The sequence below is a fragment of the Lagenorhynchus albirostris genome, chromosome 7 (genome assembly GCF_949774975.1).
Source record: "Lagenorhynchus albirostris chromosome 7, mLagAlb1.1, whole genome shotgun sequence".
NCBI classification, from domain to species: Eukaryota; Metazoa; Chordata; class Mammalia; order Artiodactyla; family Delphinidae; genus Lagenorhynchus; species Lagenorhynchus albirostris.
In genome coordinates, this window is record NC_083101.1 from 47,967,115 (window position 1) to 49,031,232 (window position 1,064,118).

General features: G+C 39.1%; 3 protein-coding genes across 16 annotated transcripts; 2 read left to right on the forward strand and 1 right to left on the reverse strand.

Moving 5' to 3' along the window:
• The first annotated feature begins 111,738 nt into the window (after positions 1–111,738).
• On the forward strand, positions 111,739–908,871 carry TRPM3 (transient receptor potential cation channel subfamily M member 3). Of its 14 annotated transcripts, XM_060153448.1 has the most exons (28): positions 393,897–394,073; positions 646,897–646,976; positions 648,356–648,560; positions 664,751–664,964; positions 668,084–668,208; positions 682,013–682,184; positions 699,885–699,959; positions 722,133–722,307; positions 742,642–742,765; positions 788,589–788,661; positions 811,048–811,148; positions 812,545–812,679; positions 818,505–818,555; positions 825,726–825,761; positions 825,920–826,060; positions 827,441–827,470; positions 828,266–828,555; positions 829,209–829,437; positions 831,610–831,777; positions 836,497–836,637; positions 843,276–843,404; positions 847,877–848,128; positions 854,180–854,354; positions 894,193–894,343; positions 894,464–894,663; positions 896,619–896,751; positions 906,738–907,021; positions 908,685–908,871. In XM_060153448.1, the coding sequence occupies exons 1-28, from the start codon at positions 393,897–393,899 to the stop codon at positions 908,705–908,707; spliced, it is 4,089 nt and encodes a 1,362-aa protein (XP_060009431.1). In that variant the 3' UTR covers positions 908,708–908,871. The 14 variants fall into 14 exon arrangements, with proteins under 14 accessions (XP_060009422.1, XP_060009426.1, XP_060009424.1 ...); XM_060153449.1 differs by lacking the exon at positions 699,885–699,959; XM_060153434.1 differs by lacking the exon at positions 908,685–908,871 and having other exon boundaries at positions 906,738–908,404.
• On the reverse strand, positions 698,097–698,550 carry LOC132522875 (transcription and mRNA export factor ENY2-like). The gene has a single exon (XM_060153433.1). It carries the CDS (start codon positions 698,449–698,451, stop codon positions 698,146–698,148), a length of 306 nt encoding a protein of 101 aa, XP_060009416.1. The 5' UTR covers positions 698,452–698,550; the 3' UTR covers positions 698,097–698,145.
• Positions 908,872–1,011,853: 102,982 nt separating the features above from the next.
• KLF9 (KLF transcription factor 9) lies at positions 1,011,854–1,037,007 on the forward strand. The gene is made up of 2 exons (XM_060154989.1): positions 1,011,854–1,013,316; positions 1,033,601–1,037,007. The coding sequence occupies exons 1-2, from the start codon at positions 1,012,812–1,012,814 to the stop codon at positions 1,033,828–1,033,830; spliced, it is 735 nt and encodes a 244-aa protein (XP_060010972.1). The 5' UTR covers positions 1,011,854–1,012,811; the 3' UTR covers positions 1,033,831–1,037,007.
• Positions 1,037,008–1,064,118: the final 27,111 nt, after the last annotated feature.

Below are 1,064,118 nucleotides of genomic sequence, written 5' to 3' on the forward strand. Positions count from 1 at the left end.
ATGTGTTTTTAGGTGTGTATACATTTGTATCTTCTTGATGTATTGACTCTTTTATCATTATTAAATGTTCCTCTTTAGCTTTAGTAATATTTATTGTTTTAATGTCTAGTTTGTCTGATATTCATATAGTCACTCCAGCTCTTCTAAAGTTACTACTTGTATGGTGTATCTTTTTTTCATCCTTTTATTTTCAACCTACTTGTGGATTTGAATGTAAAGTTTGTCTCCTGTAGACAGCATCTCATTGGATCTTGGTTTTTGTCCTGTCTGACAATCTGTCTTTTGATTAAAGTATTTAGTTTATTCACATTTAATGTAATTACCAATATATTTGGATTTACATCTTCCATTTTGCTATTTGTTTTGCATATGTCTCATGTTGTTTTGTTTTTTTGTTTCTCTTTAATGTCTTCTTTTGTGTTAAACAAAGCTTTTTGTGTACCATTGCAACTTCTCTGTTAGTTAAATTTTTTTTTGAGTTATAGTCTTAGTTGTTACTCTAGGGATTACAACATGCATCTGAACTTATCACAGTATACTCAGGTTAATACTGACTCAGTACTGGTAAAATGTAGAAACTTTGTTCCAACAAAGCCATTGTACTAATATTGTCACATATGTTGTGCATTAATCCCTATAATGCAGTGCTGTTATTACTGCTTTATATAATCTTATGTTTTTAAAATAAATTGAGAGGAAAATAAAAAATATATTTAGCCTTTTCTTTTTCTTTTTTTGGCTGCACCATGCAGCTTGTGGGATCTTAGTTCCCCGACCAGGGATTGAACCCATGACCGCTGCAGTGGAAACGTGGAGTCCTAAGCACTGGACTGCCAGGGAATTCCTCATATAGCCTTTTGTTCTTATCATACATATTTATCAATTCTAGTACTCTTTATTTATTCCAGTGTATTTCAGTTATCTCTGGTGTCATTTGCTTTCAGTGTAAAAGATTACCTTTAGGATTAAAAAATTTTTGTTTTAAAGTTTTATTATTTTATTTTAATTTTTATACAATTTTTAAAGGTTACACTCCATTTACAGTTATTACAAAATATTGGCTATATTCCCTGTGTTGTACAATAGATCCTTGTAGCCTGTCTTACACCCAGTAGTTTGAACCTCCATTCCCCACCCCTATATTGCACCTCCTCTCCCTCTTCCCACTGTTAACCACTAGTTTGTGAGTCTGATTCTTTTTGTTTATTTTCACTAGTTTGCTGTACTTTTTAGATTCCACATATAAGTGATATCATACAGTATTTGTCTTTCTCTGTCTGACTTATTTCACTTAGCATAATACCCTCCAGGTTCATCCATGTTGCTGCAAATGGCAACATGGCAACATTTAGCATTTCTTATAAGGCAGGTTTACTAGCAACAGTTTTTCTGAATTTTTATTTATCTTGGAACGTCTTTATTTCCTTGGAATGTCTTTATTCATTTTTGAAGGATAGTTTTGCTAGATACAGATTTCTTGGTTGACAGTTTTTTTATTTCAGTATATTATGTCATTCCATTGCCCTGTGGGCTATCTTATTTCTGATCAGAAGTCAGCCATTAGTTGTATTGTTCTTCTCTGTACGTGATGAGTCATTTTTTTCCTACTGTTTTGGATATTTTTATGTTTGTCTTTGACTTTCAGCATTTTGACTGTGACATGTCAAGATGTAGATCTCTGTGTTAATAGTACTTGGTGTTCATTGAGCTTCTTGGATTGTTAGATTAATGTTATTTTTAAAAATCAAATTAAGGAAGTTTCACTCATTTCTTCAAATAATTTTTTTATTCCATCTCTCTCTCTCTTCTTCTTCTGTGACTTATCTTATACATATGTTGGTACACTTGGTGTTGTCCCACAAGTTTCTGAGATTTTAATCATTTTTCCTCTTTTGTTTTTTATTCCTCAGATTGGATAATTTCCATTGACTTTTCTTTAAATTCACTGATTTTTAAATTCTGTCATCTCAAATATGCTGTTGAGCCTGTCTACTGAATGTTTCATTTCAGTCATTCATTTCAACTTTAAAATTTCCATTTGGTTCTTTTTATTGTTTCTACTTCTCTACTGAGATTACTTGTTTGTTGAGTCATTCTCATCATATTCTCCTTTAATTCTTTAAACATGGTTTCCTTAATACTTTGAAATATTTATATTAGCTGCTTCAAAGTTCTAGTCTGCTAACCTAAACGACCGTCAATAGATGAATGGACAAAGATGTAATATATACATATATATATATATGTATACACACACACACACACACACATATACACACATATACATATATTTATATATAATGGAATATTAATCAGCCATAAAAAATAGTGAAATCTGGGCTTCCCTGGTGGCGCAGTGGTTGAGAGTCCGCCTGCCGATGCAGGGGACACGGATTCGTGCCCTGGTCTGGGAAGATCCCACATGCCGCGGAGTGGCTGGGTCCGTGAGCCATGGCCGCTGAGCCTGCACGTCCGGAGCCTGTGCTCAGCAATGGGAGAGGCCACAATGTTGAGAGGCCCACGTACCGGAAAAAAAAAAAAAAAAAGAAATCTTGCTATTTGAGACAACATGTGTGGACCCAGAGTGTATTATGGTAAACAAAATCAATCAGACAGAGAAAGACAAATACCATATGACTTCACTTTTATGTGAAATCTAAAAAATAAAACAAATGACAATAGGAACAGAGTCATAGATACAGAAAACAAACAGGTGGTTACCAGAGGGGAGGAGAGAAACAGATTTAAGAGGTACAAATTTCTAGTGGCAAAATAAATGAGTCATGGATATGAAATGTGCAGTATGGGGAATATAGTCTATAGTCAATAATTATGTAATATCTTTCTGTGATGTCAAATGGTAACTAGCCTTATTACAGTGATAATTTTGAGATGCATAGAAATATTGAATCAATATGTTGTGTACCAGGAACTAACATAGTATTGTAGGTCAATTATACTTCAAAAACAAACAAAAAATAAACTCATAGAAAAAGAGATCAGATTTGTGGTTACCAAAAGTGCAGAGTGGGGTGCAGGACCTGGATGAAGACAGTCAAAAGGTACAAATTTCCAGTTACAAGGTAAATAAGTACTAGGGATGTACAGTACAACATGATAAATATGATTAATGCTGTTGTATGTTATATAGGAAAGTTGTTAAGAGAGTAAATCCTGAGTTCTCATGACAAGGACAAATTTAGACAGTTTATTTATAGACAAATATAGACTTAGTTTATTTTTTTTTCACTGTTCTTTTTCTGACCTGAGTATGGGTCCTACTTTCCTGTTTATTTGCATGTCTTGTAATTTTTTGTTGAAAATTGGACATTTTGGATAATATTTTGAAGCACCTCTGTATTTTCATTTTTTCCATTGACAAAAAGCTTTATTTTTTATTTTGTAACTTGGACTTGATCTGCAGAATCTTTCCTGTGGTATGTGGCAGTTTTTAAGTTCTTATTTTTATTTCTAGTCTAGCTTCCTAATGGCTGTCCCTGTGTCTTCATGTCTCAGTTGATAGCCAATGATTTGGGCTGAGGTTGTACTCAAACACCTTAACCCCATTATCTTCCACCCTTTGCTGATGGATCAGTATGTATGTTCGGTAGCATGTTCAAAGTTCAGGTAATTATTATCTGCCTTAACTTTTATTTACCACGAGACTATCTCAAATTTCCCTTGCACACGTTTAGTTTCGTAGTCACCCAGAGATGTGTGGAGAGCTTATCTAGCTCTTGTATGGCTCTCTCATTTTCAGATTTTCCCTATTAACTTTCTGGTTGGTCTACTGCTTCCCCCAACTGTACTTCAATCTCAAGCTAGCAGAGCTGTAGATTTGCCCTATTCTTTTTCTACTGCATTTGCCTCTTTTACTAACAGCCTTTCTGGGTGTGGGTTTTTACCTTCTGTCCCAAATCAGTCTTCCTGCACTGGCAGAAAATTGCTGGTTTTCAAGGTCAGCCTTGCTTTTGTAATCCTACTGCATTGACAAACTGGGGGATTCAGAAATGGAATGGGAGCAGCCCTAGGCAAAAAGGCTGCATAATTCCACTCCTCTTACCCAAAGTTCAGCTGATTTTCATGAATAAATGCTTCCTAATTTGTTGTCTGCCGTTAGTTAATTTCCAGAGGCCAGAGGTGATTGTTTTGGATTTTTTTCCCCCAGTTTTATACTTGTTTTATGGGTTGAGTGGGAGGCTTTTGACCTCTTTTCTTTTTTTTTTTTTTAATTATTTATTTTTGGCTGTGGTTGGGTCTTCATTGCTGCATGCAGGCTTTATCTAGTTGCAGTGAGCGGGGGCTACTCTTCATTGCGGTGTGTGGGCTTCTCATTGCGGTGGCTTCTCTTGTTGCAGAGCATGGGCTCTAGGCATGCGGACTTCAGTAGTTGTGGCATGCGGGCTCAGTGGTTGTGGCTCACGGGCTCTAGAGTGCAGGCTCAGTAGTTGTGGTGCACGGGCTTAGTTGCTCCATGGCATGTGGGATCTTCCCGGACCAGGGCTCAAACCTGTGTCCCCTACATTGGCAGGCGGATTCTTAACCACCGTGCCACCAGGGAAGCCCTTGACCTCTTTTTGATTTTTTAGCCAATTATATGTTTTTAAAGCATCAGAGTGCAGATGTCTTATTTTACTTATGAATCTAGTTTATGGCCAGAAGGAGAAGGACCTGCTTCCTCAGGCCAGTATTTCCCTCTTTTCAGAAGTATCACATCAGAAGTGATACTTTGATGTTGCAAAATACAATCTATTTAAAGATGGCAGTAATTTATAGATTTAATTTGATTTTTTTTTCTCATCACACGTGGATGACCTGTGGCATGCTAACTGTGAGATTATTTGTGTAGGTGGTATGACTTGGTTACTATATACATTAAAATATTGATGAGTGGGATGCATATCAAGTTCCTTATTTCAAAGAGGATTTAAAGGTTATGCATTTTTGCAACTTTTAAACTGTAAATGTAACTTCTAATTATCAGTGTTAATGGAGATGAGCAAAAGTGTGATAATATCCAAATATTGGGCAATATGAAAATCATATACGCTGCTGAATGTTTTGTTTTTGTATTTCTATTGGAAAATAGTTTTATTTATTATACAAACAACAGTTTTTAGCTTCCAGGGTTAAACGCTGTATGTGTAGTCTTTAATGTAGTCTTGAGATTTCCATGGGAGGATTATTACATTATCATCATTTTACAGATGTGGAAACTGTGGCTGGGAGAAGTTAAGTAACTTGCTCAAGGACAGACATAAAAATTCATGTAATGCACATTAGAAACCCAGTTGGTCTAAATCCCACAACCTTGCTTGTATAATGTGTGGTCATGTGATGTGGAAATTCGCAGTATTATTTCCAACTGGGGGTAATATGAATTTTAGAGGCGAGGCTTTTTCATATCCTTATCCTCTCTTTCTGCTGAGCTTTCAGCATTGCTTCTAAGACTGATTAAAAAGTGTCCACTTATAGCAATTCTGGACTCTTCTACCTTGCTGGCCTATGACTTCCTTAGGGCAGAGTGGTAATTGCTTTTATATACCTTATAGCTCTTGCTTTACTTGAGGCAACAAAATCCATAAGCACAATTGTTTTTAACCATCATTTAAATACAGGTAATCTTCTCTTTGCCTTCAAAGTATTGGAAAAACTTAGGTAAACAACTAAGATCTTAAAATTAATGTCTTTAAAATTCACAACTTTTAACCCTGATGCATTAAACAGAGTGGTGCTCCAAATTCATTATTTTTTCTATTGCCTTTATTATATGCAGATTACATGATGATGGCATAAAGAATATGAAAGCAATGATAATTTTTGCCACTAGTAAAAAGCTTTGGGGTAAACAAAAATATTATACACTACCCTTGAGTTTCATTTATTTATTTCCAACATACTTTTCTCCCTTAAAGATATCATGGTTGTGCTCTGTCCTTGCAAAACACATGTTAAATTTGAGTGATACTTCATATATGTGAGAGGCTACTTACTTGTTAAAATTCACTATTTTCTTGTCTGTTTGTTTGAGAGTACCTGTAAAGAGTGACCAAAGTGTTCCTGTCTTTCTGGGAGCCAGCCTGGAATGGACACATAGCTGAATGGACTAACTATGCTAATGTTTACCTTTTGAAAATGAATTAGCCGAAATCATTTCAATCTCTTTGATGCCTACAAAAGAGGTAGAAAAAAAATCTCCTGAACAAGCAATATAAACTAGTCAGTCCTTACCTCTGCTGAGATGCTGCTGCTAGCTGTGGGCTTTCTAAAATGTTGAGGGAGATTCTGAATCCCAAGTGGCTAAAGGCACACAAATAGTACCAGAAGCCATTCTTAGTGAAAAACGAGCAATAATAGAGGTATAGGAGCAGCTCATTTTTCCTCACTGATTTTTCTGAGGTTCGAATCACATTCCTCTTTTTATTAAAAAAATTTTTTTTTACATCTTTATTGGAGTATAATTGCTTTACAATGTTGTGTTAGTTTCTGCTGTATAACAAAGCGAATCAGCTATATGTATACGTATATCCCCATATCCCCTCCCTCTTGCGCCTCCCTCCCACCCTCCCTATCCCACCCCTCTAGGTGGTCAGAAAGCACCGAGCTGATCTCCCTGTGCTATGCAGTTGCTTCCCACTAGCTATCTGTTTTACATTTTGTAGTGTATATATATCAGTGCCACTCTCTCACTTCATCCCAGCTCAGCCTTCCCCCTCCCCATGTCCTCAAGTCCATTCTCTACGTCTGCGTCTTTATTCCTGTCCTGCCCCTAGGTTCATCAGAACCATTTTTTTTAGATTCCATATATATGTGTTAGCATACGGTGTTTGTTTTTCTCTTTTCTGACTTACTTCACTCGTATGACAGACTCTAGGTCCATCCACCTCACTACAAATAACTCAATTTCGTTTCCTTTTATGGCTGAGTAATATTCCACTGTGTATATGTGCCACATCTTCTTTATCCATTCATCTGTTGATGGACACTTAGGTTGCTTCCATGTCCTGGCTATTGTAAATAGCGAATCACGTTCCTCTTATCACTGGAGGCTATTGTGCCCACAGCTTATTTCATTCTTAGGTAGCTCATCATTTGAACATATCAGAGCATCACATTGCACTCATTGTGGCTCAGTGAGAAGGCATAATTTTTATGTAAAGCAGGAATAGCTAGTAGAGGGTTCTTTGCTCCCAAGGTTTGCCCACAAATACCCCACACCTGCAGATATTTTCAAGGCCCTCAGATGTATAAATTGTCCTAAAAAATCACCACCACAACCATCACCTACTCTTCAGAATCCTCCACTTCTGTCTACCCTCCCCAAACACAAAGTTTCAACCAACTATTATATATATATATATATATAGGCCCATAGAACCAAGAATGTAGTGTGGTGGCTTCTATGATAAAATGCAAACAGATAATTAATTATAATTGAGAAAACTTTCTAATTGTGACCCCTGCATGTGTAATGCAATATTCTGATTTGTAGTCAGACTCCCCAGGAATTGAAGCACACAGATTGGGAGTCTGAGAAAATGAACAAGAGTGATCATAGGCAGATGCATAGCCCACAGAAATATTTCAGAAAGCAATACAGTTTGCAGAGTCCCCATGCAAGCTCTTAGACATAAGGATTTTGAAGAAGAGATAAATGTCCCTCAATACCTTTTTAGATGAATAATACAGACAAAACAAAATCTTTTTCTTCTTTATTTCAAATTGTTGGGAAACCTGCTAAATAGAAACTGCTGCTCTAGAAATTAAGGGAATTGGAGTTGGCGTTAAGTTGTGAGTTTTTTGTTAAGCTCTTTGGAATTCAGAATTGACATGTGGAATGTCAGCTATTGTTTATGACTACATAGCTGTGACAGTACATAAATAATAAATGTTCACTTCCTCTATGTCCAAGAGCCTGGGATGACCTTAGAAATGCTACCTCTTTCTCACTGACAGTTATTTCAAGACGTTTTTGATGAATCAAGGTAGAAATTAACATTCTTTACAATGAAACACTACCTTCAGGCCATTGGCTACAAGAAAAAGAGCAGGGGCTGTTGTGTTCTGATTTATTGGAATGTTCATTAAAATTCTCAGATGAAGCTTACCTTTGTCTGTATAAAACAAATATGGATACTGTTTAGCAGCTATATTATTTCTGTACCTTAGAATGTGTGATATTGTGTATAAGTATCAGCCAGGCTCCAAATAGAAACTACTCTGAGTTTAAAACAGGAGATTTAGTACCAGATTGGCTAAACAGGTGATAGAAAAGCTGAGAAACCAAATGGGGGACACTTAGGTAATCTAGGAATTAACAGCAGGAAGTCATTACCATCCTATATTAATTATCTGTTGCTGTGTAACAAATTATCCATAAAGTTACCACAAAATTATTATCTCATACAGTTTTGAGGGTTGGGAATATTAGTGTGGTTTAGATGTTTACCTCTGGCTCAGATTCCCTCATGAACTTACAGTCAAGTTATTAGCTGGGGTTGCTGTCTTACCTATGGGTGCTTGACTAAGATGAGGCATCCACTTCCACGTTCACTTAGGTGAAGGTTGGTAGGCTCCAGTCTCTTGCCATGTGAGTCTCTCCACCGGGTTCCCTTATGTCACGGCAGCTGGCTTCCCCTAAAGCAAGTGGTCTATGAGAGGGAAAGAGTGCACTCAAGATAGAGTCCCAGTCTTTTAAAAAATATATTTATTGAAGTATAATTGACCTACAACAGTATGTTAGTTCCAGGCACACAACATAGTGTTTTGATATTTCTGTACATTACAAAATCATCACCATGGTAAATCTAGTTACCATCTTTTGCCATATAAAGACATTACAATGTTATTGACTGTATTCCCCATGCTGTACACTTCATTCCCCTGACTAATTTATTTTGTAACTGGAAGTTGGTACCTTTTAATCTCCCTCACCTATTTCACTCATGCCCCAGTCTTTTTATATCTGAAAGGATATCCCATCACTTCTGCTGTTTTCTATTTATTAAAAGTGAGTCACAAAGTCCAGCCCACACTCAAAGGGGGGGAGGATTATACAAGTGTGAGAATACTAGAAGTATGTATATTAGTTTGCTAGGGCTGCGGTAACAAAGTACAATACTACAAACTGGGTGGTTTAACAGAAGCTTATTGTCTCTCATTTCTGGAGTGTAGAAGTCTGAGATCAAGGTGTCAGCAGGGTTGTTTCCTTCTGGGGGCGGTGAGGGAGAATCAGTTCCATGCTACTCTCCTAGCTTTTGGTGATTTGCTGGCAGTCTTTAGCACTCCTTGTCTTGTAGATGCATCACACCAATTTCTGCCTTCATCTTCACATGATGTTCTCCCTGTGTTTGTGTTTGTCTTTCTCTATATTTTTGCTTTTGTATAAGGATGGCAGCTGTATTGGATTAGGGTCCACCCTGATGATCTCAACTTGACTATATCTGCAAACCCTTATCTTCAAATAAGGTCACATTCACAGGCTCTGAGGGTTAGGAGTTGAATACATCTTTTTTGTGGGGGACACAAGTCAACCCATAGCAGTGAATATCATTGGAGGCTGTTTTAGAAGCTACCTACCACATACTGCTAGTCTGGAAGACAGAGGGAGGGGGCAAGTCTCACAAGAGCCTGGTGGACCAGCTTTCACCTGACAGGAGCTAGGACCACAGTAAGCTGTCTGGTCAGAGGTGGGGTTGTGGAGAAGACTCTTGCTACCAAACTCTCTGCTACATGAGCATAGAGAGAATGGGAGAATAACCTGCTTCTTCCCCACTCTGCCCCACTCCAAAGTAGACAGTCCAATCTCCCTTGCTGTAAGTCAGTTGATAAGGGCACCTAAAGAAGTCAGCTCTTCTGAAAGACTGAGCAGAGCTGGAGAAAGGCAAGCTGTGGATCTGAGGCACATATGTGTTGTGTTAGATCTGCAGCAAGGTATCGCACAGTGCTGCAGCAAACTCACAGAGACCTTGCAGGATATTTTAAATTTTTTGAGGTTAACACAGCAATACTTGATATCTGTTGGACACCACATGCAATACTAGCTCAAGGTAGTTCACAGATTCAACATTAGATTGTGCTACATTCCTTTTTGATATCTTGGCAGTTTCTGTGTCCTAACTACTTTAGTAAGTGGAATTTTTAGATATGTCTCTGCCTAGAGGAGCCATGAAAAAATTCTGAAGACACTAAGGACTCCATGAATTGAGAACATTTTTGAACCTCTGACAATAGGCATTATTTATATTATTATTCACCATGGCCATATTTATAGAGCATACCTGGGGAGGTCGATTCTTTAATGTCTTGACAGCTAACTTCCTGCCCTCCATTATCCCATTTTGATCTTAGAATGACTGAACTCAAGGTTGGGCTATGAGGACTGTGCAGTTGGAATAATGTCAAGAGAATAGGAGAAGCCTTGCTTAAGAAACTCAAGGTAACATTTATGGATCCTGGAGAGTGGAGCTTTAAGATTTTAGTGATTCATCTGCAAAGATGCCATTTAAAAGAAAGAAAAATCTGGACACATAGATATGTTTTAGCCAAACTGAGTATCACATGTTCGCATATAGTTCCAGCCCTTGTACCTGCTGTTTTTACTGCCAGAGCAGTCCCCCCACCCACACCCCCATATCACCTCCTATCAGGGACTGATTTTCCCTCTAGGGCTCAGCCAAGAGCTCCCTTACTGCCTTATACCTATCCTGTGCTCAAACTGGCCTGTTTATGCTTTTTCATAGCTGCTGGTGCCCTCCCATTGTAACAGTTACCACACTGGACCACTAAGCATCTTTATGTATTTCTTCCTGCTGGTTTGTAGGCTCCATGAGGGAAACAATCATTTCTGTCTTGTCACCACTGTATCTTCAGTATGACTACAGAGCCTGGCACATAGGCACTCTATATATTTAAGGAATGATTAACTGTTTTGGAATTAGATTGCAAAAGAGAGGTTACAGCTTTCATTACAGTGAGCCAAAGGTGGATGCTTCCATTGGTGACAGAGTATCTTCTGTTATAGTCCTCAAAGACACTACAACAGGAAATGGTTATTTAATAGGAAATGTAGTTTAGTCAGATCTGAATATTCACATTGTGACTCAAATATCAAGTGATACTGAGTGATATAAATCAAGTGACACTTGATGTACAGTGGACTGTTGTGCCCTTACTTGGCTTTTAAAGGTCACTCAGCAATTTTCCGTTTACGACTTAGTCTCTTCCATGTTAACTCAGTCTCTTTGAGGAAAGAAAGCTTTTCTTTTTCATGGAGAGGGTGGTCTATATTTGGGTGGTTTGAGTGCTGTTTCTTACGAGGAGGGGAGCATCTGCTTTGCCGCCATCTTCTGACCCCTGGATCCCACTGCGGTCCTGCCTGGCCATGGTTATCCTGTTTGGCACCTGCGTGGGTTGCTGAGCATCACCTGGAAGCCTTGATGATGTCCAGGTTCTGCCATGCTTGTGATCTTGAGGATCTTACATTTTGTAGCTTCCTTATCTCAAACTTGGGTCTTTTCTGGTTCACAAGAAATCCTGGCCTCTACAAAGCCCAGAAAACTTTGGCTGCCTTCTCTGCACCACCTCAGAATGTGTGCATCCCTCAGGCTCCCCTGGGCCAATCCATAGGTGCTATTTTTATCACCTAAGCACCATGTCCTTGCATTGGCAGGCTGAATGCCAAGCTCCCTTGAGGCAGCTTATACTCTTTCCAGGTATTCCCTGGAAAGCCGGGCCCAGCTGACTTTCTTTGTTATTCTGCCAAGCCTCCTTGGGTGTCCTATTATTTCACACTCCCTGCAGCTAAGGCTCAGAGAATAGGGTGTTGGAAACTTGTCTCAGTGACCCACCCCGGTCTCACATCAGTTAAATCCTTCTCTTCCTTCTCTACTTTATGACCTAATTTTGCAAACTCTTTGAGCTCAGTGCTCTAAACTTGGTCTTTTTTGCAATTCAAAATATAACCTCCTTTCACTTTAGTGCCTAGCTCTGACTAATCAAAAGCATTTTAGCTTTTGGAGGATTATTTTTCCTCTGGGTATAAAAACATTTTATTTGAAACTCAAAGCCAAGCAATGACTTCTTTGTTATAGGAGGTATCTGTCTTCCCTTTATCCAGGGAAGTTAGCCTTGTGTTCATGGCTCAGCTTTACTGGTGGAAAGGATAACAAGTTCAAAGAAGAGAGGTGGATAAGGGCAGGTAGAGAAGGAAATTCAATATAAAAAATATCCTACTACATTTGTAGTTAAAAGTTATATTGCATTTGTGTTATATTTATATAAAGCTTTATAGTTTACAAAATGCTTTTATTTATGTCATCTTGAAGCAATAGAGAAAAATGGTTAAAAGTCCACACTTTAAATCTGGGTTTTGACTATAATTCAGCCACGCACCAGCAATGCGATATTGGATGAACTAATATAAATTTCTTCATCTGGAGAAGAACAGTACCATACTCACAGGGTTATCACCTTTAAAGAAGACTTCATTTATGTAAAGAACTTGGCATACCTCAAGAAATTAAAAAGTATAAATAAGGGCCACAGTATTGTTTTTTAAGCTGGTATTAATCTCTTTGGAGCTTTCTTCTTCGGTCAGATTTGTTCAAACTCCAACCTTAGTCATGGATTTCCTTCTGTTTGCCTAGGGTAAAGAAAGGGTTAGGGTTGGAGGCCCTTAATTGCTAAAATATTTGGAAGTTCATGCCACTCTCAAATGGCCATTTCACATGACTCTGTGCTGCGTCTAGGCTTGGGGACTTTGTTGACTGACACTAGAACTTGGGAGCTTCCAGCCCAGATTCCCTACGCGGGAGGCAGCGGGTAGGGTCCAGTCTCACTAAACGCGCAGCCCGGCAGATGACTCTGTGTCTCCCCTTCCTCACCCAGTGATGCTCCTTCTCCTCCACCCCCCATCCTCCTCTGGGACAACCCAACATAATCTCAGGAAGTTCACATTTTAAGAATAAAAGCCAGGAAGGGAGACTGATACCACAATATTTCTACTTTCTGTGGGGCACCTCTTGTGTTCTGCTGCAGCAGAAACAAAGCCCATTTTAATATCTCAATACATTATCCTTCTGTGCAGTGAATAAATGAAAGCAGTTATTATATTTATGCCATGATATGGTGGAAAGAAAAATTTTGAATTACACTTTAATCACTTAAAACCAATGTAAGAGTTTTAGAAATGACTGTTTTGAATATATTGAAAATGAGGGTAAAACATCAGACAATCAGAATTGTAAGATTTCTGTCAGGCTTGTAGAAAGGAGAAAAATGAATCAGTCCAACACTGAATGTTTGGTTTTAGGAATTTGTCCTAGTAATCAGAATGAATTTAGAAATCAGAAGCTAGGTCTCTATGATGATTAAAGATGGGAATGCAAATATTCATACAAACAAACAAAGTCCCCTCAATAAGTGGTGCTGGGAAAACTAGACAACTACATGTAAAAGAATGAAATTAGAACACTCCCTAACACCGTACACAAAAATAAACTCCAAATGGATTAAAGACCTAAATGTAAGGCCAGACACTATAAAACTCTTAGAGGAAAACATAGGCAGAACACTTTTTGACATAAATAGCAGCAAGTTGTTTTTCGATCCACCTCCTAGAATAATGAAAATAAAAACAAAAATAAACAAATGGGATCTAATTATACTTAAAAGTTTTGCATAGCAAAGGAACCATAAATAAAAAGACAACCCTCAGAATGGGGGAAAATATTTGCAAACGAAGCAACTGACAAGAAATTAATCTCCAAAATATACAAACAGCTCATGTAGCTCAATATCATAAAAACAAGCAACCCAAATCAAAAAATGGGCAGAAGATCTAAATAGACATTTCTGCAAAGAAGACATACAGATGGCTAAAAAGCACATGAAAAGATGCTCAGCATCACTAATTATTAGAGAAATGCAAATCAGAACTACAATGAGGTATCACCTCACACTGGTTAAAGTGGCCATCATCAAAAAATCTACAAACAATAAATGCTGGAGCGGGTGTGGAGAAAAGGGAACCCTCTTGCACTGTTGGTGGGAATGTAAATTGACACAGGCACTATGGAGAACAATATGGAGGTTCCTTAAAAAACTGAAAATAGAACTACCATACGACCCAGCAATCCCACTCCTGAGCATATATCCGGAGAAAACCATAATTCGAAAAGATACATGTACCACAATGTTCATTGCAGCACTGTTTACAATAGCCAGGGCATGGAAGTAACCTAAATGTCCATCGACAGAGGAATGGATAAAGAAGCTGTGGTACATATATACAATGGAATATTACTCAGCCATAAAAAAGAACAAGATAATGCCATTGGCAGCAACATGGATGAACCTAGAGATTGTCATTGAGTGAACTAAGTCAGACAGAGAAAGACAAATATCATATGATGTTGCTTATGTGTGGAATCTAAAACGGTACAAATGAGCTTATTTACAAAACAAACAGTCACAGATGTAGAAAACAGACATATGGTTACTGGGGGTAAGTGGGGGGAGGGATAAACTGGGAGATTAGGATTGACATATACACACTACTATATGTGAAATAGATAACTAATATTCAATACTCTGTAACGGCCTATAGGGAAAAGAATCTAAAAAAAGTGGATGTATGTATAGTATAACTGTTTCACTTTGCTTACACCTGAAACTAACACAACATTGTGAATCAACTATACTCCAATAAAAATATAAAAAATAAAATAAAAAGCCTTGGGGGCTTCCCTGGTGACGCAGTGGTTGAGAGTCTGCCTGCCGTTGCAGGGGATGTGGGTTCGTGCCCCGGTCCGGGAAGATCCCACATGCCGCGGAGTGGCTGGGCCCGTGAGCCATGGCCGCTGAGCCTGCGCGTCCGGAGCCTGTGCTCCGCAACGGGAGAGGCCACAACAGTGAGAGGCCTGTGTACCGCAAAAAACAAAAAACAAAAAAACCTTGGGAAAGTATAAATCTATTTGAAAAAAATATTCTATTGAGATATTTTGGGCCACAGTTAATTACTTTAACTTCTCTTGAAAAAAAAAATTCCAAATTTGATCTAAAAAGTAGTTCCCCTGATAACTGTAAACATTGGAGCCCAACCTATGTGTCTTGAAAAAAAAATTTTTGCAAGAAAACCTAGACTACATAGAGCAGTGGGAGAGAAATGCATAATCAAGACTGGAAACTCAGACCTATAAAAGAAAAATGTAGTTATATTTATTCAAAGTTAAAAACAGCTATGATATGTGGGCTTCCCTGGTGGTGTAGTGATTAAGAATCTGCCTGCCAGTGCAGGGGACATGGGTCCGAGCCCTGGTCTGGGAAGATCCCACACGCCACGGAGCAACTAAGTCTGTGTGCCACAACTACTGAGCCTGCGCTGTAGAGCCTGTGAGCCAAAGTTGCTGAAGCCCACGTGCCTAGAGCCCGTGCTCCGCAACAAGAGAAGCCACCGCAGTGAGAAAGCCCGCGCACCGCAACAAAGAGTAGCCCCTGCTTGCTGCAACAAAGAACGCCAGCACCCAGCAACGAAGACCCGAAACAGCCAAAAATAAATAAATAAATTAAAAAAAAAAACTTAACAGTTATGATATGTGATAGCATAATCAAAGTAATAAATGATACATTTAGAAAAAGTAAATCAAAAGACAAAGGGTTTATATCCATAATTATACACACATCACTTAAAACTTGGTTAAGACAAACTAGTAGAAATATGGAAAAAGTATGTGCTCAGTAAATGCATGAAAAGTTGATATATCAATTTACTGACCTTAGACTGATAAAATTAAACAAACATGGAAATGTAAAGTCCTGTCTTGGGGGACACACACATGAAAGAGTACATTCATATGCTGATGATAGGATTTGTGACATCCTTTTGGAAAGAGACGTGGCAAGGCCTACTAAAATTAAAGAAAAATATACATATCTGTTGTCTTATCAATTCCTCTTATAGAAATGTATTCCATGGAAATAAAATGTCAACTACAAAAGGAAATATAAATAATAGTATTTATTGTCATATCGTTCATAATAGTTAAGTAAATTATGACAAACCCACAGCATGGAAAGTTATTCATCTATTAAAAGGAATGAACTAGACCTGTATCAGTCATCTTGGATGGATGGATTTCTAGGAAATACTGTTGACTAAGCAAACAAAGATTTGGAGAAATATGTATAATACAATCTAATTCTTATAAAACAGTAACGACTCTCCCATATAAGTGACTGGGTGTATGTGTGTATATATGATTAGAGAGATACACAGTAAATTTTAACATGGGTTACCTGGAGGGGTGGTGATAGGTTTGGGGGCAAAGGAAAGATGATAGATGGAAAGCAAGGATAAAAATATCTAGACTAAAAAGTAGATGTGCGATATCCAAATAAACACACACAAATTCACATACAGAAATTAGGGGGAAAGAGAATAAATGTAGTTTTATGTATACTGCCTTATATGAATGGCCCATGATACTCTGTCAAGTTTTAATTTACAGAGTGCTTTGTATAATATGATTCTGTTTTTGTTAAAACAAGTAAATAATCACTTATATTTGTGTGTATATGTTTCTACACATATATGTATATATTTATACACAAACATGGGCAAGGGAATAGGCATGGAAAAGTACATACTAGTCTTAATATTGCATATTTTAGGAGGTGGGAATGGAACAAGGATGGGATTACATCTTTATCCTTTTATTATGCGTTGTTTTAATTCTTATACTAAGCTTGAATGAATTTTGCAATTTATAACACACCAAATAAATTTAAATAGTATGTAATACCTTACATATGTATAACTTTTAGATTCTACAAATCTGACTCAATCAAATAACATATCAACCCTGGCCTGTGGCCAACATAACCTAAATCAAATTCTGATCTTATCCCAAAGTGAATTTATTCTCCTTATGCTAAAGTGATTGCTAAGATGCTGTTTTCTCATTCATATTCTCATCTGCTTCTCATCAGTAACCTGAAAAGATATTATTATCCCTGTATTTATATACAGTATGTGGAAGAAGGAATCAGAGGTCTTCATTGACTTGCCAAAAGTCATAGAGCTAGTTGTGACACTTAATCCAGACCTTAATCTCAAATTCCATTTTTTTTCCTTTCTATTATATCACAAATGCTGCTAAGCAAGTGTTTTCCTAACTCCTTCCAAAAACTCAACACTCATCCAAGTCCTAGCCATGGATGTCTGTAAAGCTGCTCATACCAAATGGTGAAAATTTCTCCTCTGGTTGTCAACATACCATTTATTTTTTCCCAGTCTCTGCTTGGCTAAATGCTATCCATTTGTGAAATCATTTGGGTACCTCCCAAATGCATGGCATCAAAAGAAGACTCAGCCCTATTAGATGCTTCCTGTTTCAAGTAAAATAGGCTGATCCTTAAGATAGTCCACGATCAAGAATTTTCTCAGCCTGTGAGCTAAAGAAATAAGACAACTGACAAAAATAAAAAGACCTCACAGCTTCAGGCTACTACGGTGAAAGAAACAGAAAAAGAACCAAACTGTAAGGTTGATATAGGCTGAGTGTTTGTGTCCTCCCAAAATTCATATGTTGAATCCCTAACCTCCAATGTGATAGCATTTGGAGGTGGGTTTTTTGAGAGGTAATTAGAGTTAGATTAGGTCATGAGAGTGGGGCCCTCATGATGTAATTAATGCTCTTATAAAAAGAGGAAGAGACAGAAGCATTCTCTCTCTGCCATGTGAGAGTACAGCTAGAAGCCAGGAAAAGGGCCCTCGCCAGACACTGAATCTGCTGGCACCTTGATCTTGGACTTCCCAGCCTCCAGAACTGTGAGAAATAAACCGTTGTTTAACTCGCCCAGTCTGTGGTATTTTGTTACAGCAGCCTGAGCAGACTAAGGTGAAGGCGCAAACAATGAACAGAAATCCTTGATGCAACTAGTCTTGTAACAGTAGCTAATAGGAAGTGGCAGGACTGTTGCACATATATGTCGGTGCTTTTACTTTTTTTTTTTTTTAAAGTTCTGAGACCATGTTTTTAAACAAAGTCTTTTTTTATTAATTAATTAATTTTATTATTTTTGCTGTGTTGGGTCTTCGCTTCTGTGAGAGGGCTTTCTCCAGTTGTGGCAAGCGGGGGCCACTCTTCATCGCGGTGCGTGGGCCTCTCACCATCGCGGCCTCTCTTGTTGTGGAGCACAGGCTCCAGACGCGCAGGCTCAGTACTTGTGGCTCACGGGCCCAGTTGCTCCGCGGCATGTGGGATCCTCCCGGACCAGGGCTCGAACCCGTGTCCCCTGCATCAGCAGGCAGACTCTCAACCACTGTGCCACCAGGGAAGCCCCGGTGCTTTTAGTTCTTAAATTATGCTTGTGGTAGGCAAGATTCTAAGATGACCCCCTATGAGTCATGGCCTTGCATAATCCTATCCCCTTGAATGGAGGCAAAACTTGGGACTTGCTTCTAGCCAATAGATTATGGCAAAGGTGATGGGATAGTCAGTCGCATGATTGCATTACATTACATAAGACTGTCTTAGTGGACTGGGGAGAGATTCTCTTGCTGGTCCATATGGAGGAGTAAGTTGCCAAGTTGTGAGAGGGTCACAGCTGTGGGTGGCCTCTAGTTGCTAAGAGTGGTCCCCAGCTCACAGTTATCAAGAAAAATAGGGCCTTCAGTTCTGCAACCACAAGGAGGTAAATTCTGCCAACAACCACATGCACTTGGAAGAAAAACCTGAGCTCCAAAAAGAAATGCAGGCTGGCTGACACCTTTGAGACTCTGGACAGAGGATCCAGCTAGGCATTGCGTGGACTCCAGACCCATAGAAACTTGTATGAGATAAGAAATGTCTGTTGTTTTAAGCCATTACCTTTGTGGTAACTTCTTATGCAACAAAAGAAAATGAATACAATACTTAACAAGTACAAACCACGATGTTATGGAAAGAGCGCAGCTCTGGAACATAGGATACCTGGGTTCATTCCTCATGAACAAGTGAACTTGCTATGGGGCATCAAGCAAGTCATACAACCTTTGGGGGCTTCAGTGACCTCATATGTGACGTGATGGCCTGTTCAAGATCTCTTTAAGGTCTTGATACTGACACCTCCTGGCTAATGTTGATGTTAATTTGCTATAGGATTTTTACCCCTATCAAATATACTGCATATTATCATCATATATTTTAATCTGGCCCACTTACTTCATTTATTTAGCTTTGGTATTATCATCCTCCCCCCGTCGCCTCCAAAAAAGTCCATTAAAATCAGCACCCTCGGATTTTAATTTAAGAAGGCAAGAAGAGGTCTAATTTGAGAAAGGCGCTTAAAAAATTGTATGAGGATCATCATTGCTTTTCAGAAATTTCATTGTGAAATTGAGAAGCAAAACATAGCTAAAGTCACAAAAAAGGAAATGAGAATTTTATTTTCAGAAACATTTCAGGAATGTGAAAGTTGGATTAGATGTGAGCCCTGTCTCTATTTCTGGAGCATTGCACAATATAGGAAAACAAACTTCTAGCACCTCTGGAGAGAACTGTGTACATTCCCCAAGTGCGACTCTTACGTCAGAAGGTAGCACCTCATCAGCATCAGGATGCTGGTGGTTCATCAGGTTCATCTTAATCTGTGCACTCACTCATGCATAAAAGAGAAAAGTGAACAAGGATGCAGCCACTATTCGTTTTATTGCACTTTGTTACTAATATGAAGCGTCATGGTTCATATTTATATTTAGTTTAAGAGATGAGCCTTCCGGAGGCAAAGCCCCAGCTCTGCAGGGTAAATGGTATATTCCCTCCTGATCCCACAAGGCACTGTAAACAAAGGAGACTTCTGCTATAAATAGGACCTGGGTCAGAAAACATTTTGTGGAGTATTAATAATCAATGCACTACACAGACAGTGTAAGGTGAGGGCCGGAGTCATTATCATCCCGTTAGGAAACGAAGAAATGATTTCCTTTGTTGTAGGTGGCCTTTGGTGTGACTGCATGAAGGAATGTTTGATTAATCCAGCTTTTCCTCTTTGCATTGATTCAGCTCCACAGTGGACACAGGAGTACTGGGGCTTTCACTAGGAGTCAGCCCTCGGAGCACAGGAGTTAGCCGTCATTTGCTAACTCACCACGCCACTGGAGGCAAAGCTAGAAAACAGAGCCGCCCAAAGCCAATCGCTGCCCCAACCTGTGGCAGGCTCCTGCCTGGGCTTTCCCCCCTGCCCCGCCCCGGCGGCTCCCGACCCCTCAGTCCTGCTCCGCACGCCGGCTGCGCTCGCCTGCACCTGTCACACCTCCTGGATTTGGCAGAAGGATATGAGGAGACAGCTGGAGTCACTGTAGTTTCCTCTGTTTGAAGGTTGCCCAAATGAAAAACAAACAAACAAATCTGGTGAGTTTCGTGTTTCTTTTAAGTGTACAGAAATGCAGCTGCTAAGTGGTGTAGGAGATCAAAGGAGCCTTTTAAATTTAGGACACCAAAGTGTTCTTCCTGGCTTGATCCTTGATGGAGATTTTTTAGAAAACTTTAGAAGGAAGTTGCAGAAGAGGATTAGGTCTATTAAACTCGTTTGAACTGTGAAAAGTTCATTAAGTGTCCTCATTGATGATCCTGTGGAGAATGTGTTAGTGCAGTGAGCCCTGAGGTGGTATTTCTGTTTCGGGTGGTAGGAGTCAAGGGCATGGTTGAAAATATTTATTTAGTAGAATGATACGGTGATATGATTGATTGCCTATTAATTGTCAATTTTGTAGCGAGAAACAAAGATATGTTACAAAGCATTCAGTAATTTCAGTACTTGGTGTGAGATGAAGATTGATCTCAGTTTCCAAATTTGAAGTTATGTCTTAAAATATAAAGACATTGCGAAGGGAAAATAACTGGCATATTCTTTTCAATGTACGTTGCAGTATTTTAAATAGCTTAGATTCCAGTGATTGGGGCAAAAAAATGGTTAATTATTTCTATCAGTACCTTAGCAGTTGTTAATTTTCTTAAAATTTCTATTTATTTGTAAAAGAATGTAAAATTACTTATTGTAGATTGCAATAGAAAAAGTAAGTGATAGTATTTGAATATTCCAATTTTCTGAACACAAAAATCATAAACATTATATTTTTTAAGTTGCAGTTTTAATTTTATTTTGCCCAGAATTGGGAAATGGCTGGTTTGTACTTTAAAGTTATTTTTCTTTAATTTGACATGCTTTAAATGACTTCTTGATCCCTCTCACTTCTCTATTTTGCATCAGAAAAATTTTAAATATGCTAAAGGGATAGAACTAACATGGCAAATGTGTTCTATGGTACATTTCGATTGTTGTTGATGATGTTTGTAAGCATGAAAAAAATCTATCTTGATTATTCTGAGTTTTTTTTTTCTATTCTCTAAACTGATTAGTTGCTTTCAGTTAACTTTGTTTTCTTGTTAAAATAATATATCTGAAAATTAATTTCCACCTGAAATCATTTTAATCCACAAATTTAATTGAGAACTATTTAATAATTTGTCATTTTGGTCAAGTTTGAATCTTCCTTTGACAGCTTTAAGGGGCTTGCTGAGGAGGGGGAAGGAGGAATTGAGTGTGGAAGAAGCTCTTGAATTAAATAATGTATAAAGGTTAAACATCAAACACTGCTGTCATCATCATAATTCTAAATCACAGTTGACCATGGATATTGATGTCTTCCTCCAATAAGTCCTAACCTCCTTGATGTATTTTTTTCTTCCGTTGACCTGATTTTCATTTTCTTAGCCTCTAAGACGTTAGCTCCATAAAAGGTAGGTTTGAGGACAGGATCCCCCAAAGGTAGGTTTTTCATTTCATCTTCATACCAGGCAGCTTACGAGGGGAATTACAAATGAGGTCCTCATTCAGGTATACTTTCAAGTTCTTGTAAAAGTGCTGAGCTATAGCATTGGTTGGTTCTCCAACAGAAGGCAAGTGAATACGTGTACACATCTAATTGCAAGAGAAACTCTAGTTTTTAAACTATGTGTATAGAATTTCTGGAAATGAAACTTTAAAAACAGTTTATACCTATTCATCAAAAAGCCATTTTATTTGTTTCTCCTCAAATTTGAGGAGTAATTCACAAACATTTTAATTTGGTAATTGGAATATGATTTGACTGTTGGAAAGAAACTGTGATTGTCCATCTTTGGCCTTCTATGTAAAATGCTACCCTTTTTCTTATTTCAGTACCCAATGGTATATGTTTAAGTTTTCGTCTTTTAATTTACATTTATAAAGTAAAGCCATCCAATTTGTAAAATAAAGCCTCTAGTTAATTTCATTAGACATTGACTGGGGTATGTATTTCACAAGGTACTTTGGAGTTGGAAACTTCATCAAGATGTCTTTTAATTCAAAGTAAAATACATGTTACTTTTGGAAAAAATTTTTAAACATGGTACATGTTCATTGTAGTTAAATTAGAAGATGTAGAAGAGTACAAAAACAGTTATAAAAACCAGTCAGTCTCAATAGGCAGAGAGAACTATTAAATATTATGGTGTATTAATTATTATAAAGCGTGTATAATTTAAAAAGTGGAGTCATAATGTGTACAAACTGTATTTTGATTTTTCCCATAAAACATTAATTATTTTTAAGCACTCTTAGCTATTTTTAAGTTAATATATGATAGTCTGTTAAATGGATAAGCCATAATTCTTTAAAATATTCATTTGTTGACATTTAAAGGTTCATTTTATAGTAAGTGGATACAACAGGATTTCCTTGGTACAATGCAGTATTGAAAACACTGGCTCTTCCCTATTCTACAAATGTGTTTTCACTTCTCAAAATGGAATGTTTCATTTGGAAATGGATAAAAGAGGCTCTTTGAGTGATTTCAACACCTTCATTTTAATTTTAGTGATAAGCATTGGAAACACCTATTATTATAGCTAATATATTGATTGAGTTCTACAAAGATTCATTTAAAAGACTTAATATGCCATTAATACATCAACAGAGCACCTTGCAAAGAGTCTCCTTTACAAACCATTTAGAACACTTTTCCTCCCACTTGTATATTTGCAAGCAAGAGGGATATTTGTCTTTATTAAAATTCTCAAGGTACTTCTGATACTACTACCTCTAATATAGCAATAGTAGTGTCAGCTGAGGTCTATGGTTTTAGGTGGGTTATAAAATTAGCAGGGGATGATGGATTTTTAAATATTAATTATTAGCTACTAGCTTAAATTAACATTTGGCTAGCAGTCCCTGATGCAACAGTTTCCTAGCTCACACTAAAATTCTTAGGAAGGCACTTTAAAGGATGAATTCATTATACTTCCAAAGACCACTGCTGACAGTCAACCTATTGCTAGGATCTGGGAGAAATTTCACTGAGCTAGAAAATATCTGTAACACAAGGTTCAGTGTGACCAGAAAATAGGAAGAAATCCACTTTATACTTTTTCTTGTATTTGACTCTTAATTTACAACCTCACTGTCTATACTAAACAGGGAACTGGGTTTCCATCTCTTTACTGGGTGCTGCTTTTGAGGAAGCCAAAGTACTCTGTCTTTGCCTCTCCCAAATATTAGTATTTCTCTTTCTAAAATTGTCAGAGGTGGTAGACCACATAAACAGCTGTGGAGAAAGAGGATGGAACATTGACGATGTTGGTGGTGGCCTGCATCACTCAGTAAAGCTTTGCAGGCAGGCTGAGAGACTGGGAGAAGCCCAGGAGCAGTACTTATGGAGTTGAGGGTGTTACTCTATCTCTTCGGCCAGGGCTACCTGAGCTGGGCAGTGCAGTTTGTGCCCCAAATGAACAGGGCAGATGGAGGCTGTCTCAAAAAGGAACAGTGCCTTTTTGAAATTGTGTAGTTGTGCGTGTGTGTGTGTTTGTGTTTCATACAAAGACCTTGCATGTCCTAGTGGTGGCCTTATCTTTAGAGCATCAGAAACCCAGGCTGTGTAGGTAGGAGAAATACCAAGGCCAGCAGAACCATGGTGCAAGTGTGACTAGACCCTGGAAATTGGGATGGGAGCTGTGCGAATCAGTCTACGTCCCAGCAGCAAAACTGAGAAAGGAATGTGACCAGAGCCCAGCTGACCAAGAGTGAGGTCAAGGGAGTCTCCTTGCCTCCTTGTCTGTCGGCAAACACCTGGCTGAATTCTTTTTTGTATTGAAATTGAGTGCAATTCTGTTAGATAACAGATATATTTTAAAAATACCAGAAGGAAGATAATCTGGCTATCCTCTGGATGCTGAGATCATGGGATTGTGAGTGATTTTTGTTTGACTTAAAAATAATCTGTATATAGTTTATTTATTGATTTATTGATAATAATGAATTTGATAATAATGAAAAAAATATTTATTGATAATAATATTTATTGATAATAATGAAAAAAAAGAAAATTATCCTTAACTAAGAAGAGAAAAACAACTAAAAAAGTTTTGTATTCATTTGTGTGCCAGCGATATAATTGGGGTCTTTCGTGCCTCTCCTTTTATTTGCTTTTTCTTACTTAGTGAAGGTATCTAATGAGAAGATGTCGATAGTTCTATTTTCCTTTTGAATTGAAGTCTCAGTGACAGTCACCTTTTAGTTTATCACACACAGGTTGGTTAGGTATTGTGGTAAAGAGACAAGGATTGCTTAGTCACCGAGAATTTCTTCCTTCCTGGAATAGCCATACCAAAAACCACACCTGAAACAACTCTTATAATCTCAACAATTTTCCCCCTTGCTCTAGTTAGAGAATGTCAGAGAGTGCTGGGCAACCAAGGTTATGTGATCTGGTGGGCCAGATCTGATTAATGTTTTTAATTGTGTTTTCAAGATGTAACACACCCAGGGAGATTTGTTCCAGATGGATGCAGTACAAAATGAAAAATAAAATAAAACCCCCTCCAAGCACAATATTGTTCTGAATATTTCTTTGAGGCATCAGCAGTTTTTAAATCATTGGAAGATGAGCTGAAGGCATTCTCTACATTATTGTGCCTGTCCCAGTAATTTAAAATAATTTTTAGTCTTAAAGGCTTTTCCGTGTAGCCCTTTTCTCTACCTGTCATTGGTGATCTCACTCATTACATACTTTTTAAAAAAGTATATGACAGGTCATAATGTGAGTAATTATGACTCTTAAGAGTATTTTATATGACATACCCAATATTTTGTCTTAGTGCATAAAAATTTCTGCATGTGTTCGTGTGTATATGTGCATACTTTAAAAGGTCAAAGACAATACAAAAGCTTTGTCTTCAGAGAATATTAAGTTAAATGTGAAATGTATACATAATAGAGCAAACCATTACAGAAAAACTAATGAAACAAGTAGATTTGACACTTTTTTTTGTATAAATACACAAGTTGTTGGGATATTTAAAAATATCAAATCAGAATTCATTTTGTGCTAATTTCTGACAGTTATATTTTTTATTTGATACATACCCTATAAATTAGAATTTAATAATATTTTAAATGGCTCTTAGAATCTGCAAACAAAAGCAACTTTGGGGGGAGGATATTTTTGAAAGTAACTTAATTTGGATTTGGGTAAAGGTCTCACACACACACATTAGGCTTACAAGCTGACTAGTTTTATCTTGGTGCTCTTAGATTAATAACTACTTCTTACAACTGACAACTAAGGAAATATCTTTGCACATTAAGGTGGTATTCCATATCTAATGCCATTTTGGCTTGTTGTCATTGGGGACTCTCAAGATTTATCTCCATGGTATTTTAATTGTGAAAACACAATAAAAAACCTAGGGCTTTACTTCTCTTTGGTTTTGCAATAAGTTTGCCTTTTCTCTTTGGATTTAAGTAGTCTTAGAAAAGTAAAATCATCCTTAAACTCTCTCTCTTACAATTTAGAGGAAAAAGGAATGCAACGTAATCAGGGGCATTAGATGTTTAAGGAACAAAACTCTGTTTAGGAAATTGACTTCATGTTAAATCAGCCACCCCGAATATAGAAAATTGTGTTGAGTGCGGAATAGGAGATGTGATGTTTGTCCTGGATCAGATGATGGGGAAAATTTGCACACCGGTAGGAGATGAAAACTTAAGTAAGTTATTAAATGATATGTTTAAACTATGCACACTCGTAAACCTCAGACAATTTATAACAGACCTCTGCATTGCAACCTTAAGTTTCATTTTTAGGTAAATCAATGAAGCAGTTTGCCATGAAATTTTTCCTACTAGAGATTCCATAATTTCTAAAACAAAAGAAATAGTATAAACCCATTTCGAATGTTTAGGCCATGGTCACTACCATTGAGGCTTTGTTCTCAATTTAGGTTTCTATGTGAAGTTAAAATCACATAAACATAACAAATAACTTGAGCATCTTCGGCTAAATACTGTAACTGTTTGAGCCTAATGGGAGTAGTTGCCTTATTTTTTTTTAAAGCATTAGGAGGATAAGTTTTTTAAAAAAATTATTTTATTAATGTATAGTTGATTTACAGTATTGTGTTAATTTCCGCTATACAGCAAAGTGATTAGGTTATACATATATATACATTCTTTTTAATATTCTTTTCCATTAAGTTTATTACAGGATGTTGACTATAGTTCTCTGTGCTATACAGTAGGACCTTGTTGTTTGCCCATTCTCTATACATTAGCTTGGATCCGCTAACCCCAAACTCCCAGTCCATTCTTCCTCCACTTCCCCTCCCCCTGGGCAACCACAAGTCTGTTCTCTATGTCTTTGAGTCTGTTTCTGTTTCGTAGATGAGTTTGTTTGTGTCATATTTTAGATTCTACATATAAGAGATATCATATGGTATTTGTCCTTCTCTTACTGACTTCACTTAGTATGATAATCTCTAGGTCCATCCATATTGTTGCAAATGGCATTATTTCATTATTTTCTATGGCTGAGTAGTATTCCAGTATATATATATATATATATATATATATATATATATATATATATACCACATTTTCTTTATCCATTGATCTGTTGATGGACATTTAGGTTGTTTCCATGTCTTGGCTATTGTGAATAGAGATGCTGTGATCATAGGGGTGCATGTATCTTTTTGAATTATAGTTTTGTCCAGATAAATGCCCAGGAGTAGGATCGCTGAATCATATGCAACTCTATTCTTAGTTTTTTGAGGAACCTCCATACTGTTCTCCATAGCGGTTGACCAATTTACACTCCCACCAACAAGGTAGGAGGGTTCCTTTTTCTCCACACCCTCTCCATCATTTGTTATTTGTAGACTTTTTGATGATGGCCATTCTGACCAGGGTTAGGTGGTATCTCATTGTAGTTTTGAGAGAATAGGTTGTTGACAGTGGCCTGGAGTAGGTGTGGAAAGATAGGAATCTGTGCAACCTGAGCACTAGCACACAATTGTTTTCATAGCATATTCACTCCTTGTAGACATGAGTGTCTGGGTGTGCTGCTGCTTTACCTCAGAGTTCCTAAGCGTCTCCTTGAAAGCAAAATTTTCAGATACGTAGCTATCCAAAGAACAGATATTTGGAAGTGATGATGATTCAGGAAGCGAATAGAATAGGAACTGATTTAGGTTGTTCTTTCAGTCACAGTTGCTAAAATAACAATGTAGGTTTGTTTTAGTACACAGAAAATAAAACGTACACCAAGGATATCTTTTTCTTTTAATAAGTTTCCAAAGAACTGGAGAAAAGTTCCTGACTTGCATAATTAAAAGGATATGAATTGTGTAGAACCCTGGATTATGTATAGATTTGAGTTGGGAATTTTGTGGGAAAATGTCCAAATTATTTTCTCATTCCTGTATTCTTTGTAGGTCAATTCCATTTCTGTTAGTTTCTTTGGATGCAGTTGATGTGTGCTAAAATTCATTAATAAAACCTTTTTTGTAAACTTTGGGAGACCTTGCCAGTTTTAAATTGACAGTTTGGCAAATGTGGAAATCAGTATTGTTGCAGAGAGGCTAAAATTTCACAGGCAAACTATTTTCTGAGTGCCATTTGATCTGGTGGCATTTGAAGAGAAAATCCCTTTGAGATTATTGATTTACAGCAAGCCCTGTTGGGTGGTGTTGCATCATCTGCTAAACCATGGCTACTGTTTTATGCAGACCAGATTTTCATTTCTTGTCATTTGTCTGTCATGACCTTACCTTTTATAGAATTTATACCAAATAGGAAAGTTAAAATTGAGTGTGGGATTGAGCCATCCTTTCACTTTTTCTTTCTTTTTTTTTTTTTTTTTTGATTCTCAGGCAGCTTCCCAGTTAGGACATTGTTTATTTTATTTATTTATTTTTAACATCTTTATTGGAGTATAATTGCTTTACAATGGTGTGTTAGTTTCTGCTTTATAACAACGTGAATCAGCTATACATATACATATATCCCCATATCTCCTCCCTCTTGTGTCTCTCTCTCTCACCCTCCCTATCCCACCCCTCTAGGTGGTCACAAAGCACCAAGCTGATCTCCCTGTGCTATGTGGCTGCTTCCCACTAGCTATCTATTTTACATTTGGTAGTGTATATGTAAGTCCATGTCACTCTCTCACTTCGTCCCAGCTTACCCTTCCCCTCCCTGTGTCCTCAAGTCCATTCTCTACATGTGTGCCTTTATTCCTGTCCTGCCCCTAGGTTCTTCAGAACCATTTTTTTTGTTTTTTAGATTCCATATATATGTGTTAGCATATGGTATTTTTTTTTCTCTTTCTGACTTACTTTATTTTGTATGACAGACTCTAGGTCCATCCACCTCACTACAAATAACTCAATTTCGTTTCTTTTTATGGCTGAGTAATATTCCATTGTGTATATGTGCCACATCTTTATCCATTCATCTGTCGATGGACACTTTTTTTAAGGTGGCTGATTTAGTTTGTAACTTATGTAGATTCCCTCCTGCTCCAATCTCATTTTGCAGCTTGTCTCTATCAGTGTTTATCAAAGTGGGAGCAAAATAATAATTGTTGGAGGTAAGGCCCTAGGATGCCCTTGCAACAGGCATCTCCAGGTAAACTTTGAGAATCATTGCTTTAGGTGTTTCAGGAGTCATCACGTTGTGCTTCAGATACTTTGAAAGGAGATGAAATACACCTTCCTCCCACTCCTCACCTTCATGCAGTAGATTTTTTTTACTTGGTATTTTACAAAGAGTTTCATGTGGAAGAAATTAACCTGGATGGCTAAGATTCGACTGTCTAGTTTAGTTTATCCAGTGTACCCAGGTTAATGCAGAACTGATATGTAATATGACTGGTCTAATAATACTAAATGATGAATGTAGGTATAATAGCTATGGAGGAAAATTTTTAGGACATTTCCTGAGTTTTGAAAATAAGAGGTCATCAGTTCTTCAGTATCATTGTTGGTCATTGTCATTATTGTCATCATTAACAAAGGCAATTCAAAGCATTGTGCTTTTTTTTTTTAAATTTATTTATTTTTTTTTTGCGGTATGCAGGCCTCTCACTGTTGTGGCCTCTCCCGTTGCGGAGCACAGGCTCCGGATGCGCAGGCTCAGTAGTTGTGGCGCACGGCCTGAGTTGCTCCACGGCATGTGGGATCCTCCCGGACTGGGGCATGAACCTGCGTCCCCTGCATCGGCAGGCAGACTCTCAACCACTGCGCCACCAGGGAAGCCCAAAGCATTGTGCTTTTAAAGTTGAGCTAAGAGGTATAAATGGTTTCCAGATTGTGGGGAAGATCTTGACCTAGAGCTGATAATTTATAGCAAAGAAATATTTGTATGTAAATAAGTCAGTGATAAAATCTAATAATATAAAATTCAATCATTTGTACCTATGTTTATGTTTTTCAACTAAAATTTTGTTCACAAGGCAAAAGAATGGTTAAATATATTGACACTCACAAGTAAACATATCACATGTCATCTTGGTATGCTACTGAAAACAATAAACTAAGATAAATAATAGCTAGGAGAAGAGTCATAAGCTATTAAATTCTGCTGATTTGAGACTTAAAAATATGTATATTTATGGATAAAATAAACTGTGTGAATTAAGTCATATGTATGTAGAGAAGTGAGTGATTTGCAAAGGAAACAGTATTTAATAGTGTTCCGGGAGGGCAGAGAAAGCAAATTGTTATGATTTTAGGGTTCCTAACATCAAGTAGCTCACAACTGTTAGTAACCCCACAATAACAGTATGATATGATAAATACCATTTGGCACACACATGTTAGGAGAGAAGGTAGGCAGAGTTCTAAACTTGACCTGGGGAGGTTCTGGAAAGTATGCCAGAACAGATAACCCTAGAGCTGCTTATAGATACTATGTGTTCAAGAAAGGTTTGTATAACATGATTATTGTTAATCCTCTTGACAACTGACCTTGGAAAAAGGTATTTTTTAGGTGATTTTTTCTCTGGGTTTAGTTTGACTTTAGTCTGTGGCTTTGGATATATTGATTTTCTTACTTTCTTCCTGTCTGTTAATACTATAGAAGTAGCAGTGAAACCATTTGGGGCTTTGATAAAAAGCCTGTAACAATGCTGTTTAACATGCATATAAGCCTTTAAGCAAAAACTCTGGAAGTTATGTTGAAGGGTGTCGAGTTGCAGCTTTTGCAAATGGGAAACGATGTCACAGAAGTACAGCTATTATAAAAGATAGTTTGAGATTTTTGAAAAGTCGAATAGATGCTGGATGTGGCTGCTAACAATATTATGTGTCCTTTTCAGGAAAGCTGGTGATATTGAGTGGGTTGGTTGGGTTCTCTTTAATTATTTATCTCATGGCCATTTTTTCTTCAATACCTAGAAAGGAAATAAATAAAAAACAGAATTCACAAACAGGGGAAAGGTAAGTAAGGTTTTACATTTTAAGTATGTAACCTAGGTGAAGCGCTTAGACTTTTAACTGCTCATTGAAGAGAAACTTGGCTGAGAGTGAGAGGCAGCTTGAGGTCAACTGATTTAAACCTCACTGAAAGTTTAGGACCAACTTCCTGGAAGAGCATTTCACTACAAGCTAAGAAAAGCTCAGAGTGTGTGTGGTTAAAGGAAACCTTATGTACGAATGAGAAGCATATTAAACTTCTTTATTTAAAAAACTGTATTTCATTTTATTTTTGTATTGAAGTACAGTTGATGTACAATATTATATTAGTTTCAGGTGTACAACATAGTGATTCAATATTTTTATAGATTATACTCCATTTAAAGTTATTATAATATATTGCCAATATTCCCTGTGCTGTACAATATATCCTTGTAGCTTATTTATTTTATGTATAGTAGTTTGTACCTTTTAATCCTGTACCCCTGTCTTGCCCCTCCCTCTTCCTTCTCCCCACTGGTGACCACTAGTTTGCTCTTTATATCTGTAAGTCTGTTTCAGTTTTGCTATATTCATTCATTGGTTTTATTTTTTTAATTCCGCATATAAGTGATAACATACATTATTTGCCTTTCCTTGTTTGACTTATTTCACTAACTCTCTAGGTTCATCCATGTTGTTGCAAAGGCAGAATTTCATTTTTTTTATGGCTGAGTAATATTCCACTGTATTTATATACCATGTCTTCTTTATCCATTCATCTGTTGATGGACAGTTAGGTTGCTTCCATATCTTGGGTATTGTAAATAATGCTGCTATGAACATTGGGGTGCATGTATCTTTTCAAGTTAGTGGTTTCTTTTTCTTTGGATATATACCCAGGAGTAGAATTGTTGAATCATATGGTAGTGCTATTTTTAGTTTTTTGAGGAATCTCCATTCTGTTTTCCATAGTGGCTGCACCAATTTACATTCCCACCAACAGTGTACTAGGGTTCCCTTTTCTCCACATCCTTGCCAACATTTATTATTTGTAGACTTTTTGATGATAGCCATTCTGACAGGTGTGGGGTGATAGCTCATTGTGGTTTTGATTTACATTTTTCTGATGGTTAAACTTCTTTAAAAATTGCTTTCTAATACCGATTTTAAAATGATGCTCATTTAATAAAATTTTTTTTTAATTTGCCAAATTTTATATTTTTAACAAGTAAAAAAACCTATCCTTTTATGAGGGAGATCTGACTAGAGTCTTCCATATTTGTGGTAGGCCACTTTACCATGTGATTTGAATTATATGATGGAGGCAGCCTTGCCTAATGGAGGTATATTAAAATTGCAAGTTTAATTTCTGTTCAAGTTGAGGTGGGGACTTTTATAAAATGGTAAATGCTAAACAGCACAATAGGGAAGTGATGGGAAATATCATCTTACTTTTTCTCAAAAGATACTGTATGAAGCATGTGGTTAAAAAGACCATAGAGATCTCTGGTAGTGGAAGCTAGAAAACAGTTCTTTAATTGGCAGAATCTCCTTCACTTATGAGACCTTTCTTATTAATGTAGAGCACAGAATACTGAGAAATATCTTTCTTGAAAGATAAGTAAGTATACAAAGCATTGCATGTGACATTTATCAAGCTTCAGAGGAAAGAAAGAAACAAGAAATGTCAGTTCCCTGTCAGTCATTGGGCAAATACTTTCTATATTTATTAAGTCAATGATATGAAGCACACAGAACCACAAAAGCAGGCTGATGTTGTAAAGGCAAAAAGAAAAATGTGTAACTCTGTGGTTTCTCTCCTTATTTCTTTCCTTAGCCTTTGTGGCTGTTACTACTTTTAGTGCCCTTTCCCATCTACATTATTTTTAGCATTGAGAATGAAGCTTCTAATCAGTCAGACGTACCGTCAGAATCTACAGATAAAATTATTGCTTTGGCATGTGCTTACAGAAACTGAGTTTCCTAGAATTGACGTAAAGGTAGTATGAGCAGAAGCAAAATATATCCTTTTAAGTGTGGGTCTTTGCATCAATCTTTAGCCATCGAGCCATAAAATCACACAATTCTATTCTCTTTTTCATTCACCTCATTATGAGAATTCCCTTACGAAAGACCTGACAACTCTTGGTGAATTGAGTGGTGCCATTTAGGCATTTTGTGGAAAAGTCTCTTTTGAGAGGTGAGCAACCAAATGGCACTCTGAACTTCTGATATTCATAGTGATTCCCTGAGAGTTGTAAGGTGTACTAGTTCAGTTTTGTATCCTTCTCTTTTGTCTTTTGTGTACAGACCATCCCCCCACCATTTCCACAATTTAGCCTCCACATAGCCTCCTCCTACCTGCAAGGTGCTGCAGTACTGGCTCCCAAACTTATTCAGGTGGCTGAGGACCTGAACACTGGAGAGTTCTTTGTGGCACAGCATAATAACAATAAAACAAACTTAGAATTATTAAACGTATCTTTGGAGCTCAATCACACATAATCTCATATGAGATTATATTATAAACAAGTGGTAGCAGCAACCAAAGGGTGAAGAAAACTCATGAGAGATTGACTTAGTAATGTTTTACTCATTATCCCATTGCTTCCCTTTGAAAATTGGGTTGAAAGCTATCCTTTCCCTTCTTTTGAACACCAGTGTTTTGAACCATAGTTTAAAAACGTTATGCTGAGGTCAGTGTGTCTCAACCTTGGATGTGTATCAGAATCACCTGAACAATTTTTAAAAATCACATCAATACCTGGGATTCACCTCAGCTGGATTTATTGAGAATTCTTAGGTGTTTTGTTCAGGCATTTATAGTTTTAAAAAGTTTTCCTTTCCAGGTGATTCCAAGTGTACAGCCAAGGCTGTGGATATCATGCCCAGCAGGGCTGTGAATAGACATTGAGAGAGTGTGTGAAGACTGTGACAAGCAGGGCAGCTGTAAGTGTTACCCAGTGCCCTCTGCTTGATTGCAGTAACAGCTCCTGCCAATCAGCTGCGGCAGCCTACCTCCCCCAAACTTCTGTATCACATAAACCAATTTGTCTGTTCTTCTGCCTTCTGTGGGCTCTGCCTGTGCATTAATTCCTTTAATACCTGGTTACAATTCACTCATGTTTAGGGTAGGTAGTATTGTCTAGTGGACAGAGCATAAGCAGTGAAGTCAGGCAGACTTGGTTAAAATTTTAACAGCCATTTACATATTGATACTTGGCTTTCTGAGCTTTTGTTTCCTCAACTATACATTGTGAGTTAAGATTGTCAGTTACCACATGTAAACAGTGCCTGCTGCTCCCTGTTGTTGCTGTTTACACCTTAGAGCCACACCTCTCTTCTGTATGACATTAATGAATACTAGTAGTTATGATTGTACTGCAGATGTGCTGCTTCATGACTCGGTGGTCTGGGTCTATAGCTAGATTTCACATATATTTGTCAGGGATTCTGTCTTCTGTTTCTTGGTCATTCCCAATCTTCTTTTCATTGCTCCCAACCCTGATCTTAAATATATCCCAGGCTTCACAGCTCTCTCTCTAGTAGTTGTGTTCTAAATACTGATGACAGACAGTCATTTTCTGATTTCAAAATTCCATGGACTTCCTAATGTAGATATTGAAAACAATGACATAGAATCAGGTCTTTGGTAGTTCAATTAATAAACTGTGTAGAGTTAGATTAAAGACGTTTTGAAATATTTGTTCACCCCTAAATAGAATCACCATTTTAAACTAACAGGAAGGCATAATGATATTTTCATGTAAAACAAATTTTTTCATTAATAATCAGAGGCTGTATAATTGTATAAATGCATGCACAAAATCAGAGTCTGCCAAGAATTATCAGCAGACAATTTTCATTTAAGACTTCTTTCTAATGTAAAATCAGTTACTGTGGCCTTTTTTTCTTTGAGCTCAAATTTAGCTTTGATTATATCTAGGGGCTCTGCCTTGTGGTTATGTAGGCTTTCACACTGTGGTGCTAAGAGCAGATGGGAAAATGTGCTATAATACTACAATATAGTCTTGCAAATAGCTATGAAGAATCAACCTACTAAAATTTCATAGGCTTCTGCTTCTGATGGCTATGCCTGTGTGGTTGTTGCAGTTTTATAATGTAACTAGTATTCCTTCTTTGGAGTTTATCTTTATTTCTTTTAGGTTTCAAGTGGTTCCATAATGCTTTATTTGGGGTCCTGCCTTTGAAACTGGAATAGACAGGAAGGCTGTCCATAAAGCTGAAAGTAGGAAGGGAGGCTTAAGGGTTCAAGTAAAGGCTGAAGGTACTCTGTGCATGCTTCTGGCCAAGGACGAGGAGCTGCAGTGCATCGGAGAGGAAAGCCAGGAACACAAAATACATGCTCACAAACCAGTTTATTGAGAACATAAACACTTGAATGAGTGGATGGAGCCCCCACTATGTGCCAGGCACCACCAACGATTCTTACATCTGTAGTTTTCCTGTCTGGTCAACATCTAGACACCTTTCTCCAACCAATGCTGTCTTCAACTAGGTAACTCAGATTCTAAATTTCCTTTTAGTTCACTCTTCAAGTAAAGCAGGTACATTGTTTAAGAATTTTTTTCAATTTTATTTCCTTCTATTATTGATATCCCGTAGCTTTGAAGTATCAGTTTGAAAGCAAATTTACAAATTAAAAAATGATATTTTAAATATTCTATGTAAAAATTAGTGCAAAATAAGCGTGACACTTTTGTCTTCAGGTTCTAGAAATGTGTGGGTTTCATGGTACTCTCCCACTTCATGCAGGGTTACTAAGTAGGCTTGTACAGATTTTGCACCATGTAACTCTAGGGATTGTATGAGGGATTTCATTCTACCATTATCAAAGTGAATGGCAACCCTTAAATTGTGCAGTGTATAACTTGGACAGCTGTATCTGTTGGCCTAGTATATGTTACCTCCTCTTCTCAAGCAACATTTGGAGCTCATGAAATATGGTTATGATGAATATTTGTTTGAAGTTTTTTTTTTTTATTCAATACCACACCAGAGTGATCCATGCAGTTGCTGTTAGAGGAAGCATTAACTGGACAGCCATTCCTGATGCTTCTCTATCTCATTCCTAGTTAACTATGATAGATGATCTCAGACCTTTCATTGAGGACCACCAGTTGGTGACTTGACTTTTCTCTCTCATGTTTTGCTATTTTACATTAGCCAAATTTAGTCACCCATCTAAAGTCACCCACCACAGGTTTCAGTGTGACTATTTTAATTTGCCATTCCCTAGGGCAATATATGTCCAATTTGCCTGTTGTTAGGAATAACAGTGTCTGTAAATACACTGTAAATACAGATTACTACTCTCCTTTTTATGTTTTTAGAATCAGAAGCTCTAAGGTAGGGCCTGGGGATTTTTGTATCTGTTCTGGGGTATTATATTTATTATGATGCAGAATTTCCTTATAGTAAAACATTGTTCTAGCAGAGTATCTCCCACAAAATGTCTCCAATACAAAAGCCCATAACTAAAGTCAAAAGTAATAGGTCAGGGGTATCCCAGGAACTTCTTACAGGGTCCTCAAATCTGTACATTCAGTGAAGAGCCTCATGGTGGCTTTTGCAAATTAGTCCATTGCATAATGTTCTTAAGTCCATCCTATTTGAGTTAGAGCTTTTCCAAAACATATTTCAGCGAACAAAGAGGTCACTAACCAACCAGTGACTGTCCACCACTCATCAAAGGCAGGAGGCATGCTCTGATGGAGCCAGAAGGAGTCACGTGCATGATTAAGAAAACTCTGGAATTATGCCGTCTTGCTCAGACTGCAGAGTACTTGCCTACAAACCACTTCATGGACACGACACAACACCCTCCGAAATGGGCATGACTACACCTCTGCCACTGATGGGGGAACTGATAGTCTGAGAGGCTAACTCAGTCTCCCAAAGACAGCCAGCCAGCCAGGGGCACGGCCAGAGCACATTTCTGCTTCTCTGGGATTCCAGCTTGATGGTGTTTTTTGATAATACCACAGCAACCCCTCTATAACAATGTGTGCTTGTATTTTTGTGTGTTGGGAGGAGGTGTGTGTTCTGACTTGTTGATCACTCTTTGGTCACGGGCAGAATGGATGTGCTGGGGTGAGCGCGTGGCCTGTGGCAATGTATATGTAAGTTGTGATGGCTTGTAGGGTCATGGAAGACCATTCTGGATAGGAAGTTGCTTTTCTAGTATCATCATCTCATCTAGGGGGCCCATTTTCTCTGTGGCAAAGATGAAGAAACTCCAAACCAAGATACGCTGACATTGGTTTGGACTCCTCGTCAGCGTTTCTTTTCTGCCTGCCTCCATTTTGACACCAGTGCTTACAGATGCTGAATGTTCTCTCTGCACACAGAAGACTTATGCTCCTGCAGTGTGTGCCTGTGAGGAGCCTTGATCTCTGGGGAGGTGGATCCATGTGGATTTTGGCAGTGGACTCTGCCTAGAAACAGTTTAAAAACAAATGTGCAGGGAGTGCCTACTTAGTCATTATGGATAGCATTATTGAGTAGGAGGTGTTTGGGTCTTGAGTGACTCTGTCATCCTTGGGTTCTGGCAAAAGACTTTGGGTGTTATTTCATCTCAGGGATAGCAACAGAGTGACTTCCAAGTGATTCTCAATAAATAATGGGCCTTGGCATTGGCTTGGGTTACAGTTGTACTTTGTTTATAATTTTAGGTCTGGTGTAGAAAAATTTCAGAGCAAAAGTTCTGGTCAGGTAGAACAGTGTTCCAAGGTAGCTGTCTTCACATGGGGGTTCACACACACTGGGGGAGCATGAAGACATCCCAGACTCTTAACATTCATATGTACTTTCCCCTAATACCGGTGGGCCTGAGGTTTGTTGGATTTCTACAATCCTGCCCTCCACGATTGCCCTTTCTTGGGTTACCATGTAATTATCATTCAAACTGGAACACTTTTGAGAGTGAATGAGGGAACTATTTTAATAATTATGGTGAGGCAGCAAGTGTGAACTGGGGTTATTTTGGATAAAACTGCATTGTATGGTCACATTACACTTCTCTCATTTTATGAAAGGAAGGCAGACCTCTTCCCCATGCTGATTCTTACTGTGGTGAATGACCCTAAGTTGGGTAGATTTCTGGATACCAAACAAAGGGACAGTTGAGAATCCATAACTCCATAGGGAATAAATAGTTAGAGTAAGGCAAAGACGTTTTCAGTAAGAAATAGGTGGTGAGGCAGTGGCACCTTATGTCATTCATGCAGTAAACTCATGGCGAGTCCCTGTGGCTTCTCTCTCTCACTCTCTATCTTAGAATAGGAATTCAGAAGTGACCTGCTTGTCACAGGCATGTGTAGTAATACACTTATTTAAAATGAAAATGAAACCTGGCTTTTTAGGATGAAAAATAAATCTGATTTGGCTGATGGATTTGACAATGAGGACCGACGTTACCTATCAGGTTAATATGACATATTTTCTCTAAATCAAATGAGCTAAATATTCAGTTCTGAGGTTTTGAAAAAACAAATATTTAAGTCATATGCATTTTAATATATGCCATGAATTACACCTGAGGCGACTATTAAACATATAACGATGTTTAAATATTAACTTAAAAGTATAGATGGTACATAGTTTTTATGATTTTTTTTTAGCAATAATCTTTGAAGACCATTTGAAATGTTTGCATTGAAGCTTCATGATGTTCACTGTCCTGGCCTCCTGCCTCACAGTTGCTGTGTCATCCACAGTGGCTGTCATGTATTTTCAAATGCAGCCTTCCTGTTCCACACATGTGGACCCACTGTGGGCCCAGTGTCTCTTCAAATGAAGAAATCCCATGCTAGAGAAGGTACCTGAAAGGAAGACCCCACCTTCTTGTCCAGTCAGGCAACTCAAATGTCCTGGTCCAGACACTTCATTTGTGCTTGGGTTTGTCAGGGCTCGAGTATACTTATTTCTGGGAAACTTGGTAAGGGCAATTTATTCCAAAGCATATACACTTTCCCCCCTTTATTTCCTATTTGGTAACTATGAAGTACATTTCTTTCCTTTCTCTTTTTAAAAAAAAAATTTTTTTTTGTGACGGCATTTTTTCTTAACAGTAGGAAAGTAAATTGCTTTAATATTTGGTGCAACATGAAGGCTTTGGATGAGGCCATGAGATAAGTTTCTATTCATAGGATATTAGAATTTATACCCAAGCCATGGTTGTCAATCTAATTAGATCTTTATTAGATTGGCAAATTTTTCCTTGTACCTAAAAGATTACTGTTTTGTCTTATTTTGTTCTTCAGTGAATCTTAATACAATGATAGAGATGAACAAAAAGGAAGGTGATTGAAAAATTTCTTGAGGAAATTGGACATCAGTCTTACTGGTCAATGCACAGAAGAATAAAATCAGGTTTACACAGGAAAGAAAATTATGATGGGAATGATCCATTTAGTCTTCTTTGCAATTCTTAAACTCAAACTAGAAAAAATGAAACTGGTGAGTTTTGTCCAGTTCTGGGAACTTGAAGGTAAGGAAACATAAAAGAATAGGTTCAAGAAAAGGGCCTGCTGCTTTGGAACAAGAAAGGGTACGGAGGGCCAGGTGGGGCTGCTTTTTGTGGTGGCTTGCTCACCTGTACAAAGGGGTTATCACAGACATGAACATTGTAATTACATAAACATAGAGGCAAGCTTATTTTTGGGCAAATAGGAATTCTTAACCCAATTCTTAGTCTATATCTCTGGATGCTTCTGAAAAAGTCAGTTCTCTCTGATCAGGTCAGCAATGCTAATGTACCTTTGGTATTTGACAATAAAATCTACAAAAAGTGGCTTATATTTTTGTGGATTCTTAGTTGGAAATGGCACCTTCCCATATATTATTCTGTTTGACTTTGACAAGAGTAGTTCACCACATGTGGAAATCGTGTTCATGCTGAAGAAGGCAACACTCAAGAGCGTTTCTGCAAGGCTGGAAGGTTTATAAAAAGCATCTTCCAGGGTTGCACTCTGCTTCTTGTATAAACTCTACTCATATCAGCAAATTAGCCTGTGAAACAGTTAGTTGACTCATGCCTAATTAAAGAATGTCTCTATATGCAAGATGAAAACAAGTTAAATGAGTAATTTACAAAAATTATTTTTGAACATTTGACAGAGCTAATTATGATGACACTGCTACCATAGGTAACCTAAAACTGCATTATAATTAAAATGTACTCTGGCATAGATTTAACCCACGGTGTCAGGCTTCAAAAATTTTTCTTCAGCTCCCAAACTAGTAATTTTTCACAAAAGTCCATAAAACCTTCTAAAATAATACATACACCATTAGAAGGTAAACAACTGTCACAATTTTGCATGCTATCAAAAGGTGAAGGATTGGGTACAAGTAGTGTAATTTGACTGAAATAGATGAGTCTACAAATGGAAAAGGTGGATTGGCACATTAGATATTAATATTTGTATAGGATTTCTCCACCTATCTTTTTTTGGGCTATCAACTTAGCACTTAATATTAATGGTTACAATGAGTTTTTAACATATATTTCTCATAGAAGTCCTAACTTAATAAACTAGAATGTTAGTTCAATACACAACAGGGGAAATTACATAAAATTGTTTTAACCATGAGTTTTGTTCCAGTTTTTCTTTCTATTTCTGCTGCCACTGACTAGATTCAGACACTTATTTCATTGGACTCTTGTAATAACACATTAAGCAGTCTCTGTTCCCATGTGTCCCCCCTCCACTTCATTCTGCCTCTTCAGATTAATCTCTTTTGAGTGCCTGCTTCATCATTTACACCCCTTCAGTGGCTCAGTGACTCATTTTACCAATAGTTGATAGGTAAACTACTTAGCTTACCAATCAAAAGTAGCTACCATTTATTCAGTATTTACCAGATACTAAGGGCTGTGTATGTACATTGTTCTGTTTATTCCTCACAATAATCCTATATGGTAGATACCATTGTCCCTTTTATAGAGAAGGAAAGAGAAGCTCAGAGAGTTTGAGTAATAGTCTGAAGATCACACAGCGCATAAATGGTAGAGCTGCGATTTGAAGCTGATCTGCCTGATTCCAGAGACTATGAATGTAACTGCTAGGCTAGATTTCCTTCAAAGAGATTCTAAAATATGACCCTAATTTAACCTTTTGCCTTCATGCCAACTACTTCCCTGCATCTAGTATTATTCATTCATTCATTCAAAAATATTTAGTAGGCATCTATCATGTGCCATGGACTGGTAAGGAATGGTTGGTCCCTGCCCTCCCATTGCTTGTGATCTTGTGATGCTGTTGCTCCAGGCAACCTGGTCAAATCACTGTTCTCTAAGCATGCAATGCACTTTTCCTTCCCCGTGGCATTTTCTAATGCCTTCTTGCCATATCCTGTTTATCCTTTGAGGACTGTCTCATGTTTTTCCCCTCCATTATGTCTCTTAAACTACTCAGACCTATGGAGATTTCTCCCTTTCTAAAGTTTCAGTTTACATTCTTAGCCTAGTTTCAAACACTAGCTCTGACACCAATTATCTGTGTGACCTTGGGAAAGTTATTTAACTTCTCTGTACCTTAGTTTCCTCATCTGTGAATGAGAATAACAAAAGTACCTATCCCATAGAGCTATTGTGAGGATAAAATGAATTTATTTATGTAAAGTTCTCAAAACAGTGCCTGACATATATTAATAATATGTGTTAGCTAACACTATTGCTACATTATTATTGTATGGTTTATTTGTAAAGGATCATGTGACATTCCTGGTATTATGTATCTAGTATTACAATTCTCTTGTATTATTATTTTAAAACTGTTTATAGATTCTTTTTCTTTCTGTGGCACTTACCAGAGTTCTTTGTCCTGCTCTAATTTTGCTCTGATTTTTTTTCTTTATAAGAGAATTTCCTGTCAGAAGAAATATTATCCTTATTTATAAAAGGGTCATATTTTAAGAAGTAAAAGACCATGTGGTAGTGACTTCCCAAATATTGGGTTAGTATTGTGATTTAGCTTATTCTGTTTATAGTCTTACATTTTACTTAGCAATATAAACAAATCCAGCTTTTCTAGTGGCTATATATTTACTTGTATATAGTAAACTTATCTTAAAAATGAAGACTAGACTATGGAATACATTAATAAAAATCTTTTCCACCTGAGTCTATTAACTGTTACTAAACCTTGGATCCTGAAGATGTGATTACATTTTAGAGTTCTTATCTTAACTCATCTGCTTCAGACAGCAACCCCCAAAATAATCTGAACAAGAAAATTATCCCTTTTTCGGTGAAACAAATACCTGAAACATTTGAAAGGTTAAAGGAGAATGTATGCCTAGTATTGATAAAAATGTTGAAGGAACATTTTGTTCCAGGAGAATAATCAGTTTCTTATCTTTTCCTCATGAAATCTAGATGCCTGGGATAAACTCTGACTATGGAGATCTTCATCATCTAAGAAAATACAAATTCCTTGAGAGAGCTGAGAATTCCTTTCTAAAAATATTTCTGTTTTTCATGTACAAGAGAGTTCTGAACACAGATATATTGTTGATAAAAGGATACCCTAAGCTGAAGGAAGAAAAGTGGGCATGAGGATTTTGTGAATGGGGGAAAGGGAACTAATATGAGGGCTATTCTGGGCCAGACACTCTGCTAGATGTTTTGCATGTTATTTTATTGGAGAAAGTTCAATAAGTGTTTTTGTTTTTGTTTTCTGGTAGCAGGTAACAAGAACTCAAAACAGCTTATTTTAAGCAAAAATAAAGTATTTTATTATTTAAGTAAATATAGTAATCCAAGACTGAGGCACAACTGGATGCTGGCGTACAATTGATGCCAATGAGAATTGGTCTGTCTCAACTCTGGTTTTCTCTGTGTTAGCTTCATGTTTAAGAAGACTCTTTCCATGAAGAGGCAAAGATGGCTGGCCACTGACTGATCTAGGCTTACATTATTCTTTCTGCTAGGAATTTCAGCAAAATCTAGTAGAGGAACTCTGATCAGCTTTACCTGGATTTGGTTCCCATCTTTGAATAACCACTTTGCCTAGAGGGATGATGTAATCTGATTGCCCAGTCTGGGTCACATGTTCACCTTCATTCTGGGGGAAGCAAGGCTCTTTGAGGTAGAGGAAGAGCTGTTTCCAAAATGGGATTATGATGATGAATATCCACTAGAAAAGAAATAAAAGCACTAATAGTATTCTGGGCTAATAGGGATGGGTATGGCAGATATTTATAAAATAAACAATGATAAAAGCGTTAATGCCCTCTTCACTCTCTGTCCTTTTAAATCCCTCAGTCCTAGGAGGTTGAGTGTGGTTGGTGCACATTTCTGACTGCAGTTCCACTTCAGGCTCTAGAGGGCAGCCCTCCTTTTAATCTTAGAAAGGTGAGGGTCACATAGGGAGCCCACCGTGCATAATTTACCAGTACAGCATCAAGTCAGTCTTGCTCTTGGTCTCACTCCAAACTTGGTAGCCTAATTCTCCATTTATTGAGTTCCTGCTATGACTGCTTATTATTGGGTTCACTATGACTGACTCCTTGTCCTGTTCTGTAGGGTGACAACAGCCTGACCACTTCTAACTTTATGATCAACTTCTTTTTACTCTCCTTCTCTGGTTACTGAGGACTCCAGTTTCTGCCATGTCATTTTTGGACTGAAGCCCTGCTTAATGCCCCAGCTCTGCCAGGAACTAGGTTATCTTCCTGCAAACTCCTTATATATAATTAAATCCAATACTAGTTTCCTGAACCCACTTCTCTGCATTGCAGCCCAACTTGCTGTAAAAACATCTTCCATTATTTTGTCCTTTGGATTCAGCTATTTACTTAAACATTCATTCTTACATCTGTTAAATAGTTACACTGTTTTTCCTCAATAAATATTATTTCAGGTCTCTTAGGTGCTTAGTTGTGGGTTATGGCTGGAAAGAAAAAAATGAATGCTTCCTACCATCAAGATTTTAAGTTTGGTGAGAAAAGACACTCAATACTCTCCAAATTACTAGAGAGCACTAGGGATACATGTTCAAAGGCCAGGCCTGAAAAGAAAAGAAGGTCAGGAAGGTTTCCCTGTGAATGTGCTCCTTGGTCCTTGAATGACTGGCAGTTAGCTGGAAGTGGGAGCTGCCCAAAGAAGAGGAACAGAATCTGCAAAGATTCAGAGTCCTGAGAGAACAGAACCACTAGAATCCTGTGTGTGATGTATATGCAAGAGTGTTGGCAGATAGGGAGATCAAGGTAGAGAGTGACAAGGTCATGAGGGATTTTTAAGTCATAGAAAGTTGTTTGATCTTTTTCTAAAAAAACCATCTCCTGCCTTTCCCTACTTGAATAGACCCCTTTTACATTTATCTCATTAGAGGATTTTGGTGAATAGTAATTGAATTCTGCCTGTCTTCCTTTCAGTGTGACATATATGCAGCATCAGTTTTCCAGAGCATTTAGATTTCTGTCTGAATGGCTGTCCTTAAAAAAAAACAGTACTGGGTCACATTTTTTGAGATCCTTTTTGAATTTCCTGACTCTGCTGAGGCTCACTGTCTTCCACTGTAAAGTTCTGAAAATATTTAACGATGGGCTGATCTCAGAGATGGTGGAGAAAACACCTTCCTTTTGGAGTAATCTGATATTACAGAAGGACCTACCTAACCAAAAATACTTTCTCAATCCCTGAGCCTGAGACCATGATTAGAATTATTCTTAAGGATCTTCTAGGATAAGGGTGGGTGTACATTTTCAAAGTAATAGGAAAGAAAACATCCTAGCTCTCTGACACGTTGGAAAGGCTTTGTCTTATCAGTTTCCTTGTAAGTTTTTATGAAGTTTAAGAGAAAAAGGATCAAGAAAGAGGAACATGGGGTGCTTCTCAATTCAGTTAACCTTCCCTACCCTAAGCTTTGGAAGGCGATCTCTAGCCTATAAGAAATCTGATGGTCTTCAGATATCCAATAGAATGGATGAAGGATACCAGAGTAATTTTAGCCTGACTCTCATTTTTTATTAGAGACAACATAATATAGAAGGAGAGAAATACTGATTATGGGATATGGAGGAGAGGAAAGTTTAGCCATAGAACCTGAAAGAAGAGCTGGATATGTATTAAGAGGTTAAAAATAGTCCTTAGCCAGAAGAAAAACTTGCAGCTACTGAGAGAGATTGGCTGGAACATCTTCTAGACTATCTAGAATATTATAGGACATACTAGAAGTGAGCCAAGGCCATTTAAAGTTTACAACAGGCAGCGAATCCACATTTCCACTTGTCTTTGTAAATGCTTTGTTTACAGGGAATAGGGGATGGAGGGGAGGTGGAGGAAGTAGGAAGGCCCCCTCCCTTCTGAAAGCACTGCACAGTTCTGAGGCAAACTGGCTGTTCCTTGGTTCTGAGTCCATTTACTTCTAAACTCATGGCAATGATTTGGTCTGACTCTTTGTTTTATTAGAGAGGCCCCATTTACAAAGGGCATAGTCATCTCACCTTTAAAAATACTTTTATATAAAGAGAAGTGCTGTTTTATGTATCCATGTTTTTATTGGCACTAGACTATATCTTGTACTCCAAACCTTACATGCCTTTATGCATATGTAAGGTCAACACGGCTGTCTTCTACCACATTACAATGCTGCCTAGACTGTTGTTGGTTTCCTTTCAGGCCACCACTAGCGGAAGAGAACTATTATTTAAAACAAACATATAAGAAGTGTGCCTTTTATACTTCCTTTTTTTAAAAAAAATAAATTTATTTATTTTATTTATTTTATTTTTGCCTGCATTGGGTCTTTGTTGCCGGGCGCAGGCTTTCTCTAGTTGAGGTGAGCGGGGGCTAGTCTTCATTGCGGTGTGCGGGCTTCTCATTGAGGTGGCTTCTCTTGTTGCGGAGCATAGGCTCTAGGCCTGTGGGCTTCAGTAGTTGTGGCACACAGGCTCAGTAGTTGTGGCTTGTGGGCTCTAGAGCGCAGGCTCAGTAGTTGTGGTGCACGGGCTTAGTTGCTCCATGGCATGTGGGATCTTCCCGGACCAGGGCTCAAACCTGTGTCCCCTGCATTGGCAGGTGGATTCTTAACCACTGTGTCACCAGGGAAGCCCTATACTTCCTTGTTTCTTAACTCATTGCAGTTGCTTTCTATGTAAGGTGAACTGAGAAGTTCTGCAAAGTTGAGTCCACCCCATATATTCTCCTCCGTCAAGTAGCTACAGGACTGAGCTCTCTCCTTTCAGAATTATGCTTTTGGATAAAGAACTTGTCTGGTGAAACTGTGTTAAAAGAAAGTTATAGAATTGTAGCATCTGGGAGGAGTAACATTTGCATAAGGATGTCAAATGCATGTCATATATGGTAACCATCCTCTACTCCTGCAAATCAGCTGTGGTATTCTTTGCCACTGAATCTCGATTGGGCCTTAGAATCTTTGCCATTACATGCTACAGGAGGCATTACCAATTAATTAGAATAGGATCTTGGGACAAAGTCAATTTGCTGTCAGTGCATGGATTGAGTTGGGTTAAGTAGTTTATAAAGTTGATATAGCAGAAAGCCATCAGTAGGGGGTCATTAGAACACTTACCTTTTGGTAAATGTAGGGAGTTGGGGAAAGAGGATGTCTTTCTGACTATAGAAGAGTGGAGTGTTAAAGAAAAATTATATACAACAAAAATAAGTGTTGGGACAGTGACAATTCACAGTTTGTCTCTAAACTACCTCTGCACAGGTGCCTTGTATCTCTCTGTGTTCTAATTCCAATAGAAAGGAGAGCTGAGGGGCTGTAAAAAAAATTATGTAATTAAAAATATTCACCCCATTAGTTTCCACCATTTCATAGCACTTTTAGGTTCCAGGGAAGGTCTCTGCTGGGTAGAACACTGACATAAAAAATCACATTGGAACCTTGTTAGGATCATAATTTCTAAAGTTACTTATTGATTAGGAAAACTTCTCTTTTCTGACCCTCTCAGATCACTGTTATTTATAATCATTTCTAAGTTATTTTAAAGGACGTCACTTCCTTTTTTCACCTCGATCAGAGCTTCCAAATGGATGAGCTCATTTCATCCAAAGAAAGTTTCTGTTAAGTAGAATCTGTTTGCAGTTTCCTCTCTTGTGTGAATTGTGACATACAAAGATAACAAAATACATCTTGTTAAATTTAAAAGGTCCTCTCTGTCATCTGTGTACAGATATGTTTCTAGGTAGTTTAATAGGACAACTCATTAGAGAGCTTAACTTCAGAAAACTGTATTTAGGAGCAAATAATAAATGTTGCCTGAGTGTTGAATAGGTATTGAGGAGATATTCCAAAAGGAAGGTCCTGTAATCTAACCCACACAATGTTTCCATATTGGCCTCTTCTCTTTGGGCAGACTTGATGATTGGGAACTGTGGTCTTGGACAATTTTTGAATTGCTTTTTGTTTTGTTTTGAACTGTTGGAACTTTTTTTAAAGCTGTGTACAGTGAAGTTCATTTATATAGTTCTGAGTAATTTTTTCCTGTGCTATCGTTCATGTCTGTGGCCCTGCCAAAAAGAACATAGGCTTCAAATTAATTTTTCCTACAGATACTATTTTGTACATGTTCTGTCTTTATTTTGGGTTGTGTGAGGTCACCAATTTTGTTTTCCCTTTGGTATCCAATATTCTTGGATAATTTTCTGTGGCCTCAGAGAGACTCAGAGGGAACAGATGTTGTATAAACCGTATCCCCCGCATGTTTTCCCACTTATATTCTTTTGAAAGAAAAAACAGATGACAGCTCTTGTGTACGAAACCTTTTCTTTTAAATGCCCAAAGACTATGTATGAAATCTGTCCTACCTCTATTGTGGGAGAGAATGCTCCTTTTCAAATTGAATGATTGATAAAGTCTCTTGCTGCTCAGAGGTTGATAAAGGACATTTTCTAGATACCCATCACTCTGAATAGCATATATAAGCCACTAGTTTACTTATTTTTTAATCCCCTTATGTGGAGACCTTTTGAAACACATATTAAGTTCCAGCAAAGGTCAACTAGTCCAGGACCATATGTCAAAAATCTCAGCAGTGATTAATCACCCTACTTGGTTGAAAGAGACAAATTTCAGTGTCCATGAACTTTAATATCTGGGTATTATATCCATGGGCCTGTTCCAATTTGCCAAGTCAAGCCAGAAGTCCACGTCACAGCTTTCGTCTTTTTTCTCTGTGTAAATGTTGCGCCCCCTCCCCTGCAAATGTTTGAAATAAGCTGAATAAACAGAACACAGTAGGTAACCTGGGGAGTGTTCTAATCAGAAATATTTTCACTCATGGGGTAAGGCTTTATATAACCTACGAGGAGCTGTGATTTGAACCACCCTTTGCAAGCATAAAGCATTGAAATGAGGATGTATTTTTATCAGATCTCCAGCTCCATATTTGTTTCTTTTTTCTCAGCTGCTCATGTAGAACTTTATTGTGAATTGTGCAGATGCATAATTCTACCTGCCTACTGGGCAATATGTTTAAATGTTAACTTTTCCTCCCAGATAATTTTTTCCATTATGTTTTTTCTTCTTCTGTCTTCTGAGTGTCAGAAGATAATATAAAAACACAAATGCATTGAAGAGACAAATGCAAACTAAAATCTATCCTTGTTTGTTGCACATTTCAATATTGGGTAGCTGATTTCAAACACACCCTGTAGTCCAGTGTCTTTTAAATAGTAATATGGTCCTACAGCGTCAGCACAGTGAGACATGTGAAAAAGAATTCTCTTTATTTAGCTTTCTAAGAACACATTTTGCTATAAACTGTATCCTAAAAGGTCGTATAATGTATATGTGTAACGTTTATGTACCATTTAGACTAATAATAAATTGAACACCTGTGTAATCACCAACTAGCTTAAGAAATAGATCAGTACCTTCTAAGTCCTTTGCATGTCCTTTCTTAAAACCCCTCCCATCCATCTACTCAGAGATAGCTTCTATTCTGAAGGCTATTACCATCTCTTGCTTTTCTTTAAAGCTTTATTTATAACACTTTTATTAGAGTCTAATTGCTTTACAATGGTGTGTTAGTTTCTGCTTTATAACAGAGTGAATCAGCTATACATATACATATATCCCCATATCGCCTCCCTCTTGCGTCTCCCTCCCACCCTCCCTATCCCACCCCTCTAGGTGGTCACAAAGCACCGAGCTGATCTCCCTGTGCTATGTGGCTGCTTCCCACTAGCTATCTATTTTACATTTGGTAGTGTATATATGTCCATGCCACTCTCTCACTTTGTCCCAGCTTATCCTTCCCCCTCCCCGTGTCCTCAAGTCCATTCTCTATGTCTGCGTCTTTATTCCTGTCCTGCCCGTAGTTTCTTCAGAACCATTTTTTTGTTTTTTTAGATTCCATATATATGTGCTGGCATATGGTATTTGTTTTTCTCTTTCTGACTTTCTTTACTCTGTATGACAGACTCTAGGTCCATCCACCTCACTACAAATAACTCAATTTCATTTCTTTTTATAACTGAGTAATATTCCATTGTATATATGTACCACATCTTCTTTATCCATCTGTCGATGGACACTTAGGTTGCTTCCATGTCTTGGCTATTGTAGATAGATCTACAATGAGCATTGTGGTATATGACTCTTTTTGAATTATGGTTTTCTCAGGGTATATGCCCAGTAGTGGGATTTAAAGCTTTACTTTATATCTGCGTGTTTCCATAAACGATTTTTGAGCATGCAGGATTTGAACTTTATATAAATAAATATGTATTCTGTTTATTTTGCTCAACATTATGCTTCATGTAAATGTGGGTAGCTTGTAGTTCGTTTATTTTCACTACTACATAGTATTCCATTGTATGAAAAAAAACTCTCCACTATTCATTTAACCATTCTGTCAAGAGACATTTTGAGTTGATTTCATGTTTTCTTATTGCAAGTAACATTGCTAGAGAGATTCCTGGATCATGTTATCTGGTAATTATGGGTAAGAGTTTTTCTAAGATATATATTTAGGAGTGGAATTACTGAGTTGTAGAGTTAGGATATCTTCAGCTTTTCTTAATATTGCTATCCTGCATTTGGTTTTTATTCAGTTTTTTAAAAGTGTATTTTAAAGAAGTCAAACTTGTGAATGCAATTGGAACTTATGTTAAATTCTTTTCCCCCCAACCCCCGCATGCCAGAAGAATGGTCCCTGGCTTATAGTTATAAGCTGTAGATCTCTGTGAAGCTGTTGTTGGTAGCTTTGCTGCATTTTTCTTTCCTGTCCATTCTGGTTGTGTGTGATTATTCTAGACAAGATTCTTTTCATTCCTTAGGATAACACCATGGTTCCTTTGCTCACTCATCCCTGTAATCTTTCCCATTACTGCTAGGATAAACAGTCTTCCTCCCCACCTCTAACTGCAGTGGCCTAGGTTGTTTCATCTGACTGTCACCCTGTCCTTCTGGGAATAGTACTTCCTCTTCTTTTTAAACATTTTTTTTAACATACTTAAACTACCACTAAACTGTACTCTTTAAAATGGTTAAGATGGTAAATTTTATATTAAGTATGTTTTATCAGTTAAAAAAATAAATTTAAAAATTGTTTAAAATTTACCATCTTAACCATTTTAAAAATATAGTGGTAGTTTAAGTATGTTCATATTATTGTCAGAGCTCTTTTTATCTTGCAAACTGAAACTCCATATCCATTAAACAACAACTTCCCATCCCCTTGTCCTCCCCGTCCCTGGCAGTCACCATTCTAGTTTCTATCTCTATGAATCTGACCACTCTAGGTACTTCATGTAAGTGGAATCACACAGTATTTATATTTTTGTGACTGACATTTCACTTAGCAAAATGTCCTCAAGATTCATCTGTGTTGTACCATGTGTCAGAATTTCCTTCCTTTTTAAGGTTGAATAATATTCCATTGTATGCATAGACCACATTCTATTTTTCTATTCATTCATCAATGGGCACTTACATTGCTTCTGCCTTTTGGCTATTGTTGATAATACTGCTATGAACAGGGGTGTACAACTATCACTTCAAGACCCTGCTTTCAGTTCTTTTGGGTCCATACCCAGAAGTGGAATTGCTGGCATACTTCCTCTTCTTTGAGGAGTACTGCCCCTATCCCTATTCCAACCATGTGGTTCTGATGGAAGCCGCCAATCCAGTCAGCACCGTGCCTTTCCTTGTCACAGTTGGCTGACAGGTGAATACCTGATCCAAACGAAGCCAATAAGAGTTCTTCCCTGGGAGTTTTCCAAGTGCAGAAAATAATTCAGCCTTCTGCATAGGGGAAACTGTGAAGCTTAGATGCTCTCAGTGACTAGGTGCTTTGTCATGTGGAGAAGACCCTTCTGTGAGAGCAGAAAATGAAAACATCAGGCAGAAAAATAGTAGAGATTAAAAATGAAAAAATCCTTCTAGGGACTTCCCTGGTGGTCCAGTGGTTAAGACTTTGCCTTCTAATGCAGCGGGTGCAGGTTTAATCCCAGGTTGGGGAGCTAAGATACCACATGCCTCACGGCCAAAAAACCAAAACATAAAACAGAAGCAATATTGTAACACATTCAGTAAAGACTTAAAAAAATGGTCCACATCAAAAAAAAAAATTAAAAAAAATGAAGAAGTCCTACTGGCACTTTGTTTACTGTCTTTTCCATAGTCATGTGAACCAATAAGTTCCTCCCTTTCCTTAATCAATTTGAGTAGGACTTCTATTTTTGGTAGCAAAAAATAGTGACTAATATAGTGTCATAGTTATACCTGCCCTATGTACTAGGGAAGTTCTACTTTATATTGGCCAAAAGTCAATGTTGATTTTGACAATTTTGAAGGCTGTTTAATGAAATAAGAAGAAATATAATGATATGAGACAGAGTAAATAGTGCCCCATATCCCCTACAGAAATTGGCAGTAGGAAAGAATGAAAGAATTAAACTGGTAAAGTTTAAAATTAAGAAGGGAAAAAGCTATTGGAATAAAAGATTTGGGTTCATCACAAATGTTTGATGAGGAGGCTGACCTAGGCTGTAAACCTAGGAAGTATGAATAATAGATTTCTGGGATTATAGAATGTAGAGCAACAAAATTTGGAGGGGGGCAGAATTTTCGGGGAGGGCAGATTTATCTTAAACCAAAGAGTGGGTATGGACTCTACTTACAAATGGCCTTGGTCTTCCCTAAAGTTTGGAACCTGAGAATGAAAGAAAGTATTCTAGCCTTGCTGGTCTGGAAAACAGGCATTTATAGATAGCCTTAACTATTTCTTAGTTAAAAGAAACAGACATCTACTTCAACTGAATGAAGTTATAAAAAGGAGGAGGAGGAGAAGGAGAAGAAGAAAAGGAAATTTACTGGAAGGATACAGGAGTGTCTCAAAGGACAAGACATACTGTTTGGACTCACAGAGGACTAGTGCTTCATATGGGAATGTACAGCGAGTGAAACATTTATTTATTTTTTGCTATTTTTTTCTCTCTCTGGACCCTCTCCTCTCTTTTTGTGTGTGTTTCTATTTTATCCTTCTCTGTTTCTCTTTATAGTCTGATTTTCTGTTTGCTCATCATCATTCATATCTTAAGCATGGCCACTTCAGCCCTGACTTTACACGTCTTACATATCCAACAGTCAGATTTCAGAGAATGAGAATCTGATTGGCCTAGCTTGGGTCCCGTTTCTACTCTGGTCCAGCTAGCAGTGCTCAGAGAAGCTTGCTATCTCTGCAGCAGGAATGGGCTAAGTGATGACCTGAGAGGAGGATGTGGGCATTCTCTAACATTGAAGGGGGCAAAAGAGAGGAAATGATTGACTTGTTTTGTAGATGTATTAATCTGGATGAAGTTGGGCACCATACATATGCTCTAGACCTAGTTTATACAGCATGGAGACAACTATCAAATTCCTCAGAGTTCTGTTCTCCACTTTCTCTGATGTCAGTGTTTCAGTTGTAGTTATTCATGCTTGTAAAGCCCTCACTATGTATTTTTTTGTTACCTGGAAGATATATATGGCTAACTCTCACATTAGTATAAGAGCATGTCATCTGGAGCCACAAGAACTTACAAGAGAATTAGCTACTGTCTAGTTGAGTGACTTGAGCCATAATTTCCTTATCAATAAAATGGGGCTAATAATGCATGCCCCACTTATCTTACAAGATGTTTATAAAAGTTGAATGAGATGTTGGGAGTAAAACTGATTTTAACCTATAAAGCAGTTTTTTTTTTTTTTTTTTTTTTTTTTGCAGTACATGGGCCTCTCCCATTGCGGAGCACAGGCTCCAGACGCGCAGGCTCAGCGGCCATGGGTCACAGGCCCAGCCGCTCCGCGGCATGTGGGATCTTCCCAGACCGGGGCATGAACCGGCGTCCCCCGCATCGGCAGGCAGACTCCCAACCACTGCACCACCAGGGAAGCCCTAAAGTAGTTTTAAAGAAGTAGTAACTAGAGCTGTGATTCTCAAGCCCAATGTAGATACCCTGGAATCCCATCATAATTTGTGAGGGGTTAATTATTTGTTGCCAGTAATTCATTATTAATCATAAAGATCCAATGTTTATGAAGCCCTTTTAAAATTTAAGAGTACATTCAAAGTTATGTTTATAAAGATGTCACTCTTATTCATTTGAATTTCAACATTTTCCTTAGTGGGAAGAAAATAGGTGGAGTTTGGGATAGCACAGTGAGAATTGCCTATAATTTTGAATTCACCTCTGGCAGTGTGTGACACGTGTGCTTCATCTATCGTATTTTCACAGTAGAATGTGGTTGAGGGATTGGGAAATCATTAGACTATAAGCTGTGTGAGGCAGGATCCGTGTTTTCTCATTCACTATTTGTATGTCCAGCAATAAGCACAGTTCTGCCACGTAGGTTCTCAGTAAATATTGAAACAACCGGAAGCTGACATTCTAAGGGACTACAGGTAGTTTTTCTCATGCTGTAGGTACTAGAATTTCATTCTTATGCCAAGTGGGAAGGCATATGTCTTCTCTTCTCCTCCGTACAGGAGAAAAATATGGTGTTCAGAGTATTTGTGGTTGATTTAAGGTATTAGTCACAGTTGCTAAGTTGTTCCTTTGAGGTTCTAGAAGGAGTTGTGAACAGAGAGGCATTTATTTACTACACAACATCTTATTATGAGGCACTTCCTGATGTGTGCATCCTAAGCCATGAGGGATTTGTTGATGTATTAATGAAAATAATTGATTGAAATGATATAAAACCTTAGAATAGAAGGTGGTTCTGAGGAACAGAAGTTTAAATGGGTGCTCCCTTGTTTTGAAGGAAAATAATATTAAATAAAATCTTTATCCTGGATGGGGGAAGACTCTAGATAAGGAAGAAATTTGAATTTCTTTAAGAAAAAGTTATAGAAGATGCTGATAACCAAGAGATTGAGAAATGAGATAAAAGGCTGTAATTGACTACTTTGGTCTTTAATATTATTTCATTTTTTAGAAAGTTGGTAACAAGTTGTAAAGTGATTTCCTGTGGTGTTGGCAGAGTGGGTGTTGGAGAATAGAACAATTGCTCCTTTGAGGGAGCTTGTTGGGTGTTTGCCTCCTGCAGTTATATTTTTCTATTTAAGAGAGCCATCTGCTTCATTAAACTTTCCAAGATCAGGCACTATCTACAGGGAGTTCCACAATGTCTTAAAACTGAGAGCTGCAGCAAAGTTTTAAGTTGCTGCCAGAAAACCAGATGTTAACCAGATTGTCAAGTTCTTTTTTCTTTCCAGAACCAGAGATTTCAAGTGAGGCTGAGTGAATGCAAATGTTGGACAATCCTTACGGTTAGAATTTGGAGCCAACACTGGCCTCCTATGGCCTCTGTTCTTGAAGCCCCTCTAAACTCAGTCAAAGAGAACTCTGTTTATGGTTTAAAAAAAGAGGGAGTATAGAGGGAGAAATTCTGGCCTTCCATATTCCCTAATGCACATTCCTTACTGAAAAATTACACATGCTAAATGCTGGAGAATTCAGTAGATATTCCCTGTGCTGTTTCCTTGGTCCAACATGCATTTCTCCATGTTCTGGATGGGTTTTCATTTCTGATTGTACCCTGCAGACTGCCTACTGATCTCAAAAAGGTTGAGTGGAGGACAAATGTGCAGTGGAAAATGAAAATGAAAACAGTTCCTTTCACGTCCCCCAAGAGCTGACATTTGAATATCTGAATTATTTGGACTGGGTCTCTCAGTAGAGATTTGCAGACATGAAAATAGGTATATCATTTCTAGAAACAAGTGCTGAGGGAGGCTGTGTGGTCAAATACTCTGGGGGTAGGAAGGCCTTCATTTTTGTTTTGACAAGTGCTAATTTATTTCTTGGGATTAGGGGCATCAGAGGTTCTCCCTATACCAACCAAACAAGGCAACATTCATATGTTTTTAGGGATCCAAAACTCACTTATATTTTCTCCTCTTAACCGCTTTTCAAATTAAACTAAATCAAAACACTAAGCAACTGAACAACAGCAACAAAACAAAAACAATCCTTCCTTGTCTCTTATTGTGAGTCTAATAATTTAAAAATGAAGAGAATATGTTTTAGGTGAATCCTTTCTGTCATTAACTATTGTCCTCACATTTTATGAGACAAAAGCAAGAAAGAAAACCACAATTCTGTTTACAGGTTTAATGTATCTAACATGGCTTTTAATAAAAAAAAATTTTTTACAGTTTAAATAGGTCTTTATTTTATTATTATTTTTATTGAAGTGTATAGTTGCTGTACAATATTATATAAGTTACAGATGTAGAATATAGTGATTCACAATTTTTTAAGATTATACTTAATTTATAGTTATTATTAAATATTGACTATATTCCCATGTTGTACAATATATCCTTATAACTTACTTTATAATACCTAATAGTTCGTACCTCTTAATCCCCTACCCCTATCTTGCCCCTCCTCCTTCCCCTCTCTCCATTGGTAACCACTAATTTGTTCTCTATATCTGTGAGTCTGCTTCTTTTTTGTTATATTCACTAGTTTATTGTATTTTTTTAGATTCTGCATATAAGTGATAACATACAGTATTTGTCTTTCTCTGTCTGACTTATTCCACTTAGTGTAATGCCTTCCAAGTCCATCCATGTTGCTGCAAATGGCAAAATTTCATTCTAAAAATTTTATCTTACTAAATAAAATAATTTATTTTAATTATTACTTATTTTAACTGAAGTTGGCTGTAATGTTTGAGCTTTAGCTGTTAATGCTTATGAAAACCTGCATTTTTAACAGCCTTAGGAGAATCAAAATAGATCGAATTCTTGGTATGCCAGATGTAAAGGTCTTCCACAAGTATACCTAAATGTCCTGATTCTGTTTTTGACCCACAGATGGGTCCTGTTGTCATTGCAAACAAGAAGGCCTGATTCCTTCTCTGTGATAAGGGCGTGGCTTTCTGTCATAATGTGCTATCATATGATGAAAACGTCCTTTAGACACACATGCACTTATGCTTCTATTGTTTAAAGGTATTTCAATTAAATTGCTCATTTCCATCACTGGAGTCTACAAATATTTGGATTCAAATAGTACTGTCATAGTTAGTTTCAAGAATAAAAGGAAAAACTGGCTTAACACATCCTAGCAGATGTGTAGGGTCAGGGATATTCCATTTTTCAGTGTCCTTCATTCTTCACCTACATCACAGTCCTACCTCTGCTCAGCTTCCTTGAGGACCCGCAGGGAGAGTTGTATAAAACAGACTTCTTCCATTGCTAAGGAAAGAAAAGCCTACATTTCCTACTGTTCTACCTTTATAGATATTTTTTTTCACAGAAAGAAGACTCTTATTTACCAACTTCAAAAGATGTAAACTGCTATGTCAACATCACCTCTCAACTCTGTAGGATTCTCCATAGCTGTTTTTGTCATCATTTATGATATTTCACATCTTTCTATTTTTAGCAGTTATTATCCAGTCAAAGCAATGTAGCCTTCTGAAGCATTAGTTTGCAGCTGCAGGAGAAGCATCCTGTCCCCTATAATAACAACAGTTTAAGGGTGCTGGCATCTAATTTTTCACTCACCACTGGCAAGCAGAAAGCTCACTGTCATGGCTGCACTGCTCTTTCTCCAACTGTATTTCCTTCTCTCCAAGTAACAATGTATTATCCTGTCACTCCTTAGAAACCCTTGGGTTTCTGCTACTCAAAGACAGAGCTGCTACAGATGGAACAGCTTTCTTATCAAATGAGCCGTGGATTTTAAAGCTGCCAATTCCATATGAATTAACATGAAGTTTCACTTGAAAAATGAGGATATCACTCAAAGAACATTTTTTAAACCAGAAAGCAGTCATATCTTTAAAAAAAACATTAATCATCATAATCCCTTTTCAAGAATTCTCTTTGCTCCTAGGATCTGCAAATAATATGCCCCAGATTTTCTTTACAGATCTGAGTAGTCTGCCTTTCAGTTTTGCAAATATGAGAGACTTCTTGGCTATTTGCCTGGGTTCTGCAGCTTCTACACTACCAAACTGAGTTTGAATCAATTTTAGACCAATGCTGATATAAAAGAGGAGAAAGCCCTGCAGAGATCTCAGCAATACAAACAACTAAATATAGCCTTGGACCATTCTAAGGCTAGAACAAAATTGTGAGTTCCTTTTTGGCAGGAGCCACACCTCTTACTTTCTTTGTCTTCCCAATTCTGCCTGTCACCGAACTGAGCATGTAGTAGGTGCTCAGTAATACTCTGAACAATTATGACTTTTTTTCTCCAGTTCAAAAAGCACATGCATTAAACAAGTTTAAAAAAATGTAGGAAGAGGAAAAAATTCACTCAAGGCCTCACAAGCCAAATTTCAGCACAAGTGGTTTAGTAAATGCATAGTTTGAAGTAAGGTCTCTGTTGAATATACTGGTGCCCAACTGTCAGGTCATTATCGCAGCCCACTCTTTCTCATTCCCTATAACCCCCAAAATAGTTCTTAAATACCCTTGCATCTGAAAAATTCCCATAAGCCACAATCACAGCTGGCAGAATAAGAGATCACGTTCCTTCTAGTACGCCCCTATTGTTGGGCTTAAGGGAATTCAGAAATTTGCATACAGAAAATGACATCAGAGCCCTTTTATCCATCCATTCGCTTAATTCAACAAATATGTGATCAGTGCTCACTTTGAACTAGGTCACTCTGTTATATTCTGAGAAAACAGTGGTGAACAAAATAGACCTATCTCTTTCTTCCTAGAGCATAAAATCTGGTGGGAGAGAAAGGATATAAATAAGTAAGCAAGGAAGTGAGTAAACATAGAATTCTGAGAAAATCAGGAAGCCAAGAGGCATAGGAAAGTAGATCAGATGGAGTTGCTTTTTTTTTTAATATTTTATTGTGGACCATTTTTAAAGTGTTTGTTGAATTTGTTACAATATTGCTTCTGTTTTATGTTTTGGTTTTTTGGCCCTGAGGCAGGTGGGATCTTAGCTCCCTGACCAGGGATTGGACCACTGGGGAAGTCCCCAGATGGAGTTGCTTTTGATTTCTTATTTGGCTAAGTGCTTGTCTCAATTGGATTTTTTGACTGTTAGCTCCACTATTCAGTGGGCATATGAAGAAAACCATGCATGGTACAAGGGCGGTTTGGGTCAAAGTACTTGCAATAGGAGTCCTGTATTCTAGTTAGACTAGCAAGATGTGCAAACCAAAAACCAAAAAAGAAACAAACAGGACAAGCTGTATTAAATTGTTAGACAGCATGTAACAGACAAGTCATAAGAATAATAGATGTGATATGGTGCCTATTGTGTTTTAGAGACAGAGTGAGGCAGATAAATAAAGGGGAGTTTAATGCAGGCCCTGAGTGTACTCTGTACTTCTGGACAGTTAGAACTTTGGAGTGTTCTGGACCTTTCCTCTCTTTACTGCTGCAAATATCCATATTTCCCAACACCAATCCCAATTTCAACATTAATTGAACACCAATCCCAATTTCAACATTCATCTTTTCCCCACTGAGTATTATCGGATCCCTAGTCAAATATTAGTTGACTGTATATGAATGGATTTATTTTTGGGCTCTTGATTCCGTTCTGTTGATCTATGGACTGTCTGTTTTTATGACGGTATGATAATGTTTTGATAACTATAGCTTTGTAGTTTAGTTTGAAGTCAGGAAGTGGGATGCCTCTAACTTTGTTCTTCTTTCTTAGGATTGCTTTGGCTATTCAGGGCCTTTTGTTGTTCCATACAAATTTTAGGATTGTCATTTCTGTTTCTGTGAAAAATGCTCTTAAAAATTTGATAGGGATTGCATTGAACCTAAGGATGCCTTTGGATAATATGGATATTTTAACATTATTAATTCTTTCAATCCATGAACTTGGGATATCTTTCCATTTATTTGAATCTTCAGTTTCTTTCATCAGTGTCATAGTTTTCACTATACAGATCTTTCACCTCTTTGGTTAAATTTATTCTTAAGTATTTTATTATTTTTGATGATATTGTGAATAGAATTTTCTTTATTTCTATTTCAGATAGTTTGTTATTTTTATATAGAAACACTACTGATTATTGTATGTTAATGTTGTATCCTGCAACTTTACAGAATTGATTAGTTCTAACAGTTTTTTGGTGAGGTCTTTAGGGTTTTTTATATATAAGATCATGCCTTCTGCAAACAGAGACCATTTTAGTTCTTCCTTTATGATTTGGATGCCTTTATTTCCTTTTCTTGCCTGATTGCTGTGGCTAGGACTTCCAGTACTATGTTGAATAAGAGTGGTGAAAGTGGCATTCTTGTCTTATTCATAATCTTACAGGAAAATTTTACAGAGTTTCACCATTGAGTATGATGTTAGCTGTGGGCTTGTTGTATATGGTCTTTATTATGTTGGGGATGTTCTTTCTATAATCAATTTGTTGAGAGCTTTTATCATGAAAGGGTGTTGAATTTGGTCAAACACTTTTTCTGCTTCTATTGAGATGATCATGTGATTTTTATCTTTCATTTTGTTAATGTGATGTATCATTTATTTTTCCTTATTTATTTTATTGAAATATAGTTGATGTACAATATTATATGTTACAGATGTACAATATAATGATTTACAATTTTTAAAGGTTATATTCCACTTATAGTTATTATAAAATATTGGCGGTATTTCCTGTGCTGTATAATATATCCTTGTAGCTTATTTTATTTTTTAATTTTCATTTTATATTGGAGTATAGTTGATTAACAATGTTGTCTTAGTTTCAGGTGTACAGCAGAGTGATTCAGTTATACATATACTGATACATGTATCTATTCTTTTTCAAATTCTTTTCCCATTTAGGTTATTATAGAATATTGAGCAGAGTTCCCTGTACTATATAGTAGGTCCTTGTTGGTTATCTATTTTAAATATAGCAGTGTGTACATGTCAATCCCAAACTCCCAATCTATCCTTCTTCCTCACCCTTCCCCCCCAGTAACCATAAGTTTGTTCTCTACATCTGTGAGTCTGTTTTGTAAATAAGTTCATTTGTATCATTTTTTTAAGATTCCGCATATAAATGATATCATATATTTATCTTTCTCTGTCTGACTTACTTCACTTAGTATGATAATCTTCAGGTCCATCCATGTTGCTGCAAATGCCATTATTTCATTCTTTTTAATGGCTGAGTAATATTCCATTGTATATATGTATCACATCTTCTTTATCCATTTGTCTATAGATGGGCATTTAGGTTGCTTCAATGCCTTGGCTATTGTAAACAGCACGGTAATTAACATTGGGGTGCATGTATACTTTTGAACCATGGTTTTCTCCAGATTTATGCCCAGGAGTGGAATTGCTGGATTATATGGTAGTTCTATTTTTAGTTTTTTAAGGAACCTCCATACTGTTCTCCATAGTGGCTGTACCAATTTACATTCCCACCAACAGTATAGGAGGGTTCCCTTTTCTCCACACCCTCTCCAGCATTTGTTGTTCATTCTGTTGAGAAAATTTGCATCTGTATTTATCAGGGATATTGGCTTGTTTTCTTTTCTTGTACTGTCCTTATCTAGCTTTCGTATCAGAGTAATTCTGGCCTTCTAAATGAGTTTGGGAGTGTTCCCTTCTCTTCAGTTTTTTGGAAGTGTTTGAGAAGAATTGGTGTTGTTTTTTTCAAGTATTTAGTAGAATTCACCAGTGAAACCATCTGGTTCTGGGCTTTTTTTGTTGTTGGGAGTTTTTTTGATACTGATTTGATCTCCTTGCTTGTTATTGATCTGTTCAGATTTTCTTTTTCTTCATGATTCAGTCTTGGTAGCTTGTAGGTTTCTAAGAAAGTATCCATTTCTTCTAGGTTGTCTAATTTATTGCTGCATAATTGTTCATAGTAGTCTCTTATGATCATTTGTATTTGTGTGGAATCAATTGTAATGTCTCCTGTTTTGGGCTCTCTCTCTTTTTCTCTTGGTTAGTCTACCTAAGATTTGTTAATTTTGTTTTTATTTTCAAAGAACCAATTTTTAATTTTGTTAATCTTTTCTATTTTTTTCCTATTCTTTATTCCACTAATTTCTGCTCTAATCTTTTTTATTTCCTTATTTCTGCTGATTTTGGACTTTGTTCTTTTTTTAATTCCTTGAGGTATAATGTCAGGTTGTTTATTTGAGGTCTTTCTTTTTTCTTGATGTATGTGTTTATAGCTATAAACTTTCCTCTTGTAACTGCTTTTGCTGTATCCCATAAGTTTTGTTATGCTCTGTTCCATTTTTGTTTGTTGTTAAGATTTTTTAAATTTCCCTTTTGATTTCTTCTTTGATCATTGGTTGTTCAGGAATGTTGTTTAATTTCCATGCCTTTGTGTATTTTCCAGCTTTTTTTTTTTTGTGTGTGGTACGTGGGCCTGTCACTGTTGTGGTCTCTCCCGTTGCAGAGCACAGGCTCCGGACACGCAGGCCCAGCGGCCATGGCCCATGGGCCCAGCTGCTCTGCGGCATGTGGGATCCTCCTGGACCAGGGCACGAACCCGTGTCCCCTGCATCGGCAGGCGGACTCTCAACCACTGCGCCACCAGGGAAGCCCCCAGCTTTCTTTTTGTTATAGATTTTTACTTTCATACCATGTGGTCAAAACAGATACTTGATATAATTTTTATCTTCTTGAATTTGTTGATACTTGTTTTGTGGCCTAACATATGATCTATCCTAGAACATGTTTCATGCACTCACCAGAAGGGTATGTATTCTGCTGCTGTTGGATGTTCTTTGTATGTCTGTTAAGCCCATTTGGTATAGTGTTGTTCAGATCTGCTGTTCCCTTATTGATTCTGTCCAGATGATCTGTCCATTGTTGAGAGTGGGGTATCAAAGTCTCCAATTACTATGGTATTGCTATTTATTTCTCCTCTTAGTTGTTAGTATTTGCTTTATATATGTAGATGTACTGATGTTGAATGCATATATATTTACAATTATTGTATCTTCTTGCTGAATTGATCCCTTTATCATTATATTATGACTTTTTTGACTCTTGTGACCACTTTTAGCTTAAAGTCTATTTTTTTCTGATATAAGCATGGCCACCCCTGCTGTCTTTTGGTTACCACTTGCTTGGAATATCATTTTCCATCCCTTCACTCTCAGCCTATGTGTATCCTTAAAGCTCAAGTCTCTTGTAGGCAGCAAATCATTGGATCTTGTTTTTTAATTTTTAAATTAAAAAAACCTGCTCAGCCATTTTGTGTCTTTTGATTAGAGAATTTAATTGATTTACATTTAAGGTAATTATTGATAGGTAAGAACTTGCTATTGCCATTTTCATTGTTTTCTGATCCTTTGTTCCTTGCTTCTTCTCTTGCTGTCTTCCTTTGTGATTTGATGACTTTGGGGGTAGTATGCTTTGATTTCTTTATCATAATCTTTTATGTATTTACTACAGATTTTTCCTTTGTGGTTATCATGAAACTTACATAAAATATTTTATAGTTATAACTTGCTGTTTTAAGTTGATAATAACTTAACTTTGATAGCATACAGAAACAATATTTTTTCTTCTCTCCCCCCTCACATTTAAGGTTTGATGTTACAATATTTTTTTAATTTATATTGTGTACCCAATAAATAATTAATATATAGTTTTTAACATGTTTGTTTTTTAACTTTTAAACTAGAATTGTGATTCATTCACCATTATTACAATATTAGAGAATGTAACTTTTACTACGTATTTACTTTTACTGGTGAGTTTTACACATGCATATGTTTTTACCATGTTAATTATCTTTTCATTTCAGCTTGAAGATCTCCCTTTAGCATTTCTTGTAAGGCTTGTTTAGTGGTGATTAATTCCCTCAGTTTTTGTTTGTTTGAGAAAGTGTTTATTTCTCCATACTTGAAGGACAGCTTTTCCAGGTATAGTATTCTCTGTTGAGTATTCTTGAGTATTTTTAGAACTTGCAGGCTCACTTCATCAGGGAAAGACCTTCACCAGTCAGCTCAGTTTGGTGTACTGGATGGGTCAGCTTATAGTGTTCATGGGTAGGCAGGGCTTGCTATCAGGGTTTCTAGTTGGGTAAGGTCACTGCTCATGCTTGGAGGTCAGTGGGGGTTGCCACTGGCTCTGCTCTGTGGTTGGTTGGGCCTATTCAAGTAGATGCTGATGGATTCCCTAGTTCGATGGGGCTGCTGACGGTGTTCTATGGTCAGGTGGAGCCACTAGCTGGGCTCTGCAATCACTTCTGGTCAGGCAGTGTTTCCTAGCAGGGCGGTGCCACTCTTTGGATTCTGCAGTTTGGCAGGACTGCAGGATATGCTCCATAATTACTCACGGTCAACTGGGTCATCAGGCTGTGCTCCTCAACTAGATGGTGCTGCTGACTGGATTCCGTGTTCAGGCAGGGTCACAGGCCAAGCTTCTCAGTCAGACAGGGCCTTAGGCTGTACTCTGTGTGATCAGGCAGGGCCACAGGCTGTGCTCCACTGTTGGGAAATGTTGCTGGCTGGGCTCTCTGGTTGGGTAGGGCCTCTGACTGTACCCTCCAGTTGGGTAGGGCTCGAGACTGCTCTGTGGTCAGGCTGGGTCAGTGTCTGCACTCCCTGGTTGAGTGGGACTTCAGGCTATGCTCTGCAACTGGGTGGGTTCATTCTCTGGCTTACCTGCCTGGCAAAGCCACAGGCTGTGCACAGCAATCAGGTATGGCCATAGGCTGGGTTCTGCTGCTGGATCGGGTTTGTAGGCTGGGTTCCAAGGCTAGTCAGCACCACTGTTCAGGCTTGCTGATTGTGTGAGACCAGAGGTTACCCTCAACAGTTGGGCAGGGCTGCTGGCTGCTGGGTGGCTCCATAGCTGGTACAGCTCATTGGCTGGGGATCCAAGTCAGGCAGAACTGCCAACTGAGCTACCTGACCAGAGAGGGCCACCAGCTCAACTCTGCAGATGGGCAGAATCACTGGCTGGGAAGTCTGCTTTGGCACCGCTGCAAGCGGGAAGGTTGTCCATCATAGTCTGAGCGCTAGTTGCTGTAAGCTTTGGCCCCTTGTCTGTCTCTGTCTGATCACCAGTGTTGAGCTCCATAGATTCCCCTAGTGTTCCCTGTGAGGTGAGTCCTGAATGGGCCTCCTGGGAAGCACCCCAGGAGGGGAACCTGGTTGTCCACTTTGGGCTCTCTTTCCCCACTAGAGAGACCTTAGGCCAGGGTTGAGGTGGGGTTTCCCTCATATGGCACTGTGGTAGTCTGGGACAGAGGTGGTGCAGTCAAAGTGCACTCCTCTTACCTTTCTAATGCAGTCCTTCTCTGACTCTGTGGTCCTGGGGGCCCCAGGTTCTGGGATTTTCACACTGGTGTCTATCTATCTATCTAATCTATTTATTTATGTCTTAGTTGAGGCAGGTGGGCTCCTTAGTTGCGGCTCGTGGGCTCCTTAGTTGTGGCATGCATGTGGGATCTAGTTCTTAGACCAGGGATCAAATCTGGGCCCCCTGTATTGGGAGTGCGGAGTCTTAACCACTGCGCCACCAGGGAAGTCCCCACAGTGGTGCGCCACCAGGGAAGTCCCCACAGTGGCGCCTTGCCTGTGAAGAGTTGCTAGTTGACCTTCTGTGAGAGAGATCGAAGTCAGGAACAAACTGTGTCACCATTTTGATGACATTACTTCTCTTTTCATGATTGCTGATTTCTGAAGATTGTCTTTGGACCTTATCCATGTGCACATAGGAAATAATAGAGTTATGCTGTGCATTTAAAGGTAATTAATATCTTCACGTAATGTATAAAAGGAAATTATTTACTCATGCTCTGTGAACTTGAGAGCATGACCTGAAAGGATCTGAAAACAGAATAGCTTTACTTTCCTTAAATTGTGTGTATGATAAAGGGCATTTCTAAAAACAGGTAGCAATTTTCAAATGACTTGAATCAAAAATCATGGAGGCTGCTTGATTTGAATCTCAATATGCCTACTTATTAACAGTGGGACCATGGGTATGTTAAACCTCTCTGAACCTCAGTTTGCTTATCTGTAAGATGGGGAAAATTCCTGTTTCATTTATTAAGGACATTAAATGAAATACTCTATCTAGAGGTTTATGCCCAAAGCCTGGCATTTAATAGACATTCAGTGGATGTAAGCATTCTCATTCATTATGGATGATTGCAAGAACTTGTGCATTATTCATTATCTGGTAGCTAAGAAGAATTTGAAAGGCTCACTTTCAGTTCAAATACCACAGTAGTTCTTAAATTTAAAAAAGATGTTATATAGGTCTTATAAATTAACAGCTTATACTTTAAAACCATTCAGATATGTAATTTGTACAGATCTGTGGAAATACAATAATAAATTATAATAGCAATAACCATGAGAAAAACAAAAACAATGATAGTAGCCAAAATTAACTGAAAGTTTATTTTGTGCACAGAGAACATGATCTTATTTAATATTTGCAAAGCACTTGGGTGTTTATTATTCCTGTTTTTTGGATGTGGAGTTGTAGAGATTAAATTAATTGCTCAAGGTCATGTAACTAGCAAGTAGAAGATCCAGAGCTGGAAACTTTTCTGTCTTAATCCAAATCCCAAGGTCTTCTATGACCAGTACCACTTTTCCGCCTGGGCCCATGGGCCCTTGCCCTTCATCTTACCCTTAAAAGGATCTCTTCTGACCCTCCTTTGGCTGTGTCCTTTCCTAAGAGGCAAGAGCCTGAGGAGCAAAGGGGAGATGCTCACCCAGAGCCTGTAACCTCTTCTACACTACAGACTGGGTACTCAGGGCCTTGGAATTCTCTGCATTCAGAGTCCCCAGCCAGCTTCCCAAACTTGCTTAGATTTATCCCCAGTGTATCCTCCTGAGCATGGACTATCCGTGGTGTGCAAACCCCAAGTGGACTCGTAAGCTGCTGTGTACACAGTAGGGAGATGGGGCACCTTGAGGTGTGGGATGAAACTGAGGGTGATAAGAAGGAGGCTGCATGAATGCAGCCAGGGTGTTGCCATGCTCTCCAGGGGTTGGCTGTTGCATTCTGGACTAAAACTTCAAGGAGTTCAAGAATTCTAAACCTGAATCTGGTCTTTCAGATCATAGCAAAGTTATTTTTCTCAAGAGAGGAGATAAACAAATTTTATTTGATAGTTTATTGTCTTGATTGATAGATTTTAATTTTTGAGGATAGTTAGAAGAGCTGTTTTCAAAACCCTTTCTGCTAATTCAAATATCTGGATTATTTGGAGATCTGTCTTTAGTGATTACCTTTTCCCTTGAATATGGGCCATATTTTTTGGATTCTTCATAAATCTAGTGATTATGGATTGTATCCAGCAAATTGTGGTTGTATGTTACAGAGACTCTACATTTTATTATGTTTCTCTGCAGTGTTTTTTGTTTGTTTATTCTTTTTCCATTTTGTTCTAGCAGACATTTAAATGGACTGAACTCATATTTTCAACTCAGCTTCCCCTGTGTGGGCAGAAGCTAAGTCTCAGGTTAGTTTTATTAGCTTTAGCTGAGCTGCTTGGAGTCTTCCCAGATTATTAGAATTTTATAGGTCAGTGAGAGATTTGGGCAGAGTTTTTATACCAAATTTGGGGCTATCTCTTTTCTGGTTCTCTTCTTTCTGGAACGTCTCTCCTCACTTTCCAACTGTGGTTGCCCTGAAATCTCTCTCTTTATCAAGCCAGTAAAACTGCAGGTTTCTGTCAGCATGATGATGGAAGGGACCTGCCCTTAAACTAAAGCCTTTAAAAATCAGGAAGCTCATTTCTGTTTTCTTCCTTCAAGTGTCCACTCCTACCCTATGCCTTCTTTTAGTCACATTTAAACATGACTAATGAGTTCTTTACTAGTATATTTCCTTGGACATGAATATCACTCGTTTTCAGATAACCAAATAGAATTTCATTTTAATAAAATTTTCAATACCAAGAGGAAAAATAATAATCAAGCCTTGGCTCTTGGGTTGATTTATTTTTTCCCTTGTGCTTATCTACAAAATGATTATTTGATCACCTATAAAATTATCTATCTTTGGACATTCCAAATATATATCTTAATGATAGTGACTGAGTCAAAGTTATTGTCAATGTGTATATTATTTAAAGAAAAAAAATACGATTTTCATGAAAGCACGTATCTATTTGTTGAAAGCAAGACTGCATTGCCTATTTTCCCATTTTGGCCTATAACAGTGTTTACATATTGGCACTTGATGTTAATTGACTCCCAGGCCCTATTTGACTTACTATTTTAATCCATTGAAAAATATGGTAGCAATATTATTTCCATGTTATAGAACTTCTGTGGTCTAGTTTATCAGTTGTTTTTTTTGTTTGTTTTTTTTTGCGGTATGCGGGCCCCTCACCGCTGTGGCCTCTCCCGTTGCGGAGCACAGGCTCCGGACACACAGGCTCAGCAGCCATGGCTCACGGGCCCAGCCGCTCCGCGGCATGTGGGATCTTCCCTGACCAGGGCACGAACCCGTGTCCCCTGCATCTGCAGGCAGACTCTCAACCACTGTGCCACCAGGGAAGCCCGAGGATGTGCTTTTTGAGTTAAGTAGTTGGAACAGAGTATACTAAAGACCAGTAACAAATTCAGTATCCAAGGACCTTCCTAACAAAACATAATCCAAAGAGAAAAAAAATCTTAAAAATACTATTTTTCATTTACAAAAGTTACTTTTAAATCTCTTAAGAAGGGCACACATTTGAATAGATGGCTGAACACTAGTAAAAACTCTGGGTATTTTTCATTTCAAAGAGAGGTTTCAAATGCATATGATTCTTTATACCAAAATATACCAATACTGAATAATGAATCAAAGGGATTCAACTCTGGAGCCATTACTGCTGGTTTCTAATGAGCCCATAAGTCAGGGCAGATGACTTCTCTGCAGCGTAGTTAGAGATAGTAAATGTTCCAGAGAATATGCTGAAATAGAGGAGTTTTTAACATCATCATATGTCTAAGTCAGTTTGCTTCCTATAACAAGGGTGATGATTCAGGACAACAAAAAAAAGACATTTTGTAAATATGAGGTATTTTTTATTTGTCAGTACTACTATTCATCTGATTTTTCTGCCCCCAAGTATATTTTGTTCATTACTACAAAATTCTATATATAGCAATTTCTCTGTAATAGCCATGGTTAGAAAATAAGATGCTCTGAGAAAAAATATCTTGATTAGTGGAACACATGTTTGGCCCTTCTTCGATTATTCAGAAGATAACATAATATCTCGTACTTTGGAGCCATTACAGTTATGGACATCATTTTTTTACTAATATATTGACTCATATTAATTTTTCTAATAACCATTTGTTGAATGTTTTCAATGTGTAAAATACCATGTTATACATATGACCAGAAATTATGTTTAAAGTATCATTTAATCAAATTATGTAAAATTAATAATTTGTTATACTTTGTATAAGCTTCTGCGAACCCCAGATTATTTTGCTCCCATATCACAATGCAGTCCTGATGAAACTGAGGAATACATGAATTATTAACTGTCAGAAATCTGATAGAAGCTGAAACATGAATATTGCTACCTAAATTTGGAAGCATAAGTCGCGTTCTTTTTTTTTTTAAACAATGTTTTTTGTTTGTTCTTTTGATAAGATGGAAAACCGAAACAAAGATAAGCAATGAGCATTCTCTCCTAGAGAAATTTGTTGCTGTCACATAAGAGTTGGCATGTACAATCTTGATGCCTTTATCTCTGATGGAAGGGTGTTTTTTTTTTTTTTCTTTGTGGTACACGGGCCTCTCACTGCTGTGGCCTCTTCCGTTGCGGAGCACAGGCTCTGGATGCGCAGGCTCAGCAGCCATGGCTCACGGGCCCAGCCGCTCCGTGGCATGTGGGATCCTCCCGGACCGGGGCACGAACCTACGTCCCCTGCATCGGCAGGCAGACTCTCAACCACTGCGCCACCAGGGAAGCCCCCTGGAAGGGTGTTTTGATGCCCCTCCTCTTAAATTGGGAAAGACCCCCTCACTCCCCCTCCCCTCCTTCCTCATTCATTTTTCTAGCCTTTAATCTGTGAGTCAGAGACCTAGCAAGAAACATGTGGAGTAACTGAAGAGCATTTAATAAAAGGAAAAAGGGCTTAGGGAAACCAAAAAGTGTCTTACCTTCCTTTGACTGAAGGAGCAATGGGAGGAAGCATTTACCTGTTACCCAAAGTTGCTGTATAGAGGCAGCCTTCTGACAGGAGCTGTGACCTCGTGGAGAGGGACACATCCAACCTGTGACAACTTGACAGGGAGGGATCCTGGGCAAGACATTCCCTGGCTTCGCTGTCTTCCTACTTTTTCTGGTACTTCCAATTAGCCAAGTCCAACCAGTAGCCAGAGACAAGGGAGCCTCCAAGGGCTTAGGGTAAGTAGGTAAGCGTGGACATTGGATCTGAGGACACAGATGGAAAATATTCAGCATGTGCTGCATTATATGTTATCAAGTCAGTATCCCCACCACTTCTAAATGCAAGGAACCATGTTTCCCAGAATCCCCTTTGTCATAGGGATCTTAGTTAGGGTCTGCCAATGAAAGCCACTTGTGGGAGGTTAGAAGGAAGAGGAGAAGGAGAGACCATTCTTTTCCCTATGCAGCAGTGGACAGATGTGTGCCCCAACAAGCAGTTCCAAGCAGCTTCTAGGTAATTCCTTGAGAACCACTCACTTCATGGCAAAGGCTGAGAAAGCTGGTGGGAGCATTTCAGAAGTTTTGGAGATTCACAGCCACTTTCCAACAAAAGGGCCATAGGTTGAGCTCATTGGTGGCAGCTTTCCTACCCCTTTGTTCTCTCAACACTTCCGATGGCTATGTATGTCTCTATTTCCAAATTTGGAAAATGTGGAGTGGCTGCAGTTTTTCTGACTGAATTCTGATTGATACACAGAACAATTCCTGTCAGCTGAAGTGCTAGAAATGTTCATTTTATTTGAAGAGGGAATATTGGGATAAATGATCAGCTTGGCACTGATACGAGGCCACAACAGGGAGCCCTAAGGATGGTGAGACAACAGGAGGCTCTGGGAGTAAAGGGGAAGAAAGAGGAAGGAAAACAGAGTCATGCTGTGCTATGGAGTTCCCTGGGGTAGCTATGAAGAAAAATTCCTTTGTAACCACGGAGTTGGGTGGCATTATAGGAATACCTAATAGATATGAGCCAGATTTGGTTTTGTAAACAATAGTCTTGTTTCAAGCATACTGTTATTATAATTATCAGGGCTGTTAACCTCTGAGGAAAGTGACATGTGCCTCTTTTGCACACAGTTTAGCTCATGGAGATGCCATCTGTATAGCTTCAATCACAGCCTAAGCCAGTGGTTTTTTACTTCAGCTGCATATTAGAATTACCTGGGAAGCTTTTGAAACAATACCAATTCCCTGGAATCACCCCAAATCAGTTAAATCAGAATCTTCAGGCATCAGTGATTTTTTTTTTTTGAAACTCCATAGGTGAATATAATAGACAACCACATTGAGAAGTGGTTCTAGAGCCTTGCTACTCCAGCTTGGATCCCCCGATAGCAGCATGGGCATCCATCCATCTGTCCACTCACCCACCTTGATAGCAGTGTGGGCAGCCCCACCCCAGGTCTACTGAATCAGAATCTGCATTTTAAGAAGATACCCAAGTGACTTGTATGCACTGTTAAAGACTGAGAAGCACTAGTCCTGGCCATTCTAAGTAGGCAAAATTTACCATTGTTCCATCACATTTTCCTGTTAGCACTTAAGTTTCCTCCTGCCCTTTTGTAATACCTTTTTCACACTCCTCCCCTCAGCCCTTCCCCCAACCCTATCCCCATGCAACCATTGATCTGCTTTCTGTCACTATGATTAGTGCATTTTCTAGAGCTTTATATACATGCAATCATACAATATGTACTTTGTCAGTCTGGCTTTTTTCACCTAGCATAATTACTTTGAGATTTATCTGTGTTGTTGTATGTCATTCTTTTTCATTGCTAAGTAATATTCTATTGTATGATGTAATACAATTTCTTTATTCATCTGTTGATGGGCACTTGGGTTGCTTCCAGTTTTTGGCTTTTACAAAGAAAGTTGCTATGAACTTTCGTGTACAAATCTTTGTATGGATATATATTTTTATTTTTCTTGGATAAATACCTAAAAGTGGAATGACTAGGTTATATAGTAGTTGTATGTTTAACTTCATGAAATGTGTTTCATAACAATCCTCTAAGGTAGGTATTATTGTTGATCTCATTTTGAAGTTGAAAAAAAGTGACCCAGAGAGGTTAAGTGATTACACTGCCTATTGTGAGATATTTTCCTATCTTTATAGTGATAGCTCAGTGATGACAAAATTTTCACATGTTCTTGGATATTTAATTATAGCCATTATTACAGTTTGGGGACCATTGCTTGCGTCTCAGCCAGATGTGACTCAAACCGTTTGGTCCAGGGAGGGTCCTTACATGTTCAGCAAACTCCTTTTCCCTCTGGCCATCATATATTGTGGATTAACAGATGATGCTGGTTGAAGCCAAATGCCATCATGTCTATTGGGAAGTCTACTGTTAGGCAAATTGCCATACTTCATAGAAGATTCCTGTATCAGTCAGCTATTGCTGTGTAATAAACCTGAATGCTAAAACCTAAAAGCTTTCATTAATTCTCACGTCTGTGAGTTGGCTGGGAGTCATATGATCAAGGCTGAACTTGGCTGGGTAACTGTTTCAAGCAGTAGGTCTGATTGAGCTTGGCTTTTCACTGTGTGTTGGGCTCAGATTAGCTGCATTTGTCTTCATTTGGAGGCCCAAATATTAGTTATTAGTGCAATTATTCTTCGTTAGGCCAACCTGTATGCTGAATTTTCTGAAGCCAAATTGCCAAGAAAGTGAGTAAAATTAATAGAGTGGAAGAATAGAAATTGCACAAGTAGGAGTGGAGAGGGACAGAACACAGAAATTTTTTTTCCAAGTAGGATACCTTTAGCAGACATTGCAGTTATTTCTCACCATTCAGTCTGTGAAGAGGCTGATGAGTTCACATAAGGACTCTTGGATAAATTAAGGGTCCAATGAATTCCATTTAGCACATCAAATTTTACCCAGTTACCACATTCTACTCTGCTGCTTGAGGAAAGCCTGAAAATGACCTTGATAGCTTATAGAGGAGACTCATGAAGTAATAAACTCTAGTCTGCCATTTCACTTAAGGTTTGACTTTTAACAGACTGATGATCTAGCAGTATGAATAAGTTTAGCATACTGGATTACAATGAATTTTCTGGCATAATGTGCAAGACACAGATTCAGCTGGCTTTGAATGGGATCATCAAGTTGGTGATAACAGAGTACAAATGAATGAATGATCGGCAGATAAGAGCATTAAATGATTTTAAAGTAATAGCATTCTTAGTCTGAGATATTTCCATTGGCTACAAATGCCCTAAATGTTATTAGACTAAATCATCCTTTGACTGAAATAACATTTCACCTTTTCCTCTTTAATTAGTGTTTGTATCTCTATTTGGGAGCAAATAAACATTTTCTCACTCATATTACCTAAACACCAAATGAAAATAAAGACATAATTAGTATAAATATTCAGTTCTTGGTAGGGTGTCCCAGTCTGTTAATTCTAATTTCAGAAATTCATTGTCTTTATAAAACAGGTAAGCAAAAACCACTTGGTTTGCAAATAATGGTACCAGGCCATCGCCACCATTGGAACTAATTAGATCCAAATTATGGCATCATGCAAATGAAGCATGGGCATGGTTCCCTAGGGAGAAATGCTTTTGGAGATAGGAAGAACATTGGCAGATGATCTATACCTGCCAACAGTGGAAAGGGTTATACTCTGGCCAGGAACATTGTGATCTCTTGAATTTTTTGTAAACATACAGGTACTCTTCACTGACAGGTTACAAAATGAGTCATTTCAATTTTATAAGTTGTTGAAACATTCAACTAACCCTTGCATCCTTATGAATATCTTAATGCTAGTTGGGATACAGAATTTGTAGAAGCTGGAGATCTAATTAAACTTATATTAAGGAATCCCATGATACTTGGATGGTAAAGCAATGTAAGGCACAACCAGTCCTCCAAATTTCAATTCATGTCCCTAATACTAACGTTCTTTAACTTTTGTCTGTGACATACTATGCATGCAGGAGAGAAAGATATTTTTCCCTCGTATCATTGGTTCTCTAACTTGAATTGATAATAAGTATATTCAAGGTTGCTTATTAAAACTTTAGATCCCCAGGACCCACCTTAGAGTTTCTGATTCAGTATATCTTGAACGAGACTGAAAATCAGCATTTAAAGTAAATCCCACAGGGGATTCTTTTTAAGGTGGTCATGAGCTCACGCTTTGATATAGACGTCGTTGGACCTTTGTGATAAAGAGCAGAACTGTCTCACATAGATACAGGGTGACATGTCTTACCATCTTGGTGTCGGGATGTATCCCCTGGTTTATTACACAAAAGACTTGAAGTAGAAATAGCTTAAGATAAAGATAGATTTAAAAATAACATATTATAAACAAGCAAACAATAAAAAGTAAGGAAGATTTAAAAACAATTTGAGTAAGAAGTCAAGATTGAGAGAAAATAGTACAAATAAAAAATGTATAAAATCTTGGTTACTTGCTATGATTAAACTAACAACTTGGTTTAAATTCTCTGTTCAGCCAAAACAATAGGAAGATACAGTAAGTTCTACAGTCAGTTTTCTGTTACCAAAATGAGGAAGAAATACCTGACTTAGCAAAACTTGCCCTGGCATTGCCCTGGCATAGAAGGACACTGAGTGCTGGGGCAGGCCATGTCCTCAGTGGCTTTCTTCATTGGCAGGAAGGAATGGTCCAGTCCCCCACTCCATTATTGTCTCCCTGCTCTTGAAAGATGAGGTATGTGTTAGTGTAATCTGGGTGTAGAAGGCATCCAGCTGGCCCGAAATGCCCAGATCTTCTACTGTTTGAAAGCTGAAGATTGGCATAAAAGGTATTTTCCCCTAACTCTCACACCTTTCCTCACTCATCCCATCATTGGTAACAGTTACAGCCATCTTCTCTCCTGCCACGGAATCATGTTCTTCCAGCTAGTAGAGTCCTGCACACATGCTATCTTCTCCAGGAGGCCCTTTAGTCATATGATGGTTGTTCCCAGGATTGTCCAAGTCTATCTAAGGGGGACTGCAGTATGGAGTTCTTGCAGTTGAAAACATGATACGAGCCAGAATTATATCACCCTTCCCATCATTCTCAGATCCCACTCAGCTTTTAGGTCTGGACAGGGAGGAATGAGACTGACATAGGCTCCTGACTGTTTCTGGCTACTGAATTTAGTAGGATGAGAAGAAATCTTGAAAGCTGCCTTAGATCCTCTTTGGGAAGCCTGCCTGCATCTTAAAACCATTGCTACACTTATGTGGAGGTGCAGTCTAGATGGTGAAATCTAAATCTCCTCAAGTAATATGTAGTTTAGAGTTGAAATTCCACCATTACCAATTCATTCCTTTGTATTTAAAACTTTCAACTGTGGTTGAATCCTCAAATATACAGGATGATTCAATATGAGTACATTAATCAGCTTCTTTGTAGCAGAAGGACCAGGATTAACTGAGAACCCTGAGATGCTAAAGGCAGGAATCACTTACAAAAGGAACATAGGTGTGGAAGGGTAGCAGGAATTAAAGATATTTATCTATCTCATAATTTTGCCTAGTGCTATTCTTGCCTACCACACTGCAGTGGAATGAAATGAAATTGTCTTTATTTTCTTTGTGAGGTGCCATATGATCTGCTTATATTAGCATAAGAGACATAATCTAGAAACAAGGGAAACCCTTTAATGTTAGGGATGCTTTTGCTAAAATTCACACATGTAGTGCTGATATATTTAAAGAGGCCAGAGGAGATCATAATTAACAACTGAAGCACGAAGAGGAGAGTGCAGGACTGCAGGTCACAGCAGATGCCAGTGAGAACCTAGAATGAATTTTTTCCCCCAGGTGACCCTTATATTATTTGTGAGTAGTAAGGCTTGATTCCACTGAGAGGAGTCACAGGTCTGGAGTAGATTTTATCCAGAACATCAGGGAGGGGACATCGTTAGAGGGCCTTCCAGTCACTGGTCCCTACCTAATATGGCAAAGTTTGTGGTAATGATTCATGGTAGACACAATGCCTAATAATCTGGTAAAACCTGGGCAAGATGGAATTGTTATTCCATTTGAAAATGGACATTCACTATGGCCTCTTTGCTTCATAAAGTACATCTCAAAAGCACAGTAAGGTGTAATTGTCATTGCACATGAAAATAAGCCAAGTTTTCTCAAGATTAATCTGAGGGAATGGTCTTAACTGTAAAAGGAAACTGTCCAATGAAGTAACTGGTCTTGAGAACATTTCAATTACACTTTAGAAAGGAAAATAACATTAGCTTTTCATGGAGGGGAAATGGGAGGAATGCATTTTCTTTTTCTTGTTTTTTTTAATATATACCAGTGGTATATTTTTAGGAGCTATTTTGAAAGTAGAAGATCTTTATGCTTACACAAAGATCTTCCAAACTTATTTGTAGGTTAAAGCCCAATTTTTCTTTATGGATTAAAAAATGTAAATCCTATTATTATTTGATCAATTCCATTCTTATTTAAATCTTCATAGATTTTTAAAATTCTAATATCAGTAGGTAGTTTAGAACTTTGAATAACTATACTCATAGACAAAATGATGTAAATAGAAGTTAGGTTCTTAAGTCCCTTCATCAGACATGATGGAACCTACAATGTAGCCCAGACCAAATCAACCCTAATCGCCCTGTCACATGTCCTTGGATCTCTGTATTATCCAGAGCCCAGGACTCTCAATCCTAACTCACCACAGGTTCCTTGGGCTGGAGGTTTATCACTCCATGGCCTTCTGATTCTTACTGGGGTAGTGTTCCTGCAGAGAATGGGGCTGTGGCAATGAGGGACAAGCTTAGAGAAGGGAAAGAAGGACCGAGACCCCATTAACAGCAGATTCTGAGGTCAAACTGGAGAAGGGTTTTATTGTCATTGAAGTAGGATCATTGTGGGAGATTCACTGTGGGTAATTCATAAAGTCTTAGTACTTTAAGGTGGGGACTACGTGTCTCTCATTTTTGAGCATTATCTTTGAGTGGGAAAAAAAATGTTAGACCTTTTTCGTATTGCCCCTGAAGTCAACCAGCAAAGTTGTTTGTTTATTTTGGTATTTTCTTTTGGAGAAAAGAATTGGTTCAAAGTGATGCAGAATATAATCTTTTCTTTAGAAGTTTGACTCACAGCTAGCAACAAATGGATGTTTTAGATAAAAGGAAGCACAATTAATAACCAGACAAGAAGTATATAGTTACCTAGGAGATCACTCTCCTTCCAGGTCTACTTATGTGGGTTCCTCCTCTTTTCTTAGAAATGCAGTGGATTAGATGAGGTGCCAGCTGCAGGAACTGTGGAACACAAACATGGAATTGTGGAAACATAATTATGCCAGCCAAATAAAAAGCCTTTATGAAGTGTACATTAATAACATTGAAGCTGTCCTTCTTGTAACATAAAAGGCATAAAGTCTCAGTTTCTTGAAAAGACAAATCTATTCATGGAGAAAATCAGTAAATGAATACACAAAAGCTATAGAACATTGGAGCTGGGAGGTCTCTTAAAGGTTATCTGTCCAACTGCTTCATGCAGATGTGGAAACATGCTCAGAAAAGGTAGTAAATTGCTCAAGCTTGCAGAGCCAGAGGCAGGGCTGGGGTTGGGTTAGAATCCAGGATTCCTAAATCCTCTTCAAATCTTTTCCCCTCCTTTCTCTACATACTCTGCTTCCAGAGCTGTGGTTCTCAAACAGGGGCAGTGTTGCTTCCCAGGTGTGCCCTTTGGCGATGTCTGGAGATGTTTTCAGTTGTCACAACTGAATGTGTGTGTGTGTGTGTGTGCACAGGGGGGGTTGCTACTGGCATCTCCTGGGTAGAAGCCAGGGATGCTGTTGAACATTGTACAATGCACAGGACAGTCCCTACAACAAAGAATGATCTAGCCCAAAATGTCAGTAGTGCTGAGGTTGAGGAAACCTGCTTTAATAATAAATCTTAGATTATCCTGCATTAAGCAGACTGTGAGAAAAACTAGATTTAAAACCAAGCAAATGCTTTATAAAGGATTTACCAAAGGGTTTGATTAATTGATCATATATTCTAATGTGAGGATCTTAAATAAGGTTTAACCAACAACAAAAGACATACGTCAAAGAGACACAAGTACTATAAAAAATCCTGACACTCTTAGTGAACAAAACATGAACACAAGTGAGAAGTAAGCATAGTAATACTGTAATTTCTATACATTCTATAGGGTATGAAGTGATTTCACAGGTTATTCCTCACTATTAGAGCCTTGTGACAACCAAGCCAAGTGGGAATGGGAAGCATTCCTATAAATCTGAAAACTAAAGCTCAGAGAAGTCAAAGATTCACTCCCATCATACGGCGCTGGAGCTGGTACCCAGACCCAGTATTTCGGTCTCCAACAACAATGTTCTCCACGCATTTCCATGTTGTCTACATAATATATAGGTATTTATAAGTATGTATTTTAAGAATTCATAGTCTAGAACATGTGAAAGTTCTTACGTCTTGAATGTTTTGGAAGAATGTGCAGAGAAAACCAGTCTTGCGTTATTTTTCACTGGGAACCAGAAATGAAAACAGTAATAATATTTTATAGGAACTTCTCTGCCTGAAAGCGGATTAATTTAAAAGTGACAACTTGCCTAGAGCCTCTCTTCTTAGGATCATTAGACCTGTGTTAAGATTAGGTGGAGAAAGCCATGACCAAAATCCCTGGAGGGGTCCAGATAAACGTCACAGCTGATGCTCTCAGCTTATTTCTCATGCACTTTTTACATGATTTCTTTGCTCACTGACTTGAGCAGAGTTATGGAGATGGGGTAAAGATGATAGGACTTTATTATGATCTGTTGAAGTCAAAAGACCACCATCATCAAGAGTGTCAACTCTGCTACTTTGGAACAAAAATCTTTATTTTCAGTTTCTCTCTAAGTCTGGGTTTCTGTCCTTTTCTCATCTGAAAGATTTTAAAAGGAACAGCATCTCCAAGTGAATATTCGGTAACATGACATTTGATATTAATAAGGTATTTCTGGTGGGTTCTAGATTTTACTGTATTACTTTAAACTTGAAAGGAAATTGTTCTTCTGTTTCAAGGAATTGATAATTCAGAACCTCTTAATTTTTTTTTTTTTTTTTTTTTGCGGTACGCGGGCCTCTCACTGTTGTGGCCTCTCCCGTTGCGGAGCACAGGCTCCGGACGCGCAGGCTCAACGGCCATGGCTCACGGGCCCAGCCGCTCCACGGCATGTGGGATCCTCCCGGACCGGGGCACGAACCCGTGTCCTCTGCATTGGCAGGCAGGCTCTCAACCACTGCGCCACCAGGGAAGCCCAGAACCTCTTAATTTTGAACCTTTTAATACACGTGTTTTTATAACATGTAAATACTGGTTTATACACCAAGAACAAAAATGAAATCAAAAGATTTTTATGGGAATCTATTTTAATATTGTTTTATTTGGTTTTCTATAGCCAAATTCTAAGTACCTTTCTGGTAGGCTATTTGTCTTTGGCCTCCAAGGTAACGTAATTCATTCTCACACTTTTCTCCCCATCATTTTAGTCTTTTAATCTCTCCCATGGCAGAATGAAGACATTTTTATTCCCTGCCTTCACTTCCTCTCAGTTGTTTCCATTTTGTACCCATCAACTAAGGTGAAGGGAATTTCTTCTTTGAAAGTAACTTTCTCCTCAATGTCCTGGGAAGGAAGATATTCTTTCATACCTAACTGATCCTTGGCATCCTATGGCTCAGAGGCAGGAGTCAGGCTTGGTCTGGATTAGGTGTCATAGAATGTCTTGAACTTTATACATTACTTTACGCTTGTGTTTACTCTAAGGAAGGCTGCCCATGGAAAGACACTGCAGCAGAAGGGGGCGGGGGTTTAGGAGAGAGCGAGAGTTCTGAGCAGCCAACCCTGGGAGCGCTGTGAGTAGGTATTATGAAGCAGGACAGCACTGTTAGAAATGCAAGAAAATACTCAAACTATTTCAAGATACTGTCCTGGGAGGCCTCTGCCCATAGCAACAAATTCAGCTGCCAGTATTCCATTTATTCATCACTTCATTCAAATATTCTTAATTCATTTAGGCATTAGTTTAATCAAACGTTTTGATTATAGATGATTCCCAGCACCACAATCTCAGAAAATTAGCTGCCCAGTTTTCTCAGGAAAGAGTCCTCTTGTACCTGAATGTGCCGATGACATGAATTCTTCAAGAGTAGAAGAGTAGGGCTATGTTGTTATTACTTTTAGCCCTTGTTGAAAAGTGCTTGAATTGGGACATCATAGGGCTGCCTGTTTGGGGAATTATCCTCATAAACACACACACACTCCATAGAAACTAATGGAAACATGATTTACTTGGAGAATATTGCTATACAAAGACATAGATATGTGTACATAGGAGTTACGACTCTGAAATACTGAGGCTGATTTTACAGTCAAGCCTGAAACTTATTTTTATCATTTTAGAGTTATGACTTTGCATTGAAATATGCTGCAAAGGCAGGAAGGGTCAGAATCTAAGAGTAAAAATATTGGAAAAAAGAGGTATGTCTGAAAATGCCAGAGGTGGATGAAATCAATGCATATTTGAGGACCAACGGTAATATTTTATGGAATTAATATTTTTACAGGTTATCCCCACAATGGTATGTTGATAATATTTTTACTTCTGCATGTTATGGTTAAAAGTAGAGAAATAGATATAAAGAAGTAAAAAGCCTGTATCCATATTTTGCCAATCCTCTATCTTATTGAAGAAATAAAGTAAATATCAGTCTCTTCTTCAGCAAGAATGATTTCTTTATCATAACATAAATAAAACAGATTAGAAAGAATTAATATCTGGGAGAAGTATCTAAATAAATAAATGGAAAAGAACTTGAGAGAGATTTATTTTTGTGAGTTTTGTGGGCTGTGATATTAGATCTGGGCAGCTCAGTGTTGGACAGATATCGGGTGGTGTGGTGTTTGTAGCTTCAGATCCTTCCAACAGAGCCATCTTTGTATTTATTAAGAATGTAGAATGCAGGGTGGGAAAATAAAACTCCAAATTAATCACAGCAAGGCTCAACAGGGGAAAAATACATGGGTAAGAAGCATCAGGAGAAGTCCATTTAGCAACAGGAAGCTAATTGCTTCATTTTTATTCCATGGCAAAATCAAAACCAGGTGGTTGGCAGTCAGCCCACACGTGAAGATGTTTCTTAGAGTTCCTCAGTCCTGGGTCATGGATGTTGTCAGATGAAGTTGGAAGGCTGAAACAGCCATCTGGTGGCCGGTCATATTGTTGAACTCAATGGCCTTGGCTCCATCACAGAGCTTTCTAGCTAGATCACCTCCTGGTCTGTACATCCTTTATTAAGAATCAACAGAGCTGCTAACACTAGCCAGACAGATAAAGCCGCACACACCTAATTAACTCACATTAAGGTTGATTGATACTTCATTCTTTATAAAAGTAGAACTCGTTAAGCAGTGCTTCTTAAACTTTAGGATGAATCAGGATGGCTCGAGGGTTTGGTAAAACACAGAGTGCTGAGTCTCCTCCTCCCCAGAGTTTCTGATCTGGTAGGTATGAGGTGGGCTCTGAGAATCTGAGTTTCTAACAAGTTCCCCAGTGATGCTGTTGCTCTGGTTCACCATCCTCAGGGGAGCCATTTATTGTGTTAGGTATAAATAAAACAAGAAGTGAGTTACATTATAATGCAATTTTCTCCATTCACATGTGACACAAAGTTCCTGAATTTTTATCTCTGACAAAGTTATAAGGCAGGATTGCCTGTATTAACTTTTTCATAGAAGTTCCTCCTGATGATTACTTTTAGGTGATACACCTGTCCCCATCCTCCCACCCTGATAAGTGCAAATAAATTAATGTTCCTATTTAGAGTGACTCATTACTTGGTTAGAAAACAAATTCACATCCAGTGTAGGCTGACCTTACCTCTGGTTTATTAAAAAACAAAACAAAACCAAAGAACTCAACAAATCTATTGTGCTTTCACACTAACAAGCATTTAACAAGAAGTAAGGTTTCTTTTTTTTTGCTTCTCTTCCTGGAGAACTACATTGACCTATACCTAGTATTCTATGTAATGAACATTTTTCAGGGATTGCAATGGTAGAAAAGTAGAGAGCAGTGGTAGGCTGCTGAGAGATGGCAAGGATAAAAGACGTGCTTTACAAGGTATCCAGAGATGAATAGTATCTATTTTTTGTTAAAAGTGATGAAGACAGGCTCTGAATATACAACTTTAATCTAATTGACTGAAATAGAAGTTGGTTAGGTGTATTAGAGGAAAGAAAACCTTTAGTATAAATCTTGAAAAGGAGAGACATAATCAGCATAGGCAAAAAGGAGACAGGATGGCTTAGAAGAGGCAGTGTTGTGTTTTCTTTTGTTTACATTTTTATTGAAGTATAATTGACATATAACATTGCATTAGTTTCATGTATGCAACATAATGATTTGATATCTGTATACATTGTGAAATGATCACCACAATAAGTCTAGTTACCATCTATCATGATACCAAGTTACAATATTTTTGTCTTGTGATGAGAACTTTTAAGATTTACTCTCAGCAACTTTCAAATGTGCAATATCATCTTACTGATTATAGTCGCCATGCTGTACATTACATCCCCATGTGTATTTATTTTATAACTGGAAGTTTGTACCTCTTGACCCTCTTCACCCATTTTTCCCACCCTCCCTACCCCTCTCCCCTCTGGCAACCACCAATCTGCTGTCTTGTGTCTATGAGTTTCATTTCATTTGTTTTGTTTTTCAGATTTCATATATAGTGAAATCATACAGTATTTGTCTTTCACTGTCTGACTTATTTCACTTATCATAATGCCCTTGAGATCCATCCATGTTGTCACAAATGGCAAGATTTCCTTCTTCTCTATGACTAATGTTCCATTATATATATACATATATATGTATATATATATTCATATATATATGTATATATATATAAATATTTATACAGCTCTATCTCGACTTATGATAGGGTTACGTCTGATAAACCCATGGTAAGGTGAAAATATTCTAAGTTGAAAATGCATTTGATACACCTAACCTACTGATCATCATACCTTAGCCTAGCCTAGCCTACCTTAAATGTGCTCAGAACACTTACATTAGCCTATAGTTGGGTAAAATCATCTAACACAAAGCCTGTTTTATAATAGTGTTGAATATCTCATGTAAATTATTGAATACTGTACTGGATGTAAAAAGCAGAATGATTGCATGCATTCACAATGGTTGTAACTGTATCAGTTGTTTACCCTTGTGATTGCATGGCTAACTGGGAGCTGCAGCTTGCTTTCTCTGCCCAGCATCATGAGATAATATCATACCACATATTGCTAGCTTGGGAAAAGATAAAAATTCAAAATTCGAAGTATGGTTTCTACTGAATGCATATTGCTTTCACACCATCATAAAAATGAAAAATTGTAAGTTGAACCATCGTAAGTTGGGGACCAGCTATATATTTTGGGTATTAGCCCCTTATCAGATATATGATTTGCAAATATTTTCTCCCATTGAGTAGGTTGACTTTTCATTTTTTTGAAGAGTTCCTTTGCTATGCAGGAGCTTTTCAGTTTGATGTAGTCTCACTTATTTATTTTTGCACTTGTTGCTTTTTTTTTTTTTTTTTTTGCGGTACGCGGGCCTCTCACTGTTGTGGCCTCTCCCGTTGCGGAGCACAGGCTCCGGACGCGCAGGCTCAGCGGCCATGGCTCACGGGCCCAGCTGCTCCGCGGCATGCGGGATCTTCCCAGACCAGGGCTCGAACCCGTATCCCCTGCACTGGCAGGCAGATTCTTAACCACTGTGCCACCAGGGAAGCCCTTGCTTTTTCTTTTAGAGTCAGATTCAAAAGATCACTGCCAAGACCTGTGTCAAGGAGTTTACTGCCTATGCTTTCTTCTAGGAGTCTTATGGTTTCAGATCTTACATACAAGCCCTTAATCCACTTTGAGTTAATTTTTGTGAATGGTGTAAGATAGTGGTCTAGTTTCATTCTCTCCTGCATTTGGCTGTTCAGTTTTCCCAAAGCCATTTATTGAAGAGACTTTCCTTTTCCTGTTGTATATTCTTGGCTCCTTTGTTGTAACTTAGGTGACCATATATGCATGGGTTTATTTCTGAGCTCCTATTCTGTTCCATTGAGCTACGTGTCTGTTTTTATGCCAGTGCCATACTATTTTAATTATAATAGCTTTATAATATAGTTTGAAATCAGGGCGCATGATACCACCAGCTTTGTTCTTCTTTCACAAGATTGCTTTGGCTGTTCAGGGTCTTTTGTGGTTCCATACAAATCTTAGGATTGTTTGCTCTGTTTCTCTGAAAAATGCATGTGAAATTTTGATAGGGATTGCACTGAATCTGTAGATCACTTTGGGTAGTATGGACACTTTAACAATATAAATTCTTCCAGTTCATGAATACAGAATATCTCTCCATTTATTTGTATTATCTTCAGTTTCCTTCTTCATTTTCTTATAGTTTTCAGAGTACAAGTCTTTTAACTCCTTGATTAAATTTATTCCTAGGTATTTTATTCTTTTTGATGCACTTGTAAATGGAATTAAAAAAATTTCCCTCTCAGGTAGTTTGTTATTAGTTGTACAGAAATATGACAAATTTTTGTATATTGATTTTGTGTTGTGAAACTTTACCAAAATTGTTTATTAGTTCAAAAGTTTTTTGGTGGAGTCTTTTTAGTTTTTTGTATGTAAAATCATGTCATCTGCAAATAGAGATAGTTTTACTTCTTCCTTTCCAATTTGAATGATTTTTATTTCTTTTTCTTGTCTTATTCCTCTGGCTAGGACTTCCAATACTATGTTGAATAAAAGTGGGCATCACTGTCTTATTCCTGATCTTAGAAGAAAAGCTTTCAGATTTTCATCATTGAGTATAATGTTAGCTGTGGTCTTGTCCTATAGGGCCTATATTGTGTTGAGGCATGTTCCTTCTATATCCACTTTTTGAGAATTTTTATCATAAATGGCTGTTGAATTTTGTTAAATACTTTTTCTGCGTCTATTGAGATGACCACATGATTTTATCCTTTGTTTTGTTAATGTGATGTATCACATTGATTGATTTACAGATTTTGAAACATCTTTACATCTCTGGAATAAATCCCACTTGATCGTAGTGTATGATCAATCTTTTTAATGTATTGTTGAATTTGGTTTGCTAATATTTTGTTACAGATTTTTGAAACTATGTTCATTAGGGATATTGGCCTGTAATTTTCTTTTTTTGTGGTGTCCTTACCTAGTTTTGGTGTCAAGGTAATTTTGGAGAAGAAGTGTGTTTTTTACTTCGATGATTTAATGAAAACCTTGCCAATGGCTACAACAATATCCTTTCTGTCTTCCATTTTCTTTTTTTCCTTTCTTTTTTTTCTTCTCTTTCCTTCCCTTCCCTTTCATTTTCTTCCCTTACCTTCTTCACTCACTAGATTTTTACTTGTCCCTAATACGTGCAAACATAATTCAAGATTGTAGAGGGAGAGGTGACTCAAACACAGATTCTGTCCTCAAAAAAGTACAAGTTGACAATTTCACCATATTTAAATCTACTTGGGCTCAAACTATAATAATTTCATCTCAGATCCTTAATATACACTTTGATTATGATAGACTCCTTTGAAGAATAACATGGTTGCCTCTCCCTCTCCATCATGTTTTGCTTGACCTGGAGATTCCCTCCTCTCCTCCTGGGTGCCTCCCTAGCAGCCTCTGTCCTTTAATTTGCTATTATATTTTGGTAGGTTTAAATACATGTAGCTTACAATGGATAGGGCTGTGTGTTCAACACTCAAAGGAACTGGGCAGTCAAGATGAGGAATGTCTACGCTTCCAGCTGCTGAACTATAGCATGTACCCCAAAGACAGGCAGTATGCCAGAGGTCTGTCAATGGAGCAGTTACTACATTCATACAGATGTGGCTAATATTAAGTTATATTGGTTCATTCAGTGGTTTAATGTGTGGTAACTAAATTAAATGATTTGCATTGTGGGCATGTTTACTGATTATTTTGTTGCTGTGGAAATCCTGAAGAACAGAGCATGGTCATAACTTGGGTGAGTCTGTCTTTGAGGCATGTTGAGACCTTGACAGCACTGATGGTTGAGGAGGGGAGGAACTGGTGAGTGAGCAGGATTGGGGGGCTTGCCTTGGCTCCTGACTGTAGCATTGACCAGCAGAGAGTAGCAGAAGTACAACATATAGGGAAATACATGTAGTTGTTACCAAAAAAGTGACATCTGAGGAGTCAGGACCAAACTCCACCATCTACTGTGTATATGAACTTGCTAAGCCAAAATTCCCAAGTAATATGGGAACATTAATATTGTATTATTAATAACAACAATACTCAATTTATAGGGTGGTTGTGAGGTAAGTGAAAAGTGTCAAGTATTTAACACAATACCCTTAATAAATGTTAACTTTATTAATTATCTATCTATGCCCTCAAACACAAGCTACACATAGGCTTCTTTCCAGATTTAAGTGATCTAGTTCTCTATGCAGATGTTCTCAAAGTGTGTCCTCAGACTGAAATCACTGGCATCTTGCTCAAAACGCAGCCCCTCTAGCTCTTCTCATACCTACTAAGTCAGAAACGCTGGGGGTGGGGCCTAGTAACCTGTGTTTTCTCAAGCATTTCAGGTGATTCTGATATACCCCCAAGTTTAGAACTGTTGCTTTAGTGGGACATAATAGAGTCATTTTCAGCAAGGGAGTGATGATCAAAGCTGATGAGTGAAACACTGTGGTTCCAGGGGATTGGCAAATACAGAGAGGCTTCTAGCCATCAGCCAGAGGTATTGAGGACGAGGTCTAATCTTCCAGGAGAGAAGGCTGGGACAAAAGATAGGCAGCATGGCAGGCTTGGCTCTGTCCTTCCTTTCCCTATCCCATCCATACCAACTGACTTTGGAGACAGGGTTCTTGCCCTTTGAGGGAATGGGGATGCTAATTATACCAGAATCCCATCATAAATTGGGGCAAAGTAAAAAGAGGGTAAGGGAAACTTGCAATTTTGTGGACCTGTAGGTAACCAGGGTTCACTTCCTGGAGGAGCAAAACTTATTCCTGATCAGATATGAATTAGGTTGGAACTAACGCTGAAGATAAAAAGTTTTCACTCTTCGAGCTGAATAGAGCTTGGCAAGGTAGGGACTGAGATGCTGGTTGCATTAACACAAACTCTTTGGTAAAGCATAACCAACTTCAGTTCAAAATACCTCTGATCCTCTACTCTCTTGTTCTGTCCTCCTGGCTCACATATTCACAGGTTTCTTGGAAAAATACTTAGCATTTTCTTTGAAGGGCCAGCAACAGGCTGTGGCCAGGCTATTTGTGTCTGGTGGTGGCTGCGTGAAGCCCCTGGGATTGCCCACTTAGCTACAGACTGTGTCTGAATGCCCTGGGCTGGAAATTGAAAATGTGTGCTTGTGTGAGCGATCACCCTTGGCTGTAGGCGATGATTTCCACAGTGCTCCTTGTAGAAACCTCAGGGGAGGAAATCATGGAATGATATAACTGGGAGGACCTCTGAGAAATCATTTGGCCTTGCCTCCCATGGAGAGCCCAGGACAAAGAAAACAAGGAAAAGAAAAACAAAAAACCGAACCCTGATTCTCTTCCCTCTTGCTGGCACACTGTATAATGCCGGTGTTCTCTCCCCATGCTAGCAGAGGAAGTTAGGATCAGGGAACCACTTGGGTTTTTTCCCTGCCATCCATCATTTGAGCTTTCACAGTGTGATACTCAACAGCTTGGAAATATTAGCACTAATATGTAAGATATGGATTGAAATTCAGCCTCACAATTATGATTAGAAATGAAATCACATTGAACTGATGAGTGTCACATTGTCATTAAATAGAAATTAAAACCTAAAAATGTGAATGAGTTCAATAAATATTTAAGGTCCCATTAGGGTAGTTCTCAAATAACACATGGAAGTATCACCTGAAAGGCTTATGTAAAGTGTTCTCAGGATCCACCCTCAGAATTTCTAATTCACTGGATTAGGAATGAGGCCCAGAAATCTATATTTTTAACAGTGTCCCCAGGGAGTGCTAATGCTAATGCTCTGCAAAGCATACACTGAGGAGCACTGTTTGGGGAAAAGGACAGATACTCTGTGAGTAGTTACTATGTTCCATCTCTAGACTATAAGCTTCCCACCTGCAGAAGCTTTTCATTTGCCACCATATCATTCCTGTGGCTTGTGGCTTTAAATACCATTATATGCCCACAATTCTAAATCTGTATTTTCAGCCCAGACAACAGTTCCTAACTTCAGACTCATATAGCCACTCAACACCTCCATACAGATGTCTAAAAGACATCTCAAACTTAACATGTTGAAATTGAACTTTTAATCTCCCCTAACCTACTCTACTTTCAGTATTCCCATCTCAACTAATGCTGAACAAATCCTTCCAGACGTTCAAGTAAAAAAATAGTGGGTCATCTTTGACTTCTTTCTTTCTCCCATACCCCTCATCCAATCTGTTAGAAATGCTGTTACCTGTGTCTTTAACCTATATCTAGACTCTGGCCACTTTCACTCCTACCACCCTGATTCAACATACTCTGTCTAACCTCTCTTGAGTTATGGCCAATTGTCTCATATCCATGCTTCCACTCCTGTCCCCTACTGTCTGTTTTCGACATAGTAGCCAAAGGGATCCTGCGAAAATATAAATCAGGCCATGTGACTCTTTGGTTCAACACTATTTTGAGTAAAAGCCAAAGTTCTTACAGTGGACTGCAAAACCCTGTAAGAGGTGACTTCTTGTTGCCTCTCTGGCCTCATGTCTTGTTCCTCTCTTCCTTGCTTTGCCATGTCCACACAATCACTGGCTCTTGCTGCAATATACTCATCATGTTTGCACATAGGCCTTTATATTGGCTGTTCGTTCACTTTGCCTGGAACACTATTTCTCCATATATCCACATAGATCACTCTCTCACTCACCTTCTTCACGTCTTTGAGTCTTTGCTCAAATTTGTCTCTATTACCTTCTCAGTAAGGTCTATCTGGGCTGCCCTATTTATTGTTATAATGACTCCCACCCATCCCTAGCATTTCTGAACTCCTTCTCCCCTCCTCTGTGCTATTTGTTCTATGGCATTTATCACCATTTAATATACCAGGAAATTTACTGATTTATTATGTTTATTGTCTTTTCTCCCATTAGAATGTAAGCTTCACAAGTGTGGAGATCTTTGTCTCTTTTGTTCAATGATGCCGCTCAAGCACCCACAGCAGTGCCTGCCACGTGGTAGGTGCTTTATTAATATTTGTTGAACAAATTAATGATGCATAATAAATTCTTAATATTTATTAAACGATAAAGCATTTAGAAATATTACTTCATTTAACTCACAGCAGCCCTTTAATCCCCATTTTACAAATGAGAAAACCAAGGTTGACATATATTAAGTAACATGATCAATATCAAATATCCAAATATGTCTGACTCTGAAATGCCTTCACTTTCTACTCTCCCACTACCTGTACAATGCCCCAGGCACTATACTAGCTATAGGATATGAATGAAAGAGGCATCGTTCCTTCTCTAAGGATCTCATTTGTTAGAGAAGACAGATGTACAGAAAAAAAAAATGCTACAGGGAACTTACAGTTTATTTCTATAGCAAATGTACAGAGAGTTAACTACAGTGCAAAGCAGAATGTGGCATATATTATCAAAAATGTACTAAGTGTTATAGGAGAGAGAGTTAGTCTTGCATGGAGTGACAAGAGATTGAACTTATAGGAGGAGGAAATAATAATAATTGAAAATGTGAATAGTCCTTGGTTAGCTGCTGAATGATGGATAGGATTTAATAGCTAGAGATGCTCAGGACTAGTATTTCAGCATGAAAAAAGGAAATAAGCAGAAAAGTGAAGATTAGGTGTGGGGAACGTAGAATTTTCTAGAAACACAGTATATGAGGTGGCTCAAAGGCAATAGCCTAGGTAAATCTATTGGATCTTTCTTCTGAATCTGCTAAAATGCTTTTGTTGAAGGGAAAGCTGTACTCTGGGAGAGCTATTCTGGCAGGCATGTGTTCATTTATGTAACATTATTAAGTGCCTGGCTATGTGTTCGATGAAGGGGTTAAAATGGAAAGAGAGATGGAAGATGCCTCTGCTCTTCAAAGCTTGTAACCTGGCAAAGATGGCAGCTAATTAAACAAGGAAATACAACTCAATGAAATATGTACAGTGGAAGGAGACACAGAACCCATGACAAGGGAGAACAACCTTCTCTGAGGTCAGGGAAAATATCAGAGACTTACTAGAGGACTTACATTTCAGTTGAGACTTGAGGGATGTATAGGCATTACCAGGGCAAATAAGAGGGCAGAGAGTGTTGTAGGCAAGGGAATGACATGTACAGACAACCAGAAGTGACCAATACCATTCACTGAGCCCGCCAGGACCCAGAAAACATTCAATATAGTTGGAGTATAGAATGAAAAAGGAGAGAGTGGAAAGTAGTAATGTGGAGGAGTAGGCAGAAACACATTATAGGCATGTTAAAAATTTTAACTTTATCAAAAGGCGAAAAGGGCGTCATCATGGGTTTCAAGCAGAGAAACTGTATGATCAGATTTTCATTTTAGAAGCTTTAATCTTGCTTTAGTGAGCAGAATGGGTTGGAAGGGACTAAAAATGGAAGTAAGGAGATCTATTCAGAGGCTGTGGTAATAATCCAGTCAGGCGGGGATAGATTAAAGCAGATGGATGAGATTGTCAGGATTTGGGCATTGATAGGATATATGGGATGGAGAAAAGGGAGGCCTCAAAGATGACTTGCAAGTTTCTAAATTGTGCAAATGGGTCATGGTATAGTCAGTTACTGAAATATGACTGAACAGAAAGTATGCATGTGTGTGGGTGTATATATGTAGATGTAATCAGGGAGTTATTACAGTAGACCAGACAAGAGACTTAACAATGGTAATGATAGAAGTCAAGTAAATAATATTTAACCAAATTTATAAATATTTTAAGGTTATTAGTAAGAAATCATGTAGACTTATAAAGTGATGATGGCACAATTTTTATAATCCATTTGTAGTTTTCTAGATCATTGTTTGATAGTCTGTCTGCGTACTGAGTTGTTGAGTCAATGCCTCATTTATTTAGTCAGTACTTACTTAGGGAGAGGATTTTAAACCATCTTATAAGACCAAAATTTATTATTAAAAATATTAAAAATATCCATCATTTTCATTTTATCATTTCATATCTCTGATATAAAGAATGAGTGCACTATTTAAACAGAGCCCTAATTTATTAGCTTAAGTACAACAGGAGCTGCTCCCTAGACCTGACCATTCTTTTTTTTTTTTTTAACATCTTTATTGGAGTATAATTGCTTTACAATGGTATGTTAGTTTCAGCTTCACAACAAAATGAATCAGTTATATATATACATATATTCCCATATCTCTTCCCGCTTGCGTCTCCCTCCCTCCCACCCTGCCTATCCCACCCCTCCAGGCGGTCACAAAGCACCGAGCTGATCTCCCTGTGCTATGCGGCTGCTTCCCACTAGCTAACTACCTTACTTTTGGTAGTGTATATATGTCCATGCCTCTTTATCGCTTTGTCACCGTTTACCCTTCCCCCTCCCCATAGCCTCAAGTCCATTCTCTAGTAAGTCTGTGTCTTTATTCCTGTTTCACCCCTAGGTTTTTCATGACATTTATTTTTTAAATTCTATATATATGTGTTAGCATACGGTATTTGTCCATCTCTGGCATTCCTATATACTAATGATGAAAAATCTGAAAGTGAAATCAAGAAAACACTCCCATTTACCATTGCAACAAAAAGAATAAAATATCTAGGAATAAACCTACCTAAGGAGACAAAAGATCTGTATGCAGAAAATTATAAGACACTGATGAAAGAAATTAAAGATGATACAAATAGATGGAGAGATATACCATGTTCTTGGATTGGAAGAATCAACATTGTGAAAATGACTCTACTACCCAAAGCAATCTATAGATTCAATGCAATCCCTATCAAACTACCACTGGCATTTTTCACAGAACTAGAACAAAAAATTTCACAATTTGTATGGAAACACAAAAGACCCCGAATAGCCAAAGCAATCTTGAGAACGAAAGAAGGAACTGGAGGAATCAGGCTCCCAGACTTCAGACTATACTACAAAGCTACAGTTATCAAGACGGTATGGTACTGGCACAAAAACAGAAAGATAGATCAATGGAACAGGATAGAAAGCCCAGAGATAAACCCACGCACATATGGTCACCTTATCTTTGACAAAGGAGGCAGAAATGTACAGTGGAGAAAGGACAGCCTATTCAATAAGTGGTGCTGGGAAAACTGGACAGCTACATGTAAAAGTATGAGATTAGATCACTCCCTAACACCATACACAAAAATAAGCTCAAAATGGATTAAAGACCTAAATGTAAGGCCAGAAACTATCAAACTCTTAGAGGAAAACATAGGCAGAACACTCTATGACATAAATCACAGCAAGGTCCTTTTTGACCCACCTCCTAGAGAAATGGAAATAAAAACAAAAGTAAACAAATGGGACCTAATGAAACTTAAAAGCTTTTGCACAGCAAAGGAAACCATAAAGAAGACCAAAAGACAACCCTCAGAATGGGAGAAAATATTTGCAAATGAAGCAACGGACAAAGGATTAATCTCCAAAATTTATAAGCAGCTCATGCAGCTTAATAACAAAAAAGCAAACAACCCAATCCAAAAATGGGCAGAAGACCTAAATAGACATTTCTCCAAAGAAGATATACAGAGTGGCAACAAACACATGAAAGAATGCTCAACATCACTAATCATTAGAGAAATGCAAATCAAAACTACAATGAGATATCATCTCACACCAGTCAGAATGGCCATCATCAAAAAATCTAGAAACAATAAATGCTGGAGAGGGTGTGGAGAAAAGGGAACCCTCTTACACTGTTGGTGGGAATGTAAATTGATACAGCCACTGTGGAGAACAGTATGGAGGTTCCTTAAAAAGCTACAAATAGAACTACCATATGACCCAGCAATCCCACTACTGGGCATATACCCTGAGAAAACCATAATTCAAAAAGAGTCATGTACCAAAATGTTCATTGCAGCTCTATTTACAAATAGCCCAGAGATGGAAACAACCTAAGTGTCCATCATCGGATGAATGGATAAAGAAGATGTGGCACATATATACAATGGAATATTACTCAGCCATAAAAAGAGACGAAATTGAGCTATTTGTAATGAGGTGGATAGACCTAGAGTCTGTCATACAGAGTGAAGTAAGTCTGACCATTCTTTTTTAAGAAACACACTAATTTGGGAATTGTTCAGTTGTATAGGCTTAAAAAGTAAATAGGGGCAAGGAAAAGCTACATACGGCTCATCTACATGAAGGATGGCTGGAAGATCAACTTAGCTTGATTCTTCAGGGAGTGATTTTCTTTGAACACTTAGCTGAATTCACATATAATATTCATCCAAGTGGCTCATTGCATCTTCAGAAAAAGCCTCATCTGGGCTTGCAAATATTCTTCTTTTAAAATGGTAAACTTAAACATTACTTTTGAAAGCACCAGTATAGAAAATGAGCCTTCAGAATATTCATTCAGGGCAGTCATCAATAAGATGGCAATCCTCTCTGGGCTAAGAATGATGGGTGGCCAGTGCTCAGAGACTACCTCTGCACACTCTGATGGAGATAGGGGTAGCAGGAAAAGATACAGCTTATAGGAAAATTAGCCTCGTTAACCAAATGGACTTGGTAAGATTCTCCTCTTTCTACCATTTTGAATAAAATGATGGGCTGTGTAGTTCTCAGGAGTGTGGTCTGCCTTTATTACATACCTCCTTCTTTTCAGAAAATATATAAAGAATTCCAACCCTCCACCAGGCACTGTGCTAGGTCCTGGGGATACAATATACAAATTCTGGTTTCAAGAATCTTATAGGCTGGCAGTGGGGACATTCTCTTCATGCCATTCCTAGTAATTAAGCAACTAGCATGTTGACCTGCTTATGGTAGGTATTCAATACATGAATAAATGAAATGACAAATAATTCATAATATATAATCCACACTGCCTGACTTGACTTCCCTGATTCCCTGTAGAGACCCCTGCGCTTGAGTGGTTCATTTCTCATGCAAAAGCAAATATTTTGGATAGGAAATTTTTAATGAATACTTACTGCAGAGCCTTTAAATTACAAAAATAGATTTTTCTCTGTAACTATTGCTCTATAACACTGAACTTCTAAAACCAAAATTATTCCTTGCTAAATTATTTGCTACAAAGTAATAACACGTTTCTGACCTAACAACCAAAAACTCAAAAATCGGAGACACAGAGCTGAATGGAAGACAGTTTACTCACTTAGCAACACATGATGGAGGAGAACTATCAGCAGGTATATGGTGGCTTGAAGGGCCTTCAGTTTATCTTTTCTTCTAGTAACTCTCTTCACACTGTGTTGTCTTCTTTGGATCTCTAATGCCATTCAGTTTTCAAAATCTGCTCTCAGGAAAGCACCTTATAACTTTGTAGAAGACAAAATTTATTCTCCCAGATGGAGGGTCACGGGAGGAAGGATAGGGGATCCTTCTCAATATCCCTGTTACCAGACCACACAAGCACTGCCTTTGGTGTTCATAAGAGCGGGGTGCTCTAAATAAACATACATAATAAATTAATTTATTCATTCCTTCAATAATTGAATGGTTAATAAGACAAAGTTTTTGGTGCTTATGAGACAAGATGGAGTTATGAAGTGACAGAAATTATGATTCAGAAGTAACAGGCATACAGTAAGTAAAATGGAAACAATGAAGTCAGTAGATGAGAGAGCTGAGTGGAGTAGACTTAGGAAAACATAGACACTGCTAAAAAGAGTAACTGGCCTCAAATGTCTTAAAAGGACTGAGATGAGGGCCACACTTGACCCATATGCCTTTGGAAAACCATATTGGAAAGTATTTTAAAACTTTAAATAGAATGGAGATGAGAAGTTAGGAACCAAGAAGATAAGCCCAAACTCTTTCCTTCTATCTCATGGTGCCTTTATCCCTCATAATTCCAACTCTACTTCTCCCCTTCATGACATTAAAAAAAAAAATTGGCCTATCTTCAAACTACTTAATTTGTTCACCATTTCCAGAATACAAATTGCCTGAGAATAAGATTGGCCCAGCTCATCTGTGTACAGTGGACTTGTTGTATTTATGTCAAGTGCCTTTATCCTTGTCTAATCCATCATCCATCGATGGCTTCCCAGTGCTGGGGCTGTGGGTAAGTAGGGCTGTGCCCTTTAGAAGGAATTTGTGACACCATAGGCATGAAGACTAAAAAAATCTAGAGCAAAAATGAGTTATTAGAATATAAAAAGAGCTAACTTCTTTGAGTATCTGCCATATGCTACATACTGCTTTATATACTTTAAATTTAACCTTAATAACAATCCTTTCATTATACTTACTTTTTATATGAGGAAACTGAGATACTGAGATATTCAGTAACTTATCAAGTGGCAGAGTTGAGGATTGAACTCAGGCAGCCTGATTCCTGAACCTATGTACACAACAATTACATTCTACTGAGTAGTTTAAAATTGTTTTCTCACTTACTGTTAGGTATGTGCTTCTAGGCAAGGGATACAACTCCTTTAAACTCTAGTTTTTCCATCCATCCAATGAAGGTAATACCTGCCCACATACCACATAAGATTGTTCTCAGGATTAAGTAAAAATGTATTTGAGAATTCTTTTTAAACTGTAGAGCAAGGTATTACAATTTAAAGCAACAACATTATCAGTAGCAATAGGAATAATAAAAGTACGGAGACGTTTCGTTAAGTAGTTAACTTTCTGAGAGCTCCTTAAAAAATTCATATGTTGTTTGCCCTCAAGTTCCCATTATAAAATAGCTGTCGTCATCTTTTACACTTCAGCATGACAGTCTTTTGGGGGATTTTTTTTCTTGAGGTTGATCAGATTACTGCTGTGTCATCCAAGAAATGATAATATAATGGGAAAAGGGCAAAAGTCCTGGATCTGCATCTATTTTTCTCATTTCTCTTTCTACCCATGATTATTTATGGGATAGATAAATTTGTAACATGCTTTGAAAGCTTCAGATGAAAGGTGTTATAGGCAATTTAAAATCAGTATGTTCTGTTACATTTTTTTTTTCTTGAGACTTTCAGCAACAAATTGCACAATGGAAAGTTCTCTTACTACATATCTCTTTAGTTATATGTCTGTTTTATTTTAGCACACTCAGATTTGCATGGCATACATCTAAATAAATGCTATAAAAAAGAAATCATGGGATTTTCCTGGTGGTGCAGTGGTTAAGAAACCGCCTGCCAATGCAGGGCACATGGGTTCGATCCTTGATCCGGGAAGATCCCACATGCCATGGAGCAACTAAGCCCATGCACCACAACTACTGAGCCTGCGCTCTAGAGCTGGTGAGCTACAACTACTGAGTCCACGTGCCACAACTACTGAAGCCCATGCGTCTAGAGCCCGTGCTCCGCAACAAGAGAAGCCACCACAATGAGAAGCCCGTGCTCGTCGCAACTAGAGAAAGCCCATGCACAGCAACGAAGACCTGATGCAGCCAAACATAAATAAATAAAATAAAATAAAAAAAATTATGGTTAAAACTGTTAGAACTAATAAACGAATTCAGCAAAGTTGCAGAATACAAAATCAATACACAAGAATTTATTGCATTTCTATATGCTAATAACAAACTATCTGAAAAACTAAGAAAGCAGTCCCATTTACAATTGCATTAAAAAGAATAAAATACCTAGGAATAAATTTAACCAAAGAGGTGAAAGACCTGTATATTGAAAACTACAAGACATTAATGAAAGAAATTGAAGAAGACACAAATAAATGGAAAGATATTCCATGCTCATGAATTGGAAGATTTGGGCTTCCCTGGTGGTGCAGTGGTTGAGACTCTGCCTGCTAATGCAGGAGACACGGGTTCGAGCCCTGGTCTGGGAAGATCCCACATGCCGTGGAGCAACTAGGCCCGTGAGCCACAACTACTGAGCCTGCGCGTCTGGAGCCTGTGCTCCGCAACAAGAGAGGCTGTGATAGTGAGAGGCCCACGCACTGCGATGAAGAGTGACCCCTGCTTGCCACAACTAGAGGAAGCCCTCGCACAGAAACGAAGACCCAACACAGCCAAAAATAAATAAATAAATTAATTAATTTAAAAAAAAAGAATTGCAAGAATTAATATTGTTAAAATGTCCATACTACCCAAATAAATCTACAGATTCAATGAAATCCTTACCAAAATTCCAACAACATTTTTTCACAGAAATAGAACAAACAATCCTAACATTTGTATGGAACCATAAAGACCCTGAATAGCCAAAACAATCTTGAGAAAGATGAACAAAGCTGGAGGCATCATGTGCCCTGATTTCAAACTATATTACAAAACTGTTGTAATTAAAACAGTACGGTATTGGTATAAAAACAGACACATAGATCAATGGAACAGAACAGAGAGTCCAGAAGTAAGCCCACTCATTTATGGTCAATTAATTTGCCACAAAGGAGCCAAGAATATACTATGAGGAAAAGATATTCTCTTCAGTAAATAGTGTTGGGAAAATTGGACAGCCACATGTAGAAGAATGAAACTGGACTGCTGTGTTACACCATACATGAATATTAAATCAAAATGGATTAGAGGCTGAACATAAGACCTGAAACCGTAAAACTCCTAGAAGAAAACACAGGTGGTAAGCTCTTTGACATAGGTCTTGGTGATGATTTTTTGAATCTGATACCAAAAGCAAAGGCAACAAAAGCAAAAATAAACAAGTGGGACTACATTAAACTAAAAACCTTCTGCACAGCAAAGGAATGCAATGAAAATGCAGCCTACTTTATGGGAGAAAATATTTACAAATCATATATCTGATAAGGGACTAATATCCAAAATATTTAAAGAACTCATACAACTCAATACCAAAACATAAACTCTCTGATTTAAAAATGGACAGAAGATCTAATTAGACATTTTCCCAAAGAGGACATACATATGGCCAAAAAGTATATGAAAATATGCTTTATATCATTAATCATCAGGGAAATGCAGACCAAAACCACAATGAACTATCCCCTCACACCTATTAGAATAGCTGTTATCAAAGACTAGAAATAACAAATGTTGACAAGGAGGTAGAGAAAAGGAAGCCCTTGTACACTGTTGGTAGGAGTGTAAGTTCATGCAGCCACTATGGAAAATAGTATGGAGGTTCCTCAAAAAATTAAAAATTACCATATGATCCAGCAATTCCAACCCTGGGTATTTATCCAAAGAAAACAAAAACACTAACTCAAAAAGGTACATGCACCCCCAACATTCATTGCAGCATTATTTACAATAGCCAAGATATGGAAACAACGTAAGTGTCCATCAATGGTTAAATGGATAAAGAAGATGTGGCATGTATATATAATGGAATATTATTCGGCCATATAAAAGAACGATATCTGGCCATTTGTGAGAACATGAATGGACCTTGAGGGCATTATGCGGTGGTGGTGGTGTGATGAATTGGGAGATTGGGAATGACATGTATACACTAATATGTATAAAATGGAGAATTAATAAGAACCTGCTGTATAAAAAAATAAACAAAATTGAAAAATTCAAACAAAAAAATAACAATAGTAAACAACTAATATTTATGGAGTATTTCCTATGTAACCAGGCACTGTGCAAAGCACAGCGGAGCACACACTTAATCTCATCCTCTCATCTGTATTAAAGAGTAAGAAACTGCAGTTTGGAGAGCCTCAGCAACTTTCTGAGGACACACAGGGAAGTTTTTAACTATACTCTCTTCAGATATTTTTTCGTGTCCTTTCTCTCTTCTCCTTCTGGTACCCCTATAATGCAAATGTTGGTGCATTTAATGTTGTCCCAGAGGTCTCTTAGGCTGTCTTCATTTCTTTCCATTCTTTTTCTTTATTCTGTTCCATGGCAATGAATTCCACCATTCTGTCTTTCAGGTCACTTATCTGTTCTTCTGCTACTGATTCCTGCTAGTGTATTTTTCATTTTAGTTATTGTGTTGTTCATCTCTGTTTGTTCTTTAATTCTTCTAGGTCTTTGTTCAACATTTCTTGCATCTTCTCAGTCTTTACCTGCATTCTTTTTCCGAGGTCCTGGATCATCTTCCCTATTATTATTCTGAACTCTTTTTCTGGAAGATTGCCTATCTCCGCTTCATTTTATTGTTTTTCTGGGGTTTTATCTTGTTCCTTCATCTGTTACACAGTCCTCTGCTCTTTCATTTTTTGTATCTTTCTGTGAATGTGGTTTTCATTCCACAGGCTGCAGGATTTTAGTTCTTATTGCTTCTGCTTTCTGCCCTCTGGTGGATGAGGTTATCTAAGAGGCTTGTGCACATTTCCTGATGGGAGGGACTGGTGGTGGGTAGAGCTGGGTGTTGCTAAGAAGAAGGTAGAGCTCAGTAAAACTTTAATCTGCTTGCTCGCTCATGGGTGGGGCTGAGTTCCCTCCTGGTTGGCTGTTTGGCTGAGGCGACCCAGCAATGGAAGCTACAGTCTCTTTGGTGGGGCTAATGGCAGACTCCGGGAGGGCTCACGGCAAAGAGTACTTCCCAGAACTGCTGCTGCCAGTGTCCTTGTCCTCACGGTGAGACACAGCCACCCCCCACCTCCGCAGGAGACCCTCCAACACTAGCAGGTAGGTCTAGTTTTGTCTCCTGTGGGGTCACTGCTCCTTCCACCTGGGTCCCGATGCGCACACTACTTTGTGTGTGCCCTCCAAGAGTGGAGTCTCTATTTCCCTCAGTGCTGTTGAAGTCCTGCAATCAAATCCCACTAGGCTTCAAAATCTGATTCTCTGGGAATTCCTCCTTCCGTTGCCAGACCCCCATGTTGGGAAGCCTGATGTGGGGCTCAGAACCTTCACTCCCGGGGGTGAACTTCTGTGGTATAGTTCTTCTCCATTTTGTGAGTCACCCACCCAGTGGTTATGAGATTTGATTTTATTGTGATTGCGCCCCTCATACTGTCTCATTGTGCTTCTACTTTGTCTTTGGATGTGGGGTATCTTTTTTGGTGAGTTCCAGTGTCTTACTGTTGATGACTGTTCAGCAGCTAGTTGTGATTCGGGTGCCCTTGCAAGAGGGAGTGAGCACATGTCCTTTTACTCTCCAGTCTTGAACCAATCTCCACATTTTAAAATAATGTCTGGCACCTGTATATTGTTTCCCTTTTCGCTTACATAATCAATTTAAAATTTTCCCAATAGCCCTGTGAGAGTATGGCGGAAAATAGTTGCAACAGATATAAATATACATATTGAAACTGCTGTAAGGCAAATGCTGGCAATTTATTTAATGGAGAAAAGCCACCCAGTTCTTGATTTCTCATTTCCAGTACAACAGCAGTGATGGTGCTGGGGGTTATGAATGATAATGATGATGATATGCTTTATTTGTATAAGTTTCTACTATTTTATCTGCTGTTTGATTTTGGCCTAATCCAGGATGACATTATCAGGCATTTCAGTGCTTCGGGAAACACTTCTCACCAGCTGGATTGCTAGCCAAACTTGTAAGCTAACAACTGAATACTACATAAGGTCTATCACCCAGCCACCCCCATACTTGCTCCCCAGGGCTGATGGGGAATGGGCCATGAGTCATGGAGGCAGTTGGTGGGGAGGTGGCAGCTCTACCCACCGATGATTATTTTTTAAAATAACTGAGGGCTCTTACTGTACCTCAACCCACAATTTCCTTGCCTCCACCACAACCAAGCCAATATGGTGGGGTAAACATCATCAGTTTTTTACTTCTTTTCATGTTTTAAATTTGTTTTAGCTGGATTTTTTTCAGCATTCTGATATCAAAATAGAGGCGAAGGGAGAATGTGCAGGATAATTTGCCCAAGTTCCTTATCTCTCTAGCAAATACCAAGACTCCTGAATTGTACTATTTTCTGTGCCTCATAATTTTTTTTTGAATTTTCTTTATTTATTTATACAGCAGGTTCTTATTAGTCATCCATCTTATACACATCAGTGTACACATGTCAATCCCAATCTCCCAATTCATCACACCACCAACCCCACCACCACCCCCCACTGCTTTCCCCACTTGGTGTCCATACGTTTGTTCTCTACATCTGGGTCTCTATTTCTGCCCTGCAAACTCGCTCATCTGTACCATTTGTCTAGGCTCCACATATATGTGTTAATGTGCAATATTTGTTTTTCTCTTTCTAACATACTTCACTCTGTCTGACAGTCTGTACATTCATGCACGTCTCTACAAATGACCCAATTTCGTTCCTTTTTATGGCTGAGTAATATTCCATTGCATATATGTACCACATCTTCTTTATCCATTCGTCTGTCAATGGGCATTTAGGCTGCTTCCATGACCTGGCTATTGTAAATAGTGCTGCGATGAACATTGGGGTGCATGTGTCTTTTTGAATTATGGTTTTCTCTAGGTATATGCCCAGTAGTGGGATTGCTGGGTCATATGGTAATTCTGTTTTTAGTTTTATAAGGAGCCTCCATACTGTTCTCCATAGTGACTGTATCAATTTACATTGTCACCAACAGTGCAAGAGGGTTCCCTTTCCCCACACCCTCTCCAGCATTTGTGTTTGTAGATTTTCTGATGATGCCCATTCTAACTGGTATGAGGTGATACCTCATTGTAGTTTTGATTTCCATTTCTCTAATAGTTAGTGATGTTGAGCAGCTTTTTGTGTGCTTCTTGGCCATCTATATGTCCTCTTTGGAGAAATGTCTATTTAGGTCTTCTGCCCATTTTTTGATTGGGTTGTTTTTTTAATATTGAGCTGCATGAGCTGTTTGTATATTTTGGAGATTAATCCTTTGTCCGATGATTCATTTGCAAATATTTTTTCCCATTCTGAGGGTTGTCTTTTTGTCTTGTTTGTAGTTTCCTTTGCTTTCAAAAAGCTTTTAAGCTTCGTTAGGTCCCATTTGTTTATTTTTGTTTTTATTTCCATTACTCTAGGAGATGGATCAAAGATCTTGCTGTGATTTATGTCAAAGACTGTTCTTCCTATGTTTTCCTCTAAGAGTTTTATGGTGTCCAGTCTTACATTTAGGTCTCTAATCCACTTTGAGTTTATTTTTGTTTATGGTGTTAGGGAGTGTTCTAATTTCATTCTTTTACATGTAGCTGTCCAGTTTTCCCAGCACCACTTATTGAAGAGACTGTCTTTTCTCCACTGTATATCCCTGTCTCCTTTGTCATAGATTAGTCAACCATAGGTGCGTGGGTTTATTTCTGGGTTTTCTATCCTGTTCCATTCATCTGTATTTCTGTTTTTGTGCCAGTACCATATTGTCTTGATTACTGTAGCTTTGTAGTATAGTCTGAAGTCAGGGAGTCTGATTCCTCCAGCTCCATTTTTTCCCCTTAAGACTGCTTTGGCTAGTCGGAGTCTTTTGTGTCTACATAGAAATTTTAAGATTTTTTTGTTTTAGTTCTGTAAAAAATGCTACTGGTAATTTGATAGGGATTGCATTGAATCTGTAGATTGCTTCAGGTAGTATAGTCATTTTCACAATATTGATTCTTCCAATCCAAGAACATGGTATATCTCTCCATCTGTTGGTATCATCTGTAATTTCTTTCAACAGTGTCTTATAGTTTTCTGCATACAGGTGTTTTGTCTCCCTAGATAGGTTTATTCTTAGGTATTTTATTCTTTTTGTTTCAGTGGTAAATGGGAGCATTTCCTTAATTTCTCTTTCAGATTTTTCATCATTAGTGTATAAGAATGCAAGAGATTTCTGTGCATTAATTTTGTATTCTGCAACTTCACCAAATTCATTGATTAGCTCTAGTAGTTTTCTGTTGGCATCTTTAGGATTCTCTATGTATAGTATCATGTCATCTGCAAACAGTGACAGTTTTACTTCCTTTTTTCCAATTTGTATTCCTTTTATTTCTTTTTATTCTCTGATTGCCATGGCTAGAACTTCTGAAACTATGTTGAATAATAGTGGTGAGAGTGGACATCCTTGTCTTGTTCTTGATCTTAGAGGAAATGCTTTCAGTTTTTCAGCATTGAGAATGATGTTTGCTGTGGGTTTGTCATATATGGCCTTTATTATGTTGAGGTAGGTTTGCTCTGTGCCCACTTTCTGGAGAGTTTTTATCATAAATGGGTGTTGAATTTTGTCAGTAGCTTTTTCCTCATCTGTTGAGATGATCATATGGTTTTTATTCTTCAATTTGTTAATATGGTGTATCAAATTAATTGATTTGCATATATTGAAGAATCCTTGCATCCCTCGGATAAATCCCACTTGATCATGGTGTATGATCCTTTTAATGTGTTGTTGGATTCTGTTTGCTAGTATTTTGTTGAGGATTTTTGCATCTATGTTCGTCAGTGATATTGGTCTGTCATTTTCTTTTGTTGTAGTATCTTTGTCTGGCTTTGGTATCAGGGTGATGTTGGCCTCATCGAATGAGGTTGGGAGCGTTCATTCCTCTGCAATTTTTTTGGAAGAGTTTGAGAAGGATGGGTGTTAGCTCTTCTCTCAATGTTTGATAGAATTCACCTGTGAAGCCATCTGGTCCTTGACTTTTGTTTGTCGGGAGATGTTTAAACACAGTTTCAATTTTATTACTTGTGATTGGTCTGTTCATATTTTCTATTTCTTCCTGGTTCAGTCTTGGAAGGTTATAGCTTTCTAAGAATTTGTCCATTTTTTCCAGGTTGTCCATTTTACTGGCATAGAGTTGCTTGTAGTAGTCTCTTAGGGTGCTTTGTATTTCTGCGGTGTCCGTTGTAACTTCTCCTTTTTTATTTCTCATTTTATTGATTTGAGTCCTCTCCCTCTTTTTCTTGATGAGTCTGGCTAAAGGTTTATCAATTTTGTTTATCTTTTGAAAGAACTAGATTTTAGTTTTATTGATCTTTGCTATTGCCTTCTTTGTTTCTATTTCATTTATTTCTGCTCTGATCTTTATGATTTCTTTCCTTCTGTTAACTTTGGGTTTTGTTTGTTCTTTCTCTGCTTTCTTTAGGTGTAAGGTTAGATTGTTTATTTGAGATTTTTCTTGTTTCTTGTAGGCTTGGTTGGCTTGTATTGCTATAAACTTCCCTCTTATGCTGCATCCCATAGGTTTTGGATCGTCATGTTTTTGTTGTAATTTGTCTCTAGCTATTTTTTGATTTCCTCTTTGATTTCTTCAGTGATCTCTTGGTTATTTAGTAATGTATTGTTTAACTTCCATGTGTTTGTGCTTTTTACGTTTCTTTTCCCTGTAATTGATTTCTAATCTCATAGTGTTGTGGTCAGAAAAGGTGCTTGATATGATTTCAATTTTCTTAAATTTACCGAGGCTTGATTTGTGACCCACAATGTGATATATCCTGGAGAATGTTCTGTGTGCACTTGAAAGTTTTACCTGCTGTTTTTGGATGGAATGTGCTATAAATATCAATTAAATCTATCTGGTCTATTGTGTCATTTAAAGCTTGTGTTTCCTTAATTAATTTTCTGTTTGGATGATCTGTCTATTGGTGTAAGTGAGATGTTAAAGTCCCTGTCCCTAAAAGCCTGGCACATAGTAAGTGCTTAATAAATGTTAACCATTTTAATATGATTGTTATTAATGTTTTAGTTTCTCGTATCCTACTTGGACTTTTAGGGACACTTTTGAATACTACATGAATAAATTGTTGACACTTGAAACTAAAATTACTGCCATGATCTTAATCAGTGTGTTTACTTTACTTCATAAAGTAATTTGGAAAGAATGTGGTCATGACAGATACATAGATTTCTATACATGCATAGAAAAGCTGGCTAGAAACTTTCAACCATCTGGCAAAGTTGTTCACACAGGTGAACAGTTTGTAGCATCCATCTGTATTAGTGGGTATGATGGAAGTAATGAACAGGAGTGCTTCATGTGTTTGCCTTGACTCCACGTTAGGTCTGGTTGAAAAATACTGGTAGAAAGTAAGAAGTGAAGCTAACTAACCAGTGAACAAATACTGAGGCATCTTGTTGTTAGAGATCTTAAAAATCACTTAAATGTTCACCTTTAGGTAGAAGAAACATTTGTCAATAAAGCCTTAACAGAAAAGAAGCGTTTAGAGCACTATGACTTTCCCATTTGCATTCTCATTTTGGTTAAGTTTTTATTTTAACCAGTTTGGCAGTGCTTTACATCTTATTGTAGTTTCAACAGTGATGAATTTTGTTTTCAAGCCACCAAACTGGACATGTAAGTTCTTTCATTGTTGCAACATAATTCATACCTTTCAGACAATCAGACCAACTTTCTTTTCAGCTAAATGGCATAACTCTACATTATTTGGTACATATATTTCTTTTAACCCAATTTAATACAAACTATCTTTTAGTCTCAAGTGTTATAGTAGGCATTGGAGTATCTACTGAACCTCTTAAGAGCCCATTCACCAGGCAAAGGTAATTTGTAATGGAATACATTGTGTCAATGACAATAGCTTGTCTCATTTTTAGCATCTTGTTGGCTTTGTTTCTTTTGTGGAAGTCAAAGGAGAAATGTGAAGCACTTGAGAGTTTTAGTTCGTTCATTGAGCCTCTGCCTTCAGACTCTTCTCAAGCCCCCATAATGATTTTGCATGAGTTGGAGGAAATTAACTTTGAAATACATCAAAGATGAAAAGGTTACTAAGCTGCTGTTTCTTGTTTAACTAATTGCTTTCACTTCATTCACCTTTATACTTTGGGGGGAAAATGCACAAATTTGTTCTGTTTTGAGTAGTAAAAAATGCTTAATAGGATTCTAATTAATATGCTCAAATTCAAAAATCACATTTGAATAATTCTTTTCCAGTGTGAATAGAAATTGTGTCTTTAAGAAATATGGGAGTTTTGCATGGTCACTTACATGTTCCCTTTTCACTCTGTTTTGTATTGGAGTAGATGACACTACTTGTCCTTTTGCAGAAAAGGACAAAATTGCACAAAATTATTCAAGTGGGCAGTTTAAAATTTTAGTTTCATAAAGCCATTTAATACACTTACATTTAGGAAACTAAACGTGTTTAAGTGCTGGACCTAACTGTGTAGGACATTACTGAATAGTTTTATTGACCTGTGTGGTGCTTTTAGATATTCATACTTTCTTAAAAATTCAAAAGGAGAAAAAGTAAAGTCTTCCTCTAGTGATTAGACCCTGTGTTCATTTTGAAGCTGACCTTTGATGTTTTCTTGCTCTTTATACTGGACAAACAGAAATAACTGGACTTTAGAAGAAATGATTGCCTTCTGTTTTAGTGGTCTAACTCAGGAGGAGGAAGGAAACAATAGTTTCCCTTTAGAAACCTGCAGGTGCTGCATTCTGTACCTCACCTTACCACATCTGTGTATCCTCTCCCAGTCTCCTGGAGTTCTTGCTACACACCTAAAAAAATCTTGACTTTAGAAAGGTGCTAATGAGTGATAAAATTTAAAGGATTACTCATTGAAGAAGGAGTGGCATTTTTAAAGAAGAAAAGTAGTGGAATTACAAAAGTTCAGGTATCCATGGTGTCAGAAAAGCAGTTTGAGAAAACATGTGTCCCTTCTAAATGGGTAGCTACCAATTTCTTTGACTGTCAGCAAGACCAGTTCCTCCTGGGGATAGCTGAATCCTATATCAGTTGAAAAGTCAGTTAAGCTTAAATAACGTATTTTAACTTAAAACATTATATTTATTTACTGTTTTTGATATAAGGATAAAGTCTTTTCTTTGACAATGGTACTAGTCATTGAACCTCTGATTTACCTCTTTACATAAACCACATCCATCATGTAGCATCTAATTTCCAGTTTCATTTCTTTAAAATAGAGGTATTAATGATAACTGTAGAGCAATTTGGTGGAAGTGAACTTTTGTATTTTTTCTACTTTATTATTCTTATTTTTACATTTGTCTACACTACATTATTCTTATTACTTCATCCATGGTTTTGCATGTAACAGTGATTCATTCATTCTTGTTACTGTATACTATTCCAAAACTTATATATCCATATTTATGCTGATGGGCATTTGTGTAGTTTCTAGTTTGGGACTTTTACAAATAGTGCTGCTGTGACTGTTTTTTCCGTATTTTATTGATCGTGTGCATGCATTTCTGTTGGGTATATACCTTGGAGTAGAATTGCAGGGTCATAGTATGTATATCATCAGCTTTAGTAGACAGTGCAAAATAGTTCTCCAAAATAGTTGTACCAGTATACTCCCACTAGCAGTGTGAGGGTTCCAGTTGCTCCACATCCTTGGCAACACTTGGTATTTTTTTGTCTGCTTAAATTTTCTATCTGTAGAATTTTAGCCATTCTGTTGCTAGTATTATATTAATATTTAAAAATCTTAGACATTATTTTATAATAGATAAGAATTTAGTTCACTTACGCTTTCCTTTTTTTGTTCTCTCTCCCTTTTTCCCCAGTTTTAATCATTAAATTATTTTCAATTCTATTAATTTATTTTTATAATTCTTACACAACTTACTTTAGTCATGATCTTTTAATTTTGAAATAAAATTTTAAAAAACCATGTAGATTGAGAAAGAGGGAAAAGTGTTTCTATGCAAATACATCAATGAAAGATAAAGAGGGTTTATACTAAAAATTTCTACAAATCATAATGTGTTTAGTGGGCAATTGGAGGATTTTGTTTTATGTTGAGGGAATGGTCTACAGAAAAATTAAGAATAGGAAAGAAGGAAGGGGGAAAGGAGAGTGGAAGAGAGAGAGAGAGAGGAGAAAGAAGAAAGGAAGGAAGGGAGGGAGGGAGGAAGGAAGAAAAGAAACTGCAGATATGCAGCTAGATTCTCTGACCTGCAATGACTCCTGCAGGGAGGACTTGGGTGTGTACCAGCTGTAGCAGCTGGTATTTCAGGAAAGATATGACATTGTTTTCAGGAGGGGATCCCCAGAGAATTTCATCCACATAGATGGCAAACTTATATAACCAGGATAACCCTACTGCTCCTTTTCTTCATTAACAGTCGTGGGCTTTGGGAGATCTTTTTGCTCAAATTACAGGAGTAATTGTTTCAGCTCTCACATTTGTTTGGCTTGTGTGAGAATCAGCCTCATATCTACTGAAGGGAATCTAATCATAACTAAACACATCCTATCTCCTGCTTCATGGGTACTGACTAATCCCACTTCACTGTGAGTCTAGTCATAGTGATTAAGCTTTTAGTGAATTCACAAAGCAGTTGGCTCCAAATTCATTTCACACTCACCATTTTCAAATTTCTTAGTATGCTAGAATGCCAGTTCTGACTTTGCTCCTCCATGTGTGTGAGGATGTGACAAAAGGAACCAGATATTGTTTAACTTAAGAGAAGATAAAAGTTAGGAAGCTTGTAAAGGCCATCTTCAAGGACCTGATGACTATGAGGAAAAGAACATACGTTAAATTAGGGTGACTCTAGAATTTGAAATAAGGGTAGAAGGCATGGGTTTCAGCTTAGTTTATAAGGATGAGCTTCTAATGCTTAAAATTGTTTAGTAAGGAAATGTCCTGCTTATGAGAAAGAAGATATCTAATGCTGCAGACTGAATGTTTAGGCAGAGGATGAATGATAGCTTGTTGGGTTTCTACGGACAGACCTCTAAGTGTCTATCTCACTGTAAATCTCTATGATTCAGTAAAACGTATTAGTCTGAATTTGAGATACCATCTATTATAAAAAGCATCCCGATTTCAGGGAGGTTAAAATGTAAAAAATTGAGAGTGTTAAAATTGATGAAACGTGGTTCATATTCTCTTATTTTGTGAGGAGAAATTGTGGACCAAACATGGCTTTGTAGTTTTCGTCACTTTCTCTATGTTTACTCTCCCCTCTCACACTTTGCTTGATCTAGTTAGTCCCAGGGCATGCCTAGAACTAACCAAAGGAAAATAACCAAAGGAAATAACTAGAAATAACCAAAGGAAAATATATTTACTGTTAACTGTCCTGCAATACAGTGCATGGCCATGTGACCCAGAGCAAATGGGATTTGGAGAGAGTTTCTTCTGATTATAGACTCATAATAGACTCAACAGGCTAGTAGGACCATGTGTGTTCATAGAGTACCTAGGGCTAACAGATGACCTTTGGCATCTAATATTTTCTTGAAAAAAATTTTTTTGAGTCCTACTTGAAGTTCACTTTCCAGAATACTTCACAATATTATATTTTGATTGATTCATGCATAAAATTTTTAAAATTTTATGTAGAAAATCTATTATTTAACAATATAAGTAATTTTGCCTTAATCTTTATTTATATTCACATCCTTTAATGCCAAGAAACAATGGAGAAAAAAAGGTTTATGTCATACTTCCCATTTACCTTTTTAATGTATTAACATCCACCTTTGTAATTGTGGTGACTCTTCTGGGAAAGTTAAGGTGCTCTGGAAATGGCTTCTAAGCCTGCTCCCAGAATTTCAATGCTGGTGATTTTAAACGTGTTCTTAGTTTTGATGCTGCTATGCTCTGCTAAGTTTGTGAGAAATATGATAGACATTTAACATAGTTTTCCAGTTCCTGGCTATTAGGGAACTTGAAAAAAGACAAATGAACATCAGAAGAGGAAGGGGTCGATTTTCTGCTTGCTTATAATCATGTCTAATTTAGCCCCTTGTACAGTTCCCAGACATTTTTGGTCCTTGTCAAGTGCAAAAAGAAATGCAGAGATGGTCTTCAAACAAGGCTTTAAAAATATTGCTCTAAGAGTCCACCTGCCGATGCATGGGACACGGGTTCGTGCCCCGGTCCGGGAAGATCCCACATGCCGCGGAGCGGCTGGGCCCGTGAGCCATGGCCACTGAGCCTGCACGTCCGGAGCCTGTGCTCCGCAATGGGAGAGGCCACAACAGTGAGAGGCCCGCATACCACAAAAAAAAAAAAAAAAAAAAAAAATTGCTCTAAGATAAGGGCAATTGAAAGCTCATTTTCAGACCAAACAGCTAAAAAAAATGACATATGCAATCAAAACTCATCATTAAATTTTTCTAAGTGTGTTTAAAAAACTCATCAGTTGCTCTGAATGCTCATGGATGTGCTGGTACCATCGTTCATGACAGATACCATTGATTGATAGCAGGGTTATTTTCCCTTTAATAGGCAGATGCAGGTGAGCCAGGGGCTTGTGGCTCTGTGAGGTGAGCATTCTTGGATTTTATGTGCCTTGATATATCTGTGAAGGCCCCTCGTAGCTCCTTTTCAAGGATTTTATCATTACACCTAAAGAATGAACTTTCAAGTTATCCAAGTTGGCACACAGGCTTTTCATCTTCTAGGGTGTTCTCACCTATATTTCCCTTCATTGACAACTAAAGGAAAAGGTAAATATTTACTTTATCATAATTTATTGACTTTTATTCTACTCCCTAATTGGTATTTAGTTCTCATACTTGTCTAATTTGTAAACTATGCATAATCATTTTGATTTATTTTTGTCAGGGGGAGGAATCTGGGCTGAATTATTATATTTCCATGAAATGTCACTAATAATTTCAAATCCATGAACCTAGATAGGAAGTGTGAAAACGCAGAATGGAGCCTGTGGTTTTCTCATTAAATGGCATTGTGTGTTGCAAACATTGTTTAGAGTCTCATTTTATTTAATATGGGTGTGTGATTTCTGGACACAGAGGATTGTTTAAAAAGGTAGAAAGTATGCTCTGTGAGTCGCTTTGCTTAAAATGACAAGATTAATATTAATGTAACACTACATACAGGTGCACAGCTGTGGGATATTAGGGCTCTGTATTCCATTCCTGTGAACTAGCCAATTCCAAAACCTCTGCTTAATCAGACTGACCACTGACAAATCAAATTATGCTTTTCATAACTGGCACCACAACACCAATTTTCCCACAGCATTTCTCACTCTCTCTCCTTCCCTCTTATTCCCTTTTCACCTTTTCCTCCTGGGAAGACCTGGAATTACTCAAATAGGAGGGAGAATGCTTGATTTCAGAAAGAAATGAAAATACATCTGTTGCTGTTGCAACAGTTAAGCAACCAGACAGCCCTTTTCAACTAGGAGCGAGTTTAGGTCTCCTTCCCTTTAGTAATGAGTAAGGTCATTGTTTCAGTTTTTGTAAATTTATGATGCCCCCCTACGTCCTTCTCTCATCTGATCAAGGACATTTCTGAATATGAGGACAGCTCAATCTGGTAAAATAACTAACACAAAACTGATGAGAGACTGCTGGCTTTCCTTCTGATGAGCAGAGGCAGATGCATGAACACAGGCGGAGGTGGAGGTGTCAAAGAATGTACAACAAACAGAAGCTCAAACATATCATCCTCACTGCTTAACGGCTGTACCACCCTTGCCCCAGGAGTGAAAGGGTAAACTGAATACCCATTCCTACCTCGGAGAGAGAAGTGTGTTGATTTAAGAAGTATCAACCCTCTATCCCTTCCAAGGATCCTCCTCTGCCCTGTCCCTATAGTTCAGGTCCTTGAAGGCTCTTAATTGCGGTTAGAACAGCAAGAATCACCCGGGGAGCTTTTAACTATCCTGATTCCCAGGCTACAGCCAGGCCAATTAAATTAGAGTCTGAGGAATATCAGCATTAAAAATTTTTTTTTCCTTAGGTAAACTCCAGTGTGCAGCCAAGTTTGAGAACACGTAGGTTAGTCTAACCAGGCGTGAGAAGGAATTAGCGTGGCGTCTGACAAGGAGACGAAGCTTTACTTTCCCCAGGGATACTTGGGAGACAGTTGTTGCTGCACAGGGGAGAAGGGGAAGAAAGAGAAAAGGAAGAACAAAGTTATACGTTTCCAGTCTTTCTCCAAGCCAACTGGAGTCTCCACCCACCCAGTGTGGGTAACCCAGGCTTGCACCTGCAGCTCGTGGTGGGGTGAGGTTGATCTCCAGGCCTGGGGGACTGGGCGGGGCGGGGTGACCGGAGGTAGCTACCCAGCGGCGCATCAATAGCCCCAGGTGTGGTCCGTGCCCCCCCTCCCCCCAGGGAAGGCGGCGGCCGCGGGTGGAGAGCAGTTTGGGGGGCGCAAAAGGAAGCTGTCTCGGGCGCAGGTGGCGCTCGCAGCCCCAGCCCCCAGTTTGGCCAATCGCGGGCTCAAGCGCAGCCTGGTGGCAGCGGCGGCGGTAACGGAGTGCAGCAGGGCTGTGGCCGGAGCCGGCGAAGGCAAAAAGGCGGCGCCAACAGTGAGCTACGTGCATGCGGGAGTGCGACCCGGCGGCTTGAGGAGCGAGCGAGAGCGCTCGACGCCGGGGTGTTGCCCGGCCGAGCGAGGCGAACTTAGCATGGGGAAGAAGTGGAGAGACGCGGCCGAAATGGAGCGGGGCTGCGAGGACCGCGAGGACAGCGCGGAGAGCCGCAGGCGCAGCCGGAGCGCCAGCCGGGGCAGGTTTGCCGAGTCGTGGAAAAGGTTAAGTTCCAAGCAGGGATCCACCAAGCGCTCGGGACTCCCGTCGCAGCAGACGCTGGTGAGTGGCTGGGGGAGAGCCCCTGGTGTCTTCCCCCTCTGCACGCGACTCGAGCCCTTTCCATGGTGCTGAACTTGCCTCCTTAGAGGCTCAAGCCAGGAACTTGTGGAGCCGCTTCTAATGAAAGTGTTGGGGTCTGTGAGGAGGGGCAAGAAGGAACGACTTTCCTTTCCTCAGCTAGGGGAGGGTCTCCTGACATCTCTGGTGTCTCTGCAAAAAATGGAAAACATGTTCGAGAGGCGAGGGCTCACTGTGAGATCATTAGAGTTTTGCAATTAATGGGACGTGGGAGATGTTGTCGAGTGTGTTGTTGTGACTCGCATACGTCCCGAGGGTCTGCCTGTGCAGAGTGTTCAAAGGTACTAGGCATCCGCTGAATGAGGGCGGAATAAGAAGGGCATGCCATATTTTTACTCTTAACAATTGCTCTTTTCCATCACACACCCCCACTATGTTAATAGGTGCGTTTAGTTGTTTGCAGAGTCATTTACACGCAGAGAATAGCAAGAATATCCCAGGTGTTTATAATCTGACTGTTAACATATACAGCGTTCAGAAAAGTTTTCCCATGTGCCAGCTCCTTTTCAGTGTCTAATTAGTGCAATAAAAGCACTCAAGCGAAATTAATATAGGCATCCTATGTGTGTAGAGAAGTACAGTTGATAAAAACTTCAGCCGCATTTGCATTTTTAGTATTTAAATATTATGTTTTCCTTCAGCCTAGAGGGAGAGAACTCTGTTCTAGAAGAGAGTGCAGAGCCCTCCTGTTGCTCCTAGGGAAGAAGGGTACACCACTTTAACTTCCAAGACATCACTGAGAACATCAGGGTGTGTGTATTTATGTTTTACATCCAGAGGAGTTGACAGCAGAGATTGTATAGTGAAGAGAAATTGAATTCATTTTTTAAAAAAGGATGGTACATAAACATTGTATAGCACGAATAATGTTACCCTGTTCTGTTTTTGAAAGGTAATCATTGCAGGACAAAAATTAATCCCTAAAAAGCAGGATGTCTAAAATATTCCTTCAAAAGAGTAAAATATAAATGCATACCATTTTTTGGTATTTGTGTTTATGTTGTTTGCTTGTTCACAAAAACTACTAGCAGAAAATGTTATTAGATATTTATTTGAACTATTTTAATATTTAGTGTGTTGAATGGGTAGGTTTTTAATAAAAATATGGATATAGAACACTTAAAATGCAATTAATTTTATTTCAGCCATTAAAATATTATTTTTCTAGAAATGTAGACTTGAAAATATTTTAAAAAGGAAAATATTCTGAAGATAGGTTTTTTCTGAAATAAATTATGTAGAACATATAAAATTAATTGATTTTGGTTTCTATCAATTATGTGAACTACGAATTAATTTTATCCCCTTTTTAACAGAAAGTGTAAATATCAATTTAAGTAACTTCTTTGATTTTGTTCAACAGATACATTCAGAGTCTATATCAGGAACATATAAAATCTTCATAAAACTGTAAGTTAGATTAAATAGCTTGCAGGTCTGTTAGCTAGAATAAAAATGTGAGAGAAAGAGGACATAATAGATACCATGACAACCAGAAGACATCTGGAAAAGTAACCATGTCTACTAAGGGTGATGATGATGCTATATTTCTCTGTAGTACTTGTTAATTGCAACATTAGTAATTCAGCTAAAAACCAGTTATGGCAAAAGCCTGTGCTTATTCTCACATTGCATGGTAAGTTTGATATTGATTTTGTTTTAAAAAAGTCTAATAAGTGCTCCTAGCTGTGATTTTAATTATCAGAATTTTTAAAACAAATATAATGAGGTTTTGTAAATGTTGGAGCTGGGATGATGGTTTTTAACCAAGGTTTGATTCCATTAATTCATAACAAAGACTTTCTACTTCATTTGTAAGTAAGACATCCAACTTATTTATGCAAACAGGAGGGAAGCAATAATAATGTTTGCAACAGATATGCTTATAAAAGTTTTTAATCTTTAAGGTAAGATGTTTGACTCCCTCTTAAAGTGAGCTGGTGCTATTTTCAACTTTCACTGTATTTCATGTAAAAAATAGCTCAAATTATAGATATTAGGAAGAGATTAAAGTAGTTAATTTGATTAATACTGCTTTTTATTTATTCTTATGAATAAATAAGATATTCTGTGATGTGGCTTTGGATCTTATTCATTTTGTGTTGTACGCAGAAATATTGTGGCATCCATCCTGATAAAAATCGTATAAGGATTTTACTCTTTCCTTTGAAGACAAAATAGATAAATGTGGAAAAAATTAGTTAATAAAACATGGAAGCTTTCTAACATCTTTCTGTCTTCTTTCTTTTGAGAATGTAAAATGATTATATAGTTGTTTTAATAATGTGGCCTTTGTTACTCTCTTCTCTGCTTTAGTTAGAGTCTTGAAATTACTGCCAGTTAAAGTTGTTCCCAGGGAAAGATACAACCTGTGACTCTGTCCCCAATGGGAATGATTGCATTATTTTCCATTTTCACTAACAACAAAGCAGGCATACATCATGGATAATGGGGGAGCTTTTCTTCAGCAAAGAGAGGTCTGCTATATTCTTGGTTATCCAGAAGTACTTTTCTTCTGTGATCTGAGTCATGGTGATTTTGTGTGTGAAGTATAGAGGAGGTGTGTTTGAATCAACCTTGGCAGTTAGATTTCCTACCTATCACTAAATATGTTGGGGTTTTCTTAGAAATATCTTAGAGGCTGGGCTGGTCCCATGGTTTTAATGCTGCTATTAGAAATCAAAAAGCCACATTCCTGGCAATCCCTTTGGTACGCAGAAAATGGTCTCCTGATAGTCTTTACAGATTACGGCAGGCCCACATTAGGACAGTGTGTGCCACCCCTGCCCCAGCTCTCTGAGGTCTGCTTCTATTCTGCAGAAGCAGCACTACCCTGTGCAATAGCTGGAGGACAGGCAGCCGTTCTGAGTCCTAACAGTGGCATTTAAAGGGCATGTTTTCAATTTCTGGACCACAGTCCTGGGTGTGTCAGACAAATCAATCCTTGCTGATATGAAAAGTTTTTTTTTTTCATTTTTCTAATTCAAGAAACACTCTCCTCTCCACTTATTTTTAGACTTCATGGTTGACAATGAAAGCTTTAATCCAGTAAGCTACAATACTCAAAATATACCCCAAATCATAAAATTCTGATAGAGTGAAGCAGGATTTAATCATATTCATTCCTTGGAATTTGTTCCTCTCTGAAAGTGCATCATGGATTATTTTTTAAAATCTAAAAATACTGGGTTTTTTTTTTTTTTTAGTAAATGTAAAGAATTTTATATCAAGTTTACAGTTAAATTAATATGAAAGTTATATATTTGAATTTTGGATATGAAATGAAGTTTCTGGATATTAATGTTTTATGTAATGTCTCTGTTGAATTGGTTAATAAGCATAAAAGTAATTTAAAACTTCTTTGCCTCCATTCTATAAGATCTGGATTTCATATTTCTCCTTGAAGTATTGTTCTTGTTATTCCTATTATTTGTTTTAATTCCACCCACACAGAAATACATGGAAATCTATTGAAAGTTGAGTCAGCAAGTGCTGTCTGGTGTTACAATATCAAATGTTCACCTGCGCATATAACAGTACTTTTAATTTTGAAAGGCGATTTCCTCCTCTAGTCCATTTATACAACTATTTAAAGGCTTGTTTTCAAATAGAGGCAGATTTAATTTAATCTCTGAGTAATCTCTTGCGAAAGAAAAAGAAGCAGTTCTGAGGGAGTCAAATGATGGTTGTTTTTCAATCTTAGATGTCATGCTTGCTTCCACTAATGCTATAATTACCCTCATCAGCAGGTGCCCACCACAGAACATCACACCTTGTGCAGACAAGAGGGCAGCTAAGAGCGTATAGAAGCAGCAGTGAGTCTATGAAACAGCAGTCCTGAGAAGTAGACGAGAACCGTTCAGCTGGTACCACATTCACTACTCCCACAGCTGTTTGAGATGCTGTGTGCGCAGGGGGGATTCCATGAACAAACCTGGTTCCGTTTCTGAGGCTGACTTGTCTCTTTTGGAGCAAGTGACTTCCAGTTGTTCCTGCCAAAAGCTGGGTTCTACAAGATCTTAAATGAGAGAAAGCTGAGTCAAAGGCAGGGCTAAAGTCAGAAAAACTCATTTCCCAATCGATTGCCCATTTGAGGGTTGTGTGAATGGTAGATCCCATGGTGGCCGTAGAAACAACAGCAACTTGGTGAAAAGAATCCTCATTTCCTTTTTCAGTGTCTAATATGCTATTGCAGTGTCATTAAACCCTTAATAGTTTGTTCTTGTTACACAAAGGGCTCGCTGGTGAAAGCAGAACAAATCCCCTGTAGTGAGTCCATTACTGAATAAACCATTTCTTGACAGGATGATTTTTGTCTACTGCCTTTTACTCCCTGTGTTGAAAAAATAAAAAAAGGGACAATGTTGTATCACTTAGGAATATGGCTGTATGTTCTTGTTATTGTGATTTTTTGTTGGGGAAAAAAAGCCATTTTCTGATAATCGTCTATTTTGTTTAAGCATTTCTGAATTCTTTTTCTAGTAATTAATATAACTAACAAGCTTTTTCTCATCAATCACAGTGAATTAAAAATTTAATTTAATTTAGTTTCATCTTTAATTTGAGGGCCATGGTATTAGGTGGCAGGTAATTCAATATTTTAAGTTTTGAGGAGGAAAAATATCCTTGTATGGGGATGGTTTTAAACATGTTTTCAGTTATTCCCAAATATATTACAGCAGTTTCTTCTGCCATCATTTATTGAGATCTTGAAAAAGAATTGAATCATTAAAAATCATTTATAAATAGTAGCAAAACATATTCATTTGTTCTGACCAGCTGTGCTGGTCTGTGCATTGGCTTTACTTTTTGTTTCTTTCATTTGCAAAGCCAAATGGGGGGCTGTTAGAGCAAATATGAAAGGATTATAGAGAACAATGTTTAAAGAAACTTTTATTCCTCTAACATTCATTGAGTACTTAGGAAGTGTTAGGCACCATGGTAGGTACTGAACAACTTCCTCAATAGAACTAATGGTTTAACACAAGACAGAGATGTGCAAAGCAACAAGACAGGGTTATACATAGACTAGCTTCATGGTCAGAATACAGTGGAGCAAAGATTAAAGTAGTCAGTGCCTCTTAATGGATGGTGATGGAAAATTTAGATAAGAAGCATCCTAGACTTGGTGCCTGATTCTCAAAAGATGAGGAAGAAAAAGAGTTGCTTGGCTTTGGCAGTTTGGAAGGAGGGCAATAATTCCTTTCTCAGTCATTTTAACAGACTTATGAGGGTCGATGCCTGACTGCACAGCAGATGAGACAGAGAAGTAACAGCGATGACACAGCAACAACACAAAACACATAGGTAGTACTCAGTATGTGCCAGGCATCACAGAATTTATTATCTATTGCCTGATTTCAGCTAGACTGTAATCAAAAGTGGGGATCTTTGTTTTGTTCACTGATTTATCCAGATGCCTTGAATAGTGCCTGGTGTGTACTAAGCACTCAAATATTTGTTCAATGAATAAAGTGACCAATTAATTGTAAAATGGTGCTTTTTGATTAATATGAGGTAGACTTTAGGTTCTTAGCTATGAGGGAAAAAAGAAATACAGGCAATTTTTCTTTTTTTTTCAAGATGGGAGAAATTTGAGCTTTCTGTTTGCTGGGTGAAGAACCTATTAGAGAAGGAGGGTTTAAACAAGTAGGAAGAGAGAAAAGCGATGAAACTAGTTTATACATTTGGAGGAGTTGGCTTAATGGGAGGGTTAAAGATCTGTTTTCCCTCATGTTCAATCCTGGCTCTACCCTCTTTGTCTTAGGGACTTGCCTGGTGGAAATTGGACCCGATCGTTGATTATTTTGCAGGTTTTACTTAGTGCATATTTAGTCTATAGTGTTAGTGAATAATTCAAAATTATCACGCAAATATATGTATTTCTGGGAAACTATTGTTTGTTAATAATTAATAGATTGCTGAAATGCTACTTTGTATCTTTGACCTCTCTAAGTACCTGAATTCTTTGATCTCACCAAATACCTCAAGAGATGTGGGAAATTCCTCAGATCTCAACAAGGTGGGAATCAGTACATCAGTTTTCCTGAGGATGGTTATCTTAGTTGAGTTGACATGGCAAGCTGCCAGTCCCTGCATACAATGTCATGGGACTGTATATTTATTTAAAATGCCTCTGTAGAATACCAGAACTTCAACCACAAAATAGTCACACAAAACGGAACACATTCACAGTGATAATCAGTAGGTTTTGTCCTCCACAAGCATTGATTTTTCTAGGACTTCCTTGGGAATGAACTTTATAATGGTGAGATTAGGAGGGACAACTCTTTTGGGTAAGTGTTCCCAACAGGCTCAATTTGAATGCAGTTCATCTCTACTTGGAAAGTTCTATGGACAATCTGAATTGATTTTAGAGAACAGTATGGTGGCTTTGGAAGCAAGCAGATCTAGATTGGAACCCTAGCCTCTCTCAGTTTTCTCCCCAGTTCTATCAGGAGGATTCCTTCTTCCTTTCCCACTGCTTAAGATTCACTTGTGTTCTTTTTTTTTCCTAATAAAGAAAAAGTAATTATTGTATTTATTTTTATTTAAAATTTAAATTGGCCCAAATAGGCAAAAATAGAAAATACTATGAAAAGAACTCACATACTCATAATACACATTAAACCAAGGTTAACAATTTGCCTATATTCTTTATATCTTTTTAAGAGTAAACTGCTACAGACACAGCTAAAATATCCGCTTACCGTTCTCTTGATTCCTTTCCCGAAGGTAAGAATTATTCTGAACTTGAGGTTCATTCTTCTCGTATAGGTTTATTTTAAAAAATCTCTACTACATATTTATTCATAACTATGTGTAAATAGTATGGTTCTGTATGTTTAAAAACTTTTACGTGAATATATAGTATACTTTTGCAATTTGCTTTTTTTCATTCAACATTGTATTTTTTGAGGTATATCAAGGAGTTAGAAATAGATGTTGCATATTATTTCAGTCTGTTTGTACCACAGGTAATTTAGTCATTTCTCTACTGGCAAAATTTTAGTTTATTTCCTTATTTTTTTCGGCTATTACAAACAATATTCAATGAAAATCTTTGTACTTGTCTCTTTGGTCCTTAACTTGCAAAAACAGGATATAAACTCAGGAACTGACCTTGCTCTTTGGAAGATATAAGGACCAGGGCTTCTTCCCTAGAGAAAGGTCAAGCTTGTCCAGCTCCTTATCTCTGAACAGATCCAGAATTTGCAAGGAGTTGAAGGGGAATGGTGCTGGCCTTCTTTAATACTGGACTGACATTCAGATCAGACAGACTTGATTTCCAGTCTGGCTCAGGTCATTAACTGGTTTTGCAGCTTTATCTTTCTGTGTCTCAGTCCTTTATCGTAAAATGAGGATGGGAATACCTGTCTCCAGGATGAATTGTGAATGTTAAGTGTATTGATGTGTGTAGCTATTTCAGTGTCTGCAAGAGCTACTTGTTAAATGGATGTTACCTAACTCTCGGTATTAATCAGAGGTCTTACAACAAATAAGACTTTGTTTGATGGGGAAGTGTTTATAATCTTTAATTCTCTTGAAATTAAAATGTTGTTTACAGACAAGAGGTAATATAAGGCTAATGATCATTTGTATTGGGCTGCTGGTTTTGAAAGTGCTTCGGAAAATAAAGTCAGCTTGTCTTCTCCAAGATGATTGTTTTCCACAGTTGATTCTCGTCCTTGAAATGTCCATTATTCTGTGTTTTTACTGAAGGTAAATTTATTGACATTTTTAGAAATAAAATGTGAAATCTGTACCATATTGAAATACAGGATACTCTTTGCTTTTGGTATTTTTACCATTGGGTTCTTTATGTTTTGAAACAAATTATGATTATAAAATTGTTATCATCATGAACCTCAAGATTTTTGGGAAAGAATGCTTTTTAAAATACCTTTATTAAGGAAAATCCAAACATATACAACACTAGAGGGAATAGTGTAATAACCACATTTACCCATAATCCAGCTTCAACAATTATCAAAACATGACAAATCGTATTTCATTTATATACCCCTATTTCCTGTTTTTTCCGTCTTCACTAGATTATTTGCAAATTCCAGATATCATATTACTTTTAATAAATATCTGAAAAATAAGGACCCCTTATCAAAACAAAACTGCAATACCATTATGAAGTTTAAACAAATTAATAATTTCCTAATACCCACATATATTAAATTGGGATCACATTTCCTTAATGATCTCATAATTCTGTTTTCTACTCACGGTTTGTTTGAATCAGAATACAGCTATAATTTACACATTACAGTTATTTGTGTTTTTCAGTCTATAAGTTTCCTGTCCAGGTCTCCTGTTTTTCTGTTGAAAATTATTTTTCAAAGAAATTTATTTGTCCTGTAGAGTTTCCTACATTATATATTTTTCAGAATACATCCCAGTGGTGTTAATCTTACATTTTCCTCTGTCCATTGTATTTCCTGTGAACTGGTAGTTTGATCAGGAGCCTTGATCGGTTTTGACTTTTTTGGCGAGGATCCTGCATAGATATTCTGGTTGCCTCTCATTTTAGGTATTAGCTACCATTGATGATCATTGTCTAGAGCAGGTGTTGGCAGACATTTTATGTAAAATCCAAATAGTGAACATTTTAGGTTTTGTGCACCATAAGGTCTCTTAGAACTAACTACTCAACCCTGCTATTATAGCCCCAAAGGAGCCATAGACATTATATGAATAAGTGGACATGGCTGTGTTCCCATGCAACTTTATAAATAAACACTGAAATTTGAATTTCATATAATTTTTTATATGTCATGAAATACTATTCTTCTTTTAGTTTTTTTTAACCATTTAAGAATGTAAAAATCATTCTTAGCTCACAGGCCAAGAAAAAAACAAGCCACAGACTGGATCTGGCCCTTAGCTGGAGTTTGACTAAGATCCTGACTAAGATCCATTGCTTTATTAGGGCATTGCAAAATGATAATATACAATTCTATCTTTCCTTTTTCATTTATTAGCTGAAATTTTGTAGATAGGAACCACTGCATCAACGATTTGCTTACTTTGAGTTATAATTCATACCATAAAGTCAAGATAAATATTTGGAAGAGACAGTTTTTAAAAAGCTGAGCTAATAATAATAATAGGAGCTATGTGGTGGCATTGATCTCTTAGTTTACTGTCAAGCCTTAGATTTTAATTGGGTCACTGTGTTTGGTTAACCATCAGAAAATACTTGGCCGTTTATTATGGAGGCCAATTAAACTGTCATTAAGAAATGGAATATGTAAAAACATATTGTCAAACTGATTCTGTATTAAGGCTTTTGCTCTCAGTATTTAAAAAAACCCTGGGCATTGTGTTAGGTTTCTGCTGCCGCCATAAAAAATTACTACAAACTTAGTGGCTTAAAGCGACATGAATTTATATTATCTTACAGTTACGTAGTTCGGAAGTCTGATATGGGTTTCTCTAGACAAAAATCAAGGTATTGACAGGGCTGTGTTCCTTTCTGTAATCTCAAGGGGAGAGTCCATTTCCTTGCCCTTTCCAGCTTCTAGCAGATGACAACATTCCTTGGCTCCCGGCTCCTTTCTCTTTCCCATCAAAGGCAGCAAAGTTGTCTGTCATTGACCCCTGCTTCTATCATCACAATGCTTTCTCTGACCCTCTCTTTTGACAAACATTATATATATTTAAAGTATATAACATGATGTTTTGATATAGTATACATTGTGAAATGATTACCACAATCAAGCTAGTTAACATATCCGTCACTTCACATAGTTACCTTTCTGTTTTTATGGTGCAAACATTTAAGATCTACTCTCTTAGCAAATTTCAAGTACGTAGTACAGTATTGTTAACCATAGGCACCATGCTGCACATTAGATTTCCAGAGCTTATTCATCCTGCATAACTGAAACTTATACTCTTTTGTTTTCTGAATGTTGAATTCACAGTGAAAACTATAGAAGTGAAAATTACCTTTCCTACCAGTGGATATTCAGTAGATTTGGGGATATGAATGTTTTGTTTTGACATACATTTTAATGAGCACCCACTCTGTACAAGATAAAGCCTCAAATGCTACAGGAGAAAGAAATGTGAAAAAGACTTACTTGTGATTGGTGGGAGGGATGAAACTATAAGTTGGCATATAACATGATATATTTACTGTAACATATTAGGTATATAGTTAGCAGTTATACATAAATGATATATTATGACTGTTACTCATGAGTATATTAAAATTGCCTTAATTATATTATTAGTCTTCTAAAAAGCTTGGTAAGACTTGTCAAATGGTTGAGAAAATCAGTTGATTGGACCCATGGTGGAACTTTCAGTTTTTGATCCACAGACTTGAAGCTGTACAGGTAAAATGACTTTGGGGATATCTTTAATTAGAATTTTCTTTAAAAAATTTTTTTAAACTTTTATACAATTTTTAAAGGTTACTTTCCACTTACAGTTATTACAGAATATTGGCTATATTCCCCGTGTTGTACAATACATTCTTGAGCCTGTCTAATACCCAGTAGTTTGTACCTCCCATTCCCCTACCTCTGTATTCCGCCCCCCCAGTCCCCCCATAACCACTAGTTTGTTCTCTAGATCTGTGAGTCTGCTCCTTTTATGTTATATTTACTAGTTTGTTGTATTTTTTAGACTCCACATATAAGCGATATCATACAGTATTTATTTTTATGTCTGACATTTCACTTAGCATAATACCCTCCAAGTCCATCCAGGTTGCTGAAAATGGCAAAACTTTTTCTATGTAGATGTTTCAAAAAGCAGTTTTTACTAGTTTGTAAATATTTTATTGATTTTTTTAAATGAATGAAAATAACCCTTAACTTGAAATTTTGAGTTACAACTACTTTTTAAATAGGGCTCTTAATGTTTTTTCCCGTTATTTGAGTACATCTGATTATTCATGTAAGTGCTTGTCTCCTTTATTCAATAATCATTGTAACAATAGATAATTTTTATAAATCACTGTTAATAGAAAAGAAAGAAGGATGAATAATTAGCACCAAGTGAGGACATAGTAATAGGTAGAGTCTTCAAAATGCTAAGGTCAAATAGGGTGAGAAATTGAGTCTCTCTTTCTAAAAATGTTCCTATTTCTATTTTTATTGAAATATATTTGACTATAACCTTGGGTACATTTAAGGTATACAACATGTTAATTTGATACATTTATATATTGTTATATGATCACTATAAAAGGCAAAAGGACCAAGATGAAGACAAAAGATCTGGACCTTGACTCAAGATAAAGACATTTCCTTCTATCATTCCTAACTAAGGGTTTTCCTGTGGTTATAGCTACGTATTATTGTTACTATTAATGATTACAACTTATATGTGTGATTAGGTTTAAGGTAATATTGGTGAGTAAACTCCGTTTTATTCCCTTTTCCTTGACTTTATAAAGTCTGTCATAAAATAAAACCTTCAGGAATTATTGAGGGGAAGTAGCAGAATTGGACCTGACAGACATTTGTCACCAGCCCATTGTCCAATGTGGGTGCCAGTTTCAGAATAAGATCTATTTCCATTTGTTTGGACTTTATATCACAAAGTTGACCCCCCACGTAAAGACACATTTTTAACAAAAAGATAAAGTTTAAAATGGCTTTCCTTTTTTCGGAGTTATTGGCAGCCATTTTGTGGGAATGTGGGTTTTTAAGTATTTAAAAGTATTAGATACCCTAGCACTAAATGAAATTAGTTTTCTTTAAAAGATAAACAATAATGATTCAAATTACTAGAGCCTAGGACAAAGTGGGAATGATTTGGATTACAGATACAAAAAGAGCTCATTGTTTGAAAGGTCCATCACGTTATCGGATGTAACTATAGAATGCAGTGGTAACAGTAACTAAAAGAAGAGCTTAAATCATGTTATGAAAATCACATACTCCAGGTGAATAGACTTTGAAAAATGAATGCAGAAGGAACCAGTGATAAATAATGGCTAAGTCCTACTTTTGTCTCATTACCCATTAAGTACACTTAGGGGAAGGGAGGGAAAAAAATGTGTGACTATACTGTACCTTGTATAACTGGTGCCTTTGGGTCCACTGATGGAGATAGACGACTAAGCTGGTATGATAACATCACGGTCCTGCATTGATCTGGGCAGTGAGGTAATTCACAGGATATTGTATTACTGCATAGTTTGTGAATCCTACACATTGTAAAACCTTTGGATAGCTGGGAATTATTTCTTCTTCCTGGGGAAAATGTCTGATTGTCAAATATAACCTTAAATGTGCCTAGAGTATAATTTAGTCCTTTTGTTTAGGATCTCCTTTAGGATGAGGTTTGTATTTTATTTACCAGTGTAGCCCCACATTTTGCACAGTGCCTGGCATGTTGTAGAAACTCAGTACTTGTATGTGGAGTAAATGAGAGAACATAGTGAAAATGCTCTAGACTTAGGTGTTTCATACCTTGGACAGAAAAAGGGTGAAGAAAGGAAGAAAAATAAACATTATTTTGGTATTTTTAAATACCAGGCACTTTCAGTGATCTCTTATGTAATCTTCTGTACATTATTCTGATGTAGGATTGATTTGGGTGCCCAAAGCACAGATGAAGAAACAGAATTTCAAAGAAGTCAAGTCAGTTCTTACCAGGGTAACTGGGAAATGGTAGACATAGAATTCAAATGCAACCATCCATTAATTTTTTTTCAATACTCTGCTGACTTGTGAGTTAGGGATAAGATGATTTAAAAAGCATAAACAAAGTTTATGTATGTCTCTTCCCTCACAAGGGTGATTTGTTCTTGGAGGTGGCTTAAAGGTCACTATGGGTAGTGAGACTAAGTCAGAGCAGCACTGAGTAATGAAAGCAATTAAACTGTATTGTTAACAGTCCTGCCAACAAGCTTAGTCCCAGGTATAAACTATTGAATGGAAAAGCAAAAACATGGTAACTTGTTATTGTTGCTACTTCTCTTACTGTTGTTGGGTGAGAATAGGGCAATATAGTTGCATTTACATGATTGTGATACTTTATTTCCTTTATTTTCCAAAATATGTTGAATCATTTACTTATTCTTTCAAGTTTTAAATAAACTCTGGTTATTTCATTTTTGTGATGTCAAACAGAACCAGATTTAGAAAACTATAATTTCAAGTGAAACTTGAGTACAGAACCCTTGTTAAATACGTTCTCTCTGTGTGTGTGTGTGTGTGTGTGTGTGTGTGTGTGTGTGTGTGTTAGAAAAATGTGACAAATAAGAGATAAATAAGAACCTTTCCTGGGAGTTTAATTTGAGAAAGTAATTACCTTGGTTTGTCTTGAGGTCAGAGTAGAGTCAGGCCAATGTACCGAATCGTTAATATCTTAAATCAAATGGAATTGGAGTCCATAATAATGACCCTGAGCCAAGGTGTTGTACTCAGACATAAGAGAAAGATGGGTTTGTGTTCCGTGCTTCCTACTTACTAAGGCAATAAGCCGCGTTAAGATCAGGAAGAGAGATGTTCAATAAAAATGGGTGACAGAAAATGAGTTGTTGATTAACTAGGGAAAAAAACAATCAAAAGAACCCTTTTCACAAGCATTCTTATTTAATCTTACTCTGTTTGTGTGTAAGAAGTATATGCCTATATTTTCACAACCAAGGGTGTTTAAAATCTAATTAGGATATGCTGACATTTGTTGTAAATCGAAATAATGACCATAAAATTGAAGTTTCCATCCATTCTTCTCAGATATCTGGGATACTAATTGTGGGGGATGATGGTGGTGGTCGAGATACAAGAGAGGCAATGTGCCCACCCTCTTTGCTTGTTATCGTGAAGAAAGGGAGAAAATGAACATTTGCTATATGTTCAGCACTTTGTTAGACTTTTTTAAAAATATTTATGAAGGCTTTATACTTTATACATGCTATCTCATTCAGTTCACACAACCTGATTAGGTAAGCATCCCTCCTGGAGCTTATATTCTAGTGAGGGCTGACAGAAGATACACAAACAAGCATGTAAATATGTAATAAAATGTCTAGTGATTATAAGTACTATGAGGAAAAAATAAAACAAGGCCAGGAGGTAAAGAATGAGTGAGGGTGCTATTTTAGCTAGAGGGGAAGCCTCTCTGATTGGTGCTCTTAGGCAGATGTCAAGATGAAGTGAGGAAACAAGCCATGGAGATACCTGGGGAAGAACATTCCAGGCAGAGGGAACAGCAGGTACAAGTGTCCTGAGGCAGAGGAATGTCTGATGTGTTCAACCAAAGACGCTGGAGCAGAATGAGCCAGGACGAAAGGGGAAGGAGATAAAATCTGATTTGAACCCAGGTCTGTCTGACTCCAAACTGATGTCCACAACATTCCTGTCACACCATGAATTGGGAAGATGTGTAGCACTAGAGAATGGCACAGGAAATTGAAAACAATTTGAGACTTTATAGTATGGACTGTAACTATTGTAGAAAATCAAGAATAGGACAGAAAGATGTTTTGTTGGAGGCCGGATGACATGGACTTGGGCTCTAGGATACACATAAATGTGGGCTTGCAGATTCAAACTACAAAGAGCAGATTAAAATGAAAAGAGCATTGACATGGGAATGTTAATAACAGTTACACGTGTTGAACTTCATGTGCCAGGAACTGTTCTGTGAGACTTACATGTATTGAATAATTTCCTCCATATAACAACCTCATTGTACCCATTTTATGGGAGAGGAAACCAAGGCACAGAGATATACAGTAACTTGCCCAATGCCATGGAATTTAGGTTTGAAATCAGGATGCCTGGCTCTGTATTCTGTACTCTTAAAAAATGGTGAGATTGAAAGAAAACGTGGAGCAATTTAAAAAATTCTTTTTAAAATCTTCTCCCATCACTTTCCTGAAGTATGGAACAAAGATTGACAGATGACCTATCAGAAACAAAGTTTACTTTTATCCTTCTGAAGAATATAAAAGGAAGTTTGGGCAGAATCAGTTGGGGAGGATGGTGAAGATACACATTAGTCAAAGTATTTTCTCATCTCAGTTTTCCTGTGGCTTTTGGCTAGGGTGAAAAGGTGATTAGCCAGTGAGGTACAGTACTGTGCACATAGTTGTCCTCAATAAAGAGCTCATTAAATCTGCTTCAAAATATTCTTTTTTTTTTTTTTTAACTTTTTTTTTTTTTTTTTTTTGCGGTACGCGGGCCTCTCACTGCTGTGGCCTCTCCCGTTGCAGAGCACAGGCTCCAGACACGCAGGCTCAGCAGCCATGGATCTCAGGCCCAGCCGCTCCGCAGCATGTGGGATCTTCCCGGCTCGGGGCACGAACCCGTGTCTCCTGCATCGGCAGGCGGGCTCCCAACCACTGCGCCACCAGGGAAGCCCTCAAAATATTCTTTATATTATTTTTTCTTTTTAAAAAAATAATCTTTATATTAAATGAAGAAGCCAATTATTGAAACCGGGGGCAATTGGATGATTATAATGTATTAAATATGTGCTCAAGGGTTAAAAGAAACCATGAGACAGTATAAATTTGTTTTCATTATTGCTTTTGTTTTTTGTGTGTGTGTCTCTGTTTTGTGTTTTTCACTGAGCAAGACTTTTAGGCTTGTTTCTCTTGTAAATTGGCTGCTGAAACATGCCAGAAGCATCAGAACAAGTAGTTTTAGATTAAATTTGTTGAAAGCTCTGTAGAGATACATCAGTGAGATTTAAAACAAACAAAAAATCTATCCAGGAATTCTGAAGGAACTTAACTGTGAAATAGGAAAGCAGTTCATTGAAATGTGTAACTGATTGTAAATACCACAGCATTGAAGAAGTGTTCCCAAATCTGCTGGCCATTAGGATCACCTGCGAACTGTTTGAAACTGTAGACTGCTAGACTGGCCACACCTTGCCTGTGGGCTTTCCGTCTCTGTGACAAGGCTGGAAAAACAATAATTTGATGAGATCCTCACGTGATTTAGATGATAACCCATATTTGGATACTACTATTTTTATAAGTATTATCTGTGATGGTGGGTCTCAATGTTAGCACATATCAGAATCACCTGGAGGGCTTGTTAAACCACCTTCCGGTGGGCTGTAACTTCCAGCGGACCTTAACTTCCGGTGTTTCTAAATAAATAGACCTGAGGCGTGGTCTGAGAACTTGCATTTTGAACAAGCTCCCAGATGTAATGGCAGCTGCTGGTCTGGGCATTGCGCTTTTGGAGCCATAACTTATAAGAACTTCAGAGTAGGATGTGGGTGACAGCCGGACAGGTAAGCAATATGATTTTCATTAATGGAATCTGGAAGACTTCATGGTATGGGATAGAATCAGTGACCTTAAAAATAAAAAAAATATGGTGAGTAAGGCAACGTTATTGCTTTAAGGTATATTCAACCAATTCAGTTGTTTGTGGTTTTAGTAAGTTTGTGAATAATGGCTTAACAAGGAAAATATAATTTATAGGCCAAAGACTAAGAACTTCTAAAACAATCTAGTTTCATGGAATTGGAAAAAGTGGATGTGCGAAGGAAATCTTTTTTTCAAGGATGAGATCAGATTTAACGACAGACGTGAAAAGGAGATTAGCAAGCATTTTTAAAGACACAGAAAACAAAATAGTGAATTACCTTTGGCAGTAGGTCTGGGAATTTCTTTTCTTTAATGCTAGTAAATGTCTTACAACTGTGAATACCATGGTAAATCACTCAGTGTACTTAGATTCTAAATTCTTCCCAGTAAGAAAATGCCAAGCTAGTAGAAATAAATTTAGGAATCTCTTCACAACAAAATCTGTGGTACAGGCAGGAGCAGCTGCATAATTTGTGGAGCCCAGTGCAAAACGAAAATGTGAGGCCCATGTTCAGAAATTACTAAGATTTCAAGACTGCAACAGGAAAGTATTAAACGAAGTGTGGGACCCTGTGAGACTAACCCGATCTCACATCCATGAAGCCAGCTCTGGGTATAGAGGCAAAGGGGCTTCAAGAGATTTGGAGTTAGAGCTAGATTTGAATTCCATCCCTGACACTGTGTCATTTTGAGGGATATACTTTTGCTCCCCAGTTTCTTGATATGTACAGTTTGTTGAATAATCCCTACTTTGAAAATCCATTGAGAAAAACAAGTTAGGGAACAGATGAAACTCTCTATGGCAGCACATGGCATAGGGTAGACAATTTTTAAAAATTCTAAATAAAAAAAAGAGTTGGTAGGGCTGGAGAGATTATTGATCTCACCAGTATGAGTGTGTCATTTCTCATATTCGTATAAAACTGACAAATTCATTAAAGGTTTGTTGACGGCTTATAAAGTGCTAGGCAGCGTTCTAGGTGCTGGTGTTTGTGCAGGTCACAGTCTAGTGGGAGACACAGCCAGTAAAGTAGATGAAAACATAATTGTGAAATGTGAAGTGTGATGGAAGAAAATAACTGGCACAAGAGGTATGGCCTTGGAGGGAGGCCAGGGAAAGCCTCTCTGAAGAGGTGGCATTGCAACGCTACGATCTACAGGTGAGGAAAATCTAGTTAGGGGAAGAGAAGTCAAGTTGGAGAGAGCAACACGTGCAAAGCTTCTTAAGCAGGAAAGACTTCGGTGTGTTTCAGGAACTGAAAGACGACCAGTAAGACTACTAGAGAATGAGGTAGAGAGTGGTAGGAGATGAAATTGGGGAGGAACATAGGACCGGAACGTAGCCGTTTGTGGGTGAGAGTCAGAAGTCTGGATTTTATTCTAAGCGTAATGGGAAACCATTGAAGACTTTTAAGTACAGAAATGATGTGTGCTGATGGATATTGCTAAAATATCTCCAGATGCTTTGCATACAATAGTTGGAAGAGGGACAGAAGAGGAAGTGCGAGGCTACTGTGCAAAACCCAGTGAGAAATGATAATGGCATGGACTAGGTTTGTGACAGTGGAGGTAGGAAGAAATTGATTTTCTAATGTATTCTGGTGGTAGGAGCAATTGAATTTGCAATTGGGATTTGTGTGAGTGTGAAGAGACAGATGAATCAAGAATGGATCCCAGGTTTTGGGCTTGGGCAACTGGGTGGATGGTAATATTCCAGAAATCATGAAGACCTGGAGGAAAACAGGCTTTGGAGGAGAGTGAGAAGTCCAGTTTTGAACATGCTGATTTTGAGATGAGGGTATCAAGTTGGTTAGTTGAATATATGTGACTGGAGTTTAGAGGAGAGGTCAGAATGAGAGATAATCCAGGTGTTATCTGTTTATAGATGGTATCAATATTAAAGCCCTGGGAATGAATGATGAGTAGCATGACAGTAGATAAGGGAGTCCAGAAAAGACCCCTGTGGATCTATATTTAGTAGAGGGACCATCCAAGGAAACAGAACAACCAGAGAGATGTATATAACCTCTTATGTTACAGAGGCCAAGAGAAGATCTTTCAGGAAGGGAGAAGTGACCAAGAGGGTTGAATGCTGCAGAGATTGGTCAAGGAAGATGAGGATACCAAAGAGCCCATTGTATTTGGCTTGGCAATTTAGATTGTTGTGAATTTGCTAAGAGCAGTTTTGTTACAGTAATGGGGACAGGAGCCAGAGTGGAGTAGGCTGAGGAATGAGGTGTGAAGTAGTGGAGACAGGGTGTATACTCAATATTTTGAGAAGTTTAATGTACAAAGGAGTGGGAAAAAAAGGGGATGGGCATTTAAGAGGGCATGTGCAGTCAAGGTACTTTTCTTTTTTCTTTTAGGATGAATAATACCAGGGCATGTTTGTGTGCTGATAGGAATGATACCACATAGAGGGAAAGAATAATGATGGAGAGAAGGGATGCTTGTTAAACACAAAGTCATAGAGAAGGCTGAGGGGATCTATAAAATTATGCAGAAAAGCAGAGTGACTCACTGAGATAAGTGGCCAGCAGGGTAAACCTAACATTTGAACTATGTCCTCCCTTATGATATTGCTTGTATTTGGATTATTTAACCTGTTTTGTATATTTTTTTCTCTCCTTGGCTTGTCAGCTCCCAGAGAAAGAGGACATGCCTAATTTACCTGACCCCTTACACAGTATCTTGGCTTAAGTGTCATCCAGATGAGTTTTCTAAAATGTTGTAGTAGGAAAAAAATGGAAATTTGAACCAGCTATCTTAAGAATTGGTAGATGGTTTGCCATAAGGCACAAAATGACTGTTTCTGAACAGTATAGGAAGGAGCGCAAATGCATATCAGACCTAGGGTTGCTGAATTGGGATAAAAAAGAGTAAAGAAATAAGATTTCTTCACGGAAGAGTGTGTATTGAATTATCTATAAGAAACCGTATGATGTTGTAAAGTTGATGGTGGTCTATAAGGCCTCATTAAGAATGCAAATGATATGAGCTCTGGGTGGAAACCAAAAGGCAGACCCTGGAAAGCTGGAAAACTGTTGAGGTGTACTTACTCTCACTGGGAGCACTCAAGGTCCAGAAGCTCAGCCAGCCCGATTTCATGCAGCCCTTTCTGTCACCTTGTCCCAGACAAGGTGGAAACATTACTGGATTTGGAAGAAAGGCCGATGAAGGAAGTAGGTTAATTACATGAAGCCTTGGTTGTCATTTTAATAATTTTAGCCTCATCAGAAAAAAAACATTGTTTCTCTGGGTTAAGAAATTGGGAGCTGAGGCTAAGATTTAGGAAGAAAAACTGTCAGAAATAGCAGAAAAATATTATTCAATGGCTTAGGCAAGGCTGTCATTGCTCTATAATGTTAACATCCTGAATTATCCTTTGAGAGTTTTTCAAATATAGACTTCTTAAATTCCATAGCCAAAATGTAAAAAACAAAACATTAAAAGCAAAAACATTGTTTTTATTTCTAGAAGAACATGATACTGTTTTCTATTCACAAAAGCTCAGTAATGAGCATAAAATATTGAGAGAAAACAGACTTAAACTACTTTTATGGTGCCAGGCTTTAGTTCTGGAAGACTGTTTTGTAGAGAATGGTGACAATGAATAACTCCTAGAGAACAAAGGAATGGTTACTCAAAAATGCCAGGTTTATTTATTGTTTAGGTGCAGTGTTTGCTTCTCCTGTATTCTGGTCACATTCCCAAATAGTCTGAAAGGATGAATCTTGAAAACAAAATGGCAAATTCCGATTGGTTTTTAAAGGGTAGTTTGTAAAAAAAAAAAAAAAAAAAAAAAAAAATTATAATAATAAATAGAATATTTTAAAAATCCTATTGAAAGAGTTTTATGGCCATCCTTACTGGATCTTTCCTGTTTATTTCGTATAATTTCGTCTGTCAAGGAGTGAAAATCTTCTATGAACAGGAGAAGTAAGTTTAATGGTAATGAAAGCGACTTGCTCACAGCAGGGAATGGAGTTTTGCTCCAGGTTTTCTGCTTTGGTGAGCAAGTGATGAGAGACTGAAATGAAAGTGCTAGGAACTGAACGAAACTCTTAATCAGCTATATAGAGGATTGTCATAGAATTGATTTGTTCAGTTTACTGGGATAGGAATTAGAGCAGTTTTTGCTTTGTAGATATTGCATATTGATGTGGTAATGAATGTGGGGGGCACTTCAAAGATTACCCATATCACTGGGTATGTGGGGTGAGCTGATAAAACCAAAGGTTTAAAAATTATTCTTAAATCTCCACTGAACAAAAACTTATGAGTTGCTATAATATGTAGTTGTCTCAAAGATTCGGAGATACTGGAAAATTAATGTATTTTATCAGCTGAATAATCTTCAAAAGCTAACTGTAAGAAGCCAAGCATAGCAATATGACATGGGTTCAGCCAAATGTGTCTCATTTGGACTCCCTTTTTAATTTCAGTGATCATGGAAATGTTTTTAGCTCCCTTGAAGCCTTTGGAGATATGCTACTAGAAAAATCTTCAAATTATGTTACCTAAAGTATAAGGAAACAGTGATTTTTTTTTTTTCAAACTACTTGGTGAAATCCCAGGTTTTCATAAAATGTCTGTTGGGATTCCTTGGAACTAGGCGTGTGGTCAAGTGGTCGTAACTTTTGCTACTGGGTCTAGTAGTGAACGCAGATTGAGGGGTCTCATAGGCAGAAGGTGACCCAAGTCAAAAGGATGGAAAACCGTTGCCTTAAATAATACATACAGATGGCATTGCTTGCTGTGAGTGTCTATTTATAAGTGTAGAGATAATCTGCCACATTTTCCTTCAGCATCTGAGATACTGATTCCTTTTTTTCATATTTTCCTTTTAGTATGATGTCAGAATGGTCATGGTTCCTTCCTAAGTTAGTAGTCGTATTATCATACCTCTGTGATATTTGCTCCAGTATTCCCTTCAGAGTCTGTGCTTGACATATTTGCTCTAAACATCATCCTGAAAGAAAAAGGGGTTTATATAAGACACATTTGTTCAGTTAATTAGGTGGCCCTTTACGGGAGGAAGTGGGCAACAGAGCAAGTCTGTGTAGCATTCCTGTCCTTGGTTTTCCTTCATTTACCTCTCTAATTCTCTGCTTTTCCAGTCCTCTCCTTACCAGACTTCCCACCCACACCACCCACCTGGTGATGTCTCAGATTCCTGCAGGTTCTCTCCTCGTTATGAAGAGTAATGTAAGACAAAGATGGTAGCTAATGTTTATAAAGATTTTAAACATGGAAACTAAGAAAACTTATTTAAAATGACATGCAGCAGAACCCTTTATTTTATTCTTTTTAATTTAATTTTTATTTTATATTAGAGTATAGTTAATTTACAATGTTGTGTTAGTTTCAGGTGTACAGCAAAGTGATTCAGTTATACATATACATATATCCATTCTTTTTCACATTCTTTTCCCATAGAGGTTATTACAGAATACTGAGTAGAGTTCCCTGTGCTATACAGTAGGTCCTTGTTGGTTATCTATTTTTTAAAAAATAAATTTATTTTATTTTATTTTTGGCTGCGTTGGGTCTTCATTGCTGTGTGTGGGCTTTCTCTAGTTGCGGTGAGCGGGGGCTGCTTTTTATTGTGGTGCGTGGGCTTCTCATTGCAGTGGCTTCTCTTGTTGCGTGCGGAGCATGGGCTCTAGGCACACAGGCTTCAGTAGTTGTGGCGCGGGGGCTTAGTTGCTCTGCAGCATGTGGGATCTTCCCAGACCAGGGCTCAAACCTGTGTCCCCTGTGTTGGCAGGTGGATTTTTAACCACTGCACCACCAGGGAAGTCCTACTTTTAAAAAAATTTTTATTGAAGTATAGTTCATTTACAATGTTGTGTGTTAGTCTCTGCTGTACAGCCAAATGAATCAGTTATATCGGGTTGGCCAGAAAGTTCATTCGTGTTTTGCTGTAGGCTGTTACAGAAAAACCTGAACGAAGTTTTTGGCCAACCCAATACATATATCCAATCTTTTTTAGATTCTATTCCCATAAAGTTCATTACAGAGTACTGAGTAGGGTTCCCTATGCTATACAGTAGGTCCTCATTAGTTATCTGTTTTATACATAGTACTGTGTATATGTCAATCCCAGTCTCCCAATTTATCCCTCCCCCCTCTTTACCCCAGGTAACCATAAGTTTGTTTTCTACATCTGTGACTCTATATTTCTGTTTTGTAAATAGGTTCATTTTGTACCATCTTTTTAGATTCCACATATAAGTGATATCATGATATTTGTCTTTCTCTGTCTTTACTTAGTATGGTAATCTCTAGGCCCATCCATGTTACTGCAAATGGCATTATTTCATTCTTTTTAACGGCTGAGTAATATTCCATTATATATATGTACCACATCTTTATCCATTCCTCTATCAATGGACGTTTAGGTTGCTTCCATGTCTTGGCTATTGTAAATAGTGCTGTAATGAACATTGGGGTGCACGTATCTTTTTGAATTATGGTTTTCTTTGTATATACGCCCAGGAGTGGGATTGCTGGTTCATATGGTAGCTCTATTTTTAGTTTGAGGAACCTCCATGCTGTTCTCCATAGTGGTTGTACCAATTTACATCCTCACCAACAGTGTAGGAGGGTTCCCTTTTCTCCACATCCTCTCCAGCATTTACTGTTTGTAGACTTTTGGATGATGGCCATTCTTACTGTTATGAGGTGATACCTCATTGTAGTTTTGATTTGCATTTCTAATAATTAGTGTTGTTGAGCATCTTTCCATGTAGCAGAACATTTTAAATGTAAGAATGTATGACCAATTGGACTGTGATTGGTTGACTATTTTTTTTTAAATTTTATTTTTTGGCTGTGCCACATGGCATGTGGGATCTTAGTTCTCCTACCAGGGATTGAACCCATGCCCCCTGCATTGGAAGCGTGGAGTACCTGTGGGAAGTCCCAGTGATTGGTTGACTATTAATAATAATTCATAATTTGATTTAAAAGAATAGTTTTGTTGGATTTCATTGAAACTTAGGAGGTTTAATGTTCGGTGAGTATCAGAATTATATCTTAAATATGTATCTGAACCAAGATACGAGCATTTGTTACCCTTATTCTGACCTTCATTATAGAACAGAAACCATTGGTCTCACATATTATGGAAAGGAAATAAGCCAAAATGAGATTTTTTTATATCAACTTTTTAATGTATTTTTACTTTTTTATTGTGGTAAAATATATAACATAAAATTTATCATTTTGTCACTTTGAAGTGTACAGTTCAATGACATTAACTACCTTAACATTGTTATATTAGAACTTTTAAGGAAACACGTTTTGTGACATGTATTTCTGGTTATAAATTTTTATTGCAAATGTTTTGATCTCTTTTGCTATTATCCAATTATGAAAATTAAGAGAATTCAAGATTTATGGCCAAAATAAATTAACTGAGTTGATACCTGACTGATTTTTTCAACATGCTCAGAAATAAATTATTCCTCAGGCGAAGAGAAGCCTACCAACATACAAACAAAAACACCGCTGGTGTATACATTGGACATTTCTCAATCTTATCTAAACTGTCATTGGATTTCTTGGTCCTTTGGGAAAAATTTTTAAATTCAAAGTCTTTTTATAATACAAATATCCACACATTACTACTACCATAAATAATGATTGTACTGCATTAAATCCTGTCAATAAGGCCTTTTCTATTATGAGTTCTATAAATTACTTTGGAAGAGAAATTGCCCTAGGAAGTAGATGCTATATTAAGATGAGCAAAACCCATAATAGCTCTGAGGTTTTACATTTTATGATAGCTTTTTAGTTTTATTTACCTTAGGTTTACATTCACTGCTATGTGTTTTCATATGTCCTCTTTAAGTTTATATCAGTGTAACGAAATGTTAACATTTGCTAGGTGCCTATGGTTTTCAAAGTACTTATGTACATATATTGTATTATTAGAGCCTTTTAGAAACCTTTCAGTTGGGGAGGAGGGGCCATTCTCAGAGTTTTATAGATGAAGATATTTAACTTGCCTGAGGTCATTAGGGGAGATTGATTAGTTCCTGAATTCTCAGGACCTTTTTCTATTTCCTAACAACACATGAATACCCTTTCCCCCTAGATACAGTCACCTAGGGCTGTAGTGAGGGGCCCACCAATACCTGGTCGTGGGGGCAGGTATGAGACCTAAAGCACAGGCGGGTAGAGGCTCCCTTTTTGCAGCATGAACAATGAGATTGCTAGAGGCTGAGGTTACTCCATCTCAGCAGAGGCATGTCTTGATTTGACTGTTCCTGCTGAGAGCACTGCAGAGCTTCCAGCTTCCTCAATCTGAAGTGGCCTTGCTTCCTCTTTTCCAGGTTCTGAAGCCTCCTGGAGACTCTGGGAGTCCCTGATATCCTTTCAATAAATTCCCTTTAGTTTGAGTTTGCTGGAATCTCTTTCTGTTGCTTGCCACCCCAAAACCAACACAAGATCATTCCCAGTGTCAGTGTGGTAGAAATCATTGCTTGGACCCAAATATTCCCTCATGATGTTCCATCAAATATTGGTTCTTTTAAAGCATATTATTAAAGCTAATTAAAACAATTGCTTATCCTTTTAAAAAAAGATTTCCAATTAATTGTTATATTTTTAATATTTAATTCCCATTCCTTTTCCCCCTTTCCATATGCCCTTCTCACCAAAGAAAAGTTTTTAGTCTTTTTAGAAACTTAAAATTTTTTTTTTCTTCAGGCCCTCTGCTGACAGTAACAGAGCATGATAAAGAGAAATGCTTCATCTAGTGCAGGCAACTAATGTGTTTTGAAGTGAAAATTAAAAAAATCTTACCTCAAAGTTGAGGTAAGTCAATGGTTAGATAGAGATGGGTGTGAAATTGTTTGATATTTGGATTTCAAAGTAATCATGTCTCCTCCTAAACTATGAAGTCATTTTCTTAGAGTACTTCTTGTTTACATGTCCATGTGAGATAAAAGAACCCAGCATGCTGTGTTCTTTAATATTTCCATTTTGTTGGCACTTTACTACTTTTATGCCCTCTCGCATGTGTTTCTAATACCTGTTTCCTGTAGATTCTTTATCTACTAACTTAGATTAGGACATTAATGTCATAGGATTATGAGGTAATACTTTGGAATACCAAGTCATTTATTCAGTCACTATTGAGTGTTTATGGGGTGGGAATTGTGTTAGTGTGGGTAGATATCTTTCAACAAATGGACTATTCACTGAAAGATTTGAACAGGGACTTCACAAAGGAACATATAGAAATGGCTAATAAACACACGAAAAGATGCTCGTTATCACTAGTTTATCTGGAAAATGTAAATTAAAACCGCAATGAGATACAACTACACACCAAACAGAATGACTAAATTAAGATTGACAGTACCCAATTTTGGTAAGGACATAAAGCAAGTGAAACTCCCATATTTGTTACTGAGAATATAAACAGATACAGCACTTCAGAAAACAGTTTGACAGTTTCTCATAAAATTAAACATACACTTACCATATTTTGCTGTCTTCCCTACAAAAATATCACCCCCCAAAGACTATCACTTGAATGTTCATAGCAGCTTTATTTGTAAGAGCCTTAAACTGGAAACACCCCCAAATGTCCACTAATAGGTGAATTAATAAACAAATTGTGGTATATCCATATAATAGAATATTTAGCAATAAAAAGAAATGAACTGATATATAAAATTGCATGGTTAAATCCTAAAAATATGTTGAGTGAAAGAAGGAAAGAACAGAAGAGTACATGTCGTATGCTCTCACTTATATGAGATTCCAGAAAAAAAAAAAATCGATAGCAGAGCAGGGGTTGCCTAGGGATGGGAGTTAAGGTGTTTGGGAAGGGGGCACAAGGAAGCTTGTGGGGGTGGTAGAAATGTTTTGTATCTCACAGTGGTAGTTTCCCAGGTGTATAATTTTGTTAAAACTCATTGACATGTACTTTTAAAATGAGTGCATTTTATTGTATGTAAGTTATACCTCAATAACACTGGCAAAATGTAGGTGGATACTGTCTTTTTGTTTTACAAGCCAATTTGAAATATGACTAATTAAAATGGAAACATCACAAGGCACTTAATTGTTATATTTTTAAAAGTATAGTGCTTTTTTGAGAATTTTAAATCAAAATTCCCATCTATTTACAGTAATATAGGATGGGGAAGTTATCCAAGAAACCAAATATATTTTCCACTATTAAATAATCTTTTATTATGGAACAAGAGTTAGACAAGTCCTCATATCTTTAAGTAGCTTGTGCTACTAGTTTGGGGAAAAAATGTTAAAACAGCAACAGCAAAAAAATTTATGCTAGGTGGTAATAAATTGTCAACCAATCCAAACTCATTTATCAAATATAAAATGATAATTTTAACATACTTAACTCAATATTTTATTATGTTTTATTAAAATGGTAAGAAACCATGTGTTAATTTCTCCCCTGCTTTCTTAAACACCCGCTTTAAGTTATGTGTTGTGAAATCGTCTCCATGGACTTGTATCTTTTAACAGGTGCCAAACAAATCCCAAGCAATACTTTGATTCTGTAGGTAAAATGACTAGGTTCTTTCTTTGTGAAATAAAAGCATATTAAAAACGCATTTATTGGTATGGTGATACTCAGCCTTCCTGTCAGCTAATAGAAAGTAATACCTTAGCAAAAAAAAAATCATTGGGATATTATAACAGGATTATTAAATGTTTTCCTGAGGCCTCAGGTAATAATAGAAATTCAGTGTTCTACCATCTGTTCTTTTAATGCAATTTCAAAGTAAGTTTTTCAGGAAACAGTCTCCTCACAATTCCTTTAAATTTTTACTTTTCTAACATGATTTCATTTTTAGTGCTTATATTTTTAAAAATCCATTCACTATAAATCTAGAGAGGCTATTATAGGTGAGAACCTCACAAAGAGTCTCTTGGATACCCATTTGGGAGAGGCAGGGTATAGAAAACTCTCCCAGTGAGGCAGCAGTAGAAAGTAGGTGAAGCATTTTGTAAGCTGGAGTCAGTCAACTTCCACATTAAGAGTTTAATGGCCATACGTAGCAGTGGAGGTTTATAATTTAAGTCTGTTTGCATTTTTTTTAATAGTTCTGAAACTTGAATGTTTACCTCCTTAAAAGCATATTTTGGTAGCACCCTTAATACTTCTATTTATAATTTAGGAAAAAGTTTTTCTTATTAGGTTGTCTTTAACAGGTCTAGATAAGTAGAAAAATATTTTTATATATGTTTGAAGAATAATAATTAGATAATTATATCATATTGAAACTTAATTATGACTGTATCAGTTTCTTGTGGCTAATATAACAACCACAAAGACAACAGAAATTAATTTTCTTGTAGTTCTGGCGACCAGAAATCTGAAATTAGTATCACTAGCTGAAATCAAGGTGTCAACAGGGCCGTACTTCCTGCAAAGTCTTTAGAGGAGCGTCTGTTCCTTGTCTTTTCCAGGTTCTGGTGGCTCTAGGCATTCCTTGGCTTGTGGCCACATCACTCCAATCCTTGCTTCCATGGCCATGTTCTCTTCTGTCTAGGTCAGATTTCTCTCTGACCTAGACAGACTTGTGACTTCATTTAGGGCCCACTCAGATAATCCAGAATCACATCTGCAACGACCCTTTTTTCAAATGAGGTAACATGTACAGATTGCAGAGATTAATTAGGGCCTCATATCTTTGAATGTCATTATTCAGGCTACTGCAAAGACCTAAAAAATGAAGCTTGCTATGCCGATTATATTGCTCTTTTTCCTGTCATTTCAAAGCACATATGGTCTTTCCTACACATTTAGTAGTTTAAATATATTACTTATTTACCCCAAAAAAGACTATTTCTGTTGTATAACACACTGTCTGTTGTCATTTACAATAATCAGAAGAATCTTAGGTTTTCTCTGCCTTATGAGTTAGTGTCCTGTGTCTCCATTACAGTAGTAAAGATTTTGAGCACAAGACCTATGTGATACTATGCCGTGTATTGCGAACCTGAGAATTTCACTGATAGTATTAATTTAAAATATTCAGTCCTGTTGTTAACCAATGTGTTTATTACATGCTAAATTTTTGATTCAGAAAATGTGATTGCTGTATACAGACCATCTGATAGAGTAGAACTTTTAAAAATATCTGTTCAAGAGAATAACGGCATTTCAGTTTTTTGAAGCTAGTTCACCATATCCCACGTCTATTTTTTTTCATTTTGGGAAAGGAAGTAAAAAGGTAATCAATGAATAAGCTGTTAAGAGTGGCAATATCAACTCTGTTTCACAACATAAAATGGTAACAGCCTATTGTTATGATGAAATGATTCTTGTAATAAGGCATTGATGTAGGAAAAAAAATCCATCATATTAAAATTTCATTTTCATGGTTTCACTTAGATGCTGACATCTTCCCTCAAATGGTATAATATTTTTTTTCATTTTAACAATATCTTTTAGCCTTGTAGGCCACAGAACATGCTGCTTCTGTGTGAGAGGTCAGAGCTACCCTATACATCATAAAGAATGGAGCTACAACAATGGCAGTACAATAGGACAAATTAAATTTTATTTTTACACAGCAAAATTAGAAGGTTATATTTCAGTTTAGCCTTATGAATATTACAAAGCAAAGGGTCATTCTTGGGAAGCCATTTTTAGAATAGTGTCCATTGATGAGGTGTGGTGAAGTACAGAAGAGTGAAAAGTGAGCAGACAGTATACAAGCCAGTGAAGAGTATGCACTATTCATTCATCCATTGAGCAAATATAAAGAGCCCCATACAAGGTTGAGAGGCTTGTTAAGGGTGTAGTTTGGGGGGCCTGCCCGTATGCATACAAATCACATTGTGACTACTTACTAATTTTATGACCTTGAGAAAATTATTTAATCTCAGCTACCAAAGTCTATTTTCTTCTCATCTATAAAAAAGAAATAGAAATTATCTCATACTTTTAAAGTTAAGTTAGATGAACTGTAAGAAGCACTTAGGACTGGCACATACTAAATGTTTAACAATATGAATTACTGATTTTCAGGGTCTGAACTAGATATAAACCATATAGGAGATAATAGCCAGTTTGATGAATTTAAGCCATGACCACACTCAAACAAATTAATAAGTAGGCCATATTCAATGCATATGACCAACAAAAGTTTTTCCTTCAGTGTGGATCAGAGTTTCTTTGCAACTTCCAAACTGGCCCTCAAATTCCTCACATCAAACCTAATCATTTCTCTAAACCTGCAGCCCTAAAGTCTGAGTTCTAAAACTCCCGACCACTTTATTGTCTTTGAGTTCAGTCCTTGATCCCTCAATCAATACCATTATTTCCGTTTTTAAAGAGAACTAAATACCTCGAAACAAAGTCCCCTAATCCAATGGAAACTGTTTGTTATGGTTCATAAAGGTAGTGACACAAATGACGTGACTGTAACAAAAACGGTGGAACAAAACAAACACATTTGGGTTGTGTTGATTTCAGGTTACTCTAAATATCTGGAGAAGTTTCAGCTACATTTTTTCCATGGACAGAATTTCCATTTTCTTTATGTCAAAACAAAACTAATTTTTGCTTCCTGTGTATGTGTATTTATGTGTGGTGTGTGTTGTATTTTTTCTCTTGGTAAATTGATGTAAATGGTTTTCTTATTTAGGAAGGCAGGCTCTAGCTAAATGCTGATGTTGGAAATGTTTAAGTTAATTCTCTGATGTTTTCTTCCCTTGGAGTTACCCCTTTCTAATATATCTGAATGTCCTCTTATTCCTTGAGGAAAATTTTGGTCTACTTTTACTTACATTTTTCTTTTCTACAAACTATATCTCTGTAGACAGAGGCCATATTGTGTGCCTTCTTCCATGCTCTACATTCATCTCTTTAATTCAACAAATAGTAAGCACTGCCTATATCCCAGGCATTGTGCTAGGTGCTAGGAATACTACAGTAAACAAAATAGACAAGGTTGGATCTTTTTTTTATAAGGGGAGCTATTTACCAACTTCTTACTGTGTTAAAATAATGACACTGTATTCAGTAATGGAAGGCTTTATTTTTCTTGTTTTCCTCTGTTACCTTTTGAGTATTTATGCACTTAGGTGTGAGGCAATGAAGACTAGGTACAGAGATTTTTTCTTAGCCTTTGGCATCCTTTAAAATATATTTTCGTCTTGAATATGTATTAGTTGTCATCTGCCAACTATTAATTACTGTTCTTTGAAGCATGCCTGGTACAGAGAATAAAGACAAAAAGAGTTGATAATTTTGCATAGCAGTGTGAAAAAAGGAATCATCAGAAGGAGATGAAATGCATAAAAGGACATTTTTGTTATAAAGCAATTATAATTAGATCTCAGTATGTACAAAGCAAACAAAATTTTTCCAACAGAGCTCTCTGAACTTACGGTGGTTAGAGTGGTTTAAGCTTACTTTTGTCCTCCTCTCATTTTCCAAAAGGAAAAGACACAAATCTATTTGTATAACATTGACAAGCAGGAAAAAAAATCCATGTTTATGGTTGAAGTTTCAGGATAAGATCTTGTTTACATGGAAAGAAAACCTACCAATTATCTACTACTGTTGAACTACCTCTGGGAATTGGGAGGATGTGAGCAGCTGGTTTGTGTCTCCACCTGTTCTAAACCCAATGTCTAATGATTATTTGTGCCCTTTCCTAAATTCCTAGAATTTAGCACAGGAGGAAAGATCCTATTTCTTTTTGACTTTGTATATTCCACTGGGCACAGGACAGGGCCATACATATGGTAAGGAAGTGCTAATTTCTAGTAGACTCAGAATGAAGTTGTTTTTATATGATGGTAGAATCTATGTAGACAGTAAGACAAGGAGTAATTATCACTACATTTGCCAGTCGACAGATATTTACTAGTAATTAGATAAATATACCAAGTGTGGAGGATATGAAGTCAAATGAAAAGAAACCTCCAATTTAGAGGTACCCACAGTTTAGGTGTGACCCATGCATGTTAATTATAGTACAATACAGGAATACCAACATGTAGATATGTACAAAGTACTGCAAGAGCTGGAAGGGTCATGTACCAATGCTGCCTGGATAAGTTGGAGGGCCTTACAAAGCACAGAGATATTTGGTTTAGGCCTAGAAAGATTTTCTAGGTGTCGAACACGACAAGGGCCGATGAATCTATTTTGTGGGAAGGTGGCAGAAATTGAGGCAGGGTAGTTAGATGGGAGCCAGGTAAGGATGCATCTTGGGGGTTGTGTGAAAAAGTTCAGAATTCAGTCTCCATACAACGAGGAGCCATTGGAGGTTCTAAGACGACCAGTGGCATCATTTTAAGACACCCATTGGTCAGTTTCGAGAACAGGCTGGAGGAGAGGAAGAGACTGATACAGCTAAAGCCTTCAGAAGGTGATAGCACCAGTCCAGTCAAGAGATGACCAGGATCTACCTGACATAAGGACAAGAAAGGGAGGAGAGATTTAAGATTTCATAAGGTAGCTTTGAAAGAAATTGGTGAGTAATTGAATTGTAGGAAAGGGAGTGATGAAAGATGGGTAAGAGAAAGGCACCTGGAATAATCTCAAAGTCAGAATATTCCCATGTTATGCTACGTTGCTCAAGTGGAATGCATCTGATTAAGGTTGATATTAGCTAAATTTATTTCCTAATGAAAGTCTATTAATGTAACAAACAATCATTGAACACCTGTTTATTTCTTATGTGTTGGACACTCTTTTATCCTTAAAAATCCAATAAGAAAAGCTAGCATTATTGAGCTACTACTTTGTGTTAGGCATGGTGCTGCACACTTAGATGTTTCTATCTAGATATCTTAGATATCAGATATTTCTATCATTCTCACAGTCACCCTGGGTTGTGTGTATTATGGTCCTAATTTTATATATGAGGATGCTGAAACTCTGATATCTAGTTTTCTGTGTAATTGAACTTATAAGAGGTTTACTAGTTGAACAAAAACTGGACATTTCTGATTCTAAAACAGTTCTTTTCATTAGCTTACTCTGCTTCTCTATGTCAGAATTTCATATACCCTGCATTTTCAGGATTTTGAAAGGAGAGATATTCCCAGTTGGTCATTAGGAAGCACCAACTTGCTGACATGCTCTAAATTCCTTTAAGTCTTATTCCTGTGGGTTCCTAATTCTTATTAGGAAAATGCACGTGTCCTTTATCCTATAGGAGTCTGTGGGGTTCCATAAGTCCTACCTCTTTGGATCGCATCTCCCGAAGACTTTGTGGTGATAACTGCTTCATACTTGCCTTACTAGTGGTATAGAGCTATAGGAGTTATACCGCCTGGGTTCAGACCTCTCCTCCGTCATTCATTAGCTATGTAACCTCAGTTCCGTTCTCTCTGCATCCATTTACTCACTTATCAAATGAAGGTTATAGTTTTACTTCACAGGACTGTTGTGAAACTTAAATGAGGTAATGAATGCGAAAGGATTAGTAGAGTAGTACCTGGCAAAAAGCAAACACTAAAAAATGGTAGTCATTATTAACATTTTTTCTGGTCCATGGTTATCCCTCTAGCCACATTCCTCCCCACTCCCCAAGCACACTCTGTTCTAGCTACTCTGAGCCACAAACAGTTTCCTTTGAAACAACCAATTTTTTTGTCACTCTGCTATCTTTGCACGTGGTTCCCTTCCAGGATGGCCAAATCCTATCTCCAAATCCTCCATAGCCTCTTTCTCTAGAACAAGAGTTGGCAAGCTTTTTTTGTTTTTGTTTCTTGAGGGCCAGACAGGGCCTATTTTAGGGTGTGGTATGTGGTATCCATAGCAATTACTTAATGCTGCCATTGTACCATGAAAGCAGACATGACAGTAATCGAAGGAATAATTGAGGCTATATTCCAATAAAGCTTTCTCACAAAACAAGTGAGCTGGTTTTACTTGTAGGCATATTTTGCCAACCCCCTTTCTGGAAAGTTCTCTGGAAGCTCCCAGTCTGAGGTGGGTGCTCTTCTAGATGAGCCTTTACCCACTCATGCTACCTGTAACCAAGCATTCTTTACCCTCAGGAAATTATTTGTCTCTCTGTCTCTCATAAGACTGAGAAATGTGAGAGCAGGGATTACATCTTGTCTTTTCTGGCTTTTTATACCTTTCCAAGGGCAGAGAAGTCTCATTAATGTTTCTTGTGGAAATGGATGAATCTCATTAACAAGATGCTGTGCACTGACTTTGTGATTCATTTGCTCTTTACAAAATCTGGCCTAACCTGATAAGATTAGTGTAAGGTTCAAATTGAGGCCAAATCAGCATGGCTCATACTTTCAAAAGGCGTGGCCTCTGTCTTATAGATAACATGAAATCGGCATATACCACTCCTTTCTGTTTGCTGTAAAGTATTTTCCCTATAAAAGAGTACAACTTTCAGAGGCCATTGAAGTGAAACAATTTAATAAAAACTGTTTGTTCATTTCTTAGTAATGGGGTGATTCAGTTAAGTGCAATTTTAAATTTAATGATGTGGGGAAAAATTTGGAAAGTGAGTGTTGATTGTATGCTTTGGAAGTACCTGTCCTATAAGATTATTGAAGTAGGTAGAAGAAATACCATGGACCTTTGATACATCCATACAAGCCCTTAGGGCATCTTCAACATAGCTGAGTAGGGAGGAGGTTAAAGATAGGGGTTACCAAAATTATCAAAGAATTATCTGGAGAAGATGGCAAACCAGATATCTTAAATTTGATAATTTTCTATCATCTCCAATTTCAGGAGATTGTGTACATTTCTTATTGTTGACTACTGAAGCAGCAAGGTTTTGTGGCATCTTTTCAAATTTTCATTAAGTTATCTTGACACATAAAAATGAATCCAATATCTAAAATAGCTTTGGATTTAAATTTATTTTGGCATATGTAAGCAGCAAAGTGACAGACTATGTAGACTTGCATGCTGATTCTAATTTGTGATAAGCAGTTGATGACAATTTGTTTGAGTGTTCATTTCTCCATTTCAACCTTGCTGGTTAAAAGGTGGCTGAAACAATTCTGGTATGTAGGCTAGCCATAACTTTATTGCTTACATATTGATCATGAAGGGTGTGCCCTTTTAGAACTCTTTCTCCTAGTAACCCATGAGAGTGATCTGAGGAGATAATATTAACTTGAAATTTCGATTTTTGCCTCTTCCTCCTAATGGCTGTTCAGCTGGTTAAGTCATTTACTTGAAATAATTCTTCAGTTATTCAATTGTCTGTGGTCAGATTTGAGTCTAAGCTTTATTTTGACTTAGGCTAAGGAATCTTAGGCTGTGTCAATCTTTTCAAAGACTGTTTTGAAATGACAAACAGGGGCTTTGCCTTCCTCCCCATTATAGCTGTCATCACTCAAGTTCATCTCTTTAGCACTTCAGCCTTACAGCTCATTTCTCATTCTCTGATTACTCTCTAACCACCCTGTGTATTACTTCTGCTTTCAGGATATCATTATCTGTTCCAGAATATTCAATGAATCCTTGCTATGCACATCATCAAGAGCAAACTCTTCAACTCTGCTTTTTTTTTTTTAAATTAATTAATTAATTTTTTGCGGTACGCTGGCCTCTCACTGTTGTGGCCTCTCCCGTTGCAGAGCACAGGCTCCGGACGCGCAGGCTCAACGGCCATGGCTCACGGGCCCAGCCGCTCCATGGCATGTGGGATCTTCCCAGACCGGGGCATGAACCCGTGTCCCCTGCATCGGCAGGCAGACTCTCAACCACTGTGCCACGAGGGAAGCCCTCAACTCTGCTTTTAAGACTGCTAAAATCTAGCTCCATCCTGTCTGTCCAACCCTCAATTTTCTCTTTCACCTAACTTAAAGCACTATTTTTATATCTCAGCTATTGGGAAATAATGCTGCAGTGAACATGGAGTGCAGATATCTCTTGTCTAACACATAGAAGTAGAGGGTAGAATGATAGTTGCCAGGGCTGGCGGGGAAAAGAGAAAATAAGGTACAAAGTTATACAAGAGGAATGAGTTCTGGAGATCTAGCATACAGCACGGTGAAAATAGTTAACAGTACTGTATTGTATACTGGAAAACACACACACACACAATTGTAACTATGTAGAGGTAATAAGTTATTTAGCTTGATTGTGATCTTTGCACAATGTATGCATATATCAAAACATTGTTATATACCTTAAATAATATAGTATTTATACATAAAAGATATAATAAATAAAGTTGTTTTTAAAAAAACCCCACTATTCCCAACAGATGAATTATTTACTGCCCCTTAGGCCTGCCAAAACCATGTCCCCCATCTGCTTGCCTTTTCTCTGTCTGCTCATATGAATCCTGGGTGCCCTCTGAACCCCTCCAGTTCCCCACATCCCCTAACTACCCCAGCCTACTCTGATATCCTTTTCTCATCTTTATCCTACTCTATGTCCATTTGTTTCAATTAAATGGAACTCTAAGTTCCTTGAAAGCAGAAGTTAGTGGCTATATCATTGATTCTTAATGAATATGTGATCTTTTTTTTAAATGAAAATTAGAAACCCCTTCTTTGAATTTTTTTTTTTTTTTTTTTTTTGCCGTACACGGGCCTCTCACTGCTGTGGCCTCTCCCGTTGAGCACAGGCTCTGGACGCGCAGGCTCAGCCGCCATGGCTCATGGGCCCAGCCGCTCCACGGCATGTGGGATCCTCCCGGACCGGGGCACGAACCCGTATCCCTGCATTGGCAGGTGGACTCCCAACCACTGTGCCACCAGGTTATAAAGTTTGCCTTTTTCCTTGTTAAGAGCTCTGGCAAATAAAGTATAGGAGTAAAATTAACACGTGTTTTCTAATTATCTGAAGATAACATTGTTCTCACTTTAGATTTCCTTGTATTCTTTATTTGAATACATATAATACATAACATAACTACAATCACTGTGACCATATGAAATCTACAGTTTATCTAGTTATTTCCACTTCGACTCTAAGCTCCTTGAAGCAGCGAGTTTGTCTGTTTACTCTCCACTCAGCTCCCAGTGCTTTGAAAATTCTCAGCTGTATGCTGGGTGTTGACAAGGACAATCCCCTCTGCTTATTTCCACATTAAATAGTCTTCGAAGTCCTGATGGTTAATGGCTTCATTATATTCCTGCTTACAATTATACTATATTATTTTAACATCCCCTGTTTTTGTGCATTTAGGTTGTTGCCATATTTTTCCTTATAAAATTGCTGCTATGAAGCTTCTTGAACACAGATGTTTCTGTACATATTTGGGTGTTCTTAAATGGTAAATATTATTGTTTTAGAATTGAGGCAAAGCTTATGGCCAAAATTCTTCTATTTAAAGGCAAATTATGGGTATTGTTAATGCCCTTGATAAATATTATCACTTTTGAGATTGTTCTTTCTGTTTAATGAATAAAAGGAGAATTTTAAAGCCTTCATTTCTCTTATTTATGAAATTGAACAGTTTCCTAACATTTATGGATTATATTATCAGTTGCCTGTTCATGCCATGTGGCCTTTGTTTTATGAGGACATTCCTCACATTTCTCACTTTACATTTGTGTAGTGATTTACAGACTCAAAGTACAGATGGTCCCTGGCTTACGATGGTTTGACTTACAGTTTTTTGACTTTACTGTAGTGAGAAAGTGATGCGCATTGAGTAGAAACCGTACTTCAGATTTTGGATTTCGATATTTTTTTCAGGCTAGCAATCTGAGGTACAATGCAGCTTCCAGTTAGCCAATGCTATCATGAGGTCAACAACTGATATTTAGAACCATTCAGGGACTTCCCTGGTGGCCCAGTGGTTAAGAATCCACCTGTCAGTGCAGGGACACGGGTTCGATCCCTGGTCCTGGAAGATCCCACATACCACGGAGCAGCTAAACCCGCGTGCCACAACTACTGAGCCTGTGCGCCACAACTACTGAAGCCTGCATGCCTAGAGCCCGTGCTCCACAACAAGAGAAGCCACTGCAGTGAGAAGCCTGTGCGCAGCAACGAAGACCCAACGCAGCCAAAAATAAAATAAAGATTCATTACTATAAAAAAAAATTCAGTTTTTCCCTTTCAGTATAGTATTCGCTAGATTACTTTCGATAATCAACAGTTTATTATAAAATGAGCTTTGTGTTGGATGATTTTTGCCCAACTGTAGCCTAATTTAAGTGTTCTGAGTGCCTTTAAGGTAGGCCAGGATAAGGTGAGATGTTCAGTAGGTAAGTGTATTAAATGCTTTTTTGACTTTATTTTCAATTTATGATGAGTTTATTGGGATGTAACCCCATCTTAAGTCAAAGATCTGTACACATAGCACCTTATTTACTCATTGTAACAACCTTCTTGGAGAATAGGGCCATGTATGAGCCTTATTTTATATACGAAGAGAGACTCAAAAAGCTAAACTGCTTGCTCAGGGTAATGGGTTAACAGATGCAGCTGGGACCAGAACGTGCCTTTTTACTGTTATCCTAAAGCTTTTCCCTCAACAGTACTCTGGCCTAAAGAAAACCTTTTCAAAGGAGAGATCCTTGAACTTGTAAAGAAAAATTAATACTATGTGAGAGTATCAAGTGTAATTAAATGTATCATGAAGCTTATCACGACACAGACCAGTGTTGGTCAACTCAACAGTCTTATGCCAGTGCCTGACACAGGTGATGCACTTCATACATGGTTGCTGAGTAAATAAATGGGCAGAGTCTATGTTGGATAAACTGGATAAAGTTGCTGGGAGCATGCATGTTTTGATTGAAAATCTATCCTGTTTGGATGGGAGTTTGTCTTAGTAAAGAATCCATTCTATTTATCAGGTAATGTTCAGACCTACATTTGAAAGCAATTTTTGCCAATTTAAAGAATCTGTAATGTGGAGTTGATGAGGTTTGATGGACTCAGTATTCTGGAGTATATCTTATAGGTTCTCCATCTTTTTCAGTCTTTTTCTTTATGATGTAAAAATGAGTTCTAAAAATACATTGTAATATTAGACTCATGAGTTCAGGTCACTGCATTTCAAATTGCATAATCCTCTTCCACAATTTCATTTCAAATTCCTCTAATTTAGATGGGCAGATTTTTTTTAAAAATTTATTTAATTTTGGCTTGTTGGGTCTTCGTTGCTATGCGCGGGCTTTAGCTAGTTGCGGCGAGCGGGGGCTATTCTTTCGTTGCAGTGCGCAAGCTTCTCATTGCGGTGGCTTCTCTTGTTGCGGAGCACGGGCTCTAGGTGCGCCGGCTTCAGTAGTTGTGGCACGTGGGCTCAGTAGTTGTGGCTTACGGGCTCTAGGGCGCAGGCTCCGTAGTTGTGTTGCACGGCCTTAGTTGCTCCACTCCATGTGGGATCTTCCTGGACCAGGGCTTGAACCTGTGTCCCCTGCATTGGCAGGTGGATTCTTAACCACTGCGCCACCAGGGAAGGCCCTGGGCAGATGTTTAATGCCAGGGATTTAACTCTTTTGTCATTCCTTGTGCTTCTGAAAAAAGGTATCAGAGAACTATGGGGGACAGAGGGTTTTTTTTTTTTTTAGGTTTAATCTAACAAACATTCATTGTGACGTTTTATGTAATAATCAACAGACCTTAGGGTATCAGAAATCACAGTTATTAAGGTATGGTTTATAAGATTATTTGATTCAGAAAGACTATAAAGTAAAAAGGAGAAGCAAAAATCGAAGAGTGGTTATACCTAAAGGTCTTAAAAAACAGACAGTAGAATAGTATTAGAAAATATATGCCTTATAAACAAAACCTATTATCCCTGGCCAGTACCCTCCAGATAAAGGCTGTACTCTTCTGGCTGTAAAGGAAATAATAATAGCTTGAAAAGTGGTCCTTCTCTAAATTGAGACACATTTCATCGTTGGACGAGCATGGTTTTATCCTGGTTACCAACTGTACTATTTTATTTAGAAATATCTTATTGTACTACATGAATGTTATTGAATTTTCTACATTGGAGACACAGCTTCTATTTTATTTGTGATATGAAACTATTTTTCCTGCCTAATTAACATAAATTAGATGTAAGCATTGGCAAAACAGAGCTTGTGTATGTTTTTATTCAACTGTATATGTTGTATTCTTTTTCTTACAGAAGGATTTTGTTCCAAAGATTGATTTTAATTTCCTAGACATGGTTCTTAAACATCTATCTTCTGAGCTCATACTCCTATGATTGGAATTTCCCAAGTGTAAGGGCATAATAGGATGACTCACATATAAAACTGGCCCTCTGACTTTAAAATATTCTGTCCCGTAGCAACAAACCTATTGCTTTAAATGAAAATGAAATCAAAGTTTCTGTAAATTATGATTGTTTTACAGCTGTTTAAGACCAAACTGTATCACTCTCTGGACTCTTAAAAGTGGTTAAATAAAACTGTGCTTTGATGACCATAATCATTACTGATGTATAAATGTGTACCCCAAGAGTATCTTTTTAAACAATAGTTCTTAAAAACAATGTATAAAGTTAAATATAGGAAAAGTATATCTGCTAAACAGTCTGTGATTAATTCTAAATATCATGAGCCAGAGCAGAAAACAATTTGCAAAGTTATTTCTATTACCAGCCTGCTTGAATCCATTTTATGGCTCTAGGAGTTGTTTTCCACTGGTCATGGAATTAAGACCAAATTACCAAACTCTTCTTCAACGTAATTCTCTTACTTTTGTTAACTTTTCCTATTTTCATTTTTTTTTCCATTTTTGCTTTTCTAGGTGGTCTTCCTGAACATTTTCTTCACTTGATTTTTTTTTTTTTTGGTTCCCACTCTTACCCTTGTTCATTCCCCAAATTCACACCCAGTGGAAATTGTTCCCCCTGCTTTCAGACTGTCGCTTCTAAAAATTTACATTAATCCTGTAATTCCATTTCTCCCACTAAATCTTTACCAGTTAAAGAGGGGCATTACTTTTCCCTCCAGCTGTGTCTTTTCCAAAGCATGCAATTTCTTCTTTGTTCCCATCTTTTGCTTCAAGGCTCTCTCTCCTTGACCCCCTACTAAAAAACCTTAGGTCAATTTTAATTGGTATGAAGCTTGCCCAGCACATGAACCTAATAAGTTCTTCTGATCATAATGATAAAGAATGAACTAACCTAGAGTTTAAGACCTTAATCAAGATGTCTAATCCAAATGTTGAAGTAAGCTTTCATTAATTTTCTAGCAGCTAGAAAAATCAGAAAGGGAAATAGTTAATGTTTGATCATCTACTGTGGTACCAGTATTACCTCAACACAGTACTGCTATTGTCAGTTATACCAAGTTAAGGTTAACAGTTCAGCTCAACATGTGCTTGTTTCTTTAAAAATAACTTCCTAGAAAGTCTGAAGTTTTTGCAGTATTTGACCTTTTTCTATATAACGTATTCTGATTTGTTGACATAGAGTTTAGCATTTCCTAGATGATAGTACTCAGAATTTTCCTAGGTGACCACACACTCAGGACCTCAAGGTTCTGTTTAGGAATGCAAAGCATTTATATATGAAGTTGTTAATCCTTATATAAAAAACATAAGTACCAAACTGAGTACAAGAGATGGAGATACAGAGAAGGGATGCGAATGAAGTGTTTGGGGGAAGTTTCATAGAGAAGATGGATTTGGACTTGAGCCCCATAGGAGAATAAGAGTGTATGGGAAGAACACAGACAAAGGCTTAGTGTTTCTCAGTAGAAGTGCTGTTGGCATTTTGGCAGTACGGCTCTTCATCATGAGAGACCGCTCTGGTCATTGCAGGATATTTAGCATCCCTGGTCCTTGGGTACTAAATGACAGCAGTATTCCAGTTACAGTGTAATCAAAGCACCCTACACAGGTCCAAAACACTTGCATGGGTGCTGTGCTGCCCTTGGTTGGGAACCACTGTGGAACATGCCATCCTCTTATGGATGGTCCTGATTTTGGCTTTCCCAGGCAGAGTTTATGATGCCAAGTAACAGGAAGTAGAGGTTTATTTATTCACACTGTAACATATTTTAGAAGGTGTAGACTTGAGTATTTTTAAAGGATAGGTTGGATTTTTCTCTTGAAGTTATTTCGAAATGAGTTTTTCAGTCACCCAGGAGAAACCTTTTTTTAGGTTAGAGAAAATCATGTGTGAGATAGGTAGATCATACATAATTTAAAAGACTGGGATGTGTGAGGACAACATAGACACCAATAAAATATAATTTTCTGAAATTGGTGAGTTTTGGGACTAATCATTTTTGGCTGATATACCTACACAGGGAAAATATCTTCACTTTTAATTCTGGAAGCCTGTACTCTCCATGTATCTTTATAAATTATGTACACATGTACAGATTAAGTCTAAAAAGGATAAAGCAATACATGCTTACTTAAGAAAATTTAGAGGACACCAAACATTGTGGGGAAGAAAAAACTAAAAATTATAACCTCAATAATAAGGGATATTTTCTCAATGTTTTCTATGGTTCATACATACAATATAGTTTCCTGCTTTTTTCCCACTTAAAGTTCTGATGAAAGTATTTTACATATATATTGAACTCTTCATAAGCATATTTGTCATGCATCAATAGAATATTTAATATGAATGATTGAGTCAGTTGTAGTACATTTTGTCTATTATCAGTTCTATGAAACCTCTCATGTTAAATGAATCCTGGCAAGTAGGTGTCATTGATTTTTTTTTTCTTTTAGCAATGGTTCTTAATTTCTAGCATCCTACATCTCTTTGAGGGCCTAAGGAAGTCAGTGGATCTCCCCTCAAAAAAAGGCATATATGTATATGCTCAGAAAATTTCTAGACCACCTGAAGACTCTCTGTGGGTCCTTTAAGGAAATATAAATATTGGATTACAAACTCCTATTTTTCAGCATAAACTTTCTCTCAAATGCGGGAAATGTCAGGGGAAGAATGAATGCCACTGTTGAGATGTCTGTCACTTGGTGGTCTCAGTGGAACTTAATGACATGAGTGTGCTGTGTGGTGTGCTATTGCCAACTGTTCTGAACCCTGAGGCCATCTAGAGTTCGCTTTTTCCAGGCTATTGTACCAGAACCTGTTTATTGATGGAACTGGCTGTGTAGTGTTGGAAGGGATATGAAGAGTCTCTAAGTTATTAACGTAGGAAGAACTGAAGTCCACATTTCCAAAGAGTCTAGAGATAAGGCTTTTTCTCTGAGCACTGCTTATTTGCTGCAGAATTGGGTAGTATCCAGATTTTTGTTGGTGACTTCCCACTTTTCCTTCAGGTGTTTTTGTTCCTTCTGTTTGACATTGCATCCTTAAGTTAAGCTCTATTGCAACTCTCCCCCCCAGACACCCTTAAGTAGCACTTACCAGCATCTCCTTTTTCATTTCTTGCCCTATCACAATCTCATCTGTTTTATTCTTTTCAACCTAGGCCAAATTCTGGAACACAAGAATGAAAATGGATACTATTTTCTCAATACGTGGAGCATTTCACCCCATATTATGCTATTCAGTATCTATAGAAATACCTAGAAAGTGGTGTTCTCAAACTTAACTCTGTGCTTCCCCTTGGCTGTTTTATTGCCATAGAAACTTTAACAGATTTAAAAGTTAATTCATTTATCTCACTCCCTTGGCTTGAATCTGTCTCTCCTTTTCTTACTGCTACATTATTTCAGTCCCCCCAGACTCAACTGCCCGGTCATCTTCGACACCTTCATCTCACTGGCCGTTTAGAACTATGGTATCCTAATTCCTCCTAGAAAACAAATCACTTCCTCCTTTTAATTCTGACTACTACTGGCCTAATCCAGGACAATAATTTATGTCCTAGATTGGTTTCCTTTCTGTATTCTATATTCCTACCAAATCATGTTCTAGAATATTACTTTGACCATATTACACATGTACTCTAAAACGCTTAATGGCTTTCCCATTTCCTAGAGGGTAAAGTGCTTTCAAGTGAATAATTATTCAACTAACATGTCTTAAATGCCTTTCTCCATGCTATATAGCGTACAAATGTGATATAGATATAGTCACTCAAGAAATTGTTCAGTAGGAAAACCAAGATGTGCATAGTTAACTATAATGCTAGATAGAAGGTGCTCTAAATTTTGAGAGGTAGAAAGTTATAGTGAATTTGAGAAGAGAGTGCTGATGTTTCCCTCTGACTGAGAGAAGTAAGGAAGGCTTGTTAAAGCCAGAACTGAAAGAATGAATGGGATATAGATGAGGGAGAAATGGGGCAATAGGCTTTGAAAACAGGGAGAATAAGAATAAAGACTGACACTGAGCCAAGGCACATTTGGGGAAATTCAAGTTGTAGTTTAAACTTAGTCTTGGATTGAGGGCCTTCCAGACCTTGGCTCAACCTTCTTTCTGGTTAACTTAACTCCTTTCATGTCCTTAAATGCGAAATTGGCCTATACTTTATCCTATGACAAATGCCTTGATTTCCCTGTCTTCATGTCTTTGCTTTTGTGTTTCTGTTAGTAGGCTCTTTCCCATTTTCTCCATAACCAAAGTTCAGACTATCAGTTACGGGTCCTGACTCACTTCTGAAGATATGTCTTGTTTAGCAGGTACAATGTTGTTTTTAAATTAAACTTGAATGCCTGAATGTGGGGCACATATGCTCTCATTCACTGCAGTTCCCCTAAATTCTCTCGTCATATTTTTTTAAAAAGGCTTTTCCTTTTAGTTCCCACCCAGGCCCTTGTCAGCATTTGAGTTTGCAATCCCTATGAACTTGTTCAAATCCCACTGATTTTTTTCTTTAATGATTTTCCAAATCACTCTAGCCCATGGAAATGACTTATCTTTAAATTCTCTTCCTTCTCTGAACTTACTGTTTTATCTCCTTCAGTTGGAAATTAGGTACTGCTTTAAAATGTCTATGGATTTAATGATTAAATTTGCAAAGATGTTTAACTATTATACCCAGTATCTTCAGCACTGGGTATGTAGGAGCTAGAAATGTTTTACAAGTTCTTCATGCCACAAGAATGCCTTACATTCAGCATGAGTGCAACAAATATTAGGTTGAACCATATGAAATTGTTATTTGTGTTGGTTCAAATGGTTGAATATTAACAATTTCAAACAATTCAACATAAGAAAAATCAAATTTGATTTTTAAATTTGCAAACTTCCTAAAATGAATTTTTTAATTGTATAGGTTGATTTATTTATCATCCTTCATGTGGAAAAATTCCAGTAACATTTAATAAAGCTTGACCATTATATTCATGAATTAGAATTTTAAAAAGTCATTTTAATCTAAGTATATGAATAATAACCATTATTAACCTATACTTATAATAGGAAAAGTTTTGAGGAAAGGTAATATCATAGGAGAATCACTTTATATATTTTACCTATGTATAAATTTTTTTTTTTCAAGAAATAAAGAGGTAGATAGATGTAGTTGCTTTTGTATTATTGTAGAATCAGTTATCTGAACTTGATTTCGGGTTCTGAACAAGTCATTTCATCTTTTTAACCTCAGTTTTCTACTGTATGAAATAGAAATAATGGTAATAATACCTCTCACAGGTTTGTTGGGAGGATCAAATAAGAGAATATACATCAAGAGGCCAAGGATGGTGCCTAGCGTGTAATAGATGCTCATGTTGGTTTCCTTCCTTTTGATCTTCAGGCAGGGATGGTCTTAGGGAGTAAGTTGATGATAAATGAGGGTAATTTGTAGTCATCAAGTCTATGGGGAATGTTTGCTTTTTTATTTATTCATATGTTATTCATTTGGATCTGCCGAATCTCTCTGGCCTTGTGTTCAACACCTTTTACCTCTTCATTATACTGCTGTTCCCTCTGTTCTAGCCAACTCGAGGTTATCTTTTAATCTTTGCTCGAACTATAGTCTTCCCCATACTCAATGAGGACAGTTCTCCCAGGACTCTGCTTTCTCCCTCGTAGCATGTAACCACAACTGCAGTGAAAAGCAACCATGTACTTCAGTGTTTATTATCTCCTCCTTCACTAGATTTAAATCTCCAGTACCATGACCATGTCAGTTTAATTTACCACCATCACTACAGGGCCAAGCATGGTACCTGGTCCATAGTAGGGTAGGGTTCAGTGTATGTTTGCAGAATCTATGACTGACTGACATCTAATTAGTGAATGTCTAGATCTAAAGTGGTGCATGTACAATCAGGATGGAGGAAGAGTCTGTTAGGTGGTCACCTCAAGGTAATTTGCCAGCTTAAACTGTGTCTAAAAGAGGACTACTGATTCTTATTTATGGAGCTGGTAGAAAGGAGAGTCCTGTCTTTAGCCAAACCAATGATTGTGTTCTGCATTTCGAATGGTCAGAATTTAAAGATATGCAAGTGACTGAAGCTGAAGTTTAGACAACTCCTAGAAATATAAGTGCTGCTCAGATGACAACAGCCAAGTTCAATTGTTGATTGAGATGAAGAAAGTTATTTAGTTGTTTGTTATGCACATAAACAAGGGAAACTTAATACTCTCGACATAGTACACTCATTCCTTTCTCCCTCTCATTTCCTTTCTTCCTTTAAATAAATGGGCTCCTAATAGTTTTACCTCTTGTTCTCTTCTGTGTGCCAGTGAGATCTATTTATCCATCTCATATGGAGAATGTAGATGAATGTATGTATGTGTGTATACATGTCTATCTGTGTGTGTGTATATAGTCAATGCTGTCTTGTCTAAAATATTAAGTCTTCTAGATGGGTTGTTTGAATTTTATATAGGGTTGAGATTATCTCTTATTTTTATCACGTAACATTTTGTTCTCCTTTTTTGCTCTAAGAAGCTGTTGCTTTGCTATAGTTCTTACAGCACGATAAGACTTTTCAAGTGGCCAAATCTATTCACAGCAGTTCAAGTCCCCAGAATCCTCATTTTGATTTCTCTGAAAAACAGTAGACTGTTGATCCCTGGGCTCTGGACTGCAAATGTGCATTTCCTCAAACTGTTAAGAGTAATCTCTCCTGGGGAGCTGAAGCCACATTAGGGAAATTAAAGACACAAATTCTTTTTTTGTTCTTGAGTTTTAAATGACTTTGCTCTGAAGATAAAGTCTCCCTTGACTGGTATATGTGGAGAATTAGAGGCTAGTAAAATGTGCCTGTAGACCCTAATATACTGTGTCAGCTATTCTCTAGGCTGCAATAGGTGGATGGGGCAGGAGCATAGATTAATTTCTGCTTCAGCGGCAAATGACTTACATGTTCCTTAAGGGATTTTTCATACTGCCATTGGCTTTCCTACACATATCCCATATTATGAGGCCAAGATAATATACCAAGTGCCATGTATGTACTCTAAGGTTTTATCTCAGAAATTTTGTGGGGAGGGATTTGTGGCAAGCTTTCCTTCTCATTTGTTCAATTTTTATTTTAAGTCTTTCTCATAGCCCAGACTTAATTTGATTCTCTCAGACAGACATAATTAAATAGCCAGACTTTATACTTTTTTTGAAAAAAGATGATGCACTTTGACTTTTTTTATTCCTCTAAATTTTGTGTACCTATGCGTGTTTCTGTGTAAGCTTGTAAAAATTAAAAGTATGACAAAAAAAGCCCAAAGGCAAGGTTTTCCCCTCCTGGTTCTTCATGTAGAAGGTGGGTCGTCGTGTTCTCTTCTAGCTATATAAGATGGGTGCTGCCAAAATCTTCCAGACAGTGGCACAGAAATCGCTGACTAACGAGCCCTTGATTTCTGTGGCTTCTTTGAAGAAAGGAAAAGAATCCTTCAACTTCTTAGAACTGGAGCTGTCCAAAAAATATTATTTGGCAATGGAAAAGTTTTTGGAGAATATAGGTGAATATATATGTGTATGTTATATATATGGAAAATATGTTTACAATGTAGGATTGAGTGGAAAAACATTTTACAACATAGTATCTAAAGTATGATCTTATTTTTATCCAATGAGAGAAGAGTTATATGTGTTTGTATCTGTGTGTGCCTGCATGTGCATTTCAGTGCTAGTAGCGGTTATCTCTGGAGACGGTGCTTTGGTTTTTAGAAAACTTTTACAGTAGAAGTAGCTGCTGGTAGGTAGTCTTGACTACTATGTGTCAGGCATTGTTATGCCTTATCTAAATTATTTCACTTCTCATATTTTGTAATATTATACATATTTTAATAAGATACAAGTAATATTTAATGAAAACAATAAAAATTAATGTTTCTAAAGAATGCTACCTTTTTCTTTTCCCTATTTTTCCAACTATACTAAAAGTGATGTATATAGTTATCAAATATTTAACTTGGAAAGTTGTGGCACTAACATTACTTTTCATAAGGACTCAAAGTCTATCCTATTTCCTTGTAGTTTAAGAACCCTCTTCATAGACTCAATTTATGGATGTAAAATACCATGGTTATTGGTAAAAATAAAGATGGTATTTAGAACCCTGTCACTTCTACTTATCTTTGGATCTGCCCACACTGGGTCCTTCCCTGATAGATATCCCTCACAGATTATTTGTTATCAATCAAAGATTAGGTTCTAATATCTGATTTCATGTGACCATGAAGACTTAGAATTCAGAATCATGTTTAGCATGATGTTTGGCAACTGTCAGCTCTTTGGTGTCTGGTGGTCTACAATTCAGTGGTTGCTGAAGCTGTTTAGGAAGCTTCTGAACTGAGTTTAATCATATATTCAACCCAGATGGTCTCAGCAACACCTTATTCTTTCAAGGCTATGTCCTTGAAATGGCTGCTAGCATGGGAACAGTAGGAATATATATCCCAAGGACAAGTGATGGGGTGAGGAGCCTCGATTGCCAGAGTCCAGCTCGTGGGTCAACCAGTAGTCACGTCCTCTTGATGACCTCCTCCAACACTAGTCATTCTGATGTGTAAGGTAACCTTAATGAGTGTAGGAACCATCAGTTGAGTAAATGCTGTCTCTGGGAAAAGCAGCCTACAAGTACATTTTCCAGTATTCTGATTGTTATTCAGCTGTGTGCTCTCAGTGCCACTGGAGAAATGGTGCTCTCACTAGAAAAGTAAACGTTTTTACTTTGTGTATATGTCTGTCAGTCAAGCCACATGGTCAACTAAGAATCAAATTGAATTTATAGAATATTTTCTATAAATTTTCTATTGTCATTTTTTTCAGAAATTCTGTAAGTTCCCAGGTTTTAAAATATTTAAGTTATTCCTATAAACTGAGTCCTTATCCATGGCTTAAGCTACAGGCCAAGTATATATTGAGTGATAGTATCACGATGAACAATATTATGTAGTATAAGTTTCTAGGGATTACCATTACTAGCAGCATGAAAATTAATAAAGGTTAGCTATATATATACACACACTCCCAATATCCAATTGGCTACCTGATGTATCTGAACCTCAATATTGCACAGGTACTATAAAGCCAATGATTCTAGATTTATGCTCATTAATTCTGTTACCTCTGCCCCTTTGAATGTATCCTCTTCCTGTATTCTCTATTTTAGGTAGTAGTGTACCACTCTTCCCCTTTATCCCCACCAACCCAGAAATCTCAGTCATTCTTAGTTCCCCTCTTTCCCTTGTAAGTTCCAAGTGGTGGTAGTCCAATCAGCCACCATTTCTTACTGATTTATATGCCTATATATTCTAAGAATTACTTAAAAATAACAGATAATCTGTGAATGTCAGTGTAGTGACGAGTATGTTTTTATTGTAGATAGGGCTAGTCATTTAACTTGAGCATCACAGTTTGGTTGTAAAGTGATTGGGAATGGCAGGGATTGTGGCAAACTGAATAGTAGCCATGCAGAAGTGCAGACTCCGAGTTTTCAGATATTCCAGTATTTTAAGAGAAGCTGGAAATCTGAATCTTTGTGTCAACTCCTGATTTTTAAATGTAAGCTTCTAGTTTAAATAAAGAATATGCCAGGCTAGTTAATAAACTCTGTAAATCCAGTTTACCCTCTGGGTTGCCACCTTTAGATCTATGCATATAGATCATGTTGGGTACTATGTTTCATATACATTCAAATTGGTTTTTTTTCCTAAATAGTTATTAAAGAAATAACTTCTTTTTCAGAAAAATTGATTTTTCTAGAATGATATTTTGAGAATACTGCAGAGACAAATGTGGAGATAATATTCTACCTCCTTATATTCTGGAACCATTCTCTGGGACTTCAAGGACAAACTTCCATAATCCAAATTTAGGGCTCTCCGTGTGCTGCTCAAAGTTTTTAGATATTTTCTTTGTCTTTCCTTTTATCAAAGGAAGAGTTTAGTTTCACTCTCGAAATGGAATGGACGATAACTGTGTCCCCATTATCTCAAGAGATTCAGAATTTTATAATTCCTTGGTTACATTTTGCCAAAAGGGTTAGACTTCAAATTCTATTATATCAACTTTTCTTCTCCATTATTCAAGAGATTTTTATTAACTGAAGAATTAATGCCTTTTATAACTGTTGATTCTTCTTAAATGACATTATAAATCTTTTATTTAACAATATTGAGAGCTCCTGAGCAGTTTTAAGGCTCACCTGGGATTGTATTAAAATGAATTCTTGCTCATACTGTGTTCATTGCACAGCATTCAATGACTAAAATTGTTAAATTTAGGTACAAGATACCAACAGTGTTTTTTCTTTGTTTTCTTTTTATTTTTTTTTTTCTTTCTGGCATTGCCAGAAAGCCCTAAGACTGCTAAAGCCTAAGAAAATCATAGCGGAAAATTCAGTGGTATCTATGGGAGAGTCAAGGAATAGAAAGGCTAGTGACTGGCAGTTTCCATGGCAACAACGGAATTTTCGGGCTAAAAAGATGTGTACACTACACCATCAAATGTGCCAGAGATTGGTCTCCATGACGACAGCACTGTGAATGGGGAAATGTACGCTCATGAGATTTTGTTTTAAAAGCCTGTTGGGTTATTTTAGAAGAAAATCCTTGCCAAATCAATATATTTTTCTATTATTATTTCCCTAAAAAATACATAGTCAAGATAAGGAATTCCATTTGTTCCAATATTTGAGAAAGTAACATTCTTGAATATTGGTATTACAAAAGGGGTTACTGACGTACAAATAACTCCTTTGGCAGCATGTCTGAGATAAAGAACCCAAAGAGTACAGATTTTTCGAATGTATTTACTTTTCAATTTCAACATTTATTTCAGAGAGCAGTGCCTCCAAATGTGAAAATAACTACAGTTATTTAACTTGTTTCTGAACATAAATCAACAGCCAGAATGCATGATGTATTAAAGCTTTCCTCCTGTTGTATCAGAGAGACAGGATTTATTACAGCAGTCATAGAATAAAAGAATGCTCAAGACTAATTACTACTCAAGTTCTTCGATTTCTAAGAGCTCTTGGCGAATTTTCCTTGTTGCTGCATTTTGTAATCTCTAATGTAAGCACTAGGGAAACAGACCATGCGGTTAGTGTGTTGTGTGCATAATTAAGGACTCATATACATAGTGTTAGTTAAGGATCGATTCAACCATAGAAAAAAACACTGGCTTTATGCCTAAGGTTTAAAACACTTGGTGAACACATTTTGTTTTCATTTCATGGGCAGATGCTTGTGTAACCATTTTTTGAGACCTGCTTGGTAAGATTGATTTGTTTGTATTAGTGAGGAAATGTAAAATTTATGAAACTGTAAACAGGGTTGAGGAAAAAGGAATAGTATTCTCTGGGCTGGTACTAGCTGGAAGCATTTAGGCTAACCAGGACAAGAAGGCAATCCCAGAACTTGGAGAGAGGAGCTGCTGCACTTTTGTAGAAGGACACAGATAACTAACTTGGAGCAGCCTAACAGAGCAGGAGCTGAGAGTAAACACCCCGAACGCATTTTCCACCCTTCTCAATCTCTCATTCGTGTTTCCCATCGGCTGATCCCAACAGAGGTCAGAAGGCAAAAGAAGCAAATAGTCTCTGAAGGTCAATTGCCAACGGCACAGAACAGGGAAAAGAAGGGTGGAAAATGAATCTGGAGGGGCAAATACAAGATATCCAGCACTACCAGAAGTGAGACATTTAAAAGTGTCAAGAATAAAAATTAGCTTGATTTAAAAATATCACAACATACATGTATGTATAGTAGTTTGGGTTAATAGTGTTGTAAATATTGATGTAAAATGTTAGAGAAATCTTTTTATGCTCTGTTTTTTTTAAAAAAGCAAAACTGAATAGTAATACAGAATATTGATGAATGTCTTTTTAAAATGAGTTCTATTTCATCATTGTTGATAGTCATTTATCTAGTATCCATATATAATATACAATATTATTTGGGGTTTATACAGAGTAAGCTAAAAAAGTCCCCTTTTTTAAAGATCAGTACTGTAGAACTGAAAAGGATTATCAGACACTATTTTCATGTTCTCTACTTTGAGACAATATGTAATATCAACTCTCAGTGAATTGATAAATAAAATGCATATGGTCATTTCTGAGTAAAGGTGAAAAAGGAAGTATGAAACATTGCTCTGTCCTTTAAAGAGCTAAAGATTTAATTGAGAAAGAAAAATGTGTATTCGAGAGACTAAAGGACATTAAAAGCAATATGGGATAAACTGCAAAAACTATGGCTTTACAGACATAAAAGTTCCATAACCGTTTTGAGGTGGTTTTTTTTTTAAGATTTTCAAACAAGAAAAATCAGGATATCACTCATTTCAGGGTTCATCTGGTGCTTTTGCTGGGTCTACGCAAGGCAAGCATTTTCTGTTAGTTCTCCCTTATATAGTCTTATGTGTGGATTTTTTTTCCCTCTCTTACTGTTTAAATTCAATTCTAAATACCACGGTACTTAGAGTAAAAAGAACAAAAACACAAATTCACATCTTGGTTTTACCATTTTCTTGTAGAGTGGTTTGGATTTTTAACATTAGCGCCTCAGTTTCCTTATCTGTAAAATGTGAACTTAGAAGAAAATAATAAATGGAAAGGTTTTTCACATGCAGCTGCTGCACAGTAAACCCTATAAATGGAGTCTGTCCTTTTATTTATCAGTTAAGCACTCAGTCAGGTTTTTATGGAGGGTTAGAGAAGCAACCATTTCAAAAGTTTAATTAACTAAAATTCTCATTGACTTTTCTAGTCCATGACTCATTTCCCCCTAGGTGTGAAGCAAGTAGTTCCTTTCAAGGACTCAGTTTAATAACTGAATCTTTAGATTGGCTCCATGAGTTATATATACTTAGCTTCTTGTAAACTTCCACAAGTATTTCGAGTTCCAAGTCTATAGAAACTATGAATTGGTTTTCTTGAATTCACTGACCAGTGTGGTAATTGTATACATTCATGAACAGTGAGAAAGGTAGACATTTGTTCATGTTCAAACTTGTTAGTGCTTGTGCCTAGTGGCACGGAAACGCAGGTCTGTCTAGACTTTAGACCACAGGACACCACCACTTCTAACACCAGAATGACAGCAATTTATTGAGTGCTTACTCAATGTCAGATACTGCACTGAGTGCTTTACATACATGACTTCACTTAACCTGAATAGGGACCCTGTAACTCCTAGGCTTTTTGATCCTCATTTTATGGATGAATAAACTGGAGTTTTGAGAAATTACTTACACAAGGCTGCGTAGGTAATAAATGACAGAAGTGGGATTCAAAATAAAGTCAGACACTAAAGCAATGTTCTTAACCAAAACCAGTTTCAAATACTTAATTGTGTTAAAGGGCACACATTTATTTATCCATCCATTCATTTATTCAATCAACCGTGGCATGCGTCACAGAATACTGTGATTGTTTATTTTCTCCTCTCTCCTGTGGGATCTGTCAGCACTGTGAGGTCAGGTCTAAGTAGAGAGGAGGTGCTCAAAAACTGTAGAATCACTCAGCATTTACTGAACCCAGCCTCTTCTCTAGTTGTTGGGGACAAACAGGAAGGATGAGGAACTTAGAATATTTAATAATCCCTCTGTCCAAGAACTAAAGCCATCCCAATATTAGAGAAAACCGTGTAACATAATGAATTGCGTGGGCTCTGAAATAGACATACCTACTTTCACATTTTAATTTACTTGTTAGAGTGAATTTGCTTGTTTCTGTGAGCCTCAGTTTCCTTACCTGTAAGTTGTGGTTAATAGTGGCTACATCATTATGTTGTCCTGAGCACTTGTATGCTGACAAATATGAAGCATTCAATAATAATAATACTTCACTGCCATATATTTTTCAATTCAGCCACAAATATTTTTTCAACTTTGAACTTGGTAGTTGCCTAGAGTCCCACTTAATCACTGAGAGTACTAAATGACACATGGGGCCTTACCCGGCCCCATGAAATGGCCAGGTTCTGACTTGACCATACTTACAGGACTCCTATTTCTTCCTACTCTGTTTTCTTCGGGGATGTACTCACCTGCTCTCTTCTACCTCTGTGGTTTTGATAATATTCATCCTTATGTCTGGGATGATCATCTTCTCTGTTCCCCCATCTGACTGTTACTAGCTCTTTAAGATTTAATTCCAACTTTCATTCTTCTAAGAATTTTTTTCTATGCTCTAGTGTTTATTGATGGCTGAGTGTTCTAGTCTCTACCACATAATGCAACACTATTTTATGCTGTCTGAGGTCATCTGGTATCATTCCATATGCATGAGGCTTAAGGGCAGTGATTATGTCTTACATTTCTTTAGTCATGGTTGGTCCTTATTTCAACCTGGGGACTGACCTGACTCTACTTATCTAAACCTGTGTGTGTAACATCTTTCCAGCGGGTTACAAGATAGTTCCAGCTTTTCATTCTTCAGTCTTCTATTCCCTCGTACCTAGGGGCAAGATGCATAATAACTTCTTCCCTTGTAAGTTTTAAGCAGTTCTGAGTTGAGATGTTGAGTGCTTCAGAGTTGTCTTGGCCAAAGATCGGGGAGTGCATTCTCCCTGTCAGGCCCTAAGTTACTAAGTAGGTTTTATTTATGATGTAGTGAGTGAAAGATTTAGAAATCCAAGAGACAAAACTCAGGAAGAATGGATTTTTTTTTTTAGTAAAGTCACTTATTTTTTATGTAATAGAATGTTCAATAATAATAACCAGATATTGGCCATACAGTACTGGTTTCTCAGCTCTTTGCTGATGAAGGTTCTTTCCCTGGGAAGAATTGTCTTTCTTAGAAGGGGGTGCTTTAGGGAGGTTGATCCATGGTTCAGCCCTGTGAACTGAAGTTGGTTACTGCTTCTCCAGGGTCAAAATGACCTGCCTCCCTCCTTAGGCAATGAAATGATTGACAAAGATGAAATAAAGTTTGAACTTTTCCATTCTTAATTGTGGTGCTGAGAGTTGGGATTCTTTGTCTTCTAGTTGATAATATTACAAAATCACAAGCATGCATAATTTCTCATAACATAGGACAAGATTTAAAGTGTTTACGTGCTATTTCATATATTCTTCTTCTGCCTTGTATGTATTATCCTTTGGGATTGGAATGGCCAAGGACTTACTGTGTGAAGCACAAAGAACATCAATGACATTTTATAACCCTGTCTTTTCCTGGAAAGAAGAATTTCCCTAGGCAAATAACCAAGAAGACCACTGCACATTGAGGAAAAATGACAGTCCCTTCTAATTTTGGGAGTGTTGGACACTAACCTTTTAAATCAAGATTTGTACTTCTTGGGCTTCCCTGGTGGCGCAGTGGTTGAGAGTCCGCCTGCCGATGCAGGGGACACGGGTTCGTGCCTCAGTCCGGGAAGATCCCACATGCCGCGGAGCGGCTGGGCCCATGAGCCATGGCCGCTGAGCCTGCGCGTCCGGAGCCTGTGCTCCGCAACGGGAGAGGCCACAAGAGTGAGAGGCCTGCGTACCGCAAAAAAAAAAAAAAAAAAAAAGATTTGTACTTCTTGAATCTACATATATTAATAAATTGACTATGTTGAAGCATTGTGAAAGCAGTGAAAATTAATGCATTGCTTTTACAAACCGGGGCAATCATTATCTTGTCTTAGAAAAATTGATAATATTTAAAATATTATTCCAAATAATGCTCTTTATATTTGCATAAGACCTGCTTGAATAATGAAGATCTGTTCTGTCATGTCATAAAGATATGATTAAGCATTTATATCATTTATATTCTCATAAATATGCCACTTGATATTTTACATTTATCTAAATTGATACAGGCACTATGGAGAACAGTATGGAGGTTCCTTAAACTAAAAATAGAACTACCATATGACCCAGCAGTCCCACTGCTGGGCATATGCATATGCATATGGCAAAATCATGATTCAAAAAGACATGTACCCCAACGTTCATTGCAGCACTATTTACAATAGCCAGGACATGGAAACAACCTAAATGTCCAATGATAGATGAATGGATCAAGAAGATGTGGTGCATATATACAATGTAATATTAGCCATAATAAGGAACAAAATTGTGTCATTTGTAAAGATGTGGATGGACCTAGAGTCTGTCATACAGAGTGAAGTAAGCCAGAAAGAGAAAACCGAATATCATATATTAACACATATATATGGAATCTAGAAAAATGGTACAGATGACCCTATTTGCCGGGCAGGAATAGGGATGTAGACATAGAGAACGGGCATGTGGACAAGGTGGGGATGTGGAGGGTGGGATGAATCAGGAGATTAGGTTTGACATAAACACTACCATGTGTAAAATAACTAGTGGGAACCTGCAGTATAGCACAGGGAGCTCAGCTTGGTGCTCTGATGACCTAGATGTGTGGGGTGGGAGGGAGGGAGGTCCAAGAGGGAGGGGATATAGGTATACACATAGCTGATTCACTTCATTGTACAGCAGAAACATAACATTGTAAAGCAATTTTACTCCAATAAAAAAAAAAAGAAAAAATAAACAATGTGCTTAGTGATTAAAAAACAAAACAAAACTCCAACATTTTGAAAAAAATTAAAAAGTCAAAATATTATTTAAGTATTATATGATAAAGAAAGCAAAACATGGTCTTATTTCCATGTCCTTTAAGTCACCCCAAGTAGTTGTAAATTTCTGTGATGCAATACTGTACCTAAAATGGAATTTAAAAAATAAGACAATTATTTTTGCTACTTAAAATTTATGCTCCTTTAATATTAATATCTTCACATTCATATCACATAGCAGTTCTAATTTTACTATCATTAGACTTTTAAGAACAAAGATATATCTAAATTACACCATTGACTGTGTTTCAGCGATAGTTGTACACACTGTATATTATTATTCAGTAATATCTAATGCTGTAATAGTATCTAAAGCAAAGATGGACATGCGTAGGTTCTAGCAAAGGGAATTTTTTAACAAACAACTTGTTAAAATTTTACATAGATGGTATTTGAAGATATTCACTCAAAAGGGCATCGTTAAAGTCATAGTCTAATGTTTTGATAATTTGAATAGTGACAACGTAGAAACATCGCCCAAAGTTTCCAAAGGGCAGCAAGAGGAAGCATCTCAGCATGAAAATATGAGGGAAGAACTAAGTTGGAGTCTTATATCCTCAGAACCTGGTACAATGTCTACAACTTATTAGGTATTCAGTGTTTGACTGAATAGCATTTCCATTTTGCCCAAATCAAGAAAATTATGGCAAAGGTTTTCAGTGCCTTGGATGGCTCTAACTATAGCATTATTAAATAAGGAATATTACAGATGGTGCAACTATGAACACTTTTGCTAAATAGTTTTTTAAAGTAGTTACACCAATTTACAGAGTGGTTGTATCAGCAGTGTGCCTAAATTCTAATTGTTCCATTTTCTTGCCAGTACTTGGTATTTTCAGTTTTTTTCCACTTTAGCCATTTCAGTCTGTGTATAGTAATATCTTATTATGTTTTAATTTGTATCACCCTGATGCTTAGTGAAACTATAAGTCCTTTTGACATGTTTATTGACTATTTGCATATTTTTTGAAGTACCTGTTTTAAATCTTTTGTTCGTATTTCTATAAGGTTATCTTTTTTTTTTTTTTTTTTTTGCGGTACATGGGCCTGTCACTGTTGTGGCCTCTCGTGAGGCAGAGCACAGGCTCTGGACGCGCAGGCTCAGCGGCCATGGCTCATGGGCCCGCCGCTCTGCGGCATGTGGCATCTTCCCGGACCGGGGCATGAACCCGTGTCCCCTGCCTCGCCAGGCGGACTCTCAACCACTGCGCCACCAGGGAAGCCCTATCTTTTTATTTTTGATTTGAGTTATTCATATATTCTGGATATGAGTCATTTAGACCTGTGTATGGCAAATATGTTCGCCCACTGTGAAGCTTGCTTTTTATTTTTTGAATAATGTCACTTGACAATCCAAATATCCATTAATAATAGAATGGATAAATATATTGTGGTAATTTCATACAGTTGAATATTATATAGCAATGAAAAAAAAGGGCTGCAGCTACATGGACAACATATTGGGTTGGCCAAAAGGTTCATTCGGTTTTTTTCCATAAGATGGCTCTAGTAGCACTTACTTGTCTTTAATTTCATTCGAAATAATTTTGTTAGATTGTATGCGACAGCTGTCATATCAGCGTGCATTTAAAAAAAGACATTGAAATTGGTGAATTTTTGTGTAGCCATTTTAATATTGAAGATGGAAGAAGAAAAGCAACATTTTCAGCATATTATGCTTTATTATTTCAAGAAAGGTAAAAATGCAACTGAAACACAAGAAAAGATTCATGCAGTGTATGAAGAAGGTGCTGTGACTGATTGAACATGTCAAAAGTGGTTTGTGAAGTTTCGTACTGGAGATTTCTCACCGGACAATGTTCCACGGTCGGATAGACCATTTGAAGTTGATAGCCATCAAATTGAGAACAATCAACATTATACCCTGGGAGATAGCCGACATACTCAAAATATCCAAATCAAGTGTTGAAAATCATTGGCACCAGCTTGGTTATGTTAATTGCTTTGATGTTTGGGTTCCACGTAAGTTCAGCGAAAAAACCTTCTTGACCGTATTTTTGCATGCAATTCTCTACTAAAATGTAATGAAAACGTTCCGTTTTTAAAATTGTGACGGGTGATGAAAAGTGAATACTGTACAATAATGTGGAATGGAAGAGATCGTGGGGCAAGCAAAATGAAGCACCACCGCCAAGGCCGGTCTTCATCCAAAGAAGGTGATATTGTGTATGTGGTGGGATTGGAAGGGAGTCCTGTATTATGAGGTCTTTCCAGAAAACCAAATGATTAATTCCAACAAGTACTGCTCCCAATTAGACCAACTAAAAGCAGCACTCGACAAAAAATGTCCAGAATTAGCCAACAGAAAATGCATAATCTTCCATCAGGATAACGCAAGACAGCATGTTTCTTTGACGACCAGGCAAAAACTGTTACAGCTTGGATGGGAAGTTCTGATTCATCCGCCATACTCACCAGACATTGCACCTTTGGATTTCCATTTATTTCGGTCTTTACAAAATTTTTTTAATGGAAAAAATTTCAATTCCCTGGAAGACTGTAAAAGGCACCTGGAACAGTTCTTTGCTCAAAAAGGTAAAAAGTTTTGGGAAGATGGAGTTATGCAGTTGCCTGAAAAATGGCAGAAGGTAGTGGAGCAAAAGGGTGAATACGTTGTTCAATAAAGTTCTTGGTGAAATTGAAAAATGTGTCTTTTATTTTTACTTAAAAACTGAAGGCACTTTTTGGCCAACCCAGTAGCTGTGTCTCACAAACAAAATGTTGAGTGAAGGAAGCCAGATACAAAATAGTATGTGAATGTTATATAAATGGTCTGATACAATGCAAACAGGCAAAAGTAATCAATGGGAGACTAGTAATGTTCTGTTTTTATATCTAGGTGGTGTTCACATAAATATTGGTCATGTTGGTGTGTTTACTTAGTTAAAAATAAACCTTATACTCTAATGATTTGTATACTTTTCTGTATATATGTATGCTTTTCTATATGTATGTTATACTTCAATAAAAACTTTACATAAAAGAGGTACACACTAACCCCACTTATAGAAGGATAATATATCAAAAATAGAAACTCTTTAACAGATGAAAAGTAATGGGCATGGTGATTTATTATAGATCTACCTTATGATGAGCTGGTTCTGGTCAGGGTCACATCAAAATTTTGGCTACTGAATACAAGCAATTCAATGGAACCAATATTTCATATTAAGCTTAAACTTGAGATTTGGTCTAAAGAAACTTAGATGAGAACCTCCATATGATTATTTCCTTCTTGTCAAATGACTCAAATGATTATCTTTGGATAGTGGTTAATACTCCATCTCTGAGGTTAAAGAATAATTAGAATGTTTTAATGCCCATATATCTCAGGTTTATTATAATAATCTGTTACCAAAATATCTTTGGTTAATAGGAATTTCTAATAAATGGCTATTATATTTAAATATTTTATCAGTACGAGGCAGTGTAGCAGGGTGGAAATAAAAAAATGACTTGGCATCTCCAAAAAGTGGTTTGAAACTCATTTCTGTCATGTATCAGTTGTTTGCATTTGTGTAATTTCCTTAATTATTTGAGCCATTTTTCAGTTGTGTAGTACTCAGAGAAACACCTTCATAGCAAATAGTAGATACATGATAATTGGTAGCTATTATGCAATTTTTATAGACTTTTGAATTTTAAATTCCATACTTTGAGAGAATCTTAATTGCAGTGATATAGATGAAGATTACATTTCATAAATAGCATTGAAAATAGAAAACACTTTCAAATTTAACTTAAATATTAAACAGATATATAAATTTTCAATCCATGATTCACTGTGCCTTGTGAATAGAAACACAGAATTTCAAAATTTTCGGTTTTCTTAGCATGTCATTAAATTCAAATAGCACTGAATGTAAATCATATTACCTATTTTTGATGACTAGAACCTGGATGTATGCATTTAAATATGGAAAAAAGGAGTTATGATTCTAATGATAAAGGTGATAATGATGATGATAAAATACCAAGCAATTACTGAGCCCTTACTATGTGGCAGGCACTGTTTTATTAGTTCTATATGCATTTTCCTATTTAATCCTAACAACTTGGGTAAAATAGAACATTTATATTCCTACTGTACTGACAAGAAATGAGTAAAGTTAAGACATCATTTAAAACATGCTATAAATATAGAACTTTTGGAAAATTGCTTATGTAGCCATTTACTGATAATTATGAAAGTGTTGTAGATTTTAAATCTTACTCTATTAAGGAGTTTCATGTAAATCACTTGGCGGGGAAAGTTGTTTTCTCAAAGTTGCAAGAGTTGGCCTTAGAATTCTGTTATATTTTGTCTGATCTCCCATAATCCTAAATGAAAATGAAATATAAAAGTTTATTTTTTCCAGATTTCATTTAGTTTAATTCAGATTTTTTACTATAACTCCCACCCCCTCACCACTCAGTGTTAGAAATTACTATCTGTGAGTTTGGGGAAAGAGATTGCACTCTTATCAGGAAGTATCTAGTTATATAATTTTTTAAAGAAATGTTTTATTGCAGTATAATATATGTGAACAAACAACAAATTATAGGTGTAGAGACTGATTGAATATTCACAAAGAACAACCCCAATCAAGACCATTATCAGCAAGTCAGAAATCCCCCACTAGCCTACTCTAGATGTAGCACTAGTATATCCCCCTAGATGTAGCACTAGTATATTGTCTGTCTTCATTTAGTTTCTCTAAGTTTTGATTTTTTTAAACAAATGTGTCCTTTCATTTATATTTTCAAGTATATTGGCATAAAGATCATAATAGCCTCTTATTTTTTAAATGTATAGAGTATTATCCCTTTTTAAATTCCTGGTATTAGACTTAGTATTTTCCCTCTTTGTCTTTTGATTAGCATTACTAGAAATTTTATTAGATCTTTCAGAAAAACAAAGTTAATTTCTCTTTTTATGTTTATCCTTATTTCATTCATCTGTGTTCTCTGCTTTCATTTTTTTTTTCCTTTTACCTTTTTAAAGGATTTAATTTGTATTTCTTTTTCTAAGTTAAGATGGATAGTTTATTGATTTTTAGCTATTTTGGTAATATACATATTTTTAAGACTATATCCCCAGTAAGCATGGTTTTTTCTATATCCTACATGTTTTGGTATGTCCTATTTTTATTATTCAGTTTACCACTTTTTAAATTTCTGTTGTGATTTCTTTATTGACCTGTTTTTTGGGGTGGGAATTTCTGCTTGTCATACATTTTATTTTCACTTAATATTTTATTCTGAAAAATTGAGTGGATTCAACAGAAGTCCATTATTACAAATTGTCTAGCTTGCTTGTTTTAGTATTTATCTGGTTGTTTTGTTATGGATCATATAGGAAATATTTGATTCTTTTCATGAACCAGAGCCAAAGCATTTTGTTTATTGCCTAAACTTAGGTGTGAAAGAACATTTCAGAACAGTAAATCACTAAAATTATTCGAAGCAATTATATTAAAGCTAGAGACAATTATACAACAAAGGTATTATAAATAATACCACATATTAAGCACTACCTATTTTGATTTGTTGTTTTAGAACCTTAATACTAATATGGAATAATGGAAGATTAAGCTCATTTTAGCCTGATACTGAAATTGGTGGGTATTTGGAGCTCTGCTTAGGGTACTAATGAAATTTAATTTATAAGGGACCAGGAAGAAACTTTATTTCAATGCTATGACATCTGGAAAAACATAGATTAAAATTAATATGTCATCTTTAAAGTGCTATTTAAATTTTACTAATTAAGTGAAACTTTTGGCCCAAAAAGACAGAGTGTTGAAAGTTATATTAAATGCTTTAGAGGAGCAATAATAACAGTAATTGGTGAGTCATGATCTTATATTTCTACATATCAAAGGATAGTTTAACAATTTTTATGAGGCAGTAGCATTTCAATAGTAAGAAAAATCTTAAAGGTAACCTAAAATCTTGACTCAAAATCTAGTATCATATTATATATTTTGACCTAAAGTATACAATGCCTACAATGAAGAATAACATCATTGTTAGGAAGAAAAATCAGAGGATCCCTACAACAGGGTAAAGTGATAAGACTCTAAAAACAGGTATATGGATATTCCTATAACAGCTGCATGTAGTGCATTTTCCAGTTCCTGGTGAGGAATTTGTGAATGTTCCCAAAGCAATACTCTAGGTATATGAGATAATAAAGTATACGGGAATTTTAAAAGTTGCTATTTGAGTAAATGAAAATCCTTTTTATTTTAAAAAATGTGATGTTTATTTGTACTGTATTACCAAACCGAACGTCTTTAGAATTTGATAATTATGCCTTCTTTTCTCTTAGCTTGAAATTATTGGAACTTTTTGTTATACGTTGTTAAAGGGACTTACTGATATGTCTATGCAGGTTGTACTGTCGGCTCAGTGGGTGTTTTTTTTTGCGGGGGAGGAGGAAATTTCTTAAAATTAGAGATTCCATTAAAATAAGAGAAGGCTTCCATGAAATAAAACGCTTTAGCTTGTATTTAGCATGTATGAAAGTGGGAGGTGGGACCTTATAATCCTCATACTGTGTTACTTTTTCCAAAGCACTTCTTGGGGTGACCAACTATGATTTTACTTTGTTGTGTTGTAGTGAGTTGGTTTCTTCATGATGAAATGGCTTCGGTTAGTTGAACTTGTGATTCTTAAACCTCTTTTAACTTTAAATTTTCTTCTAGCTTTAAGATCCTAGTAATTAATGGGTAAAAAAAAATTTTGTCTGACCTTATTTCCCTTTTTTAAAGGACAGTGGATTAGTAAATACTACCTGAAGTCTACAAATATGAAATTTTAAAACCTTTATTTACATGAGAATATGGTCTAAATATGGTTATATAGGTTTTTATTCTCTGGTTGCCATTAGATTGTATTCCTGTGACTACTGCAAGCAGGCATTATCTAGATAGCCAATGAGCTAGCAAGGTAACCAACCAGCAAATTTAGCTACTGAAATTCTTTTCAAAGAGAAAATGAAAGTGAAAGTGAAAAGAAGAAGAAAAAATAAGTGAGTCAGTTAAACCAACAGTGTGGTTTAAAGTACACAGGGCCACATATGTGTATATTTTGTGGCACCTCTTGCTAAAGATGCACGTCATGTCTGCGATATGCAGTGTAAATACTCATGCTTCCCATTGTAGTAGGTTACAACATTATGTGATTTGATTAATGCTATTAAGCAGGAAACTCCAGGACACACAGAACTTAGGACAATTGAGAGTTGTAGGAATTCCTATGATTTGTGTCTCTAAACTTTATTGGAAAAAGTCATGGCATAGATAATAAAAATATTCATGTATTATTTATGAATTACCCTAGAGTACATATGGGACTCTAGCTAGCTATAATATTTCTTTGCCTTCTTTCCTCTTTTTTCCTTTTTTCCTTTTTTTCTTTTTAGACTCAACTTATGTACTTTCAGGAGCTCTGTATAGTATAGATGCAAAGGACCCTTCCCCTAGATATACATACACATTTTATTTCAGGTCTATTCATTTATTAATTTAATAAACATTTTCCAGACCACATCACTAAATGTAGGCCTTCTGCTCCACACTGGGCAAACACAATTAAACAAGATAGACGAGGTCCTTGTTGTCAGGGCTTTCCATCTACTGGTTGGGGCACTGCTTTACTCCTTAGGTATCAAAAAAAAAAAAAATCCAATCATGGAACTTTTTTCCTATAGGCTTTGGGATAAAAATTTCCTTGTTGTCACTAGGGTTCACATGGGAGTTCAGGCCTGGAGTTTGGCCAGGTGACTGAGGATTATTCTAATCCTCAGTTTGTCAGTAAAAGTTTCAAGGTAGCAGTAGCTCCCCTGAGCTAATGGATAAACTCTGTAGCTGTCAAACAAGGTATCAGAAGGTCTAAATCAGCTTCTACAGTTGTACTCACAATCAGAGGGAATAGCGCTGTTGGGAGTCTTCATCACATTTTACCAAATAAAATTATTTTAAGGTCAGAGTGGCACATCTAAAATCTTGGTCCTCTCTTTAATGGTTGCAGATCCATCCCTGGTTAAGGATAGTTCTTTAGTCAGTTAACCTAACACACACACAGACACCCACACACACACACTCAGAGGAAGATACTATGACAGCAAGTAGAAAGACCAGGTATTTAAGACATTCAAAGTAGGAGAAACATATCTATTAGGAGGATGTTAAAAAAGCAACCTCAGACCATCCTAAGAGTAACTGAACATTTGCCCAGGACCTGGGCAGACACTAATAGCACATATTCCCCAGGAGATGTGACAAATTCCCCATGGGTATTCTGCCAGTAACTTAGCAACCTGGAGAAATTGCTAATTCCTCATGTCTGTTCTCATCTGTTTACAGAGCACTTTTTTTTTTTTTTTTTTTTTTTTGCCGTATGCGGGCCTCTCACTGTTGTGGCTTCTCCCGTTGCGGAGCACAGACTCCGGACACGCAGGCTCAGCGGCCATGGCTCACGGGCCTAGCCGCTCCGTGGCTTGTGGGATCTTCCCGGACCGGGGCACGAACCCGTGTTCCCTGCATCGGCAGGCAGACTCTCAACCACTGTGCCACCAGGGAAGCCCTACAGAGCACTTTTGACTTTATCCTTTTATTTAATGGTTTTGGTGAGTTTGTACCTGCACTAGATCTTTTTGGATGAGAAAACAGGCTGGGGGAGAGTAGTGAAACTGTAACTAGAGCTCAGGTCTTCTTTCTCCTCCTATTACTGTTTTTCTGCTACGTGACTGTCTCTGATCAAAATGTCACAAAATGTTATAAACTTTTATTGTGTAAACTATAGACAGCTTATTGAACTTCAGAAAATTTCCATTTCCCTATCTTCCAAATGGAGATGAAAATAAAATCTTCATCATTGAGTTCTCCTGAGGATTAATGGCCTTATCCCCAGCACCTCGAACAGAGGCAAACACTCCAGAGGGGTCAGCTGTTATTATGCAACATGTTCCAAAATGCTTTACTGTGTGTAGTCTCTTTTCATTGTTTATATACATCCTTTTCGAATTGTGCTCTTAGCCTGGGGTAAAGCATTGCTAATATCCCCAGATTTTTCAAACTGTTGTTTTAAGGAAGAAAATTTGATTCTGAGATTGCACTGAATGTTTTTCTTATGATCACTTTATTTTGTTTTCCATCTTGTTAGAACAAGACAGTTCTAAAAAAAAATCTGCAGGAAATCCCTTATGAATTCTATTCATCATATACAAGCTAATGCCCTCTGTCTGCCTGGCACTTTGAAACAGTCAATTAAATAGGTTCATTCGCCTTGTAAAAATCTTCCACTTCTTTCAGTTGGTGGAATCTCATCTATAAGAAGTCTATTTGAATTTGTAATGATCTTTTAAATTTCAGGATGTGCAGATTCACCACTGCCAAATTATTTCTACTAGAGAGTAATCTAATCTGCATTAGAAAGAAACTTCTTCTCATGACCCACTGCCCTATGGAATAAATTATTCGTAGGAGAATGCTCTCTTGGAGATAATACTTTAAGACAGCACCTGGCCCTGTGCCCTTAAAATACAAAGAGAATTACAGTGACTCTATAAGATCAAGTCCTAAGCAAGTTGGTCACATAGGTGGGCTCAGGTGTGGACCCCATATTTCCTTCTGTCCTCCCCACACCACCTCAGCCTCTCTTCATGCTTGTTCCACAAGACTCCAGGCTGTCTGCTGAGCTGCTGAGCCTAACATGGTCCTTCCCTTCCTCGGCTAGTGTGTGTCTCAAGCCCCATCCACCTCCCTGCTCTTTTCCCTGGTACCATCACAAAGTGTCATTCCTTTAGGTTCTCTAACTCCATTTCTCCTGTTTTGCAAGGAAACAGTAAGAGGATAAAGCTGTCCATGGTAAGGTGCTTGTGCGTGCTTTTGTACAAGTAATAACACTTGAGTATTTTAATAACATGGGCCTTAATAGAAAAGAAATAAACTTAGTTTTGTTCTGACACCTACTGTGTTTGAGTGCTTACTAGGTGCTAAGCGTTGACATACTAGTTCCTATATTTGTAAAAATTTGTATAACGGTTAATCTTTGGAAAGCTCTTTTAACAGCTTTCACCTCACTTTAGTCACATTATAGTTCCAGTGTAACCTCCAAAAGACCTTCCAAAAGATTTTAGATAGCATGGCACCCTTTATCCCCCTTTTCTATTTCATTATGTTTTATATCATTTATCACATTGGTGTTATATCCAATATTGATCATATGTTTGTTAATATTCTGTCACATCAACTAAAATGGTAGTCCGATGAGGGTATGACCTTTGTTTTGTTTGCTACCATTTCCCTGTATTTATAACAATAGGTATTACATGCATATTTGTTGAATGAAGTTGGACATTATCCCTGTTTCCACAGTTGAAAAAAACTGGGCTTTGAAAAATGAGCTCAAAGTCACACACTTAGAAAGTGCATGGAAATGGGTGGGAATCTAGGCTTGTTTGGGCCCAAATCCTTCATGTCTTATTTACATCACGGTGCAACTTTTCCCACCCCCACATACCGAGGAGGGATCCTAACTAAATAAATGGCAGATGCCACTAGCTCTTCAAGAGACAGTTCTTTGTTAAGTCACACCGTTCAGAATCCCTAAAATCATAATGCTTAGGTTGTTATCAATTCTACTCGTATAGCTAGCCCAGTTCATGTTTCTGTTGGGGGAATTTTAGACTCTAAAGTGATGTCTTGAGTGAAATGAAGTGAAAAGTAACATTACAGGATGAGAGAAATAATATGAAGATCAATATGTCACCTGGACATTGAAAATAGAAAAAATATCCCTATGGCCTCTACATGGGGTCTGGGGTTTCCTTAGTAGGAAAACAAAACTCAAAACCATGCTATTTCTCAAGAAAGAAAAACGGAGCTGGAGGAATCAGGCTCCCGGACTTCAGACTATACTACAAAGGTACAGTAATCAAGACAGTATGGTACTGGCACAAAAACAGAAATATAGATCAATGGAACAGGATAGAAAGCCCAGAGAAATCCACGCACATATGGTCACCTTATCTTTGATAAAGGAGGCAAGAATATACAATGGAGAAAAGACAGCCTCTTCAATAAGTGGTGCTGGGAAAACTGGACAGCTACATGTAAAAGAATGAAATTAGAACACTCCCTAACACCATACACAAAAATAAACTCAAAATGGATTAAAGACCTAAATGTAAGGCTAGACACTATCAAACTCTTAGAGGAAAACACAGGCAAAACACTCCATGACATAAATCACAGCAAGATCCTTTTTGACCCACCTCCTAGAGAAATGGAAATAAAAACAAAAATAAACAAATGGGACCTAATGAAACTTAAAAGCTTTTGCACAGCAAAGGAAACCATAAACAAGATGAAAAGACACCCCTCAGAATGGGAGAAAATATTTGCAAATGAAACAACTACCAAAGGATTAATCTCCAAAATTTACAAGCAGCTCATGCAGCTCAATATCAAAAAAACAAACAACCCAATTCAAAAATGGGCAGAAGACCTAAATAGACATTTCTCCAAAGAAGATATACAGATTGCCAACAAGTACATGAAAGAATGCTCAACATCACTAATCATTAGAGAAATGCAAATCAAAACTACAATGAGATTTCATCTCACACCAGTTAGAATGGCCATCATCAAAAAATCTACAAACAGTAAATGCTGGAGAGGGTGTGGAGAAAAGGGAACCCTCATACACTGTTGGTGGGAATGTAAATTGATACAGCCACTATGGAGAACAGTATGGAGATTCCTTAAAAAGCTACAAATAGAACTACCATATGACCCAGCAATCCCAGTACTGGTCATATATACCCTGAGAAAATCATAATTCAAAAAGAGTCATGTACCACAATGTTCATTGCAGCTCTATTTACAATAGCCAGGACATGGAAGCAACCTAGTGGTCCATCGACAGATGAATGGATAAAGAAGATGTGGCACATATATACAATGGAATATTACTCAGCCATAAAAAGAAACGAAATTGAGTTATTTGTAGTGAGGTGGATGGACCCAGAGTCTGTTATACAGAGTGAAGTAGATCAGAAAGAGAAAAACAAATACCATGTGCTAACACATATATATATATGGAATCTAAAAAAAAAAAGTCATGAAGAACCTAGGGGCAAGATGGGAATAAAGACGCAGACCTACTAGAGACTGGACTTGAGGACACGGGGAGGGGGAAGGGTAAGCTGGGACAAAGTGAGAGAGTGGTAGTGTATATATGGACATATAAACACTACCAAACGTAAAACAGATAGCTAGTGGGACGCAGTCGCATAGCACAGGGAGATCAGCTCGGTGCTTTGTGACGAGCTAGAAGGGTGGAATAGGGAGTGTGGGAGGGAGGAGATGCAAGAAGGAAGAGATAGGGGGATATATGTGTATGTATAACTGATTCACTTTGTTACAAAGCAGAAACTAACACACCATTGTAAAGCAATCATACTCCAATAAAAACGTTAAAAAAAACAAACCATGCTATTATGTGATTTAATGTAAAAAAGCAATTCATTAGGAACCAGTGGTGGGACGTTTTTGGTAGACTCCATTTGCTTATTTATTCCAGGGACCCAGGGTCATGGAATGGAGTGGGAAGAGGGGTCTTTGCCTGTTGTCTGCAGTGACCTCAAGGAGTAATCAGCTCTTCTTCTCTTATATCCCCTATCAGTTAGCTTATTTCCTTCTGTACCTTTTCTTTTTCTTTTCCTTTTCCTTTCTGACCTGGTGTCACTAATACCAGGTCTTTCTTTTTTTGTCAGTAGGTCTACATTGTTAAAATGAGCAGATTCTAATGAGAAATAAGATTGTATCTTACTATTCTATTTCTTTTCTGAAAAATAGATTCTTTTCCCCCAGGCAAATGTCTATGAACATTCATGTGATTATTCAGTTAAAAAGAAGAGGGATGTATTCCTGTGTCTGAGTAGATCTTTAGTGATTCACAGTTCATGGTTTCCTTAATTGTAGCCTTCTCTGTCGTCACTTTTAGTACCCTGGGTCAGTAACTTCAGTCACCCAGGATGGTAAAAGACATATTATTTAATGAGACCCACACACTACTCTCAAGCTGTAGGTATAAATATTCTTTTATTGTCTCATCCATAGGATCCTTACCACCTTCCCTCTCCTAGGATTTGTGAAGATTTTAAAATCACTTCTTTGTCCCAGTTTAGCTCTGAACCTCACGTTAAGTTCTAATAGGATTTATAATTGTTATAGTCCTTAGGAATAAGCAGTCGGTTCTGCGATAAGCAAACAAATTAGCCAAGCTTCTTCTAATGACTCTCTCCCTTTTGCACGGACACTGCCAAAGGCAGATGTGTTAAGGTAATCTGCCCACCACACACGTTTTACCCTGACCGATTAGTGGCTGAAAATGTTCAGAAAAATATCCCATTTAATTAGGCAAAGATAAATGATGACTGCATGTGTCTCATATCTTTGAGTGCTCAGGTTTCCTTAAGTGATTAAGGAATTAGTTTTCAATATTGTTTTTGGAATTGATGTATTCTAATAGTGGTGAACAGAAATATTAAGGCTGCCCCAGGAATGGACGATGTTCTCTTTGTATATGGGAGCCCAATACTTTATTTTTTCTTGGTCATATTCCATGTGCTCTGCTTCTTATTTATTTATTTTTTGCATAAAGATGTCTTACTATCCTACTACGAGATAGCACTAAATCTTTTTTCCAGTCCTATTATTTTTCCTGGTTGGCATTAACAAATAAACAGCTTTCAGGATTCAAATGAACTTCAGTACCACAAGGTTAGCATATTATTTCATCCATTTATTTCATAAATATTTTTGTACATTATTGTACGTGCTAGGCCTGGGCACACAGTGGGGTCTAAGCCGTGTTCAGGGTCTACTCTCACAGAGAGTAGCAGTTAATTCTGGTGTGATGTATTCTGGTAGTGCATGGGAGCTATGGGAACATGTGTCGGGGTCCTGTTCAGGGATCAGGAAAGAATTCCCAGAGGAGGTATGTTGTAGGCTGAGAAGTGATGGGTGAGAATAAGTTAGCCTAGAAAAAGAGATTGTTACAAAAATACATTTTTACTTTTTATGCTTATGAGCTTCTAGTTCCGAAAGGGTATTTTATGAAGATGGCTAGGGACAGAAGAGTTGTTTCAAACGAAAAGCAACTCGAGTTGAAAAAATAAAACATAATGAAACCACATGGGGCAGTGTGGTGACATGAAAATGGAATGACATTAAAATGATGGGGGCTTGGGTTCAAATCGCACCTCTGCTGTTTATTAATTGTGTGTCCCTGGACACATTAGTTAACTATGGCAACCCTCAGTTTTCTCTTCTCTACCTAGGGTTTGTTTGGATATAATAATGAGGTATAAAGTATCAGCATACAGTAGCTCTTGTCTACATGGTATCATTTTTGTTACTGATTCAGGACTCAAAGCAATCTATCACATTAAACATTTGCAAATAGGGTGAGCAAACTAGTCAACTGAAAGGCATTTGATTTGAGTGACCATTTTTGCTCTCTTATTCATGACATGGCATGGGCACCTTTTTTTAAGGATAAAATTACCCAAGCCAGGAAAGATGGTGATGATCATTCAAATTTTCTTCAGTTAGTAGTGAATACAAATGAAGTTAGCTTTACAAACACAGTGAATTTTATATGTTCTTATTGGACTTAACCTATGCCAACATTTTGGAGTTGTCATTGCTATGTGTTTTTCTGGAGCACAGCTTTGGAGTTCTGTGTTTTATTCCTTTAATTTAAAAATAGATGAACTTGATGGAATCAAGAATATTTATTTAACAAGCTCTTAATCTAAATTCTGTGGAGAGCATTTTCATGGCACATTACATTTAAGCAATATGTATGGGCATCTGCATGAGAAGCAGTCACTATAGTGCTGGGGACCAAGATTTCAGAGTTACCCTGACTGTTCTAGTTCTGGCCCTGCTACATATTTACTTGTACAAGTAAATATCACCAACCCTCTCTTTCCCCATCTCTACAGTAATAATTATTATAATAATAATAGCCATCTGATAGTAATTTCTGGGTCAATTAAGATAATGTAAGCATATACTACATGCTTAGCATAGAGCAAGGGCTCAATTAATGGTAACTATAATTTCTCAATTTGGTTTGTAACATAAAAATAAAAAGCACAACCCCAGGTCTATTGGCTGGTGGACTGCTTATATATCTAGTATAGACAGGACTTAAGACAAAATTAGTTATTCCATGATCATACCAGTAAAGGATGGTAGAATGGTGTTATTAACCTGGAAGTGAGGGCAGGTATCCTCTTATTTAGCTGAGTGTTTCCCTTGATATAACTTTCCAGTAGTTATTTAAGTTCTAGCAGAACCCACATGCAGAAATTTTGCCATATGAAAATTTTATCAGAATGATCCCTCAGGAGTAAGTAGTACAGGTAGTAAAATGAATAAAATCAACATTTCTGGTTTCTCAATCATAGTACTGGCAAGGCTTCTTGTTTTCAAAGTATTGTTCTGAAGAAGATTTTGCTTTTTTAGCTTGCTTGTTTTAAATGAAAGAATTGCTCTTTATGATCTTAAGCAATTCCAATGAAATGCCAGTGTGTTTTCCCAAACCCATGCTTACTAAGCTTAATTCCTAAGATGGTTATTATTATTATCTTTATAAATTCTGGCCTAAATTTTATGCAGTTGTTAACTAGAGCCATAATCTGTGTTCCCAAGTCACTCAGCTTTAGTAGATACAGGTACTGTTTAATTTGAAACTTTAGGTCTAATTTATTATGTTAAAGAAAATGTGTTTAATTAAGTTTCAAGAATTGTTATCCATTATGTTCAGGAGGTTTATCTGTAGTCATAGAGACAGGCAGTAATATTAAAGAGAGAGGATCATTCTGGATGTTGGTAGTTTGAAACTTTAATTTCAACTCGTATTTTTAGAATGTGTGAGTACAAGGGCTACCCTTGCTGAAATTTGCTTTAAATAGATAAGAGTAAAGTCCTTCAGGGCCAGCCGCAGGGGAAATAGTCAAGTTGACAGTTTTTCTTGGATCCAGTCACAGCTTCCTGTTCTACAACTCTTCTTGCTGTTCTGAAGAAAGCCCTGAAGTGAGCACTTTTGACTTCCTATTCACTGGACCCTGCCCTTCCCAAGGTCAGTATCCTTTGTTCTGGGCTGACTTAATGGCTACGGGCACACCTCCTCCCAGGGGAACTGGGTTTGTAATTCTTTATTCCTGAACAAGGCAACCTTTAAGAAGCCTTCTCTGAAATGAAAGATGTTCAGGCTGTGAACAGGCCTAGACGGGGGATGGAGGAACCTTGCCTGAAGTTTCTCCAGCCATCCATATATACATGTGTGGCCTTATCCATGGGCATCATTCATGCGGTGAAGAGCACTAGGGGAGTTTGTCCAAGGCCCCATCCCAATGTGGCTTTAAGTAAGGTGTGATGATCTTGAAGCAAATCGCCTCCTAGCTGAACCTTGGATCTTTTGCCGGCAAAATGAAAAAGCTTCAAATTGAACATCCTGTGATTCTGTAATCTCTTTCATGTCTTTTTGCACACTTGCTTCCATTGGACTGCAGGAAAAAAAAACAATGAAAATGTTTTATTTTTCAAATATATTTGAAACTGATTAGGGAGAAATGACTAGTCTTTCAACTCAACAATAAATCCAGTTTAATTAGTGTCACCTTTTGGGTGGAAGTTGTAGAGTAGTGTAGACTTTGAAAAAAATTGGAAGAATTTCATAAAGAATAATTCATAGTCACTAGAAAAAAAGAAAGCCATTTTTACATACCAGAATTTCTCCGTTGCTGTGGCAGTGCCATAGGAATAACCACCAATAAGTAAGCAATCTGGTCAAAAGAGTGAGCTTGGGTGCAACACATATGTAAGAGAAAAACTTGCTCTCTTTTCCAGCTAGCTTGCTATACCTGAGCCCCTCGTACGTAAAACTTCTATAGCTACCACTGTCTAATCAACAATTTTGGTATGGTCAACCACAAGGACTGCACATGAACCAGTTCCTGCCATAAGTATTTCCACCTCAGGGAGGTAGTGTTTTTGGATAAATTTTTCCCGTCCCTTTTGTTTCCTCTGTCTCTAACTTGTCCCATTCATTTTGCTGAAGATCTTTGACTGAGAGTTAAATTTATTATTCTGTGATCTTTCAAAACATCATAGGGACATTTTCATATATTTATCAGTTTTTGGAAATGCAAGGCTCATTTCAAAGTTACATTAGAGTTAAGATTTGTCAATGTCTAATTTTTAAAAAATTATTATGAAAAATTTCTAATATACCCAAAAGAAGATAGTATAATTACTCCTCACATATCTATCCTCTAGCTCCCACAATTTTAAACATGTTGGCAATTTGCTTTCTTCCTGACTATTTTTCTGGAGCATTTTTCTACAAACTCCACTGCTACAGTTAAAAGTGTTGTGATATAAAATGATGTTGTGCTGGGCTCTGGCTATTGAATCTCCTAAATTAGAAATTCTTCTAAATTAGAAAAACTCTGAATGTACAGAAAACTACAACTAGGCTGTGTTGTCTGATTCCAAAGAGATGATGTTATGATGACGCTGTGCAATCATACAGTCTCTCAGAGTTGGTATATGAAACTATCCTATTAGTGAATCGTCTACTAGAATGCAAGTTTGTGAGAGCAGCTTTCTTTTTTTTTTTTTTAAAGTGAGTTCACAGTATTTCGATTGTGGTTTTCAATTTAGATTAAATTTAGAAATTGAATGAGCTTTTGTTACCCTTTTACATCCAACTATAATACCTAATCCAACAATTTATGGGGAAATTCTAATTTATTTTAAAGCTGATTTCAGTGAAATTAAGATACCATTTTGAAATTCATAACATTTTTATTCATTGTTTTAGCTCTTGTGATCTTTGTACCCAGAAATGTTAATAGCAAAACTGTGATATTTATCATACCATTCTATCAGTTCATTGATTACCAAAATGGTAGAGACTTGTCCAAGATTAAATAATTGTGTGTGGTTGAGTTAGAACTGGACTCCTGATCCCTGACTCTTAGGCCAGGACATTTACCACTATCTCATAGTACTTTCCAAAATCCAGCGGGAAATTAGAGGTTAAATAACTACCTTATGGTTACACAGCTAGAAAGTTAAGATTAGGACAAATATGATAAGAACAATACTGATGAAAATAACAACCAACAATTATTCTAGCTATGTGTCAGCTACTTTTCCACCAACATTGTTCATTCTTTCTCCTTTATTTAATAAATGTGTATTGAATTCCTACTAAGTGCCAGGTACTGTTCTAGCTGCTGGAATGTAGCAATAAGTAAAGTCCCAAATCCCTGCTCTCATGCATCTTATCTTGTAGTAGTATTCTATATAGATCATTCTATTTGAATTTATACAGCAACTTTACAGATAGCTACTCTTTATTTTTCCCATTTTATTGTTGGGGAAATTGAGTCACAGACAGTTGAAGTATCTTAAACTCCAGGTCACACAGGTAGGATGTAACACGCAGAATCTGAATACAGATGGTTTGGTTTCAGAAACCATTATTATAAGCATCATGCCCTATCGTCTCCATATTGAGCTCCAAAGCCTTTATTTGTGATCCCTCTGCTATGCCACACCTCCAGTTCTGCATTTCTTACTGAAGTTCTTAACTTTTTCTAAAAAGTGAAACATGGATGGCAAACAGATTTTATGTCCCTGTGATTCAACCTGTTTCCAGGGAACTTCTTTTGGAGGCAAGGGGACAGTTGTATCTCCATACTTGTTCAGTCATTGGTATGTTATGTAAGATCCTCAATTATGATTTTTCTGATGGTAACACAGAGTGCTGGCTTCTTTCAAAATCTGAGCAGCTTTATTCCTTGGGATCAGTCTTTGAGCTGCCCAGCTGAGATGCCCTAAGTCAGTCAATATAAAATTGGATTTAGAGGGAAGGAAAATGGACTTCTTAAAATATCATTACCACATTTTAAGTACTTTTTTTTAATTTCTAAAAGATAGCTCTCCTATGGGAGAAGAAAGTAGGAAATAAGAAATTTAGCATATTTCTAGTACTCACTCAGAAAGAATATATCAGAACGCGAGAGACTTAGTAACCAGCCAAAGAAATGAATTAAAGCAGCCAGATATTGACAACATGGAAATTAAGAATTTGCTTTTAACAACAAAAGCATTTTCTTATAGTGTGCCTAGAAAATATGCCAACTGATGAGATGTTTGAATTTAAAAAGTAAAACAAAGGCCTTCAGAATCGAAAGTTAGGTTTGTTTCCCTATTAAAGGCTTCATACAGAGTAAGGGTAGTTTCCCTCCTTAGTGTGAGCTATTAAATATAAGTGTTAAGGACATTAAGTTGGGTCTCCAAGGCCCTAAATTGCAAAGGCTTCTATGGAAGAATCCATGGGTAGAAATAGCCATGAAGAGTTCTGAAGTGGATTAAAACCATTAAGACATCAAAGGCATTTGTGTTGTGACCAAAATCGAGGGTGGTGCCTAATTTAAAATTTTAACATCTTTCATGAGCCATCTTTTTTTTTTTTTTTGCGGTACGCGGGCCTCTCACTGTTGTGGCCTCTCCCGCCGTGGAGTACAGGCTCCGGACGCGCAGGCCCAGCTGCCATGACTCACGGGCCCCGCCGCTCCGCAGCATGTGGGATCCTCCCGGACCGGGGCACGAACCCGTGTGCCCTGCATCGGCAGGTGGACTCTCAACCACTGCGCCACCAGGGAATCCCCTCATGAGCCATCTTGACACTCTTGCTTAGGAACCAAGAAATACTCCCTGTGTGCCCCTTCTATTAGCCTGAGTCCTGAAAATAATGAAATTTTCTTCTTAATGTGAAACTCTAGGATGGAAATATGCACCGAAAGAGAAAATTATTAAGAATATACAAGTTAAAAATTTAAATATTGGCATAATAAGAACTATGGGAGGTTAACCATAAAATTTGTCTCCAGCAATTAAATTGACAAGTTAATGCAGTGGGTTTAAAATTATTTATATCTTAGAATAAAAGCATTTACTTAGGTGCATTTCAGAATTTTCTGTCAAGGTTTCAGTGACTTCTGTTCAAGATTTCCTTTCTTCATGGGTGCAGCTATACTTGATCACAGATATATAGCTCACAAAATGTTTCCCTTTTTCCTTACTAACCATTTCTTGACTCTTCACCAAGTGGATTGCTTAAATTCTAACAGATTTATTGCTTCACATTCAAGCACTAAGCCTCCTCTTTCTTCTGCATATTGATTGTTATCCCCTAATTCTCTTTCTTTGGGTAGAATAGGATAATTGATATAATTACTCCTCCCCTAACCCCAGTTCTTAACATTTAGGTAAATGACACCTAGCCTTCGTTTCAAGGCTCAATGAGGCACCATATCATCAAAAGAAATATGACTGTATTCTTAAACAAATGGTCAATAGAGTGATTTAAATTTATTTTGATGTGTAAAAGTCATAAATTATTTTTAGAAAAATTTAAAAGGCCTGAGGTATAACTGCTGCTGGCAGAAAGTTTGGGAATTACAGGCTATATCTGTACATTCCTGTAGCAGTAGCATCTGTGTGTTACAAGCCATGATAATTCCCGAAGGTATGCAATTTCCATAAAACATAGCCTATAAATGTTCTTCTTAATGACTTGTGCATTACAGGTCTGCTTGAAGAAGTCTTTGTGATACCAAAGTCACAAATATATTCTCCTACATTTTCTTCTAGTAGTTTTTATGATTTTTTCCCCCTTCCACATTTATAACTTTGGTCTATTTGGATTTAACTTTTGAATTTGATATGTAGTATTAATCTAATTTTATGTTCTTCCATATATAGAACTAATTTCCCCAACACTATTTACTAAATAGTTCATTCTTTCCAGATTGACACATTCTAAGTTCCCGTGTAAATGCTTCTGTTTCTGTATTCTATACTATATTTCCTTGTTCTATTTATCTGTTATTGTTCCAGAACTGTGCTCTTGTAAATTCTGTGTATTTGTTATATGACTTCACATATGATAGGGAAAGTCTTCTGCGTTTACTCCTCTTTGAAAAATTGTTTTATCTCTGTATTAAAAACTTTGTTCTTCCATGAAAAAAAAATCTAGATCTGTCAGTTTTATTTCCTTCCCCTATGATCAGATACTTGGTAAAAGAGAGATGTCACATCCCAGTTTTAAAACTTCTGCTGACTTCCCCATTCACCTTGCTTTGTTATCTGTTCTTTCTGGTCTTCTGACCACACCCTATTTTCTATTTTCAGTACCTTTACATTTAGGATCTGAAATTTGAAATATCTTGTAATTAGAGGGATTGTCAGTAGATTGTAAAACATTTCTGTTTATGGTCCATTTAATCTGAAGAGAACAGAAAACTTGAGCAAATAGGGATGCTTGGAGCCCTTCATTTTGGAGTATATTCTAACCCACAATCTCTAGGGTAGACTCCTTTAGTTTATTTTAATTAATTTTTATTGGAATATAGTTGACTTACAATGTTATGTTAGTTTCTACTGTACAGCAAAATGAGTCAGCTATATGTATACATATATCCCTTCTTTTTTGGATTTCCTTCCCATTTAGGTCACCACAGAGCATTGAGCAGAGTTCCCTGTGCTATACAGTAGGTTCTCATTAGTTACCTATTTTATACCTAGTATCAATAGTGTATATGTCTCCTTTAGTTGTTTTGCCTTACTGGTGGTGGGTTGTGTTCGTCTAGCTGTGCATCTCACTTGGCCCTGCGGGACAGATAATGCACATTTTCTAAAAGATTGTTTTAGGCTTAAGTGTCTGTGCTCTTGAAAGTGATGTAGAGTTAACAGAACCATGTGGGGATTGAGCCTATAACCTTGGCCTCATTAATCCCTACCAATGAGTGAATTGTTTAGATAAAAGAAGAAAAAGAGAAAACAACAATAACAACAAACACTGTTGGGAATTATAATGTTTAATAACAAATTAAATGGATGGTCTGGTAATTACTGAACTTTCAGACTGTTTTGCCAAAAGTGAGATTTGAGCCCAAATTTATCTAGTTTATTGAAGATAAAATGCCTGCTACCTTCTTGTCAGTAATTAGGTTCTGTTGAGGAAGTATTGTATTCTCTTAAAATACAACAAATATTTTACCTCCACTGTATTCATTTGTTTCGACACTTTTTCCTACTCCCCAAGGCCCTTGTTGCATTAGGATATGGGACAGAAATGTGGAGTGAGTAATCTAGCCCATTTTGATAAACTGAAATTTGTTTGCAACAGAGTATTATCTTTCAAATTGCTTTCCAAATGCTTTTGGAATCACTTTCCTTCATCACAGGTTCATGGGAAAAGCTTTAGAACTGAATAGTTATTTGACTCTGGATCTCTTTATAATGATTAAAAAAAATTTTTTTCTTTCAAAGATAGCATATCACTTGAGTATGAAGCAGTTAAGCCTGCTTTGAGCCTAGTTCCAGTGAACTGAGGGCATGATTTGTATTTCAGAGAAGGTCAGTCAGTTTTGGTGTGTGACATCACAATACAGACAGTGTTCCCAGTTCCAACAAAACAGCTGGCAAGTGCATGCTGTTGTTAGAGACTAGGCCAGAAAACGTTGATGGATGCAAATTCAAGCCAAAGTGAGCACACAGTAGTGCTGTCTTTGTGAGTGACAGAGTTGTTATGAATGTCAGCACAATAAAACGTGTCTGCTTAGCTTTGCATTTGGAACTCCTGAGCTTGGTTCATTGTCATGTTACACATCTCTCACTGTTTGAGCAAGTGGCACTTGAAGAACGTGAACATGCTTTTTAGGAAATACTACATTTTGGTTTGAAGATAAATGACATGAAATTGTATCTTTACATGTACCATTTGCTTCTTTAGAAATAACAGACTACACAGAAAATATTGGTAATGCAGCAAGAAGTAAAGCTTGTGATGTTTGAAAATGAGTCAAAGAAATCAATTTTAACTGAGTAGTGTGTTCTTTTTTTTTTTTTTGCGGTACGCGGGCCTCTCGCTGCTGTGGCCTCTCCTGCCGCGGAGCACAGGCTCCTGGGCTTCCCTGGTGGCACGGTGGTTGAGAGTCCGCCTGCCGATGCAGGGGACACGGGTTCGTGCCCCGGTCCGGGGGGATCCCACGTGCCGCGGAGCGGCTGGGCCCGTGGGCCGTGGCCACTGGGCTTGCACGTCCAGAGCCTGTGCTCCACGGCGGGAGAGGCCACAGCAGTGAGAGGCCCGCGTACCGCAAAAAAACAAACAATTTCCTTCCATAGCAAACCTAGCATTGTGGTAATCCTAAATGCAGTGGTATGCTGGAGGGTGGGCTCTCTGTTCATATACATCCTGTTGTCCCTGTTCACTATTTTGTTTTTCACGGGTGCCATCAACAACATGGTTTGCCAACTGCTCTGGAAGAATTTTCTTGTCTCCATTTGGTCCAATCATGTGGTTCCTGCCCTTCCACTAGCCTCTCTCCTTGGGGCTCAGGGTTGGGATACAGAAGGAGTAAGAAAGATTAAGAAATAAATATGCATGATAAACAAAGTGGTAGAAAGTCTCTGGGTTTTGTGCTATGTCAAAAAGTTACATTGTTCATAAGTAACAATTGAGCATCTCAAGCATCGACTGAGAATCTACTATGTGCTGGACACTGACTCAAGCAGTTCCCATGGATTATCTCATTTAATTCCCATAGCAACCTAATGAAATTGTTATCCCCATTCTATAGCTGTGAAAACTGAGGTCTAGCCAAGTGAAGTAACATGCCCATAAAGGTGGAAAGAACCTGAGATTTGAATTCAAGTACATCTTCCTAATCATTTCTCTATGTTACTATCCTATAGTATAGACACATTAACCTCTGAATTTCCTGGGTCACAGACCTCCCATGAAAAGAGTTCAGTTAAAAGTACATGATCTTCTGGGCCAGTGTAGCTGTTTTCATTGGCTGAATGGGTAGTCACTTACTTGGCATGATTTCATGTGTGGCAGAGAGACCCACTTGCTGGTTATTGCCTGAAATTTCACAATTAGGGGTTTTCTCCAGGAGTGAGAACACATTGATGCCTAATGAGCTACTAACTGGCAGATTTTGTTTTTCCTAAAGTGTGCTTTTTCTAAGTGCCGTAGTTTAGATCATTTGGACTTTAATGTGTTAGCTCTCCATTAAAAATCTTAATTTTTTTTCAGTGTATTCTCTCCTTTCAAAGGCTTATAGTAAGTGTAGCCCCTAGGAAAACCAGGATAGCCTGCATTATGCTGTGATAAAAATATCCTAACTATAAGTGGTTTGCAGAGACAAAGGTTTTGTTTAGCTCATGCTGTGTGTCCATGTCCATTGTAGGATTTTAGGGACCCATTGTATGAGGGAATGAGAGATTCTGGAGCGTCTCACATCAGCAGTAAATTGCTTTTCCTGTAAGTAATACATGCACTTCTCCTTACAGCTTATTGAAGAAAAATAGTCACATAGCCCCAAATAGCCATAAAAGGGCCATATTAGTTTCCTACAGCTGCCATAACAATTACTACAAACTAGGTGGCTTAAAGAAAGAGCAGTTTACTCTCACAGATTTCGGCTAGAAGTCTGAAATCCAGGTGTTGGTAGGATTGGTTTCTTCTGAAGGTCTGAGTAAGAATCTGCTCCATGCCTCTCTCCTAGCTTTTGGTGGTCACCAACAATCTTCTTCGCTTGTAGAAACATCACTCTAATCTCTGCCTCTGTCTTCACATGGGATTCTTCCCTGTGTGGGTCCAGAATCTGTGTCTAAATTTCCCTTTTCTTATAAGAACAGTAGTCAGTGGATTAGTGCCCACCTTAATCCAGTATTACTTCTGCAAAGATGCTTTTTCCAAATAGTCACATTCACAGGTACTAGGGATTGGATTTGGACATATCTTTTGGGAGGATAAGTTCAACCCTCAACAAGGGCCATGAAGTACAATTAGACCATGAGGTTAGAAAGGAAGAGACATGGAAATATATGGCAAAGGGCACTAGTGATGGCTGCACTGCTCTTTGAAATTTGAAGAGGAGACACTTCTTTTCAGAAATAGCTAGGAGTTTAAGAAAGGTTAGCAGCTCAAAGAACTAAGACTTGACTATGGATGTTAACCATACTGACCTGCTAAGAATGTATGAATAGCAGAGGGATACTATTTGGGAAAAGAACACAAAGATATTATTTATAGTCTCAGTAGTTTGATGCCTCTGCATTTCTACCTATGTCTGCCACCTCATGGAAGGAAGTGAATCAGGGCTTTTGTGAGCATAGGGGCAGAAATAAAAACGACGTCTTTTACCTAACTGGAGCGTTTTGTGTAGGATATGTGTGTTCTCTTGGTGGTGATTATAACAGAAGATAAATTAGAAATAAGTAAGATAAGACATTTTGGTGCCAGGGATGTCTCAAGATTGAGGATTTACTACAAAGAACACAGTTTAATTACAAACAATGACTGTATAAACTAATGATAAAAAAAATTCAGGATTAATTGAAAAGTTGACAAGCTGTATCTTTTGGTTAATTAATACTCAGGTATCTTTTAAAATAAAATTGCTTTGTGATTAAATTTTGCAGTTTAAAAATGAATTATATTTGGATAAATAAGCTGTGGGAAATGCATAGAAATAAATGCCTTTGGGGTTAAGAAGGACGCCCCATCAGAAGCTTGTTTAAAGTATCCATGAGTCAGTTCCATGGGGTTTGGGTCATGAGTTTAATGTGAAGGATGACACTGAATCCATAAATCAAAGTGGTGGCAACATCACAAGAATACTGCGTACCTAACCAGTATGTGGGTGGTTAGGATGCAGGGAGTATGCTTAGGATCTGCCAAGTGGCATGATACAGTCATTGAGATGGGGGCATCTGAAAACAACCTTTATCTGGGGCCATCTCTTATTATAGGATGAATCTTCCTGAACCCTCCTCTATGGCCTTCTGCAGCTTGACTGTGTATTTCCCGATTGCCAATCTCCCAGTTTTGGGGGCTAGGAATTGGTGGCGATGAGAACTTTCATGCATGAAAATCTCAAATGTCAGCAAAAAATGACACAGTATTTCAGAAGTAGAGAGGGTGAAGCATGTGGAAATAACAGAAGGGCTATAGCTATGGCCTATGGTGAGTGGCCTAGATCTTAAGGAAGTCAGCAGTTAATCAAAATGAGAGGCCAGGAGATGGAGTGGAAAGACTGGGAGAGAGAAGAGCTGGGTTCTAGGCCAAGCTTTGTCACCAATCATTTATGGCTTAGGCAAATCACTCATTTTCTTTAAAATTGAAACAGGTATTTCCTAAATTCCTTTCTAGCTGTGAAATACTATGATTAAGGGCATTTTCATCTTTCTGTTCATCAATACACGTGGTCAGTGATTCACGGCAAAGAGGCAGTCCTCAACATTGGGGGAAAGCTTTCTTTCCTAAAACTGCCAAATGTTTGTAAAGGAGCGGTATCTCAGGTTTGGTATCAGAACTGCCATACAGCAAACATAGGAAAAAATAATATATTTACTGAATGTAAAAATAAATACTTATTAACAGACACTGTTCCGTTTTCTCTGCAATTAATCTGCATACAGTCCTAGAAAAGGAGATGGAACTACAGAAGTTGCCCGAAATGACACAGCTAGTGATAAGGTGGCCTGACTGTTGAGGCTTTGTACCTTGCTCCTTTATCATAATTCCTGCCATGGATAAATACATAGACATTAGGTCAGGGGAAAAAGCCAGGGTTTCATAATGCCCTTGGACTTCACTTAAATATATGCATTTGCTTATTTACTAAACATTCATCTACTGTGCACTTGCTGAGTGCCAGTCACTGTTCTAGACACTAAAGATATAATTGTGACCAAGAGGAGCCCAGTTCCTGCCGTCACAGTATTTTCAGTGTAGTAGAGGAACACACAGAGTTAGACAGCACTTAGAATACAGTGCAAGAAGTGCTGATATGGGACCAGGTACAGTTAAGAACGTGTGTGTGTGTGTGTGTGTGTGTGTGTGTGTGTGTAGGGAGATCATCCCGGAAGTAACATTCAAGTTGTACATTGAAGGATGCACACCAGTGAAGGGAGAAGAAAGAAGGTAAAGAGAGAAAAGTGTTCGTAGCAGAGAGAACAAGTGAGAAGAATCTAGAGCTAGCCCTTAAACTTTGGACAGGTGCTGACGTAGCAGCTTAAGTTTCACTTGAGATTCTGATTTGGCAGGTGTGGGCCTGGGCATTTATAGTGTGAACAGAGTGGTTTGAATGTCAGGCTGGTTTGTGAACCTTTTAGGTTTTTGGCTTCAGGAACCCCACATATTCTAAGGTCCTTTCTGGAGGTTCTGAATCATTTTGGAAAAGCGCAGGTAAAGAACCTGGTTGGATGCCAGAGATTACAACCTCCAAGGTAGCTTCCTGCTCTGGGTGGATTTGGGTCGTGTTTGAGACAGACAAAGGCTGGACCTTCTGAGGGCATTCTGGGAGTGGCTTGGACCAGCCAGAGGGCATAAGTTCACGGAGTTGCTGAAGCAACATGAGAGGACCTTTTTTCTTCTTGTTTGAAAAACTGTATTTGGGGAAGTATTTCATTCTCAAAGACTTGTGGCAGAGTTAAGTCACATGATGAGTGGTGTTCATTTAGGTGCCCTCTCTCACATGCGAACCATGTGGCAAGTGTCTGTTAGTTTTGTTACAACATTTGTAGATATTTTGCTTTAATGTCATAGGCCGAATGCTGTGATAGCTTATCCCATTCTTATCAACAAAAAACCGTAAAGGAATATAAATGGGACCATCAGTTTTGGTTGTCTCAGTGACATCTTTATGCTATTCTTTCTAGGAAAAAGGTTCATTATGTAATCTAGTGAAAAAAAATCTCTGAAGTTATACCGTATTTGAGTCACTTTCAAAGTATTCACGGGAGAAGTTCTTAAGTCACTTTTCTTTAAAAAACTTACTGATTTTTTTCTTTCATATTATGGAACTTTTCTAATATATAAAAGGGTAAAAATAATATAATGAACACCTATATGTATCCTATTCACTTTAAAAATCTTCCTGATTTCACTTCCTTCTCCCTTCTTTTTATCACCCAACCCCTCCCATAACACTTCTTATTGAACTTGGTGTTCAGTTTCAGTTGGTGTTCAATTTAAATAACATTTTAAAATGTCCAAATTACTACATATTTTATAGTTATACCCTTACATAGTAAATGATAACATCTAGGGCATTTAAAAATATTTTTCTATGTAAGTGTATGACCCTAAAAATATATAGTAATTTGGACATTTAAAAACATTTTTAAAATCATAGCTTCCTGTACATATCTTTCCACAACTTTTTTTTTTTAGCCCAACATTACACTTTGAAGATCTATCACTATTGGTGTGTATCACTACTTCATTCATTTTCATTGCTTTATAGTATTTCACAATCTAAAAAGACCATGATTTATTTATTCTCCTATTGATAGGCATTTAAATTAGAAACAACCTATCAAGTTCATGACTAATTATACCTATAACTTAAATTATTCAATCTTTGCCATTTATAGCTGCCTCCTTCCTCCATGTTTTCAATGATCATCTAAGGTATACAGCCATTTTTCAGGAAGATTAAAGAAAAACAGACAACATTGCAATAACTAAATTTGTGTGAATCTAATTACAACTTGAACATTGTGTGCCTAAGCTTACAATTGGAACTAATGATGACTTTCTAAATGGAGAGGAGCCAGTGAGCCATAATAAAGCTGAAGCTCTGGTCATACTCCCTAAATTAATATTTTCTAGGTCCAGTGAATTTGTTAGAGGCCAGTAAATTGGTAGGTATCTACAGGAAAATATTTTCATATCAGCTTCTTCAGGATTGCCTAGCAGATTCACCTTCAAATAATTATTTATTGTAAGAAATGGTCACCCAATCAGATCCTGTCACACTCTGGGTCTTTTCAGTCTTGAATTCTAAATTTTATAAAGCCTGTTTTTAGCCATTCCTAATTCAGAAAATTTTAGAAATATTTGTTTCATGAGCATGGAGATAGCTCCATATGGTGATTAGGCCATATTGATATCTATCATCCTCTCCCCAAAATATCTTCAATATCAGTTATCATTGATGTTTCAAATGGTCTCACCAGAAGACACATCCTTTCTGCTGTATGACTAAAGATAGCACGTGTTAAATTTGAGTGATATAAATGTTTGTTAAATTTGGGTGACATAAATTTTGGCAAATGATTTGTAGGTTAGATGACAGAGGTGGTAACTTCATGCACTTGAAGGAGAAACCCAAGTCAACAAAATAAAATCCCATTTTAAAAATTGCCTTGTTTCTTTTTCTCCCAGTCTGTTGGCAGCCTTTTTCATTCTCTTAATATGGTAGTTTTTGCCATGTAAATCATTTTATTTGTATATAGTAGTCAAGGTTATCAATCTATAATTTTATTGAATATAGATTTTTGAGTTATAGTTTGAGAACTTTTCTTACACTTAGGTTACAGAAGAATTCACTCATTTTTCCCCTTCTAATATTGGCAGTTTTATTTTTAAAGTTTAGATCACTTATGTTTGGAGTTTATTCTAGTATGTGGTATGAGGAATTGATTCGGTAGACCCAATGTTACCTTTTTCTACATGGCTATACAATAATCCCAATACTATTTACTTGAGTATGTTTTGCCCCAGTGGTTTGAGATGCAACCTTTATAATATGCTAAATTTCCATAAGTTGTTAGGTCTATTTCAAGGCTTTCTGTTCTGTTTTATTGGTTTGTCTGTTCATGCACCAGTACACACACTGCTTTAATTTTGGAGGCTTTGTAGTATGCCTAAATATCAGGTAGAGCTAGATTTTCCTCAGAGCTCTTTTTTTTCACTGTTTTCCCAGTTTTTATTGTATATCTATTTTTTCCACTTAAACTGTAGTGTCAACTTGTCTAGCTCCAGGAAAAAAAGATTTTTATTGTGATCAAATTAAGTTTATGAGTTAACTGAGAAAACTTACATCCTGATGCTATTAAGACTTTAAAACCAATAAAAGGGATGTTTTCCATTTACACAAGTCTCTGTTTATATGTTTTTTGGGTGTTTTTATAATTTACTTCATAAAGGTTTTGAAGTTAACTGGCTAAGTGCATTTCCGAGTATTTATCTATATTGTTGCTACTGTGAATTGTTTTCTCTTCCATTTTATCTTCTTAGTTATTATTTGTTGTATAAAGGATATTGATTTTTGCTTGCTAATTTTGTATCTGCTACCTTGTCTAATTCTTTTATAATTTGAGCTAGTCTTAACATTGATTCTCTAGGTGTTTCTTGGTGTAGTGGTATGTTACTTACAAATAAAGATAGTTTTATCTCTTCTTTTCTCTTGTCTAATTGCATTAGTTAATACATCCAGTACAATGTTAAATAGTTTTGGAGATAGTGGGTATTAGAATCCTTGCCCTGTTATTGATCTTAATGGGAATGTTTATGCTGTTTCTCATCTAGTAAAATGCTGACTCCAAGACTGAGGTAGGGATGGGTGTGTGTGTGTGTGTGTGTGTGTGTGTGTGTGTGTGTGTGTGTGTGTGTGTGTGTGTGTGTGTGTGTGTGTGTGTGTGTGTAAGAAAGTATCCATCCATTCTTCATCAAGGGTTTTATTAGAAATAACTGTTGAATATTTTCAAAGGCTTTTTGGCTACCAATTAAATATTTTATTTCAGACAGTGCTTTTTTTTTTTCAGTTCTAGGATTTCCATTGGTTTCTTTTATAGTTTTCATCTCTCTCCTGAAATCCCCATCTCTTTACTCATAAATTCATCTTTTCTTGGAGTTTAACATTGATCAAATGTTCTTTTTTTGTTTTCTAATTCTTGTATGTTAATTCCAAAGTCTGCCTTGTCAGTGGATCTGTTTATATTGACCTTTTTTCTCTTGACCAGGAATCATATTTTTTTCTCTGATAATATACAGGGCATTACATATGACACACTGAAGAGATTTGGGTTTTGTCATATCCCTCTGAAGAGTGTTGAGGGTTGTTCTCGCAAGCCCTTACATTACTGGCAGATCACCTTTATTTTCTGGAGGCTTGGTTTTAGGTTTTGTTGGAGTGGCCCTATATCAGTTTTTCCCTTAATCTAAGGAACGTCTTAGTCACGGAATATGATTTATACTCCTCAGGTAAACTGAGACCTTCAGTGGAATGGCTGAGGTGTTTACTAAGCCCCTCTGACTTAGTATAGTAGTTCTCTCAGTATTCTGTGTTTTTTTTTTTTCCCTTGGGCTGTTTGGGGTCTTGCCTTTAATCATGTACAGTGCAGTTAGAAGTCACCCAAACATCTTGAGAGAAAATTTCTTTTTTTTGAGAAAATTTTATGCAGATTTTGGGACTCTCTACATTTTAGCTCCCTCCTCTCAGGGAGTTTCCTCCTTGATTTATAGTTTTTCTGGCAACCCCAAACTCTGACATTGGACTCTTCAATTCATTAAGATTACCGTTTTCTGCTTGAGTTCTGCCCTTGCTCTGGAAAGAATGGACTGTGCTTGCAGAGGAAAAGCTGTATTCATGTGGATCTCATTCAGTGTCATTTCTTTTTTCAAGGGATGGATTCTGTCCAGTTCCTATCTATTTTTCAGCCACTTTCCAGTACCTCCAAACACGTTAAAAATATTTTACTTAGTTTTTTTATCGTTATCGGCAGGATACAATATAGTCTGATACAATGACTCTGCCATTACTTGAATCCAGAAGTACAGAACCAAGATTATTCCCAGTGGAATTAACTCCACAGTGTGTGCTTGTTCCATTTTACCACACTTCCCTACCTATTTTATTGGTACTTCCTAGGTGTGAGAAATGACTTTTATTATTTTCTGGTCATTTTTCAAAGCTAGATTGCCAGAAGTAGTCTTCTTGTAGTGTGGTAATAAGCCAACAGTTTGGCTGTTTTTTTGTTTTGTTTTTTTTAAATTATTTACTTATCTACATTTTGGCTGTGCCAGGTCTTAGTTGAGGCCTGTGGTCCTTGGTCGGGGAACTAGATCCCACATGCATGCCACAACTAAGAGTTTGCATGCTGCAACTAAGAAGCCCACATGTTGCAACTAAGAAGTCCGCATGCAGCCAAACTAAATTTGGCTGTTTTTAATGAATTGATTGGTAGTTGTTTTTTTTTTTTTTGCAGTACACGGGCCTCTCACTGTTGTGGCCTCTCCCGTTGCGGAGCACAGGCTCCGGAGGCACAGGCTCAGCGACCACGGCTCACGGGCCTAGCCGCTCCGCGGCATGTGGGATCTTCCCAGCCCGGGGAACGAACCCGTGTCCCCTGCATCGGCAGGCGGACTCTCAACCACTGTGCCACCAGGGAAGCCCTGATTGGTGGTTTTGAGGAGTAACTACCTTGACTGTTTTCTCCTGTACTGATCAGTCTCACTGAACCCATGGTAATTTGCCTGACTTTGGTAAACTCCTCTCTTGATTTTATGTTGTTTATATGCAGAATCTGAAGTCAAAGAGTACCATATCTTGCCACTTCTAAAAGGGTTAAAGATATTTTGTACTGCAACCCCAAACTAGTTTACGAATGTTGTATTTGTTAGCATCTACTTGATAATAGACCTTTCCAAGATGTTCCTCATGTTTATAAATTTAATGTGAAGACTTGGAAAGTATATGGTATGTCTGTAAGAGAGAAACTCATTTAAAAAATAGTTATTTGCTTGTTCTTTCAAGTAACCCAGTTTATTGGTCCTAGAGCATAATACAGACTAACTTATGATTTCCTTCTCATTATTTCAAATGGAAAAGTGGTGAATTTAATTTTGGCAATTGTCTTCAGAATTGTTTCATGTCAGTGGTGAGGATATACTTTCATATGCAGCTTCATCAAGTTATAAAGTGTTGGTATGAGTCATATAATGGGAAGATTATAAAAGGTGTGTTCTGGGCTTCCCTGGGGCGCAGTGGTTGAGAGTCCGCCTGCCGATGCAGGGGACACGGGTTCGTGCCCCGGTCCGGGAAGATCCCACATGCCGCAGAGTGGCTGGGCCCGTGAGCCATGGCCACTGAGCCTGCACGTTCGGAGCCTGTGCTCCGCAATGGGAGAGGCCACAGCAGTGAGAGGCCTGCGTACAGCGCCCCCGCAAAAAAAGAAAAAGAAATTGATTTGCCAAACTTCTACCCAGGGTTTTAGGGGAGAGTTTAGGTTCAATGAAATCTGTGATAATCTATGCTAAATAGCAAACCTTGCCAAAAAGCAGAGCTAACTACAAGTCCCCAGTGAGCCATGACTGTGACTCATGTCTGCAAACTTATTAATATGCTTTCATGTCACTAAAATTGATTATAGTTGCTGTTATCCATAATTTTTGGTTATCCATAATCTCCTTCCTAATATCTTATAGTTCATTTCATCCTGTTATGGTGGTTAAAAATTCAGTTGTGATTGCATTTTGTAATATGGGGCAAAATTCAATTATATTATCATCAACAATTGATATTCAGTGACATTTTAAAGAGTTCGATATTGGTATGTATGTATGTATAGTATAAATTAATAAAAGGGTGAACAATTGGAAAGAAAAAGATGAATAGAAGAAAATGACATAGTAATTAGGGTGTTAGTTGGTGAGGGTTTGAACCCGCTGTCATTCTTGTAGAAATATAAAGGCAGTAATGTTTAAGATAATTAGATTAAAGAAATAAAATGAAGAATAATTTGACTTGGTAAGTGGATGAAAATGGCTATGGTGGATTGTGCAATGGGGAGGCAATTTGAGGAGAAAAATGAGTGTTGAATAAGAAATAGAATAGCTAAGAGAAAATACAATTCGAGATAAAGGATTGTAGTTTAAGGATCTGGCCAGTGATGAAATGCATATTTGAGATTCATGCTCATCGAAGTGATAGATGAAATGTTGAAAGTGAGTAAAATGGGATTAACCATCATCCATATGAAAGCAGATGATGCTATGGTAATTCTGTGGCACAAATTTATAGAAACATTCTGTCTTAAAATATTTTAGTATGACTTATATCCCTGAGTACATTTTTATATTAGAAATTGGCCTCTTTTTCCTAGCAGTTAGGAACTCATGTATATTAACCATCGTATAGGTTTTTAAATTTAAAAAGGAAAAAATAATCCCTTGGGTTTACTTTGCTGCTTGCTTATTACCATTCGGTAGAAACACATGAGCCAAATTTTAAGCAGCTTTAATATTAGAGCTTTGATTGATTTAAGGTCTTATCAATGCGTGTTCACTTTTGGTCATCATCTCTGGCATTTCCCTTGTTAGTGTATCAGAAACTGGAAATTTGTAATCCCCTCTAGCATTCAGATGTGGCTACATATTTATCTATTAAATGAATTGGTTTTCAAGTTTTAAAAGTTACGAGATTTCACACACATGAATCTGAATTTCCAGCTACTTTGGAAAAATTGGAAAATCTGGTGACACTCTGCATTAGCTGTTTAACGCAACAATGTTTGTTTTGTCAGTTTCTGTGGGTCAGGAATCCAGGTGCAGCTTGACTGGCCCCTCTGGCTCAGGGCCTCTCACGAAGCTGTACTCAAGGTGTGTACTCGGATTGCAGCCATTGTTAAGATTCCACTGGGAGGATCATCCAGACTCACTGCCAAGGTGGTTGGAAGCATTGAGCTCCTCAGGGGATGTAGGTTTAAGGCCTCTGTCGGTTCCTTTTCATGTGGGCATCTCCATAGGGCAGCTCATCACACGGCAGTTTGCTTCGTCGGAGAACAAAAATGAGAAGAGACAGAGAGAGTACCAGCAGGACTAAAGTCACCATCTTTTGTAACCTAATCTTGGAAATGCCATCCAGACACTTTTTTTTTTTTTGGTGGTACGCGGGCCTCTCACTGTTGTGGCCTCTCCCGTTGCGGAGCACAGGCTCCGGACGCGCAGGCTCAGCGGCCATGGCTTATGCGCCCAGGCGCCCTGCGGCATGTGGGATCTTCCTGGGCCGGGGCACGAACCCGCATCCCCGGGATCGGCAGGCGGACTCAACCACTGCGCCACCAGGGAAGCCCCATCCAGACACTTTTGCTTTTTTTTTTTCCCACTGGACACAAGTCACTATGTCCAGCCCACGCTCAAAGGGAGGGCATTACCCAAGGGAATGAATGCTGTTATGAGCTGTTTTAAAAGTCATCCATTGCTTCCTGTTCATGAGTTTTCACAGTACAGGCATGTGTTAGAGCTGAGTCGCGACGGGCTCCTTATGAGTGGGTCATGAACTCTCTGGTCCAGAGCTGACCTCGTCCAGTCCCCTTAACCTTTTTATGTTCCCTACTGGGATTCTACATGCAGTTGAGTTAGTGACAATGACATTAAACAGGAACCACAATCTTTTTTGTAGAGATGTTTTCCACAGTTCCAAATTCTTCCCTTCTCTGCTCTGTGGAGACAAAATAACCACATGAAGTCAGAATAGTAGATGTGAAAAGGACCAGATTTAATATAGACTAGCTGTTTAAAATATACCACTTAGTTTTTCAGAAGTTCTTTAGGTATTCTCCAAATTTTGAATTAAACTTTATTAATACAGATATTTCAATAATTTAAAAACTGTTTAAGTAAACCTACTAGAGGTATTTAGTAAAAGTTGTCACACTTAGAAACCAGTAAAGCTTCATTTGCACATACATTTTAAAGTATTCTAAATGTGTTATTAATTAGAAACTTGTGACACTGCACTGATTTTTTTTAAAAAAGTTCTGTGAAATTCTGCATGAATGCTCAGTGGTATGAAGCATTTAGGTAGAATGGTATGAAGCAAGCTCTTCATGAAATTGTGCAACTAAAATATATTAATAAATTGATGAAGTTGATATAACGCTGTAACTTTAATACTCTTTCACATTTTTGGGTTTATCAGATCAATGTATCAATGTATTCTCATTGACTTTATAAGTAAATTTTTTAAAACATGAACTTATGTTAATAAAATGCCACTTTTAGCTCAATTACAGTACTGTGTAAGAATTCACTTGAGCAAAGAGTTTCACTCCTAAAAAGCATAAACAAATAACATTCAAAGCTACTGATGTGGAATAATTTTCTTTTAGGTTAAAGAAACTTTAGCAAGAGATATTTCCAGTAAAAGCTGTATTATTCCTAAACAAAATCATAAAATAGCCATTTAGAATAAAAGATATAGTGGAGCGGCATATTTAAAATACAAACTCAGAGGTGCAGCAAGCTTCTGAAGTGTCTTTTTTAATCTCCAAGATTTAATATTCATAGTATAGTTTACACCTTGAAGAGATTATCAGTTACCCAGATGTATTATTATGTTACCTGACTACCATACTCAATTAACCAGAATTTGCTATTCCCTGACCTGTAGAGTTTATTTTATAAACACTTTGTCTACACAGTAACTTATCTAAATACTTATTTTATTTACCATGTTTATTTATTACTATTTTTAGGATATTACTTTAATGATAAGAAACATAAAAAATATGCTTAGATCTCCTGAGATTCCTCTTAGGTATTTATCCCCCCTCCGGGTAGAATTTAGTAGAGAATTGTGGCAGCTATATGTAGTAACAATGTTAGCAAATCAAATGTTAGTTAATCATATTTATTATAAGTCTGTATTCTTCAAGGATATTTATTACTTATGCATCAAAATAAATATGTGGCTAGTTTATCCGAACATTAATGAAAAGTTTATTGTGCTTTTAAACATAGATATTTTACAAGTTCACAGTATAACTTTTTTTGATACATTTCTGTTGCATAGTATTTGTTTTTATTTCACTCCATTTACCACTCCAATATGGAAATGGCTTTATTGTATTATCTATAGATGTGCCATGTGGTTAAGGAACCTGGTACCCAAAAGAATTTGCCTCATCCTGTCTTTCATGCTAACCCCCTCCTGACACTCATAAAAAGCCCCTCAGGAGGAGGCCACCACTAGAACTGGGGGTATTAGCAGCCTCCTGGTTGAAACTCTCGAGTTCTATCTGAAATGGCAGATAATTAGTGACAGGCATTTGTACATGGATGTGGGAATCCAACTGCCATTTATAATCCTTGGCTACAGTAAAGTATGTTCTAAATGCTAGCTTAGAGTTGAAATTTTAGAAGCCCACCTATTAAAAGTTGAAGACTTGCTGGTACTCTGATGTTCAAATAGGTGTGTTATTATCTTGTCAATCAATACTTCTAATACAGGTGGAATCCTATTCTCAGATTTCCCTTTTCCAATCTGAATATATTTGTTTTTATAAGAAGTTTTATAAATTCGCCTATTTGGATGGACAGTTGGGATGGTTTTCTTTCTTCTCACACTTCCCCTCCACATCCTTGTATCCACTGCAGCCTTTAGCACATGCCTCAGTGTTAGCTTTCGAGATACCCGTCACCTTTGTTCCTGCTTCTATGAGATGGAGAAATCAGAAATGTATTCTGGGCTCTTTCTGTTACACCATATTGAGAATTTCCCAGTATTACAAAAATATTGGCAATAATAAATTCTAAGATTTCAGGGATGTTGTGATCATTAATAATATAATACTTGGTAAGTGACTGGTATTCAGTAAATAATGCTCATTATCCTTCTATTAGTGCAACTAATTAGTATAAGATTCTGAATTTTGGGAATGCCATTTATGTATGAATTAATACAATGACTATAAAAAACACTTTTCTCTCATTAAAGCAGGTCCCACACTGAACTAAAAACCTTTTGTTAGACTAATTGAGTTACTATGTGTCCTTAAGTAATTAAACTACATAACATAAAAAAATTCTGCAATTTAGTTTTTCAGAAATCCAGACTACAATTATTGCTCTGATGAGCCAGCATTAGTGAGATGTTCCTGTTTGTGGTCTGACAGATGTGAGTTGCCTGCATGAAGGATGCACTAGGACTGTGCATAAAGAATGTATTTTTGGGTGCTATGTTGGGAACTGTGCTACAGCTGCTACCAGGCTATGATTTGTGAGGGGTTAGCTTTCTTCTATTGTCTTTCTAAATATGGATCTTTTTTTCTCACTATTTTTTCCTGGTGTGCCAGCTTACCTCCAACAACTCCTTCAAATTAAAACTCGGAATATGATGCTTCCAAAAAGTTTTCTATATGTGTATAAAGGTTTATGAATACTTGTGTTTGAGGTATTGGATGATCAGCACATAGTAGGTGCTCAGGAATGCTCGTTTAAAAAATTCAGGACTATAAAACACATTTTTACCTTTTTATATAGGGAGACAGTATCCCCCAAATTCTGGGGTCGTGCATCTCTCTCTTTTTTTTTTTTTTTTCTTGTGGTACGTGAGCATCTCACTGCCGTAGCCTCTCCTGCCGCGGAGCACAGGCTCCGGACGCGCAGGCCCAGCGGCCATGGCCCACGGGCCCAGCCACTCCGCGGCATGCGGGATCCTCCCGGACCGGGGCACGAACCCGCGCCCCCTGCACCGGCAGGCGAACTCTCAATCACTGTGCCACCAGGGAAGCCCCGTGCATATATCTCTTTTCCTCAGAATGCAGGAAGAGTATAGATGAAGATGACTCTAGTATTTAGAGATAAGTGGTTTGATGCAAGATATCTAAGGTGTGTATTGATTTGTCTTTAAGGTGGCATATCATTTTGATTACCCATGGCAATGGTTTTCAACTCCTCTTTAATTCTTCCCCTTTTACCCAATTTCAATTTCATTCAGATCTCCACGTTATAAAGTATATAAAATAAAGTTTCTGGAGTTGAATCTCCTTGGCCACTTTGAGCCCTTCGCTGTATCCCCAAGGCTCAGCTCAGCTATATGGCTTTGGGAGACTATGTACCCAACTCTTCTTGACCAACTGACGTATGAAGAATCATCAGATAATTAAAACTTTTTTATTCTGACTACTGTATGTTTTAACTCATATTAGATGCTGTACAAAATATAGAAAATAAGACCCAGTCATGTTTCTCCAGATGCTAACTTAAGAGATGAGATAAACATACATGAAATAAGGGTGAAAAATCAAGGCAGTAGAAATTAAGAATAACTTTATCACAGTTCTGGGGGTTCTTGCTGTTGATACTCTTCATGGATGCTGCAAAACCCAAGATAACAAATAGTGGCTAACTTTTATTCAGTAGTGTCAGGTACTTTTCTTGCCTTAACCTGTTTTATACTCATAACAGCTCTGTTGTCACCTCTCTTTTACATATGAGGAAACTGAGGATCAGAGAGGTTAATGCCTTGCCCATATGCACCAGAGCTGAGTTTTAAAACCTGCTGTGTTCAAACTATTGATAGTTACACTTTGCTGGCATTTAGAGTTGTCCATATGTGAGTATGGAAGGTCTTGGCCTCTGGGGCATGGCGATAGGGATGCATTTCTTAGTCTGACAGCGTTCAAGGTAGCGTTAAAATATAAATGAGATCTGTGCTATAATGCAATGCATGAGACATAATAAAAATAACAAATCAGCTGAATAATCTTTTGCATTTTGAAAGCAGCTTTATATACATTATCATAGATATGAATTTTTCGTGATAAGCTAATGTTGTAACAGGTATTGCTGTGCACATTGGAAAGATGAGGAAATATACCAAAAGATCTTAAATGACTTGTCCTAGGTTACAGGGCTAGGAATAGATCTAGCAATAGAAATCAGTATCCTGGACTCCTGTCCACCAAGGTTTTCTTCAGAATTGGGAGACAGAGTAAAAAATGGATATTTTTGTGGACTGCCTGAATATTTTTACTAATAGCAATTTTCATTCTGTAACAATGTTTCATGTTTGTCAAAGAAGTACTGGGTGGGAATTTAACATTAATTGCTTGGACATGGATATTTGATTCATACCTATTTTTCATTTTTTTTTTAGTAATCTTTCAAATTCTCCTGGAATTAAACTTGAACCTCTTAATTATTTGATCATATTCTTCCCCAATAGCAATTGTAGAGGAATTCAAAACCTGCTTGCATGAAACCTAATTGCAGTCACCCAGCCAGTAGTAGTTACTGGCAATCTTTAGACTCTTGTGGTCAATCAGTTCTTGAATATTAGTAAATTAGTTAAAAAGATTTTTCCCCTTGGCTCAGAATTTCAGAGACGCTCCATCTCAGTCACATGTTGAGCTCTTGATCATTTGACACCCCATGGCCTGATAGAGGTGAGGAGAAGATCAGGGTGAAATATGAGGTGTCCTAGTTAGACACCCTACTCACAAACCTGACAAGTTGGGCTTCCAGAGAGGTAACAAAGATGAAAGAGAAGCCAGAATATAGATAGGGGATTGAGGACCCTTTGGCCTCTTCATTCTGGTCACTTAGGTAGTTTTTACTCAGCAAAGCATATCTTTTCCTTGGCTAATGCATCTGTAGTCATTCCCACTCTTTTTGATATTCAGAGACTCATCATCACTCCCAAATAAATCCACCTCAGCAGTGCTGTAGAGCAGCCAGCACAGCTTCAGACAGGAGGACTGCTCCTTGAAGGGCTGCATTCCCATTGTGCTACTTAATGTTAAATACCACGCGTAGCTGACACTCATGAACTGATTCCCCTTACATCCTTTTTGGAAGCAGGGAAGAGATAATGATTAATACATTACAGCATTTTTAAAACATTGGTAGAACCTCTTAGGAAGATGTTAGTAGGTGCAGATTGTTTCCAAAGCAAAGCTAACTTCTGATGGGAATTTAGAGGTTGTTGGAGAGATAAAAGAAGAGTTGAGGGAACCTAGGAACAGTGTGTGTTTTCTTTAAGATACACAGAATTAAAAACCAGGCTACATTATTTAAACCTTTTGAAACACTGATTTATAGCTTTTGGTTTGGAAACCAGTGGGTGACTTGTTCTGCACTCTTCCATTTGGTTATAGTGTTAATATCATATTTCATATTTATCTGGTGAATTTTGTCTCAGAAGCTGTAAATGTGACTCTTATTGCGGATAAAAATCCTTCTGTATCCCTGGAAAGCCAATACATCTCTGCTGGAGGCAACATTAGCTGGGGAGGCAGAGAGTATGGTGTGGCTGATCAGTTAGCTTGTTCTAGCATGCTAGGTGCTTAGACATCCCCAGAAGTACCACCATTGGATGGTTGTCCATTGCTTTCCACACTCACCTTTTTTTCAATGATCTTTTGACCCTTGTAACATTTAAACAAAATCCCAACTTTGATATCAAATCTTCGGCATCCCCTTAATGAAAGCTGAGACCTCCAGCCTCAGTACCACAAGAAAGCAAATGCTGTGGTCCAAGGAAGATGAAGTAGTAACATAACTACAAACAGCAGGTCCTAGTCTAAGTGTAAAATCTTGGATCTGTAACTGAGGAGAGTTTTCCATAGTAGTAGATGCTCTGCCAATAGCACACACAATTGGTCTGGCCATGGAGCCTTATCTAGAGAGGCAGTCCTGATGTCATCATGCCAGGTGAATTCATCATCAGTGTGTTGGGCACCTGGAGTGAGAGAGTTGTAGATAGCTTGTTTTCCTACTGTGTGCCCTCAGGAGGACCAGGACTTGGGAGCCACACCAGGGACACTAGCCCTGTTTCTTGTCTGCTGGGTCAGAGGAGGTCATGAGAGGGGACCCTCATCCATTACCAGGGCTCAGAGTTACTAAGGATGTGAAGATATTTCTGGGTTTGGGAAAGCTCCAGTTGTCTATTTCTCCTGTTGATCTTCCCTGTCACAAAAGAGTGTTCTTGGGCTGCTTTGCCAGCCAGTCAGGAACACACCATGACAGCATCAACCATGGTAAAAATTGCATTAAAATAACAATCATCTCCTTATTTGCCTTTGCTATAACTCATGCTTGAGGAGTTTTGAGTTGCATTTTACAGATTCTTGACTCATTCAAACAATACTTAATAGCATACTCATGCTGAGCCAAGTAAGTTGTTGGGTGCTTTGGATACAAAATGAGTGAAATGCATAGTCCCAAGCTCATAGTCAGCAAAAGAAATAATTGCAATGTAAAGAGCACCCGGTAAGCATTACCAACCTGCCGGTCACCTGGGAAAGCTTTAGTTTCCTCATCTAAAATGGAAACATTGTATAAAATGGTTTCTTGGTTCTTCTCTAGTTGGATGTTCCGTGATTCCTTCTGACCTGTTATCAATAAATGTCATTCTTAGGAATGCAGAATATTTTGTTTGATAGCCTCAATTTGTTGGTTCAATTACTACATGTGCTCTTGCCCACAGTTACCAAATACTTGAACAACAATATTATGATAATAAAATACAATGACTATATTTTAACACTTTAAAACCTGAGAAGTAAAGATATTTTCTCACATGGGCAAGTACTATTGAATTGAAGGCAATATATAAGTCAAGTACCATGCAATATTTATCATATAGCTGGAATCTGATCTTTAGAATGGACTTCTGCTATAGTAGAAATATCTTCTGAAATGATAGTCTTAGATTCTGCCCAAGCTGGCCACAAATGTTTAAAATCCCTAAGTGAATTTGGTTATGGTTAGCAATTAAAAATATAAGCAGAGTGAGAGAGATAAAATCCCCAAGGAAAATCATCAAGTTACCATGCCCATTTAATGAAGTATGTGGCAGCATCTGGATCACTGTGTGCATGTGTGCGTGTGTGTGTGTGTGTGAGAGAGAGAGAGAGAATATGAGAATATGGCTGGCATCTTTGAGAACAAAGAAGGGAGAAGTTGCAGCTTTGTTGACTTGGTTATTGCCATGATCTTTCTGCCTAAGCAATTCTTTCATTCAAACTTAATTACCTGTTATGTGAAAGGCAGTTCTTCAAAAATGTGTCTTGTCCTCTCTCACATACGGGCAAAGATGTATTTGAAGTTATGTGATGGTTTCTTCAATTCTTAGTTTTATAACTTAAAATTTCTGTGATTCTAGACTTGACATTTGCTCTCTCTGAGCCTTAATTTCCTCACCTATGAAATGGGGGGACACTTTCCTCCCAAGATTTTTGTGAGGACTTAACAAGCATATATGTGGGAAAAAAAGGTCACACATATGCCAGTAGCCTTCAAAGATGACATGTGATAATAAACTGGTGCTCGAAGACACGTCAACACCTTTTCTTACCATATCAGCTCTGTCGATGAAAAATTAATCCGTCGATCTAAGAAAAAAATAGAAAATTTTATTTGAGCCAAATTGAGGATTATAACCCGGTAACAACCTCTCAGAAAGCTCCAAGAACTATTCTACCCGTTAGAAGTCAAAGCAGTTATATAAGTTTTTCGAGACGGAGGACTGTACGTTAAATGACATGTTATTGACAGTTCACACAATCCAGATCTGCAAGTACAAAGTGGTAGGTCATGTGACCACTTACAAGATCAAGAAGGAGCATTATCTTTAAAGGAGTTGTCTTGTTGGTGCTAGGAGAATGTTGCTCTTTATGGTTGAGCAGGTATTTCTGCTGATGGGTAAGTTTGTTTGATGCATACCACAGATATGCGACGCACAGTGAAGGGGAGAGAGGAGCCCAAAGGGCAGAGAAATTTTTTTGTTTAAATTTTTCTTGTCTTGCCGTAAACTATGAATTTTTATTTCACAGCTCTAAATGTAGAAATTGGCTTCTGTTGATATTAGTCCTGTTTCACAGTCATGTGGAAGCCTGTTTTAAAATTTTGTGCTAGGGAAGGTCTGCATTTATGGTTTGGGTTGCAGAAAAGTCCATGAGTTTGGATCACATATTCAAGAGACCTGTGTTTTCCAAGACTCATTTCATTTACATATTTTCCCTAATTATTTCCCGATTATTATTTTCCTAATTATTTATATGTATAATAATTCTATTATATTAATAAATAAAACAACAATAAATCTATATATCTCTATATAGAAATTGAATAGAAAGTTATACCAGTGAGCACATTCTGACACTATTTAAGGCTATCAAAGAAATAGATTCCATAAGGAAGAGCAAATTCACAATTTTGTGCATGACAAAGAGCTGTGGGAATAAAATCCAGAGCATGATGGTTCCAGTTAGGTCTCTGTTTTTTAGTCAAGGCAGTTTGGATTGTGACAGAGCCCACTCTAGCTAGCTTAAGCAAAGGCATTCATTGTCTCTAGTAGTCAATTTCATTGTCATCCAAGATCAGGAAGTAAAGTACAGCCAGACCTCATGGGAATCAGAATTGGAAAGCCGGGTACAAGATTCTTTATCTCTTCTAGGTTGCATGGTTCCTTTCATGTTTTCTCTCTGATCTCAGTGTGTCAACTTCATTTTATTTTCTTAACCATTTTCTTTGGCTTGCTCATATTTGATATGGCTTAACAAAGTCATTTTTTCATCCTTCAGACTAGTGTGGACTTTGATTTTTGATGCCTCATCTAACTGACAACAGTCTCTTTGTATCTTGGTTCAGATTCTCAAGACAATCTCATGGGTTGTTTGGGGTCAAATATCCATGCCTGATCAGTTTAGTAGTTTTTGTTGGGAAGGGTACAGACAGCAAACCATATCTAGTCAAACCCTTACTAGTTTAGTAAACTTGGATAAGATTCAGATAAATTTTGTCATCTGAAAAAATGTGGATAACACTACTTCCTTCAAAGTATAATGTGAGAATCAAAATCAAATATTGATAGGTAAAGTGTAAAGACTTCTGTTTAGGGGTTAATGGGTATTGGGTAAGTTGAAGTGTTTGGCAGCTAGTATTCCTGAATCTACAGCTGTTCCCCTTTACATCCACTCCAACTCATTTCAAGGACTTAGGTCCCAATCGTGCTATAAGACATGAAGGCTGATGAAATGGTATCTCTGAAGAATGAATAGAGACCACAGTGTGTTTAAATTACTGGGGTGTGAAAACAGGACAAATTAGCTTGAACTGCAGAGGAGAAAAAATAACTGTGTTCCCAAATGTTGAAGTATATTTAATATCCATCCAATCTTGACATTTAGAATGTATCACCTTTTTTTATTATAAAAGGCAAAAAAGAGTTAGAAATATTGCAAAAAATGTGAATGGAGTGGCAGATCTTTCTGTCAGCAAACACTTTTTTAGATGAACTATTACCTTTAACTTGAACTAACTACTTCTTTTTATCAAGTCAATGTACTTAATTTGTGGTTTGCCTTAAGAAAATTTTTTTTGTTGTTTTTTGGCTTTTTTTGTTTGTTTTTTGTTTACTTTGGAAATGATGGAATCTAGGAAGAATTGCTTAACTGTGCAACTCATCATTTAGAAAATATATCAGAACTTAGAGGTCGGCCAAAAAATAAAGAATAATTAACTGGTTGATATGGTGCTTTTACATGCAATCCTGGGCTAAATGTCTATCTAGTGTAGTTTATTTTTTAATCGTCTCCATTGACCTCATAAAATATAAATTGGAAAAAACTAACTGCTTTTTTTATGGCTTGTTCCTAAAATGTTCATGAGAGAGGACTTGACATTTTCATTGTAACCACCTCACTCACACAGAACATGCTGGCATAGTCTAACTCTTCTGTAACCTGAGGTAATATGACTGGCTGAGATGTCATTTGTAGCGTAATGTATCAGGTTGACTAGCTAGTTATATATGAAGATGCTTAACAAATTTACTGCCATCTTACAAGAAATATTTTGAATAACAATATTTCATCCCAACAACTATGACATGATCATCTGATTGTGTGAATCATTTGAATGATTTCTCCAGATGTGAAATATCTGGACAAATTCACAGGCCAACATTCATTTAACATATCAGTGGGTCGCAACCTTAGTGGTTGCATCCTTTGCAAATATTTTTTCCCATTCTGTGGGTTGTCTTTTCGTTTTGTTTATGGTTTCCTTTGCTGTGCAAAAGCTTTTGAGTTTGTATCAGTTTTCTGTTGCTGCCATAACAAACTCCCACTACCTTAGTGGCTTAAAACAATAAAAACTTATTACCTTAGGGTTCTGTAGGTCAGAAGTCTGATGCAGGTTTTGCTGGGCTAAAACCAAGGTGTTAGCAATGCTGTGTTTCCTTCTAGAGGCTCTAGGGGAGTATCCATTTCCTTGCCCTTTTCAGCTTCTAGAGAGCTGCCCTGTATTCCTTGGCTCATGTCCTCCTCCCTCCATCTTCAAAAATAGCAAGATAGAATCTCTCTGTAACCTCTGACTCTCATCTCAGCCAGAAATGTTCTTTTAAGGAGTCATGTGATTAGGCTTGAGCCCACCTGCATAATTAGAGATAATAGGATAATCTCCCTTTCTCAAGGTCCTCAACCTTAGTTGCATCTGCGGCGTCACCTTTGCAACTAAAAGTAGCATAGTCACAGGTTTCAAGGATCAGGGCATAGACATCTTTGGGAGGCCATTATTCTGCCTCCCATATGGGTGAAATTCTAGAACAGTTAAGGACTAAAACAAGGGCAGGGAGAGATTGAATTAATGGATATGTTTTGGAGAGTATCTATTGGTGTGGTCTTCAACAGAAGAGTCAACAAACGAAAAAAATTATCAACAGATAGAAAAATCAGGCATCAGGATAGCACTTTGAGTTAGGAGTTGCCACACTTTGCACGTAAAAAGCAATCCTCTTTGTTCAGTCAATATTTAAATAAGCCAATTACACGAATGGGCCTGTTCTGTCATCTGTTTTTTAATCTGGTAGCAGATACAACTCCATCACTTAGGTACTTGAAGTTCTGTAGCAAACATTTATGAGAATGAGTTGACAATTACTAGTGTAAAAGAAAAGCTAGGTTAATACCATTTTTAAACCTAGAGTTTCTTGCTTAGGATGTATTAAAGGTAAAGAAGATTAAACATTTAGAAGATGTTTTTTACTTAAATAGATAAAACTGATATGTGAACATCAATAGGAGTGCAAGATTAGTTCTAGCTTTTAAATTAGCAAAACAAAAAAATTCCAGTTTTCATAAAACTCAGTTGATAAGGAAAGGCAGATTATACTTCAGGAATCTTTTAAAAACACTGCTGGATAATCTTTTAAAAACACGTCTTTTTGTTTTAGTTGATTAAATACCTTTAATTCCTTACAGAATCCTTTCAAACTGTATTTTTCTTTTTTAAAATTGATTTTAATAAATGGGCTGGATAAAATTAGTATTCAATTGAATCTAATAGATAGCTGTAAATATAGCTAGATTTGATGGTCTTAAAATTAATTGTAGTTTGAAATTTAGAGCTCAGGCTATAAAATCAGTGACAGGTGAGTGAAGCAGAGATCCAGACAGAGTGGAAAGATAATTTTGTGTGTCATGGGAAATTCCTCAGCTTTAAATATGTAGAACGTTTAAAAAATGCTCTCTGATCTCTATAAGGAAAAACTGGTTTTACATATAACAAATAGCTGAACTGTGCAGTAGAACTATTTGGTCTGTTTTTTAAAGTTAACTCTATGTAGTTGTAAATCAACACCATATTTACTTGTATAACTCTCTTATTCCACCTCCTGGAGTGGGCTAGACACCTAGAAAGAATCCAGACTTTGCTTGATTTCACTCTTCCTTGAGCCTTGGAGGAGAAATGGGAAGGATTGAGTGAAGTCGAGGCCGCTGGAGGCAGGGAAGGGAATGAATGCTTCTTACCACCAACTGTGTACTAGGTACACTGCTTCATGCTTTACATGTATTGCCACAACTTTAGTTATTATCCAAGAAAGAGAAATGAAACTTACAGTGGCCAAGAATTTTGTCAAACATACCCTAGGCAATAAAGCCTGACTTGAACTCACGTACACTTGACTCCAAAGGTTTGTTCTTCTCATTGTCTCTATGCTTCCTTCCTGAACCTTGAGACCCATTTTTCTGATTCCTCTCCTTAAATAGAAGGCACTGTGTACCGAAAAGAAAGGCAGCTCCCTCAAAACCGGTGACACTGACAGGTTTACAGGATTCCCCAAAGTATCCCAGGGCCCCAAATCAGAAAAGCCTTCAAGTCAAGGAGCCATTCTTGTTATAGTTGTGTGAGCCATCTACTCCTTTAACCGAAGGCCTCACTTCCAAGTTATGAATCTTCTCCAGGAACAGATGGACTTTGAAGTCAGCCATGCTCTCTGCATGGTGACAGGGCATGGTTATACTTCAGCTCGGATCTTCCTGTCTTATTGACTCCCATGCGATTTCTCGGAGGACTCCTGCTTCCCTATCTGTTGCTCCCTTCCTTATAATCATCAGGGGTTAACAGGATAGAATGTGGGGCCCAAATCATTTTTCCTTATTTTAAAAGAACTTCAATAATGTGGACTGAAGTTGAAACTAGAGAATAAAAGGAATTATCACACAGGCTACTGAAAGGGGATAAAAACCCCTTATGTGTTGTGGAGTAAGGAAGGCAGGAATATGTGGAAAATATGTTTGATGAAAAGGATGCAGATCTATGTGATCTTTGTATGTGATAAAAAATAATATAATTGTGTTCATGGTGTATTTATCACAGATATATTTTATCTTTAAGGCCAGTATGGTATCATTTAGAAAATCACCTATGGGGGAACTTAAAATATAGGCAGGCTTTACTGTGAAAAGGTGTTGATTACATCATAATGCCCAGCAACAAGAAAATGGTTGTACCTCAATGTGATATCCTTAGTCTTTAACACTGATGTTTATAAAGAGTTAATAGTGATACAACAAAAAACCTTTAATATTTTAAAAACAAGATGGAAAGTTGGGGATATGATTTTTCTTAATTATGAAATTGCATAAAATTCTAAACATAACTGCTTAAATGTTAACAGTGTTTGCCTGGGGAATTCTGGTTTATTGCTGTTTTTTTTTTCTTCTTCATTGTATTTTTTCCAACACTTACAAGCAGAAAAACAAATAAGTTTCCATGATGAGAAAAAAAAAAAGCAGAAGATTTTATGAGTATTCTCAAGTGACCAGTGAGGAAACAAAAGATCTTCCTGGCCAGATGAGACTTAATATTACTGCAGGTTAATTGATTCAGTGATCCTTCTGTTTAGATTAAAGCTAGTAGAAATCAGATGGTGACTGTACACCTAATTATCATGTTATTTTATCAATAGGAAAAAATAATAAGCAAAGTTGTGCAACAGTTTTTCAACTATAATGAATCAAGAAAAGGCATGTCAAGAGTCATATAAGGCACATGTTTTAGACATTAAAATGTTTGTAGAAACAATCATAAGTCAATTATGTAATTTTGAAGTAAAATATGAATAGTATGTTAATGCATTTGCTATGTTCTACTTTTTGTAATTTCCTTTGATATAATATTAGCTCTGTCTAAAGAACCACACAGGTCATGTAGAAATTTGGAAACCAGCTATCAGGTGTCAGTTCATCCTTTTTAAAGCTATTAAAGTACTATATTTAGGGATTAACATCAGTAAGCAATGAGTTAGATTATGTAAATTCATAAATATATTACTTTTTAAATTCTTAGTGTTTTATTTCTTTTAAATAGACTTTGTCAGAGCAGTTTTAGGCTCACAACAAAATTGAACAGGAAGTATGGAGAGTTCCCATATTTCTTTATACCCCTTTCCCCCACATAAATACAACCTCCCTCTCCCCACCATCATCATCCCACACCAGAGTGGTACATTTGTTACAATCGATAAAGCTACATTGACACAACATTATTACCCAGAGTCCATAGTTTACATTAGGGTTCAATCTGGGTGTTATATATATATATATAATGATATGTATCTACCATTATTGTATGCAGAGAAGAGTTTCACTGCCCTAAACATCCTCTGTGCTCTGCCTATTCATTGCTCCCTTTCTTTAACCCCTGGCAAACACTGACCTTTTTACTGTCTCCATAGCTTTGCCTTTTACAGAATGTTATATAATTGAAATCATACAGCATGTAGCCTTTTCACATTAATTCTTCCACTTAGTAATGTGCGCTTAAGTTTGTTCCATGTCTTTTCATCTTTGATAGCTTGTTTCTTCTTGGCGCTGAATAATATTCCATTATCTGAATGGAGCACAGTTTTTTTGTTTGTTCACCTACTGAAAGTCATCTTGGTTGCTTCTGAGTTTTGGTAATTTAAAAAAAAGCTGCTATAAATGTGTGCAGGTTTTTGTGTAGATGTAAGTTTTCAAATCTTCTAGGTAAATTCCATGGAGCATGATCACTGGATCATATAGTAAGACTATATTTGGTTTTTTAAGAAACCAACAAACTGTCTTCCTAAGTGACTGTATCATCTTGCATTCTCACCGACAGTGAATGAGGGTTCTTGTTGCTCCACATCCTCATCAGCATTTGGTGGTGTCCATGTGTTGGATTTTGGCCATTCTGTTAAGTGCATTTTAACTTGAAGTTCTTTATTGACATATGACTTGGTGCATCTTTTCAATAAGCTTTTTGTCATCGCTATATCTTCTTTGATGAGGTGTCCAGACCTTTGGCCCATTTTTAATTGGATTGTTTGTTTTCTTATTGTTGACTTTTAAGAGTTTTTTGTGTATTTTGGATAATGGCCTTTGATCAGATATGTCTTTTGCAAATATTTTCTCCCAGTTTGTAGCTTGTCTTCTCATTCTCTTAGCAGTGTCTTTCACATAACAGAAGTTTTTATGAAGCCCAGCTTATCAATTATTTCTTTCATGGGTTGTGCCTTTGATGTTGTATCTAAAAGATCATCGCTGTACTTAAGGTCATCTAGATTCTCTCCTATGTTATTTTCTAGGTGCCTTATGGTTTTGCATTTTACATTTAGTCTATGATCCACATTGAATTAATTTTTGTGTAAGGTATAAGGTCTGTGTCTAGATACATTTTATTGCATGTGAATGTCCAATTGTTCCAGCACCATTTTCTGAAGAGACTATCTTTTCTCCATTGTATTGCCTTTCCTCTTGTCAAAGACCAGTTGACTATATTTATGCAAATTTGACTATATTTATGCATATTTCTGGGCTCTCTGTTCTCTTCCATGGGTCAATTTGTCTATTCTTTCACTAATACCACAGTGTCTTGAAGAGATACTACTTTGAAACTAAAAGAAGGTATTAGAGTTTTTTTTTTACTTGACTGTGATACATATTTTCTAAAACATAATTGTTCTTAAGAACATGTTTCTCTAATGCTGAAATTAGTTCTCATATCCTAAAGAGCTTAAATTGTGTTGAAAAAATGAATTTACAGAAAAATACACTTTCCTAGTGACAATTTGGTTTCACTGTACATATTTGTATACAAGTTTTAAACTACTCATTTGTGCAAGGATAGACATGAAATAATTATGAGAATGACATTATATTTTCTTTTGTGTGTGTGTTTTCTTTAAAGTCACTCTCCAAAAAGTATGTAAGGAAAAAGAGATGAAGAAAGAAAAAGTATAACATTGTGGTTTCTGTTCACCACAGTTCTAGAGTAATTTTTCTAATAATTTTTAGTAGAAATTTATATTGAAGAATAAAACTCAATTGAGGAACAGATTGAGAAGTTAAATCAATATCAGATTAGAAACTGTTTCAATGATTTATTATAATTTCTTAAAATTTTGAAAATTGTATCTCTTATTTCACCTCTTATTTGACTGGCTCTGTGATAAAGATAAACACATCAAGCTGTTTCAGGTTTAGCCTTCCTTGGTGCCAACATTTTGGTAAAGAAAGTTATTCAAAATATTGTTTTATGCTTGAAATCTCAGAGCATGTCTGTTCAGCTAGAGGTGATACAGCCTGAAAGATTGATTTGTATTAGCCAAAGTCACAAGAGACTGATTTATAAGTCTAATGCCTACTCATTAATTTACAGTGGGAGCTACATTTAGTACAATAACTGGATCAGTTATACAAGACACTCCCTTTGGGTGAGTAGATGTACTCTAGTGGCCAAACTATAGATAGGAAACTTTCTTGGAGGCTATGAAATTAGACCAATGGGAATTGAATATTAATAGATATTTCTTTCCAGTTAGAGGAGCCTGATAATTTGCCCTTTGCCCCTCTAGGAATTTTTCTATTATAATAAGAGATGTTGCTCAGATCTTTCCTTAAATTTTTTTTGACCTACCTCTCCTTTCTCTAGATTGTGTAAGGTTACTGAAACATACTGTCATGAAATCATCCTTCATGAAATGTTGGTTTCTATTTCCAAGATTATAGTATGTTTCGCATTTGTTTAATTTTACTATGAGTTAGTTCTGCTGACTCCTGGAGACAGATCTTCCTCTAAAAAATAAACTATCTGAAAATAATGGTATAGTTTGCAATGAATTCCAGCTATTGTATGTTGATTCTTACCTCCATTAATTTCAGAGATTGCCATACTTTGATTTAGGTTTCTGCCTTATTCTTTTGGCTTTTTCTTGTTTCCCTGTAGCATATTGAATGATAGATTATACCTATGATCTGAATTTTAATTTTATATTTTATTTTTATAGTTAAAAATATCAGTAGTATAGCATTTTTGCTATCTACCTTAGTATATGTTATACTCTTTCTTTTATGAAAGAAATTCCTTTTAAAGTTTTGTTCTCCATTATAAAGTTCTCTCATAATTTGGTTTATGGGCTGAATGATAGAAATCCTTCATTCAATTTTAAATTCCGTAAATCACCTTCAGAAAGTAAAAAAGTATGCTGAGGGAATTTTTTGCTGTAATATTTGTCAACTCTGCCATGATATTTTCATGATATTTTGATGAAAATGAATGTATATTTTAGTTGCAAATTAACATGTCAGTATAAAGGTTGTAGGAAGAATGTCATTCTAAGAAAATCGAAACAATGAATTAAATATTCAAGTTGTGTTTTCCCCTGAAGTATTATTAAATACAGTGTGTTTGTTATTCCTTTGTACATTATTTCAGAATTACAGAGTTGTAAAATCAAGAAAATAATGACAGATCCAGCATTCGAAAAATGAAGTTTGGTGGATCTTGCCAAGCATACTTTATTTTTGAGTGATACGTGTTTACAGTGATGGCTGGAATACTTTGTGTCTACTAAGTAATTAAAATGAATTTGTCTTTAACCATTTGTGCTGGGAAATGTCTATTTTGCATTCATTGAAAATGAAAGTATTACATTGGTATCTTTATGGAAAAAATATGAAAAATGTTTATTATTACTTTGAGCCTGTTTGTATTAAGACTGTTCATGAAACAAATAGAAATTTTGCCACGAATATAACACAAAAGTGGAATATTTATTAAACTCACCTCAGAAAGATTAGATGTCCTAAAATTATAGCTGTAAGGAAATGGGCAATAGCCTAGAGTGTTTGTTGTGAGTCCTTTTGAAAAGGATACATAATCTGAAGAAGCTATGTTATTCAATGCCCATTAAAAAATTAAAAGTGAGTTTCAGATGTTGATGTTTCTATCTCTCACACTAAGTTCTGTTTCATAAGGTGACTCCTGTGATGCTTTGGAACATGTAGCAGGATCTTCAAATATTGACCAGACAAGAGTGCCAGTCAATCTTATAGTACGATGTCGCTTGATGTTAGAACAAAATAGTCTCTGGTAAACTTGAAAGAGAAATATTTAAGGAAGTATATAATTTAATACCAGTACAGGATCTCAGTTCATTAGAATGGGCTTCATAATCTTATGTTCCTAAAGACTGGGAAAATCGATCTGAAGCCCATTGGTCTGTATATCTTTTCATTGAAAGTTTACCTTGGTTTTCTGCTTCTGTGGTTTCATGGTCTGTCTTGGAGCTTCAGTTACAGAGCACAGAAGTACTGTTTATGTCAAAGCCCCCCATTACTTTGCTAAAGTGTAAAATAATTTTTATTCTGAGCCAGAACAAGTCCTACCTAATCTCCAACTGGCCTCAGAAAATAAAATGACTAGGTTCTTTAATTTAAGGGTGTTAAGTACTACCTTTAGGAGAGGAATTTTAATGAAATAACTGATCATTAAATAGTTTTGACAACTATACATTCTGACTGAATGTGCTAATAAGACCAGATAAATGTAGTAATCACAAATCGGTGTTTAAATTATATGTCTAAACAACCTTATTAATCTTCCCCTCGGTTCTCCTGGATTCATGCTGAGAAAATCTCAAATAATTCTCTATGCTCAGATGGTGACAATGTGTAAAAACAAGTAATCTTTTTTTTTTCTGAGATAAATATTTCTCAGTTATCGTACTTTCATATAGACTAAGTATAAATTATTTTTATTGATTTTGAGAGGCAAGGATGTTAAAGTATATTGAGGCTTACATAAACCTTAAGCATTTAATTATTAAAATATGAGTAAAAGTTTTAGATAAAAACAGTTTTAAATAAATGGTGGTCAGTTTGGGTGACAAATTTAGTTAGATGCACATTTTGTACAATTTACTACAATAATTTCCAAAGAATTAAATTAAAATAAATACATAAATAAGAAAAAATAATAAAATTGAGTGTTAGCTCTTAGTTGAAAAAATAATCTGAATTTAAAAGTTCCAGAAGAAGTTTAAAAGGAAAAAAATTAACGAATTTAATTAAATAACTTTTTAAAAAAGGTAGGCACCCTAAGGAACCAAAATAATTAGGTAACTAAGTACAATACTTGAAAAATGTTAAGAGCAAATAGAATTTTTCAAAAGACAATATATTTATATTAGTAATATATAAATATATAATGTATTTATAAAATAAATGTATTATGTAAATATCTAATTTGGTAAGAAAAGTATTTAATCAAGTAGATAAAGGACCAAGTCTAACATAAGATTCATAAAAGAGGGGCTATATTGAAAAATAAACATGAAAACAGAAAGATCAAAGCATTATTATATTAGGAAAAATTAAAAGAACAAAGCTAAAAGAAATTTTTTTTAAAAATAAAAAGAAAATGGTTTCTCCTGATGAGGTTGCCATGAAACCACTAGTCCCATGTACTGCTGCAACCAGTCCACATAAAACTAACTTCAACAATTATCAATATTCACCAAAGTGTGCATAGCCTTTGTCCCAGTAATCCCACTCTGGCATCCCAGATTAATCTAAATGATGATAAAACCAAAATCATTAGGCTTAAAGATGCATGAAATGTTTAGCACAGCAACATTTATTCTAGTAAGAATATTGGTAGCAAACTAGTGAACAATAAATGAATTGTTAAATTATGTTTCATTGTAATGTCAAGGGAGTCTTTTATGGACAGTGACAATGATACAATATAGAGAATATCAAAATATCCTTGAACAGATACTTGAAGTTTTTTTAACTATCTCTATATTTGAAAAAAAATATAGAGAAAACTTAGTAGAATAGTGCTTATATATATATCCCACTCTGTTTGCCAAATTGGATTTTGTAATATAAAAATAATAAACTTTAAATTGAGAGAAAAAGGGAAACTTTCCAAATTGACTATGTCTGTTTATTACTTATAAAAATATGAAACTAAGCAAAAAATGAAAAAAAGTGTTCATATGGATGTTCCTCATTCAATTCAGGTAGGGTTTTCACTGCCGAGTGGTGCCAGTTACAAATGTAGGCCCTGGAGGCCAACAGAAGTCATGGCTGTTGAGTCTAGCAAGAACTTGTAAGAAAGGAGAGATGGTCCAGTCATGTAACTGGAAAGTTAACAGATCTGCATGGATTTCCTGTTCAGTCCAGAATTTAGACTGCAGGATTATGATAAGATCTCAGTAACCAGAATGTTTCTTTCCACCTTCTAAACTATAACGGGCCAAATATGTTTATGGTAATAGCAAGTAGCAAAGCAAGGCCTCTGTGCATTTTTGCTTAAGAGACTATGCACTTAAAACAATTATGTATATGCATGACAATCAAACATCCTTTTTATTAATGGCAACCATAAAGCCCTACAAGAGGATTAAACTATCAATTTGAAATGCAGAATGGGAATATCTAGTATACATGAGGCACTTTTCTTGGATGTTCTCCTTACAGTTAGAGAAAATTGCAAAGAAACATTCTGATCAGGAATAAGCCATGATTGCATAAAGAAATTTCCAAAAGAAATAATTCTGGCATACATAAATAAGGTAAATCCTCGTAATAAGATGATACAGCTGTGAAGAATAGTCACCATGATCTGAAGAAAGAGAGAAAGCAGGACCACACTAGCTCTTTGGAATTTCTAAAACCTAGTCTGAGAGCTCATATTCTATGTCCTTCTCACGTATTCTGTAGAATGAGTCTCAAGCCTGACTGCACATGAGCGTCACCTTAGAGTGCTTAAGAATTCCTGACACCCAGGCCATGACAGAGCAATTAAAATGGAATCTCTGGAGGTGGACCCAGGCATCATTATTTTTAAATATCCACAAGGGATATCAATATGCAGCCAAGGCTGAGAACCAGTGCCTTAATGAAGTGTCAGTGGTTTAAGACAGTTATGTTTATTTGCAACCCCTATTTTATGAAATATCTATGGGGTCCTGATAGGTAGTGCAAATGAGTAAAGCTGACCAGGTTTTTTTGTCGTAATTGTGTCTTCAGTAGTATTTTTTCAAAGCCAACAATTTGCTTACATATTAAATGTATAGGAATGCTTTGTTCTTCTACCCAGCCCCCTGCCAAAAAAAAAATGTTTTCCTGTGTTTTTATTAAAATACATTTGGGTCTGTTTTTGGCTTGGGCCTATCTTTGGTTTGGCCAATTTTGATAGAGCTCAGCACAAGAAATATTTCACTTTTTACTTTATTGTATGAAAACCTAGCACTAGGGTGATAATAAAAGACAATCAACATTTGTAGACTATACCATGGCAGCTGCTCTTCAACCTTGGCCTTTGGTTACCATGCAGGAATGTAGATCCAATCATTGCCATATTTTTCGGATATTTCAGAAGACAGAGATTCAGATTTGCGTATGAAGTCACTCAGTATTTATATATTGGCAATTCAATTTAAAAAAAAACTCAGTGTACATCAACATTGCAAGCCAAAGAACACATCTGTGAGCTTTTTCTGCTCACAGACTAAATCTGGCCAGCAGGGTGGCAGTTCATATGTTTTGGTCTAAGGCAAATCTATTGAGGCTGCATAAGCAGTTGACCTTATTGCATCATTTCAGAAAGAATCTGTTATTGGCTATAAAATAAGCAGGGTCCAGATTCAGTTACAAAAGATGCCTTGTCTCAAAAATAAGGTCAAGGCGCTAGACTTAAGGCACGTGGTCAGATTTAGACTACTGGCCAAAGAGATTTGATAATGAGTGACTCTATAGTAACATTAAATCAGCTCTTACCAGGGGCAGGCATATTCTATAGACTCTGGCAGGGCTTAGTGGGGACGATGAGAACTGTAGGAACTAACATCAGTCAGGTCTGAGACGTTGGAACAGATCTTTGCACTGTTGACTCATCCTGTGGCTTGTTGATATGGAAATCTTGTCTTCCTCTTGTTACCACCATGATCTAAACAGCTCACATAATCTGCCATATGGCCTTTTCACCAAGTTGGTTCTTGGAGAGAATTTGGGAAGAAAAATATGTTCTCCTTTGGCTGGCTAGACAAAAGATTGATGTTATATCTGGAGAGCAGTGGTTCTCAAACTTCAGTGCACATCAGAATCATCTGGGATGATTTGTTAAAACACAGATTGCCAGGCCCACCCCCAGAGCTTTTGATCAGTAGGTGTGGAATGGGACCTGAGAATTAGCATTTCAAACAAGTTCCCTGCTGGTGTTGATTGCTGCTGGTCTGGGAACTACATTTTGGATCCTTAGGTCTAGGATCTTTAATTCTCATTTTCCCACTAACCTATTTTTGTACCTTTGTCTCTGATAGTGGGAAATGATGTTCTTTTGGTGTGTGTGTTAGAGTTCTCCTTTGAATAAAATAAAATACAAATGTTGAATAAATATTATAAAGTATTTTTTCATAGGGCCAGCACTGATCTTCAGGTTCTATTAATTGACAGTTGTAGGAGCCACTTGAGATCCTTATCCTTTAAGTTTTCTGTGGCAATCAATGGAAGCCGTTTCTGCACTTCCAAACTTCCTGGCATGTTGACGGGAATGGTGACTGGGGAACCCCAGAGCCTGTACCTCATATAGTCCAAATACGGGTTCTTGGATTGTCTGGTTGAAAGTGTGGTGTCTGTCTTTTCCTTGTCTTTGGGTATCTGGTGTATCTTCTAAGACAGTTGAATCATGAGGCCCATCCTGGAAGCTGCTTATGATTTCCTTGTTATTATGATGTTACTTACTGGAGCTGCCATTTGTCAGGCATGGACCTAGTAATTGAACTCTCTGGAGGTCAGAATTACTGAGAGAGGGAAAGCATAAGTATATTCAGTTCAGCCAGATATTTTTTCTGTATTATTTTCTGGGAAGGCTACCATTTGGAACAAATCTTAAAAGAAACAGGCCAGTGATTCTTAGCTGTGGCTGAGACATCAAAAAATCCTAGGCAACTTCGAGGTGAGAGGCTGAATGCTTGGACCCCCAACTCCCACCCCAGACTAATTAAATCTGATGCTTCACGGGTGGAACCTGGTCTTGTTATATTTTCAAATCTCCCTAGGTTAGTGGTTCTCAAATTTTGGCCTGCATCAACATCACCTGCAAAGCCTGTTGGAGATTGCTGGGTCCCACTGCTAGAATTTATGATTGAGTAAGCCTGGATTGGGGGCCTAAGAATTTACATTTCCAACAGGTTCCCAGGGGATGCTGATGCTACTGGTTTTGGAACCATACTTTGAAGACCACTGCTCTGATGATTACAGTGTACGACTCTAGATAGCATGGCTGCTCTGCGCAGAGGTTGCCTTTTCTATGAGCTCAGCTGTTAGCTACTTCATTAACCTCGGCTTCCCTAGCAGGCTAAATAATAACTCTCAAATCCACTGTGAACCTTTTTTTTTTTTACAGACTAAAGTATTTTGGGGGGTTGTGCTCTTAGTTACATTGGAGCCCATTAAATTATATGGCAATTTAATTTTGTTAAACAAAACTATATTTGTATCAAATATGTCACTTTAGTTGCTCCTAGCTGTATCAGTGAGCTTCAAAGAACTCCATCTTTGCTGATATTTTTCATTATATTTTCCTGTAATTTTATTTACCAGACCCTTAAATTGAAGAAAAATAGCAACCACAGCATAAGCAGGCCTAAAATAAACTAGATCTTTATGGGCAGTTCTCTGCATTATACTCCCCTGGTATGATAAATTCAGTCATCATTTTATGAGGCTCGCCATTCTTGGAAAGGTTATTTTTACCAAAAATGTCTAAAGAGCATCTTCAAACCCAGTGAACCTTAGGAGTTCCCAAATCTTGGTTCTTGACCTGATCCTGCAGAATTCTGAATGTATTTTAATCATAATTATACCTTTTAAAACAGGTATGTACATTGGCTTTCTCACTGTACCAAATGTTCATGCCTCTCTTGCTAGTGTGATAAGAAGAGCAAGGCCTTCACAGACATATCTGTATTACTATTACTAGCAGAGTAGGTTGGGCAAATTGCTTGGTCACTCCCAGCCTTAGTTTTCTTATCTGTAAAATGGTTAGGAATAATCCCTGTCTCACAAGGACATTGCAAGATCAGATATGAGGAGGCCCAAGTCCCCAGCATAGTGCCTGCTAAAAAGTGCTCTATAAGTGGGAGCTGTTTTTTGTGGTGTTGATGGGGTCTAAGAAGCTCTTGGAATCCTCTGTGTGGGGAGAGGATGCCATGATCAAAAATGGATATTCACCCAAGCCACAGAACCAAATCAAACAAATCATATGTAACTCCATTGTGTCTACACATGAATTCACCACATGTCTACATTACTTTTGTACTTTATTCTAAAGTATTAAAATGTGTCAGTGGAGAACATTGCAGGTCAGAGTCCTGCTCTAAAAAAAATAACTTGTGCAAATATGATTGTTGACCTAGTTTTTAGTACTGTCTTTCATTTTTACATGGTGGCGTGATATGTCTATTAGGCACTATTTTTAATGTGGATTCTTGGCAATAATTCATTTAGGCTTAATTAAAAATGGAACTTGATTTAATTAAAGGATTACCTTCACAATAAAAGCTAGGGCGGATTTCTTTGAAGTTTGTAAATCTTCATTCTAATGATCATATGGCTGATGCCTTGTGAGACTGTGCTTATTTACAGCTTAAACCAGTCCTTGCAATACAGACTTCTCATTTCCCTGAACAAAAAGGGTTTTGGAACTTTACCCTCCATTGAATGAAGTGGATGCACCAAGCAGGCTACTGTAGTTTTTCAGTCAGTGCTAGTTTGGAAGAAATAAAGTCCATGTGAAAAAACAAAACCAAAATCAAAACCACACCTGGAGAACTCTAATTATTCTTATCTTGATATGTTAATTTAACAAGGTTATGATATGATTATATAACTATATAATATCATTATGTAAATGTATGGTTTAGTTTAAGTCCATTAGGCTCAACGTGTTGCATCAATTATGTGTTCAGTTTCTTCAAGTTAGGAATTTTCTATAGTGGTTCCCAAAATGTGTGTGTCTCAGTCTTTACAGGTGTTTTGATGTGTGTGTTTTTGTATAGATCTGTGAGCATTTTGTTTGGTTGTTTTTATAATGCACAAAAACAACCCTTGAATAATCATTGTAGTATAATGACCATAAAGCATAATTTTGCTTTCCTTCAGTATTTCTGTTAAAAACCCATTTAAAATAATATAAAAATCATTATATTCTACCTTTTCTCTTGGTCTTGATAATAAAAATTTCTGTCTCTTTTTATTTTAATAAGCTAGTGAAACAAGTTAGGCTCTTAGATTTAATTTTGCCCAACTCTAGGTAAGGGTTGAGCTTTCTTCTATAGGGTGACCATTCCTCTCCTCTCTTCCTCAAGGAGCTCATCTCTTCTTCTCACTGCTGAGCTAAAAACTTAATAGTGATACGCCAAAAAACACATGGGATTAAGACCCCTGGATGAGGATAGTCCCCACATCTTTTATATGTATCCACTGGGCTTCTTGCCAACCTTCTACTTCTCTAGAGATTCTTATTGAACATTTCTGCTACGCTCTTCCGCCAGTGTTCAAAAGTTAACCCCTAGGAAAGCACTGTCATCTATTGGGATTTACACTGTAGGATGTACATGTACAGAAACTTGACTTTGTTTTCTGTAATTGAACTCGATTTGATCATGAGCTCCCATTTCTGCTGATGGTGGGGGAAAATAAACTTTTACTTTTTCAAAATAATTTGTTTTCTTCCTTTATACAATTTTGTCTTTAGATAAGGCAGTGGGTCCTAGATTGTTTCCTACCATCCCCTTTCTCTTTCCTTGTCTTGAGAAAGAGGGGAAAGCTTATCGAACCTTATAGTAGTGAGATGGAATGGGTGGAGTGTTCAGGATGTCTTGAGTCTCCTTCTGGCCACTGTGGGTGAGGTAACCAGATTTATTCACCTCTGAGTAGTGGTCAGCACCACTGCTAGTGTCCCTGGAGTCTGTGATAGAATCAGGCCTCAAAGTTCAGCAACTCTGTAAGCGTCTACTTTAACTTCACTGTGGCCACCAGGTATTCTCCTCTCAGGGCCCCAGATAGGAGCCAGGGCACAATCCCTCTCTAACTTCCCCTTCAATCTATCTGTAGTTTATACAATTTCCCCTTGGACCGTCATCTTCACCCCAGCCAGGGTTTCTCAGGGACACAGGCAGTATCTTAATGCTAGACTTCTCATTTTACACTCTCTTCATTCTGCAATACAGCTTGTAAACAGCTTTAAAAATACCTTTTTTTGGTTAAAAAAAATTTTTTTTTTCCGTATTCTGCAGTTGACCTTATTTATCTCTGTGTTGAATATTCCAGCTTTGACTCATTGGTCCTCTGAATGCATCCTTGCAACAATGCCTGGCTCTTACAAAATAAAAGCTTTTGCTCTCACAAGTGTCATCTTTAAAATGGACGTTAAGAGCTTTTTTTGGAATTCAAAAGTAGAGTATAATTTTATTTTCTCTGCTGGATTCTGCCTTTCTCCTGAACCAACCGATACCTCAGCTTCAGGGAGCACAGACTGAGGGTTAGCAATAATTAAATAAATGAAATTATATCAAATAACATTTCGGAATTATTTGATATTACTACTTCAAATAAGCTTACGTGCTGCAGATCTTACATAATGATTTTGTCCAGTATTGTTTCAGAGACTATTTTGGTGGGTTTTGGACTTTCATATCAATTAGATAGCCCTATTTACTCAAATAGTCTGTTGGCTTTTCAATTTGATCATAAAATAGTATGTAATGAGGATGTATAAAATATTTACTAATATTTATTGGCAAATTTCTATGATTCCAGACATATTAAGGAGTATCTGCAATGACCCTTATTCTCACTGTGTGATTTAAACAACTATGGTTTATTTTTTAACTGTGTAGGTTTTTAAAACTACAGTTACATAGAAAGCAATTAAAAAACCTACTATGTAGGAGTTCATTGTGACACTAAATTATATATATAAAACAAAAATAAATGTATATTTGGAATTTGCTCTATTATTCCAAAGCTATGGCAATTATCTCTAATGGTTCATAGTAAAGAAGGGCAGAAACACACAAGCCATTTCTTTTTTATAAATTTATTTATTTTATTTATTTATTCTCTGGCTGCGTTGGGTCTTCGTTGCTGTGCACGGGCTTTCTCCAGTTGTGGCGAGCAGGGGCTGCTCTTCCTTGTGGTGCGTGGGCTTCTCACGGCAGTGGCTTCTCTTGTTGCGGAGCACGGGTTCCAGACACGCGGGCCTCAGTAGTTGTGGCACACAGGCCTAGCTGCTCCGCGGCATGTGGGATCTTCCTGTACCAGGGCTCGAACCCATGTCCCCTGCACTGGCAGGTGGATTCTTAACCACTGCATCACCAGGGAAGCCCAAAAATGCATGTTTCACAAGGATACAGTGAAATAACCTCAGTCCACATCCTCTTTCCTTTCCCTCTACCACTTATCCTTATTTACACTCTGATAGTGAATTTTTATAAAATTTTCTCTAATATAATAATCCCATTAAAGCGGCTGTTTCAGAGATTTTCTGTGGTTTAATATCACCCAGAATTTACTCCTGGAATACTGAAGCCATATCTGAACTATCCCTTTGTCTCCAGTTTTGGCATCTCCATCCTTTCTCCAGCCAGCTGCCAGGGTGATCTTTTTAGAGAGTACATCGGAATCATGTCATTCTCCTGCTTCACATCTTTCCATGGTTCCTCATTGACTATAGCCGTGGTTCCCAAACTGTGTGCTAAGGCACCCCAGGCACGGCAGTTAACTCACATCAGTACCATGGGATATTTTAAATATTTGTGGGAAACAAAGCAATCTATCCCTTAAACACCCTCTGTAATAGCTCGAGGTAGTTCAGTTTCAACATTAGATTGGCTCCATTCCTTTTGATGATGTCATATTTTACAAAGCTGAGTTTTCAGTGGTTGCTGTGATGTAAAACAAGCATTGTGTAAAAAAACAATGTAAAACAAAAAAGGTGGCAGTGTTCAATCTGATTCCAAAATCTGTGAAGATGTGCAGTGCCCAAGCAAGAATGTCGCATTGGTAAGTAATGTGGCTACTTAAGGATGAAATAAAAATGTTAATTTTCTTTTAAATTTATGTGTATTATGTTTTCAAATGGCTACTAAGTTTTAGGACATAACTATTTATTGGGTTTTTTTAGACATAACTACTTAAAGAGAACTGTTATTTATCTCTTTTGGCCTAGAGTCTCAGTGAAAAAAGGTACTGACACTAAGAGTGCTGCAAACCAAAAAACTTTTCACATATCTGGTCAAAAATTAAAATTCAAACTCCATGGCAAGGTATGGCAGGCACAGTCCTTCAAAATCATTTTTCTGACCTTAAAATGAAGAAGTAGTACTATTCATGCTTATTACATTTCTAGGTTTCGAATTCCTTGTCTATAAGGTTGGGATAAGATTAGTACCTAATATATATTAAGAGAGTTGTTGAAATTAAATTAACATGTACTGGCACTTAGCACAGTGCCTGGCACATGGTAAGTATGCAGTGAAGTTTTGGTGATTAAATTAAGCACAATGATATTTGTTCTTAAAATTAACATCATCTCAGTCAAAACAGATACAGACTTAGAATCTGAGAGCCCTAATAGTCTTAAGAGTCCTAGTGTTGGTTAACTTGCTTAAGGTAGTTCAGCTAGTTAGTGGCAATGTGAAAACTTGAAGTCAGATATTTTGAGTCTGTCTCTTCAGCCTTTCCTCTACTCTGCAAGCAAAATCAGTGGTTTTCATCCTTCAGAAGGTGTGCATTATGAAGTACCAGTCATGAGTAGAAATAAGTTTTCTAAGTTCAAGGAGGACATTAAGAAATCAAATCCAATAGTATCTTTTTATTTTTTACTTATCTTTGGACAAAGATTTATCTGGTATTACATTTGTGAAAATGGGAAGAATAAAATACTGAGTTGTTTGCCTTACCTAGAAAAGTAGAACAATGTGGGCTATAATTTGAATTGATTCTTATTCCCATATTGCTTTTTGCTTCTGTGTCTTTTTTTCCTTAAAAGGGAGGGTTCTATAAAAATACTCATATTTATTCTGCAGGTGGAAACACCTTGCTTTAGTGACGCAAATACCCTGAAGGTGGCCTGTTTTGAGCTAGAGGGAAGTGTAGAAAGATCGTAGAGGTGACATTGGAAGGTCTTTCCTGTGTTGCTACCTGCAGTTTGGTCTTGGGCCCTGGCCAAGCAGAGATAGGGCATCTGTTTAGGCTTTGAATTCCTAATATTGAGAGAAACAAAACTAAAACAAAAAGGAGTAGATGGTGGTGTCAGGATTAGTGAAGTACCACACTAAGCATTACTGCTGCTGAACAAACTTAAAACTGTGAACCCTGATTTCCTCATCTAAGTAAGAAAAAAATATATGATCAGATTATTTCTAAAGTCCTTTCTTGTTCCATGATAATTTGGAGGATCAAATTTATTGTCCACAGGGCCATAAACTCATATTCTACCCCCGGGGCTTAGAAAGGTCACTTAGCTCAGTGCATGAGTTTCCTGATCTGTTGGATTGATCCAGCTGGGTCTACGGATTATATTTCCTGATATCATGCAAAACAAACAAGCAACAAAACTTGTTTAGGGATATAAAGGAAAGCAAAGAAATGATTATTACCAAATTCTGTAAATAGAGGGGGGCACACAGGAAATGTCAGTGGTACTGATCGTATTCTATTTTTATAACCTATTTATAACCTATTTTTATAACCTATTTATAACCTATTTTTATAACAAACAAATCCTTTATTCTAGATCAAATAAGTTCAGCATATAATACATCCTATATTCCTCTTAGAGATTCATAATACACATTATTATATTAAAGACTCAAAGTATCCTTCAGTAAAGATAGGTTTATTTTACTCACTGTCTTAAAAGAACTTTTTTGGTGACACAGTTCATTGACATACCATGGACTGACCACTCTGGACTAGAGTATTTCTAAATCCCAACTGTAAACATTTCGATGCTATGTTTCCAAAAAATAATTCGAGATCAGATGAGTTGGTAGCCAGCTCTGTAAGTCTGCTGAGCTATGCCTTTCACCTTTTATTATATGTGAGGGTCAATTACATTCTAGGCGTGCTAAGTAAACCATGAAATTATTGCAGTCAAGTGGTCCAGAATAAAGATAATGGAACCAGACTGCTTGGATTCAAAATTCAAGCCCTGCCTCTGCCACTTACTCGCCTTGAGAACTGGGACAAGTTAAGAAGCTCAGTGCTTCATTTTCTGTCATCAGTTAAATGGACATGATGATAGTACCTACATTGTAGGGCTCAGACCAGAAGCAGGGGCTGGTACATAATAAGTTTTCAACAAACGTTACTACTACTATGATGATAGTGATGATTGCTAAGGGAACCTGCAGACTTCTCTCCTGGAGATATTGAGAAGGAATGGAAAGAGTTTCATCTCAGGTTCACGCATTGTTAAATTTTTATCTCCTTAAAATTTCTCCTCTCCATAGTGTTTGCCATCTCAATAAATGGCATTAGCCTTCAGTCAGTAGTGCAGGCCCCAAACTTAGGAGGCCAGTTAGTAAGTTCTTTGTCCTCTAGCTTCAAAATATCCTTCAAATTATATCTCAAAACCTGTTCTTTTGAGATATTTATTAATATTATCACAGTGCAAGCCACCACCATCTCTTCCCTGGAATCCTGCAATAACCATCTAATGATTTGTGATCCCCCATAGTCCCTTTATCAGTAGCAACTAGAGTGCTTATTTAAAACTTACATCAAATAATTTGCCTAGGGCCCCATTGCATTAGAATAAAATCCAGACATCTAACCATGATCTTCAGAGTCCCTAGCTGCCTCCCTAATCTCATCCCCTTCATTCCCAGTGCTTTGGACATCCTGGCGAAACACAGAAAGTTTGTTCTTACCTTGGTCTTTTGTATTTGATGTTCTTTTTGCCTACAGTATTCATTCCACAGATTTTTATACGCCTGGTTCCTCTCTCTATTCTGGTCTGAGTCCAGTGTTACCTTCTCAGAAAGACAATCTGCCATCACTGTAGTAGCCCCCAACACACTATCTGAATTTTTAAATTTGTTTATGTGTTTATTTTTCCATCCTTCAACCAGAAAGTAAAGCTGCACGGGGGTAGAGATCTTGCAAGTCTTGTTCATGGGCATTTAGAATAAATTTTATTATTTCCATTTAAGTATATATGTAATGACTGAATGAAGTTTTGCTTGAGGGTCTAATGGTACCCATCTCGCAAGCTTGTTTTGAAGGTTAAAAGAGAAACGACACATAAAGCAGCTGAATTCAGTACTTAGCAGATGGAAGCTGCTTAGTATCTGCCCTTAGTATTCCTTAGTATTTTTATGCCACTTCCTCATTTTCCTGTTCTGTCCCCTCAGAGGTACGGAGAAAGAGGCTCAAGAGACTCCCCTTCCCCCTAATATCTGGAGGGTGCAAAGAAGCAGAGTCAGGTCCAGGATGTCTCTCACTATGTCACCACCTTCTATGGTAAAATTTATTCAGCATTTAAGTTTTAAGAGACATTATATATATTTCATACTCCATACAAATAATTCTTTTTAAAGAGGAAGGAAACCACAAGAACAGATTTGAACCTATGATGGAATTAATTCATTATCCTGTAATCATTTAAAATGTTTAAGATATAGCTAATCATCTATATTTTTTCACCTCTTCTACGATCCAACATTTGGATTGAGTTCTCATTCTATAGTGTTATACTCAGTCTACTTTAAATCCTAATGTAATTAAAATTTTTTATTTCCAAGCTGAAAGCGCTGACCATAATTATGTATCATTTTCCATACCTAATCCATATTCTACCCTTCTGAGCTTCATGTTGTTTGCATACTGAATTAGCAAGATTCATATTCAGGTACCTATGTTACTGATCAAATTGTACACAATGAAAAGTGTTGAGATATATCATATGTACAAATGTGTGTAACATGAGCATTTATATACATATATACACATATGTATATATATGTATATATATATAGTTTAAACAGTAACAAATAAGCATCTTTATTCACCATCCAGGTTATAAAAATAGAATACGATCAGTACCACTGACATTTCCTGTGTGCCCCCCTCTATTTACAGAATTTGGTAATAATCATTTCTTTGCTTTCCTTTATATCCCTAAACAATATAAGTTTAGTTCTGCCTATTTTTGTTCACTTCATACAAATGGAATCATACTGTATATATTGTTTGGTGACTTGCTTTTTCACTTTATATTATGTGTTTGAAATTCATCCATGTTGATGAATACAACTGTGATTCAGTCAGGCTCACTTTAGTACAGAATTCCATTGTGTGAATAAATCACAATTTATTTCTCCCCCATCTTGTTGATTTGAACTGTTTACAGTTATTTGCTATTATGAACAGGGTTGCTGTGGACAATTTCTTATGCTTGTTAGTACATGTGTGCAAGGGTTTTTCTAAGGTTTATACCTAGAATTGTATGACTCTGTCATAGGATATTCTTATATTCAGCTCTCCTGTGTTAATACCAACTTACTTTCCAAAGTGATTATATCAAGTTACATTTCCCTCCAGTGGTACACAAAAATTCACGGGGCTTTCTGTCTTCCTGAACATTGTCAGGAAGACTGTCAGGCTTTCAAGTTTTGCCAGTTTGGCAGGTGTGAAATGGTATCTCCTTGAGACTTTAATTTGCATTTCTTTGCTTACTAAAGTCACTGATCATCTTTACATATATTTATTTGACATTCCCATTTTCTCTTCTAAGAAATGTTTATTTGTGGGTTTTTTTTTTGTATTTGTCTTATTGATTTATGAGTTCTTTTTACATATTCTAGGTACTACTTTGTCATATGTACAACAAACACCTTTTCCCAATTATTTGGATTGTCATTTCATGATTCCTTTTGATAAACAAAATTTAAAATTTTAATATCGTTGAATTTACCAGTATTTTCCTTTTCTAAAAATTGGCACATATAACATTCTCCATATTGATGTAATAAAGATGTTCTCCTACCTTTTCCAAAAACCCTTAATGTTTTTTTTTGTTTTTTTTTTAACATCTTTATTGGGGTATAATTGCTTTACAATGGTGTGTTAGTTTCTGCTTTATAACAAAGTGAATCAGTCATACATAAACATATGTTCCCATATGTCTTCCCTGTTGCGTCTCCCTCCCTCCCACCCTCCCCATCCCACCCCTCCAGGCTGTCACAAAGCACCGAGCCAATATCCCTGTGCCATGCGGCTGCTTCCCACTAGCTATCTACCTTACTGCGTTTGTTAGTGTGTATATGCCCATGACTCTCTCTCGCCCTGTCACAGCTCACCCTTCCCCCTCCCCATAACCTCAAGTCCGTTCTCTAAGAGGTCTGCGTCTTTATTCCTGCTTTACCCCTAGGTTCTTCATGACATTTTTTCCTTAAATTCCATATATATGTGTTAGCATACGGTATTTGTCTTTTTCTTTCTGACTTACTTCACTCTGTATGACAGACTCTAGGTCTATCCACCTCATTACAAATAGCTCAATTTCGTTTCTTTTTATGGCTGAGTAATATTCCATTGTATATATGTGCCACATCTTCTTTATCCATTCATCCGATGACGGGCACTTAGGTTGTTTCCATCTCCGGGCTATTGTAAATAGAGCTGCAATGAACATTTTGGTACATGACTCTTTTTGAATTTTGGTTTTCTCAGGGTATATGCCCAGTAGTGGGATTGCTGGGTCATATGGTAGTTCTATTTGTAGTTTTTTAAGGAACCTCCATACTGTTCTCCATAGTGGCTGAACCAATTCACATTCCCACCAGCAGTGCAAGAGTGTTCCCTTTTCTCCACACCCTCTCCAGCATTTATTGTTTCTAGATTTTTTGATGATGGCCATTCTGACTGGTGTGAGATGATATCTCATTGTAGTTTTGATTTGCATTTCTCTAATGATTAATGATGTTGAGCATTCTTTCATGTGTTTGTTGACAGTCTGTATATCTTCTTTGGAGAAATGTCTATTTAGGTCTTCTGCCCATTTTTGGATTGGCAAAAACCCTTAATGTTTAACTCTTCACATTAAAGTCCTTGAATAGATTTTTGTATGAATTCCAAGGAAGGAATCTTGTATTTTCATGTGAATTTGTAATTATTCAGGCATAATTTATTGAATAATGTGTACATTTCCCACAGATGTGCATTACCACCTCTATCATATATCAAATCTCCAATTATGCATGAATTTGTTTCTGAGCTCTCATTCTCATTTTGTTGGCCTATTTGTCTATCCCTGGGATAATGCTATAGTTTTAAAATTGCTCTACCTTTATAATAAGTCTTAATAACTGGTAGGGCTAACCTTTTTTTTATCATTTTCTTGACTCCTACATGAAGATATTTAGAATCATTCTGTCAAGTCCTATAAAACGTCCCATTGGGATTTTTATTGAAATTGCATTGAAAGTGTAGATCAATTTGGGGAAGGGGGTTGATACCTTTACAACATTGGGTATTTCTATCCATAAAAATAGCATCTCTCTCCATTTATTTAGCTCTCGCTTAGGGTTTTTCAATAAAGGTTTGTACTTCCTACATAAAGAATTTGCACATCTTTATATGAAAATTTTTTCTAGGTACCTCATCTTTTGGATTTGTAAATGATGTGTTTTCAAATTGTATTTTCTAATTTCTTCTATTAAAAAGCAATGTACTTTTATTAATTTTGATAATTAGGAAATGCTTAAGTTTTCTATACATACAATGATGTTATCCTGAAATAATAGAAGTTTTATTTCTTAATTTACAAACCATTTGTATTTTTTTTTTTTTTTACTTATTCCACTGATTCAAAAATCAAAGGTACTGTTGAATAGAAGTGATAGTGGGCATTTTTTTAATGTAAATTCAAAAGGAATGATTTTGATATTTCACCACTGAATAAGATGTTTGCTCGAATTTTTTTGTAGGTATACTTTTCAAGATAAGAAAGTTCTTTGATTTCTAGTTTTTAAATAATTTATTATGGAGGGATGCTGAATTTTATAGAGTGCTTTTACCCGTTAATCAAGATGAATATGTAGATTTTTTCCCTTTGAACTGTTAATATGAAGTATGTTTCTGATTTCTAATGTTCAACCAACTTTACATTCTTGAGATAAACACAATCTGGTCATAAAAATTTAGGGTTTTTCTGTGCATTGCTGTGTTTGTCATACTATTTTAAATACTTTTATTATTTATTTAGTTACTGAAGTATAGTTGATTTACAATGATTAAGGTTTACAACAAAGTGATTCAGTTTTATATATATATATATGTTTGTGTGTATATATATGTGTGTATATATTCTTTTCCATTATAGATTATTACAAGATATTGAATATGGTTCCCTGTGCTATACAGTAGGTCCTTGTTTATCTATTTTATGTAGTAGTGTGTATCTGTTAATCTCAAATTCCCAATTTATCCCTCTTTGCCCTTTCCGCTTTGGTAACCATGTTTTCTATGTCTGTGAGTCTACTTTTGTCTTGTAAATAAGTTCATTTGTATCATCTTTTTTTAGATTCCATATATAAGTGATATCACATGATATTTATCTTTTTCTGTCTGACTTCACTTAGTATGATAATCTCTAGAATACTTTTATTTCTACAATTAGCATTGGTCTGATATTTTTCTTTCCTATCTGCTTGTCTGGTTTCAGTGTCAAAAGTTACTCATAAAATTATTTGGAGATTGTTTCTTTGCTTTCTATTACCTAAGATTAATGAATACGAGATTATTGATTCCTTGAGGATTTGTAGAACTTGCTTTTAAAATGCTCTGGGTATAATGTTTTCTTGAAAAGAAGATTTTTTTTATAGCTGTCTTTTTTTTTTTTTTTTTAAGTGTTATTAGCATTCAAATTTTCTCTCTTCTTGACTCAGGACTAATAATTTGTACAGTTCTAAGACTTTGTCCTTTCCACTTTGTTTTCATATTTAATTGTATTTTGTTGTTTATAATGTCCTCTTTTAAATTGTTTCTTTTAGTCCTAAAATTGTTTATTTGTGCCTTTCTTTCTTAAAAAATCTGTCTTTTTCTGGAGATTACTCAGTTTTATTAGCCATTAAAAACTAAAAAATTTGACTTCTCTAATCCTTTCTACTGTATCTTTTTTTTCTATTGTCCATTCTTTATTTTCTATTTCTGCTTTTAATTATGTTGTTTTTTTTACTGCCAGCTTTAAAAAAATGACTTGCCTTTTTTACAACTTCTTAAATTCCTTAGCCTATTTTAACCATGTATATGTGTACACATATGCATTCTATACTTTTCCTTCTAAGTGTACTTTATAAGTTTTGATACATTGTATTTTTATCATCTTTGAGTTTTAAGGATTTCTTTATTTTCATTATGCTTTATTTTATACATGTGCTATTTAGAAGTGTGTTTCTTTAATTTCTATTTTTCTTTCTCCTCCTTATTCTATTTGCTTTTTGTCTTCCACCTCTTTTTATCCCTTCTATTATTTGTTTCTACCTTGTTTATAGTAAGAGAACATGATCTATATGACACTGATCCTCTGAGATATGGTGAGATTTTCTTTGTCCTACATTGTGATCAGTTTTCCTTAAATGCCTTATGTGAACTCGAGAATACATACTCTTCAATTAATGATTGTCCATCAGATCAGGGTTCTAATTATGTTATTCAAGGCTTTACTGTTTTCACCAATTTTGTTAATATTCCTTTATAGTATCAGTTATACTTCATAAGTGAAGTATATCAGAACTTCCCACTATCATGGCAGATTTGTCATTTTCATGTTTCTATATTTTTCCTTTTGTGTTTTTGAGGTTCATAGAAATTTGAAATTGTTACATATTCTTGGTAAGTTAAACAACTTACCAATAGATAGTGACAAACTTTTACCTCCGCTAAGATTTTACCTTAGTCTATTATGATTAGTAATAATAAATTGCATTAGCTTGGTTCAAGTAGTATTTTACTAATATAACTTTTGTTGCCTTTTTTCTTTTAACTTTTTATGTCTTTGTAAACACATATGTGAATTTTATCTTTTTTGAATCATCTGATATTTTTTATTAATTGGAGATTTAGTTCACTTATGTTGAATATTTCAGGTGTATTTGTCTTCATTTCTAACATATTACTTGTGTTTGTATATATTTTTTCACTTGTCTTTTTTTTCCAGAATTATTTTCTCATTCCATTATTCTCTTCCTTGAGTTTAGAATTTATGTATGCTTTGTCTATTCTTTTAGGTCAATACACTTTAAATGCATATTTATCAGAGTCTAATGTTAATCCATATTTTATTATCCACCCAAATAATAAAAGGATTTTAGAATGATTTAGTTAGTATTTTCTTTCTGACTTGTATAATTGTCCTAGCTTTTATCTATATTTTGATTCTTTTAACACCAGAAATAAGGCATGCATTTTTTTTCACTAGCTTAATTAATTTATTTTTTAAAGGGATCAGTATTTTGATTCTTCTTTTTTTTAAGGCGTGTATTATTATTATTATTATTATATACAGTGTCACACATATGTTTGCAAATTTCCTTTCTTCATCACTTCTTGAATCTTATATATTCCTTTTGAGATCATTTTCTTTTTTCTAACATATAAGCTTTAGAAGGGCCTACAGAGAGAGTGTCTTGATTCTAAACACTGTTTCTGTCGATTGGTCTGTAAATCTTTATTCCACCCTCATTACACTGGACGTTCTTGGTTGACTTTTTCTCTCTCAGTATTTTGAAAGTATTATTCCAACTACTGGTTTCCACTATTGCATGTAAAAATCATCATTCAATGTAGATTTTTATTTTAAATCTATTTTCTTTGTTTATGGTATTCTGAAATTTCACTATGACATATTTAAGTATGTATTTCTTGTTGTTTATTCATGGGATATCTTGAACTTCTTAAATATATAAATCACTATCTTAGAAATACTAAGTCATTATCTCTTCAAATATTTCCTCTGTCCCATTTCGTCTTTCTTCTTTTTTGTGAACTTTGAATAGATCTGTGTTGCTGTTTCTTATTCTATTCTCTAGCCTTTTAGCCTCTTTTATATTTTGCCCCTCAGTGCTACATTAGAGTAATTTCTTTAGATTTATCTTTTAGTTTCACAAATTTTTTGTCAGCTTTGCTCAACCTCCTGTTAAACTCATTTATTAAGGTTTTGATTTCTATTATAGGTTTTTATCTCTAGGAGTTTTATTGCTTTCTTTTGCAAAACTCTGTGGTTAATTATTTTTTTTAAAAAAATAAATATTTATTTATTTGGCTGTGTTGGGTCTTTGTTGCTGTGCGTGGGCTTTCTCTAGTTGCAACGAGTGGGGGCTATTCTTCATTGTGGTGCGCGGGCTTCTCATTGCAGTGGCTTCTCCTGTTGTGGAGCACAGGCTCTAGGTGCATGGGCTTCAGTAGTTGTGGCACACGGGCTCTAGAGTACAGACTCAGTAGTTGTGGCACACAGGCTTAGTTGCTCTGCGGCATGTGGGATCTTCCCTGACCATGGCTTGAACCCGTGTCCCTTGCATTGGCAGGCGGAATCTTAACCACTGCGCTGCAAGGGAAGCCCTCTGTGGTTCATTTTTGAAGGTCTCTTTTTCCTTTGAGATACTCTCAGTGTCATCTTCTATTTGTTGCACTGAAAGCATTTATAGATGCTAAATATTTCTGGGTTTTACAGGACTGCCCCTGCAGTTTGTGTTTTCTGCTGACTATTTGAGTCTACTGCTGCCTTACATGTTTTGTTAAGTTTTTTCTTATGAGCTTCCTGTTCCTTGGAACTTCACCTGTGGAAATTCTCTCAGGCCTGGTTTTACAGTGTGTTCCTCTAGAGAGGATTTGAGTTTGCTTTGTGTGTGGTGTTAGAGACACTACTCATCTGTCCCTCTTTAAAGTAAATGTATACATTAGGGATTCTTGAGCGAATCAGGTTGTACAACAGGATGTGGGATTAGAAAGTCTCAGGGAAAAGTTTTTCTCTCGTTCCCACTTAAGAGCAGGAAGGGATGATACCCACTGTTGCCCTCTGCAGGAGGTTTTATTTTTCTCTCAAACACTTAAGACATTCCAGCTATGTGTACACTGGTCTTCTGTCTGACCTCCCATCTACTTAGGCCTTAAGTTTTTCCCCTGTATTTTCTGGTCATGCAGTCTTCAAAAAACCAGGCTCTGGGGAGCTATGGTTTGGCTGATACTCCCAGAGTAAACACTGGCTTCAGTGCTATCTTACCTCTCTGAATTCATCCTTTCTTGTCATTTCTCTCCTCCAATGAATTCTCTTCATTTCTCCATCAACTCAGCCCTGCACTGAAATTAATTTTTAAAAATCTATCATTTTTAGTTCTGTATTATAAAGATGTCTGTGTGTGTGTTTAAAACAAGCCTGCCATACTACTGGAAGGTAAATGTGCATAGTTTTCACTAGAGAACTTCTTTTTATATTCAGATGAGCTTTATTTTTATTGTCTGTGTGTTTGTGTCTCTCTGCATATACATGTGTTTAACATATACAAATATATGTTAAACAATTTAAAACTATGGATAAATAGCATCATAAATTTTTATTTTGCTAATAATCAAACAGTTTTAGCTCTACATACAGAAAATAACATATACTATGGATGGCATTGTAGATTTAGAAGTTGTTCCTGTGCTAACATGTCTTCTCCTATCCCCAAGGTATCTCTCTTTTTGATTTCATAATTTAGATAAAATTTCAGGCATTTAGAATGAGGAATGATGGGGGGAAAAACCCTTCATTTTCAGGAAATAGCAAATCTTATAAAGTTTCCATCCAGCCAACAAAGGATAAGCCAATTTAACAAATACTTAGGATTGGACTTGGTCACAGAAAACAGACAGTTAACATAGGCCTTCTATCTGCTAGAAAGTTTAAGTTCAGGGCCATAGGTACCCGTCCTTGGCAGTACCTGTAAATAAGCAAATTGGCAGAGGACTTCTCAGAAATGTGACCTTGCCTGCAGAGCTGGCTTCTAGAATTAAAATGCCAGTTCTTATTATACAGGTGACATTGGATGCCTTTCTTAACCTCTCTAACCACCATTTCCTCATTTATTAAATGAATTTAATGAAAATAATAAATGTGTCTGTCTCATATAGCTGCTGTGAGAAATCAAATAGTTTATTCAGTTGGATATACATTTGTGATTAATGTAAAGTATTAATAGGCCAGTCTAATTTTTCTGAGTCAGTGACAACATGTTCTATGATTCTGAAATTTTAGCCTTTTTATGCACTGAAATCCAGCAACTGAATTTTGAAGGCCTTCCTGCCTATCCCCCAAATTGAGAACCTACACTTGTCATGTTCCCACTTTTCTGAGGTTGATCAGCATTCAAAAACATCTTGTCTATTACCAGGAGCACATGTAGATTTTTGTACCCAGGTTAGTGTTTTTTCTATACTCCACATAAGGTGGAGTTTGTGTGCCAAACCTATAGTGACTTCCAGTTTTAAAATCTGTTTGATATGCAGCCACGAAAGCACAATGGTGCATATTCCAAGATTTCTGAGACTCAGGAAGGAAAAGCAAGTCATCGTCTCTTCCCTGAATGCCTATAATTCTTCCTCTTGACATTTGTACAATGCATCCAGGTATTGTTTTTCTCAGTACTGTATTTCTCAAATTAGGTGGTAAATCTCTAGAGGGTGGGTATCCTGAAATGGTTTTCTTATGTTAATTATTCAATATATATTAAGTTTTTGAGAATAATCATATCCCTAATTCATTCATTTAACAAGTATTCATTAAGCACCTAAAAAAAAAAAAAAAAAAAGCACCTAAAAGAAAAGTTCTAGGTCCTAGGGTATACATGTCAGTGAACAAGAGATACAAGGCCCTGTTCTCATGGAATTTACATCTGCTTAAGAGAGACTGGAAAATAAACAAGTAAATTACAGTGGATTATAAATAGTGGTAAGTGCTATGCAGTCATTAATGGATGTGGGATGGGAAGGATCACTTTGGCTAAGGTGGAGGGAAGGCCTTGGTAAGAGGTGATATTCGAGCTTTGAGTTAAACAATGAGGAGAAGCCAAGCATGTGAGGATATGAGAGAAGAACAATCAGGCAGGGGAAAGAGGTTGGCATTTTGAAAAACAAGAAGAAGGCCATTGTAGCTGGAACATAACAAACAAGGCACATAGACTGGTACTATATGAAATCTGAGAAGCTGACCAGGGCTGGATCATTTAATACGTGATTTTTACTAACAGTATTCCAGGTGCAATTGAATAGGATTTACCATATTGACTTCTGTTTCATTTTGTTTCTTCTCCCTGTAGACTTGCTGCTATTCCCTTTGCTTAAGCTATCTATGCCAGTGAAAGTCTCTTTTCCTGTCTCAGCCTTCCACACATAACTCAAATGGCCACAAAAGCTAGTTTGATTAGTAAGGGATTAAGGATTAAATGTATTAAGGTCTGGATTCTCTGGGAAGAGATTTTCCCTCTGAAAAGTGAGCTTTGCACATGAAGGGCAGATCACAGCAAGATTCTGGCTTCTTGCAATAAACAGATCACAAATCTGAATAAATTACATGTCCTCCCTTGGCTTAGCTTAATTTGAATTACTATTGTCTAATATGAGTCTCCTGAACTGTTAATCATGATTTATCAACAAGTTGATTGTGAAGCTATTAAACTATTTGTAATCTGATGACACAGCATTTCAGTGGTTACCACACCTTCCTACCCATAGGAAGAGCTTATGAAAGGGGATTCTTAGGAGCTCAGGGGACATCGTTAAACCTTCTCATAACCTTCTCATAGATGCAGGGCCCTTGGTCTTGTGGCTTATAGGTCTCTAGAAGTGTTGACATAGGGCCATTCTTTTCTGACAGTCGCATGGCTTTTTGCATTGGAAGAAATAAGTATTTGAAGGAAAATTGCAAGCAAATATGAATAATTTTGTCTGTGGCATTATCAATCTTCTGCTTTTGTAAAATGGATATGATTACTATTTTGAAATTATGAGCATAATGGTAATTTGCACCTGCAGGGTGACTGTCAAAGGGCGTCTAGTTGGCATTGCTCCGTGAGACTTGATTTTGAAATTTGGTACAAACCCCAGCTGGGAAGTTAGGCTACAGAAAGCAGCAGGAGCAAGCTAAATGTGCATAGAAACTGGTGGTGTTGGCGCTTGTTCTCAGCAGCAGAGAGAGCCTCGTATGATGTCTGAGCACTTGAGAGATTTGGACCAAACAGCACTGGCATTATTTGATTTTGACTAAGTAGCCCTGGGATGAAATGGCCTTTCATTCAACTTTGTTAAACTTAAGGGCATGCTGGGCCTTGCTTCACTCTGAGTTTGCCAAGGACAGGGTTGGCAGCTGCAGAACAGAGCAAGACATTTCTGCCACATCAATCTCTTGATGGCAGCTGTACGCAGTACGGTCTAATAGGCACCTTTTCAACTCTGAGAGTTAGACTGTTTGCTCAGTGTTTCCTTGCTTGTCTGGGTACACAAAAAAGAATAGAAAGACAAGAGGCACGGAGCCTCTTTTTACATAATGTAGCTGGCGCCCTCTAGTGGGTGATGGTAAGTATGCAGGTAATTTGAACTGCAAGTCTGGAAAAATAGGATTATTTCTAGCCTTCAGATAAATGATGCATACCCAGGCAGGATTGGGTTTGGGTTAGTGGGGCCTAAAGCTTATACAACTTAGGGGCCCCTTTTAGAAGAAAATGCAAAATATCTTATTTAAGTTTTACAAAATCCGGCAAACATGTAAACACAACTAGGATTCCTCCCTTATCACCTAAACCTCATGAAATTCATGGTAGATCCACCTCTGTATTTACTGGATTCTGTTTTTGCTGATTTTAAATAAAATATAAATTATGGAGAATATATTTTTTTAAATGTTTGGGAATTACAGCTTTTTAGTCTATAAAAGTTTGGACAAAATTATAATATAGTTTTTAAGTACAATACAAAATTCAGACTTAATTCTTTCTTTCTTAGAATGAGTTAATCCAGCCTTTATAGCATTTCTCAGAATGACTATTCTTCTATTCCCTAGCTGAGTTCAGAACTATATGTGCTAAGTAATGTATAACACATTAGTCTTTAACCTATAAAATCTTACTTCAGTATGGTAAAGTACAAAGTTAGTAAAGGTTAGTAAATAACTTTGCCTTCATTAACCTGAGGAGAGTATTTTAGTGATCAGCATATTCAACTTTGCTTATCCATTGGTAACTCTAGAAATAGATGAATCTCATAAGCAGAAATGTTGGAATTTGCAAATTGGCTTGAAGATCTGAAAAGTGGGAGCCAGAACCTGCCAAGTACAATGGAATAAGATTGATTCAGTCTTGAAGTGCAAAAACATTAATGAAAGACATTTCCCACTCAAACTAGGGCCTTAAAAAGTCCATTTTCTGAAACAAAATAAGCAATCCAGTTTTGACTGTTTCCTTGAATTAAAGGGGATATAGATTTGTGGTTTTGTGCTCAATTGCAAGCTCTTTCTTAAAAATTAAAGTGCCAAGTAAAGTTACTAAGTCACAGAGTTTTCTATACTAAAAAGTTCCTAGATAATGATTTATAGATAAGTTTCCTTTTTCAAATAGTTGAATTTGTGAATGGGTTTTAAGCATATAATGTGCTTCTTTATCGCCCGAAATATGCAGTCTCACCACTCAAAAGGACCGTAGACTAATAAAACAGTACAGAGTTTTTTGGAATCAGATTCAGAGAGACGAGAGCCGAAAAAGAACTTGTAAGGCCGTCTCGTCCAGTCTCCTTTTCCATTAGACAGGTCAGGAGTTGTGTTCTTCATGTTTTCTTCACACGTAAGGATGGCTGATTTTAAAGAAAAACTTAAATTGAACTTCTCTGTCTTCATAAACATTGAGGCAAGCTACCTGAAGTATTAAAAACCCTGGACTTTTAACCAGAATCACTAGCTATTTTTATATAGAAATATAAGTTGATTTTATTTTCTCAAAGATAATGTATTCCAATTTAAAATCTAAGGTAATAATGGCTAGCCTTTTTGTTTGGTTTTTAATATATCAGGCACTAGTCTGTGTATTAGTATAGTGCTTATGCTTCTCGTGTATTATTTCCCTTTTATCCTTACGACAACCCATTGAGGCTGGTGTACTGCAGATGAGAAAACTAAGGGCCATAAAGGTTAAAGAAATTGCCCAGGGTAATTTAGCTAGCAAGTGGCAGACCAGGGCTCATACCCAAGCAGTCTGGCTTCCTGATATATTATCTCCCTGTCACAAGACTTTGAGGAACCCACTGGAGCATGTGACAGATTAATGCATTAAAAAAGAAGGAATAGGGCTTCCCTGGTGGCGCAGTGGTTGAGAGTCTGCCTGCCGATGCAGGGGACACGGGTTCGTGCCCCGCCCCGCCCCGGCCCGGGAGGATCCCACATGCCGCGGAGCGGCTGGGCCCGTGAGCCATGGCCGCTGAGCCTGCGCGTCCGGAGCCTGTGCTCCGTAGCGGGAGGGGCCACAGCAGTGAGAGGCCCGCGTACCGCCAAAAAAAAAAAGAAAAAAAAAAAAGAAGGAATACAGATTGGATTATAAAACACAAACTTCGGAAGACAATAACTGTACTCACATAGATGTTGGTGTATTAGAAAGTGCACGCAGCTTGGAATCTTAAACTTCTGAATAGTGGTGGTAGTTAAAAATGGAGTAGACAGCCATAAAAAAAAGATGAAACCTTGCCATCTGTGACAACATGGATGGACCTTGAGGGTATTACGCCAGGGTGAAGTAAGTCAGACGGAGAAAGACAAATACTGTATGATTTCACTCGTATGTGGAATGTAAAAAAACAAACATAACTCCCAAATAAATGAACAAACCAAACAAAAACAAACACATAGATACAGAGAACAGAGTAGTGGTTACCAGAAGGAAAGGGGTGGGGTGGGAGAGGGCAAAATGGGTAAAGGGGATCAGCTGTATGGTGACAAATGAAAACTAAATTTTTGGTGATGAGCACTCTGTAATGTATACAGAAGTAGAGGCATAATGTTATGCACATGAAACTTAGACAATGTCATAAACCAGTGATACCTCAATAAAAATTAAATTTTAAAAATATAGGAGTATGAGAAAACCATAATTCAAAAAGAGTCATGTACCAAAATGTTCATTGCAACTCTATTTACAATAGCCAGGACATGGAAGCAACCTAAGTGTCCATCAACAGATGAATGGATAAAGAAGATGTGGCACATATATACAATGGAATATTACTCAGCCATAAAAAGAAACGAAATTGAGCTATTTGTAATGAGGTGGATAGACCTAGAGTCTGTCATACAGAGTGAAGTAAGGCAGAAAGAGAAAAACAAATACTGTATGCTAAAACATATATGGAATCTAAGGAAAAAAAAAAGGTTATGAAGTACCTAGGGGTAAGACGGGAATAAAGACACAGACATACTAGATCATGGACTTGAGGACACAGGGAGAGGGAAGGGTAAGCTGGGACGAAGTGAGAGAGTGGCATGGACATATATACACTACCAAATGTAAAATAGATAGCTAGTGGGAAGCAGCCGCATAGCACAGGGAGATCAGCTCGGTGCTTTGTGACCAACTAGAGGGGTGGGATAGGGAGGGTGGGAGGGAGGGAGACGCAAGAGGGAGGAGATATGGAGATGTATGTATATGTATAGCTGATTTGCTTTGTTATAAAGCAGAAACTAACACGCCATTGTAAAGCAATTATACTCCAATAAAGATGTTAAAAATCTATATATAGGAGTAGATACAATTTCTAAGACAGGAATTCTTGCTAAAAGTGGAAGGGTCAGAATGTGGAAGCTTAGGGAACACCAGAGAAGAGGAAAGGTGGCCTGAAAGTGACACTACAAAGGAATGGTCAGTGGGTTGGGAGGGCTGCTGTCTGGCAGTGCCCCGGGGGAGGGAACAGACACTCTCAGCAGCTGAGGGCAGATGGCAGTGCTGGCCGTCCAACACACCACACACTGCCTCCTTGAATAAGAACACCTGAAAGTGACCTAAAGGTGTCTGGTCACATCAGCCACATTTAGAGTCTGATTATACCCTATAATCAGACGGAGTCTTAGGCTCAGTCTGAAGTACCTGAGTTACTCCACAGGGGGTGGGGGCAGGGTGTTAGTATTCCTTAGATAAGAACACTGATACAACAGGTTATAAGTTATCCTGTTGGTGAGCCTCAAACAAGAAAGAGCGGGCTGCTACTTTTGATGTTGAATTCCTATACAGATGGTGCTAACAGATGTTTCCAAGCAACAGACTTCTAAAAATCACAACTCTACTTGAGGCTTCAAACACAAATACACACAGACTTTGTAGTGCTTTGGCATACCTCTTGTTTTAAAAATAGTACCACACTCTCAACCCCTTGGGGTGAGCGGAACTCTGTATAATTACCCTTTTCGCATTTAGATGTACCTTACTATGGTTGAGAATGTTCATGTACCCTTAAACGTGGTTTTCCTGTCTTTTTAATGGCTTTAACGGGATGTGAACAATATGATGGCTCAAAGATCCAGCAAATTCTAGAATAATATGAAAAGCACACTTCCCCAGCTTAGAAAACTACAATCAAAGAGATGTAGATAACAAAAGTGACAATTAAAAAAGACTTTTTTGAAAACCCCCAGCAGGAGAATTCATGGAATCATTAAATATTTGAGTACATACCAGTTATCTATGTGGGGAGACAGCAATGAAGAAATGCATTCCCCTGGAGCTTTATTCTAGAAAATAAAATAGGTAAATAATGAATAGTATGCTAGGTGGAGGTGAGTGTTTTGGAGGTAAGGGGACCCAAGTTTGTTCCTGATCCTTTAAGAGTCTCAGGGTGCTTTTAATTTTTTAAATTTATTTTTATTTTATCTGTGGCTGCATCAGCTTTTTTATTTAATTTAATTTAATTTATTTATTTATTATTTTTGGCTGTGTTGGGTCTTCGTTTCTGTGCGAGGGCTTTCTTCATTTGCGGTGAGTGGGGCCACTCTTCATCGCGGTGCGCGGGCCTCTCACTGTTGCGGCCTCTCATTGTGGAGTACAGGCTCCAGACGCGCAGGCTCAGTAGTTGTGGCTCACGGGCCCAGTTGCTCCGCGGCATGTGGGATCCTCCCAGACCAGGGCTCGAACCCGTGTCCCCTGCATTGGCAGGCAGACTCTCAACCACTGCGCCACCAGGGAAGCCCCTGAGGGTGCTTTTGTACTCTTTTTAAAGGTCATTCTGGTTCTATCACTGTCCCTGCTGAAGTTTGCCTCTCCTCTGTCCCCTGTGTCCTGAGTTGCTGCTGCCTTCTTGGCTTTGTCTATGGTGTAGGTTAACCTGGTAAGGTTACAACAAGCCAGGATAGGTCTTTATCATATTGATACACCTCTCAATTTCTCTTTTGGGGTCCTGATTTTGTCTGTAATGGTGCTTCTTCCCCCGGTGTATTCACTGATCATTTCAGCAGATCTATATTGAGAACACATTATATGTCAGGCACTGTGCCAGGTGCTTGGGGGCACAGTGGTAAGACATACATGGTCCTTGCCTGCATGGAGCTTATTGTCTGGATAGGGGGAAGAGAAACAAATAACATAAACATGTAAACACTCAAGTGAATCGGATAAGTTCTATGAAGGAAGCAAAGAGACTTCTGAAATAGAGAATAATAAGACATGGTGGTCAGGGGACTCCTCCTAGAAAGTGTACCTTTTATCCTGAGATTGGAAGAAGGAAAGGAATCAGCCTTTTAATTTATGTGTTTGTGTATTTGTGTGAGGGGAAGATGGAGGGTTGCTTTTCAGGCCGTGAGAACACCACGTACAAAGTCCCTTAGCCAAGGGGAGTAAAATCCGGCGCCTTCACGGATCTGCATGAAAGCTTTGGCAGGACTGAGTTGGAATTGGAATACTGAGTGCCCTGAATCTGTCTCTTAAAGCAAACCTGATGGTAAAGCCTTATTTGACTCCATTATTTACTTTTTCGTACACACCCCTCTTTCAGGAACTTGGGGGTTATTTCCATCCATGCTGGGTATTGGTGCATTTGACAAAGTATGAATCAGCACTGCTCCCAGAACCACCTCTCCCTGTCTAGCTTGAGTCCCACCACCTAGACTCTGTTCTCAGAGATTTGTTTTCTGAGCATCGGGGCGACCAATACTTCCAAATGTTCCCACCGCTGTTCTTCCTAGGAAGTCACTGAGTCCCCATCAGTCTCCCGTGTCATACCAGACCTCCTCAGAGGCTTGACGCCCTTCTGAGACACTGGTCACCAACACACATGTTTGGTAAAAAGAGACAATTTTAACTTTTTTCAGTTAGATAAAGTTTTCCTTTTAAGTCTAGATTTTGGTTTTCCTTTAAAAATACTGCATTTTTCTAAAGTTCCAGGTAGACAAATATTTAACTACACTCTGAATTGCCTTGGTAAATCTCAATTAGCCAACATACCTTTGAGCTCTGTTGTGTAACTGTCCATATTTGGGGTTTTCTTTTTTTTTCCCATAGTATATTTTTTACCCAGTGGGTAACACTCCAGCTGTTGATACTTTCACAGGAAGGGGTTGCCCTCTTCTGCCTGTGTGAACATTTTGAGCTTAGTAACTGGGGCAAAGGAAATACTTGTGGTAAAGGACAATCTGTTAAAGAAACTAAGTTACTTCCTTTCATTTCCACTATGGGGTATTCAGCAGTTTGGAGAAACTGGAAGAAAATAATACACAGAAATGGTCATCGGGTGTTTTTTGTGCTGAAGCGGGATAAGTTTAGTGAGAAGAAAAATCGAGAAATAAGTGTAATCTTTGCCAATCTGATGTCCAAAAAGTAGCATCTTACTGTTTTAACTTGGATTTCTTTGATTACTATTGAGATGAACTATCTCTAGGTTTACTTGTTGTGCATAGCTTCTTCTTGTCTCTTAGCCGTTTTTCTTTTGAGGCTTTACTTTTCTTATTGATAAGTAAGATTTCTATATATGTCACATATGGAGATGTTAGTATGTAATCATTAACGCTCTTGTCGTATATGTTTCCAGGTTCTTATTTCTGATCAGATCTGTCTATTTCTTTATATCAAGTTGAACCATATGCTGTTGCTGTTTCTGTACTTCAAACATGGTTAAAAAATAATGTAGAAATTACAAACGGTTCAACCTAAATAGCTTATGACTTAGAGTTTGTACTCACCCCAGATTATATTGTTTCATATGTACTTTTTTTCTCATGCCTAATAACCTATATAATCCTTTAAAAATTGTGTTTTTTTGAAAATAAGTACTTTATTACTCCTTAGTGTATTAAAAACTCTCTCTTCTAACATGGACTGCTTTTATCTGATTTGGTGCCTTTTGCTTTTGTTCTAATACAGTGGTGTTCATACCCTTCCTTAACTCTGTTTAGCTTCAGCTTAGGAGTTGCCCCCTCTGGGAAGCCTCCTCTGACCCCCTTAGCTTGGTTTGGTGCTAATGTTCTGTGCTTTGGTGGGACTATGTATATCCTTCTCCCCTGAAATTTACGACATTTACTGGGATTGTTGATTTCTCCACCTCCAATCTGTGACCACATTTTGTTTACTTCCAAGTCCTAGGATCCAAGATACTGGCTGCCTCATAATAAATTTCCAATTAATGTTCCTTTTACCTGAATTAAACTACTTGAGCAGGAGTTTCCCACGGATCAAGGAATAGAGTCGTTATTTTTATAGCTGACATGATATACACGCAAGTAGCCTTTTCAGCGCAGCACTGATACACATAATAGGACCATGAGAACAAAATGTGCTGAATTGCATTGTGATCCTACAGTCTTTCTAATTAGATCTCTCTTCCTTTTTCTTTCCTTCTAATTTATTTTCCTTTTTATATTTTCAAAATAACCTCCTTCCTTACATTACTAGTCTCTGATCTTGTCTCTACATCCTTTTCCTGAAACCCATCTGTTGAGTGCAATGTTTAACTATTTCATGTGCATGTGTATTACACCATGATGAAGTGTTTTCCTATTTGAATATTTTACTCTTCATTTTACTTAAATATAGGCTAGATGTTTGTTGAAAAAAATGTAATTAGAAGAGTCATATCATTATATTCAGGCTGGACTGTAGGCATTTTCTATTTGGGGAGATGCTCTGCATTTTACCTGATCATAAACATATTGTAGGCCATTAACCTCATTCATAGACTTTAGAATTTCCCACTTGGTACTGTTCTTTGCTGACCACATCTTTCTTTTTCAAGCCTGTGTGAAAAAAAAAAATCACCAAATCCAGTCATGCTACTTTGATTTATCACACTAACTTTTCCAAAACTTTCCTCTCATAAATGTTGTCTTTTACATCAAGTATAAATAGTTAATCATAAACTCTTTTTATTTATTTATTTTAATTTTATTTTAATTAATTAATTTTTTCACATCTTTATTGCAGTATAATTGCTTCACAAATAAACTCTTTTTAGAAGGCAAAAATTTAAAAAGTTTGTTATTGAGGAATAATGACTACATATGAAAAGGCACAGGAAAACATGAAGTTTAAATCAATAAAGAAATGCATATCTCTATATACTTTACTCAAAGCAAGAAATTTATTTACCATTTCCATCTTACTCTCACCTTGTTTCTGTGCAGGCCTTTGTGGGGAGGGTCATTATCCTGAATACTATTGTGTTAATTATTCCCTTACTTTTCTTGATAACTTTTAGAAAACAACCTTTCTAGGAATTCTGACATATTATATTGTTTAGTTATCTGGTTTTGTAATTTAGGTAATTACAATAAAATCATACCACATGAAGTTTTAGGTGATTTGATTCTATCATTCAACGTTATATTTTTGAAATGTATCTATTTGATGAATGCAACTTACATTCTTTCTTTTTCATGGCAACATAGTATTTCATAGTATGGATATATCACAACTATTTTTCCATTTTCTTTTGAGGAACACATAGGGGTTTTCCAGTTTTATTGCTATTTCAAGCAGCATAATTGTAAATATACGTATTTCCTGGTGCACATGTGTGAGAATTTTTTCCAGGGTAAATACCTAGTGATGAATTTTCTGAATCATAGGCTAGGCAACAAGTTCAACTTTCCTACATGATTTTCCAAAGTAGTTTTACCCATTATCATACCTAGTTTCAATGGATGAGAATCCTCTGTGTATATTCATGGCAGCACTTAGTATTACCCTATATTTACATTTTTGCCAACCTTGTGGGCATGAATTGTATCTCATTGTGCTTTTAATTTACACTCCCTTGATTACTGAAAAGGTTAATATCTTTCAATACGCTTTGGGGCCATTTGTTTCTTCTATTTTGAATTCATGTTCATTCCTCTTTCCCATTTTTCAATAGTGTTGTTTGACTTTGTCTTATTAATTCATAGAGTTCTTTATATACACTGCATAGTAACCCTTTGATTACGTGTTTTAAGTGTCTTATCCAAATTTATAGCTTGTATATTTATTTACATTATTTTATTCTTATATTTATATATATTTTATATTAATTAAATTTTGTATTTCTTTTAAAAATATAATTGTATTTACCAATTTTTTTCCCTTCATAATTTACCCATTCTGTGCCTTGTTTAAGGAATAATTTTCTATCTCCTAAGGTAAAGAAAAAATAAATCTTTCCTAAATTGCTTCTAAAATCTTGTCTTTTACATTTAAGTGCTTAATTCATCAGGAATTGATTTATCTGTATGGCCTAGAAGGGGATTTTTTTTCTTCCCACATATGTAGTCAGTTGTCCCAGTACAATTTATTTTAAAAAGTTCATTCTTTCTCCACTGATCTGTATTATAATCTCAGTCATATATTTTGACTGTGCAGTCATCATTGTATTTCCAGGCTCTCTATTTTGGTTGGTTGCTCTATTTGTTAATCCCTGTTCCAATACTTGACTACCTTTATTAATATGGCTTTATAATAAAGTTTAGTATCTGGTAGTCAAGTCCCATGATATTATTCCTCTTCTTCATTAGTATATTAGCAATTATTGGAACCTTGAAATTCCTTATATATTTTAGAATCAGTTTTTCAAGTGTCACATATAAAACACACACACACACACACACCCAGAGTTGAGATTTTGATTGGAATTGAATTTATAGATAAATTTTTGATCAAATAATATTTTTGCAATACTGAGTATTCCAGTCTGTTAATATTTCTACTTTTTAAATTATTCTTTCATGTCTTTCAATAAAATATTATAATTTCACCATAGAGATTTTGCATGTGATTTTTTATGCTACTCTAAGTGGTGACTTATTTTTAAGTTGTCATTTTCTAAATTTTGTTGCCAGTGAATAGAAATTCAAGTTTGTTTGTGTGCACTGATTTTTATATCCAGTAATTTTGCTAAGTGTGTTAAAAGTCAGTAATTTGTTGTTTGAATCTTTTTTTTACTGTCTACAACCATTATCATATCATGGTGAATAAAGATAATTTTGTTTTTCCTTTTCTAATTCTTATGCCTTTATTTTTTCCTTGCCTTACTGCTAAGAACTTAAGAACAAGGGCAAACAGAAGGAGTGATAACATGCATCTTTGCCTTTCTTTGCAAACTCAAGAGATACTTTCAGTATTTCAACATTGAGAATCAGATGGGCTCTCTCTGTCTGTACTAGATCTTAATATTGTGTAGGCCCCTAAGTTGAGATAAGTCACTGGAGGCAAAGGAGAGAATGCCAGCCTAAATTTATATTTCTGTCACAAAGCATATTAGGACCTTAAAGTAAAAATTAATTTCTATCAGAGAAAAATAAAATGATGTTATTTCTTGTACATCTAAGTTTGTAGACTAAGGTACATTCCCACTACATAGTGAATAGATTCAAGAAAATGACACTTTTTCCAGTGAGGAAAATATCGTCAGAGCATTTTCCAGCTCTCTCAGTGGACAATTTCTTAAGGAATTCCTTTGCAAAAATTCTCCCTATTAGAGAGCAATACAGTGGGTGACAGATTAACTAATCGTTGCAGCATTTCCTGGAGGAAGGTGACAGGGTGCTTGCAGTTCCATTTAACTGTCCCAGTAAGTATATGAGGGACCTGGTTGCTCTTTTACCAGTACTTTACTAGGTAAGTGTAAGTGATAGAAAAAAAAAAAAAACAGGACGATTGTACTACACAAATGTCTCATTCTAAAAAAAAGAAAAAAAAAACCAGAGCCTCTGAAGTCTCACTCAGTAAAACCACTCAGTTCCATCCCAAATAAAAACAGAATACATGGTGCTGGTCCTGACATAAAGAAGGCTTTCTGTGTAGTAGACATTCATCCTCCTGAAATCCACTTGGAGGCTTTAGAAGTCAACCCCAGGCATAGCAAATCTAGGAGCACCTCTGGTTGACACACCCCTGTCTCAGTGAAAGTGCCCTGAGTCACAGGAGCAGCCTGTTGCTTGGGTGAATATGGACAAGGGAGATAGTTTATTCACAGCTCCAGGGAAGGAGAGAATGAACATTATACAGAAACCATTGGTTACAGATGAAGAAATATGTTGATTGTAGCCATGGGCATATGTTATTCTTACACAATTGCTCAGAGATAAGAGATGGCATATCCTATATTGTCAGGAACTAGAGTTGAGACACACAGGTTAACTCAGGGGGGAGCATCTCGGGGAACAATGTGTAGGCTATAACTGGGATGTTGGTTGGCCTAGAAAACATGTTTCATCATGGCTAGTGGACGTGCCTCTTGGACAGAGTAAGCCAGGCTTTGCTCCGGGCACAAACATGAAAAAGATGCAGAAACTTGAAATGTTTTTTTAGAGATTCATCATCTCCCCCAAGAGTTCCAAACCCATTATGGGCACAACATGCTTAATTGGCACTTTAGAGAGTAGATTAATAGTAAACATTGTAAAGTTCCCAGAATTACATAAAGTCTTCCTTTTGATATTGTAAACTTTTAATGTATAACTTTATTGACATCCTAATGACAATGCTAACAGGGAAAAATGCAAGGCATAGTGATACTTTATCAAGTTATCATTTATTGATATCAACTTGGCTTGCCAATGCTATCTCCCTGTTCCTGTGATAAGAGATGAAAGGGAATAGAAGACAGGAAAACAGGATTGGTGGTGAGAAGTCAGATGGCAGGGCCATCCTTCCTTTCTTCCGAAAACGTGTTGTCATGTTTGTTGTCAATACCACAATGCAGTGATTGTGGCTTTGCTCTAGTAACCACTGTTGAAGGACTGTATAGATGGAACTGAACATGTCTCTGATGGTGAAGGGGGACATAGAACAAGTCAGATTTTGATTTTTCCCTTTTAACTTTAAGATTGTGGTCATGTAAAATTATTGTTAGGGAATTAAACATGCTTCAGTATCATTTCTATCTTATAAATTCATGTAAATTTTTTAGATCCTGGCTCTTTGCTTTCCTAGAAATGTACATCTGAGCTCTCTCTACATAGAGCATAATTATGAATAAATACTATGACTCTATAATAGATGATCATATAAAATGATAAAATATATAATATGAAATTTTAAATTTGTATGATTCCTATTACAAATGGGCTAATTGCACAGCATTAGACTTGAGGAATAAAGTCTAACCAAGTAGACCAAGCATGTGAGCTTTGTCTGCTGGATACAGGTGCATTTAATCTTTTCATTAGATTATACACTTCTGAGTCTGTTTCATCTTTGTACTTCCCAAGCTCCTTAAGTACTTATTGAATGAATAAATACATGGATGAGTTAGTAAATTAATAAATGAGCTAATACATAAGTACATAAATACTTGGTATTTCTCTAGGAAAAGTGGTTAGTACATATTGACTTATTTGGGCTTTGTGCACTATATTGCCAAATAGACTTTCATTATTTTTATACCCCTTACATCAATGTACAAGGTTTTGTATTTTTAACTTAAAAATTTTTTGTTATTGTTTAGAATCTAGCTATGTGAAGTTGTAATCACCTTTTAGAAATGTCAGTTTCTTTCTATGCCACTTCTACTTTCTTGATGTCTTCATCACTGAAAATTAAAAAAGAGAGAGAGAAAAATCAAACACTTCTCTTCCATACCCAGGCACTGTTTGAATAGGATGCTCTCTCATTCAGTTTACTACCTGCAGGGTTCATTTGCCAAGATTCCTTTGAAGCACGGCTCTTAGCTTTCTAAGTTGTGAATTAAAAGGTGTTCCCTCTGTTACCCAAAATTATGTCTCAGATGATCCAGCTGGCAAAACAAGGCTGGGATAAGTGGTACAGGTCTGCTCTTCATAAGACAACGGATGAGAGCCACTAGTTTGGCCCCCCAGGGATAGAGAATGAATAGATCTTTATCCTTTTTCTCCTCCCATCACACTCCTGTTCACCCCTTTCTCTCATGTCTTTTGACTGAAGGAGACAGCTTCTGTTACTGTTCAAGTGGAAAAATGACTCAGTGTGTTTGGGACTTCGTTTCTAGGGCTCCGGGAGACAATAGTGACACCTCCCATTGAGAGGTGTGTTTGCCTGTTTAGTCATTTTCCGAATCAAACCAGGTCCCTCTGGGAGCCCCTTCTGATTCTTTTATTTTATTTTTAACTTTTGCTTTTGTTTTTTCCACAACCAGACACTCCTCTTCTGCCTCTTAAGTGGAACTTGTATTCCTCACTTATCATGGTCTCTCAGAAGCCCACTCTCCTTTTCCTTGTTGTAAGAATGACCTACATTTCCTTTACCCATGACCATGATAAGCTGGTGCTAAGTTGCATCCATGGTGGAGAAATCCAGAAAATGTATTAAGTCAAAAGATAAGAGACCCTTTCCAACTGTGATTCTCTTAATTCAGTAGTTAAGTTTTGGAACTAAAATAGGCTTAATAATTTTGAATATAGGGAAATTCTTTGTCAATTTTGTTCTTAGGTAGGAAAAAGGGAAAAATACTCATACTTTTTTATACTTGTCAACTGGGACTCATTTTATTACTAGCACTTATTGTAAATTATAGGGTTAATATGTTTATTCAAAACTCCAATAGCTCCACTCCCTGCAAAATTTCTCTCTTAACTACATGGAAAATACTCTGCACATCAAATTTAGGAGAACTGTATTTTATTTCCTCTTAAAATTTTGATTGGAATTAGACACACTGGATGGTTTGTGTCTTTGTAGGTACACGAATGCCATTATACTTCCCACTGCAGCACGATTGGGAAGTCACACACACAGGAATGCATTGCAAGTATGTGAGGGTGTGAGGGGGTATAATGTTGCTTCATTTTTGAGAGCTCTGATTAAACAGACACGTTCTGCGGCTGTGACTTTGTACAGATGGCAGGACTAAACCAGAGAGGCTGAAAGCGCTTTCTAAAATGAAGCCAAGAAACAGATCTAGTTTTCTCCACTGAAAGTTTGGGGAAAACCACATGAAAGTACATGCTATTTGCATGTGCATGCATGCTGGATGTGTGTAGATCTTTTACCCCTATTTTTGGTCGTGGAATTGTATATGCCATACCTACTACCTACTGGTGAAGTCTTAAACCATATACATATTATGTAGAAGTTTAAAAAAGGATGTTTTATTTAACAGAGAAAGTGGCTGGATATAGAGCAGTTTTCCCTGCCTTGGCTCTTTGAAACTGCTTTGGACAACTTGGGTACAAATCTTTTAGAAGGTCTAAAGACAGCCAAAAGATTACCTCTATTACATTTGTTTGAATTGTTTTCCACCTTATCATATTTTTCTTTTTCCTTTTTTCTTTTTTTTTTCTGATGATCATCTCTTCTACCTTAGCTCTGGTCCTCTAATATTTTCCCCAGTTGGTTCTTGCTTAAAAAAAAACCTTCTTCTCTACATCATGTACATTTCTACTAGATCTCCATATTCTCTGCCCTAAAATCTTCCCTAAATAGTGGCTATCACACAAAATAAGACAAAACAAAAAATTTTACCCTTTCTGCAGTTCAGAATGTGCAGTTTTGCTCGAGGGATAACTGAGCCCCTGGTTCCTCTTCTTGGCTGGGTTCAAATACTTCTCACTCTTGGATTGAATCTGAGCCACCACATAGGTTGGGAGAAGGATTCAACTCACCAACCTCTTATATGCCTTTGGAGAAAAAAGTGAAATCAAATTTTCACAGAGGGCTAAGTTATTCTCTCCACAGGTATCTATGGAGCATCTACTCTAGTTGACCCAATTCTTGGCATAAACATTGGTAAATCGGGCAGATAAAGTTTCTGCCTTCAAGAAGCTTACATTCCAGGACTTCCCTGGTGGCCCAGTGGTTAAGACTCCCGCTTCCAGTGCAGGGGGCGTGGGTTCGATCCCTAGTCGGGGAACTGAGATCCCTCATGCTGCGTGGCGTGCCCCCACCCACCCAAAAAAAAAAAACCCTAAAAAAAACCCTTATATTCCAGTGATGGGGAGACAAACACTAAACAAAATAAAAATGAACAAGACAATAAGCTATGGATAAGTGGAAGAAAGAAAATAAAATGGAGTAATTTCATAAAATGTGACAGGGTCTTATAATGTGTAGAGTCTTGGATTATATGTCGGGGAGACCTGTATGAGAAGACATAACAGTTATTATTGCTGTGTAACGTATCACCCCACATCTAACAGCTTAAAAAAATTTATTGTATCATATGATTTTTGTTAGACAGGAATTCAGTGATGACTAAAATGGGTAGTTCTATCTCAGGGTCTCTTAGGAGATTGCAACCATCTGAAAACTTGACTGGGGCTAGAGAATCTGCTTCCAAGATAGCTCACTCCCACTACTGTTGGCAGGAGGCCTCAGTTCCTTCCCCTGTGGATCCTTCCATAAGAGCACATGAGTGTTCTTGTGACATGTTGACTGATTTTCCCCAAACAAATGATCCAAGAGGGCAAAGCAGAGTAGCGATATATTTCTTAGCCTTGGAAGTCGCATAATACCACTTTCTGTGCTGTTGGTCACACAGTTTAATGCTGGAGGACACTACTATAAAGATGTGAATACCAGGATGTGAGGATCATTTGTGGGGTGGGGGGACATTTTGGATGCTGGTTACCACAGGAAGGGATAGCTGAACTCAGGCCAGAATAATTAGAAAAAATCTGTTAGACGAATGCTCAGGGGGAGGGCATCCCAGCTGGCAGGAGCAACAGTTTGTATGACACTGAGGCAGAGAATACTTGGTATTTTCAAGGAATAGATACAAGGCTAGATTGAGTAAATGGGAGAGTTGCATAAGACGAGTCCAAAGAACAAGGGCCAGATTACATAGGACCTTACAGGGGTTTGGAATATATTCTGAATGTGGGGAGAAATTGTTGGCAGGTTTTAAGCAGAGGAATAACCAAATCACATGAGTATGTGTTGAACAAAAGTACACTTAGAAGAACTGAATTGGCCCTGAAAAATTGTAATACTGAAGAGAATGAGTTTGACTAAGACTTTCGAGTTTGACTCTTGATGGTCATACTGTGCAAATGCATCAAAGATGTGACGTGTATTTATTCAACTCTGTTGAGTAATAGAACAAAATTGATCCAGAGATTTAAGCATAAAGTGTGAGCGTCTCTGAATTAGCCCAAACTCTCTATTCTGTCATCAAAAGGAGGCTGTACTTTTGACCCCGACCATTTATAGGAACCAAAACCCACAGGGAATTTCAGGCAGGAATATACCTATTGAGGTATTTTATAAATGTTTCAAAGGTCAGGTTGAATTCCTGCTGAAGCAGTGGGTGTTTTCCCCTTTGTTTGCCAGATAGAATGTCATTCACTCCGATTTCTCCAGTTCTTTTTCGTGCTGTTAAAAAGCAGGAAAATTTTCTAAAAATGTTCTCAGTTTTAGAAAATTCACTTCAGACATAAAAGAATAGCTCTTTCTTCTCTTGACACCATGCCCCACCCTCTCAGCTCACTGGCCAGTGATGTCTTGCCCTTTAGAAGGTGGTTCTAACCTACAGAGAAAACACAGCATTTTATTTTAAATGAGATTATTCTGCTCTGTTGCTCTGTGCGGGTGCCGAGATTCTGGCCATGGTTCACTGACTTGGAGGAGGGATGTATACAGTTTTTCTTAACTATCTGCCATGCCCCTCAAAACATTTCAACAGTAATAGAATGTATTTTATGCACATGAAAATGTTCATAGTCGGGGCTTCCCTGGCGGTGCAGTGGTTGAGAGTCCGCCTGCCGATGCAGGGGACACGGGTTCGTGCCCTGGTCTGGGAAGATCCCACATGCTGCGGAGAGGCTGGGCCCGTGAGCCATGGCCGCTGAGCCTGCGCGTCCGGAGCCTGTGCTCCACAACAGGAGAGGCCACAGCAGGGAGAGGCCATAGCAGTGAGTGGCCCGCGTACTGCAAAAAAAAAAAAAAAAAAAAAAAAGTTCATAGTCTCTGATCCTGATTATGTACACAAAATTAACCTTTGCTCCAGGTCTAATGGTTTGATGTGACATTCTTATCTCTTCACTGCTTACATTTCCTTCTTTTTACTTAAGAACAGGAACTTTTGACTTGCATATAATGTACCAGCTCCTCAAATACAAATCTACTAAATTTTGCGTGTCTTTATTATTTAAATATTTCTAACAGTTGGAATGTACCTGCATTGTGGAACTGAAAACCCACATCTTGGTTCACTCTCCACCTGTGCCCACACCCTACACCCTATGCTGTTAGTCATCGATAAGTATGCCATGTACTTGGCTGTCTTCACTCCTTGTTCCTGTGGTTTGCTCTGCCTGAAATGTCCTCTAACCTTACTTCTGTCATGAATTTATATTTCTCTTTCAAAGTTCAATACAAATATCACTTCCCCTGAGAAACCTTCTCTGGTCCCTATAAGCAGATCTATCTCCAATTTCCACCATAAACCCATGCTAGGACATTCAGGTCTCTGCAAAGAGCATTTAGTTCTAAGTACCATAATTGCTTAATGACGTAATTCAATTCATAGTCTCTGATGTATCATAGGCTCATAAATATTTATCTTAACCAGTCAGCCCAAAATCATTTTAAGTAATCAATATAAAGTATTTCAGTGTTATCAAGCAAATATGCTTCTGTGTCCTTTGCTCATCAGAATCTTGTAACAGCTTCAAGAAAAGGAACAACTTCAGGGTGACTGATCTCAAGGGATTTTAAATCCACTGAGATGGAAAGTAATTCCTGACTTTTCTTATACACCCTACAAGCTTTGGTAGCAACAGTCAGGAAGATCAGAGGCTCATATTATTTGTGTGATGATTGTTCTCATATCATCATTTATCACCCACTGGGAACATTATCAAACATGATACTCGCAAGTTCATCTTCTGTCATGTCCCTTTATTTAGATTATGTGGCAGTAAATAAATGCCGACTCACATCTCTGGGCATTCTAAAAAGTAAGTATAATTAATCACACAGAAAGAGTGAGCCTTGGCATTTAAAGTGGGATACGGGCTGTGGAGTTTTAGGTCCTCTGAGGGGAGGAATGGCAGAGATGATGAATAGAGTCTGAGTGAGGCGCCTCCCTGGGACTTTTGAATTTCTCTGTGCCTGGGGGAGTGACAGGAAGCAGCTGCAGTACAGAGTCCTTAGGGAAATTATCATGTGTTTACTTATCTGTGTATGTGTTTATTCATGAATTCAGCAATCATCTATGGAGCTCTCTCTATGTGAAGTCACTGTGCTGGGTACAGTGATAAATGAGACAGAAGCATATTACCTTCATGTTGCTTCCAGTCTAGAAGGGAAGACAAACATGATTACATGAATAATTTGTCTACTATCCTTTTGATAAGTACCATAAAGTAATATTCTGGGTTGTTAGAGCATGTAGTAGTGGTTAGGGTCTTAACTTTTTGCGGTACGCGGGCCTCTCACTGCTGTGGCCTCTCCTGTTGCGGAGCACAGGCTCCGGACTGAGCCGCTCCGCGGCATGTGGGATCTTCCCGGACCGGGGCACGAACCCGTGTCCCCTGCATCGGCAGGCAGACTCTCTACCACTGCGCCACCAGGGAAGCCCAGGGTGTTAACCTAGTGGGGGCCCTTAGGAGGCCTTCCTAAGGAGGTGACAGTTAAGTTGAATTTTAAAGGATAAGGTAGTCAGGCAAAGAGAATGGGACATGGGGAGAAGGACAAGTAGGCCAGGGTGGGGGAGAGAGATCAAGCTCCAGGTGGGTAGAACCGCCTCTCGGGCACTCTCCGTGGATGAATTTGCCATAAAAGATGGACAGAGTTAGGTTTCTTGCTTTTTTCTAAAGTTTGAGTTATGTGGAAGTAAAATTTACTTTTGACATGACTTTTCTTGGGGAGGGAGAAAGATATGATATTCAAAGGATTCAAATTTTGTTCATTAATAAAAATACAGAACACACTAAAACAATTTTTGTTTATGCTTCTGTGCTCATTCTGCGATTTATGGAGAGAGTTAGGAAGGGAGAGAAAGAGAGATAAAAGGAAGGAGAGGACTCCTAGAAGGAATTACTGGAGAGACAAAGGCAGAGAAAGAGAAAATAGCAGGATAAAATACGAATAGAGTGATGCATTGTTTGTATCAGCGATTAAAAAATGATTTTGTCCTTTCTTGCTGGAACATCAAGGTTTAGATCACTATTTTTTCTCATTCCTTCATGATATAAAAGTTACAAGGTTAGTCTGTGTTTACAGCCCTCAACTTTATTTTGACATCTTCAGATAAATTATTCTCCAGGTTTCAGTGCCCAGATCACATAATTTTGAGAGCAGGACAAAATGGAGGCAGGGCTCTAGATGGGCTTCAGGTCACTAGTCCTGTCAGTGGAATTCAAAGGGGTGAGCTATGATATGAAAATGTCCAGGAAATAGCAAATATCTTAGGATTCTGTGTTTGGCTGCAGTAGAGTCCCTAGGTTTGAGAGGCCTGATAGGCCTCAAGCACTCACAGTGTTGGCACTATTGAGAGACAACCATTCCCTTTTCTCTAGCCTGAGAGGGGACAAGCACAGCAAGTTGGCTGACACTGAATGGTATGATAAGTTACTTATATTCAAAGAGAAATCACGGTGCAACATAAGTTGATAATAACCGCAACAGTTTTGAATTTTAATTGAGTGGGTCACTTGAATTTAGCATATGGGGAAAAAATGGTGAGAGAGGAAGAGAATAGTCACTGGTTAGGAGAGGTGACCGTGTAAAGGAAGAACTACAGCAGTAAATAGCCAATTAACTCAGCCAACTGTTGGGCATTAGAAAGAAAAATGTGAATACACAAAAGATGTTGTTTTTTAATACCAAGAGGATTTGTCCTTGATGCTTGAGCACTTGTAATAAACTTATGAATAGCCCTAGGCTACATATCATGGAGGAGTGAAATCAGTTAAAGAGCTTTGAGCATCTTTTAAAAACATATGAGGTAGGTGAGGAGGGATTAGAAAATTAGTGAAACTGAAATCAAAGGTGTCTTGAACTCAGTTAACTTGATGTATGTACTCAGGACAATAAAGCAATAGCTATTTAGCACACACATTCACTTACACCTCCCCAAATGTCACTCATTTCAAAGAAGGCTTTTAAAAATCAGTCTTACTAATTTATAGTTCCATCTCTTATCCAAATGATTCTCTCTTCTAAAGGATGTGAGAGAAAACAAGTTTAATAAGCTGCATGAGGAAGTTAATGTCAGAAAGATAACCCAGGATGATAGTCTGTGTGACTACCATAGGACATCTCGGTATCATTATGCTCAAAGAAAATTTAAAATTACAAAATAATTTTTTATATTTTAAAAAGACATTTTATAAGTAGCATATGAGAATGGCTTTATTAACCTTTTTCTTTGTGTCAGAGAAGTTCTAATTCATGTTTTCCCTTAATTCATATTGAAATAATAAAGATCCCACACTTGGACTTAAGAGAGCCGAGTGGGTGTGAGTGTTGCATATTATAAAAATATCTTTCTTTGCTATCATCCAAATTAAATGTATTTCTTTGTTAAAACACCTTGTGGTAAGATTTAAACATTCTTTTCTCTAGTATTAATGGAAATGATACGCCCACACACAACCAACATACTTCTAAGAATTTTTTTTTAATTTGGAATTAAGTGGATTTTCAAAATATACCTTACCATAGAAATCTCTGCTTTGAGACACAAAGGCTAGAAGATGGAACACTTCTATAATGTGGGAAGAAAGGAAGACAGAAATGAAGCTTAAGGAAAGGCGGAGAGGCACGATGGATATGTGTGCAGGTCTGAAGTACACTTGTTTGGATTCTTACTGAGGCTCCATTCAAGGGCAACCTTGAACAAGTCACCCAAACTTTCCTAGCCTCAGTTTCCACATCTGCAAAATGGGCGATAGTGGTTCTCCCCTCATAGGGGTTTTGTAAGGATCAAATAAGTGAATGCAAAGCTCACATAGAGACTGCACATGGTACAGCCTCATTACTGTAAGCCTCATCTATTATTTTCTTCTAAGAGGAGGGCTATTCCTATGCTGATTTGGGGACTTAACCTTTGGATCACTTAATGTGACTGTGGAAACAGCATTCACTTTGTTGTTTCCTGGGGATAGCAGGCAGTAGAGAAGGTAAGGGAGGTCAAGCCCACTTTTAGCAATATGAGTTCTCCTCTCTACCCTCTAGACCGACATACCATCCCACACTGTTTTTCCTTATTCAGCTCTTTACCCTTTTCTTTCTTACTTTTGTTTCCTTTCCCTTCTCCTGTTACTTCAGAATCTTAACAGTTGGGTCAAAGGTAACAGCATTAATTGTGTGAGCCAGAACAAGGAGTTAGGGATTAGTTCAAATCTGAACAGGGGGAGAGGGTTGCATGTTTGAGATCTGGGGTGGTTATTCCCTTGGCTGGTTCTGTCACCCTTGTACATATTCATGGGCACAGTATTTCTGGACTCACTGTGATTATGCCAGAATTAACACACAGCTTTGCTTATCTCTTCTATGCAGAATAATCTAAGTGCTAAGAGTATTAGAGAAGATAAATAAGACAGGATCACTTAGCCTAAGGAATGTGTCATCACAGGCATACATGTTAACTGACAGTGCCATGGAGATCTGTGATAAGGGCCATGAGAATTATGGCTCAAAGAATTGAAAGATGAAATAGATAGTTGTAGGCCCAGAAGTCATCTTATCTTTTGGGACTTTTTTTTCTCATGCTCTTGGAAGTAAATTTCAAGCAAAATATGCAGTCTTTTGACTGCATCATCTCCTGCTCATTTTTAAAGTTTAATTTTATAGAATTAACCCCAAAGAAGAAAAAAATATGCATAGATTTAGTTACTGTAACTTTTATTTTTTATTAAAAATTTTTTTTAAACATCTTTATTGGAGTATAATTGCTTTACATTGTTGTGTTAGTTTCTGCTGTATAACAAAGTGAATCAGCTATACGTATACATATATCCCCATATCCCCTCGCTCTTGCATCTCCCTCCCACCCCCTAAGTGACACCTCTAGGTGGTCACAAAGCACCGACTCATCTCCCTGTGCTATGCAGCTGCTTCCCACTAGCTACCTATTTTACATTTGATAGTGTATATATGTCCATGCCACTCTCTCACTTTGTCCCAGCTTACCCTTCCCCCTCCCCATATGTTCAAGTCCATTCTCTAGGTCTGCGTCTTTATTCCTGTCCTGCCCTAGGTTCATCAGAACCTTTTTTTTTTTTTTTAGATTCCATATATATGTGTTAGCATATGGTATTTGTTTTTCTCTTTCTGACTTACTTCACTCTGTATGACAGACTCTAGGTCCATCCACCTCACTACAAATAACAATTTTGTTTCTTTTTATAGCTGAGTAATATTCCATTGTATATATGTGCCACATCTTCTTTATCCATTCATCTGTCGATGGACACTTAGGTTGCTTCCATATCCTGGCTACTGTAAATAGTGCTGCAATGAACATTTTGGTACATGACTCTTTTTGAATTATGGTTTTCTCAGGGTATATGCCCAGCAGTGGGATTGCTGGGTCATATGGTAGTTCCATTTTTAGTTTTTAAGGAATCTCCATACTGTTCTCCATAGTGGCTGTACCAATTTACATTCCCACCAACAGTGCAAGAGGGTTCCCTTTTCTCCACACCCTCTCCAGCATTTATTGTTTCTAGATTTTTTGATGATGGCCATTCTGACTGGTGTGAGATGATACCTCATTGTAGTTTTGATTTGCATTTCTCTAATGATTAGTGATGTTGAGCATCCTTTCATGTGTTTATTGGCAATCTGTATATCTTCTTTGGAGAAATGTCTATTTAGGTCTTCTGCCCATTTTTGGAATGGGTTGTTTTTTTGATATTGAGCTGTATGAGCTGCTTGTATATTTTGGAGATTAATCCTTTGTTAGTTGCTTCATTAGCAAATACTTTCTCCCATTCTGAGGGTAGTCTTTTCACCTTGTTTATGGTTTCCTTTGCTGTGCTCTTAAGTTTCATTAGGTCCCATTTGTTTACTTTTGTTTTTATTTCCCTTTCTCTAGGAGGTGGGTCAAAAAGGACCTTACTGTGATTTATGTCATAGAGTGTTCTGCCGATGTTTTCCTCTAAGAGTTTTATAGTGTCTGGCCTTACATTTAGGTCTTTAATCCATTTTGAGTTTATTTTTGTGTATGGTGTTAGGGAGTGTTCCAGTTTCATTCTTTTACATGTAGCTGTCCAGTTTTCCCAGCACCACTTATTGAAGAGGCTGTCTTTTCTCCATTGTATACTCTGATCTCCTTTATCAAAGATAACGTGACCATGTGTGTGTGGCTGTATCTCTGGGCTTTCTATCCTGTTCCATTGATCTATATTTCTGTTTTTGTGCCAGTACCATACTGTCTTGATTACTGTAGCTTTGTAGTATAGTCTGAAGTCAGGGAGCCTGATTCCGCCAGCTCCGTTTTTCTTTTTCAAGATTGCTTTGGCTATTCAGGGTCTTTTGTGTTTCCATACAAATGGAAATGGTACAATTTTTTGTTGTAGTTCTGTGAAAAATGCCAGTGGTAGTTTGATAGGGATTGCATTGAATTTGTAGATTGCTTTGGGTAGTATAGTCATTTTCACAATACTGATTCTTCCAATCCAAGACCATGGTATATCTCTCCATCTATTTGTATCATCTTTAATTTCTTTCATCAGTTTCTTATAGTTTTCTGCCTATAGGTCTTTTGTCTCCTTAGGTAGGTTTATTCCTAGGTATTTTATTCTTTTTGTTGCAGTGGTAAATGGAAATGTTTCCTTAATTTCTCTTTCAGATTTTTCACCATTAGTGTATAGGAATGCAAGAGATTTCTGTGCATTAATTTTGTATCCTGCTACTTAACAAAATTCATTGATTAGCTCTAGTAGTTTTCTGGTAGCATCTTTAGGATTCTCTATGTATAGTGTCATGTCATATGCAAACAGTGACAGTTTTATTTCTTCTTTTCTGATTTGGATTCCTTTTATTTCTTTTTCATCTCTGATTGCTATGGCTAAAACTTCCAAAACTATGTTGAATAATAGTGGTGAGAGTGGACAACCTTGTCTTGTTCCTGATCTTAGTGGAAATGGTTTCAATGTTGCTCCATTGATAATGATGTTGGCTGTGAGTTTGTCATATATGGCCTTTATTATGTTGAGGTAGCTTCCCTCTATGCCTACTTTCTGGAGCGTTTTTATGATAAATATGTGTTGAATTTTGTCAAAAGCTTTTTCTGCGTCTATTGAGATGATCATATGGTTTTTCTCCTTCAATTTGTTAATATGGTGTATCACATTGATTGATTTGCATATATTGAAGAATCCTTGCATTCTGGGATAGACCCCACTTAATCATGGTTTATGATCCTTTTAATGTGCTGCTGAATTCTATTTGCTGGTATTTTGTTGTGGATTTTCACATCTCTGTTCATCAGAGATATTGGCCTGTAGTTTTCTTTTTTTGTGACATCTGTGTCTGATTTTGGTATCAGGGTGATGGTGGCCTCATAGAATGATACTGGGAGTGTTCCTCCCTCTGCTATATTTTGGAAGAGTTTGAGAAGGATGCGTGTTAGCTCTTCTCTAAATGTTTGATAGAATTAGCCTGTGAAGTCATCTCATAGAATGATACTGGGAGTGTTCCTCCCTCTGCTATATTTTGGAAGAGTTTGAGAAGGATGCGTGTTAGCTCTTCTCTAAATGTTTGATAGAATTAGCCTGTGAAGTCATCTGGTCCTGGGGTTTTGTCTGTTGGAAGATTTTTAATCACAGTTTAAATTTCAGTGCTTGTGATTGGTCTGCTTATATTTTCTGTTTCTTCCTTGTTCAGTCTCAGAAGGCTGTGCTTTTCTAAGAATTTGTCCTTTTCTTCCAGGTTGTCCACTTCATTGGCATAGAGTTGCTTGTAGTAATCTCTTTTGATCCTTTGTATTTCTGCAGTGTCAGTTGTTACTTCTCCTTTTTCATTTCTAATTCTGTTGATTTGAGCCTTCTCCTTTTATTCTTGATGAGTCTGGCTAATGGGTTATCAGTTTTGTTTATCTTCTCAAAGAACCAGCTTTTAGTTTTATTGATTTTTGCTACTGTTTCCTTTCTTCTTCATTTATTTCTGGTCTGATCTTTATGATTTCTTTCCTTCTGCTAACTTTGGTGTTTTTTTGTTCTTCTTTCTCTAATTGCTTTAAATGTAAGGTTAGGTTCTTTATTTGAGATTTTTCTTGTTTCTTGAGGTAGGATTGTATTGCTATAAACTTCCCTCTTAGAACTGCTTTTGCTGCCTCCCATAGGTTTTGAGTCATCGTGTATTCATTGTCATTTGTTTCTAGGTATTTTTTGATTTCCTCTTTGATTTCTTCAGTGATCTCTTGGTTATTTATTAGCGTATTGTTCAGCCTTGTGTTTGTATTTTTTACAGTTTTTTTCCTGTAATTGATACCTAGTCTCATAGCATTGTGGTCAGAAAAGATACTTGATACAACATTAATTTTCTTAAATTTACCAAGCCTTGATTTGTGACCCAAGATATGATATATCCTGGCGAATGTTCCTTGTGCACTTGAGAAGAAAGTGTATTATGCTGTTTTTGGTTGTAATGTCCTATAAATATCAATTAAGTCAATCTTGTTTAATGTGTCATTTAAAGCTTGTGTTTCCTTATTTATTTTCATTTTGGATGATCTGTCCATTGGTGAAAGTGGGGTGTTTAAGTCCACACTTAAACTATTATTTAACACAATACTAGTATTGTGTTACTGTTGATTTCCCCTTTTATGGCTGTTAGCATTTGCCTGTGTATTGAGGTGCTCCTATGTTGGGTGCATAAATTTTTGCAATTGTTATGTCTTCTTCTTGGATTGATCCCTTGATCATTACGTAGTGTCCTCCTTTGTCTCTTGTAATAGTCTTTATTTTAAAGTCTATTTTATCTGATATGAGAATTGCTACTCCAGCTTTCTTCTGATTTCCATTTGCATGGAATATCTTTTTACACCCCCTCACTTTCAGTCTGTATGTGTCCCTAGGTCTGAAGTGGGTCTCTTGTAGACAGCATATATAGGGGTCTTCTTTTTGTATCCATTCAGCCAGTCTGTGTCTTTTGGTTGGAGCATTCAATCGATTTACATTTAAGGTAACTATCGATATGTATGTTCCTAGTACCATTTTCTGAATTGTTTTTGTGGGTCTTTTTCCTTTTCTTGTGTTTCTTGCCTAGAGAAGTTCCTTTAGCATTTGTTGTAGAGCTGGTTTGGTGGTGCTGAATTCTCTTAACTTTTGCTTGTCTGAAAAGTTTTTAATTTCTCCATCAAATCTGAATGAGACCCTTGCTGGATAATCTTGGTTGTAGGCTTTTCCCTTTCATCACTTTAAATATGTCCTGCCACTCCCTTATGGCTTGCAGAGTGTCTGCTGAAAGAGCAGCTGTTGACCTTATGGGGATTCCCTTGTATGTTATTTGTTCTTTTTCCCTTGCTGCTGTTAATATTTTTTCTTTGTATTTAATTTTTGATAGTTTGATTAATATGTGGCTTGGTGTGTTTCTCCTTGTATTTATCCTTATGGGACTCTGTGCTTCCTGGACTTGATTGACTATTTCTTTTCCCATATTAGGGAAGTTTTCAACTATAATCTCTTCAAATATTTTCTCAGTCCGTTTCTTTTTCTCTTCTTCTTCTGGGACCCCTGTAATTCATATGTTGGTGCCTTTAATGTTATCGAGAGGTCTCTGAGACTGTCCTCAATTCTTTTCATTCTTTTTTCTTTATTGTGCTCTGCAGTAGTTATTTCCACTATTTTATCTTCCCGGTCACTTATCCGTTCTTCTACCTCAGATATTCTGCTATTGATTTCTTCTAGAGAATTTTTAATTTCATTTATTGTGTTGTTCATCACTGTTTGTTTCCTCTTTAATTCTTCTAGGTCCTTGTTAAATGTTTCTTGTATTTTCTCCATTCTATTATCAAGATTTTGGATCATCTTTTCTATCATTACTCTGAATTGTTTTTTAGGTAGACTGCCTATTTCCTCTTCATTTGTTTGGTCTGGTGGGTTTTTACCTTGCTCCTTCATCTGCTGTGTATTTCTCTGTCTTCTCATTTTGCTTAACTTACTGTGTTTGGGGTCTCCTTTTCACAGGCTGCAGGTTTGTAGTTCCTATTGGTTTTGGTGTCTGCCCCCAGTGGGTAACATTGGTTAAGTGGGTTGTGCAAACTTCCTGGTAGAGGGGACTGGTGCCTGTGTTCTGGTGGATGAGGCTGGATATTGTCTTTCTGGTGGGTAGGACCGAGTCGGGTGGTGTGTTTTGAGGTGTCTGTGGCCTTATTATGATTTTAAGCAGCCTCTCTGCTAATGTGTGGTGTTGTGTTCCTGTCATGCTAGTTGTTTGGCATAAGGTGTCCAGCACTGGAGCTTGCTGGTCGTTGAGTGGAGCTGGGTCTTAGCATTGAGACAGAGATCTCTGGGAGAGGTCTCGCTGATTGATATTACGTGGGGCCTGGAGGTCTCTGGTGGTCCTATGTCCTGAACTTGGCTCTCCCACCTGTGAGGCTCAGGCCTGGTACCCAGCTGGAGCACCAGGACCCTGTCAGCCACACGGCTGAGAACAAAATGGACAAAAAAGAAGAAGGAAAGATAAAGTAAAATAAAATAATTAAAATAAAAAATTTTTAAAAATTATTAAAATAAAAAAGTAATTAAAAAAGAAACCAAACCAATAAACAAATCCACCAATGACAACAGGTGCTAAAAACTAAACTAAGATAAACATATAAGTCAGAAACTAGTCAGTTGCATACAGCAAACCCCAAGTCTACAGTTGCTCCCCAAATCCACCACCTCAGTTTTGGGGTGATTCGTTGTCTATTCAGGTATTCCACAGATGCAGGGTACATCAAGTTGATTGTGGACCTTTAATATACTGCTCCTGAGGCTGCTGGGAGAGATTTCCCTTTCTCTTCTTTGTTCGCATAGCTCCCGTGGTTCAGCTTTGGATTTGGCTCCGCCTCTGCGTGTAGGTCGCCGGAGGGCGTCTGTTCTTCGCTCAGACAGGACGGGGTTAAAGGAGCAGCTGATTGGGGAGCTCTGGTTCACTCAGGCTGGGGGGGAGGGTGGGGTATGGAATGTGGGGCGAGCTTGCAGCGGCAGAGGCCAGCGTGACGTTGCACCAGCCTGAGGCGCACCGTGTATTCTCCCGGGGAAGTTGTTCCTGGATCACGGGACCCTGGCAGTGGCGGGCTGCACAGGAGGGTGTGTGTGGATAGTGACCTGTGCTCGCACACAGGATTCTTGGTGGCTGCTTAGCAGGCTTAGCATTTCATGCCCGTCTTTGGGGTCCGCGCTGATAGCCGCGGCTTGCGCCTGTCTCTGAAGCTTGTTTAGGCGGTGCTCTGAATCTCCTCTCCTCGCGCACCCCGAAACCATGGCCTCCTGCCTCTTCAGCAGCTCCACACTTTCTCCCAGACTCTCTCCCGGCTAGCTGTGGCGCAGTAGCCCCCTTCAGGCTGTGTTCACGCCGCCAACCCCAGTCCTCTCCCTGGAGTCCGACCAAAGCGCGAGCCTCAGTTTCCAGCCCCGCCCGCCCCGGCGGGTGAGCAGACAAGCCTCTCAGGCTGGTGAGTGCTGGTCGGCACCCATCCTCTGTGCGGGAATCTCTCCGCTTTGCCCTCTGAACCCCTGTTGCTGTGCTCTCCTCCATGGCTCTGAAGCTTCCCCCCTGCCACCCCCATCTCCGCCAGTGAAGGTGCTTCCTAGTGTGTGGAAACCTTTCCTTCTTCACGGCTCCCTCCCAGAGGTGCAGGTCCTGTCCCTATTCTTTTGTCTCTGTTTGTTCTTTTTTCTTTTGCCCTACCCAGGTACCTGGGGATTTTCTTGCCTTTTGGGAAGTCTGAGGTCTTCTGCCAGCATTCAGTAGGTGTTCTGTAGGAGTTGTTCCACATGTAGGTGTATTTTTGACGTATCTGTGGGGAGGAAGGTGATTTCCATGTCTTACTCCTCCGCCACTTTGAAGGTCCTCCAGCTACTGTAACTTTTTTAAAGTATTTTTTAATTGTGAACAAACTAAGTCCAGATGTTTGGAAGAAAGTTAACTAAGTTATAATGTCAACTAAGTGAAATAAGATGTACCCATTAAAAATGATAATTATAAAAACACATGACATAATGTGAAGTGAAATCAATATTATAGTTTTAGAAAGAAGAGAAAAAAGACAGTGCTAGTCAGTGTGAAATGTAGGATTATAGTGATTTTTAGTTTTTTCCTGTTTTCCTTAAGTCCACTAAAGTTCTTACAAATGTAGTTTTAAAATAAAATTGAGGTCAGGTACCCAACTACAAGTATCACCAGGAAATAAGTTTACAAAGCCACCTTGATCCCTAAAATAGTAAGAAGTCTGTAATTTTTAAAAATTGCAGTATATTTTGTTTACAATATTGTGTACAGCATAGTGATTCAGGTGTACACGTGTACAGCATAGTGATTCATTTTTCTTTGCAGATTATATTCCATTATAGGTTATTACAAGATGTTAGATATAATTCTCTGTGCTACACAGTAAACCTTGTTGCTTATTGTCTATTTTATATATAGTAGTTTGTATCTGTAAATCCCATACTCCTAATTTGTCTCTTCCTCCCCTCACTCTCCCCTTTGGTAACCATAAGTTTGTTTTCTATGACTGTGAATTTCTGTTTTGTATATAGATTAGTTTGTATTATTTTTAGATTCCACATACAAGTGATATCATGTAGTATTTGTCTTTCTATATGACTTATTTCACTAAGCCTAATATTCTCTAGGTCCATCCACCTTGCTGCAAATGGCATATTTCTTTTTTATGGCTGAGTAATACTCCATTTTATATACATACACACACACATACACCACATCTTCTTAAGCCAATCGTCTGTTTATGGGCACTTGGGTTGCTTCCATGTTTTGACTATTGTAAATAGTGCTGCTGTAATTTTTTAAGAGGACAACTTTCTGGATGCTGAGACCAGGGAAAATTTCTTTACCCCTTTGATTCTCAGATTTCTCATCTGTAAAATAATCTGTGGATGTTGGGAAGATTAAATATGATGATGCATGTAATGCAATTACCATGGTACCTGGAAGTCAGCAATCACACAAAGATCTTAATGAGTTGGTATATTTAGGAGTATTGATGTAATTAATTAAAATATAAAAACATTACTTCAAGGGATAGAAATTCAAAGTGAAAGTTCTGCAAGGTAAATACCAATTTATCGTTATCATGAAAGTCATTTATTTTTGAATAAGAAAATAAGAAATAAGAGGAAACTTTTTCTCAGTGTAAAAAATCCAGATCATGGATAGATACAAAATCTAGATGGATAGATTTCCTACAATAAAAAGAATTCATGGGAACAGTGGGGACACCTGCTTGAAAGGTTAATGCTAGACAAGTACAAATAAGTGATGGCCAGGGGGTCAAGAGCTCAAACTCTTAGCCAGTTTGCCTGGGTTCAAGTCCCAACTTTGCTGCATGAACTTGGACAGCCTACCTAACGTCAGTTTTACCATCTATAGAGCAGGATTAATAATAGCACCTACTTGATACTGTTATGGTAGGAATTAAATGAGTCAATACGTGCAAAGATCCGACAGCAGCACTTGGTACATTAATGAGTGCCATGTAATTTACTTAGAAAATGTGATTATGACGTTTTAAGCCTTATTATAAGTTTGTTTCCATAATTTTAGCCATTCATCCAGTTTTGATTGGATAAGAAACCACTTACGGTATTAATAAAATAAAATATCATTCTTGGAAAATGTAAGCCTTAATGCTTTTAGATGGTGAAAATCTTCAGATGTGTGTTCTCGAGGTGTAAATACTTATTGAATGAGTATAAGCAAGTCATTCCATAGAGCAGTTTAACACATAGTGACCATATTACACTACCCCCAATTTTATGTCTCTTATAAAGAAATACCACTTCATTCTCAGAAGTGAAGCCATAAGACCTCTGGATGAAAATTAAAACAGTTCACTCAGTTGCTAGGATATTAACTGGAATGGAGGAGTATTGACTGTCAAATGATATTATCAGAAGACTCACCAGCACTCTGCTTATCTCAGATTTAAAAATCAGCAAGCATTCAGGTGCAGACTTAGTACAAATGCATTCATTTGTGATTACAGGTTTTATGAAAGTATTTTCCTGAGGATTTCTATAAATAATTTCTCTTGGTGTAAGTCAACTCCATTTAGGTAAGTTTGTATATATAAATATGTAAATAAAATATGTCTCAAATAGCTCAATCAGACCCATACCTTTGCTATTATGATGAAACATATTTCATATGTAATAATTTAGTCATCACTGTCACATGGTATTATTGACCAGCCATTGAGCCCATGGCATGAAGGTTTTCACCACATCAGAACAAGATCATTATTTGCTCCCAACTTGCTCTTATTTCCCTCTTTTATCAGATGACCCCACCATGTATTAAGTTACCCTGTTTGATAACACAGGGTCCATCTTCTCCTCATCTTCCTTACACAGTACCCACCTCCCATCCAGTCAGTTACCACACTCTCAGAAGTCTCTCCCCTAAATCTTTTGCTATCCTATTAAAGAACTTGTCGTCTTCATCTGCACCATTATAGCACTTTCCTACCTGTTTCTTCCTCTAGTGTCTAATAAATTACTTTAGAAGATGACCTTAAAGCAACTCTTCTAAAATGCAAATTTAATTACAGTGCCAGACACTTCCCATATTGCTCTGCACATATTCATTCTGAAGGATGTTAAAGATGTTACATTTGGGAAATTCTGGGTTAAATCATGTTGAAACATGATTCTTCATCGTAAGACTTATCAGGGCTTTGGGGATTTATACATTATGATATCCAAAGGGTGTTTTAAAAAATTTTTTTATTTTAATTTAATTCAAAAAAAATTTTTGGCCTTGCGGCATGTGGGATCTTAATTCCCTGACCAGGTATCAAACCCACGCCTCCTGCAGTGGAAGTGCAGAGTCTTAACCATTGGACCACCAGGGAAGTCCCCAAAATGGTGTTTTAATGTGTAATTTTTCCTAAACTGTACTGACCAAAAACTTTTTGGAGGGGGGCTGGGGTATAGTACAGAGAGGGCTGATGTCCTTCAGAATGGACTTTGTGAAATACCATTTTATTTGCCTCTCCAAATCCGCATTAACCTGTAAGATAAAGCACAAATTCCTTAACATAACTTATAAGAACTTCTACGGTCAGCCTCCTGGTATCACCTTAGCTCCATTTACTGCTCTTGCACACACACTTTTTGTTCTGATCCTGTCAAACTATATTTAGACCCAATGTCCTGTGTATTGTTATGCCTTATATGCACCGCTCTCTCTCTACCTGAAATATTTTCTCTTACCTTGTCTGCTGGATGCACTCCTCTTTATCCTTCAAGATGAGGGATGGGGTACAAATGACACCTACTCTGTAAATGTTGCTGGACCGACCCAAGCAGTCAGTCTCTTTCTCCTCCATACTTGCTGGTACTTACCTCTCTTGTAGTTCCAATCAAATTTTATTAAAAATAAAATATTTGTATATAGTCCCCCTTCTGTACCAGACTAGGGGTTCCTTAATGGTCAGTATTCTTTGATCCTGTGTCCTGGCATCTGGTCCATGATTGATGCTGAGTAAGAAAAGGAATGGTGCTTCTGTAGAGGTAAATGGACACCCTGTTGTCAGAGGAGAGACATACAGTGTAATCAAGTTAAGACTCTAATGAAATCACAGAGGCAAGACTGTGTTTGCTGATTAATACATGGCAACTTCAGACATGAAAACATTTTCAGCAGAAACAGCATCTGAATACCAGTGCCTTTGTCTACTAACAATGATGTCCTCAAATCAAATGGTAAGCATTTGTAACATTGAAGTTTACTTCCTACTTTTTTTCTGCTTTCCTGATCACCATATCTCTGAATAAAAGAGAAGAGAACAGAATGGCCTTCAGAGAGGCTGGAATCATTATTGAATATGTCACATCTCAGATCTTGGAAAGAGATCAAAGGAGAAACAATAAATAGGGTTTCCCCCCTTTTGATTTAACCACTCACTCTTGCTTAGCTATATAGATCATTCATTTTTGAAATCCAGATAATTGTGGCAATAGCTCTCTGTAAGAAGCAAATAGCAGAGTTGGCTTTATCTCAGGACAAAGTATATTCAGAGAGTAAATTTACTCAGAATAATAACATTAGAGTTTTTACAATTAAAAGGGGCAAATAGAACCCATATTATTACACGGAAGAAAATGATGCTGGAACAGGGTAAAAGACTTGCCCAGGGTCACAAGAACCAAAAATTTACTTTTTCTAAGTTGCAAAGGTATGTTTTTAGTCATGTTTAAAAATACAACTCACATAAGACTAGAGAAATAAAGCAAAGTAGACTTTAAGATCAGCAGGCAAAATCATATTGTCAAGCTTTTGTCTCTTTACCTTTCATTTGTGTAGAGCATACGTCTTTTAAGTAATTTTTACACTACCTGATGTTTTACAGAGATACATGGAGAGGGTATCAAGGAATGATTTAGGAAGAGACGGGTGGTGTTTGTAAATTGGGGCAGGGTGGGCAAATGCTTGGCCAGCCATTGGGGGTGATGGTGGCTCACCATCTTGTAAAAGTTTTGCAAGATGAATCTAAAGCATTCTTCTTAAATTTTCATTCGTTTTCGTTTCCTAGTACAGAAGACCACATATTATTGACTCACCACTTAGCATTTTCTTTAAAGTGAGCATTTAAAATTTTGTTAAAAAACAACAGAAAACTTTACCATTTATGGAAGCAGGTTAACTGAGAGATGAGGCAATGGGAAGACAGACGTGAACAGAGATGGTCACAGTAGTAGCTTCTGGTCGTGTTTGCTTAGAGCAGGACCAGAGATGGATTGGTGGTAGCTGTAAGGACTTTGATGTAATCCTTTTGTGGACTCAGTTGGGCTGGCTAAAGGAAGGGCACAGCTCCAGGGCTACCGAAATCAGCCACCAGGATGTGCCTTTGCCGGGATGAGGGCTATCTATGAAGGAGGGAGGGGCTTTCTTTTGATACTTGGGAAGCTTCAGCCAACCTTATCTGAAGGAGAGGTAGGAGGGATAGTTTATCTTTTCTCCTTGCCCTTACCTCCTCTGCACTTTAGAGGCTGCATGAGATTTGATCTTACCATTGTTAGATCAAATCCAGCAACAGTAAAAATTAAAACCAGATCAGCAAAATAGTATTTGTTAATAATTTATTGTGCACATAAGAAGAGTTCATGAACTGGGAGCTTTCAAACCCCAAACTGATGTGAAGCTTACAGAATGGCTTGTAAAGTGAAAATGAGGAAGTTGGTTAACCTTTATAAAGATTGGTTATTACAGTGGGAATTTCTAGAAGGAAGGAGATTGGTTAAAAGTGTTTATCTTATACTTTAAGGAAGACGACTTTAATTTCTTTTATGATTGCCAGAAACATTTACCAGTGTTTACCTAAATTAAATTTTGCTTATGATTTAGTTTTGCTTACATGGCTTAAATGGTTTGTCTGCTCAGGGGATTTTCAAGTTGAGTCTCCACTTTATATTTTACTTTATTTATTTATTTATTTATTTTACATCTTTATTGGAGTATAATTGCTTTACAATGGTGTTAGCTTCCGCTCCACAACAAAGTGGATCAGTCACATATATACATATGTTCCCATATCTCCTCCCTCTTGCGTCTCCCTCCCTCCCACCCTCCCTATCCCACCCTGTATTTTACTTAAGCACCATCCACACATAAAGCTTTACAAACTATCTAAGGGTATACAAGGCCAGAATGCTAAAGTGCTTTTGCGTTCAACCTCTTAAAAATACTGTTTCGATAGATCATAAGACTTTGGGTAAAACCAAAGCAGCTTCTAGGAGGATAAATTTGGTGGCTGCTGTTTCATTTTAATATGTGTGAAAAGTAATTGAAACTTTAACCTGAAGGAGGATGTCTCAATCTTGGCACTATTGACATTTTGGACCATATAATGCATTGTTGTAGGCGGCTGTTCTGTGCATTGCGTAATGTTTAGCAACATTTCTGTCCTCTACCAACTAGATGACAGTAACACAACCCCTGGCCCGCCCAGCTGTGACAACTAAAAATATCTCCAGATATTGGCAGATGCCCCCCGGAGGCCAAAATTGCCCCAGGTTGAAAATTACTGACCTAAAGCAGAATGTATTGTTTCCTGCTTACTATGAAGTGAAAACTTGCCTTTGAGTCAGGAAACGTTCAATTAGTGCTGAAATCTCTTTTTCTTTATCCATCACACATGTGTTGAACATCTTACAATTAATCAGATCCTGGGGATACAAAAATAAATAAGAAATTGCCCTTCTGGACTTACATTGTGGTAAGGAAGACAGGTATATGAAATAAATCATTACTGTATAGGGTTCGAGTGTAATTTTGTAGAGGTAAGTCCGTGGTGCCATGCAAGCTCCAAGAATGCAGAACCAAGTTCGGAGTGAAGAACTCAGGGAACTTCTGTGATGAAAGGCATCTCTGGATTATTTCAGAGCTGTTTCTCCTGTGTTAGATACATTCCCTGGGAGGTGAGACCCCTCTTAGCCCCATAGATGCAGGAAAGTCATTGATTTTAGTTATAAGAACCTGCTCCCAATAAAATTGCACAATTTTATGCTGGAAGAAGTTGGTCCTGGTGTGCGACTTTCACAGCACTGTTCTGTGTTGATGTGGCGAGTCATCGTGACAGAGGTGGTCGATATCACAGACTTTCATCATTTTGAGAAATGTGAAATAAGCAAAGTCAACATCAGGCAGTGTCATCACTTTAAAGACAATGAACTGAACTCAGAATGTCACATAAATTCCCAAGAAAAACTATTGTTACCCTAAAATACTGTGTTTCCCTTGTTTAGAGAGCTGAGCAGTAGAGTTAATGAAAAATCATGTGTTCTACCTCCATTGACTGTAATTAGAATATGTGAAAGAATAATGTTTTTCTTTTAAGTTAGAAAAGCTAACAGAATAAAGAAACTCAAAATAAAATTAGCTTGTATCTGAGTTTTCCTTTGCGGAGGCGAACGTTCTAATTTTAAAAATTAAATTTCTATGTTACAATGAATTAGTATTATATGTAAAATTTTATTTAGTTAAGTATTTATTGTATAGCTACCAGGTATAAAGGACAGTATTGTGGGACTGTAAACAATGAAGAAGACAGTGTTTACTCTCAAGCACTTATCATCTTGTAGGGAAGATGAGCACTAAATAACCAAGCTAAGTCATCAGAAGGTAAGATTAGTGCTGTAATAGGGGAGTTCAGATGAGAAAGTGAAGAATTACAACTGGTGAATGAAGAAAAACGAGCATCAACCCTTTGTCTTTCTGATTTCCTGAGCACAATAATATATATCAGGAATATTTGCAGGTCAAAAGTGTCATCCTTGGGCTTCCCTGGTGGCGCAGTGGTTGAGAGTCCGCCTGCCGATGCAGGGGACACGGGTTCGTGCCCCGGTCCGGGAGGATCCCGCGTGCCGTGGAGTGGCTGGGCCTGTGAGCCATGGCCAATGAGCCTGCGCGTCCGGAGGCTGTGCTCTGCAACAGGAGAGGCCACAACAGTGAGAGGCCTGCGTACCGCCAAAAAAAAAAAAAAAGTGTCATCCTCTAGTATTAATAAAGCTGGTAGAAAGCTGTGATATGGTTTTAGTAGATTGTTCTCAAATTCAGTTTTCTCTTCAAACAAAACAGTAACAGGAAACTTCCTCTAAAAATGCAAGAATACCCTCTCTTGCCTTCCATTCTTCCTTCCAGTTATTCTGCCTTTTTCCCTATCTTAGGACCATTTAATATACACCTTCAGTTCTGTCCCTCTGCTCTTGGCTCCCGCACGGCACTCTGCTGGCTCCTTCTCATGTTTTACATCACAGCTTAAATGTCACTGCCTAGAAAAGGTCCTTATTTACATTTATTCACTTCCTCCATTACACTTCAAAGCATTACGTGAAAGTAGGATCCTTGTCTATTTTGTTCACTAATATATCCTTGAACAAGGCACAAGAAATAGTGTATACTTTGAATGTGTAGACAAATACATCTCTTCAAGTGTTTATCCCTACACTAGATTACATATAAGCTTCTTAAGGGCAGGATAAATGTCTGTTTTGGTCACCGTCGTATAACCATTACCTAGATCAGTGCCCAGTTCAACGAAGATTTTAAAGAAATATTTTTTTAAAGATGGAAATGAATTAATCAAGGTCTAGTTCAGGTAAAAAGCAAAAAAGGAAAACAAGGGCAATAATGATAATAAAAACATATGATCCTACCAATAGCTTGCCAATAGGTATGGGAAGGAAAAGTAAACATTTGATTAGTCAGTTTTAAAAAAGTATAGCTTCAAGGTTAAATACATGTAATCATCTTCTCAATTTGAATTTATTATGGTAAAATTCCTTAAACATCATTTATTAAACCAGATGTAATAATTTTAAACATACTCCCTCTCCACCATAGAATTGCGGCTGATAATCCATTATTAATATTCCTTATGAATCTGTCATTACTCTAAGTTAAATAATCAGTGTTGTTAATGGAGTTTACTCTGTTAATGGCAGTGGGGAGTTACCAAGCCTTAAACTATGGACCACGTGAAAGACCGATATTCACATTGTATAGTTTTATCAGTCTAAAATGATTCTCAATATTGGCCACCAGATGGCAGTGTATGGGAAAACTTTCCCACTTCAAAAAGAATTCTTTCTTCAGCCACTTGATGGCATCTCTTCATTGTTTTCAAGAACTCTTGACCCACTCATCTTGATTCCTTTTGTGTTCCCTGTCTGCACTGCTTTCCTCCTGCAGTTCTTCCCTATCACATGGACTCCCACGTGCAATGCTAGTCATGCATATATCCCTAAAGAGAAGGTCTTTAGGACATTCCTTTGAATGATATTCATTGTGAAAAATTTCCACTCTAATTGTTTAAAATGTACTTTAAAGAAGAATTTTTTTCTTGTATATTAAAGGCAACAGAAAGCTGCATAGGATTCTTTAAACATTATGAGAAAATTATATATATATATATATATACATATATACACACACATGCATATTTATAATGGAAAAAATGTGTGTGAGCAAATGATATTTTTGTTGAAAGACTTTAGAATTAGCTTGTACAATAGCATCACGTTTTTGAACTATAATATTATGATTCCATATAGGGGCTTTAAGCTCTGCCCTTCATAGGAAAATATAGACTGTTTACACCTCTTTGGCCTATTAAAAATTCCTGATTAAAAAAAAAATTAGGGTAAAATGTAGAACTACATCAGCATTCCAGTGTAATTTAGACTTTGATTTTATAGTGTTTGCAGGCAAATTAACCTTTTAAAGTATGTATATGTGTGTGTGTGTGTGTGTGTGTGTGTGTGTGTGTGTGTGTGTGTATTTTAAGGGCTGGTAATTTTTCCTCTCAGGATATTTTCTTGTTAACATATTTGACTTGTCAACCAAAATTCTCATAAGGCCATTATATAAAGTGAAGCTTTGGGGTATCATACTTTCAGGGGTCACTCTTTCAAGCATTTTAAAGGTACTCCACAGGATAGGAGAGGAGGGCATTTGCCCCACCCACTCGAGCTAAGGAAGCCTGCTGGGCTCCCAGGTCTGAGACCAGGGGTGGGGGGCACGCCTGGGCCCCTTCTGTTCCTTGAGCCTAAGCCCCACCCTCCACAGCCCCCAGGGCCTTTTCCAGCCCTGTGGGTCCTGAGCATTGGCCCCACCCACTGTCCAAACCTCGGCCTTGCTTAGGCCCCGCTCTCCACAGCCAAGGCCTTTTTATCCCCCCCCATTTTTTTTCTTCTCCCTCCTCCTCTTTTTTACTATGGTGGTACTGTTGTACCTTCCAGTTGTTGATTCATCTATATTTTTATTTTTAAATTCTTTCTAACATATCTGTTAGTTTCCTAGTCTAATTTTATTTTTTCTTTGTTATTGTCTCTCTCTCTTTTTTTTTTTTTGCGGTACGCAGGCCTCTCACCGTTGTGGCCTCTCCCGCTGTGGAGCACAGGCTCCAGACGTACAGGCTCAGTGGCCATGGCTCACAGGCCCAGCCGCTCCGCGGCATGTGGGATCCTCCCAGACCGGGGCACGAACCCGCGTCCCCTGCATCGGCAGGCGGACTCTCAACCACTGCACCACCAGGGAAGCCCTCTCTTTTTTTTTTTTGCTACCCCACACGGCTTGTGGGATCTTGGTTCTTGAGCCAGGGCTCAGGCCGAAGCTCCTGCAGTGGGAGCTCTGAGTCCAAACCACTGGACTAACAGAGAACCTCATACCCCAGGGAATATCCATCGGAGTGAGGTCTCATGGAGTTCCTCATCTCAGCACGAAGACCCAGCTCTACCCAACAGCCTACAAACTCCAGTGTTGAAAGCCTCAGGCCAAACAGCCAGTAAGACAGGAACACAATCCCACTCATTAAAAAAAAAAAAAAATGAGATGGCAAAAAAAGATGTCACAGATGAAGGAGCATCTGAATGCCTACCTTGTAGGCAAGGTAAAAGCCTACAAGACCAAATAAATGAAGAAAAAATAGGCAATCTACCTGAAAAAGAATTCAGAGTAATGATAGTAAAGATGATCCAGAATCTCAGAAATAGAATGGAGGCATGGATTGAGAAAATACAAGAAATGTTTAACAAAGATCTAGAAGAGAACTAAAGAACAAACAAACAGAGATGAACAACACGATAACTGAAGTGAAAAATGCACTGGAAAGAATCAATAACAGAATAACTGAGGCAGAAGAATGAATAAGTGATCTGGAAGACAAGATGGTGGAAATAACTGTCAAGGAGCAGAATAAAGAAAAAGAATGAAAAGAATTGAAGACAATCTCAGACACCTCTGGGACAACACTAAACACACCAACATTCAAATTATAGGGGTCCCAGAAGAAGAAGAGAAAAAGAAAGGGACTGAGAAAATATTTGAAGGGATTATAGTGGAAAACTTCCCTAACATGGGAAAGGAAATAGTCACCAAGTCCAGGAAGCACAGAGAGTCCCATACAGGATAAACCCTAGGAAAAACACACCAAGACACATATTAATCAAACTAATAAAAATTAAATTCAAAGAAAAAATAGTAAAAGCAGCAAGGGAAAAGCAAAAGATAACATGCAAAGGAATTCCCATAAGGTTATCAGCTGATTTTTCAGCAGAAACTTTGCAGGCCAAAAGGGAGTGGCAGGAGATACATAAAGTGATGAAAGAGAAAAATCTACAACCAAGATTACTCTACCCAGCAAGGATCTCATTCAGATTTGATGGAGAAGTCAAAACCTTTTCAGACAAGCAAAAGCTAAGAGAATTCAGCACCACCAACCAGCTTTACAACAAATGCTAAAGAAACTTCTCTAGGCAGGAAACACAAGAGAAGAAAAAGACCCACAAAAACAAACGCAAAACAATTAAGAAAATGGTAATAGGAATATACATATTGATAATAACCTTGACTGTAAGTGGAGTAAATGCCCCAACCAAAAGACACAGACTGGCTGAATGGATACAAAAACAAGACCCCTATATATGCTGTCTACAAGAGACCCACTTTAGACCTAGGGACACATACAGACTGAAAGTGAGGGGATGGAAATAGATATTCCATGAAAATGGAAATCAAAAGAAAGCTGGAGTAGCAATACTCGTAACAGATAAAATAGAATTTAAAATAAAGACTGTTACAAGAGATAAGGAGGGACACTACATAATGATCAAAGAATCAATCCAAGAAGAAGATACAACAATTATAAATGTTTATGCACCCAACATAGGAGCACCTCAACACATAAGGCAAATGCTAACAACCATGAAAGGAGAAATCGACAGTAACACAATAATAGTAGGGGACTTTAACACCCCACTTACACCAATGGACAGATCATCCAAGCAGGAAATAAATAAGGAAACACAAGCTTTAAATGACACAATAGACCAGATAGATTTAATTGATATTGATAGAATATTCCAACCAAAAGTGGCAGAATACACTTCTTCTCAAGTGCACAAGCAACATTCTCCAGGATAGATCACATCTTGGATCACAAATCAAGCCTTGGTTAATTTGAGAAAACAAATCATGTCAAGTATCTTTTCCGACCACAGTGCTATGAGACTAGATATCAATTACAGGAAAAAAACTGTAAAGAATATAAACAGGTGGAGGCTAAACAATACGCTACTAAAAAATCAAGAGATCACTGAAGAAATCAAAGAAAAAATTAAAAAATACATAGAAACAAATGACAATAAAAGCACAATGACACAAAACCTATGGGATGCAGCAAAAGCAGTTCTAAGAGGGAAGTTTATAGCAATTCAATCTCACCTCAAGAAACAAGAAAAATCTCAAATAAACAATCTAACCCTACACTTAAAAGAACTAGAGAAAGAAGAAAAAGAAAACCCAAAGTCAGTAGAAGGAAAGAAATCATAAAGATCAGAGCAGAAATAAATGAAATAGAAATGAAGAAAGCAATAGCAAAGATCAATAAAACTAAAAGCTGGATCTTTGAGAAGATAAACAAAATTGATAAACCCTTAGCCAGACTAATCAAGAAAACAAGGGAGAGGACACAAATCAATAAAATTAGAAATGAAAAAGGAGAAATCACAACTGACACCACAAAAATACAAAGGATTATAAGAGTCTACTACAAGCAACTATATGCCAATAAAATGGACAACCTCGCTGAAATGGACATATTCTTGTAAAGGTGCAATTTTATAAGACTGAACCAGGAAGAATTAGAAAATATTAACAGACCTATCACAAGCAATGAAATAGAAACTGTAATTAAAAATCTTCCAACAGGGCTTGCCTGGTGGTGCAGTGGTTGAGAGTCCGCCTGCTGATGCAGGGGACACGGGTTCGTGCCCCGGGCTGGGAAGATCCTACATGCCACAGAGTGGCTGGGCCCGTGAGCCATGGCCGTTGAGCCTGCGCGTCTGGAGCCTGTGCTCCGCAGCGGGAGAGGCCACAACAGTGAGAAGCCTGCGTACCGAAGGAAAAAAAAAATCTTCCAACAAACAAAAGTTCAGGACCAGATGGCTTCACAGGTGAATTCTATCAATCATTTAGAGAACTAACACCCATCCTTGTCAAACTCTTCCAAAAAAATTGCAGAGGGAGAAACATTCCCAGATTCATTCTATGAAGCCACCATCACCCTGATACCAAAACCAGGAAAAGATATCACATAAGAAGAAAATTATAAACCAATGTCACTGATGAACATAGATGCAAAAATCCTGAACAAAATACTAGCAAACAGAATCCAACAACACATTAAAAGGATTATATACCATGAGCAAGTGGGATTTATACCAGGGATGCGAGGATTCTTCAGTATACGCAAATCAATCAGTGTGATACACCACATTAACAAATTAAGGACTAAAAACCATATGATCATCTCAATAGATGCAGAAAAACTTCAGACAAAATTCAACACCCGTTTATGATAAAAACTCTCCAGAAAATTGGCATAGAGGGAACCTATCTCAACATAATAAAGGCCATATATGACAAATGCAAAGCACGCATCATACTCAATGGTGAAAAACTGAAAGCATTTCCACTAAGATCAGGAACAAGACAAGGATGTCCACTCTCGCCACTCTTATTCAACATAGTTTTGGAAGTCCTAGCCACAGCAGTCAGAGAAGAAAAAGAAATAAAAGGAATAGAAATTGGAAAAGAAGAAATAAAACTTTCACTGTTCGCTGATGACATACTATAAATAGAAAATCCTAAAGATGCCACCAGAAAGCTACTAGAACTAATCAATGAATTTTGTAAGATTGCAGGATACAAAGTTAATGCACAGAAATCTCTGGCATTCCTATACACCAACAATGAAAAATCAGAAAGAGAAATTAAGGAAACACTCCCATATACCACTGCAACAAAAAGAATAAAATACCTAGGAATACACCTGCCTAAGGAGGCGAAAGACTTGTACTCAGAAAACTATAGAACACTGATGAAAGAAATCAAAGATGACATAAACAAATGGAGAAATATACCATGTTCTTGGATTGGAAGAATCAATATTGTGAAGATGACTATACTACCCAAAGCAATCTACAGATTCAATGCAATCCCTATCAAACTACCAATGTCATTCTTCACAGAATTAGAACAAAAATTTTTACAACTTGTATGGAAACACGAAAGACCATGAAAAGCCAATGCAATCTTGAGAAAGAAAAACAGAGTTGGAGGAATCAGGCTTCCTGACTTCAAACTATACTACAAAGCTACAGTAATCGAGACAGGATGGTACTGGCACAAAAACAGAAATATAGATCAATGGAACAGGATAGAATGCCCAGAGTTAAACTCACACACATATGGTCACCTAATTTACGATAAAGGAGGCCAGAGTATACAATGGAGGAAAGACAGCCTCTTCATAAGTGGTGCTGGGAAAACTGGACAGCTATGTATAAAAGAATGTTATTAGGACACTACCTAACACCTTTCACAAAAGTAAACTCCAAATGGATTAAAGACCTAAATGTAAGACCAGACACTATAAAACTCTTAGAGGAAAACATAGGAAAAACACTCTTTGACATAAACCACAGCAAGATCTTTTTAGACCCACCTCCTAGAGTAACAAAAATAAAAACAAAAATAAACAAATGGGACTTAATCAAACTTAAAAGCTTTTGCACAGCAAAGGAAACCATAAAAAAGACAAAAAGACAACCCTCAGAATGGGAGAAAATATTTGCAAGTGAAACAACAGACAAAGGATTAATCTCCAAAATATACAAACAGCTCATGGAGCTCAGTATTAAAAAACAAACAATCCAATTAAAAAATGGGCAGAAGACCTAAATAGACATTTCACCAAGGAGACATACAGATGGCCAAGAGGCACATGAAAAGATGGTCAGCATCATCGATTATTAGAGAAATGCATATCAAAACTACAATGAGGTATCACCTCACGTCAGTCAGAACGGCCATTATCAAAAAATCTGGAAGTAGTAAATGCTGGAAAGGGTGTGGAGAAAACGGAACCCTCCTGCACTGTTGGGAATGTAAACTGATACAACTGCTATGGAAAACAATATGGAGGTTCCTTAAAAAACTAAAAATAGAACTGCCATATGACCCAGCAATCCCACTACTGGACATATACCCAGAGAAAACCATAGTTCAGAAAGAGACATGTGCCACAATGTTCACTGCAGCACTATTTACAATAGCCAGGACATGGAACCAACCTAGATGTCCATTGACAGATAAATGAATAAAGATGTGGCACATATATACAATGGAATATTGCTCAGCCATAAAAAGAAACGAGGGGCTTCCCTGGTGGTGCAGTGGTTGAGCGTCTGCCTGCCGATGCAGGGGACACGGGTTCATGCCCCGGTCCAGGAAGATTCCACATGCCGTGGAGCGGCTGGGCCCGTGAGCCATGGCTGCTGAGCCTGCGCGTCCGGAGCCTGTGCTCCATAACGGGAGAGGCCACAACAGTGAGAGGCCCACGTACCGCCAAAAAAAAAGAAACGAAATTGAGTTATTTGTAGTGAGGTGGATGGACCTAGAGTCTGTCATACAAAGTGAAGTAAGTCAGAAAGAGAAAAACAAATACCGTATGTTAACACATATGTATGGAATCTAAAAAAGAAAATGGTACTGATGAACCTAGTTGCTGGTCAGGAGTAAAGATGTAGACATAGAGAATGGACTTGGGGACACGGAGTGGGAGGGAGAAGCTGGGGCGAAGTGAGAGTAGCATCGACATGTATACACTATACCGAATGTAAAATAGCTAGTGGGAAGCAGCAGCATGGCACAGGGAGATCAGCTTGGTGCTTTGTGATGACCTAGAGGGGTGGGATAGGGAGGATGGGAGGGAGGCTCAAGAGGGAGGGGATATGGGGACATGTGTATGCATGTGGCTGATTCACTTCAGCGTACAACAAAAACTAACACCGTATTGTGAAGCAATTTTACTCCAATAAAGATTTATGTTAAAAAAAAGATGCTCCAGATAAGTTTAGCTATTAACCAGCAGTTTGCAAATAAATGACCAAGTTTTGCAAATGCTGTTTTTAAGTCAGAGAGTGTATTCCACATGAAACATTATTTGCATTGCCTACTGTTTAAAAGCAAATCATAAACATCTTAAAGCTCATTAGAGTTGATCTGCTTTGAAATAAATCTGTTTTCATATTCTTCCCTCATGAAGATTTTATCTGTGTATCCTCAAATGGCTTTTCTTTGTACTTTGTGCTATAAGGCTCTTTTTTTCCACAATTCACAGAACTTGTATTTATGATCTTGAGGGCTCTTTCAAAATGTTGGTGTTTAGGGAAGTTGACAACCCTAGGGAGCTATGTAAGTGCATAACAATAATTGAATGTGCATTATAACACAGACCAGGGCTCTGTTAAAAGTGCCTTGGGGACTTCCCTGGTGGTGCAGTGGTTAGGAATCCGCCTGCCACTGCAGGGGACGCAGGTTCGATCACTGGTCCAGGAAGATCCGACATGCCGCAGAGCAACTAAGCTCGTGCACCACAACTACTGAAGCCTATGCACCTAGAGCCAGTGCTCCAGAACAAGAGAAACCACTGCAACCAGAAGCCCGCGCACCACAACTAGAGAAAGCCCGCGCAGAGCAGCGAAGACCCAATGCAGCCAAAGATAAATTTAAAAATAATAATAATAATAAGTTTTTAAAGTACCTTTGCTGAATGGGAGAATCAATCAGAAAATGAGAGACATTGGTAATTAGCTGAGAATAGGAGCTTTCTCCTATGCCCCACCCCTTTAAATCAGTTAAGATGGGATTTGCTTCAACTAACAACAAACAAAAACTTAAAGTAACATGTAAGAAAAATGTGTTATCTCATATAGAAGAGAGGGCTGAGGTGTGATGTTTCCAGGGTTGGTTAACATAGAACCTGACAGATATCCTTTCTGTCTTCCCCTTCTAGCATTCCCAACCTGTCAGCACTGTCTTCTGGCTTGTCCCCTCACGGTTAATAGATGATTGTATCTTTCCAGAAGCCACATTCAAACACCAGAATGTCCAGAGAAAAAAAGATAATGTTTAACCATACCCAGAGGTCCTGCAGGCAACTCCCTCAGGTCTCATTGGCCAGAACTTGTTGTATGTATACTCCTTTCTAAACCAATCCATTCCTGCTATTTCCTCTGCAAAGCAATTTGATTTCCATGATGGCTCGGACTATTTAGTTTACCACTGAGTCACATAGTGGAGGGGAGAATTTTCCAGTGAGAAACAGACAAGAAGGGTGGATGGGCTTAGGGTAGACAACCAATAATTTCTGGTGCCCTACATTTTTCTCACTTGGTGGAGGTGTGGGAGAGCTTGGAAAAATTCGGTAATCAGATAAGAGGGAGAGTTTGCTTAAAATCTCAGTAGTTGTAATGTTCTTGGCTCGTGGACCCTTTGGGAATGATGATCCATTAGCCTTTGAGATTGTGCTGTCAGCTCAGGAAAAACTGGTCTCCTATTTATTCCCTCAAATATTTTGCTATTATATCAGCTTTAAAATCTTTACTCTAGCTAGTAAAATAGAGTATTTATAAAATGAAGACTTGGGGTTCTGGGCCTCCTTGTTTTAAACCCTAGTTCATAAATGTTGGATTTCATATTTCTGCCAGGAATGGTGATTCTAGACCATCAGTAATTATCAGGCAGGAGAAGGGAATCTATCCTGTATTCCACTAGCCGGTTTCCCACAGCAGCTGTTCCCTCACACTGGGCTGATTACCTTGTATCCCTGAGAAAATAAAGGTCAGCTCATAGGTTGATCCTCCCTTTGTCATTTCTGAGTCTCTCCTCCTTCCCTCTCATTTTCAAGTATGGAATACCTCTCCTCCCTTCCTATTTCCTCCGCTAGTGTTTTTGATTCTTTTCTTTCCTGACTCCTTGAGCTCTGTCATTCCAGTCCTTCTCCAGGTCATCTGGGCTGGACACTTTGGACTTTGACCCCCACATGCAATGAGGTGCCAATTTCTATTCTTCTCCTCAGGTATCACTCATTCCTTCCTGCTGCCACTGTTGTCTTGTACTGAAATAATTTTAGGTTTTTGGAGCTCAGATTATGTTCCTTTAATCGAGTTGTGCAGTAGTCTGGCATTTGAAATGGAGTTTCTATTTTGCTATTTTTTATCTTTATTAAGTATTCTGAGAGGTAACCTTTTGGTGATCTATATTTGCTTTGCAGTACACTAGAATTGCAGGATGCACATAAAACCTGAAGAGGCTGAAATGGTAGCAACTAACTACCAAGTACAGAGAGAGCACTAATTAAAGTGTCTTACAATTAAATCTTCCTTATATTAGGGTAGATAAATTAGAACTGTGTGAATTTACAGGGGCCAATTTTGAGATGACAAAATAAATCCCATTATTATTTACTCCCTAAAATTAGATTGATAGTATTGTAGGCAAATGTCAGTTAATTTTGTGAAACCAGCTATTTGTCTAAATGGCTATTAAATAGGGCCAATTCAATTCTGGGTGCTTTTCATTAAAGCCATTGTTTACTCTTCTGTTTTTCCTTTTAGTTGAAAATCTCAATCCATTTTATATTATTGCCAAGACTGAAGGGCTTGGGGAAACATCTCATTTTCCAGAACTATATGCTAAAACTATATGCTAAAACTATATGCTAAAACATCTCATTTTCCAAAACTATATGCTAAAACGTGTAAAGGGGAAGCACCTTAAGTAATTTTATTTAGTTTGTACACAACTCTCTGTTCACTGTTCTACTCGTTTTCATTGATTTCATCCATTCACAAATCCAAAATATGATCAGTCTTATTTGCAGACATGACAAACATGCCTTTTTTCTAATTGTTTCTAAAATATAAATACTTGGAAATTAAAAAAAAATCATTTAAGTATCTACAAACTCTAGAGAAGAACATAAAACATTCCGGCAAAACCATTTTAGTGTTAGAACTTTTATTGAATTTACTTCTCCACCTATCAGTGGATCAAGTAAAGGGTACATTAGACAACCAAATAAGGGTCCAAATTATTCAGCAATCCATTTCCCAAACCCTCATTCAAGTCCCATAATTTTAAAAGTTTTAAAACTATTTAAAACCCCAGCCCTACTCTAATCCCTTCCTTCTCAACTGATGATCTTGGATTCTGCTTCACTGAGAAAATACGAGCCATTCTTTATTAACTTCATGAGATGTCTTTACCATTTCTTTTCTGTAAATCTCTTTTCCATTCTTTCCCTCTCTGGGGAAGTTGAGCCCTCCTCTTTTCCAACATAAACTCCAAACCCACGTATTTGATAACATTTATTCCTGTCTCCCGAGCCTTTAGCCACTATCCTTTTAGTTGTCCAGGTTACACACTTCCAAATCATTGTCAGCCCCTATTGGGAGCCCCTTATCAAGTGGTTACTCATCCCAGTTTATTCAACTTCTCCATAATTCTATCAAATTCTTTGTATTTCCACCACTACTGCCCTGTGTAAAACCCAGGTCATCTGCACATCCTTGGCACTACTAATTTATTCTTCTTACGAATTCCTTCAGCTATGTTCTCAAAACAATTAAAATTACGTTACTCCTTGCCTCAACAAAATTCATCAGTGCCTCCCTGTGGTCTAAAGATAAAATTCAGATGTCTTCACATTTCATTCATACTCTTGCTTAGTCTGACATAAAACTACTTTTCCAACATCTTCTCCCAGAGTATTCTTCATTCTACCCACCTTGGACTTGCCCACGATGTACCAGTCACTCTGACTGTCCTGCCTCTGCTCATGTTGTTCTAGCAACCCAGGAAGTCCTCCCCACCAACCTGAACTACTGAAGTCCTACTTACCTTTCAAGATCCACTTCAAATGCCATCTGGAGTTTCATAAACTCCTTCTCTTGATCCTTTGTTGAGAATTAACCCAACATTCCCTGTACTCCTAAACTAAATTTCTTATAGTGCTATCAAATCACTTCACTTATCCTGCTTTTTATTGTATCCAATAGTACATTTGTATTTTCCTCCATGAATGACACATCTTTTGAAGATGGTGACTATATCTGATTTATCTTTGTAGCTATTCTCACTTCCCTGCCCCAAGCACTTAGCAGAGTGTTTTGTACAAAGCAAGAACTCAGTAACATTCGCTGGAATGAAATTACCTGTTATTCAAATAGTCTGGCTTACATTTTGATGTGATCTTTATAATTTCATGGCATTTACAATGAAAAGTAAAGCACAGTGTTCAACTTTCTAGTGTTCAATGCACTGGTTTGCTTCAAATGATCTTTGGTATGTCTAAATACTGATCGTCTTAGCATTCAAGGCAGCATGACAGGGCTTAGGGTACCTTGAATGATTTACCCCAATATGCATTACAAACATTGTCATTTTCTATGTTAACTGTGATTTGAAATGGTTGTCAGAGTGCTTAAAAGCATGGGTATTGCAATCAGAATGGCTGGATTTGAAATCAAACTGCCACTCACTCTTTTAAGGCTCCAACTTTTGAGTCTTAGTTTTAGTTTTAGACTCGGGTGAGAGGGGTCCCTGCTTTAGAAAGCTCTGCTTTTCCTCTGGCCACACCTTTCTTCACAAGATGAAGAGTTCATGCGACCAAAAGGATGTTCTTACCTGGAGCCTGTATCTCCACTTTTAGAACATGCTTCTGGATTCCTGAGGCCTTTTATGCACATGACCTTGTACCCACTTCCAGGTCCTGCAAAGGCCTCTCTCCTCACCTGTCTTCCCATGGATAGACCACAGGAACAAAGTGTCCGCCAGGGAGAGCTATTTGATGGGGCAGGGACTGAGCTTGGACATGGGAGCTGCGCTGTCCACAGACCCTTGCAGTATGGGACATGGCCTAGGGTGGGAGATAAGGGAGGTAGGCTGGGGAGTGGGGGTCCAGAATGATCTTTTCCCATATCTCTGCATTCTTGTGTGGAATCCGAGGAATTAAAAAATTCAAGCCTGATCTTACGTGTTTTTGATGTTATATTGCCAAGATAAGAGTAGAGAACGTATTTTATTTAACAGTTTATTAGCTTGGTTTATAACTTTTGAGTATTTGGACTCAAAGTGTCTGGGTCCCCATTTGTCTTCCTCCCTAAGCCTTGCATATGTTATAGGCTATAAAACTGAGATAATTAACACTTCTTCCCTTACAGTCTGACACTGCAGATTAATTATGATAATGTAATCACAGCACATTGGTTCTTAGTAAGTGATCAGTAAATACAAGCTCCCATTAATAATAATTTATTCCTCCATTTGTTTGTTCAAAATATTTTTATTGAGTACTTACAATGGATTAATCACAATTTTATGTGAAAACAGACAAGATTCCTGCCCTCATGAAGTTTATATCTTAGAGAGACAGTGAAAACTTGAACAGAAAAATTGCAAGTTATACCAAAAGCAATAAAAAGATGAGATGATAATCTAGAGAGTGATAGCACAGCACTGGGCATCCAGGAAAGTACTCCATCAGGAGGTGACATTTGAACAATGGAAATGACAGTAGCTGTCAGGAAGCTCCACACAAAGGCTGGGACGTGAGAATTCCAGGTGGTGGGAACAGCAGGTGCAAAGGCTCTGGGACCCAAATTAGTTCAGTAAGATTGGGGGCATTGAGGGCCAGTGTACAATGAGCTGTGCCTTCCCCTGTACCCCAGCTACACTAGTGTGGTATGATATTGGTAAACAGGGACAAGATTATTCATATTTAACAGGATCAGCAGCTTGCATTTTACTTTGAGCAGATGGGCAATTACTGGAGGACTTTCAGCAGAGGTGTGATAAGGTCTCATTCATACTTTTTAATTTTGTTTGAATTTAATTTATTTTTTTATACAGCAGGTTCTTATTAGTTATCCATTTTGTACATATTAGTGTATATATGTCAATCCCAATCTCCCAGTTCATCACCACCACCCCTACCCCCACCACTTTCCCCCCTTGGTGTCCATACATTTGTTGTCTACATCTGTGTCTCCATTTCTGCCCTGCAAACCAGTTCATCTGTACCATTTTTCTAGATTCTACATATATGTGTTAATATATGATATTTGTTTTTCTCTTTCTGACTTACTTCATCTGTATGACAGTCTCTAGATCCATCCACATCTCTACAAATGACCCAATTTCGTTCCTTTTTATGGCTGAGTAATATTCCATTGTATATATGTACCACATCTTCTTTATCTATTCGTCTGTCGATGGGCATTTATGTTGCTTCCATGACCTGGCTATTGTAAACAGTGCTGCAATGAACATTGGGGTGCTTGTGTCTTTTTGAATTAGGTCTCATTCATACTTTTGAAAGCTCAGTCTGGTTGCAGTATGGAGAATGGATGATAAAAGTGATGAGGGCAATGATGGATAATGAAAGTATTAGAGTAGAGCTAGTAAAATTAGTGGGGAGGCTATTACAGAAGGCCCAGGCAAAGAGTAGTTGTGGTAATGATAACAATGGTCATAGTAATAGAAGTAGAACTAATAATAATTATAAAAAGTAACATCAGCATTAATATCAGTAATAAGAGCAATAAATAACAGCAATGATGATAATATAGAATTATCTTTCTTTGTCAGGTTCTGAATTGAATACTGTAGAATTAAATTTTCAGGTAGCCAACTTAAATTGATTTCTGTTTTTATTGAAGTATAGTTGATTTACAATATTAATTTCAGGTGTACAGCATAGTGATTCAGTGCTTTTACAGTTTACATTCCTTTGAAAGTTATTACAAAAAACATAAAAGTTATTACAAGATAATAACTGTGATTCCCTGTGCTGTACAATATATCCTTGTTGCTTATCTGTTTTATATACAGTAGTTTGTATCTCTTAATTTCATCCCCCTGTCTTGCCCCTGCCCCCCTTCCCTCTCCCCACTGGTAACCACTAGTTTGTTTTCTATATCTGTGAGTCTATTTCTGTTTTCCTATATAAATTCATTTGCAATACTCTTTAGATTCCACATATAAGTGATATCATACAGCATTTGTCTTTCTCTGTTTGACTTACTTCACTAACCATAATATTCTCTAGGTCCATCCATGTTGCTGCAAATGGCAGAATTTCATTCTTTTTTATGGCTGTGTAATATTCCTGTGTGTGTGTGTGTGTGTGTGTGTGTGTGTGTGTGTGTGTGTGTGTGTGTGTGTGTGTGTGTACACATCACATCTTCTTTATCCGTTCATCTGTCTGATGGACATTTAGGTTGCTTCCACATCTTGGCTATTGTGAATAGTGCTGCTGTGCACATTGGGGTGCATATATCTTTTCGAATTAGCGTTTTCATTTCTTTTGGATATATACCCAGGAATGGAATTGCATCAAGATCTAAGTTCCTTCATTGAAATGTTGTTCTGTTAACAAAAGTCAATCTTAAATGAATAGGTCATTTTCTCTATTTAACCCATTAAGGATCTAGACTTTTCAGAGCAGGGCTATACAGTTATAGAGGGTGTTTGGCTACGGGGAATCATACACTTCCTCAGCTAACTGATCATTTCACAGGGTCAGCCTTTTAGAGCTGAAACTCATCCTGTGGGTCCTGTGGATCATTTGCCAGTGAACAAACTGCCTCTGAGGATTTAGTGACCTAAGCTGGAGATGCCCCGATTTCTTTGTGGCTTCTAGTCTGTATCACAGCCACCCTCTGTACATAGCCCAGTACCTTGTGCTGCTGAAGGACAATGGAAACTTATGCCTGAAATATTGCTTTCCACATCTGTCTGCCACAAAAAAACTATTTAAAGCTGTTGAGAGGCAGTGATTTCCCAAGTTGACACATATGCAAATGTGAGAGATGCTTTTGTCTTAAAGTCTCCTTCCAAAAGCAATGTGTATCTGAGTCATCCTGATTCTGTGTGCTCAGTGTTGAAATGAGCATTGCTGCTGGATGTCTGATGAAATGAATGTCCTGAATAAAGTCACATGAGATGGATTTTCGCTTAAGAATATTTTAAATCAACACTAATTTGCACAAAGTCCGTTTCTTAAACCTTTACTTTTAAAATGAGTCTGCATACATAATGTTTATTTCTATAACTTGTTTTTTTCCAGTTGAGTTTAGATTTCATAGCATATCAAATTAGTAAACTTATGAGGCATTCATACATTGCATAATAGAATTCCAGTATATTCTGTAATGCATTTTTACATGAACCCAGGCTTCAAACCAGAATTATTTTTAAAGTGTTGAACCAATTGAATTTTCTGGCTAGATACGGTTAAGAAAAGGCCACCAGAACTATAGTGAAAAGAGCTATGAGGGTATAAGCAGAAAGAACTCTAGCAGCTTTGCCATCATTACCACTGAAGAGGATTTTAAATTTAAAGGTGTGAAACAAGAGAACTGGTGAGTGTGTGATTGCCTGAGGTTCAAGGTCTGTTTGAAGAACTGTGCATGTAGGTGAAGGAATGTATTCTGCTATTAACTTTAAATCTTACAAAGCAATCATTTTGAGGTATTTTCCTCCATTTGCATTTCTCTTGGAATCTAAGAAACTTAGAGCATTTTAAAAGCTTTTTATATCTTTGGAAATAAAAGAAATAGTTTAACAAAGACACAATGTTCAGAAAAGTTCTAATGATCAACTAATAATATAAAGCAGACTCTACATTGTAGGAAATTTTCAACCCAGAAAATTTGGTATCCTTCTAGGAACCAAAAACGTTCAATTAAAATGTTATTCCTGGCATGACCTAGATACTACTATGAATTCCTTGTAGCAGACCTAATCCTACAATGGGTAGACTACAGACTTCTGTTTTGTTTTATTTTGCTTTTTCTCAAAAATGTTGGTATTCCTCCCTCCCTTTCTCACTCTTGTGTCCTTTCTCTCTCTTTTTTCTTTACTCTATTCCTTCTCCAACTCTACCTTAAACACTAAAAATGTTTTTGTAAAAGCATTAAGTACAAGAAATTGTTTTTTTTCAAATTTGTTTTTGGTTCCAAAAATGAAAAAATACACTTGTTGTTATTGTTGTTGTTTAATTCTGGGTGTTTAATGCAAACATTTAAACTTATATTGACACTTTCAGAAACTATCTATATTAGAGTAAATGTAGACTTAGATAAAAGATGTTAAACTAATGGGTAAAGTCGTATGGTAAAAATAATGCATCCCATTGGCTAAAAGTCATGGCTAGATTTACAATGCATTTATTCGTTCACTCATTCAAGATAACACTTGTTATTGCTTACTCGGTAAATGGGATGCCAGGGATAAAAAGATGACTATGACCTAATTCTTGCCCTCCAGGAATTTGTAATCTGGCCAATCTCTTTTCCCCTGATGGTTATTTTGAAGAGTATGACAATAACTTAACATTTCCCTAAATGAATCCAAATAATTATTCAGTGTCTATGTAGAAAATTATTTTTAAATTTACAAAATAAATTTCCAAAAAAGAATCTGAAACAGGTGCAAAAGTTGGTATATGTAAGGCTCATCCAGTTCCAATGGGAAAAAAACTTTACATTTATGTAATGAATTTCAAGATGCACTAAATTATTCCTCTGAGCTATATTTAGATGCTATAAAGTTCTCTTCAGCTAATCCTTGACAAAAGAATGAAACCTTTTAAGCGAATAAATTCTTACATAGCAAATGTGAATAAATTCCACAGGCTGCCCTAATTAATTCCATTTTCTAAATACAATGAAATCCCTCTTCTAACAAAGATCTAAATAGGCAAAGTAATCTTTGAAAACCCCAATCCATGAGGCTGAATCTTGGTGATATTATATAGTTTCAGTGCATAACTTTTATATTTGGCATATTTAAGGACTTGGAGTTGATAAATTGCATGAAAACATATTTTCCTCTTTCCTATTTAACTAAAAAGAAAAAAACAGGCCATTAATAACTTATTCTAAGAAATGCATAGTATGTTATCATTCTAAGGAATGAATAAGTATATTATATTTCCTGTTGAATTATATTCTGAGTTTATATCAAAGGAAACATGCAAATACTTCCTGTAACTAATTCAATCCCTCTTTTGATTCATGACTTTTGATGTAGAAAGGTGATTTTGTTTTAAATTTATGCTACTTTTTAGTGAAGTTTATTTTCTTCAAAATATTTATTTGATGATTTTTGAATGACAAATTCATGGATCAATGTAGTTGTATGTTTTCCTATAGAACATTGAACTATAGTGATTGTAATTTAATATTTCAGTGATTTAGAAGTGCCCTGAAGATGTTTGAATTGCAAGAGCTGTGCACTTTGAAATGTTCATCTGTGAGAAACTTTTCAAAATATACTAATAGTAGTGGTAGTAAACCTATTCTGCCATTCTGGTATGAGAAATGCTATAAATAAAAACGTATTAATATGGTTAAATTTTACTGCATGAAATGTTAAAAATTCCACATTGGATTTGTAGCACGAGATTTGTAAAATTCTGTCATTTTTTCCCTTCTTCAAGGGAAGGAGGTAGGGAAGGCCATCTCAAGAAGAGAAGTGCATTTGACACAATACAACCATATATATTTTAGAATATTCTAATCTGAGATATTTTGTACCACATTGTACAGTTGGTGGGGGCCATGTCAAAGAGAATATTAATATCTCTTAGAACAAGGGTTGGAAGTTTTTCAAAAGTGTCCTTCAAAAGTAACGTTAATATTTTTGAGGTGTGCTAGGGAAAAAGAGAGCCCAATACCCTTCTACAAGGAAGAGTAGATGACTGTGAGTTGTGATTTAAGTAGCACCAAGAAGATCCGCCTTTCCCTAAGTTTTCTTGACAATCTCACATACTCTCATTGCTTAAAGTTCTACTGATTAGAGGTACATTGAGTTTATGAGTAAACGGCCCTTGAAGAATAAAGATGTGTAATGCCAAATTTTATATTCATGGTACCTTCATTTAATCATAACTCCATAAAGAGGGCTTCCTTAAACAGTCAGTAGATATTGGAGCATGGGAACTTAAGAACTGAAACCCGAGAAATAAAGGTGCAAAATGGTCAGAATTAACTGAGGACAAAATCAAGGAGGACATCAGAGCCTGGTTTCACTTTGAATGTTTTTCCTGTGGTTGAGCTGATAATTTAATTTACATCATTGTGTAACACTTGGATGGGGAGAGATAGTTGTCATTTTACCTGACTTTAGGGAATGATATATGGAGAAGGAAGCCAGACTGACTTCCTGAAATACTGGGCATCACCTTTGGCAGACATTGTTCATGATCCATGTGAGATGGAATAAAAGTAGGTTTACTGAGGAGAAAATGGTTATATTAATAATTTAATGCTGCTACTGCTTTTATTTTTCATAGAAATGTACTTTGGAAATGCAGAAAATGTGTTACTTTGAAAAACATGTTGAATTTCTGCTAACCCTTTATTGTAATGAGCCATTAGAAATTTGATAGGTATAACCTACATGTCCCAATGGGGAATATGAAGGTGAAAGATCTGCCAATCACTTTTTGGTAGTCTTCTAATCTTTTGCTTGGGAGATTCATCTTTATATTGAAAATGACATCAAAACCTAAAGAATTAAATCCTATCAGAAGTGCCTAAAGACTTTACAGTGGAGTTCATCTTCCAGACCACCTAATAAATAAAAGTATAGAATTTGGGCTTTCTATTGCTACCCATACCTCCTCCCCCAGCCGCTTTGTAAGAAATTGAAGCAGGTTTCTGAAACAGTGTACCTGGATGAAGAAATACTACCTAAAATCCCAAGAGGGAAGTATTTTGAAAGGATATGATTTAGACAAATGTCAAAGTCATATTGGACATGCTCTAGAACTATGTTCACACTATCATCACCTCATTCAGAGAAAAGCAAAGAATATTTGATTCATGAATATACTAAGAAGGCTTTAGATAGGTCAAGTTCGTGAATCAGGAAGTGTGAAAACCACACAGCCTAATTGTATCCATTTCTGGTATAGCTCAGAATTAAACTATTTGAACATTTAGCAACTTTTATGTACAGAATTTTTTTTTTTTTGCTCGGAATGTACGAAAAGTTTTGCACAAAACTTGCTGTAGGGAGAAACACATTGTCATATTGTGAACAATTATTCAGCATTCTAGTTAGGTAATTGCTATAAGACATAAGATATATGATCCTGCCTCTATCCTGAGGGGACTTAATTAATGTTTGTGACTAGGGTGTCATATATGTGGAGAGTTGAAATTATGGAAGTCATCATAGCTAATTGAATGCCACCTGCCTTTGGTTTAACAGAATTAAGAGTGCTGCTTATTTTCCTCCAATTGAACCATCAATTGAATTGTGTATTGTATGACTACTCTTATGACATGAAGTGAGATAACTTAAACCTCCAGAAAATCTTCTAGGGATGAATTGGGAAACAGCAGTTGAAGAATGAATAGTACCTTTCTTTTGATTCTTATTAAGTGAAATAAGATTATTTGCTTATATACCACTGCTCTTCCTAAACTTTTCCAGTTACTTCTTTTTATTTATATCTGCAAATCTGAAGGTAATTTATTACATAATGATAGGTAACTAGTATAATAATTAAAGGAGAAAGGACTCACCAAGATAGCCATATTCCTTCTTGCGAATTTCAAAGTTGATCAGTGGGGTTTCATTCAGTCTGAATTAAAGGAAAAGACTTTTGAGCTTCACTGCAAAAGAAATCCGAAGCCTAGAATGACATTTAAAAGGGCTAACTGAATATTTGGCTAGGGTCTTGAAAGTTGAGGTTCTTAAAAACTCTGAAAGACCTTCTAATGCTAATAATAACACCTACAGTGTATTACCTGTAATTTAAAACACATGTTCACATGAGTTTAGTTTAATTTGGAAGGTGGCAATTATTTCTGCAATTTCCTAGAATTTGCATAGTGCTTTTCCAAAATTATCAAAGCTGCTTTCCCATGGGATGATGTATAAGATGATGTTTTTGTTTTTATGGCATAAATGATGCGTTTGCAAAGTAAAATAAGACTCTCTCCCATTTTAACATGCCTTTTACTTTTGCATATACTACTTATACCAAGAAAGGAGCAAATGAAGATATCTGCATATAATTAAAGCAGATATGTTGATTGAAATATGAGTATTTGGTATTGAAACTCAACCTGAATTATCAAAGTGTAATTTGGAGACAAATGAGATGTCTGTTGGCTGTAAGTGATTGCAGCTTTTATAAAATGAAAGCATGGAGTCTGATAAAGTTAATATGGATTGATAATGCTCCTTTTGAATTTTTTTAACATCTTTATTGGAGTATAATTGCTTTACAGTGTTGTGTTAGTTTCTGCTGTATAACAAAGTGAATCAGCTATATGCATACGTATATCCCTATATCCCCTCCCTCTTGCGTCTCCCTCCCACCCTCCTTATCCCATCCCTATAGGTCATTGCAAAGCACTGAGCTGATCTCCCTGTGCCATGCAGCTGCTTCCCACTAGTGATCTATTTTACATTTGGTACTGTATATATGTCAGTGTTACTCTCTCACTTCGTCCCAGCTTACACTTCCCCCTCCCCATGTCTTCAAGTCCATTCTCTATGTCTGTGTTTATTTCTGTCCTGCCCCTAGGTTCATCAGAACCTTTTTTTTTTTTTTTTAGATTCCATATATATGTGTTAGCATACGGTATTTGTTTTTCTCTTTCTGACTTTCTTCACTCTGTATGACAGACTCTAGGTCCATCCGCCTCACTACAAATAACTCAATTTCGTTTCTTTTTATGGCTGAGTAATATTCCATTGTATATATGTACCACATCTTCTTTATCCATTCATCTGTCGATGGACATTTAGGTTGCTTCCATGTCCTGGCTATTGTCAATAGTGCTGCAGTGAACATTGTGGTACATGTATCTTTTTGAATTATGGTTTTCTCAGGGTATATGCCCAGCAGTGGGATTGCTGGGTCATATGGTAGTTCTATTTTTAGTTTTTTAAGGACCCTCCATACTGTTCTCCATAGTGGCTGTATCAATTTACATTCTCACCAACAGTGCAAGAGGGTTCCCTTTTCTCCACACCCTCTCCAGCATTTATTGTTTCTAGATTTTTTGATGATGTCCATTCTGACTGGTGTGAGATGTTACCTCATTCTAGTTTTGATTTGCATTTCTCTAATGATTAGTGATGTTGAGCATCCTTTCATGTGTTTGTTGGCAATCTGTATATCTTCTTTGGAGACAAGTCTATTTTGGTCTTCTGCCCAGTTTTTGATTGAGTTGTTTGTTTTTTTCATATTGAGCTACATGAGTTGCTTGTAAATTTTGGTGATTAATCATTTGGCAGTTGTTTCATTTGCAAATACTTTCTCCCATTCTGAGGGTTGTCTTTTCATCTTGTTTATGGTTTCCTTTGCTGTGCTCTTAAGTTTCATTAGGTCCCATTTGTTTACTTTTGTTTTTATTTCCCTTTCTCTAGGAGGTGGGTCAAAAAGGACCTTACTGTGATTTATGTCATAGAGTGTTCTGCCGATGTTTTCCTCTAAGAGTTTTATAGTGTCTGGCCTTACATTTAGGTCTTTAATCCATTTTGAGTTTATTTTTGTGTATGGTGTTAGGGAGTGTTCCAGTTTCATTCTTTTACATGTAGCTGTCCAGTTTTCCCAGCACCACTTATTGAAGAGGCTGTCTTTTCTCCATTGTATACTCCGGTCTCCTTTATCCAAGATAACGTGACCATGTGTGTGTGGCTTTATCTCTGGACTTTCTATCCTGTTCCATTGACCTATATTTCTGTTTTTGTGCCAGTACCACACTGTCCTGGTTATTGTAGCTTTATAGTATAGTCTGAAGTCAGGGAGCATGATTCCTCCAGCTCTGTTTTTCTTTCTCAAGATTGCTTTGGCTATTCGGGGTCTTTTGTGTTTCCATACAAATGGTACAATTTTTTGTTCTAGTTCTGTGAAAAATGCCAGTGGTAGTTTGATAGGGATTGCATTGAACATGTAGTATAGTCATTGGGTAGTATAGTCATTTTCACAATGTTGATTCTTCCAATCCAAGAACATGGTATATCTCTCGATCTGTTTGTATTATCTTTAATTTCTTTCATCAGTGTCTTATCGTTTTCTGCATACAGGTCTTTTGCCTCCTTAGGTAGGTTTATTCCTAGGTATTTTATTCTTTTTGTTGCAATGGTAAATGGGAGTGTTTCTTTAATTTCTCTTTCAGATATTTCATAATTAGTGTATAGGAATGCAAGAGATTTCTGTGAATTAAGTTTGTATCCTGCTACTCTACCAAATTCATTGATTAGCTCTAGTAGTTTTCTGATAGCATCTTTAGGATTCTCTATGTACACTGTCATGTCATCTGCAAGCAGTGACAGCTTTACTTCTTCTTTTCCAATTTGGATTCCTTTTATTTCTTTTTCTTCTCTGATTGCTGTGGCTAAAACTTCCAAAACTATGTTGAATAATAGTGGTGAGAGTGAGCAACCTTGTCTTGTTCCTGATCTTTGAAGAACTGGTTTCAGTTTTTCCCCATTGAGAACGATGTTGGCTGTGGGTTTGACATGCTCCTTTTGAATTTTAAAAGAAGGAAATAAAATTGATTTGATTTGAAAGGATATCCCCTCTTATCTAGGTTTTATAGGTTTACTAGGTTTGTTAATTCAGTTGTCCTATGCTCTTTTAGGTAAGGATTATGTATCCTGTTGGAAAGTAAAGCAGGATGGTAAAATGAAGACTCTGGCTTGCCTTTTCTGGGCTACATATGGCACTTACACATGTAACCCCAGACAGAGCCTGGGGCTGGAGGCAGGCCACTCCTTGATAGAGGCTGAAGACAGACAGCTGATAGAGTCTGCTTATGGAAGCAAGGTGAACCCCATGTTCCCCCAACACAGTGGTGTGATAATGGGGGCTAGAGAGTTAGCACACCAAAGCAGAGGGGCAAAGACACTACAGTGCAGGGAGAAGAGACAAACTTAAGTTGTAGGCCAGGAAGAGAGATGGCACAAGTTAAAGAATAGGTACCTTGGCACTGAATCCAATTTATAAATGCATTAGAATATGCATCAGGAAATGGACAGGGTAAGGAAAATGAACAGGCAATCTTCTCATGGTGAGTACATGGGAAGCAGGATGGTAGAGCATTGATAACATGCACATTGGAGTCATACCAGCTTCAGTTTAACCTCTGGTTCCACACTTTACTAATCAATAGTGTGATCTTGGCAGGTTGTTATACTAGTGCAGCAAGATACCTAGCACAGGCCAGACTAACATGCAAGAAGTACAAACAATGTTGGTTCTAGTCTTATTCTAGATTGGAAGCTCAGATTGTTTATATTTGCTATATTCTTTTCCTTCTTAGCATCCACTCCACTTGGTATCAACATTTGCTTGAAATCCTGTTCTCTAAGGCTATTTATTTTTAATTTGTAAAATATGGTAGCTTATAACTAACAGACATCTTTTAAGTCTCCAGTGGAACACAGTGCCTTTGGAGTACTTTGAGTTGAGCTCCTTGAAAGGACTACTATAAATGTAACATTTAAATAATACCTGATTTTTAAATCTATTATTCAAATGTAATTGTGTTTATATAATATGTATGTATTAGTTTCCTATCCCTGCTGTTTGACCACCAACTTAATGGCTTAACAAAGCACACATTATTCTCTTGCAGTTCTGGAGGCCAGAGATCCTAAAATAAGTTGGCAGGGTCATGTTCCTTCTGGAGGCTCTAGAGGAGAATCTGTTTCCTTGCCTTTTCTATCTTCTAGCAACTGCCTCAATTTCTTGGCTCACAGATCTACCCTCCATCTTCAAACAGAGATGACAGCACCTTCTAATCTCACTCTCTACCTCTTTCTCTCTCACACTCTCTACCTCTCCGCTTCTATCATCCCATCTCCTTCTCTGACTCTGACCCTCCTGCTTTCCTGTAATAAGAACCCTTGTGATTACATTAGGTCTACTTGAAAAATCCAGGCTCATCCACTCATCTCAAGATCCTTAACTTCATCACACCTGCGAAACTTGTTTTGTCATGTAGAGTAACATATTTACAGGTTCTGGGGATGAGGACATGGGTCCCTCTGGTGGGCCACTATTCAGCCTACTGCAGCCCACTGACTGAAAGCAGTCAGGTGGAAGGAACTCTCGTTCTGTTCCATTCAGGCCTACAGATTTAAATGTTGATCTTTTCCAGAAACACACTGACAGATACAACCAGAATCACGTTTGACCAAATGTCTAGGTGGCCCAGTAGCCCAGTCAAGTTGACACCTAACCATCATAGTTATGAGTATAGTTCCTATTCTATCTTAATATTTTTTAATTACCCATTACAATGTATGGATATAGTCTTTACTGTCCTAATCAAAACGCCTCCACACTGGAGAGGTTAAGTAGCTGCCATATTCCGTAGAAGAACACTGCTTTTTACCCTGTGTCACTCTTGGGGAAATTTAGCTAATACTGGTTAAACTGTGGCTCTGAAATCTAGTAAAACTGGAAAGCAATAAATAAATATTTTCTCCTGTTCTGCAACAAATACTTTCCTGTGATATGAGCAGTTTGAAGTTTGCCTTTCAAATGTGGAAGACAACACAGAAGCCAAAACAGAAATATGTGCTTTAGAGACACTAGGCTTGAGAAGTGACAGAACTGCATTTGCAATCCCCCAAATCTTGGAAGCTTGGCTGTACCCTTAGGTTGTCTTCAGTTCATGTCCAATTTTGAATCTCACTGCCTGAAAGCTATGCTGATCAGGCCCCTAATTTACTCAGAGTAAGAGCATGAGCAATCTCGACCAAGTCAACTTTTTGAGTGCAAAATTTGGGACAGAAATTGGCTGAGTTGGTCTAGAAGCACCTTTGTATTAAGTTACTTTGCTATAATTGCCTGTCTTAATTATTTGAAATAATACATATGGGTGACTTATGGTCAGGACTCCCCACTGCCCCTCCCAAAACAATCAACCAAAAGAGTAAAGGGTGACTTCAGTTAACAGAATGTTTGCTTTTAGTCAATGGAACTTGATTTCTTTAGCTTTTGGACTCTGATACTTATTAAACTCTAAGCATCCTGGGGAGATTGAAACTGTTGTCAGTCACTGAAAACTGGTTCATTATTATATTTTAAGTCATTCATGCAGACAATTTTTTATTCACTATCCATTTATCGACAGTATACTGCTTCAACTAATATATTTCAAGCACAAACTAAGGGCCAAGCACTGTGGTGGGTACCATAATCACATAAGAAGATGAATGTAACATAGCTTTTTCCTTTCAGAAGCTAATGATCCTTTAAGGATATAACAGATGTAAGAATTATTTCAAACCTAAGTGGTAGGGAAGTGGACATTTTATTAAACTGCAAGCAACTGTGCATACACACTTACTTGTTGCAGCTCTAGGCAGCTTCGTCTTCTGGGGCTATTATGTCCCTTCATCCTTTTCCCTCAGGCATATTCTAACTTTCTTGCTTTTAATCTTGCTGGGTTTTTGTTCCTTGATTTATCTCACAGTGTCTCCCGAGTTATCCATTGCCTGACGGGGTTCGCTGAGGTAATCTGCCTATGTTGAGATCAGTGACGTGGCCAAAGTCTGATCACACAGCCACTTTTATCCTCATGATGCCACTGGCACATGTGGACCTTTAGAATGGAACTGTGCAATATGGCAGCCACACGTGGCTACTGAGTACTGGCAATGTGGCTGGTTCAAAAGAAAGTAAAATCTCTCACTAATAATGTTTAATGCTTTTAAATATGTTGGATTAAATAAAACATTAAAGTCTGTTTTACTTTTTTAATATGGCTAGTAAAAATGTAAAATTATGTATGTTTATATAATACCTATATTATATAACATTTAAAATTGAAAATTACACTGTGTTTCTGTTGCCCTGCTCTAGGACAGAGGTCAACCAACTTTTTCAGTAAATGGCCAGATAGCAGTGCTGTGGGAGCACAGAAGGATGTGGTGCGGGCACAGGGCGGTGCCGATAAGTTTGTTAGCTTTCCCTTGAGAGCACTTTTTGATTTTGATGGGTAATCACAGATTTTTGTGTGCAAACACATATTATCTTATTTACTCTTCAAAACCTGTGAAGTGTGTTATTAAGACCATTTTATAAGGAGAGAGTGGCTGAGAAAGGCTAACGAATGCATTGTTCAAAGGAACATAGTTTGTGAGAGGCAGAGCTGGGGTAGGAACTGGGGCTGTCTGAGACCAAAGCTCATATTCTTTTGTTGCTAAGTTGTACTGCTTCCTGTGACGGTCCTAAATGTCTGAAGTTGTGTTGAAATCTCAGAACAGGGCATAAACTAAGAAAATTTCAGTTGGCCCTTGAGTTAGGTAATAAATTAAAGGCTATTGGGAGCAGGTGGTGTGGGATCAGTTTTTCTTCCTTAACTTACCTATTTAGGTCAGTTGGTAAACTGAGTACCAAAAAAAAAAAAAATCAGACTTTCTCAAAATTAAAAAGCACTGCATGATAATATTCAGGACAGTGGACAAAGAAGGAAGTAATGATATCTACTATCAATTCTCTTAATATCCCCAGGGCAGGATTTTCTAATCTCGCATAGTGTAGACATGGCCTTGATAATACGGTGGCTGGTGTCAAATGTGAGATTAGTGATTCTTCTTAAACGATGGTTGACCTTTTGTGTTCAGTTTTGGGGGTTTTTTTTCCTGTTTTTTTAAAGCAATACTGGAGAAGCTTTCAAACAGGGAACTTCATGTGTATATTTTATTGTACAGTGAACCAGGCAAAAATATATACAATAAGCAATGAATTCTGAAACAATGGAGACCTGATATCACCTTCTTTCTCACTAGTGATAACTGTTAGCCTGATGGTTTTTAACCTTTTGGGGGAGGTGGAGAAAGGAAATACAAAGATTTTAATAAAAATCAGTCCTGGACAAATGTAGCTTTGACCACTTACACACAGTTTTGTACACAATATCAGGCAGTTTATAGATCCTTGAAGGCCACCCATAGATGGAAATTTAAGACGCTCTGATGTGTGTTCATTGTCCCACATCCTCTGTTGGGCAAACTGAGTTGCTTAAATTTACCCAAGATTCCCTGGTTCCCAACTCCCACACTAATGTTGTTCACATATTTCAGAATCTAAGACACAGTTGTTGAGACTGGAAAAACGTATGTGATATCTTTTAGCATATGCTTAAATACTTGTGTCAAGAAGCATGATGGAAAAATAAGTGTGCAAGAGTACGTGATTTTTAGTTATCCTCAGTTAGTAGTAGATGACCACAGTTTCTTTTCTCAATTCAGGACAATTTTATTGGTTTCTTGGATGGCAGCTACTTTTCCCTGTCAGTGATATAAATATTTTAAGAATGACTAGGCTGGCTTAACGTATCCCTTGAAAACTTAAGCTATAGATTTAAATAGCACAGAGTATCATCAAACCCCGCTATAGCTAACTATAAAGAACATCAGAAATATGTATGCAATTTTAGAGATTAGAGAATACACTGATGTGTGCTATTTTGTGTCAAGTTGATGGCACTGTATGCATGCTCTAAATATTTTGGAAGGTGCTTAAATAACGATAATTCAGACCCATGAATTAATTTACTCTCTTACCAACATTTTTTTGACTTGGTTCATTTAAATAAATCCACTGCAAAGAAATAGAAATACAGCCTGTTCTCCCTGGAAAGTTTTGAGTGAAGTCATAACATAGCCAGGAAACCACCAGTCAATGTTTCTCATCCTTTTAGACTCGGTTAAATTATCACTCACTGTGTAAAAGTTTCCTTGCCTTGGCAAACAGTCACCGTTTTCTGTGCTCCTATAGCACTTTGAACAGATTATGCAGCATGTATTGGAATTATGAGCCTGCCTTTCCCAGTAGATTGCAAACAGTGTTGTCCATCCTTGTATCCCCAACTCTAAGCACAACGCTTGTGTATAGTATGTGCTCAACAAATGTGTGTTTAATGAATGAGAGAATGGGTAAACGTCTATAAGAAGGACCAAAAGCATATCAGATAGCCAAATGAAACACTGAAATATCTATGCTGGGAATTAAAATTCACTGTTGGTGATATTCCTTGGCAAATTTTATAGATGAGGAAGAGCTTTAGCAGTATAACTTAGTGGTTATAAACAGGGACTCAGGAGCTAGATTGGGTGCAAAGCCTGACACTACTGCTTACTAGCTGGGTGACCTTAGGTGAGTTATTTAACTACACTACATTTCAATCTATTTATCTGGAAATGGTTATAAAAGTATATCTACCTTATACATGGTGTTGGTTATGTTACTGTTTGATTAAATGAGTCAATATTTGTAGAGTGCTGACATGTAAGAAGTACTATATGTGTGTTCTTTTTGTCGTTAGTATTAAGTTTATGTATATTTGCAGTGACGAGGAATGAACAGACAATTCACATGCCCTGTTCCACTTCTCAAAATTCCTTGGATAAGTGGGATTATGTGGATGGGGAAAGTTAGAAATGTAAATGAAATGTAAATAACCACGTATCTCTTCTCTTATTTTGCCTTATATAAAATTTGTTAATAGATGATGAAAATCAATTAAGCAAAGCCATCCTGTTCTTATTGGAAAAATTTATTTATAAATAATTCCAACAGTCTGTGATCCAAGTGGACTAATTTGTAGTTTGGAAAGGAAATGTTTAGATGGAAACAGTGGTTCCTCCTTTTCCAGGTTCTAGTGGCTCCAGGGTTATAAGTTAGGTGGTAGAGGGACTGCTGTCAAGTACAGTCCAGCAGAAGAGCCCTGGAGAGGACACTGTGGTCGGGACACACTGCTGCTTAAAGCATTGTTCCTCTGACGCCAAGTGTGCTGGCTTCGTTCCCAAGTGAGCTGTCTGGCTTGGGAAGCAGAATGATCTGGCCCAAAGAACATTGGATTTAGTTAGGAGAGCTTGATTTTAATCTAAACCTCAAAACCATTGCTTTAAACCTTTAGATGTCACAAGTTTTCCATTCATCCTTAGCCTGATATGTTATTAAATGGCATTAATTAATCAATAAATGTGTATTATGCATATTATAAGAATAATAATGTACAAAATACCATGGACATAAATTCTGACTTCAGAGAGGAGTGATGAAGGTGTCTGGGCAGAAGACTGCTCTGCTTAACTCTTTACTTGATCATAGAGGACACATATGAAACATTCCTCAGTTTTCTCTCCCTACCCCTGACACACACATTCTTTAGTGCCTGTAAAAGTGTAACAGGATGACTGTTGCGTGGCATGTCTTTGTTAAAAGTATGACCATGAACTCCGTTACACTGTCTAGAGTCCATAGGAGAGACAGTGTTCTAAGAGAGGCCCAAAGAATATGCATGCACAAAGCTGATCTCACAAAGTATGGCTAGGGTGTGCTTATTGAATATTTTCATGAAGTAAATTTTCTTGGGTGTCAGTGAGGAAGTATTTGCTCTTCCTCAAGGGGGTAAGGCTAGAAAGCTCATATTCAGTTCAATGCTACAGACAAGTATTGAGCTCCTAGTAAGATAGAGACTCATCATTTCTTTAAAAGAATTTACAGGGAAGAGGATCTAACTAAATTTAAATATTCCGTGTATATTGGGTTCAATGCAAACATGTTCTTTGCTTAGCTCTTCACTTTCCATTCAGCCCTATAGAATAATTAACACATTAGTTACCTTTCCCTGTACACGTGTCTAAAAGGCATTATGGGCTTGTGTACTGGAATGTGAACACAAAGGTCCAAAGCATAATTTCAAGCCTTGTGCCAAAGAAAAGAGCTATATTTATTATTTTATGTAGATTAAAGTATAATAATTGGATTAGCCCTTTTAGGCAATTGCAATATGAAAGTGATTTATAATCTTTGATTCGTTTACCGTAACTCACCAAGAACTAGACAAATATGAGACAAATAAGCATAAATACCTCGGAATCCATTTTAATCTGTTTGACAGGTATCTGTGAGATCAGCTCATTCTAAGATGTGCACAAATGAGTAGAAGAATGATTAGTATTGTAAGTTAATTGTTTGTAGTAATTACCTTTTAATAAAATCACATCTGTTATTAAACAACCAAGACTTTTTACAGGTCCCCTTAGCTGAGAGCAAAATTCTGTCAGTAATTTTATGCTTCAGTTACAGTCAAGGTATAAGTTCTCACTTAAAGCAATCAAATTATTAGCTTTCACGATAGATGCCCACTGGACCCTTTTTTGCAGACCTCTGCTGGCTTCAGCCTATTAACTTCTGATCCATCCTCAGTGTAACATGTGCCTCTACTCTCCCATCCTGTGAGCCCACCAGGGGTAGACATTCCCATATGTTGCAAATAACTTTGAGGTGTCCCTGCTACTTAGCGATATTAACTTCCTTTGTTTTGCACTGAAATGCCTATTCATCCTGACATTAAAAATAAAAAAAAGAAAAGCCATGGAAAACTCTATTAAACAGTACATGAGCAAGTGCCTTGTGCAATTAAAACCACCAAACAAAAGTCTTCAGTTCTTTTCCAAATTGGAACTGAGTACTTTAGAGATTCCATTCAATTTTATTTCACACTTAAGTAAACCTGCCTCTTAAATTTGCCAATTTCTTTTTCTTTTGCCAATTTCTTAATAGTAGTCTTCCTTTGGACTACTATTTGAATGTCAAGAAAAGTTAGTGCATCCATTGGTAGTGGTCCAATAATACATTTAGTTAAGACAAGATCAAAGCAAAAAAAAAAATTAACTGATTGCTTCTTGAAGGAATCTCTTAAGCTGAAAAATAAGAGGCGTTAAAAAGTTCTGTAATTCCATGAATCCTAGCATTAAACTCGTGATCCTGGGCAAAAATGAATTGCAAAGCGGAGCCCCCAGTCTAACTTAACTTTGGAGGCTTTCACAGAGGAGGTGACAGAGAATGCCTATTGTAACAATACAAACAGATGCCAGGAAACAATGGTATTTGTCTTCACTGTTGGTTTATTGGCATGCTTGTTTGAAATGACTACTTTTCAATTGTCTCCTCCAATGCAAGCCAAATTCACTGTCTTAAGATACATTAAGAAGTAAGGTTTTTTAAAAAATGTTGCTTTCTAATGAAAATATGAGCTATGTTCAGGGATATTAGTCGTTCAGCAGATACTTTATGAACCACAGCTTTTTGTCAGGCATCTGTATTAAGCATGAATAAGGCATATTTCCTATCCTCATGGAGCTTACAGTTTTGAAGGTTTCGTGTGTGTGTGTGTGTGTGTGTGTGTGTGTGTTGTTGGCAACAGTGGACAGATAAATAACAATAAAATCTGTCATAAACAATGATAGACTTATGGCAGTCATGAAGAGGCCAAGCTGTAGAAAAGGAAAGGTTTTTAAAGGTGGAAAGAGGTTGAAAAATAGGAAGTTATTAGCAAGGAATGCATTCTTTCAGAGAAGGTCACCCTCCAAAGGGGAACAGATTATCCTTACTAGTGCTGACTAGGTAATTCCAGGTTGATGGGTTAAATGTTACATAACGGAAGGGACTGCAGATAGGTTAGATATTAAGTCTTTGTTTGCTAACGTGGGATTTAGCGCAAGTCACTCCATTTGGGGCCTGCTGTCTCCTTTTTAACAAGACTTAAGTTTTCAAAGTAAATATAAATTTGCACCAGGCTCTACTGTGGCAAACAGGTTCCATTGTGTGTTTGTGGTCAGAAAAAATGAGGCGTTCTTGACTTCTGGTCAGAATTTAAAAGTTGGAGATCTTTGTAATATCTCTTGAACGCACTCCCACTTCCTAGTAGCCTCAAGAACTGATGTTTCCCATCTGTGTCATATTCCTTTATGTTTATAAGAGTTTATAATTCATGTTTATAATAGTTATTTATTCTGAGCTTAAATGTAATAAAACAAAGAAAGAAATAAAGTGAATATCTAGTTTAGTGGTCGGCAAACTTTTATCTGTAAAGGCTCAGCTAGGAAATATTTTAGGATTTGTGCACCACACAATCTTGGTCATAACTGTTAAACTTTGCCATTGTAGTGCAAAAGCGGCCAGAGACAAAATGTTAACAGATTTACATGGCTGTGCTCCTATAAAACTTTATTGATGGACACTGACATTTAAATTTCATGCAATGTTTGTGTTGTGAAGTATTCTTTATTTGATGCTTTTCAACCATTTTAGAATGTAAAACTCATTCTTATCTCACGTGCATACAAAACCAGACAGTGAGTGGGATCTGGCCTGTAGGCAGCAGTTTGCCTCCCCACCATGGACAGTTCCCCTTCTCCTCCATCAGCAGGTGTACTTAGCCTCTCCCACAGCTTTTGCCAAGCTCACTATTGTTCTTTGTGTGCCAACAGTACATATTTGGTAGATGTAGGGGAGCAAATAAGATGGGCTCCACTACCAGGTATTGTTTTGCTTGAGATTATTTTGAAAAAGTTTTCTTCTTTTTGTCCAGTCGATTTATATTCATGTTAGAGGAGACAATGTGTTCTTGAGATTGACAGAAAGACAATGTGTTCTTGATTCTCTTGTTCAAGAGTGTCAAATTCTCTTCCTCTCCTCTCTCCCTCTTTCTCCTCTATCTCTGTCCCTAACTCTATTTCTCCAGTTTAAATTCCCTTGATTTGGTTAGATGTTTTAACTCAAAAAATTACTTTTGGAACTGGCTCCCTTAGACAAGAGTTAAAACTTAAGAAATGAATAAACTTTGCTTATGAAAATGTGAATGTTCACTTCCTAATATTGAGAAATTATAAGCTTGCTCCTTAAAAAAGCAAGCAGTTAGTTTTAGCAGCCATTATGCAAAATAGAAATGGGGCATCAAGTTGCTAATTATTCTTTCCCGCTCTAACATCAGCTAGAATTCACTTTCTAGCTATGGCACATGAATAATTAAAAGGATTGAAGTTTCATGATTTACGTTATGTCTGGATGGGCTAAGATATATGCATTTAAATTCTTCACAAGAAAATAGTTTCAGGGACCACTACTAAAAGTCTTGATATTTTCACAACTGGACAGATTTTAGGTTTCCAAGATATGTAATAAAACTTCATAGGAATTTTTAAATCACTGAGGGTTACATTTATGTTTATATTTTCCTGGCCATTTCAATTTTTACCTTGGAAAATAGGACAATAAAGGGAGAACTGTAGTGACTAGTTTAGCAGATATCATAAAAATATTTAGAGATGTTATTTTGACCATGAGATGTACTTCTGTGATGGTAAGTGTTTCTAATGAGATAATTAAAATTTTTTTCATGTTAATTATAGGATTAATAAATTTGATTGACTTCAAAGACCCAAGTAAATTCTTGGTTCTTTCTTGGAAACTGACCTCACAGTCAGTGTTAATGAATGCAAACCAAATTAGGCCTTTATAAAGCAATTTGAACTATTTATTTTTAACACATGCACCACCACCACCACCAAATGTTTGTATATCTTCTACTGCAGTAATGTTTTCTATTGACTTTTATTCCAGGTTTTAGGTAAAGGATGAAAGTCAAGGTCTAGCATTTCACTCAGTGTTTCCAAAACTTTTTAATACCTAAATTATTGCTATGTTTTGTGAATGTTTTGTTTAAAATGAAAATTTTAAACTGCAACAGTAAGTTGTGTTCTCACCTTTCCCCTTACCCCAGCAATATCATTTTGTGCTATTATTCAGTGGTCAGTTCCAGCAAAGGTCAATATCAATTACTGGTTAGATAGGCATGCCAGATCAAATTAATTAGCTTAAAATACAAATGTGTTGTGTCTACGCCGTTTTTCTGGAAAAACACCAAAATTGTTTTTTCAGGAGCTCATTCCTTGTCCTTTTCAGGGCTAGAAATGGAAGAACAAAATTGAAATAATTTTGGCCTTTTCCTGTTTTGTTAACTGCCCTCCTTCCTCCTTATCCCTTCTGATATAAGATGCCTTACTCTATTGGTCAAGTGTGGACCTAAGAAAGGGAGGCTTTGGTAATAAGGAAACAATTCCTATCAAAAGAATGGATCAGCATAATTTTGGAGCAGTAAGGAAAAATAAAAATTTAAGCTATATTGGAGAACTGATGAAAATTTAAAACACTTGACATGCATCAACTCTTTTTGTTCTTTCATATTGATTTTTTTCAAAAGGGCAATGAAGATCTGTTGAAAGGCATTAAAATAGACCAACGGGTTTTCTGTGACATATTTAAAGATACTCTAAAGTTCATTCTCATTTTGAACAATAACTGATTCAGGGAGTTTCTGTGATTACACTATCCATTACTGTATGGAAATTTTATAGTACCACACTATAAAGTACCAAATTTCCCACTGAAGAATTAACCAAATGATATGTAATATTTATTACAAAATATATGTTGAATATTTCACATTTATCTTTTATGCCAAAAATCAATTTAGGGAATAATGACCGATTTGACTTAATTGGGCACACTATTGAAGCATCTCAGTATATTTTTTTCATTTAAAAGAGGTAAGATACATAAGAGATGTATTATTTATTCCAGAAAGTAGGTCTGTAATTGTTAATAGCATGTTAGATGTCTTTATAGTGTCTTAATCCTTTTACTTAAGAAAAAGAAATTTTAGCAGAAATCAGCTGCTTATTCCATAAAATTTCAAGGAAGGAAACTATCATTCCTAATCAGTTTCCAAGTATATAGCATGGATTTAAAAGATCAACACTTTATTTTATACTGGTAGCTACTTCTTCAGTCTTCTTGTTTAACTTCTGTACCCATTTCAACTGCTGAAAAGAAGAACATCCCAGTAAGACCATCTTTGAGATAGCTTCGGGGTCATGAATTATTCTTTGAGGTAAGTTAGAGAAACCTTTTGGTACCTACCTAAACCATTTTTGCCCTACAAGGCTTTTGGCAAACTTGTGTACATTAGTTCCCCCTTATCTGCAGGGGATATGGTCCAGGACCCCCAGTGGATGCCTGAAACTGCACATAGTACCCAACTCTATACAGGTGACTCCTGAACACTGAACTAATAATAAAATAGAACCTTATAACAATATACTGTAATAGAAGTTTGTGAATGTGATCTCTCTCTCTCTATCTTTCAGAATATCTTATCATACAAATTTAATGCGTTTTCCATCTTAACTAAGCACTTAATCACACACTGTGGCTGTAACTTGTAGTTTGAGGTGTGACAGCAAAACTAGCACAAATTTCTTTTCCCTTGAGGTGTGACAGCAAAACTAGCACAGTTTCACAGATAGAAGATTCATTCTGACCCTAGATCTTAGCAACCTCAGCATACGATTTTTTTTCTTTCCTTACTAAATCAGGAACTTCCACCTTTTCACTTAAAGGAAGCACTTTACTGCTTCTCTTTGGCATATCCGAATTGCCAGCATCACTACTCTTGTGCTTTGGGGCCGTTATTAAGTGAAATAAGGGTGACTTGAACACAGGTACTGTGATGCTGTGACAATGGATCTGATAACCGAGGTGGCTGCTAAGTGACTAATGGGAGGAATAGGCTGGACAAAGAGATGATTTCACATCCCGGGCATGACGGAGTGTGACTTGCGCAAGATTTCAGCACTGCTACTCAGAACAGTGTGCAACTTAAAGCTTATGAATTGTTTATTTCTGGAATTTTCCACTAAATATTTTTGGATCTCAGTTGACCATGGATAACTGAAAATGCAGAAAGTGAAACAGTGGTTAAGGGGGGGACTATTGCATTTATTTTACTTGGTAAGCTTTCTCTTTACCCCAGCTGTCCAGTATCCTTCATCTTAAAACTCCATTTTCCTTTCAAGTTCCTGAAAGAGTGTTCTTAGAATGGAAGCCAGGGCTTCGTTTGCTGTTTCCTTCCGCTGAGGTAACTCTTTCACACTCTTATTTTTACTGAAACCGTAGTGCGCAAACACAAGGATTCCTGTCATTTCTCATGGAAATTACCAGGAGATGGTTCAGTTTGTTCATTTGCAGTCTTAGGTAAGAGATATTTGTTAATTCACGTGAATGAATCACTTTTAATGCTACATGAAATGTGAATTTGAGAAGGATGAGTAATTACTTCTTGAGCTGATATCATTCAAACTACATAGTATATAGTTCAAAATGTATCAGCATATTTTTTAAGAAAATGCATAATTAGTAATATACCTTTATTTTGTCCTCAGGCAATCCCTACTGTGTTTTAACGTTTCACACAGCATTGCATATAATTTTATTTTAAAAGTATTTGCCCGACAAACGACATGGGTGCCATTCCATCTTCCTCACCCTCCTGTCCAGCCCTATTCCTCCTCAACCACTGTCTACCCCACTAAGAAAAACCTGGGCAGGACACTCATAAATTCAAGCAAAGTAGAACAAGTTAAATTCATTTTGAACTCAATGAGTAGCTTTGTTTTTAAGCTTTGAGAATAAAGACTAATATGTATTTTCATAGAGGTGATCTTTTTCCTCCTTTTATACTCAAATCTTTGAAATGGTATTAGTAACAATTCTACTGCTATCTGTGGCACCAAATTGCATTTAAGATGATGATAGTTGATGTTAGCTGATACTTTCATAATGCTCTTCACACTGTACCAAGCACTATCCAAAGTACCATAGGTGTATTAATTCCTTTAATCACACAACAACCCTCAGAGGTAGACACAACTATAATTGCTGTTTTACAGATGAGGAAACTGGGACACAGAGAGGTCAAGCAACATGCCCAAGGTCACACAGCTAATATAGTTGATAGCAGAGCTGGGATTTCAAACCAGACAATCTGTCTCCAGGGTTATTCTGCCTTTCTAATATCATTAGCACTCAGTTTTACCCAGCCCCTACTGAGACTTTGAGACGTAATTTTGGCTGAATAAACACATGAGAAGATAAACGCATAGACTGGAATTTGTGTCTGTTGCATTTTGGTACAAAATTAGGAATGGTAGGTTTGGCTGCAGCTTACTGAAACATGTTAAAAGGGAAAGGTGGGGGTAACAATAATACTGAATATGCATTATGAGCCACGATGGTCCAGTAAGGGGGTATTTTTCAGATTTGCAGATAAGGGAGAAGGAAGCCAAGAAAGGTTAATAAATGTGCCCAGAGTGACACTAAAGTGGTGAAGCCAGCATTCTAAACAGCTCTGTCCTGCTCCAAAGCTTTCTGCTTCTCTGGAACTAGACCTTCCTCAGAGAGTATGTATCAGTGTCAACCAGAGAAGCAGAACCAGCTATATATCTATACTGGCTAAACCAAACACTTCTGGGGGCCAACCTGCAGGCCACCAATTTGTAACTTGGCCTTAAATAATTGATACTGTTTTCATACAGTCACTGCAGTGGGCCTACCATAGTATTACTTGCCTATTTGGGGATTTCTCTTTTACAAAAAGAAATGCATAATTCAATATTTATAATGTCCTTACTTAGAGAACATTTTTCGAATACCTATTATGTATCAGACACTGTTTGAAGCTATTCACATACATTTTCTAATTTAACCCTCACAACACATTTATGAGGTCAGCTATACCATTAGGTTCATCTCACAAATGAGGGTACAAAGGAGGAAAGGACATTGTCAGTGGCATAGTTGGCATTCAGATCTGAGCAGTCTGGCTGCACAGTCTGAGCTCTTAAAAATGATTCTTTGCTAAAGTGTTACAACCAAGAACTGACACATAATCCTACATTGTCCAGCTGAGTACCTGGGCCCATCGGTCTTCCCCATGAGGCTTATATGTACCTGCCACACTATACCTGGAAAGACACTCAGAGTAAGCACAAAGCAAAAGTCAGAAAGTGTTAAAAATAACAGCCTGGGATCTCTATCTGCCTATGAAGTCTGTGCCGGAAAACTCTATAACAAGATCCTTTTAAAATGTTAATAATCGAGTTCTCTTGTGAGAGATACACAAGGACCTAACCTGTGATCCATCCTGCCTCATAACAAAGTGCTGTGCAGTGTCACGTGTATGCATAAACAATGGTTTAATCCCCTGTTCATATCTTAGTTTTCTTTAGAAATATATAAAAGTCTTATAAGTATTATTAAATAAAATTTAAAGAAGAGAAAAGCTCCCTCTTAATGCATCTGATACTTATTTGGTTTAGCAGGAATTTAATTGCCAACTGTCAATGAGGAAACCAAATATTGGGGATGATTTGGGGTGGAGGTGGGGTGAGGTGACAGCAGCAGGATAGGTCAATATATAGGGAAAAAGGAGGCAATCTGGTGAAATACACGACATTTGTAAACAGAAAATGTAGACTATAAAACTCCACCTATGATACTAGGGTAAAAATGTAAATATCAAATATGCGCATGAACAAGGACCAAAGGATGATAAAGATTTTCAACAATGCAATTGAGGATGTGAGTATGAAGTAATGTTTTTTTTTTTTTTTTTTTGCTTTCTGTTATTTCAATACTATCTGAAATGAAGTATTAAAAAAGAAGGGAAGGGAGGGCTTCCCTGGTGGTGCAGTGGTTGAGAGTCTGCCCGCCGATGCAGGGGACGCGGGTTCATGGCCCGGTCCGGGAAGATCCCACATGCCGTGGAGCGGCTGGGCCCGTGAGCCATGGCCGCTGAGCCTGTTCATCCGGAGCCTGTGCTCCGCAACCGGAGAGGCCACAGCAGTGAGAGGCCCGCGTATGGCAAAAAAAAAAAAAAAAAAAAAAAAAAAAAAAAGGGAAAGAAAAAATAAAAATAAAAGAAAGGAAAGAAACATATATTAAAGATCAAGAAATTGGGAAGCCAAATAAATACACCACAAGTAGAGCAAATAAGATACAGAACACTATTTTGTGGGAATTTTTTAAATGCATGTATCTTTTATAGTAGTCTTTAAAGTAACAGTCGGTGCCTATTATAAATTGCTTCTTCTTAGTTAACTCAATGAAATAACACATAGGGTGTCAATGTTTCTATGGGTAATATACATATCATTGCTCCTAGCGAATGACCTACTTAGAAATTGGTTCAGGGTGATTATTCTTGGTGGTTTTTGTTTGTTGTTTTGGGGTTTTTTTTTGATATTGTTGTATATAGTTTGGTAACATTTGATCCCCTTTTCAAGTCTAGCTGAGTTCTCAGAACTAATTGAAATCAAATTGTTTTCTTTTTTTTCTAAGTAACTTCAGCACACTTCCAACTGTATACTTTTAATATGATCCATATACAACTGGTCCTACTCTAAAAATATTTTCTAATGCATGTATATTAGTTAAGGTAAAGCTTGCTGATGTGGCAAATAAATTTAGTGGTTTAGCACAATAGGAGTTTCTCTCTCACACGTGTCAGAGTTCAGTGAGGGTGTCCCTGGTTGGGTACCTCTTCTCCAAACAGTAATTCAGGGCCCAGGCTCTCTCTGTCTTGTGATTTCACTGTCATCAGTTTGACACCAAGGCTCACCTTGGGGGCCATATTCACTCCAACCAGCCAATCGCCTGAAGGGGGTTTTCATGAACTGACAGGGTTTGGAAGTAGAATGCATTCTTTTGCCCAATTCTGTTAGCTAGAATTCAGCAACAGGGCCACACCTAACAGGAGGTTGGGAAACATGGTGTAGCTGTGTGTTTGTTAAGGAAGAAGAGAAGGATTTAGTGAGCACATAGTCTCTGTCACCATTGATCCTCTTGGTCACCATATCTATTTCACTCTTCCTCCCATACATGGAACATTCTCACCCCCTTCCCATGAGAAATCCTGAACTATTGGAGCCAATAATCACTTACTAAAAATTTCAGTGATCTGTAATTGTAAGTTCAATTTTCTAATTTAGCAGAAACAAAATGAGGGAGAGGGGAACCTGATTCAAGCTACCGGTTACAAAAATCACAAAATTACAACTACCAAGTTACAAAAATTGCAAAAAATATCACCCCTTCAATAAAATGAGACAATTTCAGCATCAACTATACTTGTAAAATATATCTATCTATTCTTTTTCACAGTCTTTTCTATTATAGGTTATTACAAGATATTGAATATAGTTCCCTGTGCTATACAGTAGGTCCTTGGTGGTTATCTTTTTTATATATAGTAATGTGTAAATTCCTAATTTATCCTCCCCCCCTTTCCCCTAAGTTTGTTTTCTATGTCTGTGAGTCTATTTCTGTTTTGTAAATAAGTTCATTTGTATCATTATTTTAGATTCTGCATATAAGTGATATCATATGGTATTTGTCTTTCTTTGTCTGACTTAACCTCACTTAGTATGGTAATCTCCAGATCCATCCATGTTGCTGCAAATAGCATTATTTCATTCTTTTTAATGACTGAGTATTATTCCATCACATATATGTACCACATCTTCTTTATCTATTCATCTGTCAATGGACATTTAGGTTGCTTCCATGTCTTGGCTATTATAAACAGCACTGCGATGAACATTGGGATGCATGTATCCTTTCGAACCATGGTTTTCTCCAGATATATACCCAGGAGTAGGATTGCTGGATCATATGGTAACTCCATTTCTAGTTCTTTAAGGAACCTCCATACTGTTCTCCATAGTGGCTGTATCAATTTACATTCCCATCAACAGTGGAGGAGGATTCCTTTTTCTTCATACCCTCCCCAGCATTTCTTGTTTGTAGACTTTCTGATGATGGCCATTCTGACTTGTATGAGGTGATACCTCTTTGTAGTTTTGATTTGCATTTCTCTAATAATAAGCAGTATTGAGCATCTTTTCATGTGCCTATTGGCCATCTCTTATAAATTCTTTTAAAGAACCTTTCATTCACTAGTCTCCTTTAGCCTGGACCTTAAACTGCCAAATTGCTTTCAGAGACAGAAACCTCATGCCTTATTTCAGCCCCATCCCCACCCTGAAGCCTAGATTTGGAAGAAGAGAACATTAAAAATGCTCTAAAAAGGAGAGAATCACCATGATACCCATTGGAATTTCTATTCAATAATTTGTGCTTTTGCTATATTTACATAAAGATTAAAAAAATAGATTTAAGATAGTGTCTTCCTTTAGCTTAGAAATAAATGTTACCGTATATTAAATACATTTTTCTTAAAAAATTTTTTTTTATTCCACTACTGAAAAGTCAGCACAATAAAGTAACAAATCTATCAGAATGTTGCATTCATTTCTATGTGAGGGAATAAAGCAGTCAAAGGCACCTTCTCACCAGCCCTCCAGGTCAGAAAAGGGAAAGGTACTGTGTCTCACAGATACTGTATTACCCTGAGGCCAAAGCTCCCAGTGGCTGAATTCACACTTCAGTTCTCTGATCCTTAATGATGTGGTGGGTTCAGAAATTTGCTATTCAGTTGTTTCTTAAGGAAACAAATACAGATTAAAGTTAAAATAATAGTTTGTCCATAACAAAGGATACAATGTTTACATGTAAAAAAGAAGTGCTCCAAATTGTCAAAACAGCAATACTTACAGTTTTTAACTCATAGTTACAGGCAAGTAGTCCAGCACAGAAAATGCCTGTATCAGTTATCACTGGGGGCCAGACATTAAGCTAGATGGTGTAAAGAATTCAAAGTTTAAGAATTAATGAGACCATGAGAATAAAAATAAGTGAAACAGAAGGACAACAAATACATAAATGTTACAGGGAATTTGTGTATTAATTATGATTTTCTAGTATAGACCATGAATTAAGGAGAGATTGAGGTGAGCTGCTAAGCATTATGGAAAGCATTATGGAAGAATGTGGACTTGAGAAAGGGGTTGAAGGTTGTAGGTAGGTAGATGGGCATTTCCAACATAGTCAAAAAGCAAACAGACAAAACCCACAGGATCTTGTTTTATTTATTCAACAAAAATCTATTGAGTGACTACTATGTACCCTACACCACGCTGTCACTGAGGACAGAGACAAGTGTTGAAGTCAGAAATTACAGGCCTATTCAATACAGCTTTAGGTTTAAGAAGGCTTGGAATAAGTATTCAAACACTGGCAATGTTATTTTTGTTCTGTATGGCCTTAGAAAAGTCACCTTATCATTTTAGGCTTAAGTTTCCTCATCTCTAAATATATATAAAAAAAAGAAAAAGGATCCCTCGAAGGGCAGTTGTAGGGAATAAATGAGAAGAATAAATGAGAAGATTTATCTCAGCTATTAAACAGTACAGGGTGTGTATGTAATAAGAGCTCAGTAAATAAGAATTGCTCTTCCCTGGATTGAAGCTTATATTTAGTGGAACAGTAAGAAATGTATCCAGGTGCTTGGTTGGGAAACAATCTGTGAAAGGGTTTCAATGCCAGTCTGGGAATTTGGACATGTTCTATAGGTTGTGGAGAGTCTTGCCCAGGGAATATCATGATCACTGTGGTGTATAACAGGTGGACTAGATCAGAGGGGCAAGGTGGCTGGCTGGGTGGCTTTTTTTCAAGCTTGATGTCCCAGAAAAATGATATTGTGGTCTTCTATGTTTAGGTAGATGTGGAGACTTCATAAGGAAGTGCATGTTATAAATGTATGGAATATACGACATTACCTGTAGGAGTTTATAAACTGTTGAACATTCCCTTTACCCAGTCCTTCATTATCCTACCCATCCCCTCTTATAGAGAGGTCTCAGATGCCTGGAAGTCTTGAATGTTTTCAGATATTTCATACATTAAATAAAATAATTGGATGTGCAAAGAGGATTGTTGTCTTTGAGCTAATTCCATTAAATCTCTGTGGCAAGAGTTTCTTCAGTTTGATACTCGGATATGTGTGGGAGTACCTTCATTGGTGAGAATATGAAAAGGATGGGCGTTTACTCAACAGATATTAACTGAATGCTTAGTACTTAGATATTTGTGCAAGTTCTTTAGAGGTAAGCTGGACTGAGCTGCTTTGTTCAGCATATCTGCATATCTGAACAAGTGTTCAGATATCACTTGTAGATCGCAAGTCAAATGGGATTTCAGTACCACTGCTGCCTTGTTTGTATTGAGCAACAGTGCAAAATGACATGATGTGATTACTGCTCCTGCTTTATGTACTGAACTGTCAACACAGCCAAGCCCATGTACCTTTAATACAAAAGTCAAGGCAAAGGGCAAGGTGTTAGATTTACTCTTTCAAATTCTTACATCCCTTATGGTCATTGGGGAAATCAATTTGTAACTTAAAGTGTATAAAAGTGACACCAAAATCAGTCAAGAGGAGAAAAAAATCCTCTGCTGGTTTTGCAAATTCTTTCCTAGTTATTGTGGGCCACGGATGGATTTTTATATGAATAGTGCATGTGAGTGGAAGCCCTATATATGTCTGTTGATATGTAAACTCTTGGAGATAAAAGATTTAAAAATCCTTGACACCCCAGGAATCCCAGAAATCCTGGACACCAGAGAGAGGCTGTTGCTGATTACCTGATTTTTGGAAGCATCCTTACTGGCATGGTGTTGGCACAGATTGATTTGAAACCACTTCTAGGGGACTTCCCTGGCGGTCCAGTGGTTAAGACTCAGTGCTTCCACTGCAGGGGTCACGGGTTTGATCCCTGGTCAGGGTAAGATCCCACATTCCACGTGACGCAGCCAAAAAAACAACAAAAAAAAAACACTTCTAGGTATTACATGCTCAAAGTTTGGGGAAGAGAGCAATCAGTCTCTTCCTTTCTTGAATTTGTAAAATAGGTCCTTTTTTTCTTGGTGGACATGTGTGCAAAAAAAGCACAGTAATATAAAAATACAAATTTTATACATTTACTGTATGCTGAGTGCTGTGCCTATTACTTTGTATACATTATTTATATAATTTAACATAAATTTTAAGAGATAAGTATCATTTATTATGTATAGTTTACAGAAGAAAAAAGCAAAGCGTAGGGATGTTGAGTAGCTTGTTCACTGGCACAAAGCTAGTGAGTAGCTACATAGATTCATGTGCAGGTGAGGTAGCATGGTGGCTCCTGGGTCATGACGGAATATACTGGGGTGTCTGCAGACCGTGCTCAGAGGTGGGCTGAGAGCAGTTCTGTAGGCGTTTGAGAGACAGGCACTTTTCCCCTAGCTCCTGGGCTCTCTAAGATCCTGTCTCCCAGCGCACTTCAAAGTCTACAATTAGGAGTTTCTACTATGCAGCGTTATAATAATAAATATCACATGGTAACATCAAAAGTATCATCTAGCAGATTAAACAAGGAGAGAAAATATGAAATTGCTTGTACAGTCTTGTTACAGGGATAGAAACCTATCGAGGGACATGGTTGGCCTATGCATGTCAACTATAGATGGCCCTGCTGTTGTGTCGATAGGATGTTTTAAATTAAGAACTTCCCTTTTCCTGATCAGATTGGAAAAGATGAAGATGTTGATGGTACCTGGTATGGGCAAGGATGTGGGGGAACGTGCACTCTCACACTGTGCTGCCAGGAGTGTAAACTGGTATAGCTTTAGAGGTTTCTCATTAAAATTAAAATGGTGCAAAACTTTTATTCAGTACTTCCTTTTCTAGAAAGTTATTGTATAGGTATACTTGCATTTGTGTCCAAAGGAAGGTGTATACAGATGTTGATTGCAGTGGTTTATAATAGAAAAAATGGAAGCAAACTAAATGTTTGTTGAGAGAGAAATGTTAAATTATTATAACTATATAATTGAATACTGGTTAACTTAACCATATCTCTGTCTATATATATGTAAAGGTTTGTGTGTATATGGACGTGAGGAGAGATGGTATGTTCAGAGAAGAGGGTATTGTAGAATAACATGTAAAATATATTCCTTTTTGTGGTATAAAAAGTATGTGCCCTTGTATGATCTTATATTCTTGGAAAATGCCTGAAGAAATAACAAAATTAGGAGTGGTCCGCTTTGGGTAATGGGGAAGCAGGGAGGGGAGCTTTTAAGTTTTGCATAATATTCTTCTGTATCATTTGAGTATTTTAACTTTATGAAGAGCATGTTGCTTTTTTTTTTTAATAAAAATGAACATTAGGTTTAAAAAAGTCACTTGATTTTGTTATGATTTTCTCCCTAAGACGATTCTGTGTTTCCCACTTGAGTGGTACAATGTGTATATATGCCTGGTTAGGATGACCAAGAGAGCACATCTTTCCTCCTTCTCCTTCCTTCCTTCTTCTAGCCTGTAGGCCTAGAACAGTAAGAGGTGAAATAAGAGGTGAGCAAGAATTTGTTGCTGTTGTGACTGGGAATTTCCTGGAGGGAAGAGAAAACTTCATACTGTGTGTTGAAAGGTAGTTCAGTTGGAGCAAACTATGTGGAAACAAAGATTGTGATGCCAGCATATAACCTCTAGCATGTAGATTGACTAATTAGAAATGAGGGAATAATTTAACTTAAATTGAACTAAAGTTTAACTTTATTTGATCTATGAGAAGAGATTTGCCGAGCACAATAGTACTGTTATAAAGATAGCCAAAGGCTTGTTTTATCTGCTCTATAGAACTGTTAACAATTAAGTGAGCTAATTATTGGTATGCAAAGGTACTAGTAATTATAAATCAACCTTATCTTTTAATTAAAACTGGCCCAGAACTGTATGCTCGCATGATAAAGTATTATGCACTATTGCAGATGATTTTTAAGAAGAGTTTTTAACTGATAGGGGAAAACATGTTTATGAGATGTGTTAAAAACCCTGTGGCATTCTCAGATTTGCTCGTAGACCCAGCTGAGGTAGAATGAGATGGTTAGACTTTTGCTAGCTCATCTTCTTATACAAAACATTAGTCAAGCAGCAATGCATGCGAGAAAGGCTTGAAGATTTTATAGACATTCAAATCTATTATTTTTAAAAGGAGCTAAGTATACCAATTAATAGCAAATTCTGCCCTTAATATATTTCCATTTAGGAATATTACAAATTTTTATAGGATTTTAATAGATCTCATTCCTAATCTTGGTCTGGGCTGACCACATAGTTCCATGATTCGTTTATATATTCTCTCAGTCAGACATAGTTCATCATTGGACATTAATCAGTTGCCTTTCTGAGGGATGATTTGCAAACAAAATGCCTTGGAGATAGGAAGTTAAGGTAGGCAAAGAACTTGCCCTCAAAAAACATACAGTCTAAAGACAGGATATGAATTTAAGGAGAAGTAGAGGCTTGGGTGGCCTTTATAATATAATTACTTAGATTTTTCTAAGTTTGCAGTTAGAAAATAGTTTAAATTCATTGGTTAGTTAATCTCTGCAATGTTGTTAATATAGTAAATAACCTAGGAACTAAAGCATTTAATTAGAATGATTTTCCCATGAATGCGAGATTGTGATGCTTTTCACATGCACGTGCTGTTTTCTCTGCAAAGTTTTCCTGATACTCAGAGTGGTTAGTGATCCCAGGGATGAGTTACCTTATCTCTATGAGCCTCAGTGTCCTATTCTGTAAAATATTTAGACTAATACCTAATGGCATATTAGTCCGCACATGTAACACGGAGGATGGAGCCTGGAGCCTGGCACATGATGGATGCTTCAGAGGTACATGTGAATTCTCGTGCATTCCCTCTCTGTGAGTTGTGCAGGGCAGAAGGTTACTCCCCAAGAGCCTTTGTCTGAAGTCTGTCCTAATTAGTGTCTGAGTAAGAGAAGCCAGGTCTATGTCAGTGATTGGGTTTATTCCCCACTGGTCCAAACAGCTTAGCAGGAAGCGTAGAGGGTCTATCTGTACTTCTAAAACAAGCTTCTTTGGGTTTTGTGTTGTTGTTGTTTCTGTTTTTTTGTTGGTGGTGGTGGTGGCGGTGGTCATTCCACATAAAATATATAGATACTTTTGGAATTTCTACAGGTTAATATCTTTGCTTTAGGTCGGATAGGATTATGCTTTCAGTGGTGAGAAGCAGAGAAGTAAAGGGTAGAAATGAAACAGCTGTGGTTGTTCTAAGTTTTGTACCCAGGGTTGCTCTGAATTGATTTCTTTCATAATGTCTCCTCTTTCCTTACATGTACCAGTTGTACAATGAATTTTTATTACTGTAGTTGTAGCTTCCCCACAACAAGTTTTCCCAAAAGTTCCCTGTGGTTCGTTCGAGAGCACAGTCTTTGAAAAGTCACTTGGTTTCTCTGAACATTTGTTTACCCATCAGTGTATGTACTTTCATATCTACTTGTTATGAAAGACCAACAAATCTTAAGGCAGTCATCCTGTATCTTGATAACTGCTGTTGTAATCTGTGTGTGTGTGTGTGTGTGTGTTGACAGTCTTTTACTTTCTCCACTTTTTTTTGTGTGTGTGTGTGAGAATGAAACAAACTTCTTCATTAGAAATAGAACCTAAGTGTAGATTCTTCGGGAATGTGCAATGCATGGAATTAATTGGATGAGCATACAAAAGCTGGTGTCAGACCCTTACTTGCACTAGTGATTTTTTTTTAATGGATCAGAGACTGAAGTAAGCATAAGGATAAAGATTGGGTCAGCAAGACAGGAGGGGCTTCCCTGGTGGCGCAGTGGTTGAGAGTCCTCCTGCCGATGCAGGGGACACGGGTTCCTTCCCCGGTCTGGGAGGATCCCACATGCCGCAGAGCGGCTGGGTCCGTGAGCCATGGTCGCTGAGCCTGCGCGTCCCCTGCATTGGCAGGCGGACTCTCAACCACTGTGCCACCAGGGAAGCCCTTGCTTACTTTTATTATCCTTAAAGAATCTGGGAGAAGATGAACAGGTGGTGCTGAGAATGAGAAAGCACGGTAAATGCCTTGGACTTGACTTTGCAGGGCTGGTGGACTGTGCCGATCTAATTCAGGTGCAAATCAATAGGTCCTGGATCCTGAATACTTATTTGATTTTGGGTCACCCAAGTGGTGAGTGATGGATAATCTCATAATATATCCTTCTATTTACTAAATTCTCTATTTACTGCCTTGCCAGGTACATTCTATCTGTAATATCACCAGATAAATAAATGTCTTTTTTTACCCCACTTGAGGAATGCGTAAAATCATTCGATTCCTTGATGGAATGAACTGCTTGTTTTAAAACTTTTCAGTAGTGAGCATTTTGGGTCATATAAGTAAGCCATTATACTATTTTGCGTTTTGTTATGTTTAATTCGATCAAATAAGCTTCAGAGTTGCTAAAAATATCTTTTAGGACAAATTGACTCCTTTATGTTTTTGATAGATATATATAAAATTAGGACCATTTTCTTCATTGAGGTTTACCTGCCATGTTAAGATAAATTTAAAAAAAGAAATGATCAGATTTACTTGGCCATGTAGAAATATTTAAAGACTCAGAGGAATCCAGATTCCTTTCAAAGCCTTGGAATCCTGGAGAGCTACTCTTCTTCCTGTGACTATCTTTTGAGGAGGGAAATTCAATGAGACCGGAAGTATTTACATCACTATTATGTGTGGCCTGATAGATTAGCAATATTTATCACACAACCCCCCTAATAGTTGTTTTCTTTCCTATTCTCTGCTATGACTTCAACTTAATCATCTCTGAAATCTTAGTACCAAATTATATTTAGGTGTGGAAAGAAAAACAAATGAACGTTTATTTAACACACACTCAAAGTGCCTGTTATATGCTTGTCTGAGTCTGGTAAAATATGGTCCATATAAAAAAGAAACAAGAAAGCTGAGGATGATAGGCAAAAGAGAGTACAGGGCATGAATCATGTAGATGTTGTGGATTTCATCATTCAGTGTGCTTAAAAATGGCCTGTGGGGCTTGTCAAACATGCAGATCTCCATGCCCCCATTGATTCTGGTTCTGTATGAAGTGGCTCAGGAATTTGTACTTTTACAAACACATTGGGTGATTATGATGCAGGTGGTACAGGAGACACTGAGAGGGTAATCTTAAACTGTGCTTTATGTTGACCACTGTGAGATAATCTTTAAATTGTTACCTGGGGCCAGACATTTGAGCAAAAGTTATATCTAAGGATTACTCAGCAGCTAGTTCAGCTATAGCAATCCCACGTGAGTGAGTGTGTATGGCAAGATACAAGAATATAGAAGTGAAAAATGACCTCTTATTGCTAAAGGACAATGATAAGTTTGACATTTCGTTTGTAAGTTTCAGAAAGAAAAACTGATCTGTAGAAATGCAATATTATAGTATTTATCTCATAGGGAGGATTAAACATGATAGTGATTGTAAAATACTTCATATAGTATTTCACATAATGTCTAATGCTAAGTTTAATAAACACGATATATTCTTCTTGTTATCATTTAGTTATTATTTAGGCTATGCATTTCCTATTCTCTGTTTTATTTTTAGTAAAGTAAGTTGACCTAAGAGCTTGTTGGTCATCTTGTGGTTTGAAGAGCTAGGTTTTTTCTGCATCAAAAGAAAATAGCAGTTACTGACTCCATTATTCTTTTGAAAAATAACAAAAGTATTTTGATTAAAACAGGAGTTGGAGTAGAAAAAATGCTTACATGCTTTTACTTACAGGGTTCAAAGTTGTAGAGGGATGTGGTAATAGAAGATCAGTTTCCATCCAATTTAAAAGAGAACCTTAGATAGTCTGAATGGTGAATGACTGGGATAATGCCTTTGTTCTCAGGAAGATCACAAGCTCTTTCTTGCTCTATAAAGTAGGAGTATTAAAAAAAAAGGCATATTACATTAATTTTAATGGAAATGAATCCAATTTCTGAAGCATCTGGGTCCTCAGGTAAGGGCAGTCTTGTCAACCCCCTGTGACTAAATTAGCATGATGGAAGTAAACACTAGAGCCTCTATGAACTGCTTGCTTCTATTCTAGCAGCTTAATTCACGGAGGACTGAAAGGCCAAACCTTTAAAGAGTACTTTTATCCTATAATTAGAAAATCCAATATGCCAGAATTTGGGGGGAGATGAAAGGCCTCTCTAGAAGAACTATTAGTCTTTTATTTACTCTAACTGCCTAATCTTGGGATTTAGATGTTTAGCTGGGGTCAAATCTTATTTTACACAAGAGAGAAATTCCTAGGGATTTATGCTTTCTTCTTTCTGGTAAAAATTTTCAGAATTCGTTAGGCAACAAAGAGAACACGTGGTCTAGGACAGCTGCCACTCACTACTAGTTTTAGTGGGGAGCATATAGCCACTCCGCCCCCTTCCTTTATATCCAATAGGACATGTTTTCAGAAATTAATCTGACCTTAGAATGTCTGTTATGGATTCCCATGTGAGGTATTGCAACTCACATTTCTCACTAAGTGTAGTACTTAACAGAGTGTAAGTTTCTTTCTATTGATAGAAATGGGGTCAGGTCATGGCCCACACACCTTAGGGAATTATATCCAGGTTAAATTCCTATTCAGATGAACTGAATTTGAAGTACATTGGAAATGATGTCCCTTTCTAAGAAAGATGGATGATAAAGATCTCCCCTTCTGTTGTGTAATGTAAAATCTATTATATTCTACTGAGAGAGAGATGATTTCCAACATGGTAGTTCCAACAAAGCAATCTCCTACAACCGACGAACACCAGCATCCCACACGCATTAATGCCATATGGTGAGTCCTGCTGCTATGGCCAGGTGAGCCACTAAAATTTACTTCCTATTCTGGGAGGCAGATTTGATTAGGAAGTCTCACTATGATTTTAAAATTTTGTTTACACAGGATGCTTATGGAAAAAAAAATTCCCCAAATGGGAATATATGTTGGTGATGTTTAATTGGTATGACAAGTAAAGCACTTCTGGATCACTACAAATCACAGCTGTCTTCAGCTAAGTCAGCATCCTGCCCCTTTGGAAAAAGTGTAGAGTCTGGTTTCCTTACTGCCTTGCCTCCTTCAGGACAGTTTTGTTTTATGGTCTCAGGATTTACTAAGTAGATGCCATTAAAAACTGACTTGTTCAAAATTATCTAAACTGATCAAATTCACCAAAAATTAGCAGATTCTCCATTTTATTTCACATAATATGCATTGGGATTTGGTTCTTAATAAAGCAAAGCAACGTCAAGAACAAAAAACAGGAATATGGGGCACTCTCTTTGCCTGCAACTTTGAATATGGTGTACATTTTGCTATTTTGCTGGACAAATAAATGTTTGATGTCGAATAACTCCCTTTAGAGTCATGAATGGTGATGGCCCCTGCCTTTCCCTTTCCCTCTTGATGATAGGCTCATCCTATCACTTCTTTTAGGCTCAGTCTAACTGGTCCAGTCCAGGCCCTCACTTTGGAACTAACAATGCATGGTTAGCTGGCACACTGCATTTCACATCAAATTGTTCTCTGTTTCAAGTGTTTTCGCTTTTTGTCCTAAACTGGGTTATCAATTCCTTGAAAGCAGGGGAAATGCTGGGATTAAGAACTAAGGAAAATCAAGGTTCAATATTTTCTGGAAGTTCTCCTTTATCTAGTTCATCATTCTAATGTATGAAATTTCTATTAATAAAAGTTTAAACTGTCCTCTTAAAATATTTTTAAACAAAAGTTAATTTTTAGAATCTAGGCTCCACAGCAGCTGCAGTGTCACTGAGGGAATAAAATAGGTTAATTACCTTGACTTCCTAGAAGTAATTCCTTTGAAATAAGAAAGCAGCCTTTGCCTGTCAGGGTTTCAGAGTGAAGGATGAAGGCGTTTTTAACAGCAGCTTGGAATAGCAAGGACAAAGGGATGATGACTCTGATATAGTTATGGATGCTATAATATTTATGTCTTATATTTATTTGGGAAATATTCTTAGAAACTGAATAAATCTTATAAAATTGCTATTTCCTCTTCATGCATATTTTCATCTTATAATTTGCCTACTCTTAAGTGATTATTTCTTTAAATACTATCTTCTAATACCAGTAACATAATGTCTAAAAAGAAAAGGTGCCTACAGTCTTACAGAGTGAGAGAAATTATATTTTGTTTTTATACTCCTTTTGATTTTATTTATTTCCAGCATTATTGACATATAATTGACACATAACATTATGTAAGCTTAAGGTATACATGTTGATTTGATACATGTAAATGTTGCAAAATGATTACCATCATAGGTTAGTTACCACCTCTACCCCCATCACATAGTTACCATCTCTTTTTCCTCATTTCACTATAAATTGCCTGGGTGTGTAACTTACTCTATACAGAAGCTTTTATATTAAACTACTATGAGAAACATATTATTATGTTTATACTACCTAAAATAAAACATATTGAATTTACATACCCACTTTCTGTAATATTCTTCACTCTGTTGTATTTTAAGCTATAAATATGTATAACACATGCATAAGAATTCCTCCTTGCAAGTCTTATCAGTATAACTGCAGTAATACACTGTAAATCATATATTACCCATTGCTACATTTGCCATGTGTAGGTTTATTGCACTCTTTCTACAGTGTGGCTATATGATAAAAATCTTATCTAGAGGAAAATGAATTCCAAAAATTACCAAGCTGAATAATTCTTATACTGAGTTTAAGATCATATCTTGGTTTAATATAGAACATTTTCTGTTAGCAAAGGCAGGTTCGTTAGAAGCATTTTTGTTCCAAACTATCCTTTCCATTGTGGTACAAAAATACAATCTCCCTGTTAGCTTAAGGAACTTAAGGCAAACAAAAAATGAAAACCTCATAAAAGTCAATTAGGATAACCCTATGTGATGTTTCCATATGACTAAAAACTAAGCCTTAGTGTGCTAGTCCCAGAGGCAGAGGAGGCAAGAGCTAAATTCTAAAAACCCAGTGACATTTGGGGTCCGGGTTTAGTAACTTTAAGAATATTTATAATATCGTTTGGGTCTTTTTTAAGTTGAGTATTTGTGTGTGGCAATAGCTGGGTCTCCTAATGCATGAATGACACTGAATCCTGTCTATGTGTGTGAAAACTTGGGTGTTCAGTGTGCTGATTGCTTTTCATACCTTCCGGTATTTCTCCTCATGGCTTAGATTTTTAATGCCTTTCCTATCCGTGTCCTTTACCTTTTGATGATTTCAATTTCTACGTTAAAAGCCATTTGATTCCTCCATCACCTGGCTTTATGCCTTCTTTGATAGCACAGCTACTTGGCAGCAGCCCAGACACTAAGTACAATGAGTATTGCTTTGCTTCAGAGATCTCTTCTTGGTCCTCTTTCTTTCCCTGTTATACCATCCTCACAGCCTACCACCACTGAGACCAGCCTGCCTGTCACATCTACATCACTGGCTGCCTGCCAGCTCATCACACTCCTCCCTCTCTTTTACCTCTAGTCTTCATTATATTAGAAATTTATTTTTTCTACCCACATTTCCCTTGGTCTGCCCCATTGTTTCCCAAATGCACTGATAACGCCTGCAACTGTTTCAGCTTATGTTCTCTGCTCTTCTGCTCCTCAACTGCCAGGCTTGATGGGAGAGAAGCATAGAATTGTACAGGCCGAGCCTATTACAGGTTCACACAAATGCAGTTTGACTATCGTTGCAGCTCTGCAAGACATTTACTTCTCTTCTGTGCAATCCTAACCTTACTCTCCCAGGGGCTACTTCTGACCTTTTTTCTCTTCTCTTTTTTTTTTTTTTTGAATCCCAGTCCTGCCTTCCCTCACTTCCAAATTCATGGCTAAGATCATTACAGTCTGGCAGGAGCTGCTCTGCATCTTCCGTCATGTTTACCTCCATCGGTTGCGTCCTTCCTCCCAGTCCTCTTCTCCCTAAACTCCCTGTCCCCATGGTATTTGGCCCACCTGCCATTCTCTTAATGACTGCTTCAAGGCTCTCGGTCTCTCATCCAATCCCAGTAGCCCCAGCTGCTCCTCTTCTACTTTTAAGCAAGATTAGCCCTCGGTATTTGAAAACAAAACAGCCAAATGTGTTTTTCTTGGCCTCGCTCTCTAATCTTAGTACTCAAACATGGCTTTGTTCCTTCTGTTGAGCTGTTAGAATGGGTGGTCCTCACCTGATGGCTGCATCACCTTCATCAGCAGCATCTCTTAATGTTCTCGGACTCTGACTTCTAAACTTGCTTTATCCGGATTCTGCCTAATAAATAGTCCTGCCCTGTTTTCCTCCTGTTACCTGATAGCTCCTTTTTACCCTTTAGACTTTAAATATAAATATATTTTTAAAAAAGTTTATCCTTGATACTTTTCCCTCCTGGTTCTTTGCTTGGCATTCCCCAGTTCCAACTATCAACTGTATTTTCATGATGCCCCAAGATATGTCTCCACACAAATCTCTCTCTAGAGTTACAGCTCTATTTTCAAAGGCCTACTGGACATTCCAACTTAATTTTCCTATGCTTGCTTCCATTTAGCTTGTCTAAAAGTTAATCAGTTATCTTTTTCCAAAGCCTTTCCCCTTTGACATTTTTTTCCAAATGGCTTTTCATTTCCAAATTTATTTTATTTTAATTTTTGAGGGAAGAAATATAATACTGGCGGAATCATACTCTTTTGACTTGGTGCCAAAATAATCATATGCAGACTCAGTTATCACTTCTGTAGATTATGAAATATTTTCCTTCATAGGAAGTACATTGTATTGCAGATGATTATTGTGATCTGGTTTATCTTGGAGTACAGTGAATGTAGAATGATTTTATTTTTAGCAATTTATAATGTAATGCACTGCCCAGATCATGTCAGTTATTTGCTGATCAAATTCATTGTATTTTTACAAGTAAAAACTCACAAGTAAGAACAGTAATTTCCGGAAATAAATTGGTCTTCCTAGGTAGTACATCTAAAAACAAATTAAAAGTTGACTCATGCTGTCCTCCAGCTGTTTCAATATCATTCTTACCTTGAATGAAGGTAGAAAAAAAACATTTGGACAATTTGTGACATGCTTGTCTCCAAAGCTCGTTTACAGGCAGGTAGTAATCTTTCTCTCCCCTCAGCACCCCATGGAATTTTCCATAAAGAACTCAGACACCTCCATCAGTGCACAGCCATGGACCTACCTTCTCCCAAATGTAGGGAGATACTTGCCAACTACGTTTTAAGGAATAGCATTTTTGCAAAGTATAACTTGTTTCTTTCATCACCACCAAATGTAAGATTCTAAGGTAAATATACTGCCTTTCTATATATGTTCCATAGGAGGGGAAAAAGTTTTCCTCTTTTCTCTTAGGGTTCCTGGCTAGATCTGAATATTAAACTGGCAAGACAGATTAACAGGAGAAAAGCATGCACATTTATTTAATGTAAGTTTGATGTGACATGGGAGCCTTCATAAGGAAATAGAGACCCAAAGAAACAATTAGCCCTGAGTATTTTTATGCTAGGTTTGATGAAGAGTGGTGAGACGTGGAGAGATATGATAGGTCAAAGAGTATGAGGTAAGTGTAGTAATCTGGGGAAGAATTAGCAAGACCTGTTTGTTCGGATTCTTCTGGGCATCCTTTGTCTCCAGAGATAAGGATGCTCCTTTCCTGGTATAGAGGAGCATCCTTATCTATACCATCCTCATCTATACCTCTCACATGTGAGGTTCTGTAGTCATAACCTGTTTCAGGGGAGAAGTTGTAGGGAAAGGTCAGAGTGACCTTCCTGCTTCTACTGTTTTCTTAAACTCCCTCAGCTTACAGTATTCAACATACTAAGGTGACATATTTTGGGATAGCATGTACTGAACCCCATCATTTACAGTTTACCTCCTGCATTCTTTGTTTCTCTAGCTGTCCTTATTTTTCTGTAATTAGGAAAACTTACTTATAAGACTCTACCAAGAGGGCTTCCCTGGTGGCGCAGTGGTTGAGAGTCCGCCTGCCAGTGCAGGGGACACGGGTTCATGCCCCGGTCCAGGAAGATCCCACATGCCATGGAGCGGCTGGGCCGATGAGCCATGGCCGCTGAGCCTGCGCATCCGGAACCTGTGCTCCATGGCGGGAGAGGCCACAGCAGTGAGAGGCCTGGGTACCGCAAAAAAAAAAAAAAAGACTCTACCAAGGAAAATGGGTGTTTGGAACAGGAAAGTCCTTTTAAACTGTTCCAAAGTGTTTGTATGGAAATTTGAAGAATCTGGGGCAAAGTTAAGTTGTGATGCATAAGAAAGTGGTAGCAGTATTAGGGGCAGAGAAGGAAGATCAGGGAAAAATGATAAATATATTGCCCCGGTATATTCCCCCAGTATGGGAAACCCCAGTAGGAGGAGGCTGGGTGAAGGGACTGGAGGAAAAGGAACGTGTGAAATGAGGATTTAGGAAGTGGGCTATAGGGAATAAGACACGATGCCTTTCTCCAGTTATACTATAATATGTTCAGGGAAGTCAACTTTGATCACTAATCCTTTTCAGTATAAGTAGATTCTTTCTGGAAATGCAAAGATCCCTACACACTGATGGCACTCCTAAAGACTGCATGGTGGTGGTTGCATAGGGTGGTGTTACACAACTCACATAGCAGAAAGCAGTTGTGATGCCATTGTTTTCTATTCATATTCATCATCAACATATATTCAAGGCACGGGTTGATGCTCGAGGCACTATGGAAAATGCAGTTATGAGACAAGGCACTTACAAGTCTAGTTATGAAGAGAGAACAACAATTATAAAAGCAACTGGGTATCATTGACAAGTGGGTGGTCCAGTCAAAAGGTGTTCAGAGGAGGAAGACATGGTTTGCAGAAAAACCATGTCTACCAGCTGTTCCTTCCTTCCCACATCTATGTGACTTTCTACTTTGTCACGTATTAATATTTTGTAAATACCTTTGCCCTTTAGATACCTCTGTTTTCCATGTATGATGTCCTTGCGAAACTTTACACCATCTTTAGTTTTTGTGTTTCTTATGCTGTACCCTGATTCAATCCGCTTTAGTTCAATGAGAAGAACCTACTTAGCTATTCTGTTTGGGGAGTTCTTTTACGTACCTCACATTCAGTAAATCTGGGCTACAATGAGAAAGCTTTGATTGTTCCTCTCTGAGACTTCACAACTAAAGATATGATTTGTTATTTGATGGCAAATGTCCTTTAAGCATAACAATGATGAAACTCTTAAGGACTTGTAGTCTATTTTTGTTTTTAACACATTCATCTCACAGGAATGAGGTCATCCCTGTTCCCCTCCGTCTCTCTCCCAACAAGTATCTGTGTAGCTAAATTCTTCTGATACATTTTTTTTTTTTTTTTGCGGTACGCGGGCCTCTCACTGTTGTGGCTTCTCCCCGTTGCGGAGCACAGGCTCCGGACGCACAGGCTGCGGATGCACAGGCTGCGGATGCACAGGCTCCAGACTCACAGGCCCAGCGGCCACGGCTCACGGGCCCAGCCGCTCCACGGCACTTGGGATCCTCCCGGACCGGGGCACGAACCCGTGTCCCCTACATCGGCAGGCGGACTCTCGACCACTGCGCCACCAGGGAAGCCCCTCTTCTGATACTTTTAAGATTTAGTCCAGAAGCAGCTTCCTCAAAAAAGCCTTCTATGATGCCATACTATTCTCATTTTGATGTTAGAAGCTGCCACGTTATGCAGTTCCAGGGGACGCCATTTACTTCCAGTCTATGTGAGTGCCACCTCCCAGATTTACGCAGCTCACAGCCTGAACAGCAGTACACAGCAGCCTTGGGTGCTTCTCCCATAGTACCCTATGCCTCAACTATTACATTATTGTTCCTTTCTATTTATGATTCTGTCCCCTAACACACTGTAAGTATTTTAGAGACAGAAACTGTAACTTAATTCTCCACCCATAGTAATTACAGAGTAAAGGTTTATTTTATTAGTGAAAAGGAAAGAAAGAAGTTGAATGGAACCTCTTTGTAAAATTCATACCTTAATGATGTCTCTAAAGACCTATGCTTAACTCACACTGTTGTTACATATCCTGACTCATAGGTGTAGCAGTCCAGACTTTCTCCCCAATTCTGACTCCTGATCCAAAATACCAGGGTTTCCATTTTCTAAGAGGCTTGTACCCTTCTGACCCCATCTATTCCCCGTCCCTTTCTCTATCTGCTGTAATCTTGTTCATTGGCCATTATCACCTTATTCCCCTGACTCATTAACTTTATGGAACAAGTACTGGAGAATCTTTTGAAAACTCTACCAACTCCAGTTTCTCCTCTAGGTCTTTCCCCCTCTTACTTCTGTTGTGCATCTCTCCCCTCCTCCTCCACACTTGCCACCAAAAGTTAGAAATTCAGCAATAAAGGTTGAAATTAGATTTTTATATCACTGTATATTTTTCTTCTCTGCCTTCCTCCCCAATTGGGAGGAAGGCAGAAGAAAAATCCATAGGTTTAGTAATATCAATTAGATAGCAAATCTGTTTGTCTAACAGAATAACTGATTAGGGTGCATGCCTCTTAAATAGGTTAAAATATTTTTTTATTTTTAGAAATAGGTTTTAGGTGACTTTCCTAATCTACCCTTGATCAATATGCGTGGCCTCATTCTGCACATCATTTGTCTATTGCATATAAACAACATTCACCTACATACTCTCCCCTTTCAAGTCTGCGTTTCCAATTTTCTCTTACATAGAAGAGATCTGGGGGGTCCTGTTTCCAGCCACTGGTGAACATGAAGAGCAAGCCTTGCAAACTGGGGTCTTTGACCTGCAGATGTGCTTTATTTAGAAAGCATACTACTTGGAAAAATTGTTTTTTATTTAACAAATGAAATTGGAAGATTTCACATAAGAATTCAGCTTTACAAGTTTTCTTTAAAACTTGTTTTGAAATCCAACAGATGATCCGCTTTATGACATGGTAAAAATCAGTGGGGCTTAGTAGCAATTACTTCATTTATACAGATATCCACTCCCCATAGACCACAGTCGTCACCACTCTTCATTGTCTCCCTAATGTGGAGGTCCAATGCATCTCTGCTCTTCCACTGTATTCTCTTATTGTGGAGAAGTACTTCCTTGTTTCCCTGGTTTTGTCAATTATAGGGAAATGAAAAATGACTGGGGAGGGCAGTTTATTTCATGCAAAAAGTGGAAGTAGCTTATTTCCTTGTGCCACTAACACATACTTTTATATATCAAATGCAAAAAAAAAATGTGTTTGTGGAACTTTAACCAGGCATCTTCACTCATTTAAGTTACTTTCTTGTTCTTGTATACATATTCTGTGACCCTTGAAAAATAAAAAGAACGATATTATTAAAATAATGACAACATTCCAGGAAGTAACTCATTGCCAATGGCATAGGAGAATCCATGTAGAAAGAAGGTCAGGGTTAAAGAAAGGTGTTGGAGATGTTGAAGTGGCAAACAACAGTGAAGCAAGGCTCTGACTTAAACTCTTGCTTAAACTCTAGATCCCCGTGTAATACCCACTGCTGTCTCATCCTCTCCACACAAGTGGAATATGGGGCCTGGATTGGGAGAGGACAGATAGCGTAGGATCTGTCTTAATTTACCCTCTGGATACTTAGAAATCCAAGTGAGTGAAAACTAGACCACAGGGAAGACAGCACATAAGTTTTATTTTCAGAATCATTGTAGTCTGTATGCCATTTGGAAGCAGAAGTGTCTTGGTGGCTTCAAAGCCATATAAACAACACGAATAAATAGTATACAGTGATGGATGGTAGCTGATAATTTGGTTTGCTTTGCCCATTAAAATACCATTTTTTGGCAATCTATTTTTGTATTCTCTGTAAGATGATAACAATATTTTTTCTTCTAAATGAGGTATGTCATAGTGCACTTATTTTTAGCTTCAACAAAAACAATTCCATAGCAGTCTGTTTGTCATGGTGTTGTGCAGCTGTTGGTGCGATAACCATGTACCTAATAAAAAGTATTGTTTTATTTCCTCCATTCTCCCACATCCTGCCCTCCACTTACCCCTTCTAATTTCTCAATTTTTTCTTCTGCAGAGTGAAGCTAGAATGTTGTTAGAGTTTTAAAAAAATTATACTGTCATGATTCCCTCCATAATTAGCTTATTGGGAAAGTTTGGGTAAATATCTCATAGCTCAGCAGGGAAAACATTAAAAAAACAAAAACAAAAAACTCTTACTCAACTCAACTTGTGCAAGGGGTGAAGTTACTAGGGAGTTTTAATTGAAACCTCAACCATGAGCATATAGTTCTCAGAATTCTGAAAACTGCTAATTAGGTTCAAAATTAACTTCTGCATGGAGTAGAAGACTATATTGAATTTAGGAATGTATTGTCACTATGTGGAAAAGTGATATCTATAAATAATCCAAAATGAAATGTGTCATGAGAGAAAGAAGTGTGTGTATGTTTTTTGTTTTTTGTTTGTTTGTTTTATCTTTTTGGCGGGAGGGCAGGAGATAATTGGTTCTTTCATTGGTTTTATGGACAAAGGAGGTATGGTAAGTTCACTCTTGTGTTCTAGAATAAAGTATGGGCATAGCAGAGAAAAATAACAATGAATTTTAAATAAAAGATAATATCTTTTTACCATACTCAGTGTCCTTGAGGAAAAACACGTGAGGGAGGTAAGATAAATAAATGAGGAAATCATCCAGGTAGGTCAGACTGAAATGAATACATCTTTTTTCAGAATTATCTGGATATTGTTCTACTGCCTTTTAATCAGTGGCTTTATAACAACCACTGACTAGCCCAAATAATGTCTTTCATTTGATTCAAATTTTTGAAATAATAGCTGTAATAAATAAATTTTATTTTTGCTTTTCTTTTTATTTTAGATTTGTTTTATTCCTTGTGGTGCCAGATATTTGAGAGAGCCTAGTACATATGTATTGGTTGAGAAATATAGTTCGGCATAAGAGCGTAAAATGACGATCTCTCTGATATAAGGGGGAAACTTGAAAAAAAATCATTGAAACAGCATAAAACATTTAAAGAAAAAATGTGGACCAACTATATTTTAGAGACCAACTGTGATACTTACTTGGTATAATATTGGAATATTCAATGGAGTTCTTGAATCCCTTCTGCAATTTACCTCATTTTTCTCAAACAAGATGATGAGAAGAGATTAAAGTGATGTGGACAGTACCTGGGGTATTTCCATGTTATTCACCATAATTCCTTTAATCAATTTAAATTAATCAGTGTATGATTCCAGTCATTTGTATGAACCTTCAATCTGTGCAACACATTATTTTACATTGTTGCTGTCTTAAATAGTCAATTTCCAAATATATTATGCTTGATAGCATGGCTAAATTTACTTTTTTATGATGAAAAGATATATTTAAGTTTCACTTTTGCGCCTATACGTTGATGGTCCGTGAGTCCTTTTAATTCTTCTCTTCAAAACACTGTTTTAAAGAATATACAGGGCTTCCCTCGTGGCACAGTGGTTAAGAATCCGCCTGCCAATGCAGGGGACACGGGTTCGAGCCCTGGCCGGGGAAGATCCCACATGCCACGGAGCAACTAAGCCTGTGCACCACAACTACTGAAGCCTGCACGCTTAGAGCCGGTGCTCTGCAACAAGAGAAGCCAGGACAATGAGAAGCCCGCGCACCACAACGAAGAGTAGTCCCCGCTCGCCGCAACTAGAGAAAACCCATGCTCAGCAACGAAGACTCAATGCAGCCAAAAATAAATTAATTAATTAAAAAAAAAGAATATACTAACATGGAAACATTATATTTTTATTTCTTTAGCCACAGCTGTCAACCTACTGTGTTTGTTGAATTTCCTGTTTTCCTTCCAGTCCATTTTGGCCAGTCACCATCACTTTCTGCTCACTTTGGTTTATTATAATTAGTCTAATCCTGTTTAACTTCCAATATCATATCTGATTTCATTGTTTTCTTCCCTACCCCCAGCTGCAGATTGTGATCTTGGCTACTTGGACTTTGGAGAGTAGGAGGGTCTGCCTTTTAGATCTTCATTACCTCTTCCTTTTCAAGGTCCAGTCTCTTGAAAGAGGGAAAGAGAGGAATAGTGGAAGCAAAGCTTGTCTGTAACTAAGCTGCTCTGATTCCATCTGTGATCTACTCAGAGAATGGTCTTCGTGTAGATGTTACATTTGGGTGGGGGTGGGGGAGTGAGGGCTTTGTTCATCCTCCTTTTGATGACCTCTATTGCTGACAACTCCTGCAGAGAAAGACAGCTAGTTTCCCTTGAGTGCTTCCAGAAGGCCATGTTCCCAGTTCCTTCTGGTACTACCTCATCTGTCTCTGCCCTTCCTCTGTCTTCCTTGCTCTTTCATATGGGGCCACAGGAGTCATAGGAGGCTTCTTCTGTCCCCTCTGATGGCCTCTGGGAACTTAGAAGGGGCTGCCCCACCATTTTTCTTCACAAGTGTAATGGACATTAGTCCTTTTAAGACTTGCTGACAATAGACTACTCTGAAGACCTTTCTGCTTTCGGACAACCCTAGCCCAGAAATGGACACCAGGTTCTATATTTATTATTATCCTACATTTCAGGGGGTGGATATTGACCTCACCTGAGAACTCTCTCACTGTTCTCAACTCCAGCTCAGGAATCAGCCAGCCAGGTTTCCTCACCGACTGCTGTACATGAGTCTCCTCCTCCCCTGACATGCTTGACTTTAGCAAAAAATTATTCTTGCCTTTCTCTTATGGTTGGGACAGGCATGAGTAACCTCTAACCACAAAGAGTACATAGCCATTAAGTCTAAGGCTGACCCTCAGGATCGTTCATCTATGCACTTGGGGGAATAGAGGACAGAGAAAAAGTTAGTGAATGGGGGCTCTGGTAGCTGCTTCTGCCTCTCTGAGAAGAGGAACATATCTGGGGGGCTTGTTGTTAGTACGATATTGCGCCCTCCCTGTAATATAAAAGGTCCCTCTCAGCATGCTCTTAGGTGTGTGTGTGTGTGTGTGTGTGTGTGTGTGTGTGTGTGTGTGTGTGTGTGTGTGTGTGTGTGACAGCCTCTCTCTTCCATGAATTTTAAGCTACTTTGAGGCAGAAACCATATATTGCAGCTTTTTCATCCCTTCTAACTACCACTTTAACAATAAAATTGATATCAAAATGGTAATAATAATAGTAAAAAGAGTAAATGGTGCTTACTTTTTAGGTCAGGCACTGTTCTAAAAGATTTATATATATTTATGCATTTAATCCTCACAAACCCTACGAGGCCGGTATTGTTATTGCTGCAATTTAGCTTGTGAAAATAGGTTATGGAGTGGTTAAGTAACTTGCTGAAAGTCACACAGCTGATAAGCGATGAAGCTGGGGTTGGAACCCAGGCAGCCTAGCTCTGAGGTTTATCAATACTGACTGTCCTCGTCACAAGCATATGGCCTTACTGTGAACAGGTGTTGGTAAAGTTAATTAGAAACAGGGATAATTTGCTCAGTCTGATTTAGTATGTGAAGGAACATGTTAAATTTTAATTTAAGTGAATTATTTTACTTAAGAGAAAAATCAGATTATTATTTATGCATGCAACTTCATAAATTATTGTTGAACTCAGTGAATATGAATCTTTATAGATTAAATATAAGCAAAAATTAGTCCCGAAAGAATTGAGAACATTAAAACAATTCCTTCTAAAGATGAGTCAGAACAGTTACTTAATGAGTGACTGTCCCTGAATATATTAGATATGTTTGTAAAAGTAAGTTTAAAAAGTTCAAACCATATTGGTTATCTAGTCTCAGACGCTATCTGGTATCTCTTTGTTGGTAAGAAAATAAAAATCAGAGTTCAGAACGATGAAGTCCATTGTTCTCGCCTTGCATTTCCTTAAAATCACTGATGATCTTCTCCCAGATTTAAACAGATGCTTTTCAGACCATATCTCTCATACTCCCCTTCCCTCTCCTCCTCTGTCTCCAGCTCTGCCCCTCGTTCTCCACCCACTCATTTTCCCCTCAGTCTGTCCACTGCACCAGCTCTGAGGTGCACTGAGTCTCTTCTCTGCTCTCTTCCTGCTGTGTGTTCTTTGCCCTCTACCCCTTCTCTGGCCAGCTCCCTGCAGTTCTAACAATGGGTATCTGGGGCAAATTCAACTCTCTTGACAATGCTCTAATGGAGAAAAAGAAAGAAAACTGGTCAGCTAAAACATGGCATAAATTTTTCACAAGCTCTTATCTCTACCCCATCCCATACACATTTCTGTAAACCATTTCAAATTGTTAAAAGAAGCAAGTATTTCCCTTTCTGACTTACTTCACTCTGTATGACAGACTCTAGGTCCATCCACGTCTCTACAAATGACCCAATTTCGTTCCTTTTTTATGGCTGAGTAATATTCCAATGTATATATGTACCATACAAATATCGTATATTCATATATGTGGAATCTAGAAAAATGGTACAGATGAACCTATTTGCAGGGAAGGAATAGAGAACGCAGATGTAGAGAATGGATGTGTGGACGTGGGGAGGGGAGAGGGGAATGAATAGGGAGAATGGGATTGACGTATGTGCACTGCCATGTGTAAAACGGATAGCTGGTGGGAACCTGCTGTATAGCACAGGGAGCTCTGCTTGGTGCTCTGTGGTGACCTAGATGGGTGGGATGGCAGGGTGGGGTGGGAGGGAGGTCCAAGAGGGAGAGGATATATGTATACGTATAGCTGATTCACTTCGTTGTACTGCAGAAACTAACACAACATTGTAAAGCAACTACACTCCAATTTAAAAGAGGAAAAAGAAACAAGTAGATTCAGTGAACTTGTTATTTGGTGGATTGACTTTCAGCAATCCAGCCTTAAATGAAGTGGCCATTCAGTCAGCTGGTAAAATGGTGAATCGTCTTTTGAGATATTGGCCCTGAGGCTGCCCTGGTTCCTGCCTTTCTGGTTGTTCAGCTTGTCCTTTGATACCGTGACCTATCCCAGCATGCTTTGTGCTTAAGCTGGTTGGCCTCTGTGACTTGATGGAAAGAACCCTGACTGCTTTGAACCTTAGTTCAGCTAGTCTCTGAGCAGGTCTGTTGGGAGTAGCAGAAGCAGAAAACTCTGGGGCCACCTGGCTCTCCTGTTTTCAGAGTTCCTATGATCACTTGTGGTCTGTGCACCTGTCTTGCTCACAGTATAAACCTGGACTTTTTAATATGTATATTATATTGTAGATACACACTGATGGGGTTAGGATTAGGGTTAGAGTTACGGTTATGGTTAGCTTAGTGCTGGATTTTGGATTCTCTGGTGAGATTCCTCTGGTCACAGAGACTATTGACCTCCATATGGCCAAATCCAGTAGCTACAATTCTGTCATTATACTTCCTGATAATCCTATTGATTTTTGCAATGTTGAACATTCTCTGCTACTTAAAATCTTTTTCTTTGGTTTCCAGAATCCTTCTTTCCAGGATTTGTGGTTTCTCTTTTAATAATAAATAAAAATTTATTTTTTAAATAAACTGTTATTTCTGTCATCTTTACAAATCTATCTTTAGCCACCCACTCCCTTTAATAATGTGTTTCTTCAGGACTCAGGCTCTGACGCTCTAGTTACCTTACCTTACATTCTATTTTTTAAAATTATTTATTTATTTATTTACTTACCCGGCTGCGCTGGGCCTCAGTTGCGGCACGCAGGATCTTTGTTGCCGCTTGCGAGATCTTTGTTGCGGCATGTGAGATCTTTTTGGTTGTAGCATGTGGCATCTTTTTTTTAGTTGCAGCATGTGGGATCTTTAATTGCGGCATGCGGGCTCTTAGTTGCGGCATGTGGGATCTAGTTCCTTGACCAGGGATCGAACCTCGGCCCTCTGCATTGGAAGTACAGAGTCTTAACCACTGGACCACCAGGGAAGTCCCTACCTTACATTCTTAAACACGCTTATCCATGCCCATGACTTCAACTGATACATCTCTACTTAAAATCCCCAAATTTCTATCTCTTGTTTTGGCCTCTCTACTGGTCTCTAGACACGTAACAACTGTTCACTCATTTCAATTTGGTTATTTCACAAGCACTTCAAACTCATCATCATCCAAATTTTCCTCTTCGACATTGCCCATCTGGTAAATGGCACCACTGTTTACCCATTCCACCCAGCCTTCTCTCTCATCCCATTCAGTCACCAGATCCTACCATTTCCACCTTCTTCACCACATCCTACCATTTCCACCTTCTAAGTCAGCATCAACCACTCTCTCCTTCTTTGCTTCTCCCTCTTCTTTTCCCCCTCTATCTTTCTTTTTCATCACCATTGCTCCTGCCTTAGTGCAGAGCTGCATCTTTTCTCTCCCAAATCATTACAACTGTTTCTGAATAATTATTTTCTTTCCAGTCTTAACCTCCCTTCAATCTGTCCTTCATACTGTGGCCTTGGAGGGAGCTTCTGAGGTGCTGTTCTGATCATATCACTTCCTTGGGTAAACCTTGTCATTGATGTCCATTCCCTTTAGAACAAAGAGTTATCTCATTAGCATGAACATGTAAGCTGGTGACATGTAACATGAAACCTTGTAACCTAGCCTCTGCTTAGCTCTCTAACATTTATTCTTTTGCCTTCTAACATGTATTCATCACTCCAGCAATAGCAAACATGGCATTTCCTAAATGTGCCATGTACCTTAATGTTTCGCACCTGTTTGTAAGACCCATGTGAAGCATCACCTCCCCAAGGAAACCTTCTCTGAACCCTCAGCTTAACATAGATGCTCTTCCTTTGTGTTCCTACAGCCTCGAATACACATATATCTCTGCCTAATGCTTATCATACCCTTCTGGAATAGTCTATTTACTTTTCTGTCTCTTACACGAAGTCCAAACCTATTTACTTTATCTCCCCCAAACCTAGCTCAGTACATAGGAGGTAATCAATAATTGTTTATTAAATGATTAATATATTAATGAATGGGTGAAATATAATAAGAAAATTAAAACAGAAGAATTTTTCTTATTTAAAAATACAAGTGATTCCTCTGAACAATTTCATTTACGTAATGTTATTTCTATTTTAAAATACTCTTTTGCATGTTTGGAGGGCAGTTGCATTCTTGCTAATTACATATTTCAATTAATATTGTGCAAAGCTAGTTATGCCATGTAAAGTATGCCCATTCTATTGAATAAGAATATAATAAAATACGTGCTGCAAAATATTGTAGTCCAAATGATTCAGTCTACATTGTTTTTCTGTCCTTTATTCATTGTTATGACTGTCAATTATTATTATACAGTAGATAAGGAACCTGTAGGTCATGAGAAAGTCAGAAGTATTATATTTTATTATGAACTAATCTTGCTCTAATCCCCAATGCAGCTACTTCCTTCTAATAACATTGTTTTAAAAGATCTTCTGACATCTGCATATACTCAGTAACGTGAATATAGCAAACTTTTAGGTATTTCACTCATCTCTGTGCAGCATATTAAATTACTAAGAATGTCCTTTTGGAATCATTTCCTGGAATATAGTATCTTTCTTAAAGTCTAAGCCTTTTTCCTAAAACAGTCTCCCTTTCCCCTAGAGGCTGAGTAATCAGAGGCTCCCCTATTCACCTTCTCCTTAGCATGGTACCAGATACTCAGCAAGTTCTCAGTGACTGTTTCTTGAGTCTACATCCTTGAAACTCTTCTTCCTTTCAGTTTTACCACATTTAGAGGATTTTCAACCCACCAAAGCCCCTAATATATTCTCTGCAAAGCCAAGGGTTTATTTAAGGGTATAATACAGCAGGGAACAGGAAGTAGAGTGAGTGTTTCTTCATCTCCTTGGAATTGTGGGCCCCTTGAGAATCTGATGTAGTCCTCTCTCAAGGAAAATGCACATACTCATATACTCACAAACGTTAAAAGTTCAGGGGGTCATAGAGCTCTAAAAGGATTTCATTGACTCTCCTGGGTCCATGGAACTCAGATTAGCTCTGAAATCAGGTTTGATTATGGCTGGAGTGAAGGATGTTGTGTTAGGACATGGTAGAAGATGAGACCAAACCAGAGGTAACCAAGAGATGGAGAAGGACTTGGATTCCATGAAAGCAGTTGTGATTTCTTCCTAAGGAAGCATTAAAACTCATGATAACTAAATCGAAGGATATTTATAAAAGCAAGACTACCAAGCCAGAAAGTAAAATTTCCATTTATTTTATGGGGAAGATAAATATAATTTTGCATAAGCATCACGGGGGAAATAATGAGTTCCTAGTGTTGCCTCTTTGCTCAGTAAAATGCCACTAAGTTGGAAATCTCATATTTCAGCAGACCAAATCTATTTGCACTGAGTTGGCAGTAGTTAAGTACCTTTCTCTACAAAGTGTAAGGCTTACTTATATCTAATATTTTGTCTAGTAAAAAAACAAAACCAGAAAGTTACGGCCAGTTCACTCTCATACATATAGTTGAGTGACTATAAAGGGTCAGGCACTATGCTAGGCTCTAAGAGGAATATATAGACAATTTTTAGAAGACTAGAGAGCTTCTTGAACAGCCTGAAAAAGAGATGCACAAATAACTGTGGTGAATGCTGTAACTAAGGTCCAGTTATAATGGGAAAGAAGAAAAGATGATTTCATCCTCCCTAGTGGAATCTGGGAAGACTTCACAGAGGAGGTGGAACTTGAGCAGGCTTTGAAGACAGTTGGATTCTGACAAGTGGAAGTGAAGTACGGAGACCATTGTAGTTAAAATATGTTCAGAGGGAAAACATGGAAGTTAGGGAGAGCAAGGAGAATGGTGAATAGGCTCCTTGGGTTGGCGCAGAGATGTCAGGATGCATGGTAAGGAAATGCCCTATGTGGCAGAACATGCTCTGCATTCCACATTCAGCAAACCTTGAGCACTTACTATGTGCAAGTGGAGAGAGAGAAATGATAAGCCATAATCATAATAGGAAAGTTATAAAGGATTTGATAAGTGGTAATGTGATTTTTAAAAAAAGAAAAAGCAGGGTAAGGGGGATTGTAGTGCCTTATAGGACGCAAGTTAACATTTTAAATTGGGTGGTCCAAGCATAATTCATTGAGAAAGTGACCTTTGAGCAAAGTCTGGAAAGGGATTAGGGAGAGAAACATTCAGATCTCTTAGGGGAGAATGCTCCAGGAAGAGAGCGATGAGGCCAAAGTGTGCTTGGTTTGTTCAAGGAATGACTTGGACACCAGTGTAACTGGAGCTGAGTGCAGAGGAGAGAAGTAGAAGACACAGTCAGGTAAAGTGGTGTGTGATGCAGGTGGGGATGTGTCCTATAGGGTCTAATCGAAGGTTTAGGACCTTTCTTGCTTCCTCTGCCAATATTTTCCCCAAACACTCTAACAGTTCCACAGTTTTGGAATCTCAAAGAAAACATGGAGGCAGTGTTCCCTGGAAGGGATGTAGTGATTCATCTATTCATAGCACAGTGTATGGAATCAACATAGTCTATTTTATTTCACATTTTTTGACTCAACCATACAGATCTCTGGAAGGGAGATGATTTTGCTAGACTTCAAATAGTAAGGAAGCAGTACTTCTGATTGTTACATGTCCCCCATGATTGACATGGTTCTAAATACTTTCGTGCAAGCATCTTTGCTGCAGACATTTTCACCACATAACTAATTGGCTGTAAGGCAGTTTTTCCATAAAAGATACAGTAACAAAAAATAAAAGAGGGACATTTAAAAGGACGTAATGAAATATGAGAAATGAATAACAAAGTTTAAAAACTTGTGAAATATAAAATATTTGAATACATTTAAAATGTGTTGATTCATGGCAGTTCTGCATAAATAACTGATTTTATTTTGTGGGTTGTACCTAAGCACTTGTCTTCCAAGTATTTCCTCCTAGTATTTTCTACATTTTTTTTTTTTTTTTTTTTTTGCTTGTTGATTCATGTCCTTATCTGGCATCACACTTTTTCTTTTTTGCCAATATTTTCATTGAGAGGTATCAGTTTCCAAATACTAGGATGTATATTTGTACCTGAGCTTTGTATTGCATTGTGAAAGCCTTCTACACTGTTGTTTGTTCTTGGCATATTGTCACATGTCCGTTGACAGACATTCTAAAGTCCTGTAGGAATCTGCATTCAACTCTGCACCTTGGAGGCCCTGGCCTCTTTCTCCTCCAATGTAGTGTGTTTCAAAATAAGAAACCAACTCTTGAGGCAAATCATCCTCATCTGTCAGGTGGACAAAGCCATCAGTAACGTCGCTAACTGGAAGAAATGCTAATGTATTTCAACCAGTTGAAACCAAACCGTTGAACCAAAAACCGTCAACCAATTGTATCTTTCACGGCAAAATTGCCTTACGGCCAATTAGTTTTGCGGCAAAATGCTTGAGACAAACGTTTACGGCAAAGAAGCTTATGGAAAAAATACCGGGCTCTGAGGTACTCCCATGTTGCCTTCGATATAACAGGTAGGGGTTATTTTTCATTGGAAAATTTTGACTTCAAAAATATTCAGAGGGGGGCTTCCCTGCGTGGCGCAGTGGTTGAGAGTCCGCCTGCCGATGCAGGGGATACCGGTTCGTGCGCCGGTCCGGGAAGGTCCCACATGCCGCGGAGCGGCTGGGTCCGTGAGCCATGGCCGCTGAGCCTGCGTGTCCGGAGCCTGTGCTCCGCAACGGGAGAGGCCGCAACAGTGAGAGACCCGCATAACGAAAAAAAAAAAATGTGTATATATATATATTCAAAGGGAATTTTTAGAAAGAAAGACGGTAGTTATGAAATGAGTTTCTTGGGACTTCCCTGGCGGTCTAGTGGTTAAGACTCCACTTTTCCACTGCAGGGAGCGCAGCTTCCATCCTTGGTTGGGGAACTGAGATCCCGCGTGACAAGCAGCTCAGACCAAAAAAAAGAAAAAAAAAGAAAACAATTCTGTTAATAAGTTTCTTAAAAACGAAAGATGGAGAGAAAATATGTTTATAGGTTTTAGGTTCATTAGGATTTTTAAAAAAGCGTATATGTATTTTTTTGACCAGATATTGAAGTATGCATGCTTGATATGGTTTTGTTTTTTTTGTTTTTTGTTTTTTTTGCGGTACACGAGCCTCTCACTGTTGCGGCCTCTCCCGTTGCGGAGCACAGGCTCCGGACGCGCAGGCTCAGCGGCCATGGCTCACGGGCCCAGCCGCTCCGCAGCATGTGGGATCTTCCCGGACCGGGCCACCTGCATCGGCAGGTGGACTCTCAACCACTGCGCCACCAGGGAAGCCCATGCTTGATATGTTTTATTCAACATAATGACATTTGGGTTTCCTCTTTAATTAACAGAGATGATGTAGTCAAGCCTTTCTTCACGTGACTCTATCTACAGCAAGGATGTACAAAAACATAGTTTTTGTGTTAATGGCCCTCTCTGGCCCATTGTGTTCACTACTGTTTGCACTATACTTTATTTCCTATCCTTACAATGACTCTATAAGACAGAGATTTTTAGTCAAATTTTCAAGAGTTACCTGAAGCTTACAGAGGTAAAATAATTCTGCCCAAGTTAATAGTCTATTCGTTGTGGTGTTGTAATATTAGTTCATATTGCTCTGACCCCAAATCCTTTGTAATTTCCACATGATTGAATTGTCATCTTCTTTTTAATTCCCTTTGAACCATATGTAGCTAGAGTCCGGAGAAGGAAAAAATTGTTAATAGGGTAGTAGCTACTGGGTGTTTCTCTCTGCCCGATATGGTATCCTAGACTAATTTAGGTAGTAGGCATTTAAAAGTCGTGGATTCAAATGCTACCTTCCCTCTATGAATGGTATGACTTCGGTCAAGTTACTGTACAGTTTTGAGCTTTCATTTCCTGATCTATAAAGTGAGGATTCATGGCTACCTTGCAGAGTTGTTGGCAGAATTGAATAAGGGCATATTTTGGACTAAGTAAGCTTTCCGTTTTTGCTAGTTGAATGTAAGACCTTTTCTTTGTGTGGTTGGCAGAGCGTATTTTTATATCAAGGATTAATAGTCCAAGCTATGTCACAACTTTAAGATTGCATGTATTGCTCCCTGTGTAATATTATAATTAGGTTTCAATTAGAAAAGTTCACAACCAGTCTTGCATGGCAAGTTGTGTTAACCTCATTTAACCCAGTCAAATGTTCTGTGGTACCAAATGCAAAATTTTTTTGACAATCTGTCCTCATAGTTTTTGAAATAATTTAATTATTTCAGTTTCAACAATCTGTGTGCTCTTCAGCTTAGGTCTTCTCTTACTAAACTACTTGATTCCTCCTATCCATGAAAGAATAACTAAAAATAGCATATCTTTAACCCAATTCCTTTATTACTTGCTATCTACCCTCAAATATTGTCACTTAAATATTAGGCCATCACAGATCTATAGTTCTTGTGTCCTGGTCATACTTAAAAACAAGAATGATGTAGCAAAGCATTTGTAAGCTAATAGCTTGGCCAATTACTGAACTTTGATTAGAGTTTTAAGTTTCTGAAAAAAATGTATTAATGGAATACGTATAGATGTATATGTATTCCATTAATACATTTGACTTATAGATTTTGACTTATAGATTTTAATTGATAGATTTTAATTGATATTATCTTTGTAGTGTAATAAGATTCCTTAGAGGGTGCCCTTGGTTTAATTTTATCTTGCTCTGACTATGAAAGAGGCAAGAGTTGGGTAAATGATACTGTAGGATACTGTAGGTGACTGTAGGATAGAAAGTAGTAGAAACTAACATTTTTTGAAATTAATAGTTATAGCCTTTAAAACTTTTTGAAGTAAAAGGTAATACTTTTAAAGATGTTTAGATAGCATTATAGACACATTTATGGTAATTTGCTTCTGATATTTTTAAGTTGTGATACTTTGCTATTTGTTTAGGCAAAATATTCTTTGCCTTCAGAACTGTAACATTTGTTAGCTCAGCAAACCAAAATGTTCCCTCAGCATTGTGTAGGTGTTATGCTTTTTGTTTATAATGTACTATTATTCATCTTCTATTTATATTTGGAAAATAAACCTGGAGTCTAAGAAAGTGTGTGTCCAATGTGGATTATTGCAGTCAGGGAAGCCCTCACTCATCCATGTGTGTGGGAAGCAGGCAGAAGTCAAACATTTAAATATTTGATCAAATATGCTTTATGGAAATTATACTGGACTTTGACATTCTTGGACACAATTTTCATGGAAGCCCCTTTGTAACAAGGGTTATGACTTAGAGCACTTTCAAGTGATTTGGCCTTGGAGAATGATTGTCTTGAAGATGCTTATTATGACATCAAGCTGTGATCATTTTTCTTTCCAAAGCAATTTGGAATGCGTTCACAAGTGACATCTAGCATTCTTGCATAAGGGTTTGCAAATTTTTAACAGGGTGAAATTTTCCTGATCCTATATTAAGAATAAGTCTACAAGTCTCTTAAGAATCCTGAAGAATGCTTATTATAGCAAGTTTTATTAAGTACGGTGATGAGTAATTTAGAAATTTAAGTACAATTTTATCTTTCTCATAACTTGAAAAGCATTTAATAACATCATATGGGATTATATGGGCAGCAACCTAAGCACAATCAGTTCTTCTCATTTAAATCTATAAAAGAGAGCAAGAAATTTGACTTGCTTTAAAAAAAAAGTAGATTAAAAGACTAGGCTAATCATTTAATTATTAATAATCATAGTTGGTATATACTGATCAGTTACTATGTATCTGGTGCAGTGATAAGCTGATGAACAATGTATATACTGGTGGTATACTTATATTCTGTATAAAGAAACAAAGGCTTAAGAATTTAATGACTTGCCCAAGTCTGATGACAGTATTCAAACCAGGAATGATCTGACTGCAGAATTCAGGACCTCAACCAGCAGACGCCATGGCCTTTCTCAAACTCCCAATGTACCTGAACTAACAAACATCAGCCTAGGGTTGACCACTAGGGAGAAGAATGCCAACACACAGTCTGGTTACTAGATATGGCAGTTTCTAGATTAACTTAGAACAATGGCTTTCAACTCTCATTTTGTATTAAAATTATCTGTGCAATTTTAAAACATCCTAAGATTCTGATTCAATTGGTCTTGGGTGGGACCTGGACACTGGTTTTTTTTTGCCCTATAATTGATGTTAATGTGTAGCCGAGATATAGATGCATTTATTTAGGGCAGACTGTGTCTTGTAAGACAGTAGCGTTCAGTGGAAATACTTCAATTTTGTTTCAAGTTTAATTTTTAATATATTTGAACTATTAAAATAAAATATACAATCAGTTGTATTAACTACAAACGTTAAATCTCAGGATGAGCCAAGCTCATTTTAGCCTCAGGGTCTTTGCAGTTGGCCTGCAATACTTTGAAGCTTTGCCTGGATGGTTTCTTCTCTTTATTAAGGTTTCCACTCTGTTGTTCCTTTAGAGAGACTGTGAGTGTCTCCCAAAATACCTCCCCCGATTTTTTATCTCATTGTTTTTAAAGGTTTTCATTAAAACACTTAGTTTCCTGAAATTGTCTTATTTTCATTTGTTTTTTGTTGGCTTCCTTGCAAAATGTAAACGGAGATCTTGTCTGTCTTGTTTTAACATGTGTCTATCCCTAGCACAAGGAGTGGAGTTTGGCATAGGGTAAGTACTCAATAAATGTCTGTTGAATGAATGAATGAACGGTGAAAATTTAGCATAGATTTTTGATTAGTCCATCTGTTTATAAGCTAAACTGACTCTCCCAACTTTGAACACAAATTCTGTGTACCTTACTTCCTAGATAACTGGAAAAAGAACACACCTGGTACACAGGTAGAGGTATTCTGAATTCAGTTTAAAATAAAGGTGATTTGATAAAGCCTTCATTCGTAGCTGGGATTGTGACTCTTACTTGATGATAAAACCATGTTTCTGGAAAATATTAATTGTGTTTTACAATAAATTGACATCTCTGATACGTAGCAAGTCTAGTTTTTTAGACTATCCAGCAAAAATAAAAGTCTAAGGTAATGCTTTTTGAGTATGTGATTAGTACACTGGATGTAGTTCTGCAAGTCTGTACCATTTTGAAGGGAATCTTGATTTTGAGTCCTAGACTGTATCATTCTTTTCTTTGATAACCTTGGCACAATATTCTTTGGATAAAATAAAACTATTGATATTTGGGAAAGTTGAGTTTCTAAAAATGGGAACTTGGATAACAGGGAGTTATTAAAATACCTCATAACTCTTGGCCTTTGTCTGCTTATTCAGGATGGCAGTTCTTAGAAACCGCTGAAGCAAGTTCTTAGAATAATATAAAAGAAAGTTCACTTCTTGATTGACATTGGCTTAGTACTTAATGTGAGATGGGGAAGTTTTCTTCAGTTAGAATATTTTGAAGGAGGGAGGTCAGTTGGGTTTCATCCCATGCAAGTATCTTTTGACCTGCTGCTGATTATAAGGTTTGTTAGCTTGAAAGTAGCAATAGACTTAAGAATCTCTAAATGTGAAGAAGACTTACGTACCGTTTAGTTCAATCACTTTATTTTACATCAGGGAAACTGGGGCCGAAATAGGAGAAGTAAATGTGGAACTCTGTCTTCCCTCAGTAATTGCAGTGTAGCTACATGCTCTGCCTTTCTAGCAAATGTAGTGAAAGGTTTGCTCTTGTATCTTTTGGTGTTTTTTCGAGAAGTGTTTTGCTTTGTACGTATAAAGGCTAAAAATACATGTTTTAAATATATTAATAATTATGTATGTATAATATAAATGCAGAATATCACTGGATAGGAGATCTAAGGCATAAGCAATCATTTGAAGTCCCAATTTGAAGCTAAAGTTTTTCTGTGGATCTATCTAAAATAGAATAACATTTACTTGGAGAATTCAAGGAAAATAAGCTCCAAAGTTTTTTTTGTTTTTGTTTTTGCTGTTTAAGACTTGAACTTTGCCATTGTAGCTTCCCGCTTCCCTCAGGTTCACTCTCACAGTGCCAAACTAAATTTACTGCTGGTGTTTTTAACATTGGCCTTACAGAAAAATGGCTACATAAACCTCAAATTGTGAAACATTAAAGGAATTTGAAAGAAAATATTTTATTTGACTATGTGCAAGTAAATCAGGTTGCTAAATTACAAGAAGAAATGAAGGTGCTTATTATACTTGTTGGGTCCCATTTTAGCGGTATAGAATTCCAACTCCTATGGGAATGTAGTGAAAAAGCACAGACTTCAGTCAGATCTAACAGGGTACAAGTCTCACTACTGCTTATGAGCCAGGGCTCTAGGGGAAGTGACAGAATATCCCTGACCCTCCTTTGGCTTAGCTGCAAAATTACCCTGAGATAAAAAGTACAGTGAAGTGAACTAAACAGGGAAGGGTGTGTCCCAAGGCACCAATGTTAAGGGAGTACAAACCTTTTAAAAATTGAAATTTTAATGATGTCATTTAAAATAATGTAACATTTGCATATTGACAGCATATGCACTGAGCTTAGTACCTAATTAGCAAGAAAGAGTAATTAAAACAGGAAGCTACCATGTGACAAATATTGTTACTGATACCTGCACCTGAGGCACATTACCAAGATGATCTGATGGTTCTACTTTCTGTGGGCTCAGTATTGCCAGTGACCGCCCTGATAATGCCAACTTCACAAGGGCGTTATAAAGATTCCATGAGGTAAAATGCTGCTATGACTGTATAAATGGTAGTCATTGGCCATTGTGACAGGAGCTCTTTCTCAGGTCTCTAAGTTTAGTATTATGTTGACTTTCTTATCAACCTGATATCTCTTTTACTAGACTTTCTGCAGGGTAAGGTCATTGCACTGTTTTATTCTTTGAGTCTACCAGGTAAGTGCCTGATGTGGAATAGGTCCTTTTTGAAGAGTTCAAATGAATGTATACAGTCATCTAAAAGTTACTTAACTGGGGATCTTGTTATCATTTTGAGAGCTCTAATCTCTGTCCTAATAGGACAGATGAGCTAATAAAGGAGAGTTGAGTACCAACTCTACTCCCCACATGGCCTCAACCTTCTTGGGCAGCAGTAAGGTCAGGAAGAGTCAGTGGTGATCACTCCATTGTGAGGACAGACTATATCTAATTCTGCTGGCCCTCCCCTCCGTATTTCTGTTCATTGGCAATATAATGGGTTGGAATTCATAAAATAAAGTTCTCACTTGTTTATATTACTTTCATTGGACATTAATGATCCAGTTAAATGGAAAATAGAACTTCTGTTTTTTTGGGTTTTTTTTTGCGGTACGCGGGCCTCTCACTGTTGTGGCCTCTCCTGTTGCGGAGCACAGGCTCCGGACGCACAGGCTCAGCGGCCATGGCTCACGGGCTCAGCCGCTCCGCGGCATGTGGGATGTGGGATCTTCCCGGACCGGGGCACGAACCCGTGTCCCTTGCATCGGCAGGCGGACTCTCAACCACTGCGCCACCAGGGAAGCCCGGAAAATAGAACTTTTTTGAGCGGGGGTGTGTTAAAGGTGTATTTGCTCTCCCATTTAAGTATTTCCTTGAGATTGAAACCTTTTAATAATGATTTACTCATATAAGTACAATACTGTTATGAAGAAATTTGTTAGGTCGTTAAGTCCTGAGGAGCAAGGTACAAGGCAGTCAACATCCAGCCCCTTTTTTGAGAATACGTAACATATACCCTCTAAAGTAACTTGGTTTTTAGCCGTGGCCTTGACTTGAGAAATAAATCTCCAAGTTACACTGCGCCACCAGGGAAGCCAACAAGCCATAGTTCTTATACCTCTTTTGAAAGGAAAGGCAGATATATCACAGAGTGGTTTTTATAATGTACATTTTTCAGTTGTTGATGGCAGATAGTTAAAGCAAAAACCTCAGAACAGTCACACGAGAGTTTAACACATAATTTTGTAATAACAGAAGCATGGTTGTTTTCAACCTTTTTTTTTTTCCCACTGGGAGCCCATTCCATATTAGTGTGTATAGAATTGCCTTTTACTTTTTAAGGGATAGTAAATTCCTTTTATTTGGATTTATATAATGTAGTCAACCATTCTCCTATGGATGGAAATTTATGCTGTTTCCAAACTTTTGCTGCTATAAACAATGATGCAAAGAATGTCTGTGTCCATGTCATTGAGCGTTTGGGTGAATACTCTGTAGAATAAATACCTAGCAATAAAATTGCACATTTTATTGCATTTTTTATTTTTGATAAAGACAGCCAAATTGTCTTTCATAGAAGTTGTATTAATTTACACTCTCATCAGGGGCTTGAGAAGATACATAATTCTTCACATCAAGCTTTTAGATCTTTACCAACCTGATGGGTGAAAAATGGTATCTGAACACGTTTAATTTACACAGCTCTTGTTACAAATAAGAGCATTTGAAGTTATTTATATTTCATTTTCTATGAACGCCCTGTGTATTTTCTGTTCTTTTTTTAAATCTTAGATTGTTCTTTTCTGATTTGTTGAAACTCTTTCCATATTGGAAAACCTATGCCTTTGTGATAGGGTTTGCAAATATTTTTCCTCATTTGTCATTTGTCTTGAAGCAATTTAGTGATATGTTTTGTCATGAAGAAAATTTAGATTCTTTTTTACCTATTCAATTTATGAATCTTTAATTTGATGACTTCTCATTGCAAATTCTCCCCCCCAACACACACATAACCCCCCCCTCTCTCTCTGTGTCTCTCTCTCTCTCCCCCCCCCCCCACCTCACTCACTCTCTTTCTCTCTCTTATTTGTTTGTAGGGTTTTATCTGGAATTTATTTTGTTATGAGATAGGTATCCAACCTTAGTTTTTCCCATATGATTTCCTAGTTGTCTCAATTTTTAATCTAGTTCTCCTACATGCCACTTACATCATAAACTAAAGTCCCACATTTATTTGGTTTTATGTCTAGACTCTGTTCTGTTCCATCTTTCTTTCTTTCATCACAATATTTTAGAAGCAGTAGATTTATAATAAAACTAGTTTTCATTCTACCCCCTCTTCTTCATTAGAATTCTTTTCTAAAAATTTCCTTTTTGTACACATTTATTTTCCACATGAATTAAATAAACAACTTGGTATAGGTCTAAAATATATGTTGCAGTTGTATTTAAGATTTGTGCATCTATTTTCTTAAGTGTTATTCATTTGTGATTTTAGTGGGAGGCTATTTCATTGGATTTTGGCATCCATGTTATACTAAATTCATATAAATTAAAAGATTTTCTTCTTTTTTAATGCTTTGGAACTGTCTCAATAGTTTTGGAGGTATCTGTACTTTCAAATTTGATATGGTATCAGAGCTATTTACTCTTTATAGACTTTTTTCTCCTGGGAAGATCTGAGACTTGTGCTTAAAGGTATAAGAGGGGGTAGAGGAATCACTCTTCTGTGTTTCCTGGATTTTATTTTCACCAATTAAGATATTTATATATTCTGCTTATTTAGGTCAGTGGTTTTACAAAGGCTTTATTTTTTTTAGAGCAGTTTTAATTTTACAATAAAATCGAGAGGATGGTATAGAAACCCTCTGCTCTCATACACACATAGCCTCACCTGTTAACAAGATCATTCACCAGAATGGTACATTTTTTCACCAAGGATGAAGCTACATTGATACATCATCGTAGTTCACCTTAGGGTTCTTGGTGCTGTACATTTCAGTGGGTTTGGACAAATGTATAATGACATGTATTCATCATTATAATATTACACAGAGTATTTTCACTGCCCTAAAATCCTCTGGGCTCTACCTATTCATCTCTTACCACTCTAGCTCCATTTTTGTAAAATTATATTTTCCTAGTTAACCATGCATTTTATACAGATTTTCAAATTCATTTTCAAATTGCTGAAAATAATAGCAGTCTCTTATTCTAATTTCCTCTGTTGGGATTATTTCCCCTTTCACCGTGTGCATGTATGTATGTGTGTGTCTACATCTCCCACTTTTCCTTGCTTGTGTTTATTGTTTATTCAATTGTAGTTTTAAAAAAGACTCATCTTTTGTATTTTAAATTAATTCTACAACATTTCTGTATTCTAATTATTTGGTTTTCATTTCTCTTTACTGTGTTTTTTTTCTTTTTTGTATTGCTTAGTTTCATTTTCCTCTTCTGTTTGAAAATTCTTATGTATTACCTGGATAATTATTCTTCAGTAATTTTCTTTTTCATTATTACATAAACATTTTAAGACTAAATTTTTCTCTTAAACCTGACTTTAGCTATTTCTTGCCATTTTTAAGATAAATTTCATTATCTGTGTTTGCTAAGTATTGTGTAATTTTAAATTTATTTCCTCTTTAACTCACATGTATCTGTACTAATTATATTTTGGGGAGATTTATTTAGGTTTTCTAAATGGCCTAATACTTGGTTAATTTTTTTGTGGCTATTCTGTTATTACTTCAAAAGAAGTTATTTTGTTTGTTTAAAGATTATAGAAATTTATATCAATTACCTTGTTAATTTTGTCCCTTAGGTATAAGAAGACCTTGTTTATTTCTGTTCTACTTGCTCTTTTGTGAGTGGGGGAAAGGAATTCAAATTCCCTATCACTGATGTGATTCCATCTATATCTCTTTGTTTCCACTAGTCTTTGCTTTATGGATTTTAATGTTATTTGATTCACAGATATCATAGCTGTAAACCTTCAGTTGGTTGAAATCATTATCACCATCATTGAATGCTTTCTTTGTTTTTATTTAATGTTTATGGCCCTGAATTTAATGTATTTGGTACTAGTTCATAAACCCTTAAACCTCTTTTGTTTACATTTCTTCGCATACCTTTGCTCACCCTTCCATTTTCAACCATCCCTAATCACCTTGTTTTAAGTATATCTCTTGTGTACCACATATAGCTGTTTTGCTTTCAAGAATATCTATCTTTCAATAGACAAGGAAATTCTTTTTACAATTATATATAAGACCAATTTGTGTGGCCTGATTCTGTCACTATATTTAGTGCTATATGTGCTCCTTCTATTTCTTTAGACAATTTATTGGCCCTCCTCTGTATGTGGTCTTTAAATTAGTATACTTTCACTTTGTCTCACTTGCCTTCCCTCCTGTCATTCCCTTCACAATTTTGGGTGATTACATTTTTACTAGTCCTGAAATTTAAATTATATCTTTGAATATCTTCTCTTTCTGTTATTTGATTTATCAGCTGTATATGATGCATTTTGAATCTCCAGCTCTAAAAAGAGAGACTATCAGCATACATCTACTACCGTCTCCTTCTTTCTCATTTAAGTTTTGGTAGTTATATTATTTTTACATTTCATATTTCTATTACCATAATGGCCACAGGGTTGCATTTTTTCTTTATCCTAGAATTAGATGGCTTCAGTAGCCTCTGCATTTGCTGTTCTTACTCCATTTTCCTCTTCTTCAGCTGCAATTTAGCTTCTGACTTTCAAGAAATTTCAAACTCCTTCAAGAAAGCTTTCTTGGAACAATGATCTCTGAGTTCTTATATGTTCAGAAGTGTTTTTCTGTGGCCTTTATACTCAAATGATTGCTTAGTTGGGAGTAAAATTCTTGGTTCATGCTTTTCCTAAGATCTTCCCAGGTATCACTGTACTATGTGCTAGTTATATATTCTGCTCCGGAGAATCGTGTGAACAGTTGACAGAAGGACAAGAGAGGAGATTTTTAAAAATCATAAAAATCTAAAATAAATTCCCTCCATAGCAAAGCATTTCAAAACAACATCCAATATACCTCAGTTGTATCTAAAAACATTATTGTAGCATGTCATGTGATAATGATATACATTACCATGTCCCAGGGTGTTAAGAAAAATGTAAATTACTTTCAATGTTATTTATAAAAATTCAGGCAGATGTAAATTTGTTTGTAAATATCCCTCTACTGATTAATTATATTAATTAGTATTAATTATATTAGTCTAATATTTTAAACATCTGGTAATTTTAGCTGATTAAAAAGTTTAGTTCTGTGAAATTACTTATATCCTAAGGACTCGAGAAAAATACGGTGCTTCTGCCTATAACAGTTTTTCTCAAATGGGAGTACAACTGTCATATTTACTTGAGAAGATTTTTAAACATTAGACAATTCCACCACTCCCTGTCACTTCTGTTTGAGAATTGGTAATTTAGTTCCAAATGAAATATGGTAGGGAGAAGGAGAGGGAACATTGTTGGACTAAATTTTTTAAGGCAAGCTTCTTGATGAGGTGACTCTGGACCTGTATAGATTTTTGTCAAGGTAGAAGGGAAAGGGAGCATATTTGTAGATCCCTGGAAAATGAAGTGTTGGTCAGAAAGTGCCACATAATAAGTACCGCTTGTAAGGGCCCTGTTTATAGTGTTGCCACTTTTTCCGGCTGGTCTAAGATATGAGTTGTGTACCTACCTACCTTTGTCCAGAGGCAGCATTTTCTGTCTCTGAGAACTTGAATCAGCAGGATTGGCAGCAAACGAAGTTATTTTTTCAGTCAGTTATGTGATTAGAGCACTTGAAACAGGCTAAATTCCAAAATGCTATCTTAACTTGATTTCCATTCAGACTGGAGGTTGGTTGAAAAGAATCACTGAGTGATTCTCAATTCAGATCTCTTGAGGGTTTCTGTCAAGTATGGGCCTAGGACTTCAGAGAAGCTCTGGGGAAAAGTTCCATTATGAGGAAAAACAGTTGAATTTGCTTTCCATTAACCAGCCAGCACAATTTTTATTGTTCTGGGTGTGTGTGGGGAGGTCAGGGGGAGTATTTAATGACAGGTGTGTATTTTGTTTTAAAGAAAAATAGTTATCTGAACTCCTGTTTAGTATTTGAACTACTATTTTAGTAGTTTCTGTATGGAATTTCTGTTCTAAAGGTTCCAAGGTCTATTTTTAACACATGAAGATTTTAAAGCAGGAGCAAATTAACCCATGCCTTGCAATGCACTATGAATCTTTACAGTAATTTCTAGGCTTTTCTGTTTCCTAAGGTACAGCTAAAGGTATGTTACATATTTTAATTCTTTATTTTATTCAACAAACATTTGTTGAGCATTGTGAATTGGAGAAACACAGATATATAAAATACCTCCCATATATTCCAAGAATCCATGGAAGCAGTTGTCTACAGAGACCAAATCCATGGGAACTTTGGGAAGTACATGGAACTAAGTGGGGGCTCTGTGGCGTGTTTGGTATTTCCTGGACTTAGGGATTCTTAAGCATCCAATATCCATTACCCAAAGTCTGTGGCCTCCCTGTGACCATCATTAATAAGTCAGGCCTGTGGCATGTCCTTCTTGCTGCACCTTTACTTTCTAATCAGTTCTCACTCAATACAAGAAAATTTTAAAATTTTCATTTATTCTAGGTGTAGTTTATGAAATGTTTATAAACTTATGATTTGTAGACAGAGGGATTAGAGACAAATTGCATCTCTGAGCCTTATTAACTGTGTGACATTAGGCTCTTAATCTGATCTGTAAAATGGGAATGATGTGAAGGGTCCTTATGAAGATTAAATGAGGTAACATAGGTAAAGGACTTCGCAAAGTGCCTGACATACAATAATTTGTCAATAATTATGTGTATGTGATATATATTCCTCTCACAATTATTGTTTTCAATAAACTATGAACTCCTTAAAGGCATGAAATAAGTCTACTCAGTTTTTTTATCTGAGAGTTAGGAACAGTGTGTTGCATGAGACAGTTATGAAACAAATGTTTGTTCATTATGAAGGAATATTAATAAATTATGCAAGGCTTCCAGCTGCTGAGATCTTCAAGAGAAAGCATGTGCTTTCAAGTTTCCAAGGACATGGGTGATGCCTCATTTCCTATAATCAGCAGTGTCCTTTAGGGTATATATAAGTCAGGTGCTGAGTTTGAAAGGCCTGGGGTTGATTGTTATTGTATCATTGTGTAGATTGTAAAAGAGAAAAGAAAAAAAAATCCATAGGATTATAAAAGAAAAAAAAAATTCATCCATAGATGAATGATGATACATCCACTTCAGTGGAACTATTTAGCATTTAAAAACAGATGGATCAATATATCCTGACACTTAAAGGAGCACTACAATGTATTGATAAGCAAGTGGAACATGATGCAATTACATACAACCATACATAAAAGGACTCAATTATTTTGAACTATATATAAACTACTTCTGTGTCTATTCATTTACCCACATATCCACTCATCAATCTGTTATTTTTATACCTACATCTATAGAAGAGGCTATATATCCACCTATTCATTAATCCATCTATCCTCTCTCTATCCATCTTCTCTTTGTAAACATGAAGAAAAAGGAGTTCTGAGGATACAGACTAAACTGATAAAAATGGATATGGTGGATGTTGGAGTGGGCAAGGGAAACTTTTGCTCTATCTGCAACATTGTAATGTCTTATAAGGAGAATCATTTAATGAATTCTTGTTTTTAACCTCTATTGAGTATTAAACAAGAAATCATGGGGTTATCTCCTTGTTGAAAATATTGTATCCTGTGTCAGAAGATGTTTTGCCTATGTTCTCTTCTAGGAGTTTTATGGTGTCATGTCTTATATTTAAGTCTTAAAGCCATTTTGAGTTTATTATTGTGTATGGTGTGAGGGTATGATCTAACTTAATTGATTTACATACGGCTGTCCAAATTTCCTAACACCACTTGCTGAAGAGACTGCCTTTTCCCCATTGTATATTTTTGCCTCCTTTGTCGAAGATTAATTGACCATAGGTGTATGGGTTTATTTATGGGCTCTCTATTCTGTTCCATTGATCCATATGTCTGGTTTTGTGCCAGTATCATGCTGTTTTGATTACTGTAGCTTTGTAGTATTGTCTGAAGTCTGGGAGGGTTATGCGTCTTTATTTGTTCTTTTTCCTCATGATTTCTTTGGCAATTCTGGGTCTTTTATGGCTCCATATAAATTTTAGGATTATTTGTTTTAGTTCTGTGAAAAATGTCATGGGTAAATTTTTTTTTAATTAGTTAATTTATTTATTTTTGGCTGCATTGGGTCTTCATTGCTGCATGCGGGCTTTCTCCAGTTGTGGCGAGTGGGGGCCACTCTGTTGCAGTGCGCGGGCCTCTTATTGTGGTGGCTTTCTCTTGTTGCGGAGTATAGGCTCTAGGTGTGTGGGCTTCAGCAGTTGTGGCTTGGGGGCTCCAGAGGGCAGGCTCAGTAGTTGTGGTGCACGGGCTTAGTTGCTCTGCGACATGTGGGATCTTCCTGGCCCAGGGCTCGAATCTGTGTCCCCTGCATTGGCAGGCAGATTCCCAACCACTGCACCACCAGGGAATTCCTGTCATGGGTAATTTGATAGAGATCACATTAAATCTAGCTTGCTTTGGATAGTATGGCCATTCTAACAATATTAATTCTTCCTCTGTTAGAAAATTTTAATCTGAAATTTAAATTCCATATTTTTAAAATTAATTAATTTAATTTTGGCTGCATTGAGTCTTTGTTGTTGTATGCAGGCTATCTCTAGTTGTGGCAAGTGGGGGCTATACTTCGTAGTGGTGCGAGGGCTTCCCGTGGCAGTGGCTTCTCTTGTTGCGGAGCATGGGCTCCAGGTGCTTAGGCTTCAGTAGTTGTGTCACATGGGCTCAGCAGTTGTGGCTCCCAGGCTCTAGAGTGCAGCCTCAGTAGTTGTGGCACACGGCCTTAGTTGCTCCACGCCACATGGGATCTTCCCGGACCAGGGCTCGAACCCGTGTCCCCTGCATTGGCAGGCGGATTCTCTACCAGTGTGCCACCAGGGAAGCCCTAAGTTCCATATTTTAAGCTATGTTTCTTTCAATGCTTTTTTTGATATGTTACTCATAATAATATATTAACAGTAGTATACGTTTCCTTTTTGATTACACAAAACTAAAATTAGGATTTTACATGAAAAACTAGACTTTGGAATGCTCGTTCTGTCCATTCTTCATATTATGTCTGTTTTCTTTTCCCAGAAATGCAGTTTTTTTCCTGCAGGTCACCTCCAGGCTTCACAGCATTTTACTAGGGCTCTCAAAGTTGGCTGAGAAAATACAAAATCATGACGTGGTATTTAGTGCTTTCTTAACTTACAGAGTATTCCAGAATCCATTCTCAAAGTCCCATATCTAAAGGAACCTACATCTCTTACTGGAAAAAGGAAAGAGTAGCAGAAGTCCTTGCCTGAATGCCCACATTCAGTCATTTTTCTATTGTTATTCTCCTCTGGAGTATATCACCTCTAGGGAAGTTGCCCTATCAGATTTCCAAATGGAGTTCCATCTGGTATCTAAGATAGCATTTACATTTTCTCATATTTTCATATCCTTTTTGACTTCACAGTAGTCTGAAGGATATGTGACCCTTGACTCTTTGGTCTTCATTATAATTATGATATTAAACAGCTTTTCTAGTTTCTCATTAAGAATGATAATCAAAACTTTTCATAATTTTGATTTGCTGTAAAGATTTTTTGCTGGACTATTAGCTAATGGATGTTTATGGAAACATAATTTTATCTTATTACAGTGTTTTAAATAATTTACATATTCCTGGTAACATAGCTATTTGAAGCTCAAAAATGTAAACATAGGTTGTCATGGATACATACATGAAGAAACTTACTTCATACATTTATTACAAAACTACCTGTTTATTTTTAGTATGTAATGTAGTGTAATCCAAAAAACTGCTGCTGTAATTGAGGTTCATTTTCGTTTTCACTAAGGTTATTTTATTAAGCATATTGCTCCTTGTTTTTCTTTTGATTTTTTTTTTTCTCTAAAGACATTATATTGCCAAAGGGCATAGTTTAAACTTTGTGTCAAAATGACTGATCAGCAGTCTAGGTTGACTTTTGCTGCCTTTCCTTTCTCTGGCTGATATGTCAAGTCAGGTCTATATATAACCCTCAGAATAATGCTTATTATAATGTGTCAGACCAACTCACTAGGGAGCTCATAGAAATTTAATTGACCCAGAGGGGAAAAAAAATAAAACCCTAGCTCGCCCTAAAAAAAGTCAGCAAATCTCCCTGTGCTTTGCCTTTTAAGGGTACAATAACAATTACTAAAAACAGACTAGAAGCAAAAAACACATTGAAACAATTATATTTTTGGGTTTTTTTGTTTGTTTGTTTTGGCCGTGCCATGCGGCATGTGGGATCTTAGTTCCCTGACCAGTATTTGAACCCATGCCCCCTGCGTTGGGAACACAGAATCTTAACCACTTGACCACCAGGGAAGGCCAAAAAACACATTGATACCTAAGAAAGTAGGGGAAAGAGAATGAATGGATGGGTAGGTGGAAACAGTATAGGTCAGGTTGCCCAGGAGCAAAGAGTTAGATAAAAAGAATTGGGAAAGGTTTTTTTAGTTTGTTTGAGTAGACCAAGATTGCGTAAGACTAAAATTAAAATGATCAGATGAAACTTTGTTGAAGTAACTTGCTTGGATAAAACATACTGCTGCTAGGTACACGGAAGTTTAAAAATCATGAACCTTATGAAATTTAGAACTCTAACTCATTTTTGTACTTTTTTTTCCCCACAGGGTTGGCCATAAAGTAAGGGATATTTTGGTGAAACATAACAGAGAAAATATACATTTTGTTTGATAACTGACAAATATGAAAAGAAGTTTAGAATACATATTTTTAAAAGCCAGCTCTATTAACTAATATAATAGCTAATGGGACAAGGTTCTACCAGTGGAAAAATACAAAACTGCTTTGAAGATTGGGTACTATTTATATAAAGTAACAGAATCTGACAGTGCGTGAAAAATGCATCTTCACATAGGCAGAAGAGACAACTTTAATATAAATTGCAAGGCAAGCTTCTTTTTTATAAATTATCAGTGAAAAATATATCTGAGAATGTTACCTTTGTTAAAGTTAGTGTGCTCAAATTAACTTGGTGTTTTTTGATAATCTGATTTTAATATTAAAAATTAAACATCTGATTTGATCTCAGGTTAAATTATACATATAAAATATATAGAAAAATGGAAAAGTCTTAAGCAGCACAGAGCCTTAAACATATTAGGTAGACATTCAATATATGCTTGTTGGAGCTGCTACTGCTGGATGAATTTTCCAGCGTGGCTCACCAAGTTTTTGGTGTTATGAATTTGATAACATTAAAATGTCAGCATAAACTGTTCCACTGTTTCAATGTCTAAATAATTTGAGTTACAGACAGGGATGGGTATTTGGCATAAGCAACTGTAGTAATTTCTGCATGCTCTGTTTCCTCACAGAAATGAGGTAAGAGACAGCTTGGTGAATGCTAAATTTTTACAAAAGAACCACAGGCTTACCCAATAGCATTGCTCAAATAGATGTAGGTAGACTACTAAGCTAGAGATAGAAAGAACTTAGAGTTTAGTGGAGATAGGCATGCAGTGCAATGATTCCTATAATGATGTATGTGGTACGACAGAGCTTGGGAGTCAAGGGAAGCTGTGCACAGATGATATAACATTTGAGCTAGTTCAGAGGATGATTACAAGTCTGCCAGGTAGATTGGGAGAGGAGCATGGGAAGGAGTGGTGTAGTAGATTCCACCTATGTCCTTTCAACCCATTTTCAGTGCACTTTGCCTCAGCATAAAATTCCTCACATCTGTATCTCTTTGCTTGATAATGCTGGCTTCTAGAGCCCTGCATGGCAGTATGGAAGTGCTGGTGAATAGAACCGTCCCCCCTCAGTAGCCCCCAACCAGTGACTGACAGGCGTTGGTGTACAAATGCCCTGGCTCCCTCAGCCTTTGGGTAGGATAACTCTGGGAAGTAGGTTCGACATCATACAAAGCATCCCAGTGAAATGAAGCTCCAGGTACTCACTGTGGTAACTTAACATCCTCATTGTCTTTCCCCTAACTGGTTTCAATTCCTTCTTTCCTTCTTTGTTTCCTGGGATAACTACCAAACAAACTGCTTGGGCTCAAATTCTTGTTCCAGGGTTTGTTTTGGAGGGAGTTCAACCTCAAATATTTAAGACATTTCAGAACAAGTGGCCACCATGTCCAAAGGCATTTTAGAGATGTGCTGTCAAGAAATGTCCCAGCTTAAGCTCTTCTCTTGAGAAATAGGAAACTGGAGGTCTAGAGAGATTGATGCCTGGTCCAGTGTCACAAACATTAAAGAAAGAATTCTACCCTTTGGACTCCAAATTTAGTGTTTTGACACTAGTCAACATTAAGTGTATATATATATATATATATATATATATATATATATATATATATATATATAACAAAGGTAAAGCTTAATATAGAAATCCTGCAGTGGTAACAAAACCCTTTCTGTTCAGTTTTGAAAACATTCCGATATTATATACTGGTGTTTTTGATGATATCCTTCACAGATAAGGACCTTGACTGTATTACAGACCCAGTGAATGGAATTTCAGAAACCATCAAAATACAAGTATAATAACAGGGTATTAAAGATGTTATTGTGGATGAAGCAGCTTCATTTCATGGGAAATCAAAAGGTCATGCCAACATAATTGGGATTTTGCAGGAGAGCAACTAACAGAATTACAAACATGAGTGAAAATGGTATATAAAAAAATGTAGTCAGCCTATGAAATGTAATAAAAATTTATTGTAAGTGGTAGTAATATTATTAATTCCATTGTTCAAGACCTCACAGATATGCTTCAAACACTGTCATGTTTTATTGCAGATTCAGACGGTCAGATGTTGTCCAAGTAATCTCATTAACTCAGAATATTCCAGGTTTGTGTTTGAAAAGTCCCTTTAACTCAATAAATAATGCATGGAAAAAAAGGATGTCTTGAAAACATGAGTGAAGAAAGACCTACTTGAAATCATCGGAAAAAGAATAGAATCAGAATCAGAGGTCAAAAGGCAGGGTTATATCCATCCCCAAATTAAAAACTAGGTGTTCACAGTTTGTTACAATCATTTTGAACATGAAAATCCATCTTAAATATGAGTTTTAGTATTTTTTGTGTTTACATTAAGTACTCAAAGTATTTGTAAAATGTGCGATGATATCAGAATCCCAGTCAACTAGATGCTATTTATAAAGATGTCTGAAGCTAAGTGCATTGGTAAATTTTAGTACTTTTAATACAACTAATTAAATTGTTGAAAGTAGCAGATTAAGAACCAGAAGCTTAAGAACATGCTAATAGTCTAGGTTTCTTAGGTTTCTGTGGAAATTTTAATTTTACATGTTAAAGTTAAATGTATCATGTTCAGTGTACTTGATTTTGGATCTTGTAAATATAAAAAGGTAAAAATGGGATATATATAATTTTTACATTTAAACATTACTGAACACGTGACAAGTGAGTTCGACATCAAGGGTGTAATCTGCATACTTCTGAGCATAGAAACTAATTACATTTGAATATGATATAGTCCAGCTCAAGCACACCCTCTTGAACCCCTGAGATGACCGCAGACAGAGCCAGTTGCTTTATTCCTCTGCTAAAATCATAGCTTGTTTACATTTATTTTATTATGCTTTTCATTGTAATCTGTTTATACAATATGTTAAAATACAGTATTTTCCTGTATAAGTGCATGTATGATTCAACTGTTAGACACTAGTCCTGTTACTCGTATCTCAGGGCCAGGCCATAGTGGAAGGTCAGTAAATGTTTGGGTGGATTGATGGATGGATGAATGAAAGAATGAAAAATATGCTAATTTAGAGCAGTCATTGAGGAATGTTATGTGCCTGTTGGCTTTAAAGGTACCATAACATTAAAATACTTTCAAACATTATTCTAGGGTGGCACAAAGGACCAAACTTGAGTAGATGTCAGGATGCCACATTGAGGAAGAAGAGGAGATTAAAAGAGGTAGAATTGGAAAATATTAGGAGGATGAAGAAGAAAAGGGAAGTAACTCTGTTTTCAAACACCATGCAATTTCCTTTGGAAATGAAAGGTGTTGTAGAGCAGGGATTTAAGACACTGGAGACAAAGTGCCTGGGTTGAAATCATGTCTCTGCCACTTCCTAGCTGTGTGACTTTGGGGAGGTCAGCTTTTCTGTCCTTCAGTCTCTTCATCCATAATTTGCTTCATAGGGCTATTTATTCTAATGCATAAAGCTGCAAGTAACAGAAGACTTACTAGCTGCTTAAATACTAAAGGCACTTAATTATATAGTATAAGTAGAAGTCTCAGAGGTAGTAGATTGTAGGTTGGCTCAACAGCTCAGGATATGAAGGCCCTGGATGCCATGTCTGTCTGTCTTTTGACTCATGGCTTCAAGATGATTGTTATAGCTCCAGGCCTCCCCTTCTCAAATGACAGCATCCCAAAGGTAGGGAACAAGTAGAGGGACAGTAAGTGGCTTGGCATAGGGGCTGCAAGAGAACTTGGTGCCTTTCTTGTTTTTCATAAAGGGAAATCTTTCCCCTAACACGCACATCAGTTCTTTCCCTTTTTGACAAGAACTAAAGGTGAGGGAGGCTTAGAAAACAAGTATCTTTTTCTTAGCCTTTCCAGCAGAAGGACAAATAAGAAAGTGGTTAAGAATGGGAACTGACTTGCCAGCCAAGAGTATATGTCACTTTTGTTGTAAGGATTATTACTGCTTAGCACCATGCCTGGCACAGATTTGATGTTGTTATTATTACTATTATTATTGTTATTATTGAATACTTATTTGATACATATTACAGTTATTATTATAACTGCTCTGGAATGCATTGAAGAGAATAAATCCAGTATTATTAAAGGTTTTCCAAGGGAATATAGATTCCTTTCTACCACTTACAATTATTTTTATAAATTATTTACAAACTCAGACATTACTATTGTTCTCCTCTTAGTATTATCCCCACCCCAACCCTTTCTTTATCACACCCCTACTCTGATTTGTGTAAATTGCCAACTAAGAGAAGTCATTTTTTCCTGTTTTCAAGACTGAAATGTAAACAGTGTTTTTTCTAACATATCAGTTAAGATGAATGGAAACTTTTGTTTTAATTATTTTTAATATTCTCAGGAATTAAGGTTAAATTTTACCTCAGAGCTTCACAACTAATAAAATTTTCATTGCAGAGGACCTCTTGAGGTAATAACTTGCCACACAGCCATTTCTATGTGGGCTGTTTAGCTAATGGGAAAATTCATGTTATATGCTATTCTCATCAATTTAATCTTTGAGGACATCACTTATTTCAGTTACAACATGAATTGTAGTAAGAGAGGACAGCATTTGGGGAAGATTAAATAGCATGTATTCAGGGAATCAAGTAAGAATACCAAAGAGGTTAACAAAACAAACAAAAATGAAAAATGACCTCTAGAGAAGAGACAGAAAGATGAAAGTAATAAAATCTACATCACAGTTTTTATGCTAGCAAATTAGGAGACCTCTTTCAATGTCCTAATCACTAGTCTTTTATATTAAACAAGTTATATACTAGTATAACTTGCAAAGTCAGAAGCCTTGAACAATAGTATTTTTCATGTTTCTAAGTAGAAAAGCAAATAATCACATTTTAAAATCAATTTTTATATTGGAGCAAGCAGAAACATACATGACTATTTGAAATATATGTCACAGGTATACGGAAGGATCAGAAGCCCAATTAGAGGGAGAGTATCTCCCCAGGGAAACCTGATGTGATTTCCGTTTAATAAATGGTTGAAGTATTAGGAAAATGGCACTAAAACCCAGACCTGTTATTATTTGTATGCTGTATTGTTTCTTTTTTAAAAAGTTTCATTAAGATATAATTTTTATACCATAAAATTCACCCATTTGAAGTATACAGTTCAGTGGTTCATTCTATTATTTTTAAGTGAAGCAAACTGAAAAAAAAAAAGATAAAAGATAAAGAGAGAATGCTTGGAAAATGCTGATTTCCAATTAGAAGTTTATGTAAGTACTAAAAAATCAATTGGAAGACAAATTTTTCATTTAAAACCCCAGAACAAATTAAAAGTAATATTTATGCATTGCATCATTCTCTGTATCCTGAGTTCAGGCAACCTTAGTGTTAGCACAGGATCACCTGCCTGGGAACAGAAAAGCATTAGTTTTTCTCCTCAGATGACTGGAAACAAATATAAACTAAGAGAAAGCTGGAAGGAGAAGGAAATAGGAGAGACCTTTGATGTGGAACCAGGTGTGAGAGTTTGAGAAAGGAGGTTTTTGTTGCCATGCTTCATTTTTATTTTTTCTTGATTTCTAATACTTCCTCTTTCCAAAGTTTCGTTGTCTATTTCTAACTGCAAAAGTTCCTTGAACATAGATTTTCAACTGTTTAAATGATGTAAAAAGGTTACTTTCCTAAAAATAATACTTGAAATGTGTCATCCAAGCCTGAAGCTTCCTTTTGGACATTTTGCAGAACTTGAATCTATTGCATATGAGTCCTTCAGTGACATGTCAAAAGTAAGGAACTGATGAGGATTACAGCTCAAAGTCATGTGCTTCTCCACGTGGAAAATTAAAGAGAAATAAGATAACCATCTTTTTAAAAAAAGGATTAAAATAATTGGAATTGCTTAGCCATTTTACCAAAGTTTATGTTGACACAGTTGCCAAATATGTATATTGTCTGTAATCCCACTAATGAATCTTCAAAACTCAGTTATCATTTCTTCATGTTACTGTGTTATGCTCAGACAGGCTTGTCTTCAGTATTTACTTAAGTGCTTAAGGTCATCTATTCACTTGATATTTGTTAGACTATTAGATTTTTATTTGATACTCTTTTTTTTTTTTTAACAGAGGAGAAGCTATATCAGATGTAATAGAATTTTGCCTTAGTCTGAAGCTGTGAAAATGGGGGCATTTCATCTTTATTTCTTTGAAGTAATATCTTTGTCTATTTTGTGTGAATTTCAGTAGTTTTTTAAATTGAGTTTTAAGGAAAAGCCACAACATAAAAAATAACTTTTTGCATTATGAAGCACATGCTTGGAACATTATGTTTACCTCCATTCTATAAGAAAATTTTACCTTTGGGTCTAGAACTTAAAGGAAAATTTGGTATCAACCACTAAAAACTGAAGAACTAATAATTTTCTATAATTGACATGGTTTGCTTTCCTTCCTCTTGTTTTGCCCCACTCTGATCTGTTTTCTACGGATAGTAGAGTCATTTTCTAAAACACAATCCTGATCACAAAACCTTAAAACCTCTCCCACCCCATCCAATTTAATGATACAGTTCAAACATCTTAGTTCAAACTGTCCCCATCCACCCCCAGCCTGTTGTTGTGCTATACAACACTTCTTATATTCAGAAAGTACCATGGGGCCTCTTACTTCTTTGCCTTTACCAGAGTGCTATCTTACTCTCATATCTGTGGCTAAATTTGCCAAACTCTTTTGCTTCCAGAAATTGCGTTTCTCTCTGTGCTCCAGACTGAGAGGCCACCCCGAGATGCTCCCTTTAGCATTTTGTGTGTAGCCCTATCTAGATCTGGATTAAGGAGCAAACCTGGGAGTACCTACCTGGTCCCTGTTCTGTAATGGGCATTTGATTTCCTTAGACATATATAACACTGGAAATGTCCCAAGGAGGAGGATATTACATTTATTAGAGCTCCTTTTAAGGAGACTAATGTATGTGGTTGGGAAGATTTGATTGAAAAGTAAGTAGGGTTGAAGAATAAAAATCCCCAGGAAGTAGATTACAATCACAAAGTGATCCTAGTCCCAAACTACCTTCTCAGGTATATGAGTCTAGTTGCCTGTGACACTTTTGCGTTACCAGATGGAGCATCCATATTTGGTGTTAGAGCTGAACAAATCAGGGCAATAGAGGAGAGGCTGGGCCTAGCAATCTTAAATCATTCCCCACGTGACACTCACCTTACTCCAAAGTAAGGTTTAAATGATTAGCCCTTCTTGAGCCACTACGTAAAGAATTTATGTCTTGAGTTTGTCTAGGAGGCTGTCTCTGTCCGGTCTTGCCTTTAGTCTGGCACTTACCATGCTATGTGAACTGCTTGTTTTCTCAAGTAATGTGCTTATGTCATCATTGTGTGGACTATATACTAATCGTTTTATATCCTCAGCACCTGGCATAGTTCTGGGCACATAGGAGACATTCAGAGGGTGGTTAGATTAACAAATCTGTCCAGTGAGTTGGTAAATGTTAATTATATCACTTATAAATGGGTGTCTTCATAAATTTGCTAAAATCTTAAATTCAGGGTTAGGCTGCAAGTGTGGCACCAAACAAATTCTAGACCTAGGGATAGATATTTATGTAATTCCTCAGCAAACAATATGTAGTATTTGTATTATGTTAACAGCCCTTAAAATTCTGCTCTATTTTACTGAGAAAAATTAAGACATCTAAAACTTGTTGATGTTTTTCTTTTTTCCTGAAGATAAGCATATGCTGAGGTATATCCGGCCCAGATATTTCATAGCATAAACTCCAGTAGAATAAAACTCTCCAATTATATCTGTGATGCCAGTTGGCTCTGGGTGAGTTTATGAGGCTGTCCTATTACACAGACCCTATAGTAAGTGTTAGGCAGTATTCACTTTTTATTCAAAATGGGTAATGCTGAAAATGATTTATTTGTGGCACAATGAAATAGATGGAAACTATCTAGGAAGGAATTAGTATTAAAATCTAAAATGTTAGCTCTGGAAAAAACTCAGCACAGCATCAACATCACTCTTATTATATTTTAAAATTTATTTTATTGAAGTATGGTTGATTTACAATGTTGTGTTAATTTCTCCTGTATAGCAAAGTGATTCAGTTATACATAAGTATATACATTATTTTCCATATTCTTTTCCATTATGGTTTATCACAGGATATTGAATGTACTCCCCTGTGCTATATAGTAGGACCTTGTTGTATATACATTCTATATATAATAGTTTGTATCTGCTAATCCCAAACTACCAGTCCATCCCTCTACCATCCACCCTCCCCCTTGGCAACCACAAGTCTGTTCTCTATGTCTGTGAGTCTGTTTCTGTTTCACAGATAAGTTCATTTGTGTCATATTTTAGATTCCATATATAAGTGATATTGTATGGTATTTGTCTTTCTCTGTCTGACTTACTTCACTTAGTATGATAATCTCTAGGTCCATCCCTGTAGCTGCAAATGGCATTATTTCATTCTTTTTTATGGCTGAGTAATACTCCATTGTATATATGTACCACATCTTCTTTATCCATTCATGGACATTTAAGTTGCTTCCATGTCTTGGCTGTTGTAAATAGTGCTGCTATGAATATAGTGGTGCGTGTACCTATTTGAATTATAGTTTTGTCCAGATATGTTCCCAGGAGTGAGATTGCTGAATCATATGGCAACTCTAGTTTTGTTTTTTTGCGGAGCTATCATTCTGTTTTCCATAATGGCTGCACCAATTTACATTCCCACCAACAATGTAGAAGGGTTTGCTTTTCTCCACACCCTCTCCAGCATTTGTTCTTTGTAGATTTTTTTAATGATGGCCATTCTGACTGGTGCTAAGTGGTACCTCATTGTAATTTTTATTTGCATTTCTCTAATAGTTAGCAATGTTGAACATCTTTTCATGACCGTCACTCTTATTTTATACCATTATCCTGGATCCAGAGGAGGGGGGTGCCATCACAAAATTCCCCACTCCTACTTAGTGGTACAGCCTGGAGAAGAATCCAGCTGCCTTGGCTTCATACTACTCCCATTCTACGTAATCACGTCTCTGTGGCTTCTGCTTCTCGCCCTCCTCTCTAACCCCAATCAGAACTGGAGGTGACAGATGGCAGATTTGTGTTGCAGAGGGAAATAGCTAAAGGGTGACTGAAAATTTGCTGTCCAGTGTATGGGAAAGATGCCAACAGAAGATGACCTTACAGATGAATGCTTAAGGAGTCACATAATTCGAAGAGACTAAAAATTGTCATAATTGATAATTCCAGAAATTTTGGATTTAGCTAAGTATGTTTTTATAAGGTTGTGTTACGATGAGTTCCTTTTGTTGACTTTATTCTTTGTCATTTTGCCTCTTGCCCATCTTTCCTATTGTTAAGGTTTAGTGAGTTTTCAAGTTGGATTTTTCCCCAACTGGTTTGCTACCAGTTGACAGCTCTTAGAAACAGATGTTCTCCATTTTCTGGCTACTAGTCCAGAGAGCTTAGTTTGAGGTATTGACTCTGATCCTCGAAGTCTCTAGTGGCTTAAGTTCTGGCGAACTCAGAAATCCATGTTACATTTATTCAGTAGCCAGCCAATAAGGTACATTCAATTCACTCATTGCTTTTACCAGTCATTTTTGTGGCAGAGATCATAGCCACATTGAATCTGCAGGATTGCATCTATCAGAGACTGGGATGACAGAGATTTCATGGCATTTGGATCCTTTTATTCTATGGAGATAGTGATTGTGGGAGAGAAAAGAAGCCTTAATACTATTTGAAAATTTGAAGCAATAAACTTCATTTAGAACAGATTGTGGATTATATCATAGAACAGAAGATCCCTTTAGTCACAGTTGCTGTTTAAGGAATTTTATCACACCATTTGGATGGGCCTCTAATAAAAAGAGTGATATAGGATTGTAGTTTCGTTAAGTATCAGCAAAGAAATGTTACTCCAAATAGTTTAAATATAATGAGAAAGAAAGAATTTGAGACAGGCGTGCATGTGTGTGTGCACGTGCACACACACACAGGCTTTTATAAATAGTATGCAAAATAATGAGGTCACAAAGGAAGGTGAATGGACCAGAGATGGTGTTGAGATGCTAACGGACTATGGAACAGCTATAAGAATGTATAAATGAGTATTTATTGGAACCTGGGTCAGGGATGGCCTTCCTTTAGCCTAACGTGTATGATGGGAGCTACAAAGGAAATGACTGCTAGATTTGAATGTATAAATGTTAAAAAAATTTTATAAGTTAACAAAAAGAACATAAAATTAAAAGACAAGTGGAGGGACTTCCCTGGCTGTCTAGTGGTTAAGACTACATGCTTCCACTGCAGGGGGGTGCGGGTTCGTACCCTCATCAGGGCACTAAGATCCCACATGCCTCGCAGCACAGCCAAAATATATTTATAAAAAAAAAAAAGTGGAAAACTGTAAAAATAATAACTCATCTGACGACGGGTTAATACCTTTAGTATAAAAAGAGCTGTTATGGATTAAGAGGAAAAATAAAACTCTATTACAAAGAAGAAGCAATTTACTAGAAGAATTACAATTGGCAACAGGAAAAATGGAGCTTTATAAGTTACTCAGTGAGTGCACAATACACTTCTTTTTCTGTGATCGACTTGGTATATTAATGATATACCTGGTTTTGTAAATGATTCAGTAATGACATTTTTATCTATTGCTGAAGGGCATGTAAAATGGTACATTTTTCTGAATAACAATTTGGAAATACCTATCAAGAACCTAAAAAAATATTCATCACTTATGAACCAGTTATCCTTCAACCTAATTGTATCTTAAGGAAATGATCAGAGATGTGCACAAAAATGTATGAGCAAGTTTATATATAGATAGAATTATTTATTACAATGAAAATGGAATCAGGCTGATAACTTGCAGTGAATAAAATAACACAATAGGGCTTCCCTGGTGGCGCAGTGGTTGGGAGTCCGCCTGCCGCCTGCCAATGCAGGGGATACGCGTTCGTGCCCCGGTCCGGGAGGATCCCGCATGCCGCAGAGTGGCTGGGCCCGTGAGCCATAGCCGCTGAGCCTGCGCGTCCGGAGCCTGTGCTCCGCGGCAGGAGAGGCCACAGCAGTGAGAGGCCCGAGTACCGCAAAAAAATAAATAAATAAATTAAAAAAAAAAACACACAATAAAATTCTATATACCAATTTAATATTATAATTTCTAAGAATATTTGATAACATGGAGGTCAATTTATGATATCATCATATTAAGTTATATATCAAGTATAATTCCTAAAATACTTGATAAAATTTTTTAAGTCACATCAATAGTTATTTATAGGTAGTGAAATTATAGACATTTTTAATTTTTGATACTCCTATGAATTAAAAAAATTTTGTATTGAAAAGTTCTTTTTTATAATCAGGGAAAAAATATATTTTCCCCAGCTTTATTACATACAAAAAATTCACTAATTGTATGGTTTGATGAATTGCAGTAATTATATGCAGTTGAGTAACTGGCATTACATTCAAGATATAGAACATTTTCATCACCCTAAAAAATTCCTCATGTCCTTTTGCAGTCAGTTCTATCCTCAAACAATTACTGGCAGTCTCTGTTCTTTCTGTCACTGTTGTTTGTCCTCTCTAGAATTTCATATATCATTTTGAGATCCATGCTGCTTATATAGGCCATTTTTTTGTTCTAAGGATTTTATTTTGAAAGATATTCAGTATGTGGTTCACTCCAAGAATTAACCCAGGGGTGAAGAGGTGATGGGGCATAATGAAAAGAAGAAATACTGAGGCTGGAGAGTCTGGATAAGTCATCTACATCTTCTGATTCTCAGTTTGCTCATCTCTAAGATGAGGTTAAAAATAACATTTTCCTTACCTATACTTCAGCATCATTATGGATAACAAATTAGAATATGCTTGTTAAACCACTTTGTGAAGCACGTGTATCAGTTTCTGTCTTAATTATTATTGTGAGTATGATTATTATTGCTGATGTGTAGGTCAGTGTACCTATCTCCTTCAAAAGGAGATTTGCCTTTATGTGAAATAGAGGACTGCCTTCGTAAAGGTATATTCTGACATTAAGTTAAGCCCTAATAAATTGCTATCATGGGAGATGTTTGAGTATGGACTAGACTGTCACAAGTGGTAAATGATTGAATTCTCTAGCATGAGTTATTTTCAGATTCAGGTCCTGATATCTATACTTTCCCCCTTTCCTCTTTCTCTTTTCCAAATCCCTCTACATTTAGAGCTTGGTCTCTACTAGCAGGTTAGAGTATAAGAATGTACTCCTTTTATTAACTTTTTTGATATCTAATAAGTAATTCTTAGACTTTTCAAGGGAATGGAGTTAAGATTTGGGGAAACAAAAAGCCAGTGAAACCCAATAAATGTGCAACCCAGTTTGCAGATAAGCACCATGAAATAACTTTAAATAACTTGAAAGAAAGGATACAACAAACATGTCTAGGTCATTCATTCATTATTTATTCATTGTACAGTCACCAAATTTTGATTGAGTTTCCATCATGTTCTAGATGTTCTGTAAGACCTGGGATATAGTTGGTAATCGTCCTAATAGAAATTACAATCAAGTAGGAGACGAAGACAAAAAATAAACAAATCATTAAATAGTTACAGATTCTGATAAGAGTAAAAAGAATTCAAACAAAAACTGCAATGGGTGATGGAGTGTAAGGCTAGAGAAATCAAGAAAGGAATCTCCAGGGAGACTACACTTAAGCAAGACCTGAAGCATGAGAAAGAGCTAATCTTGGGAAGAGCTGGAGAAAAGAGCATTAGGAGGAGAAGAAACAACACTATGTGTAAATACCCTGTGAGAAGAAATACAGGAACTAAAAAAAAAATCAATATGGCTGACACACGATAAATACGGAAAGGTCCATAGTTGAAGACGGAGAGTTAATAAGCAGGATCAGATCAGACTGAGATGAAGACTTTGGGCTCTATCCTAACTCCCTGGGGAGAACTGGATGGTTTTACTCATGGGGGTGCCTTAATCTGTTTTAATCCTGATTGTTTTCATAAAATCCAACTGATCATTCTCTCATCTGATCTGTAACGAACCGTTTAATTGCAAAGAATTTAATTAAGAAGCAAAGAAAACTTACACATATTAAAGCCTTACCTACTTATTTTCTTTTTTTTTTAATGGTCACTTGTTTTTATTTATTTAAAAAAGTTTTTTTAATTTCTTTTCGGCTGTGTTGGGACTTCATTGCTGTGTGCAGGCTTTCTCTAGTTGCGGTGAGTGGGGGCTACTCTTCATTGTGGTGCACAGGCTTCTCATTGCAGTGGCTTCTCTTGTTGCGGAGAATGGGCTCTCGGTGCGTGAGCTTCAGTAGTTGCAGCACGTGGGCTCAGTAGTTGTGGCATGCGGGCCCTGGAGTGCACGGGCTTCAGTAGTTGCGGTGCGTGGGCTCAGTAGTTGTGGTTCACAGGCCCTAGGGCGTGTGGGCTTCAGTAGTTGTGGTGCGCAGGCTCAGTAGTTGTGGCTCACGAGCTCTAGAGCACAGGCTCAGTAGTTGTAACACACGGGCTTAGTTACTCCATGGCATGTGGGATCTTCCTGGACCAGGGATCGAACCCGTGTCCACTGCATTGGCAGGCAGATTCTTAACCACTACACCACCAGGGAAGTCCCTATCTACCTATTTTCTAAAATAATAATTAAAGATTTTCGCTTTGAGATAATTTCAGGTACTATAGGACATTATAGTTCTTTCCTCTATTATCATCCCTCCACTTCCTTATTGGGGAAGGCTTCCCAGGAACACCTGGGGGTCCCATGCAGTCAGCCAGATACCCCACGCCAGCACATGTATTGTTTAGGCTCCTGTGGGTGGCTTTGGCTAGATTTAGAATAACAGCAGTCGGAATCTGATTTATTAGCCAATTTAGAAGCTATTGTTAAGTCAATTTTTTCTTTGCTACCTAATTTTCTAATTTAACAGCTTCAGGTCAGTAGTAAAGTTTTGGTATTATTTTGTTTTCTCCCCAGATGCTTTTGTACATTTCATACAAGGGTCAAGTAACTTTGAATAATCACCATAATTTTATATGATTACACAGATACCTTTGGTATTTACTTACTATGATAGTTATCAGTCCAAGTGTATTTTTTGTATAATTGAAACTTCTTGTTACCCTAGTAAGTATCTAGAATATTGTCTTTCAGTCATGAAGACTGCTGGTTTTATGAGCTATCTAACTAAAGTATATGAAACTAATTCTATTGCCTTAAAAATAGATTTTATTTTTAATTTATATATTATAAAACATTACACAATATCTCAAGAGTTTATATTTGAATTAAAACCGTGGCTCTGAAACTTACTGTGTGAACTTGAATAAGTATTTAACCTTTCTATGCCTCCATTTTCTCATCTAGAAAATGCATGTGGGGATAAAAGTAGGATAGTAATGAGAATTAAATGAGTTCATATATGTATATGTATATATATTCAGTATATGGAGAACTTACCCCACGTTTGCAAGAATCATGTGAATCCTTCAGAAAAATTCATTTTTCTGCTTAATAACTACTGTGTCCCGGGCCTTGTGTTAAAAATATTGGCATACCAAATGAATAAGGAGAAATCATTGTCTCACCAGAGAGACCTAAGCTTCTAGCCCAGGACAGGCTGCCCCAGCCAGATGGAAGAGGAGAGTAGGGAAGGAATGTGGATGTTAGCAGTAAGAACATAAGAAACCCAGAGCTGGGAAGATCCCACATGCTGCGGAGCAGCTAAGCCCGTGCACCACAACTACTGAGCCCGCGCTCTAGAGCCCATGAGCCACAACTACTGAGCCTGCGTGCCACAACTACTGAAGCCTTCGTGCCTAGAGCCCGTGCTCCACAACAAGAGAAGCCACCACCATGAGAAGCCCGCACACCGCAAAGAAGAGTAGCCCCTGCCTGCCACAACTAGAGAAACCCCATGTGGAACAACGAAGACCCAATGCAGCCAAAAATAAATAATTAAAAATAAACTAATTAATTAAAAAAACAAAAAAAAGAAACCCAGAGCTATTGGGAGAACCATTGGTCCTCCTGTGCTCTGCAGGATTCTTACGTTAAGGTTAGATGCACAAGTTACTTTTTCTGTTTTCAGATTGTGTCAGTGATCAAATACCACCTTCCTTTTGGAATGCAACCAAAAACTTGTATAGATCTTTTTGTTTTTAATTGTAGTGGTGTAGTGTGAACAGCACAGATTATAGAACCAGATGCACAGATTTTAGAATCAGACCTGGATTCAAGTCCATTTACTACCCATGTGACTGTTGACAAAAATAGTAAATAGTAATAAGAATAGGAAAGGGTTTTATTTGAGCCAAACTGAGGACTAGCCTAGAAGCCTGCTTCCCAGATTACTCTGAGAAACCGCTCCAGAGAAGCAGGGTTTTCAGTACAATTTTATATCTTGTCAGAACAAAGAACATTAAACATTTCTTCAGGGGTTACATTTCTTCAGGGTTTCAAAAAAAAAAGAACAGACCAGCATGTACACAGTGAGTCAGTATGGCCTTGGCACCTGGGAAGGTAGCCTTATCATCAGAGGAGTACCAGCATTGGCATTCTAGGAAGAGGGGCATTTAATCTTTATTTTTAACATGGACATTCTTTATTTCTGGTCAGTGTGCCCTTTTCTTTCATTAAAGCAGATGTACAATGTATGTTTGATAGGCCACAAACAGGCTATTTTAGTTAGCATAAAATTCAAATTAACTCATGTATAAGTCAGAGGGAGTTCCCTGTATCTCAATATGTGAAAATTTCTTGTATTATGACTTACTGCAAGTTTCTTAACTTTTTTGAGCCTTTGGTTTTCGAGACTACTTCCCCATCTGTAAAATGAAGATAGTAATGCTACAAATCTCATAGGTTTGTTGTGAAAACTAAATGAGCTAGGCACTTAGAAGGATTAACACACTTTAGCATATAATAAGTGCTCAAAGTTGTCAATCATCATCTTAACATTATTATAATTAGTATGTTTATTTTAAAGATGAGGATTCATAAAAGTTGTATAAATTGCCCAGTGACTTAATGTGGATTCAAACCCAGTTCTTCCTGATTTCGAAATCCATGTTTGCATTGATTTTATGGTGCCTCATAAGAAAAGCAAAACAAACAAAACAAAAACTGGACCAGTACCTCAAACACTAGAATCGTGTAATCCCCACCACTATTGTTAATTAAAATAAAAATGAAAGGCTCATGGTTGTTAAAGATGTGATTTCAGAATAAACATCAACAGTGATACATTTTATGGTAGGCTGACAAAAGTAGATAGCAAGTATGGTTTTCATTAGCTTTCTTCGTTAAAATCCTCTTTTGTGCAGATCTACTGCTTTGAGGATTTTCCAGATCACAGCATGTCTGTTTCCCAGGTGAGCAGACCTTATGGTTCAACACAGTGGTAGCCATTAGTGTCAGAAGCCCAGATGCACAAGGTGGAGTGTGCAGCTCAGGCAGTTTCTCTGCTCTCATGGGTGGGAGTCAGATGGTGTTTGAGAAGGTATATGTGAGGCATGAGCTTGAACTTGTATCTTATTTGAGCATCCAGTTAGTCAAAAGATCAGACTTATGCTGCACTGTTAGCAAGGAAATAGTGAGCTTCCCTCCAATTCACATAGTTTATTCAAGCAGTAATTGGAGATTCACTGCTTAAATCCCCCTCCCAAAAGATATTCATTCACAAGTTTTGTACCAAGTTGGCCAGATCTGTGGTTTTCATAATGGAGGATTCTCTAAAATACCTATATTCTCTCTGTATGTGGTGCACTTGAGTGTGTGTGTGTATATGTGTATGTGAGATGTCTAGGCTCAGAATAGAGAATATCTGCAATAATCAGTAGCATTGCAAGTATTAAAAGAATGCAAATATTAAGTGGTTTAGAAATGCACATCTCAAATTCCTATAGTTTTAATAAGCCTCCATGGACTCATTAAAGTTTTTGGAATTGTACAAAAAAGCAGTCCCCTTTGTTAATGAAAGTATTAGGGTTTCAAAGCTTGCATGAGGATGTATTTTAGCTCTTGGCCTTTGAATACTTGTTATACGTTTGTGTGTGTGTGCGTGTGTGTGTGATTTCTATTTTTGATGAAACAGAAACTGCTTATATACCTTAATGTTTTCCAACTGAAACATTTTATATATTAAAGCTTTGTACTCTGTTAGTGGAATATACGATCTCCTCCCAGCTGCAGAAAGGAAAGCAGTAAGTAAAGGCAGGTGTGGTTTTCTTCTGTGTTTTCTGAAGCTTATCCTCTTACTGGAACAAGCAAAGGAGGAAGTGAAGGCGTTTTGCTTTGCTTTTCCTAGAGCAGCAGCTTTGGGAAAGACAGTACATTTGACGTCATATTATTAATAATCAATTACTAATATTTTTTGAGCTTTTACCATGTGCTGGTTCCTCTTTTGAGGGTTCTACGTATATTAGCTAATTAACTTCACAATATTCCTTTGACATAGGTAGTAGTATTATCCCCAAGTTACAGATGAAAAAAACTAAAGCATGGTAAGGTTAAGAAACTTCCCAAAGCTACATGAAATGGTAAAGCTGGGGTTCAAATCCAGGCCATTGGCTGTATGGCCTGTGCTCTTAAGCACTATGCCAGTGGTTTCAGTGAAAGAGGTAACAATCATCATCATCATTCATCATAATTACACTTAAATGTGTGTTTATTATATAAGCACTGTGCCAATTGATTTTAATCTTCACAAACATCTAGAGGTGGAAACTGCTGTAGACCCCATTTTACAACATGGAAACTAAGACTCTGGGAGGTTAACTGGCCCAGGGCTACACAGCTGTGAGAGGTAAGACTTGAGTTTGAATTAAATCTGACTGCAAAGCTAGCAAATAAAGACAGGGAGAAGGAAACACAGACTAATCCCTGCCCATTTCTAGATAACATGGCTTCTCATTAGCTGGAGCTTATCAGTACCTCCATTCCAGGGACAAAAAAGAGGAAATTACATGCATTTCAGGCTTCAGATACAGTGGAGGTCGGTTTGTAACAGAGGTTCTATATGGCACACTTCACTTAGGGAGAGAGGGGGGGAGTCAGTTATTAAACTGTAGGTTGAGTAAACTAATTAATTCATGAAGAAAAATTTTTAAAGAAACTAAATTATTAGTGAGTTTGCCCTCAGAGCTCCCTACAGGACCTTTATGAGAAGTAATTGAAGAGGATTAGACACCATTATACTTAAAGTGCCCTATGACATAATATTGACTATAACCATGAAGAGGGTTTTTTACATAATGCTACTCCATCATGTGAAGAAGGATCAAAGGTCCAAGATGTCCAGTATGGAGAAGAGGTTTGAGTGGAGCTTGTTGCCTGTCTTTATACTTTGGGAGAACATTGTCTGGAAGAGAAACTTGACTGGGAAGTTCCAGGGAGACACATTTTATCTTAGTTGTAGGAAGAACTTCCTCTCAACTAGAGCTGTCCACCCGTGGAATGGGATGCCTTAGAAACACACCCACTCCCTGCCACTGCATGCAGGGGGGGGATAGCACTCAAGGAGCCGGGGAGAAGTGGAGTAGACAACTATTCTAATTTTGAGACCTTTTAATTTTATACAGCATAAATGTTTAAGCTACTTAACTGAGTGAGTCATGGGTTTTAATAGATTTTAATGTATGTTAGAATCTATTATCTATAAAAGATACCAAAAGGAAGAATAAATGTAGAAAAAAATTAATCTATTTGGAAAACATATTTGAAACTAAATTAAGAACTGTTCTGTATCAATGGAATCTATAAAGAGATTTAATACCTTAGAAAATATTGTTGAAGGATCTAAAATTTCTAAAAATTTTATTTGAGTGCGATTAAAGCGAAGAGAGAGGAAAAGCATGGTTTTTTGATAAAAATGATAAATTGCCAGTGCTCACAACACAAATGTTTTTCTGATAAAAGTGATGAATTATCAGACACAACAAATAAGGTGATGATATTGAAATTACAAAATATTAAGGCAAATGAAATTATCTTGCAAAAGCTTACCCTTGGACTGGTTTCTGCTATTTCACTGAGATGCTTGAGTATCGTCCTTCTGAACTAGGTACACTACATTCACTGTGAGAGCCTCGAAATATCTGTTCATTTAACGTCAGATACCTATGAATTTCCGTGTTTTAACAACATTGTGAAAAATTACATTGGAGCATATTTTAAAAACGCATTTTAGGCGGCAAATTTGGAACACTGAACCACCCGTATACTGTGTCATTTCCTTTCTGTTTTCTTAGGTTTCCATGGATCAGCCTCTTGTATATCTAAGAAATATAAGGGAAGACAGTGTGCAAAGTGGAGCAATGCTATGTAGAGGATGCCATGATTTTTTTAAAGATAGGGAATGTGGTTTTCAAAAGGAAGGCAGGCAGCCTGTCTGTACTGTGGCTCATCGTCAGCATTGAGACAGCTCAAATCTTATCATAATTCTTAAATTTAGCATCATTAAGACAGGAAGTAAAACACAAAGATGATCAGTGGGAAGTGGGCTTACATAGCATAGGAGAAAATTAGTTCAAAGGCAGGCTTCAGAGAGCAGAGATTTGATGCGCTGGGCTTGCTATTTTGGGAGATACTGAAAGCTGATGTGGTCATGTCAGGCTTTTAAGTCTGTTGGAATTTATTGTGTAGCTTTGTAAACATCCACATTCATAAAATTGGTAAACAAGCATTTTGGATTTATGAGAGGCAGACGTCTGGGGCTGGGCTTGCTCCCCTCTGCTCTTTCCTCATTAGACTCCTCTCTAAAAGCCAGGAAGACATCATTCCATGTGAAAATATCATTTCTTGAAGCAGGGTGGGATCCTGAAAACTGCTTCAGATGTTGTGATAGCAAACAGTTGTGGCCCAAACTATTCCAACAATGGAAGAAAAACCTCCTCTCATGCACTGTCATTCTTCTTTGAGCTTTACTTCTTTTGTGTAGTCTCCAATTCTCTAGAGGTTTTGTGCTCGCTCTTCTAATTGCCATTAGAGAGGGCTGTGAATCCTCCTACTTCTCCATTCCGCAGAGTTCCAAACTATTCTCTTTGACCAAAGTTATTTAGTAAAAATTAAGGGGGCTAGGAGGATCAAAGGCTGTGTGTTTTCAGAATGATGCTGTCCTTTTTTTTTTTTTTTTTTTGCGGTACGCGGGCCTCTCACTGTTGTGGCCTCTCCCGTTGTGGAGCACAGGCTCCGGACGCGCAGGCTCAGCGGCCATGGCTTACGGGCCCAGCCGCTCCATGGCATGTGGGATCCTCCCGGACTGGGGCACGAACCCGTGTCCCCTGCATCGGCAGGCGGACTCTCAACCACTGCTCCAGCAGGGAAGCCCCGATGCTGTCCTTTTTGTGGGGTCCCTTAACAGTGAGGAACAGTTGGAGCAGGGGAAAGTCAACTGCAGTGTTTCAGCATTTTAACCAACCACTTAATAGCATTTAATAGCTTAGGGAGGTTGGTGCCTGGTAGCCTAACCAAAGGCAACATCTTGCAATCTGATGAATACCACTCTGCAGTATAGCATGAGGAAATCCATACTGCTGTCTTAGTTTCCCACTTTTCTCTTTACCCCATTTATTAATCTCATGGTAATTCATAAGGAGCTGTCAGGTTTAATCTGCCTTGCTTGACTTCATTACCTGGTACTAAAAGTGTATACACTTGTGCATGCTTAAGGGAATCATCAGCAGGTTCCCACCTCAGCATCAGTGCTTGCTACCTGGAAGATAAATCATGGTGTAGGAGACTCAGTATACGCCAGGCACTGTTCTGAGTGCTTTAGTGATCTCTTAGCTGACTTAGTCTTCACAGCCTTAGGTGTGTGGTTCATTTTCATCTCCATTTTACAGATGAGGACTCTAAGGTGCAGAGTAGGCCGGTAAATTACCCAAGGCCAGGGTCAGAATTAGAGCTTGAACCATGCAGCCTGATTCTAGAATTCATGATATTTACTATATCAACGTCAAACCAAAGAAATAATTTGAAACAAATGCTGAGCATTTTTTCTTCATGGTCTTTTAGCTCAACTCTTATGTAGGATTAAATCACCAGAAAACTGAAGCAGTAGCTTAAATGCTGTGGCTGCCATAACTATGAAAGAAATAGGAAAGAAGATAAGCTTGTCTTTATAGTCTTGTAGACTGGTTTCAGTCTAAATCCCAGTTTTATTAGTTATGTCATTACTAATTCTTAATTACTCATTACGAATTTCTCAAGACCTCAGTTGCTCAATCTGTGAAATGTGGGTATGACAGTAGCATGTACTACATAGAGTAATTGTTGATGTGAACTTACGTAATGCATTTAGAGCGCCTAGCACAATGCTTGACACAGACATGTTAGCTGTTACTGTTTTAAGCTGCCTTTAATCTTTGGTGGAAATAGAATGGTGGCAGATAGTGAACCAACTGTGTGTGTGTGGGGTCTATAAAGTGATATTGGTTAATAGAAGGAAATCAGATGCATGAATTTTATTACACAAGGCAAGTCAATAGTCTGGATTCTACCCATGGACTAGATTTTCTATAAAAAAAATCCTTAGTGTCCTTAGATCTGTAACACAGGACCATTGTGAGGGAAATACAGTTGTAATGTGGTGTGTCAGGTATATTACACTCCAGGGAGGATCCATGTTGCTCCAAATTCTGAATTACAGCAGCATCTCTGTGTATCACATCTGCTCTCACATCTCCCGTTTCTGCTTCAGAATGCATAATAGTCATGGAGCTGGGATTTACCATTCTCTTCTAGTTAATTAAAAATTGAAAATCAGTACAGTCATAGGGAGGGACATAAAGAGGAAGAATAAGCTGGAAATGCTCTAAGGATGTGAGGGTTCTCCTGGGCAGCCGTCAGTCAGCTGCACTCACTGACTTCCGATTGTTCGGGATGGGGGCGTTTACGTGGGGCTGGTGACTTCCTCTTCCCACCCACCTCACTGCCTTCAACTGGGAGAGTTCCCCTTTATGCTTTCTCACCACAGGAGCCCTAAAGACTGTTCACACCACCGCAGCAACTCTCTCTTAAAGCTACCCGTAGGAAATGGTGGGGGTGGGTATCCCCAATTCAGGAAACTCCATCTTTTATAGAAAGCATTCCATGTGGCACCTTAAGGGTTAAACTTTTGTTGCAGATAGAGTATCAGGTGGCTTTTCAGGATGGGATAACCCCCAATTTAGAAACTGCCATTTCTAAAAGGTAAGCCAAAGATACATTAGTTTACACTGCTTTCTATGAAAGGAATAACTCACCGCTCCCACTGTGTGTGTTAGTTTGCTTCTCTCTCTGCCGTCTGTCTCCTCTAATCTATATAATGTATATATCAGGGTGAGGACTGTCAGTCACAGTTAATAAAAAACCCAGAACATGACAGAGATCTCTTTTATTGTAGATCCATTTTACAATAGCTCTCAATTTATTGTGTCACATAAATCAAAAGTATTTATCTTATCATTCGGAGGCATTCCCTTCTCCTTCTGTGTCCTAGCCCCTCCCCCCTGTGCCAGTTTCCACTCCCTCAGAGATGCTTTGTACCAGAAAGTGCAAGTTCCCCGTTCTCGCTTTATTGATGTTTCCTTTTGCTCTCCTCCTGGCTCCCCCCCAAACCAAGTGAGCAGAACAAATGGCCAGGGTTTTCCCCCAATGCCTGACCTGCGTTTACTGGGAGGAGAGCAGGAGAGGGAGCGCACATTCTGAGCAGGCTGCTCTGACTCCGACCGCTGGCTGTTCCGTGCAGGCTGTCCCTCTCCTTCAAAACCGTGCATCCCCTCCCCGAAGCAGCAGGCAGTGTGCCTCCATTCAGCCACGTTTGGTATGCATGAGCACGGCTGCAGGGAGAGGGGAGGTGGCTTTCTTAAGAAGGTTCAGTGGCTCAGGCAGCGCCACTTGACTAGTCTCCCAAGTTGCAGGAAGCCTTTGCCCTGATGGAATTCTCAGGTGTGGAGATGATCATGGGATGCCAGGGCTGTGGGGGACCGTTTATTTTCTAGGCACTGCTCAGGTTTGCGGCTTCTGGTTTTCCCGGTGGAATTTGGACGGGGTCATGAATCAAACTGATGCTCCTCGACCCCTAAACTGGACCATCCGGAAGCTGTGCCACGCAGCCTTTCTCCCATCTGTCAGACTTCTTAAGGTACTGTAACTTGCTGCTTTGAATGGCTCTCATTGTGCTTTGCAGGTCTAAATACCCAACTTTGCACTTGGGCTGGGACACACCTTTTGGGGAGTATAGATGCCTTGTAGTACTGGCTCTGCTGCCCATGGCTGGAGAGAGGTTCTAAACGCCCCTCACCCCATGGTGTCAGGGAGGGAGGATGGTCTGAGCCACATTTGAGAATGAGATTGTGGTGGTAGAGAATGGGCTGCCTGAGTGTTCCCCACCCCAAATCCCTAAAATAGAGATAATTAACTTCTTTGGGAGGGTGGGAACAGTGGTGGGAGTGAAATCTCTTACTCCTGTGTGTTTGGCTCCTGGATTCTTTTCCCTCCCTGGGGAAGCCTTTCGACCCAGTTTTCCTTTAAATGGAACCTGGGAGAACAAAGGATTCTCCTTATTAGTTTAAAAGCCCTGTGTCCTTAGGTGGTCTCTCAGATAAAGACAAAGAACAAGCCTCATCAGATTGTGACTTTTTTGGTGACTTTTTGTTTTTTTAAAGGCATGATAATTTTAGTCTCTTAAGTGAAGTCGGTAGTGGGAAATTATTGTTAGTTATATACCGAGTGTGTGCCTCTAGCTTTCTCTCTAGCTGAGTTACACAAAAGAATGGTAATATACCTGAGCTAGGATGCTACCTGGTGTCTGCAGCACTCCTCTTTCTAGAAGCAAATACATTAAAGATACTGAGAAATTCCCCACAACTTCATAATAATTCATCTTCATCATCTGCCTTGTAGGGAAGGAAATACAAGTAAAATTTAAAAGGTGCAGAAAACAAGTATTATTTTCCCTCAGAAAAGAGAATGTGGTAATACTTATTTGGGAAAAGTGCATATCTCTGGATGTTCCTCCCACATCCATGTGGAGTTAAAAAGGCAAGGTGAAGTTCTTAATTCTCTTTTCCATATTAATATGATACTGTGATATAATGACCACTGGACCTTGAGTCCAGTGTCACAATAGAGGATTAATAAGTTAACCCTGAATAAATTACACTTGGAACATTTTTTTTTTTCTGAGGCTGTGTTCTAGTTGGGTCAAATTTGATGTGGAAAATTAGTTCTGTACAGCTAAGTGGCTTCTTACAATGGAGTATTACCTTGTCTGAGTTTCCTTTATTCTGTTCAGCACAAACTGAGATTAACTTTCTCAAAGGCTACCCTCACGTACTGTTCAAACACCTATCATATTGTTGTTATGATGGTGGTTTGCTTCCTTTCTAAAAGAGTATTTTGGAGGAAAAGCAGGTTTGAGAGTGGGAGAGAAGTTTCCTTGCATATAAGGGCTTTTGCTGTATTGGAACAACATGCGTGATAGGGCATGAAAAAGAATGAGGCCAGGGAACCAACGAACAAATGTAAATTTTCTTCCAGAATTACTCCTGAATCCAGGGTCTGGGGCAAAGAGTGTCTTGTCAAACCTAACTATGACTGAGAAAATTGACTTTAGCAATTCCATGTGCAATAAGAAGCATTTTTCAGTTAAATCATTCATTGGCTTTACCCCAAAGTAATGCTTTTTAACTTACATAATGATTTTTTAAACAGGTGTGTGTATACCACCTTCAATATATTATTCATTAATACTCTCATTTTTTTAATGGAAATGTTATTTATCATTTGCTAGTCACAGAACCAGCAGAGAAGTATCTCTTTGAGGTATATTACTTATTTTTAGAAGAGCTGTCATTTTTTTTAGCTGAGAGTACCATCCATGCTATATACCAGCAGACATTGTCAGTACTACACCAATACCATGGTTGGCATACAGCTCGGTCTTACCATGGTTTATTAACATGGTGCTTTATAACAATTCATTCTAATAAAGTGCATTCATGAGTATCCTTCCAATTCTCTCAATATCTGAAAGATAGGATTTGTTTTACCTGAGAACTTTCTTTCCAAATGACATCTGTATTTTTTGAAAGATTATACCTATCCTAGGAGACTTCAGATATTGAGCACATTTCAAACTAGAAAAAAAAAGTGCTACCAAATTCTTTCAGGAATATTTGGAAAGAAAGAAAAGCTGCTTTTGTATATGAGTTATTGTATTATCAACATTCTGGATATGAATGCCATGTAATTTTTTCCCCTCTGGATTGTTGCTGTCATTGTCTTTGCTTTCCTAGTCCCTGTGTATTCTTGCTCTGCTTTTACATTTTGAGTAGAAGGGAAGTTTCTGAGTAATCATTTGCAGCTGTTGCCCAGTGTTCTTCCTGGTTTAGTCTATAAATTAAATATTTAATAACTGCAATCCTACTGTTCTTTCCGTACTTTCTGCTGGTTCTCTGCCTCTCCTCCTCCTCTCTCAGTCTCTTATTCTCTCCCCCACACTACCCCAACCATGGTAGTATAGTGGATGGATTCTCTGGAGTCTGTTGAAATTGGAAGTGAATAAACCCAGTTCTCCTATTCAATAGGTAATGTTTGTTCCTCTTTCAAGCTTTTTCTGGTGTGATATGCCCTTTCCAATGCCCTGACTTGTCAGTAAATGCAGTTTAGGACATGATGGCATGATTAGATTTAACTAAACTCAGGTCGCTCACCGTTTCTGACAGACTGGGCTCAAGCCAATTTCCCTCCCTATCCTTTCCTTGAAAATGTGTGTTTCTTTGCTAACTTACTTCAGTACCATGCTAATGTTTAGAAATGGCTTCATAATCCTGTTTCCTGTATTTCCCATTTCCTAATGAAAACGGGATACTAAAGAATTAGAAGGGAAAGGCCAGCATCTGAAGCATGAATTAAACCCAATGAGTGGTGGAATATACTTATTATTCCTTCTGAAAACATCTCATTTGTTGTTTTGTCCGTCTCAGAGAAAATTTTGAACATGCCAACCAATTCACATTTTGAATTTGGGATTGCATTCAGAAATATCATTTGAAAATGAATTTTTGAACAGGCACATGACCATGATATCCAAAAGTCAGAGGCTGTTTTCAAACGGATACATTTCAAATGGGACCCTTTCCAAAATGTTTCTCTTCAGTTGTCATTTGCTTCATTCTTATGTGTTTCAAGATTTCATCTTATTATTAATCTCCAAAAGTCTAATTTATTTCAGTGATAGAATGTTCTTAGCATATTTTATATTCATTGTAAGGTCTGTCTCTGACGTTGTTTTATTTGGGAGATTTTATTTTGGTTACTTCTGTTGAATTTGAATATCAGTTTTAGAGCAGAGAGCTTTCTTTGTATTGACGTCTTGGTAGACTTAGTAAAGGGGCTTCTGAAAAGTGGATTGCTTTGGGGAAAAGGAAACTCTGCACTTGTAACAGACTTTGGATACACATGTTTAAGCCAGTTTCTTAATGAAGACCAAATGGTCTGTATCATTTTATGATTTTCAAAGAAAGAGTATGACTTTGCCACTTTGAGTAATGTCAGAAAGAGATTAAATAAATTATACTTTGGACAGTTAGGCCTAAACACTGGGTCCTAATTCCTTCATGTTCCTAATCACCTGTGTGACCTTGGGAAATTACTTAACCTCTCTGTAACTTGGTGTCCTTCTCTTTAAAATGAAGAGTTTAGGTCTTGACTTAGATTCAGTGCTATGATTCCCTGTGGTGAAGGCTGCCATGCTCTGTGGGCATGGAAGAACATAGTCTGTTGAGGCTAAAAGTAGTTAATCTGTATTGAACATTAAACTGGAAGAACTAGAACAGTCAGCAGAGTTTAGATCATAAAGGACCTTGTCTGCTAAGCCAAGGCAGTTGACAATGATCCTGAAAATGAGGGAGGGCCATTAAAGGGGTCTTAGCAGAGAAGCGATTGCTAGATTCAGCTATTAAATCGATTGCTTTGGCTGTAGTGTCTAGAGTGGATGGGAGATGGTAGGATTGGAAGCTGAGAGATTAAATTAGAGGCCTGACGAGTTCATGAGGACCAGGGCTAAGGCAAAAGTAATGAAGGTAAAATAAATAGGGACTTGTTAAATCGATCAGTTGTGGTGGAAGAAAGAATCTAGGATACCTTCAGATATCCTACTTTGCTGTCTCATGGTCCCAGTGGTGGTGTTTCCAGTGTCTGAGAATAAAGGTCCTGAGAAGGAAAGACAGAACTTCTTGATTGGTGGTTCTTTGGTGAGCTAGAAAGGGTATGCCAGTTACTAATTCTAGTGGGACTAAGACAAAAGTAAGGAATGTAACTTCATGTCATTGATGAGTAAGAGCCCCATTGGATGCCTGATAGCAGAACTCTTTGATTAAATAATATACAATCAGAAATATCACTTCTAGTTTTCTTAGATTGTTTTTTTTTTGCTCTTATAAAACAATGCATAGTAAATACCCAATTTTTTGAAATCCAGTCAGAAAGCTCAGAGTTTCATTTCATTTTTTTCCCTCCTTTCCCTCTTTTATGTTATTATGCAAAAGAGGGATAAATGAAGGTGAACTGGGTATGACGCAAGAGAAATAATTGAAAGAGCAGTGATCAAGTTAGGCTACCAGATCACAAATTCTGCCCAAGTACCAATGTTTTCTACTCCTGTAATTTCGTGTCATGGTAACCAATATCCATTGTATTGTCCCTGAAGCATAGCAAGATCCTGATGACAAAATAAGTTGGGTCTGTCTTCTACAGTTGATGCCAGGCATTCCAGAAACTGACTTCCCTTTGCTATTCTCAAGCTCTTAGAAAACAATTATGTTGAGATTCATTTCAATTTGTGTGTTAAATTTATTACTTTTAATGTCTTCTTTTCACATCTAAAATTCTGAATCTTTACATGGCAGGTAGAATAATATTAATACACCAGAGCTTTTCCTTAGCCAGGACAAGGCACTCCTAAACCACATGCTGGTGAGTAGCCATTAAGTTCCCACAAGAAGAGAGGAAACATACACCTATTATATCTAGATATGTTTATGAATGGTGGTAAGTGAAGTCAGGGAACTTGTTATGGACCAATTCCACTAAGCACCTTAAAGATGGGAAGCTTGAAGAATAAATTGCTTTTAGGAAAATGCAGTGTGTGGTTAGGCAAATTTTGAGGGCTACTAATAAAGAAACTTCTGTCTTTCCATCTCAGTATGCCAGCCTCAGATTCCCTTTAAGAAAATAAGAAAAAGAAAAGAAAATGTGCCCAAACTAAAACCCAGGAGAGACAAAATCTGTCTGGTGTATTTCAAGTGGTGGCTTCAACTCAGACTGCTGAACAGTGACCATGTGATTTGCCTTTTTGTGAAATGTTCCTCGGGCAGCCTGAAGGAAATTCCTGAGGCAACAAGAAACCTGTCTCTCTGGAGAGCTTTGTCTTCTGATGCCCACTATTGTGGAGTAAAGAATGAAAGTGTGTGGTCACTGCAGAATGAGGAAGGGCATACCTGGGATGTCCAAGCTCAGGACCATCTGGTTCTGGGATGACTTGTGGAGTCACAGTAAAGTGGGACAAGGTCTGTGTCAAGGAAAAGGGTTCTGCCTTCCCTGTAGATGACTTCCTACAGGGGGCAGGTGGGGGGGCGGGCGGGGGAACACTGCCTCTCCAGCAGTGGCTTTACATTTCTCCCCCTCTCTTAGTCTGTTGGTATAATCTCAACTGGCTCCAAGCTCATCTGCGGACAACTAGATCATATCCTTTCTCCATTTCCATTAGCTAACATGAAAAAGAGTTTTAAAGACTGTGGCTCACAAAATGTATTCAGTAAATGTTTATTGAAAAATAAATGAGTGAAGGAACATGTGAATGATATATGATATGCTAAGAATGCTTAGGAATCACTTGGGGAGCTTGTGAGCAAAGCAGATATTCATGTCCACCCCTTGTGGGTGCTGACTCAGTAGGTAGGTTGTGGGCCCAGGAATTTTCATTTTAACAAGCTCTCTTAGTGATTCTGGTATGAACACCCCTTAGAAGGACCGCACACTGAGAAAAACTGCTGTAGATTCAACTGAGCTGGAGGGAAACTCAATTAAATGCCCTCTCTCTTTTGCTGGCATCTGGGCAGAACAGATTATGTGTTAGTTAACAGTGGGAGCAAAGGGTTTTAAGTGAACAGTTCACAGGTTTTCAAAATTTTTAATCATGAAATATCATTTATCTAGAGAAGTAATTGAGTTCAGCTGCCCCGTCTTGGTTTGTAGATGATATAACATCATAAAGTGAAGGAATGTTTGTCTCTATTCTTTTTCTTTTTCATTTATCTATATGAGATTTCTCTGTGTATTATTTTCATGATGTTTTTCAGGCACATGACATACAATTTTAGATTTTTCTATCCTACTGAATTTATATAGAGAGATGATTGTGAACCAGAGCTCCCAAAGGTAGTGTCCATCGTCAAGATTCCGGAGCATCCTGCTTATGCCCCCTTTAAACTTCCCAGTGATGGTACTTGGAATTGCAGTGGTCCCTCAAGTGCATGTCCCTTAGATTCCAGTAATATGTGATAGTACCAACTGAGCAGTGGTCAGTTCACTTGGGGACCAAGGCCAAAGCAGCCATAACTGATGACTACATTAGTAGAGATAATCCCCCCACCCCTGCCCCCTGTCTGCTCTACCCTACGTCCTTATAAAACTAAGGAAGAGGTTCTGGACAGGGAGGGGGAGGAATAGAACATCCAGAGCTTTCATTTGAAAAAGAATGTTCAGGGGCTTCCCTGGTGGCGCAGTGGTTGAGAGTCCGCCTGTCGATGCAGGGGACACGGGTTCGTGCCCCGGTCTGGGAAGATCCCACATGCCGTGGAGCGGCTGGGCCCATGAGCCATGGCCACTGAGCCTGTGCGTCCGGAGCCTGTGCTCCGCAACAGGAGAGGCCACAGCAGTGAGAGGCCCGCATACCGAAAAAAAAAAAAGAAAAAGAATGTTCAAACTTAAAATTAATTTTGTATTTGAATTTTTAAAATGATGCCCGGTATTAAATATTAAGTGTGGAAAATTGAGCTGAACAAAATTTTCTTGGCTCCTGAGCACTGTGAGAAAGATTCAATAATACAATTGCTAGGGTAAGGTGGGGGCAGGTATAACAAAACCTCTAAGACGGAGATGTTTAATTTTTACATTTGTCTCACATAAAATTTATGTTTAAAGCATTTGGGAATTTTGTTCCAGCCATTGGCTCTTCTCTACTTCCATTTTCGGAGGCACATGCATAGAAGTTTGCAGTTTAGGGATAGCATTGATAACTTTTGCTTCTTTTCCCCCAAATAATTAAAGAATTTCAAAGTTTAATATTTAGAGAGACAGACAGATAGGTGATAGTTAGATGATAGATAGGTGATAGACAAATAGAAAGATAGATAGATAGATGGAAGGAAGGAAGTTAGGAGTGTTTCTCAAAGTATGGTCTAAGACTGCCTGTTGTAAGTCTGACTGAGTCTAACTTTTTCCCTAATCATTCAGCCATTGCTGAAATAAGCAAGCTCCCTCACACCTGCTCCTTTTCCTCTGTTTTCTCCCAGTTGCTAGAATCACCCATTCACCAGGTTGCCCAAACTGGAAAACTTGGGCTTATGCCTTTTGCTTTGTTTGCTCTCATCCCTTACATAATCAGCCAATCAGTTCTGCCATGTTTTCTCATAAATATGTCTCTGATCCACCTGCTTCTGTCTATTCCTAGTTCCCAAGACCAGTCTCTCTTTTTCTTGGGCCCAAAATACTACAGCTGTCTACTTCAAATTGATCCTTTCTACAGCCACCAGAATGGTCCACTTAAAATGCAGGTAAGACCAGGATACTGCCATGTTTGACATTTCTTGTAGAATAAAATCCTAAGCTCCTTGGATTGGTATATAAGACCCTCTGTGATCTGTCCTCTGCCTACTTCTCTGCCTTTATACTTTGTTTTTCCCTTTCTCATATCATGAAATTCCTTTTAGCTGGGCTTTTTGCACAAGCTATTTCCATTGCCTGGAAAATCTGAACCACATCTTCTCCTACGTGACTCCTGCCCATATTTTAATACTCAACTCAAGTGAGTTGGATGAGTTCAAGAAGAATTTCTTGAATCTCTAAAGCCAGATTAGGCTCTTCTTTTTTTTTTTTGCGGTACACGGGCCTCTCACTGTTGTGGCCTCTCCTGTTGCGGAGCACAGGCTCCGGACGCGCAGGCTCAGCGGCCATGGCTCATGGGCCCAGCCACTCCGCGGCATGTGGGATCTTCCCAGACCAGGGCACGAACCCATGTCCCCTGCATCGGCAGGCGGACTCTCAACCACTGCACCACCAGGGAAGCCCTAGGCTCTTCTTTTATTCATAAAAAAATTCATAAAAATCAGTGGGTATTTCTGTCTTTGCTTTTAGCATGTTGTAGCATTATTAGCTCTTTCACCTCACTCTGAGGAGCTTCTTAAAATTAGCAACCATATCTTAGACAATTTCCCGTGTACCTCATTTAGCAGAGAGCACAGGATAATTAGGGTGCTAGATGAGTAGGTAAATGTTGGAGAGCATGGATAACTGTGCTCTTGATGCAGTGCTCTGAAGTCACTGCTTAGAAAAACCAAATGGTTTTATAGGGTCTTGGCATTTTTGTCTAATTAAAGGATACTTTGAGCTTGAGTTGATATACTTCATATGTTCCCCAAATTGGAAGATTAGTTAGGGAATTGAACTAATAATTATTACTCAGTAAAAGTGATGCAGAGTAAAATATGTACTCAAGGAAGAAACTGTAAGTAGGTAGCACCAGATGTCTGCTTTGAAAATATTTACTGAAAGTGAAAGTGAGATGTTGAAATTACTTCATCTATTGCTTATGTTGGAGAAAGGGCATTCCTTAATTTAGTGATCTAAGAGACTTTAATATGTTACTTTCAATAATGTTGGCTGGGTTACACTGTGAATTAGAGAAAGTACTATTAGAAGAAAAACCACACTGTTAAACTCAGGCTATTCTTGCTTTAATCTTTAAATATGCCATTGGCTAATGTCTAGAGATAATTACGTAGACAATTATATTGAAGTATTTTGTCATTTTCATTTAAAGGTAAATGTGGCTTACGATTTGTTTTTCTGTTAGCATTAGGTTATTTAACTGTATCAGATATTATGGATAGAAATATTTTATTATATCAGGTATCACGGATATAAAATAGAAGCTGGTATAAAATAGAAGTTTTAGTTTATCCCATGTGACACCCAAAAATGTCTACGCACATGGTCAAATCTCCTTTTGGGGGCAAAATCATCCCCAGTTGAGAAGTGCTGCTTTTAAACATTTCCTCTTGAAGGTGGAGGATAGGTAATTGATTACACTGGAAACCCAACAGATACATCCTAGTGGTGTAAAAAGGATGCTTTAACTTTAGACACACTTCCTTTTTCATTTTATAAAAGACTGAAATTTACATTTACATTTAAATCCCAATTTACATTTGGGAAATTAGCTGGTCAAGTTCTAGTCACTAAACACAGAAAGGCTAAGGGATTATTTTCTCATCTTATTGTCAGTCATCTCTTGTAAGAAAGTTGAATGTGGCTAGTTTGTCTGAAAGTGTTTGAATTTCCATATATTACTGCTTTATGAATTACAAGCAGAGCATGTGTCAGTTGATTGATGTGTTAAGCAAAATATTTAATTTTTACCATTATTTTATTCTACAGTACCTTCTACTTAGAACTATTTAAGAATAATACAATATAAAATTCATTTCAATGAATAAATGAAGAAAATATTTTACTTCATCAAGATGAATTTTTTGTATAATGTTAGCTTATGTGAGCAAAGATTCTGAGATAAATCTAGTCATTAGCACAAGGAGGCTACATAATTTAAAGATGAGTATAATTAAAGCTAATTTTTAATCATTAAATTGAGCATGATCACATGGACAGAAATACTGGGTTTTAGCCCTAATTCTGATTAATTAATATCCTAGCTGAGTTACCTAGAGTAAATAGATTTATCTCTAGTTTTCTCCTCTATAGAATGACAGGATTGGGTTAGATAAGGGTTGGCAAACTTTTTCTATAAAAGGCCAGATGGTAAAGTGGCTTTGTGGGTCATATAGTTACTGTGTCTGTCACAACTGTTCAGCTTTGCCATTGTAGTTTGAGAAAGCAGCCACATACAATACATAACAAATGAATGTAGTTGTGTTCCAGTTAGACTTACTTATGAACACTGTGCTATGGTGAGTGTTCATGTGCTGAAAGTCCATATATTGAAATCCTAACCCCAAAGGTGATGGTATAAGTAGGTGGGGCATTCGGGAGGTACTTCAGTCACGAGGGTGGAAACCTTATGAATGGTATTGGTGCCTTGTAAAAGAGGCTCCAGAGAGCTCACTATCTCCTTCCAGCAAAGAGAAGTCTGTGCCCTAGAAGAGGGCCCTACCCTGACCACGGTAGAACCCTGATCTTGAGCTTCCATCCTCCAGAATTGTGAGCAATAAATTTCTGCTGTTTATAACCTGCCCAGTCTGTGGTATTTTGTTATAATGGCCTGAACAGACTAAGATTGAAATTTGAATTTCATGTAATTGTCACATGTCATGAAATATTATTCTTATTTTCATTTTTTCAACCAGTTTTAAATGTAAAAACTATTGTTAGTTTATTGGCTATACACAAACAGAGGGCAGGTGGTAATTGGCCTGTGGAGTGCAGTTTGCCAATCATGAGGTGATTGTTAAGGTCCCTTATAGCTCTAATATTCTTAGATTAATTTATAATAATAGAAAGCCATTTCATGCTCCTATTTATTTTAAAATGAGTTTGATATTTGAAAGAGCTGAGAGTAAATCATTTATTATAATAACGTTATCTCATGCTCACTGGAGAGCGGTGTGGAGTAGACTTACTATCTCGTGATGTAGCTCACATTTAGTAAATGTTAGTAGGGAATGCTTGTTTTCTATCTCCAGCAATCTGAATGTCTCTGTCCTTCAGAAGATGTCATTATTCACAAACTATTTTGAAAGGTGCAGAGACTACAAGTGAAATGATATTAAAACTTAACATTTAAAAAGTCCTTTTCAGTTTACAGAGTTCTTTGCTTTACATCAAACAAACTGAACTTCATAGCAACCCTGTGACACAAGTATAGAAAACACGGCTATCCCTCTTTCGAGCTGAAGAATTGACCCACCTAGGTTACCCACATCATTGGACTTTGCTGTTCCCGAGCTCAGAATTCCCTCTGTTGCGCGCTCCTTACGTCTGCCCCATCCCCACCACCTTCACTCTCTCTGCATCTGAAACCCAGCTAGATGATAGCGTTACTCATGCATTGATAATACACACAAGCAGAACATTTGGGTACTTGCTACCAAAATAATTAAATGGCATATTCTCAAAATGATCATTGACAAAATAGGAAAACTTCTCCAAATTTTAATTTCCTTAATTATAAATTAAATAAAAATATTGCTTTATGTTCAGAAATTAATATGTTTGGTGTCGGCATACTCTATAGCCAGTATTCAGTTAATATGAGTTCCTCCCTTCCAGCCTAATAAAACAGAAATGGTGCAGTGCAAATGAACAAAATTCAAGATGTCTTTTGTAATAATTTGGGTTTAGGTAATACATACTATTTACGTGCAGCTAAATACACGTTGTAGTTATTGTAGGTTGTATTAGTTAGGGTTCTCCAAAGAAACAGAAGCATCTGTGTGTGTGTGTGTGTGTGTGTGTGTGTGTGTGAATAAAAAGATTTATTTTAAGGAATTGGCTTACATGATTGTGGAAGCTTGGCAAATCCAAAATCTGATGATGGACACTGGCAGGCTGGAGACTCAGGAAGGGCCTGCAGTTTTAGTCCAAAGGCAGTCTTCTGTAGAACCAGGAATCACTGATGTTGCCGATGAATTTCAAAGTCAGTCTTCTGGAGAATTCCATCCTGTTTGGGGGAGGGTCAGCCTTTTGTTCTATTCAGGCCTTCAACCAACTACATGAAGCCCACTCACATTATGGGGGGCAGTCTGCTTTACTCAAATAGCGTTGATTTAAATGTAAGTCTCAGCCAAATACACCCTTACAGAAATAGCCACAATAATGTTCAGCCAAATACCAGAGCACGGTGGCCTAGACAAGTTGACACATAAAATTGGCCATTGCATAGATCATTGTTACAGTTAAAGTTATTATTTTAGATGTAACAACATGGGCTTGAACTGTGCAGGTACATTTATATGTGGATTTTTTTTTCAGTAAATATATACTGTAGTACTACGTGATCTGAGGTTGATTGAATTCAAAGATGTGGAACTGTGGATATAGACGGCTGGCTTTAAAGTTACATGTGGATTTTCAACTTTGTGGAGAGTCATTGCCCCTAACTCCTGTATTATTGTTCAAGGGTCAACTGTACTTTGCTTGCAAATAACAGAAATCCATTCATGCTAACTTAAATAAAGATTTTCTTCTAAGGCTAATCTCTGGGATATCTAGCAACTGGAATGGAAATACACCCAGACAACACAGGGACCCAAGCTTCACTGTAATGGGGCCCTAGAATCTCTCATTTTGGCTTCTTTTAGCCCATCTATTCTGTATTCCCATTTTTCTTTGTAGACCAGCTTCCTCTATCACTCTGTATTTCTCTCATACTTGCCACAGTGTGTAGTTCTATATGATCTTGCTGTTGCATTCCTTACATCTTACCAATTTGTCTCTCCCATTCTCCTGAGGAATCTCCCTGACTCAGGTTTGGTCAGATATCCATCCTTGCCTACATATCTTTGGTCAAGGAAATTGAATCACCTGATATAAATATGGACACCTAGACACATTCTTCTAGTAGGTGATGTGGGCAGGGGCAGATTCTCTTAGCAAGGATAATTCACTTAGCATGAATCCCCTACACACACAATAGCTTAATGTTTCTGGAAGCCATCCAGGCCCAAAAGTTACAGCAAGCAATCCAAAACTAAAGTTTCATCCTGCAAGTGCAGATAAACAATCTGCACCTTTTCGCTAGTATGTAACAGGAGGAAATGGATTCCAATTATAGAACCTGATTTTATGTGTACTATAAAGACAATATTTCTGAGGAAGGGGCTTAAAGAACCAGGGAAAATAGTAGGCTCTCCTCCATTAGAATCAAGAAGAAATGCTTTTTAGAGTCCACTACAAGATGGCATGATGGGCTCCAATATCCCCTTAAATGCCTCCTTGGGTTCTCCCATTTTTCAGGGTTTCACCACTGCTGAAAGGTCCTATGGAGCTTTTAATGGGGTTTGTCAGCTCTTCTGACTGAATGAAATTGCACCATCCCAAATGTATATCCCTGAGAAAAGCAAAATAGCACATTGTTTAGAAGTAGTAACATGATGGTGAACTAAATACGAGAAAAGTTTTATGTTTTAAAAAAATTAACCATGCTAAAGGAGATTCAGTCTGAGAGATTAGTGTTTTAATCAGAATATTCTTGTTTTCCTCAGTGTTCATTTGAAGGGGAAAAGTTCATAGATATTTAATGCTGTCAAAGTGAGTATTGTTTTGTTTTTAGGTGTACAGCAAGCAATTCACAAATCAAAACAGGAATATAAAATTAGCTTTTCTCCCCATTCATTTATTCATTCTTCACACTCTTATTGATTCTACAATTATCTATTACTATGTGTCAGAAACGTGCAAAGGTATTAGAAATTCAGAGAGGAAGAATACTAGGCTCCCCATCAAAAGGTGATAAAATGAAGTTAGGGAGACAGACAAGCAAATTGGAAGGGATACTGTGGTTTGATAATTGGTGAACATAGATAAGGGGCACCAAATAATAGCCTGGAAGGTACTAGAAAAGGTAACTCCTGAACTGAATATTGAAAGAGATACCTATGGGAAGTTGGGTAGAAAGAATATTCCAGATAGATAGAGTGGCATGTACAAAGGCAAGGCGATCCTGGAGAGTATAGCTCATGGAGAGCACTCCCGTGAGGGAAGCTGAAGTATCAAGTGTAAAGGGATTGTCATGGAGAGAAGTGGGCCAAAAAGAGTGCCATGTAGCTAAGGGACTACTTCTGGTGGTGGGTGTGGGGTGTATTTATATTGCTCTGGCGTGTACAGCTCATACTCATTTGACAGTCTGCCCAGTTTAGGCTGCTCACATTGAAGTGCAAGCTGCCACCTCCTCACCCTCTGCCTCAAAGAAGCTCTGTAGATAGTACCACTGCCCCCAGCTGCGCAAGTGCAGAGGCGAACTCAGATTCATTAATCATTAAATGTAGGAATTGTTCAGCAGCTGCAGGATGCTCTATTAAGAGTGTTACACTGTAGGAGAGGTCTTCATTTTTCTTTTCCTTCTTCCTTTTTTTTGTGCCCCGGCAAACTCACTTTGCCTCATCATGGAGAAATGTTTTGTCCTGTTTTATACATTTTAAAATGTCTTCATCCAGAGTGATAATGGCGTTATGAAAATTATAGTAAACAAAAGCTATGACACAGAACATCTTTCTTTTGCTCTGGACAGCTGTAAAATGTTAGGCACAGGGGATAATGAGCTTACTGTGTAGTTGTCAATAATGGCATATCACTGAGTAGAGAGAGTAGGTGTGCCTTCAGATGTGTCCCCATTTAGCAAACAAGTGAACTCTGGACATCAAGATTGTTTAAATCTAAACTGACTACTCTGGGATTTCAGTCATCCTCCATCATCCTGTAAAAGCCTCTACCAGGTGAACTACTCAAGTGAACAGTTAAACATCATCAGAAGACTTTCTAAAGTTGAGGTAAACTTACATACAGTAAAATTCATGAGTTTTCATTCTAAGCTCAATAATTTTTTGGAAATGTAATCACCTGTGTGAGCACTACCCTTATCAAGGCGTGTTAGTTTACATCACTCTGAAGAATTCTTGGTGCTCTTTCCCAGTTAATACCATTACAACCAGCACTACCCAAGGTAACCACTGTAAAGCTTTTATCACTCTATTATTAGTTTTGCCTGATTTAGAATTTTGAATAAGTGGAATCATACAGTGTGTACTCTTGTGTCTGGTTTCTTCCACTCAACATAGAGATTCATCCATTTTGTTTTGTCTGTCATTCTGTGTAATATCACATTGTATGAATACTATAACTGGTTTATCCTTTTTCTTGTTAATGGACATTTGGGTTCTTTCCCACTTTGAGTTCCTATGGATAAAGGTGCTGTAAACATTCTTGTGAACCTATGCACTCATTTGTGTTGGCTATATACTAAGATTGGAGTTGCTGTGTTATAGTGTAGGCATATATTTGACCTTAGTAGAAACTGCCAAAGAGTTTTTCAGAATGGCCATACCATTTTGTACTCCCTTTTACACAATATACGAGAGTTTCAGTTGCTGCATATTCTCACCAAAATTGGCATTGTCTTTCTTTTAAAGTTTAGCCATTCTGTTGGGTGTATAGTTGTATCTTACTGTATCATAGTTTTCATCTCCCTGCTGAGTAATGTGATGTTAAATTTCACATGTAAACATATTAAAAAAATAATAACAATAGCAAAAAATGTATGGATAAACCTAGGGAAAGGGGAGGAAAAATAATTTTTATTGAGTTATTATTGAGTTATTATGCTGGTTATTTCTAGCATAATCATGCTAGAAACCATGATGCATGATTTATATCTTGTCATTTAATCTTTAATGAGGTATTATTATCTCCAGTTTTCAGGCAAGGAATTTATGATTAAGAGACATTAGATAAAGCAGGGATAGTTATAATATTAATTACTTTGCAATGTAGTTGGAAGAAATAAATGAATCATACACATTTATACACATTGTGTTGTATACTGTCAAGTACTGAGAATAGTGCTTGGCATATGAGAAGCACTCAGTATGTTTTTGTTGTTTTGAAACATAGTGCTACAAATTGTAAATAACAACCAATTAGTTTGTGGTTTTTAAGGAAAGTCAGGATGTGGTAGGCTATAGATCTACACATCTGAAGTCAACATGAGGAAGTTTCATACAGTGTTGGCTGTTCTATTAGGGATGTCTCAGTATTAGTAGTGATGGTCACCCCTGAAGAGTTGCTGAATGGGTCTGATTATTCTGAGCTATAGTTATTCCACGCAGCTTGGTTTGGATGGAGAGTGTCCACGTTTCAGAAAGAGGGCATAGGATGTCATTCGTTGAGTGATATGTTCACTGCTTCCACCAAACTTGTCAGGTGCCTCCTACACATGGGTTGTCATACTGAGTGCTGGAAATACAAACTTGTATTAGTGATTATAGTTACATTTCATGGAGCTGAAGAGAAGAAAATACTATCTTTCCATACTCTATTTTCCCAGCCCATCACATCTAGTTCCTTAATCAGTTACGTTTAGACCATGTCAGGTGCTTTTGAAGACTTAACAGCTTCCAAGACTCTGCAGTTAGAAAGATCTTTGTGTTTGGGGCAGGCTTTTGCTTTTGTTTTTGTTTCTGGTTTTGTTTTGAGGTCCCTGTAAATAAATATCAAAGATTGCAGTGACACAAATGACTATACCAGTATTTCATAATTTTTTATTCAACTTTGACTTCTGAAATCTCACCTTATTTGGAAGGCTTCTCAAATAACCATATTTTGACCTCGGTAGCTTGAAAGACTAGTTTTCATAGGATACTCAGGTGATAAGAGAGAAGATACTCATCAGTTTGTTCTAAGGTTCCTATTTCACTTTTTCTTTTTAGTAATTCTCATTTTGTAATAAAATTTAATAGGGGTATTTACATCGGTTACAATCAAGATTCAATGGAAAAAATAATACAAGTGTTTGAGAAAACTTCAAACAGTGCAATTCAGCATGTGATTTATTAGGGATAGCTACTTTTAAATGACCAAAGCTGTTATCCTCTTTACTTACTTACATTCCTCTTACGTCAGAGAGGATTTGAGGTAATAATATCTTTACTTAAAACTAAAATCTTCTTTGGCTAGTTTTTAAAATTTTTTAGTTATACGTCAGAATTCTGTTAAAACACAAATATTGGGAGGGGGAGAAATGTCCTAGTTTGTCAGAAGGGGCAAAGCATATGTGCTGTTCTCATAATTTCAAGTCAATTCAGTAAATATTGTTGAGCATTTCCTATGTTCCACGCTCCATGCTAAGTGTAAGCAATATGAAGATGAAAATGACATACTCTATACATTCTAGGCTCTGAACAACTTATGGGAGAAATCCACATGAACAATTAACCACAATGCTTTCTAATAAAAAATATAATAGAAAAATGTTCCATGTATTAAAAGAGAACACTGTGCAAAATAACTAATTTTTCCTGAAGAAAAAGGCATCAAAAATGGGTTATATTGGGCTCATATGAATCTTAAAAGTTGATTTCAACATCTTTTAAGGAGGGCAAGGACATTCCGGGTGGAGAAAAGAATATGTGGAAAAGCATCGTGGTGTGAGTGAGCATGGCATGTGTGGTGACTTGAAGTTGATCAGTGATTTGAAGTTGATCAGTGTATCTGAGCAAAGTGGGCTGGAGGGAAAAGGAGGCATTGCAGAAGGAACTAGGGCAGGAAATGAGAAGGTTTTCATGTGCAGTGTTCAGTAGCTTGGATTTTACATCTGAACTTGTTTCTAAAATGTATTCAACAAACATTTACAGAAATCAGCTGTGTGGCAGAGTCTGAACTAGGCACTAAGAATACAGTAATGAATAAAAATTCATTCCCAGTGCTGAGAAATCCCAAGTAGAGCTAGACCGACATAGAAGTAATGTGGTTGACTCAAGGATAGGTGGTTCTCTTACCTCATGGGAAGAGAGTTGGGAGCAGAAGGGAAGGTGCTTGTTTTGCTTTACCTTTGAAAGGACACATACCACTCACTACCAAGACAAAAATGTTCAGGTTATGAACCAAAAGCTTAATAAATCAGTAATGTCATTTCTGATTTTGCTTTGGCATGGAGGGGATGCTTGAAATACATTTGAAAAGAAAAATTTATACTAGAACTCCACTTTCACAGATTTTGGCTCAAAACACACACATATCCCCCTAAAAGGAAAGCTGGAGTCTTGATTTAATTGCTGCTTCTGAAAGGCCCGGAGAGAGAGCTGTTGGGCTTCGCAGGCTTTTAACCAGTTTTGTTATCAATAATACAAGAGATGGGTGCTTAAATGTACCTTTCTCACAGGGGAAATGCTGCCACAGGAGCCAGTGACCTAAATTGTCTTTGAACATCAAACTTCCTAAAGTGAAGAGGACACATCTACCCTTTGAATATTAAACTAGTCACTAAACTGGGTCAGAATGCCTGCAGAGAGTGCATTTACAGTCTTCTCTCTCTCATAGAAAGTAATGTCTTGGACCTTCATTACCGTGAAGAAAATAATTGTATTTCCTATACAAATTGCTTTTGATGGAACAAGTGTTTTACAATATTCATCTTTGACAGTATAGCCCTGCACCAATTTTTAGATTTTCTTAACTGAGTTTGAACTAATTCCTTGGGAATTACTTATCCCTTGCTACCTGTGTTCTCCACTTTTCTCCTCTATATCACATACACACACAATTCAGCCCTCCCTTCAGACATTAGAAACAGTCTTAACAATTGTTTGAGACTGCTTCAGCAGTTTTCTTACGTCAGCATCCTTGGAAGGAGGGTGTCAGTGAGGACTAAGAAAAGACCCTTGGATTGAGCGATTTGGAGGGTTCAGGGTGACTCAGTCAGAATCTATGGCAGGGTGTTCAAGGGGCAAAATACCCACAACCATCTCAAGAGCAGAGACCATACCTGGTTCATGTTTCATTGCACAACACCTACACTGAAGTCACAGATGCTTGTATGTTTCCTGAATGGATCAGTAAATGCACAAGTGGGAAGTAGAGGCAGTGGGTATACTATTTCAAGAAGATAAGCAGTGGAGGAGAGGAAACATATTGAGTTGGCTTCAGGTGGTTACATGGTCCCAAAAGAAAGGTATATTTAGCTTTTAGATACATGACAGAAAGCAAGAAAAGAAAAGATTTAGAATTCAAGCATGATTTAAGAAGAAAAATGAGTCAATATCAGGCCAGGAGTTTTCCTTGGGGCTGAGAGGTCTAACAGTGGACACACAATAAATATTTGTTGAATGAATCAATGGGTGAGTAAAGACACTTCATCTTCTAAGACATAAAAAAGATTGGCTCAAGGTACAAAAATTTTGATGGAGAATAAAAGGAAGTTGGAAACTCTTAAAAGATCTAATCATCTAAGATAATTGTAGTAAAGATTTAGGAAATGATCGCTCTATGCCAGGTGTCATGTACTTTCATATATTATTTCATTTAATCCTTACTCATAAGCCTACACTGTGAGTGGGGGGTAGTATTTTGGTCATTTGTAGTTAAGGAAACTAAACTTAACCTTATAGTCTAGATGTAGGGAACAGTTGTAGCTGAGCTAGGACTTGAACTTTGGGACTCTGCCTCCAGAGGTCACTGCTTCCTGATGGCCAGGGAATGAGGCTGGAGGCTTGAGTATCCTTTGCTTTTAATTTTCCAGTGGTTTCTTATTTTCTTATGCTTATGTGGATCTTGCTATATGGATTATATATTCATTAAGCATGAAGACTTGAATTTGAATTTCCTTCAAATTCAAGATTTGAATTTCCTTCAGTGGCTAGCAAAATGCTTGGATTATCGTAGTCAGTTGGCTGCTTGTTAACTGATGTGTTAATCAAAGAAGTTAAATCAAAGAAGTTAAAATTTAGGATATGAAACTTAGGAATTGAAAGTCAGAAAGGAATTAATTTTTTTTTTTTTTTTTTTGCGGTACGCGGGCCTCTCACTGTTGTGGCTTCTCCCGTTGCAGAGCACAGGCTCCGGACGCGCAGGCTCAGCGGCCATGGCTCATGGGCCCAGCCGCTCCGCGGCATGTGGGATCTTCCCAGACCAGGGCACGAACCCGTGTCCCCTGCATCGGCAGGCGGACTCTCAACCACTGCGCCACCAGGGAAGCCCAGGAATTAATTTTTATAAAACATGATAAAACATAGAAATATACCAGTCCCTTGAAGTGTGGCCAATAAGATCTGAGGCTCTGCTATGTCAGGTAAAATTTCTAAAATAAAGGCACATAAAACTTCTTCCAGTGTTAAAAATAATGGACGAGGCTACAGTGCACTGTCCAGCACATAATAGGCTCAGTATACATCAACAGGGATGCAGGATATCATAGGCATTGCTTGGGTCCAAATCTCATCTCAGTCACTGGAAACTTTGGGTAAATTACTTAATCTCTTTAAACCTCAGTTTCCTCATCTGTAAAGGAAATAGATGATACCTCCTTCCTAGGGTTGTTATTAATATTAAAGTAATGCACATAAAGCACTTACTTAAGGCTTTACACATAGTAAATGTTCAGTAAATATTAACAATTACTATGTGATGTTGAATGAGGGAAAGGGAGCTTAGAGTCATAAGACAAATATAGCATGGATCTCCTGGAGTCCAAGTTGCATTTTCTATCCTGGCATGTATGTAATGGATACAGTGGGCTTGCCCCAGGCTTTTTTGGAAAGAACTCATCTAGAGGTACAGTCATACATACGCTTGGATCATTGAAAAGGTTCCACACCAGAGAGGAGGGTTGGTTGTGGTATACAGCATTGTACCTACCCTGTGCATTTCAGGAGACAGGGATTATGAATTAAATATAGTGGAGAGATGGGAGAGTTCTTTTCTATAAAGTGCCTGAGATATTGGAAGCACCAGCTAACATTGCTTTGGCTTCAGTGTTATGGCATGAGGCCTAAGGAGTAGGGAACAGCACTTTCCCCCCTCAGCTGAGCAGCCCAGCCTGGTGCCTGCAGCAGCACCACTCTGACAGCTCTGGGAGAGAAGGAAGTAGGGATGCCCAGGGAGGCATGGGTATCACTTCCTGAATGGTAGGTCTGGAGGTGGTGACACTTGTGAGATGCCATCATCGGTTTCACCTGGCCACTGAAATCTCCAGGGGAGTCCAAGACATCTTTGGATAAGACTTGAGGAGGATTAGAAATCCTTTGGTTGATGTTAGAGACAGAGAACTGAGCTAAATTATATCCATACATTTACAACTTCCAGGCCATTGTGGTCAGGGGAATAGGAATTATGTAGAATTCTAGAGCTGAGAAGAATGTAACTGGTCATCTGGTTCAATTTTATCCTTTAATCTGTGGTCCAGAGAGCCTAAGTAATGTTCCCACGATCACCTGCCATAAGAATCTGTGTAACAAAGTTTGAGTGACAGGGGAGTATTCACCACTGCATATGTTCATTACTTACTAATGTTATGAAAAGTGTGAGTGAGCTAAATATATATGAGAGTGATGGCATTAAACCAGAAAACACCAGTATGAACAGCCAGGCAGCCTGCTTGGTTTGTTTCCCCACATATATCTGCTCCTTTATCTCTCTTTAACGGTTGCTAGCTAACTGATGATGTGAAAACAGACTTCCTTAACTCCTACACACTAAATCAATTAGTGTTGAGGTGCCACTCTGTTTACTGAGAACTGTTGATTTCTACCCTGTTGTTTTAGTTGTTGCTTTTATTCTTTTTCATTACTTTTTGGTTTGGGATTGTGTTGGTAGAGTGAGGACATCTGCATGATCCATGGCCCTATTAAAGGGGCTAATAGGAGATAAGTAAACATATTACAGATATTCCAGTGTTGACTACAGAGCCATCATTACACAATGAAACGCTCATGGCCTGAGCACAAATCAAAGAGGCCGTGCTGGTATTGGGTGAATTTTTGCATTTTCTTTTCTTCCTCTTTATAGAAGAATGCTCATGAGAGTCCTGGATGGTTTGAGGAGCTATCTTCTCTGCATCTTTCCCTTCCTGGACTGCTTTAATCATATGCCCCTTCCTTTCCCTTCATCTCTGTCTTCATGCCATCTGTGATACTTGGCAGCTGCTGGTATATCCAGAATACTCCTTGGCCCCAGCATCTGTTGGTTTGAATGAAGCTGGAAGTATTTTATCTATCGGTAATGTCTTTCAAAACCATAAATGGTTATTTTGTCACCTGTTATGTTGGAATAATCATTTCCTTTATATATGGCACCTTTGGGCACTTTGACCTCTGTTTCTTTTCAGGCCCTAAAATGCAGAGGCACACAAGCTTGAATAATGGGAAATTTGATTTTCCTATGGGGTGTATATTTGGCTCTAGGATATTCAGTGGTGGCATTGAGAATAAAGAGAATACAGCGTTAGAAGAGTCAGAAAGTTCTCCGTGGTGTTTTTTAAGCTCAGAAAAGTTTGGAACCAAGAAACTAAAAAGTATATATATATATATATATATATATATATATATATATATATATATATATATAATATATATATATAAATTTATTTTGTGTCCATAATACTAAGTATAAACAAATACCATACAGACATACAAATTAAACATACCCTCATTTACACCACGTATACATTTGTATATATATGTGGCTGTGTGTACAAAAAGTGTTGGCCAGTTGTATATGTATGTATATCTGAAAGTGTTCATAATATTACTATATGACAGAATTACAGAAAATATATATTTTCTGGGCTTTTCAAAGTTTTATCTGAGCTTGGAGGCCTTTTATAAAAAGGAACAACCAAACATTGTAAAGCAAATCCATGCTTGGAGTCTTTTTGACAGCACACCATAAAAGCTGCCAGAGTCAGGAAGGACATAGAAATTGCAAATGTTCCCTGGGCTCTGGCCAAATAGGTCACAGGAGTTGGTCCCTACCCCCCATCCCCACTCCCATCTCCTTCTTTGAGGTCCCAGCTGTTTTGAGACAAAACGATGTATGTGATCAGTGAGGTGACTGAGATGGTATAACCAAACAGATTACTCCAGCCTCTCTTCTAGAGACAAAGTCTGATTATGTTTGAATTCTAAATTTGTGTTTCCTCTCAAATAGTTCCAGAGAGTTCACTCACAGAAACTCCAGAAACAAATTAAGTTGACCACCAGCTGTTTTGAAATTTAGCATTTAGTTATGAAGGACTGTTTTTTTTACAGATAATTATTGCAGCACTCCAGGTAAATAAAATCTGTCACTGCCATTGTGGGTTCCTGTACTCCTTCTCCATTTTCTTTAATCGGGTGTGTGTGCACACAGGGGATGGGGGTTCCAACAATCAGTGGGAGATCCTGCAAGCTTCTCATCTGCTGGGTCCTGTTTTCACTCTTAACCTCTGGAAGAGTTCCATAGAGCCCAGAGGTAATGTAGTATGTAGTCTTTGGTTTTTCACAGGTTTCCTGACTGAGATTACGCTAATGATTTTCAGTTAGAAATTTGACCATGGATATGACTGTTGTCTTCCTTTAGATCCTAGCAGGGTAGTTACATCAATTTTTAGTAAAGAAAGAGAAAAGCAGCTGTATCTAAAAAATTGCAATAAGAGTTTACCACACTCTGATGTTTTGATTCTGATAGAAGCATAGCATTTATAACATTATTTGGAATTTACATTTTTTTCAAACCACCGATCTATTTTTAGATTGGAGCAAATGAACTTATTTTTGAAACATTAACTTGACTTAAAATCAGATTTGGTTCTCCAGAATCAAGAAAGCTAATCTTGGAAAGTTATCCTGCTTGGATAAATACCTTTTTTAAAACTCTTAACTGGATAAAGCCATGGTGGTCTCCAGAAAAGAAAAACATAGGCCCACTTTAATTTTTATGACTGATCTATCTGAAAATGGAAGAGGAGAATTGTAATTCCTTGAGAAGTTAAATGCTAATGAAAATCTCAGGTGTCCATTCCATATCTCTGGCAGCTATCTAAGTGAGCAGTGGAAATATCCTCTGCTAGAAGTTATATCTTCTAATATAACTATTAGAAGAGAATAAACGTAAATGGAAAATTCTCATTCTCCTGCATTGGGAGAGTTACTTTTGTCTTCTGCTTGTTTTAATTTGTGGTTAAGAACTTAAAAGAAACAGTCCAAGAGCATAAGTAAAGTGTTCTCCCTTCATGCCCCACATCATACCTCCCTCCAATTCCATGTTCTTTTATGAGAGAAGAAAAAGAAGGGAATCTGGAAAATGTTTCTATCTCTTATACACGATGATGGAGACAGTTTGACCCCTTCTGTACTCATTTAATAAGCAAATCTTTTGTTAGTGAAAATAGGAGAGTTTTTGTTCACATGAATTTTTTTTTTTTTTTTTTTTTTTGCGGTACGCGGGCCTCTCACTGCTGTGGCCTCTCCCGTTGCGGAGCACAGGCTCCGGACACGCAGGCTCAGCGGCCATGGCCCACGGACCCAGCCGCTCCGCGGCATGTGGGATCCTCCTCGACCGGGGCACGAACCCGTGTCCCCTGCATCGGCAAGCAGACTCTCAACCACCGTGCCACCAGGGAAGCCCCACATGAATTTTAACAGCCAAATGTAATCAGAAACTCAGTCCAAGAAGCAAAAAAGGAAAAAGTAATATGTCCTTTGAGCCCTACTCCAGATAAAAGCCAAGGCATTTCCCAGGGCTTGGATTACAGTCCATTTTGTAGATACTCATCTGTAGGGATGATATAGTTCCTCTTTTGAATACGAAGTAGTTGTTTTGGATGGAGTATGCTAAGAGGACTTAGGACCTTACTGGCTGGAGCTGTGTGTACTTCAGAAACTTGAGAGTTTTATGGCTGTCCTTTTCCTGGTCCTCCCTGTAAACCCTGACTATATCCATTGAGATCAGTGTTACATTTCTGAGTTGCAAGTATATGTTCTGTTCTGAGGATGGATTTTTCTCTCTTTTTTTTTTTTTTTTTGAAGTATAGTTGATTTACAGTGTTGTGTTAATTTCTGGTGTACACCAAAGTGATTCAGTTACACACACACACACACACACACATTCTTTTTTATATTCTTTTCCATTATGGTTTATCACCAGATACCGAATGTAGTTCCCTGTGCTATACAGAAAGACCTTGTTGTTTATCCATTCTACATATAATAGTTTGCATCTACTAACCCCAACCTCCCACTCCATCCCTTCCCCACCTCCCTTCCCCCTTGGAAACAACATGTCTCTTCTCTTTGCCTGTGAGTGTGTTTCTGTTTCATAGATAAGTTCATTTGTGTCATATTTTAGTTTCCACATATAAGTGATATATGGTGTTTGTCTTTCTCTTTCTACCTTCCTTCACTTAGTGTGATAATCTCTAGGTTCATCCATGTTGCTGCAAATGGCATTATTTCATTCCTTTTTATGGCTGAGTAGTATTCCATTGTATATATATATATCACATCTTCTTTATGAGGATGGATTTTTTTTCTTTAACAATATATATAATTAAACCAGAGGCAAAGTTTGATTTTTAGAATGTGCCTTGATGGCAACATCTAATGTATCACAGAATAATTACTGTATGACAGGCATGGTGCTTACTACCTTTCATACATTTATCTCTCTCATTTTCCCAACACACCTGTGACAAAAGATCATTCTTTCTACATACAGCTAAGAGCATTAGATATCATGCTGCTAGGAAATGGTAGGAAATGGTAGCTGAGGTTTGAACCTGGTCTGTGCTGTTAACTACTAACTGATTTCCTCCTATTATATTCCTCTTGCTGTGCTCTTCTGTCTCTTCCATGAAATACTATGGATTCTCTAAAAAGAGTAAAGCATAATACTTAGAAATGGAAGAGAAATAGAGAAGCAGTCAAGCTAATAAAATGAGAGTACACAGGCGTGGAAGAAAATGCAATTTTCCAGTCTTAAATGTTTGTCAGAGATGGTTTATACAACAATAAGAACCTTGTCTTTTTTTTTTTTTTCATTCTTGCATCCCTAGCACCTAATACAATGCTTGGCAAATGGAGGCAACCAAATATTTTAAAATAAATTAATGTTTATATTAAATTTATCACAATGTTTAATGTAAAAGATACATTATAATAACGTTCAAGGAGCCGAGGACATTGATTTTATCAATTCAAATAAATGCTTCTGTATTGGTCTTAAAGATTCCGAAATTTAGAATTAGGGCAGAAAGAAGTAGAAAACTTATTTTGCCCTTGTTATTCTTTTTTTTTGTTTGTTTTTTTGTTTTTGTTTCTTGCGGTACGCGGGCCTCTCACTGTTGTGGCCTACTCCCGTTGCGGAGCACAGGCTCCGGACGCGCAGGCTCAGCGGCCATGGCTCACGGGCCCAGCCACTCCGCGGCATGTGGGATCTTCCCGGACTGGGGCACAAACCCGTGTCCCCTGCATCGGCAGGCAGACTCTCAACCACTGCGCCACCAGGGAAGCCCCCTTGTTATTCTTAAGTCAGTATTACAGTCTTAAGAAATATACTGACATTATTTGTGGATAACTTCCTAATCAGATCCTGAAATTTCAAATTGAGTCTATTTTATAATTTATAAAATGTTAAAGGAAAGCAGCAAAGTCTATACTTGGTAAGTGAAGAAGTTGGTCTTATTTCCATTAGGGGAACAAATTTGTGACAAATCACATTAAAATTTAAATAAATCCATTATCTCCTCATGTTTATGGTGAAGATAGATAATCAGTGTTATTTTATTTTCTATAATTTAAAAAGCTTGCTCAAGTTGCTTCACTGCACAACTCCAGAGGGCATCATTCCCAGTGCAGTGAATCTATGTGAATGGTGCTCTGGGCTAAAGGGGTGCTGTAGTTTCACAGCCATTGGCAGCCCTGCCATTCCTTCTGTCCATATAGATGATTTAGGCCTAACCTAAATAGATTCCTATTTGCAAAAACGATCTAGTTATCCAGGGATTTTTTTCATATTTGTGTGATGTGATAGTTTATTTTAGCATTTATTGAATACCTATGTCAAATTTTAGACTAGAACCTTGCAGATAAGTAGGACATGATCTCTAAAAGAGATTTACCATCTGTCAGAATGAAAAATACTAAACTGATGTGATAGTATCTTTATCTACAGATAGACGTGATTGATGGTTAAGTGGTACAGATACAGAGGTATAGATGTATAGAGATATATATAATACATGCTTATGCTTGGATAGCTACAAATCAAGGTTATTATGATATTTTAAAATTGGGTCATCCATACAAAATTCTTCATCCCTCAGATACATCCTTGCTGTTCGCAATAGCCAAAACTCCCTGTTCCCAGGGGCTTTCTAGTACTAGAAAATGCTTGGAAACTGGCCTTTTTCTAGGGTTTATATCCTTGATTTTCTTTAGCAGTACATGTAACGAGTGATTTCATTTGTATCAGCTGTGGCTCTTTGTGAGCTGAAAATCACAGAAAATGCAATGCCAACCAGTTTAAAGCACAAAGTAAATTTTTTGGGTCTTGTAACTGAAAATCCAAGGAGCTATTTGGCTTCAAGTAGACAATGTCGCTAGTATTTGGTTTCCGTTGTTCCATCTTTTATTACACTTACTCTGGGTTGTTTCCATTCTCTTGTGGCCCAAGATGGCGGCAACAGTTCTGGACTTAATGTGATCATGTTTCAAAGGCTGTGATCAGATCCTATGGCAAATCCAAACCAACCATTGTTGCAAGGGGAGTGTGATGCTCTGACCAGCTTACACCTACATTACACGCTCCAGCCCTGAACTGGGGTGGATTCTCCAGCTGAAGACTAGTGACTGAGACTCAGAGAGAGGGGTGGTTCCTCAGAAGTTTGAGTTTCAATTACCAGAAGTGGGGTGAAAGGAATTCTGGAACAATAGATGTCAATCACACAGGCACAAAGAGAAAATCGACCTTCTTTATCTATCCTTTACCACAATCAACACAAGTTTTGTAATAAAAGCTGCCAGTATGCTAAAGAATGAGATGTCCTGTCTACAAGGGAATGGCAAGCATAGCATTTTTAAGTTTTGATATTTCAAGGTGTTTCTTATCAAGCCAGAGTCAAAAGGTAGGGTCAAGAGCCATGAAGCAAAAATTAATTTAGAAAGTAAAAAGTGACAGTAAATTTTTGTGACTTGTTAAAAGAACGGGGTGAGGGGGTGTTAAAAAATTCCTACTATAGATATAAATCAAGAATTTGAAAGTTTTACTGGAGCTTTTAAAATCATTGCACAGTCAGGTACTGTAATACTAATAGTACCTAACGTGTATTTGGTACTTACTACATGCCTGACATTATGCTAAATACTTTTAATCCTCACTTAATCTTCTCAGGAATCCCATGAAGTAGGTAGGTATCCTCATTTTACAAATGAAGATGCTCAGTCTTGGAGAAGTGCGTATTTTAGAGGAGACCTTCCGAAACATGAAGGCATGGTATAGAAGATGGCCAAGATGGTGATGATTCTGGAAATTGGCAGATGAGAAGGTTCATATCGAGGAAAAGGGACATGATGACTTTGCCTCTGTCTTAGTTGAGGCTGTTATAACAAATTACCATAGACTAGGAGGCCTAAATAACAAATGTTTATTTCTCACAATTCTAAAGGCTAGAGGTTTGAGGTCAGGGTGCCAGCAGAGTTCTGGTGAGGATCCTCTTCCTGGTTCCCAGATGGCTGTCCTTTCTCTGTGTCCTCACATGGTAGAGAGCAGAGAGAGAGGAAGCAAGCTCTCTCATGTCTCTTCATATAAGGGCACTGATCCCATCGTGACGGCTTCACTCTCATGACCTGATAACCTCCCAAACATGCCATCATCTCCAAATACTCTCACGCTGGGTTTAGTGTTTTAACATATGAATTTTGGGGATACACATTCAGTTTGTACCGTTCTACTTGTGAGAACTGGCTCGCAGATATGGAATTATACTTACCCTGCATAGAATGGTTGTTGGATGTTTCAGAAAGACAGTTTGCAGATAAGGTAAGACTTCTTAGCAGTTACCCATTGGCATATTCTGTTACTTCTGTCTACAGTGCTTCTCCATTCTCTTTACATGCCTAAATACAACCCATCCTTGAAAGCTTAAAATGCCATTTATTCCACAAGACCTTGCTTGATTGCCTTTACCACTGCCATCAAACTGAGGTATCTCCTTCCAGTAACTCCCAGAGCACTAAGACACTTGCCTTAGGACCTTGTGCTGTGCTTTATTAATGTAGAGCTCTTATCTCTGACTTGAGCCTTAAGCTCTTTGAGGACGAGTGCTTTGCCAGCCTCATCCATGAACCTTTCTAGAGTGCCCCATCTGGCCTTGCACGCAGCAGATACTCAGGACACCTCCTGAGATGGCCTGGCTGGTGAGACGGGAGCTCCCGTTCCTAACCATCTTCAACGAGTGCTGAAGACAGTGATTACGGGGATAAATTCCTGCATTCAGTGGGAGGCACATAAAACCGCTTCCAAGACCTCATTTATTCTAATATTCTGTGATATTTATGGCATAATTTTACACTTATTTTTTATTTTTTTTTCACATCATTGTTGAAACATGACTTTATGCATCTGACAACAAAAAAAAATCCTAAATGAATTTCTGGCTCTTAAGTATCTAGATGTCTCTAGCTAGACAGAAATATTTTCAGGTCATATCAATATAAAGGAAGATACAGATAACATAGCCATAGTCTGTTACTTTTATCTATCCCTAAGTAGATCTATACAAGTTATATGGAGCTATAAATGCTATATTAAGAAAAGTATGTATTGTATTTATGTATTCTTTTTTAAGATTTATTTATTTTTGCTGTGTTGGGTCTTCATTTCTGTGCGAGGGCTTTCTCTGGTTGTGGCAAGTGGGGGCCACTCTTCATCGCTGTGCGCGGGCCTCTCACTATCACGGCCTCTCTTGTTGCGGAGCACACGCTCCAGACGCGCAGGCTCAGTAGTTGTGGCTCACGGGCCTAGTTGCTCCGCAGCATGTGGGATCCTCCCAGACCAGGGCTCGAACCCATGTCCCCTGCATTAGCAGGCAGATTCTCAACCACTGCGCCACCTGGGAAGCCCTGTATTTATGTATTCTTGCATGTATGCTGTATCTGTGTATAGCATGTTTAGAATTATAAAACCCTTCTGCAAAAATCATTTCATTTTATAGTTATATAGAAACTATATATACCTATGAGCAAATGTTTGTATATATAACATATATATATAACCATACATATATACATTATATATGTATACATGTATATATACAATGCATATATATATTATCCACACACATATACACACTTACAGTGATGTATAAACTTGCCTTGATATTTGAGGTTGCCTTTTACCCTGGAAGGCAGCTGAAATAGTGCCGGGATTATTTTTCAGAAAGGATGAACTAGAGAAAGAAGGGAACAGTGTATCAGCAGCTGTCTCCTTCCCCCTCAAGGTTCCATTACACCTTCTTCCCACTTTCTTTCCACCTCTCTACTTACAAATCTTATCATCTGGTCTCAGGGTACTAGTGCAAATAACAAGTTTGAATGGAGTGAGTTCCAAAATCAAGAGAGCATAAAGAATCTTTCAAAGAGAGGAAAATTGTGTGAAGTGGTGTTGTGGATATTTAGTGCCTTGCCAACAACCACATACCAATTATGTTACCTTGGGCTAGGTGAAAATGAGGAAACCTCATTATGCCTTGGAAATTCTGCTGCTTATACCTAGAAGTGTCACTTGGCTTTCTGGTTAGCACAGAAAATTTTGGACTTTCTGAAATTATGTAATGGTAGTTAGCTTGAGTCTAGAACAAGAGGAAAACATTGTTGATATATTTGGAAACATTTCGATAACCATATATATACAGTTTAGTTTGTATAATAAGCTGAATTAGATTATATCTGTATATTATGTTGCCTTCCAAAGATATTTTATATCAGTCTTTAAATTATGATATAATAGATTTTGTGGTATATCAAACCCATTCAGAACTCCATATATTTCTGTTCTTATTTCGTAGAGTGAAGTTCCTCCCCTGTTTGAACAGCTTCAATCCTGAAATCCATTTTCTCTTTTCAGCTATAACCAAATATTCTATCTTCTGTATAACATGGGTTCATAAATGCTTCTCTCTACCAACACTTGTCTCAAGCTACTTTTCTTCCACAATTGACTGTGGAGTCACTGTAACCTGATAGGTATAACTGTATCTCATTGTTGACAGGAGCTTACTGAAGAACATGTTTTGGTCTTATTTTATTTCTATCAACTAGTCCAATCTCAAGCATAAAGGAGACACATAGTAACCTCTTGATTAAAGAATGAATAACAGTATAAGGGTTAAGGCAGATCTACAGCCATAGATGCAATTGCTTTCTGGCAACATTTAAATCCAAAGAACATCATGTCCTAAAGAAAATGGGATATACATGCATATATATATATAATGGAAAAAAAAAGATGAAATCTTGCCATTTGTGGCAACTTGGATAGACCTTGAGGGTATTAAGCTAAGTGAAGTAAGTGGAGAAAGACAAATACCATATGATTTCACTCACATGTAGAATATAATAAACATAAATATAATAAACAAATAAAACAAAAACAAACACATAGATACAGAGAATAGAGTATAGTGGTTACCAGCAGGGAGGCAAGGTGGGGGAAAGGTGAAGTGGGTAAAGGGAGTCAACCCTATGGTGATGGATGAAAACTAAACCTTCAATGGTGAACATGCTGTAGAGTATACAGAAGTTGAAATATAATGTTGTACACATGGAACTTATATAATCTTAGAAACCAATGTTACCTCGATTTAAAAAAAAGGAACAGCATGTGTACAGTTTTTTGAGCTTTTCAAATATTTGAGCTTCCAATACTTATTTGCTTTGTATTTATGCAGTTTGTAATTTTCGAAATACAATTAGTCCATGTACTCACCCTGAAGTCATTTATTAGTTATAAGTGTTTTCCTAGTCTTTATACCCAGTAGAATTGGCCTAAACATGCAACAGCCTATGTTTAAAATCTACTTTGCTGATTAAAAGAAGGAAATGAGCTTGTACTTGCTTGCTTGCTCTCCCCCAAAGCTTATTAATCCATGTACACTTATTTTACTAAAGAATGTACCCAGTCATGCAGTGAAGTGTAAATATATTGAGTGCCCACCATGTGCTGGATTCTGTGGGAATACAGAGACAAATAAAATGGACACTTCCCTCCAGGAGTCTAAACGGTATTCACAGAACAGATATAACTGTAAATAATGTTTTTCATAAAGGATCCCTGAGATACATGCTCTCTCAATGTTGTGAACAGAAAGAGGGGTAGAACAAGGAAGGACAAAATTAATTGCCATGGGTGGGATCTGAAAAGGCCTTTCAGAGGAAGGGGCATTTGAATCAAGCTTTGAAGTTCATGATATAAACATTCTACAGTATAAGCAGTCTGAAGGAAACTTCCAAGAGGAAGAAATGTCTTGGTCAAAAGGCTGGAAGCAGCAAGGTTAAAAGCTATTCTTTGGCACAGATGGGATATAGGAGTGGAGATGGGGTATCAGATAAAACTGGAAAGTCAGATTTGGGTCAGAAGTTCTTGGTAAGAGGTGAGGATCTTGCTTTAATTTCCCAGGCAGCAGGGAGAAAATGAAAGTTTTTAAGGCAAAGAAAAGAAGAGACAGGCTGTGATGTTTAAAAGTTTTCAAGAATCAGAGGCATCAGAGCCAGTGGCCAGAGAATTTATAAGTAGGAGGAAACTTGATAATCTTCATAAGGAAATAAAATGCCCAGAAATTCCTCACCTCTTCTCAAGTAAGTGCTGGTACCAGGGCAAAGCATGTGAGGTGAGTAGGGTGTAAATTTATAGGAGGCACTCATTCTTAGGGCCGTGAAAGTACATGAAATTGTACCTCTCTCACCTTAGTCTAGTTCTGACACTGCCTGGAATATTAAATTGGCATTACTGTAAAAGATACTTGTGACATTTCCTGTGAGAACTCGCTTCCTATGAGTTTCAAAGTGGTCTACTTTCAAAGTGGTCTACTGGATTCTTTCCTTGGGCCACCATTTTCAGTTTCTGTAAGGGGAGAGGAAGGCTAATTCACATAGAAAAGTTGCACTGCAATGAGATATTACACTGAACCAGGCCAGTTAGAAGAAGAAGGTCTTACCTCCATGAGCCTGAAGCTCCCATTTATCCTGACAGGATATGCATAATGACACCCAGGTCTTTTGATTTTGAACTCTTTAATTTAGATTCTCAGTCTGAGGTAGAGAAAAGGACACCGACTGAATGGTGAGGAGCACCGCACTCTGAGCCGTGAATTTGTGTCAGTGGGTCCATTAGGGTAATCCAGACCTTCTGCCCATTTGTAAGGTTGCTGAGAATTTGTGTCAGTGGCCCATTAGGTTAATCCAGACTTTCTGCCCATTTGTAAGGTTGCTGAGAAGAGGAGGAGAAAATTAGAATGAATCTCTTCTTTTTTAAAACCAAGAAGTAGGTGACACAGAACATTTGCTCATTTGTGGTCAAGATCCCTTCATGTTACTGCTTGTTCATTATCGATTGCCTGTTGTGATGCCTTGTACAATCATAGATTCTTAGAGCAGTTTTCATTTTATAAATATACTGAGTGGTCCATTGTTAAAATTAGTGTACACTGCATATGACTATCCATTCTACAGTCAGTCAGCCTGTTTCTCACCCATGAGAAGCAAAGGAGATATTCAGGAAGCATCTAGCACAACATTGGCACATTGTAGGTCCTCAGTCAAATACTGGCTCATTTTCTTCCCCTCTCTCAAAAATCTCCTTCCTCTGTAGAATCACTCTCTCCCCCACAGACTGGGCCCACATCACCCAACTTCAAGATTCCACTGCTAAGATAATTTTTCTAAAGTATTATTTGAATATCCTATTCCCGGCAATTAATTGATTGGTTTATTATATTGTACCCCACCACTTAGAAGGAAAGTTGGTTTAAAAAATATATATATATATATATATACACACAGACACACACACACATACTCACACATACATATATACACATACACATGCATGCCCTTCAATGTACAAGTCTACTGAGTCCAAAAACAACACATAGTATGTAAAGTCATAGTCGTTAAACACAGGGCTACATTAACTTTTTTTATATACGTTCCCATCCATCAAAAAAAGTGCCGTGTGCAGAGCATTGTGATGTTTACAACGTCAGAATATGTAGCTCTTAAGATTGGCTCACCCAGTAAGATTCAGAGAGATGCAGGATGCAGAATGGGAAAGAGCATGGGCTTTAAATCAGTAAGGCTTGGGTTTAAATCTCCTATCTACCAGCCCTGTGACCTTGAGCAGGTGGCTTACTGTTCTGAATATTTGTTTAAGATATTAAATTGCCCCCCTGCAATTCTATAAGTATTAGATGAGATGATATATGTAAATCATCCAGTGTAGTTTCTGATCCGTGGTTGGCACTCAATAAGTGGTAACAATAAATGACATTGATTACAGTTTTAGGAAATTATTTCTGTCTCACACAATCACTCAGCCACTTCAATCCATGTATATTCTAAGGGATTTACTTGGAATTCAGACTCATACCTCCTTTATGTGTTCAGTGAATTCTATGAAATGCAGTACCTGTCATATCATCCAAATGAAGGCTGTGCTTTGGAACACATACATAGAGATATTTGAAAGATTTCCCTATTCAGGACAAGCTAGACATCTCCATATGAAATCTCCACGTAAAGAATGTTTTCAGATTGTCTTCTAAGATGTTATCTGTCCTGTTCCTGCCTTTTCAGTTCCTTCCTGCTATCCCCAAATCTCATACAACAGAAGTAAAATTTAGTACCTTACTGTGTTTTTGTATGACTCTTCTTGCCTTTACTACCACAGAGATACTCTTCTTGTTAAACACACTCTCAGTGATTACATTATTAACCTTTGACTTCTTTTCCCTGACACAGATCATTTTTAAAAATTTATTTATTTATTTTTTGCGGTACGTGGGCCTCTCACTGTTGCGGCCGCTCCCGTTGCAGAGCACAGGCTCCGGACGCGCAGGCTCAGCGGCCATGGCTCACGGGCCTAGCCGCTCCACGGCATGTGACACAGATCATTTTAATTCCAGTAACGACCTGTTCTTTCTTCCTTGATTTGACAGGGTATCAGGCCATGTAAGATCACGTAATCCACTAAGAATCATAGGCCATTAGAGCTGGAAGGCATTTTATAGATTATCTAGTTCACTTTGTTCTTTATATACAGGATAAAAGGGAAGTTCTGAGAAGTTAAGGCACCTTGTGAACTATCATTCAATGTCTGAGATTTATGTCTTGAAACCAAACAAAGATTCTGTTTAATTACCTGGAATGAAATTAGAACATGGCTCTAACATACCTTATGGTCATCCTCTCTTTGTTCCTTGTCTTGGTAGGTATTACATGAGAAGACATGATAGAACAGTAAAATTATGCAGCCTTGTTAATAAGGTAACATGCCATCGATGTAAGGAAAATTGGCGTCATTTGAATGGTTTCTTAACTTTTATTTTCGACATCAGCTGTTTGGCAGTCTGTACATATACTATTAGGAGCGAGCACTTATAATCCAAAGCAACCAAATGATCATCAGTAAACACCAAGGGAATTTCCCTTAGCATATTCGATATATTTTTGTGATCCTTGAGATTGGCGCTGGGATTAGTTGAGAGTATACAACTGTTAACACACAGTTAACTATATTGGTATTTCAGGAACACTGTCTATTACATCTAAAACATTCAAAGCCTGATAGATGCACTGTTGCTGCATTCTTTCCAATACGATTTATTTTAAAACATCTGTTGATGTTGTTACATCTGTGCAGACATAAGGTTCTGCTAGGAGAAAAATTAAAAGATTGGTGAGTAGGCAGATGTGGCTGTTATCTTACTCAGAATCATCTGAAATTATAACTCCAATAAGTCAGTGTGGTAGTACAGCTAAAGGAAGAGCCAGAATGTAAGACAGATGTTTACACTTTTATTAGAACTGCTTGATACCAAATCAAGACTCTGAGTTTGGAAAAACCATTGGTAATCATTTCAGAAATAGCTTACAAAGCATGTAGTTAAACTAAGTCTCTTATTTCTAAGTGCTCCTGTGTGTGTGTGTGTGTGTGTGTGTTTGTGTGTTTTCAAATAAAAATGACGTAAGGCATTTTCATCTAGATATTCTACCAAAGATCCTTCTTAACAAAAGTTCTTATGTTAAGCTCACAGTTCTTTCTTAGCAATGGCATACAAATTTTCAGTAAAGGACTTTTGTCTTGGCACCTTACAAATCTTTCCTCGATTATCCTGAGTCCCTCAAAAACTTCCCTTGTTTGAACCCTTATATTTAACACTGGTGAAGCAATTTTATGTGTTGAGTACTGTTCTAAGCATTTAATCCTTCCAACAGTTGCTAGAGAAGTTATTCTAATTATCCTATGTTTAAAGATGAAAACACTGAAATAAGAGGTCAGCTTGTCCAGAGTCACACAGCCTGTGAAAGATGAGGCAGGAGTGGAATCCAGGCAGTGCCTTCCTAATTACTTCTATAGATTGCCTCACTTGTTCACTATTAATTACCATTCTCTGGGACATTATATCATATCTTTCCAGGTAGTTTGTTAATGCTTTATAGGCACTGTTCCTCTTTATACTCTTTTTTTTTTTTTTTTTTTTTTTTTGCGGTACGCGGGCTTCTCACTGTTGTAGCCTCTCCCGTTGCGGAGCACAGGCTCCGGATGCGCAGGCTCACGGGCCCATGCCACTCCGCGGCATGTGGGATCTTCCTGGACCGGGGCACGAACCCATGTCCCCTGCATCGGCAGGCAGACTCTCAACCACTGTGCCACCAGGGAAGCCCTATACTCTTAAAGGCAGAGTAGATTTTGTTTGGTAAAGACCAGTTTAGCTTCATGCCCAGAAGGGTAAGAGTAGAGGAAGTGTCCTGGACTTTCTGAGGGCCAAGCTGGAAGGGCCAGTCTTGCCTCCAACCACCTGGCATTTCTTGTCTCTTCCCTCACTTGCTCCTGGTCCTTGGTTTTATCCTTTGCAGGTGCAGGATTGACTCCAGAATGTGTATATACAAGGGGTTTAGCCACCCTGTGAGAGAAGGGACTTTAGGGACTTCCATGACTACTGTGAAAATACAAGGCCAGTTACATAACTTGCTAGGTCTAGTGCAAAATAAAAATGTATGACCTTTTACTCAAAAATCAGGAAAAAGTTTATTCCTTTCTACTGTGGTCTCTCTCTCAACCTGTCATGGTGGTTTTTATTTGTTATTTAATGTTGTGCTCCCTCAGGCATGGGGAACTCACTAAGCGAATGCACCTAGGGCCCCTGCAGGAGGGAGATGGGGAGAGGGCAGTGGCTAAGTGGGGTTGTGGTTGGGGATGACCAAGAGTCTGCTCCAAGGAGGGAGTGGGAGATGAGACCGTGGTTGAGCCTAGGCTCTGAAGGCCCAGCACATCCTTCATTGTCTCATCAGACCTTACAGAACACAAATTCAAAATAAAAGTACTAAGAATTTCAAGATGGCAGCTGCAGAGTTAACCCCCAAGGGTAGGCCCCCCTTTAGAGCACTGGTTGCAGACCAGACCCATGAAGCTGGTTCTTTATACCTGTTAATTTGGTTTGACTTAGGGGTCAGAGCTGATGAAGAATATGGCTGAAGCCTGTCTAAGCTGTCTTTTGCTCCTTCCACTGTTAGGGTGATAGCATCTTTTGAGGTATTGTTGTCTCATCCCAATGACTAGATGGCAAATCTTTGAGATCAAAGCATTTCCTTTGTGTCTTTATGAACTCTCGCAAGGTGACCAGAGGACCACTGCGGGTAATGAGGGCACTATGGAAAGTCCATTTGAGGGTAGACAAGCCTGTGCAACCCAACAGAAAGATTACTTGTACCACTTTATGATGGCAGAGAGTCTTCACGTCCACTGGACTCACTGAGAAACATTGTTGACTACTAAGCAAGCTTTACACTCTCTATTGGGGAAGACTCTCATGCATTTTTAATAAAGAACCATTTACTTTCCAGCTTATCTCCAAATGGTACAGTCCTGAATGTGCAGACTGAATGGGACTTTCGAAATCATCCCTTCCCAGCCAGGCACTTTACCAAAGAGAAAAGTGAGGCCTGGGGAGGTGCCTTGACTTACCTAAGGTCACAGTCCTCCAGAGATACAGTTTTCATTCTGCCTGGTCTTTAACACAGCACACCTTTCCCTCGAAGTCTGACACAAGTTTTTGGAGACAGAAGCCAACCTGAGGGAACAGTTCAGAGTGCTACCCTCTCAATCATTCCTTCACTCCAAACCCCAACTTGTCAGTGTCCACAGATGATAAACTTTTCCTTCCCCAGAGAGCACATTCTTTTTTCACCTTGTTCATTTTTCAGGTGTTCTATCCAATGTTTTGTTTCAGGGCAGATTATACTCAGAGACTGAGATTGTATTGCCAGTATTTTATTTAACAAAGATTCAGTGTACAAATTATAATTTCACAGGCCAATAGCATACAGGAAAATGTCTCTTAACAAGCCAATAAAGAAGTAACATACTCTAAAACGATGATAATTACACTGTTCTTCTAGGCAAGGGGAGGTGACAGAAATAAGTCCAAATTTAGTTGAGGTGTACCTTTTTATGAGTTAGTACTCTGGGGAGGCAGCTTAGTCAGTCATCAGCTGATGTCCAGCTGCTGGCAAAAACGAAAGTCCCCTGTTGTTGGAGCACGTTGCTAGGGAGTGATGGTGCTGGTTTGGGGGAGATGATCTCCTTCACGGGGCAACTGCACAGCTTTCATCACTGCCAGTAAAAGAGTGGACTTTACCAAGGCAGGAGCTAATGCCCCAAGGTCTTCCCAGAGCTATTAGATCAGCAACAGCAAAGAGCCGCCTTGCCCAGATGGAAGACTCTCAGTTGGTCCTCAGAAACTCTGAGTATTTATAGTCTAAATGTCCCATCACCATACTTGCCTCTGTGTATGTTCTTACTAATAAGCCCCAATGGCACCCCCAGCAGCTGAGCTACTGAGTGTTCGTCAGCAACCACACGTGTGGATGACAACATCCCCACATGCAACTTCACTTTTATATCAAAACAACTTACAAAAACAACTTCATTTTTAGACCAAAACAACTTTACTCTTAAAAACAACTTCATTTTAAAAATGAGTCTAGAGTTTTTTGTCATAAAAAACAAGTGGATTTGAAATTCTACTGTCGACTGAAAAAAATGCACAACTTAGAAGTTGAGCGTTATGTTTTATTTGGGTACTTTGCTGAGGACTACAGCCCAGAGAATCAGCCTTTCAGATAGCTCTGAGGGACTGTTCCAAAGAGGTAAGGGATAAGGGATGAGACAGGATACATAGGCATTTTTGTTGGAAAAAAGAACATATAGTTGAACATCAAAAGATAACTGCTAATTTACACACAAAAAAAAACCCCAGACATTTCAAGTTAATGATTTTATTGGTTTTCTATATATGGGAAGATGCAAGAGTCTGGGCTCATTGAAATTACTACTTTGATTTGCATCTTAACTAGGCCCGGTATCCTGTTCTCTCCATCCTGAATTACCCTCAGGGCACACCATAGTGGGCCGCTGATGACAGGTAACATTGGTTGTTTACCGGAATGGCAGGCAACATTCTTTGTTTACAGTATCAAACCACTACACAACACCCACAAACCCATCACCAACTCTGATGGACACAGTAAAATCTTTCCTCTTCTTTGAGATATTTGGGTTATACAGACAGAGCCCTAGCCAGGCCAGCACAGAGGCTTCTCCTCTCTGCCTCCCCAAGAGTTCAAGGTGGATGAGAAGGTACACTGTTGAGGCCTGATGTGGAAAAACTGGTTTTCATTCTACTCAGCTGGCAGTGAGCACCTTGAGGATTCTGAAGTTGACCCAGGGGCTCAGTGGGAAAGTGTACCTTGGCCTTTGGTAGTGCCTTCCCGGTGCCAGGGCAAAAAGGGTGGTAGTTCTGCCACCTATTTGCTTTGTATTAGCTTCTGTGCTTATTCTGGATTTCTTCCTGGATTTATTATGCTATAATTTGATGTGCTATTGGAAAATATTTTAGCTGAAATTCTAGGCTCATTGATGAGCTTTCATAACCGGCTCCTCCATTAGGCCCTGCCAGCAGAAATCCTCTCAGCATATATTTAAAGAAGCAAGATGATTAGGGGAAGAGCCTATTGGTAATCTTAACATTGCAAACTTTTAATTAACAAAATGTTATACCTACATATATGCATGTAAGTCTAAATACTTTAAAACTCTTTTTAGTTATGGTGATTTCTGTTTTTAAAAATTATTAATTGAAGAAGTAATATAGCTTATGGCAAAAATTTTAAAGAGTACAAGAAAGCATGCAATGAAAAATATTGTGACATCTCATCACCAATAATTAATTCCAAATTCTCCATCCCAAGAGGCAATTACTGTTAAGAATTCCTTCTGTATCTTTCTAGAAATTTGCTACATATAAACAAAAATGTGTGTTTATACACTTGAGAAGATACTTTACATATTATTCTGCATCTTGCTTTTTTTTCCATGTAAAATTATATCTAGGAGATAGTTACCTATCAGCACAAATAGATCTCATTTTTTAACATCTACATATATTTCCATTTCAAAGATGTATTTTAATTTATGTAGCAAATGATCTAAAGAGGATGCTTTCTAGATATTTGCAATTACAAACAACACTGTAAAAAACCTCATGACTATGTTTTTGCCCACATATGTACATACATGTGTAAGGTGATTTTCTAGAGGTAGAGTTGCTGGCTCGAAAGATACATGCACTTAAAAATTGTGATGTTTCCAAACACTCCAAGAAGTTTGTGTGACTGGTTAGCATTTGAAAAACCGTGATTGAATAGAAAAAGACAGATATAAAACCAAAGTAGATGACTATGAATTGAATTAATATATTCTACTAAAAGCATAAAGGAAATAGTCATTTAAATGGAATCTAAAAACAATAAGTAGTTTAGTTCAGTTTATCAAACACTTGTGCCTGTTGTGTACTGAGCAGTGTCAGGTGGATGAGAAGGAGCTGGAGGTCATGGGGAGGATAGTGGACACAGGTGAGTAAGGCTGCATGCTTGTCTTACCTTGACGGAGTCCCCAGTCCACTAGTGTAGGCAGTTGTGGGTGAAAGCACAGGTGTTAGAGAAGCACAGGTGAGAAGGTTTAAGATATGTGTGGGGTTGGTGGGGAGAGGGCTCATGTTTATAGTACTTTTTTGTACCTCAGATATCTTTCTGCTTCAGCCTATAGCATTTATGTACAATTCAGGAAGAACTGATTTACGGGCTGCTCCCTGTTTAACCATGGGTTGAATTCCAGAAGTTGGTTTTAAGTCCATCTGGAGCTTAGAAGACCTTTCCTCACAGAAACATTGCCATAAATTGTTTCAATTCCTAAACCATATAAAAGCAATCTCACCCACAGTGTAGCAGAAAAATTGTGCATATGTGGTTAAAGAAGGCAGTAATATTCTGGTAAGATCAGGTAATTAAGCAAAAGACAAAACAAGTCAATTTAAATGAGTAGCTTACCATGAATGCCTGCACTTGAAGACTACTAGGTTTAGTTAGAGGAAGATGAAAAGGTCTGTGGAGATTCTGAAAAGTACTGGCTGTTTCTCTGGAAACTTTCAGGGGTTTTCGGAGCTAGCCAATCCATCCTAATTTCTACTTTTTTGTCCTCTGCACTCCCTTGGTTTTGTAATTCATGGAATGAATCAGAGGGAAAGGTTTTCCTGAAGTAAAAAAGGAAAGAGTTGGAAGAAAGAGTAGAAAGAAAAATGAATTCAAGTAGGGTGTGTATATCTCCGTGAGAAAGAGGTGTCCTGAAATGGAATTGAGGAGTGTCTGAATACTTGAGTGATGAAGCTTGGAGTCACACAATTCTACAGTCTGCCCAGGAGGTTATGATGTTTGTCCCAAATGCCTTGGCTGGTCTTTGAGAGGGCGGGTGGGCTTGGTAGTGCTTCCTTTAAATCAGTGGTTCTCAAACCTGGAAGTTCTTCACAGTCATTTGGAAATTTTAGAAATGCACATTCCTGGCTCTAATACTGGAGATTTGATAAGAAATTTCTGTTTTCTTGTCCAAGTGCATAATGTACGTAGGTGATTCTGATATTTAGCCAGGCCTGGGAACCACTACAGGGTTGGACTTCATAGCCTTGGGTGAAAGGGGAGAAAGACTATATGTAACCTGTTGATGGTGTAAAAAACACTTCTTTAAGCCAAGTGATTGTAATGTATGGAATGCTTATTTATATTTCAGAAAAGGGCAGTCTCTTCTTTTTGGAGCAGTGGAAGGTACGAATCCTCTGTTCCTGGGGACAGGATGGTAAACAAGATAGGTCCCTGCTGTCTTTGAGTTCATATTCTGTTTTTTACTCTATTCAGTGATTCTGGTAAGTGATTCTCAATCACACTGCACCTAGTGTCTGGTCCGTTCTTGGCTGTGATCCCCTGGTTCCAGGATGGGACTCAAGCACTGATATCTTTTAAAGGTCTCCAGGCGATTCTCAACAGTGAAAGTATTAAGAACCTTGTCTAAATTTGCATGAGGTTGAAGAGGGAACAGTAACCTGTCTCCAGTGTTTCTCCTCTCCCAACTTAGTTCCCCTCTCCTCCTGGATTTCTGGTGTAAGAAAAGATGCTAGTACTGTCAAAAATTTTTGAGGTGAGGAGAGAGAGTGTTTTGTTCATCGTACTAAGAGATGGAGAACTCTAAGAGCAGCAGAGCTATGATCTTCAGTGACTCCCTGAGGATTTTCCCGTGTGTGGAACTACTGTCCCTTTTCCAGCTGATGGTTGATGCAGGGAACTCCCCACCCAGTTCAAGCATCTGAGAGCAGATAAAAGCTCTTCTCCTCTTCCTAAGAATGGCTGCTTGACCCAGTAGCAAATTAATCCATTGTTTTTATTGTAAGATTTTGTGATGTGCTAGTGAATGTTTAACAACTGGCTCTGGAAAGAAAACAGAATCCGCAACTGGTAGTGTGTGCTAATTTCATGGTGTAAATACTCTCCCATGGCTGATTTCAAGCTGACAGCAGTTAAACACCTCACTTGCAAGGTTCCTGAAAGCGGAACAAGTAGCAATCCTGAGCAGTTAGAAGCCAGCACACCACTAGATGTATCTTTCCTCCACCCCTCTGCATGCCAATCATTTTTTATTTTTGATAGTTTCTTTCACATAAATGTACAGTTGACACTTTATTTTATATAAGTGATATATCAATTATACAATAAAACAAAAACCAAAATGAAGTATTGAGGCTAAAGTTGTGCCAGTGATTTCCATCTCTGCCCTGCGTTTTTTCATTTATAGGGACAACTTATCTTCTTGCTAGTTAATATGACCTCTGAAGACTCTTCATTGACATGAACATCACAATTAAAAATAGTGTAAAATATTTTTGTTCTGAGACATCTTGTTATAAAGCTTATGCCAAAACTAGTTTTCCTTAAAGCAGAAAAAAATTTTAATATTTGCTTCTTTTCAAAATTTAAATAAATGGCCTAGATATTATTTATGGTTTATTTATGACCCACAAGACACTCATTAGATGGCTTTATGAGGTTGGCTTATAATGTGGAAGTTTTACAGATTTAAAAAAATAAAACAGATGTATTTTTAAATTAAGTCTATCAAGTGGTATGGGAGAGCAAGTGGTTGCCTTTTGAGCATTTATTATCCAAATCTCTAAGGGAATTAAGGTTGCATAGGGGAGCAAAGTTGAACATATCATAGAAATATTCACAAATGAACTGACCACTTATAAAATTAGCCCCCATTCAAACCACCCTCTCCACTTGACATCTTATCTATTTAAACACTGAACAAAATGCAATGCAAACTGGCTTCAAAGTGCATTGGAAATCCTTTAATATGAGGAATTTCTTTGAAGGCAGTGTTGGCTTGTGAATGGCTTGAATCTTGTGCAGAGCCGTAAACAAATGGTGATCTGATTGAGTCATCTGAATCAAGAGGTGAAGTAGAAAAGAAATCTGAAGATGAAGACAGGATAGGTTTTTCAGAAGTGAATTATTCAACATCAAAATATTGAGAGAGACCTCTGCAAAAGTTGATGATAGACATTTTTGCCAAAATGGCTCTCTTAATTATGGTGCTACAAAGTATCGTGTAATTTTGTTAGGAAAGTTAGCTATATTCCCATCCACCAAAAACAAAAAAAAAAAAACCCAGAAAACAAGAACAATTACAGTAGAGCCACTTGTTCTTAGAAACAATAGCCTAATTCACTGTGGACAACAGTACACAGTGGGTGCAATTATAATTTAGTTTTTTGACGTATAACATATGTTATTTTAGTAATTTTTATGAATTTATCAAAATTTGCCAAAATTTTATGTCATTTTTCCTGGGTAAGGTTCCATTCAAACTTCACCCTCATTATTTATAATGAAATGTTTTTTCCTGCTTTAATTAGGGTCATTTCAAGTCAGCCTTTTCCAGGTAATGGTAATCCTTAAATAACCATATAATGATGTACTCCTGAATTCAATCCAGAACTTGCCAGGTCCCTACATTTTTGGTAATAAGGACAACAATAATAATTATTGAGAATATGCTATGTACTATTCTATGCCTATGTGCTATTCTGAGTACTTCACAAGTGTCATCTCTTTTAATCCTTACAACAACCCTGTGAGGTAGAAACATTTATTAACAGCATTTTAGATATGAAGTAACTGAACTGAGAGGCTGGAAAGTAACTTTCTAAGGAGGGGAAGCAGACACAGGTAATCTGATGCCAGAGCCTGCTGCCAGTGTTTACCAGTGACATAACGGCCAAGAAATATTAAAATGCTTAACGCCTCAAATTCTAATGGTGAAGTGACCAAAAGTCATATTCTTATCTACTTTAAAACATAAGATGAATATTATATTAACAGGAGTTAATAAGTATCAATACCGGGAAATCCTCTCCCTAATAACTGGCTTATTCACATGTTAATCAGAGTTTAAAATGCTGCAAGAAACGGCTGCACAGACTGCTTGCCCCATAAGCAGAAAAATATTGTATAATATTTAGACAGTAACTTAAATAAGAGCTAACTATATATACCTTGCCTGTTCTGGTAGTTACTAAAATAGAATTAATTGCAGGCTATTGAATTATATTGTTAACAGTAATCATGGTGCTGCTAGCCTTTTAGGTGAAGAAAAAAGGCATGTTGTAGTTCTTAAAGTTATTTATTATTATTTAAAAGCTCCAAATTAATAGAATCAAAAGATGTATTCTTTACATAGAAGAAAAATGGTACAGCAAAGAAAGTTTAAATTAGAGTAGATTTGTACGCTGGAAGCGTATTTTTCTCCTTAGGTTAGTGACTTTCCAACTTTTTACAGCTTCTTAGGGAAATGAAATCAAGATAATGATAAATGCCTTTGTGTCACTATAAAATTCAGCACTCCTTTTTCAACATTATCTCAGCAGTATTTAATATATTAAATTTGTGCATCATGGAGTCCCTGCCATATGTAAGCTGCCAGCTTGAAAAGCAAAGCTCTCTGCTTTAATATTACGTGATACAAGAAATAAGATTTTCCAAATAAATTGGTTTATTGTTCATTGACGATTGGTGGAGTGGAATAGGGAAACACATTACATTTTACTTTAAAATAGAATTCAAGAAAATACAAATGGGTATATTAGAACATGGGCATTAGTTGAAGCTGCATCTCTGGCCAGCAAAATTAAAGCAATTAGACAGTGTCAGAGGCTAATTACTGATGAGACCTCTGTATTTTCTCAAGCTTGGAACCGGGAAATTAAATGCAGAGCTGAAGATATAGTAAGATACAGCATGTTTCTTTTTGAAAACTGTAATCTTCCTTTTACCATATAGTCAGAACCATGTCATATATTTGATCTTCCTTTTTGTCTTGATCTACAAGAAGTTCAGAGGCACAAGTTTGGCTCAAATACAGGATCTTGCGTTAAGCCTACATTTTTGACTGTTAAGCCTCACCTTCTCTCCACTCCTTCATTCTCATCCTTATTATTTCGATTTCCCTTTTTAGTCTTCAGTTCATAGTTTTACTTTTTTCTCGTTTCTATGCATTATACTATGTTTTGTTTTAGTTTTTGCAAGTTATTCTGAATCCTTGAAGAGACAGTGTAACTTTATGAGCCCTGGAGTAGGACTGCCTGGGACCAGATCTTGACTCGGCCACTCAAGAGCTGTGCGATCTCAGGCAAACAACTGAATTCATCTGTCATTTGTTTTTCTCATCTGTAGAATTGTGTAATTATGATACCCGACTCCTAGGGTTACTGTAAGGATTAAATGGGTTAATATATGTTCAGTGCTTTAGAAGGGAGTTTGGCACATGGTAACTTTTCAGTAAGTATTAGCTGTTGAAGCGATGGATGGACAGACATGCTCTAGGTGGAAGAGAAATAGGCAAATATAAGATAAAATGCTTTGTAGAAATGATGATAGGTTTAACTACCTGAACTTAAAAGAAAATTAACTGAAGGTGACCCTGAAAACAAAATGTGGCCCTGATACTTACCAACTGTAACAGCAAATAGAGAAATCTCAAACAGTGTAGACATTGTCATCAATGAAGGCATTCCATAAACTACTGGAAACTAGATCTGAAATGTTTGGGTCTCCGAAGTCAGATGGGGATATGTTTTGTGACATTAGTGTCAATTATTTCCTCTCTGAAGTTATGTCTTGTAATTCTGGGCCAAAAATCCTAAGATTACTACATTATTAAGAGATTAATCATACCTAATCAAGAGATCAAATGCCAAAAAAAAAAATTGGAATCCCACTTTCTATTCTTTCTTCTTGTCTCCTTCATTCTTGCTTTCCTGGTGCTGAGATCTCTGTGATGTCCTTTGAAGGAGTAGAAGAAAGATAAATACACCTGACATTTGTTGATTCCCTCTGCATGAACCAGGTTATCTACTAGAAGCTCTAGCCTGCATCCTCATGCTGCAAGTAGGTATTAATATCCGCGCTTACGTTGCAGGTTCAGAGGACTTAAGTGTATGCCCCCAAATCTTACATTTAGTGCGTGACAGAGTTGGATTCAAACCCTGGTCTCTATGGTGCTAAAGCCCATTCTCTTATGGATACAGCCTATTCTATATATCTAATCACTCTACCACAGAGTCTGTGGATAAAGATATAGCTATAATGCGTTAATTAAGTCTTGCTTAATTAGGAATCAGTTGCAGTGGTTGTACAGTTTGGGTTACAATTCATGTTGTAAATTTTTAAACATTTTTTTAAAAAAATTATGTATTTATTTATTTGGTTGCGCTGGGTCTTACTTGCAGCAGGTGGGCTCCTTAGTTGCAGCTCCAGGGCTCCTTAGTCGTGGTTCGCCGTCTCCTTAGTTGTGGCACACGGGCTCCTTAGTTGTGGCATGTGAACTCTTAGTTGCGGCATGCATGTGGGATCTAGTTTCCTTACCAGGGATCGAACCTGGGCCCCCTGCATTGGGAGCACAGAGTCTTATCCACTGGGCCACCAGGGAAGTCCCTTGTGTTGTCAGTTTTTGAAGAGAGGTTTTCCTGGGTAGTTTAATATCACTTATTTCATTGTCATGATTGAAGTTCTGTGGCTACAATCTTCTAACAACCTCTCATCCTTTATTCTTTGTGACCCTACCGATTCTTGATTACTCATTAGCTAAGCTAATTTCTGAAAACACGCTCCTATATGAGGTCAGGCTATGCTTTTGTAACCCAAAGACCCAAAACCATAGTGCGTCAAGCAAAAGAGTTTATTTCTGTCTCATGTAGCAATCCAGGGCTAGCAAGCAGCTCTGCCATCCTCAAAACATTGCTTTGAATGTTGCCTCTTTCCAAGAAAGTGGGAAAGAGGTAGGCCAAGGCAAGGAGATAGCCCAGAAATGGCACATGTTACTGCCACTCACATCTTATTGGCTCAGACTAATTAATACAACAAAGCTAGCTACAAAACTAGAGAACCCTCTAACCAAGTGACTGTGGGGATAGATGTTCTATGCTAAAAGAAGGAAAAGAAAATATATACTGGGGCACAATCAGTGGTCTCTGACTCATCACCCCCGACTAAAGAACCCCTGAGACTCCTCACTGTCTCTGTTATTGAAGCTGACCTAGATTCTAGTGCCCTCTGTAATGATGCCTCACCTTACCCATTCAGTTTTTTCCCCTGGAGCCTTGCCAACATAGGGCTATGTCAGCTTTAGAGCCGGAAAGAAATCTTTTAAAGCAACAGTTATGGTTTTGACATATGTAAAAGTCTGTATATCACAGGCCCATCAGCTGAGTTGGAAAAATGTCCAGCCCCTCCCCAGGATGAAGAGTGCTGCATGTGAGACGGGGAAAATGAGATTTGTGTTCATATTAACTAGACACGAAGATTTATATTTGTATCATAAAAAGGCAATAACTACACTGCAAAGATAATTTCAGAATTGGATCTCTCTTCTTCTCTCCCTCTCCAAACCTCATTATTAAAAAAAAAAAGGTGAATATGTTGTTATTTGCATGGGTATCAGTTGACAGTGCATGTCTGGCAACTCAGAGTTTTGCAAACGTTGTCCTTCTAAAATATCTTGCTGTGGTTTTGTTTTGCTTTGATTTTTTTTTAAAAAAAAGAAAATACATCTGATAAGAAATCTGGCCCCAGAGAGTTTAGAGAACAAAGCTTACAGAAATTGCAATGGATTTGTTCCACAAGCTGGTGCAAAGCTAAAAGCAAAGTGAAGCATATTTCTCTGCTTTCTAACAGTCTTCTCTGTTTCATTCCGAGTACAGAGCTGTATGGCTGAACTTCTTGTAGCACCATGCATCATTCATGACCTGATGGAGTAGACAGAGTGCATAACAATCAGTGCAGAAATCCACTGCATGAATAAGTTGACCAATAGGTTACAGACGTCTCCGTTTTGTTTTCTGCTGATCTAGGACATTACCCCCTCCCATTTCAGGAGCAAATTACTGATACATTTTAATCATAACACTTCATCCTGATATGTTTCCTCTTAATTTGGAAGTTGATTTGGGTGATGAGAGTTTTGGCACTGTTAGAGTGAAATATAATCATTGTATGGTCAACACTCATTAAAATCGAAATTAAACAAAAATGATAACACAGCATATTAAGTTACTAGACTGGTGACTTTATATCCACTTTTCTTTGCTTAGAATACATTTATGTTAGGGGAAGAGACTAAGAGGCATGCTTTTTTAAAAAAATTAATTTGGGTAAACAGGTCTTCCTGTTCCTACCTACCTATCTCTCCCCACCATGTGAGGCCCTGTAGTAACCATTCTTATTACTGTCTTTATGCATTTAAATATAAATGCAAATACATGCTCCCCTGCCATTCTTATATAGAAGGTATATATTGGATTGGCTAAAAGGGTCATAAACCCGAACGAACCTTTTGGCCAACCTAATATATACCGTACTGTATATACTGTGGTGTACTTTGTTTTTCTTACATAAGACGTCTTAGAGAGCTTTTGATATGAGTACATAGACAGCTTCATCATTCTTTCATAGAGTTGCATCGTTTCTTTTTTGTGGATCTGTCAGAGTTTATTTACCAGTCTGAGGAGCATTGTTTAGTTAAATCCTCAGCTCTAAAGTAGGCATTATTAATCTGGATTTTCAGAGAAAACCAAGGCTCTAGGAGCTTCTACAGTGCTTCCACGGTGATCTCTATCTTCCAGGGTTTGGTAGGTGGATTCATATTACATCACCATGGTGGAAGCAATAGTATCGGTTCTTAAATATTGGCTATTCTTAAGAAAATCTCCTTCCTTCACATGCTCACAAGTACGTTTTCCTATGCCAGAGGTTCTCAACTTCAGAGTACAAGAGAATCATTTGCCGCCTCTGAGAATGCAGACTCCTGGGCGGCACTCTCATAAGTTCTCATGAGCATGTCTGGGGTGAGTTGCTGGAACACAGCTCTACCAGGTAGCCCAACTCCATCATGGCTATTCACATAGAGTGGAACATAGAGGTTCTGGTCGGCAATACTCATTTGAACATATACTCCAGAGGGTTTGTGGCAGCGATCCCTGAGCCACACTCTAACACACAGCTGTAGATAGTCCCTGGGTGTGTATAGTATTTGTGTACAGCATCATGCTTGGTAGTCAGAAGCATTCCCTGACCCCATTGCCACCTGGTTCCCTGTGGTGCTTTGGGCTGGGCTTTGTTCTCCAGCTCACTTTGCACCCTGGCTGTACAGGCTGCCTTAGGTGCCAGTGGGTGCAGCAAAGCATGAGGCTGAATATCTCTTGTGCCTTTGGGATTGAGAAAGACTTTAGTTCTCTGTAGCAAATTAGCATATAAATAGGTGCTGTTGGAGTCCCAAATCCTGAGTGCACCAGGAATTGAAAATATGTGCAAGGGATTTAATTAGGAAACTCTTAGAATCTCCAGTGAGACAGAAAACAGAGAAATCTTCAGTGAGGAAGAACTGCTTCCTGAACTTACCTTTCACTTCTTTCTTGTTTCCACCATAGTCAGGTCAGGAATTATAAGAATGAGACCATTTCTGTAGGACTGACCACGACAGAATGCCAGAGCTTGAAGAACCATGAGAGGTCATGTAACATGAGGATTCTTAACATGGAGCCTCTAGAATGGACCCTTTAACTTCCAGAGGTCAGTAAACCCCACAAAATCATAAAGTACTGTGTCAAAGGAGTTTCTGATCTTCTCAGAATGATAAAGGACCACCCATATAGCCTAGCACCTTCATTTTACCAATGATGAAACAATGATGCAAAGAATTGCAATAACTTTCCAAGGTCACATAAATATTTGTGGCAGGGATGGGGCCAGAATATGGGAATCTTCATATCTGGTGATTGATATCTCCAAGACTTTGAAAACAGCATATGAAGGTGGCTTAGTAAGAGCCCTTGGCAAGGAGCATGCCATTGCCAGGACTTGCAGTCTTTGTAATAGAAAATGCTAATTGACGGCTTACTTTGTGCTAGCCACTGTTCTAAGTACTTTACATATTAGCTCATTTGATTCTCATAATCACTGCATAAAGAACCCTAAGAATGGATGAATTGTAGGAGTTAACTTTTGAGTACAGAGAGGGAAACAAAGACTGGACGTGATGGTGAGATTTAGATGAAAAGGGGGACAGGGACCAGGAAAGACTGGCAGCGGGAAAGCTTTATGATAAGCCACATAGGAAAAGGTGGTCAGAAGAATAAATGATGTTCAGCTGTGATTTTCCCCACCTTAAAAAAAAGTAATTCAATATGTTGTTGTTCTTATCATCCCATTTTATTTATGAGGAAAAGAAAGTACAAAGAAATTAATTTATCTGCTAGGATTTAAAGTCCAGCAGTTTGGTTCCACAACCATGTTCATCATTACGCTATGCCATTTCTTTCTTTGAAATGATGATTAATGTCAACTGGGAGAATGAGCACCAAATCATTTACAGATCCACATTTTCATGAGATGTGAGAGAAGGTAATCTTGGCTCTGTTCCCGGGAACTTCTGCACTTCAACATGAGCCCTAGAATGAAGAAATACCATTGAGACGCTTTCAGTGATAAACGACAAGATGGTTATACACTAAAACGTCCACAGTAGTTATGTCTGAGTTCTCCAGTATGCAGTTTTATTTTTGCTTGGTGCTTTTCTGTTTTCCCAGTTTTCTACAAAGTATATCTGCCACTTTGATAGTCAAAAAGAAAATAAATATTATTTAAAAGATACTATACACAGTATAAGAAACCCAGAAGTTCATTGCCCCCTTTTTTGTCTCAAACCATTGGAAGGGATCCTTCTATAGACATTTGCTGTCAGGTTTTGGGCCTCTGGGGTGTATTCTTATCTATCTTCAGAGTGCTTTTGTACAGTGGGAGTTTCAAGGGCTGACAGAACTGCTCTAATGCTTTCCTGGGTTGAAATATGGCACCATAGCACCAACCCCTAAAAGGAAACAGTTTTCCTTCAAACATTATCCAGAGGACACTTTGAATGGATGAATGGTAGGAGTTAACTTTTGTGTACAGAGAGGTAAACAAAGACTGGACATGATGGTGAGATTAAATGAAAAGGGGGAACAGGGGCCAGGAGAGACTGGCAGGGGGGAAAGCTTTAGGATAAGCCACATAGGAATAGGTGGTCTGAAGAATAAATGATGTTCAGCCCTGATTTCCACACGTTTAAAAAAAAAAGTAATTTAATATGCAACAGCCTTCAGTGCTATTCAGGAATGATCTATCAGTGTGTGTCTGTTATGCCAAAACTCAGAGTGGTTAATTATAGATAGAGCAGCATGAAATATGGCCTGCTCTGCATATAAGGCCATCAGGGACCCTCTCTGTTCCTTGCTGTCACTAAAGAGTGTCAGCACAGCTTAAAGATGGCACCCTATCTGCCAGCACCCCATTTACAAAACATTTTCAGAATAGATTTGTGGCTGGGAAGGTCTGTGTCATGGAGTTTGTTTCAGTTTCAAGGCTCAAATTAACGGATAATTCCTTGGAAAACCTACACGGAATTCATTTCTTTAAACTGTATCTGTTGGTATGAGCATCAGACCCTACCTTAGTCTTTCAGGAAACTTAACATTTCTCTAGTGTCAAGCTGCACCATAAGCAAGGTTGCCAATATTTTAGTAATAAAGTTCACAGAGTCAAGTCTTGCTTAGATATTACTGTCATCAGGATATAAAGTATTTCAGTTCGGTAAGTTTTTTCAGAAGACTGAGTTTCATAACTTTAAGGTGTTAAGGCTATTTTCTCTAACTTTAAACACATGGGAGGAACATTTCTCAAATATGTGATACATTTCTGTCCCTTTTGAAACAAAGCACTGTACTCTGGGTGGCTAGGGGGTCACCACTGTACATGCAATTGATAATTCTCAGAAAGTATTGGTGCATATGTAGCAGTTTCCCCTTGCATGTAAGTCCCAGACTGCCTTCCTGGGTCAGTTTGTGTGTCTACGTTTGAATTTGTGATCTCTTTGCTTACTATCCATCCCACTTCCAGATACCATTTCTTCCTCTTACCCGTGTGCCAGTCACAGACATGTTGTATGAATTTTGATGACTTTCCTTAATCTCCTCGGTTCCAGGATTGCTTTAGGTAGTTGAGGTGATTAGACAAATGTTTTTTAGATAAGTGATATTTTGCTATGAGCAGCAATAGATATTTTAATGTTTTTTCAATAAATTCCCTTAATGATATGCTCTCAAAGTATTTAGAAGAGGTTAGTGGTCCCATTGTTTAGAAAGGTGGAGTGAGTGACGGGAGTCACAGAATTCTGTGTCGGTGATTGCGGCCTAAGACTTAGCCAGTCAGCAGCAGCCCATCAGTAGCATCACTGATGGTCTCCTAAATCTCCCAGGGGTCAGAGCTCTCATTCATTCATTCGTCAAAGTGGTAGTTTAAGAAGGATTAATTTTATACTTGCGTGTAGAATGATTTCAAAGCTATGGAGACTTAAGAGGGAACGGGGCTTCAAAGACATATAATGTTGAAAGCAATTGAAGCCAGTTAGAAGCAATTTCAATAATTTATCATGAAAAGTCACCCTTACTTGACAATCCTACTTGAACATGTTTTCTTCATCTATTAGCTTTGAGATTCTTCAACAACTATTACCTTTGACAATAAAACTCATTCATATGGTACAGTTCATTATTACAGAGATTTATACAAATGTCACCTGCAAATATCATGTAAGATCTGATATATCAATTGCTTACAAGCCTTACCACCTAAATGTAGTTGAATGTGTTATAAATAAGCTACTCCTGCTAGACATTTCACCTCTAATTCACCTTGCTTAAAATTGGATTTATCATATATTTTTTTCAAGTTATCCCCTCGTCCTAATATGCCTATATATTAATTCCAGTTTTTGAACAACTGCAGTATGCCACGCCCTACCCCAGGTACTTGAGACGCAATCACAGCCTGCAGAAATTTATGGGCTATAAAAGAATAACAATAAATCAAATTACACTAATAATTATTTTGTTACAATTATAATGAAGGCTGTGAATTAGAATTTTAGCACATTATATGAGTGTAGTATTAAAACCAACTTTTTTAAACTTCATTTATGGGACCTCCATATCATGAAGTGTCTCCAGTGCTTATTGACTGTGCTGTCATTTAGCCTCTCATATCCATTTCTTTTTTTCTGTTTCCCATGTTTGCAAACTAATTCGACCTCTTCTTATTTCAGTAGGCATACTCTGCTGCCCTTCCATTCCAGGCCTTCTCCAATTTCTGTTTCAGTGACTTACAACCTCTTTCATACCTCTCTTCAGTTTTGTCTTATACCACACCTCCAGACGAAGCATCCACAAATGCCACATTGAAAGCAGAAGTACTCTGCTCTACAGACACCTTTGGTGGTCTTCCCTCACCAGCAAGATGAATGCCAGCCTTCTTAGACTGCATTCTAGGCTGTCCTCAGCCTGGCTCCAGCTGCCTACCCAGCCTTATTGTCTATTATTCCCTTAAACACAGTCTTCCCTCAGCCACCTTAGTCTACTCATTGTCTCCTGAATGTGCGTCTATGCACGTTATCAACTCCATCGGAAATGATCTCCCACCTTGGAGCATTCTATACCACCAAACTTCATATTTCAGTGTAGATTCTTCCTGTAAAGATGTTTACATCCTCAGAGGGTCCTTTCCTTTCTGAACTCGTAGTAGTAATCTGCATTTCTTACTTAACAACATAGCCTTTCTATTGTTTCATTGTATTGCAATGTGTGATTACACACCTAAGGCTGATGGTTTCTAGATATCAAGGACTATGTCACTTTCAGGACATAGCACCTGTTTTACATGAAGTAGGTGCCCAGTAAATATTGATTTCATAAAAGGATTCTAACTGTACTCAGCAAAAGTGAAGGCATTCTGTAGATCTATATCAGTGAGAATCTCCATAGGAATAGCGTGCCAGGCTCCTCAGAGATGTCAAGTTTGAGAGCTTTCTGACTCTTCCAAGTGGAAGTTCATGGGAGGAGAGTAAGTGCTGTGATAGGAATTTATACTTGCTTTGATAATGTGAGTAAGATGGCCGGATTCCAGAGAAAGAAGACCAGTAGTGTTGTTTGGTTGTTTACTTTAGAAAGCAAGATTTGTCTTCCATGCCAGTTCTTATCTCATCAATATTTTATTTGCTGTTTTCCTCTTCTGAGAACGGAAGAGTAAGTATATTGGATTTTCATTTACTCAAAGAAACAAAAGTATTTAGTAAGCAATATCCAGTTTTAAGCATTGCTCTACTGGAGATAGTGAAGTTGGCATATATTTTGTAAAATTTGCCTTTGTGGTTTTCTAGTATGTTTGTATTGATAGTTCTTGCAATTAACAGAATATAAAGTACAAAGAAATGGCTAAGTTTCCTAGGTTTTGAATAATAAATTGAAAGTATAAGAGAAAGAGGCCATTCAGACCGTAACGTTGACTGGCTTAATATAAAGATATAAAATGAAAATGACCTTATTACACTCATTGGCACAACATGCATTTTAATAAAGGCAGATAAATTAAAGCTATAGAGCATTATGAAATTGGTTTTCTGAACTCCTGAAGGTAAGATGCCATGTTCCTGGGCAAATGCAGGGCAGTGGCACTGGGGATTGCAGGTGGTTGTTTAGTATTTATTATTAATCTTTGTTGGAAGTTAGTATATGTCTTTAAATTTTCATTACCCAGCTGTGGCTCACTGTAGACATTTCCAGACCTTAGAGTCGTGAAGCAACTGCAGAGGTGAGAGTTGCCCATTCTAACCCACCTTTGTAAGCTCTTCAGTGGTTGGAGGGGAAGCTTTGATTACATGGTCACTATAGGCTTTGGGGTCAGCAAGGTCACAAGCCCTGTATCAGGGGTCCCCAAGACCACCCTCCCCTGCCCCACTAGGTTTGGTGATTCACTAGGGACACTCAAAAGACTTATACAGTCATCCTCATGGCTAGGATGTGTTACAGGGAAAGGACACAAAGCAAAATCAACAACAGGATGAGATGCATGGGGTAAAGTCTAAAGAAAACTAAATACAAGCTTCTGTGCTTTCTCCCAGTAGAGTCATACAGGACATGCTTAATCCCCCCAGCAGTAGTTGTGAAAATGTTTGTGAAATACTGTCTACCATGTAAGCTTATTAGACTCTCAGTGCCCAGGGTTTTTACTGCGGACTAGTCATGTAGGCACCCTCTGCCTAGCACATACCAGAATTCCAGACTCCCAGAAAGAAAGCAGGTGTTCAGCAAAAACCATATTGTTTGTACAGTTTAGACACAGTGAGCCACTCTCATCAGTTCTGGAAAGGGTGGGAATCTTCTCAATATCCAGGGGTCCTGTTGCCAGCCAAGGGCCAACCTTGCAAACAGGACTTCTAGGCATAGCAGTCTCAGGTCTGCTGTGCTGTTTGTACATACCACCCAACCTCCATGTGCAACTGCATTGAGGACTATGTGATTGGGATGTCCCAAGCCACCAAGTTATCTCTGTCCTTATGCATTCATTTGTTCATTTAGAAAATTACATATTCTACATGGCCTTGCATGAAGTGGCTTCTGTCCGCCTCTCTAGCTGCATCTGATGCCACTGCTCTCTTTATTAATAAGTCAGGCACCCTGGCTTTCTTTCAGTTCTTCAATGCTCCAAGTGGTTTCCTATTTCAGGGCCTTGCTGTACACTGCACCTGGCTGAGCACTGTACATCCTTCAGCTCTTACCCTGGCAATTACTTATTGAGGGATGTCTTCCCTGACCCTCCAGATGAAATAAGGACCCACTTGTTACTCTCTGAGCACTCTGTCCTCCTTCTCAGCATTGATGACAATTGTAATTAAATACTTATCAATACATTTTTTTAAATAGTAAGGTTTTTTTTTAATCTATTAATTAATTTATTTTTGGCTGCATTGGGTCTTCGTTGCTGCACTGGGGCTTTTGCTAGTTGCAGCGAACAGGGGCTACTCTTCATTGCGGTGCGTGGGCTTCTTATTGCGGTGGCCTCTCTTGTTGAAGAACACGGGCTGAAGGCTCACGGGCTTCAGTAGTTGTGGCTCACAGGCTCAGTAGTTGTGGCTCATGGGCTGTATAGCGCAGGCTCGGTAGTTGTGGCACATGGGCTTAGTTGGTCCGTGGCATGTGGGATCTTCCCAGACCAGGGCTTGAGCCCATGTCCCCTGCGTTGGCCAGTGGATTCTTAACCACTGTACCACCAGGGAGGTCCATCAATACATTTTAATTTAATATTTACCTTCTCTGTAGATGTATGTATCTGATGGGGCTGGGATCGTATCTGTCTTGTTTGTTGCTGTATTCCTGGATGACTAGTACCTGTGAACAACCAGCGTTTGTTTAATGAAAGAATACAATTCTTTCACTTCTAATGCTCTGAAAAATAAAGCATGGCCCCATCACAGATGAATTCACTACATTGGACTCAAGGCAGATAAACATATAATTAGGGTGCATGTACTAAGGATCGAACAGACAATGACTTGTGCCTCATGCATGAGATTTTGAGTCCTTCTATCACAGGGTAAGGAGAGTGTTTCCACAGAGAGTTGCCCTCTTCACAGTGGCTTCCCAGGGGAGTCTGGGGAGTCAGGTGGGCCTGGGTTTGAAACCTAGCTTTGAAATCTACTTACTGGATGACTTTGGGCCAGTTACTGAGCTTCCAAGAGACTTATTTTTCCTGTCTTTAAAGTGAGGGCACTAAGCCCACCTTAGAAGTTGGGAGGATGACGTTGTGAAATCAGATATCTAAGTGCTGAGCACAGTGTCTGGCATGCAGGGAGGACTCAGTAAATGGTGGCTTTGATCAGGGAACTGTCAAGCTGGATAGGAGCCTCCAGGTCATACTCTCTCCTCTCACCTAACCAAGAAGAATCTTTTTAAATCTCCTGCCACGTATCACAGTCCTTTTAGAAAGCTGGTCCCTGGGAGCTGATCCAGTTCAATTGCTTCAGTTCTTGCGTTTATTGATTGCCCGTCTGCCCACTGTAACTTCTAACCTTAGGATCCAGTTTTGTATTCTGGGGCAACACAGAACACGGCTATCTCTTTTCTGCATTTTGGACCTTCAAATATATGAAGGCAGCTGTCAGATCCCACTTAGACCTTCTTCTTCCAGACTGAATATCTGTAGTGCCTTCAACCTCTCCTCACATACTGTCATTTCCAGACCTTCCTGGTTTCCAGATCGCTTGAAGTCTTGGCTGCCTCCCTCCCCACACATGCTCCGTTTGGGTGGTGTATCAGTCAGGGTTCTTCAGAGAAGCAGAACCAGTATGTATATATTTTAAGGAATTGGCCCATGCAGTTGCCAGCACTGGCAAGTCCAGAATCTGTAGAGAAGGCCCCAGCAGGAAGCTCAGGCAGGAGCTGATGCTGCAGTCTGGAGGCAGAATCTCTTCTTCCTGGGAAACCTCAGTTTTTGCTCTGAAGGCCTTCACTTGATTAGATGAGGCCCACCCACCTACATTATCAACGGTGAGCTGCTTAAAGTTAACCACATCTATAAAATACCTTCACAGCGATGCCTAAGTAGTGTCTGATGAAATAACTGGGCACTGTCATCTAACCAAGTTGCCATAAAAGTAACTATCACAGATGATATACTTAAACTATGATGCCAGAACTGAGCATGAAACATTCGCTCTGACTAGAGTCCAACACGGGAGAGTGTTAGCTCCCTGGATCTGAAAACTACTTTTGTGTTAATGTGGTCTAAGATTTTATTAAATTTTTAAAAAATAGCCAGGCCACACAGACTTGTTGGTGCTAAACATATCTGCTACCTTTGCATGCAGGGGGCATGGACCCTGCTGCAGAAGCTCCTGGTCCAGGTAAGAGGGTGCCTGACAACAAAGGAAAACCCCAGATCAGAGGAAGTGGGGGGAGGGAGGGATTCTGTCAAGGAGCCTGGAGGAGGGAAGGAGACAGTGTTCTTTGACACAGTCCTACTTTGTTTCCAGTAGCCTTTAACATACCCTTCATCTCCCAACCAACTCTTCTGTTCACATGTCCCTAACTGCCACCCAGAAGCTAGTAGCATAACACTAGTTAATAGTAACTTACAGTGTTATTTCTCCTATAGGTTATTTATAGCCTAATAGATGACTCTTGAAATTTGAAAAAAAAAAGTCATAGCAATGTATTTATTGCAGCAGAGCTTCAGGCTCCAGAGGCAGGCAGGGAGGGAGATATTTTTGGAAACAGGCACAAGATCCATCAGGTGGACCAGCTGCTCTCCATTCCTGACATCTCTTCACTGTCCCTGTCAGGAGGCTGTGAAGGAGGTCAGGAGGCTGACCTCTGCGAGAACTGTGTGCACTCGGTTAGCCTTGCAAGGCCAGCCCTCCTACATCTAGGCAGCTGTGCTGCCTCTGGCCCCGGGTTGTTTTTCTAATTCCCATATTAATATTAAGAGGGACTGAGCAGCTGACGAATCAGCAGGAGAAAACAGGAGAATAGAGCACATTACTTCAAAAATATTGTAGCCTGCAGTACCCATCAGTCAGAGCTCTGGATTTGAAGCTACTGCCAGGTGGCTGCAGAACTTGCTTAAAACATGTATATAGTAGCTTCTGGAAAAGCATCAAGGCTTGCACTGGGCTATGCCCTGGGTTATTTTGTTCATAAGTGGTATCAGTTTGTAGTGCAGTATTTCACAGACTATGATACCCATACTATTGGTGACTCACAGATAATTTTAGGTGGTACAAGGATGATCATATTTTATTCTAGACTTGTGTGCTTATTTATTTTAGTATATATTCTTGTGAAATGTGTTCTAAGGTTATATTCATATTCATATATTTTAATGCTTATTTTAAAAGTATAGTTGTCTCACTGAGCTATATAAAAGTATAGCTGTTGCATACTGCTTAAGACAACATTAAGGTAAAAATTTGAGGCTATTTAAAGAAAAATGTTCAATAGATAATAGTACAGATAGTATACAGATATGGTAAAAGTTATGATAGTGACATGAGAATGACCACAATTAGAAAACACATGTCCAATGAGTAAAGTCTGGGCTTTACTATCCGACCTTTGTTCTGATATCAGTTCTATTATGGCCTCTTTATGGTCTTTTGTGTCTCATCGATAAAATGGAAATGTTAATACTTAACCTTTAGGATAGGTTTGAGGATTAGAGCTAATAATACTAAGTGCCAGGCTCATCATAGGTACTCCATAAATAGAAATTATTGCTTTTAGTATTTTAGATCTGTTAGAAGAAAATGGCACAATTATCAAAAAGATGAGATCAAAGGCTAGAGATCTAGCATAAGACATAAAGACAGAAAACTATTTAAGTTGTGAGACTGCATCAGTGTAGTAGTTCATTTGACTGTGTTTAGAGCACTTCATTATCTGACTCTAGCTTCAGATACAAAAGTAGAACATGAAGACACAATTGGGGAGGCCAGGCTAGACTCAGAAGTAGACTCAGTGGTATAGAAAGTGTCATGAAAGATTTTTCAGTTAAAAGTTCAGAGAGGAAGGACTGACAGCTCTCTGGCCCTTCAGAGGAAAGGGAGAAAGTGACGTGGACCCTCTGGTCCAGCAGAGGAGCAGTGAGAGGGGCATGGAGATCCAGTTCTGCATCAGGGGTCTCATGAGCCCATTACATGGGTGTCTGGAGACAGTAAAATGAAAACAACAGTACAGACTGAATCGTTTATCCTCTTCCTCTATTTTGTTGAAACCTAAAATAGGACACTTTGTCACTAAACTCCCAAGCCTCCAAAGCATTTCCTTGTCACTGTTTTGTCCATCTTAGTCAATGCACTAATAAGCTTTTCCTCACAAGGGAGGTCAGGTTCTGGAGTGTGGATGAACCCAAGGATGCTATATTAGTTTGCTAGGCTTGCTGTAACAAAATACCACAGACTGGGTGGCTTAAACACAGAAATTTATTTTCTCACTCTTCTGGAGGCTATAATTCTGAGGTCAAGGTGTCAGCAGGGTTAGTTTCTTCTGAGGCCTCTCTCCTTGGCTTGCAAATGTACGTGTTCTCCCTGTGTCTTCACTTTGTGCTTGTCTGTGCCCAAATTTCCTATTCTTGTAAAGACACCAGTCATACTGGATTATCGTCCTCCCTCATGGCCTCATTGTACCTGAAGTACCTCTGTAAGGCCCCATCTCCAAATATAGTCACGTTCTGTGATACTGAGGGTTAGGACTTCAACGTGTAAATTTGGGGAGACACAACTCTGCCCATACACATGTTTGCTAACTGCTCCTGGAAGAAAAGAATTCACACAGTATGACCTGCTGACTAGACCACAAGCTTCATCTTCATTTCAATGAAGAGTGTCTAATTATCTGTATCTTTGCAGTGTTTCCTAAAGATTAGAGTTGAATAATCATCCTTCTCTGAAGTTTTAAAATTAATAAAATCAGATATCGTTTCAACACGTTACGAAAAGATTACAATAAGAGGCAGCACACTGTAATTGGTATCTTAATTTCCCTTCACAGCTAATGAGTACTTTGTAAACACTGGAATATAATTTATTCTTCTTCAATTTTTCTAGTCCCAATTCTACTCGCAGACATGTTATTTTAATATATCTTTAAGATGGATATGAATCATGACTCTGCCACTAGCTGCTGGAGTGGCGTTGGGCAGTTTTGCCCATCTGGGTCACAGTCTATTGCTGTGTAGAATGGGGATGATAATTACCTGATAGGGAGGCTAAGGGGATAACAGGAGATAATGGTTCTAAAGTGCTTTGTACAATGCCTGGCATATAGCAGGCGCTCAATACATGATAAGTAAAGCTCTAAGGGTTATTTGTATACAGGGTATATAGAAAGGAGGGTGGATTCTTAGCTGTCGGATTAGGAAGAACTAAAAAGGAAGGTGTGGTCCCCTTCAACTCATGCTCTCTGTCAAGAACAGAAGCTATTCTGGATTACTACCAAATCATTCATTAAAATCAACATTCATTCACAAGCTCAGAAGGACATGCTCACATTGAACTGTAGTGGCTTCAGCACATGTAATATTATCTTCAAGGAATTGGCATAAAGATCTGAATCCTTAATGACTTCTATCTACATTATCCATTCCTTTAAGAGAGCAAGCAGCCAGGCTAGAGATTATATAATAGGTGTCAGAGCAGATAGCACAAAGCAGTAAGTGATACCGCCTGGACATGCATGCATTCTGATTCATCTGAAGCTACCTTTTTGGAAAAATGGTCCACTTGGATATAAGAAAGGATGTGTACTGAATGTTGTCCTGCTACTCACAAGCCCTGACTTTAAAAATATTTGCTGAAAAGTAGGGAATTGGACCCTTTGTCTTTCCCCTCTTGATTCTGTTGCTCACCCTGAATACTCTACTTTTCTAAGCACTATATTTGAAATCTTGTAGACACCTGTAATTTCCTCCATTTTATTCTCTATTTCCAATGGTGTCTAATTATCCTTAGACTGCTTCCTTGTTATTTTTATATGTCTGTTGTACGGACTTTACCTTAAGTTCTCACTAATTCTTGACAAGATTATTATTTTTATAACTAGTCTCCTTGACTTTATTCTCTTTCCTCTCCAATCCATCCACTTACCCGATTAAGTTTCTTAAAATGTGACTCTCTTCAACCCAGCACTTGAAAAAGTGAATATTTAGTTAGCAGACTGCCTCCAAAATGGTTTAAGCACAACCTAATCTCTGGCTTCAACATAACTAAACAGCACCTTACATCCTAACTTGTGTTTCAAATGAACTGGAATCTCCAAATCTGTTCTGAACTCACTACTTAAACTACATATGTAGCAAACATTTGTAGATACGAGTGCTTAGTATCTACCACGCATTGTGTGGAGTGATTTATATGTATTTTCAAATCACCACAGTAACTCTATAAGAAATATTTGTAAGATACTGTTATTATCTTTATTTTATAGGCTGGAAGTGGGGCTGAGGAGGTTAAGTGGCTTTCCCCAGGTCACACAACTAGCAGTGATGGAGCTGGGTTTACCTGACTCCAAAGCCTGCCTTCTGCCCCAAATGCTGCTTCTTCATATCTGCCAGTCAGACCTTTAAGATACATCTGAAGCATCTCCACTAGTTAAAATTGTAAGTTCCTTTATTATAGGGACCGTGGAGATGCCACTATATGTATGTATGTATGTATGTGTGTGTGTGTGTATGTATATTTTTATATATATATATTTGGTGCTCATAAGATCTAGCGTAGTGTTAGCCTCATAACAGATACTCAATACCTGTTTGAGTGGACAGAACAGACGATTTCAGATGAAGCATAAAACAAAAGTAAAAAAGTGGTATGCAGTGCTACTGTAAACATAAACAAAAGCTGAGCTGAATTAAATTTCATTTCAGTGCACAACTACCTCAGTCTGCCTCAAGGGCAGAATAAACAGATTCTGTGAACTTTATGAGTTCATACCTATAAAAGAACATTGCTCATGTGTGGCCTCCTCTGAGAGGGAATAAAGTTTCATATCAGGCATCCTGAATAACTGAAGATGCAGAACTCTGCACATGGGGAAACATCTTGGCCAGTCAACAAAATCAGGCTGCTGCCCTCCTGGGGACCATTTTGTTTGCTTAGCATCCACTCAACTTACTGGGTTGTTTTGGGCAAGACTTCACCTCTTTGACCAAGTTCCTCATCTCTAATGCAGAGGGGCTGGTGGAGATAGTAACAGCTACCGTGACATACTAGCACAGCTAGTATGAGCAGAGCTAGGGTTTAAGCCAACTAACTGAATTTAAAGCCTTAATGCTACTATTTTAAGTCCCTGGCATCTGTAAAATTCAGTGAATCTCCCACATGTTCTCTCTGACTCTGAGTTGGTTGGAGGCTCTTACACTCCCTTGTCTGAGGATCCTTTACTCTGTTTTGTGATGTTTGGTAATGATTTTTGTACTTCTAGCCCATGCGGGACCTGCTGGAGGGATCTCAGCCATTATGCAGCCTTGTCTGGCTCACATCTGCTGAGGGCTGCTGGCTGGGGAGGGTGTGCAGGCAGAGCAGACAGTAGAACAAAGCTTCTTTTGCCAAGTCCGTGTCACTGAGAGGCGATTCGATACTTAAATTAAAATTTTACATATTTCAAATTTCAAATATTTTCAAATTGTCACATAACCTCTCTAAAAGAACTGAAAAATAACACATTTTTCAAAATTGGGTAGTGGAATTGTAGGTGGCATCTGCACCTCTTTTATAATCTTGTTTTCATACACAATCAGCAGGTTGACCCTCATCTTCTGCCACCGTGACCTTGAAAGAAGACCTGAAATTCTCAGGGCCACAAACTGTGTGTGTGTATTTAATAATAAATCTTTTTACTTTTGGGACACTTTCCCTTCACAATCTCTGGAGTGATATAAGAGGTACTTAAATGAATGCGAAAGGAAATGAGTGGACAGCACTGTATAGTGTGAGGATAATGAGGCAGGATGAGTTAACTTGAAAGGCCCAGCATTGCACAGACATCTGCAGAGGTCAGTTGTGGCTCAAGCTTTGAAGAGACTTTTCTTCAGCAGGGATTGGAAATGGATGATCTTGAGGTCCCTTCCAGGTTGTTTAATTGCAAGATTTACTGCTAGACTGGAAGATACTTTCCCTCTTCCCTCTCTGCTCAGTTTTTTTTCTTTTTCATAGCATGGTTCTATAAAAAAGGTACGTTAGTTTTCTCTGTGTTATAAAACTCCAGATGCATCGCTGATGCCAAGAGAGTTACTGAGATGCACTTTGGGTAGGTGTAAATATTGTTTTGTTATTGTATTTTTGTAATAGTGTGATTTTTTGCCATGAAAGTACAGCTTCTGATGGTCATTTCAGTAAAAAAGAGAAATAACTACCTCACATGAACTTATGGGAAGTTCACTTTATCTGGTGAAACTGAGTTTTGCTTTGTGCACTGAAGGAAGCAAATGATGGTACCTTGGCCATTTGCAGCAAACTCTTAGATACCTGGAGTTGTAGGTGTTTTTAGAAGGTTATATGTGTTTTGGCTCAGCTAGTGAGTAGAGGTGGAAACAAGCCTTCAGTATGACCTATAAGGTTAAAATTACTGTAAAATAATTATGATGAGCACTAGTTATTTTCTGCTGTCAATAGGTGGAGTGAAGGTCGTGAAGCATGGAGCATTCGTGGCCTCACTCTGGTGTGCACACCCTGTGTAGACATAACTGATGGAACTGGCAGTCTTTCCTGACTTGGATCAAGACCTCAGAATCCTTTCTCAACACAACAATTCAGGAAGTTGCTATCATCTAATGAGAATGATCTAGCACCTAAAACCCAATTGCTATTCTGAGATTCATCCCTGTGGGCATCCAAGAAATAGATATGGGTTCTAAATACAACATATTTAATTTAGCTTGATTTGCATTAATGAGTATGAATTCTTGATCTGCCATTTACTAGCTGTGTGACCTTGGCCAAGTTTCTTAACTTATCTCATTCCTTTAGTATTAAATGGAGATAATAATATGTACCATGAACATATAAACATGGTTCCTTAACATGAAGCCACGTTGTGCCCTAAATTTTCACTCTCCTCCATGATACAGAACCAACCACTTACTGTCTTTAAACTTTCTCCTTCACCCTGCCTGCTTTTCTTCTCCTTCTGATACAGTTCTTCCAATGCCAGGAATATGTTTGCTTAAGAGATATAGTACAGAAGCAGGTAAGACATGCCAGACCTGAACACTAATGAGGATGAAATTAAATGATAATGGATTTTCCTCTCCTATCCCCTAGATAATGATGAGACTGAAATGAACACCAAAACTGTGTTCTTCAGTAATCCATGGTGACAGTAAAAAGAAACAGCCAAACAACATATTGGCCTCAATATTCGGAGCACATTTGGAATGCAGAGTAAGACTGAACAATCCTCCATTTCCCTTTCTCTCTTCTTTTGTGTAGTATAGTCTGAGCAGGTATGTGGGTGAGGCAGTGTGCTCCCCCCAGGTGGGGGAGGGACACTAGGCTTGGGACTCAGAATACTTGTGCTCGGGTGTCAGCTCCATAACTGACTACCTGTGTATCTTTGGATACATGGCTTCCCAGCTTCCTGATCTTCATAATGGAGGAGAATGATGTTATCGACCTCACAGCAGTGTTGAAATGAGATAATGAATTTAGTAATGCATTTTGTAAACTGCAAAGCACTTAAACACATTTTAGAGTCTTAGTAGGGATGCTCAAAGACATGCTGAATGAATGCCAATCAGTTAAGCAGTAGAGGCTAAGATCACCATCCTAGTAGATTCTTTATAGTATAATACTTTGTTCAAAGAAAATCTTATTATGGAAAGCCAAGTTTTTGCTGTCTGCCATGGCAGGAGCTTCAGGACTCATCTGAGAAACACTTCCATTTCTGTCAGCAACATTGTGCCTTATCCCCGTCCTACCGAAAGGTACAAATTGTACTTTTTTCTATTTATTTTTTAATTTATCTGTTACCAAGGTGTATCTGAGACCTACATGAGTCTCACAAAAAATAATTGATGAATCTAATTGATGTGCCTAAATATTAGTTGAGAGCTTCCTAGGTCCCAAGCACCATGCCCTACACCAGCAAAACAATAATGAAAATGTCACAATTCCCATATAACAATTTCCTATATGCATTGTTTTCCTAGTATTTGCATGACACTGAGGGAGGCACAATTAATAGTTATAGGCTACACTTACTAAGGCTCTTGAGCACCTTCTGTGTTCCAAGTCCAGTCGTTATTTTACTTTACAGTATTCCATTTAAGCCTCACAAAATCTGGATGGGGATTTGTTTTGTTTGCTTTTATTTTATATTGTGGTAAGAACATTTAACAAGAGCTATACCCTCTTTTTTTAAATTAATTTTTATTGGACTATAGTTGATTTACAGTGTTGTGTTAGTTTCTGCTGTACAGCAAAGTGAATCAGCTATACATATACATATATCCACTCTTTTTTAGATTCTATTCCCATATAGGTCATTACAGAGTATTGAGTAGAGTCCGTGCTAAACAGTAGGTCCTTATTAGTTATCTGTTTTGTATATATTAGTGTGTATATTTCAATCCCAGTCTCCCAATTTATCCCTCCACCCCCTTTCCCCCTTGGCCATGTTTGTTTTCTACATCTGTGAGTCTATTTCTGTGTTGTAAATAGGTTCATTTGTACCATTTTTTTTGGATTCCACATATAAGCGATGTCATATATTTGTCTTTCTCTGTCTGACTTACTTCACTCAGTATGACAATCTCTAGGTCCATCCATGATGCTGCAAATGGCATTATTTCACTCTTTTTATGATTGAGTAATATTCCATTGTATATGAGCTCTACTTGCTTAACAAATTTTAAGTGTACAATACATTATTGTTGACTCTAGGTACAGTGTTGTACAGAAGATCTGAAGGGAAGTTATTATTAACCCCTGGGTCACAGATAAGGGAACTGAGTCTCAGAGAGTGAGATAATTTTCCCAGACTCACACAGCTGGAAAGTGGGGGAAATGGGATTTTTTAACCTGGGCTGTTGGAACTCTAGAACCTATCCTCTTTTCCATTACACCACAGTGCCACCTCGGCCTTCAAAGAGCGACAGTTCAGCTGGGCAGATACAATCTACCTATAATGACCAGGAAAAGTAGAACTGGCTAAGGGCCAGTCGCTTCAAGGACCCTCTCATTTGGCCACTTCTTCCCTTCCTCCCTCAAACCCAGGTAACACATATGCCTCCTTACTGGCTTGGGCTCCTTGGGGCCACCCTTTCCTTTTTCCTCTCATGAACCAAGTAAAAGTTGGTTAACTTGGTTTCTGCATATAAAATGATGTTTTTAGAAACTAAAACTCACATTTCAGATTGGGACATGACAGAGCATCATTTTACAGAGTTTTCTCGTGCCCTGAAAGATGAGTACTTAACTCTGGTTATGACTGAGCATTTTGGCTGACGTGGCTGTCATTGGGTACAAGACAGGAGCTACGTGCCTGGAGGAGGATCAGTCATTAAGGCAGGTCAGCATAGCCTCGGAGGGAGGGAGCCAAGGTGTGCCTTGTGATAAAAAGGATAAGTGAGATGGAGTCATTGACAACGACTGTGACACATCAGCAAGAATGGTGCTAAAAGTGTTAGTGCAGCAAAGATGTGGTGAAGAAAGTGAGGGTCTTCAGCCTGCTCTGGGGAAAGACTCATTTATTGTTATTTCCCTGGAAGTAAAAGATCATGTCAAAGCTATTTTATTTTATAAAATGGCATTGAATAATATGGATTTGAAGGAAATGAGTAATTTTCATCTGATTTCATCTCATAATGGCTAGCGTGGGCCAGAATGGAGCCATAGCTCAGGGTCCTGATGAAAAATCATATGTCTCCTTCACATTAGCAGTGAGGGATTTTCAGTCCCTTTCGTTACTTAATGCCCCAAGGAAATCTGTCTTGACATTCCTCTCACAGCAGCATCAAAGTGAGATTTTTGCTGTCTGTGGCCGTCTCAAAAATTGGCCACTGCTTTTCAGTCACCCAGTTTCTGTGCGTGGGTGTGACTGCCTGCAGTTGTCCATCCCTGCCCCAGTGCAAGGCTCAGATTCTAACCCATACCTAAAACACGGTAGATTCATGTCACAGGATTGAATGAGGTGAGGAAGACAAGGCTCTCCCCGCTGGCTGGAGCCATAAAGTACCTGGAGAGGAAACAGAACCCGAAGGGAATTGTCCTGATTTTATGGTAGGTGAGAACCATAGTATTGTTGCTGAAAGCACACTCTGACAAGCATTCCTGCTTGGGGAAGGTTCGGTACTTCATGGATGGCTAGTGAGTAAACTGTCCCCAAAGATATAAAGATCTGAGGCCAGTAGGCCTGCCCCTAAATGGAAGCTGACCTTCTGGGCAGTTGAGGCTAGAGGAATTACTTAGTTCTTTGGCATAAAGTGAGATAGGTAATTCAATAACTAAATGCTCTAAAAAGTTAAAAGATAGTTTTAGCCATTCTTTCATTTAACAAATATACTGAGCACCTATTCTGAGCAGAACACAGTCTAGGCTCTGTTGCGGATGGGGTAATGAAAATGCTACTCCTCACCTTTCAAAAAAAGTGTCAGTAACATATTAGATTAAATATCTATACTAAAGTTGAATGATGAGATGGCAAGAGTAGAAAATACGAAATCATTTATTCACTCAACAAATACTTACTAAGCACATAACCGTGTTCCAGGCACTCCACAAAGCATTGGTGAATCATTGGTGAATGAAAGTCAGATTCTCTGCCCTTGACACCCTTTTGTTCTGGAGGAATGCAACCAGTAGGCTTCCATTTTGAAAGCAATGATTTTCTCTGGTGATTGAATATCTGTAAACTTGCAGTTGTATAGTTTGTCTGTGGGGCAGATTTAGCCATTGTCAGCTTTCACTGATCATGAAAGAATGAGTTTTTTGCATGTGGTGAACCAGAAGACCAGGTCCTGTCTTCTCCAGATACTCTTCAAGTGAAATAATCAGATGAGCAAGGTGCTGACTTATCCAGAGGACAGCCAGAATTGCAGGAGTTTGGGACAGCCTCCTTTGTATCAGAAGATTTCAGCCCCTACACAAAATCAAGCTACTGATTGAATTCTTTCCAACATTATTTGTGCTGTGCCTAGGTTCTTAATGGTGGATCCTGATTCTGGGGCATTCAGGTAAAGTGTATCATAAGGCTTTCAGGAAAAAAAAAAAATTAAAATGTTTTTACCTGATGATCAGTTCAGGCTAGAACATTTGAATGTTTAGAAGAAAACCAACAAAAACTGGAATAATAGAAAAATAATTGAAAGTCCATGAATGATTAAAGATTATACCATATTTATACATCTGTATAATCAGTATATAGTAATTCCTATTAATCTCTAATGATCTTGGTTCTAAATTGCCAGAAGATACCCACATATGAACTTTTATCTTGGGTTAATTTGGGACCCTCTTCATCTATTGGAAAAGCATTTCATTAAATGGATTTTACACACACACACACACACACACACACACACACACACACACACACACACACACACACACACACACACACACACACACACACACACACACACACACACACACACACACACACTTCTTTCCCTACAAGAACAGTTTTGAGGAATTCATTATCCTTAAACACTGCAAATGCAGCTTGCATTTGGCCTTTAAAATATTCCAAGGGGCAGTTCTTAGGGATTACAAGGGTAAGCCTATTTTGGCATGTGTGTGAAAGTCATGTGGTATTTGGTGCTTATTAATTTAAAGTATTATTATAGCCACAGGACCTATAATACTTATAAAGTATTATAAGTAAATGTCATGGCATTTAGGGAAAAAAATGGACCACAACTCTGAAATATCAAAGACCAGATAGAATATTAACTCTATTCCATTCTGATCAGTTTTTTATTCTGTGCCCCCAGGCAAAATATCTGTTCGATATATATGTTGCTCTAGCAACACTTTCAAGTCGTGGTAAACCTATTTTAAATTATGAGTCTGAGAGTTGTATGTGTAGTTAATTTTCTTTTTCCCACCTTGCTTGGATTGCTAAGAAAATCCCTCCAAAACAAAACAAACAAAAAAACCATGTTTCACAAAGTGGGAATAGGGAAGAGGGGTGGTTGGAGGAGGATAGAGCTGGAAACAGGCAACAAATAACTGATAGTCTGAGAAATCCTCAGGAGAGGGGACTGTGGAGCAGATAACATTATTTGGATGCTTGAAAGAGAAGGGCCCTTTTTGCCATTTTATGGGCCAGCTAATTTATTTTTTCCATTTCTAAGGTACTGAATATTAGAATTGCCAGTTTCTTATTTAAAAGATCACAAAATATCAAATTGCAGAGGGTCAGTCATGTAGTATTTCCCAACATGAGTTCCTCAGAAATGCTGTTCTTACAAGATACTCTATGATAGAAGAATGTCTGGTCACATAAGTGCAGGAAATACCACAAGCTGCAGATTCTCCTGGAAAGTCATACATTAGTAAATGAAAGATTTAAGGAGTGGTACAATAAAGAATCCTTTTCATTTTTATGTGTCAGATTTTCTTCAATTATTTGACCATAGAACCCCCAATTTAAATAGCAAGCAGTTACTCATGTTACTCAGAACTAATGTTGCGCAAAGTATGCTAAATTCTATGGGAAGCACCCCTGTCAAGTATTCTTCCCTAAGAGTCCCTTAGCCTGCAGTTAGCACTCTCCACAATTGAAAACAAATCCACATTACTTCCTTAGAGCTCTGCTGGAGGATACTCTAGTCTTTGTTTCTCTAGGTCATAAGACTTCTTGTCTGCTTGCTTTATGCCTTTTCTGTTCCTCCACCTTCCTCTTTGGTTGCTTCGTTTATAAGACCCATCAGTCATCTCATGGGCAAATTTTACACAGAATTTATTCAATTCAAAAATATTTATTAAGCATCTGTAGCGTGACAAATTGTGCACTAGGTACTCAGATACTCAGGTGAGAAAGAAAAACTTAGAGACCAGCTCAGTACCTGTCTTTAAGGAGTTTACAGTCGAGTGAAGAAGAGAAGCCATTGTACACATTATCATAATAACTTACAGATGTGTCACCTGCGATAAGAAGGGTATAAAGAAGGTGAAAATAGAGGAAAGATAATGTCCTAATGGGGGCTACCTAAGAAGGAAACATGGAGGATAACTGAAATGGTATTCTAGCTTGAGTGAAAGCATTAAAAAATAAAATTACAGAAATATTCAAAATAGTGATGAAGCTCAGAGAGTCTTTAATGGAGAGTCTCCCAACTTGGCTAGACTATAACAGGGAGCAGTATGAACTAAGCCTGGAAAGGAAGTTTGGAGTTATATAATGTAGTAGATAATCTCATGTGTCAAGCTAATGAATGAAGATTTTATATGTGAGGTAGTGGCAAGTATTAGAGAATCATTGTATGTCTTTATAATGATACAATCAAAACCTTGAGATTAACTTAGTAGCAATTACTAGAAAAAAACTCAGGTGAAAGATGACTAGAGGCTGGGTCTACTGAGAAGTTGATGGAAATGCAAATAATATAAACAGACTCAACAAGACTTGGCAAGTAATCAGTTGTGGAGTGACTGAAAAACAAGGATGAGTCTGAGTCTCTGAGCCTTCTTGTCAGAGTCTGGGGAGAGAAATAGGAAAGCTGAAGAGCAGGGGCTTTTGGGGGTGGTAAGGACTGGGTGTTTGGGTTTTGATGTGTTCCTTATAAGAAGCCATGGGGCACAGGGATGGCATTTCTAATCAAGCAATTGGAAAGGTAAACTTGGAGACTCTGTTAAGATTGCATAAAAGACAAAATTTTTAAAGTCCTGTGGCTAAAATGAATGATTGAGATCATAGCGATGCATCAGATTCTCATGGAAGGAAGTACGAAGTGAAAGGAGGCAAGGTTTAACTATGGAAAACTCCAGAAAATAGGGAAAAATGTCACTGAAAGAGATAAAGGAATTGTGTGAGGTAAAAAGAGAATTAGTCAGGGTAATACAACCACAGAAAGCAAGGGAGGAGAAAGTCTCAAGCAGTGAAGTGAAATGGTACAGGGATAAAGAAGGATCAGGGCTAGGGTAAGACCCCTAGATTTGGTGAATTAGAGGTCCTTACTGAACTTTGAGAGAGTGGTTCCAAGAGGGCAGTGTTGTGACTGTGGTGTGCGTTGGAATCTCTTGAAATGCTGGTTACAGCAGAGATGGCTGTTCAGTTCTCTTCCCTAACCACTCTCTGCCAAAATTTCGATTTTGTAGATCTACGGTGAGCCCGGAAATTTCCACTTCTAACAGATTTCCAGCTGATGCTGGTGCAGATGTGCTAGTCCAGGAACCATACGTCAAGAATCACTGTAATAGAGTGATGGAAGATTTTAACAGATGCAAGAGAATAAGGGAATAAAAGATAATCTAGATGTCTATGTGGCAAATGGAGGCAAGTTCAGAATACTTGCCTATGAAAAGAAGATGGGGAAGGGCAGTAGACTGTGGGCTAAATTTTCCTCCCATAGCACCCAGCACGGTAGCTTATATATATTAGGTTCTCAGGGACTAGCTATACACTGAAGATAACCAATAGCCATTTCTTTCTCCTTGCTCTAGTAGCAAAGACTTCTTAAATGTAGCCTTACGTGTAGTCACCTCTTCTAAACTCCTCCATCTCTTCTTGCCAGAAACTGCCCCCGAATTCCATCTTATGTCCAAAATATACCAGTTGTGTGACAATCACCTCAACTACCAAAGTTGGGGGATAGCTAGGTTTGAGGCTGTCTGCAAAGAGTTTAGCTATTAAAAGATAAGGAGAATATGTCAGATATCACTTTAGCCTTGAAAATGCCGCAGTGTGTGCATCCTTACATTTATGTGCTTAAAAGCTCAAGATCTGTTTTGCAAAGATATCAAATTTTCTGTTTCTCAGAAAACTGCAAGAACTTGGCAGAAAGCCTGTGCTTTGGACCAAATGCAGTCATGCTCGTGTGTAATCCCAAGAAATAAGAATGCAACTTTCGTAGTTTAGAAAAGTCATTTCAAAGTCTGTGTAGTGGTTTCCTTCATGACACGATGATTTTATTACTTATAATTTAAAACACCATGGTGCTTCCTGATGAACTGTTTATGGCCCTTTGATTTTTCCCAACTGCCAGGTATGTAATGCTTACTTAAATTAAATTTTTCATCTCCTATTCAAAACCTTTTAAGGACTCTCCTCTTTGCAAAATTGACTCTTAACCTGGGTAAGAAGAGAATGAAGAGTTACACAAATGTAATCACAGGGTGTCAGAAGGCTGAAGCTTCTATTAATGATTAGAAGTCAGCTTCAGGACATCCAAAGGTCACTTAGTTTGTATGTAAATATTAGCTTAGATAGAGGAAATTGGAGGGATGAAAATTCAATACCACGAGATACTATAAGAAGAAAAGAAACAGTATAAGAGGCTTAGTGTGTCCCTGCCAGTAATCATAGGATATTTATTGAATATCTACTATTTGCTTATCATGTGAAAGAAACTGAAATGTAAGGTACATCGAGTTCTTCAAGTAAATACTATCTTTGGGCAACTAAACAAAATTACATAAAATAGCTACAATTTTTTTTAAGTGGCTGTTGAGTGGCATGGTATACATTATGTGGGGAATGCTGTATAATGCATAACAGAAGAGTAGTGACATAAATTAGCACAGTAGAGGCTGAGTTGATTAATTTCATTTAATGCAATATATCTGAAACATATTTGACCATTATACTCTCCCCCTTTTTTTTCAAATAACAACTTCAACATTCTAAGGTGTATACTTTAGGAAGTGAGAATGGAAAGGACAAAGCCAGACAAATAAAAATTTGTCTTAACTTTTGATCTTCAGTTTTCTGAGCTCTAAAATGGGAACAATAATGCCTATCTCACAGAAGATGCAGGAGTTAAATTAGATTCTGTGTGTGTGTGTGTGTGTGTGTGTGTGTGTGTGTGTGTGTGTGTGTGTGTGTGTGTGTGTGTGTGTGTGTGTGTGTGTGTGTGTGTGTGTGTGTGTGTGTGTGTGTGTGTGTGTGTAGTGGCACACTTAAATACTTTACCCTTGAATACTTCAATGTATTTTCCCCTAACAAGGGCATTCTCTTTCATAACAATAGGACAATGATCTAATTCAGGAAATTAACACAAGTACAACATTATCTAATCCACATACCTTATTCAGATTTTGCCATATTTTTCCTTCTTCCTGGGGAAGTGCCTCAGTCTTCCCTTGTCTTTCCTGACCTTGACACCTTGAAGAGTTTAGGACACTTATTTTGCTGACTCTCTCAATCTTTGATCTTGCCTGATATCTCCTTGTGATTATATGCAGGTTATACATTTTTGTCACAGAAGTGTCATTGTGTCCTTCCCTGTGCATCATATCTGGAGGCACCTGATGCCTGTTTCTCATTGCTGGTGATGTTCATTTTCATCACTAGGTTAAGGCAGTACCTACTAGGTTTCTCCTGTTTGCCTCTGCTTCACTTTGCAATTATGTAAATATCCTGTTACTAATCAAAGTTTATACTACTTGTTTTAGCATCCACTGATGACTCTTTTTAATCAGTTATAACCATGATGGCTGCCAAATGATGGCTTTTTAAAGTCCACGTCAAAAGCAATTTTAAAAAATTATGTAATCAGAGAGATGCTACTCTATGTGAATGCCTCTAGTTTACAGAATGCCACCCTGAAATAATGTTTTTTATACAGCATGAGGAAACATCCCTAACACCCAGCTGTGACTGTTAATGTTGTGGGGATAGCACTGCTGAGAAAGTCTGGGAAGTAATATCAGGCTGATGAACAGCTATGCATTTCAAAGCTTCTGTTACAGAGAAAGCTTTGTCCACTAATGTTTATCTATAAAATATATTGAGAAATATCGTGTGCTTTGAGATAAACTATTTTTATGAAGAATTCTAGCTCTGGCCACCAGGACTTGTTTCTGCTTCAAGACATAAAGAATTTTTTGTCTTTTGCTTTTACTCAAGCAATAAACTTATTTTGTAAATGACTGAAAGCAGATTAGAAGCCTTTAAAGGCTTGTTTGTAACAGCTACAGGCTTTCTCTTTCCTGCATAGGGACTCCTGCTCCCTTTTCCCCTTACTTGAAAATTATAGCAAAAAATTAATGCTCATAGTACCTGTGAGATGTATTGGAAGAGAAAAAAGTTCATCTACTTCTAAATTATTGCCCTTATAATAAAATTATCAAGTATTAGCATTTCAAATATTGTATTTTGAAATGTGATCTTTGTATACCATGAATAAAAAAGTATGACATCTATTGATCACTTATTATGCCCCAGGTACAGGATATACTAATAGTCTATATATTCTCATTTAATCCAAAACCACTCTCTGAGGTGGTATCCCCATTTACAGAAGACAAAACTGAGACAGAGAGTTAAGTGCTCTTCATTTCGTTTCCAGTGTTTGTGAGTCTTACTCATAAATCCTGAGAATTAGAACCTATCTTCGTTCATTTGTGTTAATGAGAATAGTCTTGAGATTGAGTTGACCATACCTGTGGCCCAAAGAGGCTCACTGATATTTTCTACTTTTATGGCCACATGTGGCATTTCCAGACCCAATATGTTTTCTTGAAATAGCACATTCTTTCATTCCTGGCAGTATCTAGCTAGAGACTATAGATTTACATTTTTGTAAATCGTTGATATTATTAAAGAGCATCTATTGATATTATGATTTAAAACTTTTACTTTTAAAATGTTATATACCTTTTTACCCACATATTAAATATTTGTTGAATACTTAATATGCCTGGCACTATGCTGGGCTCTTTACATGTATAACCACCCGGTTCCATACTTCCTGGAGGGTAGTTTTTAATTCTGATTCTGCACATGAGAAAGCTGTAACTTAGAGACAGAAGTATCTGCTCAAGACCAAAACACCAGAAAGTTCGGAGTCAGGATTAAATTCCATGATTTGTCTGATTTCAGAGTCCACAATCCATATAGTACCCTGACGACACTGGCTTTCATAAAGGTGCAGGGATGTGTAGGTAAGAAAAAGACCAACGTTGCATGGTTGAGGTGACAGGGTTTTAACATGATGCAAGGCACATTTTCCTCTATTTCTTTTTTTTTTAAGTTTACTTCAAAATTTTTATTCCTGATTTATTAATGCAAAGTTCAAAATTATACAGAAATGAAAATATTTTAGAGGAAATTTTGGGCTGGGAATTGGGCCCATGACATTGAAGACAGTCAGATAATACTCTTCTGCCATTGCCTGATGTGTCAGTTCTGCTGAGATCCTCCAGTGGCCTCTTCTGGCAGCTTTCTGCTGTGGAACATTAGCACAAACCACGTCCTCTGCCTGGAATGTTATATACCCCCATTCTGTGACAGGCTGTCTCCTATCCCTAGGTCTCAGTGTGAATATGACTTCACCAGAAAGCTTCTCCTGACCTGTCCATGTGCCCGACTAGACTATAAGTTCCATGAGGTCAGTGACGCAACTGAAGCCCTAGTCCCTAACCCTATGCCTGGCACATAATAGCTGCTCAGTAAATGTTAAATAGATGGATGGATGGGTGGGTGAAAGAGAAAGAGGGAAATGAAAAAGACAAGGGGAAAGAGGTGGAGAGGAAAGGAAGGAGGGAGGAATATTGTTAAAGAGAAAGAGACAAGAGGGAAGGGGAGAGAGAGAGAGGAAGGCAGAGAGGGGAAGAAAGAGAAAAATTCTCATTCAGGTTATACAATAAGCATGTTGTAATGCAAAAACTTCCTGGACCTAAGGCCAGTAGAGATGAATTCAGATGCCCCTTTGTTCACTTGTTCCATAGCATTGAATATATTATTTCCCCTCTCTGAACTTCTAATTCCTCATCAGTAAAATAAGGATTTGAACTTGAAGACAGGAGGCATCTCAGATCCCTTCAAACTCTGTCATTCTCCAGAAGTGCAATTGTTAGTGGATAAGTATTCTCAAATGCCTGATATGCACTTCTCCACTTCTCCTCCAACTCCCCAAAGACTAAAACAGCCCACGGCCTTGAACAATACAAATCTGTTTGAAAACACTTTATGCTCTGTCACTCCAGCTTTTATCTCACTAAGCTGTCTAAGACTATTGAAAATTCAGTAGGGTCATTAAAATCAGCTCGTCGATTTCTTTTCCCTTGTAATCTGTAAGCACTACTATATTTTGACTGAAAAAGACAGCATGTAAAAGCATTAGCAGCAAGAATGATAGGCTGCACCATTTATTTGAATGCATGAATGTCGTTTTCTAGGACGACTGATGTTATCCAGGTTTTTCTTGATTAGGATTCTCCTGTGGCATCCATGCTTGATGGGACTGTGTGGGTGGGCAGGAGGGAAGAACAGCAGACTGGCTTGTATTAAACAAGTAGTGGGCTCTGTACATGACTGATTAGATCTGAGGTGATCCATTTCACTGAGAGGCTTCTGCATATGCCTGCCACATCATACCAATGTTCTGCAGGCTGCTAGCTGAGAAATGAGGTAAACCACACAGTCAACTAAGGTGGGAAGACTTGAATAAGCAAGAAGTGCAGTTTTGTAACTTTATAATGGACAAGTTATGCTGAGTCAATGGGCAAGGGCCACTTTTCTGCCTGTGCACACACGCACACGTATGTGTGAGCTTGTCTCACTTGAAGCCATACATTTTATGCACACATATCACGTATATACATACAAATGTTTATGAACACATGAGACTCCACTGAGTTTTAGGAAACACTTGGATTCTACCCAGTAAAGTTAAATCCAGTCAAAACACTGGATTTGTGTTACATATTCAAACTTTAAATGTAGTATTTCCCATGATACCAAAATGTACTCTGAGGTTTAGGGGGTAGCTACTAATTGTTTAAACTAGGCTAGTCTTATATACCTAAGTATCCAAGTGTTGAATTCTCCTCACTATTGTAAGTTGAACATAATCATGATAAGACTTGAACATGGCTGGATGATCAAGATACAGTTAATTCTCAATTAACACCCCTAACAAAAAAATAAATACAGAGTTTATAGCGTACCTTTTCACGTGGGACGCTTTTTAAAGTTTTTCATTATTGCTGATGCTTCTCTTGTTGCTGCTGTCATTGGTCATGAGCTGAGTATAGCAACTCTGTCTCATATTTCTTGGTATCTCAATCATAGCTTTCTGTCATCATCGATGCTTAATAAATGCTTATAGTCATATTGTACTAGATTGTCCTAAATTTAGCATAATTTAAAAATGATCAATCTGTGTTAATTTTGAAATGTGTGTTTTCACTCATATTTGAGTGTCTATTGTCCCTCAACTCCTGTTGAACCACCTAATGACATCCCCAAGGCACAAAGGAGTTGTCAAGTTCCCCATGCTGCCATTCTTATAAGTTGCTTCATAATCTACCATTATGAAGCTACTTCAAACTACTTCAGCTACTTCAAACTAATGCAAACTTAGCCTTCTTTCAAAAATTCTCTTTATCTGGGCGTAGGGCCAAAAACTTCTGTTTCGAAGAGTTCCCCTCAGGCAAAGTAAATTGAGGGAGTTCCCTCGTGCATTCACCTGTTCCTTCAAAAATAGTGTGCCAAAAAAAATAATAATAATAATGTGCCAACAAATGTGTAGTGAAGCCTTTGTACTGTTAACTTTTTAGTTAACGCCCATCAAATGAAAAATAAGTAATTTAAATGAACTGGAGTCTGTGGAAAAGCCACAAGGCAGTGTAGATAATATACCCACAAATAAGTGAAATTTGGTTGCACTGAGTTTATATGGTCTTAGTAAAAACCATGTCAGGGTGCCTGAGACATAAGTGCTTTCTCAAGAAAATTGAAGAGGCATAATGTACAGAGATGTGACCTGGAGGTCCCTGCTTCATGCATCCTAATTAAGTAAAGCAGTCACTGAAATTGCTTTCTGTCATCTGGATAAGAAGCAATTACAGTTACACTTCAGGTTGCTGGTTTGGTTAGGGAATAAGGTATTGTATTTAGCTGACTCCTTCAATCAGCTGAGGGTTAATAAATTAATGTCCATAGTTGTGAAAAGGTAATGTGGCAAAGAGGGAAATCTAACTTCTTAGAAGATGGAGACTTTAAAAATTCAGTCTGAAACCTCTTTCCAGATCATAAAATTAGTGTTAGTGGTTATTTTTGTTTTCTCTCTTACAGAAACTGAAAAAAAAATCCCAAAATTGTTTAAAAAATATTTCCATCACCAGGTTGAGTTTTAACATGGTATGGTATACAATAAATTTAGTTAGAATAGATTTCTGATTTTTTTTCTTTTTTTTCTGATTTCTTTATAAAACCTCCTGTATACTTACTTATCTCTATTTAATAAATATTATAATCTGTGATCTGCTGCCAACTAGATGATGAGTTCTTCAAGTGTTGATACTGGAGTTTTTTCTTTGAGAAATCCTAATTATAGCAGGCCCCCATAAAGTTTGATGAAGGAGTAAATTTTTATACTATGTTTTATGAATTCGCAAATTTGTGTCTCCTAATGCCTGTTCTTGAAATATGCTAAGTCTCTAAAAGTAGTTTCTGGCTTCTTGTTGTTGTTGTTGTTATTAGAATATTTTCTGGAAAGATTTCAAAGTTCGCATTCATTTGTTTTTTGGTAGTTTCATCTTTCTCTTCCTGATCAGTCGGCACTCTCTGAATTGCTGGTTACTTGATGCATGCAGTTAGCTGAGTGCTTGTTAACCAAGTTTTTACTAATGAAAAAAAGCAAATGAGCTCAACTGCAAAAGCTTTTGGAATAATTCTAATTAACTTCAACAAAAGAGTTGGCCTACTAAAGGAAAGAGTGGGCTGGAATTACCAACAGGTTGAGATTAGTCCACTGTTACCAACTTCCCACTGTAAAAAATGAATAAGCACGAGGAAACTGTTAAGAGATTTTGTAGCTGCTGAAACATATATCTGACCATTTTTAAATGCATGGGTGAGCTAGAGGAAGATTTAAAGTTATTTTGACTAATTTTCCAGAAACTACATTTCCAGAATGTGTGCATGCACACACATACACAGACACACACTGAGTAGTGTGCTGATGTATGTTTAACAATGCAAAGCTCTCTGGAAAAAAATAATGATACAAATACCCTGATTTGTAGCATTGTTGATTTCCAGCATAAATTCTCCCATCATGGCCAATTTCAGCCTCCAAAGGTGATGTCACTGAGCACAGTTAGGAAGAGATGTGCACAATCAGCTCTTACACTGAAGCAAACCAGCTCAAACAAACCACTGCACACTTGGCCCCAGTATACCATTTAACTTCTAATATCTCAGATACTGAATCCTGTGAATCATATATAGAGGTGTGACCCAAAATCCAGTATGAAATATCTAAACTGGAAGAATGAAATATTCGCCTTTCTTTTCCCATGTTTCAGGCAACTAAACAGAACAATGAGGATTGCCACTTCATGGGAATAATAAGCTCATTTTGGTGAAACACATTCACTTGATAAATGATATCTGTCAGCATAAAGCCCTCACCAAACCTTCTATCATTTTGCTGATGACCCAAACTTACTGACCAAGCTGAGTGCTGACTGGATCTCTGCTATTCCAAGCAGAGCTGGGGCATGGCCACCATGAGAACCAGAAAGAGCAGCTTCAGAGTCCTGGCTTTGAAGATATTAAAGTCAGCCTCCCAGTGACCTTGCTCTCAGCCACAACCTGCTTCTTTGAACAGCTCTTGTCTGTTTGGCTTCCCAGCAGTTTAGGACCCCTTCTCCTTATTTCCTGTGTTCCTTCTTGCTTCAGAGACTGCAAGCCCCAGCCTGCTTGAGATGGAGATATAGCTCATGAATGGAGTATCAGACGGGTGCCAAAAGACTCAGATGGAAATAGGATCTGATTGTTTTACTCTGCTTAGAATCAATAATTGGCACTAAGTAAAGCAGGGAGTTTAATCAAGGTAAATGGGACGGTGATAAATAGATAGCTAAATGGAGTCCAGGAAGTAATAGAGTATAATTCCAAAAGAAAGGTTACATTTAATCCAAATAAGTAAAGTGCTTCTGAGAGGGAGGAAGTTAATAGAGGGATACACACTGAGAACCGTTGATGGTATGAATAGCTATGTACTACACAGGAGGAATCTTTATGGAAAAACTGCTATAAAACATTTAAAACACACACACTCATACACATACCCCTTGGTGTTGTGGTAGAAAAAAATAAATGCCACATTTTCAGATGTGAGGTTAATTGGACACAGGTGCTTGTTGTTTCAATCTATGGGTCACACTTTTATATCATCCTTATTTAGTTAAAATGTTATTACATTTATGGAGACTTAGAATGACTATCTTCTTATCCTACCCCTCATTTCTTCAATCTCTTCTCTTCTTTCTCTTGTCCTATTAGCTTGTTTTACTTCTGCAATATTCAGACTGTATTTCAGTAATATGTTGAAATTAGTGGTGGGTTTATAACCTGATATTTATTTTTAAAAACCTTGGTGTTAGTAAATACATCAAGGATGGGTCCCAGTATCTTCCGTCTAGGTTAATATTTAGGAAGTATCAAATTTCATTGGTTTTCAAATTATGGTTCGTGAAATATATTTTATGAAAGAATCAGTGGCTAAACATAATTCAGAGTAGGATTAGCCCAGTGTCTCCAGCCTTGACCCTGAAGTTAAGATGTTTACGTATGAAAAGGGAGTGTGTAAATGTCTCAGAATCTCAGAAATTGCATGTTTCAAGGCCCTAGTGGACTATAACTTGGCATGGTATTTTGTAATCTCACTAAAAATATCAACAACAGCCACAAAAGTAGTAATAGTGAGTATGCTTTCTTAAAGTATCTACATTGTGCCAGGCATCTGACTTTCTTAAGTATCACTATGTGCTGAGTATATACTAGGTATTTCATATGTATTGCATTCATTCTTTTTTTAAAAAATTTATTTATTTATTTATTTTTGGCTGCATTGGGTCTTCGTTGCTGCCCGCAGGCTTTCTCTGGTTGCGGTGAGTGGGGGCTACTCTTCGCTACTGTAGGTGGGCTTCTCACTGCAGTGGTTTCTCTTGTTGCGGAGCATGGGCTCTAGGCGCATGGGCTTCAGTAGTTGTGGCACACGGACTTCAGTAGTTGTGGCTCATGGTCTGTAGAGTGCAAGCTCAGTAGTGGTGGCGCACGGGCTTAGTTGCTCCGCAGCATGTGGGATCTTCCCAGACCAGGGCTTCAACCTGTGTCCCCTGCATTGGCAGGCGGATTCTTAACCACTGCGCCACCGTTGCATTCATTCTTGAGAAAAACTTGACAAAGGAGTTATCACTATCCTGTTTTTATAAATGAAGAAATTGAAGCTTAGAAAAGTTTAGAGAGAAATATGAGGGAGAAGCAATATTCAAACTCAGATCAAGCTGACCGTAATTCTGCTCTCTTACTACTATGGCCATCTGATTTTAAGCTCTGAAAGGGCAGAGACCATGTTGGTTGTGCTCATCTTTCTATCTCTAGCACATAATAATTTGCTTGGCATTCAATCTATATGTGTGAGTTGAAAGAATAAATGAAATCTCTCATTTAAATTCTTGTTAGCTGTCGTATTTTTTTCCATCTGAAAGTGAGAATTATAATGTTAAAAATTTTTGTTAAACTTTTCAGACATTTAATGAAGCCATATGACTTAGTGTGGTTGCAGCATTTTAGTGCTCAGCATGCAGCAGCTGAGCCCCCAAGTGTAACCTATGAAAGACTACAGAGATGCTGAAATAAATTAAAAATTTTAATGAGTTCAACAATTCAAACTTTAACTCACATAATTTCTATGGTGATCAATAAATACCCTGTGCCTATGTAATTTCTTTTCATATGTTTCATGTCAGTATCAGCATAATAAATGCAAGAATTAAAATGTCTAGGAGAAATGGCTTCAGATTCATTCAGTCTTTATAACCCAGATAAAACTACCAAATAGCATTGACTACATCCTGGGCATTGAATTCATGAATTTGCTATTACAACTTAATATACCCTTTATGTCCAAGCTCGCATTGCTGCACAAGATTCCAAAATGAATAATCTTGTCTATACTAAAATAATGTTTTGTGTTTTTAAAATGCCATTTAGTCCGATTGGTCAAGGAAAACCTGAGTGTCATTTTAGCCATCTAAGCTTCATTAAAATTTATGCTTCTGTCATTAGAAGGAAATTGAATGCATCTTGTCAAAGAAGGCATCTCTGTTACCTCTGAAAACAAAATCATGGCAGATTTTTTTTTTAATATTTATTTTTTATTATTTTTTTGGCTGTGTCGTGGCTTAGTTGCAGCACGCGGGATCTTCGTTGAGGCATGCGGGATCTTTATCATTGCAGTGCGTTGCAGGCTCTTCGTTGGGGTGCGCCGGCTTCTCTCTAGCTGTGGCATGCGGGTTTTCTCTCTCTAGTTGTGGCGTGCAGGCTCCAGGGCACATGGGCTCTGTAATTGTGGTGTGTGGGCTCCAGAGCGCGTGGGCTCTGTAGTTTGGGGCACGTGGGCTCTCTCGTTGAGGCGCACGAGCTCAGTAGTAGTGATGCGTGGGCTCAGTTGCCCTGCGGCATGTGGGATCTTAGTTCCCTGACCAGGAATCAAACCCATGTCCCCTGCATTAGAAGGTGGATTCTTTACCATTGGACCACTGGGGAAGTCCCATGGCAGATTGTTTTTAAATAATTCTAATAACTTTCTGTAACTATAAAATATGTTTACTGAACAAACTTTAGAAAATATGATCAAAAATTTAAAAATAATTATACCTCCTTAGCCTTAGGTGACCACAGTGAATGTTCATTAACATTTATTTGTGTTTGCTAAGAGACTTTATACTTTATTTACAGATAGGTGAGTCAGTAGAAAGGGAACATGAATCAGACATTCTTGTCTTTATAGAAAGCTTCAGCATGTAATTTCAGGCTTTTGGACCCCTGAAGTAGCTTCTTTGAGCTAAGAGTTCAGTCTGTATCCTGGTACATGACTCAAATGATAAAAGCAGCCCACCAAAGTAATGTCATAGCCCTAATTCTACTCTAATTTTCCTACTAAATATTCTCTTCTGAATTCCAGTTATCTGTCTGACTATTGTTTATTATCAATATCTATAGTATCTATTGACATTTGAATGCATATCTATGTAAGGATATGGAGTGACCAATGTAGTTTTTTTGCTGAAGTTCTCTCATAACACATCATTATATACCTTAATTCTTAAAGACTTTCTAATTCCTGAAAGACTGTTCCCCAGAATACATGCATGAAAAATCTGTTGATTTTCCTTTTTTTGGTCATAAGCTTAGATTGTCTAAACTGTATTATGGTATTTCTCTTCCTTTATTATATCTTCACATAGTAATTGAATTTGGAATGGGTAAATCTTGAACTCTTTATTGATGAATATTTACATCTTTATTTGGTGTCATTTTATATTTTGGTCACCTTTCAGTATGTAGCTTTTACTCCATACTGAATTTTGTATATCTTTGGCTCTAGAAATCTGTGAATACATAGAACATGTTAAAAGTCCCTCATAACTATTAAGCTAATTTCTGATAGCATTTTATTTTTCACTCTCTCTTTATGAGAATATTTTGGTCTTATTATAGGTCAGGAGTTTTTTTTTTTTAATGTTGTGTTTCAGGGGTACAGCAAAGTGAATCTGTTATATATATACATATATCCATTCTTTTTTAGGTTCTTTTCACATATAGACCATTACAGAGTATTGAGTATAGTTCCCTGTGCTATACAATAGGTCCTTATTAGTCATGTATTTTATATGTAGTAGTGTGTATATGTCAATCCCAATCTTCCAATTTATCTCTCTCCCCCAGCTTACCCCCTGGTAACCATAAGTTTATTTTTACATCTGTAACTCTGTCTCTGTTCTATAGATAAGTTCATTAGTAGCCTTTTTTTTTAGATTCCACATGTAAGTGGTATCATATGATATTTGTCTTTCTCTGTCTGACTTCACTCAATATGACCATCTCTAGGTCCATCCATGTTGCTGCAAATGGCATTATTTTGTTCTTTTTATGGCTGAGTAATATTCTATTGTATGTATGTACCACATTTTCTTTATCCATTCCTCTGCTCATGGACATTTAGGTTGCTTCCATGTCCTGGCTATTGTAAATAGAGCTGCAGTGAACATTAGGGTGCATGTATCTTTTCGGATTATGGTTTTCTCTGGCTATATGCCCAGGAGTGGGATTGCTGGATCATATGGTAGCTCTATTTTTATTTTTTTAAAGAACCTCCATACCGTTCTCAACAATTTACATTCCCACCAACAGTGTAGGAGGGTTCCATTTTCTGCACACCCTCTCCAGCATTTATTGTTTGTAGATTTTTTGATGATGGCCATTTTATAGGTCAGGAGTTCTTTACCTAGAATCCTCAGACTCCCAAGGGTTCAAGGATTTAATTCATAAGGTCTGTGAACTTGTATAGAAAAACATATACATATTCATATTCACTAACCTCTGACTAAAATTTAGCAGTTTCTTCAATTATAAATGTAGACAACAAACCACAGTACTGTTAACAATATCTGACTTTGTCACCACTGAAACTGACAGATATTTTCATGTCACTTTATAGTTGCTATAGATATCTTAAAATATCATTACATTCATCACTACTTAGAAATTATGGAAGTTATTAGATCTACTGCTAGATCTTGATATTTAGTATATTAATAAGGGCTTGCATATTTTTATAACAAATATCTGGCTTTAATTTTTCAACAATATTTAGTGTTTTAGTATTTCAATATAATAGGTTTTCTTTGTAAATAGATGTAGTTTATGCACGAAAAACTATTTTGATGATGCGACTGTATCTTTCACCTATTTATTTTACTCTTCCAAACATTAGGATTATATACCAACACACAGCGTAAGTATCTTTCTTGGTACTTAGACTTCAAAAATATCTTCTGATTAGTTTTCATACTTAAAAAATGACTATAGAACTTGGAAGAACTGGATAAGAAAGAAACTTCAAAACAAACAAAAGGGAATGATTAAACGATAGAAGGAGAAGAGTAAACAAGGGTGATCCCAGACGATCTAGAAGAGGAAATTTCTTATATTTCTATTTATACATGATGCTAATTTCATCCAGGTGATGAGCTGCCAGATTAATAAGGATCATTTCAAGAAGGCCTAGTAAGACATGGCAGATGTGCTTTCATAAGGAAAGGTAGTAAATTTGCAGAATATAGTTCTAGAAAGAGGACTTAAATCTGGAAGCCGTGGTTGACTGTTTCCCAAAGTGTAGTAGTGTCTGCAGCCAGAGATGCTTCCCCTTTCCCATTCATCCCCACCCTTGCAAAGCTGGGAAAATTTCCAGAAGGAAAAAAAAAAAATCCTGTGCTGATTATCATTATACACTCTTGCCAGAGGTATATTTCTGGATCCTGTACTTCCACAAAAGAATGAAGAATATGGAGGAAGTTGAGTGAGTGGTAACTAAAATGATCAGCGGATGGATATATCCCTTGATTTGAGGAAGTGAGGACTGAACAAATGCAAGGCCTGTAAAAATTTGAAGATTATAAACAAGATGGAGATGGCTCTGTTAACCAAATTCTTGAACACAGAACTCTTTTTTTTTTGCGGTACGCGGGCCTCTTACTGTTGTGGCCTCTCCCATTGCAGAGCACAGGCTCTGGACGTGCAGGCTCAGCGGCCATGGCTCACGGGCCCAGCCGCTCCGCGGCATGTGGGATCTTCCTGGACCGGGGCACGAACCCGTGTCCCCTGCATCTGCAGGCGGACTCTCAAGCACTGTGCCACCAGGGAAGCCCAACACAGAACTCTTAAAAGGGATTTGATTCAAGAATTTGAATAAAAATAAATGACAGAATCACTATATACTGCAAGTAATAAACATATGGAACTGGTAGTCTCCAATGGTGGTATTCATCAATATAAACAAAAAAGGGGGGCTGAAAACAGTTGAGTGTGTGAATAGTGGCTTTCCAATGGGATTTCATTAAGGGAATGTTAAAATGATAAACCCATATGCTTATTAAACTACTGAAGTTATTGACAGGACAACCACTGCATGTGACGAAATACCCTTCAGTGACATTAACAGGAGCCATACAATTGGACTGTATTCTGGTGTTCCCGCTGTGTGGTTGTTTTTGTTTCTCTGGCTGCATGTTGTGTATGGTATGCCAACAGCGGTGGCTGCTAAGTCAGTGCTTGTCCTTATTGAAGAAATGTGCCAATACCACCAACTTGGTATTTTCCCTGCAAATGATCGTATCCTGGTTCATTAGAAAATATGAGCCTCATATAGTTCATACCCATAAATATTTATTCCTTTTCTGTGCATCATGTATTCTTGCCAGTAAAGCTCAGGCTCTCGTAGAGTGGAATTCTCACAGCTGTCATCCTGTAGACTTCAGGGCTACTTCAGCAGCTCCTTCTGCACTACTCAGAGCAAGTCTATCTGTAGGGGATTTAGAGCCAACAAGTTCAGTCTAGATCATTACTGCCTGCCAATCTTCATCAGTCAAGAGGGTTGCAAAATAAGGAAAAAATTTTACCAGCAGGGCGGGAAAATGATGATTATAGTTTCTCTTTGGGGAATGAGTGTTTCATTACTTGTGATGCATTGTGCTTTGTCAGAGAATAAATAGGTTGCTTGGTGCTGAGAAGGTGAAGAAACCGCAGAATTATCTCTAATTTGGGCTGGACTCACAAAACAAAGATATTATTGGAAATCAGTCAGGAAAAGGGGGACAGGTTTGAGGGAGATGTATTGAAGTGGTTTCCCTCTCCAAGTAACATTGTTTATACTTGGATGGGTAAGCAGCCACCTACACAATACTGTGCTTCTCTGGCCTGCTTTCAAACAACTTTAGAAATCAGAGATGCAGAGGTGTCAATTTCCCCAGCTGCTGTGGCATAAGCTCAGTTAGTAGAAGTATCAAAACACGGTCAGTAATAAGAAAGACACAGGAAAATTATAGCTTATGTTGCCCTGTGATCAGGTAATGATACAATCAGCTAAGACTGAATATCAGGCACTCTTCTAAGATTTTTATATACATTAATTTATTTGGCCCTCATAATAGGCTTATAGGATTCATATATTATAAGGAACCTGAGGCATAGAGAGGTTTCAATAACTTGCCCAGGGTCATCCTGCTAATAATTGACAGAGTTGATTTTGGGTCTCAGGCAGTCAAGTTTAGAGCTCACACTCAACAGTTATATTCTACTGTATATTTTGGGTGTATTCTGTTCAAGAAGGCACCACGAAATACTTGCCCTGGATATTCATCCCTAGTTAAGTAGAAGCTTGTTACCTCCTCCTTAAAATCTCAGTTTCAGTCTTAACCAGTAGTTACTTCTACCTCTCTGATATCCTGTACCCAATTTGATTTTTCTTTTCCAGAAAATGATAACGGCTCAGTTTTTGATACTCTGCACCTCTGTCCTGTGTGTGTGTTGTGTGTGTGTGTGTGTGCACATATGTTTTTTGTTTTTATTCCAGTTTTATTGAGATATAATTGACATACAGTACTGTGTAAAGTTAAGGTGTACAGCATAATGGTTTGACTTACATAACATCGTGAAATTATTACCAAAGTAAGTTCAGTGAACATCATTTCATATAAATGCAAAATTAAAGAAATAGAAAAGAATGTTTTTCTTTTGATGAGAACTCTTAGGATTTGTTCTCTTAACAACTTTTATGTATAGCCTACAGCAATGTGAATCATGTTTATCATGTCCAGTGCTGTACTGGAAGTTTGTACCTTTTGACGGCATTCATCCAGTTCCCCTCCCCTCACCAACACCACAGATCTGATCTCTTTTTCTAGGAATTTGTTTGTTTGTTTTTGAAGTATAATTTTCCTACAACATTATGTTAGTTCCTGGTGTACAGCATAGTGATGTGGCATTTCTATACACTTCAAAATGATCACCACCATAAGTCTAGTTACCATCTGTCACTCTACAAAGACATTACATAATTATCCACTGTGTTCCCCACACTGTAAAGTTCATACCCATGACTCATTTATTTTTGTAGCTGGAAGTTTGTATCTCTTAATCTCCCTCAGGAAAGAAACCTGTTTCTACCCCCCTCACCCCCCCCCACCCCTCTGGCAACCACTTGTTTGTTCTCTGTATCTTTGTTTCTGTTTTGTTATGTTTGTTCATTTGTTTTATTTTTTAGATTCTGCATGTAAGTGAAATCATATGGTATTTGTCTTTCTCTGACTCATTTCACTTAGCATAATGCCCTCTAGGTCCATCCATTACATCTATATTCTTTCTTTGAGTTTATAGCTGAGGTATATTTTTGTGTTCAATAATTAATTAAACATTTTTGTTTTGAGATAAATGTAAATTTACATGCAGTTGTAAGAAATAATACAGAGAGATCCTGTGTATCCTTTATCTGGTTTCCCCCCATAGTAACATCTTGCAAAACCACAGTATAATATCACAACCAGGATATTGACATTATCCAATCCACCAATCTTATTCACATTTCCCAAGTGTTACTTTACTCATTTGTGTGTATGTGTGTGTGTGTGTGTGTATACTTAGTTCTGTACAGTTCTGTCACATGGGTCTGTTCATGTGTCTGAACCATAGTCAAGATATGGAAGAGTTCTATCACCACAAGGATCCTTTGTGTTGCCCTTTTTATAACCATGCCATCTTCCTCCTGTACCTCCCCTTCCCTGTTCCTAAACCTTGGCAACCACTATCCTGTTCTCCATTACTTAAATTTTGTCCTTCCAAATGTTTATTATAAATGAAATTACTATATGTAATTTTGGGGGATTGGCTTCTTTCACTTACTGTAATACCTTGGAAACTCTTCCAAGTTGTTGCATGTATCGAAAAACCGTTCCTTTTTATTGCTGAGTAGTATTCCACAGTTGGTTTAACAGTTCACCTGTTGAAGGACATCTGGGTTGTTTCCACTTTGGGCTGTTATGAATAAGGCTGCTTTGAGCATTCACACACAGATCTTTGTGTAAACATAAGTTTTTATTTCTCTAGGATAAATGTCCGAGAATATTACTGGGTTATATGGTAGCTGATGCTTAGTTCTACAAGAAACTGCTAAATTGTTTTCCAGAGTGACTCTATCATTTAATATTCCCAGTAGCAGTAAATGAGTGAGCCAGGTTTCTCCCCATTCTCACCAGCATCTAGTACTGTTACTATTTTTAATTTTTGTGATTCTGATAGGTGTATAATTATAGCTCATTGTGGTTTTAATTTGCATTTTCCTGATGTCTAATTATGTTGAACAACTTTTTATGTGCTTATTTGCCATCTTTATTTCTGCTTCTGTGAAATGTCTGTTCATCTCTTTTGCTAATTTTCTAATTGGGTTTTTTTTTTTTTTTTTTTTTTACTGTTGAGTTTTGGCAGATCTTTATGTATTCTAAGTAATAGTCTTTTGCTGGATATGTAGTTTGCAGATACTTTCTTCAATTCTGTAGCTTGTGTTTTTATCATGTAGCAGAGTATTTCAAAGAACAAAATTTAAAAATTTTGATAAGGTCCAAATTATCAATTTTTCCTTTTAGGGATCGTGCTGTTGGTATCAAGACTAAGAATTCTTTACCTAGCCCTAGATCTCAGTGGTTTTTCTCAGTTTTCTTTTCTACAATTTTTATAGTTTTATGTTTTGCAATTTAAGTTTATAATCTATTTTGTGTTAATTTTTATATGAGGTGTGAGTTTAGTTTGAGGTTCACCTATTTATTTATTCATTTTGCCTATGGATTCCAATTGCTCTAGTATCATTTCTTGAAAAAGCTATCTTTTCTGATAAATTGCTTTTGCACCCTTGTCAAAAATCAGTTGGATATATTTGTGGGGGTCTATTTCTGGGTTCTTTATTCAGTTCCATTAATCTGTGTGCACATCCCTTTACAAATACCATATTGTCTTGAGTAATGTAGCCATATAGTAAGACTTGATTTTGGGTAGAGTGATTCCTCCCACTTTAGTCCTTTTCAGATTTGCTTTAACTATTTAATATTTAATTTATGATGTTAATTTATAATGAAAAACAACAGCCCATGCTCCACTTACATTCTTATTCCAACCTCCTGGAGGCAGCATCTGTGAGTAATTGCATTTTAGTTTCTTTTGGTGGTTTACCCTTTATTTCTTAATAGTATATATTGCTACCTCTTGATTTATCAGCTTTTCGATGCTTTGCATTACTTTTTGCTATAATATATAGTGTCTTAGCTCACTTAAATCAATCCCCACTACCTCTCCCTCCTACCTTTTGCTATTGTTAAGCCACTAGTTTTAGTTTGTTCACTGGTCATTTGTGTACCTTAAAAAGACATACCTGAACCTTCTTCTCTTGACTTCCCTCTTTGTTAGATGACAGTACTGCTCCCCCAACTCTTTCACCTCATGTTGTCTTATACATTATTGAACTTTTCAACGTTTTCATTCTGTTTTGTAATGAATGATAATTGTCTTATTTCTTTGTAGTCTAATTTGAAAAGTTGAAAATCAGTAGATATTATTAGCTTTTTAAAACTGTAAATATTTCATCATAAATCTCTTGACTCTGCCAAATAGCCCTATGGACCATTCCCATTATAAATGTTCCTAATACCAAGTTGAATAGACTCTCCCCACCATCGTCAAAATTAAGTCACCTTTTAGATTACTTCACACTTGAATGATGCATTTCTTATTATTCCTTGAGTTGCATATTATCAATCTTTTTGGAATAAATTTTCTTATTGAAGGATATGCATACATAAAAAGCAAAGATTATAACTGTATAGCCTGATATATTTTCACAATAAATAGAACATTAGCAGTACCCCCAAAACCTTTTTTGCACCACCCCAGTCATCACTTGCCCTTCTCCAGTCATTTTCCTGACTTCAAACACTATATGTATTTGTTTTATTTGATTTTGGATTTTATATAAATTGAGAGATACAATATTAATCTTTTGGTCTGGCTTCTTTTACTTAACATTAAGTTTGTGAGAGACATCTTTGTGGTTGCATTCAGCAATAATTCTTTTATTTTTGTTGCTGTAAAGTAGTTTTTGTAGTAAAATACCACAATGTCTTTATTCCAACTGTGATTGGGCACTTTTTTCCAGTTTGGCTATTGTGGATATGCTGCTTTAAATCTTCTTTTCCTTGTCTTTGAGTATATACATACAAACTTGCTGTTGGGCATATGTTAGGAGTATAATTACTGTGTTATAGAATATAAATATTTTCAAGTATAATGAATACTGCTAAACAGTCTTTCTAAGTTTGTAATCTCACTAACATGTATGAGAATTCTATTTGATCAATTTCTTCACTAACAGTTAGGCTTGGCAGTTATTTTAATTTTACCCAGTTTGGTGAGTAGATGTTTTTACCTCATTGTAATTTTAATTTGCATTTTCCTGATGAATAATTGAAGTTGAATAGTTTTTCATATTTTTTGGCTAGTTCTTTAAATATTCTGGTTTTGAATATATTTTTGTTTATTCTATGGCTTTTCACTTTTTTAAAACTGTCTAAATGAGCAAAAAAATTGTAATGTTATCCAGTTAATCTTTTCTGTTTTGGTTAGTGTTTTTTGACCCTTTTAAAACGTATTTGTCTATCCCAAGTTTATAGAAATATTGCATAATATTTTCATCTAGAAGCTTTATTGTTTTACCTTTCATATTTAGACTTACTGAAATTAATTTTTGTGTATGGTGTGAGGTAGGATTCAAAATATATTTTTCCCATATAAATATCCATTAATTTGGTTCCATTTCTTTAAAAGGCCATCCTTTTCCCAAAGTTCTGCAGTGAAATCTTAGTCATAATCAAGTGTCCATAGATGTGTGGGTCTGTTTCTGCCCCTCTATTCTGTTACATTGTTCTATTTACCTATCTTTGTACCAGCACACACTTTAGCTTTTTACTGATTCTTGAAATGTGGTTGTTTAAGCCTTCCAGTTTACTATTGTTTTGGCTATTCTTGGCCCTTTGAATTTCCATATAAATTCTAGAATCAGATTATCATTTAAAAAAATTCTCTTGGGATTTTGACGTTTATAGATCAATTTGCAGAGATATGACATCTTTACAATATCAATATTCCAACCCATGAATCTAATACATATCCCCCCAATTATTTAATTCTTTAAAAACCTCCTCTCAATATATTTTTTTCAGTTTTCTGGGTTCTTACACTTCTTTTACTTCTTTTGTTAGAATTATTGCTAGGTATTTGAAGATTTTTGATATAAACAGAAACTTTTTAAATTTTCATTTTTAGCTGTTGATGAAATATAGAAATAAATTGATTTTTGTATATTGACCTTTAGCCAATGAACTAAATGATTTCACTTACTAATCCTAAAAATGTATTTTTAGGTTCTTTTCTAGTTACTATATTTCTTTTAGTCACATAGTACAGGGTGTCAGTTTGGGAGGGTGATAAAAGTTCTAGAGATGGATGTTGGTAATAGTTGTGGAACAGTGTGAATGTACTTAATGCCACTGAACTGTACACTTAAAAATGGTTAAAAAGGTACATTTTATGTTATGTATATTTTACCACAGTTTATATAAAAGAGATGTTGATGAGATCTGCAGTATACTCACGTTTGGCAATGTCGTCAGAATTTCTTTACCTCCCTCGTGATTTATTATTATTACTCTGAAGCAAGTGTGTAGGGAACTGTCCAAAACCTGCTCCTCAGTGTGACACATGGATATTCCATTCAAAACAAAAATAGACCCAAAACTCTACTGAATTAAACTAAACTACTCTGGTTCATTGGCTTTCTTTTTTGCTTAGCAGATTTTCATAAGGAAAGCTCTGATTTAATTGATAGAAAACACAAAACAAATGTAAAAGACCCCAAATGATAAACTCCAGAGTGGAATGGTAAGGGGACACTCTCATAGTACTCTGAAGTACTCTGAACATAAGAAAACACAAAGAATGAGGAAAATGTCCTTGAACTGCTATGGAATGATTTCCAGGATATACCGTCAAGTGGGAAAAAAAAAGCAAGATTCAAAGGATTCAAAATATTTAAACTAAATCTAGCCTTGAAACTATAGTTAGACAAGTCAGTTTGTGGAAAAATCATTAAAGATAACTAACCCTAGGACTCTTTGAAAATGTCAGTATAATGAATAACCAGAAAAAGAAATATGAAGGTAATAGGCTTATTCTAGATTAAAAGAGGGACTAGATGGTTGAGAGTTCGCCTGCCGGTGCAGGAGACGCGGGTTCGTGCCCCGGTCTGGGAAGATCCCACATGCCGTGGAGCGGGTAGGCCCGTGAGCCATGGCCGCTGAGCCTGTGCGTCCGGAGCCTGTGCTCCGCAATGGGAGAGGCCACAACAGTGAGAGGCCCGCGTACCGCAAAAAAAAAAAAAAAAAGAGAGACTAGAGAGACTTGACAACCAAATGCTGTTAAGTAATCCTTTAATGAGTCCTGGATCCAACAACAACAATTATTAAAGACATCTTTGGAAAACTTGAATATAGACTATATATTAAATCATACTTTTCCATGTTAAATTTCTTGGTTGAAATATTGGTATTGTGGTTATGTAGGAAAACATTCTTGTTAAGTGATACATGCTGAAGTGTTTGGGGATGAAGTGTAATGATATCTGCAACTTGCATTCAAGTAATTCTAAAGGATATATGTGGAGAACGGATCTAGCTGAAGGTATAGAGGTGCTCATTATACTATTATTTCAACTCAAAATCAGACTTGAAATTTTTCAAGTAAAAAGTTGAGGGACAAAAGGGATGTCCACGATAAAAAATAATTTAAATTAGAGCTATGCCATTTACTTATTTTGTAGTTCATTGGAGTTTGAGCTTACATTTAAGTAATGTTAAATGGTAATAAATTGGTCATCCTAACCAAATAAGCCTTCATGGAATGCCTGTTGTGTCTGAGGTGTGGTAGAGAATAGATATGTATAATGAAAGGAGAAAAGAGTCAAAGCAGAAAAACGATCAACACGATGGATGAAGTTATAGTGAAAACCTCAGTGTAGAATAATTGTGTTGTGTGTCTAAAAAGTTGGTCTTTCATTTTCTCTGAGACCTCTCATTAAAAAGAAATGTAGTCCCTTGTATTAGATGGTTTCCTGGAGACTGAGATTCCTTTTTAAAGTTTGAAAGCTAAAACCACTGGCTCCAGTTTCAGTGAAGAGAAGTATTTCTAGCAACTGATTGATAGCTTACGGCATATACTACATAAAATGACTTAGTACATGGAGTCAGGGAATGCTTCCTTGAATTGATGTCAGAGGTGAACTTTGAAGAATGATAAGAGTTAACTAGGCAAATGGGATAGGTGAAAGTATTCTAAGCACAGGGAACAGCACGTACAAAGAACAAAAACGAGGGGAATGGTGCATTTGGGAGCTAAGAGAAGGTCAGTATGCCTGGAGCACGGAAACGGAAAAGATGAATGTAGAAACAAGGTTGCAACCCTCCATCTCCCACCCCTTCATTGTTCATTCCTCCATCTCTATTAGCTTGTCAACCACAAGGGGGCTCCCAAGACCCAATACCTGGTCTGTGGCCTGTGTGCCATTCCGAAGGTGTTTCCTTTCTTCCTTGGGGTTGTACAGAACCATCCTGAGCAGCTCCCATCTCTTTCACATATGCCCCTGCCAACTGAGTAGCAAAGGGGAAACAAGCGAATAAGTTTCGAGTTACTACCAACACACAATAGATGCCATGTGTCTCATACTCCCTCTTGGGTTAGAAATCAAAATAGCTGCCTAGACACACGGGGATCAACAATGCAGTCCTCCTTTCATTAGAATGATGTTTTGCTTTGGATTCTACATCAAAAAGGCTAATTTTTCAGGGTTAGGGACTTGCTGTTTTTATAGGAGGACAAAAAAAGAGGAGAGTGTTTGGTTTTATTTTTTACAATGTCTCTATTGTTCCTGGCTTTTTTGTCCTTAATGGACATTGCATGGCACCAAGGCATTTAGAAGTAACTCAGTATGCCTGTTCCGAAATCATGTAGATCAGTAAGAATATCATAACTTTTGAAACTAGAACTATGAGGTAGCAGAAATCTTAGGTTTGCTGAGATATATTTAAGCTTAAAATGACCTTAATGGAAAAAACAAATGTAAAAATCTAAGGGAAAATGACATGTGTGTATATATTTTTTTCTTTATCTCTATGTGTTAGTTATCCTAGGGTTGATAAAATTAATTAAAAGGCACAGTGACTGCTGAATTGGTTATAGACATAACCCCCAGATTGGGATTGCTTTTGGGAAGACTCAAGGGTTCTCATACCACACCACCTACCACAGTCTGGACTCCCAGGTCCTGGCACTGGAGTGGCTCAAAACTGGCTTTGGGTTCCAACAGCACTAATAATCAGAATTCACTCAATCACCCATCCACCAACCACCATTCAAATATGTTCTACACCAATGTTTCATCTATTGGAGTGGAAGGCAATTAGGTAGATCTGAGGAAATTCAGCAGGCCAAATCATTACTTTGCATTCTGCATGTAATTTGTTGAGACCCTTCTAATAAGAAAAGGTATTTTGTTTGTTTTCTAGCTAGAATTATATTTATAGGAACAAAACTTATCAGACTAATATCAGTTTCTGCTATGAAAGTGGCAGGACTGATAAATTGCAATATGATTATAATTTATCTTGATTCTGTGAAGATTTTTATTCTGTTCATACTAATGAAAAGAACTGGAGAAACAGCCCTCGTCCCTTTTCAGGGTGTTGTCAATCCTGTGGACTAAATAGCAGGTGCCCACTTTATTGTCAGCTTCTCATGAACTGTGTGAGGGGTCTAGGTTAATGAGGTAAAGGGCAAGATCCCGTTCCTTTATGATGGCAGGTGATTTTGTGATTTAATCAGCAAACTGTGTTTAATTAGCTCTAAAAGTAATAAAACTAGATAAGTTTGACAGCTGGAAGAGGAAAGTCAAATAAATTAAAAAGCAAAATCTAAGTTTTTCTGGATCCCAACTAGATTGAAATTTTATTTGAGTTTTATATATACACTTTAAAATTTATTTTTCATGTAAGCACCACAGCTCAGGGGATTATTTTTACACCGGGAAAGCCCGGTCATGGATCTGAAAACCAATTTAGCACTTTCTTTATTTTATTTCCAAAACTTAGCAGTACTTTGGAAATGGCTAAAGAAAAAATAATAACTACAATGAGATGGAATTCAACACTTTAACCTCAGTGTTCAGCCAAACAGAATCTTAAGGCTCTAAATTGTAAACTCATTCCATTTGACTTGATTTTAGGGTCACATGGAGCCAAAACTAACTTATGTGCCTTGAATTCACTGCTTTGAACTGAAAAGTAAGCTGTTTGCTTGCTCCCAATGGGAATACGTTATGCTGAAAGATCGCTTCCTGTCTGTCCTAGAGGGGCTTCCCTGCCCTGAAAGGAGCGGTAAGTTGGGCCAGCTGTCTCTGCAGGGGCCGCCTCTGACAGCTTTCTCAGGATGAGGTCAGGAAAGCACCAAGCTGTCGGAAGATATGAAGCCAAAGGCTTGGCACAGCCCCGCCCCTCCCTTGCAGAGGGCTTTAACTTTAAGTGCGGCCCAAATGCTGAAGTCACAGAAAAGGGACACATTTCCCCCAAGTGACTTCTGCTGAACCACACTGTGGATTGTTTCAGATGCTCCTGAAAGTCATTAGGAATGCTGTCCTGCATGGATATTTTAGACCGTCTGTAGGAGGATTGCCCAGAGAGAGTTGCCCCTCTCTCTGGTGTGACATTGGAAGGTGCTGGAGAGTAAAAATAATCCTGGATTAGCATATTAGTCAGATGCAGTATTTATCCATTCTGCAGTTAGGGAACAAAAACTTAAAATGCCACCTTGCCGAAAATAACAGGCAATTAAAGTATGCCGAATCCATGATACTACTTGTGGTAGCCAAGAAGCATTATTGTAGAGGAATAATTATTAATGGGGTTTCCAGTCTTTCATTTCCCCTGATATTACCTACCTAACTCTTTACCCTTTTGCCTTTGAAAAGAAGTGAAGAGTTTTTCTGGTTTCATCCAGGGTAGTATCACCACTTCTGCTTATTATTTCTGATCACTGTCCCACTAAATTCTAAGTATGATGCTAAGTTCTGGCATGAACCACTGCCGGAAGGAGTCCAAATGAAGAAGTGTAAACATCCAAAGACTGCCCCATTCACACAGCTGGAAAAATCAATTCAATTGAAAGCACACATCCAATCTACTTCAGGTGTGATCGACAGCATATTACCAGGTCAATGCCTTCATAATTATTTCTTTCTAGTGAGGCCTTGTGGGAGATAGGCCAGATACTCTGACTCATCTTTACTGAGTGCTTTCATGCCAGCATGCTCCCTTCTCTGAAAGGCAACTGGAATTGAAGGAAAATGGAAAACTCATCTTGAGGTGAAATGGGAAGTGACCAAGGACCCACAAGGCAGTGACTGTCAATAGGCAGAAATAAGTGGCTTTGCTACAATCATGTCTCGTAAATGTGCCTACCTTCCATCACAGTGCCTTATATCTAGCAAGTGTGGAACAAAAAATTCTGGAAAGTATGAAAATAAGGAGTGCACTGTGTAGTACTGCAGGGAACAAAGGGGTAGAAAGTGAAAGTGTGAAGAAGATGTGAAGACCATCATTGCAAAATAAATGGAAATGCAGTTCCAGGACTTCTAAAACCACGCTAGTGAAACTGTTTTTGTTGTAATCTGAGTTCTAAGAGTAAATAATGTATCCTATTTGTGGGAGAAGTTGCTAGTGGTGAAAGAACACGTACTAGAAAACAACTAAAAAATAGTGATAATGATACAAGTAAAATTCAGTAAAAGTGGTTACATCAGCGTAAGTAAAAAACTGAAACTAAGAAGTAGAATTGAAGCATAATATATGGATTATATAGAGAATAAAATTAAAAACAATTTTTCAGCAACAGCGATAACCTGAAAACAATAGAAACAAGCTTGAAGGCATATGGGAAAGGAATTTCTTTTTGAATTTTATTTAATTTTTTTTTTATACAGCAGGTTCTTATTAGTCATCCATTTTATACACATCAGTGTATACATGTCAATCCCAATCACCCAATTCATCACACCCCCAACCCCACCCCCCGCTGCTTTCCCCCCTTGGTGTCCATATGTTTGTTCTCTACTTCTGTGTCTCAACTTCTGCCCTGCAAACTGGTTCATCAGTACCATTTTTCTACGTTCCACATATATGTGTTAATATACAATATTTGTTTTTCTCTTTCTGACTTATTTCACTCTGTATGACAGTCTCTAGATCCATCCACATCTCAGCATATGACCCAATTTCGTTCCTTTTAATGGCTGAGTAATATTCCATTGTATATATGTACCACATCTTCTTTATCCATTCGTCTGTCCAGGGGCATTTAGGTTGCTTCCATGACCTGGCTATTGTAAATAATGCTGCAGTGAACATTGGGGTGCATGTGTCTTTTTGAATTATAGTTTTCTCTGGGTATATGCCCAGTAGTGGGATTGCTGGATCATATGGTAATTCTATTTTTAGTTTTTTAAGGAACCTCCATACTGTTCTCCATAGACGCTGTATCAATTTACATTCCCACCAACAGTGCAAGAGGGTTCCCTTTTCTCCACACCCTCTCCAGAATTTGTTGGTTGTAGATTTTCTGATGATGCCCATTCTAACTGGTGTGAGGTGATACCTCATCGTAGTTTTGATTTGCATTTCTCTAATAATTAGTGATGTTGAGCAGCTTTTCATGTGCTTCTTGGCCATCTGTATGTCTTCTTTGGAGAAATGTCTATTTAGGTCTTCTGCCCATTTTTGGATTGGGTTGTTTGTGTTTTTAATATTGAGCTGCATGAGCTGTTTATATATTTTGGAGATTAATCCTTTGTCCACTGATTCGTTTGCAAATATTTTCTCTCATTCTGAGGGTTGTCTTTTCGTCTTGTTTATGGTTTCCTTTGCTGTGTAAAAGCTTTGAAGTTTCATTAGGTCCCATTTGTTTATTTTTGTTTTTATTTCTGTTTCTCTAGGAGGTAGATCAAAAAAGATCTTGCTGTGATTTATGTCAAAGAGTGTTCTGCCTATGTTTTCCTCTAAGAGTTTTATACTGTCTGGTCTTACATTTAGGTCTCGAATCCATTTTGAGTTTATTTTTGTGTATGGTGTTAGGGAGTGTTCTAATTTCATTCTTTTACATGTAGCTGTCCAGTTTTCCCAGCACCACTTATTGAAGAGACTGTCTTTTCTCCATTATATATCCTTGCCTCCTTTGTCATAGATAAGTTGACCATAGGTGTGTGGGTTTATCTCTGGGCTTTTATCCTGTTCCATTGATCTATGTTTCTGTTTTTATGCCAGTACCATATTGTCTTGTCTACTGTAGCTTTGTAGTATAGCCTGAAGTCAGGGAGTCTGATTCCTCCAGCTCCATTTTTTTCCCTCAAGACTGCTTTGGTTATTCGGGGTCTTTTGTGTCTCCATACAAATTTTGAGACTTTTTGTTCTAGTTCTGTAAAAAATGCCATTGGTAGGGCATTTGATAGGGATTGATTGAATCTGTAGATTCTTTGGGTAGTATAGTCATTTTCACAATATTGATTCTTCCAATCCAAGAACATGGTATATCTCTCCATCTGTTGGTATCATTGTTAATTTCTTTCATCAGTGTCTTATAGTTTTCTGCATACAGGTCTTTTGTCTCCCTAGGTAGGTTTATTCCTAGGTATTTTATTCTTTTTGTTGCAATGGTAAATGGGAGCGTTTCCTTAATTTCTCTTTCAGATTTTTCATCCTTAGTGTATAGGAATGCAAGAGATTTCTGTGCATTAATTTTGTATCTTGCAGCTTTACCAAATTCATTGATTAGCTCTAGTAGTTTTCTGGTGGCATCTTTAGGATACTCTATGTATAGTATCATATCATCTGCAAACAGTGACAGTTTTACTTCTTCTTTTCCAATTTGTATTCCTTTTATTTCTTTTTCTTCTCTGATTGCCGTGGCTAGGACTTCCAAAACTATGTTGAATAATAGTGGTTAGAGTGGACATCCTTGTCTTGTTCCTGATCTTAAGAGGAAATGCTTTCAGTTTTTCACCATTGAGAATGATGTTTGCTGTGGGTTTGTCATATATGGCCTTTATTATGTTGAGGTAGTTTCCCTCTATGCCAATTTTCTGGAGAGTTTTTATCATAAATGGGTGTTGAATTTTGTCAAAAGCTTTTTCTGCATCTATTGAGATGATCATATGGTTTTTATTCTTCAATTTGTTAGTATGGTTTATCACATTGATTGATTTGCATATATTGAAGAATCCTTGCATCCCTGGGATAAATACCACTTGATCATGGTGTCTGATCCTTTTAATGTGTTGTTGGATTCTGTTTGCTAGTATTTTATTGAGGATTTTTGCATCTATATTCATCAGTGATATTGGTCTGTAATTTTCTTTTGTTGTAGTATCTTTGTCTGGTTTTGGTATCAGGGTAATGATGGCCTCATAGAATGAGTTTGGGAGTGTTCCTTCCTCTGCAATTTTTTGGAAGAGTTTGAGAAGGATGGGTGTTAGCTCTTTTCTAAATGTTTGATAGAATTCACCTGTGAAGCCATTTGGTCCTGGACTTTTGTTTGTTGGAAGACTTTTAATCACAGTTTCAACTTCATTACTTGTGATTGGTCTGTTCCTATTTTCTTTTTCTTCCTGGTACAGTCTTGGATGTTTATACCTTTCTAAGAATTTGTCCATTTCTTCCAGGTTGTCCATTTTATTGGCATAGAGTTGCTTGTAGTAGTCTCTTAGGATGCTTTGTATTTCTGTGGTGTATGTTGTAACTTCTCCTTTTTCATTTCTCATTTTATTGATTTGAGTCCTCTCCCTCTTTTTCTTGATGAGTGTGGCTAATGGTTTATCAATTTTGTTTATCTTCTCAAAGAACCAGCTTTTAGTTTTATTGATCTTTGCTGTTGTTTTCTTTGTTTCTATTTCATTTATCTCTGCTCTGATCATTATTATTTCTTTCCTTCTGCTAACTTTGGGTTTTGTTTGTTTTTCTTTCTCTAGTTCCTTTAGGTGTAAGGTTAGATTGTTTATTTGAGATTTTTCTTGTTTCTTGAGATAGGCTTGTATAGCTGTAAACTTTCCTCATAGAACTGCTTTTGCTGCATCCCATAGGTTTTGGATCGTTGTGTTTTCATTGTTATCTGTCTCTAGGTATTTTTTGATTTCCTCTTTGATTTCTTCAGTTATCTCTTGGTTATTTAGTAATGTACTGTTTAGCCTCCATGTGTTTGTGTTTCTTACGTTTTTTTTTTCCCTTAATTCATTTCTAATCACATAGTATTGTCAGAAAAGATGCTTGATATGATTTCAATTTTGTTAACTTTACTGAGGCTTGATTTGTGACACAAGATGTGATCTATCCTGGAGAATGTTCCGTGTGCACTTGAGAAGAAAGTGCAATCTGCTGTTTTTGGATGGAATGTCCTATAAATATCAATTAAATCTATCTGGTCTGTTGTTTCATTTAAAGCTTCTGTTTCCTCATTTATTTTCATTTTGGATGATCTGTCCACTGGTGTAAGTGAGGTGTTAATGTCCCCCACTATTATTGTGTTACTGTTGATTTCCCCTTTTATAGCTATTAGCAATTGCCTTATATATTGAGGTGCTCGTATGTTGGGTGCATATATATTTATAATTGTTATATCTTCTTCTTGGATTGATCCCTTGATCATTATGTAGTGTCCTTCCATGTCTCTTATAATATTCTTTATTTTACTTTATTTTATTTTATTTTATTTTATTTTGCGGTACACGGGCCTCTCACTGTTGTGGCCTCTCCCGTTGCAGAGCACAGGCTCCGGACACGCAGGCTCAGTGGCCATGGCTCACAGGCCTAGCCACTCCATGGCATGTAGGATCTTCCCGGACCGGGGCACTAACCCGTGTCCCCTGCATTGGCAGGCAGACTCTCAACCACTGTGCCACCAGGGAAGCCCATATTCTTTATTTTAAAGTCTATTTTATCTGATATGAGTATTGCTACTCCAGCTTTCTTTCGATTTCCATTTGCATGGAATATCTTTTTCCATCCCCTCACTTTCAGTCTGTCTGTGTCCCTAGGTCTGAAGTGGGTCTCTTGTAGACAGCATACATATGGGTTTTGTTTTTGTATCCATTCAGCAAGCCTGTGTCTTTTGGTTGGAGCATTTAATCCATTCACGTTTAAGGTAATTATTGATATGTATGTTCTTATGACCATTTTCTTAATTGTTTGGGGTTTGTTTTTGTAGGTCCTTTTCTTTTGTGTTTCCCAGTTAGAGAAGTTCCTTTAGCATTTGTTGTAGAGCTGGTTTGGTGGTGCTGAATTCTCTTAACTTTTTCTTGTCTGTGAAGCTTTCGATTTCTTCATCGAATCTGAATGAGATCCTTGCTGGGTAGAGTAATCTTGGTTGTAGTTTCTTCCCTTTCATCACTTTAAGTATATCATGCCACTGCCTTCTGGCTTGTAGAGTTTCTGCTGAGAAATCAGCTATTAACCTTATGGGAGTTCCCTTGTATGTTATTTGTCGTTTTTCCCTTGCTGCTTTCAATAGTTTTTCTTTGTCTTTAATTTTTGCCAATTTGATTACTCTGTGTCTTGGGGTGTTTTTCCTTGGGTTTATCCTGTATGGGACTCTCTCCGCTTCCTGGACTTGGGTGGCTGTTTCCTTTCCCATGTTAGGGAAGTTCTCGACTACAATCTCTTCACATATTTTCTCTGGTCCTTTCTGTCTCTCTTCTCCTTCTGGGACCCCTATAATGCGAATGTTGAAGTGTTTAATGTTGTCCCAGAGGTCTCTTAGGCTGTCTTCATTTCTTTTCCTTCTTTTTTCTTTATTCTGTTCCACAGCAGTGAATTCCACCATTCTGTCTTCCAGGTCACTTATCCATTCTTCTGCCTCAGTTATTCTGCTATTGATTCCTTCTAGTGTATTTTTCATTTCAGTAATTGTATTGTTCATCTCTGTTGTTTGTTCTTTAATTCTTCTAGGTCTTTGTTAAACATTTCTTGCATCTTCTCGATCTTTGCCTCCATTCTTTTTCCGACGTTCTGGATCATCTTCACTATCATTATTCTGAATTCTTTTTCTGGAAGGTTGCCTATCTCCACTTCATTTAGTTGTTTTTCTGGGGTTTTATCTTGTTCCCTCATCTGGTACATAGCCCTCTGCCTTTTCATCTTATCTATCTTTCTGAATGTGGTTTCTGTTCCACAGGCTGCAGGATTGTAGTTTTTCTTGCTTCTGCTGTCTGCCCTCTGGTGGATGAGGCTATCTAAGAGGCTTGTGCAAGTTTCCTGATGGGAGGGACTGGTGGTGGGTAGAGCTGAGTAAAATTTTGATCCGCTTGACTGCTGATGGGTGGGGCTGGGTTCCCTCCCTGTTGGTTGTTTGGCCTGAGGCAACCCAACACTGGAGCCTACCTGGCTCTTTGGTGGGGCTAATGGTGGACTCTGGGAGGGCTCACACCAAGAAGTACTTCCCAGAACTTCTGCTGCCAGTGTCCTTCTCCCCACAGTGAGCCACAGCTGCCCCCCGCCTCTGCAGGAGACCCTCCAACACTAGCAGGTAGGTCTGATTCAGTTTCCTCTGGGGTCACTGCTCCCTCCCCCGGGTCCTGATGCGCACACTACTTTGTGTGTGCCCTCCAAGAGTGGAGTCTCTGTTTCCCCCAGTCTTGTCGAAGTCCTGCATACAAATCCCACTAGCCTTCAAAGTCTGATTCTCTAGGAATTCTTCTTCCCATTGCTCAACCCCCATGTTGGGAAGCCTGATGTGGGGCTCAGAACCTTCACTCCAGTGGGCAGACTTCTATGTTATAAGTGTTCTCTAGTCTGTGAGTCACCCACCCAGCAGTTATGGGATTTGATTTTACTGTGATTTCACTCATCCTACCGTCTCACTGTGGCCTCTCATTTGTCTTTGGATGTGGTTTATCTTTTTTGGTGAGTTTCAGTGTCTTCCTGTCGATGACTGTCCAGCAGCTAGTTGTGATTCTGGTGTTCTCACAAGAGGGAGTGAGAGCATGTCCTTCTACTCCACCATCTTGGTTGAATTCCTGGGCAAGGTATTTCTTGTTATTATGTGGGCTGTGGGATGTGGGATATTCTATTGTGAGGCTTTGGGAGATCTTGTTGGGTGCTGTGTAAATTGGTATTAGAGCAGTGTTGAGACTTATAAAAGACTCTCAATTCAGAGGAGGTAGACAGAGCATATCAGAAAGGGCACAACAGTTCATCTAAGAAATGCAAAAAAGAAAAGAAAAGAACTAGTAGAAATCCACAGTGCATGATAATTAACATTGATACCCAGGAACCGTGAACACGGAAGATTCTGTCAGATTAACTATACAGTGTGTGTGTTCTGAAGATCATCTGGAACTAGACATCAATGATGTGGCCTTCAAAAGAAGCTAGCCTACCTTCTTAAGGAGAAGGTGAAAATCTACTCTGATTGACTAGATTCCAAACAGATTGGAAATGATAGTCTGGGAAAGACTGTGCAAGAATCAGATTTTGAAAAGGTGGAAGGAAGCCAAAGAAAGCATTCTGGTTAATGAGTATAAAAATGTGACACAGGGGAGAAAAAAAGAAAAGGAAAGGGTATATACATTACTGAAGGTATAAAACAGTTTTGAGCTCTGTAATTGGAAAATATGTTGTCCATCTAGTACTTCTTAAGGTGTAGACAACAAACCATACTCAATAGAGCATTAAAGACATTAAGGCAGAAGAAACCCTAATATGGCCCACAGGAGAAAAACACAGGAGTCATAAACCCCCATTAAAGGTATATTTATGACTGAGTATAAGTTTACTCTCATTTATGAAAAAAAGGCAAACCTTCCCACAACTCCCGAGATCTAAAAAGTGTTCTTTCCATTTACCTGGTCATGGGTGCCAACTAACATGAGGAGAAATTTAATCCAAATTTCTCGTTACTTTGAGATACTAGGTACTACATGTTAAATCTTTTGGAGGCAGTTTAACTGGATAATTTACCCGACCCAACAGAAGAAAACTTGAGGCTACTGTTAAGGTGAAAAGAAAAGGAAATCCCAAATAAACTATTAAAGCAGATAGTATTCAGTACACTAGGAATGACCCAATGGGCTGACCTAAATGTGAGAAATTAGTGTGATTTAATATTGTGACTTGGCCAGTGATTCATTGTTAGCCTTGCATACAATCTGAGTGCTCTGGCCATGGGATGTAGATATAAGTGGAGCCATATATTTACCATCCCTGTTTGCTCAGTCATTCATAAGCCAACATAACAAATGCTCCTGGGTATCTTGTTCACTTGGTTGGACTATCAGGATTTGTTTACAGTAGACATAGATGGCCCAAGTTCTTCGGTGTCATTGTGGAGCAGGGAACAAGAGGACAGAATTCCTCTATCAGATTCCCCGTGACTTTCAACAGTATTGGATCTATGCGTTTCACCACCTAGGACTTCACTCTCTAGATAGACTGAGCAAGGTGAGTTTGTGTCTATAGATCAAAGTTCTTAATCCCTTCAAATGGTAGGCAGGGTTCCATTTCTATGGATATGTGTTTAGTTTTTCTAAGGAGAATGTATCAGTGGCCATTCATCTGCCAAAGTTAAGAAGGGCCTTTCATTAATCCAACAATATATTGTAGTACCTTCAATGTATAAGACACTAGATTCTGTGATTACAAAAGTAAATATGACAGTAGTTGCCCTTAAGCAGTTTTCAGTCCACTGGGGTGAACAAGCCCCAGCCAATTTCAAAGATGCGGTAAAGACATGCATAGAGCTAATGGATCCAGAGAATTATAGAGGAAAAAGGGACAAGATTAGAGTTTCTTCCTGAAATTGCATAAAATTATGGCAATTAGGAACCAAAGTTGGGACACCAAGATAGAACAATTAAGTAAATGAGTCCAGCAGTATGCATGTGTGTAAATCAGTGTGCATAGAAGCAGACAGCACTTGGGTTTTGCAGGGCTTTATTTTGAGCAATTAATTTTTAAGAGCCTGGAATGCTACATTTATTCATCATCTTGCCCACACATCTGGAAAGATGCTAGGAACCTCTGACCTAGCTAATTAAAACAAATGGCTCTTGTTGTGGCATTACGAATGGCTAGGCAAACGACATCGCACTGTTTGTTAGCAGATTCTGCCACACTAATGGAAGAAAAATGTCAGAAATCCTAGCAGATGTCTTTCCTAATTGCTACAAGGACACTTGATGGGCAGGGATGACAAATGCTAAAACAAAAGGAGATATAAAGAAAAATGGAAACAGCGTGTTGGGCTTGGAGATTAAGTTGATGAATTTTTTTTAAAAAAGGAATAATCTAACCTGTACACTTTTGCAAAGATAAGAGTTAAAAGCAGTAAGTGATCCATCCCTCTTCCACTTTTCATCTGCCCTGATCTAGAGAAAATTTGCTTGAACTGCTGATTTAAATGTATTTTTTTAGTAGATCCTTTTAGGAAACCCTGATGAAGACAGTTCAAAGAGAGTTAAGTAGATTCCTTAACCTTAGAAAATGACTTTAAAAACTGGTCAGCACCCATGTATTGCACTATAAAGACTCCTAGACCAATTTTCAACCAAACGTAAGACAGAAAAATGTGATGAGGTTACACACAAACACGCATACACATTTACACTCATACAAAGGAGGAAGCAGGAATCGTGGAAACCTACATGCTCTGATTTCTGCAAGAGTCCTCTGTACCTGCCTTGATGGTGGTGGTTGTTCATTAGGAGCATCCACCTGGATCCAATGAATCACCTGTACAAATACAAAGTGGGTTGGAGAGCACACTCTGCAGAAAACAAGAAAAGGTGTTTTGAAGATGATCATGCTAGATTGGGTCCATGTTTCTAATTGATCTTCAGGGATAAATTAACTGTCTCCCATCTTTTTTGTTTCTCATATCCACAGTGGTTGAAGATTTATTAAATAGAATGCACAACGAAAGCAGAGTCAGCAGGAATGTAGCTAATCCACATGCTTCACTGCAGTCTGGGAAAAGAGCAGTGCTTGTATGCCTTGCTGGCAAGCCCTGCATGCTGAGTAAGCTGGTGAGGTTCCCCTGGAGAGTAAGGTGGGCTGGGAGGAGGAAAAGGGGAAACATTGGGTTTCCCTGGGCACACATTTACAAAGGCCATGTGAAATTACATACTTCCTGCCAGAGAGCAGTAGGCAGAGCCAGTTTCTGGAAGCAGCACTTTCCAATTTAAAAAAAATGAATTAAATTAAAAAATTATTTTTAGGGAGCATTAGAGAAGTAAACAGAGAAAGAAGGGATAGAGCCAAAATCAGGTAGTTGTCAAGCACAGGAGTCGTGGCATGGCACAGCGGAATGATCACAAGCTTTGGAGTTGCGTACACCTGGGTAAATTTCTTAGGCACAGTAACGGAATTAGTAACACTGACCAAGGTATTTCATATCAACAGCTAATGCATTTGGGGCATTTATTATATGCTAGGCATTGGACTTGTATCCATTATTTTACTTAATTCTCCTTACAGCTTCACTTACTGATGAAATTTGGGAGACATTAAGTATCTTGTCCAAGGTTATGCAGCCAATAAAGAATGGAGTCAGGATTTTAACTCAGGTCTGTATGACTGTTTGTATACCAGTTACATTCTCTGTGAAATAGAGGAGCTATTACTAATCTTCCAGGGTGACACAGCTAGTAACTGTTGGTTCTCCCCCTCCCTGACTGTAGCCATTTGCTCAGTGCAAAACTCAGAGTACACCTCTGTGGTGTGAACTTTGGGTCACTGATGGTTGGGCCCTTGGAATTTGCACATTTTGCCCCAAAGAGAAGTGATCCTAATCTAAAGAGAATAACCACTGTGCAGGTGCTGGTCAGCATACCCAGCCCTCCTGGAGCACTTTCTCTTTTCTGTCTGGGCTCATGCCACAGATGATTTCATCAAGTCCCTCAGCTTCAAAGACCATTTCTGTGCTGCTGCCTCCCAAACCCACATTCGCAGTTCTGACCTTTCATTAGAATTCCAGACATGACATTTCCACTTGGATGTCTCATAGGTATTTTATACTTGGCATATCCAAAACCGAACTCTTGATTTTTCACCCTTGAGCTGGGTCTTGAATTTACCAGCAGTCAATTAGGGAAAGACTTTTTATCAGAGAGAACAGTGTGCCCAGAGATAAAAGAGAACTGTGATGGTTCAGTGCATCTGGAAACTTGAAACAGTTTGGAACAGATAGAAAGCAGAGTACAAGGATCAACACACAGGCAGCGAGGCAGTGGAAGGAGACATGTAGATCATGGAAGATCTTCTGTGAACCACAAAGGATTTGGATGCTATTAGGGAGATGGCTTGGTGCCACTGAAGAAGTTTAAGTTAAGGGAGTAACATTATGAAAACGTTAGAAAGATCCTTCCAGAGCAGAGCTTCTTAATACTTGTATGTGTGCCATGGACTGCTTTAACTGTCTGGGAAAGCCTAGAGATCCCTTCTCAGAAGTGTTTTTTGTTTGTTTGTTTGTTTTTTGCGGTACGCAGGCCTCTCACTGTTGTGGCCTCTCCCATTGCTGAGCGCAGGCTCCGGATGCGCAGGCTCAGCGGCCATGGCTCATGAGCCCAGCCGCTCCGCGGCATGTGGGATCTTCCCGGACCGGGGCACGAACCCGCGTCCCCTGCATCGGCAGGCAGACTCTCAACCACTGCGCCACCAGGGAAGCCCCAGAAGTGTTTTTTAAATAGACCTATAGAATTTCAAAGGAGACCAGTTACTTGAAACACAGTGATCAAAATATAAAAAAGAAACAAATCTGTAATACAGCTATATATGTGCTTCTTTATTAAATGCACTAAATAATAAGATCTAGGAGGAGGTCTAATAACTAAGATAATTTTGAATGGTGGTGCACTTACATGCTATTGGGGATATTTGCTGTAACTTTAGTGAGATATGAATATGTCTGTGGTTTTGTTTGGCGACTAGCTCACATCCACTACAAATAATACTGAAATTTGTTTCATCGTAGAAGGAAATGCTGAATTTCGGTTTGAGATTAGTGAAAAAAAAAGATACTTTATCCAAGCTTATGGACCACTGAATTCTATCCATGGGTCCAGATATAGAGCCCCTATTATAGGTGATACAGAGAATAAACTCAGGGATGAGAAAGAATAAGGGTGAATGTGAGGCTTGTGATGAGACAGGGAAAGCAGTTAGAAAGATATTACCATAGTTCAGTGAGAGATGAGGAAGCTTGAAGCGAGCAATTCCTTTAAAACAGATGTGGCACAAATTCACTTCCAAAATAGATCATTTAAAGGGTAATTTTTCTATTAGAAATGATACATCACAAATCCCTTATAAATAGGCTCCCCCTTACCTTATTTAAGATTTAATTTATATTAACTTTGAGATATGTAAGTTTCAGAGACACAGTATTTCTGGAGAGATAAAGTTATACTAGTGCTATTTTCTATTTTTTTTTAACATCTTTATTGGGATGTAATTGCTTTACAGTGTTGTACTATTTTCTGCTGTATAACAAAGTGAATCACCTATATGAATACATATATCCCCATATCACCTCCTTCTTGCATCTCCCTCCCACCTGCCCTATCCCACCCCTCTAGGTGGTCACAAAGCAGCAGGCTGATCTTCCCTGTGCTATGCAGCTGCTTCCCACTAGCTGTTTTACATTTGGTAGTGTATATATGTCAATGCTACTCTCTCACTTTGTCCCAGCTTACCCTTCCCCCTCCTCGTGTCCTCAAATCCATTCTCTACATCTGTGTCTTTATGCCTACCCTGCCCTAGGTTCATCAGAACCATTTTTTTTCTTTTAGATTCCATATATATGTGTTAGCATATGGTATTTGTTTTTCTCTTTCTGACTTACTTCACTCTGTATGACAGACTCTAGGTCTATCCACCTCACTACAAATAACTCAATTTTGTTTCTTTTAATGGCTGAGTAATATTCCATGGTATATGTGTGCCATATCTTCTTTATCCATTCATCTGTTGATGACACTTAGGTGCTTCCATGTTCTGGCTATTGTAAATAGAGCTGCAACAAACATTGTGGTACATGACTCTTTTTGAATTATGGTTTGCTCAGGGTATATGCCCAGTAGTGGGATTGCTGGATCATACGGTAATTCTATTTTTAGTTTTTAAAGGAACCTCCATACTGTTCTCCATAGTGGCTGTATCAACTTACATTCCCACCAAGAGTGCAAGAGGGTTCCCTTTCCTCCACACCCTCTGCAGCACTTATTTTTGTAGATTTCTTGATGATGGCAATTCTGACTGGTGTGAGGTGATACCTCATTGTGGTTTTGATTTGCATTTCTCTAATGATTAGTGATGTTGAGCATCCTTTCATGTGTTTGTTGGCAGTCTGTATGTCTTCTTTGGAGAAATGTCTATTTAGGTCTTCCATCCATTTTTGGATTGAGTTGTTTGTTTTTTGATATTGAGCTGCATGAGCTGCTTGTATATTTTGGAGATAATCCTTTGTCAGTTGCTTCATTTGCAAATGTTTTCTCCCATTCTGAGAGTGGTCTTTTTGTCTTGTTTGTGGTTTCCTTTGCTGTGCAAAAGCTTTTAAGTTTCATTAGGTCCCATTTGTTTATTTTTGTTTTTATTTCTGTTTCTCTAGGAGGTGGGTCAAAAAGGATCTTGCTGTGATTTATGTCAGAGTGTTCTACCTGTGTTTTCCTCTAAGAGTTTTGTAGTATCTGGCCTTACATTTAGGTCTTTAATCCATTTTGAGTTTATTTTTAGATATGGTGTTAGGAAGTGTTCTAATTTCATTCTTTTACATGTAGCTGTCCAGTTTTCCCAGCACCATTTATTGAAGAGCCTGTCTTTTCTCCATTGTGTTTTCTTGCCTCCTTTATCAAAGATAAGATGATCATATGCGCATGGGTTTATCTGTGGGCCTTCTATCCTGTTCCATTGATCTATATTTCTGTCTTTTTGCCAGTACCATACTGTCTTGATTACTGTAGCTTTGTCGTATAGTGTGAAGTCAGAGAGTGTGATTTCTCCAGCTCTGTTTTTCTTTCTCAAGATTGCTTTGGCTATTTGGGGTCTTTTGTGTTCCCATACAAATTTTGAAATTTTTTGTTCTAGTTCTTTGAAAAATGCTGTTGGTAGTTTGATAGAGATTGCATTGAATCTATAGATTGCTTTGGGTAGTATAGTCATTTTCACAATATTGATTCTTCCAATCTAAGAACATGGTATATCTCTCCATCTGTTTGTATCATCTTTAATTTCTTTCATCAGTGTCTTATAGTTTTCTGCATACAGGTCTTTTGTCTCCCTAGGTAGGTTTATTCCTAGGTATTTTATTCTTTTTGTTGCAATGGTAAATGGGAGTGTTTCCTTCATTTCTCTTTCAGATTTTTCATCATTAGTGTATAGGAATGCAAGAGATTTCTGTGCATTCATTTTGTGAACAGGATTTTATGTATCCTGTTACTTTACCAAATTCATTGATTAGCTCTAGTAGTTTTCTGGTAGCATCTTTAGGATTCTCTGTGTATAGTATCATGTCATCTGCAAACAGTGACAGTTTTACTTCTTCTTTTCCGATTTGTATTCCTTTTATTTCTTTTTCTTCTCTGATATCTGTGGCTAAAACTTCCAAAACTATGTTGAATACTAGCGGTGAGATTGGGCAACCTTGTCTTGCTCCTGGTCTTAGAGGAAATGGTTTCAGTATTTCACCATTTCACCGACCTCCGAAGCCCGAGCCTCAGCTCCCAGCCCACGCCCATCCCGGTGAGTGAGCAGACAAGCCTCTCAGGCTGGTGAGTGCTGGTCGGAACCGATTCTCTGTGCGGGAATCTCTCCGCTTTGCCCTCTGCACCCCTGTTGCTGCGCTCTCCTCCATGGCTCCAAAACTTCCCCCCCCCGCCACCCCCCCACCCCCCCACCCCCCCACCCCCGTCTCCACCATTGAAGGCACTCCCTATTGTGTGGAAACTTTTCCTCCTTCACAGCTCCCTCCCAGATGGGCAGGTCCTGTCCCTATTCTTTTGTCTCTCTTTTTTCTTTTGCCCTACCCAGGTACGTGAGGATTTTCTTGCCTTTTGGGAAGTCTGAGTTTTTCTGCCAGCATTCAGTAGGTGCTCTGTAGGAGTTGTTCCACATGTAGATGTATTTCTGATGTATTTGTGGGGAGGAAGGTGACCTCCACGTCTTATTCCTCTGCCATCTTGAAGGTCCCTGCTAGTTCTATTTTTCAAAGCTCATTTCTAACATGGTGGGAAGAAAACTGAGTAGTTCTAAATTGTGATTCCAGGAAAAAGATCGCTTCTGTGCATTTTATGCCTTTGTTTTGTTTTTCAATGTGTGTGTGCACGTACACACACACACACACACACACACACACACACACACACACACACACACACACACACACACACACACACACACACACACACACACACACACACACACACACACACACACACTCACTCACTCACTCACTGCTTAATATCCTGATTTCCGTGACAGTAACAAAAGCCCAGGACCAAGAGAGGTGAATTGTGCCTTCCTTCATTTCAACACAAGCATTTCAAGCACAGGGTGTTTTGGGCCAAGAACATGTTATAAAGGAACAGGGATCCAGGGAGTCACCTTCAAGACCTATTCATCTCATAACTTGAACTAAAAGCTTCTATCTTGTTATAAACTATTAAAGTATACTATTTGTTTTATGGTGCCTTACTGAATTTTTTAGGCTCTAGGCAGAAGCTTTAAAGTAGGCTTTTGTATCCTTCATTTTTCTTGCCAAGAGCAGCAGTGAAGGAGAGGGAAAGGTCTGGAATCAGTTACTGGTTTTTAGATGTTTTCTTGTTTCACGCCTGTGCATTTTGCCTCTCCAAGCAGAGGCAACATTCTTTGACACGAAGGTCCTGCATCTTCTGCTGAAGGCTGCACTTTGCATGCAGTAGATTTGTCAGCTAAGAGAAGTAATACATCTCATCTCAAAATAGAGTAAGCATTATAGACACAACTCAAGAGCCAGAATTTCTGAGTTCCAGCTTCTCCACTTATTAGCTATATGATCTTGGGCAAATTATTTAAATATTCTATATATAGTTTCTGCATTGTACAAAAGGCATAATGTTAGAACTTATGCTACCTTTCTAGAAGAGATGTTATGACAGTTAGATTAATACACTTAGAGTGCCCACACAGGATCTGGCATACAATTGCTTAATAAATGTTGTATATTATTGTCTACATGGGAAATGCACACATGTTTCCTACACAAGTAGAAATTCCTATGTACACTTGCTTCAGGTTATAAAAAGGGGAAAAGAGATCAGTATTCTCCTATTAGATCTGACCTCATTGAGATTGGAGACATGATTTATTTTTATTTGAAATACTTTAGAAGGTAGAGTTTGGTTGAATGTCTAAGTTCCTGGTCTAAATAATCCAAACCAATTGGGATTTAGTTTGAAGAACATATAAAGCTGCATGTTCTTACTGAAGTCCCAAGACTTTAAAAAAAAATCTTGATCTTCTTGATCAGATCAGACGGCCAAAAGTACCAATTCCCTTCCCCCAACCATATAGAAGGACTAAGAAAATGAAAATTCAACAACAATAACAAGGAAGGAAGCTCTTCACAGTTGTAAACCTTTGGGAATTGCTGTTTCTTCAAGTTAATAGTTCAGTTCCTGTCACTTCTAGATTCTTAGCTAAGCCTGTGGGCAAGATGGGAACGTTATTTCACTGTAGGGCATTTATAACAAACTAAAGGAGATGGAGTGAAAGAGATGTGCATTTATGTAGTCCTTGGTAATATGTCAAAATAGTGAATATGTTGTTTCTCCTTCCATTTGGCCCTTGGAAGATAAGAACTGTCACTTCTTATTTCTGTTACAGATACAAGCATAGGTATATGGTGGAAAAGGCAAGAGGAGGAATTTGTTCTTCAAATAATGTTAACTTTTAAAAACAATCAATAATACAATTCTGTTGTATATATATATTTATTGTCATCTAACAAATTATCACAAATTTAGAGATTTAAAAGAACACTTTATTATCTTGCAGTTCTGTAGGTCAGAAGTCTGGCACAGCATGGCTGGTTCTCTGTTCAGGGTATGGCAAAGATGATATCAGGATGTCGGCCAGCTGCATGCTCCTCTGGAGGCTCCTCTAGGGAAGGATCTCCCCCTTTGCTCCTTTAGGTTGTTTCAGATTTCATTTCCTTGCAGTCGTAGCACTAAGGTTGACAGTTGGGGACTGATCTCAGCAATTACTCTCAGGTCCTTGCCATGTGGCCCCATAGGCAGTTCACAGCATGGATGTTGGTCTTCTTCCAGGCCTGCCTAAGTGCATCTCTCTGACTTCCTGTGGGACAGCCAGCAAGAAAAATCTCTCTGTTTTTAAAGGGTTCATGTAGTCAAGTCAGACCCACCAGAATAATCTTTCCATCTTAAGATCAACTGATTTGGGACTTTAATTACATAAGCAAAATTCCTATACAGAAATACCTAGATTTGTGTTTAACTGAATAACTGGTGGCTGGGAATTTGGAGAGGACCATCTTAAAATGTTGCCTATCCAAAAATACATATGCAGGGTATATAATGGACACTTAAGTAGCATGGTGAATACTTAACTAGCATGTACGAGGGTATGGTGGAGAACTGATTTTCTTGGGTTTCTTTTCTGGACCAAGTGCTGTTGGAAACTTTATACTGATTAATGTTTTCATTCTCCTAAAAGCCCAATCATTTTACAGGGGAGACAATGAAGGCTGCGAGACTTTAAAAGTATCTTAGGTCACCCAGCTAGTAAATGGCAAGGCAAGATTTCAAACTTTCGAGTATGTCGATTCAACGTTTGTACACTTTACTCCATACTAGTGGTTCTCAAACATTAGGATGTATTTGAATCAAGGAAAACTGGTTAAACATGTTAATTTCTAGACCGTCCTCCCAGATCATGGTCTAGGAGTTACTATTCAAGAAATCTGGCTCTATAGCAGTGTTTCCCAGAGATTCCAAAGAATCTCAGTGGCTAACACAAGCTTGCCTACATGAAGAACAGATATTTTAACCCTGAAAAATTTAGAAGAACATACAGAATAAGAGATAATCTCTTAGGTCCTTATTTTTCACCCTTCTCCATAGAATGATAACAAAATTGTCATGAAATTTACTTACTAATCCCAGGTCTGGCATTTGGGAACCACTGTTCTATACCATAGTTGGAGTATTTTTAAATTAGTTATTTACATAACATTACAAGTCATTAATTATGAATGAAATAAAATTTTACTGTAGTTTAAAACATAGGAATATTTTAATATAGTGTTAAAAATTTTTAACACTCCGAAGACATTTCAGGAACCAACAGAGAATTAATCTTTGTTGTTTGGTTGATGTGCAGAAGGACTACTTAATGGAAAGTTCCAGCTGATAGATTACTAGATTAACAATATTTTATTCTGTATGTATGACTATAGCCTCAGGATGATAATATGACAGCAAGAGCCTCTCTGATCTTGTTTTCATACGTTCTTTTCCCAAAGAATTTTCATTGCTTGTAAAACACATAACTAATATATGTGGGTGTTTACCCACATATAACCATATATGTGCGAATATATATTCTGACTTATTAGTGACAGTTATTGTATCACATATACTTGTCTCTGGCTTTCAGGTTTCAAAAATACCAGAATTAGTCATTGGACATAATCTCTATGGCAACAAATTGATCATTTCACATCAGAAATAATATTGGTTCTTAAAATATTGGGGAATATAATAGATTTTAGAGATCTTAGAAAAGGACACAAGAAATGGAAGAATTAAGCGGAATTTTCCAAACAGTGAGTATATTACAATTACCATCTACATCAAATGTAGCACATGAAAGTTGCATCTTACTCAGAGCCTGTGTTCAGAATTTAGCAGGAAATGCAAAAGTTACGTAAAATCAAAATTACCTTTGAAACCAAATAAAGGGATAGAACAGATCATACTTTCTTCAGTTAAGCACTAGTTCAAGTATTTGGCTTAAGTTTGGGGCCCATTTTGTGTTTTAAAAACACATGTTGGTTTTTGTTTTTTGCTTTTGTTGTTGTTGTGTCATCGTTGTTGTGTTGATTTTGCTGAGTCCATGTGATTACACTGATGGAGTTTAATGGACATATACTATTCTCTTGTAGGACTTTTTAAAGCTTTAAAGCTCTTTGAGTTGGATTTCTATCTGTGACTGACTGAGGGAGTCACAGACATGGTGGTGTTTAAGCTGAATGCAACTAAATTTGAAAAAGTAGGAAAAGGAGGCAGATGAAGGAAGAAGAGATGAGCTGAGAATTTAAAAATAAAAAGGAAGTGTCCGCATGTATTCCCTTCACTGTTTGAAATAAGCATCTTTTGGAAACAGCTTTATGGAAGCTAAAATAGTATTTTTCAGCTTTGTTGATAAGGAAACTGAGTGCTTGGGAATTCTTGCTAGGTTTACATTAACAAAGGTTGCAAACCCTTACATTTTTCTTTTTCTCATTAAACTTCCACCTTCACCCATTTCACCCACTCCTCCCCTCCCCCACCCCACCTCTGTGGGTTTTTTTTTTAATTCCATACAGTATATACAGTATATATCTTGAGATCATACAGTATATATCTTTCTCTGTATGAGATCATACAGTATATATCATACAGTATATATCTTACAGTATATATCTTTCTCTGTATGACTGTTCAGTGAGATCATACAGTATATATCTTTCTCCGTATGACTGTTTTCTCTTAGCATAATGCCCTCTAGGTCCATCCATGTTGTCAGGATTTCCTTCTTTTTTATGGCTGAATAAGATTCCATTGTATATATACCACATTTTCTTTACCCATCCATCCTGAAAAAGATTAATGAGATCTGTAATCTGTGCCTGTACTGTTCAGTAAATTAAATGTAAATTAATTAGAATTAAATAAAATTAAAAATCCTGTTCCTCAGTCACACTAGTTGCATTTCACATGCCCAAGAGCCACATGTGGCTAGAGGCTACCATATTGGAAAGATGCAGCAGAAATATAGAACATTTCCATCATCCGGAAATCTCTGTTGGAATATACTGACCCATCATTGGATAAATGATGCTCCTAGAAGGTTAACTACAGATAATAAGGGACTGATGTGACCTGTGCTCTTTTGAAGAGTTCTCTAAAACCAGAGATCTGAAGAGGCTCCACTAGATTAAACATCTGTTTTTGCATATTTGCCTGTATTCTATTTGCCTACATTTTTGGGAAATCACAAATGTTAAAGAAAGAGGCAGAGTAATATAGTAGAAGAAAAATAGTGCTGCTTCAAAATCTGGTTAATTCACTTGTGAATGCTGCTACTATAGAGCAGTCACCATACATTTGTAGGTCTCTCTTTCCTCACCTGTGAAATAGGATCATAATATTGACCTCACATGGAAATTGTCTGACTTGATTTATATAGTTCAAGGGGAAAACATCTCAAAGCACCAGATAATTCTGAATCATAACAAACTTCCTCTTGAGATGAATGTGCAGTCAAGTTTTGGGTTTTGGGTATTTATTAAAATATAAGTAATAAAATTATAATATTGTAAATAGAGTATGTTTCTCTTTCCTGCTTAGATTATAGGTTCCTTGAGTATAGGGATCATATCTGGCCCACTTTTATACCCACCAGAGCCCAATACTGGAAAAAGTCAGTTCTCAGAAAACACTTGACTCGAGCTGAGATTACTAGCAAGTACTTTGGATGGATTTAGAAGCCAAATTTCATTTTTTAAGTAGCATTTTAGTTATAATACTTTTGACCAAAAGTAATAGAATAAATTCCTGACTAAAAACAAATACAGACATTTCATTGCTTGTACAAAAAGTTTGGAAATGTGCATCCCCAGGGCTGGTTCAGAGGCTCAGTGCTGTAAGAGCACTGGGTTACCCTCTTTAGAATTCTCTTGGCCTCTTCCTCATGGTTCCAAAATGGCTGCAGAAATTCAGTATACATGTCCGGACATCAGGCACACCAAGCAGGAAGGGAGGGAAGGAAAGGTCCTCTCTTCATCCATTTCTCTTTAAGAAAAAATTCTTTCCTAGGCACTCGACAAAAGAGGTCTTAAATTAGTCAGCACTGGATGTTAGGGTTACTGATGACATTTTCAGCTTAAGGAATGTCTGGTACTGGCCCCAACAGCCTCTGCCACAGTAAGCTGTCCCTAAGCCCCATAGATAATAATGCCATAATTAGACTTTCGTGATCTCATTTCATTTTACTTTTTTCTTCTTTTTTCCCATCTGTTCTTTGGCACTCCATGCCATCTGCTGGGTATTGTTTACATCTGCATCTTAATGTGTATTTAATCTGAGATAAAGAACCCAACAGCAGAAAGCTGGAACCTAGGATACAGGTGCAGGAAGCTCCACATGACCCCAAATAATCTGTAGGTAAATGAGACAGTGGATGACATATTAGCCTCCTATTGTTTCTTGGGCAAATTACCACAAATTTAGTGGCTTAAAACAATACAATATATTCTCTTACAATTCAGGAAGTCAGAACTCCAAAAGGAATCTTAAGCAGCTAAAATCAATGTGTCGGCAAGGCTTTTTCCTTCTGGAGGCTCCATGGAATGTTGTTCCCTGCCTCTTCCAGCTTTTAGAGGGGGTTGGCATATTTTGCCCCATGGATTCCTCACTCCATTTTCTGCTTTTGTTGTCACATCACCTTCTGTTCCATTGACCCTTTTGCCTCCCTCTTATAAGAACCCTTGTGTTTATGTTGGCTTACCCAAATAATTCAAAATAATCTCACCATCTTAAGATTCTTAACACTATAAAGTCCCTTTCGCCATGTAAGGTAGTAGATTCCCAGGTTCCAGGGATTAGCACGTGGACATCTTTTCTGGGGGAGGGCAGGGAGAGGAGACATTATTCAGCCTGCTACATATAGGCAGTTCAATTGTACACCATCAAAAATATGTGTAAGTAGGAAACAAATGTCTGATCAGGAAACACAACTTACCTGAAGTCTTTATTAATTATAAGGCACTAAGTAAATGCTGTTCTTATGGAGTTTTGCATCTCCAAGCAGCAACCTCTTTTCTTTTACAGATAAGGTGACATGACTTACCTGAATTGACTGTTTTGGAATCTGGGGCAGAAAGCGGGTGTCTGAGTCATAATTTATAAGAAGGATCAGGCAAGAAAAATGACCCCTCAAATGCACCAGTACATTAATGCTATTATGCCTGCCAAAGCAGATTATATGTTATATGCACAAGAGCTTTATTTGTAATGTTTTAAGGGAAAGTTGATCCAGGAGGTCAAAACAGGAAAAACAGAAAAGGAAGCTTCTGTTTCACACTGCATCATGTCTCCTTTCTACTCACTCTAAGCGTCATTCTCATTTATTTTTAAGATGTCAGTTTGATACCCAAAAAAAAAAAAAGTGGCAGTGTGGGTACCAGTGCCAATAACAGATAAAGTATGATGTCATAAGAGAACAGTTTTCAAAAGGCCACTTTCTGAAGTCTTTTTCTAGTTTCAAAAGGAAATTTCAAAATCAAGGGAGTTTGAAGCATGAGATAAGGTTGTTTTGAGAGATGCCAATAACCACATAACCAGTATTTATCATGCACCTAAGGGCTGCAGAACATTACTGTGCTTTGAAGGAGCAGTTATAAGAATCCTATGAGGGGGTCTCATGAATCCCTGCTATGCAAGGAGTTGAAGTATGAATGGAGCTATTTGGATGTCCAGTCTTTCTAGCACCATTTGCTGAAAAGATTGTCTTTGCTGTATTGTATTGCCTTTGTTCCTTTGTCAAAGATCAGTTGACAGTATGTAGGTCTTTCTGAGCTGTGTCTTCTGTTTCATTGATCTATTTGTCTATTCTTTCACCAACACTATACTGTCTTGATTCCTGCCTCTTTGTAGTAAGTCTTGGAGTCCAGCAGTTTCAGTCTACCAGCTTGGTTTTTCTCCTTCAGTACTGTGTTGGCTATTCTGGGACTTCTGCCTCTCCATATAAACTTTAGGATCCACATATTAACTTGCTAAGATTTTTATTGGGATTACATCAAATTTATAAATCAAGTTGGAAAAACTGACATCTTGAAAATACTGAGTCTTCCTCTCCCTGAATATCTCCCCATTTATTTAGTTCATCTTTGGGAGGGTTGGGGGGAGACGCAAGAGGGAAGAGATAAAGGGATATATGTTTATGTATAGCTGATTCACTTTGTTATACAGCAGAAACTAACACACCATTGTAAAGCAATTATACTCCAATAAAGATGTTAAAAAATAAATTAAAAGATTAAAAAAAGAAAAGGGGGAAAATGAGAAATAACACACCCACTGAAATATGGCATATATTATATCCTGTTACACAGGAAAGGTCAGGACTCTCTGATAGAGATCAGTCAGTCATTCTGGGCTTCTCTGGTTCTGCCCTAAGGAAGGATCTTTCTTATCTGTTGTCATTCTGAGTGACATCTGAGACATTTATTCGGTAGAATGTCCTTCCTTTGAGCCAATTGTTTTAGCACTATAATTCTTGTAAGTATGAGTTGTAGGGCCCCAAAATCACTGTAGGGTTTGTTACAGATTATTTTTAGCCAAGCACGTTGTAAATTTAGCAGTGTAGTACTCAGAAATAAAAAATTACTAGCTTTCCATTCTGTTTTTTTTCCCCACAGGCAGCTCCATATTGTAAAACCAGCGCCAACAATCTCCTTGTACATAATCCTTAAGAATATCTGTCTTCTGGTCACTGGCGCATTTCCTCTGCTAAACCCAGGGCTTTGATTTTAATGTTAAAATATGGAATAGCATCTTCAGTGATATGGGAACACACCTCCTTTAAGCTTATTTTTGCCATCAGTCTTTTCCCCTTTGTCAAGCAGAGAATGATTAAGATGCCAGGTCCACTGTTTTCTCAAGTGTATATCCTACCTCTCTCTCTATATTTAATTCAGGTTTGAGAATTCCATTATTCCAACACTGCAAGACTTCAAATTATAGAAGTCTTGGTTGATTTTAATTTCAGGCTATTGGCACAGAGAGCTTCTCTTAGCAAGTTTGACTCTTAAAATACTATACTGAATTCTGCGGGGCTGTAGCTAACACATATGAGTAGGCTGAATTTTCCTTATATTACCATCAGCCTTGTTAGTAAAATTGTCTTCATTACAAGGCAGTAATGCAATAACTAAACCAAGCATTTTGACCTTGAATGACAAAGCTTATCAACTTCCAATCTAGGAATAACGGAATTCTCAACACCCTCCATCTCCTTTCGTCCTTCAATCAAATTCTCATTTTTAGGGTCTGTTACTTATAATGCACCGTTCCTGATTATCATTGGACCAAGAACATAGCCAGTAGTTAAACGTTTTTAACACTTCAGAAAAGTGTGGGTAATGGCTGTTGAGTAGGCAATAACTGTGTCGATGTCAGATAAGTCTCCCATTCTACTGATTTTTAGGTTAAGTAAATGAAAATTAAAACAAAATTTAAGTACCTTGTCCAGAGTTACAGAGCTCATGTGTGGTAGACCTATGAAATATAAACACAGTATGATTCCAGAGCTCACATTCTTACTATCATGCTATATTGCCTCCTTAGTTTCTGGTTTACGAGACCGGACTGAGGGAGTTGAGAGACTGAATATATAAATGGACAATGGCTAGACTATATATAAAATAGAACTCTGACCCATAATCTGCAGCAACCAGCCCAGGAAGTGAACCTCCCATTTATATTTTCTCCAACTGGAGGAATCCAAATATATACCTCTAACCAATCACATAGGAGGCCCACTTCTAGTTAGCCCACGTCCAGCTTTCCCAAGCCAACAGCTTCTAATCAGGGCATACCTGGAGCCCTTTTTTCTTGACTGTAAAGCATCCCCACTCCTCTCCCTGCCTTTGAGTCTCTGCCAAACACCGGTGATGGTGGCTGACTCCCTTTTTGTGAATAAATAGTCTTTGCTTGCTCTCATTTGAGTCGTCTTTTTGTTTATTTCCACAGAGGTATCTTTCAATGAGAGAGAAAGTGCTGAAATGAAAGAAAATGAATCTTGGATAGGATGTGTTTGATGCTTTTGAAGTATCAAAATACATGTGTTAAGTAGGCACTTAGACTTATTGGTTTGAAGGGCCTAAGCTATGAAGGGTGGATAAAGTTGCCTAGAGAAATATACAAAGTGAGAAGATATGAGGTATTAGAACCGATCCTGGAGGAACTCCCACATCTAATGGTTGGAAAAAGCAGTATCAGCCTGCAGAAGAGTATGAAAGGATGAGAAGGGAATAGGAGAAAAACAAGGGCCATGAGGTCATGGATGTCAAGGGAAGAGAGCTTTCAGAAGGAGTTGATCGACAGCATCTAATGCTGATGAGAGTTGAGTGGATTTAGCACCATGGAGGTCAGTGTGCTCCTAGCAGAAATGCTACTGTGATAGCCTGGATTCCAGACCGGTGGAGATTGAATAGAAAGAGAGATGAGGAAAGAAAGACCAAAAGTTTAAAGAACTTTCAACAAGTTTGGCTGTGAAGAGGGGGGATGAAAATGTGCTGGGGGCTGAGGTAGAATGCGAGGATCAGAGAGGGTTACTTGAAAATATCTAAGGTTTGCGCATGTTTAGATGCTGACAAGAAGGATTTGTTTGAAAGGTATTGGTTGATTATATGCGAGGGGAAAATGAATAGTCATATGTCAGGTTCCTGAGGAGACTGGAGAGAGATTAAAGCTTAGGCAAAGGCAATAAAAAGGAAAAACTCCTTTAATCTAAAAGGAAAGAAGATGAGGGCTGTTGACTAGGTCAGTGGGTTTGTCATTTTCAAGTGAGTTCCTTGGGAAATCTTTGTTTTTCTGAAAAATATATAATGATATTGGAAATATTTCAAATAGTCACTGTGGAAATTAGGTGAGGTAGTTTACCAGGGAAATGATGGGAAAATGCTAGGCATATTTGAAGGCCCATTTGAAGTTTATAATCTTGATTTTTTGTCACATCAGTAAATTGATCCAAGAATGTGAGGTTGTACAGTATAACTGACTTGGAGGAAATAATCACCAGAAAGATTCCATGCTGGGCTGAGAGGAAAAAGAGAACATTCATGATGGGTGAGGTGAAATTAGTCTGGAGAGTGTATATAACCCAGAACTGAGCCTTGGTGAGGTTTAGATGGTGAAATAGCCCCAGTCTTCCAAGGTTTCAGGAAGAACAAGAAGCTTTGCAAGGTTTGCTCAAGTCACACCAGTATATCAAGTCACTTTAGCATATGTCCTCTTGTGTTTTATAAATTAGTGATTAGTGTTTTATAAATCTAAGAATACTTTTAGTGCTTTATTGGGTGAAGTCCAATTTGTTTGGAAATAATATAAAGATAATATTTTCTAAGATTAGGATGTTTCTGTGCTTTTGTATTACTTTTTTGAAATTTGTATTACACATCTTAGATGCACGAGCTTCAAATGGAATGGGGAAAGAGATGCTATCATCCTCACATAATAATAATTATTAGCATGATTTGAGTATTTACAATAAGCTGGACACTGTGCTACATATTTGCCTACATTTCTACACTCCATCCTCCCAACAACCATGTAATTTAGATAGCATTCTTATCTCCATCTTACAATCAAGGAAACTAAGGTTTATAGAGGCTAGGTGACTTGCTGGAGGTCCCCCTACTGGGAAATGATGGAGTCAGGACCAGAACCCAGGACCTTCTCAGGCAAAATTGTGATGTCATTGAAAGTGATCTTCAGGAAATTCCTGGTTCTCTTCCAGCTTTACTTTCTCAGACCTTGCCTAACAACTCCCACCTCCCCAAGATGACACAGCTTCTATCTCTTTTCCAAGTAAGGCAATAAAACATTCGTTGCTAATGGGTTAATCATGTACTCCCAGACATTGTATTCATTATTTATTAGGAAACTTTCTGGAGACACTGGCCTAAATCAGTGAGATCGCTCTAATGGTGCTTTTGCTCTCCCATTTTCAAGTCATTCTGTGCTGTAAAACTGCACAAGCGGTAACTACTGTTTTCATTCACTAGGGCCCTAAAATCAAGACTCCTGTTGCTCTGGACCAAATCATATTGTCATCTTTCTCAGTAAAAGTGAGCAGGTCTGTGGGGATGGGAGAGCAGAGAAGTGACTCAGATTGTAGGTTCATCAAAGCTTATGCTAATTAGGAAGCAACTGATTTGATGTGACTCTTGAGCTTCCAGTCACCCAAGGAAAGAGGCATCTTGTGTATGCATGCATGTGTGTGTGCACGCACATATGTGTGTATTGAAATTGCTTTAGATTTATTTTTTGTTTTTTAAAATTTCAGCTTTATTGAGGTATGATTGATAAAGTTGTAAGATATTTGAAGTGTACATTGTGATAATTTGATGTATGTATGCATTTTAAAAGGATTACCCCTCCACCCATCTAGTTTATTAACACACCTTTTCCATCACCTCATATATTTATCTTTTCTGTTTCTTGTAGGTTTTTTTTTTTTTTTTTTTTTTTTTGCTGAGATAGATTTCTTAAAACAAATGAATATAATGCATTTCCTGAGTCCTAAAACATACGGGAGGATGGAAAAAGGAGAGAAAAGGCCACAGCAGTGTGCCTATCTCTGGTGAAACATCTAGTTCGAAGTTTAGGCAAAAACAGCACAAAGTACCCAAAGATTGAGTTCCCACATTTAAAAAATAGTTCAGTTGATTTTTAATCACTTCTGTCCACTTTTTTTTAGAGAGAAGCTCAAGGTAAGGCAGTTGAAGGGGGTATGTGTTGGCAGGGGCCAGGATGCTAGCGAACAAATAAATTGGATGTGGGAAGTAAAGGAGATGGAAACAAGATGAGTGCGTGTAGAGGGATGAGTTAATCAGTCAGCTTGATAGAGACTGGAGCAAAAGAAGAACATGAAACAGATGCCTTAGAACCGCCAGGAGTAGCCAACAGAAGTGAGCAGAGGGAGAAAGAAAAATGAACACGTACACATAGCCGACATTGATTAGCTTCCCTCCTCAGGAACATGAAGGAAAACCACCTTAAAACCACTTCAGAAAAGCAAAGGGAAAATACGAAAAGTCTCCCAGACTGCCCCCATCTTTCTTCCTTCTAACACTGATCTCTCTCATGCTACTGCTCCTTCTGGTCTTATTATCCTGTGTTATCACTCAAATCTTTCTTTCTGCCCTCCAAAGATGTCCAGAAATCCCAGTTCCTCCATAAAGCCTTTCCTGGATAAATGAAAAGAGGTCACGCTGACTTCTCCTCCCTCCAGCAATCTGGCAGAGAACACTGCAAGGCCTGATTTAAGAAGGTTACCCTCAGTGTAAATATTTAATGACAGGTGCCCTCACCACAGCATTAGCTCTTGGCTTAGTGTGCTGTGTGTGCGTGAGCATGTGCACGTGCTATGGACTGAATTGCCTACCCCACCAATTCATATGTTGAAGCCCTAGCCCCCATGTGACTGTATTAGAGATAGCGTCCTTAGGAGATAGTTAAGGTTTAGTGAGGTCATGTGGGTGGGGTCCTAATCTGATACGATTTTGGCCTTATAAGAAGAGGAAGAGAGACGTCCCATCCTCTGCCCAACCAATGCCGCACCCCTCACTCCCTGCTACCCCGTGAAGACACGGCAAGAAGGAGGCAGCCTGCAAGCCAGGAAGAGAACCCTCACTAGAACCTGAACCCTGCCTAAACCTTGATCTTGGACTCTTTGTCCTTCAGAACTGTGAAAAAAAAATATCTGTTTACACCACCCAGTCTGTTGTATTTTGTCATGGCAGCCCAAGCAGTCTATGGCAGTGTGTGTGGGTAGCGGCAGTTGTGAAGACTGTTAGTTGAATTTAGGTCATCCATTGTTAGAATAAAACTCCCATAAGGCAAGGATTGTCAATTTAACTGTACTTACAATAAGCAAAGTGTTTATGTGACGCCAGTACCTAATAAATACCAGTAAATTTTTGCTGTTTCTTTTAATACAGAAATGACAAATGTCTTCTGCCTATTTTTCTTTATGTATCCGTTTGGCTCCCCCCTCCCCTAAATTTCTGTTTACCTGAAACCAGGGACCCAGATATAGCAATACAGGTATTCTTCGTTATATCACACTTGGCTTTACTGCACTTCAGAGATACTGCCTTGTTTTTTTTTTTTTTTTTTTTTTTTTTTGCACATTGAAGGTTTGTGGCAGTCCTTGTCGAATAAGTCTCTTGGCACCATTTTTCCAACAGCATTTGCTCACTTTGTGTCTTTGTGTCACGTTTTGGTAAATTCCCGCAATATTTCAGACATTTTCATTATTATATTTGTTATGGTGATCTGTGATCAGTAATCTTTAATGTAATTACTATGACTCAGTGAAAGCTCAGATGATGGTTAGTGGTTTTTAGCAATAAAGTATTTTTAATTAAGGTATGTACATTATCTTTTTAGACAGTGCTGTTGTACACTTAGTAGACTGCAATATAAAGTATAAACATAACTTTTATATTCGCTAGAAAACTAAAAATCTCATGTGACTTGCTTTATTGCAATGTTCACTTCATTGCTGTGGTCTGGAACCAAACCCGGAATATCTCTAAAGTATGCCTGTACTGGAACCTCTGGATTTTACAGGACAAGGTTGGAGTAAAGTTATCTAATACCCCAGAAAATTGAGAGGCTTTGCCAATTAGATGTAGATATTTCACACTCTATAGCATTTCTATTAAATTAAAGCTGTACCCAGCTGTATGCATTTTTAGTTGTAGAACTCAACTCAGATAAATTATTTCAAGTAAGGACACTGGCAGTTATCAAGAAGTAGGTATTAGATGGCAGCTTAGCTGAAAAAGCGCTTTCCCTACTACCGTAATTATTGTGCTGAAAAACTGCCTAGGAGAAGCCTGAAAGTAATTAGTTGCTGTTAAAAGCAAGTGGAGGGAGGATGCTTCATTCTCCTCCCTGGGCCAGCACACCCACATGGTAATTTACATCAAGGAATCCTTCCCTCTGACTCAGAAAGAGGGTGGTCCCTGTGGGGCTCTCCTCGTGTGAGGAATAAATGTGCCCCTGCGCACTCACCCTTTTTAATCATTAGATACTCCAATCTAGCAACATGGACTTCAGAAAAGAGCATTAGCAAGGTTGGCAAAAAAGCACGTTTGCCCTCTATAAGACTTCATTCAGAGACAGCCTGGAATGTAAAATGGCATTGGCCATTGAGCAGGAAGACTAATTCTGGTTCTCTTCCCATTACAAGGGTCGGGAGGAGGGGGACTATTAAGACCTTCCATTTTCTCGCATCTTTTTTTCCTACATGATACATCAGCACCTCAAAAGCCTTTCTTGCACCAGATTCTGTATTACATATATCAATGAGCAATGCTGATTCCTAACTCTTGCAGGGTGCTGGCCAGTTAGGGGGAGAGAAAGACAGCCCAGGCTCAACATCCTCCCTCCCACCTCCATCCCTACCCATATCCCCCAACCCCCATGAAAACCAAAAGGGGTCCTAAGGTCAGGAACGAGGACTTGGAACTCTTTGCTCCCCCAGGACCACACATCCTCCTAACTCACATCCCTATGCCCTCTCCTCCCCACAGCACTGCGACCTGGGTGGGATTAAAACCCCTGAGGCCCTGAACCCTGGAACCGTTATAGAACCTCTTCTCATATGTAAATCAAAAATGTAAATAAGTCTAAATGGAATAGCCATACACCTTGTCACCCAAACCTGGACACTTGTGAGAAAGGAGGAGCTATTGACAAATGTCAGGCAGCAGACACAAGCCAGGAATGTCCTGAGCAAATGGGGATGTATGATTACCTCAACTCAAAACCATAAAAGAGGTATAAGAAAGTTCTTTTTCCATGATGACTAATTTGATTTGGAAATATCAAATTCTTACCCCCTAAATTCTTTCTCTAATATAAATATAGTTTGTTTTTTCTTTTTCGAAAGAGTTGATGTTGGGCTGCTTATTGTTAAATCCACTAGTTCTCAAGTGTAGTCTCTGGACCAGTATCATCAGAATCATCTGCAAATGTATAAGAAATACAAATTCTGAGGCCTACCCCAAACCCACTGGGGGTGGGGCCCAGCAGCTTGTATTTTAACGAGCCCTCCAGGTAATTCTGAGCCATGCTGAAGTTTGAGAAACATTGGGATAATCAGTTCAGCTCTGAAGGCAGCTTGGTAAGGAAGTTCATCAGGGATTTGCTTGAAGTGGTTTCCCTTCCAGTGGAAAAGGAAAATGCCTGGATGGACCTAACCAGCATCTGCTGATAACTTATAAGCCTAGTTGTCTATCAAAGTCTTCACCTGTTGACTAGCTTTTGGATTCTGAAGAAGGCTGCAGCTGCACAGGCCATATCTAGGGTTTTGTAAAATGCTTTAGTTCCTTGGAACTGGATCTCAATATAAAGCATGCAGATATATTGTTTGACTTTCATACCGTTGTGTTTCCAGCACACTTTCAGAAATTTGTTATGTGTGCCAGAGAGGAATATCTGGACTTCCTAGCTGTGTGACATCAGGCAAGCAATTTCTCCATCTTTCATGTATCAGTCAAAGTAGCTTGGGTGATGCTGTGCTAGCTAACAACCCCCAAATCTCAGTGACTTAAGATGACAAAGGCTGATTTCTTGCTCATGCTTTATATTTATCATGGTTTGAAGGGGTGAGAAGGTCCTGCTCATTGGAGTAACTCAAAGACCAAAGTCACCATCCACAAACATTGCTGATCTCCATATAGAGGCAAGGGAGTTCTAGAGTGTCTCACATCGGCAATTAAATGCTCTAACCTGAAAGTGACACGTTGCACTTCGGCTCACAGCTTATTGTCAAAAACTAGTTACATGGCACAACCATGGGGGTATCATATATTAAACAAAAGACATAAGAAATAGGTTATGTAATATGTAAGAAAGGGATGAGTGTGATGCAGAAAGAAAACATGGAGCAGATAAGGAGGATGGGATGTACTGGGTAGAGGAGAAGGGGAGGAAGGTTGTCAATTTAGACAGGGTGGTCGGGGAAGACCTCAGGGAGAAGATGACTTTCCAGCAGAGACTTAAAAGAGATGAAGGAGTCAACCATGCAGATACCAGGGGGAAGAGCATTCTGGGTAAATGAACAGAAGGAGCTGCTAATGCCAGTGCAAATGCACACCGGGCATGTTCAGGGCCAGCAAAGAGGCTGCTGGTATGACAGAATGGAGTGGAGAGGGGCTTGGCTATGTGTGTAGCGGGGTGTAGGAGGTAAGGTCAGAGAGGGAAAGGGGCCTCAGTCTTCCTAAGGACTTCGCTTTTACTCTGACTGCAGTGGTGGTGACCTATTATAGGCATTTGGGAAGAGGACTGATGTGATCTGACTTGCATTTTAAACTGATGCTCTGGTTGCCTTGTTGAAAATAGACTGTAGGAGGGCAACGGTAGAAGGAGGGAGACTTATGGGAAGCTACTGTCATAATCTGGGCTCAAGATGATAGTTTGGGCCAGGGAGGTAACAGAGAGGTTGGAAGCAGAGATCAGATTCTAGATACGTTTGGAAGGCAGAAACAAGTGAGATTTCCAGACAGATTGGACATGAGGTGTGAGCGAAAGAGAAGAAGAGTCAGGGACCCGCTTCGAGGTTTTTTGCTCAAGGAATCAGAAAAGTGGAGTAGCCATCAACTGAGGTACGGAAATCTGAGAGGGGAGCAGGGTTATGGGGGGCAGACCAAGAGTTCTGAGTTAGTGTGAAATGTGAGAGAAAGCCTCTTGCAAAAGGCAGCTTCAACTGAAGTGCTATCAGGAGATGTCAAAAGTAAGAGAAATAGAAAATTCCACATGCTAGCACAGGCTAACTTCCTTGATTTCACCAATCCAGGCAGATATGAGAGACCTGGGACAATCCTTTTGACAAAAGATGATGAATTTTACTGGTTATCATATGTTTCATAGAGATGCCTCAGAATGCAGTAGGATGACTGGGGTTAAAATTAGAAAATTAACAATACATCATATTCATCTTTGCATTCACCATGAGTAGAAAATCCACGGTACATAAGCAAATGATAAATATTTGATAAATGGATGAATGAAATTACCATACCCACATCTCCCCAAGTCTGAGCAATGGAATGGCAAATGGAGAGGTGTAACAGGAGAAAAGGAAAGCCAAGTGAAAGGCGTGGGCTTGAAAAAACAGCCATTTGGCCCAAAGGGGACTTGGTATGTTGACCTATCACTGGTTTCAAGAAGTACTACACACCTAATCTTAGCAGTAGTTGTATTAGTTGGAATTCTTTTCTGCTCTAGAAAGGTATTCCTTTAAGATGACTCATCTCAAGATATCCATCAGGGCAATAACATTCAATCTTCCAATTTTCTTTCTTCCTTAGGGAGGAAAAAGTCTCATTTTAACTTGTTTCTCTCTGGCATTTGCGGAAAAGGTATGAGTGTGGCATTTTGGAACAATTATGTTCATTTTCCTGGAATATGGATGACATCCAACCTCGAGGTTTTATGTTGAGGACACTGGCAGGGCACCCAGTGAGCATGTAGCCAGGAAACAAACTTCCTCATATAAAACAGAGCCGTCTGACACCAAAACAAATGTGTTTCCATTCATGCCATTTATGTTTTATGAAGTTGTTTAAATTATGCTGATGGCAAATTAACACTAAGCTAAATGCCTTACCCCATGATGGGAACTACAGTATTTCCTCATGGAGGCAGTGTTTCAGGAACTTATGATGCAAGCCATGGCATCGGAAATAACTTGAATCCTGATGATGTCTCTAAAGCATTAAAAGCATCTCTCGTAGATGCATGAAATAAATAGGATTGTTGCTGGAAAAAGAGAAAAAACATAAGTTTTGGGAAGGGAGAAACCTGTAAAGGGATTTTCTGAGCAATTTCAACTGACTGCAAAAGAGCAAAATACACTATATTGACAGATTGTGGAGTATGCATGGGGCTGGTTTTTCTTACACTCAGTGGGCTGAATTGCATTTGCTTTGGTCACTAGACATAAATATCCAAGCAGGCAGCTGCCCTGAGAAGCATCCAAGACATTTTTCATTTCACCTGTGCACATTAGTCACATGCATTTGTTAAATATTTTTTGACCAGAAACAGTTTAACTTTCTCCATGTTATAAAATTCAGTTATCCATCCTTTCTGAAGTTATACTCTCAGGTGTAGCTGAGGAGCAGATGGGAAGAAAAAAAAAATTTTTTTGACCTTCATAATTAAAGTAATGCTGTGCCTTTCTCTTAAAAAAAAAAATCCCTGGAGACTTCCGGGAAGATGGCGGAAGAGTAAGACGCGGAGATCACCTTCCTCTCCACAGATACACCAGAAGTACATCTACGCGTGGAACAACTCCTACGGAGCACCTACTGAACGCTGGCAGAAGACCTCAGACCTCCCAAAAGGCAAGGAACCCCCCACGTACCTGGTTAGGGCAAAAGAAAAAACTAAACAGAGACAAAAGGATAGGGATGGGTCCTGCACCAGCGGGAGAGAGCTGTGAAGGAGGAAAAGTGTCCACACACTAGGAAGCCCCTTCGCGGGTGGAGACTTCAGGAGGCGGAGTGGGGGAGCTTGGGAGCCGCGGAGGAGAACACAGCAACAGGGGTGCGGAGGGCAAAGCGGACAGATTCCAGCGCAGAGGATCGGGCCGACCGGCACTCACCAGCCGAGAGGCTTGTCTGCTCGCCCGCCGAGGCGGGCGGGACTGGGAGCTGAGGCTCCGGCTTTTGTCGGAGCGCCAGGAGAGGACTGAGGTTGGCGGCGTGAACACAGCCTGCAGGGTGTTGGTGCGCCGCGGCTGGCCGGGAGAGAGTCCGGGGAGGGGTCTGGACCTGCCGAAGAGGCAAGAGACTTTTACGTCCCTCTTTGTTTCCTGGTGCACGAGGAGAGGGGATTAAGAACGCTGCTTGAGAGAGCTCCAGGGACGGGCGCGAGCCGCGGCTAAGATTGCGGAGCCCAGAGACGGACATGGGACGCTGAGGCCGCTGCTGCTGCCGCCAGGAGGCCTGTGTGCGAGCACAGGTCACTAGCCACACGCCCTTCCGGGGAGCCTGTGCAGCCCGCCACTGCCAGGGTCCCGGGATCCAGGGACGGCTCCCCCGGGAGAGCGCACGGCGCCCTCAGGCTGCAGCGTCACGCCGGCCTCTGCCGCTGCAGGCCCGCCCCGCACTCCGTGACCCTCCCTACCCCCCGGCCTGGGTGAGCCAGAGCCTCCGAATCAGCGGCTCCTTTAACCCCGTCCTGTCTGAGCAAAGAACAGACGCCCTCCGGCGACCTACACGCACAGGCGGGGCCAAATCCAAAGCTGAGCCCCTGGGAACTGTCAGAACAAAAAAGAGAAAGGGAAATCTCTCCCAGCAGCCTCAGAAGCAGCGGATTAAAGCTCCACAATCAACTTGATATATCCTGCATCTGTGGAATACCTGAATAGACAACGAATCATCCCAAATTAAGGAGCCCTGTGGATGAAAGGCTCTTGGTGCTGCAGCCAGGAGTCAGTGCTGTGCCTCTGAGGTGGGAGAGCCAACTTCAGGACGCTGGTCCACAAGAGGCCTCCCAGCTGCACATAATATCAAACAGCAAAAATCTCCGAGAGATCTCCATCTCAACACCAGCACCCAGCTTCACTCAACGACCAGCAAGCTACAGTGCTGGACATCCTATGCCAAACAACTAGCAAGACAGGAACACAACCCCACCCATTAGCAGAGAGGCTGCCTAAAATCATAGTAAGTCTACAGACACCCCAAAACACACCACCAGACGTGGACCTGCCCACCAGAAAGACAAGATCCAGCCTCATCCACCAGAACACAGGCACTAGTACCCTCCACCAGGAAGCCTACACAACCCACTGAACCAACCTTAGCCACTGGGGACAGACACAAAAAACAACAGGAACTACGAACCTTCAGCCTGCAAAAAAGGAGACCCCAAACACAGTAAGATAAGCAAAAAGAAAAGACAGAAAAACACACAGCAGATGAAGGAGCAAGATAAAAACCCACCAGACCTAACAAATGAAGAGGAAATAGGCAGTCTACCTGAAAAAGAATTCAGAATAATGATAGTAAGGTTGATCCGAAATCTTGGAGATAGAATGGACAATAGAATGGACAAATTGCAAGAATCAGTTAACAAGGACCTAGAAGAACTAAAGATGAAACAAGCAATGATGAACAACACAATAAATGAAATTAAAAGTACTCTAGATGGGATCAATAGCAGAATAACTGAGGCAGAAGAACGGATAAGTGACCTGGAAGATAAAATAGTGGAAATAACTACTGCAGAGCAGAAAAAAGAAAAAAGAATGAAAAGAACTGAGGACAGTCTCAGAGACCTCTGGGACAACATTAAACGCACCAACATTCGAATTATAGGGGTTCCAGAAGAAGAAGAGAAAAAGAAAGGGACTGAGAAAATATTTGAAGAGATTATAGTTGAAAACTTCCCTAATATGGGAAAAGAAATAGTTAATCAAGTCCAGGAAGCACAGAGAGTCCCATACAGGATAAATCCAAGGAGAAATACGCCAAGACACATATTAATCAAACTGTCAAAAATTAAATACAAAGAAAACATATTAAAAGCAGCAAGGGAAAAACAACAAATAACACACAAGGGAATCCCCATAAGGTTAACAGCTGATCTTTCAGCAGAAACTCTGCAAGCCAGAAGGGAGTGGCAGGACATATTGAAAGTGTTGAAGGAGAAAAACCTGCAACCAAGATTACTTTACCCAGCAAGGATCTCATTCAGATTTGATGGAGAAATTAAAACCTTTACAGACAAGCAAAAGCTGAGAGAGTTCAGCACCACCAAACCAGCTCTACAACAACTGCTAAAGGAACTTCTCTAGGCAAGAAACACAAAAGAAGGAAAGGACCTACAATAACGAACCCAAAACAATTAAGAAAATGGGAATAGGAACACACATATCGATAATTACCTTAAATGTAAATGGACTAAATGCTCCCACCAAAAGACACAGATTGGCTGAATGGATACAAAAACAAGACCCATATATTTGCTGTCTACAAGAGACCCACTTCAGACCTAGAGACACATACAGACTGAAAGTAAGGGGATGGAAAAAGGTATTTCATGCAAATGGAAACCAAAAGAAAGCTGGAGTAGCAATTCTCATATCAGACAAAATAGACTTTAAAACAAAGACTATTAGAAGAGGCAAAGAAGGACACTACATAATGATCAAGGGATTGATCCAAGAGGAAGATATAACAATTGTAAATATTTATGCACCCAACTTAGGTGCACCTCAATACATAAGGCAAATACTGACAACCATAAAAGGGGAAATCGACAGTAACACATTCATAGTAGGGGACTTTAACACCCCACTTTCACCAATGGACAGATCATCCAAAATGAAAATAAATAAGGAAACACAAGCTTTAAATGATACATTAAACGAGATGGAGTTAATTGATATTTATAGGACATTCCATCCAAAAACAACAGAATACACATTTTTCTCAAGTGCTCATGGAACATTCTCCAGGATAGATCATATCTTGGGTCACAAATCAAGCCTTGGTAAATTTAAGAAAATTGAAATTGTATCAAGTATCTTTTCTGACCACAACGCCATGAGACTAGATATCAATTACAGGAAAAGATCTGTAAAAAATACAAACACATGGAGGCTAAACAATACACTACTTAATAATGAAGTGACCACTGAAGAAATCAAAGAGGAAATCAAAAAATACCTAGAAACAAACGACAATGGAGACACAACGACCCAAAACCTGTGGGATGCAGCAAAAGCAGTTCTAAGGGGGAAGTTTATAGCAATACAAGCCCACCTTAAGAAGCAGGAAACATCTCGAATAAACAACCTAACCTTGCACCTGAAGCAATTAGAGAAAGAAGAACAAAAAAACCCCAAAGCTAGCAGGAGGAAAGAAATCATAAAAATCAGATCAGAAATAAATGAAAAAGAAATGAAGGAAACAATAGCAAAGATCAATAAAACTAAAAGCTGGTTCTTTGAGAAGATAAACAAAATAGATAAACCACTAGCCAGACTCATCAAGAAAAAAAGGGAGAAGACTCAAATCAATAGAATTAGAAATGAAAAAGGAGAGGTAACAACTGACACTGCAGAAATAAAAGAGATCATGAGAGATTACTACAAGCAACTCTATGCCAATAAAATGGACAATCTGGAAGAAATGGACAAATTCTTGGAAATGCACAACCTGCCAAGACTGAATCAGGAAGAAATAGAAACTATGAACAGACCAATCACAAGCACTGAAATTGAAACTGTGATTAAAAATCTTCCAACAAAGAAAAGCCCAGGACCAGATGGCTTCACAGGCGAATTCTATCAAACATTTAGAGAAGAGCTAACACCTATCCTTCTCAAACTCTTCCAAAATATAGCAGAGGGAGGAACACTCCCAAACTCCTTCTACGAGGCCACCATCACCTTGATACCAAAACCAGACAAGGATGTCACAAAGAAAGAAAACTACAGGCCAATATCACTGATGAACATAGATGCAAAAATCCTCAACAAAATACTAGCAAACAGAATCCAACAGCACATTAAAAGGATCATACACCATGATCAAGTGGGGTTTATTCCAGGAATGCAAGGATTCTTCAATATACGCAAATCTATCAATGTGATAAACCATATTAACAAACTGAAGGAGAAAAACCATATGATCATCTCAATAGATGCAGAGAAAGCTTTTGACAAAATTCAACACCCATTTATGATAAAAACCCTCCAGAAAGTAGGCATAGAGGGAACTTTCCTCAACATAATAAAGGCCATATATGACAAGCCCACAGCAAACATCATCCTCAATGGTGAAAAACTGAAAGCATTTCCACTAAGATCAGGAACAAGACAAGGTTGCCCACTCTCACCACTCTTATTCAACATAGTTTTGGAAGTTTTAGCCACAGCAATCAGAGAAGAAAAGGAAATAAAAGGAATCCAAATTGGAAAAGAAGAAGTAAAGCTGTCACTGTTTGCAGATGACATGATCCTATACATAAAGAACCCTAAAGATGCTACCAGAAAACTACTAGAGGTAATCAATGAATTTGGTAAAGTGGCAGGATACAAAATTAATGCACAGAAATCTCTGGCATTCCTATATACTAATGATGAAAAATCTGAAAGCGAAATCAAGAAAACACTCCCATTTACCATTGCAACAAAAAGAATAAAATATCTAGGAATAAACCTACCTAAGGAGACAAAAGATCTGTATGCAGAAAATTATAAGACACTGATGAAAGAAATTAAAGACGATACAAATAGATGGAGAGATATACCATGTTCTTGGATTGGAAGAATCAACATTGTGAAAATGACTCTACTACCGAAAGCAATCTATAGATTCAATGCAATCCCTATCAAACTACCACTGGCATTTTTCACAGAACTAGAACAAAAAATTTTGCGATTTGTATGGAAACACAAAAGACCCCGAATAGCCAAAGCAATTTTGAGAACGAAAGAAGGAACTGGAGGAATCAGGCTCCCAGACTTCAGACTATACTACAAAGCTACAGTAATCAAGACGGTATGGTACTGGCACAAAAACAGAAAGGTAGATCAATGGAACAGGATAGAAAGCCCAGAGATAAACCCACGCACATATGGTCACCTTATCTTTGACAAAGGAGGCAGAAATGTACAGTGGAGAAAGGACAGCCTATTCAATAAGTGGTGCTGGGAAAACTGGACAGCTACATGTAAAGGTATGAAATTAGATCACTCCCTAACACCATACACAAAAATAAGCTCAAAATGGATTAAAGACCTAAATGTAAGGCCAGAAACTCTCAAACTCTTAGAGGAAAACATAGGCAGAACACTCTATGACATAAATCACAGCAAGGTCCTTTTTGACCCACCTCCTAGAGAAATGGAAATAAAAACAAGAGTAAACAAATGGGACCTAATGAAACTTCAAAGCTTTTGCGCAGCAAAGGAAACCATAAAGAAGACCAATAGACAACCCTCAGAATGGGAGAAAATATTTGCAAATGAAGCAACGGACAAAGGATTGATCTCCAAAATTTATAAGCAGCTCATGCAGCTTAATAACAAAAAAACAAACAACCCAATCCAAAAATGGGCAGAAGACCTAAATAGACATTTCTCCAAAGAAGATATACAGAGTGCCAACAAACACATGAAAGAATGCTCAACATCACTAATCATGAGAGAAATGCAAATCAAAACTACAATGAGATATCATCTCACACCAGTCAGAATGGCCATCATCAAAAAATCTAGAAACAATAAATGCTGGAGAGGGTGTGGAGAAAAGGGAACCCTCTTACACTGTTGGTGGGAATGTAAATTGATACAGCCACTGTGGAGAACAGTATGGAGGTTCCTTAAAAAGCTACAAATAGAACTACCATATGACCCAGCAATCCCACTACTGGGCATATACCCTGAGAAAACCATAATTCAAAAAGAGTCATGTACCAAAATGTTCATTGCAGCTCTATTTACAATAGCCCAGAGATGGAAACAACCTAAGTGTCCATCATCGGATGAATGGATAAAGAAGATGTGGCACATATATACAATGGAATATTACTCAGCCATAAAAAGAGACGAAATTGAGCTATTTGTAATGAGGTGGATAGACCTAGAGTCTGTCATACAGAGTGAAGTAAGTCAGAAAGAGAGAGACAAATACCGTATGCTAACACATATATATGGAATTAAAAAAAAAAAATGTCATGAAAAACCTAGGGGTGAAACAGGAATAAAGACACAGACTTACTAGAGAATGGACTTGAGGTTATGGGGAGGGGGAAGGGTAAACGGTGACAAAGCGATAAAGAGGCATGGACATATATACACTACCAAACGTAAGGTAAATAGCTAGTGGGAAGCAGCCGCATAGCACAGGGAGATCAGCTCGGTGCTTTGTGACTGCCTGGAGGGGTGGGATAGGGAGGGTGGGAGGGAGGGAGACGCAAGCGGGAAGAGATATGGGAATATATGTATGTATATAACTGATTCATTTTGTTGTGAAGCTGAAGCTAACATACCATTGTAAAGCAATTATACTCCAATAAAGATGTTAAAAAAAAAATCCCTGGAATTAAAGGAGAATCACATTATGGTGATTCACAAATAAGAATATCATGACTCAGAAGAATCTTTCAGAGACTTGCCCACTGTCCATCTGTGGCTGCACCCAGGTTTCTTCATTCTCAGGCAGGAATTTTTATTATTAATAACTATTATTTACAAAGGACTTACTAGAATCCAGTAGAGTGATGCATTATCTCATTTAATCCTCACAATAATCCAGTGAGGTAAAAACTATTATTTGTACCTTTTTACAGAGAGAAAATTGAAGCATAGAGTGGTTAAGAGACTTACCCAAGGTCACACAGCTACTAAGGTGAGGATCCAAGCGTTAAATGCAGGCAATCTGGTTCTCAGGTTCTTTGCCCTTAACCAGTGCACAGACTGCCTTTTTAAAGACATAAGCACTTTCAAAGAAATGAGCTTTGATTGATTGATTTTTGGCCATGCCACACAGCATGCAGTATCTTAGTTCCCCTGCCAGAGATTGAACCTGTAACCCCTGCAGTGGAAGCGTGGAGCCCTAACCACTGGACCACCAGGGAATTCCCAGGAAATGAGCTTTTAGAAGATGTTCTCAAATTATAGTATACATAAGAATCTCCAGGAACCCTCTGATTCAGAAGGTCTGGGCTGGGGCCCAGAAATCTTTTATGTTCAGGTGCTTGTGGCTGGGCCCGATGCTTTAGAACACCTCAGCTCTCTCTGGATAAGTGGCACCTGAGATGATCTGGGGTGCTTTTGAAGCTCTTAACTTCAGTGTGTACTTTGCACATCCTGCCTAGTGACCTGGCCTCGTGAGAACGTTCACCTGGGTGTGGATGTTGGCGAATCAGGTGGAGAAATCACTAGCTGCGTGACCTCCTAGGCAGGAGAAGTTGAGCTTCCCTGTTTTGTATTTTCTTTCACGGTAGACAAACCCTTCACTTCCTGAGGTTTTAGCTCATGACATAATACTCGGTTCACCTTGCTCCTTCTTGACAATGCCTCATGCTGAGTTGTTCTGCACCAGGAGTGAAGAGCGTATCTGTGTTCACCTTCCTCTTATTGTCCAGGAAATTTCACCATGGATAGTCTTCTCTACACTGGAAGCAGACTGATTCTTTCGAAGTGATTGCAATGAAAGTGCATGTTGAATACGGTGAAATGAGAGTCCCCTTGGATTCTAAGGCTGGGAATGGAGATCAGGCTTTAGAGAGCAGGGATGGAAAGAAGGGATACTAAAATAAGTGTTGTAGGCACTGTGCTTGATCATTTGGGTCTATGATCTTCAAGGTACCTGTTATCTACATTCTTACAGATGAGGACTCTTGGCACAGAGAAGTTAGGTAACGTGCCCAAGTTTGTTCAGCTAAAAGATTCTGGCCTATCTGATTCCAGAGAGTGTGTTCCTTCCATGATACCGTGCTGGCCAAGACAACGCAGGTGGCTAGCTGAAGTAAGCTCCTAGGTGATCCTAACATGCAGCTTACATCTTTAACCTTTGAGCTGAACCTGAGAGGTTCTCCAGGCCTAAGGTCTTACGTGGTATTTATCTACTGCAACTAATTAGAGAATCTTCTTTAGAAATTGTGACTATTCAGTGTTAGATAAGTGTACATATAAACACTTATTTTTTTACTGATATGAATCAAAATGCATTCTGGCTTAAGGCCCTGGGTAGTATTATGTATGTGCTCTAAGGCACATAGAGGTGTTCATAACATTGTAGATGTACAAAAGGTTTTTCCCCTAGGTATTTCCTAGAAATGGCTGTGGTGCAAGTAACAAGTTCTTTTTCCTTTAAAGAATCCTTTATTCATCTCTTATCTCTTACTCTTAAAATACATTTTGAAATAGGAGTAACATGATACTATAAGATGGCTCTACTCAGCAACTCCTTTGCAGAAGTTATCTTTAGCTTCCTGAAGAAATTAATGGTCTTTCTTTCTCATGGAACTGTAATCAATTTTGAATTTTTGTCTTTATGTACATTTATTAACCTTTGTAAATTTCACATTTCTCCTATTAAAAACAAACACAAAAAACCTTTCTCATTTATATCTGGAAATTATTATATGCATCAGAAAAATTACACATGTGAAAATGTTTCAGGAAATTTATCATGCTGTACAAAGAGAAAGAATTTGCTTTCAAACCATGGTGACTGGATTACTTTTTGGGATTAGCCTGCTGGTTTCTCTGGTCGGTAGGCAGTTAATAACCTTTGTAAGTATCATTCCTTTTTACTTATGAAGTGCGTAAGTATACTTCACTTACTATGCGCCAAGCATTTTGTGAATAGTAACTCACCTAACTTATTCAGAATGTTGTCCTTTTAGGCATCAACTACTTTATAAAATTCCCTGTTTGTTAGTGAGGAACTTTATCACAGCTTTGAAATTGACCAATTCTAGGCTATGCAATTTAAAGAACTTTATCTTAAAATTTGTATTCAGTGAAGTTTTTGTTACAGTTGGTAGTCCTTTTTTCAGTGACTTTTTCAGTGTCTGAATTTTCGAATTTTTTCCAATGGGAGATAGTTTTGACCCAGTGGTGTGCTGTAAATGTTTAATAACCAGATGGATGATGTTTAACAACCAGGTTGGGGGAAGGGATTAAGACCTTAATTTGTATCATTGGCCAATTCCTATGGTGTAAAACCATGGCTGATTTGGTGTCACGATGTGGAATTGGGAAGAAATGCTAACAAGCAGCTCCCGTGAGTGTGGTCTTTTTATATCTTATCTTAAAGATGCTATAAATTTGAGTTTAGTGAGAATGACCTAAATTCCTAGATAAGGTTTAAAAAAGAAGTGTCTCATGAAATGGAGGATATTAGTTGCCAGACAGTTACTACCTTCTCATGTAGGTATAGTTGATAAGGTTTGAAATCTTATATAAATACAAACCAGTAGGAAGACTACATAAGAATGAGTCACTTTTACTAGAAATTAAATGCTTTCACAAATGAATGAGACCTCCTTGCACTTGGGCTAACTCAGCTTAAATAAGCAAAGTAAGCAGTGTCCTTGTCAGTATGATAAGAAGACTAAGGAAAAAAGATCTCTGCTAGTATTAACCACCCACAACCTGTCATTGATGTGATAAAGTCAGTCCTTTGAATTAAGAAATAATTGTACACAGTTAGATGTAAAGAGGACTAGACTATGATTCAGCAGACTCACATTCCATATATGGAATCCGTCCACATCTTTTTATCTATGTCACTTAAAATCTCATTTAGGCCCCAATTGTTTCATCTTTATATTGGAAATAATAATTATTGAAAGCATAAATACCAAGGTACTTTAAAAACCAAAGGCATTATATGAATGATGAGGCATCTTATGTAGGGGTTAGATTTTTAAAGTGAGGACGTGAGAAGGCAGATCATATGTAACCTCAGTCCATGCTCCCAATCCTTTCGATATCATAGCTTCCACAGAAAATAATAATAGTGGTGGGTCATACTGGGCCCCCAGATGAATAATGCTTACCAGATGAAACCTTACAACTACTATAAGCAAGATACTATCTGGGGTTTCTTGCCCCTTGGGATGTAGAAAAAAATTCTGCACTGATACAAGTCCAAAGCCCTCTTCAAGAATCTAAAAAAAATTCCTAAAGCACTTTTTAAATAACAGCTTTGTTGAGATATTATTCACATACCAAAAAGTTCATCTTTTTTTTTTTTTTTTTCCTTTTTTGGGCCGCACCGTGAGGCATGCAGGATATTAGTTCCCCAACCAAGGATCAATCCCATGCCTACTCCAGTGGAAGCAAGGCATCCTAACCACTGGACTGCCAGGGAAGTCCCAGTTCACCTTTTAAAAGTGTACAGTTAAATAGATTTTAGTGTATTCACAGAGTTGTAAATCCATCACCACTATTTAAATCCGGAACATTTTCATCATTTCCAAAAGAAACCCTGTACCAGTTAGCAGTCAGTTCCCATTTCCCCTCATCCTACCCCTGACAAACACTAATCTACTTTATGCCTCTGTAGATTTGCCTATTCTGAACATTTTATATAAATGGAATTATATGTGGCTTTTTATGTCTGGCCTTTTTCACTTTACCATAATGTTTTCAAGATTCATCCATATTGTAGCATGTATCACATCTTCATTCCTTTTTATGGCTGAATAATTCCATTGTATGGTATACCACATCAACTGATGGGCCTTTGGATTGTTTCCACTTTGTATAATGAATAATACTGGTATAAACATCCATCTACACTTTTTTTATGTGAACATATATTTTCAATTCTCTTGGGCATATACCTAGGAAAGGAATTGTTGGGTCATATGGTTAACTCTCTTTAGCATTTTGAGGAACTGCCTCCAAAGCAGCTGGACTATTTTACATTCCCACCAACAATGTATGTGGATTTCAATATCTCCACATCCTCGCCATCAATTGTTATTGTCCACCTTTTTCATTATAGCCATCCTAGTGGCTGTGAAGTGGTATCTTAATGTGGTTTTGATGGGTATTTCTCTAATGACTAATGATGTTGAGCACCTTTTCATGTATTTATTGGTCATTTGTAAATCTTCAGAGAAGTGTCTATCAAGTCCTTTTACCATGTTTTATTGGATTATTTGTCTTTTTATTACCGAGTTGTAAAGTTTCTTTATATATTGTGGATACGAGTTCCTTATCAGATGTATGATTTGAAGATAGTTTCCATCATTCTGTGGGTGTCTTTTCACTGTCTTGATGGTGTGCTTTGCTGCACAAAAGTTTTTAAATTTGATGAAGTCCAAAATTATATATTTTTTCTTTTGTCACCTGTGCTTTAGTTATCTAAATATCTGAGATAGATATCTAAGAAAGCATTGCTTAATCCAGGGTCACAAAGATTGACCTCTGTGTTTTCTTCTAAGAGTTCTTACATTTAGGTCTTAGGTCAGTTTTGAGTTAACTGAGTTAATTTTTCTGTGTGCTGTGGCACTGATGCTTTTATGGTAACTCTACCCTCAGGTTCCTACTTTTGTACATAGTGTCTCTGTTCTCATATTGACACACAGGAAAACCAGGCCCTTCCTTGATTTCTACACACACACGCGCGCGCACACACACACACACACACACACACACAGATCCACACACACACACCTAAACTCCTCTTCTATAAAACATCCCCAGGATAGTATACGTCACAAAAATTTTAATAGTCACATCATATATCAGACAAACAACCTAAAATCACATTTTAGACATCTCTAACCTCCAGAGTTTTTTTGGCCAAGGGATATTCACTGTTAATTGTCCCAGTATGATGCAGTTTCTAAGTGGTTTTTTTCTTTGTTCAGTTCCTCTCTCTCTCCCCTGTACTTCTCTCCAGGCTCTTGAGAACCGAAACACAAATGTCTCTCATTTTCTCATGTAGCACAGCTTAACTTCTTCATTTCCTTACTTGAGTTCCTCATGGTTTCTCACTTGCTTTTCTGCAAGAATGTATTCCCCTACCACCCAAAAGGGTTTCTCCCTAATGGAAATTCTGGTACCATTTTCCATACCATTATTCTAAGCAAGTTTTGGTAGAGTAATGGATGGAGAGTGGTCCTAGGAGTGAGTAGAGAGCCCACATACCTGAATAGCAAAAAATAAGAAGCACCAAATGAATAAAAGAAAGGCACAAAAGGGGAGACCAAGAACACTATGATGACGAGCTTCAACTATTCCAACATGTTGACAACAGTTGAGGTAGCAGAAAGGGTCTTATAGGTCAGCTCAATACAGTGGGGGAGAGATTAGGTTGTGGAGAGATTGGTCAGTGGAAGGGGGAAGGAAACCTACTTTTAAATATACAAAGTTATAGTGTTTTGATTATACAGATCCACAATACTTTGGGGCAGATACGTTTTATAATTAAGTATTTTTCCGATTTTAGAATATATTACCGTAGGTGTGTCATGTATTATATACAATATAATACCCAGGTAGGGTGAGGCAGCATCCCATAAGCAAATACAGCATCAAAAGTATATAACATGAAGGGGGAAGAAAACTCTAAATAGCTTTATATCGATTATTTAGTCTTGTCAAATGCGTTAGGAAAACAACTTTCTGTTTTTGGTTTGTTTTTTTTTTATTCTGAATGTCGTATCGTGGAAATATGAGATCTATAGGTGATAAACCACTATTCCAGTGTTCTCTTTTGCTGAGACTGTTCAGCAAGGCTAGTGATGATGAGGATGAAGATGAGGATGCTTCCCAAGTGCCAACATTCTTTCTAGCCGGTGCATATTTTGTAAGTGATTTGCCAGGCAGATCAGCTTTGCTGCTTAAAAGCATTCACTGTAGCCTCATTTCCTCCCAGCTTTCTTTTTAGCTTCAGTCTTACCGCAGTGAATATAGTTGGAACATAAGATGATGAGCAAATGCTGCTCAGGATAATAATGTGAGCTCAAAAAGGAGAAAGAAATCACTACAGAGAGGAGAGTAGCAGGGAAGAAGTAGACTAAAGCAGTATAAGGAAATTGCTACCCACCCCTCAAGGGAAAGAAAACCTATCAGCTGTACTAAAGCTCTCTTTGGAAAACCTTGAATGGTAATAAATGAGCACAGGCATATAGAAGGAGTGACCGGCAGCCTTTGTGGACTTAACGGAGGAATTAATCTTAATTTTCCTTTTGCTTAAAGGAATTCTGATGCAGCTTTGATGCATGAAAAATGCTCAGGATTTGGATTCAAGATACTGGGTCTTAACCAATCTCTTCCTGAATGTGACCCTAACCAGCATCATTTGTTTTCGTTAATGAAGATTACCATTTTGTAAAAATCACAGTGATCGGAACATTTTACATAAATTAGTCCTAATATTCGTAACAGCTTTTCAATGAAAAAATACAGGTCTTAACATCTCCATATAATGGATGAGGAAATTGAGATCTGGAGAGTTTACCTGACTTAACCCAAGTTACACAGTGAAAGATCTGTTCCACTGGGATTAGACACAGTTCTGTCTGATGCTAGAGCTTATGTTCTTTCTGTTGTTCAGGATGCCTGTTTAACTGAGACCCTGGTTTAGCACGTGAATACTGATTTTACTGTATATTGTAGAGACCTGCAGACCTAGCTTCAAATTAAGCTTATTATATGCTAGCTATTCGAGCTTGGAATAGTAATAATAGTAGTAGTGGTAATAGTTACCATCACTATGTATCAAGCACTATTCTAAGAAACTTTATATAGATATAGCTGTAGGTAGATATTTAAGGGGTGAAGATACCAGCTTGTTTTCTGTGTAGTTCACATGACATAACGTGGATCAGCATTCTCCACGGTACATTTTAGGAACTACTAGACTCTTGAAATATCCCAAGAGAAGTGGTTTTATGCTAAAACAAATTTGAAAAACCCTGACTATATTTTTCTTTTATAGGTTCTCAATGTACATCCACATTGTAATGATGCTGAGAACTACTTAAGGTTAAAAAGAAATGGTTGAACCTTGTTTAACTTAGGGGTTTCCCCAATATTTTGACCACAGAACCTCTTTATTCAGAGTTTATCTGTTAACATCCTTAACTTCCATGGGACACAGTGTGAGAGATGCTGATACAAATGAAAGTCCTTTGTATACTGGTATAAAGTGATATGATCACTCAAGTGGGCTTTGCCCACTTGAATATTTTTTAAATAAAAATAAATTTTAGGGTTATGTCTTGCCATCCAAATTCAAGGCGCTCAAATCCTGGTCAAGGTTTCTCTCTTTCACAGAATCTTCCCAAGCCTCCCTCCCCTCTAGCCCATAGGGATCCCTCTGTTCTCTGCCCTGTCTCAGCACTGATTGTCCCCAAGGAACTGGGGCTTCAGAGTCGTCTCTAAGAAACTAGAATTATGCGGAATTAAAATGTTCTGCATTTGATGGAGCTGAATAGGAATAGATTGAAATTTGTGAGAAAGCCATAGTTTTAAAACAAAAGGCAACATTTCCTCATTAGCTGGGAAGAAATTCACAAGGGGAAACTAACTTTCTTGCTTTCTTCTTTGTGATCCAATCCTGAGTACAGAGTTACAGAAATTTTATTTACCAAAAACAGATATTCAGTTTGAGTCTTCTGAACTTGGACATGGATTTACATTTAAATTTCTCATATATCTTTTTTTAAAAATACAACTGCAAAAAATAATGACTCTTCTCCCTGTGTGAGTCCTTGATTGATTTTAATTTGTAACACTTCCCAGCTATATGGAAATTGGTGAGTCTCTATGCAGAATCACTTTAAAAAAAAAATGATGAAGTGCAACATTCCTAATTGAAATTTAGCACCTTACTTATTACTGGGGACCCCTTTTATTAAAGTTGTGAAATTAAAGTACAGTGTTTACTCTGTTTAAAATGTCCTAAATATGCTCAGTGCTGCTCTTGCAAGAGAGCCATCCTTTGGCCCTCTGACTAATGCACCAATGGAAATGTAATCTGTGCTAAAAGAAAATGCCCATGACCTGCTTCTACTATGAATTTTAAAAAATAAAGGATAGCTTGAGGGTGTAGCACTGTAGCTGTCCTTGGAGAAGCTGGAGTTAGGTAGGAGAGGGTGAACGAGTGATCAGCCACACCGGGGTGTAGGTACAAAAAGATTGTGTCAGGCACTAGTTTACTGTACTAACTTAAGAACAACCACAAGCTAAATGTGGTGCTCAGTCTACAGAGAGAAAATTAAATTAGGCAGAGAAATAAAGATTGATGTAAATTTCCGTGGCTTCATATAACAGGAAAGAGAAGAGGTTTGATTTTGAAAATTCTCATGCTTCTCTAAAATAGAACTAGCCACCTAAGCAGAATCTTTGGAACACAAAGGGTGATTTATTTGAAATCCTGTGGTTAATCATAATACCATTAGTCAAATTCAAATTATGATTTCTGAAAATTAGTCAAGGATAACAATTACACCTGTGGCTCTGACTTAAACTGGAGTTATTTATAATAATACAGATCAGTTCAGAATATAACTGGAAATTTATCTATGAGTTCCTCAACCACATTATTCCCACTGCACGTACAGAGCCTGGAATGTAGTAACTACACAGTAACTGGAACAGAATACTTGCTCTCCAGATTAGTCATGTGGGTAAATAAAACAGAATGAGAGATATGGAAGCAGCTTAAGTGCCCATCGATAGATGAATGGATAAAGAAGATGTGCAAAAATATACATACACATATATTGGAATATTACTCAGCCATAAAAAAGAATGAAATCTTGCCACTTGCAACAACATAGATGGATCTAGAGGGTACTAAGTGAATAAGTGAAATAAGTCAGAGGAAGACAGTGCAGGATCTCATGTATTATACGTGGAACCTAAAAAACAAAAACAGACAAAGAAAACAAAATGAAAACAGACTCGTACATACAGAGGACAAAGAGGTGATTGCCAGAGAGGAGGAGAGTGAGATTGGGCAAAAGAAGTGAAGGGGATTAAGAAGTACAAACTTCTAGTTAAAAAATAAATAACCCACAGGGATGTATAAGGCATATGGTCAATAATAATGTAAATAACTTCATATGGGGACAGATGGTAATTAGACTCATAATGGTGATCATTTCATAATGTATGTAAATGTCAAATCACTATGTAGTATACCTGAAACAAACATAATATTGTATGTCAACTGTATTTCAATTTAAAAACCAAAAACCAAAAAATAGGAACCACAAGGAAAAAACAATGATAGTGAGATCGTTGCCTTGACTTAAGAAATGCACTTCTGTCATTTACCAGAATGCCTCATAGTTTTTAAACTCACTTTATTCTGTCTCCTCTCTGTTAGCTCATTCATTAGTTTAAGCATTCATTCATTCACTCAAAACCTCTTCTTTGAGCCTATTCTTTGTTCCAAGTACTAGGTATACACTCTGCCATCCTAGGGTTTGTGGTCTAGCAGAAGAGCCAAAAAACAAGAAAAAATATATATAAAATCATAATTGGGATAAATAATAAGACTAAAAATAATGATTGGGAATACTTCAGTATGACAGGTCTAGGTGAACAGAAATTTCACCTTCCTTTGAGAAATCACTGTATTATATTGATTTGTACTCACTGATTTGCCAGTAAAGCACTTGTGACATTTAAAACAAAGATTAGAAAGGTCTCTAACCCAAAAAAGACACTGCCAGAGAAAACACATTTTCCAAGGAAAGAATATAAAGTTAACAGGATCTTAAATGTCATAATTGTCCCTCATTAGCTAAAACAACACCAAAAGAATCTTGCTTTAAAACATTTCTTTCTGACCCCAGACAGAAACTTTCTAGACCAAAGCATGGCCTACTATTGATGCAAAAGACTCATATTTTATTCACTCTCTTTAAGGGCAGCAGACCTTGGGGAAGACTGTGGATTTTGGTGCCCACACTGAGAAACAAGTGTGTGAATCTGTACTCTTCCACACGTTTTCCATGTGGACATGGACAGATTATTTAACCACTCAGAACCTCGTTTTTATAAGCCTTTTAGTTGACACACAAAATGTGCAAAATATCAATATACAGCTCAATGAATTATCTCCAAAAGAAATTTGTGTAGCCAGGCAAACCAAGATGTGGGCCATTGCCAGCCCATCAGAATCCCCCCTCAGGCCACCTCCAATCACTTCCCCTCTCTCCTCCTTAAAGTAACCAGTCTTTTAACTTCTTACACTACAATTTAGTGTTGTACTTTCTTTTTTAAAACTTTATGCGTATATAGGATCAAATCATATGTATTGTTTGGTGTCTGGCTTCTTTCACAGAGGCACATTTCTGTATCTGTAAAATGGGGGAAATCATACCTACCCTATACTGTGGTTACGATAATGATATTGGAATTTTGCAGCTTGGAAAGTACATGGCTACCAACTAGTTGGGAGAAAAGGGGAGTGGTTTATCCTCCCTAGTTCCATGTTCACAAGCAGCAAGGTGAACATGCAGAAATGCTAGTGACAAGGATGGGTTGGATTTGGAAGCGTCTGATAGACCTGACCTTGCCTTGAGATCTACAGTTAAAACATGAACCTTTATCTTGGCAGTTAATTCTTCTTTTCCTGATGCCATTTCCTCCTGTGGAGTAGCTGTTCCTTCTCCATTAGTCTCCAAATGAGCTCAATTGGTTTGTGCACCAGAAGCTTGTAGAAGTGACCCAAGCAGGTTTTCAGAGAGAACAATAGTTATAAGTAGTTTTTCCTAAAGACTCATTATGTGCCAGGCCCTCTACTGATCACTTCACATACTTTATCTCATCTAATCCCACCACAGCCGAATGAGGAAGGTATTCCTATTATCCCCATTGTAGAGATGAGGTACTGAAGCCAGAAAGACTTGAAAGTTTACCCAGCCTCTAGGAGATGGAGTTAGGATTTCAACCTAGGCAGTTCATCTCCAGAATGTTGACTAGCTGCTGATGTGCAGGGCCCTGGTACAAACAGATCCTGTCATTTTTACTGTACTTCTTTGGGAAAAGTTATCACATGTAGATTTCAACTTATTGGAGAGATTTGATTGAAAAATAATAAGAAAGTGTTTTACACTCTCCCCTCTAACCTTACTAGGAAATGTCCTCAGTGAACAGAGTTTGGAAGACACAGGCCACATATGCCTCATGAAAAGCCCTAAAATTTAAGACCTAAATCTATGTTTATTGTGTTACCCCTGCACTAGAGCGCATGTCATGTTATCTAGGAAAGTGCTTTTGGGGATTTTAGTGCCCTCTCTAGTTCTACTACCATTTCCTTCTTTTTATCTATTTACCTATTTCTTTATTTTCCATTATTGACCAATAATCACAGCCCTATAGAGTCATTCGTGATGCTACTTCAGAAATTTAGAGAGCCCCTGTAAAAAACCACTGCCAGGTTTAATCCTGTGAAGTTGCTGGTAAGACGTTTTGTAATAAATTTCTTACAGCATTATTTAATATGTCAAACCAATACTTATTTCGTATTTTTTTTGTGCACGATACTATTCTAGGGGGGTAAAACAAAGAATTATATGACATGAGCCCCATCCTCAGAGTGCTTGAAATTCAGTTGGGGAAGAGGACAAAGGTGTAATCACAGAAAGTTAAATGTTAGTTCAAAGCAGTAGTAGAAATGATAACAATAGTGCCTATGAGTAACAGGACATTTAAGGTGGTCTCAGAATAATTACCACAGATGTTCAGAGAAAGCAGGAATCACATGGTCAGAAAAGCAGTGGGATTTTTTTTTTTAACATCTTTACTGGAGTATAATTGCTTTACAATGTTGTGTTAGTTTCTGCTTTTATAACTAAGTGAATCAGCTATACATAAACATATATCCCCATATCTCCTCCCTCTTGCATCTCCCTCCCACCCTCCCTATGCCACCCCTCTAGGTGGTCACAAAGGACCAAGCTGATCTCCCTGTGCTATGTGGCTGCTTCCCACTAGCTATCTATTTTACATTTGGTAGTGTATATATTTCCATGCCACTCTCTCATTTCGTCCCAGTTTACCCTTCCCCCTCTCCGTGTCCTCAAGTCCATTCTGTCCGTCAAGCAGTGGGATTGAAGGTGCTTCTAGAACATGAACAGGATCTGCAGAATGACTGTAAAACACCCTGGCTGATAAACATGGCTTTACTCAAGGATTCGGGAAGACGAGAAGAGAGAGGGTAGAAGGTTGAGTGCATTTGTTTCCTATTGCTGCTGTAACAAATGACCGCAAACTTGGTGGCTTCAGATAACACAAATGTATTATGTAAAAGTCTGCAGGTCGGAAGTCCAAAATAGGTCTATGGCTAAAATCAGGGTGTCAGCAGAGCTGCATTCCTTCTGTAGACTCTAGGGTAGAATCTGTTTCCTTGGCTTTTCCTTGGCTCCTGGCCCCTTTCTCCATCTTCAGAGCATATTATTCCAACTTCTGTTTTCCAGCTTCTGTTTATCTCATCACATCTCCTTCTCTGACTCTGACCCTCCTGCCTTCCTTTTATAAGGGCCCTGTGATTATGTTAGGCCCTCTGGAACTGTCCAGGCTTATCTCTAAGTGTATCATCTCTACACTAACTGAATCACATGTGCAAGGTTTCTTTTGCCGGGTAAGATAACATGATCACAGGATCTGGGGGGTAGAACCCAGACATCTGTGGGTGGGGGGGGAGGCATTATTCTGTAGATTTCGCTCAGCACCATGCTGAGGAGGTTTTTGAGTGATAGGCTTTGAAGTTTACCTGGTGCAACTTGAAACCATTGAACATTTCAATCTGGGAAGTGACATGAGCAAAGCACAGAGTAAAAGGGAGAGCAGTGGTTAGAAAAGTGGTTAGAGATAAGGAGACCAGTGCAGAGAGTGCTGAGTCAGTCACTGGACAGTGTGCATGTGGTGTGTCATCTTTGCCTGTCTGTATGTCAGTCATGTGTGGGTGTGACAGACCACCCACATGTCTGTCTACACTTGTACTTGTGAACACTGCCTAAGCTTGTTCCAAATGGATATTTGCCTAGCCATGGGAAAGCGGCCACCCGAGGAGACGTGCACCTCTTCCTGCCTCCCAGTATTCCTGTTAGAGCATGGGTGATGTGCAAGGATTTTGGTTTCTAAGTAATTGTCATTATACTTCAAAATATGGGACATTCAGAGAGCTGGGAGTTACCTCTCCAGACAACCATCCAGGTGTTCCAAGGGGGTTTCCCTACTTTAAGAAGATCTTTTAAAAAGTAGTCTGTGATGGGCTATTATACAAGCTGCAGTGATCTCCCAGAGAGACTGTTTCCTGGGGTGGCAGGGACTGTCACATAGTGGCAGCCAGGAGAAGTGATCTGATTAACAGGAAGTCTGAATGGTGTTCAGAGCAGAGCTGAGATGCTATTCATTAACTTGCCTCTCTATTGTTTTCCCTCTCTGTATTGTCCAAAATTTGAAATAAGTTGTCACACACAGTGAGTTTTTGTTCAGACACTGCTTTATTGGAATTAGTTGTAACTATGGCTCTACACGGGTTTGAAATTAGGCAAAAACAAAAAAAATCCCCAAATCCCAAGCATCAAATAAATTAGCATACTTGCAGCAGCCTGGGAAATTTTTAGAATTCTCACTGACATACAGGCAAAGGCTGGAGTTGCCTCTCTGGCCAAACAAATTCAGATAATTCAGGAGTGAGCAAGCCCAAATGGTTTATTAACTCATTTGGGGGTCCTGTTATCAGTGTAGTTGCTTATCTAGGGTAAAGCAATTAAGATGGGATCAGATAGCTGCACCCAACTGCCTAGTAAGCCTTGATAACATGGAATTTTTGGAACAAAAGGGTGTGTTTTCAGCAACGGGAGAGAAAATTACAATGTTGGTATTCAGACTTTGAGGAATTACAACACAATCTGAAAGGGATGGATGTTATGAAGTGAACATGTTCCCCCTTCCCAAGGCTGAATGGTATAGCACAGTTATTTTGGTGGCTTTTAACCATTATGATGTTCAATAGCAAAGAAAGATCCTCAGAAATAAGCCCAGAAGTCTCCGAGGGAAAACATAAATATTCAGCATTGCTTTTAAAGACTTGCTGTTTTCTTTCTTAATTGCGTTTACCTTTTAAACAACAGCAAACAGAAGCCAGAAACTTGGCAGAGGAATGCTTTTTAAGGAGAATGTATTCCTTGGCTGCTAACTGAATATGCCTCTTTTTTTATTTGGTTCTTTTTCCTTTAAAAAAGAAAAAAGTGATACTTCCCATTTTCTTCATTCAAGAACATCTTGCCCTTCAGTCATCAAGAGTACTCAGACCTCAGAATGGGGTCCCAAGGAGGATAAGTCCAGGGATGTGTTTATTATTATTATTATCATCATTATTGTTATATTGCATGAATTATAAGACTCAGGGTTTGGAGTATTAGACATATACTAGATTGATAGAAACATATGCATAAACAACTAATGACTATACAACATAATAAGGCATTTGTACTTAAAAACTCAGTATGGGAGTGTTATTATTTTCAAGAGCGATGACCTCTAGTGAATTCATGCACGTGTTTGCCACCTTTAAAGAGTTCCTCACCTCATACAGCAAAACCAAACAAACTACAAAGCAGTAGCAACCTATCCTTTTTGAACCCATTTCCCATGCTTGGGGTATAAGACAGAAGAGGAGGGCTTCCCTGGTGGCGCAGTGGTTGAGAGTCCGCCTGCCGATGGAGGGGACACAGGTTTGTGCCCCGGTTCGGGAGGATCCCACATGCCACGGAGCGGCTGGGCCTGTGAGCCGTGGCCGCTGAGCCTGCACGTCTGGAGCCTGTGCTCCGCAGTGGGAGAGGCAAAAGACAGAAGAGGACCATGGCCTTGGAGTCACTGACATTAGGTGGTAGCCACTGTGGTAATCAGGAGAGACCCCAAGGGGAAGGTGACTCAAGTCGGTGCTCTCCTACCACCCAATGTCCCTTTCTGTGCTTCATTGGGAAGTTGCAGGCTCCATGTCTAGTTAGGTGTCTCATACATGGTATTCCGAATTTTCTGGTTGTTAAACCCTCTTCCCTGTGCACTCAGAGAATATCTCCACGGAAATGGGTTCAGAAAGCAAACCACCATCTTTTTTACATAACATCCCTTTACAGAGACTAAAGCTTGGCAAGAGTGCTGAAGAACTAGAGGGAAACTTTTATATCGTAGTAGAGGAAAGTCTGTTTCCTAAATGGAAAAAGTTCTGCCTCTTCTTAATATATTTATGTGGACACCATGGACCAGTTGATGTTTGGGGAAGTTGGAGGAAGGGGGAGCAGGGTAGCTGCTAGGTTTGAAGACTTTGGGCCAAGTATTTGAATTATTGTGGGATTTAGAAAAACTGAGAGGAGTATTTATTGATGAACTATGAGCCTCTGCTAAATAATTTAAATATTCATTTCATTTAATCTTAAAACAAAGTATGAGGTTTACAGATATGGAAACTAAGGATTTGCAAGAAATTACCCAAATACATTATTGTTCCACAACCACTGAGTGACAAAGCTGGAGTTTGAATTTGGTCCTGCCAGAGGGCTTTCCACCTCAACAGTGTAAACACCTTGGGTAGTGGTAATACACTCAGGCCTACCTCTGAGATGTGTGTTCAGTTCCGGATGACTGCAATAAAGCAAGTCACATGAATTTTTTGGTTTCCCAGGGCATGTTAAAGTTATGCTTACACTATATTGTGTGCAATAGTATTATATCTTAAAAAAAAAACAATGTATATACCTTAATTAAAAAAAATATTTTATTCCTAAAAAATGCTAACCATCATCTGAGCCTTCAGGAAGTTGTAATATTTTTCGCTGATAGAAGGGCTTGCCGTGAAGTTGACGGCTCCTCAACAATGAGGGTGTGGTGGTTGCCGAAGGCTGGAGTGACTGTGGAAATTTCTTAAAATAAGACAACAGTGAAGTCTGCCACATTGATGGACCATTCCTTTCGCAAATGATTTCTCTGTAGCCTGAAATACTACAGAGCTTTTTAGCTACAGTAGAACTTCTTTCAAAATTGGGATCGGTCCTCTCAAACCGTGCCACTGTTTTATCAATGAAGTTTATGTACTGTTCTAAATACTTTGTTGTCATTTCAACAATCTTCACAGCATCTTCGCCAGGAGTAGATTCCATCTCAGGAAACCACTTTCTTTGCTCATCCAAGAAGCATCTACTCATCTGTTAAAGTTTTACCATGAGATTGCAGCAATTCAGTCACATCTTTAGGCTCCACTTCTAATTCTAGTTCTCTTGCTATTTCCACCACATCTGCAGTTATTTTCTCCACTGAAGTCTTAAACCCCTCCAAGGCATCCATAAGGGTTGGAATCAAGTTCTTCCAAACTCTTGTTGATGTTGATATTTTGATCTCTTCCATGAATCATAAATGTTCTAGGATGGTAAATCCATCCCAGGAGGTTTCCAATAGACTTTGCCCAGATCCGTCAGAGGGATCACTATCTATGGCAGCTATAGCCTTACAAAAAGTATTTCTTAAATAAAAAGACTTGAAAGTTGAAATGACTCCATGATGTTAGCAGGCATGAAAACAACATTAATCTCATTGTACATCTCTATCAGAGCTCTTGGGTGAGTAGGTGCATTGTCAACAGGCAGGAATATTTTGACAGGAATCTGGTTTTTTTGAGCAGTATATATCAACAGCAAGCTTAAAATGTTCAGCAAACCATGTTGTAAACAGATGTGCTGTCATTCAGGTTTTGTTGTTCCATTTGTAGAGCACAGGCAGAGTAGATTGATCATAATTCTTAAGCGCCCATGAGGATTTTCAGAATGGTAAATGAGCATTGATTTCAACTTAAAGTCACCAGCTACATTACCCTCTAACAAGAGAGTCAGCCTGTCCTTTGAAGCGTTGAAGCCAGGCATTGACTTCTCCTCTTTAGCTATGAAAGTCCTAGATGGCATCTTTTTCCAATAGAAGGTTGTTTCATCTACATTAAAAATCTTGTTTAGTGTAACCACCTTCATTAATGATCTTAGCCAGATCTTCTGGATAACTTTCAGCTTCTACATCAGCACTTGCTGCTTCATGTTGCACTTTTGTGTTGTGGAAATAGCTGCTTTCCTTAAATCTCATGAATCAACCTCTGCCAGCTCCAAACTGTTCTTCTGTAGCTTCCTTACCTCTCTCAGCCTTCATAGAATTGAAGAGGATTAGGGCCTTGCTCTTTGGCTTCAGGGAATGTTGTGGCTGTGGCTGGTTTGCTCTTCTACCCAGATCATCAGAACTTTCTCCATATCAGCAATAAGGCTGTTTCACTTTCTTATCATCTGTGTGTTTACTGGAGTAATACTTATAATTTCCTCCAAGAACTTTTCCTTTGCCTTCACAACTTGGCTAAGTGTTTGGCGCAAGAGACCTAGCTTTCAGCCTCTCAGCTTTTGATCACTAAGCTTAATCATTTCTAGCTTTTGATTTAAAGTGAGAGACATGTGACTCTTCCTTTCACTTGTACACTTAGAGGCCATTGTAGGATTATTAATTGGCCTAATTTCAAAATAGTAGTATCTCAGGAAGTAGAGGCCCAAGGAGTGGGGGATAGATGGGGGAAACAGCCAGTTGGTGGAGCAGTCAGAACACACTCAACATTTATGGATTAAAGTTGCTGTCGTATTTGCGCGGTTTCCACGCCCCAAAACAGTTACAACAGTAACATCAAAGTCACTGATCACAGATCATCGTAACAAATATAATAATAATGAAAAAGTCTGAAATATTGCAAGAATTAACAAATGTGACACGGAGACACACAGTGAACCAATGCTGTTGGAAAAATGGTGCAGATAAACTTACTTAATGCAGCATTGCCACAAGCCTTCAATTTGTAAAACACACAGTATCTGTGAAGCCAGGTGTTCCTGTACTTCCTAAGTGCTTACTGGTCTAAACAGGCCAGGTGTTCTGCTCTTAAATTGATGTTGTCATTGCAATTATACACAAGTGCAGTTTAAAAATAAAACTTCAAAAGTTAGAAGCATTTTTAATGTAAGAAGTAAACCATTAAAACTTCCATTCATTTAGATATGATATACATATAAATGCATATACATATCAATACATCCCTATCTTTAGTCAATGCTAAGTTCTTAGAGATTTTCAACATCTTTATCTTTGCATTAAAAGCTTGCTACAACTATTCCATTTGCCTTGCTAATATGTTGCTTTTTTTTTGGGTCTCTGTTGCTGCTCACGGGCTTTTCTCTAGTTGTGGGGAATGGGGGCTACTCTTCCTTGCGGTGCGCGGGCTTCTCATTGCTGTGGCTTCTCTTGTTGTGGAGCATGGGCTCCAGGCGTACGGGCTTTAGTAGTTGGAGCATGCGGGCTCAGTAGTTGTGGCTTGTGGCTCTAGAGTACAGGCGCAGTAGTTGTGGCACACGGGCTTAGTTGCTGCTCAGCATGTGGGATCTTCCCAGACCAGGGCTCGAACCCTTGTCCCCTGCATTGGCAGGCGGATTCTTAACCACTGCGCCACCAGGGAAGCCCGCAAATTTATTTTTTCTTATTTTTTTCTATTTACTATCCTTAGGTAGAAATGTTGAATTAATTAACAAACCTTTCTGAGGTGAAAAATGTGTGTTTCTCTAAGTAGAGTCTTGGCTATATTTATTCATGTGACTAAAAAATAAGATTAAATCCTAAAAGCTGTCCAAATTCTGCATTTATTTATATATTAAGTATATTATGTGCTATGCTCTTCTCAATATTGCCCAATTTCTTTATCTTTTTATTCTGAAAAGCTTATCTTGGAGTAAACAAATATGTATATCTTTCTGATTCTCAGTTGGATGCCCTTCAAGTAACGCTGCCAAATAGTACAATTAGAACCCTGGGAGTGCCTCTGATATGAAAACTAATTCAGTAGATATTAGACCAGTGAGTAATTGGCATTGGCCACTGAAAGGTTGTCAGAGATAATGATATACTGTCACTCTCACTATTGTTATACTTTTCCAGTATACCAAATATATTAGATGCCAATTAATAATCATGGAGCTGCCCCCCAATGATCTTGCAGTTACCCATTGAGCTTGTTATATTAATTTGAAAAATGAGACTCGAAGAATTGACAAAGACTATTCACAGAAAAGAAACATGGTAACTCAGAATTCACAGGCTTCATTCTATAGGAAATTTTCACCAGTCATGAAAGATATATGCAGAGTCACCATCTTAGTGAGCTAGTAGAGTACTATCAGACACCCTGGAATAGTAGTGGTCAGAAATCATGGATTCTGGTTCTAGCATAATCCCTGATTTTCTGTGTGACCTTAAATAAATCACTTCTCTGGGTTTCAAGTTTCCCACCTGTTAACTAGGAAGATATAATGCCATTCCATTGTAGGTATAAAAGTACCATGAAGATCAAGTGAAATAAAATATATAAATATGAATTTAAAAGTGTTAAGAACAAGAGAGATGTTAACTGCTACTGCTACTATAATTATGTAGCCATGTGGAATAGTGAAGATATCTAAAGACAGGAGTATGAAGTATAAATATAAATAAAGATAATTAGATGAGGTAAGGGAACTAAATAAGCCAAAGAATATTCTTCATTCTTCCTGTAATGTCTTCTGCAGTGCAGAAACAGCCTCCAAAAAAAGACTACTCCCTAACTTTAAAAAAATTTTGATAGCTAAAGGCAGAGGGATGTTACATAGGAAAAAGAAGAATGTGATTGTCACTTGTTTTCAATCACTCTACTCCAAGCAAAAAAGAATGTAATATAGGGAATTAGAGGCTGATATAACTGTTGGAAGGGCTGCAGAAACAAAGGTCAGGGGGAGAATGCCGCTGGTTTTCAGGAACTCCAGAAGTGCAGGAAACACAGAGAAGCTGTTGCTGATGATCTTTAATTGCCGGCAATTCCCGAGTGACTTGCCACTGCTCACGTAATAAGCCCCAGGCAAAATCTGCTCTAGGCATCTGTCAGTGTTCGCCTGGCTGCTGCTGGAGAATGCAGGCTTCTCCTCTTCTGTGCTCCAGCTTTCCTGCAAGGATTCCCAGTGGCATAATTCAAATTGGAACCTAAAGGGCAAGGAATCCCAGGAAGTGTGGGTACCAGGCTTCTCCCCAAGGATGGGAGTGATGTGCAGTTGACAACACAAGCTGACACACTCCTGCTCTTCAAAGCCATTTCCTTAATAACACTTGCATGAAAAGACTAGAGTTAGAAAGCAAGGATCTCAAATGTTAAATCAGAATTATTTGAGAGTGAGAAACTAGACTATTTCTGTACTCTCTCATATGTTATACTATTGCCACAATTCTAAGTTTCCAACAATTAGGAGTTGCACCATTAATTTAATAAGAGCTTTTCAAAAAAAAAAAGCAACATAAAAAGTACACATCCAATGGAAGACTTGCCCCCTCCCAAGTCACTGTTGTTCATAGTACAGAGTTTAGTCTCAGAGATAAGGAAATAGGATGTTACTGTGATATTGAGGGGGGTTCTAGTGGGAGGAAGTTGGAAATCCCTTATCCTTCTCACATCCTTCTACACACTGACAACTGATCCTTTAATCAAATTGGGTCAGGATCAAGGCGTTTTCTTCTTCCACTAAAGAGGCCTGGTGGACATGCTCAAGGATGTATCATTGGTTATTGAGCTATAGGGGTAATGGAGAGAATGTCACTGTCCTGGGCAGAGAAGGAAGGGGGACCAGGGAGTGTCACAGTCTCTCCGTACATGGACTTCCTTACATTATGTTAGGGAGAAGTAGCTAGTTGTCTCTTTCTCTCTGGTTTCCTTCTGCTCCCTTCTGACCTTTGTGCCCATGTGACCAGGGTAGAGGTGGCCCATTTCCTCCTGGAAGAAGCCTGGTCTTCTCTGTGTATTTCTTTTTGGGATGCTATTTCTTCAGGGATGTTCCTGATGCCCCAGCCTCAGAAGATCTACCGAAGTTTCTCTAAACTAAATCTACTATAGGCGTTTCAGAAAATGTTTCCTCCATCTTCCTCTTTGAGCTCTTGTACTGGCCCTGGATGAGAGCCTTTGCAGTGGTGTGGCTGAGATTTGGGCTTGGGCCCAGTGGCGCCCTCTACTCTGGCTTGTGGTCTTTTCAGTCCACCTTGTTTAGGCCATAGTGGTTCTACCCAGGGCCTCTTCCACCTCACTGGAGAGTTCTGCATTGGAGTTTAGTGGTTATGTATATATAAATTTCCTTTGGAAGCTGGTAAAGAGCGATGGCCAATTTATGACCTAGATTCTTGGACTCTTGGCCAAATTCTGTGGTGATCTCACTTTGCGTTGAATAATGCCATGTTTATTGCCTAGAAAGTAATTTTAAGTATTTTAGCATATAATCAGTGTTGAGCACCTGGCATATGTTGCCTGTTATCAGAAGTAGAAGTCCAAACACTTCTGCGTACTGCATTTTGATATTAGAGTTGCCAAGGAAAACACAATGATGTCAAGTACTGGATGGAATAGTGTTTTACTTAATAAAGAAGAGACAGAGCAATACCAGCTTCAGTAGTTTGGCATCCATCACCCATGGTGCCTACATGCACGCCAGTTGTGACACAGAACAGAAACCCCGTCCCCTCCCTGGAAGGGACAGGTAGAGCTGTGGAGCTGACCAGGTGCCATATGACACATACACTTAAGCAGAACAAAGGAGTTCACATCGAGTCTGAAACAGAGAAAGATGCTCTTCTTTCTCAAGTCCAGCACAGGCTTTGAGGATTTTTTAATTTTCAGTGAGAATGTATTCTAGGCCCAAGGCCTACCCTGTGCAGCTAACAGGGTTGAAAAAAACTACATATATAGAACTATTTTCCTAACAATCAGGATTTTCAAAAAATGTATTTCCTGATTTCTGAAAAGAGTGTATATGTACTCATAAAAATGCTTGATAATGTCACAGATTTTTCTGGAAATGGTATTGTGTCCTACTTTGATTTTTTTTGAGACCAAAAGAAGATTATTACCTGCAATAATCTTCTCGAGGGCTGATTGGTTCACTCTGAACTAGGTTTCACTTTGGAAGAATATCTATGGACACCCTGCCCCAATCATAAATGCTAACATGACAGCCTTCTCATCAGAGCCTAAGCTGGTTAGGTGACCTTGAGAAGCAAAAGCACTTTGAAATTGGGTGACCAGTGCATGAAACATTGTCAGGCAAACTCCCCACCATGGGAAAAGAAAAGAGAATATTTGGGGGTCTGTCATAGACCTTGTCTTTTATTTGTGCCATAGAAGTTCTGTTGAGCAGCAATGAAGCATGAAACATTTGGGGTCCCAGAGCTATGGACCAGTATTCAATTTTAGCCAATATATCCTTTTAACCAGAAAAGAAGCACCCATTTTTGAGGTTATTTCTGTTATTTGGGTCAGTAGAGAAACCATTTTTTTTAGTACTTGGCATGGTTGCAGGAAAAATGGTTTGAATGCTTTATCATTTCTTTGCTGAGTTTAGTTCAACTTTGTCACTTCTTTGCTTTAAAATTCCTTCAGTGGCTCTCCCTTATTTTCTGGATAAAGTTCAGATTTTTTCACATGACTTGACTAGGACTTTCAGTAACTGGTTCCTCCTTGCCTATCCAGATTCATCTTCCAGTGACCTCCCACAGGCTGCAGCTCCACTACAGCCTGACGAAGCTATTGTCATTTCCTCCGACACTCATGGTCACCTGCTAACCCCTCTGTCTAGCTTCCTATCTCCCCTAATCCCCTCCCTCCCTTCATCTTTCAGATGAATTGCTACTTAACCTTCAGGAGAACAGACTTTAAGTGCCTCCATAAATTGGCCATGTCCTATTCATCTCCAAACTCCTGGTGCCTATCAGAAAATTGGTACATCAGAGGTGCTCAGAAACAATCAGTGTATCTGAAATGAACTTTATAATTGTACATTTTCAAGAGTCTTCTGCTTAGGTAATGTGAACAATTACTAGAAATTGCTCATTTAATTTCCGTGACATCTCACTAGCAAGAATCTCTTCATTACCAAAGTCCCTATTAAGAGCTGTATTATGAATTCCACATATAAAAATGTGTCCTGGGCTTCCCTGGTGGCGCAATGGTTGAGAGTCTGCCTGCCGATGCAGGGGACACGGGTTTGTGCCCCGGTCCGGGAGGATCCCACGTGCCGCGGAGCGGCTAGGCCCGTGAGCCGTGGCCGCTGAGCCTGTGCGTCCAGAGCCTGTGCTCCGCAACGGGAGAGGCCACAACAGTGAGAGGCCCGCATACCACAAAAAAATATATGTATATGTCCTAACACACCATTTAAGAATTCTACAAATTGTAGTTGTAGGAGTGAGACCATCCCCTGTCTATGGGTTCAGGCTATAAGATGAGCAATAGAACTTTGCTGCTAAAGAAAGGTGTGCTTTCATTAGTGCCACAAGTTCCATCAAATATTAGAATCTTAGTTGAAAGACTGTGAGCAAATCTTTTAAGGAAGCAATCTGGGTTCATTGATGGTTAGGAGATGATGCTTTTCTTTTCAGGGCATTGCATTTGTTTTCTGGAGGTAGAATCAAGGCTTCTTGGGTTGTGGATCCCAGGGAGCCTCCTGACCTTGAGCATTTTGGTCTGCCCTAGAGCAGCCATTTTTAGCACAGAGTCAGCCCATAGGTTTAGGGGAAAGCTTTGTTCAACTGATCAGTAATTCTAGAAGGCTGAAGTGCAGTGAAACAAGTCACAGCTTCTTTGAATGTGTATTAGTTGTTTTGCTTGTTTAAATAGAATTCCATCCTCATTACCAAAACATTTGTCATGTTGAGTGCTATTAGGAAACAGAAAAGAACAAGCAGCCCTTCCAGAAGACATTCCTTTAGCTCTGCAAAATCTGTATATCCCTGGAAGTTACTGCAGAGACTCAAGAACAGACTGTATAATGGAAATATTATCAATGAGCTTCACTGCCCTTGGGTATGTAAGCAACAGTACTCACATTCTGTCCTATTTCTCAAATTCTAGAAAGATCATAATGGTTTAATATGCCTGATTTACAGAGTGTGTTTAGTGAGGAGAAGCTAGTAATGTAATAAAATAAAATAGAATATGTTATATTTTAAAAGATTTAGTTTACCTCTTAATGTTGTACCTATATTTTCTTTGATCTTTTACATACATAATATATATTTCATGCCAAACTCCTCTAATCCATAATTTGATTATTTACGGCATAATAGAATGTTGTCAAATGTACTTTTTTCTTTTTTTTTTGATTACCTTGGTCATATGGTTCACCAATTTAGAGAGTTACTTATATTCAACTGAAAATTACTCAAGAAGTTTATCATCATTATTTGTTGACATTCTCTCTTTCCACCTATTCAAACGTAATTCTTCATTAAGCATCTACTAAGGATGAATCCTGAGATGCAATATCTAGTCATTGTTTCCACAAGCTAAGTTGGTTAAATCATAATATGTTTTTTTTTTTTTTTTTTTGCGGTACGTGGGCCTCTCACTGTTGTGGCCTCTCCCGTTGCGGAGCACAGGCTCCGGATGCGCAGGCTCAGCGGCCATGGCTAACGGGCCCAGCCGCTCCGTGGCATGTGGGATCTTCCCAGACCGGGGCACAAACCCGTGTCCCCTGCATCGGCAGGCGGACTCTCAACCACTGCGCCACCAGGGAAGCCCCAAAATATGTGCTTATAAGAGATCAGGAGAACTTGAAGGCTGAATAATTGAAAAATAAATTAAATAAACCACAAGGTATGTGTGCTATGAGAACAAACTTCAGTGCAGTCTGGAGAGGCTGCATAAGATTTAATAGGCCTTTTCAGATTTTCAATTTCAGTCAATTCATGGGTCATGCTGTTGGCTTTCTCCTCCTCTCTTCATCTTCGTTAATTGCATTTGCTTTAGAACGTGTCTGTCTGGTAACTGTGGAGGAACCCCCATTCTCAGTGCTTCAACTCAAAGAATCCTGTTCCCTGAAAAGGATGCCTTTTCCAAAGGATTCCCATGTAATAACAGGTGGTCTCAGTTCTCTTTGTTCTCAACCAGCTTATTTTTCCTTCTGTGATACTGTCAGGAGCCTACAATTAATATATCACCCAAATCCATGAAAATATTGAGGAGGTTTGACCATCAATTTTTGATGGACCAAGTTAAAAATGTTACCACAGCCACTTGAAAAATAACACCACGAGTGTGTGACAATGCTTTATTAAGAGCAAATAGAGAGTTCTTTGAAAGGTTTTTTGAAACTACAAATCATGTTCTGGTGTGAATTTAAATACATCTGTACTGTGGCATTATTTAAAAAGAAAGCCGTTTTGCTAGTTAAATACTTTCTAAATTGTTTAAATAAGGCAGCTTTAAGAAGGTTTTGATAGAAATTGCAATACCACATAGACTTTGCCACCTCTATTTAAGAGAAAGACAATGACTGCACAGGGAGCATTTCAGATTTTTTTTTTTCCAAATCTTAGTAAACAACATATGAACAACTCATCAGTCAGGCCAAAGTGAATTGCATTAGTATCCTTCCCAACTGCAGTGCCAAGTTAGCCTTTGGGGAGCTTCCACGTGTCACATGGAGTCCGTAACAGGAGTCAGTTTGTCCTATAGCTTAGGCACGGGAAAGAAAAGCAGACCTCGCTTGGCCAAGGCAGTGACTCCCATGTCACAAATGAAGATGAGTCCCATTACTAGAAATAAGAGAATGTTGAATTTCTTCTGGAAACCTGCATCATTCTCTTTTTTTTTTCACTTTTTTTTAAAAAATTGAATTGTCGTTGATTTACAATGTTATGTTAGTTCCAGGTGTATAGCAAAGTGATTCAAAGTGATTCAGTTTTATATATGTATTTATATATTCTTTTTCAGATTCTTTTCCATTATAGGTTTATTACAAGCTATTGAATACAGTTCCCTGTGCTCTACAGTAGGTCCTTGTTGTTTATCTGTTTTGTTTTTTTTTTAACATCTTTATTGGGGTATAATTGCTTTACAATGGTGTGTTAGTTTCTGCTTTATAACGAAGTGAATCAGTTATACATATACATATGTTCCCATATCTCTTCCCTCTTGCGTCTCCCCTCCCTCCCACCCTCCCTATCCCACCCCTCCAGGCGGTCACAAAGCACCAAGCTGATATCCCTGTGCTATGCAGCTGCTTCCCACTAGCTATCTACCTTACGTTTGGTAGTGTATATATGTCCATGCCTCTCTCTCGCTTTGTCACAGCTCACCCTTCCCCCTCCCCATATCCTCAAGTCCGTTCTCCAGTAGGTCTGTGTCTTTATTCCTGTCTTACCCCTAGGTTCTTCATGACATTTTTTTTTTCTTAAATTCCATATATATGTGTTAGCATACGGTATTTGTCTTTCTCTTTCTGACTTACTTCACTCTGTATGACAGACTCTAGGTCCATCCACCTCATTACAAATAGCTCAATTTCGTTTCTTTTTATGGCTGAGTAATATTCCATTGTATATATGTGCCACATCTTCTTTATCCATTCATCCGATGATGGACACTTAGGTTGTTTCCATCTCCGGACTATTGTAAATAGAGCTGCAATGAACATTTTGGTACATGACTCTTTTGAATTATGGTTTTCTCGGGGTATATGCCCAGTAGTGGCATTGCTGGGTCATATGGTAGTTCTATTTGTAGTTTTTTAAGGAACCTCCATACTGTTCTCCATAGTGGCTGTACCAATTCACATTCCCACCAGCAGTGCAAGAGTGTTCCCTTTTCTCCACACCCTCTCCAGCATTTATTGTTTCTAGATTTTTTGATGATGAAACTTCAAAGCTTCTGCACAGCAAAGGAAACCATAAATAAGACCAAAAGACAACCCTCAGAATGGGAGAAAATATTTGCAAATGAAGCAACTGACAAAGGATTAATTTCCAAAATTTTCAAGCAGCTCAATAACAAAAAAACAAACAACCCAATCCAAAAATGGGCAGAAAACCTAAACAGACATTTCCCCAAAGAAGATATACAGGCTGCCAACAAACACATGAAAGAATGCTCAACATCATTAAGCATTAGGGAAATGCAAATCAAAACTACAGTGAGATATCATCTCACACCAGTCAGAATGGCTATCTGTTTTATATATAGTCTTGTGTATCTGTTACTCCCAGACTCCCAGTTTATCCCCCCACCACTTTCCCCTTTGATATCCATAAGTTTGTTTTCTATGTCTGTGAGTCTGTTTTTGTTTTTTATTTATGAACACCCATTGTATCATCTTCATAATATATTTCCTTAAAATCCTTCATTGGCTCCCCTTCATTGTCTTTAGGATTAAGTTCAAACTCCCTGTCATGGTGAAGTCCAAGTCCTTCCAGGATGGCATCTCCCACCCCCAACCTCTGTAGTCTAGCTCACTCCCTCTCCCTGAAGCTGCAGCCATATGAATCTTGTGTGTGTCCACACTCACCACGCTCTCCAAATGTGGCTATATCTTCTTAGAACACTGTGCCACCCTACCTAAACCATTCCATTTGTCCCTACCTATTTATCCAGACTCACCTCATGAGTTACCTCCTCCATGAAGCCTTTCAGACATATTGGACCACTTTTGGCACCTACAGGACTAAAGTAATATAACTATTACTTTTCTGTTTAATTCAACTAGATTGTAAGCTATTTATGGGAAGAAATGTCATCATATTTATCACTGTATTCTCAGTGTTCAGCATCATGTTCAGCACAGCACATTAGAAAAACACTTCTTTTTAAAAACACATTTTGAAAGAACTCCCCCATCTAGTTAATTAACCTATCCATCACCTCACATATTTATCTTTTTTTTTTTTTTTTTTTTGGTGAGAACATTTAAGTTCTATTCTCTTGGCAAATTTCAGTCCCCACAGTTTGTTTATTTTATAACTGGAAGTGTGTACCTTTTGACCCCCTCATTTTACCCACCTTCCAAATGCCCCACCCCCATCTCTAGCAACCACAAGTCTGTTCTCTGTATCTACGAGGTTGGTTTTTTGCTGTCATTGTTCTGTTTCTTTTAATTCCACATATAAAAAATAAGATCACACTTCAGTGGAAGATTTTGAAAATAGAAATACAAAAATGTATTTTTATAAAGGTGAATTGAGTTTTTTAGTTTATTTGATTATAGAAGTAATACAGGCTAATTGTAGAAATGTAATGCAAATAATACTGAAAATAAAAAGAAAATAAAAATTATCCAGATATAGCCACCATTAATATTCTCTATTATATTCTCTGTCCTTTTTAATGCAAAGGTATTTTTAGAGAATATATTAGATATGCTATTTGTGTAGTTGTGTAACCTTCATTTTAAACTTCATTATGGCCTACTTTCTCAGTCAATAAATGTAGATGATGATGAAAATAGTCCTTAATGTGAAAAGATACTTTTCTAAGTCTTTTACATATATCAACTCATGTAAATTTCAAAACAGCCCTATTGTAGATTGTCATTATCTTCATTTTATAGGTAACTAAAATACAGAGAAATTATGTAACTTGCCCAAGGTCACATAGCTACTAAGTAGCTGAACCTCAGTTTGAGCCTAGACAGTTTTGCTCTAAATTTATGTCTAGAACCACTGGACAACACTATCATCCATCTTCAATCTTATTTTTATGGATGCACAATTTAAAATTGTAAGCATGAACTTTATTTAACAGTTCCCTTATTGTTGGACATGGAAGCTATTTTTCTAGCATTCAGTATGATAAACAATGCCACAATAAATAGCTTTGTGCAATTTTTTTTTTTTTTTTTTTTTTGGTACGCGGGCCTCTCACTGTTGTAGCCTCTCCCGTTGTGGAGCACAGGCTCCGGACGCGCAGGCTCAGCGGCCATGGCTCACGGGCCCAGCCGCTCCGTGGCATGTGGGATCTTCCCGGACTGGGGCACGAACCGGTGTCCCCTGCATCAGCAGGCGGACTCTTAACCACTGTGCCACCAGGGAAGCCCTGTGCAATTGTTTTTGTACAATTACCTATTTATTGCCTTATGATAAATACCCATCTTCAATTTGTTCTTTTCTCTTTGGACACTGTACTCCTGCTACATGTGCTTCTTGTTAATTCTACAGACTCAGAAAGTCCTTCCCTGACTACTGTATCTAACTTAATCCCTACCTCTGTTATTCATTATCATTGCTTGCAGTGCATTTCATTCAAAGCACCAAAGTTCTGATAAAACATACATCTGATGGTCTACATATTTATTACTGCCTCCTTCACCCCCAGTGGCCTATGAGCTCCATGAATCCATAGGTCATGTCTATTTTATAGAACACTGCTTGCCCAGGGTTTGATTCCATGCTCAGCCTATGGTAGATATTTAAATACTAATTGAAGAACAAATAAATTTGAGTATAATTGCTGAGTCAGGTAGATGTCATGAAAATTTAAGCTAAGAGCATTACAGTTTCTTTCCCTAAAACCACAACATAGAGAAAAATTCCAGAATCAGCAAAACAGTAGATCAGTCTGTAGTAAGGATATAATATGATCATACCTTTGAAGCAAAAAAGTCAGCATCTTCCTGCATTAGTTACCACTCTTGGCAATAGGGCAGATGGTTTAAGTAGTTCAGGGAAATCTGTGTCAAAAGTGGCTCCAGGTCCAATGTCATGTTGTGAATTCACTGGAAGCAGGGATTATCTTTTGGGCTGGCCACTTACTGTGAGTAGTGGCTGGAATACCAACTGCTGAGAGCAGCAGAAATACTCTTTGCTGCTTGTAAATTCCTAACAGGGTCATGTTTGTTTAATAGTCTCTCAACTACCCAAGCCATGTTTTTGAAGACAGTCTCTTCAATTGTTAATAGATTCATTCATCTTTAACCTGCAACCCAGCCCACTGGTCACAGTTTCAATTTTTTATGGACATAACCAAACCAGAAAGCATGTTAAAAAAACCTATTTCAGCTGTCAAAAGCCTCTTTATTTTTCAAGCTTAATGTTTCATTAGAGAAAAAGACAAGGAATGCATACAGTTGGAACTGTTAAAGTATATTTTATTTTCTGCAGTGTTCACATTGGCACAAATGATTCAAAAATGTACCTCTCTAGTGTTTCCCAAGATTAAAAAAAAATTCTTTTAAATAATTTATATTTGAGAAGGATTCTAAAGGAAGAATATTCTTTCAAATCCAGGAGAGGAAAAACTGTGTGATTTGAACGTAAGCCAAGAAGGTATATTCATTAGCTGGAACCCTTTTATGACAATGAAGAACAGTTTAGTGTTCTATCTGAAGGCAAGAAAGGCTTTTGAGGCTGAGAATAAATATGTAGGAGCTGTATCCTGGATAATACTAATACTGTTATTTATTTATTTATTTTTGCGGTACGCGGGCCTCTCCCTGTTGTGGCCTCTCCCATTGCAGAGCACAGGCTCCGGACGCGCAGGCTCAGCGGCCATGGCTCACAGGCCCAGCCGCTCCGTGGCATGTGGGATCTGCCCGGACCGGGGCACGAACTCGTGTCCCCTGCATCGGCAGGCGGACTCTCAACCACTGCGCCACCAGGGAAGCCCTAATACTGTTATTTATAAAATCAAGTTATGTTAAGGAGTTTGGTGGTGTTTCTGTGCATTCTCATAAATATAAAGAAAAGCAGGAACAACTTAAGTGTTTACAAGAGATATATCTTATAATAGTAATTTTTCCCTATTTACTGTCCCTACAAAAGGCTTTGGAGGAAGTATGGGAGACTTAGGTATACCTGTATGTGCTAACAGTAAAAGTAAAACTTAAAACCCAAGCTGCAATCATGTATTCTCCTGCAAAATACTCACAGACATGCTGTACTGTCATTATTCTCACACATACACCCAATCTTCCTGCCCCCCACGCACCCCTGGCTCAGTTTCAAACATAAATGTCATGAAAACACCTTGCAGTCACTAAAAACGATGTCATGGAGCCTCCAGAAGTAGGTCATCCTTCCTTACTGTCTTCCCCTCCCCCCCCCAAACGCTGAGCAGGACTGCAGAGCCAAGATAATTTTCTAATTCCACTTTGAATGGAAACAAAAGGAAGTGCAAGACAGTCTTTTATAAAAGACCCCCTTACTCCCCTCCATTACCAGAGGATAGTTCTCTAAATTACAAAAGAAAAAAAAGTGAATACAGAATAAAAATAGTGAATGCACTTGATTTCTAAATTAGAACTTCTAATTCTTTGAAAAACTTTGGAGAGAGGCAGTTATTTGTAAAATGAAGGGTGGGGATAGTTATTTATAAAATAAAAAAGAGAGAGCACAGGCTTTTGACTTAGAAAAACCTCAGTTTAAATCTTGGTGTTGCTTTATACAAGATATCCAAATACCCAATAAATAGGTGTTTAATTTCATTAGTCATCAAGGAAATGCAAAGTAAATCCACGATGAGATACCACTCTACCCCTCGAGAATGGCTGCAATGAAGAAGACAAAGTAGACTTTCCATATTCTCATGGGGAGTACTTATTTACAACTAATCTCTGTTTTACGCTATATTCTAAAGCTGACTATATTAATACCTTATGAGCCAGAAATTCCACTTGTAGATATATACCAAATAAAAATGTGTATACATGTTCACCAAAAAGCATTGTTGAAAGGTTTATAGCAGTACTATTAGTAACAGCTTAAATTTAGGAACTACTCAAATGTGGATCAGCAGTAGATTGGATATATTAGTTGCGGTAAATTTACAGATAAAATAACATACAACCATAAGAATAAAGGATTTTTATCCACATATAACAACAAATACAAAGTTTAGTAGAAGAGGCCAGATACAAAAGGTTATACATTGTGTGATTCCTTTTATATAAATTACAAAAACAAGAAAGACTCTTCTGTGTGTTAGAAGTCAGACAGTCAGTAGTGAAGGGTTTGGGGATATGACTGGAAGGGAGCATGAGCAGAGCATTTGGGTGCTGGTAATCTGTTCCATGGTTTGGATGCTGGTTACATGAGTGTTTTCAGTGTGGGAAAATCTATCAAGCTATACATAAATTTTAATAGCTTTTAGAAATTCTAGTGCCCCCAATAACTAGCTATGCATCCTTGTATATGATTAGTACCCACCCTTGTGCCAGTATTCTGAGAGCTTTATAAATAGTGATGCATTTAATCATCACCCTGGAAGATAATTATGATTATTATCACCCCGGTTTTACAGAAGAGGAAACTGATGCATGGAAATGTATGTAACCTGCCAGGGACCCCGTGGCTGGTCCATGTTGGAGCTGGGTTTCCGATTCTGCCTGCCTCTCTACAAATTCAGTGTTCTTACCACTACACTGCTCTGCTTCCGGAGGCACTTAATATCTATGAACTACCATTTTCCCTTTTATAATGTCAGCATAATAATACATCAGAAGTTGCACTAAGGATTAAGTAACATATCATTTGATGTAATATAGTCATTCCTCGGTATTTGCGGGTGACCCCCTGCAGATACCAAAATATATGGATGCCCAGGTCCCTTACGGTTGGCCTCCGCATCCGTGGATTCAACCAACCAAGGATCAAATCCATGATTGGTTGAGTCTGCGGCCACAGAACCCTCTGAAGAGGGCCAAATGTTTATGACATTTGTCTAGCTCACAAGGTGTTTAACTAACGTTAACTAAAAGCATGTCTGCTCCACCTTTCTGACCAGAGTTGACCCAAAATCTTCCTAGTTCAGGGTCAACAAAGTTTATTATTCACATACTTCCCTCTCCCTTTTCTGGTCCTATTGGACCCCGTGTCCTCAACACTCTGCTCCATTTCTCTCTTCCTCTGTACCTCTCCAGGCAGTTCTTACTAACTAGGGCTGCCCTGCCTGAATAGTACAGAACCTCCCTCAATTTTAAATTTAATTCAGAATTACCTTGCTCTATATTTTAGGGTTGCTAATGGTTGCCAAGTGATAATAACTCATCTAATTAATATTATTCCACCAAACAAGGAATTTACTACATTTTAACAATAGTCAGTCATAGCCAAATAAAGGAACCTAATGTTGAAAATTTCAAGCCAGGAACTATACAGGGAAACATTTTGGGTTGGGTAGTGTTTTGTAGTAATAAGAATAACATTTCTTGGCATTTTACGTTATCCACATTAGTTTATGTGGCCATGATTTCACTGAATCATCACAGCAGTCTAGCTGGGTAGGTAGTATTTTGGTCATTGTAAGATGAGAAAGCTGATGTTTAATGTATTTAAATGTATTTATTTGACAACTACATAGAGAGTAACTACCCTGTACCAAATATTGTTCTGGGTCCACAAGATCTTACATTCCTGAGAGAGGAGAGTGATCGTACACAAATAACACACAAGACAAGTATATAAAGATAATTTAAATGTAAGTTAATGCTATGAAAAAGGAATAAAACAGAATGGTAAGATAGAGACCAGCAAGGCTGGGGCAGGAACTCTATTTTGTCCTGAGAAATTCAAGGCGGAGTCTCCTGGGCCTTCTCACTTTCTTGTAAACAGTGTTTCTCCACTTTGGCTGCACGTTAGAATACACTGCGAGCTTTTAAAAAAGTACCTCTGTCCGTGCTTCACCTGCAGAAAGACTTTTTAATTAGGCGTAATACCTTTTAAAGCAAAAAACGAATGAGGCCCAAAGAATGACAGCACTTGCTTCTGTTGTTGCTTTCAATTTAATACAAAACATGAACATGCCTACATTGATTTCTGATCCCTCACCTAGTTTTTATTGAGGCTTTTCTGTTGGTTTTTCCCCCATGAGCAGAGTAATCTGTCTCTATGCAATGGAAGAAGATAAAACCTTCCAAACATAAATGAGCATAAACATTTCCTTGCAAACCACAAAAGATTATTGTTAAAAGTTTAAAGTTCAAGGGCTTAATGTCATCTTCCTGAACATTTTAATCAAGAAATCTTTGAAAAGACTGAAGGGAAATATGAAGTTATAATTTTTCTACTAAGTGTCTGTTAATCTACTGCTGGTATAAGCTGTCCATATGGAGGAATTTGAATTGGTGTCAAAAGACATTATCATCCACCTTTACCCATTAAGGTATGAGGGGTGTTTGTGGAGAAGGAAAAGGGCAAGTCTTTACAGGGAGAATCTAGAATAACCCTTCCTTTATGATCTCATTCCTTGAAGAAAAAAAGAGATAAGAGAAAAAGAGAAGGAGAAAAAGGAAAGAAAGGAATGAGAAAATAAGGAAAGTGAGAGTGTGGAAATGAAGGAGGGATGGGGACTCTGGTCTAAAGTGATGGAGCCAACTCAAAAGTCAGAAGACAAAATAAAGGTACGTTAGAGAAACACACGCCTTGCTCCAAGGCTGCTTTTCACTTAGGCTTGTGGCTTTCTTTTTGCTTAATGAAGGCAGGATTGTTCAAGCAGGGTGGTCATTCATGATGCTGCTCCGTGTTTTCTCTTCTCTGCTTTTCATTCATCCACCTCCAGCCCTCCAACTACTTCCTTTTCTGTACTGCCAACTAGAGCAGAGGCCAGATTGAGCTTTCTTCTCTGGTACTTGTATAACTACTGTGGAGTCAATTTTTTTACGAAAAAAATTACTTTGAAATCATCATCACCATTGTAATTACTCATGCACAATAACATTATTATTCAGTATCAGACATTTTTAGAGACTTTGAGGCCTATACAAAATCTTTTAACCAAATGGTAAGGGGTTTTTTTTTTTGAGTTTAATAGAATGAAAAAATGGCTTAACTTGGAAGCATAGGTTAGTAACTATGACCTTTGTTTGCCATTAGCTAGGATTTTGGTCATAAGTTAAGAGGATTTGCACACAGTCAATAAAAATAACTCCTAACCCAGTAAAACAAATATTCCCTCAGTCTTTTAGGGAAAGTTAACTCAGGTTATTGAACGGGTGTAAGAAACCAACCATACAGGAACTATGTGTTATGTAATCAAAGCATTTTGTGTCAGAAGTTTTACTGAGTATCATGGGTAAATGCAGTGGCAGTCATACTTTCAATTTCTACATTCATGGTATTTGTGATCTAAGTCTTGAGAAAGTTTTCATGGAGTTAAGCCATGTAAGTTTTGTGTCTAGAAGTTTCTAAATATGTAAAGAAATCCAAATGTGGTAAGAGATTTCTTCAGCCAACATCTGTCAGTCACCTCCTGTGAGCCACCTTGTCTCATCCAACTCATGACCCCTTGATGTGGGCATTATCATCCCTGTTTAACAAATGAGGACACTATGGGTCACATAAGTTAAGTGACTCAGCAAAATTCCCACAGTTAGTAGGCAGTAGAACCCACATAGGGACTCAGATCTTGGACTCCACAAAGACAAAAAACTCCTTTCCATTTTACCACATGATCCTAGTTAAAAAACATTTATAGTGGGCCAGGTACTTGTTACATTAGCTCCTCTTTGATCTCCAAAATCAGTGGTTCTCAAACTTTGGTGACTATGAGGATCACCTGAGAACTTGATGAAACTACAAATGCCCAGGCTTTGTTCTCCTTTAATTAGTTTGACCTCTGTGTTCTTCATTAGCTCCACTGAAATTTGAGAAACACTGGTCAAAGCCATCCATATTAGAGATGATCTACAGAGGTTAGTACAATAATTTGCCCAAAGGCAATGCTGGAGCCATTGGTGGAGCTCCAGATGGGAGCCAGGACTCAACCCCAGTCTGATCCCAATTCATTGCTTCTGAAATTGCAGTGGGATGCCAGTGGAGATAGAAGGCAAGGAAGGCATATGCTACCTAGAACCAGTCTTTATTTCTGAAGAAGGTGGAAAAAATGATATCACTGATAAAGAAGAAAATCCCTGCCCAGTGAATTTTCCAACAAGGTTTTGATCTCCAAGAGCCAAAGTTGATTTGTAAATAATCTGTGCATTGTGCCAATAGGGTTGTTGAAGGTCGAGATGCTCACCTCTTCTTCCTGAATCTTGCCATCCTTTTCTCTTGCCTCTCCTATTGGACTTCTGTACATTTTTTGGCCTAAATGTGTTTGCCAATCTCTACTTCGCCTGGACTCTCTAACCTGAATGGTTAATTCATTTGTCTGTGTATGTATGTGTGTGTGTGTACAAACCTACATAACAGCCTGTGTGAGATTCCCAAGTTTAACTCTAAAAAGAATGTCAAGAAATGCTCCTGGGGTAGATTTTTAAGAAGGAAGATTGTCTCTCCTCTTTCAAAAGTCTGTTGCTGGAAACTATCTCAGTTAAAGGTTGGCCAGTTGCTCCTGCTAGTGCCTGCCAAACTGAGCTGCATGATTTATTTGTCTCCCAGATAAAAATCAAATGGCATCCAAAGAGAAGTTGAAAACAGTATGTGGTAAGATTTAAGAGGAAAAAACTTACAGGTTTAGAACAAAATATAAGGGCCTCTACTGATTGTTTTTGGAACCGATAGAGACTGGTTATTTTTTTTTTCACGTAACAGATTTGAGGGTAGAAAGTACTTGCTGAATTGTGGAGTCAAGATAAACAGTAATCAGATCTATTTTCCAAAGAGTCCAATGAGTTCTCAGAAGGTGCCTGAGATTCAAGGGAACAAAATCTTATCCAGATGCTCATTTGGTACAATTCACTCCCTCTGGGTCTTTTGCAGTGTAAATAGAAAGCTGACAGTTTGCCACCTTTAATGAAGTGCCCCTTGCCTTGCTGAATCAGCCTGTGCATCAACAAAATCCACCCAGGGCAGATATCACACTGATACCCTCTTCACATTTTGCCCCACCCGACACAATGGTTTTCAAATTCCATTCTTGCCTTCTTATATGCAAACTGTTAAAAATCGTAAAATATTTATTATTTTAAAGAAGAATCTTAATTAATACTTAAGCTGCAATGATTTCTAAATAGAGAGTTAATTTTGTTCCTCACTAAGACACAGCAATGCTGGTTGTACTCCATTTTTTCAAATACAAACTACTTCTCTCCTCAAGCCCTTGCACACATGCTCCTTCAGCATGAAACACTCCCTTCCCTCCACTCTCCATCTCTGTCCCCAAACTTCTCATTGCTAACTCATCTTTCAGCCTTAGCTCCACGGCCACCTCCTCCGAGAAGCCTTTCCTGGCCACCTTATAAAAACAGGTCTGTCTGTGCCTTGGTCTTCTATTTGCTTCACAGTTGTTTCCTTCACACCATTTATATTGTATACTCTTATATATTTTTGTTTACTGCCTTTGTTATATATGTCTTTGTTTCCCCACCATACCATAAACCCCATAAGGGCAAGGAACACCCCCAGCCTAGCATCACACTTCGCACATAGTTCAAGAAATTTTGAATTGATGTACCACCAAAACTAAGAGATTGAGATTGAGTCCCTTTCTTGTCTCCATTCCCTACCGAGTATTCTCTAATCATGCTGTTTTTATATTCCAGTGGAATCCTAACAGAGTTTCAAAGAAATTTAGATAATGTAACTTGCTGATGAAAAACACGAGCTTAAATGCCAGCTTTGTCACTTCATAGGTTGGTGAACTTAGGCAAAATATTTTACCTTTTTGTGTCTAAGTTTCCTCTCTATATACTGAAGATAATACTTGTATCTAATTCAGAAGGTTGTAATGAGTCCTACACAAGTTGACACGTTATATGCTTTTTAAAATAGTAGCTGGCAGATAAATTCTGGCCAGAATAGTCTCAAAAGCTCCATACAGGGCGGGGTTCCAGCACCTGCAGGAATTCTGAATTGATGATAGGAAGGTTGAAACCACCCAACTGAGAACCTGTGTTGTGTGTTTTAAATACTGAGATATCATCTGGATTCCTCACTTTAGCTTCTTAACTTTAGCTAGAGCAGCTGACTGTAATTATAATGGAGAATCTGCCTCATCAAGCTGAATTCTAAAGGACCCTGCCACCTTCACACTTCAAGGAACAACATCTTATGTCATTAGCAGTATTAATTAATTTTACTTAATAGATGGGTACATTGAGGAGAAGAGACTCCCCAGGGCCATAGAAAGAGTGAATAATAAAGGTGCTTGGAAAAGGTTATAGCAGCTCTGTTTCATAATTCACCACTCAATTCAAATGATTGAGCTGTCCCTCATTTAGATTTCCTGTTCTCTCTCTCAATATAAATTTTAGTTGGATTTATCTTAGGAAATTTCTCTTTCTAATCTTTCTCTTTTTTTTAACATCTTTATTGGAGTATAATTGCTTTACAATGGTGTGTTAGTTTCTGCTTTATAACAAAGTGAATCAGTTATACATATACATATGTTCCCATATCTCTTCCCTCTTGCATCTCCCCTCCCTCCCACCCTCCCTATCCCACCTCTCTAGGTGGTCACAAAGCACCAAGCTGATCTCCCTGTGCTATGCAGCTGCTTCCCACTAGCTATCTACCTTACGTTTGGTAGCGTATATATGTCCATGCCACTCTCTCACTTTGTCACAGCTTACCCTTCTCCCTCCCCATATCCTCAAGTCCATTCTCTAGTAGGTCTGTGTCTTTATTCCTGTCTTACCCCTAGGTTCTTCATGACATTTTTTTTTTCTTAAATTCCATATATATGTGTTAGCATACGGTATTTGTCTTTCTCTTTCTGACTTACTTCACTCTGTATGACAGACTCTAGGTCCATCCACCTCATTACAAATAGCTCAATTTCGTTTCTTTTTATGGCTGAGTAATATTCCATTGTATATATGTGCCACATCTTCTTTATCCATTCATCCGATGATGGACACTTAGGTTGTTTCCATCTCCGGACTATTGTAAATAGAGCTGCAATGAACATTTTGGTACATGACTCTTTTGAATTATGGTTTTCTCGGGGTATATGCCCAGTAGTGGCATTGCTGGGTCATATGGTAGTTCTATTTGTAGTTTTTTAAGGAACCTCCATACTGTTCTCCATAGTGGTTGTACCAATTCACATTCCCACCAGCAGTGGGAGTGTTCCCTTTTCTCCACACCCTCTCCAGCATTTATTGTTTCTAGATTTTTTGATGATGGCCATTCTGACTGATGTGAGATGATATCTCATTGTAGTTTTGATTTGCATTTCTCTAATGATGAATGAAGTTGAGCATTCTTTCATGTGTTTGTTGGCAGTCTGTATATCTTCTTTGGAGAAATGTCTATTTAGGTCTTTTGCCCATTTTTGGATTGGGTTGTTTGTTTTTTTGTTATTGAGCTGCATGAGCTGCTTATAAATTTTGGAGATTAATCCTTTGTCAGTTGCTTCATTTGCAAATATTTTCTCCCATTCTGAGGGTTGTCTTTTGGTCTTGTTTATGGTTTCCTTTGCTGTGCAAAAGCTTTGAAGTTTCATTAGGTCCCATTTGTTTATTTTTGTTTTTATTTCCATTTCTCTAGGAGGTGGGTCAAAAAGGATCTTGCTGTGATTTATGTCATAGAGTGTTCTGCCTATGTTTTCCTCTGAGAGTTTGATAGTTTCTGGCCTTACATTTAGGTCTTTAATCCATTTTGAGCTTATATCCAGTCTTTCACTGGCAAAATCAACCCTTATGGGTGTGTCTGATCACTATAACCCAATTAGGGATTTGTTGATTTATCTTAAGAAACTGTTCCTTGAATCATTAAAGTAAATCTCTCTGCAGCTTTTCAGATCCTGTATTTCTTTAAGCAATTGGGCTGACTAATATTTGCTCTGCTGCTGAAATCAAGTTATAACTCATTAATCTTGCTGAATAATTAACGTATGTGAGAAAAGGTGGGGAAGTACTATCAAGTTCTGAGAGAAGTTTCAGGGACTCTTGGGTAATTAGCAAAGCAGGAGGAGGTGGAAACTCTTGCTCACTTTGAAAAATTCTATCATCAAGACAATAACTTTGGTGAGAATTTTGGTAACAAAACTGTAAAGGAAACAAAACTCATTTTAGTGTTCTGTGCCACCCTTTCACTCTTCTCTTCCCCTTCTTACTTAGTTGCTTTGAAATAGCCATTATTTGTGATGCCTCCACCTTTCACAGAGGAGAATGGCTCTGAAAAGCAGGTGTGCTTTAACCCATTAGTAGTTTAATAAGGTATCTCTTGCATAAGTTATTGCATTACACAAGGTAAACCGTAAAGAAACAAATGCCTAATGGTGGAATTTCAGCTGCTGAGGCACCTTGGTAGAGGGAGAAAGGAGTAATATTACTGATAATTGGCAACATTTCATGATATGAAGGGGGCTGAAAATGGGCAGCATCACTATTTAAAGAATGTTCAGAGGACAGGTAATCTGCAAAGAATGAGAAAGAATCAGCAGAGAGATAGAAGGAAAAGCATGATTAAATGGAGACATATTTACCAAAGGTAGAGAGAGCACCCAGGAGGAAGTTGTGGTTAGCAGGGGCAGATGTGAGGAGGGCTCATAGAAGGTAACTCCCATAAAGCATGCAGGAGTTAGCAACAGAGAGTCATTGGTGCCTTGAGTAGAGTGGGCTCAGGGCTCAGTAAACTGAGAAGGGAACAGAACCTGAGGAAGTGGGGATGACATGGTTACTACATGTCTGAATTGCTGTTTTGGAATCTGTCCAGATCTCTGTATTTTTTGATGCACCCTCACCCATCAATTCAAAACTCACAACAAAAATCACAGAGCACTTTAGTCCCTCTGCCCAGCCCTCCCTTACACCATTATAGTGATGCAGCCCCAGGTCCTCTTCCCCACCCCAGAACATTTAGAAGTCCAGAAAGTGGTCTCCAACTTCTGCTTACTTACTGGACAGAATATACTGAGAAATTATCATAGAAGAGGTTTCTCATAGGAAAGTAGCATATTCGAGAACAAATCCTCAGAAATCAACTAAGAGGTCAAATTTCTGAACTTTATTAAATTGTAAAGGGAGTTCTTTAGAAGCAACCCCCTCCCAAAACATTGATAGCTTTTAGTCTGAGAGTCTAGTTAGGCTCTCAGCTGATTTCTGCAGGACCTGCGAGAGTGACAAGGGCTCACGGATACAATTGCTGGAGTCCTCCTGCCCCAGGAACTTTGAAAGAGGATTTCACAGTCCACCTGGTAAACATTCAAATTTCTGTTTAGAGATGGCCACATTTTCAGTCAGTCACACTTCGAGGTTTCTTTTCTGGTGAAGTTTCTGTACAAAAGAGTCAATGGACTATGCTATGTATTCAGTTTCTTTTAACTCAAGAATGTTGTTAGTGAATTTTTTTAAGGGTTTTTTGTTTGTTGGTTTGGTTTCTTTGTTCGCAGGAAAATTTGTAATGTCTCAGTAACTTTGGACATTTCTGTCTGTAATATGTTGCAAAGTTATTTTAGCAAGAATGAAATTAAATATTGTGTTGGCCAAAAGGTTCATTCGGGTTTTTCCATAAGATGTTATGGAATAACATAATATAAAAAATTACCATGTTTACTGATTCCAGTATAGTTCCTACAATTTAGATCCTCAAAAGATTGATTTTAAAGTCATAAATAAATCTTGTCATTTAGAGATGGCTACGCTGAGGGAGAGGTACCTAACAGATTTGCCCAAAGATGATAGTTTGTGGCCAAGCTGAGAAGAGAAACAAGAGAATAACATGAAACCTAAGTCTGATTCCAAGCTTAGTGCCTGTTTCTATGCCTATCTATCCACTTTTAACTAACCACTTTTAAAACTTTTTCATTTTGAAATGTATAATTATGAAGTTATCTCATCAACTCATGCCATGTGGTGAAGTTTCATCAAAATGTATAATAAAACAAGTTCATTAATTCTTTTAAAACTATTTTCAGCTCATGACATATTTCCTCATTGTGTTAATATTGAACAAAAGTATGGTAATTGATGCAACAGGCTGATTTGTTTCCGAAGGCTTTTGAGATAGTAGAGATTAAAAACTGGTGATAAGACATGTATCTTTTGTATGGTCTGGGAAGCTAAAGGCTGGAAGATCTTGACATATGAGTTATGGCACAGAAATCCTACTTAAATTTCCTCTTAGATGCTAAAGCCTGGAGTTAGCTGAGCTGAGTACAAATGAGGTTGATCTTAGTTTACTTCACCTATAAGAACAACTCTCGTCCTGAGCAAAGAGTATAGTCATCCCTCGGTATCCGTGGGGGATGGGTTCCAGAAGCCAATCCCCCACAGATCGGTACCAAAATCTGTGGATGCTCAAGTCTTCTATATAAAACGGCTTACGTAGTACTGTGAATACAGTTGGCCCTCTGTGTCTGCTGGTCCTGTATCCCCCTGTTCTGCATCCACATATTCAACCTACCCAGTTTGCAGTTGGTTGAATCCGCAGACATGAAACTCTCGGATAATGAGGGTGGACTGTGTATCTCATTGAGTCATAATGAAAATCTGTTTACTGAGTCAACAGAACTCTAAGCATAGGAGGAGACTTGTGTGATACAGAAGTCTCACGAATACTTTTGAGGGGTAAAGGTTGTAGCTTTCAGTTCATCTGAACCATTAGGCAAATCACCCAGCAGCCTAGTAGTGATCACACTATTTCAGTTCTGATTTCCACTCCTCCGCTAACCCATTAGTGGTCTCTGAATATATCAGTTGCTTTCCCGCTGAGGTGTCCCATTTCTACCATTTCAACCTGAATTTCCTTGTCTGATCCCAAAGGATTAATTAAACATTCTGTCAAGAGCTATAGAGTACAGAATTTCATTCTTTGCCAAATTTCACAGAGGATGGACATAATTCTCTCCCTCAATGGAAAATTCTGTGGCTGGAGGTCTTCATACAGATTTTAGTGAATGGGGTTGAGTGAAGTTTTTGTTTTGCTTTGTTTTAGAAGTTCCTAAACATAGAATCAAAGCAAAGCAATACTGTTGTTCACATTTGAAGTTTGGTACAGTTAGGCATTTATTTACTTACCCATTTACTGCATTTATTGAACTTACAGTACATTTATGGCATACAATCAAGTTTTAAACCCTTGGAGGCTGAAGGCTGGAAATTATAAAGTTACTTCCATGGAGCAGTCACCCCAAGAAAGCTCTCTCTCCTATGTCTTTGCAGCCAAAGTTAATCCTATTGCTAAAGCAATGCCAGGTGTCTTTGGCATTATCAGAAAGCTTTTGAAGGAAGGGAAGTGCATAAATGCACAAGTATTTGCAGGCCTTTTGTTCTGTCAATAACTGGACCGCTAATACTCCTTTTCCTAATCTTTGTAGCTTTGAAGCACGCTAGAGGAAATTTGGAAATGGGTTACTGATTTGAATGAGCAGCATACCTAAAGATACTAGGATGTGGAGCGTTTATCATGCTTGGGGGGAAAATCTTTTTCTTTTTAAAAAGTTCACAAATATAAACAAGATTATGTTTAAGTCTCATCCAGAAAACATTTAAGTGTCTACCTACTCTTGGAATCAGACTATTAGATATAATTAGTTTGTCAGAGTTCCTAGTGGCCAGTGACCCAGACAAATATGTAGGACACACATTGGTGAGGGAAAGATGCAGAGTAGGTGCAGCAAAATGGTAATGGATAATATCATGCATTTTCAGTATGCACAGGCCAAAGTTTAGGTGTATTTACAGGCAACCTGTAAAGTGTAAACAACTTCCTGTTTAGATGGTATTTTTTTCATATATATATATATATATATATATATGTTAGATAATTGTGCAAGTCAACCTTGCCATTAAAACTATCCCCAGGATTCATTCTTTACTTCATCTAACATTTATTGAGCACCATGGTACCTAGCCTGGAGTAAGCACTAACGTGGTTCCAAAAATGGATTGAATCCTTTACCCCTGAGATGCTCAAAGTCTGGTGGGGAAGGCAAATCAATTAACAGACTAATTAAATACAACCCAGTAAGTATTAAAATGGGGGTATGTTCAAAATGTCAGTGTTCTATAACCCTAGAAAAGATATCTGCCTGGAGAATTGGGGAAATCTTCATAGGAAAGAATATTTCCATTGAGTGGGTGGGAGTTAATGAGGTAGATAAGAGATACAGTGGATGGAAAGGGATGGGATGGGGACTGTGGTGTAGTTGCAAAGTAGGGCATAGGGAATTGATGGAAGATGAGGTGATGAAGTACATTGGGGTCCAACTATGAAGGATTTTGTAAGGATTTGCATTTCATTTTCCAAGAACTTGATACCTTGGGAAAGGTCTTCTAGACTGCCAGTGTCTCTCCTACAAAATTTATATAAGCCCATGATTACCCAGTTGTTTTCTCTGGTCATTGTATGCCACAATTCATAAAAGCTCAGGTTAAATTTCCCACTAGTTACATGTAAATTACATTTCCCATGTACTTCAGCAGCACACCTCCTCATTACAGACACACACGGGCAAAAGAAACAAAGATATTTGACATTTATTCTGAGGGAAAGAGGAATTTTATTGTAGTAGTAATTTTACCTACATTATCCTGTTTGATTCTTCCAAGTCTATGGTGGTAGGTATTATTAATACCTCATTTTTAGGATGAAGAAGTTGAGAAAACTGATACTCCTAGAGTAGTTAAATAGCCCAAATTCACCATCATAATAACTTTGCAAGTTACACTTAACATATTACAAATGTATTGCAAGTACATTTAATGCATACATCATATATATTTCATGTATTGTTTATTTTAATCTTCACAACCATATGAGATCTTTTTTTTTTTTTTTTTTTTTTTTTTTTGCGGTACGCGGGCCTCTTACTGTTGTTGCCTCTCCTGTTGTGGAGCACAGGCTCCGGATGCGCAGGCTCAGCGGCCATGGCTCATGGGCCCAGCCGCTCCGCGGCATGTGGGATCTTCCCGGACCAGGGCATGAACCCATGTCCCCTGCATCGGCAGGCGGACTCTCAACCACTGCGCCACCAGGGAAGCCCTGAGATCATATTTTATTCCTATTTAGTGATGAGGAAACTGAAGCTAAGAAAGACTAAATAAATTGCTTATGATAGAACTGGGGTTTGAACCCAAGTCTAGCTGATTCCAACACCTATTTTTTTCCCCAATACTGTCACTTATGCTTATAAAGCAAACCTGAAATGCTCTTTGATTTTCCCAGGCATAATCCTAGAATCATCAAATGTTATGTTTTCTTGCCACATCCTCTCATTATCCTTCCATATTGTAGATTTTTCAACTGTGCCTTCTTTTTTATTCCTGAGTCTACCTGGGACTCAGCACATCTTGATACTGCTTTGTGTATTCCAAGGATTTTGGTACACTTATAAAAAGATTTTGACAAATACATGTTTTGGACAGCCAGGGGAAGTTTTTTTATTATCCAGCATGTTGGTACAGCAGTGGAAGGCGGGGAATGCAGTTTTGTAGCTTCCGTAACTTTAGGAATTAAGTTTAGTAAAAGAGTTTATGCGGGCTTCCCTGGTGGCACAGTGGTTAAGAATCTGCCTGACATGCAGGGGACATGGGTTCAAGTCCTGGTCCAGGAAGATCCCACATGTGGCAGAGCAACTAAGCCCGTGCGCCACGCGACTACCAAACCTGCGCTCTAGAGCCCGAGAGCTGCAACTTCTGAGCCTGCGAGCCACAACTACTGAAGCCCGTGCGCCTAGAGCCCGTGCTCCGCAACGGGAAAGCCCACCACAATGAGAGGCCTGTGCACCGCAACAAAGAGTGGCCCCCACTCGCCACAACTAGAGAGAGCCTGTGCACAGCAACAAAGACTCAATGCAGCAAAAAATAAATAAATAAATATTTTTAAAAAGCTTTAAAAAAAAAGTTTTATGCATCAAGTAGAATGTTCAATTTTATGGTCGTTATCCTAGAAACTCCCAAATATATGGGATAGACAAACTTCAAGGTTTATTACAAAAATTTGATTTTAAAGTTTTTTTACAAATCTAAAAAGCATTGGTGAAAATATTAAAAGGTTTGTCATTTGGAGAAAATACACATTTCTTTAGAGAGCTCATTTTTCCATTTCTTTCTGATCATTCTCTATGCTGCAAAAAAAAAACTATAGCACAGAAAACAAAAAGAGTGAAATAGTGATCAGTCCTGCCTTTCACATCTTTAAATGAAATGTTTTCTTCAAACTTCATTTTATTTTTGTTATTGCTCTTATTGTTATAGCTCTATTTTCTGGGTTCTGTCTCCAATCAGTTTTAGTCATCAAGAGCTCACATTTATGAAGCCATTCTTATTTCTTAATTATGGACTTGTTTTCTTTGTGCATTTTCTTAATGGATTCTGAATACACTGTCTTAAAATTACATAACCTTTGCATTTTTATATTTCTTCAGTGCAATCACAAAATAGGAGTTTTTAAAATTTACTTAGTTTTTTCAAATGCATTTCTAATTATTCTTAAAATATATAACTTATACATGCATTTAAATGCATTTACTATAATTATCATTACACCAGAAACCCTATTGAGCATAAGTTTCTTCAGAGTCTGAACATTGTCTTCCCAAAGCTGCCTTGCTTATTATTATCCTTATAAAACTCACAAAAGGCAGAAAACAATTCTTTACATTAAAAAAATTACTTTTGGGGCAAAGTGAATATTATGCTTCTTTATCCAATCCAGAGCTTGGAAAATATGGTTATTGGAGTCCCAATATTCAAAGTTATCTACATTTTCTCTGCTTTGACTATTGCATATGATACATATAAGTGTGTGTGTTGTATTTTTCCTGCAGCTAGTTTCCTTTATTCTGCTTTTCCTGCTCCCAACTCCCACATCTCAACCAAACACATTGGCAAGATTTTGTCTTGGTTTTAGTGACTGTTTAAAATGAACAGTTTTCTTGCTTTTGCCAAAGTATTTATGGAAACCACTTTCGATATTTAAGTTAATTGAGTTGAAATCATATTTCATTACAAGAAAACAGCCACGCAGTTACGTCACAGGACCTCGTCGCTCCTTGATAATCCTGCATTTCATTCCTTAACACCTCCTTATGTAACATTAATAAGAATGTGTGCTGCTCTGCTCTATCCTTAACTTTTTGTTTATTGTGGATTCAAATATTAACACACTGTGGCTTAAATGTTAAGATTTAAATAAATGAAATAAGTCAATCATATACATGTTATTTTTTAATAATCAAAAAACAATTGTAAGAAAAACATAATGATGATAAAGGAAAGTATAAAAATTCACTCAGAGAAACAATTTCCATGGCATTGCTGAATCCTCACATAGGAACTTACATAATCTGCATTAAGTGACAACATGGACAAATTCTTGAACTACAGTTTTGAAAAAGATAATACTAAATAGCTACCATTTTCTGTATGCTTTCAGTATAAGGCATTATGCTAGGTACTTTACAAATGTGACTATATTTCTATCTATTAATTTGTTCTTTCTCACCCCACCCCTGTCCTGCATTGTCTCCTGTGGATCTCTTCATTTCTCCCACCACCCTTAAACAAATGTAGAAAGAGAAACTGTGGAAAACCAAGGATACTGCATCCCAACTCCACCGTTTACTATGTTTAGAATCTGTACTTTCTCTTTTTACGTTGTCTAAGCCTCAGTTGCTGCACAGGTAAAATGAGAATAAAAATATCTACCTCAAAAAACTGTTGTGAAGAGCAAATCATATGTACACCCAGTGGTTGATACTTAAGTTTCCACAATTTCTCTTGTACCACACAGACTGAAGAGCTGAAATATTGAGGGCTAATTCTAATTGTATACAGGGAAGAAAGGCTAGACCGAGGGGCTGGGGAGGAGGACAGCAAAAGCGCGTCCTAAAGAAAACAAAACACAAAAAATTCTTTAAGCATGTTCAAGCCCTTGGAGAAGCTCTTGGTAAGATAAGGGTTCTGTGCCAGAAAACCGTGGGAGGAAGCAATTTTTCCCTGACATACTAACAATAGACTTTCCAGTTGTCAATGCCAGCCATAGCAACTCAGCCAGGACCCAGTGGAACATGCGCTTTTGGCTGGAACTGTCTTCAAGGGCCATCCAGAACGTGTGATTTTGTAAAACACTATTATCGTATAGCTTAGGCTCCAAAGACATGAAAAAGTATGAGGAAGAATTATATTTAAGAGATGATACAAAAAAGAAGTCAATGCTTGCAGACTCTTGGAACTTATCAGATATCAACTAAGTAAACCAAGAGGCTGCTTTCTACCATTTGTGAATATGGCTGGAAAAACCACAAGGATGTAGAATCCTTTCTTTCCTGTACATGTGCTGGCTCTTTCCTGGAATGTGGAGGAAGCCATTGTTGGCTGGTCAACTAGGAATCATAGTAATTTTTATCATATACTGTGCTGTGCCAGAACAGGAACTGAGGGCTTTTCTTGGGACAGCTTGGTTGCAAGCTACTGAAACACATTCAAGCTAGAATTTTTGATTATTAAAAATTAACGTGTATATGATTAATCATCTGTATGGTTAATTGTCAGGGCAACCTCTCAGATACCCAAGAGCAAGGAGCAAAGGTCAGCCAGGTCTCTCATGAGGGTGCATGATCCTCGCTTCATCATCTTGCCACGTACCTGCTTTGTTCTCCCACATCTCTCTGAGATCATGTTTCTCAGAGCCTCCTGTCATCTGTGGCTCAGGTTTGCCTTGTTTCCTTTGGATCCAGCTGCCAGACCCAGTGAAGTAAATAGAGAGGCAACCCCATTTGATAGTCAGTGTCACAGAGTTCCAGTGCTCCATATTGTCGCAACTATATTTGGCATGTGTGTTTTAGATTGAATTTTCAAGACACTGTAAGAGGCCGTACTTAATCCCTAGGTGCATTCTCTTGGTGTCACGTTTCCACATTGCTGTCTCACTTTGGCCAGAGGGTCGAGATCACCTGTATGAAATCCAGCTGTTCCTAGGATCACCCTTTTAGTAAGAATTGAAGAGAGAAGGTGATTTTTTAAAAGGGGTGAGGAGACCTGGTTTATTCAGACAAGTCCGAATATCTCTAATAGAGCTTCAGCCTGCAATCCTGCAGATAGCATTATCTGCAGTTCACAGATGAAGAAACGGAGGCTCCAAGATATTAAAGCTCCTTCCTAATGTCACATACCTAGTAAGTTACAAAAAAAAAAAAAAAAGGCATTTCATCCCAGTTGTATCTCTCTGACCCCGAAGCTCACGTTCTTCCGATTTTGCCTTAACAGCTAAATATCCAGATGACCCGCAAAAATGGGAGCAATTTGTTTGAAGTCATAAGAACTCAGAAAGAATTAAAGGCTCCAAAATAGTTTCTACACTTCCAAGCAGTGTATTCATTATCTTGGAATTAAGAGATGTCTCAGGAAAGCTCCTCATAAAAAGAAAAATACTGCATTTAAATGCTATTAGAAATAATAAAAATAGACAAAATAGTGTAAATTAGGGGGGAATGGACGATACCCAAAAGGAGACAAGAGACCCACTTGATTGTGCCTGCTTTTAGGGTTTTGCCCTAAAGCCCTCTGGCTGGCAGGTCCTATCAGGTGCTGTGACATTGCCAGATCTCCCTTTTATGTATAAAATGGGGCACCTCAGACTCTGTGCCCAAGCCTTGGAGAAACACTGAAAGGAAGAATACAGGAGAAAAGTATTCAGAAAGTCCTTGCAAATAGCAGAGATCATTAAACCAACCATTGGAAGCTGGCAGCCCAAGAAAGTATATAATAAAACATATTTTCTCTTATCCATGAGAAAACCTTAATGTACTTCTCTAAGTTACAAAATTAAAACGGAAGATTTGGATGCCTTTAAGCTTTTCCTAGTTTCATTGAGATTCCTTTACCTTTTCTCATGCTATGAATTTCATTAAATGTTGTCTGTTGGCCTACAGAACTGTCCGACAGTTACTTTGTGGATGGCATTTACCAATATCATTCAGGGAGCATTCAGTAATGTCTTATGTGCAGCTTAATGTATTTTCACCTCTTATGTGCAGAACATAATAGCATGAAAGTACATCTGAATTTCCGTAAAATGTAAGGAGACATTCTTTCTCAAGCTTCCAAATAAGAGAACTTTTCTTTGGCCCCCTCAACATCCCTTGAAAAGAACTAGAGTACAGTAAATTCAGATACAAAGTGATGATGAACAGGAAAATGTTTCAGTATGTCAGTAATAACTTACAGTATAAAACCCTGATAAGTAAGGCTGAGCCCTTCAACTATGACAGTCGTAGAGAATACTAGAATAAATTTTCATGTTACCTGAAATGTAATTTCCTTAGATGTGGTGCATTTTCAGGTTAGCACTTAACCTTTAAGCTGAAATTTTCCGATTAAATCCAATGCCTGCAGTAGGGAGAGCTGTCAACACAGGTCTCCTCTGGTTGGAAGATTTTGTTGACATGTTCTTGCAGTGTGGGTATTTGCGATCTCAAATCTGCAAGGATGCTGACAACTTTGAAAATCTAGTCCTTAAAATGCCTTCCCTAAGCACACTTGGGACTGATATTTCCCACCAGTTATAGTGTGTTTAGGAGCAACACAGCATCAGATGGATGTGCAGAAGACTAAGTAAATTACGACAAAAATTTCAAAAGCTGCTTAAAAATAATAGGTCATAGAAAAATGATTCTGGTTGTTAACTTCTATTATTGAAGTCCCAGACCAGGATGTGAGTTGAGTTAAAAAGTGCCTCTATGTTTCTTTGAAGCAGTACTACATGAAGAAAAAGTTGTAGCTTTTTTTCCAGGGTGTTTTAAGATCTAAAACGTAGCTCTGCCTTTGCTGTCTACCTGCCTCTTTTTCAAATGCTGCCTTTTGGGAGAGCCTACCTTTCATTTTCTGGTGAGTCTCTCTATGGAATCACATGTAGTCATGTGATTTTGCAAAAAAATATGGTACATACAGTAGTATCTCTGAATTATATAACCAGAAACCTTTGCAAATAAATACAGATAACTTCATGAACAAATACATTAGTTTGGGCTAGACTTGAAATATTTTACAAATGCTTTGTCTCACTTTGGTCTTGGGGACACCTCACTCTGAAGATCACACAAGCCCCCAAACCCACATTTGTAATTTATTTCCATTTCTTGTCAAGTTACAGATTTGAGAAGGAAACCATTATAGGTGATCTCTTGTCAATATTATTGGTCGGCAGTCTCTATACCAGCAGCCTATGGACCATTTTTGGTCTCCTTGAAAGAAGGATGACTTTTCTGTGTGTATTAATAATAGTTGTTTGAGATATGCTGTTTATAGATTGATTTTTAAAGGTGGGGGGAGCTTTAAGCTTTAAGGTGTTTCATTTTTTTCAAAGTCTTTTTCTTTTCTAGTTATGAGAGGATCATAAAATGCCTAACTGAAACTGATCCCTCACCTAAACTGACGCTGTTTTCAGAGAAATGAGACTGGCCTTGGTTCCACACTGTAAACAGGAAAGGTGCTGTTCGCCTCCAAATCCTAACTGTGTTGAAGAGAACTTCTAACCTGTATTGACAGTAAGAAATTTATCTCCATTGTGCTGCCTAAAAGGACATATTGTGCTGCTTCTTCTATCTTAACATTAAATTATTTTGGAAAATGAGTCACTGCTAATATCCCAGCCAACCAATCCATATTCCACCAACATTTCTGTGAAGCTATCATAAGAAAAATATAGTCCGTATAATGACTCGTAATCTTTTTATAACTACCCTGTTTAAGACCCACCTCTGACTCCCACTGCCTCCCCAAAAACATTTACCTATGTGTCTTTAGGAAAAAGGTCTGGTTTAATACATCATTGCTATGAGGTGGTGAGTCATCGTTTATTTGCCCTCAGTACCCCCGAAAACACATTTCTTTAAACACTGAGCAAAGACTGGTTTTGTATTTGAAGTCTGCTGTCTCATTTTCAGGTTCAGTTTTGGACCTGTGAGCAATTTCAATAATATCAGTGCGCAAAGTAGACTTCATTGAACAGCCTTACGCAGGCCTGCTCAAATCAGTCAAGTTATAAATTTGCCGTGTAGGAAATTTAAATGTTGGAAAGACAGCACCATCTGCTGGAAGGGGGCAGGTAGGGAAACACATGTTAGCCAAGTGTTGGAGAATCTGAAGACCAAAATCCCTGACTGGCTCAAGTGTATGCATATCCATGTTCAAATAATTCATCTTTTGAACTGGCAGTTGTGGTATTTCAATGATAATGACGTTTTATGGTTCAGTGGAAAGAGCACAGAGTGAAAATAGGATTTTGGTTCTGGTTCAGCCTTCTTCATCTTTTTTTTGTTTTTGTTTTTTTGGTGGTTTTGTTTTTGTTTAATCCATGTAACCTTGAGATCACTTCTTTAAAATAAGAGCTCCTTATATGGGTCTTGGGGTGTGTGAGTAGTAGTACCTAAGCTTCCTACCTCACATTAGTCAGCTGAAAGAATAGTTGTTAAAGTGCTTTGTACCCTCTAAGTCACATTAGAGTCTAAGTCACATTAGAGTATAAGATGTAAGTGTTAGTGTTAGCATATCAGATTTTAATTCAGCAAGATGCAGTAGAAGCAGAGCAGGCCTGTTGAGTATTCTGATACACTGCTGGAGAGACTCTTAATTGGGAAAGCAATTTGGCAAGAAGAGGAAGAGCTTTAAAAACATTCATCTAGTTTGACTCAGTAATTGTGCTTCTAGGAATCCATCCAAAGAAGATCATTAGAGATGTGGAAATAGATTTATGGTCAAGAACATTCGTACTAACATTATTTATGATGTTGAAATACTGGAAATACAAACTGATGAATATCAGTAAGGAGTAAGTCCCATGATAGAATAGTGTGCAGCATTAAACATCCCATTTTGAAGAATAATGATATGAGGAAATATTTATAATTTAATTATAAGTAAAAAAATATGGGATTTGAATGTGAATGACCAGCGTGATTATAATTTTTGGAAGGAAAAAGAAAAGAAGGGATCAAGAGAGGAAAAAAGATATTGACGGACACTCAGTGAGATGTCAACAGCAGTTATCTCTATTAACACCGTCAACACTGTTGACATTGTTGACTATATAATTCTTTGTTGTGGATTTTGGGAGACTGTCCTCTAATGTTGGAGGATATTTAGCAGCATCCCTGACCTCTATCCACTGGATACGATAGTAGAACTTCCCCCAGATGTAACCAAAAATGTCTTCAGACATTGCCAAATGTCCTCTGAGAGCCAAAAATCACCCTTGGTTGAGAACCATTGGTTTAACGGCAAGTAGTAAAAACATTACGAAGTTATTTCTGTGCTTGTACATATACTAAGCCCAGTTTGATCAATATACTGGTTATAGGAATCAAATGGAGGAAGTGGAGAGTAACTCACTGGCTCTCCAGGATTTTGCCTAAAGGAAGTTCTTGGGAAGTGGATTGGACATCTGGCAAGAAAAACTCATAGGAGATACATATCTATGCACAGATTGAAAACAAAGATTTTCTGACATATGACCTTTAGGAACTTAGGCCTTTTCCCTTTGTACTAGCTACATTACTTTATGGTCATTTCTTGGCATAAGAGACTGAGTTCTCATCACTGACAGGTGATGATGAGTAACTTTTTTTCTTTGCACTTTCTATATTTTACATATTTTTCTACAATTAACATGAATTAATTTGTTATCAGAAAAAGTAAATGTGTTTTAAGAAACCCTTGGAGCAGACCAGGAAGCAAATGCTTGAATCCTGGCTAGTGTTTTCCTGATGTAATCCTGATGAATTCATCTGCTTTTTGTATCCCTTCCATCATCTTAAAATCGGACAAAACCTGCATAATTGCCATAGTAAATATGAACATGTACTGAAAAGTTTAAAATGCCATGAAAATGAAAACACGTCGTTAACTTAATAACACTTACCTTCAGGTTTTCCTGGCTTCTTTTTCATTAATTAGTTTACTCAAATTGTCAAATTAATAAATCAAGAAATTTTTAGGCTCCAGTTAATTGTTCCTGGATAGGTAACATAGATTATCATAGGCTGAATTGTCTAATCCATTTAGAAAGCCAAAGTCAGAAAGACCAATCACTTTTATTCTTGGTGGACATGATCTTTGCCAAGCAGATCATTTGCACTGTTTCAGCTGAGCTCGTAGAAGGTGAGCTTTTGTGGAATGTGTTTACAGAGTCGATGCTCTTTCCTCAGGCCCCAAATATTACATTCTATATAACATGCTGGTTACCTGCAAAATCTCCCTTTGAAAAATAACCTTTTGGAGATCTAAGCTCAATATGTGGAGAAAAAACGAGCCTGAGACCACCTAGCAGCCCAGCAATAACTGAAATCAAATAAAAATGAGCGGACCGGTTCCCTTTCCAATTTTTCAAAATGAAATTTTCTCAGCAATGCAGTATCAGTGTGTGAGGGTTTAGCCACAAGCTAAGTTCAAGGAGTTGTAATAAATTCTGAAAGCAATGATTTAGTGGAAAAAATGGTAATCAAGGCAAAGTATTACGTATCTTCAAATACAGTAGAACGAATAAATATCTAGAAGACCTGCTGAGATGCAAAAATATAAGGGCTGACTTCCTGCTATTTAAACCCCTTAACAGCTTTATCAAAGTATAATTTACCTAACATTAAATTAATTCATTTTAAGTGGCTGTTCAATAATTTTTAGGAAACGTGCAGAACTGTGCAGTCAGCACACCAATTGAACTTCTTTTTGAGGCCTAATATTTCATTGTCCAAGTCAAACCTTAATAACATGATGCATCACACGTGTGTGTGATTGAGGACAGGATTTGGAGAGATGGTATGTATTCAGAATTGAGTCTCTTTTGCCAAGAACTGACTATAAAGGAATGTAGTTAATGCAAAGGGGAAAGGTTGCTTAGTTTTTAAGAGTTATATGTCAGGAAACATTTTTTCAATCCATGCATAGACATGTATCTTCTATGAGTTCTTATTGCCAGATGGCAAATCCACTTCCTAAGAACTTCATTGAGGCAAGGTCCTGGAGAGCCAGTGAGTTACCCTCCACTTTCTCCATCTGATTCCCATAACCAGCTTATTGATCAAACTGGGCTTGGCAAGGTAGAAGTACAGAAATTATTTTTTTTGCTACTTTCTTTTAAACCAGTGGTGCTCAGCTAAGGATGATCCTGCACCCCATCTTAGGGAACATTTAACAGTGTCTCCAGTCATTATTGGCTATCGCAACAGGGGGGATGCTATTGACATCTAGTAGGTGGAGGTTAGGGATGCTACTAAACATCTCACATTGCACAGGATATTTTCCCCAGCCCCCCATACACGCAACAAAGACTTATTCTGCCCAAACCATCAACAGTGCCAAGACTGTAAACTCAATTCATGCATCTGCTGGTCCCCACCATGGACAAAGTGTCAGGCAGGATACATATCTTCTCATCAATCATTTTATGGTAATAAAAAGTCCTGTGGTCATTTTCAAGCACTTAAGGATTCACCCTAAGCAAATTATCAAATAATTCCAGTTTCATCTGGTCAAATATCAAAACTTAAAAGCTTATTTGGAGTGAACATTTTTCCCATGTAGTAGCTCAGGCCTGCTGGAAACCTGCAGCAGGAAAGGGGCATGGTTAGAGGATTCTTCCCTCCTATCTTGCCTAGCTTTCTGGTCCCTGAGCTGCTGTTTCTACGCCCGTTACAGTCCAGCCCAGGTGGCCAGGGAATTACGTGACTGGTACAGTTGTAATTTGGCATCAGTGCTCTCTGGTATAATGCTTGGACAATACAGACTTTTTCATTCATGGGATACTTTTGCTGTTTCTTTACAGCATACTCTCCACCCCAACTTACCAAGGTCTTCTCCAGCTCCTTTGCTTCAGGCAGTGTCTCTCCTCCTCTGGCTGCCTACTTAAGATTCCCTGCTAGTATCATGTTCTTCCACTGTTCATCCCTCTCCTGGGGGGTTTCACTCATCAATCCAGATGCTCTTCTGCAAGGAGATCCCTTTTTAAGACACTCTCAGACCAGATCCCATTCATGGGGTCCAGAGTTGGTTCCCAAGTGTATTTGTTATCTACAGCTATGTAACAAATTATCTTGGAACTTAGTTGTTTAAAACAATAACACTTATTATCTCACAGTTTCTGTGGTTCCAGAATCCAGGTATAACTTTGCTGATTTCTCTGGCTCAGAGTCTCCCACAAAACCACAGTCAAGGTGTTGGCTGGGGCTGCTGTCTCATCTTAAAGCCTTATTGGGAAGGGAACCTCATCCAAGCTCTTTCAAGTAGTTGTTGGCAAGATTCAGTTTCATGCTGACTGTTGCACAAAGGCCACTCTCAGTTCCTTGCCATATGGGTCTTGCCTCATGGCTACTCACAACATGGCAGCTTGCTTCATCAGAGAAAGCAAGAGAGAAGAACCAGAGAGAGAAAGACAGAGCAAGAAGACCTTGGCTCTGCTAGTGTTTGAAACAGTCCCTCTCTGTCCAGCCTTCCTTCCAAGAGACACTTACCAAACTCTCCTAGGGGGCTGCTCATTGACCCACTTGGATCTATCACTTGGCTAAGGAAAAAGCAACCTTCTTTTCCCAGTGGAGAATTGTCAAAGCACCTCAACACCCTCCCCACAAATATTTTGTTTCTTGGACTGTTTAATATTGATCTACGTAGATTGTGAGAGTGGGAGGCCTGGATAATTGCTGACAGTACCAATCTGGAGCTTGCTTCTTTGCAAATGCTGTACTGATGAGCTAGCATTTTGCTATACAACGTGAAGGAAGTTGGCAATTATTTATAATTCAGCATTTAGAGCTCAGCAAAACGGAGGCAGGAAGTACTCACTTTTAATATCCTGCTACCTTTTAATCTAGAGGTAGCATAGAATAGAGAAGCAGATTATAAAATTTTATTTAACTGCATTGTGGAAAACAGAATTTAAAATGAGAACTGTGATAAAACTGGAAGAGAGAGACTAGAACATCTTGTATAGAAGAGTATAATCATTCGTTCAATTAATAATAAAATAGGCAAAAAATGATGAGGACACAGATGTAAGAGAAATGAATCTACTTGTTAATAGAAAATCAGTAGGGAAGGCAATCAAACATTTGGAAGAACTAAGAAAAGGTGATTTGGATCTGTGTTTGATGCCTATTTTTCTCTTACAGCAACACTTCTCTGTCCACAGAGAATAGGAATATTGAACTAAGAGTGTGCAACCTGTATTTGAGGGGTCTGCTAAAAATGAATCCCTAGTATTGGTCTACAGCAAAATTTTCATCAGTTCAGGATGGAATAAGAAGTAAAGATGTTATAGTAAGCATTTCATGTTTATTCAGTATAAATAAATATACTCTGGCATTTTTTATATTTGGGAATATAAATATTTCCTCTTATTTATGAAACTGTTGAGGGTAGATATCTGATTATTTAGATTGGAGGTTTCATGTTTTTTACCCTTAACCTTCAGAGATTTTTTTTGATGGTGTATTTCATCACTTTTTTTGATATTAACAAATATGTAGTTTTAGGAAAATACAGAGAAGCCAAAATCAGCTGTTTTAGCTCCTTGTTAGAGTTCTGGCCAGAAGTTTGATAGAGGAGACTTAAAATTCCAAAATTATTGACATTTTAAAATGGTCTGTCACTTTCCATTATTTTTTGTTTCTATTCTATTACCACATTTCATTATTTCCATTATTCCTATTTCATTACCACCGCATAAAACTAATAGACTTTTCAAAGCGCTGACCCCACTCACTAAATGGTGAAACAAAATTTTAGTAAGCACCTACTGTGTGCAAGGCACATAGGCATTGTGAGGGCTACAAATAAGAACGGCACAGTTTTTGCCTTCAAGAAGCTTGTAGTCAATGGGGAAGAAAAGCTTTTATCCCAAGTTTATTGATTTCTCACTAACAAGAATTGAATTCTCTTATAACAGGTACTAGGAACAAAGTAATAAAAAAAAACATGCTCCTTACCCTTCTTGAATAATCACCAAATGATGAACATGGGATAATTTATTATCCACAGTAAATATCTTTGTCTATTATTTCAGGTTTTTTTTAACCTTGGACTTGATGTGACAGATTAGAGAAAGCAAACTGTATTCTTGAAGGTCAATTTAGTCAAACCTGGGGAGAGCCTGTTCTGTACTTTTGACCCCATATACACAAAAATATCTGCATTAGTTGATGGACAAATGAACACCAAGTTAGACCTTTACAACTAAATATCAGTCATGGATATACATAAATAAAAGATAAGGTAGAATATAAGTACTATAATAGGGAAATGAACAAAATAGCACAGGAGTGCAGACAGGTGTAAGATTAATTCTGGCTGAGGAAAGTGATGAAAATAATTCTACTTGAGCTAGCCTTCAAGAAGCTAACAAACATACATAATGAGGTTTGGGTGGAGGGTAAGAGACCTTCCAGACCAGGACAGGGTTTGTCCCATGGTGAAGTCACTTGCCGAGGCCGGGCATGTTTCTAGAGCAGGGCTCAGTTTGACTGTGGCACCAGGTTCCTGAAGAAAAGTGACTGGTCAGGCTGGGAGAGCAGATTCCAGCCTGATGATGGAGAGCCTTGGTTGCCATGCTGAGCAGTTCGGACTTATTTCTTAGCAGATGAGTAGCTATTAAGGGATTTTTCACTGAGAGTGGGATAACCTGGTGCTTTAGGAAAGTTACTCTTTTGGAAGGATAGTTTATAGGATGAATTGGAAAAGGGGAAGGCAGTGGAGAGACAGACAGAGAGCTCGCTTGAGAAACTATTGTCAGCTCCATTGAGAGACTATTGTAACCACCCAAGAAAGAGGCAGTGAAGGCTCATATTTAATGAATAGCAATGGAAGTGGAAAGGAACAAAGAGACTGAATAAATTGTGGATTGAATCTATAATACAGTTTTTAGGTTTTCTGTAGAAAATGCTACATTAATTTGGGTAGAACAATATAAATCTGCTTCATATGAAAAACATGAGCATCATCTTACTGTACAACAATTATTACATATTTGTCACCATAATTTTTTTTTTTTTTTTTTTTTTTTTTTGTGGTACACGGGCCTCTCACTGTGTGGCCTCTCCCGTTGCGGAGCACAGGCTCCGGATGCGCAGGCTCAGTGGCCATGGCTCACGGGCGCAGCCGCTCCGCAGCATGTGTCACCATAGTTTTTAACTGGGGACCTAGGAAATTTATTTTTTTAACTCAAAACTGCCCAAATGAATAATCTGTACACCCAAAGCTGACTTTTCTCTCGAAATATTTGATTTTCTCTTTATCGAGTAGGTGATCCTCTCTGAGCATCCCCCAAATGGCATCATTTTATGTTTGTATAATGCCCAAGCCAATGTGCTCCTTCGTTAGCTCAAGATTAAGGGTTTTACTGCACTGATCTGTCTTTAAAATAAAGGGTTTCTATTTTATTCTGGGGATGAGGGATGGATGAAAACATATACAAGAAGGAAGAATCACAGGCTCATCCACATCCAAATCCTAGAACAAAGCAAGTGACAGTCACTTAAATGCTTGAGTAGTGGTGGTCAGTTCCAACAAAATGGAATGAAGATTTCAAAACAAATGCAAGCCCCATTTAACTTGAAACAGAGGTGTTTTCGTAGATGTACCACTTTCTTCAAGACTAGAAATCATTAAAATATATTCTAATGGCATTTCCTTTCTTGAGGATCTAAATGTTTTGAAAAGTAAAAAGAAACATGTAAAGTCATTCTTACACACTTTTAAAAGCATAGTCATTATTTAGTTGTAACCGCAGCTTGATCCCTGCCCTTTCATCATCACACTGCACGTGTCTATTCTGCTTCAGCATCTGTCTCTATAGGAAGTTTATTTTGACACCGCTTTTTTCTCATTATACCTCCAGTGACTCTGAGAGATACAGATTATGGTGTTTAGCAGCCATCATTAAAGACTGTGATCTAAGTTATTTTGCCCAGGGAACATGGTGAGAAATCTGTAACTTTATTTCTCTATTCTTTGACCTGGTCTTTCTCATGCGCAATAGAACATGTTGGTGCACTGGGGTCTAGGTGTGGTCGCTGGCCGTCACATAGAGGAAAGCAAGAACTTGTAAGCTCGACATGTTTTATGTTTTTAAGACTGATAGACAAGTCAATATTTTACTCCTGGGAAATTTGGGAGAGACAATTAGATGCTCAGAATACCACAGAGACTAAGGAAATTAGATTTAAACCTAAAAGAGCCTAATTCATCCATTGGTCTAGTAACAGCCTATTGTCTTTATGCTGGTACTACTGGACACCACACATTCTACTCTAGAACAGTTAATACTTTGTTTATTGAAGTATAATTGATTTACAAAGTGTTAATTTTTGCTGTACAGCAAAGTGATTCAGTTATACATATGTATACATTCTTTTTTAAATATTGTTTTCCATTATGGTTTATCATAGGATATTGAATATAGTTCCCTGTACTATACAGTAGGACCTTGTTGTTTATCCATTCTATATATAATAGGTTACATCTGCTAACCCCAACCTCCCACTTCATCCCTCCCCCAACCTTCTGCCTCTTGGCAACCACAAGCCTGTTCTCTGTCTCCGTGAGTCTGTTTCTGTTTCATAGCTAGGTTCCTTTGTGTCATATGTTAGATTGCACATGTAAGTGATATCATATGGTATTTGTCTTTCCCTGTCTGGCTTACTTTACTTAGTATGATAATTTCTGGTCACATCCATATTGCTGCAAATGGCATTATTTCGTTCTTTTTATGGCTGAATATTCCATTGTATATATGTACCACATGTTCTTTATCAATTCATCTGTTGACGGACATTTAGGTTGTTTCCATGTCTTGGTCACTGTAAATAGTGCTGCTATGAACATAGGGGTGCATGTATCTTTTTGCATTAGAGTTTTATCTGGATATATGCCCAGGAGTGAGATTGCTGAGTCATATGTTAGCTCTATTTTTAGTTTTCTGAGGAGCCTCCATACTGTTTTACATAGTGGCTGTACCAACTTGCATTCCCACCAACAGTGTAGGAGGGTTCCCTTTTCTCCACATCCTTTCCAGCATTTATTACTTGTAGAGTTTTTAATGATGGCCATTCTGACTGGTGTGAGGTGGTACCTCATTGTCGTTTTGATTCACATTTCTCTAATAATTAGAGATGTTGAACATCTTTTCATGTGCTTATTGGCCATTTGTATTTCTTGTTTGGATAAATATCTATTTAGGTCTGCTACCCATTTTTCGATTGGGTTGTTTTTTTGTTATTGAGTTGTATGAGCTCTTTGTATATTTTGGAAATTAAGCCCTTGTCGGTTGTATCATTTGCAAATATTTTCTCCCATTCTGTAGGTTGTCTTTTCATTTTGTTTATGGTTTCCTTTGATGTGCAAAAGCTTGTTAATTTTATTAGGTCCCATTTGTTTATTTTTCTTTTTATTTCTATTGCCTTGGGAGACTGACATAAGAAAACATTTGTACGATTTATGTCAGAGAATGTTTTGCCTAAGCTCTGTTCTAGGAATTTTATGGTGTCATGTCTTATGTTTAAGTCTTTAAGCCATTTTGAGTTTATTTTTTTTATATGGTGAGAGTGTGTATTATAATTAAATTGATTTACATGTGGCTGTCCAACTTTCCCAGCACCACTTGCTGAAGAGACTGTCTTTTCCCCATTGTATATTCTTGTCTCCTTTGTTGAAGATTAATTGACCATAGGTGTGTGGGTTTATTTCCAGGCTCTCTATCCTGTTCCATTGATCCATATGTCTTTTTTTGTGCCAGTATCATGCTGTTTTGATTACTGTAGCTTTGTAGTATTGTGTGAAGTCTGGGAGAGTTATGCCTCCTGCTTTAGAATAGTTAATACTCGATAAACACTAAGCTATTCATTTTTTTAAATCATTGATTATTAGTTATTTGTGTCTTTTTCTGCTATAGAAAATCATGGAAATTTTAGCAGTGGCTATTTTCCTCTACTCCTTTGAATTTGAATATTGTAAATAAATGTACATGAACTTGATGACCTTTTTTCCTACTTAATATCTCCCTCTAACCCACTCTCAGTGGTGGTGATGTGAAAAATGTGAAATCCAGGGGTGATCTTCACCAATCCAGGGAAAAGGAGGTCACTATACTCTGTACTAGTTCTAGCACTGACTTTTGACCCCCAAAGACTTTTAACCTCAGAGAGTACAGTAAATCATTTCTACGTAAACCAAATAAGACTATTTGGACACCTCTGTGTACAGGTGAAGTTTATAGTTCATACCTCTGAAACATGTCTAAGAAACAGAGGCCTGGAAAACAAAACCAAATACGTGGAAGTGACTCATTCACAAATTTTGAAAAGGGGAAAAAATGGCTGTTTCTACCATTTTGTTTTGGGTTTGACAATTTCACCATTGGGAGGGTAAACATATGTCTACTCTACATTTATAGGTTGCCCACCCAGATTTTATTTTACAGGATGCCTTCTCATAAGTAGGATACCCATGTATACAAGTGGTTGCCTGGGAAGGGATGGATTATAAAGGAAGAGAAGGAAACTTTGGGGAATGGTTAAGTGTATGTCATCATAATTATGGTAATGGTGTCATGCTTGTATATATATGTCAAAACCCATTTCATATATGTGTAGTTTATTCAATGTCAATTGTATTGCAATTACTTTGTTTTTTTCCAAAGATTTATTTATTTTTTATTTATTTTATTTATTTATTTTTGGCTGCTTCTGGTCTTAGCTGCGGTAATGGGATGTTTGTTGAGGCATGCAGGATCTTTCATTGCGGCACACGTGATCTTTGTTGTGGTGCATGGGCTTCTCTCTAGCTGTGGTGTGCTATTGCAATTACTTTGTAAACCTGAAGAGTAGATTGAGAGAGAGAGAGGGAGAGAGAAACAGACAGAAAGAGGGACAGAGAGGCAAACCTAAAATACCTTGCATAATGGGTGACTGCCGCAGAGTTGGTGCCCATTGCATTTCAGCTTGTTTTTCCTTCCCATTATTTATTGTTTTTTCCAGGCTTTCGTTCCAAGTTTGCAATCTCAAACACTTGTTAGGGGGCAATGTCCACATTTGTTTTGGCTTCCCATCAGCTGCTCCTTTCACTGAGCAGTATTTTCTAAATACTTTTGTTGATTTTCAGATAAGCAGCCCAAACATGTTTTTACATTTACTCTGCTGGGCTGCCCTGGTCTCTCCTCACTCTCTTCACCCACTGTCTATTCTGTCTGAGAAATTAGACTAAGAAATTCCAATTTGTTTTAGCTGTTTGAGGTTACTTTGCTTTATCAAGCCTGTTGAGGCAACTATTTAGAATTTCGTAGAACACCTTAGAATTGCTGTTTTTGATTCTTTAACAGGTACCAATGTTTTTTTCCAAACATAATATTTTACCCATGAAAGAGTTGTTTTGTTTTGTGGTTTTAACTTTGAGAAACTGTTTAACCTCTAGAAAACATTCTTAACTTTTAACCTTTGGGATAAAAAATACTAAGTGAGAATTTAAAAGTTCCTGGAAAACTAAAAATTAATATAATGATTCTCAGGGAAGATTGCATTAATCCTTTAAAATATTTATTTGCCTCCTCTTCCTCTCTTTGACTTTTCCTGCCTATATTGTCCATAAAGGTTGTCCTGACGTCAACTTCTGATTGAGACAGTCATGGAGGAACCCACTTTGACTATTCTGGCTCTATTCTAACTCTTCTCTTTGGTTAGACATCATTCTGTTTCCTCAAGTCCAAGCCAACTCCTTTATTTTTGTATCCCAATCCTCATTCATGGCTACTCAGCCCTTGTCCCTCCAAGCTAGGTCTAGCCATGTCCAGAAGGGATAAAAGGGATGGTGAGGTTGGTGAGGGGTATTCAGGAGATACCTGTTAGTCGTAGGGAAGCAAATGAGGAGATGGGATGATGGGACTTGATGAGGCTTGCTAGGAGGCTGTTGCTGTTCTGCAGGAAGAAGAGATGAAGGTATGAACTAAAACAGTTGCATTGGCAATGGGAACCAAAAGGAGAGGACAGATTCATGACAAATTGAAAAACTAGAATCAGGACTTCCCTGGTGGTGCAGTGGTTAAGAATCCGCCTGCCAGTGCAGGGGACATGGGTTCAAGCCATGGTCCAGGAGGATCCCACATGCTGCGGAGCAACTAAGCCTGTGTGCCACAACTACTAAGCCCACCTGCCACAACTACTGAAGCCTGCACACCTAGAGCCCATGCTCCACAACAAGAGAAGCCACTGCAATGAGAAGCCTGCACACCGCGGCGAAGAGTAGTCCCCGCTTGCTGCAAATAGAGAAAGCCCTTGCGTGGCAATGAAGACCCAACACAGCCAAAAAAAAAGAAAGAATAAAATTTAAGTAAATTAATTAATTAAAACTAGAATCAGTAGGACTAGGTGACTTTTAGATGGTGAGTGGAAAAGTAAACAACAGAGGGGAGACTATTGGCATCCAGGGGAGCCTTAGGGAACACCAGTGTTTCAAAGGTGGTCAGAAAAACAGGACCTTGCAAAAGAAACCAATAAAGAATGGCCAGAAAAACCAAGAGTAACTGATCTAATAAAATGTTCCCCAAAGTATTGCTGCTGGACAGTACTCCTATGATTTGATGTCACATGGGGTTCATTTGTCAAATAAGTTCGCAAATGCTGCAGGATTTCCTGGAAGAGTCCCCATCTGAGGAGTCTTCTGGTAAGGAAAATTGTTCAAGTTATATAATCTAGGAATTTCTCAACGTGTTGGGCCACAGAGCACTTTTCAGACACAGTATATCTCATTAACATTCAATACAACTACTACCATTCCCGAAACACACTTTAGAGGTAGTGTAATAGAAGTCTACATATGAGAACACCAAGGAGGGGGATGTCATCTGTTTCCATTGCTGCAACAAAATCAAGGACAGTTTAGGGCTGAGAGCCATCTATTGCATTTGGCAGTGACTGCAGTGGTTAAGAGCTCAGGCAATACTATTAATTACTTTGTGGAACTTTCTTAAAGATAGAAATAGAAAGTGTATGCAAACTGCTGAGAGCAGCTATTATTTGGTAACTCTTATTCTTAGCTTGGCAATTTTGGTTGCATTTTATGGCAGAATCTTTATTTCTAGAAGTTAAAAAGTGAGTAGAAAGTGATAAAAGTGATAAAGATTCAGCTTCTAAGGTGTATTTTTCCAATTATAATTTTACCAAGTTTTATTCTTTTTATTTTTAGAAATTTTTAAAATTAAAGTATAACAAGTAGAAAAGCACATAAACTAAAAGTATATATCTCAATAAATTGATACAAAGTGAACACACCCAAGTAACTACCAACCAGGTGCAGACAGCACACTAAAAGTTCTATTTTTGCCTCTTCCCAGTTACTATCCATACCCTTTTTCCTGAAGATAACCATATCCTGACTTCGAATACCGTGATTAGTTTTACTTGTCTTCAAACTTTGTATAAATGGAATCATGTATTCTTTTCCATAAGACTTACTTTGTTTAACATTATATTGGTGAGAGTCAACCATACTGCATGTAGTAGTTTATTCTTTTTCACTGCTGTATAGTATTTTGTTGTGCCAGCATGCCACAATTAATTTATCTGTTCTATAATTAATAAAAATTGGAGTTGTTTCCAGTTTAGGGCTATTATGAATAATGATACTGTATACATTGATTTATACATACCTTGGTGACCATATGTATGCATTTCTGTTGCTATTAGCCTAGAAATGGAATAGCTGGGTCATAGGGAATACATATATTCAACATTAGTAGAAATTCCAAGTAGTTATATCAATTTACACTCAAAATTGTAGCAATTTATACTCCACCCAGCATACAAGGGTTTCATTCTCATATCATCAACATCACTCTATATTGTCCATCTTTTTACTTTTAGCCATAGGGTGGGAATATACTGGTATTTCATTGTGGTTTTAATTTTCATTTTCCTAATGACAAATGAGGTTGAATATATTTTAATATTTATTGGCCATTTGGATATCTTCACAGGACCTCATCAAGTCCTTTGCCACCTTTCCTATTAGATTGTATATTGAACCCAATTTATATGCCCTCCACCCAGTTCACTCCTTCTAACCCCAACTTTTTGGGCCCTTAGCTACTTGATCAGTGGACAGCCCAAGCTGCCAATGCTGTTGCTCTTTTTTCTTAACACCACAGACTGCCTAGGGCTTCCCCAGAATAAGGGCTGGGCTTCAGCATGGCCTCCCTCATGCCCACCTTGCCTGGGGCTACAGCAATTCTGGTTCCCAATCCCAACCCTACCAAACTATGGAGGATCTGGCTTCTCCCACCACCTCCCTAGGGGTTCCCTAGAAAGGCCAAGCGAATTAATCTGGAAATATAAAAATTTGACAGTGAAAGACATGACCTAGAAGGAAACCAGCATACAAATTCTTCTCCTTCCCTCCTTTCCATACTCTAGGTATTTATGTCCTCTCTGGAAACTGAGCAGTCAGCTAGGTTTTCTTATAAGGCTGTGGGGTAGCTAGGTATTTGCTTTCCCTTTTTCCCTGCCTCTCTTCCCTATTTTCCTTTACTCTTGCTGCCCTGGACTTATAACCCCCCAATAAAGCATTATCTTGTTTTTCCCTCAGGGTTGATTTTAGGGAAACTGGATTATTGATTTAAAAGAGTTTATATATGTAAACTTAATTGGTTATGTGTATTACAGATATCTTCTTCATTACGTGACTTCTTACAATGGAGTTTTTTGATTAACAGAAGTTCATATTTTCAATGTATTTTAATGAATCATTCTTTCTTGCTTGTGGTTTATCATCTGTGTTCGAAGAAATCTTTGCTTACTCCAAAGATATAAAGGTACTTGACTGTCTTCTCAAAGCTTTATTTCACATTTCACATTTTTATCTACAGTCCAGCTGAGATTGTCATTTGATGGTGTGAGATCAGGGTATTTTTTTTTTTCCCATATGGATATGTGGTTAACACAGCATCATTTGTCCTTTGTCTACTTCTCTGAGGTGTCATGTTGGTCATATATTAAGTGTCAACATATGTGAGGGTCTGTGTCTGGACCTCTGTTCTATTCCATTGGTCTATTTGTCTATGCTTGAGCCAGTACCACATTGCCTTAATTACTGTAACTTTATAATGAGTGTTCATATATGCTAGTGTGGATACTCCAAATTTGTTCTTCTTCAAGCTTGTTTTGACTATTTGGAGCCCTGGGATTTTAATTGAAATCACATTGAATACAAATCAGCTTGGGGAGACTCAACATTTCCACATGTTTGGATCATCCAGTCCATGAACATGGAGTATCCCTCCATTTGTTTAGGTCTTTAGTTTCTTTCAGTATTGTTGTGCTTGCTTCTATGGACTTCCCTTTTGTCCTGGACCTTGGCGCCACAAGTCCTTGTTACCTTCACAGCTTTCCAATGTCTTCAAAACTTGATGTATATTTTGTCCAGTTCATATAGTTGTTCTTGGTGGGAGTGTTGCCTGAAGTGAAACTCTCCCTATCTGTATTAAATAATTAAGTATTATTTAATCAGTTGATTCTCATTATCTGTAATTATATTCTGTAAAGTCACCAGGAACACTGAATTAGCAAATACGGGATCATTGCTCCTAGGGGAAATACAGTGTTAGTTTCCTGTGAGCCTCTGCTCATAACATTTTCATCAACTGATCAATACATAACCTTGATTTATGTGTGTTTCTGTTTAAAGACATCTTATTTAATATATATTGCTTATTCATTAACATTGAATTCACAGCCAAAGCACTATAACTTATATCTGAATGAAGCTTATCTAACACACATTTTCTTTGTAAGGCAAATCACAGCCTTTGCATACTCAAGAACACTAGAAGACACTTAGGAATAACATTAGGGGAATATTTTAAATAAAGAAATCACCAGCAAAAAGCACAAAAATGTAAAAAATGTGTCTAAATAGACCGTGAAAAGTCTACAGTATGAGAGCTGAAACAGGAAGCCAAGAGTCATCTTGTTCGACCTCAGCTGGGAACACACATGTCAGGCAAGTCAAAGTGTTTGCCCCTCTGCACAGGAATGACTGTGAACACGTGCCATGGGTACTGATTTGGGGTTACAAATAAATTATCATAGGTAGGCTAATTAAAAAATACAGAATCCATGACTAACAAGTATCAACTGTATTTATCTGAGTAAAATTTTATTGTTTTCAAAAGCTCTGCTATAATTAAAGAAATATAAATTTCAAAAGTAAATAGTAAATGTATACAGAACTCATACATTTGGGTATGTTTTAGTCCTATTGAATTCATTATTTATCCCAGAGTTACCCTACCTTTCCTGTCTTGTATCTGAACTTTTTTAAAGCATCATTCTTATCCACTGTAACTGAATATATAAAATCCCCATCTAACCGTTTCTCAACCTGGAAGATTCTTCCCCAAACTTCCAGAAACTCCCCCAAACACTTCTGGCATTTACTTCCCTGAAATTTAACAAAGGGATGGCACTAGCTTCACCTGCCAGAGGTCACCAGCCCTCTTCACCTTTGATTTCCACCCTCTCCTCAGAGCCCAGGCCAAGTGAAGAATCATGCAGCTGGCCCCCTCACAGGCTCATGGCAGAAAATGAAACTATGTGTCATTCCCATTTTAAGATTTTCTTTTCTTTTGTACCTCTTCATCTCTTTTCTGTGATAGATGTAAACTCCAAAATCCCTGGCTACTACCTGGGATTCTTTGTATACAATAGGAAAGAGCTGCTGATTCACAAGACCTTTTCCCCTAAATATTATTACAGAAATAAATATTCAGAAAAAAAGATTCTTTAAGTTATGAAGGAAGAACAAAGTCACAATTGTATTCTGTCTTCCTGTGAGCTGTTATTGTTAGTTTGTTTGTGATGAGAGAAGTCAGAGGATTCTCCAACAAAAAATGATTACTTTATCAGAAGCCAGGTCCAGGAAGTAGAGGATGCTTTGTCTTGGTATTGATCATCCCTTGGGTATATTTATTAATCACAGAGATGACAAATGCTTATTCATTGCATTTTTAATGTCCAGGTATTTATAAAATGTTGTAGCTTCTGTTTATGGCTATAAATCTTGTTGGTCTATTTGCACAGTGGTATATTACTCTTCCTAGTAATTAAATATACTTTATTGAGAGAAAATAGTATAGTTACAGTTAAATAGAGGCCATTCCCTTCAGCTGGTTTTAATGACACTTAGTGAAAATTCCAACACAGGCATTTTGGTACCTTCTGCAAGGTATTAAGAGTTGCTACTGGTCTGTAAACAAAGAGGAGAGGGACTTTTAATTTGTTTCGGAAATGTTGATTTAAACAAAGTTAAACAGCTTGTTTACTGCAGGACTTATGCTCTTTAATATGTCCACGTGTATTGGGCATCTCCAGAAGGAGATTACAGTGTACTGCAATCTTGGACATACTTAACTTCAGAACCATTTTAAGAAACAACTTGTGGGAATAATGCTATGAAAGGCATAAATTTGAAAATACTACTCTAGAATATGACCTACATTATTTTTGTAGACTTAGAAATTCTAGTGGAGGAAAATGGATAATTAGTGATTGGCAGGAAACATGTCTGTTTGTTATCGATGCTCTGGAGATGGCTTTTCAGGATTATTAGCACCTCCCCAGGATATCCTGAAACCTACCAAAACAATTGAGTTTTTGCTTACCTACTTCATTAAACCACACTGTGAATGAAGCAGATGTTATGAGATTCAGGGATCATTACAAGGAAAGGTTCCCCAGCCATAAGAAAAATTTAAACTCTGGAATATAAGCAAAAATTTTAGAAAAGCTACTTTCAAATTTTGTTAATCTCAAAAAAAGCCAATTGTCAATTAAAAGCTCTCCTCTAAGTCTTCTTTTAAAATGTCTTTAAATTAGCAAAACTTCATTTCAACACCTTTGAAGAGAAGATATTCTATTCGATTACCCTGTGAATATGTGTTTTCAAACTGAGTATGTGAAACCCAATTTAGCCCTTCCTTGAGGGCTGTGTCATTTTGTGACATTTTGTGTTGAAAGGCATTGCTGCTCCAGGCCCATTAATATATGCTGGCCGTTTACCCCATCCCTAGATGGGCCCAGGTTGCTCTGCTTTCTGAGATTACTTCTTATCTGCCTCTGAGTTCCTTCCTTCTTACCCCTCTTCCTCCTTCACATTCTTCCCTGGGCTGTTTCTAATCTGCTAGGCTTTTGGAAACCACAATATGTAAACCACTTGTTGGTTTAAGTAGTAAATTAGAGAAGGTGGGCCCTTGAGCACCTAATTTGCACTTCGTTGATTAGAAAGAAGTAACTTTTCAGAAAACTTTCTTAGTTTTTTTTTTATCAAACATGTATTCAGCCAACAAATATTATTATGGCTTGGGACTGTGTTTTGGATGGTCAGGTTTGCCAGAAAAGCGAAGAATCTTTATATCTTTATTAATTAATTTCAAAAATAAGCAAAAAAGAAAATATATGATAACTTCAAATCCTACATAATTCTGTATCTCAGAGAAAACATGTTCTCCTTTCTATTCTTGAGTATACACAATGGACTTTTAATTGAACAATATTTAAACAAACTCATTTATCATGTACCTCTTATATATGAAGAACCCTGCTATTTGCAAGCAATACGACCAAAACTGTGGCAAACTATAATAGATCCTTGCCCTAACTGTCTAGTAGTTTTAGCTAATAAACAATATTCTGTAGGTAGAGTTTACCTTAAATCACTCTTTAGTATTTTATATGCACCATTTTGCTTTTTCATTTTCTTCATGATAAATAAACAACAAAAAAAGTAAATGTCTTTCAGTTCCCTTGTTAAGGAAAAAAGTATGTTGATTCCTCATTGTGATCTCTTTCTTTTTGCCAAATTCCCTTTTTTTTTTTTTAAATAGTACCCTTTTAATAGGAACACTTTTAACAGAGTACTTTAAGGGAAATTATCTTTTGGGGGAGGTGGATGAAGCCTCCATTCACACTTTACGAGGTCCAGGATGTTAGTGTAGGAGTGCCAACGTGGCATTTCCATATAATGGAGCTAATCCCCACACAAAATGTGTCAGTCATTTCACTGTGTATTAATGCCCCACCTCTCATTTAAACAACCAGGAAAGCTCAGATCTTTGTTTTAAGTGCAAAACCCTGCTGATGCACCAACTTTGTTCAGGCCTCCGGCACATTGTCTGTGCTTCATGACCTGGAAAAAGGACCCATTATATCTGAAAATGTTAACGTTTCAACACAGGAAAGGACAGTAAGGTACAAACCAACACGGAGTCATCTTTCCTTTGTACTGGATTTGGTTTCTGAATTCCTTCCTGGGAAAGAGTTCCGGCTGTAATTTTCCCCTGGCCAGCTACGTGGATAACATCTTCACGTTCCCCTCCACTTCGTTTCCTCTTTTACATTTACAGCAGGACACACTATGCTTGTATTACAGCCATCTTACGTGCTTGGGCAACCTCTGCCCAGACTGTAAACTGGAGGCTGGAACAAGGTTATGTCACTCTGCTATTTGTCCATGACACCGTGAGCTCTTTCAAAAGGTTCTGTGACTTATTCTAATAACAGTCAAGCCAACAACTTTCTCTTCCCCTGAAAGATCGCTAGTGCAAGTCACAGGTACATATTTATTCACTTGTTCATTCATTCATCTAGAACTCCCAGCCTGGGGCTGAAAATGTCCTCAAAAACTGAATCAGCGAGTGAATGGCCTGCTCATTGTAACTTCTCTGGAAGAAGGAAGAAAGCAGCTGACATGATTCTTATTCAAATAACAGGTGAAAGATTGGAAGAAGAACTGAGCTAACCCTAACTTGTCTCATGCAGATGCAATGAATTTGTGTCTTGTGCAGAATTTGAAATCTGTGTCCCTCCCTTATGCTCCCCGAGATTAAAATAAGTGGCCCACAGAGTAACAAAATAGATCTTAACCAGTTCCCATTCAGTCGTCAGCATTTATTGAATATGTACAGTATCAGGCACAAAAGAAATGAGGCATCCCAGATCTTGAGTGCAGTGAGGTCAAGCATAACCACAGCTTTGCAGAGTGTGAGGGATGTTGAGATGAAGGGGCATGCCTGAACTGGAGCTGGAGCCATGACCAGCCTTGCAAGAATCTGCTTATTTGCTTCTGGAACTTCTCTCATCCTGCCTTTGCTATGTGTTATTTGCTCAACAGTGGGGTGAATTTGGTTTCTTATTAGCTAGACATATTGGAGAGAAGCAGGCCTTGTAAAGGAGAATTACGTAAAAATTGCTGTGTGTTGCTGGCTAGATATTCAATGTGGACCCTCACATTCTATGTGACTCCTCCCCTAACCACCACAGAACAAGAGTGTCAGAACAGGGCTTCCCTGATGGCGCAGCGGTTGAGAGTCTACCTGCCGATGCAGGGGACACGGGTTCGTGCCCCGGTCCGGGAAGATCCCACATGCCGCGGAGAGGCTGGGCCCGTGAGCCATGGCCGCTGAGCCTGCGCGTCCACAACGGGAGAGGCCACAACGGTGAGAGGCCCGCGTACCTCCCCCCCCCCGAAAAAAGAATGTCAGAACATAAAGACTGCTTTGTGTGGCTACGGGTGTCTGCCCATGTCATCTTTCCTAATTCTACGACAAGCACAATAAATGACATTTAATAGAAACATAATTATGATGATGAACATCCTCAGCTGGTTTAAAATTTACAAATATATGTTCTCATGAACTTGCTTATAAATTGTTCTCTGGGGTCATTCATTAATTGATAGTAACTTGGAAGTTAATAACTTAGAAACAAAACTCGCCTTCTTTTTGTTCTTCTGTGCCATTAAGTAACATTAAACTTTTGATGCTTCAGATGTTTTAACTTGTCAAAGTCTAATAATTATTCACAGCTCCACATATTGCTGCTCCTCTCATATTATAAACAACTAATTTTTTAAATTTTTGATGCTTAAATTTTATTTTCAATTTATTTGTTGAATATATTTCTGGATATATAATAAAATTCCTAAGTATGTTCTTTTCATGGTATATTTCAAATTCTATAAAATGTTTTACCACCATGGACACAACATCTACCATGTTGCTAACTGAAGTCAAATTTTTTAACCTACCTTGTTAAGGAAAAATAAAAAAGCTGAATGTTACATCTTGATAATTTTATTCATACAAAGTAAACATGCCTCCTCTTCATATTATTTGATGGTGTTTGGAGCTGCCTCAAGGGGATTTTCTCTCTAAGGACTGACTCTGTAGTATCTGGAAATGCTTATGGGGTCATTAATGAATGTGCCCTTTGAGCTCAATGATCAAGGGTGTTTCCTTTGGTTTTAATTTGTGTTACTATATCCACACTCATAACAATTGTGTAGGTCATTATACTATGCATTTTTGCCTAATTCCTGGTTACATTTTAGGTCTCCACCCTTATTTTTCTTTCTTTTTTCATGCCACTTTCATTTTAGTCTCTCCTGTTCCTTGTGGAAGAAGAAGGAAGTATGTAAATAGTACTGAAACAAAGGACAGTTAAGGCAAACCAACCAGTGATTTCTGTTGAACACAAATGGGGGAAAAGTTGTCCTCTACTTCTCCCTGAGAATATCATAGAAAATAATTTGAAAAGCTCTTTATAAACTTCAAAGACATAAGTATTCATAGAGTCTCTGGCCCAGAAGGGAAACCTCCCTTATGAAAGTAGCGTGGTTGCCTGCCTGTGAGGCCAGACACAGATTCTTCCTCTAGATTGACCCTTCTCACTCATTATCAGGCCTATGACCATGACCACAATTTAGAGCAGAATCAGAATCCCTGTCAGATTGTATAGTAACTTTGACTTGGAGAAAAATGAAAAGAGTGTTTGCATAAAGGTTGATCCAAGTGAACGATCCACTTATAGTGGGAAAAGACTAGAAATTCTTGCTAAAAGATATTTGTGGATACTTCCCCAATTTTTTGCTATAACGTATAGAATGCGCTTTTTGAGGTAAGGTATTTAATTTGCTTCTCTTTTTAATTTTAATAACCTATTTTTATAATGCTTGTGTTCATTTTCTTCTGTTATTCCTTGTTTGTGCCCTTGAATTCCAAATTTCGCTACTCTTTTTTTTCCTTTTACTTTCTTAATCTGCAAGAAATCTTTGAACCATGACCCATGCTTGTACCTTATATCATTTGATTTTCTAGAAATTTATTTCTTGACCTCCAATAAGTTTGATTTTATCTATGTCATTAAAGTTATGATTTCCATATTGGAACTTGATTTTTTCTTTTTTGATGAATTTATTGTTAAGGGTCCTTCCACCCCTGAGATTCTCTGAAATATTTCTTCTGTCCAAGAAAAAAGGATAATGAGAGTTTATTCAGTGCTAGTTTTTATATTCTTTGCAGACATTTTAAAGCAATTTTCATGCTGCAGTAGTATAATTAAAACCAGCCTCTTCAAGTATACATTTATCCAGTGATTGGTTGATTGATCCATTCATTCATATATTCTTCAAACATTAAGTGACTTATCTATATGCAAACAGGATGCTAAGAACTATTTCTACAGTGATAAAGCAAAGAGGGTTCCTAACCCAGAGAAGTTCACAGTCTTGTAGATATAAACACACAATTAAGCAAATGCCATAAAGTGGAATCATTACTATGGTCTAAGCATCTATAGAGGGTGCATTGGGGAACAAAAGAGTGTGTGATCAGTTCTCCCTGAGGTATAGGTAAGGAAAAGCTTCATAGATGAGATAATGATTCAGCTGAGTTTTTTTAAACTTTTTATTTTATATTGGAGTATAGTTGATTAACAACGTTGTGTTAGTTTCAGGTATACAACAAAGTGATTCAGTTACATATATACATGTATCTATTCTTCTACAAATTTTTTTCCCAACTAGGTTGTTAGCAACAAGGACCTACTGTATAGCATAGTTGAGTTTTGCAAGACAGTAGTTTCATAAGGGGGCAGGGGAAGGGACAAAAAGCAGTTTGGCCACAGCAAACAATACAAGAAAAACCAAGGAACATGAACCAATATAAGCAGTTTAGGGTTTTGGAAGTGGTTCTGTGGCTCAAGTGTGAGGTGTGAAGTGGAGACAGAGTAGAAGGTGAGGAAAGAAAGAGATGGAAGAGAGCTCAGATGATAAGAAGTTTGGACACAAATCCATAGGCAGTGAGGATCTGTTGAAGAATCTGATCAGATTGCCTGAGAGACCCTGTTTTAATAAATAAACAGTAACTGTAAGATTACCTCCAGGAATGACAAGTCATCTTTTAAGGCTACAACAAAATGTGGTAGCAGGTTTACACTCAGTGATGGTAGTTTGTATTATGCTCTAAAATTAAATCTTTCTTTCCCTCTTTCTTCCCTCTTTCAATTTTGGTTGCCCTATTGCTTTCCGTTCCAGTACCACTGATGTCTCTATCTTTGCTCTTGTCTTCCCTGCCCTGCTCCTTTCTCTGGAAGCATCAAATTTCAGGTTCTCTGAACACTTTACACAGGCACTGGTCTTGGCTCTGTTCCTTTCTCTGACTGTTTCCTACAGAGGGATAGCGCATTTATTTCTATTGTCCAAGCTGCATATTGGTAACAAACTTGCCAGTTAGGCACACATTTCCCAAAGCCATTTGGACCACCTTCATTCGTAGTAAGTCAGTCCAAATTCTATCAGAAGCTTCTGTTCTCCTCAGGCTGCTTTCAAATTGGTAGAAGTAGAGGAAAAAACAAGTAAATCTTTCAAAAACATTTACTTTTAAACTTATTGGGAGCTGTTGAGTGAGAATTCGTGTTCCTTCAATACCAAAATAAAGACTGTTCTAATGAGTTGCTCAATTCGTAGCACTTGTCAGGGATCTTATTCAAGAGGGGTATCCCCAGAGCTAGAAAAGCTCCAGAAATTGGAGTGGTGCTTTATTTTGTCTTGAATTATCTCTGGTTTAATGACAACTACCTAGACAGCTTCAGCCTTGCTGTAATTGATCAATCTGACTCTCCTTGACCTTCATAAGAGATGCTATTAATGGCCAGTGAGCTGGTGCACAGTAATAAAGAGAATTGTCTTTAGAAGCCATTGTTTAATTTTACAAACCATTAACATACTCTGAGTCTTCCCTTCACTAAATATAATCAGTTCCTTCTCCTATTTGTAGACATTTACCTACAGATTATCTAACTTTTCTAGGAATTTACCTCTGGGAAAATAATTTCCTCTTCAAAACTCAGCCTAGACTTTTTGGAGCTTTTAAACCCAAGACTTGCTGGAGCTTTCTGGAGCAACTGTCCAATATAATCAAAGACCTTCATAAGGAATTGTTAAAAAAAATTCAATGGATATCAGGTTTGGAACTAGACCCTTTCCCTTGTGCACCTCAGTTTTCTCACCTGTCAAAAAAAATGAGAAGGTCTGCTTAGCTCTAAAATGCTCTTTGGTGTTAGGAAGTTCTTTACACTGCTCTGGCACGTAGAGCACTATTGTAAACTAGAGGAATTGGTTTTAATAAAACATAAATCTCCTGATTTAGGCATTAGTCCCTACAAATCTCATCATTGTTGTTTGTTAGTGGTAATCTTTTAATTAAAATCTGCCTAATTCAATCCAAGAATGACATACAATGAACATGTTAGGCTTTTATTAATAAATGTTCAAATATCTTACTGCACAATGAACATCAGTAGTGATTAAACAGCTCTGTGGGGGGGTTTTTGTTTTTTATTATTGAAAGTACTCATTGTCTCTATCCATTCACAAATCAATTAGTACTTTTTGTGTAATAATTCGTGTACATTCACTTTTGAGTCCTTTTGTCTTCTAGCATCTGGTTCTTTATTTTCTGTGACTGTATCTTATAAAAGAAATTGAAGCTATGGCAGCTATCTAATTAGTGTAATCAGTATGTGTAGCTGAAGTAGGAGATTCATCCAGACCCTGGTATATTGTGAAGGGTTTTAGCCTTTGAGTGATCAGTTTAGCTAAATAAATTTGTAAGATTAAATCACCACTTTCCACTAGGCTATAGAACTATCCTGTGTAGCCTACTCCAGCAAGGCATGACAAGCAGATAGAAGTACACATCCCTAAAATTTGCCACTGTGCAGACACCTTACACGGCAAAAACATTGTAGTGTGATAAATTCATTGAAAATGGGGAGTTTTTCCCAAAAGTATAGAGGTTAGCACAAAACAAAAGGTAACACCCTAAACCTTTTTTCTTAACTATATCTTTTTTCCAGTTTTATTGAGAAATAATCGATTGACATACATCACAGCATAAATTTAAGGCATACAGCATAATGGTTTGATTTACATATATTATGAAATGATAACCACAATAGGTTCAGCTAACATCCATCTTCTGATAAAGTTACAATAAAAAGAAAAGAAAAGGAAAAAAGGAAAAAACTTTTCTCTGGGATGAGAACTCTTAGAATTCAGGATAAAAACTTTCTTATGTATCATAGAGGTGAGTTAGCTATAGTCATCTTGTTGTATATTACATCCATAGTATTTAATTGTCTTATAACTGGAAGTTTGTACTTTTTGAACCCTAAACCTTTTTATGAAATGCTGCTGTTCTAATCTTTATCTCTTTTTATGGGTACTGACCTTCATCTCATCTTTCTCTCCAAAAGTATTCTTAATTTCTAATTATCTTTCTTGTGACTCATGAATTATAATTGTTTTAGTTTCTTTTTGATCATTTAGGCCACCTGCTGTCTGACCCATTTGACCAGTAATGCATTTTATAAGAGGGAATGTTTTCCCTATGTGATGAAATTTCACCAGAGCCACTCTCCGGATAATCCCCTCATTCTTAATTTAGGGTTATCTAATACTCAAATTTGCTATCTCTTCCAGATGTGTTTCTTATAAGATTATCCCTTTTAGTTTCTGGGGCATTTTGAGGGCTAGTCTGTGGTCTGTCTCTTTTTGTAAGGTATAAATATTATTTAACTTTCTAAGTTTCTTCTCTATCTTTAAAATATATCCTCAGTGCAGATTCCCCCAAAATAGCTTGTAGTGTGGTAAATTCATTGAAAATGGTGAGTTTTTCCTAAAAACATAGAGGTTAGCACAATTGAAACATACACAGAAGTATAGAAAGGATTATACTATATTCAATAAGCCCCTGTTTATCCATCACCCAGCTTCAGTCTTACCAGTTCATGGCCAGTCTTGCTTCAGTGACTTCACCACCCACTTTCTCCCTTCCTAATATTATTTTGAAACTATCCTAGACATATTTTATCCAGTGTTTTTAAAATATATATAAAATATATATTAGAATATATATAACACATATATTATATAAAAATACATATTAGAATATATAGCACATGTCATATGTATGATATATACAACATGTATATAATACATATATAATATTCAGTAGAAAATTGCCTAAAAAATTCAGGGAATTTTCTGTAATCCATTTGTCTATATAAACACTGGGAGTTATCATAAGTCATCTCTAACTGATATGTTTGTAGTATTAGATCATTCTAATTAAAATATCAGATGTGAAGGAGAAGAAAAATTAGAATTCCATCCAGATATTAATTATATAGTTTCATTTCAAGTAGCTTGGGCAGTTAATATGTTCCTCTAGATTTTCAGTGGCACATAAGCTATTTAGTAGATAGAGGGGCCTATTCAGAGTGGGCCAGGTGGTCCTGCCCAGTTGTAGAAAATATTATGGATTTTAAAAAGCTTTTGCAGAGTTAATAAGCATTAAACATAGGAACAGGGCTTCCCTGGCGGCGCAATGATTGAGAGTCCGCCTGCCGATGCAGGGGACACGGGTTTGTGCCCCGGTCTGGGAGGATCCCACATGCCGCGGAGCGGCTGGGCCCATGAGCCATGGCCACTGAGCCTGCACATCCAGAGGCTGTGCTCCGCAGCGGGAGAGGCCACAACGGTGAGAGGCCCGCGTACCGCAAAAAACAAAAACAGAAACAAAAACAAAACATAGGAACACAATTCAAGGTGGTGTACACTTCAGAATTCCATAAAGAAGAAAATGCAGCCCTGGATCTCTGCAAAGCTCAGATCTGCCTGTGTTTGGACTGGCATACAGAATTGTCATAATACTACTAATGTTTATATAGCACCTGACACTTCAATATCTGATCTGATGTTCAGTTCACCTTAGAGCTGGGAACTCTTATCATCTTCCCTGGGCTCAGGAGGAAATAAAGGCTCTGAAAAGATAAGGCTTTCCCCAAGGCCTGGCCCTAGCACCCAGTAGAGGCAGCACTCAAGCCGATGTTGTCTGCGACTCTAAAACTTGTGCTCTTTTTCTCATTTAGGATTCTCATGGGTCCTGTTAAACCAGTGTAGCCCTGAGATGTAAGCTTCTTGAAGATACAGGCCCTCAAGAAGGTCTATTGTAGGAAGTAGTATTGACATGATGTTACTAACATTTATGTAGCAAAATGTCAAGTACTCTTATTTAAATGTTAGTAATGTTATCACAATTCTATATGATGGCCCAAACAGATACAGGTCAGGGCCCTGGAGAGGCCTAATACCACATTTTCTATTCTTTACAGAATTCTCAAGTACACCTAACCTTGTATTTTATTCTCATGTTCAACGTTTTCTTGGTCAATACTATATAACCAAGTTCCTGAAATGGTGTGTGGTACATGGTAGATGCACAAGGAACATTTGTTGAATAAATAAATGGATGAAAAATGATGACAGTATCCCTGGCTCTTGTACCAAAGGCACAGACCTTGATTTATAGAGAGATATTCCATGAGTTGCAAACACTGAATATAGCAAACCAAAGTGGTGCAGTCCCAGGAAGCCCAGTTGGTGTCCTGTGGTCCCCCTTGCCCAGGTATCCATTCGCCCAATAGCTCAGGGCAAAACTCAGCTGGGTCCTAAGCTTGACTGCTCCTAGCTGACAGTGTCACTGGACAACACCACTGAAAATGTTCCCTTTTGTTTGTTTGTGTAACAGTTACCAAAGTGTCTTCACATACATGGCGTCTGAGCCTCAAAACAACTCTGGAAGGAAAATCCCGGGCCCTTGCAGCTTACCAAGCTCCTTGGTCTCTAAACTCCTTTCCCATTCTGGTGCTGTGATTCTGAAGAACCACTCTTTCCTCACTTTTAAATTAGAGACCTTTGCTTATCTATCATGAAGTTACTTCCCAACTTTTAAGCTACTGTAAAGCAAAGTAGACTTTTTCTATGGTAATTTTCTGCATATCTTTTTTATTTTGATTTTGGATATTCCTGATTGACATGTGTGTGTGTGCACACACGTGTGTGTGTGTATTCTAAAGCTATACATCATAGATGACTGTTAACGTGCAAACATAGACATGCATCCACTTCATTTGCACATGATAACCATACAAGAAAACTTACATCTTGGTAGCTCAACAAGGAGTACATATCAGTGTTGAAATTTGGTGGGATGGCTTATGAACACTTTTTCAGTCTGTCTGCTGTATGTGTTGTCCTCTACCTGTTCAAAACAAGATTTCCAAGTTCTTAGGCAGCCATGACCCAATTTTCCCTCCAATATAGTGCTATTTCCTATATGTGAGATAAAGCCTTACACACATTATAACTTCTGGTATTTTCCAGTAGAAGAAAAATTGTGCTTACCTTGTCATATTTTTCAGCTTCTTTTAAAATAACTGAGAGGCTTAGAATGCTTTGCATAAGACTTCTTTCATATCCCAGGCCTTTCTGGGAGAAAAAAGAAAGAATCCTTTGATGTAAATCTTTTTTGATGTAATCCTTTTCTAATATTAATCTTATTCACTGTGTGTCAGTCTTTAATTACCATTAGCCCTTTAATCTGACCACGTGTGGGATTTGGGGTGGTGCTGGTGGATTTGCTAGCACAGTAATGTGACTCCAGCTACATGAATTACTTTTCCCTTTTCAGTAAATAAGTTTATAGGGCCCTAACTGTTCCACGTCTAAGAGGTGTACTTTTAATCCCAGAGTTATCAAGGTACAACTGAAAATATCCATAATATACCATAAGCTGCTGGTGGTCACCATGGGGCATCTTGATATTTATGCTGTGCTATTATTATTTGTATTAGTCATATCATTATAACTTATATTTCTCTGGTACCTTACCATTTATAAAAGAGCTTCCTGTACAGGACACATTCATATTCTTTATTAATTTGACCCTAACAAAAACCTTGTGATGCAAACAGGGATCTCTTTTTATGGATGAGAAAATTGGGGCTAGGAAAGTTGACCAAGGTTGCTTGTGACAAAGCCAGCTCTTTGATCCAAGCCGCTGGTATGGTCTAAGTGACTTCACCAAGCAAATATCGACAGTATGGTTATGCAGCCCTTCCAATTTGGAGGACCTATGGGGAGTAGTTTCATTAGCCAATGTGTTACTGCTATCCCAGGCAATATCTGCATCAATATATTGTGATAGCGATCTGGTACAGGAGACTGTCCTTTGGGGAAATAGATCATCAGTGTTGCCTCTCTTTCAGAATAGGTTGTGCAGAGATGGTGCCTTGTGTTTGTTTAAAATGCCATCTCATGTTGCAGCATATTAATAACCTTGTAAGGAGTTGCAGTGGGTGGTATTTTCTCAATTTTATTTATTGACATATATGGTCATGTAATTAAGTGACTTTTCTAGGTATGTGAAGGTAACATCAGAACAAGAAAACTATAGTATTCTTTTTTGTTGTTTGAGTTATTTTCTTTTTTTCAAATTTTATTGAAGTATAGTTGATTTACAATGTGTTAATTTCTGCTGTACAGCAAAGTGATTCAGTTATACATGTATATATTCGTTTTCATATTCTTTTCCATTGTGATTTATCATGGAATATTGAATATAGTTCCCTATGCTATAAAGTAAGACCTTGTTGTTTAGCCATCCTATATATAATAGTTTGCATCTGCTAATTCCAAACTGCCAATCCTTCCCTCCCCCACCCCTCTCCCCCTTGGCAACCACAAATCTGTTCTCTATATCTGTGAGTCTGTTTCTGTTTCATAGATATGTTCATTTGTATTGTATTTTAGATTCCACATATAAGTGATATCATATGGTATTTGTCTTTCTCTTTCTGACTTACTTCGCTTATTATGATAATCTCTAGGTTCACCTGTGTTGCTGTAAATGGCATTATTTCATTATTTTAATGGCTTAGTAATAGTCCATTGTATATATATACCACATCTTCTTTATTCATTCATCTGTCAGTGGACATTTAGGTTGTTTCCATGTCTTGGCTATTGTAAATAGTGCTGCTGTGAACATAGGGGTGTGTGTATCTTTTTTGAATTATAGTTTTTTTCTGGATATATGCCAGGAGTGGGATTGCTGGATCCAATGGCAACTCTATTTTTAGTTTTTTGAGGAACCTCCATACTGTTTTCCATAGTGGCTGCACAAATTCACATTCCCACTAACAGTGTAGGAGGGTTCCCTTGTCTCCTTTTTCTGTTCCACCACACAATATGGTTGGAATGACAATTACCAGTTTTAACCACTTATATCTTGGTATTGACTAAGAGTTAGAAGAGTCTCTTTAATTGGAAACCCTTGACCTACATGCAGAAATAGATTCCCTAAGTTTAATAGATCCCTTGAATAGATTCCCATCCATGAACATGATAGTTTTTCATAAATGTTTACAGATAGGCTAATTTTTTGTTCCCTTTTTTGAGGCCAAATAGGCCAATACAAAGCTTGAATCTAAAGAAGAAGGAGCAGTGTATTAATTTGGGATTTTTTTTTTCATTTCAAAAGCATAAAGGATTGAAGTAACCAGAATTGAACCATAGAATTTCTTTGAAGATAATTATTTAAAAAGTAAAAAGTGGCACAATCTCAGTAATAGCTAAGACTATTCCCCAGAAATTAATCAAATATCAGAAATTGGCTTTATCTTTAATCTCAAAATTCAAGGTCTGACCCCATTAATGTAAAGGAAGAAAAGCAAATTACCCTGTTTCTAGGTATTTCCACCAATTTATAGATGCCTAGCTTAATGTCTGACAATAATAGTGGCTTCTTCCTCTGAAAGTTATTAAGTATTATTAATTAATTTTACTTTTTATAGTGTATACTACCCTATTGGCTAAAAAAGTAAATTCTCTACTCCCATGAAAAATTAATTTCTAAATATAGTCTTTCAAAAGTTTAAGGCACAAGATGTTAAAATAGTGTGGATAATACATTCTGAAAATAAAGAATCCTCTCACATCTTGCTTTTTTTGTCCCTCTTCCTTTATAAATAAATTCCCCCAAAGAAGGATTAAAGTTATCATCTAGATGTCCACTTTATTATGAAACGCTATGAAGGCTAGAAGAAACATGCAGTCCATAACAATTTCTTAGAATCAAGCTTCCATATATAATTAAATGTAACTTCAGAATATGATGAGAGCATGGAACTCAGGGTGAAAAAGGCTTATGGTAGGGTGTGACTTTGCTAGCCCTCTGACCTTGGACAAGCCTTTGGAACTCAACCTGAGTTCTCTTATCTGGGATGTGGGGACAAAAATGCCTGCCTCATGGAATTGTCATTAGCATTGAATGAAATAGTGCCTAAGAGACTGCCTAACACAGGGGCTTGTAATAGATAATACAGGTTTGTTTTAATAACGACCCTAGGGGAGCTGGAAGGATAACTAACAATCCAACCTCCTACTCAAGTTTTGTTGTAGTTGTTCATTTAATTCTTATTACATAATTTTATTACATAGCTTAAAAAATAAAATAAAACTACAAGATCTTTAACCCCAAAACTGAGTCCCTTTCCCACTCCACATTCGTGCTTCCCATTCACTTTCCACTCTTTTAGCGTCTTTTCCTGTTATTTATCTTTGTTTGTAAATAACATGCTTATATGTCTACATTTTTTATTTTTCATAGTAGATATTTTTACCCTGAAAGATAGGATTTAGCTATTTTACTCTCCTTCCCCAACATACACTTCCTCTTCCCCCTTACTCCCAAAAGACCATTGATAAATTTTTTTACAATCCATATTCAGTGTTTTTTATGAATATGCAAACTTTGTTCACTGCCGAGACAAGCAAGATTATTAAACCTCGTTTCCTGAACAGTATTTAAGGTTATCTGTGTTTGTTTGTTTTTGTTGTTTTCATATGCGTGATTTTCTTTGTACTTCTAGCCAGGTTTTCGGGTACCCTCAGCAGCTTTGTAAAATGTCTGGATCCAGTTTTCCCCATCTGTCCTTCTGCCCTAGTCTGGAATGGTTGGTCCTGTGTGTGCTGTGTAGCTGTCTTTTCAACCTGGCCCTTGATTTTTCCATCCTCCTCTCACTTCACTCTGCTCCTATCCCATGTTGGGTTCCCTGTTTCTTTCTTACCATGTTTTCTCATATTTATGGAGCATATTTTCCAGTAGCTTTCTAAGAAAGGGTGCATAGCAGGTTAAATTTTGAGATAGTTTAGATCCTAAAATTCCTTTATTCTATTCTTACACTTGATTAAGAATTACTTTCACTCACAATTTTGAGGTAACTCCCACCACTTTCTAGATTTCAGACTCTTGATCTTATTTATGAAACCCACTTTCCCCTGTCAGGAGGCTTATAGAACCTTCTCTTTTTCTCAGTCTTTGGAAATTCTACAGTGTTATACTATGGTGTAGGTCCATCTTCATTCACAGTGGCTCCTTCAGTTCGGAAATTTATGTTCTGCAATTCTGGAAGCTTTTCTTATATTGATTTTTGATAATTTTCTCCTTTAGTGTTCTCTATTCTCTTTTTTCTGCAAACCTTCACTACTGATTCTCTGATCTTCTTATTTTTTTCTCCTCTTTCCTCTTTGTTCTGTTTACTAAGAAATAACCTTACCTTTATCTTCCAGCACTTCTATTTAGGTTTTTTTTTTTAAGGTTTTTTATCATATCTTTAGCTTCTAATAATCCCTTGATGTTTTTGAAATGCCCTTTGTTATCATCTCTCTCCTTTCATGCATGGGGCTTCTTTATCTCTCTGAGACTATTGTTTATACCCATTCCCCTTGTTCTCAGCACTGTTTCCTTTGTTGATTTCGATGGTCTCTGTCTTTCGTATTAGAGGCTTTCTTCAAGTCCTGGTAACCCTTGGCTGTTATTATATTTAACACTGAGGCACTAAAATGCAAATTGGAAATTATTTGTACTGAGGTGGGATTTTTTTGACTGATGGCCTTTTCAGTGGGTTCCCAATATTTTGTTGGGAGAGCCCCCCCAAAATCAAGATCATTAGGTCTCTGTTTGGTGCTCTTTAGTATTTCCAGAGGAAAGTCCTCCAATGTCCTGCCTAAAAGTGGGTACAGAATGGAGTAAGAGTGATCAGGGAGGGTGGTGAGGCTATTCAGCCAGTCTGCCCATGTGCAGCTGAGAGAGGTAAGGGACTTCTGGGATCTCACTGGTCTGTCTGTAGACTTTCACTCAATATTTTTGTTTTCAATCTGGTGCCTCATGCCTTGTTTCAGCTGTGCCCCAGAACCCAATCCTCTGAAGTTCAACTTCTCAAAAGATACACCTCTGGTCTTCTGCCTGGGTGGGACGGGGGCAGTTTCCTGGCTCTGTGGAGTGGAGGAGGAAATTTGGCTCCTTCTTTTAAATATTTTCAACCAATTATCCCTGTGGGCTTGGCCTCACAACCCCACCCACATCCCAGCCTTCAAAAATACCCCAATGTCTCTATTTCTAAGCCTGTTTGAGGTTCAGCAGAGTGAATCAGCTTCTTTGTTGTTGGCTTATGCCACCCTTTCCAGTCCCTTAGCTTGGAAGAGTCCCTCGTCAGCTAAATCAGTTATCACTCATCTACTTTGAAGCTTCCAAAAACGTTGTTGACATCCTTCATGTGTTCCCAGTTCCTTCTCCATGCTCCTGTCCTCATAGGCTATGCCTTTGTTGTTGTTCCTTTACTGTCATTGTAGGAGAATATTTAAGAAGAACCAGGAAAACTGCATATATTCAGTCTTCCATGTTTGATCAGTCTCTTCCCATTCCAAAACAGACATCATCACTCCTTAACTTACGCAAAGGTCAGTGCAAGGGAACCATATCTCCTTCCTCTTCTCATCCTAGGCCCAGGAGTCAAGTCAGTGTGTCTGCTGAGCCAAAGTAGCTAGACAAAAATATTAGTGGATTGTCACAACCTCAAAAGGGGAGGGTAAGGTACATCCAGCCCTTCCAGTTATCACAGAAATTGTTTAAAATGGTATGTAATGTACATTAACAGTGGAGGTAAGACAATAAGCAAAAGTTGAAAGCAAAACATGTATTTGTCAATGGAAAAATAAATTCAAAAATAAAATCTCCTAATCAGAGAGAAATTTTCTGAGCAAAATTTTGGAGAATATATACTATCTGGTTATTTCCAGTTTTATCTTAATTATCCAGAAAATTTTACATCTAAAATTGGATAAACCACACACACACACACACACACACACACACACACACACACACACACAAGCAAAACGTACTCTCTTAACTCCTATTAGCCCAATAAGAAATTTTTAAAAATGAAAATATTGTTATAAAAATTCAAGTTTTCAGGCAACTACTATGTGCTAAGTGGTTATAATAGTTCATAGTAAAGATTGAAGCTAAGCTTCCTTTAGTGATAGAAAGCCTCATCATTATAGTGATTTGAGGAAAGCCAAATCTTAATAATATGCCTTCTTGGTTCTATGGAGCATGCTACAATCTGTGCCAGATGCAATTAAAGAATGGTTCAAATGGCAATCTGTAGAGCTTTGAAGATATCCGTGGGAAATAGGCTGCTTGGCTGTTCATTACCATTGTAATAGATTAGAAGTGACATTGGTTTAAAAAAAAATAACAACTCATCATTCTGGTCCAGTTGACCAATTAGGGCATTCACACTTCTCATACTGCAGTTGCACAGTTGTTGACATTATTTTTCATCATATAATGGTTATGGGAAAGGAACACGGTACTTTATAGACCTTTACAATATCTGTGCTTCTGCCCAAATGTAAGTCTTCTTGCATATGAGAGTTAAATATGTTGTGTTTATGTACATAGATATAATGGAGGAAACCAGTGTCTGGTGATAAGGAATAAACGGATTGATAGTTGAAAAACAGATGTTGAAACACACAGAAAACCAGATATCAATAAAATATGAGATTTGTATGAGCTGCCTCGCTCACCCACATGTAACATAAATGAGAAGAATTATAACTACCGAAATGGAAAACTTATAGTTTCCTGCCAGAAGTTTATTCTTGTCATTTCAGATATTCAGGGAAACTCTCTTCTGTAATAATTCATAAAAAGAAGGCATTTATACTGACATGAATATTATAGTATAAAATTATACCTGTTAGATTTGTATCACTGTATATTCTAAAATGCTCTAAAAATGGAAGAGAAAGCATTTTTATGTTTATATTCCTTATATTGATTCCCACTAAGTTTTATTAGCACTTTAGATGAATAACAGTGTAGACAGTGAATAATTAGCTCTTTGAAGATCTTCCCAACACTTAAATAATCTTCAATTTTCCTTTTGTAACTTCAACATTGAAATTAGGAGGAAGACTGTGTATAGATGTGACACAATTTGGACTTAATAAGACCTGGAACAATGTAAACTAAGTCACCTGAATTCATATCCTCAGACCCCTTTCTTTCTAAGCAGGAGCCCGATCAGTTGGGCATAGGTGATATGAAAGAACTCCAAATGGCTTAGGAGTTAGGTAGTATATATTGGTAAACTTAGGCAGAATGCAGTTACAGATTTCCATTTAGAAGAATGACTCTCCTTTAAAACTTTGTTTTGGTTTTGTCTTCTCCCAGTTATTAGTGATAAATAAAGACACCTTACAGGTAAAAAGAAAAACTCTCAAAGGACCTCCACCACCACCATCTTCCTCAGTAGTCCTCATTTCACCCTTGAGCTGTTGTCCCCATCTCCTCCTTCTGAGTTCAGGGTAGCTAAGGTGGTCAAAATAGGCACTTTAGATCTGGGCTGAGATTGGCTGTTTAGGATCAACTAGATGTATTTGTTATACAACATAAAGTAAGGACACAGGGCAATGAGGGGAGAATGGAGACAAGCTAATTGTTGTAAATTACTGTGATTGTTAATCCATTAATAGAGTAATTCCTAAAACCTAGAACTTCTTGGGAGTTCCCTTTGTAATAATTCTACCAAAGATGCTAACGTAGCACCTACTGAATCAGTGCTTTTCAAAGGTGATTTGAGGTATAATTTATATCTATTAAAAGCAGGAAAACACTAAAGTGAGCATTGCTCATGGGTTGGTCTGGGACTGGTTTTGTTTAATTTTGGGCTGCTTATGAGTAGTTTGGTTACTTTTTCTTACTGATTTTAACTTTAGTTAAGGGCTTACTGCAAATTAAATATTCTAAAATGTTGATGGATAATATCCTGACTAAAAATGTAATGCTGTAGGTCTATAGCACACACATTTAATTTTGTTTCCATCATTCTTGGTGAGTCAGTTATAACATATAGATTAAAAAACTTTTATTCTCTGTGGTGTGCTTTAAATGTCACTTTTATTCATTTGTGCAGTTATTAAGGGCCAACTTGTGCTTTCCCTATGCTCAGTGCTTATGACTTGGGAAGAAATACGTTCTGGTCTTTGCAATTGAGAGGGGAAGAGATGGGCAAAAAATTGGTTGTGGGACAAATCTGAATAAATAAGCTCTAGATAGAGGCAAAAAAAACACAAAAAACTAGTACACACAAGGAAGGAGTGGAGATAATTAGGAAAATCAAGAAAACTTTGGAGAAGGTGGATTTTGAGCTAAGCTTTGAAGATGTCAGGTTTTCCTGGGAAAGCAAGCAAAAAAAGAAAAGGATGCTTAAGGCTTGAGAAAAAGCAGAAGCTAATGTACAGAGTTGTGATTATCAATGGTTCTTGATATTGGGTAAACTAGAATGGCCTAGTTTGGTAGAGAGCAAGGATCATTGAGTAGTTTAGCAGTAGGCACGGCTGGAAACATGTTTTGGAGGCAGATCACATAGGTATTTGAATGCCATGGTAAAGCATTTAGACAATAGAAGAAGAGACCTAAGGTTTAAGAGCAGTGGTTTTCAACCACGGTCTGTTTTTCCCCAAAGGGATATTTGGCAATGACTGGAGACAATTTCGGTTGTTACAACCAGGGATGGGGATGTTACTGGTTTCTAGTGAGTACAGCCCATAGATGTTGCTAAACATCCTACAAGGACAGGACAGTACCCACACCCAGCAAAGAATTATTAAGCCCCATGTGTCAACAGTACTGAGGTTAAAGAATTCTGGTTTAAGAAGATATTTCTTATGGCACTGTGAAGGATGGAAGAGGGTGAGGGAGTGGGGAACAGAGAGGCCTGTTAGGAAACCTAGAGTAATGATGTTGGAGTGAGAGAGAGGACTTAACCAAGGCAGTGGCAGTGGATTTGGCATCTTGCAAATAAACATAAATAGCCGACTTCAAGAAACTCAGATTCCAACCAGTGGCCGAGAGGAAATCTTAGTGTTGCTCAGACAGTAGTTCACGGAATTAACTGTGGTTATTATTTAAAAATTGGGATGCTGGAGACCCACTATCACCTACAGATGCATAATCTATGAACAAGGGACCATAATGTACATTTTTCACAAACTCCTGGAATAATTTTTAGCAGGAGTTCCACTTCATTGATTCTTAAACTTGTTTTCTAATACATCAGAATGCTATAATTATCTCCAAGATTATCCTAGTTTTTTTCATCACTTAAAGTAGCAAAATACATGTCCTCCAGCTCTGTGAAGCAGGGGCATAAATCAGGCATATTTAGGATATTGCAAAAACAAAGGCATAGCTATGTCCTCTGTATACAGGAACTATTTGGGGTATTTGTATAAAATGCCACATCTCTCCTGTAATAAGGAGCACCTTTGCCGCATGCCACTTGCACACTCTGCCCCATGCTGGGGCCATCACTAGTTCTGCCCTCACATGCCTGGTCAGCACATTCTCAGATGAATGGTTAATTCAGTTCTGCATGCTTTCACCAGGTCACTCTATCCCAGGGAGAAATCAGACATTTGCCTTGTAGGCTTCTGGGGTATCCTATACTTTTCCACCAAGAACATATGCCAACATGTTATCAGAGTTCTCTGTGGGTGGGAGTCAAGATTAGAGCAGTCAAGATTATTTTCTGTGGGTGCGAGTCAAGATTATTTTTTTCTCTTTGTGTAACTGTTTTCCAAAGGACCCTCAGTGAATTAGCACAACTTTTGTAAGACAGAAAGAATGTACAAAATAAGTTGTAAAAAAGCAAATTAAAGAGTTTGCATGTGGGCATTGTCCCTGCAAGTGATCATTGTAAACCACCCCTAATACAGGAAAACACCCTAGGAAGCTCTTCATTATGAACAACAGCAAAGGATGGAGACTGAAAGGGGATGAATCTCACTGTAAATACATGTCCCTAGATTTCTTAAGATCCCCAAAATATGTTTTTCAATATAACCAAGAAAACAACTACCCAAATGCCGAAAATTATTGTGTTGGCCGAAAGGTTCGTTCGTTTTTTTCCATAAGATGGCTTTAGTAGCACTTAGTTATCTTTAACTTCATTCGAAGCAATTTTGTTAGGTTGTATGTGACAGCTGTCATATCAGCGTGCATTTAAAAAAAGACATCAAAATTGGTGAATTTTTATGTAACCATTTTAATATTGAAGATGAAAGAAAAACAACATTTTTGGCCTATTCTCTATTATTTCAAGAAAGGCAAAAACGCAGCTGAAACGCAAAAAAAAGATTTGTGCAGTATGTGGAGAAGGTGCTGTGACTGATCAAACACGTCAAAAGTGGTTTGCGAAGTTTCGTGCTGGAAATTTCTCGCTGGATGAACCGCCACAGTTGGGTAGATCAGTTGAAGTTGACAGTGATCAAATTAAGACACTAATTGAGCTCAGTCAACGTTATACTACGCGGGAGATAGACGACATACTAAAAATGTCCAAATCAAGCATTGAAAATCATTTGCACCAGCTTGGTTATGTGAATCGCTTTGATGTTTGGGTTCCATATAAGCAAAAAAAAAACCCTCTTGACTGTATTTCCACATGCAATTCTCTACTTACATGTAATGAAAGTGTTCCACTTTTAAAACAAATTGTGACAGGCAATGAGAAGTGGATACTGTACAATAATGTGGAACGGAAGAGATTGTGGGCAAGCGAAATGAAGCACCACTAACCACACCAAAGGCCGGTCTTCATCCAAAGAAGGTGATGTTTTGTATATGGTGGGATTGGAAGGGAGTCCTATATTATGAGCTCCTTCCAGAAAACCAAACAATTAATTTGAACAAGTACTGCTCCCAATTACACCAACTGAAAGCAGCACTCAACGAAAAATGTCCAGAATTAGTCAATAGAAAACGCATAATCTTCCATCAGGATAACGCAAGACTGCATGTTTCTTTGATGACCAGGCAAAAACTGTTACAGCTTGGCTGAGAAGTTCTGATTCATCCGTTGTATTCACCAGACATTGCACCTTCGGATTTCCATTTATTTCGGTCTTTACAAAATTATCTTAATGGAAAAAATTTCAATTCCCAGGAAGACTGTAAAAGGCACCTGGAACAGTTCTTTGCTCAAAAAGATAAAAAGTTTTGGGAAGATGGAATTATGAAGTTGCCTGAAAAATGGCAGAAGGTAGTGGAACAAAAGGGTGAATACGTTGTTCAATAAAGTTCTTGGTGAAAATGAGAAATGTGTCTTTTATTTTTATTTAAAATACCGAAGGCACATTTTGGCCCACCCATTAAGTTCCTTTAGCTGAATCCCATTAAGGGAAATGTTGGGACATCCAAGACTCTTGGTTGTCAGAGCTAACACTGTAACTGTTTCCAAAAGCAAAATAACAACTAGAATTGTGTCCTTGATACAAGCAGAATGTGTCAGCCTCTCTCTACTTATCCTACAAATCAGCCCCTTTTCAGAGATGAAAATGTTTTAGATGCCAGCTGACTCTGCCTTCCATGTGGAGGGGGTAGTGTGATGGGACTGGATTGCACAGGTGTCTGGATCAGAAGAGCTGGCTTTAGTTCTGCCTTTGCTAGTTGCTAGTGGTGTGACCTTGAGCAAGTCATATCTCCCTTTCTGAACGTCAGTTTCTCCCAACATGGAGCTCAGGTAGAGCAAATGAGATACAGCACTTGAGAGCTGGATCTGTGAACTATGAAAAAATAAGGTTTTTTGGTATCTTTTGGCTCATAAGATTTTATTGTTACCTTTCCTAGCTGTTCTAATGAGAATCACTCAAGTCATGTTAGGGAAGAAGAAATTATTGTGAGCCTAGAAATTGACTAGAATTGGAATGGGAAAATCATCAGGAAGCAGGACTACTCTCCCCATCTCTCTGTCTCTCATAGGCTACCTTGTTTCTCTCTCATACACAGCGTTTCTACTTCTAACTGCACAGGCACTGTGGAGTACTCTGATAATGCACATGTTTCCCTCTCTGAATTTCTACTTATACCTAAGTGTTGTTACCTAGTTGGAGCTTTCTCTGCCTCAAGACTTTTCTGCATTAGTTCCCCATGGTTCCTGGCTTCATTTTCTCTGAGTTTCTAAGTTCAGATTTCCAAGAAAAGGACTATGATTGATCAGCTTCCTTTTGGGGTCCTTCATAAGTCAAAGGTAGTGGCCAGCCTATGACTTTTTTGCTGTGATGTCAGGCACCACCACTGGTCTATTCAGTTATGACCATGGTGCGGGGGGGGGGGGTAGGTGAGGATATGGTATCACGATAAAAATGGCTACATATGGACAGGCAGGCACTAACTGAGATCTCTAGGAAGCACACTGGTTTGAGTACTTCTTTATAATCCATGCTTTAGCACTCTTATACATCTATCCTTTTGAGGTTTGTTACTATCATATTAAGTGTTATAGGGGACATATATGTCTAGGGATGTTGTCTTGAGGAATGGGTCCATGGTTTAAACGATACCCAGTCTAAAACAAAATCACCGCTCACTCAAATGAAGGACCAGAATCAGGTTTCATTCTTCTCTGCCCTTTATGATGTTGTGAAGTCATTGGGAACAGTCCCCATGACCTGCAGCCAAACATCCTTGCAAAGTCACTTGCAAGGGAGAACCTTACCAGTAAGTCAAGGTAGACCTCGTATGAAGTGGGAGACATAGGAGTGGGATTAAGTTTAAAACTAATTTTGAGGAAGGTGCTATGTTCCAGAATACTCAAAATGTCTCACTAACTTCGAAGTTCAGGTGTCATTCTGAAAAAATAAAGTAGCTATAAAGCCAATGGAGAAAACAGAAACCAGCAGTGATTCCTAAGGCCTGAGTCTCCACACCTGCAGTCTTGCTAATAATCTGATATCCAGGAATGGAAGAGAAAGAATACCAAGATTATTTCTAGAAACTTATTTCTAACCATTCCAAACAGCTTTGGCATTTCCTGTTAAGAAATGTTATTTATATCACCTTCCCCCAGTGTAGCATTTTTCACTGTCTGGTTTGTGACTCTTTTAGAAATATGGCAGACCTAGGAGTCCCAGAGGAATGAGGCCTCTGTCTCTTCATGTTGTGATGACACCAAACGCATGTAACCAAATCAACTAAAGTGAGGACTGGGTCATGTCAAGACACTAAGTTAATTTATTTAGTCGACTAACAGGCTGAATGCTCTGTGTGTCCAAGAATCTATTGGGTAATAAATCATCATTTTACTCTTTCGTACAATCTCTTTCATATGTTGACTCTTAGTCTTTTGGCTAACACAGCAACTTTATACTCTGGCTAAGACTAACTTCCTAGAACTCGAAAACTTGGTGATAATGTTATTTTTAGAGCATACTTTGGATTATTTAAGATAATTCATTGTTTTTTAGGCAAACAGACTGAGTGCCTCGATATGCCAGATATGGTACTAATTGCTAAGGAATCAGATGAGAGACACGGCCCCCACCCTTGAGGTACTTACAATCTGGACAAGGGGATAGACAGAAAATTTTAGGAAATAGTGGAAAAGTTCTGACTTAAGGTAGAGAGAGCACAACTTGCTCTAACATGAATCTTTCCATTCATGGCTTACATTGCATGTAACTAACCTTAATTTCTAAGTAACATAATTCACAGGTGATGGGTTTTGGTGTCACTTGAGAGAGATGCAGGAAACTCCAAAGGCAGTGCTCTAAAAGAAACTGCAAAAATGCAGAAATGGCCAAAAGCACCAATGTGATGTCGCCTTTTATTAGTCCACAGAGGAGATGTAATTATTCTGCTAAGTCTTTGTTTGCTATTTGAGAGCAACAAATTAAACCCCACTAATCTACCTCGCTGGATAGTACCTACTGAACCTAAGAGGCTTCAATTATCAACAGCTTTATAAACTTACTAATCTGCATTAAATGAAATCCTTTGCAAAATCACATTGAAACAATGCTTAAGTCGTAATCAGCCTGCCTGGTATCTGTAGCCTGCTGTGGCTGAGCCCCAGAATGCACTGTGTAATCAAATTCCATGTTACTTAAATCTTAGAAAATTCCTAATAGTTGGTTGTGTTTGTGTGTGTTGTGTGTGTGTGTTTTGTCACATGAATTCATATAGTGCTTTTTTTAATCCAGAGAAAATTGACATTTAGGTATAAGTCAAGCAAGAATGTAATTTAGAACTGCTTAAATTCAACCACCTATTACCATAAAAAGAAAGCTTAAAAAGAATGTTCTATCCTGCATACAGCAAGCCAGCATTCTGTGTAACAAGTCTTCATATGACACTTAAAGAATCCAAGGTTGTCATCATGTTATCAATCCAGACCACAGTCCCTTACGAGGTAATAAGAGAAGTATTCTTTAGGTTTGCAAAAGGAGAAACGGAGGCAATGGAATGCTTTGTCCCCAGTCATAGAAGGAAACACCAGCAGGCTACCATTTCATTCCTCTTTCTTTTTCTAAGCAGTCCAGGTAAGGGAGGACTGTTAGAACAGAATCACTAATTGAGTGGTTTAGGATTCACATAGATATTCTCCAAGTGATTTGTATTGATGTCTGGCACAGAAGCTCGAGTTGATAGTAACAATGCCATGAGGAACTCATCAGTTAGTTCTTAAATGTTAAATAATGAGCAGTGCAGTACAGATGAGGGTAGGATTTGTGCACCTAAGAACAAGGAAAGGGAGCCATAAAATAAACTGAACAAAGCATTTCAGAATTTTGTCCTCAATTTTATGGACTAATTAATCATTTAAGCCTGTCCAGGGCACACACACGCAAATGCCAACTAAAATCTATCCATTTAGGATTCTGCTGGCACGGTTTTATTTTTTTAAGGTATAGAATGCAGAATTTTCTATCTGGGTAAAACAAAATCTAGCAAGGACTATCATTTAAAAGCTACCTAGGTAGTAAAAGTTCTGATCCTCTCTATTATTTTGAATTATGCTGACTAAAATTATTTTTCAGATCATCTTCATCAGCCTGTAGTTTCTAAGACTTGAAAATTTTTGAGCAGAGGGGAGGTGTAACATGTCTAAATTCAGTGGTAAAATATAATTGATGGGCAATTTACTGTTTAACAAATGGCTGAATTTAAATAATGACATCTACTGACATTAAGAAAAGACTACATACCCCCAAAATAGCATTTGACAATCCTGAACTTTTCTAAGATTTTTTATCCTTAGACTACAGAATATTAATTTGAAGGTCCAGGCATTCAAGAGTGATCTATGAACCCATTGTCCTTAAAATGCACTAACAAGCTATAATGCCAACAAAAGGAAGGGTGGAGATGAATTACATTTTTATATATTTCTCCCTTTTCAGTGCTTTCCAGCATGTATTTGTAATATAGAACTGGTAAAAGTAGAACTTGGTGTGTGCCTACCAGATTCCAACAGAAAAAAAGTGTGTGTGTGTGTTTCTGTGCACAAACACCATGTGTATGGGCATGTGATCAGTGTAATCAGTCAACTCAGTGGCAATGCTTTAAGTCTGACAGTTATATTTTGCTAATATTTTAAGGTTTGACAGTTCATGTTAAGGTTCTGGTGCAGAACGTGTTAGGAAAATAGAGAGCAATGAATATCTAAAAGAATGTTCCACCTGCAGCTGAACGATCTATTTTCTTCGTAACTTTATATTATTTTAACAAAGATTTATTGAGGTACCAGGCACTTGGGGTTCAAGAAGAAGAGAGATGCATATCAAAACTACAATGAGATATCATCTCACACCGGTCAGAATGGCCATCATCAAAAAATCTAGAAACAATAAATGCTGGAGAGGGTGTGGAGAAAAGGGAACCCTCTTGCACTGTTGGTGGGAATGTAAATTGATACAGCCACTATGGAGAACAGTATGGAGGTTCCTCAAAAAACTACAGATAGAACTACCATACGACCCAGGAATCCCACTACTGGGCATATACCCTGAGAAAACCATAATTCAAAAAGAGTCATGTACCACAATGTTCATTGCAGCTCTGTTTACAATAGCCAGGACATGGAAGCAACCTAAGTGTCCATCAACAGATGAATGGATAAAGAAGATGTGGCCCATATATATACAATGGAATATTACTAAGCCATAAAAAGAAATGAAATTGAGTTATTTGTACTGAGGTGGATGGATCTAGAGTCTGTCATACAGAGTAAAGTAGGTCAGAAAGAGAAAAACAAATACCGTATGCTAACACGTATATATGGAATCTAAGAAAAAAAAAAAAAGGTCATGAAGAACCTAGGGTTAAGACGGGAATAAAGACACAGACCTACTAGAGAATGGACTTGAGGATATGGGGAGGGAGAAGAGTAAGCTGTGACAAAGTGAGAGAGTGGCATGGACATATATACACTACCAAATGTAAAATAGCTAGCTAGTGGGAAGCAGCTGCATAGCACAGGGAGATCAGCTCGGTGCTTTGTGACCACCTAGAGGGGTGGGAGGGAGGGAGACGCAAGAGGGAAGAGATATGGGAACATATGTATATGTATAACTGATTCACTTTGTTATAAAGCAGAAATTAACACCGTTGTAAAGCAATTATACTCCAATAAAGATGTTAAAAAGAAAGGAAGGAAGGAAGAAAGAAAAGAAAGGAAAGAAGAAAGAAGGAAGGTAAAAACGTAAATAGATGTGGTCCCTTCCCTATGTGAGCCTGAGGACATAGGCTAGCTGCACATTGTTAATCAGGACAGAAGGTGTTAATGGGCCAGGAAAGAACAAAGTATAGGGAAGCTCAAGGAAGGAAACAAACACTTGCACTGTAGAGTTGGAAACAGGGGAAATAAGAGAAGAAAGAAAAATTTGAGCTGAATCTTAAAAAGTGTAGAGTTATGGGAACAGGTAATTAAATTGAAACCACCTCCCTGAAACTATGGAAATAGGGAAGGACAAAAGTTATGTAACTCAGCGAAATGCAACCAAAATCATTTAAGTGCCTACTGTATGCTAGGAATGCCAGATATGTGCCAGACCCAGCTCAAATACCTGTCCTGTCCAAAGTTGATCCTTCCCACATCTGAGCACCCTGTCAGTCAGTCTCAACTTCTCTCATGTCCCTGAAGCTATTCTCATTCCTACATTCTGCTTCCTAGCTGTGTGACATTGAACTAGATGGTTAAACTCTATTATCTGGTGTCCTTACCTGCAAAATGAGCATAATAAAAGCACTTAACTTCACAGGTTTGTTATGAGGATCAGATTAGTTGATGATATATGATAATAATTAGACCAGTGTATGCATACTTCCGGTAAGGGCTATAAACCTGTTTGCTGTTATTGCTATTATTAAATGTTATTGTAATCTTTCATTCGTCTGATTGATTTCCCTGCAGAACAGTGCTTTTCCCCTGTGGGTCTTATTAAAATGCAGATGCAGATTCGGTAGGTCTGGGGTGGGGCCTAAGAATCTGCATTTCTGACAGGTTCCCTGATGCTGCTGGTCCATGGACGACTCATCGAGTAGTGCCTTATGGTACACAAACTGATGCTGGCCCACGAGCTGTTTGTGAATGATGAGAGAAGAGCAAAATTGAGAGTAATCATCTGGAAACTTTTAGAGTCACTGCCACAAAATCCAAGTGCCTAATCAATTCATGGCATTTTACAAAACTATGAGTTTGTAACAGATCGAAAAAAGTTTTTAAAATGGTCCTTCACCACAAATCATTTGAGAAACTTTGCTCTAGAACACAGCATAAACTTAAAAACAGATAAGAGGTCTTTGTAAAGTTTTGTACCACCTCATCAACTAAAAGAACTTTGTACAAGCTTGGTGTTCAACAGATATTCTTGAATGCTTGTGAGAATTCATTTTAAAATAAGGGACTACAACTCTGATTGCCCATTTTCAAATTCTCCATGTAATGGCTGGAGTCAGAGCTCCAGGTAGCATCAACTTTAATGAAGTACAGTTAGCAGTTGTACAACTAAGCTTCTGTTTACATCTTATGCTTAATGATTGTTTAAAGACTTCTGTGTTAGAACTGTAAGCACAGGAAGGTGTTTTCTCTACTTGGTTCTCTCCTGTGAAATATTAGATTTGTACATTTGTAGAAATACATGCCCACGTTCATAATAACTGACTTTTAAATAACATTAGGATCTGAAGAGAGACAGAACACATACACGCGTATGTTAATGTGAGTCTCGTATTTCATCCTTGTTCTTCATCTACTATGGCCTCAGGTAGAGCAGTATTTAACAGTAGTATACATATCAGTATGTCAAAGAAAAAAGTAAAAGGGAAAGGAAATACCTGTTTGAACAAAAGAAATATATTATTATTTTGTGTGTGTATGAGTGAAAGTCAGTATTACAGTATATTTTATGACTTTGCCTGTAGTGGCAGTTTTAATGACTGGTTACAGACAGTATTCTAATGAAAGGGATCGCATCCCAGAGTCAGGAATTTCATGTGAGTGTGTGTATTTATGATTTTCCTTTGCAGTTATCTCACCAGCTAGAAACAAGGTGTCATTCACCAGAAGAACTTACTTAGTTTTCTACTAAATTTTGGAGAGAGGACCTAAGATCTCTAGCAAACTTAGGGTTTGAAGTTTAAGTTAATAGATGAATCAGGATACTTGGTCTCTGCTCCATGATTTTCCAGTGATTAACGTCTTTACTAATGACTTCCAAAATCATTATCTACTTATCTCTCATGTGCCAAACAGGAATCTTAAAATAAACTACATTATCAAATTAAACAAATCTGTGTTACGAAAACTTACATTCGAAATGAGGACATCAGATGATCCACAACCCCCTCCACCCAGGTCATGAATGTTATTTGTATCCCCTCAAAAAGTAGTATTCAAATTAAAGAATAAATTCTATCATGACATTTTTACTCTTCCATCTCTTTTATGTGGAGAAGTTGCAGATCTGAAAGAAGGCTGGTATGGCTGGAGGTAGTGAGTTGGGATGTGACTGTGCAAGGCCTCTGAGGCCTGCTAAGGAATCTCGATTTTATTCTGGGAGTCACTGGGTGATTTAGAGTAAGGGAGATGGAATGCCACGAGCTAATACATCATTTTAAATGATCATCAGTAAAACTATTCTATATGATACTGCTATGATGGATACATGATATTATGCATTTGGCAAAACCATAGAACTGTATAACACAGAGAGTGAACCCTGATGTAAACTGTGGATTTTAGTTAATGGAAATATATCCGTATCGGGTCGTCATTTGGAATAGATGTAGCACAGCAGTGCAAGGAGTTAAATAATATGGGAAACCATGGGGATAAGTGGAGGGAGGGGGTATTTGAGAACTCTTTGTACTTCTGGTCAATTTTTCTTTAAACCTAAAACTTCTCTAAGAAATAAAGTCTATTAAGAAAAAAATGATCACTCTTGTTGCTGGGTGGAGAATGAATTAAAGGGACCAATTAGAAAGCCAGCACAGTCCATTTTTAAAAATAGCTTTACTAATATAGCTTCCATCAGAAGAATTTTGCTATCAGAATATCATTTTGGCATCAAATATCCAAAGAATGGAATTCTTTACATCAGAGTAAGGGTGAGGTGGTAAGAAAACAGGAGGAAAATATCATGTTGCCATCCAATGGAATACAACTTGAAAACTAAATCTATATTTTTGCACTACCTACTAACATTTTTTACACCTACTTCTGAATTTTTGTTCATTTCTATGTGCATCAAATTTAAATTAATATATTTAAAGAAAGCTAATAAATGTATTAGTATCTTCCAGGACCTGAAATCTTTCAGAGAAATTTTTTGTATTAACATACTAAGGTAAGAATAAATCAAAAAGATACAGGCTTTGGTAGGGAGTATGTAAGGAAAGGCATAGACAATATATGGAAGCTAATAACCTTGAACCATTTTAAAACTGTCACATTAGTACAACATAACCAGAGGCTTGAATTTATGTGGATGGCTTTATTTTCTACCTAAAAATCTAGTAATTTGACAGAGAAAGATGACTATCAGACAGAAATACATTTATGCTGCATTACCTTAATACCTAATAATTTTTCATTTCCAGAGAGAGAGAGGAATAGCTTTACAGTTACATCGCTGGACCTATCTGCTTATAACTTACTCCTGATGATAAAAATGGTATTGATTTGGCCTCAGTTTCTCCAGTTAAGTAATTCTTGATTGTTAGGTTAAAAAAAAATTACAAATCATGGGCAGACTCTGCATATTCTGACCAGAATGACCATCAAGATTTGATTTATCATTTGGTTGGGAATCAGGGCAAGAGAACACCAAGTTCTGGTCTTGAAAACTCTCTCGATAGCAGAAATAGAAATGTCAAGTTATTAATTAATTGCAATAATGTCTTAATAATACTTGAAGTCTTACTGAAACAGAATTAGGACTTGACACGTGTGCCAGATTGCTAAACCAGGGGCATTCTTAAGAATGGTTGGGGGCTTCCCTGGTGGCGCAGTGGTTGGGAGTCCGCCTGCCCATTGCAGGGGATACGGGTTTGTGCCCCAGTCCGGGAGGATCCCACATGCCGCAGAGCGGCTGGGCCCGTGAGCCGTGGCCGCTGGGCCTGCGCGTCCGGAGCCTGTGCTCCGCAACGGGAGAGGCCACAGCAGTGAGAAGCCCGCGTACCGCAAAAAAAAAAAAAAAAAAAAAGAATGGTTGGCGTCTGGGGAGAATTCTTTCAGGGATTACTTATTAATTCAAATCTCCTTATGTGCTTTGTGCTCAGTAAGCACAAAACTGTGTGCTCTGCTACATTTTCATTGTCAAAAGAATAGTGGTTTCATGAATTGGTAAAAATTAAAATACCCTCTTATTTTTTTTATTTATTAAAAAAATTTTTTTTAATTATTATTATTTTTTTAATTTATTTTGGCTGTGCTGGGTCTTCGTTTCTGTGCGAGGACTTTCTCCAGTTGTGGCAAGTGGGGGCCACTCTTCATCATGGTGCGCGGGCCTCTCACTATCACGGCCTCTCTTGTTGCGGAGCACAGGCTCCAGATGCACTGGCTCAGTAGTTGTGGCTCACGGGCTTAGTTGCTCCGCGGCATGTGGGATCCTCCCAGACCAGGGCTCGAACCCGTGTCCCCTGCATTAGCAGGCAGATTCTCAACCACTGCGCCACCAGGGAAGCCCCTACCCTCTTATTTTAAAAAAAACAAAAAACAAAAAACAAAACCTCTACATCTGTTTTGTACACATTAATGAGGAGCTAATGACAAAGCTGTCAGGTTCTGATTCCCAGAATCCTCAGCTCTGAGAGCTGGGGTTGACCATGAGATCACCAAGATTAAGTCCTCCCCCAAGTTTACACGACTAGGTGTCAACAAGACGTGGCTAGGATGCATATTTTGGGACCCCCTAATCAGTCATGCTTCCACTAGGCTCTGCCTTTGAATGGATAAAGAAAATCAGGATTTCAGAAATAAAATCCTGCACCAAATTTAAGTCTATACTTTGTGAGGATAAAGAGTTTGAACTGAACTAATCACTCATTGATTAAGATGAGTCTGTTTCTGTACCCAAAATACTTTAAGGTAATTAGGACTGATGATAAAGAAACTAAAAATAATAAAAATGAGAGAGAGAGAGAGAGAGAGAGAGACATTGATTTCCTAAGTAGTTAATCCTCATATGAGAACTCTATTACAAATAAAAGTACAGCTACTTATCCATTGTCCCCTTTTTCTTAGCATCTTCATCCTTCCAGGGCAAAAGAGGCAAACAAAATAAAAATCAGCCTCTGAATCTATGATATCATTTGTCACATAAACTCCACGTTTCAACATAACATAGAATGTTCCAATTTCATGACTCAGCACATTTCTTTGGTTCCTGACAAAATCAGAATGATGCGGGAATGAATTGTGAAAGCTAAACAGAATTAAGGACTTAAAGGATGACATTACATTGCCCCAGCTCCACAGTTACTTGACAGAAAAGAAGGTTGTATTTCCCATGTATGCGGCCTCCAGGAATATAAAAAGCCCTCCTGGTGACTTGCTCTATGCTGGCATTGTCACACTGTTGCTGCTTTCTAACAAATGATCCATGATCCATCATTTTAAACTTTCTAGCTCTTGAATATGTCAAATCTCAGTCTTATAATTTTATTAGTCATAATTTTGTCTTTCATTTCCTCCTTCTCTGGGTGAAGTTTATCCTATTATTATCTTCTTAAGATGTACACCGGTTTTATAGAGCTGGCTCCAATGTAGGTATGTTTTTTGGTCAATGAAGGCAGTGCAGTCGCTAAAAGTATGTGTGGAGCTTTTAAGTTTTTATGTCACCGTGTATGGAAATAGCTATTATATTCAAACAGATGTCTAATCCTTGATCATAATTAGGATACTTTTGAAATAGAAGCCTATGTCCTCATTTCAATTTTTCAGCAGTCTTTTAGGCTTGATGAAGTGTGTATATCTTTATTAAGATCATAATGATTAAAATGCACCTATCCCACCACAAAGAAGAAAAAGATGACTCAGCATTCCTAAGGTTAGTCATAGAATATAGAGGATGCAGAGTTCTCTGTACCCACTGTACCCTATGGAAGCACAAGGGCTTTGGCTCTATCAGGCTAAGCCAACAGCTGATGTACAACTTAGGAATGAGACTAAACCTCTGTAGACCCCAGTTTTTAATTTGCGTAATGGAATTTTATAATACCTACCTTGCAGAGTTATTGTGAGTATTGCATAAAATACTATGTTTAGAAGCATTTGTGAACTGTAGAATACTTTATAAATGTAATATATTATTGCCAAGCAATAATTAACTGATTCATAATGAAGAAACAATTTTCCAAAGAAACATGAAATATATTTTTATATTGTTTACAAATATTCTATGAGGTTAACATTCGTATATATTCATAGTACATCTATATAAAATTCTCCCTGTATTCAAGTGTAATTTACACAGTATGACCTACTGAAAAAAGATGTTTCAGTTATAATTATAAAGCATAGTTTATTGAATTTTTTGCAAATCTAGTGATAAAAATATAATCTAATTTAACTTTATGTTAAGGTGTATATGATTTAAGTTTAGGGGCTATAAGGAGGATTTTAGTACAAATAATTTGTATAATAATTTATATACTAATTATAGTAATTAAAATAATTTAGTATAAATAACCCACAAAGAATTATTCCCCAAAGATGACTAACTAGGAATGAGAAATTGATATTTCTGCAGAAACAATGTTAAAAATAGAAAAGGAGAGTGTTCTAGGCAAGGCTATGAAACTATAGTTACGCCATGATAGACCCAGAGTACTGTGTGTTTGCAGCAGAAATTGGCAGTGGGTGATTATAAATCTTGAAATGAAAACAAATAATTATAAAATTATATGATTTTTCTCCTAATGGAAGTGTGAGCAAGGTATGGAAGTGGATCAGTAGTTGTGGTGATTCATTTTGTCTGGCAGTGGCCAGCCGAGCTTGTCAAAGAATACAATATTTTGTGCAGAGTTAGGAAGAACAAACAGGTGTTTACTAAGTACAGAAGGAGGAACCTAGCATTCCAGGCAAATGAGACAGCATATTCAAAGGTTGAGGAGTATGGCACAGCATGGTGCATTAGGGAAAGAATCAATAATCTAGTGTACTGGAGCATAATGTGTTTAAAGATTTAGAGGGAGATTGAGAGATTTGAACAGATAGTTTCAGAGGCAGATCCTGAAAGGTTTTAAATACTGAACTGATCTGATCTTGTTGGGGTTGGGGAGCCAAAGAAGGGTATTGACCAGGGGGTGTCCTGATTGACTGTTTTAGGAAAACCATGTTGGTGGTATTATGCTCCAGAGGCAGCTGGCTTTGTCATGTTCCTCTGGCATTGTTTTACTTTATAGGTCAAGGGCAATTCTGAATATTAGAGAACACAATACATCTACTTTCATGCATTAGAATAAAAACAAGGAGCCAAAGGGACATTTAAGAGGAATTGGTCCTGTGTTTCCCGAACTTCATTTGCTTACGTGGTACCATCATTATCTACAAATCATTTTTAATCTAATTTATTAAATTTTTTATGGATTCATTTTTTCATAACTCCACAAAAGAAAATGTATGTCACCAAGCAATAATATTTATTAAATTACAGCTTTAGCCATTGTCCTCATTTCAATTTAAGCAATGCCACCACTTCCCTGGTGGCATTGCTTAAATATTATATATTATTATAAATCCAACTGTTGAAAGAAAAATGCATCTGGGTACCACCTTTAGGAAACACAGGTCCATCTGATGTCATCATCTTACAGGTGAGGATTTGATGTACAAGTAAATCAAATGTTGTCCCTAAGTCACCTATGTATGCTGACCACATCCCAAACACAGTTCTAGGTGCTGGGGTGACAGCAGTAACAAAATAAAATCGCTGCCCTCAGGAGCTTACATTCTAGTGGGGGCAATAGACAAAAAATAAATACGTGAACACATGTCATAATGCTAGGTAATGTGAAGAGCTGTGAGGAAAATAGAGGGAAGTTACAGAGTAGAGAATGATGACACAGGTGTGCCTTCAGATGGGGTGTCTGGGCCTGTCAGTGTTCCTAATGTGCTGATGGAGCAAGTTGTGGGCAATCTGAGGATGGAGCTGTCCAGGTAGAAGGAACAACAGAAGCAAAAGTACCTGAGAACTTGCCTGACATGCTTAAGGAAGAGCCAAGACAAGCTAGTGGTGGTGCCATGGAAACCTGGTTTTTAGGACCATCACCCCTCGCCCCTGCTGCCCCATCAGACATACCCCCTTTCTCTACAGCAAGGGCTGACCAGTACACACCAGTTCCAGCCCACTGCCTGTTTTATTGGAATGCAGCAATGCTCATTTGTTTATATCTGGCCTATGAGTGCTTTTGTGCTGCAACAGCAGAGTGAATGTTGTGATGGAGACCATGTGACCCACAGAGAGCCTAAATTATTTACCATCTGGCACTTTACAGAAAATGTTTACTGACCCCTCCTCTATATCATGCTCTTGTTGTCATTGTTGTTATTAAATGTGGACATCACAGAAAGGAATGCTTTGGACATCTTTATAAAAATGAATACAAATCATCCATGTCAAAGTCTAGTTTCTACTTGTAGAAAATCTGATTTCATTTTTTAAAATTGAGTTGTGTACTAGTGGGAACTTTTTAGTATATTCTATTCAAGTGTGATCTTTTTTTCTTAACGATGAATTGGAAGAGTAAGGTAATCTGGGCTTCCCTGGTGGCGCAGTGGTTGAGGGTCCGCCTGCCGATGCAGGGGACGCGGGTTTGTGCCCCGGTCCGGGAAGATCCCACATGCCGCGGAGCGGCTGGGCCCGTGAGCCATGGCCACTGGGCCTGCGCATCCGGAGCCTGTGCTCCACAACAGGAGAGGCCACAACAGTGAGAGGCCCGCGTACCGCAAAAAAAAAAAAAAAAAAAAAAGAATAAGGTAATCTGCCATTACATGAAGATAGGAGTGAAGAATAACCACAGTTCGCATTACACTGTGGTTTCCTCTTGTTAGTATTCAAAGTATATTCTTTCTAAACTACATCTGAAACAAGATGGTGATATATCCTGTCAGGAGTTGGAGTTGCATTGTTGGGTAATGCATAGGAGTTTAAAAGATATGTGTGGACAGTGTGGCCCAGAGCTACAAGTCTCTTTGGAACTAATTACCTTCTTAAATCAAAGAGTCCTGAAGATCATCTGTGACCTCATATGAAAGAGATGCTGTGCTGATTTTACCTCAGGCTTCCTTGTTCACATAGACATAGAATGCTCGTGGTTCTGGTGACAGTATTTTTGTCTTTGGTGTAAAGTTCATAGAAGGTGCCTCATATTCTTTTCCCTATCAAATATTTCTCTCTGGGAAGGAAAAATAAGCAAAAAGAAAAACAGCAACAAAAAATGAGTAAGACTAGCGAGAATAAGGCTAAAAAAAATACATGGGCAGTATTTAAAAGACTCAGTATGGATCTGATTGAACTCAAGATTTAAAGTAAATCAGATGAGGAACTGAAGTAATATCTAGTGAAGAAGGAAGATGAGAAAGCTGGATTTTTCAAATATTTCTTAAACTACTAGGTCAGTATCTCTCAGATGCCTGCCTGTCAGCCAGCCCCCCCACCCCCACCCCGGTCTTCTTCCATCTCCTCCTCCTCTTCTCTGTTCCCTTCCCTGCTCCGCTCGCTCACTCTCTCCTGCCTTTATACCCTAGGAAACTCACCCTGTACATTATAGAACGTCCCTTTCCAAATATTACCCACTGAGCCCTCTCTTTTAACTGAGCTCTTCGTAAGTCACTTCCTGAACTACTCTTTCCTAGTGACTTCCCATTATCATAAGGTCGAGCTTAACAGCTGGAAAAAAAATCTGGAAATCTTCTGACCACATAGAATATAGTTTCATGAGTATAAATGTATGGTTACAGAAGAAAACTTTGGAAAATATAAAAAAGCAAGAGGAAGAAAATAAAAATTAGCTACAGTTTCCACTTTAGTATATTCCCAGTTATCTCTATATCTAAAATTTGTAATTGTTCTCTACTTACAATTTTGTCCTGCTTTTCTCACATAACAATGTGAAAATGTATATTTCTCTTTGTAATTAAATAGTCTTCTGAAACCTGATTGTGGTCATCAAACAGCATGAACCATAGTTTAATTAGCCTCCCATTAATTTTCATTTTTTTCCAGTTTTTCTGAATTATAAATAATGCTGCAGTGAACATCTTTGTGTGCTCACATCTCTGTTGATTCCCTAAGAATAAATGCATAGGAGTGTTACAGCTGCATAGAAGGATGGGTATCCTCATTATTAAGGCGATCACTACGTATTATTCTGCAGCCAACTTCTAAAGACTGTCAAAGGGACTTCTCCATCTCATGTTTAATGCTAACACTCAGTCTGATGATGATTCATTTGCATTTTGCTTATTGTAATGTTTCCTCACTTGAAAGTCACTAAGTAGTTTGTTGCCCCTTGTCTCCGGGGAAACCTTGGTAAGTGAGAGGCCAGAAGATGGGGGAGTTTGAAAGAGATCCATCCTGGAAACAGCAGAGAGGCAGGGAGAAGGCTATGGATCTGATCCAAGCTAGAAATAAGTCACCCAGTTCCCACTGTGACTCTCAGGGAGTGCCCACATAACACATACTAGGTGCTTTGACAGGAGATTGTGGGAAAATGAAGCTCAAAACGACACTGCCCTCAGAGGTTCACAGCCCACAGAGTTGATAATGAACACACCTCTCAGCTCTGACTTCCATCTGCAAGAAAAGTCTTTTGGAGATGAAGTGTTCACATAGTCACTTCTTTAAAAGTATTTTTGCCTTTTGTTGAAAGTTGAGCTCTCTTCTTCCCCAGTTCGTTCACTTATCTAGCTAAGAACTACTACTATCTAAAAAACTTATTCTTGGAAGATATTTGAAAGAGCCCTTTTGTGTTGTGTGAGCCAAAACCTCTAAGTTGCCCTCCACCCGCCCCAGATAAACACATCACAATGCCACTGCTTTCAGCCTGCATCCATGTGCTGTGATAGTCCCAGCTCATCTTTTTTTAATAGGGGAACAGGGGAGTGTAGGTTTCTAGTCACACATTTACAGTAGTGGGGGAGGGGCTGCAGGATAAGAAGTGTGATCAGTTTTATTATTATTATTTATTGACATCTCAGAAGTTGTGGAAGGTTACTGACAGACCCCAACTTTATTCTCCTTGGGCTCACATTCAGGGACCCAGCTATCCTTTTGAAACATTCAGAGTTTTTAGCAGTTCCTCTTTAAAGAAATGCTATCATTCCATCCTTTGGGAAGGAATGAACAATGCCGCTTGTGTGTTCAAACCACTTGGAGCATTAATATACTGTTTCTTTAGAAGGATTTGCTTTCCAAAGTTGAACTTTTCAGAACTCAGAACACCTTATCACACTTTCACAAGCCTTCTCTCAGAAAATGGAAAAAGAAAAGGGGGGAGAGCCTGTCAGGACTTGTGCCAGTTAAATCCGATCTCTCCGGGGATTTGTTTTTCTTCTGGCGTCAGATTAGATGTTCAAATCAAGCAGTGTTTGAGGGCTGCGAGGGAATGTCCATGGGATTCTTAGTGAGGCTAATCCCAAAGCAGCACATTCCAAGGGGCTAATCTGCCCAAATTCATTGCTTACTTGAAACGTCTCTTGGGGGAAGAGCCGGGCAAGTGACTTTTTTTCCAGTGGGCGGTCATAAGAGCATTATTAACGGGATGACCAGCCCCAGACACAGCAAAATGAAAGCAACAAGAGCCGCTCGTGGGACTGCCTTTGCCACCACCCAGAGTCAATGCTCAGGTAAAATGATTTCAGCTCATTTTCTTCTTGTTCAACTTCCCAATACTGGATCTGGGGATCTAGAGGAAGACCCAGGGAATGCCAGGGAGATGTTGAGGGAAAGCAAAAGGTAAAAATGAACACAGGCATTCAGTACCTTGGGGTCTTTGGTGTTTTGTTCTGATTGGGGCAGAGTGTACCTTTTAAACCTGAGAGTCTCAAAATGAGGGATGTAGTAAAGTTTTGCTTTATTTGTTCCTATAAAGTTAGTGGACTCCTTTTTTTCTAATTTTGCAATTACTGGACTGGATTGGTGTCCTGTTAAGTTGCCCTGCTAAAGGGTAGATTGCAGTAGCAGTTTCTGAGACTTTCTGTAGACAGATTTAATACATACTCTGTGTAAGTACTTGTAAATCATTGTTGCGCGGAGAAGGTCTTAATTCTGTAGCTAATGGGGAGTGGGTGGTAAGAAGAGTCAAAGAAGTTTGAGAGACTAACGTTTGTAGCAGAGTCTTTGTGAAAAAGAGTTGAAACCTGGTTAAATGAAACAATATTTTTTTCTTTTTTCAGTTCCAATTATTTTGATGCTTTATTGACTGTATATTTGACTTTCAAAATTCATACGTACTTTATTCTTTGAGAGTTATTATTATACTTTTCTTGAAATGTGAATGTCCTCATTTTTGTTTTGAATAAGATGTCCTTTAATTATTAGCCTTTGAAAAACAGTTCCCTATTACACATCACACATGACTGATAATGCAGAAAGACAAGAAAGAAAATAGCCCTTCACAAACTCAATCATGGTGATGTGACTGTTCTACCTTTAGAAAAGTGATTTTCTAAGAGCTGATAGAAGCCACCTTTTCTAAGAGTACATGAGCCCTCCAAAGCATGTTTAGAAAGAAGAGATTTTAAGGCATGCTGCTGAAGTTTTGCGTTAGAAGAGAATTAAAGGGTCAGCTAGAAATATGGCATGTCAAAACTGCTTCATTCTTTCTAACAATAAGGTTAGCCATTCTGTGCTAACTTAGCTGGATGTTGCAACCAAGTATAAAGCTTCACACAGAGTAGTTCAAAGCCTTTGAACAAAAGAAAAGGGAATTAGTTTAGGGAACAAGTTAAATCATGATTATACATCAAATATGCCTTCTCCAAGAAAATGATTTTAAAAATCTAATATCCATCCACACTGAAGACTGAATAAAAGCACAATAAAGCAAAGCCCACAATAAATCATAGTAAATTGTGCATGATATTTGGTAGAATTCCTAATTCATGTGCTATACGTGCACTCTTCCTGTTATATATTATGCTTTTCTTCTCAAAAAGAGAATCCAACTCAATTATGAATGATGGAAAGATTTTTTTACATTTTCCCCCCTCAAATTTTCTATGCTTTTGCAAGAGAAACTGTTAGTTTGCTAATAATAAGAAATAAAAACTGATCCTCAATCTCTTTGCTGACAGTGAGGTAGCTTTTCACCTTTGAGAAGGTAATTAAGTTGCTAAACTGCACATAAGTCAGATTACTTAAAGACTAACAAACAAGTTGGCAATCCATATGCAGTCATTCTTATTACACACCTTCCAGGGCCTTCCAAGTTGAAACCAGGATCCATGAGTGAGAGAAATAATGGAGGTGCCCTTGAAAAGTCTAATCTATTTGTTGCGGCCCCCAGATTCTCAAGTTGGAAGTCCTGTGTGATTACACTTCTTTGGGGTAGCCGTTATAATGATCCCCCCCCCTTCTTTTACGTCTTTCTTATATTCTGATGTCTGCCTAATGTCCCACCTCTATCCTTGGCCCCAAGGAGAGAGGAACAGAGAGCAGAGTGTTCATTACTCCACTTGTGGGGACTGGAAGGGGGAAATAAGGAGGGGAAAGGTGCAGGTATGAACTGGTTCCCAGACATGCCTCTAGAAGGCACTCCCAGGCAAGCCCAGATGGCACTGCCCAGATCTAGGGTATTTAATACCAATAACACCTAATTTGGAGAGGCAGTTGAGTAGAGTGGGTAAGAGTGTGAACTCTGGAGTCAGACTGCTCACGTTCAAACTCTGTCTTCTAATCTGCTGCATCTCTGACTCAATTTTTTCATTGGTAAAATGGACATAATAGTAGTACTTCCCTCATGGGCTTCTTGTGTGGCTCCATGGAGATAATACGTATACAGCACAATTCCAGGTACATGATGAACCCGTAATAAAGGTTAAGCATTGTTATTAACTATTGAGTGCCTACTATGTGCCAGGTGCTTTCTCTGAATCATTTGCTTTGATTAATACAACAACTCTCCAAAGTAGCTGTGGTACCCTCATGTTATAGAAAAAGCTCAGGAAAGTTAAATAACTTTCCTGTATACCTTGTTTGTGGCCAGCCAGGCCTTCTGGGAGCATATCATCTCCAGTGCAAAGTGAAATCAATTTAGGTCAGATCTGCTACAGCAGTTTCATAGGAATATCATCTAACCCTTTATCTGAACTTGTAGTACCAGACCAACCTAGGACTGGTCCCTGTTCTTGAGGTGAAAACTTGGTACCTAAATAATGATAACAACTCTGTGTCAGGCATTATGTTTGTGCCCATTTTATAGATGAGGAAAACCAAGGATCAGAGAAATTATACGACTTTGTCCGAGCTGCAGAATCCCATTCACGACAACATTTTCTAACTGCAAACGTCATTGTCTACACATGATACTGCCATTCCTGCTTTCTCTCAATGAGTATTGATCAGCACTCCCTGAAATTCCCAGATCGTGGGCCACAAAAAAAGGGAAAGTATGCTCTCCCTTTTCTGCTCCCCAAGGTGAAGGAAAAGTTGGTTTCAGATGTCCAGTGAGGAATATTTTTACCATCTATCTGCCAAGAGATGTTATCAAAGAAAGTATTCAGTTTCTAGGAAAAATCACAGCCTATGAATAGTTTAACTTACAGGCTTTTTACGAAGATAAAGACTGGTTATCTATGCTGCTAAGCTCATTTCTGCTGCAAAGATGAACCCACTAGTTTTTCCTATGTATTTGAGAAGAAAAATCTTTAAGAATAGACACTGGGGCTTTTTCCATGCCCAGATGACAAATGACTGCAAATGTTAGTTTTGTGGTGTGAGGGTGCAGAGGGCCACCTGGACCCAGGGATCTCTGTGGCAGGGTGGGTGCTCCTTTTCACTTGGACAATGTTTATACACTCAGAAATTATGCAACCTGATTGTAACCATGACTGAAACAGGATGCAGGTCCTTTGTATCCCTCAAGCATCCCCCGCGTTGCTACTTTTAAAATGTGCTTTGTCATGAATATAAGACAACTACTTCCTTCTGTGCTACATGCTTGCATAGACTCCACTGTGAGAGAGGAGGCAGGTGCAATATTAAGGGGTTGAGGGCAAACCAGACCTTAGCACAACTTATACAGACATTTGGGTCCCTGGCAGAGTCAATATCAATTACAGCCAACAAGCAGGGGCTTGTAACAGTTAACACTGGTCACTGGGACAGGCCAGGTAAACAGCTTAGTTGCACTTTGGTCCTGTATATTTTAAAAGTAGGAATTTGGTCCTGATGCTGGGTTAGAGAGAAGACGATACCTTGTAGATATAACATTACATGTTACTCTAGCAACTTCTGTCTTAAACATGCGCTTAGAGAAAGAATCTTCTGAGTAGCTTACTGGATTTCGTAGGAGGCTCCTTTACTGTTTCAAATCCTGCTAAAAAAAGGGGTTAAGGGATGAAGGATGGACACTGCTTTGGAACAAAGATGGTACAGTTTGTTGAAACTTCCTTTATCCTTCTGGGAGCCCAATCTCAGTGGCCAGGCTTCTGGGTGGACAGTCCCAACAGTGTTCATTCTAAGAAGCCATGTTTGCTATGCTGAAAGGCATGTCAGTTGCCAAAAAATGTGGTATCTTCCTTCCAAAGGCATTACCTGTGAAATTTTGGACTGTGATGAAGACATTTATCTTCCTATGTTTCCATTTCCTTTCTTCCCCTCCATATTCAAGCATTGCTAATTTGGATTTTAGTAAAAACATGGTGATGGATTAGGGCTCGAATTATGTAATTTCCTCACCGTTTTTCTCTCTTTCTATAAGGAAAATATAATGGAAGTGTTAGCCATGAAAACCATATGCTTCTTTAGATGTATTTCTTCCTACCACTGAATACTTGTTAACTAAAGGGTTATAAACATCCTGCTCTGTGGCTTTCATTTTCTCTGTAAATAGCATTATTTTTCTGTTCTTCAAAAGTCACTATGAACTTGTATATAGTTTCATTACTAACATTTTTTATTATGGTCATTTCCTGTAACTCTCATATTATAATGTTAAATAACCTAACCAGCAGATTCTGGTAATAATTGATTTTGTTATATGCAGTGTTTATGTGTGAAGTAACCACAATTTCAATTCAGTTTATGATACACTAGTCTCTTAAGTGATTATGAAATTTTGCTTTCTAGTCAAAAATGCTTAAAGGTTGTGTTCACCTTTCTTCTTTTTTTGTTGTTTTTTTTCAGGCTCAGAAGTCCTGGATAGAAAGAGCGTTTTATAAAAGAGAATGTGTTCACATCATACCCAGCACCAAAGACCCCCATAGGTAATCTTGCTGTCTCTATAATGTAGCAAGAACTTGAAGTAGCAATTATGGGAACAAAAATATGATAGCAGTCACTATCAATTGCAAGAGAACAGATGTTAAAAGATCATTTTTTAATTGTTGCTGGACATCTTTGAAGCAATCTCATATATACACACCATGCAATATGCCATGCCTGCAGTTAATTGTCTGAGAGCCTGTACAAAATAAAAGCTACACCATAGGGAAGGGAATTCATCACTGTCTATAGGAATGGGATATATATATATATATAAAATATATGAATGGGATATATAGATATACGCATATACATATATATATATTTAGTGTGGTTACTGGTTTTCCCTTTCCAGCATTTCATCAAAATGCTTACTTTTTACCAAAATGTTCTGCTACAGTGAAAAAGAGACTTTTAAAGGAAATACTCCTAGCAGATTACTAATTAGACTGCAGACCTTCAGATTTCTATCCAATCACTGGATAGATTTCTATCCAATATTCTACTTACCTTCCTGAAGATCAACAGTATATAAGGTGGAAAGCATTTGGGATAAAGTAACATATGAATGTCTGGAAATGCCCTTATGAAAAGGCAGTAAAATGGAGTAGTTTAAAATATAGACTCTGGAATCTATAGACCAGCTGTATAACCTTGAACAAATTACCTAACCTTCAAAACTATAATATTTTACTCATAAAATGAATGTCACATTGTTAGTATTTAATAAATGATAGCTGTGTATCAGTATTATTGCTAATAGTCATAACAGTGCTAGTAGTAAAGTATGAAGGACATTTTCATGATATGAGGGGTGAATTTTGTTTTCAAATACCTTGTGAATAATTTTTTCATTGTTTCTTCAACAACACTTCAGCTGCAGATCTTCATTCTCAGAATTGGATATATGACAGAGAGTGTCAATTGGGAAAAGACAAGTTAGGTTGTGACTCACATATGATTGAGAGTCCTTATTTAAATGTACCTGTTAAAATTCTTCCCTCAAAGCTGTTCAGTGTCCTTCGTGCAAGATTTGATAGATGGGAGGAGTGAGAAGTAGAAAAATCTACATGGCATTCGTTCTTTTCGTTCCAATCCTGAACAATGTGGCAGGTGTGAAAGGTGGTAGGTGCAGAAGGATGGAAGGCATGTTACAGCCTATACAGCTAGAGGAAAATGTGGAGGGGCCAGAAAAGAAAAGAAATGTATGTCAAGTAAATCCCGAGTTCACCATTTGCCAGGTATGGCCACATTATGGTTTCCACCTGAAAACTGACTCGCTGGCTTGATACGGTTTGTAGGTTTCTCCAGCAGGTTGCCTTCAGTGTGTATTACAGTTGTCACTAATACAAGGGGTTCACTTTGACCTCTTATGTTATAGGTGTTGCTGCGGGCGTTTAATAGGCCAGCATGTCGGCCTCACTCCCAGTATCTCAGTTCTTCAGAATGAGAAAAATGAAAGTCGCCTCTCCCGAAATGACATCCAGTCTGAGAAGTGGTCCATCAGCAAGCACACTCAACTCAGCCCCACAGATGCTTTTGGGACCATTGAGTTCCAAGGAGGCGGCCATTCCAACAAAGCCATGGTAATCAGAAACCATTCAGTCACTTCTCAAATTCTATCTCAGGTCCTGCAAAGGAATGGTGAAGAGCTGGAGATTTAGTCTTTGGGCCGAATCCCAGCTTTGCCAGTCCCTGGCTGGGTGACCTGCTCTAACTGCATTGCTCCTGTGCCTCTCTGCTCTTCCTCTGTCAAATGGGGCAAACCTTCCTCTCAGGATTTTTGAAATGATTAGTATGAGATCAGACACAGTGACTCTTGTTTTTAATAATAATAACAAGTAGCTATCTACAGTTATCCACTGTTCATTATTTTATTTTCTGGGTCTCATCCATTGAGACATGTTTTTCTAACTCCTTTGGTAAAAAATATCTTAACTTTAGGTCTCTGTTTCATTCTGTTCGTAACTAGCATTTCTCTCAATTCAAGGTAGAAATTATCATCCCAGACTATTTCCTTCCCTGTTCTAACAGAGATCTTGTCATCCAAATTGAGTGCTTTTTCTTCAAGCAGCTGCGTTCAATAATGTTCTCAATAGAACAGCTCCATATGAAAAGCATTTTTTTTTTTTTTGGAAAGGAGACATTGGGAAGTATACAAATTTTACTTCTAAGAGTTGTTGCTTCTAAATTTTTTTTTTTTTTTTTTTTTTGCGGTACGCAGGCCTCTCACTGCTGTGGCCTCTCCCACTGCGGAGCACCGGCTCCGGACGCGCAGGCTCAGCGGCCATGGCTCACGGGCCCAGCCGCTCCGTGGCATGTGGGATCTTCCCGGACCGGGGCACAAACCTGTGTCCCCTGCATTGGCAGGTGGACTCTCAACCACTGTGCCACCAGGGAAGCCCTGTTGCTTCTAAATTTTAGCTTTCATCATGGACCTCTCCCTACTTGGCTGACAGATTTTGCCAGGAGAAAAGTCTACCATGTGTTTTTGGAAATTCTAGAAATGCTGTATTCCAACAAGCTTGCTTCTAACTTTTGAGAGAGAGAGAGTTAGTTGAGGGTGGAGCAGTTGGAGATGACTGTTCTCAGGCATGCCATGGAGCTTTCTGAGTTTGGAGAGGAAATTTTTCTTAGAGAAGCATACTGCAAAATGCAGGGGAAGTCACTTCACACCAGTTACAGTCTAAAAATGTGCAATAAAGCCACCTCTCTTGTCTCTTTCCTCTTCTCTCCCCTTTCCCCCATCCCCCCCTTCCCACTGCAGTATTTTCTTCACCAAGAATAGCTGACCAAGCTATTCTCACAGTTCTTCCCTAAGAAAATTAATTCTGAGCAATATACTGAAAAGGAGGATGCTATGTGCAACCCCCAGAAAGGCCTGGGGAAAACAAAGAAAGGGTTAGGTAGTCTTGACCTGGACAGAACCAAGGGAAATGAAGATTTGGTAACTTCCTCATCCACTTAAGAGTTGGATATGCCCACACAAGATCCTTAAGGGTTCCCAATTCAATACAGTCCCCATTCACAGTATGAGATTGAACCATATGCAGTGTGGATCCTCTGGAACCGTGCATTAATTAAAAGTCACGAAAGTTCTCCCTATAAGAAAAGTGCTGCAGATGAAGAAGTGGTTTAGCGGTCAATAATCATTATAGAGTAGTATACCCAGTGACTTCATAGGGTGCTTAAATGATGCCTGTAAGCATGGTGCCACAAGCCCATTTTAGCCATTATTTCCTTCATTAATATGCAGTGCCTGTCAAATATAGAGCATAAATTTGGTCTTAAGTAGAGCATTCCTCCAAAGTCATCACCTAGGGAGATTCTAATTACCGTGATGCACGAGTGCACAGAACAAGTTTTGGGGACTGCTTTCAGACAATTTATAGATCATGAGAGAAAAGCACTCTGTATTTTCTTCAAATGATGTTTTTGATCAGAAGTTAATCCCGAGTACCTAAAATTCAAAAAACTTAGGGCTTTGTCACAAATGGCTTCTGCTAGTTTTTAAAAATCAGGTCTGTTCTCAGAAGATAAAGTTTTCCACCACTAAAAATTCTGAAAGAATGAAGTACTAGTTTGGAAGTGAAGAATGTGGGTTTTGGATGCAGACAGTCTAAGATTATCCCAGAACCATCATATATTTGCTGTGTGACATGAGAAACATCAATTAAATTCTCTGGGCCTCAGTAATTTATTGTTATCTAGGAATAATAATACTACCATTATAAATGTTAAATAGATAGCATATGTAAGTCATCTGACACAGTGCCAGGACACATAATAGATGTAAAATTAATTTTAACTGCTATTTGTACTACTATCATCATTATTGTTTGCTTCAGGCTTTGAAAATTTTTAAAAATATTTTGATTAATACTCTGAAGGACATACATTTGGGTGCATATCTTGGTATATTATTTTAGAAAGTCAAGTCATAATTTTTCAGTTAACCCTTTGAAATAATTCAAGAGGGGCTTCCCTGGTGGCGCAGTGGTTGAGAATCTGCCTGCCAATGCAGGGGACATGGGTTCGAGCCCTGGTCTGGGAAGATCCCACATGCCACGGAGCAACTAGGCCCGTGAGCCACAACTACTGAGCCTGCGCGTCTGGAGCCTGTGCTCCACAACAAGAGAGGCCGCGATAGTGAGAGGCCCACGCAGCACGATGAAGAGTGGCCCCCACTTGCCGCAACTAGAGAAAGACCTTGCACAGAAACAAAGACCCAACACAGCCAAAAATAAATAAATAAATAATAAAAATAAAGGAATTCCTTAAAAAAATTTTAAAAATAATAATAATAATAATTCAAGAAGTTCTGATTTCTTCACCTAGTTCTTAAGCCCCGAATCTGAAACCACATTGCTTTGTTTATAGTCTGGCCTGTCACTTACTGGTTTAAAATCTGGCCCAGTTTATTTAACTTCCCAGTGCCTTAGTTTACTCATCTGCAAAATGAGGATAGTAATTCCTGCTTTATAGGGCTGTAGCAAGGATTAAGTGAGTCAATATATATTAAGTGCTTAGAAGAGTACCTGGTGTTAAAGCTAAATTAATGTTTGCTATGTTATCACTTCCACTAAGTGTTCACTTACTATAGTTACAGGAGAGGCTTTGCAATCAATTAAAATAAAATGCATAATCTTGAAGTCATATAGAACTGTGTCTAAACACTCACTCTCTCCGCCAGTTAAAAAGTCTTGGTTAGGGCTTCCCTAGTGGCGCAGTGGTTGAGAGTCCGCCTGCCAATGCAGGGGACACGGGTTCGTGCCCTGGTCCAGGAAGATCCCACATGCCACGGAGCAGCTGGGCCCGTGAGCCATGGCTGCTGAGCCTGCGTGTCCGGAGCCTGTGCTCCGCAACGGGAGAGGCCACAACAGTGAGAGGCCCGTGTACCGCAAAAAAAAAGTCTTGGCTAAACCAATTAACTTAGCTGAGCCTCAAGATTTCTTATTTATAAAGTGGGCATGTTTTCCTTATGAGATGGTTACAAGGATTAGAGAGAATATAAAATCACTGGTATACAGCTAGTGCTCAATATATTTATGAAAATCATAGTAATGGCACAGTGAAGCAGCTTTGTTTACTTCCTAGGAATCCAAAGATATGTTAACATATTTCCACAGGAGTACCAGGCTGCATACACTGGTGTTAGTGACAGTCACTAATTGGAGGCTACCACTGTGGACACCAGTTCATCAGTGACTGGAGACAATGTGGCTTGTAAACCACCACATTATACTCTTTGACTTCTGCATTGAGTCAACCTCCTGTATCCACTTATTCTAGCAAAACGGAAAATGAGCTGTTACCTGGTATCCTCTCTACTTTACTCACTGTAGACTTCAAAAATTAGACAGCTACTGTAGGTGTGGCATTTGTGCCTTTTATGATGGACAAAGCCAAGATTCCTTCTCATTATACAATTTTCTTCTACCTGAAATTTTTCCCCTCCTAAAAATTTCTAGTGAATTTGAAATTTTTAAGAACCCTGGAGATTGAATCTCCAAATAAATTTACTAGAACATGTGTCCTTCAAAGTATCAATCAAGATACTTTTGCAACTGTTTTCAGGGTCTGTAGCAAATAATAATGACAGTCGCAATAATAATGGCAACTAAAACTTATTAAACATCTACTATGTGCCCAGCACTGTGCCAAGTACTTATCTGTGTTTGTATATTTCATGTTTATGACACTAGCATTATTATTCCTGCATGACAGAATAACATACTAAGGTACAGAAAAGTTAAGTAATTTTCTCTATGTCACACAGCTACTATATGATATGTGTATATTATGGTATCTAACAGTAGAGGAAAAACTTGAAGAGACAGCTAGATCTTTCACTCTGTTCCAGAAGAGTGAACACATTAGGACATTGAACCTTGACAGCCCTCCCCAGGCCCCACATAGCTCTGTCCAGCCCAGAGCTGTCTGTTGGCAGTCAGGTTAGGCAAGGTCAACTACATGATTTGTGGAGCCCAGTATAAAATGAAAATGTAGGCCCTCAGCAGGGGTAGGGAAATCCATGCCCCTTTCCCATGACTGCAGCCCCAACCTGTCAATGGATTGCCATCTCCACACTGGGGGTGCTCAGTATACAGTGGGGGAGGCTCCCCAAAAAGTTGCCCACAACACCCACTGCGGCACTGCCAGGCCAAGGCAAGGACATCCTTACCCTGCCCTCCAGTGCTACAGGCCACATGCCCGACCCTGCCCCTGCCCTTGCCCTTGCCTGCACCCAGGTCCCAGCCAGAGATGGAGGGTAATGATGGAACACGGCCCTGTCAGCTGCCCCAGGCAGGGCTGGGGAGGGGAGGCTAGGCTGGCAGGGATACTAAAGGCAGGAACGGGTATGAATGAAATCCCATTCTGGCGAGGCAGCAGGAGGTAGGACGTGTGACTGTGAATGACGTGTGAGCCGAGGCTCCAGGCCCTCTGCACATGCCCCACTGTCCCATCAGCCTTCACTTACAAAACACGGATTCAAGGGTAAATTTGTCAGGAATTTCAAGACAGCAAGTGCAGAACATTAAACCCTGAACACTGCCCTTCTGAGCAGTGTGACTGGGCTGGTGGCATGACCATGAAGCTGGCACTGAGGCTAGGTCTTGCCTGCCCTAGGTGGTCTCAGAGCAGTCACTTCAAGGGGAAGCCTTTGTTTCTGAGTCTTAACCTGCCAAATGAGGACCACTTTTTCTTTTTTATTACAACCCAATATTTAACAAGTGGGAGTCCCCACTGTTCATCTAGGCACAATGAGCATTTTGTCCACTTTGGATACTTGGCCTTGAATTATTCTGATTCTCCTGTCTAGACAAAGGGGTGGAGTTATCCATAGGACAGATGACTTGTTTTATCAGGCAGGACAGTCATTTTGTGCCAACCTGTGCCTTCTTTACCTCTTGTTCTCTCTAGCAAACCGACATGCAGTTCATCAAAGGGAAAAATCAGCAACTACTGTCTGTTAAAGAGTGCCAGTCTTTAGATGGGGAAGCCATGGTTAAATATTCACCAAGACTGAAGTGAAACAGGTCAACTAACTTAATATGTCTTTGGTCCCCTTCTCCTGACAAGAATATTTGAAAGTTGAAATGATTTTTAACAAAGTGGTCAAAAAATTCTAGAGGGCAGATTAACTTTGACCTTCATTAATTTTTTAAAAAATAAGATATAACATTAACTTTTCCCCTCAAGACAGCCCGAAATAAAGCACTTAGGTCTTCAAAATGCCGATGTGATCTGGACACAATTTGAGGCAGAATCTGCCATAGTTTGGTAGAAGATACAGTTGGAGAAAAGGGACTCATTATTAAAATGTGGTGGGCTATGTGAGAACCATATCTCACATATGTATCTCTGTTACCACATAGACAGTACAGCATGATGTCACAGGACTTTGATCACCAACGACCCTTGAGGGATCAATGCAGTGGTTCTCTACTTGGAGGCTCACAGTAACCTGTGGGGCTACTGCCAATGCCCATGCCCAGGAGTCATTCCCAGAGAGTCTTCTTCATTGGTCTGATATAGAACCTGGACATCCAAAGTGTTTTATTTATTTATTTTATTTATTTATTTTTGACTGCATTGGGTCTTTGTTGTTGTGTGCAGGTTTTCTCTAGTTGCGGTGAACAGGGGCTACTGTTCTTTGCGGTGCGCGGGCTTCTCATTGCGGTGGCTTCTCTTGTTGCAGAGCACAGGCTCTAGATGCACAGACTTCAGTAGTTGTGGCCTGCGGCCTCAGTAGTTTTCGCTCACAGGCTCTAGAGCACAGGCTCAGTAGTTGTGGTGCACAGGCTTAGTTGCTCCGTGGCATGTGGGATCTTCCCAGACCAGGGCTAGAACCCGTGTCCCCTGCATTGGCAGGCAGATGCTTAAGCACTGCACCACCAGGGAAGTCCCCAAAGTGTTTTAAAAGTTAGCCCGGTTAATCTACTGTTCAGCCAGGCTTAAAAAATACTGAATAATCCCAATCTCTCTACCTATTTTATAGATGAGGCAACTCGAGCCCAGAGAGGTTAAATTATTTTCTGAGAGTCACCCAATTATTTGACAAAGATAGTTCTCAAACTCAGGATCCTTAGCACTCTCCATCAGTTCTGTTTCTTCTCTGTCATGTATTCCTGGTGCAGCTTATAACAGATGTTTAGAAAGGAAGCTAATTACTATTATGTTTCTAACTCTTTATAAGGGTTTTGAAAACTTTCTAATAGAATTATAAAATCACTAGTATTTGATGAGGTTAATTACACTCAAAAGCTGTGAGCGGGAAGAGCTCTCTGTAAAATTATATCCTAGGTTAATGGAGCAATTTTCTGAGCCCTTCCCAGGACTCTGTGGTATTCTGTCCTCAGTTCTCAGACTTGACAAACCCCAGTGAGATAGCAGTGAAACCAGCGTCTCTCACACTTTACGGAGAAAAAAGTTGTGACACAGAACAGAGACATTCAGAGCTGACAGTAAGTGAAGGATTCTCTTTCCTCTCTCTTCTCTATACCAAGCCACATCTTACCAAAAAATTCATGCCCCCCAAATCCATTCCTGGGCTGTTAAACAACCTGGCAGTTCATGCAGATGCCTTATAAAAACCAGAACATGAGGACCAAGGAAGAAGGTACTAAGACACTAAAGCTCTGGTTTAGGCATTTTCTTACTAGACTGGGTTCCAGGTAACTTTTAAAACTGACTGAGAGAGCAATACCAAAATGGCCCAACAGCAGACATTGTTGGGTCCTTTCTCAAAGACTCTTCTTTATCTGGGGCTGAGTCTATTAAATTATTTAGAAAAGTAAGCAGTGCTGGACTTAATTAGACAGACTCTTATTTGCTTACTAATCATCTCTTCCAGTTAATGCTGAGCTGACTTATAGACCAGGTAAGTATAACCTAATTAAGGACTTGTATTTAAACTTCTCAAGTCACCCACATAATTCTCTTTGGGTTTTCCCTTGCTATTTACTCAGCTTATTAGATCAGGTTGAGCCCCTTATTACAGTTGTTGTATAATTTAGAGAATTATCCCTGTGCTTCATTTTCACACTTAGAGCTGTAACTGTTGAGTCAGCCGGGATGTAAGCCTTCTTCTCTGAGCGTTACCAGAGAGTGTGTGAGAGGGAGTAGGTAAAACTGAGGAGCTACTCAGGCAGGTGGGGAGGCTGTCAGCTGCATGACGTCTACAACCTTATACTCTTAAAATGCTTTAGGATTAAATCTGATTTTTTAAAAATTATCTTTCTTTGCATTATACAGATTTGATCTGGGAATCACTGACTGACATGCACAAAATACATTAAATAAATCCCAGTTCACAAAACAAAATAGCTCATCACTGGACTATAGCTAACTAAGAAGCTTTATATAGCATGGTATGTTTTTTGAGGGGTTTTGTAATTGCTCTGTTGCTTTCCAGTTGCCACCTTGAAATCTCTAGACCATTAGACTGGCAGTACCTTTGGAAAGCCTTTCTGAAGCTGGGAATAAAACTAGAATGTATCAATATCACTTCAACTTCTGATCTCAGTCACAGACCTATAGGGAAGGAAGAACCGACATTCCTCAAGAAACTCATCTTGTTCTAGAAAATTTTATACAAAAGCAATTCTGGCAGAAAATTCATAGAGTACCCCTGCAACTAGGTCATATGCTCAGTGAAGTTTTATATTATTTCTAAACCTTTAGCTTTGGCTTATCAGCATCCATCACCTGGAAGCACCTGTTATCTAACATTGAAGAACCACAAAAACAATATAGAATAAATTACAATGGCATTTTCAGTCCCAGAGTTTTGTGGGTCATCAAACTAGGAATCCAATAACAGTGACACCTTACATTTGCAGTCCACATATTTTCTTTCTAGGGAACTTTTGCATACATTAAACCACCATAAGCATTAAACATTTGGTGCAAAACCAACGGCTCCATGGACTTGGAAAGCTGATATCAGCAAAATGGTCTCAGCAGTCTGATGCAACATATTCTCCTTGGCCACAACTTTAATTTAAAATACTCATTTAAAATGGGGCTACAGAGAATTAGAAAATGAAATGATGCTTGTCACAGATCTCAACAGAAAGGAAAATGGGACAAATTCCCACTACAGGCTCAGAAGAAAGGCATTGAAAATACTGTTAAAGTAAATTTAGCTATAGTAGTTCCATTACTCAGAAAAAGTACTACTGAAATATACCAATTGGTTATTTCCCCAAATTAAAGATGGCTTCACAGTGAGAGTTAGAAAGATTTGTCATTTACCATTTCCTAGAGTGCAACCAGATTTATTGTTCTGTAAATATCTTCCCTTTTCATTTAAAAAGCTGGGCAAAATGATGTGAGTAAAAATTTAGGGCTGAAAAGGTGACAGAGTAATTATCAGAGACAAATTGCTCCACAGCAAGTCAAGATCAGAATACCAAAGGAAGATTATTATTATTTTAAATTAAACAACCCCAGCCTATTCTAAGTAGTGATGGCTGCTTCTCCACTTTCCAGCCTTCACCCGCCCTGGGTGTTGTAAAGGGAAGGATACTGTCTGGTTTGTGACACCTCTCTACCAGTTTAATGCAGTGAGGCCATAGTAAGGTTGAGTTCTACTTTGACAAGTGAATAGTAACATTTCTAATGATGAGGCAGGTTAGAGTGGCTTTAGAAAAAACTGCAGTGAAATCACCTCCTAAACAAAAATAAATTTAGCAACTGGAAGAAGCAAAAACTCAAGAGTTTTAGCTACCAAAGCCCTCTGCCATCCGAACAAAAGAAAAGCTCTAGTTTGCTCTTATAGTCTCACTTGCAAAATTTCATTTGTAAGTTTGCGGTTTGGAATTCAAAGTACGTGTTTTTGTGAAAATCATGCTTGTATGCATTGGCCTCCAAAGCACCTAAGAATAGATCAAATAGTACTATTTCAAGTAGAGCTAACTTCTGTTTTATACAGTACATTCTTTAGATGCTCTTCTGAATCTCATTAGCTCATCACACAGGCTTTCTGCTGCCAGGCAGGGGCACTAATGGTCGCAGTGCAGGCATGGGTAACTCATTGGAGCTCAATTTATTTCTAGAAATTAAAAGTAAGGAGCTAAGGGCATGAGGGAGAAGGATAGGATAGGTAGCCAGACAGAGGTAACATTTTCCCTCTGGACAGGTACTTTTTATAACTTGCACCAGTCACTCCTCTGATAGCTCAGAGTTGAGAAACACAGGGCTGCTTCGAAGGGGACATTAAAGAGCTAATGGCAAGTTATCTGGATCCTGTTGTATGCAGAAGTCATTTATAATGTGAGTGCTTGTAACTCTTATCCAATTTACATATACTGATTTTTCTAACGTTCCAGGCATTTCCCAGAATTTAATCTTTAGTGTTCTGTGTGGTGGTCAGGATCACCCTTATTTTACAAGAGAGGGTCTCAAACTGATCAAATGACTTACAGTGCCAGTACTGTAACTGTTGCTAGAGTGTGATGCCACACGTGATTGGGAAACCTGCAAATAGGAGCACACATCACCACATCAGAGTACTGCCCAGGTAACAAAATTTAATATACACATTAGGAAGATTTCTTGTTATTTGTAAGGTGATCCCTTGGCAATTAATGAGCTCACAAGTGGACAGTCAAAATTGCTTCTCTTGACAACCAGAATAGCTCCTAATTTCAAATCACATTGACCTTTGAGCAGGAATTGATTAATTGCTCTGGGTACAACCATTTATGACCTTGAAGCTGCTGATTCAGCACCTGAGTTAACTGTTATATTACAAGCACTGGGAGAATTACTGAATAACCTGATTCTTATGGGTATAAGAATATAATTTAAAAATTGAAATCTCCAGGTAATCATAAAGTGTCATTTTATCCCTTAGTTTTAATTATCCTCTTATCCCTAAACTGTTTCCTTGAGCTGCTAAACAATAACATACAAAAAGTAACAAATTGATTCATTTAAATGCTTCCTTTTTTTTAAAAAATCTTTTATTCTCCAAGGGAAGGAAAAAATAAATCTAAAATAATGGCCGACATTAAAGGAACAGGGACACCCAGTATTTAGGTTATTTATCAGTTTCTGGATATCAGGGGTGGGCTGTCATTAATCATGTGTTCCTTTGTATAAGAATTAGTCCTGGTGAAAAAAAATTAGGTAGTTGAAATTGAGTAGCTTATCAGTGGCTGCACTTTCCTACTTCTCATGGCCTGAGTAATTTTCCATTATTTCCTCCATTCTTCTGTTTGATTTTTGTGTAAAATATTGAGTGTTCTTTCTTCCCTCGGGCCCAGTGATAAACGCTAGATACACCACTTAGAATCTTTGGTCTGGGGAAGAGTTGTAATCCTTGCTACTCCTGTGGTCCCTGGGGAGCTAGTTAGAAATGCAAAACCTCAAGTCCCACCTCATACCTACTGAATCAGAACCTGCATTTTTGAGGTCCCCTGGGTGAGTTTTGCATGTTAAAGTTTGAGAAGCACAGCTCAACCTAGAGTTTTCAGTGTAACAGTAGCTCTAATAATGGGTTAGGTGAGTGGTTAATTACTAGATAACTAATTCTGACTCCCAGTCACTCACCTTCCCTGGGTCTCAGTGTCATCTGTAAAGCAGAAGAACTGAAATAGAGTATTTCTAGTTCCCATGATTGCTAAGATATTTCTAAACTCCCTTTTATTTCTAAGATTGTAACTACATCATAGCCAGTACTGAAAGGCTTATCCAGAATCGTAGGTCAGACCAAACATGATCCCTCCACTCAAAGATCTTGCAAATAGGGAGATAAAACTGACACAAACAAGAAACAACAGGAAAAAAATGTATATTAGACTGGGTTTGACTGAGAGTTATATTGAGTCAACATGAGCTTGCATTCCAAGGAGCAGTCAATAAGAGCCTTTGAAAGACAAGAATGATTTATGTAGATGAAAGGGGAGGGACTGGGTTTTCTAGGACTTGGGGAATAACATTAGCCAAATACAGAGAGAAGCGGGGGAACGCCTCTTAAATGAGTAGGGTAAGGCCAAATTGTGGGGACCATGACAGGCCGAATGGGAGTTTATGTATGATGTAACTATTTGAATTGAGAAATAATATGATCAAAAAGGAATTGGGGAAAGAAATCTGCCTGTTGGTGTCTCATTGAGAACACAGGGTTAGAGGAACCAGTAGGACTGTTGCCACAACCCAAAATGACATCCTAGTAAAGAGCATTCTTATTTATTCTTAAAATAACAACTGAAGCAATAGAAGGAAAGGCCTGGATGAGAGCACCATTTGAGAAATGGATCGTTAGGACTCGCAGACTGCTTGGTTGTAAGTGAAGGAAAAGGAGAAGTGAGAGAGGAGGCATTTATGTTTTTGAGGTCAAGAGCGAGGACCTGGAGTCAAACAGACCTGGGGTGTGAATCCTGTCATCACCACTTAACAGCTGTTGAACTTACTGTTCTTTCCTGTCCCCCGTAAATGTGGATGCCACCAACCTCGTAATTGGGAGGAGTCCATGAAATGATGCATGTAAAGCACACAGTATGTATGTACCTGGAACACAAGGGATTTGATTGTAGGTTTGGGGTTTTTTCTCAGTAGTTAAGAAATTGAGAGTAGAGAGAAATATGGATAGAGAGCCTATGAGCAACATGACCTTACACAGGCCAGACACTGAATACCTCTGTTTGTTCGTCTGTAAGACAGAGAACCAGGGACAAGGTGATCTAAGGTCATTCATTCATTCCCCCACTGGAGCACTTATTAACTGAGTAACAAGTGTTTCGTGATCACCAGCAAGCTTTTCTTCGTTTCCTAGCTAGGAAAAAGATGAAGCTAGTTCAAAAGGAATTTTAACATATTCACTAGATTCGTTGGTCACTTTCCAGTGAACTTACATGATCAGTAAATTGGGTTCCTTATTGGTAAGTTGTAACTTTAGAAGCCCCAAAGAGAATTATTTACCAAGTGAGACTTATTCCTAAAAATGCATTAGAATTATTATTACTAATTACCATAAATAATTGAACTCCATAATATATTATTTTTTTAATATTATTTATTTATTTATTTAATTTTATTTTGGCTGTGCCAGGTCTTAGTTGCGACGTGTGCAATATCTTCATTGCTAGCACGTGGGATCTTTAGTTGTGGCATGCGGGCTTCTTAGTTGTGGCATGTGAACTCTTAGTTGCAGCATGCATGTGGGATCTAGTTCCCTGACCAGGGATCAAACCCAGGCCCCCTGCATTGGGAGCGTGGAGTCTTACCCACTAGATCACAGGGAAGTCCCCATAATATGTTATTTAGCTAGGTTACACATACTAAAATTATTACACAGTCTCTGTAGTGATTTAGTATGATTGCCATATCTCTTCACATTGAGTTCATTAGTAATGTATGTGTGTCTGTTCCCAGACACTACCTGTGGCTCAGAATCTCACATTATTTACCTGGCTAAATGAAATGTGCAGGTAGGATTGCTCAGTGAGGCATCTTGAAGTTCCAAAAGCCATAATCACACTACTTTTCTTGTTTTTCAAAACATTTTACTGTTCTCATGTAAGCCTTCTCTAATCATTGGGACTACAGCTTTACAGTTCTTCAGAAATTTTAGGAACCACTATCTAGGCTTGCAAGGGGATTTTAGAAGGATTTTTTAATTTTAGAAGGATTTTTATACTTTAGATGTTTTTCTATATTTAGAAGTGTAATTTATATCTCACCTTAGAAGAATATGGATTCTTATTTAGTTGGGGTTTTTTGAAGGAATAAGAAAGTGATACTGAAATAAAGTTACTGAATAATTTGAGAAGCAGTTTCTTAGCATCTTCCACAATGAACATTCTTGGTTTGTATAGTTTGGAAGCCTTGTGAGTCTCAGTTCTAGTTTATTTTACTAAATATCCCTTTCTAGAATTATTCAAAATGGTATAAATTTAATCTAGTAAAGCTACCAAATTTTAACTACTTAAGTAGCATAAGTTCAGTGTAGGGGCACAGAAAACATTTTATTTTATTTTATAGCGTTCATTATATAGATAGCTTTCTTATAAACAGTCACTCAATGAGATAATAAATATAACAATAGATGATTTTAAAAGCTTTTATTTAAGAAACCCTTGTGTTTGCTTCTACCACTGCAGTACCCTTTCTCCAGCCCCAAGGCTGGACAATAAATTGTCATCTCCTGCATAACCTTTTTTATTTATACATCCGAAAGCATATGTTTGTATGATTACATGCAAGTCTATTCTTTTTGTGGTTATGCAACTTCAACATTAATACTTCACAAATTCCAAAATTAAAACTTTTCTCTCCCACATAATATATAGACTTTAGAATGCTTTGACTCTAATTACTACTCCCTAATTTATATGCTATATTATCCAGTGCTTTAGTTCTATCCCTTTCCACCATATATTAGACACTATTATCATTTTATATTTTACAACCAGTGCTTTTTAAGATTTACCCTGTATGTGCTAATATCTTTGTTTACCATTCTTTCTTGTATCTCAGATCATCCATCTGGGATCATGTAACTTCTGCCTGCTACATATATCTTAAAATTTCCTTCAGCGAAGTCTGCTAGAAGTAAATTCTCAGTTTTGGTAGTCTAAAAATGTCTATAATATGCTCTCATTTTGGAAAGATATTTTTGCTGAATTCTACACTGACAGATAATTTCTCTTTGCAAATTGAAGACACTGTTCTGACATCCATTGTTGCTGTTGAAAGTAAGCCATCAGTCTAATGACTGTTTCTTTGTAGGTAATCTGTCTTTTTTTCTAGCTCCTTTTGAAGGCTTTCCCCCCTACCCTTTGGTGTTCTCTATGAGGTATCTGGGCGTGGGGTTTCTTTTTATTTATCTTGCTTGGGATTCATTGAGCTTCTTGAATCTGAGAATTAGTATCTTTTAGTAATTCTGAGAAATTCCCAACAAATATCTCTTCAAGTATTGCCTCTTCCACATTATCTCTTTTATTTCTATCTAGAATTCTGATTACGTCTTCTAAAATTCTCAAATTTTCTTCTATGTTTTCAATTCCTCTATTTTTCTAGGCTGCATCTGGCTTATTTCTCTGGATCTATAGTTAACATGTCTGAGCTGTAGTTTCATTTATCCCCTGTATTTTTCATTTAAATTGTTATATTTTAATTTCTAGAAGTTCTCTTTTTTACTCTTTTTCAAATGTATGTGATCATTTTTTATAATCACTTGTTCTTTATTCATATGTTCAATTTTCTCATTTATGTTTTTTAACATATTAAATGTAGCTATTTCATATTCTCTCTTTGAACATTTCAGTATCTTTGAGGATCTTATTCTGCTATCCGTTGTCTTTTGGTTCTCATTCATGTTGCTTTACTTCCTTTTGTAATTTGTGATTTTATTTTTTTTACAATGAAATGCTTATTTTCCCATGGGAATTATTTGAGACCTGGATTGATGATGTATTCCTCCACAGAGAATTTGCATTTACTTCTGAGAGTTATCTGGAGCCATTACCCCACCAGAACCATCTTATAAAATACTCTGATGTTTCTCAAACCACACTGAGAGTATGAATATGGACCAGAACCTGTATGAGGACCCACTTTTGTTTATAAATAACCAGAGGAGAATTTTTTTTTCCCATCTGCTGAGAATCAAGGTTGAGGCAGGCAAGTTTCCTTGCTCTGTTCTTCTGACCATCAGCCTTATTTATTTTTCTTCCTTACACTTGAGAGTGGAGCCCTTTGAAGTATCCCAGCTTTATGTGGGGTCTCTCCTTAGGCACCTAGGCACCCCCATACTGCATTAAGCTACCAAAGCAGATGCTCATGGTCTTCCAGGATTCAGGAGAAACCCTCAAGGCCAAAGCTTGCTTTGGTATTTCCTTACCTCCTGAGATTCCAGCTTCTACTTTGTTTAGCTATCTGAATATTCTCTCTTTTCATGCCAGCTCAGCAATACATTTCAAAAGGCTTTCAGGTGCATTTGCCCAATATTCCAGTTGTTTCCAGCTAGAAATGGAATATTTATATAATTAAAGACCTAAATGAGTATGTGTGTATATATGTGTGTATATATGTGTGTGTATATATATATATATAGTTATATAGATGTTTATCATTATATGTATTTATAGCATTTTATTTATATATACTTATCATAACTTTATTTCCAGTTGCATCTGGTAATACCTTGATATCTGCTATGCACTTCAATTTTTTTCAACTATTCTACAAAAATAATTGGAATGACTTCTGTCACTTTTCTTTGAAAGATAAAACATTTGGTATGCAGTTATTTTTAGATTTAAATAAATATAATCAGCTGTTACCATATTTTAAACTTCTTGTTACATTATGTAGAATTGTAGAATTTTTCAAAACCTCTCAAAATAATAGGGTCACAGAAACAGTCATATCTAGGTCCAGTTGGTATAGAGGGATTATTTATATTGAAAATGTTAGCAACATTTGAACTGTTGCACAAATTTTAAGGTTGGTAAAATATAAATACGATTTCCTTTGAGCAAAGAACCCATCCCAGGGAAAGTTGTGTTTACGCTGCATTTTAGAAACTTAAATAATTTTAAAATTTGTAGTCATTCAGAATTTCAAGAAAATCTTTTAAAATGGTGAATCCCTTTGTCTAGAAGGCTCTTTTGGTAAAGCCATTGATTTGCCCCTTTTAAAAAATAGAGTTTTTATAAGACGTTTTCTTCAAGTAACTATACATATCATTGCAATCAGTAAAGATGAGCAGCCACAGTCAGCCCTGCCCTGTCTCCCTAATCAATGGTCGTCCTTCTTCTAGTACGTACGAGTATCTTTCGATACAAAACCTGATCTCCTCCTACACCTGATGACCAAGGAATGGCAGTTGGAGCTTCCCAAGCTTCTCATCTCAGTTCATGGGGGCCTACAGAACTTTGAACTCCAGCCAAAACTCAAGCAAGTCTTTGGGAAAGGTCTCATCAAAGCAGCCATGACAACTGGAGCATGGATATTCACTGGAGGTGTTAACACAGGTAATTGGAAGTGGGACAGAGAAGGACAACATAAGGCCACGAGAATGTTGTGACTAAGGTCATTTTCTTCTGAGGTTAAATATATTTACATTCCCCCACCTCAGCCCCTACACCTGTGTGTCCACACCTGCTGGTTATTGCTCCTTTCACTGAGTCTCTCTCCTTCCTCTACCTAAATGATTACTGTACTGTCATTTCTCAACCAAGAAGAATTATTTACACTTAAGAAACAGATTGGGATATTTAATACTCGACTCTACAGAATTTATAAACACGACTAGTGGAATTTCACAGGATATTTTCAATACCTCAATTTGCCAAATAGGCATCCAGTAATTTTTTAAGGAATAACTTTTGCTCTAAATTGGAGACTCTGTTCTGTAAGTGATTTTAAGTTTGATGCAAATAGCTTTAGAGTTTGCAGAATGCCCTTTCCATCTGGGGTGACAGCAAAGTCTGGAGTAACATGTGTTTATTATTTAAAGTATTTCATTGAATCAACTCTGCACCAACAGAAGACACACCCCACTCTGAACTCCAAGCAGTTTTTTCTACCTGCCAAATGAGTTTCTATATTGTGATCCAGGCAAGCTGTCAAATCAATTCTTACAAACCCACTTAGAGTTAAGTGCTTATCTGCAGAACATTATGAATGTGCAGCAGATAATGGAACAGATGCTGTAAATGTTTTGATGTATTTCCCTAGCCTGAGTCAGAAGTGCCAATTGGAAGAGACAGGTAAACTGCAGTAAATTATTTCAGACTTGTTTCAAGACTCAAAGTCTGCGCATGTGGACACCTTTGAAGTTAGTGGGACATGCTGAACATAACCCTGGATCAACTAGTTTTAAATAAAATGTATCTCAATGTTGGTTATTCATTTGTTTGTAGTTTAGATGATGTCTGAGTGAGACCTGCACTCAGAAGTCTCCTCCATACCTAGAAGTTGTGAACATTCAGCTCACAACAATATAGGTTCATTTACACAGCGAAATCTGCATATTGGCCATGCCCGTCGTTGTCATGTGAAACCCTGACTCAGTCTGTATAGTGACATGATCTTAGAATGACCTGCTCAGCCGGCTCTTTACTGTTTACTTTGTGATGATCAAATATCTACAGAGCAGTTTTATTTCGTGGCTGTTCAGGCTTTAAGCTCCAACTTTCACTCACAGTTTAACAGGCATCATTTTCCTATAATTATTCAGTCTTTTGCTTTCCTGGCATAACCTGCATCTCCTGTGGAGATCAACTCAAAGGTTTCTAAAAGAAATGCTTACCAATCTTCTGTTTGGGGGAAATTGGAACATTGTTTATTGTTTCTCTTCTTTTGTGAAATGCACCCAATATCAAAAGAAGAATTAACAGCGTAAATGTTGTAAACCAAAGAGTTCACCTCTGCCTCTCTCCAGGCATAGTGTTCAATCCAACACTCAAAGTGTGTTCGATTGAACACTCAGCTTGGGTAAAAGGTGAAGGCGGAATTGTGGCAGATGGAGGGAGGGGCTACCATGAAGTTAACCTTCTTGTCCAGGACTGGACCCCAAATGAGTTTTGCATGTAAATAGGAAAAAACTTAACACTAATATTAACACCTTTACTCTTGTATTTGGTTTTCTTTATCAGTACTTTCTCTTAGAAGATCCATAGATGAGATAGTAAGTGAAACTGATATGCTTCCCAATGCTCCCAGCACAGCTCAGCATGGATTAGTGGCTATTTACACTACTCTGTTATTTGATTTTTTTTAAAGGAGGCTCTTTCTGTTTGATCTTATGAATATTTCAGAACTGAGTTGTTCACACATGTCTGTTGTCTCCTGTGATTAAATTGCCTGTGTGTTTTGTGTGCTTAGTTAGTTCAGTGGTGCCCAGTTCCTGAGCCCTCGCTCCGTGCTGGCACCTGAAGAGAGTAAGGCGCTGATCTCCAACCTTCCCCTAAATGAGTTTACTCTGAGCAGAAACATCCTCACATGTGATTATGAACCAAAGAAGAATATATTCAGTGACATATTGAACTATTCAAAATATACAAACTGCAACCCTGTTCAAATGGAGAAGAAATCAAATCCAACTCAGCTTTCATATAGGAGATGGAACTAGGTGTGAGTTTTTCCTTGAAGAATGGGTGGAATTTTCCTTAAAGTATAAATGGAAGGAAGCATCTTTTCTTAGAGAATGTATTTTATATCTTCTATAAAAATGATCACTTGAGAGAGAAGTTAAAAGATTAGAAATTATATCTTATTTAAATGGTTTATTTAAAGATAAAAGGTAGTTCCCTACCATCTTGTAAACTGAATTTTCGCACTCTTAACTATGGTGAGGAAAGGCGTGGTGATGGGAAGGCCATTATGACAGAAGAGGAAAATAATTAGAATGATGTCTAAAAAGGTGTATTTATGTATTTTTAACATAAATTTTCCACAGAATATGTCAACATTTTCTTTACAAGCAGGGTCTCCACATTATGTGTCCATAAATAAGAAGTTGAAATCAAGATTAACAAAATCTGAACTAAGTAATTACTCTATTTGCTGACCCTAACTCATGCACAAACTGTGGTATAGATTTAATATAATATTATTTATGATGCTTTTTATAGGATATTGTCATGGTATTAGTACTTAGTCATAGTAACACATCATTATACTTATAATACAAGAAAAGATTCTCTAAGTTTAAAGTATCGTATTTATTCTTTTTTTTTAAATGAAGTTTTATTATTATTTTGGCCACGCGGCTTGCAGGATCTTAGTTCCCTGACCAGGGATCGAACCCATGGCCCTTGCAGTGGAAGTGCAGAGTCCTAACCACTGGACCACCAGGGAAGTCCCTGTATTTATTCTTTTTATAGATATTGTATACATCTTTTTTTTCATATGAGATAGAATAAGAAGTGTATTACTAGAGTTCATATACAAGTCCAGCAAATGTATCTGGCATTAGAGCTGCAAGTTTATGTTCTCTCCTGAACATGTGTAGTTCGTGTAGAAATGTGTCAAAACTTTATATTCAGTGCATTTAATCTTAGGAAAAACAGTTACCACAATTTCCTTTAGACCAATGGAAAGTAATTGCTTTAAAAGGCAAGAGTAATACTTCTCTTTTTCCTCTTAGGTGTTATTCGTCATGTTGGAGATGCCTTGAAGGACCATGCATCTAAGTCTCGAGGGAAGATATGTACCATAGGTATCGCCCCTTGGGGAATTGTGGAAAACCAGGAGGACCTGATTGGAAGAGATGTAAGTCCTGGGAGCTCCCTGTATGTGACTTCTTATAGAGGTGATATCAAAAGAGTAAAATAAAATTAGAATTCAAACTATGCATACTGGATTACTCTGTCAAGTCCCCACCTCCCAAAATGAAACTGATGTTAGGAATAGTTATGGGAGACTATTTATTTTCCAGAATCTATCTATGTGAACTCCGTGTCAGTTTTTAGGATTAGGAAAGGTCCTAAGTAAGATTTATCAACTACCCTCTTGGTTTGAATCAAGCAATGGTCTTTTATCACCCATCAAATTTTGCAAGTGCTCTTGGCACAGTTATGTTAAGATTAATTAACAGCTTGAATTCATTGACTGATACATAAAATGAGGACTTTCTTCACCCCAGGTCTCCAGCTTCTTTATTTGAGTGCCCTTCACCTAGGACAGGAGGCTACAGAGGGAGATTCTTTCCATTCAAACTTGTGGCTTCCCTGGTTGGCCTTTCTTTTGCTAAATGCTTGGGTGAGGAGTGGCACAGTTGGGATCTTTATTTCCTGCTCTGGAGCTACTCAGAAGCCCTTGACCAAACTCAGCAGGTTGTTAACCTCTCTTTCCTCTTCTGATGTCAGGAGCCACACACTGACCAATCAATCAACAGTTTTGCCAGAGAGAATTTGGTCCTGTTTTTTTCTGAGTCACTGTCTTATTTCCAGGGTCTCTTTTTCGTTTGTTTAAAACCACAAACAGGTCATTCCCCACCTACCTTCTAGGGTTTTTCTCTCCTACTAACAACCAGACTTTTTCCCCTATGTAATACTTTCCAAAATTCCACTGGTATGAGTTAGACTATGTACACAGATTGCCATGCATTATTTATTTCTTTTGTCCCCAATAATTTTAGCAATTAATTATTTATCAATGCTTCTCTATATCAGATCAATACAATCCTCCATTCCCAATCAAGGCCTGCCATAGAGTAATAAATGTGCTTCGCAGTTCTCTCTAAGTAACATGAAGTCTGTCAGAGTCAAAAAAAAAAAAAAAAATTTTTTTTTTTAATCAAAGAGGTTGAGAATTAACTGGTCCTAAACTGCTTCTTCTATTGTGTTGCAGTATAATGAAACCATCTTATTTCAGTGCAACACAGTATGTGCAATTTTTTAAAATGCAATGCAAAATACTTTGAATTTAAAGATCATGAAATGGAAGCAGTAAATAAACACTCTTTGAATCCTTCAGAACTTCATTTAAGTGATAAATAACTTTATTTTAAGTGATAAGAAATGTCCATATCTATGCTTCCAAATTACATGTAGAAACACGAATTTATCCAGAATATGTAGAATAAGGAATGAGATAGTTTTATCAGTGTAATATTCTCTTAACTAAAATGTACTTGCTGTTTTGTATCATACAAAAATTGAATATCTCAAGCAGCAATTCCCAAAGTGTTATGTTGGCAGAACCGACTGGAAAAGTAATACTAATTTTTTCAAAGTATCTGGGACTAGTCTTTGATGGAACGTATTTGGGTTAATATTTGCCTTAGATTCCAAGTTGGCTTTTAAGTATATATCAGCTGCGAACTAGAACAAATACAGTTCTTAAAGAATTAGAATATGCTAAAATGCCCCCTAATACCAAGAGCATCTAATAGTTCATTTTATTAACAAATGAATTAACTATTTAAAATATCGTGATGATTCAGAAGTCATTTTTAAATGTTCATAGTTTCAGCATCTCTCTTGTAAACCTGAGTTGTTATTATTCAATTTTGTGGGGGGAAAACCGTTTTGGAACTTTCTCATGCAGATGAACTATGAATAAATGAAGGCTGATTATTTCTTTATTCAAGATAGAGTAACCATATAATTACCTCAGTTGCCTAATCATTTGCAGAGAATGCTGGCCTACTGCCTTTCTGTGTCATTTTGTTTGTCTTCTATTTCTGTATGATTGTGGAAAGACAATACTTACATTGTATTTACTTGCCTTGCTGGGTTGGGTGAATCACCCCTAATTCATTTTCCTCCAATTCTAGCTTTTTTTCTCTGATTTCACCTCCTCATGTGCTCCTCTTTTTCATTCTTCTTTTCTTTCTCCCTGTATTTCTTACCTGTTCTATGCCAATAGGAACTTACATATGCCTGTGCCAACGGGACTTATTTACATTGTCTGACTTCAAAACTAGTCTTGATCCCAGTTCAGGGAGCAGAAAAAGCCACTTATAAGTTCAATAAAATGTGCACATTCATTGTCCCTGCTCACAGGGGTCTAATAAAGGCAAGCCATGGCTCACAAAGATCCAAGTGAACTTGCGGAGAGACAGAGAAGAGGAAGTAAAATTGGCAGGTTGTAGAGAGCACAGGAAAAACAATCGTATTTTCATTTTTTAGTAAATCTTTGACCAAGATCTGTTGAATTTCAACCACTCTGGCATGCTTTTCCCCCAAAATTGGGAAACCACAATACACATAGGACTTCTCAGACTCTTATATAATAAGGGTTTGTTTTTCAAGTTGTAAATTATTTGGAGCAAAAGTGCTGTTTTTTGTGAGGTTTTTTTAATTTAATTTTTTTTTTTTAATCTGTGTACTGACCTATTTAGGTGATTCACTTTCCAATCGTGATTTTCTCTTTCCTATAGATTCTTTCCTCTTTTCTATTTATTTATTTATTTAGCTGCACCACGCGGCTTGTGGGATCTCAGTTCTCTGTCCAGGGATTGAACCCAGGCCCTCGGCAGTGAAAGCAAAGAGTCCTAACCACTGGGCTGCCAGGGAATTCCCAAAAGTGCTGTTTTTGGTATACAGGATTTATGACATAGTTTGAGGGACATTTAAATATGTGTTTATTATTCTGATGTATAATTTAAATGATAGTTTAAAAGGAATATGACGTTAGGCTGTCATAAAAAGAAGTGTTTGAGTGAAATGTGTAGTCACTGGTAAAAATCTCCCTAAAATTCATTAAAACAGAAGTGTTGTCTGGTAAGCTTCTTAAGTAGTTACAATAATTTCCATAGCTAGCTTGATTTAATACCTTCTATCCTTTTTCTTCCATTTTATATAAACAAACACACATGTAATAAACATCAAAAAGGAAACCTTATAGGATCAGACATCAGGTAGCAGAGAAAAACAACCAACATATTATTAAAAATCGACCACTTCAGAATTCTATCAAAATGCAATCATTTGAAAAAATAGGATTGTTGCATTTTTGGTCAAGTCTATGTCTATGTTCCAGAATAAGATTGAAGTGGCACAAAGTAAATGTCAAGGGAAATCCAGGAAATTTACTTGAAATAAATAAAAAAATAAGGATAAAAGAAAGGCTCTATATCTTATGCCAGATATTTTATTACAGTAGATTTATATCCAAACCAATAGAAAATATAGATCATTTTATTTCTGTGGGGCTGGCTCTCGGATGAGCACTTTTAGAAGCTGAAAATTCAGGTACTACTAGAGTTATTTTATTGATAGAAGTAGTAGACATCACAGTTGCTATTCATCTTAGAATTTGAATATACCTTTGGAATGACACCATAAAGGCAAATACTAGCCCTAAAAATAAAGAAGAAAGATTAATTTGTCCTAGGGTGTGCTTCTAGATATTCTGAAAAATGTACTTCCTTTCAAGTCTGATCTCTTAACTAGACTTTAAAGATATAAGGCATGGGCTTCCCTGGTGGCGCAGTGGTTGAGAGTCCGCCTGCCGACGCAGGGGACACGAGTTCGTGCCCCGGTCCGGGAAGATCCCACATGCCGCGGAGCGGCTGGGCCCGTGAGCCATGGCCGCTGAGCCTGCGTGTCCAGAGCCTGTGCTCCGCAAGGGGAGAGGCCACAACAGTGAGAGGCCCGCATACCGCAAAAAAAAAAAAAAAAAAAAAAAAAGATATAAGGCATGTATCTTTGGATTCTGAGTTCAACTTAGAGCCACACACATAGTAGGTACTCAATAAATATTGAGGAGATGGATTGGCCATGATGAAATTCAGGCTTCAGGGAAAATAAACATTATGGAAAAAATATAATGATAAATTATATCTGGTTCACAACTTTACCACAACTTAACCTCTACTCATATTACAGAGCTTGATCATACTATAGTAACTATAGTTGAGGGATTTTTTAACCAAGTATCTGAATATAAAACTATTTTCTTATGTAGCAGCTCAAGTTGGGAGGTGGATGGTGAAGCCTCTACACGTTGGGGATGGAGACAAAGAAATGTGGAATGAGAAGAGGCTCTTCTGTAACCCCTTTGAAAGATGCATGATCCTCCCAACTCAGTGATAGAACTAGCCTTGATTCTTTAAATTTAAATACCTTCAACTCTGTTTAACCAAATCTTTCAATTAATAGATAAAAACAACAGACTTTGGTGAAGAATAATGCTATGAATACTGAGATAGTAACAATCTTTTGCCCTGACATTAGACCTGAAAACGAATATTGTTCAGCTCTTAAGGTTAACTCCACCTCTGTGATGTCTCCATATTATTCCTACTGCTCTTCTCTTCTATGGCAACCCGTAATCCTATACTTCCATCAAACTAAGCTCAAGGCTCCCTTCCACCAAGACGGCTTCCCTGACTTCACCCACAATATCATATGCCTGATGGTAGTTCTCCCACAACTGTCTTTTTCCCCTACTTAATTAAAAACTCCTCAAAAATAGGGATTAAATTGTTTTCTTTGTTTGATGGTAACCACTAACATAATACTTTGCATGAACATAAGGCCTTGACATGTCACTTAAACTTTATAAGATTTGATTTCTTCATCTCTAAGTTGACTATAAAACATTTGCTCTATTTTATACTTCAATGAGCATAATCATAATACTAATTGTAATTTATTGAGCTCATATTTGAGGAAGCTCTCTATGATTGTATATATTAGCCTGCTGAGATATGTTTTATTCCATAAAAAAAAAAAACTAAGCCAAGATCCACTGTCTCCAAAGCCCATACTCTTAACTAGTATTGGGTTGGCCAAAAAGTTCATTCGGGATTTCCCATAAAATCTTATGGGAAACCCCGAATGAACTTTTTGGCCAACCCAATAGTATGCCAAGTGATATATAAGAAAATATTTAATGATATTATGTTTTTACTGTTAGTTGAGATACTGGCAGATATCTTATGACTGTAAATTAAACTCAAAAGTAGACTCAATGAGAGTGACCTGAGCCCTTTTCTCTGTCCCTAAATACTCTCAATCTGGAATGATGATTATGAAAGTGTCACCAGTGTTAAGTCAAGAAAGAAATTCCAATGAATTGTGATTTTTATATGACTCATTTCAGACTTAGATTCTTGCTTTAGAAAACAATCTGACCAGAATTGTTTCAAGTAATTGAACAGTTTATGAAGCCTTTATGGTTTGTCTTTTCCCAAATTTAGATAAACAAAACACATGGCAAATGAAAAATCTACGCATGATCACAAGAAAAAGCACTTTTCATTTTAGCCTGGGGATGAAAACACAAGGTAGATTTCCAAAGCATCATCTTATGTGGTTATTAAATTATCTTGACGTTCAATATCTTCTGTCTTCCCTAAGCTGTAGATACATTCTCAGAATTTTATAACCTTTAAGAGTTGTTACATTTAATTGGCAAGTGTTCTTTTGATGTCATTTTTATATTTTAAGCCAAGAAAAATCAAGTTTAATAATGCAATTGATAATTCTAGTGTCATTTTCAACTCAGTACATTTTTCATTTACTTCAGATGCAAGCCAAATGTGACTTCATACTGTAAGCTCAGAAAACCTCCCAGGAGTGTTATTACATGGAGTTTATTAGACTTCTATGACTAGGTTAGATACGATATATTCAGAGGATGTGAGAGGAGAAGTTGCGACAAGGAGACCCACCCAAGTCTTTACAGTCATGAAGGAGCCAATGCTAGCTAAACCTGGACCACACTCAGGTTCAGGGCTACATTCAGTTGCATGGGTAATACAGTTTCAGTAAACACAGTGTTGAGTTTGGATTTGGACATGTTGATTTCAAAGTTCCTTTGAAATATCTATGTGAAAATGTCCAGCAGGATAGTGAGAAAGATCTGGTTACCCGCTTAGATTCAGAAGATATCTGCATATAGATGATAATTAAAGCCACTGCAGTGGATGGATCACTACATACAGCAGAGTATGTAGAGTGATGAAAAGGAGGGCCTGATGATATCCCGGATCCTGGTGATAGCCAATATTTAACGGTTGAGCCGAGGAAAAGCAGCCTGCGAAGGAGACCAGAGGAAGGGCTAAGAGGGAGGAGCAAAACCAGGGAGTGTTTTAGAAGCCAAGGGAAGACTGTGTTTTAGAAGGACGGAGTGAAGGGCAATGCCAAGTACAACTGAGAGTCTAAGGAAGAGAAGGACTTAGAAGTGTTCATCGAGTTGATCAAGACAGACATCATTGGTATCACTGGTCAGAGCTGTTTCAGAAGCATGATGGAGGATCAAGCCATATTTCAATGGGTTGAGGAGGAAAAAAAAGAAGTAGAGATGGCAAGTAGAAACTACCTTTTAGAGGTTTGTCTGGGATGCAGAGAAGGGACATGAGGAGCCAAAGGGAGCCATAATTTGAGGGATTTTTTTCTTCAAGATGGGAGAGACCTGAGTTTGTTTATAAGTTTATGGTAGAAATGGAGTTAGGGTTGGAGAGGAGATAATTAATGAAATAAGTCCTAGAGTGGCCCTGAGGTGATGGGGTCCAGAGCTAAAGGGGAGATTAACCACCTGTACCCTTGTAACCGAAGGAGACGAGGAAAGAATATGTAGGCAGAGAGTTGATGGCAGGATTTTGAAGTTTAGCTGGAGGTTTATCATTTATCACTGAAATTATAATAACAACAATGATAATATCAACACAATTGTAGAGTTTAATAAGTATCGGCATCCAGCTAAGCACTTTACACAGATAGTCATTTAATCCTCATAATGGCACTCAGAAGTTGCTATTTTTAGTATCACTATCATCCTTCCCATTTTACTGATGGTGAAACTAAACACAATGAGATTAAGTAGCTTTCCCAATGTTATATAACTAATAAATTATGTAGCTGGGATGTAAACCTAGGCCATCCAGTTCCCCATATCATATTCTTACCTATTATGCAATATTACTTCTCCATATAAGAGCAACTGTCATTTTTTTGAGTTCATATGTGGATCATTTCATGAGTTTTATATCTCATTGAATCCTAAAAATGACCCAGTGAGGTAGTTATAATCATTATTAATCTCCATTTACAAATGGAGACACTGAGACCAGAAGGTAAATAACCTGCCTTGGGTCATCCATCTGGCAAATGTGTAAACACAGGAGTCAGATCATCTGCCAAATGAGGAGAGATAGTGTTTGGGGTCAGATGTATGAGGAACGTGGAGGATGGTAGTCATAGCCCCAGTGTAGAATAGGAACCAGAACTGATCAGAGCCTAGGGATGGAATGCCAGGCAGCTTAGAGGACCAGAATGGGGCAGAATGGAGGTCATGAAATTATGATGCATCAGTGAATCCAGAGTAGAGGGAAGAGAATATGCTTTGAAGTCTCCAAGAAGATAATAATAATGCAGTATTATGTTAGTTATCTATCACCATATAACAGATTACCCCAAAACTTAACGACTTTAAACATTCATTATATCACTGTTTCTGCGGATCAGGAATTTGTGAGTGGCTTAGCTGGGTAGTTCTGGCTTGGGGTCTCTCGTAAGGTCACAGTCAGGATGTCAGTTGGGGCTGCATCATCTGAAGGATTGAATGGGGTTACAGTACCCGCTTCCAAGATGACTCACTCACATGGCTATTGGGAGGAGTTTTCACCATGTGGATCTCTCCAGGAGGCTGCCTTATTAACATGGCAACTGGCTCCCCCCAGAGTAGGTGATCCAAGAGAGAGTGAAGAGGAACCCTCTTATGACCTAGTTTTGGAAGCCACACACCATCACTTCTGTTTTATTCTGCTTAGAAGTGTGTCACTGAATCCAGCCAGACTAAGGGAAGATTTTCAAAGAATTTCTGAACAAATTTTAAAATCACCCCACTGATACATGGTGATTTCTAAAGCAAGTAACCCCTTTCAGAGCTCAAGGCCTTTTCCCACAACCAGTAGGCCTGTATCTGAATGGTACACAGTTCACCTCTGGACAGGGCAGAGGGAGGCGAGCCTATTCGAGCAGAAAGCCTGAAATGTGGACGGGGCAGCTCTACAGCCCGTGAGGTGAAGAACACATTTTCAAAGTGCTGCAAAAAGATGCAGTTGTTTTCCTGTGGATTTGAGTGGGAGTCACGCAGCTAAAGTATCTGGGCATTCTTTAGAGATGGATCCCTGGGTTTGCTGGTTTCTTGTTTGGATTGCTGGGCTGAGAGTCAGCATCTGGGTTTCAATATGACCCTGCTTCATACCTAGACTTGCAGCTGAGCTGCCTGAATAGGAAACAACAAGCCAGTGTTCCCTCTAGCTCAGGCCTTGCTATGATTTTGAGGATACACAGTGCCTTTTTTTTTTTTTAATTTCATTCTCTCATTCCCCTTGTTTCTTTACCTCAGACACAGGTTGTTTCCCACTTCTCTGCAGTATACCCTCATCCCTCCCAGAAACGCATGCCTGATCTGAAGAGTACCTTGCCACTCCTTTTGTGTCTCTCTCTCCAAAGCACAAACCGCATTTTACTGCCTGCTGGTGCCTTTCCTGACCTCTGTGTACTATACAGTTCCGGAGAACTCATCTGGAAATAATCTGATCAGCTGTCAGCAGGATTTTAATGCCCGGCTGAGTCACTGACAAAAATGTCCAGCAGCAAAACCAACCATAATATCCTTTATAAATTTAAAATCAGGCTGGGTCCTCTGTCTTTCCTCTAAATGTCTCCTGCCCTGTAAAGGAATTTAAGGTCTACATGCGATTTCTAGGAAACAGTGAGGTTAGTGGGGCAGATCTTGTCAAGACTCTTTACTTCTCTGAGCCTCTATAGTTTTGTCTTTAAAATAAGCATGAAATGGATTAATCCATGTAAAAGTGTCTATCACAGTGCCTGGCATACAGTAAGTAGTCAAAGAATGCTAATTTTCTTCCTGCCTAAATTATAATCATGGTGCTATTAGGAGGGAAAGAATGACTCAGTGGGCTACACATCCCCTACCCTGGTATTGCCTGGGGCAGGTTGACACACACCTCACCAGGTAATAACGTCTGGGATTGCAGAAGGCCTGTGATTGATGACTCAGAAACCTGATTTAACTCAGTTCAGTTCTGTTCAGGAAAGAAGTCACAGATACCCAAACTGCCCTTGCGTCGTGGAAAGCACCACAAAATGGAGGAGACCCCAAGATATGAGCGAACTAATTTTTTTGTGGCCAGCACACACAGAAGGTCATTGTTCTGTGCTAACTTGGAAAAGGCAAAGTCTGTACAGACTGTACAGACTCAATTTTAGAGGTAGAAAGCCTTCAGAATTTATAGTCAAATCCTCTACCTTACAGATGAGAAAACCACCCTCCAAAAGGTTTCTTTTGATTAATATATTTTGAATATTTATTTGAGATAAGATGCAAGATTATATGTCTCCTCAAACCAGTCCAATACTTATCACATACATTTCCTAGAGAAATTCTGAATGGGTGTGTGAACGAATGAATGAATAAATTTGAAGACTTGCCCAAGTTCACAAAAGTAGTTAGGGGAACTAGAACTTGAAGTCCCATCTCCTGACTGCCTACTAAGTACTCCTGGGTGAGACCAGAACATGCATGAAAATAGCTAGGAAAACTCCAGCAGGTGTCCTAGATCAGCTCCCAAATGATCGATTTCAGCCCATCCAAGTAAAATAAACGCAGCGCGCTGCACCAACACACAAATGATGTTCAGTTTCTCCGCAGTGTCTCTAGATCGGTTCTCTCCTGGCAATGATAATGGCCCTACAAGTATCTTATATAAAGGCCCTCCACCTCATTAACTTCTTGAACAGCTTCTATTACATTCCCTCTTTGTTGCAAAGTCAAGGTACACAGAGGCCTTAGAACTAGAGCTTTACCAATCAGCCAATACAAAGCGTGTACAATAGATTAATGAGTGAAATACTAAGTATCTAAAATCCATTTCTAAGCAGATTTCCCTTCTAGGTATAGATACCAATGTAGTTACCGATCATGAAAGATCACTTGATATGTAGTCCTTTCAGACACAATTCAGTCTTTCCCAACCCAGATTCCTCATTTGAGCTACAAAACACAGATAATTATTTGAATGACTCTCTTCTCAGTTCTCTCAAGGATGGTACATAACATGGACCATCCTATATTCTTAGGAGAGAAGGTGATCCATTACATACAATGAATACTGCAGAGCATTAGGGCTTGATTCTCCCAGGAAACACTGGCTGAGAAACGTGCTAGAGTAATCTGTATACCTACAGGTCACAATTGTTCTTGCTATGCAAACATGCACATGCACACACACACAGACACACACATACACACATTTCCAAAAAAGTCCTTTTTATGTTTGCTCTTAACAATAAAAGTTTTACATTACCTCTAAAATTTTGTCAGAAGGAAAAATTCATTTGTATTCATGTGATACAAAGGCATTATTTTTTTCTATTTGAAAAACTTAACAGGAAGATCAGCAAATCTTTTGTAGAAATGCAAATTGTAACTTGAACAAAAAGAGACTGCTGGTATGTTTGTTATGAAGAATATTAAGTGTATTTTATAGACAAGTTAGACCAAAATGCATTCCTCTGAAGTATTTGGGAAGTTATTTCCAACTTTGCAGTTAATCAACAAATATTTCCAGAATATCACCGTCTTAAATGACCTAGGAGGACATGCAAAAAAAAACCACTTTGCATATTTTGGCAACTGATAAATTTGTTTTCTTTACTCATATTGATTGATTTAAATCCCTATGTAAAACAAAAGTGCCTGAATTGTCTCCCATCGTTTCATGTTGGTCACTAGTTTGCAACTGGAAAATCAGTTTATAGTTGTTAAGCTAAAGCAGGACTTGAGAAGAAATTCACATTTGTAGATTGCCTACTAGGAGCCAGGCATGGTGCCAGGTACTTTGCACATATAATCTCATCTAACCCCCATGAGGTAAGTAGTTTTATCATTTCTCTTTTACTGATTAAAAATGTGAGACTCAGATTCACACAGCCATTGACAGAACTGGGATTCAAAGAGATTTCCATGCCTCAAACGTTCATGATTGTTCCAGGATTCAACATACCTTCCTCCAATGATGACTGGAAAATAATTTAGGACATTTAACTTATTTTTTGTATTTATATCTTCCATTATTCGGCAGAAAAAATCCCTGGCAAAATATAACTACCTTTAACTTACTTTAACATAAGATCCAAAGAAATGGGGAGCAGTAAGATGAAGACATTAAAATTCATGAGTGACGCTGTAAACTTGATCCTCTTATCATGATTAATTCAAATGTACCGTATTCCCAAAGAGCTGGTGCACCATGTTTCACAAGAAACGAAGGTCAAAACTCAGACGGCTGAAGCACCAATGTCCTTAGAATCCTGTGGTGGGGGAAACAGATATATAGAATATAGTCAGATGATTTAATTGTGTTCTTTTATTCTCAGATTGTGGTGATTAAGTCAGATTGACCCAGAATCATTTTCACTCCTTTATTTGTTTGAAAACATCACTTTCACTGGTGGTCTTTAATTAAGCTCCCAAGAATTCGAAAACGTGCCCCGTATCTCATCTAGAACAAGTGTCTGGAGTTCTCCATCACAAATAGTTTAACCTCTAGAAAATCCACTGTCCCATGCCCCTCACAGAACTGCTTTGGGGTTCCCTCCTTCTTGGCATGGAGCCTTGGGGAACTGCCGTTAGGAAAGAGAAAACAGTAACCTAAAGCTTTTTCTTTTATCCAAAAGTACAGTGCAGAGGTACTTTAAGAATAGGAGAAAGTCTTTCTGCTAAGCCTTTTTCAACAAAGCATTAATATTTATTAACTTGCACTCTGTTATAGAATGAATGTTTTATGATCAAAAATGCGTAACAGCAAAATGGGAATTTTAACCACAAGCAACCTACTCTTCCAGTGATAAAAGAACTCAGGATGGGGTTAGCCAACCACTCTCTCTGTAGTTCAGGGGGTACTCTCATTCACTCATCTAGACAAAGGGGTAATTGAACACTGCTCCATGTGATTACTGGAAACAATAATCACAAATTTATAGGCTTCCTTTATAAATGAGAGCCATCTAGAATAAGCTGTGAATTAATGGTATATTAATGGTATATTAACAAATAGGGACATTTATTAAAAGGTCTGAAAGATATTTCAAAAGCTCAGAATTACCCATTTTAAATTTAGATTAGATCAATTCCCAAACAATTCAGATAAGAGGGAGTTTTTATTTTTCAACTTTTAATAAAAGCATGTCTGTCTCAAGTCTTTTGAATTAATCCATTCACTATTCATTGAGTAGATTCTGTTTGCCAGGCATACAGAAATGTGGGGTTTTGAATCAGCATCAAGGTGTAAAATATGGCTTTTATGAGATCTTTTCTACTGATGCTGTCTTTACTGAATCACTTTGTAATTCCTTTAGCAAACTACTTTGCTAAATTCCTTTAGCAAACTACAGCTTTGCCTGATGAGTTATTATATACTTAAAATGAACAAGTGCATCTCAACTCTATAATTAATGTATACACTGCATAAAGGCACAGAAATAAAAGTCCCTTAGCATTTATTTCTGTCTTGTCAATTTCAGTGATACAGTACCGAAATAACTGTATGGACACCGTGTAACAGTGAGTTGGTTAAATGTTCCTTTTCATAGTCTTGAGTGAAATTTCTGCCTAAATGTTTTAGGAGTAGATTTCCAACACGTCATCTTGTTTCCATTGTGTCTAAGCAGTTTGGGAAAGGGGAATGAATAAGCATAGATTTTGGAATCAGGCAGACCTGGTTGTGATTTCTGGTTCTGAGCGTGGTAAACTCTTGTAAAACCTACTTAATCTCCATCTCTGTTCCTTCATCTACACAATAAACATAACAACATCTACTTTGCAGGATTGTTGCAAGGAGTATAGATAATGTATATAAAGCAACTGGCGCACAATAGGTTTTGTTTTTCTTTTCAGATCAAAAGTCTGAAAGACCTTACTAAGAATTGTTCTGTTTCAGGTAGTCTGATTCACCATGAAATTAAAATAACACAACAAAAATTTAAGACGGAGATGAACATTGTGAACCTGATTTTTATTTATATCATGATACAGTTATTTTACATTCAGCATTTCCACTTAAGGTGTCTAATAAGACACCTTAAGGTGTCTTAAGGTCTGTTTAAATAACAGACCTTCAGACTGCTGAATGGGCTTGACAAAGAAGATCACCCCTGACCCCATTCTCCACCCTCCACTCCCCATCCTCCACTGTACTCCAGAATCATGGTTGCTCTTCTCTGCCTATTAGATGTATGGACATGAAGGAGAGGAGAAAGAAAGAAACAAAATAGCTAAATTTAAAAATTATTTTTGGTTCATCAGCATATAAACAATCAACTTCAAAATGAAACAGACATTCACTTGCCAGTTTTTGAGTACAGTGAAAGCACAAACTCTCATTTCTGTATGAATCCAGAAAATTAATGGAATACTTACTATAAATCTTGCTTCTACCCAAAACAGTATTAGGAGGAGGATGTAGACTATCCTTTCACTGTACCAAAGAATTGATTTCCCTTCTCTCTCTCTCATTCCTGTCTGTCTGGTTCTCCTTTTCATATTTTTCACTCTTTTCTCTGACTTTGCCCCTTTTTTTGAAATTCTGCAGGTTGTCCGGCCATATCAGACCATGTCCAATCCCATGAGCAAGCTCACTGTTCTCAACAGCATGCATTCTCACTTCATTCTGGCCGACAATGGGACCACCGGAAAGTACGGAGCAGAGGTGAAACTTAGGAGACAACTGGAAAAGCATATTTCACTCCAGAAGATAAATACAAGTAAGTCGGCTACTGTTCCCACTCAGCCTTCAAATAGGCTGAAAGTGAGAAAACTTGAGCAGATTTTGAACACAGATCACTTTCTACTGGGCCAATGGTTAGAATTAGAGGAAGTCATCTAGAGGAGGATGATTGGAGGCGCAATAAGTGTTTACACAATTAGTGGACTCAAGCTCATTTATTATGTGTGAAAAATTCAACCCTGTCTGGGGTTTATAAATGCAGATAAGCTTTTCCTTCCAAACTTTTGTCTACATCTTTTACACAATACTCTAAGGAGGAAAAGCACCCTGGAGAAGTTTTTTTCTATTTATTAAGCTATTTTTGGTGGCTAAAGAAAAGAAAAAAAAACAGGTTTTGATCTTAGCATAGATCTGGCTGTGCGAAGGCATTTCCAGGGAACTGACATTGTCTAAACTAAAGCATAATGTGTAACCATGTTGATGAAACTAATTCTGTCTCTTAATTTTATGTATGTATTCATTCACTGTCTCTAGATACCTATATATTTAGATATATGTGTGTATTTATGGGTACCACATAATACTTAGCCCATAGTTACACTGAAATGATACTATTAAGTACTTATGTGTTCTATGCAGTATTTATCGTATACCCATTTAACTATGAGAAGGTAGCATTGTAAAAACAGCAGTGCTCCCCAGCACACTCAGTGGCTTGCATTTAAATGTGGTAGAGGTATGAAAATAATCTACTGACCTTCTTCACAAAATAAAATTCAATTTGTTTTCACAAAGTAACACATGGCTTCGCGGCAGGCTCAAGCTTTCTGGTAATTGTATGTTCCATCAGGGAAACTTGGATTTAATTGATTAAACTTTCAAAGCCTGCAATTCCAAGTAACAAAAGATTCTCTTTGGCTTGATAAGCTTTCAAAAATTCAGTGTAATATGATTCAGCCTGTCCAAATGGCTTTTCTCATCTCCAGTCTTTTCTCTGCATCTGTCCCAAATGGATCTTGCTTGCTCTTGCCACCTTCCTCCCAGAGCTAGGATGTCCAACCTATCAGACCACAGCTTCTCTTTCCTGTACTCTCTTTCTGGTTCCACGTTTTAGGAGCTACTGCTGTTTAAGCAGTCAAGTTTCATACCTTCATCTTTTTCACAGAGAATTCTGGAATAATAGATTTTGGTGTAGGCCTGAAGTCAACATTGTATTAGAAAACTCTCTTCTAAGAATCTTCAACTATCTTTGGAAAGAGAAAACACAGGGTTACCCAAAGGTAAACATCTTTTGGGGAAAAAAGAGTAGAAAAGACTAGAAAATCCATCCAGAAACCAGCAGAGATCCAAAGTAACAAAGCACTGTAGCCAATGGGTGGTAGGTTTTGTTAAACTAAAATTGAATTTTATTACAATATTTGACAGGAAGGACAAAACTCATATCATTAATATTATCCATTTAGGTTTTTATAGGCTACAGCATTACTTGTTTTACACCAGCAGGTTAAGAATGAGCCTAAATAGGAGTAACCTGAAAGCTGAAGGAGACGGGAGCAGGGTAGACAAAGAGCAAATGCAGGGTCAAGTTCAGTGCTCAATAGTGAGACCAAATTTGTCCAGACACACAAAGCATGCCATTGTGCCAGGTCCTGGTGGCAGCTGGGCCAGGTATTTGTTAGTGTTAGGAGGAGAGCTAGGTGTGCGGTTGCGTAAGTTTAAACACCCAGCTACGATGGTGCCAGCAGGAGTTAAAACCCAGCCAGGGCTCTGTCTGCCAAGCCCTGTGCCTTATAGGTGCCCGAGGAAAGGATACTCTTTTCTAATTAGTCCCAGAGGGGACATTGTTTTGTAACCTTTGTGCCTGGGGAAGCACCTGTCTCCAAAGCTCACAGAGTTGCTATGCGTGGGGATTTCCCTGAAGGGGAGGCTCATAGACAGTGGCCGGGCCTCCGTGAGGAGCAGAGCCCAGCAGCATAGAGTCCAGGAGAAGGCCAAGGCTGGTGGTCAGGGCATCAGGGATGCTGGAGGAGCCAGGACCCCAGGCACATGCCTCATGCCACTCGTGTGACACTGGACCCTTGCGAGCACATCAGGGCAGGTAGTGGCATGCAAACACATTGCCAAGTGAAATCCCAGTCAAGGGTCTAGGGCGCAAAGTAGGGGATAAACACAGACCCAGGTTCCAAGCTGAAGCACCAGGTCAGAGAAGCTGGCTTGAGACTCCTAAAATGTTCCGAGTCCACAAACAGTATTAGGCCTCGGATCTGGGGTAGAGGCTGAGCCCCTAGGTTGGGTTAAGTGATAGTAGCTGGAACAGGATGGGGGCAGAGAGAGGCAAATAGTCATTGCAATCGTCATAATTTATAAACACAATTTTCCTCTTTGTTTTGGGGACTGTATTTGAGGCTTAATAGGAATTCACAGACTCCCATTCAGTGCAAATAATTAAATAAGGAGAAGAAGGTTAAAGATGCCCAGAGGAGATCCCTGAGGTCACAGGAAGTTATAAGCTCAGGGCCAAGAATTTGCCACAAGCTGTAGTGAATGATGCCATGCCTTAGCTCTTCTACCAGTTCTATCCTTGAACTTAGTAGTGGGAGGGTGACCAACTTGTCCCAGTTTCCCAGGGACTTTCTCAGATTTAGCATTGAAAGTCCCATGTCCCTGGGCCACCTCCATCACAGGCAAATGGAGATTGCAGGTCGCCCTCCAAGTCAGACTCAGGAGTCATTAGTTCTACTTCTCTTTTTACTGCATTCACCCCACAAAGCAGGGAAGGAGCAGCGAGGGCCTCAGAGCTTAAGGGGTGGCCCAGGCTCCGGAAGTAGAGTAGGACCTTGAGATCTCCATTCAGTTAGCAGTAAAGCAAAGTGCCCACTGAGAACCTGGAAGTCTCCAGAATAGGACTGACTGAGAAAAAAGGAGGAAAAGTTGACCTGGTTAAAATAAGAAACAGCAGAACTAAGAACATAGACCTTTAATGTAACTCTCTGTTCTAATCTGAACACTATTTTTTTCTTTATATCATAATTAGTGATAATGTAATTCTTCTTATTAAAATAAAATTTTATTCTATAACAATTCTAAAAATCTCACCTACTTCTTAATTTCCCTCTTCAAAAGTCTAAGAAATCTAAAATACAACAGGGGAACTCAATTTTGGGAAACCCCAATTTAGCCTCCTGAAATTAGACCCTCCACCAGGATACCACAATAATACTATCACCACCTATTACACTTAGCAGACCCTGGAGGTGTCTGAATACACTCAGCATTTTACTCATTAAAGTGCCATTCCTCTTCATCACTTAGGGATGACATGCATACCATAGGATTCTTTCCACAAGTCTATTTCTTGCATAAATAGCATAATCTTCTGAAGAATATTTTCAAGAGAACTTTAAGCCCTTTCTCATCAACATGACAATTATGAATAATAAAATATTATAAGCACCAGCATCTTAGACTTTTCTCAGCACTCTGGCATCCATTATCTCAACTCTCCCCTCCCTCCACTCATTCTTGCTGTTAACAGTCCTTACTGAAGTGTTGTCATTGGTTACTGAAGGACTTCTTTGCTGTTAAAGGAGAATCCTTTCCTACGTGAGCCACTTAGGAACACTCTTCCATCTGAAATTTTCTAAACTTCAAATTTAACATGCAAAGCCTCAAACAATCCCCATCATGCCTTTAGCAAACAAATATTTCTTGAACTCCTATTATGTACCAGTCATGGTTAAGGTCTAGAAAAGCAGCAGTAGATAATTCATTGAGCTTATGTCAAGAGGGGCAGAGTAATAAGTAAATAAGTAAATAGGCAAATATATGTAGTAAGAGAGCTGTTAAAAATAAAGCAGAGGAAGGGATATATGTATGTGTCATGGGTACACATGTCTGCATGCATGCACATGTGTGTGATGGGAGCATAGTTTAGATTAGATGATTGGGTATGGTGTAATATATGAGCAGAGACCTGAATGAAGTGAGGGAGCCAGCTCTGAAAAGAGCATTGTGGAGGGAGTGAAAGCAGGAACAAAGACCCAGGTATTTGATGAAGAGTATGACCTTTGTAAAGAGTTGAATTTTATTCTGACCGAGTTTTGATCTGGCAAGTTATAGGATCTCCCTTGTGGTTTAAAACATCACTCTGCTGTTGTGTGTAGAGATCCAACTGACGCAGGGGGCAAGATTAAAAGCAGGTAGATGTTTCAGTAGGCTATTGCCGTAATGCAGGTGAGAGATGACAGTGTTTTGAATTAGGGTGACAGCAATAAAAGTAGTAAAAAGCGGTTGGATTCAAATTTATACATATCTGTTTTCTTAACTGATCTTTCTTTTAATGTGGTAAAATATATATAGCATAAAATTTATCAGTTTAACCATTTTTAAGTATACCGTTCAGTGCTATGAAGTACGTTTACATTGTTATGTAATCATCACCACTATCCATCCCCAGAACTTTTCATCATTCCAAACTGAAACTCTGTACACATTAAACACTTTTATTCCCTCCCTTCAGCCCCCGTAACCATGATTCAACTTCATGTCTTTATGAATTTGTTCTAGGTACCTCACATAAGTAGAATCATACGATATTGGTCCTAAGATACATTTTGAAGGTAGAGCTCAAGAGAACTTGCTACTGAGTTGAGCATTCAGGGGGAGGAATAGACGCATCAAGGATGCTGAACAGTCATCCTTACAGACACCAGTATATTCTTCAAAGAATGGGGCTAGTGGGAACCCCTAAGGAGTAAGTTTTTACAGAAAAGGGAGTTGAGGACTAATCTCTGGGGAGTTGAGACAAAGTCCTTGAGAAGGAGGGAGATGATGAGATTCAGTGCACAAATGAAGAACGTGGCCATAGGTAGAACAAGAAGAGTTTCATCCTGGGTAGCAGGAGGGAAGGCAGAGTTTATGTGCACAGATGTAGGTGGGATGGAACATTTTCTGCTGGGAAGATCAGGTAGTTCTTTATAGATGCTTTCTATATCTGAAGAAAATAATACAGGAGGTCATTGGCTAAGAGTGTGGAAAGGGAAGAGGTGTAGAAGATTAGGGAGAAAATAGAAAAAACAAGTGTAGAGCCTGGGAGAGTGAGCTGACTAGGGAAATGTAAGACTGCCCACTTGATATTTGTGGTCGTAAATTTACAGTGGCGTGAATCATCAGGGATGTGTGTTTTTTTCCAGGCATGTTCAGCTTGAGTAGTAGAATAGGCAGAGACTTGGGTTGAGAGCCTGTTGGGATTTTGCTAGGCAAGTAGAAAAGAGGAAGAGAGAGGCAAGGGAGTGAGGCTATATGTACTCTTTACACCTATATCCCAGGAGTATTGTCAGTGTCTGGATGAAAGCAGTGCTTTCCCACCCACATCTGTGCCCATTCACGAGAACATAAAATCATTCATCTAAAAGATCAGAATAAGGTGCAGAGAAGTGATTAAGAGAATTATCAAAGGTGACCCACACCTTTAGTTAGTATTGCCAAGCATTACATATGTTAAGTTCAAACCATTTAAGTAAACAAAGGTTCATAATAAGCAGTTCCTCATATTTATTTTATTGTTGTTTACATATTCATATAAGTTGAATCAAGTTAGCACAATGCTGGGAACGTAGTAGCTGTTCAATAAACACGTGTTACCTGAAAGACTGAATACCAAGGGACTGCTCCAGAAAGACTGAATACCAAGGGACTGCTCCAGAAAGTAACGTGTAAGTAGCCTGATGAACCTATAAAATCCCAAGCATATTTTCTGCATACATTTTTGCTTTTAAAAAATTTCCAAAAAAATTAGAGAATATTATAATAACCCCCATAACTATCACCCAGACTCTACATTTATCAGCCTATAGCCAATCTTGTTTCCTCTATGTATATAACCACCTACATCTTCTTCCGGGTAAGTTTGAAAGAAATCCAAACAGTGTATCATTTCATCTATAACTATTTCAGCACCAAAGCATTTCTTTAACTTGCGTGGGCCACACGCAAGGTAGATTTTTAAAGTATTTCCTTAACTTAGTAGCAACATAATGGAAAATACTGATCCAGGTATCCTTTAACAATTCTTTCAAAAAAATAAAAATTAAGAACTATGTTATCACATGTTAAAATTTATCTAAAATTTTGATAATCATTTTTTCTTGTCCCAAATTCTACACTAAGCTGGCCAAAAAACATTTAAAACAAATATTACCTTGCAGTTCTTAAAAAGGAAGATTAGAAAAATCCCCAGCAATTGTGGCTTTTTTGGAAGCGTTTGAAGGGAAGAACATAACTTTTGGGAAAAAAGGAAGGCTTTGCCTCTTGCCAGTGGTATAAGCTGAGAGAAACAGGGAGACCTGGGGGTTCAGATCTTCATGGCTCTGTGACCTTAGGTAAATTACCGTATTTCTCTCAGACTTTGTTTCTGTGTCTGTGAACCAGGGATGATAATTTTTCACAGTGTGGTGATTAGATGAGTCAACCTATGAAAGGATTCTGGCACGTGGCAGTTCAGAAACACTGATTCCCTTCCTGCCTTCTCGTTGGCACAGCGGTCCCCTAGTGGGAAACCATGTTCTGTGTTGATATAGCCTGATGGGCTGCCATAGATTCCAACCTGAGATCCAGACGTTCATTCGAAGCCCATCAGAGTCTAGGATGTCTGTCAGAATATCTTTACCACAAAGCGAACCTGTCTCTGCTTGTTAGGGAAAAGCCATGGATCTCTCGGGTTACAGAAAGGGTCCAAAGAAAAAAATGAGACTCAAAATTATATTCTGAAACATATTATCAAGCCTCTATTAACATTACTTCTTAAAGAGTAGTTCATTTAAAGTCTTGATCATTGAAGCAATAAACAGAAAACTCATGTTTTTTCATTGTTGAAAATATATTCTAAACTGTAGTTGTTCCTCTTGCTTGAGTGAAGAATGTAATGGAGAAAATTTCTATTTCTTTAGAGAGTCAAGCTATTCTAGTGTCTTGGAGCAATCATTATGAATGTCAGTTAAGTTTGCAGAGAACTCTGTTTGGTGGAGGTGTTAGAATTTGGGCTAAATGTGAATTGGTCCCGAATATATAAGATAAGATTTATATGTCAAGTTTAGATTTGGGCCAATATCAGATTTCCTTCTTATAATTTACTGTTTTGTTTAAAAAGGAGATTGGAGGAAGAGGACAGAAATCTAGTTTGTTTTGGGCTCTAATTGATGAAAGTGCTATACTCCGTTGTGTTTGAATTTTATTTTAGGTTTGGCTAAACGCAAAGTTTTATTTGGATTACATATCTTAATTAATTTGTGAACATTAACTTTGTAGGAAATTTCATTATGAGGCTAGAATTTTCCAACTTTGTCATCTTCATACTATAAAGTGAAATCTATGTCAGACTAAATCTAGTCTAAGAGACTCTGTCCCCATGGTAGTCATTATAGATACACCCATTCTGCAGTACTAATGAATGGGGATGTCTGAGTAGGTTTAGATTTTTGTAACCATTGCTTTTGCCACTGTCAGGGTTTTCTTGAAAGAGAATTTGATGCTCTGCATTTTCTTTGCCCCAGAGTAACAACTGACATTTGAGCATAACCTCATCTAATGAAGCCACAAAGAATACTTTCTCTAAAGCAGTAGATTAAAATCTGCTTGGCAGTTCTAAGCAAACAAGTAGCGGAAATGATCACAGAATTCATAAAACAATCAAATTTGGTATTTGAGGATATTGCTATTTAGAATTCTCTGGGAAAAAAGAACAGATGTTTTGTTATGCAGTCCCTAAGCGAGTACACCAATTTATATATGACTGTGTGCTTACTCACACAAACTAACAAAAAATAATAACGATAATAATGTCACCCAGTAGCACCGAATGTCATCCCTGATAAGTTATGCTTTATGATGGGAACAGATGTTTCTGATTTCCACTGAGTAGTTTGGTATAGGAGTCCCATGAACAGGCTAATCCATAGAGTGATAAAGTCTCATGGGTTCCAGGACATTTTATTTTAAAAAGATCATCTTTGTGATGTGACACTCATCAATTTACAGCATTTTGTTTCAGTGAAATTTCCATAATCAGAAAAAATACTCATGACTGTATCCTTGTTCCATTACCACCATTTTTTGGTGATAATTCTTAAACATGGCTGTGGTAATTTTCAACTAAGGTGACACTGCATCCCGTAGGAGGTCTTTTAAAATATCAGAGGGGTTTGGTTGATACAATTTCTGGTGCTCCCAAATGACACAGAGAGGAGGAGGGAATATTAATATTCTACCTTGTGCAGGACGGTTTCATATGCAGAATTGCCTGGACCAAATGCCAATCCATCCCTTAGGAAACACTACCCTGTATGTTTCCTTGAGTTTTGTTTTTCTTTTTTTTTTTCCCCAAATCTTTCCAATAGCCCACACCTGATGTGGCAGGGCCACACACTTCCAAGATACTCTGTTCTAGTCTAAAGACGTAGAAAAAGCAGCAATCGTGAGCCAGCAGTGAGATTTAAAATATTGAACAACCTGTGAAGACTTTAGTGTCCTCAATCCACATCATAGGCTGGATGTCAGCCCTGACATGTCCTTCAGATCCTAACATCCCTTGCTGTTGGGAAGTTCTCCCTTATATCCAACTTCATTTGCTCTGAATCAGTTCTCTTCTGGGTGAGGACCAAAGTCATCGTCTGTGTTAGAGCTCTCAGCTTATTTGAAAACTGTAAATGGACTTGAATTGACCTTTCTGCCATAATGGCTGTAAGGAAGCTGTTTTTCATTTGAAGAGACACACTGACCTGCTTAACAGGCAGAACTGACTCAAGAAGTAAATCAGAATTTCCATTTCGGCAGCACCTGCTCTTAGCACCACTGCTTTGTATGTTTCAGGCTCAGTGACTCCAGAAATGTGCTCAATGCTGGGGGCTCTACTGTCAGAGTCCTTGATGTTCAGAGAAATCCTACAGTCCACCGTTATTAGCTGATTTGGGGGTAGAAACAGAAGCCCAGAAATGTGGTTGCTTTACCTGCAGGCCCCTGGAGAGCCTACTAACTAGAATTCATTGCCAAGGGAATATTTTAATAAACCAAGGTTCTAGGAGAATAAAACGTTTGAAACTGAATACAAAGAGACCTCTAATTTTTAATCTATATATTACTGAGAATTATGTTGGAAATAAGGGAGCAGGGCAGTAATATAAATCTTGAGTGAATGAATAAATTCATGATGTAAAATGCCATAAAGCAGTGCTTTTTAAAAATTCACATTTCATTTCTAGTATATGTCTCTCATTTCCCTAGACTGTAATAGACCCCTTATACGTATTAGTATTTTTCTCTTGTTAAATTATGAAGCCAACTTACCCTGGAAATTTGACATAGATTATCTAAAGAATACTACTGACATCCTTACTATTAAATCCTTACTATTTACCAACCTCTCTGATACCAAACTAGAGTTAATGTCATGCATAGTAAGTGCTCAATAAAGAGTTGCTGATTTGGCATGAAACAAATTTTAGTGATTTTGACCCAGTCATATTATTATAAGAAATGTGTGAATTTACAATTTCCAAAAAATTCCAAAAATATTTTAGCAACAGCAGCATTATTGAAATAAGCAGGTAGCTTCCTGGGAGGCTATTTTAAAGGATTGTAGTCATTTATATATAAATAAATAATTTGTATCATAAATACTACATAAATTATTTATTTTTATTCTTATTATGACTGTTAAGTAAGTCTCATTTCTTTGTATTTATACCGAATACAGAGAGACGAAGCCTGAGTGTCAACAATAGCACAGAGAGGGAGGCATATGACAAAGGGAAGGTCTAAGGTATGAGTCACATCAGAGTTTCCTTGGAAAGTTTTCCATTTTGGAGTAAGTTGGATAGCCATACAGTAAGAGGTTAGAGTTGGCATGGAACCATCGGGTCCCTTGCCCACTATTGACATTGCAGACCTAGCGGGACACTTTTCCCACTGAGCCTTGTTACAGCTCAGGACCATTTTGCATTCACTAAGACACAGGTTCTGCTGCTGTAACAATGACTCAAAACAATGGATGCCTCAATGAGACAGGAGTTTATTCCTTATGCATGTGTTATTCTGAACATGAGTCCAGGCCTTTTGTGGTAGCCTCACAATGTTGAGGACTCAGATTTCTTCTTTCTTTTGCTCTGCACATCCCTGTTTTCATGGTCTGCGGGAACTCACTGTCACATCTACATTCTGCTCAGAAGGAATCAGGAAAAAGTCATGACCTGTTCCCTTAAAGGCACAATGAGGAAGTCATATACAGGATTTTGGCTTACATCCTATGTGCCAATATTTGGTCACATATTTACACCTAGCAAAAGGGGGATTCAAAAATGTAGTCTTTATCCTGGGCATACAGCTAAAATTCTATCACTATGAAGGAGGAAAATAGATATTAGAGTACAGCCAGCACTTTTTGCCACACCTTTCCAGCATAGCATTACAGATGGTTATTAAGAATTGGCTGGAGTTGGCACATGAGGTAAAACATACCTGCCATTCATAAATAAGGTACACCTACATGTTCTAGTGTGTTCATTGAGTAGCTTTGTCCATAAATGACTCCTGTAGCATATGCTTCATATCATGCCCTTTCACTCTTCACGTGTGTGTTTGTTAGTGATATGTAGCTGAAGAGTCTTCCACTGGTTCTGGAAATTGTAATTTCCCCTTGAAATGGGATTGAGACTAGCTGTGTAAAATTATATACATTACTTTAGACCATCCTGGTTTAGTTAACTTTTTAGGTTAACTCAAACAGATCCTCCTAGCCTCAAAGTAATTGCATAGGCTCTACTATGCATAATTTGTGCACATTCCATAATGGATCCATAGCCACATATTTTCTTGCACATCATTTGTAACCTTTAAATACCTAAATATTAAAAATAAATAGAAGAGATTCAATTCCGTGTTTCTGTGACATTGTACTTAATATTAATTTTTCAAAGATAAATCCTAGGAAATAATTCTCATGTGACCTACACAGGACTGTACTCTTGGTAACAGGCAGGAGAATGGAGATTGCTCGCCTCTCAAATCCTTCCTGAAGGGGAAAGGTTGTAACTGGGCCTTGGCCCAGTTGGGGAAAAAGGACGAGAAACCCATCTTAGGGAGTAAAAAAGCAGCAGCGCATCCTCCGACTCTGTTGAGGAAACGTTTGAGGAGACCTGGAAAGCAGATGCATTTGTGAGGGATTTAAAGCTGTTTTATACCAGTTATCCAGTTTGACATTCCTACATTTTATAACCCCTAAGTGATAAGTAATAATTTGGCAAGATACAGCTGAAAGGCTCTTGAAACCTTGGGAATGCCTATAAATATATAATTAAGAGTATTTCCTGACACTGACAGTTATAAAAAGATTAATTAGTAGAACTTCTCTTAACAAATGGTGAGCTGGGTCACCTTGTTTTAGAGACTGAGATACATGTGTATTACTGATCCAACCCTAGTTAGTTTTTCTTTTGATTTCAGCTTGTGTTCCTCAGTGAAACCAAAAAGATAGAGCTAAAAGCAGTTGGGGTTTCTTTTCCATCTTAAGTGAATAAAGCCTACGAGGATCTATTGCCGTACAGATTTAATGAAACCACAGGCCAGCACTTTAAAAATAAACCTTGCCTTTCCTCTCTGGGTATTCTTTGAATAGAACAGTTTCTTGGCCTTGTTTCTGTCTTGCCTATATCTTTTTCCCTCATCTTTTTATAGTACCAAACTCAGAGGTATTGTGACTTTTCCATTCAGACAAACTAAGCTTCTGTAGAAAATAGATTCAATGTTTAGAAACCCCATTAGAAAATAGTATAAATAAATTCAAAGAACAATTGGGAAAGCAAAGAAAATATTTGCAACCATGACAAAGAGCTTATTTACATAATAAGCAAAGGGCATCTACAAATCCTAAAGGAGAATCCTGTAAGAAAATGGGCAAAGTATATCAACAGGAAAATCTTGGGGAAGAAAATACAAATGCTCAGTTTCACTCAAAATTAAAGAAATGGGGCTTCCCTGGTGGTGCGGTGGTTGAGAGTCCGCCTGCCAATGCAGGGGACACGGGTTTGTGCCCCGGTCCGGGAAGATCCCACATGCCGCGGAGCGGCTAGGCCCGTGAGTCATGGCCGCTGAGCCTGCGCATCCGGAGCCTGTGCTCCGCAACGGGAGAGGCCACAACAGTGAGAGGCCCGCGTACCGCAAAAAAAAAAAGAAAAATTAAAGAAATGAAAGCTAAGACAACAATGAAATTTTTTTAACCTATCAAATTGACAAAAAACAGAATTTAAAAATATCTGGTGTCAATAAGTGTGTATGGAAATCTGTACTGGAGGGTGTGCAAATATGGGCAACCTTATGTGGAAGATAATTTGGCTACCCCTATTAAATTTTAAATGCACATATCTTTTGGCCCTGTAATTTTACTTCTAGGGATTTATTTTATGCATATTTATTGCCATATTGTTTATGGTAATAAAAATGGAAATAATTCAAAGATTCACCAACAAGTGACTAATTAAATTATATGTAGACATACAGTGAAAGACTGTGAAGTTATTATAAATAATGCAATAGCTCTGTTTGGGCTCCTATTGAAAGATACCCAATGGTAGTTTTTATGTCCTTTTCTTAAGTTAAAGCCTATTGTACAACAGTAGAACTGTGTGTTTATGATCACATTTATGTTTTTTAAAATTATGTGTGTGTGTGTATATATGCTTACAAAATATCTTAAAGGACACAGATGAACAATTACAGCTTCTAGAGAATGAGACTTGAGGTAAGGGAAGTAAGATGAGAACTGACATTTTCCACTAAATACCTTTTAAAAACCTCTCAGTGTTGTTTTTTGACAATGACCAAATATAGCTTTTATAAAAGGAAGGAAGGAAGGGAAGGAGGGAGGGAGAGAGAAAAGGAGGGATGGAGAGAGGGAGAGAGGAGGAAGGATGGATGAAGGAAGAAAACTTTTTGGAAGTAGTCAGCCTATCCATGTTCAGTACTTTCTTCCCACAAGTGTATGTTTATCATTCTTGACCTGTGGGTAAGGAGCCAACACAGCTGTGTTTGACACACCTCGATTTCTCTTGCTCACTGAGTCTGCTGGCAATTCTTTGCTTCATCTAAGACAAAAGGAAAGAGTCAAGTCAGGAGACCTAATGGAAGAGGCTGGTTAAAGACATGCCATGGAGAATAATATTCTCAAATCATATAAAGGATGTGTATAAAACAATAAGACAACATAACAGGTTTGAATCTTATATTTGATAGTGGCTGGAATCAGAGCCAAAATTATCTTCCCTGTTTGGAGTTGGTAAATGACAAAATAGCCTAAATTTATTCCCAATCCTTAGCCATAACCAGGTAGCCTAGTATAATGGGGCTCCTGAAAATGCCCTACTTCTATACCTCTACCATGAGCACAATTCAGTAGAGCTAAATTGTTCATTTTCCTTTTATTAGGCTCTTGGGCACCCCAAAGTCCAGCTCCCCTCTCCCTGGATCCTACTCCCCGTGATGGAGTAGGCTCACACACAGCTCATTCAACAGCCATTTCATGTTGAGTATTGTCTGTGATGCTCACACTGGAAAAAATGGCTCCCACTATATTCTTGACTCCATTGTACTCTTTAGATGCTTTGTATGGAGCCAAAATACATGTCAGAAGTTCGTCAGCTTTTCAAAATATGGCAAGAACGAGAACTCAAAATATCTGTCATCTAAAATAAGTAGTGATCGCTCCCTCTGTTTTTTTCCCCTTGATAGTTCTTCTGTTACTCCACCAGTATTTGCTTGTGTGCCTACAATATATAAAGCACTATAGAGGTGGCAAGATAAATAAGACATAATTGTGCACTTGAAGAACTTAGAGTTTTACAAATAAGTTAGCAATAACTAGCTATTTAGTGCTATTCTAAAACTTTACAAGGAATAACTGATTCAATCCTTACAACGACCCTATGAAGTGAGTACCATTATTATTCCCATTGGCCAAAAAGAAAACTGAGGCACAAAGGAGGTCAAGTAATAGCCCCCAAGGTCAGACTGCTAAGAAGTGGCAGACCCAAGAAGTCTGCCTGCGTCCATGCCTCAGCTGTTGTGCTCCACGTGCTCTCAGTATGCAAAGGGCTGCATTGAACAGCAACAAGTGTCAAATGCCCTTGCATGATACGAAATACAACAGGAATTCAGACAGAAAGCATTTCTGGATGGAATGTTCATGGGGGCGGTGTAGTCAAGGTATTCTCAGGAAGATTTTGACAGATGGAATGTGGGCAATGGATTGCAAGCCATGCGGGTGAAAGCTTTCAATGTTTAGAAAGGTAGTGCACAGCATGTGGTCTAATTACATTTATTTTACTTTCATTAAATTGTTTTTCCTATCTTCATAAGCAAAATTTCAGCTGCAAATATAAATAAGGTCTATATGCGAACTAGGCTTAGTTTGTTTCTTTAGGAAATGCGATCATCAAGATCATAAGGATAAGATATAGATGTTTCACTGTTTCCCTTTTATTGACCCTCCTTAATAGAATGATGTAAAGGTAGAATATAGTGTAATATGATAAATGGAACATTATTGTGTATACATAGATATAGATATATAGATGGGGCAGAAGCAGAGCTATTCATACTCATGGGATTCTATATATCCATAACTATATATTATCATTGGTATTTTATATATATATATATTTCACCTAGTTCATTGCCTTCATTTTCCAGATAGGAAAGCCCACTTGGAGAAGGTCAATCAAGTGTCCTACCTAAATTCATACAGTGAATTAACTGGCACAGCCTTTACCTGAACTCACGACTCCAAACTCCTAACTGCTACTCTTTGCTCAGCATTGTCATTACCTTAGTTTGGGAGGTACTTCTCTTATTCTGTTTAACAAAGCACCAGGGGAACTCAAATATGAAAAGGTTCTCCAGGCACCTGAGCAAGGAATAAAAGCAGGGCACTTAGGATATCAACGTATTTGATGCAAGATCCTTAGCCCTTTCTTCTCCAGTTTTTCCCCTTGAGACCATTTCTCCACTGCATCTTGAAGAGTAAGCAAGGAAGTATCAAGAGAATTGGAATCACAATCAACAGACACTGGATGTTCAGACATTTCCATTTTTAGCCGTGCAACAAATCAGCAAAAATCTGGTTGATCTGCACTAAAATGTCATTTAACTTTTGTTCATTAGGACTTGGTAACTGTGGGGGGCAAGAAAGAAACTAAAAATACCAGTGTGCTATTCAGTCTGCAGGAAAGACACAGCTAAGCCAATTTTGTGCTTGGTTCCTTAAACAAGCGCTTTTGTGGTAAATTTCCAGGAGGGCTTGTGTCATCAGCTCTTTGAGGTTTTGCTCCTAATATTTAACAAGCTGTCTAATTGTTGCACAAAGTGGTGGAGTGGCCTGGGGAGGTGTGTGCTCCCAAACTGAATTTATGTTCTCAGGAAGGTGCTAATCAGTAACTTTCTGGAAAATGTACAGTAGTTACTCTTGGCTTGTTACTTTTTTTTTTTAATTCATGAGATATTTATTAAAATAACACATTTAGGGAAAAATCAATACAATTGTATGCATCATTACTGAAAACTGTATACCATCATACAAAAAAGGATTTTATTTTGGGAAATCGATTCCTAATTTATGGCAAGTTCCCCCCCACCCCGCCCCCACTGCGTTGGGTCTTCATTGCTGCATGTAGGCTTTCTCTAGTTGTGGCAAGTGGGGGCTACACTTCATTGTGATGCGCGGGCTTCTCATTGCGGTGGCCTCTCCCGCTGCGGAGCACGGACTCTAGGCACACAGGCTCAGCAGTTATGGCGCATGGGCCTAGCTGCTCCGCGGCATACAGGATCTTCCCTGACCAGGGATCGAACCCGTGTCCCCTGTGTTGGCAGGCAGATTCCCAACCACTGTGCCACCAGAGAAGTCTGGCAAGTTTTACTTTCAGAAATAAAACCACAAAACAACACAATCTAATTCAATCTTAAAGGCTGGCATGCTGAGCAAGGAATGTTCTTATTCTTTGTAGGAGCTCCTTCTTTACACTGTCAGGTACCAGGGCTCTGCCTTTTGGTGTGATTTCAGCCACCGAGTCATCAACAGTAATGTGTTCTAGTCCTTTTTCTTTAATTACCTCTTTACAGTGTGCCTTCAACTGATCCTTCCAGCCACATTCAGTTAATTTAGCTCTCAGCCACTCTTTGAGGCATTCTCTTTCTCCAGTTTCTATCAACTTTTGGTTAATTGCTTCTCTCATCTGCGCATCTTTGTTCATCTTGCTAGCCACCATCACCGCGGGCAAGGGCTGTCCCTTCCCAGTGATGAAATGACCCTTGCGCTGACGACCATTACCTACCACACTCTTCGGCCGCCAGGACCTAGACCCTCCTTGGCTTGTTATTTTGTAAACTATTGATAATCCAGAAGAACCAACCCTTATATTTTGTGCTTCAAGTGATATTGCTTTGTGTTTTCCCCAATGAGTACATTCTTATGAAGAGGCAGCCCTGCCAGGTTATGGGCACTGAGGAAATTACCAAGTGATGTTTTATGAAAATTGGGGTGAGACCCTACTATGCCTCTCACCAGCCAGCTATCCCCTGCCCAACCAACAACCAACAACTACCACCCCAAGCTGTGGCTGCTCTAGAAGTCTGGCTTGATTCTAGGACACTAGGGCTCGAAGACCTAACTCAAGGATCTGGGCCCCTCTGTAAATGCTGTTTTAGGGAAGGAGCAAAAAGGGGCAGAGGCAGATTCTCCTGAGGCCTAGATTTGAAATGAGATCCCGCCTGAGTCATCTAGCCTAAAACTAGCTTGTTAGTAAGTTAACAACTCCAGAGACATTACTTACCATTAAATTTCTCTCCCAGTTTGGGATAGAATAGCCAGAATTAGTAGGAAACCTGTTATAATGAAATGTCTTTGACGACTTTTTTTTGGAAGATAGATAGATAGAAAGGTAGGTAGATAGATAGATAGATAGACAGATAGAAAGAGGTATATGATAGAGATAATATGTGACAGATAGATATAGATATATATGGTTCTATCTATCTATCTATCTAATTAGTCATTTTCTTGGCCCATGAGAGAAGAGAGGGAAATGTGGGGATCTCTTCAGTAAATAACATGAGCTATGTTGAGTGACACATTGGCAATGGTTTCAATTCCCTTTTAAAAAGAAAAGTTAAGTACATTAGCCTCTGAAAAAGTACTTCTTTTAGGTCAGAAGTAGCTAATTACCTGAGAATAAGACATGTATCTCTAGAAATCAGAAAAAAAAATGTTTTTAAAGGGAGGGAGGGAGGAATCCAGTACTTATTCAGCCTTGGAAGACATAATTATTGTTATAATTAGTATAACAAAAACAAACATTTCTTGAGGATTTACTAAGTGCCAAGCATTGTTACAAGCACTTAACATGGATTAACTCATTTAACCCTTTAACCACTACAACAGTTATCTAGGCTGAAACAGAATAATGAAGGCTATGTCCTCCAGCAAAGGGAATGTTGATTTTAAGGACCCGTTCATCTGAGGGAGCAGTGAGACAAGGCATAGCTGGTACAGAGTGCTGTTTGATGCTTTGCGTAGGTCTGAATATGCAGTTGGGTTGCCATCACATGTGTAAATTTATAAATTGGGAGATTGGTCTGCTTTAATAAAATGTGAATCCAACCATTGGGTTGTAGAAATTTCAAAGATTTTATTTTTTGACAGGATGCCTGCCGTTTTTCTCTCTTGATTCCCGCTTGTTTTATTCATTTTGGGGTAGTTGCCAATTAGACCCAATTGGTAAGTATAATTAATGGACAACATGAATTTCCTCTTAAACCCCAACCAAGAAAATTAACCATAGAAATAATGATTTCCTTTACAAATTCCTAACGCTGTCCCTCCCTGTGACTGCTGTTTATCTCTTCTAAGACATCCAACTACACCAGAGATTAATTACTCCCTATTATTTTTCATCTTAATAATACCACATAAGACAGAGAAGAGAGAAATGAGCGTTTATTGAGGTCCAAGTATATTCCAGGCACTGTGCTAGCATTTTCATATATACTGTCTCTTTCAATAGTCACAAAAACCCTTCAAAGTAGGAATTATTATCTTCCTTCTTTATAGTAGATGAAATAGCATCTCAGAGTAGTTAAGCCCTTGTTTTATATCCAGTTAGTGGTACAGACAGGTACAAACCTAGGCTGATAAGATTCCAAAACCCTTGCTCTTTTCACCCCACATAAGGAAGCATTATTTCATTCAAAAAGACACTCCGCTAAAATTTTGTTACCTTGGAGGGTTTGGGGGTCATTATTTCATTCAACAACTATTTGAACACAAACTCTGTGTCAGACACGGGTTGAGTATTGGTTCAGCTGGGAATAATCGTCAGCAGAACTTCGGGTGGAGGACAGTGGTTAATGGCAAGATGGTAGAGGAATTCACAGGAACAAGAGGAGGAGGAAGTAGGACAGGGTGGTGGCATGGGCGGTAGGGGTGAAGACAGAGGAGCTCCTGATCGTGTGCCCATGGCTACAGTCTTTCTTCATGTGACTCGTGGACTTCCCTTTGTCATCCTATGCCTGAGAATATATGAAGGAGGCTGGGAAGGCAAAGGGACGTTCAATTGTCATCACTGGCATCTTTTTGATCATTGCACCATCATCCAATGCATTGGGGTAACCATGACATGAAGTTTTCCATCATTGAGCTCATAACTGTTCCATGAGATAAATAACAACTCTGTAAGTTAAAGGTCATAGCAGAGCTTCATCCAGGAAGCCCTGGAAGTAAGAAACAGTGAATTTATATTCTCAGAGACTGACAGCCCTGGATTCAAATCAAGTGACCTGAAAAGGATGTTAAACTTCCTCTGGGCAGGTTACATGCATATCAGGAACATCTCATTGTCTTCCTTGGATGCTGTAACATGTTCAGCCTAATCATTCAGACTTTTTACTACTGGTAGAATCAACCAATCAAGTAGAAGACCATCCAAAATACAAATACCAAATTCATGATCAGTTAACTTTGGACTGTGATAACTTGCCATTTTCCAGATGCTCTCAACTGAATGTGTTGTTTGAAGTTTTTCTGCCTTTTAAAGAATTTTCCCTTCAAAAGATAGGTTGTGTGAAGAAGACAGTTACAGTTTAAACATCTGCCCTCTCTTCATTTTATAAAGTGGCTTGACAGAAGTTGGCTGTGACACTGAACTGTTTGCCACGCTTGTTAATGAAAAGTCACCTTGTCAATCAAGAAAATAACAGAGTCAAAAGAATAATATTGAAGGAGTAGAACAAATTTAATGAAACCTGTTTCTTGGTATTTGCCTGTCTTGTTTATCTGACTTATTTTCCAATTCAAGCTAGGAGCTCTCTCTTTTTTAGGAAGGAACCCCATTCCACATTGGAACTCTCTGTTCAGGGACTGGGACAGTTCCTGTAAACAAATGAGTCTGAAACAGGTAACTGTCCACCATTCTGATAAGACTTAGGTTCTTTTACACGTAGGGAAGAATGCTGAGATCTCCTTTCAGATTAGAAAGATTTGGGTTGCAAATGTTTGACTGGCATTTTGGTCTCAGTTGCTGGTCAGAACTAATAGGTCCTTCTGGTGGCAACTTTCTTGGTGGGACTCAGTCTCTTCCTTGTTTCACTAACTGGAAGACCTTCCATATCTTCTCATTTGTTGTTTTTCTAGCTTTCCTCTCCTTCCTAATGCCTGTGGACCTTATGTCCCACCCATTCCAAGCTACTTGCAGTTTCTCTTAAAGGACATGCCCTGTTCGATGTGTTTTTGTCCCATTTTGACATTTGCTGAAATTCCAACCTCTCCCAACTCTACTTATTGGCAAAAACCTACACTCTTAAGTCTAGCTTGAAAATCTTCTTTTTTCTGAAATACTACCAGAAACCATACACACACACACACACACACACACACACACACACACACACACGTGATCCTCTTAGGCTCAGTTATTCACCACATAACCCTCGTTTCCACAGCACTCTGTATAAACCTGTGTTGTAGCATTGCCTCTTTGGTAGAGCGGTTGTCTGCCTGCACCTCCTCCCTCACCACCTGTAGATTGTGAGCTCCATGTGAGCAGAGCCTGAGTCATACTCACTTTTGTCATCCTGCAAATCTAGCACAGTGCCTGACACATGCAGGTAGGTAGGTGCTCAATAAATTTTTATTGTAAACATCAATACTTGGTTTTCTGGCCTTATTTTTAACTCTCGTTTCCAGCCTGATGTAAAAATGTAATAGAAGAGTTTAGAAACTAAAAGCTATATGGAAGGGGACACATAATAAAACAATAATACATAGATTTAGGGAGGATAAATAAATAGGAACGTGTACAGGTAAAGACCATCATGCATACTTCCAACTGTCATGGGCATAAAAAGGTTTATTCTGGAAATTTGACTGCATTTCTGTTGACTTGTGCTTGTTGTCAAATCATTTCTATCTTGTGGATTTAGAGAGTCTAGGATATACATTTTTGTAGCAGCCAATGCCATCATGGCTTCATTATTTCCATTTACACAGAAAAAGAAATAAGTATTGATTTTTCTGCACTTATCTAAAGTGATAAGTGCCCATGGCTGCTTTTCAGTCTACATTAGGATCAACCATTCAGTAGAAATGCATAGCTAACTTTAGAAAGTTAGACAAACATAAAATAGATGGGAAAACTTGTGCTGACTGAGTGCTTTTCTGCCATAATCAACAATTTTACAGTAGGATATATTTGGAGACGATAAGGTATCTCATTCTCTAGGGGTCTTTTAAAAAAGCAGACTGAGATTTTAATTCACTGGAGATGGGGCAGGCCAGGGCAATTGTCATAGGGCCCTTCAAAGCCGCTTCCCAGGATTTAAAATAATTTGCCCATCCTTTGAAAATACTGTTTGGATCATTTCAAGCCATTTAAACTAGTGGAAGTAAGCCTATATTTCATATAGGCTAGGAAAATGACTAGAAGTAGTGCTCCCAGAATGTCAGTAATAAAGTTGTCATAAGTTTTAACAGAATAAATATCTTTTAACTTGAACCCTCAGCTTAAGATCATTAAGCCCTGAGAAACAGGAGGAAAATAGAGATGTTATGCCCTAATACTGGCCAAATAAGCATGCAGCTTTTTTTTTTTTTTTTTTTTTTTTTGGCATCCATCACTGAAGCAACAAGTACTCTTACCCTTACTGAACAGGCTGTCCCTGTTCTGCAAGGAGGCCAGATTTCACAAGCCTCACAGAGTCCCACATGCCTGCAACCCTGCAGGCAAACACTCAAGTCCTAAATCCCAGGTAGAGGAATCAACAGTTCTTGTTGGCTAACGAGCCTTGACGTCTCTGGGTCCACATGGGGTTCTGTGGGCAATTTCTGGTAGAATGAGGCAGGGTGGAAAAACAGGTGCACCTTTGCTAAAACAGAGGGCTGAGGATTGAAGAGTCAGCTTTCCTGGTCATCAGAAAGATCTGAGCTGAACCCTTCCTCATTAGCAGCATTTCGTCCACCCAAAGGGAGAACACAGGAAGTGCATATTGACTCTGGTTAACATTAGAATTTATTATGAAATCATGGTGGAGTTTGGGGAGAAGTGGAAAGTTCATTACACCCTGTATTTCCATTTTTCTATCCTGTTTTCTTGGTTTGAGTGGAGCAGGGTTTGTTTTGTTCTATTGATTTATTTATTTCCATTATTCAAGTAATAAGAACCGTTGTTATGAGTATGAATTATTGTTCATAAACTTAGGCATGTAGGAAATGTCACATAGTAACAATTTTCCTTAATTCAAATAAATCCAATTCCAAGCCCCCTTTCCATCTAGTTTTGGTAAATTCAATCTTTATCTATTAGGTGTCTCCCACCCTCTCCCTCTCTCTCTCTCTCTCTTTCTCCCTTCCTCCCCCTCCCTCCTTCCCTCTCCCTCCCTGTCTCTGTCATTCTTCTTCTCTCCCTCTTCCTCTCCTCTCTCCTCATATTCCTCTCTCTTCTCCCCTTGTCCTCTCCCCTTCTCTCCCCTCCCCTCCTCCCTCTTTCGCTCCCTCCCTCCCCCCTCTCTTCCTCTCTCTCTCTTTCTCTCTCCCCCCCCTTCCTCTCCTCTCCTCCCACCTCTCTCCCTCTTTCCTCTCCTCTCTTCTCTCCCCACCCCACTGTCCTCTCTCTCTCCCTACCCGCCTCTCTCATGCTTATGATGTACCTGGAAAACTGAATAAGAGCCTTTTAACCTCCCTCAGCCAAGGTGACCACTGATAAAAACAACTGCCCAAGCCTGCTTGGTCCCTCCAGGGTGGAAGGCTCTGGTGCTGCCTGGCCGAGTAAAGCCAGCGGTATCTTCACCGCAGCTGGCATCCCCGTGGCCAGGGCTCTGCAGCCCCGACTCAGCACCCCAAAGGCACTTCACAGCAGCCCCCTCAGACCAGATGGCTGTGCTAATCCCACCCTTAAGGAGCTTACATTTGAGTGGAAGGAGACAGAGAACAAACAAGTAAAATACATAGTGTATTGCATAGTGATAAGTGCTGGGGAGAGAGAAAAAGCAAAGAAGGCAGAAAGGCAAGTGCAGGGAAGGGGCTGCAATTTTCAGTAGAGTAGGGGAGGACTCCCTGAAGAAGGGACATCTGAGTAAAGACTTGGAGGAAATGAGGGAGCAAGTTGTGTGATGTTTTGGAGGAGACCATTTCCAGCAGAGGAAACAACATTAAAAAGGTGCTGAGGTGGGAATGTGGGCAGCATGTTTGAGGAGCATCAGGAGGCCTGTGTGACCACGTGGACGGAAGAGTAGGAGAGGAGTGCGGAGGAGGCCAGAGAGGAAACAAGGGCCAGGGCCAGGCAGGACTGTAAGGCCTCTGACTTTCACATTCACTCTGTGGGAGGTGGGAGCTTGTGGAGTTCTGAGCAAAGGCATGAGTGGTCTTGTATGTTTCAATAGACTCACCGTGCCTGCGGAGTTGAGAGTCGTCCAGATTGGGAGCAGGAATGAAAACAGAGTTGCCAGTCAAGAGAAAATGGCACTAATCCAGGCAAAAGCTGATGGTAACTAGACTAGGGGTGGTAGCAGTTGAGGTGAGAAGTAGTCAAATTTGAACCATGATATGAAGGTAGACCAGGCAAGATTTACCATCAAATTGGATATGGGGTATGGTTCCAGATTTTGGAGGCTGATCAGTAGAAGAATGGAGTTTCCATTTTCCAGTCTGGAGAAGACTGTGGGGATGGGGATGGCAGGGATGGGACAATGTCAGGAGCTTAGCTTTGGACATGTCAGATTTGAGAGGCCTCAGAGCACGCGTGGAGACGTCGAGAGGGGCACGGTTATGTGAGACTGAAGTTCGGTGGAGATATTTGGCCTCGAATTATAAACATGGAAGTTGTCTGTGTGTCGACAGTATATGAAACCATGTGAGTGGATGAGATCACCAAGGTAGTGTGTGAGGAGAGGACAGGACAGGAGAGAACCAAGAACTGAGCTTCGAGACAGTCCTTCTATCAGAGGAGAGACCAGCAAAGGAGATAAAGAAGGAGCAGCTAGTGAAGTGAGAGGGAAACCAGAGGAGAATGCTCTCTGGAAGCCAAGCAAAGAACATATTTCCAAGAGGAAGGAGTGGCCAACTGTGTCAAATGCTGTTGACAGGACAAGTAAGGAGAGACCCGGGAACTGACCATCAGGGATGTTGCGAGTCTTTTCTGCCTGTCCCAGGAGTTGGATAATTTCCTCCCCATCTCATCCGCTTCCACCTCTCCCCATCAAATACACTTGTCTTTCTCCTCCTCCTCTTCAGAGCATCAGCGAGCTTAGTTCTTTAACAAAGACCATCATGAGAGCTTATCTTCAGGCCACCAGCGTAAACCTCCTGTGAGAAAAGACAGCCCAGTGGGCCTTTTGGAAATAAGGAGAAGAAAAAACAAATTTAAAATGAAATATGAATTAACTGATAATCAATGATCCCGCTACACAGGAAGATATTATTGACTTTTAGGCAAAGTACCAAGTAGAGAGTAAATTAAATATACGTAATTTCCAGCAGTGCAGTGAAACCCCTGTTGAATTAGGATGAAGTGGTGGGCCATTGGTTTTTAAACGGTTGTAGGTGTTGAATTGCAAGAAGAGTGCATATCTTCCGGTGCGGGCAATAGTCAACCAATCACATGCAGCTAAAACAGGTGTCAGTGCTTGGCTGACACAGGTTTCCAGCTTGGTTGGTTTCTCATTGATCATAGGCATACTTGGGCTCAACATACTAACAGATGTTGCAATATATGAATCATATTTATCACATTAGTTAGACTCAAAGGTTGGCAAATTATGGCCTGTGGGCCAAATCCAGTGCATTATTCGTCTTTGTAAATAAAGCTTTATTGGAATATAGTCGTGTCCACGCTCCATCTTTCATGCACCGTCTCTGGCTGCTTTCATGCTACAGTGGCAGAGTTGAGAACTTGCAGCAGAGATCATCTAGCCTGCAAAGCTGAAGATATTTACTGTCTGGCCTCTTACAGAAAATGTTTGCTGACTCCTAGTCAGACTTCAATAGACTATTAGAAGTATAACAGGGACATTTCAGTCCTACTCCATGGGCTTTCATCTTAATTTATTCCAGGGGGCACATCTTAGATTTCACTTCTTTTCACAGGTGCAAAGTCTCCACTCCCTACAGTTTTATGCTAGGGTGTTGGTTCTCAGAGTGTGGTCCGTGGACCAGCAACAATAGCATCATCCGGGAACTTGTTAGAAATGCACATTCTCAAGTCCCATTCTAGACCTACTGATCAGAAGCTCTGAGGGTGGGGCCCAGCAGTGTGTATTTTAGCTGATCCTCCAGGTGATTCTGGAGGATGCTAGGCTTGAGAGCCATCCCACTAGAGCACACACTGGTAAGAAGAGCTGAGAACTGGAAATGGGCATTTCCACACACGTCTTCTTGTGATAATTTTCAATGCACAAACTAGTTCTTTGCACATTAGAATCAGGATTTTAAGAGCAGTCCTTAGAGTGCCACGCTCTTCTGTGTAACATTAGGATAACCCATTTACGAGAATGATAGTATTAGCACTGAGTATTGATGTCAAATGACTCTTGGTGGCAGCAGTAGGAATAACTCAAGTGGCTGTTTCACACCAACTCAACAGAGCAGGGTAATGAGGTTAACCACCCCCATGCCCCTGGGCCTTGACTGTCTCTGATTCTTCATCATGACACTCCAGTGTGCTTAAGTGATAGAATGTAATGAGACATTTATTTATAAGAGAGAAGTAGAAGGCATTTATATCCAACTCCATCAAGGATATGCTAGAACTTTATGAGAAAAACTTTAAATTGATCTTTTCCCCCTACAGAATTTATGCAGGTGCTGTTGTATTGTTGCTATTTTCCTTTGCTTAATGATCTAATCCTTCCCTGGAGCTTCATGCCTCTGTGTGGCTAGAAGAAGAAATATCTCTGATAACAAACAGCTGTGATTTATTTAGATGGAGCTAGAAACTGGATCTCAAGAATCAGAGAGGGGCAACAAGTGAGTCTTAGCCTTTTTAAGCCAGGAATAGGTGAACAAAGGAACAGTGAACAAACTCAGGCCCCTTTCTAAATATCCAGAATTGGCGTCTATTTTTAAAAATCTGCTAGAAACGAGTTTGAGACCCTAGAGTGATCATATGTACAGATTTGTCCAAAACTAAATAATTCTGGTTTGTAGTGATCCTTGTCATCCCAGAGTAATTATTAATGATGACCTCTTCACTTGCAAGAATGTCCTGGGTTTTGTATAATAAATCACCTGGTCACCCTAGTGAGAGACAAGCCAGTGGAGTGCAGAGTGCAGGCTCTGAATTTCCTAATAGGTCTCTGAAACCCTGTTCAGACATGTGATTTACTCTCAGTGCCTCAATTTACTTAACTGTAAAATGGGGATGATAATATCTCTATCATAGGGTTGGTGAGCAGATTAAGTGAGCATATACAACTCGCCTGGCTGAGTGCCCAGCACCTGGTGGGTGCTTCGTAGCCGCTACTTCCCCTACAGGAATAAGAAACTGTCTTCAGTCAGTTGGCTGAGTGGATTTCACTACATGAAATCATTCACTGCGACCCAGAAATTCATAAGCCCCCTTGTTTGGGTTCCATTTTTAATAAGCTTTTTTTAAATCTGTGGCAATTGTTGTTTCCTTTTAAGGAGCTGTAAAGACATTAAGAAAAAACTGTCTTTCAGAAGAGGCCATATTTGCGTCTAAAAAATAAGATCACGTTCACAAACTTGAACCAGAGGTTCAAGTTTGTTAGATGCTGCTGCAAAATGAATGCCAGAAACAGAAGTGACTGCACTGTAATTCATGGTGTTGGAGCTTGAGGAAGTCGAGTAAATTATAACTCGCTCTTGACAGGACAAGATTCAAATTGACCAAGAGTTGAACACTGGAGTTAGGCAGATGGAGATCAAAATATCACTTTTATTAATGATGAAGTAGTTGAAGATAATGACTTATTGTGAGGGCCAAATGGGTTTGCCTGCTTACCTCAGCCCTCAGACAGCCAACCAGAGGAGAAATTTGGGTCTACAGAAACAGTTTTACTAATATTACTGACTGGCACTGGTCCATAGAGGAAAATGAAAAAGGATGCTAAATCCTCCTCACTGAGAGACTTTTAGTAGACTCGTCCTATCCAATCAAGAAACATGGACATTAGTCACCACCAACCAGGTTACTCAATTCTATAGAGAGAGACAAGAGAAGGACAAGGGGCTAGATGTGTCACATTAATGGAGCCCTCCACATGGAAACTTGACACCAGAGGAAAGAAGGTGTCCCATGACATTGTCACCATATTTCTCACTGAGGATTTAGTAACAGTGAAAATTGATCAGATTGGACACATTATCTTTTGGAAAAGATGCCAGATAATCAAATAAAAATGTATCACTTTTCCCAACCGCTGGTCAGAAATTGGATTACATACCATTACCAGCTCCCAAATAGTCAGTACCCTTCCTTTGTCTCATACATGATAATGGCAGTCAGTTATTTTAATAACTTTAATAACCTTTGTGATGAATGAAGGTCACTCCTGGCCTACAGCAAGTTAGCTGCTAAAACGTATCCATCACCTCAGAGAGAACAGAATTAGGTTTCTACTTCAGTCATATAGTTCCCTATTTATTTCAACTGGAGGAAATAATAGCTTTCACAGACATCCTTCCAGCAAGGGGAAGGGTGTAAACCTTTGTTCGCGTCTTTCTCCCCAGTGTCCAGGACACGTTGTCACTGCAGCTGGGTCCAATTCTGAGAAATAATAAGGCTTCAATTTAAAAGTACAAGACAGCTGAACTGTAATTGGCTATTCAAGTTCCTAAGAATCTGGACTCTTGCAGACTTAATCCAGATGGACAAGGCAATGTGTGAGCACCCACCCAGGTCACTCAGCGTGTTCTTTTCTTGGTCTCTGACCACCACTAAGCCAGTAGTGAAGGCCTGTAAAAGGATACCAGGGACCACTTAAATGGCTGTCATCTCCACTTTGAGCAGTTTGCATCAGTAGTATTGAGGTATGATACTTAGTCCCCTTATAACAACCCATCTATTCATGTCATTTCAGCTGTGCTAGTCCCAAGGTATAGACCCTAGGCATTGTACCTTTAATTTTACTTCACAAGCATTTATTTGAACTACCTTCTAAGTATGAGGCACTATGGAAACCAGAATGTTGTCTAAGAGGGGTGTGGGTGTTTCTGTCCCAAAGGGTTTACAATGTAGTGGATGAAACTTTCATTAAAGCAAGGCAGAATTTCTGACTTTCTGTTCAAACTGCCAAAGGATATGTAGAAAAATAAATAAATAATGGGACTACAAAGGAATGAATAATTAATACTGCCTGAGGGAGTTAGGAAGGGCCTCAGGAATTAGTAACATTTGAACTGGACTTTGCAGATTGAGTTAGGGTTTCTGAGGGGCTACAATAAATAGCACCTCTTTTCCTCATCCAAGTTCTAAACACTTTGAGAAATAAAAGAAGTAGTTGATGGAACTCAGAATATCATTTTTAGTTGGGGGACAAGTTAGCAGACATGGCTTTTAGACTGTTGACCAAGTGGGATTATTGACTCCCCAGAATTAGGCAGAATTCCACAGTAAGCCTTCATTCCCCATCCCACCACATACACCCGCAGGGACAGGGCCCTGGAGGATTTGGGAGATGTCAGGCTTCCTGCAGGCAGGAAGATGCCAAGAGAAAGAAGAGCGAGACTGAGTGGGCAAATCCAGTTATTATTCTCAAATCTACCAAGGAGTAAAAGCATAGAAAACCCAAGGATCTGCTTAGGAAAAATTCCTCCTCATGAAACCAAGAGTAGGGAAAGATACTCCTCTCTGAAAATTAGGATGGCTAAAGGGAAATTTAAAAATAGTCCTAGATGGAGGATAAGGAAGATAGTCTGGATGAGACTGGAATCAGAATGAACAGAAAGTTCTGGAGAGAGGGATGAGGCTGTGAATAAAGGTTGGGTCCAGAACATGGGGAGCCTTGTCTGTCATGCAAAATTATTTGGGCTTTTATCTATAAGCAATGGGAACCCACTAAATATTGTTACAGAGAAGACTGTATTTACAGATGATAACTAGCAGTTATGTGATGATTGTTGTAGAGGCAGAGAAATCAGTTAGGAAGCAATCTCAGTAGTCCACAGGAAAACCAGTGAGCACAGAAACTGGGCATTTGGCATCATTCCTGATTTCAGGAGAATTTAAATCAGATCTAAGTGCCCTGGATCTCAGGTCAGTTGATTAAGGGAAAATTGCTTATGTCATAAAACATTTGAAAATTTCTGTAGAAATAATTACATTGTCATATAACCTATGAGCAATCAGGATATACTTGAGGTGATTCAGTATCCTGCCTTCCTTCTGTACCCCAGATTTTAGTGAACTACATGTAGAACACTCTATGATATGCTGGGGATACAAAGATAAACCTACCTACAGAGAAAAGAGATGTCCAAACATGTAAATTAATGAGAGAAAACTTCAAGAGATATGTACGGTACTATGAGAGTTTTTTCCTTGATATCATAGTAGTTGATTGACAAATTTATAAAGTATATTCATTGGCATGGGGTTTTAAGAAAAGTAAATGCTATAAGAACACAGAAGTGAGAATAGTTAATTCTGCCTGGTGGGGGTGAAAGGGAGGGGCCTAAGGAAGACTTTGAGCCTGGGAACTGCAGGATGCATATAAGTTCTCCAGAAAGAGTAAGTCAAACAGAACATGCCTTAAAGAGGGAATAGAATTTTTCACATTTGGTGCAGGGAGAAGTAATTGCAGTCTCCTTCAAATGACGCAGAGATTTTTTTTTAATTATTTTGGAAGGGCAAATTAATATACAATTTTGCCATTACCAGCAACATTTCCCTCTCTCTTACCATTTACCTCTCCTACCCAGCCGTGCCCTGCACTGTGGGCTAGGTCTTTCCAAATCATAATTCCCCTGGCTGCTCTGCTGCTTACTAATTTTGCCAAGAAGCCAAAGGATCTTGTACGAGCTGTGGACCTAGATCCTGGCACATTTATAGGGGAGTGTGGGCAAGGAATTATAAAGTAAAATGAGTTAGAATCACTTTGATTACCTTACATTTGAGAAGGCAAGGATGCCTTTTGATGTGGGTTTTGAACAGAGCAGAAACTAAGAAGACTGTAGCTTTGTTTGGGCGAGTTTTCTTGTAGACTTAGATCAACTACATTAAAACATTCAGCCTGCAAACAATGGCCCCAAAGAAAAAAACGCTGGCTCTTTCCTTTTATGAGAGTAATACTTGCCTTACAGCCCATGCCATTGGCCGTTCCCTTTCTTTTGAAACGATTCACGTGGATTGTTGCTTGGATGTCCTAGAAACATATGGACGTTAATAGCAGAACATTTTAATCAGAGCTGTCTGGCCATGAGGGAATAACTGTTTTCCATTGATTAAGTCAAAAGCTGAGTTTGTTTACTAGCATGTAATATACTTGGAGTCAACTTACGAGTTTTGTTATTTGGCATTTACATCTTTGCCCAACCCACAGAATTCAAAAGACTTAAGCTCATTGAAGCACTGAGGAGAGGCCCCTTGGTAGAAGACATCTGGGGAGTGACAGAAAGATCACCTACCCCAAAGCAGAAAGTTTTAGTGTTTTGGATAGGAGATAAAGGAATTTGCCTTCCTAAGCATATTACTGGTCTGCTTGAGAGAATATTCAAACTTTGGAAAAGTGTGTATCAAATTATTTACTTGTCAGAGCATACTTTTGGTTTAAATCCATAAAATGCATTTGTCGTCATGAATCATTTATACAGTTAAAATAGAAACCTTTTACAAACCTAATAAATATATATAAGAATCTTTATATTTGTTTAACCATATAGTTCTCAGTAAGTGCCAGACTGTTCTAAGTACTTGACAAATAACTCATTACTCAAAACAGTGCTATGAATTGTGTGCCAACTCTGTGTATTAGACACTGTGTAGAATTCTAAAATATATTGTTGGTTTATCAAGTCATATCAAGATGTATTTATGCCTTTCTAGGATGTGCATAGTTCCAGCTACCATGTTAGTAGTACAGTGTCTAGACATGCTGTCAGAGTTTACAGTAGCAAGGAGGTACAATAGACTAGAGTGACCCATGCTGAGTTAGAAAGTAGGGGTCAACAGGAAGCAGCAGACAAATGAAGGTAGAGGCAGTCATGGAACTGGGAATCAGAGTCAGAGATCAGGACAGGACAGGTTCAGCCCAGTTCCAGCCAGGCAGCCCATGATCTAAAGAAAAGAGTCATCATCTGAGTGAGACAGGTCCAGGCTTCCAGAGTATAGGGCAGAGATGGTCATGGTGTTGCATGAAGAAGTGCTTCCAGAAAAGTCCACTGAAATCAAGGCAAAACCCCAGTCTTGGGGCCCACATTGCCAGTGGGGGAGCAAGCAAATGTCCCAGGCTGGCTGGCTTATAGAAGAGGGTGCCACTCTCCAGGAGCCAAGGGTATTCAGAGAGGATGGATTACTCTCTCTCCTCTTGGGCTTAGAGCTCTCTGAAGACCATCTGAATCCCTTCCGCTGTCTGAGTGAAGTTCCTTGATCGACCACATGAGTGAGTCCTCTTCTCTTTGAGAGAAGCAGAGCAGCTCACCATGACTGGTAACCAGGTTTCCCACATGAGCATCAGTTAAGCTCCAAAATCAAGGCCTGCCTGACACTGTGTAGATGGTAGGCTTACACCCAGTTTAGAACTGAATATTGCCTCTTAAAGCCCTACCTCAGGGCTTCCCTGGTGGTGCAGTGGCCAATGCAGGGGACACGGGTTCGACTCCTGGTCCCAGAAGATCCCACATGCTGCGGAGCAACTAAGCCCATGCACCACAACTACTGAGCCTGCACTCTAGAGCCCATGTGCCACAACTACTGAGCCTGCGCACTTAGAGCCCGTGCTCCACAACAAGTGAAGCCACCACAATGAGAAGCCCGTGCACTGCAACGAAGAGTAGCTCCCGCTCACCTCAACTAGAGAAAAGCCCACGCACAACAACAAAGACCCAGTGCAGCCAAAAATAAAATAAATTTAAAAGAAGAAAGGCCCTACCTCAAAAAAAAAAAAAAAAAATCTCTGCAATCCTCCATTTTTCTCTTACAAAGAGCCCTCAACTACTGTCTTCCTGCGAGGGTCCTCAGGCTGAGAAAAGAGCATCTGAGGACTTTCCATGTTGTTAAGGACAGGCGAAGACTTCCTTGGAGTCAGCAGAGGTGAGGCTGGGGAGGGGAATGTTTGGTGGCAATAAAGAGAAACTCACTCAAAATATATAAAGGAGTATTTTTGATAAAGAGAAATGTGTTTAGAGGAAGGTTCGCAAACTATGGCCCACCCTGTTTTCATATGGCTCATGGGCTAAGAATGTTGTTTTTCATTTTTAAATGTTTGAAAATAAAAGAATAGTTTTGTGACATATGAAAACTACATCAAATTCAAATTTCAGCCTCCATCTGAAAATTCCATTTTTCTCATTAGTAGACCTGTAGTACAAAAAAAAAAATGTATTCAGTTGTGTTTTGCAATTCGTCCATAAACATTCTGTATAATTTGTTTTCTCTCTTGTTATATAAGTACCTGCATGATGTCCTCTATTTTGCCCATTGTCCTACAAAGCCTAAAATATTTACTATATAGCCCCTTACAGAAAAAACTTTTCTACCTTTGAACTATAGGGGACTCTGTACGAACTACAGCCAAGTGACTGTATCTTGAACTGAAAAGTCACTAATAATCCAGGCAATAAATCACTCTCTCTCTCCCACTCTCGCTCTCTCTCTCGCTCTCTCTCTCTCTCTCTCTCACCCCCAAACACACACACTCTTTCCCTCCCTCTCACTCAGGCCACGTGATCTCTCCTCTGTGATGCACTCAGTTCCCTTCTTTTCTTCCTGCACACAGACTTCTTTGCTTGTTTATTCACCCTGACATGGTCCCATCAGAGCCACCACTAATAGAGGCTTTACTCCCCAAATACTCATGCCCTCCCAGTCCCTCCCAGTTACTCACCTCAGGTTCAAGGTCTCCATTCAAAGTGCAGGAAGGCAAATCTGGACCACTGCAGGTCTGGAATCTACCTCCATTCCAATCAGCTTTGAAAGATGCCAAGTAAGGCTGCCCTTCTGTGCTGCGGACAGTTCAGTTCTCTGATAGGCGAGTATGGATAGAGAGGACATGATGGGAGTTGCCAATACACATGCCACAGTGACCTCTTTGGTTGGCTTTCAAGATTTTTACATTCAATCCACTCATCCACTCCCCCAGTTCTGGCCTTTGGCCTTCAATCGCTACATGGGAAAGCAAAGCAAGAAGGCAGTGTCCAAAATTATAGTCCTCTGGTGGGGGCTGGTACTGAATTCCTAAGAAAATACCTGCAGCATTGATAATGCAAAAAATAGATTGGTTCAACAACAGAAAAAAATGCATTGGAAACAAACAGAAAAAAAGGGGATTGGCCATATTAATTCAGTAGATTTAACATTCTTAGTCCCCAGGGTAAGAAATGCTATGCACCATCTGTTTTCGGTCTTTTATCATTGTCTCAGAGAGATGTTTCCATGAATTCAAACTCTATATCTTCAAAGTCTTGACAACCTCATATCTTCAGCCAAATTTACTGAGATTTTAACTGCCAAGATAAAATATACATGTATGTTTATTCTGGAATATTGGCACTAGCTTTAAATATGGAAAGATTGTGTATGGATGGGGTCTGTTAAGTTAAATATCGACAAGGGAGTTGCCATAGGGATTAGTGATGATAGGAAAAGACATTTAAGCAATTTGCATTATCTTTACCCCTGCCTAGTCCTCCAATGGGTTGGAAATTTATGCTTCAGGGAAAGACCCCAGTCCTTTTTCAAGGAATTTCTTCCCCACTAGAGAACCAAAAGTGTCTAAAAGTGAAGCATCTTGTTGCATGTGGTTTCCTTTTGACTGCTTAATAATTTGTGCAGTATTTTATATTTCCAAATGCTTTTCTAATCCATTTAGGGGCAGAATTATAGTGGCAAAAAAAATGTAGTAAGGATATACATAATTGGTTTGAACTGGGATTGGCATTTACCAATTGAATACATCATCAGGATTTGCTAAAATGAATGGGTTTATTACCCATTTCCAAGTGGGATTAAGCACATTCCAGTAATAGTTCTGTTGTCTTGAATAGATAATGTATTCTATCTCTAAAACATGAAGGCAATATCTAAAACATCTGCTTCCATTGAAGACTGAAGGGACATTCTAGTTAAAATGAGATGGATTTTTTTTTCTTATGTCATTCCTTGATATTTTCTTGGGCTCACTCTGTTCCTTAGTAACTCAAAGATTTCCAGTCACGTTTCTTTTTGCCAAAATAAAGCATATTAAAATATTGTCTTTCTATACAGTAATATTCTACAGTTGTACCTGAATATTCATGTTCTGGGAATCTTCCTAATTATAAGAAGCACCTTAAACTTAATAAATAAGAATAGTATCGAGTGTTGTCAGTTAAACACAGCTGATTACCAGCTTTATTTAATTTTCATAAATCCATCCCACAATTTGCAGACCCTATTAGAAGAGATTCATTAAGGGGAGCAAGAACCTAATTCTCAAAGTTTTGTGAAAAGCCGTGGTATTATGCAAACTTCAGCCACTATTTCTCAAGTAGAGAGTAAACTGGTGCCCATTAAAATGAGGCAAATAGCTTGACTGCTTCTTCTCCCATCACTACAGTAGTTGTTAATGCCCCCCAGGTCTGTGTAAAGTTCTTTTTGTAAAATATAAGATCTTAAGGGGTTAGTGAGTTTTTATGGCCCCATTCTAGTCCAAATACAGGAGATGGTGACCAGTATATCTATTGGTCGAGTCAACCATTGAATCAAAGTCCAGACTATTCAAATGAGAAATGGGATAAAGGGGACATGTTCAGTGCTTTTTTTTTTTTTGCAGTACGCGGGCCTCTCACTGCTGTGGCCTCTCCCGTTGCGGAGCACAGGCTCTGGATGCGCAGGCTCAGCGGCCATGGCGCATGGGCTTAGCCGCTCCGCGGCATGTGGGATCTTCCCGGACCGGGGCACGAACCCGTGGCCCCTGCATCGGCAGGCGGACTCTCAACCACTGCGCCACCAAGGAAGCCCAGTGCTTTTTAATAACATACGCATTTTAATAATATAAATTTAAAATTTTGCAACATAAAATATATTGACAAATTCTCACTGTATGCACACTTTGAAAGCATATGCATTCTCCAAACAAACTTCTAAATCGTCAAGAATCACATAATCCCAGAACTGGCAAGGCCAGTGTGTTAACTGTGTTCATGTTATTGCTAAACAGCTTTAGCTGGTAAACAGAAATACCTACCCATCACTGACAGACTCATTCTCAAAGTGATTAAGATCTTCAAGAAGTCATCGCTCACGTAATGTTTGAAGCCTCCTTTCTAAATGACCTGTACTGTAACAATCACATGATCTGTGGCTTTGGTCATTAAGAGTTAGCTAAATATCAATCTTCTATGCTCCATCTCCATGTAAATATAAACCGTTTTCCAACAGCAAAAAAATTATTCCTTAGGCCCACTGGCATTTTAGATCATATATAATGATGTTGACAGTAAACCAAAGGATTAATTTGGTTTGATCAAAATTCTATTTATCCAGGGCTTCCCTGGTGGCGCAGTGGTTGAGAGTCCGCCTGCCGTTGCAGGGGACACGGGTTCATGTCCCGGTCCGGGAAGATCCCACATGCTGCGGAGCAGCTAGGCCCGTGAGCCATGGCCGCGAAGCCTGCGCGTCTGGAGCCTGTGCTCTGCAGCGGGAGAGGCCACAACAGTGAGAGACCCACGTACTGCAAAAAAAAAAAAAAATTCTATTTATCCAAGCATTTCACTACAATACACCAAATATTTTTACAAGTAGCTGAACTGATCATAGATTATAGTCTCATGTTGGCAGAAAGAGAGAGAAGAAAAAGGTCTTTCAGAATTTTAAGACATTCTTCTCTCCCTGCCACCTCCTTCTTTACACCACCCAACCCAGTATTTGAATTATTGGAAGCCCAGGCTTAACTGCATAGTGGTCATAACAAAATGGGACAAACGTCTAAGAGGTTATCTTCTGCAAAGAACCATTAACTGGGGTTCAATTTATAATTTGAAAGCCCGAGGTCAACCTGGAATCCTCTACAATGTAGTTGCTAAGTCCGTTACTCAAGCTCACATTTTTGTAGGCTATAATGCTTCCAGTTCCAAAATTACAAAAACTAAAAAGTGTGGCAAACATCTTGCCTCTTCCTGAGTAAGCAACTCTGCGTTGCTCTAAAATTAAATTCTAATGGAAATCTCTAAGAAGTGTTTGGTTATAGTAGAAAATGAAAAATTATTGCAATCAAGGAATTAGCCTACTTTCCCCAAAACCAAAAGAACAAGTATTGACCAAAAAGATCTCTGAGGGGCCTAGATAAAATGAGAACGTTTTGGTGATAATAGAAGTCATATTTTTTTAAAACTATAAATCTAAACTACTTTTTGTGAATGGTCAGTAGTTTCAGCTGAGCAAGGCTTACACTTGTGAGGCTCTTCAAAGGAATTTATGTTAAATTTTTTTGTGGGCATAAAGAAAATTGTAGTGGTCCTTATGAATCCAGCTGGATCTGCAGTGAATTCCCAAAATGTTTATTTCACTAATAAAGAATATACCATTCTTGTTTTTTAAAATGCTTTTTCTTTACTAATGATGTCATATGCTACAGATTTGTAAATTTGTGGTTTTCTCTAGAGATATTTTTTAATATCCTACGTCTAAAATGTAATTTAGAAAAGAAAATGTGAACAGAAGGGATAAAGAAAAACAAGGAAGAGAGAAAGGAATGAAGGATGGGAGGAGAAATAACCTATAGACAGTGCTTCACCTTGGAAACTTTGGCCAGTCACTGTAACCGGGTAGTAATAATGTGATATAGTTTCCCTGGACATAGAGTTTTGTTTGAAAACCCATTCTAGAACCTGTCTCAGAGGCCTCAGTGGGCTTCATAAAAGAACACAAACTGATGCTTTTTGCATATATAGTGGTCCCTCAGTATCCTTGGGGGATTGGTTCCAGCCCCACCCCCACAGATACCAAAATTGCGGATGCTGAAGTCCCTTCTATAAAATGGTGCAGTATTTGCATTGTAGCCTACACACATCCTCCTGTACACTTTAAATCTTCTCTAGATTACTTACAATACTTAATACAACATAAATGCTATGTAAATAGTTGCCAGCGCCCGGCAAATTCAAGTTTTGCTTTTTGGATCTTTCTGGAATTTTTTTCAAATATTTTCGCTTCGCAGCTGGTTGAATTTGTGGATGTGGAACCCACAGATACAGAGGACCAACTGTATATCAATGTTCTTAATTTAGGGTGGGGCTTTGTAAGGGTCCATTAGCAAGATTTTTATGAATAGGCTTCAGGGATCCATGAACTTTTGAAATGCATAGAAACATTTTTGTGACTGTCCTTATGAGCATTTATTTTTCTGGGAAAAGGATCATTAACTTTCATCAGGTTCACAAAAGTTTTCAAAGATTCTTGTCTCCAAAAAATAGGCTAAGAACCATTGCTTTAGGTCATTACTAATTATTTGATATCATTTTCTTTTCTCAGAAAAAAAGGTAATATGTGTGATGGGTGTGTGTGTGTGTGTGTGTGTGTGTGTGTGTTGACAAAAAGGCTTAATGTTACCATGTATCCATATATTGGCATGTTTAATTTACACAAAGCATATTTTTAGGCATGGCCTGATTCTCTACCACCTATAACTGAGAAAATAAAAAATGCTTTTGTTTTAGGCTATAAGGGTTTTTCATTGTCTATGGAACAAATTTCCATATATTATCACTAAAGGAAATGGGAGAGAATGTGGAGGCATAGATATATTGGATATATTCAGTTTATGAAAAAATAGATGATATTTTGATACTTCAACCAGGTTTTAGCTCTGGAATATATATCTGAATTAATGTAGTTCTTTTCATCATTTCAGTTAATTACAGCTTCATTCCAAATATAGGAAATCTGACCATCTAAATGCTTCTGTATTTCTAGAGGTTATAACAATTTGATTTATTGATAAATATAACTGACAGCTTATTGCTCTCAAATCTTCCTATGAAAATTGATCCTTTGCACCTGTGTTTCCTCTCAAAGAGAGGAGAGTTTTCCAGCCATCTTGCCTATTGTCTGGTAGACTCTGGATCACTGGAACATTCTAGAAGATCCATTCTATGACTTCTTCCTTCATGAGTGGGTCACAGTTGGTCTGTGAGTAGGAGTAAAGATCCACTGATAGAATCAGTGCTCAAGAATCAGAAATTGGCCAAGGCCTCTCTTAGAAGATCCTAGAAATAGTCTAAATGATATCCTTTGGTATAAAACAGTAGGTATAGCATATTGTTCCTTGACATGAAACAATATGAGAGCATGTGCTAAAGAAAAGCAAAGGGAAAAACTAAATAGCATAGTATTTTAGAAATACCTTATAAAATCACTTTAAACATTTAAGTTTAAACTTTAAACATAAAATACTTTATAAAATAACTTTCAATGTGCCTTGGAAAAGAGTCTCTTTTCCAAGGCACATTAGAACATAAATCCATATAGGGGTGGGTATTTTTTATGTCAGAAAATTCTCCTCCAAAAGAAGTGTGCTGTATTAACATTTCAAGTTAGCCCTTAATCTTTAACGTGCCTTTCAACAGGAACTTACTTAATCCTCATAAACAATAGCAGTGGGAAAGTGTCTCTTTCATAGACACCCCAACAGAGCTTTAAAGTGGCCTTTTGTCTGAGTCATTAGAGCTTCTGGGTCAAAGGAGAACAGCATGACCTTTTACTTCCCTCTCCTTGGATTTGAAGGAGTAATTCTCAAAAACTCCCCATTCACAGAGAACTCTGATGGGGCTACAGGTCATCCCTCTCTCCCAGTTCCTTCTGGGGAAAAAAAAAATCTTGGCTTCTTGCCTTAATCAACAATTGTTATTTTCTTACATTTTTTAAATGTAGATTTAAAACAGCACTCTTTTTTTGTGTAGCTGGCATTTTGGACCATTCTTTACAGATGAAAATCAAACCATGAAAAACACTGACTTATAAGAGATAAGGCCCTAGGAGACTGATGTACTTATACTTTAAAAGTAAAACAGGTCACACAAGTCTAATAAAATCTCTTACTAATGGAGCAAGAAATCAAACACCAAACTGTTATTTCTCATAGGGAAGCAGTTTCTAGATAAAAGATAAAACCATAACAGAAGGGGGAAGAGGAAGGAAGAACTGAGGTGATTAAGGGCTTTTTTCAGTTCATATTTACAGAAGTGGTACAGAATCTTGACTCTATTTTTTAAGATAACTGCTTTGTGTACCTTATAAAACCCTTTCATTTTTATGGCACTGCCCAATTTCCTAACTATTCTGAGAAGATAGAGTGAGAAAATACAATGTGGTACCAAACTGAGCAAAAAAACTTATTCAATGAACGATGATACTTGAGATGTCACTTGAAAACTAATTTCTTTCTCATCATGTCTCTCATGGACATTTGTTTTTAATACTTCTCTTTACTCTTGTTAGGTTGAACATACGTAAGTGTTGATGTTAGGGCAGTTTTTACTTGAAAACAGCAATGTCTATGGCTCAGCATAAATAGCTGAAATCCCTTAATTCAACTGAATTCAGAAAATGTTTGCCCATCGTGTGCCTGGCACCTTCCTCAGTAGTGAAGGACACAATAATGGCAGAGGGCAGTTGCCATATCTCCTGAGTAATTTATTATAACTATTCTAGTGTTAAGAATCCATAATCAAGCTTATCACCTATGGTCAGAAATAGATAGACCCCTAATTTTGCCACTGGTTGATTCAACAAGTTAAAATATGGCCCCAGCTGATTTTGGCAGTCTTTAATAAAAAGAACCATTTAGGCATTTTCTTAGCACTGTGATGACTTCAGGGAGGTGGCATTTTTTTAACTTCCCATTTTTCATATAGGAAACTGACCCTTGGATCCATATGAGACTTGCTTAAGATCACATTTAGCTTCCAGTCTTTTGGCTGCTGGCCCAGCACTTCTTCTACTAACCAATTCCCTTCCCACCCTCTTCACTCTACGCCTCCCCTGTGAGGTATAGTCATCAGCTCTTTAAAACCCCGGCACCCTGGGAGTTGCGGGGAGAGGGCAGAGTCGAATGGACTCTCTAGTGGGAAAATTCTGCTAAAGGATTTTCTGTACATTTTCGCTCCGTATGTTAGCCCTTCATATGTTGTTACCCTCCCCCATGCTCAGTAATTTTAGTTTGTGCTTTTTGTTTCTCTTTTTGTTTCTTTGGTTTGCTGGCTTTGTGTTCTTTTCTCTTTTTTTCCTTTTCTTTTCCTTTTTTAATGCAGGAATCGGTCAAGGCGTTCCAGTGGTGGCGCTCATTGTGGAAGGAGGACCCAATGTGATCTCAATTGTCTTGGAATACCTTCGAGATACCCCTCCCGTGCCAGTTGTTGTCTGTGATGGGAGTGGACGGGCATCCGACATCCTGGCATTTGGGCATAAATATTCAGAAGAAGGCGGGTAGGTAATTTTCCAGGCCCCAGAGTTGACCTGTGAGTGCTAAGCTTGTGTTCCAAGTTTGGAAGAGAGGGTGTGAGTTGATTGATCATTTGGCCTGGGAGGGAGGTGGGGAAGAGCAGGGAAACATATTCTACATGTCCTGTGAAGTGGGCAATTCCATGACAGCTCTACTAGTCCACACTGATGATACAGAGAACTAGGGGAATGGAGGGGTCATGGGATGTGGTCTCCTTTCTGTTCTCTTCATTTTCCTTCTCTCTTGTCCTCCTCCCACTGAGGAGAAACAGGAATTGGGTTTTAACACATGAAGCACAGCTAACCTGGACCATACAGTACAGGTTAGTAACTCTAGAGAAGCTATAGGATGTGCAGCTTCCAGGCTTGACCTCCAAATACCACCTTCCCCAAGCTGCCATGTGTGTACAAATGCTAAATGTTTACAAAAGCATTTGGTGGCCTGTCCCATCAGATCCCTCTAGACTGGCTTGGAAAGTAGATTCTCTGTAATGGTAATCACTCTGTCCTGTGTAACCTGCTCTTGAGCCCCTCACGCACTTTCCTTGGTCTAGCAACCCCCTGATGCTGCTCTCAACAGTACAAAGTACCCAACCCCATGGAGGACTTCCTTTCATGGCCCTCCCCCACCAAATCTGAGATCCCCCTCAGTGAATCCTGAAGTGCAGGCACTCCTGCAGATGATTAGATCAAAGTAATTCATCTGAAGGTGTGAATGACTTTAAGGAAGAAAACTCAAGGGAGCAATTGAAGTTTTAAATAAGGAACTTCGTAACCTAACCAGTTCTCCTAACACACGAAAGTAGTGGGAGAAAGAAACCCCGAAGGAGTTGGGGGTCTTTTATTCATTCCTTTCATAAATATACAGTAAGTGTCTACTGGGTGCCAAGCACTAAGATATGAAAAAGAATAACAAGCTATTCCTACCCCAAAGAATTCATAGCAAGTCTTGTAAGTAGACAAGCATATCATTATAATAATAGTAATAACAGGTGAGCTTGCCTACTCAGGCCACTCCCTCCTCCACCTCTCTCTCACCCAGCCTGACTTAAAATAGACTCGGCATGGCAGCTTAATACCCTCTCTGTCCCCAGTCCTCTTCTTGTCTTTGCCAGCAGCCCAGCACTCTGGGTGAGCCATTAAAACAGCACACTTCCCTGGTTAGTACATGAACTTAGACATGCGAAAGGAAGACGGTTGGAGACATAAGACTCTCAGCTTAACATTGCAAACATTGACCGTGACTTTAGGCCCTGTTAAAGCTTTTGATACTAAAAGAAAAAAAGCTAATTTTTGTACGCACCAAGTTGGAGTTTGCTTACTGGCAAATTCAATGAAGTTACTGTTATCTTCTTCTTTAATAGTGAATATCAGTCACATTTGCCTATGTGTCCGCATGTCTGTTACCAAAAAGAGTTCGAGATCCTCAACTATGCTTTGCTTTTAGCCATAGTTCTCATTGATTTAAATACAGCAATTGGTTCTTTATTTAGAAATAGGTTAGAGAATGTACACTGTTTTTAGCTTTGCTGCTTCTTTTCTTTTTAGTGCTTGCAATTATTTTGCTGTATCCCTAAAAAGTAGATACAAGTTTGCACTCAGAATGCACATTTCGTTTTCAGAAACCTCAGCATTTCAGGTTTCCAGGTCTATATACAATGAAAGTCTTGACCTAGTGCTTGTTTTTTGTCATTCTCTAGGGTTGGGTACCTTGAAAAATATTAAAATCTCTGATAAGTTGCTTTTCCTGATTCTGTTTTAATATAGGAGAAATGTTATACATTTTAGAGCTGGGTAAGACTCTGTATATTATTTAACCTAGGGGAGAGATACACAGAGAAATTAAGTGCTTTCCCAAGGCCACACAGCCCATGATCCCAGGCCATTTCTGGTGTATTATAAAAATTCACTGAAATGTGTTTTGTGGTATGTGCCCTAGTGTTTCTCATATAGTACTTCAGTGATACTATCTTTTAAATATATAGGTATACTTAAGCTGCCTTCAGTTTCCTCTTTCTGTTACAATTTAATTTTTTTATTATTCTGTATATTCAAAAAAAGGTAAAATCAATGCATTTCTGGTTGTAAACCAACATCCAAGCTGATCAACTCTACATCATGTAGATTCTTTTCTTTCTCACCCAGACCATCATACTTCAACTCCAAAATTAAGAGTCGGAAATACCATGCCCTTTCATGCGTGTAACTAGTGTGAAGATAAAGAGTTAAGACATAATTTTATATCTTTGGAATTATTAAAATTAAAACTTCAGTAATTTTCAGAAACATTTAGAAATGGTTATTAAGAATATAGAAGACTAAAAAGAGCATTATATTTGCCAGTCTAAATATATATGTATATATTTTAAAGTTATGATTAAAATACGCTCTGCTTCAGGAAAGCAGTTATAAGTTTAACATGATAAAATGCATTCAGAATGTTTCTGTGTGCCGTCTGAATAACTGCCAGAATTAATCATGTTTATTTACCTTGGTAAGAAATTGTCCAGCCACACATGTGCAGCCAATTTTAAAAATCATTAGTGTGCTTTATTATATGCTCCTGAAAAAACTGGCCCACCTGGACTTCATTCATCAATAAGGATTTCTTCTTTGATTTTCAACAAAGTCTAACAGAGTTGAGACATGTTTCACTGCAAATAAATATAAACGCATAACTATATGTTCATATAAACAAATCTATATAAATAAATGTGTGTGATCGTACATATACTGTTGAACATAGGAAATATACATACCCTGTTTATTAAACATGAATCAGGATTTGACTTATTTTTCAGTTACTTTGGTAATTTAAATATGATTTTTTAAATTTTAAGTTCATTTATAATTTGTTAAATAGTATAGGCCCAAGCACTATAAATTTTTATATTCAGCTGTAAAGCTTTTCAATTTTATAATCCTAGAGGAGTGAATAGAATTTACACACTTTGTAGTTTAACTTTTTTTTCCCGTCCCAGAGCACGGGCTCCGGAGGCGCAGGCCCAGCAGCCATGGCCCATGGGCCCAGCCGCTCCGCAGCATGCAGGATCCTCCCGGACTGGGGCACTAACCTGCGTCCCCTGCATCGGCAGGAGGACTCCCAACCACTGCGCCACCAGGGAAGCCCTGTAGTTTAACTTTTGTGAACTTGATATTTTGACTTTAAATTCCCTGTTATTAACTATCTTCCAAGAATATGAATTTAAAAGGGAATCGCTCTGGAAGCAAATTATCATTGGAAATACTGATTAACTTTTGTCGATAAGATTACGTGAGGCAGAAAAAGTCAGACTGTATCTCTCCCAATGCAAATGGGTTTGGATAGACTAGGAGACTGTATCTCTCCCAATGCAAATGGGTTTGGATAGACTAGGAGACAATTGCAATTAAATTCTTATTTTTATCTTTTCTCCCCACCTCTGTTCTGTGGACTATACTACCAGAAAGAAATGGTCAAATTTTGTTTTTTTCCTTATTGACATATTGGATTTTCTATTTCTCATCTGTCACAGTTTAGAATGAGTCACAAGTCACTTTCCCTACCTAATTTCATTGCTTTAGAAATATTATCAAATATTATTTCTGAATCACAAATGACTCAACACTGCAGACATAAATAGATTGATGCTATCTAAGTAGCGTTAGATTCAGTTACCTCAGTTTTTTTTTTTTTTTTTTTTTTTTTGCCTTATGCGGGCCTCTCACTGTTGTGGCCTCTCCCATTGCAGAGCACAGGCTCCAGATGCGCAGGCTCAGCGGCCATGGCTCACGGGCCTAGCCACTCCGCGGCATGTGGGATCTTCCCGGACCGGGGCACGAACCCGTGTCCCCTGCATTGGCAGGCGGACTCTCAACCACTGCGCCACCAGGGAAGCCCTACCTCAGTTTTTAAATACTAGGATTCCCCTTTTTGCTGTGTTGACTAACCAAGATGACCAGCATTACCCATAGTCAGGAGCACCTTTCCGGCTGTAGGTTTCTGAAGTTGAAGTCAGAGATTACTTTGCTTGATAATTGTCAACCCAAGTCTCAGATTGCAGAGAAATGTGGTCTAGCCCCTCATTTATCAATTAGTGAGCAATGACCCACAGATGAAAAACATCAGCATGAAAAAGGCATCTGAATGAATGTGAGTCCTGAGATGATTGCCCCCATTCATCCAAATTGTATTATCAGTGCTTATGTTTATTTTAAGTTTGTCCCAAAAATAATCTTCCGGATTTACCATTTTTAGATACCCTAGGCAAGAAGCAGAACTTGCAGTAACAGAAAGCCTTAAAGTTTTAAGTAGTCATAACACTTGGAAAGTTATTAATGGGGCAAACACCAATAGACTTCACATTCTTATGTGCCAGTGGAATTTGCATCAGGTATTGTGAAGAATAAATGAGCAAAGCCTTGCTCTTGAATACGGGAGATAAATATTGTATATGAAATAAAAGTCTGATTTGCCTGTTTAAAGGGAGCTTAATAGGGTCCCTGCATTTTTGGATTAGCTGAAATAAAGGCATAAATGGAACACAAAGTAGAAATGAAGAAGGAAAATTTTGCTGCATGGCTTCAGATTATATAACTGTATCCTACCAGAGATGTGACAAGTTTGTTTCTCTCCAAATACACATCAAAATGACCAAGGACAGGAGAAAGTCACCAGAAAACTAGTCATTTTAGAACCCCAGGTGTTGGGCTTCGCTGGTGGTGCAGTGCTTGGGAGTCTGCCTGCCGATGTAGGGGACACGGGTTCGTGCCCCGGTCCGGGAAGATCCCACATGCCGCGGAGCGGCTGGGCCCGTGAGCCATGGCCGCTGAGCCTGCGCGTCCGGAGCCTGTGCTCCGCAACGGGAGAGGCCACAGCCTCTTTTTTTCTGTACCAGAAAAAAAAAAAAAAAAAATAGAACCCCAGGTGTAGACTGTATTCCCTAGGGCATATCATTCTGTGTGGTGGCCACTCTTTCCTTATGCTGCTCAAGAGATTTCCAGCTAAAGCTGAAGGATGCCACAGGCCTATCATTTGTCTCTGTAAGATCTGCTGAAAGAAGGGAATTGATCTCGATGGTTTATATTCCAGCATGATTTAGACATAATGGGAATGTCAAGTGAGAAGGAAGGAAACCAATAGCAGGCATGCCAACTTCAAGTGTCCATTATATTTTTTGTTAATTTCATCTTGCCTTGTCTCTTTTCTAGAATTTTCTATAAAAAGCATGTCAAAACTGGATTCTGTTTTGTGACCTCAGAAGGGAAGTAAGAAAAATTGGAAACATCTTGTACAGGCACAGAATACTGGTGGCTTTATTTATAAAAAAGTGCTGTTTTTGTAAACTGTTTTCCAAGTTAACATTTAACTGTTAGAGGACGTGGCACTGTCGAGGACTTTGGAGATTAAATGGAGATATCCAACACAGGCATGAGTACAGATAGCTAGAAGGTCATGTATGCTATGATAAATGTATAAAGTGTTACCAGAGCACAGAGCACTTGAGTGTGGCATTCCTCATGAGAATCTATTCAGTGGAAACATTTTTGTTAATTATCCCCAAAATGGCAATATAATAACTCTATTGCTTCTCTTCCCCTTTTCCATCAAAAACTATAAAGTGAGGGTCAGTATGAATGATCAAGGAAAAGCTAACATATGAACCTCTTTTATGCACGTCAACACAGAAAAAAGAATCAATCTGAGTAGGATTGAAGGAAAGCTGGTAAAGGGACAAATTATATGAGACAGTATGGTGTTTTGTGTGGTGGTGTGTGTGTATAGATAGATATTATTAAACTGAATTTATATATACTCAAATTCAATGTAATGAAATTAATTGATATATTAATTTAATACTATAAAATTTAATTTTATATAATTAAGTATATATACTTATATATAAATGATAATAATATGTGTATGTATGTGTGTGTTTAAATTTTAAGTGAAAACTTAAATGTAGGACTGATAACCTCACTTTTCAAATTAATCAATCACCAGGTATTTTTTGAATGCTTGTTTTAGGCCTTTCCTGGAGAGGTATAATCTCATTTGAACTAATATAATAGAAAATAATTTTCAACTAGTTGTTAGTTACTGAATTCTAAAAGGCAGAAAGAGGCAGAGGTTGGAGGAGATGGAGAAAGTTTCATAAAGAGAGTATTACTGCGATTTTTCCCTCTGTGGAATATATAAAGATATAGTTATATGGATACTTATGTCATTGTATCCAAGTTCCACAAGGCTAGAGTAGCTTCATTTATTTAGGAAAGTGCAAAATAAAATAAATATTTTTGCCTTAGAGTTTGCTATTTGGTCCCTCCATGTGTGCCAACATGGGGAGAATGAAGCATTGACTTAAAAAAAAAAATCTAGATAGTTCATGGAGGAAAGTACCAGTGAAAACTTTTATTGATATAAATTAGCCAATAAGTTCTCTACATTGATTAAATTTACTTTAGAATTGCTCAACTCCAAGTTGGGAAAATGTGGTCTTGAACATAAGGAGCAAACATGAGAAAAACACAGAGCTGGGTAATCCATTACCGTAAAGAAATCCTTTTTAGGGAACCACTGCCCAGAACTTTTAGATACCCCATCAATGCAAGTGAAGACTTCAGAGGTACCAGTTGTGTTCCCCTGAGATTTGCTTAGCTAACTCTCGGCCACTTGTGATATAGAAAACTTTCAAAATAAGCATGTGGTTATCACATTCCAGCATGCCTGAGAATCACCTGGAGAGTGAAAGAAAAAGTCCCCTAAGCATTCCGATTCAGTGTAGCTGGGCTGGGGTGCAGGAAACCCCAGATGATTCCAATAAGAGTGGTCCATGGACCACACTTTCAGAAACTTTTTATTTCATTGAAGTATAGTTGACTAACAATGTTGTGTTAATTGCTGCTGTACAGCAAAGTGATTCGGTTATACATATGTATATACATTCTTTTTCATATTCTTCTCCATTATGGCTTATTACAGGATACTGAATATAGTTCCCTGTGCTACACAGTAGGACTTTGTTGTTTATCCATCCTATATATAATAATTTGCATCTGCTAATCCCAAACTCACACTCCATCCCTCCCCCATCCCCCCCCTTGGCAACCACAAGTCTGTTCTCAATATCTGTGAGGCTGCAGAAGCTCTTTTAAAGGTTATAAAAATTAGATTTCTCTTTATATTTCTCTGGTGTTTCCAAAAACAGCTTCTTCACTTTCTATGCCTCATGTGCATTCTACTCACACAAGTCATTGCATTGTTACCACAAACACTTTGTACTCTCTGCCAAACTTTGTCTTTGGAACCCAGTTGACTTGAAAAGTGTATTTAGCATGAATCTCCTCATTTCTTCCTTTATCACAGCTGTTCTTGGTTCCAAACATCTGTCAGACTTGAAAATTCTTCCCTTGAAGAGCAAGCTATAGCTCTTCATACAGCATAAAAATATGCATTTAGACAGGACTGGGAGACTTCTCTGTTAGTATTTTTATTTATATGGATTTCTTAAAGCTATTCAGCTCACCTCCCTATTTCTCTTGAAAATTATTTTCTGAGTAGTTCAAAAGGTATGAACAATTTAAAAAGAGAAAGAAAAGCAGATGAGAAAAGCAATAGTACTTAAAAGTGAAGTAATGCTAGTTGGTTGTGAATGATGGCTCTCAGCTGTTTGAGAAGCCACTGACAGTCACTGGGGCCACTAACTTCAGCATTAGAAGGTATTACCTCACTTTCCTTTAACTTGACAATTGCAATGGATAACCATTTAAGAGTCCCAATTTCCCACTTGCCTCTAGTATTGATTTTCACTTCTTTAAAGCCCCTGGACCCCTTCTCAAATGAAATCTGTGGTACAAGTGCCATTTATAAAACAGACAAGACACAGGTTTACTCTGTTGAAGCTGGGGTGGAAGGCCTAGACCACTGGTTCTCAACTTTTACCTTGCATCAGAATTACCCAGAGGGCTTCTTAGAGTCTGCATGCCACAACTAAAAAAAGATCCAGCATGCCACAGCGAAGATCCCCGGTGCTGCAACTAAGACCTGGTGCAGCCAAAAAAAAAAAAGATTAAAAAACAATTAGCATTAAAAAAAACTACCCAGAGGGCTTCTTAGAACGAATTGCCCGGCCCCACCACAGATTTTCTAATTCAGTAAGTCTGGTTGGGGCCAGGTGATTTGCATTTCAAAGGAGCACCCAGGAGATACCGGTACTGTTGGCCCAGGGTCCATACTTTGAGAACCTCTGGCTTAGCCTCCTTCTCTCTGCCTGGGTCTCACCCACTAAAGCAGTTCTGAAGCAGCTCTGGAGCTCATCCTCAAAATTCCAGGGGCTTCTTTGTAGAACCCAGTTGAAGACCATTAATCTACAGGTTAAGTCCACATTCCTTTACTTAAACTCAGGACTCTTTGCATTCTGGCCCCAGCGTCCCTCTAAAGCCATCTCAGTGAAACTTCCATTTACCTGAAACCCAGCTGAACTGTCCGCCTGCACTGCTCTCCAAGCACAGCTTGCTGCCATAGGCCTCTCTGCCTTAGCATGAGATGTCCATGTACATTTCTTTACCCACTTAATTTCTAGGAAATTTTTCTTTCTGAAGTCCAATGCATAGTTTCTCTCTCATGAGAGCTTTAAAACCCACAAATACATTTAAAACTTATCTGGATGAGGTGCAGATAATAAACTCTCCTGGTATTTAATCCCTCTACCTTAGAGGAAATGAATTCTGAATCAACCTGGCTGACATTAGAACCTGCAGCTGCTAAAAATACAGTGTATTAACATCTCACCCAGTGATCATTAATAATAGATAATGTTTGGAATGTTCTTAATGGATTTCACTCAGATTCCCCATGCAATTCTCAGATGTTGATTATGAGCCACAGGATTTATGTAAACTATTTACAGCAGTAACTACCTGCTTATAAAAGCTTCTTCATCCAGAGAAACACTAAAGATGCATTAAAGTAGGACTCCAAGGTTAACTCAAGTTTGTACTTCTGAAAAGTACAAACTAGAAAAGTCTCCATTCAGTTTCAATAAAGCCTGTCCTTTATTGTCCTAATTGCTGGACAACCATCCTAGAGTTAATATACGTGTTCATTGTGTTTTCTGGGTTTATTCAATGTAAATGAAGTGTCCGTCCATGAGCAGTGACCCCCTAAAGGTCTTAAGTAAGCAATAAAGAATCGGTTCTTCTAACTCCATGGAAACCACAGTTCAGTGTCTTAGAGACAGGCCTAAAATTTGGAGCTCTTTGACCCTATGATCTTATTGGTTTTCACCATTTGACAGTATATTTGAGATTTGTTATCTCTGGTAGAGGGATGACAAGTTTTCATCTTGAGTGTCAACAATAATCAACCAGTAGTGGCTTCCTAGGATGATGGTGTTGAGTGATTCTGAGGCCACATCTGGACTCTGGAAAGATTACTGTGATAGATTAGCAATGATGCAAAGAAGGAAATTTATAGTCAAAATACCATGGATGTCTATTCTTATTCTTGAATAAAAACAAAATCTTTTAGCTAGCCTGTGTATATCGCTACCAGGCACGCATCAAGCAGCACATTGAATTATGAAACCAGGGGAAAAATAAGAACCTTATCTGCCTAAAAGATACTTAAGAAATACTCAGTTTTTTTATCAACACTGTGAATCACATCAGTCTTTAAGTTATCTGATGATATGAGCCTTTTCACACAAGCGTAATGCATAGGATCTGAGGGACAAGAAGCTCTTTATTGTGGGGTGGTGCTGTTTGGAGCCGGACTGAGGGACAAAGTGCAATTGCCAATGGATAATGTATTAGAAAAAAGAATAACTTTTTCAAAAAGCTAGGAACTGATTCATCACAGAATACATACAAAAATAGAGAAAATTATATTTGCCCCAACATCTCATAGAGTAAGATACAGGGTTAGAAGGAATACTTTGACAAATGACTTTGAAAGAGAAGTGATATTTACCACTCCCTTTTCCTCCACACCCCTGACCCTCCCCCCAATAGCATACTTGAGGAGTTGAAATTACTATTTTTTAAAGCTTCTCCATGCAAGAGCCTGATCTAGACACTTTATTTCATAAATGCTGTGAGGTAGCTATGATAATTATCTCAATTTTATAAATGAGGAAATTGAGTAGAGAAAGGTTAGGAAAGTTCAGTATCGCATAGCTAGAGAGTGGTCTGCCTAAGAAGATTAGGGCTGGAAACTCTGCTCGTAGCAGCTGCACCATGTTGCCTCCTAGGAAAATGGGCCCCAGGAACTGCAGGAGGTTTACTTGCCCCAGAGCTGAGTTACTCCGAGCAACAGAGGAAGCTGCACCCAGCTTCCATCTTCTCCTTCTTGCTTCACATGCTGGTTAACTTCTCCTTTGAATTAAATGTTGGACCAGCGTTTAAAGCATGTCAGTTGAAGAGGTGCCAGTGTTTTTGCCTGCCCGAGGAGCCTACACATCTCAGTCCAGCTCTGATTCTGTCTCTCATACAGGGCCTAAAACAACAAAAGTTTGATTATTCCTCTTGCCTGGCTATGTGCAATATTCACTGATGGGATTTCACTTGGAATGAAATCAGAGGATGTGTTTTCCTTACAGTTTTGGCAGCAGAGAAGCTACCTGACCATGTGGCAGTCCCCATATCCTCTGGCAACAATTCAATTTCTACTCTTGGGCACATTCATAACCAAAGGCAAAGAGAAGAATAGGAATTGGAGAGATGCAGCCAACACTGTTCAGGATTTCTCACCTAATGTCCTGCTAGTCCCTGACTAAGGTTGAGGATTTGGCACCTCTGCCTCAAGAGCAGCTCTATCCAATAGAACTTTCTGTGATGATGGATATGTTCTGTATCTCTGCCGTCCAATCAGATAGGCAGTGAGCTCTTGAATTGTGGCTAGAGTGACTAAGGAATTGAATTTTAAATTTTATTTAATTGTAATAAATTTAAATTTGAATTGCCACGTGTGGCTAATAGCTCGCACAGCTCTGGCATTTCTGTAATGGGATTCTACCACACTAGGAACCCTTGAAAGTCTGACAGATTTCCAATGTTATTAGAAATTGTTCCCTTCATTTTTAAAGTACATTCTTTCATCCAACCAACATTATGTACTCAGTCATTCAATATTTTTGGACACCTACCATGTTCCAGGCACTATTCTAGGTGCGGGCAAAAACACACCTGTGAGCCAAATAGACAAACATTTCTTCTGTTGTGGAGCTTACATTTTAAATTTTAGCACGGTTAGATAGATAATAAGTAATATACATAATAAATAAGCCTGTAGAACATTTTAGAAGGTGATATACTATGGGGAAAAGGAGAAGGGTGAGGGGAATCAAGATAAGGAGGTAGAGGAAAAGCCTCTGTCTACAGCATGTCCGTGAACACTGAGAGAAGGAGTACGTAAGTAATATAACATGTAGTCCATGCATCCGAGGAGTTAGAGTTTGTTAGGATTTTCTTAGATTAATCTGTCTTTCTTTATGAAATGCCAAATACAAGATGCACAGCACAAAGCTTGTCTTATAATAGGTGTTAACTGCCTCTCTTAGCACCACTCTCAACCCTACCTCACCACCTACCTTCTGTTTCCTTTTGTATGTGTATCTAAGCCTTCTGTTTTACTATATCTGGCTCAGGATTGTAGAGTGGGTTTTAAAAAGTAGATAGATATTAGATAGGTAGGTAGGTAGATAGATAATAGGTAGGTAGGTAGGAAGGTAAGTAGAAAGAAAGGAATGGAAGACACATCACTCTGTGGTTAGTGGTAGGTGAAATTTGCCAGAGAGCAGACTGTACCATCAAGGTATGTGCATCTTGCCCAATTATAAGCAGCTTCTCTAAGATCCGTCTAACTACCTCACATTGCTAGATGGAAACCCTCAGGAGAAGCCCAGGTGAACAACTTTTCTAGGCCAGATGCTCAAACAAGATCAGAGGTACTATTTCTAACATGTCTTAGCTAATAAAGGCCATTTGTACCTGGAGTTGATCCACAGTAAAACTTGGGCAAAGTAGTTTGGTCACTTTTCTACATTCCATTCACATCCTCCCCAACTTTCTATCCAACTAGTGCTTCCTGAAAAACATCAACATCAGTCAATTATAGCTAAGTAGTTTAACATGAAATATCACGTTAGGCCTTCTAATTGTTGAGCAAAATAGTTGTTTGCCTTTTAATTAATTTTAAAAGGAACTTGGGGCATCTGCTAAGTTAAGGGAGTAACTCTGAGAAAGTAGTGGATCCTTGAAATCACATTACTCAGTCTTCTCACATATAAGATATATAACATCCTGTCTCAGGGATAAAACAGAAGAAATCTCTTGTATCCAATCGTTTAAACAAATCACTAACTTTACTACACTGAGCTGAGCCTATGTATTTAGGTTAGTATAATTCATTGTCAAAGGTTATTCCTTCTTCTCTTGTTCTCTAAGCCCAGCTCTGATGCTTTCAGCTATGTAATCTTTAACAAGTCAGTTTACCTGTTCAGGCTTCAGATTCTTCATCTGTAAAGTGGTTGTTCTGAAGTTGTATCATTCCTTTATCCTGAACTTCAAATTCCTCAATAGAATTTTTGGATTAGCACTTTTCCTAGAGCACACAGACTCTAGAAATATCAAAATATAAGCTTCAGGAGGAGGTCATAGTCAAGTAACAGTTCTGATACTAACAGCAGTTTGACTTCAAGATGACATAAAATTATCTAGAGTAGTGGTTTTAGGGTGTCTTAGCATCACTTGTTTGTTTTTACGTGACATTGATGAACATAATACAAGAGGTAATGAACTCTCTTCATTGATACCCTTCTAAGTGGTTTTGAATTATAGCCTTGGGCTTCCCTGGTAGTGCAGTGGTTAGGAATCCACCTGCCAGTGCAGGGGACACAGGTTCGAGCCCTGGTCCAGGAAGATCCCACATGCCGTGGAGCAACTAAGCCTGTGCGCCACAACTACAGAGCCTGAGCTCTAGAAACTGCAAGCCACAAATACTGAGCCCACATGCCACAACTACTGAAGCCTGCGTGCCTAGAGTCCATGCTCCACAACAAGAGAAGCCACCACAATGAGAAGCCCACACACCGCAACGAAGAGTAGCCCCCACTTGCCACACCTAGGGAAAGCCCGCATGCAGCAACGAAGACCCGACGCAGCCAAAAAAATAAAATAAGATAAAATTAATTAATTAAAAAAATTTTAGCCTTTTCCATCCCATTCACAGACCTGCTCCATCCAACTTTTATAGAAATACTGCAGTTTTTCCCTCCTCCATAGAATTGGTCTCCTCCAGCTAATTTGCATATGCAATACCTTGCTTCAGCCCTGAGCTGGGCACATCATTGGGATTCCCTGCAGGTGCGAAAGCCCCTGGGGTATTTAATAATAAGAAAAAACTGCTTATTATTGAACACCTACTACGTACCAAGAACAGTGCTAGGTGCTTTCTATACCTTATCTTTTTCCAAATACATCAACCTACAAAGACATTCTACCCTCTTTCAACAGATAAGGAGATGGAGGCTTAAAGAGATTGAATAACCTGCCTCAGATCCCTCAACTAGTAAATGAAAGAACTGGATTCCAACCAAAGGCACCATATCATAGTGCTTTAATTATAACATTCCATCTTCTATAGAAGATTGCAAAACTGATCTCACCCCTTCTATATATGACATGGAATTAGTTGAAAAATGTAGATGTATGTTGACTTGATCTTTTTAATTTTAGTTTATTTTATTATAGTATAGTTGCTTTACAATTTGTTTTAATTTCTACTGTACAGCAAAGTGATTTAGTTATACATATATATATAATCATTCTTTTTCATATTCTTTTCCATTATAGTTTATCACAGTGAGTTGATTTTTATGTGATATAATTACTTCCGTAAAAAACACCAAGATCTATGTGAAGGAATTATCTTGATATCACTGAAGTCCTTAAAGTCTTTAAATAGTTATTGAGCACTTTTATGGGCAAGACATTGCCCTAAGCATTATGGGGGAGACACAGTGAATATGCATCTCCTCCTGATGAGCTACAAAGCAATTCAAAAGTCTCCAGAAGTAGAACCAAATATAGATTATTGAGTTTGGTGGCCAATTCATTTCTAAATACCCTTTGAGTTTAAAGAAAAACTGGAATATTTCTTAGAGATGGATCTGATTGAATGAAAAACGATCAAGAAAATCAGATTGTTGGGGGGTGAGGGGCAAAACCCTATGCCACTTCTCTCATTCTCCCAAATAGGTTTGAAGTCCATCCCAGCATGAGGAGCAAAGGGGAATGGGGAAGACCACCTGGTTAGCTGCCACAGAGTAGCTAATGAGTAGGCAGCTACACATTCACTCAGTCAATCCACAGATATGCTTCTAGAACCAACAATGAACTATGTACTCTTCTAGAGCTTAGGTACAGGAAGTGTGAAGATGCATTCACTCCTTCAAGGAGTTCATAATCTACTGGAGGGAGACATACATGTAAACAAATAATTCCCATACAATATAATAATAGTAGTAATTAATATGTATCCAGTGCTATGGGAACATCAAGAGAGTGGTAACCAGAGACTTTCACACAGGAGGTGGACTTGGAGCTGAATTATGAATGGTGAGCCTGAGTGACAGGATCAGATGTAGAGAGCATTGCAAGCAGCAGGTACAGCAAGTTCAAGGGCATAGAAGCATGCAAGAGTCTGGTGTGTTCGGGCGATAATAGCATTTTATAGAATATGTTTAGAGAGTTGCAGGGAATGAGCCTAGCTGGGAGAGAAGTCATGTTAAGCCTTAAATGCCATATGCAAGTTGAGGTGTTATCTTGCTAGAGATGGGAAGCTATTGCAGGGTTTTAAGAAGGATATGATAGAATCTTACTTGCCTTGTAAGAGAACCATTCAATCAACACCGTGGGGAATATAGTAGAGGACATAGAGAAGAAACCAATTAGTGATCTGTTAGTACCATTTGCATGAGTCACCTCTGCCTGAATTCTTGGCCCACAAGATTATCAACACAGTAAATAAATACTGTTTTACATTGCTAAGGTTGGGGTGTGTTACCTATTAATAAATGACCAGGATATGTTGACACACAATCCTGTGAGTTCCTTGAGGCTAGGACTGAATAGTGTTCATCTCTGTACCTCTAGCATAGTGCCTGGCACATAGTAAACACAATATTGTTCGTTGAATGAATGAGTGAACGAATGTTTAGGTGCTGCCTGCATGGGATGTTTGCAAGGCTCCATTATAATTAAACCTCTAAATCTAAGTATCTCTGTCTCAAATGTAAGAAAGAATGGTGATCTCTGACCTCTCTGAAGTCAGAAAGTTATTTCTCTGACTGCACACCTGGCGAGCCCAGTGGTATAAGGATTGGAGTGTCCTTATACCGCTGGGCTCTCCAGGTACGCAGAGCACTGTTGATCCCAGGGGAGAGCTCTGCATTACACACAGAGGCCCTGGCCACTGGTTGTGCTACTTGACAAGAAGGGCTGGTCAGTCAGTGACGCTTTCCTAAGGAGCATTGTAGGACTGAGCTCTAATAATAGCAAACGTTTACATAGGACTTGCTGTGTGTCAGGCACTTTTCTAAGCATTTTGCAAAGATTAATCCATTTAACGTTCACAAGTCTATAAGTACTATTATAATTCCTATTTTACATATACAAAAAATATGACTTGGAAATACTAAGTAATTTGCACAAGATCACACAGCTAGAAGTGACATTTGAACTCCAGACATCCTGGCCCTGGTGACCATGATGCTTTTATTCATGATGCTCTCCTGCCTCTCTGGGAAGAGTCATGCTGCTACTTGTGACCTCAGCCATTTGGGAAGAACTGATAACTTTTACTAAAGAAGAAAGAGAAGGAGAAAGGGAAGAGAAAAAAAGAAAAATACCAGTCTCTGTGACCTTAGACAAGACATGTAAACTTTCTGTGCCCTAATGTTGTATTTAGTACTTTGCTTTGGTTTGAAGCAAATAATAAAATTTCTTTTTTTTAGACCATTAGAGATTCCATGGGAAATGATGTTTTGTACGTACCAAACAGTGGTATTATTAACAGTCATTTTTATTTATACAAGTAAAATTTTCTCACATTGTATCTGAATAGGTTAAGAGAGTGTCTGTGGGGGCATAAGAAGGGCTCCTCTCCTCAAAAGCCATTAGCCTAAGCCTAGCTGTTTGAGTCCCATTGAATTCTGAATGCGTTTTCCAATTTTTAAATCTAGGAACAAAACTCTGATATTGCAGATAAATTCATTTTGAGAAAAATATGTACATGTGGGTTGAATTGCCAGCATTTGAACAGAATATTAGTAGCAAACTGTGGGAAGTTTTGGTTACTCTGAGCACTGGATGAACACTGACCTATTTCAGATAACTCTGTGACTCATCTGAAAAGCTTCAGATCACAAGTACAGCATTTAAATGGAGACACAAATGCTGTAGTGTAGAGATTTTCCTCACTTCAATGACTACACTTCCTAATCAGAAAGCCTTCTAATTTGAAGTATACCAAAAATAGCATCAGTACATATGGAACCACAAATTAACAGTTTCCATAAATAGTCACCCCTTTGTCAAAGACCCAATTCTAAAACTAAAATTTTACATAATACTATGACCATGTTTTGGTGTCAAGAAATTTTCAGTCACTATTTTAGTGCCATAAAAAGAAATCTAAAATGAGCTTATTTCTATTTTTTGTTCATGATTAAATATAACAGTCAAGATTTTTAAATCATTCCAGTGTTGTGCAGAAAAAAATATGCAAAGAGCTAGGAAAGTAATAATTTCAAGAAAGTAGGCCTCCCAGTATCATAAGTATAGTCACAAAATAAGAAAGGTGTGGTGGAGAAGACAGTAAGAATTTGTGCCAAATGGAAATCATCTAGGTCAGCATAGAAAATACTTGTGGAAAATTAGAAGCAAATGTAATCTTCAGTGCACTAAATGCACTTTTTCGCTGTCCTCATTTACCAGTTTCCCCTTATCTTCTCCAAACGTGTCTGATTTCCTTCGGATATTTTCTATGTAACTAAAAGGAAAAGCAATTTCCTACAACAAATACACGCAAATGTCTACCTCCAGTGCAGATGAGTAGGAAAGTGAAAGGCATATTTATAGATTACAATCAGGAAAAGCAACACCATGGGAGGAAGGCTGAATTCAGTAGGCCCAACTGAAGCACTGAGATGAGCAAGCTTTGTGACTTTGCACACATCATTTCACCTCTTTGGGCCACAGTCTCCTCTTCTGCAAAATGGAATTAATACCTGCTTTTCTCACAGATTGTTATGAAGAGCAAATAAGATTATCTCTGTGAAGCCCATTGTGTGTCATAAACACTGCTGCACTATGAACACATCAAACCATTATACAGTATCTTTTTAAAAACAATATTATTAAACTCTCTGCAAAGAGTGTGGGACTTAAAACCTGTCATTTCTCTGTCAAAAGGGGGGATTTGTAAGTGTGTGTGAGCTGTGAAAGGCAAAGAAGCATCAAAAATGAAATTGTCCTCTTGATGCAATCAGAAGGACAGAAAAAGAAGTAAACCAGGAGTAACAGTTATTTAATATTTAATGAGTATAACCTAATGCTTTGAAAGGACCAAATCACCTTTGTTCCACCTAAATTCATCTCAGCTCCAGCAGTGACAGTTTTCCTACACTCTGGAAAACACCAACCTAGAGAATTCTTGTACTTCTAGAAGTAGAATTCATGGTTTTTGTTGCTAAATGATTTAACCAAAGCCACAATTTCAGTCAGTTGCAAAATTGGACTAAAAAGTATAAGATGCTTAGTGTCTTTCAGCTCTCCTAGCCACTGAAGCCCACAGTCAGCTGAGTTGTACATCATTTCTGAATTGTTACAAAGTGACAGACTGGGTACAAGTGACAGACAGATCCCTCAAACCGTTAATGACCTCAGGGAACTGGGATTTCATTACAGATGTCTGGCAATAGAAAACAAATTTTGAGTTGTTGTCAAAATTAAACACCTGCAGATGAGTGATTGGATCTATCAAGTGGCTAATCAGGAGAGTCTTTTCTGTTGTTAATCATGTACAACATTTATGTACACTTGATATTGCAAAAACCTCTAGACTGTCAAGTAGACACATGCCCAGGTATGAGTGCTCATGTCTTGACTCTTACAGAAAATTAATTGGCAACACAAATGTAATCATGTTACTCTCCAACTTAAATCCTTCAATGGTTCTCCTTGCCTGGGGGATAAAAATCCAAATCTCTAACACAGTCTTGAAAATTGCCCATGATCTTGCCCTTGCTTACCCCTTCTGCAGCCTCATCTTGTTCCAGTCTTTCTTTTGCTCTCTGTTCTTTAACCATACTGGCCTTCTTTATTTTCTCCAAACTAGTCCTATTCATGCGGTTTTGTTTGCCAAATATGCTCTTACCTAGCCCCCAGCCCCACCCCCATCCCACCCCCTTCAAGTGCTAAATGCTCCTCCATTCTTCAAGTCTCAGATAAAAGAGCACTTCCTCAAAGAAGTCTGCCCCGAACCCCTTAGATTAGATTGTATTCAACTGTCACAAGCTTCTCTGCTTCTTGACCACTGTAAATTATAGTTGAATTGCTGGATCGTGTCTTTCTACTCCACTGGTGTGTAAGCCCATTGAAGGCTGTGAGTGTGTATATCTCATCTATCCCTGTAGCACCACAGTGTCTGGCACTAAATAGACATCACTAAGCAATTGTTGAATGAATGAATGAATGGATGGTTTCAGAGTGGTTCACAACTAAGAGTACAGAGTCCTCCAGAATAATTCAGTAATCTTGAAAGGATTTGGTATCATTTTTCAACTTTATCTGGATCATTCTCTTTTTCTGAATGTATATGTTCATGATATAAATCTTCCTGGGGGGCCAAAAGGGTAACCGAATCCTCCATCAAGGTGAGTGACATTCCAGGATCCTTGGTATAATTCTATCATGGGGAGTGCAGCTGCCTCAAAGTAGGGCCACCATAATATCCAGCCTCGTGGGTCTAGGTGAATCTTCACACAATCCTGGGGCACAGCAGGTCAGTGATATGAAGACATTCTCAAGCCTCTCATCTTGCTTTCTTTTAAGAAACAGATAAAGGAAATTTTATAATTTCCTGCTCAAGTAGCCACAGTGATAAAGAGAGGCAGTGGTGTATTGCGAGGTGTAATACAAGGCAGCATGGTGTAGTGGAAAGAGCACCGGCCGAGGAATCAGAAGAACTAGGTTCTGGTTTTGACTGTGCCACTTGTTTTCTGAGTGACCTTAAGCATCTGGCTCTTTCTGGCTAAAATATCCTTCCCTTCTGAATTGGACAGATCTCTTGTCTATCAAATTTCTGTAGGCACCAAATGAGATAATAATTATAGTATACTATTTTATCTAGGAGTTGTTGTTGCTTCATGTGTGAAGACAATTTCTAAACTGTAAAGTACTAGGCAAATTATGGTAATTTTGTCACTAGTCCTTAAGAGAAGTTTTATCTTCCTGATTTTGAATAGTATCTATTAATACAAAGTGAATTTTCTTTCCTGCTATTTGATGGCTGATAGAGATAGACCAGTTCTCAGCAGCCTCGTGGTAAAGGAGTTAAAATTAATTGTGATTCGTCCACATGCAAGAGATAATTGAGCTTTAACTTGATATGATGCACCTTCCTTGTTTTAATTCACTCCTCTATAATACGAAAACTATCTTTAAATAAAGTAGTCAATATAATACCTCTTTATGTGTCAGACTCTTGTTGGCACACAACACAGCAAAAGTTCAACATAAATAGTGAGGACCTGAATTGTGGGCCAGTTCAGCTACTACCTTCACAGAATGATTTTAGAGGAAACATAAGTCCTATTTCTCCTCACTGATACTCAGAAATCCCTTACTGAGACAAAATTTTTCTTTCCACAGTTAGACATGAAGGTGAAATTTAAATCTCCTTCAAATAAGTAATATATTAATAGTAAATTTTTACCAAGATGCAGAGGATTAATTGAAGGTATTTTTTTGATAACAGCACTTGAGCAAGAGGGCATTAGACATATGCCATATGAAAGAAAAAAGGGAGAGCCAAAAAAGAACTAAATCCATCTTCTTCCTTTACTCATTTAGGTACTGAGATGTTGAAATGGATTTATTTTTAAACGCACTTAAAAAAAAATAATCACAATCAAAATAACTGCTATAGAAAAAAATATGGGAAGAAATAACTCCTATCTAAAGTAAATCCTCATAATGCTTTCTCGTGTTCTATATTTGTCAGAAATATGTACTAAATAGGAGCTGAGTTAACCCGCTTTCAACATTTTTTCACTGCAGACTTATAAACGAATCTTTGAGAGACCAGCTATTGGTGACCATTCAGAAGACTTTCACATACACTCGAACCCAAGCTCAGCACCTGTTCATCATCCTCATGGAGTGCATGAAGAAGAAGGAATTGGTAGGTAACATTGTGTCCATGGGTGGCAGAGACCTCCCCACATTCCCTCTGTCTGTTTAACCATTTTCTTGAATCACACACCCACTGTTTCTCCTTTCCGGCCAAGCTCACAACCATCCTCAGCCTCCACTGGCCCCTGTAGCTTCCTCCCTTCAGTAGCTAAGAAACTTTTCTGCCTGGATCTAATGAAGTGTGGGCAGCAGGGTTCTAGCATCATTTGCTACCTAAGCTCACCTGAATGCTCCGATTGCCTCAACCCAATGAGGTGAAGAGAGAACATGGGTTTTCCTCTTGGAAAATGCTTCAGTTGATACTCTGTTAGGTTTGGAGTTTCACTTGACTTGTGAGTCATGAATCACTGATGTGCTTAGTATCAATGATCTTAGTGACACAGGGTCCAGGCTGATCTGTTCATCTGTACAGGTGGAAAATGGAGAAACGTAGCCAAGGAAGGGTGGGAATTTCTGTAATTTCCGAAGTGTCCTTCAATAACTACTGAAACATTTCTTACATCTGGGGAAAATGTCTTAGAAGTGTGTCAGCACAGAGACCTTCTGTTACGGTGCACAGAAATAACCTGAGCTAACACTGAAGGAGTAGGCAGGTGCCAGATCTTTCCATGTATTAGCTCACGTGATCTTGGTGACTGTCCCAATGTGAGAGGTACAGTTATTATCCTCACCTTACAGAAGCCCAAAGTCACCTGATGAGTAAATCAGGAACTAGACTAAAAACCATTGGTGGGCTTCCCGGTGGCGCAGTGGTTGGGAGTCCGCCTGCCGATGCAGGGGACACGGGTTCGTGCCCCGGTCCAGGAAGATCCCACATGCCGCGGAGCGGCTGGGCCCGTGAGCCATGGCCGCTGAGCCTGCGCGTCCGGAGCCTGTGCTCCGCAACGGGAGAGGCCACAACAGTGAGAGGTCCACGTACCGCAAAAAAAAAAAAAAAAAATCATTGGTATTTCATCTCTGTGGGAAGTATTTTTATTCAGAAATTGTCTCATTGAAGCAAATGCAGTGAATCACCCAGTCTGGGTCGATTTGAGGTAGGCCTCAGTGAGCGGAGACTATTCTCAAAGGCCATGTGAGCCCACCTGCTGATGGGAGGCGAAGGAGCAGTTCAGACCTGAGCAGTAGCCTCACTCAGGCTTTGACGATCTCAAAGTCTGCGTAGGCATCCTGGAGTGATCATCTCCGGAGACGTAGGGGGGCACAGCTCTTCCAGAGGGGCACCAGGGCCAGACCCTAAAAGGCTCAACCACAGGCAGGTAGGTGGTGAGGAGAAGAACTAGAGAGAGCTGCCTGCAGGCAGCTCCCCACTAGACTATAGCTCCCTGGGCCTGGGCTGGAACTGTCTTGCTCATGATGGTGTCCCTGTGTATGTGACGGTGGCTGGCACGCACAGGTGCTCACTGAGGCTGCCAGGATGGAGGGAAAGAGGCAGTTTCTGAGTTTAAGGAACTAAATATTTAGAAAAAAAAAGATTTGATTCAAATAAACAAGATCCAACTCCAGAAAGCATCACACAGCCTTTGTGAAAAGCCTTTCAGCAGCTTCTAGGTTTGGGAGGAGAGGAGTGAGGTAAGGAGAATGGGGCAACACCTCTAATCCTTGAGTATCCAATCTAAGTAGTCTGGCCGCCCTGCAGAGAGAAGCCCACGTGCAGACTGGGTTCACAGTCATGACCGCTGGTGTCCCAGCAGAGCCTCTGCCAATCCTGAAAGTGCCACTGGCGTCCTCCCATCTCGGAGGCAGTTAGCTCACAGCACTTCAGCCCATGTGCTTCCTGCACTCCCAAGGAGGGCATGGAACTGAGCTTCTGCATGCTTGCAGCAGGGATTTTCTCCTAACTGAGGATTAAGGATTTTCCAATGGTAAGGCCAATGACTGTGAAAGCTTACCAGAGCTATGCATTTCAGCAGTCCTGCAAGTTTCCTAGAAAGGCAGTCAGGCTCAAAATTCTAGGAACCAGTTAGAAGTCATAAAATCAAATGAGGCTGAATGTACTTTTCTGGGTACTTTACAGGGCTGTTCCCTGGGATTCTTTCAGTCTGATGATTATCTTGTTGCTTAATCATGGCCCCTGCTGTAATTTCAGCTGCATTTTCATGCGAGATATTTATTCTAAGAAACGTGAGGTATCCCTAGCTCTAGGCTAAGGACATGTGATCTAAACAAGCAGTAAACTGTCCTGATTTCCATCCACATCTGGACAGAAATTAGGATTTTTAAAATCATAAATGTAATTTAAATAATTTCCATTTTTGAAGGACTATGTGTGTGGACAGTACTAGATGCTTTAGAAAGGAGGTGGAAGGAGGTAGGCATTATTTTTCTCAGGGAGGGAAAGAAAGAAACAGGGGAGGGAACTGAGGCTGGGGAGGTGAGGAGATGTGCGCACAGCCAGGAAGAGCCACACTAGGTCTGTCCTGCTGCAGAGCCGAGGTACCTTGTCCAGGCCGCCTGGCTTAGCACACACAGCAGCATTGCACAGGGAGCTCCTCTTCACTTTTACATGCTTCAAGTTGCTTTTTTTTTTCTTTTCTTTTCTCAGTTAGGTAGTCTAGAGTTTTTATTCCCCCACTGGAGATTTAATCCATCAAGTATTAGGTACAGAGTTTCTTTGCAACTTTTTTTTAAATTGAAGTACAGTTGATTTCCAATGTTTCAGGTGTACAGCAAAATGATTCAGTTTTTTATATATATATATATATATATATATATATAAAGAATTTTCAGATTCTTTTCCATTATACGTTATTACAAGATATTGAATATAGTTCCTTGTGCTATACAGTAGGTCTTTGTTGGTTTATCTATTTTATATATAGTCCTGTATATCTGTTAGTCCCAAATCGCTAATTTATCCTTCCTCCCCTTTCCTCTTTGGTAACCATAAGTTTGTTTTCTATGTCTGTGAGTCTATTTTGTTTTTAAATAAGTTCCTTTGTATCATTTTTTTAAATTCCATGTATAAGTGATAGCATACGACATTGGTCTTTCTCTGTCTGACCTACTTCACTTAGTATGTTATTCTATAGGTCTGTCCATGTTGCTGCAAATGGCATTATTTCTTTCTTTTTTTATGGCTGAGCAATATTGCATTGTATGTATGTATATATATATATACCATATCTTCTTTGGTATACTTAGGTTGCTTCCATGTCTTGGCTATTATAAATAATGCTGCTATGAACATTGGGGTGCATGTTTCTTTTTGAATTAGTGTTTTTGTCTTTTCCGGGTATATATGCCCAGGAGTGGGATTGCTGGATCCTATGGTAGTTCTATTTTTAGTTTTTTAAGGAACCTCCATACTGTTCTCCATAGTGGCTGCACCAGTTTACATTTCCACCGATAGTGAAGGAAGGTTCCTCTTCAAGTTTCTTTTGATTTCCTTTACAAATGAAGTGGGATGTCATATCCTGAGGTCAACCTAACCATTCATTGCCAAGTTCAACTTAGGGATTTGGTTCTAGAGCTGATCGTACATCTTTCTCATCCCAGCATCCTATTAACTATGTCATAAAGATCTGCACTGTAGATGCTTGTGAAACCCAGGCCTCTGGGCTGTGTGACCTTATGGAAAATACGCATTGATGGGCCCTTTGTGTGAGTGCTTTCTACTAACTTCATATTGTTCTTGAAGAAATTCACTTCTCCTCTGCTTACTTCCCAACTTGGGTCAAAACACCTGAAATCCTGTCACCTTCTGAGAAGATAAATCCCCCTAGAAACCAAGCCATGAACTAAATTCCATCATTGTTATTGAGGAAAAAATTTAAAGTAAAGCAATAAAAACTGTCCCCAGCCAGTGTAGTAATTTGGGGGCAAATGTAAGGGATCAGTGGCCCTCCACCTCCTTCCTCTCAAGAGGGATCTGGTCATAAAGAACATCAGGACAGGAAAAGTGGTATAGCGTACTCTGAGGCTGATTGCGTGTGTAGAAACCACAGAGCCTTTTAGTTCCAGAGGACAGTGCCACCTCCTGCCTCTTGGAGCTCCTGCAGAAGCCTCCCCCCATCACCACTTCCAACCCACCAGTCCCAGGCTGGGCAGTACCTTTGCTCCTGACACTCCGTAGTGATGGGGTACTGGTCAGACTCAGCAGTGTAAGCCCCATGGTACCTGTGGCCCTAAACGAGTCATGGTGGAGGATGGCACCCGCCTGGCTCCTAGTTCACTACTTCCACTTCCACACTGATGGCTCCTCTAATTTGCTACCCTTCTCTCCCAGCCGTTGGACCTGCTAGGGGCCAGTGCTGTTCTTCTGGCCACCACTTCCCAGTCACACCTGAGGATCATGTCTCCACTCAAGACTGATGCTGCTCTAAAATCCAAGACTTTAAATTCCATTCCCACCTCCAAATACAGTCACCCTCCCCTCCCCCCACCACCATCACTTTATTCATATCAAACTTGAATGCCAAGCTTTTCCATAATTTGCTAGTCTGAGATCAAATTCTTGAGATCATCCATGTGGAAGCATATTTTAGAGTGTGGTTTTCTTTGTCCTGCTCCTAGTTGAGAGTCCAAGCCATCACTCCCAAAGCTGAGTCATTGGTTCTAATTCAGTTAGGTCTTCAGTCATACTGGGCAATCTCTTTCTTCATCTCTAGTCAATTCAGGATGTACAAGAATGAAGATAAACTGATTTTTTAAAGACATCAGATGTCAAGAATCTACCAAGGATGTCTACAGGTATAGAGAAGAGGTAGTTTGGGGAGAGTTGGAGGGGACCTGCTACCTACCTTTCTTTGGAAAATGATGGACACGTGCAACCTGAGAAGCTAAATTTAAGGAATAGGTCACTATTATGTCCTAGCAGCTGAAGCTATAGCATCTCAATATCATCACATTCTCACTTGGGTAGGGCACCTTAAGGCAAGGAAAAGCCAAGGACATAGAAATGTGCTAATGGAATAAACTGAAGCAAAGATATTAGGTCATCAGGTTTGTGTCCTTTTCAGTAACTTCTCTGTAGCATTTGATGCTGTTAACTCCCCTTCCCTCTTCCAAGTTACATTCCTGAGGAGTCAGTGATGTTAGACTCTGTAGATTCTGTTTCCTTGCCATTTCTCTTACAGTTCATATATCTTTCTATTGCTAATTCCCCTTCTTCCTCCCCACACTATAAAAAGATGTTTATCAAAGATCAGTTCTTGGGGCTTCCCTGGTGGCACAGTAGTTGAGAGTCCGCCTGCCAATGCAGGGGACACGGGTTCGTGTTCCGGTATGGGAAGATCCCATGTACCGCTGAGCGGCTGGGCCCGTGAGCCATGGCCACTGAGCCTGCGCGTCCGGAGCCTATGCTCCGCAACGGGAGAGGCCACAACAGTGAGAGGCCCGCGTAACGCAAAAAAAACCAAAGATCAGTTCTTGGCTCTTTCCCCTTTCATTCCTTATTCTGACCTCAGTTATCATTTTGAGACAATTCCCAAATTACACATATTAAGCCTTGTCTTCCTCCAGGCTCCTTCATTTCCAAAGTCCATGCTCTCAGACATTCCCTTTCTTCCTTTCCTATCACTCTTCCCTATTAACATGGTTTCTCCTAATCCAGTATCCCACCAACAATCCATTTTATACACTGCAGAGGTTGGCAAACTTTTCTGTAAAGAGGCAGATGGTAAGTATGTTAGGTTTTGTGTACTATATGCAGTTCTGTCATATAATTTTTCTGTTTGTTTGCTTATTTGTTTTTAAACAAACCTTTAAAAGATAAAAACCATTCTCAGCTTACTGGCCACAGAAAAACAGGCCGTGGACCAAATTTGACCCACAAGCTGTGGTTTGCTGACCCCTGCTATATAGTAATGCCAGGTACTCTTGCTGGAGCAGAGAACCAATCACATCAATCATCTGAATATGAAGTATAACGTTTTGCTTATAGTTCCAGCCTTACATTCCATCACTTTTTTATGGACCCCTTACACTAACCAAACTAATCTTGCAGTCATTTTTTAAATTCCTACTTCCCTGAATTTGTTCAAGTTTAGAACCCTCTCTTTAGATGTAACCAGTTGCCTAACACATGCAAATACATGCATGTACATGCACACGTGCACACACACACCTAGAAGACACCTCACTCCTTTATTTGCAACTCTCTTGTGGTACTTATCATTTATACCTTAAGTTATTTATGTGTATCTCTAACTTCCCATGTAAACTCTTAAGAGCAGAATCTCTGTCCAATTCGTTATTCTCACTCATCCCTAGCTGTACTTAGTAGCATAGCATATATGTAGCAGATGCTCAATAAATCTTTGTTTAATGGATGAGTGAGTGAATGAATGAATTCAGATGAATATACATTAAGGCAGAAAGATACAGATTCAGTATCCATAAATTGCCCTAAAAATTTCATTAACACAGCAGCATGTCTCCTTAGGGCATCATAGATATGGTTTATGGACATAGATTTGATTCAGGGCCATCTGCTTAAGTTGCTGGACCTACGGGAGGTATCCCAATGCAGTGGTTATAAGGAGCATATAGAAGCAGTGGTTATAAGGAGCATGTAGAAGCAGACAAACCTGGATTCCAGTTCTGGCTTCAGCGCTCAAGAGACTTAACTTCCATTGAGCCCCAGGGCCCTCAGCTTTAAAAGAGAGTGATAATAATACCTATGTGTTCCAGGATCTGCCACATTTAGAGCTTCTTCCTTACTGGTACAGATTATGCTTTGATTCTTTTTTTTTCTAACCACAATGAGACAAATATCACAATACCAAAAGATTAGAACTGGCACGAGGATTTCACATGCCCTATGTCTATGCCCTACCAAGTCCAAGGCCAAGCAGTACCCAGACATCACTCACGTGGCTTCTTGTCCTCTGCTTGATGGTCCCAGGCTCCAGAGCTGATGAATATCCGCTAGACACTGGGGAAGGCAACAGAGGGGTGTTTTCTGTGCCTTACAGGTGAGTCTTTGGAGGCCCAACTCTGCTACCTTCCAATGCAGGGAGATGTATTACTTTTATGAGGGCATATGTAAAGCATATGCTGATGTCCCATCACAACTCTCTAACCACATTTGGGAAACTGAGAGACAGCTCTCTACTTGTCATTTCATAGATTCATAAAAACCAAGCGAGCATGACTTCTAAACAAACAGGTTTCCTCTCCTTTCGCAGATGGGTATCCTATATCTGAGGAAGAACCACAAAGTGCAAGATGTTCCTTGCTTAGAAAAATAGATGTTTGTAAGACTCTTAATACCATAGACAGGAGCAGTTAGAGTACCTTGACGCATTGATACCTTAGCATCGTGTAGGAGATATTCCTGAAGATCCCAGTTACCCCTCCACCACCCTGGGATGCTGGGAGAGTTGAGTGTTTCAGCCTATGCAAAGAATGTTGGCACAGTTTGTGGCTCCTAGGAAATACTCAGTAACCTCAGCTATCATTACAGTTATGTGACAAGTCACTACAGATGCTAATCAGAGTACAAGCACAGATACCTGCTCTTACCCTTGTTTTCTCCCTAGTCCTATCGATAGTTATAATTGTCACTGGGGCACAGTTTGACTTGAGTCACTTGTCATCCATCTTCACGTTCCGTCTTCCTTCCTTGCTCATCACCACGGATAGAGAGGACAGAAAAGAGGAAACATATTTATATGTAAACTCCCATGTGATAGGAGAGGAGTGAGCCTGCGCCTTCCCTGTTTAACACCAATGGCCAAACAAGTGCAGTAGGTCTTGTGTGGTCATGAAGGAAATAAAACCTCTTAGAGCTGAAAAAAGGCTTTTTAGGCCAAACGGCTGAAAGTCAAAGTCATGTATCAAGTTTAGAAAACAGTTCTCTCTAACACAGTGTATGGGGAGAAATAGAAATGCTCTTTGAGATCAATGCTGAATTGTACCTAGCTCCTTTTAAGTTCATTTGACTATCATCGTAACAATTTAAATCCAAACGTCTTAAATGAGATGGAAAGAGGATAGAGGAGCAATATTGTTCCATTAAAAATGTTTTCATATTAGTTCTCAAAACACACTGAGTTACTGATTAATTTTTGGAAGTTCTGAAACTCTTTTAGGTGATAGAATATCACTATTCTAGGAATAAGGATGATGAAGGCTTTGGAGTCAGTTTGCCTGGCTTCAAATCCCAGATCTGTCATTTAATACATGGCATTAGCAAGTTATTTAATCTCTTTAGTTTTCTCCTCCAGAAAGTTGAGATAATAATAATATTTATGTTATGGGGTTAATTATAAGGATTAAATGAGTTAACATATGTAAAGCATTCAATAAATACTTTTATTGTAACAATGATGATGATGTCTATATAGCACTTTATTTTTAATGAAGACAATTTTCTTGTCATCTTATTTGATACTACAATCAACCTTGCTAAGGTCAGTATTAGAATCTCCATTTTACAGCGAGAAACCAAGACTCAAAGACTTAAGTGACAGGCCCAACGTCATGTAGCTTAGTCAGTGGCAACCCCAAGACTTGCACCAAGAACATCTTTCTGCAAGTCCTCTGCTCTTTCCACCATATTTCAGCTGATTCCATATTCAAAATATCAGGTATGACCAAGTTAAAATGACTTTAAAGTAGGAGCCAATTTTCTCTTTCATTCCTAGAATAATCTGAACAAATATTTAGTAGATTTTTAGAGTCCTGGAAGGAAAATAAGAGAATACATTGTTGGTTGATATTCCTGGAATGCCCTCTGCCCCTGTAGCCATTATATTCCTACAAGGAAAATGTAAGTACAGTGTCCAAATCACTTGAAATTTCTGCATCAAGGGCAAAGTGAAATTATTCTTTTCCAGCATAATATCTTAATGAGACTAACTAGAAGTCCCAATTAGAGATCAACTCTCCTATGTCTTCTCACAAAATATTCATTGAAATAAAAAAGAAATTTGAAGGAAATGTCATTTACACAATTCCTTGCCAAGACAGCTGATCATAATAACACCTTTCATTTAATGATGTATAATAACACTTTATAATAATAACACTTTATAATAACACTATATAATAGTTGCACTCCTTGTGTCATTTGAGCTGCACAGCAATGGGACAAGAATCATGTCTATTTTTCAGCTAACCAGAAAAATTAAAAAAATTGGGAAAGACCAGAGAAGTATACAGAAAATCGCCATCTGATTTTTAACCCCACTATCCAGGTCTCACATTCTCTCATAACCAATAAAAATGCATAGAACTTTAATGCTCCTGACTTTTTTCAACCATATTCATTAAATATTAGTAGATTAAGGCAAAGGGAAAATATAACAAGCATTAAAATATAAATAATTAAATATAAATAATGCACAAAAATAAACATATTATTGTATTATATTATTCCTTTAGGAGCTGACTTACTAAATGGTTTACATGACAATTGGTTTGAGTTCCAACTCTAGGAAGACTCCATCTCACCTCCAGTCTGCATTTTCCCTCTGCCTCCCTGGTCTAAGGTCTCACCATGTTCACCTAGACCATTGGTGTCTACTTGGTCTCACCACCGCCAGGCTCTCCATTCCAACTGACACTCAACTGCTGAAGGATTCCTTTTACAGAGCATCTCTCATAACATAACCTCCCACCCACTCAGAAGTCCCCATTGCACTCTCTAGTGTTTCCCAAAGTGAAGAATACCTACTGCTGATTGCATGAGATCATTTTAGGTAGAATGCAAATTCATATTTTTATTTTAGGAGATATAGTTTTTTGCATATGTATTTGAAATGATTACAATAAAATGCAAAATATAAGTATATATTAAGCCTTTAAAAATATAAGTTTTAAAGGGGAATCAGTTTGAAAAAAAAGATCTACTTGTCATGTTGGGATATAGATATGGCCAAAAGATGAAGATTGTACAAGGATGACTGTAGGCTGGAACATACTGGCTTTCAGAATTAAGGTGCAGTTTCTTAACCTAGAATTCAGGATCCTCCGTGATCCAGATCTAGTCCTCCTTTCCAGGCACAGCTACCAGTACTACTACTCTTGTCCCTTATACTCTAGCCTCTCCATACCTAATTTTCTTTGAGGAAAAAGACTGTGCCTTATACATCTTTCTGTATTTTGTGCAAGCTCTTGAATCCTCTCTCAAATGTTAAATGCAGTAGGCTCTACAAGCACCAGGATGGATTCTTCACCCCTACCCTACAGCCTATTCCCAAATAGGAATTTTTCTGTTGTAAATAGGAATACATGGGCTAGTGTTTTCCCTGAGTTCAATAGGCTAACAATTCTTAGCCTAGTGTTTAAGAACAACTAGAAGTCTCTAGGGAGTTCTGCAAATCCCCTGAAAATATACATAAGATTCTGTGTGTGTGTGTATGCCTTTCATGGAAAGAATGCATTCAATTCTCAGATTCCCCAAGGTACAAATAACCCCAAAGAGTTAAGAACCACTGCATTAGAGACCTCTCCATGGTAGCAACCAAATTAGAATCATGGGAGCCATAAACATTGTCTCACATTCCTTTTAGTTCCTCAGAGATAATCCCATTTGGATAAATATTTAAACTCTGAGAAATTTTTAAATGTGTGAACCTCCACATTTCTCAATAAGAGTTTGTACACGTAATTTCTTCCATGCAAAACAGTCAATCATGCATCTCAGGAAGTCATCAGCTTATAAATGGGCTGTGATCCAAGGATCTATTTACAACCCAGAATCCATTTTCTCATAAAGCAATGTAAATAATTTAGCAAAATTCTGGTTTGCTATAAAGAGTCTGAGAACAAGAAACCAAGAAATGTAGTAGGAAAGAAGGAAAAGATTGTCATTCCCTTCTTTGGGACATCCCCATCTTGTTCCTCCATTGTGACCCATCTCCCACCTCCTACAATTCCAAGTCCTCCCTGCAAAGCATCTTGTCTGGGAACCTGGAATCCCAGCAGCAGGAGTGATAGTTCTTTGACCTCCGTAACATACTTGAGCTTCCAATAGAGGAAACTTATTGAACCAAAGGAATTATTGATTAGGGGACTTTAAGGTACTATAACAAATGAAGGGGGAAATACAGGTGGGAAGGGCAATGAAGAGGTAGGATGTTGAGTCTTTTTTGGAAATCTTCTGATGTCAACTGTCATATTCAAACCATTTCCAAACTCTGCTTCCTACAGCATCTTCATGATGGGTAAAGGCAAGAATAAAAAACATGCTGAATATGACAGACACCAGCCCACCCTTTCTCTGTTTTAAATTCATCTTAGTTCTGTAACCCTTCTCCAGTAACAGTTCATTCAACTAAAGATCATAGGACTAAAGTTTGAAAATCACTTCTCCAAAATAGGTGTTTCCCAGCTTATTCCCTTTCTCCACTTCTTTTTTTTTCACAGCTCTTTTTTAAAAATTTTATTGAAATATAGTTGATTTACAATGTGTTAATTTCTGCCGTACAGCAAAGTGACTCAGTTTATATACTTTTTCATATTCTTTTTCATTATGGTTTATCACAGGATATAGCATATAGTTCCCTGTGCTATACAGTAGGTCCTCGTTGTTTATCCATCTTATGTATACTAATTTGCATCTGCTAACCCCAAACTCCCAATCTTTCCCTTCCCCACCCCACCTCCCCCTTGGCAACCACAAGTCTGTTCTCTATGTCTGTGAGTCTGTATCTGTTTCGTAGATACGTTCATTTGTGTCGTATTTTAGATTCCACATATGTGATATCATATGGTATGTGTCTTTTTCTGACTTAACTTCACTCAGTATGACAATCTCTAAGTCCATCCATGTTGCTTCAAATGGCATTATTTCATTCTTTTTTATGGCTGAATAATATTCTATTGTGTGTGTATATATATATATATATATATATATATATATATATATATATATATATATACCACATCTTCTTTATCCATTAATCTGTTGATGGACACTTAGGTTGCTTCCATGTCTTGGCTATTGTAAATAGTGCTGCTATGAACATAGGGGTGCTTATGTCTTTTCAAACTATAGTTTTGTCCAGCTGTATGCCCAGGAGTGGGATTGCTGGATCAAATGGCAACTCTATTTTTAGTTTTTTGAAGACCCTCCATAATGTTTTCCATAGTGGCTGCACCAATTTACACTCCCACCAACAGTGTAAGACACTTCCTCTACTTCTGATTCCACAATTTTACTCAAACATGTAAGTTTTGGTTTTGACCCACAGTGTTTGCAGGAGGAAGAGGGGAGTGGAGGGTTGCCGGGGGCGGGGGGGCGGATAAATGGGAAGGAGCTAGAGAGGCTATTTATGTGTGTGGATTATTTGTAAACCAGGTTTCTGAAACCAGATACTTTCTGCTTTCTCTTCCATGCTAATCAATGTGTATAAAATACCTTCTATCATTTGATCTCATTCAGCCACACTTCCTTCTATATTAGTATTTATGCTTCTTATTAGATGTGAGGCTCAGTAAATGAATACATTCATCAAATTCCAAGGTTTCAGGCAGGGCCATTAGCCTGGTGTTGATCACATGTTGCCCAATATATCATTCTCCCAATTCATGATCTGCCTTCCCCAAACCCAAACCTTGACCTGAGAAAATTTTTCCCAATCAGAAGACAAACATACACTGCATAAAGAGCACTCCTACTACTATTATCTCTATCATTTATCTTTGGGTTTTTACTTGACCATCTTCTCCCTTAAAGGGAATTTAAATATTTTACCCACTAATCTCCTCCTTTACATTAAATAATACTTCCTTTCTTTTTCCTTTTCATTTGGCCTTTGTATTTTCTTTATTCTCAGCCCACTTCTACTGTTTGTTGTCAGCACACGGCTATCAACTGTAGGGCCAGTGCTCAGGCCTTGTTCTGGAGCTGGTCTGTCATCTTCATTCCATAGCGATGTGACTAACACTTCCCCTGTCCTTGTGGGCCTTAGCATTGGCCCATGGCAGCCACATTAGTTTCCTTACCCTACTTCTTCTCGTTTTTAATTCATAGAAACATAGATACATAGTTCACAGAAGTGTAGAGGCTTGGGGTGTTAAGAAACCACTTAATAGTGATTCTCAACCTTGGCTGCACATTAGAATCACCTGGGGAGTTTTAAAAACTGCTGATGTCTGGACCCCACCCCTGTGAAATAAATTAAAAGTTGCCTTATGTGAAACTCCTCCTTTTTCAAAGATACCAGCAAATGAAGTATCCTGATACAATGAGAGCAGGCCTGGTGGGGGGCTGGGCAGAGAAAGAGAAAATTATTAAGTAAAACTGGCCCCAAACGGACTTGATTTTAAATGTTGTGATCACATCCTCCTCCATGCGCTCGGCCATGACTAATAACAGTGGTGAGAATGACTGTTGAGGTCTCACACCACATCATGGGCTGTCTGCACATGCCAGCAACGAGCCATTCAGTGATAAAAGACAAGAGGCTCAAGGCGTCGCCGACTGGTAGACGGAAGGGAAGAAAGGAGGGAAGTGGAAGAGGAGGGAGGAAAGGGAGTAATTCATCCCTAGCTTGCCAGTTGCTTTTTGCAATTTTATCTTCCCTACAGCAGAGGCAAATAATGCCATCCCTATTTTTACAGACAGAAAAGTTGCTTGGAGTGACTAGAGGTCACTCAGCTAGCAAGTGGTCTGATCAGGCTTCCTCCTACCACTCCTACCTTACTGTCGTCACCTGTTCAAAGTCTACTGCTCTGGTTTTGAAGGTCAGGGAACACAGAGCCTCCAGATCTGAGTGAAATAAAGTTCCAGGTGGGAGGAAGGGCAGCCTCCACCCAGGGGGCGGAGCATTACAGCTCTCAGCCCTCTGGGTAGAGGCAGGCTGACTTGGGAGCCAAGAAATGGAGTTTGAGTTTTTCTGGCAGTGGTTGGCCTCCAAGGGGACCTGGGTCAGGGGAAAAACAAATTCCACCAAGCAGGTTCCAGCAGGCGCTACATGAATGCAAAGTCTGGAGTATGAGTCCTTTTGCCAGGCTTCCCCAGGAAATGGGCTGGAGGAATTCTGTTACTGAGCTAATGGGGGGACAGTTTCAGTTGTTGTGGAGAACAGCAGAGCATAGAGTATTAACAAAACCCCACCATCCTCTCATCTAACGACACTAAGAAAGTCAAATACTAATGATTCAAACATTTGGGCAAACTTGCACTTCAACCAAATGGCATCGTTTTGTTTCCATACTTGTAGAGGACAGAATGATAACCAAAGGGAGAAATCTCTTACAGCACAGCATTTAGGGGCAGGAGGTGGCCAACTCTCAAAATAGATTTTCCGGAGGAATGACTACCAATATTTTCACCCTGTTTTTCTCTCCTTGCTCTAGCACTGGTCTCTCATCTCAGCCACTCTGGTCTTCTTTCAGTACGTCAAACACCCCTGTGTCTTCTTTGGTCTCAAGACATTTGCTTATATACTTCCTTTTGCCTGAAACCTTTCCCTCCAGTCTTCATGTGGCTGGTGCTTTCTTATTCTTCATTCTCAGCTTGACCATCACCTCCTCCAGGAAGCCTTCCCTGAACACCCTATATAAAGCAGTTCCCCCTTTCATTCCGCTATTTGTTTCCTATTAGCATTTATCACACTTGACAGTTCTCTCATTTATTTATGTTTGCATGTGTTTTTGTCTATCTGCAACTTTAGCCTCGATGAAGGCATATCCATCTTGCCCAGCGAGTCACACATTTTTAGATATAACGTAGATGCTCCATTTAAATGTTTGCTGAATACATTAGCAAACAACGCCTACATCTGCCATGTCTCATGCTGTATTTTCTCCCCCCACCCTTTTTTATAACTTTTTAAACTTATTTAGGGTGGGCTCTATTTCAAACCCTATGCTAGGCACTTTGCTCATATTTCATTTAAGACTCAAAACAATCCTATGTAATAGATATTTCTCCAATTTTACAGATTAAGAAATTAAGGTTTGAGAAATTAGGTTTCTTGCCTAAGGCAGCATCGTAATGAAACAGTCCGGATTCAAGCACAGATGTATCTAATTCCAAAGCTTTTGCTCTTTTCACTCTGTGACACTATCTCTAAGGAAAAAAGAGGGATTATTGGGGTGGATGAATAATCTTTCCAAAGAATTGAACAACAGTGCTTCTCATTTATCTTTCTTCCTCTCCTTTTATTTGTTCATTCCTTCCCCCCATGCCCCCATTTCACATTGCCAAAAACATGCACATCCATTGGCAGGAGACACAGGGAAGTAATCTCTGTCCCAGATAGTGCCTTTAGAAACACTGAAGTCAGAAAGCCACTTTGAATGCCAAGCTCCTTTTCCAGTCATGGAAATCTCCTCTTTTAGTACCTATATTTCTAGAGCCTCAATGCAGCAGACCTCAACGCACCATACTCAGCCCCTGCAGCTTCAGAGAGATGCCCTTGGAAGGGCTGAGTGCTCTGGGGAAAGGGTACAGGGCCCAGATAACACCCCCACCAGCATCCCCCAAACTCAGGGCTTGCAAGAACCAACTTGCAAGTTCTACTGTGGACAAAAAAAAACGGATCAGGGTGTTGAAGGAGAGGACCCCAATCCTGACATAGATAAAGTTTGAGATTGCTAGGACTGTCACTAGCCTATGCATAGCTTTAAATGCCCATGTTCCAACTCAGCCTAAGATAAAATGTTTCTCAACAACTCATTTCCTAACCAGACCTCAACCATCTGCCATCCGTGAGCCATAAGCTCTTTGTCTTCCTCTTTCATTGGTCCTCAGAAGCTCTCCATTTCCACTACAGCTGTTTTATCTCCTTGTGTGGGTTGATTCTGTCACTCTGCCAGCTTAGGAATACTTGGTAGCTTTCTCATCCCCAATAGAATAAACCAGAGAGCTCAGAGAGGAGAATTTCTAACCCTTGTAACATGCCAGTCAGCTCCCAGATGCCCTGTGGGCACAGGCACACGGAGGGGCAGGAAGCAGAGCAGATGCCAGGCACAGCATACATCATATACACATAAACAAGGGCATTTGCAACTGAAGCTCACTGCAGAAAAATCCAAGTGGGAAATGCCTCTCTTAAAGCCAAATCATTACACATACCAACAAATTATAAGCACTGAACAGAAGTCCAGAATGTGCTCAGGAACTGCCCATGGCATCCATGGGGTGGACTTCAGCTTGGAACATACATTCACATTCCCCTCAGGGTCTCCTTCAGGGAAAGGCAGTCTGTTGTTACCTGCAATAGATTTTTGCTGAACAGACTACTTTTGCAGTCATTCATTCCACAAACCTTTATTGTATGCTTGCCACATGCCAGGCACTATTCTAGGGGCTAGGGATACAACAGTACCTGTCCTCATTTCAGCCTACATTCCAGTGGGGAAGAAATAGTAAAGAAATTGGTACTGACCCTTTCGAGTCTGGCCCCAACAAAGGTCCTCCTGCCCAATGTCACTTGAGCCAATACAACGAGACCGTGTTCAGTGCAGAAGCAAAGCAAAGTTTTATTCTTTGATCAGAGAATGGAGAGGCGTGAGCTCACGCTCTAGAGTACACGGTCTTTTGACAGGCTGTGGGCGGAACTCCTTTATAGGGATCGTGTCATCTGGGAGGGAGCGGAGTTCTGGTAGGTTGGCGGGGCCGTGCTGTTCCGGCTCCAGATAGCAGTGCCGGGCGCAGCGCCTCTGCACACAGCCCACTGCCGCCATCTTGAATTGCAGTGTCGGGCGCAGCGCCTCTGCACACAGCCTGCCCAGCTGAAGCGTCAGCACAGACGTTCGGCGCTAGGAACTCTGGCCCGAAGCGCCAGGCGCAAGGCCTCTGCCGGCGGCACCCTATGAGCAAGTGACACTAGACTAAGCACAAAGGAAAAAAGGTTAGACTTTATTACCCAGATTCTGTTTTTATTTCCGGGGACTTGTTAATGGGATTTGCTGGTGACAAAATAAAATAAATACATGGAAATATATATTATAATAAATGTATGATCTTGTGCATTTAACGCATCAAGTACTATAAGTATTAAAAGTCTGCCACCAGATTTAGCAAGATGGAGTACACTGGTGGCCTTAAGGAGCATGGTTTTGGTGGCGTTGTGGGCAAAAATCCTATGAATAGGGTACATTCAAGAGAGAATGAGGGCTTCCCTGGTGGTGCAGTGGTTGAGAGTCCGCCTGCCAATGCAGGGGACACGGGTTCGTGCCCTGGTCCAGGAAGATCCCACATGCCGCGGAGCGGCTGGGCCCGTGAGCCGTGGCCACTGAGCCTGCGTCCGGAGCCTGTGCTCCGCAACGGGAGAGGCCACAACAGTGAGAGGCCCGTGTACCGCAAAAAAAAAAAAAAAAAAAAAAGAGAATGAGACTGAAAGGAATGAGACAGTGAGTAGAAACTGCTATGTGAAATTGAAATAAAGGAAAAGAAAAAGTGGGGAAGAAGCTGGAGGACAATGGAGATCAAGAGATGATATCACAATAACTTGTCCATTAAAAAAATATTCCATGACCTTAAATATTTATCCTATCCAGTACCGGAGACACAGGACAGAGATTTCAGTACTTATCTTCATTCTTTTCTAAACCCAAGAGAAATGGCATCAAAATACTTCTGGCCTGGGGGCCACCGAGGAATCAGAGAAGTCAAATAATAATGATAATGTTAAAAGCTGCCATTTTGAGGGTGCTTTAATGATTAAGCAGTTATATACATGTGTGTATATATATTTCCCTCTCATTTAAATCTGAAAAACACAGTAAGAAGTTGCCATTATTGTCACCTTCCCTCTCTGAAGTTGAGAGAGGTTAAGTAATTTGCCCAAGGCACACAGAGTTATGGAACAGCATTAAGATTTGAATCCAGACTTGTTTGAATAAAAATCTTGTGTTTTTTCTTCTCTCTTCTAATGTGAGAAGAACAGACTTTCAACTCTCCAGCCTAAAAATCTCACCTTAAAATGACCTGATCAGATGGAACACACAATCTAGATGATCTCTGAGTCCCTCTGGCACTGCTTTTCTTTTATTCTATGATTCATTTACAAAGAAAGACTCTTTCATATTTCAGATTCTTTTATTTTTTACAAATTAATTTTACATCTCTCAGTGAACAATCATCTTAAACTTAATTTTTAATGTAGTTTTGATTTTGTTTATTTCTTCCATTGTGAAAGTAATATCTGCTAATTGAAAATATGTTTTTTATAGAAAATTTAGAGACCACTAAAAAATGAAAGGAGGAAAACTATCACCCACAGCCCCACAAGCACCAGTGACTTTTATTGTTTCCTTCTATGTGTTTTCTATGTGTAAATTTTTAGATTTATTTTGTTTCAAATACAATTGTAATTAAGCATATATTTTTAAAGTAAAAATTTTCATTTAACATTAAAATATTGGCATTTTTTCATACCATTCGTAAGTATACATTTTTAGGATTAAATTATTCATTATGTTACAGTGAGATTTCCCCACTGAAAACATTAGGTTGGGTTTTATTGGGAAAAGATATGGATAGTGCACTTAAGTCCCCCAGCCATGCTATTAGAAAAGAATAGGTGTCTGGTTATAAGGATACATGACTCAGTACTACTAGCAGCTTCTTCTACCATGGTTCTCCACTATGATTCTCAAAACTACTTTGAGTAGGGGATCCGCCTTGGCAAGTATAAATTTTGGGGTCATCCTGTTAATCAGTGTTATGACCCTGCTGAGAACACTTGAAAAAACTTTGGATTAAGAAACATGCCAACCCCACCTCTGCTTAACAAAGCCCTTCCTAAGCATTAACATTGCACATGAATGCTGTTTATGATCATGTACTGAATATTCCAGCATTTGAACAGAGGATAATGTAGAGACGACCTTTACTACTTGTCCCTTTTCACTTGTGAAGTTTATATAATACAATTAATTTGAATCCACTTAATGTCCAAACAGTTTATTGGGCAGTTTGCAGACTTGGTGAGTGTCATGGATTCTTAGACATTATGGAATATAACCTACTGGGGAACCTTTGTCCCCTAAATAGACAGTCCATGTGAAGGAGCCACAGCATAACAAGAAATGGCATGACGAAAAGAAATATGAAGACCCAGCTTGTACTTGACATCTGTGGTGAATGCAGCCTTTCACTGATGTACCCCTGCCAGTCCTACCTTGTTTGATTTTGCATTCTCCATGAATGTGGCTATAATGCTGGCCCTGGTAAAAGTTCCATTGTAAGCTTCCTGTTTCCTGGGTATAATACAGCCAGCAAGCTTACTTACATACCAGCTATTGACCAACAAAACAGTGACCTATTATTGAAGAGGTCTTGGGTCACTGTGCAGTATATGCTTTATGTTCAATGAAAGCTGTATCAGGGACAATGTTAGAAACCAGTTCGAACCACCAAAGAGAATCCTCTTTCATTCTTTCTCTCATATATGCTCTATTTATCTTTTTGTCTTTCTTTTCCTTTTGTTTTTGAAAGGGGTATTTCCAGTAAATCTATGTCTAATCGGAAGTGGTTGATTTTGTAAAATGCCATTGAAATCAAACTACTGATGAATAGCAACTTTTTTTTCTTCTCTGGACTATTGTTCCCTAGAAAAATTGTACCTTCCTGACCGCTTTGTCTCTCACCAGGATTTTTTAATACTTTTTTTTAATGCATTTGGGTGCAATAAATATAGCCCTTGGATTTTGGTGGAGCCTAAATCCAGGGTAATGTAAGGTAAAAAATCTCTTTTTCAAAAGAGGACATACTCACTAGCTCAAAGCCTAATTGTAAGCAGTTATAGCCCCCATGACTAGCATTTATTCTGCTTAGGAAGATATTTGAGAAAGAGAGCAACCATTTGGGGGAATGAAGGATTTACAGTAGCAGTTGTTGGAACAACTGGCCATCAGCCTGTCCAAACATTCTCCCAGATTTGTAACATAAAATTACCGTATCAGCACAAGTGAGCCTCCAGGGAGCTAAAACAACCAGTTGACAAGCTGTTCTACTCCCTGTTAAAGCTGAGCTGGGCCTCTCTCCTCCTGGATCCCAAAGCATTCAAAGCTAGGCCAAGTTTTTAAGCCCCCAGGAGAAATTACCTGCTTAATATCATTTCATCATTCTGGCATTATAAAAAAAACAGAAGTTATTTGCATGGAGCAAGACAAAACAGATATTCTTATGCTTCCATTTGCTGCCATGAGCTCTTAATACCTCAGGGTAAATTTTCATTTGTGTTAAATGTTAACCTGATCCACTGATTTAGGATATTGGTCCCTCCATAGAAAATGGAAGGACTTTAACAGAGGTCGCCAAAACAAAGAAACTGTAGGGATCGTCAAGATTAAATCCACCCATCCAGTTTACAGATGAGGAAACTAGGACTTTAAATAATAACAATAATAACAATAATAACAATAAAACAAAAATAATAACAAACAAATATAGGACTAGGACTTTAAATAATAACTTTAAATAATAAATAATAACTAATAACTAGGACTTTAAGTAATAACAATAAAACAAAAATAATAACAATAATAGCAACAGCATTTACTGAGCACTTACCTTTTCATTGGTCTGGTTTTTTTAGCTCACCTGTAAAGCCAGTTCAGTTTCTCCAAGAATATGCCAAGTTCTTTTCTGACTGCTTTACACGTGTTAATTCACTTTTCCCACAACAACCTATGAAGATGATATTGTTAGTGTTGTTGTTTTGTAAAAGTTAGATGACTTGCTTGAAGCCACAGAGCCAGTTAAGTGGCCTAATATATTATGTGGGTGTATATCATTATATTACATTGTCTATAACGTTATTTATATAACTGTCAAATGTCACAATACAATGATGTTATATAATAATAAATGTTATTATATGTTGAAACTTACAAAAATCCATTTTCCTGAAAGGTTCTATGCATTTTGTTTTTCACTAAAGAGGGTTGTAATAAGTCCATTATGTGCTGGTAAGGAAAACCAGGAAAAAATAATATGCCATATCCCACGTAATATAAGTCTTCTGATTTCACTAGATATTGAATTAAAACACCAGCCTTGCATCTGAAGAAGGTGTTCAGAAAATATCTGTTGACTCAAAATCTGACTTTCTCTCTTGGAGTCATAATAGTGGATAATATGGGTCCAGAAACCATATTTTCAGAACTAAAATCTAGACAGGGTGGCCTTGGATGTGAGCTATAAACTGGGCAGAACATTTGAAATAGGGACAGTTCTGGAAAATTCCATTTGCATAGTGAGTGTGTGTGTTTAATATGTGTACTTGGTGTGAGTGTAAAATGTAGGATGCCATTTTTCAACCTCTTTTGTTTGATGCCGAGTAAAAACATTTGTAAATTTTTAAAACCTGGCTATTTTAGAAACTGTAGGTAAAGCCTAATAAAAATTTGAGTTAGAGAGCAGGAATGTCTAATATTCTCTCACAAGTCAGCATAAGTAAGTCACCAAAGACAAGGAGGACGTCTTCTCCCTGGATTTTATCCCAGTTCCAGAAATGCCTCCTTTCCTTGTCCATATCAGAAGGTATAGGATCAGTCACTGTAAAAAGGTATGTTTAGGGTGCTTGATTTAGAAAGCTGCTAAAATACGCCTTTCCTTTAAGGGACTTTCCCGTTCTCTGCCAGCCTTTGTCACACTGGTCTGGGTGGTTCTGTGATTGCTGAGTGTGCTCAGTGAAGCAGTGCTTGAAAAGCAATTGAAACCTGAAGTTGACTGGGCCCATAACAGCAGCCAGTCTACTTGAAAATACACACTGAACTCCTTGAAATGGAACTAGTGATGCCCAGCAAAGCTGGTGACTGCCTGTCACATCTGGGAATTCTTGGAGGAATTGAACTAGCCTGACAGACTCAAAAAACCAAGCAACCTGGAGAAATGTTCCTGAGCTGCCCCTCCTTTGCAACATCAGGCATGCTGGTGGCTGTGGGCTGTCTTCCTCATTAGTTCCTGGTAGCATGGTGGTCATGTTTCTGGTGGCCTTTTGTAAAAGATGGTGAGATACTTGATAAAATATTGTCTTGAATAACTAAAGGATTTGTCATTCACATTATATTTCTTCTTTTGGAAAAAAAAAATTCTTCCTGTTGCCCAATTTATTTTAGGGCTGCCACAGTTCTATCAAGTCTTAGACCCTTAGAATTATGGTATCTGTATATGGGGTAAACTTGGCCTTACATGCTTTTTCAGATTGATGACATAATTATGGAGAGCCACTAATGGTGTCATTCCCTCAAACACACTCTACTATTTAGTTAAAACTAGGTTTTTCTTTTCTGAAGGGTGAATAAAAATAAAACCTACTTTCTTTTCAAGGGATTAGAATTATCCATTGTACCTGGTATAAACCCACTAATTTCCTTTTTATTCACAATTCCAGGGACCCACTGAGTAGTACATAATTGTGTATTTTTTCACACATCTAAATTTAGCTTCATTTAGCTGCTAATATGTTATATTGTTTCTTATTTTAAACAACTATGGCCAGAAAAACTCCCAGGTGCACTTTTCTCATCATCTAAGAACTATATTTGCTTTTTTAACTAATAAAATTACTCTTATGATGCTGTTTTTAAGGTTATAAATTTTGAACTGAGCTTCACCTAGCTACAGTTCCTATTCCATAGAAACAAATATCTAGAAAATATGTGTGTGTGGTGTGTGTGTGTGTGTGTGTGTGTGTGTGTGTGTGTGTGTGTGTGTGTGTGTGTGTGTGTGTGTGTGTGTGTGTGTGTGTGTGTGTGTGTGTGTGTGTGTGTGTGTGTGTGTGTGTCCCTGCACAGTGCCTGGCCCTTTAAAGGCTCCTAGTTAATATTTTTGGAAGGAAAGAAGGAAAGGAGAGAAGGAATGAGGAAGAAAGGAGAAGGGGAGGCTAAAAACATAACTGAAAGAAATGCAGTGTTTGCATGAGAGAGGGACTCAACATTTGAATGTTTCTTGAATGTTCCCATGCATCTCGCCATACACAACTTTCAAGCTAAGGGATGTTCTGCTGCAATTGACTGATAAGGAAGAGATTAAAAAGGAGAGAAATATTTCTCACTGATGTCCAGAAATGAATAACGAAGTGACAGACTCAAAGACAGGTGCTGGACAGAAAATAATTACATTCTACTTTGCACCACTGTTACTTCAGTTTAATGCAGTAGCTTTATAATTGCTAGCTAAAAATATATGCCTTTCCATGCCGTTCTATCAAGCCTATTTTTGGGAACTTGACTTTCTTTAGCAGCTTGCTTTATTCCATGTTATTTCTACTTTGGGGCATCTAGGAAATTCTCTATTTAAAAAGCAAAGTCTAAAAGAGCTGATGATAAATGATAAAAATCTGTATGCATAGCTGACAATCAGTAAGTGCTCTTGCCGAAGCAACAGAGAGGAGGTTCAAGACTGAATAGTAATGCTGTCTCTTTCATCAACATCAAATATGGACACTACCTCTGACCTCAGTGCAGCTTCCATTCATTCTCTTTCTGTCCCTCCATAAAATCCAGGGAACTCTGATGAATCGTCCAGCAGAATGAGCGGCGAGGCCTTCAACAGTAGTGTTTGAGCACACCCCATGAGAATTCCAGCTATGTGACTTTGAATAAATTACTTTACCTTTCTAAGCTTCAGGTATCTCTACTGGAAAACAAGAATAATAATACTGAGGGTCATTGGGAAGATTAGTGAGTTGTACATGTACAATGTTTAGAGGAGTGCTTGCACACTACAGCTGCTGTTATTATGATTAAGAGCTTTCTTCTATTCTTACCTTAGGCAGATGTGCTAATGTCACTTAGCAACTGCTCTCCTTAAGAGGCTAGACATGTTCAATTCTTAACTCCCTAGTAGGGATTAGCAGAAATAGTTCAAATGAAATTAATTAGAAAAATTTCCTGCTATAAGTATGACAATGTCTAATTTATCTGAAGATCTCTTATACATAATCCTCAACTATGCAGAACCAGGAAATAAGAAATGAAAAAAGAGAGTTATTTGAATGCTGTCATTAATATCAGACAATCTGCACTAAGTCCCACACAGTCAAAAGCACTAAATGCCACAGAAACCACCATTCTTCGGTTCAGTTTTGGTCTGGTACTCCTGCCCTTTATGCCTCAAGGATGGTTCTGAGAAGAGTTAAACTGTGGAGTGAGGAACCAATAAATAGCAGATACATGAACTCTGAACATGAACGGTCTGAGGTCATTTCAATAGGACGAAGTAGTGCTACCTTCCTGACAGTCAATGAGAACATCACAAAGTCACACCAAAAATAAATGGATTTTCATTTTATTTAATGTTGTCTAAGAAGACAAATGTGTCTGTTCCATTTTAGAAACGTTTCCATCCAAGAGAACTAACTTGTTTTCATTTGGTGTCAAGCAATCACCCATACTTAACTAGAAAATTCACCTCTATAGAACAATTCATCATTCTTTAATATCTCCAAATAAGATAGACATCATCATATAACTGTACAATCAGTGTAACAGGAATATGTAAATACTGCAAGCATTTGATGAAAGTGGTAAATGTAAAGCTGAACATTTTTCTGAGGGTTCTTTGTGGGAAAGGCGATGCTCGTTGAAAGGTACATTCTTCCATCCAAGAGAACCACACTCAAATCGTACAGAGTTGTTTTCTGGGGCGGCAGTTAGCATATTTAATATTGCCAAGTCATGTGACTCACAAAACCACTGTGTGTGTGTGTATGTGTGTGCACGTGCACATATCTCCTTATTGTCGTGATAGGATGTAAGTAAAACATGCCTCTAATTTTGCTCTCTAAAGAGAGCAACTTGATGAGAGCTTCTGTTTTCTCAGTCCTGGGTATCTCCACATACATACATATTGCTCTGTGGCAGTTATAACCTGAAAAGCTGTTGACAGCTTCAAGTTTTGCCAAATCCTTCCCTTTTCCTACTCTTCAGAATCTCCCCAGGGCTTTGGTGTAGCTCTAGTCAAAGGCATTTTAACAAAGAGCTCATCTTTTGCTTACAGTGGGAAGATTTCGAGGGCGTGTGGGCAGCAGGGATTCTACTCATTTTGGTTTCACTGCCCGGCAGAGCGCTGTCGAAAATCACCCCCTACCTTGTAGTGTGCTGCCCTGGCCAATACTCAACTTCTGAATCAAAAAGAATAGAAGTTATGGAAAACTCTTCACTTTTCCTGGCTTTTCTGTTTCTCTTAAGAGCAGCCCCATGCTCTCAGCACCAAGGCTGAAAAATTAAGAGTCATCTTTGATTCCTTCCTGTCTCTTGACCCCTGAAAATCAACCCACCTTGTGATCCTTCTTGATGTTCCTCGCACAGAGCCTCTTCTCCATCACACAGCCATATCCTAATCCAGGCCCTTGTTACTTCACCTTAAACCTGCTGCAACAGCCCTGAAGCTGGGCCTCACCTCCAGTTTGTACCCTGAGATTAATTTGCATCCAGCAGTATTTGACTTCAGCAAGATAGCCTAGCAGGCTAAGAGCATAGCCTTTAGAGCTGAGCAGATCTGAGATCTAATCTTGACTCTGCCATTTACCAGCTAAGCGCTGTTGGGTACTAATCTAATCTCACAGAGCCTCACAGCGTTGATGTGAAGATTCACAAGGTAATATATATAAAGTGCTTGGCACAAGGCCTAGTACATAGTGAATTATGTCCAAATTCCTTAACACTGAGGATGGTTCACAACTCGGCCCCAACCTTCCTTCACTAGTTACCTTCCCTTTACAGTGCTCCAGCCAAATGAATATGTAATGCTTTTATTTTTTTTTAAGTATTTCATTTTATTAGCTTTCTCGGAAAGTGCAAACTCAAATAGCCATATGTGTTCTCCTGGGCAACACCAAGTCTCTCTTGTATCTTATTTTTAGTCTTGGCAAGAAAACTGTCTTTGTCAATTTGCTCAGAACAGGTGATGGATGTAATATTTATCCTCAAAGAAAGGAGTAGCAAGAAAAACAATAACCTACATTTATACAGTGCTTATACATATTTTATATCATTTGATTCTTTTTTTTAAAGTTAATATCTTTTTTGGAGTATAATTGCTTTACAATGTTGTGCTAGTTTCTGTTGTATAACAAAGTGAATCAACTGTACATATACATATATCCCCATATCCCCTCCTTCTTGCGTCTCCCTCCCACCATCCCTATCCTACCCCTCTGGGTGGTCACACAGCACTGAGCTGATCTCCCTCTATTATGCAGCTGCTTCCCACTAGCTATGTCAGTGCTACTCTCTCACTTCGTCCCAGCTTACCCTCTCCCCTCCGCGTATCCTCAAGTCCATTTTCTAGGTCTGTGTCGTTATCCTTGTCCTGCCCCTAGGTTCATCAGAACTGTTTTTCTTTTTTTGATTCCATATATATGTGTTAGCAAACGGTATTTGTTTTTCTCTTTCTGACTTACTTCACTCTGTATGACAGACTCTAGGTCCATCTACCTCACTACAAATAACTCAATTTCGTTTATTTTCATAGCTGAGTAATATTCCATAGTATATATGTGCCACATCTTCTTTATCCATTCATCTGTTCATGGACACTTAGGTTGCTTCCATGTCCTGGCTATTGTAAATAGTGCTGCAGTGAACATTGTGGTACATGACTCTTTGTGAATTATGGTTTTCTCAGGGTATATGCCCAGGAGTGGGATTGCTGGGTCATATGGTAGTTCTATTTTTAATTTTTTAAGGAACCTCCATACTGTTCTCCATAGTGGCTGTATCAATTTACATTCCCACCAACAGTGCAAGAGGGTTCCCTTTTCTCCACACCCTCTCCAGCATTTATTGTTTGTAGATTTTTTGATGATGCCCATTCTGACTGGTGTGAGGTGATACCTCATTAGTTTTGATTTGCATTTCTCTAATGATTAGTGACGTTGAGCATCCTTTCATGTGTTTGGTAGCAATCTGTATATCTTCTTTGGAAATACGTCTGTTTAGGTGTTCTGCCCATTTTTAGATTGGGTTGTTTCTTTTTTTGATATTGAGCTGCATGAGCTGCTTCTATATTTTGGAGATTAATCCTTTGTCAGTTGCTTCACTTGAAAATATTTTTTCCCATTCTGAGGGTTGTCTTTTGGTCTTGTTTATGGTTTCCTTTGCTGTGCAAAAGCTTTTAGGTTTCATTAGGTCGCAATTGTTTATTTTTGTTTTTATTTCAGTTTCTCTAGGAGGTGGGTCCAAAGGAACGTGCTGTGATTTATGTCAGAGTGTTCTGCCTATGTTTTCCTCTAAGAGTTTGATAGTGTCTGGCCTTACATTTAACTCTTTAATCCATTTTGAGTTTATTTTTGTGTATGGTGTTAGGGAGTTAGGGAGTTCATTCCTTTACATGTAGCTGTCCATTTTTCCCAGCACCACTTATTGAAGAGGCTGTTTTCTCTCCATTGTATATTCTTGCCTCCTTTATCAAAGATAAGGTGACCATATGTGCATGAGTTTATCTCTGGGCTTTCTCTCCTGTTCCACTGATCTGTATTTCTGTTTTTGTGCCAGTACCATACTGTCTTGATTACTGTAGCTTTGTAGTATAGTCTGAAGTCAGGGAGCCTGATTCTTCCAGCTCCATTTTTCTTTCTCAAGAATACATTGGCGATTCAGGGTCTTTTGTGTTTCCATACAAATTGTGAAACTTTTTGTTCTAGTTCTGTGAAAAATGCCATTGGTAGTTTCATAGGGATTGCACTGAATCTGTAGATTGCTTTGGGTAGTACAGTCATTTTCACAATGTTGATTCTTCCAATCTAAGAACATGGTATATCTCTCCATCTGTTTGTATCATCTTTAATTTCTTTCATCAGTGTCTTATCGTTTTCTGCATACAGGTCTTTTTATGTCTTTAGGTAGGTTTATTCCTAGGTATTTTTTTCTTTTTGTTGCAGTGGTAAATGGGAGTGTTTCCTTAATTTCACTTTCAGATTTTTCATCATTAGTGTATAGGAATGCCAGAGATTTCTGTGCATTAATTTTGTACCCTGCTGCTTTACCAAATTCATTGATTAGCTCTAGTAGTTTTCTGGTAGCATCTTTAGGATTCTCTATGTATAGTATCATGTCATCTGCAAACAGTGACAGTTTTACTACTTCTTTTCTGATTTGGATTCCTTTTATTTCTTTTTCTTCTCTGATTGCTCTTGTTTCTGATACTAGAGGAAATAGTTTCAGTTTTTCACCACTGAGAACAATGTTGGCTGTGGGTTTGTCATATATGGCCTTTATTACGTTGCGGTAAGTTCCCTCTATGCCTACTTTCTGGAGAGTTTTTATCATAAACTGGTGTTGAATTTTGTCGAAAGTTTTCTCTGCATCTATTGAAATGACCATATGGTTTTTCTCCTTCATTTTGTTAATATGGTGTATCACATTGATTGATTTGCATATATGGAAGAATCCTTGCATTCCTGGAATAAACCCCACTTGATCATGGTGTATGGTCCTTTTAATGTGCTGTTGGATTCTGTTTGCTAGTATTTCGTTGAGAATTTTTGTATCTATGTTCATCAGTGATATTGGCCTATAGTTTTCTTTTTTTGTGACATCTTTGTCTTGTTTTGGTATCAGGGTGATGGTGGCCTCGTAGAATGAGTTTGGGAGTGTTCCTCCCTCTGCTATATTTTGGAAGACTTTGAGAAGAAAAGGTATTAGCTCTTCTCTAAATGTTTGATGGAATTCACCTGTGAAGCCATCTGGTCCTGGGCTTTTGTTTGTTGGAAGATTTTTAGTCACAGTTTCAATTTCACTGCTTTGTGATTGGTCTGTTTATATTTTCTATTTCTGTTTTGTTTTGGGGTGCATGAGGAGAGGGGTTTCAGAGCACCACGTAAACGAGCTCCAGAGACGGCTGCAAGCCGCAGCTGTCAGCATGGATACCAGAGGCGGGCATGAGACGCTAAGGCTGCTGCTGCAGCCACCAAGAAGCCTGTGTGCAAGCACAGGTCACTATCCACACCTCCCCTCCTGGGACCCTGTGCTGCCTGCCACTGACAGGGTCCCATGATCCAGGGACAACTTCCCCAGGAGAGCACACGGTACGCCTCAGGCTGTTGCAACGTCATGCCAGCCTCTGCCGCCGCAGGCTCTCCAGCAGTCTGTACCATTCCCTCCCCCAAGCCTGAGTGAGCCAGAGCCCCCTAATCAGCTGCTACTTTAACTACATCCTGTCTGGGCAGGGTACAGACACCCTCAGGCAACCTACATGCAGAGGCAGGGCCAAATGCAAAGGTGAACCCCAGGAGCTGTGTGAACAAAGAACAGAAAGGGATATTTCTCCCAACAGCCTCAGGAGCAGTAGATTAAATCTCCGTAATCAACTTGATGTACCCTGCATCTGTGGAATACCTGAGTAGACAACAAATCATCCCAAAATTGAGGCGGTGGACTTTGGAAACAACGATATATATATTTTTTTCCTTTTTCTCTTTTTATGAGTGTGTATGTATATGCTTCTTTGTGTGATTTTGTTTGTATAGCTTTGCTTTCACCATTAGTCCTAGGGTTCTGTGTGTCCGTATTTTTTTTTTTTTTTAAGTATAGTTTTGAGTTCTTTTTATCACTGGTGCATTTGTTTTTTGGTTTGGTTGTTCTTTCTTTTTTTTTCTTTTTTCTTTTAATAATTTCATTTTATTTTATTTTATTTCTTCCTTCCTCCCTCACTTCCTCCCCCGTCTCTTTCTTTCTTTCTTTCTTCCTTCCTTCCTTCCTTTCTTTCTTTCTTTTTTTATTTTTTATTTTTTTTACATCTTTATTGGAGTATGATTGCTTTACAATGGTGTGTTAGTTTTTGCTTTATAACAAAGTGAATCAGTTATACATATACATATGTTCCCATATCTCTTCCCTCTTGCATCTCCCTCCCTCCCACCATCCATATCCCACCCCTCTAGGTGGTCACAAAGCACCAAGCTGATCTCCCTGTGCTATGCAGCTGCTTCCTACTAGCTATCTATTTTACATTTGGTAGTGTATATATGTCCATGCGACTCTCTCACTTTGTCACAGCGTACCCTTCCCCCTCCCCATATCCTCAAGTCCATTCTCTAGTAGGTCTGTGTCTTTATTCCTTTCTTACCCCTAGGTTTTTCATGACATTTTTTTTTCTTAGATTTCATATATATGTGTTAGCATACGGTATTTGTCTTTCTCTTTCTGACTTACTTCACTCTGTATGACAGACTCTAGGTCCATCCATCCCACTACAAATAACTCAATTTCGTTTCTTTTTATGGCTGAGTAATATTCCATTGTATATATGTGCCACATCTTCTTTATCCATTCATCCGATGATGGACACTTAGGTTGTTTCCATCTCCTGGCTATTGTAAATAGAGCTGCAATGAACATTTTGGTACATGACTCTTTTTGAATTATGGTTTTCTCAGGGTATATGCCCAGTAGTGGCATTGCTGGGTCATATGGTAGTTCTATTTGTAGTTTTTTAAGGAACCTCCATATTGTTCTCCATAGTGGCTGTACCAATTCACATTCCCACCAGCAGTGCAAGAGTGTTCCCTTTTCTCCACACCCTCTCCAGCATTTATTGTTTCTAGATTTTTGATGATGGCCATTCTGACCAGCGTGAGATGATATCTCATTGTAGTTTTGATTTGCATTTCTCTAATGATGAATGATGTTGAGCATTCTTTCATGTGTTTGTCGGCACTCTGTATATCTTCTTTGGAAAAATGTCTATTTAGGTCTTCTGCCCATTTTTGAATTTGGTTATTTGTTTTTTTGTTATTGAGCTGCATGAGTTGCTTGTAAATTTGGAGATTAATCCTTTGTCAGTTGCTTCACTTGAAAATATTTTTTCCCATTCTGAGGGTTGTCTTTTGGTCTTGTTTATGGTTTCCTTTGCTGTGCAAAACCTTTGAAGTTTCATTAGGTCTCATTTGATTATTTTTGTTTTTATTTCCATTTCTCTAGGAGGTGGGTCAAAAAGGATCTTGCTGTGGTTTATGTCGTAGAGTGTTCTGCCTATATTTTCCTCTAAGAGTTTGATAGTTTCTGGCCTTACATTTAGGTCTTTAATCCATTTTGAGCTTATTTTTTGTGTATGGTGTTAGGGTGTGTTCTAATCTCATATTTTTACATGTAGCTGTCCATTTTTCCCAGCACCACTTATTGAAGAGGCTGTCCTCTCTCCACTGTACATTCCTCCCTCCTTTAACGAAGATAAGGTGACCATATGTGTGTGGGTTTATCTCTGGGCTTTCTATCCTGTTCCATTGATCTATATTTCTGTTTCTGTGCCAGTACCATACTGTCTTGATTACTGTAGCTTTGTAGTATAGTCTGAAGTCAGGGAGCCTGATACATCCAGCTCCGTTTTTCGTTCTCCAGATTGCTTTGGCTATTCGGGGTCTTTTGTGTTTCCATACAAATTGTGAAATTTTTTGTTCTAGTTCTGTGAAAAATGCCAGTGGTAGTTTGATAGGGATTGCATTGAATCTGTAGATTGCTTTGGGTAGTACAGTCATTTTCACAATGTTGATTCTTCCAATCCAAGAATATGGTATATCTCTCCATCTATTTGTATCATCTTTAATTTCTTTTCATCAGTGTCTTATAATTTTCTGCATACATGTCTTTTGTCTCCTTAGGTAGGTTTATTCCTAGATATTTTATTCCTTTTGTTGCAGTGGTAAATGGGAGTGTTTTCTTGATTTCACTTTCAGATTTTTCATCATTAGTGTATAGGAATGCCAGAGATTTCTGTGCATTAATTTTGTATCCTGCTACTTTACCAAATTCATTGATTAGCTCTAGTAGTTTTCTGGTAGCATCTTTAGGGTTCTCTATGTATAGGATCATGTCATCTGCAAACAGTGACAGCTTTACTTCTTCTTTTCCGATTTGGATTCCTTTTATTTCTTTTTCTTCTCTGATTGCTGTGGCTAAAACTTCCAAAACTATGTTGAATAAGAGTGGTGAGAGTGGGCAACCTTGTCTTATTCCTGATCTTAGTGGAAATGCTTTCAGTTTTTCACCATTGAGAATGATGTTGGCTGTGGGTTTGTCATACATGGCCTTTATTATGTTAAGGAGAGTTCCCTCTATGCCTGCTTTCTGGAGGGTTTTTATCATAAACTGGTGTTGAATTTTGTCGAAAGCTTTCTCTGCATCTATTGAAATGACCATATGGTTTTTCTCCTTCAATTTGTTAATATGGTGTATCACATTGATTGATTTGCATATATTGAAGAATTCTTGCATTCCTGGAATAAACCCCACTTGATCAGGGTGTATGATCCTCTTAATGTGCTGTTGGATTGTGTTTGCTAGTATTTTGTTGAGAATTTTTGCATCTATGTTCATCAGTGATATTGGCCTGTAGTTTTCTTTCTTTGTGGCATCCTTTTCTGCTTTTGGTATCAGGGTGATGGTGGCCTCGTAGAATGAGTTTGGGAGTGTTCCTCCCTCTGCTATATTTTGGAAGAGTTTGAGAAGGATACGTGTTAGCTCTTCTCTAAATGTTGGATAGAATTAGCCTATGAAGCCATCTAGTCCTGAGCTTTTGTTTGTTGGAAGATTTTTAATCACAGGTTTAATTTCAGTGCTTGTGATTGGTCTGTTCATATTTTCTGTTTCTTCCTGATCAGTCTTGGCAGGTTGTGCATTTCTAAGAATTTGTCCATTTCTTCCAGGTTGTCCATTTTATTGGCATAGAGTTGCTTGTAGTAATCTCTCATGATCTTTTGTATTTCTGCAGTGTCAGTTGTTACTTCTCCTTTTTCATTTCTAATTCTATTGATTTGAGTCTTCTCCCTTTTTTTCTTGATGAGTCTGGCTAATGGTTTATCAATTTTGTTTATCTTCTCAAAGAAACAAGCTTTTAGTTTTGTTGATCTTTGCTATCGTTTCCTTCATTTCTTTTTCATTTATTTCTGATCTGATCTTTATGATTTCTTTCCTTCTGCTAACTTTGGGGGGTTTTTGTTCTTCTTTCTGTAATTGCTTTAGGTGCAAGGTTAGGTTGTTTATTTGAGATGTTTCCTGTTTCTTAAGGTAGGGTTGTATTGCTATAAACTTCCCTCTTAGAACTGCTTTTGCTGCATCCCATAGGTTGGGGGTGGTCGTGTCTCCATTGTCATTTGTTTCTAGGTAGTTTTTGATTTCCTCTTTGATTTCTTCAGTGATCACTTCGTTATTAAGTAGTGTATTGTTTAGCCTCCATGTGTTTGTATTTTTTACAGATCTTTTCCTGTAATTGATACCTAGTCTCATAGCGTTGTGGTTGGAAAAGATACTTGATACAATTTCAATTTTCTTAAATTTACCAAAGCTTGATTTGTGACCCAAGATATGATCTATCCTGGAGAAAGTTCCATGAGCACTTGAAAAAAATGTGTATGCTTTTGTTTTTGGATGGAATGTCCTATAAATGTCAATTAAGTCCATCTTGTTTAATGTATCATTTAAAGCTTGGGTTTCCTTATTTATTTTCATTTTGGATGATCTGTCCATTGGTGAAAGTGGGGTGTTAAAGTCCCCTACTATGAATGTGTTACTGTCGATTTCCCCTTTTATGGCTGTTAGTATTTGCCTTATGTATTGAGGTGCTCCTGTGTTGGGTGCATAAATATTTACAATTGTTATATCTTCTTCTTGGATCTATCCCTTGATCATTATGTAGTGGCCTTCTTTGTCTCTTCTAATAGTCTTTATTTTAAAGTCTATTTTGTCTGATATGAGAATTGCTACTCCACTTTCTTTCGGTTTCCATTTACATGGAATATTTTTTTCCATCCCCTCACTTTCAGTCTGTATGTGTCTCTAGGTCTGAAGTGGGTCTCTTGTAGACAGCATATATATGGGTCTTGTTTTTGTATCCATTCAGCCAATCTGTGTGTTTTGGTGGGAGCATTTAATCCATTTACATTTAAGGTAATTATTGATATGTATGTCCCTATTCCCGTTTTCTTAATTGTTTTGGGTTTGTTGTTGTAGGTCTTTTCCTTCTCATGTGTTTCTTGCCTAGAGAAGATCCTTTAGCATGTTTTGTAGAGCTGGTTTGGTGGTGCTGAACTCTCTCAGCTTTTGCTTGTCTGTAAAGTTTTTAATTTCTCCATCAAATCTGAATGAGATCCTTGCTGGGTAGAGTAATCTTGGTTGTAGGTTTTTCTCCTTCATCACTTTGATATGTCCTGCCTGTCCCTTCTGGCTTGCAGAGTTTCTGCTGAAAGGTCAGCTGTTAACGTTATGGGGATTCCCTTGTGTGTTATTTGTTGTTTTTCCCTTGCTGCTTTTAATATGTTTTCTTTGTATTTAATTTTTGACAGTTAGATTAATACGTGTCTTGGCGTGTTTCTCCTTGTATTTTTCCTGTATGGGACTCTCTGTGCTTCCTGGACTTAACTATTTCCTTTCCCATATTAGGGAAGTTTTCAAATATAATGTCTTCAAATATTTTCTCAGTCCCTTTCTTTTTCTCTTCTTCTTCTGGAACCCCTATAATTCGAATGTTGGTGCGTTTAATGTTGTCCCAGAGGTCTGTGACTGTCCTCAGTTCTTTTCATTCTTTTTTCTTTATTTTGCTCTGCAGTAGTTATTTCCACTATTTTATCTTCCAGGTCACTTATCCGTTCTTCTGCCTCAGTTATTCTGCTATTGATCCCTTCTAGAGTATTTTTAATCTCATTTATTGTGTTTTTCATCGTTGCTTGTTTCATCTTTAGTTCTTCTAGGTCCTTGTTAAATGTTTCTTGCATTTTCTCTATTGTATTTCCAAGATTTTGGATCATCTTTACTATCATTATTCTGAATTCTTTTTCAGGTAGACTGCCTGTTTCCTCTTTATTTGTTAGGTCTGGTGGGTTTTTATCTTGCTCCTTCATCTGCTGTGTGTTTTTCTGTCTTCTCATTTTACTTATCTTACTGTGTTTGGGGTCTCCTTTTTGCAGGCTGCAGGTTTGTAGTTCCCCTGTTTTTGGTGTCTCTCCCCAGTGGCTAACATTGGTTCACTGGGTCGTGTAGGTTTCCTGGTGGAGGAGACTAGTGCCTGTGTTCTGGTGGATGAGGCTGGATCTTGTCTTTCTGGTGGGCAGATCCACGTCTGGTGTTGTGTTTTGGGGTGTCTGTGGCCTTATTAGGATTTTAGGCAGCCTCTCTGCTAATGGGTGGGGTTGTGTTCCTGTCTTGCTAGTTGTCTGGCATAGGGTGTCCAGCACTGTAGCTTGCTGGGCACTGAGCAGAGCTAGGTCTTAGCATTGAAATGGAGTTCTCTGGGAGGGCTTTCGCTAGGACCTAGAAGAACTAAAGAGCAAACAAACAATAATGAACAACACAATAAATGAAATTAAAAGTTCTCTAGAAGGAATCAATAGCAGAATAACTGAGGCAGAAGAACAGATAAGTGACCTGGAAGATAAAATAGTGGAAATAACTACTGCAGAGCAGAATAAAGAAAAAAGAATGAAAAGAATTGAGGACAGTCTCAGAGACCTCAGGGACAACATTAAACACACCAACAGTCAAAGTATAGGGGTCCCAGAAGAAGAAGAGAAAAAGAAAGGGACTGAGAAAATATTTGAAGAAATTATAGTTAAAAACTTCCCTAATATGGGAAAGGAAATAGTTAATCAAGTACAGGAAGCACAGGGAGTCCCATGCAGGATAAATCCAAGGAGAAACACACCAACACACAATAATCAAACTATCAAAAATTAAATACAGGGCATCCCTGGTGGTGCAGTGGTTGAGAATCTGCCTGCTAATGCAGGGGACACAGGTTCGAGCCCTGGTCTGGGAAGATCACACATGCCGCGGAGCAACTAGGCCCGTGAGCCACAAGTACTGAGCCTGCGCGTCTGGAGCCTGTGCTCTGCAACAAGTGAGGCTGCGATAGTGAGAGGCCCACGCACCACGATGAAGAGTGGCCCCTGCTTGCCACAACTAGAGAAAGCCCTCGCACAGAAACGAAGACCCAACACAGCCAAAAATAAATAATTAATTAATTTAAAAATATTAAATACAAAGAAAAAATATTAAAAGCAGCAAGTGAAGAACAACAAATAACACACAAGGGAATCCCCATAAGGTTAACAGCTGATCTTTCAGCAGAAACTCAGGACATATTTAAACTGATGAAAGGGAAAAACCGACAACCAAGTTTAGTCTACCCAGCAAGGATGTCATTCAGATTCGACAGAGAAATTAAAACCTTAACAGACAAGCAAAAGCTGAGCGAGTTCAGCACCACCAAACCAACTTTACAGCAAATGCTAAAGGAACTTCTCTGGGCAGGAAACACAAGAGAAGGAAAAGACTTACAATAAGAAACCCGAAACAATTAAGAAAATTGTAATAGGAACATACATATCAATAATTACGTTAAATGTAAATGGATTAAATGCTCCAACAAAAGACATAGACTGGCAGTGGATACAAAAACAAGACCCATATAAATGCTGTCTACAAGAGACCCACTTCAGACCTAGGGACACATACAGACTGAAAGTGAGGGGATGGAGAAAGATATTCCATGCAAATGGAAATCAGAAGAAAGCTGGAGTAGCAATTCTTATATCAGACAAAAGAGACTTTAGAATATAGACTATTAGAAGAGACAAAGAAGGCCACTACATAATGATCAAGGGATCAATCCAAGAAGAATATATAAAATTGTAAATATATATGCACCCAACATAGGAGCACCTCAATACATAAGGCAGATGCTAACAGCCATAAAAGGGGAAATCGGCAGCAACACAATCATAGTAGGGGACTTTCACACCCCACTTTCACCAGTGGAAACAGTCACAAAGATCAATAAAACTATAAGCTGGTTCTTTGAGAAGATAAACAAAATTGATAAACCATTAGCCAGACTCATCAAGAAAAAAAGGGAGAAGACTGAAATCAATAGAATTAGAAATGAAAAAGGAGGAGTAACAACTGACACTGCAGTAGTACAGAGGATCATGAGAGATTACTACAAACAGCTATATGCCAATAAAATGGAAGAAATGGACACATTCTTAGAAAAGCACGACCTTCCGAGACTGAGCCAGAAAGAAATAGAAAATATAAAGAGACCAGTCACAAGCACTGAAATTAAGACTGTGGTTAAAAATCTTCCAGCAAACAAAAGTCCAGGACCAGATTGCTTCACAGGCAAATTCTATCAAACATTTCGGGAAGAGCTAACACCTGTCCTTCTCTAACTCTTCCAAAATATAGCACAGGGAAGAACACTCCCAAACTCATTCTATGAGGCCACCATCACCCTGATATCAAAACCAAAGATGTTACAGAGAAGGAGAACTACAGGCTGATATCACTGATGAACATAGATGCAAAAATCCTCAACAAATTACTAGCAAACAGAATCCGAGAGTGCATTAAAAGGGCCATACACCATGATCAAGTGGGGTTTATCCCAGGAGTGCAAGGAATGTGATACACCATATTAACAATTTGAAGGAGAAAAACCATATTATCATCTCAATAGATGCAGAAAAAGCTTTCAACAAAATTCAACACCAGTTTATGATAAAAACCCTCCAGAAAGCAGGCATAGAGGAACTTACCGCAACATAATAAAGGCCATATATGACAAACCCACAGCCAACATTGTTCTCAGTGGTGAAAAACTGAAACCATTTCCTCTAGTATCAGAAACAAGACTAGGTTGCCCACTCTCACCACTCTTATTCAACATAGTTTTGGAAGTTTTAGCCAGAGCAATCAGAGAAGAAAAAGAAATAAAAGGAATCCAAATCGGAAAAGAAGAAGTAAAACTGTCACTGTTTGCAGATGACATGATACTATACATAGAGAATCCTAAAGATGCTACCAGAAAACTACTAGAGCTAATCAATGAATTTGGTAAAGCAGCAGGGTACAAAATTAATGCACAGAAATCTCTGCATTCCTATACACTAATGATGAAAAATCTGAAAGTGAAATTAAGGAAACACTCCCATTTACCACTGCAACAAAAAGAAAATAATACCTAGGAATAAACCTACCTAAAGACATAAAAAGACCTGTATGCAGAAAACGATAAGACACTGATGAAAGAAATTAAAGATGATACAAACAGATGAAGAGACATACCGTGTTCTTGGATTGGAAGAATCAACATTGTGAAAATGACTGTACTACCCAAAGCAATCTACAGATTCAGTGCAATCCCTATGAAACTACCAATGGCATTTTTCACAGAGCTAGAACAAAAAATTTAACAATTTGTAATGAAACACAAAAGACCCTGAATAGCCAAAGCAATCTTGAGAAAGAAAAACGGAGCTGGATGTATCAGGCTCCCTGACTTCAGACTATACTACAAAGCTACAGTAATCAAGACAGTATGGTACTGGCACAAAACAGAAATACAGAACAATGGAACAGTATGGAAAGCCCACAGATAAACCCACGCACATATGGTCACCTTACTTTTGATAAAGGAGAGAAGAATATACAGCCTCTTCAATAAGTGGTGCTGGGAAAACTGCACAGCTACATGTAAAAGAATGAACTCCCTAACTCGCTAACACCATACACAAAAATAAACTCAAAATGGATGAAAGACCTAAATGTAAGGCCAGACACTATCAAACTCTTAGAGGAAAACATAGGCAGAACACTCTATGACATACATCACAGAAAGATCCTTTTTGACCCACCTCCTAGAGAAATGGAAATAAAAATAAACAATTGCGACCTAATGAAAGTGAAAACCTTTTGCACAGCAGAGGAAACCGTAAACAGAAGACGAAAAGACAACCCTCAGAATGGGAAAAAATATTTGCAAATTAAGCAACTGACAAAGGATTAATCTCCAAAATTTACAAGCAGCTCATGCAGCTCAATATCAGTAAAACAAACAACCCAGTCCAAAAATGGTCAGAACACCTAAATAGTCATTTCTCCAAAGAAGATATACAGATTGCTAACAAACACATGAAAAGCTGCTCAACATCACTTATTATTAGAGAAATGCAAATCAAAACTACAATGAGGTATCACCTCACACCAGTCAGAATGGCCATCATCAAAAAATCTACAAACAATAAATGCTGGAGAGGGTGTGGAGAAAAGGGAACACTCTTGCACTGCTGGTGGGAATGTAAATTGATACAGCCACTATGGAGAACAGTATGAAGGTTCCTTGAAAAACTTAAAATAGAACTACCATATAACCCAGCAGTCCCACTCTTGGGCATATACCCTGAGTAAACCATAATTCAAAAAGAGTCATGTACCACAATGTTCATTGCAGCTTTATTTACAATAGGCAGGACATGGAAGCAACCTAAGTGTCCATGAACAGATGAATGGATAAAGAAGATGTGGCACATATATACAATGGAATATTACTCAGCCATAAAAAGAAACGAAATTAAGTTATTTGTAGTGAGGTGGATGGACCTAGAGTGTGTCATACAGAGTGAAGTAAGTCAGAAAGAGAAAAACAAATACCATATGCTAACACATATATATGGAATGTAAAAAAAAAAAAAAAAAACGGTTACGAAGAACCTAGGGGCAGGGCAGGAATAAAGACGCAGATGTAGAGAATGGACCTGAGGACAAGGGGAGGGGAAAGGCTAAGCTGGGATGAAGTGAGAGAGTGGCAGGGACTTATACTGCCAAATGTAAAACAGATAGCTAGTGGGAAGCAGCCGCATAGCACAGGGAGATCAGCTCAGTGCTTTGTGACCACTTAGAGTGTTGGGATAGGGAGGGTGGGAGGGAGACGCAAGAGGGAGGAGATATGGGGTATATGTATATGTATAGCTGATTCAGTTTTTTATAAAGCAGAAACTAACACACCATTTTAAAGCAATTATACTGCAATAAATTTGTTTAAAAAAAACTGGTGAAATCCAAATAAACTCTATAGTCTAATTAAAAATAAAAGAAGATGGTATAGAAACTAGAGTTTCCAATTATAGGAAAAATATATACTTTGAAGTTAAAAGTTATTTCAGTTACCATACAGGATCAAAATAAAGGTAGAAAACAGGAGAGGCCTGGGAGCAGAATCAGGGTAATGAATTAAAGAGCTTCTCTCAGATTAAGTGGGCCAAGAAATTCTATATCTACAAACTTTATCCTACAGGTATACTCAGCCATGTGTGCACAAGGGTATCCCCTGCAGTGGTGTTAATAATGACAGCAGATTGGAAACAACCCACATGTTTATTAATAGAAGTACAGGTATGTAGTGAAACATTAGGCACTAAGCAGATAAGGGTGCACATCTCTTCATGGTTGAATAGAATGGTCTCCAGGATAGATTGTCAAGTGTAAAAGAGCAAAGTATAAACTACTATGTAAAGCTTGCCACCACTTGTTTGAAAGGGAGGCATATGCATTTCTGTCCATATATGTGTAGAGCATCTCTACAGCTAATAATACTGGTTGCCTTTGTCAAGGGGTACTGGAAAACTGAAGACAGAAGTGATATACTTAATTTTCACCATATATCTCTTTCTACTCTTGGGATTTTTTTTTGCCATGTGTATGTATTATCTATGCAGATATATGATTTTTTAAATCTATTTATTTATTTTTTATTTTTGGCTACGTTGAGTGTTCGTAGCTGCACACGGGCTTTCTCTAGTTGCCGCAGCAGGGGCTACTCTTCATTGTGGTGCATGGGCTTCTCATTTCAGTGGCTTCTCTTGTTGGCGGAGCATGGGCTCTAGGCACGTGGGCTTCAGTAGTTGTGGCATGTAGGCTCAGTAGTTGTGGCGCACGGGCTTAGTTGCTCTGCAGCACATAGGATCTTCCCAGACCAGAGATCGAACCCATGTCCCCTGCATTGACAGGCGGATGCTTAAACTGCACCACCAGGGAAGCCCAATATATGATATTTTTAAAGGAAAAGAAAGGGGTAGAAGGGAAATGATAAGAAAATCTAGAAAACATAAAGTAAGATGGAAGAAATAAGACAAAAAAATCAATAATCATATTAAACGTAGCTGAACTCTTTTCTGCCTTTCAGAGAGAGATTTTATTTGAATTTTAGAAAAAACATCTAGCCTTGCTGTTTATAAGATACACACCTAAAACAAAGTGATCACAGAAAAGTGACAAATAACCAGATGGAATAATATACCAGACAAATCCTAATCCTCCATAAGTGTATGTGTGACAATTACAATATTAATATAAAACAAAATATAATACAAAGCAACAGCATTAAATAGGAAGAGGAGATATTATATGCTGATTAAAAGTTCAGTCTACCAAGAACAGATTGTCACAAACCTTTTATACATTTATAAGAAGCTTCAAAACATACAAAGCAAAGAGTGTTTGCTTTCAAGGAATAATTGTGACATGTATAATCAAAATAGGAGATTTTAACATGCCTCTCAGAAGTAAGAAACAAGTAAATATGTAGAGTATTTGAATCAAAAATTAGTATGTAATCTATATATAATATTGAACTCTGTACCCAACAAATAGAGAATAAACACTTTATTCAAACAAAATAATACATTTACAAAATGTTACATATATATGTACATATAGACTCTAATATTAAAAACAATTTTAAGTAAGAGAAAATAAATTACATATATTTAAAAGTGAATGAAAACTACATAATGCATATGAAAACATGTGAGATACATAATCTTAAATGTATTTGTTAGAAATAAGAAAGAATGAAAATAAATTGACCAAGAAGTCAACTTCTAGGAAAAGAGCAGTTAAGGAAGCAAAAGTAGAAGAAATGAATGAGCAGGGAATAGTAACTTCAAATTTAAATAATAATATTGGTCAATAAAATGAAAACCCTTTTGACCCACCTCCTAGAGTAGAGGAAATAAAAACAAAAATAAACAAATGGGACTTAATGAAACTTAAAAGCTTTTGCACACAAAGGAAACTATAAACAAGACGAGGGGCTTCCCTGGTGGCGTAGTGGTTAAGAATCTGCCTGCCAATGCAGGGGACATGGGTTCGAGCCCTGGTCCAGGAGAATCCCAAATGCCATGGAGCAACTAATCCCGTGTGCCACAACTACCGAGCCTGTGTTCTAGAGCCTGCGAGCCACAACTACTGAAGCCTGTGTGCCACAACTACTGAGCCCAAGTGCTTAGAGCCCATGCTTTGCAACAAGAGAAGCCACCACAATGAGAAGCCCGCGCACTGCAGCGCAGGGAACTCCCCCTTGCTGCAACTAGAGAAAGCCCGCTCAAGCAATGAAGACCCAAGGCAGCCAAAGATAATAAAATAAATTTTTAAAGAAAGAAGAAGAAAACAAGACAAAAAGACAACCCTCAGAATGGGAGAAAATATTTGCAATGGACAAAGAATTAATCTCCAAAATATATAAACAGCTCATACAGCTCAATATTAAAAAAACAACCCAATCAAAAAATGGGCAGAAGACTTAAATAGACATTTCTCCAAAGAAGACATACAGATGGCCAAGAGGCACTTGAAAAGCTGCTCAACATCACTAATTATTAGAGAAATGCAAATCAAAACTACAATGAGGTATCACCTCACACTGGTTAGAATGGGCATCATCAGAAAATCTACAAAAAACAGATGCTGGAGAGAGTGGAGGAAAGGGAACCCTCTTGCACTGTTGGTGGGAATGTAAATTGATTCAGCAACTATGGAGAACAGTATGGAGGTTCCTTAAAAAAACTAAAAATAGAATTACCATATGACCCAGCAATTCCACTACTGGGCATATACCCAGAGAAAACTATAATCGAAAAAGACACATGCACCCCAGTGTTCATTGCAGCACTATTTAAAATAGCCAGGTCATAGAAGCAACCTAAATGCCCCTCGACAGATGAATGAATAAACAAGTTGTGGTACATATATACAATGGAATGTTACTCATCTATAAAAAGGAATGAAATTGGGTCATTTGTAGAAACATGGATGGACCTGGAGACTGTCATACAGAGTGAAGTTAAGTCAGAAAGAGAAAAGCAGATATTGTACATTAACGCATATATGTGGAATCTAGAAAAATGGAACAGATGAACCGATTTGCAAGGCAGAAATAGAGACACAGATGTAGAGAGCAAACGTACGGACACCAAGGGGGGAAAGTGGGGGGGGAGGGGGGGAATGAACTGGGAGATTGGGATTGACATGTATACACTAATATGTATAAAATAGATAACTAATAAAGTGCTGTATAAAAAATAAAATACAAATCAAAAAAGAACAGTAGATAAAGTATGTTATGATCATAAAAAGATAAATGAAAACCTGATTCTTTGATATGACAATGATTTTGATGAAGTGAAAAAGAGGAATCAAAAAAGCTGCCATATAATGCTATACATAAAAGAGATTTTTTAAGTAATAAGAGAATTCTGTGTACAACTGTATACCAATAAATTTGAAAATCTAGATGAAATGTTTGATTACATAGGAGAATATATGAAATTGAGTCCAGGAGAAGCAGAAAATCTAAACTGATTAGTAACTGTTGAAAAATTTATAAAGATGATCAGTGATCTATCCTTAAAAATGCTTCATCCTACTAAACCTTCCGGAAGGAGAATTCCTTTGTTACGCTAACCGTTCTAGGGCATAAGTAAATTTTAAAAGATTACCAATTCATACTGAAAAGTTAGTGCAACTCTAATACCAAAACTAGGCAAGAATGGTGACATGTACCAACCTCACTTACATAGTTGAAAAGATGCTAAATAAAATATTAGCAAATAATATTTTGCTAATTGCTGTTAAAGAATGATACATAAAAACCAAGGAATTTTATATCAATCTATCATACTCCAAAACTACTATTTCGATTCACATCCCCACCAAGAATAAGAACACCTGGTTTTCTGAATCTTTGCCAACACCAGGGGTGATAGGAGAAGACGACTCTGGTTTTCTTGTTTGACTTCTCTTTTTTTTCTGAGAAAGACATATAAATTGAGTAATTGATATTTTTAAATTTTTAATTTCAAATTAAAAAGTTTAGAGTAGGGCTTCCCTGGTGGTGCAGTGGTTGAGAGTCCGCCTGCCGATGCAGGGGACATGGGTTCGTGCCCCAATCCGGGAAGATCCCACGTGCCACGGAGTGGCTGGGCCCGTGAGCCATGGCCGCTGAGCCTGCACATCCGGAGCCTGTGCTCTGCAACGGGAGAGGCCAGAACAGTGAGAGGCCCGCGTACCGCAAAAAAAAAAGTTTAAAGTAATGGAGACATAATATCTCAGGTCAACTCAAGGGAAAATTATGAAATAAATTTCATCTTTGGATCCTCCAGCCTCCCTTTGGTGCTTCCTCTCCCTCTTTCTAGGATCCTTAGGTACTTCAGTCTAAGCACACCATGGGGATGGGTTGCCACAGACAGGTGGACAGCCATCCCCTCCACACCAGTTTTCCAGAAAATCTGTGAAGCCCCAGAGTACAATGCTATTTCAGGCTCCTGGACAAACAACAGCACACATATCTGCATCTCCACCACGCCCACCCTGAAATCCTTTAGCAGCTCCACACTGTAAACCTTCCTTTCCCCTCCTCAAAGCTGTTCCTAAGAAAACCTGATACTCTTATATTTCAGGGTAAATTTATCTATTTGCTACCTTGGAAGAATTTGCATCTGAAATGGGATCTCTAATTGGGCAGTGAAATTTAGGCATCTGCAGAACAAGTAGGTCAGATGTTTAAGGAATTCCGTTTGATGCCTAATTTCTGAATTCTTCTAAAACAATGAGAGATGTTATCCTGGTAGTCCACAGCTTGCTACCAGCTCAGCACACGGTTAATACCTTTCAAACCCTAGCCAGCCCTGGCTTAAAGAGTTGAAGATTTAGCCAAAATTCCACTTCTGCTCCTTGGTTCTTTCTCCAGTGGACCTGAAGTTTTCTTCCCAATAAGGCACTTCTGAGTTCAGAACAGAGAAGAACTACCTCTCATCTCTGTTCTTGGTTCCAGTCACAGCTGTTCTTCTAACTTGATGCTGATACTCTGTCTCTGGATAGTGGACTAGAGGATTTCTAAGGCAACTGACAGTTTAACCGTGATTCTAGGTACCTGTTCTCTTCATCATGGTGGCAAAACTTAGAATTATACATTAGCAAATCCTACAAAGTTTACTTCCTATGTGGTTAGAAACAGGGAAGCCCTATTATTTTCCCAGTTTACAGATAAAGAAACGAAGTCTAAAGCAGTTGAGCACAGTAGTAATTCAACCAATGTATATATTCAAATAACCTTTTGGCTTCCTTAAGTAGCTTCCATCTGACTTGGAAAAAAAATCTTCATTATTGTTAAGCATGATGTGGGGACTTCATATTAATCCAACTTGTATTAACCCTTCACTGCTACATCTGTACTTTCCTCCCCATCATTCATCCCCAGAGAATACTTTTCTTACCAGAATTAAGAGGAAAAAATGTTATTTTATTGTGTGCTTTTTCATTCTTACAACCTGGATACTAAGTCATTCTCAAGAAGGTTTAAGGTTATTGAGAGGATTGAAAGATCTAGAGGCATCACAATATTGAAACCCTTGAATAACTATTGCTGAGGAGAGAGTGTAGTGATGGCTATATTGCACACGTGCATATACACAAAAACACACAGGGGCACACACATATGCATACATAGTGGGGCCACTTACTGAAGGGCATACTAACTAGCTATTTTTAAACACTTAATTTCTCAACTCATAGTTTAAATTATAGCTTACACATTTTTGCAAATCTGGAAAGTTTTAATTCTAAAACTGAAATGGTAGAAGGGGACATTTTCTTTGGTCTCTGGTTTCAGAGATTGTAACCATAATCAATGAATTATCTAAGTTGGTTTCCGTTTGGAGGCTACTGAGGCAATTCCCTCTTAATGAGTTGCAGACCCCTCTAATTGAATTCTTGGTATGCATGCTTTTCCTGTGGTTAAGAATCTACCTTATAGATATTAAGATAGTCTGTGTTCAAATATGGTCTCATTGATTTAATTTCTCTTGAGAGAAAAAATGCATTGCTAATGGTCACCTTGTCTCAAATTTCAGATTACAGTATTTCGGATGGGATCAGAAGGACACCAGGACATTGATTTAGCCATCCTGACAGCTTTGCTTAAAGGTAAAGAGTTTCTACGTCCAGAGAGTGCAAAAATAATTTAAATGGATTAACACAGTAACCTTATGTCTCCTAAGAGTGGATATAATTCCAAATAATACCATGACACATCCAATTATTGATAACATAAGGGCTTCTGTTATAAGACATTTTTAATGCTATTAAATTCCCCTATAATGGACCTGTTACAGTGTGACTCAATTTCATAAAATTTAAGTGTACTACAGTTCATCCGTGTCCATTCAATCATAAAAATATATGAATTAAAAGGCTAATGTAGGGCTTCCCTGGTGGCACAGTGGTTGAGAGTCTGCCTGCCGATACAGGGGACACGGGTTCGTGCCCCAGTCCGGGAAGATCCCACATGCCGTGGAGTGGCTGGGCCCGTGAGCCATGGCCGCTGAGCCTGCGTGTCCGGAGCCTGTGCTCCGCAACGGGAGAGGCCACAGTGGTGAGAGGCCCGCGTACCGCAAAAAAAAAAAAAAAAAAAAACCACTGGGGAATCTAAGTAAGACATGTAATGAATACAGAACTAACAGAAAACAATTTGTAGGAAATCAAATGTCCTGTGGACTTACACAATCATTTCAGAGATAATTACCATTTTATTTTATACAGTTCACTTCTTCAGACATAATTGATGTTATCAGTAATTAATAAACTAATTAATTACTTACCTATTCTTAAGCAGAGAAAGAACTCTTTTTAAGGTATGTATTTGTTAATTTGTTCAGACTATAAAGAAGAAAGTTTAAAATAAAAATTCAAATGCCAAAAGAAATAGTCAGTATGTTCTAACTTTAGAAAAAATTTCTTGTAAGAATGCTATTGATTAGATCATACAAAACAATGAAAATCACTGTTTTCAGAGTCATTTTCCTTTAAAACTGTATCTTTAAAAAAAAACTCTAAATTTGAAATAAAAGTGGGTAAAATCTAATGTTTTTAAACTACTTCTGAATGCATGCCCCTCCAACTCTATTAACTAGAAAATGCAGAATTATTGTCACAAACTAGTACTGATATAAATATACAATTAGTCTTGCTAAATAACTCATTTTTAAATGTCTTAATTAATTCTTGATAAAACAAAAATTTTGACATATATTCTAAAGTAGTTTCTGTCCAATAATTCTCTGCACCAGATACATTTTGTAAGTAACTAACACCCTAGAATGTTTACTGAGAAGCTGTCTTTGCTTAAAATTGGATGATTAATGAATAGGTTTTATGGGAATTTACTGTGACTCTGCTTTGAAAATTAAAAAATTATTTCTAATTATGTGTTCCATCTTTCCCACCCTTTTTTCTGTGTGTAGGCAGCTTAATACAACACATGCATGATTGCTTTCTTTTTAATATTGTTTTTTTTTAACCCAGAACTGTTTAGATAGCTTTATTAAGGCCAAAAAAGACATTCATGTTGACACTCTCATCATTTATATGCAATGCAAAGTTATTAAATATTATGCAATGGAAATAGATGAAATTTTGTCCCAAAGATATCTCCAAAGTCAAAATGTGTGGCATATTTATTTTAGGTTTAAAAGGGCGTAAGGGGGTAAACTGTGGGAGAACAGTGAAATATTTCAGGTAGAGATGAAATTCACCCAGTATTTTTTACGGTGTAGATTCTTAACAAAAGTATTATTAAGCCCTTCTCTATATGAGACCACTTTTAATCTTCCTTGTGTCCTTTGACTGTAAATCAGGCTCCCCCAAATGCACTTGTTTCCTGATGGTTCATTTTACCTCTTTAGCCAAATCTTTAACTTAGATATCACGGAGCAGATTGGCCATGAGCATTAGAACCTTAGCATGGGCCCCCCAGACCTATGTCTGCTACTGGCCTCTTATTATTACTTCATCCCAAAGCCACCCTGAAGCCACAATACCCTCTTTCACCTTGCTACTCCCTTGCATTTTACAAACTTGGAAATTGAGGCCAAAGAGTCTAAAAGACATTCAAGATCATCAGGCAAATCAGTGGCAGAGCCAAGCCTTAAACTCAGGTCTCCTCACTTCTATTGTTTTGTTTACAAACATGTATGAGTCTTTGGGGCATCCAGGATTTCTTGGCTCTACACTGCCGCAGAGATTTCAGGCATTTGCCCCTTTGACTCCACGGGTATCCGAGTGATAACAGATCAGGACATCGACTTCCTTAAAACTCTCAGAACACTTACCACGGCCCTCAGCTGCCAGATGATCTTAGCTGCACGCACAATATCTTAATGATGAAACTAGAATGCACACAATTTAACCTAATGTAATGGAAGAAGAAGTATAGTCTGACACTTGTTTTATTTTTAAAGATTAGACCTCTGGTGAAATATTGACTTAACCAGGAATTTTTTTAGCTACATGTGATAGAAACACAGTTCAACCTAGTTCAAACAAAAAGAAATAAAATAGTTCACACAGCCAGGAAGTCTGAGGGTGAAGTGAGTTCAGGCAGAGTAGCATGCAGGACTCAAATGGTGTCATCAGGGTCTATACTCCATTTCTTAGACGTTAGTCTGTACACTTGTTATGCAAAACAGCGATCAGTAGTGCCAAGCTCACATCCCATCCACTGAGCAAACCCCAATTCAAAAGAGCCATCTTTCCTCGTACTTACAATGAGAAGTCCCAGGGAGCATTTGGATTTGCTTGCCTTGGTTCAGTGCCCATCCCTGAATTCATCACCGTGGCAAATAAGATGGGAGAATCCCTGTAAGCATGAAATACAAGATGGGATCAGCTTCATCTGAGTCTCAGAGTTATAGATTCCCAACAACACAAAAAAGAGGTTCTGTAGCCAGAAAGTAGAGGAGGAAAGAGTGCTGAGAAGACCAAAAGCAACTAAAAAATATACACGTCTCTGCAGTTGTATTAAAAGAAGTACTGAGGGTCAAAGAGTGTCAGATTTACCTCACATGCAAGCACCTCATGCACCTTAGTGGAATAAATTCTTCACTCAGTAGACAAAAATGGAAACTAGGTCAAATGAATACTAATCAGGGTTCCGACATTCTCCCAAGGCATTCTCAGGCAGTTCACTTCAGGTAGACCTAAATATGCAATTTATGAATATTATTTACTATATATTGTTATTTATTACTATAATCATTATAACCTTTTCAGTTTTAATTGTCTGTACTTGATTATTTCTGCCAAAAATTTTAAAGGAGATTACAATCTTAACACTTTTTCCCCAAGACCAAAGTCTATCCCTTAGGGAAAAATGATTCTGGGAAGACCAAATCGTCCCAGGCTTTCCCCACTAGACACCATCCACCCCATCCTCCACTACCACCCCAACCCCTCAGAATAGTACTTACCACAGTGAGACCACCAGTAAAGGGCCTTATAATGGTAAGAATTACAGCCATACTCAAAGCATCGCTACTCCCTGATTGAACAAATTGCTTTACTTCATTGAGGCTTGGTTTCCCAATCTGTAAAATTGAGATAATTATCATACCTCACTTATAGTCATTGTAACAATTGTAATTAATAATGCAAGTGAAGCACTTAACAGTACCTGGAAAGTTCTGTTTAATAAATGATGGTTGGACAGATCATGATGATGATGATGCCAAACTAGAAATGAGGACAGGGACCACATCTGTTTTACTCATGACGATATACACATATACACAGTGCCTGGCACACCATCAGTATTCAGTATGTTATATTTGTTGGATGCATGAATAAATGATCAACAGGCTTTGGGATAAGTTTATATATATATATATATATATCTCCTAGTTCTTTGCTGGCTGTAGAATTGACCACATTATTTAACCTCTGTATGCCTCAGTTCCCTTAACTGTGAAAAGGGAAATTGTACCTTTCTCATGTGGGTTGGTTTAAAAGGGATGCATGAGATGGTTACAGTGGAAGCTCTTTGAGGGCAGGCACTCTGCCTTCTTCATGGTAAATACTGAACACTTAGTGCGTTGATACTCTTCCCCTTCTAAAACAGGCTTTAAAAATTCCTAGGGGATTAGGATGTCCCCCATGTCCAAAATCCAACAGAATCATAAAATGTTAATTTTGAAAGGACACATAAATTTGAAAAAACAACACCCTTGAGCATACATGTAAATAACCAGAACAGACCACAAAAGAAATTTAATCTTGAAAATGGTTGAGCACATGCTAAGCTGCCTTAAAATGAAGTTAATTTTCTGGCAAGTTTATTTTCTTGCATATCCAAGTAGATCTCAGAGCAATAATAGAGACCATGATAGATAGCAATTTTGGACATTTCTGTTTGTCTCTAATAGGAGAATGCAATAAAAGAACTTAAATCTCTTAATCTTTTTATTTGTGTAACGTTTTACAATTCACAAAGCATTTTCGCATAAGTCTTATCATCTAATCTTTATAACAACTCTGCGGAATGGTTGCCAGTTTATTTATCTCCAAACTGGGCCTTCTGGGGCATGAAAATGGGAGGTATAGATAATTATGACAGAACAAGCAGAATGAACCAAGAATGTCCAGGTTAAACTGGGAAGAGTGAGCATCCTGATTACAATACCCACCTTCCAATTAGGAAGTTTCCGGAAGAAAAGTATTATGTCTTCTTTGCCTTCATATCCCAATACCAGGAAGAATGCTTGACATACACTAAGCATTCAGTAAATGTCCACTGATTGAAAGAAGTGAAGTTTAGTCCCAAGCCCATCAGTCACTGGCCAAAGTCATATAAACAACCTAGACATAAACTGGGCCTCCTTACCCCTTGAAAGTTCGTTGAGGTGGACTCCAACCTTTCAACTCAGTGATCCACAGAAATGCAAATTCCACATCCTCCCCAGGATTTCTGCAAATTCCTAGAAGATGTAAGTTCTCTTGGTCACCCCTGCCTTCAGGTTCCTGATTCCACATGTGTTATTTCTGTTTCTCATCACAGAAGGCAAAATGTAAAACTCAGCCTTGCCACAGTTTCAAAACAAAAAGCAAAATTCATTTACACAAAGCTTTTAACAGACATAGTAGACTTTTCTAAAAAAGTAGGTAGGGATGGAAGAGAAGTTCTCAGTAATGCACAGCAGGCAGCTCCAATGTTGACGTCCTTTGGCTGTTTCACACAGGGACTTTCCATGGATCCTTCACCCTTGACTTCCCCAATGTCACACTGTCTCACAGTCTTCTTCCCCTCTTCTCCCACTGTTCTCTTCTTCATGCTCCCTCTAAGAGTAAAACAAAGTCCTTCAAACAGAGCATTTCATCCCTGTTCTCTGACATTTTGGCCCTGGCCCTGAAGGGCTCATCTACCCTAAGCAGCTTTGCAGGGTATTTTTACAAACAAAGACAGTCTCCTTCCTAAGCAGAGTTCTGGTGCCAACTCATAGGAGAGAGTGATTTCTTCAGCTCCTTTGATGTAGGTAGTAAGTGAGAGAGTGGGGCTTGGACTTATGTCTCTAATCAGAAGATGAGAGTACGATGTTCTTTGCTCCAGGGCCATAATCACCAGCAGTACAAGTTACAATGTGCAGTAGGCTCAGATGCTTGCAAGAACTGTGAATATCGGCCCCCAGGTCTGCAGCTGTGGCAGGCCATTTGTAGCAGATTTTCAAGATTATGACCGTGTCCGTAATATTGTCTCATTGTAGAACTACAAAGCTGGATAGAACCGTAAAGGTCTAGAATAGGGAGAGGCCTCTGCTGATGTTCAGACAAAGGGGAACTGGGATCCAGGTCTGCAGATGTCCGGGCCTGTTACTCCTTCCCTGCATCATGCAGCCAGTTCTGGAGGCACATGTTGTCATCCTTAGCCTCTTGTTACACAAAAGGTAAACACCTTTCACTCTGCAGCTCCCTCATGCATCAGGATTGGCACGGGAACAAAGCCATGTGCACATTACGCTAACTGCAAACCCAAAGCTCCTGAGCAGCTCTCAGCTTGTGAAGACATCATCACTGCCGACTGCCCAGCAGTGCTGTAGAATTATACCTTTTCTTCCTTGACTTGCCTGAGAGCAATGAATCAGCCATTAGTTAAATCACTTATTGAATATTCTGAATTACATAACCATGCAGATTGGTAAGAGCATGATTCCAAAATGAATAGTTTACATTAATAACAAAAGTAATAGTGATAACAATAGTAAAACATGTAACAATAACAACTAATATGGCACTTACTATGGTACAAGCATTAACTAATTTAGTTCTCACACTACTACAGTAGGGCAGGTACTATCAGTATTAGCCATTTTACACTTGAGGAAACTGAGGCACAAGCAGGCTGCCTTGGCCAAGGTCACACAGCTAGAAATTGATGGAGTCTGGACATGAACTCAAGTTATTAGAGTCCAGAACACTTGCTCTGCATCCTAAACCTCTATGGCCAGGATCAGATATTAAGGACTACCCCCATTTTTTCCATGTTCTGAACAATAAATGGTGGCTAAACTTTCCTTGATGTATAAAAAAAAAATACAGATTCCTAGTTAAATATGGTCCACTGAATACGTGGATCTACTATTATTAGTCTCCACTGAATTCCTCTAAAACAAGAGTAAATGATATGTATTTATTTATTTATTTATTTTTGCGGTACGCAGGCCTCTCACTGTTGTGGCCTCTCGCGTTGCGGAGCACAGGCTCCGGACACGCAGGCTCAGCGGCCATGGCTCACGGGCCCAGCCGCTCCGCGGCATGTGGGATCTTCCCGGACCGGGGCACGAACCCATGTCCCCTGCATCGGCAGGCAGACTCTCAACCACTGCGCCACCAGGGAAGCCCTGGTTATTTATTAAAAGCATTGGAGCAGAACAATATTTTGTGTTCACCACACTGATTTCTCTTCTTGCACACTGAAGATTAAATATCCTAGCCTTCCTTCGAGAGAGGTCGGGACCATGTGACTGTGCTTCAACCAAAGGGATGTGATCAGAAGTGGTGTAAGCCATTTCTAGACCTGGAAGATGAAAAGTCAATGTAAGAATGGAAAATAACACACCAAAGAAAACTGCATACTAAGCTAATACCAAGCTGACTTACACTTCAAAATGCTCAAAAGGCCCAGAAAAGTGGGGCACACAGAGCCTTTTTAAAGAAGTAGCCAGAATGCCATATCCACTCCCCTAGACTCCTGTACACTCCAAAACCCTCTCCAATCAAAAAGCAAAGATTTATTCTCTGAAGAGGGTAAAACATATTCTCTGCACCAGGAGACACCAGGTGCTAGGTGAGGGCTAGGCTATAGAACTGACAATGGGGTTGCTAAATAAATTAATAGATATTGGATGCTGAGACCCCAGCCCTTCGCCCTCCACTTGGTTCCCAGCATGCTGGTGGCTGGGGTCTTCATCCTCCAGTGAGGAGACTGGAAGATCCTTTTTTGTAAAACCACTCCTAACACCCATTGGCAACTCTGACATATATATAAGCCCTTGATAATTTAGGGACCTCAGTACTTAATTCTGAGAATTACTGTTCTCAGTAATTACTGAGAATTACTGTTTCACTATACAGTTGGTGTTCTGTGTGGTAATTGTTCTCCATCCAGGAGTGTCTACATGGCAATGGCATTATTAACCTGATAAAATTATTAAAATATTATTATTAACCTGGTAAATTTATTGTCAGGAACATGTAAGACACTCAAAATATTTGCACAGTGCTTTAACAAAACAATTTTTTCATCTGTTATTCTATTTAATCCTCAATCCCTTGAGGGAGATATTGTTGACCTTGTTTAACATGAAGAAACTCGGTCTTGGGAGGATAAGTAACATTTCCAAGCCCCCCAGGTAATATCAGGGATAAACAGCCTAATCACTGGGGCACCTACCATAAGGCATTATCTTAAGTGCTGCGAAGTCTTCAAAGTCTTAAAATACGGTAGAGTACACACCCCAATGTAAAATGTAAACAAAATGCTAAAAAAGTGCAAATGAAAGAGACCGCGGGTTCAGGGGAAGTTTTATTATAGAGGCAGCATTTGAAATGCACCTCTGCAGTTCAGAATACTAAGCCTATTATATTGAATAAACAGCCTAGAGAAATCCAAAATAAATAGTATGCCAATTGTTTTTTCAGAGGAATTTAAAATCAAGAAGAAGATATATATTTTTTTCTTTTTCAAATTATTTTCCCATTTAGGTTATCACAGAACATTGAGCAGCGTTCCGTGTGCTATACAGTAGGTCCCTGTTGGCTATCTGTTTTAAATATAGCAGTGTGTACGTGTCAATGCCAAACTATCATCCGTACCCCCCGCCCTTCCCCTGTGGCAACCACAAGTTTGCTCTCCAAGTCTGTGAGTCTGTAAGAAGAAGATACTTTTTAAAAATCTTATTAAGACTGAAAATCAGAGCCTCCAAATAAACAGGATATAAGAATGTCCAAACAGGGTTTCTTTTGCCTGTACAGGTGTGCAACATTTTATCCAATCAGTACCTTCCTTACAATGTATTTGTAAATTGTATCTTTTGAACTGTATCATACTTTAGACACACTTGTACATTCCTAATTAAGGAAAGAATAAGCCCTTTTGCAAAAGAGAATCCTTTTACAAAAATATCATCTAAGTCACTGTTCTGTAAGTATTCATTTTTACAATATTGTTACCAAAGTGGGGTCAGGCTGCTTGTCCCTCTGAAGCCGATAAAGAGGCAAGGCTGGTGGAAAGGAAAGTTTGCTTTATTTCAGAGGCCAGCAACTGTGGGGGAGGGTGGAGTCCTGCCCAAAGGCCGACTCCCTGCAACTGACAATCAGGGGGCAAGAGCTTTTATGGGCGGAGGGAGGGGGCCACATGCAGAAACAGCACAGTCAGTTCTGCCAGTCCTCTTGAAGTTGGTCATGCTGTGGTCTGATCAGTGTCATCCTGATGTTTTCAGTAAAGTTAGTCTTCAGTTCCCGGTCAGTTTGTTTCCATTTCTTTGAGCCCAGTTCTCAGAATTGTGGCAGCTTATGTCATGGCTACAGTCTGGTCATCATGTAGTTCACTTCTTCCACCTGGTGGGGGTTTCAGTATCTACAAAACAGCTCACAGGATATGGCTCAGAATATTATTTATAGCCCTTGAGGAGGAACTAAAATAAAGGTCCTTGAGTTTGCTTAATGACTAAACTTTTTTTTTTTAATAAATTTATTTATTTACTTTGGGTCTTTGTTGCTGTGCGTGGGCTTTCTCTAGTTGCGGCGAGCGGTGTCTACTCTTTGTGGCGGTGTGCAGGCTTCTCATTGCGGTGGCTTCTCTGTTGCAGAACATGGGCTCTAGGCGCGTGGGCTTCAGTAGTTGTGGCATGCGGGCTCAGTATTTGTGGCTCACGGGCTCTAGAGTGCAGGCTTAGTAGTTGTGGCACATGGGCTTAGTTGCTCCGCGGCATGTGGGATCTTCCCAGACCAGGGCTCGAACCCGTGTCCCCTGCATTGGCAGGCGGATTCTTAACCACTGCGCCACCAGGGAAGTCCCTTAATGACTAAACTTTTATTATTTTGTCCTGTTTGACTGTTTTCCTTTGCTTCTGCATTTTCTCACTTCTCTGATTAAATTTATTCTTTGACTAAAGTTTTTCTACAGATGAAAGGCAGGCAGTGGACATGGTGGGGAAAGGACCATAGGGTCCTGCTCCGTTTCAGCATGAGACTTTCAAATGGAGAACTCCTATTTATGACTATCAGGAAGGGGTGGCAGTAGAGGTGGGATAATTGAAATGAATGGAGCTGGTAGAGTAGAGTGGATGGAGCCCAATTTCGGACCAATCTTTTCTGTTCCAAAGGAAATGAAGAACACTGAATTCATTTTGGGTCACTTCAAAAACTGGCATGACTCTTAGGTAGTCTTCTAAGGACTCTATCCAAAATAAGAGACTCAATAATAGAATCCAAAGGAGGACTCAGGAGATTACATATATATTTATTTTACTTATATTTATATTTATTTTATATATATATATATATTTTTTTCCCTTTGCGAGTAGAAACTTTGGTTCAACCTTGTTTTCCCCAGGGCCTAAAAGAAAGGCTGATGGAGAAATTGGAATTCAATAAAAATCTGTTGAGTAAATGAAAACAGCTGGGGATCCAGCTCTCTTCTCTAAAGTCAGCCCTTAGAGGCAGTGAAATGAAGACATCAAGAATTTCAGCAAGGAGTGGGAGGTGGGGGTAGGTGAAATGGGTGAATGTGGTCAAAAGGTACAAACTTCCAGTTATAAGTAAGTTCTTGGGAGGTAATGTATAGCATGGTGACTTTAGTTAACAATGCTGTATTTTATATCTGAAAGTTGCTAATAGAATAGATCTTAAAAGTTCTCATCACAAGAAAAAAATTTGTAACTATGTGAGGTGATAGATGTTAACAAAATTTATATTGTACACCTAAGACTAGTACAACATTTTATGTCAATTATATCTCAGTAAAACTGGGGGAAGATGTTTTTAATAAATAAATAAAACCTCAAGCCCAAATGGCTTGACTAATAATAATAATAATTAAAGAAGCTGATATGTGAATTTTAAGTAACATTTTACTGTCAATTTTGGACCTAATCATAGGGCATTAGAGAATATTCTGGCTTACTTCATTAATGCAATGTGGGTTATTTTGTGATAAAGGAAGCAAAAACCTGTTTGCCTGCTTCCCTTTTTGTTGTAGGTATGATGTTCTAAATTTGTATGAATCAGAAAAAAGAAAAGTTCAGCTCTTAAAACCAGATTGCCTGAGTTTGAATCTCATCTCTGAACCTCTTAGCCATCTCACCTTGGACAAGTTTCTGTGCCTCAGCTTCCTCATCTGTAAAATGAGGATAATGGCACCTCAGAGCTTGTTGTGAGAATTCAATACATTAACACTTAGAAACAGTGCCTGGCACAAGCTAAGCATGAAAGGAATATTAGTTATTATTATCTTTCTTATTTACTAAAGATAAACCAAGAAAGAAAACTCCATCTCCCCACAAAGGGCTCTTTCACTCAGCTGTCTGGGTTTTCTCTTACAAGCCAAATCCGAATTTCTTCAGCTAAAGTTAATCCAATTTTTCCTGATTCCTTTTAACTTTCTCCTGGGAGTCTACCTGAAGTTTTTTTTACCAAGAGGAGATAGTTTTCATTCAAGGCAAGAAAATAGAGCAAAGAATAATTATCCACAGACCTCACATACTTTATATGTGTGTGTTTCAAGCCTTTAATTTGTTTTTTCTCAACATAGCAGCTGCATTCCTAAGAGAGGCTCACAAGGCTAGGTCATGTCTCTACTCTGAGAGATAACTGAAGGTGTATCCTAGCAACCAAGTCACATGGCAGGGCCTTTCAACTACTTTCCTTCCACCTTTGTGGTTTTCATGTAGGTAGAGAATCTGAAGTCTTTAAATGAATGGATGGATGGGTTTTCACTGACTTACTGCATTTAGTTGCAAAACTTACCAGTAAAGTAAATTGATAGAAATGAATAGAATTCCTGGGAAGAATATTTAATCCAGACAAGATTCTTTAGATAAGACAAGGAAAGGCCCAAAGATCCCAGCAAGAAGAAATGTTCCTCAATTAATATAGGGATGGGCGGCATCATCCTATATATCACAGAATCAATGCACTACTAAGACCTTGCAAGGTCAGTACCTCCTGCCCTCTCCCACCACCACCCAGTCCATCAGCTGTCCATGCTTAACTATCCAGGTCAAATGACTCACCCAACATTCTTATTTGGAAACTCTCCCAAAGAGAGTCCACAGCTCTATTTACAACCCACTGAAGTGTTTAGTGACCCTCAGGGTAATAAAAAATAAAACAAAACATAACTTTCCCTAATAGTGATGCTCAAGTCCCTAAATAAATATTGCCTGCAACATGTACCCATTGGTGCCATGACATATTTGGGATGCCTTACCTCAGGTGGGCTCTAACTCTGCTCCAAAACTGCTTCATTCTTTAAGCCTCAGCCTCAGACACATTCTCCATGTTCCTTCCTTCTCTTCAAGTCCCCACTTCCTCTCACTCACAGCAGATGGTATCCCCTCTTACTTAACTTACAGTATTTAGGTTCATCTAAGCTCCCTTCTTTTCCTCTCATGAATATGTTTCTTCACTCAGCCTCATTGCTTTTCCTCCTCTCCCTGAAGACCTCTCTTTGCTAAAACCAACTACTCCCTGGCGTCCATTCTCCAGGAACTCAACCATCACACACTTGCTCTTCTTTCCTCTTACATTTTCAATGCCTCCCTCACCAGTGGCTTTTTCCCTTCTGCTATAAACACGCTCCAGGTACTTGTCACCTAAGAAGACCTGGCTCCTCTCCACCAGGACCCTCAAGGAAGCATCCTACTTTTCTCATTTAACCATCAAACTCTGAAAGGTAGCCTGCCTTTCTACCAGCATTCCTCACCCTTCACTCACTCTAAATTCTTGACTGACTTACTCATTCTGCAAATTCTTACATTCCATATTCTATCCCAGCCAATTTATTCACACAGCTTTCAGTGACTTGATGTCGTCTTTATCCTCTTCTTACTGCAACTCTTTTCTATTTTGAGGGAAGGCCTCAATTTAAAGCCTAGTTCTACAGGTTAATCCACCTCTCTGAGCCTCTATTTTCTTTTCTTTTTTTTAACTTTTATAGTTGCTTTATTTAACAAAATTTATGCCAACTTCTCTATCTATATACATATGTGTTTCAAAATCAGAGCAGCAGACACACAAACTGTTAACACAGGATTTATAATAAATCTTAAAACATGTTACACAATGTTTCGTTTTCTGCTCATACTGACATTGACAGATTCAAAATTATTCCAAAGGCTGAGCAGCATCATGTCTTCATTTTCTCGGGTGGTTTATATGATATGTCCTAAAGAAAGAGGGATGGAATTTTTGAGGGTTAATACATTGTGTTCAGTTTAGTTCAACCAACAGTTCTTGACCCATAAGAGGGGCTCACAAAGTGTTTTGGACTGGGGATAAAAATTTGAATAAAATAGAATCTATTTGAGTATACTTTAAAAAGCTTTTTTCACTGTCATATCATAAATATAACAAGGTCATCTTGTTTCTGATCCCCCAAAGTAAGAAAATCTATTTTAAAAAATAAATTAAAAATGATTTTAGTAGTAAGTACTATGAATAACATTTAGTGAGTAGAGATCCTTCAAAATCAAGGTAAGAAAGAGTGGACAAATACTCAACACAGTTCTGCCCCTAACTTCTCCAGTTTTGTTGGAAATATGTTCATTTCATGACATGAAGCTACATGTTGACAAGATGTTTTCTAAAGTTCCTTATATGGGGAAGACAGCCATTTTCTGCTTTCTCGTTTTTTTTTACAACTTCCGGAGCCCTCTTAATTCCTTAAAAAGTAAGTACTATAGTTCTGAAAATCTCAAAAAGCTTAGCTACATATTCTATTCACAAAATTTTTGAGCCTCCGTTTTCTGATCTGCAAACTGGGGATAAAGGTATTCACTACAGATCTTTGTGAGCATTAAATGAGATAATACATATAAAATGCCTGGCATGTAATTGTATATATGATGGTAGTTATTTTTATTTTTCATTGGTGTCAGAGATACTGAATATTCTGCCTTTCTGACTACTCCTTTGTTTTCTTTCATTAAACCCTCTTACTTCCTCACTCTGCCTCTGTCAAACTTTAAAAGTACCATAACTTTAAACAGCACATCTGCATGAATAACCTCCAGACTCACCTCCAACCCTAGCTTCCCTCCCTGCTCCCTAGGTAGTCAAATTCAATCAAATTAATTATCATAAAAATAAATATAAATAAATGAAAATAAATTCTTTGCCCAAAAAGCTAATTTCTACCATTTATGTTCATATAACAGCCATCCTTTTGGCTATCGAGGTTCAGAGCCTTCATCAAGTTCTTCCTCCCTTTGTTTGAGCAAATCCTTGTTAATTCTGGACATTTTTACCACCATAATTTCCTTTATGTCTATCCCTTCTTTTCCCTCCTTGCTCAGTCAGCATCGTTAGGCCTTCAGGACTTTTGATCTGAATTATTGCAATGGCCTCTTAAGGGATCTTCCTGTTTCTTGTTGAACATATTCCTATCCATCTTCTATGCTTCAGTTAGAGGAATACTACTAGTGCAAAGATCTGATCAAAACACTCTTCTACCTACAAAATCCTTCAGGACTTCCAGTATAGACCTGCCAACATAAATTTATCATTATCTTCCTAGAAAGCTTCAAAAATCAATAATGAAAAAGGAAGACAACAGCAAACAAACTCCATTTTTGGTAAACTAGGAAAAATTCCAAAATATTTGTATATGTGGGACATTTGTAGGAGGAAAGGGTGAAAGCTGAGGAGAGAGAAACCAGCAGTGACAGTCCTCAGAAAGCACCAACAAAAATGTAATTCCTAGATGTGAGGAACACCCTAAGGTACAAAGTTCTCTCCTTTGTCAGGAACAGCATGTGCAAGAACAAGAGGGAGTTGGATGGTGGCAGGAGACCCTCCTGTTCCTGACTTAGTACATGTAAGTAGAGGAGGTGAGCCACATATGGAATTATTCAGATAAGCCATGTTTGCAGGAGAGAGTTTTCCTTCATGGTAGCTGGGAAGAAAGCCTTCCAGCTGTGAGTAATAACTGGCCTGGAATGCTACCCTGGGCCCATTATAACCCAACTCACTGAATGATAAATAATAAAAAAGGAATTAGCATAAGATTTATTCTAAGAAAAAAATAACAAAAGAGCAAAATGTATTCACAGAAGACTAATACTCTATAAAAATGTTTCCAGGGAACAGATGAACATTATGAGTAAATACTTTACCATGAACTTTAAAAAAAATTAAATCTCAATGAAGCACTTATCTATGAAGAAATACTTCAGAGTTGGAATACCAAAATTCAGGTAAGAGTAGGTGAGGCAGCAAGAGGAGATAAAATGTGAATAGCACTCAGGAATAAAGTAAAGGGGGAAAAAATAAAATTATCACAGAATTGCAGAAGAAATAGAAAATGGTACAAGATCAAATACACATTGTGAAAACCCCAGTGCAGGACACAAAGAATAGAAATGAGGAAAATATTTATAGAAGATAGAAAAGAGATCCAACATAAACATACTTGGTGACTCCAAAGAAGACAACCAAAATAACGGATCAGAACAAATATTTTGAAATATAATTACTTAATTTAAAAATATAATTTAAGAATTTTTTTATTCAAAATTTTTAAAACTTTGACCTGGATATTGAAAGGGCTGCGTTATGCTAGGAAATAAATGGATTCAGAATCCTCAACACCCACATTTAAAATCCTAGTAAAGTTACTGAACATCAAAGAAAAATAAAAGATACTTTGGGCCACCAGGAAAAGTAATCAAGTCTTTTATGAGGTGAAAATCAAGCTGGCCTCAGACCTTCTTACAGTAACATTCAATGCCAGGAGTCCATAGAGGAGTAGATTTTATATTGAACCAATGTCATTCAACTACAATGACTACTGAAAAAGCAAAACAAAACAGTTTAAAACAGTCTAGAACCCTGGCAGTATTGTTCCCTTAAGTTCCTCTTAAAAAAAACTATTGGAGAATTCAAGCTACCAACCAAGAGATGCTAGGTTGGTAAAATCACTAATTGTGAGCATTGCCACTAGAATCTAATAGAACTAAGACTAAAAATAAAAATGGGAATTTGAGTAACAGAACAGAATGTAAATGTTACTTTCCATTTACATAACAACAAAAAAAATTAACAGGAGGAAAAAGGGTGAAGGTAAAGTTGGTAGGCTTTTTGCCCTTTATTATATCTATGCCTTTTGCCTAAGGAACATAATTTAAGACACAATTCAAGTATTAGTAAAAGAAATATAAGCGTATTTGACAGCACAGAGTAAAACACTAAAAATACAATCTTATATTCTAAAACTGAATGGTGGAGGAAAGGAAAGGGAGAAAGGGTCCATGCACTAATTTTATCATGATTGCAATAGAAAACTAATTAATGCTTGCTGTCTAGAGAAACATAATTAGGAGCCCACCCCAGACCAACTGAATCAGAATCACCATTTAAACAAGATCCCCAGGTAAATCATATGCACATTAAAGTTTGAGAATTGGTACCATAACAAATTACCACAAACTTAGTGGCTTAAAATAACAAAAATGTACTCGTAATTCTGGAGGCCAGAAGTCTAAAATTAAGGTGTTAGCAGGGTTATATTCCTTCTAGAGGCTTCAGAGGAGAATCATGTCCTTGCCATTTTCAGCTTCCAGAGGCTGCCTACATTCCGTGACTGTGGCTCTTACCTTGCATCAATCCACCCTGTTGCTTTCATTTTCACATGTCCTACTACTATGATCCCCCTATGTTCCTCTTCTAAGGACTCTTGTGATTACATTGCATAAGGCCCATCAGATAATCCAGGACAATCTCCCCATTTCAAAATCTTAATTACAGCAACAAAATTTTTCTGCCATATAAAGTAACAGCTTCACTGGTTCCCAGGATCAGGACGTTGACATCTTTGAGAGATGGGGGCATCACTCAGCCTACCACAAACTCCATTTGTTCAAGTCTCCCTCATCCTTCCCCATCTCTCAGAAAATTCTACTTCCTCCTTAAAGTTGCTCTGACTTAACTGACAAGAAATGCTCTAGACTTATTTGTATAGCTTTTACAGAACTTACCACTTTGTTCTTTGATACAGAGATTTGTATACTTGTCATATCTCTCCTTTTATTCCATTCCACCTCCATTCTTATTAGATCATAATTTCCTTGAGGGAAGAGTTAGGAGACATGCTTCCATTCCCGTACTCTGCTGACAGTGCACACACTGATTTCATCAAGGACTTCTTAATTGCCAAATCCAGTGCACACTTTTGGGTTCATTTATTCATTCAAAAAATAGTTATTAAACACCTATTATGTGCCAAGCACTGTTTTGGACTCTAAGAATACAACAGTGAATAAAGAAGACTCAGTCCTTGACCTCTTGCAGTTTACATTCTGGTGAAGGTAATAAGTAATAAACTAATAGATGCATAAGCTAGTGCTCAGTAATGAGAAGAGTTGTGAAGAAGGAAGACCAGTCTTTTCACTTGCTCTCTTTGCAGAATTTGCCCTAATGCCCGTCCCCTCTTTCTTGAGAACCTCTCTTTCCATAGTTTAGGACACCATGATCTCCAGTTCTCTTCCTATCTCTCTGTTTGTGTGTGTGTGTGCGCTTTCTTTCTAAACATTTGCTTTACTTTCATACTTTTTAAGTATTGGTTTTTCAGTTACCCATCTTCTGCTGTCTTCTTCTTGTCACCTTCATGCTAATGTTTCCCAAATCTGTATCTCCAGGCCTGACCCCTGCCCTGCCGCAGACCTCAATATCTAGTGGCCTCTGGTCATTCCCACCTGGACATACCACAGGCATTTAAGCTCAACATCTTAAAGAATGAAATTTTTCTACCCCCAAATGCTTGTTTTATCTTGCATTGCCAATCTCAGTTGGGTTCCCAAGCTGGAGACAGGGGATCACATTTGACTTCTCTTTCTCTCTTGCTCCCCACTTTAAATCTTACCCAAGCCTATCAATTTTGCTTTCTAAATATCCCTCCATCAAAGCTGCTTCTTCAGGTTCTCATTATCCCTTTCCTAGAATGCCGCAAAACTTTCCTAACTGCTTCTCCAGTCCACTGCTCTTCCAATCCATCCTTCACACTGCTCTAGTGATTTTCCTAAGTCATAAATCTGACTGCATTGTTTCTGAGACAGAGTCCTCCAGTGGTTTCTCCATGACTTCAGGATAAAACAAAACTCCTCCACATTATTTATGTCTTTCTATTCTAGCTTCATCTCTCTCTGCTTCTAACTCACACTATACCCCAAGCATTGAATCTTCAATGTCTTCCCATGAATTTTCCAAATTCACTGAGTTATTTAACTCCCCAGTCTTTGCATACATGATTCCCTTTGCTAGAACACTTTTCTTCCTCTCATTTGTCTAGTGAACTAATCCCTTAAAACCAGGTGTGGCTATTACTTATGCAGGGAAGATTACCTGCAGAAAGAGGAAATAATAAAACCATATTTTAATGTCTTATACCTACTTGTTTTCATTTCTATGTCAGGACCTTTGCACTTGATGTTTCCTCTTCCCAAAATGTTTTCCCCCCAATTCTTCACATGATGGCTTTTTCTAATCATTTAGGTCTCGGTTCAAGTGTTACTCTTGGGCGGGTCTCCTGTTCACTCATTTTAACAGAGCAGCTCCACCACCCTGATCATTATCAGTACCATCCTTAGACCTGTGCTTTCAAGGGCCTTCTCCATGGCCACCAGGGATCCCGCACCAGCTAGGGCTGTAGAACCATACGGTGGGGAGGGCAGGGACTGAGCTGACACCAGGACCTGCATAGACCCCAGACCCATTTCAATACTTCAGGGCATTTTTGAAACTTCTGTTTCCCATACAGGATCAACCAGATGCCCCAAAGTACTCCCAGACTTGTGCTATGAGGTTATCCAATGGCTCCATGTCCAGCCTTGGTTTCAGGAGGGCAGCCTGGCCAGAAGATCACTCCAGCTGACTGGCACAATACTTCTGTCCTGGGATCATATGAAATGGGTTGCCAGAATGTTGCTGCCACTTTGATTTGGAATGACTCAAATTTTTTATATAGACACAGGTCCCATATATCCTGGGAATGACACTGCTCCTTCATAGCACTTACACGTTCTGAACGTTCTGCTTCTTCATAGCATTTACACACACTGTTTATTAATTCATTTATTCATTTATTTTCTGAGTGCCACTCCTCCACTAGAAGTAAATAGTAAGCTATGTGAAAAGAGTGACCTTAGATATCTTGTTCACCACCAGACATTCAGTGCTAAAACAGTTCCTGGCACCGAAGGTATTCAGTAAATATCTATTGAGCAGATAAATGAATGATTGCATGAAATAGTGTATTTAATTACAGACCTCTCTCCTTCTCTAGAATGTAAGCTCTCAAAAGACAAAGGATTTTGTCTTATTCACCTTGGTCTTCATACTGGCATAGTGCCTGCCATATGAGAAGGCATGAGGTCAATATCTTTGAATTGATACATAAATAAATAAATGAGTGAATGAATGACCATATAATATCTAGACTCGAGGTTCTTAACCTTGTCTTCACAATTCTAACATGTAAATGACGTTAAGAACCTCTAGTTCTTAAAAGCTGTTAAGAACCTCTAGTTCTTAAAAGCTGTTAAGAAACTTTTAAAACTGCAGTGCTCAGGACCAGTTAAATCAGAATCTCTGAGGATACATCCCAGGCATGAGTATATTTTAAACTCTCCAGGAAATTTCAGTGTTCAACCACAGTTGAGAATAGGGTGACCAGCCATCCAGGTTTGTGCAGGACTGAGGGGTGTCCCAGGATTCAGAAATTTCAGTGCTAACACTGTGACTATACCAGGCAAACTAGAATGGTTGGTTACCCTAGCTGAGAACCACTGATTCAAACTGTCACCCAGCACCAATCTTGAGTGATATATTTTCAGTTTTTGAAAAGTCAAGACTCATCAGTTTCATGCTTTCATTTGACACTTACCTGATTACATTCAGGCAGCTCACGTTGACCTCAATGACTGCTTTCTGCTATGTGTTCTTGTTCAGATTTGTGTGGCTACTGTTGACTTGGGTGACATACAAATTTGTGGCATACAAATGGCAAGGGAACGATTAAACCATCACAGCAGGTCAGCAAGGACCAATAGGGCAGCTAAGCTTCCTTAGCTGGAAGTTAGCATAAAGTGCTACCTTTCCAAATGCAACTCCATTGAGCCTTCACTTTTCATTCTCCTTCAAAATGTTGACAGTACGTTCTGACACATTCCTATTTATCACTTATGCATGTCAGTTACCCTGGTATGAGCTTGCAGTCCCTGCTGTTATCTGAGGAGACAAGAAATACTTTTCTTAATGGAAAAATCCCTGTGTAAACTGAATTAATATTTATCATTCCAATTAATTTAATTCCTAATTAATTTACTACAAGTATGTGATTTATACTGAACCCATCAATATCTGGACACCAGAATAGAAATGCTCTTTGACCCTTTGACCTATGAAGGGAACATAGCACTGCAGCTCTCTAGGGCCTTGTTATTTAAAGGGTGGCCCTAGATCATCAGCCTCAGCATCGCCTGGGAGCTTGTTAGAAATACAGAGACTCAGGTCCCACCCCAGACGTACTTAATCAGAATCTTTGGAGGTGGGGCCCAAGAATCTGTGTTTTAAAAAGCTCTCCAGATTATTCTTATGCATGCTCAAATTTGAGAAGGGGTCATCTAGAGAACACTTCACTTACCTAATTCTTCACATCATTATCTCAAAGCCCAGAGAGAAGAGGTAAGGGTAAGCAGAGGAAAGAAACATGTGGCACAGTGGTCCCCAAACTCTGCTGCACATTGAAAACACCTGGAGATCTTAAACACTATCTGCGCCTGGCTTGCCACCCAAGGCACCTTGATACCATTGGTTTGAGGTGCAACCAGGGCACAGGGATATTGTAAAACCTTCCCAGGTGATTCTAATGTACAGCAGAGATTGGGAATCACTGATACAGCAGCCATATCCCCAGCTCCTTGCTTTGGGCTTCCACTGATGAAGAACCCAGAGGAATGGGCAGCATCAGCATTTTCCATCCCTCCTTCCTTCACAAACATCGGAATCAGCAGGGACAAAATGAAGGGAAAACTCACTGAGTCTGAATCTCACCTCTGGCATAATGAATGCTTATTCTGTTTACCCTCTGTTAGTAGCTGTTTGATCTGTAACCTCTCTGGACCTCAGTATCATCTGTCAAATGGAGACAGTAAGACCAAATTCCCAGGATTATTTGGGACATTACATATGATAACATGTGGATGTGCCTAATACTTTGCCATTCGAAAACATCTGATGCAGGAAAGAGTGTCATCTCTTTATCCTGCTCCCCTGGAGGTGGGACATCCAGCAGCATGAAGTCTGGCAAATATTTAGGGATGTGTCTTGCTCAGTGCACCAAGGATATTGATGAATTGAAATAACCCTGTTCACATGTGAGTTCATTTATATAATCCCATTTCAGTCTCACATCTCAGCTGGGTAAACAGGATAACTTTATTATTATTATTATTTTTTGCGGTACGCGGGCCTCTCACTGTTGTGGCCTCTCCCGTTGCAGAGCACAGGCTCCGGACGCGCAGGCTTAGCGGCCATGGCTCACGGGCCCAGCCGCTCCGCGGCATGTGGGATCTTCCCGGACCGGGGCACGAACCCGCGTCCCCTGCATCAGCAGGTGGACTCTCAACCACTGCGCCACCAGGGAAGCCCAACAGGATAACTTTTATTGTCCCCATTTTACAGATGATAAAACAGTGGCTTAGAGAGGTCCAGTGCCACACAGCAGTGAAATGGCAGACTCAGATCCTCTGACTGTAGCCCATTTTTCTCTTCATTCTCAATCTCACATCCCGCTGCTTGGCAGGTTGCATTTATGGACAGGATACATTGATTTAGACCAGCTCTGTCCCAGTAAACCATCTCTGTGATGATGGAACTGTTCTGTACTTGCACTGTCCAATTCAAAGGCCACCAGCCACATGCGACTATTGAGCACTTGAAATGTGGCTACTATGAGTGAGGAATTAAAGTTTTAATTTAATTTTAATTAGTTTAGATTTAAATAGCCACACGTAGACAGTGCAGATCTAGTGACAGAGTCTGGAGAATAATGGGAAACTGAAAAATTGTTCAGTGGTTTCTACTCACAAATCGAAGTAAACCTCAGCCACTTGTTTGCCTTTGTCTTAAAAGATCTTCTTAACTCTTTTTCAATAGAGTGTTAAAGCGGGCTCACTTTCTTGACAAGGGCACCATCACCATGCAATATATAATTCAAATGATGCCTTGAAACCAGTGATTGGCCAGCAGAAACAAAATGTGTTGTAGAGCAGGCTTCTCAAACTTCAACATGTATAGGAATCACCTGGGATCTTGTTGAAATACAGCTTCTGATTTAGTAGGTCTGGGGTGGGGCCTGGGATTCTGCCTTTCTAATAAGTGCCCAGGTGATGCTGCCGCTGCTGCCCTGTGAACCACACCTTGACTAGCAAAGCTGTAGAGCAGCAGTTGGGTTAATATTGTCTCCCTTCACTCCTGGGGGCGTTTGGCAATGTCTGGAGATTTTTTTGGTTGTCATGGCTTGGTGGGAGAGGTGCTGTTGGCATCTACTGGGTCCTGAGATGCTGCTAAATATTCTACAATATATAGGACATGATAATTATCCTGCTCAAAATGGCAGTAGGGCCAAGTATGAGAACCCCTGCTGTACAGCCAAGTCTGCTCTCCAGGAAGAGGGGGTGGATGGGAGAGCGATGGAGTGGGTCTTCTTGGTATAATAACTGAGTGCTGTTTTCTCTCTCTCATTCTTCTCTCCTACTTATCTACACACAGGAGCCAATGCCTCGGCCCCAGACCAACTGAGCTTAGCTTTAGCCTGGAACAGAGTCGACATCGCCCGCAGCCAGATCTTTATTTATGGGCAACAGTGGCCGGTAGAGTATATGTTGTCACCCCTGAAAAGCCCACTTGCTTGGGCAAGGGTATTTGTTTAAGGAATCTCTGAGAGCGGCTCAGGAAACCGCTGCTTTTTCTTTAGGGTGGAAATGTTCCTTTGTAGCTGTCCTCATTCTCAGCTTCCTTTCTTATATTTAGGAAAACACTGTCATCTGGTGGAAGATATGACAAAGCACAGCTCCAAATGTTCCAAACATTTCCATCTCTCTGAGTGGCCTTTGATATCTATGTTTAGCTGCAACTAATGCCATTTCTTTTATATGCCTGAAAGAATATATATAAGACAAAATTGTGTTCATTAAAACTAAGTAAGGAGCAGAGTTAGCAGTTTGTTTCTGGTTGTCCCGGAGGTTTCTGCTGCCATGTGGCGGCACCCCATGCTGGTGTGGGGCTGGGTCGCACCTTAGGATACAGAATTAGCAGGCTTCCACGTGCCGGTGCCATCTGGTCCTGGAGGCTGAGCACAGGTCCTCCCTGAACCCAAGAACAATACAAAGTCAACGAAAGCTTTATATAACTGTTCTTGGTTTGTTTCTGTCAACTGGCTCTACCAAAAATAAAATCTTGGAAAATTGGCCATTAGGTGGTGTATGCTTGTATGCCCAGGAGGCAGCCAACAGTCTGGGATTTGATTTCTGTGCCTGGAATCACTGCAGGGCAACACCTTCATGTACAGGTCTTTTTTAACCCTTCCTCTGCTCCAGAGAGCTTCTGCCTAGGATTGAAACCCTGGCTTCATTTAGTGCAGATGAATTGCTAGTGTGGAAAGATTTGTCAAGGAATCTGGACACTGGGAAATTTTTGTGAAAGAAGTTAAATAAAACCCTAGTAAACAGGCCAAATGACCTAAATAGTTACTGGGCCTCTGTGTAGAAATGGGCGAGGTGGAGACAAGGAGTATCACTTAACTAAAAAAAAAAAGAGCAGCCTTCTTTCTGGTCTGTTTACTAGGATCCCTCCTCTCAGGTCAGCCAGGAGTCCAATTTAGAGCCTAAGGAAGATGACAGTGAAGACAGTAAAGTACTCACTTTGGCACTTCACTGGTTTTGTAGAAGTTTGGTCAGAGAGTTGGAAGAGGGAAAGCCTTGTAAACCCTTGCACCTTCTCAGAATCTAGAACAAAAAAAGAGATTCAAGGAAGAATTAGCTTTTGGAACTAGAGATCCTTGTGTTCTGTTTGCAAAGACAAGCCCCAAAACATAGGAGAGAGTGTGACTGTCCCAGAAGTGGGTTTGGGAAACTCTTGCTAGCATGTTCTTGGGGGTGCTAAAGGTTTACCAGATGTCAAAGGCATCCATTTCTAAACTATTCAGGAGAATGCCAGAGAACTACATCCTTAGACCCTGGGTCAGACTAACTCTGACTTGATTTGCAGGTGGGGTCTCTGGAGCAAGCCATGTTGGATGCCCTAGTTCTGGACAGAGTGGATTTTGTGAAATTACTCATAGAGAATGGAGTAAGCATGCACCGTTTTCTCACCATCTCCAGACTAGAGGAATTGTACAATACGGTAGGACCAAGCTAAGGCACATTTTATTTTCTCTACTTTTTGTGTGTGTTTGTTTTACCTTCTCCTGCCCCCCACATGTCTGTGAGTCCCTCCCCTCCCCTTCAAATGCATGGATCATTTTCCACAAATGCTCCCTTAGACCTGTATAGACAACAAACACCAAGTCACCAAGAATCCACTTGTTTTAACTGCTCAGTTGTCAGCATCTAAGAAGCAGAAAGTTACGTGATCACAAAAAGGTAATGTTCTCAGGTCCTTACACAAAAGCATACGGCTCTGGAAATTAGAACACACTTTATTCTGTAAGCCCAGAGGGTGTTTGAGGCAATCAGCAGAGGAGGATTGATTTAACTCCAAGCATCAAAGGAGGCTGATTAACTATCCTGCACCATCTTGTTATCCTCAGAGCTATGAAGTTCATTCATTCCACTATAATAGGATAAAATGTAAAAACCTCTTGTTTGGAGTTACCCAGAAAGATTTTTTTTGTTTTGTTTTATAATGATTTGTTAATTCATTCACTAGGGATACCAAGAAGTAATCAAAAGAAAACCTACTCTTTATGAAGTTGTTGAGAGTATCCAGTGAGTTAAGTACATCAGCTCTGAGCTGATACTCACTAAAATACAATGAAGTTTAAAGAGTAGATATTGTTTTCCCCCATTTTACAGATGAGGAAACTGAGGTCAAGAAGAGAATTGGCTTATTCAAGATAACAGAATTTCTAAGTAAAGAAAGAAGCCAGTACTGAACCAAAGCTTCTTTCTCAGAAACTGTTTTCCCCTCATTTGTCACAGTGCCTCTTTGTCCCACCACCCACAGCACTAATGAGATGGAGCTTGTTGGCCTGTCCCCAGCCAGTGATAGGTATTAGCTGGTGCCACCCTGGCTCTGTAACATTCCCACTGCTGGAAGTAGAAAACAAGTTAGCGGAATGACCCCACGTTTCTGTTTTCTCTGCAGATTTTTCTCAGTTCCGGATACTAAGACTTTCAGTAATAATAGGCCAGAATGGCAGAGTGGTAGACCCAGCCTCTATCCCCGCCTCCCCCACCCCCGACAAAGATCCACAATTAGACAGCTATCCACAGACAAAGACAGCTCTAGGAGAGCTCAGGAGTTCAATTAAGAAACTTCAGCAAAACAGTGGAACAAAAAATATCTGAAAATAACCACACAAAAAGGAGAGGAAGAACAGCTTCATTGTGTCTGTATCACCCTGTCCCCTGAGGCCAGCACAGCTCTGTGCCAAGAGGAAGCTCCTCAGCTAGAAATAGTTCCCCTCACTGGAAAAGAGAGCCAGTGAGCCTTTCAGGGCACTGCACAAAGGACACACTTCGGTTTCACCCCGCCCAGAGACCTGCAAAGCTGAGACGTACTGTGATAGCTAGCAACACAGTATGAGCCAGGCTGAAGGCTGAGTAACCACGGTTCCCAGGGACCTGCTCTGCAGAGGACCCCGGCATTTTTCACCAGTGAAGAAACCAATAGCCAGCACAGCTGCCACAGAGCCCTGCAGATTTCACTGGCTTTTGCTCTACAGATACTTGCGCTCATAGACACCAGTCACACAAGCCCCTCACCACTCCCTCTCCCCTCACCCCTGCTGGCGCCTGGGGTCCACACCAGCAGTCAGCCCAGGCCTCTGTGGCTACACGATTGCAAGAACCCAGCCTAGACCCCCATGGCTGACCTCCACTGCTGTGCACACTCTGAAAGCTAGCACCTCTGGCTGTGCACCTGTACACTGCTGGCCTGACACACACCGCCACGGCTGTGGAAATGCAAGATCCTAGAACTGCAAGACCCTGCAGCTACATGAGTACACTCCATCAGCCAAGGCTGCATGTGGACCAATAGCAAGTAAGGAGATTGAATCAGGAATCAAAAACCTCCCAACAAAGAAAAGCCCAGGACCAGATGGCTTCACAGGTGAATTCTACCAAACATTTAAAGAATTAACTCCAATTCTTTTCCAATTCTTCAAAAAAAATTGAAGAGGAGGGAATGTTCCCAAACTTATTTTAGGAGGCCAGAATTACCATAATAGCAAAGCCAGATAAGGACACTGCAAGAAAAGAAAACTACAGGTCAATATTCCTGATGAATATAGATGCAAAAATTCTCAACAAAATACTAGCAAACCAAATTGAAGCACATTAAAAAGATGGTATACCATGATCAAGTGGGAGTCTTCCTAGATGCAAGGATGGTTCAACATATACAAATTAATAAATGTGATACATCACATTAGTAGAATGAAAGACAAAAATCATGATCATCTCAGTGGATGCAGAAAATATATTTGACAAAATTCAACATCCTTTCACGGTAAAAACTCTCAACAAATTGAGTATAAAAGTAACACACCTCAATGTAATAAAGGCCATATATGACAAACCCATAGCTAACATCATACTCAATGGTGACAGATTGAAAGCTTTCCTTCTGAGATCAGGAACAAGAAAATTGTGCCCACTCTTACCACTCCTATTCAACATGGTACTGGAAGTCGTAGCCAGAGAAATTAGGCCAAAATAAAAGGAGAAAAAGCAATAAAAAATTTTTATCCAAATTGAAAAGGAAGAAAGAAAATTGTCTCTGTTTGCTGATAACAGCATCTTGTATACAGAAAATCCTAAAGACTCCACCAAAAAATCTATTAGAACTAATAAATTCAGTAAGTTTCAGTATACAGAAGCAGCATACAAAAATCAATTGCATTTATGTATGCTAACAATGAACTATCTGAAAAAGAAATAAAACAATTCCATTTACAACAGCACCAAAAACAATAAAATACTTAGGAATAAACTTAACCAAAGAAGTGAAAGATCTATATATCAAAAACTATGACATTGATAAAAGAAATTGAAGAAGGCACAAACAAATGGAAAGATATCTCATGTTCATGAACTGGAAGTGTTAATATTGTTAAAATGTTCATGCTACCCAAAACCATCTATAGATTCAATGCAATTCTGGTGGCATTTTTCACAGAAATAGAAAAAAAATTCCTAAAATTTGCACTGAAACACCAAAGACCCTGAATAGCCAAAGAAATCATGAGAAAGAAGAACAAAGGTGGAGACATCACACTTCTTGATTTCAAACTATATCACAAAGATACAGTAATCGAAATAGTATGGTATCAGCATAAAAACAGACACATAGACCAATGGAACAGAATCAAGAGCCCAGCAATAAACTCATGCATATACAGTTAACTAATATTAGACAAGGGAACAAAATATAGGAAACAATATGGAGGTTCCTCAAAAAAATTGGGGCCGAGGGGCGGGGGAAATGGGGAGATGTTGGCCAAAGGGTACAAACTTTCAGTTATAAGATGAATATGTTTCAGGGATCTAATATACAGCATTGTGACTGTAGTTAACAGTACTATATTGTATACTTGCAAGTTAATATGAGATCAGAGCTTTAATGTTCTCACCATAACAACAGCAAAATGATTATTAAGTGAGGTGAAGGATATGTTAACTAACCTTATTGTGGTAGACATTTCACAATATAGACGAGCATCAAATCATCACATTGTACACCTTAAACTTACACAATGTTACATGTCAATTTTATCTCAATAAAACTGGGGAAAATAATAATGGGGTTTTCAGTAAAATAAATAAATGAAAACACAGAGTTGAATGACCTTCATATAAATTAGAGAATCAAGGGAGTAGAGTGATTTATTCCAATGATTGGAAAGAAGTAAGTAGGAAAGTTATAGATCAAGAAAGGCCAATAGATTTCATCACTCCAGTCAAGTCTAATCAGCGTTCCCTAGAGTACTCTGTTGAAAAGGATTATGGAACAGTGAATGGCCTCAGTGATAAGAATAGCTAGCATTTTCTAAGCACTATTTTAATAGTTTTATAAACATTTCATCATTTAATCCTCACAACAGCCCTACCAGATAAGTGGTAGTATTATCCTCATTTTATAGATAGTAAGACTGAGTCACAGTTAAGCAGCTTGCCCATGGTCACAGCTGGTAAGCAGCAGGGTCAGGTTTGGAGCCAGGCATTCTGACTCCAGAGTTTGCATGTTTAATCCCTACACAATACTGCATCCCTCAGTGGAAAAAGAGTTCTGATGAGTATGTCCGCCTGAAGGGACCAGTAGTTGAGGCGGTACACAGGGATTGTCTTGAATACTTGAATGTGTATTCAATTCAATGTTCCAACAGTGCTTAAGGATTTGCCATCACTGTTCAAGATCTTCCAATACGGTCACCAGATTCAGCAAACAAAAATACAGAATTCCCAGTTAGGTTTGAATTTCAGATAAAGAACAAATAATTTTTAGTATGTCTCACATATTGCACAAGACATACTCAAAATTATTCATTGTTATTGGTCAAAATGTACAAAATTCCAAATTTATTTATAAAATAAATGTCATGAGGATGTAATATACAGCACAGTGACTATAGTTAATAATATTGTATTGCATATTTGAAAGTTGCTGAGAGAGTAGATCTTTAAGGTCCTTATCACAAGAAAAAAATCTAAGAACTATGTATGGTGAGAGATATTAAATAGACTTATTGTAATGATCATTTTGCCTCATATACAAATATCGAATCACTATGTTGTACACCTGGAACTAATATATGTCAATTATACCTCAATTTAAAAAAGATGAGGAAACATAAAAGCAAAAGAAGCTGTAAATCAAAAGATTAAGAGATATAATTACATTTAAAACTTTTAATTTGATACATAAAAAATACATGAATACTAAAAAGAAATACAAAATAGGCCATCAGGGCTTCCCTGGTGGCGCAATGGTTAAGAATCCACCTTCCAATACAGGGGACAGGGGTTCGATCCCTGGCCCAGGAAGATCCCATATGCTGCGGAGCAACTAAGCCCGGGCACCACAACTACTGAGCCTGCGCTCTAGAGCCCGCGTGCCACAAGTACTGAAGCCAGTGTGCCTAGAGCCCGTGCTCTGCAGCAAAAGAAGCCATGACAGTGAGAAGCCCATGCACCGCAACAAAGAGTAGCCACCACTTGCTGCAACTAGAGAAAGCCTGCACACAGCAACAAAGACCCAACACAGCCAAAAATAAAAACAGATTAAAAAAAAAAAAAGGCCATCAATATGACAAATAAAAGTTCAACATTAAGAATTAATAAAATGAATGAAAATTAAAACAAAAAAAGAAGTTATTCATTGGCTGACTGGAATTCAGATTTAACTAGGCATCCTGTGTTTCATCTGATATTCCTGTTCCTGAAAGACAAGAGAATGGTAAACCACTTCACTTTATTCTTACCTTAAGCAACGGTAAGGATCTTTTGCACAATGGCAGAGTTGAACAGTTGCGATGAAGACTGTATGGCCCACGAAGTCTAAGATACTAACCATCTAGCTATTTACAGAAAAAGTCTGCCAAACCCTGCTTTAGCCAGTTTCTCATGCATTATGGGTAATAAACAAGTTGTGATTGGCAGTGTGCCAAATTGTACTTCTAATGCAGTAAACTGGCCGTTTTGTCTCCCCCTGCTGCACAGCTAGCCTCTTGAATGATGTTTTGGCCCAGCTGTCAACAGAGTTGATGGCCTCCTTTGCAAAGTTTGAATCTAGAACCTCAAATGCTTTTTCTTGAGGAGCCACAATCCAAAAACCTGCCACTGTGTTTGTTTAGAAAAGACAGGTACAACTGAGCAACTAGAACAAGGTTCATCTTAATGAACTTCCCCTCCGCCAGCCAGAACCCTTCCTTCCAGATCCTTGTTGCCTTGCCAATGAGAGCCCCTGACTAGCAAAACCATTTGATTCTTCTTTATTGTTTTCAGAGACATGGGCCCTCAAACACATTGTACCACTTGGTCAGGGATGTCAAAAAGGTAAGAACCCTCGCGACTGCAGGTCGGAGGCCCTGTCTTGACTGCTTCCTGTGATTAGAAAGTGCCTGTTTTGCATGAGCTGCCAGAGTATTCCTGTCCCTGCCAGACCCCCTCATTTCAGGACACAGTGTGCGTGTATGTCTTTTAACTTTGACATCTCTGCTTATGATGCAGCTGCAGTATTATCGCCAGTCTCCATGGTTTTAGATGCTTTCATTGGACATAATGCTTTCGGGTAGTGGAACCCTAGGCTTTCCCCCCATGCCTTGTGGATTTATGCCATTACCTGTATTTTTTCATGTGCTCCTCACTATTTGGGGAACTCGTTTCCATGCTATCTAACTGACCATGAAAGGTATATTTATTTACTAGCTCCTGATACAGTGTATCACCGCCACATCTAGCATGACACAGAGCATATAGTAAGCGTAGCTCAAAAAGTCTCAGAGAAACAGAGACTACAACATATATATACATTCCATTCTGCTAACACTTTATTTTCTCCAATATATTTTTTCACATTCATCATCAAATTTGATGGGGGAAAAAGCCAGTTGGTTTGGATCTAGTAGATTTATGCCCAATTTAAAAATGAGGAGGTTGAAACACAAGGAGGTGAGATCTGTACTGAGTGGTTGGTAAGGAGCTAGAATTAGAACTCAAATCCTTTAATAATCATAATCATAAGTAATGGTACCTAGGATTTAGTGATGACTAGGTATGTGACACTAATCCTTCTATGTGTCTTAGCTCATTTCATCTTCACAACAAATATATGAAGTAGTTATTTTATTTTTTTTTACTATATAGTGTTATTCCCATTTATAGATGAGAAAAATGAGGCAAAGGGAGGTTACATCTCATCTTAACCAAGTGCTTGTTCTGCCCCATAAAATCTCTTTCCGAGGCAGCTTCAGTTCTGAACGCTTGGCAGGGTTCCCAGAAAGTGATGTTTTAACACCAAAGGATAAAATAAATGGTGACGCTTCCCCTACCACATACACATATACACACGCACACACATACACAGGTATATCCACCTACCAGTTGGTAGCAATTCTTTGCCAAATTCCATAGGACATACTCGGAGAAAGCTACAAAGTGAGGTAAAAAGTAGAGTGCCATTCCTTCATCTCATAGGAAGTCATAGGCTAGAACTACCCTTTAGGTGTCCTGTAGCCGCTTACTAATTTTTCCTTCGAAAGGCCCTGGGGCTGATTATAATGTACCTATTAACCAGCTGGACCTTTGCTAATAATGAGTAAAGAGTACTAAAAAACCTCCTTCTGTAGGGCCTTGGGAACTTTACTCCCACCTCTGCACAACCTTACTGAAAAATTTCTCATCCGTGTGAGTGAGTGAAGCCTGTAGTTCTTTCAAAGCAAGGGAAATAGATGCTATGCCATCTGTATATTTTACCAAGATCACACCTTTGCATGGTCTGCCTCATTTCAAGCCATAAACATACCTGCCCTCAACAAACCCACTTCTCTTTTCCTCAAGTCTTCCTATTTTGTTTAATTTATCTTGGCGTAAAATTTCCTGGTAACTAAACAGAAGTATCTCAGAAGATTAGATGTACACACCAAGCATGTATTCTTTGCCAGGGTACTTGTTGCTCATGTTCAAAACTCAAAATGTTTTGAGGTTTTCTAAAATAATAAGTAAAATATCCCCCTCACCTTAATCTAGTCTGTGTCACTGAAGGAATTATGAGGCTTTCTGAAGAGACAGCTGTGTGCCTTTGTCCCTTAGTCCCAGCCACTGGGCAGGCCAAGCCTTCATATAAAGTCACTCATCTACCTCCATCACCAAGCTTCTCAATGTCTTGCCTGATTTTCAAAGAGATTTTTGCAGTTAGATTTTAATGAATATAAATGATTGAAATCCCTCCTAATAGGTTCTCTTCCTCGTAGGACTTTGCTTTGCATATCATTTTCTTTTTTCTGAAGTTCCATTAGCTGCCTCTTACATTTGCTTACATTTAGTGGAAGGCATGTAGAGTATTTTTAAGGTAGGGTTTTCTTTAACTTCTTAGCTAAAGGTATACCTCAAAAATAATATAGACTAACAAGACAGGACAGGATGGTAAGAATTTGGGAGGACTATCAGTTAGGAGCAGTTTTATTTTTCTTTCAAGTGTGATCCAAATACTAGAGCAAGAATATAGTTATATGAGGATTCATCTACTTACTAACTTAGTAGCGGGAAAAAAATAACAAATCATTCAGGATAGTACTGAAATGGCTTAGGAAAAATTTATCCTTTTTCTTGAGAAAAGAGACTGCCAATATGGTTGGGAGAAACAAAAGCCTATGTTTAGTTTCTTCCCTTGGGAAGAAATAGGGGCAGGAAATGCAGACTCCATTTATTTCTATGATAAAGGTGAGTGTCTGACTATTGGAGAGCAAGAAAGAATAACAATGGTAGCCAAAGGAGCTGTAAGTGTCTATGTTTTATGGATGAAAGTAGCTAAAAATGAGGTTTTTTTGTTTGTGTTTTTTTTAAGAAGTGAATGAGAGAGAAATTAATATTGGTAAACATCTTCCTCACAGTGTATGCCAATAAGATATGCAAAATCTACAAATCTAGGTTTAAAATGCTAAGAAAATCTTGGGCAGTTTAAACAGTTTTCAAAATTAAGGAACATAATAATTAGCATGTGCTTTGTGCTTTATGGTTATAGGACTTTATGTACATGTTAATTGATTTAATCTATGACAAAAATTAATCAGTAAGTGATAAGCCCTAGTATGAAACGAATGCTGTTCAAAAATTAGAAACACAGTTCGGGACCTTAAACGTAGTGTTTGATAATATGTCTGTAAAATAAAATGTAAATAACTAATGAACCCAGAGAATGCATTTAGGAGTTATCAGACCATCATTAAGTTAACCAGCGTATCTCCAAGTCCAACTATCCTTTGAAACCAACAGAACTGAACGTGGAGAATTACTCCCAAGCTAGTTTCAAAACCTTAAATTATTTATATGAAGGGAGCAATCTAGGAGCAATGAGGTAGAGTTAGTATCAATCAGAAATTTAAAATATCAGCCAACCCAGTTCCCTGAACCTTTCTTGTGCATAAATCCATTGGATGTACCAATGCTCTCATATTAAACCAGAGTGGCCTGAGTCTGTCCGCTTTTCCATGAACTCTAACTTGCCATTTTAGTAGCTAACTGTCTGCTCAATTTGTGCCTCTGTATGTTTTAAAGTAGTAGTTTTTCTTTCTTAAATGTACTAATACTTCAGATTGCCTCAATTATCCCTCCCCACCAAAGAAGGGTGATATTTGAGTATTATGTAAGAGTAGTGGTGAAATTATGATAACTTAAAATTCAGTTATATGGGAATCAAGACCCAGAGCTTTGCCGAATTTTAAAGAAAAAGCATTTCGGACACACTTTGGGGAAAAAAAGGACATTTTCATAACTCCATCTGCTGAATTCATGCAAATTTTCAAAATTCTTAATTTTTAAAAGATTGGTTGCCCAGTCTACTGCCATGCCAAACACTGAGGGAATGTCCTCTTTTCCCATGAATTTTCACCAGGTTGGTCTTTTCCCCACTCTCCCTTGGTAAATCTTACAACCAGCTATCATTTTATACCTTGCATACATCAGAAGGAAACAGTATTCTTTGAAGGCTTGTTATGAGTTTCAAAGAAAAAAAAAGTTTCCTAAACAGCTGAAATCTGATAGTGATATCATGAGCTGACATCTGAAAAACAGAGTGCATTTAGAAGAGCAGATCTAATAAGTGAATTTAAGTTATTCTTTTAATTAAAAGACATCCTTAGGCATGGCATGGATTAAAATTTAGCCTCAGAGTAGTATCTCATGGCATGAAAAAAAAGGAGACAATGTTTTCAAGTTGTAAAATTTACTTACCCATGGATCCAAGCCTCTCTATTTTACTCTGTGGATCAAATTATTTGAATCCTGTGGCTTGCTATGTGTTGTTAAGGCATGAAATGGGAAATAAGTGTCCAGATTTTACCAGTTACCAAAGTAATTACCAAAAACGGGGAGCAGGGAATAACAGAAACAGCAGGCAGAATGAATATTACTGCAGTATATTGACTTCCTATTCGAAAAGGAGACAAGCAAAGGAAGACTCCTCCAGAGGCTTTTGGACATTACTTGGAATATGAGGAGGCATTTTTCTCTGCTTTTTTTTAAAGGAGGTGGATGTTATGAGCACAAGCCCATCCCTGTCTAACCCTTTACCCTCTCTTTTCTCTAAGCCTCCATCTCTACTAACCAAATTCCAGCAGATTATTAGAAACTGCATCAACTCTGGAAGCTCTGGACAGGGGTCTTTGGCCAGTGACCTGGCAGCATAGAAATAAGAGCAGCCTTCCATGTAGTGATCAAACAACTGGACCTTTAGAAACAGACAGGACCTTAGAAGTAACTATGTCCACATTGCCTGTTTTCAGAGCATGAATTGAAGTACAGAGAGAGAACCCTCATTGCCTTGTATTAGGTGACCATCGCCCCCTTGTAGTCAAACAGAAATCAGGCCAGTTCCTTTCAGGCCATCACTCAAAGCTCAGTAACCCAGAATGGTCACAGAATCTTTTCTCCTACTTCAGACCAGATCATACAAAAATCACTCCAAAATAATCAAGCTTTATATAAGAAATTTCTAGGAAAAGAAGATTCTAACACCTTCTTTGGTAGTATGTAAGCCTATCAGCCCTTTATGAATTTGCATAAAATTTTGCAAAACAATGTTGCCAGTGTTTGCAGAACATTTGTAAAAAGTGTTGCCCCTCTAAAATTTTTGTTTATTTTGGATTTTACTATTACCACTTTCCTGACAACCCACGCTTACAGAGACCTCAAAAGCATAAATATTGCCATTCACTATTGGTCTTCAGGCAATATTGGTTCTTGTTCTTAGAATTCAAACTGATGTTCACACATACGTTTCTCAAAAGGAAATATACAGGTGTTAGGCTCACTATTACCCACGTTTTAAATTTGGAAAATTGTTACAAGACTAAAAATAGGCACAAATTCATAGACCCACTATGATTGTTGTTCAGTAGCATCACAATAAACCTTTTGGGGATTTTTCTGAAACCTGGTACTTGAGCAATACAAACCGTAAAGGGCATGGAGTTTAGCCCCTTTTACTGGGAAGAAAACTGAGGCCTTGAGGGAAAGTGGATGATTTGTGAAGGATGGACAGAGTCCAGAGCAACTGACTCGCAGCCAGTACTCTTTCCCCTGCCAGCTTCACAGTGCCAAGGAAAATAGCACCGATCGGGTGAGCCTCCTCTGGAGGTCATCCGTGTAGGAGCCAAATGCACAGGAGATGAGGCTGACCGAGATGTGCCCAGAGAAGCTCTGGGGCTCTTCTACTCTTGAAATAATAGCCTCGCCTAACCGTCCAGTAAGAGCCAGACAATACAGAAAGCGCAGTCTTGTTAACCTGCCCAAAATAATGGAGAAAAAGTGTTGCACAGGTAATATTTTTAGATTCAGTTTAATGTTTATGGAAAGGACAATACATAAAAAGTTACTACCTTAAAATAAATCTTTCTCTAAGTTCCCTTTTAAAGAAGTCAGACAATTGGTCTTTCTTGATAACCAGAGGATAGCTGGGGCTTTCCCACCCAGGAGTGACTCATAAACTGTAACTAGTTAGTTGTTACTGAGAACATAATACTGAAGAACCCCAAACTGAGGCTTGATCCCAAATACATTGATTAATTTCAGTGTTTTACTTATTCACATTTTTGACCAAAAAAAAAAAAATTGAATGCCTACCATACACCAGGCATTGGGAATACAAAGATAAATAAAACAATTAAAAATATGAAGTTATAGGTTTGATGGCAGGATACAGTGGGCCACCTGTAATCCTGAATCCCTTTCAAGTGATTGCTGTTGACCATAGGAAAGCTGATAAGGATAACTGAAAACCTACCTTCAGTTAATAAAACTACATAAGCTAATTTCCTAGAGATAATGATATCTTCATATACTATGAATTTCCCAATTCTGCTGTGTAATCCCACCTGAACTTTACTTAGTAGACCTCAGAATCACCTGGACAGCTCATAAACTGCATAGAGTCTCATACTCGAAGCAGGATAGGGTCCAGACCTTTGCATTGTCACCAAGTTCCTCAGATGGTTCAGATGCCACAAAGTTGGAAAACCACCACTATTATGAGCCACTTCTGTGAAGTGGCAGGAATCTCACACAGCATCCTGGATGGATCCTCCATTAAAGACAAACCCCAAAGTGGACAAAGCCCTCAGGCCCCTCCAAAATGTATCTAAGAATGCAGTGTGCCAGGCTTCCAACACGGTGTGGTACCCCTGCCATTCATGGTATAGAGCACACTTCTGCATCAGGGAACTAAACCAGACAGTGAGACTTGATCATTTGTACCCCTTGGAACTCACTGTGAGCTCAGAATTTCCCACAAACAGAACTAATTCTTCCTTGACCTAACAAAATAAGGATTTTCTCAGACCCTATAGAGTTCCCTTTTGAAGTAGAAACCAGTAATGAGCAGATAATAATAAAAACGCTTGTTTTTGCATCTATATGTACAACATTAAACTTATACCATAGCTCTAGGTCCTTAAGAAGCACTATTCTCTGAAAGAAAATATGAAAAACCTCTTTAATTCTGAGAAAATAAATATTCTGTTGATAAAACTTCTCTTATTTCACCCCTCTTTCTCTTTAAACACAGGGGATGTTCATAAAGGACTTTGTCATGACATCCATCTTGCTGTCCTTTTATTAAAAGGGTGCCAATTTTTTTAAAAGTTTAATAGAAGTTTTGTATAAAAGATATTTGAGCTCTCAGCATATTTCACCTGATGCAGTCCCTGGTAATCACAATTGTCTTCTGGAAGGAGTCTTCATTCAGTGAGTGTGAAGAAATAAATGATCAGCAAGAGGACAGTAACAGGCCTGGGTCAGAGGCAGAGCAGCGAGGGGGTCCAGGGAGAGTATCTGGGGGACATAGTTCCTAGTGGCTGGGAGTGGTAGAATTTGCCATATCTAGCCTTATGTTTCTTTCTGCTACACTGGTGTTTTTTTCTCCCCAGCTGAAGACTTGAATAAATATTTTGATTTTCTGTTATTGCCGACGATTACTGCATCTTCTTATTTAACTTATGTCTTCTTTCCAAGCGAGAATATCCAGGTTTCGGTTGGATCTATTTTAAGGTGAATTGATTAACCAGAATAATAATACATTCATATGTTTCTTTTTTAATTATTATTATTATTTTACTCTAAAATAGTTACAGAACACATGGAATAGAATCCCTAGTAAACCATGCTGTCTTTTGGATGTGTCTGTTTGTTCCATTCTTCCGTGATAGGGGAACCTGCCCCCAGACTACAGAATCAGCCTGATAGACATCGGCCTGGTGATTGAGTACCTGATGGGAGGGGCTTATCGCTGCAACTACACGCGAAAGCGCTTCCGGACGCTCTACCACAATCTCTTTGGCCCCAAGAGGGTGAGGCTGGCAGCAAATCCCATTTCCTGGACTCTGGGGAGGACTAGTGTGCAGTAGATTTGGAGTGCGGCTGCTTTGTCATCTCCAAGGGGGAGATCAGATGACAAGGCAATTGCCCTGCCTCTTCTTCCCTCTGCCGTCAAATCTGTTGAAAAAAGAAAAAAGAAAAAAAGGAATATGCTGGGTGTTACACTTCTTTCTTTTCCTCACTAGATCCAATTCAAACCAGAAACTGGCATTGAAAGTGAACCTTTTTTAGCTTTTCTACATGCTATGAATTGAGATGACATGCTCAACTTCTAAATAAGTCATTTTGTATATTAAAAAAGTAATTTTTCTCATTTAAAAAAAGTGAACCTTGGGCTTCCCTGGTGGTGCAGTGGTTGAGAGTCTGCCTGCCGATGCAGGGGACACGGGTTCGTGCCCCGGTCCGGGAAGATCCCACATGCCGCGGAGCGGCTGGGCCCGTGAGCCATGGCCGCTGAGCCTGTGCGTCCAAAGCCTGTGCTCTGCAACAGGAGAGGCCACAACAGAGAGAGGCCCGCGTACCGCAAAAAAAAAAAAAAAAAAAAAAAAAAGGTGAACCTTAATGATCAGAGAATAGTAATTATATTCAAATAATCTTATTATCTACCACATCACTTTTCAAGGTTTTTGCTCTTGGGATCTATTTATAAAAAATTATTGAGGACCCCCCCAAAGATTTTTATCTGTATGAGTTCCATCTTGTTCTATAATTTGATGAGTTGCCTTCTCTTCCGTCTTGGTCTGTGCCTGTTTTGCACATCCCCAGCATCACCGGTGGTGCTACTGTGTGTGCTTACACTTTCCATGCCATGAGTGCCTTTTGCCGTCAGCACATGCCCCTCTGGTCCCACTCACCCTTGCTCTACTGGACAGCAGCAAAGAGAGATAACCAGCGTGAAGCATCTCAACATATAGTATTTCTGAATAATATCCCAAGTCTCCAGATAATAGAGGTCTTTCAGAGGTTTGGGAAACATCTCATAGTTTGACGGACTGTCTCATTGTTCACTCAAGTGCTTGATGTCATGGAGAGGTCGGCCTAGCGGGATGGTTTTAGGATGATGGAAGAAATCTTGGTCCACAAAAGAGATTATAAACCTGCAGGCTCTACCCTCGGGCAATCTCATTATGCCTCTCCAGTTTCCTAATTTTCTGTAATTTACCAAAATCACTAAATCCCTAATTCTCTTAGAATTTCTATAAAGAGTTTCCCCTGTGGTGTTTTATTTAGTGAAATGAATACATGCTGTGTGGTACAATAGATTTGTTCCATTACCTGTTTAAGATACATTAGGATTCTTTTCTTACCTCTATAAAGAAATCTAACTTTGTGCATAACATTTTTTTTAACAGCCCAAAGCCTTGAAACTGCTGGGAATGGAGGTAAGTGTTTGCTCAAATTATTAGTGTCAATTGTTTATTCTCTTTATTACACATTTCAAAATATATATATATATATAAGGTCATTCCAGTGGTAGAGCTTAGTACATGATTCTAAAATAAGGAGGTGAAATTTTTTCCAGTGTCGAGGGGGCAGGTCACAGTAGCTTTGAAAATTCTATCATGGGGTTATATTAGCATTGCAAACAAACAAAAAAAATCCTATTTGAAATAGTGACTTGAAAACCAAGAAAGCATATAAATTCCAGTAAGTGAAATCTATTCATGGAAGTTTACAAATGGCAACAGATCCAAAGACCAGAAATTCTTCACAAATGCATCTAATGAAGTATTCAGAAACTCAAGAAAGATTATCTGTCTCCCATCTTCTGTTCATGTGGTTATTATCGTATATCCAATTGCAAGTATAGGATGTCCTTGTCTTTTCAGTGGAAAGGGTAGTGCTGTCCATCATGAGGTACAAATAACCCTACTTGTAGAGGAAAAGAATGGACAAAAGTTAAAAAAAAAAAGCCCATTAAAAAATACTGTTCTAAAATTAAAGTATAACACTGACATGTTCCCATAGGACTGTGCTTATTCATTTATTATAACTTGTTTTAAAGTTAGGCATTCAGGGGCTTGTGAGTTCTTTTAGAATAGAAGCTAGGAAAAGACAGTTCATTTTTTCTGTATCTATTCCAGAGCTGGGCCAGTAGTAGACATACAAGAACTATTTACTGAATTGAGTGGATTCATTTCTAACTCCATCTCTGTGTTTTTTCCCTAAAATTACAGGATGATGTTCCCTTGAGGCGAGGAAGAAAGACAACCAAGAAGCGTGAAGAAGAGGTGGACATTGACTTGGATGACCCTGAGATCAACCACTTCCCTTTCCCTTTTCATGAGCTGATGGTGTGGGCCGTCCTGATGAAGCGGCAGAAGATGGCCCTGTTCTTCTGGCAGCACGGCGAGGAGGCCATGGCCAAGGCCTTGGTGGCCTGTAAGCTCTGCAAAGCCATGGCCCACGAGGCTTCCGAGAACGACATGGTTGATGACATCTCCCAGGAGCTGAACCACAACTCCAGGTTGGACGGCCTAGCAAATGGCGTGGTCAGGGGAGAAGAAGGGAAGGTGGTCCCCAGATACAGGTTTTTTGAGCTATCCAGTACTTCAAGGGGAGACAGAATCAACCCAATGGTGCACACAGAGGGCGGACACAAACAGTTAACATTTACAGTGCACAGTGCTAGATACAGACGTACATACAGATACATAGATTTCATTTCATCCTCTCAACTGCCTCAAGAGGTAGGTCCCTTATGATGCATACTTTACACCTGAAGAAAATGAGACTCAGAGAATTTAAGTAACCTGTCCAAGATCACACACTTGTGGTTGACAAGGCCCAGCTCTGAACTGAGGTCTGTCACATTTAAGAAGACATACTGCACTCTGAGTTTTGGGTCTGCCTTCCACATCCATATGCCTTGAACTGGGGGCCTTGAGTGCAGGGATTGTGCTTCATTTGACTTACACCCCCAGTTCTAAACATGGTATCTGGCACCCAGTAGATGCTTAATGGGTGTTGGCTGAATGAATGAATGAACAGACTAGACCCCATAAGGAACAACTAGACCACTCAGCAACCACCCTTTGTGGCTTGGCCAGTGGGTCCCCACTTTCATCATCTAAGTCTCCAAGATGGCCAAAAGACAGTTCCTCACATTCTCTCATTCAGGGACTTTGGCCAACTGGCCGTGGAGCTCCTGGACCAGTCCTACAAGCAGGATGAGCAGCTGGCCATGAAACTGCTGACGTATGAGCTGAAGAACTGGAGCAACGCCACATGCCTGCAGCTCGCAGTAGCTGCCAAGCACCGTGACTTCATCGCACACACATGCAGCCAGATGTTGCTCACGGACATGTGGATGGGTCGGCTCCGGATGCGCAAGAACTCAGGCCTCAAGGTCAGTGAGTCCAGAAGGCCCTGTTGGCTATGAGGGCCAGAGGGCTGGTGGGAGCTTTCCAAGCCAAATCTGCAGTGGTAGTGGGCATTCTCTTAACTCGGGAGGGCGGTTCTGAGCCCCAACTGTGCATCAGAATCTTCTGTATAATGGGTTGTTTTTTTGAATACAGAGACGAGGGCCTACCCCAAGTTCTGCTAAATCAGAACCTTTAGAGATGGCATGCCTAGACAGTAATATTCTCAGAAGATCCAAGGTGATGGTCACACAGGGGTACCATAGGAGGTATCATTTGCTCTGTCACAAGCCATGCTGCACCAGGAGACACTTACTTAGGCAACCTTTCACCTCCATGTGAGCCTGAACGCCTTGGCCCCTCCTTGGCACCATAAAGAGACATTGGCTCTTATCAGCTGTACTTTAGAAATTTTTTAAATGAAATAAAAATGAGATAGATTTATATGTAAAGATGTTGCTAAATAATCCTGATCTATTTTTCATTGAAGGAAAACAAGTTGCAGACCAACAGGTAGAGCCTGAGTCCATTTCTTTGGTTTTTTTAAAGCATGTACATGTATAGTTCTATTTGTACAACTTCATTTTTTTATTAAAAAAAATAGAAAGGATACACAGTAAATTGTTTGTAGTGGTTATCCCTGGGGTTGAAAGTATAAGAAATAGGATAATAAGTGGCTTTTGATTTTTTGTTTTCTTCAGTGTTTTACAAGCAAAACATTAAACTGAGAGAATTTTTTAAAAGACCAAAAAAATGGGAAGGGAAGATGGAAAGAATGTTTTAAAATGCTTTATCTGTTTAGAGTCTGTGGCTGTTACAACTGAAGCCAGCCAGGCTTATACTTACCTAGAACTACCTGCTCTAGGTAACTCTGAGGTCAGCCCAAAATAAAAGGGCCACCAGACCAGAGCAGTCTGCTGAGGCCACCCTGATTGAACCAGCAACCCTCCCCAACTCCACCCTTTCTGTGGGCTCTTGGCCCAGAGTCACAGAAGGGTTCCATGAAGTGGGTCATGGGCATTCCATCACTACACTGCAAACAATGCCAAGCCTGGCTCTCAGCTCTGAGGACAGGGTGTCATGTCCCCTGAAGACTGCCAGGCATGCCACCTGAGCGTTCCCAGGCCTGCCAGGCACCCTTAGTCAGGGTCACCACTCTCCCCTTTCCCTTAGCTGCTCCCAAGTCCCTGGGCACTCGAGCACAGACTGTCCCTGCCTCATTACTTGAGAATCATTTTTACTTATCCTTCATGGCCTCTCTTAGCCCCTCACCTTGGTATACTTTCTTCAGGGAGGGTTGTATTCAGAAGCCTTGTACACAGAACCATTTTAGGACTGAGGGAAGAGGTGAGAGAAGATTTAGGAAACACAAATCAGATGTCAGTATTATCATTCAGAAACTTGGTCCCTGGAAATAGAGAATGAAATTATTGCCCTCTCATGAGAAAAGCCAATGAATTTAGTGTCATCACGTGGAGATTTAAGCATGTGGTTTATAATGAGAGAAATACAGTGCTGAGCCTCCTGGGGCATTTGTGCAGAGGGACTCTCATAGTGATACAGAGCCCACGTGTGTGTGGGGGGTTTCTGTTGGATAGTAGCAAATGCTGGGGGATGCTCTAAAATGAATACAGTTTTCCTACATGGACTTTCTCAAGGTCAACTTAGGACAGTATTTTTTACAGAGATAACCAGGTGACACATAATCAGTTCCACTTGGCATATTAATAAATAAATGCCAGTGGACGTAAGTATGAACTGACTTCACAAAGTGCCATCAAGTGACTCAATGGGAATCTGGATTTTTTTCCCATTTTTGCCTTGGGTAGAATCTTTTTCCTCTGTTTCCCTCATGCAAAGTAGGTGTTAATTGGATAAGATGTATTTGGATAAGATGCTTTGTTTCTCCAAGATCAGACTGAGCTACTGTGAGTTAACAGTTAACAGTTCCCAGTCATGTGGGCAGAAGTGACCCTCTTAGCATGGATGTTTTTAGTTATTCAGATATGCAGGTCCCCACTGTGGGCACACCCAACACTCATACACCCTCACATCACACACACACAGACCCCACCCCCCAGGCTCTCTGATTCTAAGCAACCACCCTTATCTGAATCCTTTAAATGTGATTATTATTATTATCATTATTATTACTTTAGGTAATTCTGGGAATTCTACTTCCTCCTTCAATTCTCAGCTTGGAGTTCAAGAACAAAGATGACATGCCCTATATGACTCAGGCCCAGGAAATTCACCTCCAAGAGAAGGAGCAAGAAGAACCGGAGAAGCCCACGAAGGAAAAAGACGAAGAGGACATGGAACTGACAGTAAGAAAAAAACTATTCAGTTATTGTCAGAGGGGAGAACCCCTAATCCACCTCTCCCATGGATATGGCTTAAGATTTAATAACTCTTGAGGTCAGCTTCCCACCAGGTACTTTCATTTAAGTATTGAGACCAGGTTATTACAAAAGTGTCCTCTCGGGGACTTCCCTGGCGGTCCAGTGGTTAAGACTCTGTGCTTCCAATGCAGGGGGCACAGGTTTGATCCCTGGTCGGGGAACTAATAAGGTCCCACATGCCTCATGGTGCAGCCAAGAAAAAATAAGTGTCCTCTCTGTGCACAAATAACATAACTAAAGGGACTGATTCGAATCCTTCAGCCAGGTAAGCGGCACTCAACAACCCAATGAAATTCAGAAGCAAGACACCCTGAATTTTCCAAACAGGCGACACTTTATAAACAACAGGTGATGTGGCAGTCTTAGCACACGAAGAAGGAAAGGGAATCTGATTTGGGAGCAGCTGGCTCCACTGAGCTGGAGCCGTTGTGCTGATCAGAAGCTAAGCCTTTATCTGTCTTCGAGGTCAGGCTCACAAATACAGCACTAATTGAATTTTGGGGTTTGTATGGAAGGCTTTTATTAGCTCTTCCTGGTATAATTATAGAGCATGGATGGTTTGTTCTGTAGGGGGAATGGGGCAGCTGGGCATGGGACAGCTTCCTGCAACCCCTGCTGGAGCAGCATGACTACCACTGGATTGTATCCAAAGTCTAAAAACATCACATGCTATTAAAGGGACAAACAAGGCTTCAGAGCTTTGGAGACATAAGGCAACAGCTCCACAGGACTTCCTGGATACCCCCCACCCTCCCCACCACCCTGACCAATTACTGTGACGAGCCAGAAGAAGCTGTTTGAGGAAAAAACAAAAATTGGTTTTGCTCAGGTGACAAAAGGCCTTGGCATTATTATCCTAAGTGGGACCACCCTGTGAATTGATTTTCCTCCAGATAAACACTATTTCCTTCAGTAGGTCCTTCCTAAAGATCTATTTGCAGGCACATTCCCAGACCCAAGTACAACAGGGGCTATGCATCGGGCCACCCTTTGGATTGATTAATCATTCACTGCTTTTGACTCACTGAGTTCAAGTCCTATGTTTGCTTTCAGTTTCAGGATCCTTATATAAATTAGTGGAGGAGTCTGCTTTCCTCTATGACAGGATCAAATGACTGTCTTGCCTAAAGAACTTACCATAATTTTGGCCTCTGAACCCCTTCAAGGATAGGAAATGATATTTTGATCATTAGCAGAAACATTGGTAGTAGTAATACCAAATCTTCATTGAATGCTTCAGCAGAGGGGTAAAGAGTGTGCACTCTGGAGCCAGAATCCTGCCCTGTCACCTACTCATTGTGGGACCTTGGGCACAGTTTCTTAACCTCTAACATGGGAATAATGACATTATTATTATTACTAGCTCACAGGTACATGTAAACTATGTAACAAGTGTGCATGTAACTAATGTAGACTGGTGCCTAGCACATGGTGGATGTTTGCTAATATTGCTATAATGGTGCTAAATGCTTAACCATACACTTACTCATGGAATCCTCACAACAAGCCCACAAGGTAGGTACTATTGTTATACCATTTTATAGGTGAGGAAGCTGAGGCTCAAGAGAGGTTAAATGGTCCAAGGTTACCCACCTAATTAGTTGCAAAGCCAGGATTAGAACCCAGGCATGCAGACTCCACTGGCCATGCTTTTACCTGATAAAGCTAAGGGATGCAAAGAATTTCTTCCTAGTCTCAAATGTAGGAGCTCAGCTGGTTTGGTCCACCACGTAGTAGAAAGAATCCAGTAGGGACGCATGGGCCTCCTGTGTCAAGTATGACATGGCCTTGACATTGGTGTACATCCTAGGAAGGCTCAAAGAAGGAACCTAGGAAGGTAGCCAGAAGCTAAAGCAGTATCTTTCTGGTGGGTCTGAAGGAAGATAACAAAAGAGGCAGCTGCCTCTCCTGCTCAGTCCAGAGTTTTGAGGATCTGATCTTTCAAGAAGCCACAATAAAAGATGCATCTCTGGACTAAGAGCAGTCTACTTCCCAAATAGCCCCCGCCGTTGTCTACTGAGAACCCAAGTAGAAGACACCACAACAGCGTTACTGCCTGAGCTGATTCTCCACAGGCTGAAACAGCAGGGAGAAGGAAAGGAAGGAAAGGACTTATGGGCTGGCAAAGTCAGGGTTGGACAGCACTTGTTTTTAAGGTGGCACTTTCTTTCACCCTAATGACAAATTCTGTTACTGCTGGACCACTGGTCTCAGCTCACCCCAGACAGGATTGGAGAATACAGCTTGTTGACAACTCCACTCCCTTCATAGCATTGATATTTGAGCTTCTGTGTTAAACCAATATATCCTCTCTTGGAATGGAACATTTTCCCTTGGCCCTTCCAAAATTATACATGGAATATCAGCTTCAGTTTGCTTCACTTTAGTAGCCTTTAATAGCTTAGTTCACCTCAAAGGATCTTTCCCAGACTTGACATCTGTGTCTAGCCAGCAAAGATTCTGAAATCCATATCGTGCAGTCATGTCTGTATTTGACCCTGTTACAATCTGCTTTAAGAAATGTAGGCTAAGGAAATGTTTGACTACTGGGAAAAGAAATCAACAAAATCAGCAAGTTACGCTGCTTAAGCTGGAATTAATGAAATGTCGAAAATGCTTTACTTAAACCATGAAAGACAAGCCTCTTAAAAATGCACTCACTTTGAAATATTTTTGAACAATAAAGGCAAAATAGATTGTTCTGTTTTTCACTTTGTTTTACCTGCCTTGCTAGGTAAGTGTCTTGAATTTTTCCTAATAAAGCCTCAACACATCCACGGACCCAGGGCATTGTTACAACTCTGTTGGGAAAGCCACCGTCCCTAGAGGTTACCCCAAGATGCCATTCTCCAAGATGCCTAAAACCCTCCAAGCTGCCTTTACTCTCATCTAATTGTGTACCCAAATGGTCTTGTATTATTGAGCATATAAATAAGCAGAATAGAAGTAGGATAATTATGTTACATATATTATAAATTATAGAAGAGAAATATCATGTAACTTCAGAGTTTCCTGAGGTCGATGATCGATATTTATAGAACCCTATTGCTGTCTAGTGTGCTATATCCATCACAAAGATTGACTCAGCTCACTGATCAAAATAAATTCTTAGATGGGCCATAGTATGGAATCTTACCTACTCATTAGTTCAAGGTACTTTTCCAGCCAGAGAGTCCATAAAGGAATGGAAGTTACCCTTTCCCGAAATCCTATGGTTACAGGTAAATCATTTGTTGATTGTTACATATTTGAGTAAAGTGGATATTTGAGGCAATGACAAAAATAGTTGAAACTAATATATCTATATTGTGGGTAAGGTAGTTTGAAACCAGAATTATCTAGTTGTTGTCTCTGTTATCAACTTCAAGGTAAATTATTTTGGTAATTAGATCTGCAACTTTAAACCCATATTCCTATACTTTTTCTTCTCCCAAATTCTTATCTGTCTTCAGTAGTTATAAGGTTTTACCCTGTTCTCACACTTAATAAAAATTTCATTTCCCAAACATTGTAGAACGAACCTTGCTTAGAACAATATGGAAAGAATTAAAGCAAAGAAATTGTGCTGTAATAGGTGCCTAATATCATACTTTTTTTTTCTTGTGAGAGATCCCAACTAGATCATTTCAGTCACGAGTACCCGAGAAGGTCTTAGTTCACTTTAAAGACCAGCTAATCTTTACCGAGCACTTATTACGTTCCAGATGCCGATTGATTTGTAAACCTACCCTCTATCAGGTGCTATTACTACCCTTATTTTACAGTTAAAGAAACTAAGTCTCAGAGAGGTTAAAAGAGTTGCCCAAGGTGCCACAGATTCTAAGTGTCCAGGGTAGGACCCAGTCCCTTTCTGTGTCCGCTTTTTCTCAAGTTCTGCCTTTTTTGTGATGTTTAATTGTTGTTGCCGCTTCTCCTGTCAGAAATGAGGAGGAAATAGTGAATTCTTAAGGAGACCTGTAATAACTTGGGAGATTAGGGCCTTTTCTGGTCAGCCCTGACTTCCAGTCCCATCTGGTTGACTCTGCCACGCAGAGGAAGGCAGTGTGCCCAGGAATCACCAAACTAGCACCAGCAGTAATTCAGGCTTTACAGGGTTTGAAATCAGGGAACCGAGGCATATGCCTAGGAGTTGGGTAGACATTCCTAAGTTCAGGCACTACAGATAACTTAACCTCTTGAATATTCAACACCTTCGGATAAATAAGGTATTACTAGTCCAATTTACCCTTGACTTAAGAGTCGTTAGCATGAGTAGAGAACCCAGACCTGCCTGTTTCATGATACATAAAGGGAGAGAGGGGTTGGGAGGAATGATAGATTCCTGGCCTTTCCAGGTTACGCTCTTTCTGTCTCTCAGAACTCTGGGTATCTTCCAACAGCTCATCTTCCAGAGGTTCCAGGCTGGAAGAGAAGAGAATGGTCAAGAAGTATCCCTAAGGCCTTCCATCCCAGGGAAAGGATACATAGATTCTATGTATAATGCAAATGCACACTTAGGGAAGGCACAATCTCTAAATCTCTGGGGGCCCTGAACAAAGCTGTTAGGTTCTATGAACACACTTTCCCCATCTATAAAATGAGATACATGTTGAAACATGTTCTGCAGAACCCTGCTGTGATGGTATTGGTTCTCTTCCACTGTAGGCAATGTTGGGACGAAACAACGGGGAGTCCTCCAGGAAGAAGGATGAAGAGGAAGTTCAGAGCAGACACCGGTTAATCCCCCTGGGCAGAAAAATCTATGAATTCTACAATGCACCCATTGTGAAGTTCTGGTTCTACACTGTAAGCATCTTTCCTTTTCTCCTTTTATTAAAGGAGAAAAGGCCACAAAGAGTCAATGTCAGTTTCTCACACACCTGGGTGGTTTCTTCTACAAGTCATTATATAAAGACCATACAGGCAGGAATAATGGCTCTATGACCTTGCTTTTTCCTGTAGCTTTGCAAGATTTGTGGAGTCTGTGAGGCAGCTTCCACAGCTTCTACATTTCTCCTCCTTGCAGAAAAGAAAGGAAATGGTAAAAGTGAGAACTAGCAGAATAGAGGTGAGATGAATATGAGTCTAGTCTAGAAGGGAAGTAGAGGTCCTTCTACAAAACGCTTCCCTTTTCTGGATGGATGAGCAATGGATCAGAGTTGCCCATTTTAGACACCAGCCCTGGGTTTGGGGGGACATTTGGTGGGTAAGGGCTGAGCAGAGTGTTAAAAGGAAAACCACTAAAGATGGGGATCAGAAGTGTGTAATTACTCCCAATCCGGTATGTCATCAAACAACCTTTCTTGCTCTGACACCGTTAAACAACATGCAAACCAAAGCAGCAAAAAACATGCAAAGCAACCTACAATCACAGCAAATACTGTCCAGTAAGCACACCCTGCAAATATTTTCTGCCCACAAGATAAAAGATTATCCCTGAAATAGCCTCCTCATATGGGAGAAATGGCCCGTCTGCCCCTGTTTTTCATGATGTTTTAAGCTTAAGGTGAGCTTTGACCCAGGTCGTCTCTGCTGCTCTCCAGCCAACGGTGGAGCTGTGCCAGATGAAAGATAGCGCATCTGTATTTTTGGCCTTTTTCACAACCAGCTCCACACCAGTCACTTGAGTCAGCAACAGGATAATCTGAGTCTGAGGCCGAGATGACGCAAATGACCAGATGAGGTCCTTTTTGTGTGGTCCTGTGTGCTAACACTCAACGCTGGCTTTAAGCCAGGCTTTCCCAGCCTCTGCACGACTGACATGTGGGGCGGAATAATTCTTTGTTGAGGAGGGCTGTCCATGCGCAGCAGCATCCCCGGCCTCTGTCCACTAGATGCCAGTAGCAGTCTCCAGCCCCCAAGTAGGAAACCAAAATGTCTCCAGACATTGCCAAATGTCTCCTTGTGGGGTAAAACTGCCACAAGTTGAAAACCAATACTTTAAAGTTTGGTCTTCAAAGAGGATGGGAAATTATTAAAATACAAATATGATCTTTTTAGTGAAGTAAAAATTTAAAGTTTAAATTTATTAGCATTAAAAAAAATCCTTCCCCCCTCCCCAAAAAAATAACTAAGGCATGCAGAAATCATTTCTATTTATCTATTGCATGCAGATATACACTATTTTTACCTTGCAGAAAACAACAGAGTGGTGGCAAGCATGGACTTTGCAGTCAGACAGCCTAAGTAGAAATCCTGTCTGGGCCTCTTTATTATTGTGTCATCTTAAGCAAGTTACTTTAGCACTACGTTCCCAGTTTTCTTAAGATGGGGATAGTAATAGTACCTACTTTATAAGGTTTGGTAAAGATTAACTGTGTTAAAATATGTAAAGCACTTAGAACAGGGCCTGGAACACGTAAGCACAATATAAATGTAACTTGTTATTCCTAGGCTGGTCCCATTGCAGAGCAAAGGTCAGTGTTTTATTCATCCACCCAGGCAACAATGATAAACTATCATTTATTGAATACCTACCTTTCTCTTATATTAGACTGCTTTAATTGTCTAGGACAGAGCGTGGCAAACTACAGCTAACAGGCCAGACCCAGCCCACTGCCCATTATTGTGGCCCGTGAGCTAAGAATGTTTTTTACATTTTTAAAGAGTTGAAATAAAATCTACTGAAGACTAATTTGTGACACATGAAAATTACATGAAATTCACATGTAATTCATGTGTCCATAAAAAAGTTTTCCTGGAATACAGCCAAACTCATTCATTTACCTATAGTGTGGGTGCTTTTGTGCTACAACTGTTGAGTTGATTACTTGCGATAGAGACCATCTGGCCCACAAAGCCTTAAAAATTATCTGGTCCTTTACAGAAAATGTTTACAGACTCCTGATCTAGAGCATGAAAGAAACCAGTAGTAGTATCAAGAATTATCTATCACCTTTACAAATAGAATACTAGCATCTCTTACCCTTCCAAGGCATCTCTTTTTTTCTTTGTCTGAGTTCAGTATTAATTTTACTTCCTTGATTCCTCTAGTCCCCATTTACTCAGCTGAGGCAATTTGTTAGCCCAGAATGTTTTTAAATCACAGATGCCTTGCCAGTGTTTCTGAGCCTTGGCTACGCATTAGAATCACCTGGAGTGCTTAAAAATAAACAAACCTGAGTTCTATTTAATCGATACGTTTATCTACTTAAAAAGATGCCTGGGTTCTTTTCCTGGAGATTCTGTTGACATTGTTCTGGGGCACAGCCAGGACATCAGGATATTTCAAAGCTCCCAAGTGGTTGTAATGAGTAGCCAGGGATGAGAACCACTGCCCTAGACAAAGGGCTGAGTTTTCAGCCTGGTATTTCCAAAACTTCCATGATGATAAGGGATTGTGTTAGAAATGCAAATTCCTGGCCCTATCACAGACCCACTAAATGAAATCTCCAGGGAGGAGCCCGAGCGGTTGTGTTTAACAAGCTTCCCAGGTGAGTCTTGTGGTCTGGGAAGCTTGGGGCATACTGCTTTTCTTGTACCATATACTGCAGGTTGTAAGGCTGTCCCTTTGAGAAGTGGGGCCCACGTGTCCAGCTCCCTTCTGTATGGCTGACTGGTTACCCTCCACAAACCCATCAGACTGGATGCTCCAGTCATGTCTGATTGTGTTTCCACAATGATTTTCAGAAATCCATACGTATTGACAAAGCCTCAAAGAAGTAAATGGAGATGCGGAGTGTCAATCTTTAAAGTCCCCAGAGATGCTTAACAGTAAAATGCAGCTTTAGATCAAAGGGCCCATTTGCTTTTGGTTGTGTTTTTTTCTGTAAGAGTAGTTCCCAACTTGATTTCCCAAAGTGTCCCCTTCTACACTCCCAAGGTTCTGAAAGGTAGGACACACCTCACTTCCACATAACCTCACTTCCATGTCTTAGCAAGTTTCCAGAGGAGCAGGTTGAGTCCTCTTCTGTTCCAAGAATAAAGGAGGCAGGGATCCAACTGGCTCCCAGACCAGTTTGTGGTGAGGGCCTGTTTCAAGTGCCCAGCTGGAGAGGATGCCAGTTCAAGGTGCAAAGTGGTGCCAGGTCAGAGGGCACCGGGTGTGCTCTGGGCTTCTCCAGCAGGAACAGACTCCTTCCTCTGCTAACACGATGGGCCCCTCCACGCTCTAGTGGCAGTAGGAAGAGGCCTGGGAAGAAGCGGGGATGGCCAGGCCCCACCAGGGATCCCCAGGCAGCTTCAGCAGGCTTTGGTGCTCGCATTTCATACTTTAGGAGTCAGGCACCTTGGTTAATGGTAAATTTATAAAAATATATAAGCAAATAAAATACAAATTCTTATAGGATTCCCACTAACTTAAGAATCACAAGGTTCTGTTTCTTTTCGAAGCTATGGCATTCTACACACAGCTTGTTAAAGCTTACAGAATATATATGTGTGTGTATATGTGAATATATATTCACACACACACACACACATTAAAGCATGTCATGTTAGGGTTATCTGCAGCAAGGCCCCATGAATGTTAGCGAGTTCTAAGATAGGTTTCTTCCAAGGCAGCATCCAGTCCTCTGTTGTACCACTGAAACATGTTTAAAGCCCTATTTTTGGAAGTCCGTATTTTGAGAGTTGTCCCAAAATATTATATTGTAGCTTGTTTATGGAAAGAAAAGCATTGTAGAGTAACTGATTTAAAAAATAGGCAGGAGCTAAAAAGGATGTTCGTGGAGGAGGCATAAGCAATGAGGTCAATTTAAAAAAGAAAAAAGAAGAAGAGAGGTATGAGTAGTTAAGGGGGGTAAAAAAGGAAGGAAGGACTGAGGTAAGAGGAGGCGAGAGGCATAGAAGTTTCTTGAAAAAAGAGGTGTATAATAATATCAGTCACCATTCATTGGGTCTCTATACTGTATCAGGAGGTAGATGCATATTCCCCTCCCCCATCCTTCTGAAAGCTCTACAGGGTCGGTAGCAAACATCTCCATTTCACAGAAGGGAGGCCCAGGCAGGCGAAGTGATTTTACACAAAAAGATACAGCTGGGATGTACTTGAGCCAGGATTTAAATCCAAGTTTCACTGACTTTGCGTCTACATTCCTTCCACCAACACTAGTCCTTCTGCCAAACAAGTACATTAGACCTGTGTTCAGAGGAGAGAGGCAGATTGAAGGGGTTATTTAAGTACTGAAATGAAGAGGTTCTGGAAGAGTTGTGTGTGTGTCACTGGGCCTACCTGTGACAATAGAAGATAACGCTTTGGAATGTTTTGTAATGAACTGAGTAAAATGACAAAACCTGGGCAGTTAACAAGGCCCACTGGAAGCAGTGGAATTTGGTCCAACAAAGAGAAGGAAGCAACTAGAAAGAGAGAAGGATTTCAGGTCAGAAGGAGGCTAAGAGCATATTTCACCGTTTATCCACTGAAGTCCTTTCCTTGTGTTTTGTAAAATACAGAACTCACAGGGACTAGAGAGTGGATGCCAGTGTATAATGGTAAACAGGAACCATATGAAACGATTTACACTCTAAACACCATCCTACACGCTTTCACATTGAGTAGACTCTTTTCAGGTGAGGTTTTTCACAACATGCTAATGATCCCGAAGAGGGTGGGGTAGGAACTGAGGCATGGTTATAAATGGTGGTCCTTGGGCGGGGCGTATACCAAAGTGAATCTCTCAGGATGGGGAGGAGCTCTGCTGATCCTCCAGCATCTATGCAGCTGCCGTCTCACTTTCATACATGATCTCAATTCAACTCTGATATATGCCCACCCTTCAAGAGATGAAAAGTTATATCTCTGTGTCTATAAATCCATCAGTGTAATAGTGTCTCAGAAAGTACCTTTGACTCATATTAAGGACCTATGTATTCATTTATTTTTTAAATGAGAAGGGGGAAAAAAAGGAAAAGGGAAGAAATAAGAAAAAGAAGAAAAAAAGAAAAGGGGGGAGGATAAAAAGGAAAAGGGGGGAGAAAAAAGAAAAGGGATAAAAAAGAAGGAAAGGGAGGAAAAAAGAAAAGGGAGAAAAGGAAGAAAAAAGGAAAGGGAGGAAAAAAGGAAAAGGGGAGGGTAAAAAGAAAGGGGGAGGATAAAAAAAGGAAAAGGGAATAAAACAGGAAGAAAAAGAGAAGAAAAGAAAAAGGGATTTAAAAAACAGGAAGAAAAAGAAGAGGGGAGAGAAAAAGAAAAGAAGGGGAAAAAGGAAAAAAAGCAGAAGAAAAAAGAAAAAGGGAAGGAAAGAGGTCCGTTAGTAGAGAAAGCAGTGTTTCTCTAGTTCTGCAGGGCCACCCGTTCCCCTGTCTCCCAGCCAGGCTGCATCTTTCTCCACCTTCTAAGCTGCCTCCAGGGCTCCAGAATCATGCTGTATCTCCAAAATTCTCAAGGTCTCAATCCTTTTGCCCACACCATATCCTGTTCTTTGCTACCTAAGCTCCAAAGAGTGCCGATTTCAATAAATTCACTCTTAGCTCCTATTCACAGCCCCTGAGGCCCCTAAAGGCAGCAAGTACCTTACTCGGCCTGAAGCCTTGCCTAGAAAAGGCTTAACTTCTATGCCATTGCCCCTAGGATGAGTTTTTTTCTCCAGAGGCTCCTCAGCCCCTTATGTAAGAACCTCACTAGCCCTCCTATACTCCACTCATCTAGACGTACCTGAGTTGTCCAGTGGCATTCACCAAACCTGAACCCTGAGGAGTTTTCCTGGGACATCCAGCAACTCAGCTAGTTCCATCAGGGCTCAACCTGCAGTGCTAGTGCCTCCTGAGGATTAAACCTTACTCCAAGCCACAGTCGGCCTTACAGACTCATTCTTTCCTATAAATTGCTTGTCTTCTCTTGTTTTGTTCAAAGAAGCAGAAACCAGGAAGGAATATCCCAGCTTGGATAGGGCAGGAAAGTAGTGCCTGGGATAAGAGGTAAAACCTTCCCAGGGTACCGCCAAACCAAGCACATTAAGATAGGAGAAAAAAGAAGACATTAACATAGAAGAGAATTAAAGTGGGGCTCCAAGAAATTCCGGGCTATTATTTATGTCGGTTTGACCAATTTACACGTATAGCATGTGTCTGCCTTTCCTTCTTACAGACATTTAATCTATCTGGCATTCATTAGGCAAAAATTCACTGTGCTGTCCTAGTTCAAGGACCCAAGGCTCATGCATGAGCAAGAGCAGCCCCTGAGAAAAGAGGTTCCATTTTTAGCCAAGAAAATACGAGAAACAGGGAATTGCAAAACAAAATGGTGCATCATGACACATAGGTACGAGCAAAGTACTGGGACGCAGAGACACGCAAGGATCAAAAGGAAGATTGTATATCAAATTATTTCAAAATCACAGTCTTTTAAACTTCTTTTGATCGTTTAGAGCCTAGAAGTTCATTTCGTCGTGAATTCCTAGTCCTGCTTGCTGACCTTGTTGTGTCCTGACTCACAGTGGCCTGGCGCAAGGGCAGGGCTCCCAGGTCTTCGCAGCCAGAGCACTGTATTGTGTGTTTCCTTACAGCTGGCGTACATCGGATACTTGATGCTCTTCAACTATATCGTGTTAGTGAAGATGGAGCGCTGGCCTTCCACCCAGGAATGGATCGTCATTTCCTATATTTTCACCCTGGGAATAGAAAAGATGAGAGAGGTAACTGCTTTCATAAAAGAGAACAAAGGATAAAGACAGTGGTTAGTTACATCTGTGGATAGAGGGGATCATGGAACACTCGGGATCCAAGTTAAGCCAGAAACTATTTCTCTAACACTGCCACAGAAATAAAGGAGTTGGCTTCCACAGCTGCTGACAGACCTGGGAGGCTTCAGTGTGTTTATAGGTTGTCAGTCGATGCATGTTTGGGATCTAGTCTGTTTTCTGCTAGAGTTATCTCTTACCCCAAGAAACCCTCCCGTTGTCTTCAACACTGTTTACACCTCTCTTTCCTCGTCCTGATAAACATGACTTTAAAATTTTTTCTACTTTAAGAAAGTTTTTTTTAATCTTTAAATTTTCCACTTTTAACTCCCATTGCAACCCCTTACTCTGTGTCTCTTTGGACACAGTCCACCAATACCTATGATTCTGCAAATGCATTTCAGCAGCTCTAGGAGGAACTATGCTTTCATTAATTAATTTATTCCCTGGTTTATTCCTTCGCAACATTTATTATGTCCCTGCTGGGCACCAGCCTCTCTACCAGCCCTAAGTGAATTGAGCATATTTCTTGTCCTTCAGGTTGAGGATGTGGGTCCCTCTCTTCTCCCCCCAACGCCATCGCATAAAAGGAGCCATCAAAATGCCACCCTCCTGTGACTTGAAGTCAAAGCTAGCCTCGGGTCATCAGATTCAGAGCCATTAGAATAAATGTAGTCAAGCAATAATCCACCAGAGGGCTCTGCAACCCTGCCCAACAAGCTCCCAAAGCCCATTCCCAAGCCCACAGGGGAGGCAGGCTTGTAAGTTATGATGATTCCTCTGCATTTCTTACTCCCTGTCAAGTCCACTGCATTCTCGAGAGCTCTGGAACAACCCTACTTGCTGTACTACAGTGAGTAGGAAAATATATTGAGCTCCATATAAAAAAGGATTCCTACAAACCCACAAATTCACCCTTGCCTTCATTACTAAGGTTAAAAGGGCCTTACTCTCTTAGGGCTTAGCTCTAGAATGTTCTCCTCCAGAGAAAAAGTGGGATCATTTTTTTAAAAAAAGCAAACATGTATAAATATTTAGAGCCCTTCCTTGGGTTTTTTAACTGCTTTGGGGATATTTAAATTCTAACCAGCATGCCCCTATCCTGAGAGTACCATTTTATAAGGGACTGGATTTTTTTTTTTTTTTTAAGTGGCTGCCTTTGCCTCATTCCAACTAGTTGTCTACTCTTAGGCTTTCCCATTCATAATGTCTTCCACTTCCTGACCACTGTTGTGCATTTCCCATTTGTAAACTGAAAACAGTAATAAATTCGCTTTGGTCTTTGTGTAGCTCTCTGAGAACTGAGGCCGCAACTGCTGAGGGCTCTGTTGCTGTGCAGCGCCAGCTCACTGGCTTTGTGATTTAAAGCTCAGATGCCTATTCCTTCCCCAGGACAAGCAGAAAAGGGAGAGACTTGAGCAGGGAGACTGGAATCTCTCCAGGGACTAGACTGGAAGAAGACAGGGAGCAGTCTGTACTCCACGGACTGTTCTGGAAGAGGCTGCCAAGCCGGCGGGCTGCCAGGAATCTCCAGGCTGGCTATCCATTTCTCCTGAGGCGGCATATAACAGCGGGGAGAGCAGGCTTTGGAGCCTGGGGTCAGCGGGGGGTCAACCAAGAGTCCTTGTTTCCGAGGAAGCAGTGGGGCGGGAGGCACTGACCACCTAAGTATCTGACCTTCCCTTCGGCCCAATGAGGTTGCGCCCTGGCCCCTCACCCCACGTCCCTGAACCCATTAAGGACATGCTCAGGCGCCGAGCGTCCCGCCTGGTGCCTCCTCACAGCACGCGGGCCCTCCAGACCTCAGACGCAGGAGCCTGAAAACAGGGGAAAGTCTGTAGGCTTCCGCGCCTCCGGGGACATAGGCGGGCCCTGTGGTTTCTCCCGGGGCCCGCCCCTTCCGGCATACGTACTTCTGCGCGCAGTCAGCCAAACAAGCCCGGTCATCACGTGAGAGCGCGTAACTGCCCCCGGCTGCGGGTAGGCAGCTTCTCACGTGGGGCATCCTCCCCGCGACTCGTGAGGGAGGTGGCGCGCTGTGAAGACATCTCCACTGCACAGGTATGGGAACCAAGACCCAGGAGGGATTGAGCAATTTTTCTGCGTCCCACAGCTAGAGAGGAGAGCTGGGTCTTAAACCCGACTGACCCGGCCCTAGGCCCACGGCTCTTTCCACTCGCCGCGAGGTTGCAAACTGAGACGCTCCCCGGATCCTTGGGATCCTAAGAGAGACCTCACCCCAGCCACTCTGCTTTTATCTCTTTTTACGTTGAGATTTCAGAAAAATACTTTATTTAAAATACATATACATATATACTATAAACCTTAGGCGAGTGTGGGCAAAGGGTTAGAGAAACTCTAAGGCATTCCCCACCTCAGCACGTACGCTTGTGCACAGACAGGTTTTTTCCCCTAGTTAAGGTGGAGCCTGGGTGGGAAGCCATCAGGACAATAGCTGCTGCAGGAATTCTTCATGGGTAGGACAGTGGCTCCCAACCTGTGGTCACCAGCATGACCTGGGAGCTTTTAGAAATGTAAATCCTCAAGCCCCACACAGGCATACTGAAGCAGAAACTCCAGGGGTGGGGCCCAGGCAACTGTGTTTTCACCAGCCCTCCAGGTGATTCCGATGCATGCTAAGGGCTAGGGTTTAGGAATGAGGCACTAGAGGATGAAGAATGAGGCTGCCACGTGGCTCCTGGTATCTTGCTCAGCCTTCCAAGCCCCAGTCCTGACTCACTAAAACCTCCCTTCCTTAATGTTTCAGGCCAAGGCAAGCTATTAAAGGCACCGTGAGGATTCAAATAAATAGCTGTAGATTAGATCTGGCCCCAGTCTTTGCACTCCTCTCCTTTGAGAGGTCCTGAGTCGGGAAAGGGGTGTGTCATGGCTTGAAGAGGTGGAAGTCTCAGAGGCAAACACAAGTGATTCGTGAAGGTAGCCCTACTGTATAGCCTCACCAGGTTCCTAACATCCTGTGGTGCAGAATGGGTGTCAACTCCTGCTATCCAACTGTTCATTTCATAGAGTGTGGAGCAGCAAAAAGCCCCTCTAGATTTAAGATAATTCAGAGTACCACCCAGCAGTTAAGATATACAAGGGAGTGGGGAATTGCTATGAGGTGTCTCTGCAACAATCAGTCAACACATATTTCTTGAGTGTCTGTTATGTAGCAGGGCCTGGGAAACAAAGGGTCTGTCCTCAAAGTTTACAGTTATAGAGGAGAGGAGAGATAGATGGATGTTGAGAGGGATGCATGGATAGAAGATAGCTAGCTAGCTAGACTGGCATGCGTACGTGTACACACACGTATACATGCATGCAGAAGATTCCCGTATAGTGATAAAAATCTTCAAAAAATAGAGTAGGATAATGTATTAGTGGCTTGGGCGTGTGGAGACCACTGCAGGGAGGTGGTCAAGGAAGTTCTTCCTAAGAAGGGGAAATTTGAGTGGAGACCTTGAGTATAAGGAGAACCCAGACATGTAAAAATCTGGGAGAAGAAAATGCCCAACAAAAGGAACAAGTGCAAATGTCCTGAGTATGGAATGGATTTGTTATGCTTAAGAGCAAACCACTATGGCCTCAGGGTAGTGAACGGGGAGGATATGGTGGGACATGAAATGAGGCCACTGTAAGGAGTTTGGATCTTTCTGTATTCATAATGGAAGCCATCAGAAGGCTTAAATATTCAGTTATCACAATTTGCTTTAGTTTTGCTGTTGTTCATATGTCTCTCAAGTCTCTCTCTTTTTTAAATTGAGGTATAATTCACCAGTAAGAAAACGAACAACTCATAAGGGTACAGCTTGATGAGTTTTTACCTACCCATACAACTGTGTAATCACCACCCAGCTCACGGCTTAGGCTTTTAAAGGTCTTTCTGTGTGCTGCTCAGAGAATACATTGAGGCTGGTCAGGCAACAGTGGTGGCAGGGATACCAGTTAGAAGGCTGTTGCAATCATCTGGGCAATGTAATGGGGCTTAGGATAGAGTGGCAACAGTGAAGGTGGTGAGAAGTGGTTGGACTAGGTCGTATTTGGAAATATAGGTAATAGGACATGTTGATGCAGAGGATATGGGTATGAAAGAGGAATGAAGGAGTCCTCCTAAGTTAGTGGCCTGAGTAGCTCAGTATGGTGATACCGTTTACTGAGATGAAGGAGGATTTTGGAGATTTGCAGGGTATTAGGAATCAATAATTTTATAGCAAAACCCTAAAGCGTGTCTTAGAATTGTAAGGCATCCCAAAGGAACAAACTTAATTGCTTATATACAACTGAGCTAAGCTTAGGCCATCCAGATGAGTAGATACAGGTAGACAAAACAAGCTACTGATATCAGCTAACAGACCAAGCACTTTGCAACTGGGCTGAAAATATAGACAGAAATCAAACCTAACCCCACTCTCTTTCCTGACTTTTAGATTTTGATGTCAGAGCCAGGGAAATTGCTACAAAAAGTAAAGGTGTGGCTGCAAGAGTACTGGAATGTCACAGACCTCATAGCCATCCTTCTGTTCTCTGTTGGAATGATCCTTCGTCTCCAAGACCAGCCCTTCAGGAGTGACGGGAGGGTCATCTATTGTGTGAACATCATTTATTGGTACATTCGTCTATTAGACATCTTCGGCGTGAACAAGTATTTGGGCCCATATGTAATGATGATTGGAAAAATGGTAAGCAGGGTCCTCTGATTCCATGTTATAAGTTCTCAGAGAAGGAGTGGTTATCACAGGAAGAGAGAAATAATTCATTTGGGTCTGCTGTCAATGTCTGAGATGGCCCTGGGGGTGTTTTATTTTTTAATTCCTTTTGAGTGTTCAGAAGTTTGATTACATCTATATATTATTAATACATAACTGGAGGATTAACTATCACTTACTCATTCACTTACTGACAAATATTTATAAACATCATCTATTTTGCGCCAGGCACTTGGGTAGGAGTTGGGTATATAAGGACACTCATTTAATAAAGTAGATGATGAGAGAAAGAGAGAAGTGATTACCATACAGTGTGAGAATGCTGTAACACAGTTGTGTATAAAATACCTCAGGAGCATAGAAAAGAGACGGTTGGTCAGGGAAGCCTTCACACAGAAGTTGCATTTTATATCGGAGAAGGTATGGATCTCCACTGTAAATTTTTAACAGATTCCTTTTTTCTTAATGAAGTTCTGGAAAAACATCTTTCCCTACACAGAGGGGAAAAAAACATAGTTTATTTGAGTTGAGTTAGGTTGAGTTTGAGTTGAACATTAAGTTCTGTCAATATTTTGTGTTTTGTTACATTACTGGAGAATGATATCTGTTGAAAACTAGGTTCCAGAATGATGCTCCTACTTATCTTATTCTTTTAAAAAAAGAATCCCAAGTGCCAAGTTAATACGCTTCCCACATATGGCTGTGGACTTGTTCCGGTATTCCTGGACCATACACTAGTTTCCAGACTTTCTCCATAAAGACTGAGCCCTCACGGGACAGCATCGGTGTAACCCTGGGAAATGCACAAGTAAATCAGCCCCCTCTCCAAACTTACTAGAGGAAGAATCAGAGTCTGATGCTCAGTGCTTTTTATCAGTTACCCCACTTTTCTAAGTGTGTCCCCTTACTTAACCTTTACAGGGCATATATGGAAAAGCCAAGTACATCCATTTTACTATGGCAAACAGCTCTTACTGAAAAATCTCATTCCTAATGTCCTCCACTCCACTCCCATTGTATCAGCTCTTGAAACAGTTGAACAGTTGGTCCACAGATATCCTTCATCATTCTCACTCAGGTTTTACTATTTACATCATTACTGCTTACCTTTCAGTCAGCAAATCAATATTTATTATTATTTTTTGTGTGTGTATATATGTAACTCTACTAAAATGAGTCTTAAATAACAAAAACTCTTCCTACAAAAGCACTGGCAAACTCATACGAAGAGAGGGAGACTTTGAATCTAAAAGGAAAGGGTTATAATACCTTGAGCAATTTATTAACCTCTTTGAGATGCAGTTTACTCATTTCCAAGTAGTAATAATAAATGCATATCTCTTCAGGTTGTGGTGATAGTTAGAAATAACACAGGTTAAGTGGTCAACAGTGTCTGGCTCACAGTAGGTAGTTGATAAATTATATCTGTTACCGTTGTTAAAGTACAATGGAAAAAGGAAAAATCGGTGAGCATACTTACTTGCTCTATTCCTAATCCTTTTGTACAAAAGCTTGGTGTTTATAAAACCAGCATTGTTTAGGGAAAATATTACAAAGCCCACTCTAGAGTGGAAAAACTTGAATTCAATAAGCTTGAGTTACTTACCCAAAGCTGAATCCCAGTTCATTTGGGGGGTTTTTGAGTAGGAAACAAATGTGTATCTTACTGTATAACACTCTTACATCATCTTTGTACTTTAGTAATGAATTTGAGATGGTGGTGAAAATTTCCACATCTAAAAGCAGAGTCTCCACTTAGTCTATAGAAGAGGTTTAGGAGAGAGGATCTATTGGCTTTCCACACAATTTATGTATAAAAATGTGTAGGTGTATGAATTTTCTGGACAGAGGGGACAGACATCTATGAGATTCTCAAATGTGAAATTCTCAAATATATTCTCAAATGGACCCAATGAAAGTGAAGAACTATAACAGCTGCAAAATTAAGCCAAGTTTTCTCATTCTTGACACTGTTGCTATCTTGGACTAGATAATTCTTCGTTGGGGGGCGGGGGACGGACTGTCCTGTGCATCATAGGATGTTTAGCAGCATCCCTGGCCTCTACCCACTGGGTGCCAGTAACGTGTGTGCATGAGCGCGCGTGCACACACACACACACACACACACACAAACACTCACAACAACAAAAACATCTCCAGCTATTGCTGTATGTCCCCTGTGGAGCAAATTGCCCTCTGTAGAGAACCAGTACATTAGGTGAATACATTATCTGATTGGTTGTTTTTCTTAATTGATCATTACCTTATCTTATTTCAATAAATAAAATTGGGAAAGACCCAAACAAGCCAGATATATTAGTTTTAAGAGGTTGAGTCACATTTAAATCCTTGAAATAACTAGTCACACTAATGCAGTAAGATTATTTTCAAATTCATATCTATCTTTTTAATAATGGCATAATTATCCCCAGTTTTGATGAGAATGAAACCTTACCGTGGAGTGAGCAAAAGAGATTGTACTGCAGTTTTTCTACATTCTAACTTATTCTTGACTGATTAGTGAAGTCATTCATAAGTAGAAAATGAGTATATTTGGGGACTTTGTTTGCTTTCATGGGGCTTTTAAGATAATTAGTTCAGTAATAGAGTCACCGATCCAGAAGGTAGGTAAACTATGCCTATGGAAATTATCAGTGAGCTGGATGGACTGCCAGGATGGAGGCTTAACAAAATATGCCCAGATGTGGTTATACCGAAAGCCCCCAACATTAGAGAGCCCCTGTTAAGTACTAAACAGCCAAGTAACTCACTGTGCCCTGTGGTCTAGGGACTGCAGGCTGCTAAAGTACCTGGACTCATACTGATCAAGTATGATTCCAATTAATCTTCAGATGCAGAATCACTTAATGGAATTCCAACCCCTTTTCTTCATATTCCACTTCTCAATGGGTCTCTAAGCCTAGCACTAAGCTCACTTATATAATGTGGAATAAAAACAACAATAATAGGTTTCATTTACTATGTGCCAAATACCATGTCAGACTTGTCAATCATCATTACAATCCCATGAAATAGGTTTTAGTATCTTCATTTCATAATTGAACAAACAAACTAGGCAAGGAACAAAGGAAAGATTCAGACTCCTATCTATCTGACTCCACAGCCTGACCTCCTTTCAATTCTAATAATAAACTTTTACTGAGAACTACCCACATTAAGTGTTTCACACATTATCTCATTTAATCCTTACAAAAATAATATGCATTATTATTATTTTCCCCACTTTACAAATAAACAAGACCAAGCAACGTGCCCAAGATCACCTAGTTGTTTTTACTACCAGAGTCAAGGTGAAAACTCAGGTATTCTGACACCTGAGGACACATACTTAACCGCTACAGTATATACTCTCCTCTATAGAAACCAACCAAAGGATATTTGAAAGAATGAGACACAATCAGCTCTCTTCATATTGAACCAATTGGACAATTTAGCTTTAAAAACAGAGGTAGCCAGGGCTTCCCTGGTGGCACAGTGGTTGAGAATCCGCCTGCCAATGCAGGGGACACGGGTTTGATCCCTGGTCCAGGAAGATCCCACATGCCGCGGAGCAACTAAGCCCGTGCACAACAACTACTGAGCCCGTGTGCTGCAACTACTGAAGCTCGCACACCTAGAGCCTGTGCTCCACGACAAGAGAAGCCACCGCAATGAGAAGCCCACGCATTGCAACGAAGAGTAGCCCCCGCTCACTGCAACTAGAAAAAGCCTGCACACAGCAATGAAGACCCAACACAGCCAAAAATAAATAAATTAAATAAGTAAATTAAAAAATAAGTAAAAAATAAAAATAGAGGTAGCCAGACCCAGTTCTCGCTAATAATGTCCTGTTTCTGCAGTTCACTCCAACAGATACCAGTTTTTGTATGGAAGCTAAGACTCTTTTGAAATGTATAAAGTTGAGTGTTTGGGAACAATGTTTCTTTGGCTGTTTTGACCCTTTGAATAGATATTACAATCAAGCTGAATGAAAACAGTCCTGAGAAATTAGAACAGTTGCTGTATTTACTGGCTGAGTTTTCTTGGGTCAGACTAGTTCCTAAGTCTCATAAGTATACACCTTCCTCTCCCCACCCACCTTTTCATCAGTCTAAATAAATATAACATGAAGGACCCATTTGTGTTTTCTCACTAATAGAACTTTTTGTAAATAAATGATGAAAGAATTTTATAAGAGAGAGAGAGGTTGAGAAATAGACCCACATTCCCTATAAAACTGTTTCAGCACAGCTGGCTTGTTTACTTTTAAGAGAGTTCTGAGGCCACTAAGTTGTGAAAAGAATAATTAACCAGCATATATTTTTAAGGACAGTGAACAAATACAAATGAACATCAAATTTTGAGAGATTCTTATTTAGTTTCAAAGTCAGACAATACTTGAGAGATTTTTAAGTTGCCTTTGAAGTTGATTAATTGGCCTAAAATGTATTGAGCCCCCAGTGTCCTAAGGCATACAGGAAGGCTGTAATGTTTTAATTCCAATAACTGGCACCATGACACGTATTCTTGCAAAATAAAATTTTAAAACTAATTTAAAGCCTTCATTACTACTGATAAAATTATCATCAGTCTTTCTTTGTGGATGGACATTCCTTCAGGAAATTTGGTATCCAAGGGAAGATAGTCTTTTGTATTAGGTGGTTTTATGTAAGGGATAGAAACCAATCAACTAGCTTAAGCCCAGGAGGGGTAGATTGATTTACAGCAGGGCATGATGGAACTGGGCTTAAAAGCTACTGCAGCCAGGCCCCCAACTACCATCACAGCACACTCTTTCTCTCCGGAATGACTGCTTCATTCACTCTGGTCAGTTTCTCTAGTGGGAGACTCAGCCTCAGACACTCTGAATTCACGTCATTACAGAGAGAGTAAGGGAGCTTCTCTCTCCTGCTTCAGTTAAAAAAAAAAAAAAAAAATCTGAAGAAGGAATTCTGGTTGGCATGTCTGTGTCACATGCCTACCTCCTGTCACTGTTGCCAGAGGGCAAGGTACCATGATTAACCCAGCCTGGAAAAGACACCTGCCTTTAGGGCCAAAGTGGGTGGGAACTGTTTCTGAAAGAAGGAGGCAGTGGGTTCTGGCCAGGCAAAATAATAGTACATCCTCATCTACTTTCGGTGATAAAAGGAAAGTAATTTGGCATGTGAGAAACAGATCCCAGATAACATGTATCATGAAAACAAGCAAAAAAGAAAGGAATAAAGAGGAACAAGAGATAACATTGTACTTGAATGGAGTGGAGAATTTTATAAACATGTCGAGATGAAAATCCAACATTTCAGCAGCAAACACAGGAATGGGCCATTAGGCTACCTGATTCTAATGCCTACAAAAACACCCTCCATAACTGATAGGATGCACTGCAGAAGAAAGCACAGAAGAAGTGGTTCTCTGAGAGACTGGTTTGTGATAGAATAGCATGCAATGAGGGAGGGGCCACAAGAATAAGATGGTATAAGGTAGATATTTGGGTTGTCCTAGCCTTGTTAACAAATGATTATTTTCTTGAGCTTTTCAGCTCTCCATAAGCCTTTCAGAATTTAGGGAATTTACAGCGTTGCAATAGTTGTTGAAATAGTTCAACTATCTCAATTCCAGTTTTGCTAAGAAGAAAGAGACCCAGCAAGGGCATTTGCCTTTCCCAGGAGCAGAAAAAAAGTTAGTACTGCATTAATATAAAGACTCAAGCCTCTGTGTTATATGACTCTCATGCCTAGTCTTGACTAGGTCCCACAGAAAACAATGGAAGATGGAGGGGTTCCACTGTGCATGTGCTTTCTTTTTTTTAAAAATGATTTTTAAGTTACTGACAAGCTTGTATAGACATTGGCTTCAATAGACCAAGTGTTCTCTTACCTGAACACAGCTCCCTATGTCAACATCCCTTATCAGCAGTCTCAAAAGTGCACCTCCTTCAAAGGTTTCCTTCAATGTCAGCACCACAGGAATACTTGGTCATTCTGGTTTTCTTTTGTTTCTCCCTCTGCTTTCCCACCCTTCCAGATGATAGACATGATGTACTTTGTCATCATTATGCTGGTGGTGCTGATGAGTTTTGGGGTCGCCAGGCAAGCCATCCTGTTTCCCAACGAGGAGCCATCATGGAAATTGGCCAAGAACATCTTCTACATGCCCTATTGGATGATTTATGGGGAAGTGTTTGCAGACCAGATAGACCGTAAGCAAGTTTATGATTCTCATACACCAAAGTCAGGTATTTAACTTCATTTGGGTCATATCTTTTCCAAGTTTATTTGTTTGTTTTCAATAAATGGCTCAAGATAGAGGACTGATTCCTAGCTTGCTATCTTGGAGGAAAAAAAACAATTACAGAAGGTGAATATACAATTTTAGCAAAGTAGTCCTCGGGTGTTTTTTTCAGGTATGTCCTTTCTGTGACATCTGTTGTGCCAAATTTGATCAAGAATGAACGATTTAAAAAGGTCTAAATTCTTTGGGGATTCAAAATCCTAGGGCCATGTGTTGAATATTTCAATATTAGGAGTATATTATGTCACTACTCCCCACCCTACCCCAGCCCCCAGCCTTTAAAAAATAAATTCCTTGGGTTTGACTTCAGAACAAATAAACAATTCTCAATTTCGCCATCAGAATTCAAGAGGGCAAACATCTGCATGGTGTTTTCCTTGCACTGGAAACTATTCTCCATCTCCTTTTCCCACTGTCTTAAATTATGTGCTATTGAGACTCAAAAGAAGCTAGTATTCATTGCCTGAAAGTATGGAAAATGCCTTAGGTTATAAAATGAGTTGCTTGCTTGTAAATGCCAGAAAAAAAAATAGTATCTATATCATGAAGTGATTCATTGTGAGGAGCGAGTGCCAGCAGGCCCCCGATGTTTCATGCCCTAATAGATGCTGACTCTCTGTAATAAACACCCTTCTTGTATAGAGTTTGAAGATAGTTGTGTCCTAGGAGTCTGTTCCAGCATTTTATTTGGATCAAATGTCAGGGCACACCAGGCACTGGGAAATTATTTGGGAAGAAAGCATCAGGAAAGAAATATCTTTCAGTGTGGAGGAGTTGAATCCCAGGAGCAACCATTTCTCATTTTCCCTGAGGAGTTTAGCTCTAGAAATAACATCCTTCCAACATTGTTGAATTAACATTTTTCTAACATTTTTTGCTGACAGGCCAGCCATCTGAGCTCTGGACTATGGACATGGATTAGGATTATATAACTAGGTAGTATAGCTTATTAAGAACAGGAACAGAAACTAGTCAGCATCTCCCCCGCCCCACCCCCTCCCCGCCAGTCCCAGGTAGGACTGAGACCAGGAAAGTAAGGACAAAGCACCAAAAAGTGTGAGTCCTACAGGCCTGTGAAGAGCATGTGTACACTGGCCACAGAACACACCAGTCTCTCATTTTCCCTTCCATGACGGGTTTTGAACAAATACTCTTTCCTTCTCACAGTGAGTTATCTGAGGCAAGAAGGTTTTTTGGAACACCTAATTGGAACAAATACTCATTTCATGAGACTTAGCCATCTCACTGAGCAAGAATTTTAACTCCATCTCCCAGTTGGAATATCTTTGACAATGTGCAGCCTTCACCAAGACAGCTTTCCAGGGACTGGGGAAAACTCTTTTGAATTCCTTTTTTCAAATGGTCCCTAAAGGCAAAGCAAAACTTAAAAAGCCCACCTATGATCATTCTCCTCAGAGATTAAATGTACTATTTTTCCCCAAGAAATTGCTTTTCCACTTACATTATTTTACTTTTTCTATCTTTCCTTTCTTTCCCCAAATGAAATTAAGCCCCTATGGGTCTTTTGACAGTGCAACATTTTGGGATGGGAGAAGGAGGGAGGTGTAGGTGTACTTTATGAGTGGGATTCTGTCCGTCCGTCTACAAGTGGCCATTTATTGATGTTGTACTGTGAACCCAGCCTAGTGCAACAAACACCACCATCTGGCTGAATCAGAGGTTCTATTATTGTTATTTTAAAAGAAGGGCTGATTGTAGTTTAGAACTTGAAAAAACCCTGGAGATGGAAGTGCAGTGTTCTGTGTGAGTGAAGTATGAATAGAGATTTCCCACATTGTTAATTAGATCTGTGGTGCTCTTTGTGTGTGAGAATAAATTTCTACCCCATATCCCACATATCCCAGTATGTAGCCAACTCAGCCTTGGATGGATGTAACCTTCATGACACCCTTCCCCCCGACCACTTACCTTCCTTTTTGATATTCTGAAATTGGCTGCAATGGTGGCCACTGTTCTAAGCTAAATCAGCCAGTTTTCTGTCTAGAGTGTTAAAGAGTATTTGTCCTTTCTCAAATGGGTATAGGACGCTGCCCCCAAACCTGTCATTACACTTGGCCAAAGTCATTGAACATCCCTGTCCTCTAAATGATTTGGTCTTCATGTCATGGCACTGAGTGGGCCAAAGGGGGATTGGGTGATGGCCCTGCCCAGACGTTCAGAACTGCCCCGGAGACCCAAGTACCGAGCTATTTGAGAAAGGTACAAATCGTTTATGCTGCCCTGCGGTGTCTTGCCTCCTTTCTGTGCCGTGTGCAGGTTGGTTTGTGAAGCATGTGTTCAGGCTGATTGGATCTCATATCCCCCTGGACGCACAGCCCTGCCCAGGGTCCACCAGCCCCATCGTGTGGATGTGCCCCGTGGGGACTTCTCCAAGTGCTGCCCATCCTCGCACACCTTCTCAGAGCAGCTCATTGCTAACGTAACGCACGCGCTCCATGTCTAACTCTTCTTGTTTTTAGCTGCAAAATTGTCAAACCCATTTCATGTTTGCAGAAATAATGTTTCTTAATTAAGATGAGTGTATATGGCTGTATAATGGGGCCCTCGGGGGTGGGTTATTAACATCTGTTTCACACCTCAGAAGGGAGGACAGCTTTAATGCCCTCACTTCTGGGAGGCAGTATTACCCAACTACAGATTTTTAATATACATTCCATTTTTTTCTTGTAGTTAGTCCTAGACCCAGAGACTATCAATAAGGCCAAAAAAGCTAGAATGAGACTTCTAAGGTTACTTTCCAAATGTGCTTAAAGACTAAAAGCAAAAGGAAAAAAGAAAAAAAAAAAAGAATGTAAATTTACAAAATGACATATACTTTGACCTCTAAGCCAAGTTGGGTTAACACAAACGATAGTCCAGCCTTAATCTTAATTATCTGTAGAGGCTAAAACATTTGCGTTGGTGTTGGGAGCAGAAGTGAGTGCAAGAATGTGTTTGGAAACAGCAGATAATGAAACTCAGGAAGGAACAGTGATGATCTGCTCTTCTAGACACTTTGCCTAACACCCTGATTAATGGATGGGAATTGAACCTGCTGTCATTGTCTGATTGGTGGGTTTCTGGTTTTTGTTTTTTTCACATAGCCCAAAATAATCTCAGGTATTTATGTTATATATACTAGCTCTCTAAGACCCAATCTCTGGGCTACCGTGAGGGGACTTGGGCTCCAGGTTGCTAAAAGCATTGCTACCGAATGATGATATCCTTCTGGGCATCTCATTAAATGACCCATGTTGCATGGCTTCTGAGAGCTGGTCAGGATCCCACTGGAGCCTGAGGGGAAAAAAGCCACTTCAGAGTAGAGGAACAGCAGAATAAATTTCCAGCACATTCATGCCAAGGCGGGGGCAAAGCTAAAATTAGATGGATTTTCGCCAGCTGAGAAATCTGGTTCTACGTTTTTGTGTGTGAGGTGCTTGGAAGTTCACCTCTGTTGGCAGAGAAAACGGGGTCTCTAGCTTCCTCGAGCCTCTGAATGAATGAGACATCCCTTTATTTACAGGGCATCTTTGCGTTGCCTGCCATACACACAGATTCCCCAGGCTGTACCAGGGCAGGGGGAAAATGAATCATGCTCTTGAATACATTAAATCAGCATCTAAATTTAGTCCTTTTTCTGTCTCTCTTGAGTATTTTCACAAGTTTGGTTAGTAATGTGGAAGCAGAATGTCCAAAACTTACTTTCTACCATGACAACTTATTATTTAGCCGTTTCTATTCTCCCTAAATTAACTATCCAACCTACCTAATGCATGGATCACATTTTATTTCCCTTATTGCCTAGGGCCTTTCCGTCTGAAATTAATAGGTTATCTGGAGTAAGAGGGATATTTGTGTTGTTGTTTGGTTTGATTTGGTTTTGCTCGTTTGTTTATTTAGTACTGAAGTTTTGCGGTTCAAAAACTCTATAGGCTTGTTGTCTCTGTGATGTTGACTGGATTTAAAGTGTTGTTTTTGTCAGGAAACAAGGAGCATGCATGGGCATGTAAAGCTCAGACATTCTCCTGTATTACTTTTCTGTCTCAAATCATTTGTTGCTCACTTCAGGTGTGGAAATTAGGATAGCTCAAGGCCGGTCTCTAAAATATGCCTACTTATGGTGAAGCTTAGAACAGCAAGAACACAGAAGATGACTGTTGTTATGCATTTCAAGCCATAGACTCCAGTTCTGGAAACTCAGGGCTCTGCATCTGTTTGGTATTCAGGACTGACCTTCTCTAATGGATTCAGAGCACACTATGCCTGACAGCTGTGGCGTAGGGAGTGTTCCCTGACGAAAGTATTTTGGAAAAGACAAACTCGAGCCTGTGCCAACTTTTGGGAAAGGGGGTATTGTTTTGCTGGGTTTTGTTTTTGCAAATTGCTAAGGAAGTAAGCCAATATGAGGCACCACCCCCATTTTCTGTCCCTGAAAGTCAGCTTACACTCTAGAGAATCCCCACCCAACTTGTTTACTAATGCAACCTGAGGGTTAGCGGGCTTACAAACAGCAGAACTATCTGCAGACAGGCCATTGTGATGATTCATTTCATTGTTGTAACCAACATTTGTTCCACTGTCATCATGCTGATTTTAGCCTTTGCTCACAGGTTAGGCTCCATTTTTAATTTGTTCATTTCTCAGTCAATGAATATTTATTTTGTTCCTACTATGAGCTGAACATCGAGGTACAGAGATGCATGTGACAGAGACATTGTCTTCAAGGAATTTACAGTCCAGGAGAGACAGACTGACGTGGTCCATACATGTGGAGATGGAGCCCCAGAAAGAAAGTAGTCAGTTCTTCCTGGGGTGAAAGGAGGAGCACAGTAGATGAAGCCTTGCAAAGAGTGGGAAGGTTGAGCTGAGCCCTGAAATTTAAGTAGATATTTGCTAGACAGATGGGAGCAGGGGGGGTGTGAAGGAGAAGAATGACATTCCAAACCGAGACTTAGCATGGAAAGTTCCAGGCACAGCAGGTAGTTTAATATGGCTGACTGCAGGGTGAGAGGCAGGAGGCAGGAAGCAGGACAGATGGGTCTGAAGAGAGACAGGAGTATAGATCTTAGCGGAGTTATACTCCCTGCTCAGGGTAGTACCATGATATGATATATGTTTTAGTTGGAGCTATCAAGCAAAATGTAAAGGGTCCATAAAAGGGATGGAGGTGGAAGGTGGGAGGACATTAGCTAATGCGGTAGCAGTTGGGATGGAGAAGATAGGCAGCATAAAACTTCAGGAAGGTAAAGTCAGAAGGACCTGGATGGAAGTCATATGGTGCAGAAGGTGGGAGTGCGGGAAGTGGAAGAGGATTTAAGATGGAGGAGATGAAGTTCACTCCAAGGTTTCTGGCTCAGTCTAAACAGTGCTGTCATCTACTGAGATAGAGGAGCAGGAAGGATGAACTGTGGGGGGAAGGGGACTTGTTCACTTGGGCTTGGATGGAGCTTGAAGGTTCCATTGGAATTCCAAAAAAATTATGAAGAAGACTATTTTGTATATAGAACTCTGGAGCTAAGTAGAAAAAGCTGGACTGGAGATACAGATTTGGGGTTCAAGAATATTACCACCAGTCAAAGCCATGGGAGTGGGTGAGCTTCCCAGAGAGCACAAGTAGAGAGAGAAGAGAAGGCCAGAGCAGAACACTGAGAATGGAGGAGTCAGCAGTATCAAATGCAAGAGAAGAGTGCAACTAGGTGAATATTTGAAAGAGTCCATTCAGTTTGACCTTTAGAAAGTCACTGGTGACTTTGGCCAGAGAATTTGCATTTCAGTGGGGAGTGCAAAAATCAATTACAGTGATTTAAGAGTAAATGAGTAGCAAGGCAAAGCATTTACCAGGGAAAAGGGAGGGAGAGAAGTGTTGTATATGTATGGCCTGGGGGTGTCCATGCAGTGAGGCTTGGAAAAGAAGAGTATTGTTTTGTAATCACCCCTCAGGAAAGTCACTGACCCAAACATATCAAAGAATTGCTTAGGGCTGCCTCTTTGCATAGTTAGGTTGTCTGTTTTCTCAGTCAAGACTCAGCAGCCCAGATCAGGAAAGACAAATAGTTGGATTAAGTCAAGATTGAAGATTTGTTGTGCCATTACGGCAGAAAGAAAGGGGCCTAGGGATTTTGAAGAGGCTTGCAAGGGTTCTTAAAGTTATGCATTATAAGGTCTAGGATGGAGGATGAAGAAAATAAAGGTACAATGTTGGTAAGTACCTAGGAGGAAAAAAGAATAATCAAAGGACTAGAATTCTAACCTGAACACCAAGGGCACTGGGGACTAAGGATCCTGAGAGTAGTGATGATAACATGCTGTGGTCAGAGAATGGTAGACGGGCATTCAAAATGGAGAGGTGGAACAATTTAGGATAATGATAAGGTCCAGGAGTGGCTATAAGACTGGGTTCTAGGATATGCTGGAATCAGGGTCCCACATCGTGAAGCTAGGTTCTTCTGTGTTTGTCACTTACAGATATTGAAGTGTCCATGATAATGACAGGAGAGGGGGTGGACGGGAACGCTGAACGGGATGATCTGAAACCCAAAGGAGAAGGGCTTTTTGCACAGCAGTGAACAACAGTGGTCTAGAAGAGGCAAAGAGTGTCAGCGAGAATGCACACGTTACTTATGGGAACCACACTGGCAGATGAGCGGAAATGTGGGATTTCCATTTAAGAAGGTTGCAGGGAGGTGGTGTCTTCCTACAAAATGGGTTTAGCTAAGCCAAGAATATGGGGTATTGCTCTTACGATAAGTGTAAGAAAGCAGAGGAGTTTGTGTTCAGTGGTAAGCGTTTTCCAGAAGGCTCTGGGGAAAGGGAGGAAAGGGAGAAATGGGAAAATTCAGTGGGCAGAAAGCACAACATCACATGAGGACAGTAGCATAAGGCAGGATAGTTAACCAGGGGAGTTTGCATTGCAGATATAGAGGATCATAGGTAAGAAAGGTATGGTGGGAATAACTTTTCCTTAGTTTTGAGGCAGCTGGAGACTGGAGCCCTAGTAGCATAAGAGGCCAGATGACGCTGATGAGATCTAGGTCTCAGAGGCAGACTAGAGTGGCCATTGCTCAGGCTTCCAAGATTGTGTTGGGGACAGATTGCTCTGGTGCCTGAGGAATGGGTGTGGCTCCCAGATCACAGATGGAGAGGCTGCCAGAAAATCAACTTTATTTTTTATTATAATTCTGCTTATTTCTCTTTTGAACACCTACCCCTTATGCTGGGGGAGAATCATGACCTCAGGCTCAGCCCTCTCTACCTTCCCTGAGGTGGGTTAATGTTGGGGGTGGGAGCACGTTATAGTTTTGAGTAATCTGTCCACACAGTTTGCTGCTAAAATGTCCATTATGCCTGTCAGTGTGACCCTCCAAGTGTAGCTGACTTATGAGGTCTCCCCACAGTCCCAAATCCTAGACAGTTGCTCCCTCTGGGGTCCTGCTACCCACCAAAGAACTGCCAGGAAAACCACGCAGCCTGCGCCCACAAAGCACATGCAAGCTGGCGTTCACTCCCAGACACCCTCACACATACACACAGACACACATTTCTTTCCTCTCCCCTCCAGTCTTGCTCCCGCCAGCGTAATTTCATCTATTCCCCAAATTCCTCTCTCTGTTACCCCTTCTACAAATGCTTGAAAGTCCTGAGAGCTGGTACATCCGGACCACAGAAGCAGCCAGAGACTCAAAGGCTGTCTCTGGGTTGTGCCTTGCAACCCCTCCTTCCCTGATACAGAGCCATTACCTGCTTGCAAAACAAGCGGGAAATGTGAATGAGTATTTCATAATGCTATCCCACCGCACTGATTTAACCATCTTGTAAGTAAAAACAGGATGCCCCAAATAAAAATAAACTTATTGGCGCCAGGCATGCTAGATGTAATCTCAGTGTTTCAAAGGAAATGTGTAGGAATCATAATAAATCGTCTCATGGTGTTGCTGCAGGGATTTCCTAAAGTCTCAGAATGGTAGTAGGTCTTGCAAGTTCTAGAATAGCCCTGTCCAGTAGAATCTTCTGTGATGGTGGAACTGATCTAGTCCTGCACTTTTAGTCACATGTGGCTAGCGGGCCCTTGAAATGTGGCCGGTGTGAATGAGAAACTGAATTTTTGTTTAATTTTAATTAATTGAAGTTTTAATTTAAAGGGCTGCACATTGCTAATTGCTACCCTATGGGACAGCTCAGTTCTAGTATATAAAAATCCTTCAGAACAGCAGCTCTGTGAGAGCTGGAAACACATCTGCCTTGTTCCCTACTGTAGCCTCAGCATCTCAAACTGTCTGGCACAAAGTAGGTGCTCAGAAAATAGTTGGTGCATGAAATAAACCCCTTGACATAAGGAATAGAAAGAAAGTAAGGTTGTTACCTGCTTTACATAATATAAAAAAAGATTTCAATGATACATATAAAGGAATTTGAAAATTTTCAATTGAGAGGATGAAAAGTTTATTATAAAGGAATTTAAAATTTGAGTTAAGTTAAATGTAGTGATCATGGATTCATACTTCAAACACACACACACAGAGAAAAGTGAACTCAAATGGGATCCTAGAGTTGATAACTTCCTGCAGTTTAGCTGAATTTGTATTCAAGAAGAGAATTACAGCCACATTCAAGAAATATTTATTGAACAAGTCATCATTCTAGACTGTGCAGAGATTGATTGTTGGGTAGCTAGAAGAGAGGAAGGAAGAGAGGGAGAGAAGGGAGGAGGGATGGAGGGAGGGAGGGAGGAAGGAAAGAAGGGAGGGAGGGAGGGTAGGCATTTGGTTGTTGAGGGCAGCTGAGGAAGGAAGAGAGAGCTGTGTGAGCCCAGCAGTGGGGCTGGATGAGACCCAGAGAGCCCTGCCAACTCCACATTGTGCCACACTGGAGGTGGTTGCCATGCATCCTGTAACTACGGGCCTTTCCACAGGCACAGTGTCCTGACCAAATGCAACGAGGCAGATGGCTGATTTCCACTCAAAGCAGAGCAGAGTACATCCCTTCTGATAACGTGGCAAGATTTTAACTGATCTGTATCAACAACAACCAAAAAATAGACTGACCTCCACACAGGTTAACTATTAACAGACAGGGCCAGCAAGATTACATGTTAATTGTTTTTTCTCAAATGTGACGAGAATCCAAATAAGCCTGCAGCCTCAGTGAGGAGGGGAAGTTAGGTGCTCAGAATCTTTTACAAGATACTGTCCAGTGGAGTGAAGAGCTTCCTGCTGCTAGATTTCAGACTCTGTCTGGCAAGTGACATTTGACTGAATCGCTTGGCCTTCAGCCAGATATTTGGTGTCTAGAGTATCAGGCCTGAGGTTCAAGATGAGGGCATGCTTGGCAGAAGACCCCAATAACTTCAGCTCGGGTATAGAATTTTGAGTCCTTGCCATGGTGACACACCCAGTTCAAGTAGATGACATCCACTGATGGGTTAAAACCTGAGGGGCTATTTCTTTCTGTTGTTGGGTTTTTTTTTTTTTTTTTTTTTTTGCGGTACGCGGGCCTCTCACTGTTGTGGCCTCTCCCGTTGCAGAGCACAGGCTCCCGACGCGCAGGCTCAGCGGCCATGGCTCACGGGCCCAGCCGCTCCGCGGTATGTGCGATCTTCCCGGACTGGGGCACGAACCCGTGTTCCCTGCATCGGCAGGCGGACTCTCAACCACTGCGCCACCAGGGAAGCCCTGAGGGGCTATTTCTTGACCTGGGTTGTCGTTACATGGGTTTTCATTTTACACTGGGCATATATGTTTTATGGACTCTTCTGTATATATGATATATCTCACAATGTAATATAAAAAGGAATAAAACAGACAGGCTGCTATCACATTTTCTAGATTCTAGTTAGAATGGATTCATTCATTCAGTGACATTTACTGAGCGCTTCTGTGTGCCAGGCACTGTGCGAGGAGCTGGGGATTAAAAAGAAACATACATTATTGCCTTGGCTTCGAAAAATGTTTAATAGGGATGATTGACAAGTAAACAAATCAGTATGATATATATTTCCATAGATGTGATGTATAAGGACTTAACTCAAAGGAAAGAACATACTTTTATTTGAGGGGGAGTGGGGTGAGGGGGACGTGTTGAAGCAGAAAAACAAGAGAAGGCAAAGTACAGCCAGAAAAATTCTCCTGGAGGTAACAGTTAAGCTGGATCATAAAGGGTATTAAGAGTTTCCCAGACAGATCATAAGAGGGCATTCTAGACAGAGGGACCATCATGCACAAAGCTAGAGAGAGGTGACAAGGTATGCCAGGTGTAGGCATGTGGAGACAGCAGAGAAGTGAGACTCCCTCCCTGGACCGGTCAGTTAGGGTTAGTCCCCGTTACAAGGTGCTCCCAAGCCTCCTTTACCTACCCTGGGTTAACACATGGCACCATATTGGTTTTTTCTGGTTTCTTATGTGTATCCCCCACTGGACTATATGCATTTTGGGAGGGTGAAGGCCGGGGTTCGTGTCCATCTTTTTCACCATATTTGAGTGAATGAATGGAGAAGAGGTTAGAAAGGTAGATTGTAAAGCCTTTGTATGACAGGCTAAGGAATTTGAATCTTTTCTTATGGGAAATGCACAGCTTACCTTGTATGGAGCTCATTTCTAAGTTAAGGCTGTAGTTTATGGAATTCGCAGGTTGTGAATACCAGTGGGGATATTGTGGCTGGAAAGTATACAACCATGATGCTCATTTCAGGGAAGCTCGGTGAGCCGTAGAAAAGCCCTTTGTTCCAAAATGTCTTTTAAAAGAGAAATAGCAAGTTTCGAAGAGTCAGAACATCCCCTGAATGGGTTAAACCTACTGACTCTTCTCCCCTTAGTGTGAAGTATTTGAATCTTTCATCTTAACCCCCCAAAAAAGCTGAAATCAGCATTCAGGGAAGGAAAGTTAAAATGGGGGCAGGTAAGGAAGGAAGCAGATGGCTCCAACGGAGGGCGAGGCAGACTTTGAGCACCCAGAGGGCACCATGAGGCGACTGTGTGCCTGGAGGGCAGGGAAAGTGAGGCGGGGTGTGTGGAAGACTCGGAAAGAGAGCTGGTGGCAGAAACAACTATGCCTACCTTGCAGTTTTGCCAAGGGCCCTGGCAGATGCCCGGCTTACCTCCAAAAACCATCTTCTCTGCTGTCTGCAATAAATTGCTGATACCTGAATTTAAATATCAGGACTACTTGAAGTTCTAAAAGCCTCAGGCTCCCCCCAGTTCAGGCTGCAGGTGCTGGAGTTCCCAACTCCTGCTTCTCCAGTTCAGCCAGGTTTCTCCTCACCTACACCCCACCTCTCCCTGCTAGGAGACTAACAGATGCAAAAGAGAGAGAGGAAGACAGAGGAGAGGAGTCAAGAGAGAGAGGAAGACAGAGGAGAGGAGTCACATGCATTCAGGTACCACCCTCTCTCACCTTTTCCTTTAGTTCATCCTTTATTTATGTTCAGGTCCATTAAAAATCTATTTCCCAGGAAACTCACATGTCTAAAAAAGCCCCGGGAATGCCAACAGAAGCTGGAATACCTTCAAAGAAGTTTTCTTGTGACCGCAGGATCTCCCACAGTTAGGTCTGCCTCACTGGTTCTCAACCGGGGGCAATTTTGCCCCCCAGCCCCACCCCCAGGGGACATTTAGCACTGCTTAGAAGTATTTTTGTTTGCCACAACTCGAAAGATGCTACTGGCATCTAGTGGTAGAGGCCAGGGATGCTACTACACAGGACAACTTCCCAAGCAAAAAAATCTTCCAACCCAAATGTCAGTAGTGCTGAGGTTGAGAAAACCTGGTCTATTAGAATCCAAAATTCAACTTATTGTTGCTTCTCAAAAAAAAATGGCACAAGGTAGTTGCCGTCAACATCTGCAAAGTCCTAAAGGACAGATCTGAAAAGATCCCAAGTTCTCACAACCTGATGCCAGGAACAGTGTTCTAGGCCCCCATCTGCCATTGCTTACAGAGTTTCACATCTCTCTCCACTCTGCTCACTCATTTGATCTTCAGACCAAAGACCAAGTTAGGACATCATGCAATTATGGTGTCAGAATGGTCAACATGATAAGCCACTTTTAGCAAACACCAGTAGGTCCCATCACCTGTTCTTGGGGACCAGTTTTGGATGGAATAAATCCAGCTACCATTGCAGTGAAGAATGAGGAGAACCCAGAGTTCTTATCATTCAGAATTCACCACGTGTTTTGCTGATCCAGGTAAAATCTAGCAAACTTCAACACTTCCCAAGTTTTTATCTGAGAGATGTCAGTGATTTTTTAATAGGAAAGGATCATCCTGCATGACCAGAGAAAGTGGCTTCAGTGACCTCAGAAGTCCTGTGAAATTGTCCAGTTCAATCAGTCTAGCTCATCATCTGAGATGAAGCAGGAAGGAGAACCACACTCCCCATAAGCAGACTCACTAGTTACAGTTACTGACCAACTTAACACCACTGAACCAAACCCAAAACCATTTTTAAACATTGTGCTGGAGCCAGTGACTCTCTCCTGAGTAGACCACAGGATCCAGCTTTACAAAATCACAGTCCTTGAAGCAAAGGAATAGTGTGTGGCATGCCCTTTTTAATATTCTGAACAAGGGCTTTAGAAGTAAAACGCCACTGTGAACTAAGTGGTTGCAGTACAGTTGCAGGAAAGCCAGTTGCTGACAAGTACTTCAAAGTCACGGATGCCACCTGAGGAACATAGTGTTCAATGACCAGAGGAACTGTGTATGGCGCATGGGTTCTATTATACAGCGAGTAATTGAATATACAGGGTGGGGGACGTCTCCATCAAACAGGTCAGGCACTAAAAGACTAGATTCTTTTCAGTGGATTTAAGATTATACAAACTGTCAGGAGTCTACATAAGATAACCAAATGTCGAAAATGTCACTGCTTTTTGAAAAATGTACGGCAGTTGCACTTAAGCAGATTGTACTAAATATAAGGATGCCTGAGTGCTTTATTAGCTGTCAGGTGTGTTACAAAGGCTGTGTCATGAGTTTCATGGGTTTCTTCTGGCATTTCTAGGTGAAGGGAAGTCAATTAACATTTGTTGAGATCCTATTACAGTGGCTGGCACCAGACCAGGCACAGGATATACTGCAACCCACTTAATCCTGATTTACTGTTGATGTACAGAAAGAGCAGAGATTAAATAACTTCCTTACGGCACACAGCCAGGGTTGCAGAGGCGGAATTGGAACCCAGACCTGTCTAACTGCTAAGTCAGTGCCCTCATTTCTACATTGTAACAGAAGGCTGCTTCCATCTGATTCCACAGGCCTCCTTTCTCCCCTGCACCTTGCTCCAGTGACTGGACCACAGTTATGCATTCATTTACTTAGCAACCACTTATCAAGTGCTCTACTTGGCCCTGGAGAAAAAGTGGTACACAGGAGAGACCTCATCTTTCCCTTAGTGGGAGTTACAGTCTATTGGGGGCAGGAGGGTGGTAGACAATTAGTAAACAAATAAGATACTTTGGGATAGTAATAGGTTCCATAAAGAGAATAAATCCAAGTAGTAGGCTAGGGAGTCATTGGGGCGAGGAATTAGGGTACAATTTTACATAGAATGGTCAGGGGAAGACCTTGAAGTGATAAGGTTGTATTGAAATATGAATGATGAAAACAAGTGTGGCAAGAACTGGAGAAAGAACATTCCAGACAGAGGGAACAGCAAGGACAAAAGCCATGTGGTAAAAATGATCTATTAGTTGTGCTTAACTAGGATCAGAAAGAATGCCAGCGTGACTGGAGTTTAAGGTCTAAAGCAGCTCAGTTTGGTATAACATGCCATACTGGAAATCCTGGGTTCAAATGTGTGGCTTAATTCTAAGTTAGGGACTGGATTTAAGAACAGATCAGCAACTCTGCAGTCATTCAGGAAACAGCACTCCACCATGTGCTGATAGGAGGGTAGGGAATCTTCCAGAAGCTGGTGGCTTCCAGGATCAGGAAGGGAGCTGCCTCCACTGTTGGAGCCATCCTTTGGCCTCACTGAAGGTTTGCTTCGACACTGGGATGGTGATACTTTGGACGCTCTCAGAAGCACCCATCATGGATGCATTAGACACCCACGTGAATAACACATTGTACCTCCACAGAGGATATTGACCTGTCACTAGGAGCATCTCAGCATCCATCATCAGAACTGTGAACATCTTAGTAATGTAAACAAGAATACAGCACTTGTAAATGAGACGTGTTCACAGATGGGTCAGAAGATTACAGACTGGGAAGAGGCAGCTAAAAGTGTTAGCCCTGAGATACCAGCACTGTGCACTGGGTATAACATACTCAGTGAAAAAAATCTTACAGAAAAGTTTGCTTTGGGGAGTGATCATTAGTCCCATAGCAGTTCACATTTACACATGAGTGCCTGGTATGCGTGTAGAACTCAGTTAAGAATGGTGTGAGTTACTGTAGCAGGGACAGCCCATGATGGAACCAAGAACCAGGCACTCTGAATCCCAATTCTGTCACCTCTGATAACTCTGTGACCTTGAGCAAGTTAGTGAACCTCTCTATGCTTCAGTATTCCTAACAAATTAAGGACAGTAAGGAGGTCTGGCTTGGTAAACCTCCCTCCAGGAACACTGTTAAGAAAAAGAGCAGTCTTTCCCCAATGAGTATAATAAGCCCAAGAAATACAGGAGTTCATGCATATTAATGTTTATGATGAAGCTGAAATCTGCATCAATGTCAAGGTGTGGTGTGTTCAAAGAAAACATTAATGAATAATAACCCTGGTGATGTGCAGATGTGCCAAATTAATGAAAGTGATACCCAAAGGACTGGAAGTTTGGGAAAGAATGAAACAAAATTTGCACTTTATTTATTTATTTACTTATTTATTTTTGGCTGCGTTGGGTCTTTGTTGCTGCTCACGGCTTTCTCTAGTTGAAGCGAGCGGGGGCTACTCTTCGTTGCGGTGCGTGGGCTTCTCATTGCGGTGGCTTCTCTTTGTTGCGGAGCATGAGCTCTAGGTGCACGGGCTTCAGTAGTTGTGGCCTGCGGGCTCTAGAGTGCAGGCTCAGTAGTTGTGGCGCATGGGCTTAATTGCTCCGCGGCATGTGGGATCTTCCTGGACCAGGGCTCGAACCCATGTCCCCTGCATTGGCAGGTGGATTCTTAACCACTGTGCCACCAGGGAAGTCCCAAAATTTGTACTTTAAAAGGCACAATACCAAGGACTAATCAGAGATAAGGTGTTATTGGTAGTAAACAGGGAAAGGATGAAGTGTGGTTGCTTGTAGGGTTGAGTCCTATAAAGCCAAAGTTTGCAAATCTGTTCCCTTCCAGCAGGGAAGCCAGCTCTAAATAGGTGCAGGAGCCTTGAGTCATCCAAACAACAAGGTGCTTTCCAGCATCCTCTATTCCACTGTGTTCTTTTCAAACAAAGCCCATTGAAACAGTTAAGCCAAAACAATCTGTCTCAAATAATAGTATGCCTCTCTCTCTTTACAGCAAAATAGAACCAAGGTTCTGTTGTTACTGATCATAATGAAAAACCACGATCTTGTTTGCCCTATTGTGTCTGCCTTCTAGCCAACCCAAAAGTCATTTTGGACAGCTAACACAATTTCTCATCCATTCGTGGATTCAGCAAATGTTTAGAACCTACTCTGTTCCAGGCGTTATGATGGGTGCTGGGGGCACAGTAATGAGTAAAATCTGAGTGGGGCCATCAGATAACAAACATAGAATCACACAGATACTTAATCATAAGCTCTGTTAAGTGTGTGTTCAAGAAATAGAGGTAATATGAGAACATCAGACACGGAGACTCAGGGAAAGGCTTTCTGAGGAAGTGACTTTTTGAGCTAAGCTATGCAGAATAAGTAGGAGTTTGCCAAGCAACGAGTAGGAGAAGAACCCAGGGAGGGGGAATAGTCTGTGCCAAGGCCCTGAGGTAGGAAGGAGGTCATTCTTGTCAGTAACTGGGAGAAGACCAGCATGGTAGAAGCATAACATTCAAGGGAAAATATAGTTTGAAAAAAAACTGAAGAGCAAATGAAGGTCAAGTTGTCCAGGGCCTTCTAGGCCAGTGTAAGGATATGAGTTTTCTCTTGCATTTAATGGAAAATCTTTGAAGGGTTTGGTACAGGAATTTAGCTATAGTGTAATGATAGTGGTGGTTGTGGTGATGTATATATGTGTGCATGCTTATGTAAGTGTGTATTTGTGTATGTGATGTGAATTGCATGATTTGATCAATCAGCATCAATCCAGCGGTTACCATGGGTACTGTTGAGGGCTCAGCAAGCACCAGATCATGCAGAACAGGAGCACAGACCTGAATTTCAGGCTAAGTTTTGCCCTCGTATGCTGGCTACGTGGACCTAAACCCAGCCCCTTGCTGTGGACTGAATTGATTGGACTTAAACTAGTTGAGTGGTGGTCTTGACAGGGCAGCATGGCCTCCATATTTTCTTTTTGTTGTTGTTGTTTTTTTTGGGGGGGTACGCGGGCCTCTCACTGTTGTGGCCTCTCCCATTGTGGACCACAGGCTCTGGACACACAGGCTCAGCGGCCATGGCTCACGGGCCCAGCCGCTCCGCGGCATGTGGGATCTTCCCGGACCGGGGCACGAACCTGTGTCCTCTGCATTGGCAGGCGGACTCTCAATCACTGTGCCACCAGGGAAGCCCTTGAGGAGCGTTTTTGTTTGCCCTCCCTGATTGGGAGGGACCACTGGCATTCAGTAGGTGGAGTCCAGGGAGGGCCCCTGTCCTGCAATATACAGGACACTCCCACAATCAAGCATTGTTCTCTGTCCCACACAGTTTTCCAGAGTTCCTGCAGGCATTCATGTAGGTGAAAAACCTGGTTATGATTATCTGAGCCTAGCTCTGTTTTACATTTAAAGATACAATATTTTTGCATGTTTTTAATAAGCAGTAAATTTTTCCAGGAATGAAACTACCATGAAGATTGATGGCAGTGGTATTTTGTTTGCTTTGGAACTTTCCCAAGGGTTGTTCACCCTTTTAGAAAATCAACTCACCAGTGACAATCCTGCCCATTATACTTGAGTCATCTGTCAGTCTACATTTGTGTCTGTCTCATACGTGGAGATTCTTCATGTAGGTGTAAGCACCTGACCACTTCACTGTGGCTTGTGGAATAGTCAGACCTGAGCATTTATATATTGAAATATTTATTATTATATTATAACTCACTTGCCTTTTTAGTTTCCCTTTATTTTAAAATTAGGACATTATATTGATTTTTCTGGTTTTTCTGATTTTGCATACAGGTAAATTATGCCATCAATAAATTTCATTTCAGAGCAGTAAAGGAGGCAGTAGAAAATACTTATTATAAAAAAGAGGTGTTGGGTCTGATAAGATTGATAACAACTGAACAAGCATGTTTGGTAATTCAAAATACTATGATTTTAGGAATTTTGCTACTTACTATCTTTGAAGAGTCTCTTGGGAACTTTAATATGTCGAGAGTTCTATGTAAAAATTTTACTTTGTTAAATAACCCAGAGAGGTATCAAGATTGACATCACCAGTGAGAAGTCATGTGGGTGTCATTTACCCTCAGTAGAATATGATGAGACAGACATTTGACCTTTGTGGTATTCTTCCCTAAATTTCATAACCCCAGTCTAATCATGAGGGGAAAGAAATACGACAAACACAAATTGAGTGATATTCTTCAAAACACCTGACCAGTACTCCTCAAAACTTTGTCAAGATCATGAAAAACAAGGAAGACTGAGAAATTGTCACAAACCAGGAGACTAAGGAGACTTGATGACCAGATGCAACGTAGCATCCTGGATGGGGTCCTGGAAGAGAAAAAGGACATTAGTGGAAAACTGATAAAGTATTGACTCAAGTCTGGAGTTTAGTTAACAGTAATATACCAATGTATATAAATTTCTTCATTTCAGCAAATGCACAATAGTAGTGTAAGACCTTAACATTAAAGGAGAGTGAGTAAAGGGTACACAGGAATTTTCTGTACTACCTTTGCAACTTTTCTATAAACCTAAGATTATTCAAGTTTTTTTTTTTTTCAGGTTTCTGCTTTATTGACCAAGGTAGATCTAGGGATCAAAATAAGCAAGGAGCTATATTTTTTTAATCTGCCTATAATAAATAAAATTTGCTTTTGGTAGTGGTGATTGTATACAGGTCTGTGGGTCTTAATACATGCATAGATTTCTGTAACCAGCACCACAATGAGGATACAGAGTCATTCCATTACCCCCAAAAAACTCCTTTGTATCAGACTCCCCCTGACCCCAATCCCTGACAACTATATTCCAGAATATCACATAAATGGAGTCGTATAGTGTGTAACCTTTTGAGACTGGCTGTTTTCACTCAGCAAAATGCCCTTGAAAGTAAAACCATGGTGTTGCATATCAATAATTTGTATTATTAGTTCATTCCTTTTTATTGCTGAATAGGATTCCATTGTATAGATGTATCACAGTTTGCTTATTCACCTGTTGATGGATATTCTGGTGGCTTCCAGTTTGGGGCAGTTATGAATAGCGCTGCTGTAAACATTCATGTGTAAGTTTTTGTGTGAACATAAATTTTTATTTCTCTGGGATAAATGCCTAGGACCGAGATTTCTGGGTCATGTGGTAATTCTATGTTTAACTTTTTGAGTAACTGCCAAACTGTTTTCCCAGTGATCGTACCATTTTACATTCCCACCAGCAATGTATGAGAGTTCTGATTGTTCTACATCCTCTTTGGTATTGTCACTTTTGTTGTTCTTCTTCCTCTTTGTTTCATTTTTATTTTGGCCATTCTGATAGGCTTGTGGTGATATCTCGTTATAGTCTTAATTTGCATTTTTCTAGTGTCTAGTGATGTTGAGCATCTTTGCATGTGCTTATTTGCCACCCATAGGTCTTCTTTGGTGAAGTGACTGCAAATCTTTTGCCCATTTTAAATTGACTTGTTTGCTCTCTTGTTGTTGAGTTGTAAGAGTTCTTTATATATTCTGGACACAGGTCCTTTGTCAGATCTATCTCTGCAAATATTTTCTCCCAGTCTGTGGGTAGTCTTTCCATTCTCCTACCCATGTCTTTCTTAGAGAAGAGTTCTACATTTTATGAAGTTTAGTTTAACAGTTTTTTTCTCTTTTATGGGTTGTGCTTTTGGTGTCATTTCTAAGAAATCTTTGCCCAATCCAAAGTCACAGAGATTTTCTCCTGTGTTTTCTTCTAAAAGTTTTATGGTTTTACATTTTACATTTAGATCTGTGACCCATTTTGAATTAATTTTTCATAAGGTGAGATTTAGGTCAATGTTTATTTCTTTTGGCATGTGGATGTCCATTATTCAAGGTTTTTTTTTTAGTCTTTTTTAAAAAACATAGGAAGACATTATATCACTTAATTTTTCTAAAGATATAAAATAATTATCACATGAAAAGGTACAATTAAAACAGCAGAAATGTCATAACCTTCCTGGACCCTCACACTCCAGGGTCAATATATGAAGAAGACAAAGACAACATGGGAACCACTGTCAGCTGATGTAAAATAACTTGTCCTTAGTGAATAAACAAATGCGAAGAGACATGGCAGAAATGGAATAGAGTGGGGGGGTCGATCACATGAATTGAGACCAAGCTTTGAAGGAGGGAGAGGGGCATTGCAGGCAAGACAGAAAGGCTGATCGACAGAAGCAGGCTATTCTTGGGAAAAGTTTGTGTCAAGCAGTAATGAGATGTGAGGGTAATAAAAATAATAATAGTAAATACTTAAATAGCACTTTCTGTAATCAGGCATTGTCCCACGTGTTTTATGAATGCTTACTCATGTATTCCCCATAACAATCCTATGAAGTAGGGTTATTGCCTCTTTTTAAAATTAATTAATTAATTAATTTATTTATGGCTGCATTGGGTCTTCGTTGCTATGCACGGGCTTTCTCTAGTTGCGGCGAGCGGGGGCTACTCTTCGTTGCGGTGCACGGGCTTCTCATTGCGGTGGCTTCTCTTGTTGCAGAGCATGGGCTCTAGGCATGCAGGCTTCAGTAGTTGTGACATGTGGGCCTTCAGTAGCTGTGGCTTGGAGGCTCTAGAGTGCAGCCTCAGTAGTTGTGGCACACGGGATTAGTTGCTCCGTGGCATGTGGGATCTTTCCAGACCAGGGATTGAACCCATGTCCCCTGCATTGGCAGGTGGATTCTTAAACCACTGCGCCACCAGGGAAGCCCATTGCCTCTGTTTTTAATGGGTAAGGAAACTGAGGCACAGAGAATATTATGTTCATGTTAGGTTCAGCCCTGTGAAGCTGCCATTTTTGTAGGTCAAAAATGATCTACTCTCAGAAAGTTCATATGGTCTGACCTAATAAGTAACTTGCCTAAAGTGTATGGCTATTTTGAGAGGCAGAGCTGAACTTTGAACCCTGGCAGCTGGGTCAGGAGTCTAGACTGGAAGACTACCAGCTAGAGGGCCTCTTATAGACATGACCAGAACTTACTGAACGCACACTGTGTACCTGGCACTGTCTAAAGTTTTACATGTATCAACAACTCATTTATCTTTGCATCAATACCCTTGAGGGTAGGTATGATAATCACCCAATAATCTGGATAGGAGAGTATTTTCCTGTCAAACCTTGGTAGAGCTGCTAGGGGCTTTGCATTGGAAGGACACACAAGAAGGGGACATTGTATTTTCTGGCCAGCTCAAAATGAATGACATTGTTATTCTGATGGAATAGAAAATTGACCTCATAATCTCTTCAAAAATAAGGAAGTAAAAGAGAGAATGAATGATAATGGAACAGAAGGAGAGAAACATAATGTGAAGGACTGGAAGATGGACTACAGAAGGTATTTCAGATGTTTCTATGCTGGAGATATTTGGAATCAAGTATTTTATTTGCAAGTGGCTAGCTTCTTCCTACTCTTAAATGATTGGCTGGCCATTCAGTGGACATTTGGTGCTTGGATCTACTCTATCGAACAGTTAGCAGTCATGTCATAATGGCCCGATGTTCAGTCTACTTAATTTACACCCAGATTCTCTTAGGCAGAGAAGAAAAAAGTACCCAAATGTTTCTCTTCAGCAAATTAACTTTTTTTTTTTTTTTTTTTTTTTTTTTTTTGTGGTACACGGGCCTCTCACTGTTGTGGTCTCTCCCGTTGCGGAGCACAGGCTCCGGACGCACAGGCTCAGCGGCCATGGCTCATGGGCCCAGCCGCTCCGCGGCATGTGGGATCTTCCGGGACCGGGGCACGAACCCGTGTCCCCTGCATCGGCAGGCGGACTCTCAACCACTGCGCCACCAGGGAAGCCCCAGCAAGTTAACTTTTTAAAGTATCGTTTAATAATATGACCTACAACTCTACTAAGTTTAACTATCAGATGAATCAAATTAGCAAAAAAAAAAAAACAACAACAAATCTGAATTACAGAATATTTTAAAATGCAGTTTTATTATTTTTACATGTACAATATCTTAAGTTAGGCTAGCTATGGATTGCCTAGCAAGACGATTCCACACGAATAAAGAGTCTAAGAATCTAAAGTAATTTAAATCTTGAGCATTAAATAATTCAGATCACCAAATATACAAAAATATGGAAACATCCTTAACTTTATCTCTTTAAATCTCAAAATAGAGTAAATTAAGTCCCATGAACGATTGTTTGTGGGTCAATATTCTGGGTCAGTTCTGCAGAAATATAACGTAGACTAGAGCCAGGCCTAAACAAGGCATAAGTATAAAAAAATTATTAACTAATTCATATGAACATTTAATTAATTAAATGAAAGAGACTGCAAGGACTGTATTATTGGCACCACTCTGCCCACTTGGCTCTGTGTACCTGCCATAACAGTGGCAATTCTCTTGCATTTTGAAGCACATAAACATGACTGTGAACATCTCTGTTGGTCTCAGATGCTGACACACAGACTTCTACCAGTTAGTAAAGCCAAATCCCTTCATTTGATAGTCCTCGACTTGACATCACTGATTCCTGTTGTAATGTGGGACCAGCTGGAGCAGTGTATATCCATGGCAACCATCAGTATAGCCAATTCCTTCACTCACCTAGTAATATGAAATAATAGTCTATTCTTTATAACACATAGCAAAACAAGATTTGGTTTTGTTCCTTGATTGTACACTATTTTGGTCCTCAGCCTCTTCTCAACAGAGATCCTACTGCAAACCCAACACTACTATGTTAAATGAAGCTATCAGTCATGGTGGGTGTAAACAGCTATGCCTAAGCAAACAGCTTATTCTTGGGCCCATCTACACACTCTAGTGAAATGGAGAAATCTCTGTTTCCATGGGTTAAAAACAGACTGTTTACACAGTTAACTGGGATAAATGAGGCCCAAGAAGGGCTTAAATCGAGTCTTCAAGCCTGTGGGATGAAGCGCCTTGCCCAGGGCACTCAAAATGATATTTCCTGGCCTTGAATTATTCATACCCCTTCCAAAGAATATTAGTTTACTCATTTTCAAAGGCACCACTGGACAACAAATAAAATAAAAACTGGGCTTTTAAATTTCTTTCATTATGTTTGTGGTGGTAAATATACATTTTCCATTTACACTGTATGTATTATCCACACAGATGTGGTTCTAAAGTAAGCATGTTGGCCAAAAGTCACTTCTGGTCCAACTTACTCTCAAAAGTCTTTATAACATGGAAAGAGTATTACTTATGGACATCACCACTTGAGAGCCACTGACCCAGACAAAAGAATGAAACACAAGGATAGACTAAATACAGATGTCTGGACATTCAAACCTTCATGACTCTAATGTAACTTTCAACTCCCTGACCGTGAGAAATAGCACAATGCGGTAGTTAAGATGATGGAATCTTAGGTTTGAATCCAGGCTCTGAGGTCTCTTTCTCTTACTAGCTGTGTGTCATTGGGCAAGTTACTTGCCTATTTGCGCCTCAGTTTACTCACCTATAAAATGGACATAATAGAATCCACCTGTTATGGACTAAATTGTGTCCCCCCAAAATTCTTGTGTTGAATCCCTAACCTGCAATGTGACTGTGATGGGGCCTTTGGAAGGTAATAAGATGAAATCCCAAGGGTGGGACCCTTATAAGAAGAGACAGCAGAGAGCTTTCTTCCTCTCTCTCTGCCTTATGAGGACACAGTGAGAAGGTAGCCATCTGAAGCCAAGCTGAGGACTCTCACTGGGGATCACTGAGAGATCAGCTGGCTGTTTGATCTTGGACTTCCTAGCCTCCAGAATTGTGAGAAATGTCTGTTATATAAACCACCCAGTTTATGGTATTTTGTTTTATGGCTGTTTGAGCTAAGACACCACCTTATTTTTTTTCTCATATTTTTGTGAGCTGAAAGTTATAAAGCATGCAGAATAATGCCTAAAATATAGCAAGTGTTTTATTCATTGATTATCAAATGAAATTTCTAAAAAATAAATGAATGGGCGGGAAATTCTAATGTGTTTCTTGCAGGGTTTCCACCACTTTGTCTTATGATCAGCCTCCATAATCTTAATAATCTTTTAAAAAATGTGTTTGTTATCATGACAAATGAGCTAATATATATGAAGGCATCTGGCATAGAATCTGATACACCCATCTCTAGGGTGTTTGTAACCACAGTTGTTTGCTGTATAATTATAAATGCTTGTTGTACTTGAGTTTGAAACTTGTTTCATCAGATCCATATCAACCCTGTTCTTTGCAAAGTTGTAGTGAAAAACCTGGCCATCTGCCTTATGTCTGTCCAAGTCCACATGTTCTGTTGTGGCCCCAAGGAACAATGATCACACTCAATCCACCGGACATTGGTTTTACGTCGTCTTAAGTAGAATTGCATCTTGCACTGGGACTTGATTGTAGCCAGGTCATACATTAAATGCATGTAGGAGACTGTTCCTTTACATCTTGTTAGCTAACTTAGCAATCAAGCTGGATTTTACCCCATAACTTTCTTTTAGCTTTTCTTCCTTTTCTCTCCACTCTCTCTCCTGTTGTCAACATTGAGCATGCAGCCCAGAGCCTGCATGTTAACCATCCTCTTTTTACTAAATAGTTGTATAAGATACAGAGAAAGAAAGACAGAACATTCACTTACAAACTCCCCAAGTTTGCAACCCACAAGCTGGTCCACCAGAGCCCAGAGAACAGCCTTTGTTTCACAATTAGGCAAGGGATACAGTGGAAAAAGCCCAACTTGTTTCCTTTCTGTGTAGGACCCAGAAACTAGCCAATTTTATACTGCTTTTTGGTTTAGTTTTCAGATTCTCCCACAGGTCTATTGAGACCAACTTGGCCAAAGGAAATGCCACTGCACAGCATTGCTTAGAGTAGAGCTGCGTGAGGCATAAGCTTATGAAAATTGGGAAAGACTTTTAAAAAATGTGTGTGTGTGTGTGTGTTTGTGTGTGTATGTCGGCTCTCACATGTCACTAGTTTGTACTTTGTGCAGTGACAAAGTGAAGCCATCCAATTTTCAAATACATGAATCAACACGGTCAACTCAGTTGATCATTTGTGGAAAAAAGCAACATCTTTGTATGTGTGAGTTTTGTCCAGGTACAGGAGAAAAATACAGATTTTATATAAACCATCTATTTCACTTTAAAAAGAAGTAACAACCTTCGTATCTTCACGAAGAAAAGAAATGAGAATTTAAATCCACCCTTTCTCTGCATATACTTTGTGGTGGGTAGGCACACTGTTGAATAAAACTGCCTAGAAGTTTTTCAGACTAACTGTTGACTACAGCCTTTGGTTAGGTTTCCTGCCTCGGGGAAAGGTTAGGATACTTAAGGAACAAAGGGGCTTTGCCTGTCCCTAAGCTTATTGTTCTTTGACACACCAGGTACAGCAAATAGTTTGCACTAAGCAGCAACCACTGAGTTTAGCAGCAATGAGAAACGCTGGATTGTGCTCTGAAGTCATTAGTGAGAACCTTGTTCCCTCTCCCAAGCCTCATACTGTGAGGACTTCTCCTATTTATAAAAGTTGATTTTGCTCAAATTAGATTAGAAATCAGCTTTCCCTCAGCAGGCTGCTTGTTTGGCCGATAAAGGGAGGATAGCTGTTGACGTGGGTAGGATTGAGAGAAAGGGTGAGCCCAGGCACCTGTTCGCATTAGCCTTCCATCCCTTTATGGTAGGTGGACGCAGAGGGAGTCTGAGAGCTACTGTTCATTGCAGATTGTGGAGGGCCAGGATTCAGCTGCCTTCAGTTCACCACCTGGGGACAGAGGGTTGGTCCCTATTTCATTTAAGGGCATCGGGGGTCTATAGGGAAAAACAGAAATAACGAAGAGAGGGCTTACTAAGTAAATCAAAAAACCATCCAGCAGGAGCCGGAATGGATGAAGGGGAATTACTCAGCTTCTTTAATACAGCCAATAAGGATTACAATAAATAGCAATGCCTTATTATCTGACTGGATCCTGGGAGGTCCTTCCATAGGCCCCACATGAAGTTCGACTTCCCTCCACCCCTCAGCACTCTTTTTTCTTCTCTGCTCTCCTCTGCATTAGGGCAGACACAGAACACAGCAGGAGCACTTCTGCCCCAGGGCCTTTGCCTTAGCCCTGCCTGCAGCTTCAAACACCCTTTCCCCAGATTGCTGCTTGGTTAACTCCCTCATCCAAGACTGGAGCCTGTTCCCGTCTCACCTTCTCATGGCTGTTCCCAGGCACCCACACGCCCGCCTGATCCTTTTTGCCCTGCCTTACTTTTCTTTTCTTCTACAGCACTTATCACCTTCTAACACACCACTTAGTTTACTTATTTTTGATGCTGCTGTTTATTTTCTGTCCACCTACCTCTCCCAATGCAGGCTGAAGAAGACCAGGAATCGCTGATGCATCATTCACTGGTGTATCCCAAACACTTAGAACAGTGTCTGGCACATCGTAGGGGGTTCATAAATACTTGTTGAATGAATGATGAGGGAGTCTGGGCATGTATCATCATCATTATTAATATTATTTCTATTACTACTATATTCTATTAACATTACTGTTATTTTATCCGGCTTAGACATTTTAATTGACGTACTCTATGACGTGCATAGATGGCAAATGTCAGGTCTGGGACTCAAACTGAGCTCACTAAGATTAGTAGCTTGTGTCTAGTGACTTCAAAGAGTGATTTAATAAGATGGGTCACTTATGGATAGATCCCAAAACAGGAAATGTACAACAAGGAGATTATTTAAAATATTCAAACCACAATTAACAGCGAAGTGCCTTTCCCATCTTGCTCCTTTCTATTCCTCCCATCCTGCTTCTCCACTTAATTGGCATCTGAGTTTCTTATTTTTAACAGATAAATCTTTCAAGATAAAAGTGTTTATTTTATTTTCACTGATGTGTGCTAGCGTTGCTCTGGGAAAGAAAAAAGTTGGTAGTCCACACTGTACGAGGGTGTACTGTCACCCAATCTTTTGTTATAATAATAATAATGTTTATATTCTGCATACAGTTGGACTCCTATTCACAGCATGACAGCAAGTGATGGACCCTGGAATCTGAGCCCGCCCATAGCAGTTGAGGTTTAAGTAGAACACAAACTGACTATGGTCCGGATTCTTTGCTGTTTGAAGAGCAGGAGTTGAAGTGTGAAAAGCTCACATTTTAGCAGTAAACAGAGACAAGTGGGCAGAGGGGCCTTAAAGTAAAAAGAGAGGGCGGGGAGAACGGAGCCTGGGGTCTGCAGGGGGCAGTAAAGGGAGCCCAAGAGGGCTGTGTGCCGGGAGGCTGAGCCAGGAACGTGAGTTCTGAGTACACATGGATTTCCTGCATTATCTGTCACTTACCAGGGGATTTGTAAATAATGTCAGCAGGAGCTTGTGTTTGCTTACAAGCACATTCCTGAATATTAGGGGCCACATTGATTGTTTCCCTTTATGTCCTGTAATCCCGGGGGCGCAATCCGATGGGAGCTGGCAGGAGCTGTGGATCATTTCCGTGGAGCTGGTCCAGCCTAGTTTCCCTGATGTACATCCGCACAGAGATCTGCATAGCCTGGCTCGCTAGACTGATCCTTCTCAGCACAAAGAGCCTGAGGTCAGCTTGCTAGTTTCTTTTCATAAGACACTCCCTCTCGAAGAAGGCCCTGGCTCCTCCCTCTTCATACAGCCAGCAGGACAGATATATGGGTTTCTGAAAAATTATGCAGTCCCTTTTTAAACAAAAACAAGAAGAGTGTTCCTTAACGTGAGGCGTGGTGGCTCAGGTAGAATGGACCCACAGGGGCAGCCTTTCCCGGTTAAGGCAATGAGAAGGGAATCACGCTCCCTGCACCTGGGATGGAAGGGACACCTGTTTCTGCCCTTGTAGCTCTGGAGAGTGTATTCTTCCAACATGAGGAGTTGGTACAAGAGCGTCACAGTCAGGAGTTACAGTGGAAGTGGACATAGCACAAAATCTGGGAGAGTAAATCATTTATTTGACTTCTTCTCTGAATGTTTTTGTTTTTGGTTTGAAGCAGAAAAAAGCTTATCTAATCCTATTTTTGCTTAGGCAAATATCAAAAGGAATGAGATGAGCCCTCTGTAAAATTGTAAGTTAAATGCTTTTTATTCCCACCTTTCCGACCCTTCCCTGGGCCTCTTTCCCGCCCCCCACCCCCCCCCCCCGGCCCCGGCCCCCTCCCTAATTGCCATAAGTTCCCAGCCTGCTGGATCTTGGCCTGCTCTGATGAAACTACCAGCCTGAGAAGCTGATTCTCTCTAAGGTGTTAATGGCTGTGCCCTCAACTAGAGAAACATTGCTTGCAAGAAAACAAAACCCACTCAAACTAGATTAAATAAAGAAAGATTGACTGTAAGTGTCTAAGAGGAAACCTCAAAAACATTCAAAGACAGGAAACAAAGCATGACATAAACTGACTGGAAATGAAGCTGGAAGTTGTTTTGGGAAGCCAGAATCTGAAGACATGACCACTCGTCTGCTCTTCTTTCCACTTCTTTCCAGGCTCAATCAATCAATCATCTCTCTCATTCTCTCTTGCTCTCTAGCTCTCTGTCTGCTTTCCTTCCGTTCCTTCCCCTCTCCTCTCTCAGATGGCTTGCTTTCCTTTTTTTTTTTTTTTTTTCTTTTTGGCGGTGTTGGATCTTCGTTGCTGCCTGCAGGCTTTCTCTAGTTGCAGCAAGTGGGGGCTACTCTTCGTTGTGGTGCGTGGGCTTCTCCTTGCGGTGGCTTCTCTTGTGGAGCACAGGCTCCAGGCGTGCAGGCTTCAGTAGTTGCAGCATGCGGGCTCAGTAGTTGCGGCACACAGGCCCTAGAGCCAGCGGGCTTTAGTAGTTGCAGCATGTGGGCTCAGTAGTTTCAGCGCATGGGCTCTAGGACGTGCGAGCTTCAGTAGTTGTGGCACGTGGGCTCAGTAGTTGTGGTTTGCAGGCTCTAGAGTGCAGGCTCAGTAGTTGTGGCGCATGGGCTTAGTTGTTCCATGGCATGTGGGATCTTCCTAGACCAGGGATTGAACCCGTGTCCCCTGCATTGGCAGGCGGACTCCTAAGCACTGCGCCACCAAGGAAGTCCCTGGCTTTACTTTTAAATGACCTAACTTGGTCTGATTCTATATGATCTTCAATTAAGTACCTGCCATCACCTAACTAAAGTCTCTGCATCTCAGTTTAATTTCTAAAAACCAAGTCTGATTCGCCGTTGGTCATTCAATGGATTTGCTCCTCGCTCCTTGGGTAATGATGGGATTTGATCTGAATTGAGGGGGGAGGATGAAGAAATTAGGAAAGGGTTTGTTAACCTGTGTGACCTAGGGCTACCTCTTCTAGCTGTGAGCAGGTCAAGGGAAGTGGAGCATGTGTATCAGATATCTTTGACACACACCCCAGAAGGCAGTGGCTTAACGCTGTAAGCATTTATTGAGCTCAGGAGCCTGTGGGTTGCCTGGATGGTTCTGCTGTCTTGGCTGGGCTTGGGCATATGCCAGGGAGTCAGCTGGCTGTCAGCTGATCCAAAACAACCTTAGCTCCCACAGCAGAAATGACTGGGAGCAGAGGTTCCCGTGTTTCATCCTCCAGAAGACTAGCTCAAGCATGTTCCTCGTGGTGATGGCTGAAGTGGAAGAGTGGAAACAAAAACACTCAAGGTTTTTTCCAGGCTTCTATATGGGTCACATTTGCTAACATCCCCATTGCCAAAGAAACTCACATGGCTAAACTCAGAACCAAGGGGCAAGGAAATAGATCCTATCTGTTTATTGAAAGAAATGAAACTCTCAACTCACATGGCAAAGGAGGTTGGATACAGAGAGAGAAATTGGAGCTATTAATGCAATCAATCTGCTGCATCATGGCAACAAATTCACTGACACGTACAACAGGCTAGTATAGATACACATCCTTCGCCGGCAAAATTTGTATAGGATCTTACTGATACTAACTCCTGATCCCAAATAATGAACTACCAAGGTTGGAATTTTGAATCCTTCTCAAATAACAGCAAATAAATGACATGTTTGTCTCTAGGTAAAGCTAGAAGTTAAGAATAACTAAAATACAGAACCAAGATAACAAAGGGAATTGGATGTTCTCCCCTTCCCCCCTCCCCCGCCCACAATTCACACACAACATACCTAGGCTTATAACATCCTGCTTCATATATATATAATATATATATATTATATATATATATATGTATTTCTTTTTAGGGGGTGGGGAGCGGCTGCATTGGGTCTTTGTTACCGCGTGCGGGCTTTCTCTAGTTGTGGTGAGCAGGGGCTTCTCTTTGTTGCGATGCCAGGCTTCTCCTTGTGGTGGCTTCTCTCGTTGCAGAGCACGGGCTCTAGGCATGCAGGCTTCCGTAGTTGCACATGCTGCTTTCTGATTCACCAGATTAAAAAACAAAGCTTATTAATTTAATTGTGTTTCCTAAATAGCTGAAAGCTGAGCATGTGTAACCCTAACCCTGTGAAGAGTTAAAGGCTCTGTCATTGGTGAGTTTTTTCCCCCTTGGTGGTGGCTGGGTTCTCTGTTGTGCAGTGGGGGCTAGGTATTTGTTTGCTTTTCTGACAGGCATAAAAAGAATACAGCTTTTATAGGTGCCCTACAGTAAGCTCCTGGGATAGACAATCCAGCCTGGGGCTTATTCTGGTCTTCTGCTCCTCTTCTTAGATTCATAGAGTAATAAAATGTCTGGACTAGATGGGGCTTAGAGATCATCTAGCGTTTCCCAACCTTTAGTTAGTCACATAAACCATTCACTGTTTTGTAACATCTGTCCACTCTTTAATGTTTTTAGTTCAATTGGCTCAATTTTAAAACCTAAATTAATTTATTTTTAAAAATTTACATCATTGGGCTTCCCTGGTGGCTCAGTGGTTGAGAGTCCACCTGCTGATGCAGGGGACATGGGTTCGTGCTCCGGTCCGGGAAGATCCCACATGCCACGGAGCAGCTGGGCCCGTGAGCCATGGCCACTGAGACTGCGCGTCCGGAGCCTCTGCCCCGCAATGGGAGAGGCCACAACAGTGAGAGGCCTGTGTACCGCAAAAAAAAAAAAGAAAAAAAGAAAAGAAAAATATTTACATCATGGCCGTAAGTTGAAAAATCAGTGTGATTTGATGTAATAGAAAATGAGCATAAAATAAACAGAATGAAAACACTGCATTGTTAGGAAATTCTGTCCAGATGCTTGAGCCTTCAGCCTGCCCAGTCTCTACTAAAAAGGAAGTTTAGCAGATGTGAAGGAAGTGTTAAAGAAATATTATCCTCAAACTGACGCATTCTCTCTGATGGAGTCAGGAAGATGGAAAGAGGCTTGAAAAGGTCATCACTTTCTCACTATCCAATTCAGTGCTACTTAGTGAGCTGTTCCTGTATCCCACAATCATCTTGGACTTCCTGAGTTGTGTGGGCAGTGCAATGTAGGGGATATCAATAGTCCAAGTCCCTCCATTCACAGATGGAGGAACTGAGACCTCTTACTCCTTTCTCATGGTTGCCTTTGTACCATGTCACTACCAACTTGCATCTTGCCCAACACTTAGGGCAGGGGAAGGGAAAAGAAATGAACCACAAAAGAAGTAAAAGAGCTGGTGGGTGGTGCTTTTGACTCTACAAAGTTGGAGCTTACCTGGTATTCAATTACCTCTGTTCTTCTTGACCTCCATTTCTAGAGGACATTGACTATAGCCTATTAAAAGAAACAGAAAGAGCCCCTTACTTACATAAAGAAGACTTCTGCCTGGATGTACTGTTATCCAGGACTGTTAGATCAGGAGCTTCTAAATAGATACAGCCATACAAAAGGAGGCATCTCCAGTTCTCTTGCCAAGGAAAGCAGTGTGTCAGGAAAAAGGCCAAAAAGGCAGAGCTATCTGGTTCCTTGGAGTAAGCCATAGGAGCTGTGTAATGGCATTCTAAATCCTCCATGGCAAACTGTATGGATTTTCAAAATGAGGTGGGGAAATCCTCTTTGTCTCCTTAGCTTTTCAGGATGGATTTTTAGTTGAAAATCCTTTGTTTAAAAAAAATAGGATAAATGTAGTCATATGTTTAACTAAGCTCTTTATTCCATTGCCTGTGATTTGGAATAAGCTATTGAGACGTTTCTTCAGCCAGGTGAGGAAGAGATGATCTTCTGGAAATATCCTTCTTCTTCATATTTTTAAAGATGATGCTCATTATATCACATATTGGTGTTTTGTTTTTAATCTCTCATGCTTTTTGGAAACAGTGTGGTATGTGTATTAAGTAAACAAATGTTTCTTTTCCCCATGCCTTATAGGATAAATTCAAAAGGGCAAGTGTCTTAATCTTTGGGATGTGGGTGCCTACAGCTGGTACCTATTATATGAATCAAATTTCTTTCTCCACACTTCGAATTTTAGTGTTCTGTACATTTGTACATGATCTGAACAGCTCAGGCTTTATTCGTGTTGATGGAAACAAGAAAAATGCAGATGTCTATCAATCTGTCTTTACATTTGTTCATAGTTGAGATTCCTCTCAACCCCATGTTGGCTCTTCCTTCAGAGGCACAGAGAGAAAAGATACTTTACAGTTGAACAGGTTTGCGTGGACATCCTGATTCTGTTCTTACTGTCTCTGAAATAACTGACAGAGATACTAAAATTTTCTGAGCCTCACTTCTTCACCTTTAAATGGGGCAATAAAATCCACCATGTCAAAGTATTATAAAGATTAAAATAAGGTGATATAGGTAAGGCTCATAGCACAGGGCCTTACACTGAAGCTTGCATAGGTAGTCAGTAGCAATATTACATTGGAAAGGCTGTATGAGATAGAGAGGCATACATACAGGCTTTGGGGTCAGAGGGGAGGAGGACCCATTTCTGCTTCATTCATAAGTGCATCTCCAGAGCCAATTCCCACTGGCATGTAGCAGGAACTCATTATTTTTTGGATGGATGGATGAATGGTTCTGGCATATTCCCTTATTAGTTGTGTGATCTTAGATAAGGCATTGTACCCCTCAGTGCATGTTTCTACAACTATGTAGCAAGGATAATACATTTGTTATGGAGTTGCAAGGAAGCTTAAGTGCAATGGCTGATGTGAAGTACACAGCACAGAGACTGCCACACGCTATGCTTTCCACAGTTATTTATTTCAAATCTCTATTGTCCTTCACTTTAGTGGATCCCAAATAACAAACTAGGATTAGCAGTTCCACTAGAAGTATCCATTTTAATTTAGTTTTGTTTTTTTGTTTTTTTGGCTGTGTTGGGTCTCTGTTGCTGCACGTGGGCTTTCTCTAGTTGCAGCAAGCGGGGGCTACTCTTCATTGCGGTGCGTTGGCTCTAGGCACACGGGCTTCAGTAGTTGTGGCCCACAGGCTCAATTGTTGTGTCTCGTGGGCTCTAGAGTGCAGGCTCAGTGGTTGTGGTGCATGGGCTTAGTTGCCCCACAGCATGTGGGATCTTCCCAGACCAGGGATTGAATCCATGTCCCCTGCATTGGCAGGAGGATTCTTCTCGAGCCTTTTTTTTTTTTTTTTTTTTTTTTGCGGTACGCGGGCCTCTCACCGCTGTGGCCCCTCCCGCTACGGAGCACAGGCTCTGGACGCGCAGGCCCAGCGGCCACGGCTCACGGGCTCAGCCGCTCCGCGGCATGTGGGATCTTCCTGGAGTGGGGCACAAACCCGCGTCCCCCGCATCGGCAGGCAGACTCCCAACCACTGCGCCACCAGGGAATCCCTGGCAGGAGGATTCTTAACCACTGCACCACCAGGGAAGTCCCAGAAGTATCCATTTTAAAAGGTAACTTTTAAAATGGGCAGTGGGCAGTGTCCAGGAGCCCAGGACTTATGTAGGTGGCCCTTCATCAAAAGTGTCAGGGTCTAAGAAAAGCAGGATGTCTAATTTGACCCATTTTTGTTCCTGGGCAACTTCAAGGTAGTATAGGTTGGGCAAAGGCCAGGCCATGCGGGCATAAGGAGGATCCTGAAAAGAGGTATAGAAATTATCTTTCACCGAGACCTCATGTTCTCATTTTTGAAAGAACTAAGAGAAAGTTTCCATCTCTTGTGTCAACTTCAGTTGATTAGTCGTGCTTTGGGGAGTTTTGTCGTAAAAAGGATTCCAAGGCTACAACCTGACAGAAGAGTGTAATGATTGATTACCAAATGTCTGCCGTGAGTTTAAGATGGGGTGTTATGTCTGGTGTGCCGTGGAGATTTATGCAACAGCATTCAGAAGGGAGATTTTCTATAGCCTTTACCGAAGTCAGGCATGTTCCTTTGCAAGTTAATTGCAAAAACAAATAATCAAGAATCTATTTTTTCCCCTCTTTCAGATTTTTGCTCTTACAGGAACCATCTCATATTAGCAGGTCATGGTGGCACTTAAGATCTTGAAGTAAATAGGAAAACAACCACTGACCCAGTGAAATTGATCGAATGTAACCCTTACAGAAATGCCTGACATTGCAGGTCAAATGTACAGTATGTGATATTCCTGCCTGCATTCATTTGGCAAATATTTATTGAGCATCTGCTATGTGCCAGGCAGTGTTATAGCTGTTGTTTCTTTAGTGAACAAAACACACAAAAATGCTTTTCCACATGAAGCTTACATTCTAGTGAGGGACTCTGTTGACCCTTATTTTAGTTATTATAAAAATTTATGATAAAAAAAATTTCAGCCATTGGAAGGCTGCTCTCCAGAACATGTACAGAAAGGGGAGGACGTTCTTACTCTGACCTGCGTAACCTGGCTGGATTATAACTGCACAACCTATCATTGTTCTAGAGCCCAGTCATCCATTTCACTTCTACTCGTTAACGCACTTCCAACTTTCTGCCTTGTGATGTGTCATTGTGACCCACGTAGATAAACTGTAGAGAATCTGCATTTCCAAATGTTTGATCCCTTCTCATTTGGCCATAATTGCATAGATGTAGGCTTTACACTCTGTACCCGCACCCCCCCCACACACCGGGGCTTCTTTGGCCTAATCTATCTATGATCAGCTTCTAGAGCAAGGTTTTCTTCACTTTGGGAGTAGCTGGAAACTTTGGCCAGTTTCCCAAGTGTGTTTACCCTACTGACTTGATAATAAGTGAAATCTGTATCATTAGTTTCTGAGTCAGAGGACAATTGAGCTTTGAGCAGTGTAGACCCCTTAAGTTCTTCTATGTTTGGGGAAGAAAAAGAGCAACAGAGCCTCTGGCTCCTGAAACCCTGAAACTGTGATTCAACCTTGATGTCAGGTCAGATTTCACATTGCCAGTTGCCTCTTCCAATCTCTTCATGCTACTCCAAGGCTCCAGATGTTGCCTCCCAGGAGTGGTATAAACAAAATATCAACATCCTTAATGACCGTGGACAGGGGACAGGGAGGCAAGGGTGACTGTATTAGCCAGGACTCACTGCAAGTGATAGAAACCCAATTCAAATTGACTTAAGGAAAAAAGGAATTTTATGGTTCATATAACTGAAGAATTCTGGTTTTAGGCATGGCTGAATCAGGAATCTGTTTCTCTTCTCTGTGATGTAGTCACTCCTGGGCAGGCTCTCTTTGCTTGGTAGACTTATATCGCATTGTAAAAAGAGCTTCTCTTTAATACAAGTTCTAGCAAAAGTCCCAAGGTTTATGCTCATTGGCTCTGATTGGTCAGGCTAGGATCACATGTCCATCCCTGAACTAATCACTGCAATCAGGAGATAAAATACACTGATTAATTTCCTCAATATGGAACTGCATGCAGCTCATTTCACCCAAACTTCATGGACTGAGAGTAGGGAGGAATAGCTCCACAAAGGGAAACCAGGATGCTCTTAGCAGAGGAAGGGGAAATGTATATACTAGGCAGGTGGAACCACCAAACATCCACCAGAGGCACCCTGCACTGACTGTCATCAACAAAGAGGGAGGTGACAACATGTCACTTGGTATGAGGGTGGTAGTGACTGTGCATTTACTCCTTGCAAGAGGGTTGGGAGAAAAACCACTCGTGTCAGGTTCCAAAGCAGGGAAGGAGGAGGCGCAATGGCAGCCACCAGCCCACACGTTCCTAAACATCCACCCGTGGGCCATCTTGGGTTTGTGTGCCCTGGAGTATTTCCCTGGGAATATGAACCCCCAGATACTGGTTGGTACTATAACTTATATAAGTTATAACAGATAACTTATCCCCAAATCTGCTTGTCAGGGCTTTAAGGCACCCAGTTCATCTTCATCAGGGGTAGACATCTGTAAGTTTGAGTCATAGCACTTTCTAGTGCAGATAAATGCTCTGAGCAAGGACACGACTAGGAGCCATTACAAAGCAATGTTTTGCACTAACTGCTGCATATAATGTTCACTGCCTCTTTGCTGATATTACCAAATGAAGGCTGTTTCTTACTGGTTCATTTTTATTTTCATTATCACAAGGGTCATCTAATTCACTTATACTGCACGTGTTGCTGTAGAGTCTAGATGGTAGTCCTCAAGGCTAATCCTGAGTACCAGCCTGCTCAGTGTGACCGAGGCTAGAAGGACTGCAGCAGTTCTGCTGTGCTTCTTCAGAGCCCCCAGCAGAGCTCACGTCACCCGTTAAATGCAATGTTCTATTCCCTTTCTGTGCCCCCTACTAAACTGTGAGTTCCTTAGCAACAGGGACTGTCTCTTTAATCCCCAGCATCTCCCGTACCCAGCATATTATAACCACTCAATGAATGTTTGTAGAATAAGTGCTCTGCTTAGTGATTGTAAAGTAAAGAGGAATAAGACATAGTCCCTAACCTTGAGACGCTTCAAGTCTATTAATTACAAAATAACAATACCAGTCATGACATCAACTAATGTTAATTAAGTGCTGTATGCTAGATACTGAGCCAAGTGCTTTCCATGCATTCTCATTTAATGATTTTGACATTCTCCCCCCCATATATACTATTACTACCCCATTTTACAGATGAGGAGGCTGAAATTCATGGAGTAAGCTAATGTCGCATCATTTGAAAATGGTGGCATTGGGATTTGAACCCAGGTCTGCCGGATTATAATGCATGTTCCTAACCACTAAAGTAATACTACTTCTATAAAGGCAGGATGAAAAAAAGGTGGGGGAAGGTGGAATAAATTAATACCCAAAGAATTGGCAGAGAGTTCCCAGAGCCAATCGTGATGACATTAAATCTTGTATAAAGGTAATGAGTTGGTCCAATTTTCCAACTAGTAGGGGAATAAAGCAGAGATCTAGAGACATGTTAATGACACTATCTGAAGACCCATGGAAGTGCGCACCGGCCACTTGAAACTAGCGAGCACCTACTATTCTCCCTGGGTTTTTCTCTAGGCTAGAAGAAGGTTTCTTCTCTAGTGGAGGAAGTGTCTGCATCTTCACTAAATACGGGGTCAAAAGCTGGATGAGCTCTGCGCCACACAAGTTTATTTTACGTTCTCCCAGAATGTAAAGAGAAATCTCAGAATGACATCATTAAATGGAAATCAGGGATCACACCTGTAAGAACTGTGTGCGCTTTGTACCCTACCCCAAGCAGTTCTTTCTCCTGCTCTTTGTCGGCTTCCCCATAGAGATCTGAGCAGGAACCAAAGAAAAGGGCAGCACAGGAGTGACAACCCCAAGGGAGGTCAAGTCAGGAGGAAGGGGGTAGGGTGGCCGGGCAAGCTTCATGAGGAGAGAAAAGCAAAGTGAGCCATTCCATGAGGCCTGCAGCCAAGTGGGCGTCAGAGACCCAGGTATCTGGTTGAGCCTGAGAAGCCTTCTTGCCAGACCAAGGGCAGGATTTCTGGGAAGAACCTAAGAAAGGAGCCAGCAACTGCTTAGAGCTAGAACTGTCCATCATGAGTAGGCTTACAGAGCTGTGGGGAATGTTAGTGCTCAACAACCAAACTGTGTTTAATGACCTTTATTCACTCAACAGTTTTCATGTGTGGAGATGTGTGGCTGTGCTGTGTGTATGCACTGAGCCAGGTAATTGGAAACCATGAAGAGACATGTTACCACTGGAAATCTTATGTAGGACACAGAGCCCAGTAAATTGGCAGCAGTGATACAGTGCTGAGAAACCCCCCAAAGGGCCAAGCAAACGGAGTTCTGGGATTATATGGAAGACAAAATTACTAAAGAAAAGATTATTTGTTAAAGAAAAATTATTCATGACATTTGGTAAAAATGGTAAGGAAGACTTTGTTCAAGGGGGGCTACTGCGGTGGTGTTCTGTAATAGGAGAGAGAGATTGGGCTCGACTCTGAGTGAAGAAATTAAAAAAAAAGGAAATTTATAGCCATGAGCTGGGTGTGGGTCAGTGGATGGAAGTTCACTAAGAGGAAACATCAGGAGTAAGGGGGGTTCTTGCTTACCTGACATAATGGATTCTTACTGAAGACAGACCAGTGTGATCATACTTCAGATGGAGGATGGTGGAGAATGAGGAAACTGATTAGATATCGATGGTGATTAGAAATTGAGGATGGGGATTCTGGCTAAACGTACTTAGCAGGATTCTTGCTAAAATTGGACTAATGCAGAGACAAGCATGGAAGTCCACAAGTTGAGGCCACAAAAGAGCTCAGAAGAGCCTGCCTGAGTGGAGTTTGGTCAAGCAGAGGATCTTTGTCAATACCTATCCCAGTCCCAGCTGGAAAGGAGCAGAAATTTAGCTGAAAGCTAAGTAAGCACTGAAAAGTGAATAGGATTCATCCAGGTGAAGCATGGGAGTGGGGGGAGCAAGGTGTCAGGGGGCCTTTGGGAAGCGAAAGAAGAAGCATGGCTCAAAATCAGGAAATAGGGCTTCCCTGGTGGCGCAGTGGTTGAGAGTCCGCCTGCCGATGCAAGGGACACGAGTTGTGCCCCGGTCCGGGAAGATCCCACATGCTGCGGAGCGGCTGGGCCCGTGAGCCATGGCCACTGAGCCTGCGTGTCCGGAGCCCGTGCTCCGCAACGGGAGAGGCCACAGCAGTGAGAGGCCCGCGTACCACAAAAAAAAAAAAAAAAAAAAAAAAATTCAGGAAGTAAGAGAGGGCGTGACAGTTCTAGGAACTGCAAGAAACTTGGTCCAGTTTGTGCTCAGAGGGAGAGGTGGGAAGTAGCAAGAGGTGGCACCAGGCTAGCTACCCTCAGAGCTTGGACTTCATCCTGGAGCCAATGCGGGCTCTATCATTGGGTTTTCCTTCCAAAGGAGGAAATGATCAGAACCTCTCACAGGGCTGTCTTGGGTGCATAGTGCCACAGCTGCCAACAACAAAAAAGATGCCGGCTCCTTGAGAACATCTGAGTCCATCAACACCTGATCATCTTACAGGCTGGTCCAAAGGAAGCACTTTGGCCATCTTTTTCTGGCTATAAAAACAGAGTCTTGGTGTCCTGATATTACTAAAACCCTCATAAATTGAGAAGATGTATTTTGGACTTCAGAGCATGTCAAAAATCACATAATGTTTCTAGACTAATTCTAGTTCAGTAGACTCATGTTAGTGGCACCTGAGAATTACCTGGGAAATTTTGAAAGAAATGTTGATGCCGGGGCCACGCTCAAAGATTCTGGTCAATTGACTTGGGTGGAGCTGGGCATTGGCAGTTTTTAAAGATCCCCACATGGTCCCCTGTGCAGTCAGATGTTTTATTTTTCTCTATTTGCCCATTTATTCAATGCAGTTGGGTTTTGTTCCCTGTGCCCTGGAAGCACATTTTTGGAATGGAAGTGCTGCAGGAAAAAAAGCAGGTGGCTACAGGCTCCAGGGTCCTGGCCCATCTCCCCTCACTGCCCCTCCCCATGAAATGCCATCCATCAGGAGCACTGAGCAACAGTCCCCCTAAATACTTCCCAAGGTGTTGCCCTGTTTCGTTCCTTCCACACTGAGACAGCAAATCGTTAACTCAGAGTCCCTGGGTTGTTTCTTGAAGCAATTAACAGCTGCCCCGTGTTAATTCCCAGTCAATAGCCCCTCGAGGCTGCTGCTCTTACAGCTGTCAGCTTCTGGCCTCCACAGCACATTTTGAAAGTAACTTGACGGGGCAGTGAGACTCTGCCCCTTCTGCACTCCCTGGGAAAGCCTTCACCAGGCTTCCTGGGGGGGACACCAAGTGCCCCAGGGACTCGGCAAGCCAGCAGGGGGCTCCACCCACCTCTTTCGTGTCAGATGACAACTTGGGAGACTGGCAGAACCAACTCCCCTCTGCAGAGACAGCCCCTAGAGATATTCATGAAGCTTTCGTTTGTTTGTTTTGGCTTTTCTGGAATTCCTTTTTCTGTTTGTTTTGAGATGGCTGTATTTTTCCTTCATGTAAAAACCCCTCCTTCAACTCAGTCTGTGGTTTCTATCACAGAGCCACACGATTTCTGACATCTTGCCTGTGCTGCTTCCTCCAGCTCCCTGTGGACAGAATGAGACTCGAGAGGATGGTAAAATAATCCAACTGCCTCCCTGCAAGACAGGAGCCTGGATCGTGCCGGCCATCATGGCCTGCTACCTCCTAGTGGCAAACATCCTGCTGGTCAACCTCCTCATCGCTGTCTTTAAGTAAGAGGGTCCTTCTTCAGAGCCCTTGAAATGGAGTAGGGAGACTGAGGCAGGAGCGGGGCATGACGCTCCAGAAAGCAGGGGTTTTCCTCACTTTATTCTCTCTGGTCTCTATTTCAGCAATACATTTTTTGAGGTAAAATCAATATCCAACCAAGTGTGGAAGTTTCAGAGGTATCAGCTCATCATGACTTTCCATGAAAGGCCCGTTCTGCCCCCACCTCTGATCATATTCAGCCACATGACCATGATATTCCAGCACCTGTGTTGCCGATGGAGAAAACACGAGAGTGACCCAGATGAAAGGGACTATGGCCTGAGTAAGCTTTGAGTGACAACCCCCCGCAACTACAGAGCAGAAATCCCCACCACGTCTATGCGTGGTCGTGCAGGACCATTGGGCACCAGGGTCCTCCTGCTTCCTGCCCACAGCTCCAAAGACTTGGGAGGGATGGGAGGGTATGCATGATGAGAAATGGTGCTGGAAGGGAGACAGGAGAGGCTTAAAGCGAGCACTCTTAGCCTCACACCTTTCTTAGTGAGATAAAACCAGGCTCCAGCAGGGCTGTTTTAACACCTTCATAGGTTCTAAGCTTCTTACTTTACAGACATCCCACCACAAGATATATCAACCATGTTAATATGCTCCCAATGCTGCAGTAGATATAATTTAAGCATCCTGACATGAGTTGAGTTGTAGGTGACTAAGTTTGATTTTCCATGGTCATTTTTGGATCTATCATGTTTTTAGGTCTTAAACATTTCCCAAGCCTTAAGGGTTGTGCCTATATGGCTTCATGAGGAAACCAGTCCTGCTTTCCATTATTCCAAGGACAAAAAAAAAAAAGACCCTCCACCAACCACCTTCTAGCCCAGTGTTTCTGGAAGGAAATTAGATTGACATTGGGGTGGAATAATTCTTCATTATATAGGATTGTTCCACATATTGCAGGAGATTTAGCACATCAGGCCTCCACACATTGAATACTAATAGCTCCTGCAGATTCCTAAATATCCCCTGGGTACCACCCACAGTTAAGAACCATTGGGAATCCAGCCCCCATACAAGCAACCTACCGTGGTTTCTCAAAGTGTGTCAGATAGACCACCTACACTAAATCTACTGAACCAGAGCCTCTAGGATTGTGGCCCAAGAATTACCTCCAGGTGATCACTAGTGCAACTGAAGTTTGAAACCAAAGCCACTTAATAATCAACTGCTTCTCTAAGTCTGAAGCTTTTAACAGCTTCTCTGACACAGCAATGCCTGACTTCTTTTGAGACATTAAAATTGGAAAGTTGGAGAGGGGTTAAGAATTCCAAAATTCTCTATTTCCATTTGAAACACCCATTTAGGCAAGTAGAAAGCTCAGGGGGAGAAAAGGTTCAGATTTCCACTGGGCTCTTTCTACCACTGAATCAGTTATGAATTTTTTTACCAGCTATAAATAGAAAACCAGACTAACAGTAACACAAATATGTAAGGTTTTACTTTTCTCACACAACAAAAAGTGAAAAGGTAAATAAATAGCCCAGAACTCAACAATGACTCACTGAAGTCAAAGACCCCAAGTCAGCTATTCCTTGTCACACTGTCTTGTCTCATGGTAGCAAAATAGCTGCTGCACTTCCAGTCGTCACATTCATGTTCAGGGCAGAAAGAAGCATGAAGGGGAAAAAAGGTAGCAAGAAGCAGCCACATACTTACAGTTTATCAGGAAAGCAAAATCTCTTCTCAATACACAACCCTTTCCTGCAGCAGGTTTTTTTTGTTCCTTGAGCCAAACTGGGTCTCATGGTTGTTGCTAGCTTGAACGGACACTGGAAATGTGTATTTGGCTTTCCAGTCTCAGTAGTGGGAAGAGGGAAGAGGGAACTTGGGTTGCAAAGGGCTTTTAGTAAGGTGAATGAACAATGTCTGTCTGCCACACTCCTCAGCCCAGAAGTTGAATTTTTAAGAAACCTCCATTCTCTGCATAGCTTCCCTTTCCTTTATTTAGCTACATTTTTGTCCTTATGATATATATAATTCTAACCGGTCTCTGCAGTAAACCAGGTATACTCAGGTGAGCTTCAGAGACCCATAATGAATCTAACACAGAGAAAGGACAGTGACACAAGTTGCCTGACCAGATTTGGATTTAGTTTGAGACTCAGTGAAGAATCTGGGCCCCATTCCCTAACCTTGAGTTAGATTAGGAATGTCATTCGACCCACAAGTCAGGTGCCATCGCTTTTACTTCTCTGCCTCATATCTCTCATTTCTTTTCCACAGAGCTCTTCATAACTGATGATGAGCTCAAGAAAGTACATGATTTTGAAGAGCAGTGCATAGAGGAATATTTCAGAGAAAAGGATGACCGATTCAACTCGTCCAATGATGAGAGGATACGAGTGACTTCAGAAAGGTGTGTTCCCATGGGTACATGCCTCCTGGGGTTGTTTTATACCATGGCATGCCTTATCAATTGATTTTGTTTGCAGGGCCACAAAAAAACAGAGACCCCGTTGTGCTTATTTTTATTGTCCAAGAAATCATCGAGCTTATGAGAGAACAGAATGTTGTCTGAAATGTCTATAGATCAAAGTCCCAGACTTATAGACCCTAGACTTCTCCAGCAGGCAGTAGCAGCCGCCTTCCTGGACACTAGAGATTGTTGAGTCCAGGACAGGGCAAGAGTTGCTGGCTCAGACCAGAAATTGGAAAGTTCTGACCCAGACATAAACCAAGAGAGACCCAGCCCAACTCAAGGCTCTCCATCAAGTTTGTGTTTCATGTAGATCACTGAGCATCTTCTCCAAAGGTGAGGACGGTCCTAGTGCCTGACTTATATGGGTGCCCAATACCTTCTGAATAAGCAATAGCAAGAGACTTGTGAATTAGATAGAATAATGGTTGAGGGTTTTTTTTTTTCAATTGTTTTGTTTTTTCTTCTTATAGAACAAGATAAAAGCAAAGAAATAAAGGCAGATTTTTTACTTACTTACTATATAATTTTAGATCTCATTGGCCAAATAGTTTTGTAGACCAGTAGGGCTGTAAGAAAAAAATCTCAAAATGAAGAGAAGAGAATCCTTTAAGGTTAATAAATCTAAGTTTATGTAAATGAACTTACATTTTCTTATTTTCCCCATTTTGCTGTAGACTAATACAAACTTCATTCCAGGCTGGCGCTCAAAACCCAGCATTTAGGAACTACTCTTCTAAAGAACACCCCAAGTGTTACAAAGCATTAGTGTAACTTTAAATTTTAAGCACTTTCAATATAAAGGTGGCAGAAGCAAATTATAAATAATGGGAAAAGGGTGATATACTGATGACTTCAGATGATATATGACTCAGACTTCTAAGATTTGAGTCAGTTGCCTCTAGTTCTCATGAAATGACATTTTGTCTGCTTACCCATGTCATACATTTTTCTCTAGTGGCTCTGTAGAAGTTACACAAATGGCATTTTTCTGTCCCTGGCCCTTTATTTCTTTAAAGAATGCAGTCTAGATAAGTGAGTATATACACATATGCTATTGAGTGATTGTATCCATAGGTACTCAGCCAATATTAATAAAGTTTAAAGCCATGCACAGATTTTATACACATCTGTCATTGCAAAATAGAGCATTTTATGATGATATGGTGTGAAGCAATTTTCCAGTAAACAGAGGAAGGAGCTGCAAATCTAAAGATCTCTCTCATGCTGAGGCCTTGAAAAAGCTATTTATTAATGGACATATAGCCATGTGGTTCCCAGAAAATTGTGCCCTGTGGACACATTGTCTATTGCTCAGACATATTTCCAAAGCATATGTTTGAAATGCTTTTTGGATTCAGAAAACCACAGACCTGGGAGGAAAGAAAGGTAGGGGAAGGAGTGTTAAGATGCAAGGAAGTCTTCGTCTTTCTTTCTGGGGAACTAGAATGAGAGTTACAGACACCAGGGCATGTAAACTGTGACCTTGTCACCAATTCCTTTTGGATGGAAACATAAAGGAACTATAGCACCTCCAACTGAGGCTCTCACCCCACACCTACAAACGCTTCCAGGAGACTTCTTCCCCAAGGCCCTATTCCTCTGTGGGTGGTTACAGAGCCCCACCCTTCAGAGCATGACCAAGATGAACAATTCCCAGAAATCAGGACAGCGTGCAGGCGCACCCTCCCTGTGTCCCAGGCGTTAGCTGACCTCCTGGAGTAACACTGGCCTAGAGGACCAGGACGAGTTCTCGGCCAAGCCCAGGTGCCAGAGAAGTGAACTTAAACCCGGGCCTCATTCTGCTTCTGTTGCTTCTGTCTGTGTTTATTTGAGGTTTTGCTTTTGTTGTTGGTGGTGGTAGTTTTGGTTTGTTTTGCATTTGTAATTGTACCCGAAAATAACATCTTTAAACACTAGGATTATACTCAGCACAATAGAAGCACCACGAGGTGCATAAGGGAATCAACCAAGGGAAGAGTGGGTCCATGTTACCAATCTCACACATTCTCTAGGCCATGTCCTTAAGTGGAGTGGCATGTGAAATCACCTGTCCTGTTGTACATTAGCTAGCTAGCTAGATGGATAGATAGATGCATAGAGAGTGATAAATAGATAAATATGTATAAACACACATTTGAATACATATGTTAAATTTACATAAGTTAACTGTGCACATTCTATATAGTATATAAAATATTTTATAATTTTCTCTTCATATTAGATAACCTCAATACAGAGATTTGAAATCAGAAAAATTAAGAGCTGGTTCTTTGCTCTACTAAAAACTTGGGAAAAGGGTTTTTTCACATAGTGAGCCCCATGCTTCTCCCCCTGCTACTACCTTTAAAATACAATTTATTTATACATGTTCTATTTGCATGAATCTTTTTAGAAATACAAATATACTTCCATAATTGTCTATTTAAATGGATCATTATTAAATCATATTTTTGTCACCAAATGGTATGTATAGGGCTCAATACAATATTCAGGAGATCATTAACACCTTGGAGGAACTTGATCCTGAAAAATCCTTGACTTTCCCTTTTTTTTTTTTTTTTTTTTTTTGTGGTACGCGGGCCTCTCACTGTTATGGCCTCTCCTGTTGCGGAGCACAGGCTCCGGACGCGCAGGCTCAGCGGCCATGGCTCACGGGCCCAGCCGCTCCACAGCGTGTGGGATCTTCCAGGACTGGGACACGAACCTGTGTCCCCTGCATCAGCAGGCGGACTCTCAACCACTGTGCCACCAAGGAAGCCCGACTTTCCCATTTTTATATAGCAATGACCATGATGTATCTAAAGCAATACAGTTCCAGAATGTAATGAGCTAATTGATTGTAACCAGTGCCCTCACTTATTTGGGACAATATCTAGCTGGTGATAATTATATTAAAATAACCAAATTTCTAAACTATTAAGCAACATTGGTGACTGGCTTCTTTTCTGAGGATTTTTTGACTATTGGCTGAAGATAACCAATCCTTGGAGTTTGTTCCATCAAATTCTGTGCTCATCATCCTTTAACTAGTTCAGTTCTGTTTCAGTACATGCATACTGGATCTTTACTGTATACCAGACAATAAGGCAGGGCCCTGTCCTCAAAAACCACAGTCTCATTGAGTTCCAGTGTACACCCAAGGCAGGAACAACCAGAAACATCTAACTCAGTGTTGTCAAACTTTAGAAGGCCTGAAAATCATCTGGAAGGCTTGTTACTACATAGGTTGCTGGGCATCCGTCCCCACTCCGGGTTTCTGATTCACTATGTCTAAGGTGGGGCCTGAGAATTTGCATTTCTAACAAGTTCCCAGGTGATGCTGATGCTGGTTCTGGACCACACTTTGGGGACCACGAATAGAATACGATGGACAAGATAAAGGTTAAAGTAGGAGAGGACGGTGCAAAATTATTCACTGTGGAACATACAAAATTCGGCACCTTACATTCAGAATAAGTTCGGGAGGTCAGTGAATACAGATTACTTGTACCCAAAGCAGTGTTTCTCCCCCACACCTGACCAACAGCACTTTGATAAGCAGGTACTGAGCAGGGCCTGGATTGGGGTGGGGATATAAGGACTTTGCTTTGAAAGAATGCATAGTCGTTACACTCAGCCTCTATTTGAGCACCTCCTAGAAAGAGGAGAAATTGCCTTAGATACCAGCCTTATGAATAAATACAGAAAAAAATTAAATTCATTTCTCTCTGAGAAAGTACTTTACATAGGTGAAGATCACTATCATCTCCCCACTTTGCTTTGTCTTTTCTAAACTAAATATCCCAAGATCTTTTAACCACTTACCATGCATACAGCAGGTCTCCCACTACCCTGCTCACTTTCTCAGTATGCACTTTAAATTGTCAACGTCACCCTTTAAATGTGGTCTCTAAATGGAACTTAATTCTGTGTTTTAGTTAGAGCCTAGATTCAATTCCTTTATTCATTCATTTACTGTTTTTGTCATCTACTATATGCTAGGCTAATAATCATAGAGTACAATAGAACAAGCAGTTCTTTTCATGTTACAAGAGAAAGAACACAGTATAATGGAAAGATTTTAATACTAATTCTGCAGTAACTAGCTGTGTGATCTTGAACAAGTTACTTAACTCCTCTGAACCTATGTCCCCATCTGTAAAATGAAGTATTAATACCTAACTGTAGAATCTTAAAAGTTATTGAGATAGCATATATGAGATATTATGCTTTCAGTAACTGGTAGTTATTGTTTGATCCATACATTTTATTTGCTATGAGATTGCATTACAATCATAGCAGCCAAGTCACGTCTTTGGTTCAGAGTGCGACTACAGTTAATTAAAACCAGGGCTTTTTCACGTGAGCTAATTCAAATATCCTCAAACCTCTTCTTGTGAAATGTTTGTTTTTAACCTAAAATCAAGACTTAACATTCATCGCTGTGAAATTTTTCTTTAAGTTGTTCCCCCTTTGGCTGATTATTCTCGCATTTTAAGGACAATTTTGGATCCTGATTTTATCATCAGTCTATTAATTTTTCATCCTATTCTTTTTATATCATTGTTTGCTTGATAAGCATACCTACTATGCCTTCAACATAATCCACCAAAATGTCACCAGCACAGATCAGGTGAACCAAGACAGAACTAAGATATTGCATGACTCCAAAAACTACCTCTCTTCATGACATCGGCCCATCGGTTAATCAGCCAGCCAGGTGTCCATATTTCTCTAGTCACTCCAGTGTGTCAACCTCCCTGCCAAAATCACAATGTACTTCGTCAAAAGTATTATACATCTGTGTCTCTCTATTAGTCTAGACTATCAAAAGAGAGACAAGATTAACATTGAGCCCATGTAGTTGTGTGTTAACTAATCCTGTCTCTTTAAAGTACTCAAAAGATACCATCTGCTTAATTACCTACGACTAAGCCATTCAGTAATGCTGCCTACAATTGATGTCAAACTCCCATAATTCCTAGAATCCAGGAATGTTGAATGTCAGGAAAAAACATTTCCTATCTGCAGTCTCCTGGAATTTCTTTTCTTTTTTTTTAATTAATTTGTTTATTTTGGCTACGTTGGGTCTTCGTTGCTGCACGCGGGCTTTCTCTAGTTGCTATGAGCAGGGGTCTACTCTTCGTTGCAGTTTGCAGGTTTCTCATTGCAGTGGCTTCTCTTGTTATGGAGCATGGGCTCTAGGCACACAGGCTTCAGTAGTTGTAGAACACGGTCTCAGTAGTTGTGGCCCACGGGCTTAGTTGCTCCACGGCATGTGGGATCTTCCCAGACCAGGGCTCGAACCCATGTCCCCTGAATTGGCAGGTGGATTCTTAACCACTGCACCACCAGGGAAGTCCCTGGCATTTCTTTTTACTTCCCTTTGGTTTTTAAGGGTCACGTACATTTTCTGTTGATCAGAGATGGAAGTTCTTTTCTGGTTCCTTTAACTCATTTAAAGCAGAATTTGCAAACTGGTTGCTCATGGGCAGCATCTGCCCACAGAGGGCTGTTGTGTTGAGCTTGCAATGATTGTTAAAATTCACTCCAAATGCCTTTGGACTGCGTGTGCTCTCTGCTGACACAGACTCCTTGACTCTGTTCTCTTACGCCTTGCCTGCTTCACCTACTCACTTGATCTCCCCTTCTATAGGCATTTGATTCTCAGACCCCTAACTTAGAGCTTCCAGTTTATCCTCACCATCACCCACCCGCAGGGCCGCACCTGTCAGAAGTTTCAGTTTGAATTTTCTCCTTGACAGTAACAATTGGAGCAACTGGGATATACATTATTCCTTGCTGTCATCTTTTAATCTAACATTATCTTTCCCAAACCAATGGGCTCAATGCCCTTTTTTCACTTCACCTGGATCTAAAACGTATTAGACAATGACTATTAATAGCATATACAACTTATAATTTTTCATAACAAAGAGAGAGGAATAACTTAGGATATATGAAATTTATAAATAATCCAAAAAATAATGTAAGCCAAAAAAAATGAACTTCACCTACTTGCCACCATGACCTTTTCTAAAACTGATCTTTGATATCTCCATTGATAGAACCAAGTTTAAACTCTTCTCCCTTTTTTTGGTTCCAGAGTTAGTGAGAAGGATAACTGGCCCAAAGGGAAGGGTAGGTGACCCTAAAGGACTTAAACAATTCACAAATTAGGTGGATAAGCCTAAAGCACTTAAATAATTCACAAATTAGGTGGATAAGCCTGTGGATAAGCAAGAGTTCGCTTTAGCTGCTCTGCATCGTTGCCTTTGATCTGAAAACCTGTGTCAGTATACCCTCCCTGCCCCCCCCCCCGCAAGAGTCCCCACAATTGGGCTCGTGCGTTCTGGGGTTGTTTTTGCTCTTCATCCTACACCCATTCTACTGCTGGCACTCCAGGGACTATTTGAAATTTAGAGCAGGCATGGTCTGCCAGTTCTCTTTTTCCTTTTACCATATTTCCTTTAACTACATTTTGAGGTTATCAGAAAAGAAGATGAATTTCTGGAAGGTAATACAATAATCCTTAAGAAATTACATATTGAAGTTGAAGTTTTCTGTGCCACCAGAATCTTCTTTTGAATGCCCTTTTCCTTATCACATTGGCTGTTAGAGGCTGGTTGTTTTACTACCTGGTTTTTGTTTGTTTGTTTGTTTCACCAGCCTATTGTGTCCTCTCTAATGGGCTTCTGGCTGTCACTTTCTTGGCCTCCCCGGAACAGGAGCCACCTCACATCTTTCCAGGGTTCTGCTGGGTCCCTATTGTGATTGCCTTGTGAGTTATTCTGAAATAAGCCATGCAAGGTCTGGAGATTTGAAAGAAAGAAAGAAAAATAAAGTGTTCCTTCATACAACATCTTCCTTTCCACAGTTCCTTTTTCTTTTCTTACTTAGTCACTTCCCATATCTATCTCCTTAAGAATTCTTATTGATCCTTAAGTTCTTATAATTCTTATCTCCATTTTATCTCCTGATTTATTTGACCAGAGTCAGCTCCTAGAAACTGCAATCATGACTCGAAACTCTTGGTTTGTTCCTCAGACCTATTTTTATCTGTGATGCGTGCCCATTTGCAAATAACTTTTCAAGAATTCTTTTTTAAAGATTAAGAGAAGTACTCTATTTATGGAACAAGCATATGTAAACTTGACTCTGGGAACGTTTATTCTTTTATAACTCCTACATTAAACCCCTATCAGTTATATCCGTGCTCTAATTGATGATATAATTAGGTGGTTAAACACATCTAGAATTCTGAAAGGAAATGGATCAAACAGTCCTTTTTTTTTTTTCTTTTTTTAAATTCAAATCTTACATTCCAAAGCACCTCAGAGCCCACAGGAGAATTAAGATTTGGTGAAGAATAGCTCCTTGGCCCTGTTCTAGCAGGCTTTCCTCCCCTACTTCCATCCCCTGGAGCCATGCTTCTTTATCTTTGCTCTTGAGGCTCCACTGGGCACCTCCTTGCTTTCCTGGACGACCCTCTTACTCCTTGTACCTCCCCTCTCTTCCTCCCATCCTCTTGGGCTCCTTAGTTTCTGGGTTCCGTTTATTCCCCACAACCAAGGCCTTAGTCTTCAATTGCCTCTTGGTGCCTTAGCTTGGCCTCTCACCTGCTAGTTTTCTCTGCAGTATTGGATCTTGGGGCTAAAGCGAGGTGGGATGCAGGGAGGGGAGGGTCCCCACAGTGCAGGGAGATAGCTCACCATGCTCAGACTAATGATTGCATGCATTTATGCTCAGAGAGCATCTTTATCTCTTTCCATACCGATCTTGTATACACCAGGCTCCAGGAAAGGGCAGGAAAGGGAGGAAGAAAACTATACTGCCTTTTGTTACTCTGCCAACACTAAAAAGCTAGGTGGACCCAGTACCTAGGGTATGCCAAACAAAACTCCTCATTCTATAGAAATGTACCATCTGTCCTTCTCCTGACTTTAATGAAGAAGTATTTTTGTCCACTTACGCAAAGCTTATTGAATTACAAAACAAAATGAAATTGTAATACTTGAAAACTCCATAGGCTAGATGGTGAAGAAGTGAATTGTAAGTCTGTAAGACACACAAAGTTATTATTGTAAGTAATTTGTTTCTCAGGCTATGTTTATACCACAAAACAAAGTGAAACAGAGGAAAGTTGAATTTTCCTTCTGAATCATCTGTGTTAGCTGGATGAATAGCATTGTGTTTGCCAGACACAGAATTGCTCGATTTATAAGTCTGCTGGAAATACACCTGGACATGATGGCAGAGTGTGCCTGGACCCCGGGAGGCTCTGGATTGGCTGTGGAGCAGCAGGAAGGAGCAAAAGAAAAAAATGTTCCCAAAGCAGGGCTCTCGAGAGCAGTCCAGAACCTTGGACCAGTGAAGGGAAGCTGAGAGGTAAAAGAGCAGAGTAGGTAGAGTGAGTTGGGAGGTTGTTGCTAAGAGAGGCAGAAATGGGCCCCAAGGCTGCAGCAGCAGAGGAGGAGGCTTTTAAAAGGCCTCAGGTTCCTCAGCGAGGGGGACCACATGCCTCACATTTCATTCTGGCACTGAAATGTACAGTCTTCTCTGATAGAGGCACTGCTACTGTCAACCCACCATCGCCATCACTACCACCACTACACCAGCTGGAGGGACCCAGCTCTGATGCCCACCGCTCTTCGTAAAGCATGCAGCCATGTTCCTTTTAAGGGTCAGCAGTCAGTGATTAGCTGTGCATATTGGAAGTATTGGAAAAGTATCTTTATGCTCCCCAAAAAAGTTGTGAATGGATCTTATTTAGATTCTCTAAAAGATTTGCCTTTGGGCATCTAAAAGTGAAAGTTTGAGCTCAAACCAAAACTTGGCTTTGGTTTGTCCCTTCCAAGTTAATCTGAGCAGGTGAAAATATGGTACAATTTTATTTTAAATGTGTGGTCTCTGTCTTTATAAATAAATGGCCAGGCAACCTATTGGACAGTTGAAATCAAGTTCATCACGGTGATTGACTCAGTGAACCTTTATTGACACCTGGCATGTATTGGGCTGGCAACACAGAAATGGGAACAGGAATATGAGACAGGTCACACACCTAAGAATTTCCAGTGGGGAGGGTCAAGACCTGGAGAAATAACTGTAATATAAAGCATCTGTGATCAACTACCCAGAGAGACAGAGACAGAGGAGTAGGACTATTTATTTATTGATAGCCACTCCAGAGTAATTTACCATAAATTACTCTGTGTAATCTTGGCTGAATTTCTTGATATTTGATTTTCCTTTATTAATGAAAGGATTCGGTTAAATTAGATCAGCTCCAGGTGACCCAGTGACAGTACTATATCAGTTCCTTTGGAGGCACTACATTCTAAAAGGATTGTTTTGAATAACAACAACAACAACAAAAGATTATTATATAAACGCAAAATAAACATAATCCCAGTCCATAGAATACAAATTTAAATGTACACTGCAGTAAGAATAGCTACATTCTGCAATTCTACTACAAAAGTCTGGGTAAAGTTATCCAAATGTAACATTCTCATTTTGTTGGTGACTGATAAGCCAACACCCTAATACTTATTTAGGTCATTGAACCCTGCCCCAAGCCACAGCGAAGCCAGGAGGGTGGGAAAAGGTGGGGCTTCGGCCCACTTTACTTGAAGAAGAACTACTCAACTTTGGTGTTTATTTATCAGGATTGAGCATTAATTTTCACTGAGGGAAAAGGGGTTTAGTAGCTAAAAACAGCTGGATTCAATAATCTCTAAAGCCTCTTCCAGCTCTAGAAGGTGGAGATTCTGTGATTCTCAGTGACAGGGTCACTGCCATCCTCTCGTCCCCACCCCCTTAGTTTCCCTCCAGTGGGACAGCGAGGGCACCGAGTCTGGGTGCAACTCTGATCCCCTCTGTGCTCTCCAGCCTCCTGCAGAGAAGCCAGCCCCAACTGACTCTGGCTCTCTTTTCCCTCCCAGGGTGGAGAACATGTCCATGCGGCTGGAGGAAGTCAACGAGAGGGAACACTGCATGAGGGCCTCGCTCCAGACCGTGGACATCCGGCTGGCGCAGCTCGAGGACCTCATCGGGCGCATGGCTACAGCCCTGGAGCGCCTGACGGGTCTGGAGCGGGCCGAGTCCAACAAAATCCGCTCGCGGACCTCCTCAGACTGCACAGACGCAGCCTACATTGTCCGCCAGAGCAGCTTCAACAGCCAGGAGGGGAACACGTTCAAGCTCCAAGAGAGTATAGATCCTGCAGGTGAGGAGACCTTGTCCCCAACTTCTCCAACCCTAATGCCCCGTGTGCGAAGCCATTCTTTCTATTCAGTCAGTATGAAAGACAAAGGTGGGATAGAAAAGTTGGAGAGTCTTTTTAAAGAAAGGTCCCTGAGCCTACACCGGGCCACTAGTTCCCACTCTGTAGCAAAAGAATCCAAAGTTCCTGCAGCCCCTGCAAACACCTTGGCCATTGTTCCTGATTCCAGGAGACCGTCTTCATGTATAGACATCTATGTCTCTGCCATGGATGAGCTCCACTGTGATATAGACCCTCTGGACAATTCCATGAACATCCTTGGGCTGGGAGAGCCAAGCTTTTCGGCTCCAGTATCTTCCACAGCTCCTTCAAGTAGTGCCTATGCAACTCTTGCACCCACAGACGGACCTCCAAGCCGGAACACTGATTTCGAGGACATCACCTCCATGGACACTAAATCTTTTTCTTCAGACTATACCCACCACCCGGAATGCCAAAACCTGTGGGACACTGACCCTCCAATGTACCACACCATCGAGCGTTCCAAAAGTAGCCGCTACCTAGCCACCACCCCCTTCTTTCTAGAAGAGGCCCCCATCGTGAAATCTCACAGCTTTATGTTTTCTCCTTTGAGGAGCTATTATGCCAACATTGGGGTGCCTGTGAAAACAGCAGAATACACAAGTATTACAGACTGTATTGACACAAGGTGTGTCAATGCCCCTCAAGTGATTGCTGACAGAGCCACCTTCCCAGGAGATCTCGGAGGAAAAGTGGAGGACTCATCATGCTGCCATCCCGAACGAGAAGCAGAACTGAGTCACCCCAGCTCTGACAGTGAGGAGAATGAGGCCAAGGGCCGGAGAGCCGCCATTGCAGTACGCCCCCAGGAGGGTGATAATTCAGACAGAACCCTGTCCAACAACATCACAGTTCCCAAGCTAGAGCGTGCCAGCAGCTACTCAGCAGAGGAGCCAGGTGTGCCATATGCACACACCAGGAAGAGCTTCTCCATCAGTGACAAGCTCGACAGGCAGCGGAACGCAGCAAGCCCGAGAAATCCCTTCCAGAGGAGTAAGTCCTCCAAGCCAGAGGGCCGAGGGGACAGTCTGTCCATGAGGAGACTCTCCAGAACCTCCGCTTTCCACAGCTTTGAAAGCAAACACAACTAAACCTCCCAGTAAGCTTTGCAGGAGGCTCAAGAATCCAGCCCTAAAAGTCTCCCCCAAATTCACCTGTTCCCGTTTCTTGAAACTTATCTGCTTTATTCTTAGCTGAGCAAAACAAATATTGCTTTGGGAGGTGTTAATTCAAAGGTGACTTCTGGGCAGAGATCAAGAAAGCATTTGTTCTGGCCCAGTGCCAAACATGGGATTTAAGTCATGTTCACACTTGATGGGCAGGGAGGGGAAAGAGGGAGAAGAAGGGTTGAGATGAATGTGTATCACTAGTCACTTCAGAAAGCCATGAGTTCTGGGAATGAATGGGGCTTCAAGCACTGTCCGTGCCAGGAGTCATCTTTCCATTTCTGACCGTTATCGAGAGTTTTAGGATGCAGGGCTAAATTGCAAAAATAAAATAGAACAGCCAGCATACAAATGAGATATTCTAAACTTTCAATTCTGTTTTCTTTTCACATTGGCTCCATCACTGGTGACTGATGAAGAGCATCCTTTTTATTCAGTATAAGCCGGCAGCAAGCAGTTCTACCTAACGTCCCACATCCTTCTCATGCCAACACTTCTGTAATTGATCATTATAAAGAAAAAACAAGGTAACAGTCATAGTTCACCTGTCTCTTATATATTCGTTTCTGGTGCCACAACTTTTATCTTTTTTGAAGAAAATAAAGGGAAAAGAAATGCCTTTTTGTATTGCAATCAAAATGAAAGAAGAATTGATGTTAAAAACAGATGTCAAGTGGTTTATTATAAACAGTGGGCATTCAAGTATAGTCAAGCAAGCTCAGGATGAATGTAATTAAATAATTTTATATTTTTTAATTTATTTTGTATCTCACCTGTCATCAGTGAAGCCACTCACTGAATATGTAATAGTGAACTTAAAAAAATAGTAGGCAGAACTCACCTAAAACTGCCATATGGGATACTGTTATCTTCTCACCATCCATGTCATGTGTGATGCTGCTGTGTGACCTTCATCATTTGTATGAGTCTACCATGTCTTCTGAACGTCTCCAGGATGTAACTGCCAATTTTCCGCACCACTCATCACGCGAGCATTTTGTATATGAATATCTGGTTACATGTAGATATTTTCATACCTAGAGTTTTGCCATTTAATCTGAGCTCAGCGTAAATTTAATTGGAGTTTTTCAAGGGCTGGTATCTTTTTTATGGGATGTTCCAAAGCACTTTTTAAGGAAGTTTCAAAACCATAAATAACCTTAAAATTGACTGGGAGTTTGGTATCAACCCAAGCCATCAGTTGCACGCATACCATGAATATTTTTCTTATACACAGAGTTATAAAAAAGATACAGTAGACTAAAATAGAAAACAAATAAACATGTAAAGAGTTCTGTAGTATATGCTGCTTATATACATATATATGCATTTACCCAGGGAGACATGTTAATATATAGTATATAAACAGACATATAGAGCTTTCTTAAAAGGCTTGGACTTTTCTATCACCTTGAGATATAACCAGGATTTTTTAATATCCAAGGAGTTCCATTGAAAGAGTTCATTATGTTAAATTTTGACAGATGTTGAAATTATGAATTTTTTAAATCCCTATGACCTCAGCTTTTCCTTGTACCAAACTAGAACATGACTCACTACCTTCCCTCTGCCCCTTTTTGTGCGGAAGCACTTGCTGTCATGACGTCTCATTTAGTCTGGTTTCTCCTACACAAAGCGATTATGCCAAGTACAATCAGAATAGACAAGCCAGTCTAAGCCAGATAGTATTATGGACTCGAGAATATAGGCATACGTTTCTAGATCCGAATCTGGATTTAAAGTGGGATAAAGAAATCTTCGGATTCCTATTTGGATCACTGATTTCAAAGCGAACAAAGATCTTTAAAGAAAAGGACTTAATGTCTCTGACCCCAAATAATACCTGGCTCTTTTGTTTCTCTGTAGTTATGAACTCCAAATTGTCTCATTATGTGAAATCAAGTAAGTACATGGACAAAATCTCTAGCCTTTAAATATTTAAACAAAACCCAAAACCTTCTGAACAAGCTTTTCAGTTGTAGAGATAATGATGTGGCCACATACAAAGAATTAAAGAATTCCTTCTTCACTCCTTGGATTTAAGTGAATAAGAAATAAGTCACCAGAGTCCCTCATATATAATTGCTCTAGAAACACTTAAATTTTTATTGAACTCCATATTGGCTATTTCCCCCTCAGCGAACACACATTTGAGAATAGATCAGTTGCCCTTAAACTTCCTTGAGTCACGAATCTCTATGAGGATCTAATGAAACCTCTGGGCCCGCTTCCCAGAAAAAAATGTACATACATGCAAAGTTGCAATATACCTTAAAGGGTTCATGCACCCCTGGTTCCATATTGATTGATAATGAGGAGGAGGAACGATGTTTGTTCATAATCAACGCAGTTGTAATAGGCACTTGACATTTCAAGACCATTCCTCGGTGACTCTCGGGAAGGCCAAGTCTCAGCACCAGAGTTTGAACCAAGATTTTGTTATTTTTGTTCCTTAGATTAGCTTTTGCTAGTTTGATGTACTTACATCCTAACACTTTGATGGTTTTACGTATGGAGCACATTTACAAAGCCAGAAGCCTCTCTAAATCTGTAGAGGAATCTAAGAAGGAGGTGAAATCGTTATTCTTTGACCACAGAGCAGGATATCACAGCACCTCCAGGGCCTCATTCTGGACCAGATTGAAAGTAGGGGAAAGAAATTATGAGCATTAGTGTTTCCATTCATCGTGATTTCTGGAGAGAACCGAGCAGAACCTGGGAAACAAAGTATTTAACAGCCCTGACCTTGTGACTACCTGGTCCTTTTGTTGTGCATGAAAATGAAGTTCTTACATCTTTTGTGAAGTGTGTGAAATATATAAGCCAAATTTAAGTGACTTTAAACACAACCTGTGTAACTTTCATGAGCCATTTCTTTCCTGTGCACTTACATGTGTATTATGTTTCCATCCATTTCTTTCCATTTCTGGGTGTTCTGCACACCGATGTGGCATTGATTCTGTGGCCTTGTACAGTCAGCTTGTGTCCAGCTCATTTATTTCACCATGTCCCTGATCGAGGGGACGTTAATTACCTGTCTCTGTGAATTAAGCAGCCCGTGAGCAGCAAGTTATTGAGGAATGTAAATAAAGTCATAGAGCGCTCAAGGAAGTAAATAGTTTTGGTTTAATCATGTGCTTCTAAGGTGCCAATTTTTGTATACTACTATATGTCATGATTTGTTCTAAATTACTCAGTCCTTTTGAAAAAGAAAAAAAGTAAGGATGTTTAATGAAAATGACCATGGAAATTCCTGATTAACCAACATACTTTATACTTATACTTAGAAACCCCCTCCTTAATGGATTTCAGTGAAGCTGGAAAGCTTGAGTGTAATGCCGTGACTAGTTTGAGTATTTCTCCAGCCAGAAGGTGTATTAGGGGTCAGAATGCAGCACTTTACAGAACTGGATTTTTTTTTAAGTCTAAGCTTCCAGGTCTAGGATATTATATAGCACTTTGAAAGTTCCCCCTTTAAAAAATATATATCAGAATAATCGAATGAGGAAAATGTACTTGCAAGAACACAAAATGTGTTTCTTCTGAATGTTTCAAATGTATTCTAAAAGATGGTTTCTATAGATGATAATATGGTAGATAACTGGATAGCACATTTATTCTAGTTTCTGAGGCTGTACAGTCTAATCTTTCTGAATGTTTAGGCTGTTTAACTTCTGTAATGATAATAAATATTATCCAGTCATCGATCATGCTATATCTATAGGCTATACCATTCAATGTGTGTGGGGCAATGCTGTATTATAAAACACATGTAAACATATATGTAACCCGTGTTTAACTCAGCATAGTTGTAGCATGTGGTTGTATTAATGAACGTTACAGGACAGCTTTATAATCATTTACAAATCTGTAACATTCAATAAAGAAGCACATGTTGCAAGGATTAATGATGTTCCCAATTCCATGTTATTTAGCATCCTCGTGAAATGGGCACTTTTGTTCCTGATCTGCTTTATGTTTTCCACATTCCCGTAGACCACTGTAAAATATTTGTATAAGCTGATGTGCATCTTCTAACCAGCCCTGTGAGCTGTGGTAGGCAAGTTGTGATTCTGTGAAAGACAAACTGGCATGTTATACAAAAGACTGTATGACAAATGAACTGAAAATAGTATTTTAAGCTCCAGTTGAATTAGGTGTTTGTTTACATCTGCTAACCCAACGTGGAAGCAGTGTACAGTATTTTATAAATATGTTCATGTAGTAACACTGATATGTTTGTTTCTAGATAAAGTGATGCTAGTGTGTAGGTGGTTATATCCTTGTTCTAGATATTGCATTATAGCTCACTATTCTTTAATAATAGTAATGTGACTTAAATGAAATAATCCCGCTCCAAATCCAGTCTTAATTTTGTGGCAACAAAATGCATGCACTGCTTTATGCATTTCTTTTGACTTTTTAAAGGCACTTAACATTTTACTGTTGCCTGCTGTGACACTTAAACCACTTAGGAACTCACTCAAAATGTCGGGCTTCTTACACTGTTTGGGGATTATGTCCAGTTTTTTTAATTAAAAACAAAAAAGCAACCAAGGATTTTTTATTATTTTTTTAAGCTCTGAACAAATAATATGGACTAAAGTATTAACCACAGGGCCTATAGCTATGCGAGACCTGGATATAGCTAGCCAATACCACTTGGGTTTACCAAGGTCTAGGTGTTGGTGCATCTGTGATATATGAAAGACATGTTTCTGATTCTTTAGGGCCATTAGGTGCAAATTGCTAAAACAGAGATGAGAGGGAGAAGTCCATTCGCGACAGTGTAGAAATCCACATATCAGTATGAATGAATCCAGTGGACAACATATGACCACGCTCCTATCTTGGGGCTTTTTTCACCTTCTATGTGAGCCTGGCCCAGGGGAGGGCGAGAGATGGGTGACTGGGTGTGTGATTGAGCACTGGGTGACTCTGAAGAGTTTGCCTTGTAAGGAAATCACCATTTCATCATTAGAAGCCATTCAACATCTGGACAAGAGAGGGACCAATTTGCACAATTTACACATCTTATAAATGATGGCTTCTCAACGAGTAGAGAGAACTTTTCTCTCAGCCTGCACTGGCCTAAGCTTTCGCTTCTTTTTACCTGTCAAACAGTCTCTTTCTCAGATTAGAGTCAACCAAAGGAGGGGTTGGTTCTGATTTAAGGAAAACAAGATTTTTTTTCCTTTTCTTTTGTAATTCGTTTGAGAATGTAGTTGTGTTACCTTTTCTCTGATGAATTCCTTGCACTGATCACTGATAATGAAATCAACACATGACCGTTTCTACATGTCATCTAAGAGAGGAATTCGGTGGCCAAGTAATCCCGACGGCGGTAAGAGTGAGGTGAATTTTCCCTCCCCTAACTTACCTAGTCTGCTGGCCCCATTAAACCTTCAGGCCATTGCCTATTTACACAGTGTTGTGTGCTGGGAAGTGAAAAGGACATGTGTGGCCAGAAGGCCATAGGCTTTCTGATGAGCATCAATGCCAACCTTGACCCAGGCCTTCCTCTGGAGCAGGCAGACTGCTGAGAGCTGTGGGACACAGAGGGGTGTTCAGCCTTGTGCCTGGATGCATAGCCTTCTTCACCCCCTTAACTTTCTTCCTTTCTCTTGGCCCAGCACAAGGTGTTTTTTGCCAGACCAGTTGACTCTTGCTTCTATTACCTCAATACCCTCTGGACACCGGCACAGTAAACTGAAACAGTGGTTACAAACATTCAGACTTTGTCCAGCCCTCACCTTCCCACTGACTTTTCATCCTCCCTGCAACTTTACCCCACATGCTCCTAACTTGGCTGGTGTTTGCATCAGCCTCATCAGTTCTTTGCCTATCTGAATCCCAACCCTCACATCTTCACCCCAGCTTCTCACATGTCATCAGCACCGGCCATCTACATCTAGATTGTGGGGTTGCAAACTCAAATATGTGGAGGGACTGGATCCAGAACACAAATGTGTCGACTGGGCTGGCGAAAGACAACAGGAAGGAGTTGGGTTTGTAGGGCACGAGAGAACATGTGTCCTGCTGCAAAGACATTCACTTTCAGATGTGCAAACACTGTGGTAGCCAAACAAACGTGTCTGCCAGCAGCTTTCGGTCCCAGAGGCAATAGTGTGGGACCTCTGAATCAGAGCCAACCAGGATCATATTCTTGATTCCAACTTAGTGAGTATATACACAAAATACACTGAGAATGGAGACGGGAGGGAAAGAAACTCACCCTACTCAGGGTTCTTTCTGTTCTCCCAAATGATATGTGCATGTATATTTGCTAGCTGCATCATTCTGTACCTAAACTCAGGATCTTTGTGAGGGAGATTCAGAAGAAGAGTACCGTAGCATTGTATCGAGGCTTGTCCGCTTCCTGTCACTACAGTGTCTGACCTGAGTTTTTATTGCTGCTCCTGCTGTGCAGAACAGTCCATGCAGTGTACTGTACTCACAGCCGTTTCATAACACAGAACTTAGACTCTCATTTGTAAACGTTCTAACCATAGTTTATAATGGGGAAAATGATTCAAATATCATTTTTAAATGAACTCCTATAAACAATTTTGCAGTTGGGTTTCTTAAAGATATATACATCTTTTCGTTCTTTGTGTATAGATAGACAGTGGTTTGCATATCTATCGACATTATAAATATATATAAATCCTTAGAGGGATTGTTCTTTTTTAAAGGTCTCTTATTGGATTCACAGTGCACTTTGAGCTTGTTCATTTAGATATATAATTCAAAGCAAAGGTTGGCAGATACTACGGGAGAAACTTTCTGAAATTTCTGTAACAAATGTTTTGCAATAAAAAAAAAACTCAGTAGTTCAAAACATGACTTGGACTTCCTTGTGCATTTATTTGCCACCATGTGATCTCTACCATTCTCATGCCAAGAATTGTTGGGGTACAGAGAGACAATTGCCTTGGGCTCCATAAATTACTTGTAGAGCAGAGGCTGCAACTGGTGGTCTGTGGGTCATATCTAGCCAGCAGAGAAGGGGTGTTGTTGTCCAGCACAAATATTTTCACTTCAAATAATAGTGGGAAAAGAAATTGCAGAACACATATATGTACAGTCTTTTATTTTAAAAAATATTTGCTGAGCACCTACTCTGTGCCCAGTAGTGTGCCAAGGTGAATAAAGCAGGCAAAGGCCCTGCCCCTGTGGAGTTTTAAATCTAACTGTAATAAAGTGTAATCATATATTGTTTTGTAATTACCATTTTGCCGCCTAAGAAATAGAGCATGAAAAGTAAGAATCTATAGGTTCAGAGGAGTGACAGTGCTCTGTGGCTCAGGGCAAGGAAGGCCCTATGGGGTAGGCTACACCAGAATGTGCCCTGAAAAACAAGGGGAGTTTAACTAGTCGATAGGAGGAGGACATTCCACGTAAGGGGGACATTATTTTTTTAATTGAAGCATAGTTACTGTACAATATTGTATAAGCTACAGGTGTACAATATAGTGATTCACAATGTTTAAAGGTGAGGGGAACGTTAATTTGATAAGCACCCAGATGTTACAGTGCTTCATCCTGGTTAGAACCTCTAAGCAGCCCCAGCTTCACGGGCTGCATCTCCAGCGTGGACCCTGATGTTGAGAATGAGGCTTTGTTCCAGTGAGCACCTTTATCTTTACATTTCCCACTGGCTCTGTCTGGTCAATTTTTTGAAAATGGAATGGCTGGCATAGCTTTCTGCACATTTATGTAACACATACAATATTCAATCATGTGCCCTCAGATTTCCTGTAAAATCAGGTCAACCATCATTTGCTGCCAAAATCTCAAATTTAGACCAACATGGGGCTTCCTTGAAGGATGTGTTAATGGAGGTAGAGAAAGACTAAATTCTCTAGAGATAATATATCATCATTTCCTTTTTTACATTACCCAATTTGATTAAAAGCCGGAAGACAGCTTACCATAGAAAGGCCTGGATTACCACACCCTTGTCTGTGGAAAGTTCTCAGTAATTATTTCCTTTTCACCATGGCTGATCCCTGGTCGTTAACTTGGCCTCTGCCCTAACGTACAGCACATTACTTTTTTATAGTATGAACGGTTTCCCAGAAGCCTTGGGCTGTGTCACAGTCATTATCTTACAGTATATCATCGGATAGACATGATGACACAATGCAGACACCCTAGAAAGGCCTTCACTCAAATTCATGAACTGTTGCCCCAATATTCTTTACCTCAGGCACTAAACAATTTTTTTTTTTACAGACTGTATTAATCTGCTAGGACTGCCCTAACAGAACAGCACAAACTGGGTGGCTTAAACAACCGAAATGTATTGAATCTAGACCTGGAGGCTGGAAGTCCAAGATCTGGTATTGGCAGAATAGGTTCCTTCTGAGGGCTGTGAGGGAGAATCTGTTCCAGGCCTCTCTCCTGCTTCTGGTGAGTTTCTGGCAATCTTTGGCATATTCCTCGGCTGATAGAAGCATCACCCTGACCTTTACCTTCATCCTCACAGAATGTTCTCCCTGTGGTCTGTATTCAAATATTCCCTTTCTAGAAGGACACCAGTATGGGACCCATCCCGCCCCAGTATGGCCTTATCTCAACTAATTGTGTCCACAGTGACCCTATTCCCTAATAAGGTCAAATTCTGAGGTGCTAGAGGCTAAGATTTCAACGTATAAATTTGGGGGTGGCAAACTTTAACCCTTAACACTGGGTGAATTTGTGAATAGGAGTGTGATGGTCACACTATCACACACACCTATCTTTTTTAATATCTTTTAAGGTAAAGAGATCAGAATTCAAGAATCAATTGGAAATATGTTGATCAATAGGAGAAAAATATAGATCAATTGTGCCACCGCATGGAGCCATTAAACATAATTAAATCTTTGTACATTGACATGAAAAAGTGTCATTGGTATATTGTTAAGTCTTTTTAAAAGGAAATACAAAGCAGCATATAGAGTATAATCCCAATTTTTATAAAAACTAAACCAAGTGTATAGATATGGATATATTTGTATATAAATAGTAAAAAGACTGGAAGAATACACCAAAAGGGAGAGAAAGGAGTAAAAGTTTTGCAGTAGAATTTTTTTTTTCAAAAATTCAAATACTGTTTAATCTAAAGTGGCCTAAGTGAAGTTGGTTTAAGTATCAATAGACATCAACCAGGGACTTCCCTGGTGGTCCAGTGGTTAAGACTCCACGCTTCCAATGCAGGGGGAGTGGGATCGATCCCTGGTCAGGGAAGTAAGATTCCACATGCCGTGCACTGTGGCCAAAAAAAAAAAAAAATAGACATCAATCAAGAGGGTTTTCTTTGCCTTATTTCTGCTCTAGGCATGGTCACAATAATCACAAGCCCTGTAATGGCAAGTCCTCTCCCCCCAAGAAATGGTGAAGGTGAAAGAAAAGAAAAATGGTAAAAATGGTTTAACTACTAATGTCATGAAATTGTAGGCACAAGTACAATCAATGCCTTTCCAGCTGGTACTTTGTTCCTCTGGAAGAACTGAAAATTTTATTAAAAAGGCAAGACTGTCGTGACTAAAAAGATAATTACACATTGCAGTTATTTAATTAGAGCTGCTGAAAAAACGGGATGAGCAGCCCAAGTTTAGCTCATCAACACTAAAAGTGTTCATGTAGAAGCACCATGGCCACCAGGAAGGCAACGTGTGGATGTTTTTCACATTTGGGCAGGAAATTGGGCTATTGGGCTACGTAATGTACTCTGACACTCTGCACAGAATAGAGGAGAGATGCCCTTAGAAGTAAGAGGTAAGAATGAGTATTTGTAGCCTAGCAGGGCCCAAAGTAATATGCAGGACTGAAAAGATAGGAGGTGAGGGTCAGATATTTCCAAGGCTGGAGTCCCAGGCAAAACAAATGCATAGCCATGAGAACACATAAGACTCACTGGGAGAGCCCTGGGCAGCCAACCTGAAAGGGCACAGGGTTCACGCTGGAGACTTGTGGGAGAGGATAACAATCCCTAATATTCACTTAATCTTCTCAGTACATCAGTGAATCTGGCGTTATTATTCTCCTGTCCCGAATGGGGAAAAGGTGACTCGGCACTTTATACATAAATGCCGGGTTAGAGTTTGGACTTTATTCTGAGATAAAAAAGAAAGTGACTGAAGAATTCTGGGCGAAAATGTGACATGTAAAGATATGGCATGGCCGAGGAAGGAGAGGTACAGTCAGAAGAACTGCAGGATTCCAGGCAAAAGGAGATAAAACCCCCTGGATAAAAAGACACTTTGAAGAAATTTCACAACTCTTCCTAATTCCAGAAACATTTCGTGGACACTCACTGTTTGAAAAACACTTGACCAAGTGCTGGTACATTCTGTTTGAAATGTCAACCTCTAACTTAATTCCCCGGTGAGTAACCAGTCATCCTTTCCAGAGGATTCTTTTTCACTGTGTGCCCACCTGAGCATCCTTTGAGATGCCTCCCTGCTGGCAGTTGTTTTATACAATGTGGAAGAGCTGTACCCTTTCCCTCAGCCACAGTTTTGGCTATGTCTTTGGCGAAAGGTGACATTGACCCAAGAGTGCCAATCAGAGCTTTTTCCTTGGGAACTTGGAATAGAGGTAGGGGTGGGGACAGTCTCTGGCTAGTGAAACCATAACTTACAGACTCAGGAATTGTCTGCCATCATGTTCCAACATATGGTTGAGCTGCAGAGGAAGTCAGTCTGAGGAGAAAGACAGAAACAAGGAATACAGAGACAGAAGCAATTATGGAAAACAGAAAAATTCTAGACTCTTCCTGGGACATGACTGTAGTTCACCTTTGGGGTCTAGAAACATCAGTGTCTTTAAATTCCTCGTGTGGTAGGCTAAATAGTGGTCTCTCCAAGATGCTCACGTCCTAATCCCCAGAACCTATGCATATTACCTAATATGGCAAAAGAGGCTTTGCAGATGTGATTAAGTTAAGGATCTTGAGATGGGGAGATGAGGCAGCCTCAGGACCCACCAGGCCCTTCTATCCAGGACCCAGATGCTTGAAGCCTTTCAAAAATTACTTAAATGACATTGCTCTTAGTTATAATTATTCTCCAATAATTCCCCCCCCAACACACACACCCCTATCCTTCTCAGTGTTTAATTAAGAAACTTTCTGTCTTATTTGGTAAGCACAGCAGTATTTCATCAAATAGAGTGCTGTCTCTGTTTCAGAAAGGAAACTGAGGGACTTCCCTGGCGGTCCAGTGGTTAGGGCTCTGCCCTTCCACTGCAAGGGGCACAGGTTCAATCCCTGGTCAGGGAACTAAGATCCCACATGCCACGTGGCAGTGCAGCCAAAAAAAGAAAAGGAAAATGAAGCTTTCTTTTGCCTCTTTTGTGTCAATCCTGCCAAGGGACCCACATTTTTTTAAGACAGTGGGTGGAGGGGTCATGTGGGAAAGGAGGTGGGTGGAGGGATGGAATTTGTTGACAGAGATCTTTCTTAATGATAGTTTCTCTCAGAGATCAAATGTAATCCACACAAAAGAACCTAACTGGTCTCCCCCCATGACTCTGGCTTCCAGAGACTGCAGGAGCTGCTCCTAAATTATGTTGCCTTCTTAAGGTTTTCGACCAGACTTGTCTCTGCTATTTGGGGTTTCTATGCTGACAGCAAAAGCTCCCTAGTGGCTCTGTTTCATTCAACCAATTTTACCGGGCCATTAGCTCAGTCTGCAGTGGGAGAAAACCAGGTCAGTCCTATAAAGTATACAGACATTCCAAAAATTTTAATAACTGCTTCTTTTCCTAATTTGTTCTCTCGGTTTCTCTGTCTGTTATGTGGAGCTTAGAAGTTGGACCAGATCAGTGGCTCTTAAATTTCTTGAATTATAACCACTTATGGGATCTATTGAAAGCTAGGAACCCTTCTTAGGGAAAAAAGCTTAGATTTGGGAGACTGTTTAAAGGGGCTCCTGGAAGCCCTGAAAGCCACCCAGAGTCACCAAGGGAAGACTCTCTGAAACCCAGGTTAAGAACCAAATGTCTCTCCAGCTCTAGAGTTCTGAGACTCCATGGAGCCTGGCAAAGCAGAGAGCACAGGGTCATTTTGAAACATCTGTCTGCAGAAGAAATCAGGCTGACAGCTGGGTGAGCCATCATGCAAGCGTCAGGCGCTCACCCGTCCTCCCCCACAGCTGCTGAACAAATGCACTGAAGTCGATACAGAAAGATCCCGAGTTAAGTCAGTCAATCTATTCCCGATGAAGGCAGTGCGAGCCATCTGTGCACTTTCAAGTCTCCAGCAAACCACAGATTCCCCAGCCCTCCAACTGGAAGCTCTGCCTGCAAATGAGGGTTCACCAATGGTCTCCTCAATTACCTCAGTATGTCTTGAGATCAGGCTTCCTGCCTCCACCTCATGAAGAACTGTCTGCTGATGAGAAAGCCACCCCTATCTAAGCACCCAGCCTTTCTCATCGTGACTTTATGGAGTTGACACGTAACTAGATTTCCTCTCTGTCGGGTATTCTAAGTGAACAGGCTTCGTCTGCTATTTTTTTTAAAGCGGTATGAGCTGCTGTCCCACAAACATGCAGTACAACTATTGTCATATCTCTTTGAACCCTCACATCTTGTTAGCTGAGACAAGTTACAACTCTTGAGTCTCCCACTCCCTCTTTTTTCCCTCTAACTATTAACTATGAAAATTTTCAAACATACAGAAACGTTGAAAGTACAGGACAGTGAAGACTTTCATACCCTCTACCTATGTTCAATGATCATTGACCTTTTGCTCTATGTGCTTTCTCTCTGTATATATTATTTTCCAAAACTGTATGAAAGTAAGTTGCAATAATTGAAACACTTTACTTACACACACTTCAAAATTTATGTCCTAAGAATACTGATATTCTCCTCCATAACCACAATGCCATTAGCATGCCTAAGAAAATAAGCAATAATCCTTAATGCCATCTAATATCTGGTCCATATTCAAATTTCCCCAATTGTTTCCAAATTACTTCTGTGGCTAATTTTTATTCCCCAAATCATAACATTTGGTTGACATATCTCTTTAGCCTTTTAGCCTAGAGCAAGGCCCCAGCAAACACTAATTTTTCACAATGACTTTTCAAAGAGTCACGGCCAATTGTCTTACAGAACGCCCCACACTCTAAATTTGTATGATTATTTCGTTTTGTCCTGTTCACGCTCCTCTGTCCCCTTTATTTCCTGGAAACTGAAAGCTTGGTCTAAAGACTTTATCAGATTCAGGTTAAACATTTATGGCAGGAATACTTCACAAGTATCTTACATACTTTCACACCACACCAGGAAACGCATAATGCCAGGTGTTTCTGCTAGGAATAGTAGTGCTAAGTTTGACCACCAGATCTCTCCAATGTAAAGATATATTTTACCTCCACAATTCGTGAGCAACCTGTGGGGTGATACTTAGCTAACACGTGAATGTGCTGTTCCCCCACCGACCTTTCACCTAATGGTTTTAGTAACCATTGATACAGCCTTTGACTGAATCAATTATTACATAGCGGATTGCAAAATGCACCCTCCCTCCCTCCAGAATTACTCAATCCAAAGGATCAGTCCTACTTTCACATTCAAGTGAGGTGAGAATTAGGTCTGATCAGTCTGCCGCTGCCATGACTTCTTGTTGTCACAGGGTGTCACTGTTGAACACTGGCCCTGCACAGCCTCAAATGTCTGGCCCAGATCAGACCACTTCTCAGATCGCTGCCTACCCTATTTATTTATATAAAGTACTGTAAAATGATGTTTAGTTTTAGTCAGTGTTTATCTTCTCCAAATACTTTTGTGCCAAGAAAGTCGTTCTTTTAAAACACCTGAATAAGGCACTTTTTGTGTTAAAGTCAATAAGTAAAATGGGAGAGAGGCCTGGAGTCATGAATATCTATTTCCTGAGCTTGCTGTGAAGCTAAGGTGAAATGCTTAAATGTTTCCCACTTCCACATCACAAAAGAATGACCACAACATCTCATTGCTTTCTATTTTGACAATATGTAATCCATTTCATCCAACTCACCTGTTGGAAAGCAAATGGCTCCACTAAGCAAGCCAGAGATGATAAATGGGGAGCAGAGTCTTTGCTGGCTGTGGTTCATCCATGATGTCTCCCAGGAAGTGAGACTCAGGGGGGCAGATATGAGTGAGGAGACCTCCCATGTGGCCGCCAGGAAGGAAGCGGCCACCAACATGGCATCTCCATACCTGCGCAGCTTCAGGATACAGCATTGCCAGATTGCTTCCCCTCTTACTCAGCATCTGAGTCCTCTAATCTCACTCCTCTGAGGCAGCACCCCCTCTCATCAAGAGACACCGAAAAAAGACAAACTTTCCATGTGCTGTCTTTCAGTTCTCTATTTGCCCACTTGGATAAAAGAGAAGAGGGCCGGTCTCTACTGAGTGCTGGCTCTGAGCCAGCCAGTTTGACACATGTTCACATTGAACAGCTACCACAGCCCTAGGAGGCGGGCAGTATTATCCCCTTTTAGAGAGATTATATCTCTTGCTCAGGGACACGCAGATATCACATAACAGAGTTGAGAAATAATCCCAGGTCTGTGTGGCTGGTTAGTCTGATAACTCCTGACCCTCCTTCTAAGTATGTCCCTCTTCTGTTCTTTAAGAACATGTGTCAACAGGATGGGCATCAAACACTGTTTTAGCCTCTGGAGACTTTGAGCTGAAAGAGAAACTTACTAAGCTGTCCTCTTTCGATGGCTCTTTGCCTCTCTTCTCTGCTATGATGACTTCTGCTCCCTGGGCTGAGCCATTCTGTGCCAGCAGTAGTCTCATTCAAGAGAGCGCATCTGAACTCCAGTGAGTGGGGTGACATTATGATAGGGGACAGTGCTAAATCTGCTTTCATTAAGTAAACGTGTACAAGCTTTGCAACTTTATTATTTTATCTTTAGTTACTGCTATACATATTATTATCTATTATTCTATAATAATCCTGGGTTGAAAATCCTGATTTAGTTCAACCAACAGCCAAGCAAATTAAAGCCCCAGTGAAGATAAGTGAGTTGCCCAGGTCACACCACTTCTAAGTGGCTTTGCTCCAGCAAGTCTTCTGAACCAGGTCTTGATTCCTGCCACTACATCACAATAACCAACGATCAGTCCCACGCAAGGACAAAGTCTCGTTCCTAGCTCTTCCTGACTCCCCTCTCTGCGCCCGCTCCTTCTCCTGAAGACCTTCTTGCTATCTTCTCATTTCTAAGTCTGCATCCTCCATGGACAAAGGCCATCCTTCTCCCCACCCCACTCCCACACCCAGTGCCTTTCTTACTGACCTAATTTGGGTCCTCTCTCTTTTCTTCTTGGTGAAAAAGGAATTCAGCCGACACTCTGATGAAGATGGCTAGGCACCACACCAGCTATGCCACAGAGCAGTGGTTCTCAGATAGTTTGATCTCAGGATGCTTTAAGCTCTTCAAAATTACTGAGGACTCCAAAAAGCTCCGAAGTGAAAAAAAACCAAAAAAAAAAAAAAAGAAAAACAGCATTGTTTTATGTTTGCAAACCTCTTTCATGTCTGGCTTAAGAGAAGGCAACTGGATTCTCAAATCTGCTTCTGTATTTGATTCACTGTGATATCACCTATCATGTAGCCTCTGGAAAACTCCACCATACAATCATGAGAGAATGAGAGTAAAAAAGGCAAATACTGTCTTAATATTACTATGAAAATAGTTCTGGGACTTCCCTGGTGGCGCAGTGGTTAAGAATCCGCCTGCCAATGCAGGGGACACGGGTTCTAGCCCTGGTCCAGGAAGATCCCACATGCTGCAGAGCAACGAAGCCCGTGAGCCACAACTACTGAGCCTGTGCTCTAGAGCCTGCGAGCCACAACTACTGAGCCTGCGTGCCACAACTACTGAAGCCCACGCGCCTAGAGCCCATGCTCCGCAACAAGAGAAGGCACCACAAGGAGAAGCCCGTGCACCACAGCGAAGAGTAGCCCGCGCCCGCCGCGACTAGAGAAAGCCCGTGCACAGTAACAAAGACCCAACGCAGCCAAAAAATAAATTAATTAAATAAAAATTTTAAAAAGTATAATTTAAAAAGAGAAAATAGTTCTGATTACACAGATCAACAGAAATAGTCTCCAGGACCCCCAGATGTCCCAGGATCATACACTGAAAATCACTGCATGGAGCAATAAACTTGGAGTTAGAGGAGCTCCAATCCTGGTGACCGCTTACTAGCTATGTAACCTTGAGCATGAATTTATGCATAAGAAACAGCCTGGCACATGCAGTAATTTTTTTTTAAGCTTTTAAAATGCCTCTCCAAAAGATATTTATATAAGAAGAGATATGCCTGGGGATAGTGCCTGAATACAAAGAATGACTCTAATGATGGGATGTCGGGCAGGCAAGGAAGCAGAGATAGAAAGTGAAATTTGAAACCTGGTGGTGGTGGTGGATATTCCTTGGATCATCTCTTCCCGACATCCTTAGGTTCACATAATGCATGCGACCACTTTTTGGAAAAAGTCTAGCTATAGTTACATGCCACATCTGGGTCTTTCAATCTGCACTGACTCGTCTGAACCCACCTCCGCCCACAGCATAGAATAGGAAATCTTCTGAGAGATTGCCCTGCAGAAATGAGTCCCTTGGTTGAATGACCTATCTGAGCCTATTGTTGGGCCTCCCTTTCTCCTGACAGAGACCACCTGGGGAGCCCTCACCCTCCCACCACCCCATCCCCATGCCATAGGCATGGACGGAGTCTGGGACGCATTCTAATCTATTTTCTCGCTAGATGAGCAGGAATCCTTAATTTGACTTAGTTCGTTGGGAATTGTTTCTGTGGGTGTTATAACTATTAGAGAGTGGTCTGCATTCTGAATTGTGAAAATTATTTTTGGCGGCCTGGTGCACTCTGCTATTCCTACTCATCTTTCACAGCCACATAGGACCAAGAATGAGCTCTAAGGTCATATTCCTGCCACTGAGGAAGCAGGGTTTCTAGGACCTTCTGATTGTAATTTTAATTGAATCACACTGTCCAACGCCCCCTCCCCAAAACACAAAGACCTAAGGAAGGATGGTAAGGCCCTAGGTGCCCTGTCTTGCACACCCTTTGAGTTTCAATTTGAATTTAGTTTAGAAACACATGACTAAAATGTTAAGAGGGAGGAAAAGGTGTTAGGGGGAAAATACAAATGCCATTGTCTACTGCCCTAAACCAGGCATTACCAATCTGATAATCAGGCAGGTAATGTAAATAAGTGGCACTGTCAGGTGGGCACTGTGGTTAGCAGGAGAGCACATGTTCCACCTAAAGGGGGCAGCACCTCCAGGCAACAGCTCTCCGTTTCACTATATGGTGGGCCCCGTGGTATCAAAGCTTTTCTCTTAAATCTCTCTTTTCAATAAATTCTAGAAATCTGGATTTTTTTTATGTGAAATCTTCCGAAACAGATGTTTATACATTTTCGAATAATACATTTTTTCTTTCAGTTTTATTGAGATATAATTGCCGTACAGCACTGTGTAAGTTTAAGGTGTATGGCATAATGATATGAATTACATACATCATGAAATGATGACCACAGTAAGTTTAGTGAACACCCATCATCTCATATAGATACAAAATTAAAGAAATAGAAAAAAAATATTTTTCCTTGTGATGATTTTTTCCTCTTAGGATTTACACTCAACAACTTTCATATATAACATACGACAGTATTAATTATGTTTATCATATTGTACATTACATTCCTAGTACTTAGTTATCCTATAACTGTAAGTTTGTACCTTTTGACCACCTTCATCCAATTCCCCCTTTCCTCTTTCACCCCCTACCTCTTGTAACCACAAATTTGATCTCTTTTTCTATGAGCTTGTTATTTGTTTTTGAAGTATGATTGACCTACAACATTGTGTTAGTTCCTGGTACACAACATAGTGATTTGATATTTCTATATAATATTTCAAAATGATCACCATGATAAGTCTAGTTACCATCTGTCACCATACAAAGGTACTATATACTTATTGACGATATTCCCCACCCTGTACATTTCATCCCCATGACTCATTTATTTTGCAACTGGAAGTTTGTACCTCTTAATCTCCCTCACCTACTTCTCTAATACTTAAATGTTCACAAATTTTTCAATAATACATTTTTTTATATTTTTCAGTAAAATTCAACAAATTATTTTTTCGAAATCAGTTTCAACAAAAAATGTCTGTGGGCTGCCAGTTTGTGTCCTGTAGCTCTGAATCTCATTTCTCATGGTGTAAGACTGTTTCCCCCAACCCAAAACACTGTGGCTCCTGCCTAACATTGCCCAGGGCTCAGTTTTTGTTTCTGTCTTCTACGATGATGAAAATTTGCACTTTACACTGTCATAGAACACATAACACTGTAACTGATATTTCACAATTTCAGGAGCTGATTTGGTGTACTTTTGACAGATCTGACATGTTGATACAAGAATATTCTTCCTTCTGGAAAGTTGCAGAGGTAACCAAGTAATTATGGCCTTGGGGTTCTGTCTTACTTTAGCTACCACTGTTTCCTCCCCCTGGTCCCCCAGGATGCATTGCTGCCCAGCATGGTCAATACTTTTTTCTTGGTACCCATTGGCACAGATGAGTCGAAGTGAAAATATCAATCAATCAATCCTAAATCATCAGGGAAAGCTGAAAGGCAAGGCAGAGCAATAAGCAGAGGAACAGAGAGAAAAACACTATAAAATCACTTCAATTTACAAAGTACAACTCTCTGTTCCCTTCTTTCATGGAAAAAAAAAGATGTTTATTCATGTTTTAATACTGTTACTATCTATTTATGTAGCCATACATGACATACAGTACTATTTCATAGATTTTAATTTTTCATAACTGATGTTACTGGATTGACTCTATAATGTTTTTTTTTTAATTTAATATTGTGTTTTTGAAATCTTTGTTGTTATATATTGACCTAATTTGGGTCCTCTCTCTTTTCTTCTTGGTGAGCCTGGCCAGAGGATTGTCAATTTTGTTTACCCTTTCAAAGAACTAGCTCTTGGTTTTATTGATTTTTTCTATTGTTTTCTTAACCTCTATTTTATTTATTTCCTCTCTGATCTTTATTATTTCCTTCCTTTTTCTGACTTTAGGTTTTGCTTGTTGTTCTTTTTCTAATTCTTTTAGGTGGTAGTTTAGGTTGTTTATTTGAGGTTTTTCTTGTTTTTTGAGGAAGGCCTGTATCACTATGAACTTCCCTCTAAGAACTACTTTTGCTGCATCCCATAGATTTTGTATGGTTGTTATTGAACTAATTCATTCATTTTCATTGCTATATAGTTTTCTTTTTTTATAAGTTTATTTATTTATTTATTTATTTTTGCAGTACGCGGGCCTCTCACTGTTGTGGCCTCTCCCGTTGCGGAGCACAGGCTCCAGACACGCAGTCTCAGCGGCCATGGCTCACAGGCCCAGCCGCTCCGTGGCATGTGGGATCTTCCCGGACCGGGGCACGAACCTGTGTCCCCTGCATCGGCAGGCAGACTCTCAACCACTGCGCCACCAGGGAAGCCCTGCTATATAGTTTTCTATCACTTAAACATATCATGATTTAATTTAGCCATTCTCCTTTTGATGGACATTTAGGGTTTTCTTTTTTTTTTTTTGCGGTTCGTGGGCCTCTCACTGCTGTGGCCTCTCCCGCCGCGGAGCACAGGCTCCGGACGCGCAGGCTCAGCGGCCACAGCTCACAGGCCCAGACGCTCCGCGGCACACAGGATCCTCCCGGACTAGGGCACGAACCCGCGTTCCCCGCATCGGCAGGCGGGCTCCCAACCACTGCACCACCAGGGAAGCCCAGGGTTTTCTTTTTTTATTCACACTAGTATGAACGATGTTGTACACCTTCAACACTAAGTTTCTCTAGAAAGAGAATTGCTGAGTTATAGCCAGAACACTTTTGTCTGTTCCGGATTTTGTCAAATTGTCTTTCAAAGTGGTTGCAACAATTGACAGTTCCAGCAATTGTGTATGGAAGGTTCTTCTGATAGGGTCTTGTTTTTTCCTTTGTGGTCCTGAAGACTGTTAAGATTTGGTTAGTACATGAATACAGTGAAAAATATGCCCTTTTACGAATGTGGAATATCTCTATATGCTACTCAGGATAATCTTCAAGATAGATTGTTAAATACAAAAAAAAAAAAACAAGAAGGGGAAAAAGTGTGTATGGTAGACTTCATTTATCTAAGAAGTAGGAGGATATAAGTAGATATATGCACATTGCTTATAATTTTTAATGGAATAATAAAACAATTTTTTAATGTTACCTGTAGACAGAGGAAGAAATAGGTAGAGGGAACAGGAAAAAGGCTAGACTTCCTTGAATATACCTTTGTTTTGTAGATTTAACTTTGGAACTATTTACTATTTTGCATAATTACAACAAAGTTAATATAATACAAAAACAACCTGAGAAGTAAGAAGCAGAATAAAGCAAATAAACCTAACCATATGTCTAGTTGGTGGCAGAACCACATAGAGATGAACTAATCTAAATCATTTCATGATATATATATAGAACTGCAAAAAAAAGAAAGACCCTATTTTAGTCATTAAATTATTGGTTGTGGTGTTGGTATTTTTATTTTTAGACTGAGAGGGGCAAGAATAAAGCAATTTAGCAGTTATATTGTATCATTAGAAATCATAATTTTTAACATGAGAGAAAGGAGATACAGACATAAGGCTGATAAATTAAAACCCTGTAGAACTGAATTTAAATTTGAAATTTCACTTTGAATTTATAATGTGTCTTTAAAACAGAAATTAAAATTCCCTATCTCTGTCCCTTAAAAAACTTTGAAACAATGACCAGGCCAGTGTTAACGAACTCCTCTGGCACACCTGACAGTAAAGTCTAAAGATCATTTTCCACTATAAGGAACCAGGCTGACTTAGAGAAATTGCTGATTCTGGTCTGAAGCCAAAAGTGTACAAGATGAACCTAGAACATTTTGTCATACCTGAAAGCAAGGAATTTCCCAAAGATCACTGGGATCATACCAAAGACTCAGGACCAGCCTATTGGTCAAAAATGGGAGAACTTGGCAATCAGTAAAGATAAAGATACTAAGAGATTGAAAACACAACAAATATGTTTATATCTATATTTTCATAGTGACTTTTTTTAAAACATCATCATTGATTACTTTTGGAAGATGCTAATGAGCCAACTCATTATCTTGAAAAATAACAAATAGAAGGAAAGAATCAAGCATTTATTCTGCTTTCCAAAGGAGCTGTATGTCAAGGCAACCAAATAGTTGACGTGGGAAAGTTTCTCTTCATAGATGTGTTCCAGCCAGTAAAGAAGGATAAAATTAGACTGCCACCATCTTGCAACCCCAATGAATTGATGCATCCAGGCAATCAATATCAATGGCTCAAACCCTAAGGGAGAGATAACCAAACAGAAATACAAGAACAATTCTGAAGTCTTAGCCAAGAAAAGGAAGAGGAGGAAGAGTGGGGGCCGTGGGGGAGGGGGCAGGAGGAGTATCTACTCAAATGTCTGTGTCTAACTATAAATTTGCACGCACCATGCGCCACAAGGGATAGAGAAATGCATTAAATGGCACCAGGGGAAGATGTGAAACAGGAGTATTGCAGGTTACTAGGTTGCTCTTGGATTGACATCTCTGTCAAACTGCTAAAACTCTTAATGAGTCCTAAGGATTATTGACAATGTGTCCATTTTCAGTGAAGCTGAGCCACCTAACTGCTCACATTGCTCCACCTCTTCTTGACTTCCACAGTCATATCCTCAAAATAAACCCTGAAGTTTCTGATCATGTCTTTCTTTCATAAGGAAGCATTTTACACAAGCATGAGGAAGGACAAAATTCCCTCCCTAGCCCTTATACACAAGTGTATATATATATATATATATATATATATATATATATACTTTCCACCATATTTCCACTGATGCACCCCCTGAATTTGGATAATACTTTGAACCTGTGTTGAATGGGAGACAGAGGAGATTATGTCTAAAGGGACCTGATTCCTTAAAGATGAAAGATGCTGTGAAATGTCCATTTCTGTCATTTCCAGACCATTAGAAAATATAAATTATAATTCATATATATTCTTTATATAAAAGTATATAAATCCTTTGTATAAAATATATATAAAAATATATACTCTTTATATAAAAATGGAAGCTCAGGGCTTCCCTAGTGGCGCAGTGGTTGAGAGTCCGCCTGCCAATGCAGGGGACACGGGTTCGTGCCTCGGTCTGGGAAGATCCCACATGCCGTGGAGCGGCTGGGCCCGTGAGCCATGGCCGCTGAGCCTGCATGTCCAGAGCCTGTGCTCCGCAACGGGAGAGGCCACAACAGTGAGAGGCCCGCGTACCGCAAAAAAAAAAAAAAAAAGGAAGCTCAGAGAGCATCTCCAGAAACTGTGACCATGCCAAGGGCTGTGACTTTTGTACAGGGACGGAATTTCTGATATATTGTGAACACAGCATTAAAGGGATGAAATGATTTCTTAAAAGGACTAAAAAAAGCAGAACAGCTCCCCTGCTTCTCATGGTGTCTCAATGTTTTCCATATTTAGTGAGTAAGAGTCAAAAATATCAAAACTCCTGGGAAATTCTCAGTAAAAGAAGTTATTTTTGCTCAGCATAATTTAGTTCCATTTGTGACTTTATCGTGCAAGGCTCAGGATCCCTTATACTTAGAGGGAGAGAGAGAGAGAGAGAGAGAGAGAGAGAGAGAAAAAGGTTGGAAACAGGATGATCCATGATTGTCAATCAATGGTCCAAAGATTCCTTTTTCATTTGGTCATTTTCTAGCACATGTATATGAAATTAAGAAAATGGGATCAAAAAGAACAAGAACGTGGCCTTAAATAACAATCCTTAGATGAAGAACACTAGGCTGTGATTTCATCAATGATAATAGAGATCTTATATCATCTATGACCAGAGTAAAGGAAGCAAATTTATGATGAACAATACAGTGCAATGAGGAGGATGTTGATTTTAATCGCTCTTAATTTATTCTGCAAGTCAGACACAAGGCAAGGCTTTGGAGAAATGAATGGTTTGTTTTTAAACCAAAACCCTGACATTGTGGAGTACATGAGGACAGAGAACTGGGTTCTGCTTGAGTCATCCTTTAAGAAGACATTCTTCCTTCTTCCCAAACAGCTTCTATAGCTACTATCCTGTAATATTGGCCTATGTCACAATCTTGGACCCGGAGTGAGACTTGCAGTTACTGTGAGTGTAGGATTCCAAGTCTCAGCTAAGAAGGGAATTCAGTGCCATGTAGCTGAAGCAACCAGATTTTTTTTAAGGTATAATACTTGCTCTAGGTGTTTGGCTATGCTATTTTTAGTCCATTAGTAATGGCTGATTTAAAAGTTAGCACATCCAGACTGGAATGAACCTTGGGCATAAAAATTACTCCTAAATGACATATCTGCTTGCTATGGACTAAACTGTCTGCCTATGTTCGTATGTTGAAGCCGTAACCCCCAATGTGACTGTGCTTGGAGATTGGGCTTTTAGGAGGTGATAAGTTTAAAAGAGGTGATAAAGTTAGGGTCCTAATCCAATAGGACTGTGGAGTTATAAGAAGAGGAAAAGGGAAATCTCTCTCTCTCTGTCTCTCCATGCCCACACACTAAGGAAAGGCCACGTGAGAACAGCGAGAATCTGGGCTGTCTGCCAGTCAGGAAGAGGGCCCTTACCAGAAACCAAGTTGGCCAATACCCAGAGTTTGACCTTCTAGTCTCCAGAACTGTGAGAGGTAAATTTCTGTTGTTTAAACCACCCAGTCTATGGTATCTTGTTATGGCAGCCCAAGCAGACTAACACACTGCTACTTTTAAAGTTGCCATGCTGATGCTACAGATAAATCCATCATGTTTGATGATCTTGGGTTTCTAATCTAGTATACAATCATACAATTGGAGAATTTTTTGAGTTTAACAAAATTCTAAAAAGATGTCTAGTCCTGGGATGTATTGTATCATGTCACTGGTGGTATGTTTGGGGCACTGTGTTGAGGACTCTGGTTAGGGTTGAGCTCAATGGGAAAAGAGAGCTGAGATCAATTGGGGCTGCAACTGCCACCTCTCGGCCCCTGGAGTGTGTCTGGGCGGGGACAGAGGGAAGGGAGGGATGTGTGGATTACACATAACACAGATTTGCCACCCCTGCTCAAGACCAACAGCCCATTTGGAGGCAAAAGACCCAGATCTACTCCTAAACTCTTCCACTAGCTGGTCCGGGCCAGTACCATTAGAAAGCAAAAATAAGTCACCTAAAATATTTGAGCCAGGGTTTATTCATCAGCAGTCAAATGAGAGTAGTCATTAATGGTGCTGCTGCAGCTCTCGGAGAAGCCAGGTGATGAGATCAAATAAGAGAATGTCTATGCAAAGGCTTTGTACACCCAGAACACTATGCAAATATCAGTTTGATTTTTTAAAAAAAAACTAATCATCCCATATAGATGGCTACTTATCTTTCACTCAAGTGTAACTGCTCCTAGCTGCAATCCACACATGGGCTTTCCAATATAATAGGAAAATAAAATCAGGTGGAACCATTTTTAAAGAATGTGGGGTTTTTTTTAAGGGGTGGATATTTTGAAAAGTTTCCATTTATTAATTATATGTATTACTATATCCCTTCTTATCCACAAAGCCTTTGAGTCAGTGTTCATACCATATAAAAGTACATACAGGGGCTTCCCTGGTGGCGCAGTGGTTGAGAGTTTGCCTGCCGATGCAGGGGACACGGGTTCGAGCCCTGGTCTGGGAGGATCCCACATGCCGCGGAGCAACTGGGCCCGTGAGCCACAACTACTGAGCCTGCGCGTCTGGAGCTTGTGCTCCGCAACAAGAGAGGCGGCGACAGTGAGAGGCTCGCACACCACGATGAAGAGTGGCCCCCGCTCACCGCAATTAGAGGAAGCCCACGCACAGAAACGAAGACCCAACACAGACCAAAAAAAAAAAAAAAAAGTACATACAATACATGATTAATAGAAGCAAAGGCAAAGGGCACAAGACTGTCAGACAAGATGGAAAGTTTGAATCTGAGCTTCCTGGCAACCAAGGGAAAATAAAACAACATAGTTATATAATTCTCATTTTCAGAAAGGAGAAAAAAGTTTTACATAGGAATTGTAATGAAAAGAAACTTTCTTCACCGTACAGATAAGCCAGTATTTTTCCATCAAGCCCCTGTTTGCCCGCATAAATGTGGATGCAGCTAACAGTGTCTCTCAGGAGAACTGTAAATATGAAGGAGTCCATGTCCCCAAGAGTGAGGATGTGCTTTGACCCTGGCTAAACATTCATTTCAGGAACGCAGGGCCGTGCCCCTGAGGCCGCACAGAGCCCTGTTGAGAATATGGAACTGAGAATCTAAATCTGTTCCAGCCCCAGTCTCCCCATCTCTTGGCTGGGTGGCCATGGGCAAATACTTTAATCGAGAGAGTCCCGATTCTCTCTCCTCTGAGAAGGGATAATTATACCTACCTTGGAGAATTGTGATAAGGAAAATGCAAAATCTATTTGGCAAACACTTGTAAAGCACTAATGACACGTTTGTTGTTATTAACCCTTGTGTTTACAGCCCATGAACGTATCTAAAAGCAATGCCCAGCATGTATTGAATGCACGCTAATGCCACATCTTCCCTCGTGGAGATTTAATGTATCTGACAGCATATTGCAGACCTGGGAAGCCCTACAAATAAAATGCTCTGTTTAGCTTGTTTTCATTCAGCATTTCCAGACTTACTGGACTATAGACCCCACTTTCTTTTTGTGTGACCCCCTAGTCTATGCTGCATTTGAGGAGAACATTAAACTAATCCACTGGGGGCAATTTTGCACGTTAGGAGACATATGGCACTATCTGAACACATTCCTGGTTATCAGAACAGGGGTGGGTGGGGGAGGAGCTCCTGTCCTCTGATGGGCAGAGGCCAGATATGCTGCTGAACATCTTCCAATGCTCAGGACGAGAATCCCCACCCCGAACAAAGAATTCCCTGACTCAGAATGCCAATAATGCTAAGGTTGAGAAGCCCTAAATTAGCCCCTTCTTTAAAATATTTATATTTCCAACCTGCCTATTCTTACAGGGCTAACAGGCCCAGAAATATACTACCTTCTGTGAGCCATAAAATCTTTCCTTCCCTCCAATCTTATTTAGTCGGCCTGGTTTATATATCTACAGTGGTTTATATATCTACAGTGCTCCAGGAATTCACGAACAATCCATGGGGCCCTCATGGATTAAATCCTCACCTTGCCGACTCTGATGAAATCTCCTATCAGCGCCGTGCATTCCAGGCCACAGTCATAACTACACCGCTGTATTGGGAGTCAGCACTGTCCCCGCCAACTTTCCTGCTTCTCTCACCGCTGCCCATCCCTGCGTCTTCTCCAAGGCCGTACAGCCGTTCCTTCCTGGAGTGCAGGACCAGATCCACAGCCAGTACTACAGATACAGGGGAGCCTTGCCGTGAGCTGGACGCTTCCCACCAGAGACCACCGGTATGTTTCCCAGGCCACAGTCAAGAGCCAGAGAATGTTACCTCCTCATTGTTTGAGGAGAGCCTTTCTATGTGTAACGCATACAGATAGCAGCTAAACTGTGCCCACAGTGTATAACTCTCCTTTCTGTGATTAAGTTCCCTTTTTCAGCTCCCACTCTGCTCAATGGCAGGACTTTAATCTCAGTAAGTTCAGGATTCCTGGAGATCCGCATTCCTTTAGGGCTCCCAGGATTTCAGGGGAAGGTGTCGCCAGGTCCTCCGTGTCGTCATCCACCATGCTGGCATCACAGAGGGGTCCCCACCCCCACCGTCTTCTGCCATATTGTTCTGGTCCCCCCTGCTCACTGGCTCCCTGAGCCTCGTCTGTGCTACTCTCAGAAGCACAGGGTCCAGGCTGAAGTTCTCACACTATCCTGGGCTTCAAGAAACTCAGAGGGTTTGTCTGAGGACCTTCATATTCCACACTCTGCTGGGCACTTCCTTGGGCTCAACCTTCATGCCCTGTGCCTCAGTTTCTCACAACTACCTGGGGTGCCATCATTCCTCCCCCAGACTTGGCCCAGGGCCATACAGGGCACAGAAATTCTTCCCAAAGGCCCACCTCTCCCCATATTTCTTCTCCCCACTCTGACTTCCACGCTTGAAGAGCTTTTCGCTTTTTGCCTGTTTTCATTCTTTTTTCCTACTCATCATATATTCTCTGTGCTCTGAGTCCCCTTATGACACATGCTTTTGAAACTCCAAAACTTAAGCTTTTCTCTTTTTTTTTTCTCAAAGTACCATCTCTGCCAGGAGTTTCAAAAGTCTGTTTAGACTCTTAGCTCTCTCTCTGCCTTTTCAGAGTCATTCATTCACCAAGAGACTAGAAGCAGAATGTCATTAGCCTGAATTCAGGGAAGGACTAGGGGCATAATGAAATGAGCGGGAAAACTGTGGTTAACTCTCAAAATAATACAATTATCCCACAATAGTGAGCCCCTGGCCACTTGTGGGTCCACTTTAGCGGCCTGTCCGTGTCTTTTGTATCCATCTTGACAAGGTTTAAAGTTTCACTCCCTGGAAGAGCTGGGTGTAGGGGTAACAGATTTCATCTCACTTGCTGAGTTCAGTTGATTGGTAGGGGCTGCCTACAGTAGTGTTGAAAAGGTTTTTTGAGGCCTCCGTTGGGCTCACTGGGCAAATGTGGATTAGTCACGTCTGCTATCGGTAGGGGAGGAGAAATGTGATCGCATGTGTGCCAAGAACTAGCCATCACCGGCTTACTCTTATCTCATCTAGAACTTCCCTTTTTTGGTACATATAAGTCATGTTGTTAGAGGGCCTGATGGAAAGTCTAGGATAAGAGGGGGTCCCAAATGTAAAGGGTGTTTGGCACCGGCAGGAGCATCCCAGAACCAGCACCCCAAGTGGCACCCCTCAGAACTGGGAGTGGGTTATGACATATTGTCCCTCCTTCTCCTCAGCTCCCAGGCCTGCACTCAGGGAGGGGTGGCAGAATTTATGGGGTCTGTACCCTCTGGAGTTAAGCACGGGATACCTTGATTACACAGACTAATTATTTATACCACAGGATATAAGAACCACTGATGGTTTTTGAGTGGAGGAATAACAAGATACGACAGGGCTTTAGCAAAATGAATCTAGCAGCCACAGAGAGAATGGATTGGAGGGGAGAATTTAGAGGAAGAGAGCTTCTTGGAGAGTTGCCATAGAGGTCTAGGTGAGAAGTCTTTGTGAAGGGGAATAATGTTTAGCATTATTGAAGTGAAGAGATAATGTTTAGACAACAGAGGGCAGTGGGCCTCCCTCACCTGGATGCAAGCCAAGTCATAGGCCTTACAGAAGCCTGGAGTGTGGCGAACTTTCTTGAAACACCTTGTGCCTCTAGCCTCTGCCTTCACTTTTAGGGGAGCAAGCGATTTGCAAAAGTCAGAGTGCCTCAACACAGAATGCTGCCAGCCTGGTCTGACGTAGGGAGACCTAGTTGGCTAGTTGGAACCCTAAAAGGAGACAGAGTGCACCCGGCCCCTGCAGGCTGTGGGGCAGCAGGCACTGGGCATGCCCACTTCCAAGTGCCTGCATGACCAAGGGCAATTTCTGGTCTAGGGTGGCTCTAGGCCATCCTGAGAAAGGTCAGACTGCACTGGGATGTGGCCATAGCTCTGGGCTAGGCATTTCTCCAGGGCTGGGAATAATTCCTCCAAGGCACAAGTCAGTCCCTCCCACTGAAGCAAACTAAACCAGAAACACAAAAACAAAGCTGGGCACAGCACACAGAGGAGTTTGCCAAGGAGGAATACACTCTGGGCTGGGGCTGCTTTTTGACCTATCCTATTGAGGATAACTGGGGCAGAGGGGCAAGGGTGGGGGGGTAAAGAGAGCCTTGAATGCCAAGACAAGCCTTTGGAATTTCTCCATTCATAATAGTGAGATATGGAAGTTCGAGGAGCGAGAGGAACATTATCAAAATGATGTATAAGAAGATATCAAACTAGGGCCTTTCTTGTTGCAGCAGGATTGGCGCTCGGACCACAGCTGAAAACAACAGCAGTTAAGTAACACATATTGTGAAAAATAAAGGAAAAAGATGGGCCAGATACCACACTCTTCCGCAACTGATTAACTGTGGCTCCACTCTAATCCCCCCCACTTTGAAGAGCTGTATAAGCACTTCCACTGGGGAGGGGCTGGGGGTCAGGAGGGATGCGGACACAGTGGCTTTGCCTCCTCCGTGTAGCAGGGATACGCCTTCTTCCCCGCCCCACCTCCCACCGGTGTCTGGGAGGGATTCCCATAGAGACTGAGGCACTTGGAAGACAGGGAGGCAGCCATCCTTTGCCTGCTTAGGCAGCAGGGTGCTGCTCTCCCTCTGAGCCAAGGAAAAGGAAATCTGAGTGACAGCAGGTGGAGAGAGAAGGCAGCTGTGGGGCACCTGCACAGCCACCATTTGGTACCACAGTTCTGCCTGGGCTTCCCGTGGTCACCAGGACACCTCAAAAAGTAGCTGTGCTTAAGACACAGAAGGTCATGTAGTGTATGGTTCCATGTATGTGAAATACCCAGAACAGGCAAATTCATAGAGAGCAGATTAGTGGTTACCAAGAACTAGGGGATATGAGAAATAGGGAGTTACTGCTTAATGGGTACAGGGTCTACTTTTGGGGTGATTAAAAGGTTCGGGAACCATGGCAAAAGAAATCATAAGCAAGATGAAAAGACAACACTCAGAATGGGAGGAAATATTTGTAAACGAAGCAACTGACAAAGGATTAATCTCCAAAATATACAGGCAGCTCATGCAGCTCGATATCAAAAAAACAACCCAGAAATGGGCAGAAGACCAAAATAGACATTTCTCCAAAGAAGATATACAGATTGCCAACAAACACATGAAAGGATGCTCAACATCACTAGTCATTAGAGAAATGCAAATCAAAACTACAGTGAGGTATCACCTCACACTGGTCAGAATGACCATCATCAAAAAATCTACGAATAATAAATGCTGGAGAGGGTGTGGAGAAAAGGGAACCCTCTTGCACTGTTGGTGGGAATGTAAATTGACAGCCACTATGGAGAACAGTATGGAACTAAAAATCTAAAAATAGAACTACCATATGACCCAGCAATCCCACTACTGGGCATATAGCCTGAGAAAACCATAATTCAAAAAGAGTCATGGACCACAATGTTCACTGCACTATATACAATAGCCAAGACATGGAAGCAACCTAAGTGTCCATCAACAGATGAGTGGATAAAGAAGATGTGGCACATATATACAATGGAATATTACTCAGCCATAAAAATAAATGAAATTGAGTTATTTGTAGTGAGGTGGATGGAGCTAGAGTCTGTCATACAGAGTGAAGTAAGTCAGAAAGAGAGAAACAAATACTGTATGCTAACACATATATATGGAATCTAAAAAAAATGGTTCTGAAGAACCCAGGGGCAGGACAGGAATAAAGATGCAGATGTAGAGAATGGACTTGAGGACACAGGGGAGGAGGGAAGGGGAAGCTGGGACGAAGTGAGAGAGTGGCATGGACATATATACACTACCAAATGTGAAATAGATAGCTAGTGGGAAGCAGCTGCATAGCACAGGGAGATCAGCTCGGTGCTTTGTGACCACCTAGAGGGGTGGGATAGGGAAGGTGGGAGGGAGACGCAAGAGGGAGGGGATATGGGGATATATGTATACATATAGCTGATTTGCTTTGTTATACAGCAGAAACTAACACAACATTGTAAAGCAATTATACTCCAATAAAGATGCTTAAAAAAAAAGGTTTGGGAACTAGATAGTGGTGATGGTTGCACGACACTATGAATGTACTAAATACCACTCATTTGTATACTTTAAAATAAATTGGTATATTTCATGTTGTATATTTGACCACAATACTTTTCCTTAAAAAACAGTAGCTGGGCTTCAGCCATCTTGTCAGTCACCCAGGGCTGCCTGTGAGGGGAGGAGATCCAGAAGGAAGATGCCATGGAACGTAATCCTTCCAGTAATGTGAGGGGAGGGACAGTGGTCTTCAGCCAGGAGTTTGACCCTCCTTGCCAGAGAAGGAGGCCATGCTGAATCTTCTAGAGAACTCACACGGGTGCCCTGTTGTAATCATCAGTGCTGCTCCCAAATGTGCAAATGTTCAGGGCACTCCTTTTGGGCACGTGGTAAGATTGTACTTCCTGTTCCCATTCTGGTTGGGTGGGGCCACATGACCCGTCCTGGCCAATGAGATGCAAGTAGAAGTCATTCCAGGCCTCCGGATTCAGTCCTGGTGTCAGATCTTCTGCAAGCTCTTGTTCCCGCTGTAGGCTCTGACAGTGTTGGAGGTGAGGGCTGTCCCATGAGCCTGCGTCCGAGTGATCCAGTGAGCAGAGCTTCTCGTGGCCTGCAGTGGACATGTAGCAGGAAAGAGAAGTAAGCCGTTAATGATGTAAGTTACTAAATTTGGGAATGATGTGTTACCACAGCATAACCTAGCCCAACCTGCAAGAATCAGCATGTGAACTCTTGCTCCATAGACAGCCTCCATTAGCCAGAGACACTGGCAGAAAGACCAAACTATCTCAGCAGCTGGTTATGAAAAGAGAGACCCGTACCTTTTCCTCATCCTTCCTCCAGCACCTGCATACAGGAGATGCCTGGTAGAGGCGGCAGGAAGGGAAAGAGTACACCATGCCTTCCCCCTCAGGTCCCTATTCCTGAGGGGAAGAGAAGAGATGAGAATTAAGTCAGAGATGAGATTAAATTTCTAACCAGACTGGACCTAAGTGGTGATAAATTGAAATGACCAGGATACAATGAGAGCTCCCTCAGTGATAGGAGAGGGAAAGTCTGCAGAGCTTGACTGACAGCAGTGACTGGGGCCTCAGGACCAGTCAGGGTCCCAGCAGGAAGCACATGGTACCTTCAAACGGAGGTAATTTAAGAGAGTTTAATAGGACAGGACTATTTACAAGTGGTGGGCAAGTTAAGCCTAGCAGTAGCAGGGAGATGCTGGCATCCCGAGGTCCAAAGGCGAGAAAGTAGGTGTGGCTGTAGAAAGGGCTACCCAGCAGGGGGCTGTGGTCTATGTGAGAGAAATGTAGCCACTGCCGACCCTCTGGCCATCTGGGAGGCAGCCTGGGAGATGAATACCGCAACCTTATCTTCCTCCTGCCCTTAGAGTCCTTGCCAGCGATTCTTAACTGGCTGAGCCCAGCGGAAGGCTAGAGGACAAGGGAGCCCTTTGCTACCTCCCTAAAGGTCTGTCTCCCAGGACTCAGAGCATGATGGAGAAGGAGGAATTGATCAAGAGGGGTAAATGGAAGCTCTCCAGAACGTCTCCATCCCGAGTGAGACTGCTCCATAAATTGTTTCCAGGGGTTTTGGGAATATTATTTTTTAATGGGTGATGTTCCAGATAGGGCAGGATGGAATGGAAATTAGAGGACCAAGAAACAATTAGAGTAGTTCTTGTCAGAGAATGAGTGGAAAGGTAGAAGAAAAGGAGGATAGGGTAGCATCTAGGAGAGGAGGGGATAAAGAGGAAGAAAAAACCTAAGCACGAGGGGTTAAAAAGAAGAGCAGGGAGGTTTTCTTGGGTACCTGTTTTGAGTGTCCCTGGTGACCAGCCAGGGAACTCTTCTGGAAGAGTGGCGAGGACGAAGGCTGTATAGTTAGTGTCCTGGCAGGAAACAGATGGACACTCAAAAAAGTTGGACTCTAAAGAATTTCACGAAGGGGCTTTATAAGGTGTAGGCAGGATTAAAGGAGCCAGAAAGAGATAATGAGTCACCCAGAGACTCATGATTGCTGGAAGCTGTTTCCATCCTTGTGCCTGAAGGAGCAGGAGAGGGGGTGGTGACACTGGAGCTGTGGAGGAACCCCTCCCACCAGGAACTGGGGCTGCAGAGGGACACAGGCTCTACCAGAGCCTTCATGAGGCTGCCATGGAGGGTCAGAGGCAGCCCACACCTCATCCCACAGCCCTCACACCCTCCAGTTTCCTGCCATGCTTCCCATTGGGTAAACCAACCAGAAACCCCAGAGCAGAGGAGCCCAAGAGGGGCAGAGAATGGATCTGTGGAGAGAGGGAGACAAATGGAAAAACCATCTACTTGGAGGAAGGAGGAAGTAAAAGAGGCAAGGAGACAGTGAGAAAATGGCAGATAGCACACCAGGCTATTTTCTGGGTAAAGAAGAAGAGGGATGAGGGAGGAACAGCAGTGTCAAGCAAAGGTGTTTTCTAGGCAAAAGACACCTGAGCATGCTTTAAACTGAGACCCAATTTACCTAAACCACACCACCGATGTCATGGTGACCAGTTACTCCTGGCTCACATCGCGTTGGAAAGTTTCTGTAATTTCAGGTGCCCCAAAAGATACCAAGGATGAAGTGAAAGGGGCAACACAGTCACAACAACATTGCAAGCTCATGCTGGCTCTAACTATCCATCTTTCACACAAGAGAAAGATAATCTTTTAGAATAGGAAGACCTTCACTCATAGTAACACAAAGGCATTCCCCGGCTCCCTGGAGGCTGGCTGGATCTAGTTCAAATAATTTCTTTCCGGAGTTGCTGTTACCAGGAGGATTTAGAATAGCAAACAGGGGTGGTCAATCTAGGTGAAGCTGCCTGTGTTTGCATCCCGTCTTCCTGAGCAATTCGGAGAAATCAGCATCTGACTTTCCAGCAACAGACAACTGTGGGCAAAGAATGTGCTGTGCTCATTTTAAAGGCTTAGCTATCCTCTGCAACATCACTCATCAGGATGGTTTAAAAGGAAGGATTCTCTTCCTTGCAGTTGGAGTGGGATGCGATGAGCATCTGAAAAGCCAGCAGAATCTGGATTGCTAGTGGGTAGTTAACTAAAAGAGACAGCACAGACTGCTGCATTCAGCATGAAGTGAAAATGTGCAGAAAAGGGGAAATTGATAAATGGTCTTAGAAGGTTAGGTGAACTTTGCCAGGAAAATGAGGAGTTAGGCTTTCAGAGTTCAACGTCCTCAATGGTTCATCACCAAAGTCAGGTCCACAGGGTACAGTTGTGCAGGTTGTGCACTGCACAGAACAACCCTCCACCCTTCCCTGCCCGCCCTCCTGTCAACGGGGCAGGGACAGTTGAAATCCAGTGTGCTTTCCCCTCACCAAGCCATGCAACCTAGCATGCAGGTGTCTACCTAGAGGAAGGGGTGGCTTTTTCTCTGCATGAAGATCCTATTCCCCTGCCAAGCCACGTTCCCTGGAAACTGCACCACTCAGAGGTGGAGGAAAGGGTCTATTTCTGATTCTCACAGAGATTTTATATATGCTTATAGCAACCCTGGCCAAATTCTTTCTAGTTGCTGATGATGCATTTACTTTCCACGCCTTGCCTGAAAGAGCATTGCATCATAATCAGAGCATGAGTGGGAAAAATTCAGAAAAGATGATAATAGTAATAACAACGACAATCCCTCATTTGGATTTAGCCCTTAACATTTATTATAAAAGTACTTTCCTATACAGGATCTCATTCAAGCCTCAGGACAACACAGGGATCAAATTGGGTAAAGGTATTCTCTTCCATTTAACAATTGTGGAGACCAGAAAGACTCAGAGAGCCGGGACTGAAATCTCCATTTTTCTGATTTCAAATTCTCCGCTCTTTGCACAATATAAACCAAAAAAAATCTGAACATTTAGAAAAGCTTCTAGGTATTGAGCTGTTCAGCGAGAACCTATTCGCATGTCGTCTGGGTAAACAGAACAGTAATTTCCCCCCAGGGTATCTGCTGCCATTCTCAGTCCACTTTCTTCAATCCAGGGAGAGACTTGTAACTTAGGGCCGGCTCTTCAGGGCACTGCCCTAGTGATTGGTTCAGGAAGGGCATGTGATCCAACCAGAGCCAATGAGAGTCAAGAGTATATTTGCATAGGGGTTGGGCTTAAGATGGCGAAGCGGGAAGGCCTGAGCTCGTCGGGGACCCACCAAGTTCGAAGTTTGGAAGGATTTCCTCTGAGAAAAACTTAAAAACTGGCGGAGCGACCCCTTCACATCGGGCAAATGAGAGGAAACTCGCCTGGAAGCAGGTAGGAAACGCTGAAACACAATCTCGCCATAAATCCCACCCCCACCTCCTAGCGCCGCGACCCGCCGCAGGATGGAACTCAAAACCCGGAGCTTCTCCTTGAGGAGCGAAGGGTTCCTACCTCGCACTGGGCACTCCAACTTTTAAGACATTTGCCTCACCTGAGACTGGAGAAAGACCCATCTCTTTTCTGTTGGTCCTGAGCAGGCGAGATGGTGTGCCTGGGGGTTTTGGCTGCAGTCTTATCCCCGTGTGGAATGTGGGAATAAATAAAGACAGTGTGAGTGATAGGACAGCCAAAAAGTGACTAGAGGCAGGGTCCTAGTGGCAGCATTTGAGCCTGTAGGTGAGTCACACGCCCAAGATCCTTTTTACTTAAGCCCATGTATTTCTTTTATTATTTAGACAGCTTGAATTGCATTATCTGTCACTTGCAACTAAAATATCTTGCCTAGGTCAGGTAGTTTCTTCCTCTTTTGTCCCTTAGCCATATGCAAATGCGGGCAGTGCCATTCACAGCACTGGGGACCAGCATAAGGTTTCAGTGGCCAAAGACTGAACTACAGAAATTCCCTCAGTGCCATTCTTTGGCCACTCACCACCTCTACTCAGCAGCCTGGAAAAGTTGGAAAAATTCCTTTTGCCCAGATGCCAGCAGAGTATTCTAAGCTACTAGTAATTGTGAGGCAATTGTGTGGTATAATGAACAGACTCACTTAGTAGAGGTTGAGCCGTGCTCTAATTGTGCTTGGACACCTGCATCAGATTGATCCCTGATGGTGAAAAGTTGCCTCTCAATGGTAATGGAGGCTCCATACAGGAGAAGGAGTCTTCTCCCCCAAGCAAAGGACATAATTTCTCTCCTTCAGTCTTACTGGTGCACCATAGGTCATGTACTCCCCTCTGGATTAGTAGTGGTTGCCAGGAGCATGCCACGCATTGATTGGTTTAGACTAACCAGGATCTACCCTGGATCTGGAAATGGTGTCACGTTGGTGATCCCTGAGTCACACTGGGGAAGGATAGATGCCAAAACTGGAATTCTGTTGAAAAGAAAGAAGTAGGGACTGGATGTTGGGTAAGACCAAGAGTGTCATTATAGCCACTACTTGATCATGTGACCCTGGGCGTACCTCTCTAACTCTTTGGGCCTCTGTGTCCTTGTCTGCAAATTGAAGAGGACAGAATGAAGGATATCAACAGTCCCTTTCTACTCTAATGTGCTATGACTCTATTTGACTCCAAACACAAAATAGAAAACCCACATAGTATGGTGTCGAAAGGAAATTTGGTGATGGTGGTAATTAATTACTCGTGTTCATTCATTTCAAAGTCACTTCACTTTGGGGGAGAGGTGTTGATAGGACACAGGTGTGTCCTACCTTAAGCAAACCCAAAATCAGATCCACAAAACACAAAAACTTAGGTGAGACTACACATGCTATTGATACATTTGCTTTACAAAGGGATTAACCACAGTAAATCCTCTTTCCTGATTTCTGTTTCTTTCTAGATATTATGATGATATGATGTCTTAAGCTTGAAGAAATTGCTTTTACAGCCTTTTGATATTTCTTTGGTTTTTGTTTGAGGAGTTCTGCTGTTTCTCCACACTCAAGAGGGCTTACAAGCGGTCTTGTGCAATGAGTATGGGAAGGAACTAAGGATACTTTCAAAGAAAATGTGGGAAAACAAGCTTCAGAAGGTGTGATTCAGTTCAGTATAAATCAGCTTAACATTTGTATGTTTTAGTAGCTTCTCATATCACTCCTGAACTCTATTAAGGACGTTTATGTCCAAACAGTGGTTTTCTCCTTTCCCTCGGCATGCTCCAAAGTCATAAGAATGAGGGAGCATCATAGGTATATCAACTGGTCCCACAGGCAAAATTTCATCTCAAAATCTAGCAGCTTCTAAAAGCATGAAGACAAATGAGTCTCACTCAAATCTAACTCTCAGCACCTCCTTTTCCCGTGACAAAACTCCAGTCTCCTGTCAGTGACCTCCTACCTTTGACTTTAAATACTCTCTACCTGGTGCCTCTCCTTTTTTTTTTTTTTTTTTTTTTTTTTGCGGCACGCGGGCCTCTGACTGCCGTGGCCCCTCCCGTTGTGGAGCACAGGCTCCGGACGCGCAGGCTCAGCGGCCATGGCTCACGGGCCCAGCCGCTCTGCGGCATGTGGGATCTTCCCGGACCGGGGCACGAACCCGTGTCCCCTGCATCGGCAGGCGGACTCTCAACCACTGCACCACCAGGGAAGCCCTCTTTTCTTTTTTAAATTAATTAATTTATTTATTTTTGGTTGCATTGTGTCTTCATTGCTGTGTGCGGGCTTTCTCTAGTTGTGGCGAGCGGGGTCCACTCTTCATTGCGGTTCGCGGCCTTCTCATTGTGGTGGCTTTTCTTGTTGCGGAGCACGGGCTCTAGGAGCGTGGGCTTCAGTAGTTGTGGTTCGCAGGTTCTAGAGCACAGGCTCAGTAGTTGTGGCGCACGGGCTTAGTTGCTCAGCGGCATGTGGGATCTTCCCCGACCAGGGATTGAACCCGTGTCCCCTGCATTGGCAGGCAGATTCTCAACAACTGTGCCACCAGGGAAGCCCCCTCGTGCCTCTCTTGATACTGTTTACCGGACACAAGCAGGGCCACTGTGAGCAGGACCCGTGTTCCTCCATGACACTCCCCTCCTCCCTTTTGTCTCAAGACCCATCCCAGGGACCCTGACCCTGGCCCAGCCAGCCTGGTTCAGAGGTTTGCCAGACTACTGAAAACCACTTAATACAGCAGGTATGATTCCTTCCAGCTCAGAGCTCTTTCCCAGGCCATCTTCCCCACCTAGCATGTCAACTCCTTAAAGCTTAGGAAACTCCCAAAGAACAAACTAATATGTTTTCTAGTGCCTGTGAAAATAGAGAATGCTTCTTCCCCTAGCAAAGCAGCCTATAGATGAGTCAATCCATAAAACGATGGGAATAAAAGTAAGTTGTAGAAATGGAGTGATTTACTAAAAAACGAGAAACCTGATTTTAAACAGATTCCCACCTCTGTACAGTTTCAGAGTTCATAAAATGATGATCTGGTCCTCAAATGTGCTTTTTGGCATTAAGTGTTCTTAACACTAAGAGATTCTGCATACAAATATTAATGTGTGTATTCTCCCCCAAAGTTGTGGCAACATTAAGACCAGATTCACTTGTCATTAATCAGCCAGAGTGGGGTCAGTGTTTCCCTTGAGAAAGGACTCCTGCCTCAGCCCAGGCCTGTGCTCCTGGCTGCCTGGTATCCTGCGCTTTGCCGGCACTTACCTGCCTTTCCCCAGCCCCAGGCAGGTGTGTGAGGTTGCAAATCCCGGTTTACAGAGCACTGCTCCCCGCACCGCCCCTGCTTCATAATCTCATTTAGGCTACACAGCAGTCCTGTGGAACGGGCAAGGTGAAGATGTTCCCCCTCCCATGACAATTCAAAGAAACAAAGTTTTTCCAAATTTCTTTATTATAAAATCATATTCTATGGCATATAGAAAGTAAATTCTAAGCAATGATAACCTGTTTAAACAGACTGGATTTAGCTTTTTTTTTTTTTCCTGGACCTGGTCAGATCATACAAACTACAGCACATTATAAATACTTGGAAAGTTGTTTGGTTTTTTTTTTTTTTTGCTTCTTAAAAATGGAAGTATAGTTGATTTACAGTATTATATTAGTTTCAGGTATACAGCATAGTGTTTAATTTTTTAAGATTATATTCCATTTAAAGTTATTACAAAATAATGGCTATCAATATATCCTTGTTGCTTATTTATTTTATACACAGCAGTTTGTATCTCTTAATCCCATACCCCAATCTTGTCCCTCCCCCATTCCCTCTCCCCGCTGGTAACTGCTAATTTGTTCTCTTTACCTGTAAGGCTGTTTCTGTTTTGTTATGTACATTCGTTTGTTTTATTTTTCAGATTCCACATATAAGTGATAACATAGAGTATTTGTCTTTATCTGACTTATTTTACGAAGCATATAACTTCTAGGTCCATCCACATTGTTGCAAATGGCAGAATTTCATTCTTTTTTATGGCTCAGTAATATTCCTGTGTATGTATGAGACATTTGTATAGTTTGCGTATTAACCACTTGTTGGTCATGTCGTTGGCAAATATTTTCTCCCATTCCGTAGGTTGTTTTTTCATTTTTTTGATGGTTTCCTTTGCTGTGCAAAAGCTTCTACATTTGATTAGGTCCCATTTGCTTATTATTGCTTTTATTTCTTTTGCCTTGGGATGAGGGAAGGATTTATACAGGAAAAAAGACAGTGCTCCTCTATACCCATTTAGTCTTGCTAAATCAATAGATTCACTTTGATCTGACCCTCAACCCAACCTAAACTGGAATGGGAATCAGTCTAGGCTAATTAGGGAAACCTTTTTAGTTGTAGATTAGAGAATCTTAACAGAAACCGACCTAAACGAGATAATTTATTATGTTAAGGTACAGTAGTGGCTGGATCTAAGCACCTCAGAGATGTCATCCAGAATCAGTCGCTTTCCATCCCTCCACTCTGATTTCCTCCATGTTGGCTTCATCTTCAGACAGGCCCTCTACAAGTGGTGACAGTAATAATTGCCTGAAGTTCCTGGCTCAGGTTCAACCAGCTTAGCATCCTCGAATAGTTCTAGCAAAAACCTGGGGTTAATTTCCAGTGGCCTAGCCAGAGTTACATACCATCTCTGAACCAATAGCTATGACCAGGGAAATGCAGTTCTCTCACTGGTCTGGACTGGCCTCTGTCATATGCCTACTCCTCATTCAAGGTGGGGAGGTCAGCCCTGCTCATCCAACATGGACCAATACTTAAGCAGGTGCCCAAAAGATAATTGGAGTATTTTCCTAGAAGGTGAATGGAAGCTGAGTATCAAAAACAACAACTCTGGACTATACTCTGCTGGCCCTGTTTGTGGATGCTGGAGTTATGACACCTCTTCTGACCTTCATTGTCATTGAATTTCCTGTGTCTGAAACTTAATAGGCAATTCAATAATAAATAGTTTTAAAATGAATACATGAATGAATCTGGGTAACAGTATAAACATGAATCATTTAAATAGTCTACAGTATTTAGTGGTGTTCCTAAATGGATGATACAAAAGCAAAGATAAAAGAAGAGATCAGGGGTAGAGGCAAGATCTGAACTGGGTTGTGAAGGATGGATAGGTATAGAGAGGGGGAGGGGTAGAGGTGCATTCCAGGCAGGGGCACAATGGGGGCACAGCCACTGAGATCAGACAAGCCCCGCGCATCCAGGGACAGAGAGACAACTTGCCAGACTGAGCTTTGTGTGGGGAAATAGTGGGTGGGGCCAGGTGCAAGTCTGGAATGACCATCTGCAGAGTAGACACAGGGTGGGGTGAGAAGGGTTAGCATTGAAGGGTAGCACTGAAGGGAGGGAGGAAGCATTCAGTTTGGGACAGGATGAGTTGGCAGTGTCAGCAGGAAGCATGAAGCAGGATGACAGTGCTGCTTTGGAAAGATAAGCCTGGTGGAGATGGGGAGGGTGGAGGGATTGTCAGAGGTGAAGATGGAAGCGGGGAATTAGTCCAGACACTGTCGCCAGGTAAAGGTGATGAAGGTCTGGCCTCTACCCTTTCAGATAGCTGTTTGCAACCCAGCCTCAAAAGTCCATTCATCAACCTGCTCCACCCTTCCTCTTTCTCTCTTGCTACCTTTCCTGCCTCCACTTCCTGAATGCATGTCAGATATTTGATTATATTCAAGGAAGTTTTAAACGCATGGAGGCTCCACCGAGAGAAGGAGTAACAAGTGCCGTGAGAAAAGACCAAGCCCTGCCACACGAGGGACTGATGGCGATGACATGGAGGCCCAGGTACTGCCAGCTTACTGTCACTCGCTATTCTGCAAGCTGAATTTGGATCTCAGCTTCACCATTCACTGGCTGGATGATCAGGGGCATATCTGGGGCATATCTCCCTTAGCCTCAGTATTTCTCATCTGTAAAATGGAGGTAACAATTGTACTTTCCTCAGAGGCTTATTATGAGAATTGTGTTAACAATGTTATGTAAAGTGCCTGACTCAATAAATGTCATTATTGGGCTTCCCTGGTGGCACAGTGGTTAAGAATCTGCCTGCCAACGCAAGGGACACAGGTTTGAGCCCTGGTCTGGGAAGATCCCACATGCCACAGAGCAACTAAGCCTGTGTGCCACAACTACTGAGCCTGCGCTCTAGAGCCCATGAGCCACAACTACTGAGCCCATGTGCCACAACTACGGGAGCCCACGCGCCTAGAGCCCATGCTCTGCAACAAGAGAAGCCCATGCACCACAAGGAAGAATAGCCCCCGCTCGCCACAACTAGAGAAAGTCTGCATGCAGCAACGAAGACCCAACACAGCCAAAAATAAATAAAATAAATAAATTTATTTTTTTTTAAATGTCATCATTATTATTAGCAACAGCAGCAGCAGCAGCAGTAGTAATAGTCATATTTGCATCTGGGAACCAAACAAGCAACACTGCTGGTAGAATTCACCTAGGCTTCCTCCCAAAGTTAAAAATCCTTACAGGAAAGGGAGGCCTTTGGAGATGGAGTTAAGCTTTTCTCTAGGGGTCTTCAGGCTGAGCTGAGACTAGTAAGCTCTGTTCTCTCCTGAAAGATGCCAACCACTAGAGGGAGAGTGGATTTCTAGAAACCACAGCCCCTTAATCCCCATGTCTTTCACAGTGCAGTTAGCCATATATTAGCAGTTGTGATATCAACTTACTGGGACCCAACCAGCCTTTTTTTTTTTTAATGGAATAGAATAAAATTGAAAATGGCATTAATTGCAGAAGATTCAGGCAGATATTGTTCCATAAAGCCCTTTGTTTTAGTTACATAATTAAGTATGTATGTGTAAAATGTATTTCTTATTGTGGGACATGATCAGCCAACAGTAGCATAAGAAACACTGCCTTAAAGGATATGCAAGAGAAAACTACCTTTTTTCTTTAATTCTCAGACAGACACCAAACAAGTAACATCCAGGTGAGTCACTTTTCTATATTAAAGAAGAATCAGATACACGAGTAGAAGATTAAACGAATGGTGCCCCATATTGTTAAAAACCTGTGTTATAAAGCAGAAACTAAACACACCATTGTAAAGCAATTATACTCCAACAAAGATGTTTAAAATAAAAGACTAATGGAATAAAAAAAAAAACTTGTGTTATTTCTTGGATGCTTTTCCGCTGGTGTAAGCATCTCTCAAGGTATAATCAGGCCCTCTTTTCCACAGGTCTGTAAGTGACCTGCATAGCTCTTTTTCTAGGTGATAACATCAATTCCCAAGGCTTTCAGTTGTTCCTTTAATGTGGCTGAATCCTGAATTACTTCTTTAGCTTTTAACTCCAGACATGTATTTCCAAATGATGGCTCGAGTTCTTTCCATAAGATGTCCCATATCCCTCAAATTCAGCCTATCTGAAGCATAGTGTATCATCTTCCCTTTATTTAAAAAAAAAAGTAAAAAGCTCTTCCTGTATTCCTTCTCTTGGCCCCTGTCTTAGTCTTAGTCTGTTCAGGCTGCTATAACAAAATATCACAGGTTGAATAGTTTATAAATAACAGAAATATATTTCTCACAGCTCTGGAGGCTGGAAGTCCAAGGTCATGGTGCCAGCATGATTGGGTGAGGGCCCTCTTCCAAGTCTCAGACTTCTTGTATCCTCATACGATGGAAAGGACTAGGGAGCCCTCTTGGTGGTGGTCACTTTTCTAAGGCACTAATCTCATTCATGAGGGCTCCACCCTCATGACTTAAGACCCCATCTCCTAACACCATCATTTTTGAAAGCTAGTATTTCAACATATGGATCTTGGGGGACACATACAGACCATAGCAGCCTCTTGCCTCTCAGTAACCCAAATGAGAAAACTCAGTATTGTCAAGTCTTCTTTACTTCCTGTATCATCACCAAGTCCTATCACTTCTACCTCCCCAGTGTTTCATCTGTCCAACCCACTTTTCCCTCCCACTCAACACGATTCTAGATGATTTGTGTAGTCTTCTTACTGATCTCCCATGGTTTCTAGTCTCACCTTTCCCATGGATCCTTCCCATGGCCATCAGCTACCTTACAAAAACCCAGGTTGAATCATGTCATTCACTCATATCATCTTGATTCTTAGAAACACGCAATAACTTACCAAGAACAACAAAATAAAATGCAAATGTGTAAGGATAGGATTTAAGGCCCAAGCAAAGAATGACAGATGGTTTTATCTCAAGTGCCAATCCCAGCTGATTAGTGGTGGCTTTTGGGAGAATTGCATTGAGAAAGATTCTGAGGCTTCCTACAAACTCAGCAAAAAAGACTAGCTGTGGGCATGAGATGAAAAAGTAGACATCCCCAGTCTAGGCTCAATCTTTTTTTTTTTTTTTTTGCTTCTTCGTACATACTCTAGCAATAACTGCTCAGCCACAAGAACTACTCATTACTACCCAAATAGTGTACACAATTCTATTAACCACAAAGACCTTCCCTCTTCATGATTTGTTTCTTTTTAAAAATTAATTAGTTTTTTTATACAGCAGAATCTTATTAGTTATCTATTTTATACATATTATTATGTATATGTCAATCCCAATCTCCCAGTTCCTCCTACCACCACCCCACGCCCCACTTTCCCCCTTTGGTGTCCATATGTTTGTTCTCTACATCTGTGTCTCTATTTCTGCCTTGAAAACCAGTTCATCTGTACCATTTTTCTAGATTCCATATATTTGCATTAATATACAATATTTGTTTTTCTCTTTCTGAATTACTTCACTCTGTATGACAGTCTCTAGGTCCATCCACGTCTCTACAAATGACACAATTTCATTCCTTTTTGCGGCTGAGTAATATTCCATTGTATATATGTACCACATCTTTATCCATTCATCTGTCAGTGGGCATTTGGGTTGCTTCCATGACCTGGCTATTGTAAATAGTGCTGCAGTGAACATTGGGGTGCATGTGTCTTTTTGAATTATGGTTTTCTCTGGGTATATGCCAGTAGTGGGATTGCTGAGTCATATGGTAATTCTGTTTTTAGTTTTTTAAGAAAACTATATGCTCCATAGTGGCCGTATCAATTTGCATTCCCACCAACAGTGCAAGAGGGTTCCCTTTTCTCCACACCCTCTCCAGCATTTATTGTTAGATTTTCTGATGATGCCCATTCTAACTGGTGTGAGGTGATACCTCATTGTAGTTTTGCTCTGCATTTCTCTAATAATTAGTGATGTTGAGCAGCTTTTCCTGTGCCTCTTGGCCATCTGTATGTCTTCTTTGGAGAAATGTCTATTTAAGTCTTTTGCCCATTTTTGGATTGGGTTGTTTGTTTTTTTAATATTGAGCTGCATGAGCTGTTTATATATTTTGGAGATTAATCGTTTGTCCATTGATTCGTTTGAAAATATTTTCTCCCATTCTGAGGGTTGTCTTTTTATTTTGTTTATAGTTTCCTTTGCTGTGCAAAAGCTTTTAAGTTTGATTAGGTCCCATTTGTTTATTTTTGTTTTTATTTCCATTACTCTAGGAGGTGGGTCAAAAAGATCTCGCTGTGATTTATGTCAAAGAGTGTTCTTCCTATGTTTTCCTCTAAGAGTTTTATAGTGTCCAGTCTTACGTTTAGGTCTTAATCCATTTGGAGTTAATTTTTGTGTATGGTGTTAGGGAATGTTCTAATTTCATTCTTTTATGTGTAGCTGTCCAGTTTTCCCAGCACCATTTATTGAAGAGACTGTCTTTTCTCCATTGTATATCCTTGCCTCCTTTGTCATAGATTACTTGACCATAGGTGTGTGGGTTTATCTCTGGGCTTTCGATCCTGTTCCATTGATCTATATTTCTTTTTTTGTGCCAGTACCATATTATCTTGATTACTGTAGCTTTGTAGTGTAGTCTGAAGTTAGGGAGTCTGATTCCTCCAGCTCCGTTTTTTTCCCTCAAGACTACTTTGGCTAGTCGGGGTCTTTTGTGTCTCCATACAAATTTTAAGATTCTTTGTTCTAGTTCTGTAGAAAATGCCTCTGGTAATTTGATAGGGATTGCATTGAATCTGTAGATTGCTTTGGGTAGTATAGTCATTTTCACAATATTGATTCTTCCAATCCAAGAACATGGTATATCTCTCCATCTGTTTGTGTCTTCTTTGACTTCTTTCATCAGTGTCTTATAGTTTTCTGAGTACAGGTCTTTTACCTCCTGAGGTAGGTTTATTCCTAGGCATTTTATTCTTTTTGTTGCAGTGGTGAATGGGATTGTTTCCTTAATTTCTCTTTCTGATCTTTGGTTATTAGTGTAGAGGAATGCAAGAGATTTCTGTACATTAATTTTGTATCCTGAAACTTTACCACATTCACTGATTAGCTCTAGTAGTTTTCTGGTGGCATCTTTAGGATTCTCTATATATATAGTATCATGTCATCTGCAAACAGTGACAGTTTTACTTTTTCTTTTCCAATTTGTTTTCCTTTTATTTCTTTTTCTTCTCTGATTGCTGTGGCTAGGAGTTCCAAAACTATGTTGAATAATAGTGGCGACAGTGGACATCCTTATCTTGTTCCTGATCTTAGAGGAAATGCTTTCTGTTTTTCACCATTGAGAATGATGTTTGCTTTGGGTTTGTCGTATGTGGCCTTTCTTATGTTGAGGTAGGTTCCCTCTGTGCCCACTTTCTGGAGAGTTTTTATCATAAATGGGTGTTGAATTTTGTCAAAAGCTTTTCCTGAATCTATTGAGATGATCATATGGTTTTTCTTCTTCAGTTTGTTAATGTGGTGTATCACATTGATTGATTTGCGTATATTGAAGAATTTTTGCATCCCTGGGATAAATCCCACTTGATCATGGTGTTTGATACTTTTAATGTGTTGTTGGATTCTGTTTGCTAGTATTTTGCTGAGGATTTTTGCATCTATTTCGTCAGTGATGTCGGTCTGTATTTTCTTTTTTTGTAGTACCTTTGTCTGCTTTTGGTATCAGGGTGATGGTGGCCTCCTAGAATGAGTTTGGGAGTGTTCCTTCCTCTGCAATTTTTTGGAAGAGTTTGAGAAGGATAGGTGTTAGCTCTTCCCTAAATGTTTGATATAATTCACCTGTGAAGCTATCTGGTCCTGGACTTCTATTTGTTGGAAGATATTTAATCACAGTTTCAATTTCATTACTTGTGATTGGTCTGTTCATATTTTCTATTTCTTCCTGGTTCAGTCTTGGAAGGTTATACCTGTCTAAGAATTTGTCCATTTCTTCCAGGTTGTCCATTTTATTGGCATAGAGTTGCTTGTAGTTGTCTCTTAGGATGCTTTGTATTTCTGTGGTGTCTGTTGTAACTTCTCCTTTTTCAGTTCTAAGTTTATTGATCTGAGTTCTCTCCCTCTTTTTCTTTTTTTTTTTTTTTGGAATCTCAGTTACCTTCACCACCCAGTGCCTGTTTCAGCCTTACTCACCTTTCAGGTCTCAATTTAGACATCACTTCCCACCTCTCCTCTCTCCCTGTCTCCCTCTCCCTCCCCCCACCCCATTTCTCCCTCCCCCGTCCCTCTCCTTCTCTCTATATATATGTATATATACATATATACTTAGAGAGAGAGAGAAACAGTATATTCTCATAGCACCTCATTTGTCTGTAGCTTACCTGATTTTCCCCACTAGATGGTAAACTCCCAAAAGGGAGAAGTCATTCACTCTTGAGGTGTAAAACACAGAGGGGACGTGTTTAACACGTTTTTTATTAGTGGATGCCTTTAGATGGGGCTTGCCTCTCATGTGCCACAGTTCCCCCAGCCCCGTCCCCGACTGCATCTTTTTGTCATAAGAATGCATCATTCGTTGACCTGCCTGACCCCCCAGCCCCCCACCTCCTGCATCCCAGACCAGAGTAGACCCTCAATAAGCATTTATCAGAGGGATGATTTTTTTTCTTTTCAGGTTGGGTAAAGCACAGAACAAGATGGGAGTCAGTATTTCTTTAACGACCCCTGCCCCTCACTAGCCATGGCCCTCAAGACTGTCTTGACCTGCAGGAGTCCTGATACCAAAAGCTCAGCCTCTCTGTACACCTGTGCCAAACTGAATCTAAGAGACAGAGTTTTGGGCGAAGTAGAGAAGGATAGCTTTTCTGCTTTGCCAGGCAAAGGGGAACACAGAGGGATCCTGCCTCGAAAAACTGTGTCCCCCCCCTCTTTTTCTTGATGAGTCTGGCTAAAGGTTTATCAATTTTGTTTATCTTATCAAAGAACCAGGTTTTAGTTTTATTGATCTTTGCTGTTGTTTCCATTTATTTCTGCTCTGATCTTTATGATTTCTTTCCTTCTACTAACTTTGGGTTTTGTTTGTTCTTCTTTCTCTAGTTCCTTTAGATGTAAGGTTAGATGTTTATTTGAGATTTTTCTTGTTTCTTGAGGTAGGATTGTATTGCTATAAACTTCCCTCTTAGAACTGCTTTTGCTGTATCCCACAGGTTTTGGATCGTTGTCTTTTCATTGTCATTTGTCTCTAGGTATTTTTTTTTTAACATCTTTATTGGAGTATAATTGCTTTACAATAGTGTGTTAGTTTCAGCTTTATAACAAAGTGAATCAGCTATACATATACATATATCCCCATATCTCCTCCCTCTTGTGTTTCTCTCCCACCCTCCCTATCCACTGCTCTAAGTGGTCCCAAAGCACCAAGCTGATCTCCCTGTGCTATGTGGCTGCTTCCCACTAGCTATCTGTTTTACATTTGGTAGTGTATATATGTCCATGCCACTCTCTCACTTCATCCCTGCTTACCCTTCTCCCTTCCCATGTCCTTAAGTCCATTCTGTACGTATGCGTCTTTATTCCTGTCCTGCCCCTAGGTTCTTCAGAACCATTTTTTTTTTAGGTTCCATTTATATGTGTTAGCATACAGTAATTTTTTCTCTTTCTGACTTACTTCACTCTGTATGACAGACTCTAGGTATTTTTTGATTTCCTCTTTGATTTCTTCAGTGATCTCTTGGTTATTTAGTAATGTATTGTTTAGCTTCCATGTGTTTGTGTATTTTACATTTTTTTTCCTGTAATTGATTTCTAATCTCATAACGTTGTGGTCAAAAGAAAGATGGTTGATATGATTTCAGTTTTCTTAAATTTACCACAGCTTGATTTGTGACCCAAGATGTGACCTATACTGGAGAATGTTCTGTGTGCACTTGAGAAGAAAGTATTATCTGTTTTCGGACGGAATGTCCTATAAATATCAATTAAATCTATCTGGTCTATTGTCTCATTTAAAGCTTGTGTTTCCTTATTAATTTTCTGTCTGGATGATCTGTCCATTGGTGTAAGTGAGGTGTTAAAGTCCCCAACTATTATTGTGTTACTGTCGATTTCCTCTTTTATAGCTGTTAGCATTTGCCTTATGTAGTGAGGTGCTCCTATGCTGGGTGCATATATATTTATAATTGTTATATGTTTTTCTTGGATTGATCCCTTGATCATTATGTAGTGACCTTCCTTGTCTCTTGTGACATTCTTTATTTTAAAGTCCATTTTATCTGATAAGAGTATTGCTACTCCAGCTTTCTTTTGATTTCCATTTTCATGAATATCTTTTTCCATCCCCTCACTTTCAGTCTGTATGTGTCCCTAGGTCTGAAGTGGGTCTCTTGTAGACAGCGTATATATGGGTCTTGTTTTTGTATCCATTCAGCCAGCCTGTGTCTTTTGGTTGGAGCATTTAGTCCATTCACATTTAAGGTAATTATTAATAGGTATGTTCCTAGTACCATTTTCTTAATTGTTTTGGGTTTGTTCTTGTAGGTCCCTTTCTTCTCTTGTGTATCCCACTTAGAGAAGTTCCTTTAGCATTTGTCGTAGAGCTGGTTTGGTGGTGCTGAATTCTCTTAGCTTTAGCTTGTCTGTAAAGCTTTTTTTTTTATTTTGTGGTACATGGGCCTCTCACTGTTGTGGCCTCTCCCGCTGCAGAGCACAGTTTCCGGATGCGCAGGCTCAGCAGCCATGGCTCACGGGCCCAGCCACTCCTCGGCATGTGGGATCCTCCCGGACCGGGGCACGAACCCATGTCCCCTGCATCGGCAGACGGACTCTCAACCACTGCGCCACTAGGGAAGCCCTGTAAAGCTTTTGATTTCTCCGCTGAATCTGAATGAGATCCTTGCCAGGTAGAGTAATCTTGGTTCTAAGTTCTTCCCTTTCATCACTTTAAATATATCATGCCACTCCTTTCTGGCTTGTAGAGTTTCTACTGAGAAATCAGCTGTTAACCTTATGCAAGTTCCCTTGTATGTTATTTGTCATTTTTCCCTTGTTGCTTTTAATAATTTTTCTTTGTCTTTAATTTTTGTCAATTTGATTACTGTGTGTCTTGGCATATCTATCCTTGGGTTTATCTTGCCTGGGACTCTCTGTGCTTCCTGGAGTTGCGTGGCTATTTCCTTTCCCACGTTAGGGAAGTTTTCAGCTATAATCTCTTCAAATATTTTCTCGGGTCCTTTCTTTCTTCTTCTTCTGGGACCCCTGTAATGTGAATGTTGTTGCGTTTCATGTTGTCCCAGAGGTCTCTTAGGCTGTCTTCATTTCTTTTCATTCTTTTTCTTTATTTTGTTCTGTGTCAGTGAATTCCACCATTCTGTCTTCAGGGTCACTTATCCGTTCTTCTGCCTCAGTTATTCTGCTATTGATTACTTCTTGTGTATTTTTCATTTCAGTTATTGTATTGTTCATCTCTGTTTGTTTGTTCTTAAATTCTTCTTGCTGTTTGTTCCGTAATTCTTCTAGGTCTTTGTTAAACATTTCTTGCATCTTCTCGATCTTTGCCTCCATTCTTTTTCCAAGGTCCTGGATCATCTTCACTATCATTATTCTGAATTCTTTTTCTGGAAGGTTGCCTAACTCCACTTCATTTAGTTGTTTTTCTGGGGCTTTATCTTGTTCCTTCATCTGGTACATAGCCCTCTGTCTTTTCATCTTGTCTATCTTTCTGGGAATGTGGTTTTTGTTCCACAGGCTGCAGGATTGTAGTTCTTCTTGCTTCTGCTGTCTGTCCTCTGGTGGATGAGGCTATCTGAGAGGCTTGTGCAAGCTTCCTGATGGGAGGGACTGGTAGTGGGTAGAGCTGGGTGTTACTCTGGTGGGCAGAGCCCAGTAAAACTTTAATCTGCTTGTCTGCTGATGGGGTGGGGCTGGGTTCCCTCTCTGTTCGTTGTTTGGCCTGAGGTGACCCAGCACTGGAAGCCTACAGGCTCTTTGGTGGGGCTAATGGCAGACTCCCGGAGGGCTTACACCAAGGAGTACTTCCCAGAACTTCTGCTGCCAGTGTCCTTGTCCCTGCGGTGACCACAGCCACCCCCCACCTCTGCAGGAGACCCTTCAACACTAGCATGTAGGTCTGGTTCAGTCTCCTATGGGGCCACTGCTCCTTCATCCTGGGTCCTCATTCACACACTACTTTGTGTATGCCCTCCAAGAGTGGAGTCTCTGTTACCCCCAGTCCTGTCGAAGTCCTGCAATCAAATCCCACTAGCCTTCAAAGTCTGATTCTCTGGGAATTCCTCCTCCTGTTGCCGGATCCCCAGGTTAGGAAGCCTGACATGGCGCTCAGAACCTTCCCTCCAGTGGGTGGATTTCTGTGGTATAATTGTTCTCCAAGTTTTGCGTTACCCACCCAGCGGTTATGGGATTTGATTTTACTGTGATTGCACCCCTCCTACCGTCTCATTGTGGCTTCTCCTTTGTCTTTGGATGTGGGGTATCTTTTTTGATGTGTTCCAGTGTCTTCCTGTCGATGATTGTTCAGCAGTTAGTTGTGATTCTGGTGCTCTCGCAAGAGGGAGTGAGCACACATCCTACTCTGCCATCTTGAACTGTATCCTATCATCATTTCTTATTTGATAATCCATGATTTCATTCTTTTGCTGTCTAGACTGCACATGACCCAACTTCCACCTATTAGAATCCTCATCTTGTTCCTGTGATACTCTACATTCACAGTTTATAGCCTTGTCCTTCCATTGGACATAACATCAACCTCCTTTGTAGTACATATGTATACAGTATTATGTGTGTGTGTGTGTGTGTGTGTATTTCTGCCTCTTCCAGTGGACAACAAACTCTCTGAAGGCAGTGAACATATCTTATCCATCTCCCAACCCCTGAGTCCCATCTAATAACTTAAACATACCAAGTATTCAATGGGAGTTTATAGAATGTATGAACTAATCAACCAAAATTCTGATGGCATGTTGACTTTAAAAAAAAAAAGATCACAGGGACCCTCCAGGAACTAGCATCATTTCAGAAGTAAAGACACTCTTGTAGGAATCTCCCAGTTGCCAGCAGTGAGCAGTGAGTAAGATCTACAAGACAGCAGTCCCTCAGCTATGACGTAGGAGGTGGAGCTGTGAATGCAAGAGAACGTCTTTGATTGGCATAGCAGTGTAGCACTGGACACTTAGGAATGACTCTGTAAGTACACAAGACAAGCCCCTTTCACCAGCTGAGTTTTACAAGGCATGACTTGACCAGTATCACATATGCACGCATAAGTAGAAGACTCAGACACGCAGCTCTCACAAAATTGTACTCTTCTGCTTTACCAGTGAGTTTTGGTTAATTATAGCATAAAGAAAGGCATCTACTGCTATTAAAAAATAGTAAGTTGGAAAACTGCTGCCTATCCTATAGAGGTCTCACATTCAGATCCTCCAAGCAGACCCCCTAAACCATTTATCAATGTGCCCCCAAATTTGAGGCTTGGCCCTAAGACCAGGCAAAGATTGTTTTCAAAGAGAAATTTCAGACCACCTTACCAAGCATTGGTTGTGTCTCAAGTTGGTGATTTATGTGGAGGCAGATGACTCAGAACCCTTACTATCAATTCTCTCAGGCCATACAGTAAATTGGGGACCACTGTTTGTAACATCATGATAGCCTGAACACCTGAAAGAAGTCACAGGCATAGGAGGCCTTTCCTTTCCCTACAGGAAAATATCTTTTATTGTTGTTGTCCCTTGAATGCCTAAGAGGAAAAAAAGAAAGAAAGAAATAAATCTAGGAGAGGTGGTGACAGACTTGTTCCTTTCCAAAGTGGAAGCTGGAGTACTGACTCAGAGAAAGGACATCACAGGCATCTTGTTCTTCCGAGAACTGTAATGCTTGGGATTTTTCATTTCGAGCAGTGAAAAGCAAATGATCAGGGCCAAAATCAGAGAGAACACAATGATTTCAACAATTTGGGGGTTATCTTCCCTGTTTTTTCCCCTCTGTGTCTGTATGATTCCTCAAACAAAGTGGGTTGGAAAAGTTCAAGCTTAGTTCACAGAAGAGAACATTCTGTACTCTTCACAACAGGCTGGGCTGCTCTCTGTAAAACAAAATCAACAGCGTGATCTCAGCCACCGCGGCGGCAGGCACTGCGCCGCCAGCCTATGGCCCCAGCGTTTGAATAGACAGGCTGTCAAAGGCACCCCGTGGACAGGACACGCAGAAGGTGCAGCCACACGCGCATGCGCCCCCCGCCCCCCAAACACACACGACTTTCTGTCCAATTGTTATTTCTTCTCTCCAGAGGGTCAGGAAAGTTGTTTGGATATTTCTCTTTGGAGAGTTATTATAGCTGAAACATTTCCAAGGAAACAGCCCCCTGCGTGTGCACTTCTGCTCTGGCATTGATTGGAGCTTTTCAATCTGTTTGGATGTTACTGTAATCAAATGACAGCATTAACACTAAATAACGTGGCTGCTTCCCTACTAAGGGGGAGTGAGGCCATGAAAGGAAAGAGTCAAGCTGGTGTTTGCACCCCTGCCCCACCCCCTCAGCTTTTCAGTTTTCTTTCTGGATCTGCAGCCTTTTCTTCTTTTGTCTAGAATTTAGCATGCAATTCAGTAAATATTTATTGAGTGCATATTTGGTGCCAGGGACTGTCTACAGAATTATACCTGTAGCAAGGTTGTTCTCGTGAAGTGAAAACCTGGCCTTGAAGCCAGTCAGCGGAGGAAGGAAAGAGAAGCTGTATGTGTCAGCAGTGGAAGGTGGGAGGGGAGGAGAGGGGGTTCTCCAGGAGGGCTGAGGGACTGAGGTACTAGAAGGCTCTGAACGTGGGTGGGTGTTCTTCAGGATGACGAAACAGACATCTGGAATGGGACTGCTAACCCAGTGCTCCTTCCATGCTGGATTCAACCTATTTGCTAGAGGAAGAAACAGAGAATGCACAACTGCCCGCAGCAGGGGAGTAGAATCGCTGCCCCACGCCTCCTTTAAAGTCACCCTTTCCTGCAGACGCTGCAGGACCCAGAGATGGGGAACTGGGCAGGGGTAGGGGGGAGAAGCGTAGAGAAATGGCAAGTGGGAATGCAGGGGCTTCCATGCATGTGAGGAATTTGGAATCCTGGCCTACTGCCTCTGTGGTCTCAGATGAGATTCTCAGACTTTGTGCCTGTGAGTCTCCTCCGCTGTGCCCTCCCTCAGGTGTTAACCGGGGAGAGAAATCCCTATTTCGTAGCACTATTGACTATTGTAGAATTTAAGGAAACAATATATGCCTTTGCTTGGCATGGAGTAGGTATTTAATAAATAGTAACCATTGTTATTATTAATTTAAGTACTGTTCAGAGAAAGCTGTTAACTGGGGTGTCAGTTGAGAACTTCCACCAATGTGTCCTCTCAAATGTTTTCTTGCCCACGTAGTTCACAATTTATTGACTTACTGGGAGTCTGTTGAGCACCTGTACCCAGCACTGTGCTCTGTGTTAGGCACTGCAGCAGGCACCGGGCCAAGAAAAGACTTGTCCTCAGGAAGCTTCCTCCCCTGACCAGGGATGGAGTTTACACAGGGCAGTGGCCGCCCTGGGGTTGATGGATGCTTCCTCACAGCCGACCTTCCTTCATGTTCAGGCTCATGTCTTCCATGTCCCAGACCACCTCTGTGGCTGTCACAGCCATCCCACAGAGAAAGCTGCTGGGGGGCAGGGATCGGTCGGGAATAGCCTTGATGTAAGACATTTCTCGAGACTGCTCTTCCAGAATGTAAACACCCTTTCTCACTTCAGGACCAGAGCTCCTGCCAAGGCTTTGAACAACAAGTTACACAAGCACCTTTGGGGTGGTTGGTCATGCCACATCACGGCTTCTACTTGGCGATGCGGGGGAGGGGGTGGCCTCAAGGACTCAGTCAGGTGCAGTGCATAAACCTGTAAACACAAGGCTCACTGAGCCAGGAGTTCAAGAAAACGCAAGCCCTTGGGCACCACGGCAAGCCCCGGCGTGGGGAAGGAGTCAGTCATGGCAGATCATTTCACAGACTTCCCTGCTGCCATCACTGAAACAATCCCGGGGCTCAGTAGAAGAATCATCTGACATTAGAGCCAGGCCCAGGCCAAGGTGGGGCTTCCCTGGAACTGCGTACCATGACGTCTTGAATTCTCTCTCCCCCACAGAGATCACCTCCCTGACTATACCCACCTCACCAAGGGTCCTGTTTAACATTTTTGCAGCAGACAGCCTGTCACAAAAACACTTCCCCCCATTGGACCTCCTTTGCCAAGGGCTCCTGCCAACTCCAGCCAGTTGCAGATGGACTTTCTCAAAAGGGCAGAGTGTGCATGGGACAGCAAAAGCAAAACCCTGAGGATCTGAGGTAGACCAAGCTAAATCAATCCAGGGACTTAGGCAAGTAACCAAGATCTCAGAGAGAAGAAATGAAGGGAAGTGGTTCCAAGTTCATACCCACCCACACATACTTGATGGGAGGAGGGCCTAAGAGAGTGACATTAGTTGACCATTTATTATATGCCAGGTGCTTTACACACATTCTCTCATTTAATCCCCATAATAACCCTGTGTGGTAGTTAGTGATGTTATCCCAGAGTCAAAGAGCTTAAATAACTGGCCCAAGGTCATGCAGCCAAGTATATGGTAGAGCTCGCACTTGAACCCAGGTTTGTCCAGCTTGAAAGCCCAGGTTCCCTTCATTATACTAGTCTGCCTCCCTGTATGCAAGGATCTTTTTAGAACACTGTTGGAAGCATCGTGTACATTGATTTTGATTTTTCAGAGACGGAAGTCTCCAAGTTCTGACGCCAAGTCCTACTGTCCAACCTCTGATATTTTACCTTATCTCAGTGTATGTAATCAGTCAGCAATAATTATTGAACATGCATCGGGCATTGTGCTGTGCGCTCTGGGGGATAGAAAGGTGAGTTATGCATGAGCGCTGCCTTCAAGGAACTCATAGTCTGGATAGGATAGATTGTGCTGCAGTAACACACAATTATTTAATTTTTATTTATGTTATTAATTATTCAAACAACCTCTGAATCTAAATGGCATAACACAGTTTAGTTCTTACACCACATACCCATTGTGAATCAGCTGGGTCCTCTATCAGACTTCCATGACAGTCCACTAGGTATCTCAGGCATTGCCAGCCACCAGTGTCGGGGGGAAGACCCGTCACCAGCTCTTACTGCTGCTTCCTCTGAGAGCTTCTTCCCTAAAGGGGCTCGTGTCAGTTTTGCTCATATTTCTTTAGCCAAAGCAAATTAAACAGCCACACATAACTTCAGAGGTTAGATAAGTACAAACCTACCACGAGTCTGGAAATGGAGAAAAACCTGAAAAATCTGGTATACAGACCTATTAATGACCACATTCTAGGAAGAGGAATGGCCTTAATGCTTCATGCCCCAAATTCCAAACAATGAAAGCCTGAAAGATGAAGTGCCATTGGCACGGATGCATTCAAGCCATGTCCTAAGGACTCAAGAGAGAATTATGCCTGGACCAGAGACCTCAGTGACATATCCTTAGGAAGTGAAGGCCTGCATTGAACCTTGAAGAGTGAAGGCCTTGGATGGACCCACAGGAGCAGACCAGTTGCATCCACCTTGGCCTTCAGTAGGGTGAGGGTAATGCACCACTAGTCACGCTCATGACCTGCATAGGTAATTCCAGGCCTGGAGAGACCACCGAATGAGTGCCTGAAGGTGAGAATGCGGGTGGGCTTGAGGGGAAAGGGCCCATCACAACTGGGCAGAGTGCTCAAGTCAGGGAGAAATGGCAGTTGGCCAAAGCATTGCTTTGAGAAGCCATGAAAAAATCTTTAAACAGGAGAAAAACCATGATTACAGTGGAACTTTCTGGATTTTAATCTATGGCTATATTCTTTCATTTCACAAATATTTTAAATATTTTGCATAGAAATTGCAAAGGTAGATAAGGCTTGATTCCCACCTGAAGTCTTTAGTGGAAGAAGAAATGTGTTTGGTTTTTAACCATTGCCTTTTAAGAGAATTGATCTCAAAGAGATACTTTGTTTGATGAATAGGATCTAAAATTTCAAGGATGTGCATTTATGAAGCAGAAGGGGCTGAAATGGCTAGTCTGCTAACCGGAATTGGGATGGTGGTGAGGAACCCAGGGGTGGGAGGAGCATGGAAGTGGAGGAGATAGAGGGGATAAGGCAGCTGGCAACGCGAGAAAAGGCTTTGGGAATGACGGAGATTTTTAATGGGGATATTTATGAAGTTTCACCATACTGTGTTCAATGTAAGCCCTCCACTTTTCTCCCTTGTGAGCATTTCTGTAAAATATACATTACTCAAAAAATATATATATATACATTACTCAAAATACTTTGGGAGGTGACTTGAGAGGTCACAGGGGGGCAATTGAGTAGCAATGAAGTGTTGATTATGGCCTCAAACCGTGCAGAGTGTGAGCCAGAACTTCTGAAGCGAGCCCAGTCGTGTTTGTGTTAAATAGATATGTGCAGTCACATTTGTACAGGATAAAATGGCAATTCTAGCTGTGGGAGAGTTTGTCAAGAAGAGCTTCATAAAGGAGATTAAAGGTGATCCTTTAATCTGGGGCCAGGTGTTGAAATATCGGAAAGTGTCCCCAGCCCACCTGGATTAATGAAAAGCGTTCCAGTCCAGTCACAGAGAGCAGCAGGTGCAAAGGTACTGGACAAGAACAGCCTGGTTTATTGGCACTAATCCGAGCAAACATTGATGGGTAGGATTTTGAGGGATAGGTTGAGAGGGGGCAAGTCCAGTAATCTAATCCAGTTGTCAGTGTTTGTGGAAATAAGGACATGTGTTTACCGTCAGAACTATTTCTTCAGCATTTATTGACTCTCAGATACTTTCCAGCTTTTATATTGTTGCAAAACTATTTTGTTTTAATTTGGCAAAAAAAACTGGGGAACTCATGATTTTCTATTTTCTTACCTATTGGTGAGACAGAAGGTGGATCCAGAGATGAACTTTTCTAAGGATATCCTGAGTTGTTTATATTCACTGCTCATGTACAGCATGTCAATATTTACCTGGCGGCTAAGCACCCCCTCCCCATGTGCAGTGCAGAAAAGTGCCAAGATCCTTCAGGTCCTGTGTCCCAGGAGGTGAAGGATTGCCTGAGACAGCAGCACACAGAAGCAGAGAGCTGGTGACTGTTAAAACACACTTCTTGATTTACAGTCACCTGTCAGGTAGGAGAATTTATCCCTGCCGATCAGAGCAAGAAGTACCCTGAGTGTGGGGTGTGAGTGTATGTGTGTGCCTGGGTATATTTTAAGTATCCACATGGGAAATCTCTAAATCAGCAATTATTTCAATAATCTCATACATTCATATGGCACCTTTCTCCATAAATGCTTCCAAAGCAGTTTGCAAATTTTATGTAGCAGGGGAATCATCACTGCTGGAGTAGAAGGAAATAGATGCTTATCGGCTTCCTAATGAGAACTCGGGACTAACTGTACTTTTGTTAAGAAGTACAGAGATCCAAGAATGTGTGTGTTTTTAAATGACATTGTGTTTCTTTAAAATAGTATTCAAATTTCCTCTGAATAATCCATTCAAATTCTACCTAGCCTTCCAGGCCCACCTCTGGATTCAGCTCTACAGTTGGTGCTAAATTTTGGTCCCCTAGAGCAAAGTACTCTCACCTTGCTCTGGATATGGCTCTTCCCTCAGTACCCAGAAGAACAGAATTGGGCAGGAGACCTTCGTCACTCTTAACGTTGTACGTTATGCTTTTCTGGCCCATTAGGAGGATGAGCAGTATCTGAGAGGCCAGGTAGCATCTGAAAGGAACTTCAGCTCATTCATTCATTCAGTAAATATTCATTGGACCATTATTATGTTCTAGAAACTCTGCTAGGGTGCTGGAGATAAAACTAAGAGCACCAGAGACAGGGCCCCTGACCTGGAGCCAGCAGTTTGGCAGGGAAGGTGGTCATTAGTGAAATAATCACACAGATCATTGTAAACTGAGAATCAAGATAAGTGCTACAAAGGATGGTTCTGAGAGCATAAGCAGGGAACTTCACCGAGACTGGGGAGCCAGGAAGGCTGCCTGAGAAAGTGAAGTTCAAGGCTTCAGCTCAAGGATAAGTAGGAGATAGCTACGAGAGAGAGAGAGAGAGAGAGAGAGAGAGAGAGAGAGAGAGAGAGAGAGAGAAGAAGGGGGGGAAGGGAGGAGGGGAGGGAGAGGAAGGGAGGGAGGCAAGGAGGGAGAGCAGGAAAGGAGTGTGGATGGTGTGTGTGTATGTGACAGTCTCAGTTTCTTCATTCGTAAAACAGTGGTAGTAAGTTTTACAGTCTAAGTTTGGGGTCCCCAAAAGCAGATCCTGAGATAAGGACTCATGTGAACATGGTTTATTGGGAAGTGTCCCCAGGGGAAACTGCTAGAGAAGCTGAAGAACGGGAACATGAAGGGAAGGAGGCCAAACAAGGTTGAGACGAAGCAAAATGCCACGGAGGGGAGAACTGGAGACAAGATAGGTGCCACTGGGAGCTGGGGCACTTGTCCCCCTGCACTGTTTCGTTACCAGTAAAATCCTAGGCACTTCTGCTCTCCGGGCTGGGAAGCAAGAGTGGCTCCAGTAGCTCAAGGACTGTCCCCCAACACAGAGCCAGGGTGCTGGCTGCTGGGAGCATAGCACATGGTGATAAGTGTGCAGGAATACGGGGAAAGGCTGTGAAGGGATGCGGGCAGAGCACCGGCAGCCTTTGCCACACAGGATACAGGGACAGGTTAAAGGAAGCAATGCATATAAGAGCTTAGTGCCTGACACGTAGTAAGTGCTCAGTAAATACTCTCCTTGTAAGTCTTGTTTATTGACTAGGCGTTGATGTGGCCTGGAACAGGCTTACTCTGCCCAGTCATCTCTGCCTGCTCCAATCCTGAAGGAAGCACTACCACCCACCACTCCCCGCCAGGTCTCCCGAGACAAACACATGTATAAATATAGCAGTATATATTTATATTTCCCAGGATTGTCACATTTCGCTGAGCTCATAATAGAACTGAACAAATAGCCCCGTCATCCTCTGTAATACGTCCCATCATTCACTGAGGCCGCATCTCTCCCTGTCCTTCTGGACTCCTGAAAATTTATGTGCCTGGCTACTTCTTAAATGAGATCTGTACCAGCCTGATGCAATTCTCAGGGCTGCGTTACCCGGACAAGTTGATAGAATTTTTATACCAGAGGGACTTCCTAGCTCTGCTCATCTTCCTAAGTGGTACACCGAACAATTGTTTGCTTCTTCAAAAAGCAGCATTTTAAATAAAAAGGAATGAACTATGGATACACTAACAAGAATGAATCTCAGAACTATTATCCTGGGTGAAAAAAGCAGACGCAAAAGAATGTGTATGGTATGATTTCGTATGTTGGAAATTCTGTAACAGGCAAAATTAATCTGTGGTGACAGAAAGCCTGGTCAGCGATTGCCTGGGGCAGGGCCTGGGGCAGGGGCTGGGGCAGCTGCAGAAAGGCGTGAGGAAACTTTTGGGAGTTGAAAATGTCCCATGTCTTGATTACACCAGTGTATACATTTGTCAAAACTCACAGAGTGGTATACTTAAAATGGGTGTGTTTTACTGCATGTAAATTATACCTTAGTAAAGTTTATTCAAAATCAAATAGGCGTTTTATTGCCTGACCAGGGGATCAGAAGTAGATCCAAGACCAGTCTCAGGGACCTCCATGTGGCCAGACATGCAGATGCCTTTGTACTGTTCCCCATCCGCCACCCTCCCCTATTTTTTTCTTTTGGCAAGAAGTTGGTCATTATTATTTGCACCAATGGAGGGGAACAATGGCCCAGAGAATCTAAAAAGGGAATAATCCACGAACCATTTACATCTGGTGGCTCTAGAATGTGTTTTGTTGCCTATCTGGTATTTGAATAGAGATGTGTCTGCTTGGCCTCCTGAAAATACAATTCAGGTGAAATAATGAAGTTCCCTATAAAGACCTGAATTGTTGGAAGCTTGGGAAGCACTTCACTTTCCCCGCCTGACCTCCCTTCTCCCTTCTCATTCCAAGCAGGAAATGCAGTGTTTCACCTGGGCCCAAACCTTCCTTCAGACAAGTTCTCTCTCAGTGGGTGCCTCTACCTTGTGAGAGTTGGTGCCTCTGTGTTAACATGCAGTGTACCTAGAGGGAGCTGAGATACTCAAGCCATTGAAGAGCAGGCTTGAAAAAAGTTTTCTTGCAAACCAAGTGGAATCATCTATTTGCATGCAGATAATTGAGAACAGATTCTATAAAAATTGATTTCTTACATTTAGGATACAGTTTAGCCAGCTCTGGCTCTGTGAAGCCTCTGGCACCCCCGCCCCCGTCCCCCGCCCCTCCCAGCCCTGCCACTCCCAAGGCTGGGTTCGCAGCCCCTGCTATTTGCACCGCACCTCCCACCTCCAGCACCCTGGACTTTGTCCTTCATGGCACTCACCACGTGGAGGGCAAATGCCTGTTTACTAATCTGTGTCCTGGACCCGACTGAAAGCTCTTTGAAAGCAGGGTCTGCTGAGGTCACCAGTGTATCCCCAGCTACTACAACAGTGGCAGGCTCATAGTAGGTGCTTAATAAATAGTTGATGAGTTGTTATGATTCTGAACACATCACAACAGAGTTTATTTAAGGCTTTCAAAATCAACTGCACAGACAGGAAAACTCTGGTGCTTCCAAAAAGAACTCCACCCAGACAGAGCTCCAGCAGGAAATACCAAAAAGTCAGTATCTAGCACAGAAATCACTGTGTGTGTTTCAGGGCAAACTCTTGTGATCTGATCTCTGAGAGGCTGTGGAACAGTCTGGAAAATCCAAAGCTTTAGGAACTCTACATAAGAATTCTCCTCCAGGGCTTCCCTGGTGGCGCAGTGGTTGAGAATCTGCCTGCCAGTGCAGGGGACACTGGTTCAAGCCCTGGTCTGGGAAGATCCCACATGCCGCGGAGCAACTGGGCCCGTGAGCCACAACTACTGAGCCTGCGCGTCTGGAGCCTGTGCTCTGCAACAAGAGAGGCTGCAACAATGAGAGGCCCGCGCACCGCGATGAAGAGTGACCCCCGCTCGCCGCAACTAGAGAAAGCCCTCGCACAGAAACAAAGACCCAGCACAGCCAAAAATTAAAAAAAAAAAAAAGCTCCTCCAAAGCAAGTGACAGTCCCTAAGTGGGGGTAGAGGGAAGAGAGGAGAGGCTCCCAGGAGAACACCCTGCGACTCTAGAGAAGCCCTGAACTTGGAGCCAATGGACCAGACTGGGCACCGAGACTCTTAGAACCTCTGTAAATGACAGTAATGACACCTCCCACAGAGTTTCATCTGTAAGTCCTTAAGGATGATACACATTTTAGCTGCCTGTATTATCAGGAAAAACAACAAAGTACACCTAGGACTTTAAAATCGACAGAACAAGAAGAGGAAGAATGAGGAAATTCTAAATAAAAGTCATAAGTTACTCCTCATTTTTCAAACATTGACTTCCAAGATATAAACCACCCCAGTCCTTTTTTTCTTCCCCATGGCCTCCTGGGTGCTCACCTTGGGCTCATTTCATTCCACATGAGTGAGGAGAGAGCCCGGAGAGCTTAAATTTACTCAGTGCTGCTCCATATTATCCACGTTAGAATGGGGAAAGGAACAGTGAAAATGAGCATTTGAGAGTATCTGAATGCCAACTTTCCATAAATTCACCTTGGTGGGCACCTAGGTCTCAACATACAAAGAGTTAAATTTGTTCATTGATTGATGGTGCCTCTTTCACTAAAATGCTTAGTTAAGAAGCGACTTCATGAACTTACCAGAGTACCGTGGCTTAGACCCATCAGATAACTTACCTTGAATTTAGATAATGAATCATGCCAACATTTGGGGGAAACCAAAAGAATTGCAGAACATCAACAATCAGGTCAACTCCTAGTGAAAGTCCAGCTGGTGCATGTCGTGATATCACCAGTCATCCATTCATTAAATCATTTGTCCAACAAAGGAAAAGATCTTCGAGTCTGGTCTGAATACTGGCTCTGCCTTTTATTAGTGATAGAACCTTCATCAAATTGGGTGTCCCTTCCTTTGTAGATTACAGGTCACAATTCCTACCTTGGAGATTTGCCATGAACATTAAATGAGTAGTTTTAATTAGTAATAATAGCAGCAATAGCTATGGCTCAGAGCATAATATGTGCACCAGGAACCTAGAGCCATTTTGCTTCTCCCACTTTAAGAATGTTCTTTCCAGCCTTAAGGCCTAGACTCCTGTATCTGGGAAACAGTCAGTTTGCCACTGGTAGACAGTAAAAGAAATTTTATACAAAGCAAGCTCTGCAAAATGCTGTGTTTCTAGTAAGACAGTCACAGTTCCATCAGACTAAGCCATCTGAATGTTTTTGGAGAAAGAGAAAGCTTGGATGATTAGGAACTGGAAAACAGAAAGCACAAAGGATCAAGGTAAATACATAAGAAACGCAGTTTAAGCATCTCAAATCAGATCTTTCTAGCACAGAGTTGTGATGAGCACAAAAGCTTCTCTAAGGTCTTCCCTGGTGGCGCAGTGGTTGAGAGTCCGCCTGCCGATGTGAGGGACGCGGGTTCATGCCCCGGTCCGGGAAGATCCCACATGCCGTGGAGCGGCTGGGCCCGTGAGCCATGGCCGCTGGGCCTGCGCGTCCGGAGCCTGTGCTCCTCAACGGGAGAGGCCACAACAATGAGAGGCCCGCGTACCGCAAAAAAAAAGTTCTCTAAGTATGTCCCTGCCTAACCACAATTCAAGTGCAATGTTTTGTAAGTAATGTGTGCTGCCAGTACATGCAGTAAATATTCATCATGCTTCTATGGCATAAGCAAGGTGAGAGAACCAAACATGAATTACATGGGGCCCTCCCCTGAAGGAATCTGACGGTAGATGCTTGTTGACTAAAAAAGGAAGTCTTATATTTCACTTCTAGTTTATCAAATTCCATAGCACTTTACCTGTCCCACTCTTAGGGAGCAGTTTCTCCTGAGCCTATAGCTGACCTCCCTTGCCAGAGACGGCAAGCAGTTGGGATGGGACCATGGCTGGTCCACCACTGTGTCCCTCACAGTATGCAAAAGACTGCCAAACACACACACACAGCATATTTTCTCCTCTCTCTCCCTCCCCCACACTTTCTCTCCCCCGCCCCGCTCCCTCCCTCCCGCCACCCCCCCCCACAGTACTAAGTCTGTTTACAGCTGTCACACCTATAAAGGCCTTTCTTTTGAAGGGTGCAAAACTGACCGTCGTTTCTTGTATCATTCTTGCGCTGATTGATGAGATGGGCAGTGCATTCAGTTGGAATGTCTGAACCCCTGTCGTTTGCCAATTGTATAACACATAGCTCTCCAGTGAATGAGGACTGTCATATTTCCTATTTCTTTAAACCTCACCACCTTCTCCCTCCAATCATATCTTCCTCTGGCTACCTATAAATCACTGGCTATTTGGAGCTAAAGGAGCCAGTACAGCACAGCCTCCACCATACTTACTATGCAGTGAAATTCAGATAGTGAGGCAGGAGGGTGATGCTCCAGGTCATACAGCCAGTGATGTGGTCAGGAAAAGGACCTGGCTCCTTAACTTCTTGTCTTCCATATACTCCCTTTCCAAGGAAATTAAATCCCAATTTGGGAGAGAGGCTTGATTCAGAGAGCTAACCTGGAGGGCAGCAGAAATATGGAAACAGTCCCTTCCTTACCTTTGTTGACTTTGAATTTTAAAGGCTATTGGGGAAGAGTTGTTCTATTATATGTAGCAAATGTATGTGTACACACATATTTCTTTGTGCATATGTATGTTCACCTGTAGTGTTAAATCCTAAGATATATGTGTATATATAGCATTATTGTATATTATTATATATAGCATTATTGCATATATATGTCAGATTCAGACGTGGCCCGTTCAGCTATTGAGATTGGCTCCAGAAGATTTTTATTTGCATGTAGAACCAAGATGCCTTATTGGAAAAATTTAACCTAATGAAACATGAGTCTCAGAGTATCTGCTTTGTTGTTTGTTTGCCTTAAAGAAGGATGCCTAGAGGGCTATTCCTTGGAGTGCTTTTGCCCATTCTTCCTGCTCTGTGTTCCTACAGTTCCCCCCTCTCTTTGATGATGTTATCATATGGTGGATGCTGGGGGAAAAATGTCTGCAGCAGCTGCATCAAAACAGCAACAGTGGAGTGTTACAGCTCACGTAGGGGAGGGAGTGACAACTATAGGAATGTGCTATAGCAGTCTTGGATGCAGGCACGCAAAGAAAGAAACTGGGATTTGTTCCATGCAAACTGGTTAAAGACTGAACCAAAGAAACATTGTCTGCTTGTCCCTGGTCCTTTCAACCACATCAGCACCCCTACACCCAAATACTAGACCTCAGCTGTTGTTATTTGAGGGAATCCCTTCCTCACCCAAGTTCGGAACCAATCAAGAAAAAGAGGAGTTAGGGAGATGGAGATGAAAATACCATCTTTATTGCTTGCTATAGGCTGACTCTGTGCCCCCCAAATTCACATGTTGAAACCCTAATCCCCAATGTGATGGTATTTGAAGACGGGGCCTTATGAGGGTGGGATATAAGATGGGATTAGTGTCCTTATAAGAAGAGACATGGTAGAGCTTGCTTCCTCTCTCTGCCCTATGCCATGTGAGGACACAGAGAAAGGACAGCCACCTGCAAACCAGGAAGAGGGCCCTCACCAGAACCTGACCATGATCTTGGACCTTCCCAGCCGCCAGAACTGTGAGAAATAAATGTTGATATTTATGTCTATGATAATTGGTTATAGCAGCCGAAACTAAGACATTACTCAGAAAGGCTGGGTGGGAAGATGTGTCTGGGGTGTGCAGTAATAATGAGCTTTCTAATGCTGAATCCCAGAATTAGGCAGACTTAACTCACCCAGTCATAGGCAGCACTGAGTGATTACAAACCCCAACCGAGGCGAAGGCTGCTCTATGTAGACGATGCAGCAGCAGAGCAGAATGGGGGCTGCCTGCCGACTGGCCAGTCCCAAGGATAGGGAGAAACTGAGCCACAGGACTCAATTCGCTGTCTCAAGCTCATCATTCTCTTACGTCACCTAGCCTCTCCTGGGAGGGATGAGTAAAAGGGTATGGAAAGGCCAGGAATGTTGCCGTAATAAAAGGCCGTCCACATGGAAGGAACATCATGAGTAGGGAGTAAGCATTCCCCAGCATGAGCCAAGACACAAGCCAGGCTTCAGGTGACAGTGGAGGTCCCCAAGAATGGCTCAGAAATGGTGCTTTTCTTCCAGAGTCATCTTCTGTCCTAACTTTCTAGTTTCACTTTGTTTACAGCCCCATGGGCCACTCCTCTGGATTTTGAGTCATGGCGCTCTTGCATGAGGGAAAGGAGTAACAATGAAACCTGGGGGTTTTGTTTTTGTTTTTGTTTTTCTCTTCAGTGACTTGGCTGGAGTGGCACTTCCCGAGGATAGAGGATGGGCTGGCAGGTCAGATTGGTGGTTGGTAAACAGTGCCTCTGCCTGATAACCTTTTCCCCCTCTTCCCAAAAAGGATGCAGAACATAAGCAAAATTACCCTAAAGTCATAGCTTTGCTTTATTTTACTGCCCAGAGCTAGAAAGGAATCAAACGAGTCGACCTAAGAGCAGACTTTTGGATTTACAAAACTCGTTAGTTCCCAGTAAGATTTACTCATGTGTTCATTCAGCATTTTGGTTGAGCACCTAAAAGGTATGAGGCACCAGGTACGGGGGACACAGGCACAGTCCAAGCCCTAATGAGACATATCAATCCATTAGTCAAATAAGAATTTAGGAGCATTTATTATGCACCCCATTGTGCCAGACATTCAGCAAACCCCTGAGATTTGCCCCCGCCGACCTGCTGAATGCAGCAGTGGAAAGCGCTTACATGAAGTGTCCAAAAGTATGGTTTCCTTTGGGGAGAGATTTCTTCACATTGCCTGAGAGTGGTGGAGGGTTTAGAAAAACAGAGTAAATGGCTGATTCAGTTAACTAAAATTAAATGTCTCTCGTGGAAGACTGCACAACTTCTGAAGAAGGGCTAGTGAGCATTACTCTTGGGTAGGTAAAACCATTCTAAAAAATAATACGTGGTGGCTTTAAAAACGTTAAAGGGTTGAGAGTCTGCATCCCACCCTTGACGGAGGTGTGACTGCTGACCTGACCATGGCTCTTAGAGAGATGGATTTGTACATTTTTAGACACCATAGATATCTTTCTGTCTGGGTTTCTTCTGAGCATTGTACATTTGGTAAAATTTTAAAACAACACAGCAGGTAAAAGAATAAAGGCCTTTCTTTCCTTTAGTCTCAGTTTAACTGTGTATGAAGGGCAGAGAGCCAAAAAGTTCATGTCCAGAAACTCAGGTGCTATTTATAGCTTTCTAATAAGCAAAACTTTTGAGGCCATTTACTCATTCATTCATTTTGTTATTACAAAACCTAACATGAAGATAGGCACATAGTAGGTGTCCAGTGAGGGCTTATTGAATGAATGAATGTCCAGAGATCAAGCCACAGTCTGTCCAGGTTTCCACAAGCACAGAGTGACTTTGGGACTGGCCAGCGGTAACTAGCATGTTTATACACCACCAGAGACTAGAAGCAGAGAAGTCCTTTCCTGAAAGGAAAACAGGAAGTAGAGAAATAGGGTGGACTCATTCAGAAAGACTGCTGAACCCAAGAAGTAGAGCACTAGAACACTTGAGAGATGAGAGGACTGGGGGATTTATAGACCCAATCTTACCAGCCATTGCTTGAGCGCTGTTAGGGGACAAGAGCGTGTCTTCTGGGGCCCAGATTCCTGATTCCTCAGAAACTGTGAGATAATAAACGTTTGTGGCTTTCATCCACTAAACTTTGGTGGAATTTGTTACGTGACATGGGTAACTGATACAGTTGTGATAGCATTGGAAATCCACTACAAGGTACAAATTATTTTTGAGCCTAAGATATTGTATTTCTTTAAAATGAGCTTTATTACACAAGCTGCAGCTACTCTCCTGACCCACGTTTATATAAGTGCCCCAAAGCATAACATTCTGTTATTTCACATCTCCCCACCCCATCATGAATATTCAGACAAGGTCCCTGACTTCCTGTAAGTAAAAAACCAGCAGCTTCCCAGTGGGAAGTAATCCCTTCCTTTTCTGCCTCCACCAACCCTAGTGTGGAGCAACCACTGATGATGGCTGTGACCGGTGCAGCAGCTGATCACAATCTCACAGAATCGTATCATCAAAGAATCATAAGATTAGGAAGAGCCCCAATGAGATTTCTTTACTCTAAATTTAATAAAGGTAAAAATTGTATGCCCAATTAGAGAGGAAATCCTTAATACCTTTTCCCTCCCCTACCAAAGAAAGCTAACAGGGCCAAGAGCCCACTGAGTTCTTTCACTTTTAACTTTGCATAATGGATGTTCAACATAGAGAAGTAGAGAGAATAATACAGTAAACCCAGAACTCTTGCATCCATCTTTCATCTTCAACAATTATCAACTCAAGGCCAACTGCATTTCATCGCTTGCCTCCCTTCCTTCACCATACACTTAACCCTCACCCTGACCCTTTGGGTTATTTTAAAACAAATTGCAGACATCGTATCATTTCATTTGTATACACTTCAATACATATCTCCAAAAGATGAGAAGTTGAGAACTCTTTGTTTAACATAATCATGATACCATTCTCATGCCTAAAATTTTTTTTAAAGAATTCCTTAATGTCATCAAGTATCCAGTCACTGTCTTATTTCCTCCAATTGTCTCATGTTTTGTTTTACACTTGGTTTGTCCAAATGAGGATCCACACAGGGTCTACACACGGCGTTTGGTTGATATGTCTCCTAAATCTGTTCATTCTTCCTCCGTCTGTCACTACTCCCCACCTGCCACACCCTGCACTAGTGGTGCATTTTGAGGCAATCTTTCTAACCTTCGTGAACATTCTATTTTCGGATTTCCACTAGTGACTCATCTCTCCTGATCAACAAATAACAGCACACTGGACCCCCTTCTTTAAGGTGTAACTTTAAGAGGTATGCTTGAACTTGGGTCCATTGTAAAGCATCAAAATTTATCAAGGAGAGGTAGTCTGATTACACATCGTACTGGAGGAGATAGAAGTCAATTTCACACTACAGTTGATGTAACACTTTTAAAAAATGCTACTATTGGGAGATATTTCACAAAAGTCAATAAATATTTTGGTCCATTGATGCTGCCCTTGCCATAACTTGTAAATAATATATATGAAATGAGAAAGTATTTCAACAGCAGTACACATCACTTACATCAGGTGGCCTTCCTTCTAAACCTCCTTAAGATTTTTCTTATTTTCTCTGAAGTGGGATAAAACGAATAGCTTCACAGGAAAAATCTCACTGAGGCCTCTTCCCAAGTTTTTCCCAAGTGGAGACGCATCTGTGGAGAGTTGGTGTGAAGTGAAAACACAGGGAGTAACTGATATGTGTGAGTTTATTTGGGACATCATGATGCTATTAACTGCAGGGTTTTGACAGGAATGCTGTGAAATCTCCTCCCAAGCCTGGTGTCGCTTAGGACCCAGGAGGAAACACATTCTCAGGGCCTGTTTACTCTTCAAACCCATCACCCTGGGCTCGCATTTCACCCCTGCACTTAACACCTGACCAGACAGAGCTGGGCACTGCAAACTTGGAGGTGTGAGCCTCATTATGGCTTTTCCTACGGTGCATGCCTGGGATTTGTCCAGCCTTGGAACAGGCAAGAGTTCAAAGCAGATGGCACCTTTTCATGACTTGAGTCAATTAACAAGTCATTCCAAGCCAGCCTGGAAGGCCTGGTTGCCAGAAGGGCCCTGGAGCAACAGCTGGAATAAAACTAATAAAAACAACTACAGAGCAATTTGTGAAAATGTCCAGGCCAGCACAAACACACTGACCCTCGTAAACCTTGACATGAACTTGGAGAGGATGGCCCAGCCTGCCTTCAGGATGGCAGAGGGGGTAGGGGCTGCTTGCCTTCTTGCCAGTTCTGGGGTCTTTCCAAATCTTCCTAATGCCTCTTGCTCCACTGCCTGCCCCTCTCCTGATCTGGCTTGCTCCAGTGGACCAAAGATTTGCGCCGTCCACCCTTTCCCTCTAGGTAGACCCTCTCTCCATACAAAACTCCCTCTGCGATGAATGAAAGTGTCGGATGTATCAGTGGTGGCTGGAGCCGGTAATTCTAAGAGCCTGTTAAAAAACAAAACAAAACAACAGCTCCTCAAGCCTATAAAGACACTCAGGACCTAAATAAGTAAATGTTAGGATTCCAGACTTCTTTTCTTTTCTCCTCCCTCCCTTTAAATGGTTTGGTACTCACCACTGTTTACACAGAAGCAAATGCCTCTCTCAAGATAAATGGACTTTCTGTAAACTCACAGCTGTATCAGCTACAAAAAGTTACAGAGGTGATTAATTGATCAAGACCACAGCTTAGCTTACACAGACACAGGGCAACAGGCATCCCAGATCACAATTTTGCAACTACTGTAGGTATTGAACCAAATAACTGTCTCAGGACCCCTAAAGTCAGACTAAGGTGAAGAAAAATTAACCTGTATTGGAAAAGGGAAAATAAGATTTGCTTTTATGTCATATTAATTTGCAAATGTGTGTTTTTTTTAAAGTACTTTCATGAGGAGAGTGGTTCTCTTTGCGGGGGAGGGTGGTAGGTGGCAGGACAAGAGGACATGAAAGGGGCTGCTGGGGTGCTGGCAGTGTTGCCCAGCATGATGGCCGCATCAAAATTTGCTTTGTGATCAGTCACAGAGTTTTCATTCCTATTTTGTATGCTTCTTAGTATGTGAGAGTGCTTCACAATTATTTATGTATTTTGTTTTCAAGATTAATAGACAGTCCATATAATGCACAGTCCCTAAAACCAGTTTACAAAAGTTTTTGGTTTTTTTTTTTGCGGTACGTGGGCCTCTCACTGTTGTGGCCTCTCCCGTTGCGGAGCACAGGCTCCGGACACACAGGCTCAGCGGCCATGGCTCACGGGCCCAGCCGCTCCATGGCATGTGGGATCTTCCCGGACCGGGGCACGAACCCGTGTCCCCTGCATCGGCAGGTGGACTCTCAACCACTGCGCCACCAGGGAAGCCCCAAAAGTTTATTTTTAAGTACTTTCTTCTTATGGGCGCCTCTAAGAACTCCCTGTACCGTAAACTGTGTCCCTCGACTGCCTGCTTCTGAGTTATATGAGATGATTGTTATAAAAGCAGAAAGTGGGATCCCACCCAGCCCAACAGATACAGACTTAGGGGAGGGAAGGAAGGAGGGAGAGAAGTGGTTTCTCCAGAACCCATTATCCAAGCCAGAAAACCAAGAACGAGCCTTTGTGCATCCCTCTCATGCACCGCCCACATCCAGACAGCTACCAGATCCATTCTGTGGCCCAGGACAAAATTGACGCAGCCTCTCTACTGCTGCCTTTCTTCCCTGACCTCCTAATACGTGTTCAATTTCTGTTCTTGCCCTCCACCCCCTCATCCTCTGTACTGCTTCCAGAACAATATTTCTGAAACACAAACATGACTATGATAAGAGACCCCCTTTGCTAAAGTTCCCCTCCACACACACAGCCCAGCTCCTTAGCTGGGTCTACAGCTGTACCTCTCCACCCTCCTCTTTCCCGAGTGTACCTAGGGCCCCCGCACCTCCAACCTGCTCCCTGTACCTTCTTGCCTTTGCTAATTTTGTCTCCCCTGCCTAGGAGGCTGTCCACTCCCTTCTCCAAGCAAAGTCCTACTCAGATGTCACCTTATCTGCCTTCATTTCCTGCTGCCTGAGACCCTGTAAGCTCCTCCCTTGCCATGGCTTCACCACTAGAATGATATGTTGTGTCTGTTCTCATGGAGAACTTCTCTACAAGGTTATAAACACCTAAAGAAAGGGACCTTGCCTTGTTTCTCTTTGAATTCCTGAATCCTGGCACAGTTTGAGATACATAGTAGGTGCTCAACAAATGTTTTCTCCATTGAATTTAATTGACTCTAACAAAAACCCTATAAAACCTAGCACTTGCCTCCTCAGCCTTGGGCTCTTTTACCTAAGCTGTTCTCTTTTGGTTCCTTTCCTCTCTTTTGGTTCCTTTCCAGTCAGGGTGAACACTTGATCATTTCTGGCCTACCAAGATGCTTCTCCTAATGCAAGTCTCTCTCTACTAAGCCTCCTCTCATTGGCCAAGCTTGGGCCTGAGCAGCTAACACTGGTGCCAGCAACTATAACCATTACACGCTTTTCCTGCCAAGAGCAGCCATGACCCAGGGGTAAGATGAGCATGGTCACTGGAAAGCATTCAGTCTTTGCCAGTTGATGGAACCTTCTCTGGTCACCTTCTGAATCAGCAAGCAGCAGATAGAATTACCGTCACCTGAGGCAGAGGTGTGTGGCAGGATACTTACCTTCCTCCAGACCAAACCACCTTTTCTTCCAAATGCCTTTGCAGTCTAGGCTTCTGCCTCCCTTCCCTGGAACTTGCCTTCTTGGAGGTTGATTTTCCAGCCTAAGGTGGCAGAAAGCCATCTTAGAATGCTTTGAGTTCTGTGGGCAATTGCACTGACTCAGAGGCTGAGCACAGCTTTCATTCAGCTGCTCGGGGACACCCAGGACTTGAAAACAGTGGGACAAGCACTGGGTCCACAAAGCATTATATTAAAAGATTAGGATACTGGGCAACATTTAGAATTAGCATGTTCACGTCGAAAAGGACATTAGGTAAATCTCAAAATGTCGTAGGAGCAACTTATAGATCAACAAGTCCATGGTCTCATTTTACATATAGGAAACTGAGGCACAGAGAGGGGGAATGGCTTGCCCATATCACACAGCCAGTCAACGCTGAGCCTCACTCCATTTGGGCTCTTTTCAGCATCCTTCCATACTTAAGTTGGAGGACTTACTGGCAAAAACAGACTCCAGGGTTTTCCACACCTCTGCCCAGTCCATCTTTTCATCTGCTCAGTTGCTTTTAAATGGGTTGCATTTCTGATCCCCTGCTTATTTATTTACAGTGCACATTGACCCCCAGCAGCTGCAGACCATGTCCCCTCTCCTGTGCACTTGGAGGGCTTCCACTTAAGCCATGGTTTCTAAACCTGCACCAGACTACCTGGAGTGATTTTTTAAATATAGAATTCTGGTCCTCATATTGGTATTTTCCATTTCAGTAGGATGGGCTCATGAATCTGTTTTGTTTGTTTGTTTTTAAACTCCTTCACTAATTCCCTTGTAAGGCAAAATTTCAGGGCCACCCTGACAGCTGCCCTTTCTAGGTCCTTTCCAACCTGGAGGTTCTGTGCTTAAATGTTGTATGGAATACCTTACCTGTGATTTACTGGCAATCTGTCATTCCTAATTTTAAAAAAGAAAGATACAGTCAGAAGTATGGGTTCATTGTCCAGACTTCTAGCAAGAAAATGAGCATCCAGAGAGAATGAAAGTCACTCAAGGTCACCAACAGACTGCCTGCCTCCGTAGGAGAGCCCAGCAGTTTTAACTCACTGACCACGAGGTGATGCTGTCCTATAGAATAAGCAGCAAAAAGGAGACCTGTGACACTGGATGACTCAGCCATTGCCCTGCAAGGTGAAAGTCAATTAATGTCTGTGCACCATTTCTTCATCCATGACATGAGAGTGGTAATGCTTGCCTCTATTTCAGGTGACAGAGATGCTTATAAAACACCAAAAGGATAAAAGTGTTAAGGGAAGACAGACTGTCTTTTTAAAATAACTCACATGCTATTCCCTCTTAAGTGGCTGTGTTGAGTAAAATTTCCATTAGATCCAGCATGGAAATATGAACTATGAGAATACTGACATCTTAAACCACTGTTCATAGAACTTGGGCTGCATGGATGGCCTACTTGTGGCTACTTCAATTTATAATTTATTGAAATCAGCCTAACACCAAGATAAAATTTTATCTGGTCAGTTGATTGTTTTAGTCTCCAGTCAAATCCAAAACCCCATTATAGATCTTGCAGTATGGAAGGTGCCTCCAAGGCAAAAGTCATAAACCTTTCAACTGCAAACACTGGACTCAAGGAGCTAGAAGCTAAGAGCTGACTGAAGACCACTGCTTACTGATCCAAAGAAGATTGCTATAATCATTGTAGATCCCTGGGAGAACGTCTGTATTAGCCTTCTACTCCTTCTTTGTCCCAACTCTCACTAATCTAATGAACTGAAGGGGAACACTTAGGCCTGATCAGTAGAATGCCTTGGATAGAACTGAAAGCTTAAGAAAGCCTTGAGGGACTTCCCTGGCGGTCCAGGGGTTAAGACTCCGTGCTTCCGTTGCAGAGGGCATAGGTTCAATCCCTGGTCGGGGAACTAAGATCCCACATGTCACCTGGTGTGGCCAAACTAAAAAAAAAAGAGAGAAAAGAAAGAAAGCCTTGAATAAAATTTCACTTAGATATATGGAATTTCAGTGGCTACTGTCTTGGGGGTTTTAAGACTCTACAATGCTGAAGTTGTTTTGCAATTTATTGTGATCTACTTCTGTCCATGTAATGCTCATACTCAGAGATTCCTATGGTTTTCCCATTGGTCTGTGGATAGGAAACTCTCACCAGTCTTCACATACATGTATTGGGAAATTGCAGAGGGAACAAATGGGCAGAAATACAGAGGAAACAGATCCAAAAAAATGGAGCACCAGGACAGACCAGAGAGAGCAAAGTGGACGCACAGTGAAACAATAAGGTCCTGTGTGGAAACTAGAGAAGCAAATGCAAAAACAGAGAAGGGAGAAGAAGAAAAGGCAAAGAGGGGAGAATAAGATATCTACCTTTCAAGGAATCCACATGCCAGGTAGATGGTAGATGGAGAAGGAGACAGTTCTCTGTTCCAGATTGTTTTGAGCTGAGGCAGTAGGAATAGAGATGGGACGTGATAGCAGTTTTGTTGGCTGCGAGGAGAGGAAAGTCATGTCAGCCCGTGTGCTGACCATAGCAACACAGCCCTGGGCCAAGGAAGCTACAGGGAGATCACATGAAGGCCTTCTGGACTGGTGTGCAGAGCAGGTCCTCAGGATGTAAAATCAGACCACCTGCCAAGGTTCTCTGCAGAGCCTGCATCTCTGGAAGAAGTCAGGTCTAGGGGAATCACAGGTTGTCCACTTGTCTGAGTCAGCTCGGGCTGCCATAACAAAATACCACTGACTGGGTGGCTTAAAGAACAGACATTTTGGACTTCCCTGGTTGCGCAGTGGTTAAGAATCTGCCTGCCAATGCAGAGAACACAGGTTCGATCCCTGGTCTGGGAAGATCCCACATGCCGCGGAGCAACTGAGCCTGTGCGCCACAACTACTGAGCCTGCGCTCTAGAACCTGCGAACCACAGCTACTGAAGCCCGCGCGCCTAGAGCCCATGCTTCGCAGCAAGAGAAGCCACAACAATGAGAAGCCCATGCACTGCAACAAAGATTAGTCCCTGCTCACTGCAACTAGAGAAAGCCTGCGTGCAGCAGCAAAGACCCAACACAGCCAAAAATAAACAAAATTTTAAAAATGGAAAAATAAAAATAAAATCTGTTTAAAAAAAAGAACACACATTTTTTTCCTCACAGTTCTAGAGACTGGCAAGTCCAAGATCAAGTTGCCCTGCTGGCCAATTTGATTCCTGGTGAGAGCCCTCTTGCTGGTTCACAGATGGCTGCCTTCTCTGTATCCTTAACCTGACAGAGAAATAGATCATCTCTGTTGTTTCTCTTCTTGTAAGGGCACTAATCACATTCGTGAAGGCTCCACTCTCATGATCTAATTACCCCCCCAAGACTCCTAACTCCAAATACCATCACACTTGAGTATAAGTCTTCAACATATGAATTTTGGGGGGACACAAACATTCAGTCTGTAGCACCACTAGTATTTGTTTTTCTCTAATTATGAAAAATGTCACACCATAGGAAAGTATAATATAAGCCATAGTACCCACCACCCAGACTTAATAAATGTTAATACTTTACTGTATTAGCTTTAAATCTTTATTCTAAATGTTACAGCTACACTTGGAAACTTATCTGGACCCTTCTCTGATCCTGTTTCCTGAGAAGTAACCACAATCAGGAAAATCGTGTTTACCCTTTAAATCTATCTTTTTATTTATTTTTTTACTACATATATATGCTTCCATAAACAGTAGCTGGCATTGTTTGAGGGTGTTTTTAAATTTTGCATAAAAGATAGTACATAGGATCCTGAAACTTGCTTTTTAAAATTTAAACATTATGCTTTTGAGATTCATTTATATTGCTACTTACAGGTCTAATTTATTCAGTTAGTTGTATGCTATTCCCTTATCTGAATAGCCCTCAATTTTTTTATTCATTTTTCTTTTAATAGACTTTTGGTTTTCATTTTTTGCTGCTACAACACTGCAATAAAATCCTCGTGAGAGTTTCTCTAGGATATATGCTTGGTGGTAGAGTATGTATATCTCCAACTTTCATAGATATTACCAAATTATTCCTGTAACAGTCCTCCCAATTTATGTTCACCAACAGTGTGTGAGGTTTCCTTTTTCTCCACACCCTCACTATAATTGTTGACTTCTAATTTTCGTTGATGGGTATGAGATAATATCTCATTTTAATTTTACTTTGTATTTCTGTGATGACTGGTGAGACTGAGCATCTTCCCCTTCAGGTCAGCATCTTCTATGAATTTCCTGTCTGTATTCTTTTCTTGTTTTCCGTTTTCTTTTGTTAGTAGGTTTTTTCTCAGGTATTTACGGGAGTTCTTTGTGTATTCTGGATGCTAATCCTTTGGGGATTTTTTTTTGTTTTGGGGTTGTTTTTTTTTTTTTTTTTTTGCTTATCTTTTGTATATTGTGTGTAATGCAAAGTCTTCTCCCAAAATATAATTATATTTTAACTCTGTTTTTTTGGTGTCTTTTATCACTTAGACTAAGTTTCTTCTTTTTCTTAGTATAGTTAAGTTTATTAATTTTTCATTTATGGTTGTAATTTTTGCTTTGTTTAAGAAATTCTTCCTTATCCTAAATGATAGTCTGCTATAATTCTTTTTAAAGTTTTGCTTTTTATATTTAGAGCTTTAGATATTCTAGAATGTATTTTTTTAGTATGATGGAATGTAGAGATATATTTTAATTCTTTCTCATATAAGATATCCAAATGCCACAGCAGCAAGGTTGAATAGTTCATTTTCCCTATTGATTTGTAATGCCCCTTTATCATATATTATGTTTTCATGTATGTTTGTGTGTCTTTAAGGTCTCTCGGTTCTGTTCTATTAGTCTTTTTGCCTAGACTCCACCAGTATCATACTGTTTTGATTAAATAGCTGTATAATAAGTCTTGATATCTGCCAGAGCAAGTCTCCCCCCACCCACCTTCTTTAAGTTTTCAAAATTCTCTTAGCTTGTTCTTGGCCTCTTCATCTTCCAAATTAATTTTCAGATCAGCCTGTCAATTTCTATGAAATGCCTCTTTGGGACTGCATTAGTTAAGAGTTGCATTAATTAGGAATTGATCAGAAACACACAACCACTATGAATGATACAGAATAGGGATTTTTTTTAGGGCTGTGTCTGGTGTTGGACCTGAAGTCAACAAGGCCAGTAGTAGGGAAACAAGAAAAAAAGGAGGGAGCAGAGACAATTAGGAAACCACAAGGGCAAACCTGTGTCTTTCTCTCATTGCCCCCAACCTCCATGATACAGATGATTTTCAGGATAAGCTGTCACCCTTCACCATAGAATTGTCAACAGACTTGGTGCAGCTGCTACCTCATGAGTTGCAACAGGGCCTGGCCCTAGACAGAACTTCAGAGCATAAAAAATTACTACTGCTTTACCTCCACCTTCCAATCTTCACGCAGACTTTTCCTATGGCTCATCCTAACCTAGGACCATTCAGTGAAGGTAAGTCTGGGTAACAAAGTTCCTGCCTAGCTAAATTGACACTGTTCAAAGCTACCTCAGGGATTTTATTTGGAATGGCTTAAAGTTATAGAATAATTTAGACTAATTGGCATCCTTAAAATATTTAGTCATTCCATCCATGAAACCAGTTTATCTCTCCTTTTATTCAGATCTTCCTTTATGTCTCTTGACACATTTTATATATTTCTCCAGAACAGTCTTGCGCATATATTGAACCTTAAGTACCTTACAATTTTGTTTGATATTTTGAATGGAATCTTTTAGTGTTACATATCTTAGCTGATTACTAATGATTTATAGGATTTGATTTCTGTACGTCTGTTGAAAGTATACCTGCTACTTATAGAATTTCACCACTAAGTATCATGTTTCTTACAGATTTTTGGAATGTACTTTATATTAATGTAAAAACTTTTCCTTCTATTCCTAATTTAAGTCTTTTATCATGAACATACTTTAAATTTTAACTGATGTTTTCGTTTCATTTATTAGAATAATATGAACATTTTCTCCTATATTCTGATTGCGATAGCCAGCCTCCAAGATGCCCCCAGTAATCCTCACCTCCTGGTATTCACACCTTTGTGTAATGCCTTCCGTTAGTGTGGGCTGGACCTAGTGATGTACCTCTAATGGTAATGTGGCAGATGGGATGATATGTCATTTCTGAAATTAGGTTTAAAGATATTTTTTCTGGTTTTAAGAAACGAAGTAGTCTGTTTTCTGTCTTTTGATGTTCTGTAAAACATTTGTACAGGAGGAATTATCTGTTACTTAAAGATTTAGTAAAACCTGTTTGTAAAATTATCTGGGTTTAGTGTCATTTAAGTGAAGATTTTTAAAATTCCTAAGCCAATATCTTAAATAGTTACTGATAATTCTTCCTGATTCACTTTTTGGTGCATTATATTTTTCCAGCATATTGTCCATTCCATTTAAGTTTTAAAATACAGTGTCATAACCTAACTCATATTCATCACCTGTGAATTTTTAAATCTGTGTCTATAGCTATGATCACAATACTGTTTATTTATACATTTCTCTTTTATCCCTTGATTAATCTTGCCAGTAATTTGACTATTTTATTAAACTCTTCAAAAAGTCAGTTTTGGGTTACTTCCCTGGCGGTCCAGTGGTTAAGACTCCACCTTCCAATGCAGGGGACATGGGTTCAATCCCTGGTCAGGGAACTAAGATCCTACATGCCATGCAGTGTGGCCAAAAAAAAAAAAAAAAAAAATCAGTTTTGGGCTTTGTTGAGACTCTATATTGTTTCTTAGTTTTCTGTTTTACTTAATTTCAGTTTTATAATTACTATTTTCTTGATTCTACTTTCTTTGGATTTACTCTGTTATTTTCTCTTTACCTTCTCAATACAATATTTATTTTGAGCCTTTCTTCACATCTAATTAAGTGTGCTGAATGCCCCACTTCAAGCAAAAACTTTCTTTACTGCTTCTGCCTGATTTGGACCCAGGGCCTGCTTGCTGCTTCAGGCCTACTCACTATTTGTCTTTCTGCTCCATTTCTGATCAACAAATGTTTATCTTGCCTTTGAGCATGGCTATGTAGTTTTACTTTCTCATTTTATTTTTATCTATCATCGGTATCATTGGAGCAAAGATGCTGATTGGAGGATGAACTTACAATACAATCTTTACAGAATTCTCCAGCTAATTCTTATACCAAGCCTCAAAACACAAAAGCCTTTGTCTACATGGAAAAATTTAACCCTTATGGAAGGGACAGGGATGTTGTTCCAAATGTTGATTCAAAATCTGTGTTTGGAGGCCTGCAGCTTTCTTTTTGTGAATATTATTTTATTTTTCCCCATCCCATATGCTCTTTTTAAAAAAATTTTTTAAATCAAAGTATAGTTGATTTACAATGTTGTGCTAATTTCTGCTGTATAGCAAAGTGATTCGTTTATACATTTACACACATTCTTTTTTTCAGTATTCTTTTCCATTGTGGTTTATCATAGGATATTGAATATAGTTCTCTGTGCTATACAGTAGGACTTTGTTGTTTATCCATCCTATATATGATGGTTTGTATCTGCTAACCCCAGTCCCCCATTGTGTCCCTCCCCCTTGGCAACCACAAGTCTGTTCTCTATGTCTGTGAATCTGTTTCTGTTTTGTAGATAGGTTCGTGTCATATTTTAGATTCCACATATAAGTGATATCATATGGTATTTGTCTTTCTCTTTCTGACTTATTTCACTTAGTATGATAATCTCTAGTTGCATCCATGTTGCTGCAAATGGCATTATTTCATTCCTTTTTATGTCTGAGTAGTATTCCATTGTATATATATACCACATATTCTTTATCCATTCATCTGTTGATGGACATTTAGGTTGTTTCCATGTCTTGGCTATTGTGAATAGTGCTGCTATGAACATAGAAGTGCATGTATCTTTTTGAATTAGAGTTTTGTCTGGATATATGCCCAGGAGTGGGATTGCTGGATCATATGGTAGTTCTATTTTTAGTTTTCTGAGGAACCTCATACTGTTTACCATAGTGGCTGCACCAGTTTACATTCCCACCAACAGTGTAGGAGGGTTCCCTTTTCTCCACATCCTCTCCAACATTTTTTATTTGTAGAGTTTTTAATGATTGGAGGCTCACAACTTTCGGTGTTGTCCCACATATTCTCCCTAAATTTGTGTGTGTGGGGAGTGCATTTGTTTAGCCTTGCCAGTAATTGTGTTCCTGATCAACATCAGAAGTGATAGTGGCCATCACAGGGTTTACCCCAGCTGCCCCACTGCTTAATGATCCCTTTGTTTGGTAGAGAGATCCTCCCTGAGGTTTCCAGTCAAAGAAAGAGTTTACATACTGTTGGTAAGTAAACACATGTTTAAATTATTAAAACGAAACTCCAAAGATCAATTTACCCTTGAACTCATAAGGATATGCACCCTAATTAGGAGTATGTGGTCATGTGGCAGTGATGGCGGTGGGAACTACACATAAAGCCACTGAATAAGTACTATACAACCAGTCTCTCTGGGGGGACAATTTTACCATTACATTTGGGTAAGAAAAAAAAACTTTTATATTTTTGTATTAAAATACATATAGATATGTAGCATCAATACAAAGTTCCTCAGTCGTTATAATAAAACACCAGTCTTCAAAGAAATGACAAGAAATTGCTGTTTTTCTTTGTGGCAAGCCCTTAGAATCTCAGTGGTTCACTCTTCTGGCCTATTAGGATATTTTGGTAGAAAAGTTGGAGAAGAATCATCATAAATGAATGAAGTAAAATATAAGGTGGAATGAACCCTCCATTCCTTACTCATTCATTCACCCCAGATTCCTGTTTTCCCAACTTTGTAACCAAGGAGGCCAGGACTTAAGGTAAGAGTCAGTGGTTAGGATGTTGTTTAAAGCCTGAGAGCTTAGTCTTCTTTACTTCAAATATTTCTAGTTAATTCTAAAACAGGCACAAAAACCTGTGTGCATAGCAGTAAGGACACCCCATAGTTAAATATTCTACCCCAAAGTATACCAGCCAACAGTTGTTTTCCTTCCTTTCTTTCATTCACACCAAAAAATTATTTTGCCCTGTCCCAGGTCTTTATAGTCTCCCTGTGAGCACCATATTTTCCAAAGTATGAAACACATGATCTGACAATAGAACAAAATATTTGAAATTAGTACTATCCTAGAAAATATTTGATTCATTGGAATTATACTACTGAAAAAGGCCGATGATTGAACAGTATACAGCTTTCCACAAAATGACAAGATGGAAGAATGAAGTCTCAAATGAGATCATCTTGTCACTACACCTAACATGTACTAAATGGTCAATAAATGGTGTCTGGAATTCTCCATGTTCCTCTGGGCATACCTTCACCTCCTCCACCATCGTCTGCTCCCCAGTCTTCTCAGGCTTCTCTCATACAACAAGGGTTCCTACTGACAGAGAGCCTTACAGTTATTCGTTTATTGATTCAACTTCCATGTTTTCTTTTACATATTAACAACTTTTCACCATCCCAGCCTTTGAAAAGTTATACCACTTTATTATTTTTCCTTTTTTAAATGTATTTTTTATACAGCAGGTTCTCATTAGTTATCTATTTTATACATATTAGTGTATATATGTCAATCCCAGTCTCCCAATTCATCCCACCACCACCCCCCGCCATTTTACCCCTTGGTGTCCATACGTTTGTTCTGTATATCTGTGTCTCTATTTCTGCCCTGCAAACCAGTTCATCTGTACCATTTTTCTAGATTCCACATATATGCATTAATATATGATATTTGTTTTTCTCTTTCTGACTGACTTCACTCTGTATGACAATCTCAAGGTCCATCCACGTCTCTACAAATGGCCCAGTTTCGTTCCTTTTTATGGCTATGTAATATTCCATTGTATATATGTACCATATCTTCTTTATCCATTCATCTGTCAGTGGGCATTTAGGTTGCTTCCATGACCTGGCTATTGTAAATAGTGCTGCAGTGAACATTGGAGTGCATGTGTCTTTTTGAATTATAGTTTTCTCTGGGTATATGCCCAGCTGTGGGATTGCTGGGTCATACCACTTTATTTTTGATATAACAACTTTTTCACTCAAAACCTTACTAAATAAATAATGAACAAGAAGTAATATTTCTTCACTGGGGTTTCAAGCAAAAAACCCACTCACCAATTTTCTTGACACAGGTTTATTGTAGGGAATATTATTTGGAACCAATTTAAATTGTGAGCCATGTTTATATAAACTCCAAACATTTTGTTTTGTGTACATGGGCCCAATGAGAGGAATGAAGAGGTCGCAGCATCTGTGACTCTTTGACTTGTTGAGTGCATGCACTATTTCCACATATTTCGAAGCACTCTCATGTTTGACTTTTATTTTGCCATAGAGGTATTTTTCTATGCTATAATTTTATTTTTAACCCCGTGTAAGTGCAAAAGTCTCCAAAGTGTTGAAAAATTGAACAAGAAAGAAGATAAAGAAGTACAGTAAGCCTTTAATACATTGTTTTATGTATAAACTGTATTGATTTAGCTTTCAAATTGCTGTTTATTACTTAACTAAATTTATTTTCATTGTTCAACTGATACATTTTTCTTTATCTGTAAAGTTGTTTGGTATCTTGGGATGGGATACAACGCAATTTTTCCCGTTAAAATGAATAGAGATTTTTTTTCATGTAATAGCTTTTCACATAGTAGCAGAATTTTCAGTACAAATTAAAGTCATTGAGTGAGAGATGGGTATACCCTGTTCAGGGCACCCTATAAGGCATTGGAAATCCAAAGATGAATTGAACAGAGATCCTGCTTCAAACTCATAATCTGATAAAGGACACTGGTGAGTCAACAGACAACTTGGAAAGCAATGAGAGAGTGCTACACTAGAGATTCAAGGAGAAAGTTTAGGTCAGCCAGAGGTAGGAGGATGAACTCTAGGAGGGCATATGAATTTGAGGTAGGAGATAGTTCAGGGCTTTTACTTAGCCCTCTCTCCTTCAGCAAAACAAAAGTACTTGTATCCTGTTCCTTTAGAACTTTAAGTTAACTAGGTTGTTAATCTGTAATAAAGTAATTTAAGGTGAGGAGTTAGTGGCTAATAATTAGCCAGCTGTCTACTAGGCTTGTCCACTGGACTGTCCCGCAGACACTGCAAAGTCAGCTCCCCCCAAACCTAATTCTTTATCCTCACCTACAAATCTGCTTTCCACAGTTGTTGAATCCGTTAACCTAGGAGACATCCTTACCCTCTCCTTTGCCCTTCTCCACCAAACCTGATTCCCAAGTCTTGTCAGTTTTTCATCCTAACTGTATCCAGAATCTGCTTACTTCTCTCCATTCCTTTGCCACAGTCCTATTCCACGCTACTTCCATCTGTTCCCTGGACTCTCATTTCCGTTCCTCTAATCTTGGCTCCTTTTGATTCATTCTTTAGACTGCAGGCAGAGTGGTATTTCTAAAATACAAGTCTATGTCTCTTTCCTGTAGAGACCTGAATGGCTTGCCATTGCCCTTAGGATTAAAGCCATATGGGTATTCACAGCCATTTAAGATCTGACCCATGCCGTCCTTCCCAGCCTCACCTCTCTTCACCCCTGCCTTCTCAGGCTACACTACTTTCAGTTCCTTATATGTAGCCTGATCTCTCACTTCAGGACCTTCATACTTGCTATTCCTTCTTCCTAGAACGTTCTTCCACCCAGTTCCCCTCCTTGCTTGCCTAAATCCTACTCAGCTTAGCTCTCAGTCCTTCTCTGATGCTCTGACAAGGTGAAGGAGCCCTATTATGTTTTATTTGTAGCACCCTTTAATCCTCTTGTCATAACATTAATTACACTATATTGCAATTGATTATCCCCCTCTCCCACCCCCGCCACTTCTAGAACATAGGATTGGGAAGACAGTAGTCATGTGTGTTCTGTTCACCATTATATCCCTTGTGCCAATGCTGGCATATATGGAGGCCCAATCTATTGAAAAATGAATGAATGATGAGTGAATGACTTGCTTCCTTTATGAGTAACTGTAAAAACTTACTTACGGGCTCCATGCTCTAGCTCAGGAAATGGATTGTTAAGGAGGACATTTCAGACAACTGTAGCAGGTATGGTAGTCCCCCTTATCCAAGGTTTTGCTTTTCATGGTTTCAGTTACCCACGGTAAACTGGGGTCCAAAAATATTAAATGGAAAATTCCAGAAATAAACAATTCATAAGTTTTAAATTCTGTGCCATTCTGAGTAGCGTGATGAAATCTTGTGCTGTCCCGCTCCATCCCACCTGATTCATGAATCATGCCTTTGTCCAGAGTATCCTGCCATCTTGGTTATCATACGTGGTATCTCAGTGCTTGTGTTCAAGTCACCCTTATTTTACTTAATAATGGCCCCAAAGCACAAGAGTAGTGATGCTGGCCATTCAGATATGCCAAAGAGAAGCCAGAAGTGCTTCCTTTAAGTGAAAAGGTGGAAGTTCGTGATTTAATAGTTAAATAAACGATTTTTAAAAATCGTTTGCTGACGTTGCTAAGGTCTATGGTTGAGAACGAATCTTGTATTCGTGATATTGTGAAGAAGGAAAAAGAAATTTGTACTAGTTTTGCTGTTGCACTTCAAACTGCAAAAGTTGCGGCCACAGTGCATGATAAGTGCTTAGTTCAGATAGAAAATGCATTAAATTTGTATAGTGAGATAGGTTGAGAGAGAGAGAGGCCACATTCACATATGTTTTATTAGAGTATATTGTTATCATTTTTCTCTTGATTTGTTAGTTATTGTTAATCTCTTACTGTGCCTAATTTATAAATTAAACTTTATCATAGGTATGTATGTACAGGAAAATACAGTATATATAGTGTCTAGTACTATCCACAGTTTCAGGCATCCACTGGGATCTTAGAATGTATCCCCTACAGACAAGGGGAGACTATAGGGGGCGTATATCTGAAAGTGTCTTATCCCAGAGTGGCCTCTTCTTGGTCCCTAAAGGGCTGGAGCATTGGTTCTGAGCTCCTTGTGAGGTCCCTCTACTTCCTCTCCACATCACCTGCCCACCTCCTTCAGTGACATGGCATGCTCTGGTCATTGCTGTAATGTAACCACCATACCAAAATCTCAAGGCCCTTCTCTGACCACCTCCCCCATTCCCATACTGTTGCTGGGTTATTCAGGGCCAATGTGCAGACTGCTGTCTGCATCCAGGAGCATGTCCAGAGGCTCTGCATCTGGAAGTCGGCCTGCTGAGCCTCACAAAACCCCAACTGCTGCTGAGTATCTGACTCACCCTTTTCTCTGCTCCAACAAGACATAGAGAGAAGAGCAATAAAAGGTAAATGTAATGATAGACCAGATATGCAAATACAAAAGCAATTACATAATGAATTTTATCACAGTCAACACATTCCCCAGTCAGATCTGTTTCCTCCTTGAAGGGGTGAGGTAGGAAAATTACATACCAAATCTCAAAGAGGGTTACTAATCTGACTCTCTGAATTGAGAGGCCAGAGAACTAGTTCGACAACTTTTCTGCTTTCGGAACTGTTAGGAACTGCTTAGGGGAAACTTAGGAACTTGCCTATCAGTGCTGTAACTAATTTATGGTTGGTTTCCCAGACACCTCTTTACAGTACTACGTTCAAATTGATATAAACTTGTGGAGAGCAATTTGGCAACACGTAGCAGTCCTGGCATTTTCCTCTTTGCTGTCAGCTCCATTTTTGCCCATCTGTGGCTCTGCAGAACCAAATCCATAATTTGCAGGGTCAGTGCAAAACAAAAATGCTAGACTGTTTGTTCAACACAAATTTCAAAAGAGTGACAGCATGGGGCTCTTCTAAGGATGAAGCCCTGTGCAGCTGCACAGATGGAATGGCCATGAAGCTGACCTTGCTTGGCCTTGTGTCTCTGTATCACATGGAGCTGGACTCTGTAAACTATTTTTCCAGACTTCTTTGCCATCTTGCTTCTGATTGGGTTCAGTCAATGGGAGGCATTGGTGGGGTGGGAGGGGCACCTGAAAGGGAGGAAGGAAGAAGGCATTTGTATCCCCCTCTGCTTCTGGCTCCATCTCCAGAAGCAGTGGAGCATCCCTTGGTTCCAGCAGCTGCAGTGGTGGTGACTGTGGTTCCTGCATCCTGCAGTGATTCTAGCAGTAGCGTGAGTGGTTTCAACAGTTAAGTACAAGTCTTCATCAGTGTCCGGTGTGAGAGTGTCCTGGGTTCTCGCAACACTACCTCCTCCTGTTTGCTCCTGTAATCCTGGTGTTGGTAGTGGCTTCTTGCAGTTACTAATGTAGCGGTTATCTCACCTTCCGCTTTTTGCTTCTTCAGTCCTTCCAACAATAATAATTATTCCTTAAATTAGGTACCCTGATTGAAACAATTACCATGGTTTTTATTTTCCTGATGGGACACTGGTTGAAAAGTAGCTAAATTCTTAAAATTATATCTACTCCTTGACCCAGCTATTCAACCTCTAAGGACTTATACTAAGTATATAATCATGGAGTGGGAAAAGATCTAGCCAAAATACTCTTTATTACAGCATTGTCTGTAGTAGCAGAACCCTGGAAAAAGCCAATTCCCAGATATCCAACAATGCATCCATTAATGATAATGAGGTAGGAAAGACAAATATTAATGAAACAAAATGTAACATAAAATCCAGAAATGGACTCAAACATTTATGGAAATTTAGTATATGACTAAAGTGGTATCTCAGATCAATACATAGCAAGGACATTACAAGGAAAGACCAGTAGGAGGGATACTGATCAATATCCCTCATGAAAATAATATGAAAATCCTTAACAAAGTACTAGCAAATAGAACCAAGCAGTATATGAAAAGATAATAAATTATAACCAACTGTGGTTTATTCCAGAAATGCTGTTGACTTAACATTCAAAAATAAATTAATATAATTCACCACATTAACAGAATAAAGGCCAAAAAAAAGCACACGATCACCATAGATGTAGAAAAAGCACTTTTCAAAATTCATGATAAAAACTCAACAAACTAGGAATAGAAGGGTACTTTCTCCATCTGATAAAGTGTATCTACAACCTACAGCTAACATCATACTTAATGGTTATGGTTTCCTAGGCAACTCCATATACTGCAGAGTACTTCGAATTGTCATAAACTTTGTGGAGAGCAGTTTGGCAACACAGAGCCAGCTCGTCCTTTACCTGTTTGCTCTCAGGTAAGATCAAGAACAAGGCAGAGATGCTCACTCCCCCTACTTCAGCCAACATTTTACTAGACTTTTTAGCAAGTACAATGAGGTAAGAGAAAGAAATAAAAGGTATGAAGCTCAAAAAGAGGAAGAAAAACTCTTTATTCAGAGATGACATGATTATATCTTTAAAAAAATAAAATCAAAACAGGATTGGAATAGCTAGATATCATTTGGAAAAATTTTAATCGGGTACATACTTCACAAAGTACACCAGAAAAAAAAACAACAACATTTAAAATTGATCAATGAACTCATAAGGGCTTTAGAGGAAGCCATGGGACAATTATTTTATAATATGAATGGGGAAGGACTTTAAAATTATGAAATAACATCTAGAAGTATAAGAAACTGATAAATATAATAACAAAAAAAACACTTCTGCATGGCAAAAACACAATAAGCAAAGATAAAAGGCAAATGACAAATTGGCCAAAAATATTTGTGATTCATACCAAAGACAAAGGGCTAATATCCTAAGATAAAAAGACTCTAGAGGGAAGAAGCCTACAGTCCAAAAGAAAATGGACAATAGCTATGGGTTAAAAAAGGAAACATCCAAAGCTCTCAAACATATGAAAAAGTTCTCAACCTCACCTCTAATGAGAGAATGAAAATTTAAAGGCTGAAATATCATTTTTCTCAATCAGAATGGCAAAGGTCAAACAGCTTTTTAACCAACTCATTGATGAAGATGTGGAGAAACAGGCACTTTTATACATTGCTAGTTTATACTTTTATACATTGCTGTACGGAGTTTGTTCATGTACATGGTACAAACTCTAGGGAGAGCAGTTTGACATCTATCAAAATTACAAATGCACGTACGTAGCTTTTAACCCAGAATTACACTCTAAGAAATTTATCCTTCTAGTGTATTGCTCGAAAGTGAAAAAAGGTTATTTAAAGTAGTCTTTTTTGAAATTCCAAAAGACCCAAAGTAACCTAAACGCTGAGCAGCAGGGGACTCGTTAAGGTACATTTGTATTAGAATTCTGTGGCAGTCCTTAGATGTGAGGAAACTGTATGTATTGATCTGTAGTGATCGTCAAGATATATTATTGTTTGTAAAGCAAGATGCAGAACACTGCTATGATATAACCATTTGTGTAAAAATGTGGGCAAGATATATGTATTTCTTGGATATATATAAAATATCGCCGGAGGGATTTAAAAAAAAAAAAACTTAGTTGCTTCTGAAAAGGGTAACTAGTTAGCTGAAGGACAGGGTTGGGGAAGAGTTTTTTCATTTCATATCCCTTTAAACTTTTTAAATTGAACCATGTGACTGCTTACTTATTCAAAAGATAATTCTTTTAAATAATAAGGTAGAAGAATAAAATAATGTGGAAAACATTCATAGAATTGTTAGCTGAAATTGTTCAGCTGACTTGTTAGCTGAAGAACAGGTTATACAAAAATATGTATGGCCTGATCTCGCTTTTATTTTTTTTTAATGTATAGCTGTGCATAAAGAGGACAAAACCAATATATACTGAAATATTAACCACGGTTACCTCTGGGTTTGTGGGGTATGATTAATTTTTATTTCTTTTCTTTGAGTTTATCTGTATTTTTTAACTCTTTTACAACGAAAATACATTCATTGCGTAACAAGAAATAAAAGTTATTAAGAAAGCCCCACAAATGCATGGTTTACCATCTCAGCTGGGCAGCTGTTGCTGTTTAACGATCCTATTACTCATATTGAGTCAATTCATTCTTCCAGCAGACAGAACCTGCCATGTGCCAGGCACGGTGCAAGGAGATATAAGTAAGGTGGCTTATTCTGATGACAGGTGTTCCAAACCCTTGCTACTTTCCCCGTGGCCTCTGTCACATTCCCCATCATCTCCCGTGCACAGATTACCTTGTTTCTACTTCACAAAGAAAACAGGCATGAACTCCCCAGGGCTTTCCTCTTTCCACCTCCAAACTTCCGCATTTCAACCAGGCTCACAGTCTTCTTTCTGCCTCAAAGGAAGACAGAGCTTTACACTTTCCTTCTGGGCTCTCGAGACACTTTTCCCTCTGTACCTTGTTTGATCGGTGATCTCCTCCTTCATATATTTTAAATTTGTGCCTAACCACTCTCTCCTTCTCGATGAAACGTATTCAAGTATTTGCAATCTAGAAAAAATGTTCCGATGATCTTTCCTTCCCTCCATATACCCCTACATCTGCTTTTACCCTTAACCTTCCAACTTCTTGCAAAACCACACCATAGGCTCTGATGATATGTGTTTACCTATAGTTCACACCTCAGCTCATTTGAGTTTGATTCATGTGCCCCTAATCTATTGAAACATTTCTTGCTAAATGTGTCTGTTAGGCTGCAAATAACAGAGCATCCAACTGGCAGTGGCTTAAACACAAACACTATGATTTTCCTCATAAACAGGCCCAGAAGTAGGTCACTGCTAGCAGTTCAGCACTTAACCAATGACAGGGCTCTGGGTTGGTCTCAGATATCCTCTTGGCCTTCTTCTCATGGTCATAACAGATCTAAACATCCTACCCTCACACAGCTGTGTGAGGGGATCTGAATGGCTTAATGAACAGAATTTCTTCTCCTTACACCCAGTTGTCAGAACCGAGTCACATGCCCACCTCCAGAGCAGAGATAAGCCTACGTTTTCTGAGATCAAGGGATCTCTGCCAGAAAGGAGAGGGGAGGGGTAGTTTTTGTTTAGGAAGTGAACTGTGTGACTCACCAAACTGCCCCATCACCTCTTAATTTTTAAATCCAGTCCCCATCCTATTTAATCACGGGCAACAACTCCCTTTCTCTGGACCCTCTTTTCCTCTGTCTCTTTTTTTTTTTTTAATTAATTTATTTTTATTTTTGGCTGCATTGGGTCTTCGTTGCTGTGCGCGGGCTTTCTCTCTAGTTGAGGCGAGCAGGGTCTACTCTTCGTTGTTTTGTGCGGGCCTCTCACTGCAGTGGCTTCTCTTGTTGCGGAGCATGGGCTCCAGGTGCGCGGGCTTCAGTAGTTGTGGCTCACGGACTCTAGAGCGCAGGCTCCGTAGTTGTGGCGCAAGGGCTTAGTTACTCCGTGGCACGTGGGGTCTTCCTGGACCAGGGATCAGACCCACGTCCCCTGCACCGGCAGGTGGATTCTCAACCACTGCGCCACCAGGGAAGCCCCCCTCTGGCTCTTGAGGCACACCTTTTCTCCTCTTCTCCACTTCAGCATGTACACCATCATTTTCTCTTTTCCCTTGACATTTGCTCCCTGGACAATCTCATCCACTACCATAACTCCAGTCTCAACCTAGATGGATAATTGACTTCTCTAAACCCTAAGACTCTTCTGAGATCCAGTCCCATCTTTCCAAATGCCTACTGGCCATCTCTGTCTAAATAGATCATTTGGGCTCTTTGTGTTGCAAACACCATAACAAAACTGGCTTTATAAAATAGAGTACTTATTTGTTCATGTACCGTGAAAATACGCAGGTTGTATAAGCTTTAGAGTCAATTTGAGTAATTAACTCACTGGATCAAAGACCCCAGTTCCTTTCCAACTCTCTGATCTGACTTCTGTCTGTCCAACTCACCCTGTGGCTGGCTTCCCTCATGGCCACAGAATGCATGAAGATCTTCCAGACTCTGCCATCTCCCAAGAAATGGGAGAATTGATATTGGGTGGACACCCAATGGCCCTCAGGCTCATCACACTCAAAGTGTCAAAACTAAGTTAATTACTCCAGTCTCTGCCCCCATGTTCAAATTCACTCCTCCAGTGTTTTCTTTCTATCTCAGTTAATGGCACCAGTCCCCACATTCATAAGCCTGGGGCTTACTGTGGACTCCTCCTAATATTCAGTTGGTTACTAAGCTTGGACGATGCTATTTTGTGACCATCTCTCTTTGTAATCACCTCTCAGTTAGTTTCCTGCCTCCAGGTTCTCTCTGCCTCAGTTGATCCTCCATATTTACCCTACAGTTATCTTTCTCTTTTAGGCCCTTCTTGACAGGTTCATAGTTCCTGCCACTCCCAGAGGAAGAATTAGATGACTCTTGGTGCCCCAAACACATTCCGCACCATCTTGCCCTCACATCTATGCCAGGTGTGGGATGCCTTTCTTCCTCTTGTATTTTTTAATCATCCTTCACAACCCAGCTCAAATATAACTGCTACCATGAAGCCTTTACTTATCTACCCTTCAAGGAGGGCTAATTACTGATTCCTTGGAATCCCAGAGGTCTTTGTTTTGTACAACCTGTTTTGTTTGCACATACCACACTATGTTGTAATTTTTTGGACATATATCTTCTTCCACCATACTGTGAACTCTTTGGGAAGGTATACCATGTAGTCATTAATTTCCTGTACATCAGTATATCTACTTAGAGTTAATATTACACCACTTCACATAAAATTTAAAAATCTTGTAATATAGAGCTTCACTTACCCTCCCCCATCTTTTATGCTATAATTATTATATGTAGTACACATACATAATGGTGAACTTCACAAGACAATGTTATAATTTTTGCCTTAAATAGTTAATATGTATTTTAAAGAAATGTTTTAAGTCTTTCATATTTACCCACGTATTTGCCATTTCTGATTTTCTTTATTCCTTCCTAAAGAGCTGAGTCTCTATCAGAGTTGATTTTCCTTCATCCCAAAGAACTTCCTTTAGCATTTCTTGTAGTGCTGACCTGCTGGTGGCAAATTCTCTTGGTTTTCTTTCATCTGAAATTATCTTTATTTTGCCTTCATTCTTGAAGGATATTTTCACTAGATGTAGAAATCTGGTTTGACTGGAGTTTTTTCTTTCAGTACCTCAAAAATGTCATTCATTGTATTCCAGTCTTTATTGCTTCTGATGAGAAGTCAGTGGCATTCAAATCATTATTCCTCTTTATACAATATGACTTTTTTCTGGCAGCTTTTATGATTTCCTCTTTGTGTTTATGTTTCAGGAGCTTGACTATGATGTGCTTAGGTGTGGTTTTCTTTGTATTAATGCTGCTTAGTGTTCACTGACCTTTTTGAATATGTCATTTTACGTCTATTATTTCTTCCAATACATTGCCTGTCCCATTCTCTCTCTCTCTTCTCCTGGGACTCTAATGACACATGTATTAGATATTCTGATATTGACCCACAGATCCATGAGGCTCTTTTTTTCCCCATTTTTTTCTCTCTGTCTTCTGATTGGGTAATTTCTATTGATATCATCAAGTTCACTGGCTCTTGTCATTTCTACCTGCTGTTTTTAAATTCTATAAATTTCCACTTGATTTTTTTTGTTTGTTTCAATTTCTCTACTGAGACCTCCTGTCCATTCATTACAAGCATATTTTTCTTTCTGCCCATGAGCATGAGTATAATGGCTGCTTTAAAATTCATATCTGCAATATGCAACATCTGAGTTATCCAGGGGTTGTTGTCCATTGACTGTCTTTTATGATGTGAGTGGGTCATATTTTTCTGTTTCTTGATATGTCAAGTAACTTTGGAATATGCCCTGGATACTGTGGATAACAGGTTGTAAACACTGTGGATTCTGTTATATTCCTCTAAAGAGTATTGATTTTTTTTCATTTACGTGAACAGTTAACTTGGCTGAACTCAAACGGCAAAACTCCATTTCCCCTACAGTGAGTGGCTGCTCAGATTTCAGGTCACTTGTGTCTTTTTACCTGGGGTGCTTGTAGTCTGTCGCATGCATGTATGATTCAGCGATCAGCCAGAGATTTGGGCAGAGTTTATACCTAGAATTTGGGGCTCCTCCTCTCTAGCTCTCTCTTTTCTGGAGTTTCTTCCCTTACTTACCAGCATTTGTGGGTGCCCCAAAACTTATCCCCTGGCTCTTTAAGCCAGTAAGATTGTTGCCTTTCTGTCAGTATTTTAGCCACTGTAAATGGTACAATTTGGGACCTACACACAAGCTAAAAGCCATAATAAACAGGAAATTCTCCTCATGTCATTCCCTTCTTCCAAATGTAACTCCCTTCCACTATCTGCCTGCTTTTGTTCACTCTTCAGGAGCCTCAGGTAATTTTATCCAGTTATAGTTTATCCAGAGTTATAGTTGGTATCTATTAAGAGGGTTGGTCCAACAAAAAGCATAGTCAGTAATACTGGACATGGGCCCAACAACTATTTCTAGCTCTCTGCCATCTGGGCACATGGAAGGATTATGGTTCTTCTAGTTCCCTTTATGGATGAGATGTGACAAATGAGATGTAATTAGAAACTATGACTTGAATGTTCCAAATAGTGGCTGTTCCAGCAACCTGGGTCCTGAATTAAGAGACTCCAGTCAGTCTTTGTTCAAAATACATGGTGAACAAGAAACAAATCTATTGCACCATGCTGCCTCTGTTCTACAAATACGCTCAGCATCTTCATAAGTAGCCAAAATATTGTAGTGCAAGCTGAATACATGGCCATGTCCTTGCCCATCACCCTCACCCTTTCTTCAGCACGAGTATCTAGAGTAAGGGAAGGAGCCTGTGTGACCCACCTGGCTGCCACACACTCAGGTGACATCTGCATACGTCACAATGTGCTTCGCCACAGCTGAAAGAACTCACTGTTGCCTTACAGCTTCTACATATACAGGGGCATGATAATAGAGTGCTAAAGAGCACGCGCTCTGGATTCAGAGTACTGAGTTAAAATCCTAGCTTCGCCACCGTGTGAGCCTGGATTTGTCATTGATTCTCTCCTAACCTTAATTTCCTCATCTATAAACCAGGAGTACTAAGACCACACAGAGTGTATTTTGGAGTGCCTGGTATATAGCAAGGTTCAAACAGAATTACAGCTGTTTATCCCCTGTTTACATTCAGCAGAATTTACTGAGAGCTTATTATCTGCCAGTCCCTGTTCTAGACACTAAGAATACATCAGTGAACAAACAGCTTGTATTTAGTAGGAGACTGATAATAAACAACAAATATAACAAATAAGCAAAGTATGTAGCATGTGGGAATGATAAGTGCCATGGGAAGACAATGTAGAAAAGGGCAACTGCAGGAGTTGCAACTACAAATAGGACAGCCAGGGCAGACCTTGCTTTGAAGGGGACATTGGCGCCAAGGCTTGGAGGAGGTGAGGGAGTGAGGCAGGCAGAGATCTTGGAGAAGAGGGTCCAGGTGGATGGGAGAGCTATTGCGAATGTTTTAAGGCAGGAATGTGGCTGGAAAGTTCCCAGCTGAGCAAGGTGGGCAGGGTGGCTGGAGCGGAATGAGGCAGGGGGTGCAAGAAGGAGAGAAGGTCAGACAGCCACCTTTCAGGTGGATGGTATGGGCCCCGTCCCCATGGTGAGGACTTCGGCAGTCACCCTAAGACAGGAATCACTGTGGAGTTTTGAGCAGAGGAGAGATGTGACCTGTTGTGTGTTTTTAAAAGAGCTCTCTAGTAGTTGTGTTGAGAAAAGGAACCAGGGCAGGGTTGGAAGCAGGAAGACCAGCCGAAGACCACTGAAGTTATCTATACAAGAGATGAAGGTGATAGCAGTGCTAGATTCTGGCTGTATTTGGAAAATACAGCTAACAAGAGCTCCTGATGGATCTGCTGTGGGGTATAGATTAAAGAGAGGCATCCGAATAACTCCTTAGTTTTTGGCCTGAGTAATCAGAATCACAGGAGTACCTTTATCTAAGATGGGGGGGGGGTCTTTGAATTGAGCCTTTTGGGGGGGAAATAATCAGTTCAATTTTATTTCTTTTTATTGAAGTATAGTTAACTTACAATGTTGTGTTTCAAGTGTACAGGAAAGTGATTCAGTTATACACATCTATATACTTTTTCAGATTATTTTCCATTATAGGTTATTATAAGCTATTCAGTATATAATTCCCTGTGTTATACTCAGTAGTTCAGTTTTAAAATGTTAAGTTTGAGATGCCTGTTAGATCTTCAAGTGGGGGTGAGGAATAGATGGTTAGTCAAGTGTGACGTTTGAGACAGGTCTGGACTGAAGATAAAGATTTGGCAGCCACTGGCATATAGAAGGTATTAACGTCTTCAGGGTGGATTAAGTCACCAAGAGAGAATATAGATGTAGAAAAGGGCAAAGGATAGGGCCCTGGGGCACCCCAGTTCTTAGAGAGCCAGGAGAAGAGCTGAAAGAGTCCCTCTAAGGAGACTAAGAAGGAATTAATTAAACTCTTTTCCTTGAAACAATTTCTCTTGGCTTCTAGGATTCCATATTTTCCTGTTTTCCTCTTACTTCGCAGCCCACTCTTCTTAGTCTTCTTTGATGAAGTGAAATAACTGTCCAATAGATTTCATAGGATGGAGGTCATTTGTGACCTTGACAAGAGTGGTCTTGGTGAACTGATGGGGGTGAAAGTCTGATTGCCATGAGATCAAGAGACAATAGGAGGTGTGGGCATACAGGCAACTTTGAGGTGTTTGCAGCCAAGGAAAAATGGCAAATTAGAGTAATATTAGAGGGGAATATGGGGCTAAAGGGACATATGTGTACATATAAAGACAGGAGGGTGTACACCATGTTTTTGTGCTGAAGTGAATTATTTAGGAGAGGACAATTGATGAGCAGGAGATGAGGAGATAATTTCAGGAGCAGTCATTAAATAGTCAAGAGGGGAAGGGATCATGGTGCCAAATGGAAGGGCTTGCCTTAGATAAGAGCAGGGACACTACATACATGAGACAGGAGGGAAGGCAGAGTCGAGCAGAGAGGCAGGTAGGATGGAAGCCATGGGGTGGGAAGATGAGGTAGTTCTTGTAAAATTGCTTTTATTTTTCTCAGTGAAATGAGAAGTAAATTTTTCAGCTCAGAGTGGGGAAGGGGAGAGGTGTTGATATTTGAGGATAGAGGTGCAATGCAGTCGTTTCAGAGTGTGGGAAAGTAAACTGACTAAGGAAATGCAGAAGGGCAGTGTTGAGAGCCCACTTGAGATTTATGGTCATAAATTTAGTGACAACAGTTAACACTGTTATTTTTGTCCAGCGTGTTAAGCTGGACAGAATCAGGGTTTTGCCTGGCAGGTAGTCCCAGGGACAAGGAAGTGAGGAGTGTATGCAAAGGGATGATATAGTGATGACTATGAAATCTAATGTGCGTAGGAGAGATATGAGAATATAAGGGCAATGAAGAACAGTGGGAAAGTAGATTAGAGGTCAAAATGGGGGCAAAGAATCGTTCAAATGGGGTTATTAGAGTAAATAAGCTGGAAGGGAAAGACGTGTTGATCAGGGAACAGGATGCTTGAAATGAACAGTTCAGCGGTGGTGCTGTTATTTGGTGATGCAAAGGTCCAGGGTACCCACATGACAGTAGGGTGGAAGGGGATATGGTTGCAGTTTAGATACTAGGGTTTCAGTTGGGTCATTATTCTACAAGGATGCTAAATTCACCGAAAATGTCAGCAGGAATGAGGTGGAGGTGCGGAACTCTGCTGTCAGATGCTAGAATCTCCGGGAATGGCAGATGGGGGGGGGGTGCACAAGAGAGAGATGTGGCAGAACATAGCAACAAGCAGGGCTTGGTATGGTCTTGTGGCAGGTACTTCAGAGCAGCTGGGGGTTTACAGCTGGAGGGCAGAGGGGAGAACTAGTCTAACTTGGGTATTAATTCTCTGGGTGTAGGTGGACCTACTCTTCTGAATTCTACTCTCTAGTATCTCAGTAAGCTCCCTTCCCTCCTTTGGCTCTGAGAGGCCAGCCAGGGTGAGGGATTTATTCAGGGTTACAGGGTCAGAAGGAAACCAGGGAACTGTCAGGATTTTCACTCTCTCTTCTCTGCTACCAAAATACCAAGGCAGTGTTTTGGATATTTAAAAGAACATTTAAAATGCCGTCGTTTGTTTCTGCCTCTGTGCAACATTTGTGCTGCGGAAGGACAGGGAACTGGTAACCATGGTAGTGGAGCAGAGCAGTGGTGAAGCGGTGGTTTTTAAATGGGGTGAACTTCAGGCAGGCGGCACCCAGAGCTCAACCCTCATGGCCTCCTCAGAGCTCTTTGTTCATTCAGCTTCCTTAGGGAGAGAGCTTGAATTCTTCCCCGCTGGGAAGCAAGCTTTGAAAGGGAAGGTTTTGCCAGATTCCCTATGGGGAGGGTGTGTCCCTGGGAGCAGGTTTTGGGGATCTGCCTGAAACCTTGGTCAGCAGGGAACTTTGGGCACCCTGTCATGAACGGGAGAGCCTGTGATAACAAGTAAGCCAGCTCTGCGGCATCCTGGATGCCGAATTCCTACACACCGTCAGCTCTCTCACTACCTGTCCCTGGACAGGTGGCCACTCATGGCAGTGGCCCAGAGCCCTGGCCCAAAAGGCAGCCCGGCAGGGCCCCCACAGGACGATACCTGGTGCCAAGAGGGGAGAGGAAGAGGGAGGGAGGCCTCTGCCACATTCCTGGATGGGGAGCCCCAAGAGCCTTTCCAGGACAAAAACGTGCCCCACGTGGACACAGGGCAAGGCAGGGCAGGGCAAACCCAGGCCGCAGCTCGAGTCGCAGCTCGAGTCTCATGACTGCAGTGTTTTGCTGCAGGTTTCCCAGCTGCTCGGGGCGGGAGGCGGCGTGGGGTGGTGGGGGCGAGGACGAGGGAGGGGGAGAGGAGGAGGGAAGTAAACAGAAGACCACAGAGAGAGCCAGTTCCCTGCGTTCAGAGAACACCAGCCGCCTCCGGTCCCCGGTGGGTGGCTGTATGTGTGGAAATGAAACTGGGAGGGGAAGGGAGAGAGGGAACAAACAGTAAGCAAGCGCTCCTCGGCTGTTACCCACCCACCTCGCCTTTCCTGACCCACCAGCCCACTCCCCCTCTGGGGTGACGGGGTGGGAGGGAGACGGTTCACGAAGCGCCCACCCCCAAGTACTCGTAGCTGGTTCAGCTGTCGGTGAATCAGACACTGTCTAAGCAGCTGTCACCTGCGCTCAGGAGGGGAACAGGGGGCGGCCTGGGGAAGGGGGAGGATGGGTAAGTGGAAGATCCAGTACTGGCCTGGGCGTGGGGTGCCGCCTGGGGCTGGGGAAAAGGGTGTCTCCCTTCCAACACATGCACATTTCTCAACCCGGTCCCCACGACACGGGGGTGTCGGGGGTCGGGGTGGGACGAGGGCCTGGGGACACAACTTAAGTGGGAATTGGAAGCAAGGGAGGGGCTGGGAGGGAGGTTGGAGTGTACTGCGGCGGGAAGCGCTGGGGTGCAGGGCTGGCGGGGGCCGCGGGGCAGGCTGCTGCCGCCGCCTGCCCGCGCGGGGTTATGTGAGGTAACCGCGAGCCGGGAGGAGGAGGGAGGCGGCGGGGGCCGCGGGCCGGGGTGTCTAGCGCTGGTTGGACAAAGAGATGATGAAACGTGAGCGCTATATTTACCAAGGGGGTGGAGACCGAGCGCGGGGGGGGGCGGGGGAGGAGGGCGGGGGGTTAAAAAGGACAAACTGTTCCACAACAACTACAGGAAACACAGCCCATCTGACTCACCGGGAGGGCCCGCTGACCCCCTCTCAGGCTTAGCCTGGAGGCCGGCGCGGGGCTGGAGGGCGCGGAGGGTCCCCGGACCGACCCAGCCCGGCGCTACGGCTACAGCTGGGGGATGGGTTGATTTATATAAACAAAGGCAGCTTAGCTCCAAGGGCTACGTGCGTGCGTGTGGCTTTTGTGGGGCAGGGGAGAGCGCGGAATGGCACGAATGTTTCCTAACCCCGTGGCCCCAGCATCCAGTGGCCCGACCACCGCGGGAAAGGCTTGCCTGCAAACTCCGTGAGCACGATTCCTGCAAAGTCATCTCCTCCCGCACAGCCTGGCTAGCCGGCCCGCCCCACCCCGCCGGCGGCCGGCAGCACACGCCTTCCCCGCTCTCCCCCCTCCCCCGCGCTAGCCCAGCTCGCGGCGCTCAGAGTTGGGGTGCGGTGCGGGCTATGTTTAGAAGCTGATGTCATCCGACACCCTACTCCGCAGTGTTCCCAAGGGGACCGTAGGGCAGGTTTTCCTCTTCCTCGCGGGCGTGGGTGATGGAGAAGGTGCCTCCTCCCCCCAGTCCCCCCCCACACACACCTGTCTTCCCCCAGGGAATTTTTTTTTTAATGCAACCCCGCCAGGGTTATGAAACGGGGGCCATACGCACAGAGGGCGCAAACCCTAGGGCTTGGGCCGCGAGGGCCCAACGAGCAGCCTCCGCCCACTCCCACCCCTTCCCGACCGGGTGCAGGGGCTAATTTCAAGGTTAGCTCACGCGGGCGCGGGCGCCCAGAGCTTCTTGCACGAGTTTGGGGCGGGTTCCTCATCCCCTAATCTAGGGCAGTTTGTTCAACTGCAGTAAAGGGAGCTTGATGTTCCAGCAGGGAAGGGATTTCTGAGAACTGGGACTGTCCTCAGATGAACTCGCCTCCTCCGGCTGCTGCTGCGGCGGCCGCCCGCGGAAGACTTTTTAAAAGGGCGACGCCAGGCCGGGGCGCGCGGCCGGCGAGTGGCTGCGCCGCCCGCCAGTCTGCGGCCCCAGCCGAGCGCCCGCCCCCGAGCTCGGGTGATTCACCGTGCGCGCGGCGTGGGGCTCCTCCGAGCGCGCGGGGCTGAGAGCTAAACTTATCCTCCTACATATGCATGAACGGGTGGCCTTTCGGCTCGGCAAAGGAGAGGCCTGGAGTTTTGCGGAAGGCTGCTAAGTGGAGCGAGAGCAAAGTAGGGCGTCGTGCAAGTTTTCGCGCGGGCCGGAGGCCCCCCTCCCTCTCCAGCACCTGCGTGTTAACTGTCGTTATGGCCACGGGCATTACAACAGATAGGGAGGGCTTTACCTGATTGCATTTCAAATCCAGGCACACCGCCATTGTTGGAAGCCCGATCCCTTCAGCCCCTCTTGCCTCCTCCCTTCTCCCCAAACTTGCCACCTTCCCCTAATTACCCAGGTTTCACTAAAATAAACACTGCTTCTCCTCCTGCACCCCCGCCCCCCAGTATGCCCTGTATGACTTGGTGGGATCAATGAAGCCGAAGGACCTGGGTCCTGAAAGAAGTCTGGATCCAGCCCAGAGAGAGGTCCGACACGTGATCCCCTACCCCCAGCGGGCCATCTGTTCTTCTTCCTTCCAACCGGGAGGCTGGCAGCTCTGCCCAGCACCGTCCACGCCTCCCAGCAGGAAAGAGGGAGAAAAGCCAGCGTTGGAACCCACTACCTACAGAGTGCGATTTTAACCTAAAAGTCCCTGAGCCTTGGGCAAGGGGGAGACTGGGCAATGTGTATTTTAGATTAAGCTCCAGGTGATTAGCTCTCTCCATTTGAATTAAAACCTCCAGGGAAGGGGCCTGGGAATGGTCTGCGTGTGCCTGGAACTATCTCACTAAGAGCTGGGGTGGAAAACTGGCCTAGGAAAAAGGGTGGGATTCTGTGACCCTTCCCCCTCCCCACTCGCTTCCCACAAACTAGTTTGAAGAAAGAAGCAGCATTATAACAAGAAATTAAGGAATAAAGGATTTAAGGGATTTGGGACGAATTTATGTTTGTGTCTGCTAGCCAATTAAATTAAGACACCTTCACTGTCCTAAAGAGCTGCATTTGTAAATGCACAGCAGATGAGGTGGTGTTTAAAGAACCCAAGTCTTGCCTAGAATTTTTTGGTTGGAGGGAGGACCCCTGGAGTATCTGGAGTTTGGAAGGGACTACAGAGATGTATTCATCTAATCCCATTAATTCACTGATAAGGACGTAGCTCTAAGAGGTTGCCTAAGGTCACACAGCCACTCTCAGGCCCAGGAGGCCAGTTCCCTGCCCCTTGCTGGCCTAAACTGAAAATCAGCTCACTGTAGGCACTGTCTCTTAGGAGGGTGATAATGATAATAAAAACTTTAGGATGCACAGAAAATCAGACTTAGATGTTCTTGCTACAAGCCATTGTTCTTGAGAACTGGGAAAATAAAGCCAAGGTTTAGGCAGAAATTAGGGAGGAAAATGCATACTTACAAACTGTAAGCACAGTTCTAGTCTTCGAATGCCCGTGCTCCTCCCAGTTGGTTTGTGTGGATTTGAAATGTGTATTTACAAAGATTAACTTGGGGGAAAACAGACTTCTTATATTTATGTGGCATAATATATACTTTACTATAAATTATTCATTGCAATTTGGAATGATTCACATTGATCTGGGATAATTTGTTTTGCCAGAATTTTAATTGGGACAACCACATGCTGGCAAAACAGCATTAATTGGTTTAAATTATAATATGCACTCTAGTACAGAAAGGAAATCCTATTGTTGAAAACACAAGAAAAAATCCTGATGTAGGAATTATTACTTGTGAGATATCTATATCTATCTATATCTATAGTTGTTTTTAACATATAAGCCTCATTGAGGACAGACTGCCTTTTCATTTCTGTATTCCCCCATGCCTAACTCACTGACAGAAACATAAATATCTGGAGAGTGAATACGTGGAAGAGGAGAAAAAGGAGAAAGCAGTCTACAGTTCTAGAATTGTTGGGTTTAAAAAGATATTCTAAATCAAGTAGTAGTTATGTTTTTAAGTGTGTGAGAGAAATTCATGTAAATGAAATCTGAGTTGTATTTTATTACTTTCTTGTATAGCTCTGAAATGAATGAGTTGGAAGAGTTCAGGGTTTATGTCCATTCCAAACAAAATTAAATTAAAGGGAGTTAAAGAGAAGAGGGCAAGAAGTAAGTCTATATAGAAAAAAACACAAAAACCTATGATGATTGACTTATTCAAGTTCCTGGATTACAATCTTCAAGGAAAGATACAAACTTTCCTTCTTTTCTGGAATAACCCCGATGTTAACTCTAGGGCTTTCTGCTCTCTGAAGGTGCCCACTGCAATGCCAGTTACAATGCAAATCTGAGAGACTGTATAGGCTGTGCTCATGGGAGTCCTGGAGAGATCTTGCTGGTATTTGTGGTGGACCTTAAAGAGGCAAGCAAATGTGAAATTTCTAACTGATCTTGTATCCTTGGGGACAGAGTTTGTCCCAGAAAAATCATGAAGTAGGCAGACTCCCTTGGGCTTCAGTGAATTCTTTTCTAAAATTAAGGGGATTGGAATACAAGAACTCTAAGATGGCTTCACTTTACATGTACCTACCACCTACCTTAGTAGGATGGTGACGATGATATTCTTAGTTGACCAGCACCCCCTTTCTAAGCTTCCCTTTCCCGTGTAGTCACCTACTGCAGGATCTTTCTGTACCACTTTAAAAGCAAAGTCGAAATAAACTACTGTAGACTTCAAACTAGAAGGGTAAATTTGAGACCCTTCCTTTAGAGACCAAGAACCTGATGTAACTTTCCCAAACCTTAACAAAGGCTAATCGCCAGTGGGGGGTATGGTTAGACCTCACTGGATCTACATCACAGAGAAACAGGTATCCCTCACACCCACTTAGGAAAATAAATGTATTTTTAATCAATTCTGCGGATAGTACACCTCCTGGAAGAGACATTGGCCCTAGATAGATTCTTTTCTCAGCTATCAAGATGGAAAACAACCCCATCATTCCTACAGAGGGAGAGGCGAACATAGTTAATCAGACTCTAAGAGTCATACTAATTGTTAATCAAGTAATGCCACAATATTCAATGGCTAAGGATCTCTGGCTGGTTCCAGTTCTTAAGAATCTGTTAAGCAGAGTTAATATTTCACAAAATCAAAAGAGTTCAGTTGTGAAGCCCGAAGAGCTAGGAATCAGATTTATGTTTTCAATGGAGTTCTGTCACAAGTCACTTTCTTGCGTCTCAGTCTTCATATCTGTTAAGTGAGGGAAGGGATACACGCCCTAACATCCCACAGGAGTCTGTGGAAAGAAAATGAGCTAAGAATGTTGTTTTTAAAGTTTTAAAAGTTATGCAGGGATTTTTGTCTCCATTTATTTTAGGGAGGTTACAATAGCGTCAAAACAAAACAAAAACAGCTTCCTTAGAATAAATTGCACGAGGGAAGGAGAGGAATTGAGGTATCACAAAAGAAAAGATGAAGCGTTTCAAAGTAAGACTAGCCAGACAGAAGAAGGACTATGCTTTAAAACAGAACTTTTGTCAGCTCTGCATTTTTAAGATGAATTAGTCATAGTTAATGTATTGGGTGGAAGAATTATTAAAAATCTGCCCCAAAGTATGCTGCATCCCGAAACGGAAAAACGAATTGATGCTTTCTCATTTGTGTTTATTCTTGAGCAACTTGGCCTGACATATTTAGTTGTTGTTTTTTTAAATTATTGACTCACTTTGCATTTATTTATCACCACTGCCCTCCCATACATATCTCGATTTTCCCATCAGCAACACAAAGTACAAGGATGTGTTCAGTTTCACTACAGCTCTTCGCGTTTACAAGTGTGCAGCGCTGGCCTTCGGAATGCCCTTCTGATTGGCTGAGCCAATGTCAGTGACATCAACCAACTTACTTTTGATTGGAAGACTGGTTGCTGGGACTGTAGCGTTTGCAGGAAGTCACTTAACTGTTTGCGAGCTGGAAAATGAAACTGAAGTTCTCTTTTGTCGTAAGAAGGAACGCAACCGAGTAGGGAAGGTGTATCCCACAGCTCCGCAAGCTGGAACGTGAGCCAAGAGGCCTGGACCGGCTAAGGGATTGAGAGACACTCCCAGAGATGCGCGGCTGCTCCTTTCCAGCCTCCCGGCTGTTACCCTTTTAAATGTCAGCGTTCGAGGCTGTAGAGGTAGCACGAGGCATCGAAACAGAACTGTCGGATTGGCCGCACGCCTCAGTTCTAGACGCACCTCTCCACCGAAAGACTGTTCTGACTGGCAGAGGAAGAAAGTAAACAGAGTTGAATCACCCTCCCCACTGGCCAATTGGAGGGGGTTTGGATTGTGACGTGATGGGATTCTGCGAAATTGTTACTGAGCGAGAGAATGCCGGAACGGTGCGGACCGGCAAGAGCAGGGGCTCAGAAGCCGTCAGTGGACTGGGGGAAAAGTGTCTCTTAGACCTGGCGCTTGGTCCGGCCCTTGCCACCCACGTCCGGGTGGTTGGGTGAATGTACTAGGGCTTTGGCTGGACTGAAAAGGCGGCCGAGGGCGTGTACCTCTCTTGCAGTTTCCTCTCCCAGCGCCTCGGGGCGTTTTCGGTCGAATAAACTTGCGACGACCGCCACGTGTGGCATCTTTCCAGGGGAGCCGGCTCGGAGCAGACTGCGCGCCCGTCGGGCGGATTGCGCCCGGCTCTGGGCACCGGAGGCGGCGAGAGGCGGCAGCGCGGCGGAGCCCGGGGCCGTGGATCCTGCGTGCGGAGGCGCTGCCGGTTACGTAAAGATGAGGGGCTGAGGTCGCCTCGGCGCTCCTGCGAGTCGGAAGCGCCCCGCGCCCCCGCCCCCTTGGCCGCTGCGCCGCGCCGCGCCGCGCTCGTCGTCCGAGGCCAGGGCACGGCGAGCTGAACCTCCGCAGCCACCGCCAAGTTTGGCCGCGCCTCCGGGGCTGCTGTCGCCCGCACCATGTCCGCGGCCGCCTACATGGACTTTGTGGCTGCCCAGTGTCTGGTTTCCATTTCGAACCGCGCTGCGGTGCCGGAGCATGGGGGCGCTCCGGACGCCGAGCGGCTGCGACTACCTGAGCGCGAGGTGACCAAGGAGCATGGTGACCCGGGGGACACCTGGAAGGATTACTGCACGCTGGTCACCATCGCCAAGAGCTTGTTGGACCTGAACAAGTATCGACCTATCCAGACCCCCTCGGTGTGCAGCGACAGCCTGGAGAGTCCAGATGAGGATATGGGATCCGACAGCGACGTGACCACCGAATCTGGGTCGAGTCCTTCCCACAGCCCGGAGGAGAGACAGGATCCTGGCAGCGCGCCCAGCCCGCTCTCCCTCCTCCACCCTGGAGTGGCTGCGAAGGGGAAACACGCCTCCGAAAAGAGGCACAAGTGCCCCTACAGTGGCTGTGGGAAAGTCTATGGAAAATCCTCCCATCTCAAAGCCCATTACAGAGTGCATACAGGTTAGCGGCGTCTCCCTCTCCCACCCAACTCTCGGGTTAGTTAACCTTTGGCCGGGCAGCCTTCCTGGGCGTTAAAGGACACCACGCTCGGCCGAAAGGGTGCAAATACTTAGGATGAGATGCTGTTTAACTCTTTAAAATGATTGAACCGGTTAGAGACGGAAAGCTCACTCCTTAATCGTCCCCAGCCTCTAGAAGCCACGGAGAGCCTTAACCTGGCGGGCAGAGTGAGTGCCGAGTGCCAGCCGATGTGCGTGGCTTCATGGGGAGTGGTGCCGCCCCTCCCCTGTCCCGCCCCGCCCCCCCCAGGACTCCCGCACCCGGCGACTCTGGGGCCACCCCACTTGGACAGACGCTGGCGGGGGTTGGGGGGCACAGTCAAATGGCGTATCTTTTATTTTACTGTCTTGTGGGATTGCCGCGAAGTGGCCGAAACCTGGAGAAGCGGCGCACATTATATGGAACCTTTTAGGGATGACTAAGGGCTCGGTTAGCTGTATGCTTGCTACTTTTCAGGGCCTGCCAAGGTGGTTTTAAATTTGGCCAAGAGTCCCCAGAGAGGTTTAAAATAACACTGCTTCAGGCAGCAGAGAAGTTTGATCAAGTGATGGTTGGTTAACTTCACAACTAGTTAGCTTTTTTAATGAGATTTCAGAGTGGATTTTTTCCCACGTGATTTAGGTCGCACCCGCCACCCTGAATAGAGCAGTTAGTGAGGAGGTGTGGTTCTTGCCGGAGGTCAAGGCTGATGATAATGAACGTTGGGATGTTCTGGAGGCCCCGTGGAAGGGTCTCTCCCAGGGAGAGCCAAAGGCAGGGCTGATCAGATGCATGTGGCTGGTAAGACATCTGCAGTATAAAATGGGCTTTGGAGACTTATAGGAACCTTGGTCAGCCAATTCTGTTGGTTCTGTTTCACATATTCAGAAAAAGTTGGAAAGCATTCACACTTGACCATGCTGTCTCCCCATCTTTAATAAGGTTCCTTTACAGCTGCTGTTCTGATAAGGAAGCACAGTGCTTGGTCCTCTCATGAACTCCTTTCCCTCTGTCCTATAACACCATGTTTAAGAGGAGGTTGTTGGAGTTACTTGGAAAGTATTGTCGTTTTTTGGTGTAATTGTTGGTACTTTTAAGATGAGGCCCTGGGCCTGTGGTTTCAAAATGATCATTGGCTGGTTTGGTTTGGTTTTGCTTATTTAAAGAGAGGCCACGTAACTGCATCTCATATTTTATTTCCTTTGGAAAGTGCTTCTTGTGGAGGTGGCTGCTGGCACAGGAGTAAAGCTGAATTTCCTCCTCATGGTTAATGCAAAATCAGGTTCTCTTTGCGGTTGTCATCTAGGTTGCCGTAAAACAGCACATTTTCAAGTTTGTGTCTGTAAGGTTGATGTGCCTGGCTTGGGGGATGTGACCTTTAGCGAGGCTCCCAGGGTGAAGTAGGGGTATATTAACCAGAGGGTGTTACTCACCAACAGCTGTTGGGCGGGCCTGGCTGTGTCAGCCATGTTCCCAGAGTTCAGCTCACAGGGACACCCACTGCCACCTTGAGCAAAGGCACTTTCTCCTTCAGGGAGCTGCCCAGTTGTGCAGTTGGGGAGGCCTGCGGAGCTTCTCTGTTAGCTCCCTGAGTCTGTCCAACTCAGAAGAGCATTCTGGGCCGTTCTGCTGAGTGATTTTCTCAGGCATATAGAAATGGCTGCTAATGTGTGCGTGCACGCACGCTGCTCTTTAATTCTCCATGAGGCAAGTGAGCTCAGTTGTTTCAGGAGAACCTTTTACACAGTCCAGAGTGGAAAACGAAGTGAAGTGTTAATCCCATTTTATATGCTACAGTCAGTCTTTTGAAACTAGTGATGTGGTAATTGCAGGTGTCTTATTTATGTTTGGGGGCTCTGTAATGCTAGGACATGGTTGGACAAAAACCTCAGCCTCTGTAAAGACTGTCAGAAGTGTCCTCCTGCTAGAGAAGGTGTGTGCAAGGGATACTCTAAATAAGAGACTCGTAGGAGGTCTCATGCATTTGGAAGTTTCCCATTCAGCTTCCAGTTAGATTGTCTTTAGGGTGGGGTAGCATCTTGATTGAAAATTTTTTTTTAAATTTTTCTATTTTTTGCTGGTATTAAACCCAGAAGATGGTCAAGAGATAGCAATTGGAATGTCTGTATTTTGTGAAGACTTTTTAAGAACTAAAATTCCAGCCACACCCCCCCTGCACAATGTGGCCCAACCAGAATCCCTCCTGCTGCTTGCTCCTATCCTCCTAGAGTCTCATACAGATGCCACTTTTATAGAACCAGTGGCTTTATTTATATATTTATTTGTTTTGGCCACGCTGCATGGCATGCGGGATCTTACTTTCCTGACCAGGGATCGAAGCGCAGAGTCTTAACCGCTGGACCACCTGGGAAGTTCCAGAACCAGTGGCTTTAGAAGTTGAGACACTTAAAATTGTGTTTAGTTCAGTGCAGTTATTTCTAGAGTATCCTAAGAGAAAAGACCCCTTTGAGGTGGACTGAGGTGGGTTCTGATTTGTCCTTCTGTTTCCCAGTTGTGAGATGTTAACCTAGTTCAGAGTTTGTAAACTAGAGGTCTGCTGCGGAATTTGCTTTGCAAATTTGTTTGGCTTGACTAGCACAGGGTTTGTAAAGATTTTGTTACTAACATGGAAAAATCAGGATTTCCACACAAATCCAGATTTCTGGCTTCTCTGGAAAAATCGAATGAACTGGCAATACTGCGTCTGAATTCCCGCCCAGCAACAATTGGCTTGAACTGACGGTTCTTTATATGAGGCAGTGTCCCTTATTTTAATCATTTACATGGTCTCTGTTGGCATTTAAGTTTGCAGTCTCTTCTCTATTTGAGCCTCAGTTTCTTAATCCACAAGATAGCGTACTATCTCTGAACTTGGATTCTTGTGCAAAGATAATAGTTTGTGTGTACTGGGCAGAGCTTAAAATCAGGAAACATAGAAGAAACTTATTTTTAAGTAGTACAGTACTTTACATTTTCTAATACTGTGTTCAGTTTGTTTTTCTTCACCCTCTAGATCAGATATCTTCTCAGGTGATGTACCTCTAAAATTTAAGCAGTGGATCCATGGTTAATCTGAGAAAAAGTACAAGGAATATGAACTTTTCTGTCTCCAGACCTTTTGGACACTTCAGAGTGTATTTATTGTTTCTGATTAAGTATTAGACCCATTGGAGTACTTTTCCTGAAAACATACTGAGCTTATTATTTGAAAATGCAACCCATTTTAAGTTTATCTTGGCACACCCCACATCCACACGCCACCCCCCACCTCTGAGCACACACCCCAAATTGGCCTCCACAAACCCACACCCAAACCCACTGACTCCCCAGACCCTCTCCCACGTCCCCTCAGCCTCTCTAAGACCGCGAAAAGAAAAAAGGATTATCCCAAGTTTCCTAACTTTGTGGTCACCCTGCGCATGCACACAGGCACACCCACACACACATAGACACATGGGGGTATCTTTTGGAGAGGTAAACAACTGCATCCAAATTCCAGCTCAAAAGTCATCAGAACCAGCTGATGTAGAGTCATGCTAGGTTGCCATCGCAGTGATAGAAACCTTAGGCCTTACTTCCATGCCAGGTACAATTTTACTATCTTTTTGGAGGGACTTAAATCAGCTGTCCCCAAATGGTGACAATGGGTTGAGCTTAAGGGCACTGCTTACAGGATTCTGCAAACCAGAAAGCCCTAAATCCCAATCAGCACACCCCAGTTTTGTGGGAAAAATTTTAAAACAATGTGCTTTTTTAATAGGGCAGAAGGAAGTTCATGAAAAACAAGGAAAGACAAGAGCTGCAAAAGCAGCCAGCAGTGGCTGCTTCTGTTTCTCTTTATCCTGTTTGAACATTTCTCTGGGCTACCTAGAATATCTGGTGGAGGGGACCTGGGTAGCTCCCACCATGGAAGTTATCCTCCAAACAGGAAATAGATTTTCTGGCCCCTCTAGCAACGTCCATCACTGGCTAGCTCTAACTCAGGCGGATTTCCTTCCCTGAGACTAAAGTTTTAAAAGTTTGCTTATACAGGAGCCAGGCCTGCTCTGTGCCTTGTGAACTCTTCTTCCTTAATTGCTACAAAAAGCTTTGGAGTCAACTTTTTGGTTCGGGAGAGTCTAGTACCATCAGAGGTATGAGAAGGACCCACTTCCCTTACCCAGGAGGCAGGGGTTGAGGGACAGGGCAGGGTGTTGAAATGGCCTCTGGGCAGCCCATTAATTCGCCCCTGCCCAGTCTTTCCCACTTGCTCTTCTCTTCCTGAGTAGAAGGGAGGCCCTGTGCCTTGGTCCTGAAGGAAACCACCTCTCTGCCCCCTTCTTCTTTCCATAATGCTCCCCAAAGTGATGTAGAGTGGTATTTCATAGCCTGACATGCTTCATCCAAGATGTATTTACAATTAAGTCTGAGTGGGGCCTGCATAGATCATCGTTTTGCCACCTTTTCTTCCACTTTCTCTCCCCTAAGGAGATTAGCCATTTTTTCCCCTGTAATTGTCCTCCCCATGACATTTTAGTACCACAGACATACTGTAGAGCTGCTTATGTACTCTGCCCCTTTATAAGGCCACAAACCATTGTAATAGCTAAGACTTTTATAACCTGCCAAAGAGACAATCTTTGCCCTGTGGGGGCGATTTCACCCCCATCCCCATCCCCAGTGAGACTGTCTAGACCTAGGCTCATGTAACCTGTCGGGGAAAAAATGAGAGCAAAGGACTGCAAACAGGCTCTAGCTGTGGAGGATGATAGGAGTCTAAGAATTGCAAAGATGTCCTGCAGGGTTTGCTTCTGGGTTTCAGACAAGAGGCTAGAGGCTCCCTTGCTTCCAAGGAAAGATGGCCCACAGCTGCTTGAGCCCCAGCTCACTGCTGTAATCTCACCCTGGGGACTGAGGCCTGTGAGGGGGCCTAACAGCTCGTTATTCCTGGTCCTGGAGGTAGGAAGGACCAGTTGCTCCCTCCTCACTTCCCTCCCCCCCCACCCCATCCTTCATCATCCTGCACCTAGCTGCCCTAGCAAGACAAAGCGGGGTTGCCTTAGAAGAACTGCTGCTGCTGCGGGATTACTGTCTCACAACAGAAAATACAAGTGGGGTAGAATTACAGATTGAAACCATTGTTTCCCGTGATTTTCCTCTCAAATCTGTGAGTGGTGAGAAGAGAGAGGGGAGGAATGCAAGTGGAGCCTGGGTCAGGGAGGGAGGTACCAGAGTCCACAGCATGCTGTTTTGACGGTAACACCCCATTACCTTCAGACGCAAAGATGTAACCTGAGGGAAATCAGTTCTTGAGACTCTGAACATAAGGGTCAGATATACATTCCTGGCTCAACTGTCGACGCTTATCCTAGGAACTAGTCATTCTGCAATGTCTGTGGGAAATTCCCCGATTTAACTTCCCAGGGAGAAACATCATGTGACATATTGGGAAAGTGGCTGACAATGGTCTTCCTTAAAAAGCTCACTGAGAAAAAAAGTGGGTGGGTGATTTCCCAGTATTCACTCGTTCGGGAGCCCCTAAAGCAACCTGACGTGGTGCCCTGGTTAGAGTCGGATTTCTTGACCATCATTTTGATTTCAGAATGCCTTATGATCGTGAGCATACTTGATTTAAAAAAAAGAAAAGAAAAGCCAGCTTTGTCAATTTTGTTAGTCTTCCAAAAATTTTTTCCAGTTACTTTTTAAATTTTCTTTCCTCCTCTTGTCTGTTCTCAGGCTTGGAGAAAGAGCTTGCAGCATTCCAGGCCTCTGCTGCTAGAATCCTCCCCCACGTCCGACCCTCCCACCTTTTCCTAATGTTTCTCCAGCAAGCCCCGCCCCCACTGAAGAGCGTAAATTAGTGCCTAGTAATTGGTACAAAGGCAGTTTCTGTTTCTATGCAACACATGCAAAAAGGAGGGGCAAAGGAAGGAGAAAAGCCCACAGACAGTTAAAAAGGGAAAGAAATGGGATCCTCTGCTGTGGTCTTTGAGCAGTCCTGTCTCTTGCTCTGCCCCACTTTTTGTTGGGAAGTTAGTCACAGGCCTAAGCCCAACTCAGAGCATATGGTGTAAGCAGTTGTTAGTATCAAAAGAATAGAATTTGGATGTTGGGAGTGACCTTGAGAGGTCATCACATCCATCATTTTGTCTGTAAAAAAGTGAATGCTTTTTTTTTTTAACCCTCTCAGATAGATGAGGATTGTTCCATTGAAGCATTGGGGGTGCTCTGGAGGGTTTGGAAGCACACCAGCAGGGTTCAAAGTCTGGCTCTCTGCCTTGGCAGGCACGTAACGTTGGGCAGAGCGTAGAAGCTACCAGAGCCTCAGTTTCCTCAGCAGCACAATGAGGACATGGGGTCCTTGGAAGTTGAAGTGCTCCAGGCCGGAGCTTAGCCAAATGGAGATCTTCCTTCACTGTGAATTCTTTGCAGTTCTTAGGTTTGGATTCCTTTCCCCCATGGTCTCCTGAGGATTTTTCAATCTGGTTAACATTTTTTTGTTTTGTTTTAACCTTGGTTTAAAGAGCTGCTTTGCATTAACCAAATTAACGGAGTGAAAGGGCAGAGGGGGAGTCAGTCGGGGGGTGGGGGTGGGGGAAGCTCTGCCCTTTTATTATGGGAGCGGCCAAGGCCATTGCTTGTGGGATTTCCTACTCCTCCCTTCCTGGAGCCCTCCCGAAACTTTAATACCTTTTTGGTGCTTTAAGGCCAGGAGTAGACATTTGTCTTATCCCAGCCTCAAATGGTCCCCTCAGCAAATAATAGGACTAACGTTAGTTATTATTCATAGAGAATGCCTTTCCCACTAAGGGAGTGAGAGGCATCCATTTTTCATGCGTGGGATTTTCCAAGGCATCCTTTCTATTTGTGATTAAAGCCCATGTTTACAACGGTGCACCGGCAGGCTTCCCTTGTAATCTCAGTTTATCAGCCTTTCGAGTCTTGAGATGAGCATTGAACATCTGGATCTGAAATCTAAAGGTTCTAGAGCTGCAAGAACCAGTAAGCTCACCATCTAAGCCCAGGACCACTGGGCATGTGAATTTTTTTTTTTAACCAAAATTGAAAATGATCGCAAATTTGAACAGCAGAATGGAATTCGGCCCTGATTGAGCCCTTTTTTTTGTTTTTTTTTGAAGTGAGGACTTTATTTAAATAGATTAAAATAAAGAGACGGGAGCTTGAGTCATACAAAACTAATGACAAGGATTTGAAAAGCAGGCAGCAGTATTTTGTATTAAACAAAGTGTGAACGTTTTTCCATGGCGAGTCTCCGTTGTTTTAGAAGTGCCTCCCAGAGGACCTGACTTGAACCGAAGTGGGGCAGTGAGGCAGGCAATAGACAAAAGCACAAAAATCCTGCCTGAGAATTATGGACATTTAATAACTGGAAGGAATCTTACAGATCCTCTTTCATCAGAGAGATGGAGATTTTTACCATCTCTCCCTTCCAGGGAGCCAGCTTTGATGAGACAGAGGCAGTCAGAAAAGCAGAGTAAGGCCTGTGAGAAGGAAACCAGGCCACCCTAAGGAACTTGGAGATGAGGGGTCTCCAGAGAGGTCTCTACCTTCAGCAGGGAGGCAGTAGGTAGAGCCAGTAGAACACCGGCTTAGGGGTCCCTCCGACCTGTGTTTGAATCCTGCTTCTGCCACTTTCTAATTATGAGAACTCTCTGAGGCTCAGTTTTCCCATCTGTAAAATGGAGTTCAGTAATTATATATTCATAGAGTTTTTATGAAACTTAATTCAGATGAGGTATTTAATGCATTTAGCACAGTGTCTCCATATACTAAGTATTACAATTAAAAATAATCTACATGTGTTGGCCAGAAGCCCTTGAGGTGCTTAGAATTTTTGTTTACAGTTCCACATTAATCCAGCAGCAGCTCATTCATTTAAATAATACTTGTTATCGAGTAACTGTTACATGCAAAGAGGTGTGCTAGATGTTGACAGCAGGTACTGTGAATGTTGTGGATAATAATAGTGTTGATAGTAATAATAATTATAAATTATTAATACTAGTAATAATGCTATTGATAGTGACAATAATGAAGCATCCAGCATGTATTACACTCCAAGTTCCAAGCCAGATGGTTTACACACATTGTTACATTTAAACTCCCAGAAGTCCTATGCGATAGGAAGGTACTCTTATTCTCATTTTATAGGAGGAATTGGAGTTAGTTAACTTAGTCCAAGGTTACTCTGAAGTTTTCCTACTATGTTTCTAGGTGCTTGGAGTTGCACCATGAATGGTTGTTGACGAGGACTCCTTGGGTTTTTGCCAGTAGTAAGAGACCCTGTGTTTTGCATGGCTCTCTTGGATTTGGCCCCGAAGCCACCATTGTCTCTACTCTTGGGTTCTAGCTCTGGCTTCTGGTTTGTTTTTATGAAGCTTGGTGAGGAATACCTTCAGAAATCATGGACCTGGCCAAACCTATCCTGTATTTTCCAGTAGCTATCCAGAACCTTCATCCTTCCAATTGAAAAAGATCCCATTTGTGGGTCCACAGCTGTTTTAATCAAGCCTCTTGGTTGTAAGGAACAGAACCCAAACTTGGACTGGCTTAGTAAAAATGAGAACTTCATAGGTTGCCATTTCCACCGCCTTTGGGGTCACTCTAGTGTTAGGGATCTCTGGATACAGGTGGTCAGTGCCTTCCTCTCTCCCTGGCCCAGCCTTGCTCTCCTCTGCTTTGGCTTCATTCACCCGCAGGCTGTCTCTGAACGGTGGTAAGATAGCTGCCAGCAGTTCGGACTTCCATCCTGCCGATTCAGCAAGCCCTGTGGAAAGACAGTTCCCCTTTCCTAGTGATTCCAGCAAAAGCCCCAGGCTTCAGGCTTCAGAACACAGAATTTTGTGCCTGTCCCTGAACTCAGTCACTGTGGCACAGCTGGGTCACATCCAACCTCTGGGCCTGGGGTGTGGGGTCGCCCGCCTGGAATTACGTAAACTCAGAGTGAGGAAGGAATGGTTTCCAAAAGGAAATTCAAGGTGTGCTGTTTATCACCCCAAAGAGGCAATAGGTGCCAGACAGGCAAAACCAGCAGCTGTTCATTCGATCCACCCATTTAGAACTACAGACAGGATATTCCCAAAGGCAGAGTTTGACAAAATGAGAGAGAGATTAGTATGACAACAATTTCTCTCATTTTTCTCCCCTTTGAAGAGAAAGAGCTCTGAACTCTCTCTGGAGTTCAACCTATAAGATAACTGTATACTAAATATTCTTTGTAAAAGATAGATTATTTCAACACGTATTTCTTATCGTCAGGATCAGCCCCATAGGCCCTGCTCAGTGGATGTTCTAGAAGCCAGTACCCAAAACCTCACACGGAACACGTATAGCGGCAACAATGTGATCAGTGGCACCGTTCACTTGGTCTTAATTCCAGTCGTCTATTTTAATGCCCAGAGAAATGAATTGTGTTTACATGAACGTTTGTCACCCTGTGTGCTAATAGAGAGAGGCCTTGTCTTTACAAAGACGAGCTGTTTATATGGTGGTTCCCAATGGGATTCAGAAATCTATTCGGTGTACGTAATGCCCAAAAACACCGCAATAAATCGTAAGAGGCAAAAATTAGATCTTAAAAATAACTTAAAAAAACATATAAAAATGACTTAAATCCCTATGCTGTCGTAATTCTACAGTAGTTTTGTACCATTGCTGTTTTAATGAAAATAAGCAGAATGACAAGCAAACAGCTGCTTTCCCCCGTGGGTGTTGCAATTCATACCCATGGCCAGCCACAGGATGCTTGTCTGCTGAGCATTGCCCACCGAAGCGGGGGTTCCCAGTGTGAAAGAGACAGTCTGCACCTCTGACCTGAGTCATGTTTTCTCAGTGCCCTGCTTGCTCCCAAACTTCAAAGCGCTGTCCAGGAACGCCTGCCCCAGGAGGGCTGAGGGAGTCAGGCAGGGGCTGTTTGGTAAGAGCTGGACAGCTCAACCCTGCCGTTCTTCGTGGTCTTTGGTGACAAACACCAGACTGTATGAATTAGTGGCTCACTCCGTAAAAGCTGGAAAAATGATGTGTTGATGGCGCATGTGGCATGTGTGAGTAGGATCTGTGGTCATCGCAGCCTTACTCTCATGCCAGCAGTGTACAGAGGTTGAGCCCGGAGAGAAACAGCTGGAAACCTGATGCTGGAGCACCGTCACTAGTCACTCTGGGTCACTGCGAGTGCCGTGACCTGAGTGGCAGGTAGAGGAGGCATCCACTAACCAGACAACAGCCTCCTGTGTCTTCCTGGTTTGCTCATTGTCTTTTCTGAGCCAAAGAGAACTGAGTTCTCTTGAGCCCCCCTGCCCTCCCCACCATTTCTGCTGTTGGTGGACAAACTTTATCTTGGCAATTTGGGGTCTCTCAGTCTCTTTTGTGTTAAGTTTTATTCTCTTTTGGGTACATAGTCACAAAATCAGAGTTCTCTCTGTCTCTCCTTTTGCCTTTCTTTCTCCTGGGAGTGATCTACTTGGTGGGCAAGAGCCTCACCTCTTCTTCCGGCATCATGGAAGGGCTGTCCGTGTTGCGTGCCATCCTTTGACCTTGCTGGTCTCCCCCAGGGTGCCCTATACCAGCTTGGGTCCTGGTCCTCAGATGAAACATTAGGAGGGGTGGAAACTTAGGCAAACACTTGAGACCCTTTTCTCGGCGTGGCTACCCAGCTCCTCAGGTGCCCTGGTGTGTGTGGCGACTTCCCTAGAGAGGCTCAGACAGGCTCCAGGCATGCCGTGGGCCAGGCAGCAGTGGTCGGCCTCTGGGACTGCCCAAGACTGTTTCTAATAGGAGAGTCCAGAACGCTTGCACTTCTCAGACCTCTGTATCTGTTCCCTAAACACAGCTCCTCCAGTTTCTCTCCCTATAGCTCAGGTCTTGCTACAAGCTCTGGCAAATTAAGAAAATTTGAGGATTTCAGGGTCTGCTTTACATTTTTAAAGCTCTATTTTGAAACCTCAAGCTTAGCAGCAACTTACTTGTTTTAAACTGTCTCTTCCCTCCCCGAGGCAATGCATCTGGAAAGGAGGGCCTGGGAGTAAGAGGATTAGAAAAACACGGAAAAGGCTGTCTCTACATTTAGTTAAGGCCTGTGTTCTGCTTTCACCTCTAATCTTGTTCAGTGCTCAGAACTGAAGCTAGAATTTGAAAACTGGTTCTAAGGATGTCCTTGGGCGAGTCATTGGCTCTCTGAGTTGGCTTCATCGGAAACAGGATGGGTTTGAATTAAGGTGGTCATAAAAATAACCCAGAATGCAAAGATTCAAAGAATCTACGTTCTCAGCATAGCTTTGCCATCAAACTTACATATCCTGTTCAATGTTTAGTGCCTAGTAGGTTATTTATTTACTATTTCTCTTTTCCACAAAGAACTGGGCAGAGGCAGTACAGGCTGGGGTGGGAGGAAGAATGCAGTCATGGGAATTGGCTAATCTGGGCCTGGACCTAGCTGTGTGGACGTGGGTAGGTCACCTTACGTCTCTGCCATTTCAGAGTTGCTGAGCTGGGGGCCAGGTAATGGAGACATCAAGGCATAATGATATATCTCTTGCTGGGTTGAGAACCTAAAGAGTCAAGACTCTATTGTCTGTTGTCTTCCTTTCTGAGGCCCTGGCACATGTGCCATCTCACAGATCAGTTGAGAATGTGGGAATGTGCAAGCAATATTCGGACAGGCTTGCTTCCAAATAGCTAGGCACCAGCTTCCGGTGAGGAAGTACTGCATGGCAGACGTTACGGACACCCACTTCCCAGTTCAGAACCTCAAGTATGGAGACAGGCTGCTTTCCACAGATAATCACAGGGACCAGGAAGTAAAATCTCACATCCAGACTCTATAGTGAGTCCGTTGTATCAACAAATGAAATGTAAAAGGAAACCAAATCACAAGAGGGATTCAGAGAGAGAGGCCAGGAGCAAACCATAATGTGATGGGATGGCATTCAGGCAGGATTCTTCTGAAGCTATCAAGAATTTTTATCTTTTTAGGACACCTACCTGTGTAGGTAGTAGCAACATTTCTGGCGAACAGGAGGCTTTTAATTTCTTGATTTTTGAGTTTGATATTAATTGGAATGATTTATGCAGGGAAATGTAGAATTGGCTGTACCCAGACGATGCAAGTGTATGGGTGCTTCTGCACTTGGGTGTGGAAATGAAAAACAGTAAAGCAAAGCTCACATTTTTGTACCTGCAGGTTAGCATTGCTTTCCCATGGGGAAGGAGGACCGATGATAATGGACAGTGGGGTGTCAATGGCTTCGGGTTGCGGCAACACTGCGCTGGGCTCTGGGCTTTGTGTATCTGCGCCTCTTTCTCCCCCTGCTTCCTAAGGAGCCTGCTCCTTGGTGGGGCAGCCCTGCCATCGCTGCCTGTGTCACTTGGTATCTGAAGGGAGATTCCTGTCTCTTCTCAAGGGCCGTTTTCCTTTCACATATGGAAGAAGGAGAGGAGGAGGTGGGGGAGGAGTGAAAAAACACACGTAGCTTACTCTGAAAGTTTCTTACTTTCTAACAATTTGAGAAGGAAGCAGAAGGATTCTTTGCCTTTCTTTGGTCTTGGACACTGGAGTCTATTTCTCAATAGAGTGTAAACCACCCACCCCTCGAATGGAATCGGATCTTGATCAACCCATTGGTGGAAAAATTTGAACTCATATGCATCAAAACAGTTGTTACCTTTGTTTTGTGTAAGACTTTTCTGACTTCTCATTATAAAAGAAATTTGTACTTGCTTAAAAAACTCAGAAAACATAGGGGGAAATTACAAAAAGAAGTAGAGGTTATCCCCTCACCTGTAGATAACTATTGTTCATATTTTGCATATATTCTTCCAGGATTTTTCCTCTCCTTAGAAGTTCACACACATACACAGCAGATCATGCACTGCTCTTTTCACTTAGCCATGTATTGCTAACATCTTCTGTATAGAATAATCTAGTACCTTTTTAACAGGCACATATTATTCCACTGTATGGAACACTAAAGTATTAAACCAGTTCTTTATTGTTAGACATTTAGGTTGTCACCAAGCTTTACCTTTTATAAACAATGTTGGTATCCTTGTATATTTTTGTGTTCCTCCCTAATTGTTACCACAAATAATTCCTGGACAAATGTATTGCCAGGTGGTCCTGGAACAATTCTGATTTCCACCCATGCCTATTTCCTCATGCCACCATCAATGATAGGTATATGAACATACTTTTTAACACTTTTACCAGCCTGATGTGTATTTCATTGGTGTCTTGATTGGCATGTTTTGATTACTTATGAGATTGACTATATTTTCATATATTTATTAATTGGATGTTAGTAGTTCTTATTTCATAGATTACTTGTTTGCATCCTTGCCCAATTTTATTAAGTTGGGCTATTCATTTTGATTTGCTAGTGTCCTTTCTGTACCACAGATTTTAACCTTTTGTCATAGGCTACAATTTCCTTTATTTGTTCACTGTTTTGGTTCTTAAATTTTTTTTTTTTCTTTTTTTTGCGCTACACGGGCCTCTCACTGTTGTGGCGTCTCCCGTTGCGGAGCACAGGCTCCAGACGCGCAGGCTCAGCAGCCATGGCTCACGGGCCCACCTGCTCCGCGGCACGTGGGGATACTCCCAGACCGGGGCACGAACCCGTGTCCCCTGCATCGGCAGGCGGACTTTCAACCACTGCGCCACCAGGGAAGCTCCCCTGGTTCTTAAATTTTTTTACTTGTGTGTGTGTGTGTGTGTGTGTATATGTATCTTACCATGCAGAAGTTTAACATTTTTAAGTATTTTAAAACTATCCTTCAAATAGGGTACTGCCTTTGATTTCATGTTTAGGAAGTCTCTCCCTATTCCGGGATTCTAAAAATATTCACCTATATTTTCTTTTACCTTTATGGTTTTATTTTTTACATTTACGTGTACAGTAAATGTAAATAATTCCATTTGGAATTTAAGTGTAAGGTATAAGGGTAGGGATCCAGATTTAATTTTTTTTTTTTACCAGATATCTATGCCATTTATTGAATTAAACATTCTTTTCTTCACTGATTTGAAATGCCCATCCCTGTAGTCTTGGGTTTATCTTCAGACTTGACTCTGCTCCACTGATTTGTCTTTTCCTATGCTGGTATCGCACTATCTTAATTTTTGCAGCTTTAATCATACATTTTAATAACTGGTATTGCAAGTGCTCATTTATTATTGTTCTATTCCAAAATTGTCTTGGCAAGTGGAGGGTATTTATTCTTCCCAATGAACTTTAAAATAATTTTGTCAAGTTCAAGAAAAAAGAATTTCTATGGTGTGTGTTAATTTCATAGATGAATTTGTACAGAATTGCCATATTCAGAACATTGGGTCTTGCCATCAATGGGACATGGGAAATGTCCCATTTATTCATTTCCTTTCATATCGTAGTTTTATGATTTTCTTCATGCAGGTCCTGAACTTTATTGGTGGGCTTATCCTGACTGACTATGCTTAGCATATAAGAAAACCATTGCTCTTTTGTATATTTACACCTATGAATGCAATTTTTCTTCAATTATTTTATTGAAGTATAGGTGATTTACAGTGCTGTGCCAGTCTCTGCTCTGCATTTTTAACTTTTGTTATCTTAGACTTTCCAAATAGGAAGTTGTATCAGTTGCAAGTAATTCTTATTTTGCCTCCTCCTTCCCACAATTTACTTCTTAATTTGTTATCTAATTGCACTCACTAGCATTTCCTGAACAACGTTAAATAGCTACAGTGATTGGGGCAGGAGTCCATTCCTGCCTTGCCTGACTTCCGTGGGAATGTGGCCTTCATTTTACTGTTGACCCTGCTGGGGAAAGGTCTGAATCTGTATTTTCTATCCTGTTAAGGAACTATTTTGTTTTCCTAAAAGCTTTTATTAGGGATGGATGTTGAATTTTATCAGATATTGTTCTGCATTTATGAAGGCAAGATATGAGTGTGGGTGGGGGTGAATTTAACCTATTAAATGACATGTAATATCATTATGATTTTCCAATATCAAATTATCCTTTTATCTCTGGAATCCTAGTTGCTTTTTTGTAATTAAGAAAAACACTATTTTTCCTCAAGAAACAGCCTTGATTTTGTACATCTGTGCGAAGCTATGATTATTAATTGACATTTTTAGAGTTCTATTTTGAAAAGGAGGCCCAATTCCCTTAGATTTGTTTTACTAGATTGGGTTACTTTTCCTCAAAGCAGTGGAAGCTTCAGAGTTGGTATTTTTAACCCTCTTAAACCCAATTAAGTTTAGCCCATTTTGGGCTCTTCTGTGGAGTTGTGGGAGGAGAAGAGAGAGGATCAGAGGGGGGAGGGGGAGGGTCGACACCCTAGGCCAGGACTGCAATGGCTGTCCATCTGAGCTCTGGGGAGCTTGGACAGGGCTGGATATATCCAGTTAGCAATCCCCGTACTTGTCCTCATTCTCCCTCTATATGGAAAGCTCACCACTGTTCACTTCACGACTTTACCGAGAAGAATAAGCTTCACTTGACATCATCGACTAATCACCGGGTAGGGTGGAGGCTCCTTAAAAGCAATGAGCCATCAAGTTAGCGAGTGCATAGCCAGAAGGCCCCCCCTCCACTTCTCTTGAACCCACTGGAGACCCAGGAGAGTTCTGGAGGCCTGACCTGTCTCTGCAAAGAAAGCCTTTTACACGTTTGATGCAGTGTTCAGTAGCCGTTTTGATCCAGTATGTTTTATACTCAGAGCTGAGTCTGTCAGTGAGAGGCGCTGAGCTTGTTGCTGAAGGGGAAGGGAAGTGGTATATAAATAATGAGAATGCACAGAAACTTGTGCTGTTACCAGCTCTGCTCCAGTAAAGCAGACTTTATTGTGTCACTGCCTCTGGGTGTGTTTTCCTGTGAAGGCCAGAAATAAAGCACGAGTACATGTCTGTTCTTTTTTATTTTTTTCCCCCAGGAGGATGGTAACTCTCTCATTAATACGAAAGACAAGTTTAAATATTCTTTAACTGTTAGTTGCTTTACCATATGATTTGTTCTGTATAAAGAAGGTTAACCATTCTTTTGGGGGCCTTAGCCTTGAGCTGAAAGGAAGGGCCTGGGGCTTCCCTGGTGGCGCAGTGGTTGGGAGTCCGCCTGCCGACGCAGGGAACACGGGTTCATGCCCCGGTCCGGGAAGATCCCACATGCCGCGGAGCGGCTGGGCCCGTGAGCCATGGCCGCTGAGCCTGCGCGTCCGGAGCCTGTGCTCCGCAATGGGAGAGGCCACAGTGGTGAGAGGCCCGCGTACCGCGAAAACAAAACAAAACAAAACAAAAAACACGTATCTTTTTCTAGATACCTTAATATGTGTCTATCATTAACTAACACGTGGAAATGCATCCTATAGTATAGGTTGTATGCAAACTCTCCACTGGGTTAAAGAGGTGGATGATTTCATAGGGCTGCAAATTGCAAATCCCCAAGAAGAATCCAGGTCCCCTGAACACACACTGCTTGGCTCGCACAGTGTTTCATCAAGTGTCGAATGTGAATGCCTTTATGTGTGGAAAGTACTCCCCAGTTGGCCCCAGATTCCTCTACAATCCATGGTCTAATATACTTGGCATTTCACCCACTTTTCTTATGTGTCTGGCTCCTGAAAACATTTGGAATTACAGATTCTGGTGTACACTAGATAGAAATTCAGGCCTGCAGGTTGAGATCAGGGGTCGCCAACTTTCTATAAAGGACCAGATAGTAAATATTCTAGGTTTTGTGGTCCGTACGATCTCTTATCACTACTCAACACTGCTGTCGTAGTGAAAAAGCAGCCATAGGTAATACATAAACAATGAGTATGATTGTGTTCCAGTGCAACTCTGTATGCGGACATGAAAACCTGAATTTCATATAACTTTCCCCTGCCACAAAATGTTACTGTTCGGTTTTTTTCAACCATTTGGTAAAAACTAAGTATAGGAATGGTGTTTATTCCAGCAGGTCAGATTTGACCTATGGTCCATAGTTTGCTAACCCCTGATTTAGATCATTGACCAAAAAGCCCCTAATGCTTTTCCAAAGGATCTGAGAAAAATCAAAATGATTCTAGAGCTTTTAGACCAGCAACTCACTTCCAAGTAGATCTATTTTTAAACGCTTGGAAACTGTAAGCTTGAATTATACACGTTATATGAATCTAACAAAGGCTACTGTTGGCTCTTATTTGCTCTGGGCTCTGTGGGTGACCCTGTGTCTCTGAAGCGCTCAGGGAAAAGGATGCTAGGTCAATGACAGCACCTGGATTAGAAGCAATGAGAACAATCACATGCCAACTGTGAGGGGCAGTGAAGAGTGTGTAGCCATAAGCTAGACCGAAAGGGAATCCGATGGGAATGGACCCTGATTACACTTGAAATCTTTGTAAATCATAAGCATATAAATGCTTAATAGATCTCCAGTACATGCAGCTGATTCAGGCTTCATGACGATTTTCCACTATCACTTCCATCTTGTTAAAACAAGGGGTGCCTTATTTCTTTTCCAGTCTTAGCACACAGTAGAGTGGTCTTCTGACCCATTTTTCCCACAATGGACACAGATCCGTTCAAATAAATTAATCTCCCCTCATGACTCGCTTGAAAGAAACATGTGCCGGTGAATAACTAAACCACATTACCACTCCTTCAAGGAAACAACCTCTGATGGGTGTCTGTCCTAACAAGTGTTGAGAAAACACAGAACTTTTCCTTGTCATTGTTTTCCTCCCCACCAAATCATCAAGCAGTGGAGAGAGGGCTTCAGGAAAGGGACAACAGACAGGGGTTTTTGGTCTGTTGTTTTTTTTTTTTACAACTTATCACGCTATGAATTCTAACTATTCATTATATTTTTTAACATAACATGTTTAAAGAACACTTCTCCCATAGATTCTTCATTTGGGTTAGTGAGGACTTGGCTGCAGTCTGATTCAGAAATAGCCCGGAAATATTCCTGTGGTCTGGGAACTTCTGAGCGGGATTTGGTCACCTGCGCGACCTGGAGTTTGAGCAGACTCAGCGTGCGCACACGCACAGAGCTGAGGCCTTTACTAAACGCTTGACAGCACAAGGAGCACGGAGGTCAGACGGGATGTTGTCCTTGCCCAGCGAAGCTTAACCTTGTTGGGTTATGATAACCTGCATTTTGCCTTTTGCCCAAAAGTTCTGCTGAACTGGGTAAAAATGCTTTTTAATCCAACAGAAGTTGCAGAAGTGTAGTTTTCAACTCCATGTCATTGGATTTTTCAGAGGGTTCAGTCTGAAGCTCCTTTTTTCCTCTCCCTCTCTTTTTGGCCCTCTGAGTATACTCGTACAGCATCCACCTTGGGTAGGGCTCAGGGCTCACTGGCTTGCTATTGCCTTTTGCTGCTGTGGCTTTTCAGCTTAGAGCTCAGTGAGGAAATACTTATACTTAGACCTGTGTATAGTGAATCTGTTTATACAAATTTGTTTTGCCCACATCAGGTTTCCCATAAGAGCAGGTAGGTTGTACATGGCGTGATGGCTATATCTCTGCTTAGAGAACAGCAAGTAAAACCTTAGTCACGAAGGTGATAGAGGTATTTTGTTGTTATTATCCTTATTTTCACATCTCTGGCACAGGTTAGGAGAAGCTGGGGGAAAAGAATCATTTTTGGATGACTCAGATGCACCACGCTGGGCAGCTCCAGGCCCTTTGAGCCTCTCTCTGGGTCCCAGGAAGGTGAGAACAGGAGTGAGAAAAGATTCACTCCTCACACCTACCTAAGGAGTGTCTGGAGAGTTCTGTGGAAACCAGAGTCTGTGTCCTGAGTCTGTGAAGCAGCTGCTTTGGGCTGTGCTTGGAAAGGTGTGAGGAGTAGGTAGACAGGTGCTCAGAGCTGGGGGGTGGTGACAGTCACTCACAAGAAGAGCAAGCAAGACTCTGATCTTAAGCAGCTCTTTCTGCCTTTCTGCTTGTGTGTGTCCTGCCCAACAAACATGGACACAGACTCTCCCCTGCCAATGCAGGGGTCAGGAGGCCCCCAGTGCTGGCCTGATCATGTCTGGAGGGCAGGCTTAGCTGCGTTTTAAGTGGGACGGGGAGACAATAGCGTGAATCTGAGGAGAGCAACCGTAATGGGAGGGATGTGGAAACTCTGACAAGTGTTAAGCCTCATCTGTAAAATGGGCCACCTCCGTGGGGTGTCCTGTAAGAAGTCAGTGAGATAATGCGTGTGAAACCCTTAGTGCTGTGCCTGCGCTTATGTTATTATTTTAGAATTATGTGAGTTCTTCTTTTATGAGAAATACGGAAGAAACTGGGATTGTTTCAACTAGACCAGAAAAGATTAGAGAATGGCGTGATAGCAGTCTTCAGATAAGGGATTATTATGTGGCAGAGGGAAAAAACTAATTTTTAGTGTTAAGACAATATAACTTAAGATATGGCCTTCGCAGGAAGGCAGGTTTCACATCAATAAGAGTGTTTATTACAGGGATGCTCAGAAACAAGCAGGCTTCCTTGGCAGGTCAGGGGCTCTGCCACCGGAATTGCTCAGACAGAGGTTGGGTGGCCACACATTCAGGAGCTTAAGGGGAGATGCCTGCCTCTGGTGGGAGGTTGGTTGGATTAGATGCCCCAGTTCTCTTTCATCTGTACAATGCCAGGAAGTTTAGCAAAGGGCTAAGGTTTTTGACTCCTCGGAGAGAACTCGTGAAACCAGCAACCGTGTAGACAAAAACTGGAAAATATCGTTTCCAAGGCTCTTGGGGATCCATTGGGTACAAATAGCAAGCTCATTTACCTAGAGAAGATGATTCTCAGCAACTTCTTCATGGTATTACTTTGTTAGGGCTGCCATGACAAAGTACCACAGACTGGGTGGCTTAAACAATAGAAATTTACTTCTCACCGTTTTGGAGGCTGGGAGTCCAAGATTAAGATGTTGGCAGAGTCAATTTCTTCTGAGGCCCGTCTCCCTGGCTTGTAGCTGGCCGTCTTCTCCCAGCGTCTTCACACAGCCTTTCCTCTGCGAGTCTGTGACCTAATCTCTTCTTATAAAGACACCAGTCATTAGATTACATGACCTCATGTAACCTTAATCACCTCTTTAAAGACCCTATCTCCAAATACAGCCACATTCTGAGGTACTGGGGGTTAGGACTTCAGCCTATGAATGGGGGGCACACAATTCAGCCCAGAACACAAAGGAGTTATTTTCTGAGTCATGGGGATGGTTGACCAGGACTAGCCTGGAGAATTTCGGTTACACGTTCTTTAACCTGTATCCCTGATTCTCTTCTTTTAGGTGAACGGCCCTTTCCCTGCACGTGGCCAGACTGCCTTAAAAAGTTCTCTCGCTCCGACGAGCTGACCCGCCACTACCGGACCCACACGGGGGAGAAGCAGTTCCGCTGTCCGCTGTGTGAGAAGCGCTTCATGAGGAGCGACCACCTGACCAAGCACGCCCGGCGGCACACGGAGTTCCACCCCAGCATGATCAAGCGATCCAAAAAGGCGCTGGCCAACCCTTTGTGAGGTGCTGCCCACCCGAGCCAGGGAGGGACGGACCCGGAAGGACGAACTACTCCCAGCGAACAGACAGACAGGTGGGAACCACGGCCCAGAAGAGGCGCGCTGCCAGCACAGGAAGTCGCTGTTCTTTGGTCACTAGTCTAATTTTCCTCTCCCTGCGTTGTTTTTACAAAGCACATTGTAGCCTAAGATCAAAGTCAACACTTGGTCCCCCTTGCAGAGGCAACTCTGAAACGTCTCTGACTGTCGGAGGGAAGATAAATGCTTTTTTTTTTTCCTCTCCTTAATTTTCTTTTGGGGGTGGGTGGAGGGGTGGCAGGTGTGGGGAGGGGGTTAAAGCCAAGACTGGGGTAGAATTTTAAAGATTCAACACTGGTGTACATATGTCTGACTGGGTGAGTTGACTTGTAGCATCACGCAGTGATTCTGGGCCCTTTCTGCTTGCTGTCTCTCAGAATTGTTTTCTTACCTTTTAATGTAATGACGAGTGTGCTTCAGTTTCTTTAGCAAAACCACTCTCTTGAATCACGTTACCTTTTGAGATACGAAACGCCATAGCACAGCTGTCTTTATGCAAGCAAGAGCACATCTACTCCAGCATGATCTGTCATCTAAAGACTTGAAAACAAAAAAGTTACTTATAGCCAATGGGTAAGCAGTATGAATTTATACTAATCAAGACACACCTTTGAAAGGTTACTGTAAGTACAGAACTTTCAAACCTTGCTTTGTATGAATTGTACTTTTTGAACATAAGCTGCACTTTTATTTTCTAACGCAGAGGATGAATAAGTTAAATACATGCTTTAAGGATAGAAGCAGACATTCTGTTTGGAACCACGTTATAATCTGCTTATTTTACAGTATACACGTTTCCCTATGAAATCATGGCAGAGATGTGAGGGCAGAATATATACAACAGACGCTGAAGGAGAAGGAGGGTAGTATATATATTTTTTAATTTAAAAAAGAACAAACAATTTTAACTCTATTAACTTTTCCAAAATTTCCGGTCCTTTTAATTAACCTCTTCTTATTGTACCATAATGCCACGAAGGGCGAGGGCTTTGACTCTGTTGGGTTTTATTTGAATGGGTGCATAACAGTAACTAGCTCTGGAAACGTTTATTCTTTGGGGAAGAGGTTTGTCGGTTACCGTCCCATGTTCCTACAGAACCGCCACTTACAGGTGCAAGAGTTACGTAAAAGGAAAAGGGAGCTGAAATGTGAAAAGAAAAATAACATACCCCTATCAGTAGTGAGCGCTAAGGGAAGATACCACGATGATTTCAGAGGAGACTGCGCAAAATCATCCCTTTTGGAGAAGGAAGGCACATGGAACATATAGGAATGAAAACACAACACTGTATCTTTTACATCAGTAGCCTCACCACTATAAGATCTCGTATCCAGGGGTCTAAAATGGCCTCAACCACTATATGCATAATATGCCATTTACCTGAAAACTTAATTTTGGCCTTTACGTGGTCAGAAAAATGAACCGAGTTTTCATCGTTGAGAAGAAACCTCAAATAGGGGAGTCAGCAGTGATCGTGGGGGAAATGTTTACATATTCTTCTTTTTCATCAGAAACAACGTTTTCTGACAATTTTATCTGATATTTAAAACAGGGAGTTATGGTGCACTCTAGTTTATACGTGTGCTATGAGATGTGTTGTGTAAACCTGGGGTGAATTCATCATTTTCACCTGACACATGCTTGTTTCCAGTTCAGAACCAGTGTGGGCTCCTGCAGCCGGCATGGGTCACAGCTGACTCCAACTTCCAATACAGTAGCCATCACTAGCACGGTGTTTTTCTTTTGTTTGTTTAACCAGCGTAGTTGTATTAGTAGTTCTGTAAAGAGAACTGCTTTTAACATTAGGGACTGGGAGCAGTCCATGGGATAAAAAGGAAAGTGTTTTCTCACGGGAAAACATGTCAGGAAAAATAAAGAACACTTTCTACCTCTGTTTCAGATTTTTGAAACGCTTATTTTAAACCAAATTTTAATTTCTGTGTCCAAAATAAGTTTTAAGGACATCTGTTCTTCCATATGAAATAGGTTAGGCTGCCTATTTCTTACTGAACTCATGGAATGGTTCTGCTTGTGACCCTCTGCATGCTGCCTTTTAGTGAGTGAGGAGTTTGGCGTTGCCTAGCAACCCACTAACTTGTACAAACTCATCTTTCCCTCACAGAACGAAATGAAGGAAAACCAAGCAAAGTCAGTGAAAGACAATCTTTGTAGTTTCAGGAGTAAATCTACATGTGGCTTTTGTCCAGCACTTAGATGGTTGTAAATGCAGCAACTTGTTTTAAAAAAAAAATGCACAATTTACTTCCCCAAAAAAGTTGCTACTTGCCTTTTCAAGTCGTTGAAGAACACACATTTGATATTCTCTTATATGTTATAGTAACATAACGTATAAACTCAAGGCTTTTTATTCCTTGTGATAACTCCTGTTTTAAAATGTCACAAAACAGGAACCAGCATTCTAATTAGATTTACTCTATCAAGATATGGTTCAAATAGGACTACTAGAGTTCGTTGAACACTAAAACTATGAAACAATTACTTTTTATATTAAAAAGACCATGGATTTAACTTAAAAAAATCCAAATGGAGGATAGTAATTTTTGTTTACTTTTTTAACCAAACTGAATTTTTTGAAAGACTGTTGCAGGTGTTTCAAAAGAAAGAAAAATTGTTTTATCTAATACTGTAAGTAGCTGTCATATTCTGGAAAATTTAATAGTTTTAGAGTTAAGATAACTCCTCTCCTTGGTTAGGGAAGAAGAAAGCCCTTCACCACTGTGGAACGATGCCGTGGCTTTAAGGTGTAGCCCTACATCATGCTTCTTTTGAGAATTATATTTGGTATAGTTATAATTACAGAAACTGACTCGTTGTCAGTTTGCAGGTAGATTAAGCACAGTACTCATCACTCTGGATAGATTGAGATGTTCTTTCACAACAGATGAATGATCTGTAACACTGTAAGATACTGATCTTTACAACTGTTTAATCAGTTTTATTTTTGTACAGTATTAGTGACCTAAGTTATTTTGCTGTCCCGTTTTTGTAAATCAAATGAAATTATAAAAGAGGATTCTGACAGTAGGTATTTTGTACATATGTATATATGTTGTCCAAATAAAAATAATAAATGATAAAGATTGAATTGTTCCAGCCATTATGTGTTGTAAAAGGGGCATGTTCTTGTCATACTGGGCGTTACTTCTTTAACTTGTGATGAGTGCAAAGATGATTTACCCTAGGCCTTTCAACACGTGAGATATTTGTGTAGACATGTGTGTATTTACTATTCACAGACCTCTGAGGAAGTAGATGGAACGGAGGCCACGTGAAATCACTGTATTATACTGGAGGGGAATATTTATATTTCAGGTAAATCACTTAAAGAGGTTTATAAAGCTCATAACTGTTCTGGTGTGTGCCAGGAACTAGTCAGAGGATATTACTCAGATTGTTCTCTTGAGATATGATATTGATAAGAACACACAAGTTGAAGTCTCAAAGGCAAAACAATAGACCCATTAAACCAAGTGAAGATGAACACCAAAGTGTGTGTGTGTGTGTGTGTGTGTGTGTGTGTGTGTGTGTAATTTAGTCTAGAGAATCTAAAACCTGTCATTGTAGTATAATCTAGTATAGATATATACTAGCTAGCTAGTGTTTGTTAAGGTTTTATTGTATGCTAGTCACAGTGCCGAGTGTTTAGGACTTTTTTCTCATTTTATCTTTTCAGCAGCTCTGTACAGCTCCTTACAGAAGATACCATTGTTATCCACATATTTCAGATGAGGAAATTACTAACTTGCTAAAAGATACATCTAGTAAGTGGTATACACCATATTTAAATCTGGATCTGCTGAATCCAACCCTCCATCTGTCTATGCCTGCAGCAGGTTATTTGCATTTGACTCATTTTATTGAGCAACTGTTAGTGCCACACATTGTTGTCACTGAGGACAGGAAGGTGACAAAAACGTACCAGCTCTCTGCATTCAAGGAGTTTATGTGTTAGTGGATGGAAACACATAAGCAAGTAAACAAATTATCCATGTGATTTTGGATGGTGATAAGAATTATGATGGAAATAGAGTTGGGTGACTTGAGTGTTGGGGAAAGGCTACTTTAGAATGAGTCTCCCTGAGGGGACTTAAACATTTGAGCTGGGACCTGGGTGACACGGAGGAGCCAGGCCTACAGATGTAGAGGGAGTGAGGAGAGCCAGTACGAGGAGTTCGGCAGGACGGTGATCAGGATTTTGGAGGAACTCAAGGGGTGGCTGGAGTATAAACAAGGAAGATGAGAGGGGATGGGAAGTAGGGGTGGTTGGCACGGGCCATATCACGGGGCCTGGTATTGCAGGTTACAATGTGATGTTTGATTTTGATTCTAAGGGCAGGGCCGGGCAGTGTCATGGAAGTTTGCAAGCAGAAGAAGGTTATGATCAGATATATATTTCGAGAAGCTCTTTCTGAGTGCTGGGTGGAAAATGGATTTTAGAGGTGCAAGAGTGGAAGCAGGGAGACTAGCATTTGTCCGGGCAAGAAATGATGGTTATTTGGACCAGTGGAAGTAGGAAGAAGTGAATAGTTCCAAAAACACCTCTGAGGCAGAATCATTGGACTTGAAGATGTTAGGATGTCAGGGGTGAATGATGAAAAGGTCCCATCATGACCCTCAGGTTATTATGGCCTGAGCAACAGGTTAGTGAAGTTTGATAAGGTGGAGGAAAGGAGAAAGCTGGTGTGAAGGCAAGTCATGGACTCGTCCGGGGACATGTTGAGGTTGATGTGCCCGTCAGACATCACGTGGACATGTTGAGAGAACGATTGTGTATACTAGTTTAGAGCTCAGAAAAGTGGTGTGGAGTGGAGATTTGGAAGTCACAATCATGTCTGATGGTAACTGAAGCCACAGAAATGGGATCACCTGTGGTAGAATAGAGAGAGAGGGTTAGAGTCTAGAACAGAGGGGAGGGGAGATAGAAAGTTAGCTCAAGAAGTAACAAAACTTAGAAAACTGCAGGGTCCTAGGATAAGGGGCAGTTGGGGAGGCAGAGTAATCAATTATGTTGAATGTCACTGGGGTCTGGAGTAAGACTAGTACTGAAATGTGTCCACAGTATTTAGGTATTTGAGGTTATTGGTGACTTATTAGAATAGTGGAATAGTACATTAGAATAGTGGAAATAGACCTCTGGTTGGGTAGGGGGAAGAGTAATCAGGAGGTGGAAAATCATAAATAGGAAGTATAGTCATGTCTTGCACAGTTTGTAGAAAATGAAAACAAAACAAAAACAGCCTTGATCAATACACAGCACAAGATAGGAAAAAGAAAGGAGACACAAGAAAACCAAACAAAATAAGGAAATTAGAATCCATGTGTCACCTAAATCTCCTTATTTAAAGTTAGATTTTTCAATTTGGATCAAAATATGAAAGTGTGCGTGTGTGCGCATGTGCGCGTGAGCATATTTCACTAGAGCCTCACCTAAAATGAAATGACAAGGATTAAGGCAGAGGCCAACAAAAAATAATTCAGCAGTAGTCATACTGAAAACAAAAAAGAATAGAAGTTAATGTAAAAAAAACTGGATGAAAGAGGGGATTACTTTATATGGGCACATTCTATGTTGAAGATGTAACAGTGGCTAGTAACATTCCATCAAAATACATAAAAAGAAAAAAAACAAACAAAAAACAGCAGGAGAATTTCATGAAAACTACAGTCTTATCCAAAAAAGAGAGGATTTTGGTAATATGCATATTCTTTTCAAATATTCGTGGAATGTGTACAAAAATATGATATAATAAGACTGTAAGTAACATATTAGAGACTACATTTTCTGACCACCAGGCAATAAAGTGAACAAGTCACAATAAAAGGATAATTTTTAAAATACCAGAAATTAAAATATTGTCCTAATTCTTAGATCAAAGAGAAAATACAAAGTATAATCAGCATTTAAGTCAGTATAAATAGTGAAAACTGTATATCCAAGATATACCCAAAAGCTTTACTTAGAAGAAAAATTCAGAGCCTGATATGTTTTTATTATTATCCATGAACAAATAAAACAATCAATTCAAGAAGCCAGAAATTGAGCAAAATCTGAGAAAAGCGTGAGGAGAGAATAAAATTAAAGTGAGATTGACATACAAACCCAAGAGGTGGATCTTTGAAAAGACCAGTAAAAGTTAATTTTGAAAAGCAAAACAAGAAAAATAGAAAATCTAAATAATGCATGATATTATGAATGAAAAGAGAGATTATAGATATAATGATCTAATAATTTTGGACATTTTGATTAAATGGCTTTCCTAGGAGAAGAACAATTTTGATGAATAGCACAGTATAGACCAAAAACTATAAAAGAAGTTGACAAATGTCAGAGAATTTCAGCACCCAGATAATTTTATAGGCAAAATCTTTCAAATCTTTAGGGAACCAATATTTTCTTTAGAATTTAAACTGTTAAAACATAAAGCATAGAAAATGATGGGAAACGACTCAATTCACTGTAGGAAGCTAGTTTAACCCTGACTTACAAGAATAGTCAAGAATATTTTGTAAAAGAAAAGTGGGAGAATTTGCCCTACCAGGAATTACAGCCTGTTTTAAAGACATAATACTTTAATATATTTTGTAAGAGTGACAGTCCAGATCAATGGGGAAAACAGGAAGTATCCATTGTGTTTAGCCAGTTGATTATCTGAAAAAAATCAAGGTACATCATACTATATACCCAATTAACTCCTATATCAATTAAAGCTTTAAATAAAATGATTAAAGCACTTGAAGAAAATATAGATGAAGATTCATAAATCATGATTTGGGGGAGAACTCAAATATACAAATCTAAAGGTAGAAACCAATAACAGAAAGATTAATAGATTTAACTATTTTATAATGTGAAACTATTATAAATGAAAAATTAGCCTAAACAAAATTAAAAGGTACAGATATGGAAAAATGCACTTCAAAAGGGTTAGTATTGGGATTTCCCTGGTGGCACAGTGGTTAAGAATCTGCCTGCCAATTCAGGGCAGGGTTTGAGCCCTGGTCCGGGAAGATCCCACATGCCAAGGAGCAACTAAGTCCATTTGCCACAACTACTGAGGCTGCACTCTAGAGTCCACAAACCACAACTACTGAGCCCACATGCCACAACTACTGAGCCCACATGCCACAACTACTGAAGCCCGCGTGCTTAGAGCCCGTGCTCCGCAACAAGAGAGGCCACTGCAATGAGAAGCCCGCATACTGCATCGAAGAGTAGCCCCCACTCGCTGCAACTAGAGAAAGCCTATGCGCAGCAACAAAGACCCAACGCAGCCAAAAATAAATAAATAAATATTTTAAAAAAAGGGTTAGTACTTTAATATATATAACTTCTTACAGGTCAATATGAAAAAACATATTTAGAAAAATCCAGCAAATGGTATGAATTGACACTTTATTTATTGACAAAAAGTCAATAAATATTTTAAAATGTTCACCATGCTTTCAATGAAAAACACAATATAAAAAAAATGAGGTACAGTTATATTTGCCTATGCATTTAGTGAAGATTTAAAAAATAAAGCACCCATTTTGTCAAGAACTGGGGGAGATGGGCATATTGTTAGTGGGAATCCAGATTGGTACATGTTTTCTAGGAAACAGTTGGGCCATAAGAATTTAAAAACTGTAAAAATGTTCTTAAGACTTTAAGAAGAGATGTCTGGAAGGGAGGTGGGTATGAGGCATCCATGCTTCTTATATTGTCCCTCTTCCTCTTCCCTCCAGCTAACTCAGGCTCCCATCATCTCTCACCTGTATTCCTTGAATAGCCTCCTAACTAGTCTAGTTTCCTCCATGTTTTCCTCTTTTAACATCATCTTCCACTTTGCAGTGTCAGTGTCCCAAATATAAACTGTCCATGTCCTTCCTTTCACAAGGACCGCCCATATCCCCATCACTTACAGGATTAAGGTCAATCTTCTTAATATGGCTTTCAAGGTTCTCTATGTTCTGATCCCTGCCAAATTTGCTAGGCACACCTTTTTTCCCCACTATTTTGCCGTCCATTCATAATACCCATCTGCTTATAATTTTTACAGATGTGTTACTTCTGTTCATATTATTCTTTAAATTTAAAATTCAGTGCTGTCCTCCCCTTCCTCCATCACTCCCCCAATACTTTGCAGTGAAAGCTGTACCTTCCCCCAGGAAGCTTTCTGTGACTTTCTGGGCTGGGTTAGGTACCCCTCCATTTGCTCCCACAAAACACATTTATCTACTTACTCTACATTATGTTTATGAGATTCATTCATGTCATTGTAAGTAGGTGTAGTTTGTTCACTTTCATTTCTGTATTCAACTATAAGAATATTCCACAACTGTTGTTGAATAATTTCTCCAGGTTTTGCTTAATATGAATAGTGCTTCTATTAGCAATCTTGTGCATGTGTTTTGGTGAACATATGTATTCACTTCTGTTGGGTATATATCTAGGACTGGAACTGCTGAAATCATAGGAGGCTGTCAGCAGAATACTAAAAATAGCCCCCAAGAATCCATGCCCTAATGATAGATTTTCCAGGTGGGCTTTATTGGGAGATATCCAGGTGGGCCTAATATAATCACACCAACTGCTTTAAAAGCAAGAGTTTTCTCCAGTCGGGAGTAGAAGAGCACGTCAGATTTGAAGTGCAAGGGATCCTTGCTGCGTCCTTGGGGGCTTGACGATACAGGGGTCCACATGTAAGGACTGAAAAGTAGTCTCTAGGAGCTGAGGGTGGCCCTCCGCTGATAGCCAGCAAGGAAACAGGACCTCAGTCCTACAAACTCAAGGACCTGGATTTTGCCAACAAATAGGATATGGCTTTCTCCCCAAAGCCTCTAGATGAGGATGCAATCCTCCCAACGCTTTGATTTCAGCCTTATGATACCCTGAGCAGATAACCCAGCCACACTGGGTCGGACTTCTGATCTACAGAACTGTGAGCTAATAATGATTTTGCTTTTAAGTTTGTGGTAATTTGTTATACAGCGGTAGAATACTAATACATAGAGTTCGCATGTATTCATTTTAGTAGATGCTGCCATCAGCCGTGTGTGAGTTTCAGTTGCTCTGTAAAATCAGTACATGTTGCTTTTAGCATAGTCACAATATAAAGCACCTAGTAAAAATTTGCCTGATTAAATGTCTAAGTATTAATCATTAGTGAAATGAAAGTGAAATGTAGCATTCACTTTCTCATGTGAAACAATTCTATAAATGATAACATCCATTTCTTAAAAACTATAAGAATGTTCATATCCTTGACCAAGCAATTGCATGTCCAAGGAATTATCATGAAAGTCTGCAAAGATTAAGTTGCAAAAATGTAAATGGTGGTATTGTTTATAATAGTGAAAATTTGAAAACAATCTCAATATTTAGTTCTAATGAATCTTTTTTTTTTAGAAATTTATTTATTTTATTTATTTATTTTTGGCTGTGTTGGGTCTTCATTGCTGCGCTCCGGCTTTCTCTAGTTGCAGCGAGTGGGGGCTACTCTTGATTGCGGTGCGCGGGCTTCTCATTGCGGTGGCTTCTCTTGTTGAGCACGGGCTCTAGGTGCGTGGGCTTGGTAGTTGTGACTCTCGGGCTCTAGAGTGCCGGCTCAGTAGTTGGGGTGTATGGGCTTAGTTGCTCCGCAGCATGTGGGATCTCTCCGGACCAGGGTTTGAACCCGTCTCCCCTGCATTGGTGGGCGGATTCTTAACCACTGCGCCACGAGGGAAGCCCTCAAATGAACTCTTTAAATAACAATGGAATATGGTGCATCCATTACAAATGATATAGAACAGCTTTTCACCAAAGGATATTCTGTAGAACATTAATTTTCCAAATGTTACATTATAGAAGGATCCCATGATTAAATAAGTTAAATAAGGGATACTCTGGGCAAGGTGAACCAGGTTTCTCCAATGGAGATCTTTGCAAACCTTTGCTCTAATCAAGCAGGCATTGTTAACATCTGAGGCACTGACAGTGCAGAATTGCACAAACCTGTTTGAGTATGATCAGTTTGCTTTGTTTTGGGGGACATTTTGCAAATTAGACTTTGAGAAATGACACAGAGACATGTTCGTGATATATTTGGTGCAAAGTGGTACGAACAGCGTAGTCCCACTTTAAAACATAAAGGAAGAAGGCTAGAAGAATTTAAATTACACAAAAATGTTAAACGTGATTATCTCGATGGGCAATTTTTATATTATCTGTATTTTTCTAAAGTTTCTAGAAAGTAAATATAGATTACAGTTGTAAAAAGCGGCAACATTAAAGCCCTAGCTCTTCAACTGGGGTTAACTTGTTATATGGTCTGGCCTTAATTAAATTAGATTTGTTAATGGTCTGCTTCTGGGCTGCCTCTCTTACCATGGCAGGCCAACCTGGGGGGGGTCACATCCTCCCGTTGGTTTGGGTTGATTTGGGGTGGCCTCTGGAGCTGCTGTGCTCTCGTCACCCTGGCATCAAAGCCCTTGCTTCTCGAGCTTCATCTCTTCCGAGTGCAACTTTTGTTCTTCCCATCTTCACTATCAACTCAGTTCTTCCCAGGTCACAATACCACATTGAAGGTTTTCTGAAAAGACCAACGCATGTTCAAACCCTACCTGGGAACCAGGTGGAAAGCAAGGCTCTTAAATTTTCTGAGTCTCGCTTTCCTCAACTATGAAAAGTGTGCATGTACGTGTAATACTATAGTATTAGTAGTACATTAGTACACACAGTGTAGTAGTATTGTTGTGAGCAGTAAATCAGTAAGACTTAAACACAGTACTAGGTTTTCAAGAAATATTTGTTCTCTCCATCTCTCACCCCTAGAATTAACATGGCCTTCCATTAATCCTAGGAGTTACCACCTGGTTTCTCTCTCATGGGTGGGTCCCGTTTTCTTACATTAGGCTTTGTTTACAAAAGAGTGTGAAGTGGAATGGGCAGGTGGTGTTTGTGTGGCGGTCAGCAAACTATGGCCCCTGGTCAGATCTTATCCACAGCCCGTCTTTATAGAGTCAGCAAGCTAAGAATGGCTGCTACAGTTTTAAATGGTTGAAGAAATCAAAAAGAATTTTATATCAGACACCTGAAAATGATTTAAAATTCAAATGTCAGTGTTCATAAATAAAGTTTTATTGGAACACAACCACTCACTTATTTGCATGTTGTCTATGGCTGCTGTCACACACCTTCAGTGTTGAGGATCAGTGACAGAGACTGTACAGCCTACAAAGCCGTATTTCCCATCTGGCTCTTTGCAGAAAAAGTCTAGGCTCTAGACCCTAGGCTACGCTCTTATCTAGGCTCTAGGCTATTTCTTATTTAAGTATTTCTTAAAGACCAGCTTTAAATATGAGACATGGTGCTCACAGGATTGCATTTTGTAAGTAATCAAAATAAATGTCTCTTGAAGGCTTGAGTTTTGAAGTTTCCATTTCCACCCTTTTTCTTTAACTTCAGTGAAGTCTGTGATAGGTTTGAAATGCAAGCCTGGCACAGCTAAGGCTGCATGTTTCTTTCTAGATGCTCTGCCTGTCTGTTAGTTAAGAGCCACCAAGTTAGTGGTCAAGACTAGCTTTTAGGGTTAAGCTTTTAGGTTATATACCTATTTTTAAGTAATTATTTCAGATTTGTTTTTTATCATAGGTTTCAATTGATATTTAATCAGCAGTGCCTTAGAACACTGCCTTTGTCATTGGCCTCTCTTGTTATTTAGTTTATAAAAAAGCATCTGAGGAGATGCTGCTTTCAAGGGACCCTGTGATCTCTTTGTCATGTGAGGATTCCTATTCAGTGAGACCACTGTTACTGTCACGTTTCTCTGTAGGTGAGATGTTCAGATACTAATGGTAAGTATTCTGTTGCATAGTGCAAAGGGCACTCCCCTAACAGGGATAGTAGGGTGTCTTGGGTAGAGCCTCTGCAGATTTTTTTTTCTCCTTTCTCCTCTGAGAATGGGTATTTTGGTGGAGACTATCTGCAACCTGGCCAGCTCTGGCTGCGTAAATTTTATAAATAGGTACAATGAGTCTAAATAATTGGAGGGTGAGTCCAACATATCGTCCATTCCGTTTATAGTTCTTTCATAAAGTAAAAATCTATTAAATGCAACTAACTAAGCAAAATGTTACACATGTGAGCAGGATTTAAAGGGCCACAGCCCTGTGTTTGAGTGATAATAACAAAGCCAAACCGAATTCGATTTGCTTATTCTGAGACCTTTGTGTTGTTCTCAAGCAGAAATACCACACTGCCTGGAGACTCAGAGCAGGCAGGTTTTCTTCTGTGGCCAGCTCTCAACAACCATATTTGACCAGTTTTAGAATACGCTTGCTTTCTGTTAGTCCTAGGAAAAACCTTAAGATCTTGTATCTTCTTTGCATTTTTACTAGCTGCAAACCATCAGTGTTGGCAGAATTTCCCCATTTTCCTAAAGCAACAGGGTACCAGCCCTTCCCTACTCCCTTTAGCCCCTTGATTTCAGCGCCTTGTCTCTACTGGGGTCTTTTCCGAGAGGTTCCTGCAGACTTTAGACCCCTGCCGAGGCCAGACTTTTTACTCTTTTGCATAACAGTTATAAATAGACAGAGATCTCCCAGAGAGGAAGTGCTGAATCGTCTGTAGCTTCTCCAAGCTTTTATTATTTTCTAGGCTGCGCTGATTAATTTCATTATGTAGTGTTTATGCCGCCCAAGATTCCAGCTAACTTCCCCCATTTTTAAGGGAGCCACGGATAAATGCATTCTAAACCGCTTGTTCTCAATCATCTTTCTGGGTCGAGATCAGCACTGACGTGAAAGGTACTGTTCCTAAGTACCTCTGGTAATGGCTAAAAATGTTTTCTTTTTCTATAGAAATCAAAGTCACTTTTTAAAAGCCTGCAATCACTTTCTGTGTTTCTCTGCTGGTCGTAGGTAATCAGCTTTGGGCATCCTAAAAAATGATTTTCTGCTATCACCACCCATGAAATCCCAGTTGGCCTCTGAGAAATTTACCTAAACGAGTCATCCTTTATGCGTGTTTCAGTTTTATTTTTATTATCAAGTCTTACCATTTTTTTTCTCTTCAGAATCCTATGAAGGAATGTCTCAACATTTAAATATTTACGTTTTGTGTCGTCCAATTTAAATATCTGAGAGTTTACATGTACTCCAAAAGGCATTTCAAAATGAGGCTGCCTGAAGTTTACTTTTGAAACTGGCATTTATTTTTCCCGGTGCTTCTGTGCTCCCCCATCCCCCCAAATACTATTTGAAATCTTGATGATAACATATACAGAAACACAATTGAAACAATAAGGTCAACATATTCTGGGGAAATAGACTAGAAAACGTTGCTCATTTGAAAGTCAGAATAAGCTTCTTTTCTTTTCTTGAGATGGGGGAGTGGTGGGTGGGAGGAAGGTGGGGAAAGGGGCTGAGTAAACTACTATACAGTTTTTCATGAGAAAATGTTGCACTTAAGAGAATTGAAGTAGAAAAGTCAAAAGACTCTGCATTTACTCAGATGAGGCAACATGGTTATTAACCATGGAAGGTTGAGTCCATTTTTAAAAACAAAGATTTGGCTGCTCATTCTTCTGGGCTCCTGAGCACACAGCATCATGAAATTACAGCTTTCTGTTTACTCTTGTCTTTGCCCCGAAGCTCTTAGTAGCTTGACCTTATCTTCATGTAGCATCCCTCCAACCCAACCCCATCCTTTGAGGGCTTCCATACCTTGTCTCTCCCAGATATTCAGATTGGCCCCAACAATGTTGGGGAAGAAGTGCTTGTCTGCTGCATTTGCTAAGTTGGACTGTATGAGTCTGGGACGGCGAAGGGCCATCTTTCCTGGCTGCATGAAAAAACTGTGTGTGAAGGAGAAAAAGAAAACAAACGTACAGAGGATGAAGAGCTCAGAAGCAGAACCTGAGTGAACCCTGAGGATATGTGAAACCTTGGATACAGCTGAGCCTGTTTCACCCTGTACTTCCCAATTGTGTGTAAGTGAATTGCCTAATTTGTCTCAGCTAGTTTAAATTTAGCTTCTAATGATATAACTCTGTCAACCTAAATAAAGAGGTAAACTAAGGCAAACTCGAATTACTAGAAATTGAGTCAGGAATAGCAGAGGAACTGCAATTTGGGAAATGCATGCTCCAGCAAGCTACAGGCCAGTCCATTGAGGGTTAGGGTGGGCTGTATTTATGGACAGGGAGTGTAAAGAGGGGGCATCCAGCCAGAGTCCAAGCAGTGAGTTCCTTACCCTGAGGAAGGAGAGAGATTCTTGGTGGGTGTTCATTGGTCAGGAGATCATCTTGGTTCTGTGAATCAGGCATTTATGGGGAATCAATCTCTCAGTTCTTAAGTTTCCTTCTTCGGAAGGCACATTGGTGAGGTTCTCCATTTTGCATCTTCCAAGGATATTTCACATTTTTTTAGACTGTGTTACTTAGTTTATCCATTATAAATCAAACAGCACTGCAACGTTACATTGACCAACCGTTCTTTTAGGGTCTGTTTTTTCCAGAATGAGAGGGAGTCCGGGACCCAGGTGGTAATTTTAATGTATCAGGGATTCCCTCCCAGACTTTTTTGTTCCTTTCAATCTGATATATTTGAGTTATTTTAAATTGTTTATACCTATTCTGCTATGTAAGCAATACTTTCATTGTTTACAATTATTAATCTCTAATTCCTAGTAAATTGTTCAAGAGCAAACTGGTAAACAAACAAAACACTGTCTCCTACAGTCAATTCACAGATAGATAACATCTGTTCATTCCAGGGAGCTTTTTTTTTTTTTTTTTGCTGTACGCAGGCCTCTCTCTCACTGCTGTGGCCTCTCCCGTTGCAGAGCACAGGCTCCGGACGCGCGGGCTCAGCGGCCATGGCTCACGGGCCCAGCCGCTCCGCGGCATGTGGGATCTTCCCGGACCCGGGCACGAACCAGGGGACTCTCAACCACTGCGCCACCAGGGAAGCCCCAGGGAGCTTTTACAAGTTAAAAATTTTTAAGCAACTGCTTTGTTCTAAACTACTTAAAATTTTTTTCAGTCAGGGATGCCACTTTGCCTGTTTGTCAACACGTTCCACATTTTCTATTGGGTATTTCTATCACGTTTAAGCAACTTTTCTTCAAAACAGAAAACCCCAAACCTCTAATAGGATGATCAGTTTTTTATGGCATATTCCTGAAAAAGTTTTATAAGCATCAGAGTGTAAAAGCAGCATGTGAGAAGCATTGCATAGATTGTTTGTCATAAATTTAATCTGCTATGAAGAAAAGGTTGGAAAGAACCTAAATATCCATCACACAGCCTCAGTTAAAAACATTATGACAAATTTAGAAAATGGAATAAAATTTGCTGTTAAAAAGAATGAGGTGGAACGTACATGTGATATGGGACACTTCTCAGGATAGATGTTGTGAATAGCATTATTCATTCATTCAAAAACTATTGAGTACCTTCTAAATGCCAGATAGTGTCTGAGCACTGGGGACACAGAATTTAAGATAGACAAGCTCTCTGATTCTCATGTCCACATTAGTATCACATATTTCTATTTGTGAGGTTTTTTTTAAGCGTATCTATAAGTATATATAAAAGTATAATTTAAAAATATGCTTGTATGTATATGTATACACATGTACGTATACACATGTACGTATACACATACACACATATATGCACACACATATATGTACATATAAAATGTTTGCTTTGCAATCTTCTGGAAGTATACCTAATAAACTGTCACAGTGATTGCCTCTGGGGAAGGGGAGGGAACTCTGAGGTAAGAGGGAGCCTTCCTTGTCTACTATATATGTACCATATACATACATTACCTTTCCAATTGAAAATAAATGACTTTTAAAGTATAACTTTCCAATAATTATAGGCAGTATTTGTAACCTTCACTCTACATATATAACCATTGTTTGTTAAGGTAGAAGAGTCATTGCTGGTTGAAAAATTGTGAAACCATGACTGGAAATACTCATTTCCCAGTAAATCTGTCTGCTTCTGTGTGATCATGTCTGGCATTCGGTAATACTTGTGGGAAGTGAATAAAGAGTACAGTACAGAAACTGGAGCAAGAGGCAACCCAAAGTAGAAAAGCATAAACACAGAAGAAAGGGGGAATAATATTAGTAATACGGAAGTACAAAATAAGGAATGGGTTGGTGAGAATTTTTGGTCTACACTAAGAAAACAAGGGGAAAAAAATCAGATACACTGAGCTCAAGGGAGATTTAAGAGTCAGAATTAGAACAGCAGTGAGGCAGTCGAGCAATTTCTGGGTACCAAATATTATAAGGTAGCAAATTCAGAAGGCGATTCATGAGAGGAAGAAGAACCAAGGCTTCCTTCAGTACAAGGTGTTGTGGAGACTCTGCAGGAACAGAATGGACCCTCTGCCCCAAATTTGGTTCAGACGTCAAGATTAATGATGCCTCCACCACAGCAAGAGGTATGGAAAGGTTTATTTTTCATATAACAAGACTTTCTGGAGAGAGCAGAGGAGGCCCCAAGTTTATTCAAAATGACTTGAGAGCAAGGAGAGGAGAGTGGTGTGGGTTTTATTGTGGTTAGGGGCTGAGGTCAGGGTGAAGCTTTCTGCAGGTGGGTAGGGGCTTGTGAGGTTTGAACCACCCGCTGGCATCGAAAGAGGGGGCACCTGAGCTGTCTTGTCAACTTGCCCAGATGTGGGGCACAGGAGGAAGAGGCTTATAAGCCTCAGAAGTCAAATATCAACAACTCAGTCAGGCTCTATTGCACAAGGTCCGATGAATTTAGAATAATTTTCCATTATTCCATTTCCATGTGAAAAAGAATGGGAGAGAGAATTCTGAATTTCTACTGCCTATGTTTTAAGATTGGTAAGGAGGGAGTATGGCTCTGGAGAGAAAAAGATACCCAACGGACATAGACAGCGTGAAAAAGTCATGAGAAGGATGATACAAGACATTTAAAATGCCAGGCAATCTCAAAGATGATTTAAGGAGTCAGTGGATTTGCAGGCAAGATTGCTACAATGTCAGAAAGTGGCTACAGGATTCAAAGTTAAAGATGGGAACTCATGGGACAGGTTTTGTACCAAAAAAAACATTTAATTTCAGTGTTAAATTTGTTTATATCCATTTTGGCTTGGCAAAATATTTGAGGTGATAAGACCAATATAAAACCAAAGTTAGAAAATATATCTAAAAAAGAACAAGAAGGAAAATATGATCTCTCCAAAAGAAGGATATGGAGGTCAGTCAGATACAGAAATTCAGCAAAAAGGCAGTCAGTAGACCAGGGCTCGGGCTCTGAAACAAGAAAGGGGATGCTCAAGTCTCAGTCCTGCCACTTACCCACTGTGTAACTTTGAGTAAACAAGTGACTTGATTTTTTTTTTAAGCCTTAGATACCTCCTCTGCAAGCTGGAGATGATACCAGGACTTATATAGTGGTTGTAAGGATTAAATAAGATAGTATATATAATCTACTGAGCACAGGGTATGGAGTTCAACCAGTGCTGGTATTAACATATTAATATAAAAAGATCCTGAGAGTACTTGGCAAAAAAAGGGATGAGTGAGGGTGGCTGTTTTGGAGCGTGCATCATCTCATTTAATCCCCATAACAACCCTGTGAGGCGGATACCATTACTATCTCCACTTTACAGATGCTGAAATAGAAACAGAGGTGTTCTGTCACTAGTCCAAGGTAGGCATTGAAGCCAGCTTCCAAGTACAGGTCTCCATGGCTCCAAAGCCTCCAGGCTGTCCTATACCAAGATGCTTTTCTTTGCTACTCCTTAATGGATATTTTTCAAGTGAGAGAGGAGAGGAAGAACAATAGGTCTTAGAAAGAATAGAAATGTGAAAGTCTATAAATGACTATGAGTCAGAAGAAGGGAACCAGGATGTAAAATACATTTGAGAATTTAAAAAAAAAAAGGGGAAAAATAATGGCATACGTATATTGTGTTAAAAAATGCAATGTTGGTGGAAATTTTCTTGGCTAGGTGATGGAGGAAATTGTATGTAAATGTGTAAAGTGTTAAGATAGCTTTTATAATTAAAACCTGTGAGAAAGAGATACGAAATAGCTTTGGCAAAATTAAAGGTACTTTACCCATAAAACAGTATTAGAAATGAAGTATTCTTTAAATGCTTCTTGATAATGTTCTAACTAAGGCAGGTTTTAATGGCTTTAATCTTTTAACTGTTTTTTAAAGTTGAGTTTGGTGCACAGTAAGTGGAAAGAATGCATTTATCCAAACAGCTCCTCATTTCCATGTTCTTGTTTTTTGTTGATTTAGGCGGGGGTGTCTCTCTTAACTTCAAATGACCGTTCCAAGACAGTCTCAAAGGGTGGCATTATTATTTGGGTATACATACAAAATTTATGCCAATAGCAACCAATCCTGGTCCCAGTCATTAAGTTTTTAATATTCCATGCATCTCACAGGTTGCTTCATTCAGTATTGTCACTTTAAATTCGTTAACATTTAGTTTCTGAAGAGCCAGAATGTGTGGAACTGAGCAGCAGAAAGAATGTGATGAGAATATCACAAGAAGAAAACAGTAACTGTATACTACAGTTCCAGAATACTATAATGAACAGTCAAATGGCGAAGTCCAAGCAAGAAAACAAGCGTTGGTGTCCTGTCCTCTTGTTCACCTGCCTTTCATAATTCTCACTGAGACACAAGCCAGCTATCTCTCTATACTCCTCCCTTGTGTTCTCCTTAGACCCAAATCCAACAGAAAACTGTACTCCATGGTAACGCAGCCTCTCTGTAAAGACTTTTCATCCATTTGGAAGCTGTAGCTGAGGCAAGAGGACGGATAATGAACAGAATCTCTCCACCTGAGCTCTATGGGTTCCAAAGTCTTCCTACTTATTTCTGTAAAATGAATCCAGGTTTATACAGAGTAGTTTTATATTTCCACATTAGGTCTATTTCTTCTTCTTTTATATTCTTATCTCCCTCAGAATACACAATTGTAATCAATTTATCAAGCTGGGCAGTCTACTTCCTTTGTACTCAGTAATGATTTTTAAGACTAGACTTTGGCTATAACTTCTGTCAATTTTAATAATATGATAGCTATTTTACCAGCAAAAGCTAGTTTATTCAGGGGCAGTCGGAGGAATTGGATTCAGAATATGTGAACTATGGTGGACAAGAGGCAAATCCAGAAACAAGGAAGGGGAACTTGCTTTTATAGGAAAAAGGGGAGAGTTGGAGCAGCTGTAATAATCCCTTGGAGGAAGTTGGGAGTCCCAAGTATGAAGGCTTCCCATTGGCTGGGTTGCTACAGTTTCTGATTGGCTGGACTGTCCCAGGGCAGAGTTTTTTTCTTCCTGCTGAATAGTAATATAGGTAACACTTTCCTGTCGGAGTTGTATCCGTAGGTTTCTTCCTGTTTGGAGTAATTGATGATGCATGGCACCCATGACAGCTCCCCCTACAGGCTTGTCCCAACTCCAACTTTAGCTGAGGTTTCTTTAATTCCACAGTTCATAACAAGTTTGGGTTATAATCAAACGAGAAACTCTTCTCCTCCCTCTATAATGATGACAAATGGGTCATTTTTAATTTCAAAGGAGAGAATTTTTGCTCATTCTATATCAAAACCCTCTTTTGGAGACTCCAAGGAATTAGTATCAACAATAGATAAGGCAAAACAACCAACAAACATAAACAAGTAGGCAAGACTTTGCAAGAATTAACTTTCATGCTATGATTTGCTCTGGAATGAAAGTCTCTTTATTATCAAAGTCTCTTTTTATCCCCCAATCTGTCTGTCAGATTGATTTTTCTTTAAGTTCTCAATATTTTATCAAATCAATGATTTTAATAGCTTTGGTGAGTTAGGATTGACATACAAGAAACTGCATGTATTTAAAGTGCACAATTTATTTTGACATACGTATACCCCTCATGAAAACCATCACAATCAAGATAAACTTATCTATCAGCCTCAAAAGTTTCTCACGCCTGTTTATAATTGCTCCATCCCATTCCTTTCTACTCACCTCTGCCACATACCCAGGCAACCACTGATTGTTTTCTAACACTAGAAATTTGTTTTTATTTCCAAGAATTTTATATAAATGAAATACTACAGTTCTGTTTATTTTGGGGTGGTGACTATGGCTTCACCTGCTCACATAATTATTTTGAGCTTTATCCTTGTAATATTCCATTGTACGGATATACCATAGCTTACTGCTTATCCTTTCATCTATTGATGGGCACTTGGCTATTACAAAGACAGCTTCTATAAACATTTATGTAAAAATCTTTGCATTGACATGTGCTTTCAATTCTCTTGAAATACTTAGGAGTAGAATAACTGTATCATATGGTATGTGTATGTATAACTTTTTAAGAAACTGGCAAATTGTTTTCCAAAGTGGCTATGTCATTCTACTTTCCCAACACTTGTAGGAGAGTTTCAGTTCCTCTGTGTCTTTATTGACCCTTGGTACTATATCTCTTTGATTTTAACCATTTCAGTGAGTGTGTAGTTGTATCCAGTTATGATTTTAATTTGCATTTCCCTAATGACTAATGATGTTGAGAACTTCATAATGTGCTTATTTGCTTGCATATCTTCCTTAGTGAATTTTCTGTTGAAACTTTATGCCTATTTAAAAAATTAGGTTATTTTCTAATTTGGAAGTACTTTATATGGTCTGGATATAAGCCCTTTATCAGATATATGCCCTGAAATTATTTTGTCCAGTTCGTGACTTGTCTTTTTTCTTTTTCTTTTTTTGCAAATGTCAGATGGTTTTTAATTTTTTAATTGAAGTACAGTTGATTTACAATGTTAATTTCTGCTGTACAGCAAAGTAATTGTCATATATATGTATATATACACACACATTCTTCTTTATATGATTTCCCATTATGGTTTATCACAGATATTGAATATAGTTCCCTGTGCTATACAGTAGGACCTTGTTGTTTATCCATTCTATATATAATAGTTTACACCTGCTAACCACAAACTCCCACTCCATCCTTCCCCCACCCCGCCCCCCTTGGCAACCACAAGTCTGCTCTCTCTGTCTGTGAATCTGTTTCTGTTTTGTAGATAGGTTCATTTGGGCCATATTTTAGATTCGGGCCATATTTTAGATTCCACATATAAATGATATCATATGGTATTTGTCTTTCTCTTTTTGACTTACTTCACTTAGTATGATAATCTCTAGTTCCATCCATGTTGCTTCAAATGGCATTATTTCATTCTTTTTTATGGCTGAGTAGTATTCTATTGTATATATGTACCACATCTTCTTTATTCCTTCATCTGTTGATAAGCATTTAGGTTGTTTCCATGTCTTGGCTATTGTGAATAGTGCTGCTATGAGCATAGGGGTACATGTATCTTTTCAAATTATAGTTTTGTCTGGATATATGCCCAGGAGTGGGATTGCTGGATCATATGGTAATTCTATTTTTAGGTTTTTAAGGAACCTCCATACTGTTTTCCATAGTGGCTGTACCAATTTACATTCTCACCAACAGTGCAAGAGGGTTCCCTTTTCTCAACACCCTCTCCAGCATTTGTTGTTTGTAGACTTTTTGATGATGGCCATTCTGACTGGTGTGAGGTGATACCTCATTGTAGTTTTGGTTTGCATTTCTCTAATAATTAGTGATGTCGAGCATCTTTTCATGTGCCTATTGGCCATCTGTATGTCTTCTTTGGAGAAATGTCTATTTAGGTCTTCTGTCCATTTTTGGATTGGGTTGTTTGCTTTTTTGTTGTCGAGCTGTATGAGCTGTTTGTATATTTTGGAAATTAAATCCTTGTCGGTTGTGTCATTTGCAAATATCTTCTCCCATTCTGTAGATTGTCTTTTTGTTGATGGTTTCCTTTACTGTGCAAAAACTTGTAAGTTTGATTAGGCCCCATTTGTTTATTTTTGTTTTTATTTCTATTGCCTTGGGAAATGGACTTAAAAAAAAGTTGGTACGATTTATGTCAGAGAATGTTTTGCCTATGTTCCCTTCTAGGAGTTTATATCATGTCTTATGTTTAAGTCTTTAAGCCATTTTGAGTTTATTTTTGTGTGTGGTGTAAGGGTGTGTCCTAACTTCATTGATTTACTTGCAGCTGTCCGACTTTCCCAACACCACTTGCTGAGGAGACTTTTTCCCATTGTATATTCTTGCCTCCTTTGTCAAAGATTAATTAACCATAGGGGTGTGGGTTTATTTCTGGGCTCTCTATTCTGTTCCATTGACCAATATGTCCGTTTTTTGTCAGTACCACACTGTTTTCATTACTGTAGCTTTGTAGTATTGTCTGAAGCCTGGGAGGGTTATGCCTCCTGCTTTGTTCTTTCTCCCCAGGATTGCTTTGGCAATTCTGGGTCTTTTATGGTTCCATATAAATTTTAGGATTATTTATTCTATTTGTGTGAAAAATGTCATGGGTAATTTGATAGGGATCATATTAAATCTGTAGATTGCTTTGGTAGTATGGCCATTTTCACAATATTAACTCTTCTAATCCAAGAGCATGGGATATCTTTCCATTTTTTTGAATCATCTTCAATTTCCTTTATTAATGTTTTATAGTTCTCAGCATATAAGTCTTTCATCTCTGTGGTCAGGTTTATTCCTAAGTTTTTGTTTGTTTGTTTTTGGTTAGATTTTAAAAGGGATTGTTTTTTACATTCCCATTCTGATATTTCACTGTTAGTGTAAAGAAATGCAATGAATTTCTGTATGTTAATCTTGTATCCTGCTCCTGTGCTGAAATTGTTTATCAGTCCTAGTAGTTTTTGTATGGAGTCTTTACAGTTTTCTATCTATAGTATCATGTCATCTGCATATAATGATACTTTTACCTCTTCCCTTCCAATCTGGATACCTTTTATTTCTTTTTCTTTTCTGAGTGCCTTGGCTAGGACTTCCAATACTGTGTTGAATAGAAGAGGTGAGAGTGGGCATCCTTGTCTTGTTCTAGGTTTTAACAGGAAGGCTTTCAGTTTTTCACCCCTGAGTATTATATCGGCTGTGGGTTTGTCATAAATGGCTTTTATTATGTTGAGATGTGTTCCCTCTATACCCACTTTGGTAAGAGTTTTTATCATAAATAGATATTGAATTTTGTCAAATGCTTTTTCTGCATCTACTGAGATGATGGTGTGGTTTTTGTCTTTTCTTTTGTTGATGTGGTATATCACATTGATTTGCATATGTTGAGCCACCCTTGTGACCCTGGGATGAATCCAGCTTGGTCATGGTGTATGATCTATTTTATGTGTTGTTGGATTCAGCTTGTTAATATTTTGCTGAGAATTTTTGCATCTATATTCATCAAAGATATAGGCCTGTAATTTTCTTTTTTCATGGTGTCTTTGGTTTTGGTATCAGCGTGATGGTGACTTCATAGAATGTCTTTGGGAGTGTTCCCACCTCTTCGTTCTTGTGGAAGAGTTTGAGAAGGATGGGTAAAATTTCTTCTTTGTATGTTTGGTAGAATTAACCTGTAAAGCCAGTTGGTCCTGGACTTCTGTTTGTAGGGAGATTTTTGTTTTTTAAATTACAGATTCTATTTCACTTCTAGTGATTGGTCTGTTCACATTATCGATTTCTTCTTGATTCAGTTTTGGTGGGCTATATGTTTCTGTATAGAAACTTGTCTAGGTTATGGAATTTATTGGCATGTAATTGTTCATAGTATTCTCTTATGGTATTTTTGTATTTCTGCAGTATTGGTTGAGATTTCTCCTTTTTGTTTCTTAATTTATTTACTTGGATTCTCTCTCTTTTCTTCTTGGTGAGCCTGGGCCAGAGACTTGTCAATTTTGTTTACCCTTTCAAAGGACCAGCTCTTGGTTTTACTAATTTTTTTATATTGTTTTTAATCTCTATTTTATTTATTTCCTCTCTGATCTTTATTATTTCCTTCCTTCTGCTGACTTTTGGTTTTGTTTGTTCTTTTTCTAATTCTTTTATGTGGAGGTTAGGTTGTTTATTTGAGATTTTTCTATTTTTTGAGGAAGGCATGTATCACTCTGAACTTCCTTCTAAGAACTGCTTTTGCTGCATCCATACTTTTGGTATGGTTGTGGGTTTTTTTAAATTTATTTTTATTTTTTAAATTTATCTTTGGCTGCATCAGGTCTTTGTTGCTGTGCACGGGCTTTCTCTAGTTGCGGCGAGCGTGGGCTACTCTTCATTGTGGTGCATGGGCTTCTCACTGCGGTGGTTTCTCGTTGCAGAGCAGGGGGTCTAGGCACATGGGCTTCAGTAGTTGTGGCATGCGGGCTCAATAGTTGTGGCGCACAGGCTTTGTGGCTCCGTGGCATGTGGAATCTTCCTGGTCCAGGGCTCGAACCTGTGTCCCCTGCACTGGCAGGCAGATTCTTAACCACTGTGCCACCAGGGGAAGTCCCTGGTTGTGTTTTCATTGTCATTTGTCTCAAGGTATTTTTAAATTTCCTCTTTGATTTGATCATTGACCCATTGGTCATTTTAGTAGCATATTGTTTAGTCTCCATGTAATCGTTTTTTTTCTCATTGCCTTTTCTGTGGTTAATTTCTAGTTTTATGCTGTTGTGGTCAGAAAAGATGCTCGAAATAATTTCTGTAGTCTTAAATTTGTTGAGGTTTGTTTTGTGCTACAGTATGTGGTCAATTCAGGAGAATGTTCCATGTGCACTTGAAAAGAATCTGTATTTTTTTTTTTGATGTATTGTCTTTTTATTTTTTCTTTTACCAGTCCTTTCCGTGAGCAAATGTTTTAAACTTTGATGAAGTCTAATTGAAAATTTTGATATTTTATAAATTGTGTTTTGGTCTCATATCTCAGAAATATTTACCTAACCCAAGATCACAAAAGTTTTCCCATTTTCTTCTAGAAGTTTTATGGTTTGGGATCTTATATTTAAGTCTATGATCATTTTGAGTTAATTTTTTATATATTGCAAAATATGGATCAAAGTGGGTTTTTTGTTGTTTTTTTGGTTTATTTGCTTTGTTTTTTTAATAGGACTATTCAGTTGTTCCAGATGAAAGGCTATCATTTCTCCACTAAATTCTCATGACAATTTTCTTGAAAATTAGTTGTTTGTATGTATGTGTGTCTATTTATAGACTCTTTATTCTGTTCCATTGATTTGTCTATTTTTATCTCCATAGCACACTGTCTTGATTACTTTACATTTATAATAATTATTGAAATCTTCTGGTGTTAGCCATCAAACCTTGTTTTTTTTCAAAGTTGCTTTGAGAATTCTCAGTCTTTCAAATTTCTATATGAATTTTAGGATCACCTTGTCAGTTTCTATAAAAATGTCTGCTAGGGTTTTGATTGAGCTTGTGCAGAATCTAGAGATAAATTTGGAAAAATAATAACAATACTGAGTTTCCAACTTCTGAACAATATGTATTTCTCCATTTATTTAGATCTTCTTTAATTTCTCAGCAATGTTTTGTAGTTTTCAGTGTATGTCTTTCACATTTTTTGATAGATTTATTCCTAAGAATTCTGGGTTTTGATGACATTATAAACCATATTTTTAATTTTCAATTTCTGATTCATTTCTAAAATATGGAAATACAACTAGTTCTCTTTATAAAAAATTAATTGAGCTATAACTGACATATAATATGCTAGTTTCAGATGTACAACATAATGATTCCATATTGGTATACATTGTGAAATAATCACTACAATAAATCTAGATTACATCTGTCACCTTACATAGTTAAAAACAATTTTCTTATCTTGTGATAACTTTCAAGATCCACTCTTAGCAACTTTCAAATAATCAATACAGTATTGTTGACTATTCACCATTACTGTACATTATATCCTTATAACTTATTTATTTCATAACTGGAAGTTTGCACCTTTTTGACCCCCTTCATCCATTTCTCTCACTTCCCAACCCCCCTGCTCTGGCAGCCACCAATTTATTCTCTGTATCTGTTAGGTTAGTTGTTTTTTGTGTTTTTGTTTTGTTTGCACTGGATTCCACATAAAAGTGGGATCATATGGTATGAACATCACCCTTTAAATGCTTTCACAGCAACCCATAAACTTTGCTATGTTGTATTTCCATTTTTGTTTGTCTCAAGAAATTTTTAAAATTTCTTATTTGATTTCTTCTTTTTAAAATAAATTTATTTGTTTATTTTTGGCTGCATTGGAGCTTCATTGCTGCACATGGGCTTTTTCTGGTTGCAGTGAGTGGGGGCTACTCTTCGTTGCGGTGTGCAGTCTTCTCATTGCAGTGGCTTCTCTTGTTGCGGGCCATGGGCTCTAGGCACATGGGCTTCAGTAGTTGCAGCATGTGGGCTCAGTAGTTGTGGCTCACAGACTCTAGAGTGCAGGCTCAGTAGTTGTGGTGCACAGGCTTAGTTGCTCCGCGGCATGTGGGATCTTCCTGGACCAGGGATCGAACCCGTGTCCCTTGCATTGGCAGGTGGATTCTTAACCACTGTACCACCAGGGAAGTCCCTTTGATTTCTTCTTGAACAACACATTGGTTGTTCAGTAACATGTTGTTTAATCTCCACATATTTTTGGATTTTCCAGTTTTTTCCATGTAATTGATTTCTAGTTTCATACTACTGTGGTCAGAAAAGATGCTCAATATAGTTTTAGTCCTGTTGTGTTTATCAAGACTTGTTTAGTGGCCTAACACTTAATCTATCCTGGAGAATGTTCCATGTGCACTCGAAGAATGCATATTCTGTTGCTTTGGGGTGGAATGTTCTGTATATTGTATATATCTGTTAAGTTCACCTAGTCTAATATGTTATTTAAGGCCATGCTTTCTTCATTGATTTTCTGCCTAGACGATCTATCCATTGATATAAGTGGGGTATTAAAGCCCCCTACTACTATTGTATTGCTGTCTATTTCTCCTTTTAGCTCTTTAATATTTGCTTTTTACATTTAGGTGCTTCTGTGTTGGATGCATATTTACAAATGTTATGTCCCTAGTTGGATTGACCCTTTTATCATTATGCCCTTCTTTGTCTCTTATTACAGTCCTTGTTTTAAAGTCTATTTTGTCTGATATAAGTATAGCTACCCCAGCTTTTTTTGTTTTTATTTGCATGGAATATCTTTTTCCATAGATTCACTTTCAGTCTCTGTGTGTCGTTACATTGGAAGTGAGTCTCTTATAGGCAGCCTATAGGTGTGACTTTTTTTTTTTAATCCATTTAGCCACTCTTCTCTTTTGATTGTAGAATTTAGTTCATTTACATTTAAAGTAATTATTTATAGGTAGGGACTTACTGCCATTTGTTCATTGTTTTCCTGGTTGTTTCGTAGTTCCTCTTGTTCCCATCTTCTCTTCCTCTTTCCCTTTGTGGTTTGATACCTTTCTGGTATACTTAAATTCCTTTCTCTTTATCTTTTGTATATCTACTATAAGATTTTGCTTTGTGTTACTATGAGGCTTACATATAATAAGAATCTTATTTAAGTCAATAACAACTTAAGATTGATCTCATTTTTTTTTTTTTTTTTGCGGTACGCGGGCCTCTCACTGTTGCGGCCTCTCCTGTTGTGGAGCACGGGCTCCGGACGCGCAGGCTCAGTGGCCATGGCTTACGGGCCCAGCCGCTCCGCGGCATGTGGGATCCTCCCGGACCGGGGCACGAACCCATGTCCCCTGCATCGGCAGGCAGACTCTCAACCACTGCGCCACCAGGGAAGCCCAGATTGATCTCATTTTAAAGCTCTACACAATTACTCTATTCCATCCAACTTTCATGGTTTTGATATTACATTTATATCTTTTTATCTTGTGTGTTACTTATTGTTGTAATCATAGTTATTTTTACCACTTTTGTCTTTCAACCTTCATACTAGCTTTAAAAGTGATTAATCCACTACCTTTTCTATGTTTACATTTCCAGTGAGATTTATTCTTTCATATGTTTTCTTGTTTCTAATTAATACCCTTTCTTTTCAGCTTAAAGAAGTCCCATTAATATTTCTTGAAAGACCAGTTTAGTGGTGACAAACTCTTTTAGTTTTTGCCTGCCTGGAAAACTCCTCATCTCTCCTTCACTTCTGATTGATAACTTTGTCAGGTAGCGTATTCTTGGTTGGAAGTTTTTGTTGTTGTAATTTGTTTGTTTTCTTTCAGCACTTTGAACATATAGTGCTTTTCCCTCTGGCTTACAAAATTTCTGCTGAAAAATCTGCTGATAGTCTTATGAGAATTCTCTTGTATGTAACAAGTTGTTTTCGTCTTATTGCTTCTAAGACTCTCTCCTTGTCTTTAACTTTTGACATTTTAAGAAAATGTGTCTTGGTGTGGATCTCTGGGTTCCTCTTATTTGGAACTTGGATCCTGGGCTTCCTGGATCTGGATGCTCTTTCCTTACCCAGTTTAGGGACGTTTTCAGCCATTATTTCTTCAAATAATTTTTCTGCCCCTTTTTGTCTTTTCCTTTTGGGAGCCCTATAATGTTAGCCCATTAATGTTTTGAATGTTAGCCCATCTGATGGTTTCTCATAAGTCCCTTAAGCTATCTTCTTTTTTATATTTATTTTTTCCTTTTGCTGCTCTGATTGGGTGAATTTTAGTACCTTGTCAACAAGTTAACTGTTCCTTTTTTCTACTTTGTTTAGTCTCCTTTTGAACCCTGTAGTGTACTTTTCAGGTCAGTTATTCTTCAGCTCTGTAACTTTTGTTTGGTACTTTCTTATATTTTCTATCTCTTTGTTGAATTTCTCACTGTGTTCATTTATTTTACTCCCCTGTTCAGTGAGCATCCTTATAACCATTACTTTGAACACTTTATGAGGTAAATTACATTCTGTTAAGGTTTTCTTTTTTTCCTGAGCTTTTATTCTTTTGTTTGGAACATATTCATCTGTTTCTTCATTTTCTTGACTCCCTGTGTTGGTTTCTTGAAGTAGATTAAACAACCACTTCTCTCAGTGTAAAAGGAGTGGCCTTGTGTAGATGAATCTTGTTCAACCCTGCCCTAGCCTCTGGTTGTCTCTCAAACCTTTGTGATTGTCCAAGCAACTATTATACTTTTAATAGCTCCCAGTAGTTAAAGGTGTGCCAAGACCTGTACTACACATCCCAAAAGGGGAGGCTCTCAGTCAACACTTAGATTCAGACAGATTGGAAGCCAAACCCCGAGACAGCAGATTTTAAAGTTTGCAAATATCTACAGTCCTGTGGGACCACAGGCTGGTCTACAGTCCTGTGGGACCACCAACCACCAGAGCCAGGTGATCTGGAGGTGTCCCCTCGGCAGAAGTCATACAAATCAGGGCTCCAGACAAGAATATAAGCTCTTTTCTGGGACGTACCACTGAGCCTTAGTGAGAAAGAGGGAAAGTGCAAGGATGGCATCCACTGGCCTGTGTTCCCTGAGATCAGCTCCATAGACCCCTAGATGTGTGCCAAACCTGAAGCTGCCCCTCAGGCCAAAGCTCCAGGAGATTCAACTAGGCCTCTTTCACAGAATGACCGTGGGTGTGTTTCAGTCTTCTGTCTGCGCAGTGTCCTGGATTTGGTAGCCTGCCAAGAACTACCTCTCCAATTCTTACAGTCCCTTGGGACCCAGGAACACAAGACCCTCTGCCCACCAGAGCAGAAGCAGTCAAGGTACGTCCCCTGGTTGGTAGCTGCAAAAACCAGAGCACCAGATGTAAAAGCCAGGGCACCTGACACATGTGAGAGCTCCCCTCTGGGAGATGCTGGTGTTCCGGAGGATGGCAGAGCCCCCCCTTCTGAGGTCTGTGGAAAAGATTACAGGCAGCCCTTAGATGTGTGTTTAATTAGAAACTTGCCCCTCAGGCTGCATCTGTGATGTGATGATTAGTTAATAGGCCTCTTTCACAGAGAGATTGAGCTCCTGGGTCTCTTGCTCTTGCTGTGCCCTGGGAATGTTAGCTATTTAAGAACTCTTTTTCTTTGGTTATAGTTCTACGGGCTACCAGAGCCAGATCATGTGGAAGTGTCCCTTGGCAGCAGCTACAAAAATGAGGGTGTCAGACAAGGGTATAAGCTCCTCTCTGGGAGATACTGGTGAGCTGGTGAGGCAGAGGGAGAGCACAAAGATTGTGCCCACCAGCCTCTGTTCCCTGAGACCGCTTCCTTAGGCCATTAGTTGTGTATCAAACCAGAAGCCCATCTCTTAGGCCAAAGCTCCTGGACCAGCAAATAGGCTTCTCTCACAGAATGACTGGGAGGGTGTTTGAGTCTGCTGTGCAGTGCCCT

Excerpts from the sequence above, each read along its gene's own strand:
- TRPM3 (XM_060153434.1), top strand. The coding sequence starts at position 393,897 with ATGCCAGGGCTGTGGGGGACCGTTTATTTTCTAGGCACTGCTCAGGTT. Across the intron at positions 722,308-742,641 it reads AAATATTCAGAAGAAGGCGG|ACTTATAAACGAATCTTTGA; the intron begins GTAGGTAATTTT and ends TTTTCACTGCAG. Across the intron at positions 836,638-843,275 it reads TGAAGTTCTGGTTCTACACT|CTGGCGTACATCGGATACTT; the intron begins GTAAGCATCTTT and ends GTTTCCTTACAG.
- LOC132522875 (XM_060153433.1), bottom strand. The coding sequence starts at position 698,451 with ATGGTGGCTAGCAAGATGAACAAAGATGCGCAGATGAGAGAAGCAATT.
- KLF9 (XM_060154989.1), top strand. The coding sequence starts at position 1,012,812 with ATGTCCGCGGCCGCCTACATGGACTTTGTGGCTGCCCAGTGTCTGGTT. Across the intron at positions 1,013,317-1,033,600 it reads CCATTACAGAGTGCATACAG|GTGAACGGCCCTTTCCCTGC; the intron begins GTTAGCGGCGTC and ends CTCTTCTTTTAG.